This window comes from Narcine bancroftii, chromosome 6, assembly GCF_036971445.1.
Source record: "Narcine bancroftii isolate sNarBan1 chromosome 6, sNarBan1.hap1, whole genome shotgun sequence".
Classification (NCBI taxonomy): Eukaryota; Metazoa; Chordata; class Chondrichthyes; order Torpediniformes; family Narcinidae; genus Narcine; species Narcine bancroftii.
In genome coordinates this window covers 174,198,068-175,311,431 of record NC_091474.1, presented here as the reverse complement: position 1 = coordinate 175,311,431, position 1,113,364 = coordinate 174,198,068, and the positions used below count along the sequence as shown (strand labels likewise).

The following is a 1,113,364-nucleotide window of genomic DNA, read 5'->3' as shown; positions in this document are numbered from 1 at the left end:
CTTTAATACTGCATTTCATTTTCAGCTGTGGTAAGGTTTTAGAAAATGAACTAATAAATCACAGTGTAAATATTTGTAGTTAAATGTCGCCTAAAAACAGAAATCTAAGTTCACTTCTAAACATTAACTCTGGGTGATGAACAGAGAGCCCATAATTGTTTTTTTAATACAACTATTAATGGTAGAAGTACACAATGAAATGTTGGGCTTGGAGGTCATTAAATGTAATTTGATGCCCACATAATTTCTCATCTTTTATGATGGATCAGAAATTATAAGTAACAGATATTAAGCACTTCACCTGCATTGCTCAAACTCTACGAGGAAAAATAAAATGCCCAGGAATCGAAATAGAGCTTTAGATCATGGATTCAGCCTAGTTGCTGATTCTTATCATTCTTTTTCTTAAATTAGACAAATCGGGCACTTCCAAGATCACGTATTGTGATGCCATTGATAGTTAGAAATGCATACACTAAAAAGAACAATCTACCATACATTTAGTTATTTTTCATTTTAACAGAATTTTTAAGACCATAATTTCTTCCAGAGAGTATCACAATATTGAAATTGTTTTTAAGAAATTGTATCATCTTAAAAAAAAATTGTATCATCCTCGTTTACATATTTGCATTTATATAATTGATTAGTACAGCTTGCAATTACTAAACAATTTGAGCCTCCAATGGAGGAGCAGGCCTTTAAGGGAGAGTGAAGGGTTGGTTCAGCAGGACAAATATGTCTTTAGATTAGCTACTAACCTGAAGGCCATCAGTGAATAAAGTAAGAGCACAAGAAGTAGAAGCAGAATTCAGCCATTTGGCACCGCAAGTCTACTGCACCATTCAAATTATGGCTGATGTATTTTTCCTCTCAACCCATTCCCCTGCCTTCTCCACATACCCTTACTAATCAGGAACCCATCAACCTTTGAACCCTCTGCTTTAAATGTATCCATTGACTTGGCCTTCACAGCCATCAGTTGAAACAAATTTCACAGTATCAGCACCCTCTGGTTGAAGAAATTTCGCTTCACCTCTGTTGTTTCGTGGCACCATTACAGTGCAAATATGGTTATAAATTACAATTTCAAAAATAAAGAAATAGTGCAAGGAAATAGGAGAAAGTCTGTGGTTCATTGTCCATTCATAAATCTGATGGCAGAGGGGAGGAAGATGTCCTTGTGCTGCTGGGTGTTCATTCTTCTGGCTCCTGTACTGCTTTCCTGATAGCAGCAGCATGAGGCAGGTATGGCCTGGGTGGTGAGAGTCCATGAGAATAGAAGCTGTTTTTTGAGACACTTCCTCTTAGAGATATCTTCAATGAAGTGAATGCTGGTGACATTGGCTAAATTAACAACTCTCTGGCATTTTTTTTTCCTGTCCGTACCAGATGTGGATGCAACCATGCAGAATGCTCTCCATGGTACACCTGTAGAAACTGGTAACATACTAAATCTCCTCAAAGTCCTCACCAAGTATTGCCACTGACAAGCTTTCTTCATGATTGGATCAAATGGATGCCCTGGTACAGAGCCTCAAATATTGACACCAAGGAATTTGAAGTTCTTGACCCCTTCACTGCTGACCCAGTGCTGACTAGTTTCTGTTCCCCTGAAATCCTCCTGTCAAACAATAAAGATTGTTATTGTGACACCACTCAATTAGTTGATCTATCTCACTCCTGAACGCTTCCTCATTGTGATTCTGCTGTGTGGTGTCATTGGTAAATTATAGATAGCCTTTTAATTGTGCCTGCCCACTCTGTCGTGGGTGGAAAGTGAGTAGACCAGTGTTGATCTGGTCATCTGGTCATAGACTCTCCCACTACTAGACACAACTTTTCCAAATCCACTCTATTCAGCCCTTTGAAAATTCAGTATGTTTTGATGAGATACTCTCTCATTCTTCTAAACTCCAGTGAGTATAGGCCCAGAGCAAACAAAATCTTCTTAATTGTTAACCTCCTTATCTCCACGATCATTCTTGTAAACATCCTCCGGAACCTCTCCAACACCAGTACACCATTTCTGAGATGCTCACAATACTTCAGAGATGGTTTGACCAATGCCTTGTAAATGACCAACATTACCATAACCATATAACCATATAACCATTTACGGACTTTGCTTTTATATTCTAGTCCTTTCAAAATGAATGCTAACATTGCATTTGCCTTCTTGACTACTGACTCAACCTGCAAGTTAACACTAAGGGACTCCCAAGTACCTTTGAACTTGTGCTTTCTGAGTTCTTTCCTCATTTAGAAAATAGTCTGTCTTTATTTCTTCTGCCAAAGTGTATGACCATTGTAGAGCTCATCCAAAGAACCAAAGACTTGTTGATCCAAACCAAGGCTTTTATTAGCAGAAGACAGGAGCTCTTCACAGGTGGCCGACCAGTCCGGAAGGATCCGACCTGGCTAGGGACATAACCCTTTAAGGCCCAGACAGTAGGCATGGCTAAGCTCTCAGCCAATCGCTGTAAGCACAGCCATAACACTCTAGATACTGTAACTATATACATTGGTGATAGGTCTGTACTATCACATTCACCCCTTCTTGGAGAACTGACCCTGGGGTGGAATGGTTGAAGAGGGAGAAGGGAAGGAAAAAAAACAAAGGAGAGAATAAAAGGAAGGGGTAGGTTAAGGACTGTAACGGTCAGGGGGTCTGACCATCTGGCGTGACCGCCGTGGTGCCAGGATTGGGGTCGCTGGAGTGGTGTCGCCAGCGGGCTCAACGGGTGCGACCGCTCCTTCACTCAATTCCCCAGCCGTGTTGTCGGCAGGGTGGCCCGAGTCGTTGGGGTGCTGTTGGTCCTTCTGTTCTGGCACGGGGCCTGGGGAATAAAGAGTTGGGGAAGGTCGGGTTGGGGGTGTTGCTGGGCCTACTGCGTCCTGAGCTAGGTCCCGCACCGAAACAGTGTCCTCCCGCCCATCTGGGAACTCAACGTAGGCGTAATGCGGGTTCGCGTGGAGTAGAGTCACTCGGTCAACCAAGGTGTCGTTTTTTGACGGGGCCAGGGACGGTGACGGTTCCTGATTCAGATTTCCACGGGAAAATTAACATCCTTTCGTGGGGGGTGGCATTTGTTGCGGTACATAGGAGTGTAAGGCACTAGTGAGAACCTCCTGCCAGTGAGAGGTGGGGAGACCTTTAGACTGGAGAGCCAGTGTAACCGCTCTCCAGATGGTGGCATTCTCCCTCTCGACCTGGCCGTTACCGCGTGGGTTATAGCTGGTGGTCCTGCTTGAAGCGATACCACACTCCAGAAGGTACTGTTGCAGCTCTGCGCTCATGAATGAGGACCCTTATCACTGTGGATGGAATTGGGGTACCCGAAAATGGCGAAGATACTGTGAAGGGTCTGTATCACTGAGGTGGCGGTGGTGTCTGGGCAGGGCACAGCGAATGGGAAACGGGAGTACTCATCGATGGCCATAAGGATGTAGTTATTACGGTTGGTGGTGGGTAGGTCGCCGGTCGCGGCAGTCGGGCCCCAGCGGTCATCAGCAATGGACGCTAGGGCGAGTACCTGGTTGGCCGCGGTGGGTCCCCAGTCAGTCGCAGTGGCTGCACAGGCGGCGGTGTGGGCAGCGGCAGCAAGGGAGCGGCAGTGTCATCTCCGGGGGTAGCTGTGGCAGTGGCAGTGGCAGCAGTAGCTGTAGCATTGGCCCAGGGGGTGGTCGTGGCCGTGGCAATAGCGGGCTCTACAGTCGGGACCGAGGCCAGGTCGAGTGTTCCTCACAAGGGCGAGAGGCAGGCCAACTTCATGGTTGCAAGGGTGGGCTGCCCCGTCCAGGTTCGGTGTCTCCGTGACGTCAGGCGTTGCCGTGCAGGGAAGCCCTCGCTCTCATTGGACGAGAGCTCTGGGGAAGAAGAGTTTGAATGGGATAGTGGCGGTTGGGCTTCACACGAGGCACTGTGTTTGCCGGCGGCCATTTTAGACCTACAGACTGCAGCAAAGTGGCCGTTTTTAAGGCACTTCTGGCACCTGGCTTTTCTTGCTGGGCACTGGGACCTGCTGTGCTTGTCCCTCCCGCAGAAATAACATTTTGGGTTCGCGGGGGCAGTGTAGCAGCAGCCGACAGGCCGTCAGTATATCGGGGGGTCCAGTCCCTAGAGAACTCGTTTGACTTTAAGGCTGCTTCCTCCATTGTGATTGCAATCCGGGCCACGTCCTCTAGTTTTTCTACCCCTTGTTCGAGCAAGCACAGCCTCACTTTGTTCAATCGGAGCCCGGCCAATTAGGCATCCCGGACGAGATCATTTGTGATCTCGGCAGCAGTTTTGTCCACACAGTTACAGTCCTTGCCCAATGCCTTTACTACTTGTAAATATGCCCTGCTGGACTCGCCGGGCTGTTGCTTCCTCGACGTAAGCACGAGCTGGGCATGCACTCTGTTCATTGGTTGATCGTACAGTTCTTTCAGTACCTTTATGGTTGCAGTGTAAGTGGTCTCATCCTGGATGTTCTCGTAGACTCTCAAGGACACCATAGACAGCAATGCTGTTAGACGCTGGTTATCCTCCTCCACCACAATGAGCCTTAGGAAGTTTTCAAAGTTCAACAGCCAGAACTTAAAGGCTTTGAAGGCTGTAGCTGACTGTGGGTCGATGTGTGATAGTACAGATCTATCACCAATGTACATAGTGTATATAGTTACTGTATCTAGACTGTGCTTACAGCGATTGTCTGAGAGCTAAGCCACACCTATTGTCTGGGCATTAAAGGGTTGTGTCCCTAGCCAGGTCGGATCATTCTGGACTGGTCGGCCACCTGTGAAGAGCTCCGGTCTTTTGCTAATAAAAGCCTTGGTTTGGATCAACAAGTCTTTGGTTCTTTCGACGAGCTCTACAATTTTATTAGCAAAAAAATAATATTTTTGAAAGGGATGGAGTGTTTAACTCGGCCAGAAAAACTTGATATCGACCCACAGTCAGCTACAGCCTTCAAAGCCTTTAACTTCTGGCTGCTGAACTTTGAAAACTTCCTGAGACTCATTGAGGTAGAGGAGGATAACCAGCGTCTAACAGCATTGCTGTCTATGGCGTCCTTGAGAGTATATGAGAACATCCAGGATGAGACTACTTACACCGCAGCCATAAAGGTACTGAAAGAACTGTATAATCAACTGGGGAACAGAGTTCATGCCCGGCTCGTGCTTGCTTCGAGGAAGCAACAGCCCGGCGAGTCCAGCAGGGCATATTTACAAATATTAAAGGCATTGGGCAAGGACTGTAACTGTGTGGACAAAACTGCTGCCGAGATCACAAATGATCTCGTCCGGGATGCCTATGTGGCTGGGCTCCGATCGAATGAAGTGAGGCTGCGCTTGCTCGAACAAGGGGTAGAAAAACTAGAGGACGTGGCCCGGATTGCAATCAGAATGGAGGATGCAGCCTTAAAGTCCACCGAGCTCTCTAGTGACTGGACCCCTCATTCTGATGTGAGTAGAGTGCCCTTCTACCCTACCACCCCCCGAGATACTGACAGCCTGTCGGCTGCTGCTACCCTTCCCCGTGCGAACCCAAAATGTTATTTCTGCGGGAGGGACAAGCACAGCAGGTCCCAGTGCCCAGCAAGAAAAGCCAGGTGCCAAAAGTGCCTTAAAAACGGCCACTTTGCTGCAGTCTGTAGGTCTAAAATGGCCGCCAGCAAACACAGTGCCTCGTGTGAAGCCCAATCGCCACTATCCCATTCAAACTCTTCTTCCCCAGAGCTCTCGTCCAATGAGAGCGAGGGATCCCCTGCACAGCATCGCCTGACGTCACGGAGACTCCGAACCCGGAAGGGGCAGCCCACCCTCACAACCATGTGTTGGCCCGCCTCTCGCCCCCGTGCGGAACACTCGACGCTACCGCCGCTGCTGCCGCCGCCAAAGACACCCCCGGGGCCGACGCTACCGCCGCTGCTGCCGCCACCACAGACACCCTCGGGGCCAACGCTACCGCCGCTGCTGCCGCCGTCACAGACACCCCCGGGGCCGACGCTACCGCCGCTGCTGCCGCCACCACAGCCACCCCCGCAGCCAACCAGTTGGTCACCCTAGCGACAATAGCCGACGACCGCCGCGACCAATGACCTACCCACCGCCAATCGCGAGCAACTACCAACCCCACTACTTACCATTCACCCACCAACGCCGCCACAACAGCACTTCCAGGAGGTCCTCCAACCTGCTCCTCGAGCGTTGACTACGTCATCCCATGGCGTGACGTCATCCTGTTGCGTGACGTCATCCCGTTGCATGACGTCATCCCATTGCGTGACATCATCGCGCAAAACTCCCCTGTCAACTGCTTCAATAACACTAAACCAGCAATGCTCTCATCCCCTCACCAGAGCAATGGAACTGATTAAAGTGCATGGACGCTACACCAATTGCTTATTTGACTCTGGGTCAACTGACAGTTTTATCCAGCCATATCTGGCTCTCCGTTGGGGACTTGACATTATCCCCACTACCCAGAGGATCTCATTAGCGACGAGGTCGCACTCGACTGGGATAAAGGGGTATTGCATCGCCACACTGGAAGTACAGGGCGTAACGGTCACCCACTTCAAATTATTCGTCCTTCCCCAATTGTGCGCCCCAGTGTTGCTGGGATTAGACTTCCAGTGTCAGTTCCAAACGGTGTCCCTACACTTTGGGGGACCCCACGCCCCCCTCTCGGTCTGCCATCGCCCCACCCCCGAAGCACCCGAGCAACCCGCCCATGGGGCCAATCCTGTGGCCTTTCCACACTCCGGATTGCCCCGCCAGCACTCTTCGCAAACCTCACCCCTGGCTGGAAGCCTGTGGCCACCAAAAGTCGGCAACATAGTTACGAAAACAGGCAATTCATTAGGAGTGAGGTGCGTAGATTGCTGGATGAGGGCATCATCGAACCCAGTTCAAGCCCCTGGAGAGCCCAGGTGGTGGTTGTCAAGAATGGGGAAAAACTACGGATGGTGGTCGACTATAGCCAGACCATTAACCACTTCACGCTCCTGGATGCGTACCCCCTGCCACGCATCATGGATGAGGTGAACCAGATCGCCCAATACCGCATTTTCTCCACTGTTGACCTACGTTCGGCCTACCACCAGCTCCCGATCCGCTGCGAGGACCGACCATTCACGGCCTTTGAAGCGAATGGGCGGCTATATCAATTTCTCAGGGTACCATTCGGGGTCACGAATGGTGTCGCGCTCTTCCAGCGGGAAATGGAAAGGATGGTGGACCAGAACGGTCTAACCGCTACCTTCCCATATCTGGACAATATCACCATCTGCGGCCACGACATGCAGGACCACGAAGCCAACCTAGACAAATTTCTTCAAACTGCCCGTTGGCTGAACCTGACTTACAATTTGGACAAGTGTGTCTTCCGGACCACACGACTCGCTATTCTAGGTTGTGTGGTGGAGAACGGGATAGTCATGCCAGATCCTGACCGCATGCGTCCCCTAATGGACTTACCCCCCCCCACCCCCACATACCCAGAAAGCTCTCAAACGTTGCCTGGGCCTTTTCTCGTATTACGCCCAATGGGTTCCACACTACGCCGACAAGGCGTGTCCTCTTATCAAGACCACCTCCTTCCCCTCTCGACCGAAGCCACAGCGGCTTTCGATCGAATCAAATTCGACATCGCTGCTGCGACGCTGCACGCGATCGATGAGTCTGTCCCGTTTCAAGTCGAGAGCGATGCATCCGACTTCGCCCTGGCAGCCACCTTGAACCAGGCCGGTCGGCCTGTAGCCTTCTTCTCCAGAACCCTCCAGGGTCCGGAGAGTAGGCACTCCTCGGTCGAGAAGGAGGCCCAGGCCATAGTTGAAGCGATGCGTCGTTGGAGACATTACCTCGCTGGGAGGCGCTTTACACTGTTGACTGATCAACGCGCGGGCTCCTTCATGTTCAGCAACACCCAGCGTGGTAAGATAAAAAACGACAAAATCGCCAGATGGAGAATCGAACTCTCCACCTTTAACTATGACATCCTGTACCAGCCTGGTAAGCTCAACGACCCGCCTGACGCGCTCTCCAGGGGGACGTGCGCCAGCATACAGATGGACAGACTACGGAAACTCCATGAGGCGCTCTGTCATCCAGGGGTCACTAGGTTTGCTCACTTTGTCAAGGCGCGCAACTTACCCTATACAGTCGATGAGATCCGCTCCATGACCCGAGTCTGTTCGGTGTGCGCTGAATGCAAGCCCCACTTCTTCCGTCCGGATAACTCCCACGTTATCAAAGCCACCCGCCCCTTCGAGCGTTTTAGCGTAGACTTTAAGGGGCCCCTACCGTCGACCAACCGTAATACCTACATTCTTACAGCCATCGACGAGTACTCCCGCTTCCCATTCGCTGTGGCCTGCCCAGACACCACTGCCACCTCAGTGATACAGGCCCTTCATAGTATTTTCACCATCTTCGGGTGATAGGGGGTCTTCATTCATGAGCGCAGAGCTGCGACAGTACCTTCTGGAGTGTGGTATTGCTTCAAGCAGGACCACGAGCTATAACCCACGCGGTAACGGCCAGGTCGAGAGGGAGAATGCCACCATATGGAGAGCGGTTACACTGGCTCTCCGGTCTAAAGGTCTCTCCACCTCTCACTGGCAGGAGGTTCTCACTAGTGCCTTACACTCCATCCGCTCCCTCCTATGTACTGCAACAAATGCCACCCCCCATGAAAGGATGTTCCTTTTCCCGAGGAAATCCGAATCAGGAACCACTGGACTGGCATGGCTCACCGTCCCTGGCCCCGTCCTTTTGCGACGCCACGTCCGGCACTCAAAGAACGACCCCTTGGTCGACCGCGTGACTCTACTCCACGCGAACCCACATTACGCCTACGTTGAGTTCCCAGACGGGCGGGAGGACACTGTTTCGGTGCGGGACCTAGCTCAGGACGCGGTAGGCCCTGCAAACCCCCCAACCCAACCTTCCCCAACTCTTTATTCTCCAGGCCCCGTGCCGCAACAGAAGGACCAACAGCACCCCATTGACCCGGGCCACCCTGCCGACAACACGACTGGGGAATTGAGCGACGGAGCAGTCGCACCCGACGAGCCCGCTGGCAACACCACTCCAGCGACCCCAATCCCGGCACCACGGCGGTCACACCGGATGGTCAGACCCCCTGACCGCTACAGTCCTTGACCTACCCCTTCCTTTCATTCTCTCCCTCGTTTTTGTTTTTTTTCCCAGGGTCAGTTCTCCAAGAAGGGGTTAATGTAATCTATCACCAATGTACATAGTGTATATAGTTACTGTATCTAGACTGTGCTTACAGCGATTGGCTGAGAGCTAAGCTACACCTATTGTCTGGGCCTTAAAGGGTTGTGTCCCTAGCCAGGTCGGATCATTCCGGACTGGTCGGCCACCTGTGAAGAGCTCCGGTCTTTTGCTAATAAAAGCCTTGGTTTGAATCAACAAGTCTTTGGTTCTTTCGACGAGCTCTACACGATGTCAAGTTTTTCTGGCCGAGTCAGACGCTCCATCCCTTTTTAAAAAAATTATTTTTGCTAATAAAATTGTAGAGCTCGTCGAAAGAACCAAAGACTTGTTGATCCAAACCAAGGCTTTTATTAGCAAAATATAAGAGCTCTTCACAGATGGCCGACCAGTCCGGAATGATCCGACCTGGCTAGGGACACAACCTTTTAAGGCCCAGACACTAGGCGTGGCTAAGCTCTCAGCCAATCGCTGTAAGCACAGTCTAGATACTGTAACTATATACATTGGTGATAGGTCTGTACTATCACAACCATACATTTTCCTGATGCTGCATTCTATCTGTCACTTCTTTGCCCATTCTTCCAACTTCTTCAAGGCTCTCCCTGTTTATCAACACCATTTGACCCTCCACCTCTCTTTGTATCATCATCCACACAGTTGGGCATTGTCATTAATTCCTTCATCTAAATAATTTACATAAAACACAAAAAGTAGAGGGCCCAACACCAATGGTCACAGGCAGCCATCCAGAAAAGGCTCCCTTTATTCCCACTCTTTGCCTTCTGCCAGTCAGTCAATCTTCCATCCATGTTAGTGCCTTTCTTGAAATACCATGAGCTCCTATTCTGTTTATCACCTTCATATGTGGCACCTTGACAATAGCATTTTGAAAATCCAAGTAAACATCATTCAAAGGCTCTCCTTTGACTATCTTGCATGTTACTTCCTCAAAGTATTTCAACAGATTTGTCAGGCAAGAGCTTCCCTGAAGGAAACCAAGCTGTGACTTTGACCAATTTTATCATGTGCTTTCAAATACCCTGAAATCTCATCCTTAAGAATGGACTTCGGAATCTTGCCAACCACTGACATTAGGCTAACCATTCTGTAATTTCCTACCGTTTCCTCTCTCTCTTCTTAAAAGGTGGAGTGACATTTACAATTCTCCAGTCCTCTGCAACCATTCCTGACTCCAGAAATTCTTGAAAGGTTCTTGAAAGTTGTTGGTCCTGGTATATTTCCTCTGATAGATGGGTCTTTCTCTGAGGAGAAACAAACACAGAAACATGGAAAGAACAGGCAGTCAAGTAGCATTTCTGGAAAGAGATGACAGTAAATATTTCATGTCCAAGACCTTTTGTCAGAACAAGGTAAATCTGCCCTAAAGTTCTTCCACTAGTTAAAGCCAGTTCCCAGGTTTCCCGTCTCTTGTACAAGCATCCCACTGCATAATGTGCACATAGGAAAGTGTTTCCTGTGTTCTCATACTTGTCTGGTGTGGGCCAATAAATTGTATGTCTGCATCTCAAAAGTCCAAAAGGCCTTTTTATTTTATTTCAGAAACAGGATGAACTTTACTAGCATTTATATATAAAACTGGTAAAAGGCCAAAACCTGCAATAAACTATATCAAGTTACTGAACATGAACAGCTGTGTAGAGGTACACAACCCGATCAAATGTTTTAACCTTCTGAAGAGAATTTCCACAGGAACCTTCCTCCCTGACTTGGCCAGAAAATTGAAAGACAATCCAACTTCATTTCTCAGCTGGACAGTGACCAGCAATTCAAGCTGCTGGCATCGATTAGCTATTTAAGTTATAAGAGTAGAAGGGAAGAACCCACCACAAATTGCCTGGAAGTGATCCTAAAAAGATAAAATATTAAACACTTGAAATCTGGTAACCCTGCAATGGACAAATCATCAGTTAGAATGTGAGGATCCAAGGGCAAAACATAACCATTACCTATAATGGGCTATTTGAAGTCCATGCTGCAGTAATTAAATATTTACAAAATTCAAATCACAGCATGACCAGATGTTTTCACTTATGGGGATTTATAGCTATCAAAATATAGAGCATCGGTATTACAAAGTTGTGCCAGTTTTTTTTTATCTTTTTATAGCACAAAAAAATATGAAAAACATGTTGTCAAATAAATGTCTTTATTATTAGTGTTCCATTATTAAACAGTCAGGAATCTCTAAGAGGATACCTCAATTTTATGTCAATAGCAGATCAGCAAAACTTCATGTAAACAGTGAAATGATGATTTACAACATAAATTGTATTTTGAAGAAATTTTTATGTGTAAAGAATCTCACATATTCCAGTCCAGATCTTCTGAAATGTCTGCCTTCTTTCACAAATTTAGCTTCCCTCCACCACCATCAACTCAGCCCTCACCCACATCTCTATACCATCCCACCAGCCTCCGCATCCAACACATTGTCCTCTGGAATTTCTGGCACTTACAACAGGATCCCTCTACCAGACACATCTTCCCCTCTCCTCCCTTCTCTGCCTTCTGTAGGGACCACTCCCTCTGTGACTCCCTCATGCACTCATCCTTCTCCATCAATCAACCCCCTGGCACCTTCCCCTGTGCCCGCAGTAGGTGCCACACTTGCGCCCACATCTCCTCCTTCACCACAGTCCAGGGCCTCAAACAGACCTTTCAAGTGTATCCACAGGAATGACTTTCTGCATCCGGTGCTCCCTTTGTGGCCTTCTCTGCATTGGAGAGACTGGGCACAGACTGGAAGATCACTTCGCTGAGCCACTCTGTCTGCACCAGTGACAAGGACTTCCCAGTGGTCAACTATTTCAATTCTGCATCACACACCCATATGCACATGTCTTTCCATGGCCTCATGTACTATCCCACCCATCAACTGGAGGAACAACGATTTTCCATCTGGTCACTCTCCAGCTGGATGGCCTTAACATCGTCTTTTCCAGTTTCTGCTAACCTGCTCTCCTTTCCCCTTTCCTTCCCCCGTCAGCTCTCCACCCCTTCCATCTTTATTCACCTAGTTATCCCTCCTTCCCCTGCTTGCTACTATCCCCTCCCTTCCTTCTCCACCTCTTACCTCTTGCCTTTGCAACCACACCTCCCCCTTATCTTTTTTGTTCGGGCACCTGCTGACAATTTTCCATACCTTGATAAAGGGCTCAAGCTGAAACGTCGGTTATATATTTTTATCTTTGCTACATAAAGGATGCTGTTTGACCTGCTGAATTTCTCCAGCACTTTGTGTTTTTACTTTTTTTTATTTTATGTGTGGTAAAATTTCCAAGCATTTTCACAAACGTTATAAGAATCTGTTATATATTAGATATATTAATTAATAAAAGGTAATATTTATGAAGTATTTCCCCAACACAATTGACTCTTCAAGGTAGGTGTCCACTATTTATAAATCATTGATTCACTCATAATAATTAGACAGAAGCAGAAAGAGAGATTAAATGGAGATTAGTAAAAGAAAGCAATTAAAATTCCAGATGCAGTTATGCCAACAAAGATCGCTATTCATTCCTCTAGAAGCTGCTCTGAAATACACAGCTGTTTACCCAAACCTTTAATGTAAAGTGCCTATTGAAAGAAACCATGACCAACTAAAATTATTGGATATCAGAAATAGATCTTTGGGGGGGGGGGGGGTGGATTTTATTTATTTCCACACCTAGTTAAGTGGGGAGTTACTACTTGTAGTTCCCTTTTTTTAAAAAAAAATACCTTTTTATTTGTGTAAGTTTTACTTTATTTAGAGAGGGGTTTAGTGTGTTACAGAGTTCTGTGTTGTGTACTGGCCTATGTGTTGTGTGGTTTTGTGTTGAAAAGTGACAGTTTACCTTAGAGAGCCAAGGTGAAGGTGGACTACTGAGAGAGTGGGAGACGAACTGAGCATGTGCAGAAAATGATTTAAAAATTTCTGGATTTGGATGATAAACCACCGCTGGGGGTGCTGTGGAGTGGAAGAAGACCCAGAGCATGAGTCATCATCTGGAGGACAGTTTAGAATGTTGGGATTTCAAAAAGGATGAACATTCTGAAGGCAGCCAGAAGGATCTGAGCCAAACCAGTTGTTCCTTTCTCTGCAAGCAACACAAGAAGACAACTTTGAAATTTTGTGCTCTCTCTCTCTCTCTCTCTCTCTCTCTCTCTCTGGGGAATGTATTAGTTTTACACTGTTCTAGAAATTTGCATTGTAACCAGTGGGCATTGTTATAAAAAGGGGGATTTTAAATTAAAGTTTGAAGGTGAATTTTTGTTCATAAAGTAATTGTTCATCTTTACCCCTGTGTGATATGCCTTCTTTGTGGTTGCTGGTTTGATCTTCTAACAAGTGGTTGTTTAATTTAGAGGCTATTTAGCAAGGGGAGCTTCAATTTTTTTTTATTGGAGAGGGTTTTTTTGTGGATAGAAGGAATAGAAAGAGGGTTTTTTAATTTTTTTTCTATTTTATTCCGATAACAATGTCTAGTTTGAATTTTGCAACATTTAATGTGCCGGGTTTAAATAATCTGATTAAGCGAAAATGTGTTTCAGCCTATATAAAAAAGATGAAAGTCGATATTGGTTTTTTTCAGAAAACTCATTTAACTGAAAGAGAACATTTGAAATTGAAGAGGGACTGGGTCGATTATGTATTTTCATCTTCCTTTAATTCAAAAGCAAGAAGAGTGGCGATCTTGATTCATAAGAAAATACCATTTGAACTTGAATCTTTGATGGAATCAGCTGGCCGAATTTTAATGATTAATTGAAAATTGTTTGCTGAGTCATGGTCTTTGTTAAATGTGTATGCTCCTAATGTTGATGATGAACAATTTATGTCTGAAGCTTTTTTAAATTTAAGTCAAGCTAAAGAAAATATTTTGATTGGGGGATTTTAATTGTGTATTAGATCCATTATTGGATAAATCTCTAAAAATCATGAAAAAAATCAAAAGCAGCGGTCCAATTGGTTTCTTTGATGAAAGACTTAAATTTGATAGAGGTTTGGAGAAGGTTAAATTCTACTGAGAAAGATTTTTCATTTTATTCCTTGCATCATGATTCATTCTCAAGGATTGACTTTTTTGGCATCAGCAAATTGGCAAACTCATTTTATTCAAGCTGAATATAAGAGTAGAATAATTTCTGATCATTCATTGTTATTCATTTCCTGTGTTGGGCCGGAAGTTATTCAATAAACCTTTTGGTGGCACTTTAATGCAATGTTATTGAAAACACCACAATTTATAAAATTCATTAAGGATCAAGTTGTTTCCTTTTTAGATTTGAATAGGAATACAGTTCAGAGTAATTTTACTGTATGGGATGCTTTGAAGTTGTTTTTATGTGGTCAAATTATTAGCTATGCATCAAAGGAAAAGAAATTTTTGGCAGAGACTTGGTCATTGGAAAAACAGATAGCGGATTTTGAAAAAGAATTTCAGATGAATTGTACAAAGGATAATAAGGTAGTTTTGACTAAATTGAAGTTACAATATAATACATTACAAACATACCAATTTGAATGTTTGATTCAAAGATCTAAACAATGTTATTATGAGTTAGGGGACAGAGCCCATAAAATTTTGGCATGCAACTGAAAACAGAACAAGCATCAAGAACTATTAATGCTGTAAGGAAAGATAACTCAGTTACTTTTAAACCTCAGGAAATCAATGACCAATTTTTATCATTTTATCAGAAATTATATGCTTCTGAGGGAGTTCGAGAAGATGGTTCCATTGAATCTTTTTTGTCAGAATTAAACTTGCCAATATTAGGGGAGGATGACATGATGAAACTGGACTCTCCTTTTACGGATTTAGAAATAAAGGATGTTATTCAACAAATGCCTAATGGGAAGTCTCCAGGAGATGATGGGTTCACTGCTGAATTTTATAAAGTTTTTAATGATGATCTGTCCTCTTTATTTATGGACATTCTTCATCAGGCAACCCAGGAACAACCTTTACCAGATTCATGTTTAAGTGAAATAATAACAGTTATACCAAAAATATATAGAGATCCTTTGAAAGTAGCTTCATATCAGCCAATGTTTTAATTAAATGTAGATTATAAAATAATAGCAAAATTATTGGCGAATAGACTTGCTAAGTATTTACCACAATTGGTACATGCTGATCAGGCTGGTTTTATTAAAAATAGGTATGTATCTGATAATATTCTTAGAGTGATTTAATTGATCAACGCTTCATGTCAGCAACCTAACCTACCAATGGTAGTTGCATTAGATGCTGAAAAAGCTTTTGATAGGGTCACATTGAATTTTTTAATCTAAAGTCTTGGAGAAATATAAGTTTGGATCCTTTTTCATTGGTTGGGTGAAGGCATTATATAATAATCCTGTTGCTAGGGTGGTGACAAATGGTCAAACATCTTCTTTCTTTAAATTATTGTGTTCAACTTGTCAAGGTTGTCCTTTGTTGCCAGCTCTATTTGCATTGGTCATCGAACCGTTAGCTCAAGCTATTGGGCAGAATGAGAATATTAGAGGTATAAGAATAGTAGATGATGAATATAAGATTAATCTATTTGCTGATGATGTTTTGATATATTTAACTAATCCAAAATTATCTTTAATTTACTTGCAAGAATGTTTAAAACAATATGGTAAATCATCAGGATATAAAGTGTACTGGGATAAAAGTGAAATATTACCAATTTCTCAAGGAAACTATGGCCAGTGTAGACAAATTACTAAATTCCATTGGACTGATAAAATTAAGTATTTAGGGATAATGATTGATGTAAATATTCAATCACTGTATAATTTAAATTATGTACCGTTAATGAGAAAGATTAAAGCTGATTTGATTAAATGGAAGGATTTACTTTTGTCATTAATAGGTCAAGTAAACTGTATTAAGATGAATATCTTTCCACAAATTCAGTATCTTTTTCAATTAATTCCTTGTTCTCTTTTGAATTTTTTTTCAAGACTTAAATAAAGTAGTTTGAGAATTTCTATGGAAGGGGAAATTAGCTAGAGTAGCGATGCATAAATTGACTTGGAAATATGTTTTGGGAGGTTTGCAATGACCCCATTTTCAAAATTATTATGAAGCAGCTCAATTAAGATTTATTAATCGTATGTTAGATGTTTTGTGCCCCCCTATTTGGGCTAGGGTAGAATTGGCTGGTATATTGGAACCTTGTCCACATCAATTTGTATTTAAATGTTTTTGTATTTCTGTTTTATTACAGAGATATAATGTACCAATTTTAAAATATTTGTTAGGGATTTGGACCAAAAGAAATTTATTAATAGGCTCAAAAGGTAAAATATCAGGTCAGGCCCCAATATATCAAAATAAATTGATTCCTTTTTCATTGAATAACAGATTTTCAGGAAATTGGCAGATTAAAGAAATAAAGTTATTGTAGGATTGTTTTGAAGAGGGTAAATTTTTATCATTTAATCAACAGAGAGAAATTCGGGATTTCAGTGAATTCTTTGTTTGTTTATTAACAAATTAGAGCATTAGTGAAAGATCATTTTGGAAGAAAAATGAAAATTCCTAAGTTAACGAAATTTGAGTTTATGATTTCTAATTTTTCAGATAAGTTTTATTTCAGATATGTATGCATTATTACAAGATACTATGGATAAAATAAATTTAGATAAATCCAGGATTAAATGGGAAAATGATTTAATTTGTGATATTAATCAGGCCGACTGGGAGATGATGTGTTTTGATGGTGTGAATAAATTGTTTAATGTAGGATACAGTATGATTAATTCTAATTTATGCATCAGTTATATTTAATCCTTGAGAAATTGAGAAAATATGGATTTAGTAATTCAGAGTTGTGTTTTAGATGTAGATCATGTGTTGGAACATTTTTACATTCTGTTTGGCTTTGTGATCAAGTTCAATCATTTTGGAATAAAATTAGGGAATTTCTTCAAAATTTGTTTAAAATTCAATTTTTATTAGATCCCAAAAACAATTTTGTTAGGTTATATTGTTCAATTTATGGACTTGGGGTTAGATAAATTTCAGAGAGCATTTTTACGTTTAGCATTGGCGGTAGCACGTCAATGTGTTGTGACTTCCTGGAAAGATGAAGTTGAGATAAATGTAAATCGTTGGCATAATGAGTTGAGGTCCTGTATTTATATGGAGAAAATAGCATATAATCTCCATGATAATTATGATTTTTTTTGTTAAGATGTGCTCACCTTATTTGAAATGTATGAATTTAGTAATATCTTAAACTGCTGTATGGATAATCATGTTGAGGAACTTTGGGGGACATCCGATGCGCTCTAGTATTTGCCAAAGCCCTTTCCTGCTCACGGTGTCGAAGGCTTTGGTGAGGTCAACAAAGGTGATGTAGAGTCCTTTGTTTTGTTCTCTGCATTTTTCTTGGAGCTGTCTGAGGGCAAAGACCATGTCAGTAGTTCCTCTGTTTGCGCGAAAGCCGCACTGTGATTCTGGGAGAATATTCTCGGCGACACTAGGTATTATTCTATTTAGTAGAATCCTAGCGAAGATTTTGCCTGCAATGGAGAGCAACGTGATTCCCCTGTAGTTTGAGCAGTCTGATTTCTCGCCTTTGTTTTTGTACAGGGTGATGATGGTGGCATCACGAAGATCCTGAGGCAGTTTACCTTGGTCCCAACAAAGCTTGAAAAACTCATGCAGTTTGGCATGCAGAGTTTTGCCGCCAGCCTTCCAGACTTCTGGGGGGATTCCATCCATACCTGCTGCTTTGCCACTTTTCAGTTGTTCGATTGCCTTATATGTCTCATCCAGGGTGGGAACCTCATCCAGCTCTAGCCTTAGGGGCTGTTGAGGGAGCTGGAGCAGGGCGGAATCTTGGACTGAGCGGTTGGCACTGAAAAGAGATTGGAAGTGTTCTGACCATCGGTTGAGGATGGAGATCTTGTCGCTGAGGAGGACTTTGCCGTCTGAGCTGCGCAGCGGGCTTTGGGCTTGGGGTGAGGGGCCGTACACAGCCTTTAGAGCCTCGTAGAAACCCCTGAAGTCGCCAATGTCCGCGCTGAGCTGGGTTCGTTTGGCGAGGCTAGTCCACCACTCATTTTGGATCTCCCGGAGTTTGCGCTGAAGATGGCTGCATGCGCGACGGAAGGCTTGTTTCTTCTCTGGACAGGACGGCTTTGTAAGGTGAGCCTGGTGGGCAGCTCGCTTCTTTGCCAGCAGCTCCTGGATTTCCTGGCTGTTTTCGTCAAACCAGTCCTTGTTTTTCCTGGAGGAGAAGCCCAGTACCTCTTCAGTGGATTGCAGTATGGTAGTCTTCAACTGATCCCAGAGGGTTTCAGGGGACGGGTCCGTGAGGTGGATTGCATCGTCGAGCTTTGCTTTGAGGTTTGCCTGGAAGTTTCTTCTCGCTTCGTCTGACTGCAGGTTTCCAACATTGAACCTCTTTCTGGGGGCTTTATTGTTCCTGGGCTTTGGTTTGAAGTGAAGGTTGAGCTTGCAGCGAACCAGCCGGTGGTCAGTGTGGCATTCCGCGCTAGGCATGACCCTGGTGTGGAGCACATCTCGTTTGTCACTGATTATCCAACTGCACGAAAACCAACAAGGTCGGGTCAGATACAGCAATGAGCTCTCTGAATCCTTCTCCATTAACAATGGCGTGAAGCAAGGCTGTGTTCTGGCACCAACCCTCTTTTCAATCTTCTTCAGCATGATGCTGAACCAAGCCATGAAAGACCCCAACAATGAAGACGCTGTTTACATCCGGTACCGCACGGATGGCAGTCTCTTCAATCTGAGGCGCCTGCAAGCTCACACCAAGACACAAGAGAAACTTGTGCGTGAATTACTCTTTGCAGACGATGCCGCTTTAGTTGCCCATTCAGAGCCAGCTCTTCAGCGCTTGACGTCCTGCTTTGCGGAAACTGCCAAAATGTTTGGCCTGGAAGTCAGCCTGAAGAAAACTGAGGTCCTCCATCAGCCAGCTCCCCACCATGATTACCAGCCCCCCCACATCTCCATCGGGCACACAAAACTCAAAACGGTCAACCAGTTTACCTATCTCGGCTGCACCATTTCATCAGATGCAAGGATCGACAATGAGATAGACAACAGACTCGCCAAGGCAAATAGCGCCTTTGGAAGACTACACAAAAGAGTCTGGAAAAACAACCAACTGAAAAACCTCACAAAGATAAGCGTATACAGAGCCGTTGTCATACCCACACTCCTGTTCGGCTCCGAATCATGGGTCCTCTACCGGCACCACCTACGGCTCCTAGAACGCTTCCACCAGCGTTGTCTCCGCTCCATCCTCAACATCCATTGGAGCGCTTACATCCCTAACGTCGAAGTACTCGAGATGGCAGAGGTCGACAGCATCGAGTCCACGCTGCTGAAGATCCAGCTGCGCTGGATGGGTCACGTCTTCAGAATGGAGGACCATCGCCTTCCCAAGATCGTGTTATATGGCGAGCTCTCCACTGGCCACCGTGACAGAGGTGCACCAAAGAAAAGGTACAAGGACTGCCTAAAGAAATCTCTTGGTGCCTGCCACATTGACCACCGCCAGTGGGCTGATATCGCCTCAAACCGTGCATCTTGGCGCCTCACAGTTTGGCGGGCAGCAACCTCCTTTGAAGAAGACCGCAGAGCCTACCTCACTGACAAAAGGCAAAGGAGGAAAAACCCAACACCCAACCCCAACCCACCAATTTTCCCCTGCAACCGCTGCAATCGTGTCTGCCTGTCCCGCATCGGACTTGTCAGCCACAAACGAGCCTGCAGCTGACGTGGACTTTTTACCCCCTCCATAAATCTTCGTCCGCGAAGCCAAGCCAAAGAAAAGAAACTGCTGTATATATTTTTTTCTATTTTTTTTAATGCTTCCCTTGTGGGGTCTGTTGAGGGTGGGGGAGGGAGAGGGATAGCATTATTCTCATTTTTATATTATGGATTTTGTAAAAGTTTTTGTTTTGAAAATATATAAAGTTTAAAAAAAAAGAAATAGATCTTTAGAATGTTACCCTGGGGACTCTAATCATGGGTAATAATACAATGGAGAAAAAAAATGAAAAGAAGCTTAAAATCAATGGAATGTATCCGGTGATGATCAGGAAAAAATTGGGTCTTAAAGGAATATAATGGGGTACTGGTTTGAACATTTCAAGAGACATGGACACCAGCAAAATATTCCTCTTGCAAAAGAGGCAGCAAGTGGAGATATCAAAGCAGCAGGGGGAAAAAAAACTTCAAAAGAGGCTAAAGAACTCATTGAAGCAGCCTTCTCATATGGGATTGTGCTCCTTTGGAAGAGCATGCTCTCACACATGCTCAGCACTTTGCTCCAGGCTCTCCAACACAGCCAAAGATTGCCTTACTCCTCCCCATGAAGCTAAGGCCAAGCACGATTATAAATAGAAGCTTCTCTTTAGCTATCGCTCAGAGAATCTGAGGACAGTCAAGAAATATTTAAAACTGATCATCCCATGATGTGGTAATCAACAGAAAATCCTGGATAACTATATTCTAACCTAATGGATGACGTGATTTCATGACATGGATGAATCAGCAATTTTCATTTCTAATTAGTTTTAATATCCTTGCAATGATGCTGAGAGTCTATCATGTCAAGACAGCAGACAATAGAAATAGAATAGGTCAAAGGCTACTGTGTATTTATTATTAATGCTTCTTCTTAATTATAATGGCTGATGACTGTGTATTTCTGCCCTGCATAGCACCACTGTAAAGCAGCTCCCACAGAGGCTTTCAGAAGCATTATGGAGCATTGAAAAAGTGATAGCCATCTTCAAAGATGACAAGCCCAATGTGAAGCATAGCAATAGATGTGGCCACAAGATTTTTTTAAAATGCTGTGCTTTTTAAAAATGAGTGCTAATCTTTTGAAGAAGCTGAGAATGAAATGTTTACACCAACTCATTAAGCCATGTTATCAGTCATCCAAGACGAAAGAACCCTTGCCTTCATTATTGCAAGCTTTAAGAAAACTCAGACTCATCGGGACATATCAATGGCAGCTCAAACTCTTAACTCACCCATTCCCACAATGTAAGGCCACCATGCAGCACCGTCTTGAGCCTGCTCCATTCAATAGGATGATGAATGAGAGGGCGTATGTTGCCAGAAATGTATCAGGTGGCTAACAATTTGATTCAGCTTTAGATGTTGGAGGTTAGCCAGTGAGGAAGATGGGGCTGATAGAGTGAGGAGGAGGGGAGGAATGATACGATGACCTTGGTCTTCAGAATTTGTCGTTGCAAAATATTTTTGCTCGTTGGATGCTGAATATTGAGCGATTCTGACAAATGAGAGACAGTAAAGGCATTTAAATAATATGCATAAATAATGGGAGATAATCAGTAGAAACCAAAGATAATTTTATCCTCTGATCTTTACAAATATAAGCTTAAAATTATTATTGAATCAGTAAGAAATCTATTTCTAATTGAGTATGGTTAGTGGGTAGTGGTGAAGAGGGAGATGGATTCGCTTGCTGTCAAAACCCTGGTAGTCAAATCACTGTAATACTGTACATTGATCGCTCCAGTATGGATCTGTTTGATTGTTAGTGGCCCAGAGGTGGTATGCTCACCAGTAGGGGTTAAGTTATGTGTTGTATATTTTTTGAGTATGTAATTAAATGATGAGGAAACAGCAGTTGTAATGAATTTGGATTGCCAAAGGTTTTCAATAAGGTGTCATACAGAAGGTGACTGTTCAAGATCAGGATTTCTGGCATAGGAAACAATATATTAAGCATAGATGAATAGAAAACTGATTCAAGATTGTCAGCTCAATTTCAGAAGGCCAACTGAGACTAATGGGGTCAGAGCCTGGGCCTCAACTATTTACAAATTATGATGATGATTTAGGTGAAGGGGTTGAATAGATTAGAGACCAAAATCTGCCAGCAATGCAAAGATAGGTGGAAAGTCAAATTATAAAGAGGATACAGATTCTGCCAAGAGATAGAAACTATTTAAGTGAAAGGGCAAAATATGGTACATGGAGTATGGTGTGGGGAAATATCAGGTCTTCAATTAGTCAGGAAAAAAAATAAAAACTACTATATGGTTAAGTGCAGAGAGCCCACAGCAATAGAGAAGTATTCTTGTGTCTGTTGGTATAGAAAGTACTTAGGAAGCCAAATGAACTATTGGCCCCAATGACATCGGGGATGGAGTACAGAATGAGGAAAATTTTGCTGCAACTGCAGGGTCTTTGTGAGACCACCTGGAGTAAAATGTATGGTTCTGCTCTCCTGGTTTAGGGAAGGATAATCTTACCATGGAGGTAAAACAGCATCCTTTTCATGCCTGAGATTGGAGGGTTGACTATGAGAAATGCTGAAGAGATTGGCCCTTTATTCATTGGAGATTAGATAAATGAGAAATTATAATATTGAAATGTGTAATCTTCCGAGGAGGCTAATGAGAGAATGTTTCCACTCATAGCTGAATAATCACAGAATAAGGCAATAAAGGGAAAGAAATGACAAGGGATTTCTTGTGTCTTAAAATTTGTGATCCTTTGGAATTCTCTATCCCCCAGACTAATGTGGAGGCTGATTCATTCAAAGTGGTGAGAGTTGGTTGTTGAATTGTTAAAGGGGAAGAAATGAAAAGGGATTTCTTGTGTCTTAAAATTTGTGATCCTTTGGAATTCTCTATCCCAGACTAATGTGGAGGCTGATTCATTCAAAGTGGTGAGAGTTGGTTGTTGAATTGTTAGGGAATTAAGGCGGGGTGGGGGGGTTGGGAGAGCAAGCAAGTGAACATGCAGCCACATTGTGACAAGGCATGGTTTACTGAATGCCAGAATGAGTTCAAGGTACCACTTGGCTTCATTTTGTAGCCTTATGTTGGAGGTGAGAAAATGCAGAAGTTGGAAATCTGAAAACTTGATCAAGCTGAAATATAAACTTTTCTTTCCCAATGAAGATTGCTAATAGATTTGATTTTTTTTCATTATATGGCTGCTGGTGTTCTATTCACAGGAAACACAATTCCAGCTTTGAACATCACAAATACTGATGCCTACAGCAGACCATTGTAAAGTGTATTTAAAACGACTAAACTGGATGCTTGGCAAAACTTTTGCAGTTATAAATTTTAAGAAGAATACAAGCAACAAGATGTCTCCATTCTGGAGCTATATAAGGTGGCAAACATTCTGTATTACCAACACTGAGGAAGTTTGCAGACAACACATAAACTGGTGGAGTTGTAGATAATGAGGAAGATTCTTAAACAAATCAGCAGAATATCAACCAATTGGAAATATGAGGAGAGAAGTAGTAGATAGATAATTCTCTTACATGGAACCATGGAACACTACAGTACAGAAATAGGTCAATCGACCCATATAGCCTCTGCTAACTTACTCTGCCTCACCCTACTGATTTGCACCAATAGCATCGTCCTCCATGCCCCTCCCATCCATGTATCTATCCAATTTTTTCTTAAGTCAAAATTGAGCCCATATTCACCACTTCAGCTTGCAGCTCATTTCATTGTCCATTCAGAAATCTGATGGCAGAGGGGAGGAAGATGTCCTTGTGCTGCTGGGTATCCCCTTCAAACATTTCACCCTTCACCCATAACTCATATCCTATAATTCTTGTCCCAACTAATCTCAGTGGAAAAAGTCTGTTTGCATTTATTTTATCTATACCCCTCATCTGTTATGGGGGAGGTCAAATGTAAGATGAAAGTATCCAGTAAATGGCAGGACCTTGAGGAGCATTGAGATGCAGAGGGATCTTGGGGTCCAAGTCCACAGCTTCCTGAAAGTGGCAACACAAGTAGATAGGTGGGAAGGAAGATATAAGGAACATCCGTCTTCTTCAGTCAGGGCACTCAATACAAATGTCAGGAACTCATATTGTATGTGAATAAACTTTGGTTTGGCCACATTTGGAGTATTGTATCTAGTTCTGATTGTTGCATTACATTATGGATGAGGATATTTTGGAGAGGAAACAGAAGAGGTAAATATAGCTATTGGAAAGGATGGACAAAATTTTTTAATTTTACATTTTTTAAAAATTTTTAGACATACAGCATGGTAACAAGCCATTTTGGCCCACGAGTCTGTGTCACCCAATTTACACTCCATTAATATACGCCCCAGTACATTTTGAATGGTGAGAGGAAACCAGAGCTCCCAGGGAAAATCCACACAGACATGGGGAGAATGTAGAAACTCCTTATAGACAGTGCTTGCGCTGGCACTGTAAAGGCATTGCACTAACTGCTACGCCAACCGTGTCATAGATTGATTGTTTTCTCTAAAGCATTGGAAGCTGGACGGAGACAAGTTATAAGTATATAAAATTATAAGAGGCACAAATAGGGAAGACAGTTAGCTTCTATTTCCCCAAGGTGGAGATTTCAAATACTAGAGGATATAGTCTAAAGGTGAGAGAGGAAAAGTTTAAAGATTTACAAGGCATGTTTTTTTACATAATGAGTGACAGGTGCCTGGAACACATTTCCAGGAAAAATGGTGGAAACAGATTCAAAGCAACATTAAAGAGGCATTTAGACAGACGCCATGGAGAGGCAGGGAATAGGGGGACCCTATGCAGAGAGCTGAACCATTTAAATTGCCATTATGGTTGTGCATCAAAGTCCTGTATCTATGCTGTATTGTTCAAAAAATCTATCCATCTTCATGCATGAAACGGAGAAAGTTACCACACTCATGTAATTTACTTATTCTCACTGCTAAGCTATAACTGATATTATCAGAAAAATGAGTCTTCATAACCATTCTTCTTGCCTTCAAAAGTTATTATTTATTTTAAAAATAAATTATAATTTTATTGCAAAAAATCTATTCAAGCCTGCTTTACTGGAATACATTTTATAATACTTCACAGTACAGTTAACGTAGTGGTTAGTGCAATGCTATTACAGCATCAGCGACTCAGGTTTGAAAGCGGTGCTGTCTATAAAAAATGTTCTCTCCGTGTTTTCATGGGTTTCCTCTGGGTTTTCCAGTTTCCTCCCACCTTTCAAAATGTAGGGGGATGGTAGGTTAATTGGTGTATTTGGGCGGTATGGGCTCCTAGGCCAGGAGGGCCTGTTACCCTGTTGTTGGTCTAAATTTAAAAAAATGTAACATTTATATTTGGACTTCTGTTGCAGAATATTCACTCTTTCCTAAATGTGAGTTGTCTCAATGCCAAAAGCATGTGAAATAAAGTAAAGTCAGGAAGAGCAGAAAAATGTGAATCAATTATTGAGAACATAAGAAAGAAGAATCCGAGGTTATCCTGTCAGCTTTCCTAATGAGAACTAAAAATAAGAAATACGAGTTGTGGTGATATGTAATTACACCACTAGGTCACCATGGGTCATTCCGGTGACCTTGTATATAAAGCAGTCCAGAGCTACAGTCTAGCCTCCCAGGATCGTCTTGCAGAGAGACAAGACCTCTTAGTGTACAAATTAGTTTATTAAAGCTGTCTTGTACTCGCACTGCTGGTGTAGTTATTGTCAGTACAATTTAATAAACCAATATGTACACTAAGAGGTCTTGTCTCTCTGCAAGACAAACCTGGAAGGCTAGACTGTAGCTCTGGACTGCTTTATAAGGTCACTGGGATGACCCCTGGTGACCTAGTGGTGTAATTACATATCACCACAAGAGTAAATCCTTTAATTAAAAGACGTGATTATGCATAATCTCCTGCTCATCTTGAGTAACCAGCAGAGAAAAACATGGAAAATGGTTGTAAACTTAGGGTTTTTGCAATAATTCATATGAAGGTATTGCAGACATTGCTGTCAGTGATTAAACTATAGGGCCATCCTTTGACTTAATGGAAAGTGCATTCTGTCCTCGCTATAGAGAAAGCTTCCCTTTATTCATCGCTTTTGCAATTTGGCATCTTTTCAGCAAATCCTTGTTGCTCAATGAATATCCAATCACATTGAAGAATTATGTGATAGCAAAGCAGTAAGCATTGCAGGGAGTGCTAAATTAAGATTGGAATATTTGCATTTAATTAAGCTAAAAGCTGAAATAATTGAATACTTTAAAAGTTAATAAAAACTAATGAGATTTTTTTCAGCATTAGATTATTTGTTGTACAAGTTCTAGCTCAGTATATCATTTCAATTCAGCACTTGCCAAATCCAGTAACTAGTATCTATCAGTCAGGTAAAAAAGCACACACAAACAATCTCCCAAAATAGATGTCCAATTTCCAGCTCAGAAATGTCCACACTGCCTTTTGCAATTCTAGATTCATGTTTACTGAGATGTTGAAAAATCTGGATTTAAGTAGAATGGAAAAGACAGTAGAAAAAAGAGCATCAATAAAATTAAGAAGAGCAATGATTTAGCCTGAATAGTCTGACCTCATAGAAGGACATGAAAAGATTTGAATTAGAGCAGGGGTCGGAAACCTATGCCCCACGATCCAAACTTATCTGGCCCGAAACCAATGCAAAAGTACCATCTGCACATGGCCTGCAGACACACAAGTCAAATTCGCATCACGTTGATTCAAATTCACATCATTTCAAATTCACATCTCATTGAATTACATCGAATTTGCATCACATCGAGTCAGACAGAGCTGCATCGAGTCAGAGTCTGTTTATCAGCAATTGTTCTCAAAAATGAACTACACCAAGAACCACTTGAGAACAAATAAGATGATGTCTTGCTATTGGCATCAAAAACGATGTCACCCAATATAGAAGTGCTTTCAAACAACAAACAAAATCAAGTTTCCCATTGATTGAGCTGCTGTCTGTTTTGGGTTTAGTTATTTTGTTTTTATTGTGACTAATTTTTCTCCTTTTTGACTTTTTTTAAATTCTGTTGTAGTGGCCCACTACCCAGGAGGCAGCCTGATACACAAAGTGGGGGTCAAACGTGGCAATTGCACAAGGCCAGCGCAGGCTAATGGCCTTTACCCTCAGCCTGCATGGCGGGAAAATCGACCCATCAGTGACCGGAATGCTGCCAATGTCACTTCTGCCAACAATGGCAGGAAAACCAGGCCCAGCGGCAGGAAACTGGGCCTATATAAGCAGGGGCAGAGAGTGCAATAAACCAGTCTTGACTATAACTGCATGAGTATGTGTCGTTCTTCCACTCTCTGCTGTAGCAATTTGCTACAATGTCACTTTAATGACTAACTCATGATTTTTGGTGCATTTCCAGATTTGAAGACATCTTCCCTGACCTGAAAGGCATCATCATAATGTTTAGGAAGGAATACGATTGACAGAATTTTTCCTGTGGATTAATTTTTTGATAAATTGTCATCAGTTATGGTTATACATACTTCAAGCAGAGACAATCATACATTTAAATTGCATAATGTTTGTGTTTCAGTATTTATTTTATTATGGGAGCATCAGTGTGGCCTGCCATTCAACCACTGACACACCATCCAGCCCAAGAATGGTTAAAAGTTTCCCCTCCTCTGCACGAGAGGATGAAGCATCTCCCAGAGAAAAGCAAGCAGAATATCACACATAATGTTGCAAAACACTTCTCTCTTTCCAATATTTTTATTTAATTTTACATATATATGCTCATACACAGGTAATAACAAGAATATATATCCAACAAAGTAAATGTATATTAACAAATAGCTGTAAACAACCTATGAAAGAGAAAAAAAAATCTATATAAAACAAAAACTATTCTTATAATCCAACCCTTCCCTTGTGAAGTTATGATTAAACATGTTCCATTAATGCAAGAAAGGAAGGATAACCAAATTGTAAAATGGCATCCAATAATCTTACAAATTCTAAAAATAATTAAAGGATCTCATAAATTTACAAAATTATGGTTCATTACATTAGTAGAGCATCTATTTTTTTTCCAGAGTCAAGCATGCCATCACATCAGATAACCATTGAGTAAGTGTAAGAGGGACAGCATTCTTCCGTCTCATAAGTATCGCTCTTTTCACAATAAGGAGAGCAAAGGTAATGACATGGGATTGTAGCCCAGACAAATTTAAATCAGCTGACTTACTTATTCTAAATAGGGCAAGAAAACGATTAGAAGCCAAATTAATGAACCAAAGACAAGGCACGGAAGATACCTTCCTAATAATTAGAAAGGCGAGAAACATGACCAAAACATGTGAAATAATATACTTTCTTCAGTCTTATATCTATCAAATTTGACAAGAAGCTAGAATAAAATTTTGCCAATTGAACTTTGGAAGTAAACTCGATGTACCACTTTAAATTGCAATAATGAATGTCGGGCACATTGGAAGATGAATTAACCAGTTTCAAGATAGAATCCCATGTAACATCAGAAAATTCTTGTTGAAAATCTTACTCCCATTGTTTCTTAGTTTCATCCAGGAAATTTTCACTAGACATCAATAATAACTCATAGAGAACTGATATCAACATTTTCATATTTGGTTTAAGATTATAAATCTCTGTCATCATTGATTCCAAATCCTGAAGGAATTTTAATACCAAGGAATTTAAAAAGCTTCTGATATGTAAAAATCTAAGAAAAAGTGATGTTTAGTTATTTTAAATTTAGAAGTTAACTGTTCAAAAGAGGAAATATTTTGGTTAATAAAGAGATCTTGGAAAGATTAGATATCAAATTGACCATGGACAAAAACCACAATCTTGAACTGAAGGTTAAAAAAAAAGGAATTAGCTAAAAGAGGACTGATTAATAACAATCTATGCATCCAAAATGCAAAGCACTTTGAAAAGTCTATTAATAATCTATGAGACTACAGAGAAAGATGAATGCTTTTAAGTAGAAGTGGAAACAAGAGGTTAGAGTTTCCTCTTCCTATTTTAGTATAGTGATTATATAATTTCTTCTTGGACAGTTCATCAGACACAAAACTACCATGTAGAAAGGCAAGAGTACGTTCACATGCAAGCACCATCGTCTACTGCTTCCCTACCATATCTCACAACATTGTGACTGTAAAATAGTTGTCTCAAGATCAATATCCTTGACGTGGCCCCCAAAAGCCCCATCGACCCCATTCACTAAGTGAACCACAGCAGTTCAAGAAAGTAGTTCACCTACTCAGTGACAGTTATGCTAGGCAATAAATGTGGACTTTGCCAGTGGCCAATATTGAAGAAATATTCTTGCAGAAGATTGTAAATACGATTGTAAAGAGTGTGGCATTATAGAATTATAAGGACTATATGAGATGGAGAACCACTGGCCCAATTTTGGGAAAAAGGTACAAAATAGGTACTGCATTGAGGAGTTCCTGCTATAGAGAAGTGTAGCTGACTATGATGTGTCTGTCCATTAGTTTTCTCAGCTGCGACCTGCCAGTTTAATTGCCTATTGGTGGGCAGCAGTGATGATTTGTGTTGAAAGGTACTTCAGCTGGGAGCCAGCAGACAATATACATGGGACACAAAGAGTCGAGAGCATCCAACAAGAAACATCCAACACTCCTTGGTGGAGCAACATTGATTGTCATCAAGTTTACAAAAGCATCTAAATGAAAGTTTATGAACCTGCCTGTCTAGCCCCCAATGTTCCTCTAATCCTGTTCCAAACAAATTTGCCTGGTGCGTAAGGTCTCTCCTCACTACATGGCCTACCAACTCAAATGGCAATTTGGGTAGAATAGCATCATAATTATCAAGACCCTGCCAGCCTATGATAGTTGCCCTGCTTTACCTGCTTAAAGAGCAGGTGAACAGTGAGAAAATATTTGGGTCAAAGCATCCCCTTAGGGTGATCAGAACTTTTCCATCTCAAGAATAACAATCTTTGTCTCTTTGAGTGAATCATCTCATAGCTGGAACAAGTCTCTTAAGAGATGTCAACAGGCTCTGCCAGTGGGTAACAGGTCAGACAGTAGTTGTATACAAAGAAGTGACCATCTCTTCATTGAAAATGTAAGCATGACACTGCTTCCTATCGATCTGACACTTTCTGCCAGTTCCAGTAACAAAGATGGATGTGAAAGCAATGTTGGTGTATATGCAAGTATTTTTCCTACATTGTGGGAAAAATGTAATGCTCATCTCACAAAACAATAGCTAGCTGCGGAGAAAAATAGTTGCTGTTTCTTCCCTAAAGTGTAGACAATGCTAGCCAAGCCAACATTATGGTCCAATCTAAAATGTACTGAGCAGCTGGGAATGAGGTTTCTTTCAATCCCTGAGCTCCACATTGTTTCTGGTATCTTACAATTCCAGGGTATTGGGCACATTAAATATCCTGTGATGTTTCTAAGACTGAGTAAGCAAAATGCCAGTGCACATCTTTAAGTGTGTTCGATATTAGTTACAGTGGAATTATGGGCTTTAGCTTTTTACTGGTTTCTCAGCATAATTTGAATTGATGGTTAATTGTCCCTTGTACCAAGATACAATGAAAAGTTTTGTTTTGTGTGCTATCCAGGCAAGTCAATGTGTGCTTAAGTATAGCTAGTCATAGAATAATGAAATAAAGTGCAGGGTGTAGTGTTACATCAGGACAAAAAGAGCAGGCAGGGCATGATGTAACTAGGAGATTGGCAGGATGTGGAGGAAAATGGAGTTAAACTGTGCAGGGATAAAAAAAAATTCTTTACCAATAAGATGTTAATTAAAAAAACAATGAAAACATTGTAAGTTGTAATTGATCTAATTTTACCTCATACTGTCCTATTTTTTGAACTGATAAAAAAAATCCTTTCACTTGCTGAAAATCTCACGCTAAAGATTTCTTGAAGCTGATTCAAGGACCTTTCGAGTTTAAAACATTGAAGATTCTACACAGTATCATATGATTACAAAACATGAACTGCAAGTGTTTATTGTTACAAAGCTAAGAAAAAGAAAAATATTTATAGATAAAAATAGGTAAAGAATTTTAGTATTAAACACTTTGGCAAATAACCTTTGTTGCAGAAAGTCAAAACAACTTGTGCATAAAATCCATTGCTATTCCCAATGATTAAGTTGTAGCCAGTGGGTAGCAAAAATGAATTATCTTTATCAAAAAAAACCCAGACTATCAACTTGGAGGAAGAGAATGTTTTTCATAATTTCAAGGAAGGGCAATTGGATGTCTTTAGATTCCACATTTTCCAGTTATAGAGGTTAAAAGGGGTCTCAGAGTATTATAATAATTTGAAGAGATTCAGAAATTGAAAGCCGTAATAAATGTTGTCCTTGAATGTAAAGGGTCATAATGCTGAAAATGAACTGGTATTCACAGTAGCGAGCTTTGAGCATTCAATACCATTGCAAGCAAATTAATTACCTCAATTAGGAAACCAGCCTCTTACAATTTTGTAATGACAAAAGGAGATATGGAGGAATCCTTAATGAACTGGTATTTGTGTTTAGCTCTTAGCAATGTTTGTCACCTGCACATGAGCAATTGAAAACAAAAATCAAAATTCTGCAATTCATCTTCTGATGAAGATATGAGGGCTGTCTGCAATCTTTCTCCAAGTTTGGTGCCATTCTCCTCTCAGTCTAACCTGACAGCAATGTGGCAGAGAAGGGGAAAGCAGGACTGGATGGGTGGGGCTCAGTGAGACACTCCCTATTTTTGGAACAAAATCTAATAAAGACCTAAAGTCACCTGAGATCATTGAGGGATACAAGAGAAGAGGATCTAAGGTTCCCAGCAGAGACATTTTTTTAATAATAAAAAACAATGCTGGAGAAACTCAGCAGGTCAAACAGTGCATTTTATAGAGCAAAGATAAAGACGCATAACCAACATTGAGCTCTTCATCAAGATATTTTATTTATCATCTTTAGCCATAGTTAAGGTTCAGGAATGCAGGAAGGTGGCTAACATGTCTTTATTTAAGGCAGCAGTTCTCAATCTTCTTCTTTCCACTCACATACCACTTTAAGTATTCCCTATGCCATCGATGCTCTGTGATTAGTAAGGAGTTGCTTAAGGTGGAATGTGAGTGGGGAGGGAAGGTTGAGAACCACTGCTCTAGACCCAAATGTTACTGAAATATTTTGCTTGAGAAAAATTGCCATTGGCCCATTTTCTTTGGAGTTACCAAACTCTGCCCATAACAAGTCAATTAGGTATGATTAAAACAGTATTTTTTTCCTTTCAACCCACATACCACCTTAAGCAAACCCTTACTAATCACAGACCACATTACTCAAAGAGTAATTATAATAATTATAATAATTTGAAGAGAAAATTTTCTTTTGCAAAGAAAAGGTTGAGAACCACTGATTTAGAGCAATAATTCCCAAAGTGGGCAGTGTTGCCTGCCCGTTGGGATGGTGGAAAGATCCAAGTGGGTGTTGAGGAAAAAGAGGGCGGTCAATGTCCACTGAGTTGCTCTGAATCGAGCAGTGTTATCCCCTTACACATTTATCTTTTCCTTGAACAAAAAGCAGTTTTTTTCCAGCAGAGGTTGACATCAAAGAAGAGACTGGCATTGATGAATATAATCAAAACATCTCCCTTGCAAGTCATCAGTTGAAACAAAGACAAACAAGAACCCACATACAGTACACGCAAGGCAAGGAACACACACACTCTGCTCCCTCTGCTGGGCGGTCAGTGATTTACAGTACACCTAATACCAAGAAAGAGGTGTGTGTGTTGTGTGTGTGTGTGTGTGTGTGTGTGTGTGTGTGTGTGTGTGTGTGTGTATGTGTGTGTGTGTGTGTGTGTGTGTGTGTGTTTATTGTTGGGGGGAGGGAGGTTGGCTCTAGGGATGTGGGCTGGCAGCCAAGGGGGCTGTGGCCCCAAAAATGTTTGGGAACCACTGCCTAAGAGGGGTATTGGTCAAAAGTGGGCAAATGGGACTAGCTCAGGTAGGCAACTTGGCAAACATGAACATGTTGGAGGTGCAGTAAAATATATTAAAATAGATTCTTTTTTAAAAAAGAGGCCATATTAAAGATTTTGCTTTGGAGGAACATGTATAATTTGCCACTTTGTCTTGTTGAAAAATTAACCCTCAGAAAATTAATTTAACATTTTATTTTCATGTGTAAGTTATTCCATGGGTTGAATTGAAGTGAATTGTTTACCATCCCAACTTATGTGGTACAGTAAAATGCTCTGTTTGGCTATCGAGGCAAGTCAACTCATATGGTAGATCATTCAACAAGAATAAATAAATTGAAATATGGGGAACAGTGTTACATTAAGTGAAATGCTCCAGGGTACAGAGAAAAGTGCAGTTAAAAACAGTGCAAATCTTTAGCCAGTGAGAGATCCATTTAAAAGATTGATAACAGCAGGAAGGAACTTTCCTGGAAACTGAATGAAGGTTCATGTTTTCAAACCCACAAATCTTGTGCCTGATGAAATGGGGGTGAAGATTGAGTATAACCAAGGTGGGATGGGTCCTTTAAGCTTTCAAGACAGCGAGAGATACTAATGGAGTTGATGGTCTACATGATGACCAGAGCTGTGTTTACTACTCTCTCCTATTTCTTGTGGTCTTGTACCAAGCTGTGATCCTTCTAGACAAGATACTTTTTATGATGCATCTGTAAAAGTTGCTTGGAGACTGCGGAGACATGTAGAATTTCTTCAGGCTTCTGAGAAAGTAGAGTTTTTGGTGTACATTTTTGGTTGTAACATCGGTTGGTTAGGCCAAGTACTAGATGATCCTTACTCCTAAGAACTTAAAGCTCTCCGCCTCAGCACCATAGATATAGACAGAGACGTGTGTTCCTCTCTACTTGCAGAAGTCAATGACCAACTCCTTTGTTTTGCTGACACCATGCCACCTGATTCTCCATCTCCTTCCTATCCTCTGTCGATATTGGGCCATGATAGTGGTGTCCTTTGCAAACTAGTAGATGGAAGTCAAGCACAATCATGAGTGCAGAGGTACTACAGCAAGGGGTTGAGTACACAGTATCAAAGGCCACCATGTTGGCGAATATCATGCTGTTGTCACCAATCCTCCCTGCTTGTAATCTATAGGTCAGGATCCAGCAGCAAGGGGTGGGTGTAGGAGTGGGGAGAGGGTTGGTGCTGATACCTTGTCTCAGAGTTGTTGGATGAGTTTATTTGGGATCCTGATGCTGAAGGTAGAGATGTAATCAATAAATAGAAATCTGAGATAGTTGTCCTTATAATCCAAGTGTTCCAGGGCAGGGAGATGGCATCCCCTATGTTGTCACAGGCCTTAGGGCGATGCTCATTGAGGTATGGTGTCTTGCTTTTCTTTGGTACCAGGATAATAGTGCATTTGTTAATGCAGGTGGGAACATCAGTTTGTAGCAGTGAGAAGTTAAAGAGAGGTACATGCCCAAACCTACCAGCACAAGAAATCCCAGCCAGTGTTAGTCCAATATCTGGAGCTGCATTTCATTTATTTTATCATTTACAATGCAGCATGATAGAATGTCCTTGTGGCCATTGAAACCCATTCTATCCAATTAACCTACCAACCATACATTTTTGGAGGGCAGGAGGAGACCAGAGTGCCCAGAGGAAACCTATGCAAATACAGGGAGAATGTACAGATCCTTACAGACAGCACCAGATTTGAACCTGGGTTGCTGTGCTGTAATAGTGTTACGTTAACCATGCTGTGCAATGGTCACGATCCATGGGTAATAACTATGGAAAATGCATTTTTTAAACTACTTCCGGCATTGTAACCTTGTGTTCCTGGAGCCCAGAAAGTCACAGAAACAAAATCCAGTTTAATTGTGATATATACTACCATCAACTGGTCACACTCTGAAATAGCAATCTTGCAGTTCACCAGTAAAGGGTCTGTATTTACTATATGCTTTATATTACAAAAACACCATTGATCTCTCTCACACAAACTGGGGGTCATCAAATGGAGAGAAAAAATAATAATTCAAGGAATCTGTGGAAAATTGCAATATCCCAATTGACTTTGGGGACTCTCTGACTGCGGTCATTCAGTGTGCCAAAGGTACACTCAGGATGGTGAGAGCCTCAGGTCCATGCATTGGAAGGAGTATGGAGCCCTTCTGACAGCTGTTTCTGGGTGTCTCTCAGTATGTGTTTGGAATAATGCAATCTGGATTGATGGCACCACTTCTGAAAATTTAATTCATACATGAAGGGCAGACAAGGGATCTGCAACATTGTAATTAAAATCTGAAACTAGAGTTTACTGCATGTGTTGTGAGATATTAGTGAAGAGTAAATACCTCTGCTCAGAGATCAATTTTTAAAAATCCATTGCAAAGACCATAATTGAAAGGTGCATGACAAAGGTTGTGGATGTTGTTAAGCTGGAATTTCCTGCGATAATGTGTCCATGGTGTTGTCCTGGTTGGCCCTCTCATAGGACACCACTACTAGGACACCAGAATAGGTGTCCACCATCGTCAATATGAGGGCTTTTTGGCATGGGAGAGGGGCAACATAGTTTATTTGTCAGACTTGGCCGCTCCCGTGCCATGCTAAATGTGCCTCAGTGTACCTGTTGGCCATCCCCACAGTTTAACCTGCTGGCATGTGGGGCAATTGTCTATCGCTGTCCGTGCCACCCCCAAGCACTCTGCCCACCATAACATTCCATCAGACTCCAGATGACCGCTCTTCCTGTGGGCCTATGTTGCCTGGGCACTGGAATCTACATCATTGGAGCAGATGGAGGCTGTGCACATTTGCACTGCATGGTCCACGGCAGCATTGTGAATGGCCTCTGCTATGTCCCTGTTGGTGTGAGCATCCACATGGTGGACTGTGAGTGCCCTTTGTCCAGCTTGCTCCCAGATATACCTCCAGTACTGCTGACCCCATACTGGGCGATTGCAGATCTCCCATCCCGTATCATACCAACAAGGCATTCAAACCACCATCCTATTCGCCACTGCCCCTGAGTCCATATAGATATGGAGCAGACCTGTTGTTGATTACATTGTGAGTGCTACCTCTGAGATTGCTGGATCCCCCCATTCCTTCCTGAGTTAGGGACTTACCACTGTGTGGGTGTAGCGCCACTGCTCGACATAACTGCTTTTCATTGACTGAACAGGAACACAAGGTTACAATGCCGGAAGTAGTTTTAAAAATGTATTTTCCATAGTTATTACCCATGGATCGTGACCAATGCATAGCATGGTTAGTGTAACACTATTACAAACAAAGTTTGCTGCTGTTCCTCTTTAGTGAGGAAGTCGAATGACTGACCCCAGGATACAGGGGAGGGACCAAGGATGGGGACTTTGGGAAGGGGATTATGATTCTCAGGGAGGGACATGATTTTCTTGTGCAGCCTGCTGACTCCTTTTGGCCCTTTCTCTGCCCAGTTCACAATATACCACTGCCACTTAATAATAGAGGAATGCTGCACATGTCCCTCTTTATGGGTGGGATCGGAAGATTTAATCCCCTTCATAATGGGCAGGTGAGGCCAGAGTATAATGGTCTCAGTGGCCGTTTGGTCCTCAGTGGTGAGAAGAGCCAAACAGCATGGCAGAAGCTGGCATTCGAAGGAGTTGTAGCAGGAGGCAGGCTTTGTCCAGAAGCTGAGTGGAACTCTGTGGCCATTAATTTTCTGCCAGTGGCTCCACTGGGCTCTTGTGTTGGCGGCTGAGACCTGGAGTTCAAAGGGGATGCCAGTCTGTCAGGAGGCTAGTGGCAAGTTGGTCTGCTCCGAGCCCCAGTGAAATGGCGTCTTCTTCCTGGAGACAGCATACAGTGGGCGCAGCAGTATGGTAAGATGATGTGCTGCCACCACTAGCCTAAAAGGCCAATGGAACTGTGTTTCAGCCTTGTTGATGGGCAATGCTGAGTTTAAAATTTTATCCTCTGTGATATCCCTCTGACATGAGTGACACTGGATTCCCAGGAAGAGGACCATCTGGCTGGGACCCTTTACTTTCTCCCAATTGTTTGCACAGCTATGAGCTCAGAGCACAAAGATGAGAGAGTCCAGTGCTTGAGCTATGGTCTCTTCTCTGGGGCCCTGGATCAGAATGTCAATGATGTAATGACATATCGATAGCAGGGGGAAGAGTAATTTTTTTAGGTCGTGGGCTATTAACTTGTGGCAAAGGGTGGAAATATGGAGATATCCCTAGGGGAGGCAACAAAAAGTGCCACTCCATGGGAAGTCAAATTGATCCTGGGAGTAGGGGGTTAAGGTGGTACAGAAGAATGTATTGGTGAAGTTCACCATAGCATGCCAGGGTTGGTTGTGTCTGCCCGCGATATCCTCGACCAATGTGACCATGTCAGGAATGGCTGCAGTGATGGTGGAGGAGGGGGGGGGGGGGGGGGGTTAGTGGAATTTATTTAATTTGTGGTCATCTATTGTCATTCATTGCGTGCCATTTTTCTTGCAGATGGGCCAGACTAGGCTATTGTAGGGAGACACAGCAGGTCTGATCACCCTCTCATTGAGGAGAATATCAATCACTTATGCAATCTCCTCATTGTCTCCTGGCTGCCAATACTAATGGGTGAAGACTACCTGGGGGGATGGGGTGGAATGACCAGGTGAGTCCCTTGAGCACATTCATTCCCAGAATGCACGCAGTGAGGCTGCTATCAGGTCCAAGATGGGGAGGCTCACTGTCGATGGAGGGGCGGAGATTTTCTGTTAGAGAGGATGGAGGGCCCTAGTCTCTCTAAACTAATTTGGGGCCCCCTCCACCCGGGGATAATTGTGTGTTCTGCCCTGGTGTCAATCAGCATCATCCAGCACGGATGTTTCCCATATCCCAGTAAATATCCGCTGGAATAAATTGCCTCAGGTCACCTGGGTGGGACAGAACCACTGAGCGAATCCACTGGGGTCCCTGACCTCCAGCAGATTTCCACACAGTGGGGGGGTGTCTAGTGCAATTGTGTGCTATTGTTGGCGATTTCCTATTGCACCAGTGAGATAACATCTGCCCTGAGGGCAGCAGGGGCCACCTTAGCTAAGAGAAGTCTGCGTAATGGGGGAGGGGCATGATGGGCTGCACATAGTGGGCGGCATGGTGGGCAATGTGGGTTTTCATGTCTTTATCCCATAGTACTCCTGCCACATCACAAACATGGCGGGGTAGAGATGCTATGTATGTGGGCATGGTCTACGCCAACACATGTTAGGGCATAGATCATCTTCTGAAGTCAGGACGGATGGTGGTACTAAGTGCTCTGCCAAGTCAGAGGATGCCCTGATGCCCTCAGGGAGATTGTTCCTGGGGCCCCCACTGTAGAGGCTAGTAATGAGGTCCATTCGCTATTGACCCTCATGCCCTCTTGACAGTGAGCCACTACAGTTGGCACATCAGGTCCCACTCTAAAAGGGTGGGGAACCCGAACTGCACCACAGTCACCAGCCAATCCCACAAAGTGGTCCCTTCATCAATCCCTTCAGGCAGCACTCACAGGGAGTTGTTGATCATCTGCTTCACAGACAGACTGCCCAGAGTATCCATGCAGCTAATACTGGCCTGATGCTGGCAGTATCTGTCAGCTCAGCCAACTTATTGGTGGAGTGTAACGGGCCTCTACAATCTCATACCAGTCACTCACCCATCTGCTCAGACTCTCTCTCCGTTCTCGACAATCTACCAATGTGGAAGACCAACTTGGTGGGTTTGGGAGCATTTGGTTACCAACCCAACTTGCAAGATCTCTGGGACTCAACAGAGGGTTGTGGGGGGGGGTGGGGGGGGGGGGAAGGCCACATATAATCGGACTCAGCCTCCTCAAAGTCATTATTGTCCTACCAGACATCCCCATCTCCCGACCACACATCACTCTCTTCCCCACTCATGATCGATGGGCCACCTGAAGCTGCCACATTTGGACTAGCTGGCAGGCAGCTTCAGTGTACCCAGCCTCCAATGTGCCCTGGCAACCTTTAGTGCTTCCTGCAAGGAACCGCAAAGGAACTTTAGTGATTCAATATGTTCATGTTTCTGGACACCCTGATTACTTAAATCGGACAATACCCCACTGGCTCCCCCTCAACTTCTCCTGGTCTTGGGAAACCCCAATTCCTCCTGGATGGAGACCATGTGGTGTCCTATCTTCTTTCCGTGGGGGTCCAGCATGTTGATCCATTGTAACAATCAAAAGTAACTTCACTGAACACACAGGAAACAAACAGGGGAAGATGTCAAATGATACATAATTACTCTGCTATTAAATAACTATATAGACATTCACATCAGACCCAGGTTGGACTCCAATACTTGTGGCCACCTATCTTCTACACCACACATGTCAAACTCTGGCCTGCGGGCCAAATTTGGCCCGCGATATAATTATATTTGGCCCGCAAGATCATTTCAAAAATGATCTCGCCCTGCAGCGAGAGCCGATGCTGTTTTTTGGTAATGTCACCCCCACCATCCTCCCCCTTCATTGCACATCCTTCCCCATTGTAACACGAGAAATTGTAACACGAGAAGTCTGTCAATGTCATCAGCCGGCAAGCCAGTTGGAAGGCTCCCCGCACAACCAGTCACTTCTCCCACCTGTCAAGCGGTGCGGTGGATTGGCGAGCGCCTGTGATTTCCTGTCGGCGTGACGGACATGGCAGGCTGCATACGGCCCCCGGGCCGTGCGAGCCCCACGCAACTGGCACCGGACGGCCCTTCCACAGCGCGAGCGCACTTCTCCCGGTCGCCACGGCCTTCAGCGCTTGCACTTCAGGGACGGCTGGTTCGGCCCTGCACGTGAAGAGAGAGATGGTGGCTGTCCGCAAAGGCTGATCGGCAGCGCGCTGGGCCTGAGTGGGTGGGTAAGCAGGGGTGGGCGGAGGGTGTAGGTGAGGAGTAATGGGCAGGGGAAGTTATGGTGGTGCGAGGGGAAGTTAGAGGGAGGGATGAGTAGAAGGAGGGGTGGATAGGGAAGAGGTAAAAGGGGAGGGGAAGGGCGAGTAGGGGAGGGGTGATTAGAGGGTGAGAGACAGGTAGAGGGAGGAACAGGTTGAGGGGAGAGGCAGTAGAGGGGCGTGTATAGGATGGGGTGGGTAGAGGCAGAGCGAGTGGAGTGAGGGGTGAGTAGAGGTTATGTAAAGGACTGGTCAGGTAGAGGGATGGTGGGTCGAGGGTGAATAGAGGCCTAGAGCCTGAGGAGTGAGCAGGAAATGCTGAGTCCTGATGTAGGCCAAAATGGACACAGCCTGTGAATGCTGACTACATCTCCACAGGGACCAAATATGTTTCCCTCAGGTCAAGCAAAGGGTGAACTTGAGCTACCTACTCCTGACCTGTAACATTATCCTCCTAAAGTTATATCCTAAAGTTTAACATTACATATGTTGAAAGAAGAGAAAACATGCAGATGTTGTTGAAATTTTTCAATAAATATTTAGTTCGGCCCTCGACTTAGTCCAAGTTTTTAATTTCGGCCCTCCGTGAATTTGAGTTTGACACCCCTGTTCTACACGAATCGAAACTGTAGCACATCGAATAACTCAAAAACGTTGACTCAAACCAAGGCTTTTATTAACAAAAGAATGAAGTGTAGTACATCAAGGTTGACCAGTCCAGACTGACCTGGGTTTGGTTAGGAGTATCCCTTTATGACCTACCAGTAGTCGTGGCTATGGCTCTCAGCCAATCACTATTACTATATGTAAATATATACAAATATCTACATTGACTCCTATACTGGTGGCTGCTTACCCTACCACACTCTCCCATGTGTGCACACTCAAACACACTCCCGATTCCCCGTACCAACGTGTGGCTGTCTGCAAGCACTGACCTATGCAGTACTACAGCTCAACTTCTGTGTAGTGCACACATTACCCACGACTCCTCCAGTGATTTCCACAGTAGCAACCTCGGATTTGGACCAAGAGGCAGAGAGAAAGAAATGTGGTGTGCATCAATATTTTATACTTTTCTGAGCATCTGGCCAATTATGACGCTGAGTCATTTAAATGAGCCAATGGTAAGGTATAAAACTAATGGGTGGCCGGAGTCCAACCTTGATTGGCAGGTGATGCGACTTCTGAATAAGTTTCAGGCAGGGAGGTCACGTGACACTCCACAACCCACAATGTCCAGACAGAGAGGCCACACATTCCTCCACAGTGCACATATATCAGCTTTACACTCCACTTGTCCACAATATGAACACACAAAATAAAGAAGAGATAGAACATTTTACCCCTTGAACTTTCTGCATCATTCAATAAGGTCTTGCCCAATATGATATTGGCCTTATTCTCCATAACACTCAGCTTCCCAATCATTCTAACTTGTCCGTTTTATCCCTGAATCTATTCAAGCGTTCCGCTGCACATCTCTCTGGTGTAAAGGATTCAAAAGATTCATGATCTTCTGAGGGAAGACATCCCTCACTCACCTCTGACTTAAATGATCAGCCTTTTATAGTAAAATTGTGTTCCTTACTCGGAGATAAATGCACTAGGATCCTTTCTTTATCTACCCGTCATTCTAATGAGTTGTCACCCAACCTGTCAAACTTGCTTCATGCATAAACCCATTTATTTCAGGAACCATTCCAATACAATGAATGGATCCTTTCAGATGTATCAGCCCCAGTTTTAATATTCCATTCTCTTTTCAAAAGGACCGACATACAATTGAATTTTTATACTGGCAGGACTCAAATGAAAGTACTTCAGTCCTGCTGCACAACAGGCCGTGTGTAATGGACATTTGTTGGCCTAGAATTGTTAGGCTCCCGATGTTTGCAGTGTTGCAGGTTATTTTAACAGGTCTGTAGTTACAGAAATATAAATTTAGCATGCTAACAGTAAGAGATATATTCAAACATTATTTTCCTGTGATATATTTTGTGGATAAGTTGGCTGTGACAATATTATGTGACCCTGAATGCTGATGCATAATATTGTCTTTACTCCCAACTCTTGCAATTGCCATACACTTCTGACCCTGATGGTGGCCTCTTACTGAATAAGAGGGCCAAGTAGATAGGAGGAATCATTGCAGTACTGATAACATTTACAATGTCTGACTGTTTGGTGAATTCCTGTCAAAAATCAGATGGGAATTTTATTAAACACAAAGTTCATGTACAAACTTGGATTAAAAAGAAAATGATGAATGGTCAAGATTTAACATAGTGTTATGTACAGTGGAAACTTGGAACTATTTTATGCTGGCTCAGTGAGACACATTGTGGAAGCCACATCACACTGAGTGGTGAGCATGCTCAGTACAACAGTGTATTCGTACATGACCAGCAGCCTGAGATGTGAGTAAAAGATTGTGCTGTAAACTTACAAGCTTCTCTGAGTGTTTATTAAAACCTCTGATGGTACAACCGAGGACATAACTTGGTGGCAGCGGTGGGATTGACAGAAACCCACATCAGATAAGGAAAAAAATCCCTATAAACTAAAATAAACACAAAGAGAAGGAACAAAGGGAAAAAGCAGCATTACCTGACGACCAGAGCTGGAGAAGAAGATGGCCGCAGCAGCAGCAGCGTTGCACCCAGACATGGACGGGGAAGCCAACGACGTCATAGAGACTTTAAAAAAGTTCAAGCTGAAGTGCAACCTGGCATTCAAAAGTCTCCTCAAGGGAATCACACTAGAGGAAAAGGGTAGTTACATCCTTCTTTGGACGGGAGAGTGAGGACTAGGCCTGTCTAATAGCTGGGAGCTGGCTGAAGGGGAAGAAAATAACCCAGAAAGGATATTAGAAAAATTTTCATCTCATCTGGAACCGAAATCCAACCATAGAATAAAGCGATATGAGTTCCAGGAATTAAAACAAGAGCCTGATGAGTCAGTAGCTAATTTCCTCACAAGGTTAACGAACATTGCAGCAAAATGCAAGTTCAAAGAAATAGAGGAGAGAATAGTCGACCAACTAATCTGGGGAAGCGCTCATCCTGAAGGGCAGAAAGGTCTCATAGGAAAAGACAGCTTGGAACGAGCAGATGCCATAGACACAGCTGGAGCCTTCGAGGCCACTAGGAGGCAAATGCAATCCCTCTCCATCCAGGCCAACATGCAGCATAGAGATAGAAGGGTTGATGCCATAAAGCACATGCAGAGAAAGTCGCAGACAACTGAGAACTGCAGGGAGCGCGGCAGAATACACCCCTTTGAAGACTGCAAGAAATGCCCTGCATATGGTTCGAAGTGCAGGACCTGTGGGAAGGTCAATCATTGGGAAAAGATGTGTAGGTCCGACATGAAAAGAGAAAGAAACCAAGAATACAGAAGGAAAGTGCACCATGTCAAGGGAAGTGACAACAGTGACCCCGACTCACTGATGCTCAGCATTGAAACAATACTCCTTCATGAGATGTCCAAGAAAGGGAAGGGAGAAAAAGATGAATTGCACACCACGATCCAAGTTAAAAGAAAGATCAGAAACGAACCAATAACATTCAACTTGAAAATAAAGTTGAATACTGGAACACAAAGCAACATCCTCCCACTTAGTCTGTACCGCCAAATGTTCCCTGAGTACATAAAGAATGGGTACCTGGAGGAAGGCACACTAGAAGCTGCAAATGTCACGCTCACAGCCTATGGTAGACCCGTGATTAAACAACTAGGAAAGGTCCAAATAAAAGGCAAACATTGTGGTGGTACACTACCGGCCTACTGCAGGGGGCAACCTCTGTACCTGCAGGAGTGTAAGGGGACAGGACAACACCTGGCTGGCTGTCAATCATTCGGCCTGAAGGGATCAAGCCCCACCCGGTCGGGTGTCAATCACCCTCCAGGATATAAGCCTGCGCTGGCCTCCCAAAGCTCACTCAGAGTTACTGCAGCTACAGCCAGCCTGATTCTGTGGAAGTCTTTGTGGATTAAAGCCTGTTGTACAGTTTTTACCTTGTGTGTGTCTGATTCTGGCTAACAGCACACCACAATTTAATCCACAAAAATTTCCCACGGCTGCCATGGAAAAACTCCTGAGCGCAGGGAGCCTGGAAGTCGACCCATGCCACCTGGAAGCCCAGACACACTTTAAGATCTAGCAGCACACAGTCGAGGCAATCATCGAGGCACACAAAGGCGGAATCCTGGACTCAGATCGGTAGAGGTTGGTCCTACTCCGGTCAAAGCTGGGTCCCCACGCCTTCCAGGCAACCAAAGGCTGCTCCACATACAAGACCGCTATGGACACTCTCGAGAACTTGTACAAGGCCCCCATGAATGCGGTCTGTGCAAGGTATCTCCTCAGCACCCAAGCCCAGAAACCCAGGGAGACGGCTGAATCTTACCTGGGACACCTGCGAGAGTTGGTCTGACCGCGTCTGGCTGAACCCGGGGTGAGTGCAAAGGAGGTCAAAAGGTTGATCCAGGATGCCTTCATCTGAGGGCTATGCTCGAGGGCCATCCAGCAGAAGCAGCTGGAAGACAATATCTATACCCTAACCAAGACAGTGGAAGTGGTACAAACCCTGGAAGTGGCAGCCCATGCACATCGAAGCCTTCAATTCCAGGGTCCCCCAGGCTCCCTCATGGTCCTCTCAGACTGCAGCTGCAGCCCCAGACTGAGCTGGGGAGGAAAACGTCACTGCGGCAAGCGCCCGGTGCCCCTGTAAGTACTGTGGATCCTGGTGTGGGTCAGACTGACGATCACACCAAAACTGCTCAGCTAAGAACCAGTATTGTTCCTGATGCAGCAAGAAAGGCCACTTCGCTAAAGTGTGCATCTCAAAACCAGCCAGCAGCTCAGTAGCCCTCTATTACCTCCCCACCTCCCCTGCAGACCACTCCACATGCGCGTGCCGGACGGTGCCATTGTCCCCACTATGACTTCCTCCTTCTCTGACCTCAATGGTGCAACATCCGGCCCCGCCAGTGACTGTCGCAGCCTGTGCCCCAAGCACCTGGACCAATCCCCACCCTCACCTGCATCATTCACCGAGAACTACAGTGATGTCACTTCTGGCTCATGGTGTGACATCACTTCCAGCTGACATAATGATGTCACTGCCACCGGCCATGTTGACGTCACTCCCCCCTGGTGCAACAAACATGGCTGGGGAAGGAGGCCAGCCACGCAGCAGGCCCCCACGTGCCACCGTCATCTTGGGCCAGGCAGCCACTGACACGGAGGGCCCCCGATGATGTTGAGAACAACGTGGTCATCACAGGCGGTCACCAGGCTGCTCTACTGATGCTCCCCACACCTCTGGATGCCATCAGCTATCACACGCCGCACCCCATGACTGATGTCGACATGGTCAGGACGAGCAATGATCAGGCCGCCCTACTGACGCCCTCCATGCCTCTGAATGCCATAAATCGCTATGCACAACCGGAGAGCGATGACTCCAACTCCGAGACGATCCTGACGACCACCACACTGACCAGGGACATCTCTCACAACCTCGGGTGCTCTATGATGGACATGCAAGTCAACAGGAAGGTAACGAAGTGCCTATTCAACAGTGGGAGCACAGAGAGCTTCATTCTCCCGAGCGTTGCCCACACCCTGAGATTAAATGTCCACCCCACCACCTGCTCGATTGTCCTCGCCGCCAAGGATAAGACTGTTGGTACCCTCGGGTGCTGCTCAGCCGATATAACTATGGGAGGGGAGACTTACACAGGGTTCAGGCTCCTGGTCATGCCCAAACTCTGTGCCCTAGTCCTCCTGGGCCTAGATTTCCAGTGTCACCCTTGCCTTCGGGGGGCCCCAACTTCCACTCACATTACACAGCACGCCAACCTACCAGCTCCGGCCAACCTGCAGCCTCTCCACACTGTGCATCACCCCACCAGTGCTCTTCCCACATCTTGCGCTAGGCTGCAAACTGATCGTCGCCAGAAGTAGGAGGTATTGTGCCACAGACAGAGACTTTGTCAAGGTGGAGATGTGGCAACTCCTGGAGGAAGGTGTCATAGAGCCCAGTAACAGCTCTTGGAAAGCCCAAGTCCTGGTGGTCAAAGGGGGAAGTAAGCCAAGGATGGTCATGGATTACAGCCAGACCATTAACCAGTACACCCAGCTGGATGCCTACCCCCTGCCGAGGATCGCCGACATGGTCAACAAGATAACCCGCTACCAGGTTTACTCCATGATTGACCTGAAGTTGGCATATCACCAAATCTCCATCCACCCGAAGGAGAAGCCCTACACCGCATTTGAGGTGGACAGGCGCTTGTACCAGTTCCACCGAGTTCCCTTTGGGGTCACAAATGGGGTCTCCGTTTTCTAGCAGGAGATGGATCGCATGGTAGACCAGCACAAGCTGAAGGTGATGTTCCCGTACCTGGATAGCGTCACTATCTGCAGCCATGACCAGCAGGACCACGATGCTAACCTGGAGAATTTCCTCCAGGCAGCTAGGGAGCTGAACTTCACTTACAACAAGAAGTGTGTGTTTAGTACCACCCGCCTCGCCATCCTGGGATACATCGTGGCCCATAGAGTTGTTGGCCCAGATCCAGAAAGGATGCGCCCATTAATGGAGTTACCTCTCCCCCTCCCCACGCTAAAGGCCCTCCACAGGTGCCTTGGCCTTTTCTCTTATTACTTGCAGTGGGTCCCTCGCTTCTCAGACAAGGTTTGCTCACTGGCTCAAGCTACAACTTTTCCCCTCCCACCCGAGGCGTAGGCAGCCTTCATCCGCATCAGGCAAGACATCGTGTATGCCACAATGCAGGACGTGGATGAGGACTGCCCCTTTCAGGTGAAGAACAATGCCTCCAAGGTAGCCCTCACTGCTACCCTCAACCAAGAGGAGCGCCCTGTCGCTTTCTCCTCCAGGACCCTCCACAGCTCTGAGCTAGGGCATTCTGCCATTGAAAAAGAGGCTCAAGCAATTGTGGAAGCGGTCCACCACTGGCGCCACTACCTGGCTGGCAGGAGATTCACCCTCCTCATGGACCAGTGGGCTGTGGCATTAATATTTAACACTACCCACAAGAGCAAGATCAAGAATGACAAGATCCTGTGCTGGAGAATCGAGTTGGTAACCAACAGCTACGACATCCAGTACTGCTCTGGGATGTTTAATGACTCCCCCGATGCCCTCTCTCACACCTGCGCATCTATGCACGACGACAGGCTGCAGGCATTGCATGAGTCCCTCTGCCATCCGAGAGTCACCAGGTTGTACCACTTCATTAAGTCCCGGAACCTGCCATACACCATCAGGGACGTCAGGGACATGACCGAGGTCTGTCAGTTCTGCGCAGAGTATAAATTCCGTTTCTTACGCCCACCCCAGGACTATGTTGTAAAGGCTACTAGGTCTTTCGAGCATCTCGGCATGGACTTCAAAGGGCCCCTGCCTTCCACGAACTGAAATGTCTACTTCCTCACGGTAGTAGACGAGTACTCATGCTTCCCTTTCGCTATCCCTTGCCCAGACACCTCCACAGCCACTGTCATCAGGGCCCTGGGGCAAATCTTCACCATGTTTGGCTACCCCGCCTTCATCCACAGTGACTGAAGGTCTAGTTTCATGAGGGGCGAGCTGCGCCAGTACCTGATGGAGAGGGGAATCGCAACCAGTCGCACGACGAGCTATAACCCGAGAGGCAATGGGCAAGTGGAACGCGAAAACAGGGTGGTCTGGAAGGCAGTCCTCCTTGTTCTCAGGTCAAAAGGGTGGGCCGTTGAGTACTGGCAGGATGCCCTGCCTGAGGCACTCCATGCCATTTGGTCACTGCTGTGCACGGCTACCAACGTCTGTTCTCATTCCCCAGGAAGTCGGCGACTGGAATGTCCCTTCCAGCATGGCTCACGTCCCTGGGACCAGTGCTCCTGCATAAGCACATACGACACACAAGGCCGAAGCCCTGGTCAAACAGGTCTTCCTCCTACATGCAACCACAACTATACCTACGTTAGTTTCAGCAGTGGCAGGGAGGACACCGTCTCAACTAGGGACCTGGCACCAGCAAGAGCACCCACCACACCATGCCATCCTCCAGCTTAGGATGACACTGACTGGGCATACATCCCCGTCCCCAGGCATCTATAGGGCATGTCGGGCCTCCTTGACCACCTGGGGCCTGCTTCAGCCTTGAGAGAATAAGCCGCCCCCCCACCCATCCAATACAACCCTCATACATCAACCCCGACCACCCCTCCGTGCGGCACCACACCAGCCACACAGATACCTGACGCCAGCCACACAGATACCTGACGCCAGCCCCCCCACTTCCCCTCCGACCAGAGACCAGGAACCAGTCCTAAGACAGTCACAGAGACCCCGGCGGCTGCCGGATCATCTCAATCTGTAAATATTGTATGTATATAGTGGGTGCGATTCTTTGTTACTGCCCCTCACCCCCAGGACAATTGTAAAGAAGGGGGTGAATTTGGTGGTACACCACCGGCCTACTGCAGGGGGCAACATCTGTACCTGCAGGAGTGTATGGGGACAGGATAACACCTGGCCGGCTGTCAATCAGTTGGCCTGAAGGGATCAAGCCCCACCCGGTCGGGTGTCAATCACCCTCCAGGATATAAGCCTGCGCCGGCCTCCCAAAGCTCATTCATAGTTACTGCAGCTACAACCAGCCTGGCTCTGTGGAAGTCTTTGTGGATAAAAGCCTATTGTACAGTCTTTACCTTGTGTGTGTCTGATTCTGGCTAACAGCGCACCACAAACATAAAGGAAAGAGCATTATATGCACATTCTTTGCGATCGACGTCCATGGACCAGGCCTGAATAGTTGTCAAAAATTACAGCTAATCTCTGTAAACAATGAGATCTGGGAAAAGAAAATGTCCAAGAGGATCAATAGCGACACCTCACTTGAGAAATGACCTCCAATTACAAATAAGGCCGAGTTCATGGACATGTACCTTGAATGCTTTGATGACACATTTGGGTGCTTTGGGAACTTTGAATACCACATTACTATAGACCCAAACTACAAACCAATAATCCATGCTCCATGGAAGGTGCCAATAGAGCTGAAACAAAGGCTAAAGCAGGAACTGGAAGAAATGACAGAAAAACGAGAAATAGCAAAAGTAGTGGAGCCAACTGACTGGGTAAATTCTCTATTTGTAAAAGAAAAACCGAATGGCCGCCTAAGAATATGTCTGGACCCCAAAGACTTAAACCAAGCAATCAAAAGAGGGCACTATCCAATACCAATGCTGGAGGACATCACTTCTGAACTAGCAGGATCCAAAATCTTCAGTAAGCTAGATGCCAAGAATGGGTATTGGAATGTGAAGCTGGATGAAGAATCGACACTGCTAACAACATTCAACACTCCATTTGGCTGGTACAAGTTCCTGCGCCTACCTTCTGGCCTAAAGGTGAGCCAAGACATCTTCCATCAAAAGATAGATGAGACCTACATGGGACGCAAGGGTGTTGTCGGCATCGCAGATAACATCAGATTTTTGGCAGAGTTTGGAAAACCCACGATCTTCACCTACATGAGGCCATGGAGAGGACAAGAGGGGCCGGCATCAAACACAATGCAGACAAATGCATCATCGAGGTGGAGGAGTGCCAGTTCTTCGGAATGGTGTACACACCTGAAGGGGTCAGGCCAAGCCCAGAGACGATTACAGCCATTGCTGAAATGGAACACCCAAAGGACATAAAGGAACTAAAAAGCTTCCTCCGCCTGGTCCAATATATGAGTTCCTTCATCCCACATATGTCAGACCCCACAGCCAACTTCAGAGAGTTGCTGAAAGAGAATGTGGAGTTTCAGTGGTCACCATTGCATCAGCGAGATTTCGACAAGCTAAAGGAAGTGGTCTGCAGAGATGTAGAACTGAGCTACTATGACAGGAAAAAAACTGTCACATTACAAGTAGATGCTTGCATCAGAGGCCTCGGGGCAGCATTGGTGCAGGAAGGAAAACCAATAGCCTTTGACTCAAAAGCCCTGACAACAGCAGAGACCCAATATGCCAATATTGAAAGAGAGCTGTTGGCAGTTGTATATGAATGTGAAAAATTCCACAAATTCCTCTATGGGAGACAGTTTGTGGTAGAGACTGATCATCGTCCGCTGGAACACATCCAGAAAACGAACCTAAGCAAGGCACCAGCCAGACTACAGAGGCTACTCCTCCAGCTCCAATGTTACGACTTTACCTTGCAGTATAGGCCTGGGAAGAAAATGGTACTCGCTGATGCTTTGTCACGTCTTTCCCCAAATGAAAAATACGAACTGAAAGATATGGAGATCAAGATACATCACTAATAACAAACTAAACCAGATTAAAGAAGCAACCACAAAGAATGAAGAGCTGCAGCTGCTCTCCCAACAGGTGATACAGGGATGGCCAGAAAGGATAAAACAGGTTCAGCTATAATACGTCAGTATTGGTCTGTCAGGGACTACATATCCCTGGAGAATGGTGTACTGCTGGCAGGGGCTTGGCTGATAATACCAGAGACAATGAAAAAATAAATTCTCCAGAAAATACACCAGGGCCACATGGGAATGGAGAAATGCAAACTCAGAGCAAAGTCAGCAGTGTACTGGATAGGCATATAGAAGGACATCGAAAACATGGTGGCTATGTGCCCGGCATGCCAGAAATACAGAAATACACAACAAAAAGAAGAGATGATATCTGCGGAAATACCCGCCAGGCCATGGCACACAGTGGGAGCAGACCTATTCACAGAAAACCAAGAATGGTATCTGATTGTGTCCTGCTACTACTCCAAATATCCCTTCATCAGGAAAGTCAAGGATCTGAAAGCATCGACCATCACTGCTGCAGCACGTGCGCTCTTCACAGAACAGGGGATACCCAAACAAGTGATATATGACAATGGGACCCAATTCACATTGAGTGAATTCAGAAAAATGGCTGCAGAATATGGGTTCACCATCACTATTTCATCACCATATTACCCCAAAGGGCATGGATTCATTGAGAGGCATGTACAGACAATTAAACGCACTCTCACAAAGTGTCGAGAGACAAAGGAAGATCCCTACCTCGCCCTGCTGTCACTGCGAGCCACGCCTTTGAGGGCCGACATGAAATCCCTGGCAGAGCTTCTGAATAGCAGGAAGTACAAGACAACCCTGCCAAGCAAAATCCATCCACCAGACGATCAAGAGGAAACAAGAAGAAAGTCATACAAGAGGAAAGTCATCAACATTATAATAAACATGCACAAACACTACCAGAACTCTTCTGAGGGCAGCATGTCCATGTTGAAGAGCCAGTGATAAAAACCTGGAGTCCAGCAAAGATTGTTCGAGAAGCTGAGATGCCAAGGTCATACATCATTGAGACAGAATCTGGCAGGCAGCTGAGACGAAATAGAATTCACATTCGCCCAACCCCAGATCTGACACGGAAAGTGCCAGAAGCACCAGCAGCTTCTAAAAATCCAACAACTTGTGAAGGAATGTGAGTAGAAACTCCAACCAATAACACCATAACAGCTGAACAGCAGGCAACAGGAGAACCGAGGCAAACAACACCACCACCCACAATCATACCAACACCACCAAAGCAAACACACACAACAAGGTCTACAAGGTGGAGAAGCAACAGCCTACCACCAGTGCGATACCACTGAGAAGAATATAGAACTGCAATTGTATAATTAGAATACTTAATTCTTAATGGCAAGTGCAGGTAAAGAAGCAGTAACAATTTATTTTAAGCAATTTAAATCTTAATAAATCTTTTAATTTTTAGACTTTTTGTTAAAGAAGGGGGGATATTATATACAGTGGAAACTTGGGACTATTTTATGCTGGAGCAGGAGCACTGCAAGACTGCAAGAGCCACATCACACTTGAGTGGTGAGCATGCTCAGTGCAACAGTGTATTCATACATGACCGGCAGCCTGAGATGTGAGTAAAATTTGTGCTGTAAACTTACAAGCTTCTCTGAGTGTTTATTAAAACCTCCGATGGTACAACCGAGGACATAACACATAGGATTGGGGTCCCACTGATGAAGCACAGGTAATGTCACAAGACACCACACAATAGCTTCATTGGATTGTGACCATTATCAAAAACCACAGGGCATGATTGCAATCCTGACTCACTCAGCTCTATCTATTATTTTTTAAATTACATACAGTGGATTCTGCAGCATTATCTCTTCCTTATCATTTTTTTTATTGTGGATTATGATCAGCTGTTAATAGTTCTAAAATTCACACTGTAGCACTTAATTTTGCAATACACCCATTATTAAGGTCTTGATTCAGTGACTGCATGGAGGAAAAATGCACAATAAATATTATATTAATGAAATAAAATAATGTAGTTGCAATCATTAGTATCAATGCATACACCAAGTCTCATATACCATGCTCATATTTAGAAAGGCATGCACCTGGTTAAAAAAAAAACAATTAATTTTATGAAGTTTGATCACAATCTAGTGAAATGATATGATGTGGTATATGGCAAGTATCACAACTCATGTGGTAAGTCCTTATATTTGGATGGCAGGGGAGACTGTTCTTTCTCCCACACATCTTAAGTCGGGACATGAAATATGTACTTTGATATATGAGAAGTTGCATCAAACTATGGTGCCTTTCAGACAACAGGAGTGATTAAATCTTGTCAATTAGTAATAATTCAGATATTGCCTTCAAGCTTAATTCAAATAAAAACAGACTCAAACAGCTGTAGAAGTATATATTTTTCACTATTCTACAGATTCAATAAGTAAAAATTATGCCTGGCCTACATGAAAAAGAATCTGAGTTGTACATGATGCCAGGCATGTACTCTGACAATAAATTTGAACCTGAACTTGAATTAAGACACTGAAACTTTTCCAGTACATATTTGTCTTGGTTACAGATATTGATTTGTTCCCAAGTACATTAAGATAAATTAAAATGAATTATTTATTCTTTTTTTCCCAATGTAATAATTTGATTTACATTGCAAGGTCTTTATATGCACTTCACTTCAATCTACTAGGCAGTGACAATGTGGACTCAAGTCAATCACCTGGTCTGCTGAAAACTTTTGGAAGCAGTCACTTCATCAAGAGATAAACATGTCCTGTTTTGGTGTAGAATGTTGGGTTTGATGTTTACTGACGTGAACAATCTGGTGGCCCACTTAACTACAGAAAAAGAGAGTTGAAAACCCTGAAATGCATGACATACAGAATTATTTAATTTAAAACATTTACCATATTGTCAAAAGTTATTGCAGTGGTAAAATCAATACTTTCCAACATTCCTCTCAGTACAACAACAGAGATCAGACTGAGCTCCCAAGTTTCCACATTGACACATTCTTGTATCTCCAGAAACAAACTCAACTCTATTTCCCTTGTCCTGTGTTTAGTTCTTTGAATTATTACTTCAAACATGAGTAAAGATCAGAAGATTATAATTTTAACATTTTCAACAAATCAGACATTTGGTTCCTTCATGATTTTTGAGTCACTCTGACCTTTTACTTAATCATATTCTCAGCAGACACATTTGAAATATTGCTAATAGTCCGCACTACTTGTGAATATTGGACTGACTCAATGCTGAATTCTGTGCAATTTCCATGTCACATTCTCCCATTACTATTGCTTGCAGATCAGTAATAATAAATGTGCTTTATCGTCATATCATATTATACTCTGCTCAATAAATTATTCCATCTAAATTAGCCCAATCTATTTCAAAGTTAGAAATTATGTGCTGACACTGTCCTACAATGTGTTTAGTAGCACTAATTGGAAATGGAATAGCAGCTACTGATCATTGAGTGAATACAAGAAGAGTCATGGGAGATTTGCTGGGTCCTTTACATACATACAAATATTTTTTAGATCTTGTCTTACTTGAACAACTGAACCACCACAAGTGGTTCGTTGATAAGGAACTAATGCAAAGCCAATAAATTTCTTCCCAAGGTCCATCTCAAAAGGAAGCAATAAGCTTGTTCCAAGGGTCTTATAACAAAGTGATCATCCCATTAGAAAGAAGGTTGGCCATTCATACAACATAATGGCTCTGCATATTGAATGTCTCAGTCTGGAAAAAAAACAAAGAGGTTCTTTTTTGGCTGCTTGTTCTCTTCCAATATTCAGATGATAAAAGAGGCAGACCTTCCTTGAGACATCCCCTTTGGGAGCCATATGTACCCATTACCTTTAGGTTTTTAGTCCATGAAATGCTCCTCTTTCTGCTGCTTATAACTATTTTATTTTGTGATATTTATTGTTCCCATTATCCTCTTGATCACCACTATGGCCTCAATATTACAATGCCTGTATTTTGAATGACTGTTCTGTGTTGAAGGTGCAGTTTTATTTTTCGAGGAAGACCCTGATGAATTGAGTGGAATTCCAACAAAACTATGTGTTGGAATTATGAGGACCACAAGAGGTTAACAATCCTATGCTCAGAGGGCAAGGCCCAGGGATTTTAACTTCTGCTGCATCTGCCTGATCTCCATTTCACAGTCAAAGCTGACAGGTATCATGACACCATTATGCAGGGAAGAGGGAGAGTAGGAAGAGGGAGAACAGTCACTACCAGGTAGCAACAGAGAAGGTCCCTTCAAAGTAATTTAGAGATTTTCTTCTCCTCCTAATACACTTTTTTTTAAAATGTCTAATAATTCTGCAGAGAGGATGACTGTTTTTGATAGCTGTCACTATTGGATCCAGGAATGCCTAGTCCTTAGTCAATGCCCATTGTCATAAAGACATATCTGCTTGATCAAACCCTAGTTCCTCAGAGACAGATGGTGATCATGGCACATTTCATTTTCAAACAGAGTTAAAAATTCAGATCTTCATCAGAAGATTTAATATCTGTCTTGGATCAGAAATTTTAATTAATTCTCTATCCACCATGCTGAGGAATTCCAGCATTTTATATTTTTGTTCGACTTTGCCCGTTCAGCAAATGGGAGTTCACATTTTAAAAAAAGCAGGGTTTTGAAGTGCAAAAAAGTACAAAATGGGATGAAAAGCTTTTTTTTAAACTGTGGACAATCCCCTCCACCTGATCCGTATTCAGGTCATCATTTTTTTACAAAAAAAAGAATCAATGACAACTGGAGGGGACAAAATGGAAATTCACCTCACCACCTGAGGCAGTCTTGCTTAGATTCAAAAATAGCATGACTCAGATTTCTACCCATAAGGAGTAAAATTTTGGATATAAATAAACAAGACAAAAAGTGCAAAAAATTTGCCCTCATGTAACACTTCCATTATTTGTGACAGGGAATAAAAATGATACAGGCAGCAATCAATTGCTGTCTCACCTTACTTCAAAAAAAGATTTTTGATATAGCCTTCCAGTAAAGTTCCCAGCCCTCAAGGGAACTGAAGCCTTTATTGGTACTCTCAATTTTCAAAGCATTATTATTTCAAAAACTGGTAAGGGCTCTCTGAAAACCATTTTCTAGATGAGATTTGTTTCTCATTGTTACATTTTAATCAAAAATAGAAAGAGCAGAGTCAAGAGTGTGGATACAGACACTTTGGCACCGTTTGTCCACACTGACCAAAGTTTCCCACCCACACTAGTCCCACCTGCCTGAGTTACACATTATCCCTCTAAAAGGTTCAAAAGTTCCTTTTATTGTCACATAATAATACATTAAAATGTAATATACATGGTACACTTCAATTTTTGCATACTTTAAGAAGAGAAACTGAGGTAGTGGCTGTGGTTCACTATCCATTCAGAAAGCTGATGGCAGAGGGGGAGAAGTTGTTTTAGTTCCACCGAGTGCTCATCTTCAGGCTGCTATACCTCCTTCCTGATGGTAGCAGTGTGAAGAGGGCATGGCCTGGGTATTGAGGGTAATTGATGATAGAGACTGCTTTCTGAAGACACTGCCTCTTGTTGGTGTTATCAATAGAATGAAGACTGATTACTTTGATGTTGCTGGTCATGTTCACAACTCTTTATAGTCTCTTCCTGTTCTGTGCATTGGTCCCTCCACACCTGACGGCGATGCAAACAATCAGAATGTTCTCCACGGAACATCTGAGGAAATTTTCAAGTCCTTGGAGATATACCAAATCTCCTCTCTGCCAAGCCTTCTTCATGATTGCCTTGTGTAGAGCTCGTCGAAAGAATCAAAGATTTGTTGATCCAAACCAAGGCTTTTATTAGCAAAAGACAGGAGCTCTTCACAGGTGGCCGACCAGTCCAGAATGATCCGACCTGGCTAGGGACACAACCCTTTAAGGCCCAGACAATAGGCATGGCTTAGCTCTCAGCCAATCGCTGTAAGCACAGTCTAGATACAGTAACTATATACACTATGTAAATTGATGATAGATCTGTACTATCACACCTTGACATGGAGGCTCCATCGGATCTTAGGAGGTTTAACACCCAGGAATTTGAAGTTCTTAAACCTTTCCACTGCTGACCCTTCGATGAGGACTGGTTTGTGTTCTCCTGATATCCCCCTCCAGAAGTCCAATTAGCTCCTTGGTTTTGTTAAGGTTGAGTGGAAGGTTGTTATCATGAAACCATTCAACTAGATGATCTAACTAACTCCCTCCTGTACACTTTGTCATTTCCACATGTGATTCAGCCGACAACCGTGGTGTCATCAGCAAATTTGTAGGTGGCATTTTTGAATCGTGACTAGTCACATAATGATAGGTGTAAAGAGAGTGGAGCAGTGGACTAAGTATCCGTCCTCGAGGTCCACCTGTGTTGATTGGCAGAGAGGAGGAGGCATTGTCTCTCAATGTATCATGTATTTGTCCAATTTCTTTCTTTAAATTGCAGTAATACCTGCCATATCCATCTCTTCTATATGCATCTACCATCCTCTGTATAAAAAAGTTACTCTTTAGCTTCTTGTTAAATCTCTCTTCCCTCACCTTAAACCCAGGTCCTTTAGTTACCAATTCCCCTATATATTTAGTTGGGAGGCTTCTTAAATAACTTAGAGATGCAAGATTCAAATAACAGAAAAAACTTTACTTACTGATGTCTTCCACCATCTCAGGATACTGTTCACACACACTTATATCCATATACATACGCCCCAGAGTTGTGCACTACAGTTTCTACAGTGAGAAGGGTGTATTCTTACAAAGTAACAAAATAGTTCACATTCTCCTGACTATATAATATCCCTCCTACTCAAGATAAAGAAAAAAAATTCTTTCCAGTGCAACTTAAATTACTGAACTTGTACGCTAGTTTATTTGCACAACTATTTTTAAATAGTTCTTATTGCTATTGCACTGGCGGCAGTATGTTGCTTCGCTATCTTTTGGATTTGGCTGTGACCATTGGGTTCTGTGTTGCTAGTACACGTGTAGGTGATGTAGCTTGTTGTGCTTCACCTGACAACTGCTGTGTTGATGTTTCAGTATCAGTGGTTGTGGTCTCTTCACTTGATACTTCATTTGATATTGGTGTTGCAGGTTTTGCTGGTATTAAAGCTTTCTGCTTCATCACATCTTGTGTTGGCCAGAAGTGAATTCTGTTCCTCCTCAACTGATTGTCAGAGTCTGACTTGACAATGTATGATCTTGCTGACTCAAGGCAGAAGGTGGTTATGGAGACAAGGATGAACAATAAAGAGGCAAAAGCAATAACTATAACCAGTATCTGAAAATCAGCTCCAGCAATTTGTTACATCTCTGGGTTTAACTGGAGGGTGTATTTTGCTTGGCAGAATGAAGTGCCAGTTGATGAAGTAGACAAAGACGATGTGGTCAAACATTTTTATTAGCAGAAACTCATGGCACAATAATGAAAGACAATAGATGCATCTCCAGTTATATCCAAGGGGAGTGTCCTTAACAGTAGAGATAATGCACAGCCAATGTTAGTACAGCAAGGCTCACCAGAGGGGAGACAGGCAGCTTGGCAGACATTCACCACAGTCTCCCCCCAGCAGAAGAAGGGTTAAAATCAAAAGGACAGCTGCTAGGAAAGACTGAAGCAAGCGATACATGGATACCATGTTTGGCCTTGAGATACTCTAGCATGCAATTGAAATATAATGAGATGTTTATGAATATGTTAGCCTATCAGGTTGTTTACGAATTCTGGTGCTTCGTCTCAAAATAGGTGGCTCCTTTGCAACCTTGGGAACTGGTGCAGGTCCTGGGTCAGTAGTGTGGGAAGGAATGACTTCTGGACCCGCTCCAGAATCGCCAGCATGAGGCAGTGGAGCCTCCGCGTGGACATCTGAAAGCTGACTAGGGGGTCACAGGCTGGGGGGATGAGTCCAACCTCTCAGGCTCACTCTGAGTAGGGGTGCGAGGAAGGGGCGAACCAGGCAGCAAGGCCAAATCTCTTAGGGATACAGTGTCAGTACTCCCTTCTGGGAATCTAACATGAGCGAAGTTGGGGTTAGTATGCAGTAGTTGAACTAGTTGGATAGGGGGTCTGTTTTACATGCCCGAGCATGGCTCTTCAGCAGCACGGTTCCAGGCTCAGATAAACAGGCTGGCCAGTCCATCACAGTTCCTGACTTCCTAAGAAAGGCAAACATACATTCATGAGGTGTTTGATTTTTAGCATTACACAATAAAGACCTCCTGCCATTGGGTTACTGGGTAACCATATGTTTTTAAAGCAAGATTAACAGTCTTCCAGACTGTAACATTAGCCCTTTCAACCTGCCCATTGCCTTGCAGGTTGTAGCTCGTGGTATGACTGGTGGCAATCCCTTTTCATAGCAGGACTCGCCGCAGTTCAACACTCATGAATGCTGAGCCTCTATCACTATGAATGTAAATGGGAAAACCAAAAATGCTGAAAACTCTGTCAAGTGACTTAATGACAGAAGCTGACAAGACATCAGGGCAGGGTATCGCAAAGGGAAACCTGGTATATTCGTCAATTACAGTAAGGAAATATACATTTTTGTTGTTGGAAGGTAACAGCCCTTTAAAATCTTAGCTAATTCTCTCAAAAGGTTGGGTTGCCTTGATGAGAGTGGCCTCTGGAGTTTTGAAGTATTGCAGTTTGCATTCTGCGCAAACAGGACAGCTTTTAGTCAGTTTCCTGACTTCTTCCAGAGAGTAAGGAAGGTTGTTAGCCCTTATATAATGGAAGAATTTTGTGACTCCTGGGTGGCACAGTCTGCTATGGATCTCTTTTAGTTCCTCCAGCTGAGCACCAGCAGCAGATCGTGACAATGCGTTAGAGGGATCATTTAACCTGCCCTGTCTGTACTGGACCTCATAATTATAAGTTGAGAGTTCTATTCGCCAGCGTGCCATCTTATCGTTCTTGATTTTTCTTTTGTGTTTAGTACTGAACATGAAGGCCACAGATTTCTGATCAGTGACAAGAGTAAATTTTCTGCCGGCTAGAAAGTGTCTCCAGTAGCGAACAGCTTCAATAATAGCCTGGGTGTCTTTTTCAATGGCAGGATGTTTAAGTTCAGGTCCGCGAGAAGAATGTCACAGGTCTGCCCTTTTGATTAAGGGTTCCTGCCAAGGCACAATCTGAGGCATCAGTTCCCACTTGGAATGGGACATCCTCGTCAATGGACAAGAGTGCAGCTTCGGTAATATCAGCTTTAATTCTCTCGAAAGCCTTCAAGGCCATTGGAGAGAAAGGAAAAAATTTAGTGTCAAACAGAGGGCGTGCCTTCGTGGAGTATTCCCGAACCCATTTGCGGTAGCAGGAAAAGAATCCCATCCACCTTTTAAGGGCCTTTGCTGGGTTTGGGGGTGGTAACTTCTTAAGGGAACCCATTCTTTCTGGATCGGGGCAGATTTCTCCCTGTGGACAATGTAGCACAGAATGGGTAGCTCTGTCGCATTGAACACACATTTGCCCTCGTTAAATGTAAGGTTGAGTTCTTTAGCTATTGCCAAAAATTTATTTAAGTTGTTGTCGTGCTCAGCATGTGTTTTTCCACAGATAGTGACATTATCCAGATAGGGAAACGTACCCTGCAACTCATACGTCCCAATTTCACTCTGAAACACTGACACATTATTAGTGACTCCAAAAGTTAGCTTTTTAAACTGGTATAACCCCACATCAGCCTCAAAGTGGGGACAGACTGATCGATTATCAGACGCTCTGGCTTGAGGGCTGCATCCATTTCTGCTAATAAAATTGAAGTGCCAGTTGATGAAGTAGACAAAGACGATGTGGTCAAACAATAATCATGGCTTTTATTAGCAGAAACTCATGGTACAATAATGAAAGACAATTGCATATACAGGTATATCCAAGGGGAATGTCCTTAACAATAGAGATAATGCACAGCCAATGTTAGTACAGCAAGGCTCGCCAGTGGGGAGACAGGCAGCTTGGCAGACATTCACTACACAGAGTTGTTTTCTATCTCCTGCCATTTCAAAGTTCTGCCGGGGACTTCAAGTCAGCCTTTAAAGATGTTGCTTGTAATGGTATGCTAGGTATGCGAGGCATGGGTCTTCTTTTGCTAGGTCTGGGTCTTCTTTTGTTTTGTGACACTTAACTAGTGTGCGTTTCACAGTTTACACTTGTCTTTCAATGAACCATGACCTTTGGGGTATTATGGGAGATGATGTAGTGATAACAAACCCATACTCTGCAGCCAGCTTTCTGAATTCTTGTGAGGTGAACTGTGTTCCATTGTCACACATTACTTACTCAGGTATTCCTTGTTCAGCAAGGAGTGCTCTCATTTCTGAGGTAATAGTTGACCCTCTCAGGTCTTTTATCCTTTTGATGAATGGAAACTTAGAGTAGTAACAGGCTACTATTAAATACCACTCTTGATTCTCAGTGAACAAGTCTGCTCCCACTGTGTCCATGGCCTGGCAGGTACTTCTGTGGAAATGATTTCCTCTTTTTGTTGTGTGTTTCTGTACTTTTAGCATATTTTCTTCATCTGGATTCTATTATCGACAGAGATCAATTGCAACTCCCGGCAGCTATCCAGACCTAGAATTGCTGGTCCGTCTGTATCTATCATGTAGAACATACAGAGAATTTCTTTCCATTATGGCAACCATTGATCTTAGCTCTCCCTAGCTGCTTGATCATGGGTCTACTATAGGCTGTTAATGTGACATTTGCTGTTTCCAATGCACCGTCTTTCGGATACCCTTTTATTATGTTCTCTGGCAACATCTGGCCGTAGAATCTGAGTGGAAGGATGTTGCTTTGTGATCCAGTATCCAGCTTCACCTTTAGGTTAAATATCTTAGGCTCGTTCTGGATTGTCCTCTGAATTTGGATCTTTGTGTGCAACTTGCTTCCTTCTTTCATCTCACCCGACATCTCATTAAGGTGTATGGATTCCATGTCCAGAATCTGGGTATCGAAGTCCTCAATGTTGTTTCCTTTTATGTGATGGATCTTCTTCTTGACTTTTTTCTTCACTGGTATTACTGTTTCCTTCATACCAGACTGGCACATCTTTGCCCAGTGATTTCCTTTACCACAGGCTTTACATTCAGAACCGTATGCGGGGCATTTGTTTCAGTCATCAAAGGGGTGTTGTCTGCCTCACTTCCTGCAGGACTTGGGAGTTGGCAATTTTCTGATTGTGTTCTTTATAGAATCAACCCTTCCTTCTCTTTGCTGTGGGTGGGTCTGCATAAATTGGGATTTCATTTGCATCCTCGTGGCTTCGAAAACTCTAGTTGAGTCTATAGCTTCGGCCAGCTTCGAGCTATTCTTCTCTATCAGAGACTTTTGCACTTCAGGATGGGCACACCCCCATATTAGTTGATCAACTAATCTTTCCTCTATATCCTTAAATCTGCATTTTGCAGCAACAATTTTAATCTAATGAGGAAGTTATCAACAGTTTCATCAGTCTCTTGTATTAAGCCTTGAAATTCATAGTGCTTAACTCTATGATTAGACCTTGGTTCAAGGTGAGAAGCAAATTTTGCAAATATCTGCTCAGGATCATTTTTCTCCAGCTGTGTAAGCTCCCAGCTATTAAATAAGTGAAGGCTTTGCTCCCTGTCCAGAGAAGTTTATAAGTGACCATCTCCTCTGCTGTTCCATGTTTAAAATAGCTTTTGAATGTTAAATTTCACTTCTGCTGAAACCTTTTAAATGATTCAATAATATCTTCAGCCTCCCAGTCCATCACTGGGTGAACTGCTGTTGCTCCAACCACTTTTTCCAGTAATGTTTTTTCTCTTCTTCCCCTTAATATTTCAGTGATTTACAATCAATTTTATGACTTTATTTTCTTCTCTTATACCGTTGCCACCATGCTAAGTCTCTAGAGTTACTTGGGAGGCTTCTTAAATATCTTCTTAAATAACAGAAGAGTTTTTTTTTTACTTACTGATGCCTTCCACCATCTCAGGATACTGTTTGCACACACTCATCTACATATACATAAGCCCCACAGTGGTGCACTACATTTGCTACAGTGAGAAGGGTATATTCTTATGCGGTAACCAAATAGTTCACATTATCCTGACTATATAACACTGAGCTAAAGATTGCATTCACCTGAATGGTTTCTCATGATTTTGAATACCTCTATGATATCACCCATAATCCTCCTGTGCTCTAAGGAACAAAGGCCAAGTGTGCTCAACCTCTTCTTGTTGCTCATCCCTCCCCCCTCCACCCCTCAGTCCTGGCAACATTCACGTAAATCCACCCTCATAGACATAATCAATTTTCACCTCTCCCCATATCATATCTAATTAACACCTTTTGTGGGTCTGGGTTCCTCCCCCACCCAGTATTGTCTGGATTCTGAGATTTCCTGTTTTTGCTCATTCTGTTTATTCCTAGAAGAAGGGCTCAGGCCTGAAACGTTGGTAATATAACTTTGTCTTCAATGGTCACTGAAGAACCAGCTGAATTTCAGTGTGTTTTTACTACAATCACACTGTCTGCGGAATTTTGTGTTTCACTACAGCTGGAAGCAATTTCCTGGCATAATTTCTCCTCCATTTCCCATTGTACACTCCCAACAAGGTGACATTGTTCCTCAGCATCTCCTGAGCTGACCTGTCTGCAATGCGATATCTGACCAATGTCATGACATCCTCCTTAACCAATAATACAACACCCCTCATCTTTAACCACCATCCCTGTCTCTCCCGAAACACTTGTATCCAGAAATATTGAGCTGCCAATCCTTCTCCTCTCAACCAGGTTTCCTTAATGGCTACCCCATCCCAGTCACATATGTTTATCCATGCCCCAAGTTCATCTAAGTCTCTAGCACTAAAATAAACTTTCACTCATCAACCTCTGTACAAACAAACAACCTCTCACCTGCCTCTGTCCTGCATCGGATCTTACCCACCTCCCACCCTGGCCATTCTAGCTTAAACCCGTGCAGTACTCGCAAAACTAGTCCCTCTCTAGTTCAAGTGCAACCCATCCCTCAAACAGTTAAACTCCCAGTGATCCAAAAGCTTGAATCGCTATCTCCTGCACCAGATCCTCAGCCACAAATTCATCTAGCCTATTTTCCCCACTTCTGAGCCACTAGCACATGACACCAGAAGGCCAGAGGTCCTTCTTTTTAAACCTCCTTCCCAATTCCTATACTCATTGTCCAAGACCTTACTCTACCCATGTCATTTACAACAACGTATACAAAAATCTCTGGCAGTTCACTCTCCCCCTTGAGAATGTTCTCCAACCATTCAGTGACAGCCTGGACTTTGGCACTTGAGAAGCAAAGCACATAGCACCTCTTCTGCAGCCACAAAACTGCCTGTCTATCTCCCTGCAGCATAAAAACACCTATCTACCCCCTCAGTCTCCCTATTCCTCCCCCCACTGCATCGACGTGATCTACTGGGATCGTTGTCTAAAGCAAAATCATTGTGGACCTCTTCCACCCTGCCCACAGCATCTTTCAGCTGCTCCAGTCAGGAAAGAGATACAGGAGTATCAGAGCCAACAGCATCAGGCTGAGGAACAGCTTCCTTTTCCAGGCATTGAGAAGGCAAAACGGCCAAAGGAACTGCTCACACTAACCATCCAAGACTCTCATATTCATGAAGCAATATTTATTTATTTATTTACTTGTATATACTGTATAAATACTTGTCCTGTTTATGTAATGTTTTTATGTGTTATGTCTGATTGTGTGTCTGCATGTTTTGCACTGAGGACTAAAGAATGCTGTTTTGTCAGGTTGTACTTGTACAATCAAATGACAATAAACTTGACTTGACACAATCAATATCACCCTGCTTTCCTCCTGCTCCCTTACCATCTGAGCCTTAGAGCCTTTCCACACTGCCACTGATCTGACTGCCACTCGACCTTGAAAGGCCATTCTACCAACAAAGTCCCAAACAGTATACCTGTTAGTGATTACACTAATAGCCACAGGTAAACCCTATACTCTCCATTTATTCCACTTGTCTCTCCTCAGGGCCACCCAGCTACCTGCCAGGTGCCCCCTAATTCTGACCACCTCAATGAAAGACTCGTTTATAATTCCAGATGATCCTAAGTGCATTCAACAGCTGTCCATCAGGAGCTGTCACTGGGCACCATTCCCAGTGATCACCAGGAAGAGCACAAAGATTCCTGACTTCACATAGATGTCAGGAGAAGCATTCCACTGCCCTGATTCCATCATGCCTATTGAGCTTCATGATTCTCCCTCAACTTCTGTTCACCATCACCCCTCAAGCCAAGGCCTCAAAGTCCCACTCACACTCTTAACCACTCCATTTGAAATACTTTCTCTTTTTTATTGGCTACAAGGCCAACTCACTTCTTTTACATCTCCCACATCCAACACCAACAACATTTCCTATTCACTTCAATGAACCACAGGAGCTCCAGAAATTCACCTCCTTCATTGTAAAGGTTAAAACCTTGTGTTTTTAATTCTTAATTCTCTTTAAGAGAACTATTGTTTGTAATCACCTGAGTGACTATGATGTAAAATGTCATAATATCTGTCCAGCTAATGGCTTGCTCTTTCATTCTACAAGATGTGAAGAGGCGTGAGGACGAAAAATTATTTTATATTGTATATCTCTTAAAAAGCTTTTTATATCATTTGTATCTCATATTTTTAAATCTCTATTATATAGTAAATGCTTTGTTATTCATCATTATGAAACTCTTAATGCAAAGCGGTGAAAAATGTTTATCCGTCTTATCAACGAATTAAAACTACATAAAGTAACAGCCACAGAGTTTGATTTGTTAGATTAAAGAAATAGAAATTTGGGATATTCCAGCTCACACTTGGGAAGATGATACTTTGAAATTAGGATATATCAGAATAAGGAACGAGTCGTCTATATTTAGAGAAAAAAAACCACTAAAGTCTGCAGGCACTGTGATTGAAGTAAAAACACAATCCTGGAAAAACTCAGCAGTTATAACAGTTTACTTTATATTGCAAACATAAGGATACATCCATACCTTGATGAAGGAAGGGCTCAAGCCTTTAATGTTGGTTTTGTATCTTTATCTTTGCAATATAAAATGCAGTTTGACCTGCTGAGTTTCTCCAGCATTGCGTTTTTACATTTTTTCCTTAGTATCTCCCACCTCCTTCATTTCTCCTAACTTGAGCAGCCATCACATCTCCTATTGGCTGCAATGAACCACATGTGCTTCAGAAACTCACCCCCTTGATATCTCCCACCTTCAGCAGCAATTGCCTCTCCTGTTGGCTGCAATGTATATTCTATCACAATATGTCCACTCTACAAAAGAAGGTTTGAAAACTTTATGGACATTTAATTTAATTTGATTTTAATTGTTTTTAAAAACTCACATATACAGCACAGTAACAGACCATTTTGGCCCATGAGCCCATGTTGCCCTGTGCCACCCAATTAACCTACCACCCCCGGTACTTTTTGAAGGGTGGGAAGAAACTGGAACACCTGGGGAAATCCACAGGGAGAAGGTACAAACTCCTTACAGACAGCACAGGATTCAAACCCCTGTCCTGATCACTGGTGCTGTAACATCATTGCACTAACTGCTACACTAACCACATTGCCCTGATGTGCACATTAATTTAATTTCTGTTTTAGTTTAAAAAAATTAATTTCTAGAACAAATTTGAGCATCTCAACATGTAATCAACATTATGGATGCTGTTACATAAATTAACATCCATCTCATTTGTTTTACATGCTCTTTCAATGCATTTTATTTAGGTGTTACACCACCATATAACCATGGCACTTTGAAGAGCACAAGAGAATGGCAGCTGCAGCAGATCACTCAGCCCCATTAAACCTGCTAACCCATTCAATGGGACAATAATTGATCTGTCCAAACCACAATTTCCCATCTATTCTTATTCACCAAAATCTTTCAAACTCAACCGATCTCATTTGATAACATAATTTTGTTTTTATTTTCTTAAAACAATTTTTATGAAATTAAGTTTGAAAACATAAAAATAGTGTCTTTTAGGACATTGGATTATATTTTGTATTTCTATTTCCTGTCAATAATATATTATATTTTGTATTTCTATTTCCTGTCAATAATAATAAAAATAGTGTCTTTTAGGACATTGGATTTAATTATTATTGACAGGAAATAGAAATACAAAATATAACTGGAAGCATTTGGTAATATCAGAACATTTTACAGGTTCACTTATCCTTGTACAAGGTTTATTAAGACTGCAAATTGAAACAAATACCTTGACCATAACATTACAAATTTCTGTTTTTATAAAGCAAAATTATATAACATCGACAAAATTGATTCACACAGCAAATGATGCTCGACTAATATTTTATTAAATGCTTGGTTAGAGTGAAAAAAAACTAAAATTATTAACTAATTCTACTGTCATGTGCTGATTAACAGTAATATTCTCAATCTGTCAGATTTTTTTTTCCATAAACTCAGGCCTTGTCATTAAAATGTGGCACATGTTATGTGAAATTCCCTTTGCTATTTATTGGATAATATTTAAACCAATTTAAATTACACAACCTGAAGTAGCTGAGAAAGGAATTTCAGATGAATGAACATATTAAATTTTCATATTTGCAGTCCTATCGGGTAATCTTGGGGCCTGATAAATTTATGGAGCAGTTCCTTTCTTATAATTTGACATGATTAAGTGTTTCTTTAAGTGCCCTATTGTACAATCAGTGTACAAAATTAATTTTAATGTTAATCCCTACCTGCAAAAAACATAATTTTCTGTTCAATGGCTCAAATAGCTAATTTTGCCATTTTCATTTTACCTAGATCCTGACAGCATATGAAAAATATAGACTAATGCATTATTCAAAATATATTGTACACATGAGAGTACAGTCAACTAATTAAAAGCAGGATAACTGAAGGATAAGTCTGAAGGTCAAGGCTATCAATCATCTAGTAGATCCTCATTTTGGCAAGTGAGTATATAGAGTTCATTACTGTTACCATGCCTTAAGGAAGCCTATTTCTCAATATATTGTTATAACAATAATCAAATAGTTTTTCACAGAATTATATTATTGTCTACGCAACATTAATGCTTTGCAATGTCCATTCGCCTTAGTTGCCTTGGGATAAGAATTTGATATTGCACTCAATCAAATTTGGTTTACATTCTATGGCCACAGAGCCTCAGCATTCATTGGCTGAGTTTGGATACAGATATGAATTAATCAGAAGATAAAACTGATAACCATGACAGCTGTATCTTTTCTTTATCACAAAAGATTTAAATTTTAAATTGCATTCTTTTCTTGACATCTGATAATATAGTCATTCATTTTCAGCAAAAATGCACTTATAGAAATATTGGGCCAGATTTTGTTAGATCTGAGGGGAACGATAAATGCAGGTTTCAAAATATCAACCAACAAAATTGTTGGAAGTAGCCACTGATCACAGGGCATTGAGAGCACAGTACATCAGTGTCCTTGCTAAGCAATACCACAAGGGCCGGAGCAAACTAGACAGCCGCCTAGATCGCAAACCTCACAGGGGTGCAATCAGGATGGCCAGACATGTGGTGTGTAGGGGCCAAATGTGCAAAAGTGTACTTACTTCATTAGTTGGCATCCTGTGGTCCATTAGCTAGGCGCAGCCATCTTTATTCTTGCACGCATGGGCGAGTGCCAGCTGGCACATGCGTGATGGATTTGAGCAACTCCCAAGCTGCACAAGCCCCAAGCAAGGCAGGTGCAGGCTGCTTCAGAAAGCAAATAGGCAACTATTCAGCGAAGGGCTAAACAAATCCAGTGCAAAAAAAGATGCTGGACTGGAAGTGCAGGGCGTCACAAGATGTCCCACACATCAGGCGTGCAAAATTTGCAGCATTTGTTGGAAGTGACTCTGGATTTTTCTTACCCCCATTAATGGGGATGGGGCACGGGAAAATTAGAGACACTCGTACTGAAATCTAATTTCAAAAGAAACCCAAACGTATTAATATTAATAATGACAGGTTCACTTGAACTGCAGTTTTCTATTGGTGACATGAATGTTTTGAAAGTTTTTTTTATGAGTGAATTTATTCTGCATTGTAATTGTAGCAAATTGATATCAAAAATAACGTGACAATTGTTTAAGTACCCTGTTTCTGGTGCTGTATTGCACTGAATTGTTTAAAACTAAATCTATACCATCAGTTTAAAATCTGACTTTTAACACTTTCTAGTAGATTCAGTTGAATTTTACATGGGATTTGTAATATAGTGGAAATTATTTGCTCAAATTTAAAATTTTGCAAGTACTGTATTAACAAAAAGTTAAACAGAAACTGCATAATACATAGCAAAAATGAACAATCATTGGTACCTGCATCAATAGTCACTGCTGCCCTGCTCAAATGAAAATTTATTTTGACAATTGAATGTTTTGAGTATTCTGAAAAGGGACTTCACTTTGGAGAAAGTAGATGAATACAAGTGAGTTTTTCCCACCTGCATCTAAACATTGTACATACACCATTACCAAATAGTGAAAGGACAAATTCAATGCTATTATTCCCCACCCATTTCCCTTGTACAAACATTAAAGTCAAATGGTAATTGATGAATGATATCCATTTGTTGTTAAAGTAGGGACAATGCCATCCCAGTGTTTTACAGCCAGATGGAAAGCAGAAATGCCTTCATGTCATTCACTTGGAGAATTAAAAGAAACCCAAAAAAATCCTGTGTCACCCAAAGGTTTTCTCTTCAAAGCATAATTTTAATATAATTGCAGAGATCATTTCATGGCTTCCAATTAAAGACAAACTCCTACTGTTGCAACTCTGAACCAACAAAAATTTTTTGAAAGCAGGGTCTCTCAGGTAAAGTAGGAGCTCTTCAGTATTTGAAGGCCACAGAGGATGAAATGCAACAAATCTTACTGACATGAAAGTACAATAGCATTTACTCGTTACATTCATGTAGGTGCTTATACAAATGAAGATTTCAAAGTGGTGTTAATAACTGTGGTTTCAACACCTTCTTATGGTCTTACAGATGTGCTGCTGTGACTTTAGAGGGGAAATAGCAGAAGTGTGAATTGTTTACATCAATGTTGTGAAATTTGGATAATCTATTCTGAATAAAAACATAAATTATGTTAATTTAGAAAGATATTGATGCTATGATCTGTGTTGCGAACTTATAGCAATAGCTTGAAGACTTCCAATGTCTATCCTGCCACAAGGGGCACTTCACTTCATACTACATTGTGCCCAATGTTCGCATTGCTCTAAGGATCCTTCTCACACTTCCAGTATCAGAGGCAAATGGTGAACATAGTTTCTCAAAGCTCTAATTTATAAAAACTTACATATGCTCAACATTGCAATAGAGACTACTTGATCTGATTGAATTGGTGACAAAATTTGCAAAAAGGCTTGCAAAGTGAGATTTTGATGGGCCTGAAATGAAAACTTTTATGAGACTTAAATTTCAACAATACAATTCACAAGATTATTACCTCTGACAAGGTTACATTTATAATCCTGTTTGTCTGTTTTTTTTGTTTGTTTCTCTGTCTGATTGTAAGCAAAATGATGGGTTGGTTTCGCCAAGTAACCTTGAAAGGTTAAAGGTGTGTGAAGTAAAAATATTTTAATATTGTGTTGACTGTGAAGTAAAAGTTTTAATATTGTGTTGCCTGTTTAGTAAAAGGTTTTAATATTGTGTTGCCCTTGGCAGAGTATGCATCCTACCAAGTGCCCTTTAGTTGATTCATGTGCCAAAATATTTTCTTTTGTATTTGAGAAAGATAATCAAAGATTGGTGTATTACTTATTCTTGCAATTTAAAATAAATTTAGCAGTTTCAAATTTTGCACTTTTCATTTTTTCTAAAAAATATATTTTTGAAAATCAAAGTTGGCAATTTTTTGTGAGGGGGCTGGTATTGAAGTAGTTAGCATTGCCTAGGGTGCAAAATAGTCTGGCATCTGCCCTAACTAATGATTCATGGCCTTAACTAATGAGAATAAAGGAGTGACAATTAAATGCAGGAAGAGGACAAGTTAGAGTGGGTAAATTCAATGTCAGCAAAAGAAATTCAGAGAGGTGGGGTGATCCTTGCTATTGCATGCTTGTATGTAGAATATAATTGCTCGCTGCTAGCTAGTATGGAGGACTGGCACTATAGGCTGACTAGGGGCATATAGCCCCCTTGCTTGCATATAAGTGTTCCTGTCCACTGCTCTCAGCTCAGTTTGGAACTAGCCTCAGATGGCTAACACTGTCATGTTCTTGCTAATAAAAGCCTATATTATTCGCATAACTCCTGTCTAGTGAGTTAATGACTGCAGTTCAATTATATTAGCCAAGTTCATTTGAGATGACTTCAAAAGGCAATGCCCGATCTGAAAACAGAGTCGGGAGATGAAAAGGAGCAGTTGGAGGTGCACGGGTTCAACATCCCCCGCTCCCTCTCCTGGAGGCTGTAACACCGGCGCATGTTCAAGCCCCACAGCCAGTGCAGCCACTCGCATCACCAGAACAGTTGCTTGCACCCAGATATTGACCTCTGGTAAGAATGGAGCAAATTATGAAACCTGACAGGCTCGAGCTCAACCCATGAGCCCCAGAGGCTGCGACTCTCTTTGAGCGTTGGCTGCAGTGCTTGGAAGCATTTTTAAATGTGGCTAGGATAGTGGATGATGACCAAAACCTACTCCTACTTCTGTCCCGGATAGGCAGCAAGAGATAAAGAGACTTATTCACCTGCTATTGACAAATCTAAGCCATTGCAAGTGGAAAGCAACACCTCAGATTTTGCCCTGGCTGCTACCTTAAATCAAGCAGGCAGACCCGTTGCCTTCTTCTCCCGCACCCTGCAGGGCCCTGAAATACGACGCTCCTCAGTTGAGAAAGAGGCTCAGGCAATTGTCAAAACAATTAGACACTGGCGGCATTATCTAGCAGGTAGACGATTCACCAGTCAACAACCAACAGTCTATGGCCTTCATGTTCAACAACCTCGTAGAAAAATTAAAAACTACCAAATACTCTGCTGGACATTGGAACTATCCACCTTCAACTTCGACATTCTGTACCAGTCAGACAAACTCAATGAACCCTCCAATGCCCTATCCAGAGGTATTTGAGCCTCTAAATTTTGCTCAACTCCAAACATTACACAATCAATTATGCCACCCTGGGGTAACAAGGCTCTACCACTTTGTGAAATCACGCAACCTCCCTTTCTCTGATGATGAGGTTCGCGCGGTTAGGCGCAATTGTCAAATCTGCGCAGAGTCAAAACCAGTTTACCTGAACACCACACATGAACCTCATCAAATCCACCCATCCCTTCAAACGCATAAGTATCGACTTCAAAGGACCCCTACCTTCCATCAACACCATCATATACATCTTCACCATTATCGATGAATTCTACCATTTTCCTTTCGCAATTCCCTGCAAAGACTCATCCTCCGCTATGTGATCAAGTGCCTCGATCACCTCTTCAATTATCCAGAATACATACACAGCGATAGGGGATCCTCCTTCATGAGTGATGAACTCCACCAGTACCTACTGGCCAGAGGCATTGCCAGTAGCCATACCACGAGCTACAACCCACAAGGTAACTGACAAGTAGAGAAAGAAAACTCCACAATCCGGAAACCCATACTCGTTGCTCTCAAAACTAAATGCCTCCCTGTCTCCCACTGGCAGGAACCTCTCTCAACCACGCTACATTCCATCCACTCCCTCCTTAGCACAGCCACCAATGTGACTCCTCACGAATGCATGTTTTCTTTCCCAAGGAAATCCACTACTGGAAGGACTATGCCTAGCTGGCTCACATCCCCTGGAACCGTAAAGTTCAAGCGTCATGTGAAACTCTGGAGATCAGATTCATTAGTCGAACAAGTTCAATTCCTTCATGCCTTTGTTGTTTTTCCAGATGGGAGGGAGGACACCATGTCTGTCCGATACCACACATCAGCTGGGGTGCCCAAGTCACCACCTCCACCTCAAACACCCAGCCCACCCACACAAGTACCCAACCACCTAAATCTTGTGGCCATGGGAATTAACAATTGTCAACCCCACTGAGGGACTCTTCATCCCCACCACATCCATTTTCTTCCACAAGAATCTAACCTTATACCTACAAATGACAGCACCGAACATCCACCCATTACGCCATCATTTCCACCATCCCCTATGACACCGACCATTGGACCTTCTCCAACTCAGGTATCACCACCACAAGAGTCTCCAACTCCAATCTCATCCTGCAGGAACTGAGACTGTCCAGACGTCACATCAAACTACAGGAAAGACTCAACCTGTAATTGTAACTACAAATATTACGCTTGTGTACTCTTAATTTAGCCTTTAGTCCATTATTTTACCAGTCTGTCACAGCTGGCTTTCATTTCTTTTAGAAAGGGTGACAGGGGTGAGTGTGGTGATCCTTGGTATTGCATGCTTGTATGTAGAATGTAGTTGCTCGCTGCTAGCTGGTATGGAGGACCGGCTCTATAGGCTGACTAGAGGAAAGTGGCCCCCTTGCTTGCATACGTATTCCTGTCCATTGCTCTCAACTCAGATTGGGACTAGCCTCATAGATGGCCAACACTGCCATGTTCTTGCTAATAAAAGCCTATGTTATTCACATAACTCCAGTGTCATAAGTTATTGAATGTAGTTCAAGAGGGAAAGATCAAAAAAGTAAGAAAGACAAAAAAAAATTAATTTGTTGTAAATCGATCCAACAAATAATGAGACTTAATAAATATTCACATTCTGAAAAAAGACCAGTCATCAACAATCATTGTTAATCATTGTTACTCCATTTAGTATTAGCTTTATTTTACAGTATTTGAGTTTAGTAGACAATTAATATGCAAGTATTTAGGAATTTCAGTGAGATTAAAGATTAGATGAATTTCAGAAATTAATGCAAATTATCCTGCAATGTTTATCTATTCACAGTGTATAAGATAATTAGCTCTTCATTTCCACAAGTTGCTGGGTAATTTGCCCATTATTAGAAACATGTACCATTTAAAATCTAATCCTTTTTTCATCAAAATCTGGCCCAATATTCCACAAATAAAAATTTGCTGGAGCTTCTACTACATATTATACTGTTGGCCTGTGTTATAAATGCATAAGTCTAATATAGTTTAATGGAAGGGACTTTTCCAAAAAAAGTAAACAATTGAAAAAAAAAACAAACAGATATCTCTTTGAACTTTTGTATAATCAAAGTTCTATAAAATATTGTCCTGTATAGTTGGCATCTTCTCAACCAAGCATTAATCAAAATTGTGAATTGGGTTGAAAGTAGATTTCAGTTTCATGACATTTAGATTTTAACATAAAAGTAGACTGGAATATTTGAAGGTTTAAATAATTTTCTTGTTTAAAATCAATGTGGGATATGATTACTTGCACCTTAATTTTCATTATACAGCTTTACAAAAGTAGAGTATTCCAATGAAACCTTTCGTAAGCCAAAATGGCATAAAACAAAGACCCATTCACTATTATTGAAGTCTATTCAAATTTCTTTCAGATAGTGAAGACAGGTTTCTTCGTAAAAGCAAATTTGTGTAAAGCAAATATTTGTAAAGCGGCGTATACCTTTATATAATTCACTTTATATACATTTTAACTAGCAGCAAATCACACAATAAAATACAATGAATTCTGAACAGATCTATAACGTAAAATTATGTACATACTTAGAGGCACATTAAATACTACATGGATTGTAGTAAAACTTGACTTTGTGTTGCAAAGTACCTGCTGAAAGTGTTATTGTTTTAGGTAAATGGCTATTATCAAAAGCTATGGATTTTGTATTTACACAAAGTAAAAAAAGCACTAATTGTTGAAGGACACCCATCTTTGCCGATGATTTTTTAAAAAATGCATTGAAGGGTGGATAATCAAAGGCAAAAGTGTGTGATTATTTTCTCTTCATATGACAACTATTTGTCTCGTCATGATACTAACTGAAATTATGTCTGACTGTTTCCCTGGAGGTGGTGTAGTTAGAGAGCGTGGGGGTGATGAAGCAAAAAAAGAATAAAATTTGGCAACTGGCACATGAGTAAAATTGCACTGGCCTGCTTCAGTGTGCTTTATGTATGTATTATGTAATATCATGATAATAAATGCATATTTCTTGCATATTTGGTGGGAGGGCAAAATATGTAAAAGGATTTTGAGTATCCCTTATATATCCTGTCTGAATTTCTTTCCAATAGGTTAAATAAGGAAAATTCTCTGCTCCTTCAGCTTAGATGTTGGTTTCAGAACAAGAGGTTTGAGAAATTGTACAGCTGATTTATTTTTCATTCCCAGTCTATCTTTTCTGGAAACACTTGTCCTCATCCTCCATTCCCGAGAGTGAGAGGACACTTTCTGGTAAGAAGTTAATCACAAAAGTCTGTAGACACTATGGTTGAAGAAACACAAAAATCTGTAGGCACTGTTGTTGAAGTTACATTCAATAATATAGAATTCATTATAGCCTTTGGTCTAATGATGTACAGTAGATACATATCAGGTGAAATCAAGGCCAATAATTATACAATAGGTCTAAGATGTGAATATTAAATCAATGAAAGCAGATACAACACTATCAATGTTTGCTGGTATTAGGTAATATAAGCATTAGGTTCTATATAGGCTGTAAGATCAGTTTCAAAGAACTCCTCTAGTTTCCACTGGAGGGTCTCAAATGTTGGTCGCTCATAACTTTTGTCTTTCCAGCATTCGAGCATGATTTCATACAGTGGTGGGGGACATGCTTCAGGGCATGACATTCGGTATCCTTTTCCCAACTCTTCGATAACTTGAGAGTTTGACATCCCTAAAAAAATTCAAATTGTACAAAATTGTAAGCAAAAGTCAAACAAACTTACGTGCTGAAAATTTCAGACAGTGACAATTTACAAGTTAACAGATATTCTTCAAAAAGCTACTTGATAATTGTATCAGATGAAGGGCTAAATGTCCACTTAAATATCTATTTCCTGACAATATCTGCCACATGAATTTATTCTGTCATCACCAATGTTCAGATTGTCGGTAAGTTCATTTGCTTGATATACACGTGCAATCTGTTCCTTACTCATTCTCTCGCTTGGTCAACCTGCTCCAGATAGATTAAACAAAAAAAGTAAAATTTTAGTAACTCAGTGATTCTGAATATGTCCTGAAATTATAAACTAACCTGCATAAGGTATTTTTCCATAAGTGATAATTTCATACAGCAGTATTCCAAAGGACCAAACGTCCGATTTGATGCTGAACTTATTTAAATGGATGGCTTCGGGTGCAGTCCACTTTACAGGGAATCTTGCTCCTTCTTTTGCTTCATAAACATTTTCATCATCTGTCTAATGATGGCAAAGATCGTAATCACAATGAGGAATTTCACAGATCAAATAATGCACAGTGGAAGTCTGAAAATCTGGACTGCTCAGGGATTGTGTTGGTCCAGATTTTTGGATTTTCTGAATTCTCGAGCAATGTTTTTAAAATTCAAATTAAGGAGGATAAAGAAGAGATGAACAGGTACTTTTTGATAGTTTATTAATAGCAAATACAGCATCCTTTATTTATCAAAACAAAAAGTTTTAAAGAAAAATAAAGTGGTTGATTGTTGCCACTGGGCACCTGTGGCACTTAGCATGCATGCACGCACTCAAAAGCCTGCTAAGTTTTAAAAGTTTGAGAGTTTTCAAAAAGTTCAGATTTTTGAGTGGTCTGGGTTTTTGGACTTTTGCTATATTTAAGATTACATTGAAAGAGGGACATTTATTTTATTAATTGGAGCCCAGAATCGTCATTGCTCCACATTTAACTGGTTATGAGGTTGACCAAGGCCTTTGTTCTTTAACTTGTAATTTAAGAAATGAAATATAATTGACATTCTTACCAGAAAAACATGGGCAAGTCCAAAATCAGCAACCTTGCAGTTGTTGTTCTCCCCTACCAGAACATTCCTGGCAGCTAAATCCCGATGAATATAATTCTGAATTTCTAAATATGCCATTCCTGAAGCTACCTGAGCAGACATTTCCAGGAGATCTCTTAATGTCAAACTTGACTCTTGGTTTTCTGTCAAAATTAACATATGGTGAATGTTACATTTCAGAAAATATTTCCATATTTAAAAAAAATTGTATTTGGTAAAAAATATTACCAGAAGGTATTAAACCTTAAGCCTCCATTAACCACAACCAATGCTGACAAAAATCTCAATGCAAGATTTTCTTATAATGAAATTGGACATATTGTACAGTTTTCTCTGAATTCAGAATACTTCCTGATGTTTAATCTCATCAACGCAGTAATATCAATGAAAAATCTACTCACAATGAAACTGGGCTCAGTTCTCTCTGGGATTTGGAAGACCTTTTTGCAAAATTCAAATAGAGCAAGCTTTAATTTATGCCCAAGATATATTTATATGTCAGAAAGCATGCAAGACATAGAGCCCTTTTTTTCCCAAAGCAAATCAAGCCTCCCAGGACATTGTGGAATGTCTAATGCTATAATAATGACAATTTCTTGGACTTTTGTACTGCCATTTCAAGATCCTGGATGAAAGAGTTCAAATATAATTATAGAGTTGATAAAATCACCAATTTACAGAAATCATTTTGATTTCTGTTGTTAAATGGTACTGAGTGGCTTTGAACTAAGCCACATAAAAGGAATCGCAAGTAATCTAGTATGGAACAAAAAGTATTAGTGATGTAACAAAGTACATACAGGTATTTATGAATTGGCTAAGAGCATTCAAGCCCACAAAAACATATGACAAATACAAGTAAAAATGGCAATATTTACACTGAGGATTTACTTCGTCAAAAAGAAAACACGGGATGCCAGAGTGTCAGATAATATTAGTAATTTATAAGATTCATCAAAAAAATTTACAATATTCATTTGAATGCAATAAATGTTATTGTGTGATATCACTATTAAAATAAATAATCAACCACAATGATCAAATAATTTCCTTTGGAAATTACGTCATCTTTGTAAATTCTATTTCTTGAGAATCCAGACCAGCTATTGTTTATTAGGAAAGAAGCATTAACTATGGTCCAAGGGAAATATGAAAGTAAAAGCAAATCAATCCAAACCCCAGCAGATTCTGGTCATCTGAAATAAAATTAGACTGCTGGAAATATTCAGCAGGTCAGGCATTATCACCTGATGAAAAGCATTGTTAACCCTGTTTCTCTCCTTATAAGCAGCAAAGAAATTTTACTCCTAATTATCACAGAAAATGAAAGATATTTTGCCAAATATAGTTTTTGGAAGCTGGTTGATATGTTTATTCTCGAAATCCAAAAGTTTAGTCAATGTTCCACTTATTATTTAACATAACAATCTAATTGAAGCCAATAAATGACTAACCAAAGCAGCTATATTGTTTCCTCATCATCTCTGTGTTGTCTCTCAGCAATCTTACCAATAGCACAATTATAGCTTTAATATGTCCCTTGTCTTCACCTTGTTGAAGCTCCTGATTTATTTCAAGTCTTGGATGACTGGTTCTGAACTGGGAATAGTAGAAAGCACAAGGGTGCAACTTGTCAGGAAGCTCACTTCCCTGGAAGGCAAGTCACTGGTCTTCACTTGTCAGGAAGTCACAATAGCGACTGCACGTTCTGAGAAGACTGACATGGGCAAGACTACCGGCCACTGTCATGACAACCTTCTGCAGGAGCTCGATTGAGAGTGTCCTGACTGGCTGCATCACAGTGAGGTACGGAGGCTGCAGAGAAATGGATGGGAGGTCAATCAACAGGACCACAAGAGCAGCAGACACGTTGTCTGAAGAGAGCGCATAAAATCATTGAGGACCCCTTCCAACTTGCGCACAGCTTCTTACAGCTACTCCCAATGAGAAAAAGATACCGAAGTATCGGAACCAATACCACAGGCTAAGAAACAGCTTCTTCCCACAGGCAGTGAGAATGCCAAACAACCAAAGGGACTGGTCACACTAACCATCTGAGACTTGCATATTTATAAAACAATATTTATTTATTTGTATATATGAATACTTGTCCTGCATATGTGTTGTTTGTCTGCATGTGTGTTGTGTCTGCGCGTTTTTGGACTGAGGACTGGAGAATGCTGTTTTGTCAGGTTGTACTTGTGTAATCGGATGATAATAAACTTGACTTGTCTTAGTGGAGATGCAGTATCACAGCTCCAGCAACTAGGTTCACTCCTAACCTCAGATGCTGTCTGCATTAAGCTTGTATGTTCTCCTGATGGGTTTCCCCTGGATGCCATGATTTCCACACATCCTAAAGATGTAGGTTAAGTGGCCACTGTAAATTGAGGTAGAGTAGTAGAATCTGAGGGAATTTGATGGGAACGTGAGGAGAATAGGTTGCACAGAAATTTAATAGAGAATAGCACTGCTAGCATATCTTTACAAAAATTAATGGAAATATGAATTGAATATGAGGTCTACAACTCCTGAATTTTCAAAATTATTATAAAGCAGCACAATTGAGGTTTATTAAGATGGCGGTATCTTGGAATAGCACAAGACTGTCAGAGATTGTACCTCCTGAAACTGTGCAGGTTTGATCTAGGTTTTTCACCTTCGACCATGGCAGAATTGACTTGATTGGCAATGGCTTTAAAAAGGATTTTATAGTCAATGTTCAACAATACTATGGATCTCAAATTCCTGATATCCTCCTTCTTCCCCTTCTTTTTGAAGATGATGGTGATGATACCTTTCCTTGTGGAGTCTGATATGTTGCCTGCCAGAAACTTAGCATTGTATACTTCCAATTGGTCCAGGCCCACCCATGTGCAACAGAGCTATGTGCAACTCAGTCAGTAAGCCGTCGCTTCCAAATGTTTTGCTTGAATGTTTAACAAGATGGAGGACAGGAAATTTTGAGAGGCCATTCTGCCTGTAACCTTAGTTCCTACAGCTCAGCATAAAAGGATCTGCTCATCCTCTGTATGCCCATCTGCAAAGATGTGACTGAGCTGTCCTAAAGCACCCTCTAAGAATGTTTCAGCCCTGAGCCCTTCTACAAGCTTTGAGCAAAAAGTGGGCCAGACACTTGAATAAAAAGGCTGGGGAAGAAGGGAAGAAAGGGCAGGTGGAAGAGCACAGGCAACAGACAAAAGGCAAACAATTGACAAGAATATGAGAACAGGAGAGGAAAGGTAAGAACTGATCGAGGGAGGGAGTGGCTCTCTGAATGCAGAGAGGGAGGAAAGGAGACAGGGAAAGGAAGAGGGAGGGTGAGAGTGACAGTGAAAGAAAGAGAGAGAATAAGGAAAGGAGAAATAGGGATAGGGGAAGGGGTTAACAGAAACCAGAGAAGAGGATGTTAATGCTATCTTGATGGAGGGTACCCAGAGATTTTGGTTCTCCAATGTGCGGATGGACTCAGTATGGCAGTACATGATATCATGTATAGACATGTCGGTATGAGAATGGAACAGGAAATTGATAGGGTGCCGCTGGGAGATCCCCGCTATTGTTTTCCACAAGCTTCATGACGTCAGAAATAAAAATATATTTTTCAAAAGAAGTTCCTGGAGTCTGCCTTTAACTAACGTGTGTTCAAGTGCACTTTCATAGAATTTGCTTAAAAAGTGCATAAAATTGCAATTATTGTATCTTATTATGTTTTGGTTCTTTAGATTCATTTTAGAAGCTTCAAAAATATATTATCATTTGCATTAATGGCTAATGCAATGAAGGCTTCATCATCAGGGGCAGCACAGTTGGTGCAGCAGTTAGCGGAAGGCCTTTATAGTGCCAGCAATCAGGACTGTACCGGAGTTCGAATCCTGTGCCATTTGTAAGGAGTTTGTACGTTCTCCCTGTATCTGCATGGGTTTTCTCCTTGAGCTCCAGTTTCATCCCACCATTCAAAACATACCGGGGTTGTAGGTTAATGGGGTGTAAATTGGGTGGCACGGACTCATAGGCCAAAATGGCCTGTTATCATGCCGTATGTCTCAAAAATCATTGCAAACAATCCCATATCATTCCGGTATAGGTACTGCCTAAATAGAATTAAATTAAATAGAAGCCAATTCCTCTGCAAAGCTAATTTCCCATACAGTAAAATCCCCATTATCTGGCACTCAATCAACCAGAAACTCAACAGGCAAAAAAATGAGGAAATAAATATATTTTTTTAAAATAAATGAGAATAAATAAAGTTTAAAATAAATGTTTAAATAAAAGTTTAAAGTTGTAAAAGTAAATCTCCGAAACAACACACAACCCCTTGGGAACAATCATTCAGCCAGCGGAATGGCCAAGTTGTGCCCCGCCTGCAGCAGCTGTTTTAATAAAGTTGTGTTTGAATAAAATAGCAACGCCCAGGATGAACAGCCAGCCAGTGTTGCTCACCTCGGAGACTGTTCTCCCAGTGTCTCCTTATCCCTGCTTAGTAAGAGTCTTTGTCTTTATTAGTATATTAATAAGGCTTTATCTGTGAACTTGGGGGGGGGGGGGGGGGGGGGTGTAAATGATGACGGTGGCACGGTAAGTGTAGCGGCTAGTGCAATGCTGTTACAGCAACAGTGACCAGAGTTCAAATTTAAAGGATGAGGCACTGAGGGCCTGACCAGAACACTTGCATGGTGATAAGTCGAGTTGGTCCAAGGGCCAATTTCCAAGGGTGAAATTTGTTGCGCCTAAGGCCTGATCAGGACACTGGCTTGGAAGTGTGTTGGGTTTTCTGACAGACACTAGCGTAGAGGTGAGTTAGGTTGCGCCAGGATGAAGAGCCAGTCGATGCCGCTTGCCACTGGGTGACTCTCCCAAAGTGTTTACCTATCTCTGTCTAGTAAGAGTCTATATCCTTATTAGTATTAGGTATATTAATAAGGCTTTATCTGTAAACTTGGGGAGGGGGGTTAATTATGCCAGCAGTGCGGTTAGCTTACCAGCTGGCATAATGCTGTTTCAGCGCCAGTGACCAGCGCTAAAATTTAAATGGAAATGTTGTAAGTTGTGGGAATTACTTGAATAAAGTGAACTTTACATTATAAAAAACTACATTACTGATTTTAAAAAAATATAACTTTACATTTCACAATGTCTTTTGTCTTTTAGACCATGTATTCTTAATGCTAATCTCAGGCAAAAAAAAAAATCGCATTTCCGACATCCATGATTGCAATCGGTGCCAGAAAATGTTATTTTACTGTATTTCCCTTCACTTTTAATTAATTGCAAAGTAGCCTCTTGATAAATAGTTTATAATTTCAATTAATATTTTATTACATTAATATTACAAAATATAATATTCTTTCTTTGGCTTGGCTTCACGGACGAAGATTTATGGAGGGGGTAAAAGTCCACGTCAGCTGCAGGCTCGTTTGTGGCTGACAAGTCCGATGCGGGACAGGCAGACACGGTTGCAGCGGCTGCAGGGGAAAATTGGTTGGTTGGGGTTGGGTGTTGGGTTTTTCCTCCTTTGCCTTTTGTCAGTGAGGTGGGCTCTGCGGTCTTCTTCAAAGGAGGTTGCTGCCCGCCAAACAGTGAGGCGCCAAGATGCACGGTTTGAGGCGATATCAGCCCACTGGAGGTGGTCAATGTGGCAGGCACCAAGAGATTTCTTTAGGTAGTCCTTGTACCTTTTCTTTGGTGCACCATCTGGAGGATCTCGCTGGATCTTCAGCAGCGTGGACTCGATGCTGTCGACCTCTGCCATCTCGAGTACTTCGACGTTAGGGATGAAAGCGCTCCAATGGATGTTGAAGATGGAGCGGAGACAACACTGGTGGAAGCGTTCTAGGAGCCGTAGGTGATGCCGGTAGAGGACCCATGATTCGGAGCCGAACAGGAGTGTGGGTATGACAACGGCTCTGTATACGCTTATCTTTGTGAGGTTTTTCAGTTGGTTGTTTTTCCAGACTCTTTTGTGTAGTCTTCCAAAGGCGCTATTTGCCTTGGTGAGTCTGTTGTCTATCTCATTGTCGATCCTTGCATCTGATGAAATGGTGCAGCCGAGATAGGTAAACTGGTTGACCATTTTGAGTTTTGTGTGCCCGATGGAGATGTGGGGGGCTGGTAGTCATGGTGGGGAGCTGGCTGATGGAGGACCTCAGTTTTCTTCAGGCTGACTTCCAGGCCAAACATTTTAGCAGTTTCCGCAAAGCAGGACGTCAAGCGCTGAAGAACTGGCTCTGAATGGGCAACTAACGCGGCATCGTCTGCAAAGAGTAGTTCACGGACAAGTTTCTCTTGTGTCTTGGTGTGAGCTTGCAGGCGCCTCAGCTTGAAGAGACTGCCATCCGTGCGGTACCGGATGTAAACAGCGTCTTCATTGTTGGGGTCTTTCATGGCTTGGTTCAGCATCATGCTGAAGAAGATTGAAAAGAGGGTTGGTGCGAGAACACAGCCTTGCTTCACGCCATTGTTAATGGAGAAGGGTTCAGAGAGCTCATTGCTGTATCTGACCCGACCTTGTTGGTTTTCGTGCAGTTGGATAATCATGTTGAGGAACTTTGGGGGACATCCGATGCGCTCTAGTATTTGCCAAAGCCCTTTCCTGCTCACGGTGTCGAAGGCTTTGGTGAGGTCAACAAAGGTGATGTAGAGTCCTTTGTTTTGTTCTCTGCACTTTTCTTGGAGCTGTCTGAGGGCAAAGACCATGTCAGTAGTTCCTCTGTTTGCGCGAAAGCCGCACTGTGATTCTGGGAGAATATTCTCGGTGACACTAGGTATTATTCTATTTAGTAGAATCCTAGCGAAGATTTTGCCTGCAATGGAGAGCAGCGTGATTCCCCTGTAGTTTGAGCAGTCTGATTTCTCGCCTTTGTTTTCGTACAGGGTGATGATGGTGGCATCACGAAGATCCTGAGGCAGTTTTCCTTGGTCCCAACAAAGCTTGAAAAACTCATGCAGTTTGGCATGCAGAGTTTTGCCGCCAGTCTTCCAGACCTCTGGGGGGATTCCATCCATACCTGCTGCTTTGCCACTTTTCAGTTGTTCGATTGCCTTATATGTCTCATCCTGGGTGAGGACCTCATCCAGCTCTAGCCTTAGGGGCTGTTGAGGGAGCTGGAGCAGGGCGGAATCTTGGACTGAGCGGTTGGCACTGAAAAGAGATTGGAAGTGTTCTGACCATCGGTTGAGGATGGAGATCTTATCGCTGAGGAGGACTTTGCCGTCTGAGCTGCGCAGCGGGCTTTGGACTTGGGGTGAGGGGCCGTACACAGCCTTTAGAGCCTCGTAGAAACCCCTGAAGTCGCCAATGTCCGCGCTGAGCTGGGTTCGTTTGGCGAGGCTAGTCCACCACTCATTTTGGATCTCCCGGAGTTTGCGCTGAAGATGGCTGCATGCGCGACGGAAGGCTTGTTTCTTCTCTGGACAGGACGGCTTTGTAAGGTGAGCCTGGTGGGCAGCTCGCTTCTTTGCCAGCAGCTCCTGGATTTCCTGGCTGTTTTCGTCAAACCAGTCCTTGTTTTTCCTGGAGGAGAAGCCCAGTACTTCTTCAGTGGATTGCAGTATGGTAGTCTTCAACTGATCCCAGAGGGTTTCAGGGGACGGGTCCGTGAGGCGGGTTGCATCGTCGAGCTTTGCTTTGAGGTTTGCCTGGAAGTTTCCTCTCGCTTTGTCTGACTGCAGGTTTCCAACATTGAACCTCTTTCTGGGGGCTTTACTGTTCCTGGGCTTTAGCTTGAAGTGAAGGTTGAGCTTGCAGCAAACCAGCCGGAGGTCAGTGTGGCATTCCGCACTGGGCATGACCCTGGTGTGGAGCACATCTCGTTTGTCACTTTCTCGCACCAGGATGTAGTCCAGGAGGTGCCAGTGTTTGGATCGGGGATGCATCCAGGTGGTCTTAAGGCTGTCCCTCTGCTGAAAAAGGGTGTTTGTAATGACAAGCCGCTGTTCTGCGCAGAGCTCCAACAGGAGGCGCCCATTGTCGTTGCACTTGCCGACGACATGCTTGCCCAGGATTCCTGGCCAGGTTTCTGAGTCTTTGCCGACACGAGCGTTGAAGTCGCCCAGGATGACAACCTTGTCGGCTGTAGGGGTGCGTTGGATGAGGTTGCACAGGTCGGTGTAGAACTTGTCCTTTTCTGCTGGTTCCGCCTGGAGGGTTGGAGCATAGACACTGATGAGGGTGATGCGACGCTTGTTTTGAAGGGGGATTCGCATGGACATGATTCGGTCCGAGAGGCCTGTCGGATGGTTTTCGAGTTTGGAGGCAATGAAGCTCTTGACCATGAAGCCTACACCAGATAGGCGTCGTTCATCCGAAGGCTTGCCAGACCAGTAGAGTGTGTAGCCCGCGCCGCGTTCTTGGAGGCTGCCTACATCTGCCAGGCGGACTTCACTGAGAGCGGCTATGTCGATGTCAAGTCTGAGGAGTTCATGTGCAATGAGGGCAGACCGACATTCAGGTCGGTGGCTGTCAGCCTTGTTTAGCATGGTTCTGATGTTCCAGCATGCTAGCTTGAGTTTGTGAGCATCTTTTGAGGGGGAGGACGTGGAGGGGGAGGACGTGGAGGGGGAGGACGTGGAGGGGGAGGACGTGGAGGGGGAGGACGTGGAGGGGGAGGACGTGGAGGGGGAGGACGTGGAGGGGGAGGACGTGGAGGGGGAGGACGTGGAGGGGGAGGACGTGGAGGGGGAGGACGTGGAGGGGGAGGACGTGGAGGGGGAGGACGTGGAGGGGGAGGACGTGGAGGGGGAGGACGTGGAGGGGGAGGACGTGGAGGGGGAGGACGTGGAGGGGGAGGACGTGGAGGGGGAGGACGTGGAGGGGAGGACGTGGAGGGGGAGGACGTGGAGGGGGAGGACGTGGAGGGGGAGGACGTGGACCTGTCCTCGGGCCTGCGCAAAGGAGCTTTTAGGTGGAGTGCAGTGCGCGCAGTACTGGCCCCACCCTTTACACCCATGGTTCGTGTGCCGTGGCCGAGCAAGCTGGGACGTGGCAGCGAGGTCCTTGACGGCGGCCCCGGCCTCGGTCGAGTGAGGCAGGCGGAGGCCCCGATCCGGGCAGAGAGTGGGAGGCGGCGGCCCCAGTCCAGGCACAGGGAGAGCTGCGGCTGCCTCGGCCCCGGTTCGGGCAGTATGGACCGACCTAATATTAACTAATAAATTAATATTTTACCTGTTTTACATTTTGCTATCAAATGCACCAAAGTCTGTTTGATTGTAAAAAGCTTCCATACTTACTGTGCAAGTATTCCAGTAAGCTCCCATTTTTCATTAATTCGGTAATAATGTAAATTGGTTCTTCAATGGTGCACACAGCATATAGTTGAATTAGTTTGGGATGTCTCAGTTTTTTCATTAATTGTGCCTCCTTTAGGAAGTCCTGTTTGGCCATTGTACCTGAAAATGGGCACAGCTGTTATTTCATAGACCAGCAGCAATAGAAATTCACCAAGACAATGGTATTTTAAAATCAATATTTTAATTAATAATTACTAACAATATTACATCTTACTTAAATCTAAACTTAACACCAACTATGTGCAAATATGTATGTGCATATGTGGATTACTCAAACAATTACGGTTTAGGCACAATTCTGAAAAGTCAATTCGAAGTTCAGTATTGGAAATCCTACATTGAAACTCAAAACCTTTAAACTGATGTTCAGAACTAATTATAAAGTTGGTGAGACACCAAGTCATTAGACTTCTCAAAACTCATGAATCCCTATCACGTTGCTTCCATTGAAATGTTCTTTAAAATAAATGATTATCACAATGCCCCTCTTTCTTGCATAGGGGCAATAAAACTAGTGACTTCCATAATGTTTGCACAAACCAAGGCAAGGGTTAAATCAAAATGAACATTACAATGGTCACAGCAGATAACTGGTCCACACCCCCCCAACCCCCCCCACCCCCCCCCACCCTCTCCACAAGGAGAAAACAACAGTAGTTATTTCATTTCTGTCTTTTCAGATGACTGGCTTTTGATATTAAATGCTTCTTCTTCATGTGTCTCAATCACATGACTTGGTTGATCAAAACTGACTTTGGTTTCAATTTCCCAAAAACATGAATCATAAACACATAACTTCTCTTCTCACCAGGTGTCTTTTCCTTAGATAAACAATCCATTGTTAAAGCCTTTAACTAAGAGCATTAACTCTATTTGCAGCTTGGACTTGTGTGCCTCTGCATCTGTTCAAAATGTTATAATGAAATCTGTGAGTATTTTCACCCAGTTCCAACCCCCAAAGTAACTCACTAAAAAAAACAGATGCCTGCAACAACAGCAAATAATAATAATTCACTCATCCAGCAGGATCTATGACAAAATCTATACAGGGTGATTACAATATTTTCCTGAGAAATTAGTGGCTTTACTTTGGTGAATAAAGGTGTACCTCCCTGTTCAGTGTCTGTTTGTTTCAATCATAGCACCCCACAACTATTCTACACTAATCATGTCGTACTAATCATACTGCTTAACTGATGACTACACCTATTGGTCCCTTCAAGATTTAAAACAAATATGCTGGTTTAGCAAATCTAATTGTAGCTCAAGCAGCACAGAGCATGAGCAGATCACGGGTCTCATAAACTAATCATGTCGTACTAATCATACTGCTTAACTGATGACTACACCTATTGGTCCCTTCAAGATTTAAAACAAATATGCTGGTTTAGCAAATCTAATTGTAGCTCAAGCAGCACAGAGCATGAGCAGATCACGGGTCTCATAAACTTCCAGGCCATAATTTTCCATTTCTCATCTCTGTTCCGACAAAATAAAAAATGTAATGTAAACATTAAAATTGAACAGCAGAGAAAGGAATAGGTTTGCTTCTTCAATTTATGTGTGACTATTTTAAATAACTCACATCACATGCCTGCTCACCAAGATCCTACTGCATCCCTATTTCAGTGAAATCTTTGCATTGAAGGTTGACATCCTTTCCCTGCTTCATATTCCAAAATGAACCAAGTATTGGTTGACAATTCTCATCACACTATGTTCGCACAGGTTTGATAACCCTGATGGCTTCATGTACTATGGAACTTTGTGATGCTGCAATGGTAAGAGGTCACTAGTGGGAGTATTATATCAGTACCCTAACAATATCTATACTGAAAAATAGTGTATAAATTAAGAAATAACAGTGGCTTGTGAGAAACTGCTGCAATAACCATTGGATTATTTTAATTATCAGATTTACAGAGTCTATTCAAAATAGTTTCTTAGAGCAAAGTGTTAATGAAGCAATCAGGGAAAAGACCATTTTTGATCTGGTTTTTATGGGGAGACAAGATTAATTAATGATCTCACAGAAAAGAATTCCATTGGAAAGAATGCTCAGAGCATGGTAAAGGCGAGAATTTTTTGTCTGAAATTAGTTGGCTAAACTTAAATAAAGGCTATTATAATTGTCGGACAGAATTAGCTGGTGGATTGGAAAAACAGATCAAAGAGTAAGTTAATAAATCAATAGTGATGGGCACTTATAAAGATATAAATCTCCACATAAGCTCTGCAAGAATAAGAAAGGTGCAACAAGGGATGCTGAGATGACTAGAAACTAGCAATCAATTACTGAGAGTGAGAAAAATCTAGCAAATAATATACAATTGTGACAGATTGTTATATTTTATATTGTATTGTTACTAGCCCAGAGGACCCCAAAACCCTGCAGCAAGATATTCACCAAGACAAATGGTTACTTAAACAAAAGTTGCTTTTAATTATATTTAAACATGAAAACAGAATCAAACTGTATTACTATTAACTTATTTAACCTAACTTAACCCCCTTGTAATTCTAAGAGCACATGTATATATTGTGTGTGTAAGTTTAGAAAAGTTATTTGATTCACAGTCCAATCTCACTTCTCACTCCTCCAAGTTCACTGGTTGCAGGCAATTCTTATACTGTGCATAGAATGTAACATTTATGAAGTTCGCCAGGCTTTGGTGCTTGAAAGGTAAATGGTTACCGCTCAGGAAGGTTCTTTTTGGTTTTCTGAGAGATTTGTTGTTCGCTGGACACAAACTGATCCCTTCTCATCAGCTACATCAGTGTATTGCAGAAGAAACTTGGCCCATCAGGATTTTCCAGATGATAACATCTTTCTTTCAGGTCACCACCGAGTTCCTTTTTGTTTCCCATATTTCAGGTCCTCTCCTCTTGTATGGACCACAAGGGCTTTGACCAGGCTGAACTAAGCACTCACAACCAGTTTTCAGGTTTTTCTACAAGTTTGCCACCTTGTCCTGTTCCAGTCCCAGCTGCTGCTGTTGAACTCTAGAACTGTCCAACTGAATTCTCTCTCTCACTCCTAGAGAAAAGCCTGTTTGACTCTCTCTGCTTGCAAAACTGCACGACCCTCTTAGAACAGCAAACTGCACTTAGACAGACTGCAGCTCCCAACCTAATGCTTCGAGTTCTTTCATCTGTTGCTTTTCAAAACAACAATCAATTAGTGAAGTTTCTTTAGGCACTCCACAAAGTTATTGCAAAGGCACTCAGAGCCAGTCTGTCTGGCTTGAGCAGAGATCCATTATTTTAAATGAGATCTGTTTTCAAGAGTTTGTATGGGACCTACACTAAAAAAAACACCTGCCACAATTTATCTCCTCCAAAACATATCTATATACAATATAAAACACAACATAATCTGTCACACTTTTCCCCACAAAGGAATTTTAACTCGAGTTAAAATTCAGTTATAACTAAACTGACTTTAAAAATCACTGAAGTGATAACAAAATACAATATATAACATGTTATAACAATGTAACCCAAAGTTGAGAGTATACATTTCTAAACACAATTAAATTAACATACTGATAGACAATCTGCTATCACATTATTTGTACCTCTGATATTATTAATTTGCAGATTATATTCTTGCAATATTAAACCCCAGTTTAACAATCTTCTATTTTTATTCTTCATTTTATTTAAAAAAAACCAGAGGATTGTGGTCAGTAAATATCACAATTGGTTCGTGAGAGGTACAGAGATATAAATCAAAATTCTGCACAGCAAATATTATAGATAACAGTTCTTTTTCAATAGTGGAATAGTTCCTTTGATGAACATTGAATTTTTTGAAAACTAAGCAAATTGATGGTCAATTTCATTATGTTTTTGCAATAAAACTGCACCTGCTGCCCCCTCATTGGCATCCACTGCTAAAGAAAATGGACTGTCAAAATCAGGAGATTTTAAAACAGGATATTGGCATAACAACTCCTTTAAATTTTATAAAGCTGTCTGACAAACTTCAAACCCAAAAATTTCTCCCCTTTATTCAAAAGATTGGTTAAAGGAAGAGCTACTTCAGCAAAATTTCCTATTATATTCTGCCATTCCTAAAATCGTTCTCACTGCTTTCTTGCCATTGGGAATAGGAAATACAGAAATTGCATTCACCTTAGTTTGAATAGGTGCAACTTTGCTATGTCCAACTACATTACCTAAGTATGTCACAGTAGCATGTCCAAATTCACTTTTTGGTAAATTAACAGACAAATTTGCTTTGGATAATCTTGCAAACAATTTGTCCAATCCCTTCAGATGTTCTTCCCATGTGTCACTTTTTGTGTCCAAGTCATCAATATAAGCATCTGTATGTGTCAACTCTTGGATTACCAAATTAATCATCCTTTGGAATGCTGCAGAGACATTTCTTTCATGCCAAAAGGTAACACATTATACTCATATAAACCGGATGGAGTTACAAAAGCTGAAATATTCTTTCCTCTCTCAGTTAGAGGCACACACCAACACATCCAACTTAGTAAGAAATTTAGCTTTCCCAATTTTATCAATACAGTCATCTATTCTCAGAATAGGATAAGCATCTGTTTTAGTAACTGAATTAACCTTCCCATAATCTGTATAGAATCTAACAGTTCCATCTGGTTTAGTTACCAGAACACAAGGAGAACTCCAATCTGAGTTCGAATGTCTAATAATATCATTTTTCAACATATATTCCACCTCCTGATTTTACTTTTCTGAATGTATATTTTATATGGGTGTTGTTTTATGGGACTTGCTTCTCCCACATCATAATAAATCAGTGATGACCTTTTTGACACATCAGGAAACAAATGTGTACATTTCAAAATTATTTTATTCAACTGTATCTGTTCTTGTGACTTAAGATGGCCTAACTTTTCCTCCAGATTTTCCAAAATTGCTCAATTAGATGCACAGGAACCATGGTTTATTTAAGGTTACCCTTACAACAATCTGTTTCCATAATCCTATGATCCATAACTTCCTCAACCCTATCAACAACTAACACCTCTGTTACAGTATGTTCCCCACTACCCTTATCATTATACGGTTGCATTAACAATTCATCCTTCAAGTCATATCCACAAGCCATTTCTTTAATCTCCTGTTCACTTACTGCTTTGTCCCTTAAGTCTATAAGATCTGTATCTGTCCACTATTACTGAATTAACTCTTTCCTTGACAAAGAGAAATCCTTACTCTCACAATTAATCTGCTCTTTCAAGACTATTTCAGAAGCATTGGGCAAGTCTCTATCAACTGGATCTTCCTCAGCTCTCATCATTTTCTTAGACAAAGACCTTGTTACAGCACATGCAGGATACAACTCACATTCCTCCTTAACATCATCCTTACTAGGCTGATTTGTTCATCTCAAAACTGACCCAACTTTATCCTCTACCAAATCATTCCCTAATAAAAATAAGACTCTCTGCATGGGTAACTTGAAATTACTCCTACTACAACAGGTTCTTTAACTAATTCTGAATTCAGCACTATGTTGTGAAGAGATATTAACTCTACCTCACCTCCAACACCTTTAATCAAAATTGTCTCCCCTGTGTCAGTCTTTTGATCAAGAGTTAAAACATTTTCCAACAACAGTGACTGAGCAGCCCCAGTATCTCTAAGAATTTAACTGGAACCTGTGATTTTCCCTCTTTCACTGAAAGAAAACCCTCTGACACAAAAGGTTTGAAAACATCCATGACACCCTTACCAGGTTTGGAACATCTGCTCTCCTTAAATTCAACTGTTTTAATACATGCTTCTGGTAAAACCTCCTTTCCTCATCTATTTTTTAACACTAAACAATTCGCAATAACATGACCAGGTTTCTTACAAAACTGACACACAAATTCAGAAGTTCTGCCCTTTCCCACCTTACCTTCATCTTTTCTCTTAACATTCTCCCCAGACTTAATTTCAGGCTTACGACTCTGCTCCACATTAACCTTCTGAACAGGCTTACTAATTTGTTCCACAGTAACGCTCTGAAAAGGTTCACTATTCTGAAATTTGTTTTTATGAATCAGGACAAATTCATCTGCTAACCTAGCCATTTGCTGCCACGTCCCCGCGTCTCTCTCATCCAGGTATAATTTAATCTCGTTTGGAATACACCTTTAAATTTCCTCAATTAATATCAATTCTCTCATTCTGTCAAAATCATTATTTATTCCTTTTGAGGCACATCAACAGTCAAAACATCGATGGATTTTTCTCTGGGAAAATCTGTAAGATTTTTTCCATGTTTTCTCCAAACTTCTAAATTTTTGTCTATATGCTTCTGGAACCAACTCATAAGTTTTCAATACTACTTTTTTAACAGTATCATAATTTGCCACTTGCTTTTCCTTTCAATACACTTTGGAACATAAGAGGCCATTTTTCTTTTGGCCATCTTGAGCTCTCAGCAATCTTTTAAAAAAGCTGAAAATATGTATCTATATCTCCCTCATCAAAAGGAGGAATGAGTTTTATCTACTAGCCAAAAACTTTTCCCCAAGAGTTAGAACCTCAATTCTCTTACCTCCTTCCATCTCAATTTTTAACTTCTCTAATTGAAATAGTCTGTCCCTTTCAATCTTTTCCAAGTCCTATTTTCTTTGTCATCCTCCCTCCATTTTTCAGCTCCCTCCAACTCATATTTCCTCCATTTTTCAGCTCCCTCTGCCTCATATACTCTTTCTCAGCTCCAACCCTGGGAGCCTGGTCTGTCTGGCTTGAGAAGAGCCCTGGCATTTTAAATGAGAACTGTGTTGTGAAGTGTTTATGTTTGTTTGTGACCTACACTAAAAAACCTCCCACAATTTATCTCCTCTAAAACATATCTATATACAATACAAAATAATCTTTCACACAATCTAAAGTAAGAGCTTCTCTAGGCATATATACTTCAAACTACTAAGTAAACGGTGGTGATTTAGAGGATGAGGCTGAGAGATCAAAAACATTTAAAAAATGCTATTGATTATAAATAATTATATTAGAAGATGAGGGTTCATGGTAGAGGACACTAAAAATATCCCAATAATGAATAAAGGGGTGGAGTGAGGAACTTAAAAACAATCTTGATCACTAGAAAAAAATTGTCAGGCAATTTAAAGGGGTTGTAGGCAAATAGGTCACCTGGACCCAAAGGCCTAGATCCTAACACCTTACAGAATGTGGTTGTGGCGATAATGGATGTCTTGGTTGTAATCTACCAAAATCAGACTCCAGGGAATTTTGTAGATTCTAGAGGATTAGAAAATCAGGTGGCTGATAAATTTTCAGGGTGTTATCGCACACCCATGCCAGCATACTCAAGGAAGTGACTCAAGGAATACTGGATGCACAAGTGTTTTCTTCCAACATTCTTTGGACTACCTTCCAAATGGCAAAAAATAGATAGGCTCATCTGACATTGGTAGTGTAGAACAGTTTTGAGTTCATTATATAAGATAGAATAGCAGAGCATTTGGAAAACTGACAGGATTGGTTAAATATAGCATAAATTTACAAAAGGGAGAGGATGTTTGATAAATCCAACATAAATACCATATATACCTAGAAAAGTGGATGGGAGGAACAACATGACAATGGCAAACACTGAATTGCATGCTCAGGTTTTCACCCTCGCTGTCCTGGTGAGTGTGGACTATTGCCTGGGACTGGAGCACCTTCTCCATCTGTTCACTGATGATCCCAATCCTATGGTCTCTTTCATTATCTCTTGCTGATATAATAAAACCAATCTCTTGATTAAGTTGCGCAGCTTTTCCCACTATGAACATTTCTTCAGATCAACTCCCTTGGGATGCTCAGAGCAGGATTGGTTCACCCATGAACTTGTTCATTGGCAAATCAAGCTCAAGGTACCATTGGCCCACTGCTGTTCTGTTCCTCAGTATCCCAAAACAGAGCATCAATCACTTTGTTACACTTAATTCCTAACCAACCAATATTTTACCATAAGCCTGTTGTGCCCTTATTTTTCTATTATTTCTTAATCAGTTAAACATTATTTGTTTAAATTATTATGAACAAGTTTCTTTTATTCATCACCTACATCTTCATATCGAGTTACGATGGCCTGGAATTTTTTGTATGATTTAAAATTTATTGAGTTCCTTAAAAAACTTTCCCCAAATAGTTAAGTCAGAGTTAAAGTTATGTAAATCATAAGTTATAAAACATAAGCTTATCAATAAAATAGAAATAAACGACAGCAGAAAATATCAATATAATAATCATGTGTCTAGTTAGACATCTAATTAAAGAAAAAAACTGCTGTTCATTCATATGCGTCACCAAAACATCCACAACTATTCTCCCCCTCCTCTCACCCAAGGAAGCCTAAATATTTGCCCCATTTTTGTGTAGAGAAGTCCATTTTAACCAACTGCATTCAAATGCTGCCACATTGGCCATTTCTGAGCCCACTCCTGAAATGATGGTCCCCCCCAAATTCTTCCAACCTCTCAGTATAATTTGTCTTCTGACCATTATACTTGCCTGAATCCAACTTTGAGAGTATTTCTCCGCATATAACCCAAGTGTGTCTCCCAAAGCAAAGAGTCTTGGCTAAAAGGAATTTGAACACCTGAAACTTCATAATCATAATCCAAACGTCTTGACCTCTGGGACAAGACCAAAGCACATGTACTAAGTCCCCTTTATCCATCTCAGGATAAAATCCATTCAGGGATTTTTTTTTTAACCCTAATCTATATAGCCTTGCTGGAGTCCAATGAAAATGGTGCAGAATCTTAAACTAAATTAATAGCCTGCACGTTCAGGTCTCTTGATATTATTTTGATATTTTTAAAAATTTTGTCCCATTCTTCAAAAACCACAATCTATTTCCTAAGCTCTTTAAATGTATCCCCTGAGATTTGTTAAGACTAAATAATAAAATGAGGCATATGCAGCTAGTACAGTAGACAGTATCATAGCAACTTGTGGGGTTGCTGTGAAGAACCAAACATTGTGTGTAGCACATTTTGCAGTTGAAGATATCTTCAAAATATTGACTGTTATAATTATTATCATACTGTTGGATTAGTTGATTAAAAGATTTTAAACCGTCACCATTAAAAAAAGGTTTCTCAATTTAATTATACCTTTCCCTTGCCATTCCCTCCAGAAAAAAAAGGGGACTTATCAATACACAACTTTGGATTCACCCAAATACTCAAGGCTTCATTCAAATATGAATTAAATTTAAATATTCTGGCTAACTTAATTCAGAACAAATGCATATGCAATATAATTGGGTGAGATCTTGTCTCAGGAGGTATCTCAATAGACAAATATTGTTATAGAGGTATAGGAGGAAGAGTAGAACAATTAATATGATACCAAGGAGGTGTTCTCTCTGGAGGGAGAGACCAATGTACTAAATGCTTAAGAACAAAAGCATAATAATAGCACATTAACTGTGGCAAACCTAAGGCCACCATTCCCCACCCAGCTCCCCCAAACTGGCAATTATAATTAATCAAGTTTCAAGCGTGGGCATTACCATGCCAAATAAAAGCTTTAATTATTTTATTAAATTGCTTAAATATGTTAATGGAATTTTCACTGGTAACAATTGGATCAGGTAATTAACTTTTGGAATACTATTAATCTTCAAGGCATTTACTTTTCCTGACATTGACAAGTACAATGATGACCATCTATCTACATCACATGAAACTTTCTGCAATAATGGATCAAAATTTACCTTTACAAAATACTCTAGTTGGGGAAAAAAAATAATAGTTAAATATTGTATACCCTTCTTTGACCAATGAAATTGGCCTGGGTAAAAAGCAGATGCAGAGCAGAATGCAGTCAACAGTAATGTTCCTGATTTTGCCCAATTAACCTTATAACCTAAAAATCTGGAATAAGATTTTATAATATTCAAAAGACATGGCACCGACTGACCAGGGTCCGACACAAATAATAAAATATCATCCACATAAAGCATCAGTTTGTGAACTATACCTCCCACAGATACAACTGGGTATGATCTGCAGACACACCAATTACAAATGCTCAGTCCAACTCACCTGTATGTATATCGCATATACTCCTGGAATCCATTTGGTATGCATGGCAACTTTAAGTTCAATAGAGCAATGAGACATGTCAGCCAAAAGGGCTCCAGTTAAAGGCCTATCCTTACCTTGTCCATTGTTGAAGAGATTGACTTTAAATTACATTCATTCTTATGAACTCTAATCCTGAATGATACCTCTCACCTCTTCATACCATCAACACCACTTCTCTGCTGGACTCCTGTTTGATTTCCTCATTGCCTCTTGGAAATCGAGTTGACCTCTTCCCCAAATTTCTCCTCAGCCCTTCCCTCAAATTATTTCCTCAGGTTCTTGCCCAGACATCTCATTTGCCCCTCTCAGCTCTTCCCTCCTCAGCTTTATGTTTATTTTGTGACCATTTGTATGTGCAAAGCCTACTCTGCTCACGTTTGTTAAAGCCTCGAGCCCTCCCTAATGCTGGGACTTACTTCACACATGGAGTCATTTTTGAAAGTCTTTCTTTTGGAAGTTTTTACATTTGTGCTTCAATCCTACTGAAACATAACTTCAAACACTGTCTCTATTCATTAAATGTGTGATCTTACCGGTTTTCAACATTTTTATAGCCACTTGTGTTCTGTCATGCCAAACTCCTTGCCATACTTCCCCAAATGTTCCAAAGCCTAATTTCTTTATTAATTTTAGAGAGCTTCGAGGGATTTCCCATTGATCCACGGTATTATAAGATAATCCAACAGTCACTGGTGTTTCCATCTAATGATGTAAAAAGAGGTCAAAATAGTTTTACTTTCCAAATAGCACACAGGAAGTCAGCACATGGAATACTTAAATTATGGGGAAAAACACAAGGATCCACCCAATGAAATCTACAAGAACCATTTTGCTTGAGTTTGCCATTACCACAAAGGAAATTTTGCCTGTAAAGGTGCATTGGATACATAGTGGTGCTTTATGTGAGGGACTCTCATTGAGAAATTTGGCTATTTGTAAGAGCTAAGGATGACTAAATTGATGACGGAAGTCTCTTCTTTCACATCATCCATCACTGAGGGCAGCAAAAATGAAATGGATGAAATATAGGGCCACTGCTGAATCTGAAAGGGGAAAGGGTGCCCATAGATGACAATCAGGGTCTAAGATCGGAAGATGAGGTTTCAACAATGGTATTAGCTGCCTGGAACTGGTGAGGGGTGGGGGGAAAGAAGCATCAGCAGCCAGGAGCAAACTAATAGCAAGGAAGGCAGTCAGTGAATTGAGTTAGAGGAAAAGTTAGTAGCTTGATCTTTTGGCCGTGCCATTCTGGCCAAAGTCACATTTGGAGATGTGATGCCCCTAGAGGTGAGGAGTCCTGTGGAGAGATGCGCAGGTAAAATACTTAACAGGGACTATCCAAGAGTTTAAGCAAGAAAACCAGGAGCTGGCTATTCATCCCCTCACCTCAAATCTACCTTTCAATAACATTATGGTAGATCGCTTACCTCATCAACATCATATTCCTTGATTTTCTTAACATTCAATAATTATCTAATGTTCTTAGAGATTGAGTACATTCTTGTGGTAGGTTTCAAGATTCAGATTGGGTTCTGATCGGACAGGCTCCATTTGAGGCAGGTCTTGAATGCATCATGGTTCTGCAGGATTGGCCCTTCATCAGACAGTTCTACACTGATTAGGACAATGGCTCTCAACCTTTTATTTTACTCACATATGATTCAATATTGTGACATATTATGTTGTGTTTTATATTGTATTTTGATATGTGTTTGGGAGACAAATTGTGGCAGTTTTTTTTTAAGTGTAGGTCACATACAAGCATTTCAAAACAGATCTCATTTAAAATACTGGAGCTCTGTTCAAGCCAGACAGGTTGGCTCCAAGTGCTCTTGCAAAAACAACGGATTGTTGTTTTGAAAAGCAACAGATGAAAGAATTCAAAGGATTAGGTTTGGAGCCACAGGCTGTCTGAGAGCAGTTTGCTGTTCTAAGAGGGTCATGTTGTTTTGCAAGCAGAGAGGGTCAAACAGGATTTTCTCTGAGAGAGAGAGAGAGAGAGAGAAGAATTCAGTTCTACAGTGTTAGAGTTCAGCAGCAGCAGCTGGGATTGGAACAGGACAAGCTTGTGGAAAACCCCATTTTGAAGATGGGTTGTGAGTGCTTAGTTCAGCCTGGTCAAAGCCCTTGTGGTCCAATCAAGAGGAGAGGACTGGCTGCCTAATGGTTTCACTTGAAATATGGGAAACAAAAAGGAACTCTGTGGTGACCTGAAAGAAAGAGGTTATCATCTGGCAAACCCTGATGAGGCAAGTTTCTTCAGCAAGTCACTGACGTGGCTGATTAGAAGAAATCAGTTTGTGTCCAGGAACAACAAATCTCTCTCTGAAAACCAACAAGACCCTTCCTGAGTGGTAACCATTTGCCTTTCAAGCAGCTAAGCCTGGTGAACTTCATAAATGTTAATTCTGTGCACAGTATAAGAATTGCCTGCAACCAGTGAACTTGGAGGAATGAGAAGTGAGATTGGCTGCGAATTAAAGAACTCTTCTAAATTTGCACACTCATTACATACACGTGCACTTAGAATTAGAAGGGGGTTAAGTTAGGTTAATTAAGTTAATAGTGATAAGTTAAAATTTGATCCTGTTTTAATGTTTAAATATAATTAAAACCAACTTTTGTTTAAGTAAGCATTTGTCTTGGTGAATATCTATTGCTGTTGGGTTTTGGGGTCCTCTGGGCTTGTAACAATATCCAGAATTTTCATTGAAAATAAATATGATCTAAATTCTAGAACAGGGATGGCCAAACTTTTAATTTAGACATACAGCATGGTAACAGACTACTTCGTCCATGAGTCTGTGGCGCCCAATTAATGTACACCCGCAGTACATACTCGTGGGCCAAAATGACCTGTTATCCTGCTGGACGTCAAAATTAAAAATTAACATGTTGGCCAACCCTGTTCTCGACCAATATATTTTTTCAAATCACAAAAGCACAATCTCTGGTTTCTTTTTGTTATTTAGGTTGCAGGAAAAATGGAACATAATCTGGGCTTTTTGCCCGAGCAGGCAAAACCTACCTCCTGCAACTAATCCCGTATGATGCAAAGCAACATTTCATTGGGCTTAAAATCTCTGCTGTATTGATCAAAACAAGCATTAATATATTTTTTAATTTTCTGAATAAACCACATTCCCATTGCTGCTGTATAAATATGCAGCCCCAGTACGTTTTATGCTTACTTCTTGCTCTATCCCCACAGGAATTATTTATGTTATGACTTGACTTCCAACCTGAATTGGAAGTCAAGTCATAACATGAAAAGGAGTGATAGTAGAAAGTTGAATTATATATATGGAACTATGCACAGTGACTTAGAATGACTTAACTAATAAAGTTGTTTTGTATCCAGGAGTTACTTTCTGTCAGAAGGTGCAAAAGCCTGTTAAGTCACACATGGTGAGGTACATTATAGTGTTTCTTTTAAGTTGATGTTGCTTGAAAGCCACCTATAAACCTGACCAATCAAAGGTGCTGCCTTCGTTGATCTTTTTACCTCAGAGACATCACCTCTGAATTCACGGCCTGACACCAGCAACAACTTAAGTGCCAGCCTGGATCATTCACTAAAGCCTCTGGAATTATCACATAGTTTCCTCTGGGGTTCTGATTTCCTCCCATTGCCTAATGTCGTGAGTGTCAGTCAGCTAATTGGTCACTGTGAATGATCATGGAGCGATGGTGGGAGGAAGAATCTGGATGAAATAAATGAGAATTTGGAAAGTATTAAAAAAAAGCATGAGTTTAAATGAGTGTTTGAGGTCTGGTGTGGGCTCTTTGAATTGAAGTGTCTGTTTCGTGGCTTGTCTACGACTCCAAAGGACTCAATGGAGTGATGAAATATGGAATGAAAGGTGAACTTCCCAATATAAATGAGCCACGACTGTAATGGAGGAGTCAACTCCAGAGCCACATAGACATCTTCAGCTCGTACATCTTCACAGTACATGTTTGTATCAGGGTAGAGGGCTGCATGTTTCGAAGTACTCATGAATAAAAATAATAGAACCAAAACCAACAAATGGATCACACATATTAGAAAAATCCTCTGCACAATAAAACACTGAGAAAAAGTCTTTAGAAATTTACAGACCAGCTCGATGAACACACGGAACTGCAGAAAACTTTGTGACAGTGAAAACATTTTCTCAAAGTTACTTACTTTAGAAAATTTAAAACATAAACAATGATTCAATATCTTGGTAAATTTGAACATTTGTTAGGGCAGGACAGTTGGTATAATGGTTAGCGCAATGCCTTTACAGCACCAGCAATTGGGACCAGGATCCCGTGCTATCTCTAAGGAGTTAGTATGTTCTCCCCATGTCTGCAGAGGTTTTCCCTGGGGGCTCTGTTTTTTTCCCCCCACCCTTTAAAATGTACAGTGGGTTTAGGTTAATTGGGTGTAAATTGGGTGGCACAGACTCCTGGGCCAAAATGGCCTGTTACTACCCTCCTGTATGTATGTCTAAGTCAGTTATCTCACCTTCTGGCATGGTGTCTCAAGTTTTGTGCACAAGCCATCTTGCTTCTGTATGTAGTTGTTGACCAACTCTTCCAATGTTTTAAATGTTGATCTTCTTGTGATGAAAAAGCCTCCTTCATCCAACCGCCTGATTCTATAATGTCTCACAATATCTCCATCACGAACTGCAGATAGAAATAAAGCACAGTTCTCAACACATTTTATTCAAAGTTTTTCGCCTAATGATGGTAATGACTTGAACAAACAACAAGATGGCATTAAATCTAAACCAAACTTAGATTTTCATTGTCCTTGGTGGCTGAACTAGGACATATTGTATTCTTATTGTGGATCATCGCGATCAATTAATAGAAGTTTTTAAAATTTTCGCAATGTGCCAAGAATTTTAAAACTTACCAGTTGCAGGGCAGACGAACAAATAGATACAGAGACATGCATATATTTTAAAAACATTTAAAGGTTATTCACAAGATCCCCATGTCCCTGTTAATCCCCAATGTGCCATCACCCCCAAAAAGACTAAATTTATTCAGAACTGTTGAGGAACATAATGTGTCCCAAGATGATTTTCAAGCCATTGAAGTTCCTTTTAAGTATGGTTACTGTCAATTTGGAAGCAAGGTGGCCATTAATTTGCCCACAAACTACTGAGCAGGTGGTGATTAAGTAATGACCGAAGTACTGAGGCGAATTATCTTACTTATCAAATCATCCATCTAGGAAGAAAAAGGCAGTCTAATTATAGCATCTCATCTGAAAAACAGCACCGCCTCTGATATTTCACTTCAGCGTTAGGATGGATATAGTTCAGGTGATTAAGAGGGATTTGAATCCATAATCTAGAATGCCATGTGGTTGATTGTCTGTTAAAATGTCAAGCTTGTTAACAAAATTGAAGCTACAGGAACTAAAGTACTAAAAATAAGAAACACCGCATTTTAGATGTGGTCCGAAATTGTGTAGGCTCATCATAATTTCAAAGTTTGTACGTGACACAAAACTTGAAAATATAGTCAACCATGAACCAGAGCATAACTTACTCAGGGGCAACAAAGGCTAATTGGAGAATTGGATGGTCACACTTTCACCAGAGAAGTTTAATTTTAGAGGGATGACAAGAGTCACATCTTGGTAAAAGAAATGTCAGGAACCTCTCTGAACTAAATTGTTTCGTTTTGAAAGGAACGCAGGGACAAGGAAATTTGTGAGTAAAATTTTTTTAAAAATTTGAACCCTTGGCTGTGTAAAAAAGGAAAAATGCAAACAAAGGGAGAGTTTAATGATTTTCAGTCACCACTGGATAGTTATGAGCTGGATGACTGGTGCCAATGTTGGCCGCCACACTTTAGGGAGCAGGTCAGTTACCTTCAATAAGGTAGAGAGAGGAAAATTAGGTTATGGCCATGAGCAGAGAAGATGATGATAGAGGAATTTAAAACTGAATGATTTAGACGGAGCAAATTAATAACTTTTGATTCACAGGAAGGTCAGTTATGAAGAGCATAGATAGACAGTAATTAAGAAATTGCCACATAGCAAAAAACTAGTTTGTAATTAAAATCTAGAATCACTATTTAAAATGATTTTTATAGGATATTCAAGACCAATGTTAAATTTTGAATTGGATAGCTTAATGTAGAGAAAAGAAACATTATAAGGATTAGTAGCAGTAAGAATAGGAGTAAATGTTAAGAACCTTCCATGCACTAACATTCTTTGATTCATTGCATGAAGGAGGTATGGTGGGTCTGGACTTCCCAGGCCCCCATGCCATCTGCACCACAGAGTAAGATTCCCATTCACCACTTCAGCACTTTGTAATGGGGTTGGATGACATATTCAAGGATTTACTGTATGTCAGAGAACATAGAATGTTCAAATGCTGTTAATAGGCCTCAGCTCAGCATTCAACACAATCATACTGCAGCACCTGATTAGGAAGCTGAACCTGTTAGGCCTAAACACCTTTCTCTGTAACTGGATCCCTGACTGGGATGACCTCAGTCAATCACACCATGTCCAGCACCATCACTGTTTATCCTGCTGTGCAGCAAGATACAGTTCTAATCACATCATCAAGTTCTATGATGATACGACCGTAGTGGGGCTCATCAACAAGAATGATGTCATCTTACAGAGAGGAGGTGCAGACACTGACAGACTGGTGCAGAGTCAACAACCTACACTTGTACTTCAATAAAACAAAGGAGAATGTGGTTAATTTAAGGAAAGTCCAGGGAGACCATCCTCCGCTGACCATCGATGGCTCCACCGTCGAGCTAGTCAAGAGAACCAAATTCCTTGGTGTGCACCTGGCAGAGGTTCCCCAACATCAGATCCATTGCCAAGGCAGCCTAACAACACCTTTACTTCCTGCAGGGATTGAGGAAAATCCAGCTTTCACCCTCCACCCTCACTACATTCTACAGAGGATGCATTGAGAATCTTATGTAACTGCATCACCACCTGTTTCAGGAACTTCACCGTCCCAAAATGCAAGTCCCTGCAGTGGATAGTAAAGAATGGTGAGGGGATTATTGGGATCTCTATCTCTGCCATAATGGACATTTATAATGGCCATTGTTTGCAGAAACCCATAAACATCGTAAAGGACTCCACACATCCCTCCCGCAATCTGTTCTCCCTCCTGCCATCCGGGAAGAGATACCGAAGCGTTTGGGTCCTCATGACCAGATTACGAGTCAACTTTATCCCCCCAAGCCATGAGGCTTCTGAACTCTGGGGACACAGGGCTAGCATATGTAACATGATATTTATAAGAGATATGTATTTATGATATGTTATTTATAAAAAGTTTCTGAGGTAATTTATCCATGTAAATAACAAGTTCCACGATCTGGTGATGCACAATCTCATTTTCAATGTACATTGCAATGTTTATGGTATGAACAACAAATAAATGAGATTTGACTTGACCTGATAGAACATTACTGCACAGTACAGGCCCTGTGGCCTCTGATGTTGTGCTGACATATATTCCTACCAAAAATATTAAACCCTTCCCACCTCCTAACCCTCTACTTTTCTTTCATCCATGTGCCTGTCTAAAGCTGATTTCACACTTGCATCCCACTAAATTGGCCATTCAGTATCCCGGGATAGGAATGGGGTTTAGCTTTTCACACTTGACGACTCCTAACTGGGAAAATGAATGCTTTCACCCTTGCAAGGAGCTATCCCCAGGATTAGGACTGTTCTACCTTCTGCGGGTGACGTCATGATACATCAGGTGATGATGGACCTGCCCTAAATTCTGATTAATGTATTATGATCTTATATTTGAACAAAACTAATCATCCCTGATTATAACATAGTTAAGCTTTATGTACAGCACAATATGAGCCCTTCAGTTCCTGCTGTTGTGCTGACCTAAATAAATCTTAAGGGATCATGGGAAAGTGCCAGCAATAGATAGCAATAGCAGACAATTTTTAAATAGCATGGGAAAGTTGGTAATGCTATCGCACACAATATAGAAATACCATTGGAAAAAGCAATGGTGGACCTGCCCTCTCAGAATTCCATGCGGAAGAAAAAGGGCAGTATGGACAGCTAAATGCAAGGAGCACTCACAAAGGAGTTTCTCTGCTGCACAGCATTCTGGGAAGTCAGATCTGCCATTCCTTTCTTCCCCACAGACTTTATAAATTGTGCCCTATAGCTCTACCAACTTCCCCATGCTGTTTAAAAATTGTCCTCTATTGCTATTTATTTTCTTTCTCTCTCCCCTGTTACTTTCCCACAGCAAAGTTTATACCTTCATTTTAATACCTTCTTCCTTCATGTTCCTGCACTCATGCAAATATTTGGGTTATTTCAATCCCACAAGGCAATTACCCATTCTACACTTGCCTGATTGCAATGCTGGCATCTGCAGATGCCAGGGATTTCACTAGGGGTTGAGGCCATTAATCCTTGGCATGAGATGTAATCACCTGACGCCAGCGTTGAGACAATTTTCCTTTCACATTCAACACTTCAAAGGCCAATTGGCTATTAATTCCTGCAAGTGTGAAATTGGCTTAAGAGTCTCTTAAATGCCCCTAATGTCTCAGCCTCCATCACCATCCCTGGCAAGGTATTCCAGGCATCCGCAACTCTGTGTGTTTTAAAAAAATTTACCCCGAAGTCTTCCCTAAACCTTTCTCACTTCAGTTTGTACAAATGTCCTTTTGGGTTTGATATTCCTGCCCTAGGAAAAAGGTGCAGGCTGTCCACCTTATCAATACCTCTCAGAATCTTGCAGACCTCTATTGTCTCCTCTCATCTTTCTATGCTCCAAAGAGAAGTCCCAGATCTGCTAACCTTGTATCATAAGACTTATTTTCCAATCCAGGTAACATCCTGGTAAATCTCCTCTGCACTCTCTCAATAGCTTCCACATCTTTTCTATAATGAGATAACCAAAAATGAAAATAACACTAAGTTAGGCCTCACCAGAAATTTGTAGAGTTGGAACACAACCTCTCGACTCTTGAACACAATCCCCCTTTTTAATGAAGCCGAACATCCCATAGACCTTAACTATTAACTATCCTATCAACCTGTGGTGCATTCTTGAGAGATTTATGTATTTGGACCTCAAGGTCCCTCTGATCCTCCACACTGTTTAGGAACTGACTGTTAACCTAGTACTTCTGGTTTGACCTTCCAAAATGCATCACCTCACACTTATCTGGATTGAATTCCATCTGCCACTTTTCCATTCAACCATGCATGCTGTCTATATCTTTTAGTAACTTATGACAATCTTCAGCTCTAGCTGCAACTCATCCAACCAACGCAACATCCGCATACTTACAGACCCATCCTTCTGCCTCTTCATCAAGAAGATTAATAAAAAATACAAAGTGCTGGGTTCCAGAACAAATCATAATTCTAAAATCATGCACATATACATATGCACATGTGTATCTGGATTGGACTACCACCATCAACTCGGCTATCACCCAAATATCCTCCATTACCCAGACATCTATCCTGGCCCCCTTCACCCCCAGATGGAGCAAGAACAGGATTCCTCTTGTCCTCACCTACAACCCCACCAGCCACCTCATCCAACATAACATCCTCCTCCATTTCCACCATTTACTGTGTGATTCCACCAGCAGACGCATCTTCTATTTTCCTTCCTGTCCGATTTTCACACTGACCACTCCCACTGTGACTCCCTTATTCACTCCTCCCTTCCCAACAATCACACCCTTGGCACCTACTCCTGTGACCACAGGAGGTGTTGCACATGTGTCCACACCACCTCCCTCTCCACCATTCAAGGGCCCAAAAAGTTCTTCCAAGTAAAGCAACACCACTTGTGTATCTGCAGGGGTCATCTACTGCATCCAGTGCACCTTTTGTGGTCTTCTCTACATCAGAGATACTGGAAACAGACTCAGAGATCCCTTCATTAAGCAGCTCGGCTCCGTCTACCGCAAGAGCAGAGATCTCCCAGTGGCCACCCATTTCAATTCCCCATGCCATTCCCTTGCTGGCATGTCTATTTATGGTCTCATGCACTGCCAGACAGGGACCACCCGCAAATTAGAGGAACAACCTCCCCATATTCTGTCTGGGCACCCTCAAACTGGATGGCATTAATATCGACCGCCAGTTTCCATCTCCCTCCTCTTCCCCCCCCCCCCCCATCTATCCCTATATCTCCTTTCCTCTAGCTCTATTAATCATCAGTATTTAGGAACGGGTTGTACATTGGATTAGACATTGGCTTTGTGGTAGTGGTGGTAGATGACTGGAAGCCCAGGTGTTGTGCCTCAGGGATCAGTGCTAGGCCATGTACTTTGTCATCTATATCAATGATCTGAAAGAAAATAAGCAAATTTTCAGTTGGCACTAAGATTTGGGGACAAAGGAGAAGGCTTTCAAAGCTTGCAGTAGAACATGGACCAGCTGGGAAAATGGGCTGCAAAATGGAAAATGAAATTTAATGCAGACAAATGTGAGGTTTGACTCTGTGGGAGGACAAATCAGGTTAGGACTTGCAAAGCACTGTGGGCTGCGGTAGAGCAGAGGAATCTGGGAATAGAGATACATAACTTCTTAAAAGTGGCATCATAGTTAGACAGGTGAAGTGAACTTTTGGCCCTTTGGCCTCCATGAATCAAAGTTTTAAATACAAGAGTGGAGATGATATGTTGAAGTTGTATAAGACATTCCCAAGGCAAAATGTGTAATATTGTGCACTGCTTTAAATTTAAATTTGGACATACAGCACTATAACAGGCCATTTCGGTCCACAAGTCTGTGCTGCTCAATTTACACCCAGTTAACCTAAACCCCCAGTACGTTTTGAATGGTGAGAGGAAACTGGATCCCCCAGAGAAAACTGAAGCGGACACAGAGAGAACATACAAACTCCTTACGGACAGTGTGGGATGCGAACCCCGGTCCCAATTGCTGGCGCTATAAAGCCATTCTGCTAACTGCTGCACCAACCATGCCACCCTAACACCCATAGGAAAGGTTATCAATGGGATTGAAAAAGTACAAAGAAAATTTATAAGGATGCTGCGGAGATCTGAAGATCAAAGTTACAGGTAAAGGTTGAAGAGGTTAGGACTTTATTCCCTGATGCGCCAAAATATGAGGGGAGATTTTTTTTTTGGTATACAAAGTTATGAGGGTTTAGATAGGATAAATGATAGCAGGCTTTTCCCACTGAAATTGTATGAGACTAGAATGAGTGGACAAGGGTTAAGGATGAAAGGTAAAAATGTTTAAGGAAATAAAGTGGAACTTCTTCAGTTAGAGTCAGGAACAGGCTGCCAACAGCATAAGTAGTAGATCCAGGTTCTATTTCAATATTTCGATAGGTACATGGATTGGAGGGGTTTGGAGGTCTATGGTCTGGGTACAGGTCACTGGGACTAAGTGGAAAAATAGTTTGGCATGATTAAATGAGCCAAAGGGCCTGTTTTTTTTTTCTGTATGATTCTAATGCTGTGCAGAAATGCGAACACTTATTAACAGTATTTCAACAGTAATACTGCTTTGTAAATTGATAACCTTACACTGTGGCTCACCAAATATAATTAGAAGTGTTGGCCTGAATACAAAATAAAGCATTAGCTTTAATATCACAGTTGGAACAGACATATAGAGCCGATCTAATTTACTGCTCAAAATTACTCTTCCTTCTGCACTCTACTATGTTTGGCCAGATAAGCAGATCTCTGCAGTGACAACAGTTGGACATTGCCTTCTCTCTCAAGAATGGCAGCACAGTTGGCGTAGTAGTTAGAGCAATGCCTTTACAGCACCAGTGATGGGTACCGGACTGGGGTTATGAAACTGTGCACATAATGAGCCAATTTGGTACGATTAAAAAAAGTGGTTTTCAAACCACCTTAAGCAATCCCATAGACCACTTATGGTATAGGGCAAGAGTGGGAAACCTTTTTTTTATAAAACTCACGTTCTACCTTAAGTAGTCCCTATGCCATAGGTGCTCTGTGATTAGTAAGAGATTACTTAAGGTGGTATGTGAATGGAAATAAAAAATTTGAAAACCACTGTTTTAATCATACCAAATTGACTCATTACGTGCATGGATTCATAACTCCAAAGGAAATGGGCCAATGACAATTTTTCTCAAGCAAAATATTTCAGTAACCTTCTCTTCCCACTCACATACCACCTGAAGCAATCCCTTACTAATCACAGAGCCACAAAGAACAAAAAGATTTTAAAAAGTTATGAAACCATAATAACGATACCTGAGAGTGAGAAGTCACCTTTCTTGCTTTCACTTTCTCGAATAATGAAGGAACCATTTCTATTTCCTGCCATCAACAATAGTTTATCTGCATCTGCTCGTTTAATCCCTCCGAAGAACCATCTGTAATAAAAAAAATACAAGAATCTTATAGATTGGAGCTGTAAACAACAGCATGAAAAGCAAGACAGCTCAATTTTCACTGCCCTGTGCTTGCCTGAAAAATCACTTGAGTGACAAACTGCATGGATAAAGCAGCCTTTACTTCAGTGGAGGTTTCATTCCCAATATTTCTAGCTTCTATCATTGTCATTGGCCGTTATTTTCAACAATTATTTTCCCATTATTTTGCTGGCAGAATACCTCTAACTGTTTCCCACTCTCCCTGCAGTAACAACCCTCGACAAAAGCATTTGGCCTGAATCCAGGCACATCAATGGAGAACCACCAACCAGCTGGAGTACAAGATGGAGTGTATCCAAGAATTCCATGTCAAGTACATATCTGATCTCTCACCCATCATCAAATCCAGAGGAATTTAGAAAGCTGCTGCATGGAAGGGTGAGATACATTTTTGTAGCTACCATTCCTCTGGACATCAGTCACAAGCGGCAGATCTATTATGGTAAGCCTTTACTTTATAGATAACTTTTATTTATTTCACTGTATGCTTCTGCTTTAATTAATTAATTGTTGTGTCACAGGGTTACTAAGAAAAATGTATAAATATAATGAATATGTTAATGTTTTGTAAGTATTTAATTTTTAAAATCAATTGTCTTGTATTTCTCTTGATCAGGGAGATCAGAAACAATAAAAAGATCATCTAACCCACACATGTCAAACTCTGGCCCGCGGGCCAAATTTGGCCCGCGATATAATTATATTTGGCCCGCAAGATCATTTAAAAAATGTATTAGAGGTGGCCCGCTGGCCGCCACGCCAGTATATCACATGCTAATACTATAAATCCCAGAATGCATTGGCGTCAGCCCGCTAATCACTTCCACCTCCTCTGTTTACGTTGCAGGGTCTCACCGTGGACTCTGGTTTTGGGGCCTGGCTGGTGCCAGGGGAAGCTAAGGCCGCTTCCCAGCGCCCGGAACCGGAGGCCTCGGGCCTGACCTCGCCAGGACCGTTGCCCACTCCCCCTCCCTGCCGCAGGCCAACCCGCGACTCACGGTGACGGGGCCGCTGATCCGCCGAGATGCCGCCCTGCAGCGAGAGCCGATGCCCCCGCACTGTTGTTGTCCAACCCGATCGCCCGCAAACCCTGCCCTCCCGCACACAGGCCTGAGTAAGGATTATGAACTTTAATCTCAGGATAAAACGATCTTCCAATAGTTTCATGTCACAGTGATAAATATATTTCTGGTTAAAAATGGTCCTGCACCTGGATACAAGCTCATTAGGCATAAAACTTGAAAAGTGTGTAAATCAAAGGATATCTGTACCAATGGAAAAAGGGCATGGACCCTGCTAGAGTTCATGCCCACAATCAGTCACCCATTTGATTGTTTCAGGAATCATGTTATTCTCCCACATTCTCAATAGCCCTCAGATTTTACTATTCGACAGCACACTAGCAACATTTGACAAATCCTCTATAGAGAAATATTATTTATTGAATATTTTATTTCTCATTTGTTAATGCTTCTGGAAAGAGTTTATCCAAAACTATTATTAAACATTTATTTTAATAAGAAAAAGTTTAACATTACATATGTTGAAAGAAGAGAAAACATGCAGATGTTGTTGAAAATTTTCAATAAATATTTAATTCGGCCCTCGACTTAGTCCAAGTTTTTAATTTTGGCCCTCCGTGAATTTGAGTTTGACACCCCTGATCTAACCCTTCATGTTGTCAGAAGGCTTTCTGGGTACTTGATGGCCAGGGCATTTGTTCCCAGCACCCAAGGCCTAGTCACCACTTGTGGCTTGCTGCTTTGCATACAAGAGCCACAGAAGCAACTTCAGCAGTGCACAGGGAACCAATAGAATACGAAGATTTAGTGCAAGTGCCAAATTAGTTATTGCACTGACCATGAGAAATGGGCACCCATAGAAATGGGCTCAGCGCAAAGCACCCCGTTACATTGACAAAATTTTACCTTGTACCTCTTTTACCTCTTCAGCTACATTATTTTCTTTACAACCTTAATCATAGGCATAAAATCAACTACCAGAAGCATTTTGTCCAACCATCTCTGCTCTGTGACCATTCACTCCTGATATCTTTTGTCTGAGCAAGGACTCTTTTCAATTTAGTATTGGGTATAAGAAGTTCATCCTACATTGTTATTGTTTGCTTACTTACCACAGAAGAAGGCCATTCACTCCTTGCTTACTTCCAGCAGAGGAATTCTATGAGGCCCTTATCCCTTCCCCTTCTCAGTTCAATTTATAATCTCCCACAAGCCCTTCAATTCCCCTGAGGTCTTTTTACCACTCACTTGCACCTTGGGTCACTGCAAAAAATAAAGGTGCTGGGAAAATAATTAATGTGGGAGGAAAACAGAGCACCCAGAGCATGAAGATTCACAAAGATAGCCCCCTGAGGTCAAGACTGAACATTAATGCCTGGAGCTATGAACAGCATTGACTACTGTGCCATCCCTTTTGCTAAAACTCGTACTTGATAACACCCGACTTTATAGACCCCTCCAAGAGTCAAAAGCCCCTTTTACACTTACGTCCCACTAATCAGCCATTCAGAGTCCCAGGATAGAAATGGGTTTTTTGCTGTTCACACTAGTCCACTTTTAACTGGGACATTGCACATATTCACACTTGCAAGGGGCCACCCTGGGGGTTAGGACTGTTCTACTTTTGACTGGTGACATCGTGATGCATCCAGCGATGGTGAACCTGCCCTAAATCCTGATCAATGTGTTATGATCTTATATTTGAACAAAATTAATCATCCCTAATTACAACATAATTAAGCCTTATGTACGGCACAGTATGAGCCCTTCTGCCCCTGTTGTTGTTGTGTCAGCCTATATAAACCTTTATAAGAGAATGTGGGAAAATGCTAGCAATAAATAGCAATAGCGGACAATTTTTATACAGCTTAGGTAACTTGATACGGCTATCGCATACCATTTATAAATACCGTGGGAAAAAGCAATCAGACCTGCCCTCCCAGAATTCCATGCGGCAAAGAAAGGGCTGCATGCACAGCTGCATGCACAGAGCACTCATGGAGGGGATTTCTTTGCCACACAGCATTCTGGGAAGTCAGATCCACCATTGCTTTTTCCCCACGGCCTTTATAAATTGTGCACTATAACACTACCAACTTTCCCATGCTGTTAAAAATCATCCACTATTGCTATTTATTTCCTCTCTCTCTCTCCTGCTGCCACTCTCTCATGGCAAAGTTTATACCTTCATTTTAATTTTTTCTTCCATCACATTCCTGCACTCATGTAAAAACTTGGGTCCTTTCTATCCCAGAATGGAATTGCCCATCCTACACTTGCCTGGTTGCAATGCTGGAGAATATACTAAGGGTTGAGGCCGTCAATCCCTGGCGTGAGATAACATCATTGAGAAGATTTTCCTTTCACACTAGACCCTTTTTAGGCCGATTGGCTCCTAATTACTGCGACCACTTGCAAGTGTAAAAGGGGCTAAAGTCTACTCAAATCATCAACCATGCAAGTAAAAGATATGCATTAAACATATCACTACAACCTCTGCCATTTCAATAAAAAACTGCAAAGGAGAACAGGTAATTAGTAACTCTGCAGTAGAATGATAAACAAAGTATCGAATATGCTGCAGAGGTATGTTACAGACCATTAGAATTTTAGCCAAAGACCACTGCTCTTAGATGGAAAATATCAAAATATGGCAATGAGACAAAAAGATCAAGGAAGCGATAAATCCATGAGAACAATACAAGTAAAGAAAATACAGTCCAAAAATTGATACAGTTGTTGCACCGAATGGTACTGAACAATGGTACTCATTGTGCAGGCTTCATAGTAACCAGGCTGCTCCCATTGAAATGGTATTAGGCACACAATAAAATTGCTGACAAGTGTTAAGTTTGCATGAAGGATAAAGGTTCAGGAAATCCAACCTTCCTCGAAATCATGAGGAAATAGGAACGTTTATGAGTAGGGAGGACTGGACAGAGACAATTAGTTTCGTAGTATAAACCAATCAAGCCTACAGCAAAAGGTGATTCAGGGACAAAAAGGGGAGTCAGTAAAGAAAGGAACAACCTGTGAATAGGCAGCCAATGCCTATTCAGTGAAAATGGAGAAAAGAGGATTCAACCATTGTTGTTATAACAGTTTTATGGGTTTTGTTTTTAAACACAGCCGCTGCATTCCAGGAAATTGTTCTGTGTAAAAAGATTGGAATGGAAATGAGTGGTTCATACTTGTTCTGAAATTTTACCTGCGGCATCCCTAGACATTTTTGCGGACTGCCTGCAATCTAAATTGAACTGCAGGTGGTCCACAACAATGGTCTAATGAATATGATGCAATGATGATGTGTTCAACTTGTGGACGGCATTGCAACGCGGGAGATTTAAATGTGCAGTGAGGAGACATTTACGTCCAGCAGCAGTCAACCACTATGTCGAATCACTGGAGTAATGCTGGCATTAACGGAATTTGGGGATCAAGGGCCATTTTGCTTTTTCTGTCTGGAGGCTTTTTGGGACAGAGGTGAACGTTGATGCAGTGATGCTGTGCGTAACATGCAAGTTGGATGTCATGGGTGACGTCAACCCACGACCAGCCTACTTCAGTACGACACCTACGGTACTTTGTCTAAAGACACAGCGCTATCTGTACACAGGTTCTTCTGTGTGAATGGCCACTCCGGAAGGAGTTGACTATGAATAAATAACGTTATTTATGTGTAAAAAAAAAGTGAATATGGGAACTTCCAGTGTACATGCTGAGTAAAATCCCAGAAGAGCCAAAGTGAGTGTAATTACAGAACATCACTGTGCTGTTTTTTTTAAACCTTCACTAAGGGAAAGCTTCATTATTCATTAGTGACACTGGCTTTCATGCATTAGACTGATTCCTTTCAGAACTTGACAACGTTCAAGCCAGCTCATAATTACGATTACTCAAAACAATCTTGAGGGCATAACAAAGTACTTTCATGATTGGCAAAGACTAATTACATTCAGGTTCTTTGCAAATCAATTCACTATTTTGTTAAAAAAAAAACTGTAGATACTTGAAATCTGAAAATAAAACAGGAAATAGTTCATCTAGAAGATTATTAACATCATTTTGTTACTTTATCCATAGATGTTGCCTGACCCACTGAGAATTTGAAGTAGGATCTATTTTTTTCTAAAGAAATTAGTAATCTACTACTCATGACTTCTATTTCACTAATACAAGATTGGAAGCTTGTGCAGCGCAATAAGCATGCACAGCCTACTGGACCTGTTGTCGTGTCCAAGATACTCTTACAAGGTACTGTCCACGGCTGACAATAAAGACCATTGAGCAAACTCCAACATTAAAATATTAACTTCAAGATTAATGGCACTGTTTATTGTCACAAGTATCAGATGTCCTTGAATCTATAGGTGCATGTTTACAAATGAGTATTTTCCACCCAAAGGGAAGAAGGAGAAAAGAATGTGACTATTAATATGCTGGCTGCTTTCCCAAAGTGGTGGGAAGTGAGGAGAGAGTCAACGGAGTGGAGGTGTTTTGCATAATTGACTGAGTTATGTTCACAAACCTCTACAGTGTCTGTGGTTTGAGCAAAGCAATCCCTATACATTGATGCATGCAGGCAGGATATTTTCTATAGTTCATCTATCTTCTTCTTTCTTTGGCTTGGCTTCGCGGACGAAGATTTATGGAGGGGGTAAAAGTCCACGTCAGCTGTAGGCTCGTTTGTGGCTGACAAGTCCAATGCGGGACAGGCAGACACGGTTGCAGCGGCTGCAGGGGAAAGTTGGTTGGGGTTGGGTGTTGGGTTTTTCCTCCTTTGCCTTTTGTCAGTGAGGTGGGCTCTGCGGTCTTCTTCAAAGGAGGTTGCTGCCCACCAAACTGTGAGGCGCCAAGATGCACGGTTTGAGGCGATATCAGCCCACTGGCGGTGGTCAATGTGGCAGGCACCAAGAGATTTCTTTAGGCAGTCCTTGTACCTTTTCTTTGGTGCACCTCTGTCACGGTGGCCAGTGGAGAGCTCGCCATAGAACACGATCTTGGGAAGGCGATGGTCCTCCATTCTGGAGACGTGACCCATCCAGCGCAGCTGGATCTTCAGCAGCGTGGACTCGATGCTGTCAACCTCTGCCATATCGAGTACTTCGATGTTAGGGATGAAGTCGCTCCAATGAATGCTGAGGATGGAGCGGAGACAACGCTGGTGGAAGCGTTCTAGGAGCCGTAGGTGATGCCGGTAGAGGACCCATGATTCGGAGCCAAACAGGAGTGTGGGTATGACAACGGCTCTGTATACGCCTATCTTTGTGAGGTTTTCCAGTTGGTTGTTTTTCCAGACTCTTTTGTGTAGTCTTCCAAAGGCGCTATTTGCCTTGGCAAGTCTGTTGTCTATCTCATTGTCGATCCTTGCATCTGATGAAATGGTGCAGCCGAGATAGGTAAACTGGTTGACCGTTTTGAGTTTTGTGTGCCCAATGGAGATGTGGGGGGGCTGGTAGTCATGGTGGGGAGCTGGCTGATGGAGGACCTCAGTTTTCTTCAGGCTGACCTCCAGGCCAAACATTTTGGCAGTTTCCGCAAAGCAGGACGTCAAGCGCTGAAGAGCTGGCTCTGAATGGGCAACTAAAGCGGCATCGTCTGCAAAGAGTAGTTCACGGACCCTGGAAGGCTGGCGGCAAAACTCTGCATGCCAAACTGCATGAGTTTTTCAAGCTTTGTTGGGACCAAGGAAAACTGCCTCAGGATCTTTGTGATGCCACCATCATCACCCTGTACAAAAACAAAGGCGAGAAATCAGACTGCTCAAACTACAGGGGAATCACGTTGGTCTCCATTGCAGGCAAAATCTTCGCTAGGATTCTACTAAATAGAATAATATCTAGTGTCGCCGAGAATATTCTCCCAGAATCACAGTGCGGCTTTCGCGCAAACAGAGGAACTACTGACATGGTCTTTGCCCTCAGACAGCTCCAAGAAAAGTGCAGAGAACAAAACAAAGGACTCTACATCACCTTTGTTGACCTCACCAAAGCCTTCGATACCGTGAGCAGGAAAGGTCTTTGGCAAATACTAGAGCGCATCGGATGTCCCCCAAAGTTCCTCAACATGATTATCCAACTGCACGAAAACCAACAAGGTCGGGTCAGATACAGCAATGAGCTCTCTGAACCCTTCTCCATTAACAATGGCGTGAAGCAAGGCTGTGTTCTCGCACCAACCCTCTTTTCAATCTTCTTCAGCATGATGCTGAACCAAGCCATGAAAGACCCCAAAAATGAAGACGCTGTTTACATTCGGTACCGCACGGATGTCAGTCTCTTCAATCTGAGGCGCCTGCAAGCTCACACCAAGACACAAGAGAAACTTGTCCGTGAACTACTCTTTGCAGACGATGCTGCTTTAGTTGCCCATTCAGAGCCAGCTCTTCAGCGTTTGACGTCCTGCTTTGCGGAAACTGCCAAAATGTTTGGCCTGGAAGTCAGCCTGAAGAAAACTGAGGTCCTCCATCAGCCAGCTCCCCACCATGACTACCAGCCCCCCACATCTCCATCGGGCACACAAAACTCAAAATGGTCAACCAGTTTACCTATCTCGGCTGCACCATTTCATCAGATGCAAGGATCGACAATGAGATAGACAACAGACTCGCCAAGGCAAATAGCGCCTTTGGAAGACTACACAAAAGAGTCTGGAAAAACAACCAACTGAAAAACCTCACAAAGATAAGCGTATACAGAGCCGTTGTCATACCCACACTCCTGTTCGGCTCCGAATCATGGGTCCTCTACCGGCACCACCTACGGCTCCTAGAACGCTTCCACCAGCGTTGTCTCCGCTCCATCCTCAACATTCATTGGAGCGACTTCATCCCTAACATCGAAGTACTCGAGATGGCAGAGGCCGACAGCATCGAATCCACGCTGTTGAAAATCCAACTGCGCTGGGTAGGTCACATCTCCAGAATGGAGGACCATCGCCTTCCCAAGATCGTGTTCTATGGCGAGCTCTCCACTGGCCACCGTGTCAGAGGTGCACCATGAAGAGGTACAAGGACTGCCTAAAGAAATCTCTTGGTGCCTGCCACATTGACCACTGCCAGTGGGCTGATATCGCCTCAAACCGTGCATCTTGGCGCCTCACAGTTCGGCGGGCAGCAACCTCCTTTGAAGAAGACCGCAGAGCCCACCTCACTGACAAAAGGCAAAGGAGGAAAAACCCAACACCCAACCCACAAATTTTCCCCCGCAACCGTGTCTGCCTGTCCCGCATCGGACTTGTCAGCCAGAAACGAGCCTGCAGCTGACGTGGACTTTTACCCCCTCCATAAATCTTCGTCCGCGAAGCCAAGCCAAAGAAAAAAAGAATATTTTATTGTCCATTTATTAATTGTTTTAAGTACAGTTTACTGTTTAAGAGTTAAAAATAAATAGTGAAAAACTCTGTGCTACTTTGGAACACACTTTATATTTTTAATGAATCAAAAACAATGATACCTCCATGTTGCTCAAGTGATTACAAAAGCAAATAGTCACAATAAACCAAAGTGAAAAGCTTGGAACGTTATTAAGAAGAAATAACATACAAGGTAAGATGAAGAATCGCAAAGGGACTGGTATTCCGAGGAAGACCTCCACTGAATTCTCATCATAATGAAGAAAAGTCCCCAAATGTATGTCAGACAGATCAGAAGCACTCTTCAGGAGGCAGGTATGGATGAGTCAATGACTACTGTCCATAGAAGACTTCATGAACAGAAATACAGAGATTACACTGCAAGATGCAAACTACTAGTTAGACACAGAAACAGGATGGCCAGATTACAGTTTGCCAAGAAGTACTTAAAAGAGCCTGTAGAATTCTGGAAAAAGGGCTTGTAGACTGATGAGACAGAGATAAAGCTGTTTCAGAGTGATCGCAAGAGCCAACTGTGGACGCGTAAAGGAACTACCTAAGATCCAAAGCATGTGATCTTTGCCATGGTTAGCATCTTGCAGTGTAGCCTCTGTATTCCTGTTCAAGAAATCTTCTGTGGACAGTGGTCATTGACACATCCACACCTGCCTCCTGAAGAGTGTTTCTGATCTGTCGGACAGGCGTTTGGGGATTTTTCTTCATTATGTTGAGATTCTTCTGTCATCAGCAGTGGAGTCTTCCTTGGAATATCAGTCCCTTTGACGTTACTGAGCTCACCAGTGCGCTCTTTTTCCTTAATGATATTCCAAACTGTTGATTTTGGTAATCATAGGTTTGGGTGACATCTCTTACTGTTTTATTCTAATTTTTCAGCCTCATAATGGCTTCTTTGACTTTCATTCGCACATCTCTGGTTCCCATGTTGAAAATGGCAACTCCAGACTCCAAAGGTGATCAAAAGCTTAGACACAAGTCTAGCTCTCCTGTACCCACACCAAGGAAGCAATTAAATGTACCTTTACACTCACAAACACCTGTGAAGCCAAATGTCCCAAACATTATGGTACCCTGAAATGGGGGAACTATCTATAAAAAGTGTTGTAATTTCTACATGATCAAACCAAAAGTATCAAACAAAGCCAGTGAGGGAACTGCATTTCCATGGGTGGGGAGGAAGTGGCTGACAGTGGGTCTGTGATTTAAAGACGTTTTTCAGTGCAAATCTTTCTTTGCAGAACTGACATCATTATCATGGTCTAATCGAATAGAACCTTCCATGGCAAATTGGTCAGACCAATTTTGTACAACACCAGAGGCAGGCAAAACCTCACCACATGGTGACACTAGATATTCAAATGTCTCATGCCTTTGTGCAGCTTGATACAGCCACACAGAAAGGATGAGGTACACGTTAGGTGTATTTATCTCCATTTATCCAGAGATTTGCAAATCACTGCTCTGAATACAATCTACTTTCAATCTCCAGAAGTAGTCAGGTGACTACTGCAGCACAAGGGTAAGAAAGGGGCCACATCTGCACTACCCCCAGTAACACCAAGAGGACACCATGAGGTAATTTGAACACTCATTACTGTTCCAACATAGATCAATTAACTTTGCAGAGAATGGAGATGAAAATCAAAGCTTCTTGTATGTACACCTCAATATATTACAAACTGCTGTGTTTACCATTGAGTTGCTATTTATTCTGTGATAAACAAAACAAAAATTAAAAGCATGTGGGCATCTAATCACAACTGTTTCATGAGCCTGATGAAAAACTGAACATACATAAAATTCCAACCTCAAAAGTTTCCAATTCCTATAATTCTTTTACACTAGGAAATTATCTGATATTGGAAGAAATGTTAACTGATTACATGCCACACCAATGCATTCATTATTGATTAAACACATTCCATCATTTATTTGCATATTACTTCCTGATTTTTAAGACTTTGGACTGCATGAATAGTGATTACATAATACCAAAAAGTACCACATGTCTACCCAGGGGATATAGTCAAAATTACATTGAACAGCCCCAGTTTATGGGCTTGCTGTTTGTGAACTGTTTCCAAACTCAAAGTCTATTAGAGCAATTGATAAGAGTTGGTTGAGGTTAAACTGCTACTGGCAGGTCAAAGTGCAGTTTATGGAAACAATAAGCTTCAGTGAAAAGGGCAAGCTGCATTAAGAAGAGGTAAGATTATTCCTTTTTCTTAAAAATATCAGTGATGGCAGTTAGTGAAGTGCTAAATTCCTTCAACGGGATGTGGGAGATAAGGGATGTGGGAGATGAGTCATGGAGTCACAAAGCATGGAACAAACCTTTCGACCCAACCAATTTGACATTCTCGATTTGTTCCATTTGCCTACATTTGGTTCTTTCCTATCCATATAATTGACAAAATTACTTTTCAAAATTGTGCCCGTTTCTACAATTTCCTCTGGCAGCTCATTCCAGTTACAGATCATTCTCTCTGTGGAAAAAGTTGCCTCTCAGGCCCAGGCGCTTCTTCAATCTCTTCTTTTTCACCTTAGCCTAATGTCTTCTAGTTCCAGAACCATCAACCTGGTGGAAAAGACTGAACATTCACTTTATCTTGCCCCCTGATAATCTTATAAACCTCTAAGGTTACCCCTCAGCCTCCGATGCTATATGAATGTTCAGCCCAATCCAGCTCCAACAGTGTCATCAAGTTTACAGATGACACAACAGCGGTCGGCCTCATCAGCAACAATGATGAGTCGCACCACAGAGAAGAGATGGAAAATTTCATGAAGATGTGCACGAGTAACAACCTGAGTCCCGAGAAGACAGACACAGGCAATGCTACCGGTCACCATTATGTCAAACTTCTATAGATCTATCGAGAGCAACCTGGCTGGCTACATCACAGTGTGGTACGGTTGCTACAGATAAATGGATCGGAGGTCAATACACAGGACCATAAAAGTGGCAGAGAGGATCACTGGAGTGTCCCTCCCCCATCATCAACATGATCTACTGGGATCATTGTCTGAAGAGGGCGTGCAACATCATTGAGAACCCCTTCCACTCTGCACACAGCATCTTTCAGGTGCACCTATTGGGGAAGAGATACAGGAGGATCAGAGCCAGCACCACCAGTCTGAGGAACAGCTTCTTCCCACAGCAGTGTGAATGCTGAACAACCAAAGGAACTGCTCACACTGTCCATCCAAGACTCTCATATGTACAAAACAGTATCTATTTATTTGTGTAGATAAAATCATATGCAAATATTGTTTTCTGTATCTGTGTTATGTCTGGTTGCACTGAGGACCAGAGAATGCTGATTCATCAGGTTGTACTTGTACAATCAGATGACAATAGACTCGACTGGACTATAATTCACCCCCTCTAGTCCCAGCAAGTTTCCGGTTATTCTCCTCTGGAACCGATCCCATTTCTCAATATCTTTCCTATTGCTGAGCAACCAGCAATACACACCGTACTCTAATCTGGATTCACCAATGCCTTGAACAGGTGAGTCATGAGTTCCCAGCTTTTGACCTCAAGCACGCCCAATGTCGTCTACACTATCCTGAGTCATCACTTTCAGGGAACTATGAATCAGCATACCAGAATACACAAATGTGCTACAGAAACTCAGCAGGTCATGAAGCACCAGCCGAACGGACGTAAAGGGTAACCAACATTTCAAAACTGGGTCCTTCGTCAGGTATCTCTACTATGCCTCTTCTAACTATTTCTATATCTGTCCTTGACCATCAAAGGTGACAGATATCTGTCAACCGGTGTCAGAAATGTCAAGTGTCTCGGACAACTACATCTGTAGGATGTGTGCCCAATGGCAGCTCATCTCAGATGCATGGAATAGTTGGAGCAACAATTAGACTCACTAAGGAGCAAACACCAAACAGAGACCGTTCAGATACTATTTAATATCATGCAATAAAACAGAAATGTAATATTGCATGAAATTGCCTTTAGACTGCCATAAGGCAGAGAAAGATTCACTATTAGCATGAGCATTGCCTGCCACGCCTTACCATCAGAGAAAGAGAAGCACAAGGAGAGTCCACCTCGACTCAAGAGTATACATGGATTCATCTCCCACGCTCCTGAATCTCTGCAGCCACACAAAACTCCAGTTCAGTTCAAACCATCGGCAACCTGAGCCCAGATCCAAACCTTGGGAAGCCCTCCCTGCCATCAGCATCCTCTCAAATTCTGGTTCCAATATCTGGTTCCCAAGAGCCAGTCTCCAGTAACCCGCAACCTGGTGCGAGTGCTTTGACCTTAAGTCGCCAGCAATCCAAAGTCTGTCACTCCCTGTATGTGTGTCCTTCAGCTGGAAAGCTCCTCACTGGTCTGCCATAGTGATCACCATCCTCAGGGTCAACTCCTCTACTTCTCCTTCTCCCTGATACTGGTGCGCCACACCTCTCTGCTGCTTCCCCAGGGTCTGTAACCCCTTATGGATGCCGTCCTGGACACAGACCCCACAGTTGCAGGATTGCCATTGGCTTCTGTAACAGGCAGTTTATAAAGCCTACATGGAGCCAGCAGGACTGGGCTGTAGGATCTCGCAAGAGAGCACCATTGTCCCCAGGTCTGCATCAGTGGCAATGCTCCCATTACAGCAGCTCCAGCTATTTTTTGTACTTTCTGAGAAGTAATCACACAAAAGGTTCATCTTAACAGAAGGGGACAAGCAGGAGGGGCAGGCAGTCTCCTATGGCTGTTCCCGTCTCAACCCAGTTGTGGATACAGTTGGGGGGGAAAACAGCCACTCCTGAGAAAATAATGGCAGCAGCCAAATCAATGGAATCTCTGCAGCGTAGGGCAAACCAATGGTTCTTAACCTTTTTCTTTCCACTGACATACCACTTTAAGTAATCCCTATGCAATCGGTACTCTGGGATTGAGTGGGAAGAAAAAGTTTGAAAACCACTGTTTTAATTGTACCTAATTGACTTGTTATGTGCACGGTTTCATAACTCCAAAGGAAATGGGCCAATGACAATTTTTCTCAAGCAAAATATTTCAGTAACAATTGGGTCCAGAGCAGTGATTCTCAACCTTCCCTTCCCACTCACCTACCATCTTAAGCAATCCCAGAGCACTAATCACAGAGCACCAATGGCATAGGGATTACTTAAAGTGGTTAGTGAGTGGAAAGAAAAAGGTTAAGAGCCACTGATCTTGGCAATCAATGATGATAGGAGGTTTATAGTTAAATAAGGAAAATTAATTGAAAACACCCAAGGGAGTCGATTTAAGATGGAGATGAGGAAAAAATGTTTTTCCCAGTGAGTAGTGAATCTGTGGAATTCTCTACCCAGGGAAATGGTTGAGGCTACTTCATTAAACATATTTAAAGTTCAGTTAGTTAGATTTTTACATAATAAAGGAATTAAGGGATATTGGGAAAAGGCAGGTAGGTGGAGTTGAGTAAATGGTCAGATCAGCCACGAACAAGGCTCGATGGGTTGAATGGCCAACTCCTTCTCCTATTTCTTATGTAACATTCTTATATTATGACATTCTACTGTAAGCTTAGTAATAACAATAAACACACGGGTGAAATTACTAAAACATTAAAGCCTATTTTACCTTGAGACTTGGGATTAAATAAAAATATAACAATATTTAATCAAATTAGTAGTATCTGTATTATGCTTGAATTTTTTTAAAATGCCCTGCAGGTGTTGGAAACGTATGCACCTATACACATACCCAGTACCTCCTTTATTGGTGGCAGTTTGCTGCAGGTGTAAGCACCTTTCATTAAATTGTCACTATGGCATTTTAGCAATTCTACTTCAAGACTAGTAAATTAGCTTAAACTGAACAAATTTGGGGGAAAGTTACTCTGCTTTCTCTCTTTGAAGTTGTTGAAAAGAAGAGCCAGGACACTTGTTTGAGCAAGTAGCAAACTGCAAATTGAAATGCTAAGTTATTATCTAACTGGAAGCATAATCTGAGAAAAGCATTAATTTACTTCATTCATGAGATGATTTTCACCAGTGTTAGAGCTGTGGTCTCCAACAACAGAATCAGAGATCACAAACTTCACTGCATTTTCCCTATAAATAAATATTTTTGTCACGGTAAGGGCATTAAAAACAGGAATGCATCATTTTATGATGAGAAGTAGGATATTTCAAGTTCAAGTTTATTATCATTATCTGACTGTACATTTACAGCTTGATTAAACAGCATTTCTCCAGACCATAGTGTGTGCGCGCGCGCGCACACACACACACACACACACACACACATACACACAGACTATGCAACACATAATTACATGTGGTAAAATATATAATTCAAAATAAATATATTTAAACAGGTTTGGGATAATTTACTTGGTTACAGGATATTGTTCATCAATCTAATACCAACAGTGGGAAGAAGTCATTTCCCAGCCTGACAGTCCTGATTTTGAGCTCCTGTCCCTCAATCTTCAAGGTGGTAGACCACAGATAATATGTTCTGGATGAAAAGGGTCTTCTATAATTCTTTCATTTCCACCTTAAGCAACACTCCCAGTAAATGTCTTCAATAGAGGAAAGGGAGACCTTCTTGGCTGTTTTGATGATCCTTTGTATTGATTTCAGCCTCGAGGGCTTGCAGCTACCACACCACACAATGATGCAGCCCGACAGGAGTCTCTCAATTGTACTTCAGTAAAAGGTTGTCAAGATGGGGGCCAGTAGCCTTGCCCTCCTCATCCTCCTTAGGAAATGTAGATGCTGCTACATCTTCCTGACTAATGAAGAGAATTTAAGGGGATCTTAGGAGTAAGGTTTATTTAAAAACAGAAAAAAAATGGTTGATATCAAAAATATAGTTCCAGCGTAGGAAATAGAATTGGATTTACTTACTATGTTTTAAGAGGCATTTAATTGTACACTCATAAAAGACAAGGCAACAAACACAACAAATGGGATCATGGCAATGTGTAAAATGGTCGACATAGAAACAGGGAGACAAGGGATGGATTTCCATGCTGTATTGCTCTCTGCCACTATGGTTATAATGCTGAAATTAGTAAAAATGTAAAGCACCATGTGTTTACCATTGGAATTAAAAATAGGTCCAACAGCAAAAAGTTAATATTTCACAATGATGTCCTTTCATTGACCTGAACCATTCCTGCTGTTTCCAACTGATGCTGTCTGACATTCTAAGTTATTATGACAGTAGAACAGCTTTTATTTCACTAGTTAATTTGAGATTTTTTTAAAAATTTACACATTTCGCCCTGGTAACAGGCCATTTTGTCCCTTGAGCCTGTGCCACTCAATTACTCAATTAGCCTACAACCCTCGGTATGTTTTGAATGGTGGGAGGAAACCGAAGCCCTGGGGAAAATCCACACAGACACAGGGAGAACATACCAACTCCTTACAGAGAGTGTGAGATTTGAACCCTGGTCCCAATTGCTGGCACTGTAACAGTGCTGCGCAAACTGCTATGCTAACCATGCCCACCCTATGTTTTGTATGAAGAAATTAGTTTAAATCTCAAAGTTCACTGGTGACCTTTCAAGTCATTACCTTTTATTTAGAAAGAACAGAATGGATTTATTACAATTCAAAACATCAATGGCACATCATTCAACCACATAATGGACGCAAATAAGAGCCTTTGATGGCAATCTCCCAGTTACCATCAGGATCTTTCAACTGAATTAAGATCAATTAAAAAGTAATGAGTAAATTAAGAGGTCAAAATAATTTAAAGTGTGATGATCTGTGAAGATAGAATTATTTTCTACATTACAAATTAATTGTACTTGATTAAAAGATGAAAATAAAAATGGCATGCAGTCTCAATATAATTGTATCTTGGATCCATTTTAAGTAAACAGAATAATGTTCTCCCTTTGCATTCAAAGGCAAAAATTATGTGTCATTTTTAATCTGCTATGTACAAAAATAGAAATTGACATTAATTTGAGAAACGCATTTAGAATTGTTAACTGGCATAAAGAAAGTTAATCAGATTTCCAAGATGCTCTGAACAATAAATTGATCTGGTTAAAATACTAAGCTTAGTTCAAAACTCCAATCAGAAAATAGATTATGCTGAATGATTAATCTTTCATCAAAGAGTTGATTTTAGCTTTGTTCCAGAAAATCTTTGCATTTTAGGATGGCAGTGTCTTTGGCTTCCCCATGAGATGCTAACATAATTTTTAAAAAGGCATGAACAAATCTTGAGGAATCAGCATCAAGATAAGGGAAAAATACTCATCATTCTTCTCACAAACTTTATCCAACAACATCACTTAGGTTTCAGGATTTTTTTTGTTGCGAATTTTTCACAGAAATTTTTTGGGAAAGGAATTAATGTTAATAATAAACAGACATCAATTGTTATTTTGATGACTGTCTAATTGGACTGAATATTCTCATTTTTAATATAAAAACATTTGCTTCATAAATTTCGGAAAATGCAAATGTTAATGTGACACAACATGCGCAGCAAGATATCTGTGATGCTGCTGAAGGACAAGATGCTTAAAGGGTAGCAAAAAGAGCAAAATAAAGAGTCAAGCCTGTAATGTTTCTTCTATTGTGATCAAGAAACTTGATTTCTTGTTATTACTTATATTTTATTATCAACTCATAACCTCGTGGGACACATCCATTTTGTGCATCTAACCTGAGGTGGGGCCCTTCCATCGCCGATGCCCTCTAGTGGTCAGGAGGATCACCAACTCCCAATCACCACAAACCCCATTTAAGGAAAGAGAATTAAATGGAGCAAAGTCTGGACTAATAAAGCAAACAACACTCTAAGAACACATGAGTGCACACAGAATGAGACTGAAATACACAATGGAATCCTTCCTGCTTCAGGCAGGTTGTTAGCATTGTTGTGAGAATGACACATTATGCTTAGAAATTTTCTTAAACTGTTTGGTAATTGTCGTGAAATTCTGAAGCAAGTTTAAGCGGCAACTAATTTGCAAAAATGGTACTATCTTGAAAGAAGGAGGCTGAACACATTTGTCTGAAGCAAATATCCAATCAATTAAGTTAGAAACACATTCTGGAGATTTGCAACTCATGTCTAATAGTAATGAGTTGCAAATTACCAGAATAACATTTCATTATTTTCCAGCAATGTACAACCCATATAAACTGGGAGGTTATTTTGAAGCACACACCACAATAAAGAGGTTTAATATGCTCAATGGAAGTGGTTTCTTCTTTATATTAAACAATAATAGACAATAGTTTAAACTAGGTAATGGAAAGCAATTTTACTTTGGAGCAAATCTTGCTGGATAGAAACTGGCAATCATCCAACTCCAGTAACTCTCAGGCTCTCTGTAGGTGTCCACTACTTACCCAATGACTCAAAGCCCAGATTTGCTGGGATTCTCCAGCATTACATACACCAAGGAAACAGCACTCAGATTTTATGCCATCCTACTGATTTCAACCAGAAGTATAGACAGTGAAATAAGAGCCAAAGGGAAGTTATTTAATGTGTTTTTATTCAACCATACATTTTAAGAAACCATTTTAAATACTTTTAATATTTGATTTCAGCTTTAATTTATGATCTCTGATGCATGAATGCAAAGAGTCAATAATATTAGTCTGTTAAATGTGGGCATACAAGGAACCGCACGCAGATAATGATTCTGAAACAGAAGATTGGATCATCACGGTCTGGCCTATTGTTATTGCCCTATTCAACATTAAAAATAATGATACAGGTGGCCAAAAAGGGAAAAGTTTGTCAGGTTTTTTATTGAAGACAGGGGTAAAATTGCACGAGAGTAATTAAAAGATCCCTTCTTTTTCTTTGGCTTGGCTTCGCGGACGAAGATTTATGGAGGGGGTAAAAGTCCACGTCAGCTGCAGGCTCAATTGTGGCTGACAAGTCCAATGCGGGACAGGCAGACACGGTTGGAGCGGTTGCAGGGAAAAATTGGTTGGTTGGGTTGGGTGTTGGGTTTTTCCTCCTTTGTCTTTTGTCAGTGAGGTGGAAAAAATACCATATGATACTCATTTGCTATCATTGCATAAATATTCATTGCTTTAATTGAAAAAAATGTCAGAACTGTAACAATGCAGATTTAACAATTCATATCAAAGATCTGACCAAGCTTAAAATCAAGCAAAATTAATTCCTGCCTGCTTTCGACAGACTATAAAAATGCATGTGGGGGAAAAAAAATTATTTTCCACTGGATTATTTCAAGCAGATGCAAAGTACCATGAGCCATCTTCCATGCAAAATCCATTTTTTTTAATTATTCAGGTCATGCATAAAATTAATCCATTTAAAATCTTGCTAACTGTTTTGCCACCAATCACCATGCATGTTAAGATAAAGTTTGGAATAATACTTCTGCCTGCTACTCAGGAATTAAAAATAGAAATGAAAATTTAGAGTCTTCAATAATCAATGACCAAACCCCTCAGTTAAAAAATACACCCTACTTCTGAACAGTTGTAACAAAGAAATCCATTCTCAATTTTAGCAGCGAGTTGAGGATTTTTTTTTTAAAAAACATCTGCTGGTAGGTGGATTGCTCTCCTTGAAAAAGGTGGTAGAAGATAATATCATTGTCTGAGAAGGGAGTTGGACAGACATTATGCAAAAAGAAAGGTTATACACAGAAATCTGCAATTTTCATCAGTTCAGTTCTTTCTTCTGTGCTGCATGTTTCTGGAATTCAACAATTACAAAATTATCAGATAATTTGGTTAAATTGGCTCTGAACAAAATTCTCAGTGAAATGTTTTAAATATTTTTCTGCAGCAAAATAGTGAAGTGGTGGGTAATGTATGAGAAAGAGAAATAATGGATAAGTGTGGGCAAAATAAAGTTCAGTTGCCTGCAAGGGGTCATGTATTAAACTAAATGTTTCCTACATGGTGTGACAGATTATAGATATGTTTTTGGGAGATAAATTGGGGCAGGTTTTTTAGTATGGGTCACATACAAATACTTCAAAATAGCTCTCATTTAAAATACTGGAGCTCTGTTCAAACCAGACAGGTCGGCTCCGAAGGCCTTTACAAAAGCTTTGGGGAGTGCCCAAAGGACTTCACTAATAGATCGTTGTTTTGAAAAGCACCAGATGAAAGAACTTGGAGGATTAGGTTTAGAGCCACAGGCCGACTGGAGTGCAGCTTGCTGTTCTAAGAGTGGTCAAAGCCATTGTGGTCCATCTAAGAGGAAAGGACTGGCTGCCTAATGTTTCACTTGAAATAAGAGAAACAAAAAGGAATTCTGTGGTGAACTGAAAGAAAGCAGTTATCATCTGGAAAACCCTGACGAGGCAAGTTTCTTCAGTAAGACACTGATGTGGCTGATTAGAAGGGATCAGTTTGTGTCCTGGAATAACAAATCTCTCTCCGAAAACCAACAAGAACCTCCCTGAGCGGTAACCATTTACCTTTCAAGCACCTAAGCCTGGTGAACTTCATAAACGTTAAATTCTGTGCACAGTATAAGAATTGCCTGCAACCAGTGAACTTGGAGGAATGAGAAGTGACATTGGACTGTGAACCAAATAACTTTTCTGAACTTGTGTGCAAGTTCTCAGACAATTACATACACATGCACTTAGAATTAGAAGGGGGTTAAGTTAGATTCGTTTAAGTTAATAGTAATAAGTTAGAGCTTTATCCTGTTAAAATCAATTTTTGTTTAAGTAACCATTTGTCTTGGTGAATATCTATTGCTGCTGGGTTTTGAGGTCTTCTGGGATCATAACAATGGAAATAGGAACCCTTTAAAAACATAATGCTGGAGAAACTCAGCAGGTCAAACATTGTACTTTATGTAGTAAAGATAAAGATTATAACTAATGTTTTGGGCTTGAGCCCTTAATCAAGATAAAATACTGCTGAGTCCCAAATTAAACTATTTGGACATTGATAATCAAAAGAACTGCAGATACTGTGAATCTGAAATAAAACAGAAAATACTGGAAATACTCAGTAGGTCAGGCCACATCTGCAAAGGTGACCAGAAACACTAACTCTGTTTCTCTTCCCACTGATTCAGACCAGCCTGGCCAGCATTTTTTGTTTTTATTTGGTACAGTCATTACTCTCCTGGTATGAACAGCCACTCAATGTTAATTTTAACTCTGAAAGTTTATGTAAAAGGTAAAGATCCTAAATTAGGACAAGATGAATTATTAATTTAATGTATTTAATTAAAAATTTGCCTTTTACTTTGCATAGCTAGACACCAAGTTACACTTTCCTGGGAATAGAAAACATGGATTTAGTCGCAAAAATGGAGAGGAAATGACTGTCCAGGAAGAGTTCTTTTCAATCCCAAGTGCAGGATATGCTATTTCTATTTTGTTGTACAATTAAGCAGATTTTCTGTAATCTTTGCAGGGAAGAAGATAAAAGGAAGGAAAAGATGAAGAATGGCAGGCCACGCAGAGAGGAATAGGAGTAAAGTGTATCAAAACCAATTTCTCTGAAACATCAGAAGAAACTTTTTTCATCTTGGCATAATATTAATTTACTGTAAGCTTTTTAAATTAATTTGTTCAAAGAATTATAGGTCACATTCTGTCTGGATCTATCAATCTAATTCATTGAACTGATGATATGCTACAGAGTAGTTACAAAACATGGAATGGAATGTACCAAAACTAGTTACACCACCATCTGTACACAAATTGAGAACAAAGACCTTAGAGGTAGCTCCACAAAAAGAACAAAAATAAATTATTCCACCAACAATATTTTTCAAGCATAGAACAAGAATATGACTCTGTGCAATTTCCTTTGCTCTGGAAATGTATTAACTACATTTGAAAATACTCCACCTCACAACATAATGGTCTCTCTTGTAGTTCATATATTGAAAATTCATGATATGCTAAATTTCTCTTCCAATATTTACTTTTCAATTTTATGTTGATTGGAAGTTACTTAACAAATTGTTAAAGTTATAAAGGGGCAGAAACTTTATAAAGCGGAAAGATCCAATGAGTGCTGTCAGATTAGGAATATCAACAGCCCTATTTTCTCCAGAAATCTAATTGCAACTTTAGCATCTATTATGGCTTGGTGAAAGGATTTGATGTGTTATATTTGCTCATTTCAAATTTCTGCACCTATAATTTGTGGTAAAGGTGCCTGACCTTTTAGGCTGAATCGTCACCTGCCATTGTTCAGAATCTTCCGGATTTCAGAATAATTTTAAAATGATGGTCCCTTTAAAAAAATGCAATGTTTCAAAACTGCACAAAATCACACAAAACGGGGGGGGTTTACATAAATAAAGACCATGAAAGACGATAATATTACTAGCATGCTTTTTTATATTTTAATACTTCAAAATAAAACTGACTCAGACATTGCAGACATCTCAAACCATGCAAATACAGTAAAAGCACATTACAACTCAAACATCACGTCAGAATGAACTCTTTTCAAAGATTTTTAATTCAAAGAGGTTTCTGTCTAAGCAGTCTCTCTTTAAATTGAAAAAAGAGCCATAATCTCAAGCTTACTGATAAATGAACGTTGTTTCATCCTACCAATTGACTGATCGCACATTTTAACCATAATCATCAATGGGCATTTTGCACCTGTGCACACAAAGTCTTTATCCTCTTCATGACTCTCCTCAGGCTTATCAATATGTAACACCATTTCAGCAATTTCCCCATCACTCAAGGAATGCACAATAGGTGCATCATTGTCAACGTTCAGTCTTTCTTCGAGGCCAGCTGCCTCGAACATGTTTACATTTTCTCCTGCAACACTTTTGGCGTAGGCAATGAAGTTAGAGACTATTCTCCTCTTGTTACTGACACGGAAACCTTCAAAGTCTTCACCTGCAGGCTCATTAACGGCCAAAGTCTATGCCAAGCATGTTTTAATGTTGCTTCAGTTACATTTCTCCTGCATTAACAAGTGTATAATCTGCACAAGCTTTATCACCACAGATGTTAAGTATTTTACACTGTGACGCTTCTTAAATTTTTGCAGCCAACCAGGTGAATATTCACATTCACCCTCAAGGTTCAGTTCTTCGTGGAATTTTCGAGCTTATTTCATTACAAGCAGACCAGTCAGCATGCATTCACTTCTTCATTGTTGCACCCACTCAATAAGCACATGGTCAATATCTATGTTTTTTGCCCTATGCAGTTTTCCTTCTATTCATCAGTCTGTGGACATCATTCTCACTGTAAAACTTCAACTGTTCTTTCTGTTTCCTCAAATCATATATGGTGGATTATCCCATGCCATAACCTTCTGTTAGACGACACACAGATACACCACTATCAAGCTTCTCCAATAACTTCCCCTTCTGTGTAATCGATAATGAAAGATACTTCCCTTTCTGGATCTCACTGCTACCCCTTGGGGACTCTGCAGCTCTCCTTGCCATGTTCATAGGTGTCACAGAGGTTTCCAACTGGTAGTGTCGACTGAAAGGTCAGGTGGCAATGACTCTCAACAGGGAGGAGCCCCTTATAAAGTAACAATCGTGCTAATCAGCAATGGTGCCCAACAGGAGGCTACTCTCATAAACCGATAATCACACTAATTAGTGATGGTGCACACTGCGAAGGGCCACTTATTAAGTGACGATACTGCAAATTATCAATGCAGAATGCGACAGGATACACGGCAGTTGAGCGAGGATCACATTGGACCATGTCTGATGCCAAACTCCATCTTTGCTGAGCAGATGTCATATACTAAAATAAAGTGCTGATGTTTGGAGGTTGCTGGTTTTCGGAATCCCAGATAAAAGGCTAGGCACCCGTATTCAAATTGAGTTTTAGCATCATAAGGTATTTGTTGAGCAAATGGAAAGGAAAAGGAAGGGAAGCCAGGAAAGGTGTTCTATTTGCAAAAAAACAGTCCTCTAGAAGAACTCAGCTAGCCAAGGAGCATCAGTGAGAGAGAAAGATTGGTCAATGTTTTGAGTGGGAACCTTTCATCAAGACTGAGAGTGCAGAGGGGAAATACCCAGTAGGATGAGGACAAGATGGGATTTTGACATCTTCTCGACTTATCAGATTCAGGCACTGGTGACCTTGGCTTCCTCTCATCATCCCCTCCACCATTCCTCCAGTCATCTCCAACTTCATCCTCCATGACTCATCTTTCTTCACCTGAACTTTTTTTTTTCTCTATCTGGTCTCTTGGATAGCAGATTACAAGAGAGCCAGAGTGGTGGAGTTTGGAAGCTTAAAAAGTAAGTTGGAGAGTTTCAGCTATAAAGGCAGAATGGAGGAGAGAAGGTGAACAATTACATACAGGTGAATTTAAATAGTCCTGGTAATGAAGGGGAAGTAGGGTGCAGGGAGATCCCAAAGTGATGTACACCATGAAGGTGACAAACATTTCAATCCAGTGTGCAGCAGTAGCCAGAAAACTGGTTGGAAAGCAACCAACATGTCAGTGGACAATGATGCAGTCTTCCTGATGTCAAGAACTATAAATTATTCTACCTCAGGACTTGAAGTTGGACATGCAAGCAAACAAAAGTTGAAGAAAGGTGGAAAATATGTAAAGAAGTGGACCTGCGATGTGGAAAATGTTGAGAAAAAAAAATATCAGGATAATCGACCGAATGCAGAATTCTACTGATATGGACCAAGAGATCATCTTCATAATAAACTGCTGGATTTGAATAAAATTGATAACACACTAACTAATGAATAATAGTTTTATCAGATTTTTGAAATCATATTTATTCATATCTGGACCCAACAAATTGGTTGAATCTTATCTATCTCTAAAATTATCCAGAAAGTTCAGAGACAAAAGTTTTTCGAGGAGGTGACAAAAGAAATTGGTGATAAAGCTGAGGATGCATGGTATATAGATTTTAGTAAGCAGTTTAATGAGATCCACCATGGTAGTGTTACGATCCCAAAGGACCCCAAAACCCAGCAGCAATGACAAGTAGCTACTTAAACAAAAGTTGTTTTTAATTATCTTTAAACATGAAAACAGAATCAAACTTTAACTTATCACTATTAACTTAACTAACCTAACTTAACCCCCTTCTAATTCTAAGCCCATGTGTATGTAATGTGTAAATTTAAGAAAAGTTCTTTGGTTCACAGTTCAATCTCATTCTTCCAAGTTCACTGGTTGCAGGCAATTCTTAGACTGTGCACAGAATTTAACATGTATAAAGGTCACCAGGCTTTGGTGCTTGAAAGGTCATTGGTTTACCGCTCAGGGAAGTTCTTGTAGGTTTCCACAACTGAGATACCACCATTAGTCACCTCCATGTCTTGCTGATGAAACTTGCCCCATCAGGGTTCTCCAGATGATAACCTCTTTCTTTCAGGCTACCACAGTGTTCTTTTCTATTCCCCTTATTCCAAGAGAAACATCAGACTGATAGCACTTCCAGCCATCCACCACTCTGGAGCTTGTTTCAGTTCCAACAAGTTTCTCCTAGCGGACACTGTTCAGTCTCTCTCTCCATCTGAGATTCAAACTGCCAGCCACATGTTCTTCTCTCTCACTTGCAAAGCCCATTCCTTCTCCAGCAAACAATAGGAGTTAGTCTTCTTGGTAAATCTGTTGTTTTTAGGTAAACAAGAACCTAGGAGTGACCTTTCTGTGCACTCTGTCAAGACCCTTGCAAAGAACCATCAGTAGCCAGTGTGTCTCCTGCTTGATGCTTTAAAGACAACACTCCATTCATTCATGAGATCATTTCAATTAGCATTTGCTTGTGAAAAGTGCATGGCATTCTCCATAGTTTCTGTAAAGTCACTGAATATGAATTCTTCAGTATTTCAAATAAAATCCGTTTTAAAGTTTGTGTGTATGTAACCTACTGTAATTTTACCATTTTATCTCCCAAAAACATTCCCAAATATTCTATCACAGTAGACTGTCAAAAAGTCATGAGCCATGATATCCAAGGAACCTTACGTGCTTGGATTCAAAATTGGCCTACCTATAAAAAGCAGAGGGTAGTTGTAGATGAAACATAATCTGTCTGGAAGTCAGTGACAAGTGGACTTCTACACATGATGATTTTTAATGACTTGGATGAAGGTATGGAGAGGTGGGACAGTAAATTTGTAGATGATACAAAAGGTTGGAGATGTTGTCAATAAGTTGTTGTAGGTTACAGGATGCAGAATTAGGTGGAGAAGTAGCAGATGGAGTTCAATCTAAAGGTTAAATTTAAAGATGAAGTGCATGATTAGTGGCAGGATTCTTAACAATGTGGAGGAATAGATAGATCCATAGATACCTCAAGGTTGTCAATCAAGATGATTGGGTGGTTAAGAAGGCGTATAGTATGTTGGCCTTGATTACTTGGGGGATTAAGTTCAAAAGCCGTGAGGTAATGTTGCAGCTCTATAAAACATAGGACACATTTGAGGATCACCTTTGCAGTTCTAATTTTTGACAACTGAAATTCATTTAGTAATTATCTTAATTCCATATTTTAAGCCTTTTCTTTACACAAGGTAAGATACTATATTTTTATAGTATAAACATTCTGTTTATATTGTATGTTCTATATTTTATATTTGTTAAACATTCTGTTTATATTCTATAAAGAACTGTTCTTGCAGCAACTCTACAAACTCTACAAAAGCACCATTGGCCAAATTTACCTCCCCAGTAATATCATGCCTTTTAATGATGATTATTGCTGCTGAATTTAATGGATGACTAATTTTTCAGACTCCTGAACAAAACAATGAACAAGCTCATACAGATCTTCACCTGCACAAATTTGCATGTTGTTCTTTGCCAAACATTGCAAACAGAAAATTAAATGCACGGTTACAGTTTATCTTGCAGTGTTAGAAGAGCACAGTACGTAGGTATACGACATACTACTGATGAATGCTTGGAGTATACCTTCACCAAGCAGACATGCATCAGGCCAGAATCTGAATTTTTATCACCTTCTAGACTAGTAGTTCTCAACCTTTTTTTCCCCATTCACATACCACTTTAAGTAATCCCTATGCCATCAGTGCTCTGTGATTAGTAAGGATTGCTTAAAGTGGTACATGAGTGGGAAGGGAAGGTTGAAAATCACTTCTCTAGAACCAATTGTTACTGAACTATTTTGTTTGAGAAAAATTGTCATTAGCCCATTTCCTTTGGAATTATGAAGCCGTGCACGTGACAAGTCAATTAGGTACGATAAAAACAATGGTTTTCAAACCTTTTCTTTCCACCCATATATCACCTTAAGCAATCCCTTACTAATCACAGAGCACCTATGGAATGGGGAATACTTAAAGTGATATGTGAGTGGAAAGAAAAAGGTTGAGAGCCACTGATCTATGATATTCCCAATGGAAACTAATCAGCGAGATAAATGTCACAATTGATTCTGAAAGGTTGACTTTGGTGGAAACCTTTAAGAGGTAGAGATAAAATGGTTGGTCACTTTTAAAATATTTAGTTTGAATATTTGAATATTGATAACCAAATTAACATATTGGGGCACTTAATGCATGTTCTACAGAGATGATCATTTAAATTTAGGCATACAGCACGGTAACAGGTTCAACTGACCTACAGCCCACTGTACATTTTGAAGGATAGGAGGAAAATGGAGCACCCTGAAGAAATCCATGCAAACACTGGGAGAATATACAAACGCCTTACAGACAGCGTGGGATTTGAACCCCAGTCCCAGTTGCAGCATTGCCCTAACCACTACACTAACTGTGTCTTATAACCATGCTTTTCATTTCCTTAAATAATTGACAAGTCTCTATTGGCATTTTAACTGTAAATTGGCCCTAAGTTCAAGTCTTCTTCTGTAACCTTTGTGGTGTGAAACCCTTACTCTATCAATACATAGCTGAGTCAGCCCTAAATTTGGTTGTGATCAATGAATAAAAAGTTTATGTGGTTTTCCATGGTGCATGGAAATAGTCTGTTTAACAAAGGTACCAGAGGAAACTAGCTGTCATGAGTCAGATTATAGGGTGGAGATTAACAATCTATTTGTGTGGTGAATCTCTCTAAACATGGAGGTGATTGTGAACTTTAGGAAGGGAAGCCCAAAGACCATGCACCTATCTTCATTGGTAGGATGGCAGTGGACAGGGTCAGTAGCTTCAAATTTCTGGGCAGCCACATATTGGATGACTTCTCCTGGCACATCAAGAGAACCAGAAGACAGCTCCTCTATTCTCTAAAGAGTTGGAGGAGATTTAAATCTGCATTGAATTTCTGCAGGTCTCCTGTGAAAAGTATATTGACTGTTTGCATCACGTGCCTAGGAATGCAGAAGTTGAAAGAAAGGAGCAGATGTCACCAAGTCCATCATGGGAACCGACATTCTTGTCCAATGAAGACATCTATGTGAGGCCCTGCCTCAATATATTCAAGAGGGAAATGTTTATGTGTATTTTGGTCAATATGGTTCATAGTGTGAAATTTTTTTTAAAAATTAAAAAAAAAGAAGACAATCACCATCATAAAATACCCCCATCACCCCTGATCATGCTCTCATCTCACTGAAGAATTTGGCTCTTTTTTTTAAAACAAATGTCAATGGGTTTTTTTTAACATCAGTTAATTTAAGTTATCAGCAGTTTATGTGTGGGGTGTTAGCACTTGTCATTTACAGGCTAGTTTCCCCTCACAGCATGCTCCACCTTATGCAATGACCAAGAGAGCAGTGCCATCAGAACTTTAGGAGCACACAGTTGTGATGAAAAGTTAGTGTGGGTGGGAAACTGAGAAACAACAATTGCCACTGGCCAGCTCCATCTGGTCTCTTAGATTTGCCTTTTCCTCCAGATTCATGCTTCCCTCTCTGCAACTCCGACTCGCACAATGAAGATTGGCACTGCCAGCATAATGTTAAAAAGCAGGTGCTGTTTGAGCTTTGAAGCTTCACTGCAAAATAAACCATATTTACCAAATTTAAAAGAACAATTGTGTTATTCGTGGTAAACTTCAACAGTGAGGGAGAGAGATACACTGATTACAAATATGAAATTGACTCCAAGAAAAAGTGAAGCTATTTCTTGATGCTGTGTTTGCTCATTGTACAAAATCTGTGATTCACAGATGCAATACATATGTCCAATCCTGTTCTCACAGCTATTTCTATCAAAATTACAGTACGAGATTGGGGAGAAAAATGTGCAGGCTATTGAACACAGTTTTAATAATGATATTCAGACTCTAGAACACACATGTCAAACTCTGGCCCGCGGGCCAAATTTGGCCCGCGATATAATTATATTTGGCCCGCAAGATCATATTAAATATATATTAGAGTTGGCCTGCTGGCCGCCGCGCCAATATAGCGCATGCACACTGAAGGTGAAAATGAAGACGCCGGAGGTGTGGAGGGATCTCAGAGTCCCGAATCGCGGGGATCGGAGCACCGCACTCAGCCCGCCCGGCTCCCAGACACACAGACGCGGCTGGAGTTGGGGACCATCCTCGCTGGGTCTGCGCTTCAGCGGCGACGCCGGACCGAACGTCTCGTTGACGATGCCTTCCCCCTCGCTCCGTGCGCGGTGGACCCTGACTCCCGCTCCTTTTGTTGGAGACGAGCCCGGCGCCCTGAGATCGCAGTTTAATCCCTCTCCAACCATGGGAGGGGGGTGGGAGCAACGCGCTCTTCTCAGCCAATTCCTCCACCGCCCCGGACGCCGGCGTTTCAACGGGGGGTTCGGGTGCCTTCGTCAGGCGACCGACCTGTTGGTCCAAGACAAGGGGAGAGCGTACAAACTCCACACAGACAGCACCTGAACTCGGGTGAACGTGGAGCTGCGACCCCACATTCCACATCAGGACTGTGTGTAAGATTGGGAGCAGTGAGACGAAAGCTTATTTTGTTCCTGTGATTTAAGCCTTTCTTGGGGTGGGGGGGGGGTCCTTCTCTGACCACTTGCCTAATAATTAACCTAATCAGATGTGGAGTTACCACAATACAACAGTTCTCAACCTTTTTCTTTCCACTCGCGTCCCTGTGCCATTGGTGCTCTGTGATTAGTAAGGGATTGCTTAAGGGATTGACTCGTCATGTGCACGGTTTCAGAACGCTAAAGGAAATGGGTCAATGACAATTTTTCTCAAGCAAAATATTTCAGTAACAATTGGGTCTAGAGCAGTGATCCTCACCCTTTCCTTCCCACTCACATCCCACCTTAAGCAATCCCTTACTAATTACAGAGTTCCGATGGCATAGGGCACACATGTCAAACTCTGGCCCGCGGGCCAAATTTGGCCCGCGATATAATTATATTTGGCCCGCAAGATCATTTCAAAAATGTATTAGAGGTGGCCCGCTGGCCGCCGCGCCAGTATAGCGCATGCACAGTAATACAAATCCCAGAATGTATTGGCGTTGCCCATTCCCCCTCCCTGCCGCAGGCCGACCCGCGACTCAAGATGATGGGGCCGCTTATTCGCCGAGATGCCGCCCTGCAGCGAGAGCCGATGCCCCCGCACTGTCGTTGTCCAACCCGATCGCCCGCAAACCCTGCCCTCCCGCACACAGGCCTGAGAAAGTATTATGAATTTTAATCTCAGGATAAAACGATCTTCCAATAGTTTCATGTCACAGTGATAAATATATTCCTGGCTAAAAATGGTCCTGCACCTGGATACAAGCTCATTAGGCATAAAACTTGAAAAGTGTGTAAATCAAAGGATATCTGTACCAATGGAAAAAGGGCATGGCAAATAACCCTGCTAGAGTTCATGCCCACAATCAGTCACCCATTTGATTGTTTCAGGAATCATTTTATTCTCCCACATTCTCAATAGCCCTCAGATTTTACTATTTGACAGCACACTAGCAACATTTGACAAATCCTCTATAGAGAAATATTATTTATTGAATATTTTATTTCTCATTTGTTAATGCTTCTGGAAAGAGTTTATCCAAAACTATTATTAAACATTTATTTTAATAAGAAAAAGTTTAACCTTACATATGTTGAAAGAAGAGAAAACATGCAGATGTTGTTGAAAATTTTCAATAAATATTTAGTTCGGCCCTCGACTTAGTCCAGGTTTTTAATTTTGGCCCTCCGTGAATTTGAGTTTGACACCCCTGCTCTAGAACAATTTGTGGAGTACTCCTCATTGTTCACTCGGCTGTGGTGGGTTATTGTTCTGATCTTGGCCTGTAATTTTCTTTTGCTGATGTGAATATTTATTTTGTTTTCCCAGCAGTGAAAATGGAGAAATTAATTTGCCTTTTCACATCATTTACTTTGCAGGCTCATCGATTTCATTTACTAAGCTACTAATAAATGGGTTATTAGAATTCAGCAATGAAAGTTGATAAACCAACAAACTATTTTCTGATATGAAGGATGTACAATATCTCAAGGTAAATATGAATAGGTATTGTGATAGCAGAGCCACTCATTGCAAATTGTAATCCAATAAGCAGTTACAGATAATAAACTTACAAGACGAAACTAGAACAAAGAAACACAAAAGAAATTTAACTTGAACCCTACAACCCTGAAAACTTCCTCTATCATTATTCCATATCTTAGTGATCCCTTATGAATTGGCCAACTGTTACTGTTTTTAATTATGGCTGCATTATCTGTAGGCAGAATGAAGAAAGGTGTGCAAACATGCTTTCGTTTTAAGGGTTTTTTTAATTTCTCTGAATTTGGGTTTATATGTGGATGAATGGGAAATTTGGTTTCCCAGTACTAGTAATAAGAGTCTGAGCTAAAATATATGTATAGAAACCTCTTGCCCTGTTTCTTAGATTTCTGTTCATCTGATTAAAAAACTCACTGAGATATTCTAGACAATGCAGGAATAGTCGTGACGCGATTAAATTTTAGCTGATAATGAACAATAAAGACCAGTAGACTTACAGGGGAACAGATTATTTATTTGAAGAAATGGTTAACTTCATTTTCCATGTACAATGGTGTTATATACTCAGATAATGTGTACTATTTTGTAACCATGTAAGAATACTCCTTTCTCACTGCAGTAGCTGTAGTGCACCACTGTACGACATATGTATATGTGAGTGTGTGTGAATAGTTTCCTGAGATGGTGGAAGGCATTAGTAAGTAAAATCTCTTCTGATATTTGAATCTTGCATCTTTAAGTTATTTAATAAGCCTCCCAAGTAACACAGAGACATAACATGGTGGCAGCGGAATAAGAGAACAAGAATAAAGCCATACAATTTGATTGCAAGTCACTGAAATACGAAGGTGACAAGAGAAAAAACACTACTGAAAAAAATGGCTGGAGCAACAGCAGTTCATCCAGTGATGGACTGGGAGGCTGAGGACAGTGTTGAATCATTTAAAAGGGTTCAGCAAAAGTGCAAATTAGCATTCAAAAGCTATTTTAAAAATGCATCAGCAGAGGAGGTCAGTTATATACTTCTCTGGACAGGGGAGCGAGGCCTTGACTTATTTAATAGCTGGGAGCTTACAGAGATGGAAAAAAAATGATCCCGAGCAGATATTTGCAAAGTTTGCTTCTCACCAGGTCTAATCATAGAATTAAATGCTGTGAATTTCAAAGATTAATGCAAGAGACTGATGAAACTGTTGATAACTTCCTCACTAGACTAAAAATTGTTGCTGCAAAATGCAGATTTAAGGATATGGAGGAACAATACTTGATCAACTAATATGGGGGTGTTACCATCCTGAAGAGCAAAAGTCTCTGATAGGGAAGGATAGCTTGAAGCTGGCCGAAGCTATAGACACAGCCAGAGCCTTTGAAGCTACGAGGACACAAATGAAATCCTTATCTATGCAGACCCTACCACAGCAGAGAGAAGGAAGGGTTGATGCTATAAAGAACACAATCAGAAAAGTGCCAACCCCCAAGACCTGCAGGAAGTGTGGTAGGCAACACCACTTTGTTGAACAAAACAAATGCCCCGCATATGGTTCTGAATGTGGAGCCTGTGGTAAAGCAAACCACTGGCGAAGATATGCAAATCTGGTATGAAGAAAACGGTAATACCAATGAAGAAAAAAGACAAGAAGATCCACCACATATAAGGAAATAAAAATGAGGACTCCAACACCCAGATACTGGACATAGAATCCATACACCTTAACAAGATGTCAGGTGAGATGAAAGGAGGAGGCGAGTTGTATACAAGGATCCAAATACGGAGGACAATCCAGAACAAGCCTATGATATTTAACCTAAAGGCGAAGCTGGATACTGGATCACAAAACAATGTCCTTCCACTCAGACTCTACCACCAGATGTTCCCAGAGAACATAATAAAAGGGTATCCAAAAGAAACAACAAATGTCATATTAACGGCCGATGGTGGACCCATGATCAAGCAGCTAGGGAGAGCCAAGATCAATGGTTGCCATAAGGGAAAGAACATCCTCTGTACATTCCACGTGGTAGATGCAGATGGACCAGCAATTCTAGGTCTGGATAGCTGCTGGGAGTTGCAATTGATCTCTGTCAATTATAAGATCCGACAAAGAAGATATCTAAAAGGATCAACCGAAACACACAACAAAAAGAGGAAATGATTTCCACAGAAGAACCTGCCAGGTCACGGCACACGGTAGGAGCAGACTTGTTCACCGATAATCAAGAGTGGTATTTAATAGTATCTTGTTACTACTCTGTTTCCATTCATCAAAAGGGTGAAAGACCTGAGAGTGTCAACTCTCACCTCAGAAATGAGAGCGCTTCTTGCTGAACAAGGAATACCTGAGCAAATAATAAGTGACAATGGAACACAGATCACCTCACAAGAATTCAGAAAGATGGCTGTAGAGTATACTACATCATCTCCCATACTACCCCAAAGGTCATGGTTCATTGAAAGACAAGTGCAAACTGTGAAACGCACACAAGTTAAGTGTCACAAAACAAAAGAAGGCCCAGACCTACCAAAAGAAGACCCTTGCCTCACATACCTAGCATAGCATTTCAAGCAACATCCTTAAAGGCTGACATGAAGTCCCCGGCAGAACTTCTAAATGGCAGGAGATATGAAACAACTCTGCCAAGCAAAATACACCCTCCAGAAGACCAGGAGGAAACCAGAAGACAGGCTGACATGCAAGGACACCAGCATTATAACAAACATATGCAAACATTGCCAGAACTCTTCAGAGGGCAGCATGTGCAGATTCAAGAGCCAATATTGAAAACATGGACCCCAGCAAAGGTCATCAGCGAAGGTGAGACACAAAGATCATACATTGTTTAGGCAGACCCTGGCAATCAACTGAGGAGGAACAGAATTCACATCCAGCCGACACAAGATGTGATGAAGCATAAAGCTTTAATACTAGCAAAGCCTGAAACACCAATATCAAGTGAGGTATCAAGTGAAGAGACCACAACCACTAATACTGAAACATCAACACAGCAGTTGCCAGGTGAAGCACAACATCACCTACATGTGTACCAGCAACACAGAGCCCAATGGTCGCAGCTAAATCCACAAGATGGCAAAGGAACATACTGCTGCCAGTGTGATATCAATAAGAACTATTTAAAGGTAGTTGTGTAAAGAAATTAGTGTACAAATTCAGTTACATAAGTTGCACTGGAAAGAAAGTGATAAAGAATACTATTTTTTTTCTTTATCTTGAGAAAGAAGGACGTTAAATAGTCATGATAATGTGAACTATTTTGTAACCGCGTCAGAGTACATCCTTCTCACTGTACTAACTGTAGCGCACCACTGTGGGGCGTATATATATTAGTGTGTGTGAACTGTTTCTTGAGATAGTGGAAGACATCACTAAGTAAAATCTCTTCTGCTATTTGAATCTTGCATCTCTAATTTAAGAAGCCTCCCAAGTAACACAGAGACATAACAAATGGCATGTTGCAACATGCCAGGAATTCTGTTAGTTATCAGTTTTCACATGAAATTCGAGTGGTCCCCAAAGACTTCAGAGGCTGCTGCATTGATTTTATATGGCAAAGCCTTTCTTTCTGGTTCTTTGCCAGTGTATAGCATACAAAGGGAAACACTTGAGTTTGGAGTCCAAGAAGAATTGTGAAACTAAAGGGGTGATCTGGTCAGCTATTGGCAATTAATAGTGGTGAGATTTGTGATCATTATTCAGTGTATGAAGGCTTAGGCAAAAAAATTAGTCTGGAAGGGCAGCATTGGTACATATTAGTACAACAGTATAGGAGCCTCCAAGTCGAACCTACAGATAAATGAGATGAAGGCACTTCCCTGAATCAGTCTGGCATTGGATCAATAAGACTCCCTTTAAAGTATGGCATCACAGAATTAAGTAGGGCTCAAATGGCAGATGCCCTTTGAAACCAGTATCTAACATCCACAGGAGTGTTGTCATTACACAGCCATGGCTGATCCATGAATTAATTTTTATGATAGAAGTTGCTTGATTTAATTTCTGAAGCGGTCGGTACAAGTCAGCATGGAAGCCAATATACAGAAAAGCCCCCAGTATCCAACACCCACATGGATTGGTAGATGCCGGCTAAGTAAATTTTCCAGTTGCTTGAGATTGCATGTTGCGTGATTGGCAAACTAACCACAAGGGGATGCCAATTTTAAACTTTCATATATTTTACCTATTTAATTTCAGCTATTATTTTTGCCAGTTGCTTGAATTATCGATAACAGGGATTTTACTGTAAACATATTCCATTCCAAAAATCCCTCTATTTTCTTTCACACATTGCTGAAAAGGCATTACCATGCAACTGTGTCATAACTGCAGGCATGCTCAATATTTTTTTTCTTTAAAGCTAACTACTTGTTGAAAAAAAATTACTCTGTAGTTTTTCCCACACAAAAATCGAAGACATGGACTTGAATTAAGCAGATAATCAAACTGTGTCCAATTAGGTCCAGACTAATATGCCATGCCCTCCCTCTCATAACCATCACTCCTTTCTCCTTTGTGGAGAGGGAGAACAATTTCAAGACCAAAAGCAGGAATCAAACAGGATTGCGAAATATTCAGATTTCTGAACAGAAGAAAAATGAGCAAAGTTGAGATAGAAAAAAAATTATCATATTGTAAATTCATCTTAATTTAATTTAGACATGTAGCACGGTAACAGGCCCTTCTGGCTGAGCCCATGCTACCCAAATACCTCAATTAAACTGAAAATACTGCACATTTTGAAGGGAGAGAGGAAACTGGAACACCCGGAGGAATCCCACAGAGACAGAGGGAGAATGTATAGATCGCCCAGATTTGAACCCTGGTCACAGGCACTGTTAAGTGTTGTGCTAACTATGCAACCCAATAACAACCTGAAAAAACACTGCTTATTATCGGTCTGCAGAAAATGGTTACATCAGGATGCCTTCATGCTCGTTTTTTCACTGAACTATTTCACAAGGGCAGAGTGACCAATCATCCTGGTCTACATATCGGGAAAGTAATTCAGTTAAACAATTTGGAGGGAAAAAGAGGTTGAATCTGCATTATGCGCCTTCTACTTTCAGATCTGCTTAGTCAAGGTCCAGCTTATAATAAAAATCGAAGATTAAGAACTTGAAATGGGGAAGGATTAGATTGTTGTGGAGTTAAGTTTACATAAGATCAAACCCAAAACGGTGGTTATGTACCTTTACCTTTATAAAATATACTGCTTGACCTAAGTTCCTCCAGCTTTGTGTTTTTACTTCAATAATGGTGTCTGAAAACTTTTTTGTTTCATTCACGATCATTATGTAGTCTACATGAACAATATGATACATCATGGACTAGGGCTCTTTTGATAAATGAGTGAAACATGAAAGTCTGCAGATACTGTAATGATAGTAAAAACATATAGAAATGCTCAAGGAACTCAGCAATCTTTTCAGCATCAATAGGACACAAAGATATATTACTGTTGGTACGTTTTGGGCCTGAGCCCTTCCTCAAGGAATGGAGAGACAGAGATAGGGAAAGGTGACAAGGGAAGAAGGGGGGGTGTTTAACCATCTAGTTGGAGGGTGCCCAGTCAGAAGATGAGGTGTTGTTCCTCAAATTTGCTGGTGGTGTCAGTCTCGAAATTCATGAGGACATGGACATACATGTTGGCAAGGGAATGGTAGACAGAGCCAGGATGCTCAACAAAGCCAGTCTGTGTCCAGTCTCTGTGATGCAGAGCAGACCACAAGGGGAACACCGGATGCAGTAGATGACCCCTGAAGATTCACAAATGAAATGTTGCTTTATCGAAGGACTGTTTGGGGCCCTGAATGGTGCTGAGGGAGGAGGTGTGGGCGCAAGTGGAGCAAATCCTGCAGTCACAGGGATAGGTCCCAAGGGGACAATTGGTGGGGAGGCAGGAGTGCTCAAGGGAGTGACCAAGGAAGCAGTCCCTGTGGAAGGCGAAGAGGGGAGGTGAGGGGAATATGTGTCTAGTGGTGAGATCACATCGTACGTGGCAAAAATGGAAGGAGGATGATATTTTGGATGCAGAGGTAGGTAGGTGAAGACAAGAGGAATCCTGGAGGAGGCCAGAGCAGGTGTGAGGGTAATGGAGGATATGAGGGTGAGTGCCATTGATGGTGGTAAAAGGAAAGCCACACTGTTTGAAGAAAGGGGACCTCTCTGATGATCTGGCATGGAAGTCCTCATCCTGGATGCAGATGCAACAGAGACAGAGAAATTGAGAGAATAGAATGGAATCCTTACAGGGAACAAGGTGGGAAGAGGTGTAATCAAGGTAGCTGTGGGAGTTGGTGGGTTTGTAAAAGATGTCACAGTGCGGCTTTCGCGCAAACAGAGGAACTACTGACATGGTCTTTGCCCTCAGACAGCTCCAAGAAAAATGCAGAGAACAAAACAAAGGACTCTACATCACCTTTGTTGACCTCACCAAAGCCTTCGACACCGTGAGCAGGAAAGGGCTTTGGCAAATACTAGAGCGCATCGGATGTCCCCCAAAGTTCCTCAACATGATTATCCAATTGCATGAAAACCAACAAGGTCGGGTCAGATACAGCAATGAGCTCTCTGAACCCTTCTCCATTAACAATGGCGTGAAGCAAGGCTGTGTTCTGGCACCAACCCTCTTTTCAATCTTCTTCAGCATGATGCTGAACCAAGCCATGAAAGACCCCAACAATGAAGACGCTGTTTACATCCGGTACCGCACGGATGGCAGTCTCTTCAATCTGAGGCGCCTGCAAGCTCACACCAAGACACAAGAGAAACTTGTCCGTGAACTACTCTTTGCAGACGATGCCGCTTTAGTTGCCCATTCAGAGCCAGCTCTTCAGCGCTTGACGTCCTGCTTTGCGGAAACTGCCAAAATGTTTGGCCTGGAAGTCAGCCTGAAGAAAACTGAGGTCCTCCATCAGCCAGCTCCCCACCATGATTACCAGCCCCCCCACATCTCCATCGGGCACACAAAACTCAAAACGGTCAACCAGTTTACCTATCTCGGCTGCACCATTTCATCAGATGCAAGGATCGACAATGAGATAGACAACAGACTCGCCAAGGCAAATAGCGCCTTTGGAAGACTACACAAAAGAGTCTGGAAAAACAACCAACTGAAAAACCTCACAAAGATAAGCGTATACAGAGCCGTTGTCATACCCACACTCCTGTTCGGCTCCGAATCATGGGTCCTCTACCGGCATCACCTACGGCTCCTAGAACGCTTCCACCAGCGTTGTCTCCGCTCCATCCTCAACATCCATTGGAGCACTTACATCCCTAACGTCGAAGTACTCGAGATGGCAGAGGTCAACAGCATCGAGTCCACGCTGCTGAAGATCCAGCTGCGCTGGATGGGTCACGTCTCCAGAATGGAGGACCATCGCCTTCCCAAGATCGTGTTATATGGCGAGCTCTCCACTGGCCACCGTGACAGAGGTGCACCAAAGAAAAGGTACAAGGACTGCCTAAAGAAATCTCTTGGTGCCTGCCACATTGACCACCGCCAGTGGGCTGATATCGCCTCAAACCGTGCATCTTGGCGCCTCACAGTTTGGCGGGCAGCAACCTCCTTTGAAGAAGACCGCAGAGCCTACCTCACTGACAAAAGGCAAAGGAGGAAAAACCCAACACCCATCCCCAACCAACCAATTTTCCCCTGCAACCGCTGCAATCGTGTCTGCCTGTCCCGCATCGGACTTGTCAGCCACAAACGAGTCTGCAGCTGACGTGGACTTTTTACCCCCTCCATAAATCTTCGTCCGCGAAGCCAAGCCAAAGAAAAGAAGAAAAGATGTCTGTCAAGAGTTTATCTCCTGAGATGGAGACAGAGAGATTGAGGAAAGGGAGAGTGTTGCAAGGGATGGGCCAAGTGAATTTGAGGATGGGGTTGAAGTTGGCAGCAAAGTAAATGAAGTCAACAAGCTCAACTTGGCTGCATGAGGCAGCACCAAAGTAGTCATCAATGTAGCAGAGGAAGATTTGAGGGGCCTTGTCTGTGTAGGCTTGTAGCATGGATTGCTCTACATGTCCAACAAAAAGGTAGGCAAAGCTGGGGCCCATGTGGATACCCATGGCTACCCCTTTTAACCTGTAGAAAATGCGATGAGTCAAATGAGAAATTATTCAAGGTGAGGACAAACTCTGCCAATTGGAGGAGGGTGGTGGTGAAGGGGAACTGGTTGGTTCTATTGTCCAGAAAGAAACAAATTGCTTTCAGTCTTCATTATGGGGAATGGAGGTATATAGGGATTGAATATCCATGGTAAATATGAGGCAATCAAGTTCAGGAATCTGAAGTTGTTTAAGTGATGGAGGGCATGTGAAGTGTCCCAGAAGTAGGTGGGAAGGTAGTGGACGAGGTGGGACAGAATTTGTCCTCAGCCTGAATAATTTCGCCTTTGAAACATCTCACTTCCTCCAGGTTAGAGGGGTACCCTCATGGGCCTCTGCCTTTTTGCTGCTGCACTGACCTCTATCTGGCCAAAGCCAGACAACAACTCTCAGACACTTCCTCTTACTTACCTCTCCAACAGAACCCCATCAGAACTCATCAAATCACTGTATCACACACCATCCCTGAACTCGTCACTTCCAGTCACCTCCCTGGCATAGCCTCCAAGTTTATTGCTTCCCAACCCCGTACTGCCCATTCCTACCTCCTTCCCAATATCCACAAACCCAATTGTCCCAGCAGACCCACCGTGTCCGTGTGCTTCTGCCCCATCAAATTGGTCTCTGCTTACCTCAACTCTGTTTTGTCCCCCCGGTCCTCAACTTGTCCTCACCCTCAACAATTTCTCCTTTGACTCATTACACTTTCTCCAGGTTAAATACATCTCTATCTCCAATAGACTGCAAAAACCAGCTAAGTTCCTCCAGCATTTTGGTATGTTTTTACTCTACTGAGAGCTACCCCTGTTACTTTGAACTAATAATGACACAGCAATGGCAGAGGTAACTAAATGAGAGGCAATTAACAAAATGGGGTACTTAATTTTTTTACAAGCACATTCACAGGCCTATTAAACCACCAAAAAGAATTAATGAAAAATTCTCATCAGGGATTTTGCAGGACATTGATGTTCACCCATTCCACTGCGAGAAAGAGAAACTATTGCCAATACTTTTGGAATAGTAAATGCACCCATAGTGAGCTACCATATCCCCACAAAGGCTGTCACACCCAAACCCCTCCCTCAGTACCTGCCTTGGAACCTGGCCAGCATCATGCAAGATGTGCTAACATCTAAAGGTGACTAAAGCCTCTTAATCACAGATGTGATTGATTGGGAGCACAATTTAATCACCTTTAAGTTTTGGGCAATGGACAAGGTAATAGGGGCAGATAAACTCGACCCAAACCCTACGAATCTGGAGGCCTCAGTCAAATTCGACCAGTGGGTGCATGCCTCAACACGTTTATGGAGCGTAACGATGAATGAAGAGAAGACGACAAATGGGATCAGCTCTTCGCTCAGGTCGGCTACCAAGTCTTTCAAATAAGAAGAGACTGTCGTACTTACACTGTTGCGATGGACTTCCTGCAGAAGCAGTTCTAGGACCATGACGCCAACCTCCACAAGTTCCTCCAAAAGCCTCAATCTGACCTATAACCAAAAGAAGTGCTTCTTTAGCACTTAACAGCTGGCCATCCTGGGCTGTTTGGTGGAGAATGACATCATTGGCCCAGACCCTGACCGCACGCACCCCCTGTTGGAACTCCCATCGTCCCAGACCCTCAAGGCTGTGAAAAGGTGCTTGGGCTTCTTTTCTTATTGTGCCCAATGGGTCCTCAATTACACGGACAAAGCAAGAAACTGATATTCACCCATTCCACTGTGAAAAACAAAAACTATTGCCAATACTTTTGGAATAGCAAATGCACCCACATTCACCCATTCCACTGTGAAAAACAAAAACTATTGCCAATACTTTTGGAATAGCAAATGCACCCACATTGAGCCTACCACCCCCCCCCCCCCACCCCCCCACCAACAGACTGACTGGAAAACCCATTCTTCTGCCTTTTCCTATAACCTTTGACAGCCTAACCTATCAAGAATTTATCAACCCCCCACTTTAAATATACCCAATGACTCGGACCTCCCCATCAACAAACTCCACAGTTCACCACTCTCTGGTTGGAATAATTCTCTTCATCCCTATTCTAATAGAACTTTCTTTTATTCTGAGATTGTGACCTCTGGTTCTAGTCTCTCTCACTATTGGAAATGTCTTCACATCCACCTGTGAGAGATAATGGAATATAGGAAGTTAATCAATTGCTAAATAGGAATGAATTAGGATGGGGTGAAGGGATAATGGAATAAGGGAAGTCAAGCAAGTGCTAAATAGGAATGAATTATGATGGAGTGAAGGGATAATGGAATAAGGGAAGTCAAAGGAAGTGCTAAATAGGAATGAATTATGATGGAGTGAAGGGATAATGGAATAAGGGAAGTCAAGCAAGTGCTAAATAGGAATGAATTATGATGGGTTGAATCAAGGTGGAGTAAGAATGGAGTGTGAGGAAGGGTTAAGCAAGTCCTGGGGGTTGAGATTTATGAATAAGAACAAAGGCATGACACTTCCTGGTAAACAAGTATACACACAGAAAGGCACACAAACTGCACATAGGCAGAATTACCTAATGCCCAATCAATCCAGGAGGCAGAAGAATGTTAAGGGGGGGAGGTACCTCTGTACGGAAATAGAATGTATAAAAAGTTGGGTAAGCCCCAGTAAGTATGTGTATTCCCAAGGTAAGGGGAAGCACCCAACTTTACACTGTTGTCAAATAAATGTTCTTTGTTCTCAATTTTTGTCTCGAGTGAAATCTGTGAAGGCACCTCTCACACACCCTATCTAGCCCTTTCCGTATTTAGTTAAACAGGCAAGTCTCATATGTTGTAACTGTAGTGCAATACACAAAAGTGCTGGGGAATTGTGCAGTATCTCACCCTCCCACCCACACCCACCTGTGACATCTTTCCTGTTAGTCTGTGCTCCTTTCCCTCCCCCCTCCACCTTTTAGTCAGGCATCTGCCTGCCTTTTTCTCATAACTTGACAAAGGGCTCAGGCCCAAAACATTGATTACCCGTTACTTCCTACTATTGATGCTGCATGACCTGCTGAGTTTCAATATTTGCTGTTTCGATAAGACTCCCCTCTCCTCCTTCCTAACCCCAAGTGATAACAGGACCAGAGCCATCAAACATTCCTCATATGTTGATCCTCTCATTCCCAGGATAATTAGAAACTTCCTCTGGACCTTATTCAATGCCAGCATATCCTTCCTTAGATATGGGGCCCCAAAACTGCTGTTTTCTGCTCATACCTTAACGAAGGCCCGAAACATTAGTTACCTTTTACTTCCTATATATGCAGCAAGACCTGCAAAGTTTCTCCAGGACTTTTGTATACTGCACTACATCAAAGTACCTGCAGATTTTATACTCCAAAGGTGGTCTGACTGACACATCTTTGCTTTTATATTGTTGTCCTCTTGAAATAAATACGAACATCGCATTTGCCTTCTGCGATGCTACCACCAAGTATATTGTATGTATGTGCATATGGGCTGGCCCACCCCTGAACCTGTGAATCCTCCCTCCCCATAAAGGCTGTTATGCCCAAACCCCTCCCTCAGGACCTGCCCTGGATCCAGGCCAGCAATATGGAAGATGTCCTGACATTTTTAAGGTAATTAAAGCCTATTAATCACAGATCCTTGTTTATAGCATACCTTCCTTACTCCTGACTCTAGGTCTAGGACTTGCACTCGGACTACCAAGACACTTTGGACCTCCACTTTCTAAATTTCTTCCCATTTAGAAAATAGTCTACTTCGGTATCCCTTGAAGCAAAGGCCATGGCTATACAATTCCCATCACTGTATTTCATTGGCCTCTTTTTTGCCCATTCTCCCAACCTATCCAAGTCTCTGTGCAGACTCTCTGCTTACTCAATATTACATCCCTCTTCTCCCAGCTTTGTATCATCCACAAACTAGGCCACAAAGGCAACAATTCCAATAGTTATTTTCATTTTTCTTCATCTTATCTCTCATCCATTTACCACAGTAATTTTCTCCCCTAACCCATTCTTTGCTCTCCACCACTCTTCCTATCAGCCTTCTTGACTCCCCTGCCACAAAAGGAATTTGCAGAAGACATTTTTGCACTATTAAGCATGCAAGGACAAAATTCTACCACATTGCTCTTTCAGCATCATACAAGATAAAAGTTGACGCTTACACAACCTTGCCTCACATTACTTCAAAGTGAAAAGATGGAAGAATTTCTTGCCCAACCATGTATTTTGCTAATGTTTTACATTTCCTATCAGCTCTCCAGATGTAAGAGCACAAGGAAGATAAAATCTGCAAGGCTGTGCCTGATCTGTTAATCAATTAGACCATGATTGATTTTTGCCTCACTTTCAGTCATTTTATCTATTTATATGCTTACTGAATGATAAATGGTCATAACTGACCCAACATCCACAGATTTGTTTAGTGAAAGAGAGTTCCAGATGTACACAAAAGAGATTTCCAGATTCTTTCCTAAATGGACTTGCTTTTAATATGTAATGATGTTGATTGATGAAGAAATAAAATTAGAACAGAGGTCAGACACCTAGCCTCTCAAACCTGCTCAACCACTTAACGCCATTGTGATTGATTTGTAACCTGAACTCCACATTCCTGACTCCCTGCAGTAACTTTTCACCTTTTCACAAAGCTAACTATCTCTGCCTTGAATATACTGAGAGGTTCTTCCTCCACTGGCTTTTAAATAAGAGTTCCAAAATCTCAAAGCTCTCTAGGAAGGAAAAAAAACTTCATCTCACCCATAAATGTATGTGATGCAATGCTGCAGCAGTAGGCAGACACAAAACTCGAGAAACACTGTACGACAAGCTTTATTCAGTTAAAAGTCTCTGCTCAGTGGTAGCTGTACTGGTGACTCCTGAGTGACTGCCTTGGGAGGGGCCGGATGGTTCATTGACAGCCGGCCAGGTGGAGTTTGGTCTATTCAGATCAGCTGATTGACAGCCAGCCAGGTGTGGTTTGTCCTCCGGTGAACTTCCTGCAGGTGCAGAGATCACCCCCTGCAGTAGGCTAGTGGTGTATCATCACAATGTACCAAAAAATTCACAAAGAATGTGATTAGAACTAGAGGGTTTGAGTTATAAGGAGGACCTGTAACTTTTTCTCAGAAATTTGGAAGATTGAGGGGGGACCTTAGATTATGAGGAGCATAGAAAAGGGGAATGGTCACTCTTTCTTCCCCAGCATAGGGGAGTCTAAACCTGGAGGGCATAGATTTAAGATGACAAGAGAAAGGCTTGAAGGGGGAAGCACAGAGGCAATCTTTTCACACAGAGGTATGTGGAATGAACTGCCAAAGGAAATGGTAGATAAGGGTGCAATTATGACGTTTAAAAGAAATTTGGACAGATACATTGAAATTTTAAAGAATAGTTCTATGGGAAAAAAAGACACATTGGCCAAGTAAGACCAATGGACGACACAATAACACCCAAAGCCAGAAAAGACTGTTCAGTGAGCGTCCGACCCAGCTACCAGTAGAAGCATTTCCACCACACGAGGACGAGCATAGAGAAGGGCCAAGACCACTGATCGAGGAGATATCATGAAGAAGAGCACCTGAAATCAGAGACCAGGCGCCCCAACTCCGTACAACTTCTGTACCCTTGTTGTTCATTTGTACTTCATTCCAAACTATTCCTAATCCAAACATTAACCAGAGTACAAAAGTTCACTAAACTGGACCTGTCACAGACCTACCAACAGGTCAAGTTAGACGAGAGCTCCCAGAAATATGTATCCATCAACACACATTTGGGATTATTATTATATATATATATATATTTTTTTAAATATATATAGAGAGAGAGAGAATATCAACACCACCAACCATATTCCAAGCAATTATAGACAAGCTACTGCAAGGACTCAACATGGGATTCTCCTCAAATTACATCATTTCCGGCAGGGACGACACAGAGCATCTAACTACCCTAGATATCATTCTGAATTGACTACAACAGGCAAACATCAGACTATGAAAAGACAAATGTATGTTCATGGCACCATCGGTGATCTATTTAGGTTTCACCATCAATAAGGAAGGGGTACAAATGGACAACAAGGGTATAGAAGCTGTATGGAATGCTCCCTACCTGACCAATAAAGCAGAACTACAATCATTTTTGGGTCTAGTAAACCATTATCGACAACACATTCCAAACATGTCTATGTTATGTAATCCCCTGAATGAACTACTGAAGAATCATCAGAAATGGCACTGGAACACAGAAACCAAACAAGCTGTTGTTAGGAATTAAAGTACCTTTAAAGAAATTGCTCGAGACAAAAATTGAGAACAAAGAACATTTATTACTACAACAATGCAAAGTTGGGTGCTTCCCCTTACCCTGGGAATACACACACATACTGGGGCTCACCCAACTTTTATACAGTCAATTTCAGTATCAGAATGCCCTCCCCCTTACATTCTTCTGCCCCCTGGATGGGTTTGGCATAGGTAATTCTTCCTGCCTACGTGCAGTTTCAGTACACTTGGAGGACCAGGGGGTATCCTGTGGGTGCCCCATCATGTCATTGTCCTTATTCACACCTTCCTGATTCTCTGGGCTACAGTCTCTTAATATGCAGAGTTGACTCATTCTATCTAGGGTTGGCTAATTTCATATGTATAAATCTGTGTATGGTTAGCTAATTAGAAATGTATGACTTGGTACTTCTGTCCAGGGCTAGGAGACCCTTATCTGATCCAGACTACCTCAACTTCCTACATTCTATTGTACCTTACCATTCCTTATCTTAGTCCTATGGTCTTGTCACAAAGGATAGAAGATTCTTATGTTAATCATGCTGACTCTGCTTTCCTGCATCCTAAGCCCCAAACTTATCCTGTTTGAACTGGTTTCAGCCATTTTACTGATGAACTTTAGTTTCTTCCATGTTCATAATTTTAGGTCAATTTTCCCATCTCTCACACTGTTGATGAACTAAAAACTATTTTAACAAGCAATAACTATGTTTTAATTCATTACAGACCAGACAAAGAGCTAACACTGGCAGTAGATACGTCGCCCGTGGGATTAGGTGCCGTACTGTCACAGAAAACTGAAAAGGGAGAACAGCCCTTGGCATACCCGATCACTAACTGCTTGTGAGCAGATCTATGCTTAATTGGAAAGAGAAGGACTAGTCATCATCTTCGGGGTAAAAAGATTTCACCAATACCTGTATGGACGCAAGTTTACATTGGTGACAGACTGAGTCTAATATTGGGATCAAAAAAAGGAATACAGATGGTAGTTGCAGCCCGAATTCAAAGGTGGGCGATGCTATTGGCAGCATACGATTTTGATTTAAAACACAAACCAGTGCAACAGAATAACCACACAGATGCCCTCTCCCGTTTACCGCTCCCAGATACGGAGCAGAATGAAACAATCGTAAAATGGACATCAGAAGTAACAGAAATAAATCAAAGCCAACTGAATTAACTTCCAACAACAGTAAAGGGGATCAGTAAGGAAACTCAGAAATAATAAATCAAAGCCAACTGAATTAACTTCCAACAACAGTAAAGGGGATCAGTAAGGAAACTCAGAAATATCTAACACTGTCCAGTGTAGTCTATTTCATGAACAATGGCTGGCCAGAAGATCAGGAAATGTCAGAGGAAATTAAATCCTATTACACCAAATATGGTGAACTGTCCATTGAAGAAGGAGGCCTACTATGGGGAATCCAGTCCATCATTCCTGAGAAGTGGCAGCAAGATGTCCTGCATAATAGCCTCCGAGGGATAGTGCGTATGAAAGCATTAGCCAGGATGCATGTCTCTTTCCACAGGGGAAGATATTGAGCACACAGTCAAAAGGTGCAGCATATGCCAGGAGGCACAAGCCAAAGCACCTCAGCCAAAAGCAAACCGACGGAAATGGCCATCACAACCATGGCATCGGATCCACATAGACTTTGTGGGGCCATTCACGGGAAAGAATTTCCTGATAGTAGTCGCCGCGCACTCGAAATGACCGATTGCAATCCGCATGAGAAAACGACTGCGGGTCTCAGAGGAGTTTTCGTATCATATGGATTACCCATTGATCTAGTCTCTGACAATGGCCCGCAATTGGTATCGGCAGAATTTAAAGCTTTCATGCACAACAATAACATTTGCCACCTACTGTCTGTGCCATATCATCCCAGTACAAACAGAGAAGCAGAACGTTTCATACAAACTTTCAAGAAAGCCATGAAAATGAGATCAAATTCAGGCTTGTCATTGTCCTTTAAAATCACTGATTTCCTGAAATCATACCACACTCAACCACCAAAAGAGCACCAGCAAAGCTGATGTTCAAGAGATATCTAAGGACCAGACTGTTGGCAATATGTCCAAATTTCAGCCTCAGACTGCAATAGACAGCTTCCGCTAAGAGAGACCCAGGATCAATTGAAGTGAGGGAATCAGTGTTGGTGCAAGAGTACTGTGTCCACAAAGCTCCATGGGTGCCGGCCGTAATCCTGAAAAAACTCAGCCCATACTCGTATCACATCCTAGTGGGGAACATGATATGGAAAAGACACATCGACCAACTAAGACCAGTGGACGACATAATGACACCCGAAGCCAGAAAGGACAGTGTGTTCAGTGAAGGGCCGACCCGGCTACCAGTAGAAGCGTCTCCACCACATGTTAACGGACCCAGAGAAGGGACGATACCACCAATCAAGGAGATATCATCAAGAAGGGCACCTGAAACCAGAGACCAGGTGAGCAGCCCGAAAATACCTCCAAGATCATCTTCTCGACCACCCAATTATATCCTGACCAATGAACCAGAACAGATCATGCCCAGAGCTCCTTAACAACAGTAAAGTGCACTGACCGATAGCATCCCTCTCTGTAGATCCAAATGAACCACACACCCACTGGAACGTTTCAAAGACTAAGTCTGCTGGGTGGGGAAGGGGGAAGAGTGTTGAATATGACACCATTGCATGTAAGCAATGACGTGGGGAATTGACTTATACTGAACGCTTCCTAGTAATGCTTGTAGTATGTAATTAGTAAAGCATTTGGTTAGTCTGCACTGATGTTTGTGGTCGTCAAACATAAGTTCCGTTCCAACAGATGTCAGACTTTTGAACCTTTCCTTTTATACTCGTCATGAACTTTTCCCATAGCACAAAAAAGTGTCTGGATTATAGTGAGTCACTATTTATGCACTGGGAACATTTATGACTAATCTATTCACGCATTTATTTTCTCTTTTAATTTAATTCAATTAATTTACTACTTTCCATTTTCAATATGTTATTGGTTTCATCAAGTAAATGTTAGGCACATAGTAATAATGTATTAACAAATCACATATGATAATAAAAGTGGTGTTGAGACCTATGTTACATTGAGAAGAAGTTTTTAAAAAACTTTAAAAAATAACACTATATTAATTATCAACCCCTCCCTTCAGAGGCTACTTGCAACTAAGACCAGTGGACGACATAATGACACCGGAAGCCATAAAGGGCGGTGTGTTCAGTGAAGTTACATTGAGAAGAAGTTTTTAAAAAACTTTAAAAAATAACACTATATTAATTATCAACCCCTCCCTTCAGAGGCTACTTGCAACTAAGACCAGTGGACGACATAATGACACCGGAAGCCATAAAGGGCGGTGTGTTCAGTGAAGGGCCGACCCTTAAATGATAATAAAAAAAGGAAGGTAATCAAAGGGGTCAAAAACCAAAAGTTAACCAATCTTACAAATTTTAATTATTTTCAATTAAGAAAAGAACGCCATAAAGAAACAAAGTTAAGATTCATTTCAGTAGTGGAATATCTTTTTTTTTTCCCCAAAGTAAGTCATGCCATTATATCAGACTATCATCAAGTGTGAGTGGGAGGGACAGGATCTTTCCATCTCATTAATAAGGCCCTTCCAACGATAAGGGAGGTGAGGGCAACTACATGGGATTGTGAAGCAGCAAATATCAAATCTATTGGCCTACTTATTCCGAAAAGAGCAAGAAAAGGATTTTGAGTCAAAGTAATGTCAGAACTAAACACAAGGTACAAAATGCAGCTTCCCAAAAATTGGAAAGAGGACAAAACCAGAACATACAATACAATGTACCTTCTTCAGTTATACATTTATCACATTTAAAAGGAATATTAGAATATAGCTAATTAGACTTTGGAAAAGATCCTTCCAGTGATCTTTAACTTGCATCAATGGAGACTTAGTTTCCTGGTGAACAATCAGCTTTCAAAAATCAAGAGTAAAGAGAACACAAGGAAAAATGTTGCAGATCAAGTTTTTATTATACATCACTTCAGCATATTCCAACCACTCTGCAACCTCATGTTTATCTTTATGTAACTGTGTTCCTGATTCCTCTCATATTAAAGAAAATCTTTTTTTTTCCCCTCAAGGAAGTTATAGGCAATCAAAATATTCGAGTGGATTCAGTCCAAATGCAAATAAAATGACACCAGGACTCAAGTGCCTAATATGATAATATAGTTATTGTTTGATTGTAAAACACTCATGCAAATAGAGATGCAATTCATAGACTGCAGGTCAGCGATACAACGAAGATCATGCTTTACCTGGATGCTGCCTGGTCTGTCTCTGTGCTTTTCTTGGAATAACCCTGCAACTTCAATCGAGCTTAAAGGCCTCCTGCCCCTGCAGTTGCATGGCAGAGATCTCCTCAAGTGCCACGTGGTGAATTGTGATAGCCTTTAGATTCACTGCAGTTAAGCACCTTTTCAAATGTTTTGTTTAAATGTCCCTGTCTTAAGTAGATTTAAATATATATTAGGTACTTAGAAAGAGTATAAATATAGAAATTAAATTTTTGCGCATAAAGATGACCTGAGAGACTAGCAACTGGTCTCCTGCTTTGGTTTTGGTTTCTACACTGCAATACAAAGCTAGGGAAGTCAGAGACAACCGGTTTGAAATATTTATTTGAATTTTTTCCATACATGTAATCATAACCAAATGTAAAAATCAATAATCAAATATGAATATCAAGTGTATTTTACATGATGGTGTAAAACCCTAACCGCTCCCCCATCCCATCCCAATTTAACAAAATCCCAGGAAAAGAAAAAGAAATATGAAAAAGCATCGAAAAAGAGATAAGGAAAAATAAGAATAGAAACCTGTTTGCTAGAGGTCACCCCTCACCACATGGTTCTAACCATTTGCACCTTTTAATACCTTCAAGGAAGTAAACAAGGTTCTCAAAGTTAAGGGAAAACATCTATAAATTAATCCCCACAATTTGTAAATATGGCTGCCAAATTTTCAAATTTACATCATATTTATTTCTCAAATTACAAGTAATCTTCAAGAAGAACACAGCTATTAATTTCTGCATTCCATCATTCCATACCGAAATGGGTGTCCGATTTTCATCTTACTGCTATAAATTTTCTTGCTGCTGCTAAGGCAATCTTGACAAATTCTTTTTGCTATATAATTTCAATTTTGGTCTTATTACTTCAAGATAACTTAAAAAAATAGCATTGGGTTCGGTGGGAATTTAATTCTTGTAACTGGTTCTAAAAAAATTGCCAAGTTTATCCAAAAGTGTTTAATTTTAGAGCAGAACCAAGTAGAATGTTAAAAAAAGTGTACATCTCCTGGCCACATCTAAAACATTGGTCTGATAAGTATGATTTCATACTTATTTAACTTCTGTGACATTAAATTGATGTAGAAAATTATATAGAACTAATCTATATCTAACATTTATAGTGTTTGTCATACTATCTTGACATAACTCTGACCAATTTTGTTGAGACAATCTGATGAAGAGACAATGCATTGGGAGTTCTCTATGCGATTGCAGTAGATACTTTTGAATCAATTCATTCTGAGAAGGCTCCTCTGGTTGCACTGTGTTTTTTCTATGCAAACCCTCATTATTCATTAGCCCTCAGAAGTTTTGCATTATAGGATGGCCACCCAGAAACCTCTAGCCCTGATATACTGCTAAATGAATACCAGAATATTGTTTTAATGGTTTTCACAATGTTTCAGAATTTTATTTATTTATTTGCATATATTAATACTTGCCCTGCATATACATTATTTGTCCATACGTGTGTTATGTCTGGCTATGTGTCTGTGTGTTTTGAATCAAGGACCGACGAACACCATTTTGTCGGGTTGTGCTTCTCCAATTAGATGACAATCAACTTGATATGACTTAAACTTGGATTCCCTGCTTCTCGAATATTTTGTTTTGTAATGTTTTTGAATACCAAATTCTTAAAACTACTTGCATTTTTTCCCAATATTAAACTATACTTCAGGGGAGAAAGCTCATGCATATAGAGAATAATCCAAGATTTTGCAAAATAGCCTCTTTTTAATACCTGAGCACAAATATCATGGAATCAAATCCTTATGGAAGAATTTTCTTACAAAAAAAATTCAGTCTTGGAAAAATAATTCTCCATTTAATTTGGGGATTGAATCAACCTTGAACTCGACAGAAACGACACATTATTGAGCACAATAAATAAAAAAATCAATTCAGGCAAGGTGGTGAGATTTGGTTCATTAACATAAACCAGAAAATATCATTCTGCTCTTTGGTTTATCATCTTCACAGCTGAAGTAATAACATTAGCTGAAATGTGCACTATACAAAATATGAGGTTTCATTAAAAGTATAGTGCCAATTTTCACAGTGCCACCAAACCAAATTCGAGCAGGGAAGACAATTTGCTTGACAAGTTGGCTATAAAGTATTTGAAGGTTCAATTTTTTTAAAATTTATCAATATTTAATTATCAAAATCCAGCTTGCACAGTCAAGCAACAGTTTAATGAAAACACTTTCATGAGAGATTTATAGATTTTAATATGAGCTGGCATGCAGAAATTTAGTGTGTATTGAACTGTAACAGTAAAATTGAAGTGTGTTATATCAACTTCAACTCAAATATAAATTAGCTGATCCCAAAGTGATACGGTGTAGTATATCTGAAGAAATATCTTGGTCATAATTCCCTGGGTAATTCATACAACAACTCAAGTGGGGAAACAGTGGGATAATAGTATGGTTAATTTAACCCCACTTCCAAGCTGCATTTCTCACATCCAAACTCCTCAACCTTCACCACTTCCTCTGAGATGTCAGATATTCCAGAGATATGGAACATTTGGGTTCTGCTGCCCAGCTGTTCCATTCTCTCCTCTTCACTCCATGTACTCCAGCACTTGGAATGGATGGAATAGCCAAGATTACACTCTAAAGAACTTTAATTACAGAGTTTCAAGATCCCAGATTATAGCCTTCCATATGACTTGTTCATATTTTGCATTCAGCACATCTAGAGGATGAGTTGTTATCTGCTTACAGCTTTCTTCTGAAGCATCTTGCTTGTTTTCCATCTTTCCTGATCTCTCAGTATCCAAAACCATTTTACATGTGACAGAGTATATAGATATGTTTTTGGGAGATATATTGGGAAAGGTTTGTTAGAATAGGTTACATACAAATACTTTAAAACAGATCTTATTTGAAATACTAGAGCTTTGCTAATGTTAGACATATCGGCTCCACAGCTTTTGCAAGAGCTTTCGAGAGCGCCCAAGAGACTTCACTAAGGCAACGGATGAAAGAGTTTGTCAGAGCCACCTTCTGTCTGGAGCTGTTCTAGGAGGGTCATGTGGTTTTGCAAGCAGAGAGAGTCAAACAGAGAGCGAAAGAGCCCACAGTGTTACAGCCAGTAACAGCAGCTGGGACTGGAACAGGACAAGCTGGCAAACTTGTGAAAAGCCCCATTTGGAAGATAGGTTTGTAAGTGCTTTGTTCAGTCTGGTCAAAACCCTTGTGGTTCATGCAAGAGGAGAGGACTGGCTGTCTAATATTTCACTTGGAATAAGAGAAACAAAAAGGCACTCCGTGGTGACCTGAAAGAAAGAGGTTATCATCGGGAGAGCCCTGAAAGGGGAAAGTTTCAACAGCAAGACACTGGAGTGGCTGATTAAAAAGGAATCAATTGTGGGTGTTCTGGAGCAACAAATCTATCTCTAAAAACTGAAAAGAACTTTCCTGAGCAGTAACCATTTATCTTTCAAGTACCAAAGCCTGGTGAACTTTATAAATGTTAAATTCTGTGCACAGCATAAGAATTGTCTGCAACCAGTAAACACGGAGGTATGAGAAGTGAGATTGGACTGTGAACCAAAGAACTTTTCTGAACTTACATACATGGGCTCTAAACATTCAGTCAATTAAGTACTCTCTTTGAAAGGCAGTCACTGATGTAATGTTGGAAACATAGCAGTCGATTCATATGCAAGAAGTTTCAATAAGAAGAATATGTTGTGTAATCTTGTTTGGGTGCTGAATATTGGCCACCTGAGACTTTTTAAAACTTTTTGAAATCTTTTAGGTCTACCTGAAAGTGCCTTGCCATTTAATGTCTCACCTGGAAGTACATAACTTTCAGAACTAAAATGGAGTGTGAGTAAGGATTAAATGCCCATGTCTGGACATTGTAATTCAGTGGCAAGGAAGCAACCAACTGAGTCAGCTATGACTCATGCCAATCTTATTATCTCTCCACACAATATATCAGAGACAAGTATGAGCTGGCCTGACCTCTCAAAATCAAGTTGCCATGAAGAATGCAATATTTGTAATAACTAAATAAAAAATGAAGTTTAGTATATTGGCAACATTTAGTTAATATAAAGAAAATCATGGAAGATCCATGATATAATTTTTCCCTTTACATCACAATATTTGGTCTATTGAATCTCTGATGGGTCTCAGACCAATCCTGTCAATTCCATTGGCCCACCTCTTTCCTTGTAACACATTCTCTCTCACATCCCCTATCAAATCAATGAGGAATCACTTACATGAATCAGCTGACCTGACAACTGGCACAGCTTTACAATGAGGGAAGAAAATGGGACACTTGCTTGAAACATGCAGGTCACAGGGGAAACATGCAAACTCCACACAGATAACACAGGAGGTCAAAACTGAATCAAGGTTGATGGATCTGTGTGGCAGCAGTACTGTGCGCAGCACATTGTGTACCACTTTATGTTGGTGTCATGACATTTAAAGATAAACTGAAAGTGGCCTTATTCCTTTAATCTACATATCGAGTTAGTTCATGTTCTGCTTGATTGGAGTCCAATATATCTCAAGAAGCCTGTTCAATCTATAACAAGAATGTTCAAGCCCAAAGGTGGCAATTTTTTTTTTAAATACCAGTAATCAGAAAGTAAAAAGCTGCTGAATTCTGGATCATTAATTTCCATCAGAACCTCGAACGGAGTTGTTTTATCAATTGCCATCAACACATGCTCAATTGCTGGCAGAATTCCTGATCATTATTCACTAGCCTTCAGGTGATTGCTTTTGGTTTGGTTCCTCTTGTTCTATCCCCTGCTGAGATTAGTTAACAGATTGATTATTTGCCACAGCTTCAAATTACTGACTTGTAAAATGTTCCAACTATAAATGAAAAAATGCACATCATGAGGGGAGAAGCACAGATATATTTTGTGCCTTTGATGCAAGTTTTAACTTTAAGGTTGGAAATTGTTATTAATTATTAATCATAGGACCTCCAACTTAAGAAGAGTAATATTTTTAATATTTTCATGCATTTCCAAGCAAAGTGGCAGATGGGTTTGGAGAATTTAGCCCAGATTTTCAACAATAAACCCACAATATTTGTGAGAGACTGATTCTCTTTGTTTTACCACTCTTGTTCAGCAACAGAAATACATCTTGGATTTTTGACTCTTCACCAGTATTCTGTGGAACCCATTGTGCCAGAGACGCAAGGCCGAAGACATTATGATTGCCGTTCATCGAATATGGGAGAAATGCCAAGAGCGCAACTTAACTAATAAAAAAAGATTTTGCTGCAGTCAGCAAGGAAACATTTGAAAGATAAAGACAAAAATCCATCACAATGGCTTTTTATGTTCTGAAGGGCAGTGGAAGATTTTAAAAATTCCCAACTCTTTATCAATTTAAATAGATGCGTTTAGGCTACATCTCTTTCAAATTTGTTGTTCTCTGCCCTCTTTACAGATGTCTTTCAAGTCTCAAACAGAATTTAAACTATCAACAAAAATGGAGGAACTAAGAGAAATTTATTGAATCCTGAGAGGAGACAAGGAGGGAAGTGGTGTAATTGTGCTAACTGTGGGAGTTTGTGGGATTTAGAAGATGTCTTTCGATAGTTTGTGTCCTAAGATGGAGACAGAGAGATCAAGAAAAGGCAGAGTGTTGCCAGAAATGCTCCAAGTGAATTTGAGGTCAGGGCGAAAGTTGGCAGTGCAGTGGATAAAGTTGATGAGCATGTGATCGGTGCCCAAAGCAGCACCAATGCAGTCAATATTCAAAAGAGGAAGAGTTGAGGAGTCTTCCTTGTGTTTGCTTGCAACATGGATCGCTTCACACATCCAACAAAAAGACAGACGTAGCTGGGACTCATGAAGGTACCCATGACTACACCTTTGGCTTGGAGAAAGTGGAATGAACAAAGAAAAAATGATTAAATGTGAGCACAATTTCTGCCAGGCAGAGGGGGGGTGATGTGTTAGGTCCATTGTCCAGGAAGAAGCAGATAGCCTTGAGGCTTTCTTTATGGGGGTTAGAGGTATAGAGGGACTGAATGTCCGTGGTTAAAATGAGGTGGTTCACCCCAGGGAACTAAACATTGTCGAAGTGAAGGAGGGGATGTGACATATCCCGGATGGAGGTGGGAAGAGACTGGACCTTGGTGGATAAAATGGGATTTAAGTATGATGATATTACTTCAGTGGAGCAGGAGCACCTGGACTGGATTTGTGGATCTTTGGTAAGAGGTAAAACTGGGCAATGCAGGGTTGAGATTAGATGCGATGGAAGAGAGATGACTACAAGAGATGAGGTCAGTCATGATGTATCTTGGTGGCATCTTGTTCAAGGGGTAAGTAAGAGGTGACTGAGAGCTGTCTCCTGGCCATAGCAAGTTAGAGATCAGTGCGCCAGACTGGAACAGCACTACCCTTGTATATGGGTTTGATAGTGAGTTTTGGATTCATGAGGAGAGAATTTAAAGAGATGTAGGTAATACATAGCCTACGTTTGGAAATACTTCATTTAATCTGAGTATTACAGATTCTGGAAAGCTAGAGCAATGCACAAAATGCTGGAGGAACTAAACAGGTCAGGCAGCATCCATGGTAGGCAAGAGGCAATCAATGCTTTGAGCCTTAACCCTTCATCAGGCATGGGATCCAATACCTGATGAAAGGTTTTTTGGCCCAAAATGTTGATTGTCTATAGTCTTTCATGAGTTCTTCCAACACATTGTGTGTTCCCTCACATCATAAGGATAACTGTACCAATCCAGTCATCGATGATAAAATCAACACTAGAGTTGCATGTGTGAGCCTGGAGGCATCAGTCAACAAATAGCTACTGTATCAACAGACATGTTGAAACTAATGAGAATAAAGTGACATGATAAGGTCTCCAACACTCAGCTCACAAGGACGGGCACTCTGAGCTACCATATTCAGCTAAAGCAGTGGTTTTTAAACCCCTCCCCCCCCACTCCAAAACCCACATTCCACTTTAAGTAATCCCTATAAGTGCTCTGTGATTAATTAGTAAAGGATTTCTTAAGGTGGAATGTGAGTTTGGTGGGTGGGGGGGGGGGAGGGTGTTTGAAAATGACTGAGTTGTAGAATTATAGATAAGAGAAAGCCATGTCTACAGTATGTCAAATTAGCCACTGTTAATGAAGATCTACTATGGTAAGCAGGGAAAATCACTTCTAGGAGAAGGAGACCAGTAGGACGATTTCAGACACCATAGATATCCTTGAAGTACTTCTGCAATTATTTGGAGTCTTGGGAGGGTCCTGCTCATGATCATTCCTCCTGGAAAAGAGTTATCACTATGAGCTGAGATACAATAGAAACATGTAGCGAAACATCCATAGATTCACTGCTAATCTGCATCCCAGAGCAATAGCCCTTGCTCAGCCTAGAACTGAGAGTCCAAGGGACAAAGTATCTAACCAGCAAGTCACACATCCAGTAAACCAAATCAGTCAGTGATGTTGCTATTTCCTTCAAACAAAGAGGAGATCAATAAACTATTCTAAAGAAAGTAAGATTTTCACATGATTAGATTTTAGTCTGATTCTCCGAAGAAATTGTAATTTGTGTTTTAAATTTAAGTGAAAAATAAAATGTGAAGATTTAATTGACACAGATTCTGTTGCTTTGAGAGTTTGATGGTCAATAGTATGCACTCATTTTTTCTGGGAAAATAAGCTATCCTCTTATCCTAATGCAACATAACACAAAAGATAGATCAGCACAAGTTTTAACAACAGAGCTTTCAAATGAGAAGTTAAATTTGAGTCCCTTCTGCCTTATCAAGCAGACATAAAAATAATGTGTATATTTACAAGAACAAAGGAGTTACTCTCAGTGTTCATGCTCACACTTAACATCACAAAGCAGATTTTCTCATTATTATCACATTAGAATTGGTGTAATCTTCCTGTGCTGATAAAGACTCTGCATTTTCTGTATTACAACATGCTTTACAGCATGGATTGCGCATCAAAATATCTCCTTGGTTGAAAGATAAACGGATGGAAACACAAAGCTTCTGCTCTCTTCAATTGGCTTGAATGAAAGGCCGACCTGAGGACGTGCATGAGGAATTACCGACCCGCAACATGACCCATTTGTTTAGAATGGTTTCAGAATAAATTCAATACAAAAAAAGAACAACTCACAAACTGGATCATTTCACTTTAATCTGAGTTGAATAAAATTCTCAAGCTATTCCATTTTAGTGAAGTAATTATATACTGTATCCTGTCGGACTCTGGCTTTACCTTACTCTTAATTTAGTCTATGTGTAGTCTGAGTCCAGCGTGTTCTTTGAATGAAGTGATAGGAGAAGGTATTCGGTTCAACAGTCAATTTATTACACAGCACAAGAATAAAACTTAACAGAGCTCTGGGTCAATCGTTAGTTCATAGGTCACCTGCACAGTGAGCTACTCCCCAAGACTGACCCCTATTGTCCAGTTGGCTCAGTTTATATAGATCAACCTTATCATACAGAACAAAAGTTGGCTTCCTTTGCTAGATTTCATTATCATACAGAACAAAAGTTGTCTTCCTTTGCTAGATCTTTTTGCATAAGGGTTATCACAAGTCATCTCCTGTTTTGCAGATATCTGGGGTGTAGCGCTCCCATCTTAATCCTCCAGGCCAGACTATCCTGTTGATTGGATCAGAAATTAATTCATCCCCAGATATTTCTAATCACCATTCTGTTCCTGTCTGGCCAATTTCTGCCGTTCTCTTTAACACCTCCTCCTGCCTTAATCTTCCTCCTAGACTGGTTTTCCATTCCCTTTGTTTCTTTCAGGCCATTCTTTGTTCTGGTCTGGCTTGTGTCTCCTGTGCTACTCACCACCTCCTTCAGTTGAGCATTCCTCCTAAATCGTTTTATGCATTTCCTCTCCCTGTATTTGGGAGCAGACAATTTTGCTCAGCCAACTTTGCTCCATGCTGTGATTGCCACTTAATCACATTCCTCTTTTTCCCTGACCCATGCAGTACATATCAACTTATTAATTAATCATTTCTTTCATAATGTTTTAACCCCTAGATTCCAACAATCCTTAAAATATTTGTAAAATGAAGCTCGTAATGGGAACACCCAATGTTAGGCAGCATGTTTTCTTTACTTAAGACATCCCTTTCAGCAAACAGTGCCTGAACAATTGTTTGCTTTTACTGGTTATTAATCAAACAGTATGTACTCTGTACTCTATCAGAGACCATGGCATTATTTTAATTTGTCATTTTAACACATAGGCTGAGAGATCTATATGAGAAATTTAGTGAAAGAGCTGCGTTATATCTTGAGAAAAATATTGCTAAGCACAGAAAGCACACATTAATTAGCTTGACTTTGATCTGTCAGTGCCACTGGACATAAAAGTCACAGCATTAAATCATGTGCTAACAGATGCAAATATTAGAACTAAATGACAGTTTCTTATGTTCCTCAATAATTGTAACTGTGTATGTATTAAAGCAAGATGAGTGAAAGAAGTGAAAAATGGACCAACACTCACGATTGGTCAGCATGTGCATATTAGGGCGAAGAGTCTGGTTTTGTGTTTATGATTTGGGGCTTCTTTATGTTCTTTGATGTGTTTATGATTTGGGGCTTCTTTATGTTCTTTGATTCACTTTCACATCAGGTCTGCACATGTGCAGCATTAACGACTTCATCTCCCACTGAGCAAAGCGACCTTCAGTTGTAAAATAAAAAGGTATACACTAATATTAAACCAAGGAAAATTGTGGCAATAGAAATTTTGCAGAAAAGTGAGGATGTCATGTTTGAAGCATTCAAATCACCAAATAATTTTCAACCAAGTTGAGTAGGCTATTTTGGAATGTGAAATACTATAAATGCTGGAAATCCAAAATAAAAAAAAAGAAAATTGTGAAAATACTCAACAGGACAGTCAGTGTTTATGAAGAACGGGTCCAATATATGAAGACAATTTGCCTAAAAAGTGCTTGCTGTAAAAGGTAATCCAATATCAGTCCAGTAATGTAATGCCAACTGCACATAATTAACCAGCACCTTTGCTGGAAAATCTGCTTCCTGAATATGTACAGTGGGAGGGAATCCATTAATTTCAATGGAGAGGAACAGCTTCAGGGAACCAATAATTACAAAATGATTTAACTTTTTTGTATTAAGTTCGCTTAAATGTTTTGAGTACTTTCTTTGATAATTTTATGCTTTTCATTGCTTGATTAACTTTTAATAGTTTGCTTTAATGTTTTGGAATGTTTCTCAGTGCCCTTCATGTTCCAAGTATCAGGGGCATCAGGAAGTATTCAAATTACTTCCAAAGTTCTGACAGCCAGCAAATCTATACGTCAAAGTTATTTTTATATATGGGTCCTATGATGGGCTTTACATCTGAAAAGTTCTATGATCCACAGGACCTCACCATTTAATCTTACGCTGGTTTCTGCAGGGAACCCTTTTATGCCCAAGTGTGGATGTAAAGGGTTTGTGAAGCTGCAAGGAAATTCTATGCCAAAAATGATCTTTCTCCATCCATTTAGACTTGTGTGTGTTTCAGGCATTTTTTTGATTTTATTTTAAATTTCAAGCATAAATATTTTTTTTCCTATTTTTACATTCAGAATTACAACTTGATGGTCATTTCCAGTAAGTTATTGATAATTTCCAATTGACTAACTGAATGACAACGAGGATTAAGGATTTTGGAAAACTTCATCTTCCATCATTGGTTAAAAACACTTTTTTTTGTTGATTACTGTGAGTCATCAAAATATTATAATAACATTGCAGTATTAGTAGCAAAGATGAGCTGTGACAGTTGAGTGATTCAAAGGGGTTGACATTTTGGTTGCTTAAAAAACTGGTTTGCCAAGTTGTTGAAGAATATAGCATAAGAATTTGAAGGATAGAATATCAGGCATGGCTGATCATTGCTATATTCTAGCTCTCAATTCCCTTAATGTCTAGAAATTTATCAATCACCCTTCTGAATAACCTCAATGACTAAGCTTCCAAGACACTCACAGCGCTGGAGAACTCTTAAGATTCACCACTCTTCTTTCCTAATTTCACTTATAAGTGGCCTTTTCCATATTCTGTGACTGTCCAAGATTCTAGACTCATCAACAGGTGAATCATCATCCAGCCTATTGAACCATGTCATTGTATTTTAAGCTTCAATGACAACTCCTCCAAACAACATGGGCATAATTTACTCAATCTCACCATAGATGCTAAACCTCCCATTCCAGTCTGGAGAATTGGGATTGTATTCCCTTTATGACAAATGCAACCTTTCTTGGATATGAAGCAAAACCATTCACATTTCATGTGCAATCTTTCTGAATGCTTGCTGCACCTGTATGATTCTTTTCAGTGACTCGAATGCAAGAACACAAAGGCCCTTTTGGGCATTAACATTTCCCAATCATTTACTATTACAAAAAAAAATACTTTTGTTTTTCTAGGGCATGCAACAAAGTGGCTGATCTCGTATATCTCAAGTTATTCCTCATTACATTTCATCTTCCACTCATTTGGATTGCTGACATTCCCTTGACCCCTCTTTACACCCCCTTCTATGCTCAGAATTCCACGTTGTTTTATATCATCAGGAAACTTGGCAATCATCACAGGAAAACAAACAATATCGATTGTGAAGATCCATGGCCCTCGCACCAATCCCTGTGGAACCTCACTGGTCACAACATGTCAATGATCTGTTTAATTCCTACCCTTTGCTTTCTGTCTGTTTACCAATATCGTGTCCTATAAACATATTTACCAATCTTTTCCGTGGGAAAAAAACCATACTCCATCCACTGTTCCTTTTTATAATTCAGTGGTCACATTCCCAAAGAATTCCAATAGATCAGACTACTTTGATTTAATTTTTATATGCATGGTGACATTACTTTTTCCTTAATGACCTGTTGCTCCATTTTTCATTACAGATCACAATACTCTCCCTACTTATGATGTCAGGATAATAGTTCTCTATTACCTTATTTTCTCCTTCCCTCCTTTTCTAATCTCCAGCAATACTACAGGATTTTGGAAGATGAAAACCAAAGCATCTCTTAAGCCACCTCTTTCCATCTTCTGAAGGATTATGTTTTAATCAATAATTATCTTTTTTAATTCTTCATTCTCACCAAACCATTCTGTACTTTTTCTAGCAAAGCTTTTACATCTCCTGTAAAAAAGAAAATTGTTTAATTCTTCTGCCATTTTCTCATTCTCTTTTGTGAAATCACCTGTCTTTATCTGTCAGAGATGTACACTTTCCATTTCCTTTACCCATATAAGTTCATACGTTTTTTTTGTTTCTTGCCATTTAACACATTCTATAGTCCTTATCAATATTCTGGCCTCTCACTGAATTCTAAAATACTCCCCCTCTTGGTCCACAGCCAATTCTGGCGAATGCAAGCCCTCTTTCTTGGATTTAACGTCATCTTTCATTTCCACACTCAGCCACAAGTGGGCCATTTTACCTCTTGAACCTTGGTGTGTCAGAGGAATATAGAAAAGATCTGTTGAAACTGAGAACCAACGTGAGAATAGAGGTCATTTGAGAAAGTCAGCATTATTTTTTTCAGATTTGTGCAGCTTGCTTTTACATTGGCAATGGAGAGAAACAGTTTGACACAGCAGCATCTGTTTTAGTGAAATTATCTGCCATTGACTACAATAAGAAGTGGTCTTTCCACATAACACTTCTGTCATCTTGCCATAGCACTATATGTAACATTTTTAAATAATCTGAGCTTATTTCAATTCAAAATTGTTTTCTGAACTTAAATCCTTGTAAAATATTTAGCTATTTTGTTTGTTCTTCTTGTAAGTAAAAATAATACTATTAGCCAATGGAAAAAGAAGTTGGGTGCACAGATGGAGCAGCTAGAATTGTGAAGTGGGAGATCATATAATGAACCTTCAGAAAAATGTTCAGCCAGAGATGCAGCCAAATCTCAAGCATCCACGTGGTAGCAAGTACCGCAATCTAAACTCAATGAGAAAGGACTTCTCTCTGAAATCAATTATTGGATGTGTTAGTGACCATCTTATTTCTATAAAGTCATCAGTTTTTGATCTTCCACAAATGGAAATACCTTATCTATATCCACCCTATCAGAAACAAGCATTTAAAAGCCATATGTTTTTATAAACCTAATATATACTGTATGCGAATTTAATGTTTTGTTTACATATTTTCAGGATTTGTTCATGTGTTGGTACATTCCCTGAAAGATCACTTTCAGCCTGTGTCTCAGTTAGATCCAGGTCTTTGTTTGCACTAACTCTTACTATTAACTAACAGTCCTGAATTTGATGCTCCTGTACCTTCATGGTAGTGGGTCAAAAATGCTGTATGGAGCTAGTCTTTTGTAATTTTTTGTGCCCTGGCAGATGCCAGGACTTCAAAAAGTTAAAACTATGACGCAGATCAAAGTAGAGCGCAAGACATGCCCCAAGTGCAAAAAACTACCACCCAGCATTTCAATGCCCAGCCAGGATTGCAGAATGCCACAACTGCAGCAAACAAGGACACTACGGAAAAGTCTGAAGGTGTAATGAGGTAGCGGAGGACGTGGATGGATTGTTCCTCGGAGAAATAGTCCTGGATGACCGACATTAACGTAGGAGGCAGCAAACTAACCTTCAAAATCAACACGGGGCCGATATTATAGCCATTCCCCAGCAGGTGTTTAAAAAGCATTATAACCGAGATAGCAAGCTAGGGAAAACACAGAAGCCACTCTACGGTCCAGGGGGAGTGAAATTAATGGCCCTGGGATCAGCAAAAGAAACGCTCTCATAGAGAGAGGAACACCACAGAAGAATTGTTCACGGTGAGAGACTTACAAGCAGCGCTGTTGAGCAGACCAGCTTTAGTGAGACTCCAGCTAATGGCCAGATAGGACATGATCAGGAAGGCATATCCAAAACTTAGTGATGACTCAGGCTAGTACAGAAGCCGTATGTCATTAAACTCAAGCCTGATGTGAAACCATTTCCACTGAAGGTACCTCGAAGGGTCCCATTGCTGTCCATGGGCAAAGTGAAGAGCTTGAAAGAATGGAGACGCTTGGAGTTATCAGCCGCATAGAGGAGCCTACAGATTGGTGTTGAGGCATGGTGGTAGCACCGAGAAAGAATAAAGAAGAGGTTCGCACCTGTGTGGACTTGGCACCCTTGAATGGATCAATGGGCAGAGAAACGTTTATACTTCCTTCAGTGGATCAAGCCCTAGGCATGCTCACTGGCGCACAATATTTTACCAAGTTGGATACGAACATAGGATTTTGGCAAATTCCTTTGTCCAAAGAATCAACTCTCTACATGACATTTATCACGCCATTCGGGTGTTACTATTTCAACCACCTATCCTTTGGTATCTCCTCTGCCCCTGAACACTTCCAGAACAGAATGGTGACAAAGGTTACCACAGGTATGGAAGGAGTTGTCTGCCACATGGACAATGTCCTCATTTGGGGGAACCAGAAGGACCAACACGACGCGAGGGTCCATGCAGTCCTAGAGCGAGCAGAAAAGGCAAAACATGATGAAGTGTGAGTTGGAAGTAGGAAGGTGAAATTTCTGGGGTACATCATCTCAGCAGGTGACACGAGATCAGACCCAGACAAGAGCTGTGCAGAACATGAAGGAGCCAACAAACATTAGTGAGCTCAGAAGTTTCCTCGGTATGGTGAACCAACTAGGGAAGTTCATACCAAACCTGGCTGAAAAGGACAAACCACTGAGAGACCTGTTGTCCAAGAGAAACCAGTGAAGCTGGGGACATGAGCAACAGAGAACATTCAGTAACCTCAAGCGAGGGCTATCATCCACACCAGTTCTTCAGTTGTATGATCCAAATAGGCCACTGAGAATATCAGCTGACGCTTCATCATATGGACTGGGATTACTGCAGTATTACTACAGAGGGATGGAGACAATTGGTCACCAGTCACTTATACTTCCAGATCGCGAACAGAAACAGAGCAAGGGTACGCGTAGCTGGATAAAGAGGTATTGGCACTGACTTGGGCTTTCAAGAGATTCAATTATTTTATTTTGGGACTACATTTTGAGTTGGAGACAGACCACAAACCACTTGTGCGACTGCTAGGTGGGCAAGTGTTGGATTTGCTGATACAGAGGTGATAGAGAAGGGAAATGCTCTGGAAGAAGATGAAGGGCAATTGGCAGGAAAAGTAAATAATTTTGTTATTAAAGATGAGGGAAAATAGGGATTAAAAATTGGGAAATCTCTGAAATTCATATATTTTAATGCCAGGAGTATTGTAAAAAAAAGGTGGATGAGCTGAAGGTGTAGATTGATACTTGGAAGTATGATGTGGTAGCGATTAGTGAGACATGGTTGCAGGAGGGATGTGATTGGCAACTGAATATCCCTGGGTTTCATTGTTTTAGGTGTGATAAAGTTGGAGGGACAAGAGGAGGTGGGGTTGCATTGCTTGTCAGGGAAAATATTACAGCGGTGCCTAGGAAGGATAGATTAGAGGGCACATCCACGGAGGCTATTTGGGTGGAACTGAGGAGTAGGAAAGGAGAGGTTACACTTGTAGGGGTGTATTATAGACCACCCGGAGGGGACCGAGACCTAGAGGAGCAAATCTGTAGGGAGATAGTAGATATTTGTGATAAGCACAGGGTTGTAATTATGGGAGATTTTAATTTTCCACATATAGATTGGGAAACACATTCTGTGAAAGGACTGGATGGGTTAGAGTTTGTGAAATGTGTGCAAGATAGTTTTTTACAACAATATGTAGAGGTGCCGACCAGAGAAGGAGCAGTGTTAGATCTACTGTTGGCAAATGGGATGGGTCAAGTGATGGAGGTTAGTGTTGGCGAGGGTCCAGTGATCATAATGCCATCAGCTTCAATGTCATTATAGAAAGAGAGAAGTCAGGGCCAAGGGTTGAGGTTTTTGATTGGGGAAAAGCTAGATTTGAGGAGATGCGAAAGGACTTGCAGGGTGTGCATTGGGACAATTTGTTTTATGGGCAGGATGTAGTAGAGAGATGGAAGTCTTTTAAAGATCAGCTTTTGAGAGTGCAAAAGCTTTATGTTCCTGTTAGGTTAAAAGGAGGGGCAAAAGGTTTGAGAGAGCCGTGGTTTTCAAGGAATATTGGAAACTTGGTTCGAAGAAAAAGGGAGACGTACATTAGATATAAGAAGCATGGAGTTAAGGAGATGTTTGAAAGATACATTGAATGTAAGAGGAATCTTAAGAGAGGAATTAGGAAAGCTAAAAGAAGGTACGAGGAAACTATGGCAAGCAGGGTGAAAACTAATCCAAAAGAGTTCTACAAATATGTTAATGGTAAAAGGAAAGCTAGAGACAAAATTGGTCCCTTAGAAAATCAGAGCGGAAAACTGTGTGTGGAGCCTAGAGAAATGGGGGAGATATTGAACAGTTTCTTTTCTTCGGTATTCACTAAGGAGAAGGATATTGGGAGATGTGAGATAAAAAAAGCAAATTGAGTAAATATGGGGAATATAGAGATTACAAAAGGTGTAGTTTTAGGGCTTTTGAAGAATATAAAGGTGGATAAGTCTCCGGGACCAGACGGGATCTTCCCCAGGACATTGAGAGAAGTGAAGGAGGAAATAGCAGAGGCTCTGGCGGTAATTTTCCAAATGTCATTAGATATGGGGATAGTGCCGGAGGATTGGCACATTGCGCATGTGGTTCTGTTATTTAAAAAGGGTTCAAGAAGGAAGCCTGGCAACTATCGGCCTGTAAGTTTGACGTCTGTGGTAGGTAAATTAATGGAGAAAATTCTTAGAGATAGTACTTATAAACATCTGGATAGACAGGGTCTGATCAAGAGCACTCAACATGGATTTGTGGGAGGAAGGTCATGTTTGACCAATCTGATTGAATTTTTTGAAGAGGTGACTAGGAATGTGGATGAGGGTAGCGCAGTGGATGTTGTCTATATGGAAGGTTAGTTAGGAAGGTGCAGTCTTTAGGTATAAATTTTGAGATAGTCAAATGGATTGAACATTGGCTGAAAGGGAGAGGCCAGAGAGTGGTAGTGGATAATTGTCTGTCAGGTTGGAGGCCGGTGACCAGTGGTGTGCCTCAAGGATCTGTATTGGGCCCATTGTTGTTCGTTATATACATTAATGATCTAGATGATGGGGTGGTGAATTGGATTAGTAAATATGCAGACGATACTAAGATAGGTGGAATAGTGGATAATGAAGAAGGTTTTCAAGGATTGCAGAGGGATTTGGGCTGCTTAGAAAAGTGGGCTGAAAAATGGCAGATGGAATTTAATGCTGATAAGTGTGAGGTGCTTCATTTTGGTAAGAAGAATCAGAATAGGACATATGTGGTAAATGGGAGAGCATTGATGAATACAGAAGAGCAGAAAGATTTAGGAGTAACGGTACATCGTTCCCTGAAGGTAGAAACTCACGTGAATAGGGTGATGAAGAAGGCTTTTAGTATGCTGGCCTTTATCAATCATTGCATGGAATATAGGAGTTGGGAAGTGATGTTGAGATTGTATAAGACGTTGGTGCGGCCTAATTTGGAGTTCTGTGTGCAGTTCTGGTCGCCTAATTATAGGAAGGATATAAACAGAGTGGAGAGAGTGCAGAGAAGGTTTACCAGAATGTTACCTGGGTTTAAGCATCTAGAGTATAGGGAGAGATTGGACAGATTAGGTCTTTATTCTTTGGAGCATAGAAGGTTGAGAGGAGATTTGATAGAAGTATTTAAGATTATGAAAGGGATAGACAGAGTGGATGTGGATAGACTATTTCTGTTAAGAGGAGGAAAGATTAAAACAAGAGGACATGAGTTAAGAATTAAGCGGCACAGGTTTAGAGGTAACATGAGAGGGAACTTCTTTACTCAGAGAGTGGTAGCCGTGTGGGATGACCTTCCGGGATAAATAGTGGCGGCGGAGTCAATTGTATTATTTAAGAAAAGGTTGGACAGGTATATGGATGAGAAGAAGATGGAGGGTTATGGGCATTGTGCAGGGAGGTGGGACTAGAAAGGGGTGTTTGGTTCGGTGCGGACTAGAAGGGCCTAATGGCCTGTTTCCGTGCTGTAATTGTAATATATAGGATGAGACTGATGAGATACTCATACACAATCTCACACACACCTGGGAAGAACCTCACAACTGCGGATACACTCTCTCACTCCCCACTACAAGATGGAACCACGAGTGCTGACAAAGACCTCATGGAGGACACCAATATTTACGTCGAGACGGTGATGGAAAATCTCCCCTACAGAGCTCCGAGAGCAACTACGCACTGACAGTGTGTGAGTGCAGGTCATGAAATACTGCATTGGAGGCTGGCCAGACAGAAACCAGTTACAAGGACTAGTCAATCACTACTGGCAACAGAGGGCCATTCTGAGTGTGCAAGAAAAATGTTCAGCCAGAACACGTGAACAAACCCAAAGTCAAGAAAGACTTGTGTATTGTAAATGTTGTATGTGTATTTGATTTGGAAAATGTAAAGGAAACTGTAGCTGGCGAAGCTAAGGGGGCTTCGAATGCAAAGGGGGATGTGGTGTAACACTATTGGTGGGACATCGAGCAGGCCGATGATGTCACGAGGCGGGACTTACGCATCTTGGAGAGAGAGACTCAAGATGAGCAGGGAAAAGCCTACACATGTAGATATTCACTAAGTATATGGTAAATAAAACAAGCTACACACGCAGCTCCAGGCTCAAGGCCATTTTTATAATGAGCGTATCTGAACCCAACATGACACTAGTAGGTCAAAAATGCTGTGTGCTGGATGGAAATAGCCTTCTATAATTCTTTGAGCCCTATTCAAGCAATGCTCCCAATAAAGAGAGGACATTCTTGATCATTTTGATGAACCTCTGTATTGACTTTCAATCCAGTGCTTTGCAGCTACCATACCACGCAATGATGCAGCCTGATTGGACACTCTCAATTGTGCTCATTTTCCCCCCTCATCCTCCTTAGGAAGTATAGGTGCTGTTGCACATGCCTTACTAATGAGGAGCTGTTGTGATTCTGAAATAGGTCATCCTTTATCTGCACACTAAGGAACTCTCTCAATGCCGGAATCATGAAGTTTAACAAGAGTGGTTGACATTGGTCCCCATGAAGTGCACAATAATCTTCTTTGGCAACACATTGAAACTCAGGTTGTTGTTCTTCCACCATTTTCTGATCCTCCCAACCTCCGCTCTGTAAGCTGACTCGTCATTGTTGTCAGAGGCCAACTACTGTAATATCATCTGCAAAGTTGATGATATTGTTTGAACATGAGTCAGGAGCAAGAACAATAGTGGGCTGAGCACACAGCCTGAGGTCTTCCAGCGCTCAGCATGATGGGAGTTGAGGTTTTGATACCAACCCAGTCTGACTGTGGTCTTTCAGTCAAGAAGCCCAAAATTCAATTGCGGAGAGAGGTGTTGAGTCTCAGCAAGGACAATTTATTCACCAGCCTCTGAGTTATGATTATGTTGAACACCAAATTGAATTCAATGAACAACCTGGCATATGAGGTATCATCTCAAGGTGGGTAAGGACGGATTGGAGGGTCAAGTCTATTGCATCATCTGTGGTGATTCTGGAGTCTGTATCATTTTGTGCAAATTACAAAACATGATGCTCCCAGAATCTATTGTTTTCTTTCCAACATTTACCCATTTGACAAAATACAGAGAACCTCTGCTTTCAATTTTGTACCAGTTTTTTAATCAATTTTATTTGTCTCCTAATGTTGATGGCCTTACCTTAGTCATGAATTTCCTTGCCACAGAACCTTATTGAGAACTTTTTAAAAGTCTATGAACACCACTCCCACTTTAGTCACCTTATCTCATCTTTATGTTACTGTACTTCTTCACAAATTCAAAATAATGTTGATCAAGCATGGACTTTTTAAAATTTACGCAAATACATTTATAATTTTCTGTGAGTTTTTAGAATTTTCATAATTTTATTTAGAGTTCATTTAGGTTCAAATGAGATAGTTAATGCTGTCACATCATGATATTTCACTTTTGCAGTTGTCCCTCGTCCACATTATCAGAGCCCAATTCTCGCACTCTGACTTCTTGAATTGGATGTTCAATTAGAGCACACTTCAAGAGTTTGAACATGTAGCCTGTCGTGTTGACAGATCAGATCAATGCATTTCCAAAAGTGCATCTGTCAAATTTGTCGATTTAGACGGACATTAAGAAGAAACTTCCCATGATATTGCTTAAACTGGAGCAAAGGTGTTTTACCAGTACCCTGGCATACAAGCCGTTCTCCTTTATGTGAAAGTTTACATCAATGTCCTCAAAGCCTGTTCTTGTCAAGTAGCTTAATGATGTGCAGAAAAAGTAACAGATGAATTCATTGATTAGATCAGTACAACTGGTAGAAAAGACATTTAACAGAAAACATTGGGAATATTTGGCAAAAAATAATTCATTTTTGTACCTCAAAGCAATTCACTGCATTTATATTTAGATGTATGGCAATGGTTACAGGTCCTTCCGACCCACAAGCCAATAACCCCCAAATACACCAATGAACTTGCAACTCCCATATGTTTTGAAGGGAAGGAGGAAACTGGAGAACCCGGATAAAACCTACTAAGACACAGAGAAACATTTTGGAAAACTTCAGGCCATGAATCAATGCCTTTGAAATTTAATTATATAATGATACTGCAGTTCTATAATATATTTCAATCAACAATTATTTTTAAATATAAGTAGCAATATTCATACTGCAAGCTTGTTAAAATTACAAATTTGAATCCATCAAATGTTAACAGAAAAGCAGAGTGGTATCCAAGCTGCATCAACCTGCTGACATGCAGGTGACTAGAAGTGTTCGCAGATAGCTTGACTTGCTGGAGGTAGTTTCACCATTCCATGTAGGCTTACAATTTTCTCATTAATGAAGTGGAAAATTTTGCAGCAAATAATTTTTTTAAATTTTTTATTTAAAAAACATTCTGGGAAACATGGAAAAATACAATTATGCAATTGTGAGAATAAAGCAAAAAAAAAGTCACCCATTGATTTTAAGTCAACAAAGACTCTGTGAAACCAAATGTCTTTTGGTTTTGTACAAATCTACAGTTCAAAAATAACAACTCTGCATTCACATTTCAGGTTAGAAATTTCTGAGCATGGTTGAAGTGAGGTAGCTGATTTCAGAAAAGTGTCTTCCTCTACTGGTTACCTTACTGGTTACAGGGGAACCAACACACTTTACCACTGCTCACCACCATGAAAAATACTTACTAAGACATACCACAACCACACTTCAGCAAGTCTGATGACATGCTTCTACTCCTGGCATACAAGCAGAGACTGAGGACCACAGCATCAGTGGTGAAGACGGAGAAGGTGTGGTCAAGGGAAGCGAGGAGTGTCTGCAGGATTGCTTTGAATCAGTGGACTGGAACATATTCAAGAACTCATCCATAGATGTGAATGAATACATAACAGTTGTCACCAATTTCGTCAAGAACTGAGTGGAGTGTGTGCTCGTGCGCAAATACCAGGTGGTCCCCAACCAGAAGCCCAGGATGAATCAGAGAATCCAAAATCCAATGAGGGCGAGAACAATAGTGCTCAAGGCCAGGGAATCGAGATCTTGACAAGAAGTCCGGGTATGACCTGCGGAAGGCCATCTCTGAAGCAAAGTGACAATTCTGGAGGAAGCTATGGCAGGGAGTGCAAGAACAATAGTGTGGGCTGCCTCAATGACTAACAATCAGTATCATTAATTTCTACAGTGATTAAATGATTTGAGAGGCTGGTCATGGCCAGAATTAACATATACCTACGTAAATATCTGGACCCACTGCAATTTTTCTATTGTCACAATTGCTCCACAGTAGATGCAATAGTGTTGGTTCTCCACTCAACTCTGGATCACCTTGCAAACAGCAATTCATACATACAGCTGCTATTCATTAACTACACCTCAGCTTTCAATACCATTATTCCCTCAGTTTTTTCAAAAAGCTAGACATCTGTACCCCTACTCTGCAACTGGATCCTTGGCTTTCTCATTGGAAGACTACGTCAGTATGCATTGGAAATATCATCTCATTAACACAGATAGACTCCAAGGATCTGTGCTTATCCCACTGTGAAGCATACAGAAGGGAGACAGATCAGCTCGTTGAATGGTGTAACAACAACCTTGCAATCAACATCACCAAAACCAAGGAGATGATTATGGACTTGAGGAGGAAGTTTGGGGAACACAATCAGTCCTCAACAACTTTAAATTCCTGAGTGTCAACATCTCCGAGGATCTGTTCTGGTGCTTCCACATTGATGCAATTACAAAGAAGGCTCACCGCAGCTATACTTCGTGAGGTGTCTGAGGAGATTCGGTATGTCACCGAAGGCACTCGTAAACTTCTACAGCGGGTCAGTGGAGAGCATTCTGGCTGATTGCCTCATCACCTGGTACAGCGGCACCAATTCCCAGGACAAGAATAAACTCCAGAGGATTGTTAACTCGGCCTGTGACATCACAGGAATTTGACTTCACTCCATTGAGAACATCTACGAGGCAGTGTCTTAAAAAAGCAGCCTTTATCTTCAAAGATCCCCACCACCCGAGGGGGAGTCACGTGATGGAGTAGTGGCCGGACGGTGAACTCCAGCCCTCTCCAGAAAAGTCGGGAAAAACAAGAGAAAACACAAAGGCACAGAAATAAAAGTTACAGAAAAGTGAGTATAAAGGTGGAAAGAAGATGGCGACAAAAAAAGAAAAGTCGAAAGCAACGGTAAGAAGAGAGGAAGAGAAGACAAAGGAGGAAAAAGGTGAAGGCCTTACCTGTCCGAAGAGGCCCGCTGCGGAGAGAGAAACCCGCTCCCTCAGGTCGGTAAATAATGGACTACAAAAATGGCTCGCAGAGCCGAGCAAAAGTGCGCAACCGCGCATGCGTGAAGTTTCGCGCATGCGCGATGCGAATGAAAAAAACACACCGACGGGAGGGGGGACCAGCTGGGGAGTCGATCTCCACAGCCGGCAACGACAGCTGCAGAACACCTGCAGCAAGAAGAGACCACAGAAGACAATAGAAACAAGAAAGAAGAGGAGGAAAGGGCAACAAAGAAACAACAGATGGTCAACCCAGAGGAAGAAGAAGAGGAAGAGTATGGTGAAATAGAAGAAGAAAAGATAGGCAAGGTAAAGGATATACTTGCTCTTATTAAAGGATACATGGAGTCATTTAAAGAATGGCAAACACAGGAATTTAAGGATTTAAGAAAAAGAATAAACAATACAGAAGAGAAAATAATTAAAATGGAGATGACCTTAACAGAAATGGGAAAAAAAATGGACAAGATGGAAGAGCGGGCAGTAGCAGCAGAAATGGAGGTAGAAGACTTAAAAAAGAAATTGGAGAAATCTAATAAAAAAACTAAAGAGACACAAGAACTACTAGCTCAAAAAATAGATACAATGGAAAACCATAACAGAAGAAATAACATAAAGATAGTGGGCCTTAAGGAAGATGAAGAAGGCAAGAATATGAGGGAGTTTATAAAAGAGTGGATCCCTAAGACCCTAGGATGTCCAGAACTACAGCATGAAATGGAAATAGAAAGGGCACATAGAGTATTGGCCTCTAAACCACAACCACAACAAAAACCAAGATCTATTGTAGTAAAATTCCTAAGATATACTACAAGAGAAAAGGTACTGGAGAAGACAATGGAAAAAGTAAGAGAGGGCAACAAACCACTGGAGTATAAAGGGCAAAAAATCTTCATTTATCCAGATATAAGTTTTGAACTCCTAAAGAAGAGAAAAGAGTTCAATACAGCAAAGGCGATTTTATGGAAGAAAGGGTATAAATTTATACTAAAGCATCCAGCGGTATTGAAAATATTTATTCCAGGACAACAAAACAGACTATTCTCGGATCCAGAAGAAGCACGAAAATTTGCAGAACAATTACAAAAATAGACTGAGGGAGGAAGACGGGTAATGAGAGTTAAAATGATCACGACTGATATGTATGTGGGTAAAGACAAAAATAGACTGAGGGATGAAGACGGGTAATGAGAGTAAAAATGATCACGATTGATATGTATGCAGGTAAAGAGGTATAAGAGTGAATAGAGACAATGAGCATACATGAATGTATCTGTACTTAGAGGAAAATATAGATAGTATAGACAAGAATTAATAAGGGAAGGTAATGGAATAGAGAGAATAAGGAGGGAATTAAAAGAGGGACCTTTGTGACATATGAAAAGTGAAATCTTTTCTGGGGGAGGCGGGGTGGGGGGAAATAGCGGTCACTGCAAAATCAGTTGACGCTTGCGAGTGGATTCGCAAATCCAAATGGAGAGGGGAGATGTGGTTGTCCGACAAGGGATAAAGGACAACTCAGGAGGTGAAGGGGAGATTGGGGATAAATAAGATAGAAATAGGAGAATAAGGAAAATGTTAGATGTTGTAGGAATGTTGTCTTATAAAGAGTTGAAAATAAGAAAACAGAAATGGAAAAGGAGGAAAGGTAATGATGGAAAAACGGAAAGAGAAGATAAACAAAATATAAAAGGGCTACGCTGAACTATATGTCTTTAAATATTAATGGAATACATAACCAAATTAAAAGGAAGAAACTACCAAATTTAAATGAATAAATGTATTCCATTAGAAAAAATAACATATTGGTTAAGAAATAATATTGAAATATTCGAACAAGTATAGGAGCCTTACATTAAATACAATAGCGAAAACCTACCGGGGACAAACATTACCTAAGTTGATGGAAGGAGAAGGAAAGAAAAGAATGGACTCAGTAGAATTTCTGGTGTAATTTTGTTGAATGACAACATTGTCTGACTGGCTTAATGCAACCTAGATTGTATACCTAAAATGGATGAGAGGGGGGGGTGGGGGGGTGGTTTGGGAGGAAAGGGGGGGGGGGAGAAAAAGTCACTGTATATGTGTGAAAAAGAAATAGTGTATATCATGGCTAATGTGATTTATGGTGTGAAAAAAAAATAAAAAAAAAAAAAAAAAGATCCCCACCACCCAAGCCATGCCCTCTTCACTCTACTACCATTGGGGAAAAGATATTGGAGCCCAAAGATGAGCATTCAGTGGCGCAAGGACAGCTTCTTCCCCACTGCCATCAGATTCCTGAATAATCAATGAACCAAAGACACTGCCTTACTTTTCATGCACTACTAGTGTTATTATTAGTTTTTTTTATTTTTATAGTAATGTTGTAAGATAATAATATGTAACACTAAGACGCTGCTGCAAATCACTGAATTTCATGACTTGTTCATGACGATAAATCCTGATTTTGATTCTGATTAATCTTCAAGTCTCAAAACCACTAACTTTTTAAAGTTGAGACTTGGAATGAGATTGGGAGTAGACAATTATGATTTCATAAAATCCATTTATAGTTTGCCTGAATTGCGTTCAGGCTCATTCCAAGGAGATTCAACTTAGGTTCTGTATTTGTACCTCCAAGTTTTGCTCCAGGGATCATTTGGGTTTTAGAAATGAGAAACTACTCATTATTTTATAGTCCCTTCCATGCCAAGCCCCCATTTGGAGGCCAGCTACAAGCACAGATGGAAAATATAAAACTTAACTTTCATGAAGCAACCCTAAAAGGCTGCTCCTGCGCAGCATTCATGATAAGCGGTGCCTTGTAGCACCCTCCGGAGAAAATGGAGGCAGGGAGACTGGTCCCGTAGCACCACCCATCATTCTGGCAGAGCAATGGCCATCTTCCCTACCCATAATGCCCACGTGGCTGGAACCATTCTGTGGTTCCCAGAACAGTTCCAGCTGTGTGGGGGATGACGAGTCGGAGAGATGGCCATTGCTCTGCCAAGTTTTGAGCCGCTCACAGCGGCTCCGAAGGCCAAAGCTGCCTGGTGAGCCTGTCACAGCCCGCACCAGCTGCCCCCTGACAGCCCCCGCCGGCCACCGTCCCCCCTCTGCCCACTCCTGCCCCGATGACCCCTGCTGCCTGACAGCTCCTGCAGGCCACCTCTGCCCTGACGAGCCTGCTGCCTGATGTCCCCAACCAGCCAACCCTGCCCTGATGGCTCCCACTGTCTGAATGATCCTATTGGCCTCCATTGCCTGATGGCTCCCACCTTTACAGTCGGACTTTTCTTTGTTTGAAAGGGCCTAGTAATTCAAGCAGCATCAGTGGGAGAGAAAGACTGTCAATATTTAAAGATGAAACGTTTATTGAGATTGGTTAAATATAGAAGAGAATCTCATGATAAGAGGACAGGGAGGAAGGAGTAATCAGGCACCCTATATGTAATTGGTAAATGTAGCAGAAAAGCCAGGTAAACAGTTGAAGGGATGAGCAGAAGAGAAGCGAGGTCTCAACCATGTTCCACCATTGTGTCAGTCATGGAGACATACAATTTACAAGCATGCCCTTTGGCCCTCTGGATCTGCGACAACCATCAACCACCAATTTACACTAATCAGTAATCTCACTTTTTATCCTTCCCACGCCCCCATTAACTCTCCCCCCCCCCCCCAAGTTTCTACCACTCATTTCTACATGGAGCAATTAAACCAATAACCCTCATGTCTTTGGGATGTGACGGGAATCTAGAGCATCCAGGGGAAATCCACAGAATCACAGGAAAAACATGCAAATTCTCCACAAATAGCCTGGAGTTCAAGACCAAAACAGACCTGCATAATTCTCCATACCCTCTATCAAATAAAATCTGTGGCTACACAGCAGCCCCCACAAGTTGCTATGATACCAGCTACTGTACTGGCTGCATATAGTAAAGGTCATAAAACCTCAATTTATTATTCAGCCTTAACGCAAATCTCAGGGGATAAATTTCTGTTGGGTCTTAAAAGAACATGGGAAATAGACATGAGTGTGGTTTTTTGAGATGGAAGAATGGGACAAAATTTGTAAAAATATCACAATAATGTGAAGAGACCTGAGTGTACAGGCTAATAATTCAGTTTAAGATTCTGCACCATTTTCATTGGACTCCAGCAAGGTTATATAGATTAGGGTTGAAAAATACCCCTGAATGCTGACGCTGTGAGGCAGATAAAGGGGACTTAGTACATGTGCTTTGGTCTTGAACCAGAATTCAAGAATTTTGGATTATGATACACAAGTATATTGGTGAAGTTTCAGGTGTCCAAATTCCTTTTTGTCAAGACTCTTTGCCTTGGGAGACAAACTTGCATTATTTGGGGATAAATAACTCTCAAAATTGGATCCAGGCAAGTATAATGGTAGGAAGACAAATTATACTGAGAAGTTGGAAGAATTTGGGGGGAACCATCATTTCAGGAGTGGGCTCAGAAATGGCCAAAGTTGCAGCGTTTGAACGCAGTTGGATAAAATGGACATCTCTACACAAAAATGGGGCAAATATCTAGGCTTCTTTGGTTGGTTGGGGGGGGGGGGTAATAGTGGTGGATGCTGTGGTGAAGCATATGAATGAACAGCAGTTTTTTTTCTATTATTGGTCTAAATAGACAGTTATTATATTGATATTTTTGTTGCTACATTTTTTTTCTATTTTATGAGCAAGTTATGATTTGTAAGTTATGATTTACATAACTTTAACACTGACTCAAGGGTTTGGAGAAACATTTTTTTTTAAAAGAACTCAATAAAATTTAAATTAAAAAAATAAAATCTATTGGTTATTTAAATTACCTCACATCTCTGCACTTGAGGAAAACACTGATAATTACTTGCTGATTTCACTGCCAAATCACCTATTCATATCTGTTACATTTTGGCCCTAGGTTCTGAATTCCTACATTAAAGGAAATTTCTTCTTCTTTGGCTTGGCTTCGCGGACAAGATTTATGGAGGGGGTAAATGTCCACGTCAGCTGCAGGCTCGTTTGTGGCTGACAAGTCCGATGCGGGACAGGCAGACATGGTTGCAGCGGTTGCAGGGGAAAATTGGTTGGTTGGGGTTGGGTGTTGGGTTTTTCCTCCTTTGTCTTTTGTCAGTGAGGTGGGCTCTGCGGTCTTCTTCAAAGGAGGTTGCTGCCTGCCGAACTGTGAGGCGCCAAGATGCTCTGTTTGAGGCGATATCAGCCCACTGGCGGTGGTCAATGTGGCAGGCACCAAGAGATTTCTTTAGGCAGTCCTTGTATCTCTTCTTTGGTGCACCTCTGTCATGGTGGCCAGTGGAGAGCTCGCCATATAACACGATCTTGGGAAGGCGATGGTCCTCCATTCTGGAGACGTGACCTACCCAGCGCAGTTGGATCTTCAGCAGCGTGGATTCGATGCTGTCGGCCTCTGCCATCTCGAGTACTTCGATGTTAGGGATGAAGTCGCTCAATTAATGTTGAGGATGGAGCGGAGACAACGCTGGTTGAAGCGTTCTAGGAGCCGTAGGTGATGCCGGTAGAGGACCCATGATTCGGAGCCAAACAGGAGTGTGGGTATGACAACGGCTCTGTATACGCTTATCTTTGTGAGGTTTTTCAGTTGGTTGTTTTTCCAGACTCTTTTATGTAGTCTTTCAAAGGCGCTATTTGCCTTGGCGAGTCTGTTGTCTATCTCGTTGTTGATCCTTGCATCTGATGAAATGGTGCAGCCGAGATAGGTAAACTGGTTGACCGTTTTGAGTTTTGTGTGCCCGATGGAGATGTGGGAGCTGGTAGTCATGGTGGGGAGCTGGCTGATGGAGGACCTCAGTCTTCTTCAGGCTGACTTCCAGGCCAAACATTTTGGCAGTTTCCGCAAAACTGGACGTCAAGCGCTGAAGAGCTGGCTCTGAATGGGCAACTAAAGCGGCATCATCTGCAAAGAGTAGTTCACGGACAAGTTGCTCTTGTGTCTTGGTGTGAGCTTGCAGGCACCTCAGATTGAAGAGACTGCTATCCGTGCGGTACCGGATGTAAACAGCGTCTTCATTGTTGAGGTCTTCAGAATCATGCTGAAGAAGATTGAAAAGAGGGTTGGTGCGAGAACGCAGCCTTGCTTCACACCATTGTTAATGGAGAAGGGTTCAGAGAGCTCATTGCTGTATCTGACCCGACCTTGTTGGTTTTCGTGCAGTTGGATAACCATGTTGAGGAACTTTGCGGGGCATCCGATGCGCTCTAGTATTTTCCAAAGCCCTTTCCTGCTCACGGTGTCAAAGGCTTTGGTGAGGTCAACAAAGGTGATGTAGAGTCCTTTGTTTTGTTCTCTGCACTTTTCTTGGAGCAGTCTGAGGGCAAAGACCATGTCAGTAGTTCCTCTGTTTGCGCGAAAGCCGCACTGTGATTCTGGGAGAACATTTTCGGCGACACTAGGTATTATTCTATTTAGGAGAATCCTAGCGAAGATTTTGCCTGCAATGGAGAGCAGCGTGATTCCCCTGTAGTTTGAGCAGTCTGATTTCTCGCCTTTGTTTTTGTACAGGGTGATGATGATGGCATCACAAAGGTCCTGAGGCAGTTTTCCTTGGTCCCAACAAAGCTTGAAAAACTCATGCAGTTTGGCATGCAGAGTTTTGCCACCAGCCTTCCAGACCTTTGGCGGGATATCATCCATCCCTGCTGCTTTGCCACTTTTCAGTTGTTCAATTGCCTTATATGTCTCTTCCCGAGTGAGGACCTCATCCAGCTCTAACCTTAGGGGCTGTTGAGGGAGCTGGAGCAGGGCGGAATCTTGGACTGAGCGGTTGGCACTGAAAAGAGATTGGAAGTGTTCTGACCATATAACAATTCCAGTACTGAAACAAGCCATCTCAGCCCCTCTAGTCCACAACGATTTAAGTGAAACTCCGCTAGACCCACCTACCTGCTCCCTGACAATAACCCCCCCCAATCCTCTCACATCCATGTACTCATCCAACCTTCTCTTAAATGTCAAAATTGACCCTGCTGCAAACAGTTCTTCATTCTTTATACCCTATCAGCTACCAATATGATTTTAAAGATTTTGATTTTGCATTCTGCTAACCTCTTCAAATCATAAAGGAATGCAAACCAAATGTATGTCAATACCACAAAGAAGAAAACCTCTCACCGCTACCTTTGTGCAAAAGGTACAGAAGCCTGAATACCAGCACCTCTAGTTTCAAGAACAGTTTATTTCCAAGTTGTCAGAACCTTGAACCTCCCCTTGGTACATTAATCATTCGTAGCTCTGACAGCACAATGGGGCTGTCTGCACTATTGTCACACTTTTGCACTAGAATTACAGTGAATATTTATTCATTGTCTTTTTAGTTGAATTCAATTATTTTACTATTATTGTTTTTCTTTACAAGTGCCTGGTTCAGCTGGAGCAAGTAAAATTTTCAATGGAAATATACATTGCAGAATATGCACCACAAACATGATCGTCAACCTCCAACAATTGGGAAGATTTTTAAAAAACAGCAAATGATGACCAGCTACATATGGTAAAGGTCATAAAACCTCATTTTATTATTCAGCCTTAACGCTAATCTCAGGGGATAAATTTCTGTTGGGTCTTAAAAGAACATGGGAAATAGACCTGAGTGTGATACACTTAATTATTAAGTTGGTGATTGTCATCTAAAAAATCATCTGGATTACACAGGCATTATAAATTCTTCTCACATTCTGGAAAGCTTTTAATCCATCTGTGTCAGACCTCTAAAGTTATGTCACTAGAATGAGGTTTACTAATGCAATCTCCATCTAAGGGTGATTTTAATTTAGTGCTTTGATGGCAGAAAACTTACAAAAAGTAAACTGTGTGAATTCAGTTTACACCTTAAAGGCATTTTATTTTTTCCTCTTGCTTCCTTCCTGTTATAACCCTGAAAACAATGCTCTACTACTGTCCGTGGACTGTGCAACTATAATCTGAATTCTATCTTTATTTTTCTAACTTTTAAAAAAATATTTGGAGGTTCTGAAACAGATGTCCATCAATTTGAGTTCCTCCGGTGTGTATTTTTCCTACAACGACAGCGTCTGCAGACATTAGTATTTTACTCCTGTCAATGATACACGTCTGGAACCATTTCATCTTTAGATTGCATTTGTTTATCAGTTTATTTTCATGATTAAAATACATTTTGAAATATTATTGAGATTAGGTCATTTGTCCTTGTACAAATGACCTCTAGGTTCAAAAACACCTTTTTTTTCCTCCAACAGCAATCAGGCTCTCGAACTTCCCCTGATTGACGCTCAGGCTCTCGAACTTCCCCTGATTGACGCTCAGGCTCTCGAACTTCCCCTGATTGACGCTCAGGCTCTCGAACTTCCCCTGATTGACGCTCAGGCTCTCGAACTTCCCCTGATTGACGCTCAGGCTCTCGAACTTCCCCTGATTGACGCTCAGGCTCTCGAACTTCCCCTGATTGACGCTCAGGCTCTCGAACTTCCCCTGATTGACGCTCAGGCTCTCGAACTTCCCCTGATTGACGCTCAGGCTCTCGAACTTCCCCTGATTGACGCTCAGGCTCTCGAACTTCCCCTGATTGACGCTCAGGCTCTCGAACTTCCCCTGATTGACGCTCAGGCTCTCGAACTTCCCCTGATTGACACTCATCAACTACTCGGAGACCACAAGACGACCTGACTGCACAATTAAAATGCCTCCTTTTTTTCTTGCACTAACTGTAACTGAACATTTCTCGATCAATCTTTCCTTTATTTTTATAAATTCTTTGCATACTAGGGTAAGTTCATGTTTCCTATCGTAGTTTATGCATCTTGAATGTTTAGCTGTAGTAAATAAGAAATTTAGTGCATAGGAACATTGAATGTTTAGCTGTAGTAAATAAAAAAATTAGTGCATAGGAACATTAACTACAGTAATCATCATTCATTACTTATTCTTTCCTGACCTATTTTCTCATTCGAAACAAGTCATCAAATTATGTTTCTATTATATGAGTAAAATGTTTTAATTTAAATTATTGTTTTCTCACATTTTTCCCAATGGTTTCCTTCATCTATTACCTCAAGGACTCAAAATAGCCTAGAAATTTTGCTTTGTAGACTGAATTATATTGTTGTCAATAAAGCAAAGTTGAACTGTCACCTGTATTAACACAAACCACCAAGTTGTGTAGTTAATCTCTTGACATGGAGTTGGACTCATTGGGGACATAGTTGAGACAATTAGAACTGTAAGTCAGCATGAGTAATTTGCCATAATAAATATTTTCTGGCCAACTCAAGACCAAAATGTTCAATTAAATGAGCCACAATTGAATTATGAAAAGGAATACAGGAACAAGCAAAACAGACTTGCAGTCGTAGCCAACGCCTCATTAACATTTTCAACTACTCTAGCATTCTTTGATTTGGCCCTTCTGCCTTATTTACTTTATCAAAATTAGATCAGAACTAACAGGAGAGCTCTCGTCCTCACAGCTGTGGCCTCATATGGCATCAACTCCACAGAGAGACCATTAGTACTTTGTGACTAGCTGGGGCATATGGGATCAAGAATCGGGAACACGTTAACCACTTTTAACAGAATTTCACTGAAACCAAAACAGAACTTTTAAATTGTTATCTGGGTGATAATCACAACTTGAGAAAAAGAATCAGAAATGAAATCAGAGATGCAAAATCAGATACCGGTCTCTGAGGATGACGTCAGAACATCATTCAAGAGGGTGAACCCTCACATAGCGTCAAGCCCTGATGGCGTACCTGGGAGGAAATCTGCACCAAACAACTAGCTGAAGTGTTCCACGGATATTTTCAACCTCTCATTGCGGCAGTCAGAGGTCCCCACCAGCTTCAAAAGGGCATCAATCATCCCAGTACCCAAAAAGAGCAGTGTGAGCTGCCTCAACAACTACCACCCAGTAGCACTAACTTCTACTGTATTGAAATGCTTTGAGAGGCAGGTCATGGCCAGAATTAATATGTATTTATGCAGAGATCTGGATCCACTGCAATTCACCTTTTGTCACAATCGCTCTACAGCAGATGCAATATCGCTGGCTCTCCACTCAGCTCTGGAACACCTCAAAAACAGCAATTTATACATTCGCCTGCTCTTCATCGACGATAGCTTGGCCTCCTCCTCACTGATTATCAATGTCTCCTCCTCACTGATTATCAACACTGACACACCCCAAGGATTCAAGCTCAGCCCACTGCTCTACTCATTATACACCCATGACTGTGTGGCCAGGTACAATTCCAATACCATTTACAAGTTTTCCGATGACACCACAGTTGTCGGCAGAATCACCAACAACGATGAGGAAGTGTACAGGAAGGAGAGAGATCAGCTCGTTGATTGGTGTAATGGCAACAACCTTGCGCTCAATGTCAGCAAAACCAAGGAGATGATTGTGGACTTCAAGAGGAAGTCGGAGGAACATAATCCAGTTCTCATCGAGGCCAAGTAGTGGAGAGGGTCAACAACTTCAAATTCCTGAGTGTCAGCATCTCTAAGGATCTGTCCTGGAGCCTGCATGTTGAAGCAATCATATAGAAATCTTGCCAGCAGCTATACTTTGTGAGGTGTCTGAGGAGATTCAATATGTCAATGAAGATTCTCAAATTTCTACAGGTGTACCATGGAGAGCATTCTGGCTGGTTGGATCATTAATTACCTGTATGGAAGCACCACTCAGGACAAGAATAAACTCCAGAGGACTGTTAATTTGGCCTGCGACATCACAGGTACTAGACTTCACTCCATCAAGAACATCTACCAGAGGTGGTGTCTTAAAAAAGCAGTCTCTATCCTCAAAGACCTCCACCACCCAGGCCACGCCCTCTTCACTCTGCTACCATCAGGGAAAAGGTACAGGAGCCTTGAGTGGCACACGGACAGCTTCTTCCCCGCTGCCATCAGATTCCTGAATAATCAGTAACCATAGACACTGACTTACTTTTCGTGCACTATTTTTTTATATATTTATTGGTATAAGGTGGTTTATAATGTGAGTATTTCCACTGTGATGCTGCCACAAAGCACTGAATTTCATAACTTGTTCATGAGAATAAATCCTGATTCTGATGACGATAACTTGGTGATGCACCATCAATAACTCCAAAAGACTAAAAAGTTATGTAAATCTGACAGGCTTTTATTAGTAATAGAATGGAGGCACATCCATGCTGGTCGACTGTCCTGAACTGGGGAGGGGGCTGTGAGACTGTCACCTTCATTCAGGAGTCTGTGGGAGGAGCCACGGGTATAGTCAGCCAAATGAGCATGTCCAGAAAAACTAAATATACATAGTGGTTTTACACACTTTGACTATTTTGCAATCTGAAATCAAGCAGCATTTTTTGTGTGTTCCCTGGGCAAGCATGACCATTGGTTCTTCCCATCTAGCAAGTTAAAATATGTTAACTTTTAAATACGTTTTCAATCACTGTCATACACTATAACATTAAACTGCCTCACATTCTATCAGTTAACAAATCACAAATATCCCACCCCTCCTTTCCAAATGTAACATTCCCATTTTTCTCAGTTTGGATAATGGGGTTGTGGAGTCAACAGTTTCAACAAGTATGCTATCTCCAGTTCCAAAACGTCACCCTTTCAACCACTACCACCACCAACCCAACCACCTCTCCAGAAAACCAGTTGGCATTTTAATTCTTCGATATTCAAAAGCAGATGAGCAGAAATTTCTCCAACATTGATAAAACAGAGCTAGACTTCAAGACGTGGGAGCAGAATCAGACTTTTCAGCCCATTATCTGCTCCACCATTTGAGTCGTGACTGATACATTTTCCTCTCAACCCCATTCTTCTGCCTTCTCCCTAATAATCTTTGACACCTTTACAAATCAAGAATCTTTCAACCTCCACTTTAAATATACCCAATTACACCTCCACAGCTGACTGTGGCAACAGATTCCATAGATTTTATCACCCATTGACTGAAGAAATTTCTCCTTCCCTCTGTTCTAAAGGGTCGCCCTTATTTTGTGAGGCTGTGCCTTCTGGTCTTAGACTCTCCCACTACTAGAAACATATTCTCTACATCCAGTCTAGCCAGCCAGCCTCCTTTATAAACTCTAGTCCAAAGCCACTGACTAAATTTTATTTCCTCTGGCAACTACATGAATCTGAACCTGGCTGTTCACTATTTTAGTGTCACACTTAATCAAAAGAGAAGCTTTGGATGCCATTGTAGATATGACATCTTTTCTCAGTTAATTTGTTGCTGAAGTGTTGACTCCTATTCTAATGCACTGCCATGTTCCAGATAAATTTGAGGTCATCCAAAACTTGGTCACCTGTCTCTTGAAACTTGTTCAAAGAAGTTTATTGGAAAGTTTCCCATGGATACAGAAGTGGTTAATTTTTGATATTCCCATTAATTAACATCACTAATAATTGGATTGAGATATATCATGTTGTACTGTCTACTACATGGAATAACAACTGATGAAGCTGTTTTCCTCTTCATTTCATTCCTTGATATCTGATGTATCAATTCAAGCCATTAACTTTTGATATTAAGAATAAATGAAGGAAAATATTTGAGACAAAATAGTTGGTGTAGAAATAGGTTATTAGTTTTTTAACATGTTTTTACAAACCCTCACTGACAAAAGGCAAAGGAGGAAAAACCCAACACCCAACCCCAACCAACCAATTTTCCCTTGCAACCGCTGCAATCGTGTCTGCCTGTCCCGCATCGGACTTGTCAGCCACAAACGAGCCTGCAGCTGACGTGGACTTTTTACCCCCTCCATAAATCTTCGTCCACGAAGCCAAGCCAAAGAAGAAAAAAAAACAAACAAACACCAACTCACAGAGGCCTTTCCCACCCCCCCCCCCCCCCGCACCCTTCAACCTAAGTCAGAGAGTAAAATAATTTTACAGGTCCTTCAGCCCAACTTGTTTATGGAGACCAAGTTGTCTACCCAAACTTGACCCCTTTGCCTTAATTTGGTCCATATCCATCTAAGCTTTTCCAATTATGCACCTTTCTAAATGTCCTTTAAATGTTAAATCAAGTTAAGTCATCAAATTTATTATCAACTGATTGTACGCTCCCTCATTGCTATTTGTGATTCTGCCGACAACTGCGGTGTCTTCAGCAAATTTGTACACAGCATTGGAATTGTGCCAGGCCACACAGTCATGGGTGTATAATGAGTAGAGCAGTGGGCTAAGCCCACATCCTCGAGGTGCACCTGTCTTGATAATCAGTGAGGAAGGGACATTGCTTCCAATTCATACTGACTGTGGTCTTCCAATGAGAAAGTCAAGGATCCAGTTGCAGATGGGGGTACAGAGGCCTAGAGCTGATTAGATGTCTAATAAACTAATGAGTAGGAACAAACTCAAGATGAAAATCTTAACCTCATGAAAGTCGTAATTCAGAATAGTCATGAAATTTAAATATTTTGTTTAGACAATAAAAGTGATCTTGAAAAAATTTATGAATTATTTAAAAGAAAGACCTCTTGAAAAAGGGTAAGCTGAAATGGAAAGTTGGCAAAAGAGTGCAATGAGCCGAATTGACACAGATTAATGAAGTTACATTCTGTCTGCCTTTATTCAATACTGTAACAATAATTGATGCTGCATTTTGAAAGTAATTGGTATAGCCCAGAAATCAATTAGTTAAGCATATCCAGTGATGTGTTGAAGGTATATATCAAGTTGAACTGGCATTTTCTTGAGTACAGTTGCAAATTTATCATATCATTAGACTTCATGATACAACACATTTATCACCTTTACTGAAAAACTGATGACATGGCATTCTTCCTATCAGCAGTGGCTGGTAATTTTATCAACACATTCTAATTTGTCTCCTGAAGTCATGGAAATGTGGGAGTGGTGCTTGCAACCAAGTGAGCTGCTGCCATAAACCAGCCCCTATCTACTCCTTCCACCTGGTCCTCTTTTCACTCACTTCTCTTCTACATTTTGCTCAATAAAGGGTTTCAGTTTCAAAAATCAAACATTCTTTTTCTCCCACTGATGCTGTTCGACCTGCTGAGTTCCTCGAGCAGATTGTATTGAGCTTCAGATTCCAGCATCTGCAGTTTCCTGTGTCTCCATCCTTCTGGTAAAGGTGGTGTGGCATTGTAGCTGGGTACAGAGTAGTGGACTAGATTATCAGTAGGTGTTATTTTAGAGGTCAAATAAAAATGTGATTTTTTTTTCAAATTTTAGATCCTGTTATTTATATGCTGCTTGAATTATTATTTCACAACTCTATCTATGTATTCCAATGTTCTCCTGCTGCCAGATTTGAATGCTATCCTCCCATTTGGCTTTGACCTTTGCCCAAGCTTCTTTATCTTTTCTGGATATCTACATATATACCCTCTATTTTCTATCAGGCTGTTGAATATCCCCTTGTTACATGAATCATGGACTGCACTGACACAACTAAAAGGATTGCCTGTACTATAGTAACACCACTTTTTTCTTCCACACTGCTCCTTGTGAATATTTATTATATATCTATCTTTTGTACGTATTATTTATTTTTAATTTAATATCGACTATTGTTCTTTTATGGAGTACCTGTACGGCTGCAGCAAGTAAGAATTTTGATGCACAAATACAATGTACAATGTCTATATTGTGATTGCTCACCCACGCAACAGGCGAACTGGCTCAAGGAGTTGCGGGCAAGTCCAAGGCAGATCCGACTATAAAAGCTCCGAGTGCGGGGCAAGCATACAGGCTGGCGGCTGACATCAGTTCCGCCCCGCACGTTGTGGTGGTTGCTGGGAGAGGGTATTTAAGCGCTCGGCTTATGAATAAGTAAAGCAGTTGGTTCATCTTGGTTCAACTCACCTTTGACTCTGCGTGGTCTTTTGCTCGTTGCATGACTACATTGGTGACCCCGTCAGACAAAACAGCATTTGGACCCAACAATGACTGACCAAAGCATGCAGAATACAGTTTCACTCAAACTGTTGACTTTCTGGACCTCACAGCTGCAAATCTGGTTTGAACAGGACGAAGCCCAATTCCAGGTCAGGCAAATCATTTTTGATGCCACAAAAAACTACTATGTGGTCAGTTCATTGGACCGAGAAACACCAGTCCAACACCAGCCACCAGTTGTGGACAGGTACAAGACAATTAAGGCACTCCCAATCTGTACTTTTGGCCTCTCCCACCATGAACGCACAGCACGGTTGCTGTACATGCATGGCCTAGGTGACCGCACGCCATTGCCCTTAATGTACGAGATGCTGGCACTAGCAGACGGCCATAAGCCATGTTTACTGTTCGAACAAGTCCTTCTCGAGCAGATGCCAGAAGATATCTGCCTCTTCATCGCTAACATCGATTTCAGTAACCCACATAAAGTAGTGGCCTATACAGATATCCTGTGACACACCAAGCAGCATGGTGGGGCCTCCATTGACCAAGTTGCTGCATCATACCTAAGGCCCAAGCCTTCCCCATGCCACCAAAAAGCCAATGATGCAGGGAGCGACACAAGTTTGGATCGTTGGTGTTTTTTAAATTACCAAAAGTGGGGTTCAGGAGCCCACAATTGCTGCCCACCCTGTTCTATTCTGGGAAACAGCAGGGCTGGCCGTCGCTAATGGCTACGGCAGCTGGCTGCTGTGATAGCTTCCTTTACTTGTGGGACTGACACTCCAGGCAAACATTCCTCGTAGACACAGGAGCAGAGGTTAGTATCTTGCCCCCTTCGAGCCATGACACCCATGCCAGGAAGTCAAGGACCGGCACTCACCTCTGCCAACAACAGCAGTTCTTCCACATATGACACGCAAAAGAGTGTCCCACTACAGTTCAAATCCAGCTGTTTCACCTAGTCGTTTACACTGGCAGCAGTGTCATGTCTTTATTGGGTGCAGATATCCTCTGGGCGCACTGCCTTCTAGTGGACCTCAAGGGATGGCACTTAGTGAATGCCAAGACTTTCCAAACTTTCTCACTCCACAAAGCCAAGTTACTAGCCCCATACCTGGACCGCCCCACCGCCGACAGCAACCAGCAACCCCCAACACTTACCATTGGCTGGCCGACACCCCAGCAGGCTGCAGGCAGCAACACCAACTCCTTGACGCTGTCTCTTCAGGCCCAACTGTTTGTGTGACGTCATCACATAGGACTCCACTGTCCCCATTACAAGTCTCTGCATCAGTAACCCTCGACCAGGACTTCCCCCAACCCTTCAAAAAAGCTATGGATCTGATTAAAGTGCATGGACACTATACCAATTGCTTATTTGACTCTGTGTCAACTGGCAGTTTTATCCGCCTAGACCTAGCCCACCGTTGCGGACTGGCTATTCTCCCCATTGCACAGAGAATTTCATTGCTGACCAGATCGCTCTCGACTGGGGTAAAGGGGTACAGCATGGCGACCCTGAAAGTACAGGGCATCACGTTCACAGACTTCAAACTATTAGTCCTTCCCCAATTGTGCACTGCTGGGTCTGGATTTTCAGTGCCAGTTTCAGACTGTTTCCTTGCCCTTTGGGGAGCCTCACATTCCACTCTCTGTCTGTAATCACTCCACCCTGGAATTCTCCTGCCAGCGGCAGCCCGAGCCACTCACCCCCGTGCCCCGGGGCCGCACCTGTAGTCTCTCCGCCAGCACTTTTCGCAAATCTTACCCCTGGCTGGAAGTCTGTGGCCATCAAAAGCTGGCAATATAGTTATGAACACAGAAAATTTATCACAAGTGAGGTGCACAGACTGCTGGACGTGGGCATTATTGAACCTAGCTCGAGTCCATGGAGGGCCCAGGTGGTGGTTGTTAAAAATGGGGAGAAGCTGCAGATGGTGGTTGACTACAGCCAGACAATCAACTGCTTCACGCTTTTGGATGCATAACCCCCTTCCACGGATCATGGATGTGGTGAATCAGATCGCCCAATACCGTGTATTTTCCACCATTGACCTACGTTCGGCCTATCATCAGCTCCCGATCCACCAAGAAGACCGATCTTTCAGGGCCTTTGAAGCAAACGAGCGGCTGTATCAATTCCTCAGGGTACCCTTTGGGGTCACAAATGGCATTGCGGTCTTCCAGTGGGAAATGGACCGGATGGTAGACGAGAACGGGCTGACTGCTACTTTCCCGTATCTTGTCAATGTCACCATCTGCAGCCATGACACGGAGGATCATAATGCCAACCTTGAGAAATTTTTTCAGACTGCAACTCAGCTACATTTGACCTACAATTTTGACAGGTGTGTCTTCCGGACCACTCGGCTCGCAATTCTGAGTTGTGTGGTGGAGAACAGGGAGATTATGCCGGACCCTGACCGCATGCATCCCTTCATGGACTCCCCCCACACCCCACACCCAGAAGGCACTCAGACGCTGCCTGGGTTTTTTCTCTTACTATGCCCAATGGTTTCCACACTATGCCGATAAGGCATGGCCACTCATCAAGACCACCTCCTTCCCCCTGTCAACCGAAGCCAGAGCAGCCTTCAACCGCATCAAATCGGACATCGCTGCAGCAACGCTGCACGCCATCGACGAGTCCATTCTGTTCCAAGTCGAGAGCGATGTGTCCGACTTTGCACTGGCAGCCACTTTGAACCAGGCCGTCCGGCCAGAAGATTTTTTCTCCAGAACCCTCCAGGGTCCTGAGAGCTGACACTCCTCTGTCGAGAAGGAGGTCCAGGCCATAGTCAAAGCAGTATGTTATTGGAGACACTACCTCACTGGCAGGTGCTTTATGCTGCTGACCGACCAATGTGCAGTCTCCTTCATGTTTAGCAATACCCAGCGAGGTAAGATCAAGAATGACAAAATCGCCAGGTGGAGAATCGAGCTCTCCACCTTTAATTATGACATACTGTATCGGCCAGGTAAACTCAACAACCCGCCAGATGCGCTCTCCAGGGGGACTTGCGCCAACATGCAACTGGACAGGCTGCAGAGACTCCACGAGGAGCTCTGTCATCAGGGGTCACTAGGTTCGCACACTTTGTCAAAGCTGGCCACCCGCCGTACACGGTCGAGGAGATTCGCTCCATGACCCAAGCATGCCCGGTGTGCGCTAAGTGCAAGCCCCACTTCTTCCGTCCAGAGAATGCCCATGTCATCAAAGCCACCCCCCTCTTTGAGCATCTCAGCATAGACTTCAAGGGGCCCCTACCGTTGACCAACGGTAACACCTACATCCTTACGGCCATCGACGAGTACTCCCGCTTCCCGTTCACTGTGCCCTGCTCAGACATGACTGCCTCCTCAGTCATAGAGGCCTTGCACAGCATCTTCGCCATCTTCAGATACCCCAGTTACATCCACAGTGACAGGGGGTCCTCGTTTATGAGCGCAGAGGTGTGGCAGTTCCTTCTGGAGCATGGTATTGCTTCAAGCAGGACCACAAGCTATAACCCACCCGGTAATGGGCAAGTCAAAAGAAAGAATGCCACCGTCTGGAAAGACGGTTACGCTTGCCCTCCAGTCCAAAGGTCTCCCCACCTCTTGCTGACAGGACATGCTCACTAGTGCCCTACACTCCATCTGCTCCCTCCTATGCACCACGACCAATGCCACCCCCCCCCCCACCCCCCCATGAAAGGATGCTCTCTTTCCCGAGGAAATCCAAATCAGGATCGACCATACCGGCGTGGCTCATGGTTCCCGGTCCAGTCCTCTTACGACGCCACGTCCGGTACTCAAAGAATGACCCCTTGGTTGACTGAGTGACTCTGCTCCATGCAAAATCCGCATTATGCCTACGTTGAGTACCCGGACAGGTGGGAGGACACAGTCTCGGTAAGGGACCTAGCCTATGCCAGATCAGGTGCAGCAGTGCCTATAACCCAACTTCCCCCTATTCCTTCTCCCCCAGGTCATGTGCTTGAACAGAGGGACCAGCACCACCCCACCAGCTCAGGCCAGACTGTTGACAATGCCGTTGGGGAATTGAACGAAGCAGTGGCCGCACCCTACGGGCCTGCTGGCGACACGACTCCAGCGACCCCAATCCCGGCACCAAGGCAGTGACAGCCCCTAACCTCCATCCACCCCAGGGTCAGTTCTCAAAGGGGTGAATGTGATAGTTCAGATTCTATCACCAATGTGTATATGTACATATGTACAGATTGTAGTGTAGGATGACTGTGATTGGCTGAGAGTGTAGCCACACCTAATGGCATGTCTTAAAGGATTGGTCCTAGCCAGACCAAGTCATTCTGGGCTGGTCAACCTACTTGTGATATGCTCCAGTCTTTTCGTTAATAAAAGCCTTGGTTTGGATCAACAAGTCTTTGGTTCTTTCCACGTGCACTACAATACACTGCATGCATATTGAAGCATAAAGGCAATAACGTAACCTAACATATCCGTCATTCAACCAAAATAGTTTTCAAAGTTGCAACTTGTTGAAGTGTAAATGAAAATTTCAAAGATGCAATCGATATTACGTCGAATGCTTAAGGTTTTCTCAAGACATTCCAGTATCGGTTTCATCTATCCTTTGCGGAACAAACAGGTGAAAATCACTGATTCAGAACTTAGTATCAGTCATATCATGTGGAGGTCAAATCCATGGCAGGAGACCATTGTTATTTTGGTTGGATGGCGGAGAAAGGGCAGGATCAATAGACATTTGCACTGAAATGGATCAGTCTCTACACTCACGGTTCTGCCTCGATGGTGCGTTCGAGCGCCACGTAATTGCTGGGGATATATCCCTGCCGGCCATCCCCTCGTGTTAGCGAGTGAGCGAGCCACCAGTTGTCAAGCGACTGGTCGGTCACCTCCAGCCTCTCCCCCGACTCGAAACTCAGGTCTTCGGGCGTCCGAGCCGAGTACTCATACAAAGCCACGTAGATCCTGCGCTGCTCGCCGAACCGCCTTGCCGGCTGCGGCTCCGGCTGCGGCTCCGGGGGCAGCTGGCGGGGGGCTGCGGTTTGGCCGGCGACCTCCTTCACCACCGCCAGCTCCCCTTCTTTTGGATTGTACTTTCTGAAGAACCTGGGACAGAGACACTCCAGCCAAACACAATGAATCCGGATGAAATTCCCCATGGCTCTTATCTATGTCGCCTCTGCATCGAGACCACGGAACTCTCTTTCCCCACCCCCCCCCCACCCCAAAAAAGTCAAAGTTTTAATATATAAAAAGGAAAAAGCCTTGGAGGCGGAATTCTTTAGCAAATTCCATTGGCCGCTCCGCTTGGATCTCAAACCAGGAAGTGCACCTGCCAGGAAAAGGTAGCAGGAATAGGCTGACACACCTCACCCGTATCCCACAATCTGGCTGAGGTCACGTCCCTCATTCATTGATTTACTTCAGTTCCTGCTCTGTCCAGACCTTCTCAGCACGGGGCGCCTTTATTCAGAAGCAATAATACCCGAGGCGTGATGTCCTTGCACGAACACATTTTGAGTTTGGAGCGGGGTCTTGCCCCGTGATGACTGGGAATCCCCTTCGCTCTCGGGAGGAAAAAAGTTTTTAAAAAGAGTGAATAAAGGTTGAAGTCGTTAAAAAAAATGATTATAGCTGATGGACTAGAGAGGGAAAGAGCAACTAGTTAAAAAAAAGATTTTTTGAGAGAGAATATTTGGGAGGTAAGTTTTAACCTGAAGGATCTATAAATAAGTAATTTTTTTTTTAAATGGTATAGATCGAATGCAACATTCGAGAGATCCAGTTAGGAGTGAAGGACTCACTTCTACGGAGTCATGAGTGCTGGTGTGATTCTGACCGCAACTCGAATAGATCAGGGTTTTAAGGACGTATCATTAATAATGTATGTCTTTGGTGTGTGGGGGAGGGGGTCCTATCTTTTTCTTTTTTTCTTTCTTTTCCTTTTCTCAATCCACCTAAATCTATAAATAAAAAAGAAATATAATCGTGTTTTAAAAATGAGAAAGATGGGAGTAGAAAAATGGATGGTTAGTAGATTTAGTAAAGTGATCTGATGGCTGGGGAAAAAATGAATTATATTAGTATTAATAATAACGGGATACAGAATCAAATAAAGGGGGGAAAATTATTAGTATGTATGAAAAAGGCAAAAATGGATATTGCCTTTTTTCAAGAAACACATTTGACAGAAAAAGAAGATGGAAAATTAAAAAGAGATTGGGTAGGAACTGTCATAGCATCTTCATTTAATTCAAAAGCTAGAAGTACACCAATATTGATAAATAAAAATTTACCAGTGAAAATACTAGATACAATTGCAGATGTAGCAGGAAGGTATGTTATGGTAAATTGTCAGAGTTATTCAGAACAATGGACCTTAATATATGCACCTAAAGTAGATGATGGTAAATTTCTACAAGATATTTTTATGCAATTATCAAATGCTAAGGGAAAAATCATATTAGGGGGAGATTTTAATTTTACTTTCGACCCTAAATTAGATAGATCAGGAGCTAAAATGATGAAAAATAAATAGCTAAAATAGTAATAGATTTAATGAAAGACATGCGGTGAGTCACTCTGTGGAGAAGTGCAAGAGATTATTCTTTTTACTCTTTTTGACATAAAACATAGGTTTTTAATTTCTGAACCATTTCAATTTAGAGTGCAATGAGTTCTATCAGATCAGTCACCTTCAATTTTGTCAATTTTGTTGGAAGAAGAACAAAAAATAGGTTATAGGTAGAGGTTAAAAACAACATTGCTGAAGAAAAAAATAATTTTTGTGACTTTATGAGACAACAGATCATTTTTTCTTGAAACTAGTAATGATTCAGTAACGAGTAAGTTTATGATATGAGACTATATGAAGGCATATTTAAGAGGTCAAATAATAAGTTATATTTCAAAAGTAAAGAAGAAATATATGAAAGATGGATCAGTTGGAAAAAGAAATAATGAAATTAGAGAAGGAAATACAAGGGGAAAATTAGGAGAAAAGAATATTGTTAGAATTTTAAAAATTAAGATTGAATACAAAACAAACTTAAGAGAACGGAGGGAGATATAATGAGATCGCAACAAAAATATTATGAATTAGAGGAAAGGGCTCTTAAAATATTAGCTTGGCAGTTAAAGGGAGAGCAGGTTACCAGAACAATATTGCCACTAATAAAAGCACTGGTCAAATTATCTATAAAATGCAGGAAATAAATGATAATTTAAAGGAATTCTATGCCAAACTTTATCAATCAGAATCTTTGAAAGATGATAATAAAAGAGTATTTGCTATGTTAAATTACCTGTGTTAGATGAATATGAAAAATTAGAATTATCTAATACTTTTTCTGAAATAGATGTCTATGAGACCTTGATATCATTACAGAATAATAAAACACCAGGTGAAGATGGTTTTCCACCAGAATTTTAGAAAGAATTTAAGGAGTTATTAGTGCCTATATTAATGGAGGTATTAGACCAAATGAAAGAGTTACATAACCTACCAGAATCTTTTAAAACAGCATTAATAACAGTAATTCTCAAGGGAAGGATTGTTTTCAACCTTATTCATATAGACCTACATCATTATTGAATATGGATTATAAAATTGCAACAAAATTATTAGCTAATTGGTTAGTTAAATTTTTACCCGAATTAATATATATGGATCAAACTGGTATTATTAAAAATAGAAGAGGCAGATAATATAGTTACATTTTTAAGTTTGATAAATGTAGCACAAAATAGAAAGATACCAGCAGGAGGGGCTGCATTAGATCCAGAGAAAGCATTTGATATATTGAAATGGGATTTCTTGTTTAAAACACTTAATGCTTTTTGGATTTGAAATACTTCTGTAAATTGGATAAAAGCATTGTATGATCAGCCAAAAGCAAAAGTGGTTACGAATAGACAAATATCAAAACCTTTTTTGTTAGAAAGGTCCTCTTGACAAGGTTGTCCATTGTCACCTCTTTTATTTGCATTAGCAATAGAGCCATTAGCAGAAATAATTAGATGTGATAAAGAAATTAGGGGATTTAAGATGGATCATAAAGAGCATAAAATTAGTTTGTTTGTGGATGATGTTATACTATATTTAACAAGGTGAGAAATATCATTAAATAAGTTGAATAAGAGATTAATAGAATATGAATCAGTTTTAGGTTATGAAGTTAATGTTGATAAAAGTGAGGTGATGCTTATGGTTGATGGATTATTCACAATGTAAGAGACTGACAAAATTTAAGTGGCAAAATGAAGCAATTAAATATTTAGGAATAAAAATTGATAGAAATAGAAATAATTAATTTAAGTTAAATTATTCAACACTATTTAAAAAAATATAGAAGATCTGAGAAGATAGAAAGATTTACCAATAATGTTACTAGGATGCGTGAATTGCATTAAGATTAATATTTTTTCCAAGAATACAATATTTATTTCAATCATTACCCATTCATGTACCAGAAATATTTTTTTTGGAATTTGAATAAAACTATCAGAGAATTTATTTGGAGAGGTTAAATGTCAAGAATTGGTCTTGAAAAATTAACATGGAAATTTGATCACGAAGGACAAAGATTACCGAATTTTAAAACTTATTATAAAGCAGCTCAATTAAGATTTTTGTCCTCCTGTTATCAAGTGGGTGAGAAAACAGCTTGGGTTCAGATTGAAATGAATAAAATTGGAGAAACTGTTCCAGAACAAATTTTGTATAAATGGAATAGTGAATTGTTTAAAGGAAAAGTGAACGTACCAATTTTAAAACATATATTGAAAGTGTGGAATGGGTGTCATATGGAGAGAGGGATAAAAAATTATTAATTACCTAAAATGTTTTTAAAACAAAATCAACTTATTCCTTTTATTTTGAATAATTCTTTAATTGATAATTGGTATAGTAAAGGTATATAGAGAATAACAGATTATTTCTTAGGATTTTTTTTCTTAACTTTTGATCAATTAAAAGATAAATACAATATTGTTACAAGCCCAGAGGACCCATAAACCCAGCAGAAATAGATATTCACCAAGAAAAATGGTTACTTAAACATGAAAACAGAATCACACCTTAACTTAACTAACCTAACTTCCAGTTCTAAGTGCATGTGTATGTAATGTGTGTGTAAGTTCAGAAACATTATTTGGCTCACAGTCCAATCTCACTTCTTATTCCTCCAATTTCACTGGTTGCAGGCAATTCTTATACTGTGCACAGAATTTAGCATTTACAAAGTTCACCAAGCTTTGGTGCTTGAAAGGTAAATGGTTACTGCTCTGGTTTTCAGAGAGAGATTTGTTGTTCCTTTTTAATCAGCCACTCCAGTGTCTTGCTGATGAAACTTCAGGGTTCTCCAGATGATAACCTCTTTCTTTCAAGTCATCACAGAGTTCCTTTTTGTTTCCTTTATTCCAAATGAAACATTAGACAGCCAGTCCTCTCTTCTTGCATAAACCACAAGGGTTTTGACCAGGCCATCTTCAGAACAGGCTTGCCAGCTTGTTCTTTTCCTGTCCCAGCTACTTCTGCTGGCTGTATCACTATCAAGTGATCTCTGTATCTCTCTCTCCCTCTCTCTGAGGGAAAGCCTGTTTGACTCTCTCTGCTTGCAAAACCACGTGACCATCTCAGAACAGCAAGTTCTCTTCCAGACAGCAGCGGCTCCAACATGCTCTTTAATCTGTTGCCTTTTGTAAACAATAATCCATTAGTGAAGTCTTTTGACCACTCTTTAAAAGCTCTTTCAAAAGCTCTGGAGCCGATAAGTCTACCATGGGGAAGAGCTCCAGTATTTTAAATAATATCTGTGTTTGTACATAACCTACTCTAACAAACCTTTCCCAATTTATCTCCCAAAAACATAATCATATACTCTATACACTCTGTCACAATATACATAATAATACAATTTTTGCATATTATCAATTAAAATTGTATTTGAAAAAAAGACTGGGAGCAGATTTGAGAGCCCTAAACAAAGTCAATTTGAAGATATAATAACAGATACATTTGTTGTTAAGAAATTTATTACTAATATGCATGTAAAATTACAAGAGTCTATAAAGAAAAAGAATATAAATCAAAAATCCAATAGGAGAAAGATTTAAATATACAATTTCAGGAGGTGATTTGGTCAAAATTATGTTATAATACAATTAATATAATTATGAATACAGTCAATGTTAGATATCAAATGGTTCAATATAATTTTATTCATAAATTGTATTGTATTCAACATACATTAAATGGACGTAATCCTAACTATTCAAGTAAGTGTTTTGATGTGTGAAAGAAAAAGGGATTTTTTTGCATTCAGTATGGTCTTGTGAAAAAAAAAGTGGAAAGGTTTTGCAATGAACTGGGCTGATTATTCGGGCAAATTATGAAGATAAAGATACCAAAGAATCCAAGAATACTTTTTACTTAGAGATAGGCACATTAATTTCTCCATTTCCTGAGAATTCTCAGGAAATCAATCTACAGGAGAAGTTATTGATGTCCTTCCATTGTTGCTCTATTGAAAGTGTGCTGGCTTTCTGCATTCCCATGTGGTTTGCCAGCTGTACAGCAGATAAGAGGTTATCGATATGGCCCAGAAGATTATTAGAAGAATTATTTTGATCTCGCTGTATCAGGAAGGCAAATAATATTCTTAAGGATTCTATTCATCTGGGCCACCATTTGGGTAGAAAATATAGGTGCATTAAATCACGGATTAATAGGTTCAAGAACGGTTTCTATAGTAGAGCCATCTGAGAATTAAACTCCACTAATTAGTGTATTTTTGTATTGATTTTAGCGCCACTGGTTTTTTTTTGTTTTTGTTTTTATTGGTTTTTTTATATATTCATGTATGCTGTATTTGTGAGTACCACAGGTTGCGGATTTAATTTTGTTGTTTTTTTCTATCACAAGAATAAAGTACTTACTTACTTATCTAGTTAGGTTTGAGCAAATGCCTCTAAACTCTTTGGAGGGCACTTCATCCTACAGCAAGACAATGATCTTAAGCATAATGTTAAAGCAACAGAAGAGCTTTTCAAACCTAAAACCTGGAAAATTCTTGAATGGTCAAGTCAGTCACCTGATCTCAATCTAACTGAGTAGGCCTTCCATATGCTGAAGAGAAAACTTAAGCAGACAAAGCCCTCCAAACAAGCAGGTGCTGAAGATGGCTGAAGTAGCGGCCTGCAGAGCATCACCAGAGAAGAAACTCAGCACCTGGTAATGTCTATGATCACAGACTTCAAACAGTCATTGCATGCAAGGGATATGCAACAACAGTGGTTCTCGACCTTTTTATTTCCACTCAAATACCAGTTTAAGTATTCCCTATACCATAGATGCTCTGTGATTAGGAAGGGATTGCTTAAGGTGGTATGTGAGTGGAAAGAAAAAGTTTGAAAACAACAGTTTTAATCATACCTAATAGACTTGTTATGTGCACAGTTTCATTACTCCAAAGGAAATGAGACAATGACTAGTTTTCTCAAGCAAAATATTTCAGTAAAAATTGGGTCCTGAAGAGTGATTTTCAACCTCTCACATTACCACCTTAAGCAATTCCTTACTAATCACAGATGGCATAGGGATTACTTGAAGTGGTATGTGAGTGGGAAAAAAATGGTTGAGAACCACTGGGTTACAAAGTACCAAACATGACTACTTTAATATACATACCATTGGTATGTCCCAAATATAATAGTGCCCTGAAATGAGAACACTATGCATAACAAGTGCTGAAATTTCTACATGGTTTTTTTAAAGTTTTTTTTTATTTTTCACACTATGAACCATATTAACCAAAATACACACAAACATTTCCCTCTTGAATATACACAGTGTCATTTTCTCCCCTTTTTTCCACCCTCCATTCCCTCCCTCCTTCCCACCCCCCTCCGTATTGTAAGGTAAAACATCATGAGATGGGAATGTGTAGGGAGTTACCCTGTACAGGGCAGTAACAAGAAGGGGAGGTGTCCTTGTACTCCTGTTAGGTAAAACATCATGAGATGGGAATGTACTGGGCAGTAACAAGATGTGAATGCATCCTTGTACTTACAAGATAAGAGAGACATTGATGGATTGAGAGGCAGGAAGCGAGCAGGGAAAGGATAGCAACAGTTTTAGTCATTGGACAAGTAATGATATGATGATGTTCTAAGCACATATCCAAGGGTATAAAAAATCACCATTTTGCTGATAACGGCAGAATGCATTCTCCGACTAACCTGGTTGGTCGCAAGTGTTACAATCCGGTAATAAAGAACAAAGAACCCTGATTTCGACTCAGCCTGGTGTTTGTCTCACTCATTCATGAACAAAGCAGACCTAACAATTTGGTGACCCCGACGTGATGGGTGAGTGAACACTGGACGACGGTTTCTGTTTTTTCTGACAATCATCTCAGCCGGCTGATAAAAAGGTCCAGAGAAGCCTGTTTTAACAAAATTCTCTTTTTTTTTTTTAAATCTTTATGATTGTCAGTAAGAACTGGAGATCGGACAAATTAGACGACCACAATTGAAGGTCGCATGCCAGGATTGTAACACGTAAGTGATTACAGACAAGATAAAAGTCCTTAAGGTGTTTGAATGACATTTATTAAGTGCTTCGCAAGAAACTACTAGAGTTTAAAAGTCTTTATTGTGTCGTTGCAAAGTCCAATAGAGTGAGAAGGTGGTCTATAAACAATTGAGGACCTGAGTTTTCTGCCCTAAACTGGTTATTAAGAGGAGAAATCTCCCACGTGAAGGTTGGGCTTTGAAAGAAAACAAAGGTTCAGGCTTATTGGCCTCAATTGTATCTGAGAGACTGACTTATAAATGTCCGGTAGGTATGATAATGTCTGTACACTTGAGAAGTTAAGAATTTATTTCCCCAATTCGCCGTGGTTGAATACCACAGCAGACACTAGAGACCTTGAGACAACAAAAAAAGTACTCAGGGACGCCTGCCTGGTGAACAAGAACGACGACAGAAGGCTGCGACAGCTGTGTCCGGATCAGGTAGGAGATATTAATGAAAAAGTTGACAAACTCCTAAGAGACACCCAGTTTATTCGAAATACTTTTGATAAGTTAAATGAGGGTATTCCCAACATCACCAAGGAGATAAAGTTACGTAAATTCATAGATTGGTACAGGGAAACAGGACAAAAGTATAGCCCAAATATTTGGTTTTCTAGTTGTAATTTAACTTTCAGACCCCTTTGGGAAAACAGAGAGTGGAAAACGAGCAATCAGAGTATACAGGACAGTCTGAAGTCAATTGGAGGACAAGACTTAGAGACTGTTCTTTTAAAAGATATTAGTCATCCAGCTTGCAAGGAGACATTTTTAAAAGCAATTTTCGTTGACATAGATCCCCTAAACGGACAAAAACCTAAATTAAAACAGGAATTAGAAAGCGGTCCCGCAGCTATGGCTGTACAGTTGCCTGCTAAGACTTTTAACCAAGTTATTAAGGAAATTAATCAGGAATTAGAGGAGTGAAATACCAGTAATGCGGCATTGGAAAAACAAAAAATGCTCCGAAAATGTGTAGACCGCTGGAGGAAGAGGGGTTGGTTACCCGGGGGCACTGAGATGTTCCTGACAGGTGAAAAAAAAAAATTTTAAAACGTAGAGGCTTAGATAAGCTGGAAGAAACAAAACACAGAAGGGAAAGGAAAAGTGCCTGTTTCCAGTTTCCAGCCACGAAGTGTCCGGGTTTGCTCTCTCCCTCCCTCCTTTCACCCTCCCCCCTCTCTCTTCTCTCCCCCCTCTCTCTTCTCTCCCCCTCTCTCTCTTCTCCCCCCCCTCCTCTCTCACCCACTCCCCCTCCCAATCCCAATCTGTGGCGGTGCTGCCCTGAAATCCCCAGGTTGGGCAGGGCAGAGAAATACAATTTGGTTTTAATTTTGTGCCCACAATTCCAGCTCCGCATCAAATGGGATCCTGTTTTATCCTCTCTCCCTCCCTTTTTCCCGCACCCCCACCATTGCGGGATCAGGGCAGACATTGTGGGCTGACGTGTAGCTCACTCGAGCTGGGAGGGAAGGAAGGAGTGATAGTTCCCAGTGGTGGGAGACCCAATCTGATCCAGACCAGTGATCACAGGATGAGAACCTTTTAAAACCTTTGAAACGAAAGTGTTAATCTGAAGACTTTTCTCCCAGTGGGGCCAGTGCAAGGCATTTTCTCTCTCTATCTCTTGTGTTCTGTGTATCTGCCTATCTATCTCTTTCTCTCTCTCTCTATCTCTTTCTCTCTCTCTCTCTCTCTCTCTCTCTCTCTCTCTCTCTCTCTCTCTGGCACCCCAGATGGGATACTGGAGTCACGTCCCTTATATCCAGATATTGAGACACTGGGGTGTGACAAGAACCTCGGGAATAGGGACACATCAGACGAGGTACAGGCCCCTTTAATAAAAATAGAAGGGGGAGTAATAGATGTAGAGACCCCTCTGGAGTCCAAGAAAATAGAAAAGGAGTTAGAGATACAGAAATGGAACATGAAAAAGGTTCAGGATAACATTAAAAACTTAAACAGAGATATTAATGTGCTGGGGCAGATCAGTGAGGATCAAAAAGAATTAATGGTAGGTGTATTTAAGGAAGTGGAAAAGATAACTACAACACTGTCAGGAGAAATTAAAGCTGAAGGAATGGTAATAGGAGTAAAGGACGAAAAGTGTAGTACAGAAGAGGAAACGAGATACGATCCACCATGGGAGGAAAATAGAAGGAAAAGACTCGGGAGGGAGAAAAATAGACATGCCAACCTGGACATAGTTAGGACAAAAGAGAAAGATGTGAAACAACTAAACTATGGCCGAAAAGATTATCTTAGAGATGAACGTGACCAATATACCTTTGACCCTGAGACATTGGAAGCTGATAGGGACAGTGACAGTGACGAAGAAGAGTCAGAACAAGGTGGGATAAATAAATGCATGCCAAGAGTAAAGAAGGAGCAGAAATCCCCAAAATTGAGATATCAATGCCCATTACTGATCACGGGACGGGGAACTCAAAAATATGTACCCTGGTCACGAATGGACTTAGAGAGTTTAATGAAAAAACTACCTCCGTTGAGTAATGGGGCTAGTCCATGGATTTCTTGTTTTGAGCGAGAAACCTGCCAAGAACAATTAGCACTCGCAGATGTCAGAACTATCATGATAAAATTAAAGGCAGAAGGGGCCCTGAAGCAAATAGAGAAAATTGTAAGAAGCAGTAAATTGGGGGATGAAATAGAATTTAACCCACTTCGGAATAAATTTTGGGAAGCACTTAGAGAAACATTTCCTACACCCTATAGTTTGGATGCCTTGGTAACCCTTCAACTAAAGGAAGGAGAGACTGCACACGAGTATTTCACTCGAGCATGGGACTTATGGGAAACAGGGACTGGAGAAAGACCCGACCACAGCCCCTTAGGAAGGGCTCACTTTCGTAATGGGATAATAAACGGACTACCTGCTACGGTTCAAGCAAAATTAAGGGACATTGTGGGATTAGAGACAATGTCAGAGGATTTGTGGAAAAGACACCTGACACATGCAATCAAACGACATCGTCAATCAGAGCATGCTAAGTCAGAAAGTGCGTCCCAGAAGGAGGTGGACAAAACAACCGATAAATTGGTGAGAGCTATAGAACATATAGGGGTTAAATTAGCGGCCCAACAGATAGTCCCACAGGTCATGGGGCCAGTGATAAATCCGGGACCCCAAGTAAGAAATGGTTGGGAAAGACAGCTAGGTACAATGTATAGAGGGGAACATGCAGTATGCTGGTACTGCCAAAATCCTGGACACTACCAGTGGAACTGTCCGGAGGCTGGGAGAGCAAGGGGAAAAAGATTACCCTCTATGAGAGGCTATCGGGGAAGAGGAGTAAACTTAAGAGGACAAGCAAGGGGTAGGGGTGGACACATTGATGGGCCCCAGAGAATCGGGGGGTGGCAGAGTGATCAACAAGTCCAGGCACCTCAGTGTAATGACTATATTGAGGAAGGTGCTGAATTTGATTATTGAAGGTGCCCAGGAGAATCAAAAATCACGCCTCCCTGGGAGCCACCAAAAATTTGGGGGACGGTAAATGGAGAAAAAATTGAATTTATGGTTGACACAGGGGCAGCAGTTACGACAGTGATTAAAAACCCCCAGGGAGCACATTTTCGGGCAAAACATTATCTACAATAGGATTCTCCGGGATAAGGGAAACACAGCCCTATACAGATAACATCGACATGACATTTGGACGACAAAGGGTTAAAACGCCTGTCCTGGTTGTGCCAAGTTGCCCCATTAATTTATTAGCAAGGGACATTCTTACCAAACTAGGAATAACCATACAATGTTCTGAGAAGGGCCTTCGGTTAACATACCCAGGGGATACAATAAGAAGGGGAGGACAGTTTATAGTAATGACCCCATCTAACGCTTCAGAAGACTCTGTGGAGGTTAGTATTTTCTGGAGTCGGCTACTGTATGATGAACCAGGCCCAGGGCTGATTAAACAGTTTTTTGAGTGGAGGGCCAGTATTCCTCGGTATGGGGATTACCATTATCCACTAGATCCTATGCATGTTACATTAAACTACACCATCCACCCGGACCAGGAATATGAGGAGAGGTGGGACTCTCTAAAAGAAGGGAAGACAGAAACGATACATTGTCCATTTATCTTTGTAGGTAAGGAGGGAATAGCTGCTATGGTTGTCATGACAGAAGAACAAATGGAGTGGTTCTGCTTAGGAGTAGAAAGTGTGCCTCATGTGACCTTGGGTATTGCCAAAGATCATCACGCTCGACAGCTGGGTCCGATGGTAAAGGAAGCGATAGGGTGTGAATACAGGCAGACAGAAATCCCAGGATATTCCACCCCGGAGGGAGGAAAATTTGTCAGACTGAATATTGAAGCATGGGACCAGGTAGTGAATGAGAAAGTAGAAAGAGACCGAGCCATAGAAGGAGAAAATATTGATCACAGAGACTCAGACAAATATCTTTCTAATCTGAGTCCACATATATGGACAACGGGGCCCTATGATGTGGGAGTAATAAAAGGAGAGGTATTTCTAGAATTGGCCAACCCCGGGCAGAAACCAATATGGAGAAAACAATACCCTTGTCGCCCAGTCAGGAGGAGGGTATTAAAGGAACGATAGAAGGGTTAATGGAGTCAGGGGTTTTAAGGGCGGCACCTGACAGTATGTGGAACACGCCCATCATGCCTGTTCCCAAACCGGGTAGAAAAGACTGGAGGATGGTACACGACCTCCGGGAGATTAACTTGGCTACCAAGACCATCGGGAGACCAGTCCCAGACCCATATGTAGCACTTAGGGCTCTGAGTCCGGAGCACGAATACTATACTGTCATTGATCTGGCAAACGCATTCTTCTGCTTGAATTTAGCTGAGGAATGGCAAGACTGGTTAACTTTCACTTACCAAGCACATCAGTACACATACACTAGATTACCTCAGGGTTATAAGGACAGTCCAGGACTGTTCAATCAGGCCCTTAGCGAAATCCTAATGAAATTAAAGCTCCCGGAAGATGTTACACTGATTCAGTATGTAGACGACCTACTATTAGCAGGGAAAACGCCACATGGGTGCCTGACAGGGCAGCCAAACAGGTTACTGGTTATCATGAACATATACAGGGGATGATTTTGAGGTCCCATAACAAAAAAAATGAATCTGAAACTAAGGAGACTTGTAGCAGATTGAATGACTACACAGATGAGTTTTGTGGAGGAAGAGTGCTGTACAACTGGCTCCCCGCTAACTGGGATGGTCGGTGTGCTCTAGTAACCCTTAATGCGCCAGTGCTGATTGTCAAAAGGCAGGAGGGAGACGAGGATTCCCTAGAATTGCGCCACACAGAGAGTTGGCTGTGGAGGAAAAGGAGGAGTGTTGGACTCTTGGGGCCGGGAGGAAGGAACCCTGATGGGGTATGGATTGATGCCATTGGCCAAGCCCGGAATATTCCGGACGAATTTAAATTAGCCGATGAGATTGCAGCTGGGTTTGAAAGTTTTCCTGTTTTTAGTGCAATTTTTCCCATCACTGTAAATAAGAATGTTAATAGGATCAACCTTATTCACTATAATGTCCAGCGCCTTGCAAATTTGACCAGGGACGTTGTTGAGGCAATACATCAACAACTGTCAGAAACTTCCCTTATGACACTTCAGAATAGGATAGCGATTGATATGGTCCTGGCAGAGAAAGGTGGAGTGTGTGCTATGTTTGGAGATCTATGCTGCACTTCTATCTCTAATAACACAGGGCCAGATGGATCACTCACTAAGGGGTTAACGAAACTTAGGGCATTGGCGAAAGAATTAAAAGCCCAGTCTGGAGTCTCCAATCCTGTTTTATCCTGGTTACAGGGAGTGTTTGGGAGATGGAGCACATTGTTAGGACAACTTTTGCTGGGTTTGTTCATTTCTGTATCAATTTTTATCACTTGTGGCTGTTGTTGTATTCCATGCATTCGAACGCTGGTCACGAGGACCATAGAGAGAGCCTTTGCTGACCGTGATGAACTCCCTCCGAAATATCAAGCTGTGCAGGCTGTGGAGCAAGACTATCTCACATTACAGGAGACGGAGAAAGTTGCTGAGATCGATCTGGAGTCTGAAGGGGAATGTGATGGGAAGGAGGGATTGTGAATTAGATTGTTACACATATAATTTTAACCTTGCTTGTAACCTAAATATTATAACATTGATTGTAACACAAACATTATTAATCAGATTGTAGAACAAGTATTATGAATTAGATTGTAGACCATATGTTAACTTGGGAATTTACTAATGTACGGGGGGTTAGCTAGTTTTTTGCTTGGGGGCAAATGGGATGAAACTTGTAAACGGGCAATGGGATCGGGGTGACGGATGGGGGGTGTACGCAAAGGAGGGTTGGGGGAGCCCTCGCCCACCAGCCGAACTGCCCTGTGAACAGAACCCGTATAGAGCTTGGCAATAATAGGCGAACTAATGTAACGCGGTGGTAGCATAGTCAGGGCGAGATTGTCCTCTAAAGAGGACAAAGGAGGGATTGTAAGGTAAAACATCATGAGATGGGAATGTGTAGGGAGTTACCCTGTACAGGGCAGTAACAAGAAGGGGAGGTGTCCTTGTACTCCTGTTAGGTAAAACATCATGAGATGGGAATGTACTGGGCAGTAACAAGATGTGAATGCATCCTTGTACTTACAAGATAAGAGAGACATTGATGGATTGAGAGGCAGGAAGCGAGCAGGGAAAGGATAGCAACAGTTTTAGTCATTGGACAAGTAATGATATGATGATGTTCTAAGCACATATCCAAGGGTATAAAAAATCACCATTTTGCTGATAACGGCAGAATGCATTCTCCGACTAACCTGGTTGGTCGCAAGTGTTACAATCCGGTAATAAAGAACAAAGAACCCTGATTTCGACTCAGCCTGGTGTTTGTCTCACTCATTCATGAACAAAGCAGACCTAACAGTATCCACTAAACGTTCAATATAATAAACAAAACAATAAACCCATTAAACAATGTCATCACACAATGAAAATAAACAAGAAAATTGTGTCATCTACTTTTACACATTGGGTCAGTTCATTTCGTCTTCTTCTCATCCTGTCATTTTAGGGGGTGGAGGTCCACGGTAGGCCCTCTCTGTTGTGTTCCATGTACAGTTCCCAAATTTTTTTGAATAATGTGACTTTATTTTTTTAATTATATGTTATTTTTTCCAATGGAATACATTTCTTCATTTCTATGTACCACTGCTATATTCTCAGGTTCTCTTCTGATTTCCATGTTGACATGATACATTTTTTTGCTACAGCTAAGGCTATCACAATAAATCTTTTTTGTGCTTCATCCAGTTTGAGGCCAAATTCTTTAATTCTTATATTACTTAGAAGAAAGTTCTCTGGATTTTTTGGTATGTTGCTTTTTGTGATTTTATTTAATACCTGATTTAGATCTTCCCAAAACTTTTCCACTTTCTCACATGCCCAAATTGCATGTACTGTTGTTCCCGTTTCCTTCTTACAGCAAAAACATCTATCTGATACTGTTGGGTCCCATTTATTTAACTTTTGGGGCATGATATATAGCCTGTGTATATATTTTCCTTTAAGTAGGTTTTCAGTTGGTGGTATGCAAACATTGTACCGTGAGTTATTCCATATTTGTACTTCATTTGTTCAAAAGATAATAAATTATTTCCCAAAAATCAATTTTATATTCTTTTTATCCCTTTTCTCTCCCATTCTCTAAAGGAAAGGTTATCTATTGTGAAAGAGATTAGTTGATTTTGCGTCAATAATAATTTTGATAGTTGGTAACTTGTTTTTTTTTCCTTTCAACGTGAATCTTCTTCCAAATGTTGAGTAGATGGTGCAGCAATGGTGAACTTCTATATTGCACCAGTTTTTCATCCCACTTATAAAGTATATGTTCTGGTACCTTCTCTCCTGTTTTATCATAGCTCTAACCTGGTCCAATCCTTGTTTGATAAAAACCTGATAGATATCTTAATTATGCTTCTCTATAATAATTCTTAAAGTTTGGTAGCTGTAAGCCCCCTTGTTTGTACCATTCTGTTAATTTATCTAGTGCTATCCTTGGTTTCCCCCTCTTTCCATAAGAATTTCCTTATTATTTTCTTTAGCTCATTGAAGATTTTCTCTGTTAAGGGAATTGGTAATGATTAAAATAGGTATTGTATCCTTGGGAAGATATTCATTTTAATGCAATTTACCCTTCCTATCAGTGTTAGTGGTAAATCTTTCCAATGTTCTAAGTCATCATGTAATTTCTTCATTAATGGCTGATAATTTAATTTGTATAGATGGCCTAGATTATTATCTGGTCTAATACCTAGGTATTGGATTGCTTGTGTTAGCCATTTAAATGGTGATTCTTTCTTCAACTTTGTGAAATCCACATTATTCATTGGCATCGCTTCACTTTTATTTGCGTTGATCTTGTACCCCGATATTTCTCCATATTCCTTCAATTTCTTATGTAATTCTTTTTATTGATAATCCTGGTTCTGTTAAGTATACTATGATATCATCTGCAAATAGACTGATTTTATATTCCTTCTCTTTTATTTTTATCCCTTTTATTTTATTTTCTGTTCTTATCAGTTCTGCCAAGGGTTCTATAGCTAAGGTGAACAGTGGGAGATAGTGGACATCCCTGCCTAGTTGACCTACTTAATTTAAATTGGTTCAATATATATCCATTTACTGTCACCTTCGCCAATGGTCCCTTATATAATGCTTTAATCCAATTAATATATTTCTCTGGTAGGTTGAACCTCTGTAGTACTTTGAATAAATAATTCCATTCTACCCTGTCAAAGGCTTTCTCTGCATCTAAAGCAATCACCACTGTTGGCGTCTTATTTCCTTCTACTGCATGGATTAAGTTAATGAACTTACAGATAAATTTCTACATGGTTAAACCAAAATGTATACAAATACCACTGAATAAAATCTGGAATGTGCACTTTAATTACCTGTGAATTATTTGATTATAAACTTAAAACTGTGGAGCACAGGGTCAAATGTCAGAAAAAAAAGTGGCTTTGTCCTAAACATTATGGAGGTTAATGTATACCTTTGGATTAGAGCAGTCAATCTGACCAGCAAACTTGTATAAACATGCGCAAGGGAGATTATGAGATTTTTCTATTATTGAGTAGAGGTGCACAAACAAGGCCAACATTTAATATGGCCCTTGAGCTATCTTCTTATTGTTAGAAATAGAAGTACCTTTAAAGAAATTGCTCGAGACAAAAATTGAGAACAAAGAACATTTATTACAGCAAAAATGCAAAGTTGGGTGCTTCCCCTTACCCTGGGAATACACACATACACTGGGGCTCACCCAACTTTTATACAGTTGATTTCAGTATAGGAATACCCTCCCCCTTACATTCTTCTGCCTCCTGCTGGAGAGGTTTGGCATTAGGCAATCCTTCCTGCCTACGTGCAGTTTCAGTATACTTGGAGGACCAGGGGGTATCCTGTCGGTGTCCCTTCATGTTATTGTCCTTATTCACACCTTCCTGATTTTCGGGGCTACAGTCTCTTGGTATGCAGAGTTGGCTCATCCTGTCTAGGGTTGGCTAATTTAATATGTATAAATCTGTGTAAGGTTAGCTAATTAGATATGTAGGACTTGGTACTTCTGTCCAGGGCTAGGAGACCCTTATCTGATCCAGACTACCTCAACTTCCTACATTCTATTGTTCCTTACCACTCCTTATCTTAGTCATATGGTGGCTCTTGTCACAAAGACTAGAAGATTCTTATGTTAATCGTGCTTACTCTGCTTTCCTGCATCCTAATCCCCAAGCTCATCCTGTTTGTACTGGTTACAGCCATTAACTGATGTATGAATTTTAGTTTCCTTCATGTTCATAATTTTAGATCAGTTTTCCCATCTCTCACATTATCCTGCAGCATTCCATTTGGTGAAGGTACCCATTCAGGATACCAGTTTGTTCTGGAAAAGAAATATTTCTTCATGTGGGGAATAGTGCATAAGAGGCATTTTTCAAAACTTCAAACTGTGTGTTTACCCTGGTGTAGGCAAAACTGAGAGGTCAAGTGATTTCTGCTGATTCTCTACAAATATTCTGATGTATATAAAATGCAATATTGTATGCTCAAATCAAATGAAGCAGTCTATACCCCTGTGCTTCACAACTTAGACGACTGTCCGACATGGCTGATAAGTGGTAACATCTGCATTGCCTAAATCTTATGCTCTGGCCATTGCCAATCAGGAAGAGTCTAACCATCTATCCTTGACATTTAATAATACCCTGTATTACCATTGCTAAGGCTACCACTGCTTTGGAGACTGAAGCTAATAAAGATGTATAAGGTTTTTATTGTTCACAACAACCAGGCATTCTGTCTATGGGGCTCTGTAGAATCCCTTAACTCAAAATATAGCGAAGCTTTATACTTTTAAGGACAAAGATAACAGCAGGTAATTCACTGGAGTTTCAATAACCACTGTAACATTGTTTCCTTCAAAATTTTGGTCTGACAAATGGTTCCTTTAAATTACATACAGCACAGATACAATTGAAGCACTTATATAAACAACATACCTCTGAATGCTTATCCTCTTTGTTGGGGCAAAGTAATTTATGGGTTGGTCCCTTATCTCAGTTGCAATGGTGCAAAATAATTTAGATAAAGATGTCTGAAGTCTGCTTTTATGGAGGTCAATAGTCACAGCCTCATTGTCTTACGTTACCCCCTGCTGTGGATCAGCAGGTCATGCTCAGTCCACAGGATTGCTTGTTTTGCTTCTATCCTTTTTAATTTCAAAAATTATTGTAATATATATTAGAATGGTCTTCGGAAAGATTGGTTCTTCAATTAGTGCCTCGTATATCTACATTATTCTTTAATCCATGGCTTATGAATAATCCCCAAAAGGCACCATTAATATCCTGGCAACATCTTTGATGAGAAACTCAACCAGTTAAATAAATATAGTTCCTACAAAGATAATCACCAGGTGGGTATCGCACAGTGGTTGTGTCGCCTTTTAACACTCAACCCTTTCCACCATATGAAAGACACAATTCAAAAACATTGTGGAAAATCAAGCTCAACTCCATCTACGATGAAGCATCTCTCTTGATTGATACTATCTATGCCTTCCACAAATAGCAAACAGTGGCTGCAGTTTAAGTCCAGAATGCATTGCCATAACTTACTCAGACTTCTCTAACACTTCTCAAACTGATTCAGTCTACCATCAAGAAGGACAGCATCAGCAGGTGCACATTTATGTCACCATCTAGAAGTTTCCTTCCTTTTTCATGTCAACCTGACTTGAAAATCCTGGAACTCCCTGCCCAACAGAACAGTGGGGGTACATTTACCAGAGAAATAGCAGAGTTTCAAGAAAACACTCACCGCTATCTTTTTGAGGTCAATTAGGAAGATACAAAAAAAAATGCTGGGTTTACCAGCATCACCCAGATTACAAAATAATTATTTTAAAAGCTGATGAAAACAGACATCGTCAGTGCATTAATGGTCACGTAAGGGTTATCAGACACAATTGGTTATTGAGCAATGTTGGACTTGTGATCAGATCATGAGAAATCAATGTTCTCATGGGCTTGGGGCTAGTGTAATGGGCAGGAGTGTGGGTTGATGGACCTGATGCAAAACTATTGTAAGGTGCACGTTTTTATGTTAAAGTCGTGTATTCTGCATCTGGCTCCTAGACCCAGATTCCACTGGCAAGTCGATCACTAAATAATTTAAAAATCATATTCATGTTCAAGTTCCTGGGAACTTGCCTGGGATCATTCCTGGGATGAAGGGGTTAACATGATGAAAGATTAAATCGTTTAGGATTGTATTCGCTCGAGTTCAGAAGAATGAGAGGAGATCTTATAGAAACATATAGGATTATGAAGGGTATGGATAGGATAGATGTAGGAAGGTTTTTTGACCCGGCCAGGGAAACTAAAACAAGAGGACACAGTCTCAAGATTTGGGGGAGTATATTTAGGACAGAGATAAGGAAAAATAGTTTTTCCCAGAGAGTAGTGAATGTTTGGAATTCTCTAACCAGGGAAGTGGTTGAGGCTGCTTCATTAAACATATTTAAAATTCATTTAGATAAATTTTTACATGATAGAGGAATTAGGGGATATGGGGAGAAGGCAGGTAGGTGGAGTTAGGTCATGAATTAGATCAGCCATGATCTTATTTGTGAGAGATAATAGAATATAGGAAGTAAAGTTAGTATGAATGAAATAAAGAATAATAGACTAGACTAGAGGAAGTTAAGTAAGTGCTGAGTAGGGATGAATTCCGATAAGAGTGTGAGGAAGGGTTACGTAAGTATAATAGAGTAAGGGTCTTATAGTGATAGAAAGAATTAGCAAATTCTCCATATAGAATTAGTAAGTCCTGGGGGTTGAGATGTGTGAATAAGAACAAAGGCAGATTCATGAATAAGGACAATGACATGATAGAACCCAGACAGGATACCCCATGGTCTTTCAAAACTGCATGTAGGCAGAGAGAATTACCAAATGCCAAAGCAATCCAGGAGGCAGAAGAATGTTAAGGGGGGGAGGGTACCACTACACTTAAATGAACTGTTGGGTGAGCCCCAGTATATGTGTGTATTCCCATGGTAAGGGGAAGCACCCAAATTTGCACTGTTGTACAATAAATGTTCTTTGTTCTCAAATTTTGTCTCAAGCAAAATCTGTGAGGGAACTTCTGTTTCTCACATAGTGAATGGTGGAGCAGGCTCGATGGGCCATTTTTGGCCTACTCCTGTTCCTACTTCCTATTATAGCTTAGGCACAATTCTGGAAATTCACCCTTTTGGATAGAATCATGGGAAGTGTTTAGAAAAATTGTGTGTTTTGAACTTCCCTCTAGACCCAGAATTGTTTCTTCTGGGGAATTTGATAGTTATAAAAGTTAACTTCTACAGAAATAAATCTAAATTTATTAAAATTGCATTATCAATAGTCAGGAAATGTATAGTGGTGACAGGGAAATCTGATTCCCTACTTCACATTGATTGTTGGAACATAGAAGTGCAAAGTTGTATCCCCCTTGAGAATATTACTTTTAGTGTTAGAAATAGATATAGTATGTTCGTTGAAATTTGGCAACCTTATTTAGATTACTTAAATGCCCAGATTTTATAATTATTTTTTTATATTTGTCAATTAGTATACTCCTTATTAGAAATGTAAAAATTTTAAAATTATCTGAATCTGAGATGCCAAACCTCACTCCTGATGCTTTTACTTTTCTGTTTTCTTTCTTTTTATCTCCCTCTATTCCCTGCTGTTTGTCCCCTTTTCTTTTGAATCTGGGGAGGGGGCATTGGGAGAAAAAGGACTCTCTTTTTTTTCAGACTTTGTAAATATTTTTCTATGATTTTATATTCAATATATTATTGTTGTTATTTTAATTGAGTCATATATGCTGTATTTCCTTAAAACTTAAATAAAATATTCAAAAAAAGAATTCTGGAGTCAATTCCCAAAGTTCAGTCTTAGAAATCCTGTGTTGAAACTCAGAACATTTAAACTGATGTTCAGAAGTAATTATGAAATATGTGAGGCATTGAATCATCAGACTTCTCAAAACCCATGAATCCCTGTCGAGTTGCTTTCAGAGAAATGTTCTTTCATACGAATGATTGTCACAGCTTCACTCTTTCTTGCATAGAGAAAACAAAACCCAGGCAAGGGTCAGACAAAATGACCATCAGAATGTCATGATCCAAATGAAACAATTCTCCTGCTTCTTTTAACTTGATATGGCTCAATCCAAAATGACCACTACAATGGTCATAGTAGATTAATGATTCCTAAAGTGACTGGTGGAAAGATCCAAGGGAGCAGTGAGGGAAAAGGGAGCAGTCAGGGGGCAGTCAGGAAAAAGTGGGCGTTCTGAACCTTCAATCTTGTTATAATTCAATCTGCTGCAAAGTTTAATGAAGAAGCCAGTGCAATAGTTTCCTGGCCAAACTTGGGGTGGCAGTAGTGAGCAAAATAATTTGTGACAAGGTGTTCTTGCGAGAGCTGGTCACTACCACCCTGCTCAGCGCCACTGCCATCACTACCCCTGCACAGTGCTGATACTAAGCACCCCCCACCCCACTCAGCACGGTCACTACCTCCCTCTCAGCACCACCACTAAACCCTCCCAGTCAGCACTGTCACTAACCTCCCTCAATACCATTGTATGGGGGAGATGGGGTGCTTGGGATATGGTATAGAGGCCAAGGGGGTGCAGCCCCTAAATGTTTGGGAACCACTGTAGTAGATCATTGTTTCCCCTGACAAGGAGAAACAGCAGAAGTGTCCATTTCACACAAAGTCCTTCACTTCTGTGCCTTGCAGAACTCTGGTTATTTATGAAATAATATTGGTTCTTCAAGTATTTCAATCACATGGATTGCTTGGTCAATTCTAAAATCTATTTCTGTTTCAATTTCCCAAAAACATCTTCTTCTTTCTTTGGCTTGGCTTCGCGGACGAAGATTTATGGAGGGGGTAAAAAGTCCACGTCAGCTGCAGGCTCGTTTGTGGCTGACAAGTCCGATGCGGGACAGGCAGACACGATTGCAGCGGTTGCAAGGGAAAATTTGTTGGTTGGGGTTGGGTGTTGGGTTTTTCCTCCTTTGCCTTTTGTCAGTGAGGTGGGCTCTGCGGTCTTCTTCAAAGGAGGTTGCTGCCCGCCAAACTGTGAGGCGCCAAGATGCACGGTTTGAGGCGTTATCAGCCCACGGGCGGTGGTCAATGTGGCAGGCACCAAGAGATTTCTTTAGGCAGTCCTTGTACCTTTTCTTTGGTGCACCTCTGTCACGGTGGCCAGTGGAGAGCTCGCCATATAACACGATCTTGGGAAGGCGATGGTCCTCCATTCTGGAGACGTGACCCATCCAGCGCAGCTGGATCTTCAGCAGCGTGGACTCGATGCTGTCAACCTCTGCCATCTCGAGTACTTCGACGTTAGGGGTGTAAGCGCTCCAATGGATGTTGAGGATGGAGCGGAGACAACGCTGGTGGAAGCGTTCTAGGAGCCGTAGGTGGTGCCGGTAGAGGACCCATGATTCGGAGCCGAACAGGAGTGTGGGTATGACAACGGCTCTGTATACGCTTATCTTTGTGAGGTTTTTCAGTTGGTTGTTTTTCCAGACTCTTTTGTGTAGTCTTCCAAAGGCGCTATTTGCCTTGGCGAGTCTGTTGTCTATCTCATTGTCGATCCTTGCATCTGATGAAATGGTGCAGCCGAGATAGGTAAACTGGTTGACCGTTTTGAGTTTTGTGTGCCCGATGGAGATGTGGGGGGGCTGGTAGTCATGGTGGGGAGCTTGCTGATGGAGGACCTCAGTTTTCTTCAGGCTGACTTCCAGGCCAAACATTTTGGCAGTTTCCGCAAAGCAGGACGTCAAGCGCTGAAGAGCTGGCTCTGAATGGGCAACTAAAGCGGCATCATCTGCAAAGAGTAGTTCACGGACACATAACTCATAAGCATATGACTTCTTTCTCCTCAGATGTATCTTCCTTGTGTAAACAACCCATTACTCTGGTTCTTAATTGAGAGCATTAACTCTGTTTACGATTTGACTCAGGTCACAAGAGGGTGCCAGGCTGTCTGGAAATGTTATGAACTCTGTGAGTGTTTTGCACCCTGTTCCAACCCCTAAAATAACACTCACTAAAAAAATAACAGAAGCTTACAGCATTTGTGAACTTAAAATAAATATATATAAATATTTTGGGACTATTTATTCAATTATAGGATACTGTTCATCAATCTCACAACCTGCGTGAAGAAGTTATGCTGACCTCTTTGAACTTTGTTAGCTTTCAACATTTGCCATGTCATGTTTCACTTGATAGAATATTAACTCACCTACAAAATACTACAATGAGATTTAAAACAATTTCATGCTGTAAATGTTGAGGATGTGCTCTACATGAATTCCACTGAGATCAGTGCAGCTTTTACACTTGAGGAAAAGCTTTCAACACAGCTCAGCATTGTTATTTCCCTAGTTACTGAACAGTGGTTTAATCTCCTGTGAATGGTATTTTTTTTTCTGCATTATGAAAAATTTACAATAACAATTATTTTGATTTTATCTTTACTGCTGATTGTTAGCCCAATAAGTCATTGTGGGAAGTGGGGAGTGGAGGAGGGGGTGGTCAGATGAACATTCTGGTTTGTGAAAAAGGTGTGTGGCACATGGCATGGTGGACTAACAGGCAAGGCTGTTATTTTGAGCACTCTCCCAATGTAGAGTTAAGAAATTATCAGTAATTAAAGATGACAGAGAAGATTTATAATCTTAACTCGAATACTAAAAAGTTGATATCAGTTCTCTATGAGCTATTATCGATGTCTAGTGGAAATTCCCTAGACAAGACTAAGAAACGATGGGAGCAAGATTTTCAACAAGAATTTTCTGATGTTACATGGGATTGTATCTTCTCTATGTGCCTGATATTCATTATTGAAATTTAAAGTAGTACATCAAGCTTACTTTTCCAAAGTTCATTTGGCTAAATTTTATTCTAATTTCTCGTCAAAATGTGATAGATGTAAGACTGAAGGAAGTACATTATTTCCTATGTTTTGGTCATGTTCCTCGCTTTCCAATTATTGGGAAAGTATTTTCCGTGCCTTGTCTTTGGTTCTTAACATTAATTTGGCTCCTAATCCTATTCTTGCCCTATTTGGAGTAATTAAGTCATCTGATTTAAATGTGTCTGCCTTTGTTCTTCCTATTGCCAGAAGAGATGGAAGGATGCTGTCCCTCCTACAAATACTCACTGGTTATCTGATGTGATTGCATGCTTGACTGGATAAAATTAGATGCTCTTACTAATGTAATGAACTTTAATTTATGGGGTCCTTTCCTTAATTATTTTCGGAATTTATATGATAATTAGATCCCATTTCATGGTCTGGTCATCCTTTTTTTCATGCATTAATGGAACATAAATGGAACATATATTTACATTGTTGTATATATATTCCTGTTATAATCTATGTATGAGCATACACACACACACACACACACACACGCACACACACACACACACACACACACACACACACACACACACACACACACACACACACATATAAAATATATGACAAAATTTTTTATATATATATATAAATATATATAAACCTCAATAAAAACAATGGAAAGAGAAAGTACCAGTAAACCAGTTGCCTAGAGCTATCCCTGGGGATCTTGGCTTTTGTGAAATAAAGTAATCAAGGGATAAAAGAATGAAAAAGCTTATAACTGATTGTGCAAGAATCAAATCAGGAACTGTGAGAATCTGTGAGGATCAGACAAATATTAGAAAACTGGTTGAGGGTGACCATTGCCACTGTGAAATGGAGAAAACACCAGTAGTAAATTAATTAAATAAAATCCATCAATATGGATTCAAAGGAGTCTGATTTTGTTGGAGCTGTGTAAATTATTGCTAAATTGGCTTCCCAAGTGCCCTGAAAGTCTGCTTCAACATTTTAAACATCATAGATAGAAAGAAAATTCTAGAAATCTCCAAAAATCTACATTTTTATTTCAAATCAATCTGCAGGCATCAAGGGGAGCCCAACATTTATAACCTTATGCTTCTGAACAGAATAGCTTGTCAGGCTCTTCAAGAGTATATTTTAATAATTGATCATATTCTTCTCAGTCTTGAGTGACATTAAACCAGTTGCTGCAAGGCATTCTTTGGTTCTTTGGTTTCTGTTAGGCATTAACATCAACTTCTCCAGTTTCTGCTTCCTTACTCTCCATTCTCCCTCCCTTCCCTTTCCCTTTGTCCTCTTTCCTCCAGGTTTCCACCCATTCCCCTCTCTATTCACAGAGCCATCCCTCCTTCCCCTGCTTATTTGTGTGCCCGCTCTCCCTTATTCACCTACTACCTCTTGCTTTTAGGATCATGCTCCTCCCTTACCATTTTCTTCAGATGCCTTGATAAAGGCCTCAAGCCCAAAATGTTGGCTATGTATCTATATCCTTGCTACATAAATACACTGTTTGATCTGCTGAGTTTCTCCAGCATTGTGTTTTTACTAATATTAAGCCGAAACAGCTAAGTGCAGCAGACATTTTTCTCCTCTGAAAGACTTCGGTAAATCAAATGAAACAAATAAGTCTGCAGACACTGTAATTCTAGTTAATAAACAAGGTAGTGAGTTACACCAGTACTTTTGAGTATTTGATAAATCAAGTGGCTTTTCCTGACAACTCACAAGCTTGTGGTCATCATTATGAAGAGGAGCTGCTTTACCTTTCCATTCCAGATTATTAACAACATGTAATGTCTAGAGCTGTTATGGAAGGAGTTGGACTTGGATCTCTGGCTCATCAATCTAGACTTCTAGTTACTAGTTGATTAATTTAATCACTGTGCCATCACTTTTCTCCATGCACATTTTGTCACAGACATGAAGGACTAAAAATAAAAACAATGGAATTTCCAATCGGCATGACAAGTCTCTAGTTTTTATTATATTTTATATTTCATAAAAATTAGATAATTGTAATATTGTCATGGTGTGCAATCTGATTTCTTAGTAGGAACTAGAGAATTAGAATTTCTTCAGATACCCACATTTAAAAAAAACAGACAAGAATCAAAACAATTTATGTATTTTGATAGATCTTTAACTTGGATAAAGATACACTAATTATTAATTAAGGTTTGATCCTCTTAATATTTATTTTTAAAATATTTTTATTGAGTTTAACATATAAATCCTACATACAAAGTCTTCTAATATAACAAACAACAGGTCATATCATATACATATCTCAATTTGAATATAAATGTAAATCAAAAACCTATCCATATTTGTTTATTTAACAATATTTCTTTAAAATATTAAATTCTGTCAATATAGTAATGAACCGACTATCTCTTTCTCCTAATATATTCCAAAATAGTTCTGGATACAAAATAAGTCAGACTAAATTAAACAATCTCTTGATATAAACAAAGGGTAAATTCTGTCTTATTTAATGATATGATCTATGACCACCATATTTAAACCCATATTTAGCATTAATCTAAAAAAAAGATTTAAACAAAAACAAAACTAAATCTAATCTATCCCCTCCCTCTAATCAAGGTTACCTTGTAAAAAATTGTAAAGACATGGATTAAATAGCAAGCTTCAGACACAAGACAGAGAATCTCCAGCGCATCCAAACTTCTTAAATCTTCCAACCATGACAGTATTCTATGAATGGGCCGCATATCTTTTCAATTTGAAACTTTCTATCTTTAATGTTGCATCTGATTTTCTTCAAACTTAAATAGGACATAATTACAATTACTGTGTATGAGAAGCTGAAGAGTCATCTTTCCATTTCATTAAAATTACACGCGTGCCTATTAACATATTAAAAGCTAAAACTTTCTCTTATGTTGTAGACAAAGTTATATCCAGTTAATGAGAGAAAAAAAAACATACAAAACAATTAAAGGATAAGATCTTATAAATCATTGATAAAGTTTGAAATATATTTTCCCAAAATTTTCCTAAATTGGGGCATTCCCAAAACATATGAATCAATAAAGATTCAAAAATATTACACTTATCACAGAGTGGATCAACATCTGCATAAAAATAAGATCATTTGAGTTTGGAGATATGTATTCTATGTACCACTTTAAATTGTAATAAGCAATGCCTTGCACAAAATGATTAATCATTAATCAAGCTAAGAGGACAGTAGCAGTCTTCATCTGAAAATGTTATATTCAAATCACATTCCCAATCATTATTAATCCCAACCATTGAGGTGATCTTAAATCCATAAGATCATTATAAATACATGACATGAATCCACTATAAGTCAAAAAAGTGTATGGAGAATATTTGTATGAGATTTGAGGAAAATCAGAAAGCTTGGATTGGACAAAATTCCTAACTTGTAAATATCTAAAAAAAAATGTCTATTAAGAAGATTAAATTTAGCTGTAAATTTTTCAAAAGAGGTAAAATTATCTCAAATAAAAAAAGATCTTTATAACCCTAATCTATACTATTCCTTAAAACCTATGTCTAACACAGAAGGCCGAAAAAGACAGTTATCTATAATGGGAGTAGCAAGAGAGAAAGTATTATAACCAAAAGAGTTTTCTAAATTTAGCCCATATTCTCAACCTATTTTTCATTATCAGATTATGTGTTAATTTAGAAAAATAAAAGGTTAAAAAGGAACCTAAAATTGCCAACATCGATGATATTTTAGAAAAAGTCAATTCTATTTCAATCCAAGAAAGGCAATTCACTAATTTCTCAAAATGTAACAATAAAACAAAGGTGATATTCACCAGGTACCTCCTCAGCATTCACTAATTTCTCAAAATGTAACAATAAAACCCAATAATAAACTCTAAAATTTGGAAGTGATACTCCCCAATTCTTTTTAGTCTTTTGAAAATGGGCTTTATTTATACATGGTTGTTTTCCCTGCCATATTTATGAAGAAATAACCAAATCTAAAGAGTTAAAAAAAAGGATTTAGGAATAAAAATTGGTAAAGCTTGAAAAATATTAAAAATATTAGGTAAGATGTTCATTTTAATCAAATTGATACAGAGTGACCACCCCAATTAAAGTACTTCAATCTGATTAAGTAAAACAAAAAAATGTTCTTAGAATAAATTTTTATATATTCTATCGTATATTTATTGTAATTCCTAAATATTGGAATTGGTCTTTCACTACTTTGAATGGGAAACTTGGATACCTTGAAAAAGATCCTTTCAGGGGTAATAATTCACTCTTATACAAATTTAATTTATAACCCAAAAAAATGGCTAAATTGGGCAAGCAAAGTTAATATATTTTGTACAGAAACTTTGGGACTTGAAATAAAAAAGGAAATTATCATCTGAGTAAAGAGATACTTTATGTTCAACTCTTCAAGTTATTCCTTTAAATTCTCTGCACTGTTGAAGAGCAAATGATAAGGGTTCCAGTACCATGTCAAAAAGCAAAGGAATAAAGAGGATCCTTGCCAAGTTCCCATAAAACATCTTCGATTGTTGTGAATTAGAATGATTTGAAGCCATAGGACATGAATATAGTAATTTAATCCATTTAATGAGATCTGGACTGAAGTTAAATTTTCCTAAAATAGCAAATAAATACTCCCATTCCACCCAATCAAACTCTTTTTCAGCATCTAATGAAAGAACAAAATGACTTGTAAGGTTACTGGTGCATTCCTTTAACAGATAGGGGTAAAGATATTTCTGCATTTGTAACACCTTCTGGGGTGTATGAGTACAATGTCATGCTCTTTGGAATGGAGAATGTTCCAGGGACATTTCAAAGAATTATCAATTTGGTAATTCAGGAGTTGAAGCACACAAGTGCTCACATTGATGATTTAGTTATAAGCAGTGACATGTGGGAAGAGCATATCCTTGAGTTAGAAGAATTGTTTCATCGCCTTTCAAAAGCAAATCTCACAGTTTATTTAAGTAAAAGTGAGTTTTGTCATGCGACTGTTACTTATCTGGGTTATGCCATAGGACAGGGGCAGCTGGCACCAATTGAGGCAAAGGTTTTGACTGTCTCTGAGTTCCTTATTCTAATTAGTAAGAAAACTCTTCAAAGGTTCCTGGGAATGATTGTCTACTATTGAAAGTTTTGTAAAGATTTATCAGATAGACTCCCTCTAACAAAACTGCTTTAGAAGGGAGAAAATTTTGTCTGTTCGAAATCTTTCCAAGAAGCACTTTGTAAAATTGAAGGTCATTTTATGTCTCCAACCTGTGCTTAAGTCACCCGACTTAGAGAAACTATTTTCTTTAGCCATGGATGCCAGTGATGAAGCTGTGGGTGCTTCTGTTACAGAAGAAAAATGATCATGATATTGACCATCCTGTATCCTACTTTGGTGCTATACCACTAGCCTACTGCAGAGGGTGACCTGTGTACCTGCTGGAAGAGCACTGGAGGACAAGACAACACCTGGCTGGCTGTCAATCAGCTGACCTGAATGGACCAAGTCCAACCTGGTCGGCTGCCAATCATCCACTGGGATATAAGCCACATCTGGCCCCTTGAGGCCAGTCACTCGCAGCTACAGCTCACTGCAGCAGGGACTTTAAGTGGAATAAAGCCTGCTGATCAGTCTTTAGGTTTTGTTTTTGCTTCTCTGTACAACAGCGCACCACAATTTATTCCACAAAATTTAAGCTGCTATGGTGAAGCTCCTTAGCGCTGGGAGCCTTGAAGTTGACCCACGTCACCCAGAAGTGCAAGCTCGCTTTGAAATCTGGAGGCACACAGTCGAAGCAATCATCAAGGCACATAGTGACGTCCTAGACTCTAACAGGAAAAAGCTCATCCTGCTCCGCTTGAAGTTGGGTCCCCAAACCTTCCAGGCCCTCACTGACTGCACTGAGTACCCAAAGGCGATGAATACCCTTGAAACCATGTATAAACCCTGAACAAATGTGATATTCACCAGGTACCTCCTCAGCATTCATGCCAGTAGCCCGGAGAGACAGCCAAGTCCTACCTAGGAGCCCTGGGTGAGTTGGCCCGATCGTGCATGGCCAAACCCGGGGTGACCAAAAAGGAAGTTGAAAAGCTAATCAGGGACACCTGCACCCGAGGTCTGCACTTGAAAGCTATCAGGCAGAAGCTGCCTCTGGCCAAAACTGTGGAGGTAGTCCGAGCCCTGGAGGCAGCAGTCCTACACAACGAAGCCTTTGACTCCAGACTCCCCCAGGTCTCCTCATGGACAGCACAGACCACAGCTGTGGCCCAAAACCAGCTGGTGGACGAGAACATTGCTGCAGCGGGAGCCCCACGCTGTGGGTTTCAATGTGGGTCAGATTGGCGATCGCGACGAAACTGCCCGGCCAGGAACCATTTCTGCTCGAAATGCAACAAGAAAGGCCATTACACTCAGGTATGCCTTTCTAAGCCTGCCGGCAGCTCAACAACCCTCTATGACCCGGTCCCGGCCATGTGCGATTGCCAGGTAGCACCATTGCCCCAGCAGTGACTTCTGACAATGAAATTAGTTACTGTGTGTGCTTGTAGATGAACATGGCATTTTACTTTATATTGTAACAACGTCTCCAGAATGGAGGACCATCGCCTTCCCAAGATCGTGTTATATGGCGAGCTCTCCACTGGCCACCGTGACAGAGGTGCACCAAAGAAAAGGTACAAGGACTGCCTAAAGAAATCTCACCAAGCCTGCCACATTGACCACCGCCAGTGGGCTGATAACGCCTCAAACCGTGCATCTTGGCGCCTCACAGTTTGGCGGGCAGCAACCTCCTTTGAAGAAGACCGCAGAGCCCACCTCACTGACAAAAGGCAAAGGAGGAAAAACCCAACACCCAACCCCAACCAACCAATTTTCCCCTGCAACCGCTGCAACCGTGTCTGCCTGTCCCACATCGGACTTGTCAGCCACAAACGAGCCTGCAGCTGACGTGGACTTTTACCCCCTCCATAAATCTTCGTCCGCGAAGCCAAGCCAAAGAAAAGAAAGTAACAACCTAATGAATTACTAAAATTTTGTGTTGCAGACGAAAACTTTCTTTGTGGGTGAGAGTTGTTATGGACCATGGACTGAACATTTGGACTGTGGACTGTCATTGTAAAAAATGGAATTCTGCTGGGAACTCTGTATGACCGATGTTGCAGCTGGGTCAAGCTGTGCAGACAGAGAATGGAACGCTTAGAATGGCAGTTGGAGCAGCAGAACTACAGTTGGAGTGATGGAGACCAGCGGGAGAGCTGTGACAAAGGCATATGCTTCATAAGTTAATGAAGGGTTAAAAATCACAATTTGAGAACCAAGGGATGTAAGTATGTCTTGATAAAGGATACATAAGCACAACATCCAGTTATTTCTCTCCAATGTTCCATACAACGTCCTTTTGTTATTCAATTAAAGAACTAAATGTAGACATTGAGTTTTGAGATTGAATTCTATGGACTGTGATTTTTGGGCTGACTTACCTGACCGTCCTGAGGGTTTGGGGGGGATTTTTCCTTTTTGAACATTAGGCCTAGTCTGTAATGGTCTGGGTTTTCTTTTACATACACACTGTTTATAAAGATATCATATCTGTATATTTTCTATAGATACTTATAGTGGGGTTAATTGCGTTAAGACATTATATTGTTATAATTCATTAATAAATTTACTTATAATTCAACCCTTTTGATTTGCATCTTCTGTTGTTGCTGGTTTGAGGCATAAAACAATACACTCTCATACTCATGTTATCATCCTGAATGTTCCTTAATCATAGAACCATAGAACACTACAGCACAGAAAACAGGCCAATCAGCCCTTCTAGTGTTTGCCGAAACATCATTCCTTCTCTATTTTGACTGGGCATGGTCTGGACATTCACAGAAATCAATGGGGAATTGCAGTTCTTCAAGGAGGTTTTGAGCACATCTTTGAATCTTTTCCTCTATCTGTCTGGTCATCTCTTCTGGAACCTAGAATAGAGCCTATGGTTTCTCAAAAAGCAATAACCCACCCACCTTCAAGGCATCATTGCATTTTGACACAATTGAAATTCGCGAATGATTTTGTTTTTCGGTTTAAAAAAAAATTGGTTTTCATAGTATGAACATCATAAGTTAGCCGAGGGGTAACTATCTCCTTAATTGTAATACACAAAAGTGCTGGAGAATCTCAGCAGGAAGTAAAAGTTAGCCAACATTTCAAACCACAGCCTTTTGTCAAGGCCCTTAAACCTTGTGTTAACAAGCAGCAGTTTAAAAAAAAATGACTAGAAGAAGTATGTGGAATGGTTACACTTTAATAAGCTGCAGCGTTGCAATTTTGGAGTTCTGTCTATAGGCCCTTTCAAGCAAGGAAAATGTCCGACTGTTAAGGCGGTGGTTTTCCGCCCTTACGTCAAGAGACTTGACTTTCTGAATGTGCCGTGTCCAGCTTCGAGGTGCCAAATCCAACCCTTCTCAGGCAAGGATATTCGGCAGAGCGCTGTACTCCGCCACCTGGCTTGAATGTACAGCCGCTGCAAGTGGCTGGTTGGAGTGGGATGATGATGCCGTCAGCCGGTGACCCATCTCCCCACTTACCCCTCTCCCTCCATGATCCCCTCAAGGCAGAGGCAGTGGGCAGGAGCCGTCAGGCAATGGGGGCTGGAGGGAGCCATCAGAGGGTGGCTGGTGCGGGCTGTGACAGCCTCATCGGGCCACTTCGGCCTTCGGGACCACTCTCTGAGGCTCAAAACGTGGCAAACAATGGCTGTCTTCCCTACCCATAATCCCTCATGCAGCTGAAACTGTTCTGGGAAACACATATTTATGACAGGTAGCGCTACAGCACCAGTCACCCCACCTCCATCGACTCCAGAGGGCACTACAAGGTGCCTCTCAATATGAATGCAACACAGGAGCAGCCTTTTGGTGCTGCTCTATGAAAGGTAAGTTTTAAATTTTCCCTCTGCGCTTGTAGTCGGCCTCCAAGCAGAGGCCTGGCATGAAATGGCCTTATGCCACTAAACAAGAGAGTAGGGGAAATAAACACCCTTGTGAACTATTCTGAACGCATTTCCACTGGTGCATGGCATTCAAAGCAAGACTTTTAACTATTAATGCAGCTCTGATTTTTTTGAGTTAACTTGTGTGAAAAGTTTTATTAATTTATTAGTGGCATCCTAGTACAAAGTAACAGGATTTCAATTCACAATTCATTGAACACAGCAAATTTTAGAAGAATAGAATTAACCAATACTAGATGAAAGGACTAACATTTGGTGCTTCAAGACAGCTCCATATTTATTTCAGAAAACAACACTACACATCCAAAGTTTTAATAATGTCAAATGACTGAAGCAGTGGTGTTTTCATGGAAATATAAAATAAATTCATGTAAAGAACTTACTGCTGAAAAACTATCAACCTGAAACATTATCTATTTTTCTCTCGCCACTGTCCATCCTTGCTGAATACTCTTCCATCATTAATATACTTAGTAGGCTTGCAAAAAGCTGGAACTTTGTGTGAAGTGTCCCTGTTAGATTTGTTCATTATTACAGTAGAAGCCGGGGAGTTAAATATTTGTGAAGAATGTTCTTATCACATCTTAAATTACACTGCCAAAGTATAAATTTGAGTTTAATTCACACGTAAGCAGAATTACAGTACCATGTGGAAGTTGTAAGTAGATGCAGAAAGGGAGGTAAAAATATTACAAAAAAACTAAGGACATAACTACAATTTATTTAACCTGCAGATATTCAAAATGAATAAAATGCATTGATATTCATTATGACTATTTTAGATTATGTAACATAAATCTTTGCAGCCAGATACTTTGTGAAAATTTAGATGCAAGTGTGCGAATGATCTGGAAACTTTTTTTCAAAAGAGACTGTCAATATAGGAAATTTCTAATTTTTTAAAAAGAATTTTACATTTTATTGATGTGTGTGTGTGTGTGTGTGTGTGTGTGTGTGTGTGTGTGTGTGTGTGTGTGTGTGTGTGTGTGTGTGTGTGTGTGTGTGTGTGTGTGTGTGTGTGTGTGTGTGTGTGTGTGAACAAATTTTAACAGAGGGGAAGGGGGAAGGTTAATTATGACAGTAGCCAGTGACCAAGGTTCAAATTTAAATGTTATAAGTTAGAGGAATTATCTCATTAAAGTAAACTTTACATAATTAAAGACTACAATACTGATTTTTTTTTCAATTTACTGGTGATTCAGGTGTCTTAGTTTGGCATTGGAAGTATGATTCACGGTCAAATGAAAAATTTCCATATACAACACCTGCAATTCCCTTAGGTGCCAGATAATGGAGGGTTTACTGTACTATCGTTTGTAAGATTTGTTCTGTATTTGATATCATAGTTCTGAACATAGGATTTAACTTGCACAATTTTACTTGATTATGACTCAGATATGACAGAGAATTTCACCATTCAATAACTTTCCAATAAGAATGATGAATATATTCAGAAGAATGCTAATAATTCATGTGGCAAAACAGCAATTTTTGTTCAAATTAAGTTAATCTAACACAAGAATTCCAGGAAAAAGATAATAGTTCATCAGATATGATCATTGCTTATTAAGAAACACCTTGATATTTTATTAATCAAAATTTGTCCTTATCTGCCAGTCCACAGAATTTTGAAGTACTTTTCCCACAAAATCTTTAATATCATTCAAAATGTCTTGCAGATTGGCAACTCGCAACTCTGTCTATTGCATTGGATTTGTTCGGTGAATCAAAAATCCTGAGAAGGAAGATGGCATTATATTGGAGGAATACAAACCACTAAACTTTTCTAAAGGTAACTGCAGATATATTTTATCGACTTCTTGAAGCTCTAGTACAATACTCCCTGAGGCTTGATCAATCTTTCTTTGTTTGTAGTCATCATGTGTGTATAGAATTGGAATGCCATTTTTATATAGTCCAATACAAACACTTCTGCCTTTGACATGGACGTGATACGAGAAAGAGTAGATGCCAGGTACTTGACATGTAAAAACTCCTGTTTCAGAATCATAAGTATTGGCTTGGTTGTATAATACTCTGTCAAAAATTATTGGTAATCCTGGGGCAGGGTAAGGTGTAGAGAGTGTGGCTTTAAAGCTTTGACCAGCATTTGACCTGTTTGATATCTGCTGTAATGTGTGAGTATGAAATCTGTTGGACTGTATATTTGTTTCCCCAGCTGGATCTTGAAGCCCTGGTGGGCCAGGGGGGCCTTGAAGCCCTGGTGGGCCAGGGGGGCCTTGAAGCCCTGGTGGGCCAGGGGGGCCTTGAAGCCCAAGTGAACCCTGTATTTCCACATCACCAGCTGCTTCGTTAGGCAGTGTTCCAAACAGGAAATTGCTGGATCGACCTGGAGGACCAGGCAAACCTGGATCTCCTAGGATTGCTTTAAGCCCTGGAGGACCTCGAGGACCAATTAAACCTCGACCACCAATGTTTCCACGAAACCCCTCCAATCCATGAACACCTTGTGGGCCCAAAGGCCCTTGTAAGCCAGGAAGGCCTTGTATTCCTAACGGACCAGGTATACCCATGGGTCCTTTATCACCCTGTGGACCAAGTGGTCCTTGTTGACCTTGTGGCCCTCGGAATCCTTCTTCTCCTTGAGTTCCTGCTTTTCCTGCAGAACCTGATGGTCCTTCCTCACCTGGTAATCCAGGAATTCCTTGCAGGCCCATTTCTCCAGGATCTCCAGAAGGCCCTGGATTTCCAGTTTGGCCTAAAACCCCTTGGTGGCCCACTGGACCTATTGGCCCTGATGCTCCTTTGGGCCCGGCAACACCAAGTTCTCCATGTAATCCTGGATTCCCCTTCTCACCAACCTTACCTTTAAACCCCCTGAGGCCAGGATCACCTTTAACACCTGACAAACCTGGTCCTCCAATAGCTGGTGAGCCACGCTTACCCTTTATACCATTTGGGCCAGGAGGACCCTTTAATCCAGGAAGTCCGGCAACCCCTTGTTTACCATTTGCTCCTGATATTGAGATTGTTATACCAGATGGTCCATGTAATCCTCTTTCTCCAGTTAGCCCTGCAGTTCCAGGTTCACCAGAAATTCCTACATCACCTTTCTCTCCCATTCTGCCAAGAGTGCCAGATATTCCTGGCACACCTACAATTCCTTCTCCAGAAGGACCTGCATTGCCCCGTGGCCCTGGATAACCCTTTTCTCCAATGAGTCCAGCAAGGCCAATCCCAATATCTCCTTTTACTCCATGCAAACCTGGAAAACCCGGTTCTCCTTTTATTCCACTTTTGCCTTTTGGTCCTGGAGAACCTGATGGCCCTTGGGACCCTGTTGCACCATTTTGTGCTACTGCATTTGCACCGCGAACACCATATGTTCCTTGTTGACCTTCCAATCCTTGTAATCCTTGAGGTCCTTTGTCACCAATTTCTCCATGAAGTCCTTGTTCACCCTTGGCTCCTCGCATACCAGGTAGTCCTGGTTTTCCCACATAGGATATTCCATGTATTCCAGGTTGACCATGTAATCCAGGCATACCTGGGCAGCCCCTAATTATTTTACCCTTAGGTCCTGGCAGACCTCTTGGACCAGGTAACCCGGGTGGACCTCTCATACCTACAAAAAGAAATAAGAACTATTTACAATATGCCTATGATTGTCAATTCGCTATCATTTATAATAAATGTAATTCTTTTAACTATTCATCTCAACTCCTGCTAATTAAAATGGAGAATTCTATAAGCAGGTTAAACCATCTTTATACACAGAAAGTAGCTGAAATGAATTGTATAGAAGGTGAGTAAATGCAAGAGAGGAAGAAAGAAGGTTATCCCAACAAGATTATATGATGAAATATTGGAATAGGTTTCTGAGCAGCATAAAGACCATCCTTTTTCTACAGTTCTCATTTTTTGTTCTTTTTAAAATATCTTTATTGAGTTTAATTTTAAAAAAATACATGCGCTGATCCAATGCATAGATTGAAAGATAAGGAAAGTCAAACAATTTGTAGTTCTCAAATAATACAGGTACTCAATATATATGTAGATTTTGTGTTCTCCTTTCAATCAAACCCCTTTTACAAAATATCTCAAAATGTATTTCTTTTTTTTATCTATTTTGAGATAGTTCTCATTTTTATATCATAATATCCAGGGTTGGCACCAGAACATATGTTAGAGAGGGACATTAGCAATTTTGAGGAGGACTCGTTCAGCAGGGACCTGTCGACCGCAGGGTGGAGGCTAGCAGGGAACTGTCGATGGGGGGGGTTGCTGGTAGGGGCCTACCTGTCTTCAATGCCATCTGCCCCTCCAATATGGGGCTTTAGAACCCTCTTTTTATTGCATCAAGCATCATTAGACACTACTGACACTTGATTCATGGTAGTGATGTGGCTGGGGATGCATGGAGAATCGCTAGCATGCGTCAACCTAGACGCTGCTGATGCAGGAAGGAATGGGGCGGATCTGATGGCAAATGGGTGGGGACAGCACCTTGTTTGGGGGGCACAGCATCTCGTTTAGTGGGGCAATGCCCACAGATGACCTCACCTAGTGCCAACCCTGATATATATGCATAATGAATTGTAACTGACAATATTTCAGAAGCTGAGAACTTAGCCTATGCTCCAATATTAAAAGAGAATTATGGCTGGATCTTAGATTTTACCAATATCAAACTTGCAACTTGGTTTACAGCATCAATGGAACATAAATGAGATGTTAAAGATGTAGCTAAGCCAATCTAAAAGTTTCTTATTTGGATGTTATTATTTTACTATGTTTTAAACTATGGAATTAAACGAAAGAAGCTCATTTAAAAAAATGTTTATTCCTTCTGATTATAACCGTATCAACATCTGATTTTGGTGGAGCCACAATCCCCTCCTTGAACTCTCATCACATAACTCTGAGACTTTCCATTGCTGTCCCTAGAATCTTAGAAATTGAAGTTGGACAAATGATTGAATTGTGTGTGCTGGAACCCTTTGGAAACAGTGATTGTGGTTCAGCAAGATTCAAATAGTCATGGAAAAAGATAACGTTCTCCTCGTGTTAAGGCCCTAAACTGGGGAAAGGTAGATTTTGATAGTATATGATAGAACCTGAGCCAGGTAGATTAGGAGATGTTCAAAGTTGAAATTTATTGGAAAAGTACATACATGACATCACAGCCAGAATTTCTAATTACCAGTAACTGTAAACCAATGGATTTCAAACTTTTTTTTTCAACTCACATACCACCTTAGGTGCTCTGTAAGGGATTGCTTAAGGTGATATGTGAGTGGGAAGGGAAGGTTGAGAACCACTGCTCTAGACCGAATTGTTACTGAAATATTTTGCTTGAGAAAAATTGTCATTGGCCCATTTCCTTTGGAGTTATGAAACCATGCACATAACGAGCCAATTAGGTACAATTAAAACAGTGGTTTTCAAACTTTTTCTTTCCATTCACATACCACTGTGGTACATGGCTGAATTTATTCAGTTAAATGTGCTGCCCATGACTGAGCAACTTATTGCTAGAATGAAAATCATCTCAAAGCAATGATTATTTAACATAGCCTATATCATAAAATATTTGGCTTCCTGTACTTTTATGATGCGCTGTGATAGCAGCAAGCAGACACAAAACACAAAAGACTGTACCACAGGTTTTATTCTGCTAAAAGTCTGTACATACCCGTTTCAGCTGTGGTGATGTGGAAGGAAACATGACTTTAATAAAGTCAGAAGAGGGTGAGGGAGTAACTCACACGAAGTTGTTGGAATGTGATAAGGATATGTCCTTATCTGTTTCCTGCTTTTCAATCTGTCTTGTAACCGTACTGTGTGAGAAGGAGTACATATCATGTAGCAATTGATTAAAGACTTGTTTGTTTCAGGTTTTAAAAGCTTGTTCTCTGCCTGATACAGGAAGAGTCGCTGTTGTGGACTCTCCAAGGTTAACCTTGTCAATAAACTCTTCTGAAATGATCTCCCAGGCTGTGTTTTCTATTTAAATAATTATAGAGTCCTGAAGAAATTGGCGACAGAATCTGGCGCAGCAAGCAGGGTACTCATTTGCAGGATCACGGACAGAAGTGAGCGGGTGAAGGGCCTGACCAAGAACCTAGCTGAAAGGTGGTGAGGCAGGCTCACACACCAAGACCCCTATATAGAAGTGTGAGGTGAATGACGAGACCTCGGCAAGGACGGAATGAGACGCTGATAAGACTTAGGTAAATTGAACTCTAAAGAAGCCCGGGGCAACTATGTGGAAGGAAGAGACACCGGTGACCCGCATTAAGGCAGAAGAAAACTTGTCACTTTGCTATTTTGTGTATCCTAATTCTGTTAAGTCCACAGACAGATGGGAAATTGTCAGACTAAAGAGACAGAACCCGGTCGAGCGGCTTGTTCTGTTCCCCGGACAAAGCCTAAGTCTGCCATGGGAAGATATACGAAGGCGAGATCGAAACAACAATGCAAACAAAAGGAACTGGTAGGAGACCCGCTGCAGCCTCCGGGCTCACCAGCGGACATCGTAATGAATGAGATGGGTAACTGGATCAATGCGATACCGTTCAGTAACAATCTCTATGGATGGTACCAGGGATACTGGCCATATGGGGGAACACTTGATTTAAAAGTAATATCCTACTTCAAAGATAACGTTCAGTCAGGAGGAGGGGATCTGACGTGGGATGTTAATTATTTTAGAGACTGTTTTATAGCCTGGACCAAGGTGACCATGGCCTAAACCATCGCAGAGTAAATCGCCTTCAAGCCCCACGAACCAACCGCCTCCATACCCTGACCTGAATGCGAGGGCCCCCCAACCTGTCCCGCTGTATCCACGATTGCCCACAAACTATGACAGGAAAGGATGGGACGATCTAATTCAGACCGCCACTGCCTATGGCCACCAACAATTGTCAGGAGCTGCCTTGCCAGTAGGGGCGGCGGCTGGTCCAATACCTCCACCCATACCCGATTCTGCAAGTGTCCCGCCCGCACCCCTGGATGAGGCCACGCCACCCAGGGATCACCCAATGAGAGGGCACCTCCCGAGGATGGAGGAGGGCGTTGAGGAAAAGGAAGGGGATTCCAGGATGCAGGTCAGTACCCGAAGACAGACCAAAGCTGGTCTACCTGATTCTACTACTCGATACCCTAGAGTTATGATAGGCAACACCCCAATCTTGAAACCCTGGATGCCATCTGAGGCACAGGATGTGATCACTAATGCCCCTGACCTTGTTAAGGCTCCCATTAGATTTCACCACTGGCTGGACCAGACCTGCCACCTTTACCATCCCCTACCAGGAGATGCCCGGTCGTTACCTCAGGCCGCTTAGGCTCTCATTGGCAGGCGGTGAAAGAATCATTCACTGTACCGCCTGGAGAGAATGGGGATTGGAGGACAGAGAACACTATGGCAGATAATGGGAATGAGTCCATGGTCCACTGGTTGCAAAACAGGGGAAGAGAAGCTATCATTCGGAGTGCCAAAAGAGACGGGGTTATTGGGGAGGTCACCCGCTGTCTCCAGAAAATGGGAGATGAAATGATGGAATTCGTAATTCGATTTAAAAACACCTGGGAGGAAAATGCTGGCATACCCCTACATGATAACCAGACCTTGGCGGTACAAACCTTGCTGAATTGTATGCTGCCCCAAAGTGCAAAAATGTATAAGATGAAGTAATTGGATTGGCAAGGAAAGAACTGGGTGGATACTATCACGGTATTGGCTAATATGGATAGGGAAGGACTGTTTACGCAAAAGGAAAAGCGAGCCAGACAGTTTGAAATGCACATGAAGGGAGAAGAGAGAGGACGAGGTAGATCCCAAAATAAGGGTAATGATCAGGGCCGCAACTGTGGATAAAGGGGCCATTGGACACGGGAGTGTAGAAGTCAATCCCGAGGGAGAGGCTGGCAAAAGGAGGGTACCCGATGCCCGGAGGAATTCAGACCCCAGACAGGTTCATACTCTACCCCGAGCCAGAATTATGACGCCTATGGCCAGCGACCCCAATTCTCTTTTCGACAACCGAACCCATAGGGGTGCCCAGTGGAACCGATGGTGCAGGTTCCCTCATCCAATTGTCCTCCAGAGGAGAGACCCAACCCATGATCAGTGTAAAATTGGGAGAGAGGGAGAATTTAATGTTGGTTGAAACTGGAGCCGCCATGTCCTCTGTCCCACCATCCTCGGGAGTTCCCCTTAGTTATAAGATGATTGGCAGGATTGGGGTACCCGGTAGTCCCATGATAGATCCGCTTTCACAACCAATGACCCTAATGATTGAAGACACCAAGATACAAGAAGAGCTTATTGTTTTGACTACTACCCCTGTCCCCATATTAGGGAGACAGGCCCTGTGCAAAATGAATGCAACATTGTACTGCACAGAGAAGAGAATATTTATGGATTTGCCCACCTCTCACGCATATCAGCTCATCCGCACAACAGTGGACGATGAACTCGATAGGAACAGAAATCCAACTCACTTTGGCTGGTGGCTAGAGACTAACCCCTTTCTCGAACAATTGGAAGAAGTAATGAGGTTATTACAAAGGCCACAGGAATTTTTGGCCCTGTAGCAACTGGGTGCTGTCCTGCAAATTGTGGCTGAGGTAAAGGACCTCCATGTGACATCTGGGTATTTTGCACCTAGAGAGGAGGTCCCACATATAACGGGACAAGGGGACTTTGAGGAGGTAACTGTGGGACCAGAGGGGATAGGGGCACAGGCCGAATTAAACCTGTACAAGACATCTCGTTTCTGACTGCCACACAAAGCCCCACACGTCACCTTGGCGGTGTGTCGGCCTCATCAGCCGAAAGATGTGGGACAGATGGTCACGACTTTGCAGAAACACGATCACTGGCTGCGAGAACCCCAACACTGGGCAGAAAGAGCTTGCGAAGCATACGCTGACTTACAGCTGAAAGAAGGAGACTTTAGTGTAGACATCCTCTTTTACTGCCCTGACACTGGTAGCATTTGGATGGGAAGAAAAATAGTGCCGGCGTCCTTCTGCTGAATCTGTACGCCAGAGTAAATCCACTAAAGATGGCCGGGTGCCCTAGCGCAGGTCTCCATGAAAGTGTGGGCACAGTCAAATATGCATGTGAAGTTTGTACATACTGCCCTGCCACATAAGGTTACAGTGAGGGAGAGAGCACCCCTGCCAGCGGTAAAACAATATTGCCTTTCTCTGACCGCTGTTGAAGGCTTACGAGTCATCATAGAGAACCTGGAACGACAGGGAGTGCTGGTTCAAACACAAAGCCTCTGCAATACGCCGATCTTGCCCATACCAAAGAAGGACAAGAATGTCTGGAGATTTGTCCAGTACCTCAGGGCCATAAATGACATTGTGGTGCCAACCGCACCAGTTGTCCCAGACACCAACACCATCCTGTGTGCCATACCTACCACCACCACAACTTTCTCTGTCATTGATCTGTGTTCCACATTCTTCTCCATACCACTCGCAAAAGAAAACCAATACCTCTTCGCTTTTACCTATGAGGGCCAACAGTATATAGGGACACGCCTTCCCCAGGGCTATACCGAAAGCCCAACCTTATACGCAGCCGCTGTGTGAAGAGACCTGATGAGCTCGCACTATCCGGGGGTTCGACCCTTTTGCAATATGTGGACGACCTGCTAGTAGCCTCCCCCGATGATGCTGTATGCGTTGAAGATACCGTCGCTTTGCTGCAACTCCTCACCTGCCGGGGCCACCATGTCTCCATGCAGAAAATGCAATTCTGCCTGAAGGAAGTAAAATATTTGGGATATATTTTACAGGAGGGAGAGCGAAGAGTGGGCCCAGAAAGGATAGCACCTGTATGCTAGATAAGCAAACCAACCACAAAAAAGGGAATTCTGGCTTTCCTGGGCATGGTGGGATACTGCAGACAGTGGATACCAGAATATCGAGAAATGGACACAGCTCTAAGAGCAGCTACTGTGAAGTGAGAACCAGAGGAAGTGCAGTGGATGAAGGAAAGAGAGCAAGCCTTTCTGAATCTTAAGCAGGCTCGGACTAAGCCCCTGCTTTGGGCCTCCCTAATTATGAGAAACCCTTCATGCTATACGTAGTGGAGAAGAATGGATTTGCTTGTGGAGTGCTGGTGCCACAGCATGGAGGACGAAAGAGGCCTGTAGCCTACTACTCCACCAAACTCCCATTAACGGTTTGAGGGATTTCCCCATGTCTGCGGGCGGTGGCCGCCATGGCAGAGGTAGTAGAAAAATCGGTATCGCTGGTTCAGGATCGGCCATGCACAGTGGTCACAGATCATGCCGTACTACTGCTGCTCAACTCGACATCAACACAGCATTTCACCACAGCCTGAAGGACAGGATATGAGGTGGTACTGTTATCCCGACCCAATTACACTTACAAAAGATCAGGCTCTTACAACCCTATTGCCTGAAACAGAAGAGGAAGACCATGAAGGGCATGACTGGGTGGCACTGACCAAGCTTGTGACCAGCCCAAGACCTGACCTAAAGACTGACCCAATAGAAGCAGATATCACCTTATATGTTGACAGGTCTTCACACCAGCCCCAGGACAAGGTGCAATATGCATCATAGTGAATGATGATGAAACTATCAAAGCATATGCCCTACCAGAAGACACCACCACACAAATGGCAGAACTGTTCACCTTAACTAGAGCGTGTGTATTGGAAGATGGAAAAAGAGCAAATATCTATACTGATTCTCAGTACGCTTTTGGGGTGACCCACAATTTCTGCCAGATATGGAAAAATAGAGGGTTCATAACAGCCAGTGGGAAGGGGATAAGACATGCGGAAATGATAGTGGGGCAATTAGAAGCCATCCAACTCCCAACAAAGTTGGCCATTGTTAAATGTCAGGCTCACACCAATCAGAACAATCCTGAGTCAAGGGGAAATGAGTGGGCCGAAATGGCGGCAAAACTAGTCACCTGCCAATAGAACCCCATGTTACCCATGACCCTCAAGCAAGAGGTCAACACTCCCAAGCAATACCAAATGATATAGGAATTAGAATTGAAAACTGCACAAGAGGGGGTTTCTGCCCAAGAATGGCGTACGTGGGAAACCCACGGATGCCAGATGGTCAAAGGCATATGGAAAAGCAACGATGGTCGAGTGGTGTGTCCAAGAAGCCTGTAATGGCCTATAGTGCAGTTAGCACACGGACAAACCCATTTGGGAAAGGCAGGAATGCTACATAACATAAAGCAAATTTGGTTTGCACCTGGAATCTCTACCAACATAGAACGGCAGGTGAGAAACTGTCTGATCTGTCAGCAAAACAATCGGGGGTGCTCGCCTGCCAAATTTGATAAACTTCTCCCCTTTCGAGAATTTGGAGATTGACTTTGCCCACATGTCAGCTTGAAGAGGGTTTAAATATCTATTAGTGATCGTTGAAATGTTCACACGATGGATAGAAGCATACCCGACAAAAAAGGGATGACAGCCGGACAATAGCTAAGATTCTGATGAAAGTATTGATTCCCCGGTATGGGATCCCGTGGGGAATAAATAGCGACTGAGACTCCCACTTCATGTGGAAGATAGTGACTGCAGTAAGTGAAATAATGGGCATAGATTGGAAATTCCACATACCATCTCAGCCTCAGTCTTCTGGTATGGTGGAGAGATTAAATGAAGAAGTAAAAAGGGGATTGGAAAGAATGTGTGGCGAAACAGGACTATCCTGGCCAAAAGCCTTGCCTATAGTATTATACGCCCTACGCAATCAGGTAAATCGGAATACAAAATTGACACCACACGAGGCTCTGATGGGGAGCCCAATGAGCACAGGAATAACACCCCCTATGATGCCAGAAGTGGTTTGGATACAGGAAAGCACCCTAGCATATGCCCAAGGGTTGTGTGAGGCTGCCCTTCGAATGTATGATAAGATGAAAGCCGCCCAGGAACCATGGCTGGAGGGAAACACCCACCCATTTTTACCGGGAGATCAGGTAATGGTGAAAGTGCTCATGACTTCCTTTCTCCCCAAGGTGGAAAGGACCCTACTAAGTCCTCCTAGTCACAAGAACTGCCTTAAAGTTAGATGTACTGGTCGGCTGGATCCACGCAACCCAGTGTAAGCTATTCTGGGAGGATGATACAGACAAAGGCGATGCTTGCATGGACAACAATCAAGATACTAGGGCTAATAATGGGGGGATTGATGGAAGTAACCACAGAGGAGACAGTCGAGATCTTTCACAAGGTGAACCCTGATGCTAAGGGGTGCTGGGACAACTCTACTATGCATTGTAGAATCATCTGGAATGGGGACCAGTCAGGGTTCCTGGGGTGTGGGGCGTCACCAGAACTAACAATAAGACCTCTCCAGTACAAAACCGGGAACCTTACAATGACCTTTAGACCCCTGAGCCCCCCGGAGCTGAATGAATGGTGGCATCAACAGCAAGCAGATCCCTACTGGCGCAAAGCGTGGCGAGGGGGAAATGATTTCCCCAACCTATTCTGATGGATTGGGGAATGCAAAAAAGGGAGTGCTCAACGCGAATTATGCTTATGCCTTTTACCGAGAGGATGAGGACTTAGCCCCAGTACCAACAACGGAAGGCCCCACTGCAGTAACCATAAACCTATCCACGAGGACAGCCACTAGCCCCCCTGCAGACACACCACACTTCCCAAGCCCATAGATACCCAGAGCCTCATCCACCCTACACCTTGCATGGCACCCTGATGTGATTATGTTCGTGGCCCTAGTGGCCTTACTTATGGTAATAATTTGCATGTGGGTTAGAGTGTGTACACTCATGGAACAGGTTAACGAGACAATTAAAAGGGTACATCAGCAAGTGTATCAAGAGGCCATATCCAATTGCCAAGACAAAGAGGATGGTCCCTTAGTGGTGTAGATCTTTGATCTACAAGGAGGGAACTGTGGAAGGAAACATGACTTTAGTCAAGTAGACGCCAAGGCAGAAGTGGGTGAGGGAGTAACTCACATGAAGTTGTTGGAATGTGATAAGGATGCGTCCTTTCTGTTTCCTGCTTTTCAATTTGTCTTGTAACTGAATTGTGTGAGAGGGAGTACATATCCTGTAGAAATTGATTAAAGACTTGTTTGTTTCAGGTTATAAAAGCTTGTTCTCTGCCTGATACAGGCAAAGTCTCTGTTGTGGACTCTCCAAGGTTCACCTTGTCAATAAACTCTTCTGAAACGATCTCCCGGGCTGTGTTTTCTATTTAAATAGTTATAGAGTCCCAAAGAAATCGGCGAAAGGTGGCTCCTGAGTGACTGGCTCAGGAGGGGTCGGCTCAGGCTTGAATTCGGGTTGGCTGATTGACAGCCGGCCTGGGGGAGTCAGCCCCCAGGTGGTCCTTCTGCAGGGATAGAGATCGCCCCCTGCAGTAGCAAGTGGTCGTATCACCACAACTTTGAAATGTTGTAAGCCCAATTCTCCAATGTCCACAGTGATGTCATTTTTGTGTAAATTCACTTTTTCTGCTTCTCATGAAAAATTCTTCAGTGAAGCATTGGTTGACTAACATAAGTTCACTCTTGCTGCTGAGAATGTGCGATTTTCTTTCATATTTAAAAGTATTTGTAATTTCCATTCCATACACTGCACATTTACACCAATCTCACCCACATGCTCCAGATTCTCCTTTAGAAATCTAGCATTTGCCTCCATTATATGACAATAAATTAACATCACATTTGAACCTTGCAGAATTTTAAGCATTCCTCAGTGCCATCTCCATAGATGTTTCAATTGAATCAACTCATCAATTATTTGCCATGCAACACAGTTTAAAAAGACATCAAAATGATAGTGGTTCTTAACTGGGATAATATATAGTCCTTTTTTTTGTCCCTGAGTTGCGATATCCCATTTCCAAAAATTATAGCTTTTCGCAACTTCTGCTTGATGAGACTGAAATGATCCTGTTACTATGGTCCAACTTATTTTTCTACTCCTGATGTGCTAACACAGTGTAGCAAATACAGCATTTTTGTGGAGGACCATTCTCCCCATCAATTCACATAATGTTACTCGAGTCAAAAATGTACTGTTATATTTTATATACAACTTGAAAGATTCACATAGCTCCACATATATACCAAGGTTTCCAACATAACCACTTGATTCCGAGGAGCAATTTCATCCTGCATTCATTTTTGCAGTGATGTTGTTTCTGCTCATGACCTATTTCATATGATTTGTCCAATGTCATTCTTCCTGCAACTTTGTTATTTCTTCCAACACAGTGTTAACTTTGGAGGTTGATTAATTTCTGGACAAAGCCAAAGTCCCAGAGCCATCCCATCAACTATTAGGTTCTGCTCTTTGACATATTCAAAAAAACATTTTTTCCTATTACATCAGCATCATTTTTTTAGTTGTTAATATACTAGCCTTAATGCCAATTGACCTCTATCTGTGTATTTCTCATTTGAAGAATGCAGAGTACCTGGAGAGAAATGAAGACTAAAATGTGCAACTTGTTCATTCGGTCGAAAAGCTATAACGCTCATGGATGAACAAGTGCATATTTATAAAATTACATTTTCACTACACTGTTAAAAGACTGGAGAAGCTCTACCATAGGTTTTTTTTTCTCTGAAAAATCTTCCAAATGCTAGAATAATAGTTCAGCATGGATTAGATGGGCAGAAGGGTCTGTTTCTGTGCTGTAATGTTCTATGGAACTAATCTACTGGCAGAAAGATGAACCAATATCATCAGTGCCTCCCATGACAACCTTTAGGCTCTGATCATGTTCAACCAGTTCCATTGAACAGGACCATTACACACATGCCTAGGTATCTCTCCATAAGCAAGCTTTCTCATCTGAGTTCCATCATGGCCAAAAGATTAGCAGGAGTCAGAGAAAACTTTGAAGATATTTTTGAAGACTCTATAAAAAGTAAACTTGGAAATTAACCCTTGCCCTAGGACCACTTAAAATGGAGAAGGAACATTTAGGACGACACTGAACCCCACAAATTTCTATGACGGGGTAGGCAGAGGCCCTGCAGAAAAGTGGGAAAAGCACACATCCCGAACAATCTGTCCACAAGTCCTGTCATGCATCACCTACTTGATTTATGGCAGCATCTGTGAATCTCACATTGGCCTCACCTTGGAATATGCAGAACTGGTGTAGAGGCAAGTCATTCTCAACCTTAAGGACTACCTAAAAAGAAAACTACAAACAACTGACCAGAAAAGTGAGGGAAGAAAGAAAATTGTGGAAGTTCATATGGGAACATTGTATAGTAAGCAATACCAGCCATCTACCACCAGAAGATGCTGTTGTACTAGATAAAGATCAAGCTATATATGCAATGGGTTCTTGTAGGTTGAGGAAGTTATAATTGATCCTACTTTTTCTAAAGCCCCCAGCTGCAAAATAATTTCATTCTTAACGTCTCTTGAGCAGAGTTCTTTTGGCTGCAGTGTTGAGTCTGGACACAAAGTCCAGACCAGAGGTCAACCCACGGAAAGCTGCTGACCTGGATAATATTCCCATCAGTGCTCAGGGGATGTACAGCTCAGCTACCAGATGTTCTCACAGACATCTTTAACGTCTCCCTGAGAAGCGCAGTCATCCCATCGTAGTCCATAGCCAAGAGAGCACAGCAATGCCTTTATTTCCTGTGAAGGCTGAGGAAAGTTAATCTCCTACCCTCCATCCACACTACATTCTATGGAAGATGTATTGAAAGCATCCTGTGCAACTGCATCACCACCTGGTTTGGAAGCTGCATCACTTTGGACTGATAGATCCTGCAGAGGATAATGTAGTCAGCGGAAAAGACCATTGGGGCTTTCTTCCTACCATGAAGAACATCTACAACACTTGATATAAGTGAAAGGCATTAAACCTTGTGAAGGACTCCATACACCCCCCTCGTAAACTATTATCTCTTCTGCCATCTGATAGGAGGTTCCATAGCACTCGAGCCCTTACGTCCAGATTGTGCAACACATTTTATCCCCTCAAGCCATCAGGCTTCTGAACTTCCAGAACATATGTGGATCTACAGTACCATGGACTTTGTCTGCTGAAAGAATTTCTCCAGACACTAACATATGAGATGACAGCATTTAAACTGGTCCAGCCATCCATTGCTAGCTTTGAACTGTGAGGTTTCTCCATTGATCAGCTGGTCAAACTTCTCAGCTTGAGCTTTGAGAATAGGCCCGGAAATTGGAAAACCTTCTGAATGTGCTTGAACAAACCACTCGTACAGGGAGTCATCCAGGCTGACATCTTTGGCTTCATGCATTTGGCCTTTAGTCCCACCTTTTCCTCAACTTTCCAAAGTGATGCAAATAGCTTATCTTCCTGAGATTTTCAGCCATGATGTATTGATTCAGGTATGTCAAGGTCTCGTGCAAATTGGGTTTGACTTTTATTCTTGATCGCATCAAGTGTGGGAAGCTTAACTTTTACTGAAAAAGATTTTCGTCTTCTAATGGTGCATTCCATTTTGATCTGAAAACAATTTCAAGTATTGGAAAGAGAGAAAGAAAGGGGGTCCGCTGACTGATTGTGTTAAATCCGGGTTTGCATTAAATCGGGTCACATTAAATCAGGACTCCAAATGTACGTCTGTAATAGTACAGATTTTATCACCAATGTGTATATGTACATATGTACAGATGGTAGTGTAGGATGACTGTGATTGGCTGAGAGTGTAGCCACACCTACTGGCAGGTCTTAAAGGATTGCTCCTAGCCAGACCAGGTCATTCTGGACTGGTCAACCTACTTGTGATATGCTCCAGTCTTGTAATTAATAAAAGCCTTGGTCTGGATCAACAAGGCTTCGGTTCTTTCGACGCACATTACAACATCTTAAGGTTTTAATCTGTTTAACTTATATTTGTGTAAAGCTCCATGGTCCTGGAGAAAAGCTATCTCATCTTTACTGTGTGCACATGGTATGAACGATAAATAAAGATAACTTGACTTGAAAATGTTGGGTTTCAACCATTCCACTCTGAGTCCAGGACACAGGGCTTGGCTGATTGATTCCAGAGAATTCACTTTGCCCATATAGTCCAGCCACAAGGCTCAGTTAAGCCATTCGAACACCATGGCAGGTGGGACACAAGGTGGGAATGGAAATGCCAGCGATTAATTTGGATTTATGGATAATGATTTGGAGGACAATGGGGAAGCTAAATTGATTATATGCAACAGTAGTTATTTTGAAGAAAGATTAGGTTTTGTTTGTTTTCTATTAAGTTAATTGTTAAAAGCTTTAATTGTTTGAATGCCAAAGGCATTTAAAACTAGTTATAAATCAGTGTTAATCTTGACCTTCAAACACTGTTTTCCATCAAAGACAGTCATGGTACTCTAGGGGGCTGTGGACATCTGACTTGGGTGCTGAGTCCTAGCCAGATGAATGTAGTCAGTGAAGCTATGTAGCAATTAAATCAAGTCCCACTCATTGTTTCCCAAATATTCTGGGGTTCTGACTGGATCAAACAACCATAAATTTAAATAATCTACTTTTTTTTAATGCTTCTTCCCACCCAAATCCTCTTCTCAACTTAAACTTTATCCCCCAAGGTTGGGAAACTACAGAAGCCTCTCTTAAAAGCTTTGAATCAGAATAGTAGTTAATGTCCAAATACAAAGTTAGAGATTGATCAGTTTATTTAAAGAAGAAATTCACTGTTTTATTTTTTTAATGTAATTTCCACAAATTTAACAAGCAGGTAAATTGTGAGTGAATTTAACACTTGTTCCCCTTGACTATACCTATGAAAAAATAATCATCCATTAAAAATAAGCATTCAAATTTTAATTGGTGTTTCGATGGCCTCAGTTTAGGTCTTACATCTGTTATATTTCCCAATATAAACAATTCTGGTATCTGTATACATAGAACCTTAGTGATTTGTTCAAGAAGATTTCCCGCATCTTCTCAGAAAGGCCTCACCTTGGAACATGACCAGGTTGAATGCAAAAAGGTTCCTGTTACTTCACTGCATCTAAAACATTATCTGATATTTCTGATTTTAAGGTATATAATTTTTGTGGCATAAGATATAGTTGGTGCAAAAAATTGTATTGCGCTAAACCGTACCTTATGTTAATAGTATATTGGTCATGCTGTCCTGACACAAGTTGAACCAGCTTTTTTCATCAATCAGGATACACAAGGTTGTCTTCCATCTTTGCCAAGATTTATGTAACCTCTGTTTCGGGGAACTCATTTGAAGTAGGAAATACGCTTTTGAAATAAACCACTATACACTTCTTGGCGGTGGCCTGGATATCTGATTCCCATCAAGATATGTCTCATTGGAAAGTGGACATATATGCTTGTATTCCCCTGGAGAAAATTACTTACAAACCTAGGAAAAAATACAATGTTTTTCTAACAATTTGGAGTCCATATATTCAACATGTGGGTGTGAATTCTTAACGATGTCCTCCCCCCCACCAACCCTCGACCCTGCATCCCAGAACTATCTGGGATTGCAGGTAAGTCAGGATATTTGTCCCTTGGCAGGAGACTGATGCAACTCTTTTTCTTTTCTCTCTTCAACATTTGATTGTTTCTCTCCTTTTTTCCCCTGGCTAGATGGGAGGGGGGAGGGTTTGGGCTTGTTTTGTTTTTTTTTAACTCAAAATCATCATCAAATGATAAGAACATGTTTCTTTTATGTAATTGATGAATTTCATGTTGATTTGAAAATATAAATAAAATAATAAAATCATCTGATTTGATGCATAAGGGGTCCACAAAGAAGTACCGCATATATGCATGTTGATTTTGGTGGACCAACTTTTAGGGTAAAATTTAGGGGGTCAACTATTACATGCATACTATTTTAGACCACAGTAAGTACCTGCATCATTTGAGGCATCGGGAGCTAGGATGCACAGGCAGCAGGGACTGAGTAGCAAGTTCACGTTTGGGATGTTGGGATCTCAAATGGGTGGGTGTGCGGCCAGGACTGGGTGCATTCGGGGTGATGGGAGCTTGGATGTACAGGCTGGCGGCCAAGGCGAGGGTCTGCAGTCGAGGCTTCTGGAGCTTGGATGACACGAGTTCGGCTGGGTGGGCAACTGGGACCTAGTCAAGAGTCCACAGTAGAGGCATCAGGAACTCAGATGGGTGGGCAACCAAGGCCAAAAATAGGAGGGGAGGTCGACTTTTACACGCGATAAATAGAAAATAGCAGATTTTGGCACCAAAAATAGGGGATTGACTTTTACATGCTATTGATTATTACATGCACATATAATATGATATGCTACATTTATACAGTAAACTATGACTGATACAGCAGAAGAAGCTGTGAGGAATTAAGGAGCTTTTTTGCCTGAGATGTATCTGGATTTAGCACATGGTCAATTTGTGTGATTAATTTCTAGCAAGTAGCCCCATTGTCTTCCATGTCATGACATTTTAAATGCTTGTAGAAATACAGTAAAACCCATGATATCCAGCACCTATGGGGATTGGTAGGTGCTGGATGTGTATTTTCTGGTTGCTTGAGACATTCTCTTTCATTGCCTAATTAATACATCTGCATTAAGAATAAACAGTTTAAAAGACAAAAATACTCTACTGTACTTACACTGAACAAACTTCACTTGCATGAATGTATAAGCCTTAAACCATTTTACTTTTTTTTCAATTGCATTTTTTGAAAATATTTAACTGTTTCTGCATCTGCAGGTTCCTCCCTTTCTTCAGAGCCACCCAGAAGATGAGTAATAACATTATAGATAATTAACCCCCCCAATCCCCCAAGTTTACAGATAAAGCCTCTGACCAGGGTGACTCTTCCTAAGCAGGGATAAGGAGACACTTTAAGAGAGTCACCCCAACGGTGAGCGACATAAACCATCTCTCTTCCTGGGCGACACCATTGCTGTTTAACATAACCTTATTCAAACAGCTGCATTGACCAAGGCAATTTGCTGGCTGAATATTTGCTCCTATTTTCACCAAAGTGTTACTTCAGAATTTTAAACATACACATTTTTACCTCTTATTTTATTCTTTTTTTAAAATTTATTTTGCTCTTTTATTTTTTGCCAGTTACTTAAAGCCTTTTGCTTTAATTCCAGGTACTGGGGTTTTAATGTAGTTACAGTACATTTTCTGAGCCTAACTGCCCCTTGGGCACTGCATTCCTGATTTCAACTATCCTTTGGCTGAAAACATTCCTCTAAATCTATTCGGTACCTTAAGCCTGGGGTATCTGGTCATAGATAACCCTCGTAAGAAAAAAAGATTTTCCTGTGTCCTTTATAAGTTTGTATATGCAAAAAGGTCAGCCTCAATCTTACATTCCTCAAAGTTAGAACAAATCTAACCAATCCAGTTTCCTTCATAGCTGAAATGCGCTGTCCCAGGCCATATCCTGCTCAACCTAGAATTATCAAGGCTTCAGATCGAAATGTTGACTGACCATTTTTATCCATGGATGTTGTCTGGCCTGCTGAGGGCCTCCAGCAATCTTTTGTTTGCTCAAGATTCCAGCATCTGCAGCTGTTGTGTTTTTCATCCTGGTGAACCTCCTCCGTTACCCCTTGGGAACAATCATGTATTCCCTATAATGTGGTGACCAAAACTGCAAACAGCACTCTAGCTGTTGCTGAACGAATATGGTTAGACTGTAACATCCTTGTATTCTTTGCTGCAGCTAATTAAAGGAAGTATCCATATGACTTCAGTGTCTACGCTGCTGCCTCAGGGATCTTTTGACATTTGTAGTGAGGCCCTGCTGTTCCTCAATTCTTCTTTGGGTCTCACCATTCATTGTGTATATCCTAGTCTTATTAGTCCCTCTAAATTTGATTCACCTCATTTTTTGAGGATTAAATTCCATACTATTTATCTTCCCACTTGCCAACTAATCAATGTTATTCAAGAGTCCAAGACTATCCTACTCAATATCAAATCCACCACCAATCTTACATCATCTGTGAACTTATTGATCATGTTCCTATACCATATTATAGATCAAATAAAAAATGTGGTGCAGCAGCCTTTTTGGCTGGAATCTCTCATTCTGTTGGTCTTCTCAATGATCGAAAAATACTGCTCAAGGTAGGGAACAGTAAAATCTGCAGGTCAATTGTACAGGAGGATCAGATAATGAAGATGCTGTTCAGATATGGCTTAATGACGGAAGTTAGCCCTAACACCAGAGAAAGGCCAAATATTGACTCAGGGAAGAGGTCATTGGAAAGTCTGTGTAAGAAAGCAAAAGCACGATAAATGTGTCGTCATTTGTGTAAGACTCAAAGAAAATCCTGCCAGGCCTGCACTCCCAATGACTTTAGTTGCAAAGCTCCAACTGCTGGAAAATAATCAGATTACTTGCTGCTGCATTTAAACCAGAGGGAACTAAAGGACTTCTGCACTCTGGAAATTACTGAAATGTAGCTCCAGGACTCCACTCTGGATTTGACCATCCAGCTAAAAGGTCTGATCTCTTTTTGAGCAGACAGAAATGCTGCTGCTTCTGGTAAGACTAGAGACAGTATGAGATCTCCAGTTAGGGAATGAAACAGGCCAGGTGATGAAGTGTGTGTAAGAGAACACTTTGGATCTAGTCATCACAATGTTATCATTTTTAAGGTAATGATGGAAAATGATAGGTTTGGTCCTTGGAGGCCTTCAAAGGTGATTTTTTTTTAAAGTAAAAACATTTGTATGTTTCTGTCAGAATTAACAGGTACAGAGAACCTTGTTTTTCCAAAGATACTGAGGCCCTGGTTAAGAAGAAAGAGGTACATAACGGGTATAAGGCAATAAATGACAAATACTCCGCAGAAATGCAAGGAAACACTTAAAAAGGAAATCAGGAGGGCTAAAACAAGGAATGAGGTCAATCCATCCCTCTTCTCCATTCCAGGTTATGAACTGCACGCATCGCTGGACAACTATCTGTAAGGTGTGTGCCAGTGAAAATTAGGGGGTATTTTTAGCTTGCACCCTGGAGAGATGATCATGTCTCACATGTTGTAATTTGTAGATGTAGATATATCTATCTATCTATCTATATAAAAACTTGTAAAGTGGTGTGCTCTTCCTGCTTATCAGGGGAGTGCTGGCAGGTACTGTTTGTTTGAACCCTTGAAATTACATAGATATAGTTTAGTTAACTTGTATTAGAGTATTATTAGTTTGCATGCAGGGATATGTGTTTCTCTTGTTGCATATTTGCATCACCTGAAAAGAAAGTTCACTGCTTAGTGCCAGAATTGTCACTCTTTGAATCCTTTGAACCTGTACTCCCAACCACACTGTTTGAGCAAGATCTCACAGATGCCTTCTGAGATCTTGCAGGTGGAGTCACATGTTAGATCTGATATTGAATTTAAATAGCTCATTTCACCACAGGGAGCATTACAACTAATCCCAATTCTAACCCCGCTTACAATCTTACACATCAGTTCTAGCTGGGCTTCTAATTGCTGATTTAGTTCCTTGTCTTTATAACCTATGGCACCAAAACCAATTGTGATATTCCATCAAAGTATATTACATTTATCACAACAGAAATTCAATAGAAATCAGAATCCGAATACTGTGCCAAGATTATAACACAAGGAGTACATTCCCAGGCTGCTCTTTGAATGTTTCATTGACAGTTTGAATATGTTTTTCCAAAAAAAATAGATCTGTCATAAAATCATTCTAAAATCTCAGGATTTTTTTTAACAAAAGATTAACAACAATTTCTGACACTGTTTACAGAAATTAATTGAAAGTTTTTTTTCTAGGATTATTTCAGAAATTCTTCAGGAATTATGGAATGGGGGTACAGCTAGTTAATTTAAACAAGAATGAAAAAAACCTGTTCTTAATTTAACTACCACTTATACTTTGAAACTAGTCACCTGGTGAGGGACATTCTGATTTGTTACCATTGTAACTGTGCAAGGGAAGAAAATAAATGGATGTACATATTAACAGACTCTCATTGAAATCCCCATGATGAGATCAGAGAAGGCAGTTGGCTATTTCCAGTATTAATACATCATTGAATACATATTCCTGCCACAATACACAGACCAGTTTGTGATGAATAAAGACATTTTATTGTTTTGGTCTCCATTGACTTAGTCACAATGCACAGATTTCCACCTAATCTCAACTTTGTTCCGTATCCTTGGATGTCTTATCTAAAAATGCATTTTTTTTTGTCACAACTGTCATACTTGATGCACCATCTGCAAACCTTTGTGGAGAGAGGTGCAGATTTCTACAACCCTTTGCATTAATCAAAAGGATATAAAAGCACTAGAACCATTGCAGACAAAAATGCTTATGCCTACCAGGAGGGATTGAATAGATCAGTGTACTTTTATCGGAAAAGATTGTGATGCAAATTGAAAGAAAAATGTAAAATTCTGAATGGGTTTTATTACAGATAATATTTTCATTTTAAGCCGATAACATTAGGAGCTATAAATGAAAGATGATTTCCATAAATCCAAAATTGAATTAAGGAAAAAACTCTTAGCATTAGGAGCTATTCAGTGGCATTTACTCTCCAGTAACCTGCTCTTAAAGTAGTTTTGCCAAGAGCTCTTAGATCCACATTCCATCAAAAACTTGGTCCAAATATGAATTAAAAAAGTGAATTCCAGAGATGAGATGAGAGTGATGTCCTTTGAAACCAAAACAACATTTGTCCAAATGTGGCATCAAGAAACTCTGGTAAATTTATGGCCACTGGAATTGCAGTACACTTGATGAAATAACCAGACAAGGCGTTTCTAGAATGAATCAAATGGATTTACTCTTCATCACCCACGCAACCCTTTAAAAGGCAGAATCACGCACTCGACACGCGCTGATGTCATCACACATTGACATCACATGGCTGGTGCGATGCCTCCTAGGAAATATAATACCACCATAGTGCAACCCGCACCCCCCTCCCCCACTCCCCGCTACCAGAATCAGCAGAAAGGTTTGTCTGTCTTTTAAGATGTCAACCTCTGCAGCGGACTGTTGGCTGCTGCAGTGGGGAAGACTTGTTCACATAAGCTGGTTTAAGCCTGTCAATAGTGAAAGACTGTGGCTTCCCTCCAATGTCCAAAATACAGGTCAATCTAGTTTATCTGAGTATCCTATAAGGTCCTTTGCAGGTCATCTGTCAAGGATGACCATGTGTTCCCCTTTGGACGAAGACCTATTCGCAGTTTTTGATGTCTTCAGGCACAAAACTGCGAATAGGTCTTAGTCCAAATGTGGTGGTATAAGGGTTAAATTTCCTACCGTCTCCCTTGGTCTTCTTAACAGTTCCTTCGGATCATCGCTGGAGTTGGAATGGAAGGGGAAAAACTCCCCTGGAACCATTAATGATGCACCTACACAAGTTCCGCAGATGAAGCTTGGAGGTCCTCCTTTAGAGTTGTTCTAATGCCCAGTAATACCCAGGGCAGCTCATCAGCCCAGTTTAGGCCTTCTAACCAAGCCATCAAGGCTGACTTGAGATGTCGATGAAATCTTTCCACCATTGCATGGCCTGGGGATGATAGGCATTCATATGATGAGTTGTTGTACCGAGCAAGCGAGACAAGGCCGTCCACAACAAGGAAGTACTGGGTGTGGGTGTCCTGTTGATATATCGCAGAGGAGTAGTTTGCCATGAACACTAAACTGGACATCCTTCAATTGCAGGTTCTTGATTGCAGTTTGATAAGCATTCGTCTCATGGTCATGTTCTTGGGTCACGGCCAAAGCTGTGTCGTCATTACCTTGATCTTCAGACGAAACCTCAAGTGGAGCAAAGCGGGGAAATGCATCAGCTACTACATTGCCTTTTTTGGAAATATGTAATATTTTTGTGGAGAATTGTGAAATGAATGATATTTGCCACTGTCGTTGCATTGACCAGGGCTCTGTGACCTTGGAAAATGCAAATGTTAAGGGCTTGTGTTTGGTGTACATATTAAAATCTCTGCCATCCAAAAAATGACAGAAGTGTCAAATAGACAATTAAATGCCCAAAAGCTCCTTATCAAAAGCACTGTATTTCTTCTCTGTTTCACGAAGATGGCGGCTGAAGAACGCTAATGGTTTCCATTGCCTGTTGACATACCCCCGATGGCCATACTGGAAGTGTCTGTAGAAAGGGTGGTGCCTGCATTTAAAACTGGGTAACTGAGCATAGTGGCCTGAGTCAGCAAATCTTTCATCTCCAAGGCATTGTTTCCCTCTTTAGTCCAATGGATGGTTTTGGCATTTCCAGACAGTAAATTGAAAAGAGGCTTCATGATATGAGCTGCTCCGAGAAGAAACTGATGGTAAAAATTTACCATTTGCAAGAATTCCTGCAAGTTTTTAACCGTAGCAGGTCTTGAGAACTTCGTAATGGCCTCAACTTTGGATGACAATGGAGTCACACTTCCTTGAGTAATCCTAAACCCCAAGAAATCAATAATTTCTTGTTCAAAAATGCATTTATCCAGATTGATGCTCAATCCAAACTTTTGAAGCCAAATAAAAGGTGTACGAAGATGTCACAAATGTTCCTCCTTAGTCCCACTGGCCACTAAGATGTCATCAGGGTAAATGAAGATATTGGTCATACCATGTCCTAAAGCATCCATCACCTGTTGAAATTATTAGGTGACATTCTTTAATCTGAATGGCATTTGTAAAAATTCAAACAACCCAAACGTGGTAATTATTGCTGTTTTTGGAATGTCTTCTGGCTCTACTGGCGCTTGGTGATAGCCATGCACCAAGTTGATTTTGGAGAAGATCTTTGCTCCATGCAAATTATCCAAGAAATCCTTAATATGAGGTATCACATAACGATCCAGAATGGTGGTGTTGTTAAGCTGCCTGTAATCTCCACAAGGTCGCCAACCTCCATTGTTCTTTGGGACCATATGGAGATGCGCAGGAACTGTCGGGCCTAGAATTATGCCTAGTTCCTCCACCTTGTCAAACTCTTCCTTAGCTAAGCGCAGCTTCTCTGGAGGCAAGTGGTGGGTTTTAGCATAGAGAGGAGGGCCATTAGTACAAATGCGATGAGTTACACCATGCTTTGCAGTGGAGGCAGAAAATTGTAGAGTAGTAATCTCAGGGAAATCTTCCCAACAGCTTGGAGAATTCATCTACTGGTTTACTTAATGTTTGAAGGTGCAGAGGAGGGGTATAGGCGTCTGCCAGAGGAATAGTCAGAAAAGTCATTCCATCTATTAGCCAACGTCCTTTTAAGTCGATGAGGAATGAATGAGCCCAAAAAAAATCTGCACCAAGCAAAGGTAGGGATACTGCTGCTATAATAAATGGACAAGTGTAGAGATGATTCTCGAATTTGGCATTTATCTTCCTGGTGCCAAATGTCAGAATGTTGGAACTGTTGACTGATCATAGTTGCAGGTCTGGGGTGGGATGGCATGTGTCAAAACCGATCGGTGGAAATACACCAATATCTGAACCCATATCTACTAGAAATTTTCACTGGGACAGTTCATCTCATACATACAGTAGGCTTGCAGGTTTCTTGACAACTGCCACAGCCTTTACTGGTGGTTGGCCTGGGCATTTCCCGCAAATAGAAGGCACTTGCGGGCATTTACCAATGCCTGTGGTAATAACACCAAGATGGGGTATCCACAGTCTGCTTGCTTATCTTGGGGAATTGCCTGCTTGTAGAGAGTGATGTGTTAAGAGCACTAGAGTGTGACAGGGGGTCAAGAGTGGAGGGGTTAGTTGTGCAGACTTGTCTTTCCTTATTGTCCTTTATATCCAGCCATAGAATGTCTGCCTCTGCCCCACTACAACCCTTGGGTCTTCAAATGAACACTTGGATAACAAGAACCTAATATCATCTGGCATTCGCTCGAAAAGAGCTGCTTCAATAACATATTGGGCCTTTTGCCACCTGCCAGGAACAGCATTTCATCCATTAGTTCTGAAGGGGTGCAATCTCCCAACCCATCGAAATGTAGCAGTTTGGCTGCCCTTTGCCTACATGGCATACCATATACATGTAATAAAAGTAGTTTAGTACTTTGCTGCCTATCCATTCCATACAATGACTGCTTGAAGTCTGCCACTCATAGACATCATCGGGTGCCGAGTATCTTTTCTGGTGATGTTCTGCCAGGCCTGAACTGCAGCAATCTTCAGCTCCTGCTTGTTTCGCAGCTAGTCTCCTTGTGGTCACTGGAGTCACAGTGGACACGACGAAATAACCACACAAGGCATTTCTATAGTCAATCAAATGGATTTACTCTTCATCACCCATCCAACCTTTTAAATGCCAGAATCATGCGCTCAACACACGCTGACGTCATCTCGCACTGACGTCACTGTGATAGTACAGATCTATCACCAATGTACATAGTGTATATAGTTACTGTATCTAGACTGTGCTTACAGCGATTGGCTGAGAGCTAAGCCACGCCTACTGTTTGGGCCTTAAAGGGTTGTGTCCCTAGCCAGGTCGGATCATTCCGAACTGGTCGGCCACCTGTGAAGAGCTCCTGTCTTTTGCTAATAAAAGCCTTGGTTTGGATCAACAAGTCTTTGATTCTTTCAGCGAGCTCTACAATCACATGGCTGGTTTGATGCTTCGTAGGAGTTGTAGAGCTGCCATAGCGCTACTACAAACCAGAAAACAATGGGGATCATAATGAAAAAATACCATGCAATGAATACTTTTCCCAGTAGAAAGTTGGATCTGTGGCCTTTCAGGAATGGATTTACCAAACTGAATGGACTTTTACAGCAATCCTTTGGTTTTGTTATCATCAGTGCTGAAAAAAATCAGTGCTGGAAATACACAGCAAGTTGGTCATCATGTTTCATGTGAATGATCTTTTATCAGACTTTGGAAAAGTGAGAAAACATACTGTAAGCCTTGAAATCAACAAAGGGAATATCTATTAAATTTTTTACACAGCTACAGCATTCCAGGAAATTATTCCCATTTTTCAGGAAAGCATGCTGTGTAAAAATGTCAGAACAGGAATGAAGGTGTCATTCCCATTCTGATATTTTACCTTCTAGACCAGGGGTGTCAAACTCAAATCCATAGAGGGCCAAAATTAAAAACTTGGACTAAGTCGTGGGCCAAATTAAATATTTATTGAAAATTTTCAACAACATCTGCATGTTTTCTCTTCTTTCAACATATGTAATGTTAAACTTTTTCATATTAAAATAAATGTTTAATAATAGTTTTGGTTAAACTCTTCCCAGAAGAAGCATTAACAAATGAGAAATAAAATATTCAATAAATAATATTTCTCTATAGCCTTTAAGTTCCTTTTAAATGTATTTTTTTTTCACGAGCCAACAAGTCAAAAAAAATAACAACTTGCTTCAATGAAAATCCAATCTTTCAACTATGAACAGTCCAAAGTTAACCAAAGAAAATATGAATCCAAGCTTAGCTTGCTATACTGTGATTTACTCTGATGCACCTGGGTCGAAACCAGATACTTGGCATCTCTTCTTAGATGCAAGTTCATCAAACTCTGGGGTCAGAGTTTGCCTCCCACCTGTCTTGAAAGGTCCTGTTTTCTGTCTTTCGTTTGGCCATTTTTTGTAAGGGGTTTATTACATGTGAGTTGGGCGACAGGTCACAGATGCTAATGAAAGTAAAGAGAGGAGGTGGGGGCGATTAGCGGGCTGACGGGCCGGTGCCAATGGATTTGCAAAGCATTCTGGGATTTGTAGTATTACCTGTGCATGCGCCATACTGGCGCGGCAGCCAGCGGGCCAGCTCTAATACATATTTGATATGATCTTGCGGGCCAAATATAATTATATCACGGGCCAAATTTGGCCCGCGGGCCTGAGTTTGACATGTGTGTTCTAGACCCTTAGTAAATTTCCGGGAATACATGCAGTCTAAAGTTAACGACACGCAGTCCTTGAACAACGGGCTAATGAATAGCATGTATTGATGATACGCATTGCAAGTCCCGCCTCTTGTATTACCGTACTTCTGGTATGCTGTCTAAACTTCCATTAGGAAACAGAGATTTCAAGTTTTGGTCATTCTTGTGTGAACAACAAAAGCTGAGACATTGGACATTCTTCAGACATATACAATTGCATGGAAACCTAGATTGCTCTTGTGATGTACCGTATATTTCGATGCATAAGTCGGATCATGAAACCCTAAAAGATTTCTCAAAGAGGGGTTTCCGACTTATATGCCTGATATACTTTTGAGAACTTAAATACAGTGAAAAAACCAGATTGACGTCAATTTGGCGTTCAAGTAGATGCTGGAAGCGTCTCCCCACTGCTGGCGCTGCCACTCCCCAACACCTCCCTCCCACCCCTGCTCAGCGCCACCCCCTCTCCTACCTGGAACTATGAGGTTGTTATTGCTACTCCTGCCTGGTAGGCTGAGGTTTCTCCTCCTACCAGGAGCACAATGTCAGTGCTCCAGCTCTGTGGGCTATTGCCACTGCCACTTGGTAGGCTGGCTCCCACCTGGGGCACGATGTTGCCGCTCCAGCTCCGTGGGCCGTCGCTCTTGCTGTTGGGTAGGCTGAGGTTTTTTTTTTACTTATAATGAGTGCTGCTGTGCGAATAATTCTGATGCAAAGTCCACAGACTGTACAACAGACTTTAATTAGCTTAAACTCGTACACACCCGTGTCAGTATCTTTGCTGGCTCCACGTGTCTGACTATGCTCAAAGGGCTGGCTCAAGTCTTTATATAGGCCAGTGATTGACAGCCAGCAGGTGGGGCCAGCCTCCAAGGTTGCCAGTGGTTCCCCCCTGCAGTAGGCTGGTAGGAGTGCAGCCAGTGTAGTAGTTGTATCACCACATTCACCCCCTTCTTAAAAGGGGGAAGTGGGCCTTGGGGGAAGTGGGCAGTGTTCTCTCTACCAGGTAGTATCTACAAGTTCAGGCAGTCCAGTGGCCATCTGTGCCTCTGGGACCATCGGAGGATAGGCTCCTGGTCAATGGTCGGTAGGGGCAGGGCCGCCTGAGTGTCGGCTGGGTTCAGGGTGGCTGGCGGTGTGGGTGGGATGGTGTCTGGCAGAGAGGACGTATAGGTATTGAGGGTCTGTAGGGAGTGGGGCCCTCTGGAGAAGAGGAGAGAGGGTGATGGCTCCGGGGGATCCTGAATGTGCCAGGGGTGCCCAGGGTGAGAGGACTGGTGCCAGGTCACTAGTTGAGATGGTGTCCTCATACCTATTGGGGTATCTGACCTTGGCATAATTTGGCTTTGAGTAGAGGAGGTGCACCAGCTCGACCAAGGGGTTGGATTGGTCCCAGAGACATCAGGCATGCTGGCAGGGAGACGCCAGTCGCCAATTTCCTAAGAAAGGAGAAGATACCTTTATAAAGGGTCTGATTGGTAGCCGTGCACAAGAGCGACCGTATGGCGTGGACTGTACGATGGACCAGCCTTTTGACCTCAGGGCCAGGAAGACTGTCTTCCTGATTACCCCGTTTTCACATTCCACCTGCTCCTGGGGTTGTAGCTAGTCATGTGACTAGCTGCGATGCCTCACACCGTCAGGTACTGGTGCAGCTCCTCACTCATGAAGCTGGACCCCAGTCACTGTGGATGAATGACGGGTATCCGTACATGGTGAAGATCTGCGCTAGTGCCTTGATTACAGAGTCGGTGGAGGTGTCAGGGCAATGGATGGCAAAGGGAAAACATGAGTATCCGTCTATGACCAAGAGGAAATAAACATTCTTATTCATGGAAGGCTGAGATTCTCGAAGAGCCGAGTGGCCTTCAGTACTTGGCCTGTGTTGGGCAAAAGAAGCACAGTTTACATTCCACACAGAAACTGCAGGACTCAGTCTTGGTCCAGACCTTGAATGGTGAAGGGCAGGTTCCGGGACTTAATGAAGGGGTACAGCACATGATGCCTGTGTAGCACAGGGATTGTGCAGCATCTGAAACTGGTCCAGAACAGGGTGTCGATGGAGTCATTGAGCTTCCCCGCCTTATATGGGATGTTGTAGCTGAAGGAGGCCAACTTGATTCTCCAGCGCATGATTTTGTCTTTTTTGATCTTGCCTCTGTGGGTGGTGCTGAACATGAATGCCACTGCACGCTGGTCTATGCCTGGCCTGCCAGGTAGTGGCACCAGTGGAGGACCGCTTCCACGATCACCTGGGCCTCCTTTTCGATGGTGAGTGTCTGACCTCTGAACCATGGAGGATTCTGGAGAAAAAGGCCACAGGTCTACCCCCTTGATTGAGAGTGGCAGCTAGGGCAATGACAGAGGCATTGCATTCCACCTGTAATGTGTTGGTCTTGTCCACCGCATGCATCCTGGCAGAGGCTATGTCCTGTCTGATGCCACTTGTGCCTCAGCAGCGAGGAGAAAAGTGATGGCTTGGGCCAGTGGGCAGACCTTGTCTGAGAACAGCCCTAGGCACCTGTGGAGGGCCTTGATCATGGTGGGGGGTGGGGGGGGAGTTCCATGAGGAGGCACATGTGTTCTAGGTCGGGACCCATGACACCATGTTCCACAATGCACCCCAGCATGCTGGGCTCTACATGTAAGATTTTGTACTTTTATTCTGGATTGACCCAGTGGAAAAAATTGTTATCTTTAATAATTGTCAGATTTCTTACATCAGCCTCTTGCCTCCTTACAAAAGAGCCATCCTTTAAGGCGCATTGAATCTGCACTTTACCCCTTCCAGGTAGAACTTGATGCATGGAGTAAGTCATCCATGTTCAGTAATCCTGTCACCAATAAATAAATAAATAAATAAATAGATATGGTCACATCTCCAGAATGGAGGACCATCGCCTTCCCAAGATCGTGTTATATAGCGAGCTGTCCACTGGCCACCGAGACAGAAGTGCACCAAAGAAGAGGTACAAGGACTGCCTAAAGAAATCTCTTGGTGCCTGCCACATTGACCACCGCCAGTGGGCTGATATCGCCTCAAACCGTGCATCTTGGCGCCTCACAGATCGGCGGGAAGCAACCTCCTTTGAAGAAGACCACAGAGCCCACCTCACTGACAAAAGACAAAAGAGGAAAAACCCAACACCCAACCCCAACCAACCAATTTTCCCTTGCAACCGCTGCAACTGTGCCTGCCTGTCCCGCATCGGACTTGTCAGCCACAAGCGAGCCTACAGCAGATGTGGACATTACCCCTCCATAAATCTTCGTCCGCGAAGCCAAGCCAAAGAAAAAGAAGAAGAAATATAGACTAAGTATTCCATGGATATGCAGGTAGCTTTGCAATGATTTTCTGGCATTTACCTCTGTGACTGAAAATTGAGGAATCTCACATGACACAATTCCACATAACTGACCAGCAGTTGTTTTCCTATGCTCTCTGCAGAAGTTTCCCTCATGCTTTCCAGCAGGTGGAACATCATTAACCAAAGGTTTTCCAGTATATTCACAGCCCGCTGAATGAAGAAATGTCTCATCTTTGTCCTGAATAGATGGTCCTTTATTTTGAGAATATGTCCCCAGCCTCTGGACACTCATTCCATTCTGTCAAGTCCATTAAAAATTTTGTTTGATTCAATGAGGCCATCTCATTCTTTCACATTATATAGAGACTATAATCTTTCCACAGAACATGTTCTCCATCCCAGGAATGAATCCAGTGAATCCTGTACTGCATTTCTATGCAATTATATCCTTCCTTTAGTGTGGAGACCTGATATGTGCACATTATTCCTGGTGTAATTTCACCAAAATCTTATGTAATTGCATTAATAGCAAGAAATTAAAAAAAAAACAATGACCTAATTACATTGGAAGACTATTATTTTATATTTCCCCAGAACATTGAAATTGCAATGGTATTTTGTAGTCTATATTTACATTGTAGAAACCAACACCAGGCAATTACAGAATCAGTTCCACCCTGGCGAGTCTAATTAGCAATGTCTGGCTGAAGCATTTCATGGTGAAACTGGAATTGGAACAGTGATGCTTGCAACAACTTTATGAGATTTAAAATGAAAATATGATGAAAAGTCATTCTAGTGATTAATTTAACAGAAAATACTGAAAAGACTATAGTTGCGAAGAATTGGGAAGAATAATATTAAAGTAGGTTTCTTTTTCCTTTAATATGAAGAAGTTAAATAATTAGATTTTTAGAAATACATGTTCTGTGATAGTATTCCTTTCCTTTAATTCTTTATTTAAAAAAAACTTTATTACAGTCTGCCTTTACATCAATTGTTTTCTCTTTACAATCTTTCAATTTCTTGTAAAATTGCAATGTATTGACATTCAAAATTTTAGAACTTAATTAATATTATACAGTAAAATCTCCAGTATCCAGAATTCAAGCAACTGGTAACACCAGGCAAACAGCAAAAAAAAAAATTGAGTAAACAAATAAATATAAATTAAAATAAATAAGAATAAATAAAATTTAAATAAAATTTTCAAATTATAAATGTAAATGTTCTCCTGTGACAGATTATAGATATGTTCTTGGGAGATAAATTGGGGCAGGTTTTTTAACACTTTAAAACAGATCTTATTTAAAATACTGGAGCTCTGCTCATGCTAGAGTCCAGTGCCAAGAGTCTTTGCACAATCTTTGGAGAGTGCTCAAGAGACTCTACGCATGGATTGTTGTTTACAAAAAGGCAACAGATGAAAGAACTCATCAGAACTGCAGATTGTCTGGAGTGGAACTTGCTGTTCTGGGAGGGTCATGTGGTTTTGTAAGCAGAAAGGGTAAAACAGGCTTTTTTCTCTGGGAGGGGGGAATTCAGTACTACAGTTTTACAATCACCAGCAGCAGCTAGAATTGGAACAGGACAAGCTAGCAAGCTTGTGGAAAACTCCATTTGGAAGATGGGTTGTGAGTGCTTAGTTCAGCCTGGTCAAAGCCCCTATGGTTCAAGTAAGAGGAGAGGATTGGTTGCCTAATGTTTCTCTTGAAATAAGGGAAATAAAAAAAGAACTCAACTCTGGTGACCTGAAAGAAAGAGGTTATCATCTGGAAAACCCTGATGGGTAAGTTTCTTCAGCAAGTCACTGAAGTGGCTGGTTACAAGAAATCGGTTTTGGGTGTCCAGGAATAACAAATCTCTCTCAGAAAACTGACAAGAACCTTCTTGAGCGGTAACCATTTACCCTTCAAGCACCAAAGCCTGGTGAACTTTATAAATGTTAAATTCTGTGCACAGTATAAGAATTGCCTGCAACAAATGAACTTAGAGGAATGAGAAGTAAGATTGGACTTTGAATCAAATAACTTTTTTAAACTTACACACAAGTGCACTTAGAATTAGAAGGAGGTTAAGTTAGGTTAGTGAAGTTAATAGTTATAAGATAAAGTTTGATCCTGTTCTCATGTTTAAAGATAATTTAAAGCAACTTTTGTTTAAGTAATCATTTGTATTGGTGAAGATCTATTGCTGCTGGGTTTTGGGGTCCTCTGGGTTTGTAACATTCCGAAGCAACAAAAACCCCTTGGTGCAGATGGGAGCAAATATTCAGCCAGTGGAGTGCCCTGGTCGTGCTCGGCCTGCAGCAGCTGTTAGAATAAAGTTTCAATAAAGTTGAGTTTGAATAAAATGGTGTCACCCAGAAAAAAGAGCTGGCCAATGGGCTGATTCTCCCAAAGTGATTCCCTATTCCTGCCTAGTAAGAATGTTTATCTTTATTAATATACTCCTAAGGCTTTATCTTTAAACTTAGGTGAGGGTGGTTAATTATGATGGTGGTACGGTTAGTGCAACACTTTTACAGTGCGAGCTAATGGGGTTCAAATTTAAATTTAAATTTTGTAAATAATGGGAATTACCTGATTAAAGTGAACTATACAAAATTATGACAGCACATTTGGCAAAGTGGTTAGTCCAACACCTTTGCAGTACCAGTGATCAGGACCGGACCTGTGTTCGAATCCTGTGCTGTCCATAAGGTGTTTGTACGTTTTACCCTGTGTCTGTGTGGGTTTCCTCTGGGGGCTCCGGTTTCATCCCACCCTTCAAAAAAAGTACCAGGGTGTAGGTTAATGGGGTGTAAATTGGGCGGCACAGACTTGTAGGGCCGAATTAGCCTGTTAGAGTGCTGTATGTCTACATTTAAAAAAAAAACATTTTTTTTTCAAATTACTTTACATTTTGCATTGTCTTTTGTCTTTTAAACTGTTTACTCTTAATGCCAGTTAGGCATTGTAAGAGTGTGTCTCATGCAATCAGAAAATTATAAGAATGTAATAAGATCTAGGAGCAGGAGTAGGCCATCCGGCCTATCAAGCCTGTTCTGTCATTCAATAAGATCATGGCTGCCTGATCATTGACTCCATTCCACCTACCTGCCTTTTCTCCATATCCCTTAATTCCTTTTTTATGTAAAAATCTATTGAACTGAACCTTAAATATGTTTAATGAAGTAGCCTCAACTCCTTCCCTGGGTAGAAAAGTCCATAGATTTACTACTCTCTGGGAAAAAATAGTTTTTGCTCATCTCTGTCTTAAATCTACTCCTGTGAATCTTGAAGCTGTGGCCCCTAGTTTTGGTCTCACCTACCAGTGAAAACAATTTTCCTACCTCTATCTTATCTATTTCATAACTTTATATGTTTCTGTAAGATTTCCTCTCATTCTTCTGATTTCGAGTGAGTATAATCCCAGACAATTTAGTTTCTCCGGGATCAACCTTGTGAACCTCCTTTGGACTGCCTCCAAGGCCAGTATAACCTTCTTCAAGTATGGAGACCAGAACTGCACATAGTACTCCAGGGGCAGCCTCACCAGTACATTGTACAGTTGCAGCATGAACTTCTCTTGAATTCAATTCCTCAAGCGATAAAGGCCAACATTCCTTTTGCCTTCTTAATAACCTGTTATACGTACAACCTAACTTTTTGCGATTCATGTACAAGCACTTCCAAGTTCTTCTGTACTACAGAATGCTGCAGTTTTTCACCATTTAAATAATAATCTGTTCTTCTATTTTTCCTGCCAAAGTGGATGACCTCACATTTACTAACATTTTACTCCATCTGTCAGATCTTTGCCCACTCACCTCTCCACACCCTCTGTATAATTTGCTTTTCCACTCAATTTAGTATCATCCGTAAACTTGGCTACACTACACTCTGTCTCCTCTTCCAAATCCAGCATCAACATCTGGTAGGTGCTGGATACTGAAGATTTTACTGTAGTTTGGTCAATGAATTTCTAACATGGGACAAATCTGCTAAAATGTCATATTGCAAAGACTTTACTCCCTTAAGAAGCGCATTATTTTTCATTAGAAGGTAGCTTAAAATAGGAATGACACACCCAGTACAACAAATTATTAGCTTTCAGTTGTTTTGATTATCAATTTATAATTAATGTAATATGTTCACATAATTTCTTCTAACTTTGTCTCTTAAAGTCAAGGAACATAAAAACCAGATCTTTGGTCTATCTAATCAATTTTGATCCATTTACACTTATGTTGCACAAATTTTATTCTCGCCACATCATCTTTAACTTTTCCATGATTCCACCATTCAGATTTACTCCTGTAACAATTCAGAATGGCCAATTAATCTCCCAACTCTTGTATCTTTAGGATATGAGAGGAAGCTAGAGTATCGAGAGGAAGCACCACACAGGCAGCATCAGAGGGCAAGATTGCACATCGATTGCACACAGGCAGCATCAGAGGGCAAGATTGCACATCGATTGCACACAGGCAGCATCAGAGGGCAAGATTGCACATCGATTGCTGGAGGCAGTAGCTTTATCAGCTGAACATTAGTGCTGATTTTTTTTTGCATTGGTTGAGCCATTTTGCACATCTTTTCCAGACTTCTAGAGTAGGGGGTGCAAAGAAACAAAATATTCATTTTCTGCTTTCACATAATTTTAAAGCACTTCCGAGGAAGAAAAAAAACTTACATATGTTGCAATGTGATTTTTAATCGATAATCGTACATACCGCAATAATTTGTTCCTGAGATGAGAGTCACATAACCCAGCAGTAGAAATAAACCGAGTTCTTTTTGTGCCATGCTGAAAGGCTTAGCTTCCTGAAGAATTAATGGACATTGCCAGAATACACTTTGGTCCTTTGGTTAAAAGGAAATATGCTGAAATTTACTTAAATAAAGTTATAAAAGTCCAGGACCTATGCCAGAATGGGGAAACTACTTCTTGTACTTGTTAGACAGAATATCTGATAGAATGGCAGGTTGTATTTATATGGAGCTTATTCATCAAGTAATTTAGCCAAGTAAATCACCAGGAATGTCATTGTGAATGTGCTGAATAGATTACTTTTTATGGACAAGTCACATCAGGTAGGACTACATCAAACAAAGTTGACTTACGTTCTTGGCAGCAATGTCCAGGTTATGCAAACTGCAACCCAAATTGTCTGTATTGACAACAACAATGTCTGGCTACGCCCTGTCATAAGTAATTGTGCATTGCTCAAGGTTTGACAAAGGCAATCTTACTTTAGAGCAGTGAATAGGACTTGACAACCATCTGCTTGTTGTCTGTCAATCTGTGCAGTGTGCTTTTATTTGTATTTTTGTTCCTTATTTCATGATTTGTTCTCTGAAATATTGCTTGTCAGATGTGGAAAGGTCACTTCTAATTATGTTACAGCATTTGTGAATATGTAGGTGTGTTGGTGTCAGCAATTTCAGGTATAAACAAATTAATGAGGACAAGGGTTTGAATTTTACAGCCAAGTGAAAATGGTGATACAGCAAGGTAAACAAAGCAGTGCATCTGTAATGTGAGAGATGAGGAAACTTGACATAAAAATATGAAAGATGGGGAAACTAGTGCAGACATGTGGAGTAATGGATTAAACCAGTATGAACAGGTTAAGCATGGAAATTAGAATGCAGGAAGCAGAGTCAGCCTCTGTAAGATAAGAATCTTCTAGTCTTTTCGACAGGATCAGTGAGCCCACCGTATGAATAAGTTAAGGAGAGGTAAGGAATAATAGAATGTAGGAAGTTGAGATAGTCTGGATGAGATAAGGGTCTCCTAGCCCTAGAGAGAAGTACCAAGTTCTACATATATAATTAGTAAGCCATACACAGATTTATCAAGTTATGCATATTTAATTAGTAAACCCTAGACAGGATTAGCGAACTCTGCATATGAAGGGACTGTGCTCTGAGAGTTGGAAAGGTGTGAATGGGGACAAGGGCAAGGTTGTGAATAAGGACAATGGGGATAATGACATGAGAAGACACCAACGGGATACCCTCTGGTCCTCCAAGTCCACTGAAACTGCACGTAGGCAGGAATGATTGCCTATGCCAAACCCATCCAGGGGGCAGAAGAATGTAAGGGGGAGGGTATTCTGATACTGAAATCCACTGTATAAAAGTTGGGTGAGCCCCAGTGTATGTGTGTATTCCCAGGGTAAGGGGAAGCACCCAACTTTGCATTGTTGTTATAATAAATGTTCTTTGTTCTCAATTTTTGTCTCGAGCAATTTCTGTTAAGGTACGTCAGCCTGCAGCTGACGTGGACTTTTTACCCCCTCCATAAATCTTCGTCCGCGAAGCCAAGCCAAAGAAAGAAACATCTATTTCTAACACTAACAACCCCATTTCTAATTTTTGGTCCTTGGGGAAGAGGACAGCGAGATTTGCATACATCTATTTTCTTAGTGACAGGACACCATGTTCGACCGTATCTGTTGCATTTTACATATTTTCAGAGGAATTCTTTGACTCATACGTAGTTCGTACAGTTTTGTTATTTTTGTTAGAATTTTGATTCTCTTATATATCTGACAGGGTTTGGCTGTGAAGATAGTCACAAAATAATTACTTAATCCCGCTTACATTTCCTTATCTATTTTACTGGTCATGTCCTTTGTCTTTTCCTAACTTGTTTCCTTTTTTATCTGGAGAGGGCTGGTTTTCCCGACTGACCACTACTCCATCATGTTACTCCTGATACTTGTCACATCCTTGAAGAATTTCAGTAGTTCAATCAAACAGGAGTTTCCTTTCATAAGTTCATGTTGAATTTTCTTTTTTTTTAAATTCTTCTCAAGATGTTCTATTTTCACACGCTTCGTTATGGGTTCCATCATTTTCCTTCCACTAAAATCGAGGGTAACAGATTTCTCAAGTCTTCTCTTTAAGACAGGTGCCAAATACGTGTTTAATTTCTCACCTTTTCCTCATTCACCAATATAAACTCTTTTTGTCTCTTTCCATAAGGAGTCCACACTTGCTCTTGTTAGTCCTTTTATTTTAGGTACATAAAAGCTCTTAAAGTCCATTTTTTAGCTGCTTTCATCATCTTGCATTTTTTAAATTGATTTCTTGGTATTCCATTGCTGACCTTCTAAAATTATTCCATTCCTTAAGACCACTACTATTTCTGGCAACTTTGTAAGCCTTTTCCTTGGATTTAATGCTCTTTTTAATTTCTGAAAGTAGCCAAGGATAAATCAGATTTCATGCTGCGTTTTTGTGTTGCAAAGAACACATATTATTTCAAACTTATGCATTACATCTTCAAATGCTATTGAACCATTCAATGTATTCTCCAAATCGGTCTCAGTGACCTCTTCTCTTATATTTTCAGTTTCCTTTCTGAACACACCAGATCCCAGTCTGCACTATATTTAAAAGTGTATTGTGCGCTGTTAAATTCCAACATATTATGGTTCTTGTTAGAAATAGAAGTACCTTAACCACCTACGGCTCCTAGAACGCTTCCACCAGCGTTGTCTCCGCTCCATCCTCAACATCCATTGGAGCGCTTACATCCCTAACGTCGAAGTACTCGAGATGGCAGAGGTCGACAGCATCGAGTCCACGCTGCTGAAGATCCAGTTGCGCTGGATGGGTCACGTCTCCAGAATGGAGGACCATCGCCTTCCCAAGATCGTGTTATATGGCGAGCTCTCCACTGGCCACCGTGACAGAGGTGCACCAAAGAAAAGGTACAAGGACTGCCTAAAGAAATCTCTTGGTGCCTGCCACATTGACCACCGCCAGTGGGCTGATAACGCCTCAAACCGTGCATCTTGGCGCCTCACAGTTTGGCGGGCAGCAACCTCCTTTGAAGAAGACCGCAGAGCCCACCTCACTGACAAAAGGCAAAGGAGGAAAAACCCAACACCCAACTCCAACCAACCAATTTTCCCCTGCAACCGCTGCAATCGTGTCTGCCTGTCCCGCATCGGACTTGTCAGCCACAAACGAGCCTGCAGCTGACGTGGACTTTTTACCCCCTCCATAAATATTCGTCTGCGAAGCCAAGCCAAAGAAGACCTTAACAGAAATTGCTCGAGACAAAAATTGAGAACAAAGAACATTTATTATAACAACAATGCAAAGTTGGGTGCTTCCCCTTACCCTGGGAATACAGACACACACTGGGCCTCACCCAACTTTTATACAGTGAATTTCAGTATAGTAATACCCTTCCCCTTACATTCTTCTGCCTCCTGGATGGGTTTGGCATTAGGCAATCCTACCTGCCTATGTGCTGTTTCTGTGACTTGGAGGACCAGGGAGTATCCTGTCGGTGTCCCTTCATGTTATTATCCTCATTGTCCTTATTCACAACCCTGCCCTTGTCCCCATTCACACCTTTCCCACTCTCAGAGCTACAGTCTCTTCATATGCAGAGTTCGCTAATCCTGTCTAGGCTAATTTAATATGTATAACTTGGTACATCCGGGTAAGGCTTACTAATTAAAATATAGAACTTGGCACTTCTGTCTAGGGCTAGGAGACCCTTGTCTCACCCAGACTACCTCTGCTTCCTACATTCTATTATTCCTTGCCTCTCCTTATCTTATTCATACGGTGGGCTCACTGATCCTGTCGAAAGGACTAGAAGGTTCTTATCTTACATAGGCTGACTGCTTCCTGCATCCTAATTTCCATGCTTAGCCTGTTCATACTGGTTTAATCCATCACTCCATGTGTCTGTACTAGTTTCTCCATCTTTCATATTTTCATGTCAAGTTTACTCATCTCTCACAGTTCTCTTCAGATCAGATGAAAGCAAGATTATCATCAACCTTTTTTCATTGCATTGAATGAGATTTGTTATCCTTTTCCTGAAACAAAGAGAACATGTTGGAAATGCTTGGAAGATCAGGCAGTACAGAATCTGTGAGAAAGGAAGCAGCATCACAGAACTAACAGTGTTTCCCTTTCCCCAAATTCTCCCTGGCAGGCAAAGCTTTTCCATCATTCACTGTTATTTTTTCATTTTTCATCATCTTCAGTTTTTCTTGATCAGCCTTTACCTGGATTGAGCAGAAAAGGATATTGTCCATTTCCATGAATTCATCTTCTACTTTTAATAGAAAATTTGATTTGTTCAGCCTCTATGTAATTTAAAGACTCCCATGAATACTGTAATAAGTACATCCAAGGTATATCAATAACCAACAAAGCCCTTAAAAAAAAGACATGAGGTTGCTTTGACAGACAATGTGAATGAAATTCCAAAGGGTTTCTACAGGTATATTAAGAGCAAATAGATTCAAAGGAACAAAATTGGTCCACTTGAAGTTCAGAGTGATTGGCTTTGTATGGAACCAAAAGAGATGGGAAGATTTTAAATCATTTTTTTCCAAACAGTATTCACACAGGAAACAGGCACAGAGTCATGGAAAGTAAGGAAAACAATCAGTGAGATCATGGAACCTATAAAGAGCAGGAAATGCTTGCTGTCTTAAAGCAATTAAGGATGGATAAATTCACAGGGCCTGACAAGATATTCCCTTGGATCTTGAGGAAGGCTAGTATAGAAATTGCAGGGGCTCTGGCAGAAATATTTAAAATGTCCTTAGCCATGGTGTGGTGTCTGACGATTGGAGGGTAATTTACATTGTTCTGTTGTTTAAAAAAGGCTCCTAAAGTAACCCTGCAATTTATATAGTAGGCCAGTGAGCCTGACATCAGCAGTAGGTCAATTACTGGAAAGTGTTCCAAGAGATTGAATATTCAAAGTACTTGGATAGCCACAAACTGATTAGGAATAGTCAACATGGCTTTGTGCATGCTAGGTCATGCTTAACCAATCTTATAGAGTTTTTTTGAGGATGTTACCAAGAAAATTGATGAATGAAATGCTGTGGATGTTGTCAACGTGGACTTTAGTAAGGCCTTTCACAAGGACCCACATGGGGGGGTTAGCCAGGAAGGTTCAGACTCTTGGTATTCATGTCAAAGAAGTGAACTGGATTTGACGATGGTTGGATGTGAGAAGCCAGAGAGTAGTGGCAGGTGATTGCTTCTCAGACTGGAGGCCTGTGACGAGAGGAGTCACGTGATGGAGTAGTGGCCGGTAGGAGAATACCAGCCCTCTCCAGAAAAGAAGGAAAAAAGTGAAGAAAAAACAAAGCCCCAGACTCACAAATCACAACAAATAAAAAATAAAGGTGTGGAGAAAATGGCACCTAAGAAAGAAAAGCCAAAAACAACGGGAAGAAAAGAAAGAAGAAAGATGCCGGAAGAGAAAGGTGAAGGCCTTACCTGTACGAAAAAGCAGGAACCCGCCGTGGAAAGAGGAGCCCACTCCCCGAGGTCAGTGGAGACCCCGCAGGGTTGCGACCCATCGAACGCAGGACTGCAAAGATGGCTCACGGAGCCAAACAGAGGTGCGCAACCACGCATGACAAAGGCAACACCGACAGGAGGGGGGACTAGCTGTGGAGTGAAACTCCAGCTGTGCTGTGAAACTCCACAGCACGAACAGCTGAGAGAGACCCATCAGCAGGGCTCCCAGCTGGAAGATAAAGAAAATAACGGGAACAGGAGGGGTGAGAATGAAAAAAGGAAACTAGAGACACAACAGATAACCAACCCAGAAGAAGAGATCCAACATCAAGACACCATGGAAAAAGAAAATACCCGGGAGGAGTCACGCGATGGAGTAGTGGCCGGACGGTGAACTCCAGCCCTCTCCAGAAAAGTCGGGAAAAACAAGAGAAAACACAAAGGCACAGAAATAAAAGTTACAGAAAAGTGAGTATAAAGGTGGAAAGAAGATGGCGACAAAAAAAGAAAAGTCGAAAGCAACGGTAAGAAGAGAGGAAGAGAAGACAAAGGAGGAAAAAGGTGAAGGCCTTACCTGTCCGAAGAGGCCCGCTGCGGAGAGAGAAACCCGCTCCCTCAGGTCGGTAAATAATGGACTACAAAAATGGCTCGCGGAGCCGAGCAAAAGTGCGCAACCGCGCATGCGCGAGGAATCGCGCATGCGCGATGCGAATGAAAAAAAACACACCGACGGGAGGGGGGACCAGCTGGGGAGTCGATCTCCACAGCCGGCAACGACAGCTGCAGAACACCTGCAGCAAGAAGAGACCACAGAAGACAATAGAAACAAGATAGAAGAGGAGGAAAGGGCAACAAAGAAACAACAGATGGTCAACCCAGAGGAAGAAGAAGAGGAAGAGTATGGTGAAATAGAAGAAGAAAAGATAGGCAAGGTAAAGGATATACTTGCTCTTATTAAAGGATACATGGAGTCATTTAAAGAATGGCAAACACAGGAATTTAAGGATTTAAGAAAAAGAATAAACAACACAGAGGAGAAAATAATTAAAATGGAGATGACCTTAACAGAAATGGGAAAAAAAATGGACAAGATGGAAGAGCGGGCAGTAGCAGCAGAAATGGAGGTAGAAGACTTAAAAAAGAAATTGGAGAAATCTAATAAAAAAACTAAAGAGACACAAGAACTACTAGCTCAAAAAATAGATACAATGGAAAACCATAACAGAAGAAATAACATAAAGATAGTGGGCCTTAAGGAAGATGAAGAAGGCAAGAATATGAGGGAGTTTATAAAAGAGTGGATCCCTAAGACCCTAGGATGTCCAGAACTACAGCATGAAATGGAAATAGAAAGGGCACATAGAGTATTGGCCTCTAAACCACAACCACAACAAAAACCAAGATCTATTGTAGTAAAATTCCTAAGATATACTACAAGAGAAAAGGTACTGGAGAAGTCAATGGAAAAAGTAAGAGAGGGCAACAAACCACTGGAGTATAAAGGGCAAAAAATCTTCATTTATCCAGATATAAGTTTTGAACTCCTAAAGAAGAGAAAAGAGTTCAATACAGCAAAGGCGATTTTATGGAAGAAAGGGTATAAATTTATACTAAAGCATCCAGCGGTATTGAAAATATTTATTCCAGGACAACAAAACAGACTATTCTCGGATCCAGAAGAAGCACGAAAATTTGCAGAACAATTACAAAAATAGACTGAGGGAGGAAGACGGGTAATGAGAGTTAAAATGATCACGACTGATATGTATGTGGGTAAAGACAAAAATAGACTGAGGGATGAAGACGGGTAATGAGAGTAAAAATGATCACGATTGATATGTATGCAGGTAAAGAGGTATAAGAGTGAATAGAGACAATGAGCATACATGAATGTATCTGTACTTAGAGGAAAATATAGATAGTATAGACAAGAATTAATAAGGGAAGGTAATGGAATAGAGAGAATAAGGAGGGAATTAAAAGAGGGACCTTTGTGACATATGAAAAGTGAAATCTTTTCTGGGGGAGGCGGGGTGGGGGGAAATAGCGGTCACTGCAAAATCAGTTGACGCTTGCGAGTGGATTCGCAAATCCAAATGGAGAGGGGAGATGTGGTTGTCCGACAAGGGATAAAGGACAACTCAGGAGGTGAAGGGGAGATTGGGGATAAATAAGATAGAAATAGGAGAATAAGGAAAATGTTAGATGTTGTAGGAATGTTGTCTTATAAAGAGTTGAAAATAAGAAAACAGAAATGGAAAAGGAGGAAAGGTAATGATGGAAAAACGGAAAGAGAAGATAAACAAAATATAAAAGGGCTACGCTGAACTATATGTCTTTAAATATTAATGGAACACATAACCAAATTAAAAGGAAGAAACTACCAAATTTAAATGAATAAATGTATTCCATTAGAAAAAATAACATATTGGTTAAGAAATAATATTGAAATATTCGAACAAGTATAGGAGCCTTACATTAAATACAATAGCGAAAACCTACCGGGGACAAACATTACCTAAGTTGATGGAAGGAGAAGGAAAGAAAAGAATGGACTCAGTAGAATTTCTGGTGTAATTTTGTTGAATGACAACATTGTCTGACTGGCTTAATGCAACCTAGATTGTATACCTAAAATGGATGAGAGGGGGGGGTGGGGGGATGGTTTGGGAGGAAAGGGGGGGGGGGAGAAAAAGTCACTGTATATGTGTGAAAAGAAATAGTGTATATCATGGCTAATGTGATTTATGGTGTGAAAAATAAAAAAATTTAAAAAAAAAAGAAGAAAAAGAAAATACCCAACAAACTGAGACAAGCAGCTCAACAAGAAAGTCAGAAAAGACACAGAAACAAGGAAGAGAAATAGAAAACACAAACCCAAGAGCAGACACAGAAGAAGAAGGAGAACACCAAGCTCTGCACAGAGTAATAAGAGGTAAAATGAATGGACAGCACATAGATTTAAAAAAATTCAAGAACATATGAAAGCATTAAGAGAATGGCTGACACTAGAATTTAGTGAAATAAAAGAAAAATAAAAAGTACAGAAGAAAAGTGAGTAGAATAGAGCTGGTCATAACAGATGTAGGGAAAAGATTAGAAAATGTGGAAGAACGTGTAATGGCGGTACAAATGGAAATGAACGACTTAAAAATAAAATTGGAAGAAAGTTATAAAAAAGTTAAAGAAACACAAGAGTTGTTAGCTCAGAAGATGGATATAATGGAAAACTATAGTAGGAGGAACAATATAACGTTAGTGGGCCTTAAGGAAGATGAAGAAGGCAAAGATATGAAAGAATTTATAAAATAATGGATCCCAAAGGTCCTGGGAATGCCAGAGATGCAGGAAGGAATGGAAATAGAAAGGCACACAGAACATTAGCCCTGAAACCACAGTCACAACAAAAACCAAGATCTGTTTTAGTAAAATTCCTGAGATATACGACAAGAGAAAATATATTGGAGAAGGCAATGAAAAAAATGAGAGAAGACAAAACACCACTGGAATACAAAGGTCAAAAAAAATTTTCTATGAAGACATAAGTTTTGAACTCCTGAAGAAGACGAAGGAGTTTATTGCAGTAAAATCGATCCTATGAAAGAAAACCTATACATTTATGTTAAGATATCCATCGGTGCTTAAAATAGTTATCCCGGGACAGCAAAACAGACTGTTCTCGAATCTGGAGAAAGCATGAGAATTTGCAGAACACCTGCAAGACAGAAAGAGAGATGAAGAGATGTAACAAGAACAAAGAATGACATCAAACTACAAATATAGAAGAAAAAATAATGTATAAGTAAGAACTAAAGGAGGGAAAGAAAAGGGTAGAAAGGAAGTAAGGGGGAAAAAAAAGAGGGTGAGCTTTGTTATATGTGAAGATAAAAGTCTTTTCTGGAGGGGGTTGGGTGGGAGAGAATAACAGTCACTGCGAAATCATTTGACGCTTGCGAGCAGGTTCACAATCCAAATGAAGAGGGGAGTTGTGGTTGCCCGGCAAGGGACAAGGGGCAACTCAGAGAGGTGGGGGGGGGGACATTTGGGGTTAAGGGAATTTTAGATGTGGGAATGGTGGAAATATTTTATGTTTTAGAAGTGTTGTCATACAGTGCATTTAAAAAAAGAAAACTGAGAAATGGAAATGGGGAAAAGGGGAAAGGTGGTGTGAGGAAGCGGAAATGAGATGTAAACAAAGTATGAAATGGCCATGTTGAACTATATGACTATAAATATTAACGAAATACATAACCAAATCAAAAGGAAGAGGCTATTAAATTTAATGAAAAAAGAAAAAATTGATACAGCATTCGTGCAGGAAACACATCTAACTGAAGTGGAACACAAGAAATTAAGGAGAGACTGGGTAGGGCACGTGACGGCAGCATCATATAATTCAAAAGCCAGAGGAGTAGCTATCTTAATCAATAAAAATGTATCAATCAAAATAGAGGAGGAAATAATAGATCCAGCAGGGAGGTATGTAATGATAAAGTGTCAGATATATTCAAAATTTTGGAATTTGCTCAATGTATATGCACCTAATGAGGAGGATCAAAAGTTTATGCAAGATATCTTTTTGAAGATTGTATACTGATAGGAGGGGACTTTAACCTTAATTTGGACTCAAGGATGGATAAAACTTGACAAAAGACTAGCAGAAAGTACAAAGTAGCCAAATTTATGGTTAAATCAATGCAGGAAATGTAATTTATGGATATATGGAGGAGATAACACCCAAAGGAGAAGGAATACTTATATTATTCGAGTAGACATAAAGCATACTCAAGGATTGACCTTTTCCTGTTGTCAGCCCACATCCTAGGGAGAGTTAGGAAAATGGAATATAAAGGTAGATTGTTATCGGATCAATCACCCCTGTTATTAGCAATAGAGCTGGAGGACATCCCACCAAGAACATATAGATGGAGATTAAACTCCATGCTACTTAAAAGACTGGTTTTAGAGAATTAATTGAGCGACAAATTAAAATGTACTTTGAAATAAATACGGAATCAGTGAAAGATAAATTTATATTATGGAATACAATGAAAGCTTTCATCAGAGGGCAGATAATAAGTTATGTAACTAAGATGAAGAAGGACTACAATCGGGAAACAGAACAGCTGGAAAGGGAAATAGTAAGTACAGAAAAAGAACTAGCAACAAGGGGAGATACAACAAAAAGAAGAGAATTGGCAGACAAAAAAAAATACAAAACACTACAAACTTAAAAGGTGGAGAAGAACATAATGAAGACAAAGAAGAAATATTATGTGCTAGGAGAAAAAAGGCACAAAATACTAGCTTGGCAGCTTAAAACAGAACAAACCAAAAGAACGGTATTGGCATCAAGGAAAAAGGACAAACAAATTACATATAATCCAACAGAGATCAATGAAAACTTCAAAGAATTCTACGAGCAATTATATCGAACTGAGAACGAAGGGAAAGAAGACAAAATAGATGAGTTTCTAACTAAAATTGAACATTCGTGGCAGAAACAGACCACAAGTCATTAATAGCCATAATCAAGAAAATCCTCAGTGAGATGTTGGCATGAATCCAAAGATTGAGGATGAAGCTACAACATTATGACTTTGAATTGGTGTACACACCAGGGAAACTTGTGCTGCCTGATGCACTGTCTAGGGCAATGATGCAGAGTGAAGCACACAATGAGAGTTCCAAAAGACAGATGTGCATCTCCATGTGAACCTGATCACTGATTTTCTTCCCATACCTAACATGAAATCCAAGCAGATAACAGGTGAAACAGAAAAGGACATAGTTCTACAGAAGTCATCAAGAATCTGAATGAAGGGTGGCCTAGAGGTGAATGTCAGCAGTACAACAGCATCAGAGCAGAGCTGAATGTTGTCAATGGGCTTCTACTCAGACAGATAAGAAATATCATTCCTCAATCATTGTGACAAGACATGCTGAAAAGGGTATACAAGGGCCACCTTGAAATGGAAAAATGCAAGAGGAGGACCAGAACTACTCTTTATTGGCCAGGGATAAATGTTGACATCAACAGAATGGTCTCAAGCTGTGAGACCTGTCTGAAACATCACCAAAGCAGCCAAAGGAACTCATAAGCATAACAACTTACCAGAGGAGCCATGGCAGAAAGTTGGAACTGATCAGTTCCACCTGGATGGTAAGAATTATCTGCTGGTTATTGAATATTTATTGAACTGTCCTGAGATGGAGCTGCTTCCCAACATGTCTGCTGACTGCATGATCAAGTATATGAAATTGATCTTTGCAAGACATGGAATTCCTCAAATCATTCACAGTGACAATGGACCATGCTACAGTTGTTGAGAATTCCAGAACTTTGCAGAAGAGTATGATTTTTGACACATGTCTTCAAGGCCTCTGCATTACCAGTCAAACAATAAAGCAGAGAAAGGAGTTCACATAGTTAAACAGCTGCTCAAGAAATCACTAGACAGTGGCTCAGATCCTTATCTAGTTTTGTTGAGTTACCGAGCTTCACCGCTTGAACATGAGCTCATAATGGGACGTAGTCTACGCACCACATTTCCCTACTCAACAGACCCAAACAAGAACAGAGATGTCAAAAGGAAACAAAAGCATCTGCTATGTGGACAAAAAGCAAACAATGAATTTCGTTTCAATGTGCTGTCCATTGTAGGCCTTGAGCTGAACAGAATTTGGATTGATGTGTGGCTTTATCTTCATTGTCCTGATGTCACACTCACAGATCAAGTTGGTTTTCTTGCTGACTAAAGAAGCTTAGGGCCACTGGCACAACACGACACAGTGAGACTCAGAGATTCCAACACCTGGGACAAGAAGACCACTCTTCTGGAGGAACCTCACTGCCCAGTTCTATCTCCTACCCTAGACCCAGAAACCCAATTGTTCCTGTTGACTCATTATTTTCTCATGCTCCTGACCCACCAAGCCGATATCCTCTTACATCGACTCCATTTGGTCCAATTCCTCCCCACAATACCTCATATTTCCTCCAGCTCTTCAACAACTTCCATTTCCCTGAACTTGACTGCCTCATTTACATGGATGTCCAATCGCTACACATCCATTCCCCATACTGGTCTCAAAGCCCTTCATGTATTACTCAACAACAGACCTAACTATTCCCCTGTCACCACCACCTCCTCTGTCTGGCAGAACTTGTTCTCACCCTCAAAAAGACCTATCTACATTTTCTCTGTCTATACCCCTCATAATTTAAAACACCTCTATCAAATTTTCCCTAATTATTCTACACTCCAGGGAATAAAGTCGTAACCTGTTTAACCTTTCCCTGTAACTCAATTCCTGAAGTCCTAGTAAATCTTCTCTGCACTTTTTCACATAGATACCTTTTCTGTAGTTAGATGACCACAACAGCACACAATAGTCCAAATTTAGGCTCACCTATGCCTTATACAGCTTTAACATAACATCCTAATTCCTATACTTGATACTTTGATTATGAAGGACAATATGCAAAAAGCTCTCTTTACAACCCAATCAATCTGTGATGGCATTTTCAGGGAATTATGTATCTGTATTCTATGTTGATGATTGTCTTACTTCAGTGGTTTCAGAAAATGAAGCAATAGATCTTTATCATGTTAAAAGAGTTCTGTAATAAAGGAGGTTTCTTCCTTACAAAATGGATTAGTAACAGTCAAGATACTTTGGCTGTTACTCCTGAGGCAGAAAGAGCAGAGATAAAACATCTTGACTTGGATTGTGACATTCTACCTGTTGAAAGAATTCTCAGAGTGCAATGGTGTGTTCAATTTGATATTTTCAAGTTCAAAATTGTTTTGAAAGAATGACCTTTGACAAGAAGTGGTATTCTTTTAATCGTAAGCTGAATATATGATCCTTTGGGAATATTGGCACCAATAGTATTAATAGCCAATAAAATTCTGTAAGAATTGTGCAGAAGAAAATTTGGATGGGATGAAGCTATACCAGATACCATCGTGCAAGATTGGATGAATTGGATTGAGGGCCTTGAAATGTTAGAAAGTTTTGAAGTCAACAGATGTTTTAAACCTACACAGTCTGGAACTGCCACATTTGCTCAGTTACACCATTTTGTTGATGCAAGCAAAGGTGATTTTGGTACTGTCAGTTATTTAGTACTGTGAAATATCCAAAAGCAAATACATTGTGGATTTGTAATGGGAAAAGCCAGAGTAGCTCCATTAAAGCCAGTCACCATACCTCAAATGGAATTGACTGCTGCTACTCTGGCGAGAAAAATGGATACTGTATTAAGAAGAGAATTAGAGATGGAGTTAGTAGATTCTATGCTTTGGTCTGATAAAAATCAGTGCTTAAATACATTAATAACAAAACCATGAGGTTTTGTACCTTTGTGACAAACAGAATATGATCGAGAAGGTTTTGCAAGCTAATCAATGGAGATATGGTAAAATGGAGATATGTTAAAATCCAGCTGATATGGCTTCAGGATCAAAAGTTCAATCATATCTGAAAAGAGCCTATACTTGGGTGTTCGGTCCTCAATTTCTTTTAAAATCACAAGAAAATTGGCCTCAATATCCAGAAGAGTTAAAAGAGTTTTTAATGGAGGATCCAGAAATCCAAAACACTAATGTGAATACTATTCAAATATCTAAAGAGAATGATCCGATTCTTCAATTAATTTGCTATAATTCTTCATGGTTTTATTTGAAAAGGGCAGTAACATGGATTCTTAAATTTAAAACTGTGTTTTTACTGATTCAAAAAAGAGAATCTGAAGTATCGAAAGAGCTGTTACCTAACAGTTGATGAGTTGGTGAATGCTGAATTGGAAATAATTCATTTTTGACAGAAAAGGGCGCTTGATAATATATCAAAATTAAAGAAGAATCTGAATGTTACAAAGGCAAGTTGTGTTTACTAGTTAACTCCTACTCTTGTAAATGAAGTATTTAGGATATCTGTAATATCTATAATAGTAATTATTATATATTAGTCATTAATGTATTTTATAATAATTAGGGGCCGGAATGTAAAGGTTAAAACCTTGTGAGTTTGATTCATAGTTAATTTTGTGCCTATTCCTTTAAGAAAAATTATTGTTTGTAGTGTTTCCATAGTGACTATGACATCTTATGTCGTAATATCCAAGCAGATCGAGAGCTTGCATCTCATTCTTCAAAGAATTATGGAGGAGACACAAGCTCAAGATACTTTTCTTTCAATTCATCTTAATTAATCTTATTTTGTCTATTTCTTCTTATTTCTTCTTTAAGGTTGAATATCATTATATTATACAGAATACTTTGTTTATTCATCATTATGAAAATCTCAATGCGAAGTGAGGCAAAATATTTATTCATTTTATCAATGAATTAAAGCTACTTAAATCTGCAACTACAAAGTTTGGTTTATTGGATTAATAAGATAATAATCTGAAATATTATCATCTTATGTTTCCTAGAAGATGACATTTTGAAATTGGGAAATATAAAAAATTTAGAACTTGGAAAATGTTGTCTACAAGGGATACTACTGGCTTCCCTGAAATCCCACATTCTGTAAGAGGAGCATTCCCCAGCCTTGGCTGCTATTCCCACTGTTATAGCTGGAGGAAAAAAATAAATGATTAAAAAAAACTGTTCTTACCTGTGCCTACCTGCTGAATCCTTTTTATTCCTCAAGTAGGGTAGCCCTTCCTTTCCACCCTGACTTAATATACTCTGACAATGACCACCTGACCTCGATTACCCAATCAGCTGCTACCTGCTGAATTTCTTCTCAACACTTTGTCTTCAACTGTTGAACTCGCTGCCGAGATGCAAGTGGCCTTTGCTCACATCGGAAACGATAATCACCAATGTCACAATATATACTGTGGATGAGAAAGCCCCATTCCAGGTGGAATGCGATGCCTCTGACATCGCCCTCGCTGCCACCTTCAACCAAGGGGGCAGACCTGTGGCCTTTTTCTCCTGGGCCCTCCACAGCTTGAAAAGGAGGCCCAGGTGATCGTGGAAGCAGTCTGCCACTGGGTGCCACAACCTGGCAGGCAGGAGGTTCACCTTCCTCACAGACCAGCGCATGGTGGCATTCATGTTCAGCACCACCCACAGAGGCAAGATCAAAAATGACAATATCTTGTGCTGGAGAGTCGAGCTGGCCATATTCAGCTACAAATCCAGTCTAGGCAGAAAAACTCAATGACTCCCCCGAGGCTCTGTCCTGAATCTGCACCAGTGCACAGTCTGAATAACTTCAGGCGCTGCACGACATCCTTTCCCACCCAGGCGTCATGCGCCTGTACCATTTTGTGAAATCCCTGAATCTCCCCTTCACGGTCCAGGAAGTCCAGACCATGACTGTGTCCTGCAGGGTCTGGGCAGAGTGCGAACCACGGTTCTTCTGTCTAGCACAGGCCTACATAATAAAGGCCACTCAGCCCTTCAAGCGACTCAGCATCGACTTTAAGGGACCACTGCCATCCACGAATAAAAACGTCTATATCCTCTCGGTTATAGATGAATACACGCATTTCCCATTCGCCATCCCTTTCTCAGATACCTCTAATGCATCCGTTATAAAGGCACTGGGGAAGATCTTTACCATTTTCGGATACTCAGCATTCATCCACAGTGACTGGGGGTCCAGCTTCATGAGTGAAGAGCTGCACCAATACCTGGCAATGCGGGGAGTTGCACAACTAGCTACAACCCCAGGGACAATGGGCAGATAGAATGGGAAAATGGGGTTACCTGGAAGGCAGTCCTCCTGGCCCTTAGGTCGAAGGGACGGGCCACCAACTACTGGCAGGAGGACCTTCCCAATGTGCTCCATGTCATACAGTCACTCTCATGTACAGCTTCCAACCAAACCCCTCACGATTGCCTCTTATCCTTCCACAGAAAATTGGCGACAGTAGTCTCACTGCAACATGTCTGATGTCTCTGGGACAAGTCCTCCTCCATAGGCACAGGAGGATTTGCAAATCTGACCCCTTGGTCGAGCAAGTGCACCTCCTCCATGCCAACCCACATTATGTCTATGTGATGCAACCCAATTGATGTGAGGACACCGTCTCAATAGGACCTGGCACTGGCAGGTGCCCAGTTCCCCCATTCCGGGCACCTCGGCACCTCCAGGACCCTCCCAGAGCTGACATTCTCCCTCCACCCACCATCAACCATGAGAACCCACTGCCTGCGGACCCACCCCTAACCTACACCCCCTCGATGCCATGCACCACTGCCCGCACTGCCAGATACCTTGGCCATCTCCAACCCCGTCAACCTTCAAGCGGCCTCGTCTCCACTGATTATTGACTAGGAGCCCGTCCTGCGACAGTCTCAGAGGCAACAGCAATCACCAGATCACCTGAGTTTATAAACTTTATCAATACGTGTTTCTCTCTCCCAACAACTCGGTATCTAGTGGACACTTGGCATGACAATATTGGTGGAGACTGGTTTTCTTTCCTCCCCCCCCCCCACCCAGGGACTCATTCTAAAAAGGGGGGTGAATGTGGTTATATAACCACTGGACTATCGATGACTGCCTGTGCTTGTCCACACTCCTGCAATGCCTAGTGCAGGGTGCAACCCATTGTACCTGCAGGGAGGTAACCTGGGAGACTAGCTCCACCTTCTCCCTGCCAATCATTGGCCCCACATAAAAGCTCACCCTGGGCCTTGAGCAGGAGCAGAGCACATGGAGCCAGAAACGATACAGAACTTTGTGTGCAAGTTTTAAGCTAATTAAAGCCTTTCGCTGTTTGTGCTTCTTTGTTCACACTGTAGCACTCCATAAGGTGTGCAGTCAGTGCCTTTTTCCCAGGGCAGGAATAGCAAATACCAGAGGACGTATGTACAAAGTAAAAAGAGGCAAATTTTAAGGGAGACGTCAGAGATAAGTTTGTTTTTTATGGATGCCTGGAATGCCTTGCCAGAAGTGGTGATGGAGGCTAAAACATTAAGGGCCTTTATGAGTCAGGCACATCAATGAAAGAAAAAATAGAGGGTTAAGAGATAAAAAAAAGGGTTAACGTTTTTGGTAGGAATATATATGTCAGCACAATATCGAAGATTGTGCTGTATTGTTCTCTGTTCTAACTCTTACAGTTATCTCAACAACACTCTTCACAGCAGATGCCTTGTAAGGATTTCATTCCTTTTTTCACAATTCCTCCTACTCCATTGCATCTGCTCCTTGGATGATGTCTTTAATTCCAGAACATCTGAGATGCCCTCCCTCTTTAACTAAATGTGACTTCCCCTCAATTGCCATCTACTCAGCTCTTACTCTCATCTCCTCTTTCCATTCCCTCCTGGCTGTGTCTCGGATACTGGACTCCTCAGCTCCACGATCATCTCTGGCCCGGGGGGAGGTGGGGGTGAGCTCACTGATCCTGAGGGATGGAATGGTCAGGGAAGGCCATGACAGGTCTGATTCTACTTCCTCCAGTTCATGAGGCAGTTCATGGACCTTAGTGTCAGTCAATGCTCATAATTGATCAATGTGTCGCTTCCACAATCTGTCCCCCACTAGAACAGACTATGAGCAGGGGCTCAATTTTTGATAGATTACTCTTACGACCCATGGGTCTTTATATTGTCTTGTACCAGGACTATCTTGCCCATTTCTAATGTTCTAAGTGAGGTCTGTGACAATGCTGTTTTTTGCAATCAGAGACCCAGATCTGGATGAACTGTGGACAGCCTGGTCTGCAGGTTGCAGCCAAACATTAGTTCTGCTGGGATGTGTTTTGTGGTAGAATGTGGCATGTTTCTGTACCCCAATAGGAAATCTGCGATTTTGTATGTCCAGGAGGTATTTAGAAGTTTCATGGTTTTTATTGCTTTTTTGAACGTTTGTAACTAAGTCATGAGGCAATATGTAAGTGGCAAAGATAGTCAATTGTGCGATCTGCTTTGGAGTTTTTCAGCTGTGAAACTACTGGCCATTTGGAGTGTGCGTCCACAGCTATTAGGAAAGTCTCATCCATGAATGGTCCAGCAAAATCAACATGAATCTGATGCAAGGGTTTGGATGGTAATTTTCAAGGGTTAGCTTTGGCTTGCAGCATTTTTGGATGCATTGACTGACATACTTTGCATTCTCTTACTGTTGTTTTAATGTCTCTGTCTATGAAGTTCCACCAGACATGCATCCAGGCCAGTGCCTTCATTCATACCATTCCTGGATAGTTGTGGTGGTGTGCCATTTGATAACATGGTAGTGTGAAATTTGACAAGAATAATCGTACGGATACCCCATAGTAAACATCCTTCTTCGACCGATAGTTCATGGTGGCATGTATGGTAAGGTTTTAGATCTTCTGGAATGACTTCAGATTCGGGTCACCCAATTAAGGATGAAGTATAGGATCTTGCTTAATGTTGCCTCTTTTCGGGTTTCCTTTCCGATCATCTGAAGTTGTTCTTGGTTGATGGTTACTGCCTCTGCTGTCCATTTAATAATTTCTTCTCGTTGTTCAGTCTCGGGTAGCAGCATGCGAGATAAGGCATCTGCATGGCTGTTGAGAGTGTTCTTGATTTATGTTTTATATCATAGTTAAAGCTAGTATCATAGCCCATCTTTGAATTCTGGCCACAGCTAATATTGGTATACCTTTGAATGGCCCCAGGATTAAACTAAAAGACTTGTTGTCTGTGATCAGGGTGAATTTTCTTCTATAAAGATATTGGTGGAATTTTTGTACACCAAAAATTATTGCCAATCCTTCTTTTTCTTGTTGGGTGTAATTGCGCTCGCTTGTGGTTAATATTAGCGAAGCATATGCTACTGTTTGCTCACCTTTTTCTGTGATTTAGGATAGTACTGCTCCTCGTCCCACTGGTAAAGCATCCACAGTGAGTGTAACTTCTTTACTAGGGTCGTAGTGGATCAGCATCTTATTTGTTGACATTTAGTACTTTTTTAGTTGATCGACTGTGTTTTTAGTTTCTGTGTTCCAATACCATGTTTGATCTTTCTTGAATAGTTGGTTCAGCGGGCTGCATAGTTTAGACATATTAGGGATATGTTTTTGGTAGTGATTCACAAGTCCTAGTAGGACTGCAATCCTGATTTGTTGGTTGGGTATGGGGCTTTGCAAACGGCTTCTGTTCCAGCTGGATTTATTCGCACCCCCTCATTGTCCATTGTAAAACCAAGAAATGTTACTGAGGGGCACATAAAGACACATTTGTCCATGCAGATGCCTGTTGTAGACTGATTAAAACCTTTTCAAGGTTTTAAGTGTTCACTGTCATTTCAGCCCATGATGATGATATCATCTAAGTAACACCTGAGAGTCCATGTAATAATTTGTCCATCATTGCTTGAAAAATCACAGGTGTTGCTGAAATTCCATAAGGCAGGTGTGTAGGTGAATAGTCCCAGATGGGGATTGATGGTCACATATTCCCTCGATTTTTTTTGTCTAATTCTATCTGTTGATATGCTTGTGACAAATCTAGTTTTGTGAATTTTTGTCCTCTGTTTAGTACTTGAAACAATTCTTCTGCCTTGGGCATGGGATGTTCAGGTATTTTGAGTGATGGTGACTTTGTAATTGCTGAAAATGCAAATTTCACCGTTTGCTTTTCATACGGGAATGATGGGCGCTGCCCAATTGCTGTATTGTATCTGTTATAATATTCCTTCATGTTCTAGTCCGTTTCATTCAGCCTCATTTTTCCCTTTCATAGCAAATAGGACTATTCTGGCTTTGAAGATTTTTAGTTCTGCATTATCTTTTAATTGCAGTTTGGCTTGAACACCTTTGATTTTCCCCAATTCTTGTTGGAAAACCACTGCATGGTTGCTGAGGGTTTGGTCAAGTTCTGGCTGGGAGGTGTCCATATTGTTTACATTTAGTATTGAACCATTTTAGCCAGTTTCTTCCGAAAAGTGCTGGCCCCTGGGTATCTACGATGTAGAGAGAGTGTTTTTGGTTGCTGTTGTTTGTATTGTTCTTGGACCATATATTTCCAAAACATTTTGATTCTGCCTCCTGTAACAGATCTTAGAGTTATTTCAGTTTTTATGTGAGGCATGGTAGCAAGCATATGTGTCTTCATGGGGTGTCTGTTTATTTTTAGCTGTATAAAGATTGCTGTGTTTCCTCTATTTATTTCTTGGATGTTTACTATCTCAGGAGCTGAAATTTCAGGAGCTTGAAGGTCAGCCATTGGGCCATTATCATTATCGATGCTAAATGCCTCTCTCTCTCTCTTTTTACAATTGTTTTGACTTTAGCTGCCTGCTTATTTGCGGGCCACCTGTGCTTTAGAAGTGGACATTTAGCTTTGATATGTCATTCTGTTTTGCAATGGTTGCATTTAGAATTTTTGAAGAAATATTTTCTGACTGGTGGTTGTATTTCCCACAATGGAAGCATTGTTGGTGGCAGGACCTCCCAACCATTAGGTCTGGTTGAATCACATCCAAGTTTTTAACTGCCATTTCAGAGCTGCAGGCAGCCCTGTATGAAATTTGTAATGCAACGTCTTCATCCATTCCTAATAATGTTTGACTTGCTTGGCGATTTGTAAGCCCCATCACTAACCAGTCTCGCAATGCCTGATTTAAAAACTGTTCAAAATGACAGTTGTGACAGATTATGCTGTGTTTTATATTGTATATAGATATGTTTTAAAGGAGATAAATTGTGGCAGGTTGTTTTAGTGTAGGTCACATTCAAGCACTTCTAAACAGATCTCATTTAAAATATTGGAGCTCTGCTCAAGCCAGACAGGCCAGCTTCGAGTACCTTTAAAAAATCTTTGAAGTGTGCCCAAGGGACTTCACTAATGGATTGTTGTTTTGAGAAGCAACAGATGAAAGAACTCGGAGGAGTAGGTCCGGAGCCGGTGACTGTCTGAGTGCAGTTTACTGTTCTAAAGGGGCCATGTGGTTTTTCAAGCAGAGAGTCAAACATGGCTGTTCTCTGCAGGGGTGGTGGGGGGGGGGGGGGGGAGAGAAAGAGAGAGAGAGAGAGAGAGAGAGAGAGAGAGTTCAGTGCTGGACTCAGCAGCAGCAGTTGGGACTGGAACATGACAAGCTGGCAAGCTTGTGGAAAAACTCCATTTTGAACAAGGGTTATGAGTTCTAAGTTCAGCCCAGTCAAAGCCCTTGTGGTCCATACAAAAGGAGAGGACTGCCCACCTAATATTTCACTTGAAATAAGGGAAACAAAAAGGAACTCTGTGATGACCTGAAAGAATGAGGTTATCATATGGAAAACCCTGATGGGGCATGTTTCTTCAGCAAGATACTGATGTGGCTGATTAGAAGGAATTAGTTTGCGTCCAGCTCTGAAAACCGACAAGAGCCTTCCTGAGAAGTAACCATTTAACTTTCAAGCACCAAAGCCTGGTGAACTTCATAAATATTAAATTCTGTGCACAGTGTAAGAATTGCCTGTAACTAATGAACTTGAGGAATGAGAAGTGAGATTGGACTGTGAATCAAATAACTTTTCTGTACTTACACATACATTACATACACGTGTGCTTTGAATTAGAAGGAGGTTACATTAGTTAATAGTATTGTTAGAGTTTGCTCCTGTTTTCATGTTTAAAGATAATTAAAATCAACTTTTGTTTAAGTAAACATTTGTCTTGATGAATTTCTGTTGCAGCTGAGTTTTTGGGTCCTCTGAGCTTATAGCAGTGCTCCGCCAGTTTGTGCAATGATGTCAGGAATTCACTTACTGTTCCTCCTGGTCCTTGTCTCCTTTCATAGAATTGTTGCCTTTCTGCCATAACTGGTGGTTTGGGGCTTATATGGTTCTTTAGAGCTGTGCTAATTCATTGAATGTCTCCATCCCTGGATCCTCCAGGGCTAGCAAGGTATTAAGGAGTTCAAATGTTTTGCTGCTCATAATTCTGAGGAAAAAGGCATATTTTCAGTTTACGGGACCTTCCACAATATTGTGGGCTACGCAGTAGTGGTTAAACCATTCTACATAGTTATCCCAACTTTTCCTACTTCATTGAATTCCCCAAACTTTCCCTCCACCATCTGGCCTTGATCTTTTGGCGGGAATTTGTTGGGATTGTTAGGTAGTCGTTTACTGTCTTTCTTCTGTTGTTTTCCTTCTCATGGTTGGCGCATGAAGCATGTGTAGGGTTTGTTTCATTCCTCATCTCCACTGTTGTGTATGCACTCACACAATTAAGAATTGGAGACGCGATGCTTTCTCATCCTTGGCTTCTATTAGACTAACATGGCAACTGACAGACAGGGATACATATGGAAGGGTGACATCATGTCATGGGTGTCACGACATCCAGCAGAGGGCTGGCTTATACCCAACAGTCCGCGTCGATGTGACCAGCGCTAATCTCCTACCGGGCCGCTCTTCTTCCAGTCAGGGTGTTGGAGAACACGGCATATCATTTCATAGTTGTGACTGCTCCCTCAGCTCCTTTAGTGGCGATAAGGTGCTTTCTCACCATGGGTTTTCTGGGAATTTATGGCCGCCAGATGTCAAAAAGACCAAGCGCCCCAGATTTCTGGCTCTGGTTTGGCATTTTGGATACCAAAGAGTGACATATCCTGCATGAGGGTTCGTTTAGAGAGCAGACTTTGGCATTGGCCAACCGGGCCTCCCTACCTAGGCTTCAGCCTAGTCAGCCTCATGGTTAATCCGCCACAGTGCATCTGAAGCCTCCTCCCCTCGCCAGGGTCCGCGTTCAGGCCCCTCCCACTCGCGCACAGACCACGCCCCCCGCTCCTATCGCCCCGCCCCACGGGGCTGCCCCTTCCCAGGTCCTCCACTTCCCTGCCGGGTGGCGTCGACGCGCGCGTTGCGGCAGTGGTTTGAGTGCAGAAAGCTTTGCCACCGCCGCCATGGCCGAACACTTCTCGCTGGCTGACTGTGATGTGATCGGTTTTGATCTGGATCACACCCTGTGTCGGTACAACGTGACCGAGACCTTCGCGGTGAGTCGACGGCGAAGCGATCAACCCGACCCCCCCCGCCTCCCTCTCGCTCGCGGCCGGTGCGACGTGAACCGCTCCGGCTGGAAGCCGCGTTCGACGGGCCGAGGGCAGCGGCAGAGCGGCCCCTTCCCGGCGTGGGCCGTTGGCGGAGAGGCTGCGAGCTCTCCTGGCGGTGTGCAGCAGTGTCGCGGCTCGGCTTCTTGATGCGTTGCAGTTGTTTCCTCCTATTGCTGAAAGTAATTGAAATGAAAGACGGGGTAACGCTGGCAATTTCAACCTCGAGTCCAATGATTGTAACTTTATGCACCTTGGTTCTCGGCCGCTCATTTGGGCCCAGTTGCTGTGTCTTGTTGCAAAGCTCATCCAGCTGAACGAGCTCTGCGTTGAGTTGCCCAATTGCACAAGCCAAACGGCGATGCGGGATGGAACGGGTTGGCTGAACTGTATCCATCAACCCGCTGCACGCGCCTGACGATTCCAACTCGGCAAGTCTATGGCTTTGAAATTCACACCAGACTGAACGCCGCAAGGTCACACAACGACACGTGTGGAAAGTGGCAAATGATCAGCATTGATGGGCTGGGCGTCATCGTGGATTAAGATGGGCAAGACCTTGATTAGAAGTACAGGTGGAAGGCATGAGAGGAAACTGACAGCATAGTGGCATAGTCAAATTTTTGTGCACAGGATTGGTTAGGGCTCTATTCGATTTTGAGTGTTTTCTGTTATAGTTCATTGTTACATTTTCCTTTTGTCAAAGACACCTTGTCCTGTAATCTTTCTTTCTTTGGCTTGGCTTCGCGGACGAAGATTTATGGAGGGGTAAACGTCCACGTCAGCTGCAGGCTTGTTTCTGGCTGACAAGTCCGATGCGGGACAGGCAGACACGGTTACAGGGGAAAATTGGTGGGTTGGGTGTTGGGTTTTTCCTCCTTTTTCTTTTGTCAGTGAGGTGGGTTCTGCGGTCTTCTTCAAAGGAGGTTGCTGCCCGCCGAACTGTGAGGCGCCAAGATGCACGGTTTGAGGCGATATCAGCCCACTGGCGGTGGTCAGTGTGGCAGGCACCAAGAGATTTCTTTAGGCAGTCCTTGTACCTCTTCTTGGGTGCACCTCTGACACGGTGGCCAGTGGAGAGCTCGCCATATAACACGATCTTGGGAAGGCGATGGTCCTCCATTCTGGAGACGTGACCTACCCAGCGCAGTTGGATTTTCAACAGCGTGGATTCGATGCTGTCGGCCTCTGCCATCTCGAGTACTTCAATGTTAGGGATGAAGTTGCTCCAATGAATGTTGAGGATGGAGCGGAGACAACGCTGTTGGAAGCATCCTTCCGATAGAAGAAAGGCATTGCGTGTCTGTGGATTTGCCTCTAGCACTCCGCAGCTCGAGCTCCAGGTCCAAACCTCCAACAATATCAGGAGGCCTTCAGAGCCCGCGGCCATTCTGGAGCCTTTCTTGTCCTTGACGCCCTCTTCAACACGAGGCACCTCAAGCCTGCATGCTTCATCTCCTTGACATCTTTGATTCTGGAACCAAATTTGGCTGCAACAAAATAAATTCACTGAGGACACTTCAGTTGTTGGCTAAATCATTCAATGATGAGGCAAGATATTGAATGGAGATTAAGGATCTAGTTTTGTGGTGCCAGGACATCAATCTTACTCTTAACATCAGCGACACTGAAGGATGACTGTGGAGTTCAGAAAGTGGAAGCTGAGGAGCCACACGTGTTTTCATGAATGGGTCACTGGTGGATGGGTAGCTTTAACTTGGCAGCCATGAAGAAAGCACTTCAATGCCTCTACTTTTTAGTATTTGAGGAGATTCATCCTGTCTTCAAATACTAGTTAGAACTTCTGCAGATGTACTGTGGAAAGTATACTGGTTGGGTGCATCAAGATTTGGAAAATTGAATGCCCAGGACTGTAGAAGGCTGTAGAAAGTGGCAGATGCAGTCAAGTCTATTGTGGCGACAAACATCCTGTTCACTGAAGACCTCTAGATGAGATGCTGCTTCAAGAAGGCTGCCAAGATAATCAAATACCCCCATTTAGGCAGAAGATACTGAAATCTGGGATCTCCAAGTCAAGAATGGCTGTTATCCCCCACAGCGGTCATGCTTTTTAAACTCTCTTTACTACACTTCCCATAGCACCACTTCAAGACCACAGAAATGGATTTGTCTGCATGACTGACTGCCCAATTTTTTCTGCATTTTGCCACTGTCAATATTTATTTCATCCTTTTTTTTATATTTATTTTTCTTGCTTTGTATTATCTGTTTTGTTCTTGGGACACTACCGTAAGTCAGACTTCCATTACATTGGCACATTGAACTTGTGCATTTGATAATAAACCTCATTAATTCATTATCCATTTCATTCCATTTCCTCTTTTTGGCTGAACATAATTGTGAATGCTTTAGCTTTGCCTTTAGCATTCTAATGCTGCACTTCACTATTGTAGAGGCTGGGAATTTTCTTGTGAACACTTCCTTATGTTAGCTGGACTTGTCAGATCTGTAGCCTTGTTGATATTCATTAAGCTCAGTTGTTTGTTTTCATGGAGAGTGAGCTGAATGAGCTTATTGGCTTACGTGTTAGTGAAGTCTAAAATGGATCAATAATTTGGAATTTCTGGATGAAGTTTTAGTATTATGAGCAATGCTATTACAGTGCCCGCAACACTTTCGAATCCTGCGTGTCTGTAGGGAGTTTGTACATTCTCCCCATGTCTGCGCAGGTTTCCTCTGGACACTCTGGTTTCCCCACACCCTTCAAAACATACAGGGTTTGGAGGTTAATTGGGGTTTATGGGTGGCATGGGCTTTTGGGCCATATTGGCCTATTACCCTGTTGTATGACTAAGTTAAGTTAAAGAAAAATAAAACATCTTAGATTTTTTCTTGGTTTTGAAAGGGGATATACATAGAGCAACCTTCTTTTTTGGATTACCTGTCACTATTCCTGAGTAGAGGGACCCATTTGTTTTTGTGTTTTTTTTTTTAACAGGAGCACAATTGAGAGAGAGAGAGAGAGAGAAAGGCACTAACTTTGCATATACTTGTTGATTTATCTGGCGACATCTTCTCCACTTATTACATAGAATCGTACAGTACATGAACAGGCCCTTTGGTTCAGATGTCTGCGCCAAACATAATGCCCAAGTTAGATGAAAACTTGCACATGATTCATAGTCCTCTATTCTCTGTATATTCATGTGTTTATAGAGAAGCCTCTTGTTCTAGTGGATCTTGTTCACCCCTGCTGTTTTCCATTCCAGGTGGTTATCACTGTGTGGAGGGAATAAACTTGATCCATCTTTTTTTAACCCCTCTTCCTCACCTGAAATACCTGTCCTTTTGTTTATGACATTTTTGTGCTGGGAAAAGACTCTAATTTTCTACCCTATCAAGGCCTCATAATTTTAAGAACTTTGATCAGGTTCATTTATTCTTATCTGACTACATATACAATGAGACAAAACTGCATTTCTCTGGACCACGGTGCACACACACACACACACACACACACACACACACACACACACACACACACACACACACACACACACACACACATATATATACAACACACAATAATCACATATATAAATGAAGATGTAATTTAATATAAATGTATATAAATATTTGGAATGATTTACTCAGTTACAGGATACTATACTGTTCATTAATCTCACAGCTTGTGTGAAGAAACTATTTTCCAGCCTGACAGTCCTGATTTTGAAGTTCTTTTATCACCTCCTTGATGGTAATGGGTCAAAGATACTATCTGCTGGATGGAAAGGATCCTCTATAATTCTTTGAGCCTTATTTATGCAACACTTATGGTTAATGTCATCAACAGAGGAAAGGATTAGTGATCTCAGCTGTTTTGATGATCCTCTTTATTGATATCTGTCTTATTTGTAGCTACTATTCCATGCAATGATGCAGCCAGACAGAGCACTCCTGTATAATGTTGTCAAGGTGGAAGCCTTGTCCTTCTCATAGGAAGTGTAGACGGCACTGTTCCTTCCTGACTAATGTAAAATGTTGTCAAGGTGGAAGCCTTGTCCTTCTCATAGGAAGTGTAGACGGCACTGTTCCTTCCTGACTAATGAGATGTGGGTCAGTCCTCAGCCTCTGATGCTCCAGAAAATCTACCCAATTTGTCCAACCTCTCCTTATTGCTCATGCCTCTAGTCCGGGCAGCAAACTGAAATTTCTTCTATATCCCTTCTAAACCCTCCTGTGATGGGATGAGCAGAACTACCTTTCACAATGCTCCAGTTGCTGCCAAGCCGGTGATTTATCTAACTGCAACATGACTTCTTGTATATTAAATACCCTGTTCAATGAAGGCAAGCATGCCAGACAGCTTTACACCCTACCTGCTTGTAAAGTTATTTTCAAAGATCTCTGCACCTGAACCCTCAGTTCTCTGCACATTTACGTGCAAAACATAGCCCTAAGAATCATTTTTAAGAGTTTCCCCACTACTGATGTGAATCTTAATGGCCTGTAATTTCTTGGATTAACCCTATTTCCCTCCTCAGACAAAAGTAAACCATTGTCTGTTCTCCAGTCCTCTGGAACAAAAATAGGATTCTCACTAGCAAAGCTAAACCAATGTTCTCACTTGGCTCCTTCAATCATCTGGGACAGGAGACATCAACTTTAATGCTCTTTCAAAGTTCCCCCACCATCTCTATCTTAATCTGAAAGTGCCTCAGCACCATAACATTCTCCAGATTCTGATTCTGATTCTGATTCTGATCTCTATTCTCCATGTCCTCCTTGGTGAATCCTGAAATAAAGTTCCAATTTAGTTCCTCACTCACTTCCCCTGACTTCGTATAAATTTTCTCCTTTGCCCTTAAGTGGCCCTATCCTTTTTCTATTTATCTTCATGTTTTTAATGCAAGTATAAAATGCCTTTGGATTCTCTTGATTGTCAAGCACATTTCATGCCCCTGCTGGTCTTCCTCAAGACAGTCCTTGTATTCCCCCATGGGTCTCTCTGATTATATCTTCCTAAGCTATGTTTCATTTTCTTTTTTTTTGACGAGATGCATGACATTTCTCATCATTCGAGATTCTCTTCCCTTGCCATTTCTCTCCTTCCTCCTGATTGGAACATACCCATCCTGGACTCCAACCGGTCATTAAAAGTTATTTGAAATTTGGATAATAACTGTCCAAATTAATTCTCTCTAGCTCCTGTTTAAATGCCCCTCCCAGTTTTGTGTTTTTGCATGAGGACCAGGGTTATTTTTATTAATAATCATTTTGAAAAGAATTGTGATCTCTATTTGCAAAATACTCTTTCACTTGATCTCCAATCACCTGGCCAGATATATTTCTCAGTTAAAGCTCCAGCATGGCCCTTGCCCTGGGTGGACTCTCTAGGCTGCTTCAAGAAACCCTCCTAGATGCAGTTAACAAATTCTGCCACATCTGGGCTTTTGGCTCTAAGGAGTCCCAGTCCCTATTGAGAATATGGAGAAATTAAAGTCTCTCTCTACACCACTTTCCATAATGTGTCTGCATGTCTATTCCTTTAATTATTTGGAGGTTATTGGGACCCTGATGGTAGCTACCGTATATTTTGGCATACAAGTCATGAAACCCAAAAAATGGGGGTTGACTTGTACACCGGATATACTTCTGAGACCTTAAATTCCGCTCAAAATCCAATCCGTGCTGATCTGGCATAGAAGTCGATCCTTGAAAAACTGATGCAGGGTATAAATCAACCCTTGAAAAACCAAAAAAAACGACTGCGACAGATTTCATTAAAATGTTTATTGAAAACAACACATTTAAAACCCTTCAAAACCACTCTCGCACTCATTGTCTGAAGCAAAGATGGCAGCAAGTACATCCATACTCAGTGTTTAAATTGTCATCATCTGGGTCCCAGTCTGTATCAGATGAGGAGGTTTCAGCTTCATTGTCAGTGACCCACAATAAATCATCTTCTGTCCCATCAATTGCACTTTTAAAATTATTTTATCACAGTCTCTACTTTAACTTTGTCCCATCCCTTGAGCATGAAGTTACACAGCATATCAAGTGATGCACAACTTTTCTGTACTCGACGTTTATGTATTCCATTCCTTGTGCCCGTGGTCTTTTAATGGTTTGTTCAAGCAGACCTCGAGAGGTTGCAATATAGATGTCAAAATATCTGGGATAACTGCCATGTAAGTATTATGTAGTCCTAATCTACTTTTAGTATTCTCAGTTAAGTGGCTACGAAACATATCCCAGACCAGCAAATTCTGTTCTTTGCGTAAACCGCCTTTTCCACACATTGTCTAACCATAGTTTTACACCATTTTCATCCATCCATCCTTTTTTTTGAAAATGTACAAAAATAACTGTAGGGAATTTCATTTTTGGTTTAATTTTGCATTTGAAGATTACCGTGGGTCTTAATTTTGTCCCGTTGGCCATGCACGATAACACCACAGTAAACCTGGTAATTTCATGGCCGTACTTCTGGTTTGCACAGTTTTAACCCCTTTCCATTCCACTGTTCTATTTGCCTATCATGTCGAAATTCATGGGGGTTTTGACATTGTTTCTGATATTTGCCAATGTGAACTGGTGTTTCTGCTGGTTCTGTAATAATAAACTGGTGAAAACTTACAACTTAATGATCAAGATATTTTGGTAATTTCTGAGCCATTTTTGTTTTTTGTACTAATACCAGATTTTTCCTGTTCATGAAATGATTGCACCAGCCTCAAAATCATCACTGAGTTCTGGGTGTGACAGCCCACTGCAGTGCAAATGTTCTTACTTTATTTTGGGTGACTATGTAGCAGTCTTGCCTCTGTTCACATCCCCATTCTGCAATGAGATTTTCCAACTCTGGCCAAAGAGTGATTTCTTTTCTCAAAGAACATTGCATTTTGAGTATGCTTCTTATAGTCTCTTTTTTCCTCCAATCTCTTACCAACTTCTCATGCACATCAAAGTGCATAGTTTTGGTTTTCTTGGCCACTTCTATCACTTTCAACTTAAAGCTCTCTTCATATTTTCATTGTGTGCTGCATTGTATTGATGGACCCTCCATGATAACAATCACCTCCAGCCAACGTCCAGCAGATCAATTCACATGATTTATGGGAATCAACGTATATGTTGGACAACAGCCCATCTCGGGCATCACGATTCATATGGCGGAAAATGGGATACCTCAGGCAGCCAGAAAATTGTTGACTTGTATGCTGGATATCTAAAACCCGTAAAATGTGGCTGATGAAAGGGGGTGGGGGTGGGGCAACCTGTACGCCGAAGTATACCGTATATCAGAATAATTGTATCTGTTTTATTTTTTTATCTACTTGTACTACCTCAGTGGTTGAAACCTCCATTATGTCCTCTTTTAGACACTTACTCGGATCAGTAAGTAACCTTCCACCTCTTCTGACTCCTGATCTTGTGGTGATGTTAGAATGAAATGTATTTTGTATGAAGTTAAATGGGAAAATGCAGATGCTGGGTTGAGGATGCAGACTGGGAGATCACTTCGTTGAGCACCTTTGCTCTGCTGCTGCAATAGCAAATATCTACCAGAGTCTAACCATTTTAATTCCATACACCATTTCCACACTGACATATCTATCTATGGCCTCATACAAAGCCAAACCTGCAAATTTGAGGAACAACACCTTATAATTTCATCTTGGCACTCTCTAACTAGATGGCAAGAAAATTACCTCCAATTTCTGTTAAACCCCTTTCAGAGTTTTTTTTTCCCTGTCTCCTTTCATGCAGCTCCCCATCCATTCAACTTTTTTACTCTTTTACCCGCCCACGTCTTTTGGCCTGTTCTCCTTCCCCTGCCTCTTCTTCCATCCTCTCGTCTCCTTCACCCCCCCTCCCCCACCATCAAATACCCCCACTTTTTTTTTAAAATTCAGGGCCTGTCTGGTTTCTTGCTCATCCCTTGATGAAGGGCTCAGACCCGAAACATGTATTTTGTACCATTTGGTCACTTGCTGATGAATTCTTGCTTTCGTTCTGATATGTCAGTGAAGCTTGTTTCTAGGCAACAGAGCTTGCAGTAGGTAAGGAGGAGACTATGAAACCCTTCCAGTTATTTGCTGTAATTATGAAATGATGTATTTGAACATATTATTGAAATGCATTTGTCTGGTCACCTATATTTGAAGATCATTAAATAGTGATCTTATAAACTTTCTTTTATAGGTAATTCACAATATCATCTGAGAGTCATGTTTGTGGAAATTAATTTCTTGCCTTGTAATTTTTTAAAAATTCAGGATTGATTGTAGCGAGGGATTCATCTCAATTTCTCAGAAGATGGCCTTGAATTATATATACTGGGCACCAATATTACTGTCAGCATTATTGGTTATTCATATAATAATTCCATTATTATTCTGAATTTTTCCTTTTAATTAAGAAAGCCATGTTTTTTTTGTGAAATAGTTTGCAGAGAGCAATCTTGTTGCATCCTTTCAGTCTTTAAATCTGTAATTTTTTTTCTTACTTAATGTCTAATTTGTTTATTACTCCTTCCTCTCTGGTCAGTGTCTGGTCTGCAGCAAGATCCTCTTGTAGCACTACTTTGATACTTAAACCTCAGAAAATATCCGTTTAAATGACCGTAAGATGGGATTTCAACTTTTAAAAAATGTCACCCCAAAATCTGATATATGTATAAAATCTGAACCTTCACAGCAAAATCTCAGTGCTCCCCTGCTGTTGGCTCTGTACAGATTTTTAACGGCCTGTTAAATGAGCTGACGGTTGTTTATTTTGAAATACGCTAATGAAATTTAAACCTTTATTGGATAATTTGCTTTTAAAATATTGTACTAAATGTGCTGAGCAGTGTCACTCGACTGGTCAGTAAGTGCCAGACTTGGGGTAGTCTTATACAGTAAGTAGAACTCAAAACCACATTTTAGGTGGAAATTCAGGGAATTATCTTGTGCACGAGTTGTCTTGTACACGGACATGGATGATAGATTGATGTTCATTTTGCCAACTTAGAACATGGAATATTACAGCACAATCCAGGTCCTTCGGTCCGCAATTTTGTGGCAACTTATAAAAACCTACTCAACAAACTAAACATTCTGTACCTCACACCCATAATCTTGCATTTTTCTTGCATCCATGTGCCTGTGTAAGAGTTTTTAAAATGTGCCTGTTGTATCAGCGCCACCACCCTGGAGAATGCATTCTCGGCACCCTCTACTCTCTGTATGCTTTTTTAAAAAAAAAAGGCAACAAGCAACTTGCCCCTGACATCTCCCCAAAACCATCACCTCCTCACCTTGCACAGATGTCTTCTGGCGTTTGCTATTCTCACCCTGGAAAAAAGGTGCTGGCTGTCCACCCTATCTATCTTTCTCATAATATTGTGGACCTCTATTAAGTCACCTCTAATCCTCCTTGACTCCAAAGAGAAAACTCCTAACTCTGTTAACCTTGCCATGTTCTCCAATCCAGGCAGCATCCTGGTGAACCTCCTCTGCATTCTCTCCATTGGCTTCCACCTTCTTCCTGTAATGAGGTGACCACATCTGGATTCAATATTACAAGAGTGGTCTAATCAGAGTTTTATAAAGCTGCGACATTACCTCGTGACTCTTGAATTCAATCCCCTAACTAATGAAGGCCAACATACCATGAGCCTTCTTAAATTACGGTATCACCCATGCAGCACTCTTGAGTGATCTATTGATTTTTGACTTGAAGGCCCCTCTGTTCTTCCACACTGTTAAGAATCCTGCTACTAACCATGACCTCTGCCAAAGTTTGACCTTCCAAAATGCATAATTTCACACTTATCTGGATTGAACTCCATCTACCACTTTTCCTCCCAACTCCACATTCTGCCTATATCCTGTTGTAACTGACAACAACCTTCTACACTAACCACAACACCTCCAACCTTTGTGCATCTTCCAGGTTACTGATCTATCCCTTTTTTGTTCAGGTCATTTATATATTAAAAAAAAAATGACAGAGTAGGGGTCCCAGAACAGATCTCTATGGAACTCCATTAGTCACTGACCTCCAGGCAGAATACATTCCATCTACTGCTACCCTCTGCTTTCTTAGACATGCCAATTCTGAAACCACACTGCTAAGGCTTCATGGATCCCATGTATCATGACTTTTTGAATGAGTCTCAGATTTTAGATTTATTGTTGCAGTATATACATGATATCACATACAACCTCAAGATTCTTTTTCCTGTGATGGAAAAAAGTCTACCAGAGGGAAACTTGCCACATGTCTTATGAGAATCCATATACACCACATCTATTGCCTACCTTCATCAATTTCTTTTGTTATTTCCTCAAAAAACTCATTTAGGATTACAAAGCCATGTAGTCTGCCCCTGAAAATACTATGTTTCTCTAAATGTTTGTATATCCTGCCCCAAAGAATCCTCTCCAATAGTTTGCCCACCAAGACTCACTGGTCTGTAATTCCTAGATTCTCATTAATACCTTTTAAAAAAGGGTACACATTTGCCATTCTCCAATCCTCTGGAACCTCTGCTGTGGCAATTCCCCAGCAATCTCTTCCCTCTCTTCCTGTAGTAACCTGGCTTATACCTTGGCTGGTCCAAGCTACTTGTCAACCTTGATGTTTTTAAGAGGATCCAGCACTCCCTCTTTCTTAACCTCAACATACTTCAGCGCATAAGCTTGTTCTATACTGACCTCACATTGACCAAGGTTCCTCTCTGGTGAAGATTCTTTCTGGCTACCATATAATTCTCATAATGCCTTCCTAAACCTTCTGTATGCTTCTGTCTTCCTTTTAACTAGCTCTCTCACCTCTTTTTTTCAACCATCTTAGTGGGTCAAAGCTATCCAGAACCCAGAACATCCTCCTTGTTACTTCTGTGCTTTTCCTTGAGAACATTTGTTTCCAATGTACTCTCCCCAGTTCCTGCCTAATTCATCTTAATTAGCCCTTTCCCAATTAAACACCTTACTTTGTCCAAAGGACAGAGAATTATGGTCACTTTCACCAAAATGATTCCCCACCGAAAGGTCTGTCCCCTGACTAGTCCATTAACCAGTCCTCAATCCAGTATGGCCCCTTCTTTTGTCGGCTGGTCCATATACTGGGTCAGGAATCCTTGGATGTACTGGACAAATTCTGCCTCATCTATCCCTCTTGTAGTAAGGAGATGCCAGTCAATATTTGGGAAGTTGAAGCCTCCTTTAACAACAACCATTTTATATCTGCACCATTCCAAAATCTTCCTACTTGATCATTCCTCAGTATTACAAGGGCTATTTTGTGGTCTATAGACTGCTTGCAATACTGTGATAATTTCCTTCCTATTTCGCTCTTGTACCCACACTGACTCGTACCTTTTCTATCTATGTCATTGATACATAATCTGTGTAGTCCCAAAATCTCTCAATCTTTTCAGGAAGGTTAAAAGATTCATCCTATGGTCTTTAGAGCAGATTTCAGATGATAGGACAATGAACTCTTGCTTGTACATTTTTATTTTTGTTTAGACCTAAACAATTATTGGACAATTCCTCCACAACGTCCTCTCAACAGCTGTGGTACTATCCCTGATTAGTAATACTACTGCACCCCCACCCCCCCTCCCTCCCCCTCTTGCTTTTACCTCCCTTCCTATCACTTTTAAAACATCTAAAACCGGGTACCTGCATCAGCCAATCCTATCCTTGTGTCAGTCAAGTCTCTGTAACGGCCACAACATCATAATTCCACATACTGATCCATGCTCCAAGTTCATCTCCATTACTCCTTGTACTTTTTGCATTGAAATACATTTAAAACCACTACCTTTGTGTTTCTTCCCCTCCATACCCTTCTGCATCAAGTCACTACACATTGCATCAATCTTTCCTCCATTTACTCTATTCACTGCCCTCTCATTCTGGTTCCCCTCCCCCGGCAAACTAGTTTAAATCCTTCCCAAAAGCCTGAGCAAACCTGCACGGTGGACCTCCCTGCTTCCGGTGCAACCCTTTTTTTTGCACAGGTCAAGAAGAGATCCCAATGATCCACAAATCCCTGCTCTCTGCACCAACTCTTCAGCCATGCATTCATTTGCCATAACTTCCTTTTCCTGCCCTCACTGCACATGACTCAAGCAGCAATCTGGAGATCACCACCCTTGAGGTCCTGCTTTTTTAGCTTCCTCCTTAACTCCCTATATTCCCTCTTCAGGTTGTCGTACCTTTTCTATCTATGTCATTGATACATAATCTGTGTAGTCCCAAAATCTCTCAATCTTTTCAGGAAGGTTAAAAGATTCATCCTATGGTCTTTAGAGCAGATTTCAGATGATAGGACAATGAACTCTTGCTTGTACATTTTTATTTTTGTTTAGACCTAAACAATATTGAGTCGGCTTTCAGTGACCTGTATGCTTGTGAATAGACTTACCTGTTGCATTTTGATTTTGCTGTGACAAAGTGCATTTGAATTTCAGTATGTTTAGCCATTTTGATTTTAAATCATAAAAACATTTTATCTTAAAGAAAGAAAATTTGAAGGTTTGAAAAGTTTAGGGTTTTATAGTTGTTTGATTTTAATATTCTTTATTGATCAATAGTAAAACAATATTTACTTGTGTCATTAATTACAAATTGTTTCCAAATAGATATCTACATCTGGGCATGTGAAGTATGAAATAGCTGATAATTCTCAAAATTCCAAACAGATAAATAAGACCTTAAAGTAATAATATCAAAGTAAAATTGATTTTGATGGCTATGTTAATCCACTCTTCCTATTTGTTGTATACAGTTTAAAAACTGAATCTGCAGTTTACCAATTTACAAATGGTTATCGGAAATAGTAAGTACAGTACAACTTCAATTATCTGAAATTGGATTCTCCAAAATCCTCATTTATCCAAATTAAAAAAAAAAAATCAGATAAATGAGGATATCCCAAACAAATCAGAAATCCTCAAGTATTCAAATTTTTTTCGGAGCTGAACTGGCCTCGCACGTTGGGGGGAAAAAAAATATACTTGACATGAAATTAGAATGACAATTGTCCTCATTTCAGGTAACTCCCTTCCCTTTCTCTTTTCATTTCTTCTTTACCTACCTCTATTGACTTTTCTCTCCAACTCTTCCTCTCAAACTGTCTCCCACTGTCTCCCAGCTGCAAGCGGTTGGAAGAATCCCTTATTCCGAGTTCATCAATGTGAATGGCATCCCGTGCAGGAGGGGAGCTCGGGCTCAGTGGTGTTCCCTCCCATCCCCTCCCCCCCTCACCCTTTCCCTCCCTCCTCTCCTCTTCCTTCCCTCTCTCCCCTTCCCTTCCCTCCCATCCTCCTCGGCCCAGCAGAGCTCCTGACGCCAACTTCAAGCCACCCCCTTGACCTTCTACTGGACTTCCCGGTGTGCATGTGCAGGATTTGGAGTCGGGACTTGGGTGTCTGGGTCAGGAGCTCCGGTGATTGGGGAGACAAGAACCTGCCAGGGAGTGTTCCACCAGGCCAGGAAACCTCCCTGGGGATTTACGCCAGTGGTGGGTTCTTGCCGGTGATCAGTGGTTGGGGCGTGTCGGGGATCAGCAGTGGCCAGCATTTTTTTGGTGAGAATTATACATTATTTTAATACTTAAAAAGCCTTCCCTTGTTGTTTGCTGTTGTTTAAACATTGATACAAGTGATTTGCTGTTGCTTCTGGACTGTTTTTAGAAAGTGACCAGTTCTCTGGGAAAAAAATTGTTTATCCGATGTAGCCCTGGTCGCAACCAATTTGGATAGTCGGAGTTGTACTGCAATGTGGTTTCATGAAGACTCATTGGTAATTCCTCTGTGTTGAAATTTCTAGTGTCTGTTCTGATACATTTTTTGAAAATGCATGATATTGTCATGACTTGTTTTAAAGTTAACTTTGTTTTATTCCAGCTAATATATGATAGCTTTGCACAGTTCTTGGTTGAACAGAAAGGCTATGATCGGGAACTTATGACAGTGAATCCAGATTCTTGGGATTTTTGGTAGGTTCATTTTCTCTGTTATTTATGCAATTTATTATTCTATAGTCTTTACCATAGAAGGAACCAACAAAATCTTGGCTCAAACCAAAGAGTCCAAAATCCTTCTTCAATGTTTTCCTTTTGCTCTTCTGCGCTGAAAATTACTTGAAATATGAAGTGTTTTTTGGACTTGTAAGGGTTAAAATGTATTTCATGCTTGCAAAAAAATTCTGTTTGTGGCATTCAAGATGATGTTAACATTTTCTTTGAGTGTCTCCTAGCAACATCTTCCTGCCGAGGTCTTAAGGCTTGTTAGAGAGATTACATTTGGTTTTTTTTGCTCTAAGAAATAGAAGAAATTAGAATGTTATGAAAAATTTTATTGACCGTCTAACAAAGTTTTAGGACCATCTAACAACATTTAACGGCTTGTAACAATGTAGAGCAACATAATAACATTAACAATGTTTAGTAAACTTTGGAAGACTCAACTCAATTTTAGTACAGATTTGTTTGAACAATAACATTTTGACATCCTCCAAGTGATTTTAAAGGAAGGTAGTCACTATAGGACTGTTGCTTAAGTGGTCACTATGGTCTTTTAAAAAAAAAAAATTATTTTTCATTTGCATCAATGCATACATATAATCCTTCATCATATAACAATACAATGTGATAAAAACAATACAAAATGATATATAATTTTCTTTCTTTTTATCCCCCTCCCTCCTCCTCCTCCCTAAAGAAAAAGAAAACAGAGAAAAAAAGAAAAAAACACCTGGATTTATTTATAATTCACTGTTCATATATTCCTAACATATTATTCTATCCCACACATGTCAAACTCAGGCCCGCGGGTCAAATTTTGCCCGTGATATAATTATATTTGGCCCGCAAGATCACATCAAATATATATTAGAGCTGGTCCGCTGGCTGCCACGCCAGTATAGCTAATACTACAAATCCCAGAATGCTTTGCAAATGCGTTGGCGTTGGCCCGTCAGCCCGCTAACTCACATGTAATAAATCCCTTATGAAAAAATGGCCAAACAAAAGACAGAAAACAGGACCCCAGAGTTTGATGAACTTGCATCTAAGAAGAGATGCCAAGTATCTGGTTTCGACCCAGGTGCATCAGAGTAAATCGCAGTGTAGCAAGCTAAGCTTGGATTCATATTTTCTTTGGTTAACTTTGGTTAAAGTTGAAAGATTGGATTTTCATTGAAGCAAGTTGTTATTTTTTTGACTTGTTGGCTTGTGAAAAAAAATACATTTAAAAGGAGTTTAAAGGCTATAGAGAAATATTATTTATTGAATATTTTATTTCTCATTTGTTAATGCTTCTTCTGGGAAGAGTTTAACCAAAACTATTATTAAACATTTATTTTAATAAGAAAATGTTTAATATTACATATGTTGAAAGAAGAGAAAACATGCAGATGTTGTTGAAAATTTTCAATAAATATTTAGTTTGGCCCATGACTTAGTCCAAGTTTTTAATTTTGGCCCTCTGTGAATTTGAGTTTGACACCCCTGTTTTATCCTGTTCACGTTAATTGGGAGGAGTAGGTGTAATGGACCATGTGGATTATACTCTTACTGATGAAATCCTTTTATGGTTTCCAAATCATATAAGCGTTTCATTGGATTCTGAATTCCATTAATATTAATACTAATAAAATTCAAATTTTCTGCCATTAAGTACCAATATTAAATCTTCTCTCCATTGATCGTCCCTTTCCCATTCCTTTCACTCCCACTAAAATAACAGCACATATTACAATAATATTAGTTAATGCAGGCTTAAAATAAGAAAAGGAAAGATAGAAATAAGAAGAACCCCCCCCCCCCCCAGAGGCGCATGCTGTTGTTACATCTCTATTCCCCTGATCTATTTGGGATGTGATCCAAATCACATTCATGCACATGACTTCATAGTGGTTCATGGTTCTGACTAACTCACTTGATAAACCGAACAATCCCTTATTCTATTCATATTATAGATTCTAATTATCTCATAGATCTTTTAAAATATATATAGATCACTTAAAGTTTAAACCTTCCTCCCTATTTAAACTCTTTGAAATATTACCTTTTTCCCCCAGTTGCAGCAAAACTTTTTCCATCTGATAATACATTCAAGTATCAGGAACCACCTGATTTGCTTTTTCAGGTAATGAATCAGCATACACCTTTCCCTCATTTGGTTCTGTGAAAAACCTATTTCTCTCTTCTGGAACAAAGACCTTCAAAACTGCTGAATACCTTAAGACAAAGGCATAACCTTTCTTTCATAACACATTTTTAACTGCATTTAATTCTTTCTTCATTTTCAACAACTCAAAACTTGTATCAGGATTTAAAAAAAATCTTATTTCCATTATAAATCATGGGTGACTGTCGTTCCTTTTCTTGCTTCGTCGCCAGCTCTAAAAATCTCTCGTACTTCATATCAAAGAAATCTGACTAGTATCGGGTGTGGGTTCTGGTCTGGCTGTGGTTTTGGTCTCAATGCTCTATGCATTCTCTCAATTTCAATGTCTCCTTGAAATTCAGTCACTCCCAAAGATTGTGGAATCCAATGCTGTAAAAACTTTTTAATTTCTTGTCCTTCATCACCTTCTTTAAGTCCAATAACCCTTTGTTGTTTCTTCTGCTGAAGTTCTCTAAAATATCTATTTTCAGCATTAACTGATGTCTTGTTGCAGCTGCTTCTGCTTTTGCCACTTTCATTTACTCCTTATGCCTTGAATTTCAAATTAATTTCCTTTAATTTTCTCATCCATAACTTCAAATCTTTTATCCACTTGCTGCATCATTTTCTCAACTTTCTCCCTAAAATTCTTACTTTCATCAACAATCTCTCCATGTCTTTTTATTTCTGCCATTATAAACTTATCTTGTTGGGAAGATTCCATGTATTTTTTTCAATTCTGTGCAGAAATAAGTGATTTTTTTTCCATTTTATCCAGCTGTTTGGCCTTGGAACTTTAAGTGAACAAAGACTCCTGTTCTTTCTGCTCCTCTTCTTGCTCGCTGGAACTGGAAGTCTGCAAGGTATTTTTAAAAAAAGTTGTTTTTTTTTGTGCTCTGCGCATGCGTGAGGAGTCATGCATGCGCAGAGTCACATCTTCACCTGAGTCGGGCAGCCATTGTCTGGAGAAACTCTGTACTGCAAATTCCAACATCTCTCTGGGACCTGGCTTATCTCCCCTGGGCAGTACCTTATGAACAGCTCCTGGATCCTTCTTCAAGGTTGGCCTTCCTTCCTTATCTCAATCTTTTTCTTGCTCAGTTTCTTGTACTGTAACGGCTGGCTTTTCTTTCTTTGGTATCATTTTAAAATGTTCTGCAGGTCTTCCGATACTTCCTTCTTCTATTTTTAAGTTTTCCTAACTTTTTTTCAACTTCAAGACGAGTAGGGATTTGCAGTCTAACCCCACATCATCACCTGGCACGCCCACTCCCCCCCCCCCCCCACACACACACACACACACACACACACACACACACACACACACACACACACACACACACACACACACACACACACACACACACACACATTGGTCACTATTGTCTTTAGTGATCTGGTATGGAAGGTTGAAATAAATGGAACGAATTGGAGTCCTGTAATAGGAGAATAAATTACATTTGGGGTCGTGGGCTGTCTTTGGTGGGGGTGGAAGGATTGCTGGGGACAGAGATAGAAATAAAAAACAATTAATATTTAAAAATAATCAAGAAATTATTTAGTCTAACTGTAACCGTAGAAAGTGCAAAATATGACCCTACTTCTCCCTCACCTCCAACCAGATGCACAAGCAGACCTTCCAGGTCAGGTAGAGCTTCACATGCACATTGTCCAACCTCATTTATTGACTTTAATACACTTGGTGACTGCTTCACCGAACACTGATGCATTTTTTGTGAATCTAAACTTGAGCTTCCTGTAGCCATCCATTTTAACTCCCCAAATAATTTGTACAGTGACAAGTCTGTCCTTGGCCTCATCAATTTTTATGACAAGGCTAAAGGTAAACTTGAGGAACAACACACAATCCTCCTGGACTACCTTCAACCTAATAGAATTAACTGTGATTTTTTTTCTAATTTTGGGTGACTGCTACCCACATCTGATATCACCATTCCCATCTCTTTTCCTGTTCCTGCACTTTCCACATCCTCCCCTTCCTAAATGATACTGCCTCCTCTCACACTTTGTAGCTTCTTCTCCTGTTCTATCTTGGGCTTGATTCTTTGTTTGCTCAGAATTCCAGCACCCAGCATTTGCAGCTTTTGTGTTTCTCCAGTTGAAATGATTCTTGTTTTTAATTGCTGTCCTTCAGAATTTATTGTCATAAAATTTGTTTTTTTTTTGTGGCAGCATCACAGTTCAAACATTCATATTATGAACCATCTTACAAAATTACAGTACAATCTTTGATTATCCAAAATCCTCATTTATGCAAACATTTTAAAAATTTCAGATAAATGAAGATTTCTTAAACAAATCAGAAATCTTCATTTATCCAAACATATTTTGGAGCTGAACTGACTGGGAACCTCTGGCTACCAGCAACAGTCGGACCTTGGTGGGGAGGTGTTGGTGATCAGCGGTGGCCAGCATTTTTTAGTGAGAATTAAACATTATTTTAATGCTTAAAACGCCTTCCCTTGTTTGTTGTTTTTTTTTAAACACTGTCAGAATTGATTTGCTGTTGCTACTGGGCTGTTTTTTTTTTAAAAAAACCGTTTTTGGGGGAAAAAAAAGCATCCGACGTAGGCCAGGTCCTGACCATTTCAGATAATTAGAGTTGTACTGTACTATAAATAAATTTTTAAAAAATAAGTAGTGCACGAAAAGTAAGGCAGTGTCTTTGGTTCATTGATTTTTCAGGAATCTGAAGGCAGCGGGGAAGAAGCTGTCCTTGCGCTGCCGAATGCTCGTCTCCTGTACCTTTTTCCCAATAGTACCAGAGTGGCCTGGGTGGTGGGGTCTTTGAGGATAGAGGCTGCTTTTTTAGGACACTGTCTCATTTAGATGTCCTTGATGGAGTGAAATCTGGTGCCTGTGATGTCGCAGGCTTTTAACAACCCTCTGGGGATTTTTCTTGTCCTGAGATTTTGGGCCTCCGTACCAGACAGTGATGCAATCAGCCAGAATGCCTTCCATGGTACACCTGTTGAAATTTATGAGAGTCTTTGGTGATATAACAAACTGCCTCAGACACCTCACAAAATATAGCCGCTGGCGGGCCTTATTTGTGATTGCATCAACACGGAGGCTTCAAGGACTGATGTTGAAACCCAGGAATTTGAAGTTCTGCAGGAAATTTAATTTGTATCACGAACTAAATATTAGCATTGAGCTGCCAGTTTTTCCACGTCAGGTGTGTTTGTTTCTATTTTACCACCCATCTTTCCTTATCACAAATTGCTGAAATATTTACACACCGTCATCAGCATGTGCATTAAAGGCAATGTGGTTTTGGTTGCCAGAGCTTTGGCTTCATGATTAAGCACTTGTGTACTTTGGAGGATTTTGACCTAGGTTTATTTCCAATTATCTACCATGAATTTGTTAACATTTAAAATGTTAGCCAAGATATAGCTTAAGATGGCTCAATTTGTGGATATTTATTTGAGTTATGAGAATGTAAGGATGTACTTATTGTGTGATATTTTAGTGCTAAATGTGTTTGCATTGTGGGTTGCAACTGTTTTGTTTTAAGTGGAGATGTAACTGTAGGTAATGATTTTAAATTATTCTAACTTTGGCTTGAAGTTAAGTTAAGAATATATCAGAGCAGCAGTGTTGCATGTGGCCTTTTGTATCAATTTTGTTATTCATTAAGACATTGGCTGACCCTGTATCGTGTGAATTTCTCTGCTGGATTTCTTTGATTCAAATATACTCAAGTGATTAAGTATTTACAGCTATCTGCGAATGTCAAAAAATTACAAATTTTATTTATAGACACAAGTTCTTAATGGGCATCTCTTATCCTGAGATGAAAAGTAAAACCGCAGTGCTGGATAAACTCTGCAGGTCAAACAGTGTATTTTATATAGCAAAGATAAATAACCAACATTTCGAGGTTGAACCCTTCAAGGTATGGAAAAATGACGCAGGCATCGGAACAAAAAGGTAGGGGAGCACGGACCCAAAGGCAGGATGTAATAGGTGGAGAACAGAGGAAGGGCACAGCAGAATTACTGCTTATTGGTGGTGCAAAAAATCTGTACTCATTGGACACATGCAAACAAATAAATGTAACCAAACTGTGCAGTACAGAGAGAGAAAATTGATCAATGAAGTGCAAGAGTGAGAGTCCTTGAATGAATTCCTGATTGAGTTTGTTGTTGAGGCGTCTGATGGTGGAGGGGTAGCAACTGTTCGTGAATCTGGTGGTTTGAGGCTTGTACCTCTTGTATCTCTCTCCTGATGGTAGTAGTGAGAACAGAACGTGTGCTGGATGATGTTTTGTGAGTCATTGATGATGGCAGTGTTCCCTGTAGATGTTCTCAAATTAGGCAAGGGTTTTCCCTGTGATGTCCTGGGATGCGGCAACTACCTTTGGCAGGGCTTTATGCTTCGGGGCATTGAGGTTCCCATACCAGACTGTGATGCAGCAGGTCCGCACACTTGCACCACAACTGTACAAATTTGCCAGAGTTCCCGATGTCATACTAAACCTCTTCAACCTGCTGAGGAAGTACAAGCACTGAAGTGCTTTCTTCTTGATACCATTAGTGTGTTGGGTCCAGGAAAGATCTTCCAAGATAGTGACTCCCAAGAACTTAAATTTGCTCACCCTCTCCATCTCTGGTCTCCCAATGATCACTGGATCGTACACCTCTGATTTTCCCTTCCTGAAGTCAACAATCAGCTTCTTGTTTTTTGTGACATTGAGTGTGAGGTTGTTATTGGTGGACATTCAGCAAAGTTTCTATCTCTTTCCTGTAAGCTAACTCATCATCCCTCTTTATGCAACCCATTACTGTGGCATCGTCAGTGACTCGACTTGAACACTAGAATCTGCAGTGCTAGAAGTTCAGATAATGAAGGTATTGAGAAGATATGGCTTAATGAAAAAAGTGAACCCTAACACCAGACTGCAGACACTCAAAAAAGAGGTTGTCCGAAACAGTGTACAACAAAGCAGAAGTGCAACAAATGTTCTGGCTTTTCTCTAAGATTCAAAGTTAATTTCTCCAGGCTTGTGCTCCAGATCATTTTTAGAACAAATGTCTGATTGCTGGAAAATAAACTAAATTACCTGTGGCTGCTTCTGAACCAGATGGGAATGGATGGTTGTGTATTCTGATAATTCTGAAAAAATGGTTCCAGGTCTCCATTCTGGATTTGGTCATTTAGCTGGAAGGCCTTGTCACCTTTTGGGCAAGTGGAAGTATGACCTGCAGAGAGGGTTTGTGTGTCTACATCAATAAGGTCTGGCGTACAAATATCTTCAAAATAAAGGCTCATTGGAGATGGTTTTTCATAGTGAAGTTCAGACCCTTCCACTTACCCAGGGAATTTACAGATACTCTGATTACAGCATTTTATGTTCCTCCTTCTGCAAATGCTGGGGAAGCACTGGAAGAGCTCTGTGAAGCCCATGCTGTTGACTTCAAGCACATCAACCTAAAAACAGTTCTGCCAAAGTTCTAACAACATGCCAACTTTGCACCCAGAGGAGAGAATATCTTGGATGTTGTCTACACAAATGATCCTGAAGCAGACAAGGCTGCCCATTTCCCCTACTTAGGATGCTCAGACCACATATCCATTCTGCTAATCATTATGGACCACAGGTAAAATTAGTCCTACCAATTCATAAGAAGATCAGGATCTGGCCAGAGAAAACTGCAGCACTGCTGCAGGACTGGTTCAAAAGCATGGACTGGAGCATATTCAGGGAGGTGGCCTCATATGGTCACAACATCAGTAATGACCAATTACATGGGCAAGTGCATGTGCTTCTTTGATGGAATTTGAGAAATATTTTGCATCAATTCTGTGTGTGTCTCTCTGGTGTTTTCAATACATGCTTTCTTTGTTACTGAAGCACGATGAAAACTGGCCAACAAGGGGTAATATTGAAAGATAGTGAGAAGTGGTGATCAATTTTGCATTGACTTTGAAGGCTAAGGGATAGATGAGAACAAGAAAGTTGGAGTGAGGTAATATCTGAGAATGGTGTGCTGGAAGAAAGCTGGTTGTGTGTGGAGTAAAGGTAGTGATAATGCTGCAATGTAGTTGGCGAGCAAGTGGAATCGGGTATAGTTTCATCCCATCTAAATTTTCCTCTCCACAATTCACAGACAGGTTCTCACAGAGGCTTCTGGAATATTCTATTATTACAGTGTAGATGCCTCTTGACTTTAAAGCAAGTTGTTAATTTTTTTTAGACAAGTTTTATTAGCCTTTCTTCCAAACAAAGTTCATAATTAAATGTTTCTTTGATCCAAAATATAGATGAAGTGTCATCTTCCAAGCCGTGACCTCTAATATTCCAAATTTTGATCTCTTTAATCCAACAAATCAAACTCTGTGGCTGTTTCTTCAGTCTTGTTTTAATTCATTGATAAAACGGTTAAACATTTTGCATCGCTTCGCATTAAGACTTTCATAATGATCAATAACAAAGCATTTACTGTATAATGATACAAAAGATATGTAGAGATACTAGCTTAAAAAGATACACAAACTTTAAAGAGATAACTAACAGTATTTAAAGAGATTCACAAAAATGTATTTAAAGAGTAACAAAATAATTCAATGAAAAATTACTCGTGCTCACGCTTCCTTCATAATCTGGTTGAGTAATAAGCAAGTCATTAATCTGGATGATATAATGACATATTTTTTTTTTGCCTGCAATGGAGAGCAACGTGATTCCCCTGTAGTTTGAGCAGTCTGATTTCTCGCCTTTGTTTTTGTACAGGGTATCTTCGCTAGGATTCTACTAAATAGAATAATACCTAGTGTCGCTGAGAATATTCTCCCAGAATCACAGTGCGGCTTTCGCGCAAACAGAGGAACCACTGACATGGTCTTTGCCCTCAGACAGCTCCAAGAAAAGTGCAGAGAACAAAACAAAGGACTCTACATCACCTTTGTTGACCTCACCAAAGCCTTCGACACCGTGAGCAGGAAAGGGCTTTGGCAAATACTAGAGCGCATCGGATGTCCCCCAAAGTTCCTCAACATGATTATCCAACTGCACGAAAACCAACAAGGTCGGGTCAGATACAGCAATGAGCTCTCTGAACCCTTCTCCATTAACAATGGCGTGAAGCAAGGCTGTGTTCTCGCACCAACCCTCTTTTCAATCTTCTTCAGCATGATGCTGAACCAAGCCATGAAAGACCCCAACAATGAAGACGCTGTTTACATCCGGTACCGCACGGATGGCAGTCTCTTCAATCTGAGGCGCCTGCAAGCTCACACCAAGACACAAGAGAAACTTGTCCGTGAACTACTCTTTGCAGATGATGCCGCTTTAGTTGCCCATTCAGAGCCAGCTCTTCAGCGCTTGACGTCCTGCTTTGCGGAAACTGCCAAAATGTTTGGCCTGGAAGTCAGCCTGAAGAAAACTGAGGTCCTCCATCAGCCAGCTCCCCACCATGACTACCAGCCCCCCCACATCTCCATCGGGCACACAAAACTCAAAACGGTCAACCAGTTTACCTATCTCGGCTGCACCATTTCATCAGATGCAAGGATCGACAATGAGATAGACAACAGACTCGCCAAGGCAAATAGCGCCTTTGGAAGACTACACAAAAGAGTCTGGAAAAACAACCAACTGAAAAACCTCACAAAGATAAGCGTATACAGAGCCGTTGTCATACCCACACTCCTGTTCGGCTCCGAATCATGGGTCCTCTACCGGCACCACCTACGGCTCCTAGAACGCTTCCACCAGCGTTGTCTCCGCTCCATCCTCAACATCCATTGGAGCGCTCACACCCCTAACGTCGAGGTACTCGAGATGGCAGAGGTCGACAGCATCGAGTCCACGCTGCTGAAGATCCAGCTGCGCTGGATGGGTCACTTCTCCAGAATGGAGGACCATCGCCTTCCCAAGATCGTATTATATGGCGAGCTCTCCACTGGCCACCGTGACAGAGGTGCACCAAAGAAAAGGTACAAGGACTGCCTAAAGAAATCTCTTGGTGCCTGCCACATTGACCACCGCCAGTGGGCTGATAACGCCTCAAACCGTGCATCTTGGCGCCTCACAGTTTGGCGGGCAGCAGCCTCCTTTGAAGAAGACCGCAGAGCCCACCTCACTGACAAAAGGCAAAGGAGGAAAAACCCAACACCCAACCCCAACCAACCAATTTTCCCTTGCAACCGCTGCAATCGTGTCTGCCTGTCCCGCATCGGACTGGTCAGCCACAAACGAGCCTGCAGCTGACGTGGACTTTTTTTACCCCCTCCATAAATCTTCGTCCGCGAAGCCAAGCCAAAGAAAAGAAGATAATGACATATTACAACATAGTCACTATGGTAACACTGCAAACAATAGTTCTCTTCAAGAGACGGGCACAAAATTAATTAAGAATAAAAAAAAACACAGGGTTTTAACCTTTACTTTGGGAGGATGGATTGTGGCAGAGGGCAGCTGAACATGGTGAAAGGGGTGGAAGAAGTGGAATTGAGCTTTAGGGGCTGCTTTTTCTTCCTTCTCCAGCTGTTCTGTGTACAATCTCAAGCTTGCATTTTCTCACATGCATATATTGCATGGTGAGCTGTGAAAGCGTAAGAATTGGGAAAATTAATTCTGGCATTGCAATAGATGGCATGATTAGCACAGTGGTAAGCACAATGCTATTATAGCACCAGCGACCTGGGTTTGGATCAGGTGCTGACTGGAAGGAAGTTGAATGTTCTCCCCTTTTTTCAGTTTACTCGCATCCTTGCAAAAATGTTCGGGGTTTAAAGGTTAATTGGTGTATTTGGGTGACACGGTCTCGTGAGCCAAAAGGGCCTATTTCTGTGCTGTAACTCTAAAATTAGAGAAAAATGCAGAGGGGAGGGCCTCTTACCTTTCCCGTGCAAAAAATCATGGGTTTGGTACTACCCATGTTTGCTTAGCACTTATGTCATCGGCAAGTGTATAATCATTGGTATTTAGCTGGTCATGCATGCACTACTACCTGCAGTCCAAAAATCTTTGCAATTTGTAAGCCATTTAAGATTTAGTTAACTGTATAACAATTACAGCACAGAAACCGGCCATCTCGACCCTTCTAGTCCGCACCGAACCAAGCACTCTCCTCCAGTTCCACCCACCTGCACCTTGCCCATAACCCTCCATTCCCCTCCCATCCATATACCGATCCAATTTTCCTTAAATGACAAAATGGACTGTGCCACTACTACTACTTCTACCGGAAGCTCATTCCATTCAGCCACCACCCTCTGAGTGAAGAAGTTCCCCCTCATGTTACTTCTAAACATTTGTCCCTTAACTCTTAATTCATGACCTCTTGTTTCAATCTTTCCTAACCTCCAGGGGAAAAAGTCTATCCACATCAACTCTGTGTATCCCCCTCGTAATCTTAAATACCTTTATCAAATCCTCCCTCAACCTTCTACGCTCCAAGGAATAAAGACCTAATCTGGTCAAACTTTCTTTGTAATCTAGATGCTGAAACTCTGGTAACAATTTCGTAAATTTTCTCTGGACTCTCCCTACCTTGTTGATATCCTTCCTATAATTTGGCTATTAGAACTGCACACAGTACTCTAAATTTGGCCTCACTAATGCCTTGAACAGTCTCAATGTCACTTCCCAACTCATGTATTTTATGCTTTGATTTATAAAGGCCAGCATACTGAAAGCCGTTTTCACCTCCCTATCCATATGAGATTCTACCTCTGGCATCTCCCTTCCAGCCACTGTAGAATCCATTTGACTATCTCAAGGTTAATACCTAGTGCATGAACCTTCCTAACTAACCTTCCATGTGGAATCTTATTGAAGGCCTTACTGAAGTCCATATAGACAACGTCCACTTCTTTCCCTTCGTCAACATTCCTAGTCACCTTTCAAAAAATTGAACAAGATTGGTCAAATGTGACCTTCCACGCACAAACCCTGTTGAATGTTCCTGATCAGACCCTATCTCTCCAGATACTTGTATATGCACTATCTCTAAGAACGCTTTCCATTAAGTTACCTACCACAACGTCAAACTTACAGGCTGATAATTGCTAGGCTTGCTCCTTGAACTCTTTTTAAACAAAGGAACCAGATTACCAAGATGCCAATCCTCCAGCACTATACCCATCTCTAATAACTTTTGAAAAATCACTTTTAGAGCCTCTGCTATTTCCTCATGAACTTCTCTCAAGGTCCTGGGAAAATCCTGTTGGGACCTGGGGACTTATCCACCTTTATATGCTTCAAAAGCTCCAGTACCTTCTCTTTCCTAATCACTACACTTTCCATAATTACCCTCTTTGCTTCCTTTACCCTGCACAATTCAATATCCTTCTCTTTGGTGAGTAATGAAGAAAACAACTTGTTCAAAATCTCCCCCATCTCTTTTGGCTCCACACACAGTTGTCTGCTCTGATTCTCTAATGGACCAATTTTATCCCTCACTCTCCTTTTGCTATTAACATATTTATAGAAACCTTTTGCATTTATTTTCACCCTGTTTGCTAAAGCCACCTCGTTCCTTTTAGCTTTTCTAATTTCTTTCTTAAGATTCTTTTTACATTCAATGTATTCTCTATGCATCTCCTTTATTCCTTGTTTCATATATTGTAGGTCTCCCTCTTTTTTTTTGAACCAAGTTTCCAATATCCCTTGAAAACCATGGCTCTCTCAACTTTTCACTCTGCCTTTTATCCTTACAGGAACATAAAGATTTTGTACCTTCACTATCTCACCTTTAAAAGACCTCAATTTTTCTACTACATCCTTCCCATAAAACTAATTGTCCCAATTTGCTCTTCGTAAATCCTTTCGCATCTCCTCAAATCTAGCTTTTCCCTACTTGAAAACCTCAATCTTAGGTCCTGACCCTTCGCTTTCCATAATTACATGCTAATGGAAATATGATCACTGGACCCAAAGTGCTCCCCAACACATACCTCCACCACCTGATCTATCTCATTTCCCAACATTAGATCCAACACTGCCCCTTCTTTAGTTGGTACCTCTACATATTGCTGTAAAAAAACTTTACTGCACACATTTTACAAATTCCAATCCATCCAGCCCTTTCAGAGAATGTGTTTCCCAATCTATATTTGGAAAATTAAAATCTCACACTATCACAACCCTGTGCTTATTACAAATATCTGCTGTCTCCCTACAAATTTGCTACTCTAGTTCTCACTCCCCATTAGGTGGTCTATAATACAGCCCTATAAGTGTGACTACCCCTTTCCCATTCCTCAATTCCACTCGTGTAACCCTCCAATTTATCCTGCCTAACCATGCTGTAATATTTTCCCTGACATGCAATGCTACACCACCCCCTCTTGCCCCTCCAATTCTATCACACCTAAAGCAATGAAATCTAGGAATATTTAACTGCCAATCACATCCCTCCTGCAACCATGTTTCATTAATTGCTACTACGTCATACTACCAAGCGTCAATCCATACCCTCCGCTCATCCACCTTCCTTACAATGCTCCTAGCATTAAAATATATGCAATTCAGAGATTTCCCATTACTTATTCTGTTTGCCCCTATCTTTCCAAACAACTTGATTAGGTTCTTTTTCTATCATCTCCCCTCCATCTTCGTACAGAGCATCCTCACTCTCTTATTGCTTGCCTATCCACCCCACACTTTGTCTACAAGCTTTCTCTGTATGCAATCAAACCTTCTCCTTGCTGTTCCCCTTTGCTTGGTTCCCTGCCCCCCCCCCCCCCCCCCCCCCCCCAAGCATTCTTGTTTGAAGTCTCCTGACTAGCCTTAGCAAATGTCCCTGCCAGGATCCTGGTCCCCCTGGGATTCAAGTGCAACCTGTCTGATCAGTACAGGTCCTACCTCACCCAAAAAAGGTCCCAGTGATCCAGAAACTTGAATCCACGCCTCTTGCTTCATCCCATCAATCACATATTCATCCTCCACCACATTCTGTTCCTGCTTTCACAGGGGGAAAAAGAGAGAAAATGTTATCCGAAGCCTCAACACAAGTGAAACCATGTTAGCATCATTGAGTAAACATAGAATTGTGGCAGCACACCACTAGGCAGGCGAACCGGCCCTGCTTGTAATCCACATGGCATGGCAGCCGGCCAAAATGGCACAGTCGGGGGTTTCCCCTTCTCAGCACAGGGCTCAGAAGCCCGCGCCCAGGTGAGGTCAGCACCCCCAGCGCGGTTTTCAGCCAGGCCCAGGCTGGGAATATAAGTCACGCCCAGCAGCCTGCAATAAATCAGTTCTGGTCACTGAGCTCAACCCATCTGGTTGTGTGTTCTTTCAGTAGCAGTGTAGCTGCCGCTACAATTGATGACCCCGACTGGTTCAAATGTCTTTGAACCCATCATGAGCGAACCTGGGATCAGTGCCATAGCCATCAAGCTGCCTGAATTCTGGGTTCAGGAGCCGGATTCAGCTACGTGGAGGCTCAGTTTTACCTCTGCCAGATTTAATCTGACACGACTAAATTTTACCATGTGCTCGCCACCATGGACCAGGCCACTGCCAAAACGCGTGCTGCACCTCGTTCAGCACCCACCCACCGAAGACAAATACAAGACCATCAAGCGAATGCTCACCGGATCCCTCGGACTATCTGGGCGCCAGTGTGCCGCTCGGATGCTGCTCCTTGATGCCCTGCGGGACAGGTCCTCGATGGAGCTGATGGATGAGATGCTTGCGCTCATGGGTGATCACACCAACTGCCCACTCTTCGAGGGCATTTTCCTCGACCATCTGTCCGAGGGCATCCGGCCGTTACTGACCCAAGAGAGCTTTACTGACCCGAGGAAGGTCGCTCAGAAGGCCCAAGAGCTATGGCCCGAGCGATTCCTGGGGGGCTCGGCGGTCCAGCAGGTCATGAGGCACGGGCATGACCATGCCAAGCCCACCTCAGCGCTGCGGTAGAGCATCCGGCCCCTGCAGGGGCCACCAAGAGCATAACCAGGGGCATGGCATCCGCTCCAGGCCTCTGCTTCTACCACCAGCACTGGGGAGCCAAGGCTCGGAAGTGTCGTCAGCCCTGTTAATGGCTGCAGCGGCTGGCCAAGGACACAGCCTCCTCTACCTGCAGGATTCGGTCAGCGGCCGGCGGTTCCTCGTCGACACTGGGGCCCAGATCAGTGTTATCCCACCCACAGCCATCGAGTCCAGGAACCGACCTCGAGGACCTCCCCTCCGTGAGGCCAACGCAACAGAGATCCGGACCTATGGAGACAAGACAGTCCACTTCCAGATAGGCTGACGAAAGTTCTTGTGGAGGTTCACTGTCTTGTCCCTTCCGACCGCCATTCTGGGTGCCGACTTCCTCCTCGTTCATGGTCTTCTGGTGGACGTTCGGGGTAGGCGCCTGGTGGATGTCTGTAGTTTCCAGGCCATTCACCTTGACGCCTCCCGCTCAGAGCAGTCACAGATGGCCACGATCAGCATGACCAGAGACGAGTTCCAGCGAATCCTTGAAGAGTTTTTGACTCTCCTCAAGCCACAGTTCTCCGTTGCCTCGCTGCGCATCAGGGTGTTCCACCACATCCCCACCCAGGGCCCAACAGTTCACGACAAGGTATGCTGGCTCCCGCCTGACGAGCTCCAGGTGGCGAAGGAGGAGTTTTCGCATCTGTTAGAGCTGGGGATCATTCAGCGGTCCGACAGCCTGTGGTCCTTGCCTCTCCACCTGGTCCCGAAAGCCTGCGGTGGCACCTCTGCAGAGACTATTAATGGCTCAATGAGGCGACAGTTCGCATCCTTCACATACAGGACTTTACGGCCAACTTACATGTTGCGAGGGTTTTCTCCAAGGTTGACCTGGTGCGCGGGTATCACCAAATCCCGGTGCACCCTGAGGACATACCCAAGACGGCTATCATCACCCCCTTCAGGTTGTTTGAATTCCTTCGCATGCCGTTCGGTTTCAAGAATACCGCTCAGACCTTCCAGCACCTCGTGGACTCGGTGGGCAGGGACCTGGATTTCGTCTTCATTTACTTAGATGACATCCTCTTTGCCAGCAGGGAATGGGTGCAACACAAGGCCCACCTGCGCACCCTCTTCTCCCGGCTGGCAGACTTCGGCCTCGCCATCAACCCAGCCAAGTGCCAGTTTGGGAAAGAGTCCATGCAGTTCCTGGATCATACCATCACGGCCGAGGGACCCACGCCCGCCGCTATGAAGGTTGGCGCTATCAAGGAGTTCCCACATCCGGACAATCTCAAGGGGCTGCAGGAGTTCGCGGGTATCGTCAACTTCTACAACTGATTCATCCCGGGAACTGTGCGCAACATGCAGCCGCTATTCACCCTCATCGCAGCCAAGCACAAAACGCTCACCTGGACCCCAGAGGCCTGCAGTGCATTCAAGGCCACCAAGGACACCCTCACGAAAGCTACCATACTCGCTCACCCACACACGACCTGCATATGGCCTCTCCGTTGATGCCTCTGCCACTACTGTCGGCACCGTCCTGGAGCAGCAGGTGAACGGACAGTGGAAGCCGCTGACGTTCTTCAGCCGGCTTCTCTGCCCACCAGAGCGCAAGTATAGCGCTTTTGACCATAAGTTACTGGGCATGTACCTGGCGGTGCGGCATTTCCATTATTTCTTGGAGGGGAAGACTTTTACCATCTTCACTGACCACAAACCCCCTCACCCAGGCACTCGTGATGGCGAAGGAGCCCTGGTCGGCCTGCCAGCAGCGTCACCTCTCCTTCATGTCGGAGTTTACCACTGACATTTGACACAAGGCGGGGAAGGACGATGCACTCTCATGACCGGCCATTTGCGCGCTGACGCCCGACCTCGACCATGACCAGCTCACCCGGGACCAGAAGTCTGATGAGGAGACGCAAGCCTTCAGGACTGCCATCACGGGCCTGCGGTTCTGAGACCTCCCGACTCCGAATGGCAGAAGCACCGTCCTGTGTGATGTCTCCATGGGCACCCCATGGCCAGTGGTTCCCCAGCAGTGGTCCAGGCAATTCTTCCATCATATCCACGACCTTACGCACCTGTCCATCAGGTCCTCAGTCCGGATGGTGGCAGAGCGGTTCGTCTGACACGGGCTGCAGTAGCAGATCTTGGGCTGGGCCAGAACATGCACCCATTGCCAAATGTCCAAGGTACACAGGCACACTAGGGCACCTGTGCAAGAGTTCGAGCACGTCTGGGAACAGTTCAGCCATATTCACGTGGACATAGTTGGGCCCTTACCCGTTTCCTGGGGCAACCATTACCTTTTCACGGTGGTGGACTGCACCACTCGTTGGCCCGAGGTGATCCCGATGCCGGTCGCCTCCACGGACTCCTGCTCCCGCGCGCTGTTGCACAATTGGGTCGCCTGCTTCAGCGTTCAAAATCTCCACACCAGTGATCGGGGACCCCAGTTCACCTCTGCGCTCTGGGCACACCTCGCCAACACGTTGGGGATCAAGCTACACCGCACCACGGCCTATCACCTGCAGGTCAATGGGTTGGTCGACCATCTACACCGCCACCTTAAGTCGTCACTTATGGCCCGCCTCATCAGTCCCGATTGGGTGGACGAACTGCCTTGGGTGCTCCTGGGCATCCGCTCCACGGCCAAGGAGGATCTGCAGGCACCATCAGCTGAGCTTGTCTACAGCACATTGCTGGCACTTCCTGGTGAGTTCATTAACGCGCCTCACAAACCCCCAGCGGTTGCCGCATGAGCTGCTACCCCACCTCCGGGCCCGCTTGGACTCCTTTGCACCCCCACCGCTGCCCAGGCACAGCACACGGCCACCTCACGTCCCCAGTGAGCTGCTTTCCGCTGAGTACGTTTTTATTCAGCAGGGCCTGCCCGCAGCACCTCTGCAGAGACCTTACAGGGGCCATACAAGGTGGTCCAGCGTTCAGGGTCTATGTTCACGCTGGATATCAGCGGCAGGCGAGAACTGTTTACTGAGGACAGGCTGAACCCAGCATACCTCGACCCCACTGAACCAGTGATTGTGGCCCAGCCCAAGAAGTGAGGCTGCCCAGCTGAAAAGGACATTGGCACTGGTCCTGGGGGGGGGGGGGGGGAGGGGGGCTGAGTGGCGGCACACCACTAGGCAGGCAAACCGACCCCGCTTGTAATCCACGCGGCGGGGGAGCTGGCCAAAAAGGCGCTGTCGGGGGTTTCTCTTTCTCAGCATAGGGCTCAGAAGCACGTGCTGGGGGACTACGTGACGCCCAGGTGATGTCGGCACCCCCGGCGCGGTTCTCAGCCAGGTCCGGGCTGGGACTACAAGTCCAGCCCAGCAGCCTGCAATAAATCAGTTCTGCTCACTGAGCTCAACCCGTCTGGTTGTGTGTTCTTTCAGTAGCAGTGTAGCTGCCGCTACAGAATTTAACTTGAGTCTATCATGGCAACTTTGTGACCTTATTAACCCACAATTTTTTTCCCCCACTAGATAGGGAATCTCAATTGCCTTTGAGTTTTGGTTTGCATATCCATTTCAGAAGGCAGTTAAGAGTTGGCCATCTTGGGTGACATTTACTATCTCAAAATGTTATATCCCTCTGTGATAGAATTTTGTAACAATTAGAATGTCTTGTGGTAACCATTGCTGAATTTAATTTCTCTAGGTGCTGTGATAGTAGTTGAACACTTGCTTCAGCTAATTAGTTAAGGATTATAATCATTTTAGAATGTAAGCACTGCACCATTGTTCCCCAGAGCTGTGACTTGATATCCTTGGATTTATAAATAGCACATTCTGTCATTTCAAGCAGTGCACAGAGTATCTCCTGTTTGTCTTGTGTACATATCCTGCATTCAAATGCGTTTTACTTTCAAATTTAAAAGATTTTAGAATGGCGGCTATTTGGTGAGGGTGTCCATGGGCTGAAACAGCAAACAGTCATCAAATGCAACGACTAGGCAGACAGCACACGGGATGAAATGCCTGCCCACATAGACCGCAGGAATCGGCCAATCACAGCCAGCAGGGGTCCAGTCTAGGCCCCCACATCCGGGACAACCAATCAGCAGTTGGCTTCACTCAAGCCATACCTTGGTGGTGACATGGCCAGCTGCCTATAAAAGGCAGTCCATAGTCAGTGTTGATTACACTCCATTGGTGTGTGAGTCTTTCTACCTCGAGCTATAACCGTAGCGACCTCGCTACAGTAGTGACCCTGACTGGTCCAAATGGCATTTAGGACCCAACAATGGATGAACAGCCTGCAATCAATGCTGTAGCGTTGAAGTTGGCAGCCTTCTGGACATCGCAGTTCACCATATGCTGGATCCCTGCAGATGACATGCATTGCTACCATGTGGTCAGTCCCCTCGATCAAGCACTGCAGCCAGCATCATCAACTTCCTTCAGCATCTCCCAGAGCAAGGAAAGTATGTGGCCATCAAGGAGCTTTTAACCCGCACTTTTGGGCTCTCGAAGCGTGAGCACGCGGCCTGACTGCTGTTCATCTACAGTTTGGGGACAGGGCCCCTTCCGCCTCTCAATGAAGGCCACATCTCTTGCCTGCTGTTCCAGCAGATCTTTCTGGAGCAGCTGATAAAGACCCCAGGAAGGTAGCTGCCTGAGCAGATGTACTATGGGTGGCGAAGAGGGACGCCTGGTTTCGCTTGAACAAGTTACGGCACCTCGTCAGCAAAGCCTGGCCAGGAAGCCGCCTTAACGAGGCCACCCTACCCGACAGATATCCCGTGCCCCACATCCAGGACTTCACTGCTAATCTGCAATGGGAAGGATATTCTCTAAGGTGGACCTCATCAGAGGTCATCATCGGATCCCAGTTTACCCGATGACCTTCCCAAAACTGCTATCATAACTCCCTTGGATTGTTCAAATTCCTCCACTTGCCATTCAGGATGAAAAATGTGGCTCAGACTTTCCAAAAGTTGTTGGATTCATTGGGCTGGAATCTGCACTCTGCCTTTGCCTACCTCGATGACATTTTAATAGCCAGCCACACCCGCACCGAGCACGCCGCTCACTTAAGACTATTGTTCTCCAGGCTAAGTGAGTTCGGTTTAATCATCAATCTGGCCAATTGCCAGTTTGGCTGAGAGACCATTGATTTCCTTGGCCATTGCATTGACCAAAGTGGGACCAGGCTGTTACCCACCAAAGTGGACGCTATTCGTTCCTTCCCCAGACTAATGACCTTGAAGGGATTGCAAGAGTTTGCAGGTATGGTCAATTTTTATCATCACTCCATACCTGCAGCGGCCCGCATCATGAGTCTGCTACTTCTTCTCATGGCAGGGCCCAGTAAAGACATTCAATGAACACGGGATGCAACCGAGGCTTTCCAAGCAACCAAACATGCCCTGGCCAAAGCCACTCTCCTCATGCATCCGAGGACAGATGCCCTGACCGCCCTCATGGTTGACGTCTCCAGCACAGTGGTTGGGAGTGTATTTAAGCAACTGATTAACAGACAGTGGCAGACGTTGGCCTTTTTTAGTAAACATCTTGGGCCACCGGAGCTCAAGTACAGTGCCTTTGATAGGGAGCTGTTAAGTGTTATACCTGGCAATTTGGCATTTCTGTTACTTCCTGGAGGGCAGGAAATTCGAAATTTACACAGACCACAAACCACTTTGACCTGTGGTCAGCCAGGCAACAGCAGCACCTATCCTTCATATCTGAATTTTTGATGGATATTGAACATATTGCTGACAGGTGCAATGTGGTATCCAATGCTCTATCTGGCTACCCTGTCCTGGGTATCGACTATAGGGCCCTGGTAGATGCGCAGCAAGCAGACCCTGACATACCGGACAGCACTTACCGGCCTGCAACTGAAGACCTCCAGATTGCCCCAGGTAACCGCACCTGCTCTGTGACACCTTAACTGGTAAACTGCGCCCCGTTATTCTGGTTGTGAGTTTTCTATTCGGTCCACAATTTGGCTCACCCTGCTATCAGGACTAGAGTTGGCATGGTGGCCAACAGGTATGTCTGGCATAGCCTCTGTAAAGAGGTCACTCAGTGGGCCAAAACGTACTCCGTGTCAGGCATCCAAGGTCCAGACCCACATTAAAGCCCCTCCGCAGCCTTTCGACCTAGCACACTGCCGTTTCAGTCACATGCACATAGACATTGTGGGGCCCCTACCTATATCCACAGGTGCACATTATCTTTTAACCATGGTTAACCAGATGACTAGATGGCCAGAGGCAGTGCCACTACCTGAAATCTCCACGGAGACGTGTGCACAGGCATTACTGAACACCTGGGTGGTATGTTTTGGGGTCCCTGAACACTTAACATCTGACAGGGGGGCCCAATTCACTTCCAGTCTGTGGACCATCTTAGCAAATGCCCTTGGCACTCAACTACACCATGCCACCCGCAGGCTAACAGGCACCTGAAGACAGTTCTGATGACCCGACCCACTGGACTGAACTAGGCAGACAAACTCCCTTGGGTCCTGCTAAGCATCCGCACCACCCTGAAAGAAAATCTTGAGGCATCCTCTGCCGAGTTGGTCTATGGCACACCCCTAGTCATCTTAGGCGAATTTGTGGCAGCTTTTGAGGACTTGGGGGAGCTCCCGGTGGCTACGTTGTGTCTCAACTACGCGAGTGCCTGGGCGCACTAACACCAGTTAAGCCCAGAGTTCACGGGCAAGCCAGTGCCTTTGTCCCAAAAAACTTTGCAGACTGTCACTATCTTTTGGTCCAAAGCAGGGCCCACCGGCCATCTCTTTAACGGCCTTATGAAGGGCCATACTGCGTGGTTAGTCACAACAGCTCCACCTGGGTGTTTGAACATTGGCAGCAGGGAGGACACCTTCATGCTTGACCCCAGGGCACAGGGTCAGCCGCCAAAAGACAGTCCAGATTGTTGGTTCTGGGGGGAGGGGGATCGTGTAGCATCCCGCAGTTCACTCCACAGGCCGACACATTGTCAAACACAATGATCGAGCAGACAGCACGCAGGATGAGATGCCCGCTCCCATAGGCTGCAGGAATGGTGGTCGAATCAGCCATTCACAGCCAGCGGATCACACGGCACCCAATCCATGCCGCGCATCCAGGACAACCAATCTGCAGCCAGCCTCACTCAAGCCACGCCCTGGTGGTGACGTGGCCAGCTGCCTATAAAAAGCAGAGCTGCACCCCTTGGTGTGCGAGTCTTCTTTCTACCTCGAGCTCTAACCGTAGCGACCCCCCCCTCCCCTACAAAGGTAATGGGCAACCTGACGATTTGTCTTAAATTTAAATGGAATGGCCACTGTTGTGAACTGTCTATTAATGTTATGTTTACATCACACAGATTGATTTGGTGGGTTAAAACAGTCAAGTCTTCAAATGTTTTTTTAAATTCTGATAAAGCACGATAATTCAGACAGAAAGAATTGATTGAATGCACCATGAGCAATAACATGGATGACATTTGGTAACATTGTTTTATGATTGATATTGCAGATTTCACACTGCGTTGGAAGTATAAATTCATCTTTAATAATTTTGCACTTTTGAACTGTTGCCTGAAATTGAGTATTGTATTCTGATCGAAAGAGCTAATGTTTGTTTTCAGGAAAACATATCTAAACTTGGGCTGTGTTTACTTGGCCAATTAGGTGATGTGCTCATTACTTAGTTAGGTTAAATAAAATACAGGTTTTCAGTAGCAAAATAATATGTCATGTATTTTATCCTGTTTGGTGTGAGCAGTTGCATGGCCAATCAGCCAGTTGTGAAATAAAAATTGAAAATGTGCCAATTCTTCAGATGATTCGTTAGTAAAATTATTTGCAAATCTTCCTTCAGTTTATATAGGTCACCAAGTGCCCTGACTAAATTTTCTATTACTGTAATTCTTTTTTCCATCTTTCTTTTTGGTCCATTGTAAAGATTGAATATTGTACATTAATACATGAAAATAATTGAAAAGAATTGGAGAAGTTTATGCTTTTGGCATCTTATTAATACCTATTTGTAATTGCAAACATGGGTGTATTACAAGGAAGAAAAGAAACTGAAATTCCATAATGGAACCGATTGCAGCTAAAGGCAAACCAGAAGGAAGCAAATGAAAGTTTTCTTTGAAAAATAGAATCTGAGAATAATTGTGGTGATTCAGTCCTGGCTCTGATTTTAATAAGAAGGCAAATAAAAACCTTTCCTGTGTTATAGTTATGAAAATCGAGCTTTTTTTCCTAAACTACAAAATTTTTTAATTGACTTTGTTTATATTGGGGGATAATGTTTATTCGGGATGCATCATGAAGCTCTGAGAAAATATGAACTGTCAAAATGGTGAAAGATAAAACATGGAACTATCAAATCTCATGATTGAACTTTTAAATTTGTACTTTGTCACTCTTAAATCTAATTTATGTTTATGGTAGTTTCAAAGGCTTGCTTTTGGACCTTGAAGATGGAAATTTACTGAAACTCGGTGAAGATGGAACTGTTCTGAGGTAAATTTGTTTTGATTGTCATGTGCAATGAGGCAGGAGTTCTGTGGATTTGATTTTAATGTACTTTTCTACTTCCACTGTTGTGCTATTGCCATGTAATTTTAGCTTCATTGAACTATAATTTAAGAATTAAGCAGCACCAGTAAATTTTGCCAATTTGTACCAGTTCCTAGTTTCTCTGCAAATGTTGACATGGACTGCAGATGCTGGAATCTGGGGGGGTAAAAAAAAGCTTCTGGAGGAACTAAGTGGGTCAGGCAGCATCTGTGGTGGAAAAGGGATGATTGACATGAGCTGATACCCTGTATCAGTGTAAAAAGGAGATCATTGATACCCTGCATCAGTGTAAAAAGGAAATCATTGATACCCTGCATCAGTGTAAAAAGGAGATCGTTGATACCCTGCATCAGTGTAAAAAGGAGATCGTTGATACCCTCCATCAGTGTAAAAAGGAGATCGTTGATACCCTTCATCAGTGTAAAAAGGAGGTCGTTGATACCCTGCATCAGTGTAAAAAGGAGATCGTTGATACCCTGTATCAGAGTAAAAAGGAGATCGTTGATACCCTGCATCAGTGTAAAAAGGAGATCGTTGATACCCTGCATCAGTGTAAAAAGGAGATCGTTGATAGCCTGCATCAGTGTAAAAAGGAGATCGCTGATACCCTGCATCAGTGTAAAAAGGAGATCGTTGATAGCCTGCATCAGTGTAAAAAGGAGATCGCTGATAGCCTGCATCAGTGTAAAAAGGAGATCGTTGATACCCTGCATCAGTGTAAAAAGGAGATCGTTGATACCCTGCATCAGTGTAAAAAGGAGATCGTTGATACCCTGCATCAGTGTAAAAAGGAGATCGTTGATACCCTGCATCAGTGTAAAAAGGAGATCGTTGATACCCTGCATCAGTGTAAAAAGGAGATTGTTGATACCCTGCATCAGTGTAAAAAGATGGACAGTATAAAAAAAAAGTGAGGGAGAGGGGTGAAGCATAAATGGCCAACTTGAGCTCCCAATTGCAAGCCATTTTAACTCCCACACCAACTTATCTCCAATAGCTCACTGGTGAGAGTACCAATCTTGTAAACCAGGGGGTCATGAGTTTGTTCCTCACTGGGGCCTCATTTCTGTGAGGGGTGATGGACAAAGTAGTGACTGTCTTCCTTATGGTAGACTAAATTTGAAGAATTACATGTATGTTGCATTCTAAATGTAGTATTACATGATAATAATGGAACCTTTACCTGTCTATTGCCTCCCTTGCTGTCTGGCTGAGGCAAATACAAAGCAGAGGATCGCCACTTGATCTTTTGCCTGGGTAATCTACAACTCAGTGCCATGAACATTGAATTCCTTTGTCTCTTCTATGGATCCATCCAGGTCCTCTTGTATACCTCCTTCTTTCTGAACCCACCCCAGTTTCACCCTTTTTCCCCCCGATCAGATTCTATAATCTGCAGCCTTTTGTTGTCTTCACTCAGCACATACCAGATTGTTGCTATCTCCCTTCCTCCCTCACCTGGCTCTGATTGTTGGAAATCCACCCCCTTCCCCAGATCCACCAATCAGTTGCCTGCTCATGTCTTATTCCTTTTCTTACCTCTTTATAATGGCTATTTCCTCCTTACACTCTTAATACTGATGCAGGGTCTCATCTTTAAATGTCAACTGTTATCTTTTCTCCACAGATGCTGTCTGACTTGCTGACTTCTTCCAGAAGCTTTTTTTTTCTGCAAATATAATAGCCACAGTTTTCTGTTGGAAAAATGTACAAAATGCTGTTAGGAAATTCCAGGATCCATATCAGTGATGCCAAGAATGGCGGTACAGAGCCAATTCAGGATATAATCACTTTTGAAACTCATTGTCTGTTTTGTTTTATCTTTTAATGCAGTGGCTCCCTAGGTTGCAAATGATCTGACCTGTGAAAATTGGACCATGCAAATTCATACTAACTTGTTGAATTGAAAAAATCACTTTTATATAAATTATCAAGGTATTCATTAATAACTGGATGCAATATATCATTACGTTTTGAGTTTTGTGTGCCCGATGGAGATGTGGGGGGGCTGGTAGTCATGGTGGGGAGCTGGCTGATGGAGGACCTCAGTTTTCTTCAGGATGACTTCCAGGCCAAACATTTTGGCAGTTTCCGCAAAGCAGGACGTCAAGCGCTGAAGAGCTGGCTCTGAATGGGCAACTAAAGCGGCATCGTCTGCAAAGAGTAGTTCACGGACAAGTTTCTCTTGTGTCTTGGTGTGAGCTTGCAGGCGCCTCAGATTGAAGAGACTGCCATCCGTGCGGTACCGGATGTAAACAGCGTCTTCATTGTTGGGGTCTTTCATGGCTTGGTTCAGCATCATGCTGAAGAAGATTGAAAAGAGGGTTGGTGCGAGAACACAGCCTTGCTTCACGCTATTGTTAATGGAGAAGGGTTCAGAGAGCTCATTGCTGTATCTGACCTGACCTTGTTGGTTTTCGTGCAGTTGGATAACCATGTTGAGGAACTTTGCGGGACATCCGATGCGCTCTAGTATTTGCCAAAGCCCTTTCCTGCTCACGGTGTTGAAGGCTTTGGTGAGGTCAACAAAGGTGATGTAGAGTCCTTTGTTTTGTTCTCTGCACTTTTCTTGGAGCTGTCTGAGGGCAAAGACCATGTCAGTAGTTCCTCTGTTTGCGCGAAAGCCGCACTGTGATTCTGGGAGAATATTCTCGGCGACACTAGGTATTATTCTATTTAGTAGAATCCTAGTTTCTCCTAGTTTATCCTAGTTCTATTTAGTAGAAACCAGTTTACCTATCTCGGCTGCACCATTTCATCAGATGCAAGGATCGACAATGAGATAGACAACAGACTCGCCAAGGCAAATAGCGCCTTTGGAAGACTACACAAAAGAGTCTGGAAAAACAACCAACTGAAAAACCTCACAAAGATAAGCGTATACAGAGCCGTTGTCATACCCACACTCCTGTTCGGCTCCGAATCATGGGTCCTCTACCGGCATCACCTACGGCTCCTAGAACGCTTCCACCAGTGTTGTCTCCGCTCCGTCCTCAACATCCATTGGAGCGCTTTGATCCCTAACGTCGAAGTACTCGAGATGGCAGAGGTCGACAGCATCGAGTCCACGCTGCTGAAGATCCAGCTGCGGGTGGGTCACGTCTCCAGAATGGAGGACCATCGCCTTCCCAAGATCGTGTTATATGGCGAGCTCTCCACTGGCCACCGTGACAGAGGTGCACCAAAGAAAAGGTACAAGGACTGCCTAAAGAAATCTCTTGGTGCCTGCCACATTGACCACCGCCAGTGGGCTGATATCGCCTCAAACCGTGCATCTTGGCGCCTCACAGTTTAAGATGCACGGTTTGAGGCGATATCAGCCCACTGGCGGTGGTCAATGTGGCAGGCACCAAGAGATTTCTTTAGGCAGTCCTTGTACCTTTTCTTTGGTGCACCTCTGTCACGGTGGCCAGTGGAGAGCTCGCCATATAACACGATCTTGGGAAGGCGATGGTCCTCCATTCTGGAGATGTGACCCACCCAGCGCAGCTGGATCTTTAGCAGCGTGGACTCGATGCTGTCGACCTCTGCCATCTCGTGTCATCACTTGTCCGTGAACTACTCTTTGCAGATGATGCCGCTTTAGTTGCCCATTCAGAGCCAGCTCTTCAGCGCTTGACGTCCTGCTTTGCGGAAACTGCCAAAGTGTTTGGCCTGGAAGTCAGCCTGAAGAAAACTGAGGTCCTCCATCAGCCAGCTCCCCACCATGACTACCAGCCCCCCCCCACATCTCCATCGGGCACACAAAACTCAAAACGGTAAACCAGTTTACCTATCTCGGCTGCACCATATCATCAGATGCAAGGATCGACAATGAGATAGACAACAGACTCGCCAAGGCAAATAGCGCCTTTGGAAGACTACACAAAAGAGTCTGGAAAAACAACCAACTGAAAAACCTCACAAAGATAAGCGTATACAGAGCCGTTGTCATACCCACACTCCTGTTCGGCTCCGAATCATGGGTCCTCTACCGCCATCACCTACGGCTCCTAGAACGCTTCCACCAGCGTTGTCTCCGCTCCATCCTCAACATCCATTGGAGTGCTTTCATCCCTAACGTTGAAGTACTCGAGAGGAATTACATACTTTTGCAGAATATGCCCAGTAGGGGGAGCCAGCAACTTATTGAAGGTCAACCTCAAAAAGTGGAATCGGAACCTGGAATGGATTCACTATTTACAGTTCTAGAAGGGACTGCTTATCAGATGAGTAATATGTCAAAACAAATATCAGATTAAATGAATGAAGGATTTATGGTGAAAATGAAGATGCATATTTTATGTGAAGAAATGTCAAATATGAAGCAAGATATGAATGTAGTTAAAAGTGACATTAATAGATGTATAAAATCTGTTGATATTGTACAAGAAAATTTAAAGAAAATCGAGAGTTTTTTCTGAGTGTGAAAGTCAAGTGGAGCATAATAGAGAAAAAAAAATAGAAAAAATAGAAGGATCTTTTTTAGAATGGGGAATTAAAAAAAGACTTTATTGAAGAAGATTGATTCTTTGGAAAATCAGAGTTGGAGAAATAATGTGAAGATAGTGGGTCTTTCAGAAAATATTGAAGGCTCTGATTTTATAAAATACTTTAAACTCTGGATCCCAGAAGTTTTGGGTAAAGAGTTCTTTCTTGAAGGTTTGGAGTAAGATAGGGCTCATAGAGCTCCGAGAAGAAAACTGCTTCCAGGACAACCGCCGATAGCAGTCTTGATTCGTTGTTTAAAATACCAGGATAGTGAAATGATTTTGCAGGACAAAAAGCATGACAAAATCAATCCCCATTAATGGTTCAAAATAACAGTCCTTTTTTTTATGCTGATTTGAGTTAGAAAGATATTCGTAGACGGCAAGAATTCAATACGGCTAAAGATGTTCTGTCGCGAAAAGGTTATAAGTTCGCTTTTCATTATCCTGCAATTTTGAAGGTTTTTTTTTATGGAAACTTTCAATCTTAGAGTTTTGAAAATGATCATGATGCCTTAGTTTTTTCCTCCTAAAATGAGATTAAATGGAAATGGCAGTGGAAATGGGAAGAATGGAAAAAATGGAAAGAAAGAAGAAATACAGAATCCTCTTGATATCAAAGGTCCAGAGCAATTGTTGGGTTTGGAGTTACTGGGTTGAAGATGTGGACTATATTTGAATGTGTTTATCTATATAATAAATGTATCCAGCTTTGGGGGGTAGGGTGGATGATGCTGAAAACTTTGTAAGTCATCTGCCACCAGTGGGTTTCCCACACCCAGTTTTTTTTTAGAGTAATACTGCCTTTGGGTGTTATTTTTAATTTTTTTTTATAAAGAGGGTTTTTATTCCTCCTTTTTTATTTTTAAAAAAATTTTGTAGGATTACAAAGGGGAGCATTATTTTATAGAATTTAATTTTTTAGTGTGTGCATTTACTAATAGTTAAAATTATATCCAAATTGAACTTTGCAACTTTTAATGTTCAGGGGTTAAATAATCCAATAAAAAGAAAGAGAGTATTGGCATATAAAAAAAAATGAAGATTGAAATTTACAAGGAACACATTTGACTGAGAAATAACATTTGAAATTGAAAAGAGACTGGGTTGGTCAAGTTTTTTATTCCTCTTTTAATCCTAAAGCAAAAGGAGTAGCGATTTTAATTCATAAGAATTTACCATTTGAATTGGAATCTACTGAAGGGAATGCTGGTAGAGTTTTAAGAGTTAATTGTAAAATTTTTGTGGAATTTTGGACACTGCTTAATTTATATGCACCCAATACAGATGATGAGCGGTTCATTTCAGAAGCTTTCTTCTTGTTAAATCAAGCTCATGAGAATATTTTAGTGGGTGGTGATTTCAATTATGTTTTGGATCCTTTATAGATAGAAATCCGAAGAGTATAAGGAAATCAAAGTTGACAATACAACTTAATGCGTTAATGAAAGATTGAAATTTGGTAGATATTTGGAAAAATGTTAATCCAACAGAGAAAGATTTTTCTTTTTATTCTTCAAGGCATGACTCATTTTCCAGAATTTATTTATTTTTGGTGTCAGCACATCTTCAGGGTAGGATACTGCAAACTGAATATAAAAGTAGTGTTATATCAGATCATTCATTATTATTTTTCTCTTGTGAAAGTTCGGAGATAGTACGTTCGACGTATAGATGGAGGCTTAATGCAATGTTATTGGAAAAAAAAACAGTGTTTGTTACTTTTGTTAAAGAGCATATTTCTTTATTTTTGACCGAAAATGTTAATTTTGTAGAGAGTCATTTTGTAGAATGAGATGCTTTAAAAGGGGACAGATCATTAGCTATTCTATGAAAGTTAAGAAACAATATATGGCAGAAAGTTTACAGTTGGAAAATCAGATTGCTGAACTAGAGAAAGATTTTCAGAAAGATATAACAGAAGATAAAAAAGCCATATTAGCGAAGTTAAAATTACGCTATAATACTTTACAAACTTACCAGTTTGAGCATTTAATTAATAGATCTAAACAACGTTATTATGAGTTGGGGAAAGAGCTCACAAGGTACTTGCCTGGCAATTGAAAGATGATGAGATGTCTCGGACTATTAATGTTGTTAAGAAGAATTTAATAATCACCCAAAAGCCTCAAGAAATTAATGACCATTTTTATTCATTTTATCAAAAATTATATACTTCTGAGGGGAAACAGGATATTGGTTCTATTGATTCTTACTTATTTAAATTAAAATTACCGGTTAGGGTTAGGGATATTCAGGAGTTGGAATCTCCATTTACGGATTTTGAAATCAAGGAAGCTATTCAGGAAGTGCCTAATGGTAAGTCCCTGGGAGATGATGGGTTTCCTGTGGAATTCTATGAACTTTTTACGACAAATTTTCTAATATATTTGGGGAAGTGTTAAATCAAGTTACTGAAGATCAGAAGTTCCCGGAAACGTTTTCGAGTGCTTTAATAACTTATCCCATAGAAAGAATCAACAATTGTATGTCAACCAATATGATATGGGTTTACTATAGTACATCTCTGACTTAAGGAGAAATTGGTTTACGGTGAATTCTCATGAACAGGTATTCAATATTTTTGGACATAGTATGAGTTATAATTTAATTGTTTAATTATAATTATAGAATTTGATGTCTTGAATGAAATGTTATGGAATAATTATGGTTATGGTTCAAATTTAAAATTGTAATATGTATATGATATGATTTCATTTATGTTATCATTAGTTTGTCTTGTATAAAGGGTTTTTATTAAACTCAATAAAAATATTTTTAAAAGAAAGAATTCTCATGAACGGAACCCTGACCTAAGAACTGTCTGTGCAGGCTATTGAACTGGGTGATGGTGTGATATGTTTGATGAATTACATCTTCCAAATGCACTAAGCAATGACAATGAAGGATGCAAATATTCAGTACAGTTGGAGAGGTTTTAATTAAGTGGTCCATTCAGAGTGCTATGTTCCACTTGAGGCTGAGATACTTGCAAAATGTTGCCATTGTGCCTTGTATGTAAAATAAAAAGTCATTTTGGTACAGAAGGAGGCTATTTGAATAGCGAGCCCATGTTGCCTCTCCGGTGCAATCCAAGTTTACTCTGTTTACCCACTCCATCCCTTTAGCCCTCTGAGTTTACTTCCCTCAATCAATTAAATAAATATTTATTTTTAATAATTGATTTTTGGCAGTTTACAGTGGTCTTGTAGACAAAAAGTTCCAAGTCATTAGTATTTGCTGAGTAAAACAAATAAAGCACTTTCTTGTATTTCTTGCTTAGATCCTTAAATTATTGTCCCCTTGTCCTTGAAAAATTAGCTAATTAGAGTATTTTTTTCTTTATCTGCTATATCCAAATATTCGATAATCTCAGTCGTACATTGACCTCTTTTTCTCCAGAAACAGAAGTCATTTCCCCAGCCTAGTTTTGTTGGTAAAATTCTTCATCCTGAGAATCATTCTCATGAACCTTTTCTGCTCAAAGACCTTCTCATCCTTCCTAAAATATAGTAATCAGAATTGGATGCAGAACTCCAATTGCTACTTAGTCAGTGCTTCATAAAAACATTGCTTCCTGCTTTTACACTCAGTATCTCATAAAGGGAAAATTGCATGTTCTTTGCTAACAAATCTCTAGAGTATATCCAACCTGCTTTCATGATCTATGCACTTGAACTTTCAGTTCCTGTACATTCTTTAGAGGTCTGCCACTATGTTGCCTCTTTTTATCCCTAATTTCAATAGCTGCTTGCCTGCCCATTTTGTTAGTCTATTAGTATTGTTACAGGTTCTATTATTTTTACATATATATATTATATATTATCTGTCTATCTATCTCTCTCTCTCTCTCTCTCTATCTCTATCTCTCTCTCTATCTCTCTCTCTATCTCTCTCTCTATCTCTCTCTCTATCTCTCTCTCTATCTCTCTCTCTATCTCTCTCTCTATCTCTCTCTCTATCTCTCTCTCTATCTCTCTCTCTATCTCTCTCTCTATCTCTCTCTCTATCTCTCTCTCTATCTCTCTCTCTATCTCTCTCTATCCATCTCTCCATCTCTCCATCTCTCCATCTCTCCATCTCTCCATCTCTCCATCTCTCTCTCTCTCTCTCTCTCTCCCCCTCTCTCTCCCTCTCTATGTATCTATCTCTCTATGTTTCAAAGAGATTGTGGGGGTTTAGTGTAGGTCACTTCACAAACAGAGTAACAAAACTCATCTCATGTAAAATGTAAGAGCTTTGCTGAATCCAGACATTCAGTTCCAGTGATTTTTGCAGAGACAATGGAACTGCTTTGGAAAGAATTTCAAAAGCAGATGCATATGAAACAGTCCAGGCTCAAAGTGCTGATAAAGATCTTCCAAAGATTGGGTTTGGAGCCTTGGGAGTGGTGGTTCTGGTTTTTACAAGTAGAGAGAGAAAAAAAAACAAAGAGAATTCTTCTCTGAGAGAGAGAGAGAGAGAGAGGTAGGTTCTGTAATGGCAGTGAAGTTGCAAAATGGCAAGCTGGCAGGCTTGTTGAAAACCCCATTTTAGAAGATAGGTTGTGAGTTCTGAGTTCAGCCTGTTGCAAACACTTGTAGTCCTTACAAGAAGAAATGGCTGGCTCGTGTGTTTCTCCTGAAATATGGGAAACAAGAGGAACTCTTGGTGACCTGGAAGAAGAGGTTATCATTTGGAAAACCCATGATGGGGAAAGTTTCTTCGGCAAGAGACTGGAGTGACTGATTTAAGGAAATCAGTTTGTGTGTGTCCAACGAGCAACAAATCTCTCTCTGAAACCAACAAGACTCTTCCTGAATGGTAACCATTTAACTCTAAGCACCAGAGCCTGGTGAAAATTCGTAAATGTTAAATTTTGTGCACAGTTTAAGAATTGACTGATACTGGTGAATTTGAAGAAGTGAAAAGTTAATGATTGGACTGTGAAACGAAGAACTTTCCTGAACATATACACATTACATGTGCATTTAGAATTCAAAGGGGGTTAAGTTAGTTAATTGTAATAAGTTAAAGTTCGATCCTGTTTTCATGTTTGAAGATAATTAAAAGCAACTTTTGTTTAAGTAACCATTGTCTTGGTGAATATCTATTGCGGCTGGGTTTTGGGGTCCTCTGGACTTGTAACAGTATCATCAAAAAAAGTGGCTCTGCCAGAGTTGTTGCTTTGTCAATGATGCTGTCGGTGGAGAGCAGGAGTGGAGATAAAGTGTTGCTCTGCAGGATCTTACTGCCTGGTCGTGAAGCCAACAGCTCTGTACAGGCTTTAAACATTCTATTAGAGGAGCCAAGGAGGTTTGTGCTCAAGACAGCACATCTGTGCTGAGCATGGTACCACAAGGTATTGCATACTCTGGGGGAGCAGTGGATCGGCAAAGGGCACCAGAAACAGGAAAGCATCCCCTGTTGAGAAGGAGAAGCATAGGAGACAATGCTACAGGAAGGTGACCATGGCAACAGACCAGAGAGGGGCTCAATGGCTGAAGCGCCCACACAGGCTGTGGGCTGTTGGCAACTTGTGGTGGATGGACAGCACCAGGCCATGGTCTGCTGGAGTCCTGCTCATGGGAACCAGGGATTGGAACTTGGATTCAAAGGGTGCTAAGGACAAGAAGGGGTCTCTAAGGGTTTCAGGCACTGAGAGCTTCCTAATCTTATTGGAGATTTTGGATCCGGAGCTAAGATTGTAAATGGATTGAACTGGAATCTGAGACTGCGTGTGCACTGGAGACGAATCCATAGATACTCAATGTTTCTGAAGGGACTCTCTTGCTTCTCTTTCTCTTGTTATTGGGGGGCACAGACCCATGCTCATGGCAACTTGGTTTGCATAGGGATTACTTAAGGTGGTATGTGAGTGGAAATAAAATGGTTTAAAGTTAATGAAATTGAAAACTGAAAGGTTTATATTTATTAATAATAACGTATTGAGCTTGGCTTTTGTATTAATTAAATCTAGAACTGCGGGATCATAAATTATTTGATATTTCAAATAGGGCAAGTCATGGCACAAGAATTTTAACAACAGAAGAGATATTAGAATCCTATGGAAAGAAGAGAAAGTGGAAACATTTCAAAACCATCAATGGAGTTTTTGCACGCTCAGGTATGAAGCAAAAGATGACAAAAGATGTTTTAAGTGGATTTCATTTTAAGAGTATTTACATATTTGAATGTTCTTGAAATGTTTAATTTAACTTAAGTGTTTAATTTAACTTAAGTATTTAATAGAAGAAAATAGATTTGGTGTTCAATTCTGGAATATTAAGTATTGGAATTAATTATATAGTTGTGACATTTAATTGGAAATGCAGTATAACTCCAATTATCTGAAATTGGGTTCTCCGAAATACTAATTTTTCCAAATTTTTTTCGGAACTGAACTAATCTCATAGGTTGGAAAAAAAAATCACCCAACATGAAATTAGAGCGACAATTGTTCTAATTTCAGGAAACTCCCTCCCCTCTCTCTTTACATTTCTTCTTTACCTACCCCTATTGACCTTTTCTCTTCAACTCTCCCTCTCAAACTGCATCCCACTGTCTCCCAGCCCCAAGCAGTTGAAAGAATTCCTTGTCCTGGCGTCAAGGAGAGTGACTTCCCAGGCAGTAGAGATTTTGAGCTGGTCACGAGTGGGACTTTGGTGGGGCGGTGTCAGTGATTGCTGGTGGCGTTTGAGAGGGGGAGTGTGTGCAGGCAAAGACTGGGTCTGTCTCGGGCTCCAACATTGAGAACCAGTACGCGAAGCCAGAACAGCCACTGCCAGAATGAGCCCATGGGGAGACAGGAGTCCACCGACTTACCAATGAGTGTTCCACCGGCTTGGAAGCCTTCCCGGGGATTGACGGCAGTGGTGGAGAAATCTCGGAGATTGGCGGCAGTGTTGCAGGCAGCATTTTTTTGTGAGAATTAATCGTTATTTTAATGCTTAAAAAGCCTTCCCTTGTTGTTTGTTGTTGTTTAAACATTGATGCAAGTGATTTGTTGTTGCTACTGGGCTGTTTTTAAAAAAAAAAGTCCAATTATCTGGAAAAGAAAAACAGTTTATCCAACTTAGTCCTGGTCCCGACCATTTTGGATTATCTGAGTTGTAACTATAACAGAAAAATAGTTAATTTGATAACTTTCAGGTGCATTAGTTATATTAAAAATTCAATATTTTAGAAACAGTTTGTGAATAATCTGTTTCCTTTGACAGGCAAATATCATTTCTATGACAATTATTTTGACCTACCAGGAGCTTTGCTATGCGCACGAGTAGTGGATCTGTTGGATCAGGTGAGAAAGTTTTAGAGTTTCAATGCATTTTGCTTGTTCATTGAATTATAGAAGATGCAGGAATGTGAAAATTATTCATATCATTCTATTTTTTTCTGGTTATTAACTGGAAATTAAATTGTTTATTCAAATTCTATCCTTTTAATGATCTGCACAATTTCTATTAAAGCTTAAAAAAATTGCTCCAGAAAGGCTTACAAATTTTAAATTTGAAATGCAAACAAAAGCATGGATGTTGAAATTATCCAACAAAAACAAGTTCTGATCAGGTCAAGATGACAGCTGTGTGTCTCTGTTACAGAATAAGTTAATACAATTAAGGAATAAAATCTATCTTAAAGGTTAAGGTTAGATTGTGGGAGTTTAGTTTTTAGTTTACATTCTAAATATTAACATTTCACAAAAAAAATCTCATTTGGAATGCAAAAACCTGTGCAAATGGAGCCTTCATGTCTGCCATGAAGTAGGTGCTAATTGGACTGATGTAGGAAATGGACTATTGTCTTCAAAGGAACATGTTTGAACAGATGTCCAGGCTCAGAAACTGACCAATGTTTTATTGCTAAACTGTTGCCAGCATTCCAAATTTCTGCTGCTCTAAGAGGGGTTATGTGGGTTTGCAAATAGAGAGGCAAAAAACACCATACTGTGGGGTGGGGTGGGAGAGAGAGAGAGAGAGCGAGTCAGTTTTACTGCAGCAGTTGGCATTGAAGACTGCAAGTTTTGCAGACCTGCTGCAAGACTCCATTTGAAGATGGCTTTTGAGTTTTGAGCTATTCTAAACACTTGTAGTAAATTACAAGAGGCTTTGGCTGGTTATTTTGTTTCTCCTGAAATGGGGGAAAAAGAAGAACTCTTTGACGTAACCTGGAAGAAGAGGTTATCTCTTGGAAAAACCAACGGCGGTGGGGGGGGGGGGTGGGTGGACAAGTTTCTTCTGCTCGACACTGAAATTGCTGATTGAAGGAGATCAGTTTGTGTGTGTCCAACCAACAGCAAATATCTCTCTCTGAAATCAACAAAGACCTTCCTGAGCTGTAACAATTTAAGTTAAAGCACCAGAGCCTGGTGAACATCATAAATGTTAAATTCTGTGCACACTATGGAAAATTGCTTGATACCAGTGAACTTGAAGAAATGAAAAGTGAATGATTGGACAGGAAAACAAAGAACTTTCCTGAACACACAAACATTACATACATGTGCGCTTAGAATTAGAAGGGGGTTAAGTTAATAGTAACAAGTTAAATATTGATCTTATTCTTATATATGAAGAAAGTTAAAAACATTTTTGTCTAAATAACCATTGTTTTGGTGAATTTCTGTTATTGCTAGTTTATGAAAACTAAATTTCCAAATTTTGTTATCACATCGTTAATAGTAATGAGACAATTTTGAAATAAGTTGAAAGTGCAGACACTTTGTCTAAATTTTCAGAAATTATATTTTTTTATTCCAATCTTATTCAGAATTCTTAATGGCTGGAAATTGCTTTGCATATCTCCAATTAAAAAAGATGTAAAATATAATGGACATTTTTGAGTGCCTCAGTGCCCATTGGGAATTTCAATCCTTTACTTTTTGGAAGGGTTTTTATGTGGGCAGCACGTTTATTTCAGTTTAAAGTTTCTCAAATAATGTCAACAATGAAACAACAGTAATTTTGTGCTATTTTCAGATTTACTGATCAAAAATAATCTTTATTTCTTCAGGCACATCTGAAGGGCTAAAAGCTCATCTGATTTTTTTTTTGTCATTTTGCAATTTCGAAACAGAAGCTCACAGAAGTTTTCATTAAGCATGTTGAGGTCAAAATGAAGCACACCCTCACATCTTAGTTTCAGTATCAGTCCAGGCAGTTGTCGTCAATCTCCACTGTATTTCACAATAGGCTGCTGATTACTGCATTAGCGAGATTATCCAAACTCCATATTTGGGAAAAACAAATCATTTCCTTCAGGCACAGTAGGCCTGGGGATGTGAGGTATTGTTGGATTTGCCATTGTAGGCATACAGAGATTACGTGCAAGCAACATTGCACCTTACTAAGCATGCCTTCCTGTTGCATTGGATGGTCCCTGTGGCTCCCCACACCAAGGACATGCCTCCTGTAGGTATTGTGTTTCACCAACATCTATATGTCCTTTTACTGAATGAACTTGCGATCAATTAAAACAGTAACAGATGCTGTAATTAGCATAGTGTATAGTGGGGCATTATGCAGGGAAAGAAGTCAGTTCAGGTATCAAGCCCTTGCAGTTGCTCTGTTTAAGGAACATCATAAATTGTAGGATGACATTGTTTTACTACATTTTAGTTGGGTTAAAACAACAATTCTAGATGTTCTTCATGAACTTTTGTGTTAGATTTAAATGTAAACTATTAGCATTTCATTTGAATGAATCAGAATCTAGAACACAGTACATTTTTTTTAGAAAATGGAAAAATGTTTTTAGAAAATATTTCAAATGGATTTGATAGCTCTGAAATGCCAAGTTTTATTTCACAGTGTGGAATCCTTTTTCCTTCGAAAAATTTTGTATGCTTGCTATTGAAGACAGCATGTTTAAAATGTGATTATGGTTGTTTACCGCTGTTGTCTTTTTAGAACGTCTAATATGAGGGACTATTATTTACTTTGGAGTACTGATTATGTTGCAGGTGGTCACTTTTACACTCCATGATCCTCAAATAGTTCTTTCAAATAATGGACACATTCAGATTTAAAAAATAATTGCAATATAATGCATGCAAAATATTTTTCACTTTATTTCTCTCTTCTTTCCTGCCTTTGTTTTCTTTTGATTCAGGGAATAGTTTTATGATGTGTCTTGGAGTTTGCTGATCAGTTTTTAGAGAATGTTGGTTTAAATGCCGAACTGTAGTCGATAAAGCACATCCAGATGTCTGCATTTTTGCTGACCAGCTGCAAGGCTAATAAAGAATTATTTGGGAATGAAATTCATCAGATTTTCCTTCCTTTTTCATCACAAAGACTTGACTAGCATTAACCCCCCAAAGATGGGAAAAAAAACTTTCAAAATGGTGAAATAAATTTTATTCAGTTAATATCAGGGCAGAGTTTCAGCTTTCTTCTCAACTTGGCATGCAGAAACAAAGATGCAGAGAATAGGTCGATTATTTTTTTTTTTGATTTCTTAAGTGTAGCTGCAATATAGATGGAAAAAATAAAATGCAATTCTGATTATCCAAAATGGTCGGGACTGAGCCTATTTCAGATAAACGATATTCTCGGATAAATGGTCATTTTTTTAAAAGCAGCCCAGTAACAACAGCAATCACTTGTAACAGTGTTTAAACATCAACAAACGACAAAGTAAGGATTTTAAAGCTTGAAATTATGTTTAATTCTCACAAAAAAAAAACACTTGAACAAAATAAGATAACTCCAACACCAAAAACTCCATTCTACTCAGAGGTTTTTCAAAAAATTCCAAGATTTTTTCAACCTGTGACAGGTCGGCTCTAGGGAAAAAAAAAATGGATAACTGATTGTTTCAGATATCCTCATTAATCCAAAATTTTTCAATGGTGAACTGTAGCACACGCACACACACACGCACACACACACACGCACACGCACACGCACACGCACACACGCACACACACACACACGCACACACACACGCACACACACACGCACACACACACGCACACACGCACACACACACACGCACACACGCACGCACACACACACACACGCACACACACACACGCGCACACACACACACGCGCACACACACACACACACACACACGCACACACGCACACGCACACACGCACACGCACACACACACACGCACACACACACACACACACACACACACAAGGAGGCCGACCCCTGCGCTGTAGGGTTGGGTGAGTGATGGGCTGATCAAAGCCCAAGTAGGCTACTTTCAACCAGTCGAGTGTGAAAGTTTCTTACCTGCTGCCAATGTCCAAAACACAGATGGAGTTGTTATGTCTGAGGACACGGCATGGCCCTTCATAAGGCTGCTGTAGAGGTGGCCGGTGAGCCCCGCGCCAAGCAAACTTGTATTTATAGTCAGTAAAGTTCTTTGGGACGCAAGCGCAGGGTTGGCCATGGGGTCTAGGTTTAGCGGGGGCATGGGTGCCTAGGCATTCGTGTAGCTGGGACAATGTGGTTGCCGGGGGCTCCCCCAAGTCCTCGGGGGGCTGTCATGAATTCGATCGGTGTAACTAGGGGTGCGCCATAGACTAACTCGGCAGACGATGCCTTGAGGTCCTCCTTGGGTGTGGTGCAGATGCCTAATAGGACCCAAGGGAGTTCGTTGGCCCAGTAAGCCATGCAATTAAGGCTGCCTTAAGGTGTCTGTGGAACCTCTCTACCAACCCGTTGGTCTGTAGGTGATATGGCGAGGTGTGGTGGAGTTGGGTCCTCAGAGTGTGGGATAAGGCGGTCCACAGACTGGAAGTGAATTGGACACCCCCTGACCGATGTAAGGTTTTCAGGGACCCCAAAATGCACTACCCAAGTGTTGAGTAAAGTCTGTGTGCATGTTTCTGTGGAAGCCTCTGATAGTGGCATCCCCTCTGGCCATTTGGTCGACCATCGTGAAAAGGTAATGTGTGGCTCTGGATACACGTAGGGGCCCCACAATGTCAATGTGCACGCGGCTGAAGCGGCGATGTGCTGGCTCGAATGTCTGGTGGAGCTTTGATATGAGTCTAGATTTTGGATGACTGGCACTGAGTACAATTCCTGGCCCACAGGGTAACCTCTTTGTGGAGGCCATGCCAGACATACCTGTTCACCACCATTTTGACTGTAGTCCTGATGGTGGGGTGAGCCAAATTGTTGAAAACCCGCTTCTTCCAAGCAGCCAGAATGACAGGGCGAGGGTTAACTGTCGAGGTGTCGCAGAGCAGCGTGCGATTGCCGAGGGCGATCTGAATGTCCTCCAGTTGTAAGCTGGTGAGCACTGTCCGGTACACCTGAATGTCAGGGTCTGCTTGCTGCGTGCAAGCCCAGGCCACGTAGTCGATACCAGGGGTAGGATCGTGCATTGTCAGGATAGCCAGACGGGTTAGGGCATCAGCCACTAGGTTGGATTTGCTGGCTATGTGTTCAATGTTTGCTGTAAATTTGGAAATGTAGGACAAGTGCTGCTGTTGCCTGGCTGACCACGGATCTGACACCTTTCCGAAGGTGAAGGTTAAGGTGTGTGTGGTCTGTGCAAATTTTGAACTTCCTGCCCTCTAGGAAATAACAAAAGTGCCAAATTGACTGGTATAAGGCCAACAGTTCTCTCTCAAAGGAACTGTACTTGAGCTCTGGTGGCCTGAAATGTTTATTGAAAAAGGCCAGTGGTTGCTATTGTCCATTCAGCATTTGCTCAAGTACACCCCTGACCGCTGTGCTGGAGGTATCTGTCGTAAGGGCCGTTGGGGCATCTGTGGTTGCACAAGGAGGGTGTAATTGGCTAGGGTGCTTTTGGTGGCATGGAAGGCCTCAGTCACCTCCTGGGTCCATTGTATGTTTTTACGGGAGGTCTGCTGTGAGGTGAAAGAGTGGGCTCATGATGCAGGCTGCTGCAGTAATGAAGTGGTGACAAAAGTTGACCACTTTAAATAATCCCTATGCCATTGGTGCTCTGTGATTAGTAAGGGATTGCTTAAGGTGGCATGTGAGTGGGAAGGTAAGGATGAGAATCACTGCTCTAGACCCAATTGTTACTGAAATATTTTGCTTGAGAAAAATTGTCATTGGCCCATTTTCTTTGGAGTTATGAAACCATGCACATGACGAGTCAATTAGGTATGATTAAAACAGTGGTTTTCAAATTTTTTCTTTCCACCTACATAACACCTTAAGCAATCCTTAACTAATTTCAGAGCACCAAAGGCATAGGGAATACTTAAAGTGGTATGTGAGTGGAATGAAAAAGGTTGAGAACCATTGACCTAGAGGAAATCCATACAGATCAAGGGTTGAATGTACAGACTCCTTAGAGACAGCACTGGATTCAAATCCAGGTTGCTGTCACCGTAATAGCACTGCACTAAGCACAACACTCATATTGCTAAAATTTTGAAAAGTACTTTGCTTTTTTAAAAAATAATTATGATTTTCTATATCAATGGGAATGGTATCTTGCCCATGCAATCTTCATAATATAATCATTGGAGATGTGTACTTTCATTTTGGGTGAGACATGTAATATCTGATGTCCTATAGAATTTAAATGGTGAATGCAGTGAGTAAAATGATTATGTAAAGAGCTCAGCCCCATATTCCTGGCTGCCTCCAGGTGGGATTCACCTCATGGGGTTGTAGGTCAATTCTAATAATTTTGCTTTAAGAAAGGAGAAAACTCTGTACATTAGGCCTATGTTTGTGTGTGTATATATATATATATATATATATATATATATTTTTTTTTTTTTTTTTCTTGTTAGGCAGTTGTAGCTTGCTTGGTTGCATTGGCAAAATTAGTTTGGGAAATTCAGTTGCAGATGGGAAATTGTAGGAGTAATTTATAAATGAGTTTGTTTGCCTTGGAATCAAAGAATTTCACAAGTGGAACAAGGAGCAGGGATTCAAGATTCTGGATCACTGGGACCATTTCTGGGGTAGATGTGACCTGTACAGAAAGGATAGGTTGCACTTGAATCCCAGGGGATCTAGGATCCTGGCAGAAACATTTGTTAGGGCTCCTCAGGAGACTTTAAACTAGAATGGTTGGGGGGAGGGAACCAAATGGAAGAGAACAGCAAGGAGAAGGTTAGATTACAAACAGAAAGCTTGTAGGCAGTGTTTGAGGGTGGAAAGGCAGGTGATAGAGAAAGGAGATGCTCTGTACGAAGATGGAGGGGAGATGATAGAAAAAGAACATAATAGAGTTGTTTGTAAAGATAAGGGCAAACAGGATAAGTAATGGGAAATCCCTGAATTGCATATATTTTAATGCTAGGAGCATTGCAAGGAAGGTGAATGAGCTGAGGGTATAGATTGATACTTGGCAATATGATGTAGTAGCAATTAATGAAACCTGGTTGCAGGAGGGATGTGATTGGTAGCTAACTATTCCTGGATTTCGTTGCTTCAGGTGTGATTAAAATCGGAGGGGCAAGAGGGGATGGTATTGCATTGCTTGTCAGAGAAAATATTACAGCAGTGGTTAGGGGGGATAGATTAGAGGGCTCGTCCAGGGAGGCTATTTGGGTGGAAATGCGGAATGCGAAAGGGGTAGTTATACATATACACCTGTATGGAGAACGAGAACTAGAGGAGCAAATTTGAGGGAGATAGCAGATATTTGTAATAAACACAGGGTTGTGATAGTGGGAGATTTTAATTTTCCAAATATAGATTAGGAAACCCATTCTGTGAAAGGGCTGGATGGATTTGAATTTGTAAAATGTGTGCAGGATAGCTTTTTACAACAATACGTAGAGATACCGACTAAAGAAGGGGCAGTGTTGGATTTAATGTTGGGGAATGAGATAGGTCAGGAGACGAAGGTATGTGTTGGGGAGCACTTTGGGTCAAGTGATCATAGTGCCATTAGCTTCAATGTAATTATGGAAAGGGATCGGTCATGGGCGAGGGTTGAGTTTTTTGAGTGGGGAAAAGCTGGATTTGAGGAGATACGAAAGGATTTACAAGGTGTGGACTGGGACAATTTTTATGGTAAGGATGTAGTAGAGAAATGGAGATCTTTTAAAGGTGAAATTATTTTGAGGGTACAAAACATTTGTTCCTATTAATTTAAAATGCAGGGTCAAAAGTTTGAGAAAGCCATGGTTTTCAAGGGATATTGGAAATGGTTTGAAAAAAGAGGGAGACCTACAATAAATGTAAGATGTTTGGAGAATACATTGAATGCAAAAAAGAATCTTAAAGAAATTAGAAAAGCTAAAAAGAGGTTCGAGGTGGCTACAGCAACAGGGTGAAAATAAATTCAAAAGGTTTCTACAAATATGTTAACAGCAAAAGGAGAGTGAGAGATAAAATTGGTTCCTTAGAGAATCAGAGCAGACAACTGTGTGTGGAGCCAAATGAGATAGGGGAGATCTTGAACAATTTATTTTCTTCGCTATTTTTAACTAAGGAGAAGGATATTGAACTGTGCAGGGTAAAGGAAGCAAAGAGGGTAATTATGGAGACTCTTTGGCTTGGCTTCGCGGACGAAGATTTATGGAGGGGGTAAATGTCCACGTCAGCTGCAGGCTCGTTTGTGGCTGACAAGTCCGATGCGGGTCAGGCAGACACGGTTGCAGGGGAAAATTGACAAAAGGCAAAGGAGGAAAAACCCAACGCCCAACCCCAACCAACCAGTGAGGTGGGCTCTGTGGTCTTCTTCAAAGGAGGTTGCTGCCCGCCGAACTGTGAGGCGCCAAGATGCACGGTTTGAGGCGATATCAGCCCACTGGCGGTGGTCAATGTGGCAGGCACCAAGAGATTTCTTTAGGCAGTCCTTGTACCTTTTCTTTGGTGCACCTCTGTCACGGTGGCCAGTGGAGAGCTCGCCATATAACACGATCTTGGGAAGGCGATGGTCCTCCATTCTGGAGACGTGACCCACCCAGCGCAGCTGGATCTTCAGCAGCGTGGACTCGATGCTGTCGACCTCTGCCATCTCGACTACTTCGACGTTAGGAATGAAAGCGCTGCAGTGAATGTTGAGGATGGAGCGGAGACAACGCTGGTGGAAGCGTTCTAGGAGCCGTAGGTGATGCCGGTAGAGGACCCATGATTCGGAGCCGAACAGGAGTGTGGGTATGACAACGGCTCTGTATACGCTTATCTTTGTGAGGTTTTTCAGTTGGTTGTTTTTCCAGACTCTTTTGTGTAGTCTTCCAAAGGCGCTATTTGCCTTGGCGAGTCTGTTGTCTATCTCGTTGTCGATCCTTGCATCTCAGACGGCAAAGTCCTCCTCAGCGACAAGATCTCCATCCTCAACCGATGGTCAGAACACTTCCAATCTCTTTTCAGTGCCAACCGCTCATTCCAAGATTCCGCCCTGCTCCAGCTCCCTCAACAGCCCCTAAGGCTAGAGCTGGATGAGGTCCTCACCCAGGATGAGACATATAAGGCAATCGAACAACTGAAAAGTGGCAGGGCAGCAGGTATGGATGGAATCCCCCCAGAGGTCTGGAAGGCTGGCGGCAAAACTCTGCATGTCAAACTGCATGAGTTTTTCAAGCTTTGTTGGGACCAAGGAAAACTGCCTCGGGACCTTCGTGATGCCACCATCATCACCCTGTACAAAAACAAAGGCGAGAAATCAGACTGCTCAAACTACAGGGGAATCACGCTGCTCTCCATTGCAGGCAAAATCTTTGCTAGGATTCTCCTAAATAGAATAATACCTAGTGTCGCCGAGAATATTCTCCCAGAATCACAGTGCGGCTTTCGCGCAAACAGAGGAACTACTGACATGGTCTTTGCCCTCAGACAGCTCCAAGAAAAGTGCAGAGAACAAAACAAAGGACTCTACATCACCTTTGTTGACCTCACCAAAGCCTTCGACACCGTGAGCTGGAAAGGGCTTTGGCAAATACTAGAGCGCATCGGATGCCCCCCAAAGTTCCTCAACATGGTTATCCAACTGCATGAAAACCAACAAGGTCGGGTCAGATACAGAAATGAGCTCTCTGAACCCTTCTCCATTAACAATGGCGTGAAGCAAGGCTGTGTTCTCGCACCAACCCTCTTTTCAATCTTCTTCAGCATGATGCTGAACCAAGCCATGAAGGAGACTATAGTGATTAAGAAAGAGTAAATACTGGAGCTTTTGAAGCATATAAAGGTGTATGTCTCCAGGTCCTGACGGAAGTTTCCCCAGGACTTCGAGAGAAGTTCATGAGGAAATAGCAGAGGCTCTGACAGTGATTTTTTTTTTCAAAAGTCATTAGAGATGGGTATAGTGCCGGAAGATTGGTGTATTGTTAATGTGGTTCCTTTGTTTAAAAAGTGTTCAAGGAGCAAGCCTAGCAATTATCAGCCTGTAAGTTTGACATCTTTAATGGAACCTGTTCTTAGAGATAGCGTGTGTGTATATATAAGTATCGGGAGTGACAGGGCCTGATCAGAAATATTCAACACAGATTTGTGTATGGAAGATCATGTTTGACCAGTCTTGTTGAATTTTTTTGAAGAAGTGACTAGGAATGTTGATGAGAGTAGAGCAGTGGATGTTGTCTGTATGGATTTCAGTAAGGCCTTCAATAAGGTTCTGCATGGAAGGTTAATTAGGAAGGTTCAGTCGTTCGGTATTAATTTTGAGATAGTCAAATGGATTCAACAGTGGCTGGAAGGGAGATGCCAGAGAGTCGTAGTGAATAACTGTTTATCAGGCTGGAGGCCAGTGACAAGCAGTGTGCCTCCGGGATCTGTATTGGGTCCTTTGCTGTTTGTCATATACATTAATGATCTGGATGTTGGGGTGGTAAATTGGATTAGTAGATATTGGAGATGATCCTAAAATAGGTGGAATTGTGGATAATGAAGAAAATTTTCAAGGATTGCAGGAGGATTTGACTGCTTAGAAGAGTGGGCTGAAAGTTGGCAGATGGAGTTTAATGCTGATACGCGTGAAGTTCTTCATTTTGGAAGGAATTATCAAAACAGGACATGCATAGTAAATGGGAGGCCATTGAGGAATGCAGTGGAGCAGAAAGATCTAGGAATAATGGTGCATCATTCCCTGAAGGTAGAATCTCATGTGAATAGGGTGGTGAAGAACGCTTTCAGTATGCTGGCCTTTATAAATCAAAGCATAGAATACAGGTGTTGGGAAATGATGTTGAGACTGTTCAAGGCATTGGTGAGGTCAAATTTAGAGTAGTATGTGCAGTTCTGGTCACCAAAGTATAGGAAGAATATCAACAAATAGGGAGAGTGTAGAGAAAATCTATGAAAATGCTACCTGGGTTTCAGCATCTAGATTACAAAGAAAAGTTGAGCAAATTAGGTCTTTATTCTTTGGAGCATAGAAGGTTGAGAGAGGATTTGATAGAGCTATTTAAGATTGAGAGGGGTAGATACAGTTGATGTAGACAGGCTTTTTTCCATTGAGAGTAGGAGAGATTGAAACAAGAGGTCATAAGTTGAGGGGTAAAAGTTTAGAAGTAACATGAGTGGTAACTTCTTTAATCAGAAAATGGTGGATGTGTGGAATGAGTTTCCGGGAGAAGTGTGGCAGCAGGGTCAATTTTGTCATTTAAGGAAAAATTAGATAGGTATATGGATAGGAGGGGAATGGAAGGCTATGGGCAAGGTCCAGGTAGGTGGGACGAGAGGAGAGTACTTAGTTCGGCGCAGACTAGAAGGGCCAAAATGGCCTGTTTTCGTGCTGTATTTGTTAAATGGTTATTGGGTTGCATTTTAATGAATTACATGCAATGTGTGTGAAACTCAGCAGGTCAAACAGTGTCCTTTATATAGCAAAGATAAAAACACATAACCAATGTTTTGGGCTTGAGCCCTTCATCAAGGTGTAGAAAAAAAATGTTAGCATGCGTTCGTATAAAAAGGTGGAGGGGAGAGGTGTAGTTGCAGAGGCAGGAGGTATTAGGTGGAAAAGGGAGGGAGGACACAGCAGCAAGCAAGGGAAGGAGGGATGTTGTGGTAAAGTTGTATAAGACATTGGTAAGGCCATATGTGGAGTATTGTGTGCAGTTTTGGTCACCTAACTACAGGAATAATAACAATAAGAAAGAGTGGAGAGAAGATTTACTAGGATGTTGCTTGGAGTTCAGGAACTGAGATACAGAGAAAGGTTAAACAGGTTAGGAGTTTATCCCCTGGAGTGTAGAAGAATGAAGGAAGATTAGATTTGGATGCCTGCTGACATTTTTCCATTCCTCAATGTGAAGGGTTCAAGCCCAAAATACAGGTTATGTATTTTTATTTTTGCTATATAAAAGACACTGATCTGCTGAGTTTCTCCAGCATTGTGCTATTACTTCAACTACGATGTCTGCAAACTTTCTTGTCTTATGCATGCAATGTGTGCATGGCATTGGAGAGGGTCTATCCCTTCAGTGTAACACAGCACACGATAACTTCTTAAGTAGTATAGCTGATTTTGGTTGGTGGACTAATTTGTGGTGGATATTGTCATTTCCAATGTTATGGCGAAGTTGATATTTAGTACTTTTGCAAAAAAGATCATTTTGTAAGTTCAATTGTCTTTCGGATATAGTTAATTCTTGTTGTGATTTTTTTTGTGCTTTTGTCCATATTTTTCTTTTTCTATTCTGTTTTATGAACACATAATTTGAGCAAATATATGATCAAGAATTTCTGTTATTGAAGTATTTGCCATCTGTTTTTCCAAGATTCTGTTAATGCTGGTGCTCAAAATTTATGGGGATTTATCTTATTGATGTGTGATAACATTAATTATTGTGAGATTGAGTATATGCCAGTTTCTGCTGCCCATCATGTTTAGAACAATTGACATTTAGTAGTTGAATAAGTGACATTATATTTTAAAAAAATATCGATACTACATCTGGATTCCAGTTGAAATTGCATTCACTTGTTAATGTTGGTTAGCATTTAGGTGTACTTTCAAGTTTTGGATCCATGAAGTTTGAAGGTAAATGCGTTTGAAGTTAATACTCATAATCCATGTTTGTGTGATTGTGTGGTCAAATACTGCTTTAACCTCATTTACATGTTTGCAAATGACACCACTGTTGGAAGCTGAATCTTAGACAAGACAGTGTACAGGAAGGATATAGAGAATCTAGTGGTGTGGTGTCAGGACAGCAATCTCTTCCTTAAGGTCAGCAAAGTGAAATTGCTGGCCATCAACTTCAGGAAGCAGGGTGGAGCACAGATACTAATTTGTATTAATGGTGCTGAAGAGAGATGGGTATCTGGCTGTAAATATCACCAATATCTGCTCTAGTCTAATCACATTGACACCATGGCTAAGAAGGTGTACTCATATATTTTACCTGTGAAACCTAAAGAAATTTAATGTCCCCCAGTATCTCCACTAATTTTTATAGAAAGTATCCTGTTCAGATGTATCACATCTTGGTGCAGAAATTGCTCTGCCCAAGATTACAAGAAATTGCAGAGTTGTGAATGCAACTCAGACCATCACACAAACCAACCTCTCCTCCTTTAACTCCATCTACTCTTTCCATTGCATCAGAAAAAGAGCTGACTTTCCATGGTCATACTCTTATCTCCTTCCCACTCCTCTTGTTGTGCAGAAGATACGAGGTTGAAAGCACACACCTTTAGTCAGTTTTTTTTCCATGAGGAAAAGCCATAGCCTGAAATAGAAAGGTACCTCCTTCCATTGCATAAAAGAGGAAGCTAAAGGCCAAGTGGCTTGAAAAAAAAACCCAACTAAACTAATGGCCAGTTGTATTTTTATTGATATTTATTGCACAAAAATGCTTAGAAAATGTACTCATTTTGCTGTGAAAGGTAACATTCTATTTATTCGAAGAGCTCTTGCCAACCCCCTTGGTTTGTTGGATTTCAACCAAGCTTCATTGGATTTGTGTGCTTCTCAATATCTCTTTTCCCTAAAAGTCACAATATTTGCTTTAAATAATGAAAAGAACATAGCCTTCTCAAAGGAAAATAAGGGTGCCATATTTTTAACATTAAAATAAAAAATGCAAGAAATAGTCATTGAGTCATATAGCATCTATGAAGGGAGATTCAGAATTATTCTTTCCATTTAGTCCACCAGAATTTGAAGAAGTTATAAGTTGACCATGGTTTAAGTCTCAACAAAAAAAGGTTGTGGGTGATGTGAAGAAAACAAAGGACATGTCAGTGAGGATCATCACCAAGAAAAACTAGTATTCTGGTGTCTCTAGTTGAAAAAGGATGGTGAGTGTTTGTTCATTTTAGCAAATTTACCTGAAATAAATTTGCATAGGAAGAGAAGAAAGGAGAGTAGCTGAGTGGGGAAAAAGTGTTGGATGCAAAAGACCATGGTTGCTGAAAATTTGAAATAAAAGAGAATACAGAAACGACTCTATAGATTTTGGCGGCACATTTGGTGTAGCAGTTGGTACAATGCCTTTACTGCGCCAGGAATTGGGACCAGATCTGGGTTGAGTCCTGCGCTGTCAGTCAGGAGTTTGTACATTCTCCCCATAGGTTTTCTTTGGGGGCTCGGGTTTCCTTCCACCTTCAAAAATGTACTGGGGTGAAGGTTAATGGGTTGTAAATTGGCCGGCATGCACTCGTAGGGCCAAATTGGCCAGTTACAGTGTTGAAGTCTAATTTGAATAATCTAATTAAATAATCAGGCAACTCAAGAGTAAAAGTAGAATTGAAGTTGTATACAACTTCATCAACAAGAAATAGGTTTCTGTAATTATTGAATTCAGTACTGAGGAATACAATGAGCATAAAATGAATCGTTGTTTACTTGCAAGTGGGGTTTGGGGTTGGAAAGGGTATTGGGCACGAACCTATTCTTGAGAGGGTGACAGAGATGGACCAAATGGAAGTACAAAAAGATGGAAAATGATGAGTGAATGTAGCCTGGCAAGCTGGAAGCAAGGATTGTTCCACATGTCTCCAAAGAGATAGGTTTTGCTTGGGGCCATATTGTTCCTATCAGTTTGAATGAAATGAATTAGAATAGAGAACAATGCCAGAACAATTTCATCCAGGCCTTGAAATGTAGTGGAAGAAAACTGATTGGATTTTTGTTCAACGAAGAAATAAAAAACCCTTTTAGAGAGATTTGGATGGCTGTTTGAAGCTAAGCCCATTGTTTGCCAGAAATTAGAAGCAGACTTGATTGTGGAAGGTGTCCAACCCTCATGGATGTAAATAGGAAGAGGGTTGAAAAAGCGAGAAGGAATAGAATCAAAGTCGATGAATTAAGGTCTGCGGACAAGACCATTCCAAAATATGGATCTCTTCGAACAATCTTGCTTATGGACATGAGGGAAAAGGTGGAAGCAGACTTCACATAGTTGGGAAACTAAAGGGGTGGAGGAATGTTATGAAGGAAACAAGGTAAGTAACTGTCCGGAGGTAAACATTTGATGATCAATTGAGGGATAATCCTGGACCCTCAATACCTGATTCGTCAGGAAGGCGCTGAGGCACTTGGAGCACTATCGAGATTGTCCTCTCCAGCTACATCATTTGCCATATGTAGCTGCAGAGTATTGGCCAAATATCAATGCACTGAGATAATCACTGAGGTCTCCCTTTCCTTTATTGATGACGTATCAGCAGCTTTGCCTAAATAGGGCTCAAAAGAATCATGGAGGACTCTTTCCATCCAGTGCACAGTATCTTTAACTGACTACCAACAGGAAGAAGGTGTAGGAGCATCTATTTCAGGACTGCTAGGCTGGGAAATTGCTTCTTCACACAGAATGTGATATTGATCAATAGTGTCATGTAACAATAAATCATAACAACATATTTATACTCTATATAATATATATATATATATATATATATTTTTTTTTTTAAATTATCTCAACTGAGGAGAGGAGAATCCTATCTAAGGTGAACTCACACAAGGCAGCAGGACCAAATAAGCCAGGTACTGAAGGACTGCGCAGACTAACTGATGTACTTATGGACATCTTCATACTTTACTGCAGCAATCCATTGACTCAGTGGGTTTCAAGATGGCTGCCATCATCCTGGTTCCAAAGAGGGTGACAATAACAGACCTTAATGACTACCACCCTGTGGCACTGACCTCCACCATTATGAAATGCTTCGAGCGTCTGGTGATGGAATTCATCAAAGCACACCTCTCAGAGATGCAGGACCCATTTTGATTCATAAATAGAAGAAACCATTCTACTGGTAACACTATACCTTGTCCCTCCACTCTGTCTTGAACCACCTGGAGATGGACTCCTCATATGCTAGGCTGCTGTTCAACAACTTCAGATCTGTGTTTTATACGATCATTCCCCAGAATGATGGAGAGTGGTGGAGAAGCTGTCCTCGCAGGGCCTCAACAGCCCTTGCTTTAATTACATTCTAGACTTCTTAATGGAAAGACCACAGTCTGTCTGGGCCAGCAGCAGAATATCAAGTACTATCACACTAACCACTGGAGCACCTCAGTGCTAAGCCTGTTTCTGTTCATGCTACTGACTTACGACTACAACACCAGATTCATCTTCTACAGAGTCATCGTTAATTGACAAGACAATAGTTGGCCTCATCAACAACAATGATGAGGTGTACCAGATGGAAGAGTTGGAAAATCTCATGATATCGTGTGCGAATAATAGCCTGAGTCTTCATGTGCACAAGACAAAGGAGATGATTGTGAATTTCAGGAGGACTAGACTTCCTGAGAAGATTGAGGCAGGCATGGCTGCTACTGGCCACCATCATGTCATCTTTATACAGGAGGTCTATGGAGAGCATCCGGGATGGCTGCATCACATTGTGGTATGGTTGCTGTAGAGAATTAGATTGGCGGTCAATCCACAGGACCATAAGAGGGACAGAGAGGATCACTGGGGTCTCACTGCCCTTACCCCCCCCACCAAATTGATGTGATGTACCACAATTGTTTGGAAGGCACGAAAAATCATTGAGGACCCCTACCACCACACACTCAGCATCTTTCAGCTGTTCCGGTTGAGAAAGAGATAGAGGAGGTTCAGAGGCAGAAACAGCAGGCAAAGAAACGACTTTTTCTCATGGGCAGTGAGACTGTTGAACGAATGAATGAACCGTTCATACTAATTCTCCAAGACTCTAATATTTATTAAATATTTTTTTTTTAAATTTTAGAAATATCTATGTATACTGCTTATGTAATTGCTTGTGTGTTATGTCTGGATATATGTTTGCCTGTTTTTGCACAGAGGACTGGAGAACACTTTTTTGACAGATTGTACAGTTTATTTGTTTGTAAAAGGAAGAAAGTTTGTGTAATCAACATTTTTTTCAGTATCTACCATTCTACCAGGCTCTGTCCCAATACATTAACCTCCATAATTTTTGCCACCTACAACATGATGCCACCACCAGACTTATCTTTTGCTTAACCTTGATAAAGGGCTTAGACCCGAAACATCAGTTATGTATTTTTACCGTTGCTATATAAAGGAAACAGTTTGACCTGCTGCGTTTCTCCAGCTTTGTGTATTTTCATCTTTCCCTCTCTGTCTTCCATAGGGGCTGCTCCGTTCATGACTCCTTTGTCCACTCATCCCTTCCCATTAATTGGCCTCTTGGTACCTTCTCCTATGACTGCAGGAGGTGCCACACTTGTGCCCACAATTCCTCTCTCATGTACAGTCGGGGCCCCAAACAGTCCTTTCTAGTGAAGCAACACTTCACGTGTATCTGCAGGAGTCACCTACTGCATCCGGTGCTCCACTTGTGGCCTTCTCTACATCAGAGAGACTGGATGTCGGCTGAGAGATCTCTTTGTTGAGCACCTTCTCTCTGTCTACATCAGTGACAGGGATCTCCCAGTGGCCAACCTTTTCAATTCTGTGCCCCACATCCATGCTGACAAGTCTGTCCATGGCCTTGTGTACTGTCAAACCAAGACCACCAGTAATTTTGCTCTGTGGGCACCTTCAAACTGGAAGGTATTAACATCGACCTCTTTGATTTCTTCCTTTTCTCTCTCCCCGTTCCCTCTTGTCTTGTTTCCTCCAGCTTTCCACCCCTTTCCCCTTCCATTCACAGAGCCATCCCTCTCCCCCTTGTTTGTTGGTGTTCCCTCCCTCCCTTATCCACCTATTATCTCCTACCTGAAGGATCGTGCTCCTCCCCCACCTTTTTGCTTTGGTACCTGCCCACATTTTGTCATTCCTCGATGAGGAACTTGAAAGCCTGAAATATGTATGTATCTTATAAAGTACACTGTTTGACCTGCTGAGTTTCTCAGCATTGAGCTTTTATTTTTTTTTCAGTGAGAACATGCTGAAATAGTTCACACTAGGATGTTAAGTTATCCTACTGAAAACTGTTCAGAAAATAACATCTAAACATAGATGTTTTTAGGAACTGAAATTTGGTGAAAAGAAAATTCTGATAAATTGGAAAAGCTTTAAACATTTATAATTGAAGAACAGTGTCAGAAGGAATTTGAAAAGGCCCTTTTGAAAGGGATGGCACAGTTAATGTAACAGTCAGCACAAAACTGTTACAGTTCCAGTGCTGTCTATTAGGAGTTTGTATGTTCTCCCTGTGTCTGTGTGGGTTTCTTCTGGGTGCTCCAGTTTCATCGCACCCTTGAAAATGTACAGGTTAATTCGGATATTTGGGCGGCATGGGCTAGTGGGCCATCAGGGCCTGTTACTATGCTGTATTTCTAAATTGAATTAAATTAAAAAATAAATTAAATACATACTTAAATGGATATGAACTGGACATTGCCATATATGTTGATAAAGAACCGAGCAAAGTTTCTAAGCTATGTGGAAAAAGTGTCCAAAGAGTTCCATACGAGAGAACCTATAGCAGTGACTAGAGACCACCCAATGAATAAGAAGACTCTGAGTCAGGGATTTGGAGAAGAACTCCTCAAGTCTAACCCATCCAACCAGCCAGAGCAACTCAGTACTTGGAGGGGAAACCACCTAGGAACACTAAGTGCTGTAGGTTTCTTGTGAGGGGCGCTGGACAAAGTAGCAACTCTCTACCTTACGGTAGACAAAAGTTAAAGAATTTCATGCATGTTACACTCTAAATGTAGTATTACGTGACAATAATGGAACCTTTTACCTTTTTATTTGAATACAAGTCGTGAGTTTTGGAATATGTGAGAGAACTAAAGAGCTGTTTAACTTAAAAAAGTCATGAAATTAAAGAGTTGGATGGTTATTTGAACTATGAACTACTCATAGTTATCAGGTAAAGTCATTGTGTGGTGTGTTATCATGTGCTGAATAAAATGAGCAAAGATGCACCCTTCAACTTCCAATAAATCCTGAAGTTGAGAAATTTGATCTGTATTCCAGGTGCTGACCCACCAGGGTTTAAGTACTGAAAGATATTGTTATGACTCTAAAAAGGCCTTTTCACTTTGGAGACCTGCTAAGTTGGCATGTGAACAACTAGTTTTGAAAATCCAGTTCCAAGAATCTGGTTCTGTGTGCCTTTCACATTTCCAACTCAGTATTGCAGAGCTAAGGGGGGCTCAACCTCCAGCAGTGATGACCTGAGTGGCATATTATGTACTCACAGGCAATGAATGCTATGTTCAATAAGAAGATGACCCACACCTCACTTCAGCCCCTCACTCTCCGCGTTTTGTGGGTTGTGGTTGTGGGGTGTGTATATAAGTGTTATTTGATGGGTCTCAAAGGCAAGGACTCTGAATGCAGTTTTGTAGTAAATGATTTTATTTACAAAAGACGGGTGTTGGAAAATGATAACGGGGATAGCACACAAACGAGTGTGTGAAAGTTACACTGGCAATGAAACATATGCACATAATTTATAATGAGCCTGGGAAAATCGCACCAGCAATGAAACACTGGTGTAAAAATGGTATCTTTCCACCCAACCATCAGAACTGCCGGAAGTAATTGAGGATTAAAAAAAAAGTCCATACCACAAATGTTCATTTTGATGAACAATATGTTGACTGTTTGTAGTCATTCCAACAATCTCCTGTTGTTCTCATTCTGCACTCTTTCCATATGCTAGTTAACATTTCTCTGCTGTGATCTCATCTTTTTTATCTCTCCATTCCCTGCCTCTTTAAGAACCACCCACGCATGCATGAATACCATCAGTGCATCACTAATGGGACCTGGCATACCGGGTCACCCAGTCACATTGGGGCCGATTTGAAATGGATTGGCTTTGATACTACCTTCTTAGGCTGTTAATTTCTGGGTCGATTTGGACTCCATTACCGGGTTGGGAACATTCACACTGGCAGGTAACCTGGTAAAATGCTGGTTAATTCCCACTTTCAAGTGCCAGTGTGAAAGGGGCTTTATAATTCCTGAAACACCAAACTCGAAATATCACTTGGCTAATCTTTGTTTTTATTGCATCTTCAAGACTTCAACATATTTGAAGATAATTTTTCTTTCATCAATTCATGTGAACTTAAAAATCATTTTGTTATTTTGCAAGTCCACTGTTATCACTTCCTTTGAAGAAAATGTTGGTATTATCCTTATTTCTGCTGTTCCTCTTTGTGGAATATTATTTGCTATCTTCTCATCTGTGGGAACAGTTCTAGAATCAGTGAAATTTTGAAAGATGAGATCCAGTGCTGCCATTATTTCCATATCTACCAGAACCATTGGATGAAAGTCATCAGGTCCTAGTCTTCAGTCCCATTTTTATAATGATTTTAATTGCTTTGAGCTCACTGGATCTAGCCTTCCACCATCTTGTTAAGGGAACCAGCTAGTCTAATATTGAATATGTTCAATATTGTGAGATAAATCTGTAAATTGATCCAAGACATGAGGCTCAATTATAGATTTAATCTAATCTTTCAAAATGGATGTTCAAATGTCAAGTACATCATACAGTAAATACGTGAATGTTTTTAGATTTTGGAATCATTTAATGGAATGATTTCTCTCGGTATTTTTCAGACTATATTTCTGTATTTTTAAAAAAAATCCATGTTTGATTTTAGCTGCTTATGAATACAATAGTTTCTTAAATCGTTGAACCAATCATTTAAAATATTCAAACTTTTGTTACAGAATAGAAATGTAAAGAAATACGAGTTCTGGAAGGATGTTATTGCTTCCATAGAATACAATTACAAAGCATCTGCTTTCAAAGGTAAGGTTGTTATTTCCTGTCCATAAAGAGTTTTACTAGACTGTTATGGTAAATGGCATTTTGGATTGTCAGTCCTTAAAAAAAAAAGTTCATATCAGGAATCTTATGGTGAGTCACTGTTCGTGGGCCAGTTGAAGTTGAACTGTTGTAGCTGTTTTATATTTCATTAAGATTGAACCTTTCCAGGACCAGTTTTGAAAATAATTTACCTGACACGTCTAGTGAAAAACTCAATGTCCCAATTGCATGAAATGTTATGGCAGTATAAATAAACTCAGTTGCATGCCATCTGAAAAATATTTAAGTCGCTATGAAATTTACAAATAGTTTGAACTTTTGGTCTATTACTTGTATTCCAATGTGGCACTGTGGTGAGATTCCTGTCAACTTGTGACAGAATTTAATTGTGGTACAGTGCCTTTTACTCAAAAGTTTGAAGAAGTTTTTAGGTGTATATTGTTTATTCCCTTGCATTGCATCTGAATTTTCTCTATCTGCAATTATCTGGACCTTGTGTTTCAATGCATTTTGGCTTTTTACAATTTAATTTGTTTAAAAATATTTTTTTGTTGTTGTATTGAACATTTTAAATACTTTTTAATTTGTTATCATCTCTGGGGCGGGCTGCTTTTTTTGGTCAGCAGTGATTGCTGCAGTGAAATTTACATTTTTCTCCAATTGCATGTTATTATGCAGTATCTTGTGCATGAATGATAGTTGAATGACTGAATCTTGCATTTCACCATTGGTATGAGTTCAGTTCCTTTTATTGGCTGACTTTTGTTTGCTTTCAATTTTTTGTATATTATTTAATTGTAAATCGAATTAGCAGATCTACCTGATCACAACACCCTTGGGAAATTCCAACCCAAATTGTCCATTTTGCTGATTAAACATACTGAATTTGCCTTAGGTTTGGTTTTCTTACTCACTGATCTGATTTGTAAATCTGCTTGAAAACATTTTTATGTCATGTCCTGAATTTTTCAAGCCATTAAAAAAAAAAATGGTTTGATGCGATCCATGATTCTATATGTTCTGGCAGCAGGATTAAACACTTTTGGTTGGATTGGAAATTGATATTGCAAATGAGGTCAAATAATGAATACATTAAACAAAATTTCATTTCTGTTCATACATTCAGTGTGAATAACTAGCTATGAGGAGGAAGAAGTTTTGAGGGAGTGAGGCATGTACTTGCATATAACAATCAGTCCATTTAAAAAAAAAATGTTAAGTATTTACTGTTAAGTAGTCATGGACTGGAACTTGCTGGGAATTGTGGGCATTCCTCTGTGCAATTTGCAGTTTGTGGCTTCCACATGAATGCTGATGTCCTGAACTTGTTGGTTGTATTTTGTAGTGGTTTTGACTATGGAGATCTGTGACAGAGTGTGAAAGTTACCAGGTTAGATCTGGCACAGGAATACTGAATCCACTTGTTCCAAAGAGAGGAATTACAAGGGATAAAGTTAAATAGCTGTCAGTTAAATTTAAAATAAATATTTGTGAGTAGGCCAAAAGTTTGGTTGATCCAGTGTTAATTCCATTTGAGAATATGTGTATTTTTTTTTCTTTGGGGATTAAACAATGTACTATACTTGTTATGGTAATTTGTTAACTGGCATTGATGCAAGGCCTATTTTTCTTCTCTAACATATTTAAAAATTATGGGCATCATGTACATTAAATTAACAGTTAAACAGGATAAGGAAGTCAACATGGTAGTTATTGATCACTTCATTGAAAAACTTTTAAAGAACAAAAAAAATCAAGGTATTCGCTGTTCTTTCCTCAAATTATTATGAGCCTGTAGTAACATGTGTGAGACAAAATTGTGTGAAGGTTTCAGGTGCTTGTATTGCCTAAATAATCATGAAAGGGTGACATAGTGGTATAATGATTAGCACAGCACTATTGCAGTGACAGCAACCCTGGGTTGAAATCTGGCATTGTCTATTAGGAGTATGTTACGAGGTTAATTAATAGTATGGGTATATTTGGGAAGCATCTGTTAGAAGGGCCTGTTATGGGGCATGGCTATGACAGACGAGTTTTGATCGAGCTCTCTGTGATGAGTACCAAAAAGATGGTGAAAAATGGATAATGTACTAAGAAACCAAGGCAGCCGAGATCAAAAAATGAAGAAGTTTCTACTCCGCCAGGAACATCGAACAAAAGCCTGAAAGGGAGTAGCTTAAAAATGGCCTTGGCCTGGGGAATTCTGGCAGAGCTGGGGAATCGGGACAAGAACTAAATATTATCCTAGAGAAAATGGAAAACCTGAGCAACTGATTTATTGGCATTGAAAATGTAATGAGAGATGTGACTGAAAGGATGACTGAAATTAAAGATATCGTTGAAAACTTCTTGGAAAAAATGACCCAAGCAGAAACAGACTTGATAAAGACACAAGATACACTAATAGCTTTGGAGAAAATTGTGAAGCATTGGGAGTCATAGACAAAATAATGTCTGAATTAGTGGATTGGAAGTAGTAATCGAGGGGAGATCCAGTGAACTTTTTTTTGAAACATGGATCCTCTGAGTACTGAGAGAAGACAAATTCAGAGAAAAACTGCATATTGAAAGGGCTCACTGGACCCTCAGACCCAAGAGAGCCGGCAATCAGCGACCAAGACCAGACCTTTTAAGACTTTTTAGTTACTGGGAACGGGAGACAATTCAGGGAGCAGCATATGAATATTCTGAGCAAAATAATGGTCCACCTGAGATTGACCATTAAAAAAGTGTTATTTTTTTCAAGATTTTGACCTACTTTTAATAAGCAAAAAGGCAACTGCATTCCAAAAACTTGAAATTACCTTCTGTGACTCTGAGGGTTGAAGTAGCAGAAGGTAAATGACAAATTTTCAAGAGTATTAATGAGGTGGATGACTTCCTGTGAGGTTTATGGAAAGGCTAAGGCAGCTAAAGAAGAAGGCTGTGAAGAATGTTTACGATGGGACTTAGTAAAAGTTGTATTTAAAATAAAAAGTCTTGTATTTACTGTAATGTTCATGGAGAGCTGAGAAAACTTGGGAAAAGGGTAGCAAGGTGGAGAGGGGGAGAATGACGCCTGGAAAGGTGTATCTATAAAAGATGGTGCTAAAGGGAAGGTTCTTCCTCAAGAATTATGCAGGCTTTTTTCGCAGGCTTTCAGGGTTTCCTGTTTACATCACTGTTAGGGCAAGGACATTGTATGTGTTCTTTAAAGGGGAATGATCACTTTTTTTAAACAATAGAAAAGGTTTTATTGTTTGGTAATATTTGTTTGAAAAATCAATATGGATAGAATGTTAAAATTTATTAGTCTTAATGTTAATGGGATAAACAGGGTGTTGAAGAGGAGGCGGATCTTGGGACACCTAAAAAAAAATTAAAGGGAGATATAATCTTTCTACAAGAAAAGCATCTTACCAAATTGGAACATGCTAAATTAAAAAAAAGGAGGGGTGGAATTCTAATTAATAAAAATATACCAATAATAATAGAAGAGACATTGACTGACCAATCTGGAAGATTTGTAATGGGACATTGTCAAATTTATGCAGAATCAAGGATGTTTATGAGTATCTATGCGCCAAATTATGATGATGATGCTTTGATAAAAGATGTATTTTTAAAAACAGAAGAGGGATGACAAAATATACTAGCTGGAGGAGAATTCAATTTCTGTGTAGATCTAATGCTGGATACATCAGCCAGAACCGTGACAAGGGCAAAGGCTGCAAAAACGACACTATTGTTTATGAAGGATGTAAATTTGATTGCTTATGTGGAGGCAGCTTAACCCTGTAGAAAGAAACTACTTATTCTACTCAAGGGTACATGATTCACATCCAAGGGTTGATCGCTTTTTAATGTCTTCCCATTTAAAAAGTAGAGTGGTATAACCAATATTGGAGAGACTTCCATCAGATCATTCACCATTAATTTTATCTATTTCAATAATGGAAAAAAAAGAATATGTATACAGTTGGTCCCTGAATGCCACACTGTTGAAAAGGAAGGACTTCTGTGAGTTTATTAAGAGACCGATAGAATTATTAAAAAAAAAATTATCAATAATATTGTTTTTTCAGGGAACATTTTAATTTGTATTGATTTGAAATTTCAGGATTGCATAAACTTAGGGAGTCACAAAACTGGCAACAAGTTTTGCCAATTGCAGTTATATCATGTTTTGTGGCTTCTTAACATAACCTGACATCCTTCACTGTACATAAGAAGGATGCACAGAATTATTCACAATTCCACTATGGAGAAAGCAGTTCTAGTGGAAAAAAAAACTGACATTCTCATTTTGCTTTACACACATTAATAAATTTTGATTATTAGTAGTAACAATGGAAATAATGTTTTGTTGATCAATAAGTCATTGATGAAATTACTCTTTTTAAAAGAGCTGATTTCTGCCAAGATTGTTCAAAGCACAGATTAATTGTTTGTGGCAACACCCAACAATGTTTTAATTGATTATTTTTAAGACAAAGCAAAGTGCCTGTACATCAAGTAACTTGTGGGGTAAAACACGAAAGTGGGCAGACACCACGATTGAAGTAAAAACTCAATGCTGGAAAAATTCAGCAGATTAAACAATGTACTTTTTTTATAGCAAAGATGACCAATGTTTTAGGTTTGAGCCCTTCATCAAGGAATGAGCAAAATGTAGGCAAATGCCCAAACAAAATGGGGGGTGGGGTGGGGGAAGGGGTGAGGAGGAGCCAAAGTTCAAGTAACTTCTCTACTTAATATGTCTAACTTATATGTCTACTTAATATGGATGGTAGATCATTAACTCCCACTTGGCTATTGCTAACTGAAGTTTATGTATTTTTAACCAAAGTTGGGTACCAGAGTAAAAAGATGTGTAAATATGGCATTCATTACTTTGTAAAGATATTAAAGAAGTAATCGGTTCAGAAATTGAATCCAGAGGTAGATGGCAATCTGACATTAGAAAGTTTTTCTAAATTTGGAACATATTCAATTCAAAATTAAATATAAATAAAAACACTGCTTACCCTTCAAAAAGTAATAATTTATTTAGAAGCATTCTGAATAGTCTTCAGAGACCATTTCTGCTTGGTTAGTCCATGGGGATTATCCTTTTTAGAGCATTGTCGTTTTCTAGAAAACCTCAGAAACAAAGCCCAAGATGGAAAAGCATGTCTGAGTGACTCTGCACACAGAATTTAGTGTTTTGTTTTGTTACTAGTTTCTCTTTACACAAAATCAACTATACTCTTCATACTTTTGTCATTGAATGGATTACATGTGTAATTGTTCTTTTATCTGACCGATTCCTGTTTGCCATTTCATTTATTTGGATAACTAATCAGGAAAAAAATAACTCAGTGCTAATGGTTTCTATTTGTAAATGCTGCATTCACATCTGGCTGGAAATGTGATACATTGCTTATTGGTTGTCAGCTGTTGGTAATTAATTCTAGGAGGAAATATCTTTAGGTACTTAAGCTGAATACATCACCATGTTCAGCATGAGTAAACAGAAATTACTGTGACTTTACCAATGCTTTTGCAAATTTTTTCAGATAGTGAATACCTAAGCTAAAACTGTAAAGTTAGCTTGTATTTGCATATTCCCATTTAATTTGACCCAAATGTAAATGCAATCAAAGAGTACAATTTCAGGAGGGAAAAAAATCTTTTTACCTTGGAATACCTTATGTACAATTAATTGGATGGAGGAACAATATTTGTTGTGTAGATAAAATTGTCAGCCATTTTGTATGGAGAAGTAAGCTTTTTTTGTATGGAAGAATGTTGATCAAAGTACATTTCAAAAAAATTCTTCTTGGGAAATGGACTCTGGCTGACTACACTATCTATGCCTCTCGTAATTTTATCTAGCTCTACCACGTCACCTCTCGGCCTCCTTCACGCTAGGAAAAACAGAACAGTCTCTCCAGGTTCTTATAGTAACTCGCGTCTTCCATTTCAAGCAATACCCTTGTAAATCTTTTCTGTACCCTCTCTACTTCAATCATTATCTTTCCTGTAATGTGCAAACCATATGGCACAAAATACTCCCAAATGGTGAGCAGGGATCCTGAAGGACCTTGGGGTCTAACAGCCTCCTATTATATCTGGGGTTCAGTACTAGGGGCCAGGGAGCTTGGATTCAGTGCTGGAATGCACAGGATGTTGTCTGGCTACAGACGTTATGGGGTGCATGACTGGAGGAGGTGGTGGGATCCGTGGATATTCTGTCTCTGAAGGGACTCTCTTCTGCTTCCCTTTTTTCGTTTTGCTAGGGGCATTGGACAAGTGGTACCTCTGTGTGCCTTTACAGGGCTCCTTGCCAAACTTGTTTGAACCCTTCTGAGTAGCACAGTTAAATTTTCTTGGTTCCCTTTGAGTAACCCTTCTTCTAACCTAAAGGAGATTCTAACGGTCCAAGTTGTTGAAGACTTCCTGTCTCTACCAACTCTTCAGCTGTGCATTCATTTCAGATTTTTTTTCAGATTTCAGATTTATTGTGAGTACATATATGCCATCACATTCAACCCTGAGAATTTTTTTTCTGCGGGGAAGCAGAATTACCACTTATTCTTATTGAATGTGCAAAAATAAACTGTACATAGCATATACATGTAATCAAATAACTGTAAACAGATAATGAATGTAGATAAACTGTGTAATATAGAGAATTTTAAAAAAATGAACAAGAGTCCTTAAATGAATCCTTGATTGTGTTTGTTGTTGGGGAGTCTGATGGTGGTGGGATAGCAGCTTTTCCTGAACATGGTGGTGCGAGTCTTGTGGCACCTATACCTCTTTCCTGATGGTAGCAGTGAGAACAAAATGTATGCTGGGTGATGTGGATCCTTGTTGATTGCTGCTGCTCTCCAATGGTATATGTTCTCGATAGTGGGGAGGGTTTTGCCTATGATGTCCTGGACTATGTCCTCTACCTTTTTGAGGGTTTTGCACTCGGATATTGGTGTCCCCATACTAGTTCATGATGCAGCCAGTCAGTACACTTTCCACCATGCATCTGTGGAAATTTGCCAGGGTTTCTGGTGTCATACCAAACTTCAGAAAACTGAGGAAGTAGTGGTGCTGATGTGCTTTCGCTTTCTTCACAATCCCATTGGTGTGTTGGGTCCAGGAAAGATCCTTTGTGATAGTGACTCCCAAGAACTTAAATATGCTCACCCCTCTCTACTCTGATTCCCCCAATGATCACTGGATTGTTTATCTTTGGCTTTCCCTTCCTGAAGTCAAAAATTGGCTCCTTAGTTTTGGTGGCATTGAGTGCAAGGTTGTTGTTTGTGCACCATTCAGCCCAATGTTTTATTTCCCTCCTTTAATATTGACTCATCACCTTTCTTTATACAACCCACTAATGTGGCATGGTCAGCAAATTTGTAGATGATATTATTGTCGTACTGAGCTACACAGTTATAAGTGTAAAGTGAGTAGAGCCGGGGGCTAAGAACGCATCCCTGTAGTGCTCTGGGGCTGATGGAGATTGTGGAGGAGATGTTCTTACCAATCCTCACTGACTGTGGTCTGGACCACAGCTGACCATGATCCAATTACACAATGGGGTGTTGAGTTCCAGGTCTCGGAGTTTGTTGATTAGTTTTGAGGGGACGATGGTGTTAAATGCTGAACTGTCATTTGCCATTTAACTTAACTCCTTATTCTTGCACTGACTAACAACACATGATGGTGATGTGTGCCAATTTTTTAGTGAAGTGTTTGCTGAATGAAACTGGTTGTCTAATTAAGTGTCATTAGTGGTAGAACTCACTCAGGACTGTTTTTGCTGATAAATCATTGTTTTTTCTATTTGAGATAAAACTCTCCACTTGCATGTGCAAACACTGCACATGCAAGCAAAATATTGGTGTGAGCACTTTAATTCATAACATGTGGAAATAATTTGTATTTCTTCCTTCTGTGCTTGCTTGTCCTCATACTATAAATGGAAAATAAATGCTGCATGCTTGAAAGGTGTAGCACAACACTCAAATGTTGTCGAGTAAGAATTGAAAAATTCAAATGAAAAGTGTGCTTTTTACCTAGAGTTAATAAATATAGAAATGTCAATGCACAGTAAAGCCCCTGGTATCCGGCACCTGTGGGATTGGTTGATGCCAGGTATTTTCCAGTTTCTTGAGACGTACTCTTACAATACCTAACTAATACACCTACATTAAGAATAAACAGTTAAAAAGACAAAAATACTATATTGTGCAAACACTGAACAAACTTCACTTGCATGAATATATAAACCTTAAAGCATTTTACTTTATTTTCAGTCATATTCTTTGAAGACATGCAACCATATCTCCATCTGCAGGTTTCTCCCCCTCCACAGAGCCGTCTGAAAGACGAGCAATAATATAATAGATAATTAACTTCCCTCCCCAAAGTTTACAGATTTAGCCTCTGACCAGGGTGATTTTTCCTCAGAAGGAATAAAGAGGCACTTTAAGGGAATTACCTAAATGATGAACTCTTCGTCTTGTGTGACGCTATTGATGTTTCACACAACTTTATTCAAACAGCTGCTACAACCAAATGACTCCGTTGACTAAATATTTGCTCCCATCTTCACCAAAGGTTCATGTGTCACTTCAGAGAACATTTACTTTTACAATTTTAAACTTACTGGTAAGTTTTTTTTTGCCTTTTATTTTATTCTTATTCATTTTATTTTTCTCTTTATTTTGCCGGTTTCTTGAGGCTGCTGGTTACTTGAAATTTCACTGTAATTATTTAATTCTTTTATGATTAAGTTGGTCATTTAAGTTAACACACTATTCCATTTGTTGTTAAAATTGGGTTCAGGGGATCCCCAAGTTATGGGTTCTATTCCTGAGAACTGTCCATAAGTCAGTTTTTCTGTAAACAAGAAATGTGTGATTTCTCTCGTTACCAATATTGTATTGCCCTTCCCTTGGTTCAATTATTTAATTTAATTAAATAATTACCCCAACCTGATTCATTATTGATTGAAAAATATTTTAAAACTTTGTGGGAGAATTTGCATAAAGCTGGATTTCTATCATCATTTTCTCTCCCAAAACATTTCTTGACCAGAAACTCAATTAGGCCATCCATATAATTGCCATGATCACAAGGGCAGATCATTTGTCAGTTTTATGGCAATGGGTGACTTGCCTGATACCCTGAGTCTGTCTAGAAAAACAAAAGGCAGTAGGAAGAAGAGTGTTATAATACTTAGCACATATATGGATGAATACAATTCCAATAGCAATCTCAAAATGTAACACCACCCAGGACAAAGTAGAGTGTTTGATTGGCACCTGATCCTTCATTATAAACATTCATTCCATCCATCGTCAGTGCAACATACACATAATGGATGTCGTCGACAAATCATTTAAATTGCTGTGTGAGTATTTCCATTTAGGAGAAGAGCAGCAAGTGGACTGGCATACAGTCACCTATCTATATTTCTTTCCAACTTGTATGTCATCTTTACTTGGAAACTTCTTTCCCTATTACTGCACTGCATAAAGCAACCACAATCTGCAAAATGCATCCACACTTCCCAAACCCATGATCTTTACTGTCAGGAAAGACAAGGTGCATAGGATAATTTCAGATTCACCTCCAACTCGAACCCCAAACTTACCTCTGTGCCTCCATCTGGAATTCCCTAACTAACAGCATTGATGGGCTACCCTCACCTGTGCAGTGGTTCAAGAACGAAACTCTCAACTATATTCTCAAAGTCAACTGAGCATGAGCAAAAACTGTTGTCCCTAGTACAGGGGTTGCCAGACTTGCTTAATGCAAGAGCCACATCAGATGTTTGAGAGCAGCAGGACATGAAAAAATATTACAGACACATTTTTTATTCTTGAATTGATGTTTTGTTACAAAAAAATTATGTAAACATTAAAAAATAAATGTATGTAATATTTATTCATGTATGTAGTTTTTAAACTACTAATTTGTATTCACTTCAATAATCAAAAATTACACATGCATACCTAGTATTTTGAAAATCTTGACTGATTTTCTGTGTAGATCTCTGCCCAAGGAACCAGTAGATGCTGCCTCATTAAATATATTTAAGATAAGGGTAAGATTTTTTTCATTGTTGGGGAATTAAGGGCTATGGGGGAAAGGCAGAACTGGGTCTACAGCCAGATCAGCTGTGATGTCGACAGGCCGGATTGATGACTCCTGCTCTTGTTTCTGATGCGTTCTCTTCAGGAATGCTGCAGATATCTACACCATTGCAGTGACCACAGCCGGGCGCATGATGCGGAAAGTGAACCAATACAAAGCTGCCTTCTGTGGCAAGGCGAAACCTGGGGGGGCCCAGCTCTGCTTCTCCCTGTCCCACCCTCCACTTCCCTCTGAACAGTTGCAGTTGGGATGGGGAGAGTGGCTGCTGGGAGTAGAGGCTGGGATTATGGAGAGGTCTAACCTTTGTGCTGCCAGATACTGACTCTCCATCCAGTGGGCCAAAGGCTTGCCTGTGACCACTGACAGAACCTTCATTGCTGCTGCCGTCTCCAGTTCTGTCTTGACTTAGTGCCTGGATGAAGTCATCATTGAGGAATCCTCTCCTCTGTCATGTTGCTTCCTGCCCCTCCCCCAAGTGCCTGAATAAACACCCACCTCTGGGGCAGGCCATGCCTCATTGAAACTCGCCTGGCCCAGCCCTGTTTTGCCCACCTCTGCAACTGCTCCCAGCAGAGGATCCTCAGCTTTGTCTGACCCTCCTACTGCACACCTTGCATTGGTGGCGCTCTGTAATGCTGTGGCCTGGCCTGAGTGAGGAGAATCTGATTCCAGCGTGCGCTGCCCACTCTGCTCCTGTGTCCTGGGGCAGCTTTGGGAGCACTGATGTCTCCTCCAGCCAACATATTTCCGCGAGTCACACATTACATGGAAAAGAGCTGAGCCGTAGTTTGGCCACACCTTCCATTGTATATATTGAAAAATGAATGCATTTTAAAACAATATCGCAAAGGAAGTGTCCAGTTGCTCAAGTCCCGGATGCTCTGTTTTCCTACTTCAATGTGATTTAGTTTGTACGTTCAGGATCCAAATGGGCAAAAATAAAAGTTCAAAGGAGCATGGGCGAGTCTAGCTGTTGACCTCCTGCAACAAAATGAGTTTTGTATGCCCTTTCTATATGTTTTAAATCACCAACAAAAAAAAATCCTGTATGTTCTAATGCTTTATTTGTGGTAGAAATTAATGATAATTTTCCATAGCAGAGATAGCCATGAAATAGCAATAATTGCCTGTTCTTCTCCCCCTGCCTCTTCCCTCCCCCTCCATTTTATTCAGATGCCTGTCTACATTTTACTTATACCTTGATGAAGTGCTGAGGCCTGAAATGTTAGTTATGTATCTTTATATTTGCTATATAAAGTATGCTGTGTGACCTGCTGAGTTTCTCCAGCTTTGTGTTTTTTCCACAATCACTGCATCTGCAGACCTTCGTGTTTCACTCAGTTAACAATAGCAATGTACAGAAAGTAACTTATGTTCAGTATTTGTATTTTCAGTAACTGAAAATGTTATTATTGTAGTCAGAGAATTTTGTTTTAAGAAAAGTTTTATTACAGGTAAAATCACAACAGATCAAACTTTTTATTCCGCAAGAACACAATATAACCTTTCATGTTGTTAAACATCTGAATTTTATCTCTGATTTAGTTTTTGTGATCAACATAGTCACATAAATTCATTTACATCATGCATTTCAGTTAATGTGCATCACGATTGAACAATTAGAAACCCTGAAAAGGAGGATGTTTTATCATCTGATGAATACAACCCATTAGAATCTTTTGAAGGTAATTGAATATAAACTTGATCATTTTTATATAGACGCACAACAGCACTTCCTGAAGCTTGATCAATATAACCTTTTTTATATTCATCATACGTATACATTAGAGGTTTATTATTTTTGTATAATCCAACCCAAACATTTGCTCCTTTAACTTGTATGTGATAAGAAAATTGATAGATTCCAGGTATTTCACATGTAAAAATTCCAGTCGCTGGATCATAATTATCATTTGAATTAATTAATATTCTATCAAATTTTACTGGTTTCCCAGTTGATGAATATGAATGAGAAAGCATCGCTGTAAATGCTGGAATGGAATCAACTTCCTCTGACATGCTGGAGTCATCGTCGTCATCATACTTTCCTGATTTTACGATCCTTATTCCTGGAGGACCTGGCGGACCAGGAAGTCCTGGGGCGCCTGGTGGTCCTGGTCGTCCAGGTGAACCAGGCAAGCTGGCTGAAATTTTTCCATAATAATCCCCTGGATTCCCAGGTGGACCAGGAGGACCTGGATCTCCCTTTTCCCCAGGGTATCCAGGAGATCCTTGAGATCCAGGTGATCCTCGTGGACCAGATGTTCCAGGAGACCCTCTCATTCCATCTTTACCTGGGTACCCAGGTGGTCCAGAAGGTCCTGGAGGACCTGGACTACCTGATTTTCCAGGTGATCCAGCTATTCCAGTGTCACCTTTTCGACCAGGTAACCCTTGTTGTCCCTGTAAGCCTGGTCTACCTGGTTGACCTGGAGATCCTGCTGTTCCAGGTGGACCAGTTGGTCCTGGCTGGCCTTTTATTCCTTGATGCCCTTGTGGACCCGATGGTCCGGGCTGTCCTTGTGATCCTGGTGCCCCAGCATGACCAGGAAACCCTCTTGGACCTTTTTCACCTGGTAAACCAGCTTGTCCTTCAGGTCCTTGACCTCCAGGTTGACCTTGGTCTCCTTTTTTCCCTTGTTCCCCAGGGTAACCATTTGTACCCGCAGGGCCACGTTCTCCCTTTGGACCTTGACTTCCGGATTTGCCAAAGCCTGGAAGTCCAGGTGTGCCTGGCAAACCTCTTGGACCCTGTGAACCCTTTGACCCAGGAGGTCCTGTTGACCCTGGTTTGCCAGTCACTCCAGGCTTCCCATATCCTGGTTGTCCAGGTGGACCCGGTTGTCCTTTTTTGCCTTGTGCACCTGGCATTCCTTGTGAACCTGGGGAACCCTTTTCACCCTTTGAACCTGCTTTACCAGGAGGACCAGGAGCCCCGGGACGTCCAATTCCATTGGATCCAGGTGGACCTGGAGGCCCTCTTGCACCTGTAGCACCTTTATCTCCTGGATGTCCTGGGCTTCCTGATCCCTTTTCTCCTTTTGGCCCTGGATGACCTGGACTTCCTGTCTTTCCTTTTCCTCCAGGTGATCCTGGGGGGCCTGGACGTCCTGGTGGTCCTTGGGGACCTGGTTTACCTGGAATTGACAGTCCAGGTGGTCCAGCAGGCCCTCTGTGTCCTACACTGCCTCTTTCTCCTGGTTTCCCAGGAGAACCCCGTTCACCTTTTTCTCCAGGAGATCCCTTTCCACCTGGTTTTCCAGCGGCTCCTGGAATTCCTGATTTTCCTGCAATTGATTTTCCCTCTGGTCCTCGTTGTCCAGGTTTTCCAGGGGCTCCTGGCAGTCCAATCCCTGGCTTTCCAGCTGGACCCTGTGATCCTGGTGGTCCTGGCGGCCCACGAGGCCCACGTGGCCCACGTCTTACTCCTTTTGCAAAAAGAAAGGAGGGAAACTTTAGATTTTGCTTTCATTTTTTCCCATGATCAAGGTTGTGATAATTGTCTATAATGTACTTTTGTCATACAATACCAGCAATTTACTTTCTCATTTTAACTCAGGATAACCATGAAGTTTCTCATGTTCTCTCTTAAGTGGGTCATTACTACATACTCAAATCAGAGTATTGTACTTTTTAGTTTGGAGCCAGTTATTCTCTGCCTGTATGCATTGTTTTACAGTGTGGATTAACTGAACTTTGCACAGGTATCGTTAAGATCTTAAGGCACAATATATTTGCAAGTCTACATCTGCCACTGGGATAAAAATCGATTTATTGTTTTAATGTTAGAATTATGATCTTTTTTCAAATTACTCTTCAGGTTAAAATCTGAAGTTATTAAAATTTTAGGCCAAAAAAGATTATTCATGGAAGGTCATTTGAAGGTGGAAATAATGATAGAAAAATGTGTATTTCAATAGTGAATGTATTGATTTTTTTTCTCAAATCATTGACATTTTTGATTCTCAGGTTTTTAACCTTGAAGTTGAAGAAGAATTGATTGAAGTATGTAGTTCATTTTAAATTGGCTGATCCAGGCTTTATCACTACATTAACTCTTCCATTGTTCCAGATGGCCTTCAATTTTCCATAAACTACTACATCTGACAATTTGCTACTCATTTCTTATCTCTCAACTAAGTTCTATTTATCCATTATCCTTGTGCCTTTTGATTCCTGACCCAACAGTGTTTATTTTAAAATTCTGATCCATTTGATTTCTTCTTTTGGCTTGTTTTGCCTCTAGATATCTACTCGTTTTTTTAGTCCTGAAACATTCTGATATCACTGTGTCTTAATGTGGTACATCACAGATAGAACTCTTTGGGCCTCCATTTCCATGCTGACTGTTTTACCCATCTGTGCTAACCCAAATTACTTGCATTTGGACTGTCTCCTTCCGTGCTTTGTTCAAGTTTCTGTTAAAATGCTTCTTAAACATAGTAGTTGTACTTATTCCACCACCTCTGGCAGCATGTACCAGGTATTTACTGCCCTCTATGTAAAAGATCCCCTTTCCATTTCCCTCATCACTATAAATCTATGCCCTCTTGCTTTCAATACCTCTACCGTAGGAAAAACATGTTGATTATCTACCCTATCTACCTCTCTTCATTTTATATACTTGTAGGTCACCTATCAAGACTTCTTCACACCATGGAAAATAAGCCCCGTCTATCCAATCAGTCCATATATCTAAAGTACTCCTATCCAGGTAATGTCCAGTGCTCTTCTTGCCTCTTGGCAAATAGAATAATTTAATTGGCTATCGTTCCTTTAGCTGCCAGTGTCATGGGTATCAGAATTCCAACCCAAAATCTCCTTAGTTCTTGATCCCTCTTCTCCTTCCCCTTTCCTATCTCTGGTTTGACAAAGCTGTTTGTCATTGGTTTTACTCAGAGCTGTGAGCAGAATTAATTCTTAATCATGTTATGTGGGTTTTGCTAGCTCGACCAGAATTTATTGTCCATTCTCTTTTTGTGGGTTAACCTTTTTCCCTACTGTTTATATATATATATAGTATTTAATCTCATGAAATATTTATTCCTTCAGTTAAAAACCACCATTACTCCTTTATAAATAAACATATGACAACTGAATGCTTATTCTCCATCTGCAACCTACGTTTCCTCTTCAAAGTTCTTGAAGGTCTCATCACTTTACCAATCCATGCACATCTTTCACTTAACTCTATGGTTGGGTCTCTCCAACCTGCTTTCTGCACATTCCACCTCACAAAAGTAGTTTTACCCAGAGTCATTACAGGTGAGTTGTCCCTCTTTATTCAGCTGAATATGTCTCTAGTTTTTCAATCTCTTGAACTCGAGCAAAGTTCATTTGGTGGGATTTTATTCCTTTTCTCTATTCTAATCTAGCAAATTGTAACAAGAATTTTTCCAGCAACGGAGTCTTACCTTGTTGGGAGTGCCCAGTAAGTTATTATTGGGGTTCTCCTTTTTTTTCTTTGCCTATGGTCTGTTTTTGGTATTTAAATTCGGAACATTGCAACAAATATATTTTAGAATGTTTTACTGTCAGTCAAATGAATGGAATAAATCAATCTGGAGATCATTCATAGTTCAATGGATGGTTTGGGAGAGAAGCTGTAATTTAATGCTCAATATTTTAAAGCAATCATATTTTGGAATGTTAAAAGAGTTGTATCGGGTTTTGAGATTGACAAAGCTCACTTTACAGGTATTGAGTTTCTTAATGTGCTGAATGGAATTTTCCTGTGTTAACACTCTAATTATAGTTGTCAAAGAGAGTTTGTGGACTGAAAGAGAACTTCAGCTCTGCTTGTCGCTAAGCTTCGGTCATCAAAAGTACTTAGCCATGTTGTTAAAAGTCAAGCTGAGTAAAGCCTTATATTTTATTTAATTTTGCAAGCAGGATAGCAAATACATTTTAATTCCCGCTCAGAGCTCATTGACAAATTAATTTTCCTCATGAAGTCTCAATTCTTTTGTTATGCCAAGCAATATAAATTTGTGATTGATTCACTTTTTCCAACTTTTCTCTCAATATTGTTTTCTTATTTTATTTCGCTAAAGTTGTTTTTGAATAGTCAAATGCCACAGGTGTGTGCATAATTTAGCACAGAATTTTGTGTTAAACTATGCACATAGCCACAGATATTGTGGTTTGTTTTATAAGTTCAATTTTAATTATTTAAAAAAACCCAATTAAACATACAGCCTGATAACAGGGCCTTCTGGCCCAGGACCTGGCTGCCAAAATACCCCCAATTAGCATACAAGCCTTGGTTTTTGAGGTGTGGGCTGAAGCTAGAGCACCTGGAGGAAACTCATGCAAACACAGGGAAAACATACAAACTCATTGTTGTCAGTACTGGATTTGAACCCTTTTCTGTCCTTTATGTAACATTGCTTCTTCTCGTTACTGTACTCTGATTTTCTTGCTGTCTAATAGGTAGATAACTCTTTGCTTACATAGCCTCCGATTCCAACCTTTTTTTCTTTGCTCTAATCTTGCATGCGTGAATTTCTACCGTCTCTGCTGAAGTTCCATCATCCTTTCTCTCTCCAGTCTTGATTGACATGAACGCTAGACTAATATTTTACAGAAATCTATATATTTTAAAAACTATCCATGGAAGGGATTTAGTTTGCAACCAACTTTCCCGATTCAACAATGAAGTAATTGGAACTGCTTTGTTTTGTTCACACTTTTTAACGTCGACATGAAATTGGTATGTTTAACATATCTGTGGCATGTTGTATGAAGCATTTTTGCTTTTACTGCACAAAAAAAACTTTAGAACCATTTATTGTAATGTAATTTAAAAAAAAAACTAATTAATTTTAGACTTGCAGCTCTTAGTCACACTAGTAACAGGTCCTTTAGTCACACTAGCACATGCTGCCCAATTAACCCAACTGATGAACAACCTTGGTACATTTTGAAGGGTGGGAGGAAATTAGAGCACCCAGAAGAAAGCCATGCAGAAACAGAGAGAATGTACAAACTCCTTTCAGATAGTTCTGGATTCGAACCGGGGCACTAGTGCTGTAAAAGCGTTGCTAGCCATGCTGCCCTGTTCAGTTATCAGCCACAATAAGGATTAAGTTTTGCTCTTTCTCTGTCATTATTTTTTATGTTTGGGTACTATAATGGACAAAGAAATGTTTGCATTTTGAATCAGCAGTACTTAATACTGATCATGAAGAAAGCTACAAAGAAAGATCAAATGTTCTTTGTCATTTGGACTTCCTCTTTCCCACATCTTTTAGGTGTTTGTTCAAAATATTCAATGCATTTAGCAAGAATTATGTCGTTGAACTGCCTGATCAATGTAAAATTAATGGACATAAAATAAATTATTTAGTTCTGGAGTGTTAAAGATTTATTTCAAATTAAGTTGTTAACTTGTGTCTCATAGGATAATATTTTCATTGTTTTGTGAGTGGTTTCAAAACTTAGTTGATTAATTTATTGTACAAAACAGTATAATTTGTGGAAGAGTACAGACAATCTAAAGCAGTTTTGGGAATTCTGTGTTCAACTATGCACATACCTGCAGAAATTGTGAAGTTAATTTTAGTTTAAAAGTTTAGCATCGTTTTACACTGTAGCAGATGCATAATCCACTCTGTGGTTCATAATGGACAGCTATTTCAAACATTTAAAAATTATGCCTATTTGAGTAGTTGGCAATCCCAGTTAAACTTACCACCTTCAGAGCTGTCTGAATCATCTCCACCCGAGTCATTTTCACCTGAGTCACTTCCATTTGAATCATCTCCTAATTTAGACCAAATATTGAATTGTTAAATGCAAAATAATCTTTTACAGTATTTAGTAAATTTCTGAAGAGATCGTATATGGAACATATCAAATCCAAACCACCCATTCTACTTTTTACCCAGGTTTATGGAGGAAAAGGCCATATTATGTTACCCGCACAAACCATAGTAACCAGTTCAAGCATCATAGATTTAAGGTAAAATAAAGCTTTCTCACTCTTGCTAATTAAAGATTGTGGTTGAGGTGCATGGTGGTGATAGGTATTGAAAATATTGACCATAAATCTTAAAAAAAAACTGGGTTCTGACAAGGACCGAGATGTAGTGCTGCAAAGATTACTTTACAATTCACATGCAAACATAATGTCAGCTTCTTTGGCAACTCAATGAAAACGTGTAAATTTAACCAAATAGGAGTGGCTACCTGATCATTTTCTGAAATAGTTCCTGACTCCTTGCACTGCACGCAGACATAGTTTTATGAAGTCTACCAGAAACATAGAAATTTAAGTGGATGAAGATCTTGCTGACCCAAAGTCATTGCTATTTAGCAGCGTCTTACAAGCTTTGTCCTCTCGTACCAAGCAATGTTGAGCACCTGCATGAACATGTAGGAAGTGGTACTCACTGTTGATCATGGCAGATCTTCACCCTCAATACTATTTTCATGCCCTATTGCCATATTCTGTGATTCTGCTTAACCCAGAAATTCATACACTTCAATTTCAAATAGCATCATTGATTGATCCTCTGGAGTAAAACAAAAGTCTGCAAACACCATGATTGAAGTAAAAACAATGCTGGAGAAACTCAGCAGGTCAAACAGAATGAAACACGAATGTCTGCAGACACCATGGTTGAAGTAAAAACACAATACTGGAGAAACTCTCCAATATCCCTCCTTTCCCTTGCCCTTTGTTTTCTTTCCCATAGCTCTGCACCCCCTTCCCTCTCCATTCACAGAGCCATTCCTCCTCCCCTTGCTTGTTGCTGTGCCCTCCTTCCTTCTCCACTTGCTGCCTTTGGGAACTCTGCTTCTCCCCCTACCATTTTGTTTGGGCATTTGCTGACATTTTTCCATACCTTGATGAAGGGCTCAAGCCTGAAATGTTGGTTATATACCTTTATCCTTGCTATACAAAGAATACCGTTTGACCTGTTAAGTTTCTCTAGCATTGTGTTTTTACTGAGTGATCCTCTGGAACTTTTTTGGGTAGGAATAATTCTGATTGTCACCCCTAGTTTTAATCTCAATCAGGATAAATATCTTTCTAGTATCTACTCTGTGGAGTCTGCAATGAATTTTTTATGTTTATAATAGAGGATCTCCCTCCTACGTGCTAAATAGAGGCGCGACCTACTCCATCTTATGATAGACCTCCTAGCCAAGGAACCAGTGTGATGAATCTTTGCTCTACTTTGCAGCGTCCATTTTTTTTAGAAAAGGGGATTAACATTTCATCTGTGTTCTCATTGAAACTTAACATTGCTGTGTTAAGACATTTTCACTTTTGTACCCAAATCTGATTGCACTAAAGCTTAGCGAACCATTTGCTAGATGAACTATGTGATTCACTTGTAGGCTAGCTTTCAGTGACTTGTGTGAAAGGACACTGTGTTCTCTTCAAATATCTGGACTTGAAAAGCTTGCCATTTAAAAATACAATACTTTTTATTTCCTTATTGCATCTTTACATTCTCGACATTGTACCTTGGCTATCATCTTGTTTTTCATTCATTCAACTTGAAAACTTTTAGCATCTTTTTCACCGCTCACTTGATTTCATATTGTCCACAGACTTGGAATATTGCATTTCGACCTCAGGAAAATTGTGTAGTGAAATGGTGAAAATAAATTCTGATGCTTGTGTATAATCTTGTAAACGCTGCATAATGTATGAAAATAAATGTTGTATGTGTAATCCTATATCTCACCTATGTTAGTTGAATAATATATGCTTGTAGCATGCATATATGTATTGTCCATGGTAAAAGAAAAGCAAAGCAGTACTGATTCAGATGCTGATAATTTAAAATAATTACATAATGCAGTAGTAGAAAAAAAATCAAGCCTCATTTGCAAAGAAGGAAAGAATTGAGGCTTCATTGATTATCTTTCATCAGAACTCTCGAATGTGGACCAGTTAAATGTCAATTCTAATAAAAAGTCATCAACGTACAACTCTACATCTACAGTTTGACCTGCTGAATATTTCAAGAATCTTTTGTCTTCATTTTTAACCTCATGTAAAACAAATACAGAAATGAAAATTGTGATAACTAATTATAATAATTTAAGGAATGCAGCTGGAAGACGTACAGATGAGTTGTATCGTGAAAAGGAACTTTTAAATCAAGTAGAGAACTTATTTAATAGAACAACTTGCCTTTTTTTAAACTCTCGAAAGTTTGAATGAAGTTGGGTTTGTCCAGTTTTTACTTTCATGTGCTCTTACAAGTAGCATTTTTCTGAAATGAAGTTCAAGCTTACCCCAGTTGGTTTTTGCTCGGAGAGGGCGGTATCCCTTTCCATTGGTCAAGGTCAGGGTCAGAAGTAATAAAAACAAAATGCTTTGTTTTGAAACCATGGTTGGATCTGATCAGATCTGTGATTTAAAAAAAACAAAACAATATTAATAAAACAAGATGCAGAGTAATTTAAATATATTCTGTGTAATTGATTAGATTTTTGAATTTAAAATGTATAACCAGTTTAATAAAAATTATTTTGTTGCATTTTGCTACGGACTTAAACATTGTTTTAAGATTTTCTGAAAGGTCTCACTATCACTCAGATAATACTGAGAAAATGTTTTTTTTACCAATAGACTTCTGCATCCTGTAGTTGAACAATATGTGTTTCCCATACTAATGCATTTTATATAGAGTGCTACAAAGCAGACTGGTGTGTTAATCACATACAAATACTCACAAAAAAAATCATCTTTGGCCTCCTGTCCTTTACCCAAGTAAACAATAGCACAAAATTAAGCAAAACATACCAGCATTATTTTGAATTGAGAACCTTGCTTCTCTCTGCAATTATGAAGAGTGATGAAGATGTGACTTTAAAGTAGAATGCCATGTATTTATATAGAGGAGACTTTCATTTTGGACAAATGAAATCTTTTAACTCCTCCTTTTCAAAACACAAGTGCTAATTATGAATTTTATGTTTACATGTATTTCCTGCGTCAGAAGGTTAGGTCAGCTTGGTGGGTTGCTTGTGGTTCGGGCTTCCTTGCCATCTTTATGATTGGTATCTATCTCAGCAGACAGTTTATCATATAGATATGGGATAGATTATTTTTAACTTGTTTGGGAAAACTATTTATTTCTTGTACATTTAAACTTGGATGTTGGACAAAATGAGTGTAGTTTATTTAGAAATTTGAAATAAATGATGTTCTCGTGTTGTTACTTCTTCAATGATATGATTTCACCAATGATCAAACGATCAGTATTTTAACTGGTCTTAAGCTTATAAGGTTCTTCCAGTCCAAGAATCCATTTGCTGTTAAGATATGTTTATAATGGGAGGATCTGATAATAGTAAGATTGACAATTAGAAGGTTGAGGGATTGAAATTACAGTTGAAAAGTTTTTTAAAAAATAGAAAGATTAGGCTACTGCGATACCTTCAAACCTGATGTGGAAGTGTGTTTTGCAAAGCTTTCAATATAAACCAGATGTGCTTAGAAATTGTACGTGTCCTGAACATTCAAATTGGGGTATATTGTTGGATTATGTTGATATACCAGAATAAAAAGATGTTATTACTGTATTGTACTAACTTCCGTTTCCCTTGTTTTTCAGTTCCCTCCTTTTCATTTTTGTAATGCTGCTATTTGTGTTACATAATGATCCATTATAATGCTGGAAGATATTTTCTGTTATAATTCCCAAGTTTTCAAAATTGCTTAATTGCACCATAGACAGGTTGATTATAATGTTTGTGTTGAAAGTAGCCTGTAGCAGACATACAAAAAGTTACTGTTGTTTTTCTTACTTTTGTTCATTGCTTTTCAATTCAGACTCTGGCATGTAGCTTGTGGCAAGTTACTCTGTGATTATAATATGGACAGATAATGCTTGAGAGATTTTGGCCTGGACTTTGCACTCAGCTGCAAACAGACAATGCTCGTTTCTAAACTTGAAAGCTGCAAAGAAAGGTTTTTGGTATGGATTTCACCTTCCCAGATAAGTAGTTGCTTTAGGTGCCTGCTCTGAAGAAGAATTGGACATCAATTAACATTGTTGACACGAAACAGCACATCCAGCCAATTATATTGAACTAATCTCAAAGGCTGCAAACCAGAAAGTATAAAGTGCCATTTTAAGTAATTTAATATATATTTTAGAAATGGATTTAATGATAAAATTGCGTATGAAAGGATTGAGGCTGAGATTTTACAGATATTTATAAAAATATTTTATGTAATTGTGAATTTTTGCGAGTTTATAGGAATTACTTACTATACATGGCTGAGAGTTGATGTAACAAAAATTATGCCATAGCACAACTTGGTTGCAGCTCATGCAACAAATCATGATTTTATTTTTCATTATTTTTTGAAAATGACAAGTATTTGTAAATCATTTCATTAATTCATTGACTTTTACTTGCTGCATACTATAGAAGAATGATGGAAAAATCTTCATGGAAGACCAACCATATACTGCTGTTGCTTTTCTCTCTGTCTTAGTTTTTTTGCTTATTTTTAATATTTTATTTCAGTTCCACAGAATCTTATCCCACAGTGTAAATGTGTTTGGAATGTGTGCCATCTTGATGCATTTAGAAGTAATTAAAGTCCACTGCTTAAAATTTCAAGTATCTATATGTTCTGTAGATGATCGAGTGCTTTTGAAGTCTCAATGTTCCAAAGTAGGATACAACATTCAATTTGTACACAACAAAATTCCATGAAGAATATTGTGTTAATAATTAGAAACTTAGTTGGAGGGCTAAATGTTGACCAGATCTCTGGGTGCCATGAAATCTTTTACATCCATCTGGGAGATCGGATATTGGATCCAGAAGATGGTAATTGAAACTCCAACAATGTAAATGCTCTCATTACTGGACTGGTGAGATTTATTTTTTGCTCAGGTCTTCCATAGGACTCAAATACATCAGGAGAGTCCAAGATCTGGTTGTACTATTTTAGAATTTTACCAAGAGATCTCTGCATACATTGAATTCAATATTTGTCATTGGTTTGTTGACTTGCATCAGGATGTGTTTTTTTTCTCTGAATGTGTCTTTCTCTCCATCTTTGTGTTTCAACTCAACACAATTTTTATTGGTTTAAAATGAAAAAAAAAATCATGTTTGGTTGGAAAAATTGCAACCATCCAATAATCAAATAATTTTGATCATGCCATTGAGCTGATATTTTATTATACCAAAACTTGGACTTTGACATAAACATAAATAATGTTTATAATATGTTTGAAGGGGTGCTTTGTCTGGCTATCACCCACTCACATATCCCTGCAAAGGGGTTATTTTGATTCGGGATAGTGGAAAGTGCCTGTTAGATATGTATCCTGGTTTTCAATTCCATTACCTAATGTCAAAAGACCCACAAGCTTGCACACAAATAGCCTTGGTGTATTTTTCAACCTAAATTTTTCTGGATAATGTTTTTAAAATGAGACCTTTAAGTTTGCTTTAAATAATATCAGCAGCCAACCGAGCAGATCTTACTGGCACCAGCATACATTGGAAAATACTGCACTCTCATCTTGCTAGGACTGCTAATTTTAAAGCAAGGGAAAATTTAGTAATCCACTCCAGGGATGTTGAGAGGCTGACGAGGATGTAAAAAGGAATTTCCTGATTAAATTTAATGGTCCTTTCATTTTTTAAAAATAATATTTTTGTATTCAATTTAACAAGAAAAACAATGACAAATTGAACTAATCAGTTTCTTTTTATTCTCTTGGTCTTTTTTGATTGATAGATTTGCAACTTCATGTCTTTGGATTGGTTTCGAATTAGATTGGATTTTCTGGATGAGGTTATGAGTGGTTTCTCATGGTAATTTTATAGGCTTTTTCGCTGCTCATAATTTATAGGATTCACACTTCCAATTCAGGAATCTGTAACTCAGGAAGAACATGAGATGTACATTCAAATTTTGCAAGCATTTGAAGTTTATTGCACCAACTCAAAAGATGCTTTATAGCTCTCTGAATAGATTGTATTGGCCTGATATATCTGACTGGATTTGATACCTATGGTCCTTCCATGCTTGCACTGGAACCTGTTCATATTATTCAGGTTACCACTGGCCCTGTGCAACTCTGAAATCCAGGAGAGTGATCTGGACAACATTGGAACCTGGAGTGACGCAGAGAGTAAAGCTTTATCCCTGATATCCTTTGATAGCTGGCAATGTTTGTGACAGGGTTTTGCCATCTGTGAATGTTGTCATGAATTTCAGTAGTTAACTCATTTCTTTCATTTTAGCAATTCAGTAGTATTTGATTTTTCTTATTCATGTGGTGGGTAAATCTATGGAGTCTGTTGAAATCTATCCCAGAATGCTATGGCAAGCATGGAAAGAGATTGCTCAGGCCTTAACACAGATTTTTGCATCTTCATTCACCACAGATGAGGCACCACAAGGCTTGAGGAACTTTGTTTGCAGAGAGCATAAATTAAGTTAGGCCCCTGGTTCCAGTTATTTGATCAGTGGCTCTCTGCTTTTATGCAAGATCATTGAATTACAACCAAAAAATACTTCTGTTTCCCCTCATGGATAATCCCTTTTATTTAGGTAATTATTTATTGTTCATCCAACTTGCCTTTGAACTGAGTGTCATGCTTTGCAAATTCACAAAGCATTTATGATTCCACCATGTTACCATAGGGCTGAACCCCTTGGATAAGATGGCAAATCCCCTGTCCAGATAGACAATAGCATACAATATTGTAAGTTTATGGTCACTATTACTCATTCTAGCTCTTTATTCCAGATATATTTAATTACTTGAAATTAATTTTTCCAATGGCCATCGTGGGATTAGTGGGTCAGACCCATCATCAAGGTCAGTAGAATATAGTTTTGTAATTTAACCACCAATCTAAGTATCATTCTTCACTGTTTTGTTTAATTTATCGTATATTCACCTACACAAATTGTTTGATTAACAGTTTAGCATTATATCTCCAAAATCTTAATTATTGCACTGAAGAATCATTTTTGATAGCAGCTGGCATACAGTACAGTAGTAGGCCATTTTGGCCCACAAGTCTGTGCTACCCAATTTACATTCCATTAACCTACTTCCCTGGTACATTTTGAATGGTAGGTGGAAATCATAGTCCCTGGGGAAAACCCACGGAGACACGGGAAGAAAGTCAGCATGGGATTCGAACTCCGGTCCAGATTGCTGGCGCTCTAAATGCATTGCTCTAACCACTACGCCAACTGTGCCTCCAAATATTTCTGAATCTCCCTTCTTTCTCTTGGAAAGGGCCATAAACTTCTCAATGATTTGTTTTCTGGATCTCTTGCCCTGACCATTCAGTTTCCCTCAACATTCTTTCTGTTACTTGACCCACAAGATCCGATGTGGCATGTGCTGTATACATCATATAATTAGGAAATCAATGGTAAAATTTATACTACCCTTTCACACCCACTTTTAATTGGATGTGTAATGAATTATGTGTAATAGTTATTTGAAAATACTTTAAAGACTAGGAGACATCTGGCAGTAAACAAATTTTGTAGGTGTAGCTGAAGTTTTAATTGAAAAGGGATTTTGAGAAGCCTTTGAATGGAAAGTGTGGTGTGAAGGAAAAAGAAATAAAGTTCATTTCAAATGTACTGGTAATGATAATGTATTTAACAATGTACATATGCACTGAAATTTGTGCTGTAGCTGAATAGGTTCTTCATAAAAGGGAAAAAAAAGCTACAGTACTACAAATTAAAGAGATAACAAATAGAAAAGATAATAAGTATTCACAGTTACCACAGTATAACAATAGTGCAGACAGGCATTTTCGTGGTGACGCAACAGTCTATGATTAGTATAGAAAGGGGAGGTCAAAGGGTCAGATAGACTTTGGAAAGAGGTAAGCAAGCAAATCTGCAGATGATGGGGTCCAATGCAGCACACAAAGCTGCTGGAGAAACTTGGCATGTCATGTGGCATCTGTAGAAGATGAAAAGCAGTCAATATTTCAGGCCTGAAAATCAGGCAGACACCTATAAAAAGGTAGCGGGGAAGGGGGAGGAAATCAGGCTAATAGGTGGATACAAGTGAGAGTCAAAGAGAAAGAAGCTGAGATGTGATCAGAGAGAGTATAGTGGTCTAAGAAAGTTAGTTCTCTGATAGAAGGAAGGGAATGGGGTGGAGAAGGGTGAAGGAAAGAGAGGGAGCAGGGTAGGGGTAATTGACATAAATTAGAGAGGTTGATATTGTAAGGTTGGAAACTGCCGAGAAGAAACGGAAGGTGTGGCTTGGGGAAAAAAAAGTGTTCTTGAACCTAGAATGTTGTTCTTTAGGTTTCTGTACCTTCTTCCTGCAGGTAACAGCGAGAAGAGATTGAGACCAGGCTGCTGTTGGTTTCCTTTTTGAGGCATCGCCTCACAAAGGTATCTTCAATGGATGGGAGATCAGAGCCTGTGATGGACTATCTTCTCCAACCTCTGCGTTCTTAGGCTCTTAAATTACCACGCCAGGCTGTGATGCAACCGTCCCCAATGCACTTGTAGATGTTTGGCAGAGTATTCAACTAGAAGGCTAGAAATTTACCACTGATAATTGGATCCAAGTTGGAGAAGGGAATACATAGTGAACTGGAGAGAAGAAAAAAGTGAAAGAGCCTTGTGGGGACCAAGGCGATCATGAGATTGGAAATGAAACTTAAAGATGTTCTGGTACAGCAGTTGTCTGGAAATGCATCGTTCAAGACTGGAAGTGAGACGAATGAAAAAATAATTTAACCAAAATAGAGTAAACTTTAGCTTTAGAGGGGCAAAGTAAATGTGGAATGAATATTCCTTAATGGTGTGCAAATAGATATTTTTCTTGCTTGACTAGATGTGGTATTTAAATCTGAACACGGATCAGGGTACTAAAATTAATGTTTGATGAATTTAGGTCAAAGAGGTTTGCTATTGTTTGAGGAGGTCAAGCTAGATTTGGCAAAAATAAAATCTAATTCTTATAATCTGTTGCTGCAAAAAGTAAATTGCATTTTTGAGTGTTCATTCAACAATTCTTTGCAGTCTAAGCAATGTTCTATTTCTTTTCCTCTCGAATTTCTTAAGTTGAATTTACGTTGCATTAAACCAAAGTATTAAGCTGTTATTTGTATTCAATACCTAGAGAATAATTGTCATATTATTTAAAAATATATTTTAAAAAATCTTCAATTTAAAAGAAGAAGAATTTGTCACTTTATCACCTTTTAATTATTTTCAGCATGTAGTTACAAGTAGTACACAATTTGTGTATTGGTTTGATTCATTATCACCATATGAAGATCGAACCAAAAGCACAAATTTAGTTTACAGTTACAAAACTGCAGCTAATCTTCCATCATGAGCCTAGAATTTAGATCAGAGAGAATCAAATCATTCAGGATAATTATGGGAAGATCATAGAATAAACATAGAGTAAATTTTGTTTTCAAAGGTAACTGATGTCTATTTGTATCCTAGTGGGTAGTGATCATCAGCTCAAAGTGTTCAAGGTAGGTGTTCCTAATCTGAAGCTGATGAGTGTGACACCAGAATAAATCTGGGAATTTATGGATTAGAGCAAACAATTTATTGTCAAAAGTACAAATTGGTTTATTGAAGTCTGATGTGACTCCAGCCTAGCAATATCTTGATTGACGTGTAGGCCTTTGAAAGGGTAAACAAGGTAATGTTAAGACCAGAAAACATGGGAGCAGAAATAGGTGATTCAGCCCATCGAGTCTTCCCCATCATTTAATCAGCCCCACTGCCTGGCCCCATAGTCTTTTATGCTTTGACCAATCATGAACCCAATCATTCTCTGTCTTAAATACACTAAATGATCTAGCCACCGCAAACACTGGTGGCAACATATTCCACAAATTTATCACCCTCTGGCTGAAATAATTCCAGATGGCCTTCAATCCTGAAGTTGTGCCCTCTTATCCTAAACTCTCCCACCATGGGAAACAACCTTTCTACATCTATTCTCTCCACACCTTTCAACATTCTAAATGTTTCAATGAGATTCCCTGCATTCTCCTAAATTCCAACGAATACAGGTCAAGAGTTATCAAGCAGTCCTTTTATGATAACCCTTTCATTCCCAGAATCATCTGAGTGAACTTACTTTGAACCTTCTCTAACATCAGCACATCTAATCTGAAATGAGGAGCCCCAGACTGCTCACAATAATCCAAGTCAGGTCTTATCAGTGCCTTATAGAGCCTCAACATTACATCCCAACTCTTATCCTCTTGCCATCATTGCATTTGCCGCCTTTGCCTCTGTCTCAACATGTAAGTTTACCTTCAGGCTGTCCGGTACAAGGACTCATTTAAAAATGAGTCATTCTCCCATATTTTTGCCCATTCTGCCCATATTTTTCTACCAAAATGCATAACTATACACCTTTCAACATTGTATTTCATTTGCCACTTCTCTGCTTATTCTCCTAATCTGTAGGTTCTCCTCCTGCCTCCGTGTTTCCTCTGCACTACTTGATCCCTTCGTATCATCTGTAAAATTGGCCACAAAGCCAATCATTCCATAATCCAATTCATCAATATACAACATAAAATGAAGCAGCTCCAACACTGAACCCTGTGGAACACCGCTAGCAACTGGCATCCAATAAAAATATGTTCCTTCTATTCCAACTCTATTCCAACTCTGTTTCCTGCTAATCAGCTAATGCTCGACCCATGCGTATGTTTTCTTTTATGCCATAGGCTCTTATCTTGTTAAGTAACTTCATGTGCAGCACCTTGATAAATGCCTTTTGAAAATCCAAATGTACAACATCCACTGCATCTCCCTTATCCAGCCTGCTTGTCACTTCTACAAAGAATTCCAATAGGTTTTTCAAGCAAACCATGCTCTCAAGGAAACCATGCTGGCTTTGGTCTATCCTGTCATGTGCCTCTAAACTCATCCTTTATAATCGACTCCCAACATCTTCCCAACCACTGACGTTAGGCTAACTGGCCTATATTCCTTTCTGCTGCCTCTCTCCCTTTTGGAATTGTGGGGTGACATTTGCGATTTTCCAGTCCTACAGGACCATTCCAGAAACTATTGATTCTTGAAAGATCATTACTACAATCTCTACTGCTACCTCTTTCAGGACCAAAGGGTGCAATCCATCTGGTCTGGGAGACATACCCACCCTTAGACCATTCAGCTTTCTGAACACCTTCTTCCTTGAAATAGTAACTGTACTCACTTCCCTTTTGCCCTTTGATGTATGGAATACTGCTTGTGTCTTCCTCAGTGAAGAGTTATGTAAAATACTCATTTAGTTCCTCTGCCATGCATGGGTCTTCCATTATTTTTCTGGTGTCACTTTCTAGTGGTCCAATATCTACTTTCAACTCTCTTTCACAATTTATATACTGTACTTGAAGTGTTTTATGTTCTCTTTGATATTATTTGCTAACCTACTTTTATACTTCATCTTTTTTCTTCCTCTGAGTTTTTTTTTAGTTACCTCTAAGTTATTAAAATCTTCCCAATCCTCTATTTTCCTTCTAATTTTTGCTTCCTTCTATGCTCTCTTTGCTTTCATGTTAGCTTTGACTTAACTAGATATCAGCAGTTGTGACATTTTTCTTTTTGAATATTTCTTTTTGGTATGTATTTATCTTGCACCTTCCCACTTCTTGTAGAACTCCATTGATGCTCTGCCATCTACCCTGCAAGTGCCCCCTTCCAATCTATTTTGGCCAGTTTCTCACTCATGCCACTGTAATTCCCTTTACTCCACTGAAATTCTGATGCATCTGACTTTTTCTCCTTGTTAAATCTCAAATTGAACTCCTTTATATTGTGATCACTGCCTCTAATGGTTCCTTTACTCTAAGCCAGTGGGGTTTTCAAATTGCCCCCTTAAACTCACATTCCAACTTAATTATTTCCTATGCCATAAGTGCTTTGATTAGTGAGGGATTGCTTAAAGTGGTATGTGAGTGGAAGGAAAAAGGTTTGAAAACCACTGTTTTAATCGTGCCTAATTGACTCATTATGTGCATGGTTTCATAACCAAAGGAAATGGGCCAATAACAATTTTTCACAAGCAAAATATTCAGTAACAATTGGATCAGGGCAGTGGTTCTCAACCTATTTATTTCCACTCACATACACTTTAAGAATTCCCTGTGCCAAAGGTGCTCTGTGATTAGTAAGGGATTGCTTAAGATGATATGTGGGTAGAAAGAAGTAGTTTGAAAACCACTATTTTAATCGTACCTCATTGACTCGTTATGTGCATGGTTTCAAAACCAAAGGAAATGGGCCAATGACAATTTTTCTCAAGTAAAATATTTCAGTAACAATTGGGTCTAGAGCAGTGATTCTCAACCTTCCCTTTCTACTCACATACCACCTTAAGCAATCCCTTACTAATCTCAGTGCACCAATGGCATAGGGAATACTTAAAATGGATGTGAGTTTAAGGGGGCAGTTTAAAAACCACTTCTCTAAGCTCTATAATCACCTCATTACAAAATACCCAACACAATACAGCCAATCCCCTTGTGGGCTCATCAACAAGCTGCTCTAAAAAGTTATATCGTAGGCTTTCTACAAAATCTCTCTCTTGATATCCAGTCTCTACCTGGTTTTTGCAATCTACTTGCATGTTAAAATCCCCCATGACTACCATAACATTGCCCTATCTGCTGTTGCAATTTGTTGGCCACACACAGCTACTGTTTGGTCTGTATACAACAGCCAACAACCTTTTATCTGTCATTTCTCAACTCAGCCCACAATGATTCTACATCTTCTAATCCTATATCACCTTTTTCTAATGATTTAAAACCAAAGATTGAATCACAGATTAATTGAAATTTATGACATCGAAGTATGTTGTGTGCTCCTCTGTTGTAAAGGCTTTGCATTTTGGAGCTCTTCAAGTACAAGTATAGTTTCACTCCTATGAGGGTTTATTCCTTCTACCTGCTTTTTAGCAGATACCTGGATTTCCTACCAGCCTCTTGATGAAAATGATTTTCTTGCGAATCTTTAATTATTTTAGTGAATGGCACATAGGCACAGTTAGTGGAGCTGCTATTGCACTGTGTCAGAGAGCCAGGTTCATTCCTGACCTTCAGCTGAGTCTGTGTGATGTTTGTATGTTCTTCCCCTGATGTGAGTTTCCCCCATGCCCTGGCCTTTCCCACATTCCAAAGCCATGCATATGGTGGAAAGCACTCATTGCGAATTGCCTGTCATATTCCTAAATGGTAGAATCTGAGGCAAATTCATGAGAATATGATTTTAAAACAAAATGGTTCAGGATTAAGGTAGGATTAGTGTAAATTGTTGGTTGGCATGTACTTTGTGGGCCAAAGGACAGGTTTCCATACTGATTTTCTTTTTGACTGAAATTCATGATCCTTTTACTCTGTTCTATTACCTCTACCTACACCCCACATAATTTTGTAAGCTTGGTTTCGTCTGTTCAAAAAAAACATAGCCCTGCCTTTTCCTCTGTTTCCTCATAGCTAAGGTTTTTGAATATCCTGCAGCATCTTTGTCCATTTCATTTGTACACTCACCAGTGTACAGTATTGTATTTTCACTCATATAGCAAGTACACGCATATAAATATTAAACTATGCAAAAATATTCTCATATGACGTGCACGTGCATATACTGCGTGGGTGTCATATTCTACATTCCAACTCACAAGAGAAATTTTCATTTACTTGGGACAGAAGACAAACCCATTCTATAGCCCTACAATCTGCCACAGTAAATCTCCTTCGATTTACACCTATTCAGGTTCCACAGAGGTGTCAATCACCAATTCTCCAGATGATATCCTCCTGGAATCAATTAAATAGATTGAAGACGGGCTTCAGAGTTAAGCAGGATTTTAATCTTGTCATAATTTTAAAAAAGTCTTTCTTTAAAAGAAACCTTATCTTGTTAAATATAGTGTGCAATTGAGGGATTTATGGTTTGACTTGAATCATCCTAATGTTTTTTTCAGATCAGGGGCACTTGATATGTTAATTTTCTCCCTCAGGGGACAGGTCTGGGCAATTAACATTGATAAAGGGTAATGCCCTAGCCAGAATATCCTGTTTCTTGGAATGCCATGGCACTCAGGTCAAACAAATATTCCCAAGACTGCCATTTTGCATGTACCCAATTCCCATGATCTCTATAAATTGTGGGTGCTAATTTACCATGCCTGCTATAAATTGTGCGCTTTCTTTCATTGTCATCTTTACGTTCTGGCACTCACTGTAAATTGCCAGTGCATCTTTCCCACGTTCGCTATAAATTGTGCGCGTTGTTCCAACATGTAAAAAAAAAAATTTGTATAGCGCGTACATATAACACGTGCGTTATATGCATAAAAATATGGTAATCACATCTGTCCTCTAATGTTAGTAGAACTGTTTGAAATACTGAAATTGTGGACCAACAAGTGTTTTATACAATTCTAGCATAACTTTCTGCTCTTACATTCTGTGCTCTGCTGATAAGTATTTTATGTGGTTTGTCAGCCACTTTGTTGGTATTTCCTCCGATATTTTTGGAAGAGCAGTTGTTGAAGAATTAACTGACATTTTTCAAGAAGACAGATTTCATTTCTTAAGTTTTTAAGTAATCCATGAGGTCAAAATTAGCAATCAATATTCAAATGAAAATATTTTGACCTCTTCGCTAATGTCTCTTGTTAAGATGTTTAAAAATCTATGGAATGATTTGTCAAGCGAAAGGAACATATTTGAGCCCCTCTAAATGAGATAATATGAATTAATAGGAGTGGTCTGGCTCGTGAAACTAAAAATCAAACTAGGGAAAAGATGATGGTTCCTTACCTTCTTAAATATAAATATGATAGATGATTTGACCTTTCCAGACCTATGTTGCTACCATCCAGTCACTGATCTGTGAAAATCAAGGCACGAAGGAACATAATAATCCTGAACCCTTTGCTCTTTTCCATATATTGTAGGCTGTTGCATTGAGCAACTGGATGGTGAGATTGCTAGTGTCAAACACAGCATCCTGTGTCACATGTAGAAAATCATATTTAAAAATAATGTGAGAGAATGATAATTGAGGTGAATTGTGTGCTCATACATACTGTATGGAAAAGAAGGGCTGAGGTGAATGTTTACAAGTGCTGCAAATTAATTTGTCATGCATAAAAATCGATATAATGCTGGCAAAAAAAACAATATGATGCAAGAACAGCAAGCATGTGAAAAGTGTGTAAAATTAAAATACTTTATCAAGTTTCACTCCAAAAATGTTCTAACATTTCCCATACAAGTCAAAGAATTTTCCATATTTTCAGTTTTCATGCTTGCACAAATAGTTTTTAGAATGCTGTCAAACTCCCTCATAGCAAATTTGATATTGATTAAACAAGAATGGTTTGGCACCATGAATAACAGAGGCAGACTTTATGGTACAATGTAAATAGAAAACTGATTTCTCCAGAATAATGCAATAGAGGCAGCCCAGAGTCCACCTGATATTATCCATTTTTCAACAAGGACACCTGTAAGATAGAAGGGTTAACTTCGGAAGTAATCCTTTCACATTTGTAGCTATAAAGCATTCATTTGTAATTTTTATCCCATTATTCTGAGAGACTGATTTAAGTTGCTTGAAACAGTTTTTAATTTGTGTATGGCTGATTGTCTTTCCTTTTGATAACAACTATATGTGCAATCTTCCTCGAACCATAGAACAATGCAGTAAGAAACAGGTCTTCGGCTCTTCTCGTCCATGCTGAACTATGATTCTCCCTAGTTCCACTGACCTGCACCCTGACCATCCCTTCCAATCCATGTATTTGTCCAAATACTTCTTAATTGTTAAAATTGAGCCTGCAATCACCACTTCAACTGGCACCACATTTCACACTCTGAAGAAATTCCCCTCATGTTCCACCTAAACTTTTCCTCTTTTACCCTCAACTCATGTCCTCTGATTTGTATCCCTTGTACTCTCAGTGGAAAAAGCCTACCTACATTTACTCTGTCTCAATCCCTCATAATTTTAAATACCTATATCAAATCCTCCTTCATTCTTCTATGCTCCAGGGAATAAAGCCCTAACCTGTTTAACCTTTCCCTGTAACCTTAGTTTTTGATGTCTGGGAACATCCCAGTCAATTTTCTCTGCACTCTTTCAATCTTGTTGATATCTTTCCAGTAAAAATGCACTAAAAACACCATATTTGGCCTCACCAAGACTTATACAACTTTACCATAACATACCAACTCTTACACAAAATTCTTTGATTTATGAAGGCCAATATACCAAAAACACTCTTTACAACCCTACCTACATTTGACGCCACTTTCAGGTAATTAAGTATTTGTATTCCCAGATCACTCTTCTAATGCACTCACCCCTCAGTGCTCACTCTATTTACCATGTATGCTCTTTCTTCATTTGTCCTTCCAAAATTCAACACCTCACACTTATCTGCATTAAATTCCATCTGCCATTTTTCTGTCTAATTTTCCATCTGTTCCAGATCCCTCTGCAAACTTTGAAAGTATTCCTTACTGTCCACAGTCCCTCCAATCTTTGTGTCATCTGCAAATTTGCTGATCAAACTTACCACATGATCATCCAGATCATTGATATAGATGACAGACAACAATGGATCTAGTCCTCATCCCTGAAGCACACTGCTAGTCACAGGTCTCCAGTCTGAGAAGCAATCATCCACTACCACTCTCTGGCTTCTCCTGTGTTGCCAATGTCAAATTTAATGGACTTCCTCCCCATGAATACTTTGCTTCTGAACCTTTCTGATTAACCTCTCTTATGGGACATTGTCAAAGACCTTACTAAAGTTCATGGAGGCAATATCCACAGCCTTTCCTTCATCAACTTTCCTGGTCGCCTCCTTGGAAAAACTAAGATTGGTTACAAATGACCTACCAGGCACAAAGAGATGTTGACTATCCCTAATCAGTTCCTGGCTAACTCAATTCTTGATTACCTGATGCCAAAGAATGCCTTCCTATAACTTACCTACCACTGAAGTCAAGCTCACAGGAGTATAATTCCAGGGTTACTTTTAGAGCTTTTTTTTAAACAATGGAACAACATGAGCTAACCTCAAATCCTCTAGCACCGCACCTGTGGCTAAGGACATTTTAAACATTTCTTCCAGAGTCTCTGCAATTTCTATACTAGCCCCCCTCCCCCCTCAAAGGCCAGAGGGAATATCTTGTCAGGCTCTGGGGATTTATTCACCTTTATCCACCTCCTTCTCTTTAATCTGTATTGGTTTCATGACCTCAGTGCTTGTTTACTTTCCACGATGTGTCATTTTCCTGAGAGAATATTGATTGGAAAACAAAAACATATTTTTAAAATCTTCCCCCCCCCCCCCATCTTTTTTGGCTCTAGACAAAGCCAACCACTCTTACTATCCTTTTGGTTTTAATATACTTGTAGAAACCCCTGGGATTTTCCTTCACTTTGACCACCAAGGCAACCTCATGTCTTCTTTTAGCCTTCCTGATTTATTTCTTGAGGTTTTTCTTGCATTTTCTGCACTTCTCAAGTACCTCATTTGCTCCAGGTTGCCTAAATCTATTATATATCTCTCTTTTCTTGTCTTGAAAACCAAGGCTCCCTATGCCTGTTTACTTTGCCTTTAATCCTAACAGGAACATACAATCTCTGTGTGTCCTCTCAAAATTTCACCTTGGAAGGTCTTCCACTTACCTCTCATATCCTTTCCAGAAAAAAAATTCTCCCAATCTCTTTTCCTCAAAATTTTCCTTTCTCCAATTTAGAGTCTCAACCCAAGGACCAGACATAACCTCTCCATAATTAACTTGAAACTCGTGGCATTATGATCACTGGAGTCAAAATGTTCCCCAACACTTATTTCCGTCACTTGTCCAAATAGGAGTCCAGTCTTGCATTTTCTCTAATTGATACATCTGTATGTTGATTTGGAAAATGTGCCTGAATATATTTGACAAACTTCAAGCCATCAGCCTTTTTACAGTATGGGAATTCCAGTAAATATGTGGAAAGTTAAAATCCTCTATTATCACAACTTTGTTTCCTGCAGCTGTCTGCTATCTCTCTACAGATTTACTTCTGTAATTCTTGTTGTCTGTTGGGCATTCTCTAATTCAACTGCATGAGTGTGGACATAACTTTCCCATTCCTCAGCTCCACTCATGTAGTTTCAGTAGATGAGCCCTCTGGTCTGTCCTGCTTGACCACAACTATGATATTTTCCCTGACAAGCAATGGCACTCCTACCTTTCATTCACCCTATACCATCTGAAAAAATGGAGGCAAGAACATAGAGCATCCAGTCCTGCCCCTCCTGCAACCAAGTTTCACTGATAGGCACAATGTAATAATTCCATGTGCCAATCCATGCTCTAAGATCGTCTGCCTTTCCTAAATAATTCTTGCATTGAAATAGATGCACCTGAGAAAATCCCCTCCAGTTCAGGTGTAAAATGTCCTACTTGAACAGGTCCCACCTTCCTGGGAAGAGAACTCAGTGATCCAGAAACCTGAATTCTTGCCTCTTGAACCATCTATTTAGCCACGTGTTAAGCTGCATTTTCCTCCTAATTCTAACTTCACTAGCATGTGGCATGGGTACCAATCCTGACATCACAACCTTGGAGGTTGTGTCCTTAAACCTGAAGTTTAACTCCTTAAACTCTCCTTTCAGGGCCTTCTAACTCTTCCTACCCACGTCATTGTTCCCTACATGGCATGGACCACGATATAGAGCATAGAATACTATAATATAGTACAGGCCCTTTGACCCTCGATGTTGTGCCGACCCATATATTTCTTCTTTTAAAAACGTACTAAACCCTCTATTTTTCTTTCATCCATATGCCTGTCTTAGTCTCTTAAATGCCCCTAATGTTTCAGCCTCCAAAACCATCCCAGGCAAGGCATTCCAGGCACCTACAATACTCTGCGTTTATATAAAAAAAATGTACTCTTGATTTCTCACCTCAACTTCCTTCCCTTCACTTTGTACATGTCCTCTGGTGTTTGCTATGGGAAACAGGTGCTGGCTGTCCACCCTATCTATGCCTCTCATAATCATGTAGTCCTCTATTGTCTCCTCTCATCCAAAGAGAAAAGTCTCAGTTCTACTAACCTTGCCTCATGAGACTTGTTTTCCATTTGAGGCAACATCCTGTTAAATCTCCTCTGAAACCTATCCATAGCTTCCACATCCTTCCTATAATGAGGTTACCAGAACTGAACACAGTAATCTAAGTGTGGTCTCACCAGAGATTTGTAGTTGCCAGATGACCTCTCTACTGCTGAACTCAATCCCCCTATTAATGTAGTCCAGGATTCCAGAGGCCTTCTTAACTATCCTATCAACCTGTGTGGTAACCTTGAGGGATGTATGGATTTGAACTCCACACTCTTAAGTAACTGACCATTAACCCTGTATTCAGCCTTCTGGTTTGTCCTTCCAAAATGCATCACCTCCCATTTATCCAGATTGGCATCTGGTTGCTCACCCTCCCCCCTGAGATTGCCATGAACTTGATCTGAGATATCTGAGAACCTGGCAACAGGGAGGAAATATATAATCTGGAATACTCAATCTCTTCCACACAGCCTCTTATCTGTTTCCCCTAACTATGGAATCGTCTGTCACACCAGCTTGTTTCTTTTCCTCCCTTCCCTTTTTGGCCACAAAGCCAGACTCTTTGCTAGAGACCTGACCGTTGAGGCTTGTGCTTGGTAGGTCATCTCCCACAACAGTATCCAAAATGATATACAAGTTATTGAGCGGAACGGCCACAGGGCTGCCTTGCACTGACTGTCAGTTCCCTTTTCCTCTCTTGTCACTGAGCTACCTTCCTCCTGCCTCCTCAATGTGACTCCTGTTTATTACCCCCTCTGCCTCCCAAATGATCCGAATCATCTAATTACAGGTCCAGTTCCCTCGGTTTGTCAAGAAATGCAATTGGATGCACATCTCACAGATGAAGTCGTCAGGGATGCTGTTGTCTTTCCTAACAACCCACGTTCTGCAAGGAGCATGTCCCTACCGTGGCTACCATTCCCACTATCTATGAAATAGGAAAAAAAATTGAAAAACCTGTCCTTAACTTGTCTCAACTGAACCTTCTCCGAAGCCTTTAGTCTTCGAAGCCTCTCGAGCTAAAGTCTCAAAGCCCCACTCCCACCCTTAGCCACTCACACACTGGCTACTCTGCTTGTGCTTCCCCTCTTTTTTTTTATTGACAAGAACTAATTGGCCAAAGGAGAGATTCAAAAGAACTGATCACATTGCTGCATGGAAGCTGCTTGCTTTGCCCCTCACTGGCAGCTAGTTCCGGAGTGGAGATCCAAAAGAACACTTATGGATCCCGATCACTTTTCTCTGTGAACATTGTTTTAAATGTGTTGGGATTTCCCATTTATTGAATGAACAAATAATCTATGTAGCATAGTATTGGATGCAATGGATTTTTCATTTTTTTCCCTTTTTTCCATGTGTACTCATGAAAAAGAAATTAATTTTTATTCTCATAGCTTTTATACACATGGTGATCACCATCTAGTAATCCAATCCTATGTGGACTCCTTATTTTGACATTTTATTTGTTCAATAATTTTACTTTGATCGCCTGTTAATATGGTCTCCATTTGAACCATTCTGCCATTATTGTAGGATTGATTGAGGAGATTGTACATTGAAGTCAGTGGAATGATGGTGATCTTTGATCAGACTAACTGTCCAGAGGCTATTAGAGATGTATTACAAGGTAATTGCCTCCTGGAGCCCTCCTTGAAGGGTTCAGACCTGAAATGTCAGTAATACAATCTTTCCCTCCTATGGACCCGAGTTCCTCCAGCATTTTTGTGTATTTTTACTACAGTCATGGTGCCTGCAGATTTTCATGCTTCACTTATTATTAAGTGTAATTTTTAATGAAGACGGTAGGATTCAACAAGAAGGCACTGCAATTTGCCCATTAAGAAATATTTTCTGTGCTTGTATTGCACTTGTAATCATTAATGAGATGATAATATTCGATATAGTCCCCGTAGGCTCGACTCCTGAAGAATCTCGAGCTATAATCGTTAAGCCCTAATAGTTCTTTTATTTAAAAAAAAAGGACTTAATATGGCAAATAGAACTTAGAAGACAGACAATAGAACACTGCAGGACATTACAGGCCCTTCAGCTTTCAATGTTGTGTTTACCTATATATCCCTAGTACTAAACCCACCCTACCACCCTCCATTTTCCTTCATCCACATGCCTGTTAAGAGTCTGTTAAATGCCCCGAATGTTTGTCTCCACCACCATTCCAGGCAAGGCATTCCAGTCACCCACAACTCTCGTGTTTATTTAAAATAAAACATATTCCTGATGTCTTCCCAAAACTTACCTCCCCTAACTTTGTGCATCTGTCCCCTCGTGTTTGCCATTCTTGCCCTGGGAAACAGGTGGTGGCTGTCCACTCTATCTATGCCTCTCATAATCTTGAGACCTCTATTAAGTCTCCTCTCATCCTTCTACACTCCAAAGAGAAAAGTTCCACCTCTGCCAACTTTGCCCTCATAAACGCATTTTCCAATCCAGGCAACATCCTGATAAATCTCCGCTGCACCCTCTCCATGGTTTCCACATCCTTCCTATAATGAGGAGACAAGCACTGAACACAATATTCCAAGTGTGGTCTCACCAGAGATTTGTACAGTTGCAACATGACCTCTGAACTCAATCCCTCTATTAATGAAGCCCAGCATTCCGTAGGCCTTTTTAACTATCCTATCAACCTGTGTGCCGACCTTGAGTTGGACCAATAAAGAAGTTTGATTTAAAAAAAATTGTCAATGTTCATGTATTTTGCCAATTTTTTTTCTATTTTGTACCTTCTTTCTGATCTTTCTTGTCATAGATTGTTTTACTGTTGTTTCAGCATAATCTTTTTTGGCTTTTAATTTAACATTTTTAAATGGTGGCATGGGCAAATGCAGTACTTGTATTATAAAATCTTGAATAAAAATTTTCCATATACAGGAACTGAGAAGTTTCATATGAGCACACATATTCTGAAAAGCATTTTAGGTAATTTTATAATTGTAGGAGGAACCCAAGAGTTACAGTATATATAGACTGCATATGAAATAAAAACTACAAAAGCTAATGAACTAATAAAAATAACAAAGTATTGTTTGAAAAGGAACACAGAACTGCTAATCACATGGTTTGATATTAAAAGTGAAGCTGGTTACCTTCTAGCAATAAATGGAGAAATAATGTATTAGGTTCAGTTTTAAATTAATTTAAATGTTAAAAATCTATTACTTATGGTCCAAAGCTCCAGTAAGAATTTTGTGTTTCTGAATAAATTGATACATCATCAAAATGTCATTCAGTATTTTTGCTGTTTTGTACATAGAGAAGAAGACTTAGATCTCCATGCCTCCTTTGCTGAGCTTTCTAGATATAGGCTGATTATTTTATTTATAAGTTGATAAAAGAACCAATGAGTTGCACAGGATTGGCATCCAGGAGCTATTTGGTACAAAATCGATATCAAATTCCTGAAGCTCAATTTAATTTGGTAGTGCAGGCAGCCCACAAATTTTAAGATTGTTTTTGGGGAACTCTCCACAATTTATATGTTAATTGCAAATGTCTACTTTCTAAAGCTACATCGTGTTCTGCTCTACATACACTTAACATAATTATTTAATTTTATTAAATGTTAACCATGGTACCAACCTTAATCAAAATAATAGAATATGTACTGCATCCAGTCATTAATACCATTAAACATTTTTTGATTACTGACTTGAAAAATGCTTTTCAATGGGCAAATCTGCACATATTCTGATTTCTATAAATCAAATATTCTACAACTCGAAGAGCCTTGGTATTAAAAAAATTGAACATGTTCTGTCTCTTATAAAACTAAATATCAACATGTTGAATATTATAAAATATTATAAGAATCTCAGAGTTGTATGTGATGTTATGTATGTAATATGACAGTAAATCTGAAATCTAAAATGGAGAGTCAAAAATTTGCAATTGGGAGTGAAATAGGCATATTACATTTAGATCTGGTTTAAATCTTTTTTAAAAAAAACAAATAAAGCAATTTTCCAAAGGAGTTAGCAAAATGGTTTGAAATTCATTTTGTGTATTCTTGGAAGCATTATTACAACTTTAATATTATGAACGATCAGAGTTTTTTGGTGTTGACTTTTTAAATTGAAAATATGTGTTGTAAATGGAACAATAGAATCATATTAAGGTTGTTTATTACTTTTGCAGAAATAATGGTGCTATCCTAAAATGTTGAAATCATATGATATAATTTAATCCCAAAGTTGTTAGAATTTCAAGTTTTAAATTAAATTAACATGGATGAGGCAAACAATATGTAGATGGATCACCATAAGGAAACTGTTTTTGAGGCTGAAGTTCTGTTGCAACAAACATTTGGGGAAAAGAGTTGTGTTTTGACCCAACACTAAAGTTGAACTGCGAATCCAGAACCCGCGGCTTGATGTGATTTTGTCCTGAAAGCCAAAGTTGAGCTTTCAGATTGACATAACTTCATGACAGCTGCCATCTAAATCCAATCAAAAACTCTGTCAGACATCTTGAAACATTGCTTTTATACAAACAAGATATTACAAAAAATATTAAGTTATCCTGTTTTGGTCATGTTGAATATTGCTATTACATGACCAGTGTTAGACCATTGAATTAAAAAGTAATGAAAAGTCATAGACAAACAATTCCTGATACCATTTTTCTCAAAAGTTGTTTTTATCTTTTAGCTGTACATAAAATAGGAATAAATTATCATGCTTTCAGACATATTATTTTGATCATTGTGAGACTATTTTGTTCATTCACAAATGCATGTCATTCCTTTAAGAATACTGTGATAATTTCTTCGTCTGACATTCTTTGGGTATTTGTAGCAATTTCTTAAATATCCCGATGATGTCATCTAACTTTGAGATTCAGACAAAATTCTGCCTTTTAAAATTGACTGACATCATGATGGTGTAATTCTTTGGCTTGGCTTCGCGGACGAAGATTTATGGAGGGGGTAAAAAGTCCACGTCAGCTGCAGGCTCGTTTGTGGCTGACCAGTCCGATGCGGGACAGGCAGACACGATTGCAGCGGTTGCAAGGGAAAATTGGTTGGTTGGGGTTGGGTGTTGGGTTTTTCCTCCTTTGCCTTTTGTCAGTGAGGTGGGCTCTGCGGTCTTCTTCAAAGGAGGCTGCTGCCCGCCAAACTGTGAGGCGCCAAGATGCACGGTTTGAGGCGTTATCAGCCCACTGGCGGTGGTCAATGTGGCAGGCACCAAGAGATTTCTTTAGGCAGTCCTTGTACCTTTTCTTTGGTGCACCTCTGTCACGGTGGCCAGTGGAGAGCTCGCCATATAATACGATCTTGGGAAGGCGATGGTCCTCCATTCTGGAGACGTGACCCATCCAGCGCAGCTGGATCTTCAGCAGCGTGGACTCGATGCTGTCGACCTCTGCCATCTCGAGTACCTCGACGTTAGGGGTGTGAGCGCTCCAATGGATGTTGAGGATGGAGCGGAGACAGCGCTGGTGGAAGCGTTCTAGGAGCCGTAGGTGGTGCCGGTAGAGGACCCATGATTCGGAGCCGAACAGGAGTGTGGGTATGACAACGGCTCTGTATACGCTTATCTTTGTGAGGTTTTTCAGTTGGTTGTTTTTCCAGACTCTTTTGTGTAGTCTTCCAAAGGCGCTATTTGCCTTGGCGAGTCTGTTGTCTATCTCATTGTCGATCCTTGCATCTGATGAAATGGTGCAGCCGAGATAGGTAAACTGGTTGACCGTTTTGAGTTTTGTGTGCCCGATGGAGATGTGGGGGGGCTGGTAGTCATGGTGGGGAGCTGGCTGATGGAGGACCTCAGTTTTCTTCAGGCTGACTTCCAGGCCAAACATTTTGGCAGTTTCCGCAAAGCAGGACGTCAAGCGCTGAAGAGCTGGCTCTGAATGGGCAACTAAAGCGGCATCATCTGCAAAGAGTAGTTCACGGACAAGTTTCTCTTGTGTCTTGGTGTGAGCTTGCAGGCGCCTCAGATTGAAGAGACTGCCATCCGTGCGGTACCGGATGTAAACAGCGTCTTCATTGTTGGGGTCTTTCATGGCTTGGTTCAGCATCATGCTGAAGAAGATTGAAAAGAGGGTTGGTGCGAGAACACAGCCTTGCTTCACGCCATTGTTAATGGAGAAGGGTTCAGAGAGCTCATTGCTGTATCTGACCCGACCTTGTTGGTTTTCGTGCAGTTGGATAATCATGTTGAGGAACTTTGGGGGACATCCGATGCGCTCTAGTATTTGCCAAAGCCCTTTCCTGCTCACGGTGTCGAAGGCTTTGGTGAGGTCAACAAAGGTGATGTAGAGTCCTTTGTTTTGTTCTCTGCACTTTTCTTGGAGCTGTCTGAGGGCAAAGACCATGTCAGTGGTTCCTCTGTTTGCGCGAAAGCCGCACTGTGATTCTGGGAGAATATTCTCAGCGACACTAGGTATTATTCTATTTAGTAGAATCCTAGCGAAGATTTTGCCTGCAATGGAGAGCAACGTGATTCCCCTGTAGTTTGAGCAGTCTGATTTCTCGCCTTTGTTTTTGTACAGGGTGATGATGGTGGCATCACGAAGATCCTGAGGCAGTTTACCTTGGTCCCAACAAAGCTTGAAAAACTCATGCAGTTTGGCATGCAGAGTTTTTCCGCCAGCCTTCCAGACTTCTGGGGGGATTCCATCCATACCTGCTGCTTTGCCACTTTTCAGTTGTTCGATTGCCTTATATGTCTCATCCAGGGTGGGAACCTCATCCAGCTCTAGCCTTAGGGGCTGTTGAGGGAGCTGGAGCAGGGCGGAATCTTGGACTGAGCGGTTGGTACTGAAAAGAGATTGGAAGTGTTCTGACCATCGGTTGAGGATGGAGATCTTGTCGCTGAGGAGGACTTTGCCGTCTGAGCTGCGCAGCGGGCTTTGGACTTGGGGTGAGGGGCCGTACACAGCCTTTAGAGCCTCGTAGAAACCCCTGAAGTCGCCAATGTCCGCGCTGAGCTGTGTTCGTTTGGCGAGTCTAGTCCACCACTCATTTTGGATCTCCCGGAGTAATTAAAAATGGTGTAATTAACAATCCAGTAAATGATGAATATACATATTTGGAAGAATATAAGCCATTAGATTTTTCTGCTGGTAACATTACATATACTTTGTCTCCTTCCTCCAAATGTAAGATAGCAGTTCCTGAGGCATGATCGACATATTGTGGTGAATATTCATCATATGTGTACATTACAGGTTCATTGTTTTTATATAGTCCAACCCAAATACTTGCTTCTTTGACACGTACACGATAAAAAAAAATTGGTAGATCCCAGTTATTTCACATGCAAAAACTCCATTTGATGGGTCATAGTTGTTATTTGAATTGGTCAGAATTTTGTCAAAGATGATTGGTTCCCCTGTTGAACAATATGGCTGAGAAAGAATGGCTGTGAATGCTGGAATAGGGCTCACTATGTCACCTGCATTGATGTAGCCTCCATATTTCCCTGTGGGGATTATCATTTCTCCCGGTGGACCTGCTGGGCCAGGAAGGCCTGGATGGAGTGCCTGGTGGCCCACTTGGACCTTTTGGTCCAGGTGCACCGTGTGGCCCCATGATGACTCTTCCATTAAATTTACCTGGGGGGCCCTGGTGGACCTTGTATTCCTGGTACCCAAGGATCCCCTTTTACTCCAGGGTGCCCTGGGGAACCTGCAAGCCAAGATGAGCCTTTTGAGCCAGGAGGTCCTGGATGCCCTTTCTTTCCATGTTCACCTGGATGTCCTTGTGGTCCTTGAGGACCTGCTCTTCCTGGATTTCCTGGCTTTCCACGTGGACTAGAAAGTCCATTTTCACCAGTTTTACCAGGTGGACCTGGTAATCCTTTATCGCCCTTTGAACCTGGATTTCCTACGGGGTCTGGTAGTCCTCGCTCACCAGTTGATTCTCGCTCACCTTTTGAGCCTGTCTGGCCTTTTGGTCCCAGTATTCCTGGATGACCTTTTTCTCCTGGTGGACCAACTGTACCTGGTGGACCTTTTTGGCCTTTTGGCCCTTGTCTCCCTAATGGTCCCAACATACCATGTGGCCCAGGTGCTCCAGGTTTTCATAACATAACATAACAATTACAGCACGGAAACAGGCCATTAGGCCCTTCTAGTCCGCACCGAACCAAACACCCCTTTCTAGTCCCACCTCCCTGCACAATGCCCATAACCCTCCATCTTCTTCTCATCCATATACCTGTCCAACCTTTTCTTAAATAATAAATAATACAATTGACTCCGCCGCCACTATTTCTCCCGGAAGATCATTCCACTTACTCCTTTCTCTCCAGGTTTTCCAGTTTCACCAGGAGGACCTGGGTGCCCCTTGAGTCCTGGAGGACCTGGTTTTCCTATCCCTGGTAGTCCAGGTGTACCTGATAAGCCTTGCAGACCAGGATGACCCTTCTTCCCAGTAAGTCCTGGAGACCCCCTTGGCCCAGGTTTTCCAATCCCTTGTTTTCCAGGTGGCCCTGGTGGACCATGTTGACCTGGTTTACTGGCTTTCCTGGTGATCCCTTTTCACCTTTGTAACCTGGTTCACCTTTAGGGCCAGGGGATCCTGGGTATCCTTTTCCTTCTGGTCCAGTTGGTCCTGGAGGACCTTTATCACCTGGTCGTCCTGGGCTTCCAACACCCTTATCATCTTTTTGTCCAGGTTGACCTGGATATCCTGAGTTTCCTTTTCCAGGAAATCCAAGTGTTCCTAGTTGACCTGGTTCACCTTTAACACCTTGTTTACCAATAACAGATAACCCAGGAGGTCCAGTCGGTCCTGGAGGCCCCCTTGATCCTTGCTTTCCTGGAGATCCCTTTTCACCTTTATGTCCAGGAGTACCTGGCACACCTGGCCTTCCTTTTTCTCCTGGACGGCCTGGTTTTCCAACAGCTGATAATCCTTGTGGTCCTGGTGGTCCAGGCTTACCAGGATTCCCTGGTAGCCCACACCCTGGCTTTCCTGGGTATCCTGGTGGTCCCGGGGGACCAGGTGGTCCAGGCTCTTTTCGTTCTTCTGTTAAAAATGAATGAAGGTGATTTAGATTATTACTGTGTTCAAGGTTGGATGCTATTCTCTACTTACCAATAAAGTACTTGTGATGCCAAACCATCTATCTGCAATGCAGATGTACAATTCAATTTAATAGATATGAATTAAAGATGATTGTAGATGTGTAATAGATGTTAAAGTATTCTTTTGAACTGAACAATCTATTAAAGTAAATTAACAAAAAAAAAATCTGGTAATGAACGTATGGGTTTACTAATAAATTCGGTGACAGATTTTGAATAAGTTTTGGGTTTAAAAGTAATAAAGCAAACTTTTCAATGTTGCAATACCAAATAATAATACTACCTTTGGTTGAATTCTAATAAATTAATCTTGGTACATTATGTTGATTTTTAAATATATTTTGTAGATGGTAGATAGTAGTAAGGAATTACTTTGTAAGGAATTATATAATATTTCTATGATTTGTTGTGGGCCATGAAGAGGTACACTGGGGAGAGAGGGTTTACCATCTGATCATCTCTGCGAAAACCATTCCTAGGTGTTACGAGCTCAAAGGACCCCGAAACCCAGCAGCAATAGACATTCACCAAGACAAATAGTTACTTAAACAAAAGTTGTTTTTAATTATCTTTAAACATGAAAACAGAAGCAAACTTTAACTTATCTCTATAATTAACTAGCCCAAATTAACCCCCTTCTAATTCTAAGTGCACATGTATGGAATGTATGTGTAAATTTAAGAAAGATTCTATGGTACACTGTTCAATCTCATTCCTCCTTCTTCCAACTTCTCTGGATGCAGGCAATTCTTATACTGTGCACAGAATTTAATATGCATAAAGTTCACCAGGCTTTGGTGCTCGAAAGGTAAATGTTTACTGCTCAGGAAGGTTCTTGTAGGGTTTGCAGAGAGAGATTTTTGTTCCAGGATTTCCACAACTGAGATACCACCATTAGTCACCTCAATGTCTTGCTGATGAAACTTGCCCGATCAGGGTTCTCCAGATGATAACCTCTTTCTTTCAGACTACCTCAGAGTTCCTTTCTGTTCCATTTATTCCAAGAGAAACATCAGACAGATAGCACTTTCAGACATCCACTGCTCTGGAACTTTCTGTTTCAACAAGCTTCCTGGCTTGTACTGTTCAGCTGCTTTCAGTGTCACACACACTAGCTGAGAGAGCTTGTTGAACTTGTCTTCTCTCTCTCTCTCTTTGTCTCTCTTTCTCTCTCTTTGTCTCTCTTTCTCTCTCTTTCTCTCTCTTTCTCTCTCTCTCTCTCCGCCAACTGCCAGAAAGCCCATGTGACTCTCTCACTTGCAAAAATTCCCACCTTCTTCAGCAAACTACATGAGTTATCCTTCTGCTCTCATCTGTTGTCTTAGATAAACAAAACCCAGGATTGACCTTTCTGTGAGCACACTGTAGGTACTTTTAAACAGCCAGTTTGTCTCCTCCAAGACAATGGTCTATTCATTTCATGACGTCATTTCAATTAGCACCTACTTGTGAAATGCGCTTAGCATCTTCCATAGTTTTTGCAATGTTCCTGAATATGAATTCTTCAGTATTTCAAATAAGATCTGTTTTAAAATGTGTGTATGTAAGTAACCTACTCAAAATCTTACCAAATTCTCCCAATATTTATTCATTACACCAGGACACTTCACTTTGTTAAAAATTCTGCCAATAATATGTTGAAGCGTGTGAATCTTTGCATGCACTTCCGCATTTTCATACTTTTGATGGCAGGCAACGTCAATCTGACTACTTTCTTGTGGTTTCTTCCACAAAAAACCTTTCATTCACATCTTGTTCCCTTGAGGGGGTGGTGATGGTGGTGGTGGGTGGGGTGGGGGTTGGGGGAATGTTTCACCATGGCCTTAGTCTTAACTTTTGTCTTTTCTACTTTTTCTACTTGCAATCTTTACATAAAGATTAATGTTAAAAACATTGTAATGTATTTTGAAAAACATTTGGAAATTTTGCTTCTTTGCTGAAACTTTACATGTTTTCTTTTTGTTTTTTTTTTCAAGTTTATATTGTATTTAATTGTACTTCCAAAAATTAGTTATAGTTTTATGTCCATATTCCCAATTTTGGGGTAAGACAAATAATTGAAAAAAAAAGTATTGGAGAAAAATTCGCCTCAAACAGTGAACTCTGAAATGGTTGAATATTGATTTGATTCCATCATTGATGTGACCAGACAAATCCTGCTTAAATTTCCAAGAAGAAGTGGATGCTCCGTCTCTGCCAGTGAGTAAGAGGAGAATGTATAATAGATACTTAATTTTTCTGATCTAAATATTATTTTAGGGAAAAAAAACTTTCTCTGTTCTGCATACACTTTTGAATCTATTACCTGAGGGAGAAGAGAAAGAAGAATCTGAATCATTGTTATCTTCATGGTCTTCTGAATCTTGAGCTTCATATTCATCACCTATTTTGGGAAAGGAATAAATAACTTTTTTCTGTGACAGCTTGTCAATCAAAATGCATATATTTTTCTCAGAAAACTATTTATTTTTGGATTGTTACCTTTTCAAATGAAAATTATGGGCTCAGTTGCCAAAGATAATCCTGATATGATTGTTAACTCAAAACATAGTGCTCTACAAAGACTGGTGAACAATGTTGGCTTCTTGGTCTTATCTATGGTAAGTTTGATCAAATGTGACAAGCACAAGGGCTTCACCATGGCCAAGTACAAGGTCTTGAAAATATAACTGAAAGTACCCTGAGAGTATAACTGAAATATACGTGTTCTCCTTGAGAAGAATTTAAAAGCACCTGACTTGAAGTGGGATGATTGGTCATATACTGGACAATTTCAAGACTTGTTCAAAATCATCCCTGAGTTTTGTATTGATTGATGAGATCTGGTAAGTTAACAACTGTGAAAATGACTTCAAGGAAATAACATGGTAGAGAGCCTGGCTCATGTGAACTCTCAGAGCACACTAACTCTCAGAGCTAGTTTGCTCTGAGTATCTTGTAAGAAGATTAAACATGCTGAGCATAATGTGATAACAAATTGCAGATTCACAGAGTGCACCTTGACATTTCCGTACCATAATCTTGTATGTTCAGCAATTAAACCAGAAATAGGGGAACTACTGGGATCTATTATCAAAAAAGAATGAAGAGTGAATCTCGAAGTTATGTGACTCAGCAGAATCAATATAGATTCATGAACCAAATCATTTTCAGTTAATTTGCTCAAGTTGTATTGAGGGTTTTGGTAGCAGAATAGATGTTGGGAAACTAGTGAATTAGATTTTCAGAAGGTCATTGATAAAGTGGGATACAAGGGATAACAAAATCAAAAACATGATATTGGAATGGTAAACAACGAATAATGATCCGGTCATTTTCAGATTGTGAAACTGATGATTGAGCTACTTTGAATTCATGGTGAGGCTTCGGCTGTTTTCATCCTATGTCAGTGATCTGGGTGAGAGACTCAAGGGTATTATTTCTATGTTTGATATGAAGTGAAGTTAAACTTCATGGAGGGTCATGTGGAGGATGCAAAGGTTCTTCATGGAAATATAGATAGGTTAAGTGAACTGATTGAGCTTTTCTGACAGCAACTTTATGTTCACTTTTAAATCAGTTCTCATGTTTATGGTTGATCTTTAAAAAAAATTGTGGTGCTGCCAAAGCTGCTGTAATGACAGCACTGTTGCTGGTGTGGGGTTTGGAAGAGCAGAGAGAGATACAGTGCTGCACCAAGCGGTTCAACCACCTGCTCCTAATGCTGATGGTTCCATACAGGCTTTAAATGATCTTTTAAAGGAGCTAATAGTGTTCATAAGTAAAATCCTGCTTTCGCTGGGTCTGCCCAAGTTGACGGCATCTGTGCTCAGCAGCGGTCTCCAGGGGTTACAGACTCTGGGGAGGAGTGGACTGGTGCAGAGCACCAGAAACTGGAAGAATGCCCCCCCCCCCCCCCCACGCACCCCATTGGGAAAGAAAATTAAAGGAGACAACTGTACAGGAAGGTGACCATGGCAGCAGACCAGCGAAGACTCACACAGGCTGCAGGCAACTTGCAGTCAGGGGATGCACACAGGCTGTGGCTGCTGGTGTCTGGCTCATGGGAATCAGGTATTGGAGCTAGGATTTCAATGGGTGTTGGGGGCAAGAATGGCTCCTGAAGGGCCTCAGGTATTGAAGACTGGATTAGATTTAGATTTCATATTTGTTGTCAGAGTCCATACATGAAATCACATACAACCCTGAGATTATTTTTCCTGCAGTCGAGGAAGAATCACTTATTCGTAGTGCGAACAAAAGTGTACGCCATGTATAAAAGCAAACAACTAAGGAAATTTAAACAAACTGACTGCAATTCAGAGAAATAAAATCAACAATATGCAAAAGCAAGAATCCTTAAATGAGTCCCTGACTGTTTATTATTGAGGAGTCTGATGGTGGAGAGATAGCAGCTGTTCATGAATCTGGTGGTACAAGTCTTCTGACACCTGTACTTCTTTTCTGATGGTAGTAGTGAGAACAGAACATGTGCTGGGTGGTGTAGATCCTTGATGATTGCTGCTGCTATTCAATGGCAGCATTTTCTGTAGATGTTCTCGATGGTGGCGAGAGTTTTGCATTTGATGTCCTGGGCTGTTCCCACTACCTTTTGCAGGGCTTTATCCTCGGGGGTATTGGTGTCCCTATACCAGCAGTGCCTTTACATTCAGGGGTATACCAGACTGTGATGCAGCCGGTCAGCACACTTTCCACCATACCTATAGAAATTTGCCAGGGTTTCTGGTGTCATATCAAAATTCCGCAAACCCCTGAGGAAGTAGAGGTGCTGATGTGCTTTCTTCACTATGGCATTAATGTGTTGGGTCCAGGAAAGATCATCTGAGATATTGACTCCCAAGAACATAAACTTGCTCACCCTCTCCCCCAATGATCACGAGATCATACACCTCTACTTTCCCTTCCTGAAGTCGACAATGGGCTCCTGTGGTGGCACTGATTGTGAGATTGTCGTTGGGCAACAATTCAGCCAAATTTTCATTCTCCCTCCTGTATGCTGACTCATCGCCCCTTTTTATACAACCCACTACAGTGACATCATCACCAAATTTGTTGGTAGTTTTTCCTGATTGTATAACACTATTCCTGTTGTTTAATAGTGTTGTACTATAAGATCACTTTTCTTGGAGCTGTCATGGTCTTTGCCCTCAGACAGCTCCAAGAAAAGTGCAGAGAACAAAACAAAAGACTCTACATCACCTTTGTTGACCTCACCAAAGCCTTCGACACTGTGAGTAGGAAAGGGCTTTGGCAAATACTAGAGTGCCTCGGATGCCCCCCCCCCCCAGTTCCTCAACTGCACGAAAAACAACAAGGTCGGGTCAGATACAGCAATGAGCTCTCTGAACCCTTCTCCATTAACAATGGCGTGAAGCAAGGCTGAGTTCTCGCACCAGCCCTCTTTTCAATCTTCTTCAGCATGATGCTGAAACAAGCCATGAAAGACCTCAACAATGAAGATGCTGTTTACATCCGGTACTGCACGGATGGCAGTCTCTTCAATCTGAGGCGCCTGCAGCTCACACCAAGACACAAGAGCAACATGTCCGTGAACTACTCTTTGCAGACGATGCCGCTTTAGTTGCCCATTCAGAGCCAGCTCTTCAGCGCTTGACGTCCTGTTTTGCGGAAACTGCCAAAATGTTTGGCCTGGAAGTCAGGCTGAAGAAAACTGAGGTCCTCCATCAGCCAGCTCCCCACCATGACTACCAGCCCCCCCACATCTCCATCGGGCACACAAAACTCAAAACGGTCAACCAGTTTACCTATCTCGGCTGCCCCATTTCATCGGATGCAAGGATCGACAAAGAGATAGACAACAGACTCGCCAAGGCAAATAGTATCTTTGGAAGACTACACATAAAAGTCTGGAAAAACAACCAACTGAAAAACTTCACAAAGATTTGTGTATATAGAGCCGTTGTCATACCCACACTCCTGTTCGGCTCCGAATCATGGGTCCTTTACCGGCATCACCTACGGCTCCTAGAACACTTCCACCAGCGTTGTCTCCGCTCCATCCTCAACATTCATTGGAGCGACTTCATCTCCAACATCGAAGTACTTGAGATGGCAGAGGCCGACAGCATCGAATCCACACTGCTGAAGATCAAACTGCGCTGGATAGGTCACGTCTCCAGAATGGAGGACCATTGCCTTCCCAATATCGTGTTATATGGCGAGCTCTCCACTGGCCACCAAGACAGAAGTGCACCAAAGAAGAGGTACAAGGACTGCCTAAAGAAATCTCTTGGTGCCTGCCACATTGACCACCGCCAGTGGGCTGATATCGCCTCCAACCGTGCATCTTGGCGCCTCACAGTTCGGCGGGCAGCAACCTCCTTTGGAGAAGACCGCAGAGCCCACCTCACTGTCAAAAGACAAAGGAGGAAAAACCCAACACCCAACCTCAACCAACCAATTTTGCCTTGCAACCGCTGCAACCGTGTCTGCCTGTCCTGCATCGGACTTGTCAGCCACAAACGAGCCTGCAGCAGACGTGGACTTTACCCCTCCATAAATCTTCGTCCGCGAAGCCAAGCCAAAAAAAAACTATAACATCAGCACTTTTTTACTCTAAATCTGTACAAGTTTATCACTAGTAGTCATTCAAGATTTAATTGATGGTCATGTAATAAAAAAGTGTCCCATTATGCTGTAAGGCACATCCATTTGCCATTGGCAGAAATTGTCTGAAGTGTTTCTTACAGTCAGAGAAAGTGAAGCAGAAGAGATTCCCCCAGAGTCACCAAATGTCCGTAGTTTCGCCTCAGCTCTCCCACGTCAACACAGAGTCCAGTCCAAAGTTCTGCTCGGAGTTTAGAAATCTTGTGTGAATTTTATACCTTCTGTGTCAGGACGTAATTTTTTTTTCACAAGAGGAAAATAAGGACTGAATTGCTTCATTTAATTTTACATAACATCATGCATATTTACATAAATTAATCTACATTGAAATTGACATCTGTCATATTAATTTTTACTTTGTTACCTTGTTTTATTTTCAGTGTTCCAATAAAATAAAATGATAAAAGTTCTGACCGATACTGCTCATGTGCAACACTCCTCATTAAAAGTGTTATGTTAAAATATTACTGCAATGCAAACATTGAACAGCAATGCAGTGACTTATAAAACTATGGTGACACTACCTGCGCTGGGTGGCTACTCCAAATGAAAACATTTGCAGAAATAATGTTCATAAACAATTTGACACAAAATCAATTTGAGAATGGATAATTTCAAAACTTGCATCATTTTAGATAGATTTTGTAATTTAATTGTGGGTTTTTAGCATTACTGATTGGAATGAACTCATTATTCAGCCCTACCTGTCAGGAAGGGGGCAGTTGGATGCTATTCTCACACCTGCTGTTCTTTTGTAGAGAGTCCCATAATCGTTCTGAGCAGAAAGTTCACCACAGTAAAAAGTTATCAGTGATGAAATGTATTTTGAAGCTTGAATAAGTACTTGGTTTTCCTATGCACCTGGAAAGTTCATATTTGCAAGAGTTGATATTGAAAAATTTCCAAACTATTACCAATCTTCTTTTGTGAACATTTAGACTATCTATGACCAGTGTTTGTTTGGTCCAGATGCTTCTCGTACCTGCTTACAAGCAGAAAGTGAGATGTTAGGACTTGATGATAAAAGTCATACATCACTGGACTGAGGAAGCAGATATCATCCTATGTAACTGCTTTAAGTCAGTAGACTGGACTGTATTCAAGGACCCAGTAACCAACCTCAGTGAATGCACCACCACTGTCACTGACTTCATCTGCAAATGTGTGGAGGACTATGTGCAAAAGATTGTGTGTTCCTGAACCAGAATCTATGGCTGACCTATGAGGTCCATTCAGCACTGCCATTTTTGAGTATGATGATGTTCAGGGAGCATTTTCATCCTGTTTCATTGCTCACAGCCATTCATGACTGGATATAATAGGACATTGGCTATGATATTAGTTGCGGCATCTTTCTGTAGCTCTTGCGTACATTGCTTCCATTGGGGTAGAGTTGCTATTGCATTGTGCTGTTATACTTGACTGAGAATCTTATTGTACTATTTAAGCAATAAAAATGCTAAGTGTCTGGAAACCTGAAGGCCAAACAATGAAGGGCAGCAGATTTTCTTGCCTAATGTGCTTCAGTGAACCAGGCAAACCAATAGTTTCCTAGTACTATTGCTGTCCTTATCAAAACAGATTTATTTCATTAAGAAATGTATTTTCCCAGCTGTCATAGTTGGGCTACAATTTATCTCACAGAACTATTAGTGTGGACGTCTTGATTACTAATTTTGATAATGCCACTCAACTATTGCTTCTAACAAATACTATAAGGAATTTAGAAATTGCTGATTGGAATGACATTAAAGAATTGGAATGGTAACCATGAACCTTTTATCAATATATTTTAAGAATTTACAGGGAATAGAATTGTGGGTAAGTACACAAGTGCATGAAACAGAGTAAAAGTGATAAATAAGCCACTAATCTGTTAAGTTAGTAAATTGCACTGAAGTGGTCAATGCAGTTTATTGAGTGAGCAAATGAAGTGAGTTAAGACTCATTGCTAGATACTGACATCTACTGGAAATTGGTATGTTTGCAGGCAGGGTGCACAGCAGTCAAAATAATGTGAGATCCTCTCTTGATTCATTGTGGAATAGTTAGTTTGCAATCATTATTCGGATCTGGACATGATGAGCATCTTTTGCTCATTTTCTGACATAGGACAATTTCCTCATGCCAGAAATCAATGAACTTCCTCCAGGGTGGGTACAACTTATTTAGGTAAAGACCTAAAATGCACATAGAACCCTAAATAAGGTTTCCTTTTTTAATAGCAACCATCTCATGGACACTTTTAGCATTTTGTAAACCAATATCGCTCTCTATAATATTTCAATAGTTCCAGTAATTTTAAAAGTTATTTTCTTCTTCCCATCAAATTACATATACTCATATGTTCTCATGTTCCTTTCTGTTCACATCTTCTCAACTTCCTTAACTTTGTAGATTCTTTGTATCTTTGCTGCTTGCTTTGATACTTTGTATGGTGAAGCAAGCTTGACGGTCTGTTAAGTAGTTGACGGTCTGTTACAGATCCACGCATGGTCTAACAGTCTGCCATCTATTTATTCTTGCTCCGCTTCTTGTTCTTTATTTAGACTTTTCTTCATGTATGATATGTCTATAAATTATTGTTTATTCTATCTTTCCTAAATTGTGCATTTTATCTTCCAATATGTGAGGGCTGTTCTACAAACTAGAGATTTTTTTATCACCAATTTATAATTGGGAATGAAGTTGTGATTTTCTGAGATCTGTTGTACATTCGCTGCTTTTACTGCAATCTTATTTACAACTTCTGATTTTGTAAATGCTGCCCCCATCCCAGAAAATTCAGACTCAATGCTGAAGTTTCAATTTAATACTCATGGAGCTGTTGTATTTCAAATAAATGTGAATCTAAAGGCCTATTTGGCCTCTCTCAAATAAGCATGGGATGTTTTATGGACAAGGTTTATCTTATGTCCAAATATATTTTCTGGTCACTTATCTTAAAATAGTGTATCTACTTATGTACAGGCTGTTTTTTAAAAATTTACATTTCAAAATTCAGCAAGGCAATGAACCCATTACAGCATGCCACCAATTAACCTTCTCACCTGTACATCTCTAGTATGTGGGAGGAAACTGAAGTACCTGGAGGAAACCAATGGGGAGAATGTACAAGCACCTTAAAGACCATTGCAGGTTTGAACATTGTAATGACATTGCACTAACCACAACACTAATTGTGAAGCTTATCTACATAACAAAAGAATTGTGACAGTTTGACTTCTGTACTTTGATGATGAAACCAAGTGTTGTGATTTTTATCTTGCCCAATGATACAGAGAGCTGGAAAAGTAAGGGGATGCAAATAGTAAAGTTATACAGATAGTGACTGAGCAAAACTATGGTAGATGAGGGAAAGTTGGTAAAAGTTGAAAAGAATATTATTTGTTCTATGAAGTATCAGAATAAGCCAAAGATGTTGGAGATGAGATGAATCAAATATAGTTTCATTCAGATGTACAAGTTTCTGAACAGATTTAAAAGGGCAGTGGTGCAAGGGAGCTTTGTGTCACAATTTCTTCTATGAGGTTATTACTCCCTGTAATTTTTCACCCCAAAGGGCTTGTGATATGAATCATTCAGTAAATTTGAATTAAAATAGATTGTTGTTAATCTACCCAGACAGTGGAGTTGAGTCCAAAGCAATTGTTGTCTTAACAAATGGCAAAGGACTTTGTGATGTGGTTGTACACACTTTTCAAATGTTATTAATCATAGTAGCTACTTTTTAGGAAGTACCTTTACTTTTTAAAAGTATGTACCTTATATGGTTTGAAGGAATCTGGATTGTTCTAAAATAATAATGCCATAGGTTTGCAGTTTTTCATTGGATAATGCATAAAGGGGATTGAAAATGCCACCGTCACCATCAGGTAGTACACTACAGGCAGTCCCTGGGTTAAAAACGTCTGATTCGCAAACCACTTGTATTTATGAACCGACAAGCCAGCTGGAAGTAGAATACCGTCAACTTCCGGTTTGAGCGTGGTTGAGTTAGCTTCGCAAGAAAGTATGCTGTACAATACTCTTTTTGACCTGCAGTATTAAATTTGCTCTGTTAAAGTTTTATTGCTGCAGCAGGAGTTGTTGTCGATGCATTGGTAGTAATTTACCAAAATTCTCTGGATTCTGGGCAGGTCCCGGCAGACTGGGAGACAGCAAATGTCACACCACTTTTTGAAAAGGGATGTAGGCAGAAGATAGGTGACTATTGGCCAGTAATCTTAACATCTGTAGTTGGGAAAATGCTTGAAGCTGTCATTAAGGATGAAATAGTGAGGACATTTAGAATGAAGGGGTTCCATCAGACAGATGCAGCATGGATTCAGAAAGGGCAGGTCTCGTTTGACAAACTTGCTGGAGTTCTTTGAGGATATAATGAGTGTGGTAGATAGAGGGGAACAGGTTGATATTGTATATTTGGATTTCCAGAAGGCGTTTGATAAGGAGTCGCACAAGAGACCTATCAATAAGATACAGATGAATGGAGTCAGGGGAAGTATATTGGCATAGATTGAGGATTGGTTAACTGACAGAAGGCAGAGTAGGGATAAATCAATGTTTTTCTGGTTGGTCGACAGTGGTAAGTGGGGGGCCGCAGGGGTCGGTGCTGGGCCTGCAGGTGTTCACCATTTACACTGATGATTTGGAAGAGGGGACAGAGTGTAGTGCAGCCAAGTTTGTGGACGATACTAAATTGAGTGGAAAACCAAATTGTACAGAGGATGTGGAGAGGCTGCAGGAGGATACAGTTAAGTTAGGTGAGTGGGCAAAAGATTTGGCACATGGAGTACAATGTTAGTAAATGCGAGGTCATCCATTTTAGTAGGAAATATAGAAAAGCATATTGTTATTTAAATGGTGAAAAACTGCAACATTGCTGTCGTGCAGAAGGACATGGGATTTCTTGTGCATGAATCACAAAAAGTTGGGTTGTAGGTACAACCGGTTTTAAGAAGGCAAATGGAATATTGGCATTCATCGCTAGAGGAATTCAGGAGCAGGGAGGCCATGCTGCCATCTGTACAAAGTACTGGTGAGGCTGCACCTTGAGTACTATGTGCAGTTCTAGCCTCCATACTTGAGGAAGGATATACTGGCCTTGGAGGCAGTCCAGAGGAAGTTCACCAGGCTGATCCCGGAGATGACGGGGTTGGCCTACGAAGAGAGACTAAATCGTCTGGGATTATACTCACTTGAATTCAGAAGAATTAGAGTAAATCTTATAGAAACATATAAAATTATGGAAGGAATAGATAAGATAGAGGCAGGAAAATTGTTTTCACTGAGACCAGAACTAGGGGACACGGCCTCAAGATTCAGGGGAGTAGATTTAAGATGGAGATGAGGAAAAACTTTTTTTTCCAGAGAGTAGTGAATCTGTGGACTTCTCTACCCAGGCAAACATTTGAGGCTACTTCATAAAACATATTTAGGGTTCAGTCAGATATATTTTTACATAAAAAAAGGAATTAAGGAATATGGGGAAAAAGCAGGTAGGTGGAGTTATTGAATGGCGGAGCAAGCTGGATGGCATACTCCTGCTCCTATTTCTTATGTTGTTATGTTCTAAACCATCTCATAATACTTTGCAAGACCCTAGTTTAAAATATTTGAAATATAGGCTCTGAGCTGTGTGGAAAGTTATTGCTGTTCCCACTGTGATCGGACTCCCTACACTATCCTGCAGCACGCTGCCTTACACTGATGGTAATCTGATTTTTATTTAGTCTCTGCTCTGATACAAAAGATTAGCAAGTTTCTAAACCACTGAACAATGCCAGTTTGTATGGGTGCTGCTGTGGAATAGAGAGAGTTAAAAGGTTTAAAAAAAAGTAAAGATTCCATTATTGTCACGTAATACTACATTTAGAATGTAACATGCATGAAATTCTTTAACTTTTGTCAACCGTAAGGCAGACAGAAAGTTAGCACTTTGTCCAGTGACCCTCACAGAAACCTACAGCACTGAAGTGGCTGCGTTGAAAGTTAATGCTGTCCCTGCTATGACCGGGCTTCCCTGCACTTTCCTGCAGCACGCTGACTTACACCAATGGGTATCTTTTTTTCATCTCTGCTCTGATGCGGCAGACCAGTGGGTTTCCAAACCACTGAACAATGAATTAGATTTAGGGATAAAATACATTAGACAAATAGTTTTTTAAATAAACGATGTTCACTTATTGCCAATAAAGATCAATTTTATGTATCCCTTTTATAGCTCTGGAATGTATTACGTTAAAGTGCATTGTAATAATGCTTTGAACAGTATGGTTTTCCATAACACTGAAGTTGCTTGGAATGTATTAACCGTGCTGTACGCTTATTTTTGTCTGGTTTACAAATGACTCGTAAACCAACATTCTGCTGACCCTTTACTGCCTCCTTGAGTTAAAGGCAGCTAGAAATAAACAGATGCTTCTTTGCAGCTGATTCCACCTCCAAGTTTCACGTGGTAAAATGCAATCCTGACTCCAGCACCAGATCCATCCTCTCCAACTGTAGCCATCTCTCCATCATCTTCTTCTATATCATCAAATTATGTACTGTATTCTTGTGTTTAAGATGTAGTGTATTTGGAAGTGTTTTACATGCATAGATAGGTAAAATATATGGTATATGCAGGTGCGTAACCTTTTATCCGGGATTCCAAACACTGGCAACCTCCAAAACCTTGCACTTTTCTTGGTAGATGACATTACACATAAGTAACTTTTAATTTCCTGTAATAAATTCTACATTTTCAGAGGGAGATCTACCAGTCTTCGTCACCCCTGCCCTCTTGGGTGCCCTCTCTTATCTTCGGTGGAAAGGTGACTCTTGATTTTCTCCCCCCCGCCAGCACCCGGTGAGAGGAAAGCAGGCAGCGGTTGGCACCAGAGCAGTTCCAGATGCATGGGGGATTATGGGTAACTAAGATGGCCATTGCTCCTGCATTGAACCATTGTGGTGATCTGGTTGATGCTCCGTAAACTTAAGGCTCAGCAGCACTGCACCCCTCCCACTGTATTGGAAGTTAGATGTGGAGGAGGGGGGTGGAGAAGACAATGGACGGCACTGCACTGCTGGGGTGTCAGGATGTAACTGAGGGCTGACCTGACAAGCTGGAGCATCTGAAAGCAGCTGGTGCTTGTTCCACTGCCCCGATGGCAGCTCTGCACCTTGTGTCCAGCCTTTCGCCCGCTTGGCTACCAGCACCAAGCAGCTGATGCTGGCTGCCTTTTTGGCCGAACCCTCCGACCTCCACCTGCCTTATGCGCTGGTCGAGAGCTTCCTGTATGGCGCACGTCAAGCCACTACTCAGCCCTGTCAGTAGCAGCACCCCCCCCCCACCCCCCCCACATACACACAATTCACTATGTCTCAGCCCAGCCTTGGCCGCAAAAATAGTCTGGCACCAGCCCTGGATAGGGGAGGGGCCTGACAGATAGGCGGCCAGGGGTGCAACGGATGGATGGCAGGGGTTAGGAGCGAAGCATTTTCTAAAGGGATCAAAATGATTCTGAAATCCAAAAGATTCCGAACAATGGCAGGCGCCTGGTTCCAACGATCCCGGATAAAAGGTAAGGCACCTGTACTAAGATAAACATTTGACTCACTGACACTAAGTACAGACCTTATGTACTTGTTCCGACTTAAATACAAATTCAAGTTAAAGACCGACTTAGGTAACGGAACTTGTTTTTAACCCGGGGACTTCCTGTTTTCAATACTTCAGTTGCAAGAGTAAAGAACATTGACTGGTTATACTTACCCTTGGAATGAGAAGAAAATGGAGGTAAATATGGGACGCTATATTTGGCCGACAGATATTGGTCTGGGAAGGGAAGTTGGGGGTCACAACATTAATTTCAGAAAATGGTAGGGTAAAACCATCTTCAGAAGTGATTTACGTACGCAGTTTGCATTGAATAACTGAGCGGAGGTGAACTCATCTTGGTGATTGAAACATTTATGTTAAGTACTGGATGTGCTATATCAATTTACTTCCTCTTTGTGGGCATTCCACTTTCAATAGTAGCTTAGAATCAGTTACTAATTTTGCTGTGAAATTAATAACCAGAGAGATTAAAACTGGCAAAAGATATCAGAAGATGAATCATGCTTAAGAATTCAAGTCCAAAGACTGAAATAGAACACATTACAGGAGCCAGCACTTGATTCAAACCTGAATAACCTGTTTCAAAAAGTTGAGAGAAGGAAAAGTCCAGTTGTAAATCACCAGCCCACGCATTAATCCTAGTGTATTTTAGGATACTGGAAGCAAGTTGTATTTTGATATGGTTACATATTCATGATGAATACAAAATATGACATGTTGCTTAAAATAATTGGAATGGTCCATTGCCACACAGTGCATAATAAAAATCAGATTTTCTGGTGTTCAAGTTGTTCACAGTTGCTGTCATTGAACTTTGTTAATTGATATATTAGTGAAAATGTCACTCTAAGAATAGGTTAGATACAATTTTTGTAATTAATTAAAAAGAATGAAAAATACAATGTGGACATTTTCTTATTGTAATAGTTTTTATCTTCTTCCAGAAAGCCTTCCAAAATCATGATTAATAAATCTTGTCTCCTCTGAACTATTTTGGGTACAGAAGGTCAGTGCAATCAGCTAAGAAGTTAAAAGATGAAATCAGGAAATATAATTTTAGTCAGTCACCTTAAAAACTGCTGACTGTAAAATGATGCATTTTTGAACAATTACATCGAGACAAAAAAAAAACGATTCAGAGAATTAGGTAAGAATCTAATCCTGGATCTGAAGTGCACTACCTGTATTATACCTGTCCAGACAGAACCAGAATGATGTTGGTTTCTGGTGAACAGGATTCTTGAATGCAAATGAGGAAAGGACATTCCCAATTTGTGAACTCTACATAAGTTCAAATTTTGAGATTAGTAAAATGTTTGGAGAGATGAAGGTTATATTCCGAGCAAATTCGGTCATAAACAAGACTGTTAAAACAAAGCCTGACTGATATTTCATCCATTCCACTGGGTTTCTTGTCAAATATTTGTGCAGAATGAGGTAGGTTCTTCTGATTCTTGTATCTAAAATCAGTAACTAGAGCTTTTGCTTTTGGGATCAATATAACATAATCATTATAAATCATATCTGTGGTACGTCTAAAAATAAAAAAATTACCTACTTTCAGAATGGTCATCAATCCTGAATGTGTACTTCCCCTTCAATTCATGATCCATTTTGTGAAAAAAAACCTATATTCCATGATAGAAAATATTATTTCTGTTATAAATATTAAGAGGAATAAGTATTTTAATTAATTTTCTACGATAAGTTTAGTTTATTGCCTTCCTTCACTAAACCATTTTTATAGCTCACAATATGATAATCGAATGAAGCTTACTTCATTGCCTGTGGATGAAAAACAAAAAAATATTTCAATTACTTACCCCCTCCCCACTCCGGGTACAATGTTGGTTGAGGAAAGTTTTGTAAGGTGTAGTTCTCAGAAACTTGTGTCAGTTTTTTTGAAAATAGTCTGAGGACCATTATAAACTAATATCTCAAATCCATTTAATGAGAAGAATTAGTGCAGATATAGAAGTTATTCGCAGGCCTAGAAGAGATGTCACACAGATTACTAAGAATTTTTGTACAGCTTCATGTAAAGCGAGAAATGCATCTCACTAGAGGTGACTTTAGAGATTTTACCAAGAACAAAATGAATAAAACATGTATGTTCACCTGAAATTTACTTCTTGGCCATCCAATGGTCACTGAAGTAACTAGCTCAAGCCCAAAATACTGTTCAATACTGTCTATCCAAACCAAAGTTTTATACAGTTGGAATATAACAATATTTATGCTCAACATTGTATCTGATGTAGCCAAGCTTGCCATAAGCTTCCTTTACTATCCTGTCTACTTGCTTTGCCACTTTCTGGGAGCTGTAGACTTGCACCCCATGATTACTCTGTATATTAAAGCTCTTCAGGGTTCTGCCATTCGCTGTATACTTCTCTCTTACATTTGACCTCGCAAAGTGACCTCAATTGATATTATACTTCTCTGAATTAAACTTCATCTCCCATTTCTTCACTGATCTATATCCTGCTTTTTCTTTTGGCCTTTTTTCACAATTCACTCTCCATCAATTTTTGTATGTAACAATATATTATCACAAACGATCCAATAGTTACTTTGTTTTTATTAGTTCAGCATGATAGAAGTAAGTACACACCAAGGGAGTTCAGAGCTAAATTGCATATATTTTGAATTCAAGTCTTTAATTAACACAGGGCTCCACACAACTCTTGCCATTATTAAGATCTTGTTGAAAGATGGACACAAATGGCAATTCAACATCCTAAGGTTTTGAATTTTCAGGCAACATGGGGATGAGTGAAAAGGGAGAGGTATTGCACTATTGGTCAAAGGTTGCATTACTTCAGTATTAAGGTAGGATATCCCCAATCAGCAATTCTCAACAAGGACCACAACACATTTAAGGAGGGGGACATGGACTGAAACCATAAAGTGTTATTTTTAAAAAAATGTTGGCAATAGGAGAGGTGTACAGAAGAAACCAACTAAACTTGACTGCTTCACAGGGAATGGTGCCCCATAAACTTTGAGGAGAGAAGGTTAAGAATGGGTGTCTGAGAAGACACCTCAAATGAGGCCATGTGGATAATTATAAACATTTTGCTGGGGGTGTATTACAGACTTCCCAATAGCTAACAGAGATAGAGAAAAGGTTATGATAATGATAATGTGTTTGATATGTGATAAAATTCTTGCTTTCTGCACCCAAACAGGTACTTTTGTTTAAAAAAAAATCCTTTCTGGAGTTGTCTTTTTTTTTCCCAATTTCCAAAATATTAGCTAGATTTGTCTTTAGTGTTTAATTATCAGACATGGTTGAATTTTTGAGGTGGTCCAGGAGAATTTCTTAATGCAGTATGTGGATTATCTTGTAGAACATAGCTGCTCAAGTGGAGGAATCATAAGTGCGTATCATTTTGGAGATAGCAGTCATGGCTGAATATTTTCAAGTTGGGTATGGAAAAGGAAACCGTCCAGTAATAAAGGTCATAAACTGAGCATAGGATAAAGATGGAAATGGCAAAGGTAGATTGGAACCATCTCCTTGCAAGTAAACCTGCAACTGCACATTGTGAAGCAGCCAAAGCAGAAATAGCAAAAGTTCAAGGCCAACATGTTCCTGTTAGGAATCCTGGATTTTGGATAATGAGGGTTGAATAAAGAGATAAAGGTAAGCATGCACCAGGTATAGGTTCAAAAGGTTGACTGCCTTTTCCTTCCAATAGATGCTGCATGATCTGCTGAGTTTCTCCTAACATTTTTGTGCATTGTATAGGACATGAATGAAAGTATTAAAGGAAATTGGGGATGGGGGGGGGAGGTATTGAAAAATAACTGACAGACAGAAATATGATAGATCCACAGGACTGAATGGGATTTACCCTAGGTTGCTATGGAAGGAAAGAGAAGAGAATTTGATGGAGCAGTGGCTGAGATTTTTTAAATGGGTGCTGGATAAAAGTGAGCTATCTGATGAATGGAGTACAGCAAACATGGTCCCCCTTTCAGGAAAATCAGCAGGGAAAAACTTTATAACTGTAGATATGCAAGGTAAACCTCAAAGGTAGACAAAATGTCAGAAACAATTCTGAAGGAGAGAATTAACAATCACGTGGAAAGGCAGGGTTGCCCTTTGTGGCTTTGTAGATTATGCTCCATCTTTTAAATACTTTGGTCAGACCTCAGCTGGAGTACTGTGTGCAGTTCTGGTTGTCAATCTATAGAAAAATGTGATTAAACTAAAGAAGGTGCAGAAAATACTCAAGGATGTTTAAGGGACTAAAGGGCTTCAGTTAGAAGAGCGGAATTTCATATCTGAAGGTGATTAAGGGAATCTTTCCAGTGGTTTATAAGATCATGATGGGTAAAGGTAAGGCGGATACTGACAGTATTTCTCCCAGGGTAGGAAAGTCGAAAACTAGGGGGAATAGGTAAAATCGAGAGGGGAAAGATTTAAAGTGCCCCAAAGGAGCAGGTTTTTCACACACTGGGTGGTATGTAAGATCAGGGCAGGTGGAATTGGATTTTGGGCCAAGTGCAGGTCAAGGGGAATAACTCAGGTAAGTACCTTGGTCAGCATCAATGAATTGGGTTTGGGGACCTGTTTCCATGTTAACTATGTTCTTCGTGGAGCAAAGAAGGTTCACAAGAAATGTGATTGATGTACATAAAATCACAAGATGTATAGCTGGGGTATGCTGCAGGAAATGTTTCCCCATAAGAGAGGTAGATAAAGCTTGACATAGGTTTAAGAGAAGGGTAAAAGATATGGAGGAGATCTGAGGGAGACCTAATTTATCCAGAGTAGCAAGAACGTGAAATAAAGTGCATGAGAGAGTAGTTGTAGCTGGGTCACTGACAGCTGCTTAGATGAGTACTTGAAATACCTTTGTATAGAATGGCATGGACCAAGTGTTAGGAAATTGAGTTATTCTGGAAAGGGACCCACTGATCAATATGAATGGCTTGGGCCAAACAGCTTATTTCCATGCATATGACACCGTGGTACAATGCACATGACGATCCTTTGGTTTATTGTGAAATCAACTCACATTTGTATCATATATTTCAGAAAATAAGATGGCTTTCATCTTGCCGTTGCAGGTAGTGAGAGATAAAGCTTGCAATGTGGTTTCAGTCTTGTTGAGGCTGAGCTGTTAATGATGAATGTTTGGAAGATCTCAAAAATAAATAACAATCATTATGAATGGTTCTAATAAAGACTAAGGAAAGCGTTGGTAAGATGAGAGAGTAACGAGAATATTCTTTGAGATTCATAAGTATACTATATGAAAAGCTGGAAGAGGATGCGATCAGAGCAAAGTGTAGTTTTGGATTATTTGAATGTTACAGCAAATGAAGTTGAGCTGGCTGGCAAGAAGAAATCAAACTTGGAGATGCTCAACATTCAGACTTGGGGTCTACCATTGGCTAATATCTTGAGTTAAATGACTACAATTCTAGCAATCAGTCAAAGTAAGGCTTAAAACTATATTTAGGGTTGGGGAGAAACTTAAGTTCTACTTTAGGTTATGCCTGAATGGGAACCAAAAGAGAATAATGGAGTCTGAAGTAGATGCATCTTTGGGATGCTAAAATAATAAAATAACGTGACATGGTATTGAAGAAAGCCGTACTACTACCAATCACACAGTACAACAGCATTCCTTTTGTCAATAGTGGTGGTGCTGGGGTGGTCTTGGGTCTTACCTTGCATCATTCTGACCAAAACTTGCATTTACAATGGTGCTGCTTTAGCTGTTTAACCACAAGATACACAGCAAAGATAATATTTGATTTGCTTTCCGGTTTTCCCTGGTATCCTATATTAGCTTTAATGAAATTAGAACATCCTGTGGTGAAATTACAGTAGTGAGCTCAGATTCTACTGCACTTGTAGTATGTGTTAAACCTTCAATGCTTTCCAAAAAGGAAATGGTGAATGACAGTGGTTGCATATATTTGCTCCATGGGGACTAGTTATATTGGCTTCAGGATAAGAGTGAGCTGTCACTTCTCAGTTTGTTTTCTGTCACCACATCAGGTTTTGGTATGAAGATCATTCCATTTATAGACACTTTTATATACATAATTGACATAGTTCCTTCCCTTAAAGGTATCTTAAAATCAATATTAAAAAGCACAAGAAAATTAAGGGTGTTTTTAGAATGCTTTTTTTTTCAAAAATAACAATCTAAACATCGAAACATTTCAGATTTTTATTTCTGAAAATGCACATTTATTTATTTTATTAAAAAATAATATTGACCCTTTGTGAAGGGAGCTCTGGTGGTGAGTTATTGAAGTTTCATGAAATCAAAGATAAACCAGCAGTGTACCTTCTATGTCCAGTGTACCTTCTATTTACCTTCTATGTCCAGTGTACCTTCTATTTACCATCTATGTCCAGTGTACCTTCTATTTACCATCTATGTCCAGTGTACCTTCTATTTACCATCTACGTCCAGTGTACCTTCTATGTCCAGTGTACCTTCCATTTACCTTCTATGTCCAGTGTACCATCTTTGTACCATCTATGTCCAGTGTACCTTCCATTTACCATCTATGTCCAGTGTACCTTCTATTTACCATCTATGTAGAGTATACAATCTTTGTACCATCTATGTCCAGTGTACCATCTTTGTACCATCGATGTCCAGTGTACCTTCTATTTACCATCTATGTCCAGTGTACCTTCTATTTACCATCTATGTACAGTATACAATCTTTGTACCATCTATGTACAGCATACAATCTTTGTACCATCTCTGTCCAGTGTACCATCTTTGCACCATCTACGTCCAGTGTACCTTCTATTTACCATCTATGTCCAGTGTACCTTCTATTTACCATCTATGTACAGTATACAATCTTTGTATCATCTATGTCCAGTGTACCTTCTATTTACCATCGATGTCCAGTGTACCTTCTATTTACCATCTATGTACAGTATACAATCTTTGTATCATCTATGTCCAGTGTACCTTCTATTTACCATCTATGTACAGTATACAATCTTTGTATCATCTATGTCCAGTGTACCTTCTGTTTACCATCTATGTATAGTATACAATCTTTGTACCATCTATGTCCAGTGTACCATCTTTGTACCATCTATGTCCAGTGTACCTTCTATTTACCATCTATATACAGTATACAATCTTTATATCATCTATGTCCAGTGTACCATCTTTGTACCATCTATGTACAGTGTACATTCTATGTACCATCTATGGACAGTATACAATCTTTGTATCATCTATGTCCAGTGTACCTTCTATTTACCATCTATGTACAGTATACAATCTTTGTACCATCTATGTACAGTATACCATCTTTGAAACCATCTATGTCCATTCTACCATCTTTGTACCATCTATGTCCAGTGTACCTTCTATTTACCATCTATATACAGTATACAATCTTTATATCATCTATGTCCAGTGTACCATCTTTGTACCATCTAAGTACAGTGTACATTCTATGTACCATCTATGGACAGTGTACCATCTATGGACAGTGTACCATCTATGGACAGTGTATCATCTATGGACGGTGTACCATCTATGGTCAGTGTACCTTCTATTTACCATCTATGTACAGTATACAATCTTTGTACCATCTATGGACGGTGTACCATCTATGGTCAGTGTACCTTCTATTTACCATCTATTTACAGTATACAATCTTTGTATCATCTATGTCCAGTGTACCATCTTTGTACCATCTATGTACAGTGTAAATTCTATGTACCATCTGTGTAGAGTGTACCATCTATGTACAGTGTACATTCTATGTACCATCTATGGACAGTGTACCATCTGTGGACAGTGTACCATCTATGGACGGTGTACCATCTATGGTCAGTGTACCTTCTATGTACCATCTATAGACAATGTATCATTTACGGACAGCGTATCATCTAAGCCACACATGTCAAACTCTGGCCCGCGATATAATTATATTTGGCCCGCAAGATCATTTCAAAAATGTATTAGAGGTGGCCCGCTGGCCGCCGCGCCAGTATAGCGCATGCACAGTAATACAACAAATCCCAGAATGCATTGGCGTCAGTCTGCTAATCGCCCCCACCTCCTCTGTTTACGTTGCAGGGTCTCACCGTGGACTCTGGTTTTGGGGCCTGGCCGGTGTCAGGGGAAGCCAAGGCCGCTTCCCAGCGCCCGGAACCGGAGGCCTTGGGCCTGACCTCGCCAGGACCAATGCCCACTCGCCCTCCCTGCCGCAGGCCGATCCGCGACTCATGGTGACGTGGCCGCTGATCCGCCGAGATGCCACCCTGCAGCGAGAGCCGATGCCCCCGCACTGTCGTTGTCCAACCCGATCGCCCGCAAACCCCGCCCTCCCGCACACAGGCCTGAGTAAGGATTATGAACTTTAATCTCAGGATAAAACGATCTTCCAATAGTTTCATGTCACAGTGATAAATATATTCCTGGTTAAAAATGGTCCTGCACCTGGATACAAGCTCATTAGGCATAAAACTTGAAAAGTGTGTAAATCAAAGGATATCTGTACCAATGGAAAAAGGGCATGGCAAATAACCCTGCTAGAGTTCATGCCCACAATCAGTCACCCATTTGATTGTTTCAGGAATCATGTTATTCTCCCACATTCTCAATAGCCCTCAGATTTTACTATTCGACAGCACACTAGCGACATTTGACAAATCCTCTATAGAGAAATATTATTTATTGAATATTTTATTTCTCATTTGTTAATGCTTCTGGAAAGAGTTTATCCAAAACTATTATTAAACATTTATTTTAATAAGAAAAAGTTTAACCTTACATATGTTGAAAGAAGAGAAAACATGCAGATGTTGTTGAAAATTTTCAATAAATATTTAGTTCGGCCCTCGACTTAGTCCAAGTTTTTAATTTTGGCCCTCCGTGAATTTGAGTTTGACACCCCTGATCTAAGCTACATAAACCAGGATCCCATTCATTACTATTTACAAACTAAAACAGTTTGCAAAACATGATGTAAAGATGTTTCCTGATATTATAGATACTTATGTTAGTTTAGTTGAAGTTTCTAAGCAAACACTACTTTGATTGTCACGTTGGTTTAAATCAGATCTAGCTATTGTGTCCAACCAATTTTGTAAAGATACATGGCAGTGTTTTTTGTTTCATTTTTATTAAATGCTACATTTTTTTTTTAAAGAGCAATCCACTATTGGCAAAAGAAATGCTGTTGTACTGCATGATTGGTAGTAGTACGGCTTTCTTCAACTCCATGTCACGTTATTTTATTATTTTAGCATCCCCCAAGATGCATCTACTTCTGACTCCATTATTCTCTTTTGGTTCCCATTCAGGCATAACCTGAAGTGGAACCTGAGTTTCTGCCCATCCCTAAATATAGTTTTAAGCCTTACTTTGACTGATTGCTAAAACTGTAGTCATTTAACTCAAGATATTAGCCAACGGTAGACCCCAAGTCTGAATGTTGAGCGTCTCCAAATTTAATTTTTTCTTGCTAGGTAATGCATTGCTGAATTCAGTATTAGGAAATGGGGCCATTGTGTTCAATCCCATTTGCCTTCATATGCTTCATATTCTTTGAAACCCTTACTATCCATTTAACTGTCCACATGTCTTTTGTATGTCATAATTGTATCCACTTCTAAAATTTCCTTTGGTAACTCATTCCAGATAGGGACTGCCCTCTGAGAGGAAAAAGGTGCACCTTGGATCTGCCTTAAATCTTTATCTTCTAACTTCAAACAATGCCTCTAGTTCTGGAATCACCTATTCTGGGGAAAAGACTGGTAGAATTTACTTTATTACCTCTGTAAATTCACCCCTCAGCCTCTTGTGCTCTGGGGAACAAAGACCCGGCTTCTCCCTATAATTCAAGAAATTTCTTTATTTGTTTACATTTCTCTCTTTTGTATGCATATCTCTTTCATTACTGATTATTAGACATTCTGTCTGGCCTGCAGGGAAAAATAATATCTTAGGGTTGTATGTGATATCATGTATGTATTCTGACAATAAATTTGAACTTTAAAATTACACAGGATGCAAGGAGACCAGCTGCATGAGGTTGCAGTCTATTATCAGTTTCAAGGTTCTGTGTTTTATCTGTAGTTCTTTATATTTTTCTCTCTAAAGTATTTATCAGATTTACCTTGTATATCAAAGAATATTATCCTGAGCCAGGATGGGCTTGGACGTTGTTTTTGTTTTACTCTCAATAGGCATCGATAGATCTTTTGATGCAATCACACTCCACTTTTCCATTTTCTGTTGTATGTATTCAAAATGCAAAAGTAATGCATATTAATACCACTTTTCAAAACCTCTTCCCTGTCTAAATTGGAGATCTTACCTCAGAGTAGAGAGGCACAATTTTCAAACATAAATTGTACTTACAAATACTGAATTTGGCTTACTTCAAGATTTTGAATTGCTGATAGGCCCACTGTCTTCTTTGCTTGCTGAATGATGCAAATATATTTCATTGCCTATTTTTGAGAAAATAGACCAAGAAATGTCACCGTTTAAATTTGTTACTTTTGTTGGAATATATAAGTTTGTTTTGAAAAATTCAAAGGATTTTTAACAATCCTCATGAGCAACAGTTTCTTTCAGGTTAAAATTTGTGACTGTAGAGTTATCCATCTATTCTTAATTATTAAACTTATTCTGTTGGCGTAAGGGCAACCAAGTTCTTTCATTCAAATATTTGTTGTGATTTAATATTAAACTACATTAGGAAATATTCAGTAGTGTAAGGGTAGTATCATTTCTAACAAAACGATATCAGATTTCCAGAGCACAATTAATACTTTGAGGTAAAGTTGGAATTCTGGGCAGCATACTCCTATAATTATCTGTCTAGCCAGTAGAAGACAACTCAGGTATAAAAGTAAAACCTGATCTGATCATTGCCCAGAATATTTTCCTGGCATATGGGCTATAGTTTGTAGAATGGGTGAAGTTAATAATTTTGCACCAATGTCAATTTTTGCAACTTGGCTTCTATGCAAAATTCTTAAGTCCAGATATGTTTCCTTCTTTTCCATCTCTTCTTCCAATCAAACTCTTCAATCTGGAGACTTCCTGAATTCAAGTTGCATCTTCTGTCACTTAGCATCACCCTCTCCTAAAACCTGGATAGACAATGCCTTGTGTGCTTCCTGTGTGGTGGCTGAGTACCCCCCCCCCACTACCCCCCCCACTTGCTCAGACAGCATTAGACAGAGACATGTATAAAATGAGATGCATTTATACATGCTTGAAAACAATGAACCTGAAGTATTAACTTTGTTTTTCTAGATGCTGTCTGACTTGCAGGGTCTGTATTTTCTGCTTTTATTTCAGATGTCCTGTATTTACAGTTTTATTTTATTTTCAAAGATGTTCATTTATAAATTGTGCTGGCCCAACATGATCCAGAGAAGCATTGTTTTTTCCAAAACTAATCTCACCCAAATTGCAAACATGTTGGATGTTCTCAGACTTGAATAAGATAGATGGATTTGTATGCTTGTATTGATTTGAACTTGAGAACCACGTATATACCAAAGTCTATCTTCATCTACAACTTGCATATACTTGCTAAGCAAAAGTCAACATCAGGCAAAGATATTTTGATCTTGGTGAGAATATTCCAAAATTCCATTTCCAGTTTCTGAGTCAGATCACCAAGGAGATCACACAAGATGTTTTGGCCTCAAATTATATGGCCAGTGATGAATTGGTTGCACCTACTACAGATCATGAAGGAAGAAACCACAGAGATAAAATGATTCCTGTGTGATGCATTTCCACTTTCTGAAGTTGTTTGTTGTTGGGCATCATTTGGAGGGGACAATATCTGTGATGTTATCAAATATCCTGAGCAGTCAAAAATTAAAAAGTGCACTTTCCTGAAGTAAAAAAACATTTATTTGAAAAACAAATCTTGCATATAATGACTTTTGAAATATTTAAAGAGACAATTTGGACTTGTATAAGTAGTTTTATAGAATTGACAAGGTAATAATTTTGGCATGGTATTACATTCTCAACCACCTTATGCAAGAAAGTGTATCATTTAACATTTTCTTAGAGACGGTGGTATAGATCTGAGGAGATCTTGTTGTTGGTGAAAAACATCTGTGATCTATTTTGCTTCTAGCCACCTTTTTCTGCAAGAATGTTATGTTCATAGATGAACATTGGACCACTGAAGCTGGGTTTCAAAGTTTGTGAAAATTGGGAGACACTAAATCAACAAAAAATGAGATGGTTCACCCATCAAATTGAAATAACAACTTTAATATAGCATGGCAATCAACTAAGGAATGGATGCATTTGAGCAATGGAATGGATCCTGAATTGTGGTTAATTGATACTTCAGGGTATAGATAAATGATTCGCCATATATTCAGATCTTTTCAGACTGATTTAGTTTGCGTTAATGTTTTTATTTAAGTGTTTTAAAGTTCTTTGTGATTGAACTTTTATATTTGAACAGTCCTTTTACTTAATCAATTTGCAATTTTCTGAATTAATTTAGATGCAGGGGACACCATTCTACAGTTCACATAACAATTAGAATATATATTTAAACTAGCTTTCTTTGGGGAAGGAATTGCCACCGCCATTTGATAAATGTGAAAGTTCTGATTTTACTCCCTGAGATAAAGAATTAACATCTTGTGAATTTTAGGTCACTGATTAACCTATTTATCTTTATTCTGTCTGTATTTCTGGGTATTTATACTGATTGAAGAGCTGAGGCTTTACTCTTTGGAATGTCGAAGGATGAGAAGTTACTGAAGAAATATGTATAAGATTATGAGAGGCTAAGATGGGGTGGACAGCCAGCAGCACCTTTTTCCAGGGCAACTATAACAAATACCAGAGGACATCTGCTTAAAGAGTGGAGAAAAGTTTAGAAGAGATGTCAGGGGTACATTTTTTTCCACTGAAAATGGTAAGTGGCTGGAACAAATTGCTGGGTTTTGGTGGAGGTTTAACTGGGACATTCAAATACTTTTAAATAGGCACAAAAGAAAAATAGATTATGGGGTTGAGGTGGGGAAAAATAGATGGTCATGAGGCTGGTTTACATAGATGGGCACAATATTCCGTGCTGAAATGCTTGTTCTGTGGTCTAATATTCTATGTTCTAAGATATGCTAATATCTGTTTTCATTGCAAATAGCAATCTTTTGAGATAGAATGTGAATAAGGTACTATTTTAATAAAAGTTTGTTTCATATTAATTGTCAATTGAACTGATGTAATTTAACTGTGATTAGATTTAATGTAGGCCTAACTTGCAAATTTGTATGATATCTTTTATTAGTACTTTTTGATATTCAAATCACCCTAGCAAATTAGAAATTCTGCATTTTTATTCCATAGTTCTCACAGAAGTGCTCAGAAATTATAGTTCGCATTTACTCTGCATATTGTATGTGGTGTTATTTACAAATTAGGATCACTTAGGAGTGATAAAACAATCTGTTCAGTTGTAGAAAACAGTTGCTTGCAGAGCATGTAGCTATTACATCATTTGTGTGCAATTTGCTGGGTTGTTCAACTTTCAAGTGCATTCTCCATGGCAACCACAGGTTGCTGCGGTAATGAGGAAAAAGAGAGGGAATGGGGAGGCTGGTTCTTCACGGAGGTGCAGTGTCCAGCTGCTGCACTTTTGTTAAAGATCAGTAGATAATAGCAAATGGAAACAGTGCTTACATAAAACAGTGTTGTTGCAGGGATCCTTTCGTGCATGTATGGTCCCTAAATTATTGCGCAAGTTTCTCTTTGTTTTTGTGTGTGGAAAATAAAGATTGTGCTTTAGAACCTCTTCACTCTTTTTCTGTTGGAAAAGACGTGCATGTGATCGAATGATCATGTGAAAGTGGGGGAATACCAGGGTTAATTAGGGCTGGGTCAACTTCCCAATAGCTGGGGTGGGGTTCATCAGGAAATAGGTGTAAATTTCATAACCTGCACAAGCATTTATGTCGTAGATGATTTATGCTTGCAAATAGGTATGTAAAGGCACAGATTCTAATCAAAATAACTGAAAGCAGCAACAGTAGCTATTAACGCCAAGTGTTCGCTTATTGGAAGCTATACTAAAGAAGGAAGAACTAAATGAAGATCATGTCATGCTCATCTTCAAGTTCCCCGAAGCACTTCACAGCCAATTAGTAATCTTTTTGGAATATAATTACAGTACTTATGCCAGACAGTATCAGCTAACCTTTACTCAGCAATGGAATGAATGTCTAATAAATCTATTTTGGTGGAATTGATTGTGGGGAAAAATAGTTGTCCATAACATTAGAAAAATGGCCATCTTTTACACTTTTTGAATAGTCACCTGTAAAAGCATTTGGATTCCTGAATGAGTCAGACAGGACCTAACAACAACATTTATAACATTTGAAGTGTCAAATGGAAATAGAACCCACAATCTTCGGACCAAGAGGTAAATTTCATCAATGAACAAAATGCACACTATAACACACTCATCTTTGAAACTGGAAGGTTAAATAAATGTACGGTATAAATGTAGCATTTTTGGAGACTACCTGTGTCACTTGGTACGACAACAACAGCATCTAGAAATTACTGACAATACCATAGCAGTGGGTTGCATAAAAAGGGGCAATGGCTCAGCATACAGGAGGGAGACTTGAAACCTGGCTGAATGGTGCACCAACAATAACTGGCATTCAATGTCACCAACACCAAGGAGCTGAATGTGGACTTTAGGAATTGAAAACCAAAGGTGTACAATCCAGTGATTATTGGGGGATTAGAGGTGGATGTGAGTGAACAAATTTTAATTTCTGGGGGACACTCTTTCAGAGTACATTTCCTGGGCCCAACACACAAACCCCATCGTGAAGAAAACATGTCAGCACCTCTACTTCCTCAGGAGTTGACGGAGGTTTTGTGTAACATTGGAAACCCTTGCAAACTTTTGACAGATGTGTAGTGGAAATTGTGCTGATCATATGCATCATGGCCTAGTATGGGGGAAGCAATACCTCTGAACGCAAAAGGTAGTGGACACAGCCATGTACATCACAGGCAAAACTCTCCCCACCATTAAAAAAAACCTGTTTGGAACTCTCCCATTGGAGTAGCAGCAATCAGCAAGGATCCACACCACCTGGGACATGCTCTGTTGTTGCTGCCTGCCACCATCAGGAAAGAGGTTTAGGTGCCACGAGTTCAGGAACAGTTGCTACCCCTCTGAACTATCAAACTCCTAAACTGATTCAGAGACGATTTCAGGATTCTTACTTTGCATGTATTTATTACTGAATTTTTTTCTATATTGTAAAGTTAGTTTGTTTACATTTTCCTTTGTTTACATTACTCTCTTTTGTATATGTATTTCTTTTTGAGTATAGTTTTTTTTCCCCACTACTGATAAATAGGAATTTTTCCAGCCCAGCAAGAAATAGAATCTCAGGGTTGTATGTGATGTCATGTTTATACTCTGGCAATAAATCTGGACTTTGAACTGTTTGTGAACTTTGAAGGCTCTTTCAACTTGGATTTGAAACCAATTATTTAGTTTCAATTGAACTTATTGCAGAGATCTTGTAAATTAATTGACCTGAGGGGATCCATGTGGCAAATCTTTAAAAAAAAAGTGCACTTTTGCTTTTCCTATTGATCAGTTTAAAATGCCATTTTTGGTTAGTTTTCTCTCTTTTCCCCAAGTGCAAATCTATTTGTGGAGCATGAAATTAAGTATAAAGATTAAAATCAAATTTCAGTTAAAATTAAGAAACAGTGGTCAGTTTTAATTAAAGTTGAAGCTCATTCTGCCATCTTTATTGTCAATGGCATTATAGAAGCTTGTTGTTCCAAATAAACAGTTAAAGATAAAATTTAAACTTACTCCCATAGCTTTTCATATTATAGGCTGGATAGACATATCTGATGAGATCGGTTCCATAAACCAGGTTCAGTGGCAGCAATAGTAGAAGTGTGTTTATTTCTTTTGAAACCATATTGCATCTGCAAGGTTAAAAATAAATAGCAATATTGAGAATCATAAGGATTCAAGTGCACTGAATGGAAGAAAATTGTTTGATAAAGTTAGTTGCAGTAATAGAATACAATTCCATCCAGTTTTTACACAAGCATAACTAACTTTTCCAAAATAGTTATAATTTTTAAAGTTTTGCTACTTTTCACTTGCATCATTCGGAGAAGGAAAAAATATTCCAATCGGATTGCTCTAAATAGTTTGAGCCAGGTTAATGGTGGCTTTTAAAATAATATTGTATTTGTGATCAGATCTGAAATGTGTTATATGCCAGGCTTGATTTTAAAAGAAACCCAACAGTTTCCCAGTACATTTCTTGCTAAACAAATAAAAGTTAATAGTTTGGCACCAAGATTCTGACACATGATCATTCTGTAAGAGTTTAAAGGAAACACATTGTAATGCTCATGAAGTCAGTGAATAGAATCCATGATTTCCTTATTTTCATTATGTTAACAAAACTGAACAAAACATACCAGTGTTTGTCGTCTTCTTGACCTCGCTTCTGTAAAAGTTTTCCAATGGATTGATCGAGATGAAGATTTACTTTGGTATACTATAAAGTGGTAATTCCTGTTGTATTTATACAGAAATGGTACCACAGATAATTCCAGAGCTCCTCCTTTTAAAATGGAAGTATTAATTATGCAGTCTATACTTTTAAAATATCAAAATGCATGAATTTCGGGAGTTGCCTTTCATCCTTTGGGTGTGGTATTTGGCAACTGCAAATAGTTTAATGTAGAAATGTATTTACTCCTGATCTTTCAATAACCTTGACATTGTGTGGCCTCTGTCAGTCATGATCGACCATGGGGACAGGGCCTTTGATAGTCACTGGTCATGGAGTGGCCTCTCCAGGGCAAAGGCCAGGGCAGAGTTGATACAGAAAGCTGTCTGTTGCCCATGCAGTGGGACCCCCCCCCCCACCACCATGCTAATGTTAGGTCCAAAGGAACAACAAAAGTCGACATTTTGATGCCAGCCGCATAGCAGGAGTTGCCTTCGGGACTCCAACTCTGGATTTTTCCTCTGGGTTTACTCCCAAAGCCTTTCCCGTGAGCAGGTATGGCCACAAGGCAGCAAAAGTTTCAAATTGATGTTTTCCCTCTCCTAGATGAGGGAGCAACTGGTTTCAAGGGGCCAGTGGCCTGCCTTTGTCCCTTCAGTGAGTACAGCTCCGCTGGGCATAAGAACTAGGCCACACATGAAGGCCAGGAGTTGGACTTGGTTGTCAGAGGTTGTTTGAGACACATGCCATAAAGAGCATTTGTGTAGCAGTGGCATCTCGTCCCCACTTCCACCCTTTAGCTCATTTATCAGAGACAACTGGAAATGATATGAACGCATTCATACATCGTAATTCTTGCATGGCTGATTGCACATGCATGCATTATATGATAGCAGCAGTTGTTTCCTCTCCACTTCCAATATTTTGGACAACCTGTATTGAATTTAGTTCAACTGAATTTCAGTCAGAGAAAGTAACATTCTGCTTCATGTTACAATAAAAGTCCAAATGAAATTCCAATCATTCACGAGAAAAACAAATAAATTAATTTGTATGCTGTATTTTTATTTTACAGTGTTCATTTTTAAACATAATTTCAACCATTTTGTAGTGAAAAAAATGTTTACCCAAGTCAAGCAATGGACTTTATTTTTCTTTAAAACTACTCGTTTTGATAAATGAAGCTGTATTTGCTTATGATGTTACGGGCCCAGAGGGCCCCAAAACCCAGCAGCGATAGATCTTCACCAAGACACGTGGTTACTTAAACAAAAGTTGCTTTTAATTATCTTTAAACATAAAAACAGGATCAAACTTAATCTTATCACTATTAACATTACTTAACCCCCTTCTAATTCTAAATGCACGTGTATGTAGTGTGTGTGTGTGTTCAGGAAAGTTCTTTGACTCCCTCAAGTTCACTGGTTGCAGGCAATTCTTATACTGTGCACAGAATTTAACATTTATGAATTTAACCAGGCTTTGGTGCTTGAAAAGTAAATGGTTACCGCTCAGGAAGGTTTTTGTTGGTTTTTAGAGAGATTTGTTGCTCAATGGACACCCACAACTGATGCCTTGCTCGTTGGACACCCACAACCGATTCCTTGTAACTAGCCACTTCAGTGTCTTGCCGAAGAAACTTGCCCCATCAATGTATTCCAGATGATAACCTCTTTCTTTCAGGTCACCACAGAGTTCCTTTTTGTTTCCCTTTTTTCGAGGGAAACATTTTGCAGCCAATCCTCTCCTCTTGTATAGACCACAAAGGCTTTAACCAGGCTGAACTAAGAACTCACAACCCATCTTTAAAATGGGGTTTTTCCACAAGCTTGCCAGCTTGTCCTGTTCCAGTCCCAGCTGCTGCTGCTGAATTCTCTCTCTGTCTCTCTCCCTCTCCCACCCCCCCTCCCTCCACCAACTAAAGAAAACCACACGACCCTCTCAGAGCAGCCAACTGCACTCAGACTGCGGTTCCGGACTTAATCTTCTGAGTTCAGTTTGTCTGTTGCTTTCCAAAACAATAACCCATTACTCCACAGCATGTCCAATTAACATCTACTTGTGAAGTCCTTATAGGCATCCTTCAAAGTTTTTGCAAAGGAGCCTGGACTGGCTTGAGCAGAGCTCTGGCATTTTAATAAGATCAGTTTTGAAATGTTTGTATGTGACCTACACTAAAAAGAATTGCCACAATTTATCTTCTATAAAACATATCTATGTACAATATAAAAATACAACATAATCCCTCTCAATGAAAAAACTATCAAAATTTACCTGTTCCTCTTTGAAACTTAAAAGGACTTCCAGAGAATCTGGAAAATCCGGACTGATCCAATCCCCAAGCAGACCTGATTATAGGACATTTACTCTAGAATGTTTACATGGCAGATTGAGAATGTTAGGACCTCATATCTACAGATCTTGCTTAAGGGTGTCAGAATGTAGTTCTAGAGTTGAAAGTTGATGATTAATTCTGCATGTCTGGAGAAGCAACTTCACTCGTCATATTTGAGCATAGAGAATCCTGAAATCATCCTTAAATAAAGTAATTAACATAGATATTTCATTTTCAGTCACAGTTAAAAGTTGAATCTAAATTGTGATTGTTTGCATAGTCTTGGTTACAGAAATTGATTCACTTTGAAAATGACCAAAATTTTGTTGACTGTAATTAATTAATATTTAGAAATTCTGAAAAATTGAAATAGAAAAAAAATCCAAAACTTCTGATGCAAGGCATTTCCTTTAGTTAAGAAAACAGAAGGTCATATTCTTGCAGCATATGCTGAATATCTTTTGGGACAATGTTCTTGAATATTTCTAAAATCGATCTGGAGGTTTTTCTGGGATGCACTGAGAACCCCTTCTGGTGCATGGAGATGTGCATAAATTTATATAATTGCTCCATTTCCAAAGTTTAAAAAAAATTATTTGTCTCACATGCTACATTATAAAACAAAAACATCCCATTGGTGAGCATCAAGTTAAATTCTATGTTGGTATGAGTTACTAAATGCAATAGATTGCAGCTTGTTTTAACCACCTGAACAAATTAAAGACAAGTTTATAAAAATGTTTAAAACCAAATGACAGATGGACTGGTAACTAATTATGCACAAAATACAGCCTTTCTAAAGATGATACTATGTCCTATTTAGAACTTAATTTCTAAAGTCTCATGTTCTGGTTTGTGATCTTCAGCTGCAAATTAATGCAAAAGCAAATCCAGTTTAATTTAGCTCTCAAAAATCTGTGCCATAATTACCATTTAAATTATTTTCTTGTCCCAAATTAAAATTCTGAAATAAATTAAAAATTAGGTTAGAGCTAAAAAGATGCATCTGTTGAGAAAAAAAGTTGCAATTGTTTTTATTATAAGTAATGTTGTTTTTTTTCTAAAATGATTGGAATCAGAACATTATATGGGTTTACCTTGACGTAGAATATTAGAAAAAAATCTGCTAGGAAAATGCTGGACTATCTCAGCAAGCTGTTGCCACTTTGTTGAATCAAGCACCAGGGCACAGCAATCCGAATGGGAAGTAATTTTATCTCTGTGGAAGTCCCAAAATATTATTGCACACTAAGCAAAAAATGCTGAGCACCCAGAACTCCTATTTGTGGTCTCGACATCAGACTGACTGGGAGGTTACTTCCTTGAGCAACTTTTCTCTGTCCACTACAACACCAGGGATCTCCCATTGGCACATATTTCAATTACTTGCCTGATGTGCCATAGACATAGATCAGATAAGTGTTATACTAATACTAGGCTTTTATTAAAAGACTATAACAACCACTAAATTGGCCAATGGGAAAGCATCTCCATCTGTTATACCAGTAGGGTGGAGGTGCTCTATAGCCATAGCCAATAGCAAGTAGTCAGTATTAATATGTCCCCCCATTACATCATCACATCACCCCATTCCCTTGCCAACATGTCTGTTCGTGGTCTTATGCATTGCCAGACTGAGACCATCCACAAATTGGAGGAACCACGCCTTATATTCCTTCTGGCATCCTCCAACTGGATGACATTAATATAGACTTCCCTGGTTTCCATTAGCCCATCCCTCCATCTTTCCCTATGTCTCATTTGTTCCAGTTCTCTCTCTTCTCTTTACCCTCTGTCTTGTACCCCAGCTCTGCTTTCTAGAGCCAAATGCCCTCCTTTTCCACAATCAACTTTCCTGTCTCCTGGCCTCCTCTACATATCCACTATAACATCTTTTGTCTGTTGGTCTGTACTCCTCCTGCTCTGCATTTGAATTCAGATGCCTCCCTGCATTTTACTCATAGCTCAGGCCTGAAATGTTGGTTATATATCTTTGCCTCCTATGGACGCTATGAGACCTCCTGAGTTCCTCTAGCATTTCTGTGTTTTTGTCATAAGAATTGTTGAAGCGCCATTGCAACCAAGAAAAATGCATCCTTATATTTTTCTAACTCTCCATTTATAATATCATGGACATCATGCTTGTACTTTCTTCCATTAATTTTCTTAATTTGAACTTCTTCAATATTTCTTCTTTGGCTTGACTTCATGGACGAAGATTTATGGAGGGGTACGTCCACGTCTACTGCAGGCTCGTTGGTGACTGACAAGTCCGATGCGGGACAGGCAGGCACCGTTGCAGCGGTTGCAAGGGAAAATTGGTTGGTTGGGGTTGGGTGTTGGGTTTTTCCTCCTTTGTCTTTTGTCAGTGAGGTGGGCTCTGCGGTCTTCTTCAAAGGAGGTTGCTGCCCGCCAAACTGTGAGGCGCCAAGATGCACAGTTGGAGGCGAGATCAGCCCACTGGCGGTGGTCAATGTGGCAGGCACCAAGAGATTTCTTTAAACAGTCCTTGTACCTCTTCTTTGGGGCACCTCTGTCTCGGTGGCCAGTGGAGAGCTCGCCATAGAACACGATCTTGGGAAGGCGATGGTCCTCCATTCTGGAGACGTGACCCACCCAGCGCAGTTGGGTCTTCAGCAGCATGGATTTGATGCTTGCGGACTCTGCCAGCTCGAGTACTTCGATGTTGGTGATGAAGTCAATCCAATGAATGTTGAGGATGGAGCGGAGACAGCGCTGATGGAAGCGTTCTAGGAGCCGTAGGTGATGCCGGTAAAGGACCCATGTAAAGTAGATACTAATACCCAATTTAAGAGTCATATTATTCTACAGCACAGAAGGAGGCTCTTTGAGCCACTGTCAAAGCTGAACAAATTGTCTGAAACATGAAAGACTGTAGGTGCCATGATTGTAGTAAAAACCAAAATGCTGGAGGAACTCAGCAGGTATATGGTGAGATGAATGGAAAAAAAAAGCAGGAGTAAATGCAGCACAGGTAACTGAGACCCTTGTGAGGGCCAAACTGGGAGGCCTGGAACAGGAGCTGGAATCCACGTGGAACCAGATGGTGGCGAAGACAAGTAATCAGGAAAGACATGACTATGGAAGTGAGCCTAGGTTAGTACATGGTCTTAGAGCTTGAGTGCAGCAGGGAGTGCAGATGGGGAGCAATAAGAATGTGGAGTGGCTTCAGCATTTCTGTGTTTTTATAATGACAATACTGTCTGTCTAAGTTGTGTTTGACCTTTCCTATCAATGTGCCTATCTATGTATGTTATGGTATCTGTCTCCATTATTTCCTCTGGCAGCTTGTCCCACAAACCTACCATCTTTTGTATGGAAGAAGTTGCACCCCCCCTCCCCCCCCCATTAAGGACCCTTTTAAATCTTTCCTTCACACCTTAAATGTATGTCCTCTAGTTTTAAACTCCTCTACTCTGGGAAAAAGACCATTTTAAAATTATGCATTTTTATTTGTAGTTTCAATGCTGATCTGCCACCAATAGCCAATTGTAATTCTTAGTCAATAGAAGTTCTGATTTATTACCTCTATTTGCATACACTGCAGAGCATTTTCTTACTAAGTAAAAGCACAGAGATGCTGGAGGAACTCAGCCAGTCTCTCAGCATCCATAGAAGATAAAGATATATGATTGACCTTTCATGCTTGAAAGGTTAATAATATAATATTTACCCCCTGCGAGTCTGGCTGATAATATTTACCCCCTGCAAGTCTGGCTGGTAATATTTACCCCTGCAAGTCTGGCTGTTCATCATATTTACCCCCTGCGAGTCTGGCTGATAATATTTACCCCCTGCAAGTCTGGCTGGTAATATTTACCCCCTGCAAGTCTGGCTGGTAATATTTACCCCTGCAAGTCTGGCTGTTCATCATATTTACCCCCTGCGAGTCTGGCTGATAATATTTACCCCCTGCAAGTCTGGCTGGTAATATTTACCCCCTGCAAGTCTGGCTGGTAATATTTACCCCTGCAAGTCTGGCTGTTCATATTTACCCCCTGCAAGTCTGGCTGAGTTCCTCCAGCATCTCTGTGTTTTTACTGCAATCACAGTGCAGACTTTTGTGTTTAACAACATTTTACTTCCTCGTCAATTCATCTATAGTGTGTTGGGGTTACGAAATGATTTTCATTTTGTATCAGAACACATTGAGTTGTCTTATTTTCAGGATATGAAATTCAAAAAGCAGTGACAAAATGAAAATTACACCTATATCACCAGTTTAAGAAAAAAAACAAATAAAGAAACCCAATGAACTTCATTTAATTCTGATAATCCTATTATTGAGCCAACACCAAGAAAATGTTAAATTTGCCTTTTAAAACACTATTTTAATTAGTAACTACTAATAACTACTAATAGCATCGAGTCCACGCTGCTGAAGATCCAGCTGCGCTGGATGGGTCACGTCTCCAGAATGGAGGACCATCGCCTTCCCAAGATCGTGTTATATGGCGAGCTCTCCACTGGCCACCGTGACAGAGGTGCACCAAAGAAAAGGTACAAGGACTGCCTAAAGAAATCTCTTGGTGCCTGCCACATTGACCACCGCCAGTGGGCTGATAACGCCTCAAACCGTGCATCTTGGCGCCTCACAGTTTGGCGGGCAGCAACCTCCTTTGAAGAAGACCGCAGAGCCCACCTCACTGACAAAAGGCAAAGGAGGAAAAACCCAACACCCAACCCCAACCAACCAATTTTCCCTTGCAACCGCTGCAATCGTGTCTGCCTGTCCCGCATCGGACTTGTCAGCCACAAACGAGCCTGCAGCTGACGTGGACTTTTTACCCCCTCCATAAATCTTCGTCCGCGAAGCCAAGCCAAAGAAAGACTAATAATATAACACATTAGTCAAATCAACCCCAATTATTTGTTTGTGTGTGTGTGTATATATGTGATACCCAAACCATTATAGGTTCAACATAAAGTTATTCCAAAGTTCAGTCTTAGAAATCCCTTGTTGAAACGCAGACTTTTAAACGGATGCGTAGAAGTAATTACGAAGGATGTGGGAGAGACTGAGCAACTGGACTGCCAAAAACTCACAGATCCTTGTCGAATTTCTTCCAGAGAAAAAATCCTTTCATGCAAACAGTTGTCACAAATCCCCTCTTCCTTGCATTGGGGAAACAAAATGAGTGACTTCCACGATGCGTCCAAATCTCACGTAATGGTCAATCAAAGTGACCTTTCCTTTGGTCATGGTGAGGAGCAATAATTCCCCTCACAGGGAGAATCAACTGAATTGTCCATTTCACACTGAGCCTCTCCACCTCAGTGTTCCATGTGATGGCTGGTGGTCAATAATGTCCTGTTTCTTTAGTGTTTCACCCACATGACTCTCTCGCCATCTGGAAAAAACAACAAATATTCCTTCTCCTCTCCAAAGTAGCAAAGTTGGGTCCAGTCTGTACTAGTTGTTGCCACTAAATCTCTCCACAGCTGTGAATGGTTGCAGCCAGTACTAGCCCTTAAAGTGATACTAACACTAAATGAAACGGGAGCTCGTAATAGTATCTGTAGGTCCAGTTGCTTATTTTGGCAGGATGCTTGTTACAACTAAAGTGAAACATGTCCAAATGGAATATTGCCAACTTTTTGTCAATCGTGGCGAGGTCCTCAAAAATGAAAGTTATTTTTCACACCATTCTTTGAATGACTCATTGGAACTCTCTTACCTCTGTGACCATCAAAAGTTCTGTTTGCACTATTGAAAACATCACATTTTTTTCCTGCACTAACTGCAACTATGAATATCTCTCCTTTTATATATTTTTTTTCTAATTTGTGATAATTTAATTTATATTATTTGAGGGTTGATTTATCTTGCATAACTGTTTAGCTGCAGCAAGTTAGACAATACTGTCCTTGGGATTAATCTATTTTCTTGCCATGTTTTTACAGAACAACTCTGACTATCCAAAATCCTCATTTATCCATAATTTTTAAATTTAAAAAATAATCAGATAAATGAGGATATCTGAAACAAATAAGAAATCCTAATTTTGCTGAAATATTTTCGGAGCCTAACTGACCTTACAGGTTGAAAAGAAATTTCACTCAACATGAAATTAGAACGACAATTGTCTTCATTTCAGGTAACTCCCTCCCCTCTCTTTTTCCATTTCTTTTTTACCTTCCCCTATGTACTTTTCTCTCCAACTCTCCGTCTCAAATTGCATTCCACTGTCTCCCAGCTGCAAGCGGTCAAAAGAATCCCTTGTCCATGTATCATCAAGGAGAGTGGCCTTCCAGGCAGGAAAAGGTCCTCAGCTCAGTGGCGTCCCCTCCCCTTCCCTCCCTCCCTCCTCAGCACACCGGAGCTCCCGACACTGATTCCGAACCATCCCCTCGGCCTACTACCACATGGACTCCATGTTGGGCGTCGGGAGCTCCAGTGACCAGGGAGACAGGAGCCCACCAACTCACAGTGACCTGGGAAGCCTCCTCAGGGATCAGTGGCAGTGGTGGAGACGTGTCAGGGATTGGCGGGGGTGGCGGTTGGGAGGTCTTGGTGATCAGTGGCGGCATTGCAGCAAGCATTTTTTTTAGTGAGAATTAAGCATTATTTTAATACTTAAAAAGCCATCTCTTGCTGTTTGTTGTTTAAACATTGATATGAGTGATTTGATGTTGCTACTAGACTGTTTTAAAAAAAATACCAGTTATCCGAAAAAAAAAACATATATCCAACATAAGCTTGGTCCTGACCATTTCAGATTATTGGAGTTGTACTGCACTTCATGAATAAATTTCACTCTTTGTGGGGGGGGGGGAATATTTTGATGTAGTTGTATACTGCACCAAGTAAAATTGTCTATGCATCTGTACATTGTACTTGTACATATGGCAATAAGCTCTCATCATTCTCACCAAGGTCATCATGAGGCCACTGAAGTATAACTCCAAGATAACTAATTTCCCTCTGTCTCTGAAAAACAAAGCAAAACTAGAGGGAGTCGGGCCAGACAAGATCCATGGAGAGATATAGACTGTCAGTGATTTGGATTGTCTCCCCTTTCTCAGACTGAAGTGGGAAGGAAAGATAGCAAGCAAGAAAAGAAGGGGGTGCCCTGTTAGAGAGGGATCAAAAGGCAACAGGATTATGCAGAATGAAGGTGGGAGAGGTGAGGCAAGCAGTCAAATCAAATTTAATGTCATCTGATTGTACAAGTAAAACCTGTGGAAACAGCATTCTCTGGTCCTCAATGCAAAACATGCAGACACACAAGCAGACATAATACACATACAGACAAACAATACATGTACAGGGCAAATACTGTATTTCATCTATACAAATAAATATTGTTTTGTGCATATGAGAGTCTCAGATGGTTAGTGTGAGCAGTTGCTTTGGTTGTTCAGCATTCCACTGGTCATGGGAAGCAGCTGTCCTCAGCCTGGTGGTGCTGGCTCTGATACGCTTATATCTCTTCAGTTATCCCAACAGGAATAATTGAAAGATGCTGTTTACAGGGTTCAATGGTTTTGCATGGCCTCTTTAGACAACGATCCTGGTAAATCATGTTGATGGTTGGGGAGGGAGAAGCCTTTAACTGCATCTCCTCCATTTCCCACTCATCTGCCTAGCCCCCTCTGCCCCTAGATGAAATAAAAACAGGATTCCCCTTGACCTCACTTACCACCCCACCAACCTCTGCATCCAACACATTATCCTCCATAATTTCTGTCATCTACAACATGATCCCCTACGACAGTTCTTCCCCTCCTCCCCTCTCTGTCTTCCATAGGGACCACTTCCTCTATGGACGTTCTCTTCCACTCATCCCTTCCCATGAATTACCCCCTTGGCACCGTCCTTTTTGGCCCTACCCTCCACCCCCACCAGTTCAAGATGTACCGGGGATGTAAGTTAATGGGGTGTAAATTGGATGGCATGGACGTGGGCCAAATGGCCTGTTACCTTGCTGTATGTTTAAATTAAAAATATTTAAAAAAATTTGTTTGGCCTAAATTTTGCTCATACCTTGATGAGGGGCTCAAGCCTGTAACATTGGTAATGTATCTTTGCAATTTTAAGAGTTTGTCCAGTGTTTTGTTTTTACACTTAACAGTATTCCCCTCTCATTTCTAATCTTAATCGGTAGAGTTATGTACCCTTACGGCAACATTGATGTTTAATGGAATGTCGGGGCTGATACTTTGGGAATGGTTCATCCCACATTCTCTCATGAGTCCTTCATCTATTGTTTATTTGGCAGTGACGATCATTAAAAGGAAATGAGCAGGTCCCAATATGATCTTCTTCAGTTCTCTTCTCCATCTTAAAATGTGTGTCCAATTCATCAGTGAAATACACAAATATTAACAAATGATTTTTTAAGTACCAGATCAAAAATCAAATTATCTGAGATTGATTTTAAGTTAGATAACTCTCAGCCATGGGGAGTTTTCCAAATGTTTTTAAACATGGGAATCAACTCTCAGTGTTTTCTAAATTGGCATCCCATCCTTCGTTCTCTGAAAATTTGAGTTCATCCAGGTTCTGTCTGCACCAAGTTCCACTGCCATCATTCTGTGCTCACTGATTCACATTGACTCCTATTTGGATATCATCTCAGTTTTAAAAATGACAATCTCCCTTCACCTCTACTCTGATACCATCTCAATGTGGCCCATTGGCAAATTGTGATTGATTATGCAGTTAGTAAAATATATTGCCACCTGTTCATTTGGTTAAAGGTGTTAAATGAATGCAGGTTATTGTCTTGTATGAACACAATTTGACCAACCTGTTGGATTAGGCGAGATAGTTTCCATGACTATATCCAAATGCCGTGATGTAAATGTAGGTAAAACTTTTGATTGCAATCTTGTGTCATAACAGACGTACTGAAGGATGAGTGGAAATTGAACTTCACATTCCTATCCTTACATTTTGGTGGGTTGGGGCCTGGAACAATGACCAAGGCTGAGAAGTCTTGCATCCTGAGTTAGTGCCTTCCTATCAGCAATATCAATGTGCAAAATAAGATGGGGCTTTATCCAGTGAATAGATGTTTAATTTATTATTTTGGATTTTCTAGGTGAAAGACCATTGCTAATATTCACTGTGAAACATTATTCATGCCATTTGTGTTTCACGGATCTGCAATGGTACTGCAAGGTCGTGGTCAATGCTGAAGAGGGATAATGGTATTATTCATCCAGATTATACTATTGTTGAACTAAATATCGGCTCGATATTTTCTTCAACAGAGACTGGTTTATGAATTTGAGAATGCCCAGTGAAGGATTGAAATTTGTAACAATCACCATTTATTTAACTGCAAGAATGCACAAAGTTTGCAAGATTTGAGGAATCCACTTTTTTTAACTGATCAATTACACATAGAAATATTTTGATTTGATACAATATAATTTACACATTTGGATTTTTAGATGCATGTATATTTTTGGAGACTGAATACATTATCAATGTCATTAGATTTATCTAGAATTCATAATATGTCTTTTACAGTTTGAATAGCATAATAAGTAATTTACTATCGAAATACATAAAGTAATGGTGGTAGACAGATCTTGACACAAAGTGACCACTGGAATACATGATTGTGTATGATGCCATTAAAGTAACAGAATTTCCAGATTGTGTTTAGTTGAATCAGATTGAGGTGGTTTTTAGTTGTTGAGAATGAAACAATAAATGTCAAGCATCAACAATCATTTTTGGACAAACATTTTCTGCAGAAACAGACAATAGAAGTGTTGCTTTCTCAAAGGGCAATTACATTTTTTTTAAGATTACATGATAACAAGATTGTAAAAGAATCTAGTTAACTTTCTGTGAATACTTGGAAATTTATTTTATCAGAAGAATAATATGCTTCCATCTTCAAGGTGCATATCCCGAACCTGAAGGTTTTGTTTCAAAGAGGTTACGTTTAATAGACGAGAACAACCCAGTTTACTGGTCAGAACGGCATATTTCTCTAATATAAACCATGATCGTGCTTTGATCATTTATGAATTTGTTCTGGAAACTAAATTGTGTTGTTCCTCACTCAGAATAGAATATCAGCTCACCCCTGAATATTTCCAAACTGAAGCCCATCATGAATGAACAATAAGAAACCCTGAGAATGATGAATGCATGAGGTCTGAAGAATATAGACCATTTGATTCTTCTGTAGGTAACTGGATGTGGACGTGGTCATTTTCATGAAGGTGTAATATTACACTTCCTGAGACCTGATCAATGTAACCTTCTGTATAGTCATCATATGAGTACATCACAGGCTCATCATTTTTGTATAGTCCAACCCAGACGTTTGCTCCCTTGACTTGCACCTGATAGGTAAATTGATAAATACCAGGTATTTCACAGGTGAAAATTCCAGTTATTGGATCATAGTTCCTGTTTGAATTGGTCACTAATTTGTCAAACACTATTGGTTCCCCAGTACGGTAGTATGAGTGGGAAAGGATAGCAGTAAAGGCTGGGTATGGACTGAGCAGCGCAGCTGAGGGCTCTCCTGACTTAATGTAGCCATTATAATCATACTTTCCTGAGGAAGTAATCATTTGAGCTGGTGGGCCTGGTGGTCCAGGAAGACCTGGAGGTCCTGGTGGTCCTTCCGGTCCAGGTGCGCCACCTCTCATTTTCCCATAAAACATTCCAGGAGGACCAGGTGGGCCAGGACGTCCTGGATCTCCTTTATCTCCTGGAAGACCTGGAGTTCCTGCAGAGCCAGCTGGACCTCTTGGGCCAGGTGAGCCTGTACTTCCTTTTGCGCCTGCATCTCCAGGATAGCCTATTGGTCCCTGGGTACCTGGAAGACCAGGGCTTCCTGATTTACCAGGTGCACCAGCAGGTCCCATGCTGCCTTTGGGGCCAGCTGGTCCCTGTTGACCTTCTTGGCCTGGTTGACCTGGAAGTCCTGACCTTCCTGTTTTTCCAGGGGCACCAGCAGGTCCTACCTGACCCTTGGGTCCTGGATATCCAGGCCTTCCAACAGGCCCCATTGGACCTTTCTCTCCAGGTGCACCAGATGCACCTGGCGAGCCCCTTGAGCCTTGTGGACCAGTTGAGCCTGGTAATCCTCTGGCCCCAGGAACTCCAGGTGCTCCAGTTGCTCCTTTCTCTCCTTTCTCACCAGGGTAGCCGGAGGCACCTGTAACACCGGGCTCCCCTTTGATGCCAGGTAAACCTTGTTTTCCATAACCAGGTAATCCAGGTGCCCCGGGCAAACCTCGTGAGCCAGCAGATCCTTTACTTCCAGGGGCTCCTGGCATTCCTGGTGCACCTGATTTTCCAGGCTTTCCAAATCCAGGTCGTCCAGGACTTCCTGCTGGTCCTTTTGGGCCTGGGGCACCTGTATATCCTGTTTGACCTGGAATACCCATTGCCCCCTTCTCACCTGGTAGACCTGGATGACCAGGAGCTCCAGCTTTCCCTAATCCTGCTGGTCCAGGTTGGCCTGCTGGCCCCTGAGGGCCTGTTTCCCCTCGGCGACCAGGATAGCCAGGAATTCCTACTCCCTTTTCTCCTTTTGCCCCTGGAAGACCCATGGGCCCTGGCAATCCTCTTTCCCCTCGTTCACCCGATGGTCCTGGAGATCCTGGTGCCCCTGGAGGACCTGGTTTACCAGCAGCAGGTAATCCTGCTGGCCCAGGATATCCTATGGGTCCTGCTTTGCCTCTGGGCCCTGGTATGCCTTGGGCTCCTCTGTCGCCTTTTTGTCCTGGGACTCCTGTTGCACCTGGTCTTCCTGTTGCTCCTGGGGCTCCTGGTTTTCCCACAGCTGATAATCCTGGTGCCCCTGGTCTTCCAGGTTTGCCAGGGGCTCCTGGTACCCCAATGCCATTTTTTCCAGGAGCTCCTGGTGATCCTCGTGGGCCTGGTGATCCTTGTGGGCCTCGTGGGCCTTGTATCGCATGTAGTCCTTGTTCAGCTCCATATTCTGAAATTTAAAAAATAGATGATATTTTGTTGTGTGTATCATTAATAGCAATATAAAACTTTCATCTAATATTTGTGAAGGTAATGTTCAATACAGAAAAGAGCTGCTAACTAGGAATAATTTAAGGGTTGATTCTCAAGGCTGGATGATTTAAAAAATAATTTGTGTTACTCACCTCTGCTGTCATCATTTTCTTCTTCTTCTTCGGAATTCTGAGATTCATAACCATTTACATGATAATCTGTTTGGAAAAAGAGAATGAAAAAATTGGTACCATTTGGGGAAAAAAAAAGTCTGGAAGGTTATAATTTTTATAAGCATTGAAAGAATTTGTATTTGTATAGCATATTTCATGCACCAGACAGTGTTTAAAGGCTAAATTCCAGTATGCTGTAGAGAAATCAAGTTGCCAATTTGCAGGTAGCAAAATCTTCAAGTTTATTTATTGATTGAAAGATTAACTTATTCTTTGTGGGTGTTTTTTGAAAACAACTGTTGTTCATGTCATTAAGAAAACCTTCTCATCCCTCACTGTTCGCCTTAGTAATAGAACCATTAGCAGAATTGATAAGAACAGAAAATAAAATAAAAGGGATAAAAATAAAAGACAAGGAATATAAAATCATTTTATTTGCAATGACATCATAATATACTTAACAGAACCAGAAATATCAATAAAAGAATTACATAAGAAATTGAAGAAATATGGAGAAATATTGGGGTACAAGATCAACGCAAATAAAATTGAAGCGATGCCAATGAATAATGCGGATTACACAGAGTTTAGAAAAGAATCACCATTTAAATGGCAAACACAAGCAATCCGATACTAGATTGGTATTCGATTAGATAATAATCTAGACCATCTATACAAATTAAATTATCAGCCAATGAAGAAATTACAAGATGACTTAGAACATTGGAAAGATTTACCACTAACACTGATAGGAAGGGTAAATTGAATTAAAATGAATATATTCCCAAGAATACAATACCTATTTCAATCATTACCAATTCCATTAACAGAGAAATTCTTCAATGAACTAAAGAGAATCATAAGGAAATTCTTATGGAAAGGGGGGGAAACTGAGAGTAGCACTAGATAAATGAACTGAATGGTACAAACAAGGTGGTTTGGAGTTACCAAACTTTAAAAATTATTATAGAGCAGCACAATTAAGATATCTATCAAATTTTTATCAAATATTATTTAAAAAATCAGATTGGACCAAGATAGAGCTAGATAAAATAGGGTTGAAAGTACCAGAACATATACTTTATAAGTGGGATGAAAAACTGGTGCAATATGGAAGTTCACCAGTACTGCACCATCTGCTCAACATTTGGAAGAAGATTCACGTAGAAAGGAAAAAAACAAATTACCAACTACCAAAATTATTATTGACACAAAATCAACTAATCCCTTTCACAATAGATAACCTTTCCTTTAGAGAATGGGAGAGAAAAGGAATTAAAAGAATAGAAAATTGTTTTTTGGGAAGTAATTTATTATCATTTGAACAAATTAAGTACAAATATGGATTAATTCATGGTATAATGTTTGAATACCACCAACTGAAAACCTACTTAAAGGACAAATTGGGAAGCAGACTGAGATTACCAGAAGGAAGCAGCTTTGAATATGTGATTACAGACACAATGATAATTAAAAGATTTATAACAAACATGTACATCAAGCTGCAAGAGAAAGATAATGATGAAATAAACTATAAACCCAAACAAAAGTGGGAAAAAAATCTAAACATAAAGATAAAAAATGAAATATGGGAAAAGTTATGCTCCAAACTGAGAAATATAATAAATACGAGGTTATGCATGATACAATATAATTGGTTACACAGGCAATATATCATGCCCTAAAAGTTAAATAAATGGGATCCAAAAGTATCAGATATATGTTTTCGCTGTAAGAAGGAAACGGGAACAACAGTACATGCAATTTGGGCATGTGAGAAAGTGCAAAAAGTTTTGGAAAGATCTAAATCAGATATTAAATAAAATCACAAAAAGCAACATACTAAAAAATCCAGAGATCTTTTTTCTAAGTAATACAAGAAGTAAAGAATTAGGCCTCAAATAGGATGAAGTGCAAAAAAGATGTATTATGATAGCCTTAGCTGTAGCAAAAAAATGTATAATGTCAATTTGGAAATCAGAAGAGAGCCTGAGAGTACAGCAATGGTACATGGAAATGAATAAATGTATTCCATTGGAAAAAATAACATATAATTTAAAAAATAAAGTCACAGTATTCGAACACATTTGGGAACCGTACATGGAACATAACAGAGAGGACTTACCGCGGCCTCCACACCCCCTAAAATGATAGAATGAGAAGAAGATGAAATGACCTGATCCAGTATGTAAAAGTAGATGACACAATTTTCTTGTTTAATTCATTGTGTGATGACATTGTTTAATGGATTTATTGTATTGTATATGTTGAAACTTTAATGGAGGGGGGTGGGAGGAAGGGAGGGGGAAAAAAGGGGAGAAAATGACACTGTGTATATTCAAGAGAGAAATGTTTGTGTGTATTTTGATTAATATGGTTCATAGTGTGAGAAAATAAAAAAATTTAAAAAACCTTATCATTGCATAGTTCAGTGGGATTTAGTGCATCTTTCAGAATAGACACAGAGGGTCTCATTTTAATTCATCAATTGATACGACTCAATAATGAATAGATCTGTAGAGAATGACTGACTTGCAGGGCAGCTAGTTCTTGGATTCTACATCCACACGTTCACTGAAGAAGTCAGGTATGTGTTGAATGGTGAACTGCGTCATCAAAGGTAAATGCTGATTTCTTCTTTTACTATCTTGTCTTAATTTTTAAATGTAATTTATGTCACTTGAACCAATATTTCGGTAAATATTTTAAAAATAATTTCTTATTATTTAAATCTTTTTTCAACTGATTTTAAATATTCTTTTATCAGGAATATTTCAAAACAGACAAATCCTTTGAAAATAGTGGGCTGTCAGTAGCCATTAGTGTGGTCCAGCCACTGGTCTTCAGGATCTGTGGCCTGAGCCCTAATAGTTACGCACATTTCCACTTGACAGGTTGGTTGCAGCGATATGTTGGATCTGCACAATTACTCACAGGTAGTAAGGGTTCAGAAATATCTCTGGGCATGTGCGGGGACGGGGAGATGGGGGTGCATTCTCGGATGAAATATCCTGATTAAAGCAAGCATCTTTTGGCACTTTGGAAATATATCATTGGTCTTTCGTCATCTCTGGTGATGAGCTGGAACTCTGTATCCAATGGCATTATCGAAAAATCTTCATTACTCACCTGTTTTCAAGGCTAATTAAGATTGAATAATAAAAGCAGGATGCTCAGATCCAAGAAAATGTAAAAGTAAATTAAAAATTGCATCATGTCCTCAATCTTGCATTGAAGCACGATGTTATGTTTGTTATCAACTACCACAGATGATTGAGACAGCATTTGTTTGAATAGAAAATATTCAGGTAAATAATGATCCAGATTTTATGGGGTAACCTTTCAAAGAATTGTAAGTGCTGCACTGGACCTCTCAATTATTTCACTGAAGTGCCGTTAATTGAAATAAATGCCTGACATTTACGAGAAACTTTGGCATCAGATGTTGAAAATTTGAATGAAAAGGAGAGGGCTCTGATTTAAAAAGTTTGAAATTACCTTTTGATAAATTATTAATTTATAGTTTGTATTTATAAATCTTTCCAAGAACTGTTACAATTTCTCTGATCTAATTGAAGTGTTTCAGGATTTTTGTTCAGAGATTTTGAACATGTTCATTTTTTTAAGAACATCTTGGAGTGTTTTAAACATTGCAGAAAAGGATCAGAATGTACTGAGCTACATTTTACTGCCGTTGTGTGTAAGGAAGTTCAGGGTTTTGCATGAGCCCAGAGGCCTCAAATGTGTTTACAATTCTGCTGCTTTCCCAGCTGCATGTTTGACTTTTAATTCCTTTCAAGGTGGGCATTTGGCTCATTTGATCCATTTTGACTGCCAGCAGAGCAATTAATTTGTCCCATATCTCTGTTCCCCACAACTTACTCTCTCTCTAATCCATCAATTTAATTTACACCATTGGAGAATGCATTTAGAGTACCAGCATACCTTTAGCCATCCTCAACATCCATTGGAGCGCTTACACCCCTAACGTCGAAGTACTCGAGATGGCAGAGGTCGACAGCATCGAGTCCACGCTGCTGAAGATCCAGCTGCGCTGGATGGGTCACGTCTCCAGAATGGAGGACCATCGCCTTCCCAAGATCGTGTTATATGGCGAGCTCTCCACTGGCCACCGTGACAGAGGTGCACCAAAGAAAAGGTACAAGGTCTGCCTAAAGAAATCTCTTGGTGCCTGCCACATTGACCACCGCCAGTGGGCTGATAACGCCTCAAACCGTGCATCTTGGCGCCTCACAGTTTGGCGGGCAGCAACCTCCTTTGAAGAAGACCGCAGAGCCCACCTCACTGACAAAAGGCAAAGGAGGAAAAACCCAACACCCAACCCCAACCAACCAATTTTCCCCTGCAGCCGCTGCAACCGTGTCTGCCTGTCCCGCATCGGACTTGTCAGCCACAAACGAGCCTGCAGCTGACGTGGACTTTTTACCCCCTCCATAAATCTTCGTCCGCGAAGCCAAGCCAAAGAAAAATACCTTTAGGCATTGTGAGGAAGCAGTTGTTTTTTTGTCATCTCAGTTTTTATTTTTTAATTATTGTTTAATTGAACTTTGCTAGTTCTTGAATGCTTCTGAATGATATTCCATTTAATATTTTGGGGCATGACTAGCTAATATTTTTGTTCAAATCTTGTAAGCATAGCTAATATTGACCATCCATATGAAACTCATTTTGAGACAGAAGAATCATAAAAATGCCAGACCATATTCTCACAGTAGTTTCTGCAGTTTTGTGTTGGGAGGTAATCCACTGTTTAGGTCAATTAGAGCTAATAATGTATTGCTTATTGTGAATCTCCAAAATTTTACAAATTAAGTTTCCTGGAGTTGGTGAAATAACTTGATTCTGATGTAAGAGCTCTTACCCAAGAACAATGATTTAATTGTTATAAATTGTAAAGAAAAGTAAATCACAAAATTCTGTAGATGCTGTGGTTGAAGTTTAAAAAAAAACCACAAAATGCTGGAGAAGCTCAGCAAGTCAAACAGTGTCCTTGATGGAGCAAAGGTGAAGATGCAGAACCAACGTTCAGGACTTGAGCCCTTCATCAAGATATGAGAGAATTCCGGTGGGCATCTGAACAAAAGAGTGAAGAGGGGGTGGCAAAGGCAGGAAATGATAGGTGGAGAAGAGGGATGGGGACAGCAGCAATGAGGGGGAGGAGGGAATGGCTGGGTGGGTAGAAGAACTGGAAAGACAGACAAAGGGGGAGGGGGATAAACAAGCAGGTTTAATGGAAAGCAGTAAAGTCAATGTTAAGGCCATCTGCCTGGCGAGTGCCCAGACAGAAAATAAGGTGTTGTTCACAGGGCCATGTAAACAGGTTTGTGTAGTACACAAGGCCATGTAAACAGGTTTGTTTTGCAAATTACTAAGCTCCTGCATTCAAAGCTGCATTGTGAAACAGGGTCATAAAAATGCTCCATTTCTTTTTCAGAACGATGTTTGAGCATTCCACTGGCTTAACATCAATAATTTTTTTGGAGGCATATCTATTATTCTTAAATAACTTTGGTTATATTTCAATTGTATGATTTCTGGCATCTTAAAGCAGTTCAAAGTCAGTCAATTAATTTTTAATTGTTGCGTAAGAAAGTGCAGATACGCGCAGTACGGGGTATTTACATAATTCCCACAGAAGATGTATTGGTCAGAGAATATTGAACTGGTCGGTTTGGAAATTCTTATTCAATTTGTGTTTTGTTTTCTTCCATGTATCAAAGGGCAGATTTTATTTGAATGATTTAGTAAATCCCCTTTTCTGGGATATCAGTTGAGATAGTCTGCCAAGTTTCCAGGAGTTGCTTTGGACTCATGAACTGTCTCAAAGCAAGTATACTTTCACTAATCCCAACAGTGACAGAAATAACATGCCTGAAGAACCTGGAGTTTTGATGTGGCTGATTATCAGGGAGTCTGGGAAAAATAAAATTGCATCAGGAATACAAGCAGTAGTGACCAGTTGGGTAGTTAACAATATGATGCCTAGATTGGCTTTAGCTACATTTAATTACAAAAAAAATTATATATGTTTTCCAGATGGAGCACTCTGTCTTTTTAGTGGATTTGTTATCACAAAAGGCTTTAAAAAAAAATTGCAGTTGCTGGAAAATGTAGAACAAAACCTGAAAATGCTGGAAATACTCTACAAGGCAGTCATTATCAGTGGGAAGAGAAGCAAATCAGTAAAGTAAAAGTCCAAAAACATGCATGCCAAAAATCCAAACCACTCCGAGAATCCAGACTTTTCCAAAACACTCACAATTTTTAAAGTTAGTGGGCTTTTGTGTGCTTGCGTGCATTTGTAAGCACCACAGGTGCACAGCGACAACAAGTGTTGATTTTATTTTTCTTTAAAACTCTTTGTTCTGATGAATGAAGCATGCTGTATTTGATAATGTATAATTTATGTGTACATTTCTTCTTTATTTTTCTTAAAGTTTGAATTTTAAAAGTATTGTGTGAGAATCTGAAAATTTGGACTGACCTAATCCCTGAGCAGTCCTGATTTTCGGACTTTTACTGTATTTCAATTTACACAATTGAAAAGGATACAAAAATGCTGTGGTTTCCTTAAAGTCGCAGGCAACTGGCAGCTCAGATTAAATGCAGTGGTTTTGCAATGTGATCACCCAATATGCATTTCTCCATTGTAGAGGAGGCCACACTGTGAACATTGAACACATTGCACTACATTGGAGGAAATGGAAATGTATCACCTGGAAAAGCTGTTTGGGTTATTGGATGGTGAAAGGGTAGAGATGAAAGGACAAATATTGCATTGGTGTACCTGCAAGTGAAAGTGCAGTAAAAATGGTCCTTGCAAAATGCTGAAAGGGGAGGAGATGGAAAGTCGATATGTGGTGGAATCTCTGAAGGTAGAGAAAACTGCAGAAAAATGATTTGTTGAATGTGAACGCTGATGGTAGGAAGATGAGGACTTTCATTCTATCCTGGAGGTGAGAGGTTGAGAGCAGAAGCCTGGGAAATGAATGAGATGTGGTCAAAAGCATAATTAACAATGGTAGAGGCAAAGCAGAGATTCAAAAAGAAATAACGCAATTCAGGGGCACTTGTGTGAAAAGTTTCATCGTTGGAGCAAGTTGGGCAGAGAGGGAAAAACTGGGAGAATGGAATATAGTTCCTATAAGTAGCAGGGAGGGAAGAGGAATTGATAATTAGGAGGCTTGTAATGGAAGTTTGTCACTAGCCTATCTCCTGAAATGGAGACAGATCCAAAAATGGAATGGAAAAATCAGAGATTAACTATTTGAATGTCAATGCAGGATTAATATAGCAGCAAATGTCATGGAACTGTGGAATTCTGATTTAAAGCAGGAGGGAGCATCAATGCAGTCATGGATATTCAAGAAAAAGAGATAAGACCCTCCCACAAAGGCATGCTTGCATTGTTTTGCTTGCAAGCTTGTAAGAAATGGAGGTACAGTATATTAAGTGAATAGATGCTTTTAAAATGAACTATATTTTTGTAAATAGTTCATCCTAGTGTGTATTCACATATTTATAAATATGCTAAAGAATGAGCATAATAATGATTAAAAAAAAAAAAAAAGAGATAAGCAAGCAGACCTGAATAGGACTGTAACAAACAGTTCCACATGTCCCACAAAAAGACAAGCATAGCTTGGGACCATGCGAGTGTACATAGGTAATCGATTGGTCACGTGGAATCCACGAGACCAAAAGAGCAGTGGAAAGGATCATTGAGGTCACCATTCCCTCCATCGACATGATCTTCTGGGATCGTTAACTGAAGAGGGCTCGCAAAATCATTAAGGGTCCCAACCATTCCGCACACAGCTACTCCCATCAGGAAAGGGATACAGAAATATCAGAGCCAGAAGAACCAGGCTGAGAATCATCTTCTCACATGCAGTGAAACTGCTGATACAGCCCCCCCCCCCCCGCCCCCCCGCCCCCCCAACTTCCCTGAGACTCTACAATTTATTTAACAATATTTCTTTATTCTTATATATGCATATAGGTACTGCATATGAATTGGTTGTTTGTATGTGTTGCGTGTGTCTGTGTGTTTGCATGTTTTTCCCTGAGTATTGAAGAATGCTGTTTCATCTTGTTATACAGTCAGATGATGATAAAATTAAACTTGAGGAGAATGGAGTTAAAGGAGATATTTTCAATATGAGAACATGTTCAGCTCGGTGAATGAGGGGAACTGATTTGGCCTCTAGCTGAGGGTCCTCAAACTATCTTGATGTAGCACCAGAGTGTTAAGGATACAAGTGAGAAGGGGCTAAACCAGAGGAGAAAGGTGAAGTCAAAGTGGGAAGAAATAACTGAAATGGAGCAAAAACAAGTTGAAACAATGTTTATGAATTTTGAATGGAAGATAGCAGTGGGCTATGTGAGGATGGGACACTATAAAACTGGAAGTTGTGGAGGCAATAAGATCCATAACTCTTTGACTAATCATGGCCTGATGTTTGATCCAGGGACTTGTTCCATGGGGAGGTGCAAGGCACTGAATAAGAGCTAATGTATGGCAATAGAGGTTAGTTTTCCTTCAAAAGCTTAATTTCAACAAGGCAAGTTGTGTGATTGGAATTTACAATTTTGAACGTTTAGCTGTCCCACAGTTACGATGCATTAGCTTTTTACTGATCTGCTTTTTGACTGAGAAAGCAAGGCATTATAAAGCCAGTCCACACAATGGAATGGCCATTAGCTGCCAAGAATGTATTTCTGTTTCAGGACTAATTTTTTTAGTATGAACTAATTTATCATCCAAGCTTTAGTGGGAGTGACATATTCCCCTTGACAAATTTACATTTACAAATTTTGAAATGTATAGAAATAAAGAAAGATGTAAAATTTAAAACTCTTGAAGTGTGCAACATCACTGGTATAACTATGACATTGGCTGAAGAATTCAACAAGAAGTTCCACTGTGTTGAGTTCATGCTTCATTTCCTGGCTCTATGGGTTGACATAAAAGACGTTGATACTGAACAGACGTTGAACAGATACTGAAAAGACGTTGATACTGAAAGAGCGATTTAGTACAATGTACAGATGGAATGAAAATGTTATGTATGAGGGTAGGGGTAGTCTGTTAGTGATTGGGTGTTTTGTACTTCAGAGAGACTAAGACCAAAGGAATATAAGCAATCTCCAAAAGTTAGATCCTCATTTTCTAGTGGGACTTAAGATAACTGCTTACATCCCTTCAGGCCAACCTACACTAAATATGACAATTTTGTAAATTATTTATGTTTATATAACCTGTAAATATCTTTGTGACTATGGTGTAAATCTAATCAACACAGAATATGGAAGCAAGAATATGGCGGTGTTTTGATCATAGAATACTTTAGTTAGTCTGCAATTAGAATAATGTACTTTTTTGTATGTCTTTGTAGAGGAAGTATGTTAAAGATACAGGTGTGTGTTTAAAAAAAATACCAATGCATGTTACAGTGCATACGTAAACAGAAACTTTTTTTCATTTCTGCAGAAAGTAAGGCTAAAGGGCAGTCAAAATTACGAAGGATTCAAATATTTGAAAAATCCACTTATTGGTGATTCAATCAGGGAAATTAAAAGAATGAAGGGATAGATTCAGGAATTCCTTTCATGCATAAGTTATAACATGAATTCTTAGTGTGAACAGAATATCTTTAAATAGTCTTTAAAAGGAAGGTATGCAAATATTTGAGAAAACAATTTTAAAAGAATATTTTAGAGTCTCTAGAGGTTAAATAGGTGAATTGAACAGTTTGCTGTGGTACACAGTAAAATGCTGTGACCTGCTCTTAAACATACCAAGCTGCAAGCCCATTAAGATTTCTGCCCTTTACGTACTTAATGGCTGAGTGCCCTGAGCATGGGGTGGGCATCCTTTGTTCCTGCCGAGGTGCCACTCTTCGTATGGATGTGCTGTCCTAGTGGAATGTTCATTGTTCTAACAGGGCAGCACAGATTGGTCGGACTTTTCATCACACAGGCTTTTTATTTGAGCATTTTATTTAAATATGTTTAATTTCTTTTAATTTTGTTAAAATATTTTTGAGACACTATATTTTGTTTTTAATGATACGATTGCTTTTGAATTAGATATTAAAGTAATTGAGGGATATGGGATGAGTGTAGGAAAGTGACAAGTGATGACAGATTTTATCGATTGACAGAGCAGCCACAATGAATCAGGGATGGCTTATATCTGCTTCAATTTTTTTTTAATATGTCCATATGAATACCAAAGATATCCATAAGCATTCAGTTTAAATGACAGCTTGGTAATCTCTATGCTTTTTGCACTTGGAGAGACCCTGTTCTTCATTAGGACCCTCTCATCAACTGTGAACTGGCTTTCCAACTGATAATTAACTGAGACCTAGAGCGAGGAAGACTGGGCTCTGAGAGTAGGTGAGCAGCAAGCTTGGGTGGCTCACCAGTCAATAGAAGGTCTCCTACTTTACCCCCAACCTCAACACCCTCACTATAATTCTACTAGTTACCCAAGCAGTAAAGAGCAGGTTAAACTACACCCTCTTACAATCCAGTAGTAGTAGCAACATGGATCTTGTAGTATTTGAAGGTAAGATTGAATTCCTTCAGGCAACTTGGGACGTTCAGCATATATTTCTCATTTAGATTATTTTTGTGGGGTTAAACAAGAAAATTTCCAAATGATGTGATTATAGTTTAGTACATAAAAGTGCTGGAAAAACTCAGCAGGTAACACACCATTCTTTATGGCAAAGATAGATAACCAGAATTTTGGGCCTGAGCCCTTTGGCAAGGTGTGAGCAAGCAGCAGGCAGGCGCCTGAATAAATGGCAGGGGGAGGAGCGCAAGACTACATGTTCAAGGTCATAGGTCGTCATGGGTGGGAGGGAAGAAGAGATAACACTAGGAAGTTATTGGGTGAAGGGATAACTCTGAATGGAGAGGGAAAAGGGTGAGGAGCTTGAGGAAAGGAGACAGTGATAGGCAAAGTGAGAGTTTTATGGGGAGAATTTTTCTGAACACTTTTACCTCATTGTTAGAAAAGGGCCAACTGTTAGAGTGAATCCAAATAATGTACTTGGAAGTAAGCACTGCATTTAACCTACGTTGGGAGCCCTTGGTCTAGATCCATGCATGTCTTGGAAACAGTGTTTTTTGGCCATTTCCGATAGCCAATAATGCTATTACAGTGATACCCACGATGCATTTTTAAATATGGAAAATTATATGGAGAATATATTTTAAGATGGAGAATAGATGTGAACTCAAGTGAAATCAATCAAAATATTTAAAATAATTACACAGTGTTTATGACTCACCCCTCGAGGTATTGGGTTTCCCTCTTGCATTATGTTTATGATTATAATTTATTATTCCAAATTTTATAAAATGAATATTTATTTTGACTATTTGTATGTATAATAAATAAATAGATAAATAGATCAGTAGGAACTTAAAACTGTTTTTCTCAGCACTTTTCCAGTAGGACATTTTTAGCATCACATAAATGCCACCAGGCAGATTTTGCTCCAGCCAGTAATAATTCTATCAATGTTTTGGGATTCAAATGTCCACCTACTTATGACAGCATTCTACTTAGTTATCTACTTGGTAATTTTATTGAAACATTTAATTGTCAATTCCATTTATCTTTAAGCAGAAAATAAAATGTATCATGATTGAATCCTTAACTTAATGTTTGTATTTCTGACATGAAAATCAATTCTTAGAAAGATAGTCGGCTAATTAAAGTCGACAACTAAATACATTCTCTAAATCAGGAGACAAGTCAATGCATATAACGTCACAAAAAGAAGAATGAACAAACATGCATTAAAATCATGTCGTTTGTGACGTCAGGGCACGTTAAATATATTTCAAAGGGCAATGAAGGAAATGGAGCATCCAATGTTCACCAAACAAATTGCCATGTACAGCAGTGAGGCAGAAAGTAAGAAAATCTTATTTAGGCTGCTGCTTGAATGAGAAATAATGAACAAAATACCAGAAGAGTCCCACTTCCATTCTTAAACTGAAAGGGGAGATCGGTTCAGTCAAATGGTAACATTTTTTTGAGAATTCATCACTTCTTCGTCAGAACAGTGAAATAGAAAACTGGATTACAGATTCAACACTGGACTCAAGTTTGAACCCTTGACCTTCTGATTTGGAGGCAAGGTGATTACCTTTGAGCCAAAGCTGATAGCAAAATATTTGTTGACAATTACAGAATGCTGTCATATTCAGCTGTGCAAGAGATTGTTCACACATTTCAAATTATTAATTAATTTTTCATGCATATTTTGGAAAATCAGAAAATTGCATTCATTCTAAAGCTAGAAACGTTTGATTCACCCCTCACTTTCATTTTGCAATTTCTAATGTACATATTAGTGAAAAATTGAAGGTGATTCATTATCATGAAAGGGTTGGAGAAACATTTCACAATGAACATCATCAGTGAAATATTAGATTGAATTATGCTGGCTGTGATCAGTGCTCCAACAGTTGAGTTTAGATGCTCCCACAAAAGTAAGCTGGGTGTGTGGTGAGTGGCATATGACATGGTATGATTCATTGCATCACTGACCTCCACAGCAAGGCCTAATCATGTTGGTATTCCCTAGCATTAATCCGAGAGTCCACATTTCTGGTCCTGTGCCAGCTGGACAAGTCATGAATTGCTAAATCATTCACTCAAAAGGGAATTCTGCCCATATAGAATAAATAGGATTAGGTTGGTAAGTCACAATGTTTACTGAAATAAAAATCTTTTATTTTGATATTTTTACTTTATTTAATCATTATAAAAATAATACTAATTTCTCTATTTAAGGTAATTTTAATAGTTTTCAAATTACTATTAGAGTTATTCAAAAGTTGTTATTCTGCCCTCTGACAGGGGTCGACCTTGCTTCCTGTTACAATCTCTGAGGGCATTTCTATAGTTGGGCCTCCTTTGTGCACCACCCTAAGTTTTATTTGGTGTCCATGCCTTGCCTTCCAGGTATAGAATTCAGTTTACTAAGCCCTCCACATCTAGACCAAGTACATGCAGATAGGTGGGTATATACTTGGAAAATTATGAGAGTGGGAGAGCTTAATTTGGGTCAGTTTAGACTAAAGTGTATTTGTCCTTCCTAAGCTGAGCATCATATTTGCCCTTCCTCAAGTGAATACTCAGAATATTAGTGAAGGGCAGACTTTTGCCATTTTCAACAAAAATGGACAATCAGCATCCCACCATTGATGAAAATTACATTTATTTTAATTGACTTCAATTAGTTCATACAAATATATTCATGAATATGGACTATAATCAAATTTGTCACATTTGAGGTTCATATTTATTGATTATTTTTAGATTTCTTTGTTAAAAGTTATGTCCAAAGTAAATTGAGCTCTCAGAGAAAATTGACCACTTTTTACATTTTCATTTCTTTAATTACCTTGGTAAAGAATTGTACCAAATATTTTCAGGTTTTAAAATAGCAAAATCAAATTTAATCATTGCATTACTAAATTAGTTAAACAGTTGTTCTTCAAAGATCTTAATATTCCGGAATATATATATTTTTAAAATTGTCTTTGTCCTTCAGTGTGTTGTGTCCATGTATTTACATTGCTACATTCACCATGCACTGCACCTTGCCACATGAAATGAATATTTACTCAAGAATATAAAGTAAACACAACCACAAGCCGCATTGATTTTCAAATTAGTTATGGTCTAGACATGGTCAAGTGCAGGGATGCCTTTTTGCATTGGCTGTCAGTGCTACAAAATCAATGATGCAGAGTCCCAGCTACAGTTTCATACTATTTTATTTCTTGATTACACTGGGACTGATGATGATGAAAACTGGAAAATCTGTTGGAGAGGTCCACATAAGACTGTGGAAGTGAGCAGAAGAAAAGCTTAATTTCTTTGCCTTCGCAGGGAAGTAACTACAGTATTTCATTTGTGGAACAAAAAACAACCAACCATACATATGAAGCAAAATTCTCAGTAGGAAAAAAATCAAAATTAAACTTTCTGATTTTTGTCTTACTCAAGTTTCTAAAAATGTAATACAAATTGCAGCAGAGCTTTAAGATGAATCCTTTAAACTCACCCCCTTGGCTTTTTATGTTTTTACGTAAGTAAGCATATCTATTAAATCCTGTTCCGTAGACCAGAGTCACAGATATCAACAATAAAAGAGAGTAGATCTGTTTTGAATCCATGTGTGAAGTTTAAATCTGTAGAGTATTAACAGAAATTGTTAGAAAAAGGGGCATTGTATCATTATGCAAGATATTTTTAAAAATAAAACCAAAATTATTGCAAGATTTAAAGTATATTTTTTTGTAAATTGTGCTGTAATTCTAAATTGGAATGATTTTGATAATTTCTGAGGCATTTGGTCATTATGACTAATTTTAATGTGCTTAATAATTCTATGATTGAATGGAAAAAGTTTACAAACTAAGCTAAAAATTCAAAGTAGAACAAAAATGAAAATATAGTTAATTATGAGCAGACTGTGTTGCCTTCGCTCTTGTATCTTGCATGCTTACAGAAATTATTTCAAATGAAAGATCAAACATACCAGCATAACTTGGTTCCACGGTCAATGTAGTATCCCAAATGGATTATCTTCCGAAATTGTAGGATGTCAATTTGGAGCAGTGCTTCCAAACGATGCATGTGGCTCTATTTATATAGGAGAGAGTTCTTGACATGTCATTAAATTTGACAAACTCCTCCTTTTTAAAAGTGCAAGTGCTAATTATGGAATACATTTTGTTTAAACATGGAAAAGTTAAATCAGGTTAGTGGGTTTCTTGTGGTTTAAGCTTCCCTGGCTCTTTGGCATTGGTCTGAACCTCATACAAACCCAAATGAAGAACAGATTTCAAATCAAATCATGAAATTAAAAAAATAATAATTAAAAGCTATTAAAATTGAAAAAAATGAACAAATCACAGTTAGCTATCCATATTTTCAAATTGCATCTGCTGTCCTCTGATTTATATAAAACATCTTTCTTAAACAATTAAATATTTTAAATAATTTCACAGGTAAATTGATGAATGAATGTCAGGTAACATATTTAGTGATTCTTATACCTAAGTATTTATTGTTAAGAAGAACAGATAAACTAATATCTTTCATGGGGTAAAGATGTATCGGTTATCAAAAGTGAAGTCTTTGGTTTAAAATGCCATAAAAAAAAAGTAAACAAAACTCCACAGTTCATTTCTGGAGGGTTAGATTTGGAAAAAGAAAGCTACATATGGACCACTGTACATGGTTATTGTCTCCACAATATTCAAAGTGCAAAGAAGTTGGGAAGCTATGAAAAACTATCAGAACATTTTGGAGAAGATGGAACTCTTATTTCAATAAGACTGCGGGTTGCCCTGTGAGAATTTTTTAAATATTATGAACAAGTTTCATAGAGTGAATTAAAAAAAAATTCTGTTTGATTCCCAACATTTCTGGGAAAACTAAAATACTCAGAAAGTGTTTAGAGTGGAAAACCTAACTTCGGCCAAGAGTATTTAAGATAATCGTGTAAATGCATTTTGAGAAAATAAGATAGAAACAAGTTAGAAAATTCATGGTGATGGAATAAGCTGAATAGGGTGAAAGATAATTATATAATGTAGATGCAGGTGAGGACAAATTGGGATGAATTATATCTTTATGCTGCACATTCATTTTATTTCCTATACTTCCTGGTGGAACATATACATGAAAAATAGAATATTCACCTTTGCCTTTATGAAAATATTTTTTTCACAACTTTTGACCAATGATAGATGTTGCAAAGCAATCTCCTCTTCCCAACTCAACTGGTGACATTTTTGTCCATTCCCTTTCGTTCAAGGTATTGGTGCTGAAATGGTATATGTTCTTAATTGTGTTGAATGTCTTTAGTTTTTTTTTTGTCCATCCCTGTGAAAATTAAGTTTGATTTTTCTTTTATTATTGATTACATTTTATTTAACTCCAGAGAGATGTCATGGCACCTAGCAAGGTATTTCTTGAGACAACTGTTGATGATCCTCAAGTTTTCTCTTATCTAGAGAGTTTATTCAGAGTAAGGACTTAGAAGAATCTTCCCCTTTAATTTGATCTCTTGAAACTGAATATAACATTCTCACCCAGTCACTATTCTGACTACTTAACCATGAATATCTTGATTTTCACTGCATCGGCGTAAACTGAGTGCATCTGTCTATTTATGTAGCTTCAGAATTTTAAGTTACTCTGTACTAACATTATTAATGAATCTAAATGAAGGGGTCACGAAGCAAAGTTTACTTTTTCCTAAAGTATAAGAAATATTGATGAGGCATTTTGTACATGAGTATGAAGTTATTCCAAATATATGTATGTGTGTGTATATATTTGGATATATTTGTGTATATATCTATGTGTGTGTATATATAAATGTGTGTATATGTGTGTGTGGTATATATGTGTGTGTGTGTCTGTATATTCAAATATTTCTTTGGCTTGGCTTCGCGGACGAAGATTTATGGAGGGGTATGTCCACGTCTGCTGCAGGCTCTTTGGTGACTGACAAGTCCGATGCGGGACAGGCAGACACGGTTGCAGGGGAAAATTGGTTGGTTGGGGTTGGGTGTTGGGTTTTTCCTCCTTTGTCTTTTGTCAGTGAGGTGGGCTCTGCGGTCTTCTTCAAAGGAGGTTGCAGGCCGCCGAACTGTGAGGCGCCAAGATGCACGGTTGGAGGTGAGATCAGCCCACTGGCGGGGGTCAATGTGGCAGGCACCAAGAGATTTCTGTAGGTAGTCCTTGTACCTCTTCTTTGGTGCACCTCTGACACAATGACCAGTGGAGAGCTCGCCATATAACATGATCTTGGGAAGGCGATGGTCCTCCATTCTTGAGACGTGACCTACCCAGCGCAGTTGGATCTTCAACAGCGTGGATTCGATGCTGTCGGCCTCTGCCATCTCGAGTACTTCGATGTTAGGGATGAAGTCGCTCCAATGAATGTTGAGGATGGAGCGGAGACAACGCTGGTGGAAGCGTTCTAGGAGCCGTAGGTGATGCCGGTAGAGGACCCATGATCCGGAGCCGAACAGGAATGTGGGTATGACAACGGCTCTGTATACGCTTATCTTTGTGAGGTTTTTCAGTTGATTGTTTTTCCAGACTCTTTTGTGTAGTCTTCCAAAGGCGCTATTTTCCTTGGCGAGTCTGTTGTCTATCTCGTTGTCGATCCTTGCATCCGATGAAATGGTGCAGCCGAGGTAGGTAAACTGGTTGACCGTTTTGTGTTTTGTGTGCCCGATGGAGATGTGGGGGGGCTGGTAGTCATGGTGGGGAGCTGGCTGATGGAGGACCTCAGTTTTCTTCAGGCTGACTTCCAGGCCAAACATTTTGGCAGTTTCCGCAAAACAGGACGTCAAGCGCTGAAGAGCTGGCTCTGAATGGGCAACTAAAGCGGCATCGTCTGCAAAGAGTAGTTCACGGACAAGTTGCTCTTGTGTCTTGGTGTGAGCTTGCAGGTGCCTCAGATTGAAGAGACTGCCATCTGTGTGGTACCGGATGTAAACAGCGTCTTCATTGTGGGAGGTAAGCTACTAGTTAAGCTACATGTTGTTTATATTAACAATATAATGTATCTTCTCAGTGCAGGAAAAAACATTGAGGAAATTATGTTTAAGCAGCACTAAGTCTCGATGGGCTGATTGTATAAAACATGATGATAATGCAAGGTTGATGATGTTTTATAAAGCATTTCCCTGGTCAAGTCCTGCTATTGCATTGATCGGAAATTTAATTCTCTAGTCTTATTTTCTTGTTTTACATTGAAATTATATGGGCTTTTTACATTCCAATTTAATGCTCTAATGGATATTATTCTTGCACTGCAGCATTTTGAGATGGTGGTACTTTGAAGTAGCCATTCTTATTTTCAATTGTTCTTAGATGATTGTCTAATATTCAATTTTTACTATCATTGCTTGTTAAAAAGTAGATTCTGTCTATTTTGTAGAAAAATGAAGCAAATAAAGCAACACAAGGGTAAATGGAAGACAGCAAATGGATAAAATGAAGAGGAAAATAAATTATTGTGCATAGTTTTTGTACATCTGAATCTAATGCAATACACAATAGTATGAGACTATTATTTGCAGGTATTAAATGTACTTGTATAAATGTTGGTAATAAATTACCATGTTTTGAATAAATAAATGTTTATCTTTCGTTGTTTTATTGGTGAGCTTATTTCATATTTGATATCGCAAAAATTTTGACCCTATACTTATTCCGTCCGAAAATGGAAAGTGCTGAATTTAGCTCCAGCAATTGAAGAAAAACAACACTAGGTGGCGCCCTTGTCTCAAAGTAAATTGGAAGTTGAATGATAACATTTCCAACGTACTGTACAAACTTTACTACAAATCTCTCTGATCCTAATCACATTTTCCATTCTTTAATGTATTCCAACTTTTGAGTGCAACAGTTTTATTTGGGTGAGAATGTTTGACATTTCATTGTTTACCTGTCATCTTGTTCAGTGTGAAATTTGCTGTTTTTTTTCTAACGGTTTTGCCATGACAACATTCCTTTTAGGCAGGTAGAAGTGGTTATGACGGCGCCCAGTTGTGTGGAGGTGTTGGGGAGCAGTGGCACTGGTGGTGGGGAGGTGCTTCCAGCATTGACTTATATACTGAATTGACGTCAATTTGGGTTTTTTTTGGTGAATTTAAGGTCTCATACAAGTCAACCCCCTTTTTGAGAATTTTTTTTAGGGTTTCACGACTTGACTTTTACGCCGAAATATATGGTATTTGAGAATACGAGAAAATTTTAATGTAAGTCTACATTCCTATTTGCCTGCTGATGCTCAACTCTTTATAAAAATCTAGTGTAAAGTTAATGAAAAATAAGATAAATTAAAGGAAGTATTATTCAACCAGTGTCCATGTGATTTAAAGCGCAGACAATTTGCATTAGTTTAACCTCAAATTTTCATGGGGATGGAATAAGTTGTAAGTCGATGGCAGGGCAGAATGGGTGGGATCCTCCAGAATGAGCCAGCAACATCTTACATACACCCAAACAGTCATTTGTGTTGCTGGTTTGCTGATGTTATGGTAGGAAACTGTAATGGTTCAATCTCGAGTCAGGGCCATGATCCGTTATTACTTACGGTGCTTCATTGCTTGTTGTGTCATTATGGTTACATTGATGATCTTTATTCACGAAATTTCAGCAAACCCACCAACTTGACTACACCTTTTCACACCCTGTCCCCTCTCAGGATTCCATTCCTTACTTGCAATTCCTCTGTCTCCATTGTAATTTGCTAGATTGAGGAATTCAATCATCTGCAATATCCCCCTTCAAAAAAAAAAACGTGGCTTCCCCTCAGCTACCATCAACTCTGCCCTCACCAATATATATCCACCATGACCCGTACATCTGTCCTGGCCAACAAGGAAAGGATTCCCCTTGTCCTCATCTACCACTCCACTAGCCTCTGTATCCAACATATCCACCACCTTCTACTTGATCCCACCACAGACACACTTTTGCCTCTCCTCCCCTCATCTTCTGTAGAGGCCGCTCCCTCCATGACTCCCTCGTCCACTCCTCCCTTCCCACCAATCGCTCCTTGGCATCTACCCCTGTGACTACTCTTGCTCCCACACCTCTTACTTCACCACTATTCAGGCCCCCAAAGAGTAATTCCAAGCACTTCGCTTCTGCATCTGCAGGGCAACCTACTGAATATGATGCCCCCATTGTGGTCTCCTCGACGTTGGAATGACTGGACACAGACTGGGAGATCACTTCGTTCAGCACCTTAGCTCTTTCCACAGCAATAGCTGGGATCTGCCAGTGACAATGTCAGTCTGCTTCATGCTCATACTGACATGTCTGTCTCATGCAAGGCCAGGCTGAGACCACCTGCAAATTGGAGGATCAACACTTTGTATTCCATCTGGGCAAACTCTCACGGGATGGTATTAACATCAACCTCAGGCTTCCATTAGCCACCCCCTCCCCATCTCTCCCCTTCCCCTATCCTTATTTATTTCTGTCTTTCCCTTTCCTTCAACTCTGCATTCACTGAGCCATTCCCTCCCTGATCAATTCTGGCCTTTCCTGTCCCCTGCTTTCCATATCCAATTATCAATATTTGTCTATTGGCCTGTGCCCCTCCCCCTGATCTTTCTTTCCTAATCACTAACCTTTTTATTCAGGCATCTAATTGTGTTTTGCTACCTTGAGGAAGGGCTCAGGTTCGAAACCTTGATTATATATCTTTACCTCCTCAGGGTGCTGCAAGCACCTCCAGCATTTTTGTTATTTTTCCATTATTTTTTGTGCATTTCAGTGATTACAGTAATACATTGTTGCTGTTTAATTAAGAGATGTGATAGCCAGGACAGGAAAGGTTTGCATTTTGTTCTGTACATTTTGAAGAACCACATTGCAACCTTATTGAACATATCATCCAAAAGACATCTCTTGAGTCGTACTGCAATGGTTATACCTCTCCGAGAGCTCAGACCTACAACCTAGTGGCTGAAAATGAAGATTGCAGTACACTGATTGTAGTCCAACATCTGGTGTTTGAAATTAGAATTAATAATGCAAAATTCACTTGTTTGAACTATTAGTTATTTGGCAAAGAACTACAGACGTTGCCCTGGCAATTTAAAAAAAAAAACATTTTTACAAAGCTTGGTTACTGCATTTTTAACTTTTTACAGATGCCACCTATTTTTAATTCAAGTTGTTTGTGGTTGGAACATAGTGATGGTAGGAGCAGGAAAAACGCTTTAGACTCAAATCGCACACCCATTTCTGAGAATATTGGCTCAATTCTCCTAATTACTTCTCCTAATAGTATTCTGTTCCATTCTCCACACCCTTGGCACTTTTGAAAAATTTAAAATCTTTCTTCAGTGGTTCCATTTCTCTTGTTTCACTCCATCCTTCTGGTTTTGGGCTGTCTGAAGCAGTCCGAATACTGAAGTCCGAGTGATGATTTTCTTGGGCCATATTTGGTTAGTTGCAGCAAACTCTCTCAAGTTATGCTGAAAGCAAGTTAATTCTCCTTATTTCAGAGGGGATCCACACATTTAATGCAGAGTTTCCCATACTCAATCGAGTTCAAGTTTATTATTATTATTCAACTGTTCAACACCATGTTCTCAGGTTAAAAAAAATAAGTGAACACATATACTGTATAGACATAGCACACATGTTTACAAGTGATTTATATACAGTGCACATGTTAAAATAAATAAATATTTGTAGCGGCAGCTACACTGCTACTGAAAGAACGCACAACACGGGTTGAGCTCAGTGAGCAGAACTGATTTATTGCAGGCTGCTGGGCTGTACTTATACTCCCAGCCCGGACCTGGCTGAGAACCACGCTGGGGGGTGCTGACACCACCCGGGCATCACGTGATTCCCCCAGCGCGGGGTTCTGAGCCCTGTGCTGAGAAGAAGGGGAAGCCCCCGACGGCACCATTTTGGCCGGCTGCCCCGCCGCATGGATTACAAGCGGGGCCGGTTCGCCTGCCTAGTGGTGTTCCGCCACATATTATTAAATAATTAGTAGCATCTCAGAGAGTTTGTATGAGCAGTTTATCAGTCATTCAGCAGTCTCACTTTCCATGGGAAGAAGCTGTTTCTTGAGCCTAGTGGTTCTCGCTCTGATACTTCTGTGTCTCTTTCCCATCGGGAATATTGGGGAGATCTGTGTGTGCCAGGTGAAAAGTGGTAGGGGTCCTTAATGATTTTTCAAGCCATCTTCAGACAACATTGTGGGCATATCACGTTGATGGTTGGGGTGGGGGGGGGGAGATCCTAGTTATCCTCTCTGCCGCTCTGACGATCTTGTGGATTGACCTCTGATCCAGTGGTCCACAGCAAGTGTACCACACTGTAACACAGCTCGCCAGGATGCTCTCGATAAAGCTCAGGACAGGATGATGATAACCTTGCCCACCTCAGTCTTCCCAAAAAGTGCATAATTCTCAAAGCTACTGCTAGATCCATTTTCCTTTTGTACTAATTATGACCATGACCAACATAAAGTCTAAAATTGACTTAAACATTACTGGGCTCTCCAAGTGCCAAATTCCATTTTGATGTTGAGGACATCTCTTCTCTATCATTTAATTTCTTTTATGCATCTTTGGCGCAAGTCTGTAATTAGTCTAGAGCCTACTTGTTCTGACCACATCCAAATCAAGCATTGATAAGCTCATGTTTGCTACCTTTCAGTACATATTTACACTGCCTTTTGTCACATTGAGATGATAATTAAGAATGTCTTAAAGGACATAAAGTGGATTGTTTTTTGTGGAACCTTTTCTTGGACAATTTTCACCAGTCAGTTGGATGTCAGTGTTGTAACTATACAAGACAATATCTAGTTATCAAGAAGTTTCCAGCATTTTGACCTTTCAGTACATATTTACACTGCCTTTTGTCACATTGAGATGATAATTAAGAATGTCTTAAAGGACATTAAGTGGATTCTTTTTTGTGGAACTTTTTCCTAGACAATTTTCACCAGTCAGTTGGATGTCATTGTTGTAACTATACAAGACAATATCTAGTTATCAAGAAGTTTTCAGCATTTTGACCAGGCGCAGAGGGCATTGGATGTACAGGCTAACTCCATTATCCTTGTCCAGCTCGTAATGATTATCAATAAAATAAGCAAATTGGTTCCATTTTTATAATGGACGGATACTTCTCATTAGTAATCATTTAATGGGCCCAGAAAATTTGAAAGATGAAATGATTTGCTTCTCTTACTCCCTTAGTTTATTTTTCTTTTTTCTAGACTCTGTGTTTCAGGGGTTTTCTATCTTTACAACCCAATTTTTATCATTAGCGTGTGGACTTGATTTCACAGATTGGAAAAGGATAGGAACAACTTTTTAATTATTTTGTAGCCTGACTTTGCATAAGTTGCTTGACTGTCCGCTTGTTATCTGACCATTTTTCAGTCATTTGGAAGAAATTTTATATTAATCGATAAAGAGATCAGTGAGCTCAAACTTACACCATTAGTTTTAAGAAGATATATATTTACGGTTTAAATAGCATAGAAACATAGAAAATAGGTGTAGGAGTAGGCCATTTGGCCCTTCAAGCCTACACCGCCATTCATTTTGATCATGGCTGATCATCCACTCAGTATCCTTTTCCAGCTCCCTCTCCATACCCCCTGATTCCCCCAGTCACAAGTACTAAATCTAACTCCCTCTTAAATATAGCTATGGAACTGGCCTCAAATCACTTCCTGTGGCAGAGAATTCCATAAATTCACCACCCTCTGAGTGAAAAAATTCTTCCTCATCTCAGTCCTAAAGGACTTCCCCTTTATCCTTAAACTGTGACCCCTGGTTCTAGACTTGCTCAACATTGGGAACACTCTTTCTGCATCTAGCCTGTCAAATCCCTTAAGAAATTTGAACGTTTCTATTAAATCTCCTCTTAATCGTCTAAACTCCAGCGAGTACAAGCCCAGTCATTCTAGCCTTTCTTCATATGCAAGTCCCGCCAACCCTGGTATCAATCTGGTAAACCTTTTCTGCACTCTCGCCATGACAATGATGTCCTTCCTCAGATAAGGAGACCAAAACTGCACACAATAGGTGAAGTCTCACCAAGGCCCTATACAACTGCATCAATATCTCTGCTCCTGAACTCGAATCCACTTGATATGAACGCCGACGTACCATTCGCCTTTTTTACTGCTTGCTGCACCTGCCTCCCCACTTTTAATGACAGTACTCAGCCCTCCCATTCTTTCCACCAAAGTGGATAACCATACACTTATCCACATTATATTGCATCTGCCATGCATTTGCCCACTCACCCAACCTGTCCAAGTCACCCTGCACACTCTTAACAGCCTCTAAACAGCTTACAATCCCACCCAGCTTCGTGTCGTCTGCAAACTTGGAAGTGCTGTTTTCTATTTCCTCATCTAAATCATTAACATATATCATAAATAACAGGGGTCCCAGCACTGTGCCTTGTGGTACCCCACTAGTAACTGACTGCCATTCTGAAAAGTACCTGTTTATTCCTACTCTTTGCTTCCTATCTGTCAACCAATTCTCTATCCACCTCAATACCATATCCCCTATACCATGTGCCTTAAGTTTGTATAGTAATCTCCTGTGTGGGACCTTATCAAAAGCCTTCTGAAAATCCAGGTAAACCACATCTACTGGTTCTCCCCTATCCACTCTACAAGTTACATCCTCAAAAAATTCAATAAGATTAGTCAGACACGATTTTCCCTTCATAAAACCATGCTGGCTATGACCAATGAATTCATCACTTTCCAGATGTGCCGCAATCACATCTTTAATAACTGACTCTAACATTTTCCCCACTACCGATGTCAAGCTAACCGGTCTATAATTCCCTGATTTCTCTTTCCCTCCCTTTTTAAAAAGTGGAGTTACATTAGCCACCCTCCAATCCTCAGGAACTACTCCAGAATCTAAAGAGTTTTGAAAATTATCAACAATGCATCCACTATTTCATGGGCTACTTCCTTTAGCACTCTGGGATGCAGACCATCTGGCCCTGGGGACTTCTCTGCCTTTAATCCCTTCAATTTATCCAACACAACCTCATAACTTACACTTATTTTCCCCAGTCCTTCCATCACATTAGCCCCATGGTCCCTTATTATTTTCATGGTCCCTTATTATTTCCATGGTCCCTATTATTTCCTGATATCTGATTCTCCTTCCATTCTAAATATTCTGGCTACATATTTTCCTGCTATAGAATCTTGTCAACCACTGAAATTTGACTAACTGGTCTATAAATTATTTTCTTTTTCCTCTCTTCCTCCAGGAAGAAGTGAGTGACCTTTGCATTTTTCCAGTCCTCTGAAACCATTCTTGAAAAATCGTGACAAATGCATTCACAATCTCTTCAGCTTTCCCTTTCAGAACCCTGGGGTGTAGTCGATCTGATTCAATGACATCTACCTTCAAAGTCCCAAGCATCTTCTCATTAATAGTGGTAACATTCACTTCTGCCTTCTGACTCTTGAATTTTTGGCACGTCATTGGTGTCTTCCATCATGAAAAATTATGCAAAATCCTATTCAGTTCGTCTGCCATTTCTATGTTCCCCTTTCCACTTCCCTCTTTTGCTACAGTCCTTACCTTCCCATGACAGCCATGGTTACTTCTCCCTCCATTTACAATCTTTCTTCTTTGGGATAAAACAATCCTGCTTTTTCCAAATTATTCCAGAAACTCCTGCCATTACTGCTGCACGATTTTCCTGTTCGGGTCCCCTTCCTTAGAACTTTGGCTAGCTCTTCTCTCATGCCTCTGTAGTTACATTTATTCAACTGTAATGCCGGTACATCTAATCTTAGCTTCTCCCTGTTAAACTCAAAAGTGAATTCTATCATATTGCAATTACTGCTTCCTGAGTGTTCCCTAATTAAATCCAGTCCATTGCATAGCACTAAATCCACAATTGCCTTTTCCCTGGTGGGCTTGACCACAAACTGCTATAGAAAGCTATCTCTTAGGCACTCCACAAATTATTTTCCTCTGCACCTTGCAAATATCATCTTCCATTTCTTAGCCCAGATTCCTAGTTCATTGAGATCCTGTTGAAATCTTTGATAACCTTTTTTACTGTCTACTATACAATAAGTTCTGGCGCCAGTCACAAACAACATTGTTATCCAAGTTAATAAAATAGATGACAAACAGCAGACCCAGCACTGATCATTGATGCTCCACTCAGCACCATTGCATGCCACTGTTATAGGCTTCCAATCTGACTGACAGCCCTCCATTACCATCTGATAACTCCTTGGGGGAACATTTCGGTGAGAGTGGCCAAAACTCCCTGAACTTTAGCAGAGCCATGGAAAAGGATAAAACCAGACAAAATGGGAAAGTGCTTAATTGGGAATGGCTATTTACAATGGGATGAGGCAGGAACCTGTGAGAGTAAATTTGAAACAGATGTTCAAGGGAGAAAGAATAGAACTAATGTGGAGGAAGTTTGTGAACTACTTGAACTGAGTTCAGGATAGGTGTGTCCCACTGGGACAAGAAAAAGATGGTTGGAAAAGGGAACCGTGGTTGATGAAACAGATGAGGCAGTTAGTCAAGGGATAAAAAGGAAACATTTTTTAGGTATAGGAAGCAGGAAGGGCTCATGAGAAGTATATGGTAGCCAGGAAGGAGCTTTAAGAAAGGACAGGAGAGCTCAAAGGGGGAATGAGAAGGCCTTGTCATGTGTATGTCTTCTTCTTTGGCTTGGCTTCGCGGACGAAGATTTATGGAGGGGGTAAAAGTCCACGTCAGCTGCAGGCTCGTTTGTGGCTGACAAGTCCGATGCGGGACAGGCAGACACGGTTGCAGCGGCTGCAGGGGAAAATTGGTTGGTTGGGGTTGGGTGTTGGGTTTTTCCTCCTTTGCCTTTTGTCAGTGAGGTGGGCTCTGCGGTCTTCTTCAAAGGAGGTTGCTGCCCGCCAAACTGTGAGGCGCCAAGATGCACGGTTTGAGGCGATATCAGCCCACTGGCGGTGGTCAATGTGGCAGGCACCAAGAGATTTCTTTAGGCAGTCTTTGTACCTTTTCTTTGGTGCACCTCTGTCACGGTGGCCAGTGGAGAGCTCGCCATATAACACGATCTTGGGAAGGCGATGGTCCTCCATTCTGGAGACGTGACCCATCCAGCGCAGCTGTATGTAAAGAACAGAATAATGACAAGAGTGAAGATAGGGCTGCTCAAAGATAAAGGAAGCAACCTGTGCCTGGAGTCGGAGGAGATTAGTGAGGTCGTAAATGAATACTTTGCTTCAGTATTCACAAGAGAAAAGGATCTTGATAAGGGTGAGGTCGGAATAGAACAGGCTTGTGTGCTGGACAGTGTTGAGATTAAGGAAGAGAAAGAGTTGGATCTTCTTAAAAAGATTAAGATTGATAAGTCCCCGGGGCTGGATGCGATTATATCCAGGCTGCTGTGGGAAGTAGCTATAATCTTTGAATCCTCTTTGGCTACAGGGAGGTGCTGGAGGATTGGAGAATGGCAAATGTACAATTATGTGCCGCTTAACCTCCGTTTGGGTAAGGTCTGACTGCATATACGTCCACGGTCCCATAATTATTCAGTTGCTGCGACAAAATCTGCAGCAATTTAGAAAAAGCGATCGCCATCTATAGGAAATTATATATTGTGTTCCCAAACTGATCCAACTGCCCTGCTCTCTCCCCACAGCCCTGTGTCAGTCTCCACATTGATTCTGACTTACAAATAAAAAGTTTACAGGTATACTACAGTATCCAATATAGCTTTGCTAAGTATATAATGTGTTCACAGAATGTCCACATCACATAACACCTAATTTCACAGAACGTATCGTGGAAGTTAAGTGGTGCATATTTGTAGTTCCCTTAAAAAGGTAATAGAGAGAATGTTGGGAATTATAGACCGGTGAGTCTTACATTAGTGGTGTGCAAACTAATGGAAAGGATTCTTAAGGATAGGATCCTTGAGCATTTGGAGAAGTACAGTCTACTCAAGGAAAGTCAGCATTGGCTTTGTGAAGGGAAGGTTCTGCCTCATGAGGGCAATTGAGTTTTTTGAGAAGGGAAAAGAAATTGTTAAAAGTAAGGTGATAGATGTGGTACATGGGTTTTAGTAAGGCATTTGACAAGGTCCCCATGAGAAACTGGTTCAGAAAGTCTTGAGCCATGGGATCCATGGAACCTTGGCTGTGTGGATAAATAATTGGCTTGTAGGTAGAAAGCAGAGAGTAGTAGTGAAAGGAAAATATTCTTTTTGGAGGTCAGTGACTAGTGGAGTACCACAAAGATCTGTTTTGGGACCTCCGCTCTTTGTGATTTTTATAAATGACCTGGATGAAGAGGCAGATGGATGGCCCCATCATTTTTAGATGATACCAAGGTTGGAGGAGTTGGAGAAGGCCTTGTCATGTGTATGTAAAGAACAGGATAATGACAAAAGTGAAGATAGGGCTGCTCAAAGATAAACTGAAGGTTCTCGAGGTTACAGAAGGATATAGACAAGATGCAGGGTTGCGCGGAAAAGTGGCAGATGGAATTCAATCCGGAAAAGTGTGAAGTGATACATTTTAGAAAGACAAACCGGAAGGCTGAGTACAGGGCTAAGGTTGGTTACTTAAGAGTGTGGATGAACAGAGGGATCTTGGGGGTTCAAATCCCTCAAGATCACTGCACAGGTTGATAGGATAGTTAAGAAGACCTATGCAATACTTGGCCTCATTAATAAGGGGAATGAGTTCAAGAGCAGAGAGGCCCTGGATTGGAAAATAAGTCTTATGAGGCAAGATTAGCAGAGCTGGGACATTTTTCTTTGGAGCGTAGAAGGATGAGAGGAGACTTAATAGAGGTCTAGAAGATTATGGGAGCCATAGATAGGGTGCAAAGCCAGCACCTGTTTACCAGGATAGGAATAGCAAACACCAGAGGACATGAGTACAAAGTGAAGGGAGGGATTTTTAGGGGAGATATTAGGGGTAAGTTTTTTTACACAGAGAGTTGTGGGTGGCTGGAATGCCTTTGCTAGGATTGGTGGTGTAGGCTGAAACATTAGAGGCATTTAGAAAGACTCCTAGACAGGCACATGGATTGAAGAAAAATAGAGGGTTATTGGGTAGGGAGAGTTTCATATTTTTTTAAGGAACATATGGGTTGGCACAATATTGAGGATCGAAGAGCCTGTACAGTAGTGTTCTATGCCCTATCGTCAAACCAATTCTCTTTTCAGTTGACCTGTTCACCCTAAATCCTGTGTGATCAGACCTTCCAGACTAGTTCATCATCCAAGCAAAGAACCTCTGGGATTTCATGGTGATATGCTTAATTACAAACAAACTGATGGTTCTAATGTTTTATTGAAAAGAAATAATTGAATGAAGAGCCTCTTAGAATCTAGTTACCAAATTTTATTTGGCAGCAATATTAAGTATGGAAGCAGTGAAAATACAAAACAATTTCGTGGATTGTTGTTATAACATGCTAGCTGTCCATTTGCACTTATTTTTCTCCCCCTGATTCACCTGAAATTCTGTTCCAAGTATGCTTGCAGTGGTCTGATTCATAAATCAGCTGGTCTTTCCTCTTCTACACTTCCAAAGTGTTTGACTGTTTTTGATATCATAGCTAGGCCTGCTTTTGTTGCACAATGCATATTTCCACGTGTTTACTGGAATTCTGATCCAGAATACCAATCTGATTACTTTTACTATTCCATCACTTTTGTCTTCAGCAGATTCGGGATCAAAAGAGGCACTTTCATTGCCAAGTTGAGTGATAGATAACCAGTGAACAAACATCAGTCATTCCATGAATGAAAATGATAAAAAAAAACAAAATTAAATTTTTAGACCTTAAAATGTTACTCATGCAAAAAAATTTACATTTTCTTTGGAATAAACTATTTAAAATATTTTGAATGAGATAAAAGCAGATATTGGTTCTAAACCAAATATCTAAAATTTATGAACATTTAAATATATTAATGATGAAATGGAAACATATGGAAGCAAAATAATTTGAGTAATTCCATGCACAACATTGAAACTAAGAAAGATTGCAATCTAAGGTCGGAAACACATTTTATTTCATCAAACATATATCTTAATTTAGTATAATTTCCACAAATATGCTGAATTAGAAAAGAAAATAAAAACACCACTCAGACTGAACAGTTTTTTTTAAAGAAATGGAACATTTTTATCCTTATGAAGCTAATGAGCTTCAAAAATGCATAAAATTTTCAGGTTCTGCATGAGTACTTTATACACCAGTGCATTGTTTAAGCCATATGATAGTTACAAAACTTAAATGATCCAAGAGCATATGCATCGTATCGGAAAACTGAAATTAATTGCACAGATAAATGATATACTAAAATAGAACAGTGATGAGATGAGTACAAGTAATTTTCCCTTTGTGGCTTATGTGATTCCTTAATGAGGTTGCATTGTTTAACAAGATTTGTCCTCATACCTGATGAGATGTATTTGTTATTCTTGATGAAAATCATGAGGGGCTAATTAAAAACCCTGAGAAGGATGACTGTTTCTGGTCAGATGAATATAAACCATTTGCTTCCTCTGACGGTAGCAATATATAGACTTGGTCATTTTCACGTAGATGTACTATAGCACTTCCAGAGGCTTGATCAACATATCCTGGTATGTAATCATCATATGTTTGTAGTATGGGTTTTCCATTTTTATATAATGAAACCCAAACGTTTGCTCCCTTGATTTGTATGTGGTAGCTGAACTGGTAAAGACCTGGTATCTCACATGTGAATACACCAGATGATGGATTGTAGTTGTTATTTGAATTGGTCACTAGTGTGTCAAACATGATTGGTTGACCTACTGGTGGATATGGTTGTGAAAGAATAGCTGTAAAAGCTGGAATAGGGCTTAATAATCCAGGTGGAGGCTGTATAGATTTTTCTGGTTGTACAAAAATTTCAGTGGGTAAACCTGGTGGGCCTGGAAGACCTGGCGGCCCTGGAGGACCTACTGCTCCAGTTTGACCAGGTACACCAGGTAGCCCTTTAATTAATTGTCTGCTAACGATACCTGGAGGACCTGGTCGTCCTGGAGCACCATTATTTCCAGGAAGCCCTTGTGCACCTTTCGGGCCAGGGAAGCCTTTATGACCAGGTGTTCCAACAGGCCCCCTCAGTCCAACTGGACCTGGGAAACCTAATGGACCTTGAGGACCCAGAGGTCCAGGACTTCCTGGTTTACCAGATGGCCCAGTAAGCCCAGCATCACCTTTTTGGCCAGCAGGTCCAATTGGCCCTGGTAGACCTGTTTGGCCTGGTTTTCCTGGATAGCCTGATAGACCTGAAATACCAGTTGTTCCTTTCTCACCCTTTGATCCTGGGTAGCCTTGTATACCCAGCTGTCCTGGTGCCCCTTTCATTCCTGGTGAACCAGGGATCCCTTGTAAACCTTTGGGGCCTTCTGATCCTGGTATTCCAGCTGGTCCCATTATTCCTGGAAGCCCTGGTTTCCCAATTGATCCCATCTCTCCTTTTTTTCCAGGATATCCAGTATAACCAACTGGACCACGTTCTCCTTTAGGTCCTTGTGCACCTAGCTTTCCAATACCTGGCAATCCTGGTGCCCCTGGTAAACCTTGTAAGCCAGGGTAACCTTTAAGACCAGGGGGACCTGGTAATCCTGGTGAACCATCTACTCCAGGCTTTCCAATCCCTGGCTCCCCAGGTAGTCCAGGCGGTCCTTTGAGGCCCGGTGCACCTGTGAAACCAGATGGGCCGGGTGGTCCAATTTCACCCTTTTTACCTGGTTCCCCAGGATGCCCAGGAGCTCCAGATGCACTCAATCCTGCTGGTCCTTGGGTTCCTGGTGGTCCTGTGGAACCTGGTGGGCCTTTCTCACCAGATGGCCCTGGGATACCAATACCTCTTTCACCTTTTTGCCCAGCAGGGCCAGGATAACCTGGATGTCCTTTTAGTCCAGGTAACCCAGGTACTCCTCGAGATCCCGGTGGCCCAGGTTTGCCAACAACTGACAATCCAGCTGGTCCAGGATTTCCTGGAGGTCCTGGGCTGCCTCGTTGCCCTTGTATCCCTTGAATTCCGGGATCACCTTTTGGTCCAGGATAGCCCATTCTCCCTGGCGGTCCTGGTGTTCCTGGAATGCCTGGAGTTCCCTTTAAAGTGAGTCCCTGTGGTCCTGGTTTTCCTGGGTCACCAGGAGGTCCCTTCAGCCCGATGCCTGGCTTGCCTGGATATCCTGGTGGTCCTGGAGGTCCTGGTAAACCTGGATCTCCCCTCACTGTGAAGGTAGAAAGATACATGAAAGTGCAGCCTGCTTTTATACTTCAAAAAAATTAGATATAGAATTAGCAGGACTGTTAAAACAATCATTTTTCATGTTTATGCTGGAAAGTTTTGATTGAGGTAGTTAAAATTACCAACTTGCTTATCTTGCACTGTCTTGCGAATTGTTAAATTTTAAAAGTTCAGAAATAAAGCTGATATTTTCCACAACTTTATATTGATTTTTTTCCCACACTAACTGTGAATGCATAAACTGTGAATATTGCCAAAAAATTAAGGAACGTCTGTCTCAAGTGACCTTGAGTAATATAATTTGAAAATTATAGCATGAGATCTTAGTCATTGATGAACTTTTGAAGATGAATTTAATTGTAATTTGTGGACATGCTCTGATTCTTTTTTATTGTAATTAAAAAATGGAAGTTAGATTAATGGCACCACAACTGGCCATAAAGCAGGATCGGTTTAAGACTCAAGAGGAGAAGTGGCAGACAACTCTTTAGACAAGGACTCAGGCAATGCTTTTTGTTGGTGGATTCAAGACTCCAGGATAATGTGTTGCCCGCTTGGTGCCAGGATCAAGCATGTTTCTGAGTGAACTTAGGATATTCTGATATTTGGGATGCTCTTTATGAACAACAGTTTGGCATTTAACACCATCTTCCACTCAAAACTGATCAACAAACTCTAAGACCTGAGAGTTAACACCCCACTGTGTAATTTGATCATGGATTTCCTCACCTTCAGACCAAAATCAGTGAAGATTGGCAAGAACTTCTCTTCCACAATCTCCATCAGTAGTGGAGCACCACAGAGCTGTGTTCTTAGCCCCCTGCTCCACTCATTTTACACCTACAACTGCATAGCTCAACACCATTTACAAATTTACAGACGGTACCATGGTAGTGATTGCATAAAGGAAGGGGATGAGTCAGCACACAGGAGGGAGACTGAAAACTTGGCTGAATGGTGCACCAACCTTGCACTTGGTTTAGAAAAATTAATATGATCAGGGTGGACTAAGATGACCAAATTTTAAGAATGATTTTAAAGCAGCTAAATTGAGATTCTTGTCTTCCTGTTATCAAAGGGGTGAAAAAAACAGCTTGAGTTCAGAATGAAATGAATAAATTTGAAGAACAAATTTTATATAAATAGAATAGTGAGTTGTTTAAAGGGAGTAAGAAGACATTAGTTTTAAAATATATATTTATAATATGGAATGGAATTCATATGGAGAGAGGACTTAGAAACAATCAAAAATGTTCAAACAAAATCAACTTCTACCTTTTACAGTTGAACAGTTCTTTAATTGATGGTAAAGGTTTACAGAGGAGAAAAGATTCTTAGGATCATTCTTTTTAACTTTTGAACAATTAAAAGATAAACATAATGTACAAAATAATACAATTTTTGCATACTATCAGTTAAAATTATATTTAAAAAAGAAAGAAATTGGGAACAGATTTGAGGCTTCCAAAACAAAGTCAACTTGAAGATATAATAACAGATATGTTTATGGTCAAGAAATTTATCACTAATATGTATATACAAGAAACTACGAGGAAAAAAGATTTATATAAATCAAAAATGCGATGGGAGAAAAATTTAAACATACAACTTCAAGAGGAAATGTGGTCAAAACTGTGTCAAGAAAGTGTTATGAGTACAATTAATGCCAGATAACAAAATGGTCCAATATAATTTTCTCCATCAATTATATTATACTCCACAAAAATTAAATGGATTTAATTCTAATTATTCCAATAAGTGTTTTCGAAGTACAAAAGAAATCGGGACTTTTTTGCATGCGGTAAGGTCTTGTGAAAAAGTGGAAAGGTTTTGAACTATTTGAGTGTTTTACCAGGACAAATTATGAAGATAAAGATACAAAAGGATCCAAGAATATTTTTACTTGGGAATATATATGAGAAGGATGAAATTGGATAAATGTCAAGAGAACTTTTTAAGTATAGCAAAAGCGACTGCGAAGAAATGCATCGTGATAACATGGAAAATTGAAAATGTAGTATCATTAAGTAGATGGCATAGTGAAATGCAAAATTTTATACCTTTAGAAAAAATAACATAGTTTAAGGAATCAAGTTGAAATTTTTTATAATATTTGGAAACCATATATGGATTTTATGAATAAATTTCCATCCACCTCTTCCACTTTACCCACTCCTCTCAATTAGAGATTATAATATCAATTAATATGTATATGTTAACAATATTATATATGTAGTAATAGGTGTTCTTTCCTTTTCCTTTTTTTTCCTTTCTTTTAGGAGGGAGGGGGGTTGGGGAAAAATGTAAAAGTCCTTTTTATTGTCTCATTATGTATGTCTAAATGATTAATATTATATTATTGATTTTTTTAAATTGATACAATGATAAATACAATTTTCAAAAATAAAAAACAATAACCTTGTACTCAATGTCACCAAAACTAAGGAGCTGATTGTTGACTTCAGGAAAGGAAAACCAGAAGTGTACAATCCAGTGATCATTGGGGGATCAGAGGTGGAGAGGGTGAGCAAATTGAGGTTCTTGGGAGTCACTATCTTGTAGGATCTTTCCTGGACCCAACACATCAATGGCATCGTGAAGAAAGCATGCCAGTACCTCTTCTTCCTCCGGAGTTTTCAGAGGTTTGGTATGATACCAGATACCCTGGCAAATTTCTGCAGAGGTGTGGTGGAGGATGTGCTGACTGGCTGAATCATGGTCTGGTATGGAAACACCAATACTCCCAAGCTAAAAGGTAGTGGACACAGCCCAGGACATCACAGGCAAAACCCTCCCCGCTATTGAGTACATCTACAGGGAATGCTGCCATCAGGGGGCAGCAGCAATCATCAAAGACCCACACCATCCAGCACATTCTCTATTCTTGTTGCTGTCATCAGGAAAGACTCGCACCACCAGATTTAGGAACAGCTGCTACCCCTCCACCATCAGAATCCTCAATGTCAACGTAAATCACAAGGACTCTTATTTGTGTGCCTATTGTCTATTGTTTATTCCCTTCAGATGTTCTGACTATATTGCACAGTCAGTTTGTTTACATTCATTATCTGTTGACAGTCCTTTTATTTGTTTGCGTATTTAAGCTGTGTACAGTTTATTTTTTGCACTACCAATCAATGGTAATTCTGCCACACCCGCAGGGAAAAGGAATCTCAGGGATGCATGTGATGTTGTGTATGTACTCTCACAATAAATCTGAAATTCTGAAAAACGAGGGTGAGCAGCCAAAGGATTTGGTCCGCACTGGTACCAGTGACTTAGACAGTAAGAGGTCCTTTAAAGAGTATTTTGGGAGCAGGTTAAAAGACAATTTCAACCTCTCTGGTTGAAATCTCAGGATTAGTCTCTGTACTATCTGCTGTCATGGCTAGGGATAGGCAGATGGCACAGCTGGTACAGCGCACAAAAATGCAGGAGAAAGTCAGCAGGTCACGCAGCATTGATAGGAAGTAAAAGGCAGTCGAAGTTTAGGGCCTGAGCCCTTCTTCAGGAGAGCTGAAAATCAGGCAGACCAGTTAAATGCGTGGCTGCGGGACTGATGCAGGATGAAGGTCTTCAGATTCTTGGGTGATTAGACTGACTTCCTGGTATCAGAGGTTTATAGGTGGAATCTTACCTGAATTTTAAAAAAGTTGTGAAGGGTACAAGTTAAGTAATCACATTATCTTTCTGATGATGTGGGAATTTAAAACGAGAGGACCAAAATTTATGGTGAGAGGGGAAAGATTGTTTTCACACAAAGGGAGGATGGTTATATTAGAATGAGCTGACAGAGGAAATGGTGCTTGCAAGTGCAATTATAATGTTTACAAGGCATAGACAGATACATAGATTGTTAAAGTTTAATGATGTGATAAACTTAGGAAAATAGTCTCAGCTTGTGTAGACAAGTTGGTCAACAAGTACAAATTGGCTGAAGGGCTTTTTTCCCCCCTATAAAATTCTGACTCTCTGACTCCAAATTAACTAATGTGCTCTGCATAGTTATTTTATATTAATGTTCAGTTTTTGTTTTCAAATGGATACCCTGATTTTTAAAAAGTTTTTGTTTTATGTGATAATCCATTAATTCTATTAATAATACTCATCGAGCATGTCACAGAATATTACTTATTAAAAAAAATTACATTGCAAAAAGCTGCCTGCTTTTGCTGGTCCATGAATATTTTATATTGATGATTTGTGAATCATTTGATGTGCAATCTTGAATAAAGAGATAAATTTCCTAAAATTCATCGGTTGTACTACAAGTGGGAAAACTTCAGAGAATAAATTGCAAGATTCAAGATTCAATTTATTGTCATAGTAATAAAGCAGTGTCATATTACATGAAATTTCTTTTTGCCTGCTGCAAGGCAGACAGATTCGCCACCGGCAGAAATTGCCTAAACATCTGTTACGAACCCAGAGGACTCCAAAACCCAGCAGCAATAGAAATTCATCAAGACAATGGTTACTTAAACAAAAGTTCCTTTTAATTTTCTTTAACCGTAATAACAGGATCAATCTTTAACTTATCACTATTAACAACTCTTTTATAATTATAAGCACACATGTATGTATTGTGTATTTGTTCAGGAATGTTTTCTGTTTCACTGTCCAATCATTCACTTTTCTCTTCTCCAAGTTAACTGGTATCAGGCAATGCTTGTACTGTGCACAGAATTTAACATTTATGAATCTTCACCAGGCTCTGGTGCTTAAAGTTAAATGATTACTGCTCTTGTTGGTTTCAGAGAGATATTTGTTGCTTGTTGGACATGGACAAACAAATTTCCTCCAATCAGTCACTTCAGTGTCTTGCCGAAGAAACTTGCCCCATTATGTGTTTTACAAATGATAACCTCTTCTTCCACGTCACCTGAGTTCCTTTTGTTTCCCTTATTTCAGGAGAAACACTCTCGCCAGCCATTTCCTCTTGTAAGGACTACAAGGGTTTTGAACAGGCTGAACTCAGAACTCACAACCCGTCTTCAAAATGGGGGTTTTCAACAAGCTGCCAACTTGCCATTTTGTCACCTCAACTGCCATATAGAACTGATCCCCTCCCTATCTCTCTCCCCCCCCCTTGTAAAAATCATATGACTTCTTGCAGGGGTCCAAATCCAATCTTTGAAAGATCATATTAGTATCTCTGAGCCTGAACTTTATTGTCCATTGCTTCTGCAAAGTTAACTGAAGCTCTTGTATTATAAATGAGATGTCTTTTCTGAAGTGTTACTTTGTTTGTGAACCTACACTAAACCCCAACAATCAATCTCTTTTAAAGAGATATTTATCCATAACCATTCTAACATACCCCGTAACACCTCTCACAGTCAGAAAGAGAGAAGCAAAAGAAAATCCCCCAATTGTTACCGAGTGTCCGTAGATTCACCTCCAGAGCTTCTTCAACCTCCTGCAGCCACACAGAATCCAGTCCTAATCATTGGCGACCTGAACCTCCAACTCAGTGAGGGGCCCTCCATCGCCCTCGGCACCTCCTCGTGTCCCGGTTCTGATACCTGGTACCCTCGCCAGCCAGTTTGAGCCAGTCTCCAGCAGTCCACAGCCCGGCACCAGTCTCCCAAAAGCAGTCTCCAGTAGCCCCCAGTCTCCATGGGATCCTTGCCTCGAGTTGCCAGCAGCCCACAGCTTGCGCTGGTCCCTCAGCTGCAGAGCCCCCTCACTGGTTCTCTGAGGTGGTCACCATCTCTGCGGGTCATTTCCTCTGCTTCTCCCTCTCAGATGGTGTGTGATCTTCTCATGGTCTGGTGCCCTGCTCCAGTCCTCCTCTTCCCCGGAGTCTGCAGCCCCTCGAGGCTGCTGCCGATAATTAATATGTTTAATCAATTTGGGTTTCTATCAAAACTTATTGTTGACACGTGGCTCCTAAAATTGTTTAAGAAGCATTGAAATTGATAATTTCCTAGTACTGTATATGATAAAATTGTAAAAGAGTAAATTGTGAGTGTGCTTTCTTGCTTGATTGATAGCTTTATAAATTGTCATTTTGGTGATATTTTAGTTTGTGCTAGTTTTTCCTCGTCAAAAAGGACAGATGGTTTAATCAGAACTAGAATAAGACAGAGATGTGTCAAATTTAAATAGATCTGGGAAGGATGAAGGTAAGGAAATAAAAAAAATTCTGTGGTTAATTTGTACATCATTTGTCTTTTTGTAATTTAACATCATTCTGGTAAAAGGTCAATAACCCTGGAGCATATCTGTCTCTGGTTGTTGCCTGACCAGTATAGTCCTTTCACTATTTACTGTTTTTTTGTGTGTCAGATTTCCAACAACTGTAAATTTACTTCTACACCTTTGAAACATGTCCTCACTTCCACAAAATAGCATGTTGACACTTTATCTTGCGTTGTTTATCACGTGTTTATCATCGTCTATCATATTAGTCATGTGTTTAAAAAAAATGGCCATTAATTTCAGTGAAGAAATATTAGTTCCAACAATTTTAATTCTACGGTATTGGCTTGTTTAGTTATAGGATCCAAGTAATTATTTACATTAATTTGACTTGGGGAGATATATAATTAAATGTATAATTAATAGCATAATAACAGATATGTTTAATGTGGTTGTTTGTTAGGAGATTAAATTTATAAATTATTTGCTGTGTACAATCATTACTTTAATTGTAGCTTCATCTCTACATTTCATCTATATGCAGTTGCCTTTTATCCTCTTGCTTATTAAGAATCTATCTTCAATTTTCTTAAAAGTATTCAGTCTCTTTCTCCACTGTCTTTGAGGAAGAGATGTCCAAAGACAATTGATCCTCTGAGCAAAAAAGAAGCTTGATCTCTATCTTCAATCAATGACCTCTTATTTTTTTTAACAGTCTGATTTTTCCACACCAGGAAACATCCTCCTCAAATCTACTCTATCCATTTTCCACATGATTGTTAATCAATCATGCTGTCTGTTGTGCTTCTGAGCTCCTAACCTGTCTCACCTTGTCTCAGAAGCCAATTCATAAGTTCCTATGATGAGTATAGTAAACATTTTGTGAAGTGTTCAAAAGCAGTATGATCCGACTTTAAATGAGGGAAACAATGCAGCACACAGCAATCAATGATGTGGTCTCACCGTTCCCCATATAACTGTAATATATCCTTCCTCCTTTTGTATTCAATTTCATGGACTAAATATTGTTAATGTATTTTTAATTTACATTTTTAGAATTTTCTTCAATAACATTTCTCCAGTAAAATTCTAAGCTAACTAGAAATGAGACAATGCAAGTAGATTACTCCACTACCTAACTGTGCATTGATTCAAACACTACATTTCTCAGGTTCAGCACCAATGCACAAAAGGAGCAATTTTCAATGTGAGAAAAGAAATTAACGTGGAATTTGGAGCCTATGGCAGTTTGGGGTAAAACTTAATGATTTTGACATCAGCATCATTGTTTAGAAAAATATCCACTGGTACCTCAGGAGAACACAGAGCATCACTTAGGAATTTTGACTGATGAAGTGAAACACCGGAAGATTCTACTCAGGGTGGTTTACTGAAGGCCCAAAGGAAGATGCCAAATAAAATTAGCAGGAGGTGCCAACCAATGCAACCACCTTTACCGGGTGCCATATGCAGTATATGAAGGGTCAAGAAAGGAACACACTTCCCTGAATTTAGTGCACTGAGCATCTATGGTAAGAATAAGGTTTGATTCCTCAGTTTATATGTACTGAGGATATCCGCTAAGTTCAGTATTTTTCTCAAGAAGCCTTACAATGTATTCAAGGCAATGCATTCCTCTAGTATTTGGTTTTATCTTAACATTCTTGAGATTTGGGAAACACTGGGTAGGCTATATTTATTGCCTGACATTAGTTGATTGGTCACTTTTGGTGAAATGATGTGGCTTTTGCATTCACTTGATGCTTTGGAAGCAGTGAAAGGAAAAGTGGATTTGCTGTTTCCCCTACGATGGATGGTATCCCAGAAGCACAGATATTGTTGAAGATTATATACACTGGACCAGCAGTGCCACTGTAATAAGACAATACAGTGAGTAACTTCAATATTATATTGATGGACGACAGGCAAGGTAACCCAGAATGAGTAATTTGTTGCTTGATTTCTTGAAGACCCCACCATCCCTAATGTATAAGCCAGAACGTGGACATATTCAAGCTAATTTTGGGCCTGTTTGTTGGGTTGTCGCCACTCACTGTGGTGTCTTGATACAGTTGCACTGCAGGTCCATTATCTATAATCTTCAACAATATTCGTGCCTCTAGGATACCTTACAACACAGGGGAAACAACAAATTCCACTTTTCCCTTCATTGTCACTTCATTTAATAATTTACAGATAGATGAGGAGCTAATTACTGAGAGTATTGCCTGCAACAGCCACACTCCAATCAGAATGAAAGTCATTCATGAACCAATTTTTCATGGATTTGGTTGACCTTAGTATCCTCTAGTGAAGAATTCCTGAAGTGATAATGTTGAAGTAGTGATTATTAGCTTTTCATAAACACTAACTTTTTTGGGGGTCGTATAATATTCCAATTATTGAAGGATTTTAAAAATAACACACATTTGCCATTTATGTTTGGGCACCTTGGCTCTGTCATTTGTTGATGTTGAGGACAATTAATCTCACATTTTAAAAATGATATTCAGTTGTTATGTCTCTGCATGGATTAAGATTACGACATGGTCTTGACTCAAGTAGTGCTAGCAGAACCTGAAATGCATTGGTAAGGAAGTCACCGGTGAGTCAGTTAACCAGCCATAAGTACACAGCCTTGTAGGATGTTTATTTAACATAATATTCTTCACCAAGTTATGTGTGGATTCACCAAAGGCCAGTCTGCATTTCTCTCACCTGTATGTAAACTTCCTCCCAGTGAATCAAGAAGCTACAAAAGCATTCAGAAGAGTTTTAGTAAAAGGAGAGGTGAGGTGAAGTTAGAAGCAGGGCACAGGGTCTTGATAAATATAGTGTGTGGTTTGAGAGTCAGCCTGGATAAAACAGGATGCCAAGATTATAAAGCTGTCTGATTCAGCCACAGTCTGGCCAGCAGGAGCAACGGAATCTTTGGCCACAGAAAGCAGCCTTCAGCAGATACAGTATTCAGTTAGAAGAGAATTTGATTTTATCCACAAATTGATGTCAGACACACTTGTGATAATGATGTGGTGTAGCCAGGTTCTGGGCAGGCACAAACGTTTGTTGTCAGCATACACAGTGGCTAATGTTATCCATTCCTGTGGATAATGTCAGGAGATGCAGAATGGGATGGGTGCCAGGATGAAATCTTTGGGGAAATCCAAGGTTGCAAGAGATGATAGGCGAAAATCAATTTAAAAAAGTGATTTCAACTTTTAGGTAAGTGTGAGGCAATCTAATGAAATTGGATGCAGAAGAGAGATGGATGATGACATTCTTATCTATCAAACATCATGGAGCAGTCAGGGAAGATACGGACAAATAATACTTGACTCAGAATGAATGACTTTTATAATTTGGGGAAGGTGTCCTGTCTCAAAAGCGTCGTTCCAGGACATACTTGTGCCCTAGGAATAATTTGGCACTTGTATTTTTAAGTGAACTATTAAGCCTATTTTAGGTTGCCTTTTAGTGAAAACATTGTGATGGTTAAACAAAACTTAAAAAAAAACAATTATCATTAATCTTTCAAAAATGAAATCTAACTTAAGAATCTAAATTTTCACAGTACAGTGTAGCTGTTGTTAGTAGGCAAGGTAAAACTGGCCCATGTTAAGCAGAGTATTTTAAATAAATTTGATGCACCTTTATGCCACTCATGTCATTGTAGTATTTGGAAGTGATTTGCATTCTGATAATTTTGGAACGTCACCCTTGCAATATTTGTTGTCATTCTTGACCTTCAGCAAGAGCATCTTGCATAAATTGCATGGATAGTTTTAGGTGGAAGAATCCTATTCTGTAAATGTAGCTGTGAAAGGAGCTATGGATAATCTCTAATCCAGTATAGCTTTCATTGGATACCTACAAATCCATAAATCCAAAAATTATCTATCATATCCTATATTATTACATGGAGAACATTAAAAAAAAAGCAGAAGGAGGAGTAGCAAATAGGTCCCTGGAGCATGCTCTGCCAGTATATTAGAACATACTTGATCTTGTGTGGCCATGAGATTATTTTCCAATGCTTAATCTAAATCACTTGACTTTCTTGCTGTTTTAATATCTGCTAGACTCTATCTTGAATATATTTCATGACTCTGCCTTCTCTACTCTCTATAGCAAATTTCAGAGATGTACAACTCTCTATAAGAGAAAAAAAACACCTCCTCATCTCTGTCTTAACTGGTTAATTCCTTATTTTGAAATTAGGAAGCCTAGTTCCAGATAATCCTGGCAAACTAAACCCCACTAGTATACAACCTGTCAATCTCCTTCAGAATTTTTGTGTTCCAATGTAATCGCTCTCACTTTTCTAAACCTCAACAAATTAGGTTTAACCTGTTTCATATGGCAATTCCTTCTTCTCAGGAATCAAATTTGTATATCTCCTCTGCAATGCCTCCACTATGTGAGGTCTCCAGTTCCCCACACCTTTATGCAAACAAGTTGCGTTTGATGCACCCTTGATCTTTTTGTATCACCGCATTTTGCAGTCTTGTTCCAGTTAATAAATAATTTGCTGACTTATTTTTTCTTCCAAAGTTAATTATGTCACATTTTCCCCATATTATATTCAAATTGCTGACTTGCTGTCCATTCACTAGACAAAGGTTCTTTGTCTCTTTACAACTTTCTAAACTTATCTTTGTAGGTTCAGCAAAATTAGCCAGACTACATGACCCCTTCATTCAAGTAATTAAAATAGATGGTATGCATTTGAATCCCCAGTACTAGCCCACATGTTACACAGTCTGATACTGTCTGCCAATCTGAAAAAGACCCATTTATTTCTGATTTTGTTTTCTGTCAAGCCCCTATTTTCTGTTAATTAAGCACCTATTCATGCCAAATTTTCGCCCACAATCCTGTGATCTGTTCACTTTTATCACAATTTTTCTTTGTGTCAACTTTAAATGCCTTATCAACTCATTCTCCATCACCCATTCTGTTTATTACATCTTCAAAAAATTGAACCAAATATGTCAATTGGCATTTCCCTTTCAAGAAACAATATTTTATCTGCTTTGTTTCTTTCAGTTTTCAAAGAAAAAATGCAGTTTCCTAAAATTGAATAGAAAGGAAGATTTGTATTCGCCATCCTTTAAAAATTGTTGTGTAGCCATGGAGTTCTACAGCATGAAACAACAGCTTGGTCCTTTGGCCCATATTGTTCATGCTGACAAATCTGGGTCCCATTTGCTTGTGTTCAGTGTTTTAAACCTAGTTCCTATCTGAATGTCGCTAAAACGTAACACTTGTCCACACTTCTGCCATTTCTCTTTGGCATTTATCTTAGTTATGACTAATAATTTAAGAAGCTGCCATTCTCTTTTTAGCCTCCTATACTTCAGGGAGAAAAGTCCCAGTCTATCTAGCCTTATAATTCAAGCCCACTCCCACCCCCCCGTCCCAATCTCATCAACATTCTTGTGAATTTATTCTGCATCCATTCCAGCTTAATGGTATCTTTATAATAGCTGGATGACCAAAACTGTGGTCCAAGTATGGTCTTAAAAATGTCTTGGAGCTGTACAAGAGTTGACAGATGCTGGAACCTGAAGATAAATACAATCTGCTGGAAGAACTCAACGGCTCAAGCCGTATCAATGGGAGAGAATGAATGATCGATGTTTTGAGACCTTGATAAAGTGTTGCGGCTAAAAATGTTGACCATTATTTTTTCTCTACCACTGATGTTGCTTGACCCACTGAGTTCTCCAGTAGAGTGTGTTTACCTCACCAATGATCTGTACATCCCAATCTGTCTACCCTGCTCAATATCATTACCTTTGGTAACTGTTTCTTACCTGTGATACCCTTTGGATTATCTTCAAGGCTCTGATAATGATGTCCTTTGAATTCATAACCTATATAATGCAAATTTTAAGATAAATGAAAACCAGCTTATTAATAATTACATTTCTGTATAAAGAATTTGAACTGTAATATTTAACGCAACATCTGAATTTTTGGTAATTTTTAAGAAGGTATGCGTTTCAACATGTTAATGTATTTTTCATAGGTACAGATTTATAAACATAAAATCTATTTTTGTTTAATATGACACTTTTAAAATCTACTCAAATGTCGAGTTCAAATAAAAAAAATTGCAATACATGGCAACCATTTTTTTTAAACTAATGAGAGGTCCATTTAAGAGTCTAACATCAGGGGGGGAAAAACTGTCCTTGAACCTGGAGGTTCTTTTTTTCAAGCTCATATATATTCTGCCTGATGCAAGTGTGGCTGAAATTGGATGAGTCCTTTCACATGTTGGCTGCTTTCCTAAGACAGTGGGAAGTATTAACAGAGTCGATGGAGGGAAAGTTGGTTTGCATGATGGCCAAACCATCTCAACTCTCTGCAATTTCGTGTGGTTTTGGGCAGAGCAGTTATGCATCCAGATAGGATACTTTCTCTGGTGCTTCTGTGAAAATAGGTAAGAGTCTTTAGGGGCATACCTTGGGCTTCTGAGAAAGTAGAGTTGTTGCGGTGCTTTCTTGGTCATTACATTAACCTGGTTGGACCAGGATAGGTTGTTGGAGAGAGTTACTCCTAAGACCTTAAAGCTCTCCACCATCTCCACTCCAAGACCATTGATATATTGAGATACAAGTGCCCCGGTCCATCTCCTGAAGTCATTGAACAACTTCTTTGTTTTGCTGCCACTGAGGGAGAGGTTCTTATCCTGACACCATGCGACTAAATTCTCTCCCTCCTTCCTCAATTGGTGTCACGTGCAAACTTGTTGATGGGTTTAGTGCAGCATTTGGTCTCCCAGTCATGAGTGGGTAGGAAGTATGTGCTTTTTTGTATTTCTAAATATCTTAAATAGATGGTATGTATGAGAACCTCTCTTTTTTTTGTTGCTAATTGGCTTACTGTAATTAATGTCTTGCTATTATAGCTCTTTCTGCAGCACATTCACAGATTACTTTCCAAATCTAAATAAAATGTATAAAATCCTTCATTCAGGAAAATACTCATTTTTGAAATAAAGACCCCAAAGGATGAAACAAGCCTCCATTGTGTTGCTTGTCTGAGGCTTGTGTCACCTTAATTAATGATTCTCAATTACATTTCAAGAACAAAGTGTCTTAACAATCACATAAAGAATTGGACTGTTTGCCAAAGTAAGGCAAAATTTTTCAATTTCTTTAGTCCATTGGTTGTCAAAGGTGCCATTAATGGCAGCCAAGGGAGTGATATGCTACTTTTGCGAGATATTAGATATCAGGGAGCATTCAACAATATATTTTGGAAGTGTGAGCAGTTGAAGCTCCTTTCAAACTGCCTGGGTTGGTTGGGGGACCAGTTGGCCTCACTGAGGAGCAAATAGGAGGCAGAGATAAAATCATAGGTTTCAGAGTGGTAGTCGCACCCTAGGTTCAGCCATATAGATGGGCTACTGGTAGGCAGATAGCACCAGAATTTCCTGTGGCTGTTCCCTGCTCAAATAAATTTACCATTATGGATGTTATTGGGAGAATGAGTCTCTCAGGAGATAACAGCAGCAGCCATATCAATGGTACCACAACTGGCTCTGTTGTTGCAGAACTGCGAGTGGGACTCCAAGTTGGGGAGCTGCTTCACTGGTGTCATGGTAAAGGATGACTCTGAGCTGGCAGAGAACGTTCTGAAAGGGAAGGGTGAGCAGCCAGACATTGAACTATGATGTTGTGACCATAATAGACACTTGGTTGAGAGAAGGGCAATTCTGTAGTTCAGTGTTCCAGGATTTCAATGTTTTCAATGTGATAGGGAGGGGCGTTAAAGAGCTGGCGAGGTTTACAGGTGATCTAGGAGGAAGTCATGTTAGTGCTTAGAGAGGACATCCTAAGGCCTCACTTAAGGATAGAATTTAGGAATAAGCAAAATGATATGCCTCTGATGAGGTTAAATTATAGGCCTCCTGTTGTTGCGGTCGTGTACTTACTGGGGAGCGGTGCAGGTTGCTGTGATGACGTATCTGGGTGACGCGCAGGAGCAATCGTGCGCATGTGTGGGTTAGTTCAGTAGGTTGCATATGTTAGAATAGGTAAACTGGTTGACCGTTTTGAGTTTTGTGTGCCCGATGAAGATGTGGGGGGGCTGGTAGTCATGGTGGGGAGCTGACTGATGGAGGACCTCAGCTTTCTTCAGGCTGACTTCCAGGCCAAACATTTTGGCATTTTCCGCAAAGCAGGACGTCAAGCGCTGAAGAGCTGGCTGTGAATGGGCAACTAAAGCGGCAGCGTCTGCAAAGAGTAGTTCACGGACAAGTTTCTCTTGGGTCTTGGTGTGAGCTTGCAGGCACCTCAGATTGAAGAGACTGCCATCCGTGCGGTACCGGATGTAAACAGCGTCTTCATTGTTGGGGTCTTTCATGGCTTGGTTCAGCATCATGCTGAAGAAGATTGAAAAGAGGGTTGGTGCGAGAACACAGCCTTGCTTCACGCCATTGTTAATGGAGAAGGGTTCAGAGAGCTCATTGCTGTATCTGACCCGACCTTGTTGGTTTTCGTGCAGTTGGATAATCATGTTGAGGAACTTTGGGCTGCACCATTTCGTCAGATTCAAGGATCGACAATGAGATAGACAACAGACTCGCCAAGGCAAATAGCGCCTTTGGAAGACTACACAAAAGAGTCTGGAAAAACAACCAACTGAAAAACCTCACAAAGATAAGCGTATACAGAGCCATTGTCATACCCACACACCTGTTCGGCTCCGAATCATGGGTCCTCTACCGGCATCACCTACGGCTCCTAGAACGCTTCCACCAGCGTTGTCTCCGCTCCATCCTCAACATCCATTGGAGCGCTTTCACCCCTAACGTCGAAGTACTCGAGATGGCAGAGGTCGACAGCATCGAGTCCACGCTGCTGAAGATCCAGCTGCGCTGGGTGGGTCACGTCTCCAGAATGGAGGACCATCGCCTTCCCAAGATCGTGTTATATGGCGAGCTCTCCACTGGCCACCGTGACAGAGGTGCACCAAAGAAAAGGTACAAGGACTGCCTAAAGAAATCTCTTGGTGCCTGCCACATTGACCACCGCCAGTGGGCTGATATCACCTCAAACCGTGCATCTTGGCGCCTCACAGTTTGGCGGGCAGCAACCTCCTTTGAAGAAGACCGCAGAGCCCACCTCACTGACAAAAGGCAAAGGAGGAAAAACCCAACACCCAACCCCAACCAACCAATTTTCCCCTGCAGCCGCTGCAACCGTGTCTGCCTGTCCCGCATCGGACTTGTCAGCCACAAACGAGCCTGCAGCTGACGTGGACTTTTACCCCCTCCATAAATCTTCGTCCGCGAAGCCAAGCCAAAGAAAAATATGTTAGAATGGATCTTGGATGCAGGAGGAGGAGATTGAGAACATTGAGATCACCCATGTAGTGGAGAGCCATGGCTCGTGCACAGCACACCAATCCCAATTTCATCTGGTATCTCTGAATCAACACAGGTCTCCATCGACAAGATGTGAGCCTGGATGAATCAGGTGAAACATTGGTCTGTGATTTTTACACAGGATGACCTAGGCCTTTTGTGCCGGCGGAAATGAGGTGGGAGATTTTTGAAGCTCTTCATAATCTGTCTCATCCTGGTAGAAGGGTATTGATCAAACTGATTGTGGAACGATTACCTGGCCTCATGTTAAATGGGATATTAGATTATGGCCAAGAACCTGCTTGCCATTTCAATGCTCTAAAGTCTCCAGGCACATGAAATCCAAGGCAGGTGAATTTGTTGTTCTGATTTCCCATTCCTAATATGGGCACCTGAGCAATATCATGCTTTCCCGAAAACAATCGACATAACTCACCAGATCATAGAGCATCTTTGGGAAAGCATGATATTGCTCAGACCTACACCTGTGTGACACGTGGCAGCTGCAGTGTATATACTGAATAATAAAAATTATACTCATGAGTTCCTATGATATGATGCTGTTTGCAGACCACTTCAGCCCGTTTACGATGGGTCTTTTAAAGACTTAAAACACCACCCAAAGACTTTTATGATTCGCAGAAATGAGAAAGCTGACACAGTCTCCATTGACAGATTGAATACATATATATCAACGGTCCATGTTCTGTGCCAGTGCCAATGTCGGATGATTGCCATTCGCCTGCTTTTCAGTATCGAACAAGGTTGGGCTGGACTGTCAGCCCTCTAGACTATTATATGGCAGGGCAGGTCTAATCAGTTGCCTCCTTGCATGTCTTAGAGGTGGGGGGGGGGGGTGGGGTCACTATTGCGGTCACATACTTAACTGCATCAGCAGTGGTGCTGGTCACTGCCGATGACAATGTTACAAAGGAGGAGCTAGACATTTTTGAATGGGAGAGACTGTTTGTGGTAAAGTCTACAATTGGGGATCATTTGAAGGCCAACTGGACAAAATTCAGGACCAACGTGGATAGCAAGGTTTAGAAACCATGGATGACAAGGAATGTTGTAAATTTAGTCAAGAAGAGAAAGGAAAGATACATAAGATTTAGGAAGTTGCTGAAATCAAGACTAAAGAGCTTATACAAAGAATCAGGTAAATTAATATTGGCCGTGAAATGTCCTTGGGGAGTAGGATTAAGGTGAATTCCAAAGCATTTTATACAACATGAAAAACAACAGAATAATTAAGGAAAGGAAAGGACCACTTATGGGCAAAGAATTTATGCCTGGAGCCAGAGGAAGTAGGTTAGGTACTAAATAAGTACTTCATGATGGTATTTACCAAGAAGAAGCATATGGAAGAGTGAGATCAGTTGGAGCATGCTAATATTCTCTAGGGCAAAAGAAGGAGATATAAGAACTTACGAAGACTATTAGGTGGCTAAGTCCCAAGGTCTGATGGGATCTATTCCAAGTTATTGTGAGAGGGAAGGAAAAGATTGCTGGAGCCTTGTGTCATCTTTAGTCGGGGTGAGTTCCCAGACAGCTGGAGAATAGTTAGTACCTTTGCTTAAGAAGGGGAATATGGACAAATCTGGAAATTATAGGCTGGTGTTCTTATATCAGTAGTGGGGAATTATTGGATAAGATTCTTAGGGATAGGCTCTACTCGTATTAATAAAAGTATGTCCTTATTAGATATAGGCAGCTTGGCTTTGTGCAGGGGAGATCTTGTCTTACAAACAATTACATTTTTGAGGAGGTGATAAGATAATTGATAAGAATTGGGCAGTGGATGTTGTATATTTGATTTTTCTAAAATATTTAATGAGGATCATTGTTATTGGCAGATCCAAAAGATGAGGCCACCATAGATACATGCAGACTTGGCAGAATCGAATCAAAATTGGCTTGGCCATTAAAGTTGCGGAGAAATGTTATTCTGACCGCAGATCTGCAACCAGTGATATTGTCAAGGAATTAGTGCTGGAGCACTCAGAAGAAGCTCGCGTGGCTACAGGTAGAACACACAAGCTCCTTACAGACAGAGCCGGATTTGAACCCAGGTGGCTAGCACTTTAATGGCATTGCACAAACTGCTATGTTAACTGTGCAGCCTATGTCAATGATTTAGACAGCAATGTAGATGGGCTGATTAGTAAGTTTGTTCACAACCCAAAAATTGCCAGAGTTCTGGATAGTGAAGGTTAGCAAAGGATAAGGGAAGAGATGGCCCAATTGGAAAGATGGGTGGAGAAGGGACAGATGGAATTTAATGTGGACAAGTGGAAGGTGTTGCTAATTGTGAAGTTAAATGCAAGGAACGCATACAGTAAATGGCAGGATCCCTAGCAACATTGACGTACAGAGGGATACCAGCTCAAAGGCCTCTGAAAGAAAAGAGTGTGGTAAAAGAAAGTGTATGTCATTACCAGGCTTCATCAGTTGGAGCACTAAGTATAAAAGACATGTTGTAGCTGCTGACAACTTTGACTAGGTAAGATTTGGAATATTGTTTGCATTTCTTGTCATTGTATTACAGGAAAGTTATGGAGCCTATGGAGAGGATGCAGAAGAGGTTCTTCAGGACGTTGTCTGGTTTAGAGAGTATTAGCAAAGTAAAGAGGAAACGTTTGGAGGGATAAGGGCCAAGAATAGAGAAATGGGACAGCTCAGGTAGGCATCTTGACTGGCATGGATGAGTTGGGCCAAAACATTAACACCTGATTCTGCGTGACGATAACTGTATGTTCTCACATGTTGAATCAATATCTAGCAGAAGGTACAGGTGACAGGTACAGCCCAAGAGAGATTTCATTAGCCGCTGTGGGACTCTTCTGAATTTTCTCATGAATTCTCTGATACCTCAAGATGAAATAAAATCTGGAGGAGCTTCAGATATTTTGCAGGGTTATAAAATGCCGAAGGAACCCTAAACAAAATGTTTTTTTTAAATTCAGCAATATTATGGGGAGCATAATATTGACCCAGGTTTGAATCTGGGGCTGTTTGTAAGGAGTTTGTACATTCTCCCCATTACCTGCAAGGGTTTTCCCGAGTGATTGGGTTTACTCCCACCTTCCAAAATATACGGTGTTGTAAGTTAAAACACAGTGCTGGAGAAACTCAGCAGATCAAACAGTGACCTATATAGCAAAGGTAAAAGTACATGACTGATATTTTCGGCCTGAACGCTTCATCAAATTATGAAAAAATGTGGGCAGGTGTCCAAACAAAAGAGTGGGGTCAAGGAGGTGTGGTCGCAAAGGCAGGAGGTAATAGGTGGAGAAGGGAGGGAGGGAACAGCAGCAAGCAAGGGGAGGAGGGATGCCTATGTGAGTAGAGAAGGAAGGGGGGAGGAAGAGCTAGAAGGGGAAGGGGGGAGGGGGCGAAAGAGAGCAGGTTAGCAGAAACCGAAAATGTATGTAAATGACATCGGGCTGGTGGGTGCCCAGCTGGAAAATCAGGTGTTGTTCCTTCAATTTCTGGGTGATCTTGGTGGAATAGTACATAAGGTCATGGACAGACATGTGATTATGGGAGTGTGACACAGAACTGAAATGGCTGGATATTGGAGGTCTCTGTGGTGCAGACGGAACAAAGGTGCTCAGAGAAATGATCTCCCAATCTGCGTTCAGTCACTCTGATGCAGAGAAGGCCACAAAGAGAACATGGGATGCAATAAACCAATCCTGAGGATGCACAGGGAAGTGTTGCTTCACTTGAAAGGCCATTTTGGGGCCCTAGTCAGTAGTGAGGGTGGAGGTGTGGTTGGAAGTGTGGCACCTCCTGCGGCCACAGGGGAAGGTGCCAGGGGGCTATTGGTGGGGACAGATGAGCACACAAGGGAGTCATGGAGGGAGCGGTCCCTACGGAAGTCAGAGAGGGGAAGATGTGTCTAGTAGTGGGATCCTGTTTGAAGTGCCAGAAATGCCAGAGGACAATGTGTTGGATGCAGAGGCTGGTGAGGTAGGAGGTAAGGATAAGGTAGGATTCTAAATTTGTTGCATCTGGGGGTAGAGGTGGCCAGGGTAGCCGAGCAGGAAATGGAAGAGATGGGGGAGAGGGCTGAGTTGATGGTGATGGAGGGGAAGCCACGTTTGTGGAAGAAGGCAGACATTTCGGAAGATCTAGACTGGAAGACCTCATCTTGGGAACAGATATGGCGGAGATAGAAAAATTGAGAGAAGGGAATAGAATCCTTGCCACGGACATCGTGCGAGGAAGTGTAGTCAAGGTAGTTGTGGGAGTTAGTGGATCTGCAATATATGTCGATGAAAAGCTTGTCTCCTGAGATAGAGACAGAGAGATCCACGGAGGAGAGAGTGTTTTGTCAGAGATGGACCAGGTGAGTTTGAGATCGGGATAGAAGTTAGCCACGAAGTGAATTAAGTTGACAAGCTCATCATGGGTGCATGAGGCAGCCCTGATGTAGATATCAATATAGCAGAGGATGAGCTAGGGGGACCTGCCAGTGTAGGCTTGCTGCATAAAACCCACAAACAGGCAGAATAGCTTGGTCCCATGCAGGTACCCTTAGCTACTTCTTTGATTTGGAGGAAATGAGATGAGTTAAAGAAGAAGCTTTTTAGAATGAGGATAAATTATGCTAGGCAGAGGAGGCTGGTGGTAGAGGGAGTCTTAATGACCTCATTGCCCCCCACTCTTTTATTTGGATGCCTGCTGACATTTTTCCATATCTTGATGAAGGGCTCAAACCTGAAACATGGGTGATATATTTTTACCTTTGCTATATAAAGGACGTTGTTTGACCTGGTGAGTTGCTCCAGCATTTCTACGGATTTTTGTGTTTTACTTCGGAGATGTAATTGAGCATCATTGGTTTTTCCAGCTGGATTCGGCTTCTACCGTGGTGTAATTTAAAAAAAAATTACAAAGGATGTTGCAAAACATTGTGAAGAATGGATCTAGATGGAAAAAGAGAACACACATGAAATACACGGCTTCATTATTTGTTTTGTCCATAAGAATCCAAACTTGCACGATGTTCAGCATTGCTGGAAGTTTAACTGGCTGTGCCGTGGTGCATCTTTTAAGTGGAGTTGACCATTACCAGATCAGCAGAAAAGATGATCTCATTCAGCAAGGGAGGAATGCTCCATTTCACTGGGTTTCATTCTGTCAGTATGTAATTCCTGAATGAACAATGAACCACGGCCACAGCCTTACTTTGACATTTTCTTGCCCTTTTTATTTTATAAGGTGGTTTATATAAATGTTTGAACTGTGATGGTGCCACAAAACAACAAACTTTGTGACATGTTCATGACAATAAGTTAGGATTCTGATGTAAGCTCTTCTATGTGTTTTTATTCTTTCTCTTAGAATGATAAAAATTTGCCCAGCAAATCATTTATGACCAGACGTCTTTGTACCAGCTACCTGCAGAAACATGTGATAAGGGTACCGTGACTTTGAATGCATAGATGGCAAGTTAAATGTGTCCAGGGAAGGAGCAACAACTTCCTTCCACCACTGAAAAATCCAAGAAGAGTTAAACTATGTGGAATTAGGAACCTTTAAAGAAAAAACACCATGGGTTTATCAACTGCTGTACAATAAATTGAAGGAATTGATTATATTTGACATTACTCACATTAACAAGACTGCAAAAGAAGTAATAATTTGTAAACCACTGTTAATTCAAGTCACTTTTAGATGGGAGGATGCTTTTCGTGACAAAAGGTAAAGTATGTTAAGTGAGCCATCATAACATGTGGATGTGTCTTGCCAACGAGTTTATTTGAGCAAGGGCTGAATGAAGAATTATTTTCACTAATTTTTATCAGATATAAAAGTAAACACAAAAATATCCCTCAGATTAACAGTCAAGTAACTTCAGCTTGGACTATGCCACTGAGTGCAGGAAACAAACTTGGTTCATCTTTTAATTATTGTAAACCACAGTAATTTCAAATAGTTGATTCCACATGAGATGAAAACTTACCGAGACTTTTTGTATTATAGGGTGATTGATTGTAGGTTTTATATCCTACTCCATAAACCAGGGTCACAAACATAGACACCAGAACCGCACCAATTTGCTTTGATATCATATTTGAAGGTATAGTCTGTAAACGTTTTAAAAGAAATGTACTTGTAATTATGAACGAATGTATGATAACATTACAAGATTTACTATCAAATTGAAACTTCGAGACAAACAGTAAGTTATAGTCACAGTTTTGATGAGATACTGATTTTGAAAAGTCTTGTTTCAGACAAATATTGAACAACTCCTAAGATATGACTTTCTTCGTATCCATATTACAGATTATCTTTTCAACTAAATTTGGAGAAAACAAAAGTATACAGATGTTGTCATTCAACCCATCAAAAATTAATTGAAATCTGACACATGACATTCTTGCTTAATTAAAAATCGAAATACAACATACCAGTATGTTTTCTCTTCTAAATCATATTTCAATTTTGCATCTTGGATCATCTGAAGCAGAAGTGCTTTCAAAATTATAAATGCTGGTACTTATATATGAGAGACTCTGACATACACAACTGTGAATTTTAGAACTCCTCCATTTAAATGGAAATAATAACTATGCGATTTTCTTTTAACTTTTAGTGCATCAGGCTGGTGGGTGTTTTTGTGTTGTCTCCTTTCAGATTGGTGTCCAACATGACCATGCAGAAATGGGCAAATATTGTTAATAAACAATTTTTACATATTAGAACAAATTTATAAAATGAGTTGATATGATCAGAACTTACTGAAGAACCTCAAGGCAATATGTCAGTATTTTTCATCATTGATATTGCTGAAAATATTATTCAGTATCTTTTAATAACCTTGTCCCAGCAGGTCTGTTTTTAATCCATAACAACATGGTACATGGGCCTTGCCTAATCAGAATACTTAAGATCATAGCACATTTATTCACATACTTTGACAAATTTCTCTGCCTTTTTTTGTTTAATTATTTGTAATTGCATGAATTAATGTTTTAAACGAGAACAATGAAAATAACAAAATTGATCCATAATTCAAAAATAATGGACTTGTACCTATATTTCAAGTCAAGTTTATTCTCATCTGATTGTATAAGTACAACAGCATTTTCCAGTCCTCGATGCAAAACAAACAGATTAGAACCAGACTTAACTCACATACAAACAATGCATATGAAGGACAAATATTTCATCCATACTAATAAATAAATATTATTTCATGAATATGAGCATCTCGGAAGATTAGTATGAGCAGTTCCTTTGGTCTGGCACAAATGACCAATCAAGAATGTATGTATGCCGAACTAGAAAATATAGGAGAGAGAATAGCAGAAAATATTATATATAAATGGAAAGCAAAATTAATATCTGGTGAGAAAGAAACCCCCCTTGTTAAAACATAAAATTACTATTTGGTATAAAGTAAATTATATAATTGAAACAAAAGGGGGTCTATCTCCTAAAACACCTCTGATTCAAAGCAGACTTATGCCTTTTATAATGGAATCCCTTTTAAGAGACTTGAGCAGGGCAAGTTATGTCATTTGAACAATTAAAAAATAAATATGGAATCCTTAACAACACAATCTTCTATTATTTTCAATTAAGAGAATACATAAGGGAAAAATTGGGGCCAACAATATTTTTATCTTAAGCTCTTTCCTGGCTACCATATACTTATAAGCCCTTCCTGTTTCCTATATCTAGTATATGTTTCCTTATTCCTCTTGACGAGCTGCCTCACCTGTTTTGTCAACCATGGATCCCATTTCCATTCATCTTTTTCTTGTCCCAGTGGGACAAACCTATCCTGAACCCAGCATAAGTGGTTCCTAAATTTCCTCCACGTTAGTTCCGTGCTTTCTCCCTTGAACATCTGTCTCCAATTTATTCTCGCTAGTTCCTGCCTCATCCCATCATAATTATCCATTCCTCAACTGAGCACTTTCCCATTTTGTCTGCTTTTATCCTTTTCCATGTCTAAGCTAGAGCTCAGGGACTTGTGGTCACTCTCATCAAAATACACCCCCACCAAGAGGTCTGCCACCTGACCATGTTCATTACCCAGGATTAGATCCAGTATAGCTTCTCCTCTCATCTGCTGGTCCACATACTCTTGTCAGGAATCCTTCTTAGGCACACCTGACAAATTCAGCTCCATCTATCCCTCTTGCAGTAAGGAGATGCCAGTCAATATTAGGGAAGTTGAAATCACCCATAACTAGAACCCTGTGTTTCCTGCACCAATCCAAAATCTGCCTGCTTATCTGCTCCTTGGGGTCCCAAGGAGTATTTGGGGGCCTATAGACTACTCCCAGCACAGTGATTGCTCCCTTCCTATTTCTGACTTCCACCCACACTGACTTAATGGACACTCCCTCAAAGACCTTCTCCCTTTCTGTAGCCGTGATACTATGGCATTCCTCCTCCTTCTCTTACCTTCCATCCTGTTCCTCCTAAAACACCTAAATCCTGGTACCTACATCAGCCAATCCTGCGCTTTCTCCAGCCAAGTCTCTGTAATAGCCACAACACTGTAGTTCCACATACTCTTATGTTTGTAATACCAGATGAGTTCAGTATTTAGGGAAGTAGATATGTCCTCTTCCAAGAACACTCTTGCTGTAAGTTAGAAGAAGAGGACATTAAAAACACAGAAGGGGCACATGTATATAATACACAGGAAGAAAAATAACAAAATGCACATTTCATACAGAAAATAATGAAATGGGATGGTGTATTTAAAGTGGCATAAATGCACAAATTACTATAACTAGCAATGTCATTTAATAAGGTCATTTCAGAAGCATTAAATTTATGTAACAGGCCATTACACCCAATTAATGTACAATCCCAGTACATTTCAAACAGAGAGAGGAAACCAGAGCCCCAGAGAAATCCCAGGCAGTCATGGGGAGATTGTTCCAGGAGGGTATTCGAACCCTAGTCCTGATCGCTGTAACAGAGTTGAGTGGACCGCTATGCTAACTGTGCCGCAAACTATGCAACCCAATAACTGAAGTTTAATTTCTAGATTCGAAAAGTAGAAAAGGTCTGTTAAATTTGTAACAACTAGATCAAACTTGGATTCCTGTTGGTCACTGTATTATAACAAATTGATATGCAGACACCAGGATTTCAAATTGTCCAGAAGATACGGAGAGTCTGCAGACAGATATAGATAGGTTAAGTGAGTGGGCAAAAGTCTGGCAGGTGGAGTACAATGTTGGTAAATGTGAGGTTATTCACTTCGGAAGGAAAAGTGGAAGATCAGATTATTATTTAAATGGAAACCAATTGCAGCAAGCTACCGTACTGAAGGATTTGGAAATGCTTGTGCATGAATAACCAAAGGTTGGTTTGCAGGTGCAGCAGGTTTTAAAGAAGGCAAATGGAATTTTGGCCTTCATTGCTGGAGGGATTGAATTTTGCTGCAATTGGACAAGGTACAGGTGAGGCTTCATTTGGAGAACTGTGTACAGTTCAGGTCATCTTAATTGAGGAAGGATGTGCTGGCTTTGGAGGTGGTGCAGAGGAGGTTCACCAGGTTGATTCCAGAGATGAGGGGATTAGAGTATGAAGACACATTAAGCCATCTGGAACCTTACTCGCTGGAATTTAGAAGACTGAGAGGGGATCCTATAGAAACATTTATTAACCAAAAATATATTATATTCACAATAAATTGTTTATAAAAAAATTTCAAAGTCTTTTTACACCCTTAATGTCAGTCATATCTATACATTTTCCTCAACGTATATTGTTACATTTGTTCTCTCAATACACCGTTACCACCCCCGTGGCGCCTTGTCATTTCTCCTCCCCCCTCCCCCTCTGTTGGTTGAGGGACTTTCCCTTGGTCTCATCCTTTGAATGCCCTTTATTGGGAAGAATCTAGTCTGTGGACCTTCTCCACAGCACACATCTCAAGATTCAAGATTCAATTTATTGCCATTGTAATAAACAGTGTCATATTACATGAAATTGCTTTTGCCTGTTGTAAGGCAGATTCATCACCAGCCGAAATTGCCTGAAGCGCCTCCTTGCAGTCAGCAAAAGAGAAGCAAAAGAGAGTCTCCCCAGAGTCACTGAATGTCCGTAGATTTGCCTTGAGTGATTCCTCAGCTTCAGAAGCCACACAGAGTCCAGTCCAACCATTTGCAACCTGATCTCTGGATCCGCAACTCTGACACAGTCAGGAACCCTTCGGCGCTTTCAGTACTTCTTCACTTCCCGGTTCCGATACCTGCTACCCATTCAGCCAGTTTAGAGCCTCGCTCTGGCAGTCCACAGCCTCTGTGTGTTTCTCACCTTGTGTCTGCTGGCATTGTCTTTCCCCCGCAAATACCCCTCCCTTGTTCGCTGCTGTGGTCACTGTCCCTTGGATTGTATTTTCTGCATCTCCTTCTCAGTTGGGGGATGGTCTCCCCGTTTTATGGTGCCCTGAGCCAGTCCTCTGCTCCCCTAGAATCTGCAACCTCTTGTGGCTGCTGCCAATCTTGGGCACCATCTTGGGCCCATCTCTACTCACCCAGAGAGATTCGGCACTTGGACTTCATCTTACAGTTTTCATCAGACACACAGCACATTTGAAGAAAAGTGAATGTTATGGCTGACACCCTGTCAAGTGTGTCATTGACGCCTTACATACAACTACTGCCACTACTAGCTATGGCTAGAGCACAGCACACTGATCCCGATCTCATCCAATATTGCCGGATCAACTCTGGTCTCCATCTTCAAGATGTATCCCTGGAAGAATCGGGTGAAAAGTTAGTCTGTGATTTTTCCACATGAAGACAGAGATCTTTTGTGCTGGTGGCTATAAGGTGGGAGATTTTTGAGTCTCTTCACAATCTATCGCATCCTGCATCAATTAAACTAGTAACGGAATGTTTTACCTGGCCTTATGTTAAACAGGATGTTGGATTACGGGCAAGGACTTGCTTGCCATGTCAACACTCTAAAGTCCCCAGACACACAAAATCCAAGCTGGGGGATTATGTTGTTCTGGATTCCCATTTCCAGCACGTGCACCTAGACGTGGTAGGTCTATTTCTGCCATCTTAAGGATATACTTATTTGCTCACATATGCTGATTGGACCACCAGGTGGCAGGAGGCCATTCCTATCACATCTCTGTGGAGACAGATGCTAGGGCTTTCGTGGATCATTGAATTCCATCTTACAGTGTTCAGGTCACTATTACATCAGATCAAGGGTCTCAATTTGAGTTGGGATGATTCAAAGCTCTCACTGATCTTCTAGGGCTTTCCATTCTCAGGCCAATGGCCTCATTGAGCATTTCCATCGACAATTGAAAAGAACATTTTCAGCAGATGGTGATCAATCAATGTGGAGTGAATGATTGCCCATTGTTCTCCTTGGCGTGTGTATGCTGTTAAGATCGATCTTGGATGTTCAGTGGCAGAGCTAATATGTGGCACTACGTCAGTGGTTCCCAAACTTTTTCGGGCTGCCACCCCCTTGGCTCACAGGTCACATCCCTAGCGCCCCTCCACCCCACGTGATATTCGCTGGTGTCGATTTATAGTTTTAATCAACAGCTCGTGGTGTGTGTAAATGATGAAAGGACGACCTTCCAATAAAAAGTGGAGATGTTTCACTGCGAGATAGATGGACAAGAGTTCTTGACCAAATGTACTATACTTTGCCTGCACCAGTGTGACAGTTTGGCTGAAAACAAGTCCAGAGGTTCCAATTGTCCACAGACTCATTGTTCTAACACTGCTCCCACAGTACTAACAGACGCATCTGTGGTAAGAGAAGGCTTTTGATGTACAAGCATCGTGGCATTCACAAGTGCAGTGTTCACGTCATTGAAAGCACGCATGGCATCGTCTCCCAAAGTTAATGATCTTTTTGGAAATGAACTTATCAGATCCTTTTAGTATTTCAGTAAGGGATAATAGAGATGAAGCTGCATTCGGCAGGAATCGGTGATCAAAATTAATCATGCCAAAAAAATGTCGCCTCCGGCCAAACGTAACAGGTGTAAAAATTCTCAAATGTCTCGCACTTACGATTCATTGGGCAATATGCCATGTTGCGTAACTTGATGTCCCAAAAAATATAAGGTCAGCAGCACCAAAAATGCATTTACTGGGATTGATCAAAATGCCAAACTCATCAAGCCTCTGAAACAGTGAGGTTAGGGTGGTGCTTGTGCACTTCTTCATCCATTCTCACAACAAGAATATCATCATCAACGTAAACAAACACAAAATCGAGTCTAGCGAGTATGTGGTCCCTAAAACTGCTGCATTCCGTAGACCGAATGGAATTCGCAGAAACTTAAACGTGCTGAAAGGGATAATTGCTGCTATCTTCGTGACATCAGAAGGCTCAACTGGACTCTGACCGTAAGCATATATGAGATCTATTTTCGCAAATATATGTTTGTTGCAGAGATTTGCTGAAAAGTCTTATAAATTGGAAATATTTTATCGGTCAGGTATGGTAGAATTGTTCAGGGCATGATAATCACCACAAGCTCACCACTCCCAGGACATTGTTTTGGACCATATGCAACAGTGAAGCCCAATAGCTGTCAGATCTGTGGACTATGCCCGACTCTTGCGTGAGATCAAATTCTGATTTCACGATTTTAAGATGGTTCAGATGGTTTAATCTATGAGCCCACACGACTACCAGAGGACCCCAAGTCTCTATATGGTGGGCTACTGTAAGTTTAACCTCTGTTTGACAATGTCATGGGGTCACTAGGTGAGGAAAACACTTGAGCAAAGCTCAGAAAGGGCAGGAGCCAAGTTGAAGGCTCGTCCAGCGAGGAACGACCGATGCACACTCACAAACAAGAGCTCCAGTCAACGACAGCGATTTTTTCAAATTCACCAACAAAGAAAAATGTGGCAAGAAATCTGCTCCCAAAATGGAATTTGTCAGGTTTGCAACCATGAAAACCCATCAAAAAGGTGTCTTATAAACAAAACCCAATATGAGTGATCTCTGGCCATATGTTTTGTTATGGAGTCCAGAGAATCCCAAAAACCAGCAGCAATGGTTATGCATCACAACACAGGGTTACTTAAACAAAAGTAGTTTTTAATTATAATTGAACAAGAAAACAGAATTAAACTTTAACTTATTACTTAACCTATAATGCCCCCTCTAATACTAAGCGCAGGTGTGTGTAATGTATATTTAAGATTAGAAAAGTTCTTTGGATCACAGTCCAATCTCACGGGTTGCAGGTACTTCTTGTACTGTGCACAGAAGTTAGCATTAACAAAGTTCACCAGTCTTTGGTGCTTAACAGGCAAATGGTTACCACTCAGCAGGGTTCTTGCTGGTTTTCAGAGAGAGATTCCTTTTGTTCCAGGACATCCACACTTGATTCCTTTCCAATCAGTCTTGCTGACGAAACTTACCCCCCTCAGGGTTCTCCAGATGATCCTCTTTCTTTTGGGTCACCTCAGACAGTTAGTGTTGTCCTTTGACTAGACAGCCTTCCAAAGGTTTTCCAGCTTTGTCCTTCTGGAACTGATTTCTGTGTCTCTCCTCTCTGTTTCACACCCTCCCTCTCTGAGAGCAAAACTGTTCTCCGTCCGCCTGTAAAGATCACAGGCCAACTGTATTCTGCAACTTGGTTGCTCTTTCTGCACAAAGCACTCTGCAAAAGTCCTGCAAAATTTCTGTGTTTTGAAGTGTATGTGTGCAAGCTGCTCTCACAATTCATCCCAAGCCACCTCAAAATACTCTGTCACAGTTTGAATACGAGAATCATTCACAGCTGAAAGAACACATGGCATATTGGAATGTCTGTGTTCCTCCGTGGGCGGAGGGACCACTGAAATCTCTGCACCAGAATTGACAAGAAATTGAACACCCGAGAGACAGTCTTTGAGGAAGAGATCATTGCCGACGTGCTCGAGGGCAGCAGTTGTCTCTCCTGCCGAGCCTGATAGTTTCCCAGCTGCCATTTGTAGAAGTGGAAAGGTGGCTGACAGGACCAGGCAACAGCACCAAATGTCCGATGCTTCCAACAAATACATCGTCCGTCGCCTATACCACATCTTCGATCACCAGAATTCCAACCTAGTCGGTGCTCCATCCAAATTGAGTCCAAATTCTTTATTTCTTATATTACTTAGAAGGAAGATTTCTGGGTTTTTTGGCATATTGCTTTTTGTGATTTTACTTAATATCTGGTTTAGATCTTCCCAAAAATTTTTTTACTTTCTCACATGTCCAAATTGCATATATTGTTGTTCCCATTTCCTTTTTACAGCAATTTTGAATATGTGATTACAGACACAATGATAATTAAAAAAATTATAACAAACATGTACATCAAACTGCAAGAAAAGGAGAACGAGGAAACAAACTGTAAACCTAAACAAAAATGGGAACAAGATCTAAACATAAAGATAAAGAATGAAACATGGGAAAAGCTATGCTCCGGAACTATGAGAAATACAATAAACACGAGGTTACGCATGATACAATATAACTGGTTACACAGGCTATACATCACACCCCAAAAGTTAAATAAATGGAACCCAACAGTATCAGACAGTTAAATATAATTGATGTAAAAAATAAATAAATGCTGAACCAATCTATATCTTACATTAATAGTATTTGTCATACTATCTTGGCTAATATCAAAAACCATCTACATTCATCAAATGTTATATTCAAGTCCAATTCCCATTTCTGTCTAGATTTATGTAATCTTTGATTAATAGTTCCTTTTTACAGCAAAAGATATATTGCTGATGTAAATTTATTGATATTTGTTCTCCTAGTAAGAGTTCCCACCTCACTACAAATAAGTAGTCATATCTCTGGACCTAATTTTTCCCTTGAGAATGCTCTCAATTTAAAGTAACAAAATAAAGTATTATTAAGTATTCCATATTTATTCCTCATTTGTTTAAATGACCTCAATTGGTCTTGCTCATAAAAATCTTCAATATTCTTAATACTCTTATTGGATCCTATGATTAAAAATTGATTATCCTTTAAAAAAGGTACAAGTTGATTTTGAATCAAAGGTATTTTAGGCGATATACTTCCTTGTATTCCAATTTCATCTTATTCCAAATGGCCATCATATGTTGCAAAAATGGTGTTTCCTTAAATTGAATTAATAATTTTGAGTCCCATTTGTTTATAAATTCCTCTGGCAACCTCCTCTCTCTTATTTTATCTTGTTCGATTTTAACCTATGTTGACTTTTCTACTTCTTTAAAGAAAGATATAAGAAATATCACTTGAGCCACTCAGTATTAATTCTAAAAGTTAAGGAGCTGTAAACCTCCTTGGTCATATTTCCATGTTAGTTTCTTGACAGAAACTCTTTTTACCTTTCCAAAGAAATTTCCTTACGTGTTTATTCATTTCTTGAAAAAACTTTTGTGGTAATAATATATATAAAGTTTGAAAAGGGTATTGAATTCTTGGAAATATATTCATCTTTATACAATTAACTCTTTCTATTAATGTTATAGGCAAAGTCATCCATTTTCTTTAAATTGTCTTTTAGCCATTTAAATTGAATATTTCTCTGACAAAGAGTGTAATATTCTTCTGTAAGAGGCATAATTTCACTTTTATCCCAACCATACATCCAGATCGCTTCTGATTCTTCTGCTAATGGTTCTATACCTAGTATAAGCAAAGCTGGAGATAAACGGCATCCTTATCTACTTGATCTCATCAATTGGAATGAAGTAGATATCTGACCATTAGTTACTACTTTAGTTTTAGGATCATTATATAATGGTTTAATTCAATTTATAAAAGTTTGTCCAAATCCAAATTTGTCTAAAACCTTAAACAGAATATCCCATCCAACCTATCGAAAACCTTTTCTGCATCTAAAGCCACTGTAACACTTGGGACTTTTCTTCTGTACCAAATATATAATATTAATTAATCTAATGACACTGTCCACTGACTGTCACTTTTTATGTTTGATCCATATTTATTAATTTTGGTGGTAATTTAGTCATTCTATTTGCCAATATTTTAGCGAGTATCTTATAATCTGCGTTTAGCAATGAGATGGGTCTAAATAACGAAGGTTTCAAGGGATCTTTGTTTGGTATGATGATTATTATTAAAAACATAGAAAAAAGGTGTCGGAGTAGGCCATTTGGCCCTTCAAGCCTACACCGCCATTCATTTTGATCATGGCTGATCATCCACTCAGTACCCTGTTCCAGCTCTCTCTCCATACCCCCCTGATCCCCCTAGTCACAAGTACTAAATCTAACTCTCTCTTAAATATAGCTATAGAATTGGCCTCAATCACTTCCTGTAGCAGAGAATTCCATAAATTGTATGGAATTGTATTATATTGTAACTACATCTACAATTCTTATTTATTTCACCTCTTAGTTCTCTTCTAACTTCATGGAATTCTTTAATTAACATTTGCATGTCGGTTATATATTTTACTTTACTATTTCTTTCAGAAGTTTTAATTTATTTTAATACCTCCATTTCCATTAATTGAACATCCTCTTCATCCTCCTCTTCACTGGTAGTTTGCTGAGAGTCTGACTCTTCTCTCTCCTCTGACAATATTTTGGAAGGCCCCGGTTTTCCACGCATGTGCAATACGCTTCCTGGTTCTTCTACATCACCATCTCCCCAGCATTGCAGGGGAGTGACGTCAGTAGAAGTCCCCTTGGCCGGAGCACTTACCCAGGGAGTAGTTTGTACGCTAGCTCCCTGCTTCTGGATCTTCTCAGGACTCCGATCCTTCTTGATCTTCTCTTTGTGTCAGGCTCTAAGTAAGGCAGCAGTTACTTTTTCTTTCTTTGGAGGCATGTTGAATATGTTAGAGAAATGTTTAAATGTATTTTTAAGACTTAAAACATGCTTTAATCTGCATTTTTTTAACTAATTCCCAGGAGGGTTAGGCTGCTACGTCCTAACCTTACGGTATCATATGATGTCCCCCAACTTTATTATTCACTAGACACAGCATTGCATTCTTCGACTCCCCAAACACAATCCAGCCAAATCCCTCTGACCTTCTCATTGGCTCAATACCATATGGGTAATCCTGATGCGCTCACTCTCCTCCTCCTGCACCTGCGATCCATCACCCATATACTGATGCTTAAAATATCTGTGCATGCACACAATTACCTCCTCCGTGTTGCATCACTTATGTCATCAGTGGTAATCGGCATCACTCCTGACGAAGGTAAGTACATGACTGTGACAAGCCTATAATCAGATCAGGCATTATCTCATTGAATGACGGACAGGCTCAACAGGCCGGATGGCCTACTGCAGCTCCAATTTCTTATGCAGCGCACAAATAAGACTGAAGAGAGCAGGCCTCTTATGTTCTTAAGGTGGTGCAAAAGAAAACATGAAATCAATGATATAATAATTAGAAAAGATATTTTCTGTTCTGTGAGTCTGGAAATAGAGGGCATAGTCTTTGAATAAAAGAGTGGCACGGTTAGTGTAGTGGTTAATGCAACCCTGTTACAGTGCCAGTGACTGGGACGGGATTCAAATCCCACACTGTTTGAAAGGAATTTGTATGCTCTTCCCTTGTCTGCATAGGTTTCCTCCAGGTCCTCCATCCACAAATCAAAAACAAACCGGGGGCGTAGATCAATTGGGTGTAATTGGGCGTCGGGGCTCGTTGACCAAAAGGACCTGTTACTATGCTGTATGTCTGGGAAAAAAAATTAAAAAAAGATCCATTTAGAACAGAGATGAGAAGACATTTCTTTAAGCTGCTCAGATTTTTTTTGGTTAGTTTTCAATAGAGTAGGTTAGATGGATTAATATTTTATAAAAATATTTTTGATGTATTTTTTGTCTTCATCCATTTCAGTGGAGGAGGACCTAGTTTATACTGTTTGAAATTTTATCTTGAGATGAGTGTGTGTTTTTTTCAGTTTTGTTCCCTTTTCTTCATTGTACTGTGTTTAGCATAAAAACCGAAAAAAAAGATTGAAGATGAGGAAGGATTTTCTTTGGCCCAGATGATGGCGAAACTGCGGTATTTTGCTCCGACATATAAAGGATCAAGGAGAGAAATCTAACGGTGGCTAAAGAGAAGTTTTTTTTTAATAGCTAGGAGTATTCATAGTGTAGATGGGGTGATTAAATAATTGAAAAGCCCTTTTTAAGCATGTCATTGGGGCAGTAAGCAATGGACCATTGTCAGCTTTGACATGGGCTGATTTTTGCAAAACACTGAAACACGTGATACTGGGTTGGGTTTGAGTAGGATTTCAGGATTCAATGGAAGTGATATGTCAGGCACCATATTGGTGATTGGCAGCCAAGGAATATGGATCAGGAAAGCTTCTTGACCTGGATGTGAAGTTGGGTTTCAGAGATGAGAGGGCTGGATGATAGGTCTTCAGAGGTTGGATAGGTTGAGAATAGGCACTTTCAGATGGCCAAAATCCCCGATTGTAAAGCCACATGTTATGCCAATATGCGGCTGTCGGAAGGCCACTTGAAAGTGCAGGAGGCGCTTGCGAGGCGAACTTTGTAACATTCCTCCGAGAGGGATAATCGCCGGAGGACTGAGGTCCCCCCCTGCACATGGATGCATCTGCCTTAAAGTGATTGCTAAGGGGTTGACAGTCAGCTGGCAAGCGCCTGACCCCTCTCCTTCCAGCTGCCCCTGCCCCACCCCCCCACCCCGCTGGCGCGGAATGTCAGGGCAGGGGCAGCCGGTGTGGGCTGTCAGTGCAGGGACATCCTGTGCGGGACATCCCCGCACTGATACCGTTGCTCCGCTCTCCCAACAGCCTAATGTGGGTCACCACGCCTGCTCTCCCTTCAGCCCAACGTGGGTCCAAGCACTCTGGGGGGGCCAGCACAAGCTGTCAGTGTGGGGATGTCCCACGCAGGGCATCTCCGCGCTGGCGGCCTGCGCCAGCTGCCCCGCGGTGTGTGGGCTTGTGTCAGGCTGTTGGGGGAGAGCGGGTGTGGGGACTCGTATCGGGCTGTTGGGGGGAGCGGGTGTGGGGGCTCGTGTCGAGTTGTTGGGAGAGCGGGGCAGTGGTGTCAGTGTGGGGATGTCCCCACGCTGATAGCCTGTGCTGGCTGTCCTAGCTCTGACAGCCAGCCATCCCAAACCTGACAGCCCGAAGGGACAGGAGCTGGAGTGCACTTGGAGGCGCATCCGGTGCAAGTGTCCCTTCAGGTGGCCAGCGCTGTGGTTTTAGCGCTGCCACCTGAAAGGCAATTCAAAGGGCCACTTCTGCTTCTGCAGGCACATTCTTGGCAGAGAATGCACCTGAAGAAGCCATATACTTAAGAGGTCCTGCTTGAAGCAGATTCCCCGCTATAGATTCCATGTTCTGTTACCTACTTAAATGTGTCCTCTAAGGACATTGAAATGAGCCTGACAAACTGAATGATTGCTTAAGGGTGACTAATCTGTCTTTTCTGCAGACAGGATGTGATCAAAATCCTGGAAGGTTTGTTATATTTGTTACAGAGCACATTTGGGTTACTTACTTCAAAACAACAGATTTATAAAGGGTCTTAATGGAAAATCAGAAGCTTCCGTTTTAGGAATAGTATCAGAGAGATGAGTCTGGACAAGTGTTACAACCAAAGGTAACTTTATTGACTGACGGGAATCAAACAGGGGAAAACGTCACATGATATTGATCACTCTCACTACTTAATAACTTGTTTGGCATTCACTTCGGATCCAGGTTTGACTTCAATTTTGGTGGCAGCCTATCCACTATAAGATGCTAGACTAAAACTACAGGCAGTTCCCAGGTTGAAAATGAGTTGCATTAACTCAAATTTGTGTTTAAGTTGGAACAAGTACATACAATCTTTATTTAGCATCAGTTCAGCAAATGTTTATCTTACTATATAGCATATTTAGTATATATTTTATCCTTCAATGCATGTAAAACACTTCACAACACTAAGACATCTTAAATATAATAATGCAGTACAGTACATAAGACGTTACTGTATAAAGGAAAGGGGTTGGGGGGAGGTAGTAGATATGGATCATAATCTGTTTAGTATTCACAATTTAATAAAAAATCAATCCAAGGATAAAACGGGAGAAGTGAACTAGATGGCAGCCAGTATTCTCGGAATGGCACACTGGTAGCAGAAGAAAACCAAGAGGAAAAAGTTTAAGATTCAAGACCCATCAGCAAATCCCACTTTGTGTTTTAACGATGCTAGTTTGGAATATAAGTTTTCATCTCTCAGAAAGGTAAATTAGCAGATAAGAGTTTTATTTTGGTGATTTACAACATGGAAAACTAGAGCTAATTTTTCCATCTGATTCAAAAGTTATCCAATCCAGTGAGGGGGCGGTGGCTCCGTGTCAGAACAAGTGGTGGGGGGGGGGGTGGTGGGGGGAGCACCACGTCTGAGCAAATAGGGGTGGGGGAAGGAGCCACTTTTGAATTTAAATTATACTTAACCGTGCTCAAACTGGACGCCATTCTATTTCTTGTCAGCTTGTTGGATCATAACTTTAGGTTATTCATAAATCGAATGTCTTCAACCTGGGAACTGCTTGTATAATGGAGTAAGCAGGCCCATCAGGTGCAAGGCTCCTTGATATCAGTCCTTGATACCACTGACTACCACACTCTCCTGTACGCATATACACTTACACACAGGGATTTCCAAACATACTCCCAATTCCCTATACCAATGGGGGTGTGGCTCCCTGCAAGTACTGATCTATTGCAATAGTACAGTTCAACTAAGTGTAGTGCACACCTTATCCTGACTCCTGTAGTGATGTCTACAGTTACGCAACCTGCCATAGAGCAGCAGTCAGGACCAAGGAGGAGAAAGGGAGAAGTGTCACACGTGCTAGTTTTTGTTGTTCTGAGCTAAGCATCTGGTCAATAATGACACTATATCATTAAGTGAGCCAATGTTAAAGTGTGCAGTATTGGGTGGCCAGTGTCCAACGTTGATGGCACGTGATTCCACTTCGACTAGGATTCAGACAGAGAGGTCATGTGATCCTCTCCAATCTACAAGGTTCTAGACAGGGAAGTCACGTGATCCTCCACAATCCACATATAACATAGGCTTTATGGAATTTATCGTGTCCATAGTTTTAAAATCAAACAATTTTTGAAATTGAATCAGTGCATTAAAATGTGATGCTAAGCAGCATTTTTTAAATATAGGCAAGAGTTCTTACACTTGCAGGATAGAATTAAAAATTAAAGGTAGAATTCCAGACTGGTGAAGATTGTGGAGTTAACCTGGTTTGAGCTTCAGCACCAATGTAGACAAGTAGAGATAGATGCATTGGATAAATATAACAATGTGCTTTTGGTTATTAATATAATGCCTATGCATTCAATTCCAGAGGCAGTTGGTCCATTCCATTTCCAAAATATTCGATATAATTGATAAATAAATTTCTATTTTTTTCTTGTCATAAATTGTGACACAGGAAGAAAGAATGTTAATAACCACACAAAGATGTTTGGCTATCATTCAAATGATCCAAAAGAGTTTTAAGATATGTAGTTTAGAAAAGGAGTTTAATTTAGTGCTGATGGGTTTCTGTACACATAACTTGATGGAGCAACAATTTGGGTGTGAGGACGAAAACATTCTTGAAGTATTCAAACAAGATAATGTACCATTTGCAATCTGCATTCAACTTGAGAACATTTATTAATCAAAGCATTCATAAATTAACACAAATACAATTTGCACAAATTTGTCTTTTGTGAGTTCAAAATTAAAAAAAAACATTCATTTAAGGGAGTAAGAAAAAGAAATAAGAATGGTTCTAAGATCATAGCGCAAACTCTGGTAAGAAAGGGGAAAGCATCACTCTGATTCAATGCACAAAAGCAGCATTAAAGATATAATTCTTAAAGCTGAGTACATTACAGTAGAATATCATTATAAACTTGGCAATTTCTAAGAAAAATTGCTTCTCAAATTTTATCATGGAAAGATGTGCCACATGTAATTAGATACATTTCTTTCATTATCTGTTCACTTGAGGTTCTCAGTGGAGGCTTTGCAAATTTGATTTCACCCTACGATAATCAGCTTTGCTGCCCTTTCCATTCTCTGGTCCCAGTCTTGTGACTCCACAAGCATTCTTCAGTTTGGTTACCTGTGTAACATGAAGAAATTATGACGAGAAAAGAAAATTTAATCCAAAAGGTCATATCCCCGATTTTGGTGTTTGTAACTCCATTGTTTTGTTAAAATAAAATTTCTCACCTGTTCTCAGACATTGTTGGATATTGGTGCAAGGAAATGATACTCATCCCCATTCCAAAGCATTAACTGTGACACAACCAGATGATGGTTAAAGCTTCATTTCCATATATTCTGCCTCCATTCAGATATACTAGTGTAACACGAGTTTCTGTTTCCCTTTTTGGGTGGCCTCTGCATATTACTGCCAAATAGTTTGGAATTAATTCCGTTGATGTGGAAATTAGATTGAGGTGACCTAAGTTCATTTCACAATTGACCAATAGAGTCAGTGGACAGAAGCGACTTTCATGCCATCAGTCTGACCAGTGTTTAACCTAAACCTCAAAGCTTGATTTAATGCTAAACAGGCTGACAGAAGCAAAATGCAAATAAATTCTGCTAATGAAAATTAAGATGTTTAAAATAGGACAAAAAAGAACTGACTAAGGCATAAAAATGCTGTCCTCTAGAATTGCTGAGGATTTTCTCCTGACTTGAGACCCTATACACTCATTGTCACATATCAACTGAGTCTTTCAATTTAAATTTAGACATAGAGCACAGTAACAGGCCATTTCGACCCATGAGTCTGTGCCACCCAATTTACGCCCAATTAACCTACACTCTGGTACATTTCGAATGGTGGGTGAATACCGGAGCCCCTGGGGAAAGCCTACATAGACACGGGGAGAACATACAAACTCCTTATAGACAGTGCAGAATTCAAACCCCAGTCCTGATTTCTGGCACTGTAAAGGTGTTCCGCTAACTCCTATGCCAGCTATGCCGCTCTTTTAATGGGTTATTTTCTAACCTGAACCCAATGTACAACATATTTGTGAGCTAAATTAACAAGGCTTGGAGGTCTAAGCCCAAAATTCTAGGAGTGATCATGGTGCTTTAATAGAGTGCCAATCCACAAATAACTCCCACTGTACCTTTCCCTGTGGCACTCGAGCTGTTAGGATTTATCTGCCCTTATTTCTTCAGTGGTATCTGACCACATTTCACTAAGAAATTTCTCTGGCCTTTATCCTTGTCCTTTCATTGATAATTTTAGATTTAGTCCTTTCATTGGCTTGGCACCCTGTGGGAAATAGAGGCTAAATTTAATCACAATTAGATTCTTCAGTACATTTTGAAAGCTATAAAACTGCTTTGTGGCTACCCTGCTTTGGGTAAAATGGTCTTTAGTATCTGTACTCTCTGGTTTTCAGAGAGGAGAAACAGCGAGATCTTGGAGTCCAGGTCCATAGATCCCTCAAGGTTGCTATGCAAGTTGATAGAATGGTTAAGAAGGCAAATGGCACGTTAGCCTTCATTAGTCAGAGAATTGAGTTTAAGAGCCATAAGGTAATGTTGGAGCTCTATAAAAATCTGGTTAGACCACACTTAGAGCATGGTGTTCAGTTCTGGTCACCTCATTTCATGAATATTGTCAATGCTTTGGAGAGAGTGCAGAGGAGTTTTACTAGAATATTAACTGGAATGGAGAATATTGTCAGGAAGCAAGATTCACAGAGCTAGGGCTTTTCTCTTTGGAGCCACGAATGACAAAAGACAACTTAATAGAGCTATATACAATTATGAGGGGCTTTAGATAGAATCAACAGCCAGCAATTTTTTTCCTGGGGTGAAAATAGCAATTATCAGAGGACATTTGTTTAAGGTGATTTCACATTTATTGTCAGAAAACATATATAACATCACATGCAAACCTACGATTCTTTTTCTTGTGGGCAAGGCAAAATTACCACTTATTGGTAATGCAAAAAAAAATCACACAACATATACCTGTAAACTAATAAAGAAATGTAAACAGATAAAGAAACATCAGCAAACTGCAATACAGAGAGAATTTTAAAAAAAAATCAATTGCCAAGGATGGTTTTATTGTCATACCAGTCCACACAGTCCTAGGTGCAAAGTGAGTAGAACAGGGGGCTAAGAATTCAGACCTGAGGTGCTCTTGTTCTGATGGAGATTGTGGAGGCCCTGTTCTTATCAATCTTCACTGATTGTGGTTTGGAGGTGAGAAAATCCAGGATCCAATTACACGGAGGGGTGTTGAGTACCAGGTCTTGGAGTTTCCTGATTAGTTTTGAGGGGATGATTGTGCTAAATGCTGAAATGCAGCCTAAAAAGAGCATCCTGATTAATCCATTTGCTGTCCAGGTATTCTTGGGCTTTGTATCGAGCAAGTGAGATGACATCTGCCATAGACCTGTTGCTACGACAGGTGAATTGGAATGGATTCACCTTGCTGCTCAGACAGGAACTGATATGCTTCAACACCAGTCTTTCAAAACACCATCACTGATCATATAAGTGCTACTGGGAGATAGTCATTAAGGCAGGTTACTTCTTGGGCACTGGTAGTTGAATAGAGGATAGTTCAGGGGAGATGTCAGAAATAAGCTTTTTTCTCAGAGTTGTTGGGATCTGGAAGGTATTGCTGAGGGTGGTGGTGCAGGCTGGTACAACCAGAATAGTTAAGAAAAAATAGAGGGTTATGGGTGTGATGTACGAAAAGATTAGATGGTTGAGAAGGCTTACGTAGGTGGGCACAACAACGTGACCTGGTTTTTATATTGTGCCATTATTTCTTTGTTCTAATAACCAGCACCATCTGGTGTTGATTGTACATTGAACATATGTGATGATTTTCTTGTTTGTTTAATAGCTTGAGTCCTGAATTGAGCATGTTACACCAGATGTTATCTAATCAATATTTTGAACAAAATTGTCATTTGATCTTTAGTGTTTAGCCTTGTTTATAGAATCAAAATTACTTCTAATTGTTTTCTACTTATAATTCCAAGTTTTATCTTTCAGTTCACTTGTAGACTTCATCTTCTTTCCATCGAGTGATTTAGATTTCAGATTTATTGTCAGAATGCGTTCATGACATCACATACAGCCCTGAGATTTTTTTTTTTCTGTGGGCAAGGCAGAATTATCACTTATTGGTAGTGTAAGAAAAAAACTGTACTCAACGTACACATGTAAGCAACTAAAGAAATGTAAACAAACAGTACAATACAGAGAGAAAAAAAACACAATAAAGTACAAAATTAAGAACCCTCAAATGAATCCTTGATTGACTTTGTCATTGTGTTGTACAATGTTGGAGAAGTAGCAGCTGTTCAAGACAAGTGGCAGTTATACCTCTTTCCTGATGGTAGCACTGAGAATAGAGCACGTGCACAGGTGATGTGAATCCTTGATGATTGCTGCTAATCTTTGACAACAGTGTTCCCTGGAGATATTCTTGATGGTGGGGAAGGTTTTGCCTGTGATGTCCTAGGCTGCATCCATTCCCTTTTGCAGAGCTTTATGCTCAGAGGTATTGGTGTCCCCATACTAGACCGTGATGCAGCTGGTCAGCACACTTTCCACCACACATCTGTAGAAATTTGTCTTCCCAAACCTCCGCAAACTCCTGAAGAAGTAGAGCCACTGATGTTCTTTCTTCACAAAGTCAATAGTGTTTAAGTCCAGGAAATGCTGAGATAGTGACTCCCCAGAATTTAAATTTGCTCACCCTCTCCTCCTCCAATCCCCAATGATCACTGGATCATATACCTCTGGTTTTCCCTTCGTGAAGTCAACAATCAGCTCCTTGGTTTTGGTGACATTGAGTTTGAGATTGTTGTTGGTGCACCATTCAGCCACATTTTCAATCTCCATCCTGTATGCTGACGCATCGCCCCTTTTTATACAACCCACTACGGTTGTATCATTAGTGAATTTGTGGATGGTGTTACAGTCGTCATGAGCCACACAGTCATAGGTGTAAAGTGAGTAGAGCAGGGGGCTAAGAATGCAGCTCAGTGATGCTCCGGTACTCATGGAGATTGTGGAAGAGATGTTCTTACCAATCCTTATTGATTGTGATTTGGAGGTGAGGAAATCCAGGATCCAATTACACAGCAGGGTATTGAGTCCCAGGTCTTGGAGTTTGCGGATCAATTTTGAGGGGATGATGATGTTAAATGCCAGACTGCAGTTGATAAAGAGCGTCCTGATGAATGCATCTTTGTTGTCCAGGCATTCCAGGGCTTTGTGTACAGATGGCATTCGCCATTGACCTGTTGCTATGATAGGCAAATTGGAATGGATCCATGTCGTCACTCAGATAGGAGCTGATATGCTTAAACACCAGCCTTTCAAAACACTTCATCACTGTTGATATGTGCCACTGGTCTATAATCATTTTGGTGGGTTACAACACTTGGGCCATTAAAATTGACGGCTGTTTGAAACACACTGGAGTGAGATGTTGAAAAAAGCTGTGAATACATTGGCAAGTTGGTCAGCGCAGGCTTTTAATACCCGACTGAGTACTCCATCAGACCAGATGCTTTCCTTCAATTCACGCTCCGGAAAGCAGCCCGCAAGTCATCCTCGGATATGGACAGGAGGGGATAATCAGGGGATATGAGGGTGTGTAGTAATGGTTCTTCCTTGTTCTTATGAACAAATCTGACATTGAGTTCATCTGGGAGTGAAGCTTTGCTATTGCTTGGACCTGATTTGGTTTTGTAGCAGGTTATAGCAATTAGACCTGTCACAGCTCTTAAGTATCTTTTGTTGTTTCCGTTTTAATCACTTCGCTCAGGAGGTGGCTTTCCATAGGTTTTACCTGCTCCTTCTGTAGTAATATGATTCTCCAGTCTTAAATGCCTGTGATTTAGCTCTCAGCAGCTTCCAGAATTCATTGTTCAACCAGGGCTTTTGGTTGGGGAAAATGCTAAATGATTTAGTGGGGAGAAACTCATCCATAGCTGTTTTGATAAAGTCTGTGACAGCCCTGGTGTAATCATTCAGGTTCTCAGCTAAGTTCTTGAGCATTGCACAAAGCACTGACACAAGGCAGTCCTGTAACCGTTCTTCTATCTCTTGTGACCAACTTCTAGTTGTCCTGATCTGCAAAGCCTCTCTTTTTAGTCATTTCTTTATAAAGACAGAATGAGTACAGCCAGGTAATCTAAATATGGTCTCAAGAAAGAACAGTAGGCCTTCCTTATCTTGGTGCAGCAGTGATCAAGTGTGCTTGGACCTCTGGTACAGCAGGTTACATGTGGTGGTAGATGGACAGGCCTTGTTCAAATCACCTATTATGATTTGTAGTGCATCAGAGTGGCTGTCTTTTGTTTACTGACCATATCAGAATGTATTCTGTCATTCCTGGTTTGTCTTTAAAATTTATTATCTCCCACCTGTGCATATTAGTTTGCAATATTCACCGAGCATCTTACTCCATGAAACCAACTGCTCTAGAACAAAACACAATCTGCTGGAGGAAGTCGGCAGGTGGAGCAGCATCAGTGGAAGAAAAACGAATGATCATTTTGTGCTGGGGCTCTTTCCCAAGATGTTATTTGTTTGAAGGTAAACAAGAAGTATGCAGATGCTGGGACCTTGTGCAGCACTCAGAGGTGATGGAGAAACTCGTCAGGTCATGCAGTATCCATGAAAAGCAAAGTTGGTTGACATTTCAAGCCTTCTTCAGTTGGTAGACAAACAGAATAGTATGAAAGCAAAACACTGGTACAAGACCATGGTGGTTAGAACGAGACTGGTTTCAGTCCCAAAACATCAACTGGTAAATGTTTTGACTGGTCTTTTAAAAACACTTAGGATTTGGAACATCTATACTGTCTATGTTGTGATTTCAAATTTTGAGTATATCTTCCTGTTGAGATCTAGCAATCAATTGTGCTATACTATTTCCAACCCTTTATCAAGTTCAAGTAGCAACTCTTTACCAAAGGTCATTTACTGTCCTTTAACCCAAATTGCTATACAGACTGGTACATTTCATCCTGTCACATGACAGGTTAGGACCATTCCAACTTTATTTTTAATTAATTCACATGAAGTGAGTGATGGCAACATATCCACTCTTCATGACCATTCTAAAATATCCCTTGATTTGTATGTCTGGCTGGGCCATTTCAGGCAGCCTTTAAAAATCAATCCATGGATTGGGTGTTGTATAAAGGGTAGAATAGAAAAAGGAAGCAATTAATTTGTGAACAGAATGTGTTTAAATTAACATATTGTTCTCTCTCAGTGGTGAGAGAAACAGAATTAATGTTTCAGGTCAAAGACTTCTTCAGAATTGGGAAAGAGAGAAAATAATTTTTAATTTGAGATTTACTTGACTATTTGAATTTAATTTCCCCAGTTGCGATGGTGGAATTTGAACTTATCTTTGGATCAACATTCCAGCTGTCCAGAAGCCAGTTCAGTAACTTAACCACCATGGTCGTGTATCAATGCTTTTGGTTTCATGCTATTCTGGTTGTCTACCAAGTGAAACCTCATCCAGATTTCCACGGCCTGAACCAGAATTGAAGGGAGACACAGAAAAAGCAATATATGAGTAGAGTAAATAAGTTTACAGTAGTTTTCAAAACTGGTTGTAAAATTTTTATGGCTATATTACGAGAGTTAGGGTGATAATTGGTATTGCAAACTAATGATATTAAAATAAGCATTTGATTCCTATTCAATTTTTTGGAAATGTCCAATATGTTAATTGAATATTTTTATTATAGTGATAGAGGACAAAATACAAATTATACATGGAAGTCTAAAAGCACACCATGGAGGCTTAAGTTAATTGAACAAAATGGTATTAGATAAAATACTGGGACATGAGAAATCCAAATATCCAGGACCTGAAGGCTTCCACCTTTGGGTAGCGAAAAAAAACAACTTTGCATTTGCTTTCCTTATAATTTTCCAAGCTCCTTTAATGTTTCATAGAATTAATGCACATTGATTTGAAAATTGTTCACCTTATTTTTATTTTAGAATGCAGCAAGAGAGAAAGTAAGCTTGTTTTAAGTTGCAGAGATGCTCGGGACGGGACAAATAGATGACCAAGGTTGCTGTAGAACTGTAAAAAAAAATCATCTTGTCAGTGGGTTAATGGAAAAAGTTAGATAGAATGCTTCTTACCTCCATTATCTAATTTGCTGTATTTCATTCATAGCTTATTTCCATGGCAATCTTGGCTTTGCTTCATCAAATAATTCCCCTGTTATTTCTCTTTCCTCATTCTTTGGGAATGACTTTGACCTGAAATGTCAACCCTTTTCTCCCTTTTCACAGTTGTGTGACTTGAATAATTAAAACAGTTTTTGTTTTTATTCCAAATTTCCCGTGTTTGTAATTTTTTTATTTTTCAAGATGGTTAATGGATTTTGCCTGGGCAGATATTGAAGCATTTTTAATTAATGTTTCAGTTTGTCATTTCTTCACATTAATTTGATGATTATGGGAGAATAACAGTTGGAAGCACCATGTTTTTGTTAAACAACATCATAGAACTAAATTTCTAATGGCCTTTTCTGTGGTAAATCTCCAGGAAGAGATTCATTTCCTTTAGATACTATAACATCATTTTGGAAATTATTTTGTTTAAGAATAATATATAATCAGCTGTTTCTCTTCCTCAATGACAAAGTTTCATAAATCAAAAGAAAATAATTAATCATAGCAGCTGCTGGACAGAAATTGAATTTGGTTTCAACTATTCCACATTGCAGAGTGAAAACTTGGCAATATTGTTGAGTTGTTTTTCAAATAATTCACATAAATTACCAGAATAAGTTCATTTTTGTAGGCTCTCAATGTGATGCTATTTTTTCAATGTCCCCACAAATTTAATTACATTGATATGCCTTTTTGTGCTGCTTTTTAAAACATATTTAAATTTCTCAATCACACAATCCAGTTTATTGGTATTTTGCCAACAAAATCTCTGGAAGTAGTGAAATTAAAGTGGACTCAGTGACAAGAAATTGGAAATGATTGCAGTACTTTTTTTTTCATGTATATTTGAGAGAATGGTGGAAGAGGGTTATGATTACTGAAACTCAGTGCTAGACTTCAAGAGAAGCGACTGAAGTTCAAGTGATAGAAGGGGATTGTTCCATGTTAAAGCATAGGTCTGGGTTGAGTTAGAGGAGGTGGTAAAACATGCTTTTTTGGGGGCTCTAACTGTTAGGGCTCAAGAGGTAGGAGGGAACACTAAGCATAATACATTGTAAATGAATCTGTCTGTCAGAAGAATGACACATCAGATCCCCAACAGGAGACCTGGTGTAATATTAATTATTTAACATTATGTTTCCAGGTAAAAATGAAGAGCCTGCTTCAGTGTGACTAGGTCTGCCATTAAGAAGGTCTGAATGCTCAAAGGAATTTAGGGTGTGTAATTTTCATCAAATGTATTGCACACAGAATTCACGGTGCATGCCTCACAATCTCTGCGTTACCTCGAAGAAATATTGAGAAGTGAAAGACCAATCATTTTTCAATTCATTTCCTCTGTATAGCATATTGTGCAATAGTGAAGAATGCCTAGCTTTCTTTTCTAAAGATGTTGAAAAATATTTCTATCTTAATATTATTATGAACTTGCTGAGTCATCGGTTCACATTAAGGATCATAGAGCAGAAATTTCAAAATGATAAAATGAAACTAACCAACTGTGGCGGTACGCCATTAGGCAGGCGAACCAGCCCCGCTTCTCATGCACGCGGCGGGGCAGCCAGCCAAAATGGGATTTCTTCCCGATCTCGGCACCGGGCTCAGAAGCCCACGCTTGGCGACCCGCGTGATGCCCCGGTGATGTTGGGGCCCCCACCGCGGTTCTCAGCCAGGTCCGGGCTGGGAGTATAAGACCAGCCAGTCAGCCTGCAATAAATGAGTTTTGCTCAATGAACTCAAACCATCTGGTTGTCCGATCCTTCAGTTAGCAGTGTAGCCGCTGCTACACAACTATAAAAAATAATTGACGTGTTGTTGAAATTAATTTTGTAGATCACAACTTCATTTCCATTTATAGACTCACAACCTTTGTCTGTTGCCCCTTTTTGAAGACATATCAAACTCCTGAGCCGATTAACAGTTGTATGTTACAAATAAGAGTAGAACTTGCTAAATCTTTGCCTTGGTTCTTGTTTGTGCTCAGTTCAATAGCTTGACAATTTATTCACTATGATGGCCTTGATTTTGACCGTAAACTCATGAGCCACTTCTGTTGACGAGCAAGCTGAACACCTCCCCTTGTGTCTATTTCTATTTAAATGGTCTTCCCTGTACTGTCCTGTTTGGGGGGGGGGGGTGATGGGGGCGTGGGGGAGGGAGCAGTTTGAGTGCAGTGTAGGACCTCACAAACAATGGACTTTTTCGAAGTGAGAACTGGTGAGCCCCACGACCAGGCTCACTCACTCTTACCTTCTGACCAGAAGCCATTGAAAACTTAATCAATCTATGCCTTTGGTATTCCCCCATATTTTCTCAGAAGTCATGGGCCCATCTTGACAAACTGCATCTTAGCATATCTGAACTTAGGGGCAGCTCTTTTCCATAATTCTAGTTGAACAGAAGCAAGTGACATTTCAAGTAGCATCACAAACAATTTTATTTTTTATATAAAATACATGTTTTGAAATAATAAAAAAGCTTTGTGGTTATTCATGCATTTTGATACCATTTCTAATACTCTGTTTTTCATGGTAAGACCTTGGGTATATGAAAAGAAAGTTCAAAATATTCATCAATGCAATATTGTCAGTTGATTCCTGTCAATATTTGTTCATCATTAAGGATCTCTATGTGATTTAATTGAGGAATAATTAATTTGTAGGCTTAGACTTTGCCATACCTCTAAGATAATTATGAAGAAAATAAAGAAGCAATTTTTTTTTTACATTTCCTTTTCCATTTGTGACGTTTTTGTTTCAGAAGCGTGAAATGAGAATCCCAGTTGGTCTAATTTTTTAACATTCTATTTCACAACACTTGAACTTTTTGCTTTAAATATAATCACTCTGACACAATAGGTTCTCTTATTTTCTTGTTGCCATGAGACGGCTGCAACTTGTAATTTTTTGGGAAGCTTCTCTGGGTTCCATTTGAAGGGATATACATACTTGCTGATGACATGATTAAAATGACTATTATTCAGTTAGTCAAGTAATATCAGTAAACCATGATGTAATACGTAATTAGAAGAAATATATCTTCACCAGGTTATCCAAAAGAAGGGTAATTCTCTGCTGTCTTCCTTTGGGAAGATGGACAATGACACAAAGTTTACTTTGAAACAGTGGGCAGTGGGCATACATTTGGTGACATATTTCCTATAGACTATCCAGACCACGGAAAAATATTACAGCCATTCAGCAGGTGATAAAATGCTGTGGACAAGACTTTCAACCAGAGCCAACCCTGAGCAGGTAGTAAGTGGGAGATGTGCTATATTTATCCCCAAGATGCCCATATCCTTTAGGTGTCAAGCCTTTTTGAAGTATTCTTTATGAATTGCCAGCACTCCACGAGTATGCAGAATTTACTCAATGCTTTGGTGGAGGGGTGGAGGGTGGGTGGGTTAGTTGTGGGTTATGGCACGTGGCTCAGGGAATTGCCAATATGATTAATATGTATCAGATCGTTTGACTAATTAAAAATCCTGAGAAAGATGAATACATATAATCAGAAGAATACAAGCCATTAGACTCAACTGAAGGTAACTCAATGTAAACTTGGTCATTTTCATTCAAGTGTATTATCGTACTTCCTGAGGCTTGATCAACATAACCTTCTGTATAATCATCATATGTGTACATGATTGGTTCATTGTTTTTGAACAGTCCAACCCAGACATTTCCTCCTTTGACTTGTAAATGGTAAGTAAATTGATAGATACCTGGTGTTTTACATGTAAATATTCCAGTTGATGGGTCATAATCATGATTTTGATTGGCTACTATTCTGTCAAATGCTATAGGTTGTCTTACTTTTGGAAAGGATTGTGAAAGAATAGCGGTAAAAGCTGGATATGAGTTTGTGACTCCTGGTACAATGTAGTGACCATTGTTGCTCCCATGTTTTCCTGGTTGTGCACTTTTCCCTGGAGGCCCTGGCGGACCAGGGGGCCCAGGCGGACCTGGAGGACCTTCTTCACCTGGAGGACCTGGCGGCCCATGAGCTATTGTTTCGTGGAAGCTGGAAGAACGACCTGGTGGTCCAGGGAGCCCTGGAGGTCCTGGGTCTCCCTTTTCTCCTGGGAATCCTCGAGGTCCTTGATAACCAGGTGGTCCTATTGGGCCAGGAGGTCCAGGAGGTCCAGTCAACCCAACTTCACCTGTGAATCCTGGTGGTCCTGGAAGACCCGGAGAACCAGCTTCTCCTGTTTTGCCAGGTGGTCCAATCGGACCAATCGCACCTTTAAGACCGGGTGATCCCCTCACACCTTGTGATCCAGGTGGACCAGGTTCTCCTGAAATTCCTGATTTTCCTGGAGCTCCCCCAGGACCCATTTCACCCTTGGGCCCTTGATATCCTTGAATGCCGACTGGTCCTGTTGCCCCTTTAGTTCCCGGCGCGCCAGGTGCACCGGGTGCCCCTCGTAACCCTTGAGGCCCAGGTGGACCAGAGGGTCCTGAGAGTCCAGAAGGTCCTGGACTGCCTGGAGTGCCTGGCTCTCCTTTCTCTCCAGGGTATCCAGCAGGACCTGGTGTACCTGTGTCCCCTTTAGGACCTGGTGGACCAATTTTCCCAAAACCAGGAAGTCCGGGTTCACCCGGCAAGCCTTGGGACCCAGCAGGTCCCTTGGGACCAGGAGGACCTGGTAACCCTGGGATGCCATCTGCTCCAGACTTCCCAATGCCTGGTGGTCCTGGTAATCCAGGTGGACCTCTTTGACCCGGTTTCCCAGCGATTCCAGATGAGCCTGCTAAGCCTTTTTCACCTTTTTCTCCTGGTTTGCCAGGAATGCCTGGGGCTCCTGGTTTTCCATATCCTGCTTTACCACGGACTCCTTGTGGCCCTGGTGGTCCAGGAAAACCCCTGTCACCTGGACGTCCTGGTATTCCAATTCCTCTTTCTCCCTTTTCACCCATCAGACCTGGGGGCCCCGGTTCTCCTTTTTCCCCAGGTGGGCCTGATGGTCCTGAAGCACCTGCTGGCCCTGGTGCTCCTGGTTTACCAGGAAGTGACAATCCAGTTGGCCCTGGAAATCCCCTTGGACCTGGAGAGCCTTTCTGTCCTGGCATGCCGACAGGTCCCATGCTCCCTTTTAGTCCGGTATCGCCTTTTTCACCTGATTTTCCTGGTGCTCCTGGATTACCTTGCTTTCCTATGCCTGGCAGCCCCTGTGGGCCTGGCTGCCCTGGAGGACCTGGTTGTCCTGGAACTCCAGTTCCTGGTTTTCCTGGGTATCCTGGTGGACCACGTAGTCCGGGTGGACCAGGTCGTCCTTGATGACATCTGACTGTTAACAAAAAAGGAAGAGATCTGTTTTAGATTCTGGTGAAGACCATAGTTACATTGTTCATTATTGGAGATGAACTGGTTTATTTTCGCTTGGATGTACATTTTAAGATTAAGTAAAATTCCCCAATAATGGAAAGTACTCAAAAGTACCAGAGAAACTGACAAAGGGCTCACGCTCTAAATATCAATTCCGTTTTACATCCTGTGGATACTGCGTGAGCTGTTAAGTTTCTCCAACATTTTAGTGTTCTGAACTAGATAGCAGCGTCCACAGATTTTCTGTTTTACCCCCAACAATGTGAAGCTGGTTTTAATTTTTGTTGCATATTTACCAAAAAAACCCAACATGGCAGATTGAGCTCTACTGGCAAATAAGCAGATATTTGGAAGCTATATGAAGAATAAGAGAGGGGAAGAAATGATTTGAAAGAATTTGAAACCAATTTTTCACCACTTGATCAAAGAACAAATCCTTGAATTGGAATTTAGTTGCATTCTATAAGTTGTCAAGGTTGGATTCGCAGATATGGATCAATAGAATAAATTGCATGTTAATTAATGCCAGCTGTGTTCCATCTTGGTTGTGTGATCACCTTAAATACATGGACACACAAATCTTAGCTGATTCTATTGGGTAGTTTAGAGAGAGTGCTTGGATTCCAGAAACAGTTTCATTTACATTGAACAAAAGGCCAGCCCGTCTTCTCTGGTGAATGCAAATGGTCCATTATTATTTCTCAAAATAGACCAAGGGATGTCTTGGTCAATAGTTGCGTCTCAAATGGTGGAAAATCTGAGCATTACAACATTGTTTTTATAAACGTTCTGTCCCTAAATTGTCTTTGTTTCCTGCATAGCAACTATGACCATCCTTTGATAAGTCCTTCATTGATTGAAGATTTACAGCAACACATCAATTAAGTTTGTGTATCTACCTTTCCCTTTACGTAAGCTTCCCTTTACTTTTCTAAAGTAATGTAATAAATCGTTGCATAATGGTACCGCCCAAGCTGCTGAAGACCCAACTGCGCTGGGTGGGTCACGTCTCCAGAATGGAGGACCATCGCTTTCCCAAGCTCGTGTTATATGGCAAGCTCTCCACTGGCCACCGAGACAGAGGTGCACCAAAGAAGAGGTACAAGGACTGCTTAAGGAAATCTCTTGGTGCCTGCTACATTGACCACCGCCAGTGGGCTGATATCGCCTCCAACCGTGCATCTTGGTGCCTCACAGTTCGGCGGGCAGCAACCTCCTTTGAAGAAGACCGCAGAGCCCACCTCACTGACAAAAGATAAAGGAGGAAAAACCCAACACCCAACCCCAACCAACCAATTTTCCCTTGCAACCGTTGCAACTGTGCCTGCCTGTCCCACATCGGACTTGTCAGTCACCAACGAGCCTGCAGCAGACGTGGACATACCCCTCCATAAATCTTCGTTCGCGAAGCCAAGCCAAGGAATGGTACCGCACAAAAACAGGACACAGCCCAGTACTCCAGATTTCAGTGAAATGCATCTACGTTATGTGGTTTTGCTACGCTCCAGATTAGTGAATTTCACATTATAATCACCTCCAGTTCAAACAGTTTCTCCTGAATTCCATCTTGGCTTTATTAGTAATAATTTTATATTCATTTTTCTTGATTTTAGCCTGTCTCACTTTTCTTTTGTTTTATTTATTCATTAGATAATCGAGGGTGTTTCTAGCTATTGCTGGTTATTGTTCACTGCCTCTGAACTGAGTGATTTGCTGGGCTTGGTGAATACAATACTCAGGGTTTGGAGTATCATAGCAGAAAGGATGGCTGATTTTCTCTCCTAAGTGGTATCCGTGAAGGAGCTGGGCTTTCAAGACATTACAGTGGTTTCATTGTCACAGTCTTTATGTTAGTTTATTAAATTATTTGCACATGCATTAAGCTCATACCTCTAATTTTGTAGTCAGACTTTAGTTTTATTGTCTGTCCTTTGGCAACAAGCCCAGGAACTAATAGCTATACCCAGCAACAAAAGAAATTTCTCCATGTTTATCCAACAAAAACCTTGCATTATGTTAATAATCTCCAGCAGGTCAGTCTTCAGTCTTGTTAATGAAGTGAAGTGTGGCCTCATCTGGTCAGCTTTCTTGATAACGTGTAAACTTCAAGTTGTGATATTATCCTTGAAAATCATTTTGCACCCTCTTGAAAGATTTCATTTTTTTGGAATATTTTATTTAAATTTTTTAAAGAAAAAAAAATCCCATGGTACATTCAATTAATGAAAGATTATACATATAAAAGCAGACATGATATATCCACCCTCCCTCCCTACCAACCCCTCCCTTACCCACCACCCACCTCCCCCCAACACCTCAAAGAAAGAAAAGAGATTATCAATAAATATATAAATTCTTATTTACTTCCATGGAGCCGAGTACCATCTAGGACGAGTCTCGAGAGGCAAGATTTTTAAGCCTATTTGTTGTAAATTATGTTTTTTTTTATGAGAGATACAAGATCTCATTTCAATTTGCCATCTTTGCATCCCTAAATTTGTATCAGATTTTCATGTAATGGCTACACATTTCCTCGCAACAGCCAATGCCAGTTGTAAAAATTCAATTTGATACATAAAGTTATCCTTAATTTTAAACTATACATTTTAATCTTTCTAACAATGAAAATTTAACCTTTAACACTTTTTCTAAAAATAATTTAATTTGCATCTAACTTTAATATACTGCCAAGTTGAATGAAAAAAGAAACCTATTTCTTTACAATATCTAAAACATAAATCTTAAAAAATCAAATTAAATCTTTTCAATCTTTGAGGTGTTAAATATAACTGATGTAGAAAATTATATTTTTGTTAGAATGTGAAGACCACATTTATGTCTGTTTCCGTGAGTACAGTCTAAATTACAACAATTCAATGCAACTTTGACATCTAACGGCTTGTCTATCAATATTTATTATCTGAGAATACAAGCCTAACAATAACATCAAAACTCTTATTCTTTGTAACAAAGAAAATGCTATTTCTTCCATCACTGCAAGTCAGTGGACCTGATAATATTTTGCAAGTTAAGTCATAAAACAACTTTAACTGAAACCCTTTAGTCAAAATACCACATTAAAACTGAAGAGAAAGGGAAACAAAAAAGGAAAAGAAACCAGGGAAATAAATACAAAGCCAATCAATTCAATCAAAAACAAGGAAGAAAATAATGTGTTCAAATCAATGTAGACTTTTTTTTCTAGTTCTGACAAATGATAAAAATACATCTTAGAATGCCCAACTCTTAAAAAAAATCTTCAATAATATTGCTTTCAAAATATTCTATTCCATTAGGAGTGGGGTTTGGGTAGGGTATTCTCCCATTCTGACACCTTGAATTAGTCCGCTGCTTCCCAGATCCTGAAAAATCTCATGTACTGAACTTCCAAGCAAGTATTCCATCATTTTTGGCAAGGACAATGACCTTGACCTCATTGTACAAAAACGCCCAATAGAAATTTCATGTTTTACACCCGATTCACTGGCAAAACCACCCCTTCTGTGCAGAAAACATCCATGCAACCCACAACATCCAGAGAGAAAATGGGATAGGTTCATGGATGGGAGAGGTATGGAGGGCTGTGGTCAATGGGATGAGGTGGATAGTTCAGCACAGACTAGATGGACCAAATTGTCTTCTTCTGTGCTGTATTGTTCTGTTGTTCTTTCTCTAGCTGCATAGACACAATATTCCAAGACTGTTGAGAAATTCTGTTCTGCTAAACTTCCAATGTTTAAAAGTCTGAAGTTTGAAGCAAAAACTCCCAAAAGTAAGGTGAAACCAAAGATTTTTAACTGGCCTTGCAATTGCCAAAATATAAAAAGAAAACTGCAGAAACTGGAAAATTCTTGATAGGCCAGCTGTTAATCTCATGCAATTTCTGTTTTTGCTATGTTAGGGTAACTTTGCTTAGATAACGGTCGGAAATGGACAGAAATAATGTGCCATAGAAACTCAAATTACCAAAAAATAAATGACAGTATCCATGTGGTTTCATTCATTTTTCAACAGTACGTATTAATCTAAAGGTAAAGAAAATGACAACTGAGCTGTGTTCAATGTTTGGAATGCAGGGAACTAACAGTAGCTACTTTTGGAGTATCCCATAGTTTGAGTGTTGGGTGGGATGATATTGGTCCTTGAGTGGCAGGAAAATATAGCGTGAAAGAGTGCAAAGTCATGGAGTCATAGAGCACAGAATCAAGCTCTCTATTCTAATTCATATGTGCTGACCAGTTTACCTATCTGCTCATCCTATTTGCTTGAATTTAATCCTTTTCCCCAAACTTTCTTATCCATGCATTTGTCGAAATGTATTTTAAACATTGTCACTGCACCCGTTTTTATCACTTCCTTTTGCACTACCCTCTGTCTGAAATACTTGCAATTCAGGTCCTCTTTGAATCTTTCCTTTTTACCTTAACTTTATGCCATCTAGTTTTAGACTACCCCTGGGAAAAAGACAATGAGCATTCACTTTATTTATGCCCCTCATGACTTGACCAAATCACCCATCAACCTCTTATGCTTGGGGAAAAAAAACTTACCTATTTAACCTCTTGTGACAACTCAAGCCCTCCAGTCTCAAGCTCTTTTTCCACTGCCATCCCAGTTAATTGGCCACGCAGTATATCCTGGGATAGGAAGTTGTTTGTGTTGTTTCCACTGGGCTATCTTTAACCAGGACACTGACTGGTTTTCCACTGAATACAACTCATCCCGGACATCGGAAAGTCTACCTTCTAATGGAATGCAATAGATAAAAGTTGTCCTTTTTCCACTGGTTTAATCAGCATGTTGGCATCAGCTGATGCTGGGGATATGACTGGGGTAAAGGCCGTCAATCCCCAGTGTGATTTGATGTCATTTGATCGCTTTCCTTTTCTATTGGACCCTTAACCGGTTAATTCCCCATTAATTCCTGGAACAAGGTGCCATTGGAAAAGGGGCTTCAGAAGTATCCTCATGAATCTTATGCACTTTTTCGGCTTACTAACTGACATGCTTCATATGGCTAGTTTACTAGAACTGTTCACATTACTCTCATTTGAAACATGACACATGAACTCAGTGCCCTGATTGATGAAAGTGAATGTGTGAAATGTCTTCCTTCAACACCCTGTCTACCCTGTGTTCAGGAAATACATATCTGTCACCCGTTGTGACCTCTTTACCACAATACCATCCAAAGCTCTGCCATTAACTGTGCAAATCTTACCCAAAAAAGCCTAATTTACCAAAATGTAACACTTTGCATTTGTCCAAAGTAAATTCCACCTGCCATGCCTTGTAATCTAAGACAATCTTTAGTTTAAGATAGATTTGCAGGGGGATGGGAACCAGAGTGCCAGAGCAGATAGAGAAGTGGAGGAGGGAAAAGATGTGAACATTGCATACACCATTAAAAGTTAACGTGTTATACATGGTGGAAATTTTCTAAAGTCCATCTATTTCAACGCAAAGAGTATTGTAGGAAAGTTAGGCGAGCTTAGAGCATGGATTGCCATGTGGAATTATGACATTGTGGCCATTAGTGAAACTTGGTTGCAGGTGGGGCAGAACTAGCAGCTCAATTATCTGGGCATGATAGAACTGGAGTGGGCGAGGGGAACTGACTGAAAGGTGGAAGTGTGGTATTGCTCATCAGGGAAAATATCACAGCTGTGCTCAGGCAGGACAGACCAGAGGGCTCGATTATTGAGGCTATATGGGTCGAGCTGAGGAACGGGAAAGGTATGACCGTACTCATGGGGTTGTATTATACACTCCCCAAAAGTCAATGAGAATTGGAGGAGCAAATATGTAGAGAAATAACAGACGGATGCAGGAAACACAAAGTTGTGATAGTAGGGATTTTAATTTTCCACATATTGACTGGGATTCCCATACAGTAAAAGGACTGGATGGCTTGGAGTTTGTCAAATGTATTCAGAAAAGTTTTCTAAATCAATATATAAAAGTACCAACTAGAGAGAATGTGATACTGGATCTCCTTTCAGGGATCAAGACAGGACAGGATGACACGGACTCGTGGGCCGAAATGTCCTGTTACTTTGTAGTATGTCTAAATTTTTTTAAAAAACAGGTGAGAGAAGTACATGTAGAGGAACATTTTGAGTCCAGGGATCATAATGCCATTAGTTTCAAGTTAATTATGGAGAAGGGTAGTTTTGGGCCTTGGGTTGAGATTCTAAATTGGAGAAAGGAAATTTTGAGGAAATGAGAAAGGATCTAGGATGCGTGGATTGGAATAAGATGCACAACATATGTGGAGGACCTTCAAAGGAGAAATTTTGAGAGTATGAAGTTTGTATGCGCTTAGCAGGATTAAAAGCAAGGTTATGAGGCATAGGGAACCTTGGTTTTCGAGAGATGTGGTTTGGAGGAAGAGAAAAGTGAATAGCGGGTATAGGCAACATGGAGCAAATGAGATACTTGAGGAGAATAAAAAATGCAAGAAAAAACAAAAAAAAGAAATGGGGAAGGCTTTGGCAGACAATATGAAGGAAAAATCCTAAGGGTTTCTACAGGTGTATTAAGAGCAAAAGGATAGTAAGGGACAAAATTGGTGTCCTTGAAGATCAGAGTGGTCGGTTTGTATGGAGCCAAAAGAGATGTGGGAAACCTTAATTTTTTTTCATCCGTATTCACTCAGGAAACAGGCACAGAGTCATGGGAAGTAAGGAAAGCAAGCAGTGAGATCATGGAACCTACACAGATTAAAGAGGAGGATGTGCTTATTGTCTTAAAATAAATAAGGGTAGATAAATTCCAGGACCTGACAAGATATTCCCTCAGAACGTGATGGAGGCTAGTGGAGAAATTGCAGAGGCTCTGGCAGAAATATTTATAATGTCATTAGCCACATGTGTGATGCCGGAGGATTGGAAGGTAGCTCACATTGTTCGATTGTTTAAAGAAGGCTCCAAAGATAACCCTGGAAATTATAAGCCAGTGACCCAGATGTCATTAGTAGGTAAATTATTGAAAGGTATTCTAAGAGATCAGATATACAATTAATTGGATAGCCAGTCACTGATTAGGGATAGTCAACATGGCTTTCTGCGTAGTGGGTCATGTAAGACCAATCATAGAGATTTTCAGGAAGATTATCAGGAAAATTGATGAATGAAAGGCTGTGGATATTGTCTACATGGACTTTAGTAAGGCCTTTGACTAGGTCCCATATGGGAGGTTTGTCAGGAAGGTACAGACGTTAGGTATTCACGGTGAATTAGTGAACTGGATTCAACAATGGCTGGTGGGGAGAAACCAGAGATGGTTGCTTCTCAGACTGGAGGCCTGTGACTAGTGGTGTGCCTCAGGGATCGGTGTTGGGACCATTCTTATTTGTCATGTATATTTGAATGATAAAGTGGTAAATGGATCAGCACGTTTGCAGATGACACTAAGATTGGAGGTGTTGTGGTCAGCAAAGAAGGTTTTCAAATGAGCAGAGGGATCTGGTCCAGCTGGAAAAATATAGGATGATAAATAGCAGATGGAATTTAATGCATAGAAGTGTGTGGTGTTGCATTTGGGAAGGACAAACCCAGAAAGGATATAGACAATAAATGGTAGGGCACTAAGAGTGTATTGGAACAGAGGGACCTGGGAATACAGATACGTAATTCCCTGAAAATGGCGTCACAGGGCTGTAAAGATAGATTTTGGCATATTGGCCTTCATAAAGCAAAGTATTGAGTGTCGCAGTTGGGTTTATCATGGTAAAGTTGTATAAGGCATTGGTAAGGCCAAATTTGGACTATTTTGTGCTGTTTAGGTTACCCAACTATTAATAAGATAGAAAGAGTGCAGTGAAGACTTTTAGGATATTTCCCGGACTTCAGGAACTGAGTTACAAGGATAGGTTAAACAGGTTAGGACTTTATTCCTTAAAGCACACAAGATCATATCAAATATGTATAAGAGCTGGCCTGCTGGCCGCTATGCCAGTATAGCGCATGCACAGCTAATACTACAAATCCCAGAATGCTTTGCAAATGCATTGGCGTCAGCTTGCTAATCGCCCCCACCTCCTCTCTTTACTTTCATTAGCGTCTGCGACCTGTCGCCTAACTCACATGTAATAAACCCCTTACGAAAAATGGCCAAACAAAAGACAGAAAACAGGACCTTTCAAGACAGGTGGGAGGCAAACTCTGACCCCAGAGTTTGATGAACTTGCATCTAAGAAGAGATGCCAAGTATCTGGTTTAGACCCAGGTGCATCAGAGTAAATCACAGTGTAGCAAGCTAAGCTTGGATTCATATTTTCTTTGGTTAACTTTGGACTGTTCATAGTTGAAAGATTGGATTTTCATTGAAGCAAGTTGTTATTTTTTTGACTTGTTGGCTTGTGAAAAAAAATACATTTAAAAGGAGCTTAAAGGCTATAGAGAAATATTATTTATTGAATATTTTATTTCTCATTTCTTAATGCTTCTTCTAGAAAGAGTTTAACCAAAACTATTATTAAACATTTATTTTAATAAGAAAAAGTTTAACATTACATATGTTGAAAGAAGAGAAAACATGCAGATGTTGTTGAAAATTTTCAATAAATATTTAGTTTGGCCCACGACTTAGTCCAAGTTTTTAATTTTGGCCCTCTGTGAATTTGAGTTTGACACCCCTGCCTTAAAGCATAAAAGAATGAGGGGAGATTTGATTAAGTATTTAAAATTATGAGGGGATAGACAGAGTAAATGTAGATAGTCTTTTTCCACTAAGGATAGGTGAGATACAAACCAGAGGACATGGTGTAAGAGTGAAAATAGAAAGGTTTAGGGGGAACTTGTTCACAAAGAGAGTAGTGGGAGTGTGGAACGTGCTGGCGGCTGAGGTGGTGAATGCAGGCTCAATTTTAACATTTAAGAAGTAGTTAGACAGCTACATGAATGGGAGATGTATGGAGGGATATGGACTGGGTGCAGGTCATTGGGACTAGGCAAAAAAAATGGTTCAACACAGACCAGAATGGATGAAGGGGCCTTTTTCTGTGCTGAAGCATCAATGGTTCTACCCTTCTTTACTGTTCACTCTTCCCACAACCCTTAAGAAGGGATCGTGCCCGAAATGTCAGAATATATCTTTATCTCCCATGAATGCTGTGAGACCTGCTGAGTTCCTCCAGCATTTATGTGTTTTTGCCACAGTTGAGGTGTGGTTAGGATGTATTTAAAAATAAATGGGTTGGATCCAATACTTTCTCAAAGGGCAGTGGTTATTTTTATTTCAAACTACCCTGACCTCCATATCACTAGATGTTTCTTTCTTTTATCCTCCATTCCACTTTGACCAGCCTACCCCACTTTGCAACTGGGAAACATTTATCGGCTTAACTAAACTCTAAACTGAATTTGTTTACCAGAGCAGTATGATGGTGATCGTAGGGGTGAATCACGCAGGAGGAGTGGGATCCTTTGTGACATCAATAGGTATGTAAAATAAAAAAATAAATGTTTGATAATCAAAAGGCTCTTTCAGGTAGCCAGAATACGCCAATGTAAAGCTGCACATTCTACCCCTATGTGGCTCTCAGGGTACCCTGAAAGAGCAGGAGGTGCCTCAGGCGCACTTTCTATCCCTCTTCCGGGAGGGATAATCGCCAGAGCACTGAAGTCCCCCTAGACACCTGAATGCAGCCGTCTGAAAGCTACAGTGGACATGAGCCAGAATACACTCCAAGGCGCCTCCCGTGCAGCTGTCTCTTTCAGGTGGACGGCGCAGCACTTACAGGGTTGCTACCTGAACAACGATTCCAAAGCTCTGCATCTGTTTCTGCAGGTGCATTCTTGGCAGAGAATGCACCTGAAAGTGGCTAAGGAAAGACGTGATTGTGACAAGATAGTTACAGGAGAAGTTGTGGCAGGATACTTAATATTAGCAAGAGTATTTAAGGTTGATGCCAGGAAGTACTTATTCACATAAAGAAAACTGGAAATCTGTGAATAATATCCAAAACCTTTAGATATTATTAAATTAGAAACCTTTAGATGCGGGGCAGCACGGTTGGCATAGCAGTTAGCGCAACGCCTTCACAGAGCCTGTTATCTGGACCGAGGTTCAATTCCCTTGTTGTCCGTAAGGTGTTTCGATGTCCCCCCTGTGTCTGCGTGGGTTTTCCCTGGAGGCTCCAGTTTCCTACCATCATTCTGTACTGGAGGTGTAGATTAATTAGATGTAAATTGGGTGGCACAGACCCGTGGATCGAAATGGCCTGTTACCATGCTGTATGTCTAAATTTAAAAGTTATTAAATATTAGAATCAATGGAACAGTACGTTGAGAGATTGACAATATTTTGCATGGAAGAATAGCTGCACATATAAAGCAATGTAAAGCAGAATAAATAGCGCTGAGAAGGCAATAGAAAACTGAGTCGCTATTGTTCAAAATAACCAATTCAACACAAAGGTGATGAGTGGTGTAGTGTACTGATATAGAAAGTTACCATGAAGGATTCATTAAGAAGTGAGTAATTTGGATGTGGACGTTTAATGATGAAACAAAGGAATAATAGGAATAGATGGGACAGAAACACATTTCAGAAAATCCATATTACTTCAGAAGAGAGCCATGAATAAACTAGATTTCTTATTTCCCGAGAATAATATTCCATCTATTGAAAATTTATGACGGGTGATGCAATTCTGTTTGAAATACAACCTATTTCTCACCTCTGGGGACTGAGTTAACAGATGCTTGATTTTCTTCTGAGCTTTCAGAACTTCGATCTCTGTTTCGAGGACCTGTTGAGGGAAAGTCAACAAAAGACTATGGAATTTTATGAAAATGTTTGTTTGTTCTTTTGAGTTCATGTACAAGCAGAGAAAAGTAAAATCTTCAATTGGATTGCCGCAAGTGATCTTTTAGCTGTCCTGAAATAAACTTGACCTTCTATTTATAATGAAGAAGAAATTATGTTAAATATGAATGTGGCGGTTGTGCATATGTAGCTAAGGTTGCAATAATAGTTTGTACCTTGTACCTTCTTAAAAAAAATCTTTAGAGCTTCTGCTTACTAAGAAGATTTTTGAATGATATTAAAATTTCAAAAGGACAATACAATGTCAGATTTACAAAACTGAAGAGAAAATAATAATTTGATGATATAAACATTCCAAGATTTTAGTTGTGGGTTTTCTGCTCTGAATTATATGGTGTTTGTATCACGTATGTGGAAGATTTTGACAAAACTATTCGTACAGCTAGAAAAAATATAATTATTTAAAGGTTTAATTGTAACCAATTCTTTTAAATTTTTTTGTACTGAGTTAAAACTTGATTGTACATGAATGAAAAGTAAGCAGACAATCGAAGTATGAGCCATTATTTTGATGGCTTTCCTTCAACACACCTTTGCATAGTTTTTAAATACTAACATTTTGATTATATTTTATCTGCGCTTGTACCTGTACTTCAAATTCATAGTTTATTTAAAAATACAATGTTCCAGTATTTATAAATGACAATGAACCACATTAGCTATATATTCAGAATTGGTTTTATTAGTTTTAGCTTTGACATTCTTTTTTTTATTGAAATCTTGTACTAAATAAACATTTTCATGTCATCCAGCATCTAAATGATATTTCTGCAGTGATCATACAACAAGTCTAAGGGTTTTTTTTTTCCAGATTTTTAAAAATAAATCAATACTCTGGGTTGAATTTAGTACTTCGACACATCTGAATCACTGACAATACCACATTCATCGCACTGGACTGTCTGTTTGATCACACCCTTATGACTCAGGCAAGATTATTCCTGACTGAGCCATGTCTGCACTTTGTGGTTAAAAGTTAAACAATTATCATTCATGAATCAATTATGTGAAACTAATAGAATGTTCTTTCTTAACAACAATTAGACAGACACACTCTGTCTTAAAATGACTGCAAAGCACACTGGTGCATCTCAAAGATTTTTTAGATAATTTTTAATCTTTGCATAATCAAAATTAATTAATATATAATGATTATTTTAGTCTTCATTGGAATATTTTATTTTGGTCAACAACTTTAAAAAAAAAATCGCAACAAACATCAGCCAAAATGGTTCGTGCTAGGAAGACTATGCAGTAATTTAAATTAGACATATTCTCAAGAGTAATAGGGCCTTAACTTTAAGTATGATTATTTTGTTTCATTATTACTATAACTGATTACATTCCTTCTCATTAATTTTTTACTTAGAATCTATGTTAACAATAACCGATCCTTCATGGAGATTTTCATACCTGCTCAATGCTTATTGGTTTTGTAGGGTTTTTTTTTGAGTTTTTAGTTCATCTTTGTTATTTTCATTACATGAGCTAAAGATTTGGGACAATGGGCTGAATTTTCTAAGGCTTAATGTCCTAAGGAGTTAATTAACCTTGATGGAAATAGTGGTCTTACGTTGTCTCAATGTCAATGTATGACATTGACAAATTTTACTCCACTTGCTGGAGATATGGGGCGATGAACTCAAAATTGCCTCAACTGGCCTGTGTCAGTTGATTTCAGGTCAGAGATTCCATTCATTTTGGCAGCAATTGTTGGACCGAAATAATATTTTTTAAAAGTTATTTTACTTTTGCTTAATGTTTTCAATGATTTGTGCTGACCTTAACATCTCTTTCAATAACCTTTCACAAATAATTTACATTGATCTTGATGTTTTCTAGAGTTTTATTTTTCAAAGCCTCTGTCAGCTTTGGCAGAAACTAAACTTCCACTCTCAGCCTTCCTCCAAAGCACATCAAAGGCATTCCAGCAATGAGTCTTTGCACTACCCGAGGCCAGCCCAATTCCAAGATGCAGAGGGAGAGTAAGATTGATCCTCTGCCCTTCACCTAGCTTAATGTTCCCAGGCAGCAATCACAGATTGTATATTGGGGTTCAGGTGGAACCAGTCCTCTACAGTGGAGATGGCATTTTGAACTACTATATATATATATTTTTTTTTTATTTTTAATTTTATTTACAGAACGGTAGAAGCCAATTCTGGCCATTTAAACCCATGCTGCCCAATTACATCTAAATTAACATACGACTACATACCTTTTTTGGAAAGTGGGAGGAAACCCTCGGGGAAAACCCCATGCAGACATGGGGAGAATGTCTACTCCTTACAGACAATGCTGGATTCGAACTCTGATTGCTGGTGTTGTAATAGTATTGCACTAACCGCTACAATAACCCAAGGACAGTAGTTAATTTTTCATACAAATTAGAGTTAGACTTGGTAAATGTATTCATGTAAGTTTTGCAATCTATAGAAGTTTATCTTCTTTCCTTCTTTGGCTTGGCTTCGCAGACGAAGATTTAAGGAGGGGTAATGTCCACGTCAGCTGCAGGCTTGTTTGTGGCTGACAAATCCGATGCGGGACAGGCAGACACAGTTGCAGCGGTTGCAAGGGAAAATTGGTTGGTTGGGGTTGGGTGTTGGGTTTTTCCTCCTTTGTCTTTTGTCAGTGAGGTGGGCTCTGCGGTCTTCTTCAAAGGAGGTTGCTGCCCGCCGAACTGTGAGGCGCCAAGATGCATGCTTGGAGGCGATATCAGCCCACTGGCAGTGGTCAATGTGGCAGGCACCAAGAGATTTCTTTAGGCAGTCCTTGTACCTCTTCTTTGGTGCACCTCTGTCACGGTGGCCAGTGGAGAGCTCACCATATAACACGATCTTGGGAAGGCGATGGTCCACCATTCTGGAGACGTGACCTACCCAGTGCAGTTGGATCTTCAACAGCGTGGATTCGATTCTGTCGGCCTCTGCCACCTCAAGTACTTCGATGTTGGAGATGAAATCGCTCCAATGAATGTTGAGGATGGAGCGGAGACAACGCTGGTGGAAGCGTTCTAGGAGCCGTAGGTGATGCGGGTAGAGGACCCGTGATTCGGAGCCGAACAGAAGTGTGGGTATGACAACGGCTCTGTATACGCTAATCTTTGTGAGGTTTTTCAGTTGGTTGTTTTTCCAGACTCTTTTGTGTAGTCTTCCAAAGGCACTATTTGCCTTGGTGAGTCTGTTGTCTATCTCGTTGTCGATCCTTGCATCCGATGAAATGGTGCAGCCGAGATAGATAAACTGGTTGACCGTTTTGAGTTTTGTGTGCCCGATGGAGATGTGGTAGTCATGGTGGGGAGCTGGCTGATGGAGGACCTCAATTTTCTTCAGGCTGACTTCCAGGCCAAACATTTTGGCAGTTTCCGCAAAACAGGACATCAAGCGCTTTTAGTAGTTCATTATAGCATTGGATGCTTGGTGGAAATGAATAAACCAATAAATAAATTTCTCATTAAGCCTGCAAGTTAATTAAATGAAATCTTTTAGGATTTTGTCTTCTTTTAATTTTTTTTCTTTTATAATTGTTTTACTTACAGTTGTTTATATTGTATGATGGCAGAAACTGGGACCATTTTGCCTTATTGCAATAAGCCAGTGTCTCACTTAATTCGTTACACCATGTTTATGCTCTTGTACCTGTTGAGCATCTGGTCCTCGATGGCATTCAGTATTATTTCACAATAAGGATTTGTATGTTACTGCTTTCTTGGATGGGTGACTGGAATACTGTTGCTCTGTTATTCTATTTAGTGCAATCAATTACATGCTATTGCTATTATTTATAAATTTACCACATTTCATATTTATTTCTCATGACATTGAAGGAGGCTATTGGGTTATTACCGTTCTCACAGAAATCCCTTTACCCACGCATTTATTCATTTGCACATAGCCATCATCCTGATTTGTCAACTGCCCACCTCCAACGACTAATTTACAAAAACCTATTAACCTCAAAACCAGAACATATTTTGGATCTGGGAAACCAGTGGACTCAAATAAATAAACACTGTAAGAACTAGAAATTTGCTGTTGCGTTTTCTTTTCTTCCTGCAACGAAGTTGTCTTGACAGCTCTAAGCTAACAATGTGGAATAATCCACAAGAGGGATGGTCTCCACTCCTTATTATCTATTTTGTTTATGACTTGTGTTAGAAGAGTTAATTGAAAAATACTTTTAAAGTAGGATTTTAATTTTAAATGAGGATGTATTGGGTGCCACTGAAATATTTTAATCCTTGCATTGACTTGTCATTATGCAAATGCTACCTGCTGAGGATTTCTTAAAACTGTCAAAATATGTTGAAATTATAACATACATTTTTTTGGTTTCAAACTTGAAACATTGGTTTTAAGAAATATTATTGATATTTTCCCCTGATTATACAATATCTAAATTAAATTTTCTTTGTCAATTTTTAATAGTTGTTCTTTCCTTAGGATAAAACAAATTTAGAATTTTTAAAAAAATCTATACTTCTTCTGTGTGAGCTGCAATAGAATGTAAATTTGTGTTTCTGGTTTGATGCAGTTTTAAAATATTTCTCCCACTCGGGTCATCATCCTTTTTTTTATATACATCTTTGATTGAATCTTCAGAGCATCAGAATAATTTAGATCCAAAATTGAAAGTCGAACCTGTTTTAATTTGGAAGTTTTCATACTTTTGAGTGATGGAAAAAAAGTAATATAAACACATTTTACACAGACGTTTAATCCTTGTGTTCTGAATTTTTTTTTCAATGAATCCTTGTGAAATTCTAAAGAACTTCTAGATTAATTTGCTGAAAGACACAATGTTTTACAATTGTAAGAAGAATCTGCGCATTCAATATGGCCACTTAACATCTTCTGCTTAGATTTTCAGAATATTACTTGTCAAGATTGTTTGATGATTGGAGCATTGAATATTAGTTGTACAGTATAACATTGTAGGCATTCGTTCTTCTAAAATACAATTGTGCAATATCCAGTAAATGTCCATGGCCCATTAACTTTCTCTGATTTTGTTTGCTGTTCAATGCAAATATGTCTAGATTATTTTACATTGGTTAGTTTTATATAATACAATTTGTCCCCCTTGTGGATCTAGTACATCAGCAACAATTTACATTATACTGGAACTTTAACATTGTAAAATATCTAATTATCTTTGGTGCAGATATTAATTTTAATTTATTTCAGTGATTTCTCTCCTGCAAATTTACCAGACAACTGGTTACATTTCATCTAATTTGATATTTAATCAATCACAAATTTATTTGCTTTTGTCATTTCTAAAAAAAGTTTAATTGAAGATCATCTATGGGCCAAAAGCTAATTAAGATATGTATAAATTAAGTAGTTTTAAAGGTGGAATACTGTAGCAGCATATTATTTCAATAATTACTTGGCTGCAGGTTTGTGCAGAAGTGACCCAGTTCATCAACCATGGTTGTCTGAGGAGTTGAACTTGGAAGGAACTTGGGTGGCACATTTGGTGTAGCGGTTAGCACAATGCTTTTACAGTGCCAGCGATCGGGATGGGACTGAACCTGGGTTTGAATCCCGCTCTTTCTGTAAGAAGTTTGTATGTTCTTCCTGTGTTTATGTGGGTTTTCTATAGGGGCTCCGGTTTCCTCCCACCCTTCAAAAATGAGGTGGGTTGTAGTTAAATGGGGTGTAAATTGGGTGGCACAGACTTGTCGGGCTGAATTGGCCTGTTACAGTGCTATATGTCTATATTAAAAAAAATAAAGTTGCTAAAAGCTGACAATCTGAACCATTTGCATTCCATGATGTCTAAAAAAGTGAATCAGAAGAGGTTTGAAAGACATTTGCCCATTTTAATGAAGCATCGTGTGAAGGTTTTGTATGGAGGATATTTAAAAAAAAGCTTCATTGTGGAAAAGAAAACATGTTACAAATTAATTGTTCGAACTATCATTCAGAAGCAAGGAATAAAGCAATGAAGTATTAATGGAGCAACACTATGAGGTCAATAAATAATTTGGTTGTTTGAAACTCACAGTGACAACGACATGAACACTTACCAGTAGAATGGTGTGCATTACTATATCTATAATATCCAAATCCATTGACCAAGGTAACAGTTAGTAACAACAGAATTGCACCACCCTCTTTTGGAGCCATGTTCGTTCAAATCTGTAAAGTATTTATAGAATTGTTGAATACCAATAGAAAGGAAGGTGTGAATCAATGTAATTATTTTAAATCCAGGATAGCAAAGTATTATAGATTAAACTGTTAGCATCAAAATAATACATAGTTAAAAGTATGAAACATTGGGTTCACCTTTAAAATACTTTAAAGTTTAAACCTTTTGGTTTAAAAATTTGAACAATTCAAACATTCAATTTATTACACCATGTTACTGAACCATTCTTTGCCAGAAATGTGGCATTGTATGAATAAATAAGAAAGAACTCCACAAGTAGAATGGCAGTTAAAGTTTGACAAACATACCAACATTTTTTGTCTTCACAAACGTGATTCAGTTTTGTCTCCCAATAATTTATCCAATGAAATAGTGGGATGTCTTATTAAGAAGTCTTTTCAGAAACAATACGTGTTGCTTTTTATATGAGAATACTTACTCATACAAGAGTAAATTCAGTAGCTCCTCCTTTCAAGTGGAAGTACCAATTATGTGGCTTCTTTTTTTTCACATTGACAAGTTGTATCAGGTCTGTGGTTTCTTCTGTTTTGAGTTGTTCTGCCTTCATTGGCAATGCTCTCCTCAATGCAGACAATTGTACTTGCAATTATTGAATTGAGATTTTTGTATTGTGTTTTGAATGAATTTCAAAGACTGGCATAGAATTGTAATTGAAATATTCGTAAGTTGTAATTTTTGAAATTCCACATAGTTGGAAGAAATCTAGCAGGTAAATTTCTCTGTCATTCATTGCATGTTTCCCGTTGCATGACTTTCATGAGAAATTTGAGATTGATGGACAGTCACAAACAATTACAAAAGGCCATCCTCCAATAGTTCCTGATGAAAGGCTGAGGCCTGAAATGTAGACTGCCTTTTGCTTTCCATGGATGCCGCCCAACCTGCTGAGTTTCTTCAGCATGATTGGGTATTGATCCAATTCTCCAGCATATGCAGACTTCTCGTTTACCACTTTATTAACAGATAGCAGTTTTACTCTTTTCTACGTGAATCCATGAATCCAGATATGTGGGACATGATTGGCTGATGCTTCCATTTGTTGCACCTTCTCAGTATTAATTATGATGCAGTGACAGCTGCACAGCTGATATTTTTGTATTCCAGTCTCTGGAGAAGCATTGGAACTTGTAATCTTTTGATTTAGGAAACGGTGAATATTATGTATTCAGTTGGAAATGTCCAAATGTGCATTTCTAAATATCACAGCAAGCCTTGATCAAAATTTTCTGATTTGTCTTCCTTAGAATAGTTGTAATTTTGGAAACATGACTACTGATTATCTTAAAGACTTTCACACTTGTCCAAGGGTACCATCCTTCTTGGCATCGACAGGCAGTAGTAACTCACTCTCTGCCACTACACCATAAAGACCATGTGTGTGTATAATTTGGGGCTACTGTTTTTTGTTTTGCAATCTTACATCGTATTTTACAACTCAATCTGTTTTCCTTTTCCACCTTTCTTACATTTATGCCAGCTATTTCTTATCATTCTTGGCCTCACTCAATATTTTCCCTATTATTGTTCACAGCACACGCCTTCTTGCTTTTAAAGGATGTGTATTTTGTAATTTACCAAGAACTTCTATGAGCACTTCCCACTGTTCTTACATTATTGTTTTGATCAGTTTATGATTGTGCCTTGATGTCCTAATCCTTTCGACTTTTCCCAGCATATGTTTAAAATTATAAGCTGTAAGTTTGCTATTTCTTTCTCAAACCTAAAGTAAAACACAGCAAAGATATCTCTGCCTCTTCTAGGGTTTTCCTTCATTGTCAAATTTCTAACTAAATCTGGAATCAGCGAGGATAGAGCTTATAACGAGACCAAAAAAGATGGCATTTGACTGGAGGAAATTGTGACATGCAAGAAAAGATGCAATCTGATACAATGGGGAAATTGAAATAGGTTTGTAGAGTTTGAAGACGAATGACTATCCATCTGACCTTAATGTTAAATATTCCGAAGGGGAGGGGAGATATTTGTGGATTAAAGAATGGGGGGAAAAACAATGGAAGATGGTGAGTGTGCAGAAGGTGATAGACAATATCTTGGGAAAACTGGAGAAAAAAAATAAAGATTTAAAATAAAGTCATGAATGAGAAATGTGGAGAAGATGAAGATGCCAAACAAGTAGAAATGGAGGACAAGTATTGATTTTGTGAGAGGACATACATGACTTTAAGTTAGAAGTGTGGCTGGGAAGGAAGACAACTGTAACTCAAATTTTGTCTTGCAGCAGCGTGGATGACTTGTAAACTAATTAGGGAGAAGGATGTGGCTTCGGGATTCAAACTAATATTTGTTGGTTGTATTGCCTCAGAAATATTCTTACAAACTCATATTTACTGGAAACCTTGGTAAGAAATTAAGTATTTCTACTGAAATATGAACAGTGTAGGTAAATTCATCATTCCTTGAATTCCCGGTCACTGAATAGGTGACTCACTTTCTTGAATCATTGCTAATCTCGGTTGATAATCATCCTGCAGTGGCATTCACTTATAAATTCAGGCGTAACAATACTTCATTTCTTCACGGCATGAAGATTAGTCACTGGTTGATGAAGTAAATAATTAATTTGTGTTAAAACAGTGCAGAAGACGATGATCAAATTGTTCAGGCAAACAGATAGAATATCCCTTAGACTTGAATGTCTAGAATTTCTTCCTCAGTTCCAGGGTTTAACATAGTGGTTATCCACTGGGTTCTTGTGAAATATAGGCCCTGTAATATCGATGCCATTGATTTGTGCAAATGGAGTTGTTTATACTTGATATGTTGAGCTTTGGCAGTGAAAACTTGTTTCATCCTCGACTTGTCATGCTGTATGCTCGTGAAATGTAAGGATTAATTTTCACCTTTAACTCTTTAATGCAAATGGAAAGGATAGTCTATTGAAGAGGTGAGCCACCCATTGCAACCAGTTTATTGATCCTTGCAAAAATGAAAACCACATCGACAGAGTCAGAAGCCTGCTGAACATGTCACAGGAATAAATTAGATAAGCTTTTGAATCATTTGACCCCTTGCATGGAGAATTTGCATGCCTTTATATCAAACAGGATGGATGGATGATAGCATAGCCAGCTGAGAAATCAGTTAAATATCAGATAATGATGAAAAACTAACAGGGGGGATGGGGAATGTGGAGAGAAATTGGGATATGAAGAATTAGAATGAATGCAGGTAGGAAGATAGAGTGCAGAAGTGTGAGTGGTGGAGGATATTATATGAGGTATGGTATGAGAAGAAAGGGCAAAATGGGGAATGGGAATGAAAAATTAGGAACAAGGGAGAAGAAAGCTACAATTGAATGGAGAACATATGCATCAGAGGGGAAAGAGATGGAATGGCCTGTCACTGAATTAAAATGCAAAGTGCAAACAGAGTGGGTCCTGCTAATGGATGAAACTTCCTTCAAGTATGTTTTATTTTGAATGGAAAAATTAAATAGCTTTATAATGGTTTTTGGAAGCCTCCTGCAGACAACGGGGCTTTCCACAGTGAGGAGGAAGATAATGACTAAGTAGTGTGGAGGTTAAAATTGAAGTAATAAAATATTCATGAGGTGTTTTGTGATCTGAGCAATTATACTTCATGAACAAAGATGTAGCTCATGGTCAGAATATTTTTTTGAATATTTTATTTATGATTTCCCAAACTTAAAATCGGTTCTCAACATTATCAGTGAAAATGCTAACAGTATCAGCATTGACTACAAATTGCAATTATCAATTTTATACAATTTTCTGCAGAGTTCAAGCTCTTTTCATCTCCCTCCCTCCCCAACACTTCACACTTAACTAACCACAGTTACACACGACATTCACGACTCTCACAACAGAGGTATAAGACGTATCAGGGTTTTATTGATTTGTCACGACACGGTGGTCAGTGCTCAGGCTGTTTTCTTCTCTTGACTTTTCCTGGTTTGGATGGGATGAACCACCCCAACTGCACCCCCCCCCCCACCGACTGAGGGATAGACGGGGAAGGTAGGGTGGCGAGACACGATGGTCCACACTATAATCGTGCTACTATGGAATTTAAGTATAGTATGCACTTCCTGGCCACTGCTAATGCAATCAATACAAATTGAAATTGAAATTTTGAAAGCTTCATCTTAAGTCTTATGTCCATCATGTTTCCCAACAGGAACAACTCTGGGAATTCTTCAGCTATGATTTTTTTTTCTAGGTCTTGGCCTAGTTCCACCCAGAAGGGTCTCAGCTTGGTAGTCGGATCAGCACAGCTCGTCAATGATTATTCATAGACTCCAGCCTCTGCCTTGATTTATGAAGGCCTGGCTTGGAGTAAGAAATACATTGCCGAGATTAATTTCCATGCATTCCCCTACGAGTCAGGGTCTCTATGTCACTGCATGCTGGTGCCAAGATCTAACTGGATAGTTAGATCTCCTAATATCCCCTGCAAGAAAGATCTTATCTGAAAGTAGCAGTGGAATGTCTTATTTGATAAATGATACTTATGCCTGAGTATGATATTAGTTGCCCCCGCTCGTAACCGTCCTCTGTGCACCTGATGCCATTACGGCGCAGCAGTCTAGGATCTTGCTACCTACCATCAATGGTAATAATCAATTTGGAATCAGGAGTGTTTTTGGGGACAGCCCCCCTTTGATTCCTCGATATTGGTTAATTTTATGTCAAATGAAGATAATTTGTTTTAGTATAGTTATCTGTTTTCCCAGATAACAATTTAATGTTCCATTTATAAGTCCTTTGCTACCTTCTTACTTACCCCATGTGGATCAATTTGAGCCCAGGATGGTACACTTTCCCTTCAAAGAGTGAGGCAATTTATCTCGACTACGCTGCCCAATACTATTTCTTGAAGTCTGGCATTCGTCATCCGCCCAGACTGTAATCCTAGGCCAATTTTTCCATGGAGACTTTGGCTGCCTTTTCATTCCATAAATATGTTCTTATTCATGAGAGTAAAAGGTACTGAAGTCTCGGCAACACATTCATTTTAACAGAGTTGACCCTGCCCACTAAAGTTATGGGCTGGGACATCCACCTATTTACGTCATCCTCAATTCTCCCAAGCAAAGGCGTATAATTTAGTTTATATAGATTATTCAAGTTACTGTCTATTCTGACTACTAGATATTTAATCCCATTTTGTGGCAACTTTAAATAACTGTTTTCTTGGTATTGACTGTAATCTCCTTTAATAAGTGGCACAATTTCACTCTTGTCCCAATTGACCTTGTAACCAGAGATCTCCCCATAGTCCTTCAAAGTAGAGCACAGCTTGTACAACGGTTTGTTGGGTCTGTCTGATATATCAGCACGTCATTGGAAAATAAATTAATTTTATGTTCTTCCTGTCTTACTCTAAAACCTTTGATGTCTGGATCCTTGCGAATGGTTTCAACTAGTGGCTCCATGGCTTGTACGAACAGGGCTGGAGATAGCAGGCACCCTTGTCTACTTCATCTTGTCAGTGGGAAAGCTGGAGAAGTTTGTCCATTGGTCACAACTTTAGCCTTCGGCACATAGTACAGCACCCTTGTCCAATTTATAAAAGTTGGCCTTAACCCCAACTTTTCCTGCACTGTGAATAAGAAATCCCATTCCAATCTGTCAAATGCCTTTTCCGCATCCAAGGTTACAGCTAAACCTCTCTCGTTTCTAGTTTGTGTCAGATGCATTATACTCAACAGTCTGCCAATGTTATCCGCTGCCTGTCTTTTTTGCACAAAGCCCACTTGGTTTTTATTTATTAGTTTCGCCAATCTATGTGCCAGGTCTTTGGTCATAGTCTGTGTTTAACAGTGAAATAAGTCTATAAGAAGATGGATTAGCAGATCTTTGTCTTTTTTAAGGATTGTCGTAATGATTGCTGTCGAAAAAGATTCTGGAAGTAAAAGGGTCTCCATTGTGGGGTCTACCACCTCCTTATAAAACTCAGGTGGAAACCCATCCTTCCCTGAAGACCTGTTAGTCTGTAGTGAATTCAGTGCTTTTCCTATCTCTTCTTCAGTAAAGGGAAGACCTAGGCCTTCCTGTTCTTCTGGGTCTAAATTTGGTAACTCTAATTTAGACAGGAATATTAAATGTTTTAACCCTAGTTTTGGTGAAAATGATTTGACAAGTTGTTTACTTCTTATATTACTTAGAAGAAAGATCTCTGGATTTTTTGGTATGTTACTTTTTGTGATTTTATTTAATACCTGGTTTAGATCTTCCCAAAACTTTTCCACTTTCTCACATGCCCAAATTGCATGTACTGTTGTTCCCATTTCCTTCTTACAGCGAAAACATGTCTGATACTGTTGGGTCCCATTTATTTAACTTTTGGGGCATGGTGTATAGTCTGTGTAACCAATTATATTGTATCATGCATAACCTCATGTTTATTGTATTTCTCATAGTTCCGGAGCATAGCTTTTCCCATGTTTCATTCTTTATTTTTATGTTTAGATCTTGTTCCCATTTTTGTTTGGGTTTACAGCTTGTTTCCTCGTTCTCTTTCTCTTGCAGTTTGATGTACATGTTTGTTATAAATCTTTTAATTATCATTGTGTCTGTAATCACATACTCAAAATTGCTTCCTTCTGGTAAACTCAGCCTGCTTCCCAATTTGTCCTTCAAGTAGGTTTTCAGTTGGTGGTATGCAAACATTGTACCGTTAGTTATACCATATTTGTCCTTCATTTGTTCAAAAGATAATAATTTATTTCCCGAAAAACAATTTTCTATTCTTTTGATCCCTTTTCTCTCCCATTCTCTAAAGGAAATGCTATAAAAATCCAGGGATCTTTCTTCTAAGTAATATAAGAAGTAAAGAACTTGGACTCGATTTGGATGCATCGCAAAAAAATGTATTATATTAACCTGGAAATTAGAAGATAGCCTGAGAATACAGCAACGGTACATAGAAATGAATAAATGTATTCCATTGGAAAAAATAACATATAATTTAAGAAATAACATCACAGTATTCGAACAAATTTGGGAACCGTACATGGAACACAACAGAGAAGTCCTACCGCGGACCTCCACCCCCTAAAATGACAGAAGGAGAAGACAACTAAATGAACTGACCCAGTATGTAAAAGTAGATGACACAAATTTCTTGTTTATTTTCATTGTGTGATGACATTGTTTAATGGGTTTAATGTATCATGTATGTTGAACGTTGAGTGAGTGGTGAGGGGGGAAAAAGGGGAGAAAATGACACTATGTATATTCAAGAGGGAAATGTTTGTGTGTATTTTGGTCAGTATGGTTCATAGTGTGAAAAAAAAATGATTTGACAATATACCAGCTTAATACATGCTTGGTCACTACCTTAAGTGGGTAGAGTTCAGGAATGAATGATTCATTATTTTCTGACCACTATTTTAAAGATGGTCAAATTGTAGCCACCCTACATCCAAATTTTGACTTGGGAGGCAGTTTTTGGGACTGGTAAATTTATAAAATAGTGCTTTTTATTCTGTTCATACTATATCTATATCCAGTTACTTCATCTCACCAATTTATAGTACATGGTATTACATTTATTTGGTGAACTTCCACACCAGAATGCAAACCCCATGCCCCATTAAAAAGAAATCCTATGCAAGCATCTTCCATTTAAAATCAGAATTGGAGAAGAAGGTTGTCATTCTCAAGATGCAGGACTGCCCAATCCAATTTTAACTTAATGCATAATATCCAATAAATGAATGAGTTTAGCATAAAATGTGAAAATGCAATGCAAATTTTATTTGCTGCAATTTCCCAGTTACATGAAACATACTGACATTAAATTAAATTTATTTGTTTTTAAATGTAATTTTACAGCAATATTTGCACCGTGATGCTGCCTCAAATTAAAAATTTTGTAACATGTTTGTGACAATAAATTCTGATTCACAGGTCGTATTTAGTTTGATGCCTTCAGGAAAAAGATCAAATTTAGCATTGACCTCTGGTTAACAATTTATTTTATAGCAGCACATTTGTTATACGAATATTTTTTTCTGTATTGTAGCTAAACTGTGAAAAGTAAAAAAAATCAAACATCTTTAGAAGTAAGCACTGATTATATTGGCACCCTATGTTAAATGCTTAGTTAGTTTGTAATGCCTCAATTCCTCTATTGCTTTCCATTCCATTTTTAGCTTTCTTTTTTTATAAATGCTAAACATATGTTGAATATGTAACAGAGGGTCATAAGAAAAGAGTAAACATGCAAAACCAACAGAAAGTATTTGGCCACTTGCCATTGTCTGTGGTTGCACTTAAAGGCCTTTTGTTTCTTGAAAATTAGCTTACATTGGGAGCGAATAATTTTAATTTAGTGTCAAGAATCTTTAGAATAAAATGGCCTGGAAACTCCTTTAACTTAAATAAAGCTTCAAATTAAAGTCGTTCCAGTTCTGTTAAAACATGATAAACATGAAACCTTAACTATTTGTCTTTCCATAGATGTTGCCTGATGTACTGAATTTTCACCACTTTCTGCTTTTGTTTCAAAATAAAACTCAAATTCCTCATTGAAAATTGATTGAATATGGAGTGGAACAATTATTCATATGTTTCTGAGTGCCCTAGTGGAATTCATTAAATAAACCTTAAATATTGGCAAATCATTATTGCCATAGATTCATAATAATATAAATTCAAATGTATTATCATCAGATTTACACATATAACCTGATAAAACAGGATTTGTCTGGATCACAGTGCACACACATAGGCACACACAATACACAACACATACCTAAAGATGTAATTTAGGATAAATATATAAATATTTTGGGATGATTTACTCAGTTACACAATCTTTAGAAGAAGCTATTTCTCAGCCTGGCAGTCCAAATGTTGATGCTTCTATACCTCCTTCTTGAGAATAGTGGGTCAAAGATACTGTGCGCTAGATGATCCTAGTGGGTCCTCAATAATTCTTTGAGCCCTATTTAAGCAATGCTCCCAGTAAATGTCATCAATAGAGGAAAGTGAGACCCCAGTGATCTCAGAGGTTTTATGATTAACTTTCATTCCGATCCTTCATAGCTACCATACCAAACAATAATGCAGCTAGACAGGAGACTCTCAATTGTACTCCTATAAAAGGTTGTCAAGATGGGGATCAGAAGCCTTGCCTTTGTCATCCTCCTTAGGATGCATAGGTGCAGCAGATGACCTTCATCTTCCTAAAGTCTACAATCCTTTCCTTTGTCTTGTCCATATTGAATCTCAGTGTTGTTCTCGCATCACTTTGTGAGCCTTCCAACCTTCACCTCATTGTTGACAAAGAGGCCAACTACCATTGTATCATCCACAAACTTGATAATTTTGTTACAACTGAATCTAGCAGTGCAGTCTTGAGTCAACAGCGTGAACAGTAGTGGGCTGAATACACAACCCTGAGGTGCGCCAGTGCTCAAAGTGATGGCTCCTGAGATTTTGCAACCAATCTGGACTGACTGGTCTTTCAAATAAGAAATCCAGTTGCAGAGAGTGATGTTGAGTCCCACTGAGGACAGTTTATCTACCAGTCATTCAAGTATGATTGGCTCCAATGTTGCTGGAATGTGCAATTTGTTGTGTACCAATACAGTTGATCAAACCACTTCATTATCATAGAGATAAGTGCTATTGGGTGGTAGTTATTTAGATCAGTTACCATTGTTCACTTGGGCACCTGACTGATGGTGGTTGATTTGAATTCTGCATGGACAGTGAACTGCTGCAGTGAGATGTTGAAGTCCATTAGGACCTCCGTAGGCTGGGCCGCACAATCCTGCAACACCCAACCAGGCATGCTTTCTGCTTTGTGTGGGTTCATCCTGATTAGGATCCTCCCCATCTCAGCAGTGACTCAGCAGGGAGTCTGTTTTTATTGCGCAGATGAAGCTTTCTTTGGTATCGCATTGTTTCTTCTCATCAAACCATATGTAGAAGGTGTCCAACCTTTCAGGAAGTGAGACATCATACAGCAAGAAATTAGTCCTCCATCCCACCTTGTACATGCTGACCATCAGGTACCTGTCTATAGTGTATTAATCTCATTTGCTGCACCTGGCCAATGGCCTTCTTTGTCTTTCATTTCACAGTCATTTAGATGTTTCTTATGTTTTGTGACATGTGCCTCCACCACCCAGTCAGTCTTGTTGTGTCATATAATTTCCCAAGTGTTAGAAGTACTGCACAATTTGTTACATCTGAATAACAACATGGAGGAAATTTTATCTTGACATGAGTCAAATCAGAAATGATTGGCATTTCCACTTCCAAAGAAATGATTTCCAAAACTATGACTCTGGTCTTTGTTTCCCTTTGTTACATGTTGTTAATGCACAGAATAGCAATCTATATACTTTGAACTTGACTTCTGAAATGTAATTCTAATGAAATCAGAATTCAATGTGCAAATTGCATATGCCAGATATAAAGACAGAGTAAATCTCTATCCCATTATAGTTTTAAGTGAAATTGTGGAAAACACAACATAATCTCCCTTATGATTTTACTATTACCGTGTGAATGGAGGGGAAATATTATATTATCCACCTTTTGTGAAGCAGATTGAAAATTCCCCATATTATACCTCCTACATTTTATAAAATATTACTACAAAATCTATTGTTGCCATGGAGCAAGAGCAAATATTAATTATTTTGACACTGTACAAAGTTAAACTGTCCGTTAAACAATTCTTTAAACTGTTCATTGAAGTTGGTCCTCTGAAGTTTTAAATTTTGTTGCTCAATGACAATTTTGTGTCTTTGACCTGGTTGATGAGATCTATGTTGACCCAACTTCCTGGAAAGCCTATCAGTGGCATGGAGTTCTGTAAATTTTGGAACTATGTGGAATCAGCTTTACGTTAACAGAATGGTGACTGAAATGTTTAAGAAAAAAAATAAAAGAATAGAGTGCTAATATTAGTATGATTCTACCAGAGCTGTTGTGTTTCTGTGAAATACTCAAATAATTAAAGAAAAATCAGAGTTATTAATACATAAAGCACTCATCATCTTCTTCCAGTCCTTTGCCCTTCTTCCCCCATGAGAAGAGTATAACCTAATTTCCTTTTGGCATTTTAGGGTGGAAATTAAGATAATTTCTTTCAGCAGAACATTATAAACTTTTGGAATTTTCTACCTCAGAATGTTCAGTAATAGAGTATATTCAAGACTGATAGTGACAGAGATCAGACAATTAGATGATTGAAGCTCAAGGTGAAATCAGATCAGCCACATTCTGATTGATGAAACAGGCTTGAGGGGCCATATGACCTTCTCCTTTTATAATCTCTTAAGATCCCCAAAAATCAATTGCTTCCTTTCAGCACTTGACCCCTTTCTCTTTTCACATTTCAACTATAAAATTATTGTCTCTGTTTATTTTATTCCCAGCATCTTGCTACACAAATATTGTGGTTTTTCTCCAACCTTATTTACTTGCATTCTCCACCCATCCAGCTTCTGATAGTCTATTATAACATCAAGATCAACTTGATCAACATCATGTGTTCATCTGATGTAAGTGATTCAATCATATTAACAATGAAAGGCAAATCAGGACCAGAATTACCTCACAAAGGGTAGAGTAATGTGACCGGATAAATTACTCCACTTCCACCGGAGTTTTATCAGATGACACGTCTGTCTATAGGGGAAGATTTTCTTAACTTACATTTAATCAAAATTCTAGCAAATTGGCTCCAATCTGTCTGAGCAAGAGAAGAGAATAAAACCTCCAGAAATTTTCGATCCTACATTTATTCAAATAATCATTTATCTCAGAAGTTTGCAAATCTTTGCAACTCCCCAAAGGAAGCAGAGTTACTGATTTTTTTTTTAATGGCAGATTCTTGATGAGTGAGTAGTTACTGGAGGTAGACAGGATTATAGTGTTGAGGTTGGAATAAAATAGGAATGGGCTGAATGGCCTGCTTCTGCTTATAATTTGCATATTTTATGTCAGTATTTAATAATATTAAACATTGATCAATTGAAAATATGTTTTGTTCATTTATTTTCCAAATTTAATTGGTTAATGTGAATATGAACATGTCTGGAACCTACGACAGAAAAAAGAGCACTCGGCTGCCCATGATGTCAGTGATAAATATATCCCCTGTGTGAGAATGGGTTGCTGATACTTGGATCTGGACTACGTTTAGAGAGTTTTAAGGTACCAGAGCACTGTCAATGAGCTATACTTATCAGGGACGTGTTATTGACAGGAGGTCTGAGGGAGAGGTTCAGATTGAAAAACATCTGTTTTTCCTTTTATCACATGATTTATTTCACCAATGTTGCCTTTGGTGGAATTAAAAGCTTCAGGCTTTTGTTTAGCATTGAGCATGAAACCATATTCGAGGAGGGAGAGAATAGAAAACGTTGCTTAAATGTACCCAAAGCTAAACAAAAAACCATCAGTTCACCTTTATAATTACACATTTGCTGGTCACATTCTTTGCAAAGTCACTGGGAATATCTTTTCTAAATATATTGGGTATTTTGGTGGGGGATTAACATCCTCAATATCATTGTCTTTTGAAAAAAAGCATCACTTGGAGTTATTTTTGAAATAATGCTGGCATCTTTCTCCTTTTTGTCCTAAATTGCCGAGAAACATTTGCTGAGGATCTTGGAGAGTGAAATATTAATTATTTCATGCCAAAAATCCTAAGATTATAATTATGATGGAGAGGTAATGTTGCAGGTATGTAGGACCCTGGTCAGACCCTACGTGGAGTATAGTAGTCAGTTCTGGTCGCCTCACTATCGGAAGGATGTGGAAGCCATAGAAAGGGTGCAGAGGAGAAGGATGTTGTCTGGATCAGGGAGCACGGCTTATGAAAACAGGTTGATTGAACTCAGCCTTTTATCCTTGGAGCGACAGAGGATGAGAGGTAACCTAATATATATCAGATCACCTCGCATTCTCTGTCAGTGGCATATAAGACATGAGAGGCATTGATTGTGTGGATAGTCAGAGGCTTCTTCCCAGGGCTGAGATTGTTGCCATAAGAGGACATGGGTTTAAGGTGCTGGGGAGTAGGTACAGAAGAGATATTCGGGGTAGGTTTTTTATGCAATGAGTGGTGTTTGCATGGAATGGGCTGCCGGCAATGCTGGTGGAGGCGGATACAATAGGGTCTTTTAAGAGACTTTTGGATAATACATGGAGTTTAGAAAGATAGAGAACTATGGGTAAGCCTAGTATTTTCTGAGGTTGGGACATGTTCAGCACAACTTTGTGGGCTGACGGCCTGTATTGTGCTGAGGTTTTCTATATCCTTTTCAATATTACGATGCATTTTTTTTTACTGAGATTGGCAGTTCCCTAAGTCTGGACAGTTTTTGTTTTGAACTACTGTCTTTTGTTCTGGTTAAAAACAAATATTTTAAATATCCTTGGATTCTTGCAGATTGCTGAACTACAATTCTGATTTTTTTTTACGTGTAATTTAATATTTTGTTTCCTCTTCTCCCTCCCTCTCTCTCTCTATCTTCTCAAAGCCTCCCCATCATCCCATACAGTAATCTCTTCAAGTGGAGGATGCATTATTTCTGCCTAGATCTCTGTAGGTTCTGGGATGGTTGATGATGTTGGCATTGAGCACTTCACCACAGGTTATGGAAAGAGGAAGATGGTTTGGCATAGGAGATGGTGCATTTGAGCTGGGCTCCTGCATCTTCCCAGTGAAAAGACTCAGTTTCATTGCAGCTGCTCCATCTCCATTTTGAGAAGTCATTAGCCAGGGTTTGCTGTTGTTGGTGAGGATGTTACATTTTTCAAGAAGATTTGAAAACATCCTCAACATTTTCCTGGCAATCTTTAGCCATATTGGAACTCAGAGTAGAGTGACTATTTTTGGCATAGGAACAGTGTCTATTTATCAGAGCAAGCTGATGTAAGTTGAAGTTCAGTGTTGGAGATATTAGCCTGGGAAGGGCACAAGCATCAATTTCTACCAATGGAAATAGTGAGTTTTGTGGGAGACAGTATTCACAATACCTCTCCAGTGCTTACAAGTGCCTGCTGTGCCTAGTTCAAGTAAGACGGCAACTTGGATGTCCAATAGCCCAATAAGGTTTGAGGTCTTGATCTTGAAATAGTCTTCCTTAATCTGCCAAAGGCTTTTTGGCCAATTTGAAGTGATGGCCAGTTTCAACATCTGTTTTCACTCAGTGGTGGCAGCTGTGTTGTCGGAAGTATTCTACAATTTCTATAGTGTTGCTTTCCTTTATTATTATAGGACTGCATTATGCTATGAAGATAATTTGGCACAGGCGGCTTTTGTTGGCATTTAACATAAGCCCAGTCTCTGAATGACGAATTGGAATGTGGCCTTTGAACTGCCACAAGAGCAAGTTCCATGACTGAAGTTGGTTCTGGAATGGAGGAAATAAAGATGGAATAATTTCCCTGTAGATGAATTTCAATGCTACAGGAACCTGGTTAGACGAGGGACACAGCATTGTGGTGTGAATGACTGAGAAACCTTTGAGTGTGATGACACAATCTTGTCCCCTGAATAGAAAAGCTGGATAAGCTATTTCTGAGAGAAGGCAAGAGTCAACCCCACCAACAGCAGACCAGATAAGAATGGCATATCTTGTTCCCTGCTCAGTATTACTAAACAAGATTGCAGTCCAGAGAAGCATTACTAAATTAATTTCAGAGAGATAGGGATTATCTGGGAAGGAAGGCCGAGTCTATGCTCTCTGGAGTTTAGAAATAAGGAGAAGAAATATTTAAGATTTTGGCATGGGATTGATCGGCACCGGATGATGGGTTTGGCAGGAGAGATGCCATGAGGTTGTTTCTCTTGGTTGAGGAATCTGGTATGTCCACGCATTGTCTCAGAGACGAGATGAGGAGTAACTTTTTTTTATTCTCAGAAAATGAGGTATCTTTGTGTGAATGTGAAGACAGATCATAAAGTGTAGTCAGATTTTTGATAGATAGGAAGTTGAGGCTTGTAGGGAGAAAACAAGAAGAAAGTTGAGATTAATGAAATTTTGGTTTTATGAAATGTCTGATTTGGCTCAGAGCTTTATTGACCTTCTACTTCTATTCCTTGTGGTTTCATGTCACATTACTCACATTATTATTAACTTTCAAATAAAGAAAAACAATAAAACAAGTAATTAAAGTCAACAGATTTTTCTTTCCTGTTTTTCACTACTACAGACAGTCCCTGGATTAAAAACAAGTTCCGTTACCTAGGTCTGTCTTTAGCTCAGATTTGTATGCAAGTTGGAATGGTTACATATGGTTCTTATTTAGCATCAGCTTGTCAAATGTTTATTTTGGTATATAGTATGTGTACTATATATTTTACCTTTATATGCTTATAAAACAGTTCCCAATACACTAAAATATCTTAAACATAATAATACAGTACATAATAATGCAGTACATAAGAACATTATTAAAAGTTAACACTCACAGGAGAAGATGGAGAGATGGCTACTCTCTTGCAATGCTGGGCAATGGCAGCACCCCCAACTCCGAACACGCGGCCTTCCTGCAACTTCGCTCCTTCCGATCTGCCCCTGGCTCCTTCACTCACATCCCCCGTCTCGCTTGCTCTGTCCCCCCATCTCGCTCGCACACTGGTGACAGCAGCATCACGCGAGAGTATCCTACAGCATACTCTCTCACGATGCTGGGCGATAGCAGCATCACGTGAGAGTATCCTACACCATGACCACGCTCAAACTGGAAGTTCATACCATTCTACTTCCGGTTGGCTTCTCGGTACGTAAGTATGAGTTGTTCGTAAATCAGGTGTTTTCATCTCGGGAACTGCCTGTATCTTCATTTAACCTCGCATAGGCTGTGGCAGCTCTAACTCAAAGTACAATTAAATAGCATTATCCTCAGTGTTGCCCACTTTAGAATGTGAGGAAGCTACTGTTCCACTCTTGGACCTCGTGGAGAGCCGTCAACTGAAAGGTTGCTGTTGCGGATCAGCCAGCAAAGCTCATGCACTCCAGTTGTTCTGCCAGCATTTACCAGCAAATTCCAGACCACTAATGATGATAAGCAGCACTTAACACACCAGCAAGTTCTTCTCAGTCTATATCTTTTCAAATATAGTTTTCAAAATATTAAAGATTTTTAAGTTGTTTGAAACAGCTGTTTTTTTCTTTTAACTACTGGGGCCTCCATAATGTTTGGGACAAAGACACATTTATTTCCTTTCTCTCCCCCTGTTCTCCACAGTTTTAAATTTGTAATCAAACAATTCACATGTGATTAAAGTACACGTTCCAGATTTTTATTAAAGGTATTTGAATACATTTTGGTTTGTCCATTTAGAATTTGCCACACTTTTTATACGCAATCCTCTCATTTCTGGGCACTGTAATATTTGGGACGTAGCAATGGTATGTATGCTAAAGTAGTTCATGGTTCAGGACAAAGATCTTCTGAAGAGTCTTGTAAATCAAGGCTCCAGATTCAAGGACAGTTTCTTTCCTGTTACTATCAGACCTAAATGTGCTTTTCATTGGTAAAAGATGATGCTCTTGCATTGTTTTAATTAGACTTTATATCCTGGACTTGATGGCCTGCGCTCTTGGAGTAGGAAATTTGTTGCAAGCAAATTTATTAAAAGCCGTGAAAGCTTTTTTTCAAGTCTTTCACTCTTAGCTGTTTACAATCTGTCATCTGCAGTCTCCAAGCAACAAATTCCACACATGATATTCATATATCTATGGTTCACTCATGGCTCTTCATGCTTTTCTTCTCTCCTATATCTGAGTAGCTTTGTGGTAGGGAATGGACTGAGCAGCGTCCTTTCTTCACATCTGAGGATCATTCAAATAATCTCTTATGCTGTTAATAGTTTAAAGGTCAGAAGCATTAAAAGCAAACTTGACTAACTTTTTTCATCCATTATTAACGTGTCTTTCACTTCAGTTTAAATTCATGTGCTACCAACAATTTTGACTGATTTTGCACTTTAATATGAGTGCTATTTACTAAACAATGCTTCACCATCTTTATTCAGTAATTTCACTGCAACACTGTGTCAGGTAATGAGGAGATTATGTCTTCACCTTAAAATTCAACCTCCAATTACCTCATAATTATATCTGATATTCTACCAACAGTAAAAAAAAACAAACCTTAAATTCTAACAACCTACACTGAAGATTTGAGAATGTGAGGGTGAAAGGCTTGTTTCTGTTGCATTGTTTTCTATGATTCTACCCATCCGTTTCTTCCCTTTCTCCTTTTCTCAAAACCAATTTATTTCCTCTCTCTTTCAGTTATGATTAACGTCTTGGACCTTGAACTGAAACTGCAGCAATACCAGTTTCAATTATGTAAAAAAAAAGAAAATATTGGAAAAATTCAACATGTTAAAGATTGTCTGTGGAAAGAGAAACAGATTTAATATTTCAAGTCTGAGAAAGATCCTTGACGTGAAACATTCTCTGTGTCTTTTTCCTCAGCAGCTGTCTGTTTTCAGCATTTTCTGCTCTTTTTAAAACAAAGAATAATCCTTCAGGTACTGACTTCTGCCATTCACGCCTAGTCTGGCCTTCCTGCATCTCTGAAATGACCAAGCAAAAAAATTAATGTGTGTTCAGCGACTTCCCCGGTCCTGCTGGGGGCCCAACATCCCCGCTCCTGCTGGGATCACATGCTTGCTTAATTTACCCCTGTATAATAATGGACTTGAGCCTCAGCGGATTTTGGTATCTGTGGGGTGTCCTGGAACAAATCCCCCATGGATACGGAGGGCCTTCTGTAATCGGCATGTGTCCATCGTGTTACATCCAAATTTGCATTTGATCAGGGTGCATAAAATTGGTGTTTCACTGTAGCACAATTTTTTTTTGCTGGATATCATTTGCTAAACTTTTGAAATATCCAACTCCTGATGTCAAATTATTGCACCAGATTTTAAAAAAAGTTAGGCATATAATCAGTTTCATGCACTGTTTTTGATGGATAATGGACCGTTTACACCTTGAGCAGTGGGATATATCCATAAGTTATTCCATAATTTATTTTAATGGACTAACATTAGTGTTTGAAAGGACCAGCATCTGATCTAAGTTGACATAACAAAATCTTTAAACCCCTTCATTCCTTAGGACCAGAAATTAATTTTAAAAAATAGGCATTTTAATAATGACAAATATCGAGAACACAAGGTCAGTTGATGCTTAGGAAAGATCATCAGACCAAAAATTTCCAGGAAATTTGTCTTCAATTTTAAAAAAATTAGAGACTATTCTAAATTGAAATCACATTAATTTTTCTAAATATTTGTAAACAAACTTTGAAACAAAATATTTTAACCCAGTGAAGACTGTAGTGTGGTGAATTTCTGCTGAAGTCCAAATAGTGTTTGGAAGCTTAATAATTATACTTCTGAAACTTAGCATGGATGCTATCCAGCTCTTTGATATTATTGAGTAATTTCAGAAAAACAGATCTAAAAATATCTACTGTTCTGTCAAATATTTATTCATGAAAATTCACTCATGGAGATGAAAGTTTTTTTTCAATCTGAAGTTGTGTAAGGGTGCAAAAATAGAAGAGGTTGTAGCAATAACTTAATGGCAGTTTTTGTAAAAAAAAATTATGATTTGGAACAATTTTGAAGAACTATAAAATGTTTAATTTAACATACGTTAATAAGATATTGGTATTCCTACTCTGTTCTGCAGTAACCTAAATCTAGAATCTGAAGGAAGAGTTAAAATAAAGTAGCAATTCAAAAAGGGGAGGTCACTTTTCATCAGTTTCATTGAGTTTTTGGAAGACCATAAGATAGAGGAGCAGAAATAGTCCATTCAGCCCATCTAGTCTGCTCTGCCATTTAATCATGAGCTGATCCATTTTGCCTCTCAGTCCCACTGCCTGGCCTTCTCCCCATAACCTTTGATGCCCTAGCTAATCAAGAACCTACCAATCTCTGCCTTAAATACACCCAATGACCTGGCCTCCACAACTGCCTGTGGCAACCCATTCCACAGATTTACCACCCCCTGGCTAAAGAAATTCCTCAGCATCTCTGTTGTAAACGGGCTCCCTTTAATCCTGAAGTTGTGTCCTTTTGTCCTAAATACTCCCACCTTTCTCTATCTACTCTGACCATGCCTTTCAATATTTGAAATGTTTCAATAAGATCCCCCCTCATTCTCCTAAATTCCAGTGAGCAAAGGCCAAGAGATGTCAAGTGCTCCTCATGTGATTAACTGTTCATTCCCAAAATAATCCTTGTGAACCTCCTCTGAACCTTCTCCGATGTCAGCACATTCTTTCGTAAATGAGGGGCCCAAAATTGTTCACAATACTCCAAATGAGGTATCACCAGTACCTTATTAAGCCTCATCATCATATCCCTGCTCTAATATTCTATTCTTCTTGAATGCCAGCATTGCATTTGCATTTGGATGTGTAATACATTAGAATGACCTTACCTACAACATGCTGGAGGAACTCAGTGGATCAAGCAGCATCTATGCAAGACAATGGATAATCACCATCTCAAGCTGAAGCCCTTCATCAGCCCAAAATATTGTCTAATGTCTTATATGGATGCTGCCTGATCGTTGAGTTTCTCCAGCATTTTGTGTGTTGCTCCAATTTCCCAATCTCTACAGTCTCTCTTGTTTAACCAATTTACTTAAATTTCCAGGATGACCTTCAGAAAGTTCGTGAGCAGAACACAACACAAAAAGCAGAGAATGGGTATTAAAGATGATTAAACTGTAAATTGTGTGGGATGGTTGTCCAGAGAGCCAAGTAGATCCTCTATGGTTCGTCATTTGGAGATACTTTGGGCTTGTATCCTGTGTAGTTAGGTAGATAAATGTAATATAAATAACTGGGTGGTTCACTTGGTAGGAAGAGAAAGGAGGTCAACTGGAAGTTTAACTAAGATAGATGAGCGAAAATAATATATATTAAAAACAGCATTAGATCAAATCAAGCTCTTGCTTTCATTTCTGGTGGGATAGAACTAAATTGTAAAGAAGTTACTAAATCAAAAGAGTCGCTTGGTAATGATTATGATTGCTTAATATTATAAAAAGGTACAACACGCGAAACCGTGACTCCAGTCCTCGATGCAAAACATCCAGACACACAGCCAGACATAGCACACATACAATCAAAGACCAGAGATATTGAACAGGACTTTTACTACAATTATACCAGTATTGAAAATTATACCATGGCCAAAGTATTGATAGCCTGGGGATTTATCCTAGGAAAGCACTCCTCCCAGGGATTCTGGACCCATTTCAATTTGCCTGTTGAAGAAACTGTTCCACAGACAATGCTATAGGCTTGTTGCTTCACTCAATCCAGGGCCACATGGGGAACAACGCTTCATATGCTAGGCTGCTGTTATAACCATATAACCATATAACCATTTACGGAGCGGAAACAGGCCATGTTGGCCTTTCGAGTCCGCACCAGTTCACTGATTTTGTGTGCCCTCTTCAGCCAATGGTCCCGGTAGATCTTCATTCAATAACGATGGGCGAATTCAATGCAAGTAAGTTTCTGGCCATCTATGAATATTGGAACAGGCTGCGGAGGCTAAATAGCCTTCTCATAGTCAGAAGAACCCATTTTGGAAAAAATAGCCAGAAATTAATTTCCTTTAAAATTAAAGAGATACACAGATGAATTTCTACATACATAGTATTACTTTGTACTTAAAGCACAGTAGCTTGTGAAGTGGCCAAAGAGGTCCTCACCAAGTTACCTCAGCTGCTTGTGGTGACATGTTCTGGGCTCTCAATACTGTCAATGACTTCAGCTCAGAATTTAATACGATCATTCTCCAGTGGCTAGTGGAGAAGCTGTCCTTGCTGGGACTCAACTCCTCTCTCTGTAACTGGATCCTGGCCTTCCTAATGGAAGGACCACAGTCTGTCCGGGTAGGTAGCAGAATATTGAACACTGTCACGCTGAGCACTGGCACAGCTCAGGGCTGAGTGGTCAACCCGTTCCTGTTCAAGCTGCTGACCAATGATTGCATCACCAGATCCAGCTCCGACAGTGTCTTCAAGTTTGCAGATTACACAACAGTAGTTGGCCTCATCAGCAACAACAATGAGTTACACTGCATAGAATAGGTGGAAAATCACGTGAAGTGGTTGCTGTGAGAGTAACAACCTGAGTCTCAACGTGGACAAGATGAAGAAAATAATCCTGGACTTCAGGAGGACCAGGATTGACCACCCTCCACTACACATCAGCAACTCTGTAGTAGAGAGAGTGGAGAGCTCAAGTTCCTTGGAGTCCACTTAACTAGTGACTTATTGTGGACACTCTATATTCTCACTTATTAGGGAGACGCAAGAGCGACTGCACTTCCTGAGAAGACTGAAACAGGCAAGGCTACCAGCCGCCATAATGCCAATCTTCCATAGGAGCTTCATCGAGAGTGCCCTGGCTGGCTGCATCACAGTGCGATACAGTTGCTGCAGAGAAATGGATCGGAGTTCAATCCGCAGAACCATAAAATTAGCAGAGAGGATCACTGGAGTCTTCCTCCCCCATCCCCCCCTTCCCCCCTTCCCCACCCATCAACGAGATCTACCGGGATCGTTGTCTGAAGAGGGCAAGCAAAATCATTGAGAACCCTCTCCTGCCTGCAAACAGTATGTTTCAGCTGCTCCCATTAGGGAAGAGATACAGGAGTATCAGAACCAGAACCACTAGGCTGAGAAACAGGCTCTTTCCACGGACAGTGAGAATGATGGACAACCAAAGAAACTGCTCACACTAACTATCCGAGACTCTCATTTGTAGAAAACAATATTTATTTTACTTATGTTTATAGATATAGTTCTTGTCTGCATATGTATTATTTGTCTCTATGTGTGTTATGTCTTGTTGCATGTCTGCGTGTTTTTGCACCAGGGGCTGGAGAATGCTATCTCATCGGGTTGTATTGTATAATCTGATGACAATAAATTTGACTTAACAAGTGAAGATTGGGGGTTGAGAAGTAGATTGCTGGAAGAACTAAGCTGATCAATCAGCATCAGTAGAGATAGAAGGTAAAAGTTGCTGTTTCACGTTGGGACTATGTTATGTGAAGGAAAACAAGTTTGATGGGTTCAAAGAGCAGTGAGTCTGAACACAGACTGATTATAACAATGATCTTTATTCATACATGTAGGAATGTAGGGATAATAGACACTCTTTCTCTCTCTTCTCTCTCTCTCTCTCTCTCTCTCTCTCTCTCTCTCTCTCTCTCTCTCTCTCTCTCAAGGATCATATAGCAGTTTACAGTCAAAGAATACACCCCTTGATACAGTGAAGGCATGGCTCTTTACTAAACTAAACTAAAGAAGGATTGCAATAATGGTGATCTCCACATGTACAACACTACAGCTCCCAATCATTTGCCAGCATGCACCTTAACAATGATACCAGCATCGCCCACGGTTTGCAACCTCGAGTGGAACAAGGGTTCATCTGAGGAGAAGAAAAGAAGCAGATGGTCCACACTTGCTGGGCCTTATAATGCAATTGGTCCACACATGGTGGGCTTGATAATGCAATTGGTTGGAGAGTCCAGCCCAGGTATGGGTTAGGTGATTAAAGGGGGCTTGACATTGATTGGCAGATGAGGTGACCTTTGACCAGGTACCTGTCAGGAAGGTCATGTGACACCCGTGATCCTCATATTACAGACCATCCATCAGGATCCTAAATAAGTTTTCTTCCTCCCTTTGACTCTTACAGTTCCCCTCTGTGATATCTGCTGCTCTCAAGGTCTGCAGCCATGTGATCACCTAGTCACCCACACAGTCCTGTTCCCCTTCCCCCATCATATCTCAGGTCCTCTATTTTCTTCCCTCCCACTAGTATTAACCCATCACCTGCCAGCCTGGACTCTTCCCACATCCCCACCCTTTAATTTTGGAGTCCACCACTTATTGCTATTCCTAATTAAGGTGTTAGCCCATAATGTCGACTGTCTATTGCTTTCCACAGATCTGACTGAACCACTGAGTTCCTCCAGCACCTTATATGCTGCGCTAGGAGCTTTTGTTCGCACCTTTTGTCTCCACAGATTTCTGTTTGACTTTGGCATGTTCCTCCAGTGTTCTGTTCTTCATTTATTCCTTTGATAGAGTTGTTAGGATTATGAACAACTTTGATCCAGGGACCAAGAGAAGGTGTTTCCAGTTGTGAATGGATTATAAAGAAGCATTCTAAATGTAAGGTAGCCACTAATAAATCTAGTCAGGAATTTGGGAGAAACTTCTAAATCTGCAAAATAGTTAAGATTGTGCAATTTGCTGTCAGAGAGAACAGTTAATATTATCCCCAAAAGAATTGTGAGGAAGCTGGATAAATAAGAGGAGAGTTGTATGAATGAAGTTTAATATAAGAAGCAGAAACATAGGTGTAGACTAGTGTTTTTAAATAGTACATTGATGACACAATGCCATGAAATGTTGAAGTTACTGCAGAATATTTCATTTCCATAATCTACAGATAATAACTACATTTTTTTGATTCGGTTTAATTTGTGCTATGAACTTAAGAGGTTCATTGTGATATCACGTTCAATGAAATAAGCTATAGCAATGTCAAGTATTCCTGCCAGGTTTCACTTCTATTAGGGCCACAGAGAGAGGTGAACGACCATCCTGGAACTATCGCTTCTGTTTCTAGTAAAATCATTTCTGTTTTAAGAATCAAAATCTGTTTTTTTTTTAATTGTAATTTCAGAAATAATAACACATGTTTTTGACCGTTTCTGGGAACTAAAACTCAGTAAGTTCTGACTGTACTTTAAACGTTAAAACATCAAAGTTCAGTGTCTCGTATAAAATTACAGTGTATTCTTTTAAATGGATGCCATCTTGTGCTTGCAATAATATGTTACAATTTTTCTCTATCTTTATAAAGACCTGAACAAGCAAAACTGTTATTATCTGATTCTTATACCTTCCCAAATTAGCAGACAACAGCAAAACTCATGTTTTGGGCAAAAGGCAATTTAGTGATGGGAATATAAGAGTAGAGGATAATGTGGGCAATATTGTACAAATACATATTCATTATGCATTTGTACAGTGAAGAATTACAATTAAAGTCTGAGTGTGGATGATTCTCTACAATCTGGTATTGTAGACATGCTTTGTAGCAGGAAAGAAACATGTTCTTTCCAAAGGAGACTAAAATGACTGCAATTGCTAGAATTTTGAGCAAATTTGGAACTGGAGGAACTCAGCAGGTAAGACAGCATCTGTGGAGGGAAAGAGATAGTCAATGTTTTGGGTAAAAACCCTGTTTAATATAGATATAATGTATGATGGCATCACTTTCTAACTTTGGAGTAGGACTGCAGGAATATGACAGAACCACATTTGGTCAAATCGCTCCCTCGATTATGAAATAATGATTTACCATAGCTTTTATCATAGGTCGTTTTTATTCAGTGCATGATTAATTTGGCAATCTTTGCAAAGCTGAATGGAATATTTATTATTCTTATGTAAAAAGTGCAAGTAATTCCTTAACATTTTGTGCAGTTACACCAAAATAAGCGTTTCATAGGCCTTCTAAACAATCCTATCAAACATTATGGAATTTCCTGAGGTTGTGAAAGATATTAGTGTGCTTTATCTTTTCTATCCAATGAAATGCTGGGCTTCATTAATAGGGGGATTCAGTTCAAGAATCAAGAGGTAATGTTGCAAACTCTGCAAACCTCTGGTGAGACAAGAGTATTAGGTTCATTTCTGGTCCCCTCATTATAGGAAGGCTCTGGAAGCTATGGAGAGGGTGGAGAGGAGATTTACCAGGATGTTGCCTGGATTGGAAAACAAGTCTTAAGAGGCAAGGTTTGAAAGACTTTTTCTCTTTGGAGCACAGAAGGATGAAAGGAGATTTTATAGAAGTCTACAAGAGAGCCATAGATAAAGTGGACAGCTGGCACCTTTTTTTTTCCCCAGGGCAGGAATAGTACAAAGAGAATGGAGGAAAGTTTAGGGGAGACATAAGGGGTAAGTTTTATATACAAAGAGTTGTGGGCGCCTGGAATATTATGCCGAAGGTGGTGGTGGAGGCTAAAACATTAGGGGTATTTAAGAGATATGCACATGGATGAAAAAAATAGAGGGTTACGAGGTAGGAAGGGCTAATGCTCCTTTTTTTTGCTGGAAATGTAGAGGTTGGCACAAGATTGAGGGCTGAAGGGCCTGCACTGTGCTGTCATGTTCTAAGGTTTATGGCCAACAAAGTATGTTAAAAAATATAAAATCATTGTTCTCATGGAAATGTTGCACAAAATTCAAAAATAACAACGTGAGAAAAATATATCAAATATGCCACAATACTGCGAGCAGTTGAGGGAGTAAATAATAGCAACTACCTCTTTATCTCTGGCTAAAATCACAAGAACCTTTGTGCCCATCTGTGAGTAAAGATAGGATTACAGGGTAAAGTACTCTCCAAGAGACTGTGCCTGCAACCATACAGTGTAGGGTATCTCTGAATTGCCTTTGGAGATTATGTACTAAAGACAGTGAACGAACAACATCTGAGTCAACAGCTGGTTGACTCAAAGGTGAGAGTTGACTGAACTAAGGCCGCCACATTTTCCCATAACTATTTCGGGCAAAATACTTATATTCTTGAATTATATTTCTCCAATGTAATCAGCTTTAACTAGTCATTCCACCAAACGGTTAACCTTATGTCAACTTCATTGGATGTGTATTTAACAGGCTTGCTTGAGTTGCACATGACATATTTTAAAAAAAATTATTAATATAATAAACTGTTTCTGCTTCATTTAGCAACAATGTTGCTTCTTTTATGACATAATTTCTGAACTTGTAGACGTATCATTATGTAAATGACTAATGTTATAGAGACTCAGGGAGATTCAACACCCATTTTATTCTCCTCACATTTGTTATCAACTGCCCTCTGCTCCTAGATTCTACCACACAACTCCACGTAAGGACCATTTAGCCCACCAGCCTGCATATCTTTGACATGTGGGAGGAATTCAGACAAAACCTGCATGATGAGAGAAAAAATATGTCTTTCCTTGCAGACAGCACCACAGGTCAGGATCAAACTCAGGCTGCTGGTGTCCCACTAGATGTTCCATTTACTGCCCCGGGAGAAAATAATAAAACAACTTGCATTTTGAGCAGGTTTTATAAAGTAATGAGGAAATCATATTTCATACAGCTGTGAGACCTTTAACTTCTACTGTCGTTGCAGTATGCAATACTTTTCCCATCTGTCTGTTACATTGCTTGAGTAAATTTATTTTACTATAGAATTGGGATCTGCTGTCTCATTTCAACTGCAGCAAGACTGCGGTAAATACCAGAGGCCACACTCCACATCCGAGACTGCCTGTGAACATTACCATAGGAGATCTACTGGTTTAAATAAATTTAAGTTCAGCCAACAGTTTTAATACTACATTTAGCTTAGCCCCTGGTTCTTTTCATGCAAGTGAAAGGGCCATCTTAATTGTTTCATTCTGTGTAAGATTTGTGGGCTAACCTGAAATTTGATTTTCCCATTCATTTGTTATCTGTCAGCAGATGTCAGGCTAAAAATAGATAAATTAGATTGTGTTTTACATATAATTTGGCGGTGTTTCTCTTAGATTGCTTTAAGAGTGTACTTTTATTTTAATCATCTCAACAGTTTGGTTATTTTCAAATTTTGCTGAAAAGGAAATCAAGTAAACCAAATGTTGAATAGAGAAACACAAAAGCTGCAGATGGTGGAATCTTGATCAAGCAAAGAATTGCTGGAGGCACTCCGCAGGTCAGACAGCATCCATGGGTAGAAATGATCAGTCAATTATGGTTTTTACACAGCCGCTGCATAACAGGGAATTTTCACAATATTCTTGCATCGCAGGCTGTGTAAAAACTTCGGAACGAAATTTAGTGACTCATTCCCGTTCCAAAATTTTACCTGTGGCAGCCCTTGACATTTTTGCAGACTGCTTGCAGTCTAAACTCACAACATGGCAACACAGGAGATTTAAATGTGAAGCAAGGTGACATTTACTTACCAGCAGCAGTCAACCCAATGAGGAATCATCGGAGGATTCCACATTAACAGGATCTGTGGATCTAGGGCCATTGTACTCTTCAGTCTTGAGCCTTTTTCAGATACAGGGGAATGACATCACTGATGACATCAACACAGTGATGTCACACATATGTCATATGTCACAGGTGACGTTAACTCACGCTCAGCCTGCATAAGTACTGCACCTAATGTACTTTGTCTAAACAGGCAGCGATATCCGTTCACAGGTCGTTCTATGTGAACTGCCATTCTGGAAGGTAAGTGTGAAATTGACTACGCAAAAAATTATGCTGTTTATGTGTAAAAACATAAATGTTTAATTTTATTCTACGGTTTTCATCTCTTGCTATTCCTGTACTTCCTTCATTTTTGCTCTCTCTAACTTTTTTTTCCTATTAACCTTTCCATGCAGTCTCTCCCTCTACCTCTCTCTCCACCTCCCATTTAGGGCCATCCCGCAGCTTTTCTCTCTTTATATTGGTAATTTTGATAAAGGGTTTAGACCCGAAACATGGACTGTCCATTTCTAATCGTGGGTGCTGTCTGACCTGCTAAGTTCCTCCAGCAATTCTTTGTTTTATAGACTTGTTTGTGAGAATGTTAAATTAAGATTTTATCTATCTCATATTAAATCATATTTCTTAATAATTTGTTTGTATTTTGGAGATGGAAGATTGGCATTCAGAATTGTTAAGTGGAAGCATACAAGTTTAAGAATTTTAAATTTGATCATTAAATGAAAATGTAAGAACTGGAAGCAGTTCTCATCCAACTACTTGTACTTTACACACAGATGCTAACATATTGGTAAAACATTGTGCTTCCCTCCTAACAAGAATTCTGCTGACATTAATGGAATTGAAGGAAAATCTATATATGTATATCCAATGGGTGATTCGTGTAACTAACTGACAGGACTGCAACCATGGAATCAGGTGCAAGAATGGGAATACGTCCTTTATTTATTCACTTTTATTTTGTATTTGGGAATCCTTGGGAACGCTAGCATTTATTGCCCATTCCAATTAATCACCGGAGCATAATGAAGAGCCATCCTCTTAAATTTCTGGAGGCCTTCTGATGAAGTAATTCTCAGTACTGTTTAGATCTATAGAACATTACAGCACAGAAGCAGGACCCTTTAACCTTTCTAGTCTATGCTGAACCTTTTTTTTTGCCTAGTCCCACTGACTTGCACCCAGGGCATAGCCCTCCATACCTCTCCCATCCATGTACTTGTCCTAGATCAAGTTAAATATTAAAACTGATCCTGCATTTACCACTTCAGCTGACACGTTGTTCCACACCCCTACCACTCTCTGTGTGAAAATGTTTCTGTACATGTTCTCCCTAAACTCTCATTTGGATCTCACTTATACTCAGTAAAAAAAAAAGCCTATCTACATTTATTCTGTCTATCCCACTCATATTTTTAAATACCTTTATCAAATCTCCCCTCATTTTTCTGTGCTCCAGGGAATAAAGTCCTAATATTTCCCTAAAACTCAGTTCCTGAAGTCCAGACAACTTCCCAGTAAATCTTCTCTGCAGTCTTTCTAATCAATATCTTAAACTGCACACAATACTCCAAATTTGACCTCACCAATGTCTTGTACCACTTCACCATAACATTTTACTTAATAGTTTGATTTATGAAGGCCAACATGAAAAAAGCTCTCTTTACAACCCTGTCTACCTGTGATGCCACTTTCAGGAAATTATGTATCTCTATTCCCAGGTTCCTCTGATCTACCGCACTCCTCAATGCCCTATCATTTACCGTGTATGCCAGGGTTGGCTAACATTTTTATTTTAAATTTAGACATTCAGCAGGGTAACAGGCCATTTTGGCCTATGAGTACTCACCAGGGGTGTAGGTTAATTGGACAGCACAGGCTCATGGACTGAAGTCGCCTGTTACCGTGCTGGATGTCTAAATTAAAAATTAAAAGATTGGTCACCCCTGGAATATGTCCTTTCATGGTTTGACCTTCCAAAATGCAATGCCTCACACTTATCTACATTAAATTCCATCTGCCATTTTTCCAGCTGGTCCAGGTCCCTTTGCAAGCTTTGCAAACCTTCTTTACTCTCCACGACACCTCCAATCTTAGTATCAACTGCAAACTTGCGATCCAATTTACCATATTATCATCCAGATCATTGATATAGATAATGAACAACAATGGACCCAGCATCGAACCCTGAGGCACATCACAAGTCACAGGCCTTCAGTCTGAGAAGCAATGATCTACCACTACTCTCCGGCTTCTCCTGTCCAGCCATTGTTGAATCTAGTTCACTACTTCAACATGAATACATTGCGTCTGAACCTTCCTTACTAATATCCCATGCTGGACCTTGTCAAAGCCTTACTAAACTCCAGGTAGATAACATCCACAGGCTTTCCTTCATCAATTTTCCTGGTAACCTCTAAAACCTCTATGAGATTGATTATACATGACCTTCCACATGCAAACCCATGTCGACTATCTCTAATCCATTTCTGGCCATCCAAATACTTGTATATTTGATCTCTTAGAACATTTTCCAATAATTTATCTACTGCTGATGCCGGGCTCACTGACCTATAATTTCCAGGGTTAATTTTGGAGTCTTTTTTAAACAATGTAACAATGAGAACTCCCCAGTCCTGTAGCCAGACCCATGGCTACATTTTAAATATTTCTGCTAGAATCCCTGCAATTACTACACTAGCCTCCCTCAAGGTCCAAGGGAATATCTTGTCAGGCTCTATGGATTTATCCACCCTTGTTTGCTTTAAGATAGCAAGTACTTCCTCCTCTTTAATCTGTGTAGGTTCCATGACCTCACTGGTTCTTTACCTTATTTCCCACGCTTCTCTGCCTATTTCCTGAGTGAATACTGATGAGAAAAAAAAAAAATTTAATATCTCCTCCATCTCTTTTTGCTCCATACAAACCTGACCACTCTGATCTTCAAGGGGACCAATTTTGTCCCTTATTATCCTTTTGCTCTTAATATACCTGTAGAAGCCCTTAGGATTTTCCTTCACATTGTCTGCCAAAGCGTTGACATGTCTTCTTTTAGCCTTCTTGATTTCTTTCTTACATTTTTTAAAATATTCCTCAAGTACCTCATTTGCTCCATGTTGCCTATACCTCTCTCTTCTTTGGAACCCGATCCCCTATATCCCTCAAAAACCAAGGTTCCCTGTGCCTGCTAACCTTGCCTTTGATCCTGACAGAAACATACAAACTCTGTGATATTTGCCCTGATGACCAGTACCACTCCTCCCCCTTTCATTCACCCCTCCCCCCCATTCTATTGCACTGAAGTGACGGAAGCCTGGAACATTGAGCTGCCAGTCCTGCCCCTTCTCCAACCAAGTTTCACTAATGACCACAATGTCATAATTCCACATGCCAATCTTCTGCCTTTCCTATAATATTCCTTGCATTGAAATAGATGTACCTGAGAAAATTTCCACCACGTACAACCCATTGACTTCTAACGGTGCATGCAATTTTCATATCATATTTTAGCTTCTGCACTCCTCTATCTGCTCTTGCTCTCTGCTTCCCATCCTCCTACAAATCTAGTTTAATCCCACCGGGAGCAGCACTAGCAATCCTCCCCTCAAGGATATTAGTCCCCTTCCAGTTCAAATGCAAACTGCCCCGTTAGAATGGGTCTCACCTTCTCTGGAAGAGAGCCCAATGATCCAGAAACCAGAAGCCCTCCCTCCTGAACCATGTTTTTAGCCACATGTTAAGCTGCATTATCCTCATATTTCTAACCTCACTAGCATGTGGCATGGGTGGTAATCCTGAGATCACACCCAGTCCTAGTGGTCCTGTCCTTTAACCTAGCACCTAACTCCCTGAACTCTCCTTCGTGGACCCCCTCACCCTTCCTACCCATGACATTGATCCTTATATGGACACAACATCTGGCTGATCACCCTCTCTCCTGAGAATGCCATAAATTGATCTGAGATATCTCAGATCCTAGCACTAGGGAGGCAACATACCATCCGAGATACTCATTCTCTTCCACAGAACTTCTTTTTTGTTCTCCAAACTATGGAATCCCCTATCACTGCATCTTGCTTCATCTCCACTTTTCCCTTCTTAGCCATAGGACCTGATTGTGTGACAGAGGCTTAATCGCCATGGCTTGTCCCTTGTAGGTCCCTCACTTCCCCAACAGTATCCAAAATGGTATACTTGTTATTGAAGGGAATGGCCACAGAGGTGCCCTTCACTGCCTGCCTGTTCTCTTTCCGTCTCCTGACTTTCACACATCTACCTTCCTCCTGCCTCATTTGTGTGATAGTATCCCTGTAACTCCTGTCTGTCACTCCTTCTGCCTCCTGAATGGTCCAGAGTTCATCCAACTCCAGCTCCAATTCTTTAACTCGGCTTTTCAGGAGCTGCAGCTGGAAGCACTTCTTGCAGATGAAGTCATCAGGGTTCCCTTATGACCCTCATTTTGCAAGAAGATTATTCCCCTGCCTTGGCTGCCATTCTCACTGTTTTTGACTAGAGGGGAAAATATATGACATCTAAAACCTGCCCTCACCTCTGCGATGCTGCTGAGTCCTTTTTGTTTCTTGAATACAGTGGCCCTTTCTTACTTCAACTCCTACTATTCCTCACCTCTTACTTGTTCTTGCCAAAGCCTGTTGAGCCAAAGCCTTACCACTCTGACTCAGCCCACTCCAACAATGACCACGCCCTCATTTGCTGAGGAGCTGCCAAGGTTGCATAATATAGGAACAATGGGATATTTTCAAGCCACGATCACATTTACACAAGTTAGGAACTACAAATGATGTTCCCACACACCCTTTATGCCTGTGGTAGAGGTCAAGGATTCACAATTCAGATAGGTTTAGATTAATTAGTGCAGAGTATGTTGAAGATGATGCACACTGCAGGTACTGTATTTTGTTGGTGAATGGAATAAATGTTCAAGGTGTTGGATAGTTTGCCAATTGAGTGGAATGTTTTGTCTTGGATGATGCATCTCGACCTGTGGGTTTCAAACTTTTTTTTCCACTCATGTACAACCTTAAGCAATCTCTATGCAATAGGTGATTAGCACGGGATTACTTAAGGTGATGTGTGAGTGGAAAGAAAAACGTTTGAAAATCACTGTTTTAATTGTACCAAATTGACTCGTCATGTGCACAGGTTCATAACTCCAATGGAATCGGGCCAATGACAACTTTTCTCAAGCAAAATATTTCAGTAACAATTGGGTCCAGAGCAGTGGTGCTCAATCTTTCCCCCCCCCCCCCCCCCCCACCTCACTCATCACCTTAAGTAATCCCTTACTAATCACAGAGCATCTATGGCATAAGGAATACTTAAAATTGTATGTGAAAGGAACGAAAAAGTTTGAAAACTAATGATCTTGTAGACAACTGAAGAGTATTCCCTCACACACCTTATTTGTGCCTTATAGATGATTTAAGGGTTTTGTAGTGTCAGGATATGAGTCACTCACCACAGGATACACACCCTCTGCCCATTCTTGTAGTCATGACATTTATGTGGCCAGTCCATTCAAGTTTCTGGTCAATGGTAATTCCCAGGATTTTAATAATAGGGCATTCTATGAAGATAATGCCATTGGTTAGACTTTATAATTGGAGATGGTCATTGCCTGACATTTTATGGCACTAATATTACTTGTCACATGTTGGCCCTGTCTAAATGCTGTGTAGGTCTTGTGACATTCAGACATGATCTATTTTACTTTCTGGTAGTGGAATAGAACATTGTGCAATTATTAATGAACATATCCACTTGAAGTAAGTAGCTAGAGATGGTTGAGCAAGTGTTGCTTGTCAACAACATCTTCCATTACTTACCTAATGGCTGAGAGGGAGAGGGGCTGATATCCAGCATTTGTTTAGCCACAGAAATTGAAGACAAATTTCTGCTCCAAACTACATTTAAAGCAGTTATACCTTGCACAATGTCACATGCAAACAATATGAATTAAGGACAATCCTGCTGTTTAACTTGGACCACGTTGTCCTTCCCTGCCTTGTGCCGAATATCGTACAATATAAATGAATATTTAAGAGAGGATTCAATAATTTTCATGACCTGTAAGAAAATACTTGATGAAATGCATTAAATTTCATTTATCCTTATGTTTTCAGAGCACCTTAATTTAACAAATCAAACATTTCTTTGACTCAGTGATCCTGAGTGCCAATATCTATTGCAAGCAAATATTCTATTCTGTTAGGAAAAAGAAACATAAGTATTTTAAAATTAGAATTCCAAGGAATTAAACATGTCATTAAATCTTCTGTTCAAAGAAAACCCTGAACCTCATAGGAAGATGGGGATACTCTACATATGACACATATGTACTTTTAATTAAGAATTGCTGAAACCTAAATTATAGTCTGGTAAAAAAATTGCATGCTGTACAGTCTGTGTTTGAGAAGGCATTTCGCAAGTGAAATATGAAAAAAAGGCATGCAAAATAACCTTTGCTCTGCATATATAAAAATTGAGTCCAGACTATTGCATCCTTCAGCTTGATGGCTTTTGTCTCTAGGCCCACCTAATAGTGAAAATGAAATATCAAAAATAAGTTATTTAATGTAGCCTGATTTTATTACAGACAATCTCCATTAAAATGACATTAAAGTACACATTACTCAAATCAGTTTTTCTGATCTTAATGACAATAGTTACAACTGACGATTCAACCTGTAGATTATAAGTCAATGTTATTTTATGTTGTAGCTACACTGCTACTGAAAGAACACGCAACCTGACGGGTTGAGCTCAGTGAGCAGAACTGATTTATTGCTGGCTGCTAGGCTGGACTTATACTCCCAGCCCGGACCTGGCTGAGAACCGCACTGGGGGCCACCGACGTCACTCGGGCATCACGTGGTCCCCCAGCGCGGGCTTCTGAGCCCTGTGCTGAGAAGATGGGGAAACCCCTGACGGCACCATTTTGGCTGGCTACCCCACCGCGTGGATTACAAGCGGGGTTGGTTTGCCTGCCTAGTGGTGTTCCGCCACACAGCCCTCCCAGAACCGGCACCAATGTCCTTTTTAGCTGGGCGGCCTCACTTCTTGGGCTGGGCCACAATTACTGGTTCGGTGGGGTCAAGGTGCTGTCCACAGTAAACAGTTCCCACCTGCCGCTGATGTCCAGCGTGAATGTAGACCCTGAACGCTGGACAACCTTGTATGGCCCCTCGTAAGGTCTCTGCAGAGGTCCCGCGGGCAGATCCTCCTTGGGCGTGGAGCGGATGCCACCCAAGGCAGTTTGTACACCCAGTCAGGACCGGTGAGGTGGGCCATAAGTGCCAATTTAAGGTGGCGGTGCAGATGCTTGACCAGCCCATTGGCCTGCTGGTGATAGGCCGTGGTGCAGTGTAGCTCGATCCCCAACCTGTTGGCGAGCTGTGCCCAGAGCGCAAAAGTGAACTGGGCGCCCCGATCGCTGGTGAGGTGATTCGGAACGCCGAACCGGACAACCCAACCGTGCAACAGCGCTCGGGAGCAGGAGTCCGTGGAGGCATCCGGCATCGGGATCGCCTCAGGCCAATGAGTGGTGCAGTCCACCACCGTGAACAGGTAATGGTTGCCCCGGGAAATGGATAAGTGCCTAACTATGTCCACGTAAATGTGGCTGAACCGTTCCCGGAAGTGCTCGAACTCTTGCACGGGCGCCCTGGTGTGCCTGTGTACCTTGGACATTTGGCAATGGGTGCATGTTCTGGCCCAGCCCGCAATCTGTTTCCACAGCCCGCGCCAGATGAACCACTCTGCCACCACCCAGACCATAGACCTGATGGACGGGTGTGAAAGGGCATGGATGTGATGGAAGACTTGCCTGTGCCACTGCTGGGGAACCAATGGCCGTGGAGTGCCCATGGAGACATCGCACAGGACGGTGCTTCCGCCGCTTGGAGTCGGGAGGTCTCAGAACCGCAGGCCCGTGATGGCAGTCCTGAAGGCTCACATCTCCTCGTCAAACTTCTGGTCCCAGGTGAGCTGGTCGGTCGAGGCCGGGCGTCAGTGCGCAGATGGCCAGTCGTGAGAGTACATTGGCAACCACGTTGTCCTTCCCCGCCTTGTGCCGAATGTCGGTGGTAAACTCCGACACAAAGGAGAGATGACGCTGCTGGTTGGCCGACCAGGGGTCTTTTGCCATCGCGAGTGCCTGGGTGAGGGGTTTGTGGTCAGTGAAGATGGTAAAAGTCTTCCCCTCCAAGAAATTGCGGAAATGCCGCAATGCCAGGTACATGCCCAGTAATTCACGGTCAAAAGCGTTATACTTGTTCTCTGGTGGGCGGAGAAGCCAGCTGAAGAATGCCACCGGCTTCCTTGTCTGTTCACCTGCTGCTCCAGGATGGCGCCGATGGCTGTGACAGAGGCATTGACGGAGAGCGCCATATGCAGGTCGGTGTGCGGGTGGGCGAGCATGGTAGCCTTCACAAGGGCATCCTTGGTGGCCTCGAATGCACTGTAGGTCTCTGGGGTCCAGCTGAGTGTTTTGTGCTTGGCTGCGATGAGAGTGAATAGCGGCTGCATGATGCGCGCAGCTCCTGGGATGAATCGGTTGTAGAAGTTGACCATACCCGCGAACTCCTGCAGCCCCTTGAGATTGTCCAGATGTGGGAATTCCTTGATAGCAGCGACCTTCGTTGCTCCCTCGGCTGCGATGGTATGGTCCAGGAACTGCATGGACTCTTTCACAAACTTGGCTGGGTTGATGGTGAGGCTGAAGAGGGCCAGCCAGAAGAAGAGAGTGTGCGGGTGGGCCTTGTGTTGTGCCTGATCCCTGCTGGCAACAAGGATGTCGTCTAAGTAAATGAAGACGAAATCCAGGTCCCTGCCCACTGAGTCCATGAGGCGCTGTAAGGTCTGAGCGGCGTTCTTGAGCCCTAACGGCATGCAAAGGAATTCAAACAAGCCGAAGGGGTGATGATGGCCGCCTTGGGTATGTCCTCAGGGTGCACCGGGATTTGGTGATACCCACGCACCAGGTCAACCTTGGAGAAAATCCTCGCACAATGCAGTTTGGCCGTAAAGTCCTGTATGTGAGGGATGGAGTAACGGTCAGGAACTGTTGCCTCATTGAGCCGTCGATAGTCTTTGCAGGGGCACCAGCCGTTGGAGGCTTTCGGGACCAGGTGGAGCGGCGAGGCCCACAGGCTGTCGGACTGCCAAATGATCCCCTGCTCCAACAGATGCGAAAACTCCTCCTTCGCCACCTGGAGCTTGTAATACAAGAGCCGCCAAGCCTTGACATGAACCGGTGGGCCCTGGGTGGGGTTCTGGTGGAACATCCCATGGCGCGGCGAGGCGGCAGAGAACTATGGCTTTAGGAAGGCCAGAAACTCGTCCAGGATTCACTGGAACACGTCTCTGGGCATGCTAATCGTGGCCATCTGCGGCTGCTATGTGCGAGAGGCTTCGAGGCAATCGGCCTGGAAAGTACAGGCGTCCACCAGACGCCTACCCCAAATGTCCACCAGAAGCCCATAGGTGAGGAGAAAGTCAGCACCCAGGATGGCAGTCAGAAGTGATAAGATGGTGAACCTCCATGAGAAATTTTGTCAGCCGATCTGGAAGTGGACTGTCTGGTCTCCATATGTCCCTATCTCTGTTGCGTTGGCCACATGGAGGAGAGGTCCTTGAGGTCGGTTCCTGGACCCGATGGCCGTGGCCAGGATGACACTGATCTGGGCCCCAGGGTCGACGAGTAACCGCTGGCCGCTGACTGAGTCCCACAGGTACAGGAGTTTGTGTCCTTGGCCAGCCGCCGCAGCCATTAACAGCGGCCGGCCTGGTCCTTTCCTTGGAATGAGCAGGGCAGACGACACTTACAAGCCTTGGCTCCCCAGTGCTGGTGGGAGAAGCAGAGGCCTGGAGCAGATGCTGTGGGCTTGGTTATGCCCTTGGGGGCCCCTGCAGGGGCCAGATGCTCTACCGCAGTGGTAGGGGTGGGCTTGGCGTGGTCGTGCCTGTGCGTCGTGACCTGTTAGACTGCTGAGTCCTCTGGGAATTGTGCGAGCCATAGCTCTTGGGGCTTCTGGGTGTCCTTCCTCGGGTCGGTGAAGCTCTTCTGGACCAGCAGTGGCCGGATGACCCCGGGCATATGGTTGAGGAAAATACGCTCAATACGCTCAAAGAGTGGGCAGTTGGTCTGCTCACCCATGAATGCGAGCATCCTGTCCATCAGCTCCATAGGGGTCCTGTCCCCCTGGGCTTCGAGGTGCAGCATTTGAGCGGCACGCTGGCACCTGGATAGTCCGAGGGATCCGGTGAGCAATTGCTTGATGATCTTATATTTGTCTTTGGCGGTGGGTGCTGAACGAGGTTTGGCAGTGGCCTAGTCCAGGTCTTCAGGCTGACTTCCAGGCCAAACATTTTGGCAGTTTCCGCAAAACAGGACGTCAAGCGCTGAAGAGCTGGCTCTGAATGGGCAACTAAAGCGGCATCGTCTGCAAAGAGTAGTTCACGGACAAGTTTCTCTTGTGTCTTGGTGTGAGCTTGCAGGCGCCTCAGATTGAAGAGACTGCCATCCGTGCGGTACCGGATGTAAACAGCGTCTTCATTGTTGAGGTCTTTCATGGCTTGGTTCAGCATCATGCTGAAGAAGATTGAAAAGAGGGTTGGTGCCAGAACACAGCCTTGCTTCACGCCATTGTTAATGGAGAAGCATTCAGAGAGCTCATTGCTGTATCTGACCCAACCTTGTTGGTTTTCGTGCAGTTGGACAACCATGTTGAGGAACTTTGGGGGGCATCCGATGCGCTCTAGTATTTGCCAAAGCCCTTTCCTGCTCACGGTGTCGAAGGCTTTGGTGAGGTCAACAAATGTGATGTAGAGTCCTTTGTTTTGTTCTCTGCACTTTTCTTGGAGCTGTCTGAGGGCAAAGACCATGTCAGTAGTTCCTCTGTTTGCGTGAAAGCCGCACTGTGATTCTGAGAGAATATTCTCGGCGACACTAGGTATTAATCTATTTAGGAGAATCCTAGCGAAGATTTTGCCTGCAATGGAGAGCAGCGTGATTCCCCTGTAGTTTGAGCAGTCTGATTTCTCGCCTTTGTTTTTGTACAGGGTGATGATGATGGCATCACGAAGGTCCTGAGGCAGTTTTCCTTGGTCCCAACAAAGCTTTAAAAACTCATGCAGTTTGACATGCAGAGTTTTGCCACCAGCCTTCCAGACCTCTGGGGGGGATTCCATCCATACCTGCTGCTTTGCCACTTTTCAGTTGTTCATTTGCCTTACATGTCTCATCCTGGGTGAGGACCTCATCCAGCTCTAGCCTTAGGGGCTGTTGTGGGAGCTGGAGCAGGGCGGAATCTTGGACTGAGCGATTGGCACTGAAAAGAGATTGGAAGTGTTCTGACCATCGGTTGAGGATGGAGATCTTGTCGCTGAGGAGGACTTTGCTGTCTGAGCTGTGCAGCGGGCTTTGGACTTGGGGTGCGGGGCCGTACACAGCCTTTAGAGCCTCGTAGAAACCCCTGAAGTCGCCAATGTCCGCGCTGAGCTGGGTTCGCTTGGCGAGGCTAGTCCACCACTCCCGGAGTTTGCGCTGAAGATGGCTGCATGCGCGACGGAAGGCTTGTTTCTTCTCTGGACAGGACGGCTTTGTACCCCACCATGACTACCAGCCCCCCCACATCTCCATCGGGCACACAAAACTCAAAATGGTCAACCAGTTTACCTATCGTGGCTGCACCATTTCATCAGCTGCAAGGATCGACAATGAGATAGACAACAGACTCGCCAAGGCAAATAGCGCCTTTGGAAGACTACACAAAAGAGTCTGGAAAAACAACCAACTGAAAAACCTTACAAAGATAAGCGTATACAGAGCCGTTGTCATACCCACACTCCTGTTCAGCTCCGAATCATGGGTCCTCTACCGGCATCACCTACGGCTCCTAGAACTCTTCCACCAGCGTTGTCTCTGCTCCATCCTCAAAATTCATTGGAGCGACTTCATCCCTAACATCGAAGTACTCGAGATGGCAGAGGCCGACAGCATCGAGTCCACGCTGCTGAAGATCCAGCTGCGCTGGGTGGGTCACGTCTCCAGAATGGAGGACCATCGCCTTCCCAAGATCGTGTTATATGGCGAGCTCTCCACTGGCCACCGTGACAGAGGTGCACCAAAGAAGAGGTACAAGGACTGCCTAAAGAAATCTCTTGGTGCCTGCCACATTGACCACCGCCAGTGGGCTGATATCGCCTCAAACCGTGCATCTTGGCGCCTCACAGTTCGGCGGGCAGCAACCTCCTTTGAAGAAGACCGCAGAGCCCACCTCACTGACAAAAGACAAAGGAGGAAATACCCAACACCCAACCCCAACCAACCAATTTTCCCCTGCAACCGCTGCAACCGTGTCTGCCTGTCTCGCATCGGACTTGTCAGCCACAATCGAGCCTGCAGCTGACGTGGACTTTTACCCCCTCCATAAATCTTCGACCACGAAGCCAAGCCAAAGAGTCCAGGTCTGTGACCACATGGTAGAATTTGGTCATGTCAGATGAAATCTGGCGGAGGTGAAACTAAGCCTTCGCGTCACCGAACCAGGTCTCCGGGTACTGAACCCAGAATTCAGGCAGCTTGACTGCTATAGGGGTCACTAATTGTAGCAGCAGCTACACTGCTTCTGAAAGATAACGCAACCAGATGGGTTGAGCTCAGTGAGCAGAACTGATTTATTGCAGGCTGCTGGGCTGGACATACTCCCAGACCAGCCCTGGCTGAGAACTGCGCTGGGGGGGGTACTGACGTCACCCGGGCGTCACGTGATCCCCCAGTGCGGGCTTCTGAGCCCTGTGCTGAGAAGAAGGGGAAACCCCTGACGGCGCCATTTTTGCTGGCTGCCCCGCCACGTGGATTACAAGTGGGGCCGGTTTGCCTGTCTAGTGGTGTGCCGCCACAATGTACAGTATTTTGATCTGTTGGTCCTGGATTGCTGTCTAAAATATTACCCAGATGTAAAGTTAAAACCTTGCTCTTGCTGCTTTACAGCTCTACAAACTTTATTTAGTCCAGCTATCTAGTTTAAAAAAACTCAACGATTACTCTTTGGAGTGAAACTGATAGCAGCAGACCTTCTGCAGATATCAAAACCAGTTAATGACCCGAGTAAGGGTTTTGGACTAAATCATTAACTATGTTACTTGCTGAGTGTTTTGTCATTTCCTGTTTTCTGTGATTCCATGGGAATTGTGCAGATGTGGAAGATGCCATGTGATATAATTCACATATGCTTTTCTGTATGGATGTGATAAATTCTTTATGTTATGGCCAAGGCAATGACTAGAACTGGATAAGACTCAACACTGCAAAGGCGAATAATGGTATTTTCTTACTGTCAGTAATATGACAGCTGGCACAAGGAAAAAAAAATTACGGCAGCATTTAAAGCTTTTTTTAAATTCATGGTTGCATCATCTGAAGTTTTCCTTTATTTTCAAACTGAATCAAAGTGTTATCTTATTTTGTCCCTTCCATGGTACTTTCTGTATTTCCAACTGCTGTTGGAGCAACTAGTCATCTCAGAAAAATTGGCTTTGATATGTTTCTCCCCTTGAGTACTGTACACTAATTTCAGAAAAGTTCACCTCTGTGTTCCTGCTGTTAATCCAGTCAGTAATCCTCAGAAGTGAGAATATTCAGTATTTCAAATAAGATCAATTCTCAAAATGAGGGACTGTGGAGAATTTTTATTTAATTTGACTGTTCTCAGAAATATGTTGCCATTTTACCAGTGGAACATGGTGACATACAGGCTGTGATTCCAAACAATAGTTCACAAGGTCCGACTCTTAGTGCAGTCCTAGCTAAGGCAAGACAATGGTATGATGTCAATCCTCTGAATTTTGCTTGCTTCAGTATTGCCCCTCACATCCAACAAACCTCCTTCTGGAATTGAATGGGAAGTTTTCAAATGCTATTGACTCCACCCCAGAACTTCAAAAAGAGAGTAATTGATTTGTAGGATGCAGATGATGCTTGAGTATTGTGTGTATTCTGAGGTCAAATAGAAGGCAGATATGGATGATGAAGTTCACCACTAGATCAAGAGTGGCAGCACAGTGCTTGGCTGTGTGAGGAAAAGATTGAAGAAGAAAACCTCAAACTCATCATGGTTTACCAGGTAGTTGTGATTGCTGCCCTACTGCATGTTTCTGAGACGTGAACTCCCTTCAGGAGGCATCTCACAGCACTGAGGTACTACTCCTCTCCAGAATCATCCAAATCCACGAGCTGAATATGTCAATCAAAATTAGTGTTCCCTCCTAAGTCTACATCCCTGACATTGAGATCCTAATTACACTCAGTCAGCTCAGCCGGGCAGCCCATTTTGCTCTTGCGAGCAACAGCAGGCACGCATGTAAAATCTCCACTCTAAACTTTGTCATGGCAAGGATGACTGGATGGATGGATGGAATGTTTAAAAAATTTTCTGAAACCCTCCTTGAAAGAAATGTAGAATCCCCACACAATTTCTGGCCCAAGGCATCTCACACTGGCGAAGGGGTATCGAGGAAGACAGCAAGCATCTTCAGTCACTGTGTTGGGTGCATGTGGATGCTAGGCAAAAAATGGTAGGTGGAATGCGCTACTTCCCATTCTACCCAACCACTCACCTGGTCAAATATCTGCTGCTCCATCTGGTGCAATCTCTGTCCCAAATTGGCCTCATCTGGACCCATTGACTGGTGTGAAAGCTAATCATCCTTGCTCGAGGGACAGAGCTCCAGCCATCCAGTGACCATCTCAGGAAAGTGTATTTATGAACTGGAGGATTAAGTAGGCACATAAACAGCAACTGCTGCCACAAAGTCCATGTATAGAATAGTACAGTACAGGTAAAGGCAGTTCAACCCTCAATGACTACATTGAACATGATGTCCAAATTACTAATGCTATGCTGCTTTGCACAAGATACAAAATCATTCCATTTCCTGCTATTGGCTTTTGAATCTCTCTGAACTACCCCCACAAGAAATTACTATCACCTGCAGATCTGTCTGCACTATTGAAATATTATTTTTGTTTGCAGTAGCTGCAACTGTAAATACTTATTTATCTATTCTTTTACATGTATTATTTTTATGTTTCATGACACATTATGATAATTCAGTTTGCACTATTGCAGTTGGTGTATATATTGTACCTGTTTGGTAGCAGTAAGTAAAAATGTCAGTGCATTTAAATATACAACAATAAACTATATCATATCACAAATGGAAATAATCTGATGACAGTTGAGTTAAAATTAATCTTCTACATGTTACCTACTGTAGTATGTTCAAAGGCTAATGAGATATCATCAATGGGAAGTGCACACCCTGTGGAGTGATCATTGAGGTCAGGGCCCCAGACAAGAAAGATGATGGCATAATGTAAAGATGGAAGCTATCAAGACTGTTTCTGAAGATTAAAGATGGCACTTCACTGATCAACCCCGATAGTGGCTCAGCCTCTCGTAAACGACTGTTTATGAAGTTGAGGCCCATCAGCAACATCAAGTTTATGTGTTGCCTGCCACGATGTAACTTCCATGCAAACAGCACCTGATAACACATGGAGGACTGTGCTAAGGTTTACCTAGGTGTGCTATGCATGCACAGAAGACATTTGGTTTTCAGATAAAATCTATGGTGTGGCCCATAACATAGTTGTGCTAGTCTGGAGAATTTCTAGCCTGTGGTTTCATCCTTCCAATCTGCCAAACAAAATCATAACTCACTCACAAAGATCTTGTTTCATATTTGATCAAATTTTCACCCAGAGGAATTTCATGTCTCATAGATTAAAACCTGTGGAATGTATAGGAAGAGTGAACACTTTTCCACCAACCATCGCTGTCTTTTGCATTCATCAGAAAGATAGAATAGGCTTTTAGGAGGTTAGTGTTCATGGCTGTCAGTGAAACAAAATGCCTGTCTTCAGTTTGTTGTATATATCACTTTTTATCATCTGTTTTGGATGAAAGATTATTTAAGAGATGGTATGTGCAATACTGTACCTCCATTAGTTTTAGAAGCCTCATCCTGATTCTCACAAATGGCTAGTCAGACTAATATTTGTTTTCCTGTCTTAGATTTTATCCACTATTGGTTTCTGAGGGCCACCATGGTTTGGAAGAATTCCCAAGTGGCATTGACTCCAGACCAATCATATTACCCTTTTAAATTTTAATTGACCGTACTGTGACATAGAAGAAGGTACAGTGACAATGTTCAAATGGCACTTGGATGGATGTATCTCTAGGAAAAACATAACATAACATATAGACCAAATGCAGGAAAATGGAACTAGCCCAGAAGTCAACTGAATTGGGCTAAAGGGCCTGTTCCATTAAGTATGACTGTGACTTTGGGATCAGCAGAAAGATGCATTCAGAATGTCGAATGAGAGGGTCTAATGACAAATATTTCATAAACGAAACCTTTATTATCAACGTTTATATTCACAACGTTGACTCATGCAAAAATAGGGGAATCCATATTCATATCATTTTGCAACACGGGGTAGCAGATTGATTCTGTGGAGAATCCTGTCCAAATACTGGTCGATAGAAGATCTATAAGAACAGAAATCTCCTTATTCTTCTGATGAATGTTCTAAGATCTGAAATGTTAACTTTATTTTTCCACAAAAGCTACCTGATCAACTGAGTGTTTCCATTATTTTCTGTTTTATTTCAGACTTTCAGCACCTACATTTTTTTAATGGTCTTTTACTCTTATTTTCCACGTAGCCTTTATCACTTTCATGCAGCATCTCTTCAGCTGTCATAGGTATCTGTAAAAAAAAAATACATGGGACATGCTTTTCATTTTTAATCTAGCTTCACATTAAAGTTTGGTTTTGTTTCACAATTCCAAATATGACTCTTATTTAAACCCAACTTTACCAGAAACAAAGAAAGCATGAATTTAAAACTGTTGGTAACCTATCAAAGCAATCAATAGTGCAATTAGCAAAAGTGCTGCAGAAACTCAGCAGGTGACACAGCATCTTTAGGAAGGGTAACCAGGGAGAACATGATGTGATGCTGTAGGATTGACGCATAGGGTCCTGACTCCCTTGGGAAATTAGCTGAAAAAGTTTTGAATGAGTACTGTTTTCATCTTAAAAATATATTTAAAGTGTATTTAAACCTTCTTACTTTTATGGTGCCTCCAAATAAAACGTAACTGCAATGACCTCTGGAACCTGATGGGAAGAGAAGAAGAAAGATTTGATGGCGAAGCATGGAGCTGGAGGGCGTTCTGCCTCCCAATCTGCTGAGTCCTTGGAGGGGACCTCTGCCGCCGCCTCCCAACCACTACTGTGGAGTGATGGTGTTGGTAGGAAATTGCGCATGTGCAGCACAGTGAAGCCCAAGGGAGTGAAGTGACTGCAGAAAAGTCGGGGACCTCAACTTTGGCACCGGAGGAAGAAGAATTGGGTTCCAGAGGAGATTCATCAGCTGAAGATGAGGAAGGATAGGAAGAAGGGATACAAGAAGAGGAGTTAATGAAAGACATTAAATTTAATCCACAGACTAAGACACAAGAGTTATCTTTAATTATAATGCAGCAGATTAAAGCAATGAAAGGGGAAATGAGAGAAGGATTAATGGGTTTAAAGGCTCAAATTAAGGAAATGAAATAAGAAACTAATAAAGTGTTGGATGTTGTAAATAAAATGAAAAAGAAATTAGAGAAAATGGAAGAAATAATTACTAGAGTACAGGATGATGTACAACATGATGAAGACCGTATCTAATGTGGAAAATACAACTACTGGTTTAATTACAGTAAATGAAAAGCTTTCTGATAAAGTGGATATTTTGGAGAATTTTAGTAGAAGAAATAATATTAAAATAGTAGGCCTTTCAGAAGGAAATAAGGTCCAGGTGCGATTTTTTTTTCTCCAACATTGGATTCCTAAAGTATTTGAAGAAGATAGTTTTGAGAATATGATTGAAATTGAAAGAGCCCAGAGGGCTCTGAGACCCAAGCTTTTCCCTAATTAAAAACCACATTCTATAGTAATAAAGTTTCTGCACTATCAAGACAAAGTTCTCAATCTTGTTGTGAAAGAACCAACGGAACTTCAAGGTCCTTTTTTTTACTGGAAGGAGTTAAAATTTTATTCTACCCTGATTTGAGTGAAGATTTGTTAAGAAGAAGGAAATAATTTAATTCCTCTAAGAAGATTCTTTATGATAAAGGTTGCAAATTTGTCCTTCAATACTCTGCAACTTTGCAAATCTTTGTTCTGGGACAAAAGATTTTTTACTGAAGCAGAGTCGGAGTCTTCCTGAAGCTCAGCCTTTAGCAACTACTATGGACGTTGCAGTGAACTGGACTCTTTCTTTTTACTTTAATTTTATAATCGGGATGGAAGAAATTGAAGAAATATTCTTTCTTTTATGTCCTTTTATCCTTTGATTTCCGAGTTGCAATTTTAATTATGGTTAATTCCTATTAACTAGGTGATTAAAGCTTATATACTGAATGCACCAAGGGAGGTGTTGACTTCTGTGTATATTTGTGACCTTGAGTTGGAGGGAATTAATGTTGTACTAGGCAACAATTATTGGGAGGGATTTGTCTTATACTGTTATAGGTATGAACTTTCCAACATTTTTCTTTGTATTTTTGTCTTTTTCTTTTTTTTTGGATTGCTAGAGGTGATTGGATTTGGAGGAGACTTGTGGGACAAGGTGAGGGAGAGGGATTGATCATATTCGGTTTAGATGAGTAACGTGATTAAGTTTATAAATATTAATGTTAATGGGCGAAATGAAACAATAAAAAGAAAGAGCGTACTAACATATATTAAGAAATTGGTAGTTAATGTAGCTTTCCTTCAAGAAACACATCTAACTGAAAAAAGAACATTTGAAATTAAAAAAGGACTGGGTGGGAATGTCATCTTCATTTAATTCTAAAGCAAAATGGGCAGAAATTTTGATAAAAAGAAAAAAATCTTCTGATTAAAGTTCAAAATGTTGTTACAGACCCTACAGACAGATATGTAATGGTACATTGTCAACATTTTTTTTCAGAAATGTGTATACTTTTTGAATCTTCATACTCTGAATATTAATGATGAGAAATTTATTTAAGATAGTTTTTTTTAAATTTAGCAGAGTATATAGAGGTGTTTGGGAGATAAATTGGGAAAGGTTTGTGAGAGCAGTTCATACACAAACACTAAAACAGAATTTTTGCAGGAGCTTTTGCAAGAGTCCTCACAGACTCATGATGGACTGTTATTTGTAAAAGGGCAACAAATGTAACAACAGGCAGTAGCAGCTTTGTCTGGAAAAGAGAATTTACTGTCTGGAAGGTCATGTGATCTTTGCAGGCAGAGAGGAGAAGGGAGAAACAGGCTTTGCTATCAGAGTTGGAGGAAGTGAGAGAGAGAGAGAGAGAGAGAGAGAGACATAACTTCTGTGCACAGTACAAGAATTGCCTACAACCAGTGTGATTGGACTGTGAATCAAAGAACTTTGCTGAACTTGCACACATGTGCGCTTAGAATTAGAAGGAGGTTAAGTAGGTTAAGTGAATCAATAGAGATAAGTTAAAGTTTGATTCTATTTTCATGTTCAATGATAATTAAAAGCTACTTTTGTTTAAGTATTCCTTTGTCGTGGTGCATAGCTATTGTTGTTGGGGTCTTCTGAACTTTTAACAAGAGGCACATGAAAATATTTTAATAGGAGGGGATTTTATTTTTTGCTTAGACCCATTGTTGAATAGGTCCACTCAAGTAACATCGAGAATGAAAGCTGCTAAAGCAACATTTGGTTTGATGAGAGATTTGAATTTAATTGATGTATGGAGAAGAATCCACTCTAGAGAGAATGACTATTCATTTTATTCTAGTAGGTTTGACTCTTATTCTAGAATTGATCTATTTTTTGGTTTTGGGTCAAATATAGACTAGGATTTTTGAAGCAGACTATAGTCTGAGGATTTTATCTGACTATTCACCTTTGTTAATAACTATAAAAATGCCTTATAAAGAGAAGCTCATATATAGATGGAGATTAAATTCTTTATTATTGAAAAGGAAAGATTTTTGTGACTGTTAGAATCCACATTTGGATATTTTGTGATAAAAATTTGAACTCTATAAACAATAAATTTATTATATGGGACACTTAAAGGCATATCTACAAGGTCAAATTATAAGTTTCACATCTAGAATTAAAAAGGATTATATGAGAGAAGTTGATCAATTAGGAAAATAAATTACAGTTTTGGTAAAGGATCTTACAAAGCGTGTTTTTGAAGATAAGTGTAAAGAATTGATTAATTAAAAGTTTCGTTATAATAAATACAAATGTAAAGGACTGAGAAAGCTATTATTAGAATGGGGCAAAGATACTATGAATTTGGTGAGATATTGCATAAAGTATTAGTTTGGCAATTAAAAGCAGAACAGATTTCAAGAATAATTAATGCAATTTAAAAAAGATACTAATGTAATTACATATAAACCTCAAGAAATAAATGAATCTTTTAGAAATTTCTAAATGAAATTATACTACTTCAGAATCTTTAGGAGATGGAAACTAAAATAAATAATTACCTATCACAGATAATATTGTCTAGACTGAGTCTAAAAGAACAAACTGAATTTAATGCTTCGTTTACTGAGGCAGAAGTAGGAGAAGCAATGAGCTCATTGGAAAGTAATAAATCTCCAGAAAAGGACGGTTTACCATCTGAATTTTATAAATAAATTTAAGGATTTTCAGTTAAGAGCATATTTGTGGGATAAACTTGGACCAACCATGTTTCTATCTAGTTGTACTGAGTTGTACAGTTCTCCTTATTACAAGCAGGAACTGTGGTGAATGTCTGCCAAGCTGCCTGTCTCCCCTCTGGTGAGCCTTGCTATACTAACATTGGCTGTGCATTATCTCTACTGTTAAGGACACTCCCCATGGAAATAACTGTATATGCATCTATTGTCTTTCATTATTGTACCATGAGTTTCTGCTAATAAAAGCCATGATTATTGTTTGACCACATCGTCTTTGTCTACTTCATCAACTGGCACTTCAGGAACCTTTAAACTATGATGACATTGATCTAGACAGATTGTAAACAGATTTGAATATTATAATTGATCAAACACCATGGTAAATTTTATGTAGGGATTGTATGACTAATACTATTAATGTAAGATATTGATTAGTTCAATATAATTTTTTTACATCAATTATATCTAACACTACAGACATTGAATAGATTGAAATCAGATTTATCAGATCAGTGTTTTAGGTGTGGTGAAGATATAGGATCATCGTGGTCTTGCCCCAATATGAGATGCCTTTGGCGGCTTTACATAACTTTTTAAAGCAAATTAAAGAAATTGCTTTTCCAAAAAGTCCTGATTTATTTTTATTAAGAAATATTGAAGGTACAAGACTTAAATTAAAACTATCAATTTATCAACTGAAATGGAAGCAAAAGGGAGCACTGAATATAAGGGTGAAGGGAAGAGAGAGGAAGGGACAGGGAGCTTGGGTGGAGAGCATAGACCAATAGGTGGAAATGGGTCGGAGGGCAGAAGAGAAAAAAAATTGATAGGGTAAGGGGGAAGCTCTTGAGTGGAGAGGGAAGTGGGTGAAAAACTGGAGGAAAGGAGAGAGTGGGATAGAATAGGGGAGAGAGAGAGATGGGGATGGGCCTAATGGAAACTGGAGAAGTGGATATTAATGGAATCTGGTTGGAGAGTGCCCAGATTGAATATTAGGTGTTGTTGCTCCAATTTGCAGATAGTCTCAGTTTGGTAGTGCATGAGACCATGGATAGACATGTCAGTGTGTGAATAGGATGTGGAGTTAAAATGGTTGGCCACTAGGAGGTCCCCATGGACAGAGCGTAGGTGCTCATTTCAACAATCTCGCAGTCTGGGTCCAGACTCTCTAATGTAGCGAAGGCCACAACAGGAGCACTGAATGCAGGTTATTAAACATTCCTGTCTAACTATGAATAGATCTTTTTCATGCAAAGTTAATAAAGAATTTAACCAAAGGTGGTTTTGAGCTGGTTTAGCAGTCAAGGCTGATAAAATAATGAAAGACTAAAACACCACAGTGATGTTACTGCTTGTTCCTGTCTGTATTGACTTTTGGCACAAGGTCACATTATGTGCCTGCCCTGTCTCATTTAAAGGGCAGTGACAGTCAAAAGCTAATGGAGGTGTTACCTTTACTCAAATTTAAGGGAATCCTCATAATTTGTACAGCATTGCAAACTAAGTGGAAGTTTAAATGTAATAAATTTGTGCTCTCTTTTTGCAAATTCAAAAGAATCTCTGATGCCAACCAAACTTCCAGACAGGCCCTGGCAAAAACTAGGTGCAGATCTATTCTTTTGCATCATCCTTACAAGATAATCTTCAATTTTTTCATGAAGTTGATTTTTTTTGTCTCTTATTATACCTTGTTGAGTAAAGTAAGTTATTAATAATTTGAGTAATTTTTATTCAGCATATAATTCAATAATAAGGGCTTTCTCTGGCCCTGTTACCACATACACCTGATTGTCATGGTGTCCCGTGTTGTGCAGGAAAAAGTGCTGGTCCCAGGAAGTGACTGTAAAGGAACCTGCCCTATTTCCATTCCACGCCTTCTATATTTGCTCCGTCCAGGCAATTCAGTGAGTTGGGGAAGAGACTGAGAAAATTCTCACCATATATTTTGATTTTTACTCCACCACAAATGCCCAAATCAAGTAGGTTTAACTTTAAAAAGTCAAAAGATGTTCAAAATTTTGTTAACAAGTGTATGAGAGCCAAGAGATTTGAGCACCTTAGATTTTCCATGATTCATAAATGGGAAATAAATACCTGACCTTAGTTTGAACAATTCCATGGTAAGTGAAGGATAACCAGCATTTAGGGTTTAGCCCTTTGTCAAGGTATGAGTAAAAAGCAGGTGGCGAGTGGGGAGGAGAGGAGGAAGGAGCAGGGGCAGGAGTGCTCAGGAAAGAGTTATAGGTACATATACATAGGAGGGAGATAAGTAGAGATAAAAGCTGAGGTGATGGGATGGGGTGGTTCTCTGAATGGAAAGGGAATGGGTTGCGGAGCTAGAAGAAAAGAAACAGAGAGACAGGGAAAGAAATAGAGTTAGGGGGGGGTGGGTAAATTACTTGTCGATGTTAATGCCATCTGGTTGGAAAATGTCCTGGCAGAATAATATTAGGTATTGTTCCTCTAATTTGCGGGAAACGTCGGTTTGGTAATGCACTTTCCTAGTTCCAGATTTTCCCACAAGTGGAAACATTTCTCCATATCCACCCTGTCAAGACCTTTCAGGGTCATGTTTCCTCTCTTACCTCCAAACTCTTGAAGATAAAATCCTAGCCTGTCCAAACTTTACTTCTACCCATTCTGGATACATTAAAACACCTGGTATCCAGAATTCAAGCAACCAGCAAAAAAAAAATCCATATATTGGACTTGTCTGGTGAACAGAAATGAGCAAATCACGAGGCAGCAAATGTTTTAGTTAGCCATTGTAAGTGTAAGTCTCAAGCAACCGGAAAATACACTTATCCAGTATCCAACAATCTGCATAGGTGCTGGGTACCAGACGTTTTAATCTATTAGTATAGTAAATCTTCTCTGAACTTCTTCCAGCCCATTAAGGTCCTTCTTTAAATAAGGAGACCAATACTGCACATAATACTCCAGATGTGGTCTCAACAACACCCAACATAACTAAAGCATAACTTTTCTTTTTGTTCAGTTCTCTCATCAATAAATAAAAGCATTCTTTTAGCTTTCCCCAATTACTCGCTAACTATCTTTTGTGAATCACATAATCAGACATTCAGATTTCTCTTAATCTCAGAGCTTTGCAGTCATTCATTATTTAGATATTATGCCTCTTTCAGAATGTCCTCACTTTATTGATATGTGCTGCTTGTATAATGGCTGAAGCAGGCACAAATAATTTGACTCATCTAAACAGCAAAATAGCCAAGAAATTTTAGAATATGTACCTCTGGAAGTAAAATAGTAATGAATAGATTCAAAGGCATAAAAACAGTTTTAAGGAAATATTCAATTGTGAGCACCGTGTAGATTTTATCTTTTCATTATGTTTTGAATCTGTGGACTGAGGATAGCAGAAAATTAATTTTCTCATAAGGGATAGTCTGGAATTGAAAATAATTTGTACTTGTGAGCACATGGCAGGGTAACATATATGGGATATTGACACAGTAAAATATGCCTGTGTAAATGTATGGTGTAATATTGGTGACTTTGATGGCTCATTTAAATTTAAAACAGAGGAAATGGTTGGGAAGTTAGTAGGCGTATAGGCAGAAGAGCCATTAAAAGCTCCACAGATTTTCCAGACTGCCATTTAATGCCATTTAAGGGTCCTGTATGTATTTTTGTTTTCTTTCTCTGCCAACCCTTGGACTATAATATTTATTTATTCTTCTGCCCCACGCTTCCTTTGCTGGCACGAGAGATTTGGTCAGTAGGGACTTGGAAGCCAATGTTTTCAGACGATGAGGGTGGGCTATTAAGGGATGCCAGGATGCTGTGGAGATAGGTAGTCCTGCATTCCCACTGGTGTCCACTCCCCCATATTTGCAGAGAGAGATATTCATCTGTCTCCTTTTGAGAGATTGCGCAACCGATAGACCGGGGTGGGTAACTTTAAAAAAAAACACATTCCACCTTAAGTAATCTCTATGCCATAAGTCCTCTGTGATCAGAAAGGGATTGCTTAAGGTGGTATGTGAGTGGAAAGAAAAAGTTTGAAAACCACTGTTTTAATGGTACCTAATTGACTCATTAGGGTTAGGGTTTCGTAACTCCAAAGGAAATGATCCAATGACAGTTTTTCACAAGCAAAATATTTCAATAACAATTGGGTCGAGGGCGGTGGTTCTCAACCTTACCTTCCCACTCACATACCACCATAAGTAATCCCTTGCCAATCATCGAGCACTTATGGCATAGCAAATACTGATATAATCATATAACCATTCACAGAGCAGAAACAGGCCATGTTGGCCTTTCAAGTCCACACCAGTTCAATAGAACAATTCCACTAGCTCAAACCTCCCGCTCTCTGCCAATAACCTTCTAACCCCCCCTCACCTCCATGTACACATCCAATCTTCTCTGAAATCTGTGCTACAACTATCTCATTCGGAAGATCATTCCATTCTGCCACCACTCGCTGAGTGGAAAAAGCCACCTCTAATATTTCTCCTAAAGTGTTGCCCCCTTACACTTAACTTATGGCCTCTTGTTCCAACCTCTCCTGCCCTCAGGGGAAAGAGTCTGTTTATGTCTAGTCTATCTATTCCTTTCATCATTTTAAATACCTCGATCAAGTCCCCTCTCAGTAGTCTACATTCCAATGAATCAAGTCCCAGTCTCCTTAATCTCTCCCTGTAATCTAGATGCTGTAAGCCAAGGTGGAATGTTGAGCTTTTAAAACAAATGGTCGCCCATCCCTGCAATAGACCATTGACGTCAATGCAGTGGCATGATTAACTGTTGTACTGACTGACCCCTGAGAAATTGAAGAAATATAGATTTAGTAATTTGGAGTTGTGCTCTAGATGTGGACATTGTAAAGGAACATTTTTACATTCAGTTTGGTTTTGTGATAGGTTTCAACCATTTTGGCAAAAAATTAGAGAATTTCTTCAAAAACTTTTTACGATAGATTTTTATTAGATCCGGAAAAATTTTTTTGTTGTGTTATGTTGTTCCATTTAATGATCTGAGGTTGGATAAGTTTCAGATAGCTTTTCTTTGCTTAGCATTGGCTGTAGTGTGTAAATGTGTGGCGATTTCTTGGAAGGATGACGCAGAAGTGAATATAGCTCGTTGGCATAACGAGTTGAGATCTTGTATTTATATGGAAAAAATAACATATAATTTACATGGTAATTATAATTTTTTTTCAGATGTGGTCATCTTATTTGAAATGTATAGGTTTGGAAATATCTTAAATCATTGTATTTTTTTTTACTATGTTTTTTTATGCTCCCCTTGCGGGGTTTGCTAAAGGTGAGGGGTGGGGGGGGGGATTCGGGTTATTTGTAGTTCTTTTTTGATTTTTATTCTATGTATTCTTTGATAAGTATTTTGGAAAAATTTTAAATAAACTTTGAAAAAAAAACTGTTGTACTGACTGATTTATTGGAGGCCGTCATTGCAGGGCATTTTGAACCAAGTACTGCATTAGAATATTCACACCAGTTGCGTCATAAGTATGTTCCCCAATTCCTACATACAGTGCCAAACAAAAATGACTGATAAAGAAAGTATCTTTTATGGCCAGAGTGTTCATTTGATTAATAACCATTTGGAATAGAGGCCCTCATGAAATGAACAAACTGATAGCATTACAAGAATGAACAATGTTCAGCTGAATTCCTCGTAGGGCATCCATGATCCCCAGATTTTAGGTTTTATTCTAAATCAGAATATTGTACCACAGCATTTTGGAACTGGAAGACAAGAGGTTATGGTCAACATCATCATAACCAACATTCCACCTTGTGTGAAAATACTAAACTATGTCAGGGCAGCAATAGTGGAGATGCTCCCTCACTGCTCCAGTGACCTGAGATCGGTCCTAACCTCAAGCACTGTTTGTGTGTGGAGTTTGCACGTTCTCCCTCTGACCTCATGGGTTTCCTCTGGTGCTCTGGTTTCCTCCCACAGCCCAAAGGTGTGTGGGTTCTATAGTTAATTGGCTGCTGTAAAGTGCCTGTAGTGTGTGGATGAGTGGTAGAATCTGGGCCAGATGATGGGAATGTGTGGAGAATAGAAACTGTGTTTAATGAGGGAGCTGTAAAAATGGATTGTTGACAGTCATTTGTGACTGGATGGGTTGAATGACCTATTTCTCTGTTGTATCTCTCTGTGTCTCGTGGAACAAATTAAATTGCATCTTTCAAACCAATTTATCATTGTAAGATTTTTCATGTGTGTCTGGAATACCAAGGATTCTTTCAGCTGTATTTGAATTTTCCAAAGGAACTTTATGGTGGGAACTAAACATTCAGACATATTTAGTTTTACAAAACCAAACTGAATTTGTAATAAATTTAAAATTAACTGTGAAAACATTGGTTTCCTTAGATTGAAAAAAAAATTCGAAACACACCCATTCCCACATAGTCACACAAAAACAAATATGAAACCACAAAGCCATTGAAACACCAGGCAAAGGAAAGGAATATAATTTGGTTTCTAAATCTAACCTGGAGATGATCAGAAGTAGGGTGAAGTACAATTCCTCATTCTCTTTTCACAAGAACAAGCCCAGGATTTCTTGCGGAAATCAATCTACAAATCCACTGCAAGTCACTCTTAAGTATTCCTTTTCAGTTGCTTGTCATCAATCCCCAACTTTCCACTCAACTTATGATACTGAGTTTATAAAACCTACGCCAATGCAAAAGATCCAGAAAATCCACAAAGGGAATTTTGTTTTCAATACTATGGCAAAAGGGGAAGGATTTTCCAGATGGAATAAATCATAGAACTGCCACAGGAATAATACACTAATTGGCCTCCATTTGTGAGCTAACATCTGCTTTTAAATTTTTATATCTGGGGGAGTTTTTTTCCCATGCCAAATGCATAGTGATATTCTTTTTTCAGGGTGCTCTGGTTCAATCCTTCCACACACCATTCTTTTGGTTGAGCTTTGCAGAACTCCCTATGTGGCAGGAATTCAACTATATGGCTCACAGTGTCTTTCTTAGGGGCAATTGGGGATGGGTAGCATCACAGCCATGCTTTTCTGGTCAATGGTTGAATAAAATACAGCAATGTTTACATTCTCTGCATTTGATTGCAGAGTTGAGCAATTGAGGATAAAGCAGATCATACTTTGGAGCTGGAGGTGCAGGGGAAAGGGTAGCAAGGTAGGAGTAATGGGGTTTGAATAATGGCTCAATAAATGATAATATTTATTTGATCTACCAATACAACTTGTCATCTTGTAATTCTCACAACACTTGCATTTCCATTATTTATTTATTTTTATTTCTGGTTTTTGAACATTTGTTTCAGGGTTAAACTTTTAAAGGAAGCAATGTTGTAATTCAGATTGTACAAATTAATGCCCATCTTGATTACAAGGGGTGCACTTTCCACACTTAAGTAAGACCATTGTGTAATTAGATATTACGACAACTACAGCAACAGTAACTTGTGTCAGTGGGCTTTGTATGATGAAGTCATTAAAATGGTGATAGGTTTGTGCAAAAGACACTAGGCATATTTGCCTTCATTGGTCCGGGCGTCGAGTACAGGGGCAGAGATGTCATGTTATATTGCAAGACCACACCTGGAGTATTGTGCACAGTTCTGGCCACCCAGATATAGGAAAATATCATTAAGCTAGAAAGGGTGCAAAAAGGATTCACAAGAATATTGCAAGGACTGGAAGGCTTGAATTGAAGGAAGAGGTTGGATTGGCTGCCACTTTCTTTCCTGGATTGTAGGAGGCTGAGGGAGACATTATGGAAGTTTATAAAATCATTAAGTGTACAGATAAGACAAATAGTCATGGCTCAGCACAGATGTATCATAAGAGAGGAAAGATATAAAAGGGACCTGAGGGGTACCTTCTTCACACAGCATGATGGGTGCATGGAAAAAGCTGCCAGAGGAAGAACTAAAAGTAAAATAATTGTAATGTTCAAAAGACATTTAGGCAGGTATGTGGATAGGAAAGGTTGAAAGGTCATGAGCTAATGCAGGCAGTTGAGGTGAGCTTGAAAGACATCTCAGTCAGCATGGACATTGGGCTAAAAGGCCAGTTTGTGTTGAAACATCTGTTTGCTTGCTGCAAAACTCAATGATTCTATGACTCTATTGTGCTGTAAAATGGTGCACAACATTTTAACATAAGAAAAATATCCACGTCTCCGAGGCAGGAGGATTGTTTCTTGAATAAGAAGATCAAATCTGCAGAGAATTGCAGGTTTGTCTCACCAAAACCTCATAATTGCAGCAAGCTGTTCTTACCCCTCCAAAGTATGTTTTATAAAGGTTAACCTTGCTAATCTAATTGCAAAGTGTACCTGCTGTTTCATAGTCTTGTGTTTGTTTACCAATGAAAGACCATTCAGCCCATTGAGTCCATGCTAGCTTTAATATTTAACTTAATTTAAGATTCTCCAATTATTTCTCTGTAACCTCTTCGCTCTCACATGCACAGTCCCTTAAATTTATGAACACTTACTTACTCTCTGAATAATTTACAACACACAATTAATTGAGTTGTAGGAGGCTTGGATGCAGCCCAGGTCGCTGGAGCCAGCATGCTACCGATATTACCCTTGCTTTGTATCAGTATTTACAGCATTTACTTTTGAGCTCTTACCATGATAGTGGATAATTTCATCCTTTCTCACATTCATAAATATATATTTATTTAAATATTTTGCATCTCCCTCAAAGCATACTTTCCCACCAAACTTTTTAACATCAGTAAGTTTGAATGCTTTACCCTCAGATACCTGATTAGAGTAATTGATGTATGAAAAGTTGAGGGCCTAACACATTTCATATGCCATTTTACAATTATACCTTGCCAAGTGAAAAATAATCCATTTGCTTCTGTCTGCTGAAAATACTAAAATATCGTACTATCTGTCATACTAAAATATCACCCCAGTCACAAGAGTGTGAGGCCTAAACAAGTGCTCCTGTTGAAAACATCTGGCACTTCCTCCTACTTGTCACGTATCATTTTTGGCAACTCTCCTAGATTTCCATTTTATTAAAATATTGACTGCCTATTATCACATCGTCACATTATGATTTTTGTAAGTGCTCAGTGACCATGCCCTTAATAACAGACCTTTCTTAATTTATTGCAGAAAAAAAAGTTTTTTCAATGGTGGAAAGCTTTTTTGTAAACTTTTAGGGGCAATTATTTCTGAAAAATATATTGTCCAGCAAACAGCACTTTTTAACGAGTAAGTTGGGAAAATAAATAATTTAGTCACTTTTATTGTGAAACTAGTCATAAAACGATCACTTTTTAAAGTTTCTTGGCATGAAACAGTAATTCTTTTGCACATTAAACATAGGTACATTTCCCTTGGCATTTATGGGTTTATTCTGAACATTAAGTACAAGAAAGTTTGAAAAACAACCATAAATTATGGTTTTCATTTGTTTATAGGGCAATGCTGGAAATCCTTCTTTCCGTCAATTGACTGTCGAATGTGATTTTTCCCTGTTTCCAGAAAGAATATTTGGTCTTCCCAGCCAAGGTCAACAGAAATATCAAAAGTAAAAAAATTACCACAAATAAATGCTTGCTTATATACAGTTTGGGGAATGGAAAGAAAGTATTTAATATACCTTAAGTTGAATAATGACAAGATAGACCTTTGCTGTGAAAAAAAGTCACATTTGATCAAAGGGTGATGCACATCACCTCCGAAGCAATCAACCCTAACATCACTCTTCCCCAGTTTTTGAATAAGGTGGGGCTGGTGCTCTGTTGAAAGGAACTTCACCTCCACATATCAAAACTTTAAGACACACAAGTGAATAAAGATTAATAAAGGTGAACTACCAAAGTGTTTCTGAAGCTTTGATAAAGGCCAGCATTTCAAAGCAGGAGGATTAAAATTTAAAGTGTTTGCTGATTAAATGAACAGAAGTTGGAAACAATTGCAACATTATTCCAAAGAATATTAATATTAATATTTTTATCGATATTTTCATTATAAGTAGTAAATTGGTTCTATTTTGACTAATAGCATACATTTCATTAACTTCAATTACACTGGAATGGCAGTCATTATTCATTATCCCGAAAGCTGCCCAAAGGCTGTTTTCTGACAGTTGAGCACTTGACTTTAAGTCAGTGTCTGAATTAACAAGGTAGCTTCTGGAATACTTCTGTGGCAAATGAATGTTGGGAAAAGATTTAAATAATGAGTCAGTTCAGTCAGCTGAAAAATTATCACTAAGGTTTAGACTACTGTATGTAAATCAGAATATATAGATTAAGTATGTTTCATGTATGGAAGACCATGTATGAGGTGGGAAGGATTGATGGTATTAAGAAAAGGGATGAGAGAAAGAAAATATTTTAATTTTTTCAACATTAATGGAAGATGCTGAAGGAGTGAAACTCCATTTTTGGAAATTAAATATGCAGTTCAGAGTTGTTGTTGACAATAACCATGACTCATTGCCAACGTAACAAAATATTACTCTTGCAAGTTCACTAACTAATGTTCTTATCTATGGCTGGTGGCGAACTAGTGGGTAGGAACATAAATGCAATGACTGAGTCAGAGGTCATGGAAGAGTGTAGGAGAGGAGCTCAGGGAGTTCAGTATTTAACTGCCCAATATTATTATATTATTATAATAGCAACAGCCTTGCTATTATTATCAGAGGGTACAAGTAAATTATCTCAATCTTTGAACAATATGCAGATCACAGTTTTCCTTAATGACACAATTTTCTGTTTTTTCATCTTAGTTATTTTGGAACAAACTGAAATGTGACTAATTGCAATCACCTATTTTGTTTTTGCTCACCTGCCTGCTTAGCTTCAGTTCTTCACAGTGAAATCCTAGATAAATCCTAGATGGAGTACCTTTCTGGAATGTATACATTTTTTTATCTTGTCATTTCTTTCACTAGGTAAAGCTGATCATGATTTTGGAGGAGTTTATTCCTCATTTTTTAAGATCCCCACATAAGCACATTTACTTGAACTATTTGCCGACAGTGAACAATTTAAATTATGGTCATCATAACAAGAATTAGAGAACATAAAAAAATACATTACCATTAACGAAAATTGAAATCAGTACATTGGGACAAGTTGTTCACTCTTGGCTTCAGAAATGAACTTTGGGTGCCATTTATATCATTATTAAAGTTATAGGATCAGAAGGTCGGCTTTGGTCCGTTGAAATGAGAATGGTTTACTATAGACAAGGAGCTATCTGCTTTGCCAGTTTATTTTGTACATGGTAAGGTCAAAAGACACCTCTTTCTCTTATTGCTGGCTTTCCTTCTGATGAGCATGGGAATTGGTGGAATTCTTTTCATTTTAATTCAACAGCAATGTTTTGTCAAAAAATGGAATGAATATACAAGGTGGGAGAGTCTTTTTTTTACTGCTTTTGGGTTTTCCTCAGCTACGCCCCCCCAAAAAAATCACCAACTGATGCTGTTTGTTATTGCACCATGTGAAGAAGGAATAGAAAGTACAAAAAACAAACATGAAGAAATTGAATCCAGGCAAGAAAAAGGTTCAAAAAGAAAATGGATCTTGAGTACAAAATAAAAATGTTAAGAAGTCTCAAATATTTAAAGGGTACCTCTTTAGCTGCTCTATCTAAATATATGAATCGGATATAACTTCGTGAATGTCAAATGGATATGATGTGATTGCTATTAAGGAGTAATGGAGGCATAATAATTTAGGAATAATAAGCAAAAAATGGAAAGAAGATAGAGTGACATTGTTGGTAAAGGATGAAAAAATGGCAGCGCACAAGGTTGCAGCGGCCACTTCGACTCCTCACAATAGTGCACTGAGGACCAGAGAACACTGTTACTTCAGGTTGTACTTGTGCAATCAGATTATAATAAGCATGAACTTGATGCAAATGTGAGAAAGTATACCAGAGAAGAGTTCTGCAAACTGGATAACAGGTTATTTGTGACATTCATATAGCCATAAAAAGAGCACAATTTGCAGAGCATAGGATTACAATGAAAAGGGAGATGACTCAACACCAGTCCACGGCAGCATCACACCACTGATTTTGGATTCACCAAGGAGTCCAATAACTGCAGGGAAGAAACTGCCTTTAACTGCTTTCACACTCGTCAGCCTCCCCCCAAATGGGAGGAGGGAGAAGAGACTGTTTCCAGGATGTAATGGGTCTTTCATTATGATGGCTGCCTTTTGTAGGCAGTGGGGCTGTAGATGGAGTTCATGAAGGGGAGGGAGGTTTGCTTTATTTTATGAGCTGCATTCACAACCTTCTATAGTTTCTTCTGATCTTGAGCAGAACACCTCCTACACCACACAGTGATCACCTAGACATGGCTGCAGAGCCATGTGTCCTTCCAGGTTACTTGTTCCCTCCATTATCTTCTGCCTATAAACCTCTCCCCTCATTCCCTTGCTTCCCCCTCATCCGTCTGACTGCCTTCTAGCTCCCCATCCTGTTCTCTTCCCTTTCTCCAATCAGAATGCAACTTCCTCAGCACTCTCCCTCTTCCTCCTTTCACTTCAAGCTTTAGTTTTTTTCTTCCATTTTCCCATCTTTATTCATCTATCACCTGCCAGCCTGTGCACCTCCTCTTCCCCCTCACCTTTTTATTCAGGTGCCTCTCTGTTTCTTGCAATTACCGAAAAAGGGTTTCAGCTTGAAACATTGATGATCTTTTGCTTTCTATGGATGTGGCCTGGCCCGCTGAATTCTTCCAGCATTTGGTGTGTTGCTCCAGATTTCTAGCATCTTCAGTCTCTCTTAATACCTCATATAATTTCTGGAACAAGTAGAGCAGCCATTCTCAACCTTTTATTTTGGCTATGGCCCCCTTGGGACTCTGCTCAAAGCATCCTTCTCTGCGAACCATGCTAATTTCTTCTGAAATTCTCTCCGACTGACCACATAAAAAAAGATTTTAAAAAATGTAGGCATTTAGTGGCAGTGTACAGCCCTGTTGAGCATGGATGGATGGTGTAGAGGACATATTTTTGGACCAGTAAAGTTGAGCAGCCAACTCAGGCACAGGCTGACTGAAACTGTATTGTGCAACATGAAATACAGTGTATCCATTGCAGAATGTGATATTATTTTTCATTAAGATGGAAGATGAAGTAATTCAATCTAAAATTAGTGTCCTATATCTAAACTAAGATCTATGAAGATTGGAGGAACAAGATGGCATTGATAAATTCAGGAGATTCTTTGAAAAGCCTGACAATGAAAAGGTGGTGATCAACATTTAAGAACTGAATGTAGGAGCTGCAATCGTTATTTGTGCCAGCTTTCCATTAAAAAAAAGACAAAAGGAAAAATGACAAAAAACTGATAAAAGGAGTTAAAGATAGTTTTAGATCCACAGAGGAATCACACATAACATTGCCTGATAAAGCAGCAAAACTGACGGACAATTTAGATTACAAAATAAGAATCAATTTGCAGGGAGTATAAAACTGGATTGTAAACATTTTTATATATCTGTTAAAAGAAGATAAATAAAGCCAAGTATATGTCCATTCCATCAGAAAGGGGAAAACAAGTAATCAACTACTTTATTTCCTGTTTATTCAGAAGAAAACAAGTAATTTACCAGAATGTGTGGGAATTCAGGATCCAATAAGAAAGGAATGAAAGAAAATAAATTTTAATTTGAAAATAGTATTTGAGAAATTATTGGGTACTGAAAGCTAATGAATCTCTATTTACTGATAATTTTTGTTCCAGAGTATGAAAGAAAATAAATTCCTACATTTATGGATAAATGTCAAGTGACCCACTTTGGAAGGAAAGAGCAGAAAGGAATTGGACTAAGTGTCCTCAGACTTCCTTCCTACAATGGCAGAAAGAAAGAGAGATTAAATCCATGATACTTATGATCACTAGAATTTGGAAGATTGAGAGCTGATCTGATGGGCTTGGAAAGATTGAATACAAAAAGGATGTTTGTTGTGCTCTTTGTTAAGTCCACAAGTGCAAGAAATTGGCCAATGAACTGAATGTTTCACCATGAAGGGAAAATAATGAGAATGGAGTAAATTTCTTTACAAGTAAATCAAAAATATGACTGTAAAATTCAGTCAATTTCAGTTCAATCACATTTGAACGTTTGTGACAGCGCTGTTTACAGGCATGAAAGACAATTTATTTTCTAAATGTGCAATTTCTGGTGAAGGCAGCTTCACAAAAAGCTGGGGCAGTCATCTAATTGAGAACAAGATTAGAAAAACAAGATTTTGACCAACAGAATTCTACCGTTGGCTTCAAATGTTTATTGGCAAAGTCTCTGCCTCAGATGTAGAAATATTTGGAAAAGTATTCGAATGACAATAAAACGTCATGGAAATTATTTTTTTCTGCAATTAAGCTGTAGTTCTCAAATGTTCCAATTTATTTCTGACCAGTAAGGTACCGCTGGGCAGAGCCTTGACAGGTAACTAGTTAATGTATGTAAGCAAAGGGAAAAAGGACACAATGGGATTATGCATTAGAATAAAGAATAAATGACAGGGCCAATTTTAGCTGCAGAGGAGCAGAAGGGTATGTGACAATTTGACTTTGGGAAGAGTGTGAAAGGTTGCAAATGCTAAAGAGTTTTAATATTATCAGGGAAGAAAGAAGATAATGATCCTCAGTGCAAGGATGGTTAGTCAAATAAGGTGCAGTTGCTCTGTTTAGTGGGTTTGGAAGGTGTGATGGATTTGATGCAAGCACAAGAGAGAGGTGTAGAGCAGGTATAGGCCACAAGAAGCAAATGAGGTATTCAAGAAAAAGCTTGTGAATGAAATCTGGAGGTCTAAAAGAAGATATGAGGTTGCTTTGTCAGGCAATGTTCAGGAAAATGCTAAGGGTTTCGATGGGAATATTAAGAGCAAATGGATAGAAAGAGACAAAATTAGTCCCCTTAAATATTGGAATGGTTGATTATGTATGGATCCAGAAGAGATGGGAGAAATATTAATTGATTTTGCATCAGTATTTACTCAAGAAACTGGCACAGGACCTTGGGAAGTAAGGAAAACAAGCAGTGAGGTGATGGAACCTATCCATATTAAACAGAAGGAGGTGTTTGAAATAAGGGTTGATAAATCCGCAGGGCCTGGACAAGATATTCCCTTGGTCTTTGTGGGAAGTTATGTACAAATTGAGGGGGGCCCTGGCACAAATATTTAAAATGTCCTGAGACTTGAGTGAGGTGCCGGAGGATTGGAGGATACCTTACATTGTTCCATTGTTTAAAAAAGGCTCCAAAAGTAATGCAGGAAATAAAAAGTCAGTGAGTCTGACGTCAGCACAAGGTAAATTATTGAAAGGTCTCCTAAGAAATCAGATAGACAACTATCTGTATCCAGGGACTGATTATGGAAAGTCAACTTGGTTTTGTGCATGGTAGGTTGTGTTTAACCAATCATTTAGAGTTTTTGAGGAGGTTGCCAAGAAAGTTATTGAAGGAAAGGCTGCCGATGTTGTCTACATGAACTTTAGTAAGGCCTTTGACGAGGACCCACGTGGGAGGTTAGTCAGGATGTTTCAGAAGCTCAGTATTCATGGTGACCTAGTTAACTGGATTCAGCATTGGCTATATGAAAGAGACTGAGAGTGTTAGTGGATGATTCCTTCTCAGACTGGAGTCCTGTGATTAGTGATGTACCTCAGAGTTTGGCGCTAAGACTTTTGTTGTTTGTCATCTATATCAATGATCTAGGACACGTGATAATGAGGTAAATTTAACAGAAAGTTTGCAGATGACATAAAGATTGCAGGCATTGTAGATAGCTTGCAGAGGGATCTGGACCGGCTGGGAAAATGGGCTGAAAACATGGCAGATGGAATCTAATGGAGACAAGTGTGAGGTGTTGCATTTTGGAAGGACAAACCAAGAAAAGGTCACAGTAAATGGTAGGACACTGTGGAGTGCACTGGAACAGAGGGACCTGACAAACTCAGGTACATCGTTCCCTGAAAGTGGCATCACAGGTGAATAGAGCTGTAAAGAGAGCTTTTGGCATATTGGCTTTCATCAATCAAAGTATTGAGTACAGGAATTGGGATGTTATAGTAAAGTTGTATAAGACATTGTTGAGGCCAAATTTGGAGTATTGTGTGCAGCTTTCATCACCTAACTACAGGAAAGGTATCGATAAGATAGAACAAGTGCAGAGAAGATTTACTAGGATGTTGCTGGAATTTGAGGACTGATTAGAACTTTACTCCCTGGGGCATAGAAAAATGAGTGGAAATTTAAAATAATGAGGGATTTAATTAGAGTAAATGCAAATAGGCTTTTTCTACTAAGGTTAGGTGAGACACAAACCAGAAGACATGAGTTAAGAGAGAAAAGGGAAAAGTTTAGGGGGAACAGTCAGAAGAACTTCTTCACACAGAGTAATAATACTGTGGAACGAGCAACCGGTTGAAGTGGTGAATATGGGCTGAATTTAAGAAGTATTTGGACAAGTACATGGATGTTAGGGCCAAGGAAGGCTATGGAGGGTGTGCAGGTCAGTGGGACAAGGCAGAATAATAGCTTGGCACAGTTCCGAAGGGCTGAAGGGCCTGTTTTCTGTACTTTAATGTTCTATGGTTCTAACATGATAATTGAAATAATTTTGCAAAGTCAGGACCTGGCCAGTCTGTCGTAAAGCTGATAACTTTTGGTTTTTAATTTGAATGAAATAAAAGTCTTAGAGTGACCTAACATGCTGAGTTACAGGCTTTTGATTATATTCCACCACCAGTAAAACCTTGTTCTGGGTAGCTCCTACCAATATTTAAATAAGATAGAAATCTCAGACTGAAAATCTTTTGGAAAATGTGGCTGAATTTGTTTTTCAGTTGATTTGCAGGTTTTGTTAGTTTACTTCATCCTTGTGTATAATTTTGGCCACAACAGAATGACTGACAATTTATCCAGTTTAATGGTTGGCTGACCATGAAATTTCATGGTGAAACTATAAACTTCCATTTCTTAACATCAATCACATGCTAGTTTAAACTTTTCCAACTGGGTCGTGAATTCCATTGCATCAGAAGGGCATGAGTAATATAGTGGAGGAGGCCTTTCCGGTCGTTTGAGTGAAATGAGTCTGGTCCAAGATAAATTCATAATTTCTTATTTAATGGGATGTGGGTGCTATTGGCAAGTCCGGAATTTATTGCTCATCCCTAACTGCTCTTGAGTAGGTCGTAGTGATCTTCTTGAACTGTTGCAGTCTGCATAGTGTAGGTATTTCTGTTCTTAGTATGTTCCTGGATTTCACAAAGTAATGATGAAAAACATCGGTACCTTTTCAATATCTGTAGTGAAGACATTTGGCAGGAGAGGACTTGTTAAAGGGATAAGAAAACATCAGGAAGCAATTTTAAAAAAAGGCTACACTTGGCTGGAAAGGTGACCAGGTCGTCTCTCAATTCACTTTAAAACTACACCTGAAGCTCAGGCCTTTTAAATTGTGAGAAGATATTTATTTCAGGCTTAAGTTTAAAGAACTGGGTTAAGATTCTTAGAGTTGGCTTTCTTTAGAACTCAAATATTTTCCACTGAAGAGACAATACAACTGAACCCTCTGCTGCCACAAATTGAAAGATGTTACAAAGAAGTAAATAATCACAAATATCTAAAACTATAGAGAAAGAGTGGAAAATGGAGAAAGACAGTAGATTGGATATAGTCTACAGAAAGTGAAACAGAGTTAATGTTCAAGTTCAAGGTTGAAGACCCCTCGTCAGAACTGGGAATGAGAGAAAGCAAATTAAACTCAAGTTGCAAAAAAAAAGTTCAGGAAGAGGGAGAGCCGGATAGACAAAAAGAATATTTGTGATAGGGTGAAGCCAGGACTGTTTTGCTACAGATGAGGTGATCTTGTTGATAGTTTAGTGGGGAAGTTGGAGAGAGGGACCATGAACAAGAGAACATAAAAGGTATGGAATGAGATGTAGGAAATCCCCAACAGATCAGGTTATGCAAATAGAGAGAGCAGATTCCAGAAAATTAAAAGTCTAAAGAATAATATTTTAACTCCAATAGGAAATGTGAGAGTAGTCCTTTACTTGATGACACCTGATCAATAAACTACAAATATCACAGAGGTGCAAGAAAACAAATTAAAGAAGTCACATTGCAGTTATATAGAACTTGGCCACACTTGGTATATTGTGTCTGGTGCTAGTCACCTCATTACTGCAAGCACGTGGAGCTTTGGAAAAGGAACAGATAGAATTTGCCCACCTGCTGCCTGGATTAGTAAGTATGAGCTATAAAGAGAGGTTGGGCTAACTTGGACCACCAGAGACTGAGGGGAGTCCTAATAGAAGTTTATAAAATTATGAGTGGTATAATTCAGGCGGACACTCAAAATCTTTTTCAAGGGTAAAAATATCAAATGTTAAAGGGCATGGATTTAAGGTCAGAGGGGAAAAGTTTAAAGAGATGCGTGGAGCAAGTTTTTTTTCAGAGAGTAATGGATGCCCAGAAGGGGGCTGCTAAGAGTAAGTGTAGGCAATAGTAGATTTGAGATAATTTTAGATGGACTCATGAGAATGTCAGAAATGGAGGATGTGGATCATGTGCAGGCAGAAGTGATTTGGTTTAATTTGGAATTACATGTGGCACAAACTGTGGTTCAAAGAGGCTTTTCCTGTTCTGTAGTATATGGATCATTCAGTTAGTGCCTGCTGCCTCAAAATGCCAGGGGCCCAGATTCCATCCCCATCACAGGTGCTTGTGGTGTGAAGTTTGCATACTCTCCCTATGACTATGTGCATTCCTTGGTTTCCTCAGATATCCCAAGGATATGCTGGTTGGCTAATTCCCCACTGTGCCTCAACCTTTGGTGTCAGTAAGAAGCAGAGGAATCAAGGGGAGTTGATAGCCATATGGGGCGGGAGAATAAATTGTAAGACAACAGGAGGAGGAATGTGACTGAAGAATTGTTCTGCAGTGTCCAATGGGTTTCCAGAACAGTTTAAATACATGGAGAGTTGTTGCTTTTTGGGGGCATGGTAGAGTTAAATCCACATCTGGTTGGGATCTGAATCTGTATTCCTCCCTCTCACCATAACTTTCCTTGGTTTACAGAGCCCTTTGAAAAGTGCTGTTTGGAGAAACACATTTTACAAGATAATAGTTCTGAATAGAGTGATGTTATTTTCCCAATGTGCTCAGGGCCCTGGTCAATTATTTTGTTTCACCTCAGATCAATCCACCTCAGATGGAAGCAGGATTCAGAAATTTGAGTCTGATGGTCTTCATGAAAGATCCTCGTTATGCGTTTGCTTTACATGAACCATCCACTCTCTGCTTCGTTGATGGCCGATGAATCCCTTCCCACTCCCCAACTGTCTCTAAATCCAGATACTGGATTATGATCACTCCGTGCCAGCCATGAATTGGTTTAAGATTACGTCAGACATCAACTGATTCTTCAATGTTTCTTGCTCTCTGACCTCTGTTTATAATTTAGACCTGCTGCTGTTTTCTCCCCCATAGCTTATGTACTTTGGATTCCTTCTCTATTCATTCATCTGAATAAAAAAAAAACAATCTCTTTGCTTTTTTCAACCATCATTTTTATCCCTTCCTTTTACTTATACCAAGAAATATTGCCATTTTATTTCTTTCCTCTCCTCATCTTTTTAAATTCTTTTCCATCTAATATCAATTCATATCCAATATTAATCATCAGTCTTCTTACTCTTCCATTCTTATCTCTTACAGTAGGCTTTGGACAAAGAGGGAACAGAGAACAAGTAGGAAAGTAGAATTTAGGCCTAATCAATCAATTATGATCTTGAAAGAGGTGATATGTCATTGCTTATGTCATGCAATCCACTATTATCAATCATTCACTAACTGCTCTTGCCTTGATTTTCATAATGCAGTAAACCTGTAGGCAAAGTCCTTCACCCAACAACCCCTCCCGCTTCCTTTCATCAACTCCATCCACACTTCCTACTGTCGTGGAAAAGCAGCCAACATAACGAAAAACTCATCTCACTCCAGGCACGCACACATTCTTTTCTCACCTCCTGCCAAGAAGAATTCCGAGGTGAATGAGATCACCCACCACCAGATTCAAGAACATTTCTTTCTCTCTGTTATCAGACTCCTGATCAAAAAACACACTCTTTGCTCTGAATAGGTCGAAATGCTTGGGACTAGATGTTTTTTTTTTCGGTTTTTGGGAACTAAGCAGTACAGTAGCATCAGCAGGATACCTGTATCAGCGATTAAACAACAAACAACGGCAGGCATTTTGAGCACCGACATGATGCCACAGGTGGAAAATTCACATGAAATAATGTTCAATACTTACCAAAAAAAGACGATCTCTGCTGATAAAAGAAGATAAATGCAGCACCAAACACTAGAAATTATCCTTGATGGCTTTTTCAAATGTTTCATCCAGTGCTTTCTGCCTTATTAACAATGGTTTTTGTCTTTTGCCTCGCCAGTTGCCGACGCCTCCCCACTACTACCACCAGTCCCGATACTTCCTCACTGTCGCTGTCAGTCTCGACACCTCCCCACTGCTGGACCCTGACACCTCTCCACCTCTGGTTCTTGACAGCTGCCCACCGCCGCCACCTGTCCCTAACACCTCCCCGCAGCTACCGCCAGTCCCCAACACCTCCCTACCGCTGCCACCAGTCCCAATACCTCTTCACTGCCACTGCCAGTCCCCGACTATGGTCCCCCTCTCCTGCCGGGAGCCCATATTGCAGCTTACTTTATGCAATAAAGCTAATTCAATGAAGAAACAGTTTGTGCATATAATGCTGTTTATGTTAAAGGACATTGATTATTTTCAAGCCTCTCATTATCTGAGGTACTGCTACCAATAGCCTTGCATATTTTGAATGCAGAGAATATTTATGAAAAGAAAATAACATACAACTTACTATGTATAATTAATTGGAAAAAGAGCCCCCTTGTCAACTCCACAACTATTGTTCAACAATTTATAAACATGAAATTTCACTGTATGATTTGAGATATATAAAACTTATCACGTAGGTCTATGTTTGTGTTATGAAATTGACCTCAGTGAAAATACATATCTTTTCTGATTGCAGTTATGTTCATAATATGAATGAGAGAGCATTAAAGGCTGACAGATTGATATCTGACAAAAATTTAAGTATTAAGTGATCAAAACACAAAGATGCTGGAGAAAATCAGCCAATCTCTCATCAGGCCTGAGCCCTTCCTCAAGATATCATTAGGTGATATCAATTATAAACATGATCACACAGAAAAAAGACTTTTATTCTGATTTTATACCAATGTACATGAATATCAATATATATTTGAATATGTTCCTTAGCTCTGCAGAGAAAAATATATTGGACTGGTCATTTGTGATATTCATTTAATATATTATAGATCCTGCACCATGATGGTGAACACTATCCCTTTTATATTCAGGACAAATAACTTATGGGAGTTTAAATTCAAGATGGATTCTTTTTTTTTAAAATAGGTGTTCATAGTGCAATCGGGCAATGGTGAGAGGTAGATTTAAGCTTTCCACTTCAATGCTGATGCCAACATTGCTGAATGGAGCGGTAGAGTAACGTTTAGTATCTGTGTCGAGCAGTGTCAGCACAGAAAAGATGTAGTGTGAGCTTCTTCTGATAGAAACCAACACCAAAGAAGGAGCATTGTTACAGCAACCCTCACCAAGCCCAGACCAGCTTTTTGTTAGAACAATTCATCTCATTTCCCAACATTCTCCATCTCCCTGTAATCTTCCTCAACATTATTAACCTTGGAGCAATCTGTAGATTTTGACTCTGAGTCTGTTACATCTGATACTACATACTTTTCTCCATTAAGTATTCTTTGTTTACTCTCCTCTCCATCCTTTTCATTAATTTTGCCTGAAAATCACTGTTTGGTATTTTAATCAATGGCTTTTGAACGGTCAGTTCAGTAGGACTTAACACATTTGGCTTTGAATGATCAGAGGACAAACAAGCAAGATAATCGCTGGCATATTACACCGTGATCATTAAGCGTGAAAATCTGGAGGAGCTGAGAAAATTCCAGTGCACCCATTTTAATGGTGGATTATAATTGCATACTAATTGGCTCATATATTGAGTGACCATTTCAAAGGCAAGCTGAGTGAAATGCTTAGACAAGGTTGTGACATGATCCTTTACCAATTCAAGAATTTCTGTTCGTTTTGCCTGACAGGTGTTTCCTCAAATCCCTGAGGTGGGAATTAACACTTTCTTTGCACATGCCATACTGTTGCCCTTGTTTTAATTTCCACCACCAATTACTTAAAGTTACTTAATATAGTCTATATGTTCTGAAATGTTCAGTCTGCAAGGGCTTGTATTATTCAGAAGAATAAATGGTATCAATTCACGCTGCCTTACAACTTGATTTTGTGACAATTCTATGAAAGTCCAAAAATATTGAAAAATGGTGATAATAACAGGGTGTTTTATTCATTTTTTTTCTTAAAATTGGGTAGGTTGTACAGCAGCAGAATATAAATGATTCAAATTCCAGGAATTGTTACAGTTAAAAAATAATATACTTTGACGTTGCCATATTCTTAATTTTGCAGATAATACTTAAAAAATCCAATCAAGCTCATGCAGCAATGAAAACTTATATGACCCACTTTAACATATTTTCTGGGTATCTGATAGAATTTAATGCATTCATTTGATTACTTTGATCAGAATATTTGATTTGTATGATAAATGCTAATAATATTATGTCTTGTTATTCAGCTGCAGATTATATCTCATTAAAAGTTGCAGCAAGGACAATATAAACTATTCATTGTTCAAAACTGATAGTTTTGTGACAATTATTACAACAATTGGCTTGAACCATTGTATTGGTTAAAAATGACGCCCTTGCAGTTTTAACTCTACTTTTCTTTCTATCCTGATCTTTGTCCCACTAGCAATACCGCCTGCACTCTGATTTTCGATAACATGACGCCCTGCACTTTTGTTTTTATTATTGTACTACCTTTTGGATTTAAGCATAGGTTGATATGCCTGGATAGCAAACAAAACAAAGCCTTTTATTTATCTTGGTACAAATGATAATATCTTGTAGATGTTTGCAAAAGATGATTCTGGGTTCCAAAACGCAGATCGAGTGACCGCTTTGCCGGACATTGTTTTGGGAGCTAAATTTGAGCCTCCTGCAGCCAACCATTTTAACTATTTTAACATCTGTACTCAGCCACATCCAATGTCAGGATGAGGCTAAATATAAACTTGAGGAACAACATGTCATATTCCTCCCGTTCGGCCTTAAACCTAGCACCTTGAACACTGAGTTTCTAAATTTAGATAATCCCCACCCCCATCTTAATTCTAATGTTTCCATCTCTTATTTACCCCTTCCTGTACTCAATTTTCTTTTTCCCTCTCCACCCTTCCTGATGGTTTTTCCGTCTACCTGTCTCCACCTCTCACACCTTCTGACCTGTCTCCTCTGGGAGCTTTCCTTGGTTTATTTCTTCCTTTATTTAAGTTTTTTTTTAACATTTTTATCTTCTTCTTGATGAAAGGGTTTGACTGGAAATGTTAACTGACCTTTTCTACTCATGGATGCTGTCTGACATCTTGAATTCCTCCAGAAATTCTTTGCCTGCTCAGCATTTGGTAAATCTCTTTTGTAACCTTTCCAACGTCTTCATATCCTTTGTGTAATGAGGTGACCAGCACTGTACAATGCTTCAAGTGCAGCTGAGCCAAAGTATTCTCTCACTGCAACATGGCTTCCCACTGCATGAAGGCAGGCATGCCAACATCTTCATTACCACCCCATCAACTTGCACGGCCATTTTCAGGGTGCATCAGTCTTGGACCTTCAGATCCCTCTGCGTATCAATGCTGTTAATATTCCAACCATTAATTGTATATTTCCCCCGTGTATTTGTCTTTCTAGAATGCAACATTTCACACTTGTCCTAATTAAATTCCATCTTCTGTTTCTCAGCCATGACCATAATGGATCTATATCCTGCTGCATCCTTTGTTAGCCGTAGATATTGTCCACAGCTCTTACAATCTTTTTACCATCTGCAAACTTATCAACCCATCCTGCTATATTTTCATCCAAGTCATTTATGTACTGTTACGAACCCAGAGGACCCCAAAACCAGCAGCAATAGATATTCACCAAGACAAATGGTTGCTTAAACAAAAGTTGTTTTTAATTATCTTTAAACATGAAAACAGGATCAAACTTTAACTTATTACTATTAACTTAACTAACCTAACTTAACCCCCTTCTAATTCTAAGCACATGTGTATGTAAAGTTTGTATACGTTTATAAAAGTTCTTTAATTCACAGTCCAATCTCACTTCTCATTGCTCCAAGTTCACTGGTTACAGGCAATTCTTATACTGTGCACAGAATTTAACATTTAAAAAGTGCACCAGGCTTTGGTGCTTGAAAGGTAAATGGTTATCGCTCAGGAAGGTTCTTGTCAGTTTTCAGAGAGAGATTTGTTTTTCCTGGATTTAATCAGCCACATCAGTGTCTTTATGAAGAAACTTGCCCAATCAGGGTTTTCCAGATGATAACCTCTTTCTTTAAGGTCACCACAGAGTTCCTTTATGTTTCCTTTATTTCAAGTGAAACATTAGGCAGCCAGTCCTCTCCTCTTGTATGGACCATAAGAGCGTTGACCAGGCTGAACTAAGCAATCACAACCCATCTTCAAATATTATTTTTTTCCCACAAGCTTGCTAGCTTGTTCTGTTCCAGTCCCAATTGCTGCTACTGATTGTAAAAACTGTAGAACCAAATTCTCTCTCTGCTCGCAAAACCACCTGACCCTCTTTGAACAACAACCTCCACTCAGACAGACTGTGGCTCTGAACCTAATTCTCCAAGTTCTTTCATCTGTTGCTTTTCAAAACAACAATCCATTAGTGAAGTCCCTTGGGCACTCCCCAAAGCTTTTGCAAAGGCCTTCAGAGCCGGCCTGTCTGGCTTGACCAGAACTCCAAAATTTTAAATGAGATCTGTTTTGAAGTGTTTGTATGTGACCTACATTAATAAAGAAAACCTGCCACATTTTATCTCCCAAAATAATATCTATATACAATATAAAACACACATATTCTGTCACAGTACATCACAAAAATGGGTTCCAGTACCGATCCCTGTAGAACACAACATGGGCCTCTTGCCATGTAACTTCTTTCTGCCTTCTATAGTCAAGCCAATGCTGAATTCAATAAATAATTTTATTCCAATTAACCAAAAAACCAGAATTCCAAATATCCGAAAGTTTTTGTTTCGCATATGACATTAAGTCACAATTTGAAAAAAAGTTGATTTTTTTTTTCACCCACTGTGCTCAAGTGGGCGTCTGGTGCATGGTTAGCACCATTTTTGAATCAACGTAGCTCTTATGTACTGGTCCAAGATATAGCTGCAAGTCCAAGATTTCACCCAACTCTCTAACACCATTGCAATCAATGGAGCTCTCATGCACTGTTGGAAGATACAGCTCTGATATCTGTCGCTTTGTTCTTTCTTTTCTTTGGCTTGGCTTCGCGGACGAAGATTTATGGAGGGGGTAAAAAGTCCACGTCAGCTGCAGGCTCGTTTGTGGCTGACAAGTCCGATGCGGGACAGGCAGACACGATTGCAGCGGTTGCAAGGGAAAATTTGTTGGTTGGGGTTGGGTGTTGGGTTTTTCCTCCTTTGCCTTTTGTCAGTGAGGTGGGCTCTGCGGTCTTCTTCAAAGGAGGTTGCAGCCCGCCAAACTGTGAGGCGCCAAGATGCACGGTTTGAGGCGATATCAGCCCACTGGCGGTGGTCAATGTGGCAGGCACCAAGAGATTTCTTTAGGCAGTCCTTGTACCTCTTCTTTGGTGCACCTCTGTCACGGTGGCCAGTGGAGAGCTCGCCATATAACACGATCTTGGGAAGGCGATGGTCCTCCATTCTGGAGACGTGACCCATCCAGCGCAGCTGGATCTTCAGCAGCGTGGACTCGATGCTGTCGACCTCTGCCATCTCGAGTACTTCGACGTTAGGGATGTAAGCGCTCCAATGGATGTTGAGGATGGAGCGGAGACAATGCTGGTGGAAGCGTTCTAGGAGCCGTAGGTGGTGCCGGTAGAGGACCCATGATTCGGAGCCGAACAGGAGTGTGGGTATGACAACGGCTCTGTATACGCTTAGAGCCTTTGGAATCAATGGGGTTGTTGGGGATATATCTCTAGTGTGGGTCTGTCGTGTTGTTAGAGCCATTTTGAATCAATGAGCTCTTGTGCACTGAACCCGTTGGAAGATATACAGTAGCTGCAATGGCAAAAAGGTCTGCAGATGGTACTGTCAATGTCAGTGAGAAGAAAAAGAGGGAGCGTTTCTGTCTATCTATAGAACAGAAAGTCAAGCTACTGTTGAAACTGGACATTGGTGGGTGGTAATGCGGTTGAGTCCAGAAGCAGAAATCTGACTCTTTCAGTAAATAGTTAAAAAGTGCTAAAAAATCAAAGTACTTTTCACCAAAACTCTTAAACACTGCTCCAGAACTATTATACAATAAACAAAGAATGTCACGTAAGAAAGGAAAGAGTCCTGCTGGCCCATCGGGAATGCAACGAGAACATCGACAAGAAAAGAAACAAGGCCTACTGTTTTGATGGATTTGGGAGTTGGGGTTAGAGCTGTTCCTGGGTGAGTTTGCTCCTTACGGGGTCTGTTCGATGCTTCACAGCACCATCACAGCCTCTTCCCAGGGGTGATGGCATTGAAGAAGAAGACACCGAAATGTGCATGCATGGGAAGACGCGCATGCGCAGATCAGAAAAATTCCAGGATGTTGCTGGAGCCAGCAGCATTTTTGTTGGCTCAAATAAATGACAACTTCCAGAGCAAGAAGTTTATTTATCTGAATCACAGGCCGGCGATGAAGTGGAGGAAGAAGTTCAAGAAGAGGAAGAAATGAAACAAGTAAAAGTTTCCAAAGAGAAATGTAGGAAATGTATAAATGCTGAATTATTAAAAGAGCTGAGAGAGATGAGAGCAGAAATGAAAAATTCAAATAAACAAATGAAGAAATACTTTGCTATTGTACATAAAATGCTAAATAAATTGGATGGCGTGGATAAAAATGTTAAAACTGTGCAGACTGGTATGGAGGAGTTACAGGACAGAATGGGGAAATGGAAGATGTGGCAGATGTATGGGCTATCGAAAAGAAGCAACTTTGGGGAAAAGTAGATTATTAGGAAATTTTAGTAGAAGAAATAATATTAAAATTGTTGGCCTTAAAGGTGAGGAAGGTGATGATCCATTAAGATTTTTCTATTAATGCAGAGAGCATTGATTGGGAGCAGATAGATTTGAAAATATTGAAATTGAAAGGGCACATAGTGCTTTGAGACCTCAGCCACCACCAGGTCAGAAACCAAGATCTATATTGATAAAATGTCTTTATTATCAAGATAGAGAGAAAATAATAGCACTAGCAGCACATGGAGCTAAAGCAAGATAAGGTGCACTGGAATTACATGGAAACAAGATATTTTTCTATCCTGATATAAGTTTGGAATTGCTGAAGAGATGAAAAGAATTTTATATGGTGAAAAATGGTTTATGGCAAAAAGGTTACAGATTTGTTCCACATCAACCTGAGGTTTAATTAATGAAGAATGGGTTTAAATTTTGTGTAAAAGAATGATTGATATGATAATCATCGTGGGGATGGAGAGTTAGAGGAGATATGGGCAGACTTCTATCCAGTCATGTGTTTATTAATGGCAGATGCCGCAACTCATAAAATGGAGTAGGGTAGGGTAATGTTGCATATTATTTAAACAACGATAAGAGAGGGTTTTTTTTGTTATTTTTAATTATTTTCTCTTCTGAATATTGTAACTGCTATAAATGTAAATTGACTATGTATAACTTTTTCTTCTTTTTCTTACCTGTATTGCTGAGGAGGACATCCCTTAACATAGTAGATAACAAATATTCGAATTGTCGAGGAAGCGAGAGGAGAGAGGTGAGGAAGTATCAATAGACATGGATTAAATTAAATATCATTGAATAACATACTGAGCTTTTTAAATTTTAATGTTAATAAGATAAAGAGTCCTGTATAGAGGAAAAGAATACTGACACATTAAAAAAAATGGGAGTAGATACAGCTTTTTTACAAGAGACTCGTTTAATTGAAACAGAGGATCAGAAATTAAAAAAGACACTGGGTGGGGTAAGTTACAGCTTCTTCATTCAATTCAGAAAGAAGGGGAGCAGCAATCTTGATAAAGAAGACTTTCCAGTTTAAGATACAGAATGTAATAATTGATCCTGCAGGGAGATATGTTATTGTACATTGTCAATTTATTTTTCAGACTTTTGGACCTTTATTAACATATAGGGGCTGAATATAGATGATTAAAAATTTGTACAAGAAACATTTCTCAATTTGGCAGAAGCACATCAAAATATATTAATAGGTGGAGATTTTAATGTCTGTTTAGACCCAGTTTTAGATAGATCAACTAGAGCAATAACAACTGCAAATGCAGCGAAAGCCACTTTGGTGTTAATGAAAGACTTGAATTTAATAAACAAATGGAGAAGAATCAATCCCAGAGAGAGAGAGAGAGAGGGGGGGGGGGGGGGGAGAGAGAGAGATTGTTCTTTTAATTCATATAGACATGATTCTTATTCGAAGATATATTTATTTTTAATATCAGCACATCTCCAAGGTAAAATTAACCAAGTTGAATATAAAGCAAGAATTTTATCCAATTATTCCCCTTTGTTAATGACAGTTACAATGTCAAATAAAGAATAGAATCAATTTATAGATAGAGATTTAACTCAATGTTATGATTTTGGCAGAAGGCAAATTCAAATCTTTTTTGAGACTAATTATAATTCTGTTAATAATAAATTTATTTTATTGGATGTGATGAAAGCATATTTAAGAGGGCAAATTATGTTGCATCTAAAATTAAGAAAGATTATATGAAAGAGGTAGAACAATTGGAGAAAGCGATAACATGCTTAGAAAAAAAATCTCCAATGATGGACTTCTAAGGAAAAAAGTAGATGGATTATTAATAAGAAAGTTCAGTATAACAGATTACAAACATATAGAGCAGAGAAAGCAATAATGAGAGAACTAAGCAGATATATTATGAGTTAGGTGAAAGGGCCCATAAGGTCCTCATTTAGCAATTGAAAGGAGAACAAGTTTCAGGAATGATTAATCCAATTAAGATGGATAAACCTCAAGAATTTAACGAAGCTTTTAAGCAATTTTATTCTAAGATATATCAATTGGAGTCACAGAGAGATGATAACAAAATAGAAAAAGATTGCCAAGGTTAAGTTTGCAAGAGCAAGTGGAACTGGATGCCCGCTTCACCCCAATGGAGGTGAGGGAGACATTGAGCTCATTACAAAGCAATACATCTCCGGGAAAGGATGGTTTCCCACCTGAATTGTATAAAGAATTTAAATATTTGTTGATTCCTCCCTTTATGGAGGTATTAGATCAGGCAGAAGTAACACACACTTTCCCAGAATCTTTTTCTACTTCAGTAATAAAAATAATACCAAAAAAAGGCAAAAATCCTTAAAACCATTGTCATATAGACCTATTTCATTGTTAAATGCAGATTATATAATAATATTAAATTTTATCCAATAGACTGTCAATATTTTTACCAAAGTTGATAAATATGGATTGGACAGTTTTTTTTAAAAAAAGAGGCAGTCTACAGATAATGCAACTAGACTACTTAGTATAATACATTTGCCACAAAAGGGGAGATTTCAGTGTTGTAGGGGCTTTAGATGCAGAAAAAACATTTGATAGATTAGAATGGGACTTTTTGTTTAAGGTGTTGGAAAGAATTGGGTTAGGATAGATATTTGCAAATTGGATTAAAGCCTAATGTTGCCCATTCAGAGCCAGCTCTTCAGCGCTTGACGTCCTGCTTTGCGGAAACTGCCAAAATGTTTGGCCTGGAAGTCAGCCTGAAGAAAACTGAGGTCCTCCATCAGCCAGCTCCCCACCATGACTACCAGCCCCCCCACATCTCCATCGGGCACACAAAACTCAAAACGGTCAACCAGTTTACCTATCTCGGCTGCACCATTTCATCAGATGCAAGGATCGACAATGAGATAGGCAACAGACTCGCCAAGGCAAATAGCGCCTTTGGAAGACTACACAAAAGAGTCTGGAAAAACAACCAACTGAAAAACCTCACAAAGATAAGCGTATACAGAGCCGTTGTCATACCCACACTCCTGTTCGGCTCCGAATCATGGGTCCTCTACCGGCACCACCTACGGCTCCTAGAACGCTTCCACCAGCGTTGTCTCCGCTCCATCCTCAACATCCATTGGAGCGCTCACACCCCTAACGTCGAGGTACTCGAGATGGCAGAGGTCGACAGCATCGAGTCCACGCTGCTGAAGATCCAGCTGCGCTGGATGGGTCACGTCTCCAGAATGGAGGACCATCGCCTTCCCAAGATCGTATTATATGGCGAGCTCTCCACTGGCCACCGTGACAGAGGTGCACCAAAGAAAAGGTACAAGGACTGCCTAAAGAAATCTCTTGGTGCCTGCCACATTGACCACCGCCAGTGGGCTGATAACGCCTCAAACCGTGCATCTTGGCGCCTCACAGTTTGGCGGGCAGCAGCCTCCTTTGAAGAAGACCGCAGAGCCCACCTCACTGACAAAAGGCAAAGGAGGAAAAACCCAACACCCAACCCCAACCAACCAATTTTCCCTTGCAACCGCTGCAATCGTGTCTGCCTGTCCCGCATCGGACTGGTCAGCCACAAACGAGCCTGCAGCTGACGTGGACTTTTTACCCCCTCCATAAATCTTCGTCCGCGAAGCCAAGCCAAAGAAAGAATAAACCTAAAGCTAAAGTTGTAACTAATGGGCAGGCTTCAACACCATTTCAGTTAACTAGATTTCGTAGACAAGGATGTCCACTATCACCAGCTTTATTTATTCTAGCGATAGAACCACTTGCAGAACTGATTCGATCTGAACCTGATATGAGGGATTTAAAGTTAATCAAGAGGAATATAAAATTAATTTATTTGTTGATGAGGTTTTGATTAATTTGACAGAGCCATTAGGTTCAATACGCAAGTTATATTTAAGATTGGAGGAATATGGGAAAATATCAGGCTATAAAATAAATTGGGATAAAAGTGAAATTATGCCCCTCACTGTAGGGGATTATACTCAGTGCCAAAGAGATACCCAATTTAAATGGCCGACAATTTGGAATAAAATATTTAGGGATATGGGTAGATAATAAATTAAATAATTTATATTAATTGAATTATTTACCTTTACTTAATAAAATTGGTGAAGATTTGAATAAGTGGACAATGTTGCCAATAACATTATTGGATAGATTTAACTGTATTGAAATGAATATATATCCTAGAGTACAATACCTATTTCAAACATTGCCAATAATGTTACCACAAAAGTTTTTTTTTCAAGATTTAAATAAATAAGTTAGCAAGTTTCTCTGGAATGGTAAGATGTTGAGAGTTTCTTAAGATAAACTGATATGGAAGTTTGAGTTAGGAGGCTGAGAGCTTCCACATTTTAAAAATTATTACAAGTTGGCTCAAATGAGGTTTCTTGCTTCATTTTTTGAAGAGGGAGAGAAGTCAGCATGGATTAAAAAAGAAATGGATAAAATAGGAGAGAGAATATCAGAAGACCTTAGATATAAATTGGAACCAAAATTAATATCTGGAGAGAGGGAATCTCCTTTGCTGAAACATTTAATTAATATTTGGAATAAGATGAACAATGAAATTGGAACAAGGTGGGGTTGTGCTACCCAAAATCCCTGTGATCCAAAATTGACTTATTCTATTTTCAATGGATAATCAATTTTTAAACATTTGGTCTTGTAAAGAAATTATATACTTAGACGATTGCAACAAAAAAGGAAATTTAATGTAATTTGTACAATTAGCAAATAAATAGGTGATACAAAACAATAAATCTTTTTGTTATTGTCAATTAAGGGCTTATTTAAGACATAAATGGTGTCAAACAACATCATTACTGAAATGTGGTGATGTGGAAATGTTGATTTGCCATAGACATATAAAGAAATTTATTTCACCAATGTACACTTTATTGCAGAAGCGGACTCCCAAACATAATTCCAGACAGCGATGGGAAACAGATTTAAATATTAATATTGATGAACAAAATTGGTCAGAATTATGTCGAGGTAGTATAACAAACACAATAAATGTTAGATACAAATTATATCAATATAAATTTTTGCATCAATTATATCTCGTATCACAAAAGTTAAATAGATTAAAATCAGATTTATCATATCAATGTTTTAGATGTGGCCAGGAGATAGGTACTTTTTTACATTCTACTTCGTCCTGTCCTAATCTGAGACCTTTTTGGATAAATTTGGCAACTTTTTTAGAGCAGGTTACAGGAATTAAATTTCCACAAAACCCAATGTAATTTTTACTAGGTAATATTGTAGTGGTAAGACCAAAGTTAAAATTATCCATCCACCAAAAAGAATTTGTAAAGATTGCATTGGCAGTAGCAAGAAAATGTATAGCATTATCTTGGAAATTGGACTCTCATCTGGGTCTGGAGCAATGGAATGCAGAAATGCATAGCTGCATCCCTCTTGAGAAGTTTACTTATAATTTGAGAAATAAATATGATGTATTTTTGAAAATTTGGTGCCCATATTTACAATTTGCAAGAATTAATTTAGAGATATTTTCCCTAAACTTCAAGAACCTTATTAACGTCCTTGGAATAATTAAAAGACGTACATGGAAAGAGCCATATAGTGAGGGGTTTCTTCTAGCAATCAGGTTTCTTTTCTTATTTTTATTACTTTTCTCTTATTTATTTTCCTTCGTGCTGTTTCTCATTTCTTCCTTTTTTCTTGGGGATTTGATAAGGGGGAGGGAGGTTGAGGGTTTTATACCATCATGTATAATGGATACGATTAATATTTGATTATTGTATTTTAAATTTGGCTATGATTACTTGTATAGATAAAAACTTTTAAATAAAATCTTCCAAAAAAAAAGAAACTGGACAATGGTGTAAGTGTGAAGCATCTAACAGAGGAGTATGGTGTTGGAACGACCACGATCCATGACCTGAGGAAACAGAAGGATAAACAGTTGAAGTTCTATTCTGAAACTGAACAACGGAAGTTATTGAAAGATAGAAAAACACTGCATAAAGGTAAAAATGAAGAACTGAAGCATGTATTGATTGAGCAGATTAGACAGCATAGAAGTGAACACATGCCACTTATTGGTTGCTGGTCATGAGACAAGCAAAACTCTTTCATGATGAACTGAAAATTGAACAGAACTGTGAATATTCAGTAGGCTGATTGAGCAGATTTAAGAAAAGACACGGCATTAAAATGTTAAAGATGAGTAATGAAAAGGCTGGTAGTGACGCAGTAGAGAGATTCATTCACAAGTTTGCCAAGATTATCTCTGATGAAAACCTAAAGCCAGAACAAGTTTATAATGCCAATGAAACATCACTGTTGTGTTGTTTTCACCCCAGAGAACACTGGCAACTGCTGCTAAAACAGCCCCTACAGGAATTAAGGATGCCAAAGGCAGAGTAACTGTGCTGGGATGTGTTAATGCACCAGGCACACATAGGTGTAAGCTGGCTATAACAGGCAAAAACATGCATCCTCGTTGGTTTAAAGGAGTAAATTTCTTACCTGTCCATTATTTTGCGAACAGAAAGGCATGGGTAACTAGGGATATCTTTTCCGATTGGTTTAACGAACTTTTTGCACCAACCGGTCGTGCTCACTGCAGGGAAAATGGGTTGGATGCCTACTGCAATTTTTAAAAAATTCCTCGACAACTGTTCTGCTCATCCTCCAGCTGAAAATCTCATCAAGTTAATGTTCATGTCATGTACTTTCCCCCAAATGTGACTTACTTAATTCAGCCATGCGACTAGGGTATCCTTAGATCCTTAGATCACAGAAGAATGAATATAAAAATACTTCCTTGAGCAACATGTTTTCAGCAGTTTCCAAAAGGAATTTACCATTAAAGAACAAAGTGACTGAAGACACAGTTGTACATGCCTGGCACAATCTCTGGCCTGCAACTATGTTCCTTGTTGAGGATGAAGAAGACAGTGAATCCTGAAAGATTCCGTGTGTCAGGAGAGAAAAAAAATCTCCTTGTATATGTAAAAAAAAAATTTCCTTCAGAGTCCTCAGTAAGCTGTAAGAAATGGATATTGAAGAAGTTTTTAACATTTGATAATGATGCTCCAGTTGTTCATACACTGATGGAAGGTGAAATAGCTGAACTTGTTCTGCATCCAGGTGAGCGCAATGAAGAGGATTTAGTTGATAATCTAGAAAAAGTGCTTATAAATGATCTGGTGAAAATGTGTGATGGACTTATTGAGCAGCGTGCATTCATAACAAAATAAGAGATCATGTCAGTGCATAGAATCAAAGACAGACTGCTAAGACAAAAACCATTGTTAATGAGGCAAGTGTCACTGAAGGAATCATTGGAAAAAAAACCAGCATGCAGAAATCCTAGGGTTTGTTGCTCCATTTTGTAAACAGATATCATGTTTTTTTGGTAAGAATTAAACATTATTTCATGCTTGAAAATCCGTCTGTTGTATTTGCTCTTGTTTAACAGCAGATACGTATTCTGCTGGATAGTTGGAAAATTATGCATGCAAAATTAATTAAAACATTCGCAAACCAAAAAACTATTAATCAAAAGAAAATCATCACTTACCTTCTCTATTATAATCGAGTGATGGAGCCTTTGATGCTCTTCTTGATCTGATCAGCATTAAATCAAGGAGATCCTCCTTTGTTGGTCTCCACACAGATTCTGGTAGTGAAGCAGGGAAAGGAATTTGGCATTAACTGTCGCATGTTTCATGCTCATCCTGCAATAGGTCCACATCTATCCAAGAGTCACTTATAAGCAAATATCTGAATGTCAGCAGTTCCCTTTTGCATACTTGGTCAAGGAAATAACAGAGCCAAGATGTTTACTGGCTTCAGGAACCTTCCATCATTGTAGAAACACCTGGAGACCAGTTATGTCAGATCGTGACTCCCTCAAAAATGTCCTAAACATTACCTTTGTTGAAAAGCCAGGAAGGTTCCCAAACATTAGAGTGCACTGGCATTGCAGCTCTTTAACTGTGCAGTCAAGTGGAGTTGGAGGGAACCAGATGATCTAGTCCAGCATTGTATTAAATCCTGGACATGGTCAGCAGAAACCATTCGAAGGATCGCTTTGTGATGCATCCCAAGCCTTCCAAGCCCCTGTAAACTTCAGTGGAATTATTGGCCCAAGCTAAATATGAGTGCTTCTGTCCTTCACTGAGAGTAGAATTTTGAGGATCAGTTGAGTTGAGAAATGGCCACTTATGAAAGGCCAAATCTGCCAATATTTCAAAGCATGTGACCAATGGTTTCCCAATATCAAGAAGACTGAAGCTTGTAAGTGTTCCGAAAGTATTTAAAGTGCATAGTTTGTGGGTGAGGAGTTTACAAAAGGGATAGACTAATTTACTTTAATAAATTGTTGTTTATCAGTTATTTATTTGTCAAAGTCTCACTCCAAAATTGTCAACTTTTCAACACATTTAAGGATGCATTGTAAAGGTGCCAATAGATTTGTGTTGTATTATCAGTATCGATAGTGGTGGATATTCAAGCTCAAGAGTTTTGTCTTTCAACATTGATATCATGTGTTTTTCCATTCAGTTTTGGGCTTGCCACAGACTTCATATATTTAATTAAATAATCAAATGTCTTCAGTTTTAGGTGGAGCTGAATATGATTAGACTGGGCATGTTTCCATTCAAAGTCTGCTATCTATAACAGGAATAATTGTATTAATAGGATGTCTGAGATGACTGCAATTAACCTTCTGAAATTTTTCCTTTTACAAATTAGAATTCAGTACCCAGTTAGTTTAAACATAACTTTATTACTGATGTATACTTTAATAAAAATTCAGGAGAACTCTTGAAATTAATCTCACTGCAGAGAAGACAAAATTGCTTGAAATGTACTGACTGCTTTACCCTGGCACTTTAACCACAGGTTAGAGTCATTCATTTATCATACTACATAGACACTGAGACATGCGCCTTAAGTATTCATTATTGAGTCTCGATTGCAGTTTCATTTTTTTGCAAACTACTTAATTAATATGTCTGCATATTTTGTCATGCTTATTCTCAACTATACTGCAATCCATTATTTTACTCCACCCTTTTACATAAGTGGATATGTGTTCTGCGTCTTTTGGGAATGGGGTGGTGAGGATACTTCTTTGAAATATACATCCATTTCCATTCGATATCTCAGACAATAGACTGTAATTTATTTTTACCTTTAAAAATTCTCCTTTGAGGCACATATTTGTCTCCTGACTTCCTTCACAGTTCCGTCTTGTTCTTTCAAACCTATTTCAGGAAGATAGGACATTCTGTGGAATATGAATTCCCTCCTTAAGTCAATGAGGGGTGAATATAAATGAAACAGGGAGGGGGGAGTATTTAATGTGTTTTGGGAAGATTTTTGTTGTTTCACTGTTTCTTTAAGATGAATTGCTTACATAAAGAGTCCAATGCTGGAGGTCACATGGAGATCCTCAGGACAGATCCAAGGGTGAGAAAGGGACTCAACAATTGGAATGTGCATCTGGTCACCAAATATTCAAATGAGGCTAATCCAAGCTAGAGGAAGATGGATCCTAACTTTTCAGCAGTAATTTAAATTCTCTGCATTTGACTGGAGTATATGGACAGAAAGTCTGAACGAGAGTAGGAATTTAGAGAAACTCTGGAAGATTTATTTACAATAGAATTAATTGAAACAATACAAGTCACTACTAATTTCAAGATAATACAAATGTTCTTCTTGATTTGTGTCATATCCAAACATAAGCTTTGATAAAAACAAAGTACCCCTTAAAAAATGCCTTCAGAAAGGCCTTCCATGTTCATATTTTTGCTGAGGTCAATAATAGTAGAAGTCTGCTTAGCCATGTATCCTTTGCAGTGGAATTGTTTCAGGAAACCTGAGGCAATGAGCAGAGAGCAAAGAATCACTTTTTAACATCTGGTTAGATATTGGTGATAGCAGCAAGCCTTCTGTTCCCCAGCTAGTCCAGTTTTCTGATCTATTAATTAGATAGAAAGTGTAGTCATGCCTGTTTTCCAAAGAACTATGTTGTACTGACATTAAAAAAAAGTCACCTATCATATTTGTGGACAAGACCTAAAAATACAAGATAGTGATCCCACAGGATTCCAGTTACAAATTTAATTTTGTATTTAGACAACATTTACTTCTCACTTTCCTTTTATAGACTATTCATGCTGAAATATTATAAGGTTACTTTGATTGCAATGCAATGAAATTCCATCTTTATATAACTAATTCTTTCTTACTCATTTTTGGGATTATGGCCTTCATTTTCAAGACTAGTGTTGATTGTCCAACTCTCATTACTTTTGAACTTTATTCCAGAACTTGGAACTAGTGACACACAAGAGTGGTATATGAAGTGGAGGGGAATTACAGGTGACAGTTTTCCCATTCCACTTTCTCTCCTGGTTTTTTTCTTGTTGGTAATGGTTGTGGGTTTGGAAGCTGGTATTGGAGTCACAGTATATTTTGTAAGTGGTGAACACTGCCGTCATGTGCACCTCGGCTGGGGAATGAATGTTTAGTGTGTCAATAGAGTGCCAGTGAAGAGGACCTCTTTCATTCTGGATGGCATCTTGAGAGCTGTTCATGTTGCACTGATCTAAGCAAGTGGAGAACAAAGGAAAGCATTATTCGCCCTGTTATCTCAGTTTAGGTCCAGAATTTTGATAGGTTGGGAAGGTCAAATCTGTCACTTTGCTCAATTTCAAGACTGAACACAGATACTAGCAGCAGAGGCCAGTTTTTATGGGAGAGATTTGTCAGCATCTTACTTCCTATGCCTGAAGTAATTAAAACCCATTAAAATCAAGTGTTGCTTTTCTAGATGTCTAGAACTGTCAGGGGAGTTTCAGGGGCAAGGCTTACTTACTGTATTGCCCAAGGCATTGTAACCATACAGATCTTGCTGCTGAGGTCTTCCTGAATGCAAAGAACCAGTAATATTAGAACTCATAATGACCAAGATAAGAGTGGATTGTGGTAGACTGTGGTTATTGATACCCATCAGGCTCACAAACTTCAAGATTTAAAGGAAAAATCCTTTCATTTACTTAAACTAATAAATTATGCTGGCACATAACTGGGAACATAACTTATGTTGTCAGTGATCCAACATTCCTTTTCTTGTATTTTTTATGGAACAAGAGGTGCTGGCAATTGTGGGGATCAAGTCCAAACCTGAAACACTCATTTCTAATTTAATCAAGTGGTCTGAAGGCATGACTCCAGAATATATTTATTTCTGACACTTTGTGGATTGCTTCCATTCTTCAAGAATCTACTTTTTATTTCCCTAACAATTGACAACATTAAATGTTTATTTGAAATGTTGAAAATCTACTTGGAATGAATTATTTCAGATTTCAGATTTATTGTCAGAGTACAATAAATTGTGGACAGGACGGCTTTGTAAGGTGAGCCTGGTGGGCAGCTCGCTTCTTTGCCAGCAGCTCCTGGATTTCCTGGCTGTTTTCGTCAAACCAGTCCTTGTTTTTCCTGGAGGAGAAGCCCAGTACCTCTTCAGTGGATTGCAGTATGGTAGTCTTCAACTGATCCCAGAGGGTTTCAGGGGACGGGTCCGTGAGGCAGATTGCATCGTCGAGCTTTGCTCGTCCTGTCCAGAGAAGAAACAAGCCTTCCGTCGCGCATGCAGCCATCTTCAGCGCAAACTCCGGGAGATCCAAAATGAGTGGTGGACTAGCCTCGCCAAACGAACCCAGCTCAGCGCGGACATTGGCGACTTCAGGGGTTTCTACGAGGCTCTAAAGGCTGTGTACGGCCCCTCACCCCAAGTCCAAAGCCCGCTGCGCAGCTCAGACGGCCAAGTCCTCCTCAGCGACAAGGTCTCCATCCTCAACCGATGGTCAGAACACTTCCAATCTCTTTTCAGTGCCAACCGCTCAGTCCAAGATTCCGCCCTGCTCCAGCTCCCTCAACAGCCCCTAAGGCTAGAGCTGGATGAGGTTCCCACCCTGGATGAGACATATAAGGCAATCGAACAACTGAAAAGTGGCAAAGCAGCAGGTATGGATGGAATCCCCCCAGAAGTCTGGAAGGCTGGCGGCAAAACTCTGCATGCCAAACTGCATGAGTTTTTCAAGCTTTGTTGGGACCAAGGTAAACTGCCTCAGGATCTTCGTGATGCCACCATCATCACCCTGTACAAAAACAAAGGCGAGAAATCAGACTGCTCAAACTACAGGGGAATCACGTTGCTCTCCATTGCAGGCAAAATCTTCGCTAGGATTCTACTAAATAGAATAATACCTAGTGTCGCCGAGAATATTCTCCCAGAATCACAATGCGGCTTTCGCGCAAACAGAGGAACTACTGACATGGTCTTTGCCCTCAGACAGCTCCAAGAAAAATGCAGAGAACAAAACAAAGGACTCTACATCACCTTTGTTGACCTCACCAAAGCCTTCGACACCGTGAGCAGGAAAGGGCTTTGGCAAATACTAGAGCGCATCGGATGTCCCCCAAAGTTCCTCAACATGATTATCCAACTGCACGAAAACCAACAAGGTCGGGTCAGATACAGCAATGAGCTCTCTGAACCCTTCTCCATTAACAATGGCGTGAAGCAAGGCTGTGTTCTGGCACCAACCCTCTTTTCAATCTTCTTCAGCATGATGCTGAACCAAGCCATGAAAGACCCCAACAATGAAGACGCTGTTTACATCCGGTACCGCACGGATGGCAGTCTCTTCAATCTGAGGCGCCTGCAAGCTCACACCAAGACACAAGAGAAACTTGTCCGTGAACTACTCTTTGCAGACGATGCCGCTTTAGTTGCCCATTCAGAGCCAGCTCTTCAGCGCTTGACGTCCTGCTTTGCGGAAACTGCCAAAATGTTTGGCCTGGAAGTCAGCCTGAAGAAAACTGAGGTCCTCCATCAGCCAGCTCCCCACCATGATTACCAGCCCCACAACATCTCCATCGGGCACACAAAACTCAAAACGGTCAACCAGTTTACCTATCTCGGCTGCACCATTTCATCAGATGCAAGGATCGACAATGAGATAGACAACAGACTCGCCAAGGCAAATAGCGCCTTTGGAAGACTACACAAAAGAGTCTGGAAAAACAACCAACTGAAAAACCTCACAAAGATAAGCGTATACAGAGCCGTTGTCATACCCACACTCCTGTTCGGCTCCGAATCATGGGTCCTCTACCGGCACCACCTACGGCTCCTAGAACGCTTCCACCAGCGTTGTCTCCGCTCCATCCTCAACATCCATTGGAGCGCTTACATCCCTAACGTCGAAGTACTCGAGATGGCAGAGGTCGACAGCATCGAGTCCACGCTGCTGAAGATCCAGCTGCGCTGGATGGGTCACGTCTCCAGAATGGAGGACCATCGCCTTCCCAAGATCGTGTTATATGGCGAGCTCTCCACTGGCCACCGTGACAGAGGTGCACCAAAGAAAAGGTACAAGGACTGCCTAAAGAAATCTCTTGGTGCCTGCCACATTGACCACCGCCAGTGGGCTGATATCGCCTCAAACCGTGCATCTTGGCGCCTCACAGTTTGGCGGGCAGCAACCTCCTTTGAAGAAGACCGCAGAGCCTACCTCACTGACAAAAGGCAGAGGAGGAAAAACCCAACACCCAACCCCAACCCACCAATTTTCCCCTGCAACCGCTGCAATCGTGTCTGCCTGTCCCGCATCGGACTTGTCAGCCACAAACGAGCCTGCAGCTGACGTGGACTTTTTACCCCCTCCATAAATCTTCGTCCGCGAAGCCAAGCCAAAGAAAAACAATAAATTGTACATCACGTACAACCTTGAGATTGTTTTTTTCCTGTGGACATGGCAGAATTACTTCTAATTGATAGTGCAAAAAAAAACTGTACACAGCGTAAACATGTAAACAAAGAACTGTAAACAGATAATGAATGTAAACAAACTGTGCAATACAGAGAGAACAAAAAAAATCAATAAAGTGTTCAAGTAAGAGTGCTTAAATGAGTCTCTGATTGAGTTTGTCATTGAGGAGTCTGATGGTGAAGGGGTAGCAGCCATTCCAGAACTTGGTGGTGCGAGTCTTGTGTCACCTTTACCTCTTTCCTGATGGCAGCAGTGAGAACAGAGGGTGTGCTGGTGGTATGGATCTTGATGATTGCTGCTGCTCTCTGACGGTGGCATTGGCTGTAGATATTTTCGATGGTGGAGAGGGTTTTGCCTGTGATATCCTGGGCTGTGTCCACTACCTTTTGGAGGGCTCAAGGGTATTGGTGACCCCATACCAGACTGCGATGCAGCCTGTCAGCAAACTTCCCACCACATATCTGTAGAAATTTGCCAGGGGGTTTCTGGTGTTATACCAAATCTCCGCTATCTCCTGAGGAAGTAGAGGGGCTGACGTGCTTTCTTCACAATGCCATTGGAGTGTTGGGTCCAGGAAAGATCCTCCGAGATAGTCTGATGGAATATTTGGAAATGGTTTTGGGAGATAAATTGGTAAAATTAGAGTAGTTACATACATACGCTCACTTTAAAACAGATCTGATTTGAAATACTGAAGAATTCATATTCAGTGACTTTACGGAAACTATGGAGAATCCTATGCACATTTCACAAGTATTGAAATGATTGTCATGAAATGAATGGACTGGAGTCAGGTCATCTGTGTTGGACATTTTTGCAAGGCTTCTGACCTCTCTGCAAAGGGCTCACTCAGAGGTCATTGAGAGGTTTGTTTACCTAAAACAACAGATGGACTCGAAGACTGAGTCCTATTGTTTGCTGGAGAAGGAGGGGGTTTTGCAAGTGAGAGAGAGAAGGACATATGGCTGGGAGTTGAAATCTGAGATGGAAAGAGAGAGACATACAGCTGAAATAGTATCAGCCAGGAAAAGTTTGTTGGAACTGAAACAGAAGCTCCAGAGTGGCGAATGGCTGGAAGTGCTCTCTGACTGATGTTTCTCTTAGAATAAAAGCAACAGAAGGGAACTCTGTGATAGCCTGAAAGAAAGAAATTATCATGTGCAGAACCTTGATGGGACAAGTTTCATCAGCAAGATCTCAGTTGTAAAATCCTGGAACAACACATCTCTCTCTCTGCAAACCTACAAGAACTTTCATGAGTGGTAAACATTGACCTTTCAAGCACCAAAGCCTGGTGAACTTTATATATATTAAATTCTGTACACAGTATAAAAATTGCCTGCAACCAGAGAAGTGAGATTGAACTGTGAACCAAATATTTTTTCTTAAATTTACACACACATTACATACACCTGGGCTTAGAATTAGAAGGGGGTTAAGTTGGGTAGTTAAGTTAATAGTGATAAGTTAAAGTTTGATTCTGTTTTCATGTTTAAAGATAATTAAAAACAACTTTTGTTTAAGTTACCATTTGTCGGGGTGAATATCTATTGCTTCTGGGTTTTGGGGTCCTTTGGGCTCGTAACAATAGTGACACCCCAATAATCACTGGATTGTCTATCTCTGGCTTTCCTTTCCTGAAGTCAACAATCATCTACTTAGTTTTGTCTTCATACTTCAAAAAAGTTTTCTTTTACTCCCGGCAAAACAGTTGAAGTTAATTACTCAGCACTGGAGTAGACAGAGCAATAATTTAAGGTTATATATCCTATAAGTATGGTTTACCATGTTTCTGTGGTGCATTTCTTGGAAGTGAATGAACTTTTTTTACATTCACATGGATGAATTCTGTAATTAACCAGGTTTCATTGAAGAATTTTATTCAGGAAAATACAATAAACATCAAGCACTTCAGAGATATGGCTTCAACAACTGGAATATTTTTCATGATCCCCATCCAATTCAGTTTCACCAGAGTTCCTTGATTTCACACTTGGTTAAACTCTGCCTTCATGTCAAAATAAGTTATTGTGCCTCTTCTCTGGCATTAAGCTCACATTATGCTCTTTTAGACCAAAGCTGTGATGAGATTTGGAGCAGGATTGTCCTGGCAAAACTCAAACTAAGCATCAATGTGGAAGATATTGACGAGAAAGTGCCTCTTGATAACATCATCACTGTTTCGCAGATAATTTAGTGAAGACAGATTGAGCAATAATGACCTACATTGGATTTACCCTGCTGTTTATGAGGAGCACATATCTGAGCTCCCCTGTTCACTTTATATGAACTAGAGTTGAGCCATAGGGCACTTTTCCATACTGTACAGATCTATGATTCTGTGTATTTGTAGCAACTAGAAACACCTGTGATAACAGTTGGATTTTAAAAAAGGGTAGAACCAAGGGAAGGGGATCAAACTCTGGAGAAGGAGGGAGCACGCAGACCTAATCCATCAAATGGTGCCCATCCCTCATGCATGTATTCACTGAGTTTGTAAATGGCTAATTCTGCAGAGCTGATTAACATTGCTCAGAATAAATAAAATTAAGAATTCCTGAATGATCCAGCAGTAAGATCAGGTTACTTTTGACCTTTCATCAAAAATGTCAATTAGAATTTGTTTAGAATTTGTTTAGAATTCCATAATTGTCAACTTTGTTAATTCTGCATTTTAATTGAAAACTAACAATTAATTTGTGTATTTTTGAAATTACATCAAAACGAAAATGAATAACCTCAGTACAAAAAAAAATTCCTGAAAGCTTTGGCTTTCAAAGTTTTTCATACAGATGATCAGATGTTAATAATTCTAATTCACAGTCCTAATTGTTGTGATTTGCCACAAATTAATAATTTATTTCATGTGTATAGATTTTATTTTCTTTCGGCAGAATTAAAAGCCTAGTTATACAACCTACAGTGGAAGCAAATGACCTTAGGCAACAACCTCTATGGTTTGAGATAGGTGCACATTGGGCCTTTCAGCCTTGTTGCTGCACACACCAAAGTCGTCATTATTTTGGTGGCCATGTGTAGAAGATTTTTTGACTCAAACTTAATTACAATCCATAGACTGCAACTATTAAAATCCTTGCATAAACTCCCACATTGCTGAGCAAACATAGTTAGCATTTAATGTAACTTTGGTTATCTCAGGCCAAGAACAGACACTTTATGTGAAGTGTTACAGGTTATTTTATATTTTATATCATATATAAATATGTTTTTAAAAGAGATAGATTGTGGGGGTTTAGTGTAGGTCACTTCACAAACAGAGTAACACTTTACATCTCATTTAAAATACCAGAGCTTTTCTGAAGCTAGACATTCAGGCACCAGTGGCTTTGCGAAAGACAATAGAACTGCTTTGGAAAGAATTTCAAAAGCAGGTGAAAATGAAAAGTCCGGGATCAAGTGCTGGTAAAGATCTTTCAAGGATTGGGTTTGGAGCCTTGGGAGGAGATTTGGTTTTTACAAGCAGAGAGAGAGAGAGAGAGAAAAGTCAGTTCTGCAGTAGCTTTTGAGGCTGCAACATGGCGGCAGGCTTGTTGAAAACCCCATTTTGAGAACGGGTTGTGAATTCTGAGTTCAGACTGTTGTAATACCTTCTAGTCCTTACAAGAGGAAATGGCTGGCTAGAGTGTTTCTCCTGAAATAAAGGAAATAAGAGGAACTCTGTTGTGACCTGGAAGAAGAGTTTATCATTTGTAAAACTCATGATGGGGCAAGTTTCTTCAGCAAGACACTAAAGTGACTGATTGAAGAAAATCAGTTTGTGTGTGTCCAATGTGCAACAAATATCTCTCTGAAACCAACAAGAACTGTCCTGAGCGGTAACCATTTACCTTTAAGTACCAGAGCCTGGTGAAAATTCATAAATGTTAAATTCTGTGCATAGTATAACAAAGGCCTGATACTGGTTAACTTGGAAAAGTGAGAATTGAATAATTGGACTATTAAAACAGAACTTTCCTGAACATATGCAGATTACATACACGTGCACTTAGAATTAGAAGAGGGTTAAGTTAGGTTAAGTTAATAGTAATGTTAAAATTTGATTCTGTTTTTTGGTTTAAAGAAAATTAAAAGCAACTTTTGTTTATGTAACCATTTGTCTTGGTGAATTTCTATTGCTGCTGGCTTTTGGGGTCCTCTGGGCTCGTAGCAAGATTATGTAAGATTAAGCAGAATCTGATATTGTTTGCTATTGAATAAAATAACAGTTTATTTTTTTTTATTTGTTTACTCTGTGTGATGACCTTCAGTGTCAGAAAGTGTACGTTCATGCACTTTGGTAGAAGAAATAAACGGAAAAACTATTTTCTTAATAGGGAGAAAAAGGACATGGGAGTCCTTGTGCAGAACACTCTAAAGGTAAACTTGCAAGATGAGTCAGTGGTGAAGAAGGTAAACGCAATGCAAATTCTTGGATGATTCCAGGAATGAAAGGGATATCATATGAAGCCCTTAGCCTGTACTCATTGGAATTTAGGAGAATGATGGGGGATTTTGTTGAGCATTTGAAATGTTCAAAGGCCTGGACAGTATAGATGGAGAAGGGTGTTTCCCATGATGAGACAAGAGTGCACAACTTCAGGATTGAAGGGTCCCCACTGAGAACAGAGATGCAGAGGAGTTTCTTTAACTAGAGGCTGGTTAATCTGTAGAATTTGTTGCCATAGATGGTTGTGGATCCATATCATTGGGTGTATTTAAAGCAGAGATTAATTAGTTAGAGCATCAATGGTAATGGGGAGAAGGCCCAGACAGTGGGGCTGAGCTGATGATTTGATTGAATGGTAGGGCAGAATCAATGGGCTGAATAACCTATTTCTGCTCCTATACTGATAGTTATCTAGTTACACTTATGTTTGGGGCTATAGTTTGCCAGAAATAAGAGGAGATTTTCCATGAAAATGATGAGGGATGGGTAAAGAGAAGCATAAATTACTCTGGTGGATTAACATTTCCCAGGTTTGTGAGAGGATCAGACCAGACATAATTGAGCAAAATGTCACAATTCAATAAAAATATATTTATACCCTAAAGTAAGAAGCTTTTTTTTTTAAAAATGTGAATTCTGCTATGAATCCATTACATTTTTACAGCGAGATGTACTTTACCAGATCAAGTTAATAACTAAATTGGACTAATTTTTAATACTAATGTCAGTAAATTAAAAGGTAAAACCTACAACATTTGCTTCTATTGTTTTCCCAATGAAGCAATTCTTTTGTGTGGTACAGTGGATATATGCATTCAACAAATGTCCATAAACATGCAAATGGCAAGTAACAAGGTTAGACATTATAATGGGGTGGCTGCACTTGCTTAAGGTAAGAGCCACATACTATAAACTTCAGATGTTTGAGAGCAGCAAGACATGAAAAAATATTACATTCATCTTTTTTGCTCTGACATGAACATTTTGTTACAAATAATATTACATTCATCTTTTTTGCTCTGACATGAACATTTTGTTACAAATAATTATATAAATATTAAGAAATACAGAAGCTCCTCTACTTATGATGCATTTGGTAGAATACGTACTTGGAATTTTAAATTTTGATCTTTTCCAACACTTGCGATATGCAGTATGCTATTCTTTCACGATGCTGGGCCGATACTGTGTTGAAAACTTTTTTTTGTTTTGTGTTTTCGGATCCCATCATGTGCTTTTAGCTGTGTATGTTAATGGTGAGTACCTGTACAATGGATGATTTTGCACAACTGTAGGCTATGGTAAATGGTCTGAGCATGCTAAGGTTGGCTAGGCTATGATGTTAAGTAGGTGTGGTATTCTTTATCCACATGATTTTTCCACTTACAATGGGCTTATCGGAACTTAACTCCATCATAAGTTGAGGAGCAGTTGTACATGTGTGGAATAATATTTATTCATGTATGTAGTTTTTAAACTGCTAATTTGTATTAGTTTTAGTAATCAAAATGTACACACATGTACTTGTACAATAGTTGAATTTTGTGGACTAATTTTAGGATAAAATTTAGGGGGTCGATTGCACTCATGCAACTTTTGACTGTGGTAAGCACCCAAAATGTTTGATGTTTCAGGAGCTCAGATAGGTGACCAGCCGGAACTGAGTGGTAAGTCTGCATTCAAGACATTGGGAGCTCCGATGGGTTGGCGGGTGGCCAGGGCATAAGTGAGACTCCGCTGTCATGGTGTTGGGAGCTTCGGTAGGTGAGTAGCTAGGGTGTCTGGATTGGATGGGTCGAGAAGATGAATGAGTAGGAGGCTGGGGCTTCAGAAGCTTGGCTGGGTGGGTAGGGAGGACGTCGGGAACTTGGATGGGTGTGACGCCAAGGCGTCGGGAGCTCCAGAAAGCAGGCGACCAGTGTATCACGTGCTTCGGTAGACAGGCAGCCGGGTCATCGAGAGATCAGACGGCGGGCAGCCGAGGCATCAAGATCTCTGAAGGACAGGCAGCCGGGACGTCAGGAGGTCGGATGGGCAGTAGCTAGGGCATCGGCAGCTTTGGAGGATGGGTGGCCTGGATCACACTTACACTGCACTCATTCCACTGCCCATAACACAGCCCGATATGCCACAATCACGCAATTGCATGCCACGCCCACTAACACTACACTTCTAAAATACTTCCACGAGCTGCACATTGATGTCGAAGAGGTACATGTGGCTCACAATCCATGGTAGGCCACCCCCGCATTATAATGAAAAGTATTCATATCAAGAACAGAGTGCAAGGAGCACATAATGCAATATATAGAAATAGTGAATATAACTATCAATTTGCAATAATGACATCACATTTAAAAATAGGTTTAAGCTAGCACAGTAGAATTTACCTAATACTGTAAATTCTAATATATGATTTCAATGAAGAAGGATATCAAGACAATAATTTTTTGAAAACACAGAAATGCTGAAAGAACTCAGCCGGTCCCACAGCATACATAGGAGGTAAATATATATTACTGATGGTCCTGAGCTATTCTTCAAAGTATAAGCAAAAAGCAAGAAGGCATCTGAATAAACACTGAAGAATGGTGGCGGAAAGAGTAGTCCAACAACCAAAAGATATTAATTGGATATGTTGGATATGGTAAGATGAAAGGTGAGAATTGATTTTGACCCTGTGAAAGGAGACAGAGGGAAAAGGGAAAAGAGAGAGAGAGAAAAAAAAACAAAGACAGAGAGAGACATAGAGAGAGAGAGAGAGAGAGAGAGAGAGAGAGAGAGCTGGGGGGAAAGGTGACAGGAGGAAGAAGGAGGGGTTTAATAGAAAATGGGAGAAGTTGATGTTAATGCCATCTGGTTGGAAAGTGCCCAGATGGAAGATGAGGTATTTTTCCTCCAATTTTCTGGTGGTCTCAGTCTTACAGTTCATGAGACTTTGGACAAACATGTCAGTAAGGGAATGGGACGGGGAACTAAAAAGCATGGCCACTGGGCGATCCACATTATTTCCATGAATAGAGCCTAGATCCTCAACAAAGCGAATAGGAGATGCCCATTTCGGTACAGGAAATGATGCACTTATGTATTTGAGTACTTAACAGTTTTCATGAGATGATTTCTTTAAGTATTTTATCATAACTGTATTACAATTATACATTTTCCAGTGAAAATTATTCTGTTTCATGATGGATAGATTTCTCATTTATTAACACCATTTCCTATTTTTTTCCTCAACCAAATTTCAACATTTGGTGTTCTGCTGTCCATTTGTACCATTAAATGTTCTTGTCCAATTTTTCTTTTCTTTCATTTTTTACCTAAATCCTTTGGTATATTCATTGTTTTTGCATGTTGCGACATTTCCCGTATCTGATTTTGCCTTTTAGTTTCTGGTATTGGTCTATATAGTTTGTCACTTGGCTTGGGATGAAACTTACTCTTGTGGTGAGCAGAGCAGGGAATCCAGCAGGGAGCCACCCATGCCTTCAACAGAGTATTTTGCATCGCTTTCAAAGAATAGTCCACATCTTGTTCACATTAAATTGCCCTCTTAATCTCATTTCATGAAATGTTAAAGAATACATTTCATACCCACAGATAACTGTTTATATGATTGCTATACTTCTAATAACTGAAGTAGTATGCATTGTTCTTTCAAAGGGAAGCTATATTGATGGGCACTTTTACCACTAATATTTCAAAGAGTATATCATAGTCAACATAACCATATACATCCAAGTACTTTTTAAATGTGATAAAGGTTTCTATTACCACTGTGCTTTCAGATGAAGAATTCCAGACTCCATCACTCTATAGGTGAAAACATTTTTGTCATTTACCTTTTCAAACGTTTAGTGTTTTAATACTATTTGAAAGAAATTGCTGGTGTAGTGGTGGAAAATATGGGGCCCAAGTTATATATATTGCAAAATCCCGTAAGCAGTGATCTAATTTAGGGTTTTGTTCAAGAGGCGCACTCGATAATTGTTCTGTCATAACCCTGCTCAAGGGCATTCTGTACACCTTTTTAGTTATGGCACTTCAAAGGACTGGAGAGGTACACCAAAGATGAAGGGTGAAGGAGGAGAAAGAGAAGGAGGAAAAGTGGAGGAACGAAGCCAGAGAGATAAGGATAAGCAGGGGGAGGGGAAAATAAGAAGAAGGGAGTGGGGAAGGGAACCAGCAGGAATTGGAGATGCCGATATTGATGCCATCTGATTGTACACTGTTAAGATTGAATATAGAGTGTTGGTCCTCCCATTTACGTGTGTCCTTAATCTGGTAGTAGATGAGACCATGGAGAGACATGTCAGTGTGGAAATGGAAAGTGGAAATGATGTGATTGGCACTGTCGAGTCCTTGCTTTTGCAGTGGACAGAGCGCAGTTGTTCAATGAAACGATCCACTAATGTGTGTCTAGTCTCCCCAGTGTAAAGGTGGCTGCACCAGGAGCACTGGAGATAGTAAATGACCCCTAGAGATTCACAGGATGTCTCACTTGGAAGGTTGATTGTAAGAGGGATGGTGAAGGCGGGGATGTCATATTTTTTGTGGTCACAAATTATTATGGGTCATGATTAGTAGGAACGGACAAGTGGGGAAGGGAATCTTTTTTTTAAATTTAACAGTATAGCACTTGAAATCTGCCACCAAATTAACTTCCCAGAACATATGCTTTGGCAGGTTGGATTGAATTAAAGCACCTGGAGGAAACCCACACAGGACACAGGGAGAATGTACGAACTCCTCAGAAACTGCATTGGTTTCAAACCCGGGTTGTGCTAACCATGCATAACGCAGAGAGAGCAATCCCTGCGGAAAGGAGGGGAGGTGGGGCAAATGAGAGGATCCTGTTTTAGGTGACGGAGACTAATATGTTGGATGTGGATCTTGTGTGTAGAAGGTGAGGACAAGGGGAACCTTATCCCTATTACATCAGAGGTGTGCGGGAGATGGAGGAGATGTGAGTGAGGATGTCATTGATTGCAGTAGAGGGGAGGCTGTGTTGACTGAAGGAGGACATCTTGGATGTTCTGTAATGGAAAGTCTTGTTCTGGGAACAGATGTGACTGAGATGGAAGAACTGAAAGGACTGGGTGGGAAGAGGTGTAGTCAAGGTAACTGTGGGAGTCAGTAGATTTATAAAATATATTGTAGATTGTCTATCTCCCAAGATGGAGAAAGAGATTGAAAAAGAGGAGACAGGTACTGGAGATGGATCAAGTGAATTTGAGGGTTGGGTGGGTTGCTGGAAAAGCTTATTAAATTGACAAGCTCATCATGGGTGCAAGAGGCAGGATCACTATAGTAATCAATGTAATGGAGAAAGAGTTGAAGAGCCTTGCTTGAGCAATTCTGTAACATGGATCGCTCCACATAGCCAGTGAAAAAACAGGCATGCCTTGGGCCCACATGAGTGCACATAACTACACCTTTGGAGAAAGTTGAGAGGACAAGAAGGAAAAGTTATTGAGGGTGACTACCAGTTGTGCCAGATGGAGGAGGAGGTTGGTAGTGGATGGGAACTGGTTGGGTCTGTTATCTTTTATAAACCCACTGACAGAAATCCTGAATTATTTGAACAGCACTTGGATGTGATCCACAGGCTATGGTCCAGATGCTGAAATGGGAGAGCAGCCGCAAATGGTCAAATGACCGCCTCCTGCTGCAATTTACTTTTTATTTCCTGTTATCCTGAGGGTGGGTAGCTGTTTCTCACATGGAATGACTATAGCCTCTTTCTGGATGTGCAGTCCATGACCCAAAGATTTCCATGAATTGGTAAAGATATTTACAGTCTTTTAAGAAGACTTTACAGATAACTTCAGAGTCCTCCTGGATTACTCTTACCATATGGTGCTTACTTTGAGAGGCCAGTGCCTGGCAGACAGACAATGTGCCATACCAACTGGATCTGGACCCTGCTGTTTGAATGTTGACCTGGGAGAGTACACTGACATCAGTTTGCTTATTCTGTTAGTGGATTCGGAAGATTCGCTTACTTTTTCCTTGCCAATCAAGCCTTAATGTACACATTTTGTTCTGATCATTTCCATTCTAATTAAAGGTAACTGACCTAATGAGTTAATGCCATTTCACTTTTCACAGATACTGCCTGACTGGCTGGCATTTCCAGAACTTTTTTTTTGTTTTAATTATGACACCTTGTCAGAGGTTGGTGCCTTTTTGGACTTAGACAAAAATAATTAATTGTCTTCTGTTTGGACAAGAGGTCGCTATTGTTCAAGCTTGGAGTAAAATTCTTCTTTGACCTCATTCAATGCTTTCTGTGTTGGAGCAATTGTGGTGGTTCGCGTAATGGGCAAATTTCACGTCAGAGCAATGTTCATGTGGGTCACAGCTGAGTAGCTGGGCAAATTCATTCATGACACCAAACCAATTCCAATGAGGTTAATATTCTTCTTTCAGATTTCCTTTCAATATATCTTTGATATCACTTCCCCAATTGATATATAACAGGCAGAGATGGCCAGCTTATTGTTAAAATACAAGTTCCTATATTATGGCAAACACGCACGTTTCAGATTGGCTAGACATTTCAGACAGTCTAGTATGTGAAAAGGGCATTACACTCCAGCTTCCACACAGACAGCACAATAGCTTAGCCCAATGGGTCAAGCTGAAGGTCAAAGTTTGCTCTGCTCTGACTGCTGAGAGATCACAACATGAAGATTGTGTAATTTCCAGTTATCCCTTACATATGTCCAACATTGTAAGGTTAAATCTCTGAGAGGCAGCAGGACCATTGTCTCCATTGCATTGGAAGCTTTTTCTCTGGTCTGACCTTTTAGGTGACCCTTTCTTTCCAATAGTATTTTCCTTAATTATTACAGAGAAAGTTGATATGGACTGGGCAGAACAGGTATTCAAGAAAGTAATGTTTGCAGAAGAGGCAGGGTGCATTAAATATAATATAGGGGGTAGACAGAAAGTTCCATTGTCTTTCAGCCAGTGGTTCCTTCAGTTTTTCTTATGAATATTGCTGTACAGATACTATAGACCTGCTTAACAACATCAGACTTTTTACTCCCTCCCTTAAAAAACAACTATATTATGTCATAAGAACATTAAGTTTACTGAAAGTGCACTGCTATATTTAATCAGTCACTTCCAGTTTAATGGTTTCACCTGTTTAGACAATTTTCAGCTGGATGATGTATGAGTAGCTATGTTGAAGAATAAATCTTGGAATTCAATTCCTTATCCTGCTCCCAGTAACAGCAATGGCAATGGTTCTAAAATGCTTCATTGACTGTAACACTACTTGAGGCTTTCAACAAGGAGAACAATTTATATCGTCAATCTTTGTGGAGGAATATAGTTGCTTCATGTTGGAAACAACTCAGAATTTTACTGTCCCAAAGTGTTTTCTGAATAGCACAGTGACGGAGAAAAGTAACTTGCAATTTATTCCGATTCTCTTTTTTTTAATTTTTAGTCTTGAAATAATGAGGGGTTGGATGCTAAAATGCTAACAGATTCATATTTTTAATGAAGATGTATAGGGGAGGGGAGTTGTAGGTTAATTATGGTATTTGTGTGACGTTGGCTTATGGGCTAGAAGGGCTTCTTACTGTATTGTATGTCTAAATTTTAAATTTAAAGTCAAGAAAATTATTATTTGAAGCAAGTGGTTACTTGGTGAATAAAAATCTTGGAACAATAGAATGTAATATTGAACCCACAGTATTTCAATGCAAATTTATGGATTTCTTCTTGCAAAAGGTGGCAAATCCCTGGAATTATCAACTCTAGAAGGTGGGGGGGGTATCTGAAGTGGAATTAGGATTTTTTTTTTGATAAATTGGGAAATGAAGGCTTTTGGGAATTAGCACAGAAGAGAAGTTGAAGCTTAGGCCTATCAGTCATGATTGTGCTAAAAGGCAGGGGAGGCTTGTTGGGCCAAGCACCCTGCTCTTGCTCCCATTTCTTATCATGTTGGAAAGTGAATTTGCTTGCAACTGAGAGACTTTGTCATAGACCATGCATTGTCTAAGGATTTACCTCTGCTTACAACATAACTGAAAGCATAAAGCTTAGGATTTTCTGGCCCACTCAGCTGCGGAAATGCACTGTGCCTGTGATACAGGGTGAAAATATTTTCAATATATTTGGTGGTTCTGAATCTTTGGAAGGATTAGCAATTCAGTTAAAAGGACGCCATTCATAAACAGTATAAACAAAAATAAACTGTCCTGGCTGGATGTGACCTTTCCTGTGGGAAACTGCCTTTGGCAAATCCCCCTGACAGCATACCTGTTTACAAGTACTGTACTTTGGGAATCAGGATTTTGCCCATTCTTCCTGGCTCTACAGAAATGTTTCCAAGTGTGTTGGTGATCATGCCCATCGGTTTGGCTGCTGAAGAATTGCAGGTGTTGCAGATCACAAGATCCAATCTCCATCCTATTTATGCAATCTTTTTATTTGATATAGTAGATTAAAAGTTATCACACTGAAGTATGTTTTCATATTCATGGTGAAATCATTCAGAGAAATTACTATTAATTTATGATAGCCTTCTTTCTTTCAAAGCAACGGAGTTACAATTTGTTTAATTAATATCCATACGTCAAATTTGCATGTAAATTAGATGTTTATTGGCAATAATGAGAGAATTTATCACTTAGTTGCTTGGAAATTATTTTTTTCGCTGATGGAGAACTTTTCCATTGCAAGGTTTGCACGAAAATTATGCTCAAAATTTGTTCATCTCGAAGTTGAATACTGTATCACCATGAGCCTTGAGATCTTATTCATTTCATTTCTGAGCATTTTGATTTTTTTTGTCAGTTTTCTCCATTCAGGAATATGTACATTCTTATGTGTTTTTGAATGGATGTGCTGTTTTGTAAATATACACAAAATCACATACTGAAGTAGTTATTAAGTTCAAGCTCGTACAAGTCGAGTGTTGACTTAGTTGATTGTGCTGTTGTTTGAGTTGAAAGATTGTGAGTTCTTTATCTACGCCAAGCTTAAGCACAGGACCAAGATAAATATTTAATTATCAATAAAGAGTTGGATTGTCTGGATCTGAGGTTAAACCTGTAACCTGTTTGCCAGATGTGATGGACAAAAAAAATGGCCCTAGGCATTACTTGAAGTAGAATTCTTCAGACAGACATGTCTACAGTGAACTGATTGTTTAATAATTTGCATGCAGAATGGCTGCATTTTTTGTTTTTACTGTACCTCAGATATAAAAGGGATGAAACTTTGGATATTTTATTTCCGATAAGAGAGAACTGTACCTGTACAGGCACAGTACAGGCTCTTCGGCCCTCAATGTTGTGGCAACCCGCATATTCCTTTAAAAAAGTACAATATAATTCCGATTATCCGAAATCCTTATTTATCCTTTTTTTTTAAACTGTGGATAAATGAGGATATCCAAAACAATCAGAAATCATGATTTATCTGAATTTTTTTTCAAAATTGAACTGTCCTCACAGGTTTAAAAAAATTAGAATGATGATTGGCCTCATTTCAGGGTAACTCCCTCCCCTCTATCTTTCCATTTCTTCTTTACCTACCCTTATTGACTTTTCTCTCCAACTCTCCCTCTCAAACTGTGTTCCACGGTCTCCTAGCCGCGAGTGGTTGGAAGAATCCCTTGTCCTTCCGTCATCAAGGAGAGTGGCCTCCCAGGCAGGAGCATGACTTTGGACTCAATGCATCCCTCTCCTTCCTTTCCTCCCTCCTTTCCCCTTCCCTCCCTCTGTCTTCTTTCCTCCTATTCCCCTCCCTCCTCGGCACACTGACTCCCCAGAAAGCATGTGTGGTAGGCTTAGGGGAGGATTCAGAGTCAGGACTCTGGCATCAGAAGCTCCAGAGACTGGGGAGACAGGAGCTCACAAACTCACCAGTGAGTGTTCTACCATGCTGGAAAGCCTCCCTGGTGATCGGCGGCAATGGTTGGGATGTGTTGGGGATCAGTGGGGACCAGCATTTTGTGGTAAGAATTAAACATTATTTTAATACTTAAAATGCCTTCCCTTGTTGTTTGTTTTAGATACAAGTGATTCGCTGTTGCTACAAGGCTGTGTTTTAAAAAAATGACTAGTTCTCCAAAAAAACATTTATCCGACATAGGCCCAGTCCCAACCATTTTGGATAATCAGAGATGTACTATACTAAACCCACCCTATCCCGTAACCCTCGATTTTTCTTTCATCCATGTGCCTGTCTAATAGTCTCTTAGATGCCCCTAATGTTTCAACCTCCACCCCCATCCCTGGTAAAGCATTCGAGGCACCCACCACTCTCTATGTAAAATTATTACCCGTGAAGACTCCCCTAAACTTCCACTCCCTTCACTTGTGTTTGCTATTCCTGCCCTGAGAAACAGGTGCTGGCTGTCCAACCTATCTATGCCTTGCATAATCTTGTAGACCTCTATCAAGTCTCCTCTTATCCTTCCACATTCCAAAGAGAAAAGTTCCAGTTCTACTAACCTTGCCTCATAAGACATTTTACAATCCAGGCAACATCCTGGTAAATCTCTGCACCTTCTCCATAGCTTCCACATCCTTCTATAATGAGGTGACCAGAACTGAACACAGTACCCTAAGTGTGGTCTTGCCAGAGATTTGTTGAGTTGCAACATGATCTTTCCAGTCCTGAACTCAGTCCTCCTAATAATGAAGCCCAGCATCTTGTAGGCCTTCTTAACTATCCTATCAACAGATAAAGACTGAATCTTTTTGTGTTTCTGAATGTTGTGCCTTTGGATCCTCCTAGTAGATTAGATTAACTGAAAGTTGTCCACAACACTGTTTGAAGAAGAATTCTTTTGTTTAATCAAAACTCCTAAGTAATATTTTGTAAAACCTGTGGCACTACCCATACTTTTCAAGGGACTGAAAAATTGTCATTTTTGTAGATTATAACTGTGTTTTGGATCAACCAAAATGGAAAATAACCACAGATTATAGCATACATTTATACCATACCTAGAATAAACCACTCCTTGTTCAGTGACAAATATTTCTTGTGCATTATAATGTTTTTAAAGCAGATTGGAACAAATTGCTTGATGCTAAGATTTGTAACTTCACTTTCCTGATCTAATCTGGTAACCATTTTATACAAGATTATGGTCATAGAATTTTATAAATCACTGCTTTATTTATGTATTCTGTTTGAAAAATACTGTTGAAGCTTATCTATTTTGCATAATGTTGAGAGATAATCTGAACTAAATGTGGTGGAAGTCATTCAATTAAGGCACAATCCATATCTCAATCAGAAAAGTATAGCACAAATTCACACCTTATGGGAAGTTAGTAGAACTCCGAGAATTTAATTTCCAATTACAAGTTTCTGCATAATTTGCTGAGAAAAACATATGTGAGTTGATGGACCAGGACTGAACCCTTCTCTGTGATTTGTTATTTGATTAATTAATTTTAAACCATAGTTTTATACTGTTATATTAAAGGAAATAGTTCTTTGTCTTAATTCATTTATGTAATCCAAGATGCATATTTAAAATACCCTGTAATTCCATTTACTGCTATTTAACATTATCCTTTTCTTTAGTGAGTACCTGTCCAAAAGATTTTTGAAATATTGTAATCGTATCTGCCTCTTCTGACACCTTGTTCCATGACCTTCTATTGAAAACTGTGCTCCTCTGCTCCCCTTTCAAATGTTCCCTCTTAGATTAAACCTATGCCCTCTAGCTTTATCCAGCACTGCTGTAAGGAGTTTGTACATTCTCCCTGTGTCTGTGTGGGTTGACTCCAGGTGCTCCAGTTTCCTCCCACCATTCAAAATGGGCCTGGGGTTGTAGGTTAATTGGGTGGTCCGGCCTCGTGGGCTGGAAGGGCCTGTTACCATGCTGTATGTCTAAATTTAAAAATTAAATTAAAAAAATTCTTAACTTGGGGTGAAAAAAATGTAAATATCTAACCCAGGGTTTCCCAAACATTTTCTTTCCACTCACATACCACCTTAAGTAATCCCTATGCCATAGATACTCTGTGATTAGTAAGGGATTGGTTAAAGTGATAAGTGAGTGGGGAAAAAAAGGTTGAGAACATTGCTCAAGGCCCAATTGTTACTGAAATATTTTGCTTGAGAAAAGTTGTCATTGGTCCATTTCCTTTGGAGTTATGAATCCATGCACATAATGAATCAATTTGGTACAATTAAAACAGTGGTTTTCAAACTTTTTCTTTCCACTCACATATCACCTTAAGTAATCCCATTCTAGTCACAGAGCACCTATGACATAGAAATTACTCAAGGTGGTATGTGAGTGGAAAGAAAAAGTTTGGGAAACACTGATTTCTAACCTATTATGTCCCTCATAATTTTATAAGATGACCACTCAGCCTCCTGGATTCCATTACATCCTTGAATAAGCAACTCTCCTTGTACCTCAAGCTCTGCAGCCCAGGCAACTTCTGTGTGAACCTTTTCTGCACCTTCTCACTCTTATTCACTTCCTTCTTTAAGAGACCAGATCTGCACACAATATTCCAAATGTGAACTGAACAATATTTTGCATAAATGTAACATAACATCCCAACATTTGTACTCAGTACCACGACTCATGAAGCCTACTTCATTAGTCTGTTTACTTCTGTTGCCACTTTCAAGGAAATATGATCATGTATCCCTCGGGCTCTTCATTCAACAACTGTATGATATGAAGTGCAGTGAAGTACTGCTCAATTAGGAAGTTAAATAAAAACGTGTTTGCATTTGGAGAGAGATTTTCTAAGTGAAGCACTAACCTCTTCTCACTGCTAACCCTCATTGATGCAACCAGAGGTTCAAATGGGCATCAATCATCCCAGTGCCCATGAAGAGTAGTGTGAGCTGCCTCAATGACTACCACCCAGTAGCACTAACATATATTGTGATGAAGTGCTTTGAGAGGTTGGTCATGATCAGAATTAACACATACCTAAGCAAAGGTCTGGACCAGCTGTAAGCTCCACAGCAGGTGCAATATCACTGGGTCTCCAATCAGCTCTGGATCACCTTGAAAACAGCAACTCATACATACAGCTGCTCATCATAGACTACAGCTCACCCTTAAACCATTATTCCCTCAATGCTGGTCAAGAAGCTCCAAACCCTGGACCTCTGCATCCCCATCTGTAACTTGATCCTTGACTTTCTCCCATAGTACGAATTGAAAACAACATCTATTCCTCACTGACTATCAACACAGGCACACCTCAAGGATGCATGCTTAGTCCACTGCTATACTCACTATACATCTATGACTGTGGTGTCAGGCACAATTCCATTGCTATCTACAAATTTGCAGATGACACCACGGTTGTTGAGAGAATCACAAACACAATGAGGTAGCCTACAGAGGGAGATAGATCAGCTCAGTAATTGGTGTCACACCAACAACCTTGCGCTCAATGTTAGCAAAACCAAGGAGATGATTGTGGACTTCAGGAGGACTTTAATTGGGCAAGAACTTCATACTCCTGGATGTTAACATCTCTTAATATCTGTCCTGGAGCCTCAATGTTGATGCAATCACGAAGAAGACTCGCCAGAGACTATACATTGTGAGGTGTTTGAGGAGATCGGTATGTCACCAAATACACTCAAAAACTCCTACAGGAGAGCATTTTGGCTGATTGCATCACTGTTTAGTACAGAGGTGTCAACACTCAGGACAAGAAAAAACTCCAAAAAGATTGTTAACTCACCCTGCCACATCATGGGCAAAAGACTTTACTCTATCGAGGACATCCATAAGGAACCCCACCACCCAGGCCATGTCCTCTTCACTCTACTACCATGAGGAAAATACTTTAGGAGCCTAAAGATGAGCTCTCAATGGCAAAAGGACATCTTCCCTGTTGCCATCAAATTTCTAAATGATCTGCCTTACTTTGACATTTTGTGCACTATTTTTATTTTTTGTAAGGTCGTTTATGTGAATATTTCCACTGTAACGCTGCAGCAAAACAACAGATTTTGAGACATTCATGACAATAAATTCTGATTCTGATTCTACCTTTGAGCAGAAGGAACAGAAGCCTGAAATCCAGCAACTCTCGGTTTAAGGACAGATTTTTCCAACAGCTTTCAGGCTCTTGAACCTTCCCATACTATAACCAAAAACAACCTCAAAACCCCCAAAGATAAATGACCACTCTATTGAAATATTATGTGTTCTTTCTTGCCCTAACTGTAATTATGTATATTTATCAACCTGTTTTTTATATTTATTATCTCTCTACTTGGGAAGCTTAATGGATATTATATGTATTTATGCACTATACCTGTTTGACTGCAGCAAGAAAAAGAAATGTGGCATTATGTACTTAGGTAAATGACAGTAAGCTCATATTATTCACAGATATTGTCTGACCTGCTGACTCCCTCCAGCTTCTCTTTGTTCTCATCTGTACAGGTGTTATTTTGATTTGCTTTATCTGAGTACATGCAAGTTAGATTGTAATGACGCCAGTTAGACCAGCTGGCTTAAATTTCATCTTTTGGTTTCTAAAATATTTGTGCTTCTAAATGATGCCCTTTGATCAGCCATGATCAAATGGATGGCGGTGTAGGCTTGAAGGGCCAAATGGCCTACTGCTATACCTATTTTCTATGTGTCTGTGCTTATTGTATAATTATATTGTATAATATTGTATAATTATACAGGTCACTTGTTATCTGTGATTTGTTCTTTCTCTTACATTCATACAGGTATTAGTTTCAATATTTGAAAAGCAGTTGAAAACACAGGTTGATTCACAGGTTATTTGTCCCACTTTGTCTGTGCTGACCAAGGTGGCATTCTGGGCTAATCCTTTTTGCCTGCACTTGCTCCATATCTTTAGCTCCCATTTCATAACTGTATGAATCTTTCCAGATGCCTTGAGAACATTGTAATTGTATCCATTTCTATTACTTTCTATTGCAGCTCATTTCAGACGCAGGCTACCATCTGAGTGAAAAAGTTGCTCCTCAGGTTCCTCTTAAATCTTTCCTCTTTCACCTCTAGTTTGAGGATCATTTACCGAGGGAAATAGACTGCAAGCATTCACTTTACACATGCTCCTTATGATTAAGAGTGTAAAAGCACATTCAATACGCTTAAAGACAGTTTCTTCTCTGCAGCCATCAGGATCCTGCATGAACCCCATAGCAATCTCTCATGCTGTCCTTGCTTGGTGCTAACTGACCTTCCTTTTCATTATAATTATATGCTCTGTAAATTGTGCTGTATGCATTTCTGATAATCTAATATTACATAGCGATAACCTGTTGGTCTGTTTGCAGAATGACCCTACCCACTGTGCTAGGTTCTTGTGACAAATAAACTTTAACCAGAGGGTAGGTTCTGAGTGTTCTATTGTTTGATGTGCAGCCTTTTCCTCATTTTCACTATCTTAAATGGGTATCCTTCTAGATTTCCACCATTCACTTCCCTTTCATGTTGATGCTTCTGAAATAAGGATGAGGGGTTAAATTATTCAATCTGACTGGTTTAGCAACTAGAGGGCTCATCTTCATGGACGTATACTAAAGGCAGTTGGCTAAAGTCACCTAAATTTAAGGATATGCAACTTCATATACCACAGGTTGCCACTTGGTGAGAAATGCAATGCTTTCACAACTCCCATTTTTATATCCTTGGGGTATAATGGCCTGTTATTCACCAATATTCAGCAAGTTCCTGAGCTGAAATGGTTCATCTTATCAAACTGGGATGTTATTTTTTTGTGACAGGTCCAGAAGAGAGCATTCCTTTCTAATATCGTAAAACAGTCATCAGAAATTCGCACAGCTGTTTAAATTCAGTGATTTGAAAGCCTTTCCAATATGTGTATTTAGAAATGGAGTACACAGAAATTGAATATTTTATTCTGTGAATATTTTATTTAATTTTTAACTGGAATTGATCCACAGAGGATGGTGATCACCTTATTATGTATTTTCTTGTCATGTTTCATCTCCCTACTGTAAATTCCTGTATTAATTATTGCAGCAATATTAGGTCAAATAAAGTAGCCCATGTTTACACCAAGCTGTGTAAGGCTATACACAATTCACGTCAGAATCCAAGAGTAATTTTGACATGTGAAATAAGGAAGTCTGTAGGGCTGCTTGGCATCCCAAATACATTGAGATGTCTTTTTAAATCATTCCCTCCTCTGCATTGTCCAAATATTTATTTATTTGTAGGACCCAACAGGAGCTTTCAGCATTCCTACACATGGGGACAAATGGATGGCTTGTTCTCAGAATTTTGATGCCAAGCTTGTCAATAGTTTAGTGGCCTCAGATGGCACTCCAGAGGGAAATTGACAGGATGCTGCCAATACTTTCCCGAAATGATCAGGAACTTGGTGTGAAAAAAATTTTAGCATTAGAATGATGGAAAATAAATGTTGTACCTCACAAACATATCTCCATATTACTGAGAGACAAAAATATCTTAATGTTAAGAGGAGAAAAAGTAGATGAGAAATGTGCCTGGTAAATTCATATTAAAACAGATATTTACTGTTATTAATTATCTATATGTTACTGAATGGTGTCATTTACAAATTAGGTGATATAAAAATGGAAAGAGTCGTGTTGAGCACTGATACATTGCATATACTGCATCAGTTTACCATGGGATCGTGAATTTGACAATGATAAATGGCCATACAGTGCAATAGCACCATCTGCAGTGTGTCACGAGCACACATTTATTAGAGAAGCTTGCACCTCATACTTGACAAGCTCGGAAGCGACGTTGACTTAAACATAGCAGTGATGCCACCTTGTGGTTGAACCGCTGATGCTTCTTCACTCTACAAACTCCAGGTGTATCTTTGCACTGAAGTCACTGGAGACTACACAGGAAGAAACTCCTGATAGGATTGATCCACCTGTTCGCCATAATTGCCATGGAAGCAAACAGCAGGCGAGTAAGGTAAACAATTTTGGAGAAACGGGAGAATAATGCAGATGCTGGAATCTAGAGCATAAAGAACCAAACAGCTGGAAGAAGCAAGTAAATTGAACAGCATCAATGGAGGCAACAGAATATTTGACATTTTGGATAGAGTCCTTAGATCAAGATATATTAAAAGGATGGTGGTGATTCACACCCAATATGGATCATTTCTCAATCTTTACAAAAGAGAAACTATTTATTATTGTATGATTGGATAATTAAGTGCAAAATTTCAACAGATATTAAAATTCCGCAAAATAAAATCAAACGCAATGAGGGTCCTTATGTGCTGATCTATGACCATAACCATTTTCACTCCCAAGTTTCTGCTGCTTACCTTGCACTGCTGAAGTCAGTGATGCAGTATGGTTATGGTGTTGTGCAGTTGTAATTCACAGGTATGGACAGGAAATGGGGGAAAAAAAGAGTATTTTAGTGCTTTTAAGGCGTAGGTAGGGGTGATGATTTTGTGGAGCGAAGATTACACTTAAGTCAGCCATGAACTTATTAAATCATGCAGGAGGCTTGAACATCCAAGTGACCCTACTGTGCATCTTAATTCATATGGTGGTACATATATTTGTATACTGCGACTCAGTCCTGAAATGTAGCTTCCCCACAAAAGTTATTGAGCACCATGCAAAAGCAAGAGTGATCCCTTTCGCCCACAGAGATAAATGGCAATTGCAAAAATTCACTTAAGTGTACCTTCCTCCACCTCTCACTGACTTGGATGACAGAGCTGCCGCATTTCAGCCCTGACATTAAAAACAACATCGCATCTGCCATCTTGAGTGCACAAAATATAATTCCATTATTTGTACTGAATAAGTACATTTTAGTTCGGCTGCTTTAGCTTATATGTACGCCTCAGCAAAAAGAGGTTACACTGGATTATTAGGTCATTTTTGTTTGTAAAGTTTGATGTGAGCAATTTGTATCGTGCATATTTTTGTGCCTAAAATTTTTACACAGTCTGTTAAGCACTTTCAAGATATTCTAAGGTTATGAGTAAGTTGGTTTTTTTTCCTCCCTCATTTGAATAATTAAAAGATGAAACTACAAGCAGAAAGATAGTAATGTGAAGCATCTAACTGTAATTCTAGTAATAAACTCACATAGTTCATTTGAGTTTCTGTACTCAAGCTAATTTATTTTGGACCTTTGTGTCTGCTCTGCCATTCAGTAAAATCATGGCTGAACTTTAACCTGTTACTTGCCCCATATCCCCTGTTTCCCTTAATATTTAAAAATATGTTGAGATTGGCCGCAGGTTTTTCCTTTGGTTTTCGCCTCCCGCAGAAGCTGTGCATAGTAGGCAGAGAGTGGTAGCATTAGTAGTGATAAGAGTGAGATAAAGGGTGGGATAGAGAGAATGGGATAGAGAGAGTGGGATAGATAGGGAGAGTGTGGGTATGGAGCCCAGGGCAGGGGACTGCTCCTCTTTTAAGATGTAGTTTGTTAGGGAAGTCAGTAGTTTTCCTGATAACTAAAATGCGAGAAGTGCCTCCAGCTGATGCTCCTGGCAAACCATATTAAGGCTTTGGAGCAGTAGATGGATAAACTCCACAGCATTTGGGAGGCAGGAGGTGTGATTGATAGGTATTGCATGGACACTATTACACCTAGGAGGCAGGAAGAGGGTAGATGGGTCATAGTTAGGAGAGGAGAGGGAACAGGCAGGTAGAGCACCCCCTGGAAAATAAGTATACCATTTTTGAAATTGTTGAGGGGGATGACCTACCAAGTAAAAGCCATGGAAATCAGGTTTCTAGCATAGTATCTGGTGCTGTGGAAAAAGAGGTGAGATCTAGTGATAGGGGATTTGATGGTTAGGAAGACAGGTGAGAGGTTATTTGGAGGAGATCATGAATCCTGGTTGATGTCATGGTCCAGGATATCTCAGATCAAGGTCACAACATTCTTAGGTGGGAGGGTGTCGTGGTCCATGTAGGGACCAATGACATAGAGAAAGGGTGAGGAGGTCCTACAGGAGAGTTCAGGGAGTTACGTACTAGGTTGAAGAAGAGGACATCCAGGATAGTGATCTCAAGATTGCTTCCCATGCCATGAGAGGAGGTTAGAAATAGGAGGATACAGCAGCTTAACACGTGGCTGGGGACATGGTGTAGTAGGGAGGGCTTCAGGTTTCTAGATCACTGGGCTCTGTTCCAGAGAAGGCTGGATCTGTACCAATGGGATGGATTGGATCTGAACTGGAAGGGGATTAATATCCTTATGGATAAGTTTGTTAGTCTTGCCCTGATGGGTTTAAACTAGATTTGCAGGGGGAAAGGAACCAGAATGTTTGAGCAGTTAGTGAGAAGGAGGAGGATAAAGGTCATGTGAGGACTGCAGGTATAGACAGAAATGAAAGGTTTTTGCATGATAGAAATTTTCTCAGGTGTATTTATTTTAATGCAAGGAGTATTGTTGGACAGGCTGATGAGCTAAGGGTATGGATTGACACGTGGAATTACATTATTGTCACGTAATAGTAAATATTACTAGATATTAAATATTATAAATAGTAGAATGTAGCATACATGAAATTCTTTAACTTTGTCTACCATAAGGAAGACAGAGAGTCGCCACTTCATCCAGCACCCCTCACAGAAATGAGGCCTCAGTGAAGAACAAACTAATGATCCCTGCTTTATTGCTATTAGTGAGACTTGGTTACAGGAGGGGCAGGACTGGCAGCGTAATGTTCCAGGGTTCCATTGCTTCAGACATGTTGGGGGGGCAGCGATGAAATGAGGAGGAGTGGCATTATGAAGACAGGACAGTCAGGAAGGTTAGTCTACGGAGGCCATATGGATGGAGTTGAGGAATGGGAAAGGTGTATAGGGTTGAATTATTGACCATCCAATAGTCAAAGAGAATATGAGGAGCAAATCTGTAGAGAGATAGCAGACTGATGTAAGAAGCAGAAAGTTGTGATAGAAGATTTTAACTTTCCAAATATTGACTGGGACTCCCATATTGTGGAAGGCCTGCATGGCTTAGAGTTTGTGAAATGTGTTCAGGAAAGTTTTTTTAAATCAATATATAGAGGTATCAATGAGAGACGATGCAGTACTTGATCTCCTGTTAGGGAACAAGACAGGTCAGGTGACAGTTGTATGTGTAGGCGAATATTTTGGGTCCAGTGACCATAATGACAATAGCTTCAAGTTAATTATGGAAAAGGATAGGTCTAATCCTCAGGTTGGGATTATAAATGGGAGGAAAGCAAATTTTGTGGAAATGAGAAAGGATCTAAGAAGAGTGGATTGGGGAAAGTTGTTTTCTGGCAAGGGTGTGTTCAGTAAGTGGAAAGGCTTCAAAGGCAAAATTTTGAGAGTGCAGAGTTTACATGTTTTTGTTAGGATTAAAGCCAAAATTAACAGGCTTAGGGAACCCTGGTTTTCAAGGGATATTGGTGATCTGGCCAAGAAGAAGAGGGAGGTTTTTTTTTAGCAAGTATAGGCCACAGAGAGATGTGGTATATAGTATATGGAGTAAAAGGATAGTAAAGGACAAAATTGATCCCCTAGAGGATCAGAGTGGTCAACTATGTGTGGAGCCTCACGGAGTGGGGGAGATCTTAAACAGTTGTTTTGCCTCAGTATTTACAAAGGAATAGTACATAAGGAAGGAAAGAAGCAAAAGTGTCATGGAACATATGGAGATTAAGGAAGAGGAGTTCTTGCTACCTTACAGCAAATAAAGATAAATAAATCCTCCAGGCCGGATGTGATATTTCCTCAGTCCTTGAGGAAGAGTAGTGTAGAAATTGCAGGGGCCCTGCCAGATATATTCAAAATGTCCTTAGCCACAGTTGAGGATTGAAGGGTAGTTCATGTTGTCCCGTTGTTTAAAAGGGGCTCCAGAAGTAAAGCATATAATTAGAGGCCAGTGAGCCTGAAGTCAGTAGTAGGTAAATTATTGGAAGAAGTTCTGATAGATAGGATATATAGGCATTTGGACAGCATGGCTTTGTGCAGATTGTATTTAACTAATATTTCAGAGTTTTTTGAGGAGGTTACCAAGAATGTGGATGAAGGAAAGGCTGTGGATGTTGTCTACATGGAGTTTAGTAAAGCCTTTGACACAGTCCCTCATGGGACGTTAGTTCGGAAGTTTAAGACATTAGGTATCTATGGAGAGGTTGTAAACTGGATTTGAAATTGGCTGTGTGGAAGAAAACAGAGAGTGGTAGTGGATGGTTGCTTCTCAGACTGGGGCCTGTGATTAGTGGTGTGCCTCAGGGATCTGTGTTTGGACCATTGTTGTTTGTTGTCTATATCAATGATCTGGATGATAATGTGGTAAATTGGATCAGCAAGTTTGCTGATAACATAGTGATAGGAGGAAGATTTTCAAAGCTTGCAGAGGGATCTGGACCAACTGGAAAAATGGGCCAAATAATGGCAGATGGAGTTTAATGCGGACAAATGTGAGATGATGCATTTTGGAACCGCAAACCAAGGTAGGACATAGACCAATGGTTCTCAACCTTTTTCTTTCCACCCACATACCACCTTAAGCAATCTCTTACTAATCACAGAGCTCCTATGGCATAGCGAATACTTAAAGTGGTATGAAAAAGGTTGAGAACCACTGCTCTAAACTTTTATTATTATTATTACTCCCTTTGGAAAAACAACACTACATGGTCCCTATAAATCCATATCCTGGTTTAACCTACATCCTTCTAATTTTTCGTCCAAGTCGTTTATAAAAATCACAAAGAGCATGTGTCCCAGAAGAGATCCATACAGAACTCAAGTTGAAACTGACCTGCAGGCAGTATGCGTTCTATCTACTACTACCCTCTGCTTTCAATGGGCAAGCCAATTCAGAATCAACAAAGCCAAGGTGCCATGGATCCCATGCCTCATTACTTTTTAAATGAGTATGCCATAGGGTGCCTTGTCAAATGGCTTACTAAAATCCATATATTATATACCACTTCTACTGCCATACCTTCATCAATTTCTTTTGTTGCTTCCTCAGGTACTTCAATTAGGCTCGTGAGGCACATCCTGCCCTTCACAAACCCATGCTGACTATTCCTGTGTAGATTATGCTTCTCGAAATGCTTGTAAATCCTGTCCTGAAGAATCTTCTCCAGCAGTTGCACACCACTGACGTAAGACTCACTGGTCTAGAATTCCCAAGGTTCTCCCTATTACATTTTTTTAAAAATAGGAGACTACATTTGCCATTCTCCAATGCTCTAGTACCTCCACTATGGTTAAGGAGCCTGCAAAAATCATTGCCAATGCCCCGTCAATCTCTTCCCTCAATTCTTTTAGTAACCTGGTGTACATCTTGTCCAGTCCCAGCAATTTATCAATCCTAATCTGTTTAATAAGATCCTGTATGTTTTCTTTCTTAACCTCAACTTGCTCCAGTACATGGGTTTGTTTTACACCAACTTCACATTGTCCAAGGTCCCTCTCTGGTGAGCACTGAAGTAAAGTATTCATTTAGGATTTCCCTACCTCCTCTCCCTCCTTTATCCTTAAGCAGATCTGCCTTCACTCTAGTTATCCTTCTGTTCCTTACATATGCATATAATTCCTTTAGGTTTTCTTTTTAATCCTACTTGTCAAGGCCTTCCATGCCCCCTTCTAGCTCTCCAAAGTTCTCTCTTCAGTTCCTTCCTGACTACCATATAATTCTCATGAGCTCGTCCTGTCTTGCTTCCTAAACCTTATGTATGATTCCTTCATCCTCTTAACTAGATTTCTCACCTCTTTTGTCAACCACAGTCCCATTATCCTACAAGCTTTTACCTGTCTCATTATCCGGAACCCTGCTTATGTGGTCTCTAAACATCCTCTACTTCATGACTTCAATGCTTTTCCCTGAGAACATCTGTTCCCAATTTACTCTCCCTAGTTCTTGCCTAATCCCATCGTAATTAGCCCTTCCCCAATTAAATACTTCCCCATTTTGTCTACTCCTGTCCCTATCCATAGCAATGCTAAAGGTCAGGGAGTTGTGGTCACTTCCACCAAAATGCTATCCCACCGAGAGGTCTGTCATTTGACCAGGTTCATTGCCCTGTAGTAGATCTTGTATTCCCTCTTCTCTCGTCAAGTTGTCCATATACTGTGTCTGGAATCCTTCTTGGCTCCCCAGACAAATTCTGCCCTATCTCTCCCTTTTGCAGTAAGGAGATCCCAGTCAATATTAGGGAAGTTTGTCTCCCATAACCACAAGCCAGTTATTTCTGCACCATTCCACAATCTGCCTACTTATCTGCTCCTCAATGGCCCAAGGGCTATTTGGGGGCCTACATACAACTCCCAATAGGGTGATTGCCCCCTTCCTATTCTACCTACACTGACTCAGCAGACAATCTCTCCACAATGTCCTCCCTTTCAGCAGCAAAAATACTATCTCTGATTTGTACTGCCCACTCTCATCCTTTTACCTCGCTTCACCCAGGTACCTGCATCAGCCAATCCTGTCTTTGTGTCAGCCAAGTCTCTAATGGCCACATCATTGTAATTCTACATGCAGGTCCATGCTTTGTTCATCTCACTCTTTTCTAATATTTCTAGCATTGAAAAAAGCACATTTCAAACACTCCAACTGACTGTATTTATGCTCCCGCCACTGCCTGTCCTTCCTCACCACCTCACTACACATTGCATCAAACTTTCCACCATCTGCTGTCTTCTCTGACCTCTCATTCTGTTTCCCATCTCCAACAAATCGAGCAAACCTCCCTGCCAGGATATTAGTCCCCTTCCAATCCAGGTATAACCTGTCATTTTCATACAGATCATACCTTCCCCAGAAGAGATCCTAATGATCCAGAAACATGAAACCCTGAGCCCAACATCAATTCTTCAGCCCACTCATTCATTTGTCATATTATCCTATTCTTAACTTCACTGGCTCGTGGCACAGGCAGAAATCCTGAGATTATTAAGCTTGATGTCCTGTCTTTCATCTTCCTACCCAGCTCCCACTATTTTATCTTCAGGACCTCATCTCTTTTCCTACCTTTGTCATTGATATCAGTATGTACCACAACTTTTGGATGTTCACCCTCCATTTTCATGATCCCATGGACCCAATCTGTGATGTCGCTGACCCTGGCACCTGGGAGACACCAAACCATCTAGTTGTTTCTTTTGTGACCAGACAATCACCTGTTTCCCCTTCTAACTATTGCATCCCCTGTCACTACCCTCTCCTTGCCTTCTGAGTCACAGGACTGGGGTCAGTGTTAAAGACCCAGTCAATGCGGCCTTGCCCTAGTAGGTGGTCACCCCTAACAATATCCAAAGGAGTGTACTTATTATTTGAGAGGAATGGCTTCTGGGGTACCATACACTATCTGCCTGCTTGCCTTGCCTTTCCCTCTCCTGACAAGTCACCCAGCTTTCTATATGATGCAGCTTTGGTGTGACTACCTCCTTATAGCTCCTGTATATAAGCACCTTGTACTCCTGTCATCAAGCTTCAACTCCAGTTCCCTAACATGGTTTGTAAGGAGCTTCATCTTGATGCACTTTGTGCAGATGTTGCTATCAAGGCAATGGCAAGTCTCCCAAAATTCCCCCATCTCACACAATGAACACTCCACTAACCCCTTTGCCATTCTAACTTCTCTATTAGTCCTGCATATGTGTTCTATCTGGTTATGTGTTTGCATGTTTGGCACCGAGGACCGGAGAACAGCATTGTATTGTACTTGTGCAATTGAACGATAAACAAACTTGAAGTTGAGAAACTACCATCAGGGCATCTGAGGTCAAGAATAAATCATCTATGAGCATCATTACCAATGGCCCACCAAACAATTGTTGGACATTGCGAATGACTGGCTATATTTTAAAAGAATATTTAGCTGAGCCGGGTATCAGGAAGCATGCCAGGCTTCTCTGAGATCCAATGCTGAGCCAAAACTTGATGCTAGTACATGATTATCCTTCTTCTTTCCCACCAAATCAATTCCCTCAACTTGCTCACTGCTGATCACTGCTTTCCTCCCATTGCTGTCTTTGCAATTACTCTTCTAACCATCCATCCCCTCCCCCCATTTCCAACCCCATCTCTGTCTGCTTATTCCTCAGTCCCTTCTGGCCAGATGAAGTGGATGTCAGTAAAACAGTCAATTTAAAATGTGGGGATACTATGCCACAGTTACACTTCATTATAAACAGTGGAAGATAGAAACCAATTTTCTCTTAAGCCCTCTCCATCACTCAGAGCTTGAATGATTTATTCTTGCCCAGAACATGACCTTCTGTACATTTCTCATAATCCTTGAGTCACCTGTCATTCAGATATATGTTGGTCTCCATATTGGATACATTTAGTGACTTCACCTCCCTGGAGTCAAGAGTTACATGATATCCTTTCTGGATATCAAAGGTACTGGTTCCACTGTATTCATCTGACAACTTATGTCCTCAAATAGATCTGCTAATCTGCTAACTTTCTTTGCATAAAACCATTGGCTCACCTTGATTGTCTTATGTTTATAAATTTCCTGCTTAATAATGGATCCCAGATATCGTGTGTATCTGAATACTGAACTTCAGTGAAATGGTGGTGAATTTTAAGTTAAAGGGTACCATACCTCAATAGCACAGGCCATTATGAATGTAGGAAGAATATGATGTGAAACAGATTTTGATATTGGATTGGAGCTCTGTGCTTGGCTGACTCTTTTTTAGACTATCCATCCTAATGGTATAATCATTGCTCATGATCTTTATTTGTGTTACACTGCCACCTTGTGGCTGGGAGTGAACTAAACATAGGAAAGCTGAAGTTATTCAGCAAGTCAAGCATCATCCATGAATAGAAATAATGGTTAGTCACCATCTTGGGTTGGGACATTTTATCAAGAATTTATTCTTTTTTTCACTCAAGATTCCAGATTTTGCTCATTAAATAGTGTGAAATTGCTGTGTAGAATTAATAGTTCTGATAAATTCAATAATTTGATAAAAATATGATATTTGTCATGATAATTAATTCTGACAGTTTATTTAAGAAGTGCTGTGATTGCAATATATCAAGGACAACAAGAGAGCAAAGAAAACAATAGTCAAAATATTCTAAAAAAAAGGCCCTACTGAATGTGGACTTAGATTACAAGCTCATAGGATTAATTTCAGTTTATGAACTAATTGTTCTTCACTTCTTTAAATGATTTGGTGGTATTAATCTTTCCCTTTTAATACTGGTCCAGCTTTCAGTTCTAATGAAGTCAGATAGTTTCAGTTGCCAAGAATAACCTTTTCTGAGGATGAAATTTGTCCTTATCAGTGTGTGAACTCTTGAGATGAAAAATAAGTCATAAATATAGTGAAAATTCCAGTTATCCACAATTCAATCAACCATCACTCAGAGCTTGAATGATTTATTCTTGCCCAGAACATGACCTTCTGTACATTTCTCATAATCAAGCAACCAGCAAAAAAAATTGGAAAATAAATTATTAAAAAATGTAAAGTTTAAATTGGTGCACCTTGCCATTAGTTGGCCAATCATGCCGCATGCAATCTCAAGCAAATGGAAAATTCACTTACCTGACATCTCTAATCCCCATATGTGCTGGATACCAGGAGTTTTACTGTATTTGGTTGGAAGGAGGAGATATGGAAGAGCAGGTAAGGAATTAGGGAGAATGCAGGATGCAGTATGGAGGTGTGGATATGTTCCATGCTCAAGGAAGAATATGTTATCTTACAGGCACTTCAGTGTCATGTCATTGTTTTATAGAAGAAGAGATGTTTTCATTCCAAATATTATATTCTGAAAGGGATGGACAGTTAATGTTGAGAGACAATTTTCTTGGGTTGTGATGTCTCGAATAGTTTTCAAAAATGACGTGAGATATGTGGAGTTGGACATATCAGAAGACATTTGGTGAGATAAGAGCTTGTTGTGATTATGCAAACTATTTGAAGAAAGAGAAAATGCAAATAAATGCAATTGATTATTTATTTGATTGGACTTCCTATTTATATTTCAAATAGTTTGTTTACATGTTATATTCAAGACAGTAGCTGGGACATTTTATGGCAAAAATTCAGACAATATTCATGGCATCAATAAGTGACTTTGAACTTCCCTTTTGCTTTTGACTTAGCACATGGGAGACCATAGAAAAATAAATATATATTCTTCTCTAAGAGCTACATTAAATGCCAACTTCCCAATGTGTTTGGAACAGTATCCTGAAACAAGAGCAAGGAAGATATTTTTTTCCAATATAGTGAACTTTTTTAAATGAAGACACGAAGTACTATATTATTGATGTCCATTTTATGAGAAACATCTGCTTTTTAAAAAAATATGGATGAATGGACAAAGAAGGTTTCGGAGAAACACAAAAAATTCACTGGAAAGAACTTCATGAAAATGAGTGTGAGAGAAGCGATTAATAGTTGAATGAACTGTAATAATTATAATATTTTGGGGAATTTGGTAAGATTTAGAGTAGGTTACATACATACACACATTTTAAAACAGATCTTATTTGAAAGACTGAAGAATTCACATTGCAGGATATCAGTTATTACACCAGAAGTTGTTAATGGCTCATAAAATGCTTTTCCATTGTCTTGATGGAGTCAGGCTGTCTATATGTACCCTTTCTGCAAAGTGCTCACAGAAAGGTCACTCCTGGGTTTTGTTTAAACTTAAGATAACAATTTGAACAGAAGAAAACTCCTGTTGTTTGCTGGAGAAGGTGGGGGTTTTGCAGGTCACATGAGTCAAAGGGGGCTTTCTGGAAGCTGTTGGAGAGAGAGAGAGTGAATCCCTCTCAGCTTGTGTGTGTGTGTGTGTGTGTGTGTGTGTGTGTGTGTGTGTGTGTTACACAGTGCAAGCCAGGAAAAGCTGGTTGAAACTGATGAAAAGTTCCAAAAGCAGTGGATGGCTGGAAGTGCTATCTGTCTGATGTTTTTCTTGGAATAAGAGGAACAGAAGGAGCTCTGTGGTAACCTGAGAGAAAGAGGTTACCATCTGGAAAATCCTGATGGGGCAAGTTTCATCAGGGAGACATTGAGTTGACTAATGGTGGTACCTCAGTTGTGGAAATCCTGGAACAACAAATCTCTCTCTGCAAACCCTACAAGAACCTTCCTGAGCAGTAAACATTTACCTTTCGAGCATCAAAGCTTTATACATGTTAAATTCTGTGCACAGTATAAGAATTGCCTGCATCCAGAGAATTTGGAAGAAGGAGAAGAGAGATTGAACTGTGAAACAAAAAACTTTTCTTGAATTTACACACACATTGCATGCATGTGCGTTTAGAATTAGAAGGGGGTTAATTTGAGTTAGTTGAGTAAAGAGTATAGTTAAGTATAAGTATAGAGTTAAGTTAAAGTTTGATTCTATTTTCATGTTTAAAGTTGATTAAAAATAACTTTTGTTTTAAAAACCACTTGTCTTGGTGAATGTCTATTGCTGATGGGTTTTGGGGTCCTTTGAGCTCGTAACAGAACCCAAGCAGGGAGAATATTATAGGATGGGAGATGGGCTGAGACACAATCACTGTGATTTTTATAAAAATTTATCACTATTTCATACACAATTATGACTAAATTAAATGAGTAAAGATTCAAAGGTTCCTTTTATTGTCATTTAATAAAACATAAAAATGTAATATACATGATCTACTTCAAAATTGCTGAATGGCAAACAAAGAGTCACCATGTGTATTTCCAGATGGCCCTGAAAATAGGAGAAAGAGAAAGAGTGTCTGTGGATTCACCTCCAACACTCTTGCAGCCTCTGCAGCTGCATAGACACCGGTTCAAAGCACCAAGAACGTGATCTCCAAATCCAAACCTCCAATCAGGAACTTTTCAACACCTAAGGCCTTCTTGCCCTCAGCATCCTCTCGAATCTTGGTTCCAATACATGTTTTCCATGCGCCAAATATCCAGCAACCTGCTACCTGTGTGGGTCCTTCGACTGCAAGTTGCCAACAGCCAGCAGCTGAACCCATCACTGAACCACTGCTGTGGTCACTGTCCTCTAGAGTCATCTCCTCTGTTAGGGCTGGGGTAGCAGGAGCAGATGCTCCTTGGAATGGGTAACCTGGGTGAGCAAACTTGCTAGCTTCGAGGTCGTCGTTCCCAAGCTTGACCTGTTCCAACATGGTTAGCCAGGTCCTTCTTATCTGTCTCGAGTAGTCGCTGCCTCATGTACCTCGAGCGGACCCCCGCGACTAGAGTGTCCTGATCTGTTCTTCCTCACGAACACTGTGGTGGTACACCACTGGTCTACTGCAGGGGGCAACCTCTGTACCTGCATGAGTGTAAGGGGACAGGACAATACCTGGCCGGCTGTCAATCACCTCCCGAGGCCTCACTCAGAGTTGCTGCAGCCACAGCCAGCCTGGCTCTGTGGAAGTCTTTGTGGATTAAAGCCTGTTATTCAGTCTTTATCTTTGTGTGTGTCTGATTGTGGCTAACAGTGCACCACAAACACGTCCCGTAGCCACTTCATACCTGCACTTCTTGACAAGCATCCACAGATCCAGCAGGAGTCATCGATGGTCTCTTCTGGCTGTTGGTAACATAGAGTGAGTCGGTGCCTCACTAGGACCTTGTTTTGCAACTTCAGGTACCGAGCCTTCAAAGCCTCAATGGCAGCGTCTTATGCAATGCAGTCCCTGATGACTGCATGCCCTTTTGTTCCTACTCTCGAAACGAGTGCAGACCTCCTGAGTTCATCGGTGTGGAAGACATCTCTGGTTGCATTCAGGTAGGCCTGGAAGCAGTCTAGCCAGTATGCGAACTCCTCAGCCGTGTCAGGGGACAAAGGGTCGATCAGCAGTGTCCCTGGCTTGAGTAGTGCTTCCATCGTTAGGGAATAAGCTAATAAAATTGTAGCGTGAATAAAAGAAGTCACGACTGGAGGGAGAACAAATGCTTTTATTAGCTTATAACTATGGGTAGGGTTTCACAGTAGTCTTTGAAAGGGTTCTGGGTTTAGGCGGGAAACCAGGGTTATATGTGAGCAGATGGGGGCGGAGCCAGGAGGCAGGGCCAGCCATCAGCACAACACACTACCAATGAATCCTAGTTCACTGCAGTGTGTGTTAAAGATTTGATTAACACTTCAAACTAATAATTAACATTGTATAATTGGATCAAAATCAAATTTATACAGAATGCGGATGTTTGATATATATTGGAGACAAACCCTCAAGGTTTACCTCAAATGTGTAAAGACCTGAAACTTAAACGAGATTAACTCTTAATATGTTTAACTATTTGATGTCAGTCATTTATATTTTTTAAGAAACAACCACAATGACAAATGTTAATAAGGAACTGGAACAATTTAGCAACTTGTTAAAAACAAAGTATACCATAAATACTGTACCAAATCACTTTGATCTATGAATGAGGGTCGATACTGACAATGGTGACATGCCCACCTGACTTTGTATTCTTTGCTCCCGCTAGTGTAATGAAAAAACCTGTTTGTATGCTTTGTAATTCTGCTGTGTATTTTCTGTCTTGACAGCGCAGGCCAACTATCATAGGAACATTGCAATTCTTTGCTTGCCTTTGAATGGCGTACAGAAATCTTTTCATTGTATCTTGATACACATGGCAATAATAAATAAATCTATTTTAATCTGCCACTCAAATATATGCTCCCTAGTCACTGACCTCTCAGTGTTCATTAAAAAAAATACATTTGGAGCCTTTTTTTCCTTTGTCAAAATAGAAATGGTTGTTTTCATTGCATGTGTGTGCTGTTCTTTAATAATTCTCCAAACAAATTGAAAGGGCTTCAGCTTACTGTCTCACTGGTAGTGATAACATTCCCAACGTGCAGCATTCCCTGGGTGTTCCTTAGCTGAGGGGCAAAGGTGCCAAAAGTGAGGCAATTGACACTTCATAACAGAAAACAAATGCCTTTTTAAAATAACACAAGTTTTGAAGAGGTTAAACGTTAATGGACCAGATGTCATTCCTAACTCAAGGCTCCCTAAAGCTGGAATGCCAATACAATACCATTACCTGGAAACAGTTCTTCCGTTAACTATTTTCTTCTGTTGTTTTCCCAGCCTTTACTTTCCTTTCTACTCCAAATACTTTAGTCACACATGTGGTAATCGTTTATTGCTTAAAAAAAGAAGCCAGTTGGTTCCTGCGAGGTGAGGATTATTTAAAACTTGAAATCATTTTCACAAGTTAGTTGTGGAATTTGTTTTCAGTATTTGTACAGTAGATGTCATCTGATGTTTGAAACCATGTCTGTGTCTCCTTCCATAAATTGTGTTGTTCTCTGTCTTGCAGTGGTTGTTTGGAAAAAGGGTTGTGGCTGGGGGCTGGGATCAGGGGTGTTGAGTAGAGTGGGGCGACGAAGGAAAGCGAATGGTGAGGGTGGGGAGCATGGTTTAAAATGCTCCTCTGTTGACCTGGCATTGCTATTCAGTTTTTCACCATATTTTTTGGGGGCTGAACAGTTAGAATGGTGGTTAGTACAATGTTATACAGAATCAGCTACCTGCATTTGAATCTGCTGTTGTCTGTAAGAGTTTGAAAATGAATCTGTAAGGAGTGTCCTTTAATTTCTCTGGTTTGTTCTCATGTTCAATGACACATGGGTTTAGTAGGTTAATTGGTCACGTGAGTATATTGGGGCAGCATGGGCTCATGGGCCAGAAGGGCTTGTTAACATGCTGTATCTCTAAATTTTTTTTAAAAGTGCATATTTTGGAATTATCAGTATATTTTTCGGCAATTGTATTCCCTCACTCGTTTTTAAATTGTCCTTTACAGCCTGAGATTGGTGTTCTGCATGAGGATTAATAAGTGGGTCTTTAAAAGCATTGATTCAAGATTCAATTTATTGTCATGTAATTAACACAGTGACATATTACATGAAATTGCTTTTTGCATCGGTAGAAATTTCCTGAAGCGCCTCTTGCAGTCAGGAAAAAGAGAAGCAAGCGGGGGTTCTCTCCCAGAGTAACTGAGTGTCTGTGGATTCGCCTCCAGTGCTCCCGCGGCCCATGCAGCCACACAAAGTCCAGTCCAAACCATCAGCAGCACAAGCTCTAGATCCGAATCTCCAGCAAGATTAAGAATCCTGCAACGCCCTTGGCACCCTCTCGCGTCACAGTTCAGTTTTGAGCCAGTCTTCAGCAGTCTACAGCTTGGTGCGAGTCCCTTGACCACAGCCGCCCGCTGCCTCGTGGGTTCCTCACCTCGGGTCACCAACAACCCACCTGTGTGGGTCCTTCACTGCCGTGGTCACCGTCCAGTGGGTCCTTTCCTCTGCTCTCCTTCTCAGATGGGAAGAGTGAGCTTTTATTCCCATTTTCTGGTGCCCTGCGCCAGTCCTCTGTTTCCCCGGAGTCTGTAACCCATTGTGGCTGCTACCGATCATAGGTGCCACCATCTTGAGCACCGACACCACGGTCACAGGATTTTAAATAAAACTACCATCAGCTCCTTTAACAGGCCATTCAAAGCCTGCACGGAGCTGATGGTGGTCAGATTGGGTGGTTGGACCCAACAGGAGCGCAGTGTGTCCACTCCCAGTGGCATCGCTGCCATCAGAGGAGCTCCAGCAGCATCAGCATTTTCAGGCCACTATAAACTATGATTATTGCTGCAGAATTTCTCAATAAACTATTTAATCTTTATCTTGCTTTGTGGTTTGCTTAAATGATTAGAACCCAGAGAAAGTCTCATTTGGTGAAATAAAATCTTTGAAGGCAGCTTGCCCCATTGGCCTTCATTGCCAGGGGGATTGAATTTAAGAGCAGGGTGGTTTTGCTGCCACTGTACAAAGTATTGATGAGAATGCTTCTGGATGATGTACTGATCTCCTGACTTGAGGAAGATGTACTAGCTTTGGGGGCAATCCAAAAGACGTTCACCAGGTTGATTCCAGGGATGAGGGGTTTGGCCTATGAGGAGAGATTGTGTGGCTTACGACTGTACTCGCTGGAATTTAGAAGAATGAGAGGGGATCTCATTGAAATATATAAAATTCTGAAAGGCATAGATTGAAGTTGTTTCCGTTGGTGGGGGAGACCAATACTAGAGGACATAGCCTCAAGATTCAGGGTAGTAAATTTTGGACAGAGATGAAGAGGGACTGCTTTTCCAAGAGTGTGATGATTCTGTGGAATTCACAGCTCATTGAAGCAGTGTAGGTGACCTCAGTAAATGTATTTAAGATAAGGTTAGATAGATTTTGACATAGTAAGGGAATTAAGGGATGTGGGGAAAAGATAGGTAGGTGGAGATAAGCCTCTCATCAGATTAGCCATGATCACATTGAATGGCGGAGCAGGTTCAACAGATGGGATGGCCTACTCCTGCTCCTATTTCTTATGTTCTCTGTTAGCTGAATGCATCATCAGTCTAAAGTGGACAAGAATTTAATTTCATCAGTATTCCAAAGTTGTTACAATAGTCCTCATTGCCTTTGGAGAGGAAAACCAGTCAGTGATCTACATTTTGGCATATAAGTCATCCTGCAGTTAAGTTGACCCCCCTTTTTCAGCATCATTTTGAGGATTTTATCATATATCGGGCATATAAGTCAACTCCAAAAAATCGCAATGCCTGAGATGTTGGCCGTTTTTCGGTGTACGAGTCAACCCCCAAAAATCGCGATGCCTGAGATGTTGGCCGTTTGTCGGTGTACAAGTGAACCCCCAAAAATCGCGATGCCTGAGATGTTGGCTGTTTGTCGGTGTACAAGTCAACATCCTAAAATCGCAATGCCTGAAATGTTGGCCGCTTGTCGGTGTACAAGTCAACATCCTAAAATCGCAATGCCTGAAATGTTGGCCATTTGTCGTGTACAAGTCAACCCCCTAAAATTGCGATGTCTGAAATGTTGGCCGTTTGTCAGTGTACAAGTCAACCCCCTAAAATTGCAATGATTGATCTGCTGCATGTTGACTGGAGGTGATTGTTATCATGGAGGCTCCATCAAAACACCAAAAGTAAAAATGATAGAATTGACCAAGAAAACCAACAACTGCGCTGCTGCAAGAAAATTTGATATATATGAGAAGTTGGTAAGAGATTGGAGAAAGAAAGAAGAGGCTTTAAGAAAAATACGAAAAAGGCAATGTTGGATAAGAAAAGTAATCACTCATTGGCCACAGTTGGAAAATCACGTAGCAGAATGGGGACGTGAACAGAGGCAGGATTGCTACATAGTCACCTGAAATAATAAAGAACGTTTATACTGCAGTGGGCCAAATCGCACCCAGACTTCAGTAATGATTCTGAGGCTACAGTTGGCTGGTGCGACTGTTTCATGAACAGGAAAAATCTGGTATTACGCCAACAAAACAAAAATTGCTCAGAAATTACCAAAGGATATTGATCATAAAGTTATAAGTTTTCAGCAGTTTATTTTATGGAACTGGCAGAAACACAAGTTTGCATTGGCAAATATTGGAAACATGGTACCCCCATGAATTTCAACATTATAGGCCATAGAACAGTGGAATGCAAAGATGTGAAAACTGTTCAAACCGGAAGTACAGCTGACGGGACGAAGTTAAGACCCATGGTAATCTTCAAATGCAAAATTAAACCTAAAATAAAATTCCTTGTGGGTATTTTTGAACATTTTCATGAAAATGGTGTAAAACTATGGATAGAAAATTTGCGGAACTGGTAGCCAGATGGTTTACGCAAGGAGCGGAGTTTGCTGGTCTGGTATATGTTTCGTAGCCACTTAACTGAGAGCGCTAAAAGTAGATTAGCACTACATCATACTTACATGGCCATTATCCCGGGTGGTTCGATGCCTATGTTGCAACCTCTCGATGTCTTCTTGAGCAAGCCATTCAAAGACCGTGTGCATGAGGAATGGAATACATAGATGTTGTGTGCAGAAAAATCGTTCACAAAAAGGTGGGGAAATCCATGCTGCATCAATTGATATACCGTGTCACTTCGTGCTCAAGGTATGAAAAGTTTAAAAAGTGCGGTTTTTCTGGTGCAATTGATGGCATGGAAGATGATTTATTGTGGAACAGTGAAGACAAAGCTGAAACTGCCTCATCAGATACAGACTGGGGCCCATGTGATGACTGTTTAAACAATGAGAATATAGATGTACTTGCTGCCATCTCTGCTTCAGACGATGAGTGTGAGAGTGATTTTGAAGGGTTCTAAATGTGTTGTTGTTTTCAATAAAAATTTCAATGAAAATCTGTTGTAGTCAGATTTTTGTTTGTTTTTTTGAGGATTGATTTATATGCCCAATCGGTTTTTCAAGGGTCGATTTATACACCAAATTAGTTTTTCAAGTGTCAATTTATGCACCGGATCGACATGGAGCAGCTTTTGAGCTGATTTTAAAGTCTCAAAAGTGTATCTGGCGTATAAGTCAATCCCCCATTTTTGAGAGATTTCTTTAGGGTTTCATGACTCAACTTATATGTGAAAGTATATGGTATTATTGGAAGAATAATGATTGTTGTCATGTGTATTATTTTCATGTGTAAGATGGATATGCAAACCTAGAAATATGCATTTATTTTAGTCTAGATGAAAATCCTTTCATGGCTTGTTTCAGCATCATGCTGAAGAAGATTGAAAAGAGGGTTGGTGCGAGAACGCAGCCTTGCTTCACGCCATTGTTAATGGAGAAGGGTTCAGAGAGCTCATTGCTGTATCTGACCCGACCTTGTTGGTTTTCGTGCCATTGGATAACCATGTTGAGGAACTTTGGGGGGCATCCGAGGCGCTCTAGTATTTGCCAAAGCCCTTTCCTACTCACGGTGTCGAAGGCTTTGGTGAGGTCAACAAAGGTGATGTAAAGTCCTTTGTTTTGTTCTCTGCACTTTTCTTGGAGCTGTCTGAGGGCAAAGACCATGTCAGTAGTTCCTCTGTTTGCGCGAAAGCCACACTGTGATTCTGGGAGAACATTTTCGGCGACACTAGGTATTATTCTATTTAGGAGAATCCTAGCGAAGATTTTGCCTGCAATGGAGAGCAGCGTGATTCCCCTGTAGTTTGAGCAGTCTGATTTCTTGCCTTTGTTTTTGTACAGGATGATGATGATGGCATCACGAAGGTCCTGAGGTAGCTTTCCTTGGTCCCAGCAGAGCTTGAAAAACTCATGCAGTTTGGCATGCAGAGTTTTGCTGCCAGCCTTCCAGACCTCTGGGGGGGAATTCCATCCATACCTGCTGCTTTGCCATTTTTCAGTTGTTCAATTGCCTTATATGTCTCTTCCCGGGTGAGGACCTCATCCAGCTCTAGCCTTAAGGGCTGTTGAGGGAGATGGAGCAGGGCGGATTCTTGGACTGAGCAGTTGGCACTGAAAAGAGATTGCAACATCCAACCCCAACCAACCAATTTTCCCTCGCAACTGTGTCTGCCTGTCCCGCATCAGACTTGTCAGCCACAAACGAGCCTGCAGCTGACTTGGACATTACCCCTCCATTAATCTTCGTCCGCGAAGCCAAGCCAAAGAAGAAGAAGATGAAAATCCAACCTTATTCTATACAAAAATATATTTTTTGGCAGAATATATATTCACAAAAATATTGTAGGCATTTGATATTTATTGACAGAAGAGTTATGCACCTCGAAGCAGTTTGAACTGTGAATCTGAAGGCTGCTGTGTGTAATGCTGCGCACTTCTTGGCAGTCCCATTTGAAGCTTGAAAGAAGGCACATGTGTTCTTTAATAAAGGCTGAAGTAGTACACATGGTTTGTTTGAGGGTAGGTTTTGGGTATGCAGCTCCGAATAGGTGCAGTCGGGATAAATTGAGAGACATGAAAGTGCTGGAGTAAATCACCAGGTCACACAGCTTCAATAGGAAGCAGAAAGATTAGTAATATGTTTCGGCTCTGAACACTTCATCCGCTGCAAGCAAAAAGCAAGGGGGGAGGAGCACAGGCCAATAGGCAAGAGATCATCAGCACATATGGGTGGAAGGGCAAAAGAGAAAAAAAATACTGAGCAGCACTAGGGAGAGAGGCAGCTTTGTTAATGGAGAGGACAGGGTGAAAGGAGACAGAGGGTTAGGGAAAGCAAGAGACAGGAGAGGGGGTCTAACAGAAACCATTTAAGTTGATGTCAATGGCATCTGGTTGGAGAATGCCCATTCTCTGTAGATTTTCCGTTCAACAACATTAATTAAGAGAATCAGTTTTACAGGTGGAAATATTTAAGCAAGTTCAACAGTGGAAGACAGATGAGTAGTTGATTGGGCAATTGAGGTCAGGTGACCTGAACATCACTATAAAAGTGAGGATCTGTGTTGTGTCGAAGATACCATTAGTGTGTGCTGATTCAGAGTGGAAAGACTTTGGTGGTATTGCAGGAGTTGAAGCAAGAAAGGGCCACCTTTCAAAAAGGATTCAGTAGGCAGGCACAGGTAAGGGCAGCTTTTAGCTATCCTATTGTTTTCCTCTAGTTATAAACAATGGGAATGGCAACCAAGACAGGGAAATACTCCTATTGTGAGTTGTCGGGGATGACTGATAACTTCATCTATGAGAAGTGCATCCAGCTGCAACTCCTGACAAACTGAGTTCAGGAGTTGGATGAACGCTGGATCATTCAGGAGGAAGAGGGGGTGATAGACAGGAGTTACGGGGACATTATTTACATCTATGAAGCAGGAGGAGAGTAGATGGGTGATAGTCAGGAGAGGGAGAGGGAGAGGGAAAGGGAACAGGCAGACAGTGCAGACTGCCCCTGTGGCTGCTTCCCTCAATAACAAGTATAGCATTTTGTTTTTTTTTGGGGGGGGTAAGAAATGAACTACCGGGGTGATATGTTGCCTCCTTGGTGTCAGGGTCCAATAAATTTCAGATCATGTTTACATCATCCTCAGGAGGGAATGTGAGCAGCCAGATGTTGTGGTCCATATAGGGGCCAATGAAGGGTGAGGAGGTCCTGCAAGGAGAGTTCAGGGAGTTGGGTGCTAAGTTGAAGGACAAGACTCCTAGGGTTGTGATCTTAGAATTTCTATCCATGTGCTGAGGGTTAGAAATAGGAAGATAGTGCAGCTTAACATGTGATTAAAGACATGGAGCAGGATGGAAGGCTTCATGTTTCTGGATGATTGGGCTTTCGTCCAGAGAAGGTGGGCCATGATCTAATGGGGCAGTTTGCATCTGAACTGGAGGGAGACTAATATCCTTGTTGGAAGGTTTGCTAGTGCTGCTCTGGTTTAAATTAGATTTGCAGGGGGATGGGAACCAGCCTGCCAGAGCAGATAGAGGAGGGAAAAGATTGTGAAAGTTGCAGATGCTGTTAGAATTCAATGGGTTGTATGTGGTGAAAATACTCCTAGGTGCATTTATTTCAATGCAACAAGTTTTGTTGGAAAGGGAGATGAATGTGGATTGACATGTAGAATTATTACATTGTGGCTACTGGTGAAACTTGGTTGCAGCTCAATGTTCCAGGCTTCTGGGGGTGGGGGTGGGGGTGGGGGCGGGGGCGTGACTCATCAGTGAAAATATCACTTGATATGCTCAGGCAGGACAGTCGGATGTTGAATGAGGCTATATGAGTTTTCTAAATTTGTATATAGAGGTACCAAGTAGAGTGAGTGCAATACTGGGTTGGCCTATTAGGGAACAAGATAGAATTGGTGACAGAAGTATGTGTAGGGGAACATCTTGAGTCCATTAGTCTCAAGTTAATTGTGAAGAGGGATAGGTCTAGGCCTCAAGTTGAAATTCTAAATTGGAGAAAGGCCAATTTTGAGGAAATGAGAGAATCTCGAATATATGATTTGGGATCTGTTGTTTTTACGCAAGGATGTGTGGGGTAAGTGGAGGTCCCTCAAAGGTGAAATTTTGAGTACAGTGTGTATGCACCTGTCAGGATTTAAGGCAAGGTTAGCAGGCAAAGGAAAACTTGGTTCTCGAGGGATAATTGGGATCTGGTTCGGAAGAAGGTGGTGTATAACATGAAGCAAATGAGGTATTTGAGTATTTTTTTAAAAACGCAAGAGAAATCTCAAGAAAGAAATCAGGAAGGCTAAAAGAAGAAGAGGTTGATTTGGCAGATAATTTGAGGGAAGTTGCAACAGGTATATTAAGAGCAACAGGATAGTCAGGGACAAAATTAGTCCCCTTGAAGATCAGTGGTTGGCTTTTTTTGGAGCCAAGAGGTGGGGAAGATCTTTTTTTAATCAGTATTCACTCAGGAAATGGATACAAAGTCATGGGATGTAAAGAAAACAAGCAGTGAGACCATGGAACCTAAACAGATTAAAGAGGAGGAAGTGCTTCCTGTCTTAAAGCAAATAAGGAATAAATCCACAGGGCCTGACAAGATATTCCTTTGGACCTTGAGGGATGTTAGTGTAGAAATTGCAGGGACTCTGGCAGAAATATTTAAAATGTCTTGTGCCAGAGGATTGGATGGTAGCTCATGTTGTTCTGTTTTTTAAATGGCTCCAAAAGTCACCCTGGAAATTGTAGACTGGTGAGTCTGATGTCAGTAGTAGGTAAATTATTGATTAGGGAGTGTCAACATGGCTTTATGCATGGTAACCAATATTTTTTTTTCCCCAAGGAGGTTACTAGAAAAGTTGATGAATGAAAGGCTGTGGATCTTGTCCACATGAACTTTAGTAAGGCCTTTGACAACTTCCCATGTGATAGGTTAGTCAGGAAAGTTCAGATGCTAGGTATTCATGGTGAAATAGTGAACTGGATTCAACAATAGCTGGACAAGAGAAGCCAGAGAGTAATGGTGGATGATTGCTTCTCAAACAGGATGCCTGTGACTAGTGGTGTGCCTCAGGGATCAGTGCTGGGACTATTCTTGTTCGTCATTATTAATGATGTGCATGATAATATGGTAAGTTGGATCCAGCAAGTTTGCAGAGGACACTTAAGATTGGAAGTGCTGTTGTCAGCAAAGAAGTTTTTCAAAGCTTGCAGAGGGATTTGAACCAGCTGAAAAAATGGCAGATGGAATTTAATGCAGACAAGTGTAAGGTGTTGTATTTTGGAAGGACATGTATGATAAATGGTAGGGCAATGAGGAGTGTGGTAGAACAGAGGGATCTGGGAATACAGATACATAATTCCCCGAAAGTGGTGGATAGGGTTGTAAAGAGCCTTCATAAATCAAAGTATTGAACACAGCAATAGAGATGTTATGATAAAGGTTAAACAGACTTTATTAATTGGAGAGTAGAGGAATGAGATATTTAAAATTGAGGAGTAAATGTAGATCGATGTGATACAAAACAGAGAATGTGGGTTAAGAGTGAAAGGGGAAAAGTTTAGGTGGAGTGTGAGGGGGAACCTCTTCCACCAGAGTGATGGGAGTGTGGAATGAGCTGCCAGCTGAAATGGTAAATGGGCCTCAATTTAAACTTTTAAGAATTTGGATAGGTACATTTGGAGAGCTATGAACTTGGAGCAGATCAGTGGGACTAAGCAAAAGAAATGGTTTGGCACAGATTAGAAGAGCCAAGGGTGGCAATTGCTATGCTGTAGTGCTCTATGGTTCAAGTTACCAGATTTCAGCTGGATCCCTTTGGTAATGGGTATAAAACCTGTTCTCTGAAAACAAAGTAGTTCATATTTCAGTGACCAACTTTTAAAGCTTTACTGTTCATGTCACGGAAGCTGCCTGTTTATCCAGCAGTGTTCTTTCAGAACTCCAACTGCAGAGCAGGGCTTTTTGTTTTCATTGGTTTTGAGTTTGAAGAAACCTCTTACTATTGTACTATCATAAGTGTTAAAGGCAAATGGTTTTTAAAAACAGACTGAGAACAAAGGAACCTTGAACATCACTCATTACTCAAATGAGACAAATGCAGGGTTCTAGGAATGGAAACAGATTATAAAGTAAGATGACCAAACAAAATAAGCATAGTGGCGTGTTGGGTCCATTTCCAAGCAGTAATAGATTTAATTGCATGGCATGCTATACATCGCAAATAATACATTATCTTTTTGAGGATAAAAAGAGTATCTGACCTTCTGTGTTGTATCCAGGTTTTAACAACTCTGACTTAAACATGAAAATCTGTAGTTGCTATGAATGTAGTTTAAGCAAAAATGATGGCGAAACCCAGCAAGTCGAGCACTGTTCTTTGTGTAGCAAGATACATAACCAACATTTCAGGTATGAGCTAAAAGCAGGCAGGTGCCTGAATAAAATGGTAGAGGGGAGAGGGAGGGTGAGAACCACAGGCAAGAGGATGTTGATGGAAGAGGTGAGAGCACAAGACAAAAAGCCAAGGTGATGGGGGGAGGGGAGAGTAATTCATGTTGTCCCACTGTTTAAGAAGGGCTCCAAAAGTAAAACCAGGCAATTGTAGGCCAGTGAGCCTGGTGTCAGTAATATGTAAATCATTTGAAGGATTTCTAAGAGAAAGGATATATTGATATTTGGACTGTCATCAGCTGATTAAGGACAGTCAGCATGGATTTATGCATGGTAGGTAGTGTTTAACAAGTCTTGTAGAGTTTTTTGAGGAAGTTGCCAAGAAGGTGGTTGAGGAAAGGCTGTAGATGTTGTCTATATGGACTTCAGTAAAGCCTTTGACAAGGTTCCACACAAGATGTTTGTTCAGAAGGTTGGGTTGCTAGGTATATGCAGAGAGGTTGCAAACTGTGTGAGGTCACACTTGGGATATTGTGTGCAGTTCTGGTCACCCAGCAGCAGGAAAGATCTCAATAAGATTGAAAGAGTAGAGAGAAGATTTACTAAGATTTTGCTGGATCTTCAGGAGTTGAGTTACTGGGAAAGATTAAACAGGTTAGGATTATACTCTTTGGAACAAAGAAGGACAAGGGGAGACTTGAGAGGTTTATAAGATTGAGGGTATAGACTGAGTAGTAGGATATTTCTACTTAAATTGGGGGAGATAAATGAAGATTATACCTTAGAATGAAATGGGAGAGGTACAAGGGAAACATTAGGGGAAAGTTTTCACTCAGTGGCAGGAGTGTGGAATGAGCTGCCATTTAATACAGTGAATGCAGATTCAATCAAGTTTTAAAAATAAATTGTATAAATACATGGATAGGAATGGTCTGGAGGATTATGCAATGAGCTCATTTTATTAGTCAGCATAGACCAGAAGGGTTGAATGGCCCATTTTTCTGTGCTTTGATGGAATAGCTCTCAAAGGGGTGGGAATCAAGTGAAAAGGAAATGGAGGGTTGGGGGTGATTAAGGTGTAGAATATGGGTGGGGGGGGGAAGCTCAGGAGTTGATGGAAGTGAATTGGAGAGGTGTGAGGGGATAGAGGAGGATAATGAATGGAGATGAGGCACTAGGATCCAGCAGCAGAGGAGTCCAAGGTGTCAGCCTTGCAGAGGCAACCCTGCCCTCATCTCGGGTAGCTTGAATAGTTCTTTTACTGCCTGTCTCCCCTTAATTTTGTCTGTTACTGGCAGCAACAAAAGGTGTGGATATTGTTTCGGTAACTGGGATTTACACTGTCTACCTGTCTCCCATCTCGACCAAGGTACCATGCTGCAAACATAACTAGTCCATGAAAGTGACCATTGATTTTTTTTTCATGATAATTCAACACACGAAAATTAATATTATTCATGCTGTTGAATCAACTTCACAGAGAAAGCAAAAGAAATTTAAATTGACTCTGGTGCAGCAGGGAATGAACAGGCCAGTACATAGTCCTTCAAAGATTGTGTGGGATGTTAGCTGAATAGTGTTTTCATGTTTTAACAAATACAATTCCATACACAGGCACTTGAAGTTTACATTCATATTGCCGTGGGGACCTCCAATTGTATATTGTCAGTCTTTGGTGTCTATCAAAGTTCCTTCAGAAGGATAAGTGCAGGGCACTAATGATTTGAGTGATACTGTTCATTGTAGCATTGGTCACGAGTACTCTCCAGCTGGAGAAGCATTTGGAATTGAACTTGATAAATGGTTTACAGCTGCTTGCAGTACCTTACCAATCTTTGCATGTTAGATAATTAGAGAAGTATCCAAAGTTAAATTGTCCAAAGATTGATTGATTATCCAAAGTTTTATTTTTCTTTCATGTGATGTACCTCCAACAGGGCTAGTGTTTAATTCCCCTTGAGAAGGAAATGCCAAGGCACCTTCTTGATTCTCACATTCATCTGCTGAAACAAAACCAGAAAATGCTGGAAACACTCAGGATCTGTGAAAGAGCTAATCTTTCAGGTCAAAGACACATTGTCGGAACCCTATCTTCACCCTTCAACCATCAAATCCACCCATATATATCTAGGTCAGGGTATAATGCGACTTGGGGAGGAAGTTCCAGCAGGTGGTATTCCCATGGCTGCATTATCCCTACCTTTCCAAACAGACATTGTGCTTTTGATGGGTGATATTAAGCTTTGGTGTGTTGCTGCAGTGTTTCTTCACCCTCTGCAAGAAGTGATTTTTGGGAGTCAAGAGGTGAATCGGTACCCAGAGAATACTTGTTTTAGACCTGATCTCGCAGTCATGCTGTAGATGTGGTTACTTCAGCTAAGTTTCTGACCAAAGATGTCGCCAGACATGTTGACTGTGGTTGTTTGACAATGCTAATTCAAGATTTGTATATTATGTAATAGTACAGGACAAGTAATATTACCACAAAATTGCTTGTGCCTGTTGTAAGACTGACAGTCACCATAACGTTGCCTGGCACCCCTTGCATTACAAGAGGAAAAGAAGCAAGAGAGATGTAATGGCATTGATTCAACACAGCTTACAAAGAATACACTCACTCTTCTTTCAGCTCATCATGAAGTCGACTTGGTTCTTTATTATTCTCAAGACACAACATTGTGTTCTTAAACACCCCAAACACCACCCAGCTAAACCCCTCTGACCTTCTCATTGACAGGGTGATCCTGTCATTCACTCTCCTCCTCCCAACAAAGGTAAGACCATGACTATGACAGAGTCCCTTCTGAGTCACTGAGTGCGTTGATTTGTCTCCAGCACTTCCATAGCCTCTGCAGCTGCATAGGCTCCTGTTCAATCCATTAGCAACTTGAGCTCCAGATCCAAACCTCCCAGCAATCAGGAAGCCTTCAGCACTTGAGGCCCTTTGTCAACTGTTAAGGGGAGGGTTTCTGACTAACTTTTGAAGCTGCCCTTTGTTGTGTCATTGTATACTAATCAAAGCCTGAATGCTCTCCAGGTCATGCTGTTTGTGGGCATGGATTTCAGTGAGTGGTCCTGAGCATAGAATGGTTACACACGACTTGCTCAAATTGTTGGTTGGTTGTACACAGGTAAGGAATGACTTCATAATTTCCCCTGAAGTGAAATTTCCATCACAAGCTGCAGTTAGAATAGCTTTGATTCTGCATCCCTGCAGCTGGTTTATTTCTTGTGGTGCTTTCTTGAAAGTGAAGATGAAAAGCTTTTGAAGAGGGCACCTCAGATAAACCAAAAATTGAGAGGACTTCATTGTAGGAATAAACTGGAACAGTTTTATCAGTGGAAAGAAGTTATCAGAGTAAATCTAGTATGAATTTAACGTTTTGGGAGAGTTCTGTTCATGTGAATTGCAAGAATTTTTTTTCCTCTAGTCTGTTGGTAATGAAAAAAGTACAATCACACCAAAATGAAGATTAAGTTCAAAATTCTGGAAATTTTGTCGTCAGTGATGTAGTGATGACTTCCTCTACTGGTTCCCAAGTAAACGGTGTATAAAGATTATTTAATTAACATAATATACACATCTTCTCAAACTTGTTATGTGACAGATTATGTTGTATTTTGTATTGTATATAGATATGTTTTGAAGGAGGTAGATTGTGGCTGGTTTTTGTTTAGTGTGGGACAAACACTTCAAAGTGGATCTCATTTAAATACAGCTCTGCTCAAGCCAGACAGGCTGGCTCAGTACTTTGCAAAAGGTTTGGGGAGTGTCTATAGAGATTTCACTAATGAATTGTTTTGAAAAGCAACAGGTGAAAGAACTCAAAGGATTGGGTTGTGAGCTGCAGTCTGAGAGCAGTTCCCTCTTCTAAGAGGGTCATGTGGTTTTGCAAGCAGAGAGTCAGTGTGTGTGAATGCAGTTCAGCAGCTGGAACTGGAACATGACAAGCTGGTAAGCTTGTGGAAAAACCCCATTTTGAAGACTGGTAGTGAGTTCTTAGTTCAGCCTGGTCAGAGCCCTGTGGTCCATGCAAGACAGTCATGGCTGGCTGTATAATGTTTCACTTGAAATAAGAGAAGCAGAAAGGAACTCTGCTAACCTGAAAAAGAGGTTATCATCTGGAAAATCCTGATGGGCCAAGTTTCTTCTGCAAGACACTGATGTGGCTGATTAGAAGGAATCAGTTTGTGTCCAGCAAACAACAAATCTCTCTGAAAACTGACAAGAACCTTCCTGAGTGGTAACCATTTCTTTCAAGCACAAAAGCCTGGTGAACTTCATAAGTGTTAAATTCTGTGCACAATATAAGAATTGTCTGCAACCAGTTAACTTGGAGGAATGAGAAGTAAGATTGGACTGAATCAAATGACTTTTCTGAACTTGCATGCACATTACATTCATGTGCGCATATAATTAGAAAAGGGTTAGTGATGTTAAAGATTGATCCTGTTTTCATGTTTAAAGATCATTAAAAGCAAGTAATTTTAAGTAACCATTTGTCTTGGTGAATATCTATTTGCTACTGGGTATTGGGGTCATCTGGTCTCATAAGTTGTTAGATATCAGTTCGATGGAATCGTTGCATCAAACAGCTTGGATGTTGTCAAGTTATTGAATTGGCAATAACATTTTTTAAAAATAAATAAATAAATAGAAAGTTCAAGACAACACTCAAAAGGAAAAAGTTTTAGCCAAGTTTTACAAATTATTGAATTCAAAATAAAAAAATATATACTTCTGGTTAATTTCAGGATTTCTATATTAAAGATCCCACATGTGCACATCCTGAAGGTGACCACAGTTTTGAAATGTAACATCTTTATTACAGCCTCAAAACAATTGTTTATCAATTGTTAGGATGCAAAATGCTCTATCAGAAGCAGAATCTCATTGTATAGTATTTCAAGTTGAATATTGCAATTGTGATCACCTGTTATCTGTACAAAATTGAAATACAAAAGTGGTGTCAAATGAGGAGAAAAAAATCCTCAGTCTCCAAAGAGGTTGAAGCAAGATCACCCACCATGCACCGGGGGGGGGGAGGAGGAGACACCATGCACTGGGGGGGGGGGGCGGTGGGGTGAGACACCATGCACCGGGGGGGGGGGAGACACCATGCACCGGGGGGGGGGGGAGACACCATGCACCGGGGGGGGGGGGAGACACCATGCACCGGGGGGGGGGGGAGACACCATGCACCGGGGGGGGGGGGGGGGAGACACCATGCACCGGGGGGGGGGGGGGGAGACACCATGCACCGGGGGGGGGGGGAGACACCATGCACCGGGGGGGGGGGGAGACACCATGCGCCGGGGGGGGGGGGGGGGAGACACCATGCACCGGGGGGGGGGGGGGAGACACCATGCACCGGGGGGGGGGGGGGGGGAGACACCATGCACCGGGGGGGGGGGGGGGGGAGACACCATGCACCGGGGGGGGGGGGGAGACACCATGCACCGGGGGGGGGGGGAGACACCATGCGCCGGGGGGGGGGGGGGGGAGACACCATGCGCCGGGGGGGGGGGAGACACCATGCGCCGGGGGGGGGGAGACACCATGCGCCGGGGGGGGGGGGAGACACCATGCGCCGGGGGGGGGGGGAGACACCATGCGCCGGGGGGGGGGGAGACACCATGCGCCGGGGGGGGGGGGAGACACCATGCGCCGGGGGGGGGGGGGAGACACCATGCACCGGGGGGGGGGGGGGGGGAGACACCATGCACCGGGGGGGGGGGGGGGGAGACACCATGCACCGGGGGGGGGGGGGAGACACCATGCACCGGGGGGGGGGGGAGACACCATGCGCCGGGGGGGGGGGGAGACACCATGCGCCGGGGGGGGGGGGGGGAGACACCATGCGCCGGGGGGGGGGGAGACACCATGCGCCGGGGGGGGGGGAGACACCATGCGCCGGGGGGGGGGGGAGACACCATGCGCCGGGGGGGGGGGGAGACACCATGCGCCGGGGGGGGGGGGAGACACCATGCGCCGGGGGGGGGGGGAGACACCATGCACCGGGGGGGGGCGACACCATGCACCGGGGGGGGGCGACACCATGCACCGGGGGGGCGACACCATGCACCGGGGGGGGGCGACACCATGCACCGGGGGGGGGCGACACCATGCACCGGGGGGGGGCGACACCATGCACCGGGGGGGGGGGCACCATAATTGCCAAAATTAACATCTGTGATTGCTAACCATTACTTCCTGCTGGAAAATATTTGTATGTTTGAGTGCATATTTTTTAAAATAGTTGAGGGAGTGGGGCATCTCCTGCAAACACACCTGAAAGGAAATAAGAATAGAAATTATATTTTAAAAGTGCATGTTTGCTATTCTTTTATACCCTTTCCTTTCTGAACAATGTTGTTTATGATTGGTGAAATCAATTGCTTTGATCTTCTATCAGAAGAAAATAACATGGACAAAAAGATTTGTGATTTCAGAAGGGAAAAATGCTCAAGGAAAAAAAAAATCTAACTTTATTTGTGCTGACTGGTTTAGAATTGTTTGTTCAACATCATTATCAGAACCACATTAATTGAATACTTTGGAAAATTCTTGGTTTGAATACTAGCCAACTGAGCTCACTTCGACATCTCTGAAGAAATGAGAACCACAGCCTGAGACAGATTGGGAGCCTGAATCACAAACAAATGTAACCACTTATCTGCAAAATTTGAAATGGTGGGAGTGCGTACGTACGTGTGTACATACGCGCACGCACACACACACTTGGTTAGACCAACCAGTTTGTTTCCATATTCTCATTAATGCATAATTACACATTAGGTTTGTTTATGAATGAAATGCTAAGATTTTGTTTTCACATTGCAGGCTACAATTGCAGTTTTGAGCACCTGATCTTTTGAATTATTTTTATCAAAGTAATCAAAATGTCATACTTTAATTTTTCAATGCATACATTTAATTACATATCACTCATACAATCATATGTTTTAGGGTAGTGGATGAACTTAGAATGGAAGCATAGGAGGTAATAACAGGAGCAACTGCACTATTCTACATGATGATAGGCAATCATATTACTTCAAACACTGGTTCTATCTTTTTGCCCTATTCCTTATCTATTCTGCATTAAGAAATAAATCTACCTCCTTTCAGAATATAATCAGTAACTTGGCCTCCACTCCCATTTGCGATCGAAAATTCCACAGATTCTGTGTCCTATAGGTGAAGACATTTCTTCTGATTTCAGCTCAAAGTTGCATCCTGAGGCTGACTCTTGGTTTGTGATCTCTAGCCATCAGCAATTTTTTTGAATCTAGTCTGTTTAGTCCAGTTAAATATTTTTAGGTTTCTGAGATCTGATGAAATTCTTTCATACTACTTTACAAACAGAACTAACTGTCCTAATCTCTCTATATTCATCCAGTTATCCCATGAATGAGTCCAGTATCTTTGATTGCATTTCTCCGAGGCAATAACATTCTCCCTTGGGCAAGCAGAACTTTTTTACTTGAGGGATATTGGCTTTGCAAGCTGGGCCAGAATTTAATTGCCCATCCCTAATACTCCTTGAGAAGATGCTCAATGATCTGACATCTTGAATTGCTGCAATCATTGAGGTGTGGATACACATACAATGCGAGGGAGGCTGTTCCAGGATTTTGACCTGGGGCTGGTGAAGGGATGGCGATTATATTTATGTCAGGAAAATGTGTGGAATGGTGGGCAACTTTCAGGTGGTGGTGTTCCCATGCTTTTGCTGCCCTTGTTCCACTAGATGGCAGAGGTTGTGGATTGGGAAAGTCCTATCTAAACAATCTTGATGAGTTGTTGCTGTGCATCCAGTATATAATCAGTGGTTCCCAAACTTTTTAAGGCTGCCCCTGTGCATGGGTAATGGAGTGAATGAATGGCTATGAATCCAGTGCCTATTCAGCAGGCTGCAATGTTCTGTGTATGGTGTTGAATGTCTTGAGCGTTGTTGAAGCTGCTCTCATTTAGGAAAGTGGAGAGTATTCCATTACACTCCTGACTTGAGCCTTGGAGATGGGGGACAAGTTTTTGGGAAGTTGGGAGGTAAGTTACTCACTGCAGGATTGCTGGCCTTTGACCTGCTCCTGCAGTAATATTGTGTACATGGTAACATGAGATCATTTTCTGGACAATGGTAAACCACAAGGTATCGATAGTGAGAGATTGAGTGATGGTAATGTCATTGAACATCAGGGGTGATAGCTGGATTTTCTCTTGTTGGGTATCATCATTGCCTGTGGAGTGAATGTTTCTTGCCACCTATCAGTTGAGGCCTGGTTATTATCCAGATAGTACTGCATTTGATTGTCAAATTCTTCATTTATCTAAGGACTCTTGAATTGTCCTAAACATTATACAATCATTCACCAGTTGAGAAGATGTGACCTCTAACCTCCACAACTATTTTCATTTGTGCTTAATATTGATATCAACCAACAAGAGGGGTTTCTCCCAATCTCCCATTGACCAGTTTAGCCAATGCTCCTTGATGGAATATTTGATTAAAATGCTGTGGTAATCTTAAGAACAGTTGCTCTCACGCCACCTCTGGAATTCAGCTCTTTTGTCCATGTTTAGAGTAAGATTGTAGTCAGGTCATAAGACGAGTGAGTTCAGACAAATTCAAACTGGGCTTCCATCAGCAGGTTATTGCTGAGCAAATGCTGCTGGAAAACACCATCAGTTACCTCTTCCATCTCTTTGCTGATGATGGTAAGTAAATTAATGGGGTGATAAGTGGATGGATTGGTTTTGCCCTGTTCCTTGTGAACAGACCACATCTGGGCAATTTTTCATGTTGTCAGTTAGATTTCAGTCTTATAGCTGGACTAGAACAGTTTAGCTTAGGGCATGGCAAGTTCTGGAGCATGCTACTTTAGTACTACTCTTAAGGCCCATAGCTTTACATATTCAGTGCCTTTAGCCATATCTTGATATGTTGAGTGAATCAAGTAGCCATATCTTGCAAGTGCTTTATCATTACCAACAAATGAAGATAAAAAGGTACATGACATTACTTGGCACGGTGTAACCTTTACTGAAATAGGCATGTGTGCTTAATCCAAGCCAATGCAAACTCTTTGCTGGCTGACGAGAGTTGATATGTAAAGGAGCAGTAAACAGATAGATGAGCAATGGGAATGTTTAATTTGCAGGTGTGAACGTTAACTGTGGAAAACCAATAATTCTGTACAGTTGCTCAGAATTAAATGAATAGTAATGAGCTTCAAAACTTGAAATTTTTACTTCTTTTGTTGTTTTTCTTCATGATATCTGGAAGATTGCTTTTGTCCTGAAGTTCATCCCAAGATTGTTGTGCCTTATTCCTTGTACATCCATGACAGCATAGCCAAGTTCGGCTCCAGCTCGATCTACAAATTCAATGGCGACACAACTGTTGTTGGTTAAATTACAGGAAATTGAGTCAGAATACAGGATGGGCATTGAGCATCTGGTTGGGTGGTTCCTGAGCAACAATTTTGATCTCAGCATCAAATTCAAGCAGCTTACTGCTGATTTTTAAGAAATGGGGCTGAAGGGACCACACGTATCCCCCATTGATGGGATGGAGGAAGGGAGGCTTAGAACTTTAAAGTTCCTGGGATTCCTTATTCAGATCTCTCCTGGAGCCAGCGCATTGAAGCAACTGTGAAGAAGACACAACCAATGTCTCTCCTTTCTCACAAGTCTAAGGAGATTTTTCTATAGCTGCACTGTGGAAAGTATATTGACTGCTTGCATCTTGGCCTGGTAATTTGAATGCCCAAGGAAGTGGAAGGCTACAGAACGTAGCTAACATAGCCAGATCTTTCACAGGCTCTGACCTCCCATCCATTGAATACATCTACGTAAGGCACTTTCTGAAGAATGCAGCCATCATCAAAAAGGGTCTCCACCACTGTAGTGACTATTATCCATTTAAAAAAGTCGCTTGGCGGCTAAGTGGGCTCTTTACTGTGATGCGTTTAAATAAATTCTTGAAGTACAGATGAATTTTAAATGGTTTATTAGTGAACACAAAGGGACTCATAAACATGGTAACAACCTTGTAATGTGGTAATAATAACACCCTTGCTAACGGGGCTAACAGTAATGACCACTCTTTTGGTAACAATATGGAACGGTCAACAGAAAACACTCACTCACTCACCATCTATCCCGTAATTACAGTCAATGTGGGCTATCTAAAAACCAAACTCCTCACTGCTGTGCATGCACCAATAACCCCAGTGAATAGCACATGCGCACTGGAACAAACGGAACTCACACAGACGCTGAGACGCAGCCAAACTGACAGGAGTAAACAATGAATCTTTGGTTCCTACAATGGCCCCTAATTATTATGTCTCAATAATTGCACAATTATAAATATAAAATTACAGTAAATTCCAATATTGTGTAGATCTTCGTTCTTCATAGACCAGAGGTTACCAGCACATAGCCTTTGGACCAGTAAAGTCTGTATAGTGGGTAAGGTCCAAAAACAACAAAATGGTCAGTTTTGGGCTTGTCAAAGTTCCTCCCTCTCCTGTAGAAGGCAGACTTTGTTGATGGGTCTGTTCAGAAAGCCAGTTTTGGTCTTGATCTGAACATGACTGACAAATCCCTTTGGATTTTCTAGTCATATAACACTGTTTTTTTTTCCATTCACGGAAATCTTGACATTGACAGACATATAGATTGGGCCCAAAGGTGAAGCACCAGCATATGAAGTGCCTTTCACAAGAATCAAATCAAGATTCAAGCCTTCAATTGTGTTCTTGTATGATCACTTCAGCAGAATTTGTTACAGGATAGGGCTTCAGAGAGGCTTTTACAGTTCCCAAGATAAAATCAGTGTTATTCTTAATAACATTATCCAAATATGCTCCTGTTGTTTGGGAACTATAATAAATTGTGATGGGGCTTTTTTTTAAGCTCTTGGATACAATTTATCTCTCGTGCAACTCCATTCATTGATTGAACAGGTGTGACATGTAAAAGAACCAAAACCTGGACATCAGAATGGGCTTCATACTGAGCATTTTCTCAATCTAATGCATCGAATATATGCATAAGAAGCAGATCTTTCTCATGAAGTTCATGTTCCTCCATAACTATGATGCCTGTCTTGGAATTCCTCCAACAGGAAACTCTGAAGTCCCTTGATAGCTGCAGTAACAGACAGACATGCTCCCTTCAGGCACTTTTCCAACTCCATGTCATCTGGTTCTGCCCTAAGCCGAATCCATTGTTGATGGATAATGTCAGCTGACAAACATTTAGTTCTTCCAGAATGCATTTTTCCACGGATCTGATTTCTTTCATTCTTTCAAAGGGTATTTAACAGGAAGGGTCTTTCTGTCTTGTATTGCCTTTCCAAGCTCAATAACTGACTGCATTTGTGTGACTGCTGCCTCAATACGTTTATCAATAATAGGTTCACCTATTTGTTGGAGCATGAGGTAGTGAATGCTTTGTGTTTCCTTATTTTGTCCAGAGGATGGGTCAACCAAGTGCCTTGCATTCTGGTACATGAGTTCAGTGATAGATGGTGTAAAGGTTGCCATCAGCCAGCACTTAATAAAACAGCAAACAATGTTTCCAAAACTCCTTCACAATTCTCCGTACCATTTTCACCTTTAAACTTCTATATTTCATTCGCACATACTAGTTTGTGAGCGTGTCTGCAAATTTAACTAGTCTGGGCACCACAGTGTAGTCTGTATGCTTCCATTTCTGCTTTGAAAAAATAGTATTAGGGATTGTGTAAATAAAAGCTTCCATTTATCCACGATGTTGTCACTGTCCTCGACTGTACTTTCATTGAAAAAAAAATTGAATACCCTCTTCCTTCTGCAATCTCTGAACTTGATGAATAAGGAATATGTGCACTTTAATTACATGTGAATTGTTTGATTACAAATTTAAAACTGAAGCACAGGGGCAAATAAAGGAAAAACTGATTTGTCCCAAACATTATGGAGGGTGCTGTATATGTAATAAACTCTTTATCTCGTATGATGTAATTTCCTAATGAATATGTTTGCTTGTAAATATTTAGTTCCATTTCAGTAAATGAAGGAATACAGTGTTACTGTAATTTTTTTTTTAAAGTTTGCTTTTGGTAGAAATCGCTTTTTCATTGAAATTCAGTTTCATGCCAGTTATCAAGAATATTTAGGCTATTCAATGTTTCAATTAATTTAATGTGTATTTATTATTTTGAAAATCTTTGCAACATATTTAAATGTTTCTTTTTTATTCAAATAGAAGACTCTGGAATATATTTTCCATCAGTGAAAAAAGATCCAGGAAAATATTTACTCCGTTGCTCTGAATCAGTGAAGGATTGGCTGAGGAGACTGAAAAATGCTGGGAAAGTGCTGCTTCTGATCACAAGCTCACATAGTGACTACTGCAGGCTGCTCTGTGAGCACATTCTGGGGTGAGTACAGATTCCCCACACAGTCTAATAGCCTGTGTGGATGACTCATGGGCACCACATTAAAATCCTTCAAGGGTGCAACTCCAAAGCACTCTGTTTTATATTCGTAGGACTTATCTTTTCATGGGCATTGCTTTTAAAACTTCACATGTTTACTTAAATCTCCAGGGTGGGGTCTCCTCTTTCCTTTGAAGCAGCATTAAGATTTTGCTAGGGGGTGTACCCTGTGTGAGAAACAGAAGTACCTTCACAGAATTTGCTCGAGACAAAAATTGAGAACAAAGAACATTTATTATACAACAATCCAAAGTTGGGTGCTTCCCCTTACCCTGGGAATACACACACATGCTGGGGCTCGCCCAACTTTTATACAGTTCATTTCAGTGTAGAGGTACCCTCCCCCCCCCCCCCCCCCACCCTAACATTCTTCTGCCTCCTGGATAAGTTTGGCCATTAGGCAATCCTGTCTGCCTACATGCTGTTTCTGTGAACTTGGAGGACCAGGGGATATCCTGTCTGTGTCCCATCATGTCATTGTCCTTATTCACCTGCCTTTGTCCTTATTCACACCTTCCCAACCCTCAGGCTTACTAACTCTTATATGCAGAACTTGCTAATTCTGTCTAATTGGCTTACTAATTACATATGCGGAACTTGCTGATTCTGTCTAAAAGGCTAGAAGACCTTTATCTTATTCAAACTAACTTTACTTCTCTACATTCTATTATCTACCCTTATCCTATTCATACTGGTTTTATTCATTACACATATATACATACTAGCTTTCTTCATCTCTCATATTTTCATATTAGTTTTACTCATCTCTCACAATCCTCACTTTTCTTTTAGCTACACTTTGTGAATTTTCAACTGGAATGTATTACTTGTAAACTTGGTCTTTTTCCCAGCGAGTCAATAAACGAACTGCAGCCTCAGCATCATCAGACAGAATTTGGGAAACATACATCCTTTGGGTTATAGTGATCTGACGAGGGGTCTGTTGAATTAAATACTGCACACAAGCCTTTAGGCAAGGGAGCACCATAATGGCCAGAATAGCGAGTCCAGCTGCTATAAGGGCACTGGGTATCAGACTCCAGTTACCAATAAAAAGTCTAGTCCATCCCACACCGGACCAAGGTTGCCAAGTCTGAACCTGGGCATGGGAAGATTTTCGAACTCCTGAAGAAGTGTCTTTAACCGCCTGACCGTTGTGAGCATTGTCATTAACCAGTCTTTCACAAACGCTGCCTTCAGCAGCCAACGAGTAATCAAGAGCCAGGCAGTTTTGTTGAACTGTGGCTCGTATCTGTCGTCCTTCTTCAGCCCATAAATTCAGGGCCATCACTGTCTGTTCGGTGATGATCTCCAAGGCTTGAGTCTGATTAAACGATTTAAATGCCAAGCAGCTGTGGTGTTCTGGAGCAGCTTACGTCGTTTACAACTGGAACTCCCCTTACAGTGGTGGTTCTTAACATTCCGAATGTCTGTGTGACCCAAAGGATGATTTACAGGAGACCAAGTTGGGGAGGGGTGTTTCTTGTCACTTAACCTGTGAGTTGCAGTTTGTTTGTGAACATTAGCATAAGTATCACTGAACCTGTGAGTTGCAGCCTGTCTATAAACATTAGCATATGTATTCACTCTATCTCTGCTACATGTATAATCCTGACTAACATTCTGTCTGTCATTGTCCCACCATCTTCTTTGTGCTATCTCTTTAAAACTCCTCTTTTTAATATCTGTAGAGGCCAGAATACAAACCAAGTCTACTCCCCTAGGGCCGTTCTGTTCCCCTGGTCCATGTTGGGATCCTATATTAACCCATAGGAGGAGCATAAGGTACCCCACTATGACTATACTCTATACCTGCACCCTGTCTGCATTCTAAAGGTAAATAATTGTCACCTCTGCTGCCCCTATTCCAGGAGGACTTAATACATTGTGAGCAATTTGGTGATTTCCCAAAAATTGGGAACCAACAAGTAAACAAAACAGCAAATGGTAAAAACAACATTACAGCACTTTTTCCCGGCTTAGTGTAACTTTCATATCAGAAGGATGAAGGACTGCACGTCAGGTGGAGGGTAGATTATCCGTGGATCAGCAGCTTGTTTAATTCGTTCTATGTGAGTCCACCCCTTTTCTTTCATTCGCACTACAGTGTCTGTAATCAAAAGTACACAATAGGGGCCGTCCCAGACAGGTTTTAGTTGGTGATCTTGCCATGCTTTTACATATACCCAATCACCAGATTTATTAAAATGAATAGGATGCTCCAGGGGTGGGTTTTGAGCTAATAAACCCTTCCGTTTTAATTCGTATAGAGAGGCAGAAAGTCCCTTTAAATATTTGGATATGTACTGGTCGTTAGCCTCAGGGGTAGGGGTATTAAAAGGTGACATACAAGGTTCGAGTATACAATCTTTCACCAACTGGTCAATTACTGGCTGCAGCCCCTTTCGGCCAGCCATCGGAATTGGATACTGCTTTCGTCTAATTACTTGCTCAGGATATTTTAAAGTAACTTGCAGGGGAGGAATATCTAACACTCCTCTATTGCTTCTTTTTTGCCCATACTCCAGGATTTATTAGTTCCCGATCCTCCTCGGTTAATACATACAATTGAACCCCGATACCTGATTCCTGTGGTCTGGTGCCGATAGCCAATTGGTCCTGTAAATCTCGTCCTAACAAACTCCAGCTTGGGGAACTAGTAGAATGTCCTCCGTTACTATCTTCTCTCCCATTTGTATTCTTACATCCCTTAATACAGGGACCGTAAAATCTCTTCCTCCTACTCCCAAAATCATCACTGTCCCCTCTATCTTAACACCCTCGGGAGGTTGTAAAATACTAGACCGGGCTGCTCCAGAATCTACTAAAAAGGTCATCTTGTCACTGTGGGGTCCTATGCTTAAATTTACCAATGGTTCTCCGTGCAGCCCCACGGTGTGTATTGACTGAGAACCGTGACCCCGCCCCCCCCATTCATAATCTGCTTCCATCAGTGCGCAAGATCGCGTCTCCCTGGCTCGCATTGGGCATTCTATCTTAAAATGTCCCTCCTTTTTACAATGGTCGCAAAATAATGCTCCTGTTTCCCAATTCCTACTGGGATTACCACGAGGTCCCGGGAACGGTCGTCGTCCCCAGAATTCCCCTCTACCCTTTCCCCTGCTCTGGTACCCACTCTCCCACTCCCGGAGCTCCTCCCAATGTCCAGGAGCTGGCACACAGCCCCTACCCTTTCCTTGCTGTCCCTCCACGACTTCCTTGACTGCCTGCATCAAAATCTTAGCCTTTCCTTTCTGTTTATTGGGCATTCTCTCTTAAAATTACGCACCTCCGTACTAGTCAGGGGCACATGTACGAAACCAAGACCCCCTCCCATGGGAACTTCCCGTAAAGGTCTCATCCAGTTAATTTCTGGCTTATCCTCTCCTTTATAATGTCTAGATTCCTGCTCTCCAGGAAATGAATCAAAGGGTTCTGCCCTTCCCTCCCGGAGGGTCTCACACTGTTTTGAATCAAAGTCTCCTCCCTCTCTTGTCAAATGAGGTGGTAATCTAGTACTTTGTGAATGGGTCATCATACCACCCCTACTTTCTTCTCCTTTCTTTAGCTGTGGGGGAGGAGGAGAAGGTGAAGAAGGGTAGAGCATAGGAGAGAGGGGAAAGATAGGAGCCCTGGCATAGGAGGAGCATAAGGTGGAGGAAGGGAATGTAACACATCCCATCCTTGTGTTTCAGGGACAAAAGGTTCCTCATCCTTCTTCTCCTTACATTCCTTTTCATTCAAAACCAGTTGATCAACCGATCCACTGAGCCAGCAGGCTGCATATTCTCTGCTCTCAATATTATCTCTTTGATTTTGATAGAGCCAAATGTTCAATGCCTGACACATCCAGTCCTCATCGGATCTGAACTTTGGCCAATATGCCGAATTCCCTTTTATCGGGTTTTTAACCCATTCCAGACAACAATACCTGACCATGGTCTGTTTGTCTTTCCCGCGGGTTCTCCCCGCACCCCAATCAGATAGCATTAATCCTAATGGACTTTGCTTAGTTATCTGATCGTCCCGTCCTTCCTTAGGACTATTTCCCTTGCTACTCACACCTCCCATACTAACAGTTAAGTAAAATTCCTCTTACCGGGATCCAGTAGCTATTCCTAGCGCGCTTCCTTAACGTCCTCCTGTCGTTTGTTCTCAGTGCCTCTTCTTGAATATCACTCGCTTCATCCACTGACCAGTCACCTGTCGTCCGTGAGTCTAGCTGAATCAGCCGGGGTGCACCTACCCTCGTCGTCGGGCACTCTTGTCAGTGGAGGGAGTGGGATCCCGGACGAGCCCCCATTTGTGAGAAACAAAAGTACCTTCACAGAATTTGCTCGAGACAAAAATTGAGAACAAAGAAATTTATTATACAACAATGCAAAGTTGGGTGCTTCCCCTTACCCTGGGAATACACACGCATACTGGGGCTCACCCAACTTTTATACAGTTCATTTCAGTGTAGAGGTACCCTCCCCCCCAACATTCCTGGACTTTGGATGTTTGGCATTAGGCAATCCTGTCTGCCTACGTGCTGTTTCTGTGAACTTGGAGGACCAGGGGGTATCCTGACTGTGTCCCATCATGTCATTGTCCTTATTCACCTGCCTTTGTCCTTATTCACACCTTCCCAACCCTCAGGGCTTACTAACTCTTATATGCAGAACTTGCTAATTCTGTCTAAGGCTTACTAATTACATATGCGGAACTTGCTGATTCTGTCTAAGGCTAGAACCCCTTATCTTATTCAGACTAACTTTACTTCCTACATTCTATTATCTACCCTTATCCTATTCATACTGGCTTTATTCATTACACAAATATCCATACTAGCTTTCTTCATGTCTCATATTTTCATATTAGTTTTACTCATCTCTCACACCTGGAATCTTCCAATCAAGTAAACAAGAACTGTAGCTAGTAATGGCATTGATTCTGCTGAACTGTGCTCAAGTTTTGTCGTCTTGATCATCTACCCAGTAATGCCATTTCATTGTGTGGCTTCATAGTTCCAGAGAACTATACAGCACAGAATCTGGGCCCTCAGCCCATCTAGTCCATGCCATACTTTTCTTCTGCCTCATCCCATTGAACTGCACATGGACCATAGTGCCCTATACCCCTCCCATCCATGTACCTATCCAAATGTTTCTTAAAAGTCAAAATCAAGCCCACTTTAGCTGGCAGTCATTCTGCATTCTCACCACTCTGTGTTTTAAAAAGTTGTGTTCTCTTTAAACAATTCACCCAATTGCATTTACAGGTAGTCTCAACTTTCGACTCTCTGTACATATGACTAATTTTTTTAAAAATAGCATCTGCGCATGCATATGATGGTGACCATCTCTCAATTGCCATTCGGTAAGCTCGCCAAAGAGGCCGTGCAAGAGAGAAACCAATCCCATCAATGGACAATGCCTCAGCAAAGGGGTTTTGGATGATTGCTAATTTATTCTGCCGCAGTGATTTTTTAAAAAAAAATTGGCGAGGAGGAGGTACTGGAGCTTGTGGTGGTGGGAAGCGCCACATGCTGCCTTTGATAGAGTTCCGGACACCGTGGCAGCAGATTTGTAAACTATTGCGCTCTCACCCACTTGGCATTGTCATTGTAATGAGGCAGACGTGTGCCTCATCTGCCAGTCCAGTGTCGGAGCTGCAGACCACACTTTGGTGCAATGCTGAGACAAAAAGTGGGGGGGGGGGGGTTTGGTGGTCGAGGGAAAAGTGCAAAAGGCGCAAACTTATCTGGTCCTCGTATCTGACTGGGTGCAGACCCATCGCTGACCAGGCACAGACAGACCTGTCAAACTTTCACCACACTCCTTGATGGCAAACATCACCTGACAGGTGAAAATTTCCCCATAGACTTGTGTGTTTATAGATACTGGAATTGTATCACAATATACAAGATGATTATGAATCACAGCATAAGATGGATCAGTGAGGGAGTGTTACAAGTTTAAATTGAGTGTGTATGTTGTAAACAAGGACACATACATCTGATTTACATCCATTTTGAGATATGACTGATCAATCAGAACAAAACATGGTCGTAAGTCAGGGACTACCTGTATTCTGACTGTACCCAAATTGTATACCTCCATCAAAGCTCCCCTCATTTTCCAGTGCTCCAGGGAATTAAGTCCTAGCCTGTTTACCTTTTCCTTATAACTCAGTTCCTTGTCCAGGCAGCATCCTTGTAAATCTTCTCTGCATTTTTTCATTCTTATTGATCTTTCTTGTAGTTAGGTGATGAAATACTTTGAGCGCTGGTCATGGCCAGAATTAACATGTACCTAAGCAAAGATCTGGAACCACTAATTTGCCTACCATCACAGTCACATCACAGCAGATGCATTCACCTCTGGATTACCTTGAAAACAGCAATTCATAAATACGGCTGCTCTTCATCAACAACTACAGCTCAGCCTTCAATACCATTATTCCTCAGTGCTGGTCAAAAACCTACAAACTGTACCCACCCACCCCACCCCCCCCCCCCCCCCCCCCCAGCATCTCGATCCTTGACTTTTTCTTTGGAAGACCACAGTCAGTACAAATTGTAAACAACGTCGTCTCCTCCTCCTCATTGATCATCAACACAGGTGTACCCTGAGGAAGCCCACTCCTCTACTCATTATACACCCATGACTGTGTGGCCAGGCACAATTCCAATTCTATCTACAAGTTTGCTGATGGCACCATAGTTGTTGCAGAATCACAAACATCAATGAGGAAGCGTACAGGCGGGAGATTGATCAGCTCAGTGAATGGTATAATGACAATAACTTTGCACTCAACATTAGCAAAACCAAGAAGATGATCTGGACTTTCAGAGAGTTGGGGAACACAACCCAGTCCTCATTGAGGGCTCAGTAGTGAAGAGGATCACCCAAGAACTTCAAATTCCTGCGTGTCAACATTTCCGAGGATATGTCCTGGAGCTTCAATGTTGATGCAATCACAAAAAAGGCTCGCCAGTGGCTATACTTTGAGGTGTCTGAAGAGATTCAGTATGTCACCGAAAACACTCCAGCTTCTACAGGTTTACCATGGAGAACATTCTGGCTGTTTGCATCACTGCCTGGTGCGCACCAACTCTCAGAACAAGAATGAACTTCTGAGGATTGTTAACTCAGCCTGTGACATCACAGGCACCAGACTTCACTACATGAGGTGGTGCCTTTAAAAAGCAGCCTCTATCCTCAAAGACCCTCACCACCCAGGCTATGTCCTCTTCTCTCTGCTACCATCGGGGGAAAAAAGGTACAGAGGCCTAAAGACTCACAAGGTCAGCTTCTTCCCCACTGCCATCAGACTCCTGAATTATCAATGAACCAAAGACATGGTGATGTTGCTGCAAAACACCGAATTTCATGACAAGATTCTGGTTCTGGCCAAAGTTCAAGAAGTGATTAAATCAATGTATGTTATGACTAAAATTTTGGGACAATTCATCACTGACCAAATTCCCTTGCCTTGATACCCTAAATATAGCGATAACAGAATTTTAGGTTTACTTTCTTTGTTTTTATTAACGTTCACATAAAAAAATCATTAAACTTAAATCATTCCTGCTTTCAGCAATCACAAATGATGTAACTTATTGTGACATTTTAGAACTCAACAAATTGTTGTTACCCAGCTGATGTTGAGAACGCTGTGCCAAATAAAAAAAATAATTCTATTGTCTTCAAATCTTCCATATAGCATTAGTAAGAGAATGATTATAGACAATTTAGAAGGGAAACTGTTTAAATTTAAATTTTGAGATACAGCACAATAACAGGCTCTTGGCCCACAACTCAATTAACATACAACTCGGGTACGTTTCGAATGGTGGGAGCAAACTGGAGCACCAATGGAAACCCATGCAGACATGGCAGAAACGTACAAACTCCAAGACCGTGCCAGATTTGAACACTGGTCGCTGGCACTGTAACAGCATTGCGCTAACTGCTTCACTAGTGATGCTGCCCTAATATTTATGGATTAATATAACTTTCCTGTTTTGAATCAGATATGTTCGATTTTTTGACCTGATGCCAAATCTTATTTCTTTAAGCGAGGCTTTCTTTCGTATAATGTTGATGGAAATGATGTTTTTGAACAATAGCAAACCTTCCATTGAAATCACATTCTCGGAAATATTTCTCAAAACTTTAGACCAAATGATTCAGGTGTTGAAATATTATACTTTAGTAGCTGGAAGCAAACTGGAAAATAACACAGATGGTGGTTGTGAAAGACTGTTCAGTTGGTTTTTTGTATTTTATTTTTTCTAAAAAGTGTGGAAAATTATTAACCAGTTTTTCAGAAAGTAGCACTTCATGGCCCCAAACTTCATCAGTGAGTGAATTTAAAAATTCTGCCCACAAGGCCGTGCCACCCAATTAACCTACACCACCCCCACCCCTGTACATTTTGAACAGTGGGAAGAGGCTGGAATCCCTGGGGAAAACCCATGTCGACACAGGGAGAACGTACAAACTCCTTACAGACAGCACAAGATTCGAGTCCCAGTCCTGATCGCTGGCGCTGTAAGAACGTTACACTAACTGCTACGCCATCTGTGCTGCCCAATAAATTATAGTGAAGAAATAACTAGTTAATTCAATCTAAAATAAATCTTATTTGAATAAGACAATGAATGGTGCGACATCACTAAAGATTGCGCAATACATGAGTTGTATTGGAGTTGTTCTCTTTTATTAAATCTGCCAAACCATGAGTCATCTTTCTTTTAACTTTGGAATAAGTATTTCTTTCTCAGCCACATTCTCACAGCATCATTCATTGAATTGCCTAGCTACTCTTTCTTTCAACAAACTCATTTTTGCCAGCAATATGATTTCCATGTTTTTTCCATGTACCAGCACTCGGCTCCAAACAATAATTTGGGTATTTTCATTATTTCACAAACTATATGTAACCAAAATATCTTTAAAATTCTGCATCTGGTTTACTCTTTTATACTCAGCAGAATCTGATCCAATCTTTTCATTGTTGACGTTTTTATGATATTTCACAAATCTTTTATTCTCTTGATGTTACTCTGTAAACCAAACCTCCTGATTTCTGGATGCATCTTCTCAACTTACTTCAGCACATCTTTTAATACATAGACTGCACAGTGGCACTTCTGCAAGATCTGCTGCCTCCCAGATTCAGGGCTCCAGGTTCAATGATTACAAATCATACTTTCTGTGCACATTCTCCATGTGATCATGTTAGTTTCCTCATGTTACACCTACATCCTCAAGATTTGTGGGCCTGAATGTTAATTAGTTATTCTGAATTGCCTCTTGTGTGTAGATAAGCAGAGGGAGTTCATGGGAATGTGGGGAGAATAAAATGGGATTCATGTAATCAGGTGTTTGATCATCTGTGTACACTAAGTTTAGCTTTAGTGTCTGTTTCCATGCTGTCTGGCTTTATTAGTCTAAATGTTATGAAATCATTGTCGTATCAAATCTCATATGGTCTAAAACGTTTCCATAGGGTCACTCTTTAATAACAATTCCTTGTGCAAAATCCATTAATGGTTTAATATCAGATCGAATAAATCTGACCATAATTTACATCTGTTTCATTCCAACTGTTGATCTGGAAAAAAAAAATCAATCTGTTCTTAAACCACTTGAGGACTTTTTACTGAAAGTTTTCTGTATATCTGGGAAGATTTTCAGGAATGACTGATATGGCTCCTGATATACTCCAAACCTTCCTCCCATGAGCTGTCAAAAGCACCATTAAAATTGAAAAAGCTGTACCATTGCTTGACACCCCATGCTATACCCACTGCTACACTAATCTTTTGTCTGACAAAGTGAAATAATTCTCATGACTTGGCACATGGTGAAACCCTGGCACCCATAAGTCTTTGACAGCTCATTTATGCAAGTACAGTATAATCAGTGAGTTTTCAAAATAAATTGAAATTTATATAATTGAAAATATTCAATGTTAATTTTTTTAATGCACGTTATAGAAATTAAATTATTTAGAGTGATTAAAACATTTTTAAAAACACTTACTTCCATTTTCCTTTTCTGGCTCATCAGTTCAGCATGACTGAGCTCTGACCCCAAATTCAATTACCAAATCCAGGAGAAGGGGAAGTAGGATATGCCAACATCTGACTGTTGTGTATGGGCTTACACAATTAGGACTTTCTCGTTCTTTAATTAAATCAGACTAACGTGGCGATTGAGGGAGAGATGCAGAAACTCCAGAGTGGCAGATGGCCGGAAGTGCTGTCTGTCTGTAGTTCCTCCTGGAATAATAATAACAGAAAGGAATTGTCTGGTAGCCTGAAAGAAAGAGGATATCATCTGGAGAACCCTGATGGGGCAAGATTCATCAGCAAGACATTGAGGTGACTAATTGTGGTATCTCAGTTGAGGAAATCCTGGAACAACAGCTCTCTCTGCAGACTTACAAAGAACCTTCCTGAGTGGTAAACATTTACCTTTTGAGCACTTTATACATGTTAAATTCTGTGCACAGTATCAGAATTGCCTGCAACCAGTGAACTTGGAAGACTGAGGTGAGATTGACTGTGAACCAAAGAACTTTTCTTAAACTTGCATGCACATTACATACAAGTGCACTTAGAATTAGAAGGGGGTTAAGTTGGGTTAGTTAAGTTAATAGAATTAAGTTGAAGTATGATTCTGTTTTCAGGTTTAAAGATAATTAAAAACAATAAGATAAGTAACTAGTCTTGGTGAATGTCTATTGCTGCTGAGTTTTGGGGTCCTTTGGGCTCGTAACAATATAGAGTAGTGTCATGGGCAGCAGAGCAGGCTTATACACAACATGAACCTTCACTCTGCTCTGGATTTCATAGCTGGAATGTGGAAGTTGGAAATGTTAGCAAGTAGTTCTTGCTGGACCTATTCATTAATTATCAGCACCATCCAGCCCAATGAATGATGCTTTCTCTAAATTTTTCTCAAACAGATCATCAATTATAGTTCACCTTTGTCTCAATTCTTGATGCTTTCCCAGTTCTTTTCATACTCTAATGTAGCAAGTACTTTCATGAGTATACATGGAAAGATAATTCCTCTTTAATGAGATTTCATTCTTTAATTTACCCGACTCTACAGGTACTTACTCTTCTACACAAATTTCTGTAAAGCAGTTATACATTAGGTGCACGATATGATGGCCAGTTCTGCAAGGAATGGAATGGACTCGTTTGTGTTTTAGCTAGAAAATTTTATTGGGAAGTGTAGTCAGAGGGAGTTACTAGGCAGTATTGACAAACTTTGATTCAAACCTATTATATTGTCAGATAGATTGTAGTAAATGCTGCATTCAGAAATACAAATTTTAATTGAGGTCCATATTGATCATGGAGTTTGAGAAGAAGGAGCTCCAATATGATGCCCCAAATAAAAGGTGAAAGAGTCAGGTTGGGTGATAAACGGTAACGGAATATCATCATTCACATCTGATCAATTAAATTGCAAGAAGATAAACCAGTTAATCAGATGGCCAGAGCACACTCCTCAGTTTACTAGTAATTTCTACCATGTTTCTCTTGACTTCCTGCCATAAATTTGCTGGATGATTGGCAGAGGCCCAGGAGAAATTACATAATTCAAAATGTTTTCTGTGGTCAACCTGTGATACTGTGGAATTTATCCCAATATTTGCAATATAGCTGAACAGATTACACTATTTTCCCAGGGTGCCTACCACAACTGCATTGACAGAGCTGAAAAACGTTTCAGCTATTTCACACATTTCTGTTTGTGAAAAAATGTGGAGAAAAGTTTTGCTTTTATAGAAAGGGAAATAATTTGAAGGTAGTTGTATCTCAAGATCATGAATTTCATTGCAACTTTGGTCATTCTGCTTTGTGATGCTCTGAACAAATCAAATAAATTTGCAAAGTTTTTGTTTGAACAGTTCTGTGTTTAAGTTTGCTAGCAATGTTGTGGTAGTTTCTATCCTTCAGCTTTGTCTCCCTAATCCATCACTTGTATGTACAATGAAACTTGTCAGTTTCTGTTATGGTTTATGCACCTCCCAAAGGGGAATATCACATTGTATTATGATGATTAATGTATGGAACAGGAATGATTTCAGAGAAAGGTCTAGGATGGGAACTCCAGATGTTTTTACAGCAAAAGTTGAATAAGTTTTATTGCAGTAAGAATTTTGGATATTCATCCAGTTCTGAAAACTATCAAATTTAATTGGGCATCAAGTGTTTGCATTCAAAACCCAGTCAAACTTATTAATTGTTTAAAATGGTATCTGAGCATGGAGAAATGAAGAGTTGATTGAGCTTTATTTCACACACACAAAAAAATTGGGATCAGTTGCATAAGAGTACCAATAATTTCAACTGAACAGATAATAAACCACCAGGACTCACACTAACGATCAGAACTAGCTTGGAGAGATGGCAACTCTTCTCTTCAATAATAATGGAAGTATGGAGCAGGTTGATCGACAGCTTCGTGTGCAATGATTTATTAATGTGATGCGACCCACTAATCTTGTGTATTTTTGACATCATTGCCCTTGCATTACATCATTATTAATTGTACAATTTTCCAAAAGAGAACAAAACCTAGAAACTCGGGTTGGAAGATAAATTGGAAACTGTATTTTGAGATCGATTTGGTGATCAAAACTAACCTATGAGATCATATCCGTTCTGCCACCAGGACTGCTACTTAAGCATGGGAAATAAATGATGCCCTCGTCAACAATGTCCAAAAAGAAATTATTTAAAAAGTAGCATTACATAAGAAGTTTTTGAATGAGATGGTCTCTGCTCTATCCAAATACTTTAATATAATTCTTATCTTTTTACATAGTATAGCATGGGCAATGTACACATCAGGAAGGAAATATAACATGCAGAGGTGCACATAGTCCTGTTCAGCTTAACAGGAACTGAAAGGAGTTGTATCTGAACATTTTTAAAAAAACAGATGGTTATCAACTTCAGGAGGCACTGGGAAGGCCACACTCTGCTGAGTGTGTATGATGGCTACACCATTGAGTTCATCAAGAGTATCAAATTCCTAGGAGTACACTTGGTGGAGAATCTCACCTGGTCTCTTAACACCAGCTCCATAGCCAAGAAAGCTCAACAGCATCTCTGCTTCCTGCGGAGGGAAGTTCATCTCCCACCCTCCATCCTCACTACATTCTAGAGGATGTATAGAGAGCATCCTGTGCAATTGCATCACTACCTGATTTGGAAGCTGTACCATCTCTGATCACAAGACCCTGCAGCAGATAGTGAAGTCAGCAGGAAAGATCACTGGGGGCTCTCTTCCTACCATGAAGGACATCTACAACACTTCATGCAGGTGAAAGGCAATAAAGATTGTCTCTCACACACACACACACACACACACACACACACACACACACACACACACACACACACACACACACACACACACACACACACACACACACACTTTCCTGAGCATTTGTGGATAGTGTATCATGGACATTTACTTTATATGTCTTAATATTTGAATTTGCTTAACTTCTATTCTAACTTGTATTTATGTAAATATGACCATTTATGTAAATGGTTCAGGAAAAATGCTGTCTTGACTTTACTTGACTTGAAGGTCTGCATGTATATTGCCCTGAGCTAAACGATGAGAATTAAATAGCGTGGAAACAGATCCTTTGGCCATCATGTCCTTGCCAACCATCAAGCATTCATTAGCCCAATCCTATTTTTATGGTCCCCACAAACTACAGGTGGATAAGTGAAAGTTGACACCTTAATTTAGGATCCACATTTTCATATTAAATTTGGAAATGTGTTTGCTATTCTTGCTCATTACTTGTTGATTGGTCTCTGCTCTAAATTTCAATTGTAGTTTATTATTATATTTACAAAACATTATTGAATGCATCAATGCATGTGACATAAATCTGCACACAGAAGAAATGACCTGTTTAAATAGTGAAAAAGCATATTAGAGTAATTTTTGAACTGCATGGATGCACTGATTTGGATAATAACGGGTATGATCATCTGGAACATTAATAGAGCCAAGCTGACCAGCTCCATGCTGAGGTCCTACATGCCTTAATAATGAGATTTGTTTTGCATGAATGCTGCTTGCATTGATTTAGCTGAAAATTACTGATCTTGTGAATAGAATTGTTGATTGTTCTGAGAAAAAGAAAGGTATTTTCAAATAAAATGTGGCCTGGAAGTCAGTCTGAAGAAAACTGAGGTCCTCCATCAGCCAGCTCCCCACCATGACGACCAGCCCCCCCACATCTCCATCGGGCACACAACTCAAAACGGTCAACCAGTTTACCTACCTCAGCTGCACCATTTCATCGGATGCAAGGATCAACAAAGAGATAGACAACAGACTCGCCAAGGCAAATAGCGCCTTTGGAAGAGTACACAAAAAAGTCTGGAAAAACAACCACCTGAAGAAACACACAAAGATCAGCGTGTACAGAGCCGTTGTCATACCCACGCTCCTGTTCGGCTCTGAATCATGGGTCCTCTACAGGCATCACCTACGGCTCCTAGAATGCTTCCATCAGTGCTGTCTCCGCTCCATCCTCAACATTCATTGGAATGACTTCATCTCCAACATCGAAGTACTCGAGATGGCAGAGTCCACAAGCATCGAATCCATGCTGCTGAGGACCCAACTGCGCTGGGTGGATCACGTCTCCAGAATGGAGGACCATCGCATTCCCAAGATCATGTTCTATGGCGAGCTCTCCACTGGCCACCGAGACAGAGGTGCACCAAAGAAGAGGTACAAGGACTGCTTAAAGAAATCTCTTGGTGCCTGCCACATTGACCACCGCCAGTGGGCTGATCTTGCCTCCAACCGTGCATCTTGGCGCCTCACAGTTCGGCGGGCAGCAACCTCCTTTGAAGAAGACCGCAGAGCCCACCTCACTGACAAAAGACAAAGGAGGAAAAACCCAACCCCCAACCCCAACCAACCAATTTTCCCTTGCAATTGCTACAACCGTGCCTGCCTGTCCCGCATCGGACTTGTCAGTCACCAACGAGCCTGCAGCAGACGTGGACATACCCCTCCATAAATCTTCATCCGCGAAGCCAAGCCAAAGAAAGAAGAAGAAACTTGAACAGCCTTCAGTGCTACAAGATTCAGTAATTTTGAAGGGATTGGTTCAGACTGAGCTGATTTTGAATAATTGAAGTTTAAAAAAAAAATGGTTTTGTGATATCTTTTCTATTCAGCTCACTGCTACCTGATGGTGTGAAAGCTAAAGTGACAAGGTTTAGGGCAGCTGTCAAGGTGACTGAGGCAATAAAATGTCACGGGCACCTGGCTAGAGCCATCTCAGTTTCCTTTCTTTTATTATGTAAAGGAGGTCTCGGAGATTAATGTAAGTGGTGACCTCATTCTAGTATATTTCATTTTCTCTTGCCAGAACCCAAAAGTCTGAGTGTAGCAGACTTGGTTAAGAACAGAAGCATTCCCATATCACAGGACACCATTAACTCCACAACAATCTCATCCTTCCTGATGTCATATCCATAATTCTATTTTTCTTACATTCTTGTGCCTGTCTAAGGATCTTTTAAATGTCCCTACTGTATCAACCTTCAACACTACCCTGGGTATGCAATCCAGGTAACCACCACTCTGTTTTAAAAAAAAAAAACCCTTAACTTTGACACCTACCCTGAACTTTCCTCCACTCACTTTAAACAGATGTCCCCTGCCATTTGCTTTGTCAAACTGGGGGAAAAAGGTGCTGGCTGTCCACTCTGTCCAGGCCTCTCATAATCTTAATTGAATGGCAGGACAGGGGGCTGAGGGACTCGGTTGTCTACTCCTATACCTATTTTCTGTGTACTCTATTTTTGTTAATTTTAAAGTTATAGTACAGTAATGGCCCTTCCATCCCATGAGCCTGCATTGCCCAAATACAGCCATATGACAGATTAACCAACTAGCTTCATACGTCTTTAGAATGTAGAAGGAAACCGGAGCATCCAGAGGCAACCCCACCTAGACAAGTGGAAAACGTATGAACTCCTTACAGACAGCGCCAGATTTAAACCCAGACCCCTAGCATTGTACTAACCAGTATGCTAACTGTGTCATCCTCTACACCAATAGTTTTCAAACTTTTAAGCTCACTTTCTACCTTAAATATTCCTTATGCCATAAGGGTTTAAATAAGGGATTGCTTAAGGTGGTATGTGGGTGGGAAGAAAAAGTTAGTGAGCGGGAAAAAAAAAGTTTGCAAACCACGGTTTTAATTGTACCTCATTGACTCGTTATGTGCATGGTTTCATAACTCCAAAGGAAGTGGGCCATTGAAAATTTTTCTCAAGCAAAATATTTCAGTAACAATTGCGTCTCGAGCAGTGGTTCTCAACCTTCCCTTCCCACTCACCTTAAGCAACTCCTTACTAATCACAACACCAATGGAATAGGGAACACTTCAGGTGAAATGTGAGCTTAGTGGGGCAGTTTGAAAACCACTGCTCTACACTAACTGCGCTACCATTCAGAAGTTTTCCAATTGCCAACCAGACATTCTCTTGGAAACAATCTTGATAGAATCTCCACAAACTCAAGCTTCATCAAGTTTTTGAACTTTTCAGTATAAAGATAACAACTGGTGATTTGGTGCAATTTCAAGATTCCTTTACGTATTCTGTACTGTTACATAACAATAACATTAAATGAAATTGCCTTCTGCCTGCCTTACGGTAGACAAAGAATCACCAACAGTGTTGCCCAGTACCCTTTACAGTAAAAGAGAAAGAGAAGCAAAAAAAATCTGCAGTGCCATAATTTGCTTCAATATTTTAAGTCTGTTAAATATTTCAATTGAATTACATATTTATGGGAGTACACTAGACCTGACATGTTTGAATATTTAAATACATTTTCTGGGTTGAAGCAATTCACAGAATAGTCTAAATGCTTGTGAGGACCCAGACTCAAAGTTAGTATTGTGAGGGCTGATTCTCTGGGTATACAAATGCCCAATAATTGATAGAGCAAATATATCGATAACCCCGTTTAATATTTGAATTGTTGGAGGGCCTCAGCAGGTCAGACAGCATCCATGGGTAGAAACTGTCAGTCAGCATTTCAAGTCAGAACCCTTTATCAAGATTAAGATTAAAAAAAGGTAAATTTACAAATATAAAAGGGGGGGGGGGAAAGCTGGGTAAGGGGTGCAGAGGTCTTGGGGTACAGAAAAGAAGCTATGAAAAGTGGAGAGACAAGTAGAGGGGGGAAAAACATAAGGGAAAGAAAAGTTAGAAAGTGCAAAAAGATGTTATGGGGTTGTTTTTAGCTGTGGCCTGACAATGGATGAGGCCAAAGATTTAAAATAGTTGGCTGCATTAAGCTCATGTTTAGACCGACAAACAGAGAATGTGCTCTCAGTAGTGGTCACCCAATCGGCATTTGGTCTCGCTGATGTAGAAGAACACAGAGTAGACGAGAAGCAGTGGATCAGTTTGGATGATATGCATGTAAAGCTTGGCCCCACCTGGAAGGTCTGTTTGTGGCAAACCTTCCTTGATCTCCATCACAATGAAGCAAAATAGCTGTAAATATCTGAGCCTTGTTTGATGTTGGTCAATTAACATCTGTTTGATGTTTAGGAGGATGTCTCCAGATCATGTCAACTTGGGTACCACCACAAAGCCTCTCTCCCCCTGCTGTGGGCCATCTGCCTGTAATCTGCAGACATTTGGATACAAAGCTGTCCTTTTAGTTCCAAACTGGTTACTGTTTGCAGTTTACAGTAGAATAAGTTTTTCTTGATGACTGGTTCTTATTTGAATTAATGCCTGCTATCCAAATAGTTCCACCATCCCTGAATAATCCACAACAGGGGCAAAAAACAGCTGTAGGCACATCAGTGGCAACGTTGACATTTCAGATCAAGACCCTGCAAAGTGACTGAGAGTGTAGATTATAGTTGAAGAGTGAGTTTATTGTCATATACATAAATACAAAGTATAGATGTCCCAGAATTCTTAGTTGCTGCATAAAATTACGTTGACTACAACAGTACAAGTTAACTTACAATAATGCCAAGACCGAAAAAGGGTTCGCAATATAAAAGGATCGATAAACAAAACAAATGTTCACAGTTGTGGTTAGTGCAAGAAAAAAGGTAATGTTTCAATAGTGGAGACAGATCTCTTAGTGGTCTCAGTAGTTTTGGGTTGGGATAGCATGGGGAGGTTCAAAAGCCTGATAGGTTTTAGAGGGAAAAATCTATTCTTGAATCCAGAGGTGCTGGACTTCAGGCTTTTGTTGCTTCTGCCTGAAGGTAACAGCAAGAAGAGGCTATGAGCAGGGTGATACTGCTTTCTTGAAGCAGTGTCTAACGTCAAGCGGAGATAGCCAGTATAATGAGAGGGAAGAGTCAGAAAGCAGCTGGCAGTATTTATACTCTCCCCATTGAATGTGAGTGCTGCAGGGTTATAATTGTCAACCAGTTTAACTACTGTAAATTGAAGGGTGGTCAAGATCATTGAGAACAATTGCAAATAAGTTACAGTCCAGGCCTTTGCACGAGCTGCTGAGTTTCTCCAGCTTATTTGTGTGTTGCACATGACTGCAGCATCTATTATTTAACTTAACTATATTTTGATATCTTTACAGAGAGAAAATACATTATAAATATTGATTGAATAAAAATGCAAAAATCAAGCCTGCACATGTGACTTTAAAGTCCTGAATCACGGTGCCCAAATCATGAAGGCCTTGAACCTTGCTCCATTTATCCCTGATGTTACTGCCCAAGTCTGATTGCATTGCTCTTTTCAGGAGCTGATTTCTGTTGACACCAGAACTGAAGAGAGGTTTTCTTAATCTTCATGACAAACAACAACACTGGAGCTTTTTTTAAAAATTGTGGCTATAATGAAAAACCATGTCAGTTTGACAGCACCTGATCCACTGAAGTTAACAGCACAAACTCAAATAGAAATGTGCAGCAAGTCAGCCAACCTCTGTGGACACAAAAACCGAGCTACAGAGAACAAATGTGCTGGGAAGTTTCAGCAATTCAAAGGCAAACTGTTGGTATTCACCCTTCACTAGGCAATAGTAACTAAAGGCAGCTGGCTTGAAAATAAACTTTTTGAATGCTCTAACCAAGCTATAATGTCGATTTTTCAGCCTCCATCTACAACCAATCTCCATACGTAACCCTCAGGTGAGCAGGAACTTGCCAGATGGCCCCAGCACTTGAAAATCTTCCTGGAAGGTTCTTTGGTAAGAGGACCAAGGATCCTTGAGTGATATTTATGTTAAAAAGCAGAAGCTAAGAAAGACTCAGTTTATAGAGTTTGCAAAACCAAAACTTTGCATGAAACAAAGGAATAGAGGATGTTTGAAAGATCACTGCTTAATATTGTGAAGTCTTCTTCTGTTGTTTCAACAGTACAGGAACATTTATGGACAGTTATCCTTAAGTGGAATATACTGTGAGATTGGACTGTAAATCAAAGAACTTTTCTGAACTTGTAGACATTTCCTACACATGCGCTTAGAATTTGAAGGGGGGTTAAGTTAGGTTAGTTAAGTTAATAATGATAAGTTGAAGCTTTAACCTGTTTTCATGTTTAAAGAAAATTAAAAATAACTTTTGTTTAAGTAACCATTTGTCATGGTGAATTTCTATTGCTGCTGGGTTTTGCGGTCCTCTGAGCCCGTAACATTACTATCCATTAAACTGACCAGATGAGAGTTACAATAGTCAACTCAGGGTGAAGCAATCCAAATGATTGTAACACATATACACACAAACACCAGTCAAAGAATGTTATTAATGTGATATAAAATGGTCTTTAGCATTGTTGGGTTCTTTTTAGTCACCAAAATGAGCAAGAAAAAAATTGAGCGAAAATTACAAATACCAGAGTTAAAAACAAATTGCTGGGATTACTCAGGAAGCTCAATCTGTGGAGAGGTATTGATGACTTTTCTTCAGACCTAGAAAAGTTTAAACTTACTGAGAAGGGCAGAAAGGTAGAGAAAACAAAGGAAGTCTGTAACAGAATGGAGATCAAAGGAGATTGAATGATGCAAAGGTGGCAATTCCAGCATTGGGAACAGTGTAAACCTATTAATTGTAGATGATCTAGCTGGAAAAGATGCAATTAAGGGAGATCAGAGAGAGAAGAAAATACACCAACTGAGATACAGAAAACGGCAGTTGCTGAATATCTGAAATGAAAGAGGATGTTGAAAATATCCAGCAGGTCAAGCAGTATTAATGGAGCAAGGAAAAGAGTGAGTGTTACAGGTTATTGACCTTTCATCAAAACTGCCAGGACCAAATACAGCATGAAAGTACTGGAACCTGAAATTATTGAATTCAGTAGTAAATCTTGGTTGCCTAAAGTTACAACAAGATGAAGATAACTGGGAAAGTGGGCAAAGGAATGGTAGATGAAATTTAACTCAGACAAGTGGGAAGTGATTTTCTTGGTGGGGGGGGGGAAAGAGTTAAACTAGGACAGAACCTGTCGAGTGAATGGTGTGGCCTGAGAAATATTGTTGAACAGAGTACTTTCTTTATAATGGCAATAAGGTGGTTGGTAAAGAAAGCATTTGGCATGCTTGCATTCATCTGTCAAAGCACTGAGTGACAGAGTTGGGACATCATGTTGCAATGTACAAAACATTGGTTTTGGTGCTTGAAATTTTGTGCACAGTTTTGGTTGTCACAAAACAGAAAGACGTGACTAAGCTAGGAAAAGTTTACAAGGATATTGCCTGGATTGCGGGGCTTGAGTTGTAAAGAGAGATTGGATAGGCTGGGTCTGTTTTCTATGGAGGCTAAAAGATGACATGATCAAGGTACAGTGTCCTCCATGATGTTTGGAACAAAGACATTTTTTTCCTTTATTTGCCCCTGTGCTCCACATTTTTAAATTTGCAATCACCTTGCATGTAATTAAAGTGCACATTCCAGATTTTATTCCAGGTTAGTTGTATACATTTTGGTTTGATTATGTAGAAATTATAGCACTTTTTATACATAGCCTCTCATTTCAGGGCACCATAATGTTTGGGACATTTTGGTTTTACAGGTGTTTGTGAATACTCGGATATATTTAATTGCTTCATTGGTGCAGGTATAAGACAGCTTGGTTTGCTTCTATGCCTTTGATCACCTTTGGCGTCTGTAGTTCCATTTTTCAATATGAGAACCAGAGTTGTGCGAATGAAAGTCAAAGAAGCCATGATGAGGCTGAAAAACATGAATAAAACAATAAGACACATAGCCCAAACCTTAGGATTACCAGAATTATATTTTTGGAACATTAGGAAGAAAGAGCATGCTGGTGAACTCAGTAATCACAAAGGGACTGGTAGGCCAAGGAAGATCTCCACTGCTGATGAGAGAAGAATGCTCATCATAATGACGAAAAATCCCCAGATACCTGTCCGACACATCAGAAACACTCTTCAGGAGGCAGGTGTGGATTTGTCAATGACTACTGTCCACAAAAGATTTCATGAACAGAAATACCAGAAGCAACATTGCAAGATGTAAACCACTAGTTTGCCACAGAAATGGGATGCCCAGATAATAGATTGCTAAGAAGTATTTAAAAGATCCTGCAATATTCTGGAAAACAGTCTTGTGAACAGATGAGACCAAGATTAACCCATATCAAAGTGATGTCAAGAGGAAAGTGTGGAGGCTAAAGGAACTGACAGATCCAAAGCATATCACCTCATTTGTGAAATATGGTGGGGGTGTTATGGCCTGGGTATGTATGGTTGCCACAGATACTGGCACACTTATCTTCAATGATGTAACTGCTGATGCAAAATGTATTCTGAGGGGCATAGAAACATCTTATCTGCTCCAGTTCGAGTAAATGCCTTCAAATTCATTAGACAGTGCTTCATCCTACAGCAAGACAATGATCCCAAACATACTGCCAAAGCAACAAAGGCATTTTTCAAAGCTTAAAAACTGGAAAATTCTTGAATAGCCAAGTCAGTCACCTGATCTAAATCCAATTGAGCAGGCCTTCCATATGCTGAAGAGAAAACTTAAGGGGACAAGCCCCCCCCCCCCACCCCCCACCCCCCAAACAAGCAAGAGCTGAAGATGGCTGCAGCAGATGCCTGGCAGATGATCACCAGAGAAGACCCTCAGGACCTGGTGATGTCTATGAATCGCAGACTTCAAGCAGTCATTGCATGCAAGGGATATGCAACAAAGTACTAAAAGTGACTACTTTCATATACTTACCATTGCTATATCCCAATATTATGGTGCCCTGAAATGAGAGAACAGAGGCAAATAAAGGAAAAAAAAACCATCTTTCTTCTGAACATTATGGAGGGTACTGTATATAAAATCATGAGGTGGACTCATTAAGGGAGGATAGCCAGTCAGTTCCCTATGATAGGAGTGTCTAAAAGTAGAGTGCATATATTTAAGTTGAGAAGGGAGAGGGTAGTTTTAACAAGGATAGTTTTAATGAGGATCTGAGAGTTGAGTTGTATTTAGAATGACCTGCTAGAGGTGATTTTGGGACAGGATCAGTATCAACTTTACAAGGCATCTGGATACATACTTGAATGAGTAAGGCATAGAATGATATGGAATTAATGCAGGCAAGTGGGATTAGATGTTTCAGCATGCTGGTTGGTATAATTGTGATGGGCCAAAGGGCCTGCTTCCATGCTGTACAATCCTATGAAAATGAAGGGCAAATTTCTACATGAATTGCTCTGGCACCCCCAGAAAAATCAACAGCAATAAAAATAATGTACCAATGGTCATGATTACCATTTGAATAATATTGGCAGAAATATATCAATATATATTTGTATTGATATGGAGTGAAAATTGAACAGTAAGTCTCCTACACCATTTTTCTATTTCATTATTTTGTATTATGCAGCTTGGGTGATGATGGGAATGTGTTCATTACTGAGTTATTAAAAGAGTGAAGGTTGTAAGAAATTATCCAAATAATTTTGATGCCCCCTTCCAGCAGATTTTCACTTTTCTTCACACCATCAGTGAGATTTAAGCACTCATTCATGAATCTCAAGAGATCTAAATCCAAATTTTTCTCATTTTTCACATATAATTTCCCTTGAAATGTTCCAAATCGACAGTAAAATACTAAACTTGTACATTTGGTAGTGTTATATCAGATATTTTTTAATAAGGTCATTTCTATGAAACACTCATTTCATCTGAACCAAATAATGATTTTCCTTGATTTTTGGAATAAACGCCAAATTAAACATATGACTATAATTCACCATGTGCTGAATTATCTTACAGAACTTTAGAAAAACAGTAGAATGTAAATCCCAGCAGATTATGAATCTTGATTGCAAGTGCAAAACTTGTTTTTTAAAGTACAGATGGATCAGGGAATTGTAGAACAGACACATTTAATGTAGTCAAACATGTACATAAATTTGCTGAAAGGATTGAAGAGAGTTGATCTGAATAAGATGTTACCCTTGTTTGGTGAATCCAGATCCTTGAATTAGAAGGTACCCATTTAAAATAGAGATAAGGAAAAATGTATTTAGCCAGAGGGTCACGGATTTGTGGAATTCATTGCAATATACGGCTGTGGAGGCCTGATCATTGTGGAAGTTTAAGGGGGAGATTGATAGAGATCTAATTAGTCAGGGTATCCAGGAATATGGGGAAAAGACCAGAATTTGGAACTAGACGTGAGAATGGTTTAGCTCAGGGTGGAGTTGCGGAGCAAACTCAATGGGCCAAATAGCCTGCTTCTATTCCTTTATCTTGTGAAAGTGGAGTTGGTCCAAAGCTCCTTGCTTTGATGATGAGTCAGCTTACAGAAGGGAGATTGGAAACTTGGCACCAACAACAACCTTGCACTCAATATTACCAAAACTAAGGAGTTGATTGTTGACTTCAGGAAGGGAAAGCCAGAGATATGCAATCCAGTGATCATTGGGGAATAAGAGGTGGAGAGGGTGAGCAAATTTAAGTTCTTGGGCAGCTCTTTCCGGGACCCAACACGCTAATGGCATCATGAAGAAATTCAGCACCTCTACTTCCTCAAGGTTTGCGGAGGTTTAGTATGACATCAGAAACCCTGGTAAATTTCTACAGAGGTGTAGTGGAAAGTGTTGACCAGCTGCATCACAGTCTGTTGTGGGGACACAAATAACCAAGAGTGTAAAGTCCTCCAAAAGCCAGTGGACACAGCCCAGGAAATCACAAGCAAAACCCTCCTGATTATCGAGAACATCTATAGGGAACACTACCGTCGGGGAGCAGCAGCAATCATCAAGGATCCACGCCACCCAGCACATGCTCCATTCTCGCTGCTGCCATCAGGAAAGAGTATCCAGGACTCACACCACCAGGTTCAGGATCAGCTTCTACCCCTCCACCATCAGACTCCTCAATGACAAACTCAATCAGGGACTCATTTAAGGATTCTTACTTGTGAACTTTATTGATTTTTTTTTACTTTCTCTGTAATGCACCATCAGTTTGTTTGCATTCATTATCTGCTGTTCTTTATTTGTTTACATGTCTACTCTGTGTAGAGTAAAAATCTCAGGGTTGTATGTGATGTTATATATGTACACTGACAATAAATCTGAAATCTTCACTGTACATGATGAGCAGCCACTGATTTGTAGTTATGCGTCACCTATAACTTCAGACAAATTCTTTAGTTTCAAGCTGAGGTAGACATATAAAACTTAATTCGAGCACAGGAAATATAAATCAATCTCATAAGCTTTGATGGAGCTGTGAGTAAAATATCTTCAGACAACTCATTGAAATATTTAATATTGAAATATTTAATATTGAAATTAGTATATTTACAGGCCTAAGTTCTATTCTGCTATTTTCTGTAAGTTATCCAATCTGCATAACCTTTTGAAAAGAAAATTATCAATAGCGTAATTTTGACAAAAAAGCTTTGCTGTTTAATATGGTTGTTACAAGTCATGTTGAGCTATTGATCGTTTTTAACTACCCTGGTCACTGGATATTGTCCTGATGAGATTCGTACTGGCACACCACAGCCATAAATGTGAGTTTGTCACATTCTTTCCTTGGATGCACAAGACAGAGGCACTTTAAGATTGGGCAGAAGCCTTACTATTGTTCGGTCAGCAAATTGCAGACCTTCAATGTGTGTTCATAGCCCAACAGATGGAGAAAATAATTAGAAACATGCAAGCAGAGTTTTTTTTTTAATGTAAAAACAGAACACACTAGAGATGTCCAGTAGGTCAGACCGCATCTTGAGAGAGGGAAGCAACATTTCTGTTTTAAAATGTCATAAACCTGAAATAATAACTCCGTATTTCTTTCTATCGATGCTGAGTGATCTACTGATTGTTCCAGTATTTGTAGTTTCTATTTCAGAATTCCAGTACCTATTTTCTTTTAATTTTAACATAGAATTTGCACATTTAATGCAGGAATTATATAGAGAATAGAAACATTAATTTGACTTTATGCCTGTTTCAAATGAGCATAGATTTTCAATTAGATCTGATTAAAATGATTCCTGATGATTTTTTTTTTCTGCCTCCTTTTTCAGAGAAGACTTCGAAGAAATATTTGATATCATTATCACTAATGCTTTGAAGCCAGGATTCTTTACACAAATGCCACAACAAAGACCTTTTCGAACTCTTGGTAAGTTCTCGAGTTCTCTGAAGTTGATACAATATCTTAATTATTGTCATTCCAAGGAAATGATTTCATTGGTTTCCTGTTAATTCATACCTAATGTTGAGATCGTGGGATTACAGATGACAACTCGTGTTTGCGAACTGTAACAGATATCACTGCCTCTTTCAAACTTTACCTGTCCATAAATAGGAAAAAACCTCAGAGCTTTTATAAGATTTATGAATAAAATCTAACCTGTCATTTACAAATATATAAATTGGATTTGCCTTTTGAGCAGAAAGGCTGCACCATGGATGATGAATGTAAACCACCTGAAAAAAATGGAATGTATCAATACAGTTAAAGGCTGAAAGGTGTTCCTGTATCCAGCTGACTTTTTGGGGGTTTTTTTTTGCACATGGGGGTAATAGTCTCTGGATAGGCGTAACTCATTTAGAGTTAAGCTCTACTTTTCTTTTGGTTTTATGGTTTAAAACAAATACCTTTCCTTTGGAATGGAAGAAATTAAATTCTTTAATTGTCGACGTGCAATGAGGATTCAACAGACTGAGTCCTGGAGTGGCAGGGCTGCCAATTAAGGAGTGATTGAATTGACAAAGTATGTGATCATTAGTGTTTATGAGACTGAAAGATCTCATAAAGGGTGGTTTTCCTGGGAGGAGAGTCAAGAATCAGGGGTCAGACTCAGGATATAGGTTTTGCATACAAGACTGAGATGAGAATTTTGTTTACCTAGAGGATAATGAACATGTGGAATGCAAGGTAATAGAGGCCAAGTCAATGACTACAGTTAAAAATGAGAGAGAGAAATTTTGGGCACAATGGGTATCACGGAAGATAGGATAAGAAAATGGAGTTACAATAGAGCAGTAGTTCTCAACCTTTTAACACTTTAAGTAATCCCAATGCTATTGGTGCTCTGTGATTAGTAAGGGATTGCTTAAGGTGGTATGTGGGTGTGGGGAAAAAAGTTTGAAATCCACCATTTTAATCGTACCTCATTGATTCGTTATGTGCACAGTTTCATAACTCCAAAGGGAATGGGCCAAATTTTCTCAAGCAAAATATTTCAGTAACATTTGGTCTAGAGCAGTGATTATCAACCATCCCTTCCCACTTACAGACCACCTTAAGCAATCCCTTACTAAGCATCGATGGCATAGGGATTACTTAAAGTGGTATGTTAGTGGAAAGAAAAGGGTTGAGAACCACTGCAATAGAGGATCAGGGATGGTTGTATTGAATGGCAGAGTGTGCTCAAAGAACCAAATAACCTACTCCTGCTTCCTATCAATGTATGTCAGTGAGAAGAATTTTTGTAAAAAAGAATTGGTACAACTATAATTTTTTGCAAATAATTCTTGACATTTCATTTATTTTACTTTATCTCCTCGTCCTGTACCCTAAATCCATAATGCACGCCATTTCCTCAGAGAAAGCAGAAAACCTGTTCTTGAACAATGGCACATAAAATCCAGAGAAGCTTTGCTTGGTTTCAACTTCCACTGCAGGTTTTTCCCATCACAGGAAACTTTCTTCTCCAGTAACTTGTTTGGGGTGCAGCATTACTTGAAGATCTATGTACTAGGGAGATTGTTTGTTCATTCAAGTCAAAACATCGGGTTGAGAAGGAAGCATTCAACAAAATCCCCTTTCTCTATTTCAGAAATCAGATTTCCTCGTCTTGCAATAGTACAAGTTTGTCGTTGGGGATGTACATTTAGTTATGCTGATACTTTCCAAATTTTCTTTATATTACTTTCACTTATGGTCACATGATACCGAAGTTCTTTTCCCAATGGCTCTTATGAGACCCTATCGCCACCTCACTTTTCACTCCCACCACCATCAGTGCTGCCAGCCATAAGATACAGCGGGGTAACACACAGTTTAATTGCTGACATCCCCAGCCTTGATCACCTCAAAGGGGAAAAGTAAGACAATTACAGGACAACACCATTTGGTGAATCCTCTCCCAAGTCGCACGGCATGGAGGCTTGGAAATTTATCACAATTCCTTTACCCTGATTCTTCTCCCTTTGCTGAGAGAAAGCCTCTCTGTGAAGAATGCACTGGTACAAGAATGTGTTTCACGACTGCCTTCTCACAAGCATTTTTAAAAATATTTTATTTATTTTTGAAGGGCGCATATTGTTGGGAATATTCAGTAGTTTAGGAACAAGAAACAAAAGTTAACATTTCAGACAAAAGCTTCAGTCATTTCAGGACAAATCCAGGAAATGTCTTCTACCCACCCCCCCTCCCCCAGCCCCCCAAGCCAAATTAATTCCAATTATTCCAGTAAAACACCTCTCTCAAATTTTGCCAGCTCAGCATCCAGTGACATTTTGAATTCAGTAGATATTTCCTATCATACCTTTTCATAAAATCAGAGCAGATCATTCAGTGTATGTGTACTGGTGGTATAGCCATAGCCATGCAAATCATTCAGTGTATGTGTACTGGTGGCAGTTCTTCAATCGTTTTCTCTTCCTTTAATTTTTCTTCCCTTTAATATTTTTTATCCATTTTCAAATTATTTTCCTCTGAATTAAGATACAGTTTATGGAGCATCTTTGATGCTGTATCATTAAATGAAAGGTAAAATTAAAAGATTAATCTTCTCTTTCCTAGGCAGTCCTTGACCTGTTTCAATTCTGAGGTAGCTGATAAGGCCACTGTGGGTCTTACAGGCTCTGTCATAGTTGCCAGATGGGTTGAATATGCAGGCAGGGAAACAAGAAATTCAGCAGATTATTGTAAATACATAACATTTCTGGAGAAACTCAGTAGGTCCTGCACCGTCGACGCTGCAGGACCTACTGAGTTTCTCCAGCACTTTTGGACATTGAACGTGCAGGCAGATGGCTTCCATGTGCACGAACAAAGTTCTCACTACCAAGCTGAATGCTTCTTTAATCTGTGATAAATGATTGGAATAATCTATTAATCAAGATAATGCAATAAAAAAAATGGGATTTAAATAACAGTATTTAAATAAAAGAATTATAGAGATGTTAAAGAGATGAACTTCAATGAGGTGATTAGTTCTCAAAAGTTCAATTGTCTCTTTGACTTTTTAATGTTCTTGAAGCAATTATATCTGGAAATTGTTATAGTATTGTAAATGTTGCTTAATAAAGGACACAAATGCCACTAAGCAGTATTGTTCAGAGCGGGTTAGCATTGCTCAGTGAGTTTCTCTGAATAGCATGCAGAATTTTCCAACAGAATCTGTCTTTCATTCTAAGAAAATCAATCCACGACAGGATATCAGGGAAAGCTGCTTTTTGAATGACATCTTTAAAACAGGATGCTTTTTTTAAAAATTCAGACCAGAAGTAACTTTTCAGTTACAACCAGTGGGATTTTTCAACATGCCTGTCTTCTGCCTGATGGTGCACTTTAATTATGTTGCTTTCAAAAAGATAAAGCTAGTGGTGCAAATGTTGCTCCTTATGTCTTAGTTAATTGAGCCACAATTTAACTTGAATGTACCAATGATGATCCTTGACAGATTTACCTGAGATTAGGGCTTCCCAGGCAATTGCTTAAGTTCTTGACCTTGACTGTTCCAGCAGGTAGCAGCTGGTTGGAGAAAAATCTGTCTTATTTTGGTGGAAAAGGGCAAAAAAAATTAGGAATTTGGATGAAATGGCACACATCATAAATCACAGTGCATTCTGTGTTAGAAGATAACAGATAGGTAGAGTGTTTTATAATGTTCTTGTCAGTAGATGGCTGCATCATTTCATCTGATGCAAGGATCGACAACGAGATAGACAACAGACTCGGCAAGGCAAATAGCGCCTTTGGAAGACTACACAAAAGAGTCTGGAAAAACAGCCACCTGAAGAAACACACAAAGATCAGAGTGTACAGAGCCGTTGTCATACCCACGCTCCTGTTCGGCTCCGAATCATGGGTCCTCTACCGGCATCACCTACGGCTCCTAGAACACTTCCACCAGCGTTGTCTCCGCTCCATCCTCAACATTCATTGGAGCGACTTCATCCCTAACATCGAAGTACTCGAGATGGCAGAGGCCGACAGCATCGAATCCACGCTGCTGAAGATCCAACTGCGCTGGGTGGGTCACGCCTCCAGAACGGAGGACCATCGCCTTTCCAAGATCGTGTTCTATGGCGAGCTCTCCACTAACACCACCAGTGTGCTGATCTCGCCTCCAACCGTGCATCTTGGCGCCTCACAGTTCGGCAGGCAGCAACCTCCTTTGAAGAAGACCGCAGAGCCCACCTCACTGACAAAGGAGGAAAAACCCAACCCCAACCAATCAATTTTCCCTTGCAACCGCTGCAACCGTGCCTGCCTGTCCCGCATCGGACTTGTCAGTCACCAACGAGCCTGCAGCAGACGTTGACATATCCCTCCATAAATCTTCGTCCGTGAAGCCAAGCCAAAGAAAAATCAGGAGATGAGCAGTAAATCAAGAAAGAAAACTCTCTGGAACGGTATCAATGAAATGTATCGCACAGTATGCCATGCAACCAACCCAGCATCCTTTCATTTTGTATCTTTGTGTTCTTCTCACCCAACCTCCAAATCAGGCTCTCTGATGCTCAAAATGTACTGCCATTCCTCATAAAATCCCCTTAGGGAAATAAAAATCTCTCTCACCCCATATTATACACATTAGTTCTGTGAAGTCATGGCTGTTTGAGTTACTTCAAAGCATTTTGTACATGATTGTCTCAAATTGAACTGAAAGAAGATGAGCATTGCTCCAAAGTTGACAGTCAGCAATGAAAAAAATGCTAACCACAGAGGCATTTTTGGAGTGATGAAATGCAACGATCGTAGCCAGGTGTGAAAAATTATTGTTTCAGAATTTTCCTTAAATTTATTCCCAAAGAAGTTAGAATTCCAATTACTTAACCATTCAGGAAAATTTGAAGGAAGTAGAAGAAAATTAAGAAAATAAATGTGCAAAATACAGGAAGATGCTGTTTAAGATAATGGGGCAATAATTATTCTGAACTAAGTAATTTGTTACACATACCTCAGGAAGACCATTAGACTACAGGCAGAGCAATTTAAAACAAAGTCAAGCTGTTTATAAATTTATTTGCTATCTTTTAATCAGCCGTTCTCAACCTTTTATTGGCTATGGCCCCCTTAGGACTCTACTCAAAGTTAATGGGCCCCCTTCCCTGTGAAACAGTCCAGTTTTGGTTTCTTCTTCGACTGAGAACATTTTTTTTAAATTATGTTATGAGGTAAAAGAAAACCAAGCTTTTACTGAAATGTGCTATGGCTCCCAGGGAATGATTGATTTAAATCATCTTTGTTCACAATTGCAACTGTAGTTCTGTTAAAATAGAAGAGAATTAATATGCAGAAATCTATACATATACAGTAAAATACCTGATGTCCATTATCTACAGGGATCACAGATGCCAGATAGGCAAGTTTTCCAGTTGACTGAGACACACTCTTCCAATGCCTAACTAATACACCTGCATTAACAATGCACTGTTTAAAAGACAAATGACAGTGCAAAACTTAATTTGAAAAAAATCAGTATTGTAGTCCTTAATTATGTAAAGTTCTCTTTAATCAGATCATTCCCATAACTTAATAAATTTAAATTCAAACCCCGGTTAATGGCTGTTGCACTAACCACTATGCAAACTGTGCCACCATCATAATTAATCCCCCTCCTCCTAGTTTACCTTATTAATATACTTAATATTAATAAAGATAAACACACTTATTAAACAGGGAAAGTAGACACTTTGAGAGAGTTGCCCCAGTGGCGAGCGGAATTGGCCGGCTCTTCTCCCTAGGTGCCACCATTTTATTCAAACACAACATTTTTAAACTTTATTCAAACAGTTGCTGCAGGCGGGACACAACCAGGGCATTCCGCTGGCTAAATGTTTGCTCCCACCTTCACCAAGTGGTAATGTTCTGGTGCAGAGAACATTTACCATTTTAAACTTTTATTACATTTTTAATTTCTTTTTATTTATTTCAATTTTTTTTATCCCCCTGCTCTAGTTGCTTCACACCTATGACTGTGTAGTTCAGTACGACAATAACACCAAATTTGCTGAAGATACCATAGTAGTGAGCTGTATAAAAGGTGTGAATGGGTCAGCATACATGAGGGACTTTGAAAACTTGGCTAAATGGTGTACTTCAACAACCTTGCACTCAATGTCACCAAATTCAAGGAACTGATTGTGGGCTTCAAGAGGGGGAAAACCAGAGGTGAATGATCTTGTGACCATTGGGAGATCAGAGGTGGAAAGGGTGATGAAATTTAAATTCCTGAGAGTCACTATTTTGGAGGACCTTTTGTGGACTGACACACAAATGTCATCATGAAGAAAGCAGGCCAGCTGCTCTACTGCATCTGAAGTTTCTGGAGGTTTGGTATAACATCAAAAACCTTAGGAAACTTCTATAGATGTGTAGTGGTAAGTGAGCTGACCAGCTGCATCTGGTCAGAAAACCATGCAAAAGGTAATGGATATATCCCAGGACAACACAGGCAAACTTTCCCCACAATCAACAAAATCTACAGGGAACGCTGTCTATGGGAGAACAGCAGCAATCATCAAAGATCCATACCATCCAGGACATCTTCTGTTCTCACTGTTGCCATCAGGAAAGAGGTATTGATGCTCTCAGACTCAAACCACCAGGTGCTGCTCCTCTACCATCAGACTCCTAAGAAATTCATTTAAGGACACTTACTTTGCACATTATTTATTATTGAACATTTATCTTCTATACTTCACAGTTTGTTTGCACTTACTTCTTGGTTACATTTGTCTTTTTTTTTAATCCGCATCTTAAGTACAATATTTTTGCACTACCACTAAGTAGAAATTTCACCTGGCGCACTGGAAAAAGAATCTCAGAGTTGTATGTGATGTTTTCATGTTGATATTCTGACAATAAATCTGAACTTTGTTGTTTGAAGCTCAGTTGAAGGAGGTGTACAGCTAGTGTGGGTAATGTTTCGTGAGTTTAGAAACCGGAGGTTCATCACCAATTTGGTGCCCATTTTGCACTGCTTTCCTGATCTCCCCAGACTTGTCCATCGCACAAAGAATGTTTCCTGACAAGGGCTCAGGCTTGAAACATTGGTTACTTGTTACTTCCTGTGTGACCTGTTGAGTTTTTCTATCATATTTGGTGTTATGCATAATGCAAGGAATGTCTTGGTTCATTGACTGACGACTAAACCTATACAGCAAAGCAAAACGTGCTCCCGCTCACTTTACAAAAGACTCCGGCCTGAAATATTGGTTACCCTTTACTTCCTATAGATGGAACATGACCTGTTTCTCTAACATTTTTGTGTATTGCACTTCCTCTCCATTCATCAAAATTTCTCCCCCAACACCTCCCCACCCCTCAAATATGATAACATGCTATCATATGGCCATTATAGGAAACTGCTAGGAAAAGAAAGGATCTGCAGAACTATTCAAATTACCACAGTTTTCAGATGACATGTTGCGAGTGGGTCTCAAACAGTTCTTGGGTTTGTGTATTTTAGAGAAGAATTCTCATTGAGATCAACAAAGTGTTGATTTGTTCAATGTCAAAATTTTGTTGCAGTGCAACCTCTAAATTATAACTTGAAGCAGGTTATGTTATCTGCTTCATACACATTCTACTGGAGTGATAGATTTCAGCCTAGTGAACTGTACTTATTTTCAGTTATTTATTATTTTACCTTTTAAGTTTCTTAAGTCTACTGTATGTATGGAACCAATTATCCCATCAAAAATTTCTGATGGACACGGGTTCAGAAGTTAGTGTATTTCCACATGCCATCCTACCCTGGACCTCCAAATATGAGCAGTTAATAGTTCAACCATTCCGACCTTTGGCACCAGGAAGATTAATGTAAAGTTCGAGAATCATCTTTACACTTGGTCATTTATGATACCAGAAGTTTCCCAACTTTTGCTTGGTGCAGGTGCTTATCCCCTGCTCTGCACCTTCAAACATTGAGTAAACCAGTGAATGAATTCTCCAAGCTGTTGGAAGATTTCCCTGAGCTTACTGCACTACAATTCTCTGCCTCCACTGCTCGCATTTGTACTAAGGGGACTCCTATCCATGCTAAAGCGCGCTGCTTGCCTCCAGAGAAGCTGTGTTTAGCTAAGGAAGAACTTGCCAAGGCAGAGGAACTAGGCATAATTCATAGGTCCGACAGTCCCTGGGCATCTCCATTACATCTGGTTCTGAAACACAATGGAGGTTAACGACCATGTGGAGATTACAGGCAGCTTAACGACGCCACCATTCCGGATCATTATCTGATACCTCATATTCAGGATTTCTTGCCTAATTTGCATGGAGCAAAGGTCTTCTCTAAAATAGACTTGGTGTGTGGCTGTCACCAAGTACCAGTAGAGCCTGAAGACATTCCAAAAACAGCAATAATTACCCTGTTTGGGTTGTTCGAATTTTTACAAATGCCATTCGGATTAAAGAATGCCGCCCAATCATTTCAACAGGTGATGGCTGCTTTAGGACGTGGTATGACCAATGTCTTCATTTACCTCGATGACATTTTAGTCGCAAGTGGGACTAAGGAAGAACATTTGAAACATCTTCATACACTTTTTATTCATCTTCAAGAATTTGGACTGACCATCAATCCAGATAAATGTGTATTTGGACAAGAAACGATTGATTTCTTGGGGCAAAGGATTATTCAGGAAGGTATAATTCCACTGCCATCCAAAGTTGAGGTCAATACCAAGTAATCAAAACTTGCGATGGTTAAAAGCCTGCAGAAATTCTTTGGAATGGTAAATTTTTAACACTGGTTTCTTCTGGGAGCAGCTCATATCATAAAACCTCTTCGATTTACTGTCCAGAAACGCCAGATCCATTGGACTGAGCAGGGAAACAAGGTTTTCTTTTTTAATTTTTTTAATTTTTCACACTATGAACCATATTAATCAAAATAGACACAAACATTTCCCTCTTGAATATACACAGTGTCATTTTCTCCCCTTTTTCCCTCCTCCCTTCCCTCCCCCCTCCAAACCCATTAAACGTTCAACATATACAATAAACCCATTAAACAATGTCATCACACAATGAGAATAAACAAGAAAATTGTGTCATCTACTTTTACACACTAGGTCAGTTCATTTTGTCTTCTTCTCATTCTATCATTTTAGGGGGTGGAGGTCCAGGTCCACAGTAGGCCCTCTCTGTTATGTTCCATGTACGGTTCCCAAATTTGTTCAAATAATGTGACTTTATTTTTTAAATTATTTTTTTTTTCCCAATGGAATACATTTCTTCATTTCTATGTACCATTGCTGTACTCTCAGGCTTTCTTCTGATTTCCAACTTGATATTATACATTTTTTTGCTACAGCTAAGACTACCATAATAAATCTTTTTTGTGCTTCATCCAGTTTGAGGCCAAATTCTTTACTTCTTATATTACTTAGAAGAAAGATCTCTGGATTTTTTGGTATGTTGTTTTTTGTGATTTTATTTAATACCTGGTTTAGATCTTTCCAAAACTTTTCCACTTTCTCACATGCCCAAATTGCATGTACTGTTGTTCCTGTTTCCTTCTTACAGCGAAAACATCTGTCTGATACTGTTGGGTCCCATTTATTTAACTTTTGGGGCATCATATATAGCTTGTGTAACCAATTATATTGTATCATGCGTAACCTCATAGTTCCGGAGCATAGCTTTTCCCATATTTCATTCTTTATCTTTGTTTAGATCTTGTTCCCACTTTTGTTTGGGTTTACAACTTATTTCATCATTTTCTTTCTCTTGCAGCTTGATGTACATGTTTGTTATAAATCTTTTAATTATCATTGTGTCTGAAATCACATATTCAAAGCTGCTTCCTTCTGGTAACCTCAGTCTGCTTCCCAATTTGTCCTTTAAGTAGGTTTTCAGTTGGTGCTATGCAGACATTGTACTGTGAGTTATTCCATATTTGTACTTCATTTGTTCAAATGATAATAAATTATTAACACAAATAAAGGTAAACCAATGCCAATGAATAATGCGGATTTCACAAAGTTTAAAAAAGAATCACCATTTAAATGGCAAACACAAGCAATCCGATACCTAGGTATTAGACTAGATAATAATCTAGGCCATCTATACAAATTAAATTATCAGCCATTAATGAAGAAACTACAAGATGACTTAGAACATTGGAAAGATTTACCACTAACACTGATAGGAAGGGTAAATTGCATTAAAATGAATATCTTCCCAAGGATACAATACCTATTTCAATCGTTACCAATTCCCTTAACAAAGAAATTTGTCAATGAGCTAAAGAAAATAATAAGGAAATTCTTATGGAAAGGGGGGTAAACCGAAGATAGTGCTAGATAAATTATCAGAATGGTACAAACAAGGTGGTTTGCAGCTACCAAACTTTAAGAATTACTATAGAGCAGCACAATTAAAATATCTATCAGATTTTAATCAAGCAAGGGAAAAACCAGATTGGACCAGGATAAAGCGAGATAAAATAGGGGAGAAGGTACCAGAACATATACTTTATAAGTGGGATAAAAAACTGGTGCAATATAGAACTTCACCAGTACTGCACCATCTGCTCAACATTTGGAAGAAGATTCATGTAGAAAGGAAAAAAACAAATTACCAACTACCAAAATTATTATTGACGCAAAATCAACTAATCCCTTTCACAATAGATAATCTTTCCTTTAGAGAATGGGAGAGAAAAGGGATTAAAAGAATAGAAAATTGTTTTTTGGGAAACAATGCTTTCTTGAAGACGAAAGATTTGCTAACTCATCCCACTATGTTCAGCTACCCAGTTTTAAATGCAGCCACTGTCCTTTCTACAGATGCTTCCAATATGGCCATAAGAGGTGCACTTCATCAATATGTCAATGGGCAATGGAAGCCATTAGCATTCTTCAGCCCCCATCTTCATGAAGTAAAGAAGAAATACAGTGCTTTTGACAGGGAGCTTTTGGCCATTTACTTCTCTATTTGACACATTAGTTTTTGGAGGGCAGAGATTTTGTTATGTACACAAGTCCTTAACATTTTCACTTTCCGAGGATTCCGAGGTCACAGAGCCCTGGCTAGCGCAACAACAACAACAATTATCATTAATTTCAGAATTTTCCACATATTTCCTGAAAAGACAATGTAGTTGCTGATGAACTTTCCCGCTCTGCTCCACTCGAGGTTTCGACTGCAAGGTAATGACTACACAGTTTTGGCCACGGCCCAAGAACAAGACATGAGACAAATGCTTATCGAACTGCAATCATGAACGTGCAATTGAAAGATGTCCAGTTTAGAGTTAATGGCAAACTACTCCTCTGTGATATATCAACGGGACACCCACGCCCAGTAGTTCTGGCATCACGGAAACATTGAGTATTCGACTCTGTTCACGATCTCTCACATCCAATGATTAGATCGACCATTCGTATGGTTTCAGATAGGATTATGTAGCACAGTCTTATAAAAGACGTGACACAAATGGCGAGGTCCTGCATTGCCTGCCAGAAAGCAAAAGTTCAGTGGCAAACTAAGGCATCACTGCAGTCCTGCCCAGCAGTTTCTTGGCATTTTGCTCAGGTCCACATGGACATTGTTGGTCCATTTCCAGTTTCGAGAGGATGCCATTATCTTTTTACAGTAATGGGAGGGCCAAGGCTGTGCCTATGGTAGATGCTACTGAAGACATTTGTGCTCGGTTCCTGGCTGTCTCATTTTGGTTTAGTGGCGCATGTTACTTCAGATAGAGGACCACTGTTTACTTCCTCGCTCTGGATGACTTTGTCTCACTTTCTCGGTACAACTCATTATACAAATGCCTATCATCCCTAGGCCAGTGGAATGGTGGAAAGGTTTGATTGACATCTCAAGTCAGTCTTGATGGCTCGGTTAGATGGCCTGAACTAGACTGATGAGCTTCCCTGGGTATTACTGGACATTAGAACAACTCCAATGGAGGACCTCCAAGGTTCATTTGCAGAGCTCGTGTATGGAGCACCATTGGTGGTCCCAGGGGAGTTTGTCCCCTACCATTCCAACTCCAGCGATGATCCTAAGGAACTGTTGACCAGGCTAAGGGAGACTGTAAGAAAATTGACCCCTATACAACCATCTTCACGTGGAGAACACTCTTCCTTTGTGCCCGAACACTTCAAAAACTGTGAATATGTCTTCGTCCGTAGGGGAACACTTGGTCAACCTTTGCTGATGCCTTATGAAGGACCTTATAGGATACTCAGACAAACTAGGTCGACCTGTATTTTTGACATTTGAGGGAAGAAACAGTTTTTCACTATTGACAGGCTTAAACCAGCTCTCGTGGACCACTGCAGCAGCCAACAGTCCGTCGCAGAGGTCGACCACCTAAAAGACAAACAAGCCTGTCTGACGGATCTGAGGAGGGCCCTGTAGTGGCACTACAACTCCCAAAAGGCATCAACCTAGCTATGTGACATCAGAGTGCGATGATATCAATGCATGTCAGGCGCGTAATTCGGGTTTTTAAAAGATTGTGCGGGTTCTGGTTATTTCATCTTATCCACTGTGGCCACAAATCATTTATTTTCCATATCTCAAATTTTTGGGTTGTGATTTGTGAATGTGCATGATGTAACAGCCATAATGCACAGTCACGTGTACTGGCTGACCTTTTGCGCATTTAAACAGTCACATTGAAAAAAACCACACACAATATTGCACAAATTACAAATTGGAACATGATAAAAACATCTAGTGAAAGAATTGTAAACTGTATAGGAAAGATATTACTTTGCTGGCTTTTTCCCATAACCTTCCGATTTTTATCCATTTCCCTTTCGAATGCTGTCACCCCTAACTACTCACTGCACAAAAACTTATTCCTTATATCACTTTTGGTTTCATCCCAATGAAGTTTTATTCCTTGGCCCTTGACCCCTATGTCAATATGAATAGTTTCTACCCATGACTACTCTTCATGCACTTCATGATTTTAAATAGCTCTATCAGATCTCCTCATTCCAAGGAAAATAACACCAATTTCTCTCTCTCGCTCTCTCTACATTGCTAAAAGCTCTCATCCTGAAATCACTTTACTAAATTTCTTCTGCACTGTAAAGTTTTTACATCGGACACAGCCCTCAGTCATGACCAAATCATTTTTTAAATTTGTAGTTATTTCCTTGTTGTTATACTCTATGCTTCTTGTAAATCCCAGTACTTGTGTTTTTGTAACCACTTGCTCTTCCATTTTCAAGTAACTAAGCACATAAACTCTGAGCTCTTTCATCTTGGTCCTCGAGTATAATTCTCCAGTTTATAATGCCTGCTCCTGTTCTTCTTCCCATTTTGCATTTGTAAGCATTACATTTCATCTGCCATCTTTCTCCCTGTTCATTTTTACCATTGTGCCATGATCTCCTTGAACCTTTTTGACATCCCCTCGTAGTTCATTGTGCCTCCAAGTTTTGTGTTATTGATAAAATTATGTGGTGACCACACCTGTCTAAAACATTATTATAGATTAAGAAAAGCAGTGGTCCTAGGATACCCTTGGGAAACTCCACGGTATACTTTCCACCAGTCTGAAAGACAAGGCAAATTTTCTTGAAGTACAAGTGAATGGAGACTAAATATGAGATATTGTGTGTTCACTACAAGCAGGGTTTTTGAATATTTCAGTATCCTTCATCCCTATATTCTACCATATTGTAACCCCCATGGAAATAGTCAGATAGTCATTTCTGGTGTAAGGATTATTATTGTAATAAGCTCCACAATAATTTCACACCCTTGGAGTACAACTGCTGAAAACTCTCACTGGACACTAATTTGTCATTTTACCTCTAATCTTTGACACTTGAGTTGCCACTGATGTTAGGAACACGCAAGACCATCAAGGAATTTTTCTAATGAAGGGAAAGTATGTATTTGTGTAAACATCCTAAATTAATCTCAATGCCTGGAAAATTTGACCACTGTGTCATCTTTTGTGCATAGAGGACTTCGCTTCAAAACATTTTCATTAACTGCAAGTTTGTTTTAGATATTCTGAGGTCATGATAGGACTAAATGACAGGCTAAATTACTTTTGTTGTGGGGTATGGAATTACCAATCCATAGAGCAATGAGTAACAATAAGATTACGATCCATATCGACTAATTTTCATGACAGTGTTTATGATATAAATATTCGTCAAAACATTCATATTATTTTCAACGTTGTTCAGTTTCATGCAGATTGCGTGGTTAGTGCCCCAATTTGAAAGCTCATACAAAAATCCTGCGTTTGTATCCAACAGCTCATTGGAGTGTCAGCTTCGGGTTTTTTGTTCATTTCTGGGGTGAGACTTGAACCCTTAGGCATCTTATTCAAAGTCAAGTTTGCTCACGTCTGACTTAATCATAGCTGTTAACAAATGCGAGTCGTGCAGTTAAATGACCTACATTGAGGTTCCAGTCCCAGAACACTTATGAACCACTGAATGGTTTCAAGTGAGATAAACAATTAGAAGAATTTCATAATTAAAAATATTTACTTCATCTGCAAGATAAAGATGACATACAGTCAACAATCCATTGTTTGACAAATGTAACATGTTATAAACATTTAATGGTTTTTTTAAGTTATCTGAAATTTTTATAATTTTTGAATCTGGTAGTTTGATGAATATTGTTTAAATACCGCAGATGAAGCCTGTACAGGCTTCACTGTTTACTGTGATTCCAAGTTTTTTTCTGTCATTAGAGCAAACTTTGATATTATGCTACTTATTGGAAGAATCTTGGTTATTGTATAGACCAAAGAAATGTGATTCTAATTTCAATTCCTGGGGGATACCACTGTAAACTTCCTTCCAGTCTTATAAACAAAATAAGACAAATTCATGTTGCTTTCAGAAGGTCAACATGTGCTTCATAACAAATGAAGCACTTTTGAAGTGTAGTCACTGTTGAGATGTTGGAATTGTGGCATCCAATTTGTACACAGTGAGCCTCCCAGTGCAGCAATGTGATAATAAGCCGATAACACTGGACGACGAACATTTTGCTTCCTGAACACTTTTGAATGTATTTTATGGACTTTATGCTGCTGATCATGAAAATCACTTTAATTTTTTTTCCTATCATGTACCATTTTTAGATTTAGATATTCTTGTGATTTCCTGTCATATTTTAAGTCTACTTTGAGCAGATAAAACCAGAAAGTGCAACATGTCATTGAAAATTCATTTTTGTCGCGGGCCGCCAAATGCACCACACCCACAGCAACGACCCAACACTGGGAGTCCGCAGCCTACATGGCCAGCCAAGACTGGCCACACGCTTCGAAGTTGGAGCACCCCACTCCAATGGGCTGGCCAGTGGCAGCCAATCGGGTGGAGCTAGGGAAACACCCATACCCGGGGATGAGGGGGGCTCACTGATTGGCCGCTCCCTGGGTAGCACTAAACAACCAATCCCAGGAAGCAGATTGCCATGCCACCAGTTGGAGAGCATGTTGATGTCAGAGATGGGCTTCTGAGCCCTTTATAAGCAGAGCGGCCAGCACAATAAAGCAGTGTTGAATTCACTCCCGTAGTGTGTCTCTTCTTTGAGTGTAACCTCTCCAGCTGAAGCAGCCGCTATATTTTCTGCATTCATGCTTGGACTTCTGCCCTGCTAATCTTGATCCATTCAGTGACAAACACGGCGAAAGGTTTCACCAGGACATTGCGACCATGGAAAAGCAGTATCAGGGCAACTAGAATCCATCAATTCTGACCGACTATTGTTGGACACTGTAACAACAGGCATCAGATACTGAGTACAAACAAAAATCAGCACAAAACTTTTTTAGGTCAGCATCATTATGCAATTAAACATACTAAATTCAATAAAAGATCATTTAATGTTTCTCTAATTTTTCAGCTGATACAGCAAATATGAAATTATCTTTGTGTTCAGATAGAAGTTGTCTCACATAATCCCCAATTTTTTTTTCAGAAAGCAAAACTTTTGAAAAAAATTGTTGTCCCATGCAAAATCAAGGCTCATGGGATTGGGGGCAAGGTATTGATGTGGATTGAGAACTGGCTGGCAGACAGAAGACAGAGAGTTGGGATAAACGGCTCGTTTTCTGAGTGGCAGGAGTGACCAGTGGGGTGCTACAGGGATCTGTACTGGGACCCCAGCTGTTCACAATTTGCATTAATGATCTAGATGAAGGGATTGGATGTAATATCTCCAAATTTGCAGACGACACTAAGCTGGGAGGGGTTGTGTGCATTGAAGAGGGGGTCAGGAATCTCCAGTGTGATTTGGATAAATTGGGGGACTGGGCAGATACATGGCAAATGCACTACAATGTGGATAAATGTGAGGTTATCCACTTTGGCAATACAAACCGGAGGGGAGATTACTATTTGAATGTCAATAGATTGGGAGATGGGGAAGAGCAGAGAGGCCTAGGGGTTCTTGGGCACCAGTCACTGAAGGCGAGCATGCAGGTACAGCAGGCGGTTAAAAAGGCAAATGGTATGTTGGCCTTCATGTCGAGAGGGTTTGAGTATAGGAATAAGGATACCTTACTGCAGCTGTACAGAGCCTTGGTGAGACCACACCTGGAGTATTGTGTGCAGTTTTGGTCGCCTTATCTGAGGAAGGATGTTCTTGCAATGGAGGGAGTGCAGAGGCGATTCACCAGGCTGATACCTGGAATGGCAGGAATAACTTATGAGGAAAGATTGCGCAATTTGGGATTGTACTCGCTGGAGTTTAGAAGATTGAGAGGGGATGTCATAGAGACATATAAAATTCTGGCAGGACTGGACAGAATGGATGCGGAAGGGATATTTCCAATGGTGGGGCAGTCCAGAACCTGGGGCCATGGTTAAAGAATAATAGGCAAACCATTTAGGACCGAGATGAGGAGGAATTTCTTTACCCAGAGGGTGGTGAATCTGGAAATCATTGCCACAGAGAGCAGTAGAGGCAGGTTCATTGAATATATTTAAGAGGGAATTAGATATATTTCTTCAGTATAAGGGAATTAGGGGTTATGAAGAGAAGGCGGGGAAGGGGTACTGAACTTTAAGATCAGCCATGATCTCATTGAATGGCGGAGCAGGCTCGAAGGGCCGAATGACCTACTTCTGCTCCTATCTTCTATGTTTCTATGTAATCTGTTTTTAATGATGTCAACAAAGGGATAAGTAGTTTACCATCACCCTCTGGTTCCTTCTCTTTAAACTGCATTTAATCCTATAATCTTTAATCTTTCCTATGTGTCTTATGTGGCATTTAATTAAATGTGAAATTGTCACACACATCAACTATATTACCTTCATCAGCCTACTCCATTGATTCACTGATCATTTCACCTCCATGGTCAGGCTCAATTTACCTTTAGCTAATCATGATAGGTACAAATTATTATCCTGCTTTCTTCTAAGTAACAACTAATTTTGAAGTTTAGAATATCTCTACTACTCTATTTGTATAGCTAGGTTGTGGTTACAAGAATTCTCCCAATCCCTTTCTGGAACAGAATGAAGCATGGTGCCATCCCACATTCAAAGATGAATGAAAAATTAGACAACTCTTTAATATCTACACATTTACCTCAACTACGTCAGAGACTGACAAACTTGGTGACTTTGACTTCTCCCAACTTTTGATGTACTATCTCATAAGTTTTATGCTGTTGTGTGACCATAACATTATCAGTATTATAATTTTGTTTAGAATGGACATGTAAATTAATTGTGATATGGTGATCATTAATTGTAACGAGATTTACTTATGGTAACACTCCTGTCATGTTGGCACTTATACAATTGGGATTCAGAGATGTGGGACTTTTCTTGTTTTTTAATACCATCAGACTAATGCGGCTACTGACATTCAGAGATATATATGTGGGGAATGGCATGATGATGTACAGCAGGGCGAGCGTATACATACACAACATTATTTCCCCCCCCCCCCCATGCATAGAATGGGCCCCCTATAACTACCATTACTACTTTGGGCCCATGATTAGTAGTGAGAATTAAGGTACATATGCTGAGTGATTATAATACAGAAAAGAACTTAATCATTACTATGGAACATAGTCCTTAAAGCACTCGGGTTGTCTTTTCTTTCTCTCTTGGACCACCTCTGTGTGACATGCTGGACCAGTATTTGTTCAGGGCTGTTCTGGGTGGGACCCATTGATATTCGGATTGACGGCGACTGCTGGCCTCCGGGGTTCTACATGTTGGGCTGATTGTCGTGGTTACTGGGTTGGATTGCTGTTCCAGGCCACGGCAGGTCTGGTTCTACCTCCTCCAGCTTGTTAGGTAGTTCATGGACTTCAGTGTAAGACGATGTTCGCAATTGGTCAATGTGTCGTTTCCACAGTCTATCTCCCACTAGAACAGAGTATGAGCAGGGTCTCAACTTTTGTAGGATCACCCCTACTACCAATGGATCTTTGTATTGTCTGTAATCTTGTCCCAGTACTCTCTTGCCCACCTCCAGTGCTCTAGGTAAAGTTTGTGGCGATGTGGATTTTTCTAATCAGAGGCTCAGATCTGGGTGAACTGTGGACATTCTCATCCATAGGTTGCGGCCAAATACCAATTCTGCTGGGGTGTGTTTTGTGGTAGAATGCGATGTGTTTCTGTACCCCAATAGGAAATCTGCAATTCTGTGAGTCCTGGAGGCGTTAAGAAGTTTCTTGGTTTTCATCACCTGTTTGAATATTTGCACAAAGCCTCCCCATCAGTACTTGGGTGATAGGGTGCTGACAATATATGTCTGATATTGTTGTCACAATTAAATTTCTTGAATGGTACTGATATAAACTAGGGACCATTGTCCGTGACCAATTCGTAAGGTAATCGTATGTGACAAACGTGGTCCATAGCTGTTCAATTGTAGAATTGTCTTTGGTGTTTTTCATATGCGAAACTCCTGGCCATTTGGAATGTGCATCCACCACTATAAGGAAAGTCTCTCCCATGGGTTGGCCTTGGCCTGTGGCACTTTTGGCTGCATTGACTGATATATTTTGCATTCTCTCACTGTTGTTTCAATGTCTGTCTAGTGATAGCCACCAAACATGCATTTGTGGCAGCGCTTTCATTCGTACCATTTCTGAATGGTTGTGGTACAGCTCTGATAATATTGTGTTTTACCATTTGGCCGGGATAATTGTACGGGTACCCCAAAGTAAACATCCCTCTTCAATTGATAGTTCATGGAGGCGAGTGAGTAAGTTTTCAGGTCTTCTGATATGACCACAGATTCTGGCTATCCATGAAGGGTGAAATAAATTACTTTGCTTAATGTTGCCTCCTTTCGGGTTTTTTTGCCGATCATCTGGGCTGTAATGGGCAGTCGTTGCAGTTGTTCTTGGTTGATAACCGCTGCCTCTGCCGTCCATTTAATAATTTCTTCTCGTTGTTCAGTCTCGGGTAGTGGTAAGTGTGATGAGGCATCCGCATGGCTGTTGAGTATTCCCGGTTTATGTTTTACCTCATAGTTGTATGCGACTCGTAGCATGGCCCATTTTTGAATTCTGGCTGCAGCTAATATTGGTATCCCTTTGTGGGGGCCCAGAATCAAACTTCAAGGTTTGTTGTCAGTGATTAGGGTGAAAGTTCTTACATAGAGGTACTAATGGAATCTTTTTACACTAAAAATTATTGCTAATCCTTCCTTTTCCAGTTGTGTGTAATTGTGTTCGCTTGCAGTTAATGTCCACGAGGCATATGCCACCGGTTGCTCACACTTCTCTGTGATTTGGGACAATACTGCTCCCAGTCCTACTGGTGAAGCATCAACGCTACAGTCACTTCCTTGTTAGGGTCGTAGTGGATCAGAGCCTCTTTTGTTGACATTAATATTTCCTTTAGTCGATCAACTATTTTTAGTTTCTGTGTTCCAGTACCATTTTTGATCTTTCTTGAGTTAGCGGTTTAGGGGGCTGCACAGTGTAGACATGACATGTTAGGGATATGTTTCCAGTAGTGATTTATGAGCCCTAGAAAGGACTAGAATTCTGACTAGTTGGTTGGATATGATGGGGTTTGTGAATAGCTTCTGTGGCCACTGCATCCATTCACACCACCTCCTTGTCGATGGTAAATCCCAAGTATGTCACTGAGGGCAGAATGAAGACACTTAACCCGTCGTAATCATACATTGGCCTGTTGTAGTCTGTTTAGGACCTTTTCAAGGTTTTGTAAGTGTTCCTTGTCCTTTCAGCCTGTGAGTAGTAACATCCCACTACTATTCCATGTAGTAATTTGTCCATTGAAGCTTGAAAAATTGCAGGTGTTGCTGAGATTCCTTTTGGCCTGTGTGTGTAGGTGAACAGTCCCAAGTGGGTATTGATTGTCACATATTGTCTTGATTCTTTGTCCATCTCTATTTGTTGGTATGCCTGTGACAAATCCAATTTTGTGAACTTTTGCCCTCCATTTAGTGCTTGGAATAGTTCTGCTTTGAGCATGGGGTGTTCTGGTACTTTTAGTGCCTGGTTAATGGTGACTTTGCAATCACCGCAAATGTAAATCTCACCATTTGCTTTCCATACAGCTACGATGGTTGCTGCCCAATCACTGCATTCTCTTGGTTCTAATATGCCTTCATCTTTTAATCTATTTAACTCAGCTTCAAGTTTTCCTTTCATTGCAAATGAAACTGTTCTGGGTTTGATGAACTTTGGTTCCATATCCTCTTTTAATTGCATTTTGGCTTGAAACCCCTTTTATCTTTCGCAAACCTTATTGGAAAACCACAGCATGGTCATTGAGGATCTGGTTGAGTTCTGTCTGGGTATTGTCTTCGTGATTTACAGTCAATACTGAACCAATCTCCAGCAAGTCCAGGGGAATGTGTTGTAGCCAGCTTCTTCCAAAAAATGCTGGTCCCTGAGTATCTACGATGTAGAGAGATAGTGTTTTTGGTTGTTGTTGCTTGTATTGTACCTTGACCATAATTTCCCAAACACTTCGATTTTGTCTCCAGTAACAGATCTCAGTGTTACTTCAGTAGTTTTCACCAGAAAGGTGTGGTAGCAAGTGTTCTTTTAAATGTAATGAAATCAGAGATTCTGCAGCCCCTTTGTGGAGCTCCATTTTTAGAGGTTCATTGTTTATTTTTAGCTGAACATAAATTGCTGTGCTTTTTTGTTTATCTTTTGATGTGTAAGGTGGCAGTTGTTGTTTCGTCATCTTCAGAGCTGTTGCTATGCTCATTGCTCGAGCTGCTCTCTCTCTCTTTCTCTCTCTCTGTTAGTAATTTGACCTCGGCTGGGTGGTTATCACAATTTTGAGTTCTGCTTTTTACTGTTTCTTTAATTGGACATCTCACTTTGATATGTCCTTTTTTGTTGAAACGGTAATATTTGGAATTTTTGAAGAAACTGTTTTCTGGGCAATGGTTGTACTTCCTGCAATGGAAGCATTTTCAACGTGAAAACCTCATGATCAGAAGGTCTTGTTGGGCCACGTCCAATTTTTTGTCTGCCATTTCTGAGCTGCAGGCAGTTCTATTTTAGTATATGTGCTGCCGAAGCGAGCACTTGCAGGCAGTTCTATAAGCGATTTTGTGAGTTACTTTGTCGTCCATTGCCAGTATTTTCTGTTTTGCCTGGCAATCTGCCAACCCTGTCACCAATCTGTCTTGAAATGCTTGAGTCAGAAACTGCTCAAAGTGACACTGCTTGGACAGTTTATGCAACGCTGCCAGAGCCAGATATTCACTTACTGCTTCCCCTGGCATTTGTCTCCTTTCATAGAATCATTGCCTTTCTGCCATAACCGGTGGTCTGGGGCTTAAGTGGTTTCCCCAGTGCTGTGCATAACTTTGTGTATGTCTTCATCCCTGGGATCGGGGACAGCAAAGTTTCAAAGAGATCAAATGTTTTGCTGCCCATTATACTGAGGAATAGGACACATTTTCAGTTTACTGAGGTTTAATTAATATTATGGGCTATGCAATAATTGTTAAACCATTCTACATAATTACCCCAACTTTCATCTACTTCATTGAATTCTCCTAACTTTCCCTCTGCCATCTTGGCACACTTTTTTCGCTTTGATTTTTGGGTGGGAACTCATGGAGCTCTTAGGTAGTCACTTTTTACCTTTATCCTTTTGCTTCCTCCCCCAGTTGGTGCATGAAGCATGCGTAGATTGCATTTTGTTCCACATCGCCACTGTGGTGTATGCACTTACACAATGAGGACTCGGACACGTGATGCTTTTCTCATTCTTTAATACCATCGGACTAACATGGCTACTGATATATAGAGGTATATATGTGGGGGGGCGACATCATGATGTACAGCAGGGTGAGCTTATACACAACAACTATTCAGATTGGGAAAATCACATTTATTTCTCAGTGTTGCTATCTCATTTAACCCATCTAATTTATCGCATTGTGTTTCAGATATGTATTAATACTCAAGTAAAGGGAGATATTAGTATCCACGGTTAGTCGGCATCATTTGAGTTTCCCTCAGTCGTATGGTCCTTTTATAAATAAGTGATTTGAAGTTTTCAGAGTCTTTAGGGAGACTGAATTTTTCTGCTTGTTGAGGTTATAGTCTGAAAATTAGGGATTGAATTTTCAGAACTGGTCAAAAATAACTTCTGTACTGAGAAAGATGGTGGAAATTTTGAAATGACACTTGATATAGGAAGTAACACTGGATCATTTGTTTGTCTAGCATTAAGAGGGTTTAAAAGGGTGAATGCTTAGCAGATGCTTCCCTAGTGGGGAACTAGAGCAAGCAAGGGGTTGTTTTTTTGTTTCAAACCTGACATAGAATTTCTTCTTAGAGTGAATCTTTGAAGTTTTCTACCCAAAGTGCTCCGAAGATTGAAGCACCTTTAAACTACAAAGAGGATAAGGGACATGAGGAATGAGCAGGAAAAAGATGTTCAGTCCAGGAATGGATCTACCCTGAGCTTATTGAATGACAGAGCTGGCTTGAGGGGATGACTGACTGGCCTATTCCAGCTGTTAATTCTTCTGTTCTTAAGTAATGCACACAAACATCCCATATTATGTGAAAAGGAAAATAGAAAATGCCAAAATAATTATTTGCAGATCCTTATCCTCCAAATAGGTACATATAATACAAGGCTGTAAGAAAAGAATGAAATGAAAATAGTAAAATAAAAATACATCTGCAGCCTCAGCTAATTGTCCTGCAGTAAGCATAGCCAAACACAGTTTAGCAGTACTTCCAATGCACCTAAAATTACCAGAAAACGACTGAATAACACAATCAGCAAAGTGCTTGAAGCAAATGTTATTCTTACCATTTTTCCACATTGCATTTAGACCACCATGTTCCCAAACCACTCATATGGCTTGTTGATATCCCTTTAAAACCTTTTTACATCTTCCTTTGCATCCACAACCCCATCTGGTTTAGCATCTTTAGCACTCTTGGAAAACATGGCATTTGGTCCCCTTAGCTGAGTGTGATTGCTCTGGATTATGAATAGCTGGATCCAAAGACCAATTCCCAGAGTATCAATATAGTTGCAGCCTACCTACTAAGCTGAGCTGGATCAGTTTCTTCCCATTCTGTGGCATCCTGTCTACTACCTTGTTTTCAATCATGTCAGTATATTCTCCAATATTCCATGTGCTCTAAACTTGTGGAAGAACCTCCTATATGGAATTTTAGCGAAAGTCTTCCAAAATTGTGATTATTACCGCATCCTTCTTCCCACATCATAATTAGTCACATTCTCAAAATGAAAACTCCAGCAGATTCATCGGACACAGGTTTCCTTTCATTAATCTACATTGGATTTGCTCAGTCCTGTTACTCTTTATAAGGTGTCTTGTTATTACATCCAACATGATGAATTCCTGCAACTTACATTAGAAGGTTTACAATAGGGAGTACCAGGATGTTTGCTTATGTAGGAATGGCGAGGGTGTAGTAACTATTCCACAGTGATGTGTGGCTGTTGTCTTGAGCTAAATTTTGAGAGATTTTATTTTCTTTTAAATCATTTTCCTTCTGCAGTTAACATAAGGACTACCTATGTGTGTCTAGGGTTTTCAAGGGACTCAGCACGACAGGCAACAGAAAATTGTCAATATTTTAGGTTAGAATTCCTTTTCATAACTAAAGTGGGAAGGGGATATATCAAGCACAAAAAGGGAGGAAGGTCCAAGAGGTGATAGGATAATGGGCAAATGAATGTGGAGAGGTGGAGAGAGAGGTAGGGGAGGAAACCAAAAAAAGTAGCAGTGGGAAGACTTGGGAAAAAAAATAAACAGGAGCATATGACAGATGGAAAGAGTGAATTAATTAATTGGGAGTCCCTCTACCAATATCATTCTACTGAAGATCATGATACTTTCGCTGTCTAATATTGTCATTTTCACTTTGACCACAGTCTGTAAGATACTTGGCAACTTCTAATGCACAATTTATTTTATTTTGCAAATAAACATAATTCAGTTAATTTACAGCTATAGTAAAATAATTAAACATGGAATAGAAATCTGTCAATAAAATAACCAGAATAAAAATTGCACTGCCTAAAACTTCTGTATTTGTGGAGCAGATGTGACTTTTGAAACAATGAGAAAGGTTTCATTTCTGTGGATGAGAATATTCAAGCAGTCAGTTAGATATAAGATGAACATTCAAACCTCTAATACAGAGTTTTCAATTTATAATGACAAACAAAGCTGTGAAGAAGGCAAATGGCATGTTGGCCTTCATAAAGAGGGGATTGGAGTATAGGAACAGAGACGCCCTTCTGCAGTTGTACAGGGCCCTGGTGAGACCCCACCTGGAGTATTGCGTCCAGTTCTGGTCTCCAATTTTGAGGAAGGACATACTAGCTATAGAGGGTGTGCAGCGCAGATTTACAAGGTTAGTTCCGGGGATGGCGGGGTTGACATATGCTGAAAGGCTAGAAAAACTGGACTTGTATCCGATGGAGTTTAGAAGGATGAGGGGGGACATGATTGAGGTATACAAAATTATCAAGGGGATAGACAGGGTGAAGTCAGATTACTTGTTCCCAATGATGGTGGAGACGAGGACTAGAGGGCATAGTTTAAGAATACAGGGTAGGCCCTTTAGGACGGAGATGAGAAAACATTTTTTTACCCAGAGAAGTGTGAATCTGTGGAATGCTCTGCCACAGAGGGTGGTAGAGGCAGATTCGCTGATTATGTTCAAAAGAGAGTTAGATAAGACTCTAGTGGGCAAAGGAGTTAAGGGTTACGGGGATAAGGCTGGAAAGGGGTACTGATAGTAGTGATCAGCCATGATCTGTAAAATGGCGGTGCTGGCTCGACGGGCCAAAGGGCTTACTCCAGCTCCTATTGTCTATTGTCTAATAATTTCATGTGTCTCCAACATAGGGTGGCACAGTTCACGTAGTGTTTAGTGTAGCAGTTAGCTCAAAGCCTTCACAGTGCCAACGATCGGGACTGAGGTTTGAATACCACGCTCTCTATAAGGAGTTTGTACGTTCTTCCCGTGTCTGCGTCGGTTTTCTCCGGGGTGGGTGAGGGGGGGCGCTAGTTTCCTCCCTCTCTTCAAAATGTACCGAGGGTGTAGATAAATTGGGTGTTAGGGTGCTGTTTGTCTAAAAAAAATTTAAAGTTTACATTTTTGTAATGAATTATTTCCTGCTTGAGAGCAAAGTAAAACTGAAATTATTTCAGCCTTGCAGAGAACATTCCACCTGTCCTTGATGGCACCAGGTAAACATATTTAATGCTTGATCCTTCTGTCTCAAGGGGAGAAATGTCCAAATTTTGGAAGAAATTAGTATGCAGTAGTTGGAATTTTTTTTAAAAAAGATAATCATCTACAGATCAAAAAGCATTTCAGTATATTCCCTAAATTCAGATGATAGTTTTCCTTTCCATTGAACATCTGCATACTGTAAACTAGTTTCATTCTTTCCAGGTGCTGGTTTATTGCAGGAAAGCTCGTCCTTACCTATTCTCTGGAACTTAAGTGTGAGGGCTCCTAACTTCAATTTAAAAATTCAATGGCACCGAGCTACATCCCTTAAAATCATTGAACACAAAATATTCTTCTTTGGCTTGGCTTCGCGGACGAAGATTTATGGAGGGGGTAAAAAGTCCACGTCAGCTGCAGGCTCGTTTGTGGCTGACAAGTCCGATGCGGGACAGGCAGACACGATTGCAGCGGTTGCAGGGGAAAATTGGTTGGTTGGGGTTGGGTGTTGGGTTTTTCCTCCTTTGCCTTTTGTCAGTGAGGTGGGCTCTGCGGTCTTCTTCAAAGGAGGTTGCTGCCCGCCAAACTGTGAGGCGCCAAGATGCACGGTTTGAGGCGTTATCAGCCCACTGGCGGTGGTCAATGTGGCAGGCACCAAGAGATTTCTTTAGGCAGTCCTTGTACCTTTTCTTTGGTGCACCTCTGTCACGGTGGCCAGTGGAGAGCTCGCCATATAACACGATCTTGGGAAGGCGATGGTCCTCCATTCTGGAAACGTGACCCATCCAGCGCAGCTGGATCTTCAGCAGCGTGGACTCGATGCTGTCGACCTCTGCCATCTCGAGTACTTCGACATTAGGGATGTAAGCGCTCCAATGGATGTTGAGGATGGAGCGGAGACAACGCTGGTGGAAGCGTTCTAGGAGCCGTAGGTGGTGCCGGTAGAGGACCCATGATTCGGAGCCGAACAGGAGTGTGGGTATGACAACGGCTCTGTATACGCTTATCTTTGTGAGGTTTTTCAGTTGGTTGTTTTTCCAGACTCTTTTGTGTAGTCTTCCAAAGGCGCTATTTGCCTTGGCGAGTCTGTTGTCTATCTCATTGTCGATCCTTGCATCTGATGAAATGGTGCAGCCGAGATAGGTAAACTGGTTGACCGTTTTGAGTTTTGTGTGCCCGATGGAGATGTGGGGGGGCTGGTAGTCATGGTGGGGAGCTTGCTGATGGAGGACCTCAGTTTTCTTCAGGCTGACTTCCAGGCCAAACATTTTGGCAGTTTCCGCAAAGCAGGACGTCAAGCGCTGAAGAGCTGGCTCTGAATGGGCAACTAAAGCGGCATCGTCTGCAAAGAGTAGTTCACGGACAAGTTTCTCTTGTGTCTTGGTGTGAGCTTGCAGGCGCCTCAGATTGAAGAGACTGCCATCCGTGCGGTACCGGATGTAAACAGCGTCTTCATTGTTGGGGTCTTTCATGGCTTGGTTCAGCATCATGCTGAAGAAGATTGAAAAGAGGGTTGGTGCGAGAACAAAATATAGGCGCAAAAGAACACCTGCTTCACATCTTTAACTCCTTCATTTCTCAGCTATTATTCAAATATACAACTCCTAGCCATCTGCATGGGGAAGTGAAAATTTGGTTTCTTACAAATCTGTCTTCTGCTTGTACAACCATCTCACCCAAGTACTGCACCACAATTTATGCTAAGGAGAATTATTCATAGAATCTGTGGGGTTTAATAATATTAATTTATCTGAGGAAGGACATCCTCACCATAGAGGGGGTGCAGAGAAGATTCACTAGAATGAAACCAGGGATGGAAGGACTTGTATATGAAGAAAGGATGGAAGGACTTGCATATGAAGAAAGATTGGATACACTAGGCTTGTATTCTCCGAAATTTAGAAGATTGAGGGGGGGATCTTATAGAAACATATAAAATTCTTAAGGGTTGAGACAGATTAGATGCAGGTAGGTTGTTTGCAATGCTGGGGGAAAAAAAACCAGAACCAAGGTCACAGTTTAAGGATAAGGGGAAAGTATTTTTAGGACTGAGATGAGGAAAACATTTTTCTCTCAGAGGGTGGTTGATCTGTGGAATTCTTTGCCATACAAGTAGTTGAGGCTGGTTCCTTGTCAATATTCAAGAGTAGGTTAGATTTGGCCCTTGTGGCGAAAGGGATCAAGGGGTATGGGGAGAAGGCAGGAACCGGGTACTGATCAGTCATGATCGTATTGAATACCGGTGTAGGCTTGAATGGCCAAATCGCCTACTCCTACACCTATTTGTCCTATGATTCTATAAATTAATGATAACAAATGAAGTCATTAATTTAATCAACAGTAAATTACAAAATTAAACGTAGCCGTCACTCTAGTTGAAGAATTTAGAAAGTTGGGTGTACTTTATGACTATCATTTTATTATAACCTTTGTCAGTCTGTTTCCAAACTAATTATGTTGGCAAATAGGTTAATTTTAGTTATAGAAATGATGGTGTTGCCCTGTTTAATCCAACTGGTGAATGAAGAAAAAGGGTCAATTGGTCCACCCTGTTCAATGTCAGCCATCAAATACCCATCAAAACAAATCATATTTTCTTCCACTTGCCTTTAAGAATTCAATTAGATATTCAATTAAGAATTCAATTAGTCTCCAGAATGGAGGACCATCGCCTTCCCAAGATCGTATTATATGGCGAGCTCTCCACGGGCCACCGAGACAGAGGTGCACCAAAGAAGAGGTACAAGGACTGCTTAAAGAAATCTCTTGGTGCCTGCCACATTGACCACCGCCAGTGGGCTGATATCACCTCTAACCGTGCATCTTGGCGCCTAACAGTTCAGCGGGCAGCAACCTCCTTTGAAGAAGACCGCAGAGCCCTCCTCACTGACAAAAGACAAAGGAGGAAAAACCCAACACCCAACCCCAACCAACCAATTTTCCCTTGCAATCGCTGCAACCGTGCCTGCCTGTCCCACATCGGACTTGTCAGTCACCAACGAGCCTGCAGAAGATGTGGACATACCCCTCCATAAATCTTCGTCCGCGAAGCCATGCCAAAGAAGAGAAGAAGATACTTCTTAAATGTTGTGACAGTGTCTCCGCCACTACTTTAGGTCATGTGTTCCGGTTTTCTGAGCAATTACCCTCACTTTTTGTCATATCCCCTTTAAACCACCTACCTTTTGCATTAAATCCATATCTCTGGGTGTAGACACCTGCTAAGGTGTCCATAACCCTTTATATCCTGTATTCCATGGACTTGCTGTACTTACCTTTCATTCTTTAGTGAGTGACCAAGCAAATTTTGAACTTTCACAGTTTCACTGTTGAATGACTTATCAGCTCCAGACTTAGTCATAAGTAGCTGTTGCTAGTCTACTTTTGCCGGATCCTGTCTTATGACATTGAAAATGGCATTCATCCAATTTAGGTCCTTAATTTCTAGCCCTTTCCCAAAGCCTTAAAACTTGGAATTATCGTCACTATCTACAAAATGCTCACCTAATGATACTCAAGTGAATAGCCTAGCTATATTCTCTAGGGCTAAGGTATCTGTTTGCATTATAGCCATGGACATTTACTATTTGATGATGGCTCTCATGAATTGAAATATCAAAGTCAGTGGGTCAAAGACTTTTGCAGTCCATTCATTCTTGCCAACATGCTATATCTATCATCCCACACCAGTCCCATTCATTCTTGTGTCAGTAGTGATCACTCTCTCCTCAACTCACTCATTCACTCAACCCTTTCCACTAATTGCCCTCCAAGTACTTGCCCCATGACCGCAAGAAGTACTGCACTCGCACTTGCACCTCCTCCCTCACCACCATTGGAGACTGGATGCAAACTTGGAGATTGCTTTGTTGAGCACCTTTACTCTGTCTGCTGAAACACCAATGCCCTCCCAATGGTCAACCACATCAATTCCACACCCCATTGCCACACTGGCATGACTGTCCATGGTCTCATGTGCTGCCAGGTTGAGGCCACTTGTAAATTGGAGGAACAAGACCTTCTCAACAGTCGCCAATCACAAGTCATCAGTATTGAACTCCAATTTCTGGTAATCCCCTTGTACCATTCTCTTGCTTTTCCTCATTCCTCTGACTCCTTTTCTTCTCCTTTCCCTTCCCATCACCCACATCTTCCTTCCTTCAGCTCCCCACCCCCTTCCCTTCCCTTCCTTTCTTCTGTCAGAGAGCATCTTTCTCAGCCCTCTGCTCCCCATAACCTCATCTCCTTTCTCCTCTCCCCTCCCCGTATCTATCTATTATCCTATGGTCCTTACCCACCCATGTCCTTCTTGTTCAGACATTTTCCTTTTTTAAGCATTCCTGATGAAGGGTTCTGGCTGGAGATGGTCGACTGCCTGTTGCTTTCTTTGGATGCTGCATAACACTGCTGTTCCTCCAGTACTTTTGTGTATTGCTTCAGTTCCTCAATATCTGCTGGCACCTTTTTAAACCCCATTCATTTAAGCATAGTCCCACATCAGTTCCACTCATTATTGCCTTCACCCTGAAAACCGTCACTTAGCTTCCTGTTCCCCAAAATAAAATAAATTTTCAATTACTTCTCATGCTGTACCGTATTATGCCTGGGCTCTCACAGTTCCTGAATCTTCCCTTGCCTTCTTTTTGCTCGTGACTTGAGGAAGGGCTCAGGCCTGAAACCTCATTGGACACCGCGAGACTTGCTGAGTTCCTCCAGCATTTTTGTATCAGTCCTTAGCCTGATTTTTGCTCACACCTTGAGGAAGGCTTCAGGCCCAAATCATTGGTGATACAGTACATCTTTGCCTCCTATGGGCGCTGCTAAGTTCCTCTGGTATTTTGGTGTTTATATCGTATCTTCCTCCAATTGCATTGAGAAGCCAGAACAATGAAATGACAATGGACTACTTACATAAATAAAGAGAAATCTGAAGTGACATTTTTATGGATGCACACATCTTGAGGGAAAACACAAAATAACTTTCAATATTTTAACATAGTTTGTTTAACAAGAATAAATGGTCTAAAGCAGAGATGGGCAACCTTTTTCTATGCTTTGGCCAGATGGTGTGACAGTGGGTTGCATTGATGCTGAAGCACAGACATTATGTAATTGAAGTTTTCGATTGTCTCTGCTTGAAATACGTAATGTATAAGGTATGAGCATAACTGATGATAATTTATCAAAAAATAATCCTTGAAATTGCAAGTTCAGGTCGTTCAGATGTGACGTAACATCCACCAGAAATGCCAAGCCTGAAAGCCAATCAGGATCATGAAAATGGGAGGCATCGCTTTGTGTACAAGAGACATGAGATACACGTGTGTGGGAAGCTGTCGTGTTCATTACGACTGTTATGTCCCGTTCTCCGATCAGGATTTCTGAACTCTATTATAACCTTATGGGACCATGGATGTATATGCAGTCGAACGTTGCCCAAATGGTCATTATGCAGCACGTGACTGTACTTGAATTGACGGGCCAGGTGCACATGGTACTTTTGCATTGGATAAATTTGGATTGCAGGCCGTAGGTTGCCCACCCCTGGGTCTAAAGCATAGAAGAGGAAAGTTGAAAAGATTGTAGAACTTAATTCAGAAGTATAGACTGGTCTACCATGGCATGTTTTAGATCAGTAAATTCAGAAGAATGCTTCATGAGTATCTGGTATTTTCCAGTCCTTTAAATTCCTTTTACTTCCTATGAAGAAATTTGTTGGTCATCATATTGCAACAAATTTACATGGTCTCTTCACTTTTTCAAGGTTCATCATTCAGGAGAATAAAACTGGGGTGGTCAAAAACAGTTCAAAATGCATGCAAGGCCATTGTACTTTTTAGATCCAGTTGCTGTATAAAGAGATGTGGAAGATAAAGAACAGACAGAAGATTTTGAGACTCCAGGCTGAGATGGGAATTTTTAGAGAAAGACTTCCGGTTCAAGATTATTTATCATCCAATTGTACCAGTACAACCCGATGAAACAGTGCAAACACACATACAGACATAGCACACGTACTAACACATTCAGATTAGCAACATGAATGAAGAAGATATCATATCTATCCAGAGTCAGGATTTTCAATGGCATTGAAACTCAGTGTACTTGAATTTTAGGATACCGTTTAGGATTTGTAAGATGTGTGCTTCATCCATGTTTAACAGAAAATACATTTTACATTTAATTGGAGCACAGTTAGAGATAGGGCTGTAACATGATGACCCTCATTCTTCTCCCCTCATTGCCTCAGAGCATAGCTCTCAAGTGAAAATTCTCTTTTAGCTAATATTGTACTTGTGTTGTGCAAACAAATTGTGTCTAAGCATGGCTATGTGCATTGGATTAAAATCTTCAGTTTTACTCATTTAGCATTCTTGAACACTCCACAATTCCCAGAACTCTGAAGGATATCATAATGATTATCCACTATGGTATTCATGGCCAGTATTGCTCGATATGGGTTTTGTGTGTCAGAACCTCAGATGTTAAACAGCTGTGAGCATCTGCTTCTTTTGGACTCTCCCCCTGTCTATATTTATGGTGTGCTTGACCTTCAGCTCAACCTTACAGAAAAAGGAATGTAGACATTTACTGGTAAATGTCATTTTTTTTCAATCTGATTTCAGTACTAATTACCTTCCACACTACACTGGAAATTTCTTGGTATGTTAATTGTTTTAAAGTATCCCACAATTCAGACTTGTATGTAGTAATTTTGAATGAATCCAAACAAAAACTCAACTTTAAAAGTTCAGCCAGTTGTACAATTTGTTTTCATTCCAGAATTTATATCAAAAGCAAAACTAAGAACAAGATCTGTTCAAGAACTTGGTTAAGACTCATCTTCATTTTGTATTAAACTCCAAAAGCTTTTCACACTGTCTGAATGTGGCTCTCAAGTTGCTATTATACAGTATTGTCTACTATTTCTAAAGTCACATTTCAGTTATAGCTTTTGTTTATTTCTGAATTACCGGTAAATATGTGTGAATAAATTATCATGGCAAATGAAAAAATATTTGACATGGAACTCCTTAAGACTGATGCAATTGCACTTCCACTGCATTTAAGTTAAGTGTGGTTTGATTAGCTCCAGATGTACGGCTGACGACGTAATCAACTACAATGTTGCTGATCTGAAATTCTCAAAACCATACCGTCCGACCCCCCCCCCACCCCACCCCCCCCCATCATATGTGCAGTGCCTGTAAACCAGTCCAATGCATCAACAGCTAGTCAGCTGTTGATGCAAAGCAGCATATGGCTTTTATAATAATATGAAACCCACAAGCAAAGGAAAGGGTGTGTTTCGTACCAGCATGACATCAGATGTTAAAATTAACTGTGGTAAAGTTCACTAAAGAAAGATTTATACTTTTTACACTCGCTGCTAGACAGTCCTCTGTAAAATGATTCTTAAAATCTCTGGAGCCTGGTTGTTGAAAGAAAACCATCCAGTTATATTAAATGGGAAGGAATATAATTTTATCTCTGTGAAAACAATTACTTGAATATTTTGGAATAATTATTTAAAATTGTGTAAATGGCCCTGAAGAATTCTCAGTGTCCCTTTATTATGTAGAATAATTAAATAATAATTTTATTTTCATATAATCCCCTCGTACCTAACAAATTAAGGGAAACATGAATATTTTCAGAAAGATGTCATAATACTCCCCTGTCAAACTAGCATTTTGGGGACAAAGCACTTTAATCATTATTATGAATTTCAGATTTATTGTCAGAGTACATACATGACATCACATACATCCTGAGATTCTTTTTTTCCCTGTGGGCCAGCCAGAATTACCACTAATTGGTAGTGTGGAAAAAAAACTGTACACAGTGTAAACAAATAAAAGAATTGTAAACAGTTAACAGATGTAAGCAAACTGACTGTGCAATACAGAGAGAGCAAGGAAATCAATAAAGTGCACAAGTAAGTGTCCTTAAATGATTGAGTTTGTCATTGAGAAGTCTGATGGTGGAGGGGTAGCAGCTATTCCTGAACCTGGTGGTGTGAGTCTTGTGACACTTGTACCTCTTTCCTGATGGCAGTAGTGAGAACAAAGTGTGTGCTGGGTGGTGTTGGTTTTAGATGATTGCTGCTGCCTTCCAGTAGCATTCCCTGTAGATATAGTGGGAAGGGTTTTTCCCTGAAATGTCGTGGGTTGTGTCCACTACCTTTGGAGGGCTTTACTTTCAGGGGTATTGGTATTCCCATACCCAGACCGTGATGCAGCCAGTCAGCACACTTTTGACCACACATCTGCAGAAATTTGCCAGGGTTTCTGATGTCATTATCAAACTCCACAGGAAGTAGAGGCGCAGACGTCCTTTATTCATGATGCCATTGGTGTGTTGGGACCAGGAAAGATCCTCCAAGACCGTGACTCCCAAGAACCTACATTTGCTCACCCTCTCCACCTCTGATCCCCCAATGATCACCGGATTGTAAACCTCTGGCTTTCCTTTCCTGAAGTCAACAATCAGCTCCTTCGTTTTGGTGACATTGAGTGCAAATTTTTATTAGTGCACCATTCAGCCAAGTATTCAATCTCCAGCCTGTGTGCTGACTCATCATTTTTTCTACAACCCACTATTGTGATATCGTCAGCAAATTTGTAGTGTTATTGTTGAACTGAGCCACACAGTCGAAGGTGTAATGTGAATAGAGTAGGGGACTAAGAATGTATATTCACCTCCAGCATCTATGCAGCCACACAGAGTCCAGTCCAAACCATTGACAACCCAAGCTCCAGATCCAATCTTCTGACACAGTCTGGAACCCTACAGTGCACTTGCCACCTCCTCACATCCCGATTCTGATACCTGGTACCCCTCCAGCCGGTTCAAGCCAGTCTGCAGCCAAGTGCGAGTCTCCTGACAGCAGTCTCCAGCAGCTCTCAGCTTGAGCCGCCAGCAGCGCACAAAACAGTGGGTGAACGGCAAGGGCAGGTTAAAGGCCAGCGACCCCAAAATGGCGCTGGCCTTGCTGAGCAGCCAACAGACAGGGACAGCGCGCGGGGAAGAAGGGCATTATTATGCAGGAAAACCCACTTTTGTTATGCATGTGGTGACGTCAGCCAAGGAGGGCCACGGCTGGAATAGTGCAAATATATAAAAGTCAGCCCTGAGCCCTAATAAAATACAGAGCCTAACCTGTCTACACTACACGTTTGTGTCTTTCAAATAACGCGTGGCTACACATCTTTGATTAACCACTTGAGCGTTCACTCAAACTTCCAAAATTTAATTAATTTAAAGAATTACTAAAGAAATATATTGGTTTTATTACAGTACCAAGGGTCTTAAGACGTGCTCAGGGAAGCTAAAAAATTTAAATTCATTTAATTAATTAGAATATTTGGTGATAAGCTGGGGGGGGTGGGGGAGAGGTATTATTGGTCATTGAAGATATGGTTGTTAATCAATTTTACTAACCTGGTTCACTGAAAACTTTTAATGAAGGAACTCTGCCAATCTTAGCTGGTCTATGACGGATATTTGTGAATAGTAACCACTACCCAATGCATGAAGAATTTTTGAACTTCGAATCACAACATATTCCTTTGTGCATCTATGCCATAGTGCTAAATTGGATAAATTTGAAAAAGTATAGCACCTCAGAATTAGTGAGTCTGCCAATATATCAAGGCTGGATAATAGCCTTCAATGAGGATTCAAGATTCACTTATTGCTATGCACATCATGCACAAATGATGTGAACTTTAGTTTGACATACAGGCGCACAGATAGGTGCCATAAGCCTAGTACTCCCACAAATAAGAGAAAGAGAAGCAAAGGAGTGTCCCTTCACCTCCTGCGTTCCCGTAATCCTTACAATCATACAGCCTCCTGTCCGTTCCAGTGGTTAGCCCATTTCCCAGTTCTGAACCTCTGTTATGATTACAAAGCTGTCAGGACCAGGGGCCCCTCAGTAGCATTTCTCACCATTGACACCCTCATGAATCCCAATCCCAATATCTCGTTCTCACAAGCCTGTCTCCAGCAGCCCCCGTCTGTGTAGAGTTTAGAATGAGCTTTTACATGTCATGCAAACTTGATTGAGTTTTTTTGAGGAGGTGGCAAAGGGGGTTGATGGAAGTGGGGCAGTAGAAGTTGTCCACATGGATTTTAGTAAGGCATTTGACAAGGTCCCTCATTTTAGGCTGAAGCAGAGAGGACAGAAGCTTAGGATTCAAAGTGGGTTGATCATTTAAATTCGGGATTGAATTGCCCAAAGAAGATGAGGGTAGTAGTGAAAGGGTGGTTTTCTAGCTGCAGTTCCCTGACCAGTAGTGTTCCATAGGGATCATTGCCCTTTGTGTCATATATATCAGTGACTTGGGTGAAAAAGTAGGTGGGTGGGTTAGTAAGTTTGCAGATGATACAAATAATGGTGAACTAGTCAAGAGCTATTGAAGAATATAGTAGGTCATCCATTACAGATATGGGTGGAGAAATGGCAGATGGAGATTAATCTAGACAAGTGTGACGTGTTGCACTTTAGAAGATCAAATGTAGAGGGAAAGTATGCAGATAATGGCAGAATTCTGAAAAGCATTGATGTACAGAAGAATCTGAGGGTCCATTGTTACTTGTAAGTCGTCACACAAGTAGATCGGGTGGTAAAGGGGTTATGTGGCATGCTTCATTGGTTGGGCCATTGAGTATAAGGAAGGGCATATTACTATTCTATAAAACTTTAATTTTGCCACCCTTGGAGTATTGTGTGCAATTTTACTCATTTCATTATAGGAAATTTTGAGGCTTTTCAAGGATGACAGAAGATGTTGCCTGGATTTGAGCAATGGGGAGAGATTGCACAAACTTGGGTTGTTTTCTGTGGTACATCAGAGACTGATGGAAGTTTATAAGGTAGATAGACAGAATCATTTTTATCTTAGGGTAAAAATCTCACATCCTAGAGGGCGTATGTTTAAGATGCAGGGTGGAAAGTTTAAAGGAAATATGTGGAGCAAAGTTTTTTTAAACACAGGGTGTGATAGACACCTGGAATAGGCTGCTAGAAGTAGTGGTGGAAGCAGACGCAACAGTAGTATTTAAGAGGTTTCTATATACATGAATATGCAGGGAATAGAGGCATATGTATCACGTGCAAGTCGCAGAGTTTTAGTTTAATTTCGCGTCATGTTCGGCACAGGCATCGGAGGCATAGGGTCTGTTCCTGTGCTGAAGTACTGCGATTCCATCTCCTTCTTCAAAACTCTCCCACTGCTCAAAACATTGTGGCGTCTATCTAATCTCTAAGGCCCTTTTAAGATCTTTAATCCTTCAATATGATCATTCCTAATTCTACGAAATTCTTAAGAATGCAGATCCAAGCGGTTTAGCCACTCTTGAAAGCACAATCATTTCATTCCAGGAATTGGCCTGATGAATTTATTTTTATTGGCTTCCAATTCTTCACTATCCTCAGTGAAAGATGAAAACTGTGCACATTATGCCAGGCATGGCCTTAACAACACCCTGTACAATTGTAACAACATTTCCATTTTTTTAAACTCCAACCTCTTTGCAATAAAGATTCTGCAATAAAGATTGAGATGCTAATTTTCCTCTTTTTTGAATATTTTATTTAAAGTATTGAACCATGATACATGTAATCAGAAAACATATGATACATATAGTCAATGAAACTACATGGTATATATAAACGCACTACCCCTCCTTCTACCCAATCTCCTCCCATAGCAGCCCTCTCCCACCCTATACCCAACCCTGCTGGCCAACTCACCTAACTCCCAAAGAAAGATGATATAAACCATAATAACATAATTAATTACCATGGATTAGAGTAACACCACCGCAGTATGGCTGGAGAATTCAAAATTTTAAACCCATATAATCCAAATAAAGGCTCCAAATTTTCCAACTTTAAAAAAAATCACAAAGTTTATATGTTACTTTTTTCCAATGGAATACAAGATGTCAGCTCCATATGCCATCTATGTATGCTCAAATCAGTCTCATTTTTCCAAGTAATCGCTAAACATTTTCTGGATACAGCCAATGCTAATCTCAAAAAAGTAATTTAAAATCTAGCTCATCTTAATTCTAAACTTCTCAATACTACCTAAAAAATACTGATGGATCCAATGAAAATGTAACTTTAAAAATAACTTCTAAAAATTCTTTAAGTTTATGGTTAAAAAAAGATTTTACCATTTCACATGACCAAGTAGAATGTAAAAAAAAAAAGGGCCTATTTCCTTCTGACATCTCAACCATAAATCTGAAGAAATTAAATTATATCTCTTTAATTTTTATGGAGTTAAATATAATTGATGTATTAAATTATAATGAACTAATCGATATCTCACATTAACAATTTTAGTCATACTATCTTTACATAAATTTCTCCAATCATCCTGATTAATAACTTATCCCTAAATCTTTTTCCCATTTCAACCTAGATTTTTGTAAATCTAACTTAGGCATTTTATTCTGTAATAACAAATATATTTCCAATATAAATCCTTTCTTCCCACCATCTGTAAGTAGGATTTCAAATATGGATTGTCTTGGACATAAAGTATGTCCAACATTATCCAATAATAAAGCTCTAATTTGATAACAAAAAAGAGTATTTGATATTTCTTTTTTTTTCATTCTTTGAAAAGAAATAAAATAACCCACTTCATAACAATCTTGTACAAATTTAATTCAATTTTCATCCCATAATTTCAAAAACTAATTATTAAGCATAAAAGAAAAAAAGCTTATTCTGATATAAAGGTGGCTTACTTGAAAATTTCCCTTGTATACCCATTGGTTTATTTATAATATTCCATAATTCCATTAAATGTATCAAAATAAGTGAATTAAAATTACATAATAACTTAAAATTCCATTTGTAAATAAAATGATCCATCTTCTCACCAATTTGAGATAATTCAATATTTGCCCATACCAATGACTTTTCCAAATCAAACATTCTATAAAACATTTTTGATTGTGCCGCTTTATAGTAATTTTGAAAATTCGGAAACTCCTAATTCATATTTCCAAGTTAGTTTTTTGTAAAGATACCCTTTCCATTTTACTGTTCCACAAAACCTTCCTTACAATAGAATTCAATTTCTTAAAAAAAATAGAGGAACCTTTTCAATGGATTGAAAAAAAATATTATATTCTAGGAAAAATATTCATTTTAATACAATTAACCCTACCTATTAATGTTAACAGTAAATCTTTCCATTGATTCAAATCATTTTTAATTTTATAAAACAAAGGTAATTTAATTCATACAAATGATTAAAATTACTATCTACTTTAAAACCTTAATATATAATTTGGTCCAACAATTTAAATTTAAAAATATCTTTATGAAAAGTATAATCCATTTCAATGAATGACATAATCATACTTTTTTCCCAATTCATTTTATAACGAGCTATTTCTCCATACTGTTCCAACCTATCATGTAACCATTTTAAAGAATTCTGAGGTGCTGTTGTATATCAAAACATCACCTGCAAATAAATTAATTTTAAATTCATCAGATTTCACTTTAATACCCTTAATATTATTATCCTGCCTTATCAATTTAGCGAAAGGTTCAATAACTAATGCAAAAAGAGCTGGGGACAAATGGCAACCTTGTCTATTAGATCTTTCCAATGTAAATGGCAAAGATATCTGTTCATTTGTCAGAACTCTGGCAATAGGATTTTTACATAAAGCCTTAATCATCTGGAGAACTCGAAAGGGGCAAGTTTCTTCGGAAAGACACTGAAGTGGCTGATGGAAGTAACAAATCTCTCTCTGAAAACTGACAAGAACCTTCCTGTGTGGTAACCACTTACCTTTCAAGCATCAAAGTCTGGTGAACTTTATAAATGATAAATTCTGTGCTCAGTATAAGAATTGCCTGCAACCAGTGCACTTAGAGGAATGAGAAGTGAAATTGGACTGTGAAACAAAGAACTTTTCTGAACTTAAACACACATTACATATACGTGTGCTTAGAATTAGAAGGGGGTTAAGTAAGTCAATAGAGATAAGTTAAAGTTTGATTCTATTTTCATGTTTAAAGATAATTAAAAACAACTTTTATTTAAGTAACCATTAGTCTTGGTGAATATCTATTGTGCTGTGTTTTGGGGTCCTCTGGGCTTGTAACACTTTTAGAACTGAATCTGGTAGTTAGAAATGTGAACTGTGGCTAACAGTAGCGCACACTTTGAGGTATGCCAGTGCTCTGCATATTGGAGCTTGAGAATTTTCTGCCAACCTGGACAGACTGTGGTCTTTTGGTCAAGAAGTCCAAAATCCAGTTGCAGAGAGGGGTATTGAGTCACAGTGAGGATAGTTTATTCACCAGTCACTGAAGTATACTCATATTAAACAACAAGCTGAAGTCAATGAACAACATCCTGGTGTATGAGGCATCGTTCTCTAGTTGGGTCAAGAAGGAGTGGAGGGTAAAGGGTATTGCATCATCTGTGGACTGGACCAGGTCCAATGTCATTGAAAGCTGCACTTTGATGCGTTCCATCATCAGTCGCTCAAAACTCTTCATAATTGTAAATGTCAATGCCACTGAACAGTAGTAATTTAGTCTGGTTACTGTAGCTCTCTTGGGCACCATGATGGTAGCTGCCATGAATCCTGTGGGGACAGTTGACTGCTGCGATGAGATGTTGTAGTTGTCCATTATGATCTCCATCAGCTGGGTGTCACTGTCCTTCAGAACCTGACCATTTATGTTATCTGGGCCTGCTGCTTTGTCTGGGTTCACCCTGAATAGGATCTTCCTCACCTGAATTGCGGCTGTGTAGAGTGCCTGTTATTCAGTGGGGAGACGGGCTTTCTTTGATATCACCTTGTTTTCCTCATCAAAACAAGCAAAGAAGGTATTCAACCTGTCAGGAATGGAGGGTCATTGTCATTGACCCGCACGGTTGACTTATGATTTGAATACTCTGCCACATGTGCCTTGTGTTTCTCCTGTCACACAGGTCTCTGTGGATTCTCCATGTATACAGAACACTTCACCTTCCTGATTGTAGGGGACAGTTCAGCCCTTGCAGATCTTAATACCATCCTGTCTCCCAACCTGAAAGCAGCGTCAGAGTGATGTACAAACCTCCGCATCTAGCCATGGTTTCTGATTCCCCCGGCTGCGTAGCATTTGATCACCATGACATCCTCAATACACTTATGTATATAGCTAATGTTGATAATAATCTGCCTTTGATTTATCTTACCAAAGTACATAACCTCACCCTTTCCCATTGGCCAGGTTTTCACTCACTCACTCATTCTATCTATCTGTGCCTCTTTAAAAGGGTGTAATATCACCATGACAACTTGCCCTTCCACAGATTTTTTATGTTATTTATTTTTTTTCTTTGATTATTGACTCAAGTCCAGTTAATACTTTGAAATGCAGGTAAGATCTATTGCTGAAACTTGAAATCAAAAGAAGAAACCACTGAGGAGCAGATAAGTAGTCAGATTTTGGAAAGCTGCTGTCATGAGGGACTTCAACTTCCCCAATACTCCTTCATGGAAAAGGGTTAGATGGGGCAGAATTGGAGGATGGCAAATGTAATTCCCTTGTTCAAGAAAGGTAATATGGAGAATACAGGAAATTATAGAGTAGCGGTGGCCAAACTCATGGAAAGGATTGTTTGGAACAGTATTTTTCAGCATTTAGTGTTGTGAGGGTAGGTTGGGCCTTATGGGCTTAATTGAGTTTTTTGTAACAAAGAAATTGATGAAGATCAAGTGGTCGATGTGGATTTTAGTCATGTGCTTGACAAGGTTCCCCATGGTAGGTTCATCCAGAAAGTCATGCCGTATGGGATCCATGGAAACTTGGCAACGTGGATTTAGAATTGGCAAAGGTGATAGAAGATGTTGTGTATTCTCCCTAGAGGTCAATGACTAGTGATGTTCTGCATGGATCTGTTTTGAGACCCCTGCTCTTGGTAATTTTTCCAAATGACTTGAATGAAAAAAAAGTGGTGGGGTGGGTCAGTAAGTTTTCAGATCATACAAAAGTTGGAAGTGTTGAGGATAGTATAGAAGGTTGTTTTTGGCTATGATCGGATAGAGAGAGAATGCAACGTTGGGTGGGGAGGTGACAAATGGAGTTCAATCCAGAAAAGTGGGAAGTGATACACTTTAAAAAATTGAGCTTGAAGACCAAGTACTCGGTTAGTGACAGGATTTTTACCAGTGTAATGAAACCGAAGGATCTTGGGGTCCAAGTTCATAGGGTGGTTAAGAGGTGGATGGTGTGCTGACCTTCATGTCTTGGGGGACTGAGTTTCAGAGCCATGAGGTAATGTTGCAGCTCTATGGAATTCTGGTTAGTTTGTGCATTGAGCATTGTGTTCAGTTCTGGTCATGTATAATGAATATGAAGGATGTGGTAGGTTTAGCAAGGGGGCAGAGGAGACTTACCAGGATATTTCTTCTATTTGAGAACATGTCTGTTAAGGAAAGGTTGAACGAGCTGAAGCTTTTCTCTTTGGAACGATAAAGGATGAGAGGCAACACAAGATTATGAGGGGCATAGATAGAGTAGCAGCCAGCATCTGTTTCCCAATACCAGAAAATATCAGTTTCAGATGAGAGGAGTAAAGTTTTGGCATCAGAGGTGGGTTTTTTTTATACACAGAGAGTAGTGGGTGGCTGGAGTGTTTTTCTGGGTGTAGTGGTGAAGGGTGGTCCAAAAGGGACATTTAAAAGACTTTTACATAGTCACAAGGACAAAAGAGATGGATGGTTTTGGTCTCTGAGGGTAGAAATTGATGGTTTACATAACATCTTAGGCCGAAGGGCTCATACTGTTTTATGATCTAGAATGTTGGAAATGCCTAAGAGATCAGGGAGTGTCTGTAGATAGAGAAAAACAAAGTAAAACATTTCACATGACCTTTCAACAGAAATAACCAATTCCAATACTAAATTTTTAGCTTTCCAGTATCAGATTTTTAGCACTAATAAGTGCTTTGTTACTACTCTCCAAACATGTGGCTGGAGTAAAAGGTCAGAGGCTGGGTGTTCTGCAGTGAGTAACTTGTTTGCCTAATTCCCCAAATCCTTTCCACCATCTACAAGTCACTAGTCAGTAGACGGTCAACTATCTAATTTTTCAGGTGTTTGGCATAGTCTCAGACCAAAATATTGGTTAGCAAAGTTGAAGCTTGTGGAATAAAAGCTTCAGTGGTAATACAGATAAAAACTTGGCTGAAAGAGCAAATGCAGTGAATCACGCTGAATGATTATTTTTCCAACCGGAGGATGGTAGACGGTGACATTCCCCTGGATGGCTGCTCGGATCATTCTTGTGTTCATGAGCACTAGTGACTGGGATATAGATATGCAGAATGGAATTTCTGCAGATGACAAAACTTGGATGTGCAAGGCTGGTTAGGAAGATGAGAGGGTCACAAAGGGACAGAATGAGCAAATCCACTGCAAAGCTGCACTGTGTACTCTTTGGTGGCATCTTCTGATTTCAGAAGATGGACAAGGTCAGTAAGTGCACCTGTAAGATTTTCTTCGAATCATTCATTCGCTTCAGTACATTACTCGGTCAAAATCTTGTCCAATAACTTTAAGACAACAGAGGAATCTCTTTACCTTATCAGTTAGAGCAGTTTGAGGTGATAGCCCACAGAGCATTATCAAAAGCAATTAAGAATTCCCAAGGAATATATATATTTTGGGCTGATTTACTCAGCTACAGTATTCTGTAAATACTTTTTGATGCTGCTGCACATCCTTCTTGACTGTAGTGGGTCAAACATAAAGTATGCTGGATAGAAAGGGTCTTCTCTAATCCTTCTTGACTGTAGTGGGTCAATCATAAAGTATGCTGGATAGAAAGGGTCTTCTCTAATCCTTCTTGACTGTCGTGGGTCAATCATAAAGTATGCTGGATAGAAAGGGTCTTCTCTAATCCTTCTTGACTGTAGTGGGTCAATCATAAAGTATGCTGGATAGAAAGGGTCTTCTCTAATCCTTCTTGACTGTAGTGGGTCAATCATAAAGTATGCTGGATAGAAAGGGTCTTCTCTAATCCTTCTTGACTGTAATGGGTCAATCATAAAGTATGCTGGATAGAAAGGGTCTTCTCTAATCCTTCTTGACTGTAGTGGGTCAATCATAAAGTATGCTGGATAGAAAGGGTCTTCTCTAATCCTTCTTGACTGTAGTGGGTCAATCATAAAGTATGCTGGATAGAAAGGGTCTTCTCTAATCCTTCTTGACTGTAGTGGGTCAATCATAAAGTATGCTGGATAGAAAGGGTCTTCTCTAATCCTTCTTGACTGTAGTGGGTCAATCATAAAGTATGCTGGATAGAAAGGGTCTTCTCTAATCCTTCTTGACTGTAGTGGGTCAATCATAAAGTATGCTGGATAGAAAGGGTCTTCTCTAATCCTTCTTGACTGTAGTGGGTCAATCATAAAGTATGCTGGATAGAAAGGGTCTTCTCTAATCCTTCTTGACTGTAGTGGGTCAATCATAAAGTATGCTGGATAGAAAGGGTCTTCTCTAATCCTTCTTGACTGTAGTGGGTCAATCATAAAGTATGCTGGATAGAAAGGGTCTTCTCTAATCCTTCTTGACTGTAGTGGGTCAATCATAAAGTATGCTGGATAGAAAGGGTCTTCTCTAATCCTTCTTGACTGTAGTGGTCAAACATAAAGTATGCTGGATAGAAAGGGTCTTCTCTAATCCTTCTTGACTGTAGTGGGTCAATCATAAAGTATGCTGGATAGAAAAGGTCTTCTCTAATCCTTCTTGACTGTAGTGGGTCAATCATAAAGTATGCTGGATAGAAAGGGTCTTCTCTAATCCTTCTTGACTGTAGTGGGTCAATCATAAAGTATGCTGGATAGAAAGGGTCTTCTCTAATCCTTCTTGACTGTAGTGGGTCAATCATAAAGTATGCTGGATAGAAAGGGTCTTCTCTAATCCTTCTTGACTGTAGTGGGTCAATCATAAAGTATGCTGGATAGAAAGGGTCTTCTCTAATCCTTCTTGACTGTAGTGGGTCAATCATAAAGTATGCTGGATAGAAAGGGTCTTCTCTAATCCTTCTTGACTGTAGTGGGTCAATCATAAAGTATGCTGGATAGAAAGGGTCTTCTCTAATCCTTCTTGACTGTAGTGGGTCAATCATAAAGTATGCTGGATAGAAAGGGTCTTCTCTAATCCTTCTTGACTGTAGTGGGTCAATCATAAAGTATGCTAGATAGAAAGGATCTTCTCTAATCCTTCTTGACTGTAGTGGGTCAATCATAAAGTATGCTGGATAGAAAGGGTCTTCTCTAATCCTTCTTGACTGTAGTGGGTCAATCATAAAGTATGCTGGATAGAAAGGGTCTTCTCTAATCCTTCTTGACTGTAGTGGGTCAATCATAAAGTATGCTGGATAGAAAGGGTCTTCTCTAATCCTTCTTGACTGTAGTGGGTCAATCATAAAGTATGCTGGATAGAAAGGGTCTTCTCTAATCCTTCTTGACTGTAGTGGGTCAATCATAAAGTATGCTGGATAGAAAGGGTCTTCTCTAATCCTTCTTGACTGTAGTGGGTCAATCATAAAGTATGCTGGATAGAAAGGGTCTTCTCTAATCCTTCTTGACTGTAGTGGGTCAATCATAAAGCATGCTGGATAGAAAGGGTCTTCTCTAATCCTTCTTGACTGTAGTGGGTCAATCATAAAGTATGCTGGATAGAAAGGGTCTTCTCTAATCCTTCTTGACTGTAGTGGGTCAATCATAAAGTATGCTGGATAGAAAGGGTCTTCTCTAATCCTTCTTGTCTGTAGTGGGTCAATCATAAAGTATGCTGGATAGAAAGGGTCTTCTCTAATCCTTCTTGACTGTAGTGGGTCAATCATAAAGTATGCTGGATAGAAAGGGTCTTCTCTAATCCTTCTTGACTGTAGTGGGTCAATCATAAAGTATGCTGGATAGAAAGGGTCTTCTCTAATCCTTCTTGACTGTAGTGGGTCAATCATAAAGTATGCTGGATAGAAAGGGTCTTCTCTAATCCTTCTTGACTGTAGTGGGTCAATCATAAAGTATGCTGGATAGAAAGGGTCTTCTCTAATCCTTCTTGACTGTAGTGGGTCAATCATAAAGTATGCTGGATGGAAAGAGTCTTCTCTAATCCTTCTTGACTGTAGTGGGTCAATCATAAAGTATGCTGGATAGAAAGGGTCTTCTCTAATCCTTCTTGACTGTAGTGGGTCAATCATAAAGTATGCTGGATAGAAAGGGTCTTCTCTAATCCTTCTTGACTGTAGTGGGTCAATCATAAAGTATGCTGGATAGAAAGGGTCTTCTCTAATCCTTCTTGACTGTAGTGGGTCAATCATAAAGTACGCTGGATAGAAAGGGTCTTCTCTAATCCTTCTTGACTGTAGTGGGTCAATCATAAAGTATGCTGGATAGAAAGGGTCTTCTCTAATCCTTCTTGACTGTAGTGGGTCAATCATAAAGTATGCTGGATAGAAAGGGTCTTCTCTAATCCTTCTTGACTGTAGTGGGTCAATCATAAAGTACGCTGGATAGAAAGGGTCTTCTCTAATCCTTCTTGACTGTAGTGGGTCAATCATAAAGTACGCTGGATAGAAAGGGTCTTCTCTAATCCTTCTTGACTGTAGTGGGTCAATCATAAAGTATGCTGGATAGAAAGGGTCTTCTCTAATCCTTCTTGACTGTAGTGGGTCAATCATAAAGTATGCTGGATAGAAAGGGTCTTCTCTAATCCTTCTTGACTGTAGTTGGTCAATCATAAAGTATGCTGGATAGAAAGGGTCTTCTCTAATCCTTCTTGACTGTAGTGGGTCAATCATAAAGTATGCTGGATAGAAAGGGTCTTCTCTAATCCTTCTTGACTGTAGTGGGTCAATCATAAAGTTTGCTGGATAGAAAGGGTCTTCTCTAATCCTTCTTGACTGTAGTGGGTCAATCATAAAGTATGCTGGATAGAAAGGGTCTTCTCTAATCCTTCTTGACTGTAGTGGGTCAATCATAAAGTATGCTGGATAGAAAGGGTCTTCTCTAATCCTTCTTGACTGTAGTGGGTCAATCGTAAAGTATGCTGGATAGAAAGGGTCTTCTCTAATCCTTCTTGACTGTAGTGGGTCAATCATAAAGTATGCTGGATAGAAAGGGTCTTCTCTAATCCTTCTTGACTGTAGTGGGTCAATCATAAAGTATGCTGGATAGAAAGGGTCTTCTCTAATCCTTCTTGACTGTAGTGGGTCAAACGTAAAGTATGCTGGATAGAAAGGGTCTTCTCTAATCCTTCTTGACTGTAGTGGGTCAATCATAAAGTATGCTGGATAGAAAGGGTCTTCTCTAATCCTTCTTGACTGTAGTGGGTCAAACATAAAGTATGCTGGATAGAAAGGGTCTTCTCTAATCCTTCTTGACTGTTGTGGGTCAATCATAAAGTATGCTGGATAGAAAGGGTCTTCTCTAATCCTTCTTGACTGTAGTGGGTCAATAATAAAGTATGCTGGATAGAAAGGGTCTTCTCTAATCCTTCTTGACTGTAGTGGGTCAATCATAAAGTATGCTGGATAGAAAGGGTCTTCTCTAATCCTTCTTGACTGTAGTGGGTCAATCATAAAGTATGCTGGATAGAAAGGGTCTTCTCTAATCCTTCTTGACTGTAGTGGGTCAATCATAAAGTATGCTGGATAGAAAGGGTCTTCTCTAATCCTTCTTGACTGTAGTGGGTCAATCATAAAGTATGCTGGATAGAAAGGGTCTTCTCTAATCCTTCTTGACTGTAGTGGGTCAATCATAAAGTATGCTGGATAGAAAGGGTCTTCTCTAATCCTTCTTGACTGTAGTGGGTCAATCATAAAGCATGCTGGATAGAAAGGGTCTTCTCTAATCCTTCTTGACTGTAGTGGGTCAATCATAAAGTATGCTGGATAGAAAGGGTCTTCTCTAATCCTTCTTGACTGTAGTGGGTCAATCATAAAGTATGCTGGATAGAAAGGGTCTTCTCTAATCCTTCTTGTCTGTAGTGGGTCAATCATAAAGTATGCTGGATAGAAAGGGTCTTCTCTAATCCTTCTTGACTGTAGTGGGTCAATCATAAAGTATGCTGGATAGAAAGGGTCTTCTCTAATCCTTCTTGACTGTAGTGGGTCAATCATAAAGTATGCTGGATAGAAAGGGTCTTCTCTAATCCTTCTTGACTGTAGTGGGTCAATCATAAAGTATGCTGGATAGAAAGGGTCTTCTCTAATCCTTCTTGACTGTAGTGGGTCAATCATAAAGTATGCTGGATAGAAAGGGTCTTCTCTAATCCTTCTTGACTGTAGTGGGTCAATCATAAAGTATGCTGGATAGAAAGAGTCTTCTCTAATCCTTCTTGACTGTAGTGGGTCAATCATAAAGTATGCTGGATAGAAAGGGTCTTCTCTAATCCTTCTTGACTGTAGTGGGTCAATCATAAAGTATGCTGGATAGAAAGGGTCTTCTCTAATCCTTCTTGACTGTAGTGGGTCAATCATAAAGTATGCTGGATAGAAAGGGTCTTCTCTAATCCTTCTTGACTGTAGTGGGTCAATCATAAAGTACGCTGGATAGAAAGGGTCTTCTCTAATCCTTCTTGACTGTAGTGGGTCAATCATAAAGTATGCTGGATAGAAAGGGTCTTCTCTAATCCTTCTTGACTGTAGTGGGTCAATCATAAAGTATGCTGGATAGAAAGGGTCTTCTCTAATCCTTCTTGACTGTAGTGGGTCAATCATAAAGTACGCTGGATAGAAAGGGTCTTCTCTAATCCTTCTTGACTGTAGTGGGTCAATCATAAAGTACGCTGGATAGAAAGGGTCTTCTCTAATCCTTCTTGACTGTAGTGGGTCAATCATAAAGTATGCTGGATAGAAAGGGTCTTCTCTAATCCTTCTTGACTGTAGTGGGTCAATCATAAAGTATGCTGGATAGAAAGGGTCTTCTCTAATCCTTCTTGACTGTAGTTGGTCAATCATAAAGTATGCTGGATAGAAAGGGTCTTCTCTAATCCTTCTTGACTGTAGTGGGTCAATCATAAAGTATGCTGGATAGAAAGGGTCTTCTCTAATCCTTCTTGACTGTAGTGGGTCAATCATAAAGTTTGCTGGATAGAAAGGGTCTTCTCTAATCCTTCTTGACTGTAGTGGGTCAATCATAAAGTATGCTGGATAGAAAGGGTCTTCTCTAATCCTTCTTGACTGTAGTGGGTCAATCATAAAGTATGCTGGATAGAAAGGGTCTTCTCTAATCCTTCTTGACTGTAGTGGGTCAATCGTAAAGTATGCTGGATAGAAAGGGTCTTCTCTAATCCTTCTTGACTGTAGTGGGTCAATCATAAAGTATGCTGGATAGAAAGGGTCTTCTCTAATCCTTCTTGACTGTAGTGGGTCAATCATAAAGTATGCTGGATAGAAAGGGTCTTCTCTAATCCTTATTGACTGTAGTGGGTCAAACGTAAAGTATGCTGGATAGAAAGGGTCTTCTCTAATCCTTCTTGACTGTAGTGGGTCAATCATAAAGTATGCTGGATAGAAAGGGTCTTCTCTAATCCTTCTTGACTGTAGTGGGTCAAACATAAAGTATGCTGGATAGAAAGGGTCTTCTCTAATCCTTCTTGACTGTTGTGGGTCAATCATAAAGTATGCTGGATAGAAAGGGTCTTCTCTAATCCTTCTTGACTGTAGTGGGTCAATAATAAAGTATGCTGGATAGAAAGGGTCTTCTCTAATCCTTCTTGACTGTAGTGGTCAATCATAAAGTATGCTGGATAGAAAGGGTCTTCTCTAATCCTTCTTGGCTGTAGTGGGTCAATCATAAAGTATGCTGGATAGAAAGGGTCTTCTCTAATCCTTCTTGACTGTAGTGGGTCAATCATAAAGTATGCTGGATAGAAAGGGTCTTCTCTAATCCTTCTTGACTGTAGTGGGTCAATCATAAAGTATGCTGGATAGAAAGGGTCTTCTCTAATCCTTCTTGACTGTAGTGGTCAAACATAAAGTATGCTGGATAGAAAGGGTCTTCTCTAATCCTTCTTGACTGTAGTGGGTCAATCATAAAGTATGCTGGATAGAAAGGGTCTTCTCTAATCCTTCTTGACTGTAGTGGGTCAATCATAAAGTATGCTGGATAGAAAGGGTCTTCTCTAATCCTTCTTGACTGTAGTGGGTCAATCATAAAGTATGCTGGATAGAAAGGGTCTTCTCTAATCCTTCTTGACTGTAGTGGGTCAATCATAAAGTATGCTGGATAGAAAGGGTCTTCTCTAATCCTTCTTGACTGTAGTGGGTCAATCATAAAGTATGCTGGATAGAAAGGGTCTTCTCTAATCCTTCTTGACTGTAGTGGGTCAATCATAAAGTATGCTGGATAGAAAGGGTCTTCTCTAATCCTTCTTGACTGTATTGGGTCAATCATAAAGTATGCTGGATAGAAAGGGTCTTCTCTAATCCTTCTTGACTGTAGTGGGTCAAACATAAAGTATGCTGGATAGAAAGGGTCTTCTCTAATCCTTCTTGACTGTAATGGTCAAACATAAAGTATGCTGGATAGAAAGGGTCTTCTCTAATCCTTCTTGACTGTAGTGGGTCAATCATAAAGTATGCTGGATAGAAAGGGTCTTCTCTAATCCTTCTTGACTGTAGTGGTCAAACATAAAGTATGCTGGATAGAAAGGGTCTTCTCTAATCCTTCTTGACTGTAGTGGTCAAACATAAAGTATGCTGGATGGAAAGGGTCTTCTCTAATCCTTCTTGACTGTAGTGGTCAAACATAAAGTATGCTGGATAGAAAGGGTCTTCTCTAATCCTTCTTGACTGTAGTGGGTCAATCATAAAGTATGCTTGATAGAAAGGGTCTTCTCTAATCCATCTTGACTGTAGTGGGTCAAACATAAAGTATGCTGGATAGAAAGGGTCTTCTCTAATCCTTCTTGACTGTAGTGGGTCAATCATAAAGTATGCTGGATAGTAAGGGTCTTCTCTAATCCTTCTTGACTGTAGTGGTCAAACATAAAGTATGCTGGATAGAAAGGGTCTTCTCTAATCCTTCTTAACTGTAGTGGGTCAATCATAAAGTATGCTGGATAGAAAGGGTCTTCTCTAATCCTTCTTGACTGTAGTGGGTCAATCATAAAGTGTGCTGGATAGAAAGGGTCTTTTCTAATCCTTCTTGACTGTAGTGGGTCAAACATAAAGTATGCTGGATAGAAAGGGTCTTCTCTAATCCTTCTTGACTGTAGTGGGTCAATCATAAAGTATGCTGGATAGAAAGGGTCTTCTCTAATCCTTCTTGACTGTAGTGGATCAATCATAAAGTATGCTGGATAGAAAGGGTCTTCTCTAATCCTTCTTGACTGTAGTGGTCAATCATAAAGTATGCTGGATAGAAAGGGTCTTCTCTAATCCTTCTTGACTGTAGTGGGTCAATCATAAAGTATGCTGGATAGAAAGGGTCTTCTCTAATCCTTCTTGACTGTAGTGGGTCAATCATAAAGTATGCTGGATAGAAAGGGTCTTCTCTAATCCTTCTTGACTGTAGTGGGTAAATCATAAAGTATGCTGGATAGAAAGGATCTTCTCTAATCCTTCTTGACTGTAGTGGTCAAACATAAAGTATGCTGGATAGAAAGGGTCTTCTCTAATCCTTCTTGACTGTAGTGGTCAAACATAAAGTATGCTGGATAGAAAGGGTCTTCTCTAATCCTTCTTGACTGTAGTGGGTCAATCATAAAGTATGCTGGATAGAAAGGGTCTTCTCTAATCCTTCTTGACTGTAGTGGTCAAACATAAAGTATGCTGGCTAGAAAGGGTCTTCTCTAATCCTACTTGACTGTAGTGGTCAAACATAAAGTATGCTGGATAGAAAGGGTCTTCTCTAATCCTTCTTGACTGTAGTGGGTCAAACATAAAGTATGCTGGATAGAAAGGGTCTTCTCTAATCCTTCTTGACTGTAGTGGGTCAATCATAAAGTATGCTGGATAGAAAGGGTCTTCTCTAATCCTTCTTGACTGTAGTGGGTCAAACATAAAGTATGCTGGATAGAAAGGGTCTTCTCTAATCGTTCTTGACATTAGTGGGTCAATCATAAAGTATGCTGGATAGAAAGGGTCTTCTCTAATCCTTCTTGACTGTAGTGGGTCAATCATAAAGTATGCTGGATAGAAAGGGTCTTCTCTAATCGTTCTTGACTGTAGTGGGTCAATCATAAAGTATGCTGGATAGAAAGGGTCTTCTCTAATCCTTCTTGACTGTAGTGGTCAAACATAAAGTATGCTGGATAGAAAGGGTCTTCTCTAATCCTTCTTGACTGTAGTGGGTCAATCATAAAGTATGCTGGATAGAAAGGGTCTTCATTAATCCTTCTTGACAGTAGTGGGTCAAACATAAAGTATGCTGGATAGAAAGGGTCTTCTCTAATCCTTCTTGACTGTAGTGGGTCAAACATAAAGTATGCTGGATAGAAAGGGTCTTCTCTAATCCTTCTTGACTGTAGTGGTCAAACATAAAGTATGCTGGATAGAAAGGGTCTTCTCTAATCCTTCTTTACTGTAGTGGGTCAATCGTAAAGTATGCTGGATAGAAAGGGTCTTCTCTAATCCTTCTTGACTGTAGTGGTCAAACATAAAGTATGCTGGATAGAAAGGGTCTTCTCTAATCCTTCTTGACTGTAGTGGTCAAACATAAAGTATGCTGGATAGAAAGGGTCTTCTCTAATCCTTCTTGACTGTAGTGGGTCAATCATAAAGTATGCTGGATAGAAAGGGTCTTCTCTAATCCTTCTTGACTGTAGTGGGTCAATCATAAAGTATGCTGGATAGAAAGGGTCTTCTCTAATCCTTCTTGACTGTAGTGGGTCAATCATAAAGTATGCTGGATAGAAAGGGTCTTCTCTAATCCTTCTTGACTGTAGTAAGTCAATCATAAAGTATGCTGGATAGAAAGGGTCTTCTCTAATCCTTCTTGACTGTAGTGGGTCAATCATAAAGTATGCTGGATAGAAAGGGTCTTCTCTAATCCTTCTTGACTGTAGTGGGTCAATCATAAAGTATGCTGGATAGAAAGGGTCTTCTCTAATCCTTCTTGACTGTAGTGGGTCAATCATAAAGTATGCTGGATAGAAAGGGTCTTCTCTAATCCTTCTTGACTGTAGTGGTCAAACATAAAGTATGCTGGATAGAAAGGGTCTTCTCTAATCCTTCTTCACTGTAGTGGGTCAATCATAAAGTATGCTGGATAGAAAGGGTCTTCTCTAATCCTTCTAGACTGTAGTGGTCAAACATAAAGTATGCTGGATAGAAAGAGTCTTCTCTAATCCTTCTTGACTGTAGTGGGTCAAACATAAAGTATGCTGGATGGAAAGGGTCTTCTCTAATCCTTCTTAACTGTAGTGGGTCAATCATAAAGTATGCTGGATAGAAAGGGTCTTCTCTAATCCTTCTTGACTGTAGTGGGTCAAACATAAAGTATGCTGGATAGAAAGGGTCTTCTCTAATCCTTCTTGACTGTAGTGGGTCAATCATAAAGTATGCTGGATAGAAAGGGTCTTCTCTAATCCTTCTTGACTGTAGTGGGTCAAACATAAAGTATGCTGGATAGAAAGGGTCTTCTCTAATCCTTCTTGACTGTCGTGGGTCAATCATAAAGTATGCTGGATAGAAAGGGTCTTCTCTAATCCTTCTTGACTGTAGTGGGTCAATAATAAAGTATTCTGGATAGAAAGGGTCTTCTCTAATCCTTCTTGACTGTAGTGGTCAATCATAAAGTATGCTGGATAGAAAGGGTCTTCTCTAATCCTTCTTGACTGTAGTGGGTCAATCATAAAGTATGCTGGATAGAAAGGGTCTTCTCTAATCCTTCTTGACTGTAGTGGGTCAATCATAAAGTATGCTGGATAGAAAGGGTCTTCTCTAATCCTTCTTGACTGTAGTGGGTCAATCATAAAGTATGCTGGATAGAAAGGGTCTTCTCTAATCCTTCTTGACTGTAGTGGTCAAACATAAAGTATGCTGGATAGAAAGGGTCTTCTCTAATCCTTCTTGACTGTAGTGGGTCAATCATAAAGTATGCTGGATAGAAAGGGTCTTCTCTAATCCTTCTTGACTGTAGTGGGTCAATCATAAAGTATGCTGGATAGAAAGGGTCTTCTCTAATCCTTCTTGACTGTATTGGGTCAATCATAAAGTATGCTGGATAGAAAGGGTCTTCTCTAATCCTTCTTGACTGTAGTGGGTCAAACATAAAGTATGCTGGATAGAAAGGGTCTTCTCTAATCCTTCTTGACTGTAGTGGTCAAACATAAAGTATGCTGGATAGAAAGGGTCTTCTCTAATCCTTCTTGACTGTAGTGGGTCAATCATAAAGTATGCTGGATAGAAAGGGTCTTCTCTAATCCTTCTTGACTGTAGTGGTCAAACATAAAGTATGCTGGATAGAAAGGGTCTTCTCTTATCCTTCTTGACTGTAGTGGTCAAACATAAAGTATGCTGGATGGAAAGGGTCTTCTCTAATCCTTCTTGACTGTAGTGGTCAAACATAAAGTATGCTGGATAGAAAGGGTCTTCTCTAATCCTTCTTGACTGTAGTGGGTCAATCATAAAGTATGCTGGATAGAAAGGGTCTTCTCTAATCCATCTTGACTGTAGTGGGTCAAACATAAAGTATGCTGGATAGAAAGGGTCTTCTCTAATCCTTCTTGACTGTAGTGGGTCAATCATAAAGTATGCTGGATAGAAAGGGTCTTCTCTAATCCTTCTTGACTGTAGTGGTCAAACATAAAGTATGCTGGATAGAAAGGGTCTTCTCTAATCCTTCTTAACTGTAGTGGGTCAATCATAAAGTATGCTGGATAGAAAGGGTCTTCTCTAATCCTTCTTGACTGTAGTGGGTCAATCATAAAGTGTGCTGGATAGAAAGGGTCTTTTCTAATCCTTCTTGACTGTAGTGGGTCAAACATAAAGTATGCTGGATAGAAAGGGTCTTCTCTAATCCTTCTTGACTGTAGTGGGTCAATCATAAAGTATGCTGGATAGAAAGGGTCTTCTCTAATCCTTCTTGACTGTAGTGGATCAATCATAAAGTATGCTGGATAGAAAGGGTCTTCTCTAATCCTTCTTGACTGTAGTGGTCAATCATAAAGTATGCTGGATAGAAAGGGTCTTCACTAATCCTTCTTGACTGTAGTGGGTCAATCATAAAGTATGCTGGATAGAAAGGGTCTTCTCTAATCCTTCTTGACTGTAGTGGGTCAATCATAAAGTATGCTGGATAGAAAGGGTCTTCTCTAATCCTTCTTGACTGTTGTGGGTAAATCATAAAGTATGCTGGATAGAAAGGATCTTCTCTAATCCTTCTTGACTGTAGTGGTCAAACATAAAGTATGCTGGATAGAAAGGGTCTTCTCTAATCCTTCTTGACTGTAGTGGTCAAACATAAAGTATGCTGGATAGAAAGGGTCTTCTCTAATCCTTCTTGACTGTAATGGGTTAATCATAAAATATGCTGGATAGAAAGGGTCTTCTCTAATCCTTCTTGACTGTAGTGGTCAAACATAAAGTATGCTGGCTAGAAAGGGTCTTCTCTAATCCTACTTGACTGTAGTGGTCAAACATAAAGTATGCTGGATAGAAAGGGTCTTCTCTAATCCTTCTTGACTGTAGTGGGTCAAACATAAAGTATGCTGGATAGAAAGGGTCTTCTCTAATCCTTCTTGACTGTAGTGGGTCAATCATAAAGTATGCTGGATAGAAAGGGTCTTCTCTAATCCTTCTTGACTGTAGTGGGTCAAACATAAAGTATGCTGGATAGAAAGGGTCTTCTCTAATCGTTCTTGACATTAGTGGGTCAATCATAAAGTATGCTGGATAGAAAGGGTCTTCTCTAATCCTTCTTGACTGTAGTGGGTCAATCATAAAGTATGCTGGATAGAAAGGGTCTTCTCTAATCGTTCTTGACTGTAGTGGGTCAATCATAAAGTATGCTGGATAGAAAGGGTCTTCTCTAATCCTTCTTGACTGTAGTGGTCAAACATAAAGTATGCTGGATAGAAAGGGTCTTCTCTAATCCTTCTTGACTGTAGTGGGTCAATCATAAAGTATGCTGGATAGAAAGGGTCTTCATTAATCCTTCTTGACTGTAGTGGGTCAAACATAAAGTATGCTGGATAGAAAGGGTCTTCTCTAATCCTTCTTGACTGTAGTGGGTCAAACATAAAGTATGCTGGATAGAAAGGGTCTTCTCTAATCCTTCTTGACTGTAGTGGTCAAACATAAAGTATGCTGGATAGAAAGGGTCTTCTCTAATCCTTCTTTACTGTAGTGGGTCAATCGTAAAGTATGCTGGATAGAAAGGGTCTTCTCTAATCCTTCTTGACTGTAGTGGTCAAACATAAAGTATGCTGGATAGAAAGGGTCTTCTCTAATCCTTCTTGACTGTAGTGGTCAAACATAAAGTATGCTGGATAGAAAGGGTCTTCTCTAATCCTTCTTGACTGTAGTGGGTCAATCATAAAGTATGCTGGATAGAAAGGTTCTTCTCCAATCCTTCTTGACTGTAGTGGGTCAAACATAAAGTATGCTGGATAGAAAGGGTCTTCTCTAATCCTTCTTTACTGTAGTGGGTCAATCATAAAGTATGCTGGATAGAAAGGGTCTTCTCTAATCCTTCTTGACTGTAGTGGGTCAAACATAAAGTATGCTGGATAGAAAGGGTCTTCTCTAATCCTTCTTGACTGTAGTGGGTCAATCATAAAGTATGCTGGATAGAAAGGGTCTTCTCTAATCCTTCTTGACTGTAGTGGTCAAACATAAAGTATGCTGGATAGAAAGGGTCTTCTCTAATCCTTCTTGACTGTAGTGGGTCAATCATAAAGTATGCTGGATAGAAAGGGTCTTCTCTAATCCTTCTTGACTGTAGTGGGTCAAACATAAAGTATGCTGGATAGAAAGGGTCTTCTCTAATCCTTCTTGACTGTAGTGGGTCAAACATAAAGTATGCTGGATAGAAAGGGTCTTCTCTAATCCTTCTTGACTGTAGTGGTCAAACATAAAGTATGCTGGATAGAAAGGGTCTTCTCTAATCCTTCTTGACTTTAGTGGGTCAATCATAAAGTATGCTGGATAGAAAGGGTCTCTAATCCTTCTTGACTGTAGTGGGTCAATCATAAAGTATGCTGGATAGAAAGGGTCTTCTCTAATCCTTCTTGACTGTAGTGGGTCAATCATAAAGTATGCTGGATAGAAAGGGTCTTCTCTAATCCTTCTTGACTGTAGTGGGTCAATCATAAAGTATGCTGGATAGAAAGGGTCTTCTCTAATCCTTCTTGTCTGTAGTGGTCAATCATAACGTATGCTGGATAGAAAGGGTCTTCTCTAATCCTTCTTGACTGTAGTGGGTCAATCATAAAGTATGCTGGATAGAAAGGGTCTTCTCTAATCCTTCTTGACTGTAGTGGTCAAACATAAAGTATGCTGGATAGTAAGGGTCTTCTCTAATCCTTCTTGACTGTAGTGGTCAAACATAAAGTATGCTGGATAGAAAGGGTCTTCTCTAATCCTTCTTGACTGTAGTGGGTCAAACATAAAGTATGCTGGATAGAAAGGGTCTTCTCTAATCCTTCTTGACTGTAGTGGGTCAATCATAAAGTATGCTGGATAGAAAGGGTCTTCTCTAATCCTTCTTGACTGTAGTGGGTCAAACATAAAGTATGCTGGATAGAAAGGGTCTTCTCTAATCCTTCTTGACATTAGTGGGTTAATCATAAAGTATGCTGGATAGAAAGGGTCTTCTCTAATCCTTCTTGACTGTAGTGGGTCAATCATAAAGTATGCTGGATAGAAAGGGTCTTCTCTAATCGTTCTTGACTGTAGTGGGTCAATCATAAAGTATGCTGGATAGAAAGGGTCTTCTCTAATCCTTCTTGACTGTAGTGGTCAAACATAAAGTATGCTGGATAGAAAGGGTCTTCTCTAATCCTTCTTGACTGTAGTGGGTCAATCATAAAGTATGCTGGATAGAAAGGGTCTTCATTAATCCTTCTTGACTGTAGTGGGTCAAACATAAAGTATGCTGGATAGAAAGGGTCTTCTCTAATCCTTCTTGACTGTAGTGGGTCAAACATAAAGTATGCTGGATAGAAAGGGTCTTCTCTAATCCTTCTTGACTGTAGTGGTCAAACATAAAGTATGCTGGATAGAAAGGGTCTTCTCTAATCCTTCTTGACTGTAGTGGGTCAATCGTAAAGTATGCTGGATAGAAAGGGTCTTCTCTAATCCTTCTTGACTGTAGTGGTCAAACATAAAGTATGCTGGATAGAAAGGGTCTTCTCTAATCCTTCTTGACTGTAGTGGTCAAACATAAAGTATGCTGGATAGAAAGGGTCTTCTCTAATCCTTCTTGACTGTAGTGGTCAAACATAAAGTATGCTGGATAGAAAGGGTCTTCTCTAATCCTTCTTGACTGTAGTGGGTCAATCATAAAGTATGCTGGATAGAAAGGGTCTTCTCCAATCCTTCTTGACTGTAGTGGGTCAAACATAAAGTATGCTGGATAGAAAGGGTCTTCTCTAATCCTTCTTTACTGTAGTGGGTCAATCATAAAGTATGCTGGATAGAAAGGGTCTTCTCTAATCCTTCTTGACTGTAGTGGGTCAAACATAAAGTATGCTGGATAGAAAGGGTCTTCTCTAATCCTTCTTGACTGTAGTGGGTCAATCGTAAAGTATGCTGGATAGAAAGGGTCTTCTCTAATCCTTCTTGACTGTAGTGGTCAAACATAATGTATGCTGGATAGAAAGGGTCTTCTCTAATCCTTCTTGACTGTAGTGGGTCAATCATAAAGTATGCTGGATAGAAAGGGTCTTCTCTAATCCTTCTTGACTGTAGTGGGTCAAACATAAAGTATGCTGGATAGAAAGGGTCTTCTCTAATCCTTCTTGACTGTAGTGGGTCAAACATAAAGTATGCTGGATAGAAAGGGTCTTCTCTAATCCTTCTTGACTGTAGTGGTCAAACATAAAGTATGCTGGATAGAAAGGGTCTTCTCCAATCCTTCTTGACTGTAGTGGGTCAATCATAAAGTATGATGGATAGAAAGGGTCTCTAATCCTTCTTGACTGTAGTGGGTCAATCATAAAGTATGCTGGATAGAAAGGGTCTTCTCTAATCCTTCTTGACTGTAGTGGGTCAATCATAAAGTATGCTGGATAGAAAGGGTCTTCTCTAATCCTTCTTGACTGTAGTGGGTCAATCATAAAGTATGCTGGATAGAAAGGGTCTTCTATAATCCTTCTTGTCTGTAGTGGTCAAACATAAAGTATGCTGGATAGAAAGGGTCTTCTCTAATCCTTCTTGACTGTAGTGGGTCAATCATAAAGTATGCTGGATAGCAAGTGTCTTCTCTAATCCTTCTTGACTGTAGTGGTCAAACATAAAGTATGCTGGATAGAAAGGGTCTTCTCTAATCCTTCTTGACTGTAGTGGTCAAACATAAAGTATGCTGGATAGAAAGGGTCTTCTCTAATCCTTCTTGACTGTAGTGGGTCAAACATAAAGTATGCTGGATAGAAAGGGTCTTCTCTAATCCTTCTTGACTGTAGTGGGTCAATCATAAAGTATGCTGGATAGAAAGGGTCTTCTCTAATCCTTCTTGACTGTAGTGGGTCAAACATAAAGTATGCTGGATAGAAAGGGTCTTCTCTAATCCTTCTTGACTGTAGTGGGTCAATCATAAAGTATGCTGGATAGAAAGGGTCTTCTCTAATCCTTCTTGATTGTAGTGGTCAAACATAAAGTATGCTGGATAGAAAGGGTCTTCTCTAATCCTTCTTGACTGTAGTGGTCAAACATAAAGTATGCTGGATAGAAAGGGTCTTCTCTAATCCTTCTTGACTGTAGTGGTCAAACATAAAGTATGCTGGATAGAAAGGGTCTTCTCTAATCCTTCTTGACTGTAGTGGGTCAAACATAAAGTATGCTGGATAGAAAGGGTCTTCTCTAATCCTTCTTGACTGTAGTGGGTCAATCATAAAGTATGCTGGATAGAAAGGGTCTTCTCTAATCCTTCTTGACTGTAGTGGTCAAACATAAAGTATGCTGGATAGAAAGGGTCTTCTCTAATCCTTCTTGACTGTAGTGGTCAAACATAAAGTATGCTGGATAGAAAGGGTCTTCTCTAATCCTTCTTGACTGTAGTGGGTCAAACATAAAGTATGCTGGATAGAAAGGGTCTTCTCTAATCCTTCTTGACTGTAGTGGGTCAATCATAAAGTATTCTGGATAGAAAGGGTCTTCTCTAATCCTTCTTGACTGTAGTGGGTCAAACATAAAGTATGCTGGATAGAAAGGGTCTTCTCTAATCCTTCTTGACTGTAGTGGGTCAATCATAAAGTATGCTGGATAGAAAGGGTCTTCTCTAATCCTTCTTGACTGTAGTGGGTCAAACATAAAGTATGCTGGATAGAAAGGGTCTTCTCTAATCCTTCTTGACTGTAGTGGGTCAATCATAAAGTATGCTGGATAGAAAGGGTCTTCTCTAATCCTTCTTGACTATAGTGGGTCAATCATAAAGTATGCTGGATAGAAAGGGTCTTCTCTAATCCTTCTTGACTGTAGTGGGTCAATCATAAAGTATGCTGGATAGAAAGGGTCTTCTCTAATCCTTCTTGACTGTAGTGGGTCAATCATAAAGTATGCTGGATAGAAAGGGTCTTCTCTAATCCTTCTTGACTGTAGTGGTCAAACATAAAGTATGCTGGATAGAAAGGGGCTTCTCTAATCCTTCTTGACTGTAGTGGGTCAATCATAAAGTATGCTGGATAGAAAGGGTCTTCTCTAATCCTTCTTGACTGTAGTGGTCAAACATAAAGTATGCTGCATAGAAAGGGTCTTCTCTAATCCTTCTTGACTGTAGTGGTCAAACATAAAGTATGCTAGATAGAAAGGGTCTTCTCTAATCCTTCTTGACTGTAGTGGGTCAAACATAAAGTATGCTGGATAGAAAGGGGCTTCTCTAATCCTTCTTGACTGTAGTGGGTCAATCATAAAGTATGCTGGATAGAAAGGGTCTTCTCTAATCCTTCTTGACTGTAGTGGGTCAAACTTAAAGTATGCTGGATAGAAAGGGTCTTCTCTAATCCTTCTTGACTGTAGTGGGTCAATCATAAAGTATGCTGGATAGAAAGGGTCTTCTCTAATCCTTCTTGACTGTAGTGGGTCAAACATAAAGTATGCTGGATAGAAAGGGTCTTCTCTAATCCTTCTTGACTGTAGTGGGTCAATCATAAAGTATGCTGGATAGAAAGGGTCTTCTCTAATCCTTCTTGACTGTAGTGGTCAAACATAATGTATGCTGGAAAAAAAGGGTCTTCTCTAATCCTTCTTGACTGTAGTGGGTCAATCATAAAGTATGCTGGATAGAAAGGGTCTTCTCTAATCCTTCTTGACTGTAGTGGGTCAAACATAAAGTATGCTGGATAGAAAGGGTCTTCTCTAATCCTTCTTGACTGTAGTGGGTCAAACATAAAGTATGCTGGATAGAAAGGGTCTTCTCTAATCCTTCTTGACTGTAGTGGTCAAACATAAAGTATGCTGGATAGAAAGGGTCTTCTCTAATCCTTCTTGACTGTAGTGGGTCAATCATAAAGTATGCTGGATAGAAAGGGTCTTCTATAATCCTTCTTGACTGTAGTGGTCAAACATAAAGTATGCTGGATAGAAAGGGTCTTCTCTAATCCTTCTTGACTGTAGTGGTCAAACATAAAGTATGCTGGATAGAAAGGGTCTTCTCTAATCCTTCTTGACTGTAGTGGTCAAACATAAAGTATGCTGGATAGAAAGGGTCTTCTCTAATCCTTCTTGACTGTAGTGGGTCAATCATAAAGTATGCTGGATAGAAAGGGTCTTCTCCAATCCTTCTTGACTGTAGTGGGTCAAACATAAAGTATGCTGGATAGAAAGGGTCTTCTCTAATCCTTCTGGACTGTAGTGGGTCAATCATAAAGTATGCTGGATAGAAAGGGTCTTCTCTAATCCTTCTTGACTGTAGTGGGTCAATCATAAAGTATGCTGGATAGAAAGGGTCTTCTCTAATCCTTCTTGACTGTAGTGGGTCAATCATAAAGTATGCTGGATAGAAAGGGTCTTCTCTAATCCTTCTTGACTGTAGTGGTCAAACATAAAGTATGCTGGATAGAAAGGGTCTTCTCTAATCCTTCTTGACTGTAGTGGGTCAATCATAAAGTATGCTGGATAGAAAGGGTCTTCATTAATCCTTCTTGACTGTAGTGGGTCAAACATAAAGTATGCTGGATAGAAAGGGTCTTCTCTAATCCTTCTTGACTGTAGTGGGTCAAACATAAAGTATGCTGGATAGAAAGGGTCTTCTCTAATCCTTCTTGACTGTAGTGGTCAAACATAAAGTATGCTGGATAGAAAGGGTCTTCTCTAATCCTTCTTGACTGTAGTGGGTCAATCATAAAGTATGCTGGATAGAAAGGGTCTTCTCTAATCCTTCTTGACTGTAGTGGTCAAACATAAAGTATGCTGGATAGAAAGGGTCTTCTCTAATCCTTCTTGACTGTAGTGGTCAAACATAAAGTATGCTGGATAGAAAGGGTCTTCTCTAATCCTTCTTGACTGTAGTGGTCAAACATAAAGTATGCTGGATAGAAAGGGTCTTCTTTAATCCTTCTTGACTGTACTGGGTCAATCATAATGTATGCTGGATAGAAAGGGTCTTCTCCAATCCTTCGTGACTGTAGTGGGTCAAACATAAAGTATGCTGGATAGAAAGGGTCTTCTCTAATCCTTCTTGACTGTAGTGGGTCAATCATAAAGTATGCTGGATAGAAAGGGTCTTCTCTAATCCTTCTTGACTGTAGTGGGTCAAACATAAAGGATGCTGGATAGAAAGGGTCTTCTCTAATCCTTCTTGACTGTAGTGGGTCAATCATAAAGTATGCTGGATAGAAAGGGTCTTCTCTAATCCTTCTTGACTGTAGTGGTCAAACATAAAGTATGCTGGATAGAAAGGGTCTTCTCTAATCCTTCTTGACTGTAGTGGGTCAATCATAAAGTATGCTGGATAGAAAGGGTCTTCTCTAATCCTTCTTGACTGTAGTGGGTCAAACATAAAGTATGCTGGATAGAAAGGGTCTTCTCTAATCCTTCTTGACTGTAGTGGGTCAAACATAAAGTATGCTGGATAGAAAGGGTCTTCTCTAATCCTTCTTGACTGTAGTGGTCAAACATAAAGTATGCTGGATAGAAAGGGTCTTCTCTAATCCTTCTTGACTGTAGTGGGTCAATCATAAAGTATGCTGGATAGAAAGGGTCTTCTCTAATCCTTCTTGACTGTAGTGGGTCAATCATAAAGTATGCTGGATAGAAAGGGTCTTCTCTAATCCTTCTTGACTGTAGTGGGTCAATCATAAAGTATGCTGGATAGAAAGGGTCTTCTCTCATCCTTCTTGACTGTAGTGGTCAAACATAAAGTATGCTGCATAGAAAGGGTCTTCTCTAATCCTTCTTGACTGTAGTGGTCAAACATAAAGTATGCTGGATAGAAAGGGTCTTCTCTAATCCTTCTTGACTGTAGTGGGTCAATCATAAAGTATGCTGGATAGAAAGGGTCTTCTCTAATCCTTCTTGACTGTAGTGGGTCAAACATAAAGTATGCTGGATAGAAAGGGTCTTCTCTAATCCTTCTTGACTGTAGTGGGTCAATCATAAAGTATGCTGGATAGAAAGGGTCTTCTCTAATCCTTCTTGACTGTAGTGGTCAAACATAAAGTATGCTGGATAGAAAGGGTCTTCTCTAATCCTTCTTGTCTGTAGTGGTCAAACATAAAGTATGCTGGATAGAAAGGGTCTTCTCTAATCCTTCTTGACTGTAGTGGTCAAACATAAAGTATGCTCGATAGAAATGGTCTTCTCTAATCCTTCTTGACTGTAGTGGTCAAACATAAAGTATACTGGATAGAAAGGGTCTTCTCTAATCCTTCTTGACTGTAGTGGGTCAATCATAAAGTATGCTGAATAGAAATGGTCTTCTCTAATCCTTCTTGACTGTAGTGGGTCAATCATAAAGTATGTTGGATAGAAAGGGTCTTCTCTAATCCTTCTTGACTGTAGTGGGTCAATCATAAAGTATGCTGGATAGAAAGGGTCTTCTCTAATCCTTCTTGCCTGTAATGGTCAATCATAAAGTATGCTGGATTGAAAGGGTCTTCTCTAATCCTTCTTGACTGTAGTGGGTCAATCATAAAGTATGCTGGATAGAAAGGGTCTTCTCTAATCCTTCTTGACTGTAGTGGGTCAATCATAAAGTATGCTGGATAGAAAGGGTCTTCTCTAATCCTTCTTGACTGTAGTGGGTCAATCATAAAGTATGCTGGATAGAAAGGATCTTCTCTAATCCTTCTTGACTGTAGTGGGTCAATCATAAAGTATGCTGGATAGAAAGGGTCTTCTCTAATCCTTCTTGACTGTAGTGGGTCAAACATAAAGTATGCTGGATAGAAAGGGTCTTCTCTAATCCTTCTTGACTGTAGTGGGTCAAACATAAAGTATGCTGGATAGAAAGGGTCTTCTCTAATCCTTCTTGACTGTAGTGGTCAAACATAAAGTATGCTGGATAGAAAGGGTCTTCTCTAATCCTTCTTGACTGTAGTGGGTCAATCATAAAGTATGCTGGATAGAAAGGGTCTTCTCTAATCCTTCTTGACTGTAGTGGTCAAACATAAAGTATGCTGGATAGAAAGGGTCTTCTCTAATCCTTCTTGACTGTAGTGGTCAAACATAAAGTATGCTGGATAGAAAGGGTCTTCTCTAATCCTTCTTGACTGTAGTGGTCAAACATAAAGTATGCTGGATAGAAAGGGTCTTCTCTAATCCTTCTTGACTGTAGTGGGTCAATCATAAAATATGCTGGATAGAAAGGGTCTTCTCCAATCCTTCTTGACTGTAGTGGGTCAAACATAAAGTATGCTGGATAGAAAGGGTCTTCTCTAATCCTTCTTGTCTGTAGTGGGTCAATCATAAAGTATGCTGGATAGAAAGGGTCTTCTCTAATCCTTCTTGACTGTAGTGGGTCAATCATAAAGTATGCTGGATAGAAAGGGTCTTCTCTAATCCTTCTTGACTGTAGTGGGTCAATCATAAAGTATGCTGGATAGAAAGGGTCTTCTCTAATCCTTCTTGACTGTAGTGGGTCAATCATAAAGTATGCTGGATAGAAAGGGTCTTCTCTAATCCTTCTTGTCTGTAGTGGTCAAACATAAAGTATGCTGGATAGAAAGGGTCTTCTCTAATCCTTCTTGACTGTAGTGGGTCAATCATAAAGTATGCTGGATAGAAAGGGTCTTCTCTAATCCTTCTTGACTGTAGTGGTCAAACATAAAGTATGCTGGATAGAAAGGGTCTTCTCTAATCCTTCTTGACTGTAGTGGGTCAAACATAAAGTATGCTGGATAGAAAGGGTCTTCTCTAATCCTTCTTGACTGTAGTGGGTCAATCATAAAGTATGCTGGATAGAAAGGGTCTTCTCTAATCCTTCTTGACTGTAGTGGGTCAAACATAAAGTATGCTGGATAGAAAGGGTCTTCTCTAATCCTTCTTGACTGTAGTGGGTCAATCATAAAGTATGCTGGATAGAAAGGGTCTTCTCTAATCCTTCTTGACTGTAGTGGGTCAAACATAAAGTATGCTGGATAGAAAGGGTCTTCTCTAATCCTTCTTGACTGTAGTGGGTCAATCATAAAGTATGCTGGATAGAAAGGGTCTTCTCTAATCCTTCTTGACTGTAGTGGTCAAACATAAAGTATGCTGGATAGAAAGGGTCTTCTCTAATCCTTCTTGACTGTAGTGGTCAAACATAAAGTATGCTGGATAGAAAGGGTCTTCTCTAATCCTTCTTGACTGTAGTGGTCAAACATAAAGTATGCTGGATAGAAAGGGTCTTCTCTAATCCTTCTTGACTGTAGTGGTCAAACATAAAGTATGCTGGATAGAAAGGGTCTTCTCTAATCCTTCTTGACTGTAGTGGGTCAAACATAAAGTATGCTGGATAGAAAGGGTCTTCTCTAATCCTTCTTGACTGTAGTGGGTCAATCATAAAGTATGCTGGATAGAAAGGGTCTTCTCTAATCCTTCTTGACTGTAGTGGTCAAACATAAAGTATGCTAGATAGAAAGGGTCTTCTCTAATCCTTCTTGACTGTAGTGGGTCAATCATAAAGTATGCTGGATAGAAAGGGTCTTCTCTAATCCTTCTTGACTGTAGTGGGTCAATCATAAAGTATGCTGGATAGAAAGGGTCTTCTCTAATCCTTCTTGACTGTAGTGGGTCAATCATAAAGTATGCTGGGTAGAAAGGGTCTTCTCTAATCCTTCTTGACTGTAGTGGGTCAATCATAAAGTATGCTGGATAGAAAGGGTCTTCTCTAATCCTTCTTGACTGTAGTGGGTCACTCATAAAGTATGCTGGATAGAAAGGGTCTTCTCTAATCCTTCTTGACTGTAGTGGTCAATCATAAAGTATGCTGGATAGAAAGCGTCTTCTCTAATCCTTCTTGACTGTAGTGGGTCAATCATAAAGTATGCTGGATAGAAAGGGTCTTCTCTAATCCTTCTTGACTGTAGTAGGTCAATCATAAAGTATGCTGGATAGAAAGGGTCTTCTCTAATCCTTCTTGACTGTAGTGGGTCAATCATAAAGTATGCTTGATAGAAAGGGTCTTCTCTAATCCTTCTTGACTGTAGTGGTCAAACATAAAGTATGCTGGATAGAAAGGGTCTTCTCTAATCCTTCTTGACTGTAGTGGTCAAACATAAAGTATGCTGGATAGAAAGGGTCTTCTCTAATCCTTCTTGACTGTAGTGGGTCAATCATAAAGTATGCTGGATAGAAAGGGTCTTCTCTAATCCTTCTTGACTGTAGTGGGTCAATCATAAAGTTTGCTGGATAGAAAGGGTCTTCTCTAATCCTTCTTGACTGTAGTGGGTCAATCATAAAGTATGCTGGATGGAAAGGGTCTTCTCTAATCCTTCTTGACTGTAGTGGGTCAATCATAAAGTATGCTGGATAGAAAGGGTCTTCTCTAATCCTTCTTGACTGTAGTGGGTCAATCATAAAGTATGCTGGATAGAAAGGGTCTTCTCTAATCCTTCTTGACTGTAGTGGGTCAATCATAAAGTATGCTGGATAGAAAGGGTCTTCTCTAATCCTTCTTGACTGTAGTGGGTCAATCATAAAGTATGCTGGATAGAAAGGGTCTTCTCTAATCCTTCTTGACTGTTGTGGGTCAAACATAAAGTATGCTGGATAGAAAGGGTCTTCTCTAATCCTTCTTGACTGTAGTGGGTCAATCATAAAGTATGCTGGATAGAAAGGGTCTTCTCTAATCCTTCTTGACTGTAGTGGTCAAACATAAAGTATGCTGGATAGAAAGGGTCTTCTCTAATCCTTCATGACTGTAGTGGTCAAACATAAAGTATGCTGGATAGAAAGGGTCTTCTCTAATCCTTCTTGACTGTAGTGGTCAAACATAAAGTATGCTGGATAGAAATGGTCTTCTCTAATCCTTCTTGACTGTAGTGGTCAAACATAAAGTATACGGGATAGAAAGGGTCTTCTCTAATCCTTCTTGACTGTAGTGGGTCAATCATAAAGTATGCTGAATAGAAAGGGTCTTCTCTAATCCTTCTTGACTGTAGTGGGTCAATCATAAAGTATGTTGGATAGAAAGGGTCTTCTCTAATCCTTCTTGACTGTAGTGGGTCAATCATAAAGTATGCTGGATAGAAAGGGTCTTCTCTAATCCTTCTTGCCTGTAATGGTCAATCATAAAGTATGCTGGATTGAAAGGGTCTTCTCTAATCCTTCTTGACTGTAGTGGGTCAATCATAAAGTATGCTGGATAGAAAGGGTCTTCTCTAATCCTTCTTGACTGTAGTGGGTCAATCATAAAGTATGCTGGATAGAAAGGGTCTTCTCTAATCCTTCTTGACTGTAGTGGGTCAATCATAAAGTATGCTGGATAGAAAGGGTCTTCTCTAATCCTTCTTGACTGTAGTGGTCAAACATAAAGTATGCTGGATAGAAAGGGTCTTCTCTAATCCTTCTTGACTGTAGTGGGTCAATCATAAAGTATGCTGGATAGAAAGGGTCTTCTCTAATCCTTCTTGACTGTAGTGGTCAAACTTAAAGTATGCTGGATAGAAAGGGTCTTCTCTAATCCTTCTTGACTGTAGTGGGTCAATCATAAAGTATGCTGGATAGAAAGGGTCTTCTCTAATCCTTCTTGACTGTAGTGGGTCAAACATAAAGTATGCTGGATAGAAAGGGTCTTCTTTAATCCTTCTTGACTGTAGTGGGTCAATCATAAAGTATGCTGGATAGAAAGGGTCTTCTCTAATCCTTCTTGACTGTAGTGGTCAAACATAATGTATGCTGGATAGAAAGGGTCTTCTCTAATCCTTCTTGACTGTAGTGGGTCAATCATAAAGTATGCTGGATAGAAAGGGTCTTCTCTAATCCTTCTTGACTGTAGTGGGTCAAACATAAAGTATGCTGGATAGAAAGCGTCTTCTCTAATCCTTCTTGACTGTAGTGGGTCAAACATAAAGTATGCTGGATAGAAAGGGTCTTCTCTAATCCTTCTTGACTGTAGTCGTCAAACATAAAGTATGCTGGATAGAAAGGGTCTTCTCTAATCCTTCTTGACTGTAGTGGGTCAATCATAAAGTATGCAGGATAGAAAGGGTCTTCTCTAATCCTTCTTGACTGTAGTGGTCAAACATAAAGTATGCTGGATAGAAAGGGTCTTCTCTAATCCTTCTTGACTGTAGTGGTCAAACATAAAGTATGCTGGATAGAAAGGGTCTTCTCTAATCCTTCTTGACTGTAGTGGTCAAACATAAAGTATGCTGGATAGAAAGGGTCTTCTCTAATCCTTCTTGACTGTAGTGGTCAAACATAAAGTATGCTGGATAGAAAGGGTCTTCTCTAATCCTTCTTGACTGTAGTGGGTCAATCATAAAGTATGCAGGATAGAAAGGGTCTTCTCTAATCCTTCTTGACTGTAGTGGTCAAACATAAAGTATGCTGGATAGAAAGGGTCTTCTCTAATCCTTCTTGACTGTAGTGGTCAAACATAAAGTATGCTGGATAGAAAGGGTCTTCTCTAATCCTTCTTGACTGTAGTGGTCAAACATAAAGTATGCTGGATAGAAAGGGTCTTCTCTAATCCTTCTTGACTGTAGTGGGTCAATCATAAAATATGCTGGATAGAAAGGGTCTTCTCTAATCCTTCTTGACTGTAGTGGTCAAACATAAAGTATGCTGGATAGAAAGGGTCTTCTCTAATCCTTCTTGACTGTAGTGGTCAAACATAAAGTATGCTGGATAGAAAGGGTCTTCTCAAATCCTTCTTGACTGTAGTGGTCAAACATAAAGTATGCTGGATAGAAAGGGTCTTCTCTAATCCTTCTTGACTGTAGTGGTCAAACATAAAGTATGCTGGATAGAAAGGGTCTTCTCTAATCCTTCTTGACTGTAGTGGGTCAATCATAATGTATGCTGGATAGAAAGGGTCTTCTCTAATCCTTCTTGACTGTAGTGGTCATACATAAAGTATGCTGGATAGAAAGGGTCTTCTCTAATCCTTCTTGACTGTAGTGGGTCAATCATAAAGTATGCTGGATAGAAAGGGTCTTCTCTAATCCTTCTTGACTGTAGTGGGTCAAACATAAAGTATGCTGGATAGAAAGGGTCTTCTCTAATCCTTCTTGACTGTAGTGGGTCAAACATAAAGTATGCTGGATAGAAAGGGTCTTCTCTAATCCTTCTTGACTGTAGTGGGTCAATCATAAAGTATGCTGGATAGAAAGGGTCTTCTCTAATCCTTCTTGACTGTAGTGGTCAAACATAAAGTATGCTGGATAGAAAGGGTCTTCTCTAATCCTTCTTGACTGTAGTGGTCAAACATAAAGTATGCTGGATAGAAAGGGTCTTCTCTAATCCTTCTTGACTGTAGTGGGTCAATCATAAAGTATGCTGGATAGAAAGGGTCTTCTCTAATCCTTCTTGACTGTAGTGGGTCAATCATAAAGTATGCTGGATAGAAAGGGTCTTCTCTAATCCTTCTTGACTGTAGTGGTCAAACATAAAGTATGCTGGATAGAAAGGGTCTTCTCTAATCCTTCTTGACTGTAGTGGGTCAATCATAAAGTATGCTGGATAGAAAGGGTCTTCTCTAATCCTTCTTGACTGTAGTGGGTCAAACATAAAGTATGCTGGATAGAAAGGGTCTTCTCTAATCCTTCTTGACTGTAGTGGGTCAAACATAAAGTATGCTGGATAGAAAGGGTCTTCTCTAATCCTTCTTGACTGTAGTGGGTCAAACATAAAGTATGCTGGATAGAAAGGGTCTTCTCTAATCCTTCTTGACTGTAGTCGTCAAACATAAAGTATGCTGGATAGAAAGGGTCTTCTCTAATCCTTCTTGACTGTAGTGGGTCAATCATAAAGTATGCAGGATAGAAAGGGTCTTCTCTAATCCTTCTTGACTGTAGTGGTCAAACATAAAGTATGCTGGATAGAAAGGGTCTTCTCTAATCCTTCTTGACTGTAGTGGTCAAACATAAAGTATGCAGGATAGAAAGGGTCTTCTCTAATCCTTCTTGACTGTAGTGGTCAAACATAAAGTATGCTGGATAGAAAGGGTCTTCTCTAATCCTTCTTGACTGTAGTGGTCAAACATAAAGTATGCTGGATAGAAAGGGTCTTCTCTAATCCTTCTTGCCTGTAATGGTCAATCATAAAGTATGCTGGATTGAAAGGGTCTTCTCTAATCCTTCTTGACTGTAGTGGGTCAATCATAAAGTATGCTGGATAGAAAGGGTCTTCTCTAATCCTTCTTGACTGTAGTGGGTCAATCATAAAGTATGCAGGATAGAAAGGGTCTTCTCTAATCCTTCTTGACTGTAGTGGTCAAACATAAAGTATGCTGGATAGAAAGGGTCTTCTCTAATCCTTCTTGACTGTAGTGGTCAAACATAAAGTATGCAGGATAGAAAGGGTCTTCTCTAATCCTTCTTGACTGTAGTGGTCAAACATAAAGTATGCTGGATAGAAAGGGTCTTCTCTAATCCTTCTTGACTGTAGTGGTCAAACATAAAGTATGCTGGATAGAAAGGGTCTTCTCTAATCCTTCTTGACTGTAGTGGTCAAACATAAAGTATGCTGGATAGAAAGGGTCTTCTCTAATCCTTCTTGACTGTAGTGGTCAAACATAAAGTATGCTGGATAGAAAGGGTCTTCTCTAATCCTTCTTGACTGTAGTGGGTCAATCATAAAGTATGCAGGATAGAAAGGGTCTTCTCTAATCCTTCTTGACTGTAGTGGTCAAACATAAAGTATGCTGGATAGAAAGGGTCTTCTCTAATCCTTCTTGACTGTAGTGGTCAAACATAAAGTATGCTGGATAGAAAGGGTCTTCTCTAATCCTTCTTGACTGTAGTGGTCAAACATAAAGTATGCTGGATAGAAAGGGTCTTCTCTAATCCTTCTTGACTGTAGTGGTCAAACATAAAGTATGCTGGATAGAAAGGGTCTTCTCTAATCCTTCTTGACTGTAGTGGGTCAATCATAAAATATGCTGGATAGAAAGGGTCTTCTCTAATCCTTCTTGACTGTAGTGGTCAAACATAAAGTATGCTGGATAGAAAGGGTCTTCTCTAATCCTTCTTGACTGTAGTGGTCAAACATAAAGTATGCTGGATAGAAAGGGTCTTCTCAAATCCTTCTTGACTGTAGTGGTCAAACATAAAGTATGCTGGATAGAAAGGGTCTTCTCTAATCCTTCTTGACTGTAGTGGTCAAACATAAAGTATGCTGGATAGAAAGGGTCTTCTCTAATCCTTCTTGACTGTAGTGGGTCAATCATAATGTATGCTGGATAGAAAGGGTCTTCTCTAATCCTTCTTGACTGTAGTGGTCATACATAAAGTATGCTGGATAGAAAGGGTCTTCTCTAATCCTTCTTGACTGTAGTGGGTCAATCATAAAGTATGCTGGATAGAAAGGGTCTTCTCTAATCCTTCTTGACTGTAGTGGGTCAAACATAAAGTATGCTGGATAGAAAGGGTCTTCTCTAATCCTTCTTGACTGTAGTGGGTCAAACATAAAGTATGCTGGATAGAAAGGGTCTTCTCTAATCCTTCTTGACTGTAGTGGGTCAATCATAAAGTATGCTGGATAGAAAGGGTCTTCTCTAATCCTTCTTGACTGTAGTGGTCAAACATAAAGTATGCTGGATAGAAAGGGTCTTCTCTAATCCTTCTTGACTGTAGTGGTCAAACATAAAGTATGCTGGATAGAAAGGGTCTTCTCTAATCCTTCTTGACTGTAGTGGTCAAACATAAAGTATGCTGGATAGAAAGGGTCTTCTCTAATCCTTCTTGACTGTAGTGGGTCAATCATAAAGTATGCTGGATAGAAAGGGTCTTCTCTAATCCTTCTTGACTGTAGTGGTCAAACATAAAGTATGCTGGATAGAAAGGGTCTTCTCTAATCCTTCTTGACTGTAGTGGGTCAATCATAAAGTATGCTGGATAGAAAGGGTCTTCTCTAATCCTTCTTGACTGTAGTGGGTCAAACATAAAGTATGCTGGATAGAAAGGGTCTTCTCTAATCCTTCTTGACTGTAGTGGTCAAACATAAAGTATGCTGGATAGAAAGGGTCTTCTCTAATCCTTCTTGACTGTAGTGGGTCAATCATAAAGTATGCTGGATAGAAAGGGTCTTCTCTAATCCTTCTTGACAGTAGTGGGTCAAACATAAAGTATGCTGGATAGAAAGGCTCTTCTCTAATCCTTCTTGACTGTAGTGGGTCAAACATAAAGTATGCTGGATAGAAAGGGTCTTCTCTAATCCTTCTTGACTGTTGTGTGTCAATCATAAAGTATGCTGGATAGAAAGGGTCTTCTCTAATCCTTCTTGACTGCAGTGGTCAAACATAAAGTATGCTGGATAGAAAGGGTCTTCTCTAATCCTTCTTGACTGTAGTGGGTCAAACTTAAAGTATGCTGGATAGAAAGGGTCTTCTCTAATCCTTCTTGACTGTAGTGGGTCAATCATAAAGTATGCTGGATAGAAAGGGTCTTCTCTAATCCTTCTTGACTGTAGTGGGTCAATCATAAAGTATGCTGGATAGAAAGGGTCTTCATTAATCCTTCTTGACTGTAGTTGGTCAAACATAAAGTCTTTTCTTTGGCTTGGCTTCGCGGACGAAGATTTATGGAGGGGGTAAAAAGTCCACGTCAGCTGCAGGCTCGTTTGTGGCTGACCAGTCCGATGCGGGACAGGCAGACACGATTGCAGCGGTTGCAAGGGAAAATTGGTTGGTTGGGGTTGGGTGTTGGGTTTTTCCTCCTTTGCCTTTTGTCAGTGAGGTGGGCTCTGCGGTCTTCTTCAAAGGAGGTTGCTGCCCGCCAAACTGTGAGGCGCCAAGATGCACGGTTTGAGGCGTTATCAGCCCACTGGCGGTGGTCAATGTGGCAGGCACCAAGAGATTTCTTTAGGCAGTCCTTGTACCTTTTCTTTGGTGCACCTCTGTCACGGTGGCCAGTGGAGAGCTCGCCATATAATACGATCTTGGGAAGGCGATGGTCCTCCATTCTGGAGACGTGACCCATCCAGCGCAGCTGGATCTTCAGCAGCGTGGACTCGATGCTGTCGACCTCTGCCATCTCGAGTACCTCGACGTTAGGGGTGTGAGCGCTCCAATGGATGTTGAGGATGGAGCGGAGACAACGCTGGTGGAAGCGTTCTAGGAGCCGTAGGTGGTGCCGGTAGAGGACCCATGATTCGGAGCCGAACAGGAGTGTGGGTATGACAACGGCTCTGTATACGCTTATCTTTGTGAGGTTTTTCAGTTGGTTGTTTCTCCAGACTCTTTTGTGTAGTCTTCCAAAGGCGCTATTTGCCTTGGCGAGTCTGTTGTCTATCTCATTGTCGATCCTTGCATCTGATGAAATGGTGCAGCCGAGATAGGTAAACTGGTTGACCGTTTTGAGTTTTGTGTGCCCGATGGAGATGTGGGGTGGCTGGTAGTCATGGTGGGGAGCTGGCTGATGGAGGACTAGCCTCGCCAAACGAACACAGCTCAGCGCGGACATTGGCGACTTCAGGGGTTTCTACGAGGCTCTAAAGGCTGTGTACGGCCCCTCACCCCAAGTCCAAAGCCCGCTGCGCAGCTCAGATGGCAAAGTCCTCCTCAGCGACAAGATCTCCATCCTCAACCGATGGTCAGAACAAACATAAAGTATGCTGGATAGAAAGGGTCTTCTCTAATCCTTCTTGACTCTAGTGGGTCAAACATAAAGTATGCTGGATAGAAAGGGTCTTCTCTAATCCTTCTTGACTGTAGTGGTCAAACATAAAGTATGCTGGATAGAAAGGGTCTTCTCTAATCCTTCTTGACTGTAGTGGGTCAATCATAAAGTATGCTGGATAGAAAGGGTCTTCTCTAATCCTTCTTGACTGTAGTGGTCAAACATAAAGTATGCTGGATAGAAAGGGTCTTCTCTAATCCTTCTTGACTGTAGTGGGTCAATCATAAAGTATGCTGGATAGAAAGGGTCTTCTCTAATCCTTCTTGACTGTAGTGGGTCAATCATAAAGTATGCTGGATAGAAAGGGTCTTCTCTAATCCTTCTTGACTGTAGTGGTCAAACATAAAGTATGCTGGATAGAAAGGGTCTTCTCTAATCCTTCTTGACTGTAGTGGGTCAAACTTAAAGTATGCTGGATAGAAAGGGTCTTCTCTAATCCTTCTTGACTGTAGTGGGTCAATCATAAAGTATGCTGGATAGAAAGGGTCTTCTCTAATCCTTCTTGACTGTAGTGGGTCAAACATAAAGTATGCTGGATAGAAAGGGTCTTCTCTAATCCTTCTTGACTGTAGTGGTCAAACATAAAGTATGCTGGATAGAAAGGGTCTTCTCTAATCCTTCTTGACTGTAGTGGGTCAATCATAAAGTATGCTGGATAGAAAGGGTCTTCTCTAATCCTTCTTGACAGTAGTGGGTCAAACATAAAGAATGCCGGATTGAAAGGCTCTTCTCTAATCCTTCTTGACTGTAGTGGGTCAAACATAAAGTATGCTGGATAGAAAGGGTCTTCTCTAATCCTTCTTGACTGTAGTGTGTCAATCATAAAGTATGCTGGATAGAAAGGGTCTTCTCTAATCCTTCTTGACTGTAGTGGTCAAACATAAAGTATGCTGGATAGAAAGGGTCTTCTCTAATCCTTCTTGACTGTAGTGGTCAAACTTAAAGTATGCTGGATAGAAAGGGTCTTCTCTAATCCTTCTTGACTGTAGTGGGTCAATCATAAAGTATGCTGGATAGAAAGGGTCTTCTCTAATCCTTCTTGACTGTAGTGGGTCAATCATAAAGTATGCTGGATAGAAAGGGTCTTCATTAATCCTTCTTGACTGTAGTTGGTCAAACATAAAGTCTTTTCTTTGGCTTGGCTTCGCGGACGAAGATTTATGGAGGGGGTAAAATTCCACGTCAGCTGCAGGCTCGTTTGTGGCTGACCAGTCCGATGCCGGACAGGCAGACACGATTGCAGCGGTTGCAAGGGAAAATTGGTTGGTTGGGGTTGGTTGTTGGGTTTTTCCTCCTTTGCCTTTTGTCAGTGAGGTGGGCTCTGCGGTCTTCTTCAAAGGAGGCTGCTGCCCGCCAAACTGTGAGGCGCCAAGATGCACGGTTTGAGGCGTTATCAGCCCACTGGCGGTGGTCAATGTGGCAGGCACCAAGAGATTTCTTTAGGCAGTCCTTGTACCTTTTCTTTGGTGCACCTCTGTCACGGTGGCCAGTGGAGAGCTCGCCATATAATACGATCTTGGGAAGGCGATGGTCCTCCATTCTGGAGACGTGACCCATCCAGCGCAGCTGGATCTTCAGCAGCGTGGACTCGATGCTGTCGACCTCTGCCATCTCGAGTACCTCGACGTTAGGGGTGTGAGCGCTCCAATGGATGTTGAGGATGGAGCGGAGACAACGCTGGTGGAAGCGTTCTAGGAGCCGTAGGTGGTGCCGGTAGAGGACCCATGATTCGGAGCCGAACAGGAGTGTGGGTATGACAACGGCTCTGTATACGCTTATCTTTGTGAGGTTTTTCAGTTGGTTGTTTTTCCAGACTCTTTTGTGTAGTCTTCCAAAGGCGCTATTTGCATTGGCGAGTCTGTTGTCTATCTCATTGTCGATCCTTGCATCTGATGAAATGGTGCAGCCGAGATAGGTAAACTGGTTGACCGTTTTGAGTTTTGTGTGCCCGATGGAGATGTGGGGTGGCTGGTAGTCATGGTGGGGAGCTGGCTGATGGAGGACTAGCCTCGCCAAACGAACACAGCTCAGCGCGGACATTGGCGACTTCAGGGGTTTCTACGAGGCTCTAAAGGCTGTGTACGGCCCCTCACCCCAAGTCCAAAGCCCGCTGCGCAGCTCAGACGGCAAAGTCCTCCTCAGCGACAAGATCTCCATCCTCAACCGATGGTCAGAACAAACATAAAGTATGCTGGATAGAAAGGGTCTTCTCTAATCCTTCTTGACTGTAGTGGGTCAAACATAAAGTATGCTGGATAGAAAGGGTCTTCTCTAATCCTTCTTGACTGTAGTGGTCAAACATAAAGTATGCTGGATAGAAAGGGTCTTCTCTAATCCTTCTTGACTGTAGTGGGTCAATCATAAAGTATGCTGGATAGAAAGGGTCTTCTCTAATCCTTCTTGACTGTAGTGGTCAAACATAAAGTATGCTGGATAGAAAGGGTCTTCTCTAATCCTTCTTGACTGTAGTGGTCAAACATAAAGTATGCTGGATAGAAAGGGTCTTCTCTAATCCTTCTTGACTGTAGTGGTCAAACATAAAGTATGCTGGATAGAAAGGGTCTTCTCTAATCCTTCTTGACTGTAGTGGGTCAATCATAAAGTATGCTGTATAGAAAGGGTCTTCTCCAATCCTTCTTGACTGTAGTGGGTCAAACATAAAGTATGCTGGATAGAAAGGGTCTTCTCTAATCCTTCTTGACTGTAGTGGGTCAATCATAAAGTATGCTGGATAGAAAGGGTCTTCTCTAATCCTTCTTGACTGTAGTGTGTCAATCATAAAGTATGCTGGATAGAAAGGGTCTTCTCTAATCCTTCTTTACTGTAGTTGGTCAAACATAAAGTATGCTGGATAGAAAGGGTCTTCTCTAATCCTTCTTGACTGTAGTGGGTCAAACATAAAGTATGCTGGATAGAAAGGGTCTTCTCTAATCCTTATTGACTGTAGTGGGTCAAACATAAAGTATGCTGGATAGAAAGGGTCTTCTCTAATCCTTCTTGACTGTAGTGGGTCAATCATAAAGTATGCTGGATAGAAAGGGTCTTCTCTAATCCTTCTTGACTGTAGTGGGTCAAACATAAAGTATGCTGGATAGAAAGCGTCTTCTCTAATCCTTCTTGACTGTAGTGGGTCAATCATAAAGTATGCTGGATAGAAAGGGTCTTCTCTAATCCTTCTTGACTGTAGTGGGTCAAACATAAAGTATGCTGGATAGAAAGGGTCTTCTCTAATCCTTCTTGACTGTAGTGGGTCAAACATAAAGTATGCTGGATAGAAAGGGTCTTCTCTAATCCTTCTTGACTGTAGTGGTCAAACATAAAGTATGCTGGATAGAAAGGGTCTTCTCTAATCCTTCTTGACTGTAGTGGGTCAATCATAAAGTATGCTGGATAGAAAGGGTCTTCTCTAATCCTTCTTGACTGTAGTGGTCAAACATAAAGTATGCTGGATAGAAAGGGTCTTCTCTAATCCTTCTTGACTGTAGTGGTCAAACATAAAGTATGCTGGATAGAAAGGGTCTTCTCTAATCCTTCTTGACTGTAGTGGTCAAACATAAAGTATGCTGGATAGAAAGGGTCTTCTCTAATCCTTCTTGACTGTAGTGGGTCAATCATAAAATATGCTGGATAGAAAGGGTCTTCTCCAATCCTTCTTGACTGTAGTGGGTCAAACATAAAGTATGCTGGATAGAAAGGGTCTTCTCTAATCCTTCTTGTCTGTAGTGGGTCAATCATAAAGTATGCTGGATAGAAAGGGTCTTCTCTAATCCTTCTTGACTGTAGTGGGTCAATCATAAAGTATGCTGGATAGAAAGGGTCTTCTCTAATCCTTCTTGACTGTAGTGGGTCAATCATAAAGTATGCTGGATAGAAAGGGTCTTCTCTAATCCTTCTTGACTGTAGTGGGTCAATCATAAAGTATGCTGGATAGAAAGGGTCTTCTCTAATCCTTCTTGTCTGTAGTGGTCAAACATAAAGTATGCTGGATAGAAAGGGTCTTCTCTAATCCTTCTTGACTGTAGTGGGTCAATCATAAAGTATGCTGGATAGAAAGGGTCTTCTCTAATCCTTCTTGACTGTAGTGGTCAAACATAAAGTATGCTGGATAGAAAGGGTCTTCTCTAATCCTTCTTGACTGTAGTGGGTCAAACATAAAGTATGCTGGATAGAAAGGGTCTTCTCTAATCCTTCTTGACTGTAGTGGGTCAATCATAAAGTATGCTGGATAGAAAGGGTCTTCTCTAATCCTTCTTGACTGTAGTGGGTCAAACATAAAGTATGCTGGATAGAAAGGGTCTTCTCTAATCCTTCTTGACTGTAGTGGGTCAATCATAAAGTATGCTGGATAGAAAGGGTCTTCTCTAATCCTTCTTGACTGTAGTGGGTCAAACATAAAGTATGCTGGATAGAAAGGGTCTTCTCTAATCCTTCTTGACTGTAGTGGGTCAATCATAAAGTATGCTGGATAGAAAGGGTCTTCTCTAATCCTTCTTGACTGTAGTGGTCAAACATAAAGTATGCTGGATAGAAAGGGTCTTCTCTAATCCTTCTTGACTGTAGTGGTCAAACATAAAGTATGCTGGATAGAAAGGGTCTTCTCTAATCCTTCTTGACTGTAGTGGGTCAAACATAAAGTATGCTGGATAGAAAGGGTCTTCTCTAATCCTTCTTGACTGTAGTGGGTCAATCATAAAGTATGCTGGATAGAAAGGGTCTTCTCTAATCCTTCTTGACTGTAGTGGTCAAACATAAAGTATGCTAGATAGAAAGGGTCTTCTCTAATCCTTCTTGACTGTAGTGGGTCAATCATAAAGTATGCTGGATAGAAAGGGTCTTCTCTAATCCTTCTTGACTGTAGTGGGTCAATCATAAAGTATGCTGGATAGAAAGGGTCTTCTCTAATCCTTCTTGACTGTAGTGGGTCAATCATAAAGTATGCTGGGTAGAAAGGGTCTTCTCTAATCCTTCTTGACTGTAGTGGGTCAATCATAAAGTATGCTGGATAGAAAGGGTCTTCTCTAATCCTTCTTGACTGTAGTGGGTCACTCATAAAGTATGCTGGATAGAAAGGGTCTTCTCTAATCCTTCTTGACTGTAGTGGTCAATCATAAAGTATGCTGGATAGAAAGCGTCTTCTCTAATCCTTCTTGACTGTAGTGGGTCAATCATAAAGTATGCTGGATAGAAAGGGTCTTCTCTAATCCTTCTTGACTGTAGTAGGTCAATCATAAAGTATGCTGGATAGAAAGGGTCTTCTCTAATCCTTCTTGACTGTAGTGGGTCAATCATAAAGTATGCTTGATAGAAAGGGTCTTCTCTAATCCTTCTTGACTGTAGTGGTCAAACATAAAGTATGCTGGATAGAAAGGGTCTTCTCTAATCCTTCTTGACTGTAGTGGTCAAACATAAAGTATGCTGGATAGAAAGGGTCTTCTCTAATCCTTCTTGACTGTAGTGGGTCAATCATAAAGTATGCTGGATAGAAAGGGTCTTCTCTAATCCTTCTTGACTGTAGTGGGTCAATCATAAAGTTTGCTGGATAGAAAGGGTCTTCTCTAATCCTTCTTGACTGTAGTGGGTCAATCATAAAGTATGCTGGATGGAAAGGGTCTTCTCTAATCCTTCTTGACTGTAGTGGGTCAATCATAAAGTATGCTGGATAGAAAGGGTCTTCTCTAATCCTTCTTGACTGTAGTGGGTCAATCATAAAGTATGCTGGATAGAAAGGGTCTTCTCTAATCCTTCTTGACTGTAGTGGGTCAATCATAAAGTATGCTGGATAGAAAGGGTCTTCTCTAATCCTTCTTGACTGTAGTGGGTCAATCATAAAGTATGCTGGATAGAAAGGGTCTTCTCTAATCCTTCTTGACTGTTGTGGGTCAAACATAAAGTATGCTGGATAGAAAGGGTCTTCTCTAATCCTTCTTGACTGTAGTGGGTCAATCATAAAGTATGCTGGATAGAAAGGGTCTTCTCTAATCCTTCTTGACTGTAGTGGTCAAACATAAAGTATGCTGGATAGAAAGGGTCTTCTCTAATCCTTCATGACTGTAGTGGTCAAACATAAAGTATGCTGGATAGAAAGGGTCTTCTCTAATCCTTCTTGACTGTAGTGGTCAAACATAAAGTATGCTGGATAGAAATGGTCTTCTCTAATCCTTCTTGACTGTAGTGGTCAAACATAAAGTATACGGGATAGAAAGGGTCTTCTCTAATCCTTCTTGACTGTAGTGGGTCAATCATAAAGTATGCTGGATAGAAAGGGTCTTCTCTAATCCTTCTTGCCTGTAATGGTCAATCATAAAGTATGCTGGATTGAAAGGGTCTTCTCTAATCCTTCTTGACTGTTGTGGGTCAATCATAAAGTATGCTGGATAGAAAGGGTCTTCTCTAATCCTTCTTGACTGTAGTGGGTCAATCATAAAGTATGCTGGATAGAAAGGGTCTTCTCTAATCCTTCTTGACTGTAGTGGGTCAATCATAAAGTATGCTGGATAGAAAGGGTCTTCTCTAATCCTTCTTGACTGTAGTGGTCAAACATAAAGTATGCTGGATAGAAAGGGTCTTCTCTAATCCTTCTTGACTGTAGTGGGTCAATCATAAAGTATGCTGGATAGAAAGGGTCTTCTCTAATCCTTCTTGACTGTAGTGGTCAAACTTAAAGTATGCTGGATAGAAAGGGTCTTCTCTAATCCTTCTTGACTGTAGTGGGTCAAACATAAAGTATGCTGGATAGAAAATGTCTTCTTTAATCCTTCTTGACTGTAGTGGGTCAATCATAAAGTATGCTGGATAGAAAGGGTCTTCTCTAATCCTTCTTGACTGTAGTGGTCAAACATAATGTATGCTGGATAGAAAGGGTCTTCTCTAATCCTTCTTGACTGTAGTGGGTCAATCATAAAGTATGCTGGATAGAAAGGGTCTTCTCTAATCCTTCTTGACTGTAGTGGGTCAAACATAAAGTATGCTGGATAGAAAGGGTCTTCTCTAATCCTTCTTGACTGTAGTGGGTCAAACATAAAGTATGCTGGATAGAAAGGGTCTTCTCTAATCCTTCTTGACTGTAGTCGTCAAACATAAAGTATGCTGGATAGAAAGGGTCTTCTCTAATCCTTCTTGACTGTAGTGGGTCAATCATAAAGTATGCAGGATTGAAAGGGTCTTCTCTAATCCTTCTTGACTGTAGTGGTCAAACATAAAGTATGCTGGATAGAAAGGGTCTTCTCTAATCCTTCTTGACTGTAGTGGTCAAACATAAAGTATGCTGGATAGAAAGGGTCTTCTCTAATCCTTCTTGACTGTAGTGGTCAAACATAAAGTATGCTGGATAGAAAGGGTCTTCTCTAATCCTTCTTGACTGTAGTGGTCAAACATAAAGTATGCTGGATAGAAAGGGTCTTCTCTAATCCTTCTTGACTGTAGTGGGTCAATCATAAAGTATGCAGGATAGAAAGGGTCTTCTCTAATCCTTCTTGACTGTAGTGGTCAAACATAAAGTATGCTGGATAGAAAGGGTCTTCTCTAATCCTTCTTGACTGTAGTGGTCAAACATAAAGTATGCTGGATAGAAAGGGTCTTCTCTAATCCTTCTTGACTGTAGTGGTCAAACATAAAGTATGCTGGATAGAAAGGGTCTTCTCTAATCCTTCTTGACTGTAGTGGTCAAACATAAAGTATGCTGGATAGAAAGGGTCTTCTCTAATCCTTCTTGACTGTAGTGGGTCAATCATAAAATATGCTGGATAGAAAGGGTCTTCTCTAATCCTTCTTGACTGTAGTGGTCAAACATAAAGTATGCTGGATAGAAAGGGTCTTCTCTAATCCTTCTTGACTGTAGTGGTCAAACATAAAGTATGCTGGATAGAAAGGGTCTTCTCAAATCCTTCTTGACTGTAGTGGTCAAACATAAAGTATGCTGGATAGAAAGGGTCTTCTCTAATCCTTCTTGACTGTAGTGGTCAAACATAAAGTATGCTGGATAGAAAGGGTCTTCTCTAATCCTTCTTGACTGTAGTGGGTCAATCATAATGTATGCTGGATAGAAAGGGTCTTCTCTAATCCTTCTTGACTGTAGTGGGTCAATCATAAAGTATGCTGGATAGAAAGGGTCTTCTCTAATCCTTCTTGACTGTAGTGGGTCAAACATAAAGTATGCTGGATAGAAAGGGTCTTCTCTAATCCTTCTTGACTGTAGTGGGTCAAACATAAAGTATGCTGGATAGAAAGGGTCTTCTCTAATCCTTCTTGACTGTAGTGGGTCAATCATAAAGTATGCTGGATAGAAAGGGTCTTCTCTAATCCTTCTTGACTGTAGTGGTCAAACATAAAGTATGCTGGATAGAAAGGGTCTTCTCTAATCCTTCTTGACTGTAGTGGTCAAACATAAAGTATGCTGGATAGAAAGGGTCTTCTCTAATCCTTCTTGACTGTAGTGGTCAAACATAAAGTATGCTGGATAGAAAGGGTCTTCTCTAATCCTTCTTGACTGTAGTGGGTCAATCATAAAGTATGCTGGATAGAAAGGGTCTTCTCTAATCCTTCTTGACTGTAGTGGTCAAACATAAAGTATGCTGGATAGAAAGGGTCTTCTCTAATCCTTCTTGACTGTAGTGGGTCAATCATAAAGTATGCTGGATAGAAAGGGTCTTCTCTAATCCTTCTTGACTGTAGTGGGTCAAACATAAAGTATGCTGGATAGAAAGGGTCTTCTCTAATCCTTCTTGACTGTAGTGGTCAAACATAAAGTATGCTGGATAGAAAGGGTCTTCTCTAATCCTTCTTGACTGTAGTGGGTCAATCATAAAGTATGCTGGATAGAAAGGGTCTTCTCTAATCCTTCTTGACAGTAGTGGGTCAAACATAAAGTATGCTGGATAGAAAGGCTCTTCTCTAATCCTTCTTGACTGTAGTGGGTCAAACATAAAGTATGCTGGATAGAAAGGGTCTTCTCTAATCCTTCTTGACTGTTGTGTGTCAATCATAAAGTATGCTGGATAGAAAGGGTCTTCTCTAATCCTTCTTGACTGCAGTGGTCAAACATAAAGTATGCTGGATAGAAAGGGTCTTCTCTAATCCTTCTTGACTGTAGTGGGTCAAACTTAAAGTATGCTGGATAGAAAGGGTCTTCTCTAATCCTTCTTGACTGTAGTGGGTCAATCATAAAGTATGCTGGATAGAAAGGGTCTTCTCTAATCCTTCTTGACTGTAGTGGGTCAATCATAAAGTATGCTGGATAGAAAGGGTCTTCATTAATCCTTCTTGACTGTAGTTGGTCAAACATAAAGTCTTTTCTTTGGCTTGGCTTCGCGGACGAAGATTTATGGAGGGGGTAAAAAGTCCACGTCAGCTGCAGGCTCGTTTGTGGCTGACCAGTCCGATGCGGGACAGGCAGACACGATTGCAGCGGTTGCAAGGGAAAATTGGTTGGTTGGGGTTGGGTGTTGGGTTTTTCCTCCTTTGCCTTTTGTCAGTGAGGTGGGCTCTGCGGTCTTCTTCAAAGGAGGTTGCTGCCCGCCAAACTGTGAGGCGCCAAGATGCACGGTTTGAGGCGTTATCAGCCCACTGGCGGTGGTCAATGTGGCAGGCACCAAGAGATTTCTTTAGGCAGTCCTTGTACCTTTTCTTTGGTGCACCTCTGTCACGGTGGCCAGTGGAGAGCTCGCCATATAATACGATCTTGGGAAGGCGATGGTCCTCCATTCTGGAGACGTGACCCATCCAGCGCAGCTGGATCTTCAGCAGCGTGGACTCGATGCTGTCGACCTCTGCCATCTCGAGTACCTCGACGTTAGGGGTGTGAGCGCTCCAATGGATGTTGAGGATGGAGCGGAGACAACGCTGGTGGAAGCGTTCTAGGAGCCGTAGGTGGTGCCGGTAGAGGACCCATGATTCGGAGCCGAACAGGAGTGTGGGTATGACAACGGCTCTGTATACGCTTATCTTTGTGAGGTTTTTCAGTTGGTTGTTTTTCCAGACTCTTTTGTGTAGTCTTCCAAAGGCGCTATTTGCCTTGGCGAGTCTGTTGTCTATCTCATTGTCGATCCTTGCATCTGATGAAATGGTGCAGCCGAGATAGGTAAACTGGTTGACCGTTTTGAGTTTTGTGTGCCCGATGGAGATGTGGGGTGGCTGGTAGTCATGGTGGGGAGCTGGCTGATGGAGGACTAGCCTCGCCAAACGAACACAGCTCAGCGCGGACATTGGCGACTTCAGGGGTTTCTACGAGGCTCTAAAGGCTGTGTACGGCCCCTCACCCCAAGTCCAAAGCCCGCTGCGCAGCTCAGATGGCAAAGTCCTCCTCAGCGACAAGATCTCCATCCTCAACCGATGGTCAGAACAAACATAAAGTATGCTGGATAGAAAGGGTCTTCTCTAATCCTTCTTGACTCTAGTGGGTCAAACATAAAGTATGCTGGATAGAAAGGGTCTTCTCTAATCCTTCTTGACTGTAGTGGTCAAACATAAAGTATGCTGGATAGAAAGGGTCTTCTCTAATCCTTCTTGACTGTAGTGGGTCAATCATAAAGTATGCTGGATAGAAAGGGTCTTCTCTAATCCTTCTTGACTGTAGTGGTCAAACATAAAGTATGCTGGATAGAAAGGGTCTTCTCTAATCCTTCTTGACTGTAGTGGGTCAATCATAAAGTATGCTGGATAGAAAGGGTCTTCTCTAATCCTTCTTGACTGTAGTGGGTCAATCATAAAGTATGCTGGATAGAAAGGGTCTTCTCTAATCCTTCTTGACTGTAGTGGTCAAACATAAAGTATGCTGGATAGAAAGGGTCTTCTCTAATCCTTCTTGACTGTAGTGGGTCAAACTTAAAGTATGCTGGATAGAAAGGGTCTTCTCTAATCCTTCTTGACTGTAGTGGGTCAATCATAAAGTATGCTGGATAGAAAGGGTCTTCTCTAATCCTTCTTGACTGTAGTGGGTCAAACATAAAGTATGCTGGATAGAAAGGGTCTTCTCTAATCCTTCTTGACTGTAGTGGTCAAACATAAAGTATGCTGGATAGAAAGGGTCTTCTCTAATCCTTCTTGACTGTAGTGGGTCAAACATAAAGTATGCTGGATAGAAAGGGTCTTCTCTAATCCTTCTTGACTGTAGTGGGTCAATCATAAAGTATGCTGGATAGAAAGGGTCTTCTCTAATCCTTCTTGACTGTAGTGGGTCAAACATAAAGTATGCTGGATAGAAAGGGTCTTCTCTAATCCTTCTTGACTGTAGTGGGTCAATCATAAAGTATGCTGGATAGAAAGGGTCTTCTCTAATCCTTCTTGACTGTAGTGGGTCAAACATAAAGTATGCTGGATAGAAAGGGTCTTCTCTAATCCTTCTTGACTGTAGTGGGTCAATCATAAAGTATGCTGGATAGAAAGGGTCTTCTCTAATCCTTCTTGACTGTAGTGGTCAAACATAAAGTATGCTGGATAGAAAGGGTCTTCTCTAATCCTTCTTGACTGTAGTGGTCAAACATAAAGTATGCTGGATAGAAAGGGTCTTCTCTAATCCTTCTTGACTGTAGTGGTCAAACATAAAGTATGCTGGATAGAAAGGGTCTTCTCTAATCCTTCTTGACTGTAGTGGGTCAAACATAAAGTATGCTGGATAGAAAGGGTCTTCTCTAATCCTTCTTGACTGTAGTGGGTCAATCATAAAGTATGCTGGATAGAAAGGGTCTTCTCTAATCCTTCTTGACTGTAGTGGTCAAACATAAAGTATGCTAGATAGAAAGGGTCTTCTCTAATCCTTCTTGACTGTAGTGGGTCAATCATAAAGTATGCTGGATAGAAAGGGTCTTCTCTAATCCTTCTTGACTGTAGTGGGTCAATCATAAAGTATGCTGGATAGAAAGGGTCTTCTCTAATCCTTCTTGACTGTAGTGGGTCAATCATAAAGTATGCTGGGTAGAAAGGGTCTTCTCTAATCCTTCTTGACTGTAGTGGGTCAATCATAAAGTATGCTGGATAGAAAGGGTCTTCTCTAATCCTTCTTGACTGTAGTGGGTCACTCATAAAGTATGCTGGATAGAAAGGGTCTTCTCTAATCCTTCTTGACTGTAGTGGTCAATCATAAAGTATGCTGGATAGAAAGCGTCTTCTCTAATCCTTCTTGACTGTAGTGGGTCAATCATAAAGTATGCTGGATAGAAAGGGTCTTCTCTAATCCTTCTTGACTGTAGTAGGTCAATCATAAAGTATGCTGGATAGAAAGGGTCTTCTCTAATCCTTCTTGACTGTAGTGGGTCAATCATAAAGTATGCTTGATAGAAAGGGTCTTCTCTAATCCTTCTTGACTGTAGTGGTCAAACATAAAGTATGCTGGATAGAAAGGGTCTTCTCTAATCCTTCTTGACTGTAGTGGTCAAACATAAAGTATGCTGGATAGAAAGGGTCTTCTCTAATCCTTCTTGACTGTAGTGGGTCAATCATAAAGTATGCTGGATAGAAAGGGTCTTCTCTAATCCTTCTTGACTGTAGTGGGTCAATCATAAAGTTTGCTGGATAGAAAGGGTCTTCTCTAATCCTTCTTGACTGTAGTGGGTCAATCATAAAGTATGCTGGATGGAAAGGGTCTTCTCTAATCCTTCTTGACTGTAGTGGGTCAATCATAAAGTATGCTGGATAGAAAGGGTCTTCTCTAATCCTTCTTGACTGTAGTGGGTCAATCATAAAGTATGCTGGATAGAAAGGGTCTTCTCTAATCCTTCTTGACTGTAGTGGGTCAATCATAAAGTATGCTGGATAGAAAGGGTCTTCTCTAATCCTTCTTGACTGTAGTGGGTCAATCATAAAGTATGCTGGATAGAAAGGGTCTTCTCTAATCCTTCTTGACTGTTGTGGGTCAAACATAAAGTATGCTGGATAGAAAGGGTCTTCTCTAATCCTTCTTGACTGTAGTGGGTCAATCATAAAGTATGCTGGATAGAAAGGGTCTTCTCTAATCCTTCTTGACTGTAGTGGTCAAACATAAAGTATGCTGGATAGAAAGGGTCTTCTCTAATCCTTCATGACTGTAGTGGTCAAACATAAAGTATGCTGGATAGAAAGGGTCTTCTCTAATCCTTCTTGACTGTAGTGGTCAAACATAAAGTATGCTGGATAGAAATGGTCTTCTCTAATCCTTCTTGACTGTAGTGGTCAAACATAAAGTATACGGGATAGAAAGGGTCTTCTCTAATCCTTCTTGACTGTAGTGGGTCAATCATAAAGTATGCTGAATAGAAAGGGTCTTCTCTAATCCTTCTTGACTGTAGTGGGTCAATCATAAAGTATGTTGGATAGAAAGGGTCTTCTCTAATCCTTCTTGACTGTAGTGGGTCAATCATAAAGTATGCTGGATAGAAAGGGTCTTCTCTAATCCTTCTTGCCTGTAATGGTCAATCATAAAGTATGCTGGATTGAAAGGGTCTTCTCTAATCCTTCTTGACTGTTGTGGGTCAATCATAAAGTATGCTGGATAGAAAGGGTCTTCTCTAATCCTTCTTGACTGTAGTGGGTCAATCATAAAGTATGCTGGATAGAAAGGGTCTTCTCTAATCCTTCTTGACTGTAGTGGGTCAATCATAAAGTATGCTGGATAGAAAGGGTCTTCTCTAATCCTTCTTGACTGTAGTGGTCAAACATAAAGTATGCTGGATAGAAAGGGTCTTCTCTAATCCTTCTTGACTGTAGTGGGTCAATCATAAAGTATGCTGGATAGAAAGGGTCTTCTCTAATCCTTCTTGACTGTAGTGGTCAAACTTAAAGTATGCTGGATAGAAAGGGTCTTCTCTAATCCTTCTTGACTGTAGTGGGTCAATCATAAAGTATGCTGGATAGAAAGGGTCTTCTCTAATCCTTCTTGACTGTAGTGGGTCAAACATAAAGTATGCTGGATAGAAAGGGTCTTCTTTAATCCTTCTTGACTGTAGTGGGTCAATCATAAAGTATGCTGGATAGAAAGGGTCTTCTCTAATCCTTCTTGACTGTAGTGGTCAAACATAATGTATGCTGGATAGAAAGGGTCTTCTCTAATCCTTCTTGACTGTAGTGGGTCAATCATAAAGTATGCTGGATAGAAAGGGTCTTCTCTAATCCTTCTTGACTGTAGTGGGTCAAACATAAAGTATGCTGGATAGAAAGGGTCTTCTCTAATCCTTCTTGACTGTAGTGGGTCAAACATAAAGTATGCTGGATAGAAAGGGTCTTCTCTAATCCTTCTTGACTGTAGTCGTCAAACATAAAGTATGCTGGATAGAAAGGGTCTTCTCTAATCCTTCTTGACTGTAGTGGGTCAATCATAAAGTATGCAGGATAGAAAGGGTCTTCTCTAATCCTTCTTGACTGTAGTGGTCAAACATAAAGTATGCTGGATAGAAAGGGTCTTCTCTAATCCTTCTTGACTGTAGTGGTCAAACATAAAGTATGCTGGATAGAAAGGGTCTTCTCTAATCCTTCTTGACTGTAGTGGTCAAACATAAAGTATGCTGGATAGAAAGGGTCTTCTCTAATCCTTCTTGACTGTAGTGGTCAAACATAAAGTATGCTGGATAGAAAGGGTCTTCTCTAATCCTTCTTGACTGTAGTGGGTCAATCATAAAGTATGCAGGATAGAAAGGGTCTTCTCTAATCCTTCTTGACTGTAGTGGTCAAACATAAAGTATGCTGGATAGAAAGGGTCTTCTCTAATCCTTCTTGACTGTAGTGGTCAAACATAAAGTATGCTGGATAGAAAGGGTCTTCTCTAATCCTTCTTGACTGTAGTGGTCAAACATAAAGTATGCTGGATAGAAAGGGTCTTCTCTAATCCTTCTTGACTGTAGTGGTCAAACATAAAGTATGCTGGATAGAAAGGGTCTTCTCTAATCCTTCTTGACTGTAGTGGGTCAATCATAAAATATGCTGGATAGAAAGGGTCTTCTCTAATCCTTCTTGACTGTAGTGGTCAAACATAAAGTATGCTGGATAGAAAGGGTCTTCTCTAATCCTTCTTGACTGTAGTGGTCAAACATAAAGTATGCTGGATAGAAAGGGTCTTCTCTAATCCTTCTTGACTGTAGTGGTCAAACATAAAGTATGCTGGATAGAAAGGGTCTTCTCTAATCCTTCTTGACTGTAGTGGTCAAACATAAAGTATGCTGGATAGAAAGGGTCTTCTCTAATCCTTCTTGACTGTAGTGGTCAAACATAAAGTATGCTGGATAGAAAGGGTCTTCTCTAATCCTTCTTGACTGTAGTGGGTCAATCATAAAATATGCTGGATAGAAAGGGTCTTCTCTAATCCTTCTTGACTGTAGTGGTCAAACATAAAGTATGCTGGATAGAAAGGGTCTTCTCTAATCCTTCTTGACTGTAGTGGTCAAACATAAAGTATGCTGGATAGAAAGGGTCTTCTCAAATCCTTCTTGACTGTAGTGGTCAAACATAAAGTATGCTGGATAGAAAGGGTCTTCTCTAATCCTTCTTGACTGTAGTGGGTCAATCATAAAGTATGCTGGATAGAAAGGGTCTTCATTAATCCTTCTTGACTGTAGTTGGTCAAACATAAAGTCTTTTCTTTGGCTTGGCTTCGCGGACGAAGATTTATGGAGGGGGTAAAAAGTCCACGTCAGCTGCAGGCTCGTTTGTGGCTGACCAGTCCGATGCGGGACAGGCAGACACGATTGCAGCGGTTGCAAGGGAAAATTGGTTGGTTGGGGTTGGGTGTTGGGTTTTTCCTCCTTTGCCTTTTGTCAGTGAGGTGGGCTCTGCGGTCTTCTTCAAAGGAGGTTGCTGCCCGCCAAACTGTGAGGCGCCAAGATGCACGGTTTGAGGCGTTATCAGCCCACTGGCGGTGGTCAATGTGGCAGGCACCAAGAGATTTCTTTAGGCAGTCCTTGTACCTTTTCTTTGGTGCACCTCTGTCACGGTGGCCAGTGGAGAGCTCGCCATATAATACGATCTTGGGAAGGCGATGGTCCTCCATTCTGGAGACGTGACCCATCCAGCGCAGCTGGATCTTCAGCAGCGTGGACTCGATGCTGTCGACCTCTGCCATCTCGAGTACCTCGACGTTAGGGGTGTGAGCGCTCCAATGGATGTTGAGGATGGAGCGGAGACAACGCTGGTGGAAGCGTTCTAGGAGCCGTAGGTGGTGCCGGTAGAGGACCCATGATTCGGAGCCGAACAGGAGTGTGGGTATGACAACGGCTCTGTATACGCTTATCTTTGTGAGGTTTTTCAGTTGGTTGTTTTTCCAGACTCTTTTGTGTAGTCTTCCAAAGGCGCTATTTGCCTTGGCGAGTCTGTTGTCTATCTCATTGTCGATCCTTGCATCTGATGAAATGGTGCAGCCGAGATAGGTAAACTGGTTGACCGTTTTGAGTTTTGTGTGCCCGATGGAGATGTGGGGTGGCTGGTAGTCATGGTGGGGAGCTGGCTGATGGAGGACTAGCCTCGCCAAACGAACACAGCTCAGCGCGGACATTGGCGACTTCAGGGGTTTCTACGAGGCTCTAAAGGCTGTGTACGGCCCCTCACCCCAAGTCCAAAGCCCGCTGCGCAGCTCAGATGGCAAAGTCCTCCTCAGCGACAAGATCTCCATCCTCAACCGATGGTCAGAACAAACATAAAGTATGCTGGATAGAAAGGGTCTTCTCTAATCCTTCTTGACTCTAGTGGGTCAAACATAAAGTATGCTGGATAGAAAGGGTCTTCTCTAATCCTTCTTGACTGTAGTGGTCAAACATAAAGTATGCTGGATAGAAAGGGTCTTCTCTAATCCTTCTTGACTGTAGTGGGTCAATCATAAAGTATGCTGGATAGAAAGGGTCTTCTCTAATCCTTCTTGACTGTAGTGGTCAAACATAAAGTATGCTGGATAGAAAGGGTCTTCTCTAATCCTTCTTGACTGTAGTGGGTCAATCATAAAGTATGCTGGATAGAAAGGGTCTTCTCTAATCCTTCTTGACTGTAGTGGGTCAATCATAAAGTATGCTGGATAGAAAGGGTCTTCTCTAATCCTTCTTGACTGTAGTGGTCAAACATAAAGTATGCTGGATAGAAAGGGTCTTCTCTAATCCTTCTTGACTGTAGTGGGTCAAACTTAAAGTATGCTGGATAGAAAGGGTCTTCTCTAATCCTTCTTGACTGTAGTGGGTCAATCATAAAGTATGCTGGATAGAAAGGGTCTTCTCTAATCCTTCTTGACTGTAGTGGGTCAAACATAAAGTATGCTGGATAGAAAGGGTCTTCTCTAATCCTTCTTGACTGTAGTGGTCAAACATAAAGTATGCTGGATAGAAAGGGTCTTCTCTAATCCTTCTTGACTGTAGTGGGTCAAACATAAAGTATGCTGGATAGAAAGGGTCTTCTCTAATCCTTCTTGACTGTAGTGGGTCAATCATAAAGTATGCTGGATAGAAAGGGTCTTCTCTAATCCTTCTTGACTGTAGTGGGTCAAACATAAAGTATGCTGGATAGAAAGGGTCTTCTCTAATCCTTCTTGACTGTAGTGGGTCAATCATAAAGTATGCTGGATAGAAAGGGTCTTCTCTAATCCTTCTTGACTGTAGTGGGTCAAATATAAAGTATGCTGGATAGAAAGGGTCTTCTCTAATCCTTCTTGACTGTAGTGGGTCAATCATAAAGTATGCTGGATAGAAAGGGTCTTCTCTAATCCTTCTTGACTGTAGTGGTCAAACATAAAGTATGCTGGATAGAAAGGGTCTTCTCTAATCCTTCTTGACTGTAGTGGTCAAACATAAAGTATGCTGGATAGAAAGGGTCTTCTCTAATCCTTCTTGACTGTAGTGGTCAAACATAAAGTATGCTGGATAGAAAGGGTCTTCTCTAATCCTTCTTGACTGTAGTGGGTCAAACATAAAGTATGCTGGATAGAAAGGGTCTTCTCTAATCCTTCTTGACTGTAGTGGGTCAATCATAAAGTATGCTGGATAGAAAGGGTCTTCTCTAATCCTTCTTGACTGTAGTGGTCAAACATAAAGTATGCTAGATAGAAAGGGTCTTCTCTAATCCTTCTTGACTGTAGTGGGTCAATCATAATGTATGCTGGATAGAAAGGGTCTTCTCTAATCCTTCTTGACTGTAGTGGGTCAATCATAAAGTATGCTGGATAGAAAGGGTCTTCTCTAATCCTTCTTGACTGTAGTGGGTCAATCATAAAGTATGCTGGGTAGAAAGGGTCTTCTCTAATCCTTCTTGACTGTAGTGGGTCAATCATAAAGTATGCTGGATAGAAAGGGTCTTCTCTAATCCTTCTTGACTGTAGTGGGTCACTCATAAAGTATGCTGGATAGAAAGGGTCTTCTCTAATCCTTCTTGACTGTAGTGGTCAATCATAAAGTATGCTGGATAGAAAGCGTCTTCTCTAATCCTTCTTGACTGTAGTGGGTCAATCATAAAGTATGCTGGATAGAAAGGGTCTTCTCTAATCCTTCTTGACTGTAGTAGGTCAATCATAAAGTATGCTGGATAGAAAGGGTCTTCTCTAATCCTTCTTGACTGTAGTGGGTCAATCATAAAGTATGCTTGATAGAAAGGGTCTTCTCTAATCCTTCTTGACTGTAGTGGTCAAACATAAAGTATGCTGGATAGAAAGGGTCTTCTCTAATCCTTCTTGACTGTAGTGGTCAAACATAAAGTATGCTGGATAGAAAGGGTCTTCTCTAATCCTTCTTGACTGTAGTGGGTCAATCATAAAGTATGCTGGATAGAAAGGGTCTTCTCTAATCCTTCTTGACTGTAGTGGGTCAATCATAAAGTTTGCTGGATAGAAAGGGTCTTCTCTAATCCTTCTTGACTGTAGTGGGTCAATCATAAAGTATGCTGGATGGAAAGGGTCTTCTCTAATCCTTCTTGACTGTAGTGGGTCAATCATAAAGTATGCTGGATAGAAAGGGTCTTCTCTAATCCTTCTTGACTGTAGTGGGTCAATCATAAAGTATGCTGGATAGAAAGGGTCTTCTCTAATCCTTCTTGACTGTAGTGGGTCAATCATAAAGTATGCTGGATAGAAAGGGTCTTCTCTAATCCTTCTTGACTGTAGTGGGTCAATCATAAAGTATGCTGGATAGAAAGGGTCTTCTCTAATCCTTCTTGACTGTTGTGGGTCAAACATAAAGTATGCTGGATAGAAAGGGTCTTCTCTAATCCTTCTTGACTGTAGTGGGTCAATCATAAAGTATGCTGGATAGAAAGGGTCTTCTCTAATCCTTCTTGACTGTAGTGGTCAAACATAAAGTATGCTGGATAGAAAGGGTCTTCTCTAATCCTTCATGACTGTAGTGGTCAAACATAAAGTATGCTGGATAGAAAGGGTCTTCTCTAATCCTTCTTGACTGTAGTGGTCAAACATAAAGTATGCTGGATAGAAATGGTCTTCTCTAATCCTTCTTGACTGTAGTGGTCAAACATAAAGTATACGGGATAGAAAGGGTCTTCTCTAATCCTTCTTGACTGTAGTGGGTCAATCATAAAGTATGCTGAATAGAAAGGGTCTTCTCTAATCCTTCTTGACTGTAGTGGGTCAATCATAAAGTATGTTGGATAGAAAGGGTCTTCTCTAATCCTTCTTGACTGTAGTGGGTCAATCATAAAGTATGCTGGATAGAAAGGGTCTTCTCTAATCCTTCTTGCCTGTAATGGTCAATCATAAAGTATGCTGGATTGAAAGGGTCTTCTCTAATCCTTCTTGACTGTTGTGGGTCAATCATAAAGTATGCTGGATAGAAAGGGTCTTCTCTAATCCTTCTTGACTGTAGTGGGTCAATCATAAAGTATGCTGGATAGAAAGGGTCTTCTCTAATCCTTCTTGACTGTAGTGGGTCAATCATAAAGTATGCTGGATAGAAAGGGTCTTCTCTAATCCTTCTTGACTGTAGTGGTCAAACATAAAGTATGCTGGATAGAAAGGGTCTTCTCTAATCCTTCTTGACTGTAGTGGGTCAATCATAAAGTATGCTGGATAGAAAGGGTCTTCTCTAATCCTTCTTGACTGTAGTGGTCAAACTTAAAGTATGCTGGATAGAAAGGGTCTTCTCTAATCCTTCTTGACTGTAGTGGGTCAATCATAAAGTATGCTGGATAGAAAGGGTCTTCTCTAATCCTTCTTGACTGTAGTGGGTCAAACATAAAGTATGCTGGATAGAAAGGGTCTTCTTTAATCCTTCTTGACTGTAGTGGGTCAATCATAAAGTATGCTGGATAGAAAGGGTCTTCTCTAATCCTTCTTGACTGTAGTGGTCAAACATAATGTATGCTGGATAGAAAGGGTCTTCTCTAATCCTTCTTGACTGTAGTGGGTCAATCATAAAGTATGCTGGATAGAAAGGGTCTTCTCTAATCCTTCTTGACTGTAGTGGGTCAAACATAAAGTATGCTGGATAGAAAGGGTCTTCTCTAATCCTTCTTGACTGTAGTGGGTCAAACATAAAGTATGCTGGATAGAAAGGGTCTTCTCTAATCCTTCTTGACTGTAGTCGTCAAACATAAAGTATGCTGGATAGAAAGGGTCTTCTCTAATCCTTCTTGACTGTAGTGGGTCAATCATAAAGTATGCAGGATAGAAAGGGTCTTCTCTAATCCTTCTTGACTGTAGTGGTCAAACATAAAGTATGCTGGATAGAAAGGGTCTTCTCTAATCCTTCTTGACTGTAGTGGTCAAACATAAAGTATGCTGGATAGAAAGGGTCTTCTCTAATCCTTCTTGACTGTAGTGGTCAAACATAAAGTATGCTGGATAGAAAGGGTCTTCTCTAATCCTTCTTGACTGTAGTGGTCAAACATAAAGTATGCTGGATAGAAAGGGTCTTCTCTAATCCTTCTTGACTGTAGTGGGTCAATCATAAAGTATGCAGGATAGAAAGGGTCTTCTCTAATCCTTCTTGACTGTAGTGGTCAAACATAAAGTATGCTGGATAGAAAGGGTCTTCTCTAATCCTTCTTGACTGTAGTGGTCAAACATAAAGTATGCTGGATAGAAAGGGTCTTCTCTAATCCTTCTTGACTGTAGTGGTCAAACATAAAGTATGCTGGATAGAAAGGGTCTTCTCTAATCCTTCTTGACTGTAGTGGTCAAACATAAAGTATGCTGGATAGAAAGGGTCTTCTCTAATCCTTCTTGACTGTAGTGGGTCAATCATAAAATATGCTGGATAGAAAGGGTCTTCTCTAATCCTTCTTGACTGTAGTGGTCAAACATAAAGTATGCTGGATAGAAAGGGTCTTCTCTAATCCTTCTTGACTGTAGTGGTCAAACATAAAGTATGCTGGATAGAAAGGGTCTTCTCAAATCCTTCTTGACTGTAGTGGTCAAACATAAAGTATGCTGGATAGAAAGGGTCTTCTCTAATCCTTCTTGACTGTAGTGGTCAAACATAAAGTATGCTGGATAGAAAGGGTCTTCTCTAATCCTTCTTGACTGTAGTGGGTCAATCATAATGTATGCTGGATAGAAAGGGTCTTCTCTAATCCTTCTTGACTGTAGTGGTCATACATAAAGTATGCTGGATAGAAAGGGTCTTCTCTAATCCTTCTTGACTGTAGTGGGTCAATCATAAAGTATGCTGGATAGAAAGGGTCTTCTCTAATCCTTCTTGACTGTAGTGGGTCAAACATTATGTATGCTGGATAGAAAGGGTCTTCTCTAATCCTTCTTGACTGTAGTGGGTCAAACATAAAGTATGCTGGATAGAAAGGGTCTTCTCTAATCCTTCTTGACTGTAGTGGGTCAATCATAAAGTATGCTGGATAGAAAGGGTCTTCTCTAATCCTTCTTGACTGTAGTGGTCAAACATAAAGTATGCTGGATAGAAAGGGTCTTCTCTAATCCTTCTTGACTGTAGTGGTCAAACATAAAGTATGCTGGATAGAAAGGGTCTTCTCTAATCCTTCTTGACTGTAGTGGTCAAACATAAAGTATGCTGGATAGAAAGGGTCTTCTCTAATCCTTCTTGACTGTAGTGGGTCAATCATAAAGTATGCTGGATAGAAAGGGTCTTCTCTAATCCTTCTTGACTGTAGTGGTCAAACATAAAGTATGCTGGATAGAAAGGGTCTTCTCTAATCCTTCTTGACTGTAGTGGGTCAATCATAAAGTATGCTGGATAGAAAGGGTCTTCTCTAATCCTTCTTGACTGTAGTGGGTCAAACATAAAGTATGCTGGATAGAAAGGGTCTTCTCTAATCCTTCTTGACTGTAGTGGTCAAACATAAAGTATGCTGGATAGAAAGGGTCTTCTCTAATCCTTCTTGACTGTAGTGGGTCAATCATAAAGTATGCTGGATAGAAAGGGTCTTCTCTAATCCTTCTTGACAGTAGTGGGTCAAACATAAAGTATGCTGGATAGAAAGGCTCTTCTCTAATCCTTCTTGACTGTAGTGGGTCAAACATAAAGTATGCTGGATAGAAAGGGTCTTCTCTAATCCTTCTTGACTGTTGTGTGTCAATCATAAAGTATGCTGGATAGAAAGGGTCTTCTCTAATCCTTCTTGACTGCAGTGGTCAAACATAAAGTATGCTGGATAGAAAGGGTCTTCTCTAATCCTTCTTGACTGTAGTGGGTCAAACTTAAAGTATGCTGGATAGAAAGGGTCTTCTCTAATCCTTCTTGACTGTAGTGGGTCAATCATAAAGTATGCTGGATAGAAAGGGTCTTCTCTAATCCTTCTTGACTGTAGTGGGTCAATCATAAAGTATGCTGGATAGAAAGGGTCTTCATTAATCCTTCTTGACTGTAGTTGGTCAAACATAAAGTCTTTTCTTTGGCTTGGCTTCGCGGACGAAGATTTATGGAGGGGGTAAAAAGTCCACGTCAGCTGCAGGCTCGTTTGTGGCTGACCAGTCCGATGCGGGACAGGCAGACACGATTGCAGCGGTTGCAAGGGAAAATTGGTTGGTTGGGGTTGGGTGTTGGGTTTTTCCTCCTTTGCCTTTTGTCAGTGAGGTGGGCTCTGCGGTCTTCTTCAAAGGAGGTTGCTGCCCGCCAAACTGTGAGGCGCCAAGATGCACGGTTTGAGGCGTTATCAGCCCACTGGCGGTGGTCAATGTGGCAGGCACCAAGAGATTTCTTTAGGCAGTCCTTGTACCTTTTCTTTGGTGCACCTCTGTCACGGTGGCCAGTGGAGAGCTCGCCATATAATACGATCTTGGGAAGGCGATGGTCCTCCATTCTGGAGACGTGACCCATCCAGCGCAGCTGGATCTTCAGCAGCGTGGACTCGATGCTGTCGACCTCTGCCATCTCGAGTACCTCGACGTTAGGGGTGTGAGCGCTCCAATGGATGTTGAGGATGGAGCGGAGACAACGCTGGTGGAAGCGTTCTAGGAGCCGTAGGTGGTGCCGGTAGAGGACCCATGATTCGGAGCCGAACAGGAGTGTGGGTATGACAACGGCTCTGTATACGCTTATCTTTGTGAGGTTTTTCAGTTGGTTGTTTTTCCAGACTCTTTTGTGTAGTCTTCCAAAGGCGCTATTTGCCTTGGCGAGTCTGTTGTCTATCTCATTGTCGATCCTTGCATCTGATGAAATGGTGCAGCCGAGATAGGTAAACTGGTTGACCGTTTTGAGTTTTGTGTGCCCGATGGAGATGTGGGGTGGCTGGTAGTCATGGTGGGGAGCTGGCTGATGGAGGACTAGCCTCGCCAAACGAACACAGCTCAGCGCGGACATTGGCGACTTCAGGGGTTTCTACGAGGCTCTAAAGGCTGTGTACGGCCCCTCACCCCAAGTCCAAAGCCCGCTGCGCAGCTCAGATGGCAAAGTCCTCCTCAGCGACAAGATCTCCATCCTCAACCGATGGTCAGAACAAACATAAAGTATGCTGGATAGAAAGGGTCTTCTCTAATCCTTCTTGACTCTAGTGGGTCAAACATAAAGTATGCTGGATAGAAAGGGTCTTCTCTAATCCTTCTTGACTGTAGTGGTCAAACATAAAGTATGCTGGATAGAAAGGGTCTTCTCTAATCCTTCTTGACTGTAGTGGGTCAATCATAAAGTATGCTGGATAGAAAGGGTCTTCTCTAATCCTTCTTGACTGTAGTGGTCAAACATAAAGTATGCTGGATAGAAAGGGTCTTCTCTAATCCTTCTTGACTGTAGTGGGTCAATCATAAAGTATGCTGGATAGAAAGGGTCTTCTCTAATCCTTCTTGACTGTAGTGGGTCAATCATAAAGTATGCTGGATAGAAAGGGTCTTCTCTAATCCTTCTTGACTGTAGTGGTCAAACATAAAGTATGCTGGATAGAAAGGGTCTTCTCTAATCCTTCTTGACTGTAGTGGGTCAAACTTAAAGTATGCTGGATAGAAAGGGTCTTCTCTAATCCTTCTTGACTGTAGTGGGTCAATCATAAAGTATGCTGGATAGAAAGGGTCTTCTCTAATCCTTCTTGACTGTAGTGGGTCAAACATAAAGTATGCTGGATAGAAAGGGTCTTCTCTAATCCTTCTTGACTGTAGTGGTCAAACATAAAGTATGCTGGATAGAAAGGGTCTTCTCTAATCCTTCTTGACTGTAGTGGGTCAATCATAAAGTATGCTGGATAGAAAGGGTCTTCTCTAATCCTTCTTGACAGTAGTGGGTCAAACATAAAGAATGCCGGATTGAAAGGCTCTTCTCTAATCCTTCTTGACTGTAGTGGGTCAAACATAAAGTATGCTGGATAGAAAGGGTCTTCTCTAATCCTTCTTGACTGTAGTGTGTCAATCATAAAGTATGCTGGATAGAAAGGGTCTTCTCTAATCCTTCTTGACTGTAGTGGTCAAACATAAAGTATGCTGGATAGAAAGGGTCTTCTCTAATCCTTCTTGACTGTAGTGGTCAAACTTAAAGTATGCTGGATAGAAAGGGTCTTCTCTAATCCTTCTTGACTGTAGTGGGTCAATCATAAAGTATGCTGGATAGAAAGGGTCTTCTCTAATCCTTCTTGACTGTAGTGGGTCAATCATAAAGTATGCTGGATAGAAAGGGTCTTCATTAATCCTTCTTGACTGTAGTTGGTCAAACATAAAGTCTTTTCTTTGGCTTGGCTTCGCGGACGAAGATTTATGGAGGGGGTAAAATTCCACGTCAGCTGCAGGCTCGTTTGTGGCTGACCAGTCCGATGCCGGACAGGCAGACACGATTGCAGCGGTTGCAAGGGAAAATTGGTTGGTTGGGGTTGGTTGTTGGGTTTTTCCTCCTTTGCCTTTTGTCAGTGAGGTGGGCTCTGCGGTCTTCTTCAAAGGAGGCTGCTGCCCGCCAAACTGTGAGGCGCCAAGATGCACGGTTTGAGGCGTTATCAGCCCACTGGCGGTGGTCAATGTGGCAGGCACCAAGAGATTTCTTTAGGCAGTCCTTGTACCTTTTCTTTGGTGCACCTCTGTCACGGTGGCCAGTGGAGAGCTCGCCATATAATACGATCTTGGGAAGGCGATGGTCCTCCATTCTGGAGACGTGACCCATCCAGCGCAGCTGGATCTTCAGCAGCGTGGACTCGATGCTGTCGACCTCTGCCATCTCGAGTACCTCGACGTTAGGGGTGTGAGCGCTCCAATGGATGTTGAGGATGGAGCGGAGACAACGCTGGTGGAAGCGTTCTAGGAGCCGTAGGTGGTGCCGGTAGAGGACCCATGATTCGGAGCCGAACAGGAGTGTGGGTATGACAACGGCTCTGTATACGCTTATCTTTGTGAGGTTTTTCAGTTGGTTGTTTTTCCAGACTCTTTTGTGTAGTCTTCCAAAGGCGCTATTTGCATTGGCGAGTCTGTTGTCTATCTCATTGTCGATCCTTGCATCTGATGAAATGGTGCAGCCGAGATAGGTAAACTGGTTGACCGTTTTGAGTTTTGTGTGCCCGATGGAGATGTGGGGTGGCTGGTAGTCATGGTGGGGAGCTGGCTGATGGAGGACTAGCCTCGCCAAACGAACACAGCTCAGCGCGGACATTGGCGACTTCAGGGGTTTCTACGAGGCTCTAAAGGCTGTGTACGGCCCCTCACCCCAAGTCCAAAGCCCGCTGCGCAGCTCAGACGGCAAAGTCCTCCTCAGCGACAAGATCTCCATCCTCAACCGATGGTCAGAACAAACATAAAGTATGCTGGATAGAAAGGGTCTTCTCTAATCCTTCTTGACTGTAGTGGGTCAAACATAAAGTATGCTGGATAGAAAGGGTCTTCTCTAATCCTTCTTGACTGTAGTGGTCAAACATAAAGTATGCTGGATAGAAAGGGTCTTCTCTAATCCTTCTTGACTGTAGTGGGTCAATCATAAAGTATGCTGGATAGAAAGGGTCTTCTCTAATCCTTCTTGACTGTAGTGGTCAAACATAAAGTATGCTGGATAGAAAGGGTCTTCTCTAATCCTTCTTGACTGTAGTGGTCAAACATAAAGTATGCTGGATAGAAAGGGTCTTCTCTAATCCTTCTTGACTGTAGTGGTCAAACATAAAGTATGCTGGATAGAAAGGGTCTTCTCTAATCCTTCTTGACTGTAGTGGTCAAACATAAAGTATGCTGGATAGAAAGGGTCTTCTCAAATCCTTCTTGACTGTAGTGGTCAAACATAAAGTATGCTGGATAGAAAGGGTCTTCTCTAATCCTTCTTGACTGTAGTGGTCAAACATAAAGTATGCTGGATAGAAAGGGTCTTCTCTAATCCTTCTTGACTGTAGTGGGTCAATCATAATGTATGCTGGATAGAAAGGGTCTTCTCTAATCCTTCTTGACTGTAGTGGTCATACATAAAGTATGCTGGATAGAAAGGGTCTTCTCTAATCCTTCTTGACTGTAGTGGGTCAATCATAAAGTATGCTGGATAGAAAGGGTCTTCTCTAATCCTTCTTGACTGTAGTGGTCAAACATAAAGTATGCTGGATAGAAAGGGTCTTCTCTAATCCTTCTTGACTGTAGTGGTCAAACATAAAGTATGCTGGATAGAAAGGGTCTTCTCTAATCCTTCTTGACTGTAGTGGGTCAATCATAAAGTATGCTGGATAGAAAGGGTCTTCTCTAATCCTTCTTGACAGTAGTGGGTCAAACATAAAGTATGCTGGATAGAAAGGCTCTTCTCTAATCCTTCTTGACTGTAGTGGGTCAAACATAAAGTATGCTGGATAGAAAGGGTCTTCTCTAATCCTTCTTGACTGTTGTGTGTCAATCATAAAGTATGCTGGATAGAAAGGGTCTTCTCTAATCCTTCTTGACTGCAGTGGTCAAACATAAAGTATGCTGGATAGAAAGGGTCTTCTCTAATCCTTCTTGACTGTAGTGGGTCAAACTTAAAGTATGCTGGATAGAAAGGGTCTTCTCTAATCCTTCTTGACTGTAGTGGGTCAATCATAAAGTATGCTGGATAGAAAGGGTCTTCTCTAATCCTTCTTGACTGTAGTGGGTCAATCATAAAGTATGCTGGATAGAAAGGGTCTTCATTAATCCTTCTTGACTGTAGTTGGTCAAACATAAAGTCTTTTCTTTGGCTTGGCTTCGCGGACGAAGATTTATGGAGGGGGTAAAAAGTCCACGTCAGCTGCAGGCTCGTTTGTGGCTGACCAGTCCGATGCGGGACAGGCAGACACGATTGCAGCGGTTGCAAGGGAAAATTGGTTGGTTGGGGTTGGGTGTTGGGTTTTTCCTCCTTTGCCTTTTGTCAGTGAGGTGGGCTCTGCGGTCTTCTTCAAAGGAGGTTGCTGCCCGCCAAACTGTGAGGCGCCAAGATGCACGGTTTGAGGCGTTATCAGCCCACTGGCGGTGGTCAATGTGGCAGGCACCAAGAGATTTCTTTAGGCAGTCCTTGTACCTTTTCTTTGGTGCACCTCTGTCACGGTGGCCAGTGGAGAGCTCGCCATATAATACGATCTTGGGAAGGCGATGGTCCTCCATTCTGGAGACGTGACCCATCCAGCGCAGCTGGATCTTCAGCAGCGTGGACTCGATGCTGTCGACCTCTGCCATCTCGAGTACCTCGACGTTAGGGGTGTGAGCGCTCCAATGGATGTTGAGGATGGAGCGGAGACAACGCTGGTGGAAGCGTTCTAGGAGCCGTAGGTGGTGCCGGTAGAGGACCCATGATTCGGAGCCGAACAGGAGTGTGGGTATGACAACGGCTCTGTATACGCTTATCTTTGTGAGGTTTTTCAGTTGGTTGTTTTTCCAGACTCTTTTGTGTAGTCTTCCAAAGGCGCTATTTGCCTTGGCGAGTCTGTTGTCTATCTCATTGTCGATCCTTGCATCTGATGAAATGGTGCAGCCGAGATAGGTAAACTGGTTGACCGTTTTGAGTTTTGTGTGCCCGATGGAGATGTGGGGTGGCTGGTAGTCATGGTGGGGAGCTGGCTGATGGAGGACTAGCCTCGCCAAACGAACACAGCTCAGCGCGGACATTGGCGACTTCAGGGGTTTCTACGAGGCTCTAAAGGCTGTGTACGGCCCCTCACCCCAAGTCCAAAGCCCGCTGCGCAGCTCAGATGGCAAAGTCCTCCTCAGCGACAAGATCTCCATCCTCAACCGATGGTCAGAACAAACATAAAGTATGCTGGATAGAAAGGGTCTTCTCTAATCCTTCTTGACTCTAGTGGGTCAAACATAAAGTATGCTGGATAGAAAGGGTCTTCTCTAATCCTTCTTGACTGTAGTGGTCAAACATAAAGTATGCTGGATAGAAAGGGTCTTCTCTAATCCTTCTTGACTGTAGTGGGTCAATCATAAAGTATGCTGGATAGAAAGGGTCTTCTCTAATCCTTCTTGACTGTAGTGGTCAAACATAAAGTATGCTGGATAGAAAGGGTCTTCTCTAATCCTTCTTGACTGTAGTGGGTCAATCATAAAGTATGCTGGATAGAAAGGGTCTTCTCTAATCCTTCTTGACTGTAGTGGGTCAATCATAAAGTATGCTGGATAGAAAGGGTCTTCTCTAATCCTTCTTGACTGTAGTGGTCAAACATAAAGTATGCTGGATAGAAAGGGTCTTCTCTAATCCTTCTTGACTGTAGTGGGTCAAACTTAAAGTATGCTGGATAGAAAGGGTCTTCTCTAATCCTTCTTGACTGTAGTGGGTCAATCATAAAGTATGCTGGATAGAAAGGGTCTTCTCTAATCCTTCTTGACTGTAGTGGGTCAAACATAAAGTATGCTGGATAGAAAGGGTCTTCTCTAATCCTTCTTGACTGTAGTGGTCAAACATAAAGTATGCTGGATAGAAAGGGTCTTCTCTAATCCTTCTTGACTGTAGTGGGTCAATCATAAAGTATGCTGGATAGAAAGGGTCTTCTCTAATCCTTCTTGACAGTAGTGGGTCAAACATAAAGAATGCCGGATTGAAAGGCTCTTCTCTAATCCTTCTTGACTGTAGTGGGTCAAACATAAAGTATGCTGGATAGAAAGGGTCTTCTCTAATCCTTCTTGACTGTAGTGTGTCAATCATAAAGTATGCTGGATAGAAAGGGTCTTCTCTAATCCTTCTTGACTGTAGTGGTCAAACATAAAGTATGCTGGATAGAAAGGGTCTTCTCTAATCCTTCTTGACTGTAGTGGTCAAACTTAAAGTATGCTGGATAGAAAGGGTCTTCTCTAATCCTTCTTGACTGTAGTGGGTCAATCATAAAGTATGCTGGATAGAAAGGGTCTTCTCTAATCCTTCTTGACTGTAGTGGGTCAATCATAAAGTATGCTGGATAGAAAGGGTCTTCATTAATCCTTCTTGACTGTAGTTGGTCAAACATAAAGTCTTTTCTTTGGCTTGGCTTCGCGGACGAAGATTTATGGAGGGGGTAAAATTCCACGTCAGCTGCAGGCTCGTTTGTGGCTGACCAGTCCGATGCCGGACAGGCAGACACGATTGCAGCGGTTGCAAGGGAAAATTGGTTGGTTGGGGTTGGTTGTTGGGTTTTTCCTCCTTTGCCTTTTGTCAGTGAGGTGGGCTCTGCGGTCTTCTTCAAAGGAGGCTGCTGCCCGCCAAACTGTGAGGCGCCAAGATGCACGGTTTGAGGCGTTATCAGCCCACTGGCGGTGGTCAATGTGGCAGGCACCAAGAGATTTCTTTAGGCAGTCCTTGTACCTTTTCTTTGGTGCACCTCTGTCACGGTGGCCAGTGGAGAGCTCGCCATATAATACGATCTTGGGAAGGCGATGGTCCTCCATTCTGGAGACGTGACCCATCCAGCGCAGCTGGATCTTCAGCAGCGTGGACTCGATGCTGTCGACCTCTGCCATCTCGAGTACCTCGACGTTAGGGGTGTGAGCGCTCCAATGGATGTTGAGGATGGAGCGGAGACAACGCTGGTGGAAGCGTTCTAGGAGCCGTAGGTGGTGCCGGTAGAGGACCCATGATTCGGAGCCGAACAGGAGTGTGGGTATGACAACGGCTCTGTATACGCTTATCTTTGTGAGGTTTTTCAGTTGGTTGTTTTTCCAGACTCTTTTGTGTAGTCTTCCAAAGGCGCTATTTGCATTGGCGAGTCTGTTGTCTATCTCATTGTCGATCCTTGCATCTGATGAAATGGTGCAGCCGAGATAGGTAAACTGGTTGACCGTTTTGAGTTTTGTGTGCCCGATGGAGATGTGGGGTGGCTGGTAGTCATGGTGGGGAGCTGGCTGATGGAGGACTAGCCTCGCCAAACGAACACAGCTCAGCGCGGACATTGGCGACTTCAGGGGTTTCTACGAGGCTCTAAAGGCTGTGTACGGCCCCTCACCCCAAGTCCAAAGCCCGCTGCGCAGCTCAGACGGCAAAGTCCTCCTCAGCGACAAGATCTCCATCCTCAACCGATGGTCAGAACAAACATAAAGTATGCTGGATAGAAAGGGTCTTCTCTAATCCTTCTTGACTGTAGTGGGTCAAACATAAAGTATGCTGGATAGAAAGGGTCTTCTCTAATCCTTCTTGACTGTAGTGGTCAAACATAAAGTATGCTGGATAGAAAGGGTCTTCTCTAATCCTTCTTGACTGTAGTGGGTCAATCATAAAGTATGCTGGATAGAAAGGGTCTTCTCTAATCCTTCTTGACTGTAGTGGTCAAACATAAAGTATGCTGGATAGAAAGGGTCTTCTCTAATCCTTCTTGACTGTAGTGGTCAAACATAAAGTATGCTGGATAGAAAGGGTCTTCTCTAATCCTTCTTGACTGTAGTGGTCAAACATAAAGTATGCTGGATAGAAAGGGTCTTCTCTAATCCTTCTTGACTGTAGTGGTCAAACATAAAGTATGCTGGATAGAAAGGGTCTTCTCTAATCCTTCTTGACTGTAGTGGTCAAACATAAAGTATGCTGGATAGAAAGGGTCTTCTCTAATCCTTCTTGACTGTAGTGGGTCAATCATAAAGTATGCTGGATAGAAAGGGTCTTCTCTAATCCTTCTTGACTGTAGTGGTCAAACATAAAGTATGCTGGATAGAAAGGGTCTTCTCTAATCCTTCTTGACTGTAGTGGGTCAATCATAAAGTATGCTGGATAGAAAGGGTCTTCTCTAATCCTTCTTGACTGTAGTGGGTCAATCATAAAGTATGCTGGATAGAAAGGGTCTTCTCTAATCCTTCTTGACTGTAGTGGTCAAACATAAAGTATGCTGGATAGAAAGGGTCTTCTCTAATCCTTCTTGACTGTAGTGGGTCAAACTTAAAGTATGCTGGATAGAAAGGGTCTTCTCTAATCCTTCTTGACTGTAGTGGGTCAATCATAAAGTATGCTGGATAGAAAGGGTCTTCTCTAATCCTTCTTGACTGTAGTGGGTCAAACATAAAGTATGCTGGATAGAAAGGGTCTTCTCTAATCCTTCTTGACTGTAGTGGTCAAACATAAAGTATGCTGGATAGAAAGGGTCTTCTCTAATCCTTCTTGACTGTAGTGGGTCAAACATAAAGTATGCTGGATAGAAAGGGTCTTCTCTAATCCTTCTTGACTGTAGTGGGTCAATCATAAAGTATGCTGGATAGAAAGGGTCTTCTCTAATCCTTCTTGACTGTAGTGGGTCAAACATAAAGTATGCTGGATAGAAAGGGTCTTCTCTAATCCTTCTTGACTGTAGTGGGTCAATCATAAAGTATGCTGGATAGAAAGGGTCTTCTCTAATCCTTCTTGACTGTAGTGGGTCAAATATAAAGTATGCTGGATAGAAAGGGTCTTCTCTAATCCTTCTTGACTGTAGTGGGTCAATCATAAAGTATGCTGGATAGAAAGGGTCTTCTCTAATCCTTCTTGACTGTAGTGGTCAAACATAAAGTATGCTGGATAGAAAGGGTCTTCTCTAATCCTTCTTGACTGTAGTGGTCAAACATAAAGTATGCTGGATAGAAAGGGTCTTCTCTAATCCTTCTTGACTGTAGTGGTCAAACATAAAGTATGCTGGATAGAAAGGGTCTTCTCTAATCCTTCTTGACTGTAGTGGGTCAAACATAAAGTATGCTGGATAGAAAGGGTCTTCTCTAATCCTTCTTGACTGTAGTGGGTCAATCATAAAGTATGCTGGATAGAAAGGGTCTTCTCTAATCCTTCTTGACTGTAGTGGTCAAACATAAAGTATGCTAGATAGAAAGGGTCTTCTCTAATCCTTCTTGACTGTAGTGGGTCAATCATAATGTATGCTGGATAGAAAGGGTCTTCTCTAATCCTTCTTGACTGTAGTGGGTCAATCATAAAGTATGCTGGATAGAAAGGGTCTTCTCTAATCCTTCTTGACTGTAGTGGGTCAATCATAAAGTATGCTGGGTAGAAAGGGTCTTCTCTAATCCTTCTTGACTGTAGTGGGTCAATCATAAAGTATGCTGGATAGAAAGGGTCTTCTCTAATCCTTCTTGACTGTAGTGGGTCACTCATAAAGTATGCTGGATAGAAAGGGTCTTCTCTAATCCTTCTTGACTGTAGTGGTCAATCATAAAGTATGCTGGATAGAAAGCGTCTTCTCTAATCCTTCTTGACTGTAGTGGGTCAATCATAAAGTATGCTGGATAGAAAGGGTCTTCTCTAATCCTTCTTGACTGTAGTAGGTCAATCATAAAGTATGCTGGATAGAAAGGGTCTTCTCTAATCCTTCTTGACTGTAGTGGGTCAATCATAAAGTATGCTTGATAGAAAGGGTCTTCTCTAATCCTTCTTGACTGTAGTGGTCAAACATAAAGTATGCTGGATAGAAAGGGTCTTCTCTAATCCTTCTTGACTGTAGTGGTCAAACATAAAGTATGCTGGATAGAAAGGGTCTTCTCTAATCCTTCTTGACTGTAGTGGGTCAATCATAAAGTATGCTGGATAGAAAGGGTCTTCTCTAATCCTTCTTGACTGTAGTGGGTCAATCATAAAGTTTGCTGGATAGAAAGGGTCTTCTCTAATCCTTCTTGACTGTAGTGGGTCAATCATAAAGTATGCTGGATGGAAAGGGTCTTCTCTAATCCTTCTTGACTGTAGTGGGTCAATCATAAAGTATGCTGGATAGAAAGGGTCTTCTCTAATCCTTCTTGACTGTAGTGGGTCAATCATAAAGTATGCTGGATAGAAAGGGTCTTCTCTAATCCTTCTTGACTGTAGTGGGTCAATCATAAAGTATGCTGGATAGAAAGGGTCTTCTCTAATCCTTCTTGACTGTAGTGGGTCAATCATAAAGTATGCTGGATAGAAAGGGTCTTCTCTAATCCTTCTTGACTGTTGTGGGTCAAACATAAAGTATGCTGGATAGAAAGGGTCTTCTCTAATCCTTCTTGACTGTAGTGGGTCAATCATAAAGTATGCTGGATAGAAAGGGTCTTCTCTAATCCTTCTTGACTGTAGTGGTCAAACATAAAGTATGCTGGATAGAAAGGGTCTTCTCTAATCCTTCATGACTGTAGTGGTCAAACATAAAGTATGCTGGATAGAAAGGGTCTTCTCTAATCCTTCTTGACTGTAGTGGTCAAACATAAAGTATGCTGGATAGAAATGGTCTTCTCTAATCCTTCTTGACTGTAGTGGTCAAACATAAAGTATACGGGATAGAAAGGGTCTTCTCTAATCCTTCTTGACTGTAGTGGGTCAATCATAAAGTATGCTGAATAGAAAGGGTCTTCTCTAATCCTTCTTGACTGTAGTGGGTCAATCATAAAGTATGTTGGATAGAAAGGGTCTTCTCTAATCCTTCTTGACTGTAGTGGGTCAATCATAAAGTATGCTGGATAGAAAGGGTCTTCTCTAATCCTTCTTGCCTGTAATGGTCAATCATAAAGTATGCTGGATTGAAAGGGTCTTCTCTAATCCTTCTTGACTGTTGTGGGTCAATCATAAAGTATGCTGGATAGAAAGGGTCTTCTCTAATCCTTCTTGACTGTAGTGGGTCAATCATAAAGTATGCTGGATAGAAAGGGTCTTCTCTAATCCTTCTTGACTGTAGTGGGTCAATCATAAAGTATGCTGGATAGAAAGGGTCTTCTCTAATCCTTCTTGACTGTAGTGGTCAAACATAAAGTATGCTGGATAGAAAGGGTCTTCTCTAATCCTTCTTGACTGTAGTGGGTCAATCATAAAGTATGCTGGATAGAAAGGGTCTTCTCTAATCCTTCTTGACTGTAGTGGTCAAACTTAAAGTATGCTGGATAGAAAGGGTCTTCTCTAATCCTTCTTGACTGTAGTGGGTCAATCATAAAGTATGCTGGATAGAAAGGGTCTTCTCTAATCCTTCTTGACTGTAGTGGGTCAAACATAAAGTATGCTGGATAGAAAGGGTCTTCTTTAATCCTTCTTGACTGTAGTGGGTCAATCATAAAGTATGCTGGATAGAAAGGGTCTTCTCTAATCCTTCTTGACTGTAGTGGTCAAACATAATGTATGCTGGATAGAAAGGGTCTTCTCTAATCCTTCTTGACTGTAGTGGGTCAATCATAAAGTATGCTGGATAGAAAGGGTCTTCTCTAATCCTTCTTGACTGTAGTGGGTCAAACATAAAGTATGCTGGATAGAAAGGGTCTTCTCTAATCCTTCTTGACTGTAGTGGGTCAAACATAAAGTATGCTGGATAGAAAGGGTCTTCTCTAATCCTTCTTGACTGTAGTCGTCAAACATAAAGTATGCTGGATAGAAAGGGTCTTCTCTAATCCTTCTTGACTGTAGTGGGTCAATCATAAAGTATGCAGGATAGAAAGGGTCTTCTCTAATCCTTCTTGACTGTAGTGGTCAAACATAAAGTATGCTGGATAGAAAGGGTCTTCTCTAATCCTTCTTGACTGTAGTGGTCAAACATAAAGTATGCTGGATAGAAAGGGTCTTCTCTAATCCTTCTTGACTGTAGTGGTCAAACATAAAGTATGCTGGATAGAAAGGGTCTTCTCTAATCCTTCTTGACTGTAGTGGTCAAACATAAAGTATGCTGGATAGAAAGGGTCTTCTCTAATCCTTCTTGACTGTAGTGGGTCAATCATAAAGTATGCAGGATAGAAAGGGTCTTCTCTAATCCTTCTTGACTGTAGTGGTCAAACATAAAGTATGCTGGATAGAAAGGGTCTTCTCTAATCCTTCTTGACTGTAGTGGTCAAACATAAAGTATGCTGGATAGAAAGGGTCTTCTCTAATCCTTCTTGACTGTAGTGGTCAAACATAAAGTATGCTGGATAGAAAGGGTCTTCTCTAATCCTTCTTGACTGTAGTGGTCAAACATAAAGTATGCTGGATAGAAAGGGTCTTCTCTAATCCTTCTTGACTGTAGTGGGTCAATCATAAAATATGCTGGATAGAAAGGGTCTTCTCTAATCCTTCTTGACTGTAGTGGTCAAACATAAAGTATGCTGGATAGAAAGGGTCTTCTCTAATCCTTCTTGACTGTAGTGGTCAAACATAAAGTATGCTGGATAGAAAGGGTCTTCTCAAATCCTTCTTGACTGTAGTGGTCAAACATAAAGTATGCTGGATAGAAAGGGTCTTCTCTAATCCTTCTTGACTGTAGTGGTCAAACATAAAGTATGCTGGATAGAAAGGGTCTTCTCTAATCCTTCTTGACTGTAGTGGGTCAATCATAATGTATGCTGGATAGAAAGGGTCTTCTCTAATCCTTCTTGACTGTAGTGGTCATACATAAAGTATGCTGGATAGAAAGGGTCTTCTCTAATCCTTCTTGACTGTAGTGGGTCAATCATAAAGTATGCTGGATAGAAAGGGTCTTCTCTAATCCTTCTTGACTGTAGTGGGTCAAACATAAAGTATGCTGGATAGAAAGGGTCTTCTCTAATCCTTCTTGACTGTAGTGGGTCAAACATAAAGTATGCTGGATAGAAAGGGTCTTCTCTAATCCTTCTTGACTGTAGTGGGTCAATCATAAAGTATGCTGGATAGAAAGGGTCTTCTCTAATCCTTCTTGACTGTAGTGGTCAAACATAAAGTATGCTGGATAGAAAGGGTCTTCTCTAATCCTTCTTGACTGTAGTGGTCAAACATAAAGTATGCTGGATAGAAAGGGTCTTCTCTAATCCTTCTTGACTGTAGTGGTCAAACATAAAGTATGCTGGATAGAAAGGGTCTTCTCTAATCCTTCTTGACTGTAGTGGGTCAATCATAAAGTATGCTGGATAGAAAGGGTCTTCTCTAATCCTTCTTGACTGTAGTGGTCAAACATAAAGTATGCTGGATAGAAAGGGTCTTCTCTAATCCTTCTTGACTGTAGTGGGTCAATCATAAAGTATGCTGGATAGAAAGGGTCTTCTCTAATCCTTCTTGACTGTAGTGGGTCAAACATAAAGTATGCTGGATAGAAAGGGTCTTCTCTAATCCTTCTTGACTGTAGTGGTCAAACATAAAGTATGCTGGATAGAAAGGGTCTTCTCTAATCCTTCTTGACTGTAGTGGGTCAATCATAAAGTATGCTGGATAGAAAGGGTCTTCTCTAATCCTTCTTGACAGTAGTGGGTCAAACATAAAGTATGCTGGATAGAAAGGCTCTTCTCTAATCCTTCTTGACTGTAGTGGGTCAAACATAAAGTATGCTGGATAGAAAGGGTCTTCTCTAATCCTTCTTGACTGTTGTGTGTCAATCATAAAGTATGCTGGATAGAAAGGGTCTTCTCTAATCCTTCTTGACTGCAGTGGTCAAACATAAAGTATGCTGGATAGAAAGGGTCTTCTCTAATCCTTCTTGACTGTAGTGGGTCAAACTTAAAGTATGCTGGATAGAAAGGGTCTTCTCTAATCCTTCTTGACTGTAGTGGGTCAATCATAAAGTATGCTGGATAGAAAGGGTCTTCTCTAATCCTTCTTGACTGTAGTGGGTCAATCATAAAGTATGCTGGATAGAAAGGGTCTTCATTAATCCTTCTTGACTGTAGTTGGTCAAACATAAAGTCTTTTCTTTGGCTTGGCTTCGCGGACGAAGATTTATGGAGGGGGTAAAAAGTCCACGTCAGCTGCAGGCTCGTTTGTGGCTGACCAGTCCGATGCGGGACAGGCAGACACGATTGCAGCGGTTGCAAGGGAAAATTGGTTGGTTGGGGTTGGGTGTTGGGTTTTTCCTCCTTTGCCTTTTGTCAGTGAGGTGGGCTCTGCGGTCTTCTTCAAAGGAGGTTGCTGCCCGCCAAACTGTGAGGCGCCAAGATGCACGGTTTGAGGCGTTATCAGCCCACTGGCGGTGGTCAATGTGGCAGGCACCAAGAGATTTCTTTAGGCAGTCCTTGTACCTTTTCTTTGGTGCACCTCTGTCACGGTGGCCAGTGGAGAGCTCGCCATATAATACGATCTTGGGAAGGCGATGGTCCTCCATTCTGGAGACGTGACCCATCCAGCGCAGCTGGATCTTCAGCAGCGTGGACTCGATGCTGTCGACCTCTGCCATCTCGAGTACCTCGACGTTAGGGGTGTGAGCGCTCCAATGGATGTTGAGGATGGAGCGGAGACAACGCTGGTGGAAGCGTTCTAGGAGCCGTAGGTGGTGCCGGTAGAGGACCCATGATTCGGAGCCGAACAGGAGTGTGGGTATGACAACGGCTCTGTATACGCTTATCTTTGTGAGGTTTTTCAGTTGGTTGTTTTTCCAGACTCTTTTGTGTAGTCTTCCAAAGGCGCTATTTGCCTTGGCGAGTCTGTTGTCTATCTCATTGTCGATCCTTGCATCTGATGAAATGGTGCAGCCGAGATAGGTAAACTGGTTGACCGTTTTGAGTTTTGTGTGCCCGATGGAGATGTGGGGTGGCTGGTAGTCATGGTGGGGAGCTGGCTGATGGAGGACTAGCCTCGCCAAACGAACACAGCTCAGCGCGGACATTGGCGACTTCAGGGGTTTCTACGAGGCTCTAAAGGCTGTGTACGGCCCCTCACCCCAAGTCCAAAGCCCGCTGCGCAGCTCAGATGGCAAAGTCCTCCTCAGCGACAAGATCTCCATCCTCAACCGATGGTCAGAACAAACATAAAGTATGCTGGATAGAAAGGGTCTTCTCTAATCCTTCTTGACTCTAGTGGGTCAAACATAAAGTATGCTGGATAGAAAGGGTCTTCTCTAATCCTTCTTGACTGTAGTGGTCAAACATAAAGTATGCTGGATAGAAAGGGTCTTCTCTAATCCTTCTTGACTGTAGTGGGTCAATCATAAAGTATGCTGGATAGAAAGGGTCTTCTCTAATCCTTCTTGACTGTAGTGGTCAAACATAAAGTATGCTGGATAGAAAGGGTCTTCTCTAATCCTTCTTGACTGTAGTGGGTCAATCATAAAGTATGCTGGATAGAAAGGGTCTTCTCTAATCCTTCTTGACTGTAGTGGGTCAATCATAAAGTATGCTGGATAGAAAGGGTCTTCTCTAATCCTTCTTGACTGTAGTGGTCAAACATAAAGTATGCTGGATAGAAAGGGTCTTCTCTAATCCTTCTTGACTGTAGTGGGTCAAACTTAAAGTATGCTGGATAGAAAGGGTCTTCTCTAATCCTTCTTGACTGTAGTGGGTCAATCATAAAGTATGCTGGATAGAAAGGGTCTTCTCTAATCCTTCTTGACTGTAGTGGGTCAAACATAAAGTATGCTGGATAGAAAGGGTCTTCTCTAATCCTTCTTGACTGTAGTGGTCAAACATAAAGTATGCTGGATAGAAAGGGTCTTCTCTAATCCTTCTTGACTGTAGTGGGTCAATCATAAAGTATGCTGGATAGAAAGGGTCTTCTCTAATCCTTCTTGACAGTAGTGGGTCAAACATAAAGAATGCCGGATTGAAAGGCTCTTCTCTAATCCTTCTTGACTGTAGTGGGTCAAACATAAAGTATGCTGGATAGAAAGGGTCTTCTCTAATCCTTCTTGACTGTAGTGTGTCAATCATAAAGTATGCTGGATAGAAAGGGTCTTCTCTAATCCTTCTTGACTGTAGTGGTCAAACATAAAGTATGCTGGATAGAAAGGGTCTTCTCTAATCCTTCTTGACTGTAGTGGTCAAACTTAAAGTATGCTGGATAGAAAGGGTCTTCTCTAATCCTTCTTGACTGTAGTGGGTCAATCATAAAGTATGCTGGATAGAAAGGGTCTTCTCTAATCCTTCTTGACTGTAGTGGGTCAATCATAAAGTATGCTGGATAGAAAGGGTCTTCATTAATCCTTCTTGACTGTAGTTGGTCAAACATAAAGTCTTTTCTTTGGCTTGGCTTCGCGGACGAAGATTTATGGAGGGGGTAAAATTCCACGTCAGCTGCAGGCTCGTTTGTGGCTGACCAGTCCGATGCCGGACAGGCAGACACGATTGCAGCGGTTGCAAGGGAAAATTGGTTGGTTGGGGTTGGTTGTTGGGTTTTTCCTCCTTTGCCTTTTGTCAGTGAGGTGGGCTCTGCGGTCTTCTTCAAAGGAGGCTGCTGCCCGCCAAACTGTGAGGCGCCAAGATGCACGGTTTGAGGCGTTATCAGCCCACTGGCGGTGGTCAATGTGGCAGGCACCAAGAGATTTCTTTAGGCAGTCCTTGTACCTTTTCTTTGGTGCACCTCTGTCACGGTGGCCAGTGGAGAGCTCGCCATATAATACGATCTTGGGAAGGCGATGGTCCTCCATTCTGGAGACGTGACCCATCCAGCGCAGCTGGATCTTCAGCAGCGTGGACTCGATGCTGTCGACCTCTGCCATCTCGAGTACCTCGACGTTAGGGGTGTGAGCGCTCCAATGGATGTTGAGGATGGAGCGGAGACAACGCTGGTGGAAGCGTTCTAGGAGCCGTAGGTGGTGCCGGTAGAGGACCCATGATTCGGAGCCGAACAGGAGTGTGGGTATGACAACGGCTCTGTATACGCTTATCTTTGTGAGGTTTTTCAGTTGGTTGTTTTTCCAGACTCTTTTGTGTAGTCTTCCAAAGGCGCTATTTGCATTGGCGAGTCTGTTGTCTATCTCATTGTCGATCCTTGCATCTGATGAAATGGTGCAGCCGAGATAGGTAAACTGGTTGACCGTTTTGAGTTTTGTGTGCCCGATGGAGATGTGGGGTGGCTGGTAGTCATGGTGGGGAGCTGGCTGATGGAGGACTAGCCTCGCCAAACGAACACAGCTCAGCGCGGACATTGGCGACTTCAGGGGTTTCTACGAGGCTCTAAAGGCTGTGTACGGCCCCTCACCCCAAGTCCAAAGCCCGCTGCGCAGCTCAGACGGCAAAGTCCTCCTCAGCGACAAGATCTCCATCCTCAACCGATGGTCAGAACAAACATAAAGTATGCTGGATAGAAAGGGTCTTCTCTAATCCTTCTTGACTGTAGTGGGTCAAACATAAAGTATGCTGGATAGAAAGGGTCTTCTCTAATCCTTCTTGACTGTAGTGGTCAAACATAAAGTATGCTGGATAGAAAGGGTCTTCTCTAATCCTTCTTGACTGTAGTGGGTCAATCATAAAGTATGCTGGATAGAAAGGGTCTTCTCTAATCCTTCTTGACTGTAGTGGTCAAACATAAAGTATGCTGGATAGAAAGGGTCTTCTCTAATCCTTCTTGACTGTAGTGGTCAAACATAAAGTATGCTGGATAGAAAGGGTCTTCTCTAATCCTTCTTGACTGTAGTGGTCAAACATAAAGTATGCTGGATAGAAAGGGTCTTCTCTAATCCTTCTTGACTGTAGTGGTCAAACATAAAGTATGCTGGATAGAAAGGGTCTTCTCAAATCCTTCTTGACTGTAGTGGTCAAACATAAAGTATGCTGGATAGAAAGGGTCTTCTCTAATCCTTCTTGACTGTAGTGGTCAAACATAAAGTATGCTGGATAGAAAGGGTCTTCTCTAATCCTTCTTGACTGTAGTGGGTCAATCATAATGTATGCTGGATAGAAAGGGTCTTCTCTAATCCTTCTTGACTGTAGTGGTCATACATAAAGTATGCTGGATAGAAAGGGTCTTCTCTAATCCTTCTTGACTGTAGTGGGTCAATCATAAAGTATGCTGGATAGAAAGGGTCTTCTCTAATCCTTCTTGACTGTAGTGGGTCAAACATAAAGTATGCTGGATAGAAAGGGTCTTCTCTAATCCTTCTTGACTGTAGTGGGTCAAACATAAAGTATGCTGGATAGAAAGGGTCTTCTCTAATCCTTCTTGACTGTAGTGGGTCAATCATAAAGTATGCTGGATAGAAAGGGTCTTCTCTAATCCTTCTTGACTGTAGTGGTCAAACATAAAGTATGCTGGATAGAAAGGGTCTTCTCTAATCCTTCTTGACTGTAGTGGTCAAACATAAAGTATGCTGGATAGAAAGGGTCTTCTCTAATCCTTCTTGACTGTAGTGGTCAAACATAAAGTATGCTGGATAGAAAGGGTCTTCTCTAATCCTTCTTGACTGTAGTGGGTCAATCATAAAGTATGCTGGATAGAAAGGGTCTTCTCTAATCCTTCTTGACTGTAGTGGTCAAACATAAAGTATGCTGGATAGAAAGGGTCTTCTCTAATCCTTCTTGACTGTAGTGGGTCAATCATAAAGTATGCTGGATAGAAAGGGTCTTCTCTAATCCTTCTTGACTGTAGTGGGTCAAACATAAAGTATGCTGGATAGAAAGGGTCTTCTCTAATCCTTCTTGACTGTAGTGGTCAAACATAAAGTATGCTGGATAGAAAGGGTCTTCTCTAATCCTTCTTGACTGTAGTGGGTCAATCATAAAGTATGCTGGATAGAAAGGGTCTTCTCTAATCCTTCTTGACAGTAGTGGGTCAAACATAAAGTATGCTGGATAGAAAGGCTCTTCTCTAATCCTTCTTGACTGTAGTGGGTCAAACATAAAGTATGCTGGATAGAAAGGGTCTTCTCTAATCCTTCTTGACTGTTGTGTGTCAATCATAAAGTATGCTGGATAGAAAGGGTCTTCTCTAATCCTTCTTGACTGCAGTGGTCAAACATAAAGTATGCTGGATAGAAAGGGTCTTCTCTAATCCTTCTTGACTGTAGTGGGTCAAACTTAAAGTATGCTGGATAGAAAGGGTCTTCTCTAATCCTTCTTGACTGTAGTGGGTCAATCATAAAGTATGCTGGATAGAAAGGGTCTTCTCTAATCCTTCTTGACTGTAGTGGGTCAATCATAAAGTATGCTGGATAGAAAGGGTCTTCATTAATCCTTCTTGACTGTAGTTGGTCAAACATAAAGTCTTTTCTTTGGCTTGGCTTCGCGGACGAAGATTTATGGAGGGGGTAAAAAGTCCACGTCAGCTGCAGGCTCGTTTGTGGCTGACCAGTCCGATGCGGGACAGGCAGACACGATTGCAGCGGTTGCAAGGGAAAATTGGTTGGTTGGGGTTGGGTGTTGGGTTTTTCCTCCTTTGCCTTTTGTCAGTGAGGTGGGCTCTGCGGTCTTCTTCAAAGGAGGTTGCTGCCCGCCAAACTGTGAGGCGCCAAGATGCACGGTTTGAGGCGTTATCAGCCCACTGGCGGTGGTCAATGTGGCAGGCACCAAGAGATTTCTTTAGGCAGTCCTTGTACCTTTTCTTTGGTGCACCTCTGTCACGGTGGCCAGTGGAGAGCTCGCCATATAATACGATCTTGGGAAGGCGATGGTCCTCCATTCTGGAGACGTGACCCATCCAGCGCAGCTGGATCTTCAGCAGCGTGGACTCGATGCTGTCGACCTCTGCCATCTCGAGTACCTCGACGTTAGGGGTGTGAGCGCTCCAATGGATGTTGAGGATGGAGCGGAGACAACGCTGGTGGAAGCGTTCTAGGAGCCGTAGGTGGTGCCGGTAGAGGACCCATGATTCGGAGCCGAACAGGAGTGTGGGTATGACAACGGCTCTGTATACGCTTATCTTTGTGAGGTTTTTCAGTTGGTTGTTTTTCCAGACTCTTTTGTGTAGTCTTCCAAAGGCGCTATTTGCCTTGGCGAGTCTGTTGTCTATCTCATTGTCGATCCTTGCATCTGATGAAATGGTGCAGCCGAGATAGGTAAACTGGTTGACCGTTTTGAGTTTTGTGTGCCCGATGGAGATGTGGGGTGGCTGGTAGTCATGGTGGGGAGCTGGCTGATGGAGGACTAGCCTCGCCAAACGAACACAGCTCAGCGCGGACATTGGCGACTTCAGGGGTTTCTACGAGGCTCTAAAGGCTGTGTACGGCCCCTCACCCCAAGTCCAAAGCCCGCTGCGCAGCTCAGATGGCAAAGTCCTCCTCAGCGACAAGATCTCCATCCTCAACCGATGGTCAGAACAAACATAAAGTATGCTGGATAGAAAGGGTCTTCTCTAATCCTTCTTGACTCTAGTGGGTCAAACATAAAGTATGCTGGATAGAAAGGGTCTTCTCTAATCCTTCTTGACTGTAGTGGTCAAACATAAAGTATGCTGGATAGAAAGGGTCTTCTCTAATCCTTCTTGACTGTAGTGGGTCAATCATAAAGTATGCTGGATAGAAAGGGTCTTCTCTAATCCTTCTTGACTGTAGTGGTCAAACATAAAGTATGCTGGATAGAAAGGGTCTTCTCTAATCCTTCTTGACTGTAGTGGGTCAATCATAAAGTATGCTGGATAGAAAGGGTCTTCTCTAATCCTTCTTGACTGTAGTGGGTCAATCATAAAGTATGCTGGATAGAAAGGGTCTTCTCTAATCCTTCTTGACTGTAGTGGTCAAACATAAAGTATGCTGGATAGAAAGGGTCTTCTCTAATCCTTCTTGACTGTAGTGGGTCAAACTTAAAGTATGCTGGATAGAAAGGGTCTTCTCTAATCCTTCTTGACTGTAGTGGGTCAATCATAAAGTATGCTGGATAGAAAGGGTCTTCTCTAATCCTTCTTGACTGTAGTGGGTCAAACATAAAGTATGCTGGATAGAAAGGGTCTTCTCTAATCCTTCTTGACTGTAGTGGTCAAACATAAAGTATGCTGGATAGAAAGGGTCTTCTCTAATCCTTCTTGACTGTAGTGGGTCAATCATAAAGTATGCTGGATAGAAAGGGTCTTCTCTAATCCTTCTTGACAGTAGTGGGTCAAACATAAAGAATGCCGGATTGAAAGGCTCTTCTCTAATCCTTCTTGACTGTAGTGGGTCAAACATAAAGTATGCTGGATAGAAAGGGTCTTCTCTAATCCTTCTTGACTGTAGTGTGTCAATCATAAAGTATGCTGGATAGAAAGGGTCTTCTCTAATCCTTCTTGACTGTAGTGGTCAAACATAAAGTATGCTGGATAGAAAGGGTCTTCTCTAATCCTTCTTGACTGTAGTGGTCAAACTTAAAGTATGCTGGATAGAAAGGGTCTTCTCTAATCCTTCTTGACTGTAGTGGGTCAATCATAAAGTATGCTGGATAGAAAGGGTCTTCTCTAATCCTTCTTGACTGTAGTGGGTCAATCATAAAGTATGCTGGATAGAAAGGGTCTTCATTAATCCTTCTTGACTGTAGTTGGTCAAACATAAAGTCTTTTCTTTGGCTTGGCTTCGCGGACGAAGATTTATGGAGGGGGTAAAATTCCACGTCAGCTGCAGGCTCGTTTGTGGCTGACCAGTCCGATGCCGGACAGGCAGACACGATTGCAGCGGTTGCAAGGGAAAATTGGTTGGTTGGGGTTGGTTGTTGGGTTTTTCCTCCTTTGCCTTTTGTCAGTGAGGTGGGCTCTGCGGTCTTCTTCAAAGGAGGCTGCTGCCCGCCAAACTGTGAGGCGCCAAGATGCACGGTTTGAGGCGTTATCAGCCCACTGGCGGTGGTCAATGTGGCAGGCACCAAGAGATTTCTTTAGGCAGTCCTTGTACCTTTTCTTTGGTGCACCTCTGTCACGGTGGCCAGTGGAGAGCTCGCCATATAATACGATCTTGGGAAGGCGATGGTCCTCCATTCTGGAGACGTGACCCATCCAGCGCAGCTGGATCTTCAGCAGCGTGGACTCGATGCTGTCGACCTCTGCCATCTCGAGTACCTCGACGTTAGGGGTGTGAGCGCTCCAATGGATGTTGAGGATGGAGCGGAGACAACGCTGGTGGAAGCGTTCTAGGAGCCGTAGGTGGTGCCGGTAGAGGACCCATGATTCGGAGCCGAACAGGAGTGTGGGTATGACAACGGCTCTGTATACGCTTATCTTTGTGAGGTTTTTCAGTTGGTTGTTTTTCCAGACTCTTTTGTGTAGTCTTCCAAAGGCGCTATTTGCATTGGCGAGTCTGTTGTCTATCTCATTGTCGATCCTTGCATCTGATGAAATGGTGCAGCCGAGATAGGTAAACTGGTTGACCGTTTTGAGTTTTGTGTGCCCGATGGAGATGTGGGGTGGCTGGTAGTCATGGTGGGGAGCTGGCTGATGGAGGACTAGCCTCGCCAAACGAACACAGCTCAGCGCGGACATTGGCGACTTCAGGGGTTTCTACGAGGCTCTAAAGGCTGTGTACGGCCCCTCACCCCAAGTCCAAAGCCCGCTGCGCAGCTCAGACGGCAAAGTCCTCCTCAGCGACAAGATCTCCATCCTCAACCGATGGTCAGAACAAACATAAAGTATGCTGGATAGAAAGGGTCTTCTCTAATCCTTCTTGACTGTAGTGGGTCAAACATAAAGTATGCTGGATAGAAAGGGTCTTCTCTAATCCTTCTTGACTGTAGTGGTCAAACATAAAGTATGCTGGATAGAAAGGGTCTTCTCTAATCCTTCTTGACTGTAGTGGGTCAATCATAAAGTATGCTGGATAGAAAGGGTCTTCTCTAATCCTTCTTGACTGTAGTGGTCAAACATAAAGTATGCTGGATAGAAAGGGTCTTCTCTAATCCTTCTTGACTGTAGTGGTCAAACATAAAGTATGCTGGATAGAAAGGGTCTTCTCTAATCCTTCTTGACTGTAGTGGTCAAACATAAAGTATGCTGGATAGAAAGGGTCTTCTCTAATCCTTCTTGACTGTAGTGGGTCAATCATAAAGTATGCTGTATAGAAAGGGTCTTCTCCAATCCTTCTTGACTGTAGTGGGTCAAACATAAAGTATGCTGGATAGAAAGGGTCTTCTCTAATCCTTCTTGACTGTAGTGGGTCAATCATAAAGTATGCTGGATAGAAAGGGTCTTCTCTAATCCTTCTTGACTGTAGTGTGTCAATCATAAAGTATGCTGGATAGAAAGGGTCTTCTCTAATCCTTCTTTACTGTAGTTGGTCAAACATAAAGTATGCTGGATAGAAAGGGTCTTCTCTAATCCTTCTTGACTGTAGTGGGTCAAACATAAAGTATGCTGGATAGAAAGGGTCTTCTCTAATCCTTATTGACTGTAGTGGGTCAAACATAAAGTATGCTGGATAGAAAGGGTCTTCTCTAATCCTTCTTGACTGTAGTGGGTCAATCATAAAGTATGCTGGATAGAAAGGGTCTTCTCTAATCCTTCTTGACTGTAGTGGGTCAAACATAAAGTATGCTGGATAGAAAGCGTCTTCTCTAATCCTTCTTGACTGTAGTGGGTCAATCATAAAGTATGCTGGATAGAAAGGGTCTTCTCTAATCCTTCTTGACTGTAGTGGGTCAATCATAAAGTATGCTGGATAGAAAGGGTCTTCTCTAATCCTTCTTGACTGTAGTGGTCAAACATAAAGTATGCTGGATAGAAAGGGTCTTCTCTAATCATTCTTGACTGTAGTGGGTCAATCATAAAGTATGCTGGATAGAAAGGGTCTTCTCTGATCCTTCTTGACTGTAGTGGGTCAATCATAAAGTATGCTGGATAGAAAGGGTCTTTTCTAATCCTTCTTGACTGTAGTGGGTCAATCATAAAGTATGCTGGATAGAAAGGGTCTTCTCTCATCCTTCTTGACTGTAGTGGGTCAATCATAAAGTATGCTGGATAGAAAGGGTCTTCTCTAATCCTTCTTGACTGTAGTGGTCAAACATAAACTATGCTGGATAGAAAGTGTCTTCTCTAATCCTTCTTGACTGTAGTGGTGAAACATAAAGTATGCTGGATAGAAAGGGTCTTCTCTAATCCTTCTTGACTTTAGTGGTCAAACATAAAGTATGCTGGATAGAAAGGGTCTTCTCTAATCCTTCTTGACTATAGTGGGTCAATCATAAAGTATGCTGGATAGAAAGGGTCTTCTCTAATCCTTCTTGACTGTAGTGGGTCAAACTTAAAGTATGCTGGATAGAAAGGGTCTTCTCTAATCCTTCTTGACTGTAGTGGGTCAATCATAAAGTATGCTGGATAGAAAGGGTCTTCTCTAATCCTTCTTGACTGTAGTGGGTCAATCATAAAGTATGCTGGATAGAAAGGGTCTTCATTAATCCTTCTTGACTGTAGTGGGTCAAACATAAAGTATGCTGGATAGAAAGGGTCTTCTCTAATCCTTCTTGACTGTAGTGGGTCAAACATAAAGTATGCTGGATAGAAAGGGTCTTCTCTAATCCTTCTTGACTGTAGTGGTCAAACATAAAGTATGCTGGATAGAAAGGGTCTTCTCTAATCCTTCTTGACTGTAGTGGGTCAATCATAAAGTATGCTGGATAGAAAGGGTCTTCTCTAATCCTTCTTGACTGTAGTGGTCAAACATAAAGTATGCTGGATAGAAAGGGTCTTCTCTAATCCTTCTTGACTGTAGTCTTCAAACATAAAGTATGCTGGATAGAAAGGGTCTTCTCTAATCCTTCTTGACTGTAGTGGTCAAACATAAAGTATGCTGGATAGAAAGGGTCTTCTCTAATCCTTCTTGACTGTAGTGGGTCAATCATAAAGTATGCTGGATAGAAAGGGTCTTCTCCAATCCTTCTTGACTGTACTGGGTCAAACATAAAGTATGCTGGATAGAAAGGGTCTTCTCTAATCCTTCTTGACTGTAGTGGGTCAATCATAAAGTATGCTGGATAGAAAGGGTCTTCTCTAATCCTTCTTGACTGTAGTGGGTCAAACATAAAGTATGCTGGATAGAAAGGGTCTTCTCTAATCCTTCTTGACTGTAGTGGGTCAATCATAAAGTATGCTGGATAGAAAGGGTCTTCTCTAATCCTTCTTGACTGTAGTGGGTCAATCATAAAGTATGCTGGATAGAAAGGGTCTTCTCTAATCCTTCTTGACTGTAGTGGGTCAAACATAAAGTATGCTGGATAGAAAGGGTCTTCTCTAATCCTTCTTGACTGTAGTGGTCAAACATAAAGTATGCTGGATAGAAAGGGTCTTCTCTAATCCTTCTTGACTGTAGTGGGTCAATCATAAAGTATGCAGGATAGAAAGGGTCTTCTCTAATCCTTCTTGACTGTTGTGGTCAAACATAAAGTATGCTGGATAGAAAGGGTCTTCTCTAATCCTTCTTGACTGTAGTGGTCAAACATAAAGTATGCTGGATAGAAAGGGTCTTTTCTAATCCTTCTTGACTGTAGTGGTCAAACATAAAGTATGCTGGATAGAAAGGGTCTTCTCTAATCCTCCTTGACTGTAGTGGGTCAATCATAAAATATGCTGGATAGAAAGAGTCTTCTCTAATCCTTCTTGACTGTAGTGGTCAAACATAAAGTATGCTGGATAGAAAGGGTCTTCTCTAATCCTTCTTGACTGTAGTGGTCAAACATAAAGTATGCTGGATAGAAAGGGTCTTCTCTAATCCTTCTTGACTGTAGTGGTCAAACATAAAGTATGCTGGATAGAAAGGGTCTTCTCTAATCCTTCTTGACTGTAGTGGTCAAACATAAAGTATGCTGGATAGAAAGGGTCTTCTCTAATCCTTCTTGACTGTAGTGGGTCAATCATAAAGTATGCTGGATAGAAAGGGTCTTCTCTAATCCTTCTTGACTGTAGTGGTCATACATAAAGTATGCTGGATAGAAAGGGTCTTCTCTAATCCTTCTTGACTGTAGTGGGTCAATCATAAAGTATGCTGGATAGAAAGGGTCTTCTCTAATCCTTCTTTACTGTAGTGGGTCAAACATAAAGTATGCTGGATAGAAAGGGTCTTCTCTAATCCTTCTTGACTGTAGTGGGTCAAACATAAAGTATGCTGGATAGAAAGGGTCTTCTCTAATCCTTCTTGACTGTAGTGGGTCAAACATAAAGTATGCTGGATAGAAAGGGTCTTCTCTAATCCTTCTTGACTGTAGTGGGTCAATCATAAAGTATGCTGGATAGAAAGGGTCTTCTCTAATCCTTCTTGACTGTAGTGGGTCAAACATAAAGTATGCTGGATAGAAAGCGTCTTCTCTAATCCTTCTTGACTGTAGTGGGTCAATCATAAAGTATGCTGGATAGAAAGGGTCTTCTCTAATCCTTCTTGACTGTAGTGGGTCAATCATAAAGTATGCTGGATAGAAAGGGTCTTCTCTAATCCTTCTTGACTGTAGTGGTCAAACATAAAGTATGCTGGATAGAAAGGGTCTTCTCTAATCATTCTTGACTGTAGTGGGTCAATCATAAAGTATGCTGGATAGAAAGGGTCTTCTCTGATCCTTCTTGACTGTAGTGGGTCAATCATAAAGTATGCTGGATACAAAGGGTCTTTTCTAATCCTTCTTGACTGTAGTGGGTCAATCATAAAGTATGCTGGATAGAAATGGTCTTCTCTCATCCTTCTTGACTGTAGTGGGTCAATCATAAAGTATGCTGGATAGAAAGGGTCTTCTCTAATCCTTCTTGACTGTAGTGGTCAAACATAAAGTATGCTGGATAGAAAGTGTCTTCTCTAATCCTTCTTGACTGTAGTGGTGAAACATAAAGTATGCTGGATAGAAAGGGTCTTCTCTAATCCTTCTTGACTGTAGTGGTCAAACATAAAGTATGCTGGATAGAAAGTGTCTTCTCTAATCCTTATTGACTGTAGTGGGTCAATCATAAAGTATGCTGGATAGAAAGGGTCTTCTCTAATCCTTCTTGACTGTAGTGGTCAAACATAAAGTATGCTGGATAGAAAGGGTCTTCTCTAATCCTTCTTGACTGTAGTGGGTCAATCATAAAGTATGCTGGATAGAAAGGATCTTCTCTAATCCTTCTTGACTGTAGTGGGTCAAACATAAAGTATGCTGGATAGAAAGGGTCTTCTCTAATCCTTCTTGACTGTAGTGGGTCAAACATAAAGTATGCTGGATAGAAAGGGTCTTCTCTAATCCTTCTTGACTGTAGTGGTCAAACATAAAGTATGCTGGATAGAAAGGGTCTTCTCTAATCCTTCTTGACTGTAGTGGGTCAAACTTAAAGTATGCTGGATAGAAAGGATCTTCTCTAATCCTTCTTGACTGTAGTGGGTCAATCATAAAGTATGCTGGATAGAAAGGGTCTTCTCTAATCCTTCTTGACTGTAGTGGGTCAATCATAAAGTATGCTGGATAGAAAGGGTCTTCTCTAATCATTCTTGACTGTAGTGGGTCAATCATAAAGTATGCTGGATAGAAAGGGTCTTCTCTGATCCTTCTTGACTGTAGTGGGTCAATCATAAAGTATGCTGGATACAAAGGGTCTTTTCTAATCCTTCTTGACTGTAGTGGGTCAATCATAAAGTATGCTGGATAGAAAGGGTCTTCTCTCATCCTTCTTGACTGTAGTGGGTCAATCATAAAGTATGCTGGATAGAAAGGGTCTTCTCTAATCCTTCTTGACTGTAGTGGTCAAAAATAAAGTATGCTGGATAGAAAGTGTCTTCTCTAATCCTTCTTGACTGTAGTGGTGAAACATAAAGTATGCTGGATAGAAAGGGTCTTCTCTAATCCTTCTTGACTGTAGTGGTCAAACATAAAGTATGCTGGATAGAAAGTGTCTTCTCTAATCCTTCTTGACTGTAGTGGGTCAATCATAAAGTATGCTGGATAGAAAGGGTCTTCTCTAATCCTTCTTGACTGTAGTGGTCAAACATAAAGTATGCTGGATAGAAAGGGTCTTCTCTAATCCTTCTTGACTGTAGTGGGTCAATCATAAAGTATGCTGGATAGAAAGGATCTTCTCTAATCCTTCTTGACTGTAGTGGGTCAAACATAAAGTATGCTGGATAGAAAGGGTCTTCTCTAATCCTTCTTGACTGTAGTGGGTCAAACATAAAGTATGCTGGATAGAAAGGGTCTTCTCTAATCCTTCTTGACTGTAGTGGTCAAACATAAAGTATGCTGGATAGAAAGGGTCTTCTCTAATCCTTCTTGACTGTAGTGGGTCAAACTTAAAGTATGCTGGATAGAAAGGATCTTCTCTAATCCTTCTTGACTGTAGTGGGTCAATCATAAAGTATGCTGGATAGAAAGGGTCTTCTCTAATCCTTCTTGACTGTAGTGGGTCAATCATAAAGTATGCTGGATAGAAAGGGTCTTCTCTAATCCTTCTTGACTGTAGTGGTCAAACATAATGTATGCTGGATAGAAAGGGTCTTCTCTAATCCTTCTTGACTGTAGTGGGTCAATCATAAAGTATGCTGGATAGAAAGGGTCTTCTCTAATCCTTCTTGACTGTAGTGGGTCAAACATAAAGTATGCTGGATAGAAAGGGTCTTCTCTAATCCTTCTTGACTGTAGTGGGTCAAATAAAGTATGCGGGATAGAAAGGGTCTTCTCTAATCCTTCTTGACTGTAGTGGTCAAACATAAAGTATGCTGGATAGAAAGGGTCTTCTCTAATCCTTCTTGACTGTAGTGGGTCAAACATAAAGTATGCTGGATAGAAAGCGTCTTCTCTAATCCTTCTTGACTGTAGTGGGTCAATCATAAAGTATGCTGGATAGAAAGGGTCTTCTCTAATCCTTCTTGACTGTAGTGGGTCAAACATAAAGTATGCTGGATAGAAAGGGTCTTCTCTAATCCTTCTTGACTGTAGTGGGTCAAACATAAAGTATGCTGGATAGAAAGGGTCTTCTCTAATCCTTCTTGACTGTAGTGGTCAAACATAAAGTATGCTGGATAGAAAGGGTCTTCTCTAATCCTTCTTGACTGTAGTGGGTCAATCATAAAGTATGCTGGATAGAAAGGGTCTTCTCTAATCCTTCTTGACTGTAGTGGTCAAACATAAAGTATGCTGGATAGAAAGGGTCTTCTCTAATCCTTCTTGACTGTAGTGGTCAAACATAAAGTATGCTGGATAGAAAGGGTCTTCTCTAATCCTTCTTGACTGTAGTGGTCAAACATAAAGTATGCTGGATAGAAAGGGTCTTCTCTAATCCTTCTTGACTGTAGTGGGTCAATCATAAAATATGCTGGATAGAAAGGGTCTTCTCCAATCCTTCTTGACTGTAGTGGGTCAAACATAAAGTATGCTGGATAGAAAGGGTCTTCTCTAATCCTTCTTGTCTGTAGTGGGTCAATCATAAAGTATGCTGGATAGAAAGGGTCTTCTCTAATCCTTCTTGACTGTAGTGGGTCAATCATAAAGTATGCTGGATAGAAAGGGTCTTCTCTAATCCTTCTTGACTGTAGTGGGTCAATCATAAAGTATGCTGGATAGAAAGGGTCTTCTCTAATCCTTCTTGACTGTAGTGGGTCAATCATAAAGTATGCTGGATAGAAAGGGTCTTCTCTAATCCTTCTTGTCTGTAGTGGTCAAACATAAAGTATGCTGGATAGAAAGGGTCTTCTCTAATCCTTCTTGACTGTAGTGGGTCAATCATAAAGTATGCTGGATAGAAAGGGTCTTCTCTAATCCTTCTTGACTGTAGTGGTCAAACATAAAGTATGCTGGATAGAAAGGGTCTTCTCTAATCCTTCTTGACTGTAGTGGGTCAAACATAAAGTATGCTGGATAGAAAGGGTCTTCTCTAATCCTTCTTGACTGTAGTGGGTCAATCATAAAGTATGCTGGATAGAAAGGGTCTTCTCTAATCCTTCTTGACTGTAGTGGGTCAAACATAAAGTATGCTGGATAGAAAGGGTCTTCTCTAATCCTTCTTGACTGTAGTGGTCAAACATAAAGTATGCTGGATAGAAAGTGTCTTCTCTAATCCTTCTTGACTGTAGTGGTGAAACATAAAGTATGCTGGATAGAAAGGGTCTTCTCTAATCCTTCTTGACTGTAGTGGTCAAACATAAAGTATGCTGGATAGAAAGTGTCTTCTCTAATCCTTCTTGACTGTAGTGGGTCAATCATAAAGTATGCTGGATAGAAAGGGTCTTCTCTAATCCTTCTTGACTGTAGTGGTCAAACATAAAGTATGCTGGATAGAAAGGGTCTTCTCTAATCCTTCTTGACTGTAGTGGGTCAATCATAAAGTATGCTGGATAGAAAGGATCTTCTCTAATCCTTCTTGACTGTAGTGGGTCAAACATAAAGTATGCTGGATAGAAAGGGTCTTCTCTAATCCTTCTTGACTGTAGTGGGTCAAACATAAAGTATGCTGGATAGAAAGGGTCTTCTCTAATCCTTCTTGACTGTAGTGGTCAAACATAAAGTATGCTGGATAGAAAGGGTCTTCTCTAATCCTTCTTGACTGTAGTGGGTCAAACTTAAAGTATGCTGGATAGAAAGGATCTTCTCTAATCCTTCTTGACTGTAGTGGGTCAATCATAAAGTATGCTGGATAGAAAGGGTCTTCTCTAATCCTTCTTGACTGTAGTGGGTCAATCATAAAGTATGCTGGATAGAAAGGGTCTTCTCTAATCCTTCTTGATTGTAGTGGTCAAACATAATGTATGCTGGATAGAAAGGGTCTTCTCTAATCCTTCTTGACTGTAGTGGGTCAATCATAAAGTATGCTGGATAGAAAGGGTCTTCTCTAATCCTTCTTGACTGTAGTGGGTCAAACATAAAGTATGCTGGATAGAAAGGGTCTTCTCTAATCCTTCTTGACTGTAGTGGGTCAAATAAAGTATGCGGGATAGAAAGGGTCTTCTCTAATCCTTCTTGACTGTAGTGGTCAAACATAAAGTATGCTGGATAGAAAGGGTCTTCTCTAATCCTTCTTGACTGTAGTGGGTCAAACATAAAGTATGCTGGATAGAAAGCGTCTTCTCTAATCCTTCTTGACTGTAGTGGGTCAATCATAAAGTATGCTGGATAGAAAGGGTCTTCTCTAATCCTTCTTGACTGTAGTGGGTCAAACATAAAGTATGCTGGATAGAAAGGGTCTTCTCTAATCCTTCTTGACTGTAGTGGGTCAAACATAAAGTATGCTGGATAGAAAGGGTCTTCTCTAATCCTTCTTGACTGTAGTGGTCAAACATAAAGTATGCTGGATAGAAAGGGTCTTCTCTAATCCTTCTTGACTGTAGTGGGTCAATCATAAAGTATGCTGGATAGAAAGGGTCTTCTCTAATCCTTCTTGACTGTAGTGGTCAAACATAAAGTATGCTGGATAGAAAGGGTCTTCTCTAATCCTTCTTGACTGTAGTGGTCAAACATAAAGTATGCTGGATAGAAAGGGTCTTCTCTAATCCTTCTTGACTGTAGTGGTCAAACATAAAGTATGCTGGATAGAAAGGGTCTTCTCTAATCCTTCTTGACTGTAGTGGGTCAATCATAAAATATGCTGGATAGAAAGGGTCTTCTCCAATCCTTCTTGACTGTAGTGGGTCAAACATAAAGTATGCTGGATAGAAAGGGTCTTCTCTAATCCTTCTTGTCTGTAGTGGGTCAATCATAAAGTATGCTGGATAGAAAGGGTCTTCTCTAATCCTTCTTGACTGTAGTGGGTCAATCATAAAGTATGCTGGATAGAAAGGGTCTTCTCTAATCCTTCTTGACTGTAGTGGGTCAATCATAAAGTATGCTGGATAGAAAGGGTCTTCTCTAATCCTTCTTGACTGTAGTGGGTCAATCATAAAGTATGCTGGATAGAAAGGGTCTTCTCTAATCCTTCTTGTCTGTAGTGGTCAAACATAAAGTATGCTGGATAGAAAGGGTCTTCTCTAATCCTTCTTGACTGTAGTGGGTCAATCATAAAGTATGCTGGATAGAAAGGGTCTTCTCTAATCCTTCTTGACTGTAGTGGTCAAACATAAAGTATGCTGGATAGAAAGGGTCTTCTCTAATCCTTCTTGACTGTAGTGGGTCAAACATAAAGTATGCTGGATAGAAAGGGTCTTCTCTAATCCTTCTTGACTGTAGTGGGTCAATCATAAAGTATGCTGGATAGAAAGGGTCTTCTCTAATCCTTCTTGACTGTAGTGGGTCAAACATAAAGTATGCTGGATAGAAAGGGTCTTCTCTAATCCTTCTTGACTGTAGTGGGTCAATCATAAAGTATGCTGGATAGAAAGGGTCTTCTCTAATCCTTCTTGACTGTAGTGGGTCAAACATAAAGTATGCTGGATAGAAAGGGTCTTCTCTAATCCTTCTTGACTGTAGTGGGTCAATCATAAAGTATGCTGGATAGAAAGGGTCTTCTCTAATCCTTCTTGACTGTAGTGGTCAAACATAAAGTATGCTGGATAGAAAGGGTCTTCTCTAATCCTTCTTGACTGTAGTGGTCAAACATAAAGTATGCTGGATAGAAAGGGTCTTCTCTAATCCTTCTTGACTGTAGTGGTCAAACATAAAGTATGCTGGATAGAAAGGGTCTTCTCTAATCCTTCTTGACTGTAGTGGGTCAAACATAAAGTATGCTGGATAGAAAGGGTCTTCTCTAATCCTTCTTGACTGTAGTGGGTCAATCATGAAGTATGCTGGATAGAAAGGGTCTTCTCTAATCCTTCTTGACTGTAGTGGTCAAACATAAAGTATGCTAGATAGAAAGGGTCTTCTCTAATCCTTCTTGACTGTAGTGGGTCAATCATAAAGTATGCTGGATAGAAAGGGTCTTCTCTAATCCTTCTTGACTGTAGTGGGTCAATCATAAAGTATGCTGGATAGAAAGGGTCTTCTCTAATCCTTCTTGACTGTAGTGGGTCAATCATAAAGTATGCTGGGTAGAAAGGGTCTTCTCTAATCCTTCTTGACTGTAGTGGGTCAATCATAAAGTATGCTGGATAGAAAGGGTCTTCTCTAATCCTTCTTGACTGTCGTGGGTCACTCATAAAGTATGCTGGATAGAAAGGGTCTTCTCTAATCCTTCTTGACTGTAGTGGTCAATCATAAAGTATGCTGGATAGAAAGCGTCTTCTCTAATCCTTCTTGACTGTAGTGGGTCAATCATAAAGTATGCTGGATAGAAAGTGTCTTCTCTAATCCTTCTTGACTGTAGTAGGTCAATCATAAAGTATGCTGGATAGAAAGGGTCTTCTCTAATCCTTCTTGACTGTAGTGGGTCAATCATAAAGTATGCTTGATAGAAAGGGTCTTCTCTAATCCTTCTTGACTGTAGTGGTCAAACATAAAGTATGCTGGATAGAAAGGGTCTTCTCTAATCCTTCTTGACTGTAGTGGTCAAACATAAAGTATGCTGGATAGAAAGGGTCTTCTCTAATCCTTCTTGACTGTAGTGGGTCAATCATAAAGTATGCTGGATAGAAAGGGTCTTCTCTAATCCTTCTTGACTGTAGTGGGTCAATCATAAAGTTTGCTGGATAGAAAGGGTCTTCTCTAATCCTTCTTGACTGTAGTGGGTCAATCATAAAGTATGCTGGATGGAAAGGGTCTTCTCTAATCCTTCTTGACTGTAGTGGGTCAATCATAAAGTATGCTGGATAGAAAGGGTCTTCTCTAATCCTTCTTGACTGTAGTGGGTCAATCATAAAGTATGCTGGATAGAAAGGGTCTTCTCTAATCCTTCTTGACTGTAGTGGGTCAATCATAAAGTATGCTGGATAGAAAGGGTCTTCTCTAATCCTTCTTGACTGTTGTGGGTCAAACATAAAGTATGCTGGATAGAAAGGGTCTTCTCTAATCCTTCTTGACTGTAGTGGGTCAATCATAAAGTATGCTGGATAGAAAGGGTCTTCTCTAATCCTTCTTGACTGTAGTGGTCAAACATAAAGTATGCTGGATAGAAAGGGTCTTCTCTAATCCTTCATGACTGTAGTGGTCAAACATAAAGTATGCTGGATAGAAAGGGTCTTCTCTAATCCTTCTTGACTGTAGTGGTCAAACATAAAGTATGCTGGATAGAAATGGTCTTCTCTAATCCTTCTTGACTGTAGTGGTCAAACATAAAGTATACGGGATAGAAAGGGTCTTCTCTAATCCTTCTTGACTGTAGTGGGTCAATCATAAAGTATGCTGAATAGAAAGGGTCTTCTCTAATCCTTCTTGACTGTAGTGGGTCAATCATAAAGTATGTTGGATAGAAAGGGTCTTCTCTAATCCTTCTTGACTGTAGTGGGTCAATCATAAAGTATGCTGGATAGAAAGGGTCTTCTCTAATCCTTCTTGCCTGTAATGGTCAATCATAAAGTATGCTGGATTGAAAGGGTCTTCTCTAATCCTTCTTGACTGTTGTGGGTCAATCATAAAGTATGCTGGATAGAAAGGGTCTTCTCTAATCCTTCTTGACTGTAGTGGGTCAATCATAAAGTATGCTGGATAGAAAGGGTCTTCTCTAATCCTTCTTGACTGTAGTGGGTCAATCATAAAGTATGCTGGATAGAAAGGGTCTTCTCTAATCCTTCTTGACTGTAGTGGTCAAACATAAAGTATGCTGGATAGAAAGGGTCTTCTCTAATCCTTCTTGACTGTAGTGGGTCAATCATAAAGTATGCTGGATAGAAAGGGTCTTCTCTAATCCTTCTTGACTGTAGTGGTCAAACTTAAAGTATGCTGGATAGAAAGGGTCTTCTCTAATCCTTCTTGACTGTAGTGGGTCAATCATAAAGTATGCTGGATAGAAAGGGTCTTCTCTAATCCTTCTTGACTGTAGTGGGTCAAACATAAAGTATGCTGGATAGAAAGGGTCTTCTTTAATCCTTCTTGACTGTAGTGGGTCAATCATAAAGTATGCTGGATAGAAAGGGTCTTCTCGAATCCTTCTTGACTGTAGTGGTCAAACATAATGTATGCTGGATAGAAAGGGTCTTCTCTAATCCTTCTTGACTGTAGTGGGTCAATCATAAAGTATGCTGGATAGAAAGGGTCTTCTCTAATCCTTCTTGACTGTAGTTGGTCAAACATAAAGTATGCTGGATAGAAAGGGTCTTCTCTAATCCTTCTTGACTGTAGTGGGTCAAACATAAAGTATGCTGGATAGAAAGGGTCTTCTCTAATCCTTCTTGACTGTAGTCGTCAAACATAAAGTATGCTGGATAGAAAGGGTCTTCTCTAATCCTTCTTGACTGTAGTGGGTCAATCATAAAGTATGCAGGATAGAAAGGGTCTTCTCTAATCCTTCTTGACTGTAGTGGTCAAACATAAAGTATGCTGGATAGAAAGGGTCTTCTCTAATCCTTCTTGACTGTAGTGGTCAAACATAAAGTATGCTGGATAGAAAGGGTCTTCTCTAATCCTTCTTGACTGTAGTGGTCAAACATAAAGTATGCTGGATAGAAAGGGTCTTCTCTAATCCTTCTTGACTGTAGTGGTCAAACATAAAGTATGCTGGATAGAAAGGGTCTTCTCTAATCCTTCTTGACTGTAGTGGGTCAATCATAAAGTATGCAGGATAGAAAGGGTCTTCTCTAATCCTTCTTGACTGTAGTGGTCAAACATAAAGTATGCTGGATAGAAAGGGTCTTCTCTAATCCTTCTTGACTGTAGTGGTCAAACATAAAGTATGCTGGATAGAAAGGGTCTTCTCTAATCCTTCTTGACTGTAGTGGTCAAACATAAAGTATGCTGGATAGAAAGGGTCTTCTCTAATCCTTCTTGACTGTAGTGGTCAAACATAAAGTATGCTGGATAGAAAGGGTCTTCTCTAATCCTTCTTGACTGTAGTGGGTCAATCATAAAATATGCTGGATAGAAAGGGTCTTCTCTAATCCTTCTTGACTGTAGTGGTCAAACATAAAGTATGCTGGATAGAAAGGGTCTTCTCTAATCCTTCTTGACTGTAGTGGTCAAACATAAAGTATGCTGGATAGAAAGGGTCTTCTCAAATCCTTCTTGACTGTAGTGGTCAAACATAAAGTATGCTGGATAGAAAGGGTCTTCTCTAATCCTTCTTGACTGTAGTGGTCAAACATAAAGTATGCTGGATAGAAAGGGTCTTCTCTAATCCTTCTTGACTGTAGTGGGTCAATCATAATGTATGCTGGATAGAAAGGGTCTTCTCTAATCCTTCTTGACTGTAGTGGTCATACATAAAGTATGCTGGATAGAAAGGGTCTTCTCTAATCCTTCTTGACTGTAGTGGGTCAATCATAAAGTATGCTGGATAGAAAGGGTCTTCTCTAATCCTTCTTGACTGTAGTGGGTCAATCATAAAGTATGCTGGATGGAAAGGGTCTTCTCTAATCCTTCTTGACTGTAGTGGGTCAATCATAAAGTATGCTGGATAGAAAGGGTCTTCTCTAATCCTTCTTGACTGTAGTGGGTCAATCATAAAGTATGCTGGATAGAAAGGGTCTTCTCTAATCCTTCTTGACTGTAGTGGGTCAATCATAAAGTATGCTGGATAGAAAGGGTCTTCTCTAATCCTTCTTGACTGTTGTGGGTCAAACATAAAGTATGCTGGATAGAAAGGGTCTTCTCTAATCCTTCTTGACTGTAGTGGGTCAATCATAAAGTATGCTGGATAGAAAGGGTCTTCTCTAATCCTTCTTGACTGTAGTGGTCAAACATAAAGTATGCTGGATAGAAAGGGTCTTCTCTAATCCTTCATGACTGTAGTGGTCAAACATAAAGTATGCTGGATAGAAAGGGTCTTCTCTAATCCTTCTTGACTGTAGTGGTCAAACATAAAGTATGCTGGATAGAAATGGTCTTCTCTAATCCTTCTTGACTGTAGTGGTCAAACATAAAGTATACGGGATAGAAAGGGTCTTCTCTAATCCTTCTTGACTGTAGTGGGTCAATCATAAAGTATGCTGAATAGAAAGGGTCTTCTCTAATCCTTCTTGACTGTAGTGGGTCAATCATAAAGTATGTTGGATAGAAAGGGTCTTCTCTAATCCTTCTTGACTGTAGTGGGTCAATCATAAAGTATGCTGGATAGAAAGGGTCTTCTCTAATCCTTCTTGCCTGTAATGGTCAATCATAAAGTATGCTGGATTGAAAGGGTCTTCTCTAATCCTTCTTGACTGTTGTGGGTCAATCATAAAGTATGCTGGATAGAAAGGGTCTTCTCTAATCCTTCTTGACTGTAGTGGGTCAATCATAAAGTATGCTGGATAGAAAGGGTCTTCTCTAATCCTTCTTGACTGTAGTGGGTCAATCATAAAGTATGCTGGATAGAAAGGGTCTTCTCTAATCCTTCTTGACTGTAGTGGTCAAACATAAAGTATGCTGGATAGAAAGGGTCTTCTCTAATCCTTCTTGACTGTAGTGGGTCAATCATAAAGTATGCTGGATAGAAAGGGTCTTCTCTAATCCTTCTTGACTGTAGTGGTCAAACTTAAAGTATGCTGGATAGAAAGGGTCTTCTCTAATCCTTCTTGACTGTAGTGGGTCAATCATAAAGTATGCTGGATAGAAAGGGTCTTCTCTAATCCTTCTTGACTGTAGTGGGTCAAACATAAAGTATGCTGGATAGAAAGGGTCTTCTTTAATCCTTCTTGACTGTAGTGGGTCAATCATAAAGTATGCTGGATAGAAAGGGTCTTCTCTAATCCTTCTTGACTGTAGTGGTCAAACATAATGTATGCTGGATAGAAAGGGTCTTCTCTAATCCTTCTTGACTGTAGTGGGTCAATCATAAAGTATGCAGGATAGAAAGGGTCTTCTCTAATCCTTCTTGACTGTAGTGGTCAAACATAAAGTATGCTGGATAGAAAGGGTCTTCTCTAATCCTTCTTGACTGTAGTGGTCAAACATAAAGTATGCTGGATAGAAAGGGTCTTCTCTAATCCTTCTTGACTGTAGTGGTCAAACATAAAGTATGCTGGATAGAAAGGGTCTTCTCTAATCCTTCTTGACTGTAGTGGTCAAACATAAAGTATGCTGGATAGAAAGGGTCTTCTCTAATCCTTCTTGACTGTAGTGGGTCAATCATAAAGTATGCAGGATAGAAAGGGTCTTCTCTAATCCTTCTTGACTGTAGTGGTCAAACATAAAGTATGCTGGATAGAAAGGGTCTTCTCTAATCCTTCTTGACTGTAGTGGTCAAACATAAAGTATGCTGGATAGAAAGGGTCTTCTCTAATCCTTCTTGACTGTAGTGGTCAAACATAAAGTATGCTGGATAGAAAGGGTCTTCTCTAATCCTTCTTGACTGTAGTGGTCAAACATAAAGTATGCTGGATAGAAAGGGTCTTCTCTAATCCTTCTTGACTGTAGTGGGTCAATCATAAAATATGCTGGATAGAAAGGGTCTTCTCTAATCCTTCTTGACTGTAGTGGTCAAACATAAAGTATGCTGGATAGAAAGGGTCTTCTCTAATCCTTCTTGACTGTAGTGGTCAAACATAAAGTATGCTGGATAGAAAGGGTCTTCTCAAATCCTTCTTGACTGTAGTGGTCAAACATAAAGTATGCTGGATAGAAAGGGTCTTCTCTAATCCTTCTTGACTGTAGTGGTCAAACATAAAGTATGCTGGATAGAAAGGGTCTTCTCTAATCCTTCTTGACTGTAGTGGGTCAATCATAATGTATGCTGGATAGAAAGGGTCTTCTCTAATCCTTCTTGACTGTAGTGGTCATACATAAAGTATGCTGGATAGAAAGGGTCTTCTCTAATCCTTCTTGACTGTAGTGGGTCAATCATAAAGTATGCTGGATAGAAAGGGTCTTCTCTAATCCTTCTTGACTGTAGTGGGTCAAACATAAAGTATGCTGGATAGAAAGGGTCTTCTCTAATCCTTCTTGACTGTAGTGGGTCAAACATAAAGTATGCTGGATAGAAAGGGTCTTCTCTAATCCTTCTTGACTGTAGTGGGTCAATCATAAAGTATGCTGGATAGAAAGGGTCTTCTCTAATCCTTCTTGACTGTAGTGGTCAAACATAAAGTATGCTGGATAGAAAGGGTCTTCTCTAATCCTTCTTGACTGTAGTGGTCAAACATAAAGTATGCTGGATAGAAAGGGTCTTCTCTAATCCTTCTTGACTGTAGTGGTCAAACATAAAGTATGCTGGATAGAAAGGGTCTTCTCTAATCCTTCTTGACTGTAGTGGGTCAATCATAAAGTATGCTGGATAGAAAGGGTCTTCTCTAATCCTTCTTGACTGTAGTGGTCAAACATAAAGTATGCTGGATAGAAAGGGTCTTCTCTAATCCTTCTTGACTGTAGTGGGTCAATCATAAAGTATGCTGGATAGAAAGGGTCTTCTCTAATCCTTCTTGACTGTAGTGGGTCAAACATAAAGTATGCTGGATAGAAAGGGTCTTCTCTAATCCTTCTTGACTGTAGTGGTCAAACATAAAGTATGCTGGATAGAAAGGGTCTTCTCTAATCCTTCTTGACTGTAGTGGGTCAATCATAAAGTATGCTGGATAGAAAGGGTCTTCTCTAATCCTTCTTGACAGTAGTGGGTCAAACATAAAGTATGCTGGATAGAAAGGCTCTTCTCTAATCCTTCTTGACTGTAGTGGGTCAAACATAAAGTATGCTGGATAGAAAGGGTCTTCTCTAATCCTTCTTGACTGTTGTGTGTCAATCATAAAGTATGCTGGATAGAAAGGGTCTTCTCTAATCCTTCTTGACTGCAGTGGTCAAACATAAAGTATGCTGGATAGAAAGGGTCTTCTCTAATCCTTCTTGACTGTAGTGGGTCAAACTTAAAGTATGCTGGATAGAAAGGGTCTTCTCTAATCCTTCTTGACTGTAGTGGGTCAATCATAAAGTATGCTGGATAGAAAGGGTCTTCTCTAATCCTTCTTGACTGTAGTGGGTCAATCATAAAGTATGCTGGATAGAAAGGGTCTTCATTAATCCTTCTTGACTGTAGTTGGTCAAACATAAAGTCTTTTCTTTGGCTTGGCTTCGCGGACGAAGATTTATGGAGGGGGTAAAAAGTCCACGTCAGCTGCAGGCTCGTTTGTGGCTGACCAGTCCGATGCGGGACAGGCAGACACGATTGCAGCGGTTGCAAGGGAAAATTGGTTGGTTGGGGTTGGGTGTTGGGTTTTTCCTCCTTTGCCTTTTGTCAGTGAGGTGGGCTCTGCGGTCTTCTTCAAAGGAGGTTGCTGCCCGCCAAACTGTGAGGCGCCAAGATGCACGGTTTGAGGCGTTATCAGCCCACTGGCGGTGGTCAATGTGGCAGGCACCAAGAGATTTCTTTAGGCAGTCCTTGTACCTTTTCTTTGGTGCACCTCTGTCACGGTGGCCAGTGGAGAGCTCGCCATATAATACGATCTTGGGAAGGCGATGGTCCTCCATTCTGGAGACGTGACCCATCCAGCGCAGCTGGATCTTCAGCAGCGTGGACTCGATGCTGTCGACCTCTGCCATCTCGAGTACCTCGACGTTAGGGGTGTGAGCGCTCCAATGGATGTTGAGGATGGAGCGGAGACAACGCTGGTGGAAGCGTTCTAGGAGCCGTAGGTGGTGCCGGTAGAGGACCCATGATTCGGAGCCGAACAGGAGTGTGGGTATGACAACGGCTCTGTATACGCTTATCTTTGTGAGGTTTTTCAGTTGGTTGTTTTTCCAGACTCTTTTGTGTAGTCTTCCAAAGGCGCTATTTGCCTTGGCGAGTCTGTTGTCTATCTCATTGTCGATCCTTGCATCTGATGAAATGGTGCAGCCGAGATAGGTAAACTGGTTGACCGTTTTGAGTTTTGTGTGCCCGATGGAGATGTGGGGTGGCTGGTAGTCATGGTGGGGAGCTGGCTGATGGAGGACTAGCCTCGCCAAACGAACACAGCTCAGCGCGGACATTGGCGACTTCAGGGGTTTCTACGAGGCTCTAAAGGCTGTGTACGGCCCCTCACCCCAAGTCCAAAGCCCGCTGCGCAGCTCAGATGGCAAAGTCCTCCTCAGCGACAAGATCTCCATCCTCAACCGATGGTCAGAACAAACATAAAGTATGCTGGATAGAAAGGGTCTTCTCTAATCCTTCTTGACTCTAGTGGGTCAAACATAAAGTATGCTGGATAGAAAGGGTCTTCTCTAATCCTTCTTGACTGTAGTGGTCAAACATAAAGTATGCTGGATAGAAAGGGTCTTCTCTAATCCTTCTTGACTGTAGTGGGTCAATCATAAAGTATGCTGGATAGAAAGGGTCTTCTCTAATCCTTCTTGACTGTAGTGGTCAAACATAAAGTATGCTGGATAGAAAGGGTCTTCTCTAATCCTTCTTGACTGTAGTGGGTCAATCATAAAGTATGCTGGATAGAAAGGGTCTTCTCTAATCCTTCTTGACTGTAGTGGGTCAATCATAAAGTATGCTGGATAGAAAGGGTCTTCTCTAATCCTTCTTGACTGTAGTGGTCAAACATAAAGTATGCTGGATAGAAAGGGTCTTCTCTAATCCTTCTTGACTGTAGTGGGTCAAACTTAAAGTATGCTGGATAGAAAGGGTCTTCTCTAATCCTTCTTGACTGTAGTGGGTCAATCATAAAGTATGCTGGATAGAAAGGGTCTTCTCTAATCCTTCTTGACTGTAGTGGGTCAAACATAAAGTATGCTGGATAGAAAGGGTCTTCTCTAATCCTTCTTGACTGTAGTGGTCAAACATAAAGTATGCTGGATAGAAAGGGTCTTCTCTAATCCTTCTTGACTGTAGTGGGTCAATCATAAAGTATGCTGGATAGAAAGGGTCTTCTCTAATCCTTCTTGACAGTAGTGGGTCAAACATAAAGAATGCCGGATTGAAAGGCTCTTCTCTAATCCTTCTTGACTGTAGTGGGTCAAACATAAAGTATGCTGGATAGAAAGGGTCTTCTCTAATCCTTCTTGACTGTAGTGTGTCAATCATAAAGTATGCTGGATAGAAAGGGTCTTCTCTAATCCTTCTTGACTGTAGTGGTCAAACATAAAGTATGCTGGATAGAAAGGGTCTTCTCTAATCCTTCTTGACTGTAGTGGTCAAACTTAAAGTATGCTGGATAGAAAGGGTCTTCTCTAATCCTTCTTGACTGTAGTGGGTCAATCATAAAGTATGCTGGATAGAAAGGGTCTTCTCTAATCCTTCTTGACTGTAGTGGGTCAATCATAAAGTATGCTGGATAGAAAGGGTCTTCATTAATCCTTCTTGACTGTAGTTGGTCAAACATAAAGTCTTTTCTTTGGCTTGGCTTCGCGGACGAAGATTTATGGAGGGGGTAAAATTCCACGTCAGCTGCAGGCTCGTTTGTGGCTGACCAGTCCGATGCCGGACAGGCAGACACGATTGCAGCGGTTGCAAGGGAAAATTGGTTGGTTGGGGTTGGTTGTTGGGTTTTTCCTCCTTTGCCTTTTGTCAGTGAGGTGGGCTCTGCGGTCTTCTTCAAAGGAGGCTGCTGCCCGCCAAACTGAGGCGCCAAGATGCACGGTTTGAGGCGTTATCAGCCCACTGGCGGTGGTCAATGTGGCAGGCACCAAGAGATTTCTTTAGGCAGTCCTTGTACCTTTTCTTTGGTGCACCTCTGTCACGGTGGCCAGTGGAGAGCTCGCCATATAATACGATCTTGGGAAGGCGATGGTCCTCCATTCTGGAGACGTGACCCATCCAGCGCAGCTGGATCTTCAGCAGCGTGGACTCGATGCTGTCGACCTCTGCCATCTCGAGTACCTCGACGTTAGGGGTGTGAGCGCTCCAATGGATGTTGAGGATGGAGCGGAGACAACGCTGGTGGAAGCGTTCTAGGAGCCGTAGGTGGTGCCGGTAGAGGACCCATGATTCGGAGCCGAACAGGAGTGTGGGTATGACAACGGCTCTGTATACGCTTATCTTTGTGAGGTTTTTCAGTTGGTTGTTTTTCCAGACTCTTTTGTGTAGTCTTCCAAAGGCGCTATTTGCATTGGCGAGTCTGTTGTCTATCTCATTGTCGATCCTTGCATCTGATGAAATGGTGCAGCCGAGATAGGTAAACTGGTTGACCGTTTTGAGTTTTGTGTGCCCGATGGAGATGTGGGGTGGCTGGTAGTCATGGTGGGGAGCTGGCTGATGGAGGACTAGCCTCGCCAAACGAACACAGCTCAGCGCGGACATTGGCGACTTCAGGGGTTTCTACGAGGCTCTAAAGGCTGTGTACGGCCCCTCACCCCAAGTCCAAAGCCCGCTGCGCAGCTCAGACGGCAAAGTCCTCCTCAGCGACAAGATCTCCATCCTCAACCGATGGTCAGAACAAACATAAAGTATGCTGGATAGAAAGGGTCTTCTCTAATCCTTCTTGACTGTAGTGGGTCAAACATAAAGTATGCTGGATAGAAAGGGTCTTCTCTAATCCTTCTTGACTGTAGTGGTCAAACATAAAGTATGCTGGATAGAAAGGGTCTTCTCTAATCCTTCTTGACTGTAGTGGGTCAATCATAAAGTATGCTGGATAGAAAGGGTCTTCTCTAATCCTTCTTGACTGTAGTGGTCAAACATAAAGTATGCTGGATAGAAAGGGTCTTCTCTAATCCTTCTTGACTGTAGTGGTCAAACATAAAGTATGCTGGATAGAAAGGGTCTTCTCTAATCCTTCTTGACTGTAGTGGTCAAACATAAAGTATGCTGGATAGAAAGGGTCTTCTCTAATCCTTCTTGACTGTAGTGGGTCAATCATAAAGTATGCTGTATAGAAAGGGTCTTCTCCAATCCTTCTTGACTGTAGTGGGTCAAACATAAAGTATGCTGGATAGAAAGGGTCTTCTCTAATCCTTCTTGACTGTAGTGGGTCAATCATAAAGTATGCTGGATAGAAAGGGTCTTCTCTAATCCTTCTTGACTGTAGTGTGTCAATCATAAAGTATGCTGGATAGAAAGGGTCTTCTCTAATCCTTCTTTACTGTAGTTGGTCAAACATAAAGTATGCTGGATAGAAAGGGTCTTCTCTAATCCTTCTTGACTGTAGTGGGTCAAACATAAAGTATGCTGGATAGAAAGGGTCTTCTCTAATCCTTATTGACTGTAGTGGGTCAAACATAAAGTATGCTGGATAGAAAGGGTCTTCTCTAATCCTTCTTGACTGTAGTGGGTCAATCATAAAGTATGCTGGATAGAAAGGGTCTTCTCTAATCCTTCTTGACTGTAGTGGGTCAAACATAAAGTATGCTGGATAGAAAGCGTCTTCTCTAATCCTTCTTGACTGTAGTGGGTCAATCATAAAGTATGCTGGATAGAAAGGGTCTTCTCTAATCCTTCTTGACTGTAGTGGGTCAATCATAAAGTATGCTGGATAGAAAGGGTCTTCTCTAATCCTTCTTGACTGTAGTGGTCAAACATAAAGTATGCTGGATAGAAAGGGTCTTCTCTAATCATTCTTGACTGTAGTGGGTCAATCATAAAGTATGCTGGATAGAAAGGGTCTTCTCTGATCCTTCTTGACTGTAGTGGGTCAATCATAAAGTATGCTGGATAGAAAGGGTCTTTTCTAATCCTTCTTGACTGTAGTGGGTCAATCATAAAGTATGCTGGATAGAAAGGGTCTTCTCTCATCCTTCTTGACTGTAGTGGGTCAATCATAAAGTATGCTGGATAGAAAGGGTCTTCTCTAATCCTTCTTGACTGTAGTGGTCAAACATAAACTATGCTGGATAGAAAGTGTCTTCTCTAATCCTTCTTGACTGTAGTGGTGAAACATAAAGTATGCTGGATAGAAAGGGTCTTCTCTAATCCTTCTTGACTTTAGTGGTCAAACATAAAGTATGCTGGATAGAAAGGGTCTTCTCTAATCCTTCTTGACTATAGTGGGTCAATCATAAAGTATGCTGGATAGAAAGGGTCTTCTCTAATCCTTCTTGACTGTAGTGGGTCAAACTTAAAGTATGCTGGATAGAAAGGGTCTTCTCTAATCCTTCTTGACTGTAGTGGGTCAATCATAAAGTATGCTGGATAGAAAGGGTCTTCTCTAATCCTTCTTGACTGTAGTGGGTCAATCATAAAGTATGCTGGATAGAAAGGGTCTTCATTAATCCTTCTTGACTGTAGTGGGTCAAACATAAAGTATGCTGGATAGAAAGGGTCTTCTCTAATCCTTCTTGACTGTAGTGGGTCAAACATAAAGTATGCTGGATAGAAAGGGTCTTCTCTAATCCTTCTTGACTGTAGTGGTCAAACATAAAGTATGCTGGATAGAAAGGGTCTTCTCTAATCCTTCTTGACTGTAGTGGGTCAATCATAAAGTATGCTGGATAGAAAGGGTCTTCTGTAATCCTTCTTGACTGTAGTGGTCAAACATAAAGTATGCTGGATAGAAAGGGTCTTCTCTAATCCTTCTTGACTGTAGTCTTCAAACATAAAGTATGCTGGATAGAAAGGGTCTTCTCTGATCCTTCTTGACTGTAGTGGTCAAACATAAAGTATGCTGGATAGAAAGGGTCTTCTCTAATCCTTCTTGACTGTAGTGGGTCAATCATAAAGTATGCTGGATAGAAAGGGTCTTCTCCAATCCTTCTTGACTGTACTGGGTCAAACATAAAGTATGCTGGATAGAAAGGGTCTTCTCTAATCCTTCTTGACTGTAGTGGGTCAATCATAAAGTATGCTGGATAGAAAGGGTCTTCTCTAATCCTTCTTGACTGTAGTGGGTCAAACATAAAGTATGCTGGATAGAAAGGGTCTTCTCTAATCCTTCTTGACTGTAGTGGGTCAATCATAAAGTATGCAGGATAGAAAGGGTCTTCTCTAATCCTTCTTGACTGTTGTGGTCAAACATAAAGTATGCTGGATAGAAAGGGTCTTCTCTAATCCTTCTTGACTGTAGTGGTCAAACATAAAGTATGCTGGATAGAAAGGGTCTTCTCTAATCCTTCTTGACTGTAGTGGTCAAACATAAAGTATGCTGGATAGAAAGGGTCTTCTCTAATCCTCCTTGACTGTAGTGGGTCAATCATAAAATATGCTGGATAGAAAGAGTCTTCTCTAATCCTTCTTGACTGTAGTGGTCAAACATAAAGTATGCTGGATAGAAAGGGTCTTCTCTAATCCTTCTTGACTGTAGTGGTCAAACATAAAGTATGCTGGATAGAAAGGGTCTTCTCTAATCCTTCTTGACTGTAGTGGTCAAACATAAAGTATGCTGGATAGAAAGGGTCTTCTCTAATCCTTCTTGACTGTAGTGGTCAAACATAAAGTATGCTGGATAGAAAGGGTCTTCTCTAATCCTTCTTGACTGTAGTGGGTCAATCATAAAGTATGCTGGATAGAAAGGGTCTTCTCTAATCCTTCTTGACTGTAGTGGTCATACATAAAGTATGCTGGATAGAAAGGGTCTTCTCTAATCCTTCTTGACTGTAGTGGGTCAATCATAAAGTATGCTGGATAGAAAGGGTCTTCTCTAATCCTTCTTTACTGTAGTGGGTCAAACATAAAGTATGCTGGATAGAAAGGGTCTTCTCTAATCCTTCTTGACTGTAGTGGGTCAAACATAAAGTATGCTGGATAGAAAGGGTCTTCTCTAATCCTTCTTGACTGTAGTGGGTCAAACATAAAGTATGCTGGATAGAAAGGGTCTTCTCTAATCCTTCTTGACTGTAGTGGGTCAATCATAAAGTATGCTGGATAGAAAGGGTCTTCTCTAATCCTTCTTGACTGTAGTGGGTCAAACATAAAGTATGCTGGATAGAAAGCGTCTTCTCTAATCCTTCTTGACTGTAGTGGGTCAATCATAAAGTATGCTGGATAGAAAGGGTCTTCTCTAATCCTTCTTGACTGTAGTGGGTCAATCATAAAGTATGCTGGATAGAAAGGGTCTTCTCTAATCCTTCTTGACTGTAGTGGTCAAACATAAAGTATGCTGGATAGAAAGGGTCTTCTCTAATCATTCTTGACTGTAGTGGGTCAATCATAAAGTATGCTGGATAGAAAGGGTCTTCTCTGATCCTTCTTGACTGTAGTGGGTCAATCATAAAGTATGCTGGATACAAAGGGTCTTTTCTAATCCTTCTTGACTGTAGTGGGTCAATCATAAAGTATGCTGGATAGAAAGGGTCTTCTCTCATCCTTCTTGACTGTAGTGGGTCAATCATAAAGTATGCTGGATAGAAAGGGTCTTCTCTAATCCTTCTTGACTGTAGTGGTCAAACATAAAGTATGCTGGATAGAAAGTGTCTTCTCTAATCCTTCTTGACTGTAGTGGTGAAACATAAAGTATGCTGGATAGAAAGGGTCTTCTCTAATCCTTCTTGACTGTAGTGGTCAAACATAAAGTATGCTGGATAGAAAGTGTCTTCTCTAATCCTTCTTGACTGTAGTGGGTCAATCATAAAGTATGCTGGATAGAAAGGGTCTTCTCTAATCCTTCTTGACTGTAGTGGTCAAACATAAAGTATGCTGGATAGAAAGGGTCTTCTCTAATCCTTCTTGACTGTAGTGGGTCAATCATAAAGTATGCTGGATAGAAAGGATCTTCTCTAATCCTTCTTGACTGTAGTGGGTCAATCATAAAGTATGCTGGATAGAAAGGGTCTTCTCTAATCCTTCTTGACTGTAGTGGGTCAATCATAAAGTATGCTGGATAGAAAGGGTCTTCTCTAATCCTTCTTGACTGTAGTGGGTCAAACATAAAGTATGCTGGATAGAAAGGGTCTTCTCTAATCCTTCTTGACTGTAGTGGTCAAACATAAAGTATGCTGGATAGAAAGGGTCTTCTCTAATCCTTCTTGACTGTAGTGGGTCAATCATAAAGTATGCAGGATAGAAAGGGTCTTCTCTAATCCTTCTTGACTGTTGTGGTCAAACATAAAGTATGCTGGATAGAAAGGGTCTTCTCTAATCCTTCTTGACTGTAGTGGTCAAACATAAAGTATGCTGGATAGAAAGGGTCTTCTCTAATCCTTCTTGACTGTAGTGGTCAAACATAAAGTATGCTGGATAGAAAGGGTCTTCTCTAATCCTCCTTGACTGTAGTGGGTCAATCATAAAATATGCTGGATAGAAAGAGTCTTCTCTAATCCTTCTTGACTGTAGTGGTCAAACATAAAGTATGCTGGATAGAAAGGGTCTTCTCTAATCCTTCTTGACTGTAGTGGTCAAACATAAAGTATGCTGGATAGAAAGGGTCTTCTCTAATCCTTCTTGACTGTAGTGGTCAAACATAAAGTATGCTGGATAGAAAGGGTCTTCTCTAATCCTTCTTGACTGTAGTGGTCAAACATAAAGTATGCTGGATAGAAAGGGTCTTCTCTAATCCTTCTTGACTGTAGTGGGTCAATCATAAAGTATGCTGGATAGAAAGGGTCTTCTCTAATCCTTCTTGACTGTAGTGGTCATACATAAAGTATGCTGGATAGAAAGGGTCTTCTCTAATCCTTCTTGACTGTAGTGGGTCAATCATAAAGTATGCTGGATAGAAAGGGTCTTCTCTAATCCTTCTTTACTGTAGTGGGTCAAACATAAAGTATGCTGGATAGAAAGGGTCTTCTCTAATCCTTCTTGACTGTAGTGGGTCAAACATAAAGTATGCTGGATAGAAAGGGTCTTCTCTAATCCTTCTTGACTGTAGTGGGTCAAACATAAAGTATGCTGGATAGAAAGTGTCTTCTCTAATCCTTCTTGACTGTAGTGGGTCAATCATAAAGTATGCTGGATAGAAAGGGTCTTCTCTAATCCTTCTTGACTGTAGTGGGTCAAACATAAAGTATGCTGGATAGAAAGCGTCTTCTCTAATCCTTCTTGACTGTAGTGGGTCAATCATAAAGTATGCTGGATAGAAAGGGTCTTCTCTAATCCTTCTTGACTGTAGTGGGTCAATCATAAAGTATGCTGGATAGAAAGGGTCTTCTCTAATCCTTCTTGACTGTAGTGGTCAAACATAAAGTATGCTGGATAGAAAGGGTCTTCTCTAATCATTCTTGACTGTAGTGGGTCAATCATAAAGTATGCTGGATAGAAAGGGTCTTCTCTGATCCTTCTTGACTGTAGTGGGTCAATCATAAAGTATGCTGGATACAAAGGGTCTTTTCTAATCCTTCTTGACTGTAGTGGGTCAATCATAAAGTATGCTGGATAGAAAGGGTCTTCTCTCATCCTTCTTGACTGTAGTGGGTCAATCATAAAGTATGCTGGATAGAAAGGGTCTTCTCTAATCCTTCTTGACTGTAGTGGTCAAACATAAAGTATGCTGGATAGAAAGTGTCTTCTCTAATCCTTCTTGACTGTAGTGGTGAAACATAAAGTATGCTGGATAGAAAGGGTCTTCTCTAATCCTTCTTGACTGTAGTGGTCAAACATAAAGTATGCTGGATAGAAAGTGTCTTCTCTAATCCTTCTTGACTGTAGTGGGTCAATCATAAAGTATGCTGGATAGAAAGGGTCTTCTCTAATCCTTCTTGACTGTAGTGGTCAAACATAAAGTATTCTGGATAGAAAGGGTCTTCTCTAATCCTTCTTGACTGTAGTGGTCAAACATAAAGTATGCTGGATAGAAAGGGTCTTCTCTAATCCTTCTTGACTGTAGTGGGTCAATCATAAAGTATGCTGAATAGAAAGGGTCTTCTCTAATCCTTCTTGACTGTAGTGGTCAAACATAAAGTATGCTGGATAGAAAGGGTCTTCTCTAATCCTTCTTGACTGTAGTGGTCAAACATAAAGTATGCTGGATAGAAAGGGTCTTCTCTAATCCTTCTTGACTGTAGTGGTCAAACATAAAGTATGCTGGATAGAAAGGGTCTTCTCTAATCCTTCTTGACTGTAGTGGGTCAATCATAAAGTATGCTGGATAGAAAGTGTCTTCTCTAATCTTTCTTGACTGTAGTGGGTCAATCATAAAGTATGCTGGATAGAAAGGGTCTTCTCTAATCCTTCTTGACTGTAGTAGTCAAACATAAAGTATGCTGGATAGAAAGGGTCTTCTCTAATCCTTCTTGACTGTAGTGGGTCAATCATAAAATATGCTGGATAGAAAGGGTCTTCTCTAATCCTTCTTGACTGTAGAGGTCAAACATAAAGTATGCTGGATAGAAAGGGTCTTCTCTAATCCTTCTTGACTGTAGTGGTCAAACATAAAGTATGCTGGATAGAAAGGGTCTTCTCTAATCCTTCTTGACTGTAGTGGGTCAATCATAAAGTATGCTGGATAGAAAGGGTCTTCATTAATCCTTCTTGACTGTAGTTGGTCAAACATAAAGTCTTTTCTTTGGCTTGGCTTCGCGGACGAAGATTTATGGAGGGGGTAAAATTCCACGTCAGCTGCAGGCTCGTTTGTGGCTGACCAGTCCGATGCCGGACAGGCAGACACGATTGCAGCGGTTGCAAGGGAAAATTGGTTGGTTGGGGTTGGTTGTTGGGTTTTTCCTCCTTTGCCTTTTGTCAGTGAGGTGGGCTCTGCGGTCTTCTTCAAAGGAGGCTGCTGCCCGCCAAACTGTGAGGCGCCAAGATGCACGGTTTGAGGCGTTATCAGCCCACTGGCGGTGGTCAATGTGGCAGGCACCAAGAGATTTCTTTAGGCAGTCCTTGTACCTTTTCTTTGGTGCACCTCTGTCACGGTGGCCAGTGGAGAGCTCGCCATATAATACGATCTTGGGAAGGCGATGGTCCTCCATTCTGGAGACGTGACCCATCCAGCGCAGCTGGATCTTCAGCAGCGTGGACTCGATGCTGTCGACCTCTGCCATCTCGAGTACCTCGACGTTAGGGGTGTGAGCGCTCCAATGGATGTTGAGGATGGAGCGGAGACAACGCTGGTGGAAGCGTTCTAGGAGCCGTAGGTGGTGCCGGTAGAGGACCCATGATTCGGAGCCGAACAGGAGTGTGGGTATGACAACGGCTCTGTATACGCTTATCTTTGTGAGGTTTTTCAGTTGGTTGTTTTTCCAGACTCTTTTGTGTAGTCTTCCAAAGGCGCTATTTGCATTGGCGAGTCTGTTGTCTATCTCATTGTCGATCCTTGCATCTGATGAAATGGTGCAGCCGAGATAGGTAAACTGGTTGACCATTTTGAGTTTTGTGTGCCCGATGGAGATGTGGGGTGGCTGGTAGTCATGGTGGGGAGCTGGCTGATGGAGGACTAGCCTCGCCAAACGAACACAGCTCAGCGCGGACATTGGCGACTTCAGGGGTTTCTACGAGGCTCTAAAGGCTGTGTACGGCCCCTCACCCCAAGTCCAAAGCCCGCTGCGCAGCTCAGACGGCAAAGTCCTCCTCAGCGACAAGATCTCCATCCTCAACCGATGGTCAGAACAAACATAAAGTATGCTGGATAGAAAGGGTCTTCTCTAATCCTTCTTGACTGTAGTGGGTCAAACATAAAGTATGCTGGATAGAAAGGGTCTTCTCTAATCCTTCTTGACTGTAGTGGTCAAACATAAAGTATGCTGGATAGAAAGGGTCTTCTCTAATCCTTCTTGACTGTAGTGGGTCAATCATAAAGTATGCTGGATAGAAAGGGTCTTCTCTAATCCTTCTTGACTGTAGTGGTCAAACATAAAGTATGCTGGATAGAAAGGGTCTTCTCTAATCCTTCTTGACTGTAGTGGTCAAACATAAAGTATGCTGGATAGAAAGGGTCTTCTCTAATCCTTCTTGACTGTAGTGGTCAAACATAAAGTATGCTGGATAGAAAGGGTCTTCTCTAATCCTTCTTGACTGTAGTGGGTCAATCATAAAGTATGCTGTATAGAAAGGGTCTTCTCCAATCCTTCTTGACTGTAGTGGGTCAAACATAAAGTATGCTGGATAGAAAGGGTCTTCTCTAATCCTTCTTGACTGTAGTGGGTCAATCATAAAGTATGCTGGATAGAAAGGGTCTTCTCTAATCCTTCTTGACTGTAGTGTGTCAATCATAAAGTATGCTGGATAGAAAGGGTCTTCTCTAATCCTTCTTTACTGTAGTTGGTCAAACATAAAGTATGCTGGATAGAAAGGGTCTTCTCTAATCCTTCTTGACTGTAGTGGGTCAAACATAAAGTATGCTGGATAGAAAGGGTCTTCTCTAATCCTTATTGACTGTAGTGGGTCAAACATAAAGTATGCTGGATAGAAAGGGTCTTCTCTAATCCTTCTTGACTGTAGTGGGTCAATCATAAAGTATGCTGGATAGAAAGGGTCTTCTCTAATCCTTCTTGACTGTAGTGGGTCAAACATAAAGTATGCTGGATAGAAAGCGTCTTCTCTAATCCTTCTTGACTGTAGTGGGTCAATCATAAAGTATGCTGGATAGAAAGGGTCTTCTCTAATCCTTCTTGACTGTAGTGGGTCAATCATAAAGTATGCTGGATAGAAAGGGTCTTCTCTAATCCTTCTTGACTGTAGTGGTCAAACATAAAGTATGCTGGATAGAAAGGGTCTTCTCTAATCATTCTTGACTGTAGTGGGTCAATCATAAAGTATGCTGGATAGAAAGGGTCTTCTCTGATCCTTCTTGACTGTAGTGGGTCAATCATAAAGTATGCTGGATAGAAAGGGTCTTTTCTAATCCTTCTTGACTGTAGTGGGTCAATCATAAAGTATGCGGATAGAAAGGGTCTTCTCTCATCCTTCTTGACTGTAGTGGGTCAATCATAAAGTATGCTGGATAGAAAGGGTCTTCTCTAATCCTTCTTGACTGTAGTGGTCAAACATAAACTATGCTGGATAGAAAGTGTCTTCTCTAATCCTTCTTGACTGTAGTGGTGAAACATAAAGTATGCTGGATAGAAAGGGTCTTCTCTAATCCTTCTAGACTTTAGTGGTCAAACATAAAGTATGCTGGATAGAAAGGGTCTTCTCTAATCCTTCTTGACTATAGTGGGTCAATCATAAAGTATGCTGGATAGAAAGGGTCTTCTCTAATCCTTCTTGACTGTAGTGGGTCAAACTTAAAGTATGCTGGATAGAAAGGGTCTTCTCTAATCCTTCTTGACTGTAGTGGGTCAATCATAAAGTATGCTGGATAGAAAGGGTCTTCTCTAATCCTTCTTGACTGTAGTGGGTCAATCATAAAGTATGCTGGATAGAAAGGGTCTTCATTAATCCTTCTTGACTGTAGTGGGTCAAACATAAAGTATGCTGGATAGAAAGGGTCTTCTCTAATCCTTCTTGACTGTAGTGGGTCAAACATAAAGTATGCTGGATAGAAAGGGTCTTCTCTAATCCTTCTTGACTGTAGTGGTCAAACATAAAGTATGCTGGATAGAAAGGGTCTTCTCTAATCCTTCTTGACTGTAGTGGGTCAATCATAAAGTATGCTGGATAGAAAGGGTCTTCTCTAATCCTTCTTGACTGTAGTGGTCAAACATAAAGTATGCTGGATAGAAAGGGTCTTCTCTAATCCTTCTTGACTGTAGTCTTCAAACATAAAGTATGCTGGATAGAAAGGGTCTTCTCTAATCCTTCTTGACTGTAGTGGTCAAACATAAAGTATGCTGGATAGAAAGGGTCTTCTCTAATCCTTCTTGACTGTAGTGGGTCAATCATAAAGTATGCTGGATAGAAAGGGTCTTCTCCAATCCTTCTTGACTGTACTGGGTCAAACATAAAGTATGCTGGATAGAAAGGGTCTTCTCTAATCCTTCTTGACTGTAGTGGGTCAATCATAAAGTATGCTGGATAGAAAGGGTCTTCTCTAATCCTTCTTGACTGTAGTGGGTCAAACATAAAGTATGCTGGATAGAAAGGGTCTTCTCTAATCCTTCTTGACTGTAGTGGGTCAATCATAAAGTATGCAGGATAGAAAGGGTCTTCTCTAATCCTTCTTGACTGTTGTGGTCAAACATAAAGTATGCTGGATAGAAAGGGTCTTCTCTAATCCTTCTTGACTGTAGTGGTCAAACATAAAGTATGCTGGATAGAAAGGGTCTTCTCTAATCCTTCTTGACTGTAGTGGTCAAACATAAAGTATGCTGGATAGAAAGGGTCTTCTCTAATCCTCCTTGACTGTAGTGGGTCAATCATAAAATATGCTGGATAGAAAGAGTCTTCTCTAATCCTTCTTGACTGTAGTGGTCAAACATAAAGTATGCTGGATAGAAAGGGTCTTCTCTAATCCTTCTTGACTGTAGTGGTCAAACATAAAGTATGCTGGATAGAAAGGGTCTTCTCTAATCCTTCTTGACTGTAGTGGTCAAACATAAAGTATGCTGGATAGAAAGGGTCTTCTCTAATCCTTCTTGACTGTAGTGGTCAAACATAAAGTATGCTGGATAGAAAGGGTCTTCTCTAATCCTTCTTGACTGTAGTGGGTCAATCATAAAGTATGCTGGATAGAAAGGGTCTTCTCTAATCCTTCTTGACTGTAGTGGTCATACATAAAGTATGCTGGATAGAAAGGGTCTTCTCTAATCCTTCTTGACTGTAGTGGGTCAATCATAAAGTATGCTGGATAGAAAGGGTCTTCTCTAATCCTTCTTTACTGTAGTGGGTCAAACATAAAGTATGCTGGATAGAAAGGGTCTTCTCTAATCCTTCTTGACTGTAGTGGGTCAAACATAAAGTATGCTGGATAGAAAGGGTCTTCTCTAATCCTTCTTGACTGTAGTGGGTCAAACATAAAGTATGCTGGATAGAAAGGGTCTTCTCTAATCCTTCTTGACTGTAGTGGGTCAATCATAAAGTATGCTGGATAGAAAGGGTCTTCTCTAATCCTTCTTGACTGTAGTGGGTCAAACATAAAGTATGCTGGATAGAAAGCGTCTTCTCTAATCCTTCTTGACTGTAGTGGGTCAATCATAAAGTATGCTGGATAGAAAGGGTCTTCTCTAATCCTTCTTGACTGTAGTGGGTCAATCATAAAGTATGCTGGATAGAAAGGGTCTTCTCTAATCCTTCTTGACTGTAGTGGTCAAACATAAAGTATGCTGGATAGAAAGGGTCTTCTCTAATCATTCTTGACTGTAGTGGGTCAATCATAAAGTATGCTGGATAGAAAGGGTCTTCTCTGATCCTTCTTGACTGTAGTGGGTCAATCATAAAGTATGCTGGATACAAAGGGTCTTTTCTAATCCTTCTTGACTGTAGTGGGTCAATCATAAAGTATGCTGGATAGAAAGGGTCTTCTCTCATCCTTCTTGACTGTAGTGGGTCAATCATAAAGTATGCTGGATAGAAAGGGTCTTCTCTAATCCTTCTTGACTGTAGTGGTCAAACATAAAGTATGCTGGATAGAAAGTGTCTTCTCTAATCCTTCTTGACTGTAGTGGTGAAACATAAAGTATGCTGGATAGAAAGGGTCTTCTCTAATCCTTCTTGACTGTAGTGGTCAAACATAAAGTATGCTGGATAGAAAGTGTCTTCTCTAATCCTTCTTGACTGTAGTGGGTCAATCATAAAGTATGCTGGATAGAAAGGGTCTTCTCTAATCCTTCTTGACTGTAGTGGTCAAACATAAAGTATGCTGGATAGAAAGGGTCTTCTCTAATCCTTCTTGACTGTAGTGGGTCAATCATAAAGTATGCTGGATAGAAAGGATCTTCTCTAATCCTTCTTGACTGTAGTGGGTCAATCATAAAGTATGCTGGATAGAAAGGGTCTTCTCTAATCCTTCTTGACTGTAGTGGGTCAATCATAAAGTATGCTGGATAGAAAGGGTCTTCTCTAATCCTTCTTGACTGTAGTGGGTCAAACATAAAGTATGCTGGATAGAAAGGGTCTTCTCTAATCCTTCTTGACTGTAGTGGTCAAACATAAAGTATGCTGGATAGAAAGGGTCTTCTCTAATCCTTCTTGACTGTAGTGGGTCAATCATAAAGTATGCAGGATAGAAAGGGTCTTCTCTAATCCTTCTTGACTGTTGTGGTCAAACATAAAGTATGCTGGATAGAAAGGGTCTTCTCTAATCCTTCTTGACTGTAGTGGTCAAACATAAAGTATGCTGGATAGAAAGGGTCTTCTCTAATCCTTCTTGACTGTAGTGGTCAAACATAAAGTATGCTGGATAGAAAGGGTCTTCTCTAATCCTCCTTGACTGTAGTGGGTCAATCATAAAATATGCTGGATAGAAAGAGTCTTCTCTAATCCTTCTTGACTGTAGTGGTCAAACATAAAGTATGCTGGATAGAAAGGGTCTTCTCTAATCCTTCTTGACTGTAGTGGTCAAACATAAAGTATGCTGGATAGAAAGGGTCTTCTCTAATCCTTCTTGACTGTAGTGGTCAAACATAAAGTATGCTGGATAGAAAGGGTCTTCTCTAATCCTTCTTGACTGTAGTGGTCAAACATAAAGTATGCTGGATAGAAAGGGTCTTCTCTAATCCTTCTTGACTGTAGTGGGTCAATCATAAAGTATGCTGGATAGAAAGGGTCTTCTCTAATCCTTCTTGACTGTAGTGGTCAAACATAAAGTATTCTGGATAGAAAGGGTCTTCTCTAATCCTTCTTGACTGTAGTGGTCAAACATAAAGTATGCTGGATAGAAAGGGTCTTCTCTAATCCTTCTTGACTGTAGTGGGTCAATCATAAAGTATGCTGAATAGAAAGGGTCTTCTCTAATCCTTCTTGACTGTAGTGGTCAAACATAAAGTATGCTGGATAGAAAGGGTCTTCTCTAATCCTTCTTGACTGTAGTGGTCAAACATAAAGTATGCTGGATAGAAAGGGTCTTCTCTAATCCTTCTTGACTGTAGTGGTCAAACATAAAGTATGCTGGATAGAAAGGGTCTTCTCTAATCCTTCTTGACTGTAGTGGGTCAATCATAAAGTATGCTGGATAGAAAGTGTCTTCTCTAATCTTTCTTGACTGTAGTGGGTCAATCATAAAGTATGCTGGATAGAAAGGGTCTTCTCTAATCCTTCTTGACTGTAGTAGTCAAACATAAAGTATGCTGGATAGAAAGGGTCTTCTCTAATCCTTCTTGACTGTAGTGGGTCAATCATAAAATATGCTGGATAGAAAGGGTCTTCTCTAATCCTTCTTGACTGTAGAGGTCAAACATAAAGTATGCTGGATAGAAAGGGTCTTCTCTAATCCTTCTTGACTGTAGTGGTCAAACATAAAGTATGCTGGATAGAAAGGGTCTTCTCTAATCCTTCTTGACTGTAGTGGGTCAATCATAAAGTATGCTGGATAGAAAGGGTCTTCATTAATCCTTCTTGACTGTAGTTGGTCAAACATAAAGTCTTTTCTTTGGCTTGGCTTCGCGGACGAAGATTTATGGAGGGGGTAAAATTCCACGTCAGCTGCAGGCTCGTTTGTGGCTGACCAGTCCGATGCCGGACAGGCAGACACGATTGCAGCGGTTGCAAGGGAAAATTGGTTGGTTGGGGTTGGTTGTTGGGTTTTTCCTCCTTTGCCTTTTGTCAGTGAGGTGGGCTCTGCGGTCTTCTTCAAAGGAGGCTGCTGCCCGCCAAACTGTGAGGCGCCAAGATGCACGGTTTGAGGCGTTATCAGCCCACTGGCGGTGGTCAATGTGGCAGGCACCAAGAGATTTCTTTAGGCAGTCCTTGTACCTTTTCTTTGGTGCACCTCTGTCACGGTGGCCAGTGGAGAGCTCGCCATATAATACGATCTTGGGAAGGCGATGGTCCTCCATTCTGGAGACGTGACCCATCCAGCGCAGCTGGATCTTCAGCAGCGTGGACTCGATGCTGTCGACCTCTGCCATCTCGAGTACCTCGACGTTAGGGGTGTGAGCGCTCCAATGGATGTTGAGGATGGAGCGGAGACAACGCTGGTGGAAGCGTTCTAGGAGCCGTAGGTGGTGCCGGTAGAGGACCCATGATTCGGAGCCGAACAGGAGTGTGGGTATGACAACGGCTCTGTATACGCTTATCTTTGTGAGGTTTTTCAGTTGGTTGTTTTTCCAGACTCTTTTGTGTAGTCTTCCAAAGGCGCTATTTGCATTGGCGAGTCTGTTGTCTATCTCATTGTCGATCCTTGCATCTGATGAAATGGTGCAGCCGAGATAGGTAAACTGGTTGACCGTTTTGAGTTTTGTGTGCCCGATGGAGATGTGGGGTGGCTGGTAGTCATGGTGGGGAGCTGGCTGATGGAGGACTAGCCTCGCCAAACGAACACAGCTCAGCGCGGACATTGGCGACTTCAGGGGTTTCTACGAGGCTCTAAAGGCTGTGTACGGCCCCTCACCCCAAGTCCAAAGCCCGCTGCGCAGCTCAGACGGCAAAGTCCTCCTCAGCGACAAGATCTCCATCCTCAACCGATGGTCAGAACAAACATAAAGTATGCTGGATAGAAAGGGTCTTCTCTAATCCTTCTTGACTGTAGTGGGTCAAACATAAAGTATGCTGGATAGAAAGGGTCTTCTCTAATCCTTCTTGACTGTAGTGGTCAAACATAAAGTATGCTGGATAGAAAGGGTCTTCTCTAATCCTTCTTGACTGTAGTGGGTCAATCATAAAGTATGCTGGATAGAAAGGGTCTTCTCTAATCCTTCTTGACTGTAGTGGTCAAACATAAAGTATGCTGGATAGAAAGGGTCTTCTCTAATCCTTCTTGACTGTAGTGGTCAAACATAAAGTATGCTGGATAGAAAGGGTCTTCTCTAATCCTTCTTGACTGTAGTGGTCAAACATAAAGTATGCTGGATAGAAAGGGTCTTCTCTAATCCTTCTTGACTGTAGTGGGTCAATCATAAAGTATGCTGTATAGAAAGGGTCTTCTCCAATCCTTCTTGACTGTAGTGGGTCAAACATAAAGTATGCTGGATAGAAAGGGTCTTCTCTAATCCTTCTTGACTGTAGTGGGTCAATCATAAAGTATGCTGGATAGAAAGGGTCTTCTCTAATCCTTCTTGACTGTAGTGTGTCAATCATAAAGTATGCTGGATAGAAAGGGTCTTCTCTAATCCTTCTTTACTGTAGTTGGTCAAACATAAAGTATGCTGGATAGAAAGGGTCTTCTCTAATCCTTCTTGACTGTAGTGGGTCAAACATAAAGTATGCTGGATAGAAAGGGTCTTCTCTAATCCTTATTGACTGTAGTGGGTCAAACATAAAGTATGCTGGATAGAAAGGGTCTTCTCTAATCCTTCTTGACTGTAGTGGGTCAATCATAAAGTATGCTGGATAGAAAGGGTCTTCTCTAATCCTTCTTGACTGTAGTGGGTCAAACATAAAGTATGCTGGATAGAAAGCGTCTTCTCTAATCCTTCTTGACTGTAGTGGGTCAATCATAAAGTATGCTGGATAGAAAGGGTCTTCTCTAATCCTTCTTGACTGTAGTGGGTCAATCATAAAGTATGCTGGATAGAAAGGGTCTTCTCTAATCCTTCTTGACTGTAGTGGTCAAACATAAAGTATGCTGGATAGAAAGGGTCTTCTCTAATCATTCTTGACTGTAGTGGGTCAATCATAAAGTATGCTGGATAGAAAGGGTCTTCTCTGATCCTTCTTGACTGTAGTGGGTCAATCATAAAGTATGCTGGATAGAAAGGGTCTTTTCTAATCCTTCTTGACTGTAGTGGGTCAATCATAAAGTATGCGGATAGAAAGGGTCTTCTCTCATCCTTCTTGACTGTAGTGGGTCAATCATAAAGTATGCTGGATAGAAAGGGTCTTCTCTAATCCTTCTTGACTGTAGTGGTCAAACATAAACTATGCTGGATAGAAAGTGTCTTCTCTAATCCTTCTTGACTGTAGTGGTGAAACATAAAGTATGCTGGATAGAAAGGGTCTTCTCTAATCCTTCTAGACTTTAGTGGTCAAACATAAAGTATGCTGGATAGAAAGGGTCTTCTCTAATCCTTCTTGACTATAGTGGGTCAATCATAAAGTATGCTGGATAGAAAGGGTCTTCTCTAATCCTTCTTGACTGTAGTGGGTCAAACTTAAAGTATGCTGGATAGAAAGGGTCTTCTCTAATCCTTCTTGACTGTAGTGGGTCAATCATAAAGTATGCTGGATAGAAAGGGTCTTCTCTAATCCTTCTTGACTGTAGTGGGTCAATCATAAAGTATGCTGGATAGAAAGGGTCTTCATTAATCCTTCTTGACTGTAGTGGGTCAAACATAAAGTATGCTGGATAGAAAGGGTCTTCTCTAATCCTTCTTGACTGTAGTGGGTCAAACATAAAGTATGCTGGATAGAAAGGGTCTTCTCTAATCCTTCTTGACTGTAGTGGTCAAACATAAAGTATGCTGGATAGAAAGGGTCTTCTCTAATCCTTCTTGACTGTAGTGGGTCAATCATAAAGTATGCTGGATAGAAAGGGTCTTCTCTAATCCTTCTTGACTGTAGTGGTCAAACATAAAGTATGCTGGATAGAAAGGGTCTTCTCTAATCCTTCTTGACTGTAGTCTTCAAACATAAAGTATGCTGGATAGAAAGGGTCTTCTCTAATCCTTCTTGACTGTAGTGGTCAAACATAAAGTATGCTGGATAGAAAGGGTCTTCTCTAATCCTTCTTGACTGTAGTGGGTCAATCATAAAGTATGCTGGATAGAAAGGGTCTTCTCCAATCCTTCTTGACTGTACTGGGTCAAACATAAAGTATGCTGGATAGAAAGGGTCTTCTCTAATCCTTCTTGACTGTAGTGGGTCAATCATAAAGTATGCTGGATAGAAAGGGTCTTCTCTAATCCTTCTTGACTGTAGTGGGTCAAACATAAAGTATGCTGGATAGAAAGGGTCTTCTCTAATCCTTCTTGACTGTAGTGGGTCAATCATAAAGTATGCAGGATAGAAAGGGTCTTCTCTAATCCTTCTTGACTGTTGTGGTCAAACATAAAGTATGCTGGATAGAAAGGGTCTTCTCTAATCCTTCTTGACTGTAGTGGTCAAACATAAAGTATGCTGGATAGAAAGGGTCTTCTCTAATCCTTCTTGACTGTAGTGGTCAAACATAAAGTATGCTGGATAGAAAGGGTCTTCTCTAATCCTCCTTGACTGTAGTGGGTCAATCATAAAATATGCTGGATAGAAAGAGTCTTCTCTAATCCTTCTTGACTGTAGTGGTCAAACATAAAGTATGCTGGATAGAAAGGGTCTTCTCTAATCCTTCTTGACTGTAGTGGTCAAACATAAAGTATGCTGGATAGAAAGGGTCTTCTCTAATCCTTCTTGACTGTAGTGGTCAAACATAAAGTATGCTGGATAGAAAGGGTCTTCTCTAATCCTTCTTGACTGTAGTGGTCAAACATAAAGTATGCTGGATAGAAAGGGTCTTCTCTAATCCTTCTTGACTGTAGTGGGTCAATCATAAAGTATGCTGGATAGAAAGGGTCTTCTCTAATCCTTCTTGACTGTAGTGGTCATACATAAAGTATGCTGGATAGAAAGGGTCTTCTCTAATCCTTCTTGACTGTAGTGGGTCAATCATAAAGTATGCTGGATAGAAAGGGTCTTCTCTAATCCTTCTTTACTGTAGTGGGTCAAACATAAAGTATGCTGGATAGAAAGGGTCTTCTCTAATCCTTCTTGACTGTAGTGGGTCAAACATAAAGTATGCTGGATAGAAAGGGTCTTCTCTAATCCTTCTTGACTGTAGTGGGTCAAACATAAAGTATGCTGGATAGAAAGGGTCTTCTCTAATCCTTCTTGACTGTAGTGGGTCAATCATAAAGTATGCTGGATAGAAAGGGTCTTCTCTAATCCTTCTTGACTGTAGTGGGTCAAACATAAAGTATGCTGGATAGAAAGCGTCTTCTCTAATCCTTCTTGACTGTAGTGGGTCAATCATAAAGTATGCTGGATAGAAAGGGTCTTCTCTAATCCTTCTTGACTGTAGTGGGTCAATCATAAAGTATGCTGGATAGAAAGGGTCTTCTCTAATCCTTCTTGACTGTAGTGGTCAAACATAAAGTATGCTGGATAGAAAGGGTCTTCTCTAATCATTCTTGACTGTAGTGGGTCAATCATAAAGTATGCTGGATAGAAAGGGTCTTCTCTGATCCTTCTTGACTGTAGTGGGTCAATCATAAAGTATGCTGGATACAAAGGGTCTTTTCTAATCCTTCTTGACTGTAGTGGGTCAATCATAAAGTATGCTGGATAGAAAGGGTCTTCTCTCATCCTTCTTGACTGTAGTGGGTCAATCATAAAGTATGCTGGATAGAAAGGGTCTTCTCTAATCCTTCTTGACTGTAGTGGTCAAACATAAAGTATGCTGGATAGAAAGTGTCTTCTCTAATCCTTCTTGACTGTAGTGGTGAAACATAAAGTATGCTGGATAGAAAGGGTCTTCTCTAATCCTTCTTGACTGTAGTGGTCAAACATAAAGTATGCTGGATAGAAAGTGTCTTCTCTAATCCTTCTTGACTGTAGTGGGTCAATCATAAAGTATGCTGGATAGAAAGGGTCTTCTCTAATCCTTCTTGACTGTAGTGGTCAAACATAAAGTATGCTGGATAGAAAGGGTCTTCTCTAATCCTTCTTGACTGTAGTGGGTCAATCATAAAGTATGCTGGATAGAAAGGATCTTCTCTAATCCTTCTTGACTGTAGTGGGTCAATCATAAAGTATGCTGGATAGAAAGGGTCTTCTCTAATCCTTCTTGACTGTAGTGGGTCAATCATAAAGTATGCTGGATAGAAAGGGTCTTCTCTAATCCTTCTTGACTGTAGTGGGTCAAACATAAAGTATGCTGGATAGAAAGGGTCTTCTCTAATCCTTCTTGACTGTAGTGGTCAAACATAAAGTATGCTGGATAGAAAGGGTCTTCTCTAATCCTTCTTGACTGTAGTGGGTCAATCATAAAGTATGCAGGATAGAAAGGGTCTTCTCTAATCCTTCTTGACTGTTGTGGTCAAACATAAAGTATGCTGGATAGAAAGGGTCTTCTCTAATCCTTCTTGACTGTAGTGGTCAAACATAAAGTATGCTGGATAGAAAGGGTCTTCTCTAATCCTCCTTGACTGTAGTGGGTCAATCATAAAATATGCTGGATAGAAAGAGTCTTCTCTAATCCTTCTTGACTGTAGTGGTCAAACATAAAGTATGCTGGATAGAAAGGGTCTTCTCTAATCCTTCTTGACTGTAGTGGTCAAACATAAAGTATGCTGGATAGAAAGGGTCTTCTCTAATCCTTCTTGACTGTAGTGGTCAAACATAAAGTATGCTGGATAGAAAGGGTCTTCTCTAATCCTTCTTGACTGTAGTGGTCAAACATAAAGTATGCTGGATAGAAAGGGTCTTCTCTAATCCTTCTTGACTGTAGTGGGTCAATCATAAAGTATGCTGGATAGAAAGGGTCTTCTCTAATCCTTCTTGACTGTAGTGGTCATACATAAAGTATGCTGGATAGAAAGGGTCTTCTCTAATCCTTCTTGACTGTAGTGGGTCAATCATAAAGTATGCTGGATAGAAAGGGTCTTCTCTAATCCTTCTTTACTGTAGTGGGTCAAACATAAAGTATGCTGGATAGAAAGGGTCTTCTCTAATCCTTCTTGACTGTAGTGGGTCAAACATAAAGTATGCTGGATAGAAAGGGTCTTCTCTAATCCTTCTTGACTGTAGTGGGTCAAACATAAAGTATGCTGGATAGAAAGGGTCTTCTCTAATCCTTCTTGACTGTAGTGGGTCAATCATAAAGTATGCTGGATAGAAAGGGTCTTCTCTAATCCTTCTTGACTGTAGTGGGTCAAACATAAAGTATGCTGGATAGAAAGCGTCTTCTCTAATCCTTCTTGACTGTAGTGGGTCAATCATAAAGTATGCTGGATAGAAAGGGTCTTCTCTAATCCTTCTTGACTGTAGTGGGTCAATCATAAAGTATGCTGGATAGAAAGGGTCTTCTCTAATCCTTCTTGACTGTAGTGGTCAAACATAAAGTATGCTGGATAGAAAGGGTCTTCTCTAATCATTCTTGACTGTAGTGGGTCAATCATAAAGTATGCTGGATAGAAAGGGTCTTCTCTGATCCTTCTTGACTGTAGTGGGTCAATCATAAAGTATGCTGGATACAAAGGGTCTTTTCTAATCCTTCTTGACTGTAGTGGGTCAATCATAAAGTATGCTGGATAGAAAGGGTCTTCTCTCATCCTTCTTGACTGTAGTGGGTCAATCATAAAGTATGCTGGATAGAAAGGGTCTTCTCTAATCCTTCTTGACTGTAGTGGTCAAACATAAAGTATGCTGGATAGAAAGTGTCTTCTCTAATCCTTCTTGACTGTAGTGGTGAAACATAAAGTATGCTGGATAGAAAGGGTCTTCTCTAATCCTTCTTGACTGTAGTGGTCAAACATAAAGTATGCTGGATAGAAAGTGTCTTCTCTAATCCTTCTTGACTGTAGTGGGTCAATCATAAAGTATGCTGGATAGAAAGGGTCTTCTCTAATCCTTCTTGACTGTAGTGGTCAAACATAAAGTATGCTGGATAGAAAGGGTCTTCTCTAATCCTTCTTGACTGTAGTGGGTCAATCATAAAGTATGCTGGATAGAAAGGATCTTCTCTAATCCTTCTTGACTGTAGTGGGTCAATCATAAAGTATGCTGGATAGAAAGGGTCTTCTCTAATCCTTCTTGACTGTAGTGGGTCAATCATAAAGTATGCTGGATAGAAAGGGTCTTCTCTAATCCTTCTTGACTGTAGTGGGTCAAACATAAAGTATGCTGGATAGAAAGGGTCTTCTCTAATCCTTCTTGACTGTAGTGGTCAAACATAAAGTATGCTGGATAGAAAGGGTCTTCTCTAATCCTTCTTGACTGTAGTGGGTCAATCATAAAGTATGCAGGATAGAAAGGGTCTTCTCTAATCCTTCTTGACTGTTGTGGTCAAACATAAAGTATGCTGGATAGAAAGGGTCTTCTCTAATCCTTCTTGACTGTAGTGGTCAAACATAAAGTATGCTGGATAGAAAGGGTCTTCTCTAATCCTTCTTGACTGTAGTGGTCAAACATAAAGTATGCTGGATAGAAAGGGTCTTCTCTAATCCTCCTTGACTGTAGTGGGTCAATCATAAAATATGCTGGATAGAAAGAGTCTTCTCTAATCCTTCTTGACTGTAGTGGTCAAACATAAAGTATGCTGGATAGAAAGGGTCTTCTCTAATCCTTCTTGACTGTAGTGGTCAAACATAAAGTATGCTGGATAGAAAGGGTCTTCTCTAATCCTTCTTGACTGTAGTGGTCAAACATAAAGTATGCTGGATAGAAAGGGTCTTCTCTAATCCTTCTTGACTGTAGTGGTCAAACATAAAGTATGCTGGATAGAAAGGGTCTTCTCTAATCCTTCTTGACTGTAGTGGGTCAATCATAAAGTATGCTGGATAGAAAGGGTCTTCTCTAATCCTTCTTGACTGTAGTGGTCATACATAAAGTATGCTGGATAGAAAGGGTCTTCTCTAATCCTTCTTGACTGTAGTGGGTCAATCATAAAGTATGCTGGATAGAAAGGGTCTTCTCTAATCCTTCTTTACTGTAGTGGGTCAAACATAAAGTATGCTGGATAGAAAGGGTCTTCTCTAATCCTTCTTGACTGTAGTGGGTCAAACATAAAGTATGCTGGATAGAAAGGGTCTTCTCTAATCCTTCTTGACTGTAGTGGGTCAAACATAAAGTATGCTGGATAGAAAGTGTCTTCTCTAATCCTTCTTGACTGTAGTGGGTCAATCATAAAGTATGCTGGATAGAAAGGGTCTTCTCTAATCCTTCTTGACTGTAGTGGGTCAAACATAAAGTATGCTGGATAGAAAGCGTCTTCTCTAATCCTTCTTGACTGTAGTGGGTCAATCATAAAGTATGCTGGATAGAAAGGGTCTTCTCTAATCCTTCTTGACTGTAGTGGGTCAATCATAAAGTATGCTGGATAGAAAGGGTCTTCTCTAATCCTTCTTGACTGTAGTGGTCAAACATAAAGTATGCTGGATAGAAAGGGTCTTCTCTAATCATTCTTGACTGTAGTGGGTCAATCATAAAGTATGCTGGATAGAAAGGGTCTTCTCTGATCCTTCTTGACTGTAGTGGGTCAATCATAAAGTATGCTGGATACAAAGGGTCTTTTCTAATCCTTCTTGACTGTAGTGGGTCAATCATAAAGTATGCTGGATAGAAAGGGTCTTCTCTCATCCTTCTTGACTGTCGTGGGTCAATCATAAAGTATGCTGGATAGAAAGGGTCTTCTCTAATCCTTCTTGACTGTAGTGGTCAAACATAAAGTATGCTGGATAGAAAGTGTCTTCTCTAATCCTTCTTGACTGTAGTGGTGAAACATAAAGTATGCTGGATAGAAAGGGTCTTCTCTAATCCTTCTTGACTGTAGTGGTCAAACATAAAGTATGCTGGATAGAAAGTGTCTTCTCTAATCCTTCTTGACTGTAGTGGGTCAATCATAAAGTATGCTGGATAGAAAGGGTCTTCTCTAATCCTTCTTGACTGTAGTGGTCAAACATAAAGTATGCTGGATAGAAAGGGTCTTCTCTAATCCTTCTTGACTGTAGTGGGTCAATCATAAAGTATGCTGGATAGAAAGGATCTTCTCTAATCCTTCTTGACTGTAGTGGGTCAAACATAAAGTATGCTGGATAGAAAGGGTCTTCTCTAATCCTTCTTGACTGTAGTGGGTCAAACATAAAGTATGCTGGATAGAAAGGGTCTTCTCTAATCCTTCTTGACTGTAGTGGTCAAACATAAAGTATGCTGGATAGAAAGGGTCTTCTCTAATCCTTCTTGACTGTAGTGGGTCAAACTTAAAGTATGCTGGATAGAAAGGATCTTCTCTAATCCTTCTTGACTGTAGTGGGTCAATCATAAAGTATGCTGGATAGAAAGGGTCTTCTCTAATCCTTCTTGACTGTAGTGGGTCAAACATAAAGTATGCTGGATAGAAAGGGTCTTCTCTAATCCTTCTTGACTGTAGTGGGTCAATCATAAAGTATGCTGGATAGAAAGGGTCTTCTCTAATCCTTCTTGACTGTAGTGGTCAAACATAATGTATGCTGGATAGAAAGGGTCTTCTCTAATCCTTCTTGACTGTAGTGGGTCAATCATAAAGTATGCTGGATAGAAAGGGTCTTCTCTAATCCTTCTTGACTGTAGTGGGTCAAACATAAAGTATGCTGGATAGAAAGGGTCTTCTCTAATCCTTCTTGACTGTAGTGGGTCAAATAAAGTATGCGGGATAGAAAGGGTCTTCTCTAATCCTTCTTGACTGTAGTGGTCAAACATAAAGTATGCTGGATAGAAAGGGTCTTCTCTAATCCTTCTTGACTGTAGTGGGTCAATCATAAAGTATGCTGGATAGAAAGGGTCTTCTCTAATCCTTCTTGACTGTAGTGGTCAAACATAAAGTATGCTGGATAGAAAGGGTCTTCTCTAATCCTTCTTGACTGTAGTGGTCAAACATAAAGTATGCTGGATAGAAAGGGTCTTCTCTAATCCTTCTTGACTGTAGTGGTCAATCATAAAGTATGCTGGATAGAAAGGGTCTTCTCTAATCCTTCTTGACTGTAGTGGTCAAACATAAAGTATGCTGGATAGAAAGGGTCTTCTCTAATCCTTCTTGACTGTAGTGGGTCAATCATAAAGTATGCTGGATAGAAAGGGTCTTCATTAATCCTTCTTGACTGTAGTGGGTCAAACATAAAGTATGCTGGATAGAAAGGATCTTCTCTAATCCTTCTTGACTGTAGTGGGTCAAACATAAAGTATGCTGGATAGAAAGGGTCTTCTCTAATCCTTCTTGACTGTAGTGGTCAAACATAAAGTATGCTGGATAGAAAGGGTCTTCTCTAATCCTTCTTGACTGTAGTGGGTCAATCATAAAGTATGCTGGATAGAAAGGGTCTTCTCTAATCCTTCTTGACTGTAGTGGTCAAACATAAAGCATGCTGGATAGAAAGGGTCTTCTCTAATCCTTCTTGACTGTAGTGGTCAAACATAAAGTATGCTGGATAGAAAGGGTCTTCTCTAATCCTTCTTGACTGTAGTGGTCAAACATAAAGTATGCTGGATAGAAAGGGTCTTCTCTAATCCTTCTTGACTGTAGTGGGTCAATCATAAAGTATGCTGGATAGAAAGGGTCTTCTCCAATCCTTCTTGACTGTAGTGGGTCAAACAAAAAGTATGCTGGATAGAAAGGGTCTTCTCTAATCCTTCTTGACTGTAGTGGGTCAATCATAAAGTATGCTGGATAGAAAGGGTCTTCTCTAATCCTTCTTGACTGTAGTGGGTCAATCATAAAGTATGCTGGATAGAAAGGGTCTTCTCTAATCCTTCTTGACTGTAGTAGTCAAACATAAAGTATGCTGGATAGAAAGGGTCTTCTCTAATCCTTCTTGACTGTAGTGGGTCAATCATAAACTATGCTGGATAGAAAGGGTCTTCTCTAATACTTCTTGACTGTAGTGGGTCAAACATAAAGTATGCTGGATAGAAAGAGTCTTCTCTAATCCTTCTTGACTGTAGTGGGTCAAACATAAAGTATGCTGGATAGAAAGGGTCTTCTCTAATCCTTCTTGACTGTAGTTGTCAAACATAAAGTATGCTGGATAGAAAGGGTCTTCTCTAATCCTTCTTGACTGTAGTGGGTCAATCATAAAGTATGCTGGATAGAAAGGGTCTTCTCTAATCCTTCTTGACTGTAGTGGGTCAATCATAAAGTATGCTGGATAGAAAGGGTCTTCTCTAATCCTTCTTGACTGTAGTGGGTCAATCATAAAGTATGCTGGATAGAAAGGGTCTTCTCTAATCCTTCTTGACCGAAGTGGGTCAATCATAAAGTATGCTGGATAGAAAGGGTCTTCTCTAATCCTTCTTGTCTGTAGTGGTCAAACATAAAGTATGCTGGATAGAAAGGGTCTTCTCTAATCCTTCTTGACTGTAGTGGGTCAATCATAAAGTATGCTGGATAGAAAGGGTCTTCTCTAATCCTTCTTGACTGTAGTGGTCAAACATAAAGTATGCTGGATAGAAAGGGTCTTCTCTAATCCTTCTTGACTGTAGTGGTCAAACATAAAGTATGCTGGATAGAAAGGGTCTTCTCTAATCCTTCTTGACTGTAGTGGGTCAAACATAAAGTATGCTGGATAGAAAGGGTCTTCTCTAATCCTTCATGACTGTAGTGGGTCAATCAAAAAGTATGCTGGATAGAAAGGGTCTTCTCTAATCCTTCTTGACTGTAGTGGGTCAAACATAAAGTATGCTGGATAGAAAGGGTCTTCTCTAATCCTTCTTGACTGTAGTGGGTCAATCATAAAGTATGCTGGATAGAAAGGGTCTTCTCTAATCCTTCTTGACTGTAGTGGGTCAAACATAAAGTATGCTGGATAGAAAGGGTCTTCTCTAATCCTTCTTGACTGTAGTGGGTCAATCATAAAGTATGCTGGATAGAAAGGGTCTTCTCTAATCCTTCTTGACTGTAGTGGTCAAACATAAAGTATGCTGGATAGAAAGGGTCTTCTCTAATCCTTCTTGACTGTAGTGGTCAAACATAAAGTATGCTGGATAGAAAGGGTCTTCTCTAATCCTTCTTGACTGTAGTGGTCAAACATAAAGTATGCAGGATAGAAAGGGTCTTCTCTAATCCTTCTTGACTGTAGTGGGTCAAACATAAAGTATGCTGGATAGAAAGCGTCTTCTCTAATCCTTCTTGACTGTAGTGGGTCAATCATAAAGTATGCTGGATAGAAAGGGTCTTCTCTAATCCTTCTTGACTGTAGTGGTCAAACATAAAGTATGCTAGATAGAAAGGGTCTTCTCTAATCCTTCTTGACTGTAGTGGGTCAATCATAAAGTATGCTGGATAGAAAGGGTCTTCTCTAATCCTTCTTGACTGTAGTGGGACAATCATAAAGTATGCTGGATAGAAAGGGTCTTCTCTAATCCTTCTTGACTGTAGTGGGTCAATCATAAAGTATGCTGGATAGAAAGGGTCTTCTCTAATCCTTCTTGACTGTAGTGGGTCAATCATAAAGTATGCTGGATAGAAAGGGTCTTCTCTAATCCTTCTTGACTGTAGTGGGTCACTCATAAAGTATGCTGGATAGAAAGGGTCTTCTCTAATCCTTCTTGACTGTAGTGGTCAATCATAAAGTATGCTGGTTAGAAAGGGTCTTCTCTAATCCTTCTTGACTGTAGTGGGTCAATCATAAAGTATGCTGGATAGAAAGGGTCTTCTCTAATCCTTCTTGACTGTAGTAGGTCAATCATAAAGTATGCTGGATAGAAAGGGTCTTCTCTAATCCTTCTTGATTGTAGTGGGTCAATCATAAAGTATGCTGGATAGAAAGGGTCTTCTCTAATCCTTCTTGACTGTAGTGGTCAAACATAAAGTATGCTGGATAGAAAGGGTCTTCTCTAATCCTTCTTGACTGTAGTGGTCAAACATAAAGTATGCTGGATAGAAAGGGTCTTCTCTAATCCTTCTTGACTGTAGTGGGTCAATCATAAAGTATGCTGGATAGAAAGGGTCTTCTCTAATCCTTCTTGACTGTAGTGGTCAAACATAAAGTATGCTGGATAGAAAGGGTCTTCTCTAATCCTTCTTGACTGTAGTGGTCAAACATAAAGTATGCTGGATAGAAAGGGTCTTCTCTAATCCTTCTTGACTGTAGTGGGTCAAACATAAAGTATGCTGGATAGAAAGGGTCTTCTCTAATGCTTCTTGACTGTAGTGGGTCAATCATAAAGTATGCTGGATAGAAAGGGTCTTCTCTGATCCTTCTTGACTGTAGTGGGTCAAACATAAAGTATGTTGGATAGAAAGGGTCTTCTCTAATCCTTCTTGACTGTAGTGGGTCAATCATAAAGTATGCTGGATAGAAAGGGTCTTCTCTAATCCTTCTTGACTGTAGTGGGTCAAACATAAAGTATGCTGGATAGAAAGCGTCTTCTCTAATCTTTCTTGACTGTAGTGGGTCAATCATAAAGTATGCTGGATAGAAAGGGTCTTCTCTAATACTTCTTGACTGTAGTGGGTCAAACATAAAGTATGCTGGATAGAAAGAGTCTTCTCTAATCCTTCTTGACTGTAGTGGGTCAAACATAAAGTATGCTGGATAGAAAGGGTCTTCTCTAATCCTTCTTGACTGTAGTTGTCAAACATAAAGTATGCTGGATAGAAAGGGTCTTCTCTAATCCTTCTTGACTGTAGTGGTCAAACATAAAGTATGCTGGATAGAAAGCGTCTTCTCTAATCCTTCTTGACTGTAGTGGGTCAATCATAAAGTATGCTGGATAGAAAGGGTCTTCTCTAATCCTTCTTGACTGTAGTGGGTCAATCATAAAGTATGCTGGATAGAAAGGGTCTTCTCTAATCCTTCTTGACTGTAGTGGGTCAATCATAAAGTATGCTGGATAGAAAGGGTCTTCTCTAATCCTTCTTGACTGTAGTGGGTCAAACATAAAGTATGCTGGATAGAAAGGGTCTTCTCTAATGCTTCTTGACTGTAGTGGGTCAATCATAAAGTATGCTGGATAGAAAGGGTCTTCTCTGATCCTTCTTGACTGTAGTGGGTCAAACATAAAGTATGTTGGATAGAAAGCGTCTTCTCTAATCCTTCTTGACTGTAGTGGGTCAATCATAAAGTATGCTGGATAGAAAGGGTCTTCTCTAATCCTTCTTGACTGTAGTGGGTCAAACATAAAGTATGCTGGATAGAAAGCGTCTTCTCTAATCCTTCTTGACTGTAGTGGGTCAATCATAATGTATGCTGGATAGAAAGGGTCTTCTCTAATACTTCTTGACTGTAGTGGGTCAAACATAAAGTATGCTGGATAGAAAGAGTCTTCTCTAATCCTTCTTGACTGTAGTGGGTCAAACATAAAGTATGCTGGATAGAAAGGGTCTTCTCTAATCCTTCTTGACTGTAGTTGTCAAACATAAAGTATGCTGGATAGAAAGGGTCTTCTCTAATCCTTCTTGACTGTAGTGGGTCAATCATAAAGTATGCTGGATAGAAAGGGTCTTCTCTAATCCTTCTTGACTGTAGTGGGTCAATCATAAAGTATGCTGGATAGAAAGGGTCTTCTCTAATCCTTCTTGACTGTAGTGGGTCAATCATAAAGTATGCTGGATAGAAAGGGTCTTCTCTAATCCTTCTTGACTGTAGTGGGTCAATCATAAAGTATGCTGGATAGAAAGGGTCTTCTCTAATCCTTCTTGTCTGTAGTGGTCAAACATAAAGTATGCTGGATAGAAAGGGTCTTCTCTAATCCTTCTTGACTGTAGTGGGTCAATCATAAAGTATGCTGGATAGAAAGGGTCTTCTCTAATCCTTCTTGACTGTAGTGGTCAAACATAAAGTATGCTGGATAGAAAGGGTCTTCTCTAATCCTTCTTGACTGTAGTGGTCAAACATAAAGTATGCTGGATAGAAAGGGTCTTCTCTAATCCTTCTTGACTGTAGTGGGTCAAACATAAAGTATGCTGGATAGAAAGGGTCTTCTCTAATCCTTCTTGACTGTAGTGGGTCAATCAAAAAGTATGCTGGATAGAAAGGGTCTTCTCTAATCCTTCTTGACTGTAGTGGGTCAAACATAAAGTATGCTGGATAGAAAGGGTCTTCTCTAATCCTTCTTGACTGTAGTGGGTCAATCATAAAGTATGCTGGATAGAAAGGGTCTTCTCTAATCCTTCTTGACTGTAGTGGGTCAAACATAAAGTATGCTGGATAGAAAGGGTCTTCTCTAATCCTTCTTGACTGTAGTGGGTCAATCATAAAGTATGCTGGATAGAAAGGGTCTTCTCTAATCCTTCTTGACTGTAGTGGTCAAACATAAAGTATGCTGGATAGAAAGGGTCTTCTCTAATCCTTCTTGACTGTAGTGGTCAAACATAAAGTATGCTGGATAGAAAGGGTCTTCTCTAATCCTTCTTGACTGTAGTGGTCAAACATAAAGTATGCTGGATAGAAAGGGTCTTCTCTAATCCTTCTTGACTGTAGTGGGTCAAACATAAAGTATGCTGGATAGAAAGCGTCTTCTCTAATCCTTCTTGACTGTAGTGGGTCAATCATAAAGTATGCTGGATAGAAAGGGTCTTCTCTAATCCTTCTTGACTGTAGTGGTCAAACATAAAGTATGCTAGATAGAAAGGGTCTTCTCTAATCCTTCTTGACTGTAGTGGGTCAATCATAAAGTATGCTGGATAGAAAGGGTCTTCTCTAATCCTTCTTGACTGTAGTGGGACAATCATAAAGTATGCTGGATAGAAAGGGTCTTCTCTAATCCTTCTTGACTGTAGTGGGTCAATCATAAAGTATGCTGGATAGAAAGGGTCTTCTCTAATCCTTCTTGACTGTAGTGGGTCAATCATAAAGTATGCTGGATAGAAAGGGTCTTCTCTAATCCTTCTTGACTGTAGTGGGTCACTCATAAAGTATGCTGGATAGAAAGGGTCTTCTCTAATCCTTCTTGACTGTAGTGGTCAATCATAAAGTATGCTGGTTAGAAAGGGTCTTCTCTAATCCTTCTTGACTGTAGTGGGTCAATCATAAAGTATGCTGGATAGAAAGGGTCTTCTCTAATCCTTCTTGACTGTAGTAGGTCAATCATAAAGTATGCTGGATAGAAAGGGTCTTCTCTAATCCTTCTTGACTGTAGTGGGTCAATCATAAAGTATGCTGGATAGAAAGGGTCTTCTCTAATCCTTCTTGACTGTAGTGGTCAAACATAAAGTATGCTGGATAGAAAGGGTCTTCTCTAATCCTTCTTGACTGTAGTGGGTCAATCATAAAGTATGCTGGATAGAAAGGGTCTTCTCTAATCCTTCTTGACTGTAGTGGTCAAACATAAAGTATGCTGGATAGAAAGGGTCTTCTCTAATCCTTCTTGACTGTAGTGGTCAAACATAAAGTATGCTGGATAGAAAGGGTCTTCTCTAATCCTTCTTGACTGTAGTGGTCAAACATAAAGTATGCTGGATAGAAATGGTCTTCTCTAATCCTTCTTGACTGTAGTGGTCAAACATAAAGTATACTGGATAGAAAGGGTCTTCTCTAATCCTTCTTGACTGTAGTGGGTCAATCATAAAGTATGCTGAATAGAAAGGGTCTTCTCTAATCCTTCTTGACTGTAGTGGGTCAATCATAAAGTATGTTGGATAGAAAGGGTCTTCTCTAATCCTTCTTGACTGTAGTGGGTCAATCATAAAGTATGCTGGATAGAAAGGGTCTTCTCTAATCCTTCTTGCCTGTAATGGTCAATCATAAAGTATGCTGGATTGAAAGGGTCTTCTCTAATCCTTCTTGACTGTAGTGGGTCAATCATAAAGTATGCTGGATAGAAAGGGTCTTCTCTAATCCTTCTTGACTGTAGTGGGTCAATCATAAAGTATGCTGGATAGAAAGGGTCTTCTCTAATCCTTCTTGACTGTAGTGGGTCAATCATAAAGTATGCTGGATAGAAAGGGTCTTCTCTAATCCTTCTTGACTGTAGTGGTCAAACATAAAGTATGCTGGATAGAAAGGGTCTTCTCTAATCCTTCTTGACTGTAGTGGGTCAATCATAAAGTATGCTGGATAGAAAGGGTCTTCTCTAATCCTTCTTGACTGTAGTGGTCAAACATAAAGTATGCTGCATAGAAAGGGTCTTCTCTAATCCTTCTTGACCGTAGTGGTCAAACATAAAGTATGCTGGATAGAAAGGGTCTTCTCTAATCCTTCTTGACTGTAGTGGGTCAAACATAAAGTATGCTGGATAGAAAGGGTCTTCTCTAATCCTTCTTGACTGTAGTGGGTCAATCATAAAGTATGCTGGATAGAAAGGGTCTTCTCTAATCCTTCTTGACTGTAGTGGGTCAAACATAAAGTATGCTGGATAGAAAGGGTCTTCTTTAATTCTTCTTGACTGTAGTGGGTCAATCATAAAGTATGCTGGATAGAAAGGGTCTTCTCTAATCCTTCTTGACTGTAGTGGTCAAACATAATGTATGCTGGATAGAAAGGGTCTTCTCTAATCCTTCTTGACTGTAGTGGGTCAATCATAAAGTATGCTGGATAGAAAGGGTCTTCTCTAATCCTTCTTGACTGTAGTGGGTCAAACATAAAGTGTGCTGGATAGAAAGGGTCTTCTCTAATCCTTCTTGACTGTAGTGGGTCAAACATAAAGTATGCTGGATAGAAAGGGTCTTCTCTAATCCTTCTTGACTGTAGTGGTCAAACATAAAGTATGCTGGATAAAAAGGGTCTTCTCTAATCCTTCTTGACTGTAGTGGGTCAATCATAAAGTATGCAGGATAGAAAGGGTCTTCTCTAATCCTTCTTGACTGTAGTGGTCAAACATAAAGTATTCTGGATAGAAAGGGTCTTCTCTAATCCTTCTTGACTGTAGTGGTCAAACATAAAGTATGCTGGATAGAAAGGGTCTTCTCTAATCCTTCTTGACTGTAGTGGGTCAATCATAAAGTATGCTGAATAGAAAGGGTCTTCTCTAATCCTTCTTGACTGTAGTGGTCAAACATAAAGTATGCTGGATAGAAAGGGTCTTCTCTAATCCTTCTTGACTGTAGTGGTCAAACATAAAGTATGCTGGATAGAAAGGGTCTTCTCTAATCCTTCTTGACTGTAGTGGTCAAACATAAAGTATGCTGGATAGAAAGGGTCTTCTCTAATCCTTCTTGACTGTAGTGGGTCAATCATAAAGTATGCTGGATAGAAAGTGTCTTCTCTAATCTTTCTTGACTGTAGTGGGTCAATCATAAAATATGCTGGATAGAAAGGGTCTTCTCTAATCCTTCTTGACTGTAGTAGTCAAACATAAAGTATGCTGGATAGAAAGGGTCTTCTCTAATCCTTCTTGACTGTAGTGGGTCAATCATAAAATATGCTGGATAGAAAGGGTCTTCTCTAATCCTTCTTGACTGTAGAGGTCAAACATAAAGTATGCTGGATAGAAAGGGTCTTCTCTAATCCTTCTTGACTGTAGTGGTCAAACATAAAGTATGCTGGATAGAAAGGGTCTTCTCTAATCCTTCTTGACTGTAGTGGGTCAAACATAAAGTATGCTGGATAGAAAGGGTCTTCTCTAATCCTTCTTGACTGTAGTGGTCAAACATAAAGTATGCTGGATAGAAAGGGTCTTCTCTAATCCTTCTTGACTGTAGTGGGTCAATCATAAAGTATGCTGGATAGAAAGGGTCTTCTCTAATCCTTCTTGACTGTAGTGGTCATATATAAAGTATGCTGGATAGAAAGGGTCTTCTCTAATCCTTCTTGACTGTAGTGGGTCAATCATAAAGTATGCTGGATAGAAAGGGTCTTCTCTAATCCTTCTTTACTGTAGTGGGTCAAACATAAAGTATGCTGGATAGAAAGGGTCTTCTCTAATCCTTCTTGACTGTAGTGGGTCAAACATAAAGTATGCTGGATAGAAAGGGTCTTCTCTAATCCTTCTTGACTGTAGTGGGTCAAACATAAAGTATGTTGGATAGAAAGGGTCTTCTCTAATCCTTCTTGACTGTAGTGGGTCAATCATAAAGTATGCTGGATAGAAAGGGTCTTCTCTAATCCTTCTTGACTGTAGTGGGTCAAACATAAAGTATGCTGGATAGAAAGCGTCTTCTCTAATCCTTCTTGACTGTAGTGGGTCAATCATAAAGTATGCTGGATAGAAAGGGTCTTCTCTAATCCTTCTTGACTGTAGTGGGTCAATCATAAAGTATGCTGGATAGAAAGGGTCTTCTCTAATCCTTCTTGACTGTAGTGGTCAAACATAAAGTATGCTGGATAGAAAGGGTCTTCTCTAATCATTCTTGACTGTAGTGGGTCAATCATAAAGTATGCTGGATAGAAAGGGTCTTCTCTGATCCTTCTTGACTGTAGTGGGTCAATCATAAAGTATGCTGGATAGAAAGGGTCTTTTCTAATCCTTCTTGACTGTAGTGGGTCAATCATAAAGTATGCTGGATAGAAAGGGTCTTCTCTCATCCTTCTTGACTGTAGTGGGTCAATCATAAAGTATGCTGGATAGAAAGGGTCTTCTCTAATCCTTCTTGACTGTAGTGGTCAAACATAAAGTATGCTGGATAGAAAGGGTCTTCTCTAATCCTTCTTGACTGTAGTGGTCAATCATAAAGTATGCTGGATAGAAAGGGTCTTCTCTAATCCTTCTTGACTGTAGTGGTCAAACATAAAGTATGTTGGATAGAAAGGGTCTTCTCTAATCCTTCTTGACTGTAGTGGGTCAATCATAAAGTATGCTGGATAGAAAGGGTCTTCTCTAATCCTTTTTGACTGTAGTGGGTCAAACATAAAGTATGCTGGATAGAAAGGGTCTTCTCTAATCCTTCTTGACTGTAGTGGGTCAAACATAAAGTATGCTGGATAGAAAGGGTCTTCTCTAATCCTTCTTGACTGTAGTGGGTCAAACATAAAGTATGCTGGATAGAAAGGGTCTTCTCTAATCCTTCTTGACTGTCGTGGGTCAAACATAAATTATGCTGGATAGAAAAGGTCTTTTCTAATTCTTCTTGAGCTTACTTAAGCAGCACTTCTGGTAAATGTTGTCAATCGAGGAAAGGTAGACCCCAGTGATCTTCTCGGCCATTTTGATGATCTTCTATATTGACGTGTAGTCCAATGCTTTGCAGTTACCACACCACACTATAATGCAGCCAGACAGGACACTCTGTGTTTCTGGAAAAGGTTGTCAAGATGTAGGTTGGTAGCCTTGCCCTCCTCAGCCTCCTGAGGAAGTGAAGGCACTGCTGTGCTGTGTTGTGAATCCAGAATAAGTCATCCCTTATATGAATGCCAAGCAACTTTGTGGTCTGCATTCTTTCCACTATGGAACCATTGATGTGTAGTAGAGAATGATTGACCTTCGTACTCGTGAAGTCTGCAATAATCTCCTTTGTCTTGTCCACATTAAGACTCATCATGTTTTTCCCACACCATTTTTTACAAGTCTCTGTAATGTGACTCATCATGTAAAGTGCCATCTCCTGTTAGATCATCTGCAAATTTGATGATTCAGTTAGGGTTGAATCTGGCAGGGCAGTTGTGAGTCAGCAATGTGAACAGTAGCGGGCTGAACACACAGCCCTGAGGTGCACCAGAGTTCAGCATGATGGGATATGAGGTTTTGAAACCTACCCGGACTGACTGTGGTGTTTTGGTCAAAAAATCCAGACACCACTTTCAGAGAGGGATGTTGAGTCTCAGCGAGGACAGTATAGCGATAGATGTTCACCAAGACAAATCGTTACTTAAACCAAAGTTGCCTTTAATTATCCTTTAACATGATCAAACTTTATCTTATCACTATTAACTAACTTAATTTAACTCCCTTCTAATTCTAAGCCCACGTGTATGTAATGTGTGTGCAAGTTCAGTAAAGTTCTTTGATTCACAGTCCAATCTCACTTTTCATTCCTCCAAGTTCACTGGTTACAGGAAATTCTTATCCTGTGCACAGAATTTAACATTATGAAGTTCACCAAGCTTTAGAGTTTAAAAGGTTCAGGAAGGTTCTTGTCGGTTTTCAGAGAGAGATTTGTTGTTCCTGGACACAAACTGATCCCTTTTAATCAGCCAAATCAGTATCTTGCAGAAGAAACTTTCCCCATCAGGGTTCTCCAGAACTTTCTTTCAGAGTTCTTTTTTGTTTCTCTTACTTCAAGTGAAACATTAGGATGTCTCTCCTCGTGCATGGACCATAAAGGCTTTGATCAGGCTGAACTAAGCACTCACAACCCGTCTTCCAAATGGGGTTTTTCCACAAGCTTTCCAGCTTGTCCCGCTCTATTCCCTGCTGCTGACTGTAGCACTGCAGAACTGATCTCTCTCTCTCTCTCTCAAAGAAAAAGCTGTTCAGCTCTCTCTGCTTGCAAAACCACATGATCCCCCTCTTAGAACAGCAAGCTGCACTCCAGACAGCCTGTGGCTCCGAACTACTCCGATCTCTCATCTGTTGCTTTTCAAAACAGCAGTCCATGAGTGAAGTCTCTTGGGCACTCTCCAAAGCTTTTGCAAAGACCCCCAGGAGCTGTCCTATTTGGCTTGTGCAGAGCTCCAATATTTTAAATGAGATCTGTTTTGAAGTGTTTGCATGTGACCTACACTAAAAAAAACCTTCCCCAATTTATCTCCCAGAAACATATCTATATACAATACAAACAACATATTCTGTCGCAATACCCCAGCTGTGCATACCCACACTTATCTGGCAGCAGGTGCCACTTATCAAGCACTTTGTGAACAAATTTTTCTTCAAATCAACTTTAAAATTCCTGCCATTTCATCAGGTTGTGTACTGCCCTATCATTGTCAAGACTAGGTGCATGTTTCTTCAAAACCTTTATCTGGATGTACTTAACAAATTCTGCCCAATTAAGCCCCTTGAGCTAAGGGAATCACATTTGGGAAAGTTAAAATCCCTCACAACTATAACCAACTCTATAAAACAACTCTTACAAAGTAGTGAATGTAAAGCAGATAATACCATGTATGGAATGAAGGGATGCCTGAGGAATGCCCCTCCTGGCTGACAGGGCTCCAAAGAGCCTATTGCCCTGACTAACCACACAATTCTATTTAAGAATAGATTGAGGTACTTAAAGGCAGGGAATAAAAAACACACATTCCCTTAATGTCCTGCTGCTTGAGTTAAATCCTTTTATTAACCTAAAATGAATAAAACAAATATAATTTTTGCATCAGAGGTACAACCAACAAAGTTAGTATGAATGAATGACATTTATGTGGGACATAGAACTCTACAGTACAGTTATAAGCCCTTCAGCTTACATCCTGTATCTGTGCTGAACATGATGTCCAAATCAAACGAACACTCTGCTGCTTACGCTTGACAGATATCCCTACATCTCCTTCATATTCATGTGTCTATTAAGAAGCATCTTACGATTGTATTACTATTGTATCTGCTTCCACCACCACTACAGACAGTACATTCCAGGCACTTTCAACTCTATAAAATATCAGCCCTTTACATCTCCCTCCCCCTCACTTTAAGCACTTGTCCTCCAGTGTTTAACACTTTAGGAGAGTGAAAAAGATTCTGACTGTCCTCCGTATCAAAATATCACATGATTTTAGTACTTTCTCAGGATTTTGATGTATGACATCAAAAACCTTGACAAACTTCGACAGATGCAGGGTGGAAAATATGCTGACTAGCTGCATCACGGCCTGGTTTGGGTGGGAGTGGGGGGGTGTTGTGGGGGACCAATAGCTCTGAGCAGAAAGCTCTGCAAAAGATAGTGGCCACACCCAATACATCACAGATAAACTCTCCCCACCATTGAGTGAATCTATATGGAATGTCACTGTCAGAGAACACCAGCAATCATCAAGGATCCACCCCACCTAGGACATGCTGTGTTCTCATTGCTGCCATCAGGAAAGAGGTATTGGTACCACAAGACTTGTACCACTACTTTCAAGATCAGTTCCTAAACAACAAACTCAATCAGAGACTTGCTTACTTTGCATGTTATTTATTGTTGAATATTTATTTTCTGTATTGCACAGTCAGTTTGTTTACATTTCTTTCTTTGTTTATATTTCTCTCTTTTTAATCTTGAGTACAGTTTTTATTTTGCACTACCAATAAATAAATATTCTGCCTCACTTGCAGATAAAAGAATCTCAGGGTTGTCGTATTCATGCAAATAATAATTTAAACTTTGAACTTTATACACCACTATCAGCTCTCCCACAGCCTCCTTTGCTCCAGAGCAAACAATCCAAGTTTTCCTCATCCTTCTCCATAATTCATTGCCCTCTAAACAAGGCAACATCCTGTTAAACCTCTTCTGTACGCTTTCTGAGGCCTCCATATCATTCCTGTAGTGGAATCACTAGAAATGCACATAATATTCCAAGTGTGGCCTAAACAAAATTTTACATAGGTACCCCATCCATTGAAGCCTAGTATACCATACACCATCTTTTCCACCCATTTTCAATTAAATATATTGGGACCCCCTCACTGTGATATTTCTATGTGCCCTGTCATTAACAGTTTACATTCACCGTACATTTGACTTCCCAAAGTGCAACACCTTGAATGTCTGTCCTTGGCCTTGTACTGGACCACCAAGACAACCCATAAATTGAAGGGGTGACACTTTATTTTCCAACTAGGCACTCTCAAACCAGATGGCATTAACATCAACCTCTCCAGTTTCTGCCAGCCTTCTCTCTGTTCCCTCCCTTTGCTTTCTCTTTGTCTTCTTTCCTCCATCTCTCCACCTTCTTCCCTCTCCATTCACCGAGACATCCTTCCTCCTCCTGCTTGCTGGTGTGCCCTCCCTGCCTTTAGAACCGTGCTCTTCTCCCTGCCCATCTCCCCCCCACCATTTTATTTGGGTGCCTGTCAAATATTTTTCATACCTTGATGAAGGGCTCAAGCCCGAAACGTTGGTTATGTATCTTTATCTTTGCATATAAAGGACACTGTTTGACCTGCTGAGTTTCTCCAGCCTTGGGTTTTTACTTCAACTACGGTGACTACAGACTTTAGTGTTTTACTTCTGTCTCGTGCAATACCTTACATTTGTCTGGATTAAATTTTATCTCCCATTTCTCTGCCCATATCTCTAACTCATCTATATGCTGTTATATTCTTTGGTAATGCACTACATTGTTCACAACTTCAACAATCTTGGTATCATCTGCAAACTTAATAACCCACCCACCTACTATTTTCATCCAGGTCATTATGTTTATCATAAACAACAGAGTTCAAACACCAATCCTGCAGAACACCACTGATCACAGGCCTCCAGCATTAATAATGTTTTGTTTGGGGCAACCGATTTCATATTCAAACTATAAACTCAACCTAGATCCAATTCTGCACATTCTGAATCAGCCGACCATGTCAAATACCTCGCTTAAGTCTATGTCTGGAACATTACTGTCATCATTAACTATTTTTGTCACCTCCTCAAAAGACTCAAATTGTTAAGAAATAACCTGCCCTTCAGAAAGCCATGTTGATTGTCCCTAATCTGAACATGACTTTCAAAATATGCAAAAATTGTATCACTAAGTATATTTTCCAATTGTTTCCTTCCACTGATGTGAGGCTTTACTGGCCCAATGATTTCCTGGATGATTCTTTTTTTTCCCCCCATTTGAAATAAGGGTACAACATTAGCCTCTCTCCAGTCCTCTGGAACCTCTCCTGTCACAAGTGAGTTTGCAAAGATTTTTGTCAAGGCCTACAATCTCTTCACTTCCTCTTTACCTAACTATTAGGTTCAGAGGACTTGCCCACCATAATGCTTCTCAAAAGACCCAAAAACACCTCTCTTGATCTGCAAATGCCCTAGTACATGAGCATTCTCCACCTTGTGCTGGCTATCACTGTCAAATGTCCTCCTTGGAAAACTCTGATGCAAAGTTCATGACTCTCTCTTCATCCAAGATTCTCTTATCATGCCATTCTTATCCTTCCTTTGCATTGGACCATGCCAGTTGTGAACACTAATTAGTTGGTCCTTAAGCAACTCCCAAATGTCATTTGTAAACTTTCCCGGTAGGAATTGTTCCCAATTAACTCCCTCTCACTCCTGTCTAATTCTGTCATAATTTACCTTCACTGTGAAACACGAAAGTCTGCAGGCGCTGTGATTGCATTAAAAACACACGGAAATGCTGGAGGAACTCAGCCAGTCTTTTCAGCATCCATAAAAAGCAGATATGTTGTCGATATTTTGGGCCTAAGCCCTTCTTCAAGAATACACAGATTGACCCAGAAGCAGAATTCAGACTGAATCAGACTGGCTGGGGGAAGGAATCCAGACCAACAAAAGGTGTGGGAGAGGTAAGAATTTATCAAGTCTGGGCAAAAGGAGACAGGGAGACAGAGCTGGGAGAAGGCGACGGGGGAAGAAGTGAGGAGGCCACAACAGGAGCACCAGGTGCAGTAGATGACCCCCACATATTCACAAATGAAATGTTTCTTCACTTGGAAGGACTATTTTGGGCCCCAAATGGTGATGAGGGAGGAGATGTGGGTGCAAGTGGAGCATTTCCTGTGGTCACAGGGATAGGTACTGAGGGGTACCGAGGGGATGATCGGTGGGAAGGGAGGAGCGGACAAGGAGTCATGGAAGAAGCAGTTTCTGCAGAAGGTGGAGAGAGAAATATGTGTCTAATGGGACACAAATGGCAGAGGGGGACGTGTTGGATGCGTAGCTGAGGACAAAAGGAACCCTGTTTTTGTTGTGCATGGGGGAGAAGGGGGCCAGGGCAGATGTTCAGGTAATAGAAGATATGCAGTGATGATGGAAGAGGGAAAGCCACATTGTTTGAAGAAGGAGGACATCTCTGATGATCTGGCATGGAAGTCCTCATCCTGTGTGCGGATGTGACGGAGACAGAGGAATCGAGAGAATGGAATGGAATCCTTACAGGGGACAGGGTGGGAAGAGGTGTAGTCAAGGTAGCTGTGGGTTTGTAGAAGATATCTGTTGAGAATTTGTCTTCTTAAATGGAGACGGAGAGATCGAGGAACAGAAGAGTGTTGCTAGAGTTGGACCATGTGAATTTGTGGAAGTTGGGAACAAAATAGATGAAGTCAACAGGCTTATCATGGGTGCATGAGGGCAGCACCAAAGTAGTCCAAGTTTATCATTCTCCATAACTATCTTGAAAGTTAAGGAAGAGAGATCACTATTCCCAAAATGTTCCCCAATGAAATTCCAATCATCTGTTCATCTTATTTGCTAATACATGGTCTAGTATGGCCCCGTCTCTACATGCTGCTTCAAGAAACTCTGCTGGATGCATTTGATTTTGCTCCATCTAAGCCTCTTACAATAAGGATGACCAAGTCATTTTGGGGAAATGAAAGTCTCCCAATATGACAACCCTTTTGCTTTTGCATCTTTTGATAAGTCACACATCTGTTCCTCCACTTCCTGTTAGCTATTAGGAAGTCTACAGAACATAGAATAGCACAACACAGTATGGGTCCTTCGACCCATGATGTTAACCTTCTCTCCCTCACAACCCATAACACTTCATTATTCTTACATCTATGGGCCTATCCAAGAGTCTTTGAAAGGGTACCAGCCTCACCCACTATCTCCAACAATGCATTCCAGCTGCTTGCCACTCTCTTTGATTGGTGCTTGGAGTTCCCTATCTGAGTTGACTGCACTTGTCTTAGTTCAGATTTATTGTCAGAGTACATACATGACACTCACATACAACCCTGAGATCCTTTTTATCCTGTGGGCACAGCAGAATTACCACTAATTGGTAGTGCAAAAACTAAGCTGTACACAGTGTGAACATATATAAGCAATCAAAAGAACTGTAAACAGATAACAAATGTAAACAAACTGACTGTGCAATACAGGGAGAGCAAAAAAAATCAATAAAGCGCACAAGTAAGAGTCCTTAAATTAGTCCCTGATTGAGTTTGTTGTTGAGGAGTCTGAGAGTGGTAGCAGGTGTTCCTGATTTCTACTCACACTGCCTCAGTCGTAGAGCCCATTTTTGAGTGCTGCTGTGACACTCTCCCAAATCAGAAATGCCTTGATCATTGAAACTCAGGAACCTTGACCTGTCAATCCTGTCCCTCTTAAAAGCCATGTCTGCACAATGGCCGCAACATCATAATCATAACGTATTAGTACAATGTAGAGATATTATGAATCTTAATTACTATAGCTTTCTGAAGACTGAAAAGACACAACACATAAGAAGAGAAATATAAGAGGAAGAGAAAAAAAAGAAATATTCACAATGGACAGATAGTGCAAAAAATGTGCTTTGTCAGTCGTGCAGACAGATGTTTGGTTGTCTTGGAGTAATGCGAGGTATAGATTTGGTCTTTCTCATTTTCATCATTACTGCCAATAGATTACTATGAATATTTAGGAACTTTTAAAACAGTTAAATATCCTACTCCTGTACCATTCACACTGCCTCAATACATTACAACAGGCAGTGTAACATTTAGAGGCATACATAGACAAGTGCTAGGTCTATACCAGTTCTACCTCTGGTATTGCTGACAGTTAACATGCCTTCCTGTGGCCCCTCATGGTCTCCACAATTCATTGCCTAAACAAGAGAGATTGGCTGTTATTTGCAAAGTGCCAGACCAGTATAATATTGAGCTAACCAATATTTTGTGTACACAGCCCGAGGCCAGATTTTTGACTGCCCAATGGAATGTCAAACTGTCGCTTCAGAATTCTTTTGGGTCTGCAGAACGTGATTGCAGCTGTGTTTCTCAATAAAAACTCAATACAAACCCAACCATGTTTTATAGTCACTATCCTATCAGAGCTTAAGATTTCTAACACATTACCGCACAAGAAACTTGACATGAGTTGTATTTTCTCAGTAGAATGACTGGAGAATGTCTGTTGAAGCCAAATAAATAAGTCTGTGGAATGGGCTTAATACACTGCACTTCAGAAAATCATCCAGTTATTGCTGATAAAAATACAGACTTATTACACTGAAAGTTTTGTATGGGTTAAGATTGAGGTGCATGAATTATCAGGCTTGAATCCTGATAGTAAAACCAAGGAACACCTCCTGTGTGAACTAGTTGCTGTAATCCCGCAGGTAGCTATCAGACTACTTGTTCTGAAATGCGGACTTTAGCAAGACTTGGCAAATAAGAATTGTATCGTGCCTCTTGGTAAGAAACACAGAACTGAATCTGTGAGTATCTAACTCAGCTGCAATACTTTGCACAGCTCTTTTTCCCCAGAGTACCATTAAAAATACAAATTGGAATACTGATAAAACATTTAATTATACCTATTAATTTTGTGAATTTGTTAATCCAATTGTTTTGAACAAATAAATGCCTCCAAAAAAAAACAGAAAAACAAAATTCCAGATCGTAACATTTGTAGTAATAATCTAACTCTAGTTAGGCTTCAGCATTCTGTGTGCTAAACCTGATGGTCATCATGTTTTAATTTTCTCACACTGCCTAGATCTTAAGTAACTAAATCAAGGAAAATGTAAAATTGTTTTCATGACCTCTTTGATTTATTCACAGTTAATGATGAAGAACGAGAGCCACTTCCTTCACTCGAACAACCTGGTTGGTACTCCCAAGGCAATTGGAATCATCTTAATGAACTACTGAAGAAAATAACTGGAAAGGCAGCACCAAAGGTATGCTGAGAATTTATCGCAGGTAAATGACCAAATAAAATGCAATATCCCTTACGGTCTCTTTTGTTCCTAGACATTCTTTATGACTTTTAAAATGCTCCTCTCAGAGGATGTGAAAGAGCCTCAGCTCTCAGATCTCCAGTCGTCACCTCCCACACTGATAAAACTGGGCTTGCTGTCTGTCAGGAAAAGCATGCTGAAAGAAACAGTTTATTGCCAGTGGCTTGTGGCCAGTAAGCCATCAGAAAATCTGGCTGACTGTTTGTGAATGCCTTTGTCTTTGAAAACATTCAAACAACGTTAAAAATACTGTTTCCATTTAAATCAAAGGGCCCTGTAAACTAACACCTAACCTGGTGCACGTACAGCAGATAAATCCCAGCCTAACATTTGGGAAATCTGTGGAAGTTTATGTTGTTTGTTGAATTCCATGCGTGGAAGATCAGGACATCTGCCTTCACTTCAGGATCCTAAAGTTCTACCTAGTTAATTAGTAAGAGCCATTTCAGTAAAAGATCCAGCCATTGACTCTAAGAAACTAAGATTCCTTTGTTGTCAGTATAATTGTACAGAACATTTAATATTACATGAAATTGCCTTCTGCCTACCATAAGGCAGACAATGAGTCAACATTAGAGTCACCCCCTGCCCCTTAACAGTAATAAAGAGAAGCAAAAGAGAGTCCCTTTAGAGTCACTGAGTGTCCATAGGTTTGCCTCTAGTGTTCCCACAGCCTATGCAGTTGCAACCTGAGTTCCAAATCCAAACCTCCGACACGATCAGAAAGCCTTCAGCCCCAATACCATTCAGGAGTCGTTCTTGCTCGCAACCCCCTCTCGAATCCCAGCTCCAATACCTGGTTCCCATGAGCCAATCTCCAGCAGCTTGCAGCCCATGTGGATCCATGACCATGTTGCCCATAGTCTGTGTAGCTCCCTCAGCCGCTGAGCCCCTTGCTGGTCCACTGCCGTATTCACTGTCCTATTGGGTCGCCTTCTCTGCTATTTCTCTCCCTTGTTCACTCTGCCTGAAGAAATTGAAGCATTTTCTCCTGATATATTTGATATAAAAGATTTAGCATTCCTATTTCAGGTCTGCTCTAAGCGATTAGAAAGGAGATATTTGTGAGAAGATTTTAAATGTAATTTTTATTGCTAGATGGCTGCATAATACAGATATACAAACCTTTAAAATGTTTGCATACCTTATAAGACTGAAGTCAAAATGTGTGAATCGCTGCTAAATTATTTGTGATTCCAAGGCTGTTTAAGAAAAACAAATATAACAAATGTAGAATTAGTGTAAATGGGTGCTCCATGGTCAGTGTGCACTTCATGGGCTGAGGATCTGTTTCCATGCTGTTTGGCTCAATGACATTTCGAGATCTCATTTTAATCTGATGGGAGACTGGGATGTTCCAGTGGATTACTTGGGTGCTGTGGTTAAAGCATTCATTATTTGCGTACTTGTCAAAGTAATGTGAAGGAAATGATAAATGGTCACATGTAATTTATTCCTGGTTGTGCAGTTAGTGAGGTAAGTGAATATTATCAACAAGTTGAAAACATTCAAGTTTGTGAACTAATTAATGCAATTTTTGTAATAGAAGTAGGCTTAAAATACTTACTTTAAAATGATGTAGATCATTTTAGTTGACAGGTTTTTAATACAATCTCCACTCAATGTCTTTGACTTGTGTTCAGTAAATAAGAATTTAAAGAATTTAATAGTTCTGTAAATTTCAGTTCATTGTCTGCAGAGTGTATGTTGCAGTCAGAAAACAGTGCGATAATATTCCATAACAGACAAATGCTACACACGAGTGAAACACGGAAGTCTACAGACTCTGTGATTTGTAGTAAAAACACAGAAATGCTGGAGGAACTCAGTCGGTCGCAATATCCATAGGAGGTAAAGATATATTATCAATATTTTTGTGGGGGCAAAGGGCAGTCTTGTATATTTACCCAGTTTTCTTTCTGAAAGCACTTGCCCTCGAGAATATTAGTAATAATGGACATTATTACCATCATTGCAGCTAGAACATGTCAAGACTTATTGTTTGAATTTTAATGTCAACCTGTGAATACCGGTCAGTTTCTTAAATATACTTTTATCTATCTGATGGTACACACTTGATCATAACATAACATTTAACATAACAATTACAGCACGGAAACAGGCCATTAGGCCCTTCTAGTCCGCACCGAACCAAACACCCCTTTCTGGTCCCACCTCCCTGCACAATGCCCATAACCCTCCATCTTCTTCTCATCCATACACCTGTCCAACCTTTTCTTAAATAATACAATTGACTCCGCCGCCACTATTTCTCCCGGAAGCTCATTCCACACGGCTACCACTCTCTGAGTAAAGAAGTTCCCCCTCATGTTACCTCTAAACCTCTGCCCCTTAATTCTTAACTCATGTCCTCTTGTTTTAATCTTTCCTCCTCTTAACGGAAATAGTCTATCCACATCCACTCTGTCTATCCATTTCATAATCTTAAATACTTCTATCAAATCCCCTCTCAACCTTCTACGCTCCAAAGAATAAAGACCTAATCTGTCCAATCTCTCCCTATACTCAAGATGCTTAAACCCAGGTAACATTCTGGTAAACCTTCTCTGCGCTCTCTCCACTCTGTTTATATCCTTCCTATAATTAGGCGACCAGAACTGCACACAGAACTCCAAATTAGGCTGCACCAATGTCTTATACAATCTCAACATCACCTCCCAACTCCTATATTCCATGCAATGATTGATAAAGGCCAGCATACTAAAAGCCTTCTTCACCACCCTATTCACGTGAGTTTCTACCTTCAGGGAACGATGTACCGTTACTCCTAAATCTTTCTGCTCTTCTGTATTCCTCAATGCTCTCCCATTTACCATGTATGTCCTATTCTGATTCTTCTTAGCAAAATGAAGCACCTCACACTTATCAACATTAAATTCCATCTGCCATTTTTAAGCCCACTTTTCTAAGCAGCCCAAATCCCTCTGCAATCCTTGAAAACCTTCTTCATTATCCACTATTCCACCTATCTTAGTATCGTCTGCATATTTACTAATCCAATTCACCACCCCATCATCTAGATCATTAATGTATATAACGAACAACAATGGGCCCAATGGTACTAAATGATTCTTTCTAACATTCTGCTTCTCAATGCTGCTAAAAAATCTTATCCCCAATTTATGCTGAAGAAGCCATGAAAGACCCCAACAATGAAGACGCTGTTTACATCCGGTACCGCACGGATGGCAGTCTCTTCAATCTGAGGCGCCTGCAAGCTCACACCAAGACACAAGAGAAACTTGTCCGTGAACTACTCTTTGCAGACGATGCCGCTTTAGTTGCCCATTCAGAGCCAGCTCTTCAGCGCATGACGTCCTGCTTTGCGGAAACTGCCAAAATGTTTGGCCTGGAAGTCAGCCTGAAGAAAACTGAGGTCCTCCATCAGCCAGCTCCCCACCATGATTACCAGCCCCCCCACATCTCCATCGGGCACACAAAACTCAAAACGGTCAACCAGTTTACCTATCTCGGCTGCACCATTTCATCAGATGCAAGGATCGACAATGAGATAGACAACAGACTCGCCAAGGCAAATAGCGCCTTTGGAAGACTACACAAAAGAGTCTGGAAAAACAACCAACTGAAAAACCTCACAAAGATAAGCGTATACAGAGCCGTTGTCATACCCACACTCCTGTTCGGCTCCGAATCATGGGTCCTCTACCGGCACCACCTACGGCTCCTAGAACGCTTCCACCAGCGTTGTCTCCGCTCCATCCTCAACATCCATTGGAGCGCTTACATCCCTAACGTCGAAGTACTTGAGATGGCAGAGGTCGACAGCATCGAGTCCACGCTGCTGAAGATCCAGCTGCACTGGATGGGTCACGTCTCCAGAATGGAGGACCATCGCCTTCCCAAGATCGTGTTATATGGCGAGCTCTCCACTGGCCACCGTGACAGAGGTGCACCAAAGAAAAGGTACAAGGACTGCCTAAAGAAATCTCTTGGTGCCTGCCACATTGACCACCACCAGTGGGCTGATAACGCCTCAAACCGTGCATCTTGGCGCCTCACAGTTTGGCGGGCAGCAACCTCCTTTGAAGAAGACCGCAGAGCCCACCTCACTGACAAAAGGCAAAGGAGGAAAAACCCAACACCCAACCCCAACCAACCAATTTTCCCCTGCAGCCGCTGCAATCGTGTCTGCCTGTCCCGCATCGGACTTGTCAGCCACAAACGAGCCTGCAGCTGACGTGGACTTTTTACCCCCTCCATAAATCTTCGTCCGCGAAGCCAAGCCAAAGAAAAAGAAGATTTGAAATGGTTTATAGCATGTCTAAAACATTAGCATCTAATATTTTAATTCAACCCCAGCAATCTCTCTGAAATTATTATTAACAACTTTCTCTCAATGTACTCAGGCATGAGCATATGAAATGGGGATCCAACATTAATTAATAAGAAAATGGTTAATTTGATTCTAACCTCAACTCCACACACCATCAATGCCCCCACATAACTTCTCTCCCACTTGCTTATTAACCATCTCCCTACCTCTACCTTTAAGATATTCAAATACTCTACTTCCACTACCCTTTGATGAAGAAGTCACGACTCCTCTCAGAGTACAAAATATTCACCAACACTAACAGCTGGCCATTTCAATTTGATGAGTGACTAGGCTAAGACCATGAATGCATGTGTGGAGGTTAACTTTCACAAACCCAAAAATCAACATTGTTAAAAGGAGCTAGGAGAGAAACAGGAATTCCTGCACCTGGAATATCCTAAGTTCTGACCTCTCAGATAAAGAGCATCTTGGATATTGGAATGACTTCAACATTCATAATACGTGAGCAGGACTAGAATTGAAATGGAGGTTTGGACGAAGGGAGAAAGCAGACCTTGATCCTGTCCTGGGCCCCAATTAAAATCATCTGTTTATCTTTGCAGCCCTCTTATAACAGTGATAACTTAAACCATTTCATTCCAGCAATTCAGTAAGTAGTCCTCTGGTTCCACTCATCCCATATCCTCCACATGAGGCCAGAATACACCCACAGTTACCTTAATCTCTGCCATTACTGACCTCCCTTGCCCTTTGGTACTCTGATGAAGAGCATTGGAAACTACTCCATCATACTTAAGTTAGTTGAACCGGATAAGCTAATATATGCCATGTGCCCTAAATTGACGTGACCATCACTCTTCCTTATTCAATCACTCTATTCCTAAATAAGACCTCTAGTTAACTAGCTTTTTGCCCATTCGTTTATAAACACTGCATTCCCAGCACCATTGCACACTTCATTAACCCGTCTGCTGGTGGGTAGTTCAACTTTTTTCACTGTCTATTCGAATAGTTTTGCCTAGGTATTCCACACAAATTTAATTTTGTGGGCCTTCATCATTTATAGATATTTCCAGTTTGCTCATTTTCTCTACATTACCAAATTTCACTGTCCACACTTTTGTATATTCAAATGGAAAATACTACTGGTCTGTTGTATTTTCATACTTCATTTTGACTTGTCTTAAACTTTATTGGCTCATGTCTCTTCAGCCTCTTGGCTTTATGCCAGTCATCTGTGCTGCGCAAGTATAACCATATAACCATTTACGGAATAATGTACATCCATCCAAAGCACAGATTTGGTACAATCAGGCACAGACAACTAGTTTTCTACAACCATTTTGCAACATCCCACCTAGCCACCATTATGATAGGCATTTAGTCAAGAAAGTTTTTTTTTAATGATCCCACATACTGGAAGATCATCAGAATTAAATTTTGTCGATTGCATGGCAAGTCATGGATCTATGACGTAAAATGGGAGGAGTGGTCAGCATAACTCTCAAGCCACATGCAGTATTGCAGTTGTTAACTGCTTAATGAGATCAGGGTGTAACTCTAGCCACCCAATCTCTCTTTAATTGAATTCCCAGATGTCAGCAATGGAAAGGATACAGCCAGCGGAAGTCATTATCCACTGTAACTGGAGTGAGCCTGCTGCAAGTTGCTTTGGTCACCTATCTAGTGACGTGTCACTTCGGCCACCTTTATCCATTTGATCATTGTTTTCCTGGAGAAACTGCTTTCATTCATTAGTTTTGTTCTTGTAATTTTATTGGTGTTTAGTTTAGATGACAAGGGAATATAAAGAGAAACAGCTGTTTTTTGTTTAAAAAGCACACATCAGAAATAAAAATAGTTCTGTGAAAAACATTCAAGATTGGTTTTTGTCCATTTGCGCCAAATGATATAGACCATAATATAAAAACAGATTTTACATTTTTGACCATATTTCCAGTAGTTTTGAAATAGTCAAGGTCTTTAATTGGTACAAAGCTGATTTGAGAGTAATTAAGGCAAGAACTGGAGGAGTCAATTAGGAAAGGATATTTTTAGGTAAGGGGACCGCTAGAAAATTAGACATTTTAGATAGCAAAAGTTTAGGCACATGTTCTTGTTAGGGTGAAGGTTGAAGCTGGTAATTTGAGAAACCTTGGTTGATGTAGAATATAGAGGTATAGTAAAAGTCCTAAAATCCAGACTGCTTGGGGATTGGTCAGTCCGGATTTTCTGGATTCTTGGGCAATACTTTTAAAATTCAAATTTAAGGAGAATAAATGGTTAAATGTTGATAGTTTATTAATGAAATATTTTTTCATATAAAATACAAAGTACAAAAAAAAACATTTTATTTTGCTTTCTGCTATTTCCGCAAGGTTGCTTGTTGCCGCTGTCCATCTGTGGCGCTTACGCATCCATCATCACATGCATGCACACAAAAGCCAAAAGTTTTCGAGAAGTCCATGTTCACAGCGCTCTTGATTTCTGGCATCTGGATTTTTGGACTTATACTGAAGTGGATCTGATCATTATGATATCTAATGGTAATGAACTTGCTGCCACATAAGGACCAATATTCTTATTAACTGCTACAGTTTACATTGAATTAACCCAGTACAAAAAGAGATAATAAACATAAAGAATAGATACCATTAATAAAAAAATGGCATTTCAATAGGGCACTCTTTATGATTAGGGTTTTAAGAAGAGGTTCAAAAGAGTGACAGCCATTGGAAAGAAACTGATCTTGAACCTCAAAGTGCTGGACTTAAGGCTTCTGTCCAAAGGTAGCAATAGGAAGAGGTTGTGACTAGGGTGATGGGGCCCCACTGTGATGTTGGCAGCTTTCTTAAGGCAATCTATGATGGACTTGGCTATGTTTCCTACTTTTTGCAGCCTTCTGCTTCCTGTAGACACCTTTAGAAGTTTCTTGGAGTATTGGATGGAATGCCAAATCTCCTCAGAGATTTCTCAGTTCCTTCTTCATAGTTGCCTTGAAGTTCTGGCTCCATATGGTCCTCTGATACGTGGACACCAGGGAACTGGAATTTACTAACCCTCTCCATTGCATTCTCATCAGTACTGGTCAGAAGAAAAGGAACCATACATCAGACCTAAGCAGACCAGATCAAACATATCCCTGGATGAATATAAGGAGTGTGAAAGTGTGCATAGAAGGAAATCAGAAGAGCAAAAAAGCACACAAGATGGAGGTGAAATTTGCTGGAGAAGATTCTGAAGGATAGGATCTACCAGCATTTGGATGGTCAAGGATTAATTAGAGTTAGTTAGCATGGATTTGTTCATAGGAGATCGTGTCTCACAAATCAGATACGAGTTTTTTGAAGAGATCCTGAAGAAGATTGGTAAGGGCAAGACAGTGGACGATGTATACATGAACTTCAGCAAGACCTTTGACATGATCCAACTTGGCAAGTTAATCTGGAAAGTTTGATCATTAAGGATCCAAGGACGGCTTGAGGGTTGGATAGGCTGGGTCTTTATTCCTTATACAGTGGTTTTCAAACTATGCCCCCTGCCCCCCCAAACTCACATTGCACTTTAAGCAATCCCTATGCCATAAGTGCTCTGTGATTGGTAAGGGATTGCTTAAGGTGGTATATGAGTGGGAATAGAAGGTTGAGAACACTGCTCTAGACCCAATTGTTAATTAAATATTTTGCTTGGGAAAAATTGTCTTTGACCCATTTCCTTTGGAGTTATGAAACTGTGCACATAACAAATCAATTAAGTATGATTAAAACAGTGGTTTACAAACCTTTTTCTTTCCACTCACATCCACCTTAAGCAATCCCTCTCTAATCACAGAGCACTTATGGCATAGGGATTGCTAAAGGTGGATGTGAGTGGAAAGAAAAAGGTTTGTAAACCACTGTTTTAATCATACTTAATTGAGTTTAGGGGGACAGTTTGAAAACCACTGCGATGGGGAGTAAGGCTGAGGGGCGATCTTATAAGGGTTTATAAAATCATGAGGGGTATAATAAAGAGAATGTTCACAGTCTTTGTTCTGAAACTAGAGGGAATAGATTTAAGATGAGGGGAGAAATTTAAGTGAGACCTAAGGGGCAACTTTTTCACTCTGTGAGTGGTCTGCATTTGGAATGAGCTGCCAAAAGAAACTAGAAGCTGGCACAATAATAACATTCAAAAGATATTTGGACAGATTTACAGAACTGAAGGGATCACAGGTCAAGTTTATTGTTAACTGATTGCACAAATGTAGATACATAATCAGACATAACGCTTATAGACAAACAATACATATGCAGGACAAGTATTTTATCTATACAAATAAATAAATGTATTGTTTAGTACATATGAGAGCCTCGGATGGTTATTGTGAGCAGTTCCTTTAGTCTTTCAGCATTTTCACTACCCATGGGAAGAAGCTGTTCCTCAGCCTGGTGGTGCTGGTTCTGATATTCCTGAATCTCTTCCCTGATGGGAGCAGCTGAAAGATGCTGTGTGCAGGGTAGAAAGGATCCTCAATGATTTTGAGTACCCTCTTCAGACGACAACTCCGGTGGATCACATTGATGGGGGGAGGGAGGCTCCAGTGATCCTCTCTGCCACACTTATGATTCTGTGGATTGACCTCCAATCCATTTCTCTGCAGCAACCGTACCACACTGTGTTGCAGCCGGCCAAGACACTCTTGATAGAGCTCCTGTAGAAGGTTGACATAATGGTGGCTGGTAGCCTTGCCCACTTCAGTTTTCTCAGGAAGTACAGTCGCTGTTGTACCTTCCTGACAAGTGAGGAGATTCTGAGTGTTCACAATAGGTTAAGTGAACTTCAGGGAATTTAGTGCTGTCCATTCTCTCTACTACAGGTAGTCTCCGACCTGCGACTGATGCGACATGCATCTATCTGCACATACGACCAAAAAAAGAAATGAAAAATATGTAATATAAACATTAATGCTTTCTTGATGAAAGTAGGGGCCTACTTTTCAAAAATAATACCTCTGGCAATGGTGGCCAACCTCTCGTGAAAACTGGCCTTTGTTTTCAACCTTTTGCAAGAGCTTGGGGGACATCTTGTTGGATTTGATGAACTCTAATAAGATATAGGGGTTTAAAGTGGAGTTCCGATGCTGCCATTTCAAGATATGACCAGTTCCTCGGAACCAATTAGGGCCAGAAGTCGGGGTCTACCCGTACAGAGTTGTTGATGTGTAGTGGAGTGTGTCATTCCTGGTCCTCCTGAAATCTATGATCATCTTTGTCTTGTCCACTTTGAGATTCAGGTTGTTATTCTCACAACAGTTCTCGAGATTTTCCACCTCTTCTCTGTAGTTGCAACTCATCATTGTTGCTGATGAGGCCGACGACTGTTGTGTCATCTGCAAACTTGATGACAACTGTTGGAGCTGGATCTGGCGATGCGGTCCAGGGTCAGTCGGTGAACAGGAGTGAGCTGAAGTGCGCGATTGTTCAGCGTGACGGTGCTCGACATTCTGTAACCTACCCAGACCGACTGTGGTCTTTCTGTTAGGAGTCTAGAATAGAATTACAGAAAGAGTCCCAGAGAGGACAGCTTTCCCACCAGCCTCTGGGGAATGATCGTATTAAAAGCCAAACTGAAGTTAATAAGCTGAAACCATAGAAGGCTATGGAGCAAATGCAGGCCAAAGGGGATAATCCAGAATGCCAACTTGATGATCATGAATGAGTTATGGCAAAACATACTGTTCCATGCTATTATGACTCTTATAAATGTTGCTGTACAGAAACTTGATTTAAATTATATTTAAACTGTAACTTGCAGCACATTGAATGAGGTGTTAAACATTTACTCAAGTCAGTGTACAAAATGGGCAGGTTGGTGAAGGACCATTATTTTGTGGAAGTCAGACGAATGTCTTGAATGTTAAAAAAAAACAAAATGCTGGAGAAGCTCAACAGATCAAACAGTATCCTTTAATGTTCCGGGCTAGAGCCCTTCATCAAAGGTATGATCATCACTTGCTGTCAGGATATTAAAAGAAAGCCAGGGAATAAAATTAGCAATAGACTTTGAGATTCCCACTTACTGATGATATAAATTGAGGAAACAGATATCTAGTATGTTACAGCCTTTACTCTGCAATAATTTTCCTATCACCTCCAGTGTTGCCACTTTGATTCAGTCATCTAATTTAAATTTCATTGAGGTGAACAAAGTTACAGACTTGTGCTTTGAAGTACTCATTTCTGATTCATGAATTGCTTTGTCTGTTTGAACACCCTTTGATTGAATGAACCCCTGCCAAGCTGGCTTTCCCCACAGTTCAGCCTCTATCTTTCTTGTTCAAAGGGTGCAAGTTTGTATGTGTCCAAAGCACAGCATGAATGGACCAAATAAAAAATACCTTTCTTCTTAAAGTCTCAGATTCAGACAACGCAAGTCAGAGATGGTTCAAGTCCTGGTCATCCAAAACTCTGCTGTTTGTAGCCAATCCTTTACCATATCCTGCCACTGGATTGGTGTCAGAGGAAAAATAGAATGGCAGGATATGGCATTCTTCTCTCCTTTGCTCCTTCATTGGCAACTATACCTTCAATGGTCAAGCCCCCACTCTCTAGAATGTCCTCTTAAACCTATTCAGTTCAGGGTCGTCTTCTTCTATAAGACTGTCCTTCAAACACATCTTTTTATCTATCCACACCCACTCTCTAGAATGTCCTCTTAAACCTATTCAGTTCAGGGTCGTCTTCTTCTATAAGACTGTCCTTCAAACACATCTTTTTATCTATCCATACATGCATACTTAACAGCAGCACAGTTTTACACACACTGATTCAGAAAATAATCAATTTTAAATTTAAGACTCTTTTTTTTTATTACTGATTGCAACTTGACCAGAATCTCCTCGAAGCAATATTCTGAAGTAAATATGAGCCCAATCTTTCCCAACAATCACACAGATACAAGTACATAATTAACACCCCACTACGCAATTCGATTAAGGATTTTCTCACCTCCAGACGAGTCAATGAAGATTGGTAAGAACTTCTTCACCACAATCTCCATCAGTACCGGAGCACCACGGGGCAGTGTTCTTAGCTCCCTGCTCTACTCATTTTACACCTACATCACCATCTACAAATTTGCCGACGATATCACAATAGTGGGTTGATTTAAAAAAGTTGAGTCAGCACACAGGCTGGAGATTGAATACTTGGCTCATTGGTGCACCAATAAAAATTTGTACTCAATGTCGCCAAAAGTAAGGAGCTGATTGTTGGGGGGGGGCGTGGCAAGATGGCGTAAGGATCAGACGTGCCTTCCAGTCCTCTCCTGACTCTTTGTTATTGTTTTGTCTATAAGTGCCCGTTGAAACTTTCTAAAAAGTTTATGTAGTTAGAGGTGTTAAACTAGCTTCTAATGGTACAATTGTTGTAAAAAAGTAAAAGAAAACGGCAACAGATCATTAAGAAATTACATTTCCCGAAGTTATCTGAGCCTACCTGTTTACAAGAAGCCAGGACTCAGCGTGAAATGGATCCAAGAGGAGAAGTGCAGGATTCGGCAAAGGAGCTCCGCTCTGTACCGGTAGGGCTCTTTAAAGATGGCGCCCGGCACCCTTTGGAACAAAGAGCTAGCCAGGCGCGTGTATTTCAATCAACGCCCGCTATGAGCGCTGTCACTGAACTTTTGACAGTTGAAACAGCTGGGACGCCGCCAGCTGAAGACCCGACTTTAAAGAGACGTCCACCGATCGATGTAGCGGTGGCGCTGCGAAATGCACCACCAGTTATGAAGACTTCAATAGATCTTGATGTAATGAAGGCTCTTGATGTAATATGGGTTAAGGATAACCCTGAATACCAGTCTTCTGATATTGCTGAGGAGGTTGTGGTAGGGGTTTCTACACGGAGTCAGACTGCAAGAAAAGCAGTTAAACTAAGGGAAGGATTAGAAGACCCTCTGGTTATTCAGAAACAGCAGGACCCTATTTTGCCTGAATCTATTCCAGTTGATATGCTTATTAAGAATCTTGAATTTAAGTTATCTTCTTCAATCAAAGAGTTAGGTAAATCTTTGGTTCAAGTTAATACCAAGCTTAATACCTTGGTGGACATTAATACTCAACAAACGGTTGATTATGGAGCTTTTAAGCTTGAAATGAATGAAAGACTTGATGTTTGTGACCAAGGTATAGTTGAGGTGCAAGACCAAATACAAGACGTAAATAAAACAATTGAAACTTTACAAACTCAGAATAAAAATTTAGCGAAAAAGGTTGATAATTTGGAGAATCAGTCTAGACGGAACAACGTAAAAATTATTGGATTGTCAGAAGATATAGAAGGACCAGATCCAAGAAAATTCTTTACTGATTGGATCCCTCAAGTTTTAGGACAAGATAAGTTCCCGGATGGTTTAATACTGGAACGTGCTCATCGAGCTTTGAGAAGAAAGCCTTTTCAAGGACAGAATCCAAGACCTGTTCTGGTCCGTTGTTTAAATTATTATGATAGAGAGACAATTTTGCGTGTGGCTATTAGAAATGCTCAACAAAGCAGATCTCCTTTGATGGTCCAGAACAATCGTGTTTTTTTTAAATCCAGATTTGAGTCAAGAAATTATGTCTCAACAACGTGAATTTAATCCTGTGAAAGAAGTGTTATGGAAAAAAGGATATAAAGCAACTTTTAGATACCCTGCAGTATTGAAGATTTTTCTGGATGGATATCAACCAAAATTTTTTGATAACCCTAAAGAACCTATGGACTTTGCTCAACTGTTACCAATTACGCAATTCCAGGAACGACGTAGTCCTCCACGGTCTCCGAAGAGAGTGGAGATGCAAGATGGGAACCGAATTTCAAGAAGAAATGGAAGCAATGGTGGTCGGAGTGACAAAGCTGATTAAATTTAAAAAAAATTCTTGAGAAGGTTTAGATAATGATGATAGTTTAGTGTGAAATGGGAGCTAGGAGAGGGAACTGGGTGGGCATTATTTTCCAGAAGTCGTCAGCTACGTGTGAGTTATCTCATACCCAATATTTTGTGGGAGTTACCGCATTGTGCGGTTCAGACAGGAGGAGGTAGTCGTAACCTCCTACCTGTTTTTTTTAAATTAATTTTTGGATTAAGGAGTGAAGTTTCTTTATTATTTTTTTCAACAAAATAATTTCTTTTTTTTGTTGTAGTTATAAGAGGGGATAAGGGGAAGGGGTGTTTTTTTTTCTTTTTCTTTTTTTTCTTGGTTTTTTTTCTTTTTTTTCTCTTGTGTTGTTGTAAGAAATGTCTAAATTAAAGTTCGCTTCTCTTAATGTCCAGGGTTTAAATAATCCTATTAAGCGTAAGAAAGTACTTGCTTATTTAAAAAAATTAAAAGTTGATGTGGCTTTTTTGCAGGAAACTCATTTAACGGATAAGGAACATTTGAAACTTAAACGTGAATGGGTTGGACAAGTTTTTTATTATTCATTTAATTCAAAGGCAAAAGGAGTGGCAATTTTGGTGCACAAGAATCTACCATTTCAGTTACAGAATGAAGAGAAAAATGGTGGAAGATGATTAAAACTGAATTGTACAATCTTTAACGAGGCTTGGACTTTGCTTGATGTTTATGCTCCAAATGTTGAGGATACAGCTTTTGTTGTGGATATATCTTTATTACTTGGACAAGCAAATTCTAATGTGATGATTGGGGGAGATTTAAATGTGGTATTGGAGCCTTTATTGGACAAGTATCCAAGAGCAATTAAGAAATCTAAAATGGCAGTTCAAGTGACTAACATGATGACAGATTTGAATTTAGTTGATATTTGGCGAAGATTTAATCCTACAGAGAAAGATTTTTCTTTTTATTCTTCACGCCGTAATTCTTTTTCAAGAATTGATTATTTTTTAATTTCAACGCATTTGCAAGATAGGGTTATATCTGTGGATTATAAGGCAAGGTTGGTTTCAGATCATTCATTACTATTATTAGAATATCAGAGTTCGCAAGATGTTCAGAGAACCTCAAGATGGAGATTTAATACTATGTTATTACAAAAACCAGAATTTATTAGTTATCTAAAAAATCAAATTGAGGTTTTTATTAGTAATAATATTAATTCTGTTTCTAGTCATTTTGTTTTATGGGATGCAATGAAAGCTTTTTTACGAGGTCAAATTATTAGTTATGCTTCTAAAGTAAAGAAAGAGAGAATCAGAGAGATTGAAGATTTAGAGAAAAAGATAACTGTAACTGAAAAAGAATTTCAAAAAAATCCTACTGAAATGCAAAAGAATCAATTAACTAATTTAAAATTTAAATATAATGAATTACAAACATATCGGTTTGAATGTTTAATGAATCGAACTAAACATAAGTTTTATGAATGGGGTGTGAAAGCTCATAAAGTGCTTTCATGGCAGTTGAAAAAAGAACAATTATTTAGGATTATACCAGCAATTAGAAAGAAATCGGGTATTACTTTTAGACAAAAAGAAATTAATGAGGAATTTTGTATTTTTTTAAAATTATATACTTCAGAATATAAGGATGTAACTGAAGATGCAATAGATTCTTTTTTGAAAAATATTACATTGCCACAACTGAATCAAGAGGATAGATAAGAGTTGGATAAATCTTTTACAGAAAATGAAATTGTAATGGCAATAAGAGAGATGCCAAATGGCAAGGCACCTGGTGAAGATGTGTTTTCTATAGAGTTTTATAAAACTTTTTATGTTGATATATCTTCTATTTATAAGGATGTAATACAGCAAATTTATAAAACTTTTCAATTACCTGAATCTTGCTCTAATGCTATAATTACAGTTATACCAAAAAAAGATAAAGATCCTTTACAGGTTTCTTCTTATCGACCAATATCGTTGTTAAATGTGGATTATAAAATTGTAGCTAAAGTTATGGCTAATAGATTAGCTCAATATTTACCTAAAATAATACATAAAGACCAAACAGGATTTATAAAAAATAGATATGCATCTGATAATATTTTGCGTTTAATAACTTTGATAAACAAATCTAAATCTCAAATGAATTATCCAATAGTGGTTTCGTTGGCTTTTGATAGAGTGGAATGGAAGTCTTTATTGAAAGTACTTGAAAAATTTTGTTTTGGTTCCTTGTTTATTGGATTGATAAAGGCTTTATATAATAGTCCGAAGGGTAGAGTTGCTACTAATGGGCAGATTTCAGAATCTTTTGATTTAACAAGGTCTACTAGGCAAGGATGTCCATTGTCACCTGCTTTATTTGCTATAGTTATTGAACCTTTGGCACAATTAATACGTCAAAATGAAAATGTTAAGGGTATGAGAGTTTTGAATGAGGAATATAAGATTAATCTATTTGCTGATGATGTTTTATTATATTTGATGGATCCTGATATTTCTTTACCAGCAATTCAAGAATCTCTAGAAAATTATGGTCAATTATCTGGTTATAAGGTAAACTGGGTTAAAAGTGAAATTTTGTCAATTTGTAAAGATGATTATTCAATATATAAAAATATTATAAATTTGAAGTGGACTAAACATTAAATATTTAGGAATTAATGTTAATACAGAATATCAAGATTTATTTTCAATTAATTATCTTCCTTTAATAAAAAAGATTAAGTTAGACTTGATTAGGTGGAAGGATTTACCTTTAGGTTTATTGGGGAGGATTAACACTATAAAAATGAATATTTTTCCTCGGATACCGTATTTGTTTCAATCAATTCCTTATTTAAAAAAAAGCTTTTTTAAGGATTTATATAAAGCAGTTAGAGATTTCTTATGGAAGGGAAAATTTCCGAGGGTAGCAATGAGAAAGTTGATGTGGGACTTTCAATTTGGAGGTTTGAGACTACCAAATTTTCAATATTATTATGAGGCAACTCAATTTAAATTTCTTAGTGCATTAATGAATACGGAGGACCCACCTAGTTGGGCAAAGATAGAAATGGCAGTTATTTTAGAAAAATTTCCACGAGTTTTTGTTTCGATGGAATAAAAATTTATTACAAACTTATGATGTACCAATATTGAAACATTTATTGAATTTATGGACAAGTAAACTTAATAAATTGGGGCTTAAGAATAAATGGTCTGGGTGATTGCCATTATATAATAATCAACTTGTTCTTTTTACAGTCTCCAACATTACTTTGAAACAATGGGAAAGGAAAGGAATAAAAAAGTTATCAGATTGTTTTTTTGAAGGATGTTTTTGTTCTTTTGAGGAATTACAAAGGAAATTTGGTATTAGTGGAAATTCTGTATTTGTATATTATCAGTTAAGATCATTTGTAAAACAGGTATGTGGCCAACATATGATTTTATTGCCTGAAACTAGTTTTGAGAAATATGTACTTTCCATACCAAAAAAGGGGTATATATCTGATTTGTATTGTATTTTACAAGAAAATGAAAATAAGATAGATTGGGATAAAGATAAGTTGAAAAGATTTAGGTTCTATAATAGCTGAAGAAGCCTGGATGGAAATTTGTCAGAATAGTATTCGGAAATTGATTAATGCTAGATTAGCGATGATTAACTATAATTTTATACATCAATTATATTTAACACCGGAGAAATTAAAAAAGTTTGGTCTTAGTAAGGTAGATTGTTGTTTTCGTTGTGATCAGACGGCTAATACTTTTTTACATACAGTTTGGTTCTGTGATCGATTGCAACAGTTTTTGAAAGGTATTCAATCTATATTTAATAGTTTATATAATATCTATGTTGTATTAGATCCTGATATATTTTTATTAGGGAATATGCAATCATTAATTGACTTAGGCTTAAATGATTATCAGATTTCTTTTATCTATTTAGCCTTAGCGGTGGCTAAGAAATGTATAGCGCTTACTTGGAAAGATAGAAATATACTAACCTTAGATAGGTGGTATTTAGAGATGAAGTCTTGTTTAATTATGGAAAAGATATCTTTTTCAATTCAAGATAAGATGTCTTTTTATAAGCTGAAGTGGACTCCATTTGTTAAGTACATGCAATTAAGTTTGATTTAAATATGTTTTATGTGTGATATTTTAGATTTGATAACTTTTTTTAATTAATATTTTTACTTGTTATTTTCTTTTGTTTGTGAGTGTTTTTTTATATATAATATTACTAACTTTATTAATTCTTCACTCTTTATTTTGGGGGGGAGGGTGGGGTTTCTTTTTATATATATAGTTTTTTTTTAGTGGCCGTATATATGGGGGGGGGTTAGATTAAGGTTATTAATGCTGTGTTGTAATAATTATTTTTATTTTTCTTTAAATGTAATTTTTTTTGTTTTATTCATGTGATAAAATCTTTAAATAAAGTTTCAAAAAAAAAAGGAGCTGATTGTTGACTTCAGCAAAGGAAAGCCAGGGTTTACAATCCGGTGATCACTGGGGGATCAGAGGTGGAGAGGATAAGCAATTTTAAGTACTTGGGAGTCACGGTCTTGGAGGATCTTTCCTGGTCATTGTGAAGAAAGCACATCAGAGCATCTACTTCCTCAGGAGTTGGCAGAAGTTTCAAATGACACCTGAGAACCTGGCAGATTTCTACAGAGGTGTGGTGGAAAGTGTAGTGACCAGCTGCATCACAGTCTGGTATGGGGTCACCAATACCCCTGAGTGTAAACATTCCAAAAGGTAGTAGACAGAGCCCAGGACATTTCAGGCAAAACCCTCCCCACTATTGAGTACATCTACAGGATAAGCTGCTGTTGAAGACCAGCAGCAATCATCAAAGACCCTCACCACCCAGAACATGCTCTATTTTCGCTGCTGCCATCAGGAAAGAGGTACAGGTGCCACAAGACTCGCACCACCAGGTTCAGGAGCAGCTTCTACCCCTCCACCATCAAACTCCACAACGACAAACTCAATCAGAGACTCATTTAAGAACTCTTACTTGTGCAATTTATTGGGTTTTTTTTGTTCTCTCTACATTTTGTTTACATCAATTACCTTTACAGTTCTTTGTTTACGCTGTGTAGTTTTTTTTGCACTACAAATTAGTGGCAATTCTGCCACGCCCACAGGAAAAAAGAATCTCAGGGATGTACTCTGACAATAAATCTGAAACCTAAAATCTAATTCTGACCTGCTTTTGGATAAATCTATCCACCTGACGACCGTTTATCTTTTCCCTACTTGCTTGGGTTCTGAAATTTACGGTGTCTTCTGGGACCAGATCTGTGGAGTGTACATGAAAACCAGGTGTAAATATTTGGCAGAGATATGATGTAGTGTATGTTTTCACCTGAAGGGTCCAAGTTATATTCGCAAACGCAAATTTAGCAGGATGGCAAGTGCTACTAATCTTGCTATTGATTCCAGCAGTTATAATATACGTGGTCATTTTAAACTTCCTTGGGTGGGTGAAATAAAGGCAAAGGCATGGAGCAGATGCTTTTATTTCACAAACTGAAGCTAAGCCTGAAGAATCAGGATCGTAATATAAAATTACTAATGAGGCCACTCTGCTCAATTGTTTTTTTTTTAATTCAAATCTTTCTTGGGAACCTGGCTTTTGAGAGGGATGAGAAATCCCAAGCCTTTGGGAAAAATATCTTTGAAATTCAAGGACCACAGAAAGGTCTGGAGATGAAGAAGGATTAGGCACCATGGTGTTTTTTTTATTGTAAATAGAATGGGTTTTTTCTTTTGCTGTGAATTCTGATTGAGAAAAAAAAACAGGTTTGGAGTTATGGGACAAGAGGAGTAAGAGTGTTTCTCTCCCCCATGATTAAATAAACCTTCAACTCAGTTTGAATTCTGATCTCCATCATATCTTAAACCACCATCACAAAAAAGGCCCGTAATTTCAGTTATAATTTCTACATCTTCATCGCCATTCCATGTCTTAGCCCCATCCCAGGATCTCATTTATGGCCCACATCATTCACCCGACTCACATTATAGCTACGTTATAAAATCCAGCAATATCCAAATTTTCTCCCCACCACCATCATCTTAACTGCACGTCAGTATGGGCCAAAATGAAATTAAGAATTGACTCTTGCAGCTATTCAACATGTGATTGAGTCCTACAGCATAGAACAGGTTCTTCAGTCCAAACAGCCCACACTGACCAACCTGGCACTCTGCGTTTGTCCCATTTACCTCTGTTTGATCCATATCAAAGCTCTTCCTATCCATAAATCTGTCCAAATTACTTTTAAACATGCTCACTTCTACAGTTTCCTCTTAAATCTCTCCCCTCACAATTTAAAGCTACGCCTTCTAGTTCTAGAGTCATTTTACCCTGGGAAATGAATGACAATCCTTTATTTTATGCATGCTCCACGTAATTTTCGAAACATCTCTAAGATCACCCTTCAGCCTCCTGTGCTCTTGGAAATAAAGACCCAGCCTATCCAACCTTTCCCTATATCTCACCCCTACAAAACTAGCAACATCCTGGTAAATATTCTCTGCAACCTTCCAATCTACTCATGTTCCTCCTATCTGGGTGAGCAGAACTGCACACAGTCGTTTCTCTAATACCTTACACAGCTTAATCATGAGGTTCCAACATTTGTACTCCATACTCTGCAAATGATTTCTGTCTTGAATTTTATTCAGAAAATAAACCTGTTGGTTTACCTGTCTCCACTTTAAATTTACATGTTATAAATATCATCAAAGTTCATTTTTGGGTCTTGTCTTACTCCCATGAGAGGTCAGAATGATATCTGGTATTCAATCCACAGGTCGTTTATTTTGGAGACAGTATGCGTTCAGATATATTTCCAGCCCACAGCTACAACAACTGTGAAACAGTCCTAGTGCTGGAAGAGTTGGAAGTTGAAGCCAGCCAACATGGTACATTGGACAGACAGGACTCGGAGCCAAGGGAGAAGAAGGGAAAATATGAAGTGAGTATTCAGAACACCTTCTCATAATCAGTTCGGACAAATAAAACAAGTGCTGTAGTTTACATATGAATATCAGATTTTGGATTTTCTGCTCTGCATTGGGGGAATGGGATTCCTAATGACATTGGAGAGATGTATGCCAAAAAAAATCAATAAGCAATGTTACCATGTGGATAGTGATGTCATCAAACAGGTTTGAACAGCCAATCTTTGACAAATCTCATGGATAGCAAATCAGGAAGTTAAAATGCTTATGTAATTGATTTTTTTTTAATATATAGAGTTTAAAGGAAGTAAAATAAAAGTTGGGAAATCAGTGTAGCGACTGAAATATCATTAAGAATTTTTAAAGATATATATATTTTGAAACAATCACATGTGAGGTAATGTTGCCTCTGATGAACAAATTCTCTCAACATCGTGTAAGCTTTATCTTTGAAGTATATCTTGCATGTTGGAGAGGACAAATGTTTGTCTGTGATAGAAACAAAACATAAGGGGATTGTAAGTTGATTGGTGTATTTTGGCAGCACAGGGCTTGTGAGCCAGATGGACCTGTATGTCTTGATTTTTTTTAAATGAATTTGACTAATATATTCAGCAACTGGTGGACAGCCTCCTTCAAAATGTAATCATTAAAATATTTTTAATGTTATCGCATATGTATAAAACACTTCAATGATTTGAGTATTAATACCTGGCAGCACTGCATTTTGGTCTTCTGATTGAGCCCCTTTTCCCTATTCCTACAGTTTATGGGAATGCTGGTCATTCCATTGTGACGTGTGAAGTTAAAATGAGTTCTTGCTTACATTTCTCCCACTATTAACACCAGAAAAAACGGAGTTGCTGGTCATTCATGTCATTGATCTTTGTGAAGCCTTCCTCTTGCATTTAACTGCACAAAAAGGAGCAAGTACACTTTGAAAAGTGGTCATGAAAAAGATGGTACTTATATTTACTACTTATATGGCAAACGTCAAGATCAAAACCCATAGCCTGACAAAGAAATAGGATTTATTCTGACTGCATTAGTTCTTGATAAAGTACAATTGATTATTACCAGCTGTTAAGAACGTTCAAAAGGTTACATTTATGGAACATTTTCAGGTAATGATGCAAACTTTATGTCAACAGAGCTAGCTGCCGACTGAAATAATTGAGTTAATAGTGAGAGAAGATCATTAGGAAGCACATTATAAGAGGCTGTTTGGCCTATTGCCCTATTCCTTATGCAATTTGCCCAACACAGACTTGCTTCTTGCTGATAACAGCATTAGACGAGAGTTGTCCATCTTAGTGCTCTTTCATTAGCCATTGTTTTTCTAGACTGTAAAACTACAATAACTTATCACTCTACTTCTTTAAATCATACATGGTCGTAGTTCCCACACCATAATCTTCAGTAAGAAGCCATACAGATACACCACGATCAAGCTTCTGCAATAACACTATTTTCTGCACAATCTTATACTTAATAATATATAAATAAAGCTTAAGACTCTTACTAAGCAAGGAGCGAGCCTCTTACTAAGACTCTTACTGAGCAGGCAGCCAGCAGCATCAACCAGCTCTTCATTCTGGGCGACACCATTGTATTCAAACACAACTTTATTCAAAGAGCTGCTATGAGCAAAGCACGACCAAGACAGTTTGTGGGCTGAATATTTGCTCCCTATCTTCACCAAAGTTTTATTTATTACTTCATTGAACATTAACTTTTACAATTTTAAGCTTTTTTTTGGTTTGTTTATTTGTTAATTATTTCAATTTATTAACCTATTTATATCCTCGATATTTTGTCAGTTGCTTGAGGTTGCTGATTACTTGAATTCTGGATAAAGAGGGTTTTACTGTATCTGAATTGCCAAGCAATTGAAGGCTAAGGACCAAGTGCTGGAAAATAGGGACATGATGCATGGACATGATAGGGTGCAAAATGGTCCATTATTGTGCCGTATTACTCTGTGACTCTCTACATTCAAAAAAAGTTAAAATACTTACATTTTTTTATTCAAATTCTGAAAACCGCTTATGTGCATATAAAAGAGAATCAAATTTTAAAAAGTCCATTTGTTTTTCTTCAGCAGTTGATTTGTCCCATGACAATGACGAGCCTTGTACTTGCTCAAGGTATAAGCTGGCACAGAATCAACAGGCAGATTTCTCAGCTCTCAGACTGGATCATTCATTTTTGGAAGTTTATTTTTGTTCATTGGATTCCAAGAGATGTAATGGGTTGCTGGCAGATGCAGGCAATCGGGGCGGAAGGTCTGCCCCAGTGTTTTAATGTAATGACCTTCCCAGTGAGTTGCCTTGTTTACTCCGAAACAATATTTTGTTTTTGCTGCCATTTCCAGGCAGATACCCATTTGAGCACTGCTGTTTGAGGGCATAAAAGAAATATCTGCCAATCTTCCAAAACAAGCAGGCTCACCAACACGAATATTGATTTTCAGAACCTACTGCTTTCCTGGATTACCCATGATTTGTTTCATTCAGTCGTCTGGAAATAAATTTAGTTTTTAAACTTACAGTTTACCCACAAACACAATTTTTAAAGCTATCCTTCTGCCAAGTTATTCTCATGAGGGAGAAGGGTAAAAATGTGGTAGTGACCCTTTTAACTGTTGTAACATTTGCAGGGTCTGAGACACAAGACGTGGCCAGTGGTGTCCGAACAGTGGGGTTCCTATTTTGTGGATGGTGTCACAGGGCTGGAAGGAGAAGGTGAAACCCAGATGCACACATGGTGCAGCAGCAACATTAACACCTACAGCACCATCGCTATTCCCAGCCTGCAGGCTATAGCAGGTAAGAGAGAAAACAATAATAGCAGGTTATTGTAGATTCTCTGTGGGTCGAGTAAAAGTAATAAATGACAGAAACATAAGCAGGATGAGAATACGCATACTCGCTTCCCACCATGTTATCTTCCTGTATCCGAAACTTACTTCAAGTCAAGTCATATCAAATTTATTGTCACCTGATTGCACAAGTACAACCCGACAAAACAGTGTTCTCCAGTCTACAGTGTAAAACATGCGGACTTTTTAACCAGACATAATACACATACAAACAAGCAGGACAAGTATTCATATATATAAATAAATATTCTTTCATGAATATGAGAGCCTTGGAAGGTTACTGTGAGCAGTTCTTTTAGTCATTCTGCATTCTTATTGCCTGTGGGAAGAAGCCAATCCTCAGTCTGGTGGTGCTGGCTCTGATACTCCTGTATCTCTTTCCCAACAGGAGCAACTGAAAGATTCTGCATGCAGGCTGGAAGGGATCCTCAATGATTTTGCACAAATCATTTCCTCAGACAAGGATCCTGGTAGATCCCATCAAAGGGGGGGGGGGGGTGGTAGAGAGACTCCATTGATCCTCTCTGCCACTCTTACTCTTATGGGCCTATGGATTGACCTCCAATCCATTTCTCTACAGCAACCGTACCACACTGTGATGCAGTTTGCCAGGATGCTGTCGATAGAGCTCCTGTACAAGAAGTTTGACATAATGGTGGTTGGTAACCTTGCCCACTTCAGTCTTCTCAGGAAGTGCAGTTGCTGTTGTGCCTTCCTGACAAGTAAGGAGACATTCAGTATCCATAATAGGTCACTAGTTAAGTGAACTCCAAGGAACTTGGTGCTTTCCACGCTCTCCACTGCAGAGTTGTTGATGTGTAGTCCACAATCATCTCCTCCTTCTTGTCCACTTTGAAACTCAGGTTGTTATTCTCGCACCATTTCATGAGATTTTCCACCTCTTCTCTGTAGTTGCAACTCATCCTTGTTGCTGAAGAGGCCAACTACTGTTGGGTCATCTGAAAGCTTGATGACTCTGTTGGAGCTGGATCGGTTGATGCAGTTGTGGGCCAGTAGCGTGAACAAGAGTGGACTGAGTACAGAGCCCTGAGACGTGCCAGTGCTCAGCGTGATGATGATGCCCAACCTACTGCTACCGACTGGGACAGACTGTGGTCTTTCCTCTAGAAAGTCAGAATCCAGTTACAGAGAGGAGTGTTGAGTTCCAGTGAGGACAGCTTCTCTACCAGCCCCTGGGGAATGATCGTATTAAGTGCCAAGCTAAAGTCAATGAACAGTAGCCAGGATTATGAGGTGTCATTCTCCACGTGGGTCGTGACAGAGTGAAGCGACAAGGCTATAGTGTCATCTGTGGAACAGTTTCTTCTATAGGTGAATTGAAATGAGTCCATTGCCTCTGAGAGGTGTGCCTTTCATCACCAGATGCTCAAAGCATTTCATAAATGGTGGAGGTCAGTGCCAGAGGGCAGTAGACATTGAGGCCTGTTATTGTTGCCCTCATGGGTAATGGTGGCTGTCTTGAACCCTGTGGGAAAGATAGTCTGCTGCAGTGACGTGTTGAAAACATCCATGAAGATCTGTCAGTTGGTCTGCACAGTCCTTCTGTACCTGACCAGCTATGGCCCCACCACCTTGTGAGGGTTCATCTTGGATAGGGTTCTCCTCACCGTGGCCACAGCTATGCAGGGAGGCCTGTTCATCATGAGGACATGGAACTTTCTTCGTCATCCTGTTCTTCTCATCAAATCATACGCAGAAGATTTCAATCTGTCTGGAAGGAAGGCGTCATTGTCCTTAACTCGCAAGGTTGTCTTGGTCCCTTGCCACATATGCCTCCATGTTCCCAGTGTTGCACAGCTGACTATGGATTTTCTGTGTGTACCTCCCGCTTTGCCTTTCGGATTGCAAGGGAAAGTTATCCTATCTCCTGTCCTGAAGGCTGCATCATGAGCTCTGAGAAGGGCCGGACCTTTGCATCCAACCATGGTTTCTGGTTAGCCCTGGTAGTGAAGCATTTGATCTCAGTGATATCCTCAATGCATTTGCTGATGCAGCCTGTCCTGAGCTTGTGTACTCCTCTATGTTTTCTTGGACATTAGAGACTGCATTCAAGGTGGGGAAATCTCTGATCATCACTTTGGGCAAAATCGTTTTGGAGAACATCGCTGAGGAGACTTATTTATTGAATAACATCATTGATAAAGATTTCACCCTCCCAAGCCATATTGCAATCTGACCTGAATGTATATCTTTCTGCACAAATTAGAGAAACACTGGAAAGGACCTCTTGCTTTATGTTGATGTTAAGGTCACTAGTATGTTGGATGGATAGACCAGCTTGATTCAAATGAGGGCCAATACTGAAAATACTCAACTCTCCCAATGCTGCAGAGGGATGTTAAAGACTTTAAAAATCAAATAAGTAGATATTTTAAAGAAAAATTAAGACAAAATTGAAATGGCTGAGAAGCCGGCAAATGGTGTCATTATGCGTGGTAAATCTCCATGATACAGTTCATGCAGGTTTCATTCCCAATCTTCCTGTAGTTCATCCTTGCCAGCTAATCCTAATTCTGATGCCACAATTTACCTCAGCACCTCGCAAGTACGAGAGCAATTTCCTAACCTGTGACTAAAATATGTAAATCAGATTCTTTAATTCCTTTTCCATTTATTTTTAGTCTGTGTTATTCGTTGATTCCTGAACTTTATTTAATTTCTTTAAATCCTTCATAATTTTTAATACTTCTTTCCAATCACTCTTCAACATTATCTGGTTGAAAGAAAGCAGCCCCAGCTTTTTCAATCATTTGGTGGAACTAAAGGGTAATTAGGTATGGTAGTTAATACTGGCCTTCTAGTGACAGCAAGTTTACATAGAACAGCACAGTACAGGCCATTCAGCCCTCAATGTTGTGCCGACCAATATATTCCTTCAAAAAAAAGTACTAAACCCTCTCCACCCCATAATTCTCTATTTTTCTTCCATCCATGTATCTGTCTAAGAGTCTCTTAAATGCCCCCAATGTTTCAGCTTCTACCACCATCCCTGGCAAGGCGTTCCAGGCTCCCACAACTCTGTGTAAAAAAAAAAAAAATTGCCCCTGATGTTTCATTGAAAATTCCCTCCCTTAACTTTGTACATACATCCTCTGGTGTTTGCTGATCGTGCCCTCGGAACAGGTGCTGATTGTCTTGTAGACCTCTATCAAGTCTCCTCTCATCCTTCTACACTCCAAAGTTTTTGAACGATGATTAATTAAAAAAAAGATCCTGAATGTATTTTAATAGCTTCCTCGATCTAATCTGACTCTATTTAAAGATTTTGCACATCTACCCAAAGCAACTACATTAGTCTTGTACCTTTCTTAAGCATCATTGGGAAACTGTGTATGAACCTGGGTGTGAAATATTAATGAGATCCAACCATCAAAAAGAGAGTGAAAATATGCTGCCTTATAAGTGAGCAACATTTAAAATTATATGAATTGATAAGATTATTTTCATACACATATGCACCAAAATTCTTGCTGCAGCCGAACAGGTACTTGTCAAGAAAAAAATATAATAGTAGACTAATTAAATTGAATTAAAAGAGGCAATAAGTACACAAGATACGTAATAAATATTTACAATAATTCTAGTTCAAAAAAAAAGTGACTTGCAGTCTTTAGAATTGTTGGAGAAGTCTATGATTAGTGTACCAAGGGAAATTTGAGAAGACTAATAGCTGATTGAAAGAAATTGTTTTTGTACCTTGAGAAGCTGTTTTTCAGGCTTCTGCTCATAGGTAGCAGTGAGAAGAAATGAAATCTATAACTATACTCCAAATAATTGACAGCACTGAAAGACTTGAATTTTATCTGTAAAATTCCTTTCAATGAAGACTTTCATTTAGTTGATCAAAAGAAGTTGACAGCATGAAGCTTTTCCTATTGAATGTTTATATATAGACATGTGCACAACAAATGAAATCTCCTCAGTGTCAACATCTCTGACAAGATCAAACTATGGCAATTCAGACTTTGGCCTGCCTTCACCATGACACAAGAATGTAGATCATCATGTACCTCCTACCCCCATCCCCTTTCACTCTGTCAATTTTCCATTGATAGGCTGCAGAACAGGACAAGAAATTGTGGAATGTAACTGTTTAAGCACTCTTCATCCAAAACTTATCAAGCCAAAACAACTAATAAATATTTTACTTCAGACCTCAATCTTGCAAAATGTCCCCATAGGGAAGAAAAATCACCTTCTTTCAGGAAATTGATGTAGTGACGAGAAACAGGAAACCTTTTGAAATTTAATCTAGCATTGCCTTGCATCTACTAGATAACCAGGAGTAAACACACACTTGTTCTCTTCACTCACAACCTTCATTTCTACTTCACTTTCCCTCTCAGTGAACCCTAAGATTCACAATTATAAAGTTGGAGGATATGGGTTGGAAGTGGATCTGGGGATGTAGAGTCTTTTGGGTTTTTTTTTAAATCTTGCAAACTCTGGTCAGAATGATGTTGCTTAAACGTAGAAAGGCATTTGATCTCCTTAGGCAGCACTTTCTAAACTGACCAATTTAATCATCATTCTTCTTCGGTTTAGTACATTGCAGGAGAGGATTCTGTTGTAGGTCAGTTCTAAAAATGATCAGATTCCACTGCTGCAGGCAAGCACATTGCCAGCCCTTTTGCATTTGTTTGCACTTGCACAAACGTATCTGTTACATGAAAAATGCCTGTGCTGCTTTTTTATACCATTGTGCATGTTCAGACAGCTTATTTGAACTTCTGAAGAATTTTGGCCCCAGTGACTTCTAGTTTTCTGCCAAGATTTCTAAAGATAAACCATTGCAGCTGTTGTCAGCAAGAAACAAGCAAGATGAGTGGATGTGGTCTGTGAACCCTCCTTCCAACCAGTTTCAGAATAATATAACTTAAATTAATATCTAAATTGTCAACTACTCATTTTTATCGCAGCAGAATTGTAACTACTCCAAATCATTTCCTGCTTTCACACTGCGTCTCCCTCTCCTCCCCAACTTTGTGCTAACCAGTTGTCTTCCCACATATGTATTTTTCTTTTAATTTTTTTTGTGCATGAACAATAATTCATATGTAAAGCAGATTAGATCACAATTTATTTGAAGCAGATTCAGTGTTGCTATCACAGTTGACAGCCTTGATTCAATCCTAGATTCACCAGGATCTTCCCCGGAATGGAGAGCTGTAATTATGAGAGGTTGGCTAAGCTGGATTTGTTGGATAGCCTTCATAGCAGTGCCTTCATTTGAGACCAAAAATTAAAGACTCCTCATACTATTAATTTGCTGGAACAAGTGGAACCAGTCAACATTGTTCCTCTTTCAAAAAAAATGGAAGTAATACTACTTATTTTTGCACTCGGTATTGAAGGTATATATGGAATCTAATGCAAAAGAGTGTGAGGTAATATACTTTGGGAAGTTAAATGCTGAACATATATAGTAAATGGTAGAGATCCGAGGAATATTGATGTTCAGAAAGATCTTGGGGTCTATGTCTACAGCTCCCTAAAAATGGAGACACAGGTAGATAGAAGGTATTTGGTACTTTTGACTTCATATACCAAAACATTGAGTGTAAGAGTTGTGAAGTACCTTTGCAGATATACAACCATTGGTTAGACTACACTTAGACTGTTGTGTCCAGTTCTGGTCACTACACTTCAGGTAGCATGCAGGAGCAATTGAGAAAGTGCAGCAGAGATTTACCAGGATCTTCCCTGGAATGGAGAGCTCTAATTATATTGAAGAATGGGATAGGCTGAGTTTATTCTCACTGCAACATAGGCTGAGGGATGATCCTATATAGGTTCATAAAATTATGAGGGCCATAAATAGAATATAGTTTTATTTTCCCCAGGGCAGATATATTTAGAATGTTTAAAAGGCTGAGCTTAATGTCAGCAGATGGGACTAATATATATAGGTATCACTATTAGCTTGTCCAAAACAGCCAACTTCTGTACTGTGTGATTCTATGGTTCTACATATACTTATGTTTAAATCTTTTGTATTAAATATGCAATACTCAATGGAAACCTAAACTGAGGTTTTCAAGCAGTTTCTGCTTTTAAATATAGTATTCAGTGCTTAGTAGCAACTTTCAATTTTTAAGGAAGCAAAGTTACTCAGTTCAATTTTCTCTCTGTTACATAAGCAGAATAAATTCTTAATTTGAAATTAACAATTTTTGGGCCTTGCTGATCTGGGCTTTGACTGAATTTGCCAAGCATATCCTGCAATATATGTAAAAAAATTGTATCCAATAAGGCAGTTCAACAAATGGATTACTGATCAAATCCAGGAGTAATCATAAAAATCATAGTTTCTAATATTATTCTGTAAAAATTAGATACAATGGAAATTATTATTCATTTGTTTTCTTCCTGCAGGTTCTTAAGACTATAAGACTGTAAGATATAGGAGCAGAAGTTGGCCATTTCAGCCTGTCAAATCCACTCTGCCATTCCATCATGAGCTGATTCATTCTCCCACTCAGCCCAACTCTCTTGCATTGTCCCCATAACCTTTGATTCCCTGACTATTCAGATACCTATCAATTGCTGCCTTAAATACACCCAGCGATCTGGCCTCCACAGCCGCCCTTGTTCACTGCTCTCTGGCTAAAGAAATTCTTCCACATCTCTGTGTAAAGTGGGTGCCCTTAAATGAATGCCAAAATTATGATTACAGGTCGAACAGAAATTACATAAAATGTATATATTTTCATTGGAGGGTGGGATTTTGTTTTGCATTACTGTATGCGTTCTTAAACTTTTTAATTTGTGGTATTTCTCCAAAGGATTTATTTGTGCAGCTGTCTTTTTGAAAATTGACATCAGTTGTTCTCTTAACACAAGTAAGATAGTTCCAACAAATGTTCTTATTTTCTGCTGGGGGAAGAAAATATTCATTCCATGAAGAATTTCAGTGACCTAAAAGAGTACCTACTGTTCAGACAATGAAATACACTGCTGCTAAAATGTAAATGAATGATAAAAGACCATGCGCTGGGAAACAAAATAAGTGGACATTTATTGAGATGCACATAATGTGATGTGCTATTAAGTATGAAACCTATTCTGTAATCAGACACAACAGGAACCTCACCTTTTATATCCCAAGCCATGTCCAATTTCACCGTTGTGGTTTTCACCTCGCAATTAAACAGCATTGGAAATGTTTTACAGGCTGAAGAAATATAATTAAACCTTTCACATACTACACATATAAAGTACCACTGTTTGTTAATTGTTTTATTTTTTTAAATGGTCTGGGGAATGGTTCCCACATTTGTGGGGCATACTATAATTTGATTATGATTTATAATAAGAGTTTGCTCCATGTTGAGTTCAGGAACCCCAACAGAAAGGGAAGCAACCATCACCTTAGTTATTTAATGTTTACAGAAACTTACTGCCAGAAGCCTGGGCAATATCTCAACATAAAGGGGCAGGAGAAGGTGGAAAGTTGAGTCAGAAGGTCATTCAAGCTTAAGAGCAACAAAACTAATCTGATTCAGATGAAGAAATTTCAGTGAAAGAACAAGCAAGAAAATGGTCCTTTATGGTAGGAGTAAAAGGTCATTTGCAATGTTTACAATATATTTGATTCTGCAGAAGTCCTTGGAGTGTTCTATGGGAGGGAAATTGGCTTTTCCAGATGCTAATGTACATCATAACCTCTATGTCTGTTAATCAAATTTTGGTATCATTGCAGTATCGCCCTTTACAAAGACATGAGCAAGCTTTTCCCTTCAGTTTACATATCAACTTACTGAGTGTATATATATATGAATATCATTTAAAATTCATATTAAATTTAATGTCAATTAGCTTTATGGCAACATATTTTGGGAAGAAAATCAAAAGCTACAGATGCTTGAAATCTAAGGAGTTTGTAGTTGGATATTAAAGAAACTGAAGATTGAGTAGAATGTGGTGAGTTTCATACAAGGTTGTTACAGTTGTGAGTATAAGTCCTGTGTCCATACAACTCTAATTGGATATTTAAACTGATTAACCTATAAATTGCCTGGAATATGTTTGATTACCACATTATCTTACTATTATCTATACTTTTCAAACATTATTAATTGAAATATACTACTTGAATATAAAATTCCTTTTTTTTAATTTTTTTTTATGAATAATGAACCATATTGACCAAAATACACACAAACATTTCTCTCTTGAATATACACAGTGTCATTTTCTCCCCTTTTCCCCCTTCCCTTCGCTCCCTCCTTCCCACCCCCCTCCCCACTCACTAAACGTTCAACATATACAATACATTAAACCCATTAAACAATGTTATCACTCAATGAAAATAAACAAGAAAATTGTGTCATCTACTTTTACACACTGGGTCAGTTCATTTTGTCTTCTCATTCTGTCATTTTGTTATTTTAGGTGGTGGAGGTCCGTGGTAGGACTTCTCTATGTGTGTTCCATGTATGGTTTCCAAATTTGTTCGAAAACTGTGATGTTATTTCTTAAATTATATGTTATTTTTTCCAATGGAATACATTTATTCATTTCTATGTACCATTGCTGTATTCTCAGGCTATCTTCTGATTTCCAGGTTGACATGATATATTTTTTTGCAACAGCTATGGCTTCATAATAAATCTTTTTTGCACTTCATCCAAATTGAGACCAAGTTCTTTACTTCTTATATTACTTAGAAGAAAGATCTCTGGATTTTTTGGTATGTTGCTTTTTGTGATTTTATTTAATACCTGATTTAGATCTCCCAAAACTTTTCCACTTTCTCACATGCCCAAATTGCATGTACTGTTGTTTCCGTTCCCTTCTTACAGCGAAAACATCTATCTGATACTGTTGGGTCCTATTTATTTAACTTTTGGGGCGTGATATATAGCCTGTGTAACCAATTATATTGTATCATGCGTAACCTTGTGTTTATTGTATTTCTCATAGTTCCGGAGCATAGCTTTTCCCATGTTTCATTCTTTATTTTATGTTTAGATCTTGTTCCCACTTTTGTTTGGGTTTACAGCTTATTTCATCGTTCTCTTTCTCTTGCAGTTTGATGTACATGTTTGTTATAAATCTTTTAATTTTCATTGTGTCTGTAATCACATATTCAAAGCTGCTTCCTTCTGGTAACCTCAGCCTGCTTCCCAATTTGTCCTTCAAGTAGGTTTTCAGTTGGTTGTATGCAAATATTGTACTGTGAGCTATACCATATTTGTACTTCATTTGTTCAAAAGATAATTTATTTCCCAAAAAACAAATTTCTATTCTTTTGATCCTTTTCTCTCCCATTCTCTAAAGGAAAGGTTATCTAGTGTGAAAGGGATTCGTTGATTTTGCATCAATATTAATTTTGGTAGTTGGTAATTTGTTTTTTTTTTCCTTTCTGGGCTGTGTGTTCCTTTGATGCTTGTATTGCAATGTGTCAATGTGGGGATTCACCATGTGGAAGAAATGTGTGTTATTTTACCTATTATTTCACACACCTGCACGATTATTCACAGAAATGCCAATTAATACTTCATCCCATAGACATGTTTTTGATCATTTCTGTTACACAAGGATGAGAAAATTACTTTGGAATTTCAAACAAATCCCTGATGTAGTGTCACAGAAACATACACCCCACTGTCCTTCAAGAGAGGAAAGAACATTATCTCAATTTTATCATCTGAATGTCTCATTTTAACTCAGCAGTTAAATACACCCACGTGTTATGAAGCACAGACAAGAAAGGTCACAACTTTGATCTCTCATCAGCACTAGGTTAGCCTCTTGTCAGCTTTGCCTCCTTAACTCTGGGCTGCATTGTCACTTCTGGTGGAATTCCACGTGTGTTCAAAGCACGTGTGTGAAATTAACCTTTTTTTCCAAAACTGCAGTAAATAATAATTCATTTTTGACAATTAGTAGGAAGAAATTACAGTTCATTCTCATAGTTTACAAACACTTTTACATTATTTCTACATTATTTTGATGGAAATGCATCAACTAATTTTCTTTGCCTGCAGAGTGCATTATAGTCCACTTGCTAAATTTAGCTTTAACAGGATTAACTCTTTTTGTTTTGAATGGAAAAATCTAGACTTAGAAGGCTGGAAAATACTGAAATGTAAGATTCAAAGACTTGTTTCAGGGAGATGTACGAAGCTGATGGGTTTAACTTCTACATGTAAATATATCATCACTGCTTTTGCATGTATATTCAAGCTTATAATTTTCCCAGACATTTTGGATTTCCCCTCCAAAATCAAAATTTTCAATCTCCTGCAAGTGAATTGAGATTAAAATTTCCATGGTAAAAATGTCGCATATGAGAGAATATGTTTTTTAGGTGAAAGAAGGGGAGATTGGGAGTATAAATGAGCTATGCAGAGCAAATTGTTCACAGAGTGGTGGATGCCACAAGTCAGTTTAAAGGTGGGGCCACAAGCCTGAGCCACCCACTTACACCAATGTGGCCAATTAACCTACTAACTGGTTCATCTTTAGAACATGGGAGGAAACTAGAGCATCTGGTCCCAGAGAGAATGTATAAACTCCTTACAAACAATGATGGATTTGAACTCAGTTGCTGGTGCTATCTTGTTATCTACACTCGAGGTAGCTCACACCAAGACATAAGAGCAACTTGTCAGTGAACTACTCTTTGCAGACGATGCCGCTTTAGTTGCCCATTCAGAGCCAGCTCTTCAGCGCTTGACGTCCTGTTTTGCGGAAACTGCCAAAATGTTTGGCCTGGAAGTCAGCCTGAAGAAAACTGAGGTCCTCCATCAGCCAGCTCCCCACCATGACTACCAGCCCCCCCCCCCCCCCCCCCGCCACATCTCCATCGGGCACACAAAATTCAAAACGGTCAACCAGTTTACCTATCTCGGCTGCACCATTTCATCGGATGCAAGGATCGACAACGAGATAGACAACAGACTCGCCAAGGCAAATAGCGCCTTTGGAAGACTACACAAAAGAGTCTGGAAAAACAACCAACTGAAAAACCTCACAAAGATAAGCGTATACAGAGCCGTTGTCATACCCACACTCCTGTTCGGCTCCGAATCATGGGTCCTCTTCCGGCATCACCTACGGCTCCTAGAACACTTCCACCAGCGTTGTCTCCGCTCCATCCTCAACATTCATTGGAGCGACTTCATCTCCAACATCGAAGTACTCGAGATGGCAGAGGCCGACAGCATCGAATCCACGCTGCTGAAGATCAAACTGCGCTGGGTAGGTCATGTCTCCAGAATGAAGGACCATCGCCTTCCCAAGATCGTGCTATATGGCGAGCTCTCCACTGGCCACCGAGACAGAGGTGCACCAAAGAGGTACAAGGACTCCCTAAAGAAAGCTCTTGGTGCCTGCCACATTGATCATCGCCAGTGGGCTGATATCGCCTCAAACCGTGCATCTTGGCACCTCACAGTTCGGTGGGCAGCAACCACCTTTGAAGAAGTCCGCAGAGCCCACCTCACTGTCAAAAGGCAAAGGAGGAAAAACCCAACACCCAACCCCAACCAACCAATTTTTCCTTGCAACCGCTGCAACCGTGTCTGCCTGTCCCGTATCGGACTTGTCAGCCACAAACGAGCCTGCAGCTGATGTGGACATTACCCCTCCATAAATCCTTGTCTGTGAAGCCAAGCCAAAGAGAAGAGTGTAGCACAACCTCTATGTTAACTCTGCCACCCATGGTAGAAGCAGATCCTATAGTAATAATTAAGAGGCTTCAAGATAGACACAAATGGGAAGGAGATGGAGGGATATTTATCAGGTGCAAGTGTCAGGATTTTAGTTTGACTGTGCTATGTTCTAAATGGCACTACTTCACAGTGTTTGGCAGTACATCCTTCTCAGTTATAAATGCCCTTTAAAATTTTAAAATCTGAAAAATTCTTACAAAAATGTAAATAAACCTCAGTATGCAGACATCTGCTACATTGTAAAATGATATTTGATTCATCTTAAATCTTACTATTTCTTGACTGTGAATGTAATAAGTTCCATATCACTTAATAGCCTTGCATAATGAAAATGTTCAAAAACCTCTGGGTTCTTAATCTCAGAAAGCTGCAGTTCTGAATGCAACCTGTGTTTTGGCTTATATGAAGTTGCAATATTTAAATTAGCTATTGTTTGCACAATTTAGCCTAATGATTTGTTATCGAGCATGTAATTTAATGTTTCGTATCAACATTTATTCACAGTAGACATGTACTGACTAGAAGAAAATTCTGAAAATATGAGATCCCCACAATGAGTTTACAATCTCTTGTGCTTGAGTGGAATAGTAGTAACTGGATCCAGACTTTGGTGGTATTTTGAGCCTTCGATACAGCCATTGATGCATAATGGCATTTACAAGGTGAAATTCATTTAACAAATTATGAGATGAATGGAGTCTTTGAGTAGCTTCCTACTTTTACCCTGCCCCCCAGCTAAACAATGATAAAACTAACATACAGAATTCATGAAGACTTTCAGTGTGTATATGATAACATAACATAACAATTACAGCACGAAAACAGGCCATTAGGCCCTTCTAGTCCGCACCGAACCAAACACCCCTTTCTAGTCCCACCTCCCTGCACAATGCCCATAACCCTCCATCTTCTTCTCATCCATATACCTGTCCAACCTTTTCTTAAATAATACAATTGACTCCGCCGCCACTATTTCTCCCAGAAGATGATTCCACACAGCTACCACTCTCTGAGTAAAGAAGTTCCCCCTCATGTTACCTCTAAACCTCTGCCCCTTAATTCTTAACTCATGTCCTCTTGTTTTAATCTTTCCTCCTCTTAACGGAAATAGTCTATCCACATCCATTCTGTCTATCCCTTTCATAATCTTAAATACTTCTATCAAATCCCCTCTCAACCTTCTACGCTCCAAAGAATAAAGACCCAATCTGTCCAATCTCTCCCCATACTCCAGATAATATGGAAGTGCTCCAATTAAACAAAAAGCCTATTTTCTTGTTGTGCACTAAGAACACACAATGAAATGCAGGATTCTATATTTATTAATAACAGAATGGTTCTTATTTTATGTTACATCACTACATTGCTTTTTATTAGTTGAAATTTTAAAAAAGCAGTGGCCATTAAAACCGTAAATACTCAGCAGATCAGGCACCAATTTTGGAGAGAGAAATAGTGAATAATTTGTTAATGTTGGGCAAATTGAATACTTGTTGTATCTCTAATTTTCCCAATTCTGAAGTAATGTCTCCCCAAGATGATTAGGACTTTTAATTTATTGTTTTCATTATGTATGGTCAACTGATACAAAATTGAGTTTGGTTATTAATCTGTAGTTTCAATTCATCATGTGCTTAGATTATAAAAGTGTATATGGGAAAAAAAATGGGTTGTCTGTTATTGGACCTCTCTGCCATTCATTACTCCCCACGTGCCATCCATTCCGATTTTCCCACACTGCAGTCCTCCACTGCCACTTTCACTGCAATTCATTCTCTCTCTGGACTTCAGCATCAGCCCTTCTACCTCTCCCCTTTCTCAAAGCTGCGCATTGTTTCCTCACCCTCCAGCATCCTTTTGCACTCCTTTGCTCCTTAATTACCAAGTGGATGAAGAGTTAGCTGGCGAGAAATCATGAAGAAGTTGACTGTTCACTCAAAAACCAGACTTACATTTTCAGGTATCCTTCAGGATTCTCTCCTTTACTAAACTCAGTTAAAAGAGATTCTGGAATCTCAAATAATTGGAGACATTTTAACTTATTTTGATGTCCTAAGATTAATAGAATTTATTTAGGATATCATTAATCTTCCCATTGATGTGGTCTGTCCTGTTGAGTGTATCAAATATTTTCTTTGCTATTTAGAATTTTACAAGTTTACATGTACAAATATATGAATTTTATGGTGGAATTATCTCTACATTTTTATTTTTCTCTTAATGAAACCACACATCAGAGATAACATGATCATGAACAATGATATATCAATTACACATTATGAACAGTGAAGTGGCAGAGCTGATTTTGTTCAGTGCAGGGCAAACTCAGCTGGGTTCAATTTAATATAGTAGAGTAAAATTATAACAGTTTCATGGCACTGACAGAAATCGAGCAGAATTTCAGATTCCCCCATTTCAAACCCCTGAGGTGATTGCTTAAATATCTTGGAGGGATGCCAGGATCTCAGACCAGCACCCCACTGTGCTGATTTGTTTCATTTGGAGAATATGGGAGATAGGGAATGTGATTATAAAAGGATAGTGTGCAGGATACATGTCAGATACATGCCAAAGTCCTTAATTGTTAACCTCTGACTATGTCCCCAGAATCAGATGCAACACTACAGAAGATTGCTGCTCTGAGGACAAAAACAATCCTTAGACGAACACCAATACCTAGTTTCTTCAGGTATTCAGTACACTCCCACCCTACCTATTTGAAATTAATGGTCAACATTGCTTCTGAGGGGGATATTGTATCTGATCCACACTGTCAACATGCATGAAAAGGACAATCCCATGTGTCATTATGACTTGAGTTTAGAGAAGTATGAGACTCCTTTATGATCTGAAGACTGGGTATCATTGTTTGAACATGTGCATGGATTAATTGTTAACTTAAGAGAAGGAAGTGATGGTTAATCATATCTCAAAATCATATAGAATGAATAGGAATAAAAAGTGAGGTGTGCCAGGAAACTTCTGTCCCATGACTTTACCTCCCAGCTCCAAGTATACATAAATAAGCAAGATCTGCACTGATGTCAAAGCAACCAAAGTTGAAAACTTTTATCTTTCAAGATGTCTTTGAGATGTTTTTCACCTGTACTGAAAAGTGATGATTAAACTTTCATATGGACAGGCATCATCTCAATTTCAATCTCTTTCTCCTTTATTTTCATCTCTCACAATCTATATGTTTTCCCCTCAAAATGTCAAACACTAGGCTTTTTCAGTTACATTCTACGCTAAGAATGCACCTGAAGAAGCAGAAGCGGCCCTTTAAATTGCCGATCAGGTGGCAGCATTTAAAATGCAACGCTGGCCCCCTGAAGGACACAGCTGCATAGGATGCGGCTCTGAGGACACTCCGGCTCCTGCCCAGTGTCAGCTGTGATCAGCAGCCTGACCCTTTAACATCCACTTTCAGCCAGCTGCATTTAGGTGGCTGGGGGAGCCACTGAGCTGAGCTGATTATCCCTCTCGGAGGAGGGCTACGTAGCTCGCCTCCTGCACATTCAGGTGGCCTCAAAACAGCCGCATATTGCCTAAACATGCGGCTTTACATGTGGGCCAATTGGCCACCTGAAAGTGCCTACTCTCTCTCTCAATTCTCCTGCTCAATGCCTCACTGTTGAGTGAGGGAACAGGTTTTGTAGGTCTCAAATGCAAGGACTCTGGACGCAGAGTTTTGATGGGAAGGATTTTATTTACAGAAAGCAAGTGTGAGAAATGGTAACAGATGCAACACACACACTTTACAGGAGTCATGAGAAAGTAATAGCAGACAATTAATAATGAATAGCGTGGGAACAAAATGCACACACACACAATGAACTGATACATACAATGATGAAGGAAAATTCACTACGATGCCCCTCCACCCCTTGACTCAGTGCAGACACGGCTCTATGCTACAAGGAATGCTAATTAAATGCTCCCAACCCTTTTAACGGTGCACATCTTACCAACAATTTCTCCAGCACCCTTCCACATTCCTAGGCCTGGAGTGAAGCAGGATAGTCCCAAGATGGCATAGAGAGAGAGCGAGAACAAAGAACACATGGCACCTTTATAGTGCTGGAAGGTCCAGTCCAGGTCGTTAGCAGAGACAAATGGCTCAGTGTCAGGAGGGTTAATCGAATGACAACAGCTAATGGCCCAAGTACAGGCAGGCTGAAGAGTGGAGTCCAGGTCATTTACATTGGGCCAACGGCAAGGTGTACACTAATGAGTGGGGCAGAACCAAACTGATGGGCAGCTGGTGTGTCTTCCAATTAGGTAGGGGGCAGTGCTGTCATGTGACAGCCACAAGCCTTCTCAATACAATTTACCCCTCGGAGGTCACAACACTCACCAATCAAGAGACAATCAATAACGCTATGCATATGTTGTAAGTAAAAACAAAAGGACATGAATTCTATGCATATGTTATAAGTAAAAACAAAAGGATATGTTTAAAAAAAAACAATACTAATCAAGTGGGTCTAGATAGAAAGTGCTGTCTGAATGCTGGTCAAGGCATGTAGTTAAATTCAATGACAACACCTCACCAGCACCACCCCCCCCCCCCCACCCCAACCAAACAGGCTTGCTGTGTTACCAATGGAGCAGGGTGCTGTGGTAGATGCACCTCAGTGTAAGAGAGGAGTGTCTAAAAAGGAATTTGTTTGGTCACTGACTCATATGCCTGATTTCTCCAGCATAGCTGGTAAATGTGAGCACCCTCGGCATCAGCATCTGTGAGCAAGCAGTGCAAGGTGCCAGAGCCCTCTCTTGGCTTTTGCATCCTGTGCCTTAGCCTCATGCTTTGGCTCCAGGTGCCTGTCACCATGCTATGCCGTGGTAAGGCAAGGCAGGTACATCCAGTGTATACCTGGGGTGCCCATTTTTTGGGCTGACGTTTGACACTAGAATGCCATTCCTGCTTGCGTTCTCTTTCAATGGGTGCCCCAAGTGCCTGTATTGGATCCCTGTAATGATAGCCAGGAAGAATCAGGACAGAAAGTTTTAAAATAAAGGCTCCCACAGCCTCAACACCATGAAATGTTTTTCTGTTAATGCGAGTTCTGGGGTGATGCTGTCATTGTGAAACAAAACATATACAATGTTTCCTACCGTGGTCTGATCAATGCCAGTCAACTTACAAACTGTAACTTTGCGTTCACATACTGCAATTATGTAAAATTGTATTTTCACTTTCTCTGAGTGTGCTCTGAGACATTATGCATGTAAATACCACAGCTAAGGGTGCCATTTAAAAAAAATACATTACAAAGACTTGATAAGCTAGAATATCCCAGTGATAAAGTTTTCATAGCAACAACTGTTCCCTTGCTGAGGGAAGTAAGTTGTCAGAAGTAAGTTGTGTCAGTGTCCAGGTGCTCGCCAAATCATAAGCGTTGAGAAAAGTGTTGGCCGAAGACCTGGCATCTAATGGGTTGTAGCGAGCTGCAACACCTGGCAGAGATTTTCACCAGAAGCCTAGCAGGACTCTGCATCCTTGGATCTTCTGCCAGAGGTTTCATTTGGCGACTGCCTCACTACCCAAGATCTGTAATTTAAAAGGAACACCTGCCTGGCAGTGGGGGGAGGGGGGGGGAGTGGCAGTGCTTGTTCAACAGATTGCTTTGCTATGTCAAAAGCAGCCTGTTGTTCTAGTCCCCATAGGAATGTGGCTTTCTTGTGGGAAACACTATAGGGTGGTTTAAAGAGCAGGGTAAGGTGGGGTATGTGCTGTCACCAATAACTTGGGAGGCCCACGAGGTTCTGGGTGTCTGTTTTTATTTGAGGGGATGGCAAAATTCAAAATTTCATTCTTGGCAATCTCTGAAGTATTTCTTGGCCTGAGCACTATATCTCCAGAAACAGGATATTCTAACTGGGGCACTGGACCTTCTCAATATCAATGAGCCAGCCTCGTTTTCTGAGGGAGATCAGCATGTGAAGGGCCTCTGAAACAATGGTAGAATGGACAATTGACACCTTTGAGAGAGGTTGAAGAGGTTGGACATGGCAGCAGATTAAACTGTGGCAAATAGTGTGACTGTGGAATGTGACTTGTCTCTTGTCCCAAATAACTGCAAATTGCTCTTGTGAGTTGAAATGGAGAGGAATGGAAAAGAAAGCATTCTTGTTGCAGGCTCTTTACTCTAGACAATGCCGCTTTCAAGTGCATCCTCCACCAAGAATGCGCCTGCAGAAGCGGATGCGGACCTGTGCAATGGTTGTTCAGGTGGCAGTCCTGAATGCACTGCACTGTCCACCTGAAAGAGATAGCTGCAGGAGAGGCGCCTAGGAGTGCATTCTGGCTCCTGTCCCTTCGGGACATTGGGGCAGGGGCTGCCGGCGCCCCTGCCCCGTAGTCCCACGCCTGCCATCCCTGCCCTGTACTCCCGCACCGGCAGCTGCCCCAAAGTCCCACACCTGCCGCCCTAGCCCCGTCATCCTGCACCGGCCGCCCCTGCCCCAAAGTCCTCCACCGGCCAACCCTGCCCCGACGTTCCCCGCCGGCCACCCCTGCCCCGAAGTCCTGCCGGGGGGGGCAGGGCCAGCAGGGAGGGGGATTGTCAGGCACGGGGACGGGGGCTGTCAGGTGCAAGGACTTTTGGTCCCCAGCTGATTGTCATCAGCCCAACCCTTAGCAGCTGCTTTCAGGCGGCTGCATTCAGGTGCTTAGGGGGATTTCAGTGCTCCTTGATTATCCCTCCCGGAGGAGGATTAGAAAGTTCCTGCTCTTTCAGTTGGTCTCCTGACAGCCACATTGGGGAAGAATATGCGGCTTTGCATCGGGGTATTGTGGCCACCTGAAAGAGCCTAATCTTGGAGGGAGGGGGAACAACAACTGGTTCCCTTTTGGCTGTCCCAGCTACATTTGCAGCCCATGCAACCCCGAACATAAACGCCCCTATTAGTATAAAGAGACTGTTCCTTTAAAACCTTGATCCCTAGAATACATTCAGAGAAAGGCACAATTAAGACTGTTACATGTATATGTGGCCTCAGGTCCCCTGGGCAGGAGTGGACAATGAAACGAATGTGCCGGGGCCCTGGCCTTCATCCTATTGGGAGGGGTGAGGGTCTGCTACACCATGGGTGAGGGATCCTGCTGGTGCAGATGGTACAGTTCCTGTCTCAGCAGGATTCTGAATTTACCCTTGAGGGGAGCAGAGACTGTTTTGTGTTGGGGAGGAAGTAGCCCTAGGCTTTAACCCTGGGTGGTTGTAGATTTTCCCATGGCCAGGTTTTCCCCTGTAAAGCTCTTTCCACGGGGCATAAATAGCAGAGGTCAGGATCCCATCTATGCTGGCACAGTCCACCCCTGTGTGCAGCAGATCCAAGTACCGGTGCTTGCATGTAAAGCGAGGAGGGAATGTGTTTCCAGCCCTTCCCATTGCCCTTCGGACCTGGGTAGGTGCCCACTGCTGTACATATTCTAGACTTTCCAGGAGGGTGATGACATCCTGCATGGTCTTCCCATTAACTGGTGCCGTGAGAGGTAGGACTACTGACATTAAATCAGGGCATGTGGTGATGGCTAGGTGTCCTGCTAGGGCACTGGTCACCTGGGAATTTTCTAAAAAATTATGGTCACACGCTCCCTTTGACCAGCACCCACTCTCTAATAACCTGGGGGCCCTCACTTACCGTTCCCCATTGCGGGTGTCCGTGTAGATCCCTCTCCAGGAGGGTGAGGTATTGGACCCTCAGTGCAGTCACTACCCGATTCCACAGGGTAGTGCCTTCCAAGGTTTCTGGCTATGGTGCCTGAAGATCATTGTTGATGCTTTGTTGATCACAGAGGCTCCCCGCGCACTCACGTCTTGATGAGGAGACTCAAGTTGCGGGGGCCCTCATCCCATAGGTGGAGGAGCCTCATGGCCAGGTGCTTGTCTGGCCTTTGGCAGTAGCGATCCGCTATCCAAATCAACTGCTTTGGGGAGAAATCCCAGGTCTCTGTGATCTGAGTGATTATGGACATGACTCCCTGCAACTTGGTCATCTGCATCCTCCTCTATGTGGTGGACCTGGGTCAAATGTGCAAGGATTCAGGTATATAATGGGAAGGGTAGTTGTTGGTCCTAGGCTCCTCAGGCACCCCCTCCTCATCATTGCTTAACCATGTATCCCTGTACCCCATGCATGTGTCCAGCTTGTTACTGTGCTAAACCAGGGCTAGCCAGACCTGCGGGCTGCCCACACCTGCTGCAGCTGTATAAGCTTGCAGGCGACTTCAGTCCCCCTGACCTTGAGATCGTTGGCTCGAGTCTGGGCAGCTTGTATTGCCTCCTGCAGTGTATAGCAGCGCTGCCGGAGCTCTTCTAACTCCCTGTCCTTCTGGCTGCATAAATGCTGAATATAGTTAGTAATCCTGACCTGGCATCTCAGGAGGGACACAATCACTTTCCTGAGTGGCCGTTCACACAGAACAACCCATGTATGGGTATTGCTGCGTGTTTAGACTAAGTACTTGATGTGTGGTACTTAGGTGGGTTGGCGTTGTCCTTTACATTGTATTCATTAGGCCATTGTTGCAGACTGCCTGTTGCATTTTAGACTGCAGGCATTTCACAGTAATATCTAGGGGTGCTGCGGGTAAAATTTTGGAATGGGAATTAGTCACTCATTTCCGTTCCAATCTTTTTACACAGACTGCATTCCAGGAATTTGGGAATAATTACCAGAACACAGCGGCTGTGTAACAAGTATAATTAAGACTTTTACTCTATTTGGCAGCGTTAAAGCGATGCCTCCCCAAGCTGGTGTGTGTAATACACTCCTCCCTTAAAACACCACCTCTGGCCCAAAAGTACCAAGAGCCACACTTCTTGTTCTAGAGTACTCACTGAAGAATGATGAATGTTAGCTGAGTTAGTTTGTAATAGGAACCACAAGTCACCACCTCTATTGGGAAGTATGTTTTCAACAAATATAAAAGGTGATAATGAAGGTTTTGCCTCAGAAATAAATCTGTCCACTGACTTCTAAAAATCACTGGTATTAATAAAATGTCAGTCTTATTCCTCTACAGTTTTGTCAACTTCCTCACAACTCACTTGCGTTTTCTTTGAAGTTTCTGCAAGTTAGGAAGGCTGTTAGTTAAGAGAAATATAAATAGTTTCATTGGTGGAATAGAAATAAAGCAATCTGTATGATGGCTTTGTTGTTACATTATTAAATTTCAAGTCCCCAAGAATTTAATTGCAGACAGATAACATCTTAAATTTTTAGTGTGAAAGCAAAACACAATAAAACTCCAATAATCAGCAAGCATATTTTCTAAATTATTGGATGTCACTTTCAATAGACTTTCTTTGAAATGTGATATAGTAATGTCCCTGTGAACCTGGTAAACTTAGAGAGTATCAGAAACAGGTCTGGTTCATGTAAAAAGAGAAAAGAAAATAAGTGCCGATCCATCAGGCTTTTCACACACTTAGCAGGTTATCAGAGTTTGACTGTAATGTGTATGTTAAAAATTTGAGATGTGGAATGCTCTCCCAGAAAAATCCCCGAAATTCTGGCTCAATTAATAATTATAAACTGTGAATGGCTCCAGTGTTTCCAGAAAAACTGGATAAGTATATCCCACTCATTTCACAACATTCCAATTGAGGTATTACAGGCAATATAAGCTATATTCCTGCAGCTGTCAGCTCTCATGGAGCTGGCTGTTTATAAGCCTTCCAAGAAATCCAGAAAGAGACATCCAAGGTATGATGAGATGATGTAAATACTCAACAGTTTAAAGGAAGGAGTAGTTCATGGATACTTTAAAATTGCTTTGCTCACTTTGATAATATTTTGGAAGTATATTAATAGTAGAGCTGCAAAAATATGCAGTAATTTACTATAATTTTTTCTTTAAGTAATATTTTTATTTTGACATATGTTTTATTGCTATTTAAAATTACTCTGATGGGAGGCTGATGGAAGTTTGTAAGGCAGAAGTAAGAAAGATAGTCAGAATCTTTTTTTTTGCCAGGTGAAAATGTCAAGTACCAGAGGACATGCATTTGCGGCAGGGAGAGATGTTTAAAGAAGATGCAAGATTTTTGGTGGAAGCGGGCACAATCTTTGGGTTTAAGAAGTTCTAGATAAACACGTGAAAATCCAGTGAACAGGGGGATATGGATCACATGCAAGCAGAAGAGATTTAAATTAATTTGGCATCATGTTCAACGCAGATATTGTGGACTCATTGACCTGGGCCTGGCTATGTTTTATGTCCAATCAAAAATGAAGAAAGAATGGGAAAAGAAAAATCAAATTACAAAATGATAAATAAATATGAAAATTATTTACTTCAAATGCATATTTAAAAGTAGTAGCACGTACAATAAAACTAAGAACTGCACAAGCAATTAATTAATTTTCATTGTTGGAAGCAAAAACTTTATGCATTTTTTCAAAAGGCCATATTTTCAAATAGCAAATCTCGAGCACTGGAATTTAATGTAGATGCGGAAGAGGAAGCCTTTTGACCTATTGGACTGATGTTTCCACCACATTGCTACCTGGAGACAAAAAAGAAACAAAGAATCCGAATTCATTGTCATGAACATGTCATGAAATTCATTTGACAGCAGCATTAAAGGAACATTACACTAATGCCCTGGTACTGTTGAAATAGTTAAACCATCATAGGATAAACACAATTGTCATTACTTGTAGTTTGAACGAGTTATTAAGAAATGGATGTACAGTTGTACATCTTAAATCTGGCATCATTCGGACCACAGAGTGCCGAATAAGAGAGCTACAACCTGCATAATGTTTCAATTTTTAATTTATATTTGTATGTGTGATATGAAAATATATATTGTTGCTTTCTCATATTCCATATTTAACTATAAAAACAAAGTCTACTGAAGATAATGTGTCAAATTGGCCAATGCAGTGTCTTATCTGTTTCTTTGCAGACTTGTCACTTGATCACAAGTTTCCCAGGTTTTGTCCAGGTAAACCAAGATTCACTGGATACTATCCAACACCTCCCGTGCCCCTTGTGCCAAGATCCAGTGAACCAATAACACAAGAATAAGCATGCAAGAGCTGTCATCTCAGCCTTTGAAGAAAAAAAAGCAAGACCCTTTTCAAAGCAACACATGTTTTGTCCCTCGTGTGGCTACTGTGCATTACCTCCATAAGAGAAGTTTCTGTACTGTTGAAGTGCATTTAGAATCAGCTAAACTGATGGTTTTATTTTTTTGAAAAAAAAGCTGTTATATCTTTATTTTTCTTAATTCCTCTTTCAGTGTTAATGTTGTAAGAGTAGCATTAATCAGTCTAAATATAGTTTAAGCCTGTTGATTGTGATACCAGTGGAAGTAATGTAATACCATTTATACAGGAGAACTGTACTCATGAAAATCTTTGGCAAATCATTTTTTGTTTTAAAAGGAAGAAAAATCAGAAAAACTGTATATTGGTCACAATAAAATCACAGAAAAGTAACGCAACGATGTGCTTAGATGTGATTTATTTGATCATACTGATTTTTTTTCACTATTTGCCATGTACTTTTTCTTGAGGTAAACAATCAAAGTGTAATGGTCTACTTGTAATTAATTACATTAGAACAAAACTTAAATGTTTCCCGATGAACATTAATAACCTAAGTTCCGACTAAATGGCACCAATTGCTTTGACCGAGTTGTCTGTTTAGAAATCTATCAAGCTGTTGCATATTTTATGGATGTAAAATACAGTGTAAAAAGACCCTACTATAATGTTGGGGAAAGGATAATTATTTTGCTAATCCTATTATATAGATGGTGAAATTGGATCAAAAATCATTAAAGTGTTAATTTTGCTGTATTCCACCACAAGGACAAAACAACAATTGTACTGTGCGATGTTAGAAGGTTTGCAAGTATTGACTTTTGACTTTGATCGAAGTATTTTTCAATATTTGGTGAATAGATCTGACAAATTATTGATTAAACTAAAATGTTAGTACTTGTAGAAAAATATTGACCACTATAATTACTGGCCCACTTATTGTACTCTGCCTCAGTTCTCAGTAACTGCGTAAGTCTGAACGTGTTCAACAATGCATTGTAACAGCTAATCTGTTTCCAATGTTTGACGTAAGTTGTGAGTCAATCAACATGTAAGCATCAGCTTCATTTTTGGTTTTGTATATGAAAATAAAAAGACTAAAAAATGTCTTCCATAATTAACTTTGAGCAGAATTTTGTATTGTTTGAATGTCTACTTTTATTTGGTTTCAACACAATTTTTTGGAGAATAAAGCAGGTTCATGAAGTTTGAGAGGTCCAGAGTGCACTTCTAGCCACTTCGAGCACATCTCTGATCATCTTGCCTATGTATATGGGGTGGGTTAGAGAGGATGTCTTGCACTTTTTTTTTAAATTTTGCCTTCATTTTGATATGTTACTGGGGGGACAACAATCGAAAGAATAACTTGTGTGTCCATCCAATGTGTTTATCAGAAAATGAGTTGAGATTCAGAGACAATTCATTTCCTGCTTTGTCATCACATATTATTTGTGTAACTTTAGTTATGTGTCAGATATCATCTCAAAACTCCAGGGCAGTGTATTGGAGGCATGATACGAGCATGAGGAATGTGAACTACTTAATGAACCTTAAAAATGCTTAGACCTTTGGTTTGGAAATAAAGAAAAGCATCCTATCAGGAAAACATCTTCTAAGTGGACCTTGCATCATGTTTTGGAAAATGAACTTCTCTTCTAGTCTCCCCTTATCAGTAAAATGCTCCATTCCAGGAAACATCCTGGCAAATCCCCTCTTTGCCCCCACCAATGAAGAGTCTTTGCCTGTCATGGATCATCCTAAGTCTAAATATTGTACAGTTCACACCAAATACAGCCAAGGGTTACCCTGTTGCTTGAGGCATTGAGAATACACCTAAACTTATAAATCACCTTGAGACAGGATTTGTTTTCAGTTATTCATTTTTTCTTAGCGTCTGGGCTTCATTGGAAAGGCTAGCATTTAATATCCATTCCTAATTGCTCCTAAACAGGTGGGGGTAAGATAGCTTCTTAAACCATTGCAGTAATTCTGATGAACTGGATCTGTCCTACAGGGGAGTTAGTTACAGGAGTTAGATCTAGCAGCGAAGGACAAAATATGTTTACAATGGTTAGAAAGGGGACTGAGCAGTGCTATTGTTGCCATGCAGTTGCTGCCTTTCTCCTTCTCAGTGACAGAGGACATGGGTCGGGAGGTTTTATCAGATTAGTTCAGCTGAGTGACAGATGTGCATTTCACACAGTCTTTATAGGATGGTGAATGTGGTGCCATTATTTGCTATAATTTTCCATTAAGAATCTTTACAAGTTTGTTACCATATATTTTCAATTTCAAAAATGCAAATTGTTGTAATTCAAAAATTTCAAGCTAGCTATTGCAGTCTATCACCAGAATGTTTTGTTGCAAACTAGGCATTCACACTACATATAGTCAATTTTTAATAAATGGCCAAAAATTAATCACAAAGTGTAGCTATATGAGATAAAGGTTAGACAGTTATCACTTAAATTAGTGTGTGGTATGACTGCTCAAATCATCTTGTGCCATGTAACAAAAGACCTGCGTCTAGTTTTCACAAGGAATCTGTTATAATTCAATAACACTTATCTTTATGTCAGTAATTGTCTGCCAAAACATAATCTGTTAATAATGTATTTGGGTTTGATGCAGTTCTCCAACCTGGGAAATGTTCCATTCAAATATTTTAAACTGTACCTAAGTGATGAATCATTAATTTCACATGCACTTATTATCTGCTTGTTTGATTGGGAAGATCTAGTTTTATTTTTTTAAAAGCTAAAAATTCAATAACCGAAAAGTAAATTACCTATAACACAGAAAATGTTAACAAAACCTTTGTGGTTAAAACAATTGAATGATTTGTAATTTCTGGTCAAGCTAAACAATCATGGGAATTGCAATGCAGTTTCCATCAAGCAGTTTTCATTCAGTGTAAAAGAATTAAGAATTTTTTTTTTCTTTCCTGATTCAGAAATACCAGCTGTCAGGATAGTGTGAACTATTTTGTAACCACGTAAGAATACACCTTTCTCACTGTTGTAACGGTAGTGCACTACTGTGGGCCGTATGTATATGTATATGGGTGTGTGAACTGTTTCCTGAGATGGTGGATGACATCAGTGAGTAAAGTCTCTTTTGTTCTTTGAATCTTGCATCTCAAAGTTATTTAAGAAGCCTCCCAAGTAACTCCAGAGAGGTAACATGATGGCAGTGATATAAGAGAACAAGAATAAAGCCATACAATTAATTTAAAGTCACTGAAATACAAAGGGGAAGAGTAAAAAAAACATTACTGAAAGAAAATGGCCGGAGCAACAGCAGTTCACCCAGTGATGGACTGGGAGGTTGAAGACATTGTTGAATCATTTAAAAAGTTTCAGCAAAATTGCAATTTAGCTTTCAAAAACTATTTTCAAAATGCAACAGCAGAGGAGAAGGTCAGTTATAAACTTTTCTGAACAGGGGAGTGAGGTCTGGACTTATTTAATGGCTGGGAGCTTACAGAGGTGGATAAAAATGATCCAGAGCAGATATTTGCAAAGTTTGTTTCTCACCTAGAACCCAGGTCTAATAATAGAATTAAATGCTATGAATTTCAAGGCTTAATGCAAGAGACTGATGAAACTGTTGATAACTTCCTCACAAGACTAAAAATTGTTGCTGCAAAAAGAGGAAATGATTTCCACAGAAGTACCTGCCAGGCCATTCCACACAGTGGGAGCAGACTTGTTCATCAAGAGTCAAGAGTGGAATTTAATAGTAGCCTGTTACAACTCTAAGTTTCCATTCATCAAAAGGGTGAAAGACCTGAGAGCATCAACTATTACCTCAGAAATGAGAGCACTCTGCTGAACAAGGAATACCCAAGTAAGTATGTGACAATGGAAAACAGTTCACGTCACAAGAATTCAGAAAGCTGGCTGCAGAGTATGGGTTTGTTATCACTACATCATCCCCATATTACCCCAAAGGTCATGGGTTCATTGAAAAACTGCTGAGTTTCTCCAGCATTTGTGTGTTTTTTTTTTCATTTAACCACGGTGTCAACAGAAACCTATATTTTACCGAGTGTACAAGTTCAGTTACTTAAGTTGCACTGGAAAGAAAGTGATAAAGGACATTAATTTTTTTGTTATCTTGAGAAGGAGGGATGTTATATAGTCAGGATAATGTGAACTATTTTGTGATGAATCATTAATTTCACATGCACTTATTATCTGCTTGTTTGATTGGGAAGATCTAGTTTTATTGTTAAAAAAAAAGCTAAAAATTCAATTACAGAAAAGTAAATTACCTATACCACAGAAAATGTTAACAGAACCTTTGTGGTTAAAACAAATGAATGATTTGTAATTCAAGAATGACTGCTCGTGGAGTCGGGTCTTCATTTTCGGAGATGGAGTGGGAGGAGCGGGTGGTTGGTGAGTAGTTTAAAATAGAGACAGCTGGCCATTGATTTGTGGGAGACGGTAATTAAGTGAATTGGTAGAAGGCCAATAAAAGTAGGGCAAGATAAAGGAGCAGCCAGGGATGAGTGGATAAAGGAAGGAGTGGGGGCTTGAGAAGCTTTGGCAAGCAGGAAACTGGGGAAGAGCTCCCTGTGAGGTAAGGTTTGGTAAATCTGTTTTGAGTTTATCTTTAATTACTCTAATTTAAATAAAGAGGCAGGTGATGGAGGCAGTTGGGGTAGTCCTGTGCTCTAATTACAGTATGTGGGAGGACAGGGACAGCACAGATGATTGAATCAACTTAGTCAAAGACTAGCTTCTGTGATGGTGTAAAAACAGAAATGCTGGAGGAACTCAGCAGTCTTGCAGTGTCCATAGGAGGTAAAGATAAATAACCAATGTTTTGGGTGAGCCTTTCCTCAATGTATTATTAAAAAGCAGACAGGCACCTAAATTAAAAGGCTGAGGAGGGAAGAATGGGGCAGGGGAAAAGCAACTGACAAAAGGTGTTAATTGAACATGGATGGAACACAGGAGAGGGAAAAGTAAGAATGGACTGGGCAGGAAGAGTTGTTTGAGGATCTGTGGATGCAGAGCTGGGGAAAGGAGACAAGGAAAAGGGAAGAGAGCGAGAGAGGAAGAGGAGATATAAGGAAAGATAGGGGGTTGGGGGTAAAAGAAACCAAAGTTGATGTTAATGCCATCTGGTTGGAGGTTGCCCAGATGGAATATGACATTGTCATAGGAAGAAGTGAGATGGCATATCTAGCATATCTGGCTGAACATGGTTGGAGTTGGTTCACTGTTGTCTTTGTAATGAAGGGGTCATTGTGGTTGAGGAATGTGAAGATCCTCTTGGTGCAGCCACCACCTGTTTATTTGTGCCTCTATTACCATTCATAATTAGATTTGGTGTGACGATATTAGTATGTTCTGATCCATTGGCCATACTCTCTCAAATGTGCACAGTTTTTGGCTTGGTAGCACGCATGTAATTTCATGTCATCTTCATCGGATTGGTTCCTCATTTTTGGCTGCACCCCAATGGCTGTTGCTCTCAGCAATGGCACTCTTAACTCCATGTGGAACCAGGGTTGATCCCTTCTTTTATTTTGAAGGAAGAATGAAGGATATGCAGAGTATTGAACTTGTACGTGGTGCTGATGTATGTGGCTGCTGTGGATGGATAACTCTGCCTCATTTTTTAGTCTGGCAGCAACACCCTTCAGGACCCATTTGGCTTGGTCAGTCATAGTGCTACTGAGCCCCCTTGGTGATTGTCATTTGTGTCCTTTCTATTTTCAGTATTTCTTCCAAGTGTCATTCAGAGACAAGAGTATACTGATTCAGCAACTGAGGAAAGACGATGCTGTAAAGCAAGAGGAGATTTCCTTAACTATATTTGGCCTGATGCCACAAGACTTTGTTTTAAAATACAAAAAGATAAGACATTGCATGCCAGTTGTATGTCCGAGACTTACAATAGGTTCACCTGAGATTTTGTTCCTGTAGAACAACTGAATGCCTGGTTTTCCTTTAGATTATATCAGCCATTGAGATAGCCTGGTCTCCTCTTTCCTCTCAAGATAATGCAAAGAATCCCATGGCATTGCTTAAGAAAGAGCATTGGGGTTAGAATTTGTATTTATCCAGCATCAAATTTAACAGCAAGTTCTTTTTCACATTCCAAATCAAAATACAATCTTCTGGAGAAACACAGCGGGTTGAGCAACATCGGTGAGTGAAAAAGAATGGTCAATCTTTTGGTTGTCTTGATGAAGGATTCCAACTCAAAAATGTTGACCGTTCTTTTGTCCCAGCAGATTGCATTTTCAAGTCAAGTTTATTGTCATCTAATTGTATAAGTACAACACAACGAGACAGTGTTCTCCAGTCCTCATGCAAAACACGTAGATACACAACCAGACATAACACACATACAGAGAAACAATACATATACAGCACAAGTATTCATATAGCCAAATAAATAAATATTGTTTCATGAATATGAGAGTCTCAGATAGTTAGTAAGAGCTGTTCCTTTCGTCGTTCAGGATTCTCACTGCCCTTGGGAAGAAGCCTGGTGGTGCTGGCTCTGATACTCTTGCATCACTTTCCCAACAGGAGCAGCTGAAAGATGCTGTGTGCAGGTTGGAAGAGGTCCTCAGTAATGCTGCATGCCCTCTTCAGATAACAATCCAGGTAGATCACGTCGAAGGGGAGGAGGAAGACTCCAATAATCCTCTCTGCTGCTCTTATTGTGCCGGGGATTTACCTGCAATCCACTTCTCTGCAGCAATCACACCCCACTGATGCAGCTGGCCAGGATGTTCTCAAAAGAGCTCCTGTACAAGGTTGACATAATAGAGGCCTTGCCCTCTTCAGTCTTCTCAGGAAGTGCAATCACTGTTGCACATTCCTGACAAGTGAGGAGATGTTGTGTAGCCATGATCACTACTTCAGTGAAATCCAAGGAATTTGGTGCTCTCCATTCTCTCCACTACAGAGTTATTGATGTGTAGTGGAGGCTGGTTGTTCTTCATCCTCCTGAAGTCCACGATCATCTCCTTGTCTTTGAGACTTCGGTTGATACTCTCTAGAGTTTTGCTCCAAAATCCAATATGTGTGGTTTCTTGTGTGTTCCCGGTTTCTTTTGATGTTTGATAGGTCTTGCTTATGAAAATGCAGTGCCATGCTGTTACAAGACTTTGTTTCCCTGATTTAAACAAGACTTTTAAATCATTGTGAAGCCACAGATATAAGGATTAAATGATGGTGTCTACATGACAAAATTTGACATGGATTCAACTATTAAACACTAACACATATATTGATGATGCTGTCACCAAATTCATCTCTATTTTTCTGGGTTTGACACAGTTGTGATGGAGCACACCTGCTAATCTGAAACTGCAACAAATTTGCTGAGATAACTCTGCTTCCTCAACCCTAGAGCTCTTAATGTCCATTCAGGAGTTTTGGAAGCGCAGAAAACTACCATATTTGACAGCATACAAGACAACTTTTTCCCCCAAAAATTGGCTCAAAAATCTCCCAGGTCTTGCATGCAAAGTTAAAATATAGCAGGTTGCCAGTTACTCTCCCAACTTCAAGAAGCCAGCAGAAGTGCTGCGACTGTCCAGGAAGTGGGCCCACAGTTTTATAGACTACCTTCCCTCAGCTAGTCAGTGCATTCTCGAGCCACCATTGCTGCTCACTTCCCCCAGTTAGAAGGCCGACCACGGCGGCCTCTGCCAGCAGCGCAAAACCGTGTTTGTAGTACATGCTGATGGTATAATTGATCGCTTGCTTTGAGGAGAGCACTGGGCCTCCGTGAGCAGGCTTCACGCTGAGCTTTTATTTGATGAGCATGGTCCCCCACTCAAATTGAATGAGGTGCAGGGGCAGGTGGCAGTGAGCGAGCAGTCTATTGAGCTGAAGCCACAGCCTGCTCCCTGCAACGTTGGGCCTGACCCACTGCCCTGGTGACTGGCCTCCCCTCCACCCTTGTGTGGGCACACATAGAAACATAGAAGATAGGAGCAGGAGTAGGTCATTCGGCCCTTCGAGCCTGCTCCGCCATTCAATGAGATCATGGCTGATCTTAAAGTTCAGTACCCCGTCCCCGCCTTCTCTCCATAACCCCTAATTCCCTTATACTGAAGAAATATATCTAATATATTAAATGAACTTGCCTCTACTGCCCTCTGTGGCAATGAATTCCACAGATTTACCACCCTCTGGGTAAAGAAATTCCTCCTCATCTCAGTTCTAAATGGTTTGCCTATTATCCTCAAACCATGGCCCCGGGTTCTGGACTGCCCCACCATTGGAAACATCCCTTCCGCATCCATTCTGTCCAGTCCTGCCAGAATTTTATATGTCTCTATGAGATCCCCTCACAATCTTCTAAACTCCGGAGGGTACAATCCCAAATTGTGCAATCTTTCTTCATAAGTTATTCCTGCCATTCCAGGTATCAGCCTGGTGAATCGCCTCTGCACTCCCTCCATTGCAAGAACATCCTTCCTCAGATAAGGCGACCAAAACTGCACACAATACTCCAGGTGTGGTCTCACCAAGGCTCTGTACAGCTGCAGTAAGGTATCCTTATTCCTATACTCAAACCCTCTCGATATGAAGGCCAACATACCATTTGCCTTTTTAACCGCCTGCTATACCTGCATGCTCGCCTTCAGTGACTGGTGCACAAGAACCCCTAGGTCTCTCTGCATTTCCCCATCTCCCAATCTATTGCCATTCAAATAGTAATCTGCCCTCCGGTTTGTATTACCAAAGTAGATAACTTCACATTCATCCACATTGTAGTACATTTGCCATGTATCTGCCCAGTCCCCCAATTTATCCAAATCACACTGGAGCTTCCTGACCCCTTCTTCAGTGCACACAACCCCTCCTAGCTTAGTGTCGTCTGCAAATTTGGAGATATTACATCCAATCCCCTCATCTAGATCATTAATGTAAATTGTGAACAGCTGGGGACCCAGTACGGATCCCTGTGGGACCCCACTGGTCACCACCTGCCACTCAGAAAATGAGCCGTTTATCTCACCTCTCTGTCTTCTATCTGCCAGCCAGTTCTCAATCCACATCAATACCTTGCCCCCAATCCCATGAGCCTTGATTTTGCATGCCAGTTGTTTATGTTGGACCTTATCGAAGGCCTTTTGGAAGTCCAGGTACACCACATCCACTGGCTCTCCTCATCTATTTTACCTGTCACCATCTCAAAGAATTCCAATAGATTTGTCAAGCACGATTTACCTTTTCTAAATCCATGCTGACTCTGTCCGATCCCTTCTCTGCTAGTCATATGCTCCGCTATTACATCCTTAATAATGGATTTCATCATTTTTCCCACTACTGATGTAAGGCTCACTAGTCTATAATTCCCCACTTTTTCTCTACCCCACTTTTTCTCTACCCCCCCCTTTTTAAATATTGGGGTAACATTAGCTACCCTCCAGTCCATGGGTACTGATCCTGAATCTATCGAGTTCTGGAAAATAATTCTTAAAGCATCTGCTATCTGAATGTCCACTTCCTTAAGTAAGGATGTAGATTATCAGGCCCTTGGGATTTATCGGCTTTCAATTTCCCCAAGACCATGTCCTTCGAGATACTGATTTCTTTCAGCAGCTCCCTTGCATTAGTCTCTGTTTCCCAACATCCTTGGGAGGTTATTTGTATCCTCTCTTATGAAAACAACTAAAGTAAGAATTTAATTGGTCTATCATTTCCTTATTCCCCATTATATATTCCCCTGATTCTGATGGCAAGGGACCTACTCTGGATTTCACCAATCTTTTCCTCTTGACATATCTATAAAAGCTTTTGCAGTTGGTTTTTATGTTTGCCGCAAGCTTACTTTCGTAATTTATTTTTGCCCTCTTAATTAATCCCTTTGTCCTCCACTGCTGCATCTTGAACTGTTCCCAGTCTTCGGATTTGGTACTTTTTTTGGCCAATTGATAGGCTCTCTCTTTGGACCTAATGCTGTCTCTAATTTCCCTTGTTATCCATGGTTGAGTCACCTTTTTTGGTTTATTTTTATGCCAAACCGGTATAAACAATTTCTGCAATTCTTCCATTAGATCTGTGATTGCTTTCCATTGTCTTTCCACTGTCAACCCCCCCATAAACACCACCCAACCAATCTTACTCAACTCCCGTCTCATACCATCATAATTCCCTTTATTTAAATTCAGGACCTTAGTCTCGGTTTTAATTTCTTCACTCTCCATGTCGAGTGAGAATTCGATCATATTGTGATCGCTCCTACCCAAAGGGCCTCGTACAACAAGATTGCTGATTAGCCCCTTTTCATTGCATAATACCCAGTCTAAAATGGCCTGTTCCCGAGTTGGTTCCTCGACATATTGGTCTAGATAACCGTCCCGTAAACATTCAAGGAATTCCTCCTCCTCAGTATTGTTACTAATTTGGCTAGTCCAATCTATATGTAAATTAAAGTCTCCCATGATGACAGCTGTTCCCTTATTGCAGGCTTCTCTAATTTCTCTTTTCATGCCTTCCTTCACCTCTACATTACTATTTGGAGGCCTATATACCACCCCCACTAACGTTTTCCGCCCCTTGCTATTCCTCAGTTCTACCCATATAGATTCCGCATCTTCCGAGTTGATATCCTTCCTGTCAATCGTGTCGGTCCCTTCTCTCACCATCAATACTACCCCACCGCCCTTTTCTTCCTTGCCGATCCCTCCTAAATATTGTCTACCCCGGGATGTTAAGTTCCCAGCCTTGCCCACCTTGCAGCCATGTTTCTGTAATCCCAATCAAATCGTATTTGTTTGTCTCAATTTCCACAGCCAATTTGTCTACCTTGTTCTGAATGCTTCTTGCATTAAGATAATAAAGCCATCAGATTTGCTTTTTTCACCCACCTTGCTCTTTCTGATTTTTTACTTTCGCTGCCTAACCTAACTTTTCCTATTTTATCTTTCCTGTCCTTTGCCCTATCATACAGGTTCCCATCCTTCTGGCAAATTAGTTTAAACCGCATCCGACAGCTTTACCAAACCTAGCTGCCAATATATTGACCCTTTTTGGGCTTAGGTGTAACCCATCCTTCTTGTAAAGGTCATGCCGTCCCCAAAAGGGATCCCAATGGTCCAAGAAGCCAAAACATGTGTCCCGTGTGGCTGTCAATCAATCAGCGGGACCTGCTCCCCACAACAGTGGGCCTAGCCCGTTGCCCTGCTGACTCCCCTCCTCCCTGGTATGCATATTTTTGGTGTGCCCGCCAATCAATTGGCGGGATATGCTCCCCACAGCAGTGCATTGCCCTGGTGACCGCCTTCTCTCCTTCCTGCCCTCACTCACCCTCAGGTCCTGCCGCACCTGTCAATCAATCAGCATTTTCACAGTGAGGGGGGAGCCTTGGCGTGTGGCAGGCAGGAGAATGTGTTGCTGCTGTTTGTCATGTATGAGGAGGCCATCAGCAGGCCACAAACAAGCATGGGTGCCTATCTTCTTAGCCCAACACAGTGAAACACACATACTAGGTACAAAGGGGCCTTGCATGAAGAACCAATTCACCAACTTACATGTACATACACTAAAAAAGATCTGAATATTCCCTGCTGAAATTAGGTTGAGTGGGGGGGGGGGGGGGATGCTTGTATGCCTGTGGATCTTATATGCCGTCAAATACAGAACTTTAAAGAATGCATTGTTAAGGACAAATGAGATTTTAATAAATAGAAAACTCAGAATAACTTTGGTCTATTGCCCACACAATTGCAATCTAGTTTAGAGAGAGAAATGTACCATTCCTTACAGCATACTCACTCAGTAATGCATCATAGAAACATCAAAAAAGAAAACTAGTTATCAACTGAACACTGATGTTACTGTGAATTTCATAGTGTTCTTTAATTAAAGGCTTGGACATTCAACCAAGAGACAACTTTCCCAAGTCAACTGACACCTTAACTCTTACTCGAAGTCCATTTGCTAGTGGAAGTCATATGCATGTCTGTTTGTGATAGAACATAGTTGCATAAAATTTCCTTTATGAGCACTGGAATGAAAATTCTGAGATTTTCTACACTGCATGCAAGCAATGAGTAATAGGCCAAATCAAACTAATTTGGCCCTCAACCTTAGTGGTGCATGTCACTGATATCCAGCAGCAATCCTGTTCATTTGCATGGGGTTACAGACCCAATGGACAAAGGTAGGTGCAGATAAGCGGTTGTGTTCGATAATACTTTATCCATATTTTGAATTTTTAAAAAATGTTTTGATAATTCAACTCCATTCAAATACTTTTTGCATGTTTTTGGCCATTAATCTAAAATAACCTCAAAATCCTTTGATAGTCATCAAGGACTTCAGCACATCCCAAGGGCAGACCCTCTGCTGTAAACCAGCTGCAGCCAATTCATCTCTCAGAATCCACTCACGAGGCACCACTCGAGTGCGGAATCCAGACATTTTGCTCTTTACATCTGCAAAAACTAAATATGGGTAGTTGACCTGATCTAGTATGATCTGGCTACATGCTTACCTCAAGATTGTAGTAAAGCAAACACATGAAGAAATTCAACAGGTCACACAGCATCCATTGGAAATAAAAGGCCTTCCTATGGATGTTGTGTGATTTTCTAAGATTCTCTGGGATGTGTATTGCACTCTATCCTAGTGTTGGCAGGTTTTCTATAATTATAATTCTATAATTTTAACTATAATTAGTTAAAATACTTTGAGTCTCTCTGAGATTTTACAGAAAAAAAAAGGTGCCTTTGGCCTTCACTAGATGGATTAAATGAAAGATTATTTGTTTGTGTTCTCAAAGGGTCATGAACTGAAAGATTACATTCCTTGTGGGCTATTTCATTGGCATTTAAAATCAAACAACCCAAATATGTAAATGTAAATTATAGAGGTACCAAGGAAGAAATGATCAGCACCTCAGATCTGATTGGCAATCAGTAGAGGCTAACTTACTCGGAGAAAGTGTGATATTAACAATGTTAGAAATTGTTTGGATCAAAATTTCTTGTTGGTTTAAGATTTACCACTTTATCAGGTTACTTTTGTGGGGGAAGTGCCTACGTTTGTGTCAGCTTCTGTGGCATTTGAATTCGGTTCAATTTGTTAGTGGCCTGTCTAGACGAAGGATTTGTTTTGAAGGGGCTTGAGAAATGGAATCTTATTCTAATTGCACTGATTTTGGATTTAGTCTGGAAAAACCAGTAAAATAAGACTTTTCCAAATGAATAAACATTCCAGTTGACAGTGTTTGATTTTACATTTTTAATTTTTTTAAACTATTTAGACATCACTCAGTAATGCACCATAGAAACATCAAAAAAGAAAACTAGTTATCAACTGAGCACTGATTTTACTGTGAATTTCATAGTGTTTTTTAATTAAAGGCTTGGACATTCAACCAAGAGACAACTTTCCCAAGTCAACTGACAACTTAACTCTTACTCTAAGTCCATTTTCTAGTGGAAGTCATATGCGTGTCTGTTTGTGGTAGAACACAGTTGCATAAAATTTCCTTTATGATCACTGGAATGAAAATTCTGAGATTTTCTACACTGCATGAAAGCAATGAGTGACAGGCCGAATCAAACTAATTTGGCCTTCAACCTTAGTGGTGCATGTCACTGATATCCAGCAGCAATCCTGTTCATTTGCATGGGGTTACAGACCCAATGGACAAAGGTAGGTGCAGATAAGCGATTGAATTGTTCTACTTTTGTGTTTGATAATTCTTTATACTTTGAATTTTTTAAATGTTTTGATAATTCAACTCCATTCAAATACTTTTTGCATGTCTTTGACCAGGTCTTCAGCCCACGAGGCTGTGTCTCCCAATTCACCCACACAGACACAGGGAGAGCGTACAAACTCCTTATAGACAGCACAGGATTCGAACGCTGGTCCTAATTGCTAGTGCTGTAACAACATTGTGCTAATTGCTAATGGCAACTGTATCAAAATGTTAATGCATGGGATCATTTGCTTGGATTTATGGAAAAAAAAGTTTGGCTTTAATTCTGGCAATACTTTTTTTTTTTGCAATTCATCCAACTACTCTTCAACAACCAAACAGAATGGGAGATAAAGTTGAGTGTTTCTATTTGACACCAATTTCTTTCAGGGAGGGTTTAACCTTCATGTTTTGACCAGTGGTGAATAAACTAACCTGACTTAGAGCCCACAATCCAGATTCAACAATGTACATACAGTATGTATCAATTGGATGCCAGTATAGATATTCTCAGGGAGTTTCTTAGGATCAAGAATAACTTGCTCACACTCTGATTCTGAGCTGACTGCAGAGACCAATGTTGATCTACAGATTCAGCTACAGATGGGGCACAAAGAACCTAAAAATACAAACAGATGAGAAGCTTGTAAGGTTGTGTTCTGCTCGCAGTTTATGCTGAGTTCTTGAATACTCCCATTTCATAGATGGAATGTTCTCAATGCCATCTGAAATACACCTTCTGCAATCTTGAGCAGGCATGGTATAGGGATTCCCAATCGTCAGGGGACTGTTGATTTCTGCAAGGAGACTTTGAGAACATTCTTGAACCTTTTTCCTCTGTTCACAAGATATTTACTCTTGCTATGACAGACCTCACTATGACAAACCTCAGAACAGAATATCTGTTTCAGTAGGATGTCTTGAACAAGTGGCTTCCTAAAATGGAAGAAGCAAAAGCTCTGAAAGATGTTTTAAACTTAATTTTTGGGGGCCAGGAATAAAAGATGGTATTTCTCCACAATTACAGACCCTGTCTTTACTAGTTTGAAGAATATCTTCTCCCTCGGCCTCACTCTCAAATCTTTGCAAATTGGCCTTTCTGATTCCAAAATTGCAGGTGGCCACAACCAGTAAATTGCTGCTGAAGTAACCTTGATCCCCAAATGAGTTAATGCAGTGCATCTTGTACACATTGCAGCCACTGTGAGTTGATAATGTAAAGGATGAAGATGATTCTGAACATAATTCCTGCAAGTGATCTACCCTCAACACCATATAACTTATTAAATATTTTTTAAGCTGTACTCAAAAAGACAATACACCCATGAGTGTTCATAAGATAAATGGATCAAGAAGATTGTTTATGTTTGGTATTTATAATAAAAAAAATTCACTGAACACAACAACCTCTTATTATAGCAAACATTGGTAAGAAGGGAAAGAGCAAGGCAATGACTACAATGTCCATACTCTGAGAGCTTCTGGGAAATAGTGTTCTATGATGAATGATCTTTTAAAAGTTAGTTTTGTTTGGCATGACACAGGTCTAAGCAGATGTGGGGTTTTTTCCTGGATATTGTGTTTGTTGCCAGTATGTCATACGCAGAGAATATGAACACAAATCAAAAAACCACAGATACCAGAAATTTGAAATGCAAACAGCAATGCACAGCTATCCACTTGGCACCCAGCAGAGGCAGCAGGCAAGGTGATACTTTCATGGCAAATCCTTTCTCGGAAATGAGGAAATCTAATTATCTGGTCCTGCTGCATGCTGACTCGATTGGAATATATGTGATGACTGCTTAAATGACGCAAATGTTAAGCTTTATAAAAATCTGGGCATAATTTTGTAAAGCAGATTCATGGACCAATGTAGAACCCACTGATGGTTTTTGTGAATGTTGATTTATTACAGGATGTGGTGGTACATCACCGGCCTACTGCAGGGGGCAACCTCTGTACCTGCAGGAGTGAAAGGGGACAGGACACTTGGCCGGCTGTCAATCAGTCAGCCTGAATGGGTCAAGCCCCACCCGGTCGGGTGTCGATCACCCTCTGGGATATAAGCCTGCACTGGCCTCACACAGAGTTGCTGCAGCCATAGCCAGCCTGGCTCTGTGGAAGTCTTTGTGGATTAAAACCTGTTGCGCAGTCTTTTACCTTGTGTGTGTCTGATTCTGTCCAACAGCGCACCACACAGGATAGACTTTTTTTTCCCCTGTTTATAAGGGTAGAATAGGTCATTTGGATCTGACTCATAAATTTTCTTCCAAGACCACATCTCTCATTAAGAGTTACTTGTGGATACTTTTTTCCTGCACAAATGTACTGAACTGCTTATCAAAGTCAATGTTAGGGTATAGATTAAATTTTATAGCTTTTGACCAATCACTGTCAGGCCCAATTGGAGGATAAAATCCCCTTTATTCCATGTGCAGAATGCTCTAAACAACATCTGAAATTACACAACTGACAGTTATGAAGTGAATAATCAAAAAAATATCAGAATAGAGAGTACAATCCTGCTTCAGTTATTTTGTAGACATAAAAATCTGATTGAATCATCCAATGACTTACTCTGTGCATGGTGGCTGAAAGATCAATGATCAGAAGACCTCCCAGCTCCCCAGCATTGGTAATCCTGCTGCAGTGTGCTCTTAACAAGGAATGCTAGAAATATGTTAACAACAAAAGTATCACCTTTTGTCACCCACAGCAATGGAGTATTAGGAAGCTACTTGACCCTGGGCCTGATCTGGTGTTCATATGCAAAAACAAATGAAAAGACTTGGTGGGCCAGGAAGCATCCACAAAGAGAAATGGCCAGATAACACTGAGGTTGGGACCTTGCTCATGTCTCGCTAAAAGATCTGAGCCTAACCAGCTGGAACAACAAAAATTGGAACTTTTCTGTCATTGTTTTAGTTTCAAGAAATCAAACTGGCAAAATTTAACTGCCTATTTCGGCAATGCAGTGGTCGACATCAAAATTCAACAGTAAAACCAAGCAGCTTGTTAAAGGGCAAAATACACTGCCAGAAAATACATTCCATGAAGCTGCTGAACAAACCACATACCAGGAATCAGACTAGTCTTGGCCAACCATGTACGAGTGCAAAACTAATCTTTTTTTATCAAAGCCACTTTTGCAAAAGGGGGAAGAGCCTAAAAAGACAGATCAAAAACAGTTTTAAAATGACAAACCATAGGCACACAGTTGCGACTGAAACTGCAATGAAATCTATTTCAATTACCACAGCAACTGAAATGGAAGAATTCATCAATGAAATGAAATTGGCAAGGGTTTGACAACATATGTACTGAGCAGGTATACAAAATTGAGCTGAAACTGCTCACCACCTATGTACATACAACACAGGCTTTTAAACAATCCAACACACATAATCATTCAGCTTCTCTGTATGCATACAATGAAAATTATGTCCCAATTCTCCCTTGCCTGTTATGTTTCAAAATATCTGTAATTGAATGCTTACACAGTCCTCCTCCCAATGAATATAGTCCATATGAATGTGAGACAAAGTTTGTACCCTCTGGGCTGATGCCAAGGCCACTAGCATTATCAGCTTATGGGACAGGCTACATAAATCTAAACTGGAAGTTGGTGACAGTAGTCTTAGATAGTCCAAAACAATCTTTACATCTCAAACCACTCCTTTCATAAACCATTTGATCAGGGGGTGGTTCATCATTTCATGCTCAGAATCCTGGAACATCACATCAAAGCACTCTTTGCTGTGTTCACCACGCTGTAGTTGACCCCCTGCACATAGAACATATCTGTTAGTATACCTCCGATAGAGGCCGACTGTTCATCTAGTCTGATTTGGTACTTTTTCCATTTCCCCACAATAGGAGGCACACTGTTTCTGAGTAGACTTTCTCCAAGATGCCCACAGGATCTCCAGAGTTCTAGGCTGCAGAATGTTTATGTCGATCCTCACTCTCCGATCCTGCAACCTATCAGACTAAGTGAGAAAATGGATGAGATATCGTTGACACCAGTTGGATTAACAGACCTCTGCTTTTCATGAATATCAACGGAGTCCCCACCTTAAGCCTAAGGAGTACGGGGAACATTGGGAAGGTCAATTTGGCACTACCAGCAATCCCGAGGCACCGGCTTCCTGTATCTTATTCAAGCACTTCGCCACCAAGGCGAACGGGGGGGAACGCATAAAAGTTATATTTTGACCAGTCTAGGGTAAAGGCATCAATGGCCTCCGCTTAGGGATCCAGCAGCCAGGACACGAAGCTTGGAATCTGGGCATTAAGCCTGGATGTAAATAAATTGATCTCCAGCATGCCAAAGGTGTCTGCTAGCCGTTTAAAATATTTCTTACCCAGAGTCCACTCAGTGCTATCATTGAATTTCCTGGACATCAGGTCCGCCTGTGTGTTGATCCGACCCGGCAGGACCCAAATACTCCTCCGAATACACCAGCGCCAAGTCTCAATGGCTAACTTGTTATAGGAAGGAGATTTAAAACCTCCCATATTATTGAGGTAGGCCACAAATGAAGTATTATCTAACCTCAGCAGTACATAAATATCAACTTCCCTCACACAGAAAAACTTTAGTGCTAGAAACCCCGCTAGCATTTCCAAATGCCTCTAAATCAGGCATTAATTGAAGCCTCCCCGAGCTTTAATTCCATCCATCTACCCCAGTAGAGCCCTTTACATTCGTGGCTCCCCAGTCTTCGCCAGTGGTGTCTGACCTGATCTCCAGGTCCAACTTTCTGAGCTCAATCCTTGCGGAAGCCTGCGAGATATGGTCAATCCACCATTCCACGTTGGATATGGCCTCACTGGTTAGCCTCATGGGCCTGTCAAAGTGTCCCCTGGCTGCCTTAATTGCAGATATTTTGTCCCTTTCCAGGAACCTATAATGTAGCAGCCCACGTTGTATCACCGTGAAAGCCGCCACCAGTTTCCCAATCAACTTGGCCACATTTCTTGTGAAGGGACTACACTCTGTCATGAGCCATCTGCAGGTAGTCCTGTTCTCTGCCACTTTATCCTCTGGCAGAGTAGGTCTCATATCTTCTGTATCAATAATGAAGCCAAGGAATTTTAACCTCTTGGTAGGAAACAACACTGATTTATCGGGATGTATAAGAAAACCCCATATGGCTTAATAACCTTGAGGTAGCTGCTATTGTCCTTTTTGTTTCCTCAAATGATCTGCCCAGGATAAGAGTATCGTCTAGGCAACCCATTATAATGTGCCCCTCTTTCCTGAACACCGGCTTCAGTAACTTGGTAAATGCCCTAGGCGCCGAGCTCAGCCCATTCGGCAAAGCCTTATGCTGCCATAGTTCTCCCTTCCAGGAAAATTTTATGAACTTTCTTTGCTGTGGGCAGATAGCGACTGAATAATATGCATTCTAGTTCCGCAACTTCTTTTGGGTCACGTGAAGATACAAACTCATGTTTTTCATGGCTACAATGTTTAATAACATTTTTTTTCTTTTTAACGCCATGATCTTGGCATCCAACAGCCTCCAACAGTTGTGGTCTGCCCATATATGTATATAGACCCTTCCTCCTTATCGGAGGGGATTTCTGTGGGTCAAATTCGATTTTATACTCCTTCACTGCCTGGTGAATAGGAGCATCAGTGGTAAAATTACACCATCTATCACAGAAGAGCGTTAATCGACTGCCAACATTTAAAGCCTTGTAATTATCAAGTGTACTCAACTGTAATTGCATAGCGTTCACTTCCTCGACCCACCTAGTCTGCAGGCTGGTCCATTCTGAGCCCACCTCCGCAAAGCACTTTGAGTGGGAAAATTCTGCTGTCACTGTCTCCACGGAGGGTGTTGCCCTAAAAAAAGAGCTGCTGGCTGTAGCCTCATATCTGCGATGGGGTGAAACATAACAGGTTCTCTTGCCTGTGCTCTTGGACCCCTGACCATTGCCAGCCCCTGCCTTCTGCTGCTCATTCAAATCTTTCACCTGTTTGCTGAAATCATCACCAAATAGAAATTTCATTACAGGGTTAGATGGACTGCACAAATCAGCATATCTTACATTTAGGTTGGGCTTAATCGGCTCATTCCTGAAGGCATTCAGTTCATAGTTTGAATTCGATAACAGCCCCAGAGCATCTTGTTGGGTCTTCCGATAAATGGTGTGAGAGCGTTTGTGCGAATGCTGTGATACCTTTAACCAGTGACACCTATAGTCTTTGCAATTTCATGCCTTTTGCCCTTGTGGGAACCTTCAAATTGTCCCTTTGGCACCTCCAACAGAAGAGAGTTAACAGGACAGTAGTATTTCTTGATGGATTCTTCTAGTACCGTCTCCTGAAAAACATTTGACACCATATATGTTATAGACCCTGCAATATCTGCCTCTAATGGCTGGTCGATACCCTTTAGTACTGCAAACTTCACGGCAATAGCTGGTATATTCTCCTCCTGACTGGCATGAGCAGTGTATGTGGATTTGGGTGACTCACTCTCCATTATCAGTCCTTCATCATCTTCCCATGTATAATCATTAATGTCCTCCCCCTGCTCTGATGGCATAGGAAACCTGCTCACCATGGCCGTCACCAGTTCTTCCAATTTGTCCAGACAACTTACAATTTCATCGCTGGTCGAGGCCTCTGCTCTCTGGCAGGCCTTGCTCTTGGGCCCTGATTGAGCAGGTGCCCATCCTGCAGAGACTACGCCCTTCTTCAGGCTTTTTATGGTTATTCTCACCGGTTGAGGGGGCGGCTTTGCTACATGACGTGTTAAGTTTGGCTCTGGTCCTACCTACTCTTGTGTGGGGTACTCCTGCTTGCTGCTACTCGATATATTGAGGTCCAATCATCTCCTGCTTGCTTTTTGAGGCCCCGGCTTCCACAAAGCCAGGTCGGTGCAGCCAGACTTGGACTCCACCTTCAGAGAAGGTAGATCTCTGTTGCATGTTCTCACCCCGAGCGGAGGTAGATCGGCATCGGTGTTATCGTTTGCAAACCCAAACTTCAACAAAGCTAGGTCAATGCAGCTGGCATTGGGCCCTACCTTCAACTAAGGTAGGCCACTGCCGCCTGATCCCAGCCCCAATGGAGGTGGATTGGCCTTGCTGCTCCTCAGCTGGGACACTGTACCCCGGCAGGCCCACTGGATTTTTGGTGCTAATGAAGTGATATGGGGGCTCTTCTTGGAGGCCTTCCTCCTCAGACTCTTGCCTCTGGCCCACCCCCTCATCGGGACCCGGGAACCTCCCGCCGGTTGATCCCTGACCTTTTCCGGTATACCTCTGCCTCTGGAGGGCTACATCGGGGCCTCCACTCATCGGGATCCAGGAACCTCCCACCGGCAGTCCCGGAATTTTTACTGCTCCCCTCCTTCTCCAGAGGGCTCGTTTGAGGGTTTGATTCCATTTTGTGGATCGCACTCCTGTGATTACCCTCAGGGCTCTGCTCTTGCAGGCCCACTAATTTAGCTCTTTTTTAGGATCGCTCTGTTGCAATTCCCCACTGATTCAGTGCTTTTGCTCCCACACCAGAAACGCGTGCTGCTCCTCACAAGTCAATGGACCTAATTGGCTGAGCATGCACAATTGGGATCTCACGTTGGCCAGCCAACATACATTGCGAAGAATAACGCCACTCGGTTATGATCACAAAATGACCACAGCTGTGTATCTACAGATTGGAGTTTACAAATTGAGCACTTTCTTTTTTGCCATGCATGTGAATTTCTTAACACATATTATTCCAAATAAAACATGCAAAAATGTGCTTTTCCTCAGACTGTCTGAACGTTAGCCCTGCAAAATTGCTCATGTTTCTCCAATTCTCATATCCTGGAAATTACAAACTTTATTTATTCAAATATTGTTTGTCATTATTTTGCATTAAACTCCTGATTATCCTCTTTAAAACTGTGTCTTGCTTTCCTCTACATTGTCAAAGTCTTTTTTCACTGACCTTTTGTCCTCATTTCTCTTTACATGGCTTAAGCATGTTTTGTTTGTTTACCCCTATGGAGTTAAATGAAAGTTTTTGATTTTGATTCCACACTCAGAATTATCTTTCATATCTCATCATATCAGGTCTCTTAATTTTAGGAGATTGCAGATTAATCATTCAGCCAGTCTGCTTCATTGGCATGATTGGTCCTGGATTCAGCAATACTGTGTGCCTCTATCCATTAAATAACATAGTAAGAAGATCAGCAACGATCTTAATGAATGGTGCAGCAGACTCAAAGAGCTCGATGACTAATTCCTACACTTAATTCTTATGAAAATGTTGAAAATTATTCAGTTTAATTTGAAACTAATGATCAAAGGCCTGAGCTACAAGTTGGTAGATTAGGAAGCTATATTAAAAGGTAACAGTAAATGAGTAATGATCAATGTTTAATAATTAACACATCATTTACAGTAATATATATTATTTTGGGCCAAAAAACTAATCAGGAAAATAGCTCCCTGGCTTGATTATGAAAATATGCTAAAGATAACATTAGATTAAAGAAAAAGACACAAACTATTGCCAAAAAGTCAGTATGCATGAGGATTGAGAAATTTTCAGTAAATGAAGTCCAAGATATTGATAAGGAAAGAGAATATTCAATATGAGAGAAGCCTACTGAGAAACCTAAAAACAAATTGTCGGAACTTCTAAAGATTGGTAAAAAGAAAAAGATGAGCTAAAATTAAGGTGAGTTACTTGCCTTTAAAGACAGGTGAAATTATGTTGGAGAAAAGAAAGAGGCAGAGAAATGAAAAAAATATTTTGTGCCCATCTTCACACAAGGCATAGAAAACCTCAGAGAAACAGTGGAATATCTACATACCTATGAATGACAGAAAGAAATTAGTATTAATTGAAAAAAAATTAGTTAATTTAATAGGAATAAAAGGAGCAAAATTCTCTGACTTGATTACCTGCACGCCAACACAATCTGCTGTCGGAACTCAACGAGTCAAACAGCATCAATGGGAGAGAAAGAATAGTTGATGTTTAGAGCCAAAACACTTCATCAGAAACTTTCTTTCTCCCACTGATGCTGCTTGTTAGAGTTGATCAGTTAGATTGGTTAAATGCTGACCGGCCAGTTCTATTGATAGATGCCACCAGACCATCTGTGTTTCTGCAACAGCTCATGGTTTGCTCAAACCCCAGTAACATCTGCTTATTTCTTTGTTTAACTTTTAATTTTATAGAAGAATGGTGTACATTTTGAAAGGAAAACAGGAAATTATCAGATCAACCAAAGAATGTTACAGTGGGAAAAAGAAAGACATAAAAATTAGATTTTCTGACTATAACTAGGTCTCTTAGATCTCTAATAAAGAGTGGATTTGGCAAACAAACATATTTTGGGAGCACATATCTATGAAAAATCCTTGCCAAGTTTTCTTAAGCCCAGACTCCTTTTCAGGCATGAACTCAGAGTCACCTATCTTCGTTTGGGAAAATATTTTTGTGTAAGAAGAAGAAATGTCTTTGGCTTGGCTTCGCGGACGAAGATTTATGGAGGGGGTAAAAGTCCACGTCAGCTGCAGGCTCGTTTGTGGCTGACAAGTCCGATGCGGGACAGGCAGACACGGTTGCAGTGGCTGCAGGGGAAAAATGGTTGGTTGGGGTTGGGTGTTGGGTTTTTCCTCCTTTGCCTTTTGTCAGTGAGGTGGGCTCTGCGGTCTTCTTCAAAGGAGGTTGCTGCCCGCCAAACTGTGAGGCGCCAAGATGCACGGTTTGAGGCGATATCAGCCCACTGGCGGTGGTCAATGTGGCAGGCACCAAGAGATTTCTTTAGGCAGTCCTTGTACCTTTTCTTTGGTGCACCTCTGTCACGGTGGCCAGTGGAGAGCTCGCCATATAACACGATCTTGGGAAGGCGATGGTCCTCCATTCTGGAGACGTGACCCACCCAGCGCAGCTGGATCTTCAGCAGTGTGGACTCGATGCTGTCGACCTCTGCCATCTCGTGTACTTCGACGTTAAGGATGAAAGCGCTCCAATGGATGTTGAGGATGGAGCGGAGACAACGCTGGTGGAAGCGTTCTAGGAGCCGTAGGTGATGCCGGTAGAGGACCCATGATTCTGAGCCAAGCAGGAGTGTGGGTATGACAACGGCTCTGTATACGCTTATCTTTGTGAGGTTTTTCAGTTGGTTGTTTTTCCAGACTCTTTTGTGCAGTCTTCCAAAGGCGCTATTTGCCTTGGCGAGTCTGTTGTCTATCTCATTGTCGATCCTTGCATCTGATGAAATGGTGCAGCCGAGATAGGTAAACTGGTTGACCGTTTTGAGTTTTGTGTGCCCGATGGAGATGTGGGGGGGCTGGTAGTCATGGTGGGGAGCTGGCTGATGGAGGACCTCAATTTTCTTCAGGCTGACTTCCAGGCCAAACACTTTGGCAGTTTCCGCAAAGCAGGACGTCAAGCGCTGAAGAGCTGGCTCTGAATGGGCAACTAAAGCGGCATCGTCTGCAAAGAGTAGTTCACGGACAAGTTTCTCGTGTCTTGGTGTGAGCTTGCAGGCGCCTCAGATTGAAGAGACTGCCATCCGTGCGGTACCGGATGTAAACAGTGTCTTTATTGTTGGGGTCTTTCATGGCTTGGTTCAGCATCACGCTGAAGAAGATTGAAAAGAGGGTTGGTGCGAGAACACAGCCTTGCTTCACGCCATTGTTAATGGAGAAGGGTTCACAGAGCTCATTGCTGTATCTGACCCGACCTTGTTGATTTTCATGCAGTTGGATAATCATGTTGAGGAACTTTGGGGGACATCCGATGCGCTCTAGTATTTGCCAAAGCCCTTTCCTGCTCACGGTGTCGAAGGCTTTGGTGAGGTCAACAAAGGTGATGTAGAGTCCTTTGTTTTGTTCTCTGCACTTTTCTTGGAGCTGTCTGAGGGCAAAGACCATGTCAGTAGTTCCTCTGTTTGCGCGAAAGCCGCACTGTGATTCTGGGAGAATATTCTCGGCGACACTAGGTATTATTCTATTAAGTAGAATCCTAGCGAAGATTTTGCCTGCAATGGAGAGCAGCGTGATTCCCCTGTAGTTTGAGCAGTCTGATTTCTCACCTTTGTTTTTGTACAGGGTGATGATGGTGGCATCACGAAGGTCCTGAGGCAGTTTTCCTTGGTCCCAACAAAGCTTTAAAAACTCATGCAGTTTGGCATGCAGAGTTTTGCCGCCAGCCTTCCAGACCTCTGGGGGGATTCCATCCATACCTGCTGCTTTGCCACTTTTCAGTTGTTCGATTGCCTTATATGTCTCATCCTGGGTGAGGGCCTCATCCAGCTCTAGCCTTAGGGGCTGTTGAGGGAGCTGGAGCAGGGCGGAATCTTGGACTGAGCGGTTGGCACTGAAAAGAGATTGGAAGTGTTCTGACCATCGGTTGAGGATGGAGATCTTGTCACTGAGGAGGACTTTGCCGTCTGAGCTGCGCAGCGAGCTTTGGACTTGGGGTGAGGGGCCGTACACAGCCTTTAGAAGGCAGAAGAAATGTACAAATGCGTAAAATAGCAATAGATTTATGCAATGGAAACTGGAGGAAGCGAGATATGGAGAATAACTACCAAGAGTTCAGATGCAGTCCTGGTGAAAAGAAGTAAATGGAATACTCAGTGGTACAAATCTGCCAGGAAAAATGGTGTGGTAAAGGGATCTAAAATATCCTAACCATTAAGTTATATAATCCCATGCAACTAACTTTTCCGCAACCCTCACCACTATCACATTCACTTGATTCACCAAATCCACCAACAAAATAAAACATGGAAACATATATCAGAAAATGCCAGAAACATTCAGCAGCTTGGGAAACATTTAGGAAAAAAAATACAAAATTAAAATTTAAGATCTGGGATAAAAAGTCTCCAACCCAAAACATAAGAGATTACAGATGCTGAAGTCTACCACAAAAATCAAAATACCGGAGGAACTCAGTGAAGCAAGAAACTACTCTGCAGACAAGTGGTTGTGACCCTTCATCAAAACTAGATGTAGAATGAAGATATTCAATGTAAAGAGGTGAGATATATGAGAGCTGGTAGATGATTGGCAGATGGATCCAGATCCTGGAGGCATAAGGGTCATTCATAGAAAAGTTCTGGAAGATGATGTAAAACCGGATAAAGTGGGGAAAATGATGGACAGAGGGAAACAGAGGGGAGAAGAAAACCAAGAGCATTCATATATGAATCATGGGCAGAGGTAAAGAGGAAAGGTGAGTAAAGAGAGATAGAGAACCTAGATGGACTGATACTAATGAGAAAGAAACAGTGTTCAATGTCAACTGAAAATGGGTCGTCCTCAGGAATGGTATTGACAGAAGTTCTTTATTCTCTTCACTTAAACCCTATCCTAAGATTTAGACAGAGAGATCAAAAAGGAGAGAAGTGTTGATGCTGGTCCAAGTGAAATTGAGGGCAAGGTAGATAATTGATGAGTTGGGGAAGTGCACCAGAGCAAATTTGAAACAAAGACTGTTCATGTGGCTATTGAAACAATGGGTGTAGTTGAGACACTACAAGTGCCCCTGGCTACATCTTTGATTTGCAGAAAGTGGGAGGAATTAAAAAAAAACCATTGTTGATATCTGTGGATCTTTTGTCCCTAACTCAGTTTTCCTCCACTGTTTCTGCCTTACCTGCTGAGTTTTTATTTTAGATTTCTAGTGTTTGTTCTTTTCCTGTTGACATATCTGAATTGTCAACTTTGTTTTGGTCTTCCCAGATACTGCCTGGCCTATGGTTTAAGTTGATAATTTAAAATTTCAAGCTACGCAATTTGTAACTGACAGACCTGCCTCGTAAATTATTTTGGTAACTAGCGATTTTTTAATTACAGGTTGAGTACCCCTTATCTGAAGTTCCAAAATCCGGAACTTTTTGAGCACTAATATGATTCCACAAGTGGACATCAGTTTGTTACCAACCATTGTCACCGTCAGATCTACGTGAATTACTCAGTGTTTTTTTTGTGCCATCCAGCAGAAATTTCTAGTATTTGGTGCTTCATTTGTAAGCAGGGATGAAGTATTTTTTTGGTAAGTACAAAACATTATTCACATTATTAAACATATCATTCCAAAAATCTGAAAAAGTCCAAAATTGGAAACACTTCTGGTCTCATGCATTTCGGATAAGGGGTACTCGACCTATATCTCAATTCTTTCTTACTTTTTTTTCCACTTTTTAATATGCTTTTGTCATTGTTGAGGTTCCCATCCACACGTGTTCGTTTTGGCTCTTTTCCTAATTTCTCCTTGCTGTGTCCACTTCATCTTCCCTCTCCCATCCCAGGTCAGTTTCCTCAACACTGACTGCTGCCTCCTCTTGGCTCACTCTCAGCCCAGCCCAAAACCACACACACACTCTCTCTCTCTCTCTAATCTTTGACCTCAATTTATTGGCAGTAGTACAACAGGCACGGTGATTAATTGAAGTAATAGCAAAATGCTGGTGAAACTCAGCAGGTCAAACAATGTGCCTTTATTAGCAAATGAACATTATAATCAACGTTTCGGACTGAGTAGGAACAAAACTGTCTACCTGTTGCTCACCCCTTGAAGAAGGGCTCACGCCTGAAATCTTTATCTTTGCTACATCAAGTGGACCTACTGAGTTTCTCCAGCAGAGTTTTCCTTTCAATCTGTTGGCCCCTTCGTCCCTCAAGGCGCCTCTTACCTTCTCCGCACCTGCCTTTTCTTCCCAAACGGAGCGTTTCACGCTCACCGTCTGGAAGTTTAGGGATGGGTTGTTACCTTTTAGGACGCCAGCGGCCAGGCAACTCCCGCTGTTCAATTTGACCCGGTCCATCGCGTTGGGGGCGGGAGGGTAGGGGGGGGGGGCGGGAGGGTAGGGGGGGGGGGGCGGGTGGGGGTGACTTGGAGCACACCTCGCCTCGCCCCTCTTTCCCCATCTCCAGACACCAATCGCCGGTGGGTGACGTCACCGCTCTCCTCCCCCACTTCGACTTGAAAGCTCCCGCGTCAGCTGGAATGGGTGGTCCTCGGGCATGGCAGCGGCGGACGCTCTCTGTGCTCGCCCCTTAAACCCCAATCTTCCCGGCAGCAGGAACAGCGCCGCTTCCAAAACCGACATCGATTCGCCAGCGTCGCGGCCCAGGGCGGAAGATTAAAAAGGTAAGAAGAATTTCCAGCCATGTGTGTGGGCGCTTGGGGGGGGGGGGATTTCGTCCCCCCTCCTCCTTGAGTGTGTGCGCGCACGTTTTAAAGTTGAACTTGCTCACTCCGAGGGGCTTGGCGGCCAGTTTCTGGGCCGATGATCCCCCACCCTCCCATCCTGGGCTTCCCCGTGCGCTGGACGAAAGTTGGTGCAAGCCTCGCCAACTCTCGGGCGCACAACGGGTTAATGCGGGGGGTTTAAACCAATCTGCCCGTTTTGGAAATCCTTGAGTTGGGAAGTGACTTGGGGAGAAGGAGGAAGGGTCTCGGGTGGATGCTATGTTTCCTGCCACGACCACTCGTGGGGGGTGGGGTTTGAGACCATCTCGAGCGGGGTGGAGAGGCGAGGAACCGTGGGCATCGGGGAGCCTCGCCGCAGTTCGAGCGCGGCAGCCCAGAGGTGCGTGCGGCAGCGAAGAAGAAGGTGGAAGGAGGCTGCCGTGCTCGCTAACCATTCTCCGTCTTTGATCGGGACGCAGTTAAAAGGGCCGATGATTCCCCTCCAATCTCCTGATTTGGATGGAGAGAAGTCCACAACTCTTACAGTTTGCGTGGCATTTTATTAACCCTTTGCGCCATTAGTTTACACGCTTCATCCAATTTCTGGAGCTGAAATTCCGCTGTAGAAATAAATATTTTAAAAAGTTTTACAGCATCTGCTCTTTATTAACATGACAGAATGCATTCGGACTCCAGAAGCGGGCGGGCGGGGGGTGGAGAGGAAGAAAGAGTCATTTCAGTCGAGTGTTAAAGTTGTTACTTTGTAACAACTGTGTTAATCTCTTTGTCATCGTTCAAGGAGGGGTTTTTTTTAACAAAAATCCTGTCCATTGTGTAAACTGGAAAGTACAAAGAACACCTTTTTTTAAAAAAAAAAATGACTACAACAGCCCGAACGTCGTATTTTGCCAATTTCTAATCTGTACAATATTTTGATTTGCAACAAACGTCTGAAGACTAAAAATTTAAAAAAAAAAAGATATTGCTTGATGGAAACGTCTTTACCAGCAGTAAATAAAAGCTGGATATGCCGGCGAAGCTAATACAGAGTACTTTAAATCTGAAATGAAATCAGAACATGCAGGAAACATCAGGCCTGGCAGCATCTGGAGAGGAGCGAGTTTGGGCTTGCAGATCAAGACAAAAAAAAAAAGAACCAAGAGGCGTTCAAAGATTCAATTGATGGAGTAGTTGCCAGTTGAGAGGCACATCTGGAGGATGTGTTAATAAAATAAGAACGAAATCTGACATTTCAGAGACTGAAATGAGAATGCTTACAGATTTTGGTTTTACCACATGCCCCCAACTTCTTTCTCATTCCTCTCAAACTCTTGCTTCGCTCTCTGTATTTCAGGTGATCGTTCAGAGGCCAATATGCATACATCCATTGGAATTTCAATGTCGGTGTAAGTTTCTTGTCGCATATGTGCACTGGAACTCGTACTTGATGCAGTCAAACAGATACACGAGATACCCCATCGACAAAGTAAATTGCTAAAAGATACCAAGTCAAAAAGAAAAGATGATATCTATCAACACACAAGTATTCACAATTTCAGTTAATGCAAGAAATAGTAGATGCTTCAGTAGGTGCAGATGGATCTTTTGGTGGCACCAGAGTAGTGCATGGTTAGGGTAGTTCAGGGATGTTCAAGAGTCTGATAGCTGTTGGATTAAAAACTGTTCTTGAACTGGGACCTGTTGGACTTCAGTAGCGTTTGCCTGAGTGGAGCAGCAAGAGGTGGGGCCAGGATGATGGTATCCAATATGATGTTGGTTGCCCTCTTGAGGCCACATGAATGTTTTCAATGGTCGAGAGGTTGGTGCCTTTAATGGACTTTACTGTGTATGTTTGTCACTTTCTGCATTCCTGGGCACTTTTTTTCTCTCCAAAGCAAGCCATGATGTGACCAGTCATTTACTTTCCATAGTACACCTGTAGAAGTTTAAAGTATTTGACAACATGCCAAATTTCTTCACCTCTTAGAAGTAGACGTATTTGTGTGACACAGTTGCCTCAATGTGCTGGATCCAGGAGAGCTCTTTTGATACGTGGACTTCCAGGATCTTGAAGGAACTAATGTTTTCCATTGTTGTCCTGTCAATGAAGTTCATTGTCCCTTGGCTTACCCTTCATGAGGTTCACAATAAGTTTCTTGGTCTTATTGACATTAAAAGCAAGATTGGATACATCGTGCAGTAACAATGCATTCTTGATCTCCATCCGATATTCTGACTTGGGAGTTCTTGATCTTCAGTCAATGTTGGATCGTCAACAAATTTACAGATTGTGTTGGAGTCCAACTGAGCTTTAGTCAATGAACAACAACCTGATGTGGGTGTTTTTGTGATCCAGTGCAGAGTGGAGGACCAGTGGGATAACATCTGCTGTGGACCTTTGTGATGGTGAATTAAAGTGGGTCCAACTCATTCCTGAAACTGGAATTAATTTGCTCCATCACCAACGTCTCAAAGCATTTTGTTGTGGTAGATGTAATTGTCATTAGTTGATAATTGCAGAGGCCAGTCTCCTTGCTCTTTTTGGGTTTCAGTGTAATGCACGGCCTTTTTGATGCAGGTGGGAACTTCTAACTGTAATAGCAAAGTTGAAAATGTCTGCAAAAAACTGTCTACTTTGATACAGACGCATCTTTCCTGCTCCTTCAACATTCTCTGGACCATTTCTTCCAGGATCCAAGTTCTATCTTCATCAGTACTCACTTTCTCTTTTGCAGTTCATTGCCATCCATCTCAGAGGTGTAGCACTTGCTCTTGTGGTTAGTGCATTGCTATTACATTGCCAGCAACCTGGTTCGAATATGGCACTGTCTGTAAGGAGTTTGTTAATTCTCCCTGTATCTGTACGGGTTTCTTCTGGGTGTTCTGGTTTCCTCTCACCCTCCAAGACTTGAGGGTTTTGTAGGTTAATTTGGGTATAATTGGGCAGCATGGGTTTAAAAGGCTGGAATTTACTTTTACTGTGTGGTAAATAATTTTTTTAATTAAAGAAATTGGCCAAGACACCAAATCTATTTTGCTTGTTGCTTTTTTAAAAATTATTTAAGCATTTGGTGCTCACAGATAGGGGGTGAGAAGGAGGGAAGAGTTAAATTAATAGTGGAGTGGGGAGTATGTTTTAATAGGTTGGCATAATGTTGTGGGCTGAGGAGCCTGTACTATGTTGTATGTACTATGAATACAGACTAAGACAAGATGATGGATGCAATCCATAAGTATAGTACAGTAAACCTTAAATGGCTGGTCAGTGGTAATCACCAGAATATTGATAGCAGTGGATTCTCTAGCAATAGTAATTGAATCTCAAGTGTTGGTGGTTAGACCTTTCATTGTTAAAAATGTTCATTATTGGGCTCTTGTGTGGCCTGGGTGTTACTTCCTTTCGTCAGGACATGTTCAAACATTGCCTTTCTGGCAGTTGCTGCAAGCATGCATTTTACTTCATTTCTAAGAGCTGTAATGGAATTGAATATTGGGCAGTCATCAGTGAACATTTGCACTACTGAGCTTACACTGGAAGGAGGTCATTGGTGCAGCAGAAGATAATTGTTGACCCCAACAAATTACCTTGAAAAACCCAACCAGTGATGTCCAGAAGTTATGATGAATAATTGATCTTAATGGTCAGCTCCTAAACCTTGCAATGTATCTGCCCCATTTTCTTTAAGATGCTTCTGAAACCAACCTCTTTTACCAAACTTTTAGTTACCTGCCCTAAAATCTTTTTGTGTTACATTGACATGTGTTGTTTGATAGATATGTGAAGTGAATGGGACTCCTTTTATTAAAGGTTCAATGCAAATAAAAGTTGCTGGTTATGGTTTGAATTGAGGGAAAGATCTGCACAGAATTTGGAATATTGCTGAAGAATCCATTAAGGATAATGGGTAGAAATGTGGCATTGGGGATGCAACCCCTCAGCCTAAGTTGATTTATTGTGTATTTTAAAACCATTTATTTGAAGAATTAATCATTAATATTTTAAAATATTAACACATTTTTAAAAAAAAATCTGCTCCTATGCTCATAATCCAGCACTTTCAAAGTCAGATTTGTTTCCCAGCTAGTGTTAAATCTGATGGGCATTGGATGGAGAGAATTTAAAAATAAATCATTCTTCAGGAATGTCAACAGAAGTCCAGTTAATTCATATTTCCAAAAATCTTATAAACTAGGGCAAGTCCAAAATATATCCATCAATGAAGGGTTGAAAATTTTACATTAATCGCATATTGAATTAATATCAGAATAAAAGCAAGATGGTTTGTTTTGAAATGTGTGCTCAATGCACCGCTTTGAACTGCAACCATGTTGGGCACAAAAAGAGGTTTAATTAATCAAATTTAAAACAATAGCCCAGTCCTACGTGACAAATCCAAGTCATGCTCCCAATCATTCTTGATCTTGCCAATGAATCTATTCTCAAGTCCATCAAATTGCTATAAATAATTGATATTGAGCCTCTATGAGAAAGTTGTACGTCAGAAAGTAAATCAAGAATGTTTTAGAAATTCTGGAAGTCTAGCTGCAAACCAAATGGAAATAAACAGGAGATCCAAGGAAAGGCATAAACTAGAGGGCATAGATTTAAAATAGAAGGGAAAAGATTTAAAAGTGACCTGGGGCACATTTTTCACACAGTGGGCCATGGACAGATGGAAGTAGTAAAGGCATGGACAATGATGATATTTAAAAGTAGAGTGGCTATTTCAAAGAATGAGAGGATATAAAATGAACTTGGGGAATGCTATTGATCAATGGAGTCTCCCTTTGCCTCCTCCCCCATCAACGTGATCGACCGGGACCATTGCCTGAAGAGGGCGCACAAACTCTGTGAACCGGTGCGGACTCGAAAGGCCAACATGGCCTGTTTCCGCTCCGTAAATGGTTATATTGTAGTGAAGTGTTTTAATATCATGGGAGTTTACCCCTTAATCTATTCTTGCCCTTCAATAAAGCAAGATTAAAGTTGAAACAAGTTTTTTTGGTTGCATATTGTGAAAAATTGAAATAATCACTTCCATTTTCTTGTGGGGGGAAGTGGTGAACCTCCTGTGCCGATATTCCATTGTCAAATATCCTTCATTTATCTGCTAGGCAGTGCTGAGGCTTTCAGGAGTGTAATTTAGATGCCTCCGCTTTGGTACCCCAAAAACGTCAGATTTCAGATCATTTGGATTTTGGGCTTGATATCATTGGAAATATTGTCCAACACACACACATCATGTTCCGGTGTCTTTTTTATTTTTATTAAAATTTTCCCTACATGTGCAAAATATAATCATATTGTCATATCAATTCCATTATACATGATGGTTTTATAAAACTCCCCATAAAGATTAAAAAAGGAAGAAAGAAAAATACAAATGGTAAAGAAAGGGGAAAAAAAGAACAGATCTGGTTGTTAAGGGATCATCACCTTTTACTTGGTTCTAACCTTTTTCAGTTTTATTTGTTTATTTATTCCAAGGAGATCATGAGGTTCCAGTGTTTTGATCTTTATCTCCTCTGTTCTTGCTTTCATAGAAACATAAAAGATAGGAGCAGGATTAGGTCATTCGACCCTGCTCCGCCATTCAACGAGATCATGGCTGATCTTAAAGTTCAGTACCCCGTCCCCGCCTTCTCTTCGTAACCTTTAATACCCTTATACTGAAGAAATAGATCTAATTCCCTCTTAAATATATTTAATGAACCTGCCTCTACTGCCTTCTGTGGCAATGAATTCCACAGATTCACCACCCTCTGGGTAAAGAAATTCCTCCTCGTCTCAGTCCTAAATGGTTTGCCTATTATCCTCAAACCATGGCCCCGGGTTCTGGATTTTCCCATCATTGGAAACATCCCATCTGCATCCATTCTGTCCAGTCCTGCCAGAATTTTATGTCTCTATGAGATCCCCTCTCAATCTTCTAAACTCCAGCGAGTACAATTCCAATTTGCGCAATCTTTCCTCATAAGTCATTCCTGCCATTCCAGGTATCAGCCTGGTGAATCGCCTCTGCACTCCCTCCATTGCAAGAACATCCTTCCTTAGATAAGGTGACCAAAACTGCACACAACACTCCAGGTGGGGTCTCACCAAGGCCCTGTACAGCTGCAGTAAGGTATCCTTGTGCCTATACTCAAATCCTCTTGATATGAAGGCCAACATACCATTTGCCTTTTTAACCGCCTGCTGTACCTGCATGCTCGCCTTCAGAGACTGATGTACAAGTACCCCTAGGTCTCTCTGCACTTTCCCATCTCTTAATCTATTGCCATACAAATAGTAATCTGCCCTCCGGTTTGTATTACCAAAGTAGATAACCTCACATTTATCCACATTGTAGTGCATTTGCCATGTATCTGCACAGTCCTTCAATTTATCCAAATCACACTGGAGCTTCCTGACCCCCTCTTCCGTGCACACAACCCCTCCTAGCTTAGTGTCATCTGCAAATTTGGAGATATTACATCCAATCCCCTCATCTACATCATTAATGTAAATTGTGAACAGCTGGGGTCCCAGTACAGATCCCTGTGGCACCCCACTGGTCACTGCCTGCCACTCAGAAAACGAACCATTTATCCCAACTCTCTGTCTTCTATCTGCCAGCCAGTTCTCAATCCACATCGATACTTTGCCCCCAACCCCATGAGTCTTGATTTTGGAAACCAGTCGTTTATGCGGGACCTTATCGAAGGCCTTTTGGAAGTCCAGGTACACCACATCCACTGGCTCTCCCCCATCTATTTTACCTGTCACCATCTCAAAGAATTCCAATAGATTTGTCAAGCACGATTTACCTTTTGTAAATCCATGTTGACTCCCTCCGATCCCTTCTCTGCTAGTCATATGCTCCGCTATTACATCCTTAATAATGGATTCCATCATTTTGCCCACTACTGATGTAAGGCTCACTAGTCTATAATCCCCCACTTTTTCTCTACCCCCCTTTTTAAATAGTGGGGTAACATTAGCTACCCTCCAATCCATGGGTACTGATCCTGAGTCTATCGAGTTCTGGAAAATAATTCTTAAAGCATCTGCTATCTGAATGGCCACTTCCTTGAGTACCCTAGGATATAGATTATCAGGCCCTTGGGATTTATCTGCCTTCAATCCCATCAATTTCCCCAAGACCATGTCCTTTAGAGATACTGATTTCTTTCAGTTCCTCCCTTGCATTAGTCTCTATGTTTCCCAACATCCTTGGGAGGTTATTTATATCCTCTCTTGTAAAAACAGAACAGAATCTCCTGATTCTGACTGCAAAGGACCTACTCTGGATTTCACCAATCTTTTCCTCTTGACATATTTATAAAAGCTTTTGCAGTCGGTTTTTATATTTGCCGCAAGCTTACTTTCGTAATTTATTTTTGCTCTCTTGATTAATCCCTTTGTCCTCCTTTGCTGCATCTTGAACTGCTCCCAGTCTTCGATTGCGGTACTTTTTTTGGCCAATTGATATGCTCTCTCTTTGGACCCAATGCTGTCTCTAATTTCCCTTGTTATCCACGGTTGAGTCACCTTTTTTGGTTTATTTTTATGCCAAACCGATATAAACGATTTTTGCAATTTCTCCATTAGATCTGTGAATGCTTTCCATTGTCTATCCACAGTCAACTCCCCCATAAACACCACCCAATCAATCTTACTCAACTCCCGTCTCATACCATCATAATTCCCTTTATTTAAATTCAGGACCTTGGTCTCGGTTTTAATTTCATCACTCTCCATGTCGAGTGAGAATTCGATCATATTATGATCGCTCCTACCCAAAGGACCTCTCACAACAAGATTGCTGATTAGCCCCTTTTCATTGCATAATACCCAGTCTAAAATGGCCTGCTCCCGAGTTGGTTCCTCGACATATTGGTCTAGATAACCGTCCCGTAAACATTCAAGGAATTCCTCCTCCTGTATTTTTACCAATTTGACTGACCAATCTATATGCAAATTAAAGTCTCCCATGATGACAGCTGTTCCCTTATTGCACGCTTTTCTAATTTCTCTTTTAATGCCTTCCCTCACCTCTACACTGCTACTTGGAGGCCTATATACCACCCCCACTAACATTTTCCGCCCCTTGCTATTCCTCAGTTCTACCCATATAGATTCCACATCTTCCGAGTTAATATCCTTCCTGTCAATCGTGTCGGTCCCTTCTCTCACCATCAATACTACCCCACCCCCTTTTCTTTCTTGCCGATCCCTCCTAAATATCGTATACCCCGGGATGTTAAGTTCCCAGGCTTGCCCACCCTGCAGCCATGTTTCTGTAATCCCAATCAAATCATATTTGTTTATCTCAATTTCCACAGCTAATTCATCTACCTTGTTCCGAATGCTTCTTGCATTAAGATATAAAGCCTTCAGATTTGCTTTTTTCACCCTCCTTGCTCTTTCTGATTTTTTTTTTACTTTTGCTGCCTAACCTAACTTTTCCTGTTTTATCTTTTCTGTCCTTTGCCCTATCATACAGGTTCCCACCCCCCTGCCACCCGACGGCTGTACCAAACCTAGCTGCCAATCCTCCCCTTGCAACAGCAAAGTCTCTGTAATGCTCTCCCATAGACTCCACCTTCTTTTATGCCCCCCCATAGACTCCACCTGTCCCAACTTCTGACCAATAGCCTATTGCCTCTTAGACCCTCCCCATCTGATTGTAACAGAACAAACTAATTAAACGGCATTCTCTGGTTCACAGTGCAAACACATAAAGACATAACACAGTCAAATGATACATGTATTAGAACTTGTACACGTCAGATACATCTATTAAAATAAATATTACTCTATATTTCGGCATATAACTCGAGTCTTGAAACCCTCAAAAACTTGGCGTCGATTTGTTAACAAGATGATCAAAAAAAACGCTCAATGTAATTTGACATACAAGATGACCCTTGAAGCACTGCCCTACCGCCGGTGCCACCACTCTCCAACACCTCCCCACTGCCACCATAACCCATCCAGACATTTTACAATTGTAGAGCTGAAAGTCCCTGCTCCCGCAAGGGAGCGGACACGTAGCCATGGTTCCTGCACCATGCACACTTGGGCAGCGAGGTGAGTTCTTTGATGCGGACGGCACCGCACCTGATACTGAGAATGGACTCAACTGCCATCGACTCTGGCTGCAAAAGATTCTGAAGACTTGGATCCAGCCCAGCAAGAAGCAAAGGTTTTTTTTTTGTTTTAAACTGTTTGTTTTATTTAATTTGCAAATTTGTTATTTGGCAATTGGGGGTATTGTAACAAAATTTTAGTTGTTGCTGGGTGGCCCAGACACCAGTCTCCATCATGTTCCTTGCATAAAATTGTGGGGAGTGGGTCAACTTGTACACCTGATGTATGATTAAAAATATGAAAATGAGGCTGAAAATGTTGACCTGACATGTATGAAGGACAACTTGTATGCCAAAATATATGGCATTAATAACTAATAGAGACATGGGGGGTTGTTTTAACAGTCATTCTGCAGTCTCCCTGCCCCAGGGAAGAAGATGTTCCTTAGCCTGGTGAATCTGGCCCCTGTATTTCTTTCCTGATGGGAGTAGCTGGAAGATGCTGAGTGTGAGATGTTAGGGTCCTTGTAGATTTTGCAAGCTCTCATTAGACAAAAATCACATTGATTAAGGGTGGTGGTGGGAGGGAGACCTCCGTGATCTTCTCTGCTGCTTTTATGGTCCTGTGGCTTGACCTCCAATCCGATGCTTTGCAGCAACCATGCCACACTGTGAAGTAGCCAGTCAGGATGTTCTCACTAGAGCTCGTGTAGAACGTTGACAAAATGATGGGTGGTAGCCTTGTCCGCCTCTTCCTTCTAAGGCTGTTGTGCCTTCCTGACAAGTGAGGAGGTGTTATGTAACCAGAATAGGTCCCTTCTTAAGTGGACTCTGAGGAACTTGGTGCTTTCCACTCTCTCCACTATGGAGTTATTAATGTGGAGGATGATCATCTTTGGTCCTCCTGAAGTCCACAATCATCTCTTTTGCCTTGAACATGTTGAGACTCAGATTGTTAGTCTCACACCATTTCACGAGATTAACCCCTCCTCCCTTGAAATATTGTATATACATTGTATTGAACAATATTGTGGCTATTACAGAGACTTTGCTGTTGCAAGGGGAGGATTGGCTGCTTGGTGTCTAAGGTTTAGATGTTTCAAAAGGGATAGAGGGAAGTTTTAAAAAAAAAATTAAAACATGCGGGTGTCGCATTGCTAATCAAGGATAGTATAACAGCTGCCGAAAGGGAGGACTTCACGGAAGCATTGTCTGTCCAGTTGGTCAATGAAACTGCATTCTCCGATCCTTGGTGCAAAACATGCACACACACAACCGGATACAACTCGCATACAGACAGGCAACACTTTGAAAAGACAAGTATTTGTATGAATAAATAAATCTTGTTTCATAAATGTGAGAATCTTGGATGGTTAGAGTGAGTAGTTCCTTTAGTCATTCAGCACTCTCACTGTTCCTCACCCTGTTGGTTCTCCTGACAGGAGCAGCTGAAAGATGCTATGTAAGGGATGGGGGGGGAGGGGGGTAGAAAGAGGGAAGGTTCCTCATTGATTTTGCGCACCCTTTTCACAAAATGATCCCAGTAGATCTGGAAACTTGACCCCAATGGAACTGAATGTGACGATGCAGTCGTGGTCAGTAGCGTGAGCAGGAATGGGCTGAGCACACAGGGCTTTGGTGAACCAGCATGATGATGCTTGACATTCTCCTACCAATCCAGACAGACTGTGGTCTTTCCATTAAAAAGTCCAGAATCCAATTACTGAGAGGGATATAGAGTCCCAGTGAGGACAGCTTCTACACCAGCCACTGGGGAATGATCACGTTAAACACTGAGCTGAAGTCAATGAGCAGCAGCCTGGCATATGAAGTGTTATTCTTCAGGTGGGTCAGGATGGAGTGAAGGCTATTGTATTGTCAGTGGAATAGATTCTTCAGTTAATATGGGTAGAATTCAGAAATAAAATTGAGTAATTGCTCTATTGGGAGTAATCTATGGGCCCCCATTAGCTTCTGGGCCACTGAGGAACATGTAGGTAGACTGATTTTTGGAAAGGTGCAAAAATAATAGTCGATGGCATGGGTGGCTTCAACTGCAACCTCCTTGTGTAGAATTTATGTATGTGCAGGAATGTTTATTGACACAGTGTGTGCACAAGTTGATTGGCATGGAGTGCATACTGGAAATGGACTGGTCAGGTGGCAGATCTCTTAATGGGCAAACACTTTGGAGATGGTGACTAATACTCCCTGACTTTTGGCTTGGCCGTGGACAGGGATTAGAGCAGAAAACATTGGGAAATGTATAATTGGGGGTAGGTCCCAATTAAATCTTGAATCTAATTAATGTGGTATAAGGCAGAAACTTGGAGAGTAAATTGGGAACAGTTGTTTTCTGAAATGCTCAGCAGAAATATGGAGGATATTTAGGGATCACTTGCAGAGATTCTGGATATGCTTTAAGCACTGAGACAGGGAAAGGATAGTAAAGAAAAGGATCTTTTGTTGACGAAATAGAACAGCTAGTCAAGAGGAAGGAAGCATTTGTAAATTGCATAGTTTGTAGCTGCGCACTCCGCGAAACAAGACACACATGCGAAGTGTAGTCAGGTTAAGCTCTGAGTTTTATTAGGGCTCAGGCCCGACTTTTATACTTGCACTGTGCCTGGTGTGGTCCCCCTTGGCTGACGTCACAACATGCATAACAAAAGTGGGTGTCCCGCATGCGGGTACTTTCCTGCATAACAATGCCCTTCTTCCCCGTGTGCTGTCCATGTCTGTTGGCTGTGCAGGAAGGCCATCGTCATTTTGGGGTTGCTGACCTTTAAGCTGCCCTTGCCATTCACCACTGGTACGCTTGTTGGGCCCAGTGCTGCTGCGCAGGCTGCTGGTCTTTGGTTGCACTTGCCCCCAGGAGCACAGGCTCGATTGCCACGGCGATGGGCCACCACAATTAATTATTTCATGACAGAATCTGTTAAATATTCGGATTTGGAAGCAAAAATCAAACTGGTTGTGAGAATTATAAGATAGGCAGGAAGCAACATAAGGGACTTGGTTGAGCTAGAAGGGGACATAATAAAGCTTTAGCAAGCAGGATTAAAGAGGATAGCTAGGGATCAAGAGGGAACATGTGCCTGGAGGTGAAGGGTCCTAAATTAATGCTCTGCTTCAGTGCTCAGCAGGAAGAGAGACCCAGGTGAATGTGAAGTCATTGTAGCATCGCCAAATGTGCTCGAGTATGTTGAGGTTAAAAAAGGGCAGTGTCGGAACTTTTGAAAAATATTTGAATTTATCCTTGGGGCCAGATGGGGTACACCCCAAGTTACTATGGGAAGTGAGGAATGAGATTGCAGGGCTGTTGACATTGATCTTCACATTGACGTTGACCACAGGAGAATTGTTCAAGAAAGATAATAGGGGAATCCTGAGAGTTGTAGACAGTGTCTTGCATCAGTGGTGGGAAAACTGTGAAAGAGGATTCTTAGGGACTGAATTTACAAGCAATTGGAGAAGCATAGATTTGTCTGGGATAGTCAACATTCATTTGAAAGGGGGAGGCCATGTCTCATGAGTCTAAATTGTGCTTTTCCTGGAAGTAAATGTCGGTTGGGAGATGTTGTTCTCATAGATTTTGATAAGGTACTTGACAAGGTTCCCAATGGGAGGCTCAGTCGAAGTCACGAGACATGAAATTCTTGAAAATATGCTGAATGGATTGGGAATTGACTTTCCACAGAAGACAAGGTGGTCGTAGAAGGAGCATATTCAGATTTTCAGAATTGTTGTCAGAGTACACGCATGACATCACATATAGCCCTGAGATTCTTTAGATGGGCAGGAAAAAAACTAATTTCTCAGACCTATTACTTTAACTCTAATGCTCACAAATCAAAATAATTCAGACTAAAATTCAAAATTAGAATGCTTGCTTTGCATACGCAGCCACATGTCTAAAACTCTCAGCAATTTAGTGCTTGGATCATGCAACAAATCATTTTAACAAGCAAACTTCACATCACAGTACCTTTTCTTGCACTCATTTGTGAACTGTGGTCTGACGTTACCAATAATTCAATACTATTTTGCCAGTCAAACACATTGACACAAAACACAATGAAGAGATCTGAACTGGGATGGGATCTCAAATAATTTCATCTTCAAATTACTTGTACTGATAAGTTACAAGAAATGGAGGTTAGAATTACCAAAGCAGAAATGGAATTTTTCTGGTCTACCCATTCATGTTCTTCACCTTAGACATGCATTAAAGCCCAATATGATTGGATCGAAGATATTGCAATATAAATAATAACTAAAGGGGGTACACAATAAATGTTAGGTGCATAATTGCACACTAATTCTTTACATTGCATAGAAGGTGCCCTCTGCTTGTAATCTCCTTAGGAAATTGACGGGGATCTGCCAAGACACTTGCCCTTATTTGGCATGAATCTCTTCCCCATCATTGATATGATGTGATCATAGTGTTAATATGCTTGATAATTCAGCTGTGAGAGTTGCAAACAGGGGGCCATTGCTGTAAAATAATAGGCTGGTCATTTGAAATTAAGGTACTTAGAAATTTCTTGTCTGAGGCAAGTGAATCCTTGAACAAAAGCGATGAAGGCAAGACCATTGATATAGTTAAGGTGGAGATGGACTAATAATATGAAAGATGGAATTAGAGGATTTGCAAGAGACCTGATGGTCTGCTCCTGTTTTATGTCTTTTCCTGCACATCGACAGCATCATTTGAACAGTCACGAAGGCTAAAATCACAGTGGAACATGTGATATTATCAATCTTGTTGAAACTAGCCTCTGAATCAGTCAAGGTTCTTTTATTGTCATGTACCGAAATGCACAAAATGTCTTTACTTTTGTGAAGTCCATAAAGGCACACATAAGCTCCACTAGCCCAGCACTGAATTACAGCTGAAATGGTTAAGGGTCATCATTCCAGCATAATCCTGGATGGACTGTGAGCAATTTCAGCAGATGAAAATGGGACTACTGTGCCTCATGGGTTGGGCAGGATTGGTGGAGAGAAAAGGAGAGTTGTGATGAAAGGTCTCAACCTGAAACTCCATTTTCCTCCACTGATGGTGTCTGACCCACTGATCTCCAGATTCCAGCTTCTGCAGTCTCTTTGGTTAAATTTAAATTTAGACATACAGCATGGTAACAGTTACTTCTGGCCCATGAATCTGTGCTGCTCAATTACACCTACAAACCCAGTATGTTTTGAAGGATGGGAAGAAACAGGAGCTCCCGGAGGAAACCCATGCAGACACAGGGGGAATGTACAAACTCCTTGCAGACAGTGTCAGATTCAAAACCAGGTCACTGATGCGTAACAACTTTGAGCCAACTGCTTTGCTCTCCATGTTGCCCCCTACGTTAGCCATGCCAGTGTATCTTTGCTATCTCGTTAGTTCTGACCACAAATAGTCAAATCAGTTTACCATCTTGTCCAGTAAAGTCTGTGTCCCTTGTATTTGAGTTGAAGGTTGGTGCAAGGAGTTTTCTTTATTTTTCTATCTGTTTTTTTTTAGTTCTATCAAACATGTATAGAAGAGGAGTAACATTACATTCAGGTATTTACAAGTGTTTAAGAAAAAGAACATATTAGTATTTAACAAATGTATATTAACCTGAAATTTCTTCTCTTGTAAAATCCAAGAGAGAAAAAAAAAAATTTTTATTATAAATCCCCTCTAACTAATCTTTTTTTTTTTTTTTTTTTTTTTTTTTAAATAAATAAATAAATAAGGGGAAGAGGGACTGGGCAGTCCATTCTGAGAGTAAAGTAGGAAAACCGGGTTTCTTGCTTGAAACCAAATTTACCATAAAGAACTAAGAGAGAATCCAATATAAAATTAGATTCTTAAACTTAATCAAATTTAGGAGTTGGACATTTGATACATCTTTTAATTTTCTCCAAACTTAAACATGACGTGACAGCAGTGAGCCGTTGAAGTAGAGTAGGTGGGTGAGGATCCATCCGTTTAAGTAATATGGTAATTACTTGCTGTGCGAAGCAGACATATGCCCAATCTCTGCTGGTATGATTCCAAAAATAGCTGTTGATAGATTTGGTTGTAATTCTAATCCTAGAACTTTTAGGGTTTCAAAGACACCTTTCCAGAGATTATCTAACTTTGAACAAGCCCAAAATATATGGGTTAAAGTGGCTACTTCAACTTTGCACCTATCACAAGTACGGTTTACATTGGGGAAAAATACAGGCCAACTTGTCTTTAGACATGTGTACCTGATGTACCACCTTGAACTGAATTAAGAAATGTTCGGCACAAATTGAAGTATTTACTAGTCAAAAAATGTGATCCCATTGACTGTCCGGAAGCAGTTATTGGAATTCCAATTCCCATGCACCTTTAATTTTATTCTTGGATGTCAGCCACGAGTTAAGTAACCAATTAACCCTTTTTGAAGTGGATGCACCTAAAAAAGGTTGTCTACCATATTAGATGGGCAAACAAAAGGATAATTTGGAAGTAAATCCCCAATTTGCAAATACCACCCAAAAAATTGTGCCTTGCTCAATCATATTTGTCTGCTAACTGATTGAAAGACGTTGAGTAGTATCCTGCAGATAGGTCGTGTACTCCTTTAGTTTTCCATATTGAAAACGCCTGATCGATCAACGATGCTTTTTTTAAAAAAGAAATTAAGATTATTTTACTAAATGAAACAATTATTAAACCCAAAAAATTTACAAAACTGGAACAAAATCCTTTTTGTATGCTTAAGAAATGGGAGTTTTAAAGAGATCAGGCATCAAAAGTACAGGCAAGGATTTGATTGAGCAGATCAGTAACAAATCCCAGAGTTGATGGAATTATAATCATGGAATAGGGCTGTTAGTCAATTTCAATGCACAGGCTATGACAACTTTGTACATTTCATTTGTGTTTGGAATTTGTTTTTAATAAACATTGCTGCACTCCCCATAGTTGCAGGTGATCCTTTTTGAGTTTGCACAAAATCAATATCATGCGTAAATCAGCATTGTGAATCAATTTGACTTTTTTTCCCCCATTTGAACCAAGAGCTACTCTGTGGTTGTAAAAGATCTGCTGATATTTTGGCTGAGATTGGATTATAGAACAAAACTGATCTGACTTGCTGGATAAATTCAGAGACTTTTGGGAAGCCTCTGTAAAGTTTTGTAAATTTCAGTTCATTTAATATTTCTTCTCTTCAATGGCTCCATAAACAGAATGCCACCTATGTCTTGCAAGGGAATAAATGCTAAAGGAAAGACTTCTGGTCTCTTATTGAATGTACTATATTGGAAAGTTCATAATTTTCCTTTATATTTTACGTGTCATGTGTGTTGGCTAATAATATTGTTGCATATCATTTAGAAAATTGATCTACAGAAGTGTTTGAGCAAAAGATGAAGAATAATCTTGACATTTTAATTCTTCCCATGATTTGCTGTTGGCTGATGCCTCAGATGAGGGAGGGAGGGAGGGAGGGGCAGAAATCAAGTTTCATGTCCTATTTAGGCAGGCTTGTTTGTTGATGTAACTGTTACAAGACTATGGCGGTGCTGCATGAACTCTGATTAGAACAAGATATTGGAGCAGAATTGGGCAACTTAGCTCATCAAGTCTGCTCTGCCATTCCATCATGACTGATTCATGTCAACCCCATTTTCCTGCCTTCTTGTTGCAACCCTTGATTCCCTTCCTAATCAAGAACTGATCCATCTCTGCCTTAAATATCTCCACAGCCATCCATGGCAATGAACCAGCGATTCATTGCATGAACCAGAGACGCTACACAATTATATTTGGGGTTTTATCTCTGTGTTGCACCTGGATTTACCTAGGTTAACAAAGCTCTCGTCAACATCAAAAGGATAACAGAAATAATATTTGTGTTCATCAAAAATTCCTGTTTTAAGAAAATAATTGGCACTTTTTTAATATTTGTGTGTGAAGAAATGATGGTAGCAATTTTAGAGTAAAATCCTGTTCTACTTCAAAATGCTCTTCAGCCATTTTGGGTCCTCTGTCCTTTTGATGTCAGCAAGACCTTTGTTAACCTATGTAAATCCTAGTGCAAACCAGAGATAAAACCCTGAATATAATTGTGTAGCACAAATGGTGGAGCATCACTGGTTCATGTTTCATCTTGTATTCTTATGTGTGAGTTCTTAGACAACACATGGATGAAGGAAAAGGTTCTTTAAAGTTGCTGTAAATAGCACATGAGACATGCCATGAGGCTGCAAGCCTCCATTACAGACCTTGCATACTGTCTCTTGCTCTGTCAGATTTCCATGTGACACATTTCCTTGCTATTACTAAGGCCAACTTAACAAACTTTGGGAATCTGGCAACAATAATTTAGGAATAACACTTTCAAAATTTCCTAACAAAAACAATTCCGGATTTAAAGGAAAATTCACTCTTGTTATCCATTGCAGAAATGTACTAATAAAAGGGTTAACCTTTGAACAAGACCATGTAGAATGAAGAAAAGTTCCAATTTCTGTTCCACATCTAAAATACTGATCTGATAAATCCAATCTTCATCTACTCCATTTCTGACACATAATATATAATTGTTCTATAATTATAATGAAATAATCTATATCCAACATTAGTAGTATTTGTCATAACTACTTTACACAAATTCTGCCAAACTTGTTCATCTATTATCGAGTCCAAATCTTGTTCCCATCTTTCTTTTGAATGAAACAAACCTATTGTGAGTATCTGTTCATATATGCAATTGAAGTAATTTTTTTAACCATTCTATCAACCATAATTTGTTCCAAATTTGAAAGATCTTTTTAAAATCATTCCCAGTCCCAATTTCTCTCTCTCATATAGGCCCTCAATTGAAATCATTTCCGGTCCCAATTTCTCTCTCTCAATTGAAAATAACAAATTAATGTGTTAAAAGGTATACCATATTTAATCATTAATTGATCAAAAGACATCAATCTATTATTATCATAACAATCCCCCAGATTAGAAATTCCTTTATAATACCATATATTTTAAAAAGGGTTATCTTTTGGGGAAAAAAAATAAAGAATTAATTATTGGTGTTTTTAATGAAAGAGTATATCCATCAATTTATAATTTAACTTTATTTCAGATATTCAACAAATGTTTTAATATCTGAGATCCTTATCTATTACATTAAATTTAAAATCCCATTTATAAATAAACTCATCTGATTTAACTTCTATCAGAGTTCAATATCCACCCATGATGGTTTAGTTTTATCAAACATTAAAAAGTAAAAATCTTAATTGTGCTGCTCTAATAATTTTTTAAATTGGGAAGTTGTAATCCTCCCTGTTCATGTTTACATGCTAATTTTTCTAATGACTTTCTTACTGTCTTTCCTTTCCAAAGAAATTTCCTAACTTATTTATTTAAATTCTGGAAAAAAAATTGTTTTTCTACAAATTCCAACTCTATTATCTGACCATTCTCCTATTTTAATTATCGAGGCTTCTCTTCACTGATCAGTTGCTGACTTTAGATTTTACCTTTTAAAAATATTTCTTTTGTCCCATATTCATATGTGTGAGTTCTTAGACAACACATGGCTGAAGGAAAAGGTTCCTTACTTTAAAGTTGTTGTAAACAGCACATGAGGCTGCAAGCCTCCATTACAGACCTTGCATACTGTCTCTTACTCTGTCAACCAAGTATAATCAAACAGGAGCTATAATCCTTAAGGCAGTGCAACCATGATCTCTATCATTAAAGTTCATGCAATACAATTATTTGATATTTAGGCTCTTGGCTTTTAATTAATTTTGAGACATTTTTTGGTCCTTTAGCACTTTGGAATAATTTTGTTCATTACCAATTTGAGTTCTTTTTGTTGATTAATTCATTTATATTGGATTATAAACCTTATCCTTGGACATTTTTGCTTGTTGGCTCATTAATGTTTTTAATGGACCTTTAATTTTCATTTAGAAAATACTTGCATTTTTTGAACCCTATCACATTGACAAATAATATTTGAAAATATTTGATTGATTTACTGTTTGAACTTTGTTAATCTGTAATGATGCTATAGTTTTGCAGCAATAATATCTCATAAATGATGATTAATTATCTTTTCATGTCTTTGATGGTGTTTGAGGATAATTGTTAACCAATGCACCATTATAAAACATTAATTTGGAATGTACTGCTTGAAAGTGCAGTGTAAGAAAATGAAATAGTAACTTTCAAAGGAGAGTTATAGAATAAGTTGAAGGATAAACCTGCAGTGCTATAGACAGAGCTGGACACCTAGTGCTGGGTCTTCACCTGAAACATCATCAAATTCTTCCCCTCCATGTCCCCTACCCCTCACCCCCCACAGATGTTGCTCGAACTGCTGAATTCCTGCAGCAGTTTTTAAAATATTTTCCTGAAATGACAGACATCACAATATCATCAAAAACTGTGCGTTTTGAATGAGCTAGGGCACAGTGTTAATAAGAATATTGCAGTCCTCAAGGATATAATATAGAATTTTAAACAAAATGCAAGACATTTACATGGAGTGAGTTTTAGCCTGGGAAAGTAGGCTGCATTCCTATAAGTGAAACCTAAAAATGCCCTCCAGTGAGATGCAAGGAAAATATTTGTTCTGCCTTTTCAATCCATTTTAAAATTGGTATGTATTGGAGAATTAACTAAGAGAAAACCGAACTGGGTTAATTGGTCTATTTTAAGATTGGCAAGGTGTAATTATTGGGATGCCAGGGGGGGGGAGGAGGTTGGAGAGATCATGACTAGACTGCATCTGTATTGATGAAGGGTCTAAGTTTATTGTAGCATTCCTTTAGAATGACATTAAAACTTATTGAGTGTAGAAGTTGGTAAATCCAGCTCCAATTTAATAGGTGTTGTTTATATTGTACCTGGAGAACTACAAACAGTTTTGTTTTTTTATTTAAGGAGGGATCCTGTGCTGTTGAAGGCAGTTTCTGGGCTGAAGTGATTGTTATGTATATGCTTGATGAAATTTGGATGAATGAGGTATTGAAATATATAATTCTGAGGTAAATATTGATGGAATATTTTAATGTATTCCATTCAAGACAAGGTAACATCATTTCAAATCAAGGGATTGCCTGTTTAAAATGGTGATGCAGAGGAATTCCTAAATATTTTGGAATTCTCCACCCAAGAGAATAAAGACCCTGCTGTTAGAGATACTCAACTATTGAAATGAAATTTTCCACAATATGGGGAACATAAGTTCAAGAGAATTGTGAAACCAGTGAAGTTCAAAGCAACTGTGATTGTATTGAATAATGGAGTACACATGAAGGGCCATAGGACCAACAGCTGCTCCTTGTATTTTTATGCTCCAAGGTAGTCTATTTTGTCTTCAGCATTTTTTCTTTACCTCTACTTGACTGCTTGGGGCAATGAATTTCATCCTTGCAATATGTAGATAAAATTTGGTTTGGTATTTTTGCTTTTTCTTTTTGGCATTTAGGGCATCTGTTCTATTGAGAAGGATCCTAACATTGTACCCAATTTGTTCCTGTATTCAACAACTTGTCCTCCGATAATTTTAGATGATTACATTTGTGTTGAGAAGATTTATTTGCTAAAGATCCTAAAGTTGTATTTTCTAGTTTACATTTGTAACTCTTTGTCATACTATTTCAGTTCAAGTTCTGATTTTTAAAAAATAAAATAAAATAAAATCTCTCTCGCTCGTTTTTCCCCCCCCCCCCCATCCCCCGTATTTGGCTTTCTCCAAACTTCCTAATGACGTACCTGGAATCCAGGGAATCTCAGCCTGGATAGATGTAGCTTCATAATTTTTTTGCCTTTATATTTGGTCAGGTCTACCTATCAATACCATGTTAGTCTTTGATTCCCACTTCGCCTAATGTGTGTATCAATACTTAAAGGTGTTTAAAGGGGGCAGTCATTGTTGTTCAGCTCGTAGAAGTAGAGCATCTGCCTCGCAGTGCTGTCTCCAAGGATTGTGCAGATTCTACAGGTGTACTGTGGGGGGCTTTCTAACTGGTTGCATCACTACCTGGTATGGAGGTGCCATTGGACTGGAAAAAAATCAACCAGTGCTATCATGGTGATCTTCTTCACTCCATCAAGGACGTCTATCTACAAGAGGCTGTGTGTTTAAAGATCCTCACTGCCAAAGCCATACCCTCTTCACACTGTTACCTTTGGGAAGGAATTACAGGAGCCTGAACATTCATGCCCAGTGGCACTTCTTCCCATCTGCTATTAGATTTCTGGATGGACAAGAACCACAGACACTACCTCACTTTCCCTTCCTTGCATTTATTTATTTGCGATGTTAATGACAAATTTTGATTCTACAGGAATATATATGTTCTTGTATTAAAAATCTCTTGGGCTTGAATTACCTTGAGGAAAGTGGGTGCAGGGGGTGGTGAACCTAACACAATTCGCTGTTTTTTTTTCCCTAAAATAGTTGCTGTATGAAAAATTCCAGTGGTTTTACTGAATTCCCCAGCTGGATTCCTAACTTGTTGCCTGACACATTCACAAAATTATCCCAGTAATTTAAATTTAGGGGAAAAATATAGTAAAATGTGGTCTGGTTAATTTTTTTTGTGGGGTTCGGGGGAACCATTTCTGCTTCAGCTCTATCCTAAATCTACTCCCCTGAATGCATAACAATATTATAATAGCAGTTATTTTTGGATTGTCTGGTTCATGGATTACCTCAGATCCATTAAAGTGGCCTGTAACATGATCCAAGGAAGTATTGAGCACTACATCAGTGTGCATTGTCCTTGGTGAGATTTGTTGCATTATATATTTATCCGGATAGAATTCCTATTCATTTGATTTCCTCTGGGTGTTATATTGGCAGTCAACTGAGATGAATAATTTCAAATTAAACTTGGAAGTCACCAGAATTCATCACTGCTCTCTTGAAAAAACAATGTTTTAAATGTGCAATTTGTCACTTTTTTTGCCTGGCACAGTTTTAGAAGGTAACGACCCTTGTGGAGCTGGACCCCATAGAGATTAAATGGTTGATGTGGCTGTCTCAAAGGTCCAGGGGTCAGAGTCTGATCCTATTTGTTTGGCCTTTGCACATTGAAGTTTTTTTGCCAGGTGCTCTCGTTTCCTCACCTTCAAAAGATGTATGCTCTACTGTAAACTACACTTTTACAAGTGACAGAAAAATTAATGTGGAGTTGGTGAGCATATGGGAGAGGAAATATTTACATGATTACAATGGAATGAGGAATGATGGAATGGAAAGGATGGATCATGCGGCGCAGCAATAGAAATTCACCAAGATTGTGTTATTTTCTTTTAAAACAATAACTTTATTAATAGCCACTAATAATATAACACCTTAGTTAAATCAAACCTAAGGTGTGTGTGTGTGTTACCCAAACCAAATACAGCTTGAGCACTATTCTGAAAAGTTGTTCCAAAGTTCAGTCTTAGAAATCCTGTGTCAAAACTTACTCTTAAATAGATGCCCAGAAGTAATCATTAAAGAAGTGGGAGAAACTGAGTGACCAGATTGCTGAAAATGCATGAATCCTTGCTGAGAAATATCTTTTTGGACAAATGGTTGTCACAACTCCATTTTCCTTGCATAGGGGAAATGAAACTTGTGGCTTCTATGATGCTTCCACAACCCAGGTAGGGGTCAATCAAAATGTCACCATTTCTTTGGTCACAATCCAATCCAGCAATTCTCCTGCTACTAAAACCCAGGTATGGGTCAATCAAAGTGATCTTTTCTTTGATCACGGTTTGTTTCAATAAGTCCTCTGACGGGGGGGAATCAGCCAAATTGTCCACTTCACACAGTCACTCCATCTCAGTGCTCCATGAGATGGCTGGTAGTCAATAATGAATGCTGCTGCCTTTAAAGTTCCACTCACGTGACTCACCACCTGTGTCCTTAGGTAAAGCATCAAATGTTGTTTCTCTTCCACCAGAATATTAACTTTGGATATCATCTGTGCTAGTGGGATATGGTTGCAGCCGGTACTAGCCCTTAAAGTGATACTCACACTAAATGAAACTGGAGCTTGTAATATGGGGTTATCCTATGAAGAGCTGGTATGAACCCAATGGGATTCTTCTTTGTTAATAGTTGATACTGTTGTAATCTTTGATCAGAATACAAAGTAATACCTAGCAGCAAATTCAAAGATCTTCATTGTAAAATTTCACCTACTAACTGAATGTTAGTCATTAGGAAGATGGAACAAAATTAATTTTTTTGTTGATGAATTTCAGTTTTCTTTTTGAGAACCTGGATTTATACACTTTACATTTTTTCATTGGAAATTAAAATGTTCATATTATCATGAACAATTAAATCTCGTATAGAAAAAAAAACGATGATTAGAACATTACAACACAGATACCGGCCCCTTTGGCCCTTCTAGTCTGTGCCGAACCATTTTATTTTGCCTAGTCCCACTGACCTGCATTCAGTCCAAACCTCTGCCATCCATTTACCTGACCAAGTTCTTCTTAAATGTTAAAATTGAGCCCACATTATCCCTTCAGCTGTTAGCTTGTTCCACTCTCCCAACTCTCTGAGAAATTCCCCCTCATGCTTCCCCTAAACTTCTCCCCTTTCACTTTTAATCCATGTCCTCTGGTTTGTATCTCTCCTACCCTCAGTGGGGGGGAAAAAAAAGCCTATGTATATTTACTCTATCCCCCTCATAATTTTAAATACCTCTATCATATCTTCTGCACTCCAAGAAATAAAATCTTGATCTTTCCCTGTAACTCATTTCCTGAAGTCTGGGCAATATCCTAGTAAATCTTGAAAAGCGATAAGATTGATTAAACATGACCTACCATGCACAAAGTCATTTTGATTATCCCTTATCAGTTTCTGGCTATGCAAATAATTGTATATCCAATCTCCTAGAACACCTTCCAATAATTTACCTACTACTGATATCAGGTTCACTGACCTTCTAATTTCCAGGGTTACTTTTGGAGCTTTTTTTAAAACTATAGAAAACATCAGCTACTGTACAATCTTCTGTTTTCACACCCATGGCTAAGGATATTTTAAATATTTCTGCTAGAGCCCCTGCAATTTCTGAATTAGTCTCCTTCAAGGTCCACTGAGGGTAGGTGAGATACAAACCAGAGGACATGGTTTAAAAATAAAAAGGGAAAAGTTTAGGGGGAAGTTCTACAGAGAGTGGTGGAGAGTGAAATGAGCTACCAGCTGAAGTGATGAATGTGAGATCTATTTTAACATTTAAGAAGAATTTGCACAGGTACATTGACGAGAGCGGTATGGAGAGCCATGGTCTGGGTGCAGGTCAGTGGAGCTAGGTTTTAAAAAAAGGTTCAGTGCAACTAGAAGGCCCTGGGGATTTATCCACCCTGATTTTTGGTTTAAGATAACAAGCAGTTCCTCTTTTTTAATTTGTATAGGTTCCATGATCTCACTGCTTGTTTTCTTTACTTCCCATGACTCTCTTCATGTTTCCTGAATGAATACTGATTTTTTTTGGGGGAGGTTGGGGAAGAGAAAAACATTTAAAATCTCCCCCATTTCTTTTGGCTCCATGCAAAGCCAACCGCTCTGATCTTCAAGGAGACAAATTTTGTACCTGTAGAAACCCTTAGGATTTTCCTTCACGTTGTCTGCCAAAGCAACCTTGTGTCTTTTAGGCTTCCTGATTTCTTTCTTGAGATTTTTCTTGCATTTTGTTATTCTCCTCAAGTACCTTATTTTCTCTATGTTGCCTTTACCTGTTATACACCTCTCTCTTCCAAATCTTATCCCCAATATCCCTCAAAAGCCAAGATTCCCTATGCCTCCTAACGTTGCCTTTAATCCTGACAGGAATAGTCTGTATCTCACACATCCTTGCCCGAAACAATTTATCCCAATCCATGCATTCTAAATTATTTCTCAGTTCCTCAAAATTGGGCTTTATCCAATTTAGGATCTCAATCCAAGCCCCACCTTGTATCGATAGCCCTTTTTCCATGAACTTGGACAGGGTCCAGTGGAAAAGGAATATTGTCTGAATTCTGGTGTCAAATGATGTCATTTCGTGCTGGAGATGAACCACCTCAACCCCTACTTCTATCCTTGGCTTTTGCTGACGCTGGCATGCTGATAAAACCAGTGGAAAAGGGACAGCAGAAAGTCAACAGCTTCCATTTGAAGGTAGAACATTCCAATCTATGGGGATGAGTGTGTTTAGTGGAAAAGCAATTGGTGTCCCAGTTAAGGATGGCCCATTGGAAACCACACAAAGGACTTCCTATCCAGGGGCACTGCACAGCCAATTAACTGGGATGCCAGTGGAAAAGGGATTGCTCTCTCTAATTTATTTTAATGCCACTAGGCATGTGCATATGCCTGTCACTGTAATGTTAAATTAGCCAATGGCTTGGTTAAGAAGCTTTTAGGACCTCTCATTTGTATAAGATTTAAAAAAAAAAAAAAAAAAATATTTATTCTGACATTCCAATTGAAAGGATAGTATGAGGTTGTGTATTTTTTCCTTATCAGATTATAATATGAAACTGGTTGGCCACATGTGAGTCTCTCATCTATTCCTGCTTCTGTTGGGACAAGGTAACATAAATGAGGTTGACTATGGACAAATTAATTAAATAAATTTGGGCAGTAAATTTACTGTATAACCCTAATGACAAATAAATTCCAGTTTATTGATCTGATCTTGTTCCCAACCTCCTTCCTTCCCTACCACCAAATAACAGCTGGATTCTTCTTAATGTGCTCTAGAGACCACTGGTATTTTAATAAATGGCAGGACATTTTAGCATGGGAAGAATCCCAATATTGCTCTCTCATGTTGCATTGAGAATAGTAATTGTTTTGTGACATATACTTTTCTTTTCCAGGATTGTTGAAGATGATTTGGTTGGAAGTGGGATTTGGGGAGCTGATTCCACAATGAAGACATACACACATGGAGTACCAGTCACATTTTTCATTAATTTATTCTCCCTATTGGCACATACTGCAAGTGAAAAACCTGGTGGCAACATCCACTTCATGAATGGGAATTATGATGGTCACCCCATGCTGTACTTCAGTCAAGGAGATGTGGAGGATCTGCGGCTCAAGGCAAAAAGTACTCATCGGCACATTGCGAACAATATTTGGGATGCAGTGCATATCATGCTATCAAATCCAAAGGAATATCTGCCTCCCTGGGACCCTAAGCTTTTTAGTGCTCGATGGAATGAAATCTATGGCAACAACCTGGGAGTACTATCTATGTTCTGTGTATTGTTCCCAGAAAGAACAGATGCTGTGGAGTTGGCCATGGACTACATGGCAAGGATGGCATCTCAGCCTAGTTGGTAGATTTTTGTTTTGATTTTTATTTTTGAAGTGTGTCTTGTTGCATTTTATGGATTTGCTTAACTTTGCTGCATGTACAAATTGGTCTAAAATGTAGCTTTGATACCACTTGATTTGCATACCATATACTCCAATTTTATTTTGTGTATGAAAATAAATCTGCAATGGGTAGTAGTTTTGAATTAACGTCGGCTCATTTCTTATTCCCATATTTACATTTTAAATAATTTATACATTGTGTCAAGATGCTGAGATATCTTTTGGCTTGTGTTATGTTTGATAAATGCTTACAATTTAAAGCTTGATCTCAATATCACTGCATGCAACCACAGAAAAGTTGTTTGGAACATTTTTTTCATTTATTGAAGTATATAAAAATGGATGTGATTTTTTAATTTTTTTTTTTAAATGGACAGTTTCCCCTGATGAATAGGTAATGAATTAGAGGAAAACTGAGTACCATGATAAGGAGATATTGTGGCAGATGTAAATTATGGACATATGCCATCATGTTGAAATAACAAGACCACACCTCGTGTTTCAGCCAGAGAAGAGCAAAAGCCTTTATTGACGTGCTGTCAGGCTTGATATAGACAAACAACAGGTGACCTGGCGTCATGACATCTGGAGTATGTACTACCTCATGACATTCACATTGAGTAGGCCAGGGCTTCTCCATAGACCTATGGGTGCTGCTGATTCACTATGCCTCGTGGCTGTAGTGGCTAGTTGCCAGTAGATAGGAGCCTGTTGTGTCTAGCTATTATGAGTTTGGAGCTGTTCGTGATGGTTCTGTCCACTTCCGCCCCCCCCCCCCCCTCCCCCAGCATACCGCTACAGCATTAAGTTACTGGTAATGTGGGAGGTAGTGTGATGAAATCTCCCAGAAACATGTACAACATGAGTTGGATGCTATGTCAGGACCAAGTTAGCTCACCTGTTCTTCAAAAAATGTTTGTTACTCATCTGGCTAGAGAACAGGGCTATATCTTGGTATTGCATCTGAAAAAAATAGGTAACTCTAACCATGTAGAATGTGCTCAGATCCGCCGGACCCAGTGAATTTATTTTTAATTTTATTATGGCTTGCACTGGTAATGTCAATATCAATGTGACAGGGTAAATTATTCTTCTAGTGTATCAGGATTCAGTTAAGTGGAGATACTTTTGATGTACAATAGTTGCTGACTGTTTTAAATGAATCCTGATTCTTGCCATTTCATTAATGTATAAAATATTTGGTGAAAACAAAATCAGAATGCACATCCTACCTCCAACATTTGAAGGCTTATGTTTTCATGAAAACAGAATCCTGACGTAATACAGATTTTATTTATTACAATAAATATCAAATCATTAGTGGTTAGAAGGAATACTACAGGAGACTAGGTTAGAAATATATACTCTGGTTTGTGAAGTTGCAAGAGTGCTGGGTGATGGAGAAAATTATTGAAGTAAATTTTGAGGGAATTGACCTGTTTAGAAGATCTTGGAGTCATTAAATTGTAGTCGATAAGATGTTGGAGAATTTTTTCATTTTATTATGAGCCCAATGGATTTGCATATCAAACTATTTTGGGTGCTTCTGCAACCTTGGTGTGAAATGGTCAGTCTGGCTCATTAGGGCAATTGTTATACATAGCTAATTAAGGTCAAATTATTGTTAAATTAATGCAGTAAATGAAATGCAGTTGTAGGATTTAAGGATGTGATTCATTTTGTTAATGTCTCTGGTAAATGAAAATATCAAACTTTTGTTTGATCAGAATTTGTCAATAAAAGAACACATTTTGACTCACTGAGTCAGACAGGACTTGACATTTACAAAAACACTTATTTTCAGTTCATTAGCAGGATAGGGAGCATTGTTAAGATAAGCACCTTATTTCCCTTTTAAATGATTTTTAAAAAAGTGTAAATGCTGGAAATTCTAAATCAAAAACTGAAAATAATGGAAATTGCAGACCAAGTTAAATCTGAGCTAAGAGGTGTTTTGGGTCAAAGCCTCTTCATTGCAACTGGATTGTCAGGTGGCTTTTATGTTTATTGTCCATAACAAAGTTTGGAAATTTTCAAAAGGTCATATTATTTATGGAGAGAGACTGTTTTTGGTCATTGAAAATATATTGAAGAGACTAGAGTTTTCAGCCATGCACTGTTACATTTAAGACTGAATCGGATCAGATGTTGCTGGTTTTTAAAAATTGTATTGCATGTTATTTCCTTGGACAGTCAGGTGGCCATACACTGTGTCTTAAATTTTGTGAAGTGGGAGGGGTGGAGAGAGGAGGAACAGAAGGTCTTGTTCCATCTAGTGGTTTTATTTTCCATCATCATGAAGAGAACCATCTGTTACATAAATTGTACCAAATAGAAACTGTTTGGTTGAATACTCCCCCTACCTCCATTTCATAAAATATTGCTCACCCCAGTACACCAATTGCCAAATTTTGTCTGAATAGTGAACACCAGTAGGAACATAGAACAGCACAGGAAAGGGCCTTTGGTTGATGATGTCTGTGCCAATATAATCCCAAGATCGATAGAGAGATAAATAGGGAAGTAGATGAGGGTGTAACATAAATTGCACATCTTTCTTAAACTCCCTCCAACCTTTAAATGCATGTCCTCGAGTGTTTCATCTTGTATTCGTATGTGTGAGTTCTTACACAACACATAGATGAAGGAAAAGGTTAATTTAAAGTTGTTGTAAACAACACCATGAGGCATGCCATGAGGCTGCAAGCCTCCATTACAGATCTCACATACTGTGTGTCAGCCCCCTGCTGGCAGCCAAGTCTAATTAAACAGGAACTATAATCAAGGCCTTCCTAGTGGCCATGAAAACATGATCACTATCATTACATCTCCCTTTAATAATTAACAGTAAGCTACTTTTGTTTTAACATGTTTTCTTTGTATAATTCTGCAATTTTAACATCAGGAACTTACATTTTCATTATTATCAACATTGTTAACATTTTAAAATTTGTGTTCACATTTGCATACAGTAAAACTTGAAGAGTGAATAAGATAGCATAACTTCATTCGATAACACAGATCTTTAAATTTGCTCAATGAGTCTCCTTGAAGGATTTACGTGTCTTGACAATCTCCTGATTGATTGACCTTGAATCTGAGTTGTTGCCTCAGATTATGCCTTCTCAGATGTGCATTCAGGTTGTTTGACAGCATCCGTTCCATCTACTGTGGCTGGTCCCATTTGAAGGTCTCTATGATTTCTTCGCAGAACAGCCCCTTCATCTGTTTGAATGGTGTATGATCTTGGTTGGACTTCACTAAGGACAGTTCCCTTCTGAGTACATAAGTTTTGTCTTTTAGCCTTGCTTCGTCACCAGTGTGGAGTTCTGGTGGGTTTTTTGTTCATCTGTCAAAGTAATACTTTTTTTCTTTCTGTTGTTCTTTGAATTTCCTCACTTTTTCCCCCTCTTTTGCATTTAGGAGGTTCTCCTGAATAGATACGTTTGATCTTAGGCTATGTCCCATAAGGAGTTGTGCTGGTGACATACCGCATTCCAGCGGCATGGTGCGATATACTAGCATGCTCTGATAGAAGCCTTGTACATCAGTCTTTTCACTGTCTGTACTGATTTTTCCAATGAACTAATGGACTGTGGAAAATGAGGACTTGACGTGTGTACAAAGTCCCACTCTTTGGCAAACTGTCGGAACTTTTAAGTGCAACACTTGGGTCCATTGTATTTGAAGACCTCGCTTGCCACGCCATGTCCGGAGAATATGGCTTTTATACCTGCTATGACAGCATCTGCAGTGGTGGTGTTCAGTCTACACACCTGGACATGGGGAGAAATAGTCTGTGACTACAAGAAAGTCCTTCCCTTAACATTCAAATAGGTCAGCACCTACCTTCTGATAATGTCTGTGTGGTGCTGGGTGTGGCTTTAGTGGTTCTGCAGGATTACTTGCTTGATATTTCTGGCATATTGTACAGTTTGACACTTCATTTGTTATATCATTGTTGATTCTTGGCCAGTACATCACCTCTCATGCTCTTTGCTTACACTTTTCGATTCCGAGATGTCCTCCATGGATCCTTTTTAGCATCTCTTTTCTCAGACTCTTTGGGATAAGGATTTTGCTTCCTTTGTAGATTATGTCTTTAACCACTGATAGTTCCATCCTGCAGTTACAGTACTCTGAAATGTCAGGTGAGCATTCCTGATTCATGTTGGGCCATCCATCCAAGATGTGTTTTTTTTCCTCAGTTTCTCAGTGTTTCATCTTTGTTTGTCTCTGACACATCTTTCTTAAACTCCCTCCAACCTTTAAATGCATGTCCTCGAGTGTTTCATCTTGTATTCGTATGTGTGAGTTCTTACACAACACATAGATGAAGGAAAAGGTTAATTTAAAGTTGTTGTAAACAACACCATGAGGCATGCCATGAGGCTGCAAGCCTCCATTACAGATCTCACATACTGTGTGTCAGCCCCCTGCTGGCAGCCAAGTCTAATTAAACATCTGATATGGGCAGTGCACTTGTGATCACGTCGACGAAGGCATTCACGTCTTCATCCATTCTGGTGTTTGCGGGCTCTCATGTCAACAGCTCTAGACAATCCGTCTGCTGTGTACATTAGCTTACCCGGAGTGTACGCCACACTTAATGTATAGAGTTGCTGCCTATTCCTCATTCTGTGTTATCAGTGATCATTCATTTAATGGCTTTTGTAACCATGCAGTCAAGGGCTTATGGTCAGTCTCTACACTGATTGCTTGTCCTGACACAAACTGATGAAATCTTTCACAGGCGTATGTGATGCTGAGCAGCTCCTTTTCAATTTGAGTGTATCACGTCTCTGTGCCTGTCATTGAGCATGATGCATATGCACTGGGTTGCCAGTCATCATATTTTTGCAGAAGAACTGCACCAAGCCCACTTTGTGATGCATCTGATTATATCTTGATGGGTCTCGCTGGGTCGTAAAACCTCAGAACTAGTTCCTCTGTGAGCAATTTTTTCACTTCGCTCCATGACTTTTCGTGCTCATGATTCCACTCCCACTCAATGTTCTTTTCTGTTAGTCTTCTCAATGGAACCATCTTTTCTGAGAGGTTGGATACAAATTTACCCATAGAGTTGACCATTCCATTAAACCTCTGTACATCCTTTATGCATTGTAGCCTTGTCGTGTTCCCAATGGCGGACACCTTTCTGGGATCTGGTCTTTTGCCCTCACTGCCAATAACATCTCCTACAAATGTTAGTTCTGTCACCCCAAGATGGCATTTCTCTCTATTTAGCTTCAGGTTTGATTTCCTTGTTGCTTCCAGCACTTTCCTTGCCTCTCATCATGCTACATGCTCATGCTTCCCCATGTTACAATGTCATCCATTGAGGTATCAACTCCATCCAGGAGCTCATAAACCAGATGGATAGTTTTGTGATACACTTCAGGAGCTGAGGCAATTCCAAATGGTAACCTTAGGAATCTGTATCTGCCAAATGGAGTATTGAAAGTCCACAGTCTTGAACTTGCTTCATCCAATTTTAACTGCCAAAATCCTGATGATTCATCTAACTTGCAGAAAAACTTTGCTTTTGCAAACTGTGACATGATTTCTTAATGCATCGGAAGCTTAGTTTTCTCTCTTTATTGCTTTGTTTAGATCTCTTGGATCCCAGCAAATTCTAAGCTTTCCATTCTCTTTGTCCACATCAACGTGCAAACTTACTCACTCCTTGGCTCATCTATCTTCTGAATCAAGTTCAGGCTTTCCATCCTGACCAATTCTGCCTTTAGTTGCTTTTGAAGCACAAATACAGCTTTTCTGCATGGATGTATTATCGGTGGCACACATTTATCTACTCTGATCGTGTGTTCTCCTGGAAGGTAGGCTGGACCCTGAAATAGGTCATGGTACTCTTTCATGAGTTCATCATAGACTGTCTCTCCTTCGCTTTCCACAACGTGGACTCTTTTTACCAGGTTCAGTTTCTCACAGACTATTAAATCTAGTATGGCCTGTACATCCTTAGGTACCACAATAAATGCTAGCATGTGCTCTTTGTCCTTGTGTTTCACTTTGACCATGCATTCTCCTTGCACTGGTATATTGATACCTGAATAACCTGTCACCTTCACTTTTGTTCCATACATCTTTTGTCTGGGTCTAAACTTATTAAAATCAGTCTCTGGTATTACATTAATTTGTGCTCCAATTTAACTGAAATGTATATGTCATTCACTTTTAATCTCAACATCCAGTCTCTTTTTATCTTGTTTTCAGTCATAGCATCTACATAAAATTCCTCTATTTCCCTTTCATCTACTGCATGAAAATTGCCTTGTACTTGATTCCTACAGCAATGGGTGTAATGGTTGCTTTGGTTGCACATATAACCTGTTTTACCATATGTTGGACACTTTTTGTGGTAGGTGTTTACTGCATCGACGATATGGCTTTCGATTGTTCCTTTCATTTTTGTTCTCTGGCCATGCCTCTTTTCACTTTGGCGTGCTTTCAGTTAGACAATTTTTGTCCGTTCTTGTTTGCTGCATCCATTTTGCAGCTAGTTTCACTGAACAGCTTGTTTGCCTATGCATTTACAGTTTCTGTAGTCCTACAGAGTGCTATGGCTATTTCCAGGTCTAGACTTTGCTCTCTTAGCATTCTTTTTCTTAGACTATTATCTGGAATACCATATACAAGACTGACTTTTATCAGTGAGTCAGTCAGACTACCAAATTCACATGTTTTGCTTCTGTTTCTCAATTCAATCACATACTGATCAATACTTTCTTCTGTATACATGTGAAAAATCTGTGCCTCTCAAAGGTCACGTTACGTTTAGGTATGTAGTATGCTGCAAACTGTTCCATTATTTTTTCCAGTTTCATTTTGTCTCCTTCAGCAGCAAATGTGAAGTTATTATCCACCTCCAGGGCTTCATCACCCATGATGTGTAAGAAAACTGAAGCTTTCACTTTATCACTTTACTCATCAGCTCTGACTGCCACAAAATACAATCCAAAATGCTGTTTAAATCTGTTCCAATTTTCAACCACATTACCTCTCAGCTGAAATTTCCCTGGTGGGTGTCATCCTTCCATTTTTAACTGTTAGCTTCTCTTCACTAATCATTTGCTGACTTTAGATTTTGCCTTTTAAAGTATTACCTTTTAATTTCCTTCATCCCACTTCTGATACCCATGTTTCATCTTGTATTCATATGTGAGAGTTCTTAAACAACACATGGATGATGGAAAAGTTTCTTTACTTTAAAGTTGTTGTAAACAGTACCATGAAGCTGCAAGCCTCCATTACAGATCTCACATATTCTGTGTCAGCCCCCTGCTGGCAGTCAAGTCTAAACTAATCAAACTGTAACTATAATCAAGGCCTTGCTAGTGGCCATGCAAACATGACCACTATCATTACAGTCCAGTATGTACCCTAGAAGAAAGATTCTTACTGTCTACTTTGTGGCCATGAGCTGTATGTTAATTTTCATGAGGATAGGAAAATTAAATTAAGGCCTTGTTCCATCTAGTATGTCAGAAGTGATGGCCTGGAATGTAAAATCATTAAATGCAATAATGAACATAAACTAAATCAAATGCAAAATATGCCCATGCAACACCTGCCTTCCTTTAATTTATGTAGTAAAGGTGGAGAAATAATAAAAAATATATTTTTTAGGCTCCTTAATAACTAATGAAAAGTGGAAATGGATATCTAACTTGTTTAGATGTTTGGTTAAATTGCAAGTTTTTCAATAGAAATGGAACAACAATGAGCATTCATGCATGAGATAGCCATTAGATCTAAAAATCTAAAAACAGAAACCTGGGTTGATGTTAAGTGGATGAACATGACTGTCCCACAATTGATATCTTTATATATGAACAAAGGCATTTTGATAAACAATAACCAACAGTGCACATCAAAAGTATCAGTACTTGCAAAGGGAGGAGGGCGATAAGAAATGCAAAGTAAATCAATGTCCAATAAATTATTTGATTGATTAAACAAAATTCAAAGTTTCCAGAAAAATAAGCTGTCCGTCCAATTCTTATTGTTGTTGCATTGGGAACCTGGAATAAAAATTACACTAAAGTGTGTAATTTCGTGAAGTGCATGAGTTGCATTTAACTTCTTTTGGTGACATGCCTATGTTTAAACCCCAGCACAAATAAAGATATAAAGTAATAGTTGTCCTGTTTCATGTACTAAATGTAGTGACTTGTATATGTTGCCTGTTGCATCCAATATTTCAGTTGAATTTTGAAGTCAAGGACAAATGTAAATGTCGATAGCATTTCCACTTATCTTTTAATGCTCATTTGACCTTTCTCAGGATGTAACAAAAGAAATGACTAAAACTGAAAGGATAAAATTTAAGATGTGCCTAATGACTTCTAGGTATTGTGTTGCCTCAATGTAACTGGATCAAATGCAAGCTAAAGCAGATACTCCTATTTCTTTTTGGAATTCATAAATGTGAATTCCAGCAATGGAAACTAATACTTCTTTCCTGATGTAAAGGAAGATGAGAATTTTTTCTGGTACAAGGCTTTTATTGATGGTAAAATCAATTCAAACCAGTTCTGTAAGATCACACTGCAATACAATAGATACGGTTATCATAAGGTAACAGTGCCTTTGATTGTACAGTCACTGACACAAGTACGCACTGTTGATCATTGAGCATTGAGAGGGTGCAGAATTTTTGTGAGGTGAGAAGATGGTGGAAGAGCTCAGATATCATGGTCAATATGTGAACTGATGTACTAGGAAGGAAAATACTTAATTCTTTGCTGTCAGTTCCAGGAACGTGTTTAAAAGTTAAACTTCATAAGTAGTGAATCATCAGAATGTTCTTGCACTATTCAGTAAATGGATAAAGTTGGAATGTTGGTGGAGAAATAATTAGCGAAGCACGGTTAACGTAACAGTTAGTGCAATGCTATTTAAGCGCCAGCAATCGGGGTTGGATTTTGAATCCTGCACGGTCTGAAAGTTCATATGTTCTCCCTCTGTTTCTGTGGGTTTTCTCTGGAGGCTCTGGTTTCCTCCCACCATTCAGAAACTTACCAGGTTGGTCAATTGGGTGTAATTGGGCATCATAGGTTGAAAGTGTCTAGTAATATGCTGTATGTCTAAATCTAAAATAAAATTGAATCTATGTCAGAAAAGAGTTCTGGGAAGCAGTTGGAATGGCACTTATTCATATTGGACAAATTAATACGCTGCAGGTTTAACAGGCAGTATCTGGTGTAGGGTTTAAACTAATGCAAGATGAAGTCCATACAAATGATCAGTGCTTCTAGACTGGATTATAAGTAACTGAGGCATCTGTTTGCCATCTTCACTGAATGGTACAAAGCCAACAGTGCTCATGTGGTCTGGGATGCTACCAAATAGCATGGAAATTGTTCATGTGTTTTTTGGAAACTAGTTAAAACTTTAGTCATGGACCTTGAACTCTGTGTGTGCAGCCTGGTGTCAAACATCACTGTGTAGAGATTGTGTTTATATTGTACAAATATGAGTACTCATTGGAATAGTGAGCAGGAATGGTCATAACAGCAGTGTATTTGCCTGGTTTGATGAAACAAATTAGAGGAGATTTTGCTGCATTTGTGCTACATTTTGGCTGGGAATATTAAAAACTTAAAATGAATTTGCAAATGTTTGATGCTGAGAAACCATAGATTCATGTTTCATTATTCAGCATCAAACTTCCTCCGTTTAATGAGTACAAATCTGTTACTGCATCAAATCTGAGTATTAATTTAAAAAAATCCTTGAGGAAAAACCATCATTGAACAAAATGTTTAAGAATGATAGGAGAAAAAAATAATCATTCAAGTGAACAGCCAGTAGATCACGACAGTAAACTAACTGATTATTGGATTCCATTAGTAGGTCTCAGAGTACAAATCAAAAGTATTTGAACTGTTTCCAGGAGAAGATTGACCTACCTCCCCCAAGCATGCCATGTTAATCAGACAATAATAAAGATATCCTGGACATGAAGATGTTGGGGCAACCCATTCTCGAAACTAGTGCTTGCAGAAGGCTGGAAGAACTACTCTCCTGGGAATGGAAGCTTTAACATTTTAAAGGTTGCTGGAAAAACTGAGAATTCGCAAATGCAGAATTGTATTTCAGGGACAAAAGATTTTGGATGCAAGTCCATAGCTTCCATAAAGTGGTGGGGTGATTCATAGGGCATTAAAGAAGGTCCATGCTATACTTTGGAAAAGGTGACTTTCCCTCGATTTCCATTCATTCAGCCCTTACCTCCATCTCCTCTACTTTCGGCATTGAGAAAGAGAGCCAAGCTGAATTGGATATTGTAGATGATAGTTAATCAAATGGAATCAGGGGATCAGCAAGGGAGAGAAAGAGGAGATCAGCAGCTAACAAAAAAAGTGCGCAGAAATCTTAAGTAAACACAAGAAAAATAAAAGGTGGTGTATTCAAAGATGGGTTAGATCTTCAGTAGGACAAAATTTCAATATTGCTTTAGAGAAAAAAAGTATGAACGTGAAGCTAATTATCATGCATGATGGTATTTTCTCCAGAGCAATTTGCACAGCAGAGCAATAAAGAACAACAATTTCAGGCCGTGTAGATAAAGGTGTACAGTAAAATTTCCATTATCCAGGATTCACGCAACCAGCGAAAAGTAAAATCGTGAAAACAAATAGGTTAAAAAAAAAATGAAAGTTTAAAATTGGTGTCCCCTTACTAATCACTTGGATTACTTAAAGTGGTATGTGAGTGGAAAGAAAAAAGGTTGGTCTAAATATAAAATATAAAAGTAGATGTAGGAACAGAGAAACAAGGTGGTGTAGATATAAAAATCTCTGAAGGTGACCAGGAAAGTAAAGAAGAATTTCTATTAATAATGGAATTGAGTACAAGACTAAGGATATTCTATTAAGTTTGGAGAAATTTACAGGGTTGATTTGCCAAAGTAGTCCTTGAGCATTCTGATTGGTTGCATTACTCTCTGTGTGGAGGTGTCAATCCCCCAAGTCAGAAACCGCTACGAAGGGTTTGAAACTCAGCCAGTGCCATCATGAGCATTTGTCCTCACTCTCTTAAGAGGCTGTGCATCAAGAAAACCATCTCTATCTTTAAGGACACTCACCACCCAGGCTATGCCCTTTTCTCGCTGCTACAATCAGGAAGGAGGTTCAGGAGTCTGAAGACACACAGTCAACATTACAAAAACAGCTTCTTTCCCCTCTGCCATCAGATTTCTGAATGGACGATGAACCTAGGGAGACTACCTCACTTTATCTCTTTTTTGCACTAGTTTTATTTTAAATCTTGTATTTAGAAATTTGTAATTTATAGTCATTTTGCACCTTGTTCTGCACAATACTGCTGCCACCAAACAACAAAGCATGACGTGTTCATGACAATAAACCTGATTCTGAGTTGAGGGACTGCAATTGTATAGAGAAGCCAGGGATGCTCTTTATAAAGCAGATTTGATAGATCTGTTCTGAATCATTGAAAGTGTAAAATTGGTCAAAGTCTTCCCATTGAGTCGAGAAGAGAACTTTTGTCACATCTTGTAATATGCATCTGCTGTTTGTAAGGATAGTAAAAGCAAATGAATTCAACTATATCTTGGAACAGAAAATTACATATACAAAGGGAAAAAAGTTTCAAAGCATTGGACAAGTCCTTCCCTGCCCCTTAAGAGTTAGACAACTGACACTAGTAATTTGTTTGATAACTCATGTTATCAAAAATTAAATGAATTTTTATGCAAATTAGCAAACCATTGATTCAAAACCAGCTAATGAAGGGGCAGCACAGTTGGTGTAGAGATTAGCACAATGTTGTTGCAGCTCCAGTGATCAGGGTTTGAATCTAATGCTGTCTGTAAGTGTGTACATTCTCCTCATGTGTATCTGGGTTTCCTCCGGGTGCTCCAATTTCCTCTCCCCCTTCAAAACCTACTGTGTTGTAGGTCGTTTGGATGTAATTGAGCAGCATAGGGGCTCAAGGGCTGAAAGGACCTGTTACAAGTTAAATTTTAAATTTAACTTGTGTTAGCTCAAATTCATTTAAGATCCAATAATTCATCCTTATCTTGCTCTTTCTTGGAGATGGACTTTCACCTCCAACCTTCTACATTTAAACTGCTATTCATTTCTGACAGAGCCCTGGCCACAGTTTTTTTTTAAATACATATATTCCTTAATTCTTAGTTCACTCCTTCCTGGGTTTGAGCAAAAGATCTTAACCATGTATTTGTCCAAATCCCTGTGAATAAGAACTTCTTTATCCCAGTCTTTAATAGTCCACTCCCCTGTCTTATGCTTGTATTTATTTACTGTGAAAATACTAAACCTAAATGTTATTGCCTATAATTTTGTATAATTATTAAATAAAAGCTGATTATAGTGTTCAAAATCGAATCTACGGGGACAAATCATTCTTTCCTTAATTTTTTAACACACTCATCTAATTGGCTGATATACATGTGATAGTTCATTTAATATTAAAACAAATCTCTAATCTTAAAATTTTGATTGATATTGGTTCTATAAATGCCTTGAGCTGACGCTCCTCATTAAACAGGTTCAGTATTGTTGCTTCCACGGGTACCTAGAATTAAATGTAATTATTTCCTCATGCATCACAAGTTTTCATCTTTCCAATGATTTACCAAAGAGAGTGAGAGAATTTGCCCATAACATTTTGAAATGAGCTATGTCTTAATTACTATCATCTATGTAGCCCAATAATATAAATGGTCTTCTGACCTCTGCATTGAAATAAATGTCAGTATTTCTGTAACTTTTGTAGTCTCCAGAGAAACAAATGTAAACATTGATATTCTTGCCATGTCAGAAGAGCAAGGAACTTGACCAAAGATCCCACAAGAATGATTTGTCAAATGGGTTTTTAATACTGAGTCATTGTAAAGATTCTGTTAATTTAATTTTTTTAATACTCAACAATTCAGCACAATTACACTGCAGCTTTCAGCTTGCTGCACTTTTCCCAATGATAAATTCGGCAGCATGGTCAAGAACTTCAATGTGAGAGTATTGTCCATTCCATTCAATAGCAGGCTAATCTGCTGTGGTAGCAGCAGTTACAAGGATTCCAATTGAATGCAGTGGACTGCTCTAGAAGGAATTTCATTGGTATTCAAACACAAAAACAAAATATGCTGGGAATAATCAGCAAATTGGCTATTATCTGTGGGATGAGAAAAAGTGTTAACATTTCTGGTTGTAATGCATGTCGAAAGAACCAAAGACTTGTTGATCCAAACCAAGGCTTTTAATAACTAAAAGACTGGAGCATATCACAAGTAGGTCGACCAGTCCAGAATGATCTGGTCTGGCTAGGAGCAATCCTTTAAGACCTGCCAGTAGGTGTGGCTACACTCTCAGCCAATCACAGTCAACCTACACTACCATCTGTACGTATGCACATATACACATTGGTGATAGAATCTGTACTTCACACTGGTTGATGAAAAAGTGGAAAAAAAATAAATGCTTTACATGGCAGAGAGAAGGGGGTAAAGAGAATGTAGGGAATATCTCTGACGGAAATCAAGATGTAGGTGACACAAATACTCTTAATGCTGCTTGAGAGGCTGATGAATGATATTCATGTGATCTGTTTGGATGAGTATAAACGGAGGGAGATGAAAGGCAGTAGAGAAAAGATATTGGAACTGTGTGATACAAAATATCGCAGATGATGAAAATCTGAATGAAAACAAATGGTACGTTTGTAGTGATTGCTGTGGCAGTGCGACACAATGACGAGATGTCCACACAGTATGAGGGTGAACTTAAAAACCTCACCGCGTTGCCCCATGAGGAACGCCCACTTCCAGTGACGTGTGCTGGCTTCAGGAAGTGACATCAGTGCATCAATTTGTCACTCCTGGGCCGGCGGTGTGCCACATGGAAGTGGGGGGGGGGGGGTGTTCCCTTAGTTCACACTTGGCATTAACTGTGGGTTTCTCTGTAGTGAAGGAGGGCCTGCGCCATCTTGGGATGGCCGACTGTTGCGGCAATTTGGTCCTTCAACCCGTGTGGTCGCTCTGGCCGCTACACTACTCCCCCCCCCCCCCCCCATACACAACTGCCGCTGCCACCTGAGTGGTTTAACTTGGTCTCTAGATGGTCAGCCTCTGCATCTGTCCTGGTGATCTGGGGCTGGCAGGTGAGAGTCAAGCTGCATGGCTTTGAGGTGGTCGACTGTGAATCTGCCTAGTCAGCCACTAATGTCCAGTGTAAACACAAAACCGTCTCTCTGTAGAACCTTGAATTAGCCTTGGTACAGACTCTGTAGGGGTGTTCCTTGCTGACCTCTCCTTACGAAAATGTGGGTGAACTGCATGTCTGTGGGGACGTGGCTGGGCAGAGAGCCACCTTGAGACGGGGCGTTCACCTTCTTGTACCCTCAACCTCTGGAGGACCTCTAAGGCACTGGGCTGTGGGATGTGGGCTGGAGGGGTTGAAATGGATGTCCCCGGGAATGGTGAGTGGGAAACCATACACCATCTCTGCGGATGAGGCTGGCAGGTCCTCCTTCAGTGTTGTTCAAATGCCTAGGAGTACTCAAGGGAGCGAATTTCCCCCACCCAGTTGGGCCATGCAGCCGGGTTTTCAAGGCAGCCTTCAGGTGTCGGTGGAAATGGTCATCCAGGCCATTTGCTTGGGTGTAGTAGGCTGTGGTGTGGTGTACTTGACTGTTACAGAATTTAGTCAGGTTGGACCAGAGTGAGGAGGTGATGTGAGTCGGAACTCGGAAACTTGCCACCCAGGTGGATAGGAAAGCCCTGGCACACATCTCCATGTTTCACGCAGGCATAGGTATTGCCTCCGGCCAGTGGGTAAAATAGTCAATCATTGTGAACAAGTACTGCATTCCCTGGTTCACATGGAGTGGGCTGCGTGGACATGCTCGAATTGGCATTGTGCCAGCTCGAAAGACTGGAGTGGGGTTTTTGTGTGCTGGTGTGCCTTGGCATGCTGGCACTGTAAGCAGGTTCAGGCCCACAGGGTCACGTCTCAGTGGAGGCCATACCACACGAACCTGTTGAACAGCAGGCAGACTGTGGACCTCGTGGAGGGGTGGGTTAGGACGTGGATCTGGTCGCCAGGTTGCAGCTATTATAGGTCTGGGAGACGTTGCGCACAGGGATGGGCCTCCTGGATGTCCATGTCCTCCGTTTAGTCTTTGGCGAGCTGTGTGATGTCGAGCCTTCCTGAGGTTGCTGCAATCATGGGTCTGAACAGCACGTCAGCCACCACATTGGACTTGCCTGTGACGTGGCAAATATCTGTGGTATACTCTGAGATGTAGGAGAGGTGCTGCTGTTGTCTCGCTGACCATGGGTCAGATTAGTGATCTGTGTAGGCGGTGAAAACCCTTCCCGGAAAGGCTGTATCGCCAGGTACAGGGCCAACGGTTCACGGTTGAACATGCTGTATTTGACCTCTGGCACTCGACCCATTGTTCCAGCATTGTGCCCACTGCTATGTCTGATGTATCTGTTGTAAGGGCCAGGGGAAGTAGAGTCTGTGAGCACCAGGTTGCCAGTGCCGTTTTTGTGGCGTAGAAGGCTTCGGTGGCATCTGGTGTCAACTGGAGCGTCTTGTTGCCGAGCTTAACGAGGTCAAACAGGCTGCATGAGGGTGGCTGCTTCCGTTAGGAAGTGATGGTAAAAGTTGACCATCCCCAGGAATTCCTGCAGGCCTTTGGTCATGCTCGATTTGGAGAAATTTTGAATGGCCTGTACCTTGTTGGGCAGTGGCATGGCTCCCTCTGGGGTGATGAGGTGTCCTAAGAAGCCTATTGTCTCTAAACCAAACTGGCACTTGGCCGGGTTCACCGTGACTGCTGCAGTCTGTCAAACAGGAGAGTTGGATGCATCCTGTGACTGCTGGCAATGAGGATGTTGTCTAAGTAGACGAAGATTACATTGAGATCCATGCCAACTACGTCCATTAGTCGCTGGATCGTCTGGGCCGTATTTTTAGTTCAAACTGCATCTGCGTGAACTCAAAAGACTGAAGGGTGTGATGATTGCAGTTTTTAGAACGTCGCTGGGGTGTACAGGGATTTGGTGGTATCCTTCAACAAGGTCTGCCTTGGAGAAAACTTATAGCCTTGCGGTGAAGTCCTGGACATGTGGAATGGGGTATCTGTCTGGGACTGTTGCCTCATTCAGCCATTTGTAGTTGCTACATGGGCACCAACTGCCAGAGCTGTTGTGAACAGGCTGTTTGAATGTTGTACGATCCCCAGCTCCTTCATGGGGGCGAACTCGGCTTTGGCTTGTTGGAGCTTGTCTTCTGGGAGGCGCCGGGCCTGTGCGTGCACTGGGGGCTCAGTGATCTCTATGAGGTGCTCACATTGGTCCAGTTTGTGGATCCCTAACGGCAGGAAGGAACGTTGCCGCAGAGTGAGGGGGAAAGACTGCACTGTGGTAGCATTCACTAACTGACGTCTCGTAATGTCCACCAGCAGTTCGCGTGCCGTAGGAAGTCCGCCCCAAATAGTACCTGCCCTACAGCAAAATGAATTGATGAAGGCAAGGAAATAGATGTGTGCATAGATTTTATTAAGGTTTTTGTCAGAGTACCATATGGTTGGTGTATAGCCATGGAATCCATGGAACCTTAGCTATGTGGGTTTGGAATTAGCTTGCCTGCAGAAGGCAGAGGGTAGTAGTAGGTGAGCATATTCTGTCTGGATGTCAGTGAGTAGTGGCATTCCACAGGGATCTGTTCTAGGAACCCTGCTCTTTGTGATTTTTTTAAATATAAATTACCTGGATGAGGAAGCAAAAGGGCCAGGTCAATAACATGGCTTTCAATTGTCCCTTTCATTTTTGTTTGCTTGCCATGCCTCTTTCCCCTTTGGTGTGATTTCTGTTAAACAGTTTTTGTCCGTTCTTGCTCACTGCATCCAAGTTGCAGCTAGTTTCACTGAACACCTCGTTTGCATGTGTGTTTACAGTTTCTGTAGCCCTACAGAGTGCTGTGCTTTTTCCAGGTCTAGATTTTGCTCTCTTAGCAGTCTTTCCCTTATACTATTATCTGAAATGTCCCACACATCTGTTTTTTTATCAGCAAGTTGGTCAGTCCACCAAATTCACATGTTTTGCTTCTGTTTTTCAATTCAGTCACATACTGATCAATACTTGTTTCCGTTTTCTGTATTTGAAAAAAAATCTGTGCCTCTCAAACGTCACGTTACATTTAGGTATGTAGTATGCCCCAAACGATTCCATTATTTTTTTTCAATTTCATTTTGTCTCCTTCCGCAGAAAATGTGAAGTTATTATACACCTCCAGGGCTTCATCACACATGACATGTAAGAAAACTGACACTTTCACTTTATCACTTTTCTCATCTTTTCTAATTTTCTGCCATATTACCTGTCAACTGAAGTTTCGCAGGTGGATGTAAACCTTCAATTTTTCACTTCGTTAGCTTCTCTTCACTGATCAGTTGGCTAACTTTAGATTTTTCCTTTTAAAGGATTTCTTTTTAATTTCCTTCATCCCACTTCTAACACCATGTTTTATTTTGTATTGGTATGTGTGAGTTCTTAGACAACACATGGATGAAGGAAAAAGTTCTTTAAAGTTGTAAGCAGTCCATAGGCATGCCATGAGGTTTTCAAGCCTCCAATACAGATCTACCATATAATAATCTCCTCATCTGTGTGAGCCCCCTGCTGGCAGCCAAGTATTATCAAACAGGAACTATGATCCTTAAGACATTGCCAGTAGCAATGCAAACATGATCACTATCATTACACACAGTGCTCCATAAATATTACATTATCTATTTATATGGAATGATCTTCATCTTTTTGGGGCCAGTGAAAGCTGTTATGAAAGTTATTTATCCTGTGTTGTTCATAAGGAATTTTGCAAAGATAGTGACTGCATTCATTGCAAGATTTTACTGGCCAAAAAAAAAAGACAAAACAAATCTGGTTTAACATAATTGGGACAAGTTTTTGTTGTTGTTGTTGTTGTTGTTGCTGCATACCGTGAAATAGACCGTCAATATATAATTATGTGCGAAATTGTGGTCTTGCATTAGAATTTTGCTCAATGCCTAATGGGTAGGACAGAGTTTGAAGTAAGAATTTTTTTTGACAAAATATTCACTCAGAATCTTTGCTATTATATTCTGTTTAACCTTCTTGGATTTGTGTAGTAATAATTAATTACAGCAATTTACCCTTGTAATCAAACTATTAACAGTCAGATTTAACTTGAGAATATTCAGAACTATCAACCACAGTGTCCTGCATAATGTTTGGGACAAACATTTTTTTCCCTTTATTTTCCCCTATGCTCTACAGTTTTAAATTTATAATAAAACAATTCACATTTGATTAAAGTGCAAATTTCAGATTTTATTCAAGGTTATTTGTATACATTTTGTTTTGAGCATATAGAAATTACAGTCCTCTTTAGACATAGTCCCCACATTTCAGGGCTCCATAATATTTGGAATGTAGCTATAGTATGCATATTAAAGAAATCATGTTTATACTTTTTTTTTTAAAAAGTAAAAACACAATGGTGGAGAAACTCAGCAGGTCAGTGTCCTTTATATAGCAAAAAAAAAGATACATTTAACCAATATTTTTGGCTTGAGCCCTTCATCAATGTTTAGCACTTTACTGCATATCCCTTGCATGCAATAATTGCTTGAAGTCTGTGATTCATAGACATCACAGGTATTGAGTATCTTCTCTGTTGATGTTCTGCCAGGCCTCTACTCAAGTCATCTTCAGCTTCTGCTTGTTTCGGGAGCTTGGCCCCTTAAGTTTTCTCTTCTGTATATGGAAGGCATGTTCAATTGGATTTAGCTCGGGTTCCTAATGTAGCCATTCAAGAATTTTCCAGTGTTTAGCTTTGAAGAACTCCTTTGTTGCATCAGCAGTATGTTTAGGATCATTGTCTTGCTGTAGGATGAAGTGCTGTCCAATGAGTTTGGAGACATTTGCTTGAACTTGAGCAGATTAGATGTTTCTATACACCTCAGAATTAATTTTGCTACTGCCACCAACAGTTACATCATCAATAAAGATGAGTGTGCTAGTGGCAGCCATAGATGCTCAGGCCTTAACCCCGCCACTATCATGTTTCACAGATTAGTTGATATACTTTCGATCTTGGGCAGTTCCTTTATTCCTCCACACTTTGCTCTTGCCATCACTCTGATACAGATTAATCTTGGTCTCTTCTGTCCACAAGTCCTTTTTTCCAGAATTATTAAGGCTCTTTTAAATACTTCTTGGCAAATGGTAATCTGGTCATCCTGTATCTGTAGCTAACTAGTGGTTTGCATCTTACGGTGTTTCTGTATGAAGTCTTCTGATGACAGTAGTCATTGATATATCTATGCCTGCCTCCTGAAAAGTGTTTCTGATCATTTGGACAGGGGTTTGGGGATTTTTCTTCATTACGATGAGAATTCTTCTGTCATCAGAAATGGAGGTCTTCCTTGGCCTACTAGTCCAAAATGGGCCACTTGACTTTCATTGGCACAACTCTGGTCTTAATGTTGAAAAATGGCAACTGCAGACTCCAAAGGTGATCAAAAGTTGAGAAACAAGCCTAGCTCTCTTTTACCTGCAGAAGTGAAGCAATTGCTTTAGTTTATTTATATAGCACATTTAAAACAACTCCCATTTGACCAAAGTGTTGTACAGATCATAAATTACATTTTAACTTGAGCAGATATTTAAAATGCAGTATAAAATGGATATCTGAGGTTTAGAATTGTACATAAAACATGGTAACAATCGACAATCACCTCCAAACACTTGCGAGTAAAAATACAACTTCAACTTGGGTTTAAAATAGTTAAAGGGAGGTGCTGATTTGATGGAGGGAGGAATGTTACCCCACTGTTTGGAGGCTGCTATCACGAAGGTGTGATCTCCTCTGAGTTTGAGATTTAAGTGTGGAACAACCAAGAACCCTAAATTAGTCAATCTGAGGGGTCTTGAATTGGAATAGGGCATTAGGAGATTGGTGAGGTAGGTGGGGGTTACTCCATTGATGGCTTTGTCAACAAACTAGCAACCAGTAAAGAGAGGTGAGAAAAGGGGTAATGTGGTCCCTTTTCTTGGCTCCTGTCAGGAACCTTGCTGCCTCATTCTGAACCAGTTGTAGATGGGATAATGATGACTGACTAATTCCTATGTAAAGAAAGTGAGAATAGTCTAAATGGGAGAAAATGGGGGCATGGATAACTTTCTCGAGGTCTTTCAGTGACTGGAATGATTTGATTGTGGCCAAAGTGTGGAGCTGGAAAAAGTTCGCTTTTACTACTGCATTGACTTGTTTGTCAAACTTGAACGTGGAATCAAATATCACACCAAGGGATTTGACATGTGGTTTAATGAGGGTGGATATATTACCAAGGGTATTGGCAATAATTTTGGTGGAGTTGGGGGGGCCAAATAGGATGATCTCAGATTTGCCTTTGCTTAGCTGCAGGAAGTTTTGAGACATTCAGGACTTTATGTCCTTCAGATAGTTGATGAGGCTTGTTATCTTTGATCATTGGGCTTCAAGGGGAGATAGAGCTGTATGTCATCAGCATAGCAGTGGAAGGAGATGCCATATTTTTGGATGATATGGCCGAGAGGAAGCAAGTATAAGGAGAAGAGAGTGGGGCTCAGAATAGACTTAAACCAATTCAGGGCCGTGTTATGGACACAGACCCTCTGCCACAAGCGATCTATTAAAATAGTGTGATGCACCGTATCGAACGCTGCACTAAGGTTAAGGGGAATTAGAATGGCAGAGCTTTCAGAGTCCGTGATGAGGAGCAGGTCATTTTATACTCTTGGTAAGGCTGACTCCGTGCTGTGGCGGCCCTTTTAACCTGACTGTAATTATTTGGCTATGTTTTAATGTATGTAGGGCAACGATTGGCTAAGAACAACTTTTTCAAGAACCTTTCACAGCAATTAAACATACATAAATAATCACAAACATTTGTGAAGCCAAATGTCCCAAACATTATTGTGCCCTGAAATGGGGAACTATGAAAAACAAGTGCTGTGATTTCTACATGGTTAAAACAAAATACATACAAATAACCATGAATAAAATCTGGAATGTCCACTTTAATCACATATGAATTGGTTACAAATGTAAAACTCTAGAACACACAGGAAAATAAAGGAAAAAAATCTGTTGCAAACATTATGGAGGGCACTGTATATGGTACATTTTACTGGTATGTAATCTAACTGGAGTTGATGTTAAGCCACATAGGGATGAACATAATTGAAATATCGGAGAAAGAGATTGGTGTTAAAGATGTTTTTAATGGAAGAAACAGAGCTGTTGAGAGAAGGGATTCTCAAGCTGAAAGGCTTGGAATTGAAGGCAACAGTGCCATGGTGAAGAGATTACATTCAGGTTTGAGCATAGAAGCAAAATTTGAGGAATGTATAGATCTTCAAGAATTACAAATCTGGAGAAAAATGCAGTGAAATGGACAAACAGAATCATGAAGAGATTTGAAAATGATTTTAAATTTCACGCGCTACTAAACCAGGAGTGAGTGTCTTGTTGGTATGGGGTGATGGGCTTGTGGAAGTAGTGCAAGTTAGAATGCTAACAGCACATTTGGGATGACCTTGAGTATATCAAACTATGGGTGCAGTATTGTGTTTGAATGGACAAGTTAAAAGAATGCTGCTCTGTCTACAGTGTGACAGGATTGAAATCAATGTATACTTCACGTCATAAAATTCAGTTAACTACCTCAGTTTATATTGATAGCAAATGAAATTGATCCCTGCCATAAGTTCAATTAACTGGGTATGCAAAATTATGAGGTGCATAGATGGAGCAAATGCAAGCTGGCTTTTTCCATTGAGGTTTGGTGCAACTAAAACTAGAGGATAAGGTTAAGGTTGAAAGGGGAAATGTTTAAAGGGTACATTTCTTCAGTCAGAGAATTGTGGGAATGCAGAAAAAGCTGACAGCTGAAGTGGTAAATGTGGAATAATTTTGACATTTAAGAAAAATTTGGATAGGTATATGGATGGAGGGTATGGAGAGCTATGATCTGAGTGCAAGTCTTTGGCACTAGGCAGAATAGCAGTTCGGCACAAACCAGATGGTTCTAGTTGTGCCATGTGGGCAGCTTTGGTGAATTTGACCTTGTGCTGTTTTGATTTTATTTGAATTGTGGGAACAGATTTCAATGTGTTTTTTTGTTTATGGTGATGAACGATGTCTCTGATAAAGTACATAGATGTCATCTTTCCTTCACTAATTCCCTAAACAAAAGAATGTTCTCCCATCCAGCTTGTATGTTACCCAAGGACAATGATTTTGAGACACACTTTTACATATTTACAATGTGCTGATTATAAACATCACATTTGTAGTGTTCCGCCATATTCTGAAATGTAAACACCAATATCAATTGATATAACCTTTCTAAAATATCAATAACCACTAATGTTTGGAATAAATGAACATGTACATTGATTAGTATTTCCAGAATTTGTGACAAGACTACAATTTCATGATGGAAACCGAACAATCAAATCACTGTGATTTTCCTGCATTTGTTTTAATTTCTATTGTTCATGCCAAAAATAGGTCTTAAAAATAAATTTGTTCACTCTTCCTTCCAATTGTTCATCTTAATTCATTGCTTAGCCCATTGGTTCTCAACCTTTTTCTTTCCACTCACATACCACTTTAAGTATTCCCTATGCCATCCATGCTCTGTGATTGGTAAGGGGTTGCTTAAGGTGGAATGTGAGTGGGAAGGGAAGGTTGAGAATCACTGCTTTAGACCCAACCGTTACTAAAATATTTTGCTTGAGAAAAATGGTCATTGGCCCATTTCCTTTGAAGTTATGAAACTGTGCACATAACGAGTCAATGAGGTACGATTAAAACAGAGGTTTTCAAACTCTTTATTCCCACTCAGATACACCTTAGTAATGACAGAGCACCGATGGCATAGGGAATACTTAAAGTGGTACGTGAGTGGAAAGAAAAAGTTTGAGAACCAACGGCTTATCCAAATATAAAAATCAGATCATTTTGACAATGGTTTGGACAAACCTGAGTGATTTGGAGTATTTGAGATCAGTCGCTCTCGCTGTGAATTGTGAGACCTGCCCATTTGGCGCATTACAGATTGAACCGCTCAAGACCATTTTTTTATTGAATAGTTCAATAAGAGATATGGCAAGTAACTAAAGCGATAGGTCAAGCATTTTGCTGGTTTTAATTTTGCATTGTATTCATGATTTTCTTTTCCTCTTCAAAGGCTTGTCGAGGATGCTGCATGGGATGAGGTTCCTCTCGCTCACTCACTAGTGAGTTTTGCTACTGCCTATGACTTCCTGTATGATCGCCTGAACAAAACTCAACAGGAGAGATATTTGGAAGTCATCAGTGATGCCTCTCAGTATATGTATGAAAAATCTTACAGCCGTGGATGGGGCTTTCAGTATCTACACAACCATCAGCCCACCAACTGTGTGGCCTTGTTGACAGGAAGTTTGGTTCTCTTGAATCAAGGTATGTTATGTTGATGATTGAAATAATGAGATGTTACTAGAAATGTTTAATAACTCTTATGAAGTTGAGGGAATACAAATTAAAAGAGCTGAAAACTTGCTGTCAGTTTCAAAATATCTAAAACCATCATACATCCTCTAATAGAGAATGTGAGCTGAGATTAGAATGTCATGAGACAGGTTAGTTTTAGCCTTCTGATGATGTTTGATTTGTGGAATGAATGAAAGCATTGACTGTTATCTAAATGGGGAGAGAATTCAGAAAGTGAGGTCCAATGGAACTGAGGAGTCCCTGTGCAGGATCCCTCAAGGTTAACCTGCAGGTTGAGTCAGTAGTAAGAAACACAAATGCATTGTCAAGAGGACAAGAGGATAAAAGTAAAGATGCAAAGCTATGCTTTATAAGGCACTGGGCAGATCACATTTGGAGTATAATGAGTAATTTTGGGCTCCATATCTAAGGAAGGATATGATGGCTTTGGAGAGATCCCAGAGGAGGTTAAAAAGATGAGGGGAATAAAAAAAATTTCCAGCAATGGCAGAGTCGACAGCGTAAAAGGAGGTCCCTTTAGAATAGAGATGAGGAGAAATTTCTTCAGCCAGAGGGCATTGAATCTGTGGAATTCATTGCAATGAATGGTGATGGAGGCCAAGGCATTGGGTAGATTTAAAATGTAGGTTCTTGAGTAGTAAAAGTGTCAAAGGTTATGGGGAGAAGGCAGGAGAATGGGCTTGAGAGGAAATTTATATCAGCTATGATTTGAATGGCAGATAGATTTTATGGACTGAATAGCCTAATTCTGTTCCAAAATCTTATAGCTGTTGCAATAGTAATCATGCTCAGTGTATTTGGTGAATGAGCTTGAATGAGGAGCCATTGGTGGAGAGCTTCCACCTGTGGGATGATGACTGAACAAGTCAGTCAGAATCCTGCCTAAACATAATGAAAGCAAACCTCGGGTCCTCAATCATCCATTAGTTTAATACTATTTTACTTCTTTTCATCTAGTGTATTGGTTTTCAACTTCAGAGATCTAAATGTTTGTACATATTTATTTTCATATTTATTGAATTTCGGCCCAATCTAGATGCCTATTGAAGACTTTGTTTGCCCCATATCCCTCCAAATCTTTTTGATCCATGTATAATATCCAAATTTTTTTTTAAACATGGTACTGGTCTCTACCTGTGGCATTTCTTTCCATATACCCATTAGTCTCTGTGGAAATATTTCCCCTGAAATCTACTTTAAATCATTCCCCTCTTACTTTAAACCTATTCTTCTTCTTTGGCTTGGCTTCGCGGACGAAGATTTATGGAGGGGGTAAAGGTCCACGTCAGCTGCAGGCTCGTTTGTGGCTGACAAGTCCGATGCGGGACAGGCAGACACGGTTGCAGCGGTTGCAGGGGAAAATTGGTTGGTTGGGGTTGGGTTTTTCCTCCTTTGTCTTTTGTCAGTGAGGTGGGCTCTGCGGTCTTCTTCAAAGGAGGTTGCTGCCCGCCAAACTGTGAGGCGCCAAGATGCACGGTTTGAGGCGATATCAGCACCAGTTAATATTTAAACCTATATCTTCTCATTATACTCCTCCTAATTTGGGAAAATGACTATCCTACCTATGCCCTTATAATTTTATAAATCTCAACAAGGGAATCCCTCAGCCTCTGGCATTCCAGAGAAAATGGTTTCTGTGTTATCCAGCTTCCATACAAAGGTTAGAAGTGACCCTTACAGAGGTATAAAAATCATGAGGGGCACAGATAAAGTGATTGGTCACTCTCTTTTTCCCAGGGGAGAGGAGCCTAAAATTAGAAAAATTGGTTTAAGTTGAGAGGATAAAGATTTCAAATCAACCTGAGGGGCAGTTTTTCATAGTGACCTGGGTTCTCCAGCCATTATGATATGTTACTCTCCCTTTTACATTATGAAATGTAAAGCTTTCAATTCATTTTGAAATCGCTGGCATTAATTTGTTAATGCCAGTGATCGTGTGAAGTCGATGGAATGAACTTGAGATTACAGTAATAAATCCACGTACTTCTGCACAAAAACTAAGGGGTAGGAAATATTTTGATGAGGCCACTGTTCCACGATAAATGTGCACCTTTGATTTTAATTGTCCGCAGACCTGGTGAGAATTGCACGTGGAAGTTAATTCCTCCTTGCCAGAGCAGAGGGAGACAGAAACCATTTTAGAGGCTGAGTTTGCAGCAGATTTTGTCAGCTAATTTCCCCCATCCCAATTCCAGGATGTTAAAAATAGACAATTAAGCTACCAAGGGGGTCAGTCCCTAAACGTTTGAAGGAGATATTGCACAGAGAGGGGTAGGTGCCTGGAATAGCTGTGAGGGGTAATGGTAGAAGCAGACATGATGGTAGTATTTCAGAGATAGGATCGATGCATGAATATACAGGGAATAGACAGATGTGCCTCGTGCATAAACAGCAGAGTTTTAATTTAATTTGGACAAAATGATTAGTATATACAGAGTGAGCCAAAAGGCCAGTTCCTGTAATGTACTCGCTTTTCGTTCTAAAACCATAAGAAATACATCATCCCATAGAGCAGGGGCGGGCAACCTTTTATCAATGGTTGTCCGGATGGTGTATCAGTGGTTAAACAGTGGGCTGCACAGATGCTACCGTAAATGAAATAAATATTGAAACACAGACATTATGTAATACAAGTTTTCTATTGTCTCTGCTTGAAATACATAATGTACAATATATGAATATAACTGACAATAATTTATCAACAAACAATCCACAGAAGGAATTCAAGCAACAAGATCAACCGTATTCCTTCCAAAAAACTACGATGATGTATTTCAGGTCAGGGAAGGCATCTTCAAATCTGCAAATGCACCAAAAATCACGAGTTATTCATTAAAATGACACCATTTAAAAAATAAATAAATAACTAGTCAAAAATGAGAAAAATTAGTCATAATGAAAACAAAATTACTGTGGTGTAGCAAGCAGACACAAAACACTGAAAAGACTGTGCTATAGGCTTTAATCCACTTAAAGTCTGTTGTACACCAGTGTGTCTCAATGGGTCCACATGTGACTGGCCCGGGAGGGGCTGGCTCAAGTGTATGTACAGGTTGGTGACTGACAGCAGGCCAAGTTGTCTTCCTTCAGGTACAGAGACCTCCCCCTGCAGTAGGCTGGTGGGAACATGGCCCAGTGCTGTGATTGTATCACCGTATTCACCCCCTTCTTAAAATGAGCCCTGGGGTTTCTGGGGGGGGAGGGAGGTGGGGGGTGGTGTTTCTTGGTGCCAGGCAGTATTTACAAGATCAGGTAGTCCGGCAGCCATCTGTGGCTCTGTGACTGTCACAGGATCAGCTCCTGGTCAATGGTCGGAGAGGGCAGGGTTGCTTGAGGGTTAGCTGGGTCTGGGGTGGCCAGGGCAACCAGCGGTGTGGGCAGGGCAGTGTCTGGCAGTGAGGAGGTGTATGTATGGGTCTGGTCCACAAGGAGCAGGGCCTTCTGGAGAGGTGGGGGAAGGAGGTCAGCTCCCGGTGAATCCTGGGTGGGCCAAGGGTACCCATTCTGGGGAGATTGCGAAGGGAACGTGGTGAAGGGACCAGGGCCCCTGCTAGTGCCAGATCTCTGGTCGAGATGGTATCCTCATGTACATTGGGGTACCTGACATAGGCATAGTTTTGGTTCGAATGGAGAAGGAGCACCTACTTGACCAGGGGGTTGGACTTGTGTGTCCACACGTGCTTGCAGAGGAGCATCGGTCCCTATGACAGCCATGTTGGGATGGAGACGCCAATCGCTGATTTCCTCAGGAATGAGAAAAGATGCTCATGAGGGGTCTGATTGGTAGCAACCGTATAGCATGGAGTGCCTTGGGGAGGGCTTCTTGCCAGTAGTCGACAGACCAGCCTTTAGACCTCAGGTTCAGGAGGACTGCCTTCCAGATCACCCTGTTTTGCACTCCACCTAACCATTGCCCCTGGGGTTGTAGCTAGTCATGCGACTAGCTGTAATGCATCGTGCTATTAGGTACTGGCACAGCTCCTCACTCATGAAGCCGGAGACCCGGTCACTGTGGATGAAGGCCGGGTGTCTGAACATGAAGATCTGTGTCAGTGTTAATGGTGGCAGTGGAGGTGTCGGGGCAAGAGATGGCAAAGGGAAAACGAGAGTATTTGTCTACGACCAAGAGGAAGCAGACGTTCTTGTTCATGGAAGGCAGGGGGCCCTTGAAGTCGACACCGAGCTGCTTGAAGGGCCTGCGGCGGTTGGAAGAAGCATGGTTTGCACTCTGCACAGACCCTGCAGAATTCGGTCATGGTCCGAACTTCTTGGATTGTGAAGGGAAGGTTCAGGGACTTAATGAAATGGTACAGGTGTGTGATGCCTGGGTGGCAAAGGGTGTTGTGCAGCATCTGCTGTTGGTCAGACTGCACACTGGCGCAGGTCCGGGACAGGGTGTCGGGGGAGTCGTTGAACTTCCCTGGTCTGTACTGGATGTCATAGCTGAACATGGCCAGCTCGATTCTCCAGCGCAAGATCCTGTCGTTCTTGATCTTGCCACTGTGGGTGGTGCTGAACATGAATGCCACTGCGCGCTTATCAGTGAGAAGGGTAAACCTCCTGCCTCCCGCCTGTTAGTGCGAGGTATTGTAGCTAGTTGCATGACTAGCTACAATCCCAGGGGCAACAGGCAGGTGAAGTGCAGAAACAGGGTGATATGGGGTCCAAAAGCTGATCTGTTAACTACTGGAAAGAGGCACTCCATGCCATATGGTCGCTCTTGTGCACAGCTACTAATCAGACCCCTCACAAGCGCCTTTTCTCATTCCTGAGGAAATCGGCGACTGGCATCTCCCTCCCAACATGGCTAATGTCTCAGGGACTGGGGCTCCTCCACAAGAACGTGAGGATCCACAAGTCTGCCCCCCTGGTCGAGTAGATGTTTCTTTTCCATTCGGGTAGCTCAATGGACATGAGGACACTATCTTGACCATGGATCTGGCATCAGTAGCCCTCCCCCACCCCACCATGAGTACCCTGCCCAATCTCCCCACCACAGGTACCCTTGGCCCACCCAGAATTCACTGGGAGCCTACCTCCTTCTTCTCCCACCTCTCCAGAAGGCCCCACTCCTCACGGACCAGACCCACACATACACCCCCTCACTGCCTGATACTGCTCTGCTGCCCACACTGCTGGTCAACTCAGCCACCCCAGACCCGGGCAACCCCGCCCTCGCCGACCATTAACCAGGAGCTGATCCTGGTACAACAAAGTTGAAGTGGATTAAATTGTGGTGTGCTGTGGAGCAGTAAGCAGACACAAAACACTGGAAAGACTGTACTACAGGCTTTAATCCATTTCAACTCTGTTGTACACCAGTAGTAGTTTCGATGGCTCCATGTATGACTGGCCCAGGAGGGGCCAGCTCTAGTCCATATATAGGTTGATGATTGCCAGCTAGCCAGGTAGAGTCAGCCTCCCAGATGGTCTTCCTGCAGATACAGAGGTCACCCCCTGCAGTAGGCTGGGGGCATGCGGCCCAGTGCTTTGGCTGTATCACCACAGTAAACTACCATGTATTTTGGCGTACAAGTCGAGTCATGAAACCCTAAAAAATATTCTCAAAAGGTTGGGGGGGAATGCGACTTATACACCGGATATTCTTTTGAGTCCTTAAATTCGCGGAAAAAAAACAGATTATCGTCAATTCGCTTATAAGTCGATGCTGAAAGCACCTCCCCACCACATAACTGTTGCTACCTGGGATCCTGAGGCCATTGTCTCCACTCCTGCTCTCATTGGGAGCACTATGTCAGTGCTCCAGCTCTGACGTCTGTCGCTACTGCTGCCTGGTAGGCCGAGGTTTTTGTTCCCACCCGGAGCTGCAGGCCCGTGGGCCATCATTGTTGCTGTCTGGTAGGCCGAGGATTTAAAAAAATTTTTATTTACAGCTTTTGTTACATGCGATTGGGGTGTTTTAAAATAACTTTGAGTTGTTCCTGGGAGGCCTGGACAGCCCATAAAATGGGGGTCGACTTGTATGCCGAAATATATGGTAATCCCAAAACAGGCAGCAGCTCAATCAGTGGGAACCTTGATTTTGTTTGTTGTTTGACAGCAAATGAACTTTGTTTTTCCAAGCTTTCTTTCATTCTCCAAACTTCATTTGTCCTAGCCTATCCACTCAATTCCTTGAATTTTGCATGTTTTGCTTCATTGTGACACTTCATGTTGAACTCCTTGTTCACAGCAGCACTTCCATTGCAAATAAGGCAAACAGGTTTTCCAAAATGCTGCACAAAGAAATAATTTTCAGTCCAAGTTTCTTGGAAACTTTGGCACTCATGATCTATCTTCCTGCGTTTTGTCACCATACTGGGATGAAAAAAAATCTCATCAACAATCTAATTATTATTAATGAAATGACTAAGAAATAAATCTTTCATAACTTCTGCTTAAACGATTAAAAAATTATGTAAAGGCAGAGAACCAAATAAAACTAAATTTAAAAAACTTGATTCTGAATAATCTCTCGTCACAGTGAAACTTTTTAACATTGAATTGTATTACAAAAATAAATCATGACATATAAATAAAATCTATAAATAGAAATAAAATTTAAAACTCATTCTAGCGTTGAGTGTTAAATGAGAGGATGCGACTAGAGTTTTACTCGGAAGACGTCTCTTCAGAGGCGTATTGAGTGTAATGAAATATAAAACAAATAAAATCAAATAGATAATTAAATTAATTTAAAAAAAAGATATAAACCAAGGAAACCAAAATTTAAAAAAAACTGAAAATTCACCTTGGCTTATTTTCTAGTGCAATCTTTCGAAAAATCGAGTTGTGATGAAGAATAAGGACTATGCAATAAATCAAGTCCTGAAACTAATTGCTGGGTGCAACCTTGACTATGTAACTGCCTCAGGGCGACATCTATTAACTTTTTGGGTATTTGCTGTTTACTCATTTTGTTTTCAAAATATAGGTAACAATATTGTTGGTCCTTTCTGGTTCAATATCTATTTTTTGACATTTAATGAAATGTTTCCATTTTGCAATTTTTTTTCTATCTACTTGTGTGCTCATGGTACTTTTACATTGGGTTGCAGTCCGGATAGATTTCCCGTAGGTTGCCCATCCCTGCCATAGATCATGCAGATTTGTGATAGGGTAACTGCTCTTTCCTTGTAAAGCTCTTTTTTTTAATTAAAAAAAAGCAGAAATTCTGAAGGAAGCAGATCTTGTGTGTGTGTGTGTGTGTGTGTGTGTGTGTGTGTGTGTGTGTGTGTGTGTGTGTGTGTGTGTGTGTGTGTGTGTGTGTGTGTGTGTGTGTTCTATAGAAAGATAGAGATAGATATATCTATATATTTTTCTTTGGCTTGGCTTCACGAATGAAGATTAATGGAGGAGTAATGTCCACGTCAGCTGCAGGCTCGTTTGTGGCTGTCAAGTCCGATGTGGGACAGGCAGACACGGTTGCAGCGGTTGCAAGGGAAAATTGGTTGGTAGGGGTTGGGTGTTGGGCTTTTCCTCCTTTGTCTTTTGTCAGTGAGGTGGGCTCTGCGGTCTTCTTCAAAGGAGGTTGCTGACCGCCGAACTGAGAGGCGCCAAGATGAATGGTTTGAGGCGATATCAGCCCACTGGCAGTGGTCAACGTGGCAGGCACCAAGAGATTTCTTTAGGCAGTCCTTGTACCTCTTCTTTGGTGCACATCTGTCTCGGTGGCCAGTGGAGAGCTCGCCATAGAACACGATCTTGGGAAGGCGATGGTCCTCCATTCTGGAGACGTGACCTACCCAGCGCAGTTGGATCTTCGGCAGCGTGGATTTGATGCTGTCGGCCTCTGCCATCTCAAGTACTTCGATGTTGGTGATGAAGTCTCTCCAATGAATGTTGAGGATGGAGCGGAGACAACGCTGGTGGAAGCGTTCTAGGAGCCGTAGGTGATGCCGGTAGAGGACCCATGATTCGGAGCAGGGGTGTGGGTATGACAACGGCTCTGTATACGCTAATATACATCTTTGCCTCCTGTGAACGCTGTGAGACCTGGGGAGTTCCTCCAGCGTTTTTATTTCAATCACAACCTTTGCAGACTTTTATGTTTCATTGTATTTTTGTTTGATTCTGACTTTTTCCATTTGCTACTGAAATCTTATCCTTGCTTTTATTTCCTCCAGACTTGGTTATTCCAATATTATCCACGCTTTACAAATGACAGAAACAACATCATTCAAAACTCTACTGCCCATGCTTATCAAGGCATATCATCAAGACGCTTGCTGTCTGACCTACTTACCAACCAGTCACTAATTCATCCCAGTACACACAAATGTTCATTATTAAACATGCTTATTTTTATTTTTAAACTGCTCTTTGGCCATATGTTTTGTAGTCTCCATTCCGCTCCTACATTCCTCTCAAATACTTGTATTCCTCCATTTCTGGTGCTTGGATTTCCCAGAATTTCATCACTCCTCTATTGGTTGCTGTTATTTCAGCCATTAATGGAAATAATTCCCAAAAATCTTCATTCCTTTAATTCTTTCAAGATTCAATTTAACTTCTGCATCACTGACTAAGTTTTTGGTCATCAATCTAACCACTTTTTGGTCAAATTTTGTTTGGCAATGTTCCCAGAAACTAATGTTTCTACTGTATCATTAATATGTGTATTTATGCTCTTTCGATTCCTCTCTCTTTCAAATCAAATGTGTAAGACCCTTGTATGACCCCAAATATACCTTTTTTATTGGCTGCATGGAATAATTCTTGTTCCACTCCTACTCTAGCACCTTCCCCAACTCTTTTCCTTCGGCGTTGATAACTGCATTGGTTCTGTTACTTGCACTGGTGTGGAACTCAAAAATTTTGCATTCCACCTTGGCCATTTCTGGGACTTTTTTTCAATTTCTCTGCATTATCCCAGGAGACAAACTATCCACAGATATTTATTATAAGCCTGTGGATTCCCATAGCTCCATTGACTATTCCTCCTCCCATTCTGTGTCTTGTAAGAATGTTATCCCCTTCTCTCAATTTCTTTCCCTGCCACATCTGTCTGAAGATGAGGCCTTCCACTCGAAGTGTTTTTAAAAAGTCCCCCTATTCGGGAAATCAGGCTTTCTCTCTGCATAGCTGACAGTGCCCTCACACACATTTGCAATATTTTTGGCATATCTTCTCATCTTCTCTTCCTGGACAGAATGGAGATGTAGCTTCCCCTGACCTTTCACTTTCTCCCCACTAGTCTCCAAAGACAATTCATTAAACTTTGTCACTTCCATCAGCTCCAACAAGATCCCAGTACCAGTCACAGTTTCCCCTCTTCCCCATTACTGTCTGTTCTTTTGCATTCTGTGCTCATAATGTGGTCTCCTCTACATTGGGGAGACCAAGTATAGACCGGGTGACTATTTGCAGAGCACCTGCAATCTGTACACTACAGCCATATTGCGATATTGGTTTGATGTTATTTCAACTCTTGTTCTCATTTCGCACTGATCGTGATCTTACCAGGACACAAGTAGGAAAGTAGTCTTTCTGGTTTCATATTTGTGTCCCTTACCTGTTCAACTGAGTCAGTTAAATGCCAACAAGTCAACTTTGAGTATCTCAGATGTGGATAAGTAAACATGCCTCTAATAACAGTCAAATCAAGGGACAAAGGTTATGAGCTGCATTCATAACAATAATTAATGATATAAATTGAAAGCTATGTGAATGATTTAATAGTGATTGCAAAGATATAGTTGCAAGATTAAGGGCAGTACAGTTGGCGTAGCAGTTAATCCAACGCTGTTACAGCACCAACAATTAGGACTGGGATTTGAATCCTACGCTGTCTGTAAGGAGTATGTATGTTCTCCCCTTGTCTGTGTGGGTTTTTCCTGGGGGCTCTGGCTTCCTTCCACCATTCAAAACTTAAGGGGGTTGTAGGTTAATTAGGCGACACAAGCTTGTGGGCCAAAATGGTCTGTTATGTCTAAATTTTAAAAAGTGATCAAACTTGGGAATTAACTATCTTAGAATAATTCACTTTTATAAGATCGGGTAGCCGTAACATTAAAAATGGGATTAAATAGTTAGAAAGGATGGACCTTGATCAGATGATGAAGGAGAATCAATTTGGATGGAGCTAAAAAGAAATTCTATTGAAGACTCCAACATGATATAGTATAATCAAGAAATTTGGTCTATGTATACAAAATGTAATATAGTCATCATGGAGCCTTTAAACTATATATAGGCTGGGCAAGCCCAATGAGCATTGTGACAGATTATATCATATTTTGTGTTGTGTATGGATGTGTTTTTGAACAAGATAGATTGTGGGGATGGTGTGGGTCACAAACAGACACAAACACTTCATAAAACAGATCTCACTTAAAGTGCCAGAGCTTTCCTCAAACCAGACAGTCCGGGCTCCAAGTACTTTTGCAAAAAATTTAAAGAATGCCTAAAGAGTCTTCACAAGTAGGTATTAATTTGACATGCTGTGGAGTAATGGATTATTGTTTTGGAAGCAACAGATGAACGGACTCAGAAGTTTGGTTCCAGTACCACAATCTGTCTGATTGCATGATTGCAGTTTGTTGCAGAGAGAAAAGACCAAACAGGCCTGTGTGTGTGTGTGTGTGTGTGTGTGTGTGTGTGTGTGTGTGTGTGTGTGTGTGTGTGAGAGAAAATGGTTTCTGCAGAGATGGCAAGCTGGAAGATGGTTGAAACCCCATTTTTGAAGACCATTTGTGAGTTCTGAGTTCACCCTGTTGAAATGGCGAGCTAGAGTGTTTCACCTGATATACCACAAAAGTAACTCTGTGGTGACCTGCAGAAGAAGAGGTTATCATTTGGAAATCCCTGATGGGGAAAGTTTCTTCGGCAAGATACTGAAGTGGCTGATCGGAAGGAATCAGTTTGTGTGTGTCCAACGAGCAACAAATCTCTCTCTGAAACCATTGAGTACCTTCCTGAGCAGTAACCAATTACTTTTAAAAACCAGAGCCTGGTGAAATTCATAAATGTTAATTTTTTTGCACAGTATAAGAATTGCTTGCAACTAGTGAACTTAGAGGAGTGAGAAGTGAGATTGGACTGTAAATCAAATAACTTTTCTGAACTTATAAAAACATTACATGCATATGCGCTTATAATTAGAAAGGGGTTAAGTTAATAGTCATAAGTTAAAGTTTGATCCTATTTTTATGTTTAAAAATTACTTTTGTTAAAGTAACTATTTGTCTTGGTGAATTTTTATTGCTGCTGGGATTTGGGGTCCTCTGGGCTCATAACTTTATGAATAGAGTAGAAGACAAATACAGTTAAAAACCCCTGGTATCCAGAATTCAAGCAACCAACAGGTGCAAGCAACTGGTTAAAAAAAGGAGAAAAATAAATAAAAGCATTAAAATAAATAAGAATAAAATAATAGGTAAATATACCTAAGTTTAAAATTGTAAAAGTAAATGTTCTCTGAAGTAACACCAAACCTTTGAAAATGGGAGCAAAAGATGGCGCTGTTTAAATAAAGTTATGGCCAACAGCAATGGCATTGCCCAGGATGAAGAGCTGGTTAATGCTGCTTGCCTTTGGGGTGACTCTTTTGAAGTATAGTATTTTTGTTTTTTTTAAACTGTTTATTCTTAATGCAGGCATTATAAGAGTAAGTCTCAAGAAACCAGAAAATATACTTATTCGGCATCCCTATAGGTGACAGATATGAGGGGTTTAACTGTACATGGTTTTCTAGTTTAGTGTGTTGAGGAATTAAATGGGGAACAGGATCTTTGAGTGATAGGAATGGGTAAATCGATTATCGAGAAAATTGGGGAATATGAAAATTGCAGAAAAAAAATAAACAAATGTTCTCAAAGAAGATACAAAAATTGTGGAGAACCATTGACCTAGTGTGAATGAGGTTGATTTAAAAAAAAAATCAATATTAGTTAAAAAAATATATAGTATTAGAAAATGTATTGATTAAAAGTTAATAAATTCCTAAGACTTGATGACACACATCTCCAGGTTTAAAAAAGGTGGCTGTATATAGCAGATGCACTTGTTGCCATATTCCATAGCTCATGGACTCCAGAATGCTACACATAGATTGCACTCCACTATTTAAGAAATGGGGGGGGGGGGGGGGGGGGAAAGAAATCAAAGCAAGTATCCTGTTAGCCTGACATCATGAAAAATGTTGGAGTCTAATATTAACCTGTGTAGCGGTTAACTTAGAAAATTATAAATATAATGGGCAGTTAGCATGGATTTACAAAAGGGACGTCATCTTTAACATGTCTGTTACAGGCCTTTGAGGTTGTAACTAGCAGAACAGATCCAGGCAAAGCAATAGATATTTGAATCTTTAGATAATCTTTAAGAAAGAGACATACGATAAATTATTAAACAAAATTTGGAAGTTGGGGATATATACTGTTGTAGATGATGGACAGGAAACTGAGAACAGGAATAAATGGATTATTTTTGGGTTGGGAATCTATGGCCTAGTGAGGCAATGCAGGATCTGTATGGGGATAATAATAGAACCAACCAGCCTCCTCCATCACCACCCTCCTCCAGCTGGCAGAACTTGTTTTCACCCTCAATAATTTCTCCTTTGACTCGTTGTACTTTCTCCAGGTTAAATGGGTACTCACATGGGACCAAGCCATGCCCATCTTTTTGTTTGCCATGTTGAGCAATCCACACTACAAGCCTACACAGACAAGGCCCCTCAACTTTCCTTCTTCTACATCGATGATGGCTCTGGTGCTGCCTCGTGTACCCGTGATATCATTGAATTCATCCACTTTGCTGCTAATTTCCTTTTAAAAATATTTTTATTAATTTGATATAGAAAAATATTACATATATATATTGTTTAGATATTAATTATACAGATTTTATATAAAGCAATTCAGAATGAGTCCTATATAAATTATACATTGTCATATAATTCTCAAAAAAGTGAAAAATCCTTATGAGAATATCACCTCATATTCTAATATTTAGATATATATTTACATCTAAATGGACTAATCTCTAGTTATAGAAAAAAATAAGAAGAGAAAAAAAGGAAGAAAAAACCCCATATTAATCTATCCCCTCCCACTAAGCTCCAGCAAATAAGTCATCAGCAAATAAATTCTAAAGATTTGAGTATCGGCTCTTGGGCATCAGATAGAAAACCCCCAAAACACCCCACCTAAGTAATCAAATTATGATAATGGTCCATGAATGAGCCCAATGTGTTGTCAAATCCTTGATATCTTTAATATTTTATCTAATTTTCTCCAAACTCAAGCAAAACATAACATCGTGTAACTATTGCATAGGAGTTGGCGCTCTGCTGTCTTTCCATCTTATCAAAATTGCTTGTCTGGCCATCAATTAAGTAAAAACTACTATTCATTTCTGAGTTGAATTCAAGGAAATCCTCTCTTCATAGAATAACCAAACAAAGCAATAAAAAGACACTGATCTAATTTAATTCTGAGAATGTGTGATAGAATTTTAAAGAATTGATTTTGCTGCCAATTTCCACCCCAACTTCAAATTCATTTGGTCCATCTCTAATAACACTCTCCCTTTCCTCCATCTCTCTCTGTCTCGGGAGACAAACTCTCAACAGACATCTTCTACAAACCCAACTCCCACAGCTACCTTGACTACACCTCTTCCCACCCTGTTCCCTGTAAGGATTCCATTCCATTCCCTCAATGTCCCTGTCACATCTGCTCCCAGAATGAGGACTTCCAAGCCAGATCATCAGAGATGTCCTCCTTCTTCCAACAGCGTGGTCTCCCTCTAACGCCATAAACTCAGCCCTCACGCACATATCTTCCATTATCTGCACACCCGCCCTGGCCCCATCCACCCTACGCACAACAAAGACAGGATTCCTCTTACCCTCACCTACCACCCCACCAACCTCCACATCCAACGCATCCTGCTGCCCCCACTTACGCCACCTATTACATTATCCCACCACTAAACACATATTCTCCTCTCCACCTTTTGCAGGGACCACTCCATTTGTGACTCCCTTGTCCACCCCTCCCTTCCCACCAGTTGTCTTCTTGGGTCCTACCCCTGTGACTGCAGGAGCTGCTCCACTTGAGCCCACACTTCCTCCCTCAGCACCATTCGGGTCCCCAAACAGTCCTTCCAAGTGAAAAAACATTTCACTTATTAACCTTTTGCATCCAGTGCTTCTTCTGTGGACTCCTCTACGTCGGAGAGACTGGACGCAGACAGTCTCCCAATGGCCACTAATTTCAATTCTCCATCCCATTCCCTTGTCTATATGTCTGTCCATGGTCTCAGGAAGTGCCAGAATGAGACCACCTGTAAATTAGAGGAACACCACCTTGTCTTCCTACTGGGCACCCTCCAACTGGGTAGCATTAATATCGACTTCTCTGGTTTTCATTAAAACTCCAACCACCTCTTGCTTTTCTGTCATCTCTCCATTCCTCGTCTACTTTCACACAGAATGATAAAGTCTACCTAGTCCCTTATCATATCAAATTTATTGGTCTGGATTCCTCCCTTATTGTTTGAATTTTGAGACTTTCTGACATATCCTGCTTCTGTCTTTTCTGATGTATTTTTCCTTGAAGAAGGTCTCAGGCTTGAAAGGTTGGCAATATAGCTTTGTCTCCTATAGATGCTGAAGAGATTGGCTGAGTTCCTCCAGCATTTTGGTGCTTTTACTACGATCACAGCATCTGCACCTATCGTGTTTTGGTGCTTTTACTACGATCACAGTATCTGCACCCTATCGTGTGTGGATCCCATTTGTTCACAATGATTTGGATTAGGGTCCAAATATTTAAGTTTGCTCATGATACAAAGCTGAGTGACATTATAGAAACAGAGAATGGATTAGGAGTGGGGCTTGCAGCCATTCCATATGATCATGGCTGGTCATCCAAATTCAGTACCCAGCCCAGACTTTCACCCCATATCCCTTGATCACTCCATCTCTAAAAACAATATATAACTCTACTTGAATATAATTTCAGTGGCAGAGAATTCCACATGTCACAACACTCTGGGGGAAGAAATTGTTCCTCATCTCTGTCCTTAATGATCAGACTATGCTTCTGATCCTGGACACTCCTGTCATTGGGAATATGCATAAGGAGAATGCAGAAAAGCTTGGAGGATATGAATAGTTTATGTGGGCAGATTAATTATAAAAGATGGAATAGAACATATGAGGTTACTTACTTTGGTAGAAAAAAATAGAAAGGCATATTTTAAAAAAAAAAATACAGAGATAGACTTTAGTAAATTAAACCAATGTAGGATTTACACAATGAATGATTGGGCCCTGGAGAAGACATCTGGGGTTAGAGGTTTATTGTTCCAATAAAAGTGGTGACACAGGTAGACAGGCTCTTGAAGATGATGTTTGGAATGCTTGCCTTCATTGGTCAGGGCATTAAGTATGGGAGCCAAGATTTCATGTTACAATTGGAGTAGGTGAGATTGCACATGGAGTGTTGTGTGCAGTTCAGGTACAGGAAAGATGTCATCAAGCTTGAAAGGGTGCAGAAAACATTTACAAGAATGTTGGCAGGGCTGGCAGTCTTGATTTATCACCCTGGAACATAGGGGAATGGGGGCTCTTACTGAGGTTATGAGAGCCATTGATTATGTTAATAGTCTTTTTCTCAAGGAAGGAAATTAGAGGTCATACATTTAAGGAGGGGGGGGGAAGATTTTAAAGGAAACTGAAGAGTACCAGCTTCACACAGAGAGCACCAAGTATATGGAACAAGCTGCCAGAGGAAATGGTAGGGGCGGTCCATTTTAAGGTTTAAAAGACATTTCGACAGGCACGTGGATAGGAAATGTTTAGAGTGATTGGGCCAAACGCAGTAAAACGGGACTTGCTTGATTGGTATGGGAGAGAAGGGCAATAGAGCCTTTTTCTGTGCTGTTGAGTTATAACTCTCTGTTGATGGTCTCTGCACTTGCCTGTCCTTGCACATGAATCAATGTCAATCAAAAAAGAATACCTACCAGCACACTGTTCTCCCTTCAATTCTGCAATGAGGTACCACTGAGATTTCTGTGGTCAAGTTTCTAGAGTGGCTCTTTGGAAGAAAAGGGACGTACTGTATAAGCATAGGGAAAGTAATGGAATCGGTTTGTCTTTTAATAATTCAAAAGATGACTGTCAAGTGGATTTCTGTATCATATTTTAATTATCAGATGTTTGTAACTTTTTAACAAATCAGAACTTCTAAGATGAACTTTCCTCTGTTCTCAAAGGGAATCACTTTCCAGTTAACCAAGCAGAAATAGAGTTAGGTGCACGTTAAATATAGCAAAACTAGTTATGATGCCTTGCAATTATTCCACGGTTCACCTGCAGTATTATACTGAGAAGTGAGGTGAGAAATTAGGACGAGGCTGAGTTGCACTGTCTCCTCATTATATTGTATCGACAAAAGGGATGTACCATAGGTCAGACTGGGTTCAACAAAAGCTTGGTGAAGCAGCTTGAGGATATTAGGAAATGACCAGATATGATCACAAGTATAGAGACTGGCTGAAATAAAACAGTGAAAAATCAGTGTCTAGTGATGGTCACATCTCAAAACCTGATATATTCTCAGTAGAGTCATGGAATTCTAAAGTGCTGAAGTGGATTCCTTTGGCCTCACTTATCCATGATGACCATGATGTCTATCAATGCTAATCCCATTTGACAGATTAGGCCCATATCGCTCTAGTCCTTTCCTTTCCAAAACCTGTTCAAATGCCTTTTAGATGTTTTTGCTACTGCCATTCATTTGACATGGTCACCACCTGCTGTTTTTTTTTTAAAGTTGCGCCCCCCCAGATCCCCTTTAAATTTCACCCTTCTCACCTTTAACTTATGCCCTCTAGTTGTAAATTCCCTCACCCTGGAGAAAAGACTTTGTTGACCCTATTTATGCCCCTCATAATGTTAAATGGTCACCCTTCAGTTTCTTGTGCTCCAGTGTGAATAAACTCAGCCTATCCAATCTCTCTTTGGAGGGAAAGCCTTCCATTCCAGACAAATCCTGGTGAATCCCTTTTGCAGTTGGTGGTTCATTGGAGCATTTTGGGGATTTGAAAGTGGGAGAAATGGGAGTTAACCCAATCATAGGATTGACTATCCTCTTGCTCAGGATTAATATCACACACTAGATCTCTGGGATGTAAATGTAATCTCCCACACTTGGCCTTCTTTAGGCAGCCTGTTCAGCAGCTGTCACAGCAGAATGTAAAGAAGCAGCCAGACGTCTCGCATGTGTTGCTGTTGTGTGCAAACTCCTCCATTGCTGGAGCACTGGCTCTTGCTTTGGTTCTGGCTACTGACCAACAGAAAGGCTGATCAAAGCATTAGTTGAATTCCAGGATGTGCAATTAAATCATAAAAGGTTTATTGGTCAGCTCACTGTTCACAGTTATATATCATTAGGAACTGCCATGTAAAATTATTCACAGAAGTTGCAAAATATTCACAAAAATAAATGCAGATATCGCCATCTAATGTTAGTGTTTTATAGTCTCAAGCAATGAGTTTAACTGCACAAATACTGTGAAGCTGGAGAGACTCAGCAGGTCAGACAGCATTATGGAGAGAAATAAAGAGTTAACATTTTAGGTTGGGACCTTTCCCCAAGACTAATGTGGGAAAGGGACTAAGGGGGTGCCAAAGATTGATGGGAGAAGTGGAGTGGGGAGACATGTAGAGGAGGAGACGATTGGTGGGTGAATGAAAAGCACCTTCTGGTATGGATTGTGGAAATGGGAACAGGTAAAGGACTAATAGAAACTCTGGTACTGGGACAGGATGAGGCTTACGTGAAATTGGAGATTTCAACATTCACACCACTGAGTTTCAGGCAAACTAAGCAGTAGATGATGATGTGGTTGTGTTTGCCCTCATCTGGTGATGGCTGAGGCTACGGTCAGACATGCCAGTAGGGGAGTGGCAAATAAATTAAAATGACTGGGAGTTCCAGCTGATGCACAAGAGCAGAACAGTAAACAGAGCGGTCACCCAATCTGTGTTTGGCCTCATTAATATAGAGGAGGACACAAAGAGATCACTAAGTGTGGTTGACTAGGTTGGAGGAGGTGCATCTGAAGTTCTGTCTCTCTTTTTGACAGATGGGGTTAAGGGGGTGGGATGTAGCAACAACTTACTTGCAGAGGAAAGTATGTGGGCTGGTGAAAGAATAAGTAGGGAAAGAAGAGCAAACTATAGCCCCTTTCACACTTGCCAGTAATCCCAGGAATCAACTGCCAATCGGCCTTTAAAGTGGCAACTGTGAAAGCAAAATCTGCTCAACGCCGGCATCAGATGATGTCATCACACATGGGGGATTGCCAGCCTCGACCCCCTAGTACAATCCCTGGCATATGCAGGGGCTGGCGTTGAGATTAGGCAAGTGTAAAATGGGCAATTGCATTGCAGGAACTTTCTATTAAAGGTAGATCAGACCAAACACTGGGAATAAACCCTTGCAAGTGTGAAAGTGTTCAGAGTCCCAGTTAGGAGTGATCTAGTGTGAAAGGCCAAACCCCCATTCCTATCCTGAGTCACCGAACAACCGATTTACTGGGATGCAAGTGTGAAAGGGGCTTATGAGTCATGGAGAGAGTGGCCCTGCAGGAAACAGAAATAGGTTCGTGATAGTGGAATCATGTAATTGGTGGAAATGTCAGAAAATGATGCGCAATATGGAGAGGTTGGTGAATGGAAAGTGAAATGGTACAGGCGCGTGGTGCCCAGGTGCAGGTCCAGGATAGGGCATCGGGGGAGTCATTGAGCTTCCCAGGTCTATACTGGACGTTGTAGCTAAAAGTGGCCAGCTCGACTTTCCAGCACAAGATCTTTTCATTTTTGAACTTGCCTCTGTGGGTGGTGCTGAACATGAATGTCACTGTGCACTGGTCAGTGAGAAGGGTTATCCTCCTGCCAGGCAGGTAGTGGCGGACTGCTTCCACGATCACCTGGGCCTCCTTTTTGAAGGCAGAATGCCTGAGCTCTGAACCATGGAGGGTTATGGAGACAAAGGCCACAGGTCTGCCCCCTTAGTTGAGGGTGGCAGTGAGGCCAATGTCAAAGGCATCACACTCCACCTGGAATGGGGTGGTCTCATCCACAGCATGCATCATGGCAATAGCGATGTCCTGTATGATGCAGGTGAAGTCTACTTGTGCCTCAGTGGGGAGTGAAACTGTGGTGGCTTAGGGCAGACCTTGTCTGAGAAGTGGGGACCACTGGGAGTAGTAAGAGAAGAGCCCTAGGGACCTGTGGAGGGCCTTAAGCATTTGGGGAGGGGATAGTTCCATTAGGGGTGCATGCATTGAGGGTCGGGACCAATGGCACTATGTTCCATGATGGACCTCAAGATGGCGAGGTGGGTAGTACTGAACATGTACTTCTCCCTGTTGTAAGTGAAGTTCAGTGCTTCTGCCATCTGTAGAAATCTCTCCAGGTTGGCATTGTGTTCCTACTGGTCATGGCTGCAGATGGTGATATTGTCCAGGTTCGGGAAAGTCGCACTCAGATTGTGCCTGTCTTCCTTGTGGTCCATCTCCTACTGAAACACGGCAACTCCATTTGTGACCCTAAAGGGGACCCGGTGGAATTGGTAGTGGAGTCTGTCCACCTCAAAGGCAGAATCCCAGGCGTGGATGGGGAGCTGGTGCAAGGCTAACTTCAGGTTGATCATGGAGAAAACCCTGTACTGAGCTATCTCATTGTCCATGTTGGCGATGTGGAGCAGTGGGTGAGCATCTAGCTGGGTGTACCAACTGATAGTCTGACTATAGTCAATGACCATTGCCGGTTTTCTACCCCCTTTTATGACAAGGACCTGGGCTCTCCAGAGGCTGGTGTTTGGCTCCTTCTGCCAGAAGCCGTTTCACCTCGACCTTGATAAAGGTCCTGTCGCCGCACAGTAGCGCTTCCTCTTGGCCGCTGTAGGCTTACAATCTGGCTTCAGGTAGTTGAGGGGGCACCCATAGGGTGGAGAGCCCACAGGTGGACTGGGGGTGGTTGCTGGACTTTGTGCTATGGGGGGTGGGCCAGTGAAGGCAAGGGTAAGACAGTGGAGGTGACACTGAAAGTCTGGCCCCAGGATAACCAGGACACAGAGCTTGGGCATGACCAGTAGCCTGAACCCTCCCACCCTCCCCAACTGCGAAGTTCATCAAGCAGCATCCCAATGCAGTGATGGAGTAGTCCTGGGCCACATAAGCGATAGCAAAATTCGCTGGGTATATTTTGAGTTTCAGCGTATGGACCACATTCGGGTGCACAAAGCTCTTAGTACTACTGCTATCAAATAGGCATTTTATTATCTTCCCATTGACAGCGATGTCCATCATAAAGTGCCCGAGTCCGTGGGGAACGTCCTTCATTAGTGTAGGGGACACTAAGATTGCCTTGGGGTTGGAGTTGCTGCTCCCCAGCGGTTGTGGCGAGTAGTGGCCAGTGGGTGCCTTTAGGTGCGTGGGTTGCAACAAGTGCGCAGTTTTGTACATGCACATGTTGACCACATTGTCTAGTTGGCAAGCTGGGTGAGTTGGATTTGGGGTGGATGGCGATCAGCTGGCCATGATGGTGCCCAGAAGGCGCACATGGCATCAGCGTGGTTCATCGGCCAAGCCAGAAGTGATATTATCAGTGTGGGCGGAAGTTGGATGATGAAAGATGGCGGTAAACCGGTGCGGACTTGAAAGGCCAACGTGGCCTGTTTCCGCTCCGTAAATGGTTATATCGTTATATGGCGCCCATGGTGAGCACATAGCGGCGGCATGCTTCGATGGCCAAGCCAGAATTGACATCATCGGTGTGGACGGAAGTGGGAGGCGGAATAATGGCGCTGCCCAGCATTTGCACGTGGGGGCGTCCAGAGGGTCAAGAAGGGCTCCCTGCTGGTCGTGGAAGATTGCAGTGCTCCTGGTGCATTTGGCGAGACATATTTTAGCGAAGTGACCTTTCTTGCTGCATTGAGAGCAACGCGATTTCCTTGGAGGGCAGTTCTTTCGGGAGCGCCTGTCCGACCCACTCTGGGACTCGCAGTACTTACAGAGGTGGACTGCGGTGGCAATCGTCTCTTCCACGAAGAGGCTCTCAGCAACTGCTGTCATCGGCGTCGGCCAAGTTGGAGGATGGGGGAGGTGAGCATCGAAGAACTCTACATGGTGAGCTGCAGCTTCTAGGGAGCAAACCACCTCCATAATCCTGGCAAGGAAAGCATTAATCTCCAACATTCTCTGTCGAGTCGCCCTCACATGCAGGCATCTCGGATGAGTTGCTCCACTTTTCCAGCAGTCACCTCAGCTTTGACCGTGCACAGTGCCCCCAGGTAAGCGTCTACCATCTCACCTGGCTGCTGTATCCTGTGGCTGAGCAGGTAATGGGCGTACAGTATGTTTGTCAGGGGCTGGTACATGCCTTCCAGGACAACCATCACTGGTTTGGAATCCATGCAGTCTCAGATAGCCTGGAAAACGCGTGGGCCCATCTTGGTGCATAGTACCAGGAGTTTCTTCTGGTTGGTATTGATGACCTTAGCCTGTCTTTGGATGATCGCCTCAATCGCATGCTTCCAGATCCAAAGTATGTTGGTGCGTCCAAGTGCTGAGGGTCAATATCCAGCCTCTAGATGATGAGGAACTTTTCCACAGTCCTTTAATTTTACGCGAATTATTCAGATGCAAAGTCCACAGACTGTACAACAGGCTTTAAACTTGTACACATCGGGTCTCAGTATACTCCTGGCTCCACATGTCTGACTGCTCTCAAAGGGCCCAGCTCAAGTCTTCATGCAGGCCGATGGGGCCAGCCTTCCAGGTTGCCTACCTGCAGGTGCAGTGCTTGTCCCCTGCAGTAGGCCAGTAGGAGTGCGGCCAGTGTAGTGGTTGTACCACCACACCCATAAAGCCCTGTGAGCTTCATCGCTGACACCCTAGCCGCAGAACACCCTGATGGGCTTTGACAGCTTGGCACAGGCATTTAACTTTTTATTATAGTCTCCGATAATCAAGGGCATTTAAAGACTAATCATGTTTAAATGATTATTAAAAACACTAAAATGCTAAGGAATAAATACAATGAGTAAATTAAAGTAAAATCATTCAAACAGTTAGCAGAGTATGTCAGTTCCAACAAAGAATAGAGAAGCAGTCAGGTTTAAAATATACACAGCAAGATAGACAATTATTTCAGTCAATTAATTTAATCATTAGATGCTTTTACATCTCATGATTGCAGTGACAAGTTGAACTCATGGATTTAAATGAGTCTGATCGGAACTTTGGCTTAATAATTGGAGTCTGGCATAACTTCTCCAGGTGTTTAATTAGTCCAATTTTCAAAAGATTTGCAAAAATTGTGATGGCATATGAAAAATACAAATATCAGGTACACAAGAGGGTGCTGTTGTTACACTGGGAATGCATTTCTACAAAGTTCAGTGCAAGACCCAGACTAAATTTACTTTGGAGCAGGAGATCCATTTACAGGAGTGAAAAATAAAATCACTGAAATAACTTTTTAATCACTCCTTATTTTTACATCATGAATTATCACACCACCTCGACAAATAAAACATTTTTACCAAAAGTATAATTTAATCCTTTTAAAATATTTATTCTAAAATTAGCTTATTCTTAAATGCATCACATGCTCTGTTATGATTTGAAATATTCATGGGCCAGTTATTTATTTACTGTGTTAGGTTAACTTGAATCATTCTACATTAATGTAGTGTGAAAAATTAAGTGATGGGGTTATGTACAAGAGGATTTTTCAAAATTAATAGCATTATGTAAAATAAATCACTATTTTTGAGTTCTAATATATGTAGTGTGTGTTCATAAGTATTTGACTCAACAACTCTACGCTGGTTTTCCTTCGTGGCCAATCTCTATGGATCATCATTTTCCATTTGGAATTGTGCATTGCCTCTAATGCACACGCTCTGCTTAGTTCAGTAGTTAAACTACTGGCTGCTTTACGAACTCCATCTGCCATCACATGAATCTTGAAACTACAAGGTGATGCTTATCAACTAACTTTTGAAACCCCAAAAATTATTTGCCAGTCACATTACCTTTGAACACACCAACTTTTTCTTCAAAGCTATCAAAGAGGTTGGTCAAACATGACATTTCTTCTTGAAATAAAGGCTCATTATGTTATGTTTTCAGCTCTTGGATCATTTCAACCTTGAGTCAGGATTCCATTACGGTTCCCGTATTTCTTTCTGAAGTTGACCACTCCGACTTGAGCGGTCACACTTGCACCAATGAGTTGAAGTCATTGGGTTTCTATCGCACACCAGGAGCCTGATTGTGGCCACCACACCAGTCTATTACCCTGGGAGTGCTGTATTGTCAGAAGCACCTTTTAAAAAAAAAAGATAGTAGACAGGATCCCTGTCTGCTCCTTCAGATGGGATACACTATGTGTTATTTTGAACTAAAGCAAGTTCTTTCAATGTTTTAGCTAAGACTTTGCCTTCCATCAACATCACTGAAAGTCAGGATCTGGCCATTGCCATGCTGCTGTATTAGAACTTTGCTGTGAACAATGTGTATTCATACTTCTTACATTATGGTGAAAAATATTCTTTAAAAATATTAAGTTAGCATTGAGAGACCCAGTGGCACTATATAAATGCAAATCTTTTTAAGTTGATTTTTGCCAATGACATAAATATATTGATCTATAATCCCCAGGCTTGGTCTATCACTCCTTTTAAACAAAGGGATGAGATTAGCCATATCCACATTCTCTGGTAATATTCCTGCTTGATATTGAACAAAAAATTGTCATCTGTTCAAAAGTGACATTTCAAATATTTTGAAGTGATTATGTCAGTTTGTTCAAATGCCTTCTTTCTCATTGACCCTTCAGGTTTCCTCCAGGAAGCTTACTTATGGGCAAAACAAGTTATTATTATTCTGGAGAGGTCAATGGTCTTACTGAAGGACATTAAGGATGGATCTTTGAATGAAGGTGTGGCGTACGGCAGTTATACTACAAGATCTCTATTCCAGTACATGTTTCTGGTGCAAAGGCATTTCAACATCAGCCACTTCAACCACCCCTGGGTTAAGCAGCACTTTGCATTCTATTATAGGACTGTGCTTCCAGGTAAGAATTTGGGATTAAAAATAAAGTACCATGTCATTGTCATAGCATTATTGTAACATAGAGAATAGCCCTCCAGTTTACTGTGTCAATGACATTCATCAAATAACTGCAGGGTACTTGTGCTAATTCTATTTCCCAGCACTTGGCCTACAGCTTTCTTTACTTGGTGTTTTTGGTACTCATCTAAGTACACCTATGACTTTGTACCTGCAGCTACTGCTTTAGACAGTGGACCAATTTTTAACTATGCTGTGGATGAAATACATCTTTCCCCACTTTGCTCTGTATCTCTGACCCCATTCCTTCAATCTTTTCTCTTTGGTTATAGACATCTCTGCTTAAGAGAAAAGTATCTATCTGTTGTATATTTGCCTCTCATAATTTGTATACCTCCATCAGATGTTCCTTCAAACTCCTCTAATCCAAGGAGAAGCCCAACTTCTCCAGTCTGTCCACCTCTGTGATGAAACATCCCAAAACATCAACATACTGGTGAATCTCCCAAGCCCTTCCTGCAGTGTGATGGTCTGAAATGTGCTAGTATGCCTGCTGCAGCCTTAATAATGGTTTATATAGTTACACCATCACTGCTCTGTTTTTGTATTCCCAGCTAATGAAGCCAGTCCAACTTCCTGTGCCTCTGATCTTTGGCTATGTACACTAAAATTACTGTTTCTCAATATCTCCATAAGCTATAGGAGCAGAATAAGGCCATTCAAGCCATTGAGTCTTCTCTGCTATTTGAATCATGACTGATGTATTTTTCTTCTCAACCCCTATTTCCTAGTTTCTCTGCATAACCCTTGACTCTGTCACTAATCAAGAAACTATCACCATCTTCTTTAAATATATCCGATAATTTGGCCTCCACAGCCATCTGGGAATGGATTCCACAGATTCACCGCGCTTTGGTAAAAGATGTTTCTCCTCATCCTGCAAGTTAATCTTGAGGGAATCCTTCATTAGGACTGTGAAATCTTTTTGAATATCTGCTTTCTGAATTCTTTCCCCATTTAGAAAATGGTCTGCTTCTTCATTCCTTTTACTAAAATGCATGACCTACTGCTTTCCTATGCTTTAAGGATCCTATCATACATTGTATTTCTCATAACCTGATTAGTCCTCCCAAAATATATCACCTCATTTTTTTTTTTCAGGGTTGTCTTCTATCTGCCATTCACTGCCCAGCTTACCAACTCTTCAATATCAATCTGTAGCCGACGATCACCTTCCTCACGATTAACATACCACTGATTTTCATGTGACTGGTGCTAACTATATTCATGAGATATTATTTTGTCTTTTTAAGAAAAGTTTCAAGCAATTTGTGAACAGGCTAAGCAGTCTACTTTGAAGGCACTGCTGATTTACATCAAATGGATTAAAATTTCAATTTTCCAATAACTGAATCCTCCTGCAAATTGCCCAGAAGGGAATGTATGTGAAAGTAAACAAATATGGAAATGTTTTGACAAATAATTTTGCTGATTGGAGAAAAATGTTTTGATGGGAAATGTAAAGAGAAGTGAAAGAGAAACACTGACACAATGGGCCAGATTACACTGTACAGAACATACAGGTCACCAGATCATTTCTGGGTCTGGCGAAAGTTCATGATTTCACTGAGTTGAGAGGTCCGCTTAACTCTGGACCTGCACCCTGGCCCCTTAACTTTGTGGTGCCTATGGGTGGCAGGCCGAAAATGGCCCAATTCATTTGAATCAGGTCAACAACCTTAGTTTAAAAAAAACCTGAAACTACATTTTTTTTTCAATCTTTGATTTAATTCATTTTTAACTATTGAACTACATTTCCAAAATGACTATTGAGAATGAATAGTGGTTTTGGAAGATTCCTTCTGACACCTCAAGATGTCTAAAGGCCAATAGGATCTCCTGTATGGGGCCTTGTTAAAGCCATGTCCCTGTTTGCAGATTGCTGCAGCTCAGGGGATTATTACCTTATCTGTAGGTATCCAGGGAATGAAGAGCTACTTGGTCATGATGGGTAAGTGAATCCATGGGAATCCCAAACCAGGCGAATACAAGGGATGGGTTGGCAGTCCTGTTGCTAGATGGCTCTGGTTCTTGCTTCTGGAAAAGAGAGGATCAATTTGTTTTTCTTTCATTTAACATGGGAACTGTATCTTAATTTTTGGAATACTTTCTAGGTTTTCAAAGAACGGTGGCTATTGCTGATTCGAATTACAACTGGTTTTATGGCCCCGAGAGTCAGTTGGTGTTTCTAGATACATATGTCATGCGGAATGGCAGTGGCAACTGGTTGGCAGAGCAGGTCAGAAAGAATCGAATTCAGCGGGGACCAGGCACACCAGCCAAAGCACAACGATGGTGTACACTCCACACGGAGTTTCTGTGGTAAGTAGATATAATTCGGCGTACAAGTCGAGTCGTGAAACCCAAAAAAATCTCTCTCGAAAAAAAAAGGGGGTTGACATAGGTTGGATATACTTTTGAGGCTGTAAATTCAGCTCAAAAGCCAATACATGCTGATCCAGTGTATAATTGAACCCTTGACAAACCAATTTGGCACATAAGTCGACCTAAGAAAAAAAAACAAAAAAAACCTGACTGCAACAGATTTTCATTGAGATTTTTATTGAAAGCAATAACACAATTAGCACCCTTCAAAATCACTATCATTGTCTGCAAACAGCAACACATTTAGAACCCTTCAAAATGGCTCTCACTATCATCGTCTGAAACAAAGATGGCAGCAAGTACATCCATACTGTCACTGTTTAAATGGTCATCATATGGGTTCCAGTCTGTATCTGAGGAGGCGGTTTCAGCTTCATTGTCAGTGTCCCACAATAAATAATCTTCCGTGCCATCAATTGCATGAGATACTGCACCTTTTAAAATTATTTTATCACAGTCTCTACTTTAACTTTGTCCCATGCCTTCAGCATGAAGTTACACAGTATATCAAAAGGCATTTCACTGCCTTTTGTAAATGACTTTTCTGCACTTGACATCCATATATTCCATTTTTCGCACACATGGTATTTGAATGGCTTGTTCAAGCAGACATCAAAAGGTTGCAATATAGATGTCATATCATGCAAGGAAACTGCCGTGTAAGTATCAGTAGTGCTAATCTACTTTTAGTGTTCTCGGTTCAGTGGCTACGCAACTATCCCAGACCAGCAAACTCCGATCTTTGCGTAAACTGCTTGGCTGCCTGTTTCACATATTGTCTGTCCATAGATTTACACCATTTTCATCCATCCATCCTTTTTCATGAAAATGTACAAAAATACCTGCAGGGAATTTCATTTTCAGTTTAATTTTGCGTTTGAAGAATACCATGGGTCTTAATTTTGTCCTACAATGCATGATACCACTATGGTAAACCTGATCCTTTCATGACCTTTACCTACCTATGGTTTGCACAATTTTAACACCTTTCCATTCATTCCACTGTTCTGTTGCCTATCATGTGTAAATTCATCGGGGTGTTGTCCAGGTTTCTGATATTTGCCAATACAAACTGGTGTTTCTGCCGGCTCCGTATAATAAACTGGCGAAAACGTACAACTTTATGATCAAGATCTTTTGGTTATTTCTGGGCAATTTTTGTTTTTTTGAAGCAATACCAGATTTGTCCTGTTCTTAAAACAATTGCACCAGCCGACTGTAGCCTCAAAATCATCACTAAGGTCTGGGTGTGACTTGGCCCACTGCAGTGAAAATGTTCTTATTTTATTTGTTACGAGCTCAAAGGACCTCAAAATCCAGCAGCAATAGATATTCACCAAGACAAATAGTTACTTAAACAAAAAAAGTGCTTTTAATTATCTTTAAACATGAAAATAGAAACAAACTTTAACTTATCTCATATTAGCTTACTTAACCTAACTTAGCCCCCTTATAATTCTAAGCGCACGTGTGAATATTGTGCATATAAGTTCAGAAACGTTATTTGGTTCATAGTCCAATCTCACTTCTCATTCCTCCAAGTTCACTGGTTGCAGGCAATTCTTATTCTGTGCACAGAATTTAACATGTAAAAAGTACACCAGGCTTTGGTGCTTGAAAGGTAGATGGTTACCACTCAGGAAGGTTCTTGTCAGTTTTCAGAGAGAGATTTGTTGTTCACTTTACCCCCTTAACTGATTGCTATTTAATCAGTCACTTCAGTGTCTTGCCAAAGAAACTTGCCCCATCAGGGTTCTCCAGATGATAACCTCTTTCTTTCAGGTCACCACAGAGTTACTTTCTGTTTCCCTTATTCCAAGTGAAACATTATACAGCCAGTTCTCTCCTCTTGCAGGAACCACAAGACCTGACAAGGCCATCTTCCAAACTGGGGTTTCTTTCAGTTCCAGCAACTTCTGCTGCTTGACACTGCTGACTCTGTCTGTCTGTCTGTCTGTCTGTCTGTCTGTCTGTCTGTCTGTCTGTCTGTCTGTCTGTCTGTCTGTCTGTCTGTCTGTCTGTCTGTCTCTCTCTCTCTCTCTCTCTCATACACTCTCTCTGAAACTGAGACAGCCTGTTTGACTCTCTCTGCTTGCAAAACCACATGGCCCTCTTACAACAACAAGTCTTTTTGTAGATAATAAGGCACCCGCCTGCTCTTTCGTTTGTTGCTTTTGGGTAAACAAGAACCCATCAGCAGTCTTCAAAGCTCCTGCAAAAAGGTATGAGAAGCCATTATGTCTCCTCTGTTGCTTTAAAAGACAATAGTCCATTTATTCCACAACATCAGTCAAATTAACACTTACTTGTGAAGTCTCCATAGGCCTTCTTAAAAGTTTCTGTAAAGTCACTGTGGACATGAAGTCTCCAGTATTTCAAATAAGATCTGTTTTAAAGTATTTATACTCTAAGCTTTCCCAATTTATCTCCCAAAAATATTTCTATATACTCTATGACAGGGGTGTCAAACTCAAATTCACGGAGGGCCAAAATTAAAAACTTGGACTAAGTCGAGGGCCGAACTAAATACTTATTGAAATTTTTCAACAACATCTGCATGTTTTCTCTTCTTTCAACATATATAATGCTAAACTTTAGGATATAACTTTAGGAGGATAATGTTACAGGTCAGGAGTAGGTAGCTCAAGTTCACCCTTTGCTTGACCTGAGGGAAACATATTTGGCCTGTGGAGATGTAGTCAGCATTCACAGGCTGTGTCCATTTTGGCCTGCATCAGGACTCAGCATTCCTGCTCACTCCTCAGGCTCTAGGCCTCTATTCACCCTCAACCCACCATACCTCTACCTGACCAGGCCTTTACCCAACCTCTACTCACCTCTCACTCCACTCGCTCTGCCTCTACCCACCCCATCCTATACACGACCCTCTACTGCCTCTCCCCTCAACCTGTTCCTCCCTCTACCCGTCTCTCACCCTCTAATCACCCCTCCCCTACTCGCCCTGCCCCTCCCCTTTTACCTCTTCCCTATCCACCACTCCTTCTACTCATCCCTCCCTCTAACTGCCCCTCGCACCACCATAACTTCCCCTGTCCATTACTCCTCACCTACACCCTCTGCCCACCCCTGCTTACCCACCCACTCAGGCCCAGTGTGCTGCCAATCAGCCTTTGCGGACAGCCACCATCTCTCTCTTCACGTGCAGGGCTGAACCAGCCGTCCCTGGGGTCCGCGTGGGTGCAAGCGCTGAAGGCCGTGGCGACCGGGAGAAGTGCGCTCGCGCTGTGGAAGGTCCGTCCGGTGCCAGTCGTGCGGGGCTCGCGCTGCCCGGGGGCCGTGCGCAGCCTGCCATGCCCGTCGTGCCGACAGGAAATCACAGGCGCTCGCCAATCCGCCAAACCGCTCGACAGGTGGGAGAAGTGACTGGATGTGCGGGGAGCCTTCCAACTGGCTTGCCGGCTGATGACATCGACAGACTTCTCGTGTTACAATTTCTCGTGTTACAATGGGGAAGGATGTGCAATGAAGGGGGAGGATGGTGGGGGTGATATTACCAAAAAACAGCATCGGCTCTCGCTGCAGGGCAGGCCACCTCTTTTGAAATGATCTTGCGGGCCAAATATAATTATATCGCGGGCCAAATTTGGCCCGCGGGCCAGAGTTTGACATGGTGCTCTATGACATATTTCAGGTGACTATGTAGCAACCTTGCCTCTGTTCACATACCCTTTCTGCAATGTGATTTTCCAACTCTCGCCAACGAGTGATTCCTTTTCTCAAAGGACATTGCATTTTTGGTATTTTTCTGAAAGTCTCATCTTTCTTCCTCCAATCTCTTATCAACTTTTCAGACAAATCTTCTTTCAGCAGCCCAGTTGTTGGTTTTCTTGGCCATTTCTATCACTTTCAACATAAAGCTCGCTTCATATTTTCGTCATGTGCTGCAGTGTTGATGGATCCTCCATGATAGCATCACTTCCAGCCAACGTCCAGCAGATCAATTCATGCGATCAATGGTTGGGGGTGGGGAGTGGGGTCGACGTATACACCAGTCATTGGCCCATCTCAGGCATCACAAGCTTTGGGGTCGACTTATATGCCAGTCAATGGGTCACCTCAGGCAGGCAGAGAATGGGTGTCAGAGAATGGGTGTCATCTTTTACGCCGAATATTCTATAAAACCCTTCAAATTAGGCTGAAAAAGGGGTCAACGTATGCTGGCTGACTTATTCGTTGGAATGTATGGTAATTGAACAAGTGAATAAAAATTGGGGATCAGAGGAGCAAGTTGTTTATTCCACAGAAAATTGTTGATATGTAGAACATGCTGTCAGAGGAGGTGATGGGGTCAGATGCCATTACTAAGTTTCAGAAGTATTTAGACAGACACTTAAATAGACAATGCGTGAAATATATTCCTCATGCAAGCAAATGGGATTAGGGTAGATGGTTGAAGAGGTCAGCATGCATGTAGTGGACTAAATGGTCTGTTTCTGGGCTGTACAACTAGATGACTTTATCTGGAGTATTGTGAGAAAGGAATATAGTTGTTAGTCATTTGTAGGTTAACTGATATACCTTGATTTATGTTCTTATACATCGACCACACAGCCACTTTTATTTTTATTGGTTTATGGCTATGAACTGTGCCTAATGGAATTGTGCATTATATATAATAAAGAACAGAAGCAGAACTCCTATTAAGCCACCCAAATCTTCTTCACTCTTCAACAAAATCCTGACTAATACTCAACCTTAACTAATTTTCCTATCCTATCCATGATCTTTTGATGTAATGTCCATAAAAAGTATACATCTCAGCTTTCAGTAAAATGAATGACAGCCCCTCCAATTTGTCAGGGTAGAAATTTAGGCCATGAAGGATTATGCATACATTACAGAGTGGCAATTTTCTAAACCTCTCACTGCATCATGCACAGTTAATAAATCTAGCAGTCATAATTAATTTGTACTATATTGGAAATCCAAGATCGTGTTATATGGCGAGCTCTCCACTGGCCACCATGACAGAGGTGCACCAAAGAAAAGGTACAAGGACTGCCTAAAGAAATCTCTTGGTGCCTGCCACATTGACCACCGCCAGTGGGCTGATATCGCCTCAAACCGTGCATCTTGGCGCCTCACAGTTTGGCGGGCAGCAACTTCCTTTGAAGAAGACCGCAGAGCCCACCTCACTGACAAAAGGCAAAGGAGGAAAAACCCAACACCCAACCCCAACCAACCAATTTTCCCCTGCAGCCGCTGCAACCGTGTCTGCCTGTCCCGCATCGGACTTGTCAGCCACAAACGAGCCTGCAGCTGACGTGGACTTTTACCCCCTCCATAAATCTTCGTCCGCGAAGCCAAGCCAAAGAGAGGATTTTACAAGACAGACATGCACAGAAATTCATCCCAGATCTTTAATGAAACCACATTTCAGGAATGGAGTGGAATTTAGCAGCCATTGATTTATATTGTACCAGGGTTGATTTTTTTTAAAATAAAAAACAAAATCAGAAATAAAAACTCAATTGTACTGTCCATATGTAAGTAATTTGTTTGCCCCACAATGGCAGGATATTGCTGCTGGCAATAAGCAGCTCCTGAATTCACCTAATAAAGGTGCAGAGGATCATTTCTGAGACCTCTGAGTTTGATGATGAGGCCCTGCTTGAGACTAGGGTTTCAAACAATATAGGGGAGAAGCAAGGCTTCCAAAATCCCTCTGAAAGTCATCAACACCCCAGACAGCCTGCTCATGCTTGTCATTTGGCACATCTATTGAGGTTTATGCCTGATGCTATTAAAATTAAATGAGTTGAGAAACTTTAAAAATAAATTTTAAAAATCAATGGGAACATTTTTAAGGAAATACAAAAAAAATTAAATAAATGGCCTGTGATTTAAAAAAAAAGACTAAAACTTCTATTTGTTTGTCATCTCCTTTGCCTCCAAGCTTGGTCACATCAATGAGTTCATGTGGCTTGTGCTAAACTGCATTCTGGGAAATTTCAACCAGATGGAATTCTATAGTTAGACATTCTGATGAGTGCATTGGTCAGTAAGCTTGGCCAGGGACATGATCAAAGGAGTTTACCTAGCTGTTTGGCAATACTGAGGAATGCTGCTAATTAAGAGCAGAACTGCTAGTTTTTTTCCATAATAATTTTCCGGGCCAATATTTTTAAAATAATTGACTAATTTGTGCAAGATAACATACATTTTTTTTTGACCCTTTCTAATTAATTCCAGTGAACTTTGGACTTTATCATCAAAATTATTTGTTTTGACATGCGAGCAATGAATCACAATTTATAGCTTTCCCTGGCTTTGTTCCAACTGTAATAGATGAGAGCATTACCACTTTACTTCACTTACATTTGTGCACAGTAAGATTTTATTCCACCATATGTATAAGATGAAGAGAGGCACTGATCGTGTGGATAGTTTAAGTTTTTTTTCCCCCAGGGCTGAATGGTGCCACAAGAGGACACAGGTTTAAGGAGCTGGGGAGTAGGTATAGAGGGTATGTCAGTGGTAGATTTTTTTAATGCCGAGAGTGGTGAGTGTGTGGAATGAGCTGCCGGCAATGGTAGTGGAGGCGGATATGATGGGGTCTTTTAAGAGAATTTTTGATAGGTACATGGAGCTTAGAAAAATAGAGGGCTATGGGTAATGTTAGGTCTGCTTTGTTCATGAATGAGTGAGACAAACACCAGGCTGAGTCGAAATCAGGGTTCTTTGTTCTTTATTACCGGATTGTAACACTTGCGACTAACAAGTTAGTCGGAGAATGCATTCTGCCGTTATCAGCAAAATGGTGATTTTTTATACCCTTGGATACATGCTTAGAACATCATCATATCATTACTTGTCCAATGACTAAAACTGTTGCTATCCTTTCCCTGCTAGCTTCCTGCCTCTCAATCCATCAATGTCTCTCTTATCTTGTAAGTACAAGGATGCATTCTGTTACTCCTTAGTACTGGGTGACTCCTTCTCCGGTCCCATCTCATGATGTTTTACCTAACAGGAGTACAAGGACACCTCCCCTTCTTGTTACTGCCCTGTACAGGGTAACTCCCTACACATTCCCATCTCATGATGTTTTACCTTACAGTAAGCCCAGTACTTTCTAAGGTATGGACATGTTCGGCACAACTCCATGGACCGAAGGGCCTGTATTGCACTGTAGGTTTTCTATGTTTCTATGTCAGTGACTAAGCATGGTATAAATGCAACATGTACACATATGACAATGTTATGAGGCATGTAGTTCTTGCTGATAAGAATTGATGTTGAGGAATAGTTTTACTAAACCATCCAAACTTATTGTTCCTAATAAATTGAAATGAATTGGAAAGTTTTTAGTTCAGTAGTATATAGCATGCTTTTTTTTTAAAGTTACAGCATTAACTCTTTGCATTCTTTTATATCTGGTGACAGTTTATCATTATTTTGGACATCAAAATAGCCACAGCTATTTTACATGAACTTCATAACAATTTTTCAAAATGTATTTTAATGGGCTTCATAAGTCAGGATGAAATGATCCAACTCTGTCAAAGACTGGAAGTCTTTACTGATCTTGCAATACAGCTGGTGTGAGAACTGAATGCCATACACACTGGGTACTAAGTGACATGTAGTTAGAGCTGAGGCAACTTTTTAAATAGAGAATTTTACTCATCTGTTCGACTTTTCATCAGAAAATACTTAACAAGGGGGGCGTGGCAAGATGGCATAGGGAGCGGACGTGCATTCCCGGTCTCCCCCAGGCAGTTATATAAATACCCGTTTTAAGAATATTTATTTTCTGTTAAAAGTCTTTGTTTTGTTTGTCAATTGTTTTTAGTTTAAAATGGCAACAAAAATTAAGGAAAATAGAGTTCAAATACAGAACAAAACTACACTCTCCGACTTTGGAAGAAACTCGGCCTACTTGCCCAGACAGAACCACGGAGTCAAGGCTGGAATTTTCTTAAGAACGGAGCTCATTAATTGGATTGTCAGATAAGCTGGCCTTGGACACCCCTCTGAAAGATGTTTAAAATGGCAACAAAGATTAAGGAAAATAGAGTTCAAATACAGAACAAAACTACACTCTCCGACTTTGGAAGAAACTCGGCCTACTTGCCCAGACAGAACCACGGAGTCAAGGCTGGAATTTTCTTAAGAACGGAGCTCATTAATTGGACTGTCGGATAAGCTGGCCTTGGACACCCCTCTGAAAGATGGTGATGAATATTGATTTGAAATGTTTTATGAAGATAAATTGCAGTAATTGGCATTGGTTGCCCGTGAGTTTTAAAAATCCAGATAACATTAAAGTTTATTAGTGATTTTTTTTGGATGGAATATCGGAAGGATGAATTTATTATCTATAAATACAGAACAAAATTACATTCTTTGACTTTGGAAGAAATTTGACCTATTTGCCCAGACAGAGCCGGAGTTGGTGCTGGAATTTTCTCAAGAACAGAACTTATTAAATTTGATTTCGGACTCCTTTTTGAAAGATGGCGACAAATATTGATTTGAAATATTTGAAATATTTTCTGAAGATAAACATATATATGGAACTCCTTGACCTGCAATAAGGTTTATCAGTTATTTTTTTTTGGATGGAATATTGGAAGAGTGAATTTATTATCTGTGAGTATGCATACATTGCAAACAGATTTTAATAGTTTTGAAAAGGTTTTTTTTAAATTAAACAACAAGATCAGTTTAATGTTGAGAAAATTGGAAAAAACGGAAACTTTATTATTAAATTTGGAAATTCAGTAGAAAGAAACTATGAACAAGATTGATGATTTATAAAATTAAAGTCGAAGGAGCAATGTCCAAGAAGATTTAAAAATTTTGAATAAGTTTTTCTTGAAAATAAACAATAATTTCAACTTAACATTGAGAAGATTGACAAAGTGGAAAATTTGGTATTAAATTGGGAAACACAGAAGAAAGAACTTATGAATAACATTGATGCTTTAGAAGATCAAGACCGAAGGAATTATGTTCAAGAAAATTTTAAAAGATTTGAAAAAAAAACTTTTTTTGAAAGTAAGCTACAAATTCAACTTGAGACTGAGAAGAATGGAAGATTCGGTGTTGAACTGGGATGTTCAGAGGTGTTTTAATTCAGTGGATGAAATTCAGGAAGATTTGAAGAAAAAAAAAAAAAAAACTTTTATTGATTGTAAACAATGTTTAACTCAGTGTTGGGAGGGTGGAAATGGTGCAAAATTTAATATCAAGTTTGGATTTTCAAAAAAAAGAGTTTATGAATAAGATTGGTTAAATTGATGGACCGGGGTTTTATGGATATAAGAAATGATGATTTTTCGGTTTATACGTGTATTTTGTCTGCCTGGGGGTGGGGGGGGGGGGGGGAGTGGTACTTCTGCTCTCGAAAGTCGTATGCCACTTGTGGTTTATACCACACCCATTTGGGTTTTTGGGAATTAACCACCACAAGGTGGTTTCCTAAGCGGTTAGGGGAGGTAGGGGGGGGGGGGGGGTGAAAATTTGAAAATTATTTAGTATCTATTATGTAATATTATACTGTCAATTTGAAATGAATGTATGGAGATACTATAAATAAATTTAAAAAAAAAGAAAATACTTAACAAGATATTGAGTTACTAACCTGAAGTGCATTTATTTCCTTGTGCCAAGATCACTCTGGTGAATTGACCAAAAATACTTCTAAAGAAAATATTAAAATCTGTTTAAAAAAGAATGGACTAAGAAACACTTACAATCCAATGGTTATTAACCAATTCTATTGTACTGATTTTAAAAATCAGCAGTTCTAAAGTTGCATTGTACCCGAATTCTGATTTTTATTTTGACCAGATTTGAGAACTAGTTTCATTGCAGGATTTATCCACTTTCTAATGCTTTAATTGTTTTCAGGTATGACAGCTCCTTAACTCCAGTCCCACCTGCTGATTATGGGTTACCAAAACTGCATTATTTTGAAGACTGGGGAGTCGTGACATATGGAGGTGCTTTACCAGCAGGAGTTAACCGACCCTTCCTATCCTTCAAATCAGGTAAACTGGGAGGCCGTGCAATTTACAATATTGTTCATGAGAAGAAATATTCACAGTGGATTCGTGGATGGACAAATTTTAATGCCGGGCATGAACATCCTGATCAAAACTCTTTCACGTTCGCGCCTAATGGCATGCCTTTCATCACAGAGGCCTTGTATGGCCCAAAGTACACCTTCCTTAATAATGCTTTAATGTTCTCTCCTGCCACATCAGAGACATGTTTCAAGCATTGGGAAGGTCAGATTACAGAAGCATGCAACTCCAAGTGGTTGAAGTATAAACATGGTATTTCTGGGGATTGTCGTGGCCAAGTCATTGCAGCTTTAGAGCAGAATGGTGTGGTCTTTATCCGAGGCGAGGCAGTGGGTGCTTACAATCCTAGCCTGAAACTGAAGAGTTCACAAAGGAATCTCCTCCTCCTAGAACCCCAGCTTTTACTATTAGTGGATCAAATTCATTTGGAAGAAAATAGCCCACTGGAGAAAGTGAGTGCATATTTCCATAATACAGATGTGGCCTTTGAGGAAATCTCCAAAGATGGTGTGAATGGAGCATTTGTTCAACAAAAAGATGGTCAATATACAATGTTCTGGATGGATGATAAAGGCAAAAGTGAGAAAGGCACAGTGGCATTCAAGGCATACCCTCGTGGATATCCTTACAATGGAACACATTATGTGAATGTTACAACCACACTGAGGTACCCGGTAACTAGAACAGCCTATATCTTCTTTGGGCCTTCAGTGGAGATTCAGAGGTTCAGCATTCGAGGAGATTTGGATCGAGTTGATATATTTTTAACAACAAATGAAAAAACCTATACAGTTTACCTCTTGACTAGGCAGACTGCTGTCAAACCACTTTTTGCTATAGTACTAGCTGACCACGAGAAAATTGTTTTTGATAAGGCTTCTGCAATCAGGGATGTTTCAGTGCAGGAGACACAAGACTATGTGAATGCTGTTGAGAAAAATCTTCAACATGCAAAGCTAGTTTTTCAGCAGTTGGAAAAGCAGATCTTGGCTCGAGTCTTGAACACTGATAACTTCCGAAAGACTGCCGAGCGCCTTTTGAAGCAATCAGACAAAAGGAAGACGGAGGAGGCCATAGAAAGATTTTTTTCCATCTCATTTGAACAAAGCAAGACAAAAAAAATAAAGAAAGGAAAAGGTGACGGTGTTAAAGTTTCAAACAACCTTCCAAATATTTTTGCACAAATTGAAATGACTGAGAAAAGAGAGCGACAGAAATTATTGCAGCAAAAGCAAGAAGAAACATCAGATGAGATAAATCACAATGTGAGAGAGATTTTTGATTTTGTGGACGAGTCTTATATGAAACGAGAACAAGGCACAAAAAAAAATGTAAAACACGGTTATGTCAAACTAAGAACCACTGTTCGAAGCACTGCACAATCACTCTCAGCTTCCTATACAAGAGTTTTCTTAATTTTAAATATTACTACTTTCTTTTTCCTGTTAGCTTTACAGCTAATTCGGTTTCAGAAAGTTCCAAGCTTGCATGCCCAAAGATTTCTATATGCAGTGCTTCTTTTGGATAGCTTTGTGCTACTCTGCTTGTATTCTTCTTGTTCCCAAGCACAGTGCTAGATCATGGATGCCATCTCTTGAGAGACCAAACATATGCAGAAATTGTGTATACTTAATGCAAGTACAAGATTTGCACTCCCGTTAACTACCAGAATCTTCCAGAAGGTGCCTTTGGGTGACGTGTCTCAACCTGATCTTGATCTTTAACCACTTGGTGGATGGAATCATTCAATGTTTCTTTTGTTCTTTGTTTTTCCTATTTTTAATTCCTATTTCCCAGCATACTGCAATCTAAAACCAGAATGTGGAGAATCTTGATAATCTGCACAACCTACCAGGAAAGTTTCTTTCGATACATTGGTTGAAGGTGATCTATCAAACTAAAATGTACAGAGTATTGAACAAGATATCGCTTCATTGTTTTGATTTTGACTATGTATTTTATATACTTTGTTGGAGTAATGTTCAGGTGGAACTGTTCCTTCTCTAATTTTCAGCGTTCTGTAATACATCACTGTGATTCCTCTGGTTACTCTTGACGTCTAAGTGAAAGGCTGGATCAATATGTTTGTTGTTCTTTCCAAGATTGCTCATTAAAGCACAAATGTTATTAAGCATTCCTTAAATATTTTTTTAAAAATAGATCTTTTTCAATAAGGCTTTGGATTCATCATATATTGTATTTTGTGTTTAATGGGTGCAAAATAGATTAATGGCAAAAATGATACATTGGCATGTTAGAATAGCCATTGTCTTTTTCTTTGGCTTGGCTTCGCGGACGAAGATTTATGGAGGGGGTAAAAAGTCCACGTCAGCTGCAGGCTCGTTTGTGGCTGACAAGTCCGATGCGGGACAGGCAGACATGATTGCAGCGGTTGTACATAGTGAATAAATTTGTCTCTCCATATTTTCTAATGAACATCAGTATACCCTCAAAATTGGTACTGTAGGGTAAGGTTATTATTATTCTTCAATGTTATTATGCAATCCTATGATAAAAATGAATACCCATGGATTTCACATACAACTGACCCCACTTGCCCACCAAATCTGAAAAAAAAACTGTAATTCTAAGCTACCTCTAACCAGTTACATTTTACTTTGTGTCCGGTTGCTTCACCTTCTACAGAAATCCAATTGTAGACCTTCAGAAAATTCATATATGCAACAACCATTGTGTTTTTTTTAATTCTACGTGACTTGCTCAAGTAATTAAATTAATCAGGCACATCCTGTCTTTTGTATATGTTTTGTTCTTTGTGTTCACTAATTTAATTCTGTACCTTTGACATTGGATGGGTAGTTTTGATTCTGCAAGTGATGAAGAGTCTGACCATTTATTACACATGCAATAAATATGTACAATTTCCAATCTTTCCATTTTCTTGGAAATTTTCTACACAATCACGGAGGTGCCAGAGTTGCAGTTATAGTGGAACAGCTTAGCAGGAGGTAAAACCAAAGTTAAGCACAAAAGTCTGATGATGCTGGGGTTGAGCACAACACACCAAAGGGCTGGAAAAACTCTGCAGGTCACACAACTTCTACAGGAAGTAATGGGTAACTAACATTTTGGGCCTGAGTCCTTTGTCAAGGTATAAGCAAAAACAGACCGGCATTTGAATAAAAAGGTGTTTTTCTCCCTCCCCACCTCCTCACAGTCTCCACACTTTTATGCAGGTGACTGCCTGATTTTGCTCATACCTTGATGGAGGGCTCAGGCCCAAAATGTTGTTTACTTTTTATATTATGTAAGAGGCTACATGACCTGCTAAGTTCTTCCAGCACATTTGTGTATTGCAGAAGGCCAAGACCAGCTTTGCAGCTGGGATATAATTGAAGGTTTTGCAGCTTCCTGATGCAGTATTTCTTTAAAATCAATGGCTGATCTGATGTTAGTATATCCAATGTGGGAGATGGGATGGAATTATTGATTCACGACATAATTTGTACAGCAAAAATGTCAATTTATTCCTAAAACAGAGTTGGTTTTAAAAAGCAGATCAAATAAGCTGCAAGTCAAAATCTCTATAAATCCATCCTGCACCTTAAGGTTGCCTTGTATGAGCCTCACAGGTTACAAAGCACAGGCAGAATCACTGCATACCCCTTCTGCAAGGCACAATGAAGGCACAGCTCCTGTCACTGTTTTAAAACATCTCTGATCTGAGACCCCTGAAATAGTAAAATAGATATTTTTTATAAAGAATCTTGTATATGTCACTATTGTGCCAGCCATTATTATTATTATTATTATTCATGGCAATGCATTCCAGGTACTCAGTACTCTTTGTGTAAAATAAAAATTAAAACACCTTACTCCTGACAGCTTCCCTAAACTCTCCTCACCACACTTTGTACAGATGTCCTCTGTGGGGGTGAAAAAGGGTGCTGGCTGTCTATCCCTCATTCTCTTCACTCATAAGAGAAAAGCCCTTGTTCTGCTAACCTTGCCTCATAAGACACATTCTCCAATCCAGGCACCATCCTGGTAAATCTCCTCTGCATCCTCTCCATAGCTTCCACATCCTTCCTGTATTGAGGTGACCAGAACTGAACACAGTATTCTGTGTTATGTGACTAGAGTTTTCAAGATTCAATATTATTATTGTCCTGTAATAAAATGATATATTACACAAAATTTTCCTTCGTCTATTTGCTATTATCAAAGATAAGCAGAAGCGAATCCCACTAGTGTTCATGGCTTTGCCTCCAGTGCTCCTGCAGCCACATAGCTTTCAGTCCAAATCCAAAGATGCACACCTCTGACACGATCAGAAAGTTTACAGCACCCTCTCGTATCCTGGTTCCGACACCTGGTATCTCTTCAACCAGTTTCCAGCAGTTTGCAGTCTGGTGTGGGTTTTTCGACTACAGTCACCAGCAGCCCACATCCTACATGCGCATCTCACCTCAAGTCACCAATATCCCGCCTCCTGTGTATTCTTCAGCTGCAAAGCCACTCACTGGTTCGCTGCTGTGGTTACTGTCCCGTGGGTTGTCTCCTCTGCTTCTCCTTCTCAAACAGGGGAGGCGGGGGGGGGGGGGGGGCGGGGGTGTTGTATCCCTGTTTACTGGTGCCCTACTAGTCGAAAAACCCACACCAGACTTCCCCAAAGTCTGCAGCCACTCGTGGCCACTGCAAATCATGGATGCTGCCATTTTGGGCCAGACCCTGCGGTTGTGTGATTTTAAAATAAACCACCGTGGCTCCTTTAACAGGCCATTTAAAGCCTTTATAGGGCTGACAACAGTCAAACTGAAACTTTGCTCCCAACTCTCTGTGGGTCCGCACCAGCGGCAGTGCTGCCATTACAGTAGTTCCTGCAGCATTGCCATTTTTTCTTTATAAAGCTGCAAAATTATCTCTTGACTCAAACTCAATCCCCTGACAAATAAATGCCATCGTACCATAAGCCTTCTTAACTACCCTATCAACTTCCATGACAGTCTTGAGAGATCTATGGATTTGGACCCCAAAGCCCCTTTGTTCTTACACACTGTTAAGAATCCTGCCATTAACCATGAACTCTGCCTTCAAGTTTGACCTTCCAAAATGCATCTCCACACACTTATCCAGATTGAACTCCTTCTGCCACTTTTCCACTCAATTCTGCATCCTGTCTATATTCTGTTATAACCTACGCCATCCACAACACTTCCAACCATTGTGTCATATGCAAACTTACTGACCCATCCCTCTACTTCTTCCAAGTCATTTATAAAAATCACAACAGGATTCCAGAACAGATCCCTGTGGAACTCCACTAACCATTGACCTCCAGGTAAAATGTATTCCATCCATTTCTACACTCTGCTTTCTGCAGGCAAGCCAATTCTGAATCCACACGGCCAAAGTTCCATGGATCTCATTCCTCATGAGAGACCTTGGAAAACCCCTTACTAAAGTCCATATATATTACATCTACTGCCCAACCTTCATTAATTTCTTTTGTTACCTCCCCAAACACCTCAATTAGACTCATGAGGCAAGACCTCCCCCTCACAAAACCATGCTAACTATCTCTGAGAAGACTATACTTCTCTAAATGCCTGTAAATCCTGTCTCTAAGAATCCTCTCCAATCGTTTGCCCACCACTGATACAAGATTCGCAGGTCTATAATTCCCAGGATTCTCCCTTTTTTTTAAGCAAAGGGAAAACATTTGCCATTTTCTAATCCTCCAGTACCTCCCCCTGTGGGAAAGGAGGATGCAAAGATTATCATCAACACCCTAGCAATATCTTCTTTCACTTCCTCTAGTAACCTGGGGTATATCTCGTCTGGTCCCAGGGACTTATCAACCCTAAAGTTTTAAAGAAGATCCAGCCCTTCCTCTTTCTTAACCTCAACATGGTACAGCTCATAAGTTGTTTTGTTTGGATTCACCTTAATCAAGGTCCCGCTCTCTGATGAACACTGATTTTGGTCCTCCCCTACCTCCTCTGCCTCCAGGCATGTGTTGCCTCTTTTATTCTTAAGCGGTCCTACCTTCACTTGCATTATGCTTCTGTTCTTCATGTATACATAGAATGTCTTCAGATTTTCCTTAATCCTATTTGCCAAGGTCTCCTCGAGCTCCCATCTAGCTCTCCTAAGTCCTTTCTTATACCTTCCTAGCTAATATGTAATTCTCATGAGCCCTTCTTGCCTTTTTCTTCCTGAATCTTATTCATGCTTCCTCTTAACTAGTTGCCTTACCTGTTTTGTCAACCACATTTCCCCATCTCAGTGGATCAAGCCTATCCAGTAACCTGCACATCCTAAACATCTTCCATATTTCTTCTGTGCTTTACCCCGAGAACATCTGTTCTCAATTTGCTCTCTTTAGTTTCTTCCTAATCCCATTATAATTACCACTTCTCCAATTAAACACTTTACCATTTTGTCTGCTTTTATCCTTGTCCATAGCTAAGTCAAAGGTCAGGAAGTTCTGCTCACTTTCACAAAAATGCTCCCACTCTGAGATGTCTGTCACCTGACCAGATTCATTACCCAGTACTTTGTCAGGAATCCTTGGATGCACCTGACAAATTCTGTCCCATGTATCTCTCTTGCAGTAAGGAGGTGCCAATCAATATTTGGGAAGTTGAAGTCTCCCACAACAACAACCCTGTTATTTTTGCACTTTTTCCAAACTCTGCTTATTAATCTGTTCCTCAGTGACCCGAGAGGCTATTTGGGGACCTACAGACTACTCCCAATACAGTGATTGCTTCCTTCCTGTTTCTGACTTCTACACATAGCAGCTCAGTAGAAAAACTCTCCACAACCTCTTCCCTTTCTGTAGCTGTGATAATATCCCTTTTTAGTAATGAGACTCCTCCCCTCTTTTACATCTAAGCCTATCCCTTTTAAAACATCTAAACCCAGTACCTGCATCAGCCAATTCTGTCCAGCATTGTAATTCCACATACTGATCCATGCTCTAAGTTAATCTCCATTATTCCTTATACTTCTTCCATTGAAATAAGCACTTTTCAAACTCTCAGACTACATTTATGCTTCCTCTACTGCCTGTCCTTGGTCACAAACTTACAACACTTGACATTAACCTTTCCTCCATTTGCTCTATTCACTGGCCTCTCTGGTTCCTATCCCACTGCTAAACTAGTTTTAACCCTCCACAACAGCTCTGCCCACCATGACATTACCCCCCCCCCACCTATTCAGATGCAACCTGTCCTCTTTGTATAGGCCATACCTTCCCCAGAAGAGATCCCAATGATCCACAAATTTTAACCCCTGCCCCCTCTACTAGCTCTTCAGCCATCATTCATCTGCCATAACTTCCTATTCCTGACCTCACTGGTGGATGGCATATTCAGCAATCAAAGGAGTACCATCCTTGAGTTCTGCTTTTTAGCTTCCTTCCTAATTCCTTTTCTTCCCTCTTTGGGACCTCATCCCTTTTCCTATCTGTCAGTGGTCATGGTTGGAATAATAGAAAATTTCAATTGCTAAAAGCTAATCTCACTTCAAAACATCAGATTTAACCAAGGTAAATTATAAAATATTTAAATGAAGAAAGAAACTGATCTTCTCACCAACTCACCTTTATTGCAAGCCTATTCAGGTGAATGGGACAGCTAAATACAGCAGTAAAAGTTTCCGGAACGTGTAGTCAACTCCTCTGCTCAACACCCCACACTCGATGGTAAGTTCAGGAATAAAGAAAATGGTCAGATATGCCTTCATTTGACCTCCAGCCTGTTCTGCATATCTGCGTTGAAGGTGCAGCTGTGGAAAACTGGAGCTTGCTGATTTATGGCACAAACTGGCAAATTATAAAATCCCAAGCAGGAGTCTTTTTTAATTTTTTTTTGTATTTGGATATTTGACGAGGCCAACATTTATTACCCAGACTTTGAGAAAGTGGTGGGCAGCCACCTTTTTGTCCAGTTGCATATCTTCCAGTGAATGTACATCTACAATGGTCTTGGTGAAGAAGGTCCAGGATCTAGAACAGTATGATGCTGAAGAACTAGTGATATATTTCCAAATCACACTGATGAGTGACCTTGAGAGTAAGATGCAGGTGGTGATGTTCTTAAGGCTGTGGGCTTGGAAGGCCATGGTGGAGTAGCCAAGGTGGGTAACTGCAGTGTATATTGTAGTGGAGGGAACTAAAATTTAGAGTGGGTACATGCCTGTCAAACAGGCTCCTTTGTGCTTGATGGTGTTGAGTTTTTTGAAATTTGTTGGAGCTTTTGAGGCAAGTAGAGAGTATTTGGTCACAATTCTCACTTGTGTCTTATTGAAAGGCCTTTGGAGTGTCATAAAATAAATCACCCACTGCAGATATATGTGGTGGAGTAGTTTGTTCATTTTTCTCTTGGCCTGCATGGGTTTCTCCCCACCCGCCAAAACTGGGGTTGGCAGGTTATTTGAGTGTAATTGGGTGACAGATTTAAATGGCCAGAATGAGCTTCTACTATCTATCTCATTAAAATCTTGAAAATTTTAAAATGTAATGCTGTTGAATATCAAGGTTAAGGGATTAAGAATAAATGAAATGAGTTGGAGGAAACAGTACAGCATTTGGATCCTGTTCAGTGAGATTGTAGCTGATCTGCTTTTGGCCTCATCACCACTTTCCCAAACTTTCCATACCCTTTGATGCCCTTGTTGTTTAAATGTCTTCCCTTTTCATTCTGAATATATTCAATGACACTGTCTCTACCACTTTTTGGGTAGAGAATACCCTCAATTCACAACCCTATCAGAGATGAAATCCCTCTCTATTTCTGCCTGAATTGGGGAATTATGCCTTCTAGTTCCAGATACCTCTCTGCATCCAATCCCAATTAAAATGTTCTTATGCTCCATACCCAATAACAATGAGCCCAATCTCTTCTTGCGTCAAGTATTTAATCCCAGAAATTGACCAAGTGAACCTTCTCTATATTGTCTCCAATGCATGTGTTCACTTCCTGAAATAATGAGTCAAACATTATACTCAAGATGCAGTCTTGTCAGCATCCTGCAAGGTTGCATCGAAACTTCCGTGCTCCATTCCCCTCACAGTGAAGGCCAAAATTCCATTAGCTTTTTCTGTGTCATGTAACAATAACATCTTATCCCTTTTTAAAGTAACATTATCGGAGATGGTTAACACCTGGCATATTTGAGGTGCAAATGTTATTTGTCACTTATCAGGTCATGCCTGAAAGCTGTCAAGATTTTTGTTGCTTGCTACAATTCTTCAAACTTTCTCCACTATTCAATAAGATCATTGAGATTCTTTTGAATATGAATTGAGACAACTGGTCTCCTGACACCAGGTTGCATATACACAATGGTAAGAAGGCAGGGAAAAGTCACCAGATTAATTTCTAGGATGGTGGGTTTTTCCTGAGAGAAGAAATTAAGCAGACTGGGCCTAGATTCTCCTGAGTTTAGAACAGTAGGTTTCAAACTGACCCCAAACTCACATACCATGCTAAGCAATCCTATTGCCTTAAGTGCTGTGATTGGTAAGGGATTGCTTAAGGTGGTATGTCAGTGGGAGGGGAAGGTTGAGAACCACTAGCCTGGACCCAACTGTTACTGGAGCATTTTGCATGAGAAAAATTCTTTGGCCCATTTCCTTTGGAGTTATGAAATTGTGCACATAACGAGTCAATTAAGTATGATTAAATCAGTGGCTTTCAAACCTTTTTCTTTCCACTCGCATACACCTTAAGTAATTTCTTACTATTCACAGAGCATTTATGGCATAGGGATTGCTTAAGGTCAAATGTGAGTTTAAAGGGGCAGTTTGAAAACCACTGGTTTAGAAAGATAGGAAGTGAACACAATGAGACTTAAACTCTAACAGAGTTTGCCAAATAGATATGGAAATCAGACTATATGGGTGGAACAGAGATAAGGTGATGATCACTTTGATGGGGTTGTGTTCTGGATCCCCAATAGTTGCCAAGGATTAGAGCAGTGGTCCTCAACTTTTTTCTTTCCACTCACATACCACTTTTAAGTATTCCCTATTCCATAGGTGCTCTGAGATTAGTAAGGGATTCCGTAAGGTGGTATGTGGGTGGAAAAAAAAAGATTAAGAACCACTGAATTAAAGGAACAAATATGTAGAGAGATGGCAAACAGCTGTATGAATCATACATTTGTACTGATAAGTGATTTCAGTTTCCCTCATATTATCTGGGTATCTAACAGTGCAAAGGACGTGGACAGGGCAGAATTTATTTAAAAAAGTGTCCAAGTCTGCTTAAACAAAATTCTATTAGAGAGTTGCAATACCAGACCTCCTCTTGCGAAATAAGAAAGGTCAAGTGACTGAGGTATTGGTTCAGGGAGCATTTTGGAATGATTGACTACACCTCCAACTATTTTTAAATTGTCATGGTAAAAGATAGGATATGCCCACATGTCCTAAATTTTGGCAAGACTAAGTTTTATGGTATGAGACAACCAAGTGAACCTTCTCTATATTGTCTCCAATGCATGTGTTCACTTCCTGAAGAATAAATGAATAAATGAAATGAGTTGGAGGAAACAGTACAGCATTTGGATCCTGTTCAGTGAGATTTTAGCTGATCTGCTTTTGGCCTCATCACCACTTTCCCAAACTTTCCATACCCTTTGATGCCCTTGTTGTTTAAATGTCTTCCCTTTTCATTCTGAATATATTCAATGACACTGTCTCTACCACTTTTTGGGTAGAGAATACCCTCAATTCACAACCCTATCAGAGATGAAATCCCTCTCTATTTCTGCCTGAATTGGGGAATTATGCCTCCTAGTTCCAGGTACCTCTCTGCATCCAATCCCAATTAAAATGTTCTTATGCTCCAGACCCAATAACAATGAGCCCAATCTCTTCTTGAGATTTTAGGGTGAGAATTTAGGGACAAAGTTTCTGCTTGAGTGAAGGGCAAGGCTGCCAATATTATGGAACTTTGCATAGAGATATTGAGGCTCTGGTTAAGAAAACGGAGGCATTTATTAGATATGGACAGGTGGGATCAAGATAATCCCTAGAAGAGTATAAAGGATATAGGAATTTGTTTATAGGGGATGGCTCAAGGGGAATCCATAGAGGTTCTATAAGTATATTCAAGGCGATAACTAGGGAGAAAATAAGTCCTCTTAAAAATCAGCTAAAGATGGATGAGGTCCTGAACAAATATTTCTCATCTCTATTTGCCGTGGAGAAAGACATGAATGCTGGGGATTGACAGGAAGTAAATAATGATGTCTTAAAGGGGTCCAGATTACAGAAGAAGTGCTAGAAGCCTTAAAGACACATATAGATAAATTACAGGAACCTGATCAAATGTAACCTAGGACTTTGTGGGAAGCAGGATAATGAACTGCAGGGGGTCTGATAGAGATATTGGCATCATTGATAGCCAAGAGTGAGGTGCTGAAAGACTGGAAGGTGGCAAATGATTTGTCTCTATTTCAGAAAGGGAACAAGAGCAAACCAGGGAACTACAGGTCGGCCAGCTTAATTTCAGACATGAGTAAGCTACGGGAGGGGATCTACATGCATTTGGAAAGGAGAATACTGATTGCGGATAGATAGAGAGCACAGATAAGGTAAATAGTCATTTTCTATTAGCTTCATGCTGGATAAATGCAAAGAGCCGTCAGAGGAAGTGACAACTGAAACATTTAAAGATATTAGGATTTAGAGGGAATATGGGCCAAATGCAAGAAAATGGGACTAAGTTGATCACAAAGGCAAGATGGGCTGATGGGCCTGTTTCTATGCTGTAACCTCTATGACTCTAAAATCAGGTCTATCTATAAATGCTCTCATAAAATCTAAAATATGAGTGTTCTTCCAGAGTCTACTTCATTTGCCATTTATCTGAAACACTTCGTCCTATTTCTGTAAATCAAATCTCCTTAACTGACCATGGTGAAAAAAAAAAGTTGTGAAAGATAATATACAAGTCCCAGACTTGAACACTCCCATATTCAAACGTGTGTTTACTTTCTTCACCAAACCTCGAACCCATGACCTTCCTTATCAGACACCCACCCACTTTGTATCCTTCCCTACTTCTTGCCAGATGCAGGTGGGACTGTCATTCAGGCCTTACAGCAGCTTGGAAGTCACATCTTGACCCCTGATGACCTTCATTCTAATTTTTGTGATGTATTTCTTCTCATAATGAAAATTAAATGAGGAAATAAAAGAGGAGGGCAATATAGTTAAGAACACGGTTCCCCTCCACCTCAATAAAGGCTATGATACTGGGACTGATTTAAAATTACTTCAGACATGGCAACATGATAGTCAGACATTTAAAAATACTTCTCTCTGACAAGGATGCAGGCATTTGATTTTGCTTACCATCATTAAATGTATGCATAAGCACAAGCTGATGACAGTACACATTTTCTGATCATGGACTTCAGAGGAACCAATCCTCGAAAACGTCAATTACTCGAGCAGATTGTCTCACAGGCTTTTGAGGTGAGCAACTGGAGAGTAATTTCTCTATTGCAATGAGGGTTTGCAGTGCCGTAGATGCCCTTGGTGCCCAAGGATCCCACATTCTTAGCCCACCTTTGATTCTCATTGTATTGCAGAAAAATTGAAGAACCAGTGGCAGCTTCAGTATCCCTGTGGATGTTTTATCTCTTCTAAGCCACATTTATGTGCAAAGCTAATTTATCTGAACCAATTCTGTTGGCCTACAACAGGGGTGTCAAACTCAAATTCACGGAGGGCCAAAATTAAAAACTTGGACTAAGTCGAGGGCCGAACTAAATATTTATTGAAAATTTTCAACAACATCTGCATGTTTTCTCTTCTTTCAACATATGTAATGTTAAACTTTTTCTTATTAAAATAAATGTTTAATAATAGTTTTGGTTAAACTCTTTCCAGAAGCATTAACAAATGAGAAATAAAATATTCAATAAATAATATTTCTCTATAGAGGATTTGTCAAATGTTGCTAGTGTGCTGTCGAATAGTAAAATCTGAGGGCTATTGAGAATGTGGGAGAATAACATGATTCCTGAAACAATCAAATGGGTGACTGATTGTGGGCATGAACTCTAGCAGGGTCCATGCCCTTTTTCCATTGGTACAAATATCCTTTGATTGACACACTTTTCAAGTTTTATGCCTAATGAGCTTGTATCCAGGTGCAGGACCATTTTTAACCAGGAATATATTTATCACTGTGACATGAAGCTATTGGAAGATCGTTTTATCCTGAGATTAAAGTTCATAATACTTACTCAGGCCTGTGTGCGGGAGGGCGGGGGTTTGCGGGCGATCGGGTTGGACAACGACAGTGCGGGGGCATCGGCTCTCGCTGCAGGGCGGCATCTCGGCGGATCAGCGGCCCCATCACCGTGAGTCGCGGGTCGGCCTGCAGCAGGGAGGGGGAGTGGGCAACGGTCCTAGCGAGGTCAGGCCTGAGGCCTCCGGTTCCGGGCACTGGGAAGTGGCCTTGGCTTCCCCTGACACCGGCCAGGCCCCAAAACCAGAGTCCACGGTGAGACCCTGCAACGTAAACAGAGGAGGTGGGGGCGATTAGCGGGCTGACGCCAATGCATTCTGGGATTTATAGTATTAGCTGTGCATGCGCTATACTGGCGCGGCGGCCAGCGGGCCACCTCTAATACATTTTTGAAATGATCTTGCGGGCCAAATATAATCCGCGGGCCAGAGTTTGACATGTGTGGCCTACAACATGAGACATTAGTATTCAGCTACAGAGCATAGGAACACAGACACAACTGTGGCATTTAGATCCCTGATGTCTGATCCACCATTTGGTGAGATCTAGTTTGATCTCTTACCTCAGCACCCAGATCCTGTGCTAACCCCTTATCCTTTGATTTCCTTAATATCCAAAGTTCTATCAATCTCTGTCTTGTATCTGCTCAGCTTTCGAGGGTGAAGATTTACAATGATTCACTAACCCCTAGAAAAATAAAGCTCTTTTCAGTCTTTAATAATGACACTAACTCTTGGTGTGAAACATCCCAGCTTATCATGGTAATGGAGTTTTACAGTACTGGACGATACAGTTAGTATAGTGGTAAGTGCATTGCTGTTGCAGCGCCAGCGAAGGGGGTTTGAATCTGGCGCTGTCCGTAAAGAGTTTTTACCTTCTCCCCGTGATCTGCATGCATTTCCTCTGGGTGGTCTGGTTTTCTCCCACCTTAAAAAAAAATACCAGGATTGTAAGTCAATTGGGTGTAATTGAACAGCGCTGTAGTTTTAGAGGTTACACATGTCTATTTAGCCACTTACACCTCTCATTTTATTAATCTTTATCATTTGCCCCCCCCCCATTAGCCCCCCCCCCATTAGCCCCCTATGTTCCAGGGAAAAAGGTCTTAGCCTAAGATCTTGATTGGTCCTGGAAAGAAATTGTCTTTGACCAGTTGCTGGTCTTCAGGCTTCTCCTTGAACATAGCAGAGAGAGAAGGATGTGACAGGGTGATGGAGGTCAGGGAGATGGAGGTCAGGGTGATGGAGGTCAGGGTGATGGAGGTCTGGGAGATGGAGATCAGGGTGTTGGCTGTCCACCTGATGCATTCAGTAGATGCGAGGTCAGAACATGTGATGGTCCTGGCTATATTTGTTGCCTTCTACAGTCTTCTGTATCTATGGACAGTGGAATTCCCAAACCAGCTTATGATGCAACCAATCCGTATACTTTCCACAATCTACCCATAACAGTTTCATAGTGCATTTGATGAAGTGCCAAATGTTCTCAGAAAGTGCAGGCATTGGTATGCCTCCTCTGTGATTGCCTCAATGTGTTGGCTCCAGGAGAGGTCTTCTAAGATGCAGTCTCCCATAAACTTAATGTTTCTGACTCTGAACCTTCATTCCATCAATGCAGGCAGGTGCATGGTCCCTCAGCTTCTCCTTCCAATCATCTCTTTGGTCTTGGTGACATTGAGAACAAAATTGTTGTTCTGGTCCCACCCCAAATAAATTCTTGATCTCCATTCTGTATCTGTCTCATTATTTCCAGTTATTCAGCCAACAGTGTTCTTAGAATAGAGGTTATATGGTTTGCTCTGCCAACATTCTAGATTTCGGTTTCACACATTTACCTGATGTGACAAAATTGTACATGATAGGAAATGTACTTAAGCAATTTTGAAAATGTTGAATAATTCTGTACTGTTTTAAAACATAAAATTAATTGCATGAATACTCATCATTTTTTTGATACAGAATGTTGCTCCAAATGACAAGAGAAAATGTAAATGGTAAATATTTGGAAACATGTAAGGTATCATTTTCAGAAATAATAAGATGAGCTAAATTGAAAGTTGAAAATGCATCCAAGTGGCTTTCCACTATTTTTGGCACCATGTAGATGTGCAGTGCAAGATCACCAAGTAAGCCTCAAAACTAGCCATTCTAAATGGAACCACAGCACATATAAGGAACATAGGAACATAGGAAGTAGGAATAGGAGTAGGCCAAAAATGGCCCATCGAGCCAGCTCCGCCATTCAATACGATCATGGCTGATCTAATTTAAGACCTAACTCCACCTACCTGCCCTCTCCCCATATCCCCTAATTCCTCTAATAAGGGAGGGGCATGGACTGAAGTAATGAAATCTTTTTATGTAGTTGGTAGGAGAGAATTCCGGGCGGAAAAAAAACTAAATACTAAATGACTGCTTCACAGGGAAAGAGGCCCATAAACTTTGAGCAGAGTCCAAAGGGGGCCAGAGCCAAAAAAGGGGTTGTGAATGGCTGCTCTAGGCCCTGTCTGTGATATTATCATCTGCCAGTTATACTCTTTCCACTAGATTTGGGTTTATAAATATAAAGAGAGGTAAAGAATGGCAATAAGTCTAAACATGTTTGGCATGAGCAATCACACAAACCTCACAGACTCAGAGATAGTATTGTAAGTGAAAGAGAGTACCATGGAAGGATAAGGAAGGGGAGGGGGTAGGGTGACCATTCCAAAGGAGGACATGATCGTACATTGGTATATTTATATAGTAATTTATGACCATGTCCTCCTTTGGAATGGTATTTCATTCCATTGGTATTGCAAAAACAACTAATACAAACACACTCTGTGTGTGTGTGTGTGTGTGTGTGTGTGTGTGTGTGTGTGTGTGTGTGTGTGTGTGTGTGTATAAAATATGTGGTAACCTATGACTATGTTTGCCTTTGGATTGGCCACCCTAGGAGGGGATGGTGGAGGTGGTTGGGAAGAAGAGGATAGGCTCATTGGATGCCAAAGTGGAAGATAACCAAGGATGTAGGGATAATTCAGCCACAGAATTGGCTGATTGGCAGGAAGCAGGGACTCAATATACAGGGATTATATTCTAGTTAACTGCCAGTTGCTAGTGGTGTTCCACAGGGCTTTGTGTAGGGGCTGGTATTTTTATGTTGCATATTAATGATTTAGATTATGGAATGAATGGTTATGTAGATAAGTTTGCAGATGAATCAAAGCTAGGTGGAAGAGCAAGTAGATTTGAGGTGACAGGGAGGCTGCAGAAGGACTTAGAGTCATTGGGAGAATGGGCAGAGAAGTAACAAATGAAATAAAATGTAAGAAAGTGTACGGTCATGCACTTTGGTAGAAAAAAATAAATGGGCAGATTATTTTCTAAATGGGGATAAAATTGAAAATACCCAGATGCAAAGGGACCTGGGCGTCTTCATGCAGGATAGCCTGAAGGTAAAATTGCATGTTGATGCAATGCTGGAATTCATTTCAAGAGGAATAGATTATAGGAACAGAATTGTGATGTAGAGGCTTTATAAGGCCCTGGTGAAACCTCTTGGAGTATTATGAGCTGTTTTGGATTCCTCATTTAAGAAGGATGTGTTGACTTTGGAGAGGGTTCAGAGGATGTTTAAAGGATAATTCCGGTGTTACAACCACATGTAATGCCCAGCAATAGACAATGAATCAAACAGTGTTTAATTTCAATTCACTAATTTTATTTCTTACTCTTATAGTCTTTAACACATCTATCCCCAACTATGTGATGGTCAAGACACGTCTTGTTTACTTGTCGTTCAGATCATAACCATTGCAATGTACAGTGAAAACAAGATAGTGTTTCTCTGGACTGTGGAGCTGGTTATTTACATGGCTAAATTATGACAGAATTTTTTTTATAAATAAACATATCACTTATAAATATCATGTTACATATGCTAGCCCTGCCTCCCTGGAGTTCAGAACCCTCACGGCCGGGGGGAAAATACAGTTTCACAATCTGGTTGTGAGGGCCTGAACCCTTCAGTACCTCTTCCCAAATGAAGGAGGGAGAACAGATTGTGGGAGGGGTGTATTGAGACTTCACAATGTTTATGGCTTTCCGCAAACAGCAGCTGTTATATATGTCTATCATGGCAGGAAGAGAGACCCCAATAATCCCCTCAGCAGTGTTTACTATCTTCTGCAGGGGCGAAATTTCTGGGATGGTGCAGTTCCCGAACCAGGCGGTGATGCAGTTACATAGGATGCTCTCAATGCATCCCCTGTAGAATGTCGGGTGGAGGATGGATGCTGGATTTCACTCAACCCCCACAGGAAGTAAAGCCATTGTTGGACCCTCTTGGCAAAGGATCTGGTGTTGGGGACCAGGAGAGCTTCTCAGCCAGGTGCACGCCAAGGAATTTGGTGCTCTTGACTACCTCGATGGTGGAGCCATCGATGGCCAGGGGAGAGTGATCACCTGAACTCTCTTGAAGTCAACCACCATCTTTTTTGTTGATGTTCAGGTGTTGGTTGTCTCGGCACCAGTCTGTTAGTGTTTGTACCTCCTCTCTGTAAGTTGACTCATCGTTCTTGCTTATGAGCCCCAACATGGTTGTGTCATCAGCGAACTTGATGATGTGATTAGAACTATATCTCACTGCACAGTTATGTGACAACAGGGTAAACAGCGGTGAGCGTAGCACACAGCCCTGAGGGGCCCCGTGCTCACTGTGATGGTGTTGTACGTGCTGTTTCCGATCCAAACTGACTGAGCTCTTCCAGTCAGGAATTTGTGTATCCAGTTACAGAGGAAGGTATTTAGGCCAAGCTGGTTCAGCTTCCTAATCAAGTACTCCGGTATGCCTGTGTTGAGTGCTGAGCTGAAGTCTATGAACAGCGGGTGGATAAGGGCTGGGTAAAGCATGGTGGCAATGGCATAGTCTGTAGATCGGTTGGGATGGTATGCTAATTGCAAGGGTCTAATGGCGGGGGGCAGCTGAATCATGACCAGCATCTCAAAGCACTTCATGGCAGTGGACGCGAGTCCAACAGGATGGTAGTCATTGAGGGATTCTTCTGCACAGGGATGATGGTGGCCACATTGAAGCATAATGGTACGACACTGCTGATCAGAGGGATATTGAAGATGTCTGTGAGGATATCAGCTATCCTCTGAGCACCCTGACAGTGATGTTATTTTGTCCCGCAGCTTTACGAGGGTTGACCTTGAATAGTAGCCTTCTCATTTCAGCCCGCGTGAGACGCAGTGCCTATTTGTATGGGGAGGTGTGGACTTCCTCACCATCATGTCATTTTTCACCTCAAAGCACGCATAGAAGTAATTCAAAGCATCTGGGACAGTGGCATCCCAGCTTATGGTTGATGTTGGCTGTGTGTGTGTGATATACCCAAACCATTTAGGTCCAGGCCAAAATCTAGAAAGTTACTTCAAAGTTCAGACTTTTAAGTTCAGTGTTGATGTTGGCCTTTGAAATTTGATGCCCAGAATTAATATTGAACTGATGGGAAGACTGGAGTTGTGGCTGCTACAGACTCGTGAAGTCTCATTGCATTGCCTTTAAAGAAATGTACAATCACATGAGCTGTGGTCATAACACTTCTGGTCCTTTTGTAGGCAAGCCTTGAACTGGGTGGCCTCTACGAAGCTTCCAAGACCCTGGCACTAGTCTCTTCAAGTGGCCTTCACTGTTAGTCACACTCAAAATTAAGCACTTTGCTTCCCAAAAGACCCTCCTAGCACAGATCAATCCACGGAAATTCACAGAGTATGCTTTGCTATGAATTCCACAAAAATGGCTGACCACAAGAGCTGCTCCAAAAAGCTGTTTCCTCCAGCAGTCAAAATCAGTCTTTGCAAATGTATCGAATCTGGAACAGACTGACAAGCCTTCCTTCAGTTCTTCCAATGTATCGAATTATTGCTGGACTTTGACTTGTGTTGTGACGGTACTTGTGTGAAATCTTAAATGTTAACTGTGACCATTCAGTTGCTCCTGTCTATACTATCCCTTACAGTGATAATCCCATTTTACTAAAAATGGGAGCTTGTAAAAATGGGAATGAAATGGTTATCTTATGAGGAGCCTGTACTTGTTGGAATTTAGGAGAATGAAGGGAGATCTCATTAGAAGCATTTTGAATGTTGAACGGCATGGACAGAGTAGTTGTAGAAAGGTTATTTCCTATGGTGGGAAAGTCTCTGACAAGAGGACATAACTTGAAGAAAGTATCAAAGAATGTGCACTTAGAACAGAGATGCAGGTGAATTTCTTTAGCCAGAACTTAGTAAAGCAGTGGAATTTGTTGCCACAGATGATGGTTGAGGCTGAATCATTGGGTGTATTAAAGGGAGACATTAATAGGTTCTTGATTAGCCAGGACATCAAAAGTTATGAGGAGAAGGCCGGGCAGAGGGGCTGAGTGGGAAAATGAATCAGCTCATGATTAAATGGTGGGGCAGACTTGATGGGCTCAATAGCCTATTTCTACTCCTTTGTTTTATGGAATTTAGAAAGGAAAAAACAAAGAATGGGCAGGCATTGTGATGAGGGAATAAGGACTTGATGAAGTATGTGAGGAACAGAATAAAAGGGATGGGTGAAAGGGAAAAATGCCTTTGAATTTGACAAATGGAGCATTTATCTTCACTAAGCTCCACAGGACAAGGAAGATCAGTGGATTGTAGAATCTGTATTGAGGCAGTGGTTTAGTAAATGAAACTAACGCCTGCAGAAGTGAAGATTTAGTGGATCAATTAGTGTTTATTTTGTTAAAATTAAATACTGTATATTTATTGTAATATGAAAATGCTGAGCAAAAGCCACACTGCATAATTTTAATGAAAAATTAATTGTAGTGGATAGCATAAAACCTATTAGAGTGCCAGCAACCTGAGTTTGAACTGGTTGCTGTATGGAAACATTCTCCCTTTGTCTGCATGGGTTTTCGCCCATATTCCAAACCCATACAGGGTTAGTAGGCTAATTGGTCACATGGGTGTTTTTAGACAGCACAAGATCATCAGCCTCAAGAGTCTGTATCTCTAAATTTAAAAAAGTCGATTTTTCCCATCGCTGCAAAGTTTACAAAGCTTGCAAAATGATGGCACGCGTGGTGAGGCGTGACCTTTTTCTGGATGAGAGAGTGAGGCAGGTCTAAAACCTTGATATTGCTCATCTTTCCTCAGCTGCCCTTTTTAATTTTGGTAATGGATTGAAATTATCTCGGTGATCCAGTGAGACTTAGCCTGAGTTATAGCGTTAAAGCTCGCAAGAAAACCTGTTTAACTATAAGAAAACGGCTCCAAAAGATAGTGTCCTTCCTCAGAAAAGCAATGAACAGCTAATAAAGAAAACTGACACCATAATTGGATAACTGTTATTTGTCAAGAACATTGCCAGCAACTGCGGTATCTTTTGATATTTATATAGACTAACTACCAAAAGGGTCAATTGGCAGATGCAGTGCATTCTGCAGCCATGGTCTTTTAATTAGATTTGGATTCATTCCCCAACCCCTTTTCTATAAATGCTTATTGCCAGTAAATGCTAGATATAAAATATTTCTGAAATGCTTTCAGGAGATCTAAAAGGGTGAAAGGAAATTGCATCAACAGTCATTAGATCGGAGTGTGCTGCAAAGATGGAGAAATTTAAGACACTGCTGAATTTTGCTTTAAGGCAGCATGCCACACTGGGATACAGCTTTTTAGCTTTAGCAACAGCTGGAGGAGAACAACTGTTCTCTGTTGTTGTGTTCAGTTGCCCCTGTAACTCTCAGAATTTCATCTACAGCCTAGTTTTTCTTCTTATCCCAGCCCTGGTGTTATTTTTACTGGGCTACTTCATCAGCAATAGAACGTGGAAGCTGTGTACTGGCTGCTGCATCAATCAAGCAAAGCTATGCTCTAAAAGGATTATCTTTCGTGCCATAAAGATTTTCCTGCAGATCACTATGGGAGCTTTAGTAGCACCAGTTACATGGATTTCTGTTGCATTGCTGAACGGAATGATCTATGAATGTGGTATGTCTGGCCATTACAGTGACTTCGTCGACAAAATCTGCAATGTCTCCTTCAAGGACTGTTATCAAGGTCTTTATCAAGTGCCTTGTGGTGATTCATCATTGCCTCAGACCACCCAAGCGACTATTCTTCGTACACTCCGTGCGCATTCTCAGGTAAGAAATACGTTTGGTGGCAGATGTTCTTGTTGTTTTCTACAGGTTGCATTACCAATTTGTGTGTAAAAAAAACAAATTGCTTTTACATTTAGCCAAGTGAAATTATGCATCCATATACCCTATATCATTCACAAGAGTAACTTAATGTAGACTCCCAAAGCTCACAGCGAAGATGAGGGGTACAAGAGGGGAACATGTTTGAACCTGTCATGTTCTATCGGTTTGTGTTGTCTCATTGGAAATATTCTTAAACTGCCATCCGATTTGAGAATGTTTGACAGTACTTCACATTTTCCACTTTGTGATTGGGATAAGCCTTGATTGAAGACTGTTCATTTCTGTTTTTAGTCTAAAGGAGGGAAATATTTGATTTATTTATACACAGTTTTAGAACTTTTGCCACCTAATATAAATTAACATGACAGCTGGAACATCATTCAGTTCAAGAAGTTACATTGTACTTTTAAGGCACTTTTTGCTGGTTAAAAGTTTGAGGGTAAGGTTTAAAAAAAAATATCCTGGTGATGACAAAACTGCCAGAACATTTTAAGAAGCAGACTCAATAAACAACTAAAGCTCTGATTTAACTTTTTCCATTCTTTCACCATGATAAATAGTGTTAGTTGTCCCCTCCCAAATCATTATAAGACCATACTAAATTGTTAATAATATTAGATATGTGTGGCTGGTGAAAACTTTCTCCTGAAATTTACTTGACTGTTATTTATTTAAATAGTTAAGACTGTGATTACCATATGGTTTACATTAAGAAATGTAATACTGGTTTGTAGAGGAAGTAGAATGCACTTGTAATAACAACTCACAATAGGCAATCTGGATCCTGTGTTCAGTGCCAGCAACTCAAGAAGATAAAATACTGAAGGGTCTGTATACACAGTACAGGGGAAAAAAGTTGTTATATTTGCTTTGTTCCAAAATACTTCCATACTTTTCAAAACCTAAGAGCCATTTGCTTAGTCATACTACAGGCATTTGAAAAGAAAAAAACTAAATATTATTTCTTGAATGCTTTATTCATCTTGGAAATGAGAAGCACTGGCACGAGGTTTCACTTTCAAACAACTGGAAAAAAATGACCAGGAGTGAACTCATTCAATAGACAGCTGTGCTGGATTACAATGGCTCCACAAGTACTGTAACTATCAAAATATATTTCTTTTTAAATGACTGTAGCTTGACTAAAATTACAGCATTAACTTGGGTTTTACATTGCATCATATTCCAGTAATGTGTAGATGACACAATATAAGCATGGATAGAATTTAGAAAAGGTCCTCACAAAGCAACAACATGAAAAGCATCAGGTCCTAATCGAAGGTAGGGGTCTGTTCGATAGATCATTATGGTCCCACATTTTGTACTTCATGAATTGTCTCAACTTCAATCAGCAGGTATGGTTTTTGAATTTGGAATGGAATACTAATGGGTTATATGCATTGCATGTAACCATGACATTTTTTTTTCTTGTATGTAGGTAATTGGATGGAGCATAATAGCAGCCATTTTGATTTTTGCCTTGGCCTCCACCTGCCTTGTACGTTGTTGCTCTCCTGTCAGCTTCCTCCAGTTGCAGTTTTGGAAAACCTACAAGGAAAAGGAGAATGAAGTCCTGCTGAAGAAGTCAGCTGAATATGCTAAAATAATGGCAGAGAGAAATGTGAAAAGCTTCTTTGAGTCAGAAGCACCAAAGGAGTTCAAAACCCCAAGTAGAGCAGCATGGGAGAAGATTTCTATGCTCTATACTTTCAGTGAAACTGATAATTACTACAGCACAATACATAAATATGCAGAAATGAATATTGAAGACCCCCATGCATCATCTTCCTGTGTCAATGTGGATATACCTGCTGTGCTGGACTTTGTTGATGGTAGTAAAAATTCTGTTGACTCCCATTTTTGAACATGTACTCAGACAAACACATCTGCAGCAGATCTAAGCTTTGCTCAGGAGCCTCATGTTTATACTCTAAAAAATAAGTACCTACATGTTTAAAAGCTTTCTCTCATTTGACCTGAAATGGTATTTTTTTTCTATAATGGGTTCTTATTTACCATCTTAAAAATTTTGCACTGAAACTCTTGTTGGGAATGTGCCTTCAGGAATTTTTCTGCCATCAGATATGGGTTTGCTCTGAACTGATGCCGCCAGAGAATCTTTTACCTTGTGATTGAAGGTTATAATCACAGGTGGAAGTATTCCAAAAATTAAGACAGAGCATCATGAAAAATATTTGCAAATTCATCACTTTAAAACATTGTTTATGTTGTAAATAACTGGAACATTCAAAAAGATCAAGTGAACTTAAACAGCAATTTAAGTACTTAAAAAGCATTACATAGAGGCTTGGCCTTCAGTCACAACTTCAATGTTGTAGTGAGAACATAGAAATAGTGGCATTCTAAGTTACCCTTCAATCAGTGAGAAGAGAATGAGTCAACATTAGGCCTATTTGTAACACCAACAAATCAATCTTATTTGCACCTTATATTTAACATTGTACAATTAGCACACACTGGCTTTTACCACTACAACAGTATGAGAATAATTTAAAATCAAAGTATATTAACAGATTTATCAAGTTTCCTCAGTATGAGGCTAAAAAAGTAAAATGGTTTTAAGCCTCTCTTCTCAGTGATTAATTACTAAATAGTAATTGCTAAGAGACTGTTCCAAGATTGCACACAGGTGCAAACGTGTAGATTTTCCGATTTCCCCATTGGATGTTTGGGAATGAACTTTTTCTTGTGTAGCCCATCAGTTGATGTCAATGGAAATGAAAATTGGATGGAATGTAAACTAGGTTGGTGATTCACTGTTCCACTCTATGGAATACGAGTCAAAATTGTTAATCCACAATGTGCTTCTATGAGACAACTATAATGGGAACAGACTTGAATCAAATAACTAGTTTCCTAGAACAGAGACAGAAGGTTACATATGTGGCATGTTTACAAAAGGAAAAATTCCTCAATTTCAATCCCTTCAATTATTAGAGATCAGTTGTCAGTCAAAATTGTGGGGGGATTGAACTTTATTCAGTGGACTGGAAAGATCTTCTAGCTCAAAAATGATCACCTATGCAATAACTAAACATAACCACTGACAAAACAAAGTGGCCAATACACTACCTACTAACATTTTATCTTTGAGAAAATACTTGGAACAGAAGAGCTGTTTCCAGAATTGGGGATATTTTGGTTGTTTGCAATTAACTTTACTACTGAGGCAGTGCAAAAAGACAATTTAATAGACAGACTTGGACCAAAAATATAAAAGTTGACCTGAATGTATTTAGCACTTTTCAATGGCCTGGCTTTTTTTTTGCACCTTTTAAATTCTATTCAGTTAAATTCACAGAATTACATTTTATTTTATCATTTATATTTACCAAGTGAAACCCGTAACACCTTTTTTTAAATGAAATATTTTAAAAGTATTACTTTATATTTTCAAATGTGAACAAATGTTTCAAATGCTATCATTATTTCATTAATAACTATAGAAAAAAACAAATCTATATATTTGTAATGCAAAAATCAATTTTAGTATTTGTCAGATAAAAAGCTTTAAGGCAAGAGGTGAGAATTTCCTCACACCTGCTCCTTCAGCTTCATTCAAAGCTAAAAGAGATCCAGGAAAACTTGTACCAGCAGCAACTGTGGAAATTTTTGGCTTTATTGCTTAGAAACCTGATAATGTCATGTCATTGGTTTTCACCCTACAACCCAATATTATTATTCCATCATATAAAAAAATACAGAAGCAAAAAAGATTAAATTTTATTTTAAAAATATTGTTATTTGTTAATATGACATCTATGAATAAGGAAACAAATTGCTTGGCTGCAGTTTTTAATCAAATTGCTTTGTCCTCATTTATAGATAAAAAAATTATACAGGAATGCAGAGAAAAAACATTTAATTTTATTTTTATTTTTGTTATTAATTACTGACAATGTTCACTCCTGTTGAATATCTTAAATGAAATAAAGCTATGTAAATAATTTTTGAGCAATGAATTCATTACAAATGGTAGTGCATTTGAATATGTGGGAGCCTATTTTTCTTCTGTCAGATAATATCAGGATCCCTTTACATAACAGACATGAGCAGGCAAAATAGGCATCTTTCATTATTTGACCACATCTTCTACTGAAAACAATGTTTTGGAAACAATTAACAAATGAGGCAGTGCCCAAAATGATAAGCGTCTACTGCATGCTTTCAAGGTTTCTGAATTTTTCCTCAACTGTAAATGTTCCCTCTCCTGCAGCCAAGAAGCTTCTATTGATGGTTCCTCTATTTCCTGTTGTTCGTCTCCTTCTTCTTCACCCTTAAATATACCTAATGACTGTTTCTACAGCTGCCTGTGGCAGCAAGTTGCACAGGCTCATGACCCTCTGGCAAAGGAAATTTCTCTGCATGTTTTAAATTGACACCCTTTTATCCTGAAGTTGTGCCCTCTTGTCCAAGACTCCCCTACCATGGGAAACAACCTTGACATTATTCTGTTCGGACCTTTCTGCAGTCAAAATATCTGTACTCCTGAGTACAGTCTAAGAACCAACAAACATTCCTCATTTGCCAACCCTTTCATTTCTGGTTTCATTTTCATCAATATCCTGAACCCTCTTCAATGCCAACATATCTTTTTCAAACAAGGCACCCAAAACTATACATAATACTCCAAGTGAGGTCGCACCAGTGCCCTAAAGATTCTCAACATTACATCCCTGCTTTGATATGCTATTTGTTTAGAAATTAATGCTAACATTGCATTTGCCTTCTTTACCATCAACTCAACCTGGAAGTTAACCTTTAGGGGATCCTGCATGAGGACTCCAAAGTCCCTTTCATCTCCAAAATTTGAATTTCCTCCTGTAATGATAGTGATCATGGTTGCAATGCAACTAGCAATGCCTTACCATTTAATTATACTTGGCTGCCAGCAGGGGCTGACACAGTAGGGACTGCAGTAGGCAGATCTATAATGAAGACTTGCAGCCTCATGGTGCTGTTTACAACTTTAAAGTAAATAACCTTTTCCTTCATCCTTCTGTTGTCTTAAGAACTCACACGAATACAAGATGACACATGGTGTCAGAAGTGGGATAAAGGAAATACTTTAAAAGGTAAAATCTAAAGTCAGCAATTGATCATTGAAGAGAACCTAACAGCAAAAAATGGAAGGATTACATCCATCAGCAAACTTCAACTAACAGGTAATGTGGCTGAAAATTGGAACAGATTTAAACAGCATTTTGAATTGTATTTAGTGGCAGTTGGAACATATGACAAAAGTGATAAAGTTAAAAGTATCAGTTTTCTTACATGTCATGGGTAATAAAGCCCTGGAGGTGTATAATAACTTCACATTTGCTGCTGAAGGAGACAAAATGAAATTAGAAAAATTGAACAGTTTGAGGCATACTGCATACCTAAACATAATGTGACGTTTGAGAGGCACAGTTGACTCACGTGTACAGAAGATGGAAGAAAGTATTGATCAGTATGTGACTGAAATGAGAAACAGAAGCAAAAGGTGTGAATTTGGTGGACTGACTCACTGATAAAAATCAGATGTGTGTGGTATTCCAGATAATAGTCTCAGGGGAAGACTTCTAAGAGAGCTAAACCAAGACCTGGAAAAAGCCATAGCCCTCTGAAGACCTACAAAAACTATAAAAATGCAGGCAAAAGAGCTGTTTAGCTGCAATGTCAATGCAGTGAGCAAGAACAGACCAAGATTAGATCCAGACCAAAGATGTATGGACCAAAAGTGAAGGTGACAGGATATTCAGGTACCAATAATCGAGTGCAATGAGAATACATGGTCAAAGTGAAACAGAAGATCAAAGAGCACATACTAGCATTCATTGTAGTACCAAAGGATGTACTGGCCATAGTAGGTTTAACAGCCTGTGAGAAACTGAAGCTGATAAAAAAGTGTCCTTGTATTGGAAAGTGAAGGAGACAGACTATGATGAAAGAGCACAATGACCTATTTCAGCATCTAGGCTGCCTTCCAGGAGAGCACGATTAGAGTGGATAAACATGTGCTACCGATAATACATCCATGCAGAAAAGTTCAATTTGTGCTTCAAAAGCAACTAAAAGCAAATTTGGACAGGATGGAAAGCCTGAATGCAATTCAGAAGATAGATAAGCCAATGGAGTGGGTGAGTTCACTTGTTGTGGACAAAAAGAATGGAAAGCTTAGAATTTGCCTGGATCCAAGAGATCTAAATAGAGCAATAAGGAGAGAACACTAAGGTTCTGACACATGAAGAAATCATGTCACACTTTGCAAATGCAAAGTTTTTCAGTAGAAACAGGGAAATATAGACAAAATAGGTGCAGTAGTAGGCTATTTAGTCCTTCAAGGCTACACCACCATTCAATATGATCATGGCTGATCAGTACCTGGTTCCTGCCTTCTTCCCATACCCTTGATCCCTTAGCCACAAGGGCCAAATTTAACCTACTCTTAAATATTGACAAGGGACTGGCCTCAACTACTTCTTGTGGCAAAGAATTCCACAGATCCACCATCCTCTGAGAAGAAATTTTTCCTCATCTCAGTCCTAAAAAACTTTCCCCTTATCCTTAAACTGTGACCCCTGGTTCTGGTTTATCCCAGCATTGGAAACAACCTACCTGTGTTTAGTCTGTCTAAACCCTTAAGAATTTTAGAAGATTGAGGGGTGAGGGGGGGGGGGGGGGGGGCATCTTATAGAAACATAACTTTCCAGAGAATACAAGCCTAGTCTATCCAACCTTTCTTCATGTGCAAATCCTTCCATCCCTGGTATCAGTCTAGTGAATCTTCTCTGCACCCCCTCCATGGTGAGGACATCCTTCCTCAGATAAGGAGACCAAAATTGCACGCAGTACTCCAGATGTGGTCTCACCAAGGCCCTGTACAGCTGCAGCAGGATCTCTGTACTCAAATCCTCTTGCTATGAATGCCAACATAGCACCGCCTTCCTCACCGCCTGCTGCACCTGCATGCCCACTTTCAATGACTGATGCAAAGCAACACCCAGGTCTCTCTGCATCTTCCCTTTTCCCAAACAGATACCATTTAGATAATAATCCTCTTTACTGTTCTTACCTCCAAAGTGGATAACCTCACATTTATCCACATTATATTGCATCTGCCACATCTTGGCCCACTCGCCTAACTTGTCCAAATCACTCTGCACCCTCCTAGCATCCTCAACACAGCCAACCCCGCTACCCAACTTTGTGTCATCTGCAAATTTTGAGATATTGCTATGTATTCCCACATCCAAGTTGTTGATATATATTGTAAACAATTGTGGCCCCAGCACAGAGCCCTGCAGTATCCCACTAGTCAATGGCTGCCATTCCAAAAATAACCCATTTAGTCCTACTTTTTGCTTCCTGTCTATCAACCAATTTTCCATCCACCTTAATACCATACCTCCTATACCCTTTTTAAATTTGTACACTAGTCTTCTGTGCAGAACCTTACCAAATGTCTTACAATTTGGAATGGTCTCAGCTCCTGAAGTGTATCACAAAACTATCCATATGGTCTAAAAGCACCTGGACAGAGTTGATACCTCAATGGATGACATCATAGTATAGGGAACCACAAGAATGGAGCATGATGAGAGACAAAGTGCTGGAAGCAACAAGGAAAGCAAACCTGAAGCTGAATAGAGAGAAATGCCAGCTCAGGGTGATAGAACTAACATTTGTAGGAGATATTATTGGCAGTGACCGCATCGGACCAGGTCCCAGAAAGGTGTCTGCCATTGGGAACATGCCAAGACCACAATGCAAATAGGAAGTAGAGGTTTAATGGAATGTTCAACTATATGGGTAAATTCATATCCAACCTCTCAGAAAAGATGGCTCCATGGAGAAGACGAATAGAAAAGAACATTGAATGGGAGCGGGATCATGACCATGAAAAGTCATGGAGCAAACTAACGAAACTGCTCACAGAGGAACCAGTTCTGAGGTTTTACAACCCAGCGAGACCCATCAAGATATCATCAGATGTATCACATAGTGGGCTCAGTGCAGTTCTTCTGCAAAAATATGTTAACTGACAATCTATTATGTATGCATCACACTCTGACAGACATGGAGACATGATACACAAATAGGAAAGGAGTTGCTCAGCATCACATTCGCCTGTGAAAGATTTAATCAGCTTGAGTCAGAACAAGCAATCAGTGTAGAGACTTGACCACAAGACCTTGATTGCATTGCTCTAAAAGCCATTAATTGAATGTCCACTGAGAACACAAAGAATGATGATTAGGCTGCAATGCTATACACTGAATGTAGCATACATTCCAGGTAAGCTAATGTACACAGCAGACATGTTGTCTAGAGCTGTTGACACGAGAGAGCCCGCAAACACCAAAATGGATGAAGATGTGAATGCCTTCATGGACATGATCACAAGTGCACTGCCCATATCAGATGCAAAAATTGAGCTCATAAAGTAGAGACAAAGATGAAATGCTGAGAAAAACCATCTTGGATGGATGGCCCAATATGAAGCAGGAATGCTCACCTGATGTTGGAGAGTACTGGAACTGCAGGACGGAGCTATCAATGGTTGAAGACATCTACAAAGGAAGCAAAATCCTAATCCCAAAGAGTATGAGAAAAGAGATGCTAAAAAGGATCCATGGAGGATATCACAGAATCCAAAAGTGTAAGAGCACGAGAGGTGATGTACTGGCCAAGAATCAACAATGATATAACAAATGAAGTGTCAAATTGTACAATATGCTAGAACTATCAAGCAAGCAATCCTGCAGATCCTCTAAAGCCACACCCAGCACCATACAGACCTTACAAGAAGGTAGGCACTGACTTATTTGAATGTCGAGGGAAGGTCTATCTTGTAGTCACAGACTATTATTCCCTGTATCCAGAGGTGTGTAGAATGAACACCACCACTGCAGATGATGGAATAACAGGTGTGAAAGCCATATTCTCCAGACATGGCATAGCAAGCGAGGTCTTCTCAGAAAATGGACCCAAGTTTTACAATTTAAAGATCTGACAGTTTGCCGAAGAGTGGGACTTTGTACACATCACGTCAAGTCCTCATTTTCCACAGTCCAATAGTCTAGTGGAAAAAATCAGTACAGAAAACGAAAAGACTAATGAACAGGGCAAAAGACAGTGGAACAGACTTCTACCAGAGCATGCTTGTATACTGCACCACACCACTCAAGTGTGGCATGTCACCAGCACAACTCCTTATGGGATGTAGGGCAAGATCAAACCCTCCCATTCAGGAGAACCTCCTAAACACAAGAGTGGGAGAAAGTGAGAAAATTCAAAGAACAACAGAAAGAAAAGCAAAATACTTTGACAGATGAACTCTACACTGGTTAAAAGACAAAACAAACTGTCCTTAGAAGTTCAACCAAGATCATATACCATTCAGATAGATGAAGGTGGTGTTTTGTGAAGAAATTGTCAAAACCTTCAAATGGGACCAGCCACAGTAGATGGAAAGACAGATACTGTTGAACAACCCGAATGCACATCTGAGAAGACATTGTCTGAGGTAACAACTCAGATTCAAAGACAATCAATTAGGAGATCAACAAGACAAGCAAATCCTCCTAAAAGATTCATAGAGCAAATTTAAAGACTCCTGTTATAGAACGTAGTGCTATCTTATTTGCTCTTCAAATTTTACTGTAGGCAAATATGAGCACAAGTTTAAAAAATGATAATGTTCATAATGAAAATGCAAGTTCCTGATGTTAAAGTTAAAATTGCAGTTATACAAAGATGTTAGTAAAAAGTAAGCTACTTTTGTTTTAAGAAAGGGAGATGTTAATGATAATGATTGTGGTTGCAATGCCTTACCATTTGATTATACTTGGATGCCACCAGGGGCTGACTTAGAGCAAGGCACTGCAGTATGCAGATCTGTAATGGAGACTTGCAGCCTCGTGGTGCTGTTTACAAAAACTTTAAAGTAAATAACCTTTTCCTTCATCGGTGTGTTGTCTTAAGAACTCACATACGAATACAAGATGAAACACCTCCCTATCTCTGTGTGTCTATTTCTTTACCCAAGTGTATGCCCATACACTTTCAACATTGTTTTTCATCTGCCACTCCTTTGCTCATTCTCCTAATCTATCAAAGTCTCTCTGCAGTCTTTCAGTATCCTCAGCACCACTTCCCTACCACCCATTTTGGTATCATATGAAAATTTAGCCACCATGTCATCTATTCCATAATCTACATCATTTATATTCAACAGAGTGGCCCTAACATCAACCCTTGCAGAACATCACAAGAGGTAACCAACCAGAATAGGACCCCTTTATTTCCACTGTTTCCTGCCCATCACCCAATGCTCAACCCATGCCAGTAAACATTTCAACAAGCATCCCATCTCCCTCCCACCCACTGATGTAATCTACAGGGATCTTTGTCTGAAGAGGATGCTCAAAATCATTGAAGATCCTTCCATCCTGCACACAGCAACTTTCAACTGTTTGCACCTGGTTGAGAAACGCCTTCTTACAGGTAGTGAGAATGCTGAACAACCAAAGGAACTCCTCACATTAAACATACTTGTCCTGCACATTTTTTGTTAGTATGTGTTAAGTCTGATTATGTGTCTGCATGTTTTTGCACCGAGGACCGGAGAATGCTGTTTCATCATGTTGTACTCGTACAATCAGTTAACAAACTCAACTTTACACGATTCCTACAATTTCATCTCTCATCTGAAGCAGCCTCATGTATGGCACCTGATCAAAAACCTTTTGAAAGTCAAAATACACAGCATCCATGGCAAATCCCATCTATCCTACTTTTGATCTCCTCAAACAATTGCAGCAGAGTTGTCAGGCATAATTTTCCCTCAAGGAAAATGTGCAGACTTGGGCTTATCTGGTCATGTGCCTGGAGTTACTCCATAAATTGATCCTTAACAATCAACTCCAACAGCTTCCCAACCATTGACATCAGTCTAATACATCCAAAATTCCTTTCCGCTGGTTCTGTCCCTTCTTAATCAGTGGAGTCATTCACAATCCTCCAGTCCACTGAAAATATGCCAGAAAGCACTGATTCCTTGAAAATCATTGCAAATGCCACCACCATTTCTACAGCTAGCTCCTTCAGAACCCAAGGGTGCATTCAATCCGGTTAGGGAGACAAATCTACTCTTCAACCAATTTGCTTCCCCAGTACCTTCTCTTTCGTGATCTTGACTGCACTCACTTTTATCAAAGACCATTGAGAGTCCAGTATGTTTCTAATGTCTTCCAAAGTGAAGATCAATCCAAAATACTCATTCAGTTCCTCTGCTATCATCTTGTCTCCCATTACAATTTCTCCAGTGTCATTTTCTATCAGTCATCTGTCTACTTTTGTCTCTTTTAGTCTTTATACCTTTAAAAAAGCTTTAGTATCTTTGATATTATTTACAAACATCCTTATGTGGCAGCTCACCACAAGGCAGGCGAACCGGCTCCACTTGTAAGCCACACGGCGGGGCAGTCGGCCAAAATGGTGCCAACGGGGGTTTCCCTTCCTTCCAGCTCGGAGCTCAGAAACCCACGCTTGGAGACCATGTGATGCCCGGGTGACGTCAGTGCCCTCCAGCGCGGTTCTCAGCCAGGTCCAGGCTGGGAGTACAAGTGCAGCCCAGCAGCTTGCAATAAACCAGTCTGCTCACTGAGCTCAACCCGTCTAGTTGCGTGTTATTGCAGGAGCAGTGTTGCCGCCGCTACACTTTCATAATTAATTTTCCTTCCAAATCACCTTAGTTGCTTTCTCTCAATTTTTTAAAGTTTCCCAGTCCTCTATCTTCCCACTAATTTTTGCTTCCTTCTATGACCTCTTTTGCTTTTATTGGTTTTAATTCTCTCTTCAGCCACAATTGTCTCATATATCTATTTACTATTTTCTTTCTTCTTGGTATATGTCTGACATGCATTTTCCTTATTTCTCACATAAACTCCAGCTATTGATGATCTGCTGGCTTCCTTATTAATGTGCTTTTCCAATCGACTTCGGCCAGTTCCTCTCTCATGCAACTGATTTCCTTTACTCCACTGAAATGCTGACACATTGGACTTCAGCTTCTCCTTTTCAAATTTCAAAGTGTACTCAATTATATTGTGATCTATCACAGCTGTCTAATCACAGATCTCCAAGCTCTTTCATCACCTCTGACAAAGAGGATACCACACAGCACCCAATCCAAAACAACTGATCCTTCATTGACTCATCAACAAGATGCTCCACAAAGCCATCCCATAAGTATTTTATGAATTCTCTCTCCTGAGATCCCAAACAGTCCTGACTTTCCCCAAACTACTTTCATGTTAAAATCCCTCTGATTACAGTTATGTTGTCCTTCTGGAAAGCCTTTTCTATTTCCAGTTGAATTTTGTAGCCTGCCATTGGGGTCCCTTTGTATTAAAAAATTAACTTTTTAAAGCTGCCCAATTATACCTAATTAACCTACATTTTGAACAGTGGGAGGAAACCGGCGCCTCTGGAGAAAAAGCACGCAGACATGGGGAGAACATACAAACTCCTTACAGACAGTGTAGGATTCGAACCCCAGTCCCAATTGCTGGCACTGTAAAGGCATTGTGTTAACTGCAGCACCAACCATGCCTTCCCAAAATAAATCTTTCAGGAACGGGATTCAAACCCATGCCTCCAGAGGAGACTGCATCCTGAACACAGTGCTTTAGACCTTTACCATTCCTTAACTCAATCCATAAGGATTCTACCTCTTGGTCCTCTGACACTTCTTTCTAGTGATTTAATATGTTGCTTACCAGCAGAGCCAAACCACTCCATTTGCCTACCTATCCAATAAACTGTATCGTTAGATGTTCAGCTCCCATACTTTAGCAATGACTCCACAATGGCTCAGTAATACCCTCCAATCTGTAGCTGTACTGCAAGATCATCCACTTTGTTTGTAATGCTGCATGCATTTAAGTACAGTGTATGAATGCACCATGCCTCTGTAATCCCTCTAGCTGCAATATTGTCTTATCACCTGCCTGTCATCCTTGCTGCATATTACCTTTGATTTCCTGCTGTTTTCTCCGTCAGCCATAACACTTTGGTTCCATCTCTGACAAATTAGTTTCAACCCTTCCAAACAACTATATTAAACCTCCCACCAGGATACTGATCCCCCTCGGGTTCACGTATAAACCTTCCTTTCTGAATAGGTCAAGCCTTCCCAAAAGAGATTCCAATGATCTGAAGCCCTGCATCAGTTTCTCAGCTACTCATTTACCTGCCTGATCTTGCGATTCTTCCCCTCACTAGCATGACCCACAGGCAGTAATGCTGAGATCATCACCCTGGAGGTCCTCCTCCTCAGTTTCCTTCCCAATTCCACATATGCTCTCTTCAGGACCTCCTCACTTATCTTACCTGCATCCTTGGTGCCAAGACTTCTGTTCGTCCTCTCCCATCAGATTGCAATGGACTGGATTGGAGACATCTCATACCTTGTACTCGATATCCCTTTTGTATTCTGCACCCCCCTCCCCTTCTGTGCAAATTATAGCAAGTTTGGTTTCTAAATATTCCTAATTTTCTTAGTTCAAATAAAGGTTATCTATTTTTCTCTCTTGTACAGTGCACAAAAGTGCTAGAGGAACACAGCAGGTCACCCAGCATCAAAAGAAGCTTAAAGGCAGATGATGTTTTAGTCCTGAGTCCATCTGCTGAGTTTCTCCACGTGTACTGCACTGGGCCCCAGTTTCTGCAGATTTTCTGCTTTTCCTGTTTTTCTCTCTGCATGATGTCTGACATTCATGTCCAGCACCCACTTAACATTCGAGATTTCCAGCATAAAACTATAGTACATTGCAGCACAGAAACAGGCCCTTTTATTCTGTGCCAAAATATTTTTCTGCCTCATCCCACTGACGTGCACCCATTCAATAGCCCTCCATGCTCCTCCCATAATTCTTCTTAAACATTAAAATTTAACCCACATTCACCACTTCAGCTGGCAGCTCATTCCACACTCCCACCACTGTGTGAAAAAGTTCCCCTAAACTTTTCCCCTGCACTCAACCGTGTCTTCTGGTTTTCATCTCACCTTCCCTCAGTTGAGAAAGTCTACCTACACTTAAGTCAAGTTTAAATACCTCTATCAAATCTCCCCTCATTCTTCTGCACTCCAGGGAATAAAGTCCTAACCTGTTTAACCTTTCCCTGTAACTCAGTTCCTGATGTCCAAGCAACATCCTTGCAAATTTTCTCTGCACTCTAACTTACTGATATCTTTCCTATAGTTAAGCAAGCAAAACTGCACACAATACTCTAAATTTGGCCTCACTAATGTCATATACAGCTTTACCATAACATCCGAACTCTTATTCTAATTACTTTGATTTATCAAGGCCAATGTGCCAAAAGCCCTTTACAACCCTATCTACCATTGACACCATTTTCAGGGAATTATGGCTCTGTATTCCCAGATCCCCTTGATCTACCATTTACTATGCATGTCTTTTCTTGGTTTGTCATTTCAAAATGCAAAACTGTGGCGGCGCACTTTCTTGTGGCGAACTGGCCCTGCTTTTACCGCCGCATGGCGCGGTAGCCATAAAAAGAGGGCGCTGTCAGGGTTCCTCCTTACTCTGTGGTTCCAGCCCAGTGTGCGCCTCAGGCAGCCATTATGATGTCTCCGCTCACGCTGCCCTTAAAGGGGCACACATGGGATTTGAATAAAAGTCGTTGGGAGCATCCAAGGTGGTGGCTGTGAGTTGCTTTGCTGTAGCTCCCACTATAAAACCTCACTTGTCTGCATTAAATTCCATCTGCTAGTTTTAAGCCCATTTTACCAGCTGGTTCAGATCCCTCTGCAAGGTTTGAACATCTTCCTCATTGTTTACAGCACCTCCAATCTTAGTGTCATCTGCAAACTTGCTGATCTAATTTACCACATTGTCCAAATCATTGATATAGATGATTAACAACAGAGGGGCCAATCCTTAAGGCACAGAACTGGTCCTCCAGTCTGAGAAGGAATCATTCACCATCACTCTGGCATCTCTCATATAGTCAATGTCCTATTCAATTTACTACACCTCCATGAATACCAAGCATCTGAACTTCCTGACTAACCTCCATGTAGGACCTTTTCAAAGGGCTTATTAAAGTCCATGTAGACAATATCCACAGTCTTTCCTTCAACTTTCCTGGAAACCTCCTAAAAATATGCTACAAGATTGGTTAAACATAACCTACCATGCACAAAGTCAATCCTACAACATCACACCCATGGCTAAGGACCTTTTAAATATTTCTGCCAGAGCCCCTGCAATTTCTACACTGGCCTCCCTCAAGGTCTGAGGGAATACTTAGTCCTTGAGAGTTTATCCACCCTTATTTGCTTTAAGACAGAAAGCACCTCCTCCTCTTTATATACATTCCATGATCTCACCTCTTTCTCTCTTCCCCACCCCCCCCCCTCCCCCATAACTTCCTACAACTCTGTACCAGTTTCCTGAGTGAATACTGACAAAAAAAAACTCAAAATCTCCCTCATTTCTTTTGGCTTCATACATAACTGACCACGGATCAATTTTGTCCCTTACTATCTTTTTGTTCTTTACATACCTGTAGAAACTCAGGATTTTCCTTCACATTACCTCATGTCTCCTTTTAGTCTTCTGATTTGTTTTTTTAAATTTTTCTTGTATTTTCTATACTCCTCAAGTACCTCATTTGCTCCATGTTGCCTGTACCTGCTTTTACATCTCTCTTTTCTTCCTAACCAGATTCTCATTATCCTTTGAAAACAAAGGTTCTCTCTGTATGTTAACTTGGCCTTTAATCCAGACAGGAACATGCAATTTGTACTCTCAAAATTTCACTTTAAAGCTCTTCCACTTACCTGGAACATATTTGAGGAAACAACTTTTCCCAATCCACACATTCTTGAGCCTTTCTCATTTCCTCAAAATTGGTCTTTCTCCAGTTTAGAATCACAACTCGAGACCCAGACTTATCCTTCTCCACAATTCACTTGAAATTAATGGCATTAGTTTCTATCACCAGTCCTGAATTGTTCCCCAATAGGAGATCCAGTATTGCGCACCTTAGTTAGTACCTCTATAGGTAACTGCCTATTTAGAAAACTGCCTGTACACATTTGACAAACTCCAGGCCACCCAGCCCTTTTACAGCATGGGAGTCCCAGTCAACATGTGGAAAATTAAAAATTCCTACTATCACAACTTTGTTTTCTGCCACTGTCTGCTATCTCTTCACTTTTAGGGTTAGGTTGTCAATATGCGGGCAGCGGGATATTCATCACCCTCGTGTTCACATCTTTCCCCTCTCTGGGGTTCTGTGTCACTCTGAGCTGTCACTTTTTGCTGGCCCAAGTTTTCATTGCACTGTATCTGTTTCTAGTCTCTGTTGGCCTCATATCTTCTCCGGTAGGTGTCTGTATCCTTTATTCAACAGTTTTTACAATTTGTATGGTGTTAGGGTTGGGGTTATTTGTGGTGTTTAGGGTTCATCTGTGTTAGGGTGTCCCTGTAATTTGCCATAAGTGTGCTAGTCCATGGGGTCTGTTGTGGGAATTGGTGTCATTGTGGGGCTTCTATTTGTGTTGTCTTTGGATGGGGTTGACTCTGGGTAAAGGTGAGGGTTAGGGTATTAATCTGTGGACAGCAGGATCGTCATTCCCCTAGTGTTTACTTGTTTTCCCTCTCTGGGGTTCTGTGTCACTCTGTACCACCACATTCGGGTTAGGATCAGGGTTAAGGTTAGGGTTAGAATTAGATTGTAAGTTTGGGTCTATGATAGAGTGTTCCTGTAATTAGACCAAAGTGTTCTGGTCCAGGGAGTCTGTTGTGGGAATTGGTGTTGTTGTGGGGCTCCTATTTGTGTTGTCTTTGCATGGGGTTGAGACTGGGTAAGGGTGTCGATAGGTGGAGTCTGGGTAAGGTTGCTTCTGTGACTCCTGATTGTGTTCTGGCCTGGGGATCTGTCCTCATGAGTGCCTGGCAGAGTTAGCCGGATGGACTTAAGGTCCATATGGGATTATATTGGGTTATTTGGGATTTTTTTGGATTAGGGTTGTCTGGGTCAGGGTAATTTTATGCTCTCTGATTGTGTCCTGGCCTAGAATTTACCTCCGGCCGTGCCTGTTTGAGTTTGTTGTTACGCCTTAAGGCCCTTGTGGGATTGATTTTGGGTTATTTTGGGGTTTTAGGATTAGGGTTAAGTCTGGGTAAAGGTAACTTTAGGGTTACGGTTAGGGTCTAATTCTCATTGACTATTGTGAAGTTGTACCTTTCCTGTTCCTCAGCTCCACTGATATAGTCGCAGGAGACAAGCCTTCTGGTCTGTCCTGCCAAAATACAGCTTTACATTTTCCCTGATGAGCAATGCCACTCCTCCCTATTTCATAATTTCCCCCTCCCCACCCTATTGTGGGAAACAAGGAAAGCCCAGAGTATTGCGCTGCTACTTCTGCCCCCACTGCAACCAAGTTCCACATGCTCCAAGCTCAATACTTGTATTAAAATAGATGCACCTGAGAACATTTTCACCACATACAACCTTTTGACTTTTGACATTATATGTAATTTTCACATACTCTTTTTCCCTCCTCCACACCACTATCTGGTCTGGCACTAGTTCCCATCCCCCTGAAATTTTACTTTAAACTCAACAGAGCATCACCAGCAAACTTTCCTGCAAGGATTCTAGTTCTCCCTCTAATTCAGTTGCAAACCATCCCATCAGTGCAGGTCCCACCTTCCCGGTAATAGAGCCAAATGATCCAGAGACCTAAAGCCCTCCCTCCTGCACTACATCCTTAGCTCCAGTTAGGCTGTATTATTCTCCAATTTCTAACCTTTCTAGCATATGGCACAGGTAGTAATCCTGAGACTACAACACTAGTGGTCCTGTCCTTCAGCCTAGTGCCCAATTCCCAAACTCTCTTTGCAGGACCTCATCGCCCTTCCTTCCCTTCATGGACCACAACATCTGGCTGCTCACCCTCCCTCCTGAGAATGCCTTGAACTCAATCAGCAATATTTCAGACCCTGGCACAAAGGAGGCATCCAGGATTCTCAATCCCTTCCACAGAATCTCTTATCTGTCCCCATAAATATGGAATCCCCTATCATTACAACCCACTTCTTCTCCTTCCTTCCCACCAGACCAGGCTCCTGTGCTAGAGACCTGATTGCTGTGGTTTATCCCTGGTAGGTCATTTTCTTTCCACCCCACCCCACCCAAAACAGTATCCAAAATGGTATACGTCATTGAAGGAAACACCTACATGTGTGCCCTTCACTGGCTGCCTGTTTCCTTTCCCATTCCTTACGGTCATCCAACTACCCTCCTCCTAAATATGATAGCATCCCTAGAACTCCTGTTTACCACTCCCTCAGACTCCCAAATGATCTAGAGTTCATCCAACACCAGCTCCAATTCCTGATCTTGATTTGTAAGTAGCTGCAACTGGATGGATTTCTTGCACATGGTTATCAGGGATACTGCTAGCTTCCCTGACTACTGAGGATCCTTCCCCTACCTTGAATGCCATTCTCACTGATTATGACTAGAGGAAAAGATATACAAGATCAATAAAAGCTACCCTTACCCGTGCCTTCCTGCTGTATTCTTTTCAGTCTTTGAATAGGGTGGCCCTTACTTCAACTCTTGCACTACCATCTCATCATCAAAGCCCCCTCGAGCCAAAACCTTACCACTCTGACTAAATGCACTCCACCAATAACTACTCACTCAATGACTTCTCTGCTACACAGTCCCTCACTTTTAAAGTGATGGTTGGGTCGCCCGACTGTGATTGATCAATCAGCTTATTTCTTCTGAGTCTGAACTTTTAAAATCCTTGCTGTCGCTGCTTGGGTCACCTGACTTTGATTGCCCATCTGCTGTTTCATTGTTTTTCAATCAGGTGAACACTGATGAAAAGTAAAATTAAATTTTCTTGCTGACCCGACTCTTCAATGGAGCTAAGTGATTAACCGCATAAATATCTTCTGCTTTGATTTCATGTTTTCAGAATTTCCTGTGTTTTTTTCTAACTCTTCTTAAAATTTCTGTGATAAGTGAATGCAACCAACCAAGGCGACCTTTAATTACAACAATCGTCCATTCACAGTTCGTGTATTAAAAAAGTTAATTGTTAATTGGCCAGAATGGCTTAATGTCGTAATAGAGCAAATGCCCTGCCAACATTCAATGAGTCACTACAGAAAATAATGCACTATTTGTTCTTTATAATCATGCCTGCTGACCTCAAGTGCATGCTGTAAGCAACATGTTGTAAGTAATTAAACCAAGGCATTATTTTCTATTTTTTTCCCTTTTACTTAGAAATCCAGTGGATGTTTTACAAAGCATAAAATGTTAATATAAAATATCCCAATTGGAAGTGGGCTTCATTGTGTATTGAGACACCTGTCAGTTTGGCAAAGACAATGTCTTTTGAATTATATCTGCAGATGAAGCAAGCAATAATTCTCCTGACAATGGGAATAAAGGATTTAACATCTCTTCATTACTATCTTTGCAAAATTTGATTATGTAGCCCTAACTATTCAAAGCAACAAAGGGATTATTCATCTTCAGATATTTTCTACCCCTCAGAGAACAACCCTTTGATTTTCATGTCTGCACAATAAATATCGGAAATTGGAAACAAGATGGAGTTCACTCACTATTCCAATAACTCTATCTTGTTCCTCTGCCATATTGCCATCACCCTTAAAGACTTCTACTACCAGTGCCATTGTTGCATTCTGAGGATCAAAAGGAGGAACAGCAGACCAGCACATCAAAGCCTTGCACCTGAGAAATAATTTCTGATGGTTATGTCCAAGATCCAGCTTTGCCATTGGGTTTCTTTCTCCCAGCTCTCCACTGGCCAAAATTCAAAGTGTGATCTAAAGAAATGGAACATTAACATTCTCAAGGTCATTCTTAGGCATTGAGGCATTGAGAACAATGCCTGAAAGGATCAAACTGCTGTTGTTAGGCATAGCATCACTGTTTTTTCAAGGAGGCACTAATTTCGAAGATCAGCAAAGTTAAGGTGAAAGGGTAGGGATCAACTTTGGATTACAAGTCCCCCCCCCCCCAGCATGTCCCCTCTGTGCATCCTGAAACAGGCTTCTCAATCATCTGAAGATACACTAAACTTAACGGGAATTCTTTTCAGTCCCTTGGCACCACCAGTGACATTTTTTAGCTATTCAATTAAATTCATCAATGCTCACTTGTGACTTTTTCATGTGGTGTGATGAAGTAAAAGCCTGATAATGATTGAACAATTTCCAAATGGGAAAAAAAGAGGAAAAGAAAGTATTCAGATTAACTTCACAAGTTCTGTTAATTTTGCTGCCATCGTTTATATATTTCATTTGGAAAGATATCTCCTCGGGTTGCCTAATTGTGACATTCTTGTTGCCGTCAACTAGGTTCCCACCTTCACTCCTGATTCCTTAAACCATTATCCCTGGTAGAACTTACCCTTCTATTTGTTCCTCTGCTCCTCTCATCACTTCATGAAGTCTAAGGGATTCAGTGGTATCAGGGACACAGAAGGTCCATCTATGATATCATGTGTCACTCTGCTCTGCCAAAATTTCCAGCTGTTCTGGAATCAATCAGGAAAATTATGGATAGTGTTATGAGCTTAGAGTACTCCACACCCAGCAGCAATAGAAATTCACCAAGATAATGGATACTTAAACAAAAATTGCTTTTAATTTTCTTTAAACATAATAACAAGATCAATCTTAAACTTATTACTATTAACGTGACTTAATCCCCTTCTAATTCTAAGCGCACATGTATGTAATGTATATATGTTCAGGTAAGTTCTTTGATTCACAGTCCAAACTCACTTCTCACTCCTCCAAGTTTACCAGTATCAGGGAATTCTTGTACTGTGAACAGAATTTAACATTTATGAATCTTCACCAGGCTCTGGTGCTTAAAGGTAAAGGGTTACCACTCAGGAAGGTTCTTGTTGATTTTAAAGAGAAATTTGTTGCTCTTTGGACACACACAAACTGATTTCCTTCCATCAATCACTTCAGTCTCTTGCCAAAGAAACCTGCCCCAATATGGGTTTTCCAAATTATAACCTCTTCTTTCAGGTCACCACAGAGTTCTTTGTTTCCCTTATTTCAGGAGAAACACT

General features: G+C 40.6%; 8 protein-coding genes and 1 long non-coding RNA gene across 14 annotated transcripts; 4 read left to right on the top strand and 5 right to left on the bottom strand.

The window, feature by feature from the left end:
* Positions 1 to 73,157: 73,157 nt before the first annotated feature.
* frk (fyn-related Src family tyrosine kinase) lies at positions 73,158 to 200,574 on the bottom strand. The gene is made up of 8 exons (XM_069886816.1): positions 200,132 to 200,574; positions 107,933 to 108,054; positions 100,179 to 100,342; positions 96,217 to 96,385; positions 85,530 to 85,688; positions 76,260 to 76,441; positions 75,552 to 75,717; positions 73,158 to 75,188 (listed from the first exon to the last, which is right to left on the bottom strand). Exons 1-8 carry the CDS (start codon positions 200,518 to 200,520, stop codon positions 74,974 to 74,976), a joined length of 1,566 nt encoding a protein of 521 aa, XP_069742917.1. The 5' UTR covers positions 200,521 to 200,574; the 3' UTR covers positions 73,158 to 74,973.
* Positions 200,575 to 207,297: 6,723 nt separating this feature from the next.
* LOC138736778 (uncharacterized) lies at positions 207,298 to 211,401 on the top strand. The gene is made up of 2 exons (XM_069886817.1): positions 207,298 to 207,730; positions 207,858 to 211,401. Exon 2 carries the CDS (start codon positions 209,865 to 209,867, stop codon positions 211,389 to 211,391), a length of 1,527 nt encoding a protein of 508 aa, XP_069742918.1. The 5' UTR covers positions 207,298 to 207,730; positions 207,858 to 209,864; the 3' UTR covers positions 211,392 to 211,401.
* Positions 211,402 to 231,704: 20,303 nt separating this feature from the next.
* nt5dc1 (5'-nucleotidase domain containing 1) lies at positions 231,705 to 957,313 on the top strand. Of its 2 annotated transcripts, XM_069886815.1 has the most exons (13): positions 231,705 to 231,793; positions 235,156 to 235,268; positions 307,774 to 307,865; positions 331,358 to 331,429; positions 341,952 to 342,061; positions 343,155 to 343,234; positions 363,899 to 363,980; positions 701,237 to 701,411; positions 727,051 to 727,148; positions 910,200 to 910,318; positions 930,383 to 930,547; positions 933,193 to 933,361; positions 956,039 to 957,313. In XM_069886815.1, the coding sequence occupies exons 3-13, from the start codon at positions 307,834 to 307,836 to the stop codon at positions 956,158 to 956,160; spliced, it is 1,224 nt and encodes a 407-aa protein (XP_069742916.1). In that variant the 5' UTR covers positions 231,705 to 231,793; positions 235,156 to 235,268; positions 307,774 to 307,833; the 3' UTR covers positions 956,161 to 957,313. The 2 variants fall into 2 exon arrangements, with proteins under 2 accessions (XP_069742916.1, XP_069742915.1); XM_069886814.1 differs by lacking the exons at positions 231,705 to 231,793; positions 235,156 to 235,268 and adding an exon at positions 293,663 to 293,846.
* LOC138736772 (collagen alpha-1(X) chain-like) lies at positions 235,085 to 270,524 on the bottom strand. The gene is made up of 2 exons (XM_069886813.1): positions 270,347 to 270,524; positions 235,085 to 237,062 (listed from the first exon to the last, which is right to left on the bottom strand). The coding sequence occupies exons 1-2, from the start codon at positions 270,417 to 270,419 to the stop codon at positions 235,177 to 235,179; spliced, it is 1,959 nt and encodes a 652-aa protein (XP_069742914.1). The 5' UTR covers positions 270,420 to 270,524; the 3' UTR covers positions 235,085 to 235,176.
* On the bottom strand, positions 375,729 to 384,480 carry LOC138736882 (collagen alpha-1(X) chain-like). Its single transcript, XM_069887031.1, has 3 exons — positions 384,346 to 384,480; positions 381,817 to 381,888; positions 375,729 to 377,588 (listed from the first exon to the last, which is right to left on the bottom strand). Exons 1-3 carry the CDS (start codon positions 384,475 to 384,477, stop codon positions 375,729 to 375,731), a joined length of 2,064 nt encoding a protein of 687 aa, XP_069743132.1. The 5' UTR covers positions 384,478 to 384,480.
* On the bottom strand, positions 408,228 to 554,474 carry LOC138736873 (collagen alpha-2(IV) chain-like). Its single transcript, XM_069886999.1, is given in 14 exon segments — positions 408,228 to 408,500; positions 408,503 to 408,745; positions 408,747 to 408,789; positions 408,827 to 408,995; positions 409,537 to 409,728; positions 409,731 to 410,240; positions 412,605 to 412,682; positions 452,170 to 452,269; positions 453,503 to 455,340; positions 455,516 to 455,581; positions 485,650 to 487,425; positions 536,213 to 537,469; positions 548,192 to 548,263; positions 554,375 to 554,474. Coding segments are annotated over 14 exon segments (6,717 nt in total).
* LOC138736774 (uncharacterized) lies at positions 955,451 to 983,764 on the bottom strand. 3 transcript variants are annotated; one of them, XR_011340559.1, is made up of 4 exons: positions 983,558 to 983,764; positions 975,945 to 976,219; positions 962,103 to 962,222; positions 955,451 to 955,633 (listed from the first exon to the last, which is right to left on the bottom strand). It is a non-coding gene; the product is annotated as an uncharacterized lncRNA (long non-coding RNA). The 3 variants fall into 3 exon arrangements; XR_011340560.1 differs by lacking the exon at positions 962,103 to 962,222 and having other exon boundaries at positions 983,558 to 983,755; XR_011340561.1 differs by lacking the exons at positions 955,451 to 955,633; positions 962,103 to 962,222 and adding an exon at positions 972,297 to 973,873 and having other exon boundaries at positions 983,558 to 983,758.
* Positions 983,765 to 983,851: 87 nt separating this feature from the next.
* dse (dermatan sulfate epimerase) lies at positions 983,852 to 1,073,598 on the top strand. 3 transcript variants are annotated; one of them, XM_069886811.1, is made up of 7 exons: positions 983,937 to 984,015; positions 998,648 to 998,689; positions 1,009,991 to 1,010,455; positions 1,033,797 to 1,034,050; positions 1,057,974 to 1,058,213; positions 1,060,384 to 1,060,591; positions 1,070,534 to 1,073,598. In XM_069886811.1, the coding sequence occupies exons 3-7, from the start codon at positions 1,010,043 to 1,010,045 to the stop codon at positions 1,072,284 to 1,072,286; spliced, it is 2,868 nt and encodes a 955-aa protein (XP_069742912.1). In that variant the 5' UTR covers positions 983,937 to 984,015; positions 998,648 to 998,689; positions 1,009,991 to 1,010,042; the 3' UTR covers positions 1,072,287 to 1,073,598. The 3 variants fall into 3 exon arrangements, with proteins under 3 accessions (XP_069742913.1, XP_069742911.1, XP_069742912.1); XM_069886810.1 differs by lacking the exon at positions 998,648 to 998,689 and having other exon boundaries at positions 983,933 to 984,015; XM_069886812.1 differs by lacking the exons at positions 998,648 to 998,689; positions 1,009,991 to 1,010,455 and having other exon boundaries at positions 983,852 to 984,015.
* A 17,847-nt stretch (positions 1,073,599 to 1,091,445) lies between these two features.
* Positions 1,091,446 to 1,096,093, top strand: LOC138737666 (calcium homeostasis modulator protein 5-like). Its single transcript, XM_069888282.1, has 2 exons — positions 1,091,446 to 1,092,120; positions 1,093,619 to 1,096,093. Exons 1-2 carry the CDS (start codon positions 1,091,584 to 1,091,586, stop codon positions 1,094,042 to 1,094,044), a joined length of 963 nt encoding a protein of 320 aa, XP_069744383.1. The 5' UTR covers positions 1,091,446 to 1,091,583; the 3' UTR covers positions 1,094,045 to 1,096,093.
* Positions 1,096,094 to 1,113,364: the final 17,271 nt, after the last annotated feature.

Coding starts and splice junctions, on each gene's coding strand:
- frk (XM_069886816.1), bottom strand. CDS start 200,520: ATGGGGAATTTCATCCGGATTCATTGTGTTTGGCTGGAGTGTCTCTGT. Junction 108,055..200,131: donor CGCACCATCGAGGCAGAACC/GTGAGTGTAGAG, acceptor TTTTTATTACAG/ATGGTTCTTCGGAGGGATTA. Junction 75,718..76,259: donor GACTTGCCCATGTTTTTCTG/GTAAGAATGTCA, acceptor TGCCATCATTAG/ACAGATGATGAAAATGTTTA.
- LOC138736778 (XM_069886817.1), top strand. CDS start 209,865: ATGAAAAAGGTTCAGGATAACATTAAAAACTTAAACAGAGATATTAAT.
- LOC138736772 (XM_069886813.1), bottom strand. CDS start 270,419: ATGGCACAAAAAGAACTCGGTTTATTTCTACTGCTGGGTTATGTGACT. Junction 237,063..270,346: donor CTCAGGAACAAATTATTGCG/GTATGTACGATT, acceptor TTCTTTTTGTAG/GTATGAGAGGTCCACCCGGG.
- nt5dc1 (XM_069886814.1), top strand. CDS start 293,754: ATGGCCGAACACTTCTCGCTGGCTGACTGTGATGTGATCGGTTTTGAT. Junction 701,412..727,050: donor CTCTGTGAGCACATTCTGGG/GTGAGTACAGAT, acceptor CTCCTTTTTCAG/AGAAGACTTCGAAGAAATAT. Junction 910,319..930,382: donor CTGGAAAGGCAGCACCAAAG/GTATGCTGAGAA, acceptor TTCAATCCACAG/GTCGTTTATTTTGGAGACAG.
- LOC138736882 (XM_069887031.1), bottom strand. CDS start 384,477: ATGGTTTCAAAACAAAGCATTTTGTTTTTATTACTTCTGACCCTGACC. Junction 381,889..384,345: donor ATTTCAGAAAAATGCTACTT/GTAAGAGCACAT, acceptor GGTCTAAATTAG/GAGATGATTCAAATGGAAGT. Junction 377,589..381,816: donor TTCAGACAGCTCTGAAGGTG/GTAAGTTTAACT, acceptor AAAAAATGAAAG/CAAAATCTAAAGTTTCCCTC.
- dse (XM_069886810.1), top strand. CDS start 1,010,043: ATGAAGACATACACACATGGAGTACCAGTCACATTTTTCATTAATTTA. Junction 1,010,456..1,033,796: donor ATGGCATCTCAGCCTAGTTG/GTAGATTTTTGT, acceptor TCCTCTTCAAAG/GCTTGTCGAGGATGCTGCAT. Junction 1,034,051..1,057,973: donor TTTGGTTCTCTTGAATCAAG/GTATGTTATGTT, acceptor TTGACCCTTCAG/GTTTCCTCCAGGAAGCTTAC.
- LOC138737666 (XM_069888282.1), top strand. CDS start 1,091,584: ATGGAGAAATTTAAGACACTGCTGAATTTTGCTTTAAGGCAGCATGCC. Junction 1,092,121..1,093,618: donor CACTCCGTGCGCATTCTCAG/GTAAGAAATACG, acceptor TCTTGTATGTAG/GTAATTGGATGGAGCATAAT.